We start from the raw sequence: 829,300 nt of genomic DNA, 5'->3' as shown, positions 1-829,300 counted from the left end.
AACGTTGGGTGATGTACTGATAGCTCAGTGTACAGGAGGTAGGGGAACGTTGGGTGATGTACTGATAGCTCAGTGTACAGGAGGTAGGGGAACGTTGGGTGATGTACTGATAGCTCAGCGTACAGGAGGTAGGGGAACGTTGGGTGATGTACTGATAGCTCAGCGTACAGGAGGTAGGGGAACGTTGGGTGATGTACTGATAGCTCAGTGTACAGGAGGTAGGGGAACGTTGGGTGATGTACATGGCCACTTTGATGTCCTGGGACTCGTTTCAATTGCTTTTGGAGGGTCAGAGAGGAATTTCCTTGTCCTTTCCCCCTGACTTGGCCCAGAGTTCTTTATCAGGTATTTGCCTCTCTCAGGAGATGACAAGTGGGAAGGAGCACAGGGTGTCACAATGCTATTGTGTCATGACTGTTACATGACAGGCTTGATGGAGCGACGGAGGTCTTCTTGCATGTTCCTATATGGGGCGGGGGGTGGAAGCAACTCTGGAGTTGCGAGGCCTTTGAGCTGAGCTTCTGTCTTCGGCCAATGATGGTCCTTTGACCAGAACCACCGCTCTCTCTGCCACCTGATACACTTTGGTGTGCGCCCGCGATCCTCGATGTTGCAGTGTGCCGAGGGTCTGTCTCAACACCGAGCAGTGAGGCCAAGGGCTTTGGGCTGGAGCCAATCCACCAGCACTCTTACTACCCTCCCCTCCTGGTTTCACATTACATAGGATTACACAGGATATACAGCACAGAAACAGGCCATTCGGCCCAACCAGTCCATGGCGGCGTTTATGCTTCACTCGAGCCTCCTCCCGACTTTCCTCATATAAATCTATCAGCGTGACCCTCCATTCCCTTCTCCCTCATATGCTTGTCTAGCCTCCCCTTAAATGCAGCTATACTATTCGCTTCAACCACTCACAGTAACACTCTGATATAACCCCCACACCCCTCACTGTAACACTCTGATAGACCCCACACTCCTCACAGTAACACTCTGATATACGCCACACCCCTCACTGTAACACTCTGATATACCCCACACCCCTCACTGTAACACTCTGATAGACCCCACACTCCTCACAGTAACACTCTGATATACCCCACACCCCTCACTGTAACACTCTGATAGACCCCACACTCCTCACTGTAACACTCTGATAGACCCCACACACCCCTCACTGTAACACTCTGATAGACCCCACACCCCTCACTGTAACACTCTGATAGACCCCACACCCCTCACTGTAACACTCTGACATACCCCACACCCCTCACTGTAACACTGATATAACCCACACACCCCTCACTGTAACACTCTGATAGACCCCACACTCCTCACTGTAACACTCTGATAGACCCCACACCCCTCACTGTAACACTCTGATATACCCCACACCCCTCACTGTAACACTCTGATATACCCCACACCCCTCACTGTAACACTCTGATATACCCCACACCCCTCACTGTAACACTCTGATAGACCCCACACCCCTCACTGTAACACCCTGATAGACCCCACACCCCTCACTGTAACACTCTGATATACCCCACACCCCTCACTGTAACACTCTGATAGACCCCACACTCCTCACTGTAACACTCTGATAGACCCCACACACCCCTCACTGTAACACTCTGATAGACCCCACACCCCTCACTGTAACACTCTGATAGACCCCACACCCCTCACTGTAACACTCTGACATACCCCACACCCCTCACTGTAACACTGATATAACCCACACACCCCTCACTGTAACACTCTGATAGACCCCACACTCCTCACTGTAACACTCTGATAGACCCCACACCCCTCACTGTAACACTCTGATATACCCCACACTCCTCACTGTAACACTCTGATAGACCCCACACTCCTCACTGTAACACTCTGATAGACCCCACACTCCCCACTGTAACACTCTGATATAACCCACACACCCCTCACTGTAACACTCTGATAGACCACACACCCCTCACTGTAACACTCTGATATACCCCACACCCCTCACTGTAACACTCTGATAGACCCCACACCCCTCACTGTAACACTCTGATAGACCCCACGCCCCTCACTGTAACACTCTGATATACCCCACACCCCTCACTGTAACACTCTGATAGACCCCACACCCCTCACTGTAACACTCTGATAGACCCCACACCCCTCACTGTAACACTCTGATATACCCCACACCCCTCACTGTAACACTCTGATATACCCCACACTCCTCACTGTAACACTGATATAACCCACACCCCTCACTGTAACACTCTGATAGACCCCACACCCCTCACTGTAACACTCTGACATACCCCACACCCCTCACTGTAACACTGATATAACCCACACACCCCTCACTGTAACACTCTGATATACCCCACACTCCTCACTGTAACACTCTGATAGACCCCACACTCCTCACTGTAACACTCTGATAGACCCCACACCCCTCACTGTAACACTCTGATATACCCCACACCCCTCACTGTAACACTCTGATATACTCCACACCCCTCACTGTAACACTCTGATATACCCCACACCCCTCACTGTAACACTCTGATAGACCCCACACCCCTCACTGTAACACTCTGATAGACCCCACACCCCTCACTGTAACACTCTGATATATCCCACACCCCTCACTGTAACACTCTGATAGACCCCACACCCCTCACTGTAACACTCTGATAGACCCCACACCCCTCACTGTAACACTCTGATATACCCCACACCCCTCACTGTAACACTCTGATATACATACATAGATACATAGAAGATAGGAGCAGGAGTAGGCCATTCGGCCCTTCGTGCCTGCTCCGCCATTCGATGAGATCATGGCTGATCCTTTAATTCAGTATCCCGTCCCCGCCTTCTCTCCGTAACCCTTAACCCCTTTTGCCCGTAGAAATATATCTAATTCCCTCTTAAATATATTTAATGAGCTGGCGTACACTGCCCTCTGTGGCAATGAGTTCCACAGGTTCACCACTCTCTGAGTGAAGAAATTCCCCCTCATCTCTGTCCTAAATGGTTTAGCCCTTATCCTTAAATTATGTCCTCTAGTTCTGTTCTCACCCGCCAAGGGAAACATTCCTTCTGCATCCAGTCTGTCTAGACCTGTCAGAATTTTATACACTTCTATGAGGTCCCCTCTCAATCTTCTAAACTCCAGTGTGTACATCCCTAAACTACATAGTCTCTCCTCATAGGTCATTCCCGCCATTCCTGGTATCAGCCTGGTGAATCGCCGCTGCACCCCCTCCATGGCAAGAACATCCTTCCTCAGATGAGGCGACCAAAACTGTACACAGTACTCGAGGTGTGGTCTCACCAGTGCCCTGTACAGCTGCAGCAAGGTATCCCTGTTCCTGTATTCTAACCCTTTTGCTATGAAGGCCAGCATACCGTTTGCCTTCTTGACCGCCTGTTGCACCTGCATGCTCGCCTTCAGTGACTGGTGTACAAGAACACCCAGGTCTCTCTGTACTTCCCCCTCTCCCAATCTATTGCCATTTAAATAATAATTTGCCCTCCCGTTCCTGCACCCAAGGTGGATAACTTCGCACTTGTCCACATTATAGTGCATCTGCCATTTATCCGCCCAATCGCCCAGTCTGTCCAAATCGCTCTGGAGCTTCCTGGTCTCTTCCTCTGAGCCCACCCCCCCTCCTAGTTTAGTGTCGTCTGCAAATTTGGAAATGCTGCATCCGACTCCCTGATCCAGGTCATTAATGTAAATTGTGAACAGCTGGGGGCCCAGGACAGATCCCTGTGGTACCCCACTTGTTACTGCCTGCCATTCAGAAAATGAGCCGTTTATTCCAACTCTCTGTTTTCTATCTGACAGCCAGTTCCCTATCCACGCCAAAACTTTCCCCTTTATCCCATGAGCCTCAATTTTCCATGCTAATCTTTTATGTGGGACCTTATCGAAGGCCTTTTGGAAGTCCAGGTACACCACATCTACTGGCTCTCCCCCATCTATTCTACCAGTTACTCCCTCAAAAAATTCCAATAGATTAGTCAAGCACGATTTACCCTTTGTAAATCCATGTTGACTCTGTCCTATCCTGTCCCCATTTGCTAAGTGCTCCGCTATTTCATCCTTAATGATGGACTCCAGCATTTTGCCCACAACTGATGTAAGGCTTACAGGTCTGTAATTACCTGCTTTTTCCCTACCCCCCTTTTTGAATAGTGGGGTAACGTTAGCTACCCTCCAATCCATCGGCACTGTTCCCGAGTCTAATGAATTCTGAAAAATCATCCTTAGTGCATCCGCTATCTCTAGGGCCACCTCCTTCAGTACCCTAGGATGCATGTTATCAGGCCCTGGGGATTTGTCCACCTTCAATCCCTTTAGCTTCCTTAACACCATATCCTTAGAGATATTGATTTGCGTCAGTTCCTCCTTTGCCAATGTCCCTATTTTTCCCGATATCCCAGGGAGGTTTTTTGTGTCTTCCTTCGTAAAGACGGACCCAAAGTATGCATTTAGTTGATCTGCCATTTCCTTATTTCCCATTATATATTCCCCCGTATCTGACTGCAATGGACCAACTTTGGTTTTCACCAGTCTTTTCCTTTTGATATATTTATAAAAGCTTTTGGAGTTAGTTTTTATATTTTCCGCCAGCTTGTTTTCGTAAGCTATTTTGCCCCTCTTGATCATGCCCTTTGCCCTCCTTTGCTCTATCTTAAACTGTTCCCAATCTTCCGCTCTGGCGCTTTTTTTGGCTATTTTATACGCCCTATCTTTGGATTTTATGCTGTCTCTAATTTCCCCTGTTATCCACGGTTGAGTCACCTTTTTAGATTTCCTTTTATGCCAGATTGGTATAAACAATTTTTGCAATTTTGTCATTCTATCTTTAAATGTTTGCCATTGTTTATCTACCTCCAGTCCTCCCAGGAACGTTGTCCAATCAGACCTACTCAGTTCCCGTCTCATGGCATCATAATTCCCCTTGTTTAAATTCAGGACCTTAGTCTCGGAGTCAATTTCTTCGCTCTCCATTTCGAGTGAGAAATCGATCATGTTATGATCGCTCTGACCCAAGGGTCCCCGTACAACAAGATTACTGATTAGTCCCTTCTCATTGCACAGTACCCAGTCCAATATAGCCTGTTCCCGAGTTGGTTCCTCGACATATTGATCCAGATAACCATCCCTTAAACACTCCTCACTGTAACACTGATATAACCCACACCCCTCACTGTAACACCCTGATATACCCCACACCCCTCACTGTAACACTCTGATATACCCCACACCCCTCACTGTAACACTCTGATATACCCCACACTCCTCACTGTAACACTGATATAACCCACACCCCTCACTGTAACACCCTGATATACCCCACACTCCTCACTGTAACACTCTGATATACCCCACACCCCTCACTGTAACAATGATATACCCCACACCCCTCACTGTAACACTCTGATAGACCCCACACTCCTCACTGTAACACTCTGATAGACCCCACACTCCTCACTGTAACACTCTGATATACCCCACACCCCTCACTGTAACACTCTGATATACCCCACACTCCTCACTGTAACACTGATATACCCCACACCCCTCACTGTAACACTCTGATAGACCCCACACTCCTCACTGTAACACTCTGATATTCAATTCAATTCAATTCAATTCAAATCGCTTTATTGGCATGATAAGTTACATCTTATGTTGCCAAAGCATCAAAATACATTTATGGTTTACCACATAAACGCAGTTCTATTCATACAGTGTATAAACAGGTATATCCCTGAGTGTATAAATATACATTCGCATTGTTTATATATATTCTTTTCTTAGTTTACTGGTTGGCTCTCTGTTCATGGCAAGCTGTAACATAGCGTGCCGCCAGTGTTATACAGCTTCTCTCCTCTCCCAGTAGGAATGGGAGTTTTTGGTTGTCATTCAGATTTCTGAAATCAGGGCATATTTGTGAGAATTTTTGGTAGAAATTCTCCCTGATGCCCTGATATTTTCCACAAGCTGTGAGGAAGTGCATCTCTGTCTCCACCACTCCCTGACTGCAGTGCGAGCATATCCTGTCCTCTCTTGGCAGCCTGGTCTGCCTGTGTCTGCCTTTTTCGATCGCTAGGCTATGTTCGCTAAGTCTGTACCTTGTCAAGGTTCTTTTCAGTTTGTTATCCTTTACCATGGTCAGGTAATCAGCTATGTTGTATTGTCTGTTTAGGGCCAAGTAGCAATTGAGTTTGCTTTGGGTTTTTGTTGTTTCTGCCCAATATGTCAGATATTTTTCCTTTTGCTTAGCGACGATTGTGTTGGGTCGAATTCTTTGTGTTACCCTGTCACTGTCCTGGGGCTGGTTATTGTTAGTATTGTTAGTAGTTACTTCACTGAGTCCCAGGACTAGTTGACTGAGGGTATTCTTCTTTATGGTCAGCTCTTGGCATTTCAGGGCGTCGTAGTGATAGCATTGGGGATTGCTCATTTGTAGGTGATTCCAAAATTTGGTGGCTCTTTTTTGGATAGTGATTATTAATGGATATTGGCCTAGTTCCGCCCTGCATGCATTGTTTACTGTTTTCCTTTGAGTCCGGAGGATACTTTTACAGAATTCTGCATGTAGGATCTCAATTGGGTGTTTGTCCCATTTTGCAAATTCTTGTTGAGTTAGCGGTCCCCATACCTCACTGCCATAGAGTGCAATTGGTTCAATTACTGATTTGAAAATTTTGAGCCAAATGCTAATTGGGATTTCTATTTGGATTGATTTTTTGATGGCATAGAAAGCCCTTCTTGCTTTCTCTTTCAGTTCATTCACAGCCAGTTTGAAGTTTCCCGTAGAAATGATTTTTAAGCCCAAGTATGTGTAGTTAGTGGTTTGTTCAATTTTGGTTGTTCCTACTGTGAAATTTATTTTGGGTCCCTGATGTTTGGATCTTTGCTGGAACACAAGGACTTTGGTTTTTTGGGGATTTATTGTCAGGGCCCAAGTCTGGCAGTACGACTCCAGCAGGTCCAGGTTTTGCTGTAGCCCCTCTTTAGTAGGTGACAGCAGAACCAGGTCGTCTGCATAGAGGAGGAATTTAACCTTGGATTCATATAGGGTGAGGCCGGGTGCTGTAGATTGTTCAAGTAGTTTTGCCAATCCATTTATGTAAATATTAAAGAGTGTCGGTGAGATTGGCGAGCCCTGCGTCACCCCCCGCCCCTGTGGGAAGTATTTTGTTTGTTTGTCTCCAATTTTAACTGCACATTTGTTGTTTGTATACATTGATTTAATTACATCATATGTTTTCCCTCCTACCCCACTTTCGATAAGTTTCAGGAATAAACCGTCATGCCAGATGGAGTCGAAAGCCTTCTGGAAATCTACAAAGCATGCGTAGATTTTGCTTTTGTTATGGTGAACGTGTTTGTCAATTAGGGTCTGTAGGGTGAAGATATGATCGGATGTTCTATAGTTTGGCAGGAATCCAATTTGGCTTTTACTCAAGACATTGTGCTCCTCAAGGAAGTTTATAAGTCTTTTGTTTATGATGCTACAGAATACCTTCCCCAGGTTACTGTTTACACAGATGCCTCGATAGTTGTTTGGGTCGATTTTGTCCCCACTTTTGTATATGGGCGTTATGAGTCCTTTGTTCCAGATATCAGGGAAATAACCGACACTCAGAACCAAGTTGAAGAGTTTTAGGATAGCCAGTTTCATTTTGTTGTCTGTGTGTTTAATCATCTCGTTTAGTATGCCGTCTGTCCCGCAGGCTTTTCCTGGTCGCAGGTCCTTGAGTTTTTCAAGAAGTTCTTTTTCTGTTATTATGGCGTCCAGCGGGTTTTGGTTATCTTTTATGGCCATTTCTAGCTTTTCCAGTTTTTTGCATATTTGGTGTTGCTCTGGTCTTAGTGTGTTTTTCTGGTATAATTTTTCAAAGTGGTTTACCCATGTGTCCCCATTTTGAATGGCCAAATCGTCGTGTTGTTTTTTGTGTAGTGTTTTCAAGTTTTCCCAGAAACAATTGGAATCTATGGATTCCTCCATGGAGCTGAGTGTATTCTTAATATATTGCTCTTTTTTGGTTCTGAGTGTGTTTCTGTATTGTGTTAGTGTCTGACAATAAGTAAGACGTAGTTCCTCGTTTTCTGGATGTCTGTGTTTTTGGTTTGATATTTTTCTAAGTTTTTTCCTCATGTTATGGCAATCTCGGTCAAACCATTTTTCATAGTTTTTTGTTTTGGGTTTGTTCTTGCGAGCTTTCAAGTTTGCATTTGTTGCCAAATTATCAAAAATATTGTTTAGTTTACTAACTGCCCGGTTTACGCCTTCTTTATTGTGAGTGTATATGTTATCCAGAAAGGTGTCTAAGAGAGCTTGAGTTGATGCATTGCTAATTGTTTTCTGGTATTTTTCCGTGTCGTTTTTGGCCCATCTGTACGATTTTTTGGTGTTGTACAGTTTACTGGGTTGTGTTTCTATGTTGTTTGTTTCTGTCTTTTTGAGGAACATAGTAATTTGACTGTGATCTGACAGTGTTGTTTGTGGTTTGACTGTGAATGCTCTGAAAGAGGATGGGTCTAAGTCTGTAATCATATAGTCTACTGTGCTGCAGCCAAGAGGTGAGCAATAGGTCGATCTTCCTAGGAGGTCTCCTATGAACCTACCATTGACAATGTACAGACCCAGGTTTCGACAGAGCTGTAGTAGCTGTTTTCCATTGGTATTTGACTGCTTGTCACAGTTATGCCTGTATGGAAGGGAAGGGATGTCAAAGTGGTTATTCCCGAAAACGTAATTGTTTCCCTGATTATTGGTGAAGTCTGGTTCTTCGCCCGTTCTTGAATTGAGGTCCCCACAGATCAACACGTTCCCCTGGGCCTGGTATTGGATAATTTCCCCCTCCATGTTGGAGAAGGTGTCCTCTTTAAAGTACGGGGAATCGATTGGAGGGATATAAAGTGCGCAAATGTAAACATCTTGGGTGTTTGAGATAATCTCCCTCTCAAGTTTGAGCCACATATGGTTTTCGCCCTTTTTTATAAATTTGATGTAATTCTTAAGTTCTGTTTTAAACCAGACCAGTATGCCTCCGGAGTCTCTGCCTTGGGTTACACTTGGTAATTTATTGGAGGGGACCACCAGCTCAGTGTACCCTTGGGGACAGCCAGTGTGTCCTTATCCTTTATACCAAGTTTCCTGTAAAATGATAATATCTAGGTCTTTAGTTTCATCTATGAACTCTGGGGTCCTACTTTTCACTTCTTGCAGTGAAGAGCGTAGACCTTGGATATTCCAGGTCGAAATATATAAGGATTTCATGTTAAGTTTGATCTTTTACTATGATAGGTTAAAGAGTGGTACGTGTTTGTCGTGTCTAAGTGTGGGAAAAAAAAGATCACATCAGTTGTCTACAAAAGTTAATACAATTTGGTTACAGTTCTTTCTATTAATTAGTCCTTGATCCATAAGGCGGAAGTAGATGCTGCTGCACATCTGCTTATTGTCTCTTAATGGATTGTTTCTGTCTGAGGTATTGCGTATGTCCTGTGCATCTCTCCCTCTGTCTGGCTGGGAGCAGTCCTATTCCCCTGTGGGACAGGAGTGGTGCAGGTCTGATATTGTTGTTTTGCATGGGGATCCTCTCTGGTCTCGGTTGGTGTGTTGGTGGTCCTTGTAGTGTTCCTGATATGTACCCCGCTGATCTCTGGTGGTCGGGGGGGAGTCCTCTTGGAGTCTGGGTATGGACCCGGTTAAAAGCGACGTCCTTCAGGGCTTTAGCAAAGATCGATATTCTTTGCCTTTGGATGTGGACGTGGTCGTAAAGACATTCCTCATCAAGGGTGGGGTGTTGGGCCAGGTGTACGTTGTGGTTTGATTCGCAGTCTCTTGCTATGCTGGCATTTATCTCATGAATTGTGTTGTTGTTGAAGTCTGTTCTCGGCAATATTGTGGAAACAGTGATTCTAGTGTTTGGAAATGTACTGCTTGCTTTCCTAATCATTGCTCTGAGCGATGTTGCTACTTCTTTCTGTTGGGTCTTTAGGTCATTTGTGCCCGTGTGTATTATTATGTGTTGGGGGGAGCCTAATCTGGCTTTGGTCAGCCATCCCATGGCTCTGTTTGTTGTTGGGCACCAGATCTTTTCTACTTTACTTCTAGGGAATAGCTTTTTCTCCCATAGAAATTTCCCATTTGAGTCTATGAGTATTACGACGTCAGCCTTGTTTGTGTTTACTGTCTGGTGGCTTTCGCTTGGACTCATAGTGTGTGTGCTGGGCTGGGGTGTCTGGTGTGTGCGTACCTCTTGTGAGCGGCCCGCTTGTGGTTCCACGGTGGTGGGGGAAGATTGCGAATCAGTATGCTGGTCGGTCTGTGTGGCACCCCTTGTATTGTGTGTCTGTTGCTTTTGTTCCGTGTGGGAGTGCAGCCGTTCCGTCCGGCTCTGTCTTGTCTTATCTCTAGCCTCTGGTTGCTGGTCTAATGGTGTTATCTCTCCTCTATGGCTCTCTTCTTTTTCCTGCAGCTCTTTCACCTGATTCCTAAGTAGATTCACCTGGTTCTCAAGTAGCTTCAGCTCTCTCTTGTGTCTCTCCCTCTCCTGATTTTGATAGTCATTCATTTTGAGGAAGTCCTCTCTAAGTTTAACCACCTCTATCTCTAATTGATTAAATTTATCTTTTGGTTGTATCTGGCTGTGTGATCCCGGGGTATGTGCCTGGTCGGCCCTGGAAGGCTCACTCACTTCCTGGCTAGGCTGGTCGGCCCTGGAGGGCTCACTCACTTCCTGGCTATGCTGCTCTTCTCTTGGTGAGCTGGGAATGGTAGGGGGACTATGTGTGGCTTCCTCCCTGGTAGTTATGCTGGGGTTTGTCAGTTGTATCGTGTGGCTGTGGTTCCCCGGGGTTGGTGTCTGGTTTGAACTGTGTGGCTCGTTCATCTCCTGACCAGGCAGATTTTCTCCTGGTAAGTTGTCAATGTTGGGGGGAGTGCGGGCCACTCTGGGGCTGTTCCTTCCCCCCTTAGTTAATTTTTTCAGTGTCCTGAAGGCTGTAGCAAATTTGTCGAGGTTGCCTTGCACTAATATTGTTCCGGTATTGTACGCGTTGACCGTCGTAGTTGAACTGTCTCCTGGTGTGTTAATTTTCATTATGGACCCATTTGCGGTATTTTCTAGCTTAACATTGGTATAGTGTGATTTTATTGCTGTGATCCAAGCCACTGGCTGATCTGAGTAGAAAATGAGGTTACTTTTTGTCCCATTGTTGTAACAGTCAGCAAAAAGTGTTTCTGGTTTTTCTCTCATCTGCTCATGCTTGATCGCTTTTATAGCTTTTTTTGCGGTGTTGGGGGGAATCTGGAAGCGGGGCTGTTGTGGATCTTCTGATTCGCTCATTTTTGGTAAAGTATTGTTGATCTTAGAATAAGCTTTTCTGGGGCCCCGGGTTTGCTGTTTCCCTCTCCCTGTTCGCGAACTTTCCCGGTCCCCCTCTCCGACCCCGTGGTCCCTGGGCCTCGGCTTCTGGGTTCACCCTTCTCAGGCCTGGGTCTGTGAGCCGCTGTTTCCCGGTGCCTTCGGGCTGTTCCCCTCCCCCTCAGAGGTCTCTGTGCCTCTGTCTCGGCCTGGCTCCTCGGGCCTTTCCCTGGCTTCAGTCTCCCTCCCTGGGCCCTGTACTCACAGTCTTGGTTTGCTTCTGGAAGCCTTCTGGTTGCTCCCCTTCGCCTCAGAGGTCTCTGGGCCTGGCTCCTCGGGCCTTTCCCGGGCTTTCTATCCCAGACGCCACTCGGGCTGTGCCTCGTTCGCCGTTCGGGTGCTGGACTGCGGTCGTCGCTCGGGTGCTGGACTGCGGCCGTCGCTCGGGTGCTGGACTGCGGTCGTCGCTCGGGTGCTGGACTGCGGCCGCCGATCGGGCCGTGTCTCGTTCGCCGCTCGGGCTCCCCGAGTCACCTCGTTCCGGCTGCCGCTGCGTCTCCGTGCGGCCTCCCCGATTCGCCTCGTTTCCCGAAGCGGCCTCCCCGAGTCTCCTCGCTCCGGCTGCCGCTGCGTCTCCGTGCGGCCTTCGCGCCTCGGTTCCCGATGCGGCCGAGTCACCTCGCTTCTGCTGCTGCTGTGGCCCCGTGCGGCCGCTGTTCTTTGGTTTGTATATTTTTTTTTTTTCCCTTATTTCTTTTTTTTTTTCTTTGGCTTTTTTTTTCTAATTTCCTCTGGTTTTTTTTCCTTTGGTGGTCTCTTTGGTGGTCTTTTCCTTCCTTACTTAATCTAGACTAAACTAAACTTAAACTTAACTAAACAAACTAAACTAACTTAACTAGAACTAAATTTAACTTTAAAACCTTTTTAAACTTGAAATGAACCTTTTTTTCCCCCACTTTAAACACTAAAAACACTAAAAATTCAGCAGCCCATCTTCAGCGTGTGTATTCACTCTGTCCACACCCCTCACTGTAACACTCTGATATACCCCACACCCCTCACTGTAACACTCTGATATACCCCACACTCCTCACTGTAACACTGATATACCCCACACCCCTCACTGTAACACTCTGATATACCCCACACCCCTCACTGTAACACCCTGATATACCCCACACCCCTCACTGTAATACTCTGATATACCCCACACTCCTCACTGTAACACTGATATACCCCACACCCCTCACTGTAACACTCTGATATACCCCACACCCCTCACTGTAACACCCTGATATACCCCACACCCCTCACTGTAACACTCTGATATAGCCCACACCCCTCACTGTAACACTCTGATATACCCCACACACCTCACTGTAACACTCTGATATACACCACACCCCTCACTGTAACACTCTGATATACCCCACACCCCTCACTGTAACACCCTGATATACCCCACACCCCTTACTGTAACACTCTGATATACCCCACACCGCTCACTGTAACACTGATATACCCCACACCCCTCACTGTAACACTCTAATATAGCCCACACCCCTCACTGTAACACCCTGATATACCCCTTACCCCTCACGGTAACACCCTGATATACCCCACACTCCTCACTGTAACACTGATATACCCCACACCCTTCACTGTAACACTCTAATATAGCCCACACCCCTCACTGTAACACTCTGATATACCCCACACCCCTCACTGTTACACTCTGATAGACCCCAGACCCCTCACTGTAACACTCTGACATACCCCACATCCTTCACTGTAACACTCTGACGTACCCCACACCCCTCACTGTAACACTCTGATATACCCCACACCCCTCACTGTAACACTCTGATATACCCCACACCCCTCACTGTAACACTCTGATATACCCCACACCCCTCACTGTAACACCCTGATATCCCACACCACTCACTGTAACACTCTGATACACCTCACACCCTCACTGTAACACTTTGATATACCCCACACCACTCACTGTAACATGCTGATATACCCCACGCCCCTCACTGTAACACACAGATATGCCACACACACCTCACTGGAGCACCCCGATATAACCCACAGCCCTCACTGTAACACTCTGATATACCCCACACCCCTCACAGTAACACTCTAATATACCCCACACCCCTCACTAACACCCTGATATACCCCACACCCCTCACTGTAACACCCTGATATATCCCACACCGCTCACTGTAACACTCTGACATACCCCACACGCCTCACTGTAACACTCTGATATACCCCACACCCCTCACTGTAACACTCTGATATACCCCACACCCCTCACTGTAACACCCTGATATACCCCACACCCCTCACTGTAACACTCTGATATACCCCACACCCCTCACTGTAACACTCTGATATACCTCACACCCCTCACTGTAACACTCTGATGTACCCCACACCCCTCACTAACACTTTGATATACCCCACACCCCTCACTGTAACACTCTGATATACCCCACACCCCTCACTAACACTTTGATATACCCCACACCCCTCACTGTAACACTCTGATGTACCCCACACCCCTCACTGTAATACTCTGATATACCCCACACCCCTCACTGTAACACTCTGATATACCCCACACCCCTCACTAACACTTTGATATACCCCACACCCCTCACTGTAACACTCTGATATACCCCACACCCCTCACTAACACTTTGATATACCCCACACCCCTCACTGTAACACCCTGATATACCCCACACCCCTCACTGTAACACTGATATACCCCACACCCTTCACTGTAACACTCTGATATACCCCACACGCCTCACTGTAATTCTCTGATGTACCCCACACCCCTCACTGTAACACTCTGATATACCCCACACCCCTCACTGTAACACTCTGATATACCCCACACCCCTCACTGTAACACTCTGATATACCCCACACCCCTCACTGTAACACCCTGATATACCCCACACCCCTCACTGTAACACTCTGATAAACCCCACACCCCTCACTGTAACACTCTGATATACCCCACACCCCTCACTGTAACACACTGATATACCCCACACCCCTCACCGTAACACTCTGATATACCCCACACCCCTCACTGTAACACTCTGATATCCCCCACACCCCTCACTGTAACACTCTGATATACCCCACACCCCTCACTGTAACACTCTGATATACCCCACACCCCTCACTGTAACACTCTGATATACCCCACACCCCTCACTGTAACACTCTGATATACCCCACACCCCTCACTGTAACACTCTGATATACCTCACACCCTCACTGTAACACTATGATATACCCCTCACTGTAGCACGCTGATATACCCCACACCCCTCACTGTAACACTCTAATATACCCCACACCCCTCACTAACACCCTGATATACCCCACACCCCTCACTGTAACACCCTGATATATCCCACACCGCTCACTGTAACATTCTGATATACCCCACACCCCTCACGGTAACACTCTCTCATATACCCCACACCCCTCAATGTAGCACTCTGATATACCCCACACCCCTCGCTAACACTTTGATATACCCCACACCCCTCACTGTAACACCCTGATATACCCCACACCCCTCACTGTAACACTGATATACCCCACACCCCTCACTGTAACACTCTGATATACCCCACACCCTTCACTGTAACACTCTGATATACCCCACACGCCTCACTGTAATACTCTGATGTACCCCACACCCCTCACTGTAACACTCTGATGTACCCCACACCCCTCACTGTAACACTCTGATATACCCCACACCCCTCACTGTAACACTCTGATATACCCCACACCCCTCACTGTAACACTCTGACATACCCCACACTCCTCACTGTAACACTGATATACCCCACACCCCTCACTGTAACACTCTGATATACCCCACACTCCTCACTGTAACACTCTGATATACACCACACCCCTCACTGTAACACTGATATACCCCACACCCCTCACTGTAACACTCTGATATACCCCACACCCCTCACTGTAACACTCTGATATACCCCACACCCCTCACTGTAACACTCTGATATACCCCACAGCCCTCACTGTAACACTCTGATATACCCCACACCCCTCACTGTAACACTCTGATATACCCCACACCCCTCACTGTAACACTCTGATATAACCCACACCCCTCACTGTAACACTCTGACATACCCCACACCCCTCACTGTAACACTCTGATATACCCCACACCCCTCACTGTAACACTCTGATATAACCCACACCCCTCACTGTAACACTCTGATATACCCCACACCCCTCACTGTAACACTCTGATATACCCCACACCCCTCACTGTAACACACTGATATACCCCACACCCCTCACTGTAACACTCTGATATACCCCACACTCCTCACTGTAGCTCTCTGATATACCCCACACCCCTCACTGTAACACTCTGATATACCCCACACCCCTCACTGTAACACTCTGATATACCCCACACCCCTCACTGTAACACTCTGATATACCCCACACCCCTCACTGTAACACTCTGATATACCCCACACCCCTCACTGTAACACTCTGATATACCCCACACCCCTCACTGTAATACTCTGATGTACCCCACACCCCTCACTGTAACACCCTGATATACCCCACACCCCTCACTGTAACACTCTGATGTACCCCACACCCCTCACTGTAACACTCTGATATACCCCACACCCCTCACTGTAACACTCTGATATACCCCACACCCCTCACTGTAGCACTCTGATATAACCCACACCCCTCACTGTAACACTCTGATATAACCCACACCCCTCACTGTAACACTCTGATATACCCCACACCCCTCACTGTAACACTCTGATATACCCCACACCCCTCACTGTAACACACTGATATACCCCACACCCCTCACTGTAACACTCTGATATACCCCACACCCCTCACTGTAACACTCTGATATACCCCACACTCCTCACTGTAGCTCTCTGATATACCCCACACCCCTCACTGTAACACTCTGATATACCCCACACCCCTCACTGTAACACTCTGATATACCCCACACCCCTCACTGTAACACTCTGATATACCCCACACCCCTGACTGTAACACTCTGATATACCCCACACCCCTCACTGTAATACTCTGATATACCCCACACCCCTCACTGTAACACTCTGATATACCCCACACCCCTCACTGTAACACTCTGATATACCCCACACCCCTCACTGTAACACTCTGATAACCCCCACACCCCTCACTGTAACACTCTGATATACCCCACACCCCTCACTGTAACACTCTGATAGACATCACACCCCTCACTGTAACACTCTGATATACCCCACACCCCTCACTGTAGCACTCTGATATACCCCACACCCCTCACTGTAACACTCTGATATACCCCACACCCCTCACTGTAATACTCTGATATACCCCACACCCCTCACTGTAACACTCTGATAGACACCACACCCCTCACTGTAACACTCTGATATACCCCACACCCCTCACTGTAACACTCTGATATACCCCACACCCCTCACTGTAGCTCTCTGATACACCCTAACAGCACTGTGGGAGTACCTTCACCACACGAACTGCAACGGTTCAAGAAGGCGGCTCACCACCACCTTCTCGAGGGCAACTAGGGATGGGCAATAAATGCTGGCCTTGCTAGCGACGCCCACATCCTCTGAACGAATAATAAAAAAGCACCCCGTGTGGTAGTGAGTTCAACATTCTCATCACTTCCCATCTTCCACCCTCCGTAAACTGCAGCTCATCCTACATTTTGATGCATCTAAGGGGAAGCTGGATAAGTACACGAGGGAGAAAGGAGTAGCAGGGTAAGGTGATGGGGTTAAATGAAGTAGGGTGGGAGGAGGCTCGTGTGGAGCATAAACACCGGCACCGACCAGTTGGGCCGAATGGCCTGTTTCTGGGCTGTAAATTCTGTGTCATTCTTTGCCGATATCCTAACTCACACCAAGTCCCATTTCCCCATCACCCCTGTGCTCGCTGACCTACATTGGCTCACCGTCGAGGAACGCTTAAATTTAAAATTCCCAATCTTGTGTTCAACTCTCTCCATGTCCTCGCCCCTCCCTCTCTCTGTAAGGTCCTCCAGCCCTACAAACCTCTGAGATTATTGCGCTCCTCCAATTCTGGCCTCTTGCACCCCACCATTGGTGGCCGTGCCTTCTGTTGCCGAGGCCCTAAGATCTGGAATTCCCTCTCTAAACCTCCCTGCCTCTCTACCTCTCTTTCCTCCTTTAAGACGCTCCTTAAAACTCTTTGACCAAACTTTTCGTCACCTGCCCTAATGTCCCCTTATGTGGCTCGGTGTCGATTATTATGTCTGATAATCGCTCCTGTGAAGCACCTTAGGACGTTTTTATTACGTCCGTGTATAATAAGAAACGGACTGCGGAGAACGGTACAACAGGTGTTTACTCAACGTGGTTCAAACTGCAACTGATCTGTACAGATCACTACTCAGCGTTATATACAGGTGTGGTCACTGCCGGTACTACAGTATACATGAGCTGTACAAAGTAGTTCCCCCCTTAAAGGGATATACATTACAATTCCTCCCCTTTTAGATTAACAGTACCATAACACTCATTTAACAATTAAATATCAAACTAATTACAATTAACACTTTTAACATGCAACATTAGCTGAAAATAGTCTATTTATAAATTCAGTCTTTGGGGAGACTTCCTGATCCTTTCTGAATAGCGCCTTTCCCGAGTGTCTTGCTCTTGGTGCGGAGGCGATTCTGGCCCCCTGTCGTCGGTTGGTTCATCAGCTTCCGATGCTACTGTTTCTGGGGTAGATGCAACCTGTACGTCGGGTTCATCACCAGGTACGTATGGGCGAGGCATGGGGTTGACTTGTTCCTGTGACTCTAGGATCTGGTCAGCATGGCGTCTCACGATGCTCTCCCCAACGTCCACTGTGTACATTAGTGGGCCCTGCCGTGTGCATATCGTTCCTGGCTGCCATTTTTCTGTTCGGTAGTCGCGGGCCAAGACTGGTTGCCCTACATTGAAGCTCCTTGTTGGCTTTTCATGGATGTGCTGGAATTGCTTACTCTCAACATCTCTTCGTACATTTGGTCTGAGCAAATCCAGGCGAGATCTTAACCTTCGGTTAAAGAACATCATGGCTGGGGCCTGGTTGGTGACTGCATGTGTCGCATTCCGGTAGGCGAACAGGAAATTGTCCACCTTGTGCTGCAGTGGAATGTTGTCATTGTACATAGCCTTTATTGCCTTCTTAAAGGTTTGTACGAACCTCTCAGCCAATCCATTTGTGGCTGGATGATACGGGGCGGATGTGTAATGCCTTATCCCATTCTTTTTCAAGAACCTCCGGAACTCTTCGGACACAAACTGTGGTCCGTTGTCGGAGCAAATCTGTTCTGGCAAGCCATTCCTGGCAAAAATGGTCCGTAGGACTGCAATAGTTTTCTCAGTGGTGGTGGAGGACATTTTGATGACCTCAGGCCATTTCGAGTGTGCATCCACGGCTATTAAAAACATTGAGTCCATGAATGGACCAGCAAAATCAATATGCACCCGTTGCCATGGAGATGAGGGCCACTCCCATGGGTGTAGAGGGGCCTGTGGTGGTGCATTTTGGACTTTCTGGCATCCTGAGCAGCTCTTGGTCAGGTCCTCGATTTGTTTATCGATTCCCGGCCACCACACATAAGCCCTGGCTAGGCTTTTCATTTTTACCCCTCCCAGATGACCCTCATGAAGCTCATTGAGCACTCTCTCCCTTAACTTGGGTGGAATTACCACTCGGGATCCACACATCAAGGTCCCCCGGCATACTGACAGCTGTTCTCTCCTTGTCGAGAATGCTGGCAACAGTGAGTCGCCATGTGCTGGCCATCCCTTCACCGTCAAATCATATGCCCGAGACAGTGTCAGGTCATTTCGGGTTTCCTTTTCGATACAAGCGTTAGTTACTGGTAGGTATTCAACTATAGTCGAATGGAATATTTCGACAGGATCCACTGCTGGTGCTTCCTCCGCAGTAGGCAGTGGCAGGCGTGATAGCCCATCAGCATTTCCATGCTGTTTCGTGCCATTATATTCAATCTCATAGTGGTGCGCCCCTAGAAAAAGTGACCATCTTTTTAGTCATTGCGCAGTCATCACCGGAACGGCCTTCTTCGGATTAAAAATGGAGACAAGAGGCTGGTGATCAGTCAGCAAGGTGAATTTCTGCCCGTGCAGATAGTGATTGAACTTTTTCACTCCCCACACTAGGCTGAGGACCTCCCTGTCAATCTGGGCGTAGTTACGCTTGGCTGAGGTTAGTGATCGTGACGCAAAGGCTATTGGCCTCTCTGAGCCGTCCGAGAATTTGTGTGACAGCACCGCTCCAATGCCGTAGGGTGACGCATCACATGCCAACCGAATTGGTAATGCTGGGTTGTAATGGGCCAATACCTCTTTCGATGTGATTAGTGTTTTGCTCTTCTGGAAAGCTCGTCTACATTTGTCACTCCACTTCCATGGCACCCCAGTTTGCAGTAGGGTGTTCAGTGGGTGTAGTATTGTAGACAAATTTGGCAAGAACTTATGGTAGTAATTTACCAGCCCGAGGAACGACCTCAGTTGTGACACATTTTCCGGTGCTGGAGCCTTGACTACTGCCTCACTCTTCTCTGGGGACTTATGTAACCCCTCTTTATCGATAACGTGGCCACAATACGAGATCTGTTTTCTAAAAAACTCGCATTTGGGGCGGTTAGCTCGGAGCCCATATCCCTGCAATCTAGTGAGCACCTGCTCCAGGTTGGCAAGGTGATCACTGTCATTTTCGCCCGTGACCAGGATGTCGTCCAAATAACACTGGGTCCCTGGGATCCCTTGCAGGACTTGTTCCATTGCCCTCTGCCAAATAGCCGGAGCTGATGCTACCACGAATACCAGCCGGTTGTATTGGTAGAGACCTTTATGTGTGTTGATTGTGAGATATTTTTTTGATGCTTCTTCTACCTCCATTTGCAGATACGCCTGGGCCAGATCAATCTTAGTGAAGCGTTTCCCTCCAGATAGCGAGGCGAAAATATCTTCAATCCGCGGAAGTGGATATTGTACCGTGTGAAGGACCGGGTTCACTGTTACCTTAAAGTCCCCACAGGTGCGAACCTTCCTTGGTTCCCCAGGCGTGCTGCTCAACGACTTTTTCATCACAGGGACGATGGGTGTAGCCCACTCACTCCAGTCTACCTTGGACAGTACATCTGAACGTTCCAGACTCTCCAGCTCTGCTTCGACGGCTGGGCGGATTGCATAAGGTAGCGGTCTGGCCTTAAAAAATTTTGGGCTTGCGTTTTCTTCAATTTTAATCGTCGCTGTCATGCCTTTTAGTGTTCCGAGTCCTTGCTGGAACACTCCTTTCGCGTCAGTTAGGATCTTTGACAGTCGGTGTGACGTCATCATCCTTTTTGTCAGCCACAGTCAGTGCCTGTATGGAATGCCAATCCAGTTGTATTTTCCGGATCCATTCACATCCCAGTAATGGTGGTCCTCCATCTTGTAATACATACATGTCTAGTTTTGGTGTTTCCTTACCGTTATATATAACGGTCACCCTTATTTTTCCTTTGGGGTAGACTTTTTGCCCGGTGTACGTCTTCAAAATAATTTTTGTGTCTCTCAAGGGTATGTGTGAGAATAGCCGCTCGTAGTCCCATCAGTTTATGACTGTTAGGGCTGATCCTGTGTCCAATTCATTCTTTACCTGGACTCCTGCTATCTTGAGAGTGACCCAAATGGTTCGGTGATCCTCCGTTGTGATCACATTATGTAGTTTCAGACAACTCAGTTCCCTGCTTTCGGAGTCGTTATCACTCTTTTGTTCGTCTGAACTATTCTCCGTTATCTTATGTACCTTCTTGTACTTCCCTTTGGTCGGTTTCTTATTGCTGGTTTTCTTTCCCGACCTGCAGACTCGTGCTATGTGTCCTACTTTTCCACACTGTCTGCACACTTTGTCTTTGAACCAGCAATCATTCTGGTCGTGTGTTGTTCTGCCGCAGCGATAGCACTTCTCTGTTCCATATGACATTTCATTTGTGCCATATTCTTGCGGTCTCTGTTGTATCTCTGCAGCGCCCCGTGCTGCTGCTTCATATGATAGCGCAATGCTGAAAGCCTTTTCCAGCGTAAGGTCCTTTTCAGATAAAAGCCGTTTCTGGGTTCCTTCACTTTGAAGCCCACACACAAACTTGTCCCTTAAGGTATCTGCCAGTCCCGCTCCAAACTGGCAGTGTTTCGATAGTTTGCGCAGTTCTGTTAAATAATCAGCATTGCTTTCATCCTTATGCTGGTTCCGTTTGTGAAACTTGAATCCTTCTGCTATCGGCAGCGGTGTGGGGTTTAAATGTTCCTTTAGTATCATTACTATGTCTTCAAAACTCTTTTCCATTGGCTTCATTGGGTTTACTAGATTTCGTAATAAACCATACGTCTTTGCACCCATTAAATTTAACAATACCGACGCTTTCTTGTCATCTGACACCTCATTTGCCTTGCAGTATACCTCTATTCATTCGACATATGTAGTCCAATCTTTGACTTCATTGTCAAATGCGGTGATACTGCCACTCTTCGGCATTTTGGGTGTGGTTTAAAATGGCTTCTCCCAATGGCTTAAAATGGCGTCTCCCGCGCTTTCCTTCCTCCCCTGCTGCTGCCGACGCCGCTCTCGGCGGTCCTCGTGGCAATGGCGGCGCCTCGCGGGTTTCTGCGCGTCTCTCTCTCCCTCTCTCCGACGCTGCTCGGCCCCTGAACACCGGCTGCGCCCAGTGCGCTCTGCCCTCTCTCTCCCCGTCGACGCTGCTCGGCCCTTTGCTGTGCCGCTCGGTCGGGCTCTAGCCCGCCGCCGTCCGGGAAGGGTGTGCGCACTACCTGTTGCCAGCACGTTTCACTGGACCACCTCGACTGGAAAGCCAAGCCTGGCTCTCGACAGCCTCCCCCGCAATTCTCGAGTCTCTGCTGGATGACTGGGCGGTTGCCCGTGATCGACGCCCGAGTCTCTGGCCTTGACCTCCAATCCACTGATCTCCAGGAACGAATCCCCGGGAGGTGATGCAGAGTTGCAGGTAGGTTCGAACCTGCCTCGTCGCCAATGTTACGTCCGTGTATAATAAGAAACGGACTGCGGAGAACGGTACAATAGGTGTTTACTCAATGTGGTTCAAACTGCAACTGATCTGTGCAGATCACTACTCAGCGTTATATACAGGTGTGGTCACTGCCGGTACTACAGCATACATGAGCTGTACAAAGTAGTTCCCCCCTTAAAGGTACATACATTACAGTTTTACTATGTTAAAGGTGCTATATAAATGCTTGTTGTTGTTGTTGTTAACCCCTCACATATTAGATTGAATTGTGATTCCCTCAGATTAAGGCCACTGAGAGAACCAGCACTCAGCACGGGACTAAAACTGGCAACTGAACTCCCCCCTCACTCCTGCCCCACCCACTGGACCTACATCCTGTGTGGCAGGGTGAGAGGGCACAGACCCCCTCCCCTGGAAACCCGTCGCACTGCGCCCTCCTCCCGGGGAAACACACCCCGCGCCCTCTCGGTCTCCTCAGGCCCACATTTGGGGTACGGGCTGCTGGCGAGGATCTTGGCTCGCAGCCCGATCGGGAATTGACCAGCGCGTTGACCCCTTGACTTCCCACCATACCCGTGCGCCCCCCAGTCGCCCAGTGCCTGATGCCCGTGATCACCTGGTGCTCGGCGGATCCTGGGTTGGCGTGGGTCACTCACCGTTTGCGCCTCCAGTAACAAGTACCCAGCAGGCAAAGCAGCAGCGAGACGCAGAGGATGATGGGAAGGACAGTGATGGCCATCGTGCCAGGGTCGGGCGGCCTGTGCGTGACCTGGAGCTCCTGGTATGGGATGACTGGAAGGAGAAGGCGAGACATGAGAACAGGAAAAAGCAAATCCCTGCAGCACCAGAGACGGACTGTCCGAAACCTCCACACACACGCTCCCTATTCAGGGACTGGCTCCCCAGAATGCCCCAGCACTGCTGCTCTGCATATTCTTTTTCTCCTGTTTGGCGCTGTCCAAACATTTCCCCATTTCACGTGATGTTACTTGCATGTATGTGGCAGCAGATGGTGGGGACAGGGCGTGGGCAAGGGATAGGGATAGGGATAGGTACAGTGTCAACAGACAGTGGGACAGGGGGAGTGGCGAGAGACAGGGGGAGAGAGACAGGGGGAGGGAGATGGGGGAGGGAGTCAGGGGAGAGAGACAGGGGAGAGGGAGACGGGGGAGAGGGAGACAGGGGAGAGGGAGACAGGGGAGAGGGAGACAGGGGGAGAGGGAGACGGGGGAGAGAGACAGGGGAAGAGAGACGGGGAGAGGGAGACAGGGGAGAGGGAGACAGGGGAGAGGGAGACAGGGGAGAGGGAGACAGGGGGAGAGGGAGACAGGGGGAGAGAGACAAGGGGGGAGAGGGAGACGGGGGGAGAGAGACAAGGGGGAGAGAGACAGGGGAGAGGGAGACGGGGGGAGAGAGAGATGGGGGGAGAGGGAGACATGGGAGAGGGAGGCAGGGGAGAGGGAGACAGGGGAGAGGGAGACAGGGGAGAGGGAGACGGGGAGAGGGAGACAGGGGGAGAGGGAGACAGGGGAGAGGGAGACAGGGGGAGAGGGAGACAGGGGAGAGGGAGACAGGGGAAGAGGGAGACGGGGGAGAGGGAGACAGGGGGAGAGGGAGACAGGGGAGAGAGACAGGGGGAGAGACATAGAAACATAGAAACATAGAAGATAGGAGCAGGAGTCGGCCATTCGGCCCCTCAGGCCTGCTCCGCCATTCAATGAGATCATGGCTGATCATCCAAATTCAGTACCCTGTCCCTGCCTTCTCCCCATATCCCTTGATCCCTTTAGCCTTAAGAAATATATCCAACTCCTTCTTGAATATATTTAATGAATTGGCCTCTACTGCCTTCTGTGGTAGAGATTCCACAGGTTCACCACTCTCTGGGTGAAGAAATTCCTCCTCATCTCTGTCCTAAATAGCTTACCCCTTATCCTTAGACTGTGACCCCTGGTTCTGGACTCCCCGACCATCGGGAACATCCTTCCTGCATCTAGTCTGTCTAGTCCTGTTAGAATTTTATAAGTTTCAATGAGATCCCCTCTCATTCTTCTAAACTCCAGCGAGTATAAGCCCAATTGACCCAATCTCTCCTCATACGTCATTCCTGCCATCCCAGGTATCAGTCTGGTGAATCTTCGCTGCACTCCCTCCATGGCAAGAACATCCTTCCTCAGATAAGGCGACCAAAGCTGCACACAATACTCAAGGTGCGGTCTCACCAAGGCCCTGTACAACTGCAGCAAAACATCCTTGCTCCTGTACTCGAATCCTCTCGCTACGAAGGCCAACATACCATTTGCCTTCTTAACCGCCTGCTGCACCTGCATGCTTACCTTCAGCGACCGGTGCACAAGGACACCCAGGTCTCGTTGCACTTCCCCTTTTCCCAATCTATTGCCATTCAGATAATAATCTGCCTTCCTGTTTTTGCCACCAAAGTGGATAACTTCACATTTATCCACGTTATATTGCATCTGCCATGCTTCTGCCCAATCACCTAACCTGACAGGGGGAGAGAGACGGGGGGAGAGAGACGGGGGAGAGAGATGGGGGGAGACAGACGGGGGGATAGACGGGGGAGACAGACGGGGAGACATACGGGGGAGAGAGAGAGAGAGAGACAGATGGGGGAGAGAGACGGGGCAGAGAGGGACGGGGAGGCTAACGGGGGAGAGGAATAGGGGGAGAGGGGCAGGGGAAGAGAGACAGGGGGAGAGAGACAGGGGGAGAGAGATAGGGGGAGAGAGACAGGGGCAGGGAGGCAGGGGGAGGGAGGCAGGGGGAGGGAGGCAGGGGGAGTTAGGCAGGGGGAGGGAGGCAGGGGGAGGGAGGCAGGGGGAGAGAGACAGGGGGAGAGAGATGGGGAGAGAGGCGGGGTAAGGGGACGGGGGGTGAGGGATGGGTGTGAGGCACGTGGGGAGAGGGACTGGGGGAGAGGGTCGAGGGGTAAGTGGATTGGGGGAGGGATGCGCTCGGCCTGTTGCTGACTCTCAGTCTACACCCATGTGATTAACGGTTATTTGGCTGAATGAGCGCTCAGGAAATGATCGTCCAAGGAGTCTCTAAACCAGGAGTGACCCTCACCTCTCTATCTCTCACTGTCTCCCCCGTTTCTCACTGCCTGACACTGTCTTCCTGTCTCTCCCCATCTCTCCCTGTCTCTCCCTGTCTCCCCCTGTCTCCCCCGTTTCTCCCCGTCTCTCCCCGTCTCTCCCCTGTCTCTCACCGTCTCCCCCCGTCTCCCCCTGTCTCCCCCTGTCTCCCCCTGTCTCTCACTGTTTCCCCCGTCTCTCACTGTTTCCCCCTGTCTCTCACTGTCTCCCCTGTTTCTCACTGTCTCCCCCTGTCTCCCCCTGTCTCCCCCTGTCTCTCACTGTTTCCCCCTGTCTCTCACTGTCTCCCCTGTTTCTCACTGTCTCCCCTGTTTCTCACTGTCTCCCCCGTCTCTCACTGTCTCCCCCGTCTCTCACTGTCTCCCCCGTCTCTCACTGTCTCCCCCTGTCTCTCACTGTTTCCCCCGTCTCTCACTGTCTCCCCCTGTCTCTCACTGTCTCCCCCGTCTCTCACTGTCTCCCCCGTCTCTCACTGTCTCCCCTGTTTCTCACTGTCTCCCCCTGTCTCCCCCTGTCTCTCACTGTTTCCCCCTGTCTCTCACTGTCTCCCCTGTTTCTCACTGTCTCCCCCGTCTCTCACTGTCTCCCCCGTCTCTCACTGTCTCCCCCGTCTCTCACTGTCTCCCCCTGTCTCTCACTGTCTCCCCCGTCTCTCACTGTCTCCCCCGTCTCTCACTGTCTCCCCTGTTTCTCACTGTCTCCCCCGTCTCTCACTGTCTCCCCTGTTTCTCACTGTTTCCCCCTGTCTCTCACTGTCTCCCCCTGTGTCTCACTGCCTCCCCCTGTGTCTCACTGTCTCCCCCTGTGTCTCACTGTCTCCCCCGTCTCTCCCTGTCTCCCCCTGTCTCCCCCTGTCTCCCCCTGTCTCTCACTGTCTCTCACTGTCTCCCCGTCTCTCACACTCTCACTGTCTCCCCCGTCTCTCCCTGTCTCCCCCTGTCTCCCCCTGTCTCCCCCTGTCTCTCACTGTCTCTCACTGTCTCCCCCGTCTCTCACCGTCTCCCCTGTTTCTCACTGTTTCCCCCTGTCTCTCACTGTCTCCACTGTCTCTCACTGTCTCCCCCTGTGTCTCACTGCCTCCCCCTGTGTCTCACTGTCTCCCCCTGTGTCTCACTGTCTCCCCCTGTCTCCCCCTGTCTCCCCCTGTCTCTCCCTGTCTCCCCCTGTCTCCCCCTGTCTCTCCCTGTCTCCCCCTGTCTCCCCCTGTCTCTCCCTGTCTCCCCCTGTCTCCCCCTGTCTCTCACTGTCTCTCACTGTCTCCCCGTCTCTCACACTCTCACCATCTCTCACCTGCTCCCTCTCACTTAAGCACCTCAATAGAACTACTACACACAGAAGCATGGGCAATGGACAGATCAGATAGAATTCCTGCATTTTTAGACTAAGCAACCACTAACCCATTTCTGTAAAAGTTGGTCGATAATATTGCTATCTGGCAGCAGCCTACCTGCTCTGGTGGTGAGGGGCTCTGACCACTGGCTGAACAGGATGGGAGTCCCGTCGTTCACAAGCACGTAGCGTCCCCTGAGAGCGACAAAATAACACCCGGTTACCCTGGTTACCCTGGTACCTCTTTCAGAATGGGCTTGAAGGCCCAAGGAGGATAGACACAGATCTTCAAACACTATATGGAACCAGATGAGCTCTTGGAATGAGATATTTGTGAACTTCAACCGGTCGGAGCTGTAAGTTATAAGATTGACGACCCTACCTGTCATTTTATTCAGGCCTTGTGTACAGTAACTGTGCCAGCAGAGACCATGGGGTGAATTTTAACCCTCAAAATGGAGGGTATGGGTTGGGTGGGAAGTTAATATGTTAAAAATATCAATCCTGACCCAACCCGCCTCGAACCCACCCAGTACCACTTGTAACAGAGGCAGGACTGGGGGCAGGCGACCAACCCGCTCCCAGGACGCGGGTCACTCATTTAAATATTTTAATGAGGCTGCATGCCTCACATTTTTTCTCCATTTAGGTTTAACCCTGACAATCGGCCGACCGCCTCCCCCCCACCAGCGATCGGACCCCCTCCCCCGAGCAAAGATCTCCCCCTTATCTTTCCAATCTCCCCCTGACCTTTCCAATCTCCCCCTGACCTTTCCAATCACCCCCTGACCTTTCCGATTGCCCCCTGACCTTTCTGATCTTCTCCTGACTTTTCCGATCGCCCCCTGACCTTTCCGATCTTCTCCTGACCATTCCGATCGCCCCCTAACCTTTCCGATCTCCCCGTGACCTTTCTGATCTCCCCCTGACCTTTCTGAACTCCCCCTGACCTTTCAGATTGCCCCTCCTGCCTCCGATCTGCTCCCCACCTCCAGCCTTCGGTGTCCAATCTCCCCCCAGCCTTTCTGATCCCCTCCCCCCTCCTCTCCGCTCCCCGGGTGCGGCCTGGTGCTGTAGGCCTTCCCAGCCGACAGCCAGATGGCCCCTCAATCTGGCTGGCTGTGGCCAGGAAACAGAGACAGCAAAATGTTAATCAGGTCCTGCCGTTAAATTCGGCATGATCAGAGGGGAACCCGTTTTTACACAAAGCAGTACCCCGGCTCCCTCCTCGCTCCCCTGTAAATATCGGGGCCCGTTTGTCTAAGAGGTTGGCAGGAGAGACTCAGTTTTTTTTAAGCAGCTGACCCATAATTATTGTACTCTCTTCTATATGTTTATGCTTCCGTATATTTTTATCTGTAAAGAAGTTTTAACACTGGATTTAGCCTGTACACTGTGGTTATATTCTGCCTGTGAGGTGACAGACCCTGGTGGGAATCCCTTGTAATATCCAGTAAGCAGTTACTGTGATCAGAGTTAATATGACCGGCCCCTGACACTGCATGGAACAAAGGTGCAGGTTTCAGTTTGTAGTAGTCGGTCTGCTTTGGTTGTTAGTTGTAGGAACAACGAAAATGTGTCTGGCCTGAAAATTCCCAGGCCTGGTACCAAACCTGCCGAGGAGGGAGTGCCTATTAGGCGAGGACAGAGTCGGATTTGGCTGTGGTGACCCACATGACGAACAGTCTGGTTAGCCTCACGGTCTAGGCCCACACACCAGCCATGGCTGAGGGGCCGTCCCCCAGCAAGAGTCACAACTGGAGCTGGGCCTCAGGCCTTGTCAATGCCCATGTGCCTGACCTAAGCATTCCTTCCCCAGGAGGCCCTCTGGCTGGGGGTGAGACGACACCCCCCCATCCCGAGGGGAAGTACAGCCCACCTGTAAGTCGTGTTGCTGCGGAGCAGTCCATTACACGTCTGAGTGGGGGAGCATGCTTCCTCAGAGCCAACCTGGAATATTCCAAAGCCCCTGATTGGCTCTTTCCTCAACGTGGAACGGTAGCACTCATTAACTGGGAGGTGACGAGCAGCTGCGTACAACCCCAAACGACCCCCATCCGTGTATCCATACGTGGCATTCTCGCCATCAGGCACTGCATCGGAGGACAGGCTCAGAACAGCTGAAAAAAAGAAAGAGGATGCACATTAGTGTTTGCCTTATGGTGGCCGGGGGTGGTGGGGTGGGAGATGGAATCAGCACATTGCACAAGAGATTGGAGCACATAATTCATCTGACACTCCCAGAGCAGCACTGAGGGAGTGCTGCACTGTTGGAGATGCCGTCTTTCGGTTGAGATGTTAAACCGAAGCCAATATTTATCCCTCAACCAACACAGTTAAAGAAACAGATTACAAAAGCAAAATACTGCGGATGCTGGAAATCTGAAATAAAAACAGAAAATGCTGGAAATACTCAGCAGGTCAGGCAGCATCTGTGGAGAGAGAAACAGAGTTAATGTTTCAGGTTCTGACGAAGGGTCATCACCCTGAAACGTTAACTCTGTTTCTTTCTCCACGGATGCTGCCTGACCTGCTGAGTATTTCCAGCATTTTCTGTTGTTATTAAAGAAACAGATTATCTGGTTGTTATCACATTGCTGTGCGTGTGATCTTGCTGTGCTCAAATTGGCTGCATTACAACAGTGACTACCCTTCACAACCCACTTCACTGGCACACCCTCAGAACTACCCTGGGTGCGTCGGCCTAGATTTTGTGCTCAAATCCCATGAAGGACTTGAACCCGCGACCTTCGGACACAGAGCCGAGAGAGCTGCCACCGAGACACAGCTGACTCAAGGGCTGATCTAAGCAACCCTGAGAGAGAAGCATCCATAGGACACGGTAGATCAGGGTGTGCTGCCTCCAGCACTCCCAGGGGCCTGGAGCTCGAGTGCTCTCTGGGGGTCCCTCCTGCAATGTGAGTATCCCGGATAATCCCAGTGGGAGTTCGAGGTGGAGCAGCTTAAGAAAGTGGCCCTAGAAATAGTAGATGCATTGCTGGTCATCTTCCAAAATTCTATAGACTCTGGAACAGTACCCGTGGATTGGAGGGTAGCTAATGTTACCCCACTATTCAAAAAAGGTGGTAGAGAGAAAATGGGGAATTACAGACCGGTAAGCCTGACATCGGTAGTGGGGAAAATGCTAGAGTCCATTATAAAAGATGTAATAGCAGAGCACTTGGAAAACAGTGACAGGATCGGACAAAGTCAACATGGATTTACAAAAGGTAAATCGTGCTTGACTAATCTACTGGAATTTTTTGAGGATGTAACTGGTAGAATAGATAAGGGAGAACCAGTGGATGTGGTGTATTTGGACTTTCAGAAGGCTTTTGATAAGGTCCCACATAAGAGATTGGCGTGCAAAGTTAAAGCACATGGGATTGGGGGTAAGGTACTGACTTGGATAGAGAACTGGTTGGCAGACAGGAAGCAAAGAGTTGGAATAAACGGGTATTTTTCTGAGTGGCAGGCAGTGACTAGTGGGGTACCGCAGGGATCGGTGCTAGGACCCCAGCTATTCACAATATATATTAATGATCTAGATGACACAAAGCTGGGTGGGCATGTGTGCTGTGAGGTGGATGCAGAGAAACTCCAGTATGATTTGGACAGGTTGGGTGATTGGGCAGATGCATGGCAGATGCAGTATAATGTGGATAAATGCGAGGTTATCCACTTTGGTGGCAAAAACAGGAAGGCAGATTATTATCTGAACGGCAATAGATTGGGAAAAGGGGAAGTACAACGAGACCTGGGTGTCCTTGTACACCAGTCGCTGAAGGTACGCATGCAGGTGCAGCAGGCGGTTAAGAAGACAAATGGTATGTTGGCGTTCGTAGCGAGAGGATTCGAGCACAGGAGCAAGGATGTCTTGCTGCAGTTGTACAGAGCCTTGGTGAGACCACACCTTGACTATTGTGTGCAGTTTTGGTCGCCTTACCTGAAGAAGGATGTTCTTGCCATGGAGGGAGTGCAGCGAAGATTCACCAGGCTGATACCTGGGATGGCAGGAATGATGTATGAGGAGAGGTTGGGTCGATTGGGCTTATACTCGCTGGAGTTTAGAAGAATGAGAGGGGATCTCATTGAAACTTATAAAATTCTAACATGACTAGACAGACTAGATGCGGGAAGGATGTTCCCGATGGTGGGGGAGTCCAGAACCAGGGGTCACAGTCTAAGGATAAGGGGTAAGCCATTTAGGACAGCGATGAGGAGGAATTTCTTCACCCAGAGAGTGGTGAACCTGTGGAATTCTCTACCACAGAAGGCAGTAGAGGCCAATTCATTAAATATATTCAAGAAGGAGTTGGATGTATTTCTTAAGGCTAAGGGGATCAAGAGATATGGGGAGAAGGCAGGGACCGGGTACTGAGTTTGGATGAACAGCCATGATCTCATTAAATGGCGGAGCAGGCTCATGGGGTCGAATGGCCTGCTCCTGCTCCTATCTTCTATGTTTTTATGTTTCTATGATGCACTGCAGAAGCAAGTGGTGGTTTGTGGATTCACACCTGCCCCTCCCACCCACACCCACACCCTCGAGATCAGGACCTCAGCCACACTGCTGAAGGGAGGCCCTGCGAGAGGGCCATACTCCTTGCTGTATATGGGGGCAGCTCCGGGTCAGAGCCTGTTAGATACACCCAAAGACCTAGGAGCAGGTTGTCGAGTCAGCCTCTCAAGGTTGAGGGAGCTGGCTGAGGAAAATCCATGGCTTGGTGGGGTCTCAGTGAGGTGTCAAAGTGGGAGAGGGCCGTAGGAGCCCATAGTCTTCACAACCCCTTGTAAATGGGCGCGAGTCTTTCTGCCTCAGCGATTAGACTGTATATCCCACCGCCCCCCCATGAGACAGGCGTTAGTGTCTGTACCTGCGTCCTCCGCCATCAGCACGTACACTGTGAAGTTCTGGCTCGACTCCCGCCTCAGGTGCTCTGCGATCCGGTCAAACAGGCCACAGGCAGGCAGCTGGAGTAGGAGGGAGCTGCTCCGCACACTGCCCATTACTGTACGGGCCAGGGCGGGAATGATGGACAAGGCTGAAACACAGAGAATGTACAGTCAGCAACGGGACCTATGTGGGAAATCCCAGCACCCCTTTACATCATACAAAGCCCCAGCCTGCCACAGAAGCACCCTCTACCCCTAACTCATGTCACCCCTAGAGCCACAGCTCTCACTGTGATGGATATGAGTGGCCAGGCTGCGGCCTAAGATCTCAGTTATTGCTTCATTGCTTCTATTTTAATGGATAATCCAGCTGTTTGTGATGGAACGTGCAGAAGACAGCTTCACCTTTGTCAGTGATTGGTCTGCCGAGAGTGATTGACAGCTGGGGTGAACGACACGGTCCATCTGATTGGATCTCAACTCCAAACCTCAGACGGCAAAGCCAAGTGGGTATCATAGGTGGCACTTGTGTGGGCCCCACCATCCGATCTCTGGCCCTGGGCAAGCTGAGAGCTCAGCCTGCCCCTACAGGCCCTCAGCATCGCCCATCCCGACAACAGTGGCTGGTGTGCCGGGTCTAGACCCCACTTCACCAGAACTGAACACTGACAGGTAGGCAGGCATTTCAGTAAGGCTGGAAATACTAGAGGGTGAGGGACAGGGACAGTATCTGCGTGCCTAGCTCCTCTAGCGAGTTCTGCTGATCCCGTTATCTGTTTGCTTTAGAATCTCCTGTTGCTCCCAAGGGTTGATGGAGCCTTGCCTGAGGTTCCGGCCAGGATAGCGGGATGGCTTGAATGCCACCCCACGGGAGGAGTTCCTGGAAGCAGCAGGGTCCACCTCGGCTGGTACAGCTCACTGTCCCGAGCAGGCACTCGCCAAATTCACCAATCCCACCATGCCCAGTTGCGAGCTCGTGGTCAATAAAAGCTGGTGATTTGTGGGCTCGCAACGTGAACCAAAACTGACGATCAAAGATTGTCACAACAACAACAACTTGTATTTATACAGCGCCTTTAACGTAGTAAAACGTCCCAGGGCGCTTCACAGGAGCGTTACCTTGGTCAAAGAAATTAAGTTTTAAGGAGTGTCTTAAGGGAGGAGAGAGAGGCGGAGAGGTTTAGGGAGGGAATTCCAGAGCTTTGGGCCTTGGCAGCTGAAGGCACGGCGCCAATGGTGGAGCGATAAAAATTGGGGATGCGCAAGAGGGCAGAATTGGTGAGGTAGACCTGACAGGTTCATTGATGTCCTTCAATACCCCTACACGGCCTGGCCTACATGTAGCTCCAGTCCCACAACAACTCATGCTTGACTGTTAATGCCCTCAGGGCATCTAAGGATGGGCAATAACTGCTGCATTGCCAGCCTTGTCCATATCCCAAGGTCAAGATCCCACACCCAGAGACGACAAGAACAAGATCCCACACCCAGAGACAACAAGAACAAGATCCCACACCCAGAGACAACAAGGACAAGATCCCACACCCAGAGACAACAAGGACAAGATCCCACACCCAGAGACAACAAGAACAAGATCCCACACCCAGAGACAACAAGGACTAGATCCCACACCCAGAGACAACAAGGACAGGATCCCACACCCAGAGACAACAAGAAAAAGATCCCACACCCAGAGACAACAAGAACAAGATCCCACACCCAGAGACAACAAGAACAAGATCCCACACCCAGAGACAACAACAACAAGATCCCACACCCAGAGACAACAAGAACAAGATCCAACACCCAGAGACAACAAGGACAAGATCCCACACCCAGAGACAACAAGGACAAGATCCCACACCCAGAGACAACAAGGACAAGATCCCACACCCAGAGACAACAAGAACAAGATCCCACTCCCAGAGTCAACAAGGACAAGATCCCACACCCAGAGACAACAAGGACAAGATCCCACACCCAGAGGCAACAAGGACAAGATCCCACACCCAGAGACAACAAGAACAAGATCCCACAGCCAGAGACAACAAGGACAAGATCGCACACCCAGAGACAACAAGGACAAGATCCCACACCCAGAGACAACAAGGACAAGATCCCACTCCCAGAGACAACAAGAACAACATCCCACACCCAGAGACAACAAGGACAAGATCCCACACCCAGAGGCAACAAGGACAAGATCCCACTCCCAGAGACGACAAGGACAAGATTCCACACCCAGAGACAACAACGACAAGATCCCACACCCAGAGACAACAAGGACAAGATCCCACTCCCAGAGACAACAAGGACAAGATCCCACTCCCAGAGACAACAAGGACAAGATCCCACACCCAGAGACGACAAGGACAAGATCCCACTCCCAGAGACGACAAGGACAAGATCGCACTCCCAGAGTCAACAAGGACAAGATCCCACACCCAGAGACGACAAGGACAAGATCCCACTCCCAGAGACAACAAGGACAAGATCCCACACCCAGAGACAACAAGAACAAGATCCCACACCCAGAGGCAACAAGGACAAGATCCCACTCCCAGAGACAACAAGAACAAGATCCCACACCCAGAGGCAACAAGGACAAGATCCCACACCCAGAGACGACAAGGACAAGATCCCACTCCCAGAGACGACAAGGACAAGATCGCACTCCCAGAGTCAACAAGGACAAGATCCCACACCCAGAGACGACAAGGACAAGATCCCACTCCCAGAGACAACAAGGACAAGATCCCACACCCAGAGACAACAAGAACAAGATCCCACACCCAGAGACAACAAGAACAAGATCCCACACCCAGAGACAACAAGGACAAGATCCCACTCCCAGAGACAACAAGGACAAGATCCCACTCCCAGAGACAACAAGGACAAGATCCCACTCCCAGAGACAACAAGGACAAGATCCCACACCCAGAGACAACAAGAACAAGATCCCACACCCAGAGGCAACAAGGACAAGATCCCACTCCCAGAGACAACAAGAACAAGATCCCACACCCAGAGACAACAAGGACAAGATCCCACACCCAGAGACAACAAGGACAAGGTCCCACACCCAGAGACAACAAGGACAAGATCCCACACCCAGAGACGGCAAGAACAAGATCCCACACTCAGAGACAACAAGGACAAGATCCCACACCCAGAGACAACAAGAACAAGATCCCACACCCAGAGACAACAAGGACAAGATCCCACACCCAGAGACAACAAGGACAAGATCCCACACCCAGAGACAACAAGATCAAGATCCCACACCCAGAGACAACAAGGACAAGATCCCACTCCCAGTGTCAACAAGGACAAGATCCCACACCCAGAGACAACAAGGACAATATCCCACTCCCAGAGACAACAAGGACAAGATCCCACTCCCAGAGTCAATAAGGACAAGGTCCCACACCCAGAGACAAATAGGACAAGATCCCACTCCCAGAGACAACAAGGACAAGATCCCACACCCGGAGAAAACATGGACAAGATCCCACTCCCAGAGACAACAAGGAGAAGATCCGACTCCCAGAGTCAACAAGGACAAGATCCCACACCCAGAGATGACAAGAACAAGATCCCACACCCAGCGACGACAAGGACAAGATCCCACACCCAGAGACAATAAGGACAAGATCCCACACCCAGAGACAACAAGCACAAGATCCCACACCCAGAGACAAGAGCGACAAGATCCCACACCCAGAGATGACAAGAACAAGATCCCACACCCAGAGACGACAAGGACAAGATCCCACACCCAGAGACAACCAGGACAAGATCCCACACCCAGAGACAACAAGGACAAGATCCCACTCCCAGAGATAATAAGGACAAGATCCCACACCCAGAGACAACAAGCACAAGATCCCACACCCAGAGACAAGAGCGACAAGATCCCACACCCAGAGACGACAAGAACAAGATCCCACACCCAGAGACAACAAGGACAAGATCCCACACCCAGAGACAACCAGGACAAGATCCCACACCCAGAGACAACAAGGACAAGATCCCACTCCCAGAGTCAACAAGGACAAGGTCCCACACCCAGAGACAACAAGAACAAGATCCAACACCCAGAGACAACAAGGACAAGATCCCACTCCCAGAGACAACAAGGACAGGATCCCACTCCCAGAGACAACAAGGACAAGATCCCACACCCAGAGACAACAAGGACAAGATCCCACTCCCAGAGACAACAAGGAAAAGATCCCACACCCAGAGATGACAAGGACAAGATCCCACTCCCAGAGACAACAAGGACAGGATCCCACACCCAGAGACAACAAGGACAAGATTCCACTCCCAGAGACAACAAGGACAAGATCCCACTCCCAGAGACAACAAGGACAAGATCCCACACCCAGAGACAACAAGAACAAGATCCCACACCCAGAGACAACAAGGACAAGATCCCACTCCCAGAGACAACAAGGACAGGATCCCACTCCCAGAGACAACAAGGACAAGATCCCACACCCAGAGACAACAAGGACAAGATCCCACTCCCAGAGACAACAAGGAAAATATCCCACACCCAGAGATGACAAGGACAAGATCCCACTCCCAGAGACAACAAGGACAGGATCCCACTCCCAGAGACAACAAGGACAAGATCCCACACCCAGAGACAACAAGGACAAGATCCCACACCCAGGGACAACAAGGACAAGATCCCACACCCAGAGACGGCAAGAACAAGATCCCACACCCAGAGACAACAAGGACAAGATCCCACACCCAGAGACAACAAGAACAAGATCCCACACCCAGAGACAACAAGGACAAGATCCCACACCCAGAGACAACAAGGACAAGATCCCACTCCCAGAGACAACAAGGACAAGATCCCACAACCAGAGACAACAAGAACAAGATCCCACACCCAGAGACAACAATAACAAGATCCCACACCCAGAGACAACATCGACAAGATCCCACACCCAGAGACAACAAGGACATGATCCCACACACAGAGAAAACAAGAACAAGATCCCACACCCAGAGACAAGAAGGACAAGATCGCACACCAGAGACAACAAGGACAAGATCCCACACCCAGAGACAACAAGGACAAGATCCCACACCCAGAGACAACAAGAACAAGATCGCACACCCAGAGACAACAAGGACAAGATCCCACACCCAGAGACAACAAGGATAAGATCCCACTCCCAGAGTCAACAAGGACAAGATCCCACACCCAGCGACAACAAGGACAAGATCCCACACCCAGAGACAACAAGGACAGGATCCCACTCCCAGAGACAACAAGGACAAGATCCCACTCCCAGAATCAACAAGGACAAGGTCCAACACCCAGAGACAACAAGGACAAGATCCAACACCCAGAGACAACAAGAACAACATCCCACAGCCAGAGACAACAAGGACAAGATCCCACTCCCAGAGACAACAAGGACAAGATCCCACACCCAGAGACGACAAGGACAAAATCCCACTCCCAGAGACAACAAGGACAAGGTCCCACACCCAGAGACAACAAGGACAAGAGCCCACTCCCAGAGACGACAAGGACAAGATCCCACTCCCAGAGACAGCAAGAACAACATCCCACACCCAGAGACAACAAGGACAAGATCCCACACCCAGAGACGACAAGGACAAGATCCCACTCCCAGAATCAACAAGGACAAGGTCCCACACCCAGAGACAACAAGGACAAGATCCAACTCCCAGAGACAACAAGGACAAGATCCCACTCCCAGAGACAACAAGAACAACATCCCACACCCAGAGACAACAAGGAGAAGATCCCACTCCCAGAGACAACAAGGACAAGATCCCACTCCCAGAGACAACAAGGACAAGATCCCACACCCAGAGACAACAAGGACAAGATCCCACACCCAGAGACAACAAGGACAAGATCCCACACCCAGAGACAAGGACAAGATCCCACTCCCAGAGAAAACAAGGACAAGATCCCACTCCCAGAGACAACAAGGACAAGATCCCGCACCCAGAGACAACAAGGACAAGATCCCACTCCCAGAGACAACAAGGACAAGATCCCACTCCCAGAGACAACAAGGACAAGATCCCACACCCAGAGACAACAAGAACAAGATCCCACACCCAGAGACAACAAGGACAAGATCCCACTCCCAGAGACAACAAGGACAGGATCCCACTCCCAGAGACAACAAGGACAAGATCCCACACCCAGAGACAACAAGGACAAGATCCCACTCCCAGAGACAACAAGGAAAATATCCCACACCCAGAGATGACAAGGACAAGATCCCACTCCCAGAGACAACAAGGACAGGATCCCACTCCCAGAGACAACAAGGACAAGATCCCACACCCAGAGACAACAAGGACAAGATCCCACACCCAGGGACAACAAGGACAAGATCCCACACCCAGAGACGGCAAGAACAAGATCCCACACCCAGAGACAACAAGGACAAGATCCCACACCCAGAGACAACAAGAACAAGATCCCACACCCAGAGACAACAAGGACAAGATCCCACACCCAGAGACAACAAGGACAAGATCCCACTCCCAGAGACAACAAGGACAAGATCCCACAACCAGAGACAACAAGAACAAGATCCCACACCCAGAGACAACAATAACAAGATCCCACACCCAGAGACAACATCGACAAGATCCCACACCCAGAGACAACAAGGACATGATCCCACACACAGAGAAAACAAGAACAAGATCCCACACCCAGAGACAAGAAGGACAAGATCGCACACCAGAGACAACAAGGACAAGATCCCACACCCAGAGACAACAAGGACAAGATCCCACACCCAGAGACAACAAGAACAAGATCGCACACCCAGAGACAACAAGGACAAGATCCCACACCCAGAGACAACAAGGATAAGATCCCACTCCCAGAGTCAACAAGGACAAGATCCCACACCCAGCGACAACAAGGACAAGATCCCACACCCAGAGACAACAAGGACAGGATCCCACTCCCAGAGACAACAAGGACAAGATCCCACTCCCAGAATCAACAAGGACAAGGTCCAACACCCAGAGACAACAAGGACAAGATCCAACACCCAGAGACAACAAGAACAACATCCCACAGCCAGAGACAACAAGGACAAGATCCCACTCCCAGAGACAACAAGGACAAGATCCCACACCCAGAGACGACAAGGACAAAATCCCACTCCCAGAGACAACAAGGACAAGGTCCCACACCCAGAGACAACAAGGACAAGAGCCCACTCCCAGAGACGACAAGGACAAGATCCCACTCCCAGAGACAGCAAGAACAACATCCCACACCCAGAGACAACAAGGACAAGATCCCACACCCAGAGACGACAAGGACAAGATCCCACTCCCAGAATCAACAAGGACAAGGTCCCACACCCAGAGACAACAAGGACAAGATCCAACTCCCAGAGACAACAAGGACAAGATCCCACTCCCAGAGACAACAAGAACAACATCCCACACCCAGAGACAACAAGGAGAAGATCCCACTCCCAGAGACAACAAGGACAAGATCCCACTCCCAGAGACAACAAGGACAAGATCCCACACCCAGAGACAACAAGGACAAGATCCCACACCCAGAGACAACAAGGACAAGATCCCACACCCAGAGACAAGGACAAGATCCCACTCCCAGAGAAAACAAGGACAAGATCCCACTCCCAGAGACAACAAGGACAAGATCCCGCACCCAGAGACAACAAGGACAAGATCCCACTCCCAGAGACAACAAGGACAAGATCCCACTCCCAGAGTCAACAAGGACAAGATCCCACACCCAGAGACGACAAGAACAAGATCCCACACCCAGAGACAACAAGGACAAGATCCCACACCCAGAGACAAGAGCGACAAGATCCCACACCCAGAGACGGCAAGAACAAGATCCCACACCCAGAGACAACAAGGACAAGATCCCACACCCAGAGACAACAAGAACAAGATCCCACACCCAGAGACAACAAGGACAAGATCCCACACCCAGAGACAACAAGGAGAAGATCCCACTCCCAGAGACAACAAGGACAAGATCCCACTCCCAGAGACAACAAGGACAGGATCCCACACCCAGAGACAACAAGGACAAGATTCCACTCCCAGAGACAACAAGGACAAGATCCCACTCCCAGAGACAACAAGGACAAGATCCCACACCCAGAGACAACAAGAACAAGATCCCACACCCAGAGACAACAAGGACAAGATCCCACTCCCAGAGACAACAAGGACAGGATCCCACTCCCAGAGACAACAAGGACAAGATCCCACACCCAGAGACAACAAGGACAAAATCCCACTCCCAGAGACAACAAGGAAAATATCCCACACCCAGAGATGACAAGGACAAGATCCCACTCCCAGAGACAACAAGGACAGGATCCCACTCCCAGAGACAACAAGGACAAGATCCCACACCCAGAGACAACAAGGACAAGATCCCACACCCAGGGACAACAAGGACAAGATCCCACACCCAGAGACGGCAAGAACAAGATCCCACACCCAGAGACAACAAGGACAAGATCCCACACCCAGAGACAACAAGAACAAGATCCCACACCCAGAGACAACAAGGACAAGATCCCACACCCAGAGACAACAAGGACAAGATCCCACTCCCAGAGACAACAAGGACAAGATCCCACAACCAGAGACAACAAGAACAAGATCCCACACCCAGAGACAACAATAACAAGATCCCACACCCAGAGACAACATCGACAAGATCCCACACCCAGAGACAACAAGGACATGATCCCACACACAGAGAAAACAAGAACAAGATCCCACACCCAGAGACAAGAAGGACAAGATCGCACACCAGAGACAACAAGGACAAGATCCCACACCCAGAGACAACAAGGACAAGATCCCACACCCAGAGACAACAAGAACAAGATCGCACACCCAGAGACAACAAGGACAAGATCCCACACCCAGAGACAACAAGGATAAGATCCCACTCCCAGAGTCAACAAGGACAAGATCCCACACCCAGCGACAACAAGGACAAGATCCCACACCCAGAGACAACAAGGACAGGATCCCACTCCCAGAGACAACAAGGACAAGATCCCACTCCCAGAATCAACAAGGACAAGGTCCAACACCCAGAGACAACAAGGACAAGATCCAACACCCAGAGACAACAAGAACAACATCCCACAGCCAGAGACAACAAGGACAAGATCCCACTCCCAGAGACAACAAGGACAAGATCCCACACCCAGAGACGACAAGGACAAAATCCCACTCCCAGAGACAACAAGGACAAGGTCCCACACCCAGAGACAGCAAGGACAAGAGCCCACTCCCAGAGACGACAAGGACAAGATCCCACTCCCAGAGACAGCAAGAACAACATCCCACACCCAGAGACAACAAGGACAAGATCCCACACCCAGAGACGACAAGGACAAGATCCCACTCCCAGAATCAACAAGGACAAGGTCCCACACCCAGAGACAACAAGGACAAGATCCAACTCCCAGAGACAACAAGGACAAGATCCCACTCCCAGAGACAACAAGAACAACATCCCACACCCAGAGACAACAAGGAGAAGATCCCACTCCCAGAGACAACAAGGACAAGATCCCACTCCCAGAGACAACAAGGACAAGATCCCACACCCAGAGACAACAAGGACAAGATCCCACACCCAGAGACAACAAGGACAAGATCCCACACCCAGAGACAAGGACAAGATCCCACTCCCAGAGAAAACAAGGACAAGATCCCACTCCCAGAGACAACAAGGACAAGATCCCGCACCCAGAGACAACAAGGACAAGATCCCACTCCCAGAGACAACAAGGACAAGATCCCACTCCCAGAGTCAACAAGGACAAGATCCCACACCCAGAGACGACAAGAACAAGATCCCACACCCAGAGACAACAAGGACAAGATCCCACACCCAGAGACAAGAGCGACAAGATCCCACACCCAGAGACGGCAAGAACAAGATCCCACACCCAGAGACAACAAGGACAAGATCCCACACCCAGAGACAACAAGAACAAGATCCCACACCCAGAGACAACAAGGACAAGATCCCACACCCAGAGACAACAAGGACAAGATCCCACACCCAGAGACAACAAGAACAAGATCCCACACCCAGAGACAACAAGGACAAGATCCCACACCCAGAGACAACAAGGACAGCATCCCACACCCAGAGACAACAAGAAAAAATCCCACACCCAGAGACAACAAGAACAAGATCCCACACCCAGAGACAACAAGAACAAGATCCCACACCCAGAGACAACAACAACAAGATCCCACACCCAGAGACAACAAGAACAAGATCCAACACCCAGAGACAACAAGGACAAGATCCCACACCCAGAGACAACAAGGACAAGATCCCACACCCAGAGACAACAAGGACAAGATCCCACACCCAGAGACAACAAGAACAAGATCCCACTCCCAGAGTCAACAAGGACAAGATCCCACACCCAGAGACAACAAGGACAAGATCCCACACCCAGAGGCAACAAGGACAAGATCCCACACCCAGAGACAACAAGAACAAGATCCCACAGCCAGAGACAACAAGGACAAGATCGCACACCCAGAGACAACAAGGACAAGATCCCACACCCAGAGACAACAAGGACAAGATCCCACTCCCAGAGACAACAAGAACAACATCCCACACCCAGAGACAACAAGGACAAGATCCCACACCCAGAGGCAACAAGGACAAGATCCCACTCCCAGAGACGACAAGGACAAGATTCCACACCCAGAGACAACAACGACAAGATCCCACACCCAGAGACAACAAGGACAAGATCCCACTCCCAGAGACAACAAGGACAAGATCCCACTCCCAGAGACAACAAGGACAAGATCCCACACCCAGAGACGACAAGGACAAGATCCCACTCCCAGAGACGACAAGGACAAGATCGCACTCCCAGAGTCAACAAGGACAAGATCCCACACCCAGAGACGACAAGGACAAGATCCCACTCCCAGAGACAACAAGGACAAGATCCCACACCCAGAGACAACAAGAACAAGATCCCACACCCAGAGGCAACAAGGACAAGATCCCACTCCCAGAGACAACAAGAACAAGATCCCACACCCAGAGGCAACAAGGACAAGATCCCACACCCAGAGACGACAATGACAAGATCCCACTCCCAGAGACGACAAGGACAAGATCGCACTCCCAGAGTCAACAAGGACAAGATCCCACACCCAGAGACGACAAGGACAAGATCCCACTCCCAGAGACAACAAGGACAAGATCCCACACCCAGAGACAACAAGAACAAGATCCCACACCCAGAGACAACAAGAACAAGATCCCACACCCAGAGACAACAAGGACAAGATCCCACTCCCAGAGACAACAAGGACAAGATCCCACTCCCAGAGACAACAAGGACAAGATCCCACTCCCAGAGACAACAAGGACAAGATCCCACACCCAGAGACAACAAGAACAAGATCCCACACCCAGAGGCAACAAGGACAAGATCCCACTCCCAGAGACAACAAGAACAAGATCCCACACCCAGAGACAACAAGGACAAGATCCCACACCCAGAGACAACAAGGACAAGGTCCCACACCCAGAGACAACAAGGACAAGATCCCACACCCAGAGACGGCAAGAACAAGATCCCACACTCAGAGACAACAAGGACAAGATCCCACACCCAGAGACAACAAGAACAAGATCCCACACCCAGAGACAACAAGGACAAGATCCCACACCCAGAGACAACAAGGACAAGATCCCACACCCAGAGACAACAAGATCAAGATCCCACACCCAGAGACAACAAGGACAAGATCCCACTCCCAGTGTCAACAAGGACAAGATCCCACACCCAGAGACAACAAGGACAAGATCCCACTCCCAGAGACAACAAGGACAAGATCCCACTCCCAGAGTCAATAAGGACAAGGTCCCACACCCAGAGACAAATAGGGAAAGATCCCACTCCCAGAGACAACAAGGACAAGATCCCACACCCGGAGAAAACATGGACAAGATCCCACTCCCAGAGACAACAAGGACAAGATCCGACTCCCAGAGTCAACAAGGACAAGATCCCACACCCAGAGATGACAAGAACAAGATCCCACACCCAGCGACGACAAGGACAAGATCCCACACCCAGAGACAATAAGGACAAGATCCCACACCCAGAGACAACAAGCACAAGATCCCACACCCAGAGACAAGAGCGACAAGATCCCACACCCAGAGATGACAAGAACAAGATCCCACACCCAGAGACGACAAGGACAAGATCCCACACCCAGAGACAACCAGGACAAGATCCCACACCCAGAGACAACAAGGACAAGATCCCACTCCCAGAGACAATAAGGACAAGATCCCACACCCAGAGACAACAAGCACAAGATCCCACACCCAGAGACAAGAGCGACAAGATCCCACACCCAGAGACGACAAGAACAAGATTCCACACCCAGAGACAACAAGGACAAGATCCCACACCCAGAGACAACCAGGACAAGATCCCACACCCAGAGACAACAAGGACAAGATCCCACTCCCAGAGTCAACAAGGACAAGGTCCCACACCCAGAGACAACAAGAACAAGATCCAACACCCAGAGACAACAAGGACAAGATCCCACTCCCAGAGACAACAAGGACAGGATCCCACTCCCAGAGACAACAAGGACAAGATCCCACACCCAGAGACAACAAGGACAAGATCCCACTCCCAGAGACAACAAGGAAAAGATCCCACACCCAGAGATGACAAGGACAAGATCCCACTCCCAGTGACAACAAGGACTGAATCCCACACCCAGAGACAACAAGGACAAGATTCCACTCCCAGAGACAACAAGGACAAGATCCCACTCCCAGAGACAACAAGGACAAGATCCCACACCCAGAGACAACAAGAACAAGATCCCACACCCAGAGACAACAAGGACAAGATCCCACTCCCAGAGACAACAAGGACAGGATCCCACTCCCAGAGACAACAAGGACAAGATCCCACACCCAGAGACAACAAGGACAAGATCCCACTCCCAGAGGCAACAAGGACAAGATCCCACACCCAGAGACGGCAAGAACAAGATCCCACACCCAGAGACAACAAGGACAAGATCCCACACCCAGAGACAACAAGAACAAGATCCCACACCCAGAGACAACAAGGACAAGATCCCACACCCAGAGACAACAAGGACAAGATCCCACTCCCAGAGACAACAAGGACAAGATCCCACAACCAGAGACAACAAGAACAAGATCCCACACCCAGAGACAACAATAACAAGATCCCACACCCAGAGACAACATCGACAAGATCCCACACCCAGAGACAACAAGGACATGATCCCACACACAGAGAAAACAAGAACAAGATCCCACACCCAGAGACAAGAAGGACAAGATCGCACACCAGAGACAACAAGGACAAGATCCCACACCCAGAGACAACAAGGACAAGATCCCACACCCAGAGACAACAAGAACAAGATCGCACACCCAGAGACAACAAGGACAAGATCCCACACCCAGAGACAACAAGGATAAGATCCCACTCCCAGAGTCAACAAGGACAAGATCCCACACCCAGCGACAACAAGGACAAGATCCCACACCCAGAGACAACAAGGACAGGATCCCACTCCCAGAGACAACAAGGACAAGATCCCACTCCCAGAATCAACAAGGACAAGGTCCAACACCCAGAGACAACAAGGACAAGATCCAACACCCAGAGACAACAAGAACAACATCCCACAGCCAGAGACAACAAGGACAAGATCCCACTCCCAGAGACAACAAGGACAAGATCCCACACCCAGAGACGACAAGGACAAAATCCCACTCCCAGAGACAACAAGGACAAGGTCCCACACCCAGAGACAACAAGGACAAGATCCCACTCCCAGAGACAACAAGGACAAGATCCCACTCCCAGAGACAACAAGAACAACATCCCACACCCAGAGACAACAAGGACAAGATCCCACACCCAGAGACGACAAGGACAAGATCCCACTCCCAGAATCAACAAGGACAAGGTCCCACACCCAGAGACAACAAGGACAAGATCCAACTCCCAGAGACAACAAGGACAAGATCCCACTCCCAGAGACAACAAGAACAACATCCCACACCCAGAGACAACAAGGAGAAGATCCCACTCCCAGAGACAACAAGGACAAGATCCCACTCCCAGAGACAACAAGGACAAGATCCCACACCCAGAGACAACAACGACAAGATCCCACACCCAGAGACAACAAGAACATGATCCCACACACAGAGACAACAAGAACAAGATCCCACACCCAGAGACAACAAGAACAAGATCCCACACCCAGAGACAACAAGAACAAGATCCCACACCCAGAGACAACAAGGACAAGATCCCACACCCAGAGACAACAAGGTCAAGATCCCACACCCAGCGACAACAAGGACAAGATCCCACACCCAGAGACAACAAGAACAAGATCCCACACCCAGAGACAACAAGGACAAGATCCCACACCCAGAGACAAGAAGGACAAAATTCCACACCCAGAGACAACAAGGACAAGACCCCACAAGCAGAGAAAACAAGGACAAGATCCCACACCCAGAGACAACAACAACAAGATCCCACACCCAGAGACAACAAGGACAAGATCCCACACCCAGAGACAACAAGGACAAGATCCCACACCCAGAGACAACAAGAAAAAGATCCCACACCCAGAGACAACAAGAACAAGATTCCACACACAGAGGCAACAAGAACAAGATCCCACACACAGAGGCAACAAGAACAAGATCCCACACCCAGAGACAACAATGACAAGATCCCACACCCAGAGACAACAAGAAGGAGATCCCACACCCAGAGACAGCAAGGACAAGATCCCACACACAGAGACAACAAGGACAAGATCCCACACCCAGAGACGACAAGGACAAGATCCCACACCCAGAGACAACAAGAACAAGATCCCACTCACAGAGACGGCAAGGACAAGATCCCACACCCAGAGACGACAAGGACAAGATCCCACACCCAGAGACAAAAAGAACAAGATGCCACACCCAGAGACAACAAGGACAAGATCCCACTCCCAGAGACGGCAAGGACAAGATCCCACAACCAGGGACGACAAGGACAAGATCCCACACCCAGAGACAAAAAGAACAAGATCCCACACCCAGAGACAACAAGGACAAGATCCCACACCCAGAGACGACAAGGACAAGATCCCACACCCAGAGACAACAAGGACAAGATCCCACACCCAGAGATGGCAAGAACAAGATCCCACACACAGAGGCAAAAAGAACAAGATCCCACACCCAGAGGCAACAACGACACGATCCCACACCCAGAGACAACAAGAAAGAGATCCCACACCCAGAGACAACAAGGACAAGATCCCACACCCAGAGACAACAAGGACAAGAACCCCCTCCCAGAGACTACAAGGACAAGATCCCACACCCAGAGACAACACGAACAAGATCCCACACCCAGAGACAACAAGAAAAAGATCCCAAACCCAGAGACAACAAGAACAAGGTCCCACACCCAGATACAACAAGAACAAGATCCCACACCCAGAGACAACAACGATGAGATCCCACACCCAGAGACATCAAGAACAAGATCCCACACCCAGAGACAACAAGGACAAGATCCCACTCCCAGAGACAACAAGGACAAGATCCCACACCCAGAGACAACAATGACAAGAACCCACACCCAGAGACAACAAGGACAAGATCCCACAACCAGAGACAACAAGGACAAGATCCCACACCCAGAGACAACAAGGACAAGATCCCCCTCCCAGAGACTACAAGGACAAGATCCCACACCCAGAGACAACAAGGACAAGATCCCCCTCCCAGAGACTACAAGACAAGATCCCACACCCAGAGACAACACGAACAAGATCCCACACCCAGAGACAACAAGAACAAGACCCCTCACCCAGAGACAACAAGAACAAGATCCCACACCCAGAGACAACAAGAACAAGATCCCACACCCAGAGACAACAACGACAAGATCCCACACCCAGAGACATCAAGAACAAGATCCCACACCCAGAGACAACAAGGACAAGATCCCACTCCCAGAGGCAACAAGGACAGGATCCCACACCCAGAGACAACAAGGACAAGATCCCACACCCAGAGACAACAAGGACAAGATCCCACACCCAGAGACAGCAAGGACAAGATCCCACACCCAGAGACAACAAGGACAATATCCCACACCCAGAGACGACAAGGATAAGATCCCACACCCAGAGACAACAAGAACAAGATCCCACTCACAGAGACGGCAAGGACAAGATCCCACACCCAGAGACGACAAGGACAAGATCCCACACCCAGAGACAAAAAGAGCAAGATCCCACACCCAGAGACAACAAGGACAAGATCCCACTCCCAGACACAACAAGGGCAAGATCCCACACCCAGAGACTACAAGGACAAGATCCCACACCCAGAGACAACAAGGACAATATCCCACACCCAGAGACTGCAAGGACAAGTTCCCACACCCAGAGACAACAAGGACAAGATGCCACACCCAGAGACAACAAGAAAGAGATCCCACACCCGGAGACAACAAGGACAAGATCCCACACCCAGAGACAACAAGAACAAGATCCCACACCCAGAGACAACAAGGACAAGATCCCACACCCAGAGACAACAAGGACAAGATCCCCCTCCCAGAGACTACAAGGACAAGATCCCACACCCAGAGGCAACACGAACAAGATCCCACACCCAGAGACAACAAGAACAAGATCTCACACCCAGAGACAACAAGAACAAGATCCCACACCCAGAGACAACAAGAACAAAATCCCACACCCAGAGACAACAACGACAAGATCCCACACCCAGAGGCATCAAGAACAAGATCCCACACCCAGCGACAACAAGGACAAGATCCCACTCCCAGAGACAACAAGGACAAGATCCCACACCCAGAGACAACAAGGACAAGATCCCACACCCAGAGACAACAAGGACAAGATCCTACACCCAGAGACAGCAAGGACAAGATCCCACACCCAGAGACAACAAGGACAAGATCCCACACCCAGAGACGACAAGGACAAGATCCCACACCCAGAGACAACAAGAACAAGATCCCACTCACAGAGATGGCAAGGACAAGATCCCACACCCAGAGACGACAAGGACAAGATCCCACACCCAGAGACAAAAAGAACAAGATCCCACACCCAGAGACAACAAGGACAAGATCCCACACCCAGAGACAACAAGGACAAGCTCCCACACACAGAGACAACAAGGACAAGATCCCACACCCAGAGACAGCAAGGACAAGATCCCACACCAAGAGACAACAAGGACAAGATCCCACACCCAGAGACTGCAAGGACAAGATCCCACACCCAGAGACAACAAGGACAAGATCCCACACCCAGAGGCAACAAGAAAGAAATCCCACACCCAGAGACAACAAGGACAAGATCCCACACCCAGAGACAACAAGGACAAGATCCCCCTCCCAGAGACTACACGGACAAGATCCCACACCCAGAGACAACACGAACAAGATCCCACACCCAGAGACAACAAGAACAAGATCCCACACCCAGAGACAACAAGAACAAGATCCCACACCCAGAGACAACAAGAACAAGATCCCACACACAGAGACAAGAACGACAAGATCCCACACCCAGAGACATCAAGAACAAGATCCCACACCCAGAGACAACAAGGACAAGATCCCACTCCCAGAGACAACAAGGACAAGATCCCACACCCAGAGACAACAAGGACAAGATCCCACACCCAGAGACAACAAGGACAAGATCCCACACCCAGAGACAGCAAGGACAAGATCCCACACCCAGAGACAACAAGGACAAGATCCCACACCCAGAGACGACAAGGACAAGATTCCACACCCAGAGACAACAAGAACAAGATCCCACTCACAGAGACGGCAAGGACAAAATCCCACACCCAGAGACGACAAGGACAAGATCCCACACCCAGAGACAAAAAGAACAAGATCCCACACCCAGCGACAACAAGGACAAGATCCCACTCCCAGAGACAACAAGGACAAGATCCCACACCCAGAGACAACAAGGGCAAGATCCTACACCCAGAGACAACAAGGACAAGATCCCACACCCAGAGACGACAAGGACAAGATCCCACACCCAGAGACAAAAAGAACAAGATGCCACATCCAGAGACAACAAGGACAAGATCCCACACCCAGAGACAACAAGGACAAGATCCCACACCCAGAGACAACAAGGACAAGATCCTACACCCAGAGACAGCAAGGACAAGATCCCACACCCAGAGACAACAAGGACAAGATCCCACACCCAGAGACGACAAGGACAAGATCCCACACCCAGAGACAACAAGAACAAGATCCCACTCACAGAGATGGCAAGGACAAGATCCCACACCCAGAGACGACAAGGACAAGATCCCACACCCAGAGACAAAAAGAACAAGATCCCACACCCAGAGACAACAAGGACAAGATCCCACACCCAGAGACAACAAGGACAAGCTCCCACACACAGAGACAACAAGGACAAGATCCCACACCCAGAGACAGCAAGGACAAGATCCCACACCAAGAGACAACAAGGACAAGATCCCACACCCAGAGACTGCAAGGACAAGATCCCACACCCAGAGACAACAAGGACAAGATCCCACACCCAGAGGCAACAAGAAAGAAATCCCACACCCAGAGACAACAAGGACAAGATCCCACACCCAGAGACAACAAGGACAAGATCCCCCTCCCAGAGACTACACGGACAAGATCCCACGCCCAGAGACAACACGAACAAGATCCCACACCCAGAGACAACAAGAACAAGATCCCACACCCAGAGACAACAAGAACAAGATCCCACACCCAGAGACAACAAGAACAAGATCCCACACACAGAGACAAGAACGACAAGATCCCACACCCAGAGACATCAAGAACAAGATCCCACACCCAGAGACAACAAGGACAAGATCCCACTCCCAGAGACAACAAGGACAAGATCCCACACCCAGAGACAACAAGGACAAGATCCCACACCCAGAGACAACAAGGACAAGATCCCACACCCAGAGACAGCAAGGACAAGATCCCACACCCAGAGACAACAAGGACAAGATCCCACACCCAGAGACGACAAGGACAAGATTCCACACCCAGAGACAACAAGAACAAGATCCCACTCACAGAGACGGCAAGGACAAAATCCCACACCCAGAGACGACAAGGACAAGATCCCACACCCAGAGACAAAAAGAACAAGATCCCACACCCAGCGACAACAAGGACAAGATCCCACTCCCAGAGACAACAAGGACAAGATCCCACACCCAGAGACAACAAGGGCAAGATGCTACACCCAGAGACAACAAGGACAAGATCCCACACCCAGAGACGACAAGGACAAGATCCCACACCCAGAGACAAAAAGAACAAGATGCCACATCCAGAGACAACAAGGACAAGATCCCACACCCAGAGACAACAAGGACAAGATCCCACTCCCAGAGACAACAAGGACAGGATCCCACACCCAGAGACAACAAGGACAAGATCCCACACCCAGAGACAACAAGGACAAGATCCCACTCCCAGAGACAACAAGGACAGGATCCCACACCCAGAGACAACAAGGACAAGATCCCACAACCAGCGATGACAAGGACAAGATCCCACACCCAGAGACAAAAAGAACAAGATCCCACACCCAGAGACAACAAGGACAAGATCCCACTCCCAGAGACAACAAGGACAAGATCCCACTCCCAGAGACAACAAGGGCAAGATCCCACACCCAGAGACAACAAGGACAAGATCCCACACCCAGAGACAACAAGGACAAGATCCCACACCCAGAGACTGCAAGGACAAGTTCCCACGCCCAGAGACAACAAGGACAAGATGCCACACCCAGAGACAACAAGAAAGAGATCCCACACCCAGAGACAACAAGGACAAGATCCCACACCCAGAGACAAGAAGGACAAGATCCCCCTCCCAGAGACTACAAGGACAAGATCCCACACCCAGTGGCAACACGAACAAGATCCCACACACAGAGACAACAAGGACAAGATCCCACTCCCAGAGACAACAAGGACAAGATCCCACACCCAGAGACAACAAGGACAAGATCCCACACCCAGAGAAAACAAGGACAAGATCCCACACCCAGAGACAGCAAGGACAAGATCCCACACCCAGAGACAACAAGGACAAGATCCCACACCCAGAGACGACAAGGAAAGATCCCACACCCAGAGACAACAAGAACAAGATCCCACTCACAGAGATGGCAAGGACAAGATCCCACACCCAGAGACGACAAGGACAGGATCCCACACCCAGAGACAAAAAGAACAAGATTCCACACCCAGAGACAACAAGGACAAGATCCCACACCCAGAGACAACAAGGACAAGCTCCCACACACAGAGACAACAAGGACAAGATCCCACACCCAGAGACAGCAAGGACAAGATCCCACACCCAGAGACAACAAGGACAAGATCCCACACCCAGAGACTGCAAGGACAAGATCCCACACCCAGAGACAACAAGGACAAGATCCCACACCCAGAGACAACAAGAAAGAAATCCCACACCCATAGACAACAAGGACAAGATCCCACACCCAGAGACAACAAGGACAAGATCCCCCTCCCAGAGACTACACGGACAAGATCCCACAACCAGAGACAACACGAACAAGATCCCACACCCAGAGATGACAAGGACAAGATCCCACTCCCAGTGACAACAAGGACTGAATCCCACACCCAGAGACAACAAGGACAAGATTCCACTCCCAGAGACAACAAGGACAAGATCCCACTCCCAGAGACAACAAGGACAAGATCCCACACCCAGAGACAACAAGAACAAGATCCCACACCCAGAGACAACAAGGACAAGATCCCACTCCCAGAGACAACAAGGACAGGATCCCACTCCCAGAGACAACAAGGACAAGATCCCACACCCAGAGACAACAAGGACAAGATCCCACTCCCAGAGGCAACAAGGAAAAGATCCCACACCCAGAGATGACAAGGACAAGATCCCACTCCCAGAGACAACAAGGACAGGATCCCACTCCCAGAGACAACAAGGACAAGATCCCACACCCAGAGACAACAAGGACAAGATCCCACACCCAGAGACAACAAGGACAAGATCCCACACCCAGAGACGGCAAGAACAAGATCCCACACCCAGAGACAACAAGGACAAGATCCCACACCCAGAGACAACAAGAACAAGATCCCACACCCAGAGACAACAAGGACAAGATCCCACACCCAGAGACAACAAGGACAAGATCCCACTCCCAGAGACAACAAGGACAAGATCCCACAACCAGAGACAACAAGAACAAGATCCCACACCCAGAGACAACAATAACAAGATCCCACACCCAGAGACAACATCGACAAGATCCCACACCCAGAGACAACAAGGACATGATCCCACACACAGAGAAAACAAGAACAAGATCCCACACCCAGAGACAAGAAGGACAAGATCGCACACCAGAGACAACAAGGACAAGATCCCACACCCAGAGACAACAAGGACAAGATCCCACACCCAGAGACAACAAGAACAAGATCGCACACCCGGAGACAACAAGGACAAGATCCCACACCCAGAGACAACAAGGATAAGATCCCACTCCCAGAGTCAACAAGGACAAGATCCCACACCCAGCGACAACAAGGACAAGATCCCACACCCAGAGACAACAAGGACAGGATCCCACTCCCAGAGACAACAAGGACAAGATCCCACTCCCAGAATCAACAAGGACAAGGTCCAACACCCAGAGACAACAAGGACAAGATCCAACACCCAGAGACAACAAGAACAACATCCCACAGCCAGAGACAACAAGGACAAGATCCCACTCCCAGAGACAACAAGGACAAGATCCCACACCCAGAGACGACAAGGACAAAATCCCACTCCCAGAGACAACAAGGACAAGGTCCCACACCCAGAGACAACAAGGACAAGATCCCACTCCCAGAGACAACAAGGACAAGATCCCACTCCCAGAGACAACAAGAACAACATCCCACACCCAGAGACAACAAGGACAAGATCCCACACCCAGAGACGACAAGGACAAGATCCCACTCCCAGAATCAACAAGGACAAGGTCCCACACCCAGAGACAACAAGGACAAGATCCAACTCCCAGAGACAACAAGGACAAGATCCCACTCCCAGAGACAACAAGAACAACATCCCACACCCAGAGACAACAAGGAGAAGATCCCACTCCCAGAGACAACAAGGACAAGATCCCACTCCCAGAGACAACAAGGACAAGATCCCACACCCAGAGACAACAACGACAAGATCCCACACCCAGAGACAACAAGAACATGATCCCACACACAGAGACAACAAGAACAAGATCCCACACCCAGAGACAACAAGAACAAGATCCCACACCCAGAGACAACAAGAACAAGATCCCACACCCAGAGACAACAAGGACAAGATCCCACACCCAGAGACAACAAGGTCAAGATCCCACACCCAGCGACAACAAGGACAAGATCCCACACCCAGAGACAACAAGAACAAGATCCCACACCCAGAGACAACAAGGACAAGATCCCACACCCAGAGACAAGAAGGACAACATTCCACACCCAGAGACAACAAGGACAAGACCCCACAAGCAGAGAAAACAAGGACAAGATCCCACACCCAGAGACAACAACAACAAGATCCCACACCCAGAGACAACAAGGACAAGATCCCACACCCAGAGACAACAAGGACAAGATCCCACACCCAGAGACAACAAGGACAAGATCCCACTCCCAGAGGCAACAAGGAAAAGATCCCACACCCAGAGATGACAAGGACAAGATCCCACTCCCAGAGACAACAAGGACAGGATCCCACTCCCAGAGACAACAAGGACAAGATCCCACACCCAGAGACAACAAGGACAAGATCCCACACCCAGAGACAACAAGGACAAGATCCCACACCCAGAGACGGCAAGAACAAGATCCCACACCCAGAGACAACAAGGACAAGATCCCACACCCAGAGACAACAAGAACAAGATCCCACACCCAGAGACAACAAGGACAAGATCCCACACCCAGAGACAACAAGGACAAGATCCCACTCCCAGAGACAACAAGGACAAGATCCCACAACCAGAGACAACAAGAACAAGATCCCACACCCAGAGACAACAATAACAAGATCCCACACCCAGAGACAACATCGACAAGATCCCACACCCAGAGACAACAAGGACATGATCCCACACACAGAGAAAACAAGAACAAGATCCCACACCCAGAGACAAGAAGGACAAGATCGCACACCAGAGACAACAAGGACAAGATCCCACACCCAGAGACAACAAGGACAAGATCCCACACCCAGAGACAACAAGAACAAGATCGCACACCCGGAGACAACAAGGACAAGATCCCACACCCAGAGACAACAAGGATAAGATCCCACTCCCAGAGTCAACAAGGACAAGATCCCACACCCAGCGACAACAAGGACAAGATCCCACACCCAGAGACAACAAGGACAGGATCCCACTCCCAGAGACAACAAGGACAAGATCCCACTCCCAGAATCAACAAGGACAAGGTCCAACACCCAGAGACAACAAGGACAAGATCCAACACCCAGAGACAACAAGAACAACATCCCACAGCCAGAGACAACAAGGACAAGATCCCACTCCCAGAGACAACAAGGACAAGATCCCACACCCAGAGACGACAAGGACAAAATCCCACTCCCAGAGACAACAAGGACAAGGTCCCACACCCAGAGACAACAAGGACAAGATCCCACTCCCAGAGACAACAAGGACAAGATCCCACTCCCAGAGACAACAAGAACAACATCCCACACCCAGAGACAACAAGGACAAGATCCCACACCCAGAGACGACAAGGACAAGATCCCACTCCCAGAATCAACAAGGACAAGGTCCCACACCCAGAGACAACAAGGACAAGATCCAACTCCCAGAGACAACAAGGACAAGATCCCACTCCCAGAGACAACAAGAACAACATCCCACACCCAGAGACAACAAGGAGAAGATCCCACTCCCAGAGACAACAAGGACAAGATCCCACTCCCAGAGACAACAAGGACAAGATCCCACACCCAGAGACAACAACGACAAGATCCCACACCCAGAGACAACAAGAACATGATCCCACACACAGAGACAACAAGAACAAGATCCCACACCCAGAGACAACAAGAACAAGATCCCACACCCAGAGACAACAAGAACAAGATCCCACACCCAGAGACAACAAGGACAAGATCCCACACCCAGAGACAACAAGGTCAAGATCCCACACCCAGCGACAACAAGGACAAGATCCCACACCCAGAGACAACAAGAACAAGATCCCACACCCAGAGACAACAAGGACAAGATCCCACACCCAGAGACAAGAAGGACAACATTCCACACCCAGAGACAACAAGGACAAGACCCCACAAGCAGAGAAAACAAGGACAAGATCCCACACCCAGAGACAACAACAACAAGATCCCACACCCAGAGACAACAAGGACAAGATCCCACACCCAGAGACAACAAGGACAAGATCCCACACCCAGAGACAACAAGAAAAAGATCCCACACCCAGAGACAACAAGAACAAGATTCCACACACAGAGGCAACAAGAACAAGATCCCACACACAGAGGCAACAAGAACAAGATCCCACACCCAGAGACAACAATGACAAGATCCCACACCCAGAGACAACAAGAAGGAGATCCCACACCCAGAGACAGCAAGGACAAGATCCCACACACAGAGACAACAAGGACAAGATCCCACACCCAGAGACGACAAGGACAAGATCCCACACCCAGAGACAACAAGAACAAGATCCCACTCACAGAGACGGCAAGGACAAGATCCCACACCCAGAGACGACAAGGACAAGATCCCACACCCAGAGACAAAAAGAACAAGATGCCACACCCAGAGACAACAAGGACAAGATCCCACTCCCAGAGACGGCAAGGACAAGATCCCACAACCAGGGACGACAAGGACAAGATCCCACACCCAGAGACAAAAAGAACAAGATCCCACACCCAGAGACAACAAGGACAAGATCCCACACCCAGAGACGACAAGGACAAGATCCCACACCCAGAGACAACAAGGACAAGATCCCACACCCAGAGATGGCAAGAACAAGATCCCACACACAGAGGCAAAAAGAACAAGATCCCACACCCAGAGGCAACAACGACACGATCCCACACCCAGAGACAACAAGAAAGAGATCCCACACCCAGAGACAACAAGGACAAGATCCCACACCCAGAGACAACAAGGACAAGAACCCCCTCCCAGAGACTACAAGGACAAGATCCCACACCCAGAGACAACACGAACAAGATCCCACACCCAGAGACAACAAGAAAAAGATCCCAAACCCAGAGACAACAAGAACAAGGTCCCACACCCAGATACAACAAGAACAAGATCCCACACCCAGAGACAACAACGATGAGATCCCACACCCAGAGACATCAAGAACAAGATCCCACACCCAGAGACAACAAGGACAAGATCCCACTCCCAGAGACAACAAGGACAAGATCCCACACCCAGAGACAACAATGACAAGAACCCACACCCAGAGACAACAAGGACAAGATCCCACAACCAGAGACAACAAGGACAAGATCCCACACCCAGAGACAACAAGGACAAGATCCCCCTCCCAGAGACTACAAGGACAAGATCCCACACCCAGAGACAACAAGGACAAGATCCCCCTCCCAGAGACTACAAGACAAGATCCCACACCCAGAGACAACACGAACAAGATCCCACACCCAGAGACAACAAGAACAAGACCCCTCACCCAGAGACAACAAGAACAAGATCCCACACCCAGAGACAACAAGAACAAGATCCCACACCCAGAGACAACAACGACAAGATCCCACACCCAGAGACATCAAGAACAAGATCCCACACCCAGAGACAACAAGGACAAGATCCCACTCCCAGAGGCAACAAGGACAGGAACCCACACCCAGAGACAACAAGGACAAGATCCCACACCCAGAGACAACAAGGACAAGATCCCACACCCAGAGACAGCAAGGACAAGATCCCACACCCAGAGACAACAAGGACAATATCCCACACCCAGAGACGACAAGGATAAGATCCCACACCCAGAGACAACAAGAACAAGATCCCACTCACAGAGACGGCAAGGACAAGATCCCACACCCAGAGACGACAAGGACAAGATCCCACACCCAGAGACAAAAAGAGCAAGATCCCACACCCAGAGACAACAAGGACAAGATCCCACTCCCAGACACAACAAGGGCAAGATCCCACACCCAGAGACTACAAGGACAAGATCCCACACCCAGAGACAACAAGGACAATATCCCACACCCAGAGACTGCAAGGACAAGTTCCCACACCCAGAGACAACAAGGACAAGATGCCACACCCAGAGACAACAAGAAAGAGATCCCACACCCGGAGACAACAAGGACAAGATCCCACACCCAGAGACAACAAGAACAAGATCCCACACCCAGAGACAACAAGGACAAGATCCCACACCCAGAGACAACAAGGACAAGATCCCCCTCCCAGAGACTACAAGGACAAGATCCCACACCCAGAGGCAACACGAACAAGATCCCACACCCAGAGACAACAAGAACAAGATCTCACACCCAGAGACAACAAGAACAAGATCCCACACCCAGAGACAACAAGAACAAAATCCCACACCCAGAGACAACAACGACAAGATCCCACACCCAGAGGCATCAAGAACAAGATCCCACACCCAGCGACAACAAGGACAAGATCCCACTCCCAGAGACAACAAGGACAAGATCCCACACCCAGAGACAACAAGGACAAGATCCCACACCCAGAGACAACAAGGACAAGATCCTACACCCAGAGACAGCAAGGACAAGATCCCACACCCAGAGACAACAAGGACAAGATCCCACACCCAGAGACGACAAGGACAAGATCCCACACCCAGAGACAACAAGAACAAGATCCCACTCACAGAGATGGCAAGGACAAGATCCCACACCCAGAGACGACAAGGACAAGATCCCACACCCAGAGACAAAAAGAACAAGATCCCACACCCAGAGACAACAAGGACAAGATCCCACACCCAGAGACAACAAGGACAAGCTCCCACACACAGAGACAACAAGGACAAGATCCCACACCCAGAGACAGCAAGGACAAGATCCCACACCAAGAGACAACAAGGACAAGATCCCACACCCAGAGACTGCAAGGACAAGATCCCACACCCAGAGACAACAAGGACAAGATCCCACACCCAGAGGCAACAAGAAAGAAATCCCACACCCAGAGACAACAAGGACAAGATCCCACACCCAGAGACAACAAGGACAAGATCCCCCTCCCAGAGACTACACGGACAAGATCCCACACCCAGAGACAACACGAACAAGATCCCACACCCAGAGACAACAAGAACAAGATCCCACACCCAGAGACAACAAGAACAAGATCCCACACCCAGAGACAACAAGAACAAGATCCCACACACAGAGACAAGAACGACAAGATCCCACACCCAGAGACATCAAGAACAAGATCCCACACCCAGAGACAACAAGGACAAGATCCCACTCCCAGAGACAACAAGGACAAGATCCCACACCCAGAGACAACAAGGACAAGATCCCACACCCAGAGACAACAAGGACAAGATCCCACACCCAGAGACAGCAAGGACAAGATCCCACACCCAGAGACAACAAGGACAAGATCCCACACCCAGAGACGACAAGGACAAGATTCCACACCCAGAGACAACAAGAACAAGATCCCACTCACAGAGACGGCAAGGACAAAATCCCACACCCAGAGACGACAAGGACAAGATCCCACACCCAGAGACAAAAAGAACAAGATCCCACACCCAGAGACAAAAAGAACAAGATGCCACACCCAGAGACAACAAGGACAAGATCCTACACCCAGAGACAGCAAGGACAAGATCCCACACCCAGAGACAACAAGGACAAGATCCCACACCCAGAGACGACAAGGACAAGATCCCACACCCAGAGACAACAAGAACAAGATCCCACTCACAGAGATGGCAAGGACAAGATCCCACACCCAGAGACGACAAGGACAAGATCCCACACCCAGAGACAAAAAGAACAAGATCCCACACCCAGAGACAACAAGGACAAGATCCCACACCCAGAGACAACAAGGACAAGCTCCCACACACAGAGACAACAAGGACAAGATCCCACACCCAGAGACAGCAAGGACAAGATCCCACACCAAGAGACAACAAGGACAAGATCCCACACCCAGAGACTGCAAGGACAAGATCCCACACCCAGAGACAACAAGGACAAGATCCCACACCCAGAGGCAACAAGAAAGAAATCCCACACCCAGAGACAACAAGGACAAGATCCCACACCCAGAGACAACAAGGACAAGATCCCCCTCCCAGAGACTACACGGACAAGATCCCACGCCCAGAGACAACACGAACAAGATCCCACACCCAGAGACAACAAGAACAAGATCCCACACCCAGAGACAACAAGAACAAGATCCCACACCCAGAGACAACAAGAACAAGATCCCACACACAGAGACAAGAACGACAAGATCCCACACCCAGAGACATCAAGAACAAGATCCCACACCCAGAGACAACAAGGACAAGATCCCACTCCCAGAGACAACAAGGACAAGATCCCACACCCAGAGACAACAAGGACAAGATCCCACACCCAGAGACAACAAGGACAAGATCCCACACCCAGAGACAGCAAGGACAAGATCCCACACCCAGAGACAACAAGGACAAGATCCCACACCCAGAGACGACAAGGACAAGATTCCACACCCAGAGACAACAAGAACAAGATCCCACTCACAGAGACGGCAAGGACAAAATCCCACACCCAGAGACGACAAGGACAAGATCCCACACCCAGAGACAAAAAGAACAAGATCCCACACCCAGCGACAACAAGGACAAGATCCCACTCCCAGAGACAACAAGGACAAGATCCCACACCCAGAGACAACAAGGGCAAGATGCTACACCCAGAGACAACAAGGACAAGATCCCACACCCAGAGACGACAAGGACAAGATCCCACACCCAGAGACAACAAGGGCAAGATGCTACACCCAGAGACAACAAGGACAAGATCCCACACCCAGAGACAACAAGGACAAGATCCCACACCCAGAGACAACAAGGACAAGATCCCACTCCCAGAGATGGCAAGGACAAGATCCCACAACCAGCGATGACAAGGACAAGATCCCACACCCAGAGACAAAAAGAACAAGATCCCACACCCAGAGACAACAAGGACAAGATCCCACTCCCAGAGACAACAAGGACAAGATCCCACTCCCAGAGACAACAAGGGCAAGATCCCACACCCAGAGACAACAAGGACAAGATCCCACACCCAGAGACAACAAGGACAAGATCCCACACCCAGAGACTGCAAGGACAAGTTCCCACGCCCAGAGACAACAAGGACAAGATGCCACACCCAGAGACAACAAGAAAGAGATCCCACACCCAGACACAACAAGGACAAGATCCCACACCCAGAGACAAGAAGGACAAGATCCCCCTCCCAGAGACTACAAGGACAAGATCCCACACCCAGAGGCAACACGAACAAGATCCCACACACAGAGAGAACAAGGACAAGATCCCACTCCCAGAGACAACAAGGACAAGATCCCACACCCAGAGACAACAAGGACAAGATCCCACACCCAGAGACAACAAGGACAAGATCCCACACCCAGAGACAGCAAGGACAAGATCCCACACCCAGAGACAACAAGGACAAGATCCCACACCCAGAGACGACAAGGACAAGATCCCACACCCAGAGACAACAAGAACAAGATCCCACTCACAGAGATGGCAAGGACAAGATCCCACACCCAGAGACGACAAGGACAGGATCCCACACCCAGAGACAAAAAGAACAAGATTCCACACCCAGAGACAACAAGGACAAGATCCCACACCCAGAGACAACAAGGACAAGCTCCCACACACAGAGACAACAAGGACAAGATCCCACACCCAGAGACAGCAAGGACAAGATCCCACACCCAGAGACAACAAGGACAAGATCCCACACCCAGAGACTGCAAGGACAAGATCCCACACCCAGAGACAACAAGGACAAGATCCCACACCCAGAGACAACAAGAAAGAAATCCCACACCCATAGACAACAAGGACAAGATCCCACACCCAGAGACAACAAGGACAAGATCCCCCTCCCAGAGACTACACGGACAAGATCCCACACCCAGAGACAACACGAACAAGATCCCACACCCAGAGACAACAAGAACAAGATCCCACACCCAGAGACAACAAGAACAAGATCCCACACCCAGAGACAACAAGAACAAGATCCCACACCCGGAGACAACAACGACAAGATCCCACACCCAGAGACATCAAGAACAAGATCCCACACCCAGAGACAACAAGGACAAGATCCCACTCCAGAGACACAAAGGACAAGATCCCACACCCAGAGACAACAAGGACAAGATCCCACACCCAGAGACAACAAGGACAAGATCCCACACCCAGAGACAGCAAGGACAAGATCCCACACCCAGAGACAACAAGGACAAGATCCCACACCCAGAGACGACAAGGACAAGATCCCACACCCAGAGACAACAAGAACAAGATCCCACTCACAGAGACGGCAAGTACAAGATCCCACACCCAGAGACGACAAGGACAAGATCCCACACCCAGAGACAAAAAGAACAAGATCCCACACCCAGCGACAACAAGGACAAGATCCCACTCACAGAGACAACAAGGACAAGATCCCACACCCAGAGACAACAAGGGCAAGATCCCACACCCAGAGACAACAAGGACAAGATCCCACACCCAGAGACTGCAAGGACAAGATCCCACACCCAGAGACAACAAGGACAACATCCCACACCCAGAGGCAACAAGAAAGAGATCCCACACCCAGAGACAACAAGGACAAGATCCCACACCCAGAGACAACAAGGACAAGATCCCCCTCCCAGAGACTACAAGGACAAGATCCCACACCCAGAGACAACACAAAGAAGATCCCACACCCAGAGACAACAAGAACAAGATCCCACACCCAGAGACAACAAGAACAGGATCCCACACCCAGAGACAACAAGAACAAGATCCCACACCCAGAGACAACAACGACAAGAACCCACACCCAGAGACATCAAGAACAAGATCCCACACCCAGAGATGACAAGGACAAGATCCCACTCCCAGAGACAACACAAACAAGATCCCACACCCAGAGACAACAAGAACAAGAGCCCACACCCAGAGACAACAAGAACAAGATCCCACACCCAGAGACAACAAGGACAAGATCCCACTCCCAGAGACAACAAGGACAAGATCTCACTCCCAGAGACAACAAGGACAAGATCCCACACCCAGAGATGACAAGGACAAGATCCCACTCCCAGAGACAACAAGGAAAAGATCCCACTGCCAGAGTAAAGAAGGACAAGATCCCACACCCAGAGACGACAATGACAAAATCCCACTCCCAGAGACAACAAGGACAAGATCCCACTCCCAGAATCAACAAGGACAAGGTCCCACACCCAGAGACAACAAGGACAAGATCCCACTCCCAGAGACAACAAGGACAAGATCCCACTCCCAGAGACAACAAGAACAACATCCCACACCCAGAGACAACAAGGACAAGATCCCACTCCCAGAGACAACAAGGACAAGATCCCACTCCCAGAGATAACAAGGACAAGATCGCACACCCAGAGACAACAACGACAAGATCCCAAACCCAGAGACAACAAGAACATGATCCCACACACAGAGACAACAAGAACAAGATCCCACACCCAGAGACAACAAGAACAAGATCCCACACCCAGAGACAACAAGAACAAGATCCCACACCCAGAGACAACAAGGACAAGATCCCACACCCAGAGACAACAAGGTCAAGATCCCACACCCAGCAACAACAAGGACAAGATCCCACACCCAGAGACAACAAGAACAAGATCCCACACCCAGAGACAACAAGGACAAGATACCACACCCAGAGACAAGAAGGACAAGATCCCACACCCAGAGACAACAAGGACAAGATCCCACACCCAGAGACAACAACGACAAGATCCCAAACCCAGAGACAACAACGACAAGATTCCACACCCAGAGGCATCAAGAACAAGATCCCACACCCAGCGACAACAAGGACAAGATCCCACTCCCAGAGACAACAAGGACAAGATCCCACACCCAGAGACAACAAGGACAAGATCCCACACCCAGAGACAACAAGGACAAGATCCCACACCCAGAGACAGCAAGGACAAGATCCCACACCCAGAGACAACAAGGACAAGATCCCACTCCCAGAGACAACAAGGACAAGATCCCACACCCAGAGACAACAAGGACAAGATCCCACACCCAGAGACGACAAGGATAAGATCGCACACCCAGAGACAACAAGAACAAAATCCCAATCACAGAGACGGCAAGGACAAGATCCCACACCCAGAGACGACAAGGACAAGATCCCACACCCAGAGACAAAAAGAGCAAGATCCCACACCCAGAGACAACAAGGACAAGATCCCACTCCCAGAGACAACAAGGGCAAGATCCCACACCCAGAGACAACAAGGACAAGATCCCACACCCAGAGACAACAAGGACAAGATCCCACACCCAGAGACTGCAAGGACAAGTTCCCACACCCAGAGACAACAAGGACAAGATGCCACACCCAGAGACAACAAGAAAGAGATCCCACACCCAGAGACAACAAGGACAAGATCCCACACCCAGAGACAAGAAGGACAAGATCCCCCTCCCAGAGACTACAAGGACAAGATCCCACACCCAGAGGCAACACGAACAAGATCCCACACACAGAGACAACAAGGACAAGATCCCACTCCCAGAGACAACAAGGACAAGATCCCACACCCAGAGACAACAAGGACAAGATCCCACACCCAGAGACAACAAGGACAAGATCCCACACCCAGAGACAGCAAGGACAAGATCCCACACCCAGAGACAACAAGGACAAGATCCCACACCCAGAGACGACAAGGACAAGATCCCACACCCAGAGACAACAAGAACAAGATCCCACTCACAGAGATGGCAAGGACAAGATCCCACACCCAGAGACGACAAGGACAGGATCCCACACCCAGAGACAAAAAGAACAAGATTCCACACCCAGAGACAACAAGGACAAGATCCCACACCCAGAGACAACAAGGACAAGCTCCCACACACAGAGACAACAAGGACAAGATCCCACACCCAGAGACAGCAAGGACAAGATCCCACACCCAGAGACAACAAGGACAAGATCCCACACCCAGAGACTGCAAGGACAAGATCCCACACCCAGAGACAACAAGGACAAGATCCCACACCCAGGGACAACAAGAAAGAAATCCCACACCCAGAGACAACAAGGACAAGATCCCACACCCAGAGACAACAAGGACAAGATCCCCCTCCCAGAGACTACACGGACAAGATCCCACACCCAGAGACAACACGAACAAGATCCCACACCCAGAGACAACAAGAACAAGATCCCACACCCAGAGACAACAAGAACAAGATCCCACACCCAGAGACAACAAGAACAAGATCCCACACCCGGAGACAACAACGACAAGATCCCACACCCAGAGACATCAAGAACAAGATCCCACACCCAGAGACAACAAGGACAAGATCCCACTCCAGAGACACAAAGGACAAGATCCCACACCCAGAGACAACAAGGACAAGATCCCACACCCAGAGACAACAAGGACAAGATCCCACACCCAGAGACAGCAAGGACAAGATCCCACACCCAGAGACAACAAGGACAAGATCCCACACCCAGAGACGACAAGGACAAGATCCCACACCCAGAGACAACAAGAACAAGATCCCACTCACAGAGACGGCAAGTACAAGATCCCACACCCAGAGACGACAAGGACAAGATCCCACACCCAGAGACAAAAAGAACAAGATCCCACACCCAGCGACAACAAGGACAAGATCCCACTCACAGAGACAACAAGGACAAGATCCCACACCCAGAGACAACAAGGGCAAGATCCCACACCCAGAGACAACAAGGACAAGATCCCACACCCAGAGACTGCAAGGACAAGATCCCACACCCAGAGACAACAAGGACAACATCCCACACCCAGAGGCAACAAGAAAGAGATCCCACACCCAGAGACAACAAGGACAAGATCCCACACCCAGAGACAACAAGGACAAGATCCCCCTCCCAGAGACTACAAGGACAAGATCCCACACCCAGAGACAACACAAAGAAGATCCCACACCCAGAGACAACAAGAACAAGATCCCACACCCAGAGACAACAAGAACAGGATCCCACACCCAGAGACAACAAGAACAAGATCCCACACCCAGAGACAACAACGACAAGAACCCACACCCAGAGACATCAAGAACAAGATCCCACACCCAGAGATGACAAGGACAAGATCCCACTCCCAGAGACAACACAAACAAGATCCCACACCCAGAGACAACAAGAACAAGATCCCACACCCAGAGACAACAAGAACAAGATCCCACACCCAGAGACAACAAGGACAAGATCCCACTCCCAGAGACAACAAGGACAAGATCTCACTCCCAGAGACAACAAGGACAAGATCCCACACCCAGAGATGACAAGGACAAGATCCCACTCCCAGAGACAACAAGGAAAAGATCCCACTGCCAGAGTAAAGAAGGACAAGATCCCACACCCAGAGACGACAATGACAACATCCCACTCCCAGAGACAACAAGGACAAGATCCCACTCCCAGAATCAACAAGGACAAGGTCCCACACCCAGAGACAACAAGGACAAGATCCCACTCCCAGAGACAACAAGGACAAGATCCCACTCCCAGAGACAACAAGAACAACATCCCACACCCAGAGACAACAAGGACAAGATCCCACTCCCAGAGACAACAAGGACAAGATCCCACTCCCAGAGATAACAAGGACAAGATCGCACACCCAGAGACAACAACGACAAGATCCCAAACCCAGAGACAACAAGAACATGATCCCACACACAGCGACAACAAGAACAAGATCCCACACCCAGAGACAACAAGAACAAGATCCCACACCCAGAGACAACAAGAACAAGATCCCACACCCAGAGACAACAAGGACAAGATCCCACACCCAGAGACAACAAGGTCAAGATCCCACACCCAGCGACAACAAGGACAAGATCCCACACCCAGAGACAACAAGAACAGGATCCCACACCCAGAGACAACAAGGACAAGATCCCACACCCAGAGACAAGAAGGACAAGATCCCACACCCAGAGACAACAAGGACAAGATCCCACACCCAGAGACAACAACGACAAGATCCCAAACCCAGAGACAACAACGACAAGATCCCACACCCAGAGGCATCAAGAACAAGATCCCACACCCAGCGACAACAAGGACAAGATCCCACTCCCAGAGACAACAAGGACAAGATCCCACACCCAGAGACAACAAGGACAAGATCCCACACCCAGAGACAACAAGGACAAGATCCCACACCCAGAGACAGCAAGGACAAGATCCCACACCCAGAGACAACAAGGACAAGATCCCACACCCAGAGACGACAAGGACAAGATCCCACACCCAGAGACAACAAGAACAAGATCCCACTCACAGAGATGGCAAGGACAAGATCCCACACCCAGAGACGACAAGGACAAGATCCCACACCCGGAGACAAAAAGAACAAGATCCCACACCCAGAGACAACAAGGACAAGATCCCACACCCAGAGACAACAATGACAAGATCCCACACACAGAGACAATAAGGACAAGATCCCACACCCAGAGACAGCAAGGACAAGATCCCACACCCAGAGACAACAAGGAAAAGATCCCACACCCAGAGACTGCAAGGACAAGATCCCACACCCAGAGACAACAAGGACAAGATCCCACACCCAGAGACAACAAGAAAGAAATCCCACACCCAGACACAAAAAGGACAAGATCCCACACCCAGAGACAACAAGGATACGATCCCCCTCCCAGAGACTACACGGACAAGATCCCACACCCAGAGACAACACGAACAAGATCCCACACCCAGAGCCAACAAGAACAAGATCCCACACCCAGAGACAACAAGAACAAGATCCCACACCCAGAGACAACAAGAACAAGATCCCACACCCAGAGACAACAACGACAAGATCCCACACCCAGAGACATCAAGAACAAGATCCCACACCCAGAGACAACAAGGACAAGATCCCACTCCAGAGAAACAAAGGACAAGATCCCACACCCAGAGACAACAAGGACAAGATCCCACACCCAGAGACAACAAGGACAAGATCCCACACCCAGAGACAGCAAGGACAAGGTCCCACACCCAGAGACAACAAGGACAAGATCCCACACGCAGAGACGACAAGGACAAGATCCCACACCCAGAGACAACAAGAACAAGATCCCACTCACAGAGACGGCAAGGACAAGATCCCACACCCAGAAACGACAAGGACAAGATCCCACACCCAGAGACAACAAGAACAAGATCCCACACCCAGAGACAACAACGACAAGAACCCACACCCAGAGACATCAAGAACAAGATCCCACACCCAGAGATGACAAGGACAAGATCCCACTCCCAGAGACAACACAAACAAGATCCCACACCCAGAGACAACAAGGACAAGATCCCACACCCAGAGACAACACAAACAAGATCCCACACCCAGAGACAACAAGAACAAGATCCCACACCCAGAGGCAACAACAACAGGATCCCACACCCAGAGACAACAAGAACAACATCCCACACCCATAGACAACACCGACAAGATCCCATGCCCAGAGACAACAAGGACAAGATCCCCCTCCCAGAGACTACACGGACAAGATCCCACACCCAGAGACAACAAGAACAAGATCCCACACCCAGAGACAACAACGACAAGAACCCACACCCAGAGACATCAAGAACAAGATCCCACACCCAGAGATGACAAGGACAAGATCCCACTCCCAGAGACAACACAAACAAGATCCCACACCCAGAGACAACAAGAACAAGATCCCACACCCAGAGACAACAAGAACAAGATCCCACACCCAGAGACAACAAGGACAACATCCCACTCCCAGAGACAACAAGGACAAGATCTCACTCCCAGAGACAACAAGGACAAGATCCCACACCCAGAGATGACAAGGACAAGATCCCACTCCCAGAGACAACAAGGAAAAGATCCCACTGCCAGAGTCAAGAAGGACAAGATCCCACTCCCAGAGACAACAAGGACAAGATCCCACTCCCAGAATCAACAAGGACAAGGTCCCACACCCAGAGACAACAAGGACAAGATCCCACTCCCAGAGACAACAAGGACAAGATCCCACTCCCAGAGACAACAAGAAAAAGATCCCACACCCAGAGACAACAAGGACAAGATCCCACTCCCAGAAACAACAAGCACAAGATCCCACTCCCAGAGATAACAAGGACAAGATCCCAAACCCAGAGACAACAAGAACATGATCCCACACACAGAGACAACAAGAACAAGATCCCACACCCAGAGACAACAAGAACAAGATCCCACACCCAGAGACAACAAGAACAAGATCCCACACCCAGAGACAACAAGGACAAGATCCCACACCCAGAGACAACAAGGTCAAGATCCCACACCCAGCGACAACAAGGACAAGATCCCACACCCAGAGACAACAAGAACAAGATCCCACACCCAGAGACAACAAGGACAAGATCCCACACCCAGAGACAAGAAGGACAAGATCCCACACCCAGAGACAACAAGGACAAGATCCCACAAGCAGAGAAAACAAGGACAAGATCCCACACCCAGAGACAACAAGAACAAGATCCCACACCCAGAGACAACAAGGACAAGATCCCACACCCAGAGACAAGAAGGACAAGATGGCACACCCAGAGACAACAAGAAAAAGATCCCACACCCAGAGACAACAAGAACAAGATCCCACACACAGAGGCAACAAGAACAAGATCCCACACACAGAGGCAACAAGAACAAGATCCCACACACAGAGACAACAATGACACGATCCCACACCCAGAGACAACAAGAAGGAGATCCCACACCCAGAGACAGCAAGGACAAGATCCCACACCCAGAGGCAACAAGGACAAGATCCCACACCTAGAGACGACAAGGACAAGATCCCACACCCAGAGACAACAAGAACAAGATCCCACTCACAGAGACGGCAAGGACAAGATCCCACACCCAGAGACGACAAGGACAAGATCCCACACCCAGAGACAAAAAGAACAAGATGCCACACCCAGAGACAACAAGGACAAGATCCCACTCCCAGAGACGGCAAGGACAAGATCCCACTCCCAGAGACAACAAGAAAAACATCCCACACCCAGAGACAACAAGGACAAGATCCCACTCCCAGAAACAACAAGGACAAGATCCCACTCCCAGAGATAACAAGGACAAGATCCCAAACCCAGAGACAACAAGAACATGATCCCACACACAGAGACAACAAGAACAAGATCCCACACCCAGAGACAACAAGAACAAGATCCCACACCCAGAGACAACAAGAACAAGATCCCACACCCAGAGACAACAAGGACAAGATCCCACACCCAGAGACAACAAGGTCAAGATCCCACACCCAGCGACAACAAGGACAAGATCCCACACCCAGAGACAACAAGAACAAGATCCCACACCCAGAGACAACAAGGACAAGATCCCACACCCAGAGACAAGAAGGACAAGATCCCACACCCAGAGACAACAAGGACAAGATCCCACAAGCAGAGAAAACAAGGACAAGATCCCACATCCAGAGACAACAAGAACAAGATCCCACACCCAGAGACAACAAGGACAAGATCCCACACCCAGAGACAAGAAGGACAAGATGGCACACCCAGAGACAACAAGAAAAAGATCCCACACCCAGAGACAACAAGAACAAGATCCCACACACAGAGGCAACAAGAACAAGATCCCACACACAGAGGCAACAAGAACAAGATCCCACACACAGAGACAACAATGACACGATCCCACACCCAGAGACAACAAGAAGGAGATCCCACACCCAGAGACAGCAAGGACAAGATCCCACACCCAGAGACAACAAGGACAAGATCCCACACCTAGAGACGACAAGGACAAGATCCCACACCCAGAGACAACAAGAACAAGATCCCACTCACAGAGACGGCAAGGACAAGATCCCACACCCAGAGACGACAAGGACAAGATCCCACACCCAGAGACAAAAAGAACAAGATGCCACACCCAGAGACAACAAGGACAAGATCCCACTCCCAGAGACGGCAAGGACAAGATCCCACAACCAGGGACGACAAGGACAAGATCCCACACCCAGAGACAAAAAGAACAAGATCCCACACCCAGAGACAACAAGGACAAGATCCCACACCCAGAGACAACAAGGACAAGATCCCACACCCAGAGACAACAAGGACAAGGTCCCACACCCAGAGATGGCAAGAACAAGATCCCACACACAGAGGCAAAAAGAACAAGATCCCACACCCAGAGGCAACAACGACAAGTTCCCACACCCAGAGACAACAAGAAAGAGATCCCACACCCAGAGACAACAAGCACAAGATCCCACACCCAGAGACAACAAGGACAAGATCCCCCTCCCAGAGACTACAAGGACAAGATCCCACACCCAGAGACAACACGAACAAGATCACACACCCAGAGACAACAAGAAAAAGATCCCACACCCAGAGACAACAAGAACAAGATACCACACTCAGAGACAACAAGAACAAGATCCCACACCCAGAGACAACAACGACGAGATCCCACACCCAGAGACATCAAGAACAAGATCCCACACCCAGAGACAACAAGGACAAGATCCGACTCCCAGAGACAACAAGGACAAGATCCCACACCCAGAGACAACAAGGACAAGATCCCACAACCAGAGACAACAAGGACAAGATCCCACACCCAGAGACAACAAGGACAAGATCCCCCTCCCAGAGACTACAAGGACAAGATCCCACACCCAGAGACAACAAGGACAAGATCCCCCTCCCAGAGACTACAAGGACAAGATCCCACACCCAGAGACAACATGAACAAGATCCCACACCCAGAGACAACAAGAACAAGATCCCACACCCAGAGACAACAAGAACAAGATCCCACACCCAGAGACAACAAGAACAAGATCCCACACCCAGAGACAACAACGAAAAGATCCCACACCCAGAGACATCAAGAACAAGATCCCACACCCAGAGACAACAAGGACAAGATCCCACTCCCAGAGACAACAAGGACAAGATCCCACACCCAGAGACAACAAGGACAAGATCCCACACCCAGAGACAACAAGGACAAGATCCCACACCCAGAGACAGCAAGGACAAGATCCCACACCCAGAGACAACAAGGACAAGATCCCACACCCAGAGACGACAAGGACAAGATCCCACACCCAGAGACAACAAGAACAAGATCCCACTCACGGAGACGGCAAGGACAAGATCCCACACCCAGAGACGACAAGGACAAGATCCCACACCCAGAGACAAAAAGAGCAAGATCCCACACCCAGAGACAACAAGGACAGGATCCCACTCCCAGAGACAACAAGGGCAAGATCCCACACCCAGAGACAACAAGGACAAGAAGCCACACCCAGAGACAACAAGGACAAGATCCCACACCCAGAGACTGCAAGGACAAGTTCCCACACCCAGAGACAACAAGGACAAGATGCCACACCCAGAGACAACAAGAAAGAGATCCCACACCCGGAGACAACAAGGACAAGATCCCACTCCCAGAGACGGCAAGGACAAGATCCCACAACCAGGGACGACAAGGACAAGATCCCACACCCAGAGACAAAAAGAACAAGATCCCACACCCAGAGACAACAAGGACAAGATCCCACACCCAGAGACAACAAGGACAAGATCCCACACCCAGAGACAACAAGGACAAGATCCCACACCCAGAGATGGCAAGAACAAGATCCCACACACAGAGGCAAAAAGAACAAGATCCCACACCCAGAGGCAACAACGACAAGATCCCACACCCAGAGACAACAAGAAAGAGATCCCACACCCAGAGACAACAAGGACAAGATCCCACACCCAGAGACAACAAGGACAAGATCCCCCTCCCAGAGACTACAAGGACAAGATCCCACACCCAGAGACAACACGAACAAGATCACACACCCAGAGACAACAAGAAAAAGATCCCACACCCAGAGACAACAAGAACAAGATCCCACACCCAGAGACAACAAGAACAAGATCCCACACCCAGAGACAACAATGACGAGATCCCACACCCAGAGACATCAAGAACAAGATCCCACACCCAGAGACAACAAGGACAAGATCCGACTCCCAGAGACAACAAGGACAAGATCCCACACCCAGAGACAACAAGGACAAGATCCCACAACCAGAGACAACAAGGACAAGATCCCACACCCAGAGACAACAAGGACAAGATCCCCCTCCCAGAGACTACAAGGACAAGATCCCACACCCAGAGACAACAAGGACAAGATCCCCCTCCCAGAGACTACAAGGACAAGATCCCACACCCAGAGACAACAAGAACAAGATCCCACACCCAGAGAAAATAAGAACAAGATCCCACACCCAGAGACAACAAGAACAAGATCCCACACCCAGAGACAACAAGAACAAGATCCCACACCCAGAGACAACAACGAAAAGATCCCACACCCAGAGACATCAAGAACAAGATCCCACACCCAGAGACAACAAGGACAAGATCCCACTCCCAGAGACAACAAGGACAAGATCCCACACCCAGAGACAACAAGGACAAGATCCCACACCCAGAGACAACAAGGACAAGATCCCACACCCAGAGACAGCAAGGACAAGATCCCACACCCAGAGACAACAAGGACAAAATCCCACACCCAGAGACGACAAGGACAAGATCCTACACCCAGAGACAACAAGAACAAGATCCCACTCACGGAGACGGCAAGGACAAGATCCCACACCCAGAGACGACAAGGACAAGATCCCACACCCAGAGACAAAAAGAGCAAGATCCCACACCCAGAGACAACAAGGACAAGATCCCACTCCCAGAGACAACAAGGGCAAGATCCCACACCCAGAGACAACAAGGACAAGAACCCACACCCAGAGACAACAAGGACAAGATCCTACACCCAGAGACTGCAAGGACAAGTTCCCACACCCAGAGACAACAAGGACAAGAAGCCACACCCAGAGACAACAAGAAAGAGATCCCACACCCGGAGACAACAAGGACAAGATCCCACACCCAGAGACAACAAGGACAAGATCCCCCTCCCAGAGACTACAAGGACAAGATCCCACACACAGAGGCAACATGAACAAGATCCCACACCCAGAGACAACAAGAACAAGATCCCACACCCAGAGACAACAACGACAAGATCCCACACCCAGAGGCATCAAGAAGAAGATCCCACACCCAGCGATAACAAGGACAAGATCCCACTCCCAGAGACAACAAGGACAAGATCCCACACCCAGAGTCAACAAGGACAAGGTCCCACACCCAGAGACAACAAGGACTAGATCCCACACCCAGAGACAGCAAGGACAAGATCCCACACCCAGAGACAACAAGGACAAGATCCCACACCCAGAGACGACAAGGACAAGATCCCACACCCAAAGTCAACAAGAACAAGATCCCACTCACAGAGATGGCAAGGACAAGATCCCACACCCAGAGACGACAAGGACAAGATTCCACACCCAGAGACAAAAAGAACAAGATCCCACACCCAGAGACAACAAGGACAAGATCCCACACCCAGAGACAACAAGGACAAGCTCCCACACACAGAGACAACAAGGACAAGATCCCACACCCAGAGACAGCAAGGACAAGATCCCACACCCAGAGACAACAAGAACAAGATCCCACACCCAGAGACAGCAAGGACAAGATCCCACACCCAGAGACAACAAGGACAAAATCCCACACCCAGAGACGACAAGGACAAGATCCCACACCCAGAGACAACAAGAACAAGATCCCACTCACGGAGACGGCAAGGACAAGATCCCACACCCAGAGACGACAAGGACAAGATCCCACACCCAGAGACGACAAGGACAAGATCCCACACCCAGAGACAACAAGAACAAGATCCCACTCACGGAGACGGCAAGGACAAGATCCCACACCCAGAGACGACAAGGACAAGATCCCACACCCAGAGACAAAAAGAGCAAGATCCCACACCCAGAGACAACAAGGACAAGATCCCACTCCCAGAGACAACAAGGGCAAGATCCCACACCCAGAGACAACAAGGACAAGAACCCACACCCAGAGACAACAAGGACAAGATCCTACACCCAGAGACTGCAAGGACAAGTTCCCACACCCAGAGACAACAAGGACAAGAAGCCACACCCAGAGACAACAAGAAAGAGATCCCACACCCGGAGACAACAAGGACAAGATCCCACACCCAGAGACAACAAGGACAAGATCCCCCTCCCAGAGACTACAAGGACAAGATCCCACACCCAGAGGCAACATGAACAAGATCCCACACCCAGAGATGGCAAGAACAAGATCCCACACACAGAGGCAAAAAGAACAAGATCCCACACCCAGAGGCAACAACGACAAGTTCCCACACCCAGAGACAACAAGAAAGAGATCCCACACCCAGAGACAACAAGCACAAGATCCCACACCCAGAGACAACAAGGACAAGATCCCCCTCCCAGAGACTACAAGGACAAGATCCCACACCCAGAGACAACACGAACAAGATCACACACCCAGAGACAACAAGAAAAAGATCCCACACCCAGAGACAACAAGAACAAGATCCCACACTCAGAGACAACAAGAACAAGATCCCACACCCAGAGACAACAACGACGAGATCCCACACCCAGAGACATCAAGAACAAGATCCCACACCCAGAGACAACAAGGACAAGATCCGACTCCCAGAGACAACAAGGACAAGATCCCACACCCAGAGACAACAAGGACAAGATCCCACAACCAGAGACAACAAGGACAAGATCCCACACCCAGAGACAACAAGGACAAGATCCCCCTCCCAGAGACTACAAGGACAAGATCCCACACCCAGAGACAACAAGGACAAGATCCCCCTCCCAGAGACTACAAGGACAAGATCCCACACCCAGAGACAACATGAACAAGATCCCACACCCAGAGACAACAAGAACAAGATCCCACACCCAGAGACAACAAGAACAAGATCCCACACCCAGAGACAACAAGAACAAGATCCCACACCCAGAGACAACAACGAAAAGATCCCACACCCAGAGACATCAAGAACAAGATCCCACACCCAGAGACAACAAGGACAAGATCCCACTCCCAGAGACAACAAGGACAAGATCCCACACCCAGAGACAACAAGGACAAGATCCCACACCCAGAGACAACAAGGACAAGATCCCACACCCAGAGACAGCAAGGACAAGATCCCACACCCAGAGACAACAAGGACAAGATCCCACACCCAGAGACGACAAGGACAAGATCCCACACCCAGAGACAACAAGAACAAGATCCCACTCACGGAGACGGCAAGGACAAGATCCCACACCCAGAGACGACAAGGACAAGATCCCACACCCAGAGACAAAAAGAGCAAGATCCCACACCCAGAGACAACAAGGACAGGATCCCACTCCCAGAGACAACAAGGGCAAGATCCCACACCCAGAGACAACAAGGACAAGAAGCCACACCCAGAGACAACAAGGACAAGATCCCACACCCAGAGACTGCAAGGACAAGTTCCCACACCCAGAGACAACAAGGACAAGATGCCACACCCAGAGACAACAAGAAAGAGATCCCACACCCGGAGACAACAAGGACAAGATCCCACTCCCAGAGACGGCAAGGACAAGATCCCACAACCAGGGACGACAAGGACAAGATCCCACACCCAGAGACAAAAAGAACAAGATCCCACACCCAGAGACAACAAGGACAAGATCCCACACCCAGAGACAACAAGGACAAGATCCCACACCCAGAGACAACAAGGACAAGATCCCACACCCAGAGATGGCAAGAACAAGATCCCACACACAGAGGCAAAAAGAACAAGATCCCACACCCAGAGGCAACAACGACAAGATCCCACACCCAGAGACAACAAGAAAGAGATCCCACACCCAGAGACAACAAGGACAAGATCCCACACCAGAGACAACAAGGACAAGATCCCCCTCCCAGAGACTACAAGGACAAGATCCCACACCCAGAGACAACACGAACAAGATCACACACCCAGAGACAACAAGAAAAAGATCCCACACCCAGAGACAACAAGAACAAGATCCCACACCCAGAGACAACAAGAACAAGATCCCACACCCAGAGACAACAACGACGAGATCCCACACCCAGAGACATCAAGAACAACATCCCACACCCAGAGACAACAAGGACAAGATCCGACTCCCAGAGACAACAAGGACAAGATCCCACACCCAGAGACAACAAGGACAAGATCCCACAACCAGAGACAACAAGGACAAGATCCCACACCCAGAGACAACAAGGACAAGATCCCCCTCCCAGAGACTACAAGGACAAGATCCCACACCCAGAGACAACAAGGACAAGATCCCCCTCCCAGAGACTACAAGGACAAGATCCCACACCCAGAGACAACACGAACAAGATCCCACACCAAGAGAAAATAAGAACAAGATCCCACACCCAGAGACAGCAAGAACAAGATCCCACACCCAGAGACAACAAGAACAAGATCCCACACCCAGAGACAACAACGAAAAGATCCCACACCCAGAGACATCAAGAACAAGATCCCACACCCAGAGACAACAAGGACAAGATCCCACTCCCAGAGACAACAAGGACAAGATCCCACACCCAGAGACAACAAGGACAAGATCCCACACCCAGAGACAACAAGGACAAGATCCCACACCCAGAGACAGCAAGGACAAGATCCCACACCCAGAGACAACAAGGACAAAATCCCACACCCAGAGACGACAAGGACAAGATCCCACACCCAGAGACAACAAGAACAAGATCCCACTCACGGAGACGGCAAGGACAAGATCCCACACCCAGAGACGACAAGGACAAGATCCCACACCCAGAGACAAAAAGAGCAAGATCCCACACCCAGAGACAACAAGGACAAGATCCCACTCCCAGAGACAACAAGGGCAAGATCCCACACCCAGAGACAACAAGGACAAGAACCCACACCCAGAGACAACAAGGACAAGATCCTACACCCAGAGACTGCAAGGACAAGTTCCCACACCCAGAGACAACAAGGACAAGAAGCCACACCCAGAGACAACAAGAAAGAGATCCCACACCCGGAGACAACAAGGACAAGATCCCACACCCAGAGACAACAAGGACAAGATCCCCCTCCCAGAGACTACAAGGACAAGATCCCACACCCAGAGGCAACATGAACAAGATCCCACACCCAGAGACAACAAGAACAAGATCCCACACCCAGAGACAACAACGACAAGATCCCACACCCAGAGGCATCAAGAAGAAGATCCCACACCCAGCGACAACAAGGACAAGATCCCACTCCCAGAGACAACAAGGACAAGATCCCACACCCAGAGTCAACAAGGACAAGGTCCCACACCCAGAGACAACAAGGACTAGATCCCACACCCAGAGACAGCAAGGACAAGATCCCACACCCAGAGACAACAAGGACAAGATCCCACACCCAGAGACGACAAGGACAAGATCCCACACCCAAAGTCAACAAGAACAAGATCCCACTCACAGAGATGGCAAGGACAAGATCCCACACCCAGAGACGACAAGGACAAGATTCCACACCCAGAGACAAAAAGAACAAGATCCCACACCCAGAGACAACAAGGACAAGATCCCACACCCAGAGACAACAAGGACAAGCTCCCACACACAGAGACAACAAGGACAAGATCCCACACCCAGAGACAGCAAGGACAAGATCCCACACCCAGAGACAACAAGAACAAGATCCCACACCCAGAGACATCAAGGACAAGATCCCACACCCAGAGACAACAAGGACAAAATCCCACACCCAGAGACGACAAGGACAAGATCCCACACCCAGAGACAACAAGAACAAGATCCCACTCACGGAGACGGCAAGGACAAGATCCCACACCCAGAGACGACAAGGACAAGATCCCACACCCAGAGACGACAAGGACAAGATCCCACACCCAGAGACAACAAGAACAAGATCCCACTCACGGAGATGGCAAGGACAAGATCCCACACCCAGAGACGACAAGGACAAGATCCCACACCCAGAGACAAAAAGAGCAAGATCCCACACCCAGAGACAACAAGGACAAGATCCCACTCCCAGAGACAACAAGGGCAAGATCCCACACCCAGAGACAACAAGGACAAGAACCCACACCCAGAGACAACAAGGACAAGATCCTACACCCAGAGACTGCAAGGACAAGTTCCCACACCCAGAGACAACAAGGACAAGAAGCCACACCCAGAGACAACAAGAAAGAGATCCCACACCCGGAGACAACAAGGACAAGATCCCACACCCAGAGACAACAAGGACAAGATCCCCCTCCCAGAGACTACAGGGACAAGATCCCACACCCAGAGGCAACATGAACAAGATCCCACACCCAGAGACAACAAGAACAAGATCCCACACCCAGAGACAACAACGACAAGATCCCACACCCAGAGGCATCAAGAAGAAGATCCCACACCCAGCGACAACAAGGACAAGATCCCACTCCCAGAGACAACAAGGACAAGATCACACACCCAGAGTCAACAAGGACAAGGTCCCACACCCAGAGACAACAAGGACTAGATCCCACACCCAGAGACAGCAAGGACAAGATCCCACACCCAGAGACAACAAGGACAAGATCCCACACCCAGAGACGACAAGGACAAGATCCCACACCCAGAGACAACAAGAACAAGATCCCACTCACAGAGATGGCAAGGACAAGATCCCACACCCAGAGACGACAAGGACAAGATTCCACACCCAGAGACAAAAAGAACAAGATCCCACACCCAGAGAAAACAAGGACAAGATCCCACACCCAGAGACAACAAGGACAAGCTCCCACACACAGAGACAACAAGGACAAGATCCCACACCCAGAGACAGCAAGGACAAGATCCCACACCCAGAGACAACAAGAACAAGATCCCACACCCAGAGACTGCAAGGACAAGATCCCACACCCAGAGACAACAAGGACAAGATCCCACACCCAGAGACAACAAGAAAGAAATCCCACACCCAGAGACAACAAAGACAAGATCCCACACCCAGAGACAACAAGGACAAGATCCCCCTCCCAGAGACTACAAGGACAAGATCCCACACCCAGTGACAACACGAACAATATCCCACACCCAGAGACAACAAGAACAAGATCCCACACCCGAAGACAACAAGAACAAGGTCCCACACCCAGAGACAACAAGAACAAGATCCCACACCCAGAGACAACAACGACAAGATCCCACACCCAGAGACATCAAGAACAAGATCCCACACCCAGAGACAACAAGGACAGGATCCCACTCCCAGAGACAACAAGGACAAGATCCCACACCCAGAGACAACAAGGACAAGATCCCACACCCAGAGACAACAAGGAGAAGATCCCACACCCAGAGACAGCAAGGACAAGATCCCACACCCAGAGACAACAAGGACAAGATCCCACACCCAGAGACGACAAGGACAAGATCCCACACCCAGAGACAACAAGAACAAGATCCCACTCACAGAGACGGCAAGGACAAGATCCCACACCCAGAGACGACAAGGACAAGATCCCACACCCAGAGACAAAAAGAACAAGATCCCACACCCAGCGACAACAAGGACAATGTCCCACTCCCAGAGACAACAAGGACAAGATCCCACACCCAGAGACAACAAGGGCAAGATCCCACACCCAGAGACAACAAGGACAAGATCCCACACCCAGAGACTGCAAGGACAAGATCCCACACCCAGAGACAACAAGGACAAGATCCCACACCCAGAGACAACAAGAAAGAGATCCCACACCCAGAGACAACAAGTTCAAGATCCCACACCCAGAGACAACAAGGACAAGATCCCCCTCCCAGAGACTACAAGGACAAGATCCCACACCCAGAGACAACACAAACAAGATCCCACACCCAGAGACAACAAGAACAAGATCCCACACCCAGAGACAACAAGAACAAGATCCCACACCCAGAGACAACAAGAACAAGATCCCACACCCAGAGACAACAACGACAAGAACCCACACCCAGAGACATCAAGAACAAGATCCCACACCCAGAGACAACAAGGACAAGATCCCACTCCCAGAGACAACAAGGACAAGATCCCACACCCAGAGACAACAAGGACAAGATCCCACACCCAGAGACAACAAGGACAACATCCCACACCCAGAGACAGCAAGGAAAGATCCCACACCCAGAGACAACAAGGACAAGATCCCACAACCAGAGACGACAAGGACAAGATCCCAAACCCAGAGAAAACAAGAACAAGATCCCACTCACAGAGACGGCAAGGACAAGATCTCACACCCAGAGATGACAAGGACAAGATCCCACACCCAGAGACAAAAAGAACAAGATCCCACACCCAGAGACAACAAGGACAAGATCCCTCACCCAGAGACAACAAGGACAAGATCCCACACCCAGAGACAACAAGGGCAAGATCCCACACCCAGAGACGGCAAGAACAAGATCCCACACCCAGAGACAACAAGGACAAGATCCCACACCCAGAGACAACAAGAACAAGATCCCACACCCAGAGACAACAAGGACAAGATCCCACAACCAGAGACAACAAGGAGAAGATCCCACATCCAGAGACAACAGAAACAAGATCCCACACCCAGAGACAACAAGGACAAGATCCCACTCCCAGAGACAACAAGGACAAGATCCCACACACAGAGAAAACAAGAACAAGATCCCACAACCAGAGACAACAAGAACAAGATCCCACAACAAGAGACAACAAGGACAAGATCCCACACCAAGAGACAATAAGTTCAAGATCCCACACCCAGCGACAACAAGGACTAGATGCCACACACTGAGACAACAAGAAAGAGATCCCACACCCAGTGACAACAAGGACAAGATCCCACACCCAGAGACGACAAGGACAAGACCCCACACCCAGAGACAACAAGAACAAGATCCCACTCACAGAGATGGCAAGGACAAGATCCCACACCCAGAGACGACAAGGACAGGATCCCACACCCAGAGACAAAAAGAACAAGATCCCACACCCAGAGACAACAAGGACAAGGACCCACACCCAGAGACAACAAGGACAAGATCCCACACCCAGAGACAAAAAGAACAAGATCCCACACCCAGAGACAACAAGGACAAGATCCCACACCCAGAGACAACAAGGACAAGCTCCCACACACAGAGACAACAAGGACAAGATCCCACACCCAAAGACAGCAAGGACAAGATCCCACACCCAGAGACAACAAGGACAAGCTCCCACACACAGAGACAACAAGGACAAGATCCCACACCCAGAGACAGCAAGGACAAGATCCCACACCCAGAGACAACAAGAACAAGATCCCACACCCAGAGACTGCAAGGACAAGATCCCACACCCAGAGACAACAAGGACAAGATCCCACACCCAGAGACAACAAGAAAGAAATCCCACACCCAGAGACAACAAAGACAAGATCCCACACCCAGAGACAACTAGGACAAGATCCCCCTCCCAGAGACTACACGGACAAGATCCCACACCCAGAGACAACACGAACAAGATCCCACACCCAGAGACAACAAGAACAAGATCCCACACCCAGAGACAACAAGAACAAGATCCCACACCCAGAGACAACAAGAACAAGATCCCACACCCAGAGACAACAACGACAAGATCCCACACCCAGAGACATCAAGAACAAGATCCCACACCCAGAGACAACAAGGACAAGATCCCACTCCCAGAGACAACAAGGACAAGATCCCACACCCAGAGACAACAAGGACAAGATCCCACACCCAGAGACAACAAGGACAAGATCCCACACCCAGAGACAGCAAGGACAAGATCCCACACCCAGAGACAACAAGGACAAGATCCCACACCCAGAGACGACAAGGACAAGATCCCACACCCAGAGACAACAAGAACAAGATCCCACTCACAGAGACGGCAAGGACAAGATCCCACACCCAGAGACGACAAGGACAAGATCCCACACCCAGAGACAAAAAGAACAAGATCCCACACCCAGCGACAACAAGGACAAGATCCCACTCCCAGAGACAACAAGGACAAGATCCCACACCCAGAGACAACAAGGGCAAGATCCCACACCCAGAGACAACAAGGACAAGATCCCACACCCACAGACTGCAAGGACAAGATCCCACACCCAGAGACAACAAGGACAAGATCCCACACCCAGAGACAACAAGAAAGAGATCCCACACCCAGAGACAACAAGGACAAGATCCCACACCCAGAGACAACAAGGACAAGATCCCCCTCCCAGAGACTACAAGGACAAGATCCCACACCCAGAGACAACACAAACAAGATCCCACACCCAGAGACAACAAGAACAAGATCCCACACCCAGAGACAACAAGAACAAGATCCCACACCCAGAGACAACAACGACAAGAACCCACACTCAGAGACATCAAGAACAAGATCCCACACCCAGAGACAACAAGGATAAGATCCCACTCCCAGAGACAACAAGGACGAGATCCCACACCCAGAGACAATAAGGACAAGATCCCACACCCAGAGACATCAAGGACAACATCCCACACCCAGAGACAGCAAGGAAAGATCCCACACCCAGAGACAACAAGGACAAGATCCCACAACCAGAGACGACAAGGACAAGATCCCAAACCCAGAGACAACAAGAACAAGAACCCACTCACAGAGACGGCAAGGACAAGATCTCACACCCAGAGACGACAAGGACAAGACCCCACACCCAGAGACAAAAAGAACAAGATCCCACACCCAGAGACAACAAGGACAAGATCCCACACCCAGAGACAACAAGGACAAGATCCCACACCCAGAGACAACAAGGGCAAGATCCCACACCCAGAGACGGCAAGAACAAGATCCCACACACAGAGACAACAAGGACAAGATCCCACACCCAGAGACAACAAGAACAAGATCCCACACCCAGAGACAACAAGGACAAGATCCCACAACCAGAGACAACAAGGACAAGATCCCACACCCAGAGACAACAGAAACAAGATCCCACACCCAGAGACAACAAGGACGAGATCCCACACCCAGAGAAAACAAGAACAAGATCCCACACCCAGAGACAACAAGAACAAGATCCCACAACCAGGGACAACAAGGACAAGATCACACACCCAGAGACAACAAGTTCAAGATCCCACACCCAGCGACAACAAGGACAAGATCCCACACACTGAGTCAACAAGAAACAGATCCCACACCCAGAGACAACAAGGACATGATCCCACACCCAGAGACGACAAGGACAAGACCCCACACCCAGAGACAACAAGAACAAGATCCCACTCACAGAGATGGCAAGGACAAGATCCCACACCCAGAGACGACAAGGACAGGATCCCACACCCAGAGACAAAAAGAACAAGATCCCACACCCAGAGAAAACAAGGACAAGATCCCACACCCAGAGACAACAAGGACAAGATCCCACACCCAGAGACAAAAAGAACAAGATCCCACACCCAGAGACAACAAGGACAAGATCCCACACCCAGAGACAACAAGGACAAGCTCCCACACACAGAGACAACAAGGACAAGATCCCACACCCAAAGACAGCAAGGACAAGATCCCACACCCAGAGACAACAAGGACAAGATCCCACACCCAGTGACTGCAAGGACAAGATCCCGCACCCAGAGACAACAAGGACAAGATCCCACACCCAGAGACAACAAGAAAGAGATCCCACACCCAGAGACAACAAGGACAAGATCCCACACCCAGAGACAACAAGGACAAGATCCCCCTCCAAGATACTACACGGACAAGATCCCACACCCAGAGACAACACGAACAAGATCCCACACCCAGAGACAACAAGAACCAAATCCCACACCCAGAGACAACAAGAACAAGATCCCACACCCAGAGACAACAAGAACAAGATCCCACACCCAGAGACAACAACGACAAGATCCCACACCCAGAGACATCAAGAACAAGATCCCACACCCAGAGACAACAAGGACAAGATCCCACTCCCAGAGACAACAAGGACAAGATCCCACACCCAGAGACAACACGGACAAGATCCCACATCCAGAGACAACAAGGACAAGATCCCACACCCAGAGACAACAAGGACAAGATCCCACACCCAGAGACAACAAGGACAAGATCCCACACCCAGAGACAGCAAGGAAAGATCCCACACCCAGAGACAACAACGACAAGAACCCACACTCAGAGACATCAAGAACAAGATCCCACACCCAGAGACAACAAGGATAAGATCCCACTCCCAGAGACAACAAGGACGAGATCCCACACCCAGAGACAATAAGGACAAGATCCCACACCCAGAGACATCAAGGACAACATCCCACACCCAGAGACAGCAAGGAAAGATCCCACACCCAGAGACAACAAGGACAAGATCCCACAACCAGAGACGACAAGGACAAGATCCCAAACCCAGAGACAACAAGAACAAGAACCCACTCACAGAGACGGCAAGGACAAGATCTCACACCCAGAGACGACAAGGACAAGACCCCACACCCAGAGACAAAAAGAACAAGATCCCACACCCAGAGACAACAAGGACAAGATCCCACACCCAGAGACAACAAGGACAAGATCCCACACCCAGAGACAACAAGGGCAAGATCCCACACCCAGAGACGGCAAGAACAAGATCCCACACACAGAGACAACAAGGACAAGATCCCACACCCAGAGACAACAAGAACAAGATCCCACACCCAGTGACAACAAGGACAAGATCCCACAACCAGAGACAACAAGGACAAGATCCCACACCCAGAGACAACAGAAACAAGATCCCACACCCAGAGACAACAAGGACGAGATCCCACACCCAGAGAAAACAAGAACAAGATCCCACACCCAGAGACAACAAGAACAAGATCCCACAACCAGGGACAACAAGGACAAGATCACACACCCAGAGACAACAAGTTCAAGATCCCACACCCAGCGACAACAAGGACAAGATCCCACACACTGAGTCAACAAGAAACAGATCCCACACCCAGAGACAACAAGGACATGATCCCACACCCAGAGACGACAAGGACAAGACCCCACACCCAGAGACAACAAGAACAAGATCCCACTCACAGAGATGGCAAGGACAAGATCCCACACCCAGAGACGACAAGGACAGGATCCCACACCCAGAGACAAAAAGAACAAGATCCCACACCCAGAGAAAACAAGGACAAGATCCCACACCCAGAGACAACAAGGACAAGATCCCACACCCAGAGACAAAAAGAACAAGATCCCACACCCAGAGACAACAAGGACAAGATCCCACACCCAGAGACAACAAGGACAAGCTCCCACACACAGAGACAACAAGGACAAGATCCCACACCCAAAGACAGCAAGGACAAGATCCCACACCCAGAGACAACAAGGACAAGATCCCACACCCAGTGACTGCAAGGACAAGATCCCGCACCCAGAGACAACAAGGACAAGATCCCACACCCAGAGACAACAAGAAAGAGATCCCACACCCAGAGACAACAAGGACAAGATCCCACACCCAGAGACAACAAGGACAAGATCCCCCTCCAAGATACTACACGGACAAGATCCCACACCCAGAGACAACACGAACAAGATCCCACACCCAGAGACAACAAGAACCAAATCCCACACCCAGAGACAACAAGAACAAGATCCCACACCCAGAGACAACAAGAACAAGATCCCACACCCAGAGACAACAACGACAAGATCCCACACCCAGAGACATCAAGAACAAGATCCCACACCCAGAGACAACAAGGACAAGATCCCACTCCCAGAGACAACAAGGACAAGATCCCACACCCAGAGACAACACGGACAAGATCCCACATCCAGAGACAACAAGGACAAGATCCCACACCCAGAGACAACAAGGACAAGATCCCACACCCAGAGACAACAAGGACAAGATCCCACACCCAGAGACAGCAAGGAAAGATCCGACACCCAGAGACAACAAGGACAAGATCCCACAACCAGAGACGATAAGGACAAGATCCCAAACCCAGAGACAACAAGAACAAGATTCCACTCACAGAGACGGCAAGGACAAGATCCCACGCCCAGAGACGACAAGGACAAGATCCCACACCCAGAGACAAGAAGGACAAGATCCCACACCCAGAGACAACAAGGACAAGATCCCACACCCAGAGACATCAAGGACAAGATCCCACACCCAGAGACGGCAAGAACAAGATCCCACACCCAGAGACAACAACGACAAGATCCCACACCCAGAGACAACAAGAACAAGATCCCACACCCAGAGACAAAAAGAACAAGATCCCACACCAAGAGACAACAAGAGCAAGATCCCACACCCAGAGTCAACAAGGACAAGAACCCACACCCAGATACAACAAGGACAAGATCCCACACCCAGAGACAACAAGGACAAGATCCCACACCCAGAGACAACAAGGACAAGATCCCACACCCAGAGACAACAAGGACAAGATCCCACACCCAGAGACAACAAGGACAAGATCCCACACCCAGAGACGGCAAGAACAAGATCCCACACCCAGAGACAACAAGGACAAGATCCCACACCCAGAGACAACAAGAACAAGATCCCACACCCAGAGACAACAAGGACAAGATCCCACAACCAGAGACAACAAGGACAAGATCCCACACCCAGAGACAACAGAAACAAGATCCCACATCCAGAGACAACAAGGACAAGATCCCACTCCCAGAGACAACAAGGACAAGATCCCACACCCAGAGAAAACAAGAACAAGATCCCACACCCAGAGACAACAAGAGCAAGATCCCCCACCCAGAGACAACAAGAACAAGATCCCACACCCAGAGACAACAAATACAAGATCCCACACCCAGAGACAACAAGAACACGATCCCACACCCAGAGACAACAAGAACAAGATCCCACAGCCAGAGACAACAAGAACAAGATCCCACAACCAGAGACAACATGGACAAGATCCCACACCCAGAGACAACAAGTTCAAGATCCCACACCCAGCGACAACAAGGACAAGATCCCACACCCAGAGACAACAGGAAAGAGATCCCACACCCAGAGACAACAAGTACAAGATCCCACACCCAGAGACGAGAAGGACAAGATCCCACACCAAGAGACAACAAGAACAAGATCCAGCTCACAGAGATGGCAAGGACAAGATCCCACACCCTGAGACAACAAGGACAAGATCCCACACCCAGAGACAACAAGGACAAGCTCCCACACACAGAGACAACAAGGACAAGATCCCACACCCAAAGACAGCAAGGACAAGATCCCACACCCAGAGACAACAAGGACAAGATCCCACACCCAGTGACTGCAAGGACAAGATCCCACACCCAGAGACAACAAGGACAAGATCCCACACCCAGAGACAACAAGAACAAAATCCCACACCCAGAGACAATAAGAACAAGATCCCACACCCAAAGACAGCAAGGACAAGATCCCACACCCAGAGACAACAACGACAAGATCCCACACACAGAGACAACAAGGACAAGATCCCACACCCAAAGAAAGCAAGGACAAGATCCCACACCCAGAGACAACAAGGACAAGATCCCACACCCAGAGACCACAAGAAAGAGATCCCACACCCAGAGACAACACGAACAAGATCCCACACCCAGAGACAACAAGAACAAAATCCCACACCCAGAGACAATAAGAACAAGATCCCACACCCAGAGACAACAAGAACAAGATCCCACACCCAGAGACAACAACGACAAGATCCCACACCCAGAGACATCAAGAACAAGATCCCACACCCAGAGACAACAAGGACAAGATCCCACTCCCAGAGACAACAAGGACAAGATCCCACACCCAGAGACAACAAGGACAAGATCACACATCCAGAGACAACAAGGACAAGATCCCACACCCAGAGAAAACAAGGACAAGATCCCACACCCAGAGACAACAAGGACAAGATCCCACACCCAGAGACAGCAAGGAAAGATCTGACACCCAGAGACAACAAGAACAAAATCCCACACCCAGAGACAATAAGAACAAGATCCCACACCCAGAGACAACAAGAACAAGATCCCACACCCAGAGACAACAACGACAAGATCCCACAACCAGAGACGACAAGGACAAGATCCCAAACCCAGAGACAACAAGAACAAGATCCCACTCACAGAGACGGCAAGGACAAGATCCCACACCCAGAGACGACAAGGACAAGATCCCAAACCCAGAGAAAACAAGAACAAGATCCCACTCACAGAGACGGCAAGGACAAGATCTCACACCCAGAGATGACAAGGACAAGATCCCACACCCAGAGACAAAAAGAACAAGATCCCACACCCAGAGACAACAAGGACAAGATCCCTCACCCAGAGACAACAAGGACAAGATCCCACACCCAGAGACAACAAGGGCAAGATCCCACACCCAGAGACGGCAAGAACAAGATCCCACACCCAGAGACAACAAGGACAAGATCCCACACCCAGAGACAACAAGAACAAGATCCCACACCCAGAGACAACAAGGACAAGATCCCACAACCAGAGACAACAAGGAGAAGATCCCACATCCAGAGACAACAGAAACAAGATCCCACACCCAGAGACAACAAGGACAAGATCCCACTCCCAGAGACAACAAGGACAAGATCCCACACACAGAGAAAACAAGAACAAGATCCCACATCCAGAGACAACAAGGAGAAGATCCCACATCCAGAGACAACAGAAACAAGATCCCACACCCAGAGACAACAAGGACAAGATCCCACACCAAGAGACAATAAGTTCAAGATCCCACACCCAGCGACAACAAGGACTAGATGCCACACACTGAGACAACAAGAAAGAGATCCCACACCCAGTGACAACAAGGACAAGATCCCACACCCAGAGACGACAAGGACAAGACCCCACACCCAGAGACAACAAGAACAAGATCCCACTCACAGAGATGGCAAGGACAAGATCCCACACCCAGAGACGACAAGGACAGGATCCCACACCCAGAGACAAAAAGAACAAGATCCCACACCCAGAGACAACAAGGACAAGGACCCACACCCAGAGACAACAAGGACAAGATCCCACACCCAGAGACAAAAAGAACAAGATCCCACACCCAGAGACAACAAGGACAAGATCCCACACCCAGAGACAACAAGGACAAGCTCCCACACACAGAGACAACAAGGACAAGATCCCACACCCAAAGACAGCAAGGACAAGATCCCACACCCAGAGACAACAAGGACAAGCTCCCACACACAGAGACAACAAGGACAAGATCCCACACCCAGAGACAGCAAGGACAAGATCCCACACCCAGAGACAACAAGAACAAGATCCCACACCCAGAGACTGCAAGGACAAGATCCCACACCCAGAGACAACAAGGACAAGATCCCACACCCAGAGACAACAAGAAAGAAATCCCACACCCAGAGACAACAAAGACAAGATCCCACACCCAGAGACAACTAGGACAAGATCCCCCTCCCAGAGACTACACGGACAAGATCCCACACCCAGAGACAACACGAACAAGATCCCACACCCAGAGACAACAAGAACAAGATCCCACACCCAGAGACAACAACGACAAGATCCCACACCCAGAGACATCAAGAACAAGATCCCACACCCAGAGACAACAAGGACAAGATCCCCCTCCCAGAGACTACACGGACAAGATCCCACACCCAGAGACAACACGAACAAGATCCCACACCCAGAGACAACAAGAACAAGATCCCACACCCAGAGACAACAAGAACAAGATCCCACACCCAGAGACAACAAGAACAAGATCCCACACCCAGAGACAACAACGACAAGATCCCACACCCAGAGACATCAAGAACAAGATCCCACACCCAGAGACAACAAGGACAAGATCCCACTCCCAGAGACAACAAGGACAAGATCCCACACCCAGAGACAACAAGGACAAGATCCCACACCCAGAGACAACAAGGACAAGATCCCACACCCAGAGACAGCAAGGACAAGATCCCACACCCAGAGACAACAAGGACAAGATCCCACACCCAGAGACGACAAGGACAAGATCCCACACCCAGAGACAACAAGAACAAGATCCCACTCACAGAGACGGCAAGGACAAGATCCCACACCCAGAGACGACAAGGACAAGATCCCACACCCAGAGACAAAAAGAACAAGATCCCACACCCAGCGACAACAAGGACAAGATCCCACTCCCAGAGACAACAAGGACAAGATCCCACACCCAGAGACAACAAGGGCAAGATCCCACACCCAGAGACAACAAGGACAAGATCCCACACCCACAGACTGCAAGGACAAGATCCCACACCCAGAGACAACAAGGACAAGATCCCACACCCAGAGACAACAAGAAAGAGATCCCACACCCAGAGACAACAAGGACAAGATCCCACACCCAGAGACAACAAGGACAAGATCCCCCTCCCAGAGACTACAAGGACAAGATCCCACACCCAGAGACAACACAAACAAGATCCCACACCCAGAGACAACAAGAACAAGATCCCACACCCAGAGACAACAAGAACAAGATCCCACACCCAGAGACAACAACGACAAGAACCCACACTCAGAGACATCAAGAACAAGATCCCACACCCAGAGACAACAAGGATAAGATCCCACTCCCAGAGACAACAAGGACGAGATCCCACACCCAGAGACAATAAGGACAAGATCCCACACCCAGAGACATCAAGGACAACATCCCACACCCAGAGACAGCAAGGAAAGATCCCACACCCAGAGACAACAAGGACAAGATCCCACAACCAGAGACGACAAGGACAAGATCCCAAACCCAGAGACAACAAGAACAAGAACCCACTCACAGAGACGGCAAGGACAAGATCTCACACCCAGAGACGACAAGGACAAGACCCCACACCCAGAGACAAAAAGAACAAGATCCCACACCCAGAGACAACAAGGACAAGATCCCACACCCAGAGACAACAAGGACAAGATCCCACACCCAGAGACAACAAGGGCAAGATCCCACACCCAGAGACGGCAAGAACAAGATCCCACACACAGAGACAACAAGGACAAGATCCCACACCCAGAGACAACAAGAACAAGATCCCACACCCAGAGACAACAAGGACAAGATCCCACAACCAGAGACAACAAGGACAAGATCCCACACCCAGAGACAACAGAAACAAGATCCCACACCCAGAGACAACAAGGACGAGATCCCACACCCAGAGAAAACAAGAACAAGATCCCACACCCAGAGACAACAAGAACAAGATCCCACAACCAGGGACAACAAGGACAAGATCACACACCCAGAGACAACAAGTTCAAGATCCCACACCCAGCGACAACAAGGACAAGATCCCACACACTGAGTCAACAAGAAACAGATCCCACACCCAGAGACAACAAGGACATGATCCCACACCCAGAGACGACAAGGACAAGACCCCACACCCAGAGACAACAAGAACAAGATCCCACTCACAGAGATGGCAAGGACAAGATCCCACACCCAGAGACGACAAGGACAGGATCCCACACCCAGAGACAAAAAGAACAAGATCCCACACCCAGAGAAAACAAGGACAAGATCCCACACCCAGAGACAACAAGGACAAGATCCCACACCCAGAGACAAAAAGAACAAGATCCCACACCCAGAGACAACAAGGACAAGATCCCACACCCAGAGACAACAAGGACAAGCTCCCACACACAGAGACAACAAGGACAAGATCCCACACCCAAAGACAGCAAGGACAAGATCCCACACCCAGAGACAACAAGGACAAGATCCCACACCCAGTGACTGCAAGGACAAGATCCCGCACCCAGAGACAACAAGGACAAGATCCCACACCCAGAGACAACAAGAAAGAGATCCCACACCCAGAGACAACAAGGACAAGATCCCACACCCAGAGACAACAAGGACAAGATCCCCCTCCAAGATACTACACGGACAAGATCCCACACCCAGAGACAACACGAACAAGATCCCACACCCAGAGACAAGAAGAACCAAATCCCACACCCAGAGACAACAAGAACAAGATCCCACACCCAGAGACAACAAGAACAAGATCCCACACCCAGAGACAACAACGACAAGATCCCACACCCAGAGACATCAAGAACAAGATCCCACACCCAGAGACAACAAGGACAAGATCCCACTCCCAGAGACAACAAGGACAAGATCCCACACCCAGAGACAACACGGACAAGATCCCACATCCAGAGACAACAAGGACAAGATCCCACACCCAGAGACAACAAGGACAAGATCCCACACCCAGAGACAACAAGGACAAGATCCCACACCCAGAGACAGCAAGGAAAGATCCCACACCCAGAGACAACAACGACAAGAACCCACACTCAGAGACATCAAGAACAAGATCCCACACCCAGAGACAACAAGGATAAGATCCCACTCCCAGAGACAACAAGGACGAGATCCCACACCCAGAGACAATAAGGACAAGATCCCACACCCAGAGACATCAAGGACAACATCCCACACCCAGAGACAGCAAGGAAAGATCCCACACCCAGAGACAACAAGGACAAGATCCCACAACCAGAGACGACAAGGACAAGATCCCAAACCCAGAGACAACAAGAACAAGAACCCACTCACAGAGACGGCAAGGACAAGATCTCACACCCAGAGACGACAAGGACAAGACCCCACACCCAGAGACAAAAAGAACAAGATCCCACACCCAGAGACAACAAGGACAAGATCCCACACCCAGAGACAACAAGGACAAGATCCCACACCCAGAGACAACAAGGGCAAGATCCCACACCCAGAGACGGCAAGAACAAGATCCCACACACAGAGACAACAAGGACAAGATCCCACACCCAGAGACAACAAGAACAAGATCCCACACCCAGAGACAACAAGGACAAGATCCCACAACCAGAGACAACAAGGACAAGATCCCACACCCAGAGACAACAGAAACAAGATCCCACACCCAGAGACAACAAGGACGAGATCCCACACCCAGAGAAAACAAGAACAAGATCCCACACCCAGAGACAACAAGAACAAGATCCCACAACCAGGGACAACAAGGACAAGATCACACACCCAGAGACAACAAGTTCAAGATCCCACACCCAGCGACAACAAGGACAAGATCCCACACACTGAGTCAACAAGAAACAGATCCCACACCCAGAGACAACAAGGACATGATCCCACACCCAGAGACGACAAGGACAAGACCCCACACCCAGAGACAACAAGAACAAGATCCCACTCACAGAGATGGCAAGGACAAGATCCCACACCCAGAGACGACAAGGACAGGATCCCACACCCAGAGACAAAAAGAACAAGATCCCACACCCAGAGAAAACAAGGACAAGATCCCACACCCAGAGACAACAAGGACAAGATCCCACACCCAGAGACAAAAAGAACAAGATCCCACACCCAGAGACAACAAGGACAAGATCCCACACCCAGAGACAACAAGGACAAGCTCCCACACACAGAGACAACAAGGACAAGATCCCACACCCAAAGACAGCAAGGACAAGATCCCACACCCAGAGACAACAAGGACAAGATCCCACACCCAGTGACTGCAAGGACAAGATCCCGCACCCAGAGACAACAAGGACAAGATCCCACACCCAGAGACAACAAGAAAGAGATCCCACACCCAGAGACAACAAGGACAAGATCCCACACCCAGAGACAACAAGGACAAGATCCCCCTCCAAGATACTACACGGACAAGATCCCACACCCAGAGACAACACGAACAAGATCCCACACCCAGAGACAACAAGAACCAAATCCCACACCCAGAGACAACAAGAACAAGATCCCACACCCAGAGACAACAAGAACAAGATCCCACACCCAGAGACAACAACGACAAGATCCCACACCCAGAGACATCAAGAACAAGATCCCATACCCAGAGACAACAAGGACAAGATCCCACTCCCAGAGACAACAAGGACAAGATCCCACACCCAGAGACAACACGGACAAGATCCCACATCCAGAGACAACAAGGACAAGATCCCACACCCAGAGACAACAAGGACAAGATCCCACACCCAGAGACAACAAGGACAAGATCCCACACCCAGAGACAGCAAGGAAAGATCCGACACCCAGAGACAACAAGGACAAGATCCCACAACCAGAGACGATAAGGACAAGATCCCAAACCCAGAGACAACAAGAACAAGATTCCACTCACAGAGACGGCAAGGACAAGATCCCACGCCCAGAGACGACAAGGACAAGATCCCACACCCAGAGACAAGAAGGACAAGATCCCACACCCAGAGACAACAAGGACAAGATCCCACACCCAGAGACATCAAGGACAAGATCCCACACCCAGAGACGGCAAGAACAAGATCCCACACCCAGATACAACAACGACAAGATCCCACACCCAGAGACAACAAGAACAAGATCCCACACCCAGAGACAAAAAGAACAAGATCCCACACCAAGAGACAACAAGAGCAAGATCCCACACCCAGAGTCAACAAGGACAAGAACCCACACCCAGATACAACAAGGACAAGATCCCACACCCAGAGACAACAAGGACAAGATCCCACACCCAGAGACAACAAGGACAAGATCCCACACCCAGAGACAACAAGGACAAGATCCCACACCCAGAGACAACAAGGACAAGATCCCACACCCAGAGACGGCAAGAACAAGATCCCACACCCAGAGACAACAAGGACAAGATCCCACACCCAGAGACAACAAGAACAAGATCCCACACCCAGAGACAACAAGGACAAGATCCCACAACCAGAGACAACAAGGACAAGATCCCACACCCAGAGACAACAGAAACAAGATCCCACATCCAGAGACAACAAGGACAAGATCCCACTCCCAGAGACAACAAGGACAAGATCCCACACCCAGAGAAAACAAGAACAAGATCCCACACCCAGAGACAACAAGAGCAAGATCCCCCACCCAGAGACAACAAGAACAAGATCCCACACCCAGAGACAACAAATACAAGATCCCACACCCAGAGACAACAAGAACACGATCCCACACCCAGAGACAACAAGAACAAGATCCCACAGCCAGAGACAACAAGAACAAGATCCCACAACCAGAGACAACAAGGACAAGATCCCACACCCAGAGACAACAAGTTCAAGATCCCACACCCAGCGACAACAAGGACAAGATCCCACACCCAGAGACAACAGGAAAGAGATCCCACACCCAGAGACAACAAGTACAAGATCCCACACCCAGAGACGAGAAGGACAAGATCCCACACCAAGAGACAACAAGAACAAGATCCAGCTCACAGAGATGGCAAGGACAAGATCCCACACCCTGAGACAACAAGGACAAGATCCCACACCCAGAGACAACAAGGACAAGCTCCCACACACAGAGACAACAAGGACAAGATCCCACACCCAAAGACAGCAAGGACAAGATCCCACACCCAGAGACAACAAGGACAAGATCCCACACCCAGTGACTGCAAGGACAAGATCCCACACCCAGAGACAACAAGGACAAGATCCCACACCCAGAGACAACAAGAACAAAATCCCACACCCAGAGACAATAAGAACAAGATCCCACACCCAAAGACAGCAAGGACAAGATCCCACACCCAGAGACAACAACGACAAGATCCCACACACAGAGACAACAAGGACAAGATCCCACACCCAAAGAAAGCAAGGACAAGATCCCACACCCAGAGACAACAAGGACAAGATCCCACACCCAGAGACCACAAGAAAGAGATCCCACACCCAGAGACAACACGAACAAGATCCCACACCCAGAGACAACAAGAACAAAATCCCACACCCAGAGACAATAAGAACAAGATCCCACACCCAGAGACAACAAGAACAAGATCCCACACCCAGAGACAACAACGACAAGATCCCACACCCAGAGACATCAAGAACAAGATCCCACACCCAGAGACAACAAGGACAAGATCCCACTCCCAGAGACAACAAGGACAAGATCCCACACCCAGAGACAACAAGGACAAGATCACACATCCAGAGACAACAAGGACAAGATCCCACACCCAGAGAAAACAAGGACAAGATCCCACACCCAGAGACAACAAGGACAAGATCCCACACCCAGAGACAGCAAGGAAAGATCTGACACCCAGAGACAACAAGAACAAAATCCCACACCCAGAGACAATAAGAACAAGATCCCACACCCAGAGACAACAAGAACAAGATCCCACACCCAGAGACAACAACGACAAGATCCCACAACCAGAGACGACAAGGACAAGATCCCAAACCCAGAGACAACAAGAACAAGATCCCACTCACAGAGACGGCAAGGACAAGATCCCACACCCAGAGACGACAAGGACAAGATCCCACACCCAGAGACAACAAGGACAAGATCCCACACCCAGAGACAACAAGGACAAGATCCCACACCCAGAGACATCAAGGACAAGATCCCACACCCAGAGACGGCAAGAACAAGATCCCACACCCAGAGACAACAAGGACAAGATCCCACACCCAGAGACAACAAGAACAAGATCCCACACCCAGAGACAAAAAGAACAAGATCCCACACCAAGAGACAACAAGAGCAAGATCCCACACCCAGAGTCAACAAGGACAAGAACCCACACCCAGAGACAACAAGGACAAGATCCCACACCCAGAGACATCAAGGACAAGATCCCACACCCAGAGACGGCAAGAACAAGATCCCACACCCAGAGACAACAAGGACAAGATCCCACACCCAGAGACAACAAGAACAAGATCCCACACCCAGAGACAAAAAGAACAAGATCCCACACCAAGAGACAACAAGAGCAAGATCCCACACCCAGAGTCAACAAGGACAAGAACCCACACCCAGATACAACAAGGACAAGATCCCACACCCAGAGACAACAAGGACAAGATCCCACACCCAGAGACAACAAGGACAAGATCCCACACCCAGAGACGGCAAGAACAAGATCCCACACCCATAGACAACAAGTACAAGATCCCACACCCAGAGACAACAAGAACAAGATCCCACACCCAGAGACAACAAGGACAAGATCCCACAACCAGAGACAACAAGGACAAGATCCCACACCCAGAGACAACAGAAACAAGATCCCACACCCAGAGACAACAAGGACAAGATCCCACTCCCAGAGACAACAAGGACAAGATCCCACACCCAGAGAAAACAAGAACAAGATCCCACGCCCAGAGACAACAAGAACAAGATCCCCCACCCAGAGACAACAAGAACAAGATCCCACACCCAGAGACAACAAATACAAGATCCCACACCCAGAGACAACAAGAACACGATCCCACACCCAGAGACAACAAGAACAAATCCCACACCCAGAGACAACAAGAACAAGATCCCACAACCAGAGACAACAAGGACAAGATCCCACACCCAGAGACAACAAGTTCAAGATCCCACACCCAGCGACAACAAGGACAAGATCCCACACCCAGAGACAACAGGAAAGAGATCCCACACCCAGAGACAACAAGTACAAGATCCCACACCCAGAGACGACAAGGACAAGATCCCACACCAAGAGACAACAAGAACAAGACCCCACACCCAGAGACAACAAGGCCAAGCCCCCACACACAGAGACAACAAGGACAAGATCCCACACCCAAAGACAGCAAGGACAAGATCCCACACCCAGAGACAACAATGACATGATCCCACACCCAGAGACTGCAAGGACAAGATCCCACACCCAGAGACAACAAGGACAAGATCCCACACCCAGAGACAACAAGGACAAGATCCCACACCCAGAGACAACAAGGACAAGATCCCCCTCCCAGAGACGACACGGACAAGATCCCACACCCAGAGACAACACGAACAAGATCCCACACCCAGAGACAACAAGAACAAGATCCCACACCCAGAGACAACAAGAACAAGATCCCACACCCAGAGACAACAAGAACAAGATCCCACACCCAGAGACAACAACGACAAGTTCCCACACCCAGAGACATCAAGAACAAGATCCCACACCCAGAGACAACAAGGACAAGATCCCACTCCCAGAGACAACAAGGACAAGATCCCACACCCAGAGACAACAAGGACAAGATCCCACACCCAGAGACAACAAGGACAAGATCCCACACCCAGAGACAGCAAGGACAAGATCCCACACCCAGAGACAACAAGGACAAGATCCCACACCCAGAGACGACAAGGACAAGATCCCACACCCAGAGACAACAAGAAGAAGATCCCACTCACAGAGACGGCAAGGACAAGATCCCACACCCAGAGACAACAAGAACAAGATCCCCCACCCAGAGAGAACAAGAACAAGATCCCACACCCAGAGACAACAAATACAAGATCCCACACCCAGAGACAACAAGAACACGATCCCACACCCAGAGACAACAAGAACAAGATCCCACACCCAGAGACAACAAGAACAAGATCCCACAACCAGAGACAACAAGGACAAGATCCCACACCCAGAGACAACAAGTTCAAGATCCCACACCCAGCGACAACAAGGACAAGATCCCACACCCAGAGACAACAGGAAAGAGATCCCACACCCAGAGACAACAAGTACAAGATGCCACACCCAGAGACGACAAGGACAAGATCCCACACCAAGAGACAACAAGAACAAGATCCCACTCACAGAGATGGCAAGGACAAGATCCCACACCCAGAGACAACAAGGACAAGATCCCACACCCAGAGACAAAAAGAACAAGATCCCACACCCAGAGACAACAAGGACAAGATCCCACACCCAGAGACAACAAGGACAAGCTCCCACACACAGAGACAACAAGGACAAGATCCCACACACAAAGACAGCAAGGACAAGATCCCACACCCAGAGACAACAATGACATGATCCCACACCCAGAGACTGCAAGGACAAGATCCCACACCCAGAGACAACAAGGACAAGATCCCACACCCAGAGACAACAAGGACAAGATCCCACACCCAGAGACAACAAGGACAAGATCCCACACCCAGAGACAACAAGGACAAGATCCCCCTCCCAGAGACGACACGGACAAGATCCCACACCCAGAGACAACACGAACAAGATCCCACACCCAGAGACAACAAGAACAAGATCCCACACGCAGAGACAACAAGAACAAGATCCCACACCCAGAGACAACAAGAACAAGATCCCACACCCAGAGACAACAACGACAAGTTCCCACACCCAGAGACATCAAGAACAAGATCCCACACCCAGAGACAACACGGACAAGATCCCACTCCCAGAGACAACAAGGACAAGATCCCACACCCAGAGACAACAAGGACAAGATCCCACACCCAGAGACAACAAGGACAAGATCCCACACCCAGAGACAGCAAGGACAAGATCCCACACCCAGAGACAACAAGGACAAGATCCCACACCCAGAGACGACAAGGACAAGATCCCACACCCAGAGACAACAAGAAGAAGATCCCACTCACAGAGACGGCAAGGACAAGATCCCACACCCAGAGACAACAAGAACAAGATCCCCCACCCAGAGACAACAAGAACAAGATCCCACACCCAGAGACAACAAATACAAGATCCCACACCCAGAGACAACAAGAACACGATCCCACACCCAGAGACAACAAGAACAAGATCCCACACCCAGAGACAACAAGAACAAGATCCCACAACCAGAGACAACAAGGACAAGATCCCACACCCAGAGACAACAAGTTCAAGATCCCACACCCAGCGACAACAAGGACAAGATCCCACACCCAGAGACAACAGGAAAGAGATCCCACACCCAGAGACAACAAGGACAAGATCCCACACCCAGAGACGACAAGGACAAGATCCCACACCAAGAGACAACAAGAACAAGATCCCAATCACAGAGATGGCAAGGACAAGATCCCACACCCAGAGACAACAAGGACAAGATCCCACACCCAGAGACAAAAAGAACAAGATCCCACACCCAGAGACAACAAGGACAAGATCCCACACCCAGAGACAACAAGGACAAGCTCCCACACACAGAGACAACAAGGACAAGATCCCACACCCAAAGACAGCAAGGACAAGATCCCACACCCAGAGACAACAATGGCATGATCCCACACCCAGAGACTGCAAGGACAAGATCCCGCACCCAGAGACAACAAGGACAAGATCCCACACCCAGAGACAACAAGGACAAGATCCCACACCCAGAGACAACAAGGACAAGATCACACACCCAGAGACAACAAGGACAAGATCCTCCTCCCAGAGACGACACGGACAAGATCCCACACCCAGAGACAACACGAACAAGATCCCACACCCAGAGACAACAAGAACAAGATCCCACACCCAGAGACAACAAGAACAAGATCCCACACCCAGAGACAACAAGAACAAGATCACACACCCAGAGACAACAACGACAAGTTCCCACACCCAGAGACATCAAGAACAAGATCCCACACCCAGAGACAACAAGGACAAGATCCCACTCCCAGAGACAACAAGGACAAGATCCCACACCCAGAGACAACAAGGACAAGATCCCACACCCAGAGACAACAAGGACAAGATCCCACACCCAGAGACAGCAAGGACAAGATCCCACACCCAGAGACAACAAGGACAAGATCCCACACCCAGAGACGACAAGGACAAGATCCCACACCCAGAGACAACAAGAAGAAGATCCCACTCACAGAGACGGCAAGGACAAGATCCCACACCCAGAGACGACAAGGACAAGATCCCACACCCAGTGACAAAAAGAACAAGATCCCACACCCAGAGACAACAAGGACAAGATCCCACTCCCAGAGACAACAAGGACAAGATCCCACACCCAGAGACAACAAAGACAAGATCCCACACCCAGTGACAACAAGGACAAGATCCCACACCCAGAGACTGCAAGGACAAGATCCCACACCCAGAGACAACAAGGACAAGATCCCACACCCAGAGGCAACAAGAAAGAGATCCCACATCCAGAGACAACAAGGACAAGATCCCACACCCAGAGACAACAAGGACAAGATCCCCCTCCCAGAGACTACAAGGACAAGATCCCACACCCAGAGACAACACAAACAAGATCCCACACCCAGAGACAACAAGAACAAGATCCCACACCCAGAGACAACAAGAACAAGATCCCACACCCAGAGACAACAAGAACAAGATCCCACACCCAGAGACAACAACGACAAGATCCCACACCCAGAGACATCAAGAACAAGATCCCACACCCAGAGACAACAAGGACAAGATCCCACTCCCAGAGACAACAAGGACAAGATCCCACACCCAGAGACAACAAGGACAAGATCCCACACCCAGAGACAACAAGGACAAAATCCCACACCCAGAGACAGCAAGGAAAGATCCCACACCCAGAGACAACAAGGACAGGATCCCACAACCAGAGACGACAAGGACAAGATCTCAAACCCAGAGACAACAAGAACAAGATCCCACTCACAGAGACGGCAAGGATAAGATCCCACACCCAGAGACGACAAGGACAAGACCCCACACCCAGAGACAAAAAGAACAAGATCCCACACCCAGAGACAACAAGGACAAGATCCCACACCCAGAGACAACAAGGACAAGATCCCACGCCCAGAGACGGCAAGAACAAGATCCCACACCCAGAGACAACAAGGACAAGATCCCACACCCAGAGACAACAAGAACAAGATCCCACACCCAGAGACAAAAAGAACAAGATCCCACACCAAGAGACAACAAGAGCAAGATCCCACACCCAGAGTCAACAAGGAAAAGAACCCACACCCAGATACAACAAGGACAAGATCCCACACCCAGAGACAACAAGAACAAGATCCCACACCCAGAGACAACAAGAACAAGATCCCACACCCAGAGACAACAAGAACAAGAGCACACACCCAGAGACAACAACGACAAGTTCCCACACCCAGAGACATCAAGAACAAGATCCCACACCCAGAGACAACAAGGACAAGATCCCACTCCCAGAGACAACAAGGACAAGATCCCACACCCAGAGACAACAAGGACAAGATCCCACACCCAGAGACAACAAGGACAAGATCCCACACCCAGAGACAGCAAGGACAAGATCCCACACCCAGAGACAACAAGGACAAGATCCCACACCCAGAGACGACAAGGACAAGATCCCACACCCAGAGACAACAAGAAGAAGATCCCACTCACAGAGACGGCAAGGACAAGATCCCACACCCAGAGACGACAAGGACAAGATCCCACACCCAGTGACAAAAAGAACAAGATCCCACACCCAGAGACAACAAGGACAAGATCCCACTCCCAGAGACAACAAGGACAAGATCCCACACCCAGAGACAACAAAGACAAGATCCCACACCCAGTGACAACAAGGACAAGATCCCACACCCAGAGACTGCAAGGACAAGATCCCACACCCAGAGACAACAAGGACAAGATCCCACACCCAGAGACAACAAGAAAGAGATCCCACATCCAGAGACAACAAGGACAAGATCCCACACCCAGAGACAACAAGGACAAGATCCCCCTCCCAGAGACTACAAGGACAAGATCCCACACCCAGAGACAACACAAACAAGATCCCACACCCAGAGACAACAAGAACAAGATCCCACACCCAGAGACAACAAGAACAAGATCCCACACCCAGAGACAACAAGAACAAGATCCCACACCCAGAGACAACAACGACAAGATCCCACACCCAGAGACATCAAGAACAAGATCCCACACCCAGAGACAACAAGGACAAGATCCCACTCCCAGAGACAACAAGGACAAGATCCCACACCCAGAGACAACAAGGACAAGATCCCACACCCAGAGACAACAAGGACAAAATCCCACACCCAGAGACAGCAAGGAAAGATCCCACACCCAGAGACAACAAGGACAGGATCCCACAACCAGAGACGACAAGGACAAGATCCCAAACCCAGAGACAACAAGAACAAGATCCCACTCACAGAGACGGCAAGGATAAGATCCCACACCCAGAGACGACAAGGACAAGACCCCACACCCAGAGACAAAAAGAACAAGATCCCACACCCAGAGACAACAAGGACAAGATCCCACACCCAGAGACAACAAGGACAAGATCCCACGCCCAGAGACGGCAAGAACAAGATCCCACACCCAGAGACAACAAGGACAAGATCCCACACCCAGAGACAACAAGAACAAGATCCCACACCCAGAGACAAAAAGAACAAGATCCCACACCAAGAGACAACAAGAGCAAGATCCCACACCCAGAGTCAACAAGGAAAAGAACCCACACCCAGATACAACAAGGACAAGATCCCACACCCAGAGACATCAAGGACAAGAGCCCACACCCAGAGACAACAAGGACAAGATCCCACACCCAGAGCCAACAAGGACAAGTTCCCACACCCAGAGACAACAAGGACAAGATCCCACACCCAGAGACGGCAAGAACAAGATCCCACACCCAGAGACAACAAGGACAAGATCCCACACCCAGAGACAACAAGAACAAGATCCCACACCCAGCGACAACAAGGACAAGATCCCACAACCAGAGACAACAAGGACAAGATCCCACACCCAGAGACAAAAGAAACAAGATCCCACACCCAGAGACAACAAGGACAAGATCCCACTCCCAGAGACAACAAGGACAAGATCCCACACCCAGAGAAAACAAGAACAAGATCCCACACCCAGAGACAACAAGAACAAGGTCCCACACCCAGAGACGACAAGATTAAGACCCCACACCCAGAGACAACAAATACAAGATCCCACACCCAGAGACAACAAGAACACGATCCCACACCCAGAGACAACAAGAACAAGATCCCACACCCAGAGACAACAAGAACAAGATCCCACAACCAGAGACAACAAGGACAAGATCCCACACCCAGAGACAACAAGTTCAAGATCCCTCACCCAGCGACAACAAGGACAAGATCCCACACCTAGAGACAACAAGGACAAGATCCCACACCCAGAGAGAACAAGAAAGAGATCCCACACCCAGAGACAACAAGGACAAGACCGCACACCCAGAGACAACAAGGACAAGATCCCACTCCCAGAGACAGCAAGGACAAGATCCCACACCCAGAGACAACAAGAACAATATCCCACTCCCAGAGACAACAAGGAGAAGATCCCACTCCCAGTGACAACAAGGACGAGATCCCACACCCAGAGACAACAAGGACAAGATCCCACACCCAGAGACAACAAGAAAAAGATCCCACACCCAGAGACAACAAGGACAAGATCCCACACCCAGAGACAACAAGGACAAGATCCCACACCCAGAGACAACTCAGACAAGATCCCACACCCAGAGACAGCAAGGACAAGATCCCACACCCAGAGACAACAAGGACAAGATCCCACACCCAGAGACAACAAGGACAAGATCCCACACCCAGAGACAACAAGAACAAGATCCCACTCCCAGAGACGGCAAGGACAAGATCCCACACCCTGAGACGACAAGGGCAAGATCCCACACCCAGAGACAAAAAGAACAAAATCCACACCCAGAGACAACAAGAACAAGATTCCACTCCCAGAGACAACAAGGACAAGATCCCACTCCCAGTGACAACAAGGACAAAATCCCACTCACAGAGATGGCAAGGACAAGATCCCACACCCAGAGATGACAAGGACAAGATCCCACACCCAGCGACAAAAAGAACAAGATCCCACACCCAGAGACAACAAGGACAAGATCCCACTCCCAGAGACAACAAGGACAAGATCCCACACCCAGAGACAACAAGGACAAGATCCCACACCCAGTGACAACAAGGACAAGATCCCACACCCAGAGACTGCAAGGACAAGATCCCACACCCAGAGACAACAAGGACAAGATCCCACACCCAGAGACAACAAGGACAAGATCCCACTCCCAGAGACATCAAGAACAAAATCCCACACCCAGAGACAACAAGGACAACATCCCACTCCCAGAGACAAGAAGGACAAGATCCCACACCCAGAGACAATAAGGACAAGATCCCACACCCAGAGACAGCAAGGACAAGATCCCACACCCAGAGACAACAAGGACAAGATCCCACACCCAGAGACGACAAGGACAAGATCCCACACCCAGAGACAACAAGAACAAGATCCCACTCACAGAGACGGCAAGGACAAGATCCCACACCCTGAGACGACAAGGACAAGATCCCACACCCAGAGACAAAAAGAATAAGATCCCACACCCAGAGACAACAAGGACAAGATTCCACTCCCAGAGACAACAAGGACAAGATCCCACACCCAGAGACAACAAGGACAAGATCCCACACCCAGAGACGGCAAGAACAAGATCCCACACCCAGAGACAACAAGGACAAGATCCCACACCCAGAGACAACAAGGACAAGATCCCACACCCAGAGACGGCAAGAACAAGATCCCACACCCAGAGACAACAAGGACAAGATCCCACACCCAGAGACAACAAGAACAAGATCCCACACCCAGCGACAACAAGGACAAGATCCCACAAGCAGAGACAACAAGTACAAGATCCCACACCCAGAGACAACAAGGACAAGATCCCACTCCCAGAGACAACAAGGACAAGATCCCACACCCAGAGAAAACCAGAACAAGATCCCACACCCAGAGACAACAAGAACAAGATCCCACTCCCAGAGACAACAAGGACAAGATTCCACTCCCAGTAACAACAAGGACAAGATCCCACACCCAGAGACAACAAGGACAAGATCCCACACCCAGAGACAACTCAGACAAGATCCCACACCCTGAGACAGCAAGGACAAGATCCCACACCCAGAGACAACAAGGACAAGATCCCACACCCAGAGACAACAAGGACAAGATCCCACACCCAGAGACAAAAAGAACAAGATCCCACTCCCAGAGACGGCAAGGACAAGATCCCACACCCTGAGACGACAAGGGCAAGATCCCACACCCAGAGACAAAAAGAACAAGATCCACACCCAGAGACAACAAGAACAAGATCCCACTCCCAGAGACAACAAGGACAAGATCCCACTCCCAGTGACAACAAGAACAAGATCCCACACCCAGAGACATGAAGGACAAGATCCCACACCCAGAGACAACAAGGACAAGATCCCACACCCAGAGACAGCAAGAACAAGATCCCACACCCAGAGACAAAAAGGACAAGATCCCACACCCAGAGACAACAAGGACAAGATCCCACAGCCAGAGACAACAAGGACAAAATGCCACACTCAGAGACAACAAGGACAAGATCCCACACCCAGAGGAAACAAGGACAAGATCCCACACCCAGAGACGGCAAGAACAAGATCCCACGCCCAGAGACAACAAGGACAAGATCCCACACCCAGAGACAACAAGGACAAGATCCCACACCCAGAGACAACAAGGACAAGATCCCACACCCAGAGACAACAGAAACAAGATCCCACACCCAGAGACAACAAGGACAAGATCCCACTCCCAGAGACAACAAGGACAAGATCCCACACCCAGAGACAACAAGAACAAGATCCCACACCCAGAGACAACAAGAACAAGATCCCACACCCAGAGACGACAAATACAAGATCCCACACCCAGAGACAACAAGAACACGATCCCACACCCAGAGACAACAAGAACAAGATCCCACACCCAGAGACAACAAGAACAAGATCCCACAACCAGAGACAACAAGGACAAGATCCCACACCCAGAGACAACAAGTTCAAGATCCCACACCCAGTGACAACAAGGGCAAGATCCCACACCCAGAGACAACTAGAAAGAGATCCCACACCCAGAGACAACAAGGACAAGATCCCACACCCAGACACAACAAGGACAAGATCCCACACCCAGAGACAAAAAGAACAAGATCCCACTCCCAGAGACAACAAGGACAAGATCCCACTCCCAGTGACAACAAGGACATGATCCCACACCCAGAGACAAGAAGGACAAGATCCGACACCCAGAGACAACAAGGACAAGATCCCACACCCAGAGACAACAAGAAAAAGATCCCACACCCAGAGACAACAAGGACAAGATCCCACACCCAGAGACAACAAGGACAAGATCCCACACCCAGAGACAACACGGACAAGATCCCACACCCAGAGACAGCAAGGACAAGATCCCACACCCAGAGACAACAAGGACAAGATCCCACACCCAGAGACAACAAGGACAAATCCCACACCCAGAGACAACAAGAACAAGATCCCACTCCCAGAGACGGCAAGGACAAGATCCCACACCCAGAGACGACAAGGGCAAGATCCCACACCCAGAGACAAAAAGAACAAGATCCACACCCAGAGACAACAAGAACAAGATCCCACTCCCAGAGACAACAAGGACAAGGTCTCACTCCCAGTGACAACAAGGACAAGATCCCACACCTAGAGACAAGAAGGACAAGATCCCACACCCAGAGACAACAAGGACAAGATCCCACACCCAGAGACAACAAGGTCAAGATCCCACACCCAGCGACAACAAGGACAAGATCCCACACCCAGAGACAACAAGAAAGAGATCCCACACCCAGAGACAACAAGGACAAGATCCCACACCCAGAGACAACAAGGACAAGATCCCACACCCAGAGACAACAAGAACAACATCCCACTCCCAGAGGCAACAGGGACAAGATCCCACTCCCAGTGACAACAAGGACAAGATCCCACACCCAGAGACAAGAAGGACAAGATCCCACACCCAGAGACAACAAGGACAAGATCCCACACCCAGAGACAACAAGAACAAGATCCCACACCGAGAGACAAAAAGGACAAGATCCCACACCCAGAGACAACAAGAACAAGATCCCACTCCCAGAGATGGCAAGGACAAGATCCCACACCCAGAGACGACAAGGGCAAGATCCCACACCCAGAGACAAAAAGAACAAGATCCACACCCAGAGACAACAAGAACAAGATCCCACTCCCAGAGACAACAAGGACAAGGTCCCACTCCCAGTGACAACAAGGACAAGATCCCTCACCTAGAGACAAGAAGGACAAGATCCCACACCCAGCGACAACAAGGACAAGATCCCACACCCAGAGACAACAAGAAAGAGATCCCACACCCAGAGACAACAAGGACAAGATCCCACACCCAGAGACAACAAGGACAAGATCCCACACCCAGAGACAACAAGAACAAGATCCCACTCCCAGAGGCAACAAGGACAAGATCCCACTCCCAGTGACAACAAGGACAAGATCCCACACCCAGAGACAAGAAGGACAAGATCCCACACCCAGAGACAACAAGGACAAGATCCCACACCCAGAGACAACAAGAACAAGATCCCACACCCAGAGACAAAAAGGACAAGATCCCACACCCAGAGACAACAAGGACAAGATCCCACACCCAGAGACAACAAGGACAAAATCCCACACCCAGAGACAGCAAGGACAAGATCCCACACCCAGAGACAACAAGGACAAGATCTCACACCCAGAGACAACAAGGAAAAGATCACACACCCAGAGACAACAAGAACAAGATCCCACTCCCAGAGATGGCAAGGACAAGATCCCACACCCAGAGACAAAAAGAACAAATCCACACCCAGAGACAACAAGGACAAGATCCCACACCCAGAGACAACAAGGACAAGATCCCACACCCAGAGACAACAAGGACAAGATCCCACACCCAGAGACAACAAGGACAAGATCCCACACCCAGAGACAACAAGGACAAGATCCCACACCCAGAGACGGCAAGAACAAGATCCCACACCCAGAGACAACAAGGACAAGATCCCACACCCAGAGACAACAACAAGATCCCACACCCAGAGACAACAAGGACAAGATCCCACACCCAGAGACAACAAGGACAAGAACCCACTCCCAGAGACAACAAGGACAAGATCCCACTCCTAGAGTCAACAAGGACAAGATCCCACACCCAGAGACAACAAGGACAAGGTCCCACACCCAGAGACAACAAGGACAAGATCCCACTCCCAGAGACAACAAGGACAAGATCCCACCCCCAGAGTCAATAAGGACAAGGTCCCACACCCAAAGACAAATAGGACAAGATCCCACTCCAAGAGACAACAAGGACAAGATCCCACTCCCAGAGACAACAAGGACAAGATCCCACACCCAGAGAAAACAAGGACAAGATCCCACTCCCAGAGACAACAAGGACAAGATCCCACTCCCAGAGTCAACAAGGACAAGATCCCACACCCAGAGACAACAAGAACAAAATCCCACACCCAGAGACGACAAGGACATGATCCCACACCCAGAGGCAACAAGGACAAGATCCCACACCCAGAGACAACAAGCACAACATCCCACACCCAGAGACAAGAGCGACAAGAGCCCACACCCAGAGATGGCAAGAACAAGATCCCACACCCAGAGACAACAAGGACAAGGTCCCACACCCAGAGACAACAAGGACAAGATCCCACACCCAGAGACAACAAGGACAAGATCCCACACCCAGAGACAACAAGAACAAGATCCCACACCCAGAGACAACAAGGACAAGATCCCACACCCAGAGACAACAAGGACAAGGTCCCACACCCAGAGACAACAAGGACAAGATCCCACACCCAGAGACAACAAGGACAAGATCCCACTCCCAGAGACAACAAGGACAAGGTCCCACACCCAGAGACAACAAGAAAATGATTCCACACCCAGAGACAACAAGAACAAGATCCCACACCCAGAGACAACAAGAACAAGATCCCACACGCAGAGACAACAACGACAAGATCCCACACCCAGAGACAACAAGAACAAGATCCCACACCCAGAGACAACAAGGACAAGATCCCACACACAGAGAAAACAAGAACAAGATCACACACCCAGAGACAACAAGAACAAGATCCCACACCCAGAGTCAACAAGAACAAGACCCCACTCCCAGAGTCAACAAGGACAAGATCCCACACCCAGAGACAACCAGGACAAGATCCCACACCCAGAGACAACAAGGACAAGAACCCACTCCCAGAGACAACAAGGACAAGATCCCACACCCAGAGATGACAAGGACAAGACCCCACTCCCAGTGACGACAAGGACATGATCCCACTCCCATAGTCAACAAGGACAAGATCCCCCACCCAGAGACGACAAGGAAAAGATCCCACACCCAGAGACGACAAGGACAAGATCCCACACCCAGATACGACAAGGACAAGATCCCACACCCAGAGACAACAAGGACAAGATCCCACACACAGAGACGGCAAGAACAAGATCCCACACCCAGAGACAACAAGGACAAGATCCTACACCCAGAGATAACAACGACAATACCCACACCCAGAGACAACAAGAACATGATCCCACACACAGAGAAAACAAGAACAAGATCCCACACCCAGAGACAACAAGAACAAGATCCCACACCCAGAGACAACAAGGACAAGATCCCACACCCAGAGACAACAAGGTCAAGATCCCACACCCAGCGACAACAAGGACAAGATCCAACACCCAGAGACAACAAGAGCAAGATCCCACACCCAGAGACAACAAGGACATGATCCCACACCCAGAGACAAGAAGGACAAGATCGCACACCCAGAGACAACAAGGACAAGATCCCACACCCAGAGACAACAATGACAAGATCCCACACCCAGAGACAACAAGAAGATCCCACACCCAGAGACGGCAAGAACAAGATCCCACATCCAGAGACAACAAGGACAAGATCCCACACCCAGAGACAACAAGGACAAGATCCCACACCCAGAGACAACAGAAACAAGATCCCACACCCAGAGACAACAAGGACAAGATCCCACTCCCAGAGACAACAAGGACAAGATCCCACACCCAGAGACAACAAGAACAAGATCCCACACCCAGAGACAACAAGAACAAGATCCCACACCCAGAGACAACAAGAACAAGATCCCACACCCAGAGACAACAAATACAATATCCCACACCCAGAGACAACAAGAACACGATCCCACACCCAGAGACAACAAGAACAAGATCCCACAGCCAGAGACAACAAGAACAAGATCCCACAACCAGAGACAACAAGGACAAGATCCCACACCCAGAGACAACAAGTTCAAGATCCTACACCCAGTGACAACAAGGACAAAATCCCACACCCAGAGACAACAAGAAAGAGATCCCACACCCAGAGACAAGAAGGACAAGATCCCACACCCAGAGACAAGAAGGACAAGATCCGACACCCAGAGACAACAAGGACAAGATCCCACACCCAGAGACTACAAGAAAAAGATCCCACACCCAGAGACAACAATGACAAGATCCCACACCCAGAGACAACAAGGACAAGATCCCACACCCAGAGACAACAAGAACAAGATCCCACTCCCAGAGACAACAAGGACAAGATCCCACTTCCAGTGACAACAAGGACAAGATCCCACACCCAGAGACAACAAGGACAAGATCCCACACCCAGAGACAACAAGAGCAAGATCCCACACCCAGAGACAACAAGGACATGATCCCACACCCAGAGACAAGAAGGACAAGATCGCACACCCAGAGACAACAAGGACAAGATCCCACACCCAGAGACAACAATGACAAGATCCCACACCCAGAGACAACAAGAAGATCCCACACCCAGAGACGGCAAGAACAAGATCCCACATCCAGAGACAACAAGGACAAGATCCCACACCCAGAGACAACAAGGACAAGATCCCACACCCAGAGACAACAGAAACAAGATCCCACACCCAGAGACAACAAGGACAAGATCCCACTCCCAGAGACAACAAGGACAAGATCCCACACCCAGAGACAACAAGAACAAGATCCCACACCCAGAGACAACAAGAACAAGATCCCACACCCAGAGACAACAAGAACAAGATCCCACACCCAGAGACAACAAATACAAGATCCCACACCCAGAGACAACAAGAACACGATCCCACACCCAGAGACAACAAGAACAAGATCCCACAGCCAGAGACAACAAGAACAAGATCCCACAACCAGAGACAACAAGGACAAGATCCCACACCCAGAGACAACAAGTTCAAGATCCTACACCCAGCGACAACAAGGACAAAATCCCACACCCAGAGACAACAAGAAAGAGATCCCACACCCAGAGACAAGAAGGACAAGATCCCACACCCAGAGACAAGAAGGACAAGATCCGACACCCAGAGACAACAAGGACAAGATCCCACACCCAGAGACTACAAGAAAAAGATCCCACACCCAGAGACAACAATGACAAGATCCCACAACCAGAGACAAAAAGAACAAGATCCACACCCAGAGACAACAAGAACAAGATCCCACTCCCAGAGACAACAAGGACAAGATCCCACTTCCAGTGACAACAAGGACAAGATCCCACACCCAGAGACAACAAGGACAAGATCCCACACCCAGAGACAACAAGGACAAGATCCCACACCCAGAGACAACAAGGTCAAGATCCCACACCCAGAGGAAACAAGGACAAGATCCCACTCCCAGAGACAACAAGGACAAGATCACACTCCCAGAGTCAACAAGGACAAGATCCCACACCCAGAGACAACAAGAACAAGATCCCACTCCCAGAGGCGACAAGGACATGATCCCACACCCAGAGACAACAAGGACAAGATCCCACACCCAGAGACAACAAGCACAATATCCCACACCCAGAGACAAGAGCGACAAGATCCCACACCCAGAGATGGCAAGAACAAGATCCCACACCCAGAGACAACAAGGACAAGATCCCACACCCAGAGACAACAAATACAAGATCCCACACCCAGAGACAACAAGGACAAGATCCCACACCTAGAGACAACAAGGACAAGATCCCACACCCAAAGACAACAAGAACAAGATCCCACACCCAGAGACAACAAGGATAAGATCCCACTGCCTGACACAACAAGGACAAGGTCCCACACCCAGAGACAACAAGAAAAAGATCCCACACCCAGAGACAACAAGAACAAGATCACACACCCAGAGACAAGAACAAGATCACACGCACAGAGACAACAAGGACAACATCCCACTCCCAGAGTCAACAAGGACAAGGTCCCACACCCAGAGACAACAAGAACAAGATCCCACACCCAGAGACAACAAGGACAAGATCACACTCCCAGAGACAACAAGGACAAGGTCTCACACACAGAGAAAACAAGAAAAAGATCCCACACCCAGAGACAACAAGAACAAGGTCCCACACCCAGAGACAACAAGAACAAGATCCCACACCCAGAGACAACAACGACAAGATCCCACACCCAGAGACAACAAGAACAAGATCCCACACCCAGAGACAACAAGGACAAGATCCCACACACAGAGACAACAAGAACAAGACCACACACCCAGAGACAACAAGAACAAGATCCCACACCCAGAGACAACAAGAACAAGATCCCACTCCCAGACTCAACAAGGACAAGATCCCACACCCAGAGACAACCTGGACAAGATCCCACACCCAGAGACAACAAGGACAAGAACCCACTCCCAGAGACAACAAGGACAAGATCCCACACCCAGAGATGACAAGGACAAGATCCCACTCCCAGAGACGACAAGGACAAGATCCCACTCCCAGAGTCAACAAGGACAAGATCCCACACCCAGAGACGACAAGGACAAGATCCCACACCCAGAGACGACAAGGACAAGATCCCACACCCAGAGACGACAAGGACAAGATCCCACACCCAGAGACGACAAGGACAAGATCCCACAACCAGAGACAACAAGGACAAGATCCCACACCCAGAGATGGCAAGAACAAGATCCCACACACAGAGACAACAAGGACAAGATCCCACAACCAGAGACAACAAGAACAAGATCCCACACCCAGAGACAACAAGGACAAGATCCCACACCCAGAGACAACAAGGACAAGATCCCACACCCAGAGACAACAAAAACAAGATCCCACACCCAGAGACAACAAGGACAAGATCCCACTCCCAGGGACAACAAGGACAAGATCCCACACCCAGAGACAACAAGAACAAGATCCCACACCCAGAGACAACAAGAACAAGATCCCACACCCAGAGACAACAACGACAAGATCCCACACCCAGAGACAACAAGAACATGATCCCACACACAGAGAAAACAAGAACAAGATCCCACACCCAGAGACAACAAGAACAAGATCCCACACCCAGAGACAACAAGGACAAGATCCCACACCCAGAGACAACAAGAACAAGATCCCACACCCAGAGACAACAAGGACAAGATCCCACACCCAGAGTCAACAAGGTCAAGATCCCACACCCAGCGACAACAAGGACAAGATCCCACACCCAGAGACAGCAAGAGCAAGATCCCACACCCAGAGACAACAAGGACATGATCGCACACCCAGAGACAAGAAGGACAAGATCGCACACCCAGAGACAACAAGGACAAGATCCCACACCCAGAGACAACAATGACAAGATCCCACACCCAGAGACACCAAGAACAAGATCCCACACCCAGAGACAACAAGGACAAGATCCCACACCCAGAGACAACAAGGAAAAGATCCGAATCCCAGAGTCAACAAGGACAAGATCCCACACCCAGAGACAACAAGGACAAGATCCCACACCCATTGACAACTAGGACAAGATCCCACTCCCAGAGACAACAAGGACAAGATCCCACTCCCAGAATCAACAAGGACAAAGTCCCACACCCAGAGACAACAAGGACAAGATCCCACTCCCAGAGACAACAAGGACAAGATACCACTCCCAGAGACAACAAGAACAACATCCCACACCCAGAGACAACAAGGACAAGATCCCACTCCCAGAATCAACAAGGACAAGGTCCCACACCCAGAGACAACAAGGACAAGATCACACTCCCAGAGACAACAAGGACAAGAATCCACACCCAGAGACAGGAAGGACAAGATCCCAAACCCAGAGACAACAAGAACAAGATCCCACACCCAGAGACAACAAGAACAAGATCCCACACCCAGAGACAACAAGGACAAGATCCCACACCCAGAGACAACAAGGTCAAGATCCCACACCCAACGACAACAAGGACAAGATCCCACACCCAGAGACAACAAGAACAAGATCCCACACCCAGAGACAACAAGGACAAGAATCCACACCCAGAGACAGGAAGGACAAGATCCCACACCCAGAGACAACAAGGACAAGATCCCACACCCAGAGAAAACAAGGACCAGATCCCACACCCAGAGACAACAAGAACAAGATCCCACACCCAGAGACAACAAGGACAAGATCCCACACCCAGAGACAACAAGGACAAGAACCCACACCCAGAGACAACAAAAACAAGATCCCACACCCAGAGACAACAAGGACACGATCCCACTCCCAGGGACAACAAGGACAAGATCCCACACCCAGAGACAACAAGAACAAGATCCCACACCCAGAGACAACAAGAACAAGATCCCACAGCCAGAGACAACAACGACAAGATCCCACACCCAGAGACAACAAGAACATGATCCCACACACAGAGAAAACAAGAACAAGATCCCACACCCAGAGACAACAAGAACAAGATCCCACACCCAGAGACAACAAGGACAAGATCCCACACCCAGAGACAACAAGAACAAGATCCCACACCCAGAGAAAACAAGGACAAGATCCCACACCCAGAGTCAACAAGGTCAAGGTCCCACACCCAGCGACAACAAGGACAAGATCCCACACCCAGAGACAACAAGAGCAAGATCCCACACCCAGAGACAACAAGGACATGATCGCACACCCAGAGACAAGAAGGACAAGATCGCACACCCAGAGACAACAAGGACAAGATCCCACACCCAGAGACAACAATGACAAGATCCCACACCCAGAGACACCAAGAACAAGATCCCACACCCAGAGACAACAAGGACAAGATCCCACACCCAGAGACAACAAGGATAAGATCCGACTCCCAGAGTCAACAAGGACAAGATCCCACACCCAGAGACAACAAGGACAAGATCCCACACCCAGAGACAACAAGGACAAGATCCCACTCCCAGAGACAACAAGGACAAGATCCCACTCCCAGAGTCAACAAGGACAAGATCCCACACCCAGAGACAACAAGGACAAGATCCCACACCCAGAGACAACAAGGACAAGATCCCACTCCCAGAGTCAACAAGGACAAGATCCCACACCCAGAGACAACAAGGATAAGATCCCACACCCAGAGACAACAAGGACAAGATCCCACACCCAGAGACAACAAGGACAAGATCCCACTCCCAGAGTCAACAAGGACAAGATCCCACACCCAGAGACAACAAGGACAAGATCCCACACCCAGAGACAACAAGGACAAGATCCCACACCCAGAGTCAACAAGGTCAAGATCCCACACCCAGCGACAACAAGGACAAGATCCCACACTCAGAGACAACAAGAGCAAGATCCCACACCCAGAGACAACAAGGACATGATCGCACACCCAGAGACAAGAAGGACAAGATCGCACACCCAGAGACAACAAGGACAAGATCCCACACCCAGAGACAACAATGACAAGATCAAACACCCAGAGACACCAAGAACAAGATCCCACAACCAGAGACAACAAGGACAAGATCCCACACCCAGAGACAACAAGGATAAGATCCGACTCCCAGAGTCAACAAGGACAAGATCCCACACCCAGAGACAACAAGGACAAGATCCCACACCCAGAGACAACAAGGACAAGATCCCACTCCCAGAGACAACAAGGACAAGATCCCACTCCCAGAATCAACAAGGACAAAGTCCCACACCCAGAGACAACAAGGACAAGATCCCACTCCCAGAGACAACAAGGACAAGATCCCACTCCCAGAGACAACAAGAACAACATCCCACACCCAGAGACAACAAGGACAAGATCCCACACCCAGAGACAACAAGGACAAGATCACACTCCCAGAGACAACAAGCACAAGATCTCACACCCAGAGACAACAACGACAAGATCCCACACCCAGAGACAACAAGAACATGATCCCACACACAGAGACAACAAGGACAAGATCCCACACCCAGAGACAACAAGAACAAGATCCCACACCCAGAGACAACAAGAACAAGATCCCACACCCAGAGACAACAAGGACAAGATCCCACACCCAGAGACAACAAGGTCAAGATCCCACACCCAACGACAACAAGGACAAGATCCCACACCCAGAGACAACAAGAACAAGATCACACACCCAGAGACAACAAGGACAAGAATCCACACCCAGAGACAGGAAGGACAAGATCCCACACCCAGAGACAACAAGGACAAGATTCCACACCCAGAGAAAACAAGGACCAGATCCCACACCCAGAGACAACAAGAACAAGATCCCACACCCAGAGACAACAAGGACAAGATCCCACACCCAGAGACAACAAGGACAAGATCCCACACCCAGAGACAACAAAAACAAGATCCCACACCCAGAGACAACAAGGACAAGATCCCACTCCCAGGGACAACAAGGACAAGATCCCACACCCAGAGACAACAAGAACAAGATCCCACACCCAGAGACAACAAGAACAAGATCCCACACCCAGAGACAACAACGGCAAGATCCCACACCCAGAGACAACAAGAACATGATCCCACACACAGAGAAAACAAGAACAAGATCCCACACCCAGAGACAACAAGAACAAGATCCCACACCCAGAGACAACAAGGACAAGATCCCACACCCAGAGACAACAAGAACAAGATCCCACACCCAGAGAAAACAAGGACAAGATCCCACACCCAGAGTCAACAAGATCAAGATCCCACACCCAGCGACAACAAGGACAAGATCCCACACCCAGAGACAACAAGAGCAAGATCCCACACCCAGAGACAACAAGGACATGATCGCACACCCAGAGACAAGAAGGACAAGATCGCACACCCAGAGACAACAAGGACAAGATCCCACACCCAGAGACAACAATGACAAGATCCCACACCCAGAGACACCAAGAACAAGATCCCACACCCAGAGACAACAAGGACAAGATCCCACACCCAGAGACAACAAGGATAAGATCCGACTCCCAGAGTCAACAAGGACAAGATCCCACACCCAGAGACAACAAGGACAAGATCCCACACCCAGAGACAACAAGGACAAGATCCCACTCCCAGAGACAACAAGGACAAGATCCCACTCCCAGAGTCAACAAGGACAAGATCCCACACCCAGAGACAACAAGGACAAGATCCCACACCCAGAGACAACAAGGACAAGATCCCACTCCCAGAGTCAACAAGGACAAGATCCCACACCCAGAGACAACAAGGACAAGATCCCACACCCAGAGACAACACGGACAAGATCCCACACCCAGAGACAACAAGGACAAGATCCCACTCCCAGAGTCAACAAGGACAAGATCCCACACCCAGAGACAACAAGGACAAGATCCCACTCCCAGAGACAACAAGGACAAGATACCACTCCCAGAGACAACAAGAACAACATCCCACACCCAGAGGCAACAAGGACAAGATCCCACTCCCAGAATCAACAAGGACAAGGTCCCACACCCAGAGACAACAAGGACAAGATCCCGCTCCCAGAGACAACAAGGAAAAGATCCCACTCCCAGAGACAACAAGAACAACATCCCACACCCAGAGACAACAAGGACAAGATCCCACACCCAGAGACAACAAGGACAAGATCACACTCCCAGAGACAACAAGGACAAGATCTCACACCCAGAGACAACAACGACAAGATCCCACACCCAGAGACAACAAGAACATGATCCCACACACAGAGACAACAAGATAAAGATCCCACACCCAGAGACAACAAGAACAAGATCCCACACCCAGAGTCAACAAGGTCAAGATCCCACACCCAGCGACAACAAGGACAAGATCCCACACCCAGAGACAACAAGAGCAAGATCCCACACCCAGAGGCAACAAGGACATGATCGCACACCCAGAGACAAGAAGGACAAGATCGCACACCCAGAGACAACAAGGACAAGATCCCACACCCAGAGACAACAATGACAAGATCCCACACCCAGAGACACCAAGAACAAGATCCCACACCCAGAGACAACAAGGACAAGATCCCACACCCAGAGACAACAAGGATAAGATCCGACTCCCAGAGTCAACAAGGACAAGATCCCACACCCAGAGACAACAAGGACAAGATCCCACACCCAGAGACAACAAGGACAAGATCCCACTCCCAGAGACAACAAGGACAAGATCCCACTCCCAGAATCAACAAGGACAAAGTCCCACACCCAGAGACAACAAGGACAAGATCCCACTCCCAGAGACAACAAGGACAAGATACCACTCCCAGAGACAACAAGAACAACATCCCACACCCAGAGACAACAAGGACAAGATCCCACTCCCAGAATCAACAAGGACAAGGTCCCACACCCAGAGACAACAAGGACAAGATCCCGCTCCCAGAGACAACAAGGAAAAGGTCCCACTCCCAGAGACAACAAGAACAACATCCCACTCCCAGAGAAAACAAGGACAAGATCCCACACCCAGTGACAACAAGGACTAGATCCCACACCCAGAGACAACAAGAACATGATCCCACACACAGAGACAACAAGGACAAGATCCCACACCCAGAGACAACAAGAACAAGATCCCACACCCAGAGACAACAAGAACAAGATCCCACACCCTGAGACAACAAGGACAAGATCCCACACCCAGAGACAACAAGGTCAAGATCCCACACCCAACGACAACAAGGACAAGATCCCACACCCAGAGACAACAAGAACAAGATCACACACCCAGAGACAACAAGGACAAGAATCCACACCCAGAGACAGGAAGGACAAGATCCCACACCCAGAGACAACAAGGACAAGATTCCACACCCAGAGAAAACAAGGACCAGATCCCACACCCAGAGACAACAAGAACAAGATCCCACACCCAGAGACAACAAGGACAAGATCCCACACCCAGAGACAACAAGGACAAGATCCCACACCCAGGGACAACAAGGACAAGATCCCACACCCAGAGACAACAAGAACAAGATCCCACACCCAGAGACAACAAGAACAAGATCCCACACCCAGAGACAACAACGGCAAGATCCCACACCCAGAGACAACAAGAACATGATCCCACACACAGAGAAAACAAGAACAAGATCCCACACCCAGAGACAACAAGAACAAGATTCCACACCCAGAGACAACAAGGACAAGATCCCACACCCAGAGACAACAAGAACAAGATCCCACACCCAGAGAAAACAAGGACAAGATCCCACACCCAGAGTCAACAAGATCAAGATCCCACACCCAGCGACAACAAGGACAAGATCCCACACCCAGAGACAACAAGAGCAAGATCCCACACCCAGAGACAACAAGGACATGATCGCACACCCAGAGACAAGAAGGACAAGATCGCACACCCAGAGACAACAAGGACAAGATCCCACACCCAGAGACAACAATGACAAGATCCCACACCCAGAGACACCAAGAACAAGATCCCACACCCAGAGACAACAAGGACAAGATCCCACACCCAGAGACAACAAGGATAAGATCCGACTCCCAGAGTCAACAAGGACAAGATCCCACACCCAGAGACAACAAGGACAAGATCCCACACCCAGAGACAACAAGGACAAGATCCCACTCCCAGAGACAACAAGGACAAGATCCCACTCCCAGAATCAACAAGGACAAGATCCCACACCCAGAGACAACAAGGACAAGATCCCACACCCAGAGACAACAAGGACAAGATCCCACTCCCAGAGTCAACAAGGACAAGATCCCACACCCAGAGACAACAAGGACAAGATCCCACACCCAGAGACAACAAGGACAAGATCCCACACCCAGAGACAACAAGGACAAGATCCCACTCCCAGAGTCAACAAGGACAAGATCCCACACCCAGAGACAACAAGGACAAGATCCCACTCCCAGAGACAACAAGGACAAGATACCACTCCCAGAGACAACAAGAACAACATCCCACACCCAGAGACAACAAGGACAAGATCCCACTCCCAGAATCAACAAGGACAAGGTCCCACACCCAGAGACAACAAGGACAAGATCCCGCTCCCAGAGACAACAAGGAAAAGATCCCACTCCCAGAGACAACAAGAACAACATCCCACACCCAGAGACAACAAGGACAAGATCCCACACCCAGAGACAACAAGGACAAGATCACACTCCCAGAGACAACAAGGACAAGATCTCACACCCAGAGACAACAACGACAAGATCCCACACCCAGAGACAACAAGAACATGATCCCACACACAGAGACAACAAGAACAAGATCCCACACCCAGAGACAACAAGAACAAGATCCCACACCCAGAGACAACAAGAACAAGATCCCACACCCAGAGACAACAAGGACAAGATCCCACACCCAGAGACAACAAGGTCAAGATCCCACACCCAACGACAACAAGGACAAGAGCCCACACCCAGAGACAACAAGAACAAGATCCCACACCCAGAGACAACAAGGACAAGAATCCACACCCAGAGACAGGAAGGACAAGATCCCACACCCAGAGACAACAAGGACAAGATCCCACACCCAGAGAAAACAAGGACAAGATCCCACACCCAGAGACAACAAGAACAAGATCCCACACCCAGAGACAACAAGGACAAGATCCCACACCCAGAGACAACAAGGACAAAATCCCACACCCAGAGACAACAAGAACAAGATCCCACACCCAGAGACAACAAGAACAAGATCCCACACACAGAGGCAACAAGAGCTAGATCCCACACACAGAGGCAACAAGAACAAGATCCCACACCCAGAGACAACAATGACAAGATCCCACACCCAGAGACAACAAGAAAGAGATCCCACACCCAGAGACAGCAAGGACAAGATCCCACACCCAGAGACAAGAAGGACAAGATCCCACACCCAGAGATGACAAGGACAAGATCCCACACCCAGAGACAAAAAGCACAAGATGCCACACCCAGAGACAACAAGGACAAGATCCCACTCCCAGAGACGGCAAGGACAAGATCCCACACCCAGAGACGACAAGGACAAGATCCCACACCCAGAGACGACAAGGACAAGATCCCACACCCAGAGACAAAAAGAACAAGATCCCACACCCAGAGACAACAAGGACAAGATCCCACACCCAGAGACAACAAGGACAAGATCCCACACCCAGAGATGGCAAGAACAAGATCCCACACCCAGAGACATCAAGGGCAAGATCCCACTCCCAGAGACAACAAGGACAAGATCCCACACCCGGAGACAACAAGGAAAAGATCCCACACCCAGAGACAACTAGGACAAGATCCCACACCCAGAGACTGCAAGGACAAGATCCCACACCCAGAGACAACAAGGACAAGATCCCACACCCAGAGACAACAAGAAAGAGATCCCACACCCAGAGACAACAAGGACAAGATCCCGCACCCAGAGACAACAAGGACAAGATCCCCCTCCCAGAGACTACAAGGAGAAGATCCCACACCCAGAGACAACACGAACAAGATCCCACACCCAGAGACAACAAGAACAAGATCCCACACCCAGAGACAACAAGAATAAGATCCCACACCCAGAGACAACAAGAACAAGATCCCACACCCAGAGACAACAAGGACAAGATCACACTCCCAGAGACAACAAGGACAAGATCCCACTCCCAGAGACATCAAGGACAAGATCCCACACCCAGAGACAACAAGGACAAGATCCCACACCCAGAGACAACAAGGAGAAGATCCCACACCCAGAGACAACACGAACAAGATCCCACACCCAGAGACAACAAGAACAAGATCCCACACCCAGAGACAACAACGACAAGATCCCACACCCAGAGACATCAAGAACAAGATCCCACACCCAGAGACAACAAGGACAAGATCCCACTCCCAGAGACAACAAGGACAAGATCCCGCACCCAGAGAGAACAAGGACTAGATCCCACACCCAGAGACAACAAGAACAAGATCCCACACCCAGAGACAACAAGAACAAGATCCCACACCCAGAGACAACAAGGACAAGATCCCGCACCCAGAGACAACAAGGACAAGATCCCCCTCCCAGAGACTACAAGGAGAAGATCCCACACCCAGAGACAACACGAACAAGATCCCACACCCAGAGACAACAACAACAAGATCCCACACCCAGAGACATCAAGAACAAGATCCCACACCCAGAGACAACAAGGACAAGATCCCACTCCCAGAGACAACAAGGACAAGATCCCACACCCAGAGAGAACAAGGACTAGATCCCACACCCAGAGACAACAAGAACAAGATCCCACACCCAGAGACAACAAGAACAAGATCCCACACCCAGAGACAACAAGGACAAGATCCCACACCCAGAGACAACAAGGACAAGATCCCACACCCAGAGACTGCAAGGACAAGATCCCACACCCAGAGACAACAAGGACAAGATCCCACACCCAGAGACAACAAGAGATCCCACACCCAGAGACAACAAGGACAAGATCCCACACCCAGAGACAACAAGGTCAGGATCCCACACCCAACGACAACAAGGACAAGAGCCCACACCCAGAGACAACAAGAACAAGATCCCACACCCAGAGACAACAAGGACAAGAATCCACACCCAGAGACAGGAAGGACAAGATCCCACACCCAGAGACAACAAGGACAAGATCCCACACCCAGAGAAAACAAGGACAAGATCCCACACCCAGAGACAACAAGAACAAGATCCCACACCCAGAGACAACAAGGACAAGATCCCACACCCAGAGACAACAAGGACAAAATCCCACACCCAGAGACAACAAGAACAAGATCCCACACCCAGAGACAACAAGAACAAGATCCCACACACAGAGGCAACAAGAGCTAGATCCCACACACAGAGGCAACAAGAACAAGATCCCACACCCAGAGACAACAATGACAAGATCCCACACCCAGAGACAACAAGAAAGAGATCCCACACCCAGAGACAGCAAGGACAAGATCCCACACCCAGAGACAAGAAGGACAAGATCCCACACCCAGAGATGACAAGGACAAGATCCCACACCCAGAGACAAAAAGCACAAGATGCCACACCCAGAGACAACAAGGACAAGATCCCACTCCCAGAGATGGCAAGGACAAGATCCCACACCCAGAGACGACAAGGACAAGATCCCACACCCAGAGACGACAAGGACAAGATCCCACACCCAGAGACAAAAAGAACAAGATCCCACACCCAGAGACAACAAGGACAAGATCCCACACCCAGAGACAACAAGGACAAGATCCCACACCCAGAGACAACAAGGACAAGATCCCACACCCAGAGATGGCAAGAACAAGATCCCACACCCAGAGACATCAAGGGCAAGATCCCACTCCCAGAGACAACAAGGACAAGATCCCACACCCGGAGACAACAAGGACAAGATCCCACACCCAGAGACAACTAGGACAAGATCCCACACCCAGAGACTGCAAGGACAAGATCCCACACCCAGAGACAACAAGGACAAGATCCCACACCCAGAGACAACAAGAAAGAGATCCCACACCCAGAGACAACAAGGACAAGATCCCGCACCCAGAGACAACAAGGACAAGATCCCCCTCCCAGAGACTACAAGGAGAAGATCCCACACCCAGAGACAACACGAACAAGATCCCACACCCAGAGACAACAAGAACAAGATCCCACACCCAGAGACAACAAGAATAAGATCCCACACCCAGAGACAACAAGAACAAGATCCCACACCCAGAGACAACAAGGACAAGATCCCACTCCCAGAGACAACAAGGACAAGATCCCACTCCCAGAGACATCAAGGACAAGATCCCACACCCAGAGACAACAAGGACAAGATCCCACACCCAGAGACAACAAGGAGAAGATCCCACACCCAGAGACAACACGAACAAGATCCCACACCCAGAGACAACAAGAACAAGATCCCACACCCAGAGACAACAACGACAAGATCCCACACCCAGAGACATCAAGAACAAGATCCCACACCCAGAGACAACAAGGACAAGATCCCACTCCCAGAGACAACAAGGACAAGATCCCGCACCCAGAGAGAACAAGGACTAGATCCCACACCCAGAGACAACAAGAACAAGATCCCACACCCAGAGACAACAAGAACAAGATCCCACACCCAGAGACAACAAGGACAAGATCCCGCACCCAGAGACAACAAGGACAAGATCCCCCTCCCAGAGACTACAAGGAGAAGATCCCACACCCAGAGACAACACGAACAAGATCCCACACCCAGAGACAACAAGAACAAGATCCCACACCCAGAGACAACAACAACAAGATCCCACACCCAGAGACATCAAGAACAAGATCCCACACCCAGAGACAACAAGGACAAGATCCCACTCCCAGAGACAACAAGGACAAGATCCCACACCCAGAGAGAACAAGGACTAGATCCCACACCCAGAGACAACAAGAACAAGATCCCACACCCAGAGACAACAAGAACAAGATCCCACACCCAGAGACAACAAGGACAAGATCCCACACCCAGAGACAACAAGGACAAGATCCCACACCCAGAGACTGCAAGGACAAGATCCCACACCCAGAGACAACAAGGACAAGATCCCACACCCAGAGACAACAAGAGATCCCACACCCAGAGACAACAAGGACAAGATCCCACACCCAGAGACAACAAGGACAAGATCCCCCTCCCAGAGACTACAAGGACAAGATCCCACACCCAGAGACAACACAAACAAGATCCCACACCCAGAGACAACAAGAACAAGATCCCACACCCAGAGACAACAAGAAGATCCCACACCCAGAGACAACAAGAACAAGATCCCACACCCAGAGACAACAACGACATGATCCCACACCTAGAGACATCAAGAACAAGATCCCACACACAGAGACAACAAGGACAAGATCCCACTCCCAGAGACAACAAGGACAAGATCCCACACCCAGAGACAAAAAGAACAAGATCCCACACCCAGAGACAACAAGAACAAGATCCCACTCACAGAGACGGCAAGGACAAGATCCCACACCCAGAGACGACAAGGACAAGATCCCACACCCAGAGACAAAAAGAACAAGATCCCACACCCAGAGACAACAAGGACAAGATCCCACTCCCAGAGACAACAAGGACAAGATCCCAACACCCAGAGACAACAAGGACAAGATCCCTTACCCAGAGACAACAAGGACAAGATCCCACACCCAGAGACTGCAAGGACAAGATCCCACACCCAGAGACAATAAGGACAAGATGCCACACCCAGAGACAACAAGAAAGAGATCCCACACCCAGAGACAACAAGGACAAGATCCCACACCCAGAGACAACAAGGACAAGATCCCCCTCCCAGAGACTACAAGGACAAGATCCCACACCCAGAGGCAACACGAACAAGATCCCACACCCAGAGACAACAAGAACAAGATCCCACACCCAGAGACAACAAGAACAAGATCCCACACCCAGAGACAACAAGAACAAGATCCCACACCCAGAGACAACAAGAACAAGATCCCACAGCCAGAGACATCAAGAAAAAGATCCCACACCCAGAGACAACAAGGACAAATCCCACTCCCAGAGACAACAAGGAGAAGATCCCACACCCAGAGACATCAAGGACAAGATCCCACACCCAGAGACAACAAGCACAAGATCCCACACCCAGAGACAACAAGGACAAATCCCACACCCAGAGACAACAAGAACAAGATCCCACACCCAGAGACAACAAGAACAAGATCCCACACACAGAGGCAACAAAAACAAGATCCCACACACAGAGGCAACAAGAACAAGATCCCACACCCAGAGACAACAATGACAAGACCCCACACCCAGAGACAACAAGAAAGAGATCCCACACCCAGAGACAGCAAGGACAAGATCCCACACCCAGAGACAAGAAGGACAAGATCCCACACCCAGAGATGACAAGAACAAGATCCCACACCCAGAGACAAAAAGAACAAGATGCCACACCCAGAGACAACAAGGACAAGATCCCACTCCCAGAGATGGCAAGGTCAAGATCCCACACCCAGAGACGACAAGGACAAGATCCCACACCCAGAGATGACAAGGACAAGATCCCACACCCAGAGACAAAAAGAACAAGATCCCACACCCAGAGACAACAAGGACAAGATCCCACACCCAGAGACAACAAGGACAAGATCCCACACCCAGAGACAACAAGGACAAGAACCCACACCCAGAGATGGCAAGAACAAGATCCCACACACAGAGGCATCAAGAACAAGATCCCACACCCAGAGACAACAATGACAAGATCCCACACCCAGAGACAACAAGAAAGAGATCCCACACCCAGAGACAACAAGGACAAGATCCCACACCCAGAGACAACAAGGACAAGATCCCCCTCCCAGAGACTACAAGGACAAGATCCCACACCCAGAGACAACACGAACAAGATCCCACACCCAGAGACAACAAGAACAAGATCCCACACCCAGAGACAACAAGAACAAGATCCCACACCCAGAGACAACAAGAACAAGATCCCACACCCAGAGACAACAAGGACATGATCCCACACCCAGAGACAAGAAGGACAAGATCCCACACCCAGAGACTGCAAGGACAAGATCCCACACCCAGAGACAACAAGGACAAGATCCCACACCCAGAGACAACAAGAAAGAGATCCCACACCCAGAGACGACAAGGACAAGATCCCACACCCAGAGACAACAAGGACAAGATCACACACCCAGGGACAACAAGGAAAAGATCCCACTCCCAGAGACAACAAGGACAAGATCCCAACACCCAGAGACAACAAGGAAAAGATCCCACACCCAGAGACAACAAGGACAAGATCACACACCCAGGGACAACAAGGAAAAGATCCCACACCCAGAGACAAAAAGAACAAGATCCCACACCCAGAGACAACAAGGAAAAGATCCCACTCCCAGAGACAACAAGGACAAGATCCCAACACCCAGAGACAACAAGGACAAGATCCCTTACCCAGAGACAACAAGGACAAGATCCCACACCCAGAGACTGCAAGGACAAGATCCCACACCCAGAGACAACAAGGACAAGATGCCACACCCAGAGACAACAAGGACACGATCCCACACCCAGAGACAACAAGGACAAGATCCCCCTCCCAGAGACTACAAGGACAAGATCCCACACCAAGAGGCAACACGAACAAGATCCCACACCCAGAGACAACAAGAACAAGATCCCACACCCAGACACAACAAGAACAAGATTCCACACCCAGAGACAACAAGAACAAGATCCCACACCCAGAGACAACAACGACAAGATCCCACACCCAGAGACATCAAGAAAAAGATCCCACACCCAGAGATAACAAGGACAAGATCCCACACCCAGAGAGATCAAGGACAAGATCCCACACCCAGAGACAACACGGACAAGATCCCACACCCAGAGACAGCAAGGACAAGATCCCACACCCAGAGACAACAAGGACAAGATCCCACACCCAGAGACGACAAGGACAAGATCCCACACCCAGAGACAACAAGAACAAGATCCCACTCACAGAGACGGCAAGGACAAGATCCCACACCCAGAGACGACAAGGACAAGATCCCACACCCAGAGCCAAAAAGAACAAGATCCCACACCCAGAGACAACAAGGACAAGAACCCACACCCTGAGACAAAACAACAAGATCCCACACCCAGAGACAACAAGGACAAGATCCCACACCCAGAGACAACAAGGACAAGCTCCCACACACAGAGACAACAAGGACAAGATCCCACACCCAGAGACAGCAAGGACAAGATCCCACACCCAGAGACAACAAGGACAAGATCCCACACCCAGAGACTGCAAGGACAAGATTCCACACCCAGCGACAACAAGGACAAGATCCCACACCCAGAGACAACAAGGACAAGATCCCACACCCAGAGACACCAAGAACAAGATCCCACACCCAGAGACAACAAGGACAAGATCCCACACCCAGAGACAACAAGGATAAGATCCGACTCCCAGAGTCAACAAGGACAAGATCCCACACCCAGAGACAACAAGGACAAGATCCCACACCCAGAGACAACAAGGACAAGATCCCACTCCCAGAGACAACAAGGACAAGATCCCACTCCCAGAATCAACAAGGACAAAGTCCCACACCCAGAGACAACAAGGACAAGATCCCACTCCCAGAGACAACAAGGACAAGATACCACTCCCAGAGACAACAAGAACAACATCCCACACCCAGAAACAACAAGGACAAGATCCCACTCCCAGAATCAACAAGGACAAGGTCCCACACCCAGAGACAACAAGGACAAGATCCCGCTCCCAGAGACAACAAGGAAAAGATCTCACTCCCAGAGACAACAAGAACAACATCCCACACCCAGAGACAACAAGGACAAGATCCCACACCCAGAGACAACAAGGACAAGATCACACTCCCAGAGACAACAAGGACAAGATCTCACACCCAGAGACAACAACGACAAGATCCCACACCCAGAGACAACAAGAACATGATCCCACACACAGAGACAACAAGGAGAAGATCCCACACCCAGAGACAACAACAACAAGATCCCACACCCAGAGACAACAAGAACAAGATCCCACACCCAGAGACAACAAGGACAAGATCCCACACCCAGAGACAACAAGGTCAAGATCCCACACCCAACGACAACAAGGACAAGATCCCACACCCAGAGACAACAAGAACAAGATCACACACCCAGAGACAACAAGGACAAGAATCCACACCCAGAGACAGGAAGGACAAGATCCCACACGCAGCGACAACAAGGACAAGATCCCACACCCAGAGAAAACAAGGACCAGATCCCACACCCAGAGACAACAAGAACAAGATCCCACACCCAGAGACAACAAGGACAAGATCCCACACCCAGAGACAACAAGGACAAGATCCCACACCCAGAGACAACAAAAACAAATCCCACACCCAGAGACAACAAGGACAAGATCCCACTCCCAGGGACAACAAGGACAAGATCCCACACCCAGAGACAACAAGAACAAGATCCCACACCCAGAGACAACAAGAACAAGATCCCACACCCAGAGACAACAACGACAAGATCCCACACCCAGAGACAACAAGAACATGATCCCACACACAGAGAAAACAAGAACAAGATCCCACACCCAGAGACAACAAGAACAAGATCCCACACCCAGAGACAACAAGGACAAGATCCCACACGGAGAGACAACAAGAACAAGATCCCACACCCAGAGAAAACAAGGACAAGATCCCACACCCAGAGTCAACATGGTCAAGATCCCACACCCAGCGACAACAAGGACAAGATCCCACACCCAGAGACAACAAGAGCAAGATCCCACACCCAGAGACAACAAGGACATGATCGCACACCCAGAGACAAGAAGGACAAGATCGCACACCCAGAGACAACAAGGACAAGATCCCACACCCAGAGACAACAATGACAAGATCCCACACCCAGAGACACCAAGAACAAGATCCCACACCCAGAGACAACAAGGACAAGATCCCACACCCAGAGACAACAAGGATAAGATCCGACTCCCAGAGTCAACAAGGACAAGATCCCACACCCAGAGACAACAAGGACAAGATCCCACAGCCAGAGACAACAAGGACAAGATCCCACTCCCAGAGACAACAAGGACAAGATCCCACTCCCAGAGTCAACAAGGACAAGATCCCACACCCAGAGACAACAAGGACAAGATCCCACACCCAGAGACAACAAGGACAAGATCCCACTCCCAGAGTCAACAAGGACAAGATCCCACACCCAGAGACAACAAGGACAAGATCCCACACCCAGAGACAACAAGGACAAGATCCCACACCCAGAGACAACAAGGACAAGATCCCACTCCCAGAGTCAACAAGGACAAGATCCCACACCCAGAGACAACAAGGACAAGATCCCACTCCCAGAGACAACAAGGACAAGATACCACTCCCAGAGACAACAAGAACAACATCCCACACCCAGAGACAACAAGGACAAGATCCCACTCCCAGAATCAACAAGGACAAGGTCCCACACCCAGAGACAACAAGGACAACATCCCGCTCCCAGAGACAACAAGGAAAAGATCCCACTCCCAGAGACAACAAGAACAACATCCCACACCCAGAGACAACAAGGACAAGATCCCACACCCAGAGACAACAAGGAGAAGATCACACTCCCAGAGACAACAAGGACAAGATCTCACACCCAGAGACAACAACGACAAGATCCCACACCCAGAGACAACAAGAACATGATCCCACACACAGAGACAACAAGAACAAGATCCCACACCCAGAGACAACAAGAACAAGATCCCACACCCAGAGACAACAAGAACAAGATCCCACACCCAGAGACAACAAGGACAAGATCCCACACCCAGAGACAACAAGGTCAAGATCCCATACCCAACGACAACAAGGACAAGATCCCACACCCAGAGACAACAAGAACAAGATCCCACACCCAGAGACAACAAGGACAAGAATCCACACCCAGAGACAGGAAGGACAAGATCCCACACCCAGAGACAACAAGGACAAGATCCCACACCCAGAGAAAACAAGGACAAGATCCCACACCCAGAGACAACAAGGACAAGATCCCACACCCAGAGACAACAAGGACAAGATGCCACACCCAGAGACAACAAGGACAAAATCCCACACCCAGAGACAACAAGAACAATATCCCAAACCCAGAGACAACAAGAACAAGATCCCACACACAGAGGCAACAAGAACAAGATCCCACACACAGAGGCAACAAGAACAAGATCCCACACCCAGAGACAACAATGACAAGATCCCACACCCAGAGACAACAAGAAAGAGATCCCACACCCAGAGACAGCAAGGACAAGATCCCACACCCAGAGACAAGAAGGACAAGATCCCACACCCAGAGATGACAAGGACAAGATCCCACACCCAGAGACAAAAAGCACAAGATGCCACACCCAGAGACAACAAGGACAAGATCCCACTCCCAGAGACGGCAAGGACAAGATCCCACACCCAGAGACGACAAGGACAAGATCCCACACCCAGAGACGACAAGGACAAGATCCCACACCCAGATACAAAAAGAACAAGATCCCACACCCAGAGACAACAAGGACAAGATCCCACACCCAGAGACAACAAGGACAAGATCCCACACCCAGAGACAACAAGGACAAGAACCCACACCCAGAGATGGCAAGAACAAGATCCCACACACAGAGGCAACAAGAACAAGATCCCACACCCAGAGACAACAAGAAAGAGATCCCACATCCAGAGACAACAAGGACAAGATCCCACTCCCAGAGACAACAAGGACAAGATCCCACACCCAGAGAGAACAAGGACTAGATCCCACACCCAGAGACAACAAGAACAAGATCCCACACCCAGAGACAACAAGAACAAGATCCCACACCCAGAGACAACAAGGACAAGATCCCACACCCAGAGACAACAAGGACAAGATCCCACACCCAGAGACTGCAAGGACAAGATCCCACACCCAGAGACAACAAGGACAAGATCCCACACCCAGAGACAACAAGAGATCCCACACCCAGAGACAACAAGGACAAGATCCCACACCCAGAGACAACAAGGTCAGGATCCCACACCCAACGACAACAAGGACAAGAGCCCACACCCAGAGACAACAAGAACAAGATCCCACACCCAGAGACAACAAGGACAAGAATCCACACCCAGAGACAGGAAGGACAAGATCCCACACCCAGAGACAACAAGGACAAGATCCCACACCCAGAGAAAACAAGGACAAGATCCCACACCCAGAGACAACAAGAACAAGATCCCACACCCAGAGACAACAAGGACAAGATCCCACACCCAGAGACAACAAGGACAAAATCCCACACCCAGAGACAACAAGAACAAGATCCCACACCCAGAGACAACAAGAACAAGATCCCACACACAGAGGCAACAAGAGCTAGATCCCACACACAGAGGCAACAAGAACAAGATCCCACACCCAGAGACAACAATGACAAGATCCCACACCCAGAGACAACAAGAAAGAGATCCCACACCCAGAGACAGCAAGGACAAGATCCCACACCCAGAGACAAGAAGGACAAGATCCCACACCCAGAGATGACAAGGACAAGATCCCACACCCAGAGACAAAAAGCACAAGATGCCACACCCAGAGACAACAAGGACAAGATCCCACTCCCAGAGATGGCAAGGACAAGATCCCACACCCAGAGACGACAAGGACAAGATCCCACACCCAGAGACGACAAGGACAAGATCCCACACCCAGAGACAAAAAGAACAAGATCCCACACCCAGAGACAACAAGGACAAGATCCCACACCCAGAGACAACAAGGACAAGATCCCACACCCAGAGACAACAAGGACAAGATCCCACACCCAGAGATGGCAAGAACAAGATCCCACACCCAGAGACATCAAGGGCAAGATCCCACTCCCAGAGACAACAAGGACAAGATCCCACACCCGGAGACAACAAGGACAAGATCCCACACCCAGAGACAACTAGGACAAGATCCCACACCCAGAGACTGCAAGGACAAGATCCCACACCCAGAGACAACAAGGACAAGATCCCACACCCAGAGACAACAAGAAAGAGATCCCACACCCAGAGACAACAAGGACAAGATCCCGCACCCAGAGACAACAAGGACAAGATCCCCCTCCCAGAGACTACAAGGAGAAGATCCCACACCCAGAGACAACACGAACAAGATCCCACACCCAGAGACAACAAGAACAAGATCCCACACCCAGAGACAACAAGAATAAGATCCCACACCCAGAGACAACAAGAACAAGATCCCACACCCAGAGACAACAAGGACAAGATCCCACTCCCAGAGACAACAAGGACAAGATCCCACTCCCAGAGACATCAAGGACAAGATCCCACACCCAGAGACAACAAGGACAAGATCCCACACCCAGAGACAACAAGGAGAAGATCCCACACCCAGAGACAACACGAACAAGATCCCACACCCAGAGACAACAAGAACAAGATCCCACACCCAGAGACAACAACGACAAGATCCCACACCCAGAGACATCAAGAACAAGATCCCACACCCAGAGACAACAAGGACAAGATCCCACTCCCAGAGACAACAAGGACAAGATCCCGCACCCAGAGAGAACAAGGACTAGATCCCACACCCAGAGACAACAAGAACAAGATCCCACACCCAGAGACAACAAGAACAAGATCCCACACCCAGAGACAACAAGGACAAGATCCCGCACCCAGAGACAACAAGGACAAGATCCCCCTCCCAGAGACTACAAGGAGAAGATCCCACACCCAGAGACAACACGAACAAGATCCCACACCCAGAGACAACAAGAACAAGATCCCACACCCAGAGACAACAACAACAAGATCCCACACCCAGAGACATCAAGAACAAGATCCCACACCCAGAGACAACAAGGACAAGATCCCACTCCCAGAGACAACAAGGACAAGATCCCACACCCAGAGAGAACAAGGACTAGATCCCACACCCAGAGACAACAAGAACAAGATCCCACACCCAGAGACAACAAGAACAAGATCCCACACCCAGAGACAACAAGGACAAGATCCCACACCCAGAGACAACAAGGACAAGATCCCACACCCAGAGACTGCAAGGACAAGATCCCACACCCAGAGACAACAAGGACAAGATCCCACACCCAGAGACAACAAGAGATCCCACACCCAGAGACAACAAGGACAAGATCCCACACCCAGAGACAACAAGGACAAGATCCCCCTCCCAGAGACTACAAGGACAAGATCCCACACCCAGAGACAACACAAACAAGATCCCACACCCAGAGACAACAAGAACAAGATCCCACACCCAGAGACAACAAGAAGATCCCACACCCAGAGACAACAAGAACAAGATCCCACACCCAGAGACAACAACGACATGATCCCACACCTAGAGACATCAAGAACAAGATCCCACACACAGAGACAACAAGGACAAGATCCCACTCCCAGAGACAACAAGGACAAGATCCCACACCCAGAGACAAAAAGAACAAGATCCCACACCCAGAGACAACAAGAACAAGATCCCACTCACAGAGACGGCAAGGACAAGATCCCACACCCAGAGACGACAAGGACAAGATCCCACACCCAGAGACAAAAAGAACAAGATCCCACACCCAGAGACAACAAGGACAAGATCCCACTCCCAGAGACAACAAGGACAAGATCCCAACACCCAGAGACAACAAGGACAAGATCCCTTACCCAGAGACAACAAGGACAAGATCCCACACCCAGAGACTGCAAGGACAAGATCCCACACCCAGAGACAATAAGGACAAGATGCCACACCCAGAGACAACAAGAAAGAGATCCCACACCCAGAGACAACAAGGACAAGATCCCACACCCAGAGACAACAAGGACAAGATCCCCCTCCCAGAGACTACAAGGACAAGATCCCACACCCAGAGGCAACACGAACAAGATCCCACACCCAGAGACAACAAGAACAAGATCCCACACCCAGAGACAACAAGAACAAGATCCCACACCCAGAGACAACAAGAACAAGATCCCACACCCAGAGACAACAAGAACAAGATCCCACAGCCAGAGACATCAAGAAAAAGATCCCACACCCAGAGACAACAAGGACAAATCCCACTCCCAGAGACAACAAGGAGAAGATCCCACACCCAGAGACATCAAGGACAAGATCCCACACCCAGAGACAACAAGCACAAGATCCCACACCCAGAGACAACAAGGACAAATCCCACACCCAGAGACAACAAGAACAAGATCCCACACCCAGAGACAACAAGAACAAGATCCCACACACAGAGGCAACAAAAACAAGATCCCACACACAGAGGCAACAAGAACAAGATCCCACACCCAGAGACAACAATGACAAGACCCCACACCCAGAGACAACAAGAAAGAGATCCCACACCCAGAGACAGCAAGGACAAGATCCCACACCCAGAGACAAGAAGGACAAGATCCCACACCCAGAGATGACAAGAACAAGATCCCACACCCAGAGACAAAAAGAACAAGATGCCACACCCAGAGACAACAAGGACAAGATCCCACTCCCAGAGATGGCAAGGTCAAGATCCCACACCCAGAGACGACAAGGACAAGATCCCACACCCAGAGATGACAAGGACAGGATCCCACACCCAGAGACAAAAAGAACAAGATCCCACACCCAGAGACAACAAGGACAAGATCCCACACCCAGAGACAACAAGGACAAGATCCCACACCCAGAGACAACAAGGACAAGAACCCACACCCAGAGATGGCAAGAACAAGATCCCACACACAGAGGCATCAAGAACAAGATCCCACACCCAGAGACAACAATGACAAGATCCCACACCCAGAGACAACAAGAAAGAGATCCCACACCCAGAGACAACAAGGACAAGATCCCACACCCAGAGACAACAAGGACAAGATCCCCCTCCCAGAGACTACAAGGACAAGATCCCACACCCAGAGACAACACGAACAAGATCCCACACCCAGAGACAACAAGAACAAGATCCCACACCCAGAGACAACAAGAACAAGATCCCACACCCAGAGACAACAAGAACAAGATCCCACACCCAGAGACAACAAGGACATGATCCCACACCCAGAGACAAGAAGGACAAGATCCCACACCCAGAGACTGCAAGGACAAGATCCCACACCCAGAGACAACAAGGACAAGATCCCACACCCAGAGACAACAAGAAAGAGATCCCACACCCAGAGACGACAAGGACAAGATCCCACACCCAGAGACAACAAGGACAAGATCACACACCCAGGGACAACAAGGAAAAGATCCCACTCCCAGAGACAACAAGGACAAGATCCCAACACCCAGAGACAACAAGGAAAAGATCCCACACCCAGAGACAACAAGGACAAGATCACACACCCAGGGACAACAAGGAAAAGATCCCACACCCAGAGACAAAAAGAACAAGATCCCACACCCAGAGACAACAAGGAAAAGATCCCACTCCCAGAGACAACAAGGACAAGATCCCAACACCCAGAGACAACAAGGACAAGATCCCTTACCCAGAGACAACAAGGACAAGATCCCACACCCAGAGACTGCAAGGACAAGATCCCACACCCAGAGACAACAAGGACAAGATGCCACACCCAGAGACAACAAGGACACGATCCCACACCCAGAGACAACAAGGACAAGATCCCCCTCCCAGAGACTACAAGGACAAGATCCCACACCAAGAGGCAACACGAACAAGATCCCACACCCAGAGACAACAAGAACAAGATCCCACACCCAGACACAACAAGAACAAGATTCCACACCCAGAGACAACAAGAACAAGATCCCACACCCAGAGACAACAACGACAAGATCCCACACCCAGAGACATCAAGAAAAAGATCCCACACCCAGAGATAACAAGGACAAGATCCCACACCCAGAGAGATCAAGGACAAGATCCCACACCCAGAGACAACACGGACAAGATCCCACACCCAGAGACAGCAAGGACAAGATCCCACACCCAGAGACAACAAGGACAAGATCCCACACCCAGAGACGACAAGGACAAGATCCCACACCCAGAGACAACAAGAACAAGATCCCACTCACAGAGACGGCAAGGACAAGATCCCACACCCAGAGACGACAAGGACAAGATCCCACACCCAGAGCCAAAAAGAACAAGATCCCACACCCAGAGACAACAAGGACAAGAACCCACACCCTGAGACAAAACAACAAGATCCCACACCCAGAGACAACAAGGACAAGATCCCACACCCAGAGACAACAAGGACAAGCTCCCACACACAGAGACAACAAGGACAAGATCCCACACCCAGAGACAGCAAGGACAAGATCCCACACCCAGAGACAACAAGGACAAGATCCCACACCCAGAGACTGCAAGGACAAGATTCCACACCCAGCGACAACAAGGACAAGATCCCACACCCAGAGACAACAAGGACAAGATCCCACACCCAGAGACACCAAGAACAAGATCCCACACCCAGAGACAACAAGGACAAGATCCCACACCCAGAGACAACAAGGATAAGATCCGACTCCCAGAGTCAACAAGGACAAGATCCCACACCCAGAGACAACAAGGACAAGATCCCACACCCAGAGACAACAAGGACAAGATCCCACTCCCAGAGACAACAAGGACAAGATCCCACTCCCAGAATCAACAAGGACAAAGTCCCACACCCAGAGACAACAAGGACAAGATCCCACTCCCAGAGACAACAAGGACAAGATACCACTCCCAGAGACAACAAGAACAACATCCCACACCCAGAAACAACAAGGACAAGATCCCACTCCCAGAATCAACAAGGACAAGGTCCCACACCCAGAGACAACAAGGACAAGATCCCGCTCCCAGAGACAACAAGGAAAAGATCTCACTCCCAGAGACAACAAGAACAACATCCCACACCCAGAGACAACAAGGACAAGATCCCACACCCAGAGACAACAAGGACAAGATCACACTCCCAGAGACAACAAGGACAAGATCTCACACCCAGAGACAACAACGACAAGATCCCACACCCAGAGACAACAAGAACATGATCCCACACACAGAGACAACAAGGAGAAGATCCCACACCCAGAGACAACAACAACAAGATCCCACACCCAGAGACAACAAGAACAAGATCCCACACCCAGAGACAACAAGGACAAGATCCCACACCCAGAGACAACAAGGTCAAGATCCCACACCCAACGACAACAAGGACAAGATCCCACACCCAGAGACAACAAGAACAAGATCACACACCCAGAGACAACAAGGACAAGAATCCACACCCAGAGACAGGAAGGACAAGATCCCACACGCAGCGACAACAAGGACAAGATCCCACACCCAGAGAAAACAAGGACCAGATCCCACACCCAGAGACAACAAGAACAAGATCCCACACCCAGAGACAACAAGGACAAGATCCCACACCCAGAGACAACAAGGACAAGATCCCACACCCAGAGACAACAAAAACAAATCCCACACCCAGAGACAACAAGGACAAGATCCCACTCCCAGGGACAACAAGGACAAGATCCCACACCCAGAGACAACAAGAACAAGATCCCACACCCAGAGACAACAAGAACAAGATCCCACACCCAGAGACAACAACGACAAGATCCCACACCCAGAGACAACAAGAACATGATCCCACACACAGAGAAAACAAGAACAAGATCCCACACCCAGAGACAACAAGAACAAGATCCCACACCCAGAGACAACAAGGACAAGATCCCACACGGAGAGACAACAAGAACAAGATCCCACACCCAGAGAAAACAAGGACAAGATCCCACACCCAGAGTCAACATGGTCAAGATCCCACACCCAGCGACAACAAGGACAAGATCCCACACCCAGAGACAACAAGAGCAAGATCCCACACCCAGAGACAACAAGGACATGATCGCACACCCAGAGACAAGAAGGACAAGATCGCACACCCAGAGACAACAAGGACAAGATCCCACACCCAGAGACAACAATGACAAGATCCCACACCCAGAGACACCAAGAACAAGATCCCACACCCAGAGACAACAAGGACAAGATCCCACACCCAGAGACAACAAGGATAAGATCCGACTCCCAGAGTCAACAAGGACAAGATCCCACACCCAGAGACAACAAGGACAAGATCCCACAGCCAGAGACAACAAGGACAAGATCCCACTCCCAGAGACAACAAGGACAAGATCCCACTCCCAGAGTCAACAAGGACAAGATCCCACACCCAGAGACAACAAGGACAAGATCCCACACCCAGAGACAACAAGGACAAGATCCCACTCCCAGAGTCAACAAGGACAAGATCCCACACCCAGAGACAACAAGGACAAGATCCCACACCCAGAGACAACAAGGACAAGATCCCACACCCAGAGACAACAAGGACAAGATCCCACTCCCAGAGTCAACAAGGACAAGATCCCACACCCAGAGACAACAAGGACAAGATCCCACTCCCAGAGACAACAAGGACAAGATACCACTCCCAGAGACAACAAGAACAACATCCCACACCCAGAGACAACAAGGACAAGATCCCACTCCCAGAATCAACAAGGACAAGGTCCCACACCCAGAGACAACAAGGACAACATCCCGCTCCCAGAGACAACAAGGAAAAGATCCCACTCACAGAGACAACAAGAACAACATCCCACACCCAGAGACAACAAGGACAAGATCCCACACCCAGAGACAACAAGGAGAAGATCACACTCCCAGAGACAACAAGGACAAGATCTCACACCCAGAGACAACAACGACAAGATCCCACACCCAGAGACAACAAGAACATGATCCCACACACAGAGACAACAAGAACAAGATCCCACACCCAGAGACAACAAGAACAAGATCCCACACCCAGAGACAACAAGAACAAGATCCCACACCCAGAGACAACAAGGACAAGATCCCACACCCAGAGACAACAAGGTCAAGATCCCATACCCAACGACAACAAGGACAAGATCCCACACCCAGAGACAACAAGAACAAGATCCCACACCCAGAGACAACAAGGACAAGAATCCACACCCAGAGACAGGAAGGACAAGATCCCACACCCAGAGACAACAAGGACAAGATCCCACACCCAGAGAAAACAAGGACAAGATCCCACACCCAGAGACAACAAGGACAAGATCCCACACCCAGAGACAACAAGGACAAGATGCCACACCCAGAGACAACAAGGACAAAATCCCACACCCAGAGACAACAAGAACAATATCCCAAACCCAGAGACAACAAGAACAAGATCCCACACACAGAGGCAACAAGAACAAGATCCCACACACAGAGGCAACAAGAACAAGATCCCACACCCAGAGACAACAATGACAAGATCCCACACCCAGAGACAACAAGAAAGAGATCCCACACCCAGAGACAGCAAGGACAAGATCCCACACCCAGAGACAAGAAGGACAAGATCCCACACCCAGAGATGACAAGGACAAGATCCCACACCCAGAGACAAAAAGCACAAGATGCCACACCCAGAGACAACAAGGACAAGATCCCACTCCCAGAGACGGCAAGGACAAGATCCCACACCCAGAGACGACAAGGACAAGATCCCACACCCAGAGACGACAAGGACAAGATCCCACACCCAGATACAAAAAGAACAAGATCCCACACCCAGAGACAACAAGGACAAGATCCCACACCCAGAGACAACAAGGACAAGATCCCACACCCAGAGACAACAAGGACAAGAACCCACACCCAGAGATGGCAAGAACAAGATCCCACACACAGAGGCAACAAGAACAAGATCCCACACCCAGAGACAACAAGAAAGAGATCCCACATCCAGAGACAACAAGAACAAGATCACACACCCAGAGACAAGAAGGACAAGATCCCCCTCCCAGAGACGACAAGGACAAGATCCCACACCCAGAGACAACACGAACAAGATCCCACACCCAGAGACAACAAGAACAAGATCCGACACCCAGAGACAACAAGAACAAGATCCCACACCCAGAGACAACAAGAACAAGATCCCACACCCAGAGACAACAACGAGAAGATCCCACACCCAGAGACATCAAGAACAAGATCCCACACCCAGAGACATCAAGGGCAAGATCCCACTCCCAGAGACAACAAGGACAAGATCCCACACCCAGAGACAACAAGGACAAGATCCCACACCCAGAGACAACAAGGACAAGATCCCACACCCAGAGACTGCAAGGACAAGATCCCACACCCAGAGACAACAAGGACAAGATCCCACACCCAGAGACAACAAGAAAGAGATCCCACACCCAGAGACAACAAGGACAAGATCCCGCACCCAGAGACAACAAGGACAAGATCCCCCTCCCAGAGACTACAAGGACAAGATCCCACACCCAGAGACAACACGAACAAGATCCCACACCCAGAGACAACAAGAACAAGATCCCACACCCAGAGACAACAAGAATAAGATCCCACACCCAGAGACAACAAGAACAAGATCCCACACCCAGAGACAACAACGACAAGATCCCACACCCAGAGACATCAAGAACAAGATCCCACACCCAGAGACAACAAGGACAAGATCCCACTCCCAGAGACAACAAGGACAAGATCCCACACCCAGAGAGAACAAGGACAAGATCCCACACCCAGAGACACCAAGAACAAGATCCCACACCCAGAGACAACAAGAACAAGATCCCACACCCAGAGACAACAAGGACAAGATCCCACACCCAGAGACTGCAAGGACAAGATCCCACACCCAGAGACAAAAAGGACAAGATCCCACACCCAGAGACAACAAGAAAGAGATCCCACACCCAGAGACAACAAGGACAAGATCCCACACCCAGAGACAACAAGGACAAGATCCCCCTCCCAGAGACTACAAGGACAAGATCCCACACCCAGAGACAACACAAACAAGATCCCACACCCAGAGACAACAAGAACAAGATCCCACACCCAGAGACAACAAGAACAAGATCCCACACCCAGAGACAACAAGAACAAGATCCCACACCCAGAGACAACAACGACAAGATCCCACACCTAGAGACATCAAGAACAAGATCCCACACCCAGAGACAACAAGGACAAGATCCCACTCCCAGAGACAACAAGGACAAGATCCCACACCCAGAGACAACAAGGACAAGATCACACACCCAGGGACAGCAAGGACAAGATCCCACATCCAGAGACAACAAGGACAAGATCCCACACCCAGAGACGACAAGGACAAAATCCCACACCCAGAGACAACAAGAACAAGATCCCACTCACATAGATGGCAAGGACAAGATCCCACACCCAGAGACGACAAGGACAAGATCCCACACCCAGAGACAAAAAGAACAAGATCCCACACCCAGAGACAACAAGGACAAGATCCCACTCCCAGAGACAACAAGGACAAGATCCCAACACCCAGAGACAACAAGGACAAGATCCCTTACCCAGAGACAACAAGGACAAGATCCCACACCCAGAGACTGCAAGGACAAGATCCCACACCCAGAGACAACAAGGACAAGATGCCACACCCAGAGACAACAAGAAAGTGATCCCACACCCAGAGACAACAAGGACAAGATCCCACACCCAGAGACAACAAGGACAAGATCCCCCTCCCAGAGACTACAAGGACAAGATCCCACACCCAGAGGCAACACGAACAAGATACCACACCCAGAGACAACAAGAACAAGATCCCACACCCAGAGACAACAAGAACAAGATCCCACACACAGAGACAACAAGAACAAGATCCCACACCCAGAGACAACAACGACAAGATCCCACACCCAGAGACATCAAGAAAAAGATCCCACACCCAGAGACAACAAGGACAAATCCCAATCCCAGAGACAACAAGTACAAGATCCCACACCCAGAGACATCAAGGACAAGATCCCACACCCAGAGACAACAAGGACAAGATCCCACACCCAGGGACAACAAGAACAAGATCCCACACCCAGAGACAACAAGAACAAGATCCCACACCCAGAGACAACAAGAACAAGATCCCACACACAGAGGCAACAAGAACAAGATCCCACACACAGAGGCAACAAGAACAAGATCCCACACCCAGAGACAACAATGACAAGATCCCACACCCAGAGACAACAAGAAAGAGATCCCACACCCAGAGACAGCAAGGACAAGATCCCACACCCAGAGACAAGAAGGACAAGATCCCACACCCAGAGATGACAAGAACAAGATCCCACACCCAGAGACAAAAAGAACAAGATGCCACAGCCAGAGACAACAAGGACAAGATCCCACTCCCAGAGACGGCAAGGTCAAGATCCCACACCCAGAGACAACAAGGACAAGATCCCACACCCAGAGACGACAAGGACAAGATCCCACACCCAGAGACAAAAAGAACAAGATCCCACACCCAGAGAAAACAAGGACAAGATCCCACACCCAGAGACAACAAGGACAAGATCCCACACCCAGAGACAACAAGGACAAGAACCCACACCCAGAGATGGCAAGAACAAGATCCCACACACAGAGGCAACAAGAACAAGATCCCACACCCAGAGACAACAACGACAAGATCCCACACCCAGAGACAACAAGAAAGAGATTCCACACCCAGAGACAACAAGGACAAGATCCCACACCCAGAGACAACAAGGACAAGATCCCCCTCCCAGAGACTACAAGGACAAGATCCCACACCCAGAGACAACACGAACAAGATCCCACACCCAGAGACAACAAGAACAAGATCCCACACCCAGAGACAACAAGAACAAGATCCCACACCCAGAGACAACAAGAACAACATCCCACACCCAGAGACAACAACGAGAAGATCCCACACCCAGAGACATCAAGAACAAGATCCCACACCCAGAGACATCAAGAACAAGATCCCACTCCCAGAGACAACAAGGACAAGATCCCACACCCAGAGACAACAAGGACAAGATCCCACACCCAGAGACAACAAGGACAAGATCCCACACCCAGAGACTGCAAGGACAAGATCCCACACCCAGAGACAACAAGGACAAGATCCCACACCCAGAGACAACAAGAAAGAGATCCCACACCCAGAGACAACAAGGACAAGATCCCACACCCAGAGACAACAAGGACAAGATCACACACCCAGGGACAGCAAGGACAAGATCCCACACCCAGAGACAACAAGGACAAGATCCCACACCCAGAGACGACATGGACAAAATCCCATACCCAGAGACAACAAGAACAAGATCCCACACCCAGAGACGACAAGGACAAGATCCCACACCCAGAGACTAAAAGAACAAGATCCCACACCCAGAGACAACAAGGAAAAGATCCCACTCCCAGAGACAACAAGGACAAGATCCCAACACCCAGAGACAACAAGGACAAGATCCCTTACCCAGAGACAACAAGGACAAGATCCCACACACAGAGACTGCAAGGACAAGATCCCACACCCAGAGACAACAAGGACAAGATGCCACACCCAGAGACAACAAGGACACGATCCCACACCCAGAGACAACAAGGACAAGATCCCCCTCCCAGAGACTACAAGGACAAGATCCCACACCCAGAGGCAACACGAACAAGATCCCACACCCAGAGACAACAAGAACAAGATCCCGCACCCAGAGACAACAAGAACAAGATTCCACACCCAGAGACAACAAGAACAAGATCCCACACCCAGAGACAACAACGACAAGATCCCACACCCAGAGACATCAAGAAAAAGATCCCACACCCAGAGACAACAAGGACAAGATCCCACTCCCAGAGACAACAAGGACAAGATCCCACACCCAGAGAGATCAAGGACAAGATCCCACACCCAGAGACAACAAGGACAAGATCCCACACCCAGAGACAGCAAGGACAAGATCCCACACCCAGAGACAACAAGGACAAGATCCCACACCCAGAGACGACAAGGACAAGATCCCACACCCAGAGACAACAAGAACAAGATCCCACTCACAGAGACGGCAAGGACAAGATCCCACACCCAGAGACGACAAGGACAAGATCCCACACCCAGAGCCAAAAAGAACAAGATCCCACACCCAGAGACAACAAGGACAAGAACCCACACCCTGAGACAAAACAACAAGATCCCACACCCAGAGACAACAAGGACAAGATCCCACACCCAGAGACAACAAGGACAAGCTCCCACACACAGAGACAACAGGGACAAGATCCCACACCCAGAGACAGCAAGGACAAGATCCCACACCCAGAGACAACAAGGACAAGATCCCACACCCAGAGATTGCAAGGACAAGATCCCACACCCAGAGACAACAAGGACAAGATACCACACCCAGAGACAACAAGAAAGAGATCCCACACCCAGAGACAACAAGGACAAGATCCCACACCCAGAGACAACAACGACAAGATCCCCCTCCCAGAGACTACAAGGACAAGATCCCACACCCAGAGACAACACGAACAAGATCCCACACCCAGAGACAACAAGAACAAGATCCCACACCCAGAGACAACAAGAACAAGATCCCACACCCAGAGACAACAAGAACAACATCCCACACCCAGAAACAACAACGAGAAGATCCCACACCCAGAGACATCAAGAACAAGATCCCACTCCCAGAGACAACAAGGACAAGATCCCACACCCAGAGACAACAAGGACAAGATCCCACACCCAGAGACAACAAGGACAAGATCCCACACCCAGAGACTGCAAGGACAAGATCCCACACCCAGAGACAACAAGGACAAGATCCCACACCCAGAGACAACAAGAAAGAGATCCCACACCCAGAGACAACAAGGACAAGATCCCACACCCAGAGACAACAAGGACAAGATCACACACCCAGGGACAGCAAGGACAAGATCCCACACCCAGAGACAACAAGGACAAGATCCCACACCCAGAGACGACATGGACAAAATCCCATACCCAGAGACAACAAGAACAAGATCCCACTCACAGAGACGGCAAGGACAAGATCCCACACCCAGAGACGACAAGAACAAGATCCCACACCCAGAGACAACAAGAACAAGATCCCACACACAGAGACAACAAGAACAAGATCCCACACCCAGAGACAACAACGACAAGATCCCACACCCAGAGACATCAAGAAAAAGATCCCACACCCAGAGACAACAAGGACAAATCCCACTCCCAGAGACAACAAGGACAAGATTCCACACCCAGAGACATCAAGGACAAGATCCCACACCCAGAGACAACAAGGACAAGATCCCACACCCAGGGACAACAAGGACAAGATCCCACACCCAGAGACAACAAGAACAAGATCCCACACCCAGAGACAACAAGAACAAGATCCCACACACAGAGGCAACAAGAACAAGATCCCACACACAGAGGCAACAAGAACAAGATCCCACACCCAGAGACAACAATGACAAGATCCCACACCCAGAGACAACAAGAAAGAGATCCCACACCCAGAGACAGCAAGGACAAGATCCCACACCCAGAGACAAGAAGGACAAGATCCCACACCCAGAGATGACAAGAAGAAGATCCCACACCCAGAGACAAAAAGAACAAGAAGCCACAGCCAGAGACAACAAGGACAAGATCCCACTCCCAGAGACGGCAAGGTCAAGATTCCACACCCAGAGACGACAAGGACAAGATCCCACACCCAGAGACGACAAGGACAAGATCCCACACCCAGAGACAAAAAGAACAAGATCCCACACCCAGAGACAACAAGGACAAGATCCCACACCCAGAGACAACAAGGACAAGATCCCACACCCAGAGACAACAAGGACAAGAACCCACACCCAGAGATGGCAAGAACAAGATCCCACACACAGCGGCAACAAGAACAAGATCCCACACCCAGAGACAACAACGACAAGATCCCACACCCAGAGACAACAAGAAAGAGATCCCACACCCAGAGACAACAAGGACAAGATCCCACACCCAGAGACAACAAGGACAAGATCCCCCTCCCAGAGACAACACGAACAAGATCCCACACCCAGAGACAACAAGAACAAGATCCCACACCCAGAGACAACAAGAACAAGATCCCACACCCAGAGACAACAAGAACAACATCCCACACCCAGAGACAACAACGAGAAGATCCCACACCCAGAGACATCAAGAACAAGATCCCACTCCCAGAGACAACAAGGACAAGATCCCACACCCAGAGACAACAAGGACAAGATCCCACACCCAGAGACAACAAGGACAAGATCCCACACCCAGAGACTGCAAGGACAAGATCCCACACCCAGAGACAACAAGGACAAGATCCCACACCCAGAGACAACAAGAAAGAGATCCCACACCCAGAGACAACAAGGACAAGATCCCACACCCAGAGACAACAAGGACAAGATCACACACCCAGGGACAGCAAGGACAAGATCCCACACCCAGAGACAACAAGGACAAGATCCCACACCCAGAGACGACATGGACAAAATCCCATACCCAGAGACAACAAGAACAAGATCCCACTCACAGAGACGGCAAGGACAAGATCCCACACCCAGAGACGACAAGGACAAGATCCCACACCCAGAGACTAAAAGAACAAGATCCCACACCCAGAGACAACAAGGAGAAGATCCCACTCCCAGAGACAACAAGGACAAGATCCCACACCCAGAGACAACAAGGACAAGATCCCACACCCAGAGACAACAAGGACAAGATCCCACACCCAGAGACTGCAAGGACAAGATCCCACACCCAGAGACAACAAGGACAAGATCCCACACCCAGAGACAACAAGAAAGAGATCCCACACCCAGAGACAACAAGGACAAGATCCCACACCCAGAGACAACAAGGACAAGATCACACACCCAGGGACAGCAAGGACAAGATCCCACACCCAGAGACAACAAGGACAAGATCCCACACCCAGAGACGACATGGACAAAATCCCATACCCAGAGACAACAAGAACAAGATCCCACTCACAGAGACGGCAAGGACAAGATCCCACACCCAGAGACGACAAGAACAAGATCCCACACCCAGAGACAACAAGAACAAGATCCCACACACAGAGACAACAAGAACAAGATCCCACACCCAGAGACAACAACGACAAGATCCCACACCCAGAGACATCAAGAAAAAGATCCCACACCCAGAGACAACAAGGACAAATCCCACTCCCAGAGACAACAAGGACAAGATTCCACACCCAGAGACATCAAGGACAAGATCCCACACCCAGAGACAACAAGGACAAGATCCCACACCCAGGGACAACAAGGACAAGATCCCACACCCAGAGACAACAAGAACAAGATCCCACACCCAGAGACAACAAGAACAAGATCCCACACACAGAGGCAACAAGAACAAGATCCCACACACAGAGGCAACAAGAACAAGATCCCACACCCAGAGACAACAATGACAAGATCCCACACCCAGAGACAACAAGAAAGAGATCCCACACCCAGGGACAGCAAGGACAAGATCCCACACCCAGAGACAAGAAGGACAAGATCCCACACCCAGAGATGACAAGAAGAAGATCCCACACCCAGAGACAAAAAGAACAAGATGCCACAGCCAGAGACAACAAGGACAAGATCCCACTCCCAGAGACGGCAAGGTCAAGATTCCACACCCAGAGACGACAAGGACAAGATCCCACACCCAGAGACGACAAGGACAAGATCCCACACCCAGAGACAAAAAGAACAAGATCCCACACCCAGAGACAACAAGGACAAGATCCCACACCCAGAGACAACAAGGACAAGATCCCACACCCAGAGACAACAAGGACAAGAACCCACACCCAGAGATGGCAAGAACAAGATCCCACACACAGAGGCAACAAGAACAAGATCCCACACCCAGAGACAACAACGACAAGATCCCACACCCAGAGACAACAAGAAAGAGATCCCACACCCAGAGACAACAAGGACAAGATCCCACACCCAGAGACAACAAGGACAAGATCCCCCTCCCAGAGACAACACGAACAAGATCCCACACCCAGAGACAACAAGAACAAGATCCCACACCCAGAGACAACAAGAACAAGATCCCACACCCAGAGACAACAAGAACAACATCCCACACCCAGAGACAACAACGAGAAGATCCCACACCCAGAGACATCAAGAACAAGATCCCACTCCCAGAGACAACAAGGACAAGATCCCACACCCAGAGACAACAAGGACAAGATCCCACACCCAGAGACAACAAGGACAAGATCCCACACCCAGAGACTGCAAGGACAAGATCCCACACCCAGAGACAACAAGGACAAGATCCCACACCCAGAGACAACAAGAAAGAGATCCCACACCCAGAGACAACAAGGACAAGATCCCACACCCAGAGACAACAAGGACAAGATCACACACCCAGGGACAGCAAGGACAAGATCCCACACCCAGAGACAACAAGGACAAGATCCCACACCCAGAGACGACATGGACAAAATCCCATACCCAGAGACAACAAGAACAAGATCCCACTCACAGAGACGGCAAGGACAAGATCCCACACCCAGAGACGACAAGGACAAGATCCCACACCCAGAGACTAAAAGAACAAGATCCCACACCCAGAGACAACAAGGAAAAGATCCCACTCCCAGAGACAACAAGGACAAGATCCCAACACCCAGAGACAACAAGGACAAGATCCCTTACCCAGAGACAACAAGGACAAGATCCCACACACAGAGACTGCAAGGACAAGATCCCACACCCAGAGACAACAAGGACAAGATGCCACACCCAGAGACAACAAGGACACGATCCCACACCCAGAGACAACAAGGACAAGATCCCACACCCAGAGACAACAAGAACAAGATCCCGCACCCAGAGACAACAAGAACAAGATTCCACACCCAGAGACAACAAGAACAAGATCCCACACCCAGAGACAACAACGACAAGATCCCACACCCAGAGACATCAAGAAAAAGATCCCACACCCAGAGACAACAAGGACAAGATCCCACTCCCAGAGACAACAAGGACAAGATCCCACACCCAGAGAGATCAAGGACAAGATCCCACACCCAGAGACAACAAGGACAAGATCCCACACCCAGAGACAGCAAGGACAAGATCCCACACCCAGAGACAACAAGGACAAGATCCCACACCCAGAGACGGCAAGGACAAGATCCCACACCCAGAGACGACAAGGACAAGATCCCACACCCAGAGCCAAAAAGAACAAGATCCCACACCCAGAGACAACAAGGACAAGAACCCACACCCTGAGACAAAACAACAAGATCACACACCCAGAGACAACAAGGACAAGATCCCACACCCAGAGACAACATGGACAAGCTCCCACACACAGAGACAACAGGGACAAGATCCCACACCCAGAGACAGCAAGGACAAGATCCCACACCCAGAGACAACAAGGACAAGATCCCACACCCAGAGATTGCAAGGACAAGATCCCACACCCAGAGACAACAAGGACAAGATACCACACCCAGAGACAACAAGAAAGAGATCCCACACCCAGAGACAACAAGGACAAGATCCCACACCCAGAGACAACAACGACAAGATCCCCCTCCCAGAGACTACAAGGACAAGATCCCACACCCAGAGACAACACGAACAAGATCCCACACCCAGAGACAACAAGAACAAGATCCCACACCCAGAGACAACAAGAACAAGATCCCACACCCAGAGACAACAAGAACAACATCCCACACCCAGAGACAACAACGAGAAGATCCCACACCCAGAGACATCAAGAACAAGATCCCACTCCCAGAGACAACAAGGACAAGATCCCACACCCAGAGACAACAAGGACAAGATCCCACACCCAGAGACAACAAGGACAAGATCCCACACCCAGAGACTGCAAGGACAAGATCCCACACCCAGAGACAACAAGGACAAGATCCCACACCCAGAGACAACAAGAAAGAGATCCCACACCCAGAGACAACAAGGACAAGATCCCACACCCAGAGACAACAAGGACAAGATCACACACCCAGGGACAGCAAGGACAAGATCCCACACCCAGAGACAACAAGGACAAGATCCCACACCCAGAGACGACATGGACAAAATCCCATACCCAGAGACAACAAGAACAAGATCCCACTCACAGAGACGGCAAGGACAAGATCCCACACCCAGAGACGACAAGGACAAGATCCCACACCCAGAGACTAAAAGAACAAGATCCCACACCCAGAGACAACAAGGAAAAGATCCCACTCCCAGAGACAACAAGGACAAGACCCCAACACCCAGAGACAACAAGGACAAGATCCCTTACCCAGAGACAACAAGGACAAGATCCCACACACAGAGACTGCAAGGACAAGATCCCACACCCAGAGACAACAAGGACAAGATGCCACACCCAGAGACAACAAGGACACGATCCCACACCCAGAGACAACAAGGACAAGATCCCCCTCCCAGAGACTACAAGGACAAGATCCCACACCCAGAGGCAACACGAACAAGATCCCACACCCAGAGACAACAAGAACAAGATCCCGCACCCAGAGACAACAAGAACAAGATTCCACACCGAGAGACAACAAGAACAAGATCCCACACCCAGAGACAACAACGACAAGATCCCACACCCAGAGACATCAAGAAAAAGATCCCACACCCAGAGACAACAAGGACAAGATCCCACTCCCAGAGACAACAAGGACAAGATCCCACACCCAGAGAGATCAAGGACAAGATCCCACACCCAGAGACAACAAGGACAAGATCCCACACCCAGAGACAGCAAGGACAAGATCCCACACCCAGAGACAACAAGGACAAGATCCCACACCCAGAGACGACAAGGACAAGATCCCACACCCAGAGACAACAAGAACAAGATCCCACTCACAGAGACGGCAAGGACAAGATCCCACACCCAGAGACGACAAGGACAAGATCCCACACCCAGAGCCAAAAAGAACAAGATCCTACACCCAGAGACAACAAGGACAAGAACCCACACCCTGAGACAAAACAACAAGATCCCACACCCAGAGACAACAAGGACAAGATCCCACACCCAGAGACAACAAGGACAAGCTCCCACACACAGAGACAACAGGGACAAGATCCCACACCCAGAGACAGCAAGGACAAGATCCCACACCCAGAGACAACAAGGACAAGATCCCACACCCAGAGATTGCAAGGACAAGATCCCACACCCAGAGACAACAAGGACATGATACCACACCCAGAGACAACAAGAAAGAGATCCCACACCCAGAGACAACAAGGACAAGATCCCACACCCAGAGACAACAACGACAAGATCCCACACCCAGAGACATCAAGAAAAAGATCCCACACCCAGAGACAACAAGGACAAATCCCACTCCCAGAGACAACAAGGACAAGATCCGACACCCAGAGACATCAAGGACAAGATCCCACACCCAGAGACAACAAGGACAAGATCCCACACCCAGAGACAACAAGGACAAGATCCCACACCCAGAGACAACAAGAACAAGATCCCACACCCAGAGACAACAAGAACAAGATCCCACACACAGAAGCAACAAGAACAAGATCCCAAACACAGAGGCAACAAGAACAAGATCCCACACCCAGAGACAACAATGACAAGATCCCACACCCAGAGACAACAAGAAAGAGATCCCACACCCAGAGACAGCAAGGACAAAATCCCACACCCAGAGACAAGAAGGACAAGATCCCACACCCAGAGATGACAAGGACAAGATCCCACAGCCAGAGACAAAAAGAACAAGATGCCACACCCAGAGACAACAAGGACAAGATCCCACTCCCAGAGACGGCAAGGTCAAGATCCCACACCCAGAGACGACAAGGACAAGATCCCACACCCAGAGACGACAAGGACAAGATCACACACCCAGAGACAAAAAGAACAAGATCCCACACCCAGAGACAACAAGGACAAGATCCCACACCCAGAGACAACAAGGACAAGATCCCACACCCAGAGACAACAAGGACAAGAACCCACACCCAGAGATGGCAAGAACAAGATCCCACACACAGAGGCAACAAGAACAAGATCCCACACCCAGAGACAACAACGACAAGATCCCACACCCAGAGACAACAAGAAAGAGATCCCACACCCAGAGACAACAAGGACAAGATCCCACACCTAGAGACAACAAGGACAAGATCCCCCTCCCAGAGACTACAAGGACAAGATCCCACACCCAGAGACAACACGAACAAGATCCCACACCCAGAGACAACAAGAACAAGATCCCACACCCAGAGACAACAAGAACAAGATCCCAAACCCAGAGACAACAAGAACAACATCCCACACCCAGAGACAACAACGAGAAGATCCCACACCCAGAGACATCAAGAACAAGATCCCACACCCAGAGACATCAAGGGCAAGATCCCACTCCCAGAGACAACAAGGACAAGATCCCACACCCAGAGACAACAAGGACAAGATCCCACACCCAGAGACAACAAGGACAAGATTCCACACCCAGTGACTGCAAGGACAAGATCCCACACCCAGAGACAACAAGGACAAGATCCCACACCCAGAGACAACAAGAAAGAGATCCCACACCCAGAGACGACATGGACAAGATCCCACACCCAGAGACAACAAGGACAAGATCCCACACCCAGAGACAACAAGGACAAGATCACACACCCAGAGACAACAAGGACAAGAACCCACACCCAGAGACAACAAGGACAAGATCCCACACCCAGAGACGACAAGGACAAGATCCCACACCCAGAGACAACAAGAACAAGATCCCACTCACAGAGACGGCAAGGACAAGATCCCACACCCAGAGACAGCAAGGACAAGATCCCACACCCAGAGACAACAAGGACAAGATCCCACACCCAGAGACGACAAGGACAAGATCCCACACCCAGAGACAACAAGAACAAGATCCCACTCACAGAGACGGCAAGGACAAGATCCCACACCCAGAGACGACAAGGACAAGATCCCACACCCAGAGCCAAAAAGAACAAGATCCCACACCCAGAGACAACAAGGACAAGAACCCACACCCTGAGACAAAACAACAAGATCCCACACCCAGAGACAACAAGGACAAGATCCCACACCCAGAGACAACAAGGACAAGCTCCCACACACAGAGACAACAGGGACAAGATCCCACACCCAGAGACAGCAAGGACAAGATCCCACACCCAGAGACAACAAGGACAAGATCCCACACCCAGAGATTGCAAGGACAAGATCCCACACCCAGAGACAACAAGGACAAGATACCACACCTAGAGACAACAAGAAAGAGATCCCACACCCAGAGACAACAAGGACAAGATCCCACACCCAGAGACAACAACGACAAGATCCCCCTCCCAGAGACTACAAGGACAAGATCCCACACCCAGAGACAACACGAACAAGATCCCACACCCAGAGACAACAAGAACAAGATCCCACACCCAGAGACAACAAGAACAAGATCCCACACCCAGAGACAACAAGAACAACATCCCACACCCAGAGACAACAAGAACAACATCCCACACCCAGAGACATCAAGAACAAGATCCCACTCCCAGAGACAACAAGGACAAGATCCCACACCCAGAGACAACAAGGACAAGATCCCACACCCAGAGACAACAAGGACAAGATCCCACACCCAGAGACTGCAAGGACAAGATCCCACACCCAGAGACAACAAGGACAAGATCCCACACCCAGAGACAACAAGAAAGAGAACCCACACCCAGAGACAACAAGGACAAGATCCCACACCCAGAGACAACAAGGACAAGATCACACACCCAGGGACAGCAAGGACAAGATCCCACACCCAGAGACAACAAGGACAAGATCCCACACCCAGAGACGACATGGACAAAATCCCATACCCAGAGACAACAAGAACAAGATCCCACTCACAGAGACGGCAAGGACAAGATCCCACACCCAGAGACGACAAGGACAAGATCCCACACCCAGAGACTAAAAGAACAAGATCCCACACCCAGAGACAACAAGGAAAAGATCCCACTCCCAGAGACAACAAGGGCAAGATCCCAACACCCAGAGACAACAAGGACAAGATCCCTTACCCAGAGACAACAAGGACAAGATCCCACACACAGAGACTGCAAGGACAAGATCCCACACCCAGAGACAACAAGGACAAGATGCCACACCCAGAGACAACAAGGACACGATCCCACACCCAGAGACAACAAGGACAAGATCCCCCTCCCAGAGACTACAAGGACAAGATCCCACACCCAGAGGCAACACGAACAAGATCCCACACCCAGAGACAACAAGAACAAGATCCCGCACCAGAGACAACAAGAACAAGATTCCACACCCAGAGACAACAAGAACAAGATCCCACACCCAGAGACAACAACGACAAGATCCCACACCCAGAGACATCAAGAAAAAGATCCCACACCCAGAGACAACAAGGACAAGATCCCACTCCCAGAGACAACAAGGACAAGATCCCACACCCAGAGAGATCAAGGACAAGATCCCACACCCAGAGACAACAAGGACAAGATCCCACACCCAGAGACAGCAAGGACAAGATCCCACACCCAGAGACAACAAGGACAAGATCCCACACCCAGAGACGACAAGGACAAGATCCCACACCCAGAGACAACAAGAACAAGATCCCACTCACAGAGACGGCAAGGACAAGATCCCACACCCAGAGACGACAAGGACAAGATCCCACACCCAGAGCCAAAAAGAACAAGATCCCACACCCAGAGACAACAAGGACAAGAACCCACACCCTGAGACAAAACAACAAGATCCCACACCCAGAGACAACAAGGACAAGATCCACACCCAGAGACAACAAGGACAAGCTCCCACACACAGAGACAACAGGGACAAGATCCCACACCCAGAGACAGCAAGGACAAGATCCCACACCCAGAGACAACAAGGACAAGATCCCACACCCAGAGATTGCAAGGACAAGATCCCACACCCAGAGACAACAAGGACAAGATACCACACCCAGAGACAACAAGAAAGAGATCCCACACCCAGAGACAACAAGGACAAGATCCCACACCCAGAGACAACAACGACAAGATCCCACACCCAGAGACATCAAGAAAAAGATCCCACACCCAGAGACAACAAGGTCAAATCCCACTCCCAGAGACAACAAGGACAAGATCCGACACCCAGAGACATCAAGGACAAGATCCCACACCCAGAGACAACAAGGACAAGATCCCACACCCAGAGACAACAAGGACAAGATCCCACACCCAGAGACAACAAGAACAAGATCCCACACCCAGAGACAACAAGAACAAGATCCCACACACAGAGGCAACAAGAACAAGATCCCAAACACAGAGGCAACAAGAACAAGATCCCACACCCAGAGACAACAATGACAAGATCCCACACCCAGAGACAACAAGAAAGAGATCCCACACCCAGAGACAGCAAGGACAAAATCCCACACCCAGAGACAAGAAGGACAAGATCCCACACCCAGAGATGACAAGGACAAGATCCCACAGCCAGAGACAAAAAGAACAAGATGCCACACCCAGAGACAACAAGGACAAGATCCCACTCCCAGAGACGGCAAGGTCAAGATCCCACACCCAGAGACGACAAGGACAAGATCCCACACCCAGAGACGACAAGGACAAGATCACACACCCAGAGACAAAAAGAACAAGATCCCACACCCAGAGACAACAAGGACAAGATCCCACACCCAGAGACAACAAGGACAAGATCCCACACCCAGAGACAACAAGGACAAGATCCCACACCCAGAGATGGCAAGAACAAGATCCCACACACAGAGGCAACAAGAACAAGATCCCACACCCAGAGACAACAACGACAAGATCCCACACCCAGAGACAACAAGAAAGAGATCCCACACCCAGAGACAACAAGGACAAGATCCCACACCTAGAGACAACAAGGACAAGATCCCCCTCCCAGAGACTACAAGGACAAGATCCCACACCCAGAGACAACACGAACAAGATCCCACACCCAGAGACAACAAGAACAAGATCCCACACCCAGAGACAACAAGAACAAGATCCCAAACCCAGAGACAACAAGAACAACATCCCACACCCAGAGACAACAACGAGAAGATCCCACACCCAGAGACATCAAGAACAAGATCCCACACCCAGAGACATCAAGGGCAAGATCCCACTCCCAGAGACAACAAGGACAAGATCCCACACCCAGAGACAACAAGGACAAGATCCCACACCCAGAGACAACAAGGACAAGATTCCACACCCAGAGACTGCAAGGACAAGATCCCACACCCAGAGACAACAAGGACAAGAGCCCACACCCAGAGACAACAAGAAAGAGATCCCACACCCAGAGACGACATGGACAAGATCCCACACCCAGAGACAACAAGGACAAGATCCCACACCCAGAGACAACAAGGACAAGATCACACACCCAGTGACAACAAGGACAAGATCCCACACCCAGAGACAACAAGGACAAGAACCCACACCCAGAGACGACAAGAACAAGATCCCACTCACAGAGACGGCAAGGACAAGATCCCACACCCAGAGACGACAAGGACAAGATCCCACACCCAGAGACAAAAAGAACAAGATCCCACACCCAGAGACAGCAAGGAAAAGATCCCACTCCCAGAGACAACAAGGACAAGATCGCAACACCCAGAGACAACAAGGACAAGATCCCTTACCCGGAGACAACAAGGACAAGATCCCACACCCAGAGACTGCAAGGACAAGATCCCACACCCAGAGACAACAAGGACAAGATGCCACACCCAGAGACAACAAGAAAGAGATCCCACACCCAGAGACAACAAGGACAAGATCCCACACCCAGAGACAACAAGGACAAGATCCCCCTCCCAGAGACTACAAGGACAAGATCCCACACCCAGAGGCAACACGAACAAGATCCCACACCCAGAGACAACAAGAACAAGATCCCACACCCAGAGACAACAAGAACAAGATTCCACACCCAGAGACAACAAGAACAAGATCCCACACCCAGAGACAACAACGACAAGATCCCACACCCAGAGACATCAAGAAAAAGATCCCACACCCAGAGACAACAAAGACAAGATCCCACACCCAGAGACAACAAGGACAAGATCCCACACCCAGAGACAACAAGGACAAGACCCCCCACCCAGTGACAGCAAGGACAAGATCCAACACCCAGAGACAACAAGGACAAGATCCCACACCCAGAGACAACAAGGACAAGATCCCACTCCCAGAGACTACAAGGACAAGATCCCACACCCAGAGACAACAAGGACAAGATCCCACACCCAGAGTCAACAAGGACAAGATCCCACACCCAGAGACTGCAAGGACAAGATCCCACACCCAGAGACAACAAGAAAGAGAACCCACACCCAGAGACAACAAGGACAAGATCCCACACCCAGAGACAACAAGGACAAGATCCCCCTCCCAGAGACTACAAGGACAAAATCCCACACCCAGAGACAACACGAACAAGATCCCACACCCAGAGACAACAAGAACAAGATCCCACACCCAGAGACAACAAGAACAAGATCCCACACCCAGAGACAACAAGAACAAGATCCCACACCCAGAGACAACAACGACAAGATCCCACACCCAGAGACATCAAGAATAAGATCCCACACCCAGAGACAACAAGGACAAGATCCCACTCCCAGAGACAACAAGGACAAGATCCCACACCCAGAGACAACAAGGACAAGATCCCACACCCAGAGACAACAAGGACAAGATCCCACACCCAGAGACAGCAAGGACAAGATCCCACACCCAGAGACAACAAGGACAAGATCCCACACCCAGAGACGACAAGGACAAGATCCCACACCCAGAGACAACAAGAACAAGATCCCACTCACAGAGACGGCAAGGACGAGATCCCACACCCAGAGAAGACAAGGACAAGATCCCACACCCAGAGACAAAAAGAACAAGATCCCACACCCAGAGACAACAAGGACAAGATCCCACACCCAGAGACAACAAGGACAAGATCCCACACCCAGAGACAAAAAGAACAAGATCCCACACCCAGAGACAACAAGGACAAGATCCCAAACCCAGAGACAACGAGGGCAAGATCCCACACCCAGAGACAACAAGAACCAGATCCCACACCCAGAGACAAGAAGAACAAGATCCCACACACAGAGGTAACAAGTACAAGATCCCACACCCAGAGACAACAACGAGAAGATCCCACACCAAGAGACAACAAGAGCAAGATCCCCCTCCCAGAGACTACAAGGACAAGATCCCACACCCAGAGACAACACGAACAAGATCCCACACCCAGAGACAACAAGAACAAGATCCCACACCCAGAGACAACAAGAACAAGATCCCACACCCAGAGACAACAAAAACAAGATCACACACCCAGAGACAACAACGACAAGATCCCACACCCAGAGACATCAAGAACAAGATCCCACACCCAGAGACAACAAGGACAAGATCCAACTCCCAGAGACAACAAGGACAAGATCCCACACCCAGCGAGAACAAGGACAAGATCCCACACCCAGAGACAACAAGAACAAGATCCCACACCCAGAGACAACAAGAACAAGATCCCACACCCAGAGACAACAAGGACTTGATCCCACACCCAGAGACAACAAGGACAAGATCCCACACCCAGAGACTGCAAGGACAAGATCCCACACCCAGAGACAACAAGGACAAGATCCCACACCCAGAGACAACAAGAAAGAGATCCCACACCCAGAGACAACAAGGACAAGATCCCACACCCAGAGACAACAAGGACAAGATCCCCCTCCCAGAGACTACAAGGACAAGATCCCACACCCAGAGACAACACGAACAAGATCCCACACCCAGAGACAACAAGAACAAGATCCCACACCCAGAGACAACAAGAACAAGATCCCACACCCAGAGACAACAAGAACAAGATCCCACACCCAGAGACAACAACGACAAGATCCCACACCTAGAGACATCAAGAACAAGATCCCACACCCAGAGACAACAAGGGCAAGATCCCACTCCCAGAGACAACAAGTCAAGATCCCACACCCAGAGACAACAAGAACAAGATCCCACACCCAGAGACAACAAGAACAAAATCCCACACCCAGAGACAACAAGAACAAGATCCCACACCCAGAGACAACAAGAACAAGATCCCACACCCAGAGACAACAAGAACAAGATCCCACACCCAGAGACAACAAAGACAAGATCCCACACCCAGAGACATCAAGAATAAGATCCCACACCCAGAGACAACAAGGACAAGATCCCACTCCCAGAGACAACAAGGACAAGATCCCACACCCAGAGACAACACGAACAAGATCCCACACCCAGAGACAACAAGAACAAGATCCCACACCCAGAGACAACAAGAACAAGATCCCACACCCAGAGACAACAAGAACAAGATCCCACACCCAGAGACAACAAAGACAAGATCCCACACCCAGAGACATCAATAATAAGATCCCACATCCAGAGACAACAAGGACAAGAAACCACTCCCAGAGACAACAAGGACAAGATCCCACACCCAGAGACAACAAGGACAAGATCCCACACCCAGAGACGACAAGGACAAGATCCAACACCCAGAGACAACAAGAACAAGATCCCACATCCAGAGACAACAAGAACAAGATCCCACACCCAGCGACAACAACGACAATATCCCACACCCAGAGACAACAAGAACAAGATCCCACACCCAGAGACAACAACTACAAGATCCCACACCCAGAGACAACAAGGACAAGATCCCACACCCAGAGACAACAAGGACAAGATCCCACACCCAGAGACAGCAAGGACAAGATCCCACACCCAGAGACAAAAAGAACAAGATCCCACTCACAGAGACGGCAAGGACAAGATCCCACACCCAGAGACGACAAGGACAAGATCCCACACTCAGAGACAAAAAGAACAAGATCCCACACCCAGAGACAACAAGGACAAGATCCCACACCCAGAGACAACAAGGACAAGATCCCACACCCAGAGACAACAAGGACAAGATCCCACACCTAGAGATGGCAAGAACAAGATCCCACACCCAGAGACAACAAGAACAAGATCCCACACCCAGAGGGAAGAAGAACAAGATCCCACACCCAGAGACAACAAGGACAAGATCCCACACCCAGAGACAACAAGAACAAGATCCCACACCCAGAGACAACAAGGACAAGATCCCACACCCAAAAACAGCAAGGTCAAGATCCCACACCCAGAGACAACAAGGACAAGATCCCACACCCAGAGACAACAAGGACAAGATCCCACACCCAGAGACAACAAGGACAAGATCCCACACCCAGTGACAACAAGGACAAGATCCCACACCCAGGGACGACAAGGACAAGGTCCCACACCCAGAGACGACAAGGCCAAGATCCCACACCCAGAGATGACAAGGACAAGATCCCACACCCAGAGACAACAAGAACAAGATCCCACACCCAGAGACAACAAGAACAAGATCCCACACCCAGAGACAACAAGAACAAGATCCCACACCCAGAGACAACAACGACAAGATCCCACACCCAGAGATATCAAGAACAAGATCCCACACCCAGAGACAACAAGGAGAGGATCCCACACCCAGAGACAACAAGGACAAGATCCCACACCCAGAGACAACAAGGACAAGATCCCACACCCAGAGACAACAAGGACAATATCCCACACCCAGAGACAGCAAGGACAAGATCCCAAACCCAGAGAGAACAAGGACAAGATCCCACACCCAGAGACGACAAGGACAGGATCCCACACCCAGAGACAAATAGAACAAGATCCCACACCCAGAGACATCAAGGACAAGATCCCACACCCAGAGACAACAAGGAGAAGATCCCACACCCAGAGACAACAAGGACAAGATCCCACACCCAGAGATGGCAAGAACAAGATCCCACACCCAGGGACAAGGGCAAGATCCCACACACAGAGACAACAAGAACAAGATCCCACACACAGAGACAACAAGAACAAGATCCCACACACAGAGGCAACAAGAACAAGATCCCACACCCAGAGACAATAACGACAAGATCCCACACCAAGAGACAACAAGAACAAGATCCCACACACAGAGGCAACAAGAACAAGATCCCACACCCAGAGACAACAACGACAAGATCCCACACCAAGAGACAACAAGAAAAAGACCCCACACCCAGAGACACCAAGGACACGATCCCACACCCAGAGACAACAAAGACAAGATCCCACACCCAGAGACAGCAAGGACAAGATCCCACACCCAGGCACAACAAGGACATGATCCCACACCCAGAGACAACAAGGAAAAGATCCCACACCCAGAGACAGCAAGAACAAGATCCCACACGCAGAGACAACAAGGACAAGATCCCACACCAAGAGACAGCAAGTACAAGATCCCACACCGAGAGACAACAAGGACAAGATCCCACACCCAGAGACAACAAGAACAAGATCCCACACCCAGAGACAACAAGAACAAGATCCCACATCCAGAGACAACAAGAACAAGATCCCACACCCAGCGACAACAACGACAATATCCCACACCCAGAGACAACAATGACAAGATCCCACACCAAGAGACAACAAGAACAAGACCCCACACCCAGAGACAACAAGGGCAAGATCCCACACCCAGAGACAACAACGACAAGATCCCACACCCAGAGACAACAAGGACAAGATCCCACACCCAGAGACAACAAGGACAAGATCCCACACCCAGAGACAGCAAGGACAAGATCCCACACCCAGAGACAAAAAGAACAAGATCCCACTCACAGAGACGGCAAGGACAAGATCCCACACCCAGAGACGACAAGGACAATATCCCACACTCAGAGACAAAAAGAACAAGATCCCACACCCAGAGACAACAAGGACAAGATCCCACACCCAGAGACAACAAGGACAAGATCCCACACACAGAGACAACAAGGACAAGATCCCACACCCAGAGGCGACAAGGACATGATCCCACACCCAGAGACAACAAGGACAAGATCCCACACCCAGAGACAACAAGGACAACATCCCACACCCAGAGACAACAAAGACAAGATCCCACACCCAGAGACAGCAAGGACAAGATCCCACACCCAGACACAACAAGGACATGATCCCACACCCAGAGTCAACATGACAAGATCCCACACCCAGAGACGGGAAGAACAAGATCCCACACCCAGAGACAACAATGACAAGATCCCACACCAAGAGACAACAAGAACAAGATCCCACACCGAGAGACAACAAGGTCAAGATCCCACACCCAGAGACAGCAAGGACAGGATCCCACACCCAGAGACAACAAGGAAAAGATCCCACACCCAGAGACAACTAGGCCAAGATACCACACCCAGAGACAACAAGAACAAGATCCCACTCCCAGAGATGGCAAGGACAAGATCCCACACCCAGAGACGACAAGGGAAGATCCCACACCCAGAGACAAAAAGAACAAGATCCCACACCGAGATACAACAAGGACAAGATCCCACACCCAGAGACAACAAGGACAAGATCCCACACCCAGAGACAACAAGGACAAGATCCCACACCCAGAGGTGGCAAGAACAAAATCCCACACCCAGAGACAATAAGGACAAGATCCCACACCCAGAGACAACAAGAACGAGATCCCACACCCAGAGACAACAAGAACAAGATCCCACACCCAGAGGCAAGAAGAACAAGATCCCACACCCAGAGACAACAAGGACAGGATCGCACACCCAGAGACAACAAGAACAAGATCCCACACCCAGAGGCAACAAGAACAAGATCCCACACCCAGAGACAACAAGGACAAGATCCCACTCCCAGAGACAAAAAGGACAAGATCCCACTCCCAGAGTCAACAAGGACAAGGTCCCACACCCAGAGACAACAAGGACAAGATCCCACTCCCAGAGACATCAAGGACAAGATCCCACTCCCAGAGACAACAAGAACAACATCCCACACCAAGAGACAACAAGGACAAGATCCCACTCCCAGAGACTACAAGGACAAGATCACACTCCCAGAGACAACAAGGACAAGATCCCACAACCAGAGACGACAAGGACAAGACCCACTCCCAGAGACAACAAGGACGAGATCCCACTCCCAGAGTCAACAAGGACAAGATCCCACACTCAGAGACGTCAAGGATAAAACCCCATACCCAGAGATGACAAGGACAATATCCCACACCCAGAGACAACAAGGGCAAGATCCCACACCCAGAGACAACAAGGACAAGATCCCACACCCAGAGACAACAAGGACAAGATCCCACACCCAGAGACGGCCAGAACAAGATCCCACACCCAGAGACAACAAGGACAAGATCCCACAACCAGAGACAACAAGAACAAGATCCCACACCGAGAGACAACAAGGACAAGATCCCACACCCAGAGACAACAAGGACAAGATCCCACACCCAGAGACGACAAGGACAAGATCCCACACCCAGAGACAACAAGAACAAGATCCCACTCACAGAGACGGCAAGGACAAGATCCCACACCCAGAGACGACAAGGACAAGATCCCACACCCAGAGAAAAAAAGAACAAGATCCCACACCCAGAGACAACAAGGACAAGATCCCACACCCAGAGACAACAAGGACAAGATCCTACACCCAGAGACAAAAAGAACAAGATCCCACACCCAGAGACAACAAGGACAAGATCCCAAACCCAGAGACAACGAGGGCAAGATCCCACACCCAGAGACAACAAGAACAAGATCCCACACCCAGAGACAACAAGAACAAGATCCCACACCCAGAGACAACAAGGACAAGATCCCACACCCAGAGACAACAAGGACAAGATCCCACACCCAGAGACAACAGAAACAAGATCCCACACCCAGAGACAACAAGGACAAGATCCCACTCCCAGAGACAACAAGGACAAGATCCCATACCCGGATACAACAAGAACAAGATCCAACACCCAGAGACAACAAGAACAAGATCCCACACCCAGAGACAACAAGAACAAGATCCCACACCCAGAGACAACAAATACAAGATCCCACACCCAGAGACAACAAGAACACGATCCCACACCCAGAGACAACAAGAACAAGATCCCACACCCAGAGACAACAAGAACAAGATCCCACAACCAGAGACAACAAGGACAAGATCCCACACCCAGCGACAACAAGGACAAGATCCCACACCCAGAGACAACAAGAAAGAGATCCCACACCCAGAGACAACAAGGACAAGATCCCACACCCAGAGACAACAAGGACAAGATCCCACACCCAGAGACAACAAGAACAAGATCAGACTCCCAGAGACAAGAAGGACAAGATTCCACTCCCAGTGACAACAAGGACAAGATCCCACACCCAGAGACAAGAAGGACAAGATCCCACACCAAGAGACAACAAGGACAAGATCCCACACCCAGAGAGAACAAGAACAAGATCCCACACCCAGAGACAACAAGGACAAGATCCCACACCCAGAGACAACATGTACAAGATCCCACACCCAGAGACAACACGGACAAGATCCCACACCCAGAGACAGCAAGGACAAGATCCCACACCCAGAGACGACAAGGACAAGATCCCACACCCAGAGAAAAAAAAACAAGATCCCACACCCAGAGACAAGAAGGACAAGATCCCACACCAAGAGACAACAAGGACAAGATCCCACTCCCAGAGACAACAAGGACAAGATCCCACACCCAGAGACAACAAGGACAAGATCCCACACCCAGAGACGACAAGGACAAGATCCCACACCCAGAGACAACAAGAACAAGATCCCACTCACAGAGACGGCAAGGACAAGATCCCACACCCAGAGACGACAAGGACAAGATCCCACACCCAGAGAAAAAAAGAACAAGATCCCACACCCAGAGACAACAAGGACAAGATCCCACACCCAGAGACAACAAGGACAAGATCCTACACCCAGAGACAAAAAGAACAAGATCCCACACCCAGAGACAACAAGGACAAGATCCCAAACCCAGAGACAACGAGTGCAAGATCCCACACCCAGAGACAACAAGAACAAGATCCCACACCCAGAGACAACAAGAACAAGATCCCACACACAGAGGCAACAAGTACAAGATCCCACACCCAGAGACAACAACGAGAAGATCCCACGCCAAGAGACAACAAGAGCAAGATCCCACACCCAGAGTCAACAAGGACAAGAACTCACACCCTGATACAACAAGGACAAGATCCCACACCCAGAGACAACAAGGACAAGATCCCACACCCAGAAACAACAAGGACAAGATCCCATACCCAGAGACAACAAGGACAAGATCCCACACCCAGAGACAACAAGGACAAGATCCCACACCCAGAGACGGCAAGAACAATATCCCACACCCAGAGACAACAAGGACAAGATCCCACACCCAGAAACAACAAGAACAAGATCCCACACCCAGAGACAACAAGGACAAGATCCCACACCCAGAGACAACAAGGACAAGATCCCACACCCGGAGACAACAAGAACAAGATCCCACACCCAGAGACAACAAGAACAAGATCCCTCACCCAGAGACAACAAATACAAGATCCCACACCCAGAGACAACAAGAACACGATCCCACACCCAGAGACAACAAGAACAAGATCCCACACCCAGAGACAACAAGAACAAGATCCCACAACCAGAGACAACAAGGACAAGATCCCACACCCAGAGACAACAAGTTCAAGATCCCACACCCAGCGACAACAAGGACAAGATCCCACACCCAGAGACAACAAGAAAGAGATCCCACACCCAGAGACAACAAGGACAATATCCCACACCCAGAGACAACAAGGACAAGATCCCACACCCAGAGACAACAAGAACAAGATCACACTCCCAGAGACAAGAAGGACAAGATCCCACTCCCAGTGACAACAAGGACAAGAGCCCACACCCAGAGACAAGAAGGACAAGATCCCACACCAAGAGACAACAAGGACAAGATCCCACACCCAGAGAGAACAAGAACAAGATCCCACACCCAGAGACAACAAGGACAAGATCCCACACCCAGAGACAACATGTACAAGATCCCACACCCAGAGACAACACGGACAAGATCCCACACCCAGAGACAGCAAGGACAAGATCCCACACCCAGAGACAACAAGGACAAGATCCCACACCCAGAGACAACAAGGACAAGATCCCACACCCAGAGACAACAAGAACAAGATCCCACTCCCAGAGACAGCAAGGACAAGATCCCACACCCAGAGACGACAAGGGCAAAATCCCACTCCCAGAGACAAAAAGAACAAGATCCACACCCAGAGACAACAAGAACAAGATCCCACTCCCAGAGACAACAAGGACAAGATCCCACTCCCAGTGACAACAAGGACAAGATCCCACACCCAGAGACAAGAAGGACAAGATCCCACACACAGAGACAAAAAGGACAAGATCCCACACCCAGAGACAACAATGTCAAGATCCCACACCCAGCGATAACAAGGACAAGATCCCACACCCAGAGACAACAAGAAAGAGATCCCACACCCAGAGACAACAAGGACAAGATCCCACACCCAGAGACAACAAGGACAGGATCCCACACCCAGAGATGGAAAGAACAAGATCCCACTCCCAGAGACAACAAGGACAAGATCCCACACCCAGAGACAACAAGAACAAGATCCCACACCCAGAGACAACAAGAACAAGATCCCACACCCAGAGACAACAAGGACAAGATCCCACACCCAGAGACAACAAGGACAAGATCCCACACCCAGAGACAACAGAAACAAAATCCCACACCCAGAGACAACAAGGACAAGATCCCACTCCCAGAGACAACAAGGACAAGATCCCACACCCGGATACAACAAGAACAAGACCAACACCCAGAGACAACAAGAACAAGATCCCACACCCAGAGACAACAAGAACAAGATCCCACACCCAGAGACAACAAATACAAGATCCCACACCCAGAGACAACAAGAACACGATCCCACACCCAGAGACAACAAGAACAAGATCCCACACCCAGAGACAACAAGAACAAGATCCCACAACCAGAGACAACAAGGACAAGATCCCACACCCAGCGACAACAAGGACAAGATCCCACACCCAGAGACAACAAGAAAGAGATCCCACACCCAGAGACAACAAGGACAAGATCCCACACCCAGAGACAACAAGGACAAGATCCCACACCCAGAGACAACAAGAACAAGATCAGACTCTCAGAGACAAGAAGGACAAGATTCCACTCCCAGTGACAACAAGGACAAGAGCCCACACCCAGAGACAAGAAGGACAAGATCCCACACCAAGAGACAACAAGGACAAGATCCCACACCCAGAGAGAACAAGAACAAGATCCCACACCCAGAGACAACAAGGACAAGATCCCACACCCAGAGACAACATGTACAAGATCCCACACCCAGAGACAACACGGACAAGATCCCACACCCAGAGACAGCAAGGACAAGATCCCACACCCAGAGACAACAAGAAAGAGATCCCACACCAGAGACAACAAGGACAAGATCCCACACCCAGAGACAACAAGGACAAGATCCCACACCCAGAGACAACAAGAACAAGATCAGACTCCCAGAGACAAGAAGGACAAGATTCCACTCCCAGTGACAACAAGGACAAGATCCCACACCCAGAGACAAGAAGGACAAGATCCCACACCAAGAGACAACAAGGACAAGATCCCACACCCAGAGAGAACAAGAACAAGATCCCACACCCAGAGACAACAAGGACAAGATCCCACACCCAGAGACAACATGTACAAGATCCCACACCCAGAGACAACACGGACAAGATCCCACACCCAGAGACAGCAAGGACAAGATCCCACACCCAGAGACGACAAGGACAAGATCCCACACCCAGAGAAAAAAAAACAAGATCCCACACCCAGAGACAAGAAGGACAAGATCCCACACCAAGAGACAACAAGGACAAGATCCCACTCCCAGAGACAACAAGGACAAGATCCCACACCCAGAGACAACAAGGACAAGATCCCACACCCAGAGACGACAAGGACAAGATCCCACACCCAGAGACAACAAGAACAAGATCCCACTCACAGAGACGGCAAGGACAAGATCCCACACCCAGAGACGACAAGGACAAGATCCCACACCCAGAGAAAAAAAGAACAAGATCCCACACCCAGAGACAACAAGGACAAGATCCCACACCCAGAGACAACAAGGACAAGATCCTACACCCAGAGACAAAAAGAACAAGATCCCACACCCAGAGACAACAAGGACAAGATCCCAAACCCAGAGACAACGAGGGCAAGATCCCACACCCAGAGACAACAATAACAAGATCCCACACCCAGAGACAACAAGAACAAGATCCCACACACAGAGGCAACAAGTACAAGATCCCACACCCAGAGACAACAACGAGAAGATCCCACGCCAAGAGACAACAAGAGCAAGATCCCACACCCAGAGTCAACAAGGACAAGAACTCACACCCTGATACAACAAGGACAAGATCCCACACCCAGAGACAACAAGGACAAGATCCCACACCCAGAAACAACAAGGACAAGATCCCATACCCAGAGACAACAAGGACAAGATCCCACACCCAGAGACAACAAGGACAAGATCCCACACCCAGAGACGGCAAGAACAATATCCCACACCCAGAGACAACAAGGACAAGATCCCACACCCAGAAACAACAAGAACAAGATCCCACACCCAGAGACAACAAGGACAAGATCCCACACCCAGAGACAACAAGGACAAGATCCCACACCCGGAGACAACAAGAACAAGATCCCACACCCAGAGACAACAAGAACAAGATCCCTCACCCAGAGACAACAAATACAAGATCCCACACCCAGAGACAACAAGAACACGATCCCACACCCAGAGACAACAAGAACAAGATCCCACACCCAGAGACAACAAGAACAAGATCCCACAACCAGAGACAACAAGGACAAGATCCCACACCCAGAGACAACAAGTTCAAGATCCCACACCCAGCGACAACAAGGACAAGATCCCACACCCAGAGACAACAAGAAAGAGATCCCACACCCAGAGACAACAAGGACAAGATCCCACACCCAGAGACAACAAGGACAAGATCCCACACCCAGAGACAACAAGAACAAGATCACACTCCCAGAGACAAGAAGGACAAGATCCCACTCCCAGTGACAACAAGGACAAGAGCCCACACCCAGAGACAAGAAGGACAAGATCCCACACCAAGAGACAACAAGGACAAGATCCCACACCCAGAGAGAACAAGAACAAGATCCCACACCCAGAGACAACAAGGACAAGATCCCACACCCAGAGACAACATGTACAAGATCCCACACCCAGAGACAACACGGACAAGATCCCACACCCAGAGACAGCAAGGACAAGATCCCACACCCAGAGACAACAAGGACAAGATCCCACACCCAGAGACAACAAGGACAAGATCCCACACCCAGAGACAACAAGAACAAGATCCCACTCCCAGAGACAGCAAGGACAAGATCCCACACCCAGAGACGACAAGGGCAAAATCCCACTCCCAGAGACAAAAAGAACAAGATCCACACCCAGAGACAACAAGAACAAGATCCCACTCCCAGAGACAACAAGGACAAGATCCCACTCCCAGTGACAACAAGGACAAGATCCCACACCCAGAGACAAGAAGGACAAGATCCCACACACAGAGACAAAAAGGACAAGATCCCACACCCAGAGACAACAATGTCAAGATCCCACACCCAGCGATAACAAGGACAAGATCCCACACCCAGAGACAACAAGAAAGAGATCCCACACCCAGAGACAACAAGGACAAGATCCCACACCCAGAGACAACAAGGACAGGATCCCACACCCAGAGATGGAAAGAACAAGATCCCACTCCCAGAGACAACAAGGACAAGATCCCACACCCAGAGACAACAAGAACAAGATCCCACACCCAGAGACAACAAGAACAAGATCCCACACCCAGAGACAACAAGGACAAGATCCCACACCCAGAGACAACAAGGACAAGATCCCACACCCAGAGACAACAGAAACAAGATCCCACACCCAGAGACAACAAGGACAAGATCCCACTCCCAGAGACAACAAGGACAAGATCCCACACCCGGATACAACAAGAACAAGATCCAACACCCAGAGACAACAAGAACAAGATCCCACACCCAGAGACAACAAGAACAAGATCCCACACCCAGAGACAACAAATACAAGATCCCACACCCAGAGACAACAAGAACACGATCCCACACCCAGAGACAACAAGAACAAGATCCCACACCCAGAGACAACAAGAACAAGATCCCACAACCAGAGACAACAAGGACAAGATCCCACACCCAGCGACAACAAGGACAAGATCCCACACCCAGAGACAACAAGAAAGAGATCCCACACCCAGAGACAACAAGGACAAGATCCCACACCCAGAGACAACAAGGACAAGATCCCACACCCAGAGACAACAAGAACAAGATCAGACTCCCAGAGACAAGAAGGACAAGATTCCACTCCCAGTGACAACAAGGACAAGAGCCCACACCCAGAGACAAGAAGGACAAGATCCCACACCAAGAGACAACAAGGACAAGATCCCACACCCAGAGAGAACAAGAACAAGATCCCACACCCAGAGACAACAAGGACAAGATCCCACACCCAGAGACAACATGTACAAGATCCCACACCCAGAGACAACACGGACAAGATCCCACACCCAGAGACAGCAAGGACAAGATCCCACACCCAGAGACGACAAGGACAAGATCCCACACCCAGAGAAAAAAAAACAAGATCCCACACCCAGAGACAAGAAGGACAAGATCCCACACCAAGAGACAACAATGACAAGATCCCACTCCCAGAGACAACAAGGACAAGATCCCACACCCAGAGACAACAAGGACAAGATCCCACACCCAGAGACGACAAGGACAAGATCCCACACCCAGAGACAACAAGAACAAGATCCCACTCACAGAGACGGCAAGGACAAGATCCCACACCCAGAGACGACAAGGACAAGATCCCACACCCAGAGAAAAAAAGAACAAGATCCCACACCCAGAGACAACAAGGACAAGATCCCACACCCAGAGACAACAAGGACAAGATCCTACACCCAGAGACAAAAAGAACAAGATCCCACACCCAGAGACAACAAGGACAAGATCCCAAACCCAGAGACAACGAGGGCAAGATCCCACACCCAGAGACAACAAGAACAAGATCCCACACCCAGAGACAACAAGAACAAGATCCCACACACAGAGGCAACAAGTACAAGATCCCACACCCAGAGACAACAACGAGAAGATCCCACGCCAAGAGACAACAAGAGCAAGATCCCACACCCAGAGTCAACAAGGACAAGAACTCACACCCTGATACAACAAGGACAAGATCCCACACCCAGAGACAACAAGGACAAGATCCCACACCCAGAAACAACAAGGACAAGATCCCATACCCAGAGACAACAAGGACAAGATCCCACACCCAGAGACAACAAGGACAAGATCCCACACCCAGAGACGGCAAGAACAATATCCCACACCCAGAGACAACAAGGACAAGATCCCACACCCAGAGACAACAAGAACAAGATCCCACACCCAGAGACAACAAGGACAAGATCCCACACCCAGAGACAACAAGGACAAGATCCCACACCCAGAGACAACAGAAACAAGATCCCACACCCAGAGACAACAAGGACAAGATCCCACTCCCAGAGACAACAAGGACAAGATCCCACACCCGGAGACAACAAGAACAAGATCCAACACCCAGAGACAACAAGAACAAGATCCCACACCCAGAGACAACAAGAACAAGATCCCTCACCCAGAGACAACAAATACAAGATCCCACACCCAGAGACAACAAGAACACGATCCCACACCCAGAGACAACAAGAACAAGATCCCACACCCAGAGACAACAAGAACAAGATCCCACAACCAGAGACGACAAGGACAAGATCCCACACCCAGAGACAACAAGTTCAAGATCCCACACCCAGCGACAACAGGGACAAGATCCCACACCCAGAGACAACAAGAAAGAGATCCCACACCCAGAGACAACAAGGACAAGATCCCACACCCAGAGACAACAAGGACAAGATCCCACACCCAGAGACAACAAGAACAAGATCACACTCCCAGAGACAAGAAGGACAAGATCCCACTCCCAGTGACAACAAGGACAAGAGCCCACACCCAGAGACAAGAAGGACAAGATCCCACACCAAGAGACAACAAGGACAAGATCCCACACCCAGAGAGAACAAGAACAAGATCCCACACCCAGAGACAACAAGGACAAGATCCCACACCCAGAGACAACATGTACAAGATCACACACCCAGAGACAACACGGACAAGATCCCACACCCAGAGACAGCAAGGACAAGATCCCACACCCAGAGACAACAAGGACAAGATCCCACACCCAGAGACAACAAGGACAAGATCCCACACCCAGAGACAACAAGAACAAGATCCCACTCCCAGAGACAGCAAGGACAAGATCCCACACCCAGAGACGACAAGGGCAAAATCCCACTCCCAGAGACAAAAAGAACAAGATCCACACCCAGAGACAACAAGAACAAGATCCCACTCCCAGAGACAACAAGGACAAGATCCCACTCCCAGTGACAACAAGGACAAGATCCCACACCCAGAGACAAGAAGGACAAGATCCCACACACAGAGACAAAAAGGACAAGATCCCACACCCAGAGACAACAATGTCAAGATCCCACACCCAGCGATAACAAGGACAAGATCCCACACCCAGAGACAACAAGAAAGAGATCCCACACCCAGAGACAACAAGGACAAGATCCCACACCCAGAGACAACAAGGACAGGATCCCACACCCAGAGATGGAAAGAACAAGATCCCACTCCCAGAGACAACAAGGACAAGATCCCACACCCAGAGAGAACAAGAACAAGATCCCACACCCAGAGACAACAAGAACAAGATCCCACACCCAGAGACAACAAGGACAAGATCCCACACCCAGAGACAACAAGGACAAGATCCCACACCCAGAGACAACAGAAACAAGATCCCACACCCAGAGACAACAAGGACAAGATCCCACTCCCAGAGACAACAAGGACAAGATCCCACACCCGGATACAACAAGAACAAGATCCAACACCCAGAGACAACAAGAACAAGATCCCACACCCAGAGACAACAAGAACAAGATCCCACACCCAGAGACAACAAATACAAGATCCCACACCCAGAGACAACAAGAACACGATCCCACACCCAGAGACAACAAGAACAAGATCCCACACCCAGAGACAACAAGAACAAGATCCCACAACCAGAGACAACAAGGACAAGATCCCACACCCAGCGACAACAAGGACAAGATCCCACACCCAGAGACAACAAGAAAGAGATCCCACACCCAGAGACAACAAGGACAAGATCACACACCCAGAGACAACAAGGACAAGATCCCACACCCAGAGACAACAAGAACAAGATCAGACTCCCAGAGACAAGAAGGACAAGATTCCACTCCCAGTGACAACAAGGACAAGATCCCACACCCAGAGACAAGAAGGACAAGATCCCACACCAAGAGACAACAAGGACAAGATCCCACACCCAGAGAGAACAAGAACAAGATCCCACACCCAGAGACAACAAGGACAAGATCCCACACCCAGAGACAACATGTACAAGATCCCACACCCAGAGACAACACGGACAAGATCCCACACCCAGAGACAGCAAGGACAAGATCCCACACCCAGAGACGACAAGGACAAGATCCCACACCCAGAGAAAAAAAAACAAGATCCCACACCCAGAGACAAGAAGGACAAGATCCCACACCAAGAGACAACAAGGACAAGATCCCACTCCCAGAGACAACAAGGACAAGATCCCACACCCAGAGACAACAAGGACAAGATCCCACACCCAGGGACGACAAGGACAAGATCCCACACCCAGAGACAACAAGAACAAGATCCCACTCACAGAGACGGCAAGGACAAGATCCCACACCCAGAGACGACAAGGACAAGATCCCACACCCAGAGAAAAAAAGAACAAGATCCCACACCCAGAGACAACAAGGACAAGATCCCACACCCAGAGACAACAAGGACAAGATCCTACACCCAGAGACAAAAAGAACAAGATCCCACACCCAGAGACAACAAGGACAAGATCCCAAACCCAGAGACAACGAGGGCAAGATCCCACACCCAGAGACAACAAGAACAAGATCCCACACCCAGAGACAACAAGAACAAGATCCCACACACAGAGGCAACAAGTACAAGATCCCACACCCAGAGACAACAACGAGAAGATCCCACGCCAAGAGACAACAAGAGCAAGATCCCACACCCAGAGTCAACAAGGACAAGAACTCACACCCTGATACAACAAGGACAAGATGCCACACCCAGAGACAACAAGGACAAGATCCCACACCCAGAAACAACAAGGACAAGATCCCATACCCAGAGACAACAAGGACAAGATCCCACACCCAGAGACAACAAGGACAAGATCCCACACCCAGAGACAACAAGAACAAGATCCCACAACCAGAGACAACAAGGACAAGATCCCACACCCAGCGACAACAAGGACAAGATCCCACACCCAGAGACAACAAGAAAGAGATCCCACACCCAGAGACAACAAGGACAAGATCCCACACCCAGAGACAACAAGGACAAGATCCCACACCCAGAGACAACAAGAACAAGATCAGACTCCCAGAGACAAGAAGGACAAGATTCCACTCCCAGTGACAACAAGGACAAGATCCCACACCCAGAGACAAGAAGGACAAGATCCCACACCAAGAGACAACAAGGACAAGATCCTACACCCAGAGAGAACAAGAACAAGATCCCACACCCAGAGACAACAAGGACAAGATCCCACACCCAGAGACAACATGTACAAGATCCCACACCCAGAGACAACATGTACAAGATCCCACACCCAGAGACAGCAAGGACAAGATCCCACACCCAGAGACGACAAGGACAAGATCCCACACCCAGAGAAAAAAAAACAAGATCCCACACCCAGAGACAAGAAGGACAAGATCCCACACCAAGAGACAACAAGGACAAGATCCCACTCCCAGAGACAACAAGGACAAGATCCCACACCCAGAGACAACAAGGACAAGATCCCACACCCAGAGACGACAAGGACAAGATCCCACACCCAGAGACAACAAGAACAAGATCCCACTCACAGAGACGGCAAGGACAAGATCCCACACCCAGAGACGACAAGGACAAGATCCCACACCCAGAGAAAAAAAGAACAAGATCCCACACCCAGAGACAACAAGGACAAGATCCCACACCCAGAGACAACAAGGACAAGATCCTACACCCAGAGACAAAAAGAACAAGATCCCACACCCAGAGACAACAAGGACAAGATCCCAAACCCAGAGACAACGAGGGCAAGATCCCACACCCAGAGACAACAAGAACAAGATCCCACACCCAGAGACAACAAGAACAAGATCCCACACACAGAGGCAACAAGTACAAGATCCCACACCCAGAGACAACAACGAGAAGATCCCACGCCAAGAGACAACAAGAGCAAGATCCCACACCCAGAGTCAACAAGGACAAGAACTCACACCCTGATACAACAAGGACAAGATCCCACACCCAGAGACAACAAGGACAAGATCCCACACCCAGAAACAACAAGGACAAGATCCCATACCCAGAGACAACAAGGACAAGATCCCACACCCAGAGACAACAAGGACAAGATCCCACACCCAGAGACGGCAAGAACAATATCCCACACCCAGAGACAACAAGGACAAGATCCCACACCCAGAGACAACAAGAACAAGATCCCACACCCAGAGACAACAAGGACAAGATTCCACACCCAGAGACAACAAGGACAAGATCCCACACCCAGAGACAACAGAAACAAGATCCCACACCCAGAGACAACAAGGACAAGATCCCACTCCCAGAGACAACAAGGACAAGATCCCACACCCGGAGACAACAAGAACAAGATCCAACACCCAGAGACAACAAGAACAAGATCCCACACCCAGGGACAACAAGAACAAGATCCCTCACCCAGAGACAACAAATACAAGATCCCACACCCAGAGACAACAAGAACACGATCCCACACCCAGAGACAACAAGAACAAGATCCCACACCCAGAGACAACAAGAACAAGATCCCACAACCAGAGACAACAAGGACAAGATCCCACACCCAGAGACAACAAGTTCAAGATCCCACACCCAGCGACAACAAGGACAAGATCCCACACCCAGAGACAACAAGAAAGAGATCCCACACCCAGAGAAAACAAGGACAAGATCCCACACCCAGAGACAACAAGGACAAGATCCCACACCCAGAGACAACAACGAGAAGATCCCACGCCAAGAGACAACAAGAGCAAGATCCCACACCCAGAGTCAACAAGGACAAGAACTCACACCCTGATACAACAAGGACAAGATCCCACACCCAGAGACAACAAGGACAAGATCCCACACGCAGAAACAACAAGGACAAGATCCCATACCCAGAGACAACAAGGACAAGATCCCACACCCAGAGACAACAAGGACAAGATCCCACACCCAGAGACGGCAAGAACAATATCCCACACCCAGAGACAACAAGGACAAGATCCCACACCCAGAGACAACAAGAACAAGATCCCACACCCAGAGACAACAAGGACAAGATTCCACACCCAGAGACAACAAGGACAAGATCCCACACCCAGAGACAACAGAAACAAGATCCCACACCCAGAGACAACAAGGACAAGATCCCACTCCCAGAGACAACAAGGACATGATCCCACACCCGGAGACAACAAGAACAAGATCCAACACCCAGAGACAACAAGAACAAGATCCCACACCCAGAGACAACAAGAACAAGATCCCTCACCCAGAGACAACAAATACAAGATACCACACCCAGAGACAACAAGAACACGATCCCACACCCAGAGACAACAAGAACAAGATCCCACACCCAGAGACAACAAGAACAAGATCCCACAACCAGAGACAACAAGGACAAGATCCCACACCCAGAGACAACAAGTTCAAGATCCCACACCCAGCGACAACAAGGACAAGATCCCACACCCAGAGACAACAAGAAAGAGATCCCACACCCAGAGACAACAAGGACAAGATCCCACACCCAGAGACAACAAGGACAAGATCCCACACCCAGAGACAACAAGAACAAGATCACACTCCCAGAGACAAGAAGGACAAGATCCCACTCCCAGTGACAACAAGGACAAGAGCCCACACCCAGAGACAAGAAGGACAAGATCCCACACCAAGAGACAACAAGGACAAGATCCCACACCCAGAGAGAACAAGAACAAAATCCCACACCCAGAGACAACAAGGACAAGATCCCACACCCAGAGACAACATGTACAAGATCCCACACCCAGAGACAACACGGACAAGATCCCACACCCAGAGACAGCAAGGACAAGATCCCACACCCAGAGACAACAAGGACAAGATCCCACACCCAGAGACAACAAGGACAAGATCCCACACCCGAGACAACAAGAACAAGATCCCACTCCCAGAGACAGCAAGGACAAGATCCCACACCCAGAGACGACAAGGGCAAAATCCCACTCCCAGAGACAAAAAGAACAAGATCCACACCCAGAGACAACAAGAACAAGATCCCACTCCCAGAGACAACAAGGACAAGATCCCACTCCCAGTGACAACAAGGACAAGATCCCACACCCAGAGACAAGAAGGACAAGATCCCACACACAGAGACAAAAAGGACAAGATCCCACACCCAGAGACAACAATGTCAAGATCCCACACCCAGCGATAACAAGGACAAGATCCCACACCCAGAGACAACAAGAAAGAGATCTCACACCCAGAGACAACAAGGACAAGATCCCACACCCAGAGACAACAAGGACAGGATCCCACACCCAGAGATGGAAAGAACAAGATCCCACTCCCAGAGACAACAAGGACAAGATCCCACACCCAGAGACAACAAGAACAAGATCCCACACCCAGAGACAACAAGAACAAGATCCCACACCCAGAGACAACAAGGACAAGATCCCACACCCAGAGACAACAAGGACAAGATCCCACACCCAGAGACAACAGAAACAAGATCCCACACCCAGAGACAACAAGGACAAGATCCCACTCCCAGAGACAACAAGGACAAGATCCCACACCCGGATACAACAAGAACAAGATCCAACACCCAGAGACAACAAGAACAAGATCCCACACCCAGAGACAACAAGAACAAGATCCCACACCCAGAGACAACAAATACAAGATCCCACACCCAGAGACAACAAGAACACGATCCCACACCCAGAGACAACAAGAACAAGATCCCACACCCACAGACAACAAGAACAAGATCCCACAACCAGAGACAACAAGGACAAGATCCCACACCCAGAGACAACAAGAAAGAGATCCCACACCCAGAGACAACAAGGACAAGATCCCACACCCAGAGACAACAAGGACAAGATCCCACACCCAGAGACAACAAGAACAAGATCAGACTCCCAGAGACAAGAAGGACAAGATTCCACTCCCAGTGACAACAAGGACAAGATCCCACACCCAGAGACAAGAAGGACAAGATCCCACACCAAGAGACAACAAGGACAAGATCCCACACCCAGAGAGAACAAGAACAAGATCCCACACCCAGAGACAACAAGGACAAGATCCCACACCCAGAGACAACATGTACAAGATCCCACACCCAGAGACAACACGGACAAGATCCCACACCCAGAGACAGCAAGGACAAGATCCCACACCCAGAGACGACAAGGACAAGATCCCACACCCAGAGAAAAAAAAACAAGATCCCACACCCAGAGACAAGAAGGACAAGATCCCACACCAAGAGACAACAAGGACAAGATCCCACTCCCAGAGACAACAAGGACAAGATCCCACACCCAGAGACAACAAGGACAAGATCCCACACCCAGAGACGACAAGGACAAGATCCCACACCCAGAGACAACAAGAACAAGATCCCACTCACAGAGACGGCAAGGACAAGATCCCACACCCAGAGACGACAAGGACAAGATCCCACACCCAGAGAAAAAAAGAACAAGATCCCACACCCAGAGACAACAAGGACAAGATCCCACACCCAGAGACAACAAGGACAAGATCCTACACCCAGAGACAAAAAGAACAAGATCCCACACCCAGAGACAACAAGGACAAGATCCCAAACCCAGAGACAACGAGGGCAAGATCCCACACCCAGAGACAACAAGAACAAGATCCCACACCCAGAGACAACAAGAACAAGATCCCACACACAGAGGCAACAAGTACAAGATCCCACACCCAGAGACAACAACGAGAAGATCCCACGCCAAGAGACAACAAGAGCAAGATCCCACACCCAGAGTCAACAAGGACAAGAACTCACACCCTGATACAACAAGGACAAGATGCCACACCCAGAGACAACAAGGACAAGATCCCACACCCAGAAACAACAAGGACAAGATCCAATACCCAGAGACAACAAGGACAAGATCCCACACCCAGAGACAACAAGGACAAGATCCCACACCCAGAGACGGCAAGAACAATATCCCACACCCAGAGACAACAAGGACAAGATCCCACACCCAGAGACAACAAGAACAAGATCCCACACCCAGAGACAACAAGGACAAGATCCCACACCCAGAGACAACAAGGACAAGATCCCACACCCAGAGACAACAGAAACAAGATCCCACACCCAGAGACAACAAGGACAAGATCCCACTCCCAGAGACAACAAGGACAAGATCCCACACCGGAGACAACAAGAACAAGATCCAACACCCAGAGACAACAAGAACAAGATCCCACACCCAGAGACAACAAGAACAAGATCCCTCACCAGAGACAACAAATACAAGATCCCACACCCAGAGACAACAAGAACACGATCCCACACCCAGAGACAACAAGAACAAGATCCCACACCCAGAGACAACAAGAACAAGATCCCACAACCAGAGACAACAAGGACAAGATCCCACACCCAGAGACAACAAGTTCAAGATCCCACACCCAGCGACAACAAGGACAAGATCCCACACCCAGAGACAACACGGACAAGATCCCACACCCAGAGACAGCAAGGACAAGATCCCACACCCAGAGACAACAAGGACAAGATCCCACACCCAGAGACAACAAGGACAAGATCCCACACCCAGAGACAACAAGAACAAGATCCCACTCCCAGAGACAGCAAGGACAAGATCCCACACCCAGAGACGACAAGGGCAAAATCCCACTCCCAGAGACAAAAAGAACAAGATCCACACCCAGAGACAACAAGAACAAGATCCCACTCCCAGAGACAACAAGGACAAGATCCCACTCCCAGTGACAACAAGGACAAGATCCCACACCCAGAGACAAGAAGGACAAGATCCCACACACAGAGACAAAAAGGACAAGATCCCACACCCAGAGACAACAATGTCAAGATCCCACACCCAGCGATAACAAGGACAAGATCCCACACCCAGAGACAACAAGAAAGAGATCCCACACCCAGAGACAACAAGGACAAGATCCCACACCCAGAGACAACAAGGACAGGATCCCACACCCAGAGACAACAAGGACAAGATCCCACACCCAGAGACAACAAGGACAAGATCCCACACCCAGAGACAACAAGAACAAGATCCCACTCCCAGAGACAACAAGGACAAGATCCCACACCCAGAGACAAGAAGGACAAGATCCCACACACAGAGACAAAAAGGACAAGATCCCACACCCAGAGACAACAATGTCAAGATCCCACACCCAGCGATAACAAGGACAAGATCCCACACCCAGAGACAACAAGAAAGAGATCCCACACCCAGAGACAACAAGGACAAGATCCCACACCCAGAGACAACAAGGACAGGATCCCACACCCAGAGACAACAAGGACAAGATCCCACACCCAGAGACAACAAGAACAAGATCCCACTCCCAGAGACAACAAGGACAAGATCCCACACCCAGAGACAACAAGAACAAGATCCCACACCCAGAGACAACAAGGACAAGATACCACTCCCAGAGACAACAAGGACAAGATCCCACACCCAGAGACAACAAGGACAAGATCCCACACCCAGAGATGGCAAGAACAAGATCCACCACCCAGAGACAATAAGGACAGGATCCCACACCCAGAGACAACAAGAACAAGATCCCACACCCAGAGACAACAAGAACAAGATCCCACACCAAGAGGGAAGAAGAACAAGATCCCACACCCAGAGACAACAAGGACAAGATCCCACACCCAGAGACAACAAGAACAAGGTCCCACACCCAGAGACAACAAGGACAAGATCCCACACCCAAAAACAGCAAGGTCAAGATCCCACACCCAGAGACAACAAGGACAAGATCCCACACCCAGAGACAACAAGGACAAGATCCCACACCCAGAGACAACAAGGACAAGATCCCACACCCAGAGACGGCAAGAACAATATCCCACACCCAGAGACAACAAGGACAAGATCCCACACCCAGAGACAACAAGAACAAGATCCCACACCCAGAGACAACAAGGACAAGATCCCACACCCAGAGACAACAAGGACAAGATCCCACACCCAGAGACAACAGAAACAAGATCCCACACCCAGAGACAACAAGGACAAGATCCCACTCCCAGAGACAACAAGGACAAGATCCCACACCGGAGACAACAAGAACAAGATCCAACACCCAGAGACAACAAGAACAAGATCCCACACCCAGAGGCAACAAGAACAAGATCCCTCACCCAGAGACAACAAATACAAGATCCCACACCCAGAGACAACAAGAACACGATCCCACACCCAGAGACAACAAGAACAAGATCCCACACCCAGAGACAACAAGAACAAGATCCCACAACCAGAGACAACAAGGACAAGATCCCACACCCAGAGACAACAAGTTCAAGATCCCACACCCAGCGACAACAAGGACAAGATCCCACACCCAGAGACAACAAGAAAGAAATCCCACACCCAGAGACAACAAGGACAAGATCCCACACCCAGAGACAACAAGGACAAGATCCCACACCCAGAGACAACAAGAACAAGATCACACTCCCAGAGACAAGAAGGACAAGATCCCACTCCCAGTGACAACAAGGACAAGAGCCCACACCCAGAGACAGGAAGGACAAGATCCCACACCAAGAGACAACAAGGACAAGATCCCACACCCAGAGAGAACAAGAACAAGATCCCACACCCAGAGACAACAAGGACAAGATCCCACACCCAGAGACAACATGTACAAGATCCCACACCCAGAGACAACACGGACAAGATCCCACACCCAGAGACAGCAAGGACAAGATCCCACACCCAGAGACAACAAGGACAAGATCCCACACCCAGAGACAACAAGGACAAGATCCCACACCCAGAGACAACAAGAACAAGATCCCACTCCCAGAGACAGCAAGGACAAGATCCCACACCCAGAGACGACAAGGGCAAAATCCCACTCCCAGAGACAAAAAGAACAAGATCCACACCCAGAGACAACAAGAACAAGATCCCACTCCCAGAGACAACAAGGACAAGATCCCACTCCCAGTGACAACAAGGACAAGATCCCACACCCAGAGACAAGAAGGACAAGATCCCACACACAGAGACAAAAAGGACAAGATCCTACACCCAGAGACAACAATGTCAAGATCCCACACCCAGCGATAACAAGGACAAGATCCCACACCCAGAGACAACAAGAAAGAGATCCCACACCCAGAGACAACAAGGACAAGATCCCACACCCAGAGACAACAAGGACAGGATCCCACACCCAGAGACAACAAGGACAAGATCCCACACCCAGAGACAACAAGGACAAGATCCCACACCCAGAGACAACAAGAACAAGATCCCACTCCCAGAGACAACAAGGACAAGATCCCACACCCAGAGACAAGAAGGACAAGATCCCACACACAGAGACAAAAAGGACAAGATCCCACACCCAGAGACAACAATGTCAAGATCCCACACCCAGCGATAACAAGGACAAGATCCCACACCCAGAGACAACAAGAAAGAGATCCCACACCCAGAGACAACAAGGACAAGATCCCACACCCAGAGACAACAAGGACAGGATCCCACACCCAGAGACAACAAGGACAAGATCCCACACCCAGAGACAACAAGAACAAGATCCCACTCCCAGAGACAACAAGGACAAGATCCCACACCCAGAGACAACAAGAACAAGATCCCACACCCAGAGACAACAAGGACAAGATACCACTCCCAGAGACAACAAGGACAAGATCCCACACCCAGAGACAACAAGGACAAGATCCCACACCCAGAGATGGCAAGAACAAGATCCACCACCCAGAGACAATAAGGACAGGATCCCACACCCAGAGACAACAAGAACAAGATCCCACACCCAGAGACAACAAGAACAAGATCCCACACCCAGAGGGAAGAAGAACAAGATCCCACACCCAGAGACAACAAGGACAAGATCCCACACCCAGAGACAACAAGAACAAGGTCCCACACCCAGAGACAACAAGGACAAGATCCCACACCCAAAAACAGCAAGGTCAAGATCCCACACCCAGAGACAACAAGGACAAGATCCCACACCCAGAGACAACAAGGACAAGATCCCACACCCAGAGACAACAAGGACAAGGTCCCACACCCAGTGACAACAAGGACAAGATCCCACACCCAGGGACGACAAGGACAAGGTCCCACACCCAGAGACGACAAGGACAAGATCCCACACTCAGAGATGACAAGGACAAGATCCCACACCCAGAGACAACAAGGACAAGATCCCACACCCAGAGACAACAAGGACAAGATCCCACACCCAGAGACAACAGAAACAAGATCCCACACCCAGAGACAACAAGGACAAGATCCCACTCCCAGAGACAACAAGGACAAGATCCCACACCCGGAGACAACAAGAACAAGATCCAACACCCAGAGACAACAAGAACAAGATCCCACACCCAGAGACAACAAGAACAAGATCCCTCACCCAGAGACAACAAATACAAGATCCCACACCCAGAGACAACAAGAACAGGATCCCACACCCAGAGACAACAAGAACAAGATCCCACACCCAGAGACAACAAGAACAAGATCCCACAACCAGAGACAACAAGGACAAGATCCCACACCCAGAGACAACAAGTTCAAGATCCCACACCCAGCGACAACAAGGACAAGATCCCACACCCAGAGACAACAAGAAAGAGATCCCACACCCAGAGACAACAAGGACAAGATCCCACACCCAGAGACAACAAGGACAAGATCCCACACCCAGAGACAACAAGAACAAGATCACACTCCCAGAGACAAGAAGGACAAGATCCCACTCCCAGTGACAACAAGGACAAGAGCCCACACCCAGAGACAAGAAGGACAAGATCCCACACCAAGAGACAACAAGGACAAGATCCCACACCCAGAGAGAACAAGAACAAAATCCCACACCCAGAGACAACAAGGACAAGATCCCACACCCAGAGACAACATGTACAAGATCCCACACCCAGAGACAACACGGACAAGATCCCACACCCAGAGACAGCAAGGACAAGATCCCACACCCAGAGACAACAAGGACAAGATCCCACACCCAGAGACAACAAGGACAAGATCCCACACCCGAGACAACAAGAACAAGATCTCACTCCCAGAGACAGCAAGGACAAGATCCCACACCCAGAGACGACAAGGGCAAAATCCCACTCCCAGAGACAAAAAGAACAAGATCCACACCCAGAGACAACAAGAACAAGATCCCACTCCCAGAGACAACAAGGACAAGATCCCACTCCCAGTGACAACAAGGACAAGATCCCACACCCAGAGACAAGAAGGACAAGATCCCACACACAGAGACAAAAAGGACAAGATCCCACACCCAGAGACAACAATGTCAAGATCCCACACCCAGTGATAACAAGGACAAGATCCCACACCCAGAGACAACAAGAAAGAGATCTCACACCCAGAGACAACAAGGACAAGATCCCACACCCAGAGACAACAAGGACAGGATCCCACACCCAGAGATGGAAAGAACAAGATCCCACTCCCAGAGACAACAAGGACAAGATCCCACACCCAGAGACAACAAGAACAAGATCCCACACCCAGAGACAACAAGAACAAGATCCCACACCCAGAGACAACAAGGACAAGATCCCACACCCAGAGACAACAAGGACAAGATCCCACACCCAGAGACAACAGAAACAAGATCCCACACCCAGAGACAACAAGGACAAGATCCCACTCCCAGAGACAACAAGGACAAGATCCCACACCCGGATACAACAAGAACAAGATCCAACACCCAGAGACAACAAGAACAAGATCCCACACCCAGAGACAACAAGAACAAGATCCCACACCCAGAGACAACAAATACAAGATCCCACACCCAGAGACAACAAGAACACGATCCCACACCCAGAGACAACAAGAACAAGATCCCACACCCACAGACAACAAGAACAAGATCCCACAACCAGAGACAACAAGGACAAGATCCCACACCCAGAGACAACAAGAAAGAGATCCCACACCCAGAGACAACAAGGACAAGATCCCACACCCAGAGACAACAAGGACAAGATCCCACACCCAGAGACAACAAGAACAAGATCAGACTCCCAGAGACAAGAAGGACAAGATTCCACTCCCAGTGACAACAAGGACAAGATCCCACACCCAGAGACAAGAAGGACAAGATCCCACACCAAGAGACAACAAGGACAAGATCCCACACCCAGAGAGAACAAGAACAAGATCCCACACCCAGAGACAACAAGGACAAGATCCCACACCCAGAGACAACATGTACAAGATCCCACACCCAGAGACAACACGGACAAGATCCCACACCCAGAGACAGCAAGGACAAGATCCCACACCCAGAGACGACAAGGACAAGATCCCACACCCAGAGAAAAAAAAACAAGATCCCACACCCAGAGACAAGAAGGACAAGATCCCACACCAAGAGACAACAAGGACAAGATCCCACTCCCAGAGACAACAAGGACAAGATCCCACACCCAGAGACAACAAGGACAAGATCCCACACCCAGAGACGACAAGGACAAGATCCCACACCCAGAGACATCAAGAACAAGATCCCACTCACAGAGACGGCAAGGACAAGATCCCACACCCAGAGACGACAAGGACAAGATCCCACACCCAGAGAAAAAAAGAACAAGATCCCACACCCAGAGACAACAAGGACAAGATCCCACACCCAGAGACAACAAGGACAAGATCCTACACCCAGAGACAAAAAGAACAAGATCCCACACCCAGAGACAACAAGGACAAGATCCCAAACCCAGAGACAACGAGGGCAAGATCCCACACCCAGAGACAACAAGAACAAGATCCCACACCCAGAGACAACAAGAACAAGATCCCACACACAGAGGCAACAAGTACAAGATCCCACACCCAGAGACAACAACGAGAAGATCCCACGCCAAGAGACAACAAGAGCAAGATCCCACACCCAGAGTCAACAAGGACAAGAACTCACACCCTGATACAACAAGGACAAGATGCCACACCCAGAGACAACAAGGACAAGACCCCACACCCAGAAACAACAAGGACAAGATCCAATACCCAGAGACAACAAGGACAATATCCCACACCCAGAGACAACAAGGACAAGATCCCACACCCAGAGACGGCAAGAACAATATCCCACACCCAGAGACAACAAGGACAAGATCCCACACCCAGAGACAACAAGAACAAGATCCCACACCCAGAGACAACAAGGACAAGATCCCACACCCAGAGACAACAAGGACAAGATCCCACACCCAGAGACAACAGAAACAAGATCCCACACCCAGAGACAACAAGGACAAGATCCCACTCCCAGAGACAACAAGGACAAGATCCCACACCGGAGACAACAAGAACAAGATCCAACACCCAGAGACAACAAGAACAAGATCCCACACCCAGAGACAACAAGAACAAGATCCCTCACCCAGAGACAACAAATACAAGATCCCACACCCAGAGACAACAAGAACACGATCCCACACCCAGAGACAACAAGAACAAGATCCCACACCCAGAGACAACAAGAACAAGATCCCACAACCAGAGACAACAAGGACAAGATCCCACACCCAGAGACAACAAGTTCAAGATCCCACACCCAGCGACAACAAGGACAAGATCCCACACCCAGAGACAACACGGACAAGATCCCACACCCAGAGACAGCAAGGACAAGATCCCACACCCAGAGACAACAAGGACAAGATCCCACACCCAGAGACAACAAGGACAAGATCCCACACCCAGAGACAACAAGAACAAGATCCCACTCCCAGAGACAGCAAGGACAAGATCCCACACCCAGAGACGACAAGGGCAAAATCCCACTCCCAGAGACAAAAAGAACAAGATCCACACCCAGAGACAACAAGAACAAGATCCCACTCCCAGAGACAACAAGGACAAGATCCCACTCCCAGTGACAACAAGGACAAGATCCCACACCCAGAGACAAGAAGGACAAGATCCCACACACAGAGACAAAAAGGACAAGATCCCACACCCAGAGACAACAATGTCAAGATCCCACACCCAGCGATAACAAGGACAAGATCCCACACCCAGAGACAACAAGAAAGAGATCCCACACCCAGAGACAACAAGGACAAGATCCCACACCCAGAGACAACAAGGACAGGATCCCACACCCAGAGACAACAAGGACAAGATCCCACACCCAGAGACAACAAGGACAAGATCCCACACCCAGAGACAACAAGAACAAGATCCCACTCCCAGAGACAACAAGGACAAGATCCCACACCCAGAGACAAGAAGGACAAGATCCCACACACAGAGACAAAAAGGACAAGATCCCACACCCAGAGACAACAATGTCAAGATCCCACACCCAGCGATAACAAGGACAAGATCCCACACCCAGAGACAACAAGAAAGAGATCCCACACCCAGAGACAACAAGGACAAGATCCCACACCCAGAGACAACAAGGACAGGACCCCACACCCAGAGACAACAAGGACAAGATCCCACACCCAGAGACAACAAGAACAAGATCCCACTCCCAGAGACAACAAGGACAAGATCCCACACCCAGAGACAACAAGAACAAGATCCCACACCCAGAGACAACAAGAACAAGATCCCACACCCAGAGACAACAAGAACAAGATCCCACACCCAGAGGGAAGAAGAACAAGATCCCACACCCAGAGACAACAAGGACAAGATCCCACACCCAGAGACAACAAGAACAAGGTCCCACACCCAGAGACAACAAGGACAAGATCCCACACCCAAAAACAGCAAGGTCAAGATCCCACACCCAGAGACAACAAGGACAAGATCCCACACCCAGAGACAACAAGGACAAGATCCCACACCCAGAGACAACAAGGACAAGATCCCACACCCAGAGACGGCAAGAACAATATCCCACACCCAGAGACAACAAGGACAAGATCCCACACCCAGAGACAACAAGAACAAGATCCCACACCCAGAGACAACAAGGACAAGATCCCACACCCAGAGACAACAAGGACAAGATCCCACACCCAGAGACAACAGAAACAAGATCCCACACCCAGAGACAACAAGGACAAGATCCCACTCCCAGAGACAACAAGGACAAGATCCCACACCGAAGACAACAAGAACAAGATCCAACACCCAGAGACAACAAGAACAAGATCCCACACCCAGAGACAACAAGAACAAGATCCCTCACCCAGAGACAACAAATACAAGATCCCACACCCAGAGACAACAAGAACACGATCCCACACCCAGAGACAACAAGAACAAGATCCCACACCCAGAGACAACAAGAACAAGATCCCACAACCAGAGACAACAAGGACAAGATCCCACACCCAGAGACAACAAGTTCAAGATCCCACACCCAGCGACAACAAGGACAAGATCCCACACCCAGAGACAACAAGAAAGAAATCCCACACCCAGAGACAACAAGGACAAGATCCCACACCCAGAGACAACAAGGACAAGATCCCACACCCAGAGACAACAAGAACAAGATCACACTCCCAGAGACAAGAAGGACAAGATCCCACTCCCAGTGACAACAAGGACAAGAGCCCACACCCAGAGACAAGAAGGACAAGATCCCACACCAAGAGACAACAAGGACAAGATCCCACACCCAGAGAGAACAAGAACAAGATCCCACACCCAGAGACAACAAGGACAAGATCCCACACCCAGAGACAACATGTACAAGATCCCACACCCAGAGACAACACGGACAAGATCCCACACCCAGAGACAGCAAGGACAAGATCCCACACCCAGAGACAACAAGGACAAGATCCCACACCCAGAGACAACAAGGACAAGATCCCACACCCAGAGACAACAAGAACAAGATCCCACTCCCAGAGACAGCAAGGACAAGATCCCACACCCAGAGACGACAAGGGCAAAATCCCACTCCCAGAGACAAAAAGAACAAGATCCACACCCAGAGACAACAAGAACAAGATCCCACTCCCAGAGACAACAAGGACAAGATCCCACTCCCAGTGACAACAAGGACAAGATCCCACACCCAGAGACAAGAAGGACAAGATCCCACACACAGAGACAAAAAGGACAAGATCCCACACCCAGAGACAACAATGTCAAGATCCCACACCCAGCGATAACAAGGACAAGATCCCACACCCAGAGACAACAAGAAAGAGATCCCACACCCAGAGAAACCAAGGACAAGATCCCACACCCAGAGACAACAAGGACAGGATCCCACACCCAGAGACAACAAGGACAAGATCCCACACCCAGAGACAACAAGGACAAGATCCCACACCCAGAGACAACAAGAACAAGATCCCACTCCCAGAGACAACAAGGACAAGATCCCACACCCAGAGACAAGAAGGACAAGATCCCACACACAGAGACAAAAAGGACAAGATCCCACACCCAGAGACAACAATGTCAAGATCCCACACCCAGCGATAACAAGGACAAGATCCCACACCCAGAGACAACAAGAAAGAGATCCCACACCCAGAGACAACAAGGACAAGATCCCACACCCAGAGACAACAAGGACAGGATCCCACACCCAGAGACAACAAGGACAAGATCCCACACCCAGAGACAACAAGAACAAGATCCCACTCCCAGAGACAACAAGGACAAGATCCCACACCCAGAGACAACAAGAACAAGATCCCACACCCAGAGACAACAAGGACAAGATACCACTCCCAGAGACAACAAGGACAAGATCCCACACCCAGAGACAACAAGGACAAGATCCCACACCCAGAGATGGCAAGAACAAGATCCACCACCCAGAGACAATAAGGACAGGATCCCACACCCAGAGACAACAAGAACAAGATCCCACACCCAGAGACAACAAGAACAAGATCCCACACCCAGAGGGAAGAAGAACAAGATCCCACACCCAGAGACAACAAGGACAAGATCCCACACCCAGAGACAACAAGAACAAGGTCCCACACCCAGAGACAACAAGGACAAGATCCCACACCCAAAAACAGCAAGGTCAAGATCCCACACCCAGAGACAACAAGGACAAGATCCCACACCCAGAGACAACAAGGACAAGATCCCACACCCAGAGACAACAAGGACAAGATCCCACACCCAGTGACAACAAGGACAAGATCCCACACCCAGGGACGACAAGGACAAGGTCCCACACCCAGAGACGACAAGGACAAGATCCCACACTCAGAGATGACAAGGACAAGATCCCACACCCAGAGACAACAAGGACAAGATCCCACACCCAGAGACAACAAGGACAAGATCCCACACCCAGAGACAACAGAAACAAGATCCCACACCCAGAGACAACAAGGACAAGATCCCACTCCCAGAGACAACAAGGACAAGATCCCACACCCGGAGACAACAAGAACAAGATCCAACACCCAGAGACAACAAGAACAAGATCCCACACCCAGAGACAACAAGAACAAGATCCCTCACCCAGAGACAACAAATACAAGATCCCACACCCAGAGACAACAAGAACAGGATCCCACACCCAGAGACAACAAGAACAAGATCCCACACCCAGAGACAACAAGAACAAGATCCCACAACCAGAGACAACAAGGACAAGATCCCACACCCAGAGACAACAAGTTCAAGATCCCACACCCAGCGACAACAAGGACAAGATCCCACACCCAGAGACAACAAGAAAGAGATCCCACACCCAGAGACAACAAGGACAGGATCCCACACCCAGAGACAACAAGGACAAGATCCCACACCCAGAGACAACAAGAACAAGATCACACTCCCAGAGACAAGAAGGACAAGATCCCACTCCCAGTGACAACAAGGACAAGAGCCCACACCCAGAGACAAGAAGGACAAGATCCCACACCAAGAGACAACAAGGACAAGATCCCACACCCAGAGAGAACAAGAACAAGATCCCACACCCAGAGACAACAAGGACAAGATCCCACACCCAGAGACAACATGTACAAGATCCCACACCCAGAGACAACACGGACAAGATCCCACACCCAGAGACAGCAAGGACAAGATCCCACACCCAGAGACAACAAGGACAAGATCCCACACCCAGAGACAACAAGGACAAGATCCCACACCCAGAGACAACAAGAACAAGATCCCACTCCCAGAGACAGCAAGGACAAGATCCCACACCCAGAGACGACAAGGGCAAAATCCCACTCCCAGAGACAAAAAGAACAAGATCCACACCCAGAGACAACAAGAACAAGATCCCACTCCCAGAGACAACAAGGACAAGATCCCACTCCCAGTGACAACAAGGACAAGATCCCACACCCAGAGACAAGAAGGACAAGATCCCACACACAGAGACAAAAAGGACAAGATCCCACACCCAGAGACAACAATGTCAAGATCCCACACCCAGCGATAACAAGGACAAGATCCCACACCCAGAGACAACAAGAAAGAGATCCCACACCCAGAGACAACAAGGACAAGATCCCACACCCAGAGACAACAAGGACAGGATCCCACACCCAGAGACAACAAGGACAAGATCCCACACCCAGAGACAACAAGGACAAGATCCCACACCCAGAGACAACAAGAACAAGATCCCACTCCCAGAGACAACAAGGACAAGATCCCACACCCAGAGACAAGAAGGACAAGATCCCACACACAGAGACAAAAAGGACAAGATCCCACACCCAGAGACAACAATGTCAAGATCCCACACCCAGCGATAACAAGGACAAGATCCCACACCCAGAGACAACAAGAAAGAGATCCCACACCCAGAGACAACAAGGACAAGATCCCACACCCAGAGACAACAAGGACAGGATCCCACACCCAGAGACAACAAGGACAAGATCCCACACCCAGAGACAACAAGAACAAGATCCCACTCCCAGAGACAACAAGGACAAGATCCCACACCCAGAGACAACAAGAACAAGATCCCACACCCAGAGACAACAAGGACAAGATACCACTCCCAGAGACAACAAGGACAAGATCCCACACCCAGAGACAACAAGGACAAGATCCCACACCCAGAGATGGCAAGAACAAGATCCACCACCCAGAGACAATAAGGACAGGATCCCACACCCAGAGACAACAAGAACAAGATCCCACACCCAGAGACAACAAGAACAAGATCCCACACCCAGAGGGAAGAAGAACAAGATCCCACACCCAGAGACAACAAGGACAAGATCCCACACCCAGAGACAACAAGAACAAGGTCCCACACCCAGAGACAACAAGGACAAGATCCCACACCCAAAAACAGCAAGGTCAAGATCCCACACCCAGAGACAACAAGGACAAGATCCCACACCCAGAGACAACAAGGACAAGATCCCACACCCAGAGACAACAAGGACAAGATCCCACACCCAGTGACAACAAGGACAAGATCCCACACCCAGGGACGACAAGGACAAGGTCCCACACCCAGAGACGACAAGGACAAGATCCCACACCCAGAGATGACAAGGACAAGATCCCACACCCAGAGACAACAAGGACAAGATCCCACACCCAGAGACAACAAGGACAAGATCCCACACCCAGAGACAACAGAAACAAGATCCCACACCCAGAGACAACAAGGACAAGATCCCACTCCCAGAGACAACAAGGACAAGATCCCACACCCGGAGACAACAAGAACAAGATCCAACACCCAGAGACAACAAGAACAAGATCCCACACCCAGAGACAACAAGAACAAGATCCCTCACCCAGAGACAACAAATACAAGATCCCACACCCAGAGACAACAAGAACACGATCCCACACCCAGAGACAACAAGAACAAGATCCCACACCCAGAGACAACAAGAACAAGATCCCACAACCAGAGACAACAAGGACAAGATCCCACACCCAGAGACAACAAGTTCAAGATCCCACACCCAGCGACAACAAGGACAAGATCCCACACCCAGAGACAACAAGAAAGAGATCCCACACCCAGAGACAACAAGGACAAGATCCCACACCCAGAGACAACAAGGACAAGATCCCACACCCAGAGACAACAAGAACAAGATCACACTCCCAGAGACAAGAAGGACAAGATCCCACTCCCAGTGACAACAAGGACAAGAGCCCACACCCAGAGACAAGAAGGACAAGATCCCACACCAAGAGACAACAAGGACAAGATCCCACACCCAGAGAGAACAAGAACAAGATCCCACACCCAGAGACAACAAGGACAAGATCCCACACCCAGAGACAACATGTACAAGATCCCACACCCAGAGACAACACGGACAAGATCCCACACCCAGAGACAGCAAGGACAAGATCCCACACCCAGAGACAACAAGGACAAGATCCCACACCCAGAGACAACAAGGACAAGATCCCACACCCAGAGACAACAAGAACAAGATCCCACTCCCAGAGACAGCAAGGACAAGATCCCACACCCAGAGACGACAAGGGCAAAATCCCACTCCCAGAGACAAAAAGAACAAGATCCACACCCAGAGACAACAAGAACAAGATCCCACTCCCAGAGACAACAAGGACAAGATCCCACTCCCAGTGACAACAAGGACAAGATCCCACACCCAGAGACAAGAAGGACAAGATCCCACACACAGAGACAAAAAGGACAAGATCCCACACCCAGAGACAACAATGTCAAGATCCCACACCCAGCGATAACAAGGACAAGATCCCACACCCAGAGACAACAAGAAAGAGATCCCACACCAAGAGACAACAAGGACAAGATCCCACACCCAGAGACAACAAGGACAAGATCCCACACCCAGAGACAACAGAAACAAGATCCCACACCCAGAGACAACAAGGACAAGATCCCACTCCCAGAGACAACAAGGACAAGATCCCACACCCGGAGACAACAAGAACAAGATCCAACACCCAGAGACAACAAGAACACGATCCCACACCCAGAGATAACAAGAACAAGATCCCACACCCAGAGACAACAAGAACAAGATCCCACACCCAGAGACGACAAGGACAAGATGCCACACCCAGAGAAAAAAAGAACAAGATCCCACACCCAGAGACAAGAAGGACAAGATCCCACACCAAGAGACAACAAGGACAAGATCCCACTCCCAGAGACAACAAGGACAAGATCCCACACCCAGAGACAACAAGGACAAGATCCCACACCCAGAGACGACAAGGACAAGATCCCACACCCAGAGTCAACAAGAACAAGATCCCACTCACAGAGACGGCAAGGACAAGATCCCCCACCCAGAGACGACAAGGACAAGATCCCACACCCAGAGAAAAAAAGAACAAGATCCCACACCCAGAGACTACAAGGACAAGATCCCACACCCAGAGACAACAAGGACAAGATCCTACACCCAGAGACAAAAAGAACACGATCCCACACCCAGAGACAACAAGGACAAGATCCCAAACCCAGAGACAACGAGGGCAAGATCCCACACCCAGAGACAACAAGAACAAGATCCCACACCCAGAGACAACAAGAACAAAATCCCACACACAGAGGCAACAAGTACAAGATCCCACACCCAGAGACAACAACGAGAAGATCCCACACCAAGAGACAAAAAGAGCAAGATCCCACACCCAGAGTCAACAAGGACAAGAACTCACACCCTGATACAACAAGGACAAGATCCCACACCCAGAGACAACAAGGTCAAGATCCCACACTCAGAAACAACAAGGACAAGATCCCATACCCAGAGACAACAAAGACAAGATCCCACACCCAGAGACAACAAGGACAAGATCCCACACCCAGAGACGGCAAGAACAATATCCCACACCTAGAGACAACAAGGACAAGATCCCACACCCAGAGACAACAAGAACAAGATCCCACACCCAGAGACAACAAGGACAAGATCCCACACCCAGAGACAACAAGGACAAGATCCCACACCCAGAGACAACAGAAACAAGATCCCACACCCAGAGACAACAAGGACAAGATCCCACACCCAGAGACAACAAGGACAAGATCCCACACCCGGAGACAACAAGGACAAGATCCCACACCCAGAGACAACAAGGACAAGATCCCACACCCAGAGACAACAAGAACAAGATCCCTCACCCAGAGACAACAAGAACAAGATCCCACACCCAGAGACAACAAGAACAAGATCCCTCACCCAGAGACAACAAATACAAGATCCCACACCCAGAGACAACAAGAACACGATCCCACACCCAGAGACAACAAGAACAAGATCCCACACCCAGAGACAACAAGAACAAGATCCCACAACCAGAGACAACAAGGACAAGATCCCACACCCAGAGACAACAAGTTCAAGATCCCACACCCAGCGACAACAAGGACAAGATCCCACACCCAGAGACAACAAGAAAGAGATCCCACACCCAGAGACAACAAGGACAAGATCCCACACCCAGAGACAACAAGGACAAGATCCCACACCCAGAGACAACAAGAACAAGATCACACTCCCAGAGACAAGAAGGACAAGATCCCACTCCCAGTGACAACAAGGACAAGATCCCACACCCAGAGACAAGAAGGACAAGATCCCACACCAAGAGACAACAAGGACAAGATCCCACACCCAGAGAGAACAAGAACATGATCCCACACCCAGAGACAACAAGGACAAGATCCCACACCCAGAGACAACATGTACAAGTTCCCACACCCAGAGACAACACGGACAAGATCCCACACCCAGAGACAGCAAGGACAAGATCCCACACCCAGAGACAACAAGGACAAGATCCCACACCCAGAGACAACAAGGACAAGATCCCACACCCAGAGACAACAAGAACAAGATCCCACTCCCAGAGACAGCAAGGACAAGATCCCACACCCAGAGACGACAAGGGCAAAATCCCACTCCCAGAGACAAAAAGAACAAGATCGACGCCCAGAGACAACAAGAACAAGATCCCACTCCCAGAGACAACAAGGACAAGATCCCACTCCCAGTGACAACAAGGACAAGATCCCACACCCAGAGACAAGAAGGACAAGATCCCACACCCAGAGACAAAAAGGACAAGATCCCACACCCAGAGACAACAATGTCAAGATCCCACACCCAGCGATAACAAGGACAAGATCCCACACCCAGAGACAAAAAGGACAAGATCCCACACCCAGAGACAACAATGTCAAGATCCCACACCCAGAGACAACAATGTCAAGATCCCACACCCAGAGACAACAAGGACAAGATCCCACACCCAGAGACAACAAGGACAGGATCCCACACCCAGAGATGGAAAGAACAAGATCCCACTCCCAGAGACAACAAGGACAAGATCCCACACCCAGAGACAACAATGTCAATATCCCACACCCAGAGAAAGCAAGGACAAGATCCCACACCCAGAGACAACAAGGACAGGATCCCACACCCAGAGATGGAAAGAACAAGATCCCACTCCCAGAGACAACAAGGACAAGATCCCAAACCAAGAGACAAAAAGAGCAAGATCCCACACCCAGAGTCAACAAGGACAAGAACTCACACCCTGATACAACAAGGACAAGATCCCACACCCAGAGACAACAAGGACAAGATCCCACACCCAGAAGCAACAAGGACAAGATCCCATACCCAGAGACAACAAGGACAAGATCCCACACCCAGAGACAACAAGGACAAGATCCCACACCCAGAGACGGCAAGAACAATATCCCACACCCAGAGACAACAAGGACAAGATCCCACACCCAGAGACAACAAGAACAAGATCCCACACCCAGAGACAACAAGGACAAGATCCCACACCCAGAGACAACAAGGACAAGATCCCACACCCAGAGACAACAGAAACAAGATCCCACACCCAGAGACAACAAGGACAAGATCCCACTCCCAGAGACAACAAGGACAAGATCCCACACCCGGAGACAACAAGAACAAGATCCAACACCCAGAGACAACAAGAACACGATCCCACACCCAGAGACAACAAGAACAAGATCCCACACCCAGAGACAACAAGAACAAGATCCCACACCCAGAGACGACAAGGACAAGATCCCACACCCAGAGAAAAAAAGAACAAGATCCCACACCCAGAGACAAGAAGGACAAGATCCCACACCAAGAGACAACAAGGACAAGATCCCACTCCCAGAGACAACAAGGACAAGATCCCACACCCAGAGACAACAAGGACAAGATCCCACACCCAGAGACGACAAGGACAAGATCCCACACCCAGAGACAACAAGAACAAGATCCCACTCACAGAGACGGCAAGGACAAGATCCCCCACCCAGAGACGACAAGGACAAGATCCCACACCCAGAGAAAAAAAGAACAAGATCCCACACCCAGAGACAACAAGGACAAGATCCCACACCCAGAGACAACAAGGACAAGATCCTACACCCAGAGACAAAAAGAACACGATCCCACACCCAGAGACAACAAGGACAAGATCCCAAACCCAGAGACAACGAGGGCAAGATCCCACACCCAGAGACAACAAGAACAAGATCCCACACCCAGAGACAACAACGAGAAGATCCCACACCAAGAGACAAAAAGAGCAAGATCCCACACCCAGAGTCAACAAGGACAAGAACTCACACCCTGATACAACAAGGACAAGATCCCACACCCAGAGACAACAAGGTCAAGATCCCACACCCAGAAACAACAAGGACAAGATCCCATACCCAGAGACAACAAGGACAAGATCCCACACCCAGAGACAACAAGGACAAGATCCCACACCCAGAGACGGCAAGAACAATATCCCACACCCAGAGACAACAAGGACAAGATCCCACACCCAGAGACAACAAGAACAAGATCCCACACCCAGAGACAACAAGGACAAGATCCCACACCCAGAGACAACAAGGACAAGATCCCACACCCAGAGACAACAGAAACAAGATCCCACACCCAGAGACAACAAGGACAAGATCCCACTCCCAGAGACAACAAGGACAAGATCCCACACCCGGAGACAACAAGAACAAGATCCAACACCCAGAGACAACAAGAACAAGATCCCACACCCAGAGACAACAAGAACAAGATCCCTCACCCAGAGACAACAAATACAAGATCCCACACCCAGAGACAACAAGAACACGATGCCACACCCAGAGACAACAAGAACAAGATCCCACACCCAGAGACAACAAGAACAAGATCCCACAACCAGAGACAACAAGGACAAGATCCCACACCCAGAGACAACAAGTTCAAGATCCCACACCCAGCGACAACAAGGACAAGATCCCACACCCAGAGACAACAAGAAAGAGATCCCACACCCAGAGACAACAAGGACAAGATCCCACACCCAGAGACAACAAGGACAAGATCCCACACCCAGAGACAACATGAACAAGATCACACTCCCAGAGACAAGAAGGACAAGATCCCACTCCCAGTGACAACAAGGACAAGATCCCACACCCAGAGACAAGAAGGACAACATCCCACACCAAGAGACAACAAGGACAAGATCCCACACCCAGAGAGAACAAGAACAAGATCCCACACCCAGAGACAACAAGGACAAGATCCCACACCCAGAGACAACATGTACAAGATCCCACACCCAGAGACAACACGGACAAGATCCCACACCCAGAGACAGCAAGGACAAGATCCCACACCCAGAGACAACAAGGACAAGATCCCACACCCAGAGACAACAAGGACAAGATCCCACACCCAGAGACAACAAGAACAAGATCCCACTCCCAGAGACAGCAAGGACAAGATCCCACACCCAGAGACGACAAGGGCAAAATCCCACTCCCAGAGACAAAAAGAACAAGATCCACACCCAGAGACAACAAGAACAAGATCCCACTCCCAGAGACAACAAGGACAAGATCCCACTCCCAGTGACAACAAGGACAAGATCCCACACCCAGAGACAAGAAGGACAAGATCCCACACCCAGAGACAAAAAGGACAAGATCCCACACCCAGAGACAACAATGTCAAGATCCCACACCCAGCGATAACAAGGACAAGATCCCACACCCAGAGACAAAAAGGACAAGATCCCACACCCAGAGACAACAATGTCAAGATCCCACACCCAGAGACAACAATGTCAAGATCCCACACCCAGAGACAACAAGGACAAGATCCCACACCCAGAGACAACAAGGACAGGATCCCACACCCAGAGATGGAAAGAACAAGATCCCACTCCCAGAGACAACAAGGACAAGATCCCACACCCAGAGTCAACAAGAACAAGATCCCACACCCAGAGACAACAAGGACAAGATCCCACTCCCAGAGACAACAAGGACAAGATCCCACACCCAGAGACAACAAGGACAAGATCCCACACCCAGAGACAACAAGAACAAGATCCCACACCCAGAGGGAAGAAGAACCAGATCCCACACCCAGAGACAACAAGGACAAGATCCCACACCCAGAGACAACAAGAACAAGGTCCCACACCCAGAGACAACAAGGACAAGATCTCACACCCAAAAACAGCAAGGTCAAGATCCCACACCCAGAGACAACAAGGACAAGATCCCACACCCAGAGACAACAAGGACAAGATCCCACACCCAGAGACAACAAGGACAAGATCCCACACCCAGTGACAACAAGGACAAGATCCCACACCCAGGGACGACAAGGACAAGGTCCCACACCCAGAGACGACAAGGACAAGATCCCACACCCAGAGATGACAAGGACAAGATCCCACACCCAGAGACAACAAGGACAAGATCCCCCTCCCAGAGACTACAAGGACAAGATCCCACACCCAGAGACAACAAGAACAAGATCCCATACCCAGAGACAACAAGAACAAAATCCCACACCCAGAGACAACAACGAGAAGATCCCACACCAAGAGACAACAAGAGCAAGCTCCCACACCCAGAGTCAACAAGGACAAGAACTCACACCCTGATACAACAAGGACAAGATCCCACACCCAGAGACAACAAGGACAAGATCCCACACCCAGAAACAACAAGGACAAGATCCCATACCCAGAGACAACAAGGACAAGATCCCACACCCAGAGACAACAAGGACAAGATCCCACACCCAGAGACAACAAGGACAAGATCCCACACCCAGAGACAACAAGGACAGGATCCCACACCCAGAGATGGAAAGAACAAGATCCCACTCCCAGAGACAACAAGGACAAGATCCCACACCCAGAGTCAACAAGAACAAGATCCCACACCCAGAGACAACAAGGACAAGATCCCACTCCCAGAGACAACAAGGACAAGATCCCACACCCAGAGACAACAAGGACAAGATCCCACACCCAGAGACAACAAGAACAAGATCCCACACCCAGAGGGAAGAAGAACCAGATCCCACACCCAGAGACAACAAGGACAAGATCCCACACCCAGAGACAACAAGAACAAGGTCCCACACCCAGAGACAACAAGGACAAGATCTCACACCCAAAAACAGCAAGGTCAAGATCCCACACCCAGAGACAACAAGGACAAGATCCCACACCCAGAGACAACAAGGACAAGATCCCACACCCAGAGACAACAAGGACAAGATCCCACACCCAGTGACAACAAGGACAAGATCCCACACCCAGGGACGACAAGGACAAGGTCCCACACCCAGAGACGACAAGGACAAGATCCCACACCCAGAGATGACAAGGACAAGATCCCACACCCAGAGACAACAAGGACAAGATCCCCCTCCCAGAGACTACAAGGACAAGATCCCACACCCAGAGACAACAAGAACAATATCCCATACCCAGAGACAACAAGAACAAAATCCCACACCCAGAGACAACAACGAGAAGATCCCACACCAAGAGACAACAAGAGCAAGCTCCCACACCCAGAGTCAACAAGGACAAGAACTCACACCCTGATACAACAAGGACAAGATCCCACACCCAGAGACAACAAGGACAAGATCCCACACCCAGAAACAACAAGGACAAGATCCCATACCCAGAGACAACAAGGACAAGATCCCACACCCAGAGACAACAAGGACAAGATACCACACCCAGAGACGGCAAGAACAATATCCCACACCCAGAGACAACAAGGACAAGATCCCACACCCAGAGACAACAAGGACAAGATCCCACACCCAGAGACAACAAGGACAACATCCCACACCCAGAGACAACAGAAACAAGATCCCACACCCAGAGACAACAAGGACAAGATCCCACTCCCAGAGACAACAAGGACAAGATCCCACACCCGGAGACAACAAGAACAAGATCCAACACCCAGAGACAACAAGAACAAGATCCCACACCCGGAGACAACAAGAACAAGATCCCTCACCCAGAGACAACAAATACAAGATCCCACACCCAGAGATAACAAGAACACGATCCCACACCCAGAGACAACAAGAACAAGATCCCACACCCAGAGACAACAAGAACAAGATCCCACAACCAGAGACAACAAGGACAAGATCCCACACCCAGAGACAACAAGTTCAAGATCCCGCACCCAGCGACAACAAGGACAAGATCCCACACCCAGAGACAACAAGAAAGACATCCCACACCCAGAGACAACAAGGACAAGATCCCACACCCAGAGACAACAAGGACAAGATCCCACACCCAGAGACAACAAGAACAAGATCACACTCCCAGAGACAAGAAGGACAAGATCCCACTCCCAGTGACAACAAGGACAAGATCCCACACCCAGAGACAAGAAGGACAAGATCCCACACCAAGAGACAACAAGGACAAGATCCCACACCCAGAGAGAACAAGAACAAGATCCCACACCCAGAGACAACAAGGACAAGATCCCACACCCAGAGACAACATGTACAAGATCCCACACCCAGAGACAACACGGACAAGATCCCACACCCAGAGGCAGCAAGGACAAGGTCCCACACCCAGAGACAACAAGGACAAGATCCCACACCCAGAGACAACAAGGACAAGATCCCACACCCAGAGACAACAAGAACAAGATCCCACTCCCAGAGACAGCAAGGACAAGATCCCACACCCAGAGACGACAAGGGCAAAATCCCACTCCCAGAGACAAAAAGAACAAGATCCACACCCAGAGACAACAAGAACAAGATCCCACTCCCAGAGACAACAAGGACAAGATCCCACTCCCAGTGACAACAAGGACAAGATCCCACACCCAGAGACAAGAAGGACAAGATCCCACACCAAGAGACAAAAAGGACAAGATCCCACACCCAGAGACAACAATGTCAAGATCCCACACCCAGCGATAACAAGGACAAGATCCCACACCCAGAGACAACAAGAAAGAGATCCCACACCCAGAGACAACAAGGACAAGATCCCACACCCAGAGACAACAAGGACAAGATCCCACACCCAGAAACAACAAGGACAAGATCCCATACCCAGAGACAACAAGGACAAGATCCCACACCCAGAGACAACAAGGACAAGATCCCACACCCAGAGACAACAAGGACAAGATCCCACACCCAGAAACAACAAGGACAGGATCCCACACCCAGAGATGGAAAGAACAAGATCCCACTCCCAGAGACAACAAGGACAAGATCCCACACCCAGAGTCAACAAGAACAAGATCCCACACCCAGAGACAACAAGGACAAGATCCCACTCCCAGAGACAACAAGGACAAGATCCCACACCCAGAGACAACAAGGACAAGATCCCACACCCAGAGACAACAAGAACAAGATCCCACACCCAGAGGGAAGAAGAACCAGATCCCACACCCAGAGACAACAAGGACAAGATCCCACACCCAGAGAAAACAAGAACAAGGTCCCACACCCAGAGACAACAAGGACAAGATCTCACACCCAAAAACAGCAAGGTCAAGATCCCACACCCAGAGACAACAAGGACAAGATCCCACACCCAGAGACAACAAGGACAAGATCCCACACCCAGAGACAACAAGGACAAGATCCCACACCCAGTGACAACAAGGACAAGATCCCACACCCAGGGACGACAAGGACAAGGTCCCACACCCAGAGACGACAAGGACAAGATCCCACACCCAGAGATGACAAGGACAAGATCCCACACCCAGAGACAACAAGGACAAGATCCCCCTCCCAGAGACTACAAGGACAAGATCCCACACCCAGAGACAACAAGAACAAGATCCCATACCCAGAGACAACAAGAACAAAATCCCACACCCAGAGACAACAACGAGAAGATCCCACACCAAGAGACAACAAGAGCAAGCTCCCACACCCAGAGTCAACAAGGACAAGAACTCACACCCTGATACAACAAGGACAAGATCCCACACCCAGAGACAACAAGGACAAGATCCCACACCCAGAAACAACAAGGACAAGATCCCATACCCAGAGACAACAAGGACAAGATCCCACACCCAGAGACAACAAGGACAAGATCCCACACCCAGAGACGGCAAGAACAATATCCCACACCCAGAGACAACAAGGACAAGATCCCACACCCAGAGACAACAAGGACAAGATCCCACACCCAGAGACAACAAGGACAACATCCCACACCCAGAGACAACAGAAACAAGATCCCACACCCAGAGACAACAAGGACAAGATCCCACTCCCAGAGACAACAAGGACAAGATCCCACACCCGGAGACAACAAGAACAAGATCCAACACCCAGAGACAACAAGAACAAGATCCCACACCCGGAGACAACAAGAACAAGATCCCTCACCCAGAGACAACAAATACAAGATCCCACACCCAGAGACAACAAGAACACGATCCCACACCCAGAGACAACAAGAACAAGATCCCACACCCAGAGACAACAAGAACAAGATCCCACAACCAGAGACAACAAGGACAAGATCCCACACCCAGAGACAACAAGTTCAAGATCCCGCACCCAGCGACAACAAGGACAAGATCCCACACCCAGAGACAACAAGAAAGACATCCCACACCCAGAGACAACAAGGACAAGATCCCACACCCAGAGACAACAAGGACAAGATCCCACACCCAGAGACAACAAGAACAAGATCACACTCCCAGAGACAAGAAGGACAAGATCCCACTCCCAGTGACAACAAGGACAAGATCCCACACCCAGAGACAAGAAGGACAAGATCCCACACCAAGAGACAACAAGGACAAGATCCCACACCCAGAGAGAACAAGAACAAGATCCCACACCCAGAGACAACAAGGACAAGATCCCACACCCAGAGACAACATGTACAAGATCCCACACCCAGAGACAACACGGACAAGATCCCACACCCAGAGGCAGCAAGGACAAGGTCCCACACCCAGAGACAACAAGGACAAGATCCCACACCCAGAGACAACAAGGACAAGATCCCACACCCAGAGACAACAAGAACAAGATCCCACTCCCAGAGACAGCAAGGACAAGATCCCACACCCAGAGACGACAAGGGCAAAATCCCACTCCCAGAGACAAAAAGAACAAGATCCACACCCAGAGACAACAAGAACAAGATCCCACTCCCAGAGACAACAAGGACAAGATCCCACTCCCAGTGACAACAAGGACAAGATCCCACACCCAGAGACAAGAAGGACAAGATCCCACACCAAGAGACAAAAAGGACAAGATCCCACACCCAGAGACAACAATGTCAAGATCCCACACCCAGCGATAACAAGGACAAGATCCCACACCCAGAGACAACAAGAAAGAGATCCCACACCCAGAGACAACAAGGACAAGATCCCACACCCAGAGACAACAAGGACAGGATCCCACACCCAGAGATGGAAAGAACAAGATCCCACTCCCAGAGACAACAAGGACAAGATCCCACACCCAGAGACAACAAGAACAAGATCCCACACCCATAGACAACAAGGACAAGATCCCACTCCCAGAGACAACAAGGACAAGATCCCACACCCAGAGACAACAAGGACAAGATCCCACACCCAGAGATGGCAAGAACAAGATCCACCACCCAGAGACAATAAGGACAGGATCCCACACCCAGAGACAACAAGAACAAGATCCCACACCCAGAGACAACAAGAACAAGATCCCACACCCAGAGGGAAGAAGAACAAGATCCCACACCCAGAGACAACAAGGACAAGATCCCACACCCAGAGACAACAAGAACATGGTCCCACACCCAGAGACAACAAGGACAAGATCCCACACCCAAAAACAGCAAGGTCAAGATCCCACACCCAGAGACAACAAGGACAAGATCCCACACCCAGAGACAACAAGGACAAGATCCCACACCCAGAGACAACAAGGACAAGATCCCACACCCAGTGACAACAAGGACAAGATCCCACACCCAGGGACGACAGGGACAAGGTCCCACACCCAGAGACGACAAGGACAAGATCCCACACCCAGAGATGACAAGGACAAGATCCCACACCCAGAGACAACAAGGACAAGATCCCCCTCCCAGAGACTACAAGGACAAGATCCCACACCCAGAGACAACAAGAACAAGATCCCATACCCAGAGACAACAAGAACAAAATCCCACACCCAGAGACAACAAGAACAAGATCCCACACCCAGAGACAACAAGAACAAGATCCCACACCCAGAGACAACAACGACAAGATCCCACACCCAGAGACATCAAGAACAAGATCCCACACCCAGAGACAACAAGCAGAGGATCCCACACCCAGAGACAACAAGGACAAGATCCCACACCCAGAGACAACAAGGACAAGATGCCACACCCAGCGACAACACACCCAGAGACAGCAAGGACAAGATCCCACACCCAGAGGGAACAAGGACAAGATGCCACACCCAGAGACGACAAGGACAAGATCCCACACCCAGAGACAAAAAGAACAAGATCCCACTCACAGAGACGGCAAGGACAAGATCCCACACCCAGAGACGACAAGGACAAGATCCCACACCCAGAGACAAAAAGAACAAGATCCCACACCCAGAGACAACAAGGACAAGATCCCACACCCAGAGACAACAAGGACAAGATACCACACCCAGAGACAAAAAGGACAAGATCCCACACCCAGAGACGGCAAGAACAAGATCCCACACCCAGAGACAAGGGCAAGATCCCACACCCAGAGACAACAAGAACAAGATCCCACACCCAGAGACAACAAGAACAAGATCCCACACACAGAGGCAACAAGAACAAGATCCCACACCCAGAGACAACAACGACAAGATCCCACACCAAGAGACATCAAGAACAAGATCCCACACACAGAGGCAACAAGAACAAGATCCCACACCCAGAGACAACAACGACAAGATCCCACACCAAGAGACAACAAGAACAAGACCCCACACCCAGAGACACCAAGGACAAGATCCCACACACTGAGACAACAAAGACAAGATCCCACACCCAGAGACAGCAAGGACAAGATCCCACACCCAGGCACAACAAGGACATGATCCCACACCTTGAGACAACAAGGAAAAGATCCCACACCAAGGGACAGCAAGAACAAGATCTCACACCCAGAGACAACAAGGACAAGATCCCACACCAAGAGACAACAAGAACAAGATCCCACATCGAGAGACAACAAGGACAAGATCCCACACTCAGAGACAACAAGAACAAGATCCCACACCCAGAGACAACAAGAACAAGATCCCACATCCAGAGACAACAAGAACAAGATCCCACACCCAGCGACAACAACGACAAGATCCCACACCCAGAGACAACAAGAACAAGATCCCACACCCAGAGACAACAACGACAAGATCCCACACCCGGAGACAACAAGGACAAGATCCCACACCCAGAGACAACAAGGACAAGATCCCACACCCAGAGACAGCAAGGACAAGATCCCACACCCAGAGACAACAAGGACAAGATCCCACACCCAGAGACAACAAGGACAAGATCCCACACCCAGAGACAACAAGAACAAGATCCCACTCCCAGAGATGGCAAGGACAAGATCCCACACCCAGCGACAACAACGACAACATCCCACACCCAGAGACAACAAGAACAAGATCCCACACCCAGAGACAACAACGACAAGATCCCACACCCAGAGACAACAAGGACAAGATCCCACACCCAGAGACAACAAGGACAAGATCCCACACCCAGAGACAGCAAGGACAATATCCCACACCCAGAGACAACAAGGACAAGATCCCACAACCAGAGACAACAAGGACAAAATCCCATACCCAGAGACAACAAGGACAAGATCCCACACCCAGAGACAACAAGGACAAGATCCCACACCCAGAGATGGCAAGAACAAAATCCCACACCCAGAGACACTAAGGACAAGATCCCACACCCAGAGACAACAAGAACAAGATCCCACACCCAGAGACAACAAGAACAAGATCCCAAATGCAGAGGCAAGAAGAACAAGATCCCACACCCAGAGACAACAAGGACAAGATCCCACACCCAGAGACAACAAGACCAAGATCCCACACCCAGAGACAACAAGGACAAGATCCCACACCCAGAGACAGCAAGGTCAAGATCCCACACCCAGAGACATCAAGGACAACATCCCACACCCAGAGACAACAAGGACAAGATCCCACTCCCAGAGACAACAAGGACAAGATCCCACTCCCAGAGACATCAAGGACAGGATCCCACTCCCAGAGACAACAAGAACAACATCCCACACCAAGAGACAACAAGGACAAGATCCCACTCCCAGAGACAACAAGGACAAGATCCCACTCCCAGAGACAACAAGGACAAGATCCCACAATCAGAGACAACAAGGACAAGATCCCACTCCCAGAGACAACAAGGACAAGATCCCACTCCCAGAGTCAACAAGGACAAGATCCCACACCCAGAGACGACAAGGATAAATACCCACACCCAGAGATGACAAGGACAAGATCCCACACCCAGAGACAACAAGGGCAAGATCCCACACCCAGAGACAACAAGGACAAGATCCCACACCCAGAGACAACAAGGACAAGATCCCACACCCAGAGACAACAAGGACAAGATCCCACACCCAGTGACAACAAGGACAAGATCCCACACCCAGTGACAACAAGGACAAGATCCCACACCCAGGGACGACAAGGACAAGGTCCCACACCCAGAGACAGCAAGAACAAGATCCCATACCCAGAGACAACAAGAACAAGATCCCACACCCAGAGACAACAAGGACAAGATCCCACACCCAGAGACAACAAGAACAAGATCCCACTCCCAGAGATGGCAAGGACAAGATCCCACACCCAGCGACAACAACGACAACATCCCACACCCAGAGACAACAAGAACAAGATCCCACACCCAGAGACAACAACGACAAGATCCCACACCCAGAGACAACAAGGACAAGATCCCACACCCAGAGACAACAAGGACAAGATCCCACACCCAGAGACAGCAAGGACAAGATCCCACACCCAGAGACAACAAGGACAAGATCCCACAACCAGAGACAACAAGGACAAAATCCCATACCCAGAGACAACAAGGACAAGATCCCACACCCAGAGACAACAAGGACAAGATCCCACACCCAGAGATGGCAAGAACAAAATCCCACACCCAGAGACAATAAGGACAAGATCCCACACCCAGAGACAACAAGAACAAGATCCCACACCCAGAGACAACAAGAACAAGATCCCAAATGCAGAGGCAAGAAGAACAAGATCCCACACCCAGAGACAACAAGGACAAGATCCCACACCCAGAGACAACAAGACCAAGATCCCACACCCAGAGACAACAAGAACAAGATCCCACACCCAGAGACAACAACGACAAGATCCCACACCCAGAGACATCAAGAACAAGATCCCACACCCAGAGACATCAAGAACAAGATCCCACACCCAGAGACAACAAGAAGAGGATCCCACACCCAGAGACAACAAGGACAAGATCCCACACCCAGAGACAACAAGGACAAGATCCCACACCCAGAGACAACAAGGACAATATCCCACACCCAGAGACAGCAAGGACAAGATCCCACACCCAGAGAGAACAAGGACAAGAACCCAAACCCAGAGACGACAAGGACAAGATCCCACACCCAGAGACAAAAAGAACAAGATCCCACTCACAGAGACGGCAAGGACAAGATCCCACACCCAGAGACGACAAGGACAAGATCCCACACCCAGAGACAAAAAGAACAAGATCCCACACCCAGAGACAACAAGGACAAGATCCCACACCCAGAGACAACAAGCACAAGATCCCACACCCAGAGACAACAAGGACAAGATCCCACACCCAGAGACGGCAAGAACAAGATCCCACACCCAGAGACAAGGGCAAGATCCCACACACAGAGACAACAAGAACAAGATCCCACACCCAGAGACAACAAGAACAAGATCCCACACACAGAGGCAACAAGAACAAGATCCCACATCCAGAGACAACAACGACAAGATCCCACACCAAGAGACAACAAGAACAAGACCCCACACCCAGAGACACCAAGGACAAGATCCCACACCCAGAGACAACAAAGACAAGATCCCACACCCAGAGACAGCAAGGACAAGATCCCACACCCAGGCACAACAAGGACATGATCCCACACCCAGAGACAACAAGGACAAGATCCCACACCCAGAGACGGCAAGAACAAGATCCCACACCCAGAGACAACAAGGACAAGATCCCACACCAAGAGACAAAAAGAACATGATCCCACACCGAGAGACAACAAGGACAAGATCCCACACCCAGAGACAACAAGGACAAGATCCCACACCCAGAGGCAACAAGGACAAGATCACACACCCAGAGACAACAAGGACAAGATACCACACTCAGAGACAACAAGAACAAGATCCCACTCCATGAGATGGCAAGGACAAGATCCCACACCCAGAGACGACAAGGGCTAGATCCCACACCCAGAGACAAAAATAACAAGATCCCACACCCAGAGACAACAAGGACAAGATCCCACACCCAGAGACAACAAGGACAAGATCCCACACCCAGAGACAACAAGGACAAGATCCCACACCCAGAGATGGCAAGAACAAAATCCGACACCCAGAGACAATAAGGACAAGATCCCACACCCAGAGACAACAAGAACAAGATCCCACACCCAGAAGCAACAAGAACAAGATCCCACACCCAGAGGCAAGAAGAACAAGATCCCACACCTAGAGACAACAAGGACAAGATCCCACACCCAGAGACAACAAGAACAAGATCCCACACCCAGGGACAACAAGGACAAGATCCCACACCCAGAGACAGCAAGGTCAAGATCCCACACACAGAGACAACAAGGACAAGATCCCACACCCAGAGACAACAAGGACAAGATCCCACACACAGCGACAACAAGGACAAGATCCCACTCCCAGAGTCAACAAGGACAAGGTCCCACTCCCAAAGACAACAAGGACAAGATCCCACTCCCAGAGACATCAAGGACAAGATCCCACTCCCAGAGACAACAAGAACAACATCCCACACCAAGAGACAACAAGGACAAGATCCCACTCCCAGAATCAACAAGGACAAGATCCCACTCCCAGAGACAACAAGGACAAGATCCCACTCCCAGAATCAACAAGGACAAGATCCCACTCCCAGAGACAACAAGGACAAGATCCCACAACCAGAGACGACAAGGACAAGATCCCACTCCCAGAGACACCAAGGACAAGATCCCACTCCCAGAGTCAACAAGGACAAGATCCCACATTCAGAGACGTCAAGGATAAGAACCGGCACCCAGAGATGTCAAGGACAAGATCCCACACCCAGAGACAACAAGGGCAAGATCCCACACCCAGAGACAACAAGGACAAGATCCCACACCCAGAGACAACAAGGACAAGATCCCACACCCAGAGACAACAAGGACAAGATCCCACACCCAGTGACAACAAGGACAAGATCCCACACCCAGGGACGACAAGGACAAGGTCCCACACCCAGAGACGACAAGGACAAGATCCCACACCCAGAGATGACAAGGACAAGATCCCACTCCCAGAGACAACAAGGACAAGATCCCCCTCCCAGAGACTACAAGGACAAGATCCCACACCCAGAGACAACAGGAACAAGATCCCATACCCAGAGACAACAAGAACAAGATCCCACACCCAGAGACAACAAGAACAAGATCCCACACCCAGAGACAACAAGAACAAGATCCCACACCCAGAGACAACAACGACAAGATCCCACACCCAGAGACATCAAGAACAAGATCCCACACCCAGAGACAACAAGGAGAGGATCCCACACCCAGAGACAACAAGGACAAGATCCCACACCCAGAGACAACAAGGACAAGATCCCACACCCAGAGACAACAAGGACAATATCCCTCACCCAGAGACAGCAAGGATAAGATCCCACACCCAGAGAGAACAAGGAAAGATCCCAAACCCAGAGACGACAAGGACAAGATCCCACACCCAGAGACAAAAAGAACAAGATCCCACTCACAGAGACGGCAAGGACAAGATCCCACACCCAGAGACGACAAGGACAAGATCCCACACCCAGAGACAAAAAGAACAAGATCCCACACCCAGAGACAACAAGGACAAGATCCCACACCCAGAGACAACAAGCACAAGATCCCACACCCAGAGGCAACAAGGACAAGATCCCACACCCAGAGACGGCAAGAACAAGATCCCACACCCAGAGACAAGGGCAAGATCCCACACACAGAGACAACAAGAACAAGATATCACACCCAGAGACAACAAGAACAAGATCCCACACACAGAGGCAACAAGAACAAGATCCCACACCCAGAGACAACAACGACAAGATCCCACACCAAGAGACAACAAGAACAAGACCCCACACCCAGAGACACCAAAGAGAAGATCCCACACCCAGAGACAACAAAGACAATATCCCACACCCAGAGACAGCAAGGACAAGATCCCACACCCAGGCACAACAAGGACATGATCCCACACCCAGAGACAACAAGGACAAGATCCCACACCCAGAGACGGCAAGAACAAGATCCCACACCCAGAGACAATAAGGACAAGATCCCACACCCAGAGACAACAAGAACAAGATCCCACACCCAGAGACAACAAGAACAAGATCCCACACCCAGAGGCAAGAAGAACAAGATCCCACACCCAGAAACAACAAGGACAAGATCCCACACCGAGAGAAAACAAGAACAAGATCCCACACCCAGGGACAACAAGGACAAGATCCCACACCCAGAGACAGCAAGGTCAAGATCCCACACCCAGAGACAACAAGGACAAGATCCCACACCCAGAGTCAACAAGGACAAGATCCCACTCCCAGAGACAACAAGGACAAGATCCCACTCCGAGAGTCAACAAGGACAAGGTCCCACACCCAAAGACAACAAGGACAAGATCCCACTCCCAGAGACATCAAGGACAAGATCCCACTCCCAGAGACAACAAGAACAACATCCCACACCAAGAGACAACAAGGACAAGATCCCACTCCCAGAGACAACAAGGACAAGATCCCACTCCCAGAGACAACAAGGACAAGATCCCACAACCAGAGACGACAAGGACAAGATCCCACTCCCAGAGACAACACGGACAAGATCCCACTCCCAGAGTCAACAAGGACAAGATCCCACACTCAGAGACGTCAAGGATAAAAACCCACACCCAGAGATGACAAGGACAAGATCCCACACCCAGAGACAACAAGGGCAAGATCCCACACCCAGAGACAACAAGAACAAGATCCCACACCCAGAGACAACAACGACAAGATCCCACACCCAGAGACATCAAGAACAAGATCCCACACCCAGAGACAACAAGGAGAGGATCCCACACCCAGAGACAACAAGGACAAGATCCCACACCCAGAGACAACAAGGACAAGATCCCACACCCAGAGACAACAAGGACAATATCCCACACCCAGAGACAGCAAGGACAAGATCCCACACCCAGAGAGAACAAGGACAAGAACCCAAACCCAGAGACGACAAGGACAAGATCCCACACCCAGAGACAAAAAGAACAAGATCCCACTCACAGAGACGGCAAGGACAAGATCCCACACCCAGAGACGACAAGGACAAGATCCCACACCCAGAGACAAAAAGAACAAGATCCCACACCCAGAGACAACAAGGACAAGATCCCACACCCAGAGACAACAAGCACAAGATCCCACACCCAGAGACAACAAGGAAAAGATCCCACACCCAGAGGCGGCAAGAACAAGATCCCACACCCAGAGACAAGGGCAAGATCCCACACACAGAGACAACAAGAACAAAATCCCACACCCAGAGACAACAAGAACAAGATCCCACACACAGAGGCAACAAGAACAAGATCCCACATCCAGAGACAACAACGACAAGATCCCACACCAAGAGACAACAAGAACAAGACCCCACACCCAGAGACACCAAGGACAAGATCCCACACCCAGAGACAACAAAGACAAGATCCCACACCCAGAGACAGCAAGGACAAGATCCCACACCCAGGCACAACAAGGACATGATCCCACACCCAGAGACAACAAGGACAAGATCCCACACCCAGAGACGGCAAGAACAAGATCCCACACCCAGAGACAACAAGGACAAGATCCCACACCAAGAGACAAAAAGAACATGATCCCACACCGAGAGACAACAAGGACAAGATCCCACACCCAGAGACAACAAGGACAAGATCCCACACCCAGAGGCAACAAGGACAAGATCCCACACCCAGAGACAACAAGGACAAGATACCACACTCAGAGACAACAAGAACAAGATCCCACTCCCAGAGATGGCAAGGACAAGATCCCACACCCAGAGACGACAAGGGCTAGATCCCACACCCAGAGACAGAAATAACAAGATCCCACACCCAGAGACAACAAGGACAAGATCCCACACCCAGAGACAACAAGGACAAGATCCCACACCCAGAGACAACAAGGACAAGATCCCACACCCAGAGATGGCAAGAACAAAATCCCACACCCAGAGACAATAAGGACAAGATCCCAAACCCAGAGACAACAAGAACAAGATCCCACACCCAGAGACAACAAGAACAAGATCCCACACCCAGAGGCAAGAAGAACAAGATCCCACACCCAGAGACAACAAGGACAAGATCCCACACACAGAGACAACAAGAACAAGATCCCACACCCAGGGACAACAAGGACAAGATCCCACACGCAGAGACAGCAAGGTCAAGATCCCACACACAGAGACAACAAGGACAAGATCCCACACCCAGAGACAACAAGGACAAGATCCCACACACAGCGACAACAAGGACAAGATCCCACTCCCAGAGACAACAAGGACAAGATCCCACTCCCAGAGTCAACAAGGACAAGGTCCCACTCCCAAAGACAACAAGGACAAGATCCCACTCCCAGAGACATCAAGGACAAGATCCCACTCCCAGAGACAACAAGAACAACATCCCACACCAAGAGACAACAAGGACAAGATCCCACTCCCAGAGACAACAAGGACAAGATCCCACTCCCAGAGACAACAAGGACAAGATCCCACAACCAGAGACGACAAGGACAAGATCCCACTCCCAGAGACAACAAGGACAAGATCCCACTCCCAGAGTCAACAAGGACAAGATCCCACATTCAGAGACGTCAAGGATAAAAACCCGCACCCAGAGATGTCAAGGACAAGATCCCACACCCAGAGACAACAAGGGCAAGATCCCACACCCAGAGACAACAAGGACAAGATCCCACACCCAGAGACAACAAGGACAAGATCCCACACCCAGAGACAACAAGGACAAGATCCCACACCCAGTGACAACAAGGACAAGATCCCACACCCAGGGACGACAAGGACAAGGTCCCACACCCAGAGACGACAAGGACAAGATCCCACACCCAGAGATGACAAGGACAAGATCCCACTCCCAGAGACAACAAGGACAAGATACCCCTCCCAGAGACTACAAGGACAAGATCCCACACACAGAGACAACAGGAACAAGATCCCATACCCAGAGACAACAAGAACAAGATCCCACACCCAGAGACAACAAGAACAAGATCCCACACCCAGAGACAACAAGAACAAGATCCCACACCCAGAGACAACAACGACAAGATCCCACACCCAGAGACATCAAGAACAAGATCCCACACCCAGAGACAACAAGGAGAGGATCCCACACCCAGAGACAACAAGGACAAGATCCCACACCCAGAGACAACAAGGACAAGATCCCACACCCAGAGACAACAAGAACAATATCCCACACCCAGAGACAGCAAGGATAAGATCCCACACCCAGAGAGAACAAGGAAAGATCCCAAACCCAGAGACGACAAGGACAAGATCCCACACCCAGAGACAAAAAGAACAAGATCCCACTCACAGAGATGGCAAGGACAAGATCCCACACCCAGAGACGACAAGGACAAGATCCCACACCCAGAGACAAAAAGAACAAGATCCCACACCCAGAGACAACAAGGACAAGATCCCACACCCAGAGACAACAAGCACAAGATCCCACACCCAGAGGCAACAAGGACAAGATCCCACACCCAGAGACGGCAAGAACAAGATCCCACACCGAGAGACAAGGGCAAGATCCCACACACAGAGACAACAAGAACAAGATCCCACACCTAGAGACAACAAGAACAAGATCCCACACACAGAGGCAACAAGAACAAGATCCCACACCCAGAGACAACAACGACAAGATCCCACACCAAGAGACAACAAGAACAAGACCCCACACCCAGAGACACCAAAGAGAAGATCCCACACCCAGAGACAACAAAGACAATATCCCACACCCAGAGACAGCAAGGACAAGATCCCACACCCAGGCACAACAAGGACATGATCCCACACCCAGAGACAACAAGGACAAGATCCCACACCCAGAGACGGCAAGAACAAGATCCCACACCCAGAGACAATAAGGACAAGATCCCACACCCAGAGACAACAAGAACAAGATCCCACACCCAGAGACAACAAGAACAAGATCCCACACCCAGAGGCAAGAAGAACAAGATCCCACACCCAGAAACAACAAGGACAAGATCCCACACCGAGAGACAACAAGAACAAGATCCCACACCCAGGGACAACAAGGACAAGATCCCACACCCAGAGACAGCAAGGTCAAGATCCCACACCCAGAGACAACAAGGACAGGATCCCACACCCAGAGTCTACAAGGACAAGATCCCACTCCCAGAGACAACAAGGACAAGATCCCACTCCCAGAGTCAACAAGGACAAGGTCCCACACCCAAAGACAACAAGGACAAGATCCCACTCCCAGAGACATCAAGGACAAGATCCCACTCCCAGAGACAACAAGAACAACATCCCACACCAAGAGACAACAAGGACAAGATCCCACTCCCAGAGACAACAAGGACAAGATCCCACTCCCAGAGACAACAAGGACAAGATCCCACAACCAGAGACGACAAGGACAAGATCCCACTCCCAGAGACAACACGGACAAGATCCCACTCCCAGAGTCAACAAGGACAAGATCCCACACTTAGAGACGTCAAGGATAAAAACCCACACCCAGAGATGACAAGGACAAGATCCCACACCCAGAGACAACAAGGGCAAGATCCCACACCCAGAGACAACAAGGACAAGATCCCACACCCAGAGACAACAAGGACAAGATCCCAGACCCAGAGACGGCAAGAACAAGATCCCACACCCAGAGACAACAAGGACAAGATCCCACACCCAGAGACAACAAGAACAAGATCCCACACCCAGAGACAACAAGGACAAGATCCCACACCCAGAGACAACAAGGACAAGATCCCACACCCAGAGACAACAAACACAACATCCCACACCCAGAGACAACAAGGACAAGATCCCACTCCCAGAGACAACAAGGACAAGATCCCACACCCAGAGACAACAAGGACAAGATCCCACACCCAGAGATGGCAAGAACAAGATCCCACACCCAGAGACAATAAGGACAGGATCCCACACCCAGAGACAACAAGAACAAGATCCCACACCCAGAGACAACAAGAAAGGATCCCACACCCAGAGGGAAGAAGAACAAGATCCCACACCCAGAGACAACAAGGACCAGATCCCACACCCAGAGACAAGAACAAGATCCCACACCCAGAGACAACAAGGACAAGATCCCACACCCAGAGATAGCAAGGTCAAGATCCCACACCCAGAGACAACAAGGACAAGATCCCACACCCAGAGACAACAAGGACAAGATCCCACACCCAGAGACAACAAGGACAAGATCCCACACCCAGTGACAACAAGGACAAGATCCCACACCCAGGGACGACAAGGACAAGATCCCACACCCAGAGACGACAAGGACAAGTTCCCACACCCAGAGATGACAAGGAGAAGATCCCACACCCAGAGACAACAAGGACAAGATCCCCCTCCCAGAGACTACAAGGACAAGATCCCACACCCAGAGACAACAAGAACAAGATCCCATACCCAGAGACAACAAGAAGAAGATCCCACACCCAGAGACAACAAGAACAAGATCCCACACCCAGAGACAGCAAGAACACGATCCCACACCCAGAGACAACAACGACAAGATCCCACACCCAGAGACATCAAGAACAAGATCCCACACCTAGAGACAACAAGGACAAGATCCCACACCCAGAGACAACAAGGACAAGATCCCGCACCCAGAGACAACAAGGACAAGATCCCACACCCAGAGTCAGCAAGGACAAGATCCCACACCCAGAGAGAACAAGGACAAGGTCCCACACCCAGAGACGACAAGGACAAGATCCCACGCCCAGAGACAAAAAGAACAAGATCCCACTCACAGAGACGGCAAGGACAAGATCCCACACCCAGAGACGACAAGGACAAAATCCCACACCCAGAGACAAAAAGAACAAGATCCCACACCCAGAGACAACAAGGACAAGATCCCACACCCAGAGACAACAAGGACGAGATCCCACACCCAGAGACAACAAGGACAAGATCCCACACCCAGAGACGGCAAGAAGAAGATCCCACACCCAGAGACAAGGGCAAGATCCCACACCCAGAGACAACAAGAACAAGATCCCACACCCAGAGACAACAAGAACAAGATCCCACACACAGAGGCAACAAGAACAAGATCCCACACCCAGAGACAACAATGACAAGATCCCACACCAAGAAACAACAAGAACAAGACCCCACACCCAGAGACAACAAGGACAAGATCCCACACCCAGAGACAACAAGGTCAAAATCCCACACCCAGAGACAACAAGGGCAACATCCCACACCCAGAGACAACAAAGACAAGATCCGACACCCAGAGACAGCAAAGACAAGATCCCACACCCAGACACAACAAGGACATGATCCCACACCCAGAGACAAGAAGGACAAGATCCCACACCCAGAGACGGCAAGAACATGATCCCACACCCAGAGACAACAACGACAAGATCCCACACCAAGAGACAACAAGAACAAGATCCCACACCGAGAGACAACAAGGACAAGATCCCACACCCAGAGACAGCAAGGACAAGATCCCACACCCAGAGACAACAAGAACAAGATCCCACACCCAGAGACAAGAAGGACAAGATCCCACACCCAGAGACTGCAAGAACATGATCCCACACCCAGAGACAACAACGACAAGATCCCACACCAAGAGACAACAAGAACAAGATCCCACACCGAGAGACAACAAGGACAAGATCCCACACCCAGAGACAGCAAGGACAAGATCCCACACCCAGAGACAACAAGAACAAGATCCCACACCCAGAGACAACAAGAACAAGATCCCACACCCAGAGGGAAGAAGAACAAGATCCCACACCCAGAGACAACAAGGACAAGATCCCACACCCAGAGACAACAAGAACATGGTCCCACACCCAGAGACAACAAGGACAAGATCCCACACCCAAAAACAGCAAGGTCAAGATCCCACACCCAGAGACAACAAGGACAAGATCCCACACCCAGAGACAACAAGGACAAGATCCCACACCCAGAGACAACAAGGACAAGATCCCACACCCAGAGACAACAAGGACAAGATGCCACACCCAGCGACAACACACCCAGAGACAGCAAGGACAAGATCCCACACCCAGAGGGAACAAGGACAAGATGCCACACCCAGAGACGACAAGGACAAGATCCCACACCCAGAGACAAAAAGAACAAGATCCCACTCACAGAGACGGCAAGGACAAGATCCCACACCCAGAGACGACAAGGACAAGATCCCACACCCAGAGACAAAAAGAACAAGATCCCACACCCAGAGACAACAAGGACAAGATCCCACACCCAGAGACAACAAGGACAAGATACCACACCCAGAGACAAAAAGGACAAGATCCCACACCCAGAGACGGCAAGAACAAGATCCCACACCCAGAGACAAGGGCAAGATCCCACACCCAGAGACAACAAGAACAAGATCCCACACCCAGAGACAACAAGAACAAGATCCCACACACAGAGGCAACAAGAACAAGATCACACACCCAGAGACAACAACGACAAGATCCCACACCAAGAGACATCAAGAACAAGATCCCACACACAAAGGCAACAAGAACAAGATCCCACACCCAGAGACAACAACGACAAGATCCCACACCAAGAGACAACAAGAACAAGACCCCACACCCAGAGACACCAAGGACAAGATCCCACACACAGAGACAACAAAGACAAGATCCCACACCCAGAGACAGCAAGGACAAGATCCCACACCCAGGCACAACAAGGACATGATCCCACACCTTGAGACAACAAGGAAAAGATCCCACACCAAGGGACAGCAAGAACAAGATCTCACACCCAGAGACAACAAGGACAAGATCCCACACCAAGAGACAACAAGAACAAGATCCCACATCGAGAGACAACAAGGACAAGATCCCACACTCAGAGACAACAAGAACAAGATCCCACACCCAGAGACAAGAACAAGATCCCACATCCAGAGACAACAAGAACAAGATCCCACACCCAGCGACAACAACGACAAGATCCCACACCCAGAGACAACAAGAACAAGATACCACACCCAGAGACAACAACGACAAGATCCCACACCCGGAGACAACAAGGACAAGATCCCACACCCAGAGACAACAAGGACAAGATCCCACACCCAGAGACAGCAAGGACAAGATCCCACACCCAGAGACAACAAGGACAAGATCCCACACCCAGAGACAACAAGGACAAGATCCCACACCCAGAGACAACAAGAACAAGATCCCACTCCCAGAGATGGCAAGGACAAGATCCCACACCCAGCGACAACAACGACAACATCCCACACCCAGAGACAACAAGAACAAGATCCCACACCCAGAGACAACAACGACAAGATCCCACACCCAGAGACAACAAGGACAAGATCCCACACCCAGAGACAACAAGGACAAGATCCCACACCCAGAGACAGCAAGGACAAGATCCCACACCCAGAGACAACAAGGACAAGATCCCACAACCAGAGACAACAAGGACAAGATCCCATACCCAGAGACAACAAGGACAAGATCCCACACCCAGAGACAACAAGGACAAGATCCCACACCCAGAGATGGCAAGAACAAAATCCCACACCCAGAGACAATAAGGACAAGATCCCACACCCAGAGACAACAAGAACAAGATCCCACACCCAGAGACAACAAGAACAAGATCCCAAATGCAGAGGCAAGAAGAACAAGATCCCACACCCAGAGACAACAAGGACAATATCCCACACCCAGAGACAACAAGACCAAGATCCCACACCCAGAGACAACAAGGACAAGATCCCACACCCAGAGACAGCAAGGTCAAGATCCCACACCCAGAGACATCAAGGACAACATCCCACACCCAGAGACAACAAGGACAAAATCCCACTCCCAGAGACAACAAGGACAAGATCCCACTCCCAGAGACATCAAGGACAGGATCCCACTCCCAGAGACAACAAGAACAACATCCCACACCAAGAGACAACAAGGACAAGATCCCACTCCCAGAGACAACAAGGACAAGATCCCACTCCCAGAGACAACAAGGACAAGATCCCACAATCAGAGACGACAAGGACAAGATCCCACTCCCAGAGACAACAAGGACAAGATCCCACTCCCAGAGTCAACAAGGACAAGATCCCACACCCAGAGACGACAAGGATAAAAACCCACACCCAGAGATGACAAGGACAAGATCCCACACCCAGAGACAACAAGGGCAAGATCCCACACCCAGAGACAACAAGGACAAGATCCCACACCCAGAGACAACAAGGACAAGATCCCACACCCAGAGACAACAAGGACAAGATCCCACACCCAGTGACAACAAGGACAAGATCCCACACCCAGTGACAACAAGGACATGATCCCACACCCAGGGACGACAAGGACAAGGTCCCACACCCAGAGACGACAAGGACAAGATCCCACACCCAGAGATGACAAGGACAAGATCGCACTCCCAGAGACAACAAGGACAAGATCCCCCTCCCAGAGACTACAAGGACAAGATCCCACACCCAGAGACAGCAAGAACAAGATCCCATACCCAGAGACAACAAGAACAAGATCCCACACCCAGAGACAACAAGAACAAGATCCCACACCCAGAGACAACAAGAACAAGATCCCACACCCAGAGACAACAACGACAAGATCCCACACCCAGAGACATCAAGAACAAGATCCCACACCCAGAGACATCAAGAACAAGATCCCACACCCAGAGACAACAAGGAGAGGATCCCACACCCAGAGACAACAAGGACAAGATCCCACACCCAGAGACAACAAGGACAAGATCCCACACCCAGAGACAACAAGGACAATATCCCACACCCAGAGACAGCAAGGACAAGATCCCACACCCAGAGAGAACAAGGACAAGAACCCAAACCCAGAGACGACAAGGACAAGATCCCACACCCAGAGACAAAAAGAACAAGATCCCACTCACAGAGACGGCAAGGACAAGATCCCACAACCAGAGACGACAAGGACAAGATCCCACACCCAGAGACAAAAAGAACAAGATCCCACACCCAGAGACAACAAGGACAAGATCCCACACCCAGAGACAACAAGCACAAGATCCCACACCCAGAGACAACAAGGACAAGATCCCACACCCAGAGACGGCAAGAACAAGATCCCACACCCAGAGACAAGGGCAAGATCCCACACACAGAGACAACAAGAACAAGATCCCACACCCAGAGACAACAAGAACAAGATCCCACACACAGAGGCAACAAGAACAAGATCCCACATCCAGAGACAACAACGACAAGATCCCACACCAAGAGACAACAAGAACAAGACCCCACACCCAGAGACACCAAGGACAAGATCCCACACCCAGAGACAACAAAGACAAGATCCCACACCCAGAGACAGCAAGGACAAGATCCCACACCCAGGCACAACAAGGACATGATCCCACACCCAGAGACAACAAGGACAAGATCCCACACCCAGAGACGGCAAGAACAAGATCCCACACCCAGAGACAACAAGGACAAGATCCCACACCAAGAGACAAAAAGAACATGATCCCACACCGAGAGACAACAAGGACAAGGTCCCACACCCAGAGACAACAAGGACAAGATCCCACACCCAGAGGCAACAAGGACAAGATCCCACACCCAGAGACAACAAGGACAAGATACCACACTCAGAGACAACAAGAACAAGATCCCACTCCATGAGATGGCAAGGACAAGATCCCACACCCAGAGACGACAAGGGCTAGATCCCACACCCAGAGACAAAAATAACAAGATCCCACACCCAGAGACAACAAGGACAAGATCCCACACCCAGAGACAACAAGGACAAGATCCCACACACAGAGACAACAAGGACAAGATCCCACACCCAGAGATGGCAAGAACAAAATCCCACACCCAGAGACAATAAGGACAAGATCCCACACCCAGAGACAACAAGAACAAGATCCCACACCCAGAAACAACAAGAACAAGATCCCACACCCAGAGGCAAGAAGAACAAGATCCCACACCTAGAGACAACAAGGACAAGATCCCACACCCAGAGACAACAAGAACAAGATCCCACACCCAGGGACAACAAGGACAAGATCCCACACCCAGAGACAGCAAGGTCAAGATCCCACACACAGAGACAACAAGGACAAGATCCCACACCCAGAGACAACAAGGACAAGATCCCACACACAGCGACAACAAGGACAAGATCCCACTCCCAGAGTCAACAAGGACAAGGTCCCACTCCCAAAGACAACAAGGACAAGATCCCACTCCCAGAGACATCAAGGACAAGATCCCACTCCCAGAGACAACAAGAACAACATCCCACACCAAGAGACAACAAGAACAAGATCCCACTCCCAGAGACAACAAGGACAAGATCCCACTCCCAGAGACAACAAGGACAAGATCCCACAACCAGAGACGACAAGGACAAGATCCCACTCCCAGAGACACCAAGGACAAGATCCCACTCCCAGAGTCAACAAGGACAAGATCCCACATTCAGAGACGTCAAGGATAAGAACCGGCACCCAGAGATGTCAAGGACAAGATCCCACACCCAGAGACAACAAGGGCAAGATCCCACACCCAGAGACAACAAGGACAAGATCCCACACCCAGAGACAACAAGGACAAGATCCCACACCCAGAGACAACAAGGACAAGATCCCACACCCAGTGACAACAAGGACAAGATCCCACACCCAGGGACGACAAGGACAAGGTCCCACACCCAGAGACGACAAGGACAAGATCCCACACCCAGAGATGACAAGGACAAGATCCCACTCCCAGAGACAACAAGGACAAGATCCCCCTCCCAGAGACTACAAGGACAAGATCCCACACCCAGAGACAACAGGAACAAGATCCCATACCCAGAGACAACAAGAACAAGATCCCACACCCAGAGACAACAAGAACAAGATCCCACACCCAGAGACAACAAGAACAAGATCCCACACCCAGAGACAACAACGACAAGATCCCACACCCAGAGACATCAAGAACAAGATCCCACACCCAGAGACAACAAGGAGAGGATCCCACACCCAGAGACAACAAGGACAAGATCCCACACCCAGAGACAACAAGGACAAGATCCCACACCCAGAGACAACAAGGACAATATCTCACACCCAGAGACAGCAAGGATAAGATCCCACACCCAGAGAGAACAAGGAAAGATCCCAAACCCAGAGACGACAAGGACAAGATCCCACACCCAGAGAAAGAAAGAACAAGATCCCACTCACAGAGACGGCAAGGACAAGATCCCACACCCAGAGACGACAAGGACAAGATCCCACACACAGAGACAAAAAGAACAAGATCCCACACCCAGAGACAACAAGGACAAGATCCCACACCCAGAGACAACAAGCACAAGATCCCACACCCAGAGGCAACAAGGACAAGATCCCACACCCAGAGACGGCAAGAACAAGATCCCACACCCAGAGACAAGGGCAAGATCCCACACACAGAGACAACAAGAACAAGATCCCACACCCAGAGACAACAAGAACAAGATCCCACACACAGAGGCAACAAGAACAAGATCCCACACCCAGAGACAACAACGACAAGATCCCACACCAAGAGACAACAAGAACAAGACCCCACACCCAGAGACACCAAAGAGAAGATCCCACACCCAGAGACAACAAAGACAATATCCCACACCCAGAGACAGCAAGGACAAGATCCCACACCCAGGCACAACAAGGACATGATCCCACACCCAGAGACAACAAGGACAAGATCCCACACCCAGAGACGGCAAGAACAAGATCCCACACCCAGAGACAATAAGGACAAGATCCCACACCCAGAGACAACAAGAACAAGATCCCACACCCAGAGACAACAAGAACAAGATCCCACACCCAGAGGCAAGAAGAACAAGATCCCACACCCAGAAACAACAAGGACAAGATCCCACACCGAGAGAAAACAAGAACAAGATCCCACACCCAGGGACAACAAGGACAAGATCCCACACCCAGAGACAGCAAGGTCAAGATCCCACACCCAGAGTCAACAAGGACAAGATCCCACTCCCAGAGACAACAAGGACAAGATCCCACTCCGAGAGTCAACAAGGACAAGGTCCCACACCCAAAGACAACAAGGACAAGATCCCACTCCCAGAGACATCAAGGACAAGATCCCACTCCCAGAGACAACAAGAACAACATCCCACACCAAGAGACAACAAGGACAAGATCCCACTCCCAGAGACAACAAGGACAAGATCCCACTCCCAGAGACAACAAGGACAAGATCCCACAACCAGAGACGACAAGGACAAGATCCCACTCCCAGAGACAACACGGACAAGATCCCACTCCCAGAGTCAACAAGGACAAGATCCCACACTCAAAGACGTCAAGGATAAAAACCCACACCCAGAGATGACAAGGACAAGATCCCACACCCAGAGACAACAAGGGCAAGATCCCACACCCAGAGACAACAAGAACAAGATCCCACACCCAGAGACAACAACGACAAGATCCCACACCCAGAGACATCAAGAACAAGATCCCACACCCAGAGACAACAAGGAGAGGATCCCACACCCAGAGAAAGCAAGGACAAGATCCCACACCCAGAGACAACAAGGACAAGATCCCACACCCAGAGACAACAAGGACAATATCCCACACCCAGAGACAGCAAGGACAAGATCCCACACCCAGAGAGAACAAGGACAAGAACCCAAACCCAGAGACGACAAGGACAAGATCCCACACCCAGAGACAAAAAGAACAAGATCCCACTCACAGAGACGGCAAGGACAAGATCCCACACCCAGAGACGACAAGGACAAGATCCCACACCCAGAGACAAAAAGAACAAGATCCCTCACCCAGAGACAACAAGGACAAGATCCCACACCCAGAGACAACAAGCACAAGATCCCACACCCAGAGACAACAAGGAAAAGATCCCACACCCAGAGGCGGCAAGAACAAGATCCCACACCCAGAGACAAGGGCAAGATCCCACACACAGAGACAACAAGAACAAAATCCCACACCCAGAGACAACAAGAACAAGATCCCACACACAGAGGCAACAAGAACAAGATCCCACATCCAGAGACAACAACGACAAGATCCCACACCAAGAGACAACAAGAACAAGACCCCACACCCAGAGACACCAAGGACAAGATCCCACACCCAGAGACAACAAAGACAAGATCCCACACCCAGAGACAGCAAGGACAAGATCCCACACCCAGGCACAACAAGGACATGATCCCACACCCAGAGACAACAAGGACAAGATCCCACACCCAGAGACGGCAAGAACAAGATCCCACACCCAGAGACAACAAGGACAAGATCCCACACCAAGAGACAAAAAGAACATGATCCCACACCGAGAGACAACAAGGACAAGATCCCACACCCAGAGACAACAAGGACAAGATCCCACACCCAGAGGCAACAAGGACAAGATCCCACACCCAGAGACAACAAGGACAAGATACCACACTCAGAGACAACAAGAACAAGATCCCACTCCCAGAGATGGCAAGGACAAGATCCCACACACAGAGACGACAGGGGCTAGATCCCACACCCAGAGACAAAAATAACAAGATCCCACACCCAGAGACAACAAGGACAAGATCCCACACCCAGAGACAACAAGGACAAGATCCCACACCCAGAGACAACAAGGACAAGATCCCACACCCAGAGATGGCAAGAACAAAATCCCACACCCAGAGACAATAAGGACAAGATCCCAAACCCAGAGACAACAAGAACAAGATCCCACACCCAGAGACAACAAGAACAAGATCCCACACCCAGAGGCAAGAAGAACAAGATCCCACACCCAGAGACAACAAGGACAAGATCCCACACACAGAGACAACAAGAACAAGATCCCACACCCAGGGACAACAAGGACAAGATCCCACACCCAGAGACAGCAAGGTCAAGATCCCACACACAGAGACAACAAGGACAAGATCCCACACCCAGAGACAACAAGGACAAGATCCCACACACAGCGACAACAAGGACAAGATCCCACTCCCAGAGACAACAAGGACAAGATCCCACTCCCAGAGTCAACAAGGACAAGGTCCCACTCCCAAAGACAACAAGGACAAGATCCCACTTCCAGAGACATCAAGGACAAGATCCCACTCCCAGAGACAACAAGAACAACATCCCACACCAAGAGACAACAAGGACAAGATCCCACTCCCAGAGACAACAAGGACAAGATCCCACTCCCAGAGACAACAAGGACAAGATCCCACAACCAGAGACGACAAGGACAAGATCCCACTCCCAGAGACAACAAGGACAAGATCCCACTCCCAGAGTCAACAAGGACAAGATCCCACATTCAGAGACGTCAAGGATAAAAACCCGCACCCAGAGATGTCAAGGACAAGATCCCACACCCAGAGACAACAAGGGCAAGATCCCACACCCAGAGACAACAAGGACAAGATCCCACACCCAAAGACAACAAGGACAAGATCCCACACCCAGAGACAACAAGGACAAGATCCCACACCCAGTGACAACAAGGACAAGATCCCACACCCAGGGACGACAAGGACAAGGTCCCACACCCAGAGACGACAAGGACAAGATCCCACACCCAGAGATGACAAGGACAAGATCCCACTCCCAGAGACAACAAGGACAAGATACCCCTCCCAGAGACTACAAGGACAAGATCCCACACACAGAGACAACAGGAACAAGATCCCATACCCAGAGACAACAAGAACAAGATCCCACACCCAGAGACAACAAGAACAAGATCCCACACCCAGAGACAACAAGAACAAGATCCCACACCCAGAGACAACAACGACACGATCCCACACCCAGAGACATCAAGAACAAGATCCCACACCCAGAGACAACAAGGAGAGGATCCCACACCCAGAGACAACAAGGACAAGATCCCACACCCAGAGACAACAAGGACAAGATCCCACACCCAGAGACAACAAGAACAATATCCCACACCCAGAGACAGCAAGGATAAGATCCCACACCCAGAGAGAACAAGGAAAGATCCCAAACCCAGAGACGACAAGGACAAGATCCCACACCCAGAGACAAAAAGAACAAGATCCCACTCACAGAGACGGCAAGGACAAGATCCCACACCCAGAGACGACAAGGACAAGATCCCACACCCAGAGACAAAAAGAACAAGATCCCACACCCAGAGACAACAAGGACAAGATCCCACACCCAGAGACAACAAGCACAAGATCCCACACCCAGAGGCAACAAGGACAAGATCCCACACCCAGAGACGGCAAGAACAAGATCCCACACCGAGAGACAAGGGCAAGATCCCACACACAGAGACAACAAGTACAAGATCCCACACCTAGAGACAACAAGAACAAGATCCCACACACAGAGGCAACAAGAACAAGATCCCACACCCAGAGACAACAACGACAAGATCCCACACCAAGAGACAACAAGAACAAGACCCCACACCCAGAGACACCAAAGAGAAGATCCCACACCCAGAGACAACAAAGACAATATCCCACACCCAGAGACAGCAAGGACAAGATCCCACACCCAGGCACAACAAGGACATGATCCCACACCCAGAGACAACAAGGACAAGATCCCACACCCAGAGACGGCAAGAACAAGATCCCACACCCAGAGACAATAAGGACAAGATCCCACACCCAGAGACAACAAGAACAAGATCCCACACCCAGAGACAACAAGAACAAGATCCCACACCCAGAGGCAAGAAGAACAAGATCCCACACCCAGAAACAACAAGGACAAGATCCCACACCGAGAGACAACAAGAACAAGATCCCACACCCAGGGACAACAAGGACAAGATCCCACACCCAGAGACAGCAAGGACAAGATCCCACACCCAGGCACAACAAGGACATGATCCCACACCCAGAGACAACAAGGACAAGATCCCACACCCAGAGACGGCAAGAACAAGATCCCACACCCAGAGACAATAAGGACAAGATCCCACACCCAGAGACAACAAGAACAAGATCCCACACCCAGAGACAACAAGAACAAGATCCCACACCCAGAGGCAAGAAGAACAAGATCCCACACCCAGAAACAACAAGGACAAGATCCCACACCGAGAGACAACAAGAACAAGATCCCACACCCAGGGACAACAAGGACAAGATCCCACACCCAGAGACAGCAAGGTCAAGATCCCACACCCAGAGACAACAAGGACAAGATCCCACACCCAGAGTCAACAAGGACAAGATCCCACTCCCAGAGACAACAAGGACAAGATCCCACTCACAGAGTCAACAAGGACAAGGTCCCACGCCCAAAGACAACAAGGACAAGATCCCACTCCCAGAGACATCAAGGACAAGATCCCACTCCCAGAGACAACAAGAACAACATCCCACACCAAGAGACAACAAGGACAAGATCCCACTCCCAGAGACAACAAGGACAAGATCCCACTCCCAGAGACAACAAGGACAAGATCCCACAACCAGAGACGACAAGGACAAGATCCCACTCCCAGAGACAACACGGACAAGATCCCACTCCCAGAGTCAACAAGGACAAGATCCCACACTTAGAGACGTCAAGGATAAAAACCCACACCCAGAGATGACAAGGACAAGATCCCACACCCAGAGACAACAAGGGCAAGATCCCACACCCAGAGACAACAAGGACAAGATCCCACACCCAGAGACAACAAGGACAAGATCCCAGACCCAGAGACGGCAAGAACAAGATCCCACACCCAGAGACAACAAGGACAAGATCCCACACCCAGAGACAACAAGAACAAGATCCCACACCCAGAGACAACAAGGACAAGATCCCACACCCAGAGACAACAAGGACAAGATCCCACACCCAGAGACAACAAACACAACATCCCACACCCAGAGACAACAAGGACAAGATCCCACTCCCAGAGACAACAAGGACAAGATCCCACACCCAGAGAAAACAAGGACAAGATCCCACACCCAGAGATGGCAAGAACAAGATCCCACACCCAGAGACAATACGGACAGGATCCCACACCCAGAGACAACAAGAACAAGATCCCACACCCAGAGACAACAAGAAAGGATCCCACACCCAGAGGGAAGAAGAACAAGATCCCACACCCAGAGACAACAAGGACCAGATCCCACACCCAGAGACAAGAACAAGATCCCACACCCAGAGACAACAAGGACAAGATCCCACACCCAGAGATAGCAAGGTCAAGATCCCACACCCAGAGACAACAAGGACAAGATCCCACACCCAGAGACAACAAGGACAAGATCCCACACCCAGAGACAACAAGGACAAGATCCCACACCCAGTGACAACAAGGACAAGATCCCACACCCAGGGACGACAAGGACAAGATCCCACACCCAGAGACGACAAGGACAAGTTCCCACACCCAGAGATGACAAGGAGAAGATCCCACACCCAGAGACAACAAGGACAAGATCCCCCTCCCAGAGACTACAAGGACAAGATCCCACACCCAGAGACAACAAGAACAAGATCCCATACCCAGAGACAACAAGAAGAAGATCCCACACCCAGAGACAACAAGAACAAGATCCCACACCCAGAGACAGCAAGAACACGATCCCACACCCAGAGACAACAACGACAAGATCCCACACCCAGAGACATCAAGAACAAGATCCCACACCTAGAGACAACAAGGACAAGATCCCACACCCAGAGACAACAAGGACAAGATCCCGCACCCAGAGACAACAAGGACAAGATCCCACACCCAGAGACAGCAAGGACAAGATCCCACACCCAGAGAGAACAAGGACAAGGTCCCACACCCAGAGACGACAAGGACAAGATCCCACGCCCAGAGACAAAAAGAACAAGATCCCACTCACAGAGACGGCAAGGACAAGATCCCACACCCAGAGACGACAAGGACAAAATCCCACACCCAGAGACAAAAAGAACAAGATCCCACACCCAGAGACAACAAGGACAAGATCCCACACCCAGAGACAACAAGGACGAGATCCCACACCCAGAGACAACAAGAACAAGATCCCACACCCAGAGACAACAAGAACAAGATCCCACACACAGAGGCAACAAGAACAAGATCCCACACCCAGAGACAACAATGACAAGATCCCACACCAAGAAACAACAAGAACAAGACCCCACACCCAGAGACAACAAGGACAAGATCCCACACCCAGAGACAACAAGGTCAAAATCCCACACCCAGAGACAACAAGGGCAACATCCCACACCCAGAGACAACAAAGACAAGATCCGACACCCAGAGACAGCAAAGACAAGATCCCACACCCAGACACAACAAGGACATGATCCCACACCCAGAGACAAGAAGGACAAGATCCCACACCCAGAGACGGCAAGAACATGATCCCACACCCAGAGACAACAACGACAAGATCCCACACCAAGAGACAACAAGAACAAGATCCCACACCGAGAGACAACAAGGACAAGATCCCACACCCAGAGACAGCAAGGACAAGATCCCACACCCAGAGACAACAAGGACAAGATCCCACACCCAGAGACAACAAGGACAGGATCCCACACCCAGAGACAACAAGAACAAGATCCCACTCCCAGAGATGGCAAGGACAAGATCCCACACCCAGAGACGACAAGGGCAAGATCCCACACCCAGAGACAAAAAGAACAAGATCCCACACCCAGAGACAACAAGGACAAGATCCCACACCCAGAGACAACAAGGACAAGATCCCACACCCAGAGACAACAAGGACAAGATCCCACACCCAGAGATGGCAAGAACAAAATCCCACACCCAGAGACAATAAGGTCAAGATCCCACACCCAGAGACAACAAGAACAAGATCCCACACCCAGAGACAACAAGAACAAGATCCCAAACCCAGAGGCAAGAAGAACAAGATCCCACACACAGAGACAACAAGGACAAGATCCCACACCCAGAGACAACAAGAACAAGATCCCACACCCAGAGAAAACAAGGACAGGATTCCACACCCAGAGACAGCAAGGTCAAGATCCCACACCCAGAGACAACAAGGACAGGATCCCACACCCAGAGACAACAAGGACAAGATCCCACTCCCAGAGACAACAAGGACAAGATCCCACTCCCAGAGTCAACAAGGACAAGGTCCCACACCCAGAGACAACAAGGTCAAGATCCCACTCCCAGAGACATCAAGGACAAGATCCCACTCCCAGAGACAACAAGAACAACATCCCGCACCAAGAGACAACAAGGACAAGATCCCACTCCCAGAGACAACAAGGACAAGATCCCACTCCCAGAGACAACAAGGACAAGATCCCACAACCAGAGACGACAAGGACAAGATCCCACTCCCAGAGACAACAAGGACAAGATCCCACTCCCAGAGTCAACAAGGACAAGATCCCACACTCAGAGACGTCAAGGATAAAAACCCACACCCAGAGATGCCAAGGACAAGATCACACACCCAGAGACAGCAAGTGCAAGATCCCACACCCAGAGACAACAAGGACAAGATCCCACACCCAGAGACAACAAGGACAAGATCCTACACCCAGAGACGGCAAGAACAAGATCCCACACCCAGACACAACAAGGACAAGATCCCACACCCAGAGACAACAAGAACAAGATCCCACACCCAGAGACAACAAGGACAAGATCCCACACCCAGAGACAACAAGGACAAGATCCCACACCCAGAGACAACAAAAACAAGATCCCACACCCAGAGATGGCAAGAACAAGATCCCACACCCAGAGACAACAAGGACAGGATCCCACACCAAGAGACAACAAGAACAAGATCCCACACCCAGAGACCACAAGGACAAGATCCCACACCCAGAGACAACAAGGACAAGATCCCACACCCAGAGATGGCAAGAACAAGATCCCACACCCAGAGACAACAAGGACAGGATCCCACACCAAGAGACAACAAGAACAAGATCCCACACCCAGAGACAACAAGAAAGGATCCCACACCCAGAGGGAAGAAGAACATGATCCCGCACCCAGAGACAACAAGGACAAGATCCCACACCCAGAGACAAGAACAAGATCCCACACCCAGAGACAACAAGGACAAGATCCCACACCAAAAATAGCAAGGTCAAGATCCCACACCCAGAGACAACAAGGACAAGATCCCACACCCAGAGACAACAAGGACAAGATCCCACATCCAGAGACAACAAGGACAAGATCCCACACCCAGTGACAACAAGGACAAGATCCCACACCCAGGGGCGACAAGGGCAAGATCCCACATCCAGAGACAAAAAGAACAAGATCCCACACCCAGAGACAACAAGGACAAGATCCCACACCCAGAGACAAAAAGAACAAGATCCCACTCACAGAGACGGCAAGGACAAGATCCCACACCCAGAGACGACAAGGACAAGATCCCACACCCAGAGACAAGAACAAGATCCCACACCCAGAGACAACAAGGACAAGATCCCACACCAAAAATAGCAAGGTCAAGATCCCACACCCAGAGACAACAAGGACAAGATCCCACACCCAGAGACAACAAGGACAAGATCCCACATCCAGAGACAACAAGGACAAGATCCCACACCCAGTGACAACAAGGACAAGATCCCACACCCAGGGGCGACAAGGGCAAGATCCCACATCCAGAGACAAAAAGAACAAGATCCCACACCCAGAGACAACAAGGACAAGATCCCACACCCAGAGACAAAAAGAACAAGATCCCACTCACAGAGACGGCAAGGACAAGATCCCACACCCAGAGACGACAAGGACAAGATCCCACACCCAGAGACAAAAAGAACAAGATCCCACACCCAGAGACAACAAGGACAAGATCCCACACCCAGAGACAACAAGGACAAGATCCCACACCCAGAGACAACAAGTACAAGATCCCACACCCAGAGACGGCAAGAACAAGATCCCACACCCAGAGACAAGGGCAAGATCCCACACCCAGAGACAACAAGAACAAGATCCCACACCCAGAGACAACAAGAACAAGATCCCACACACAGAGGCAACAAGAACAAAATCCCACACTCAGAGACAACAATGACAAGATCCCACACCAAGAGACAACAAGAACAAGACCCCACACCCAGAGACAACAAGGACAAGATCCCACACCCAGAGACAACAAGGTCAAAATCCCACACCCAGAGACAACAAGGACAACATCCCACACCCAGAGACAACAAAGACAAGATCCCACACCCAGAGACAGCAAGGACAAGATCCCACACCCAGACACAACAAGGACATGATCCCACACCCAGAGACAACAAGGACAAGATCCCACACCCAGAGACGGCAAGAACAAGATCCCACACCCAGAGACAACAACGACAAGATCCCACACCAAGAGACAACAAGAACAAGATCCCACACCGAGAGACAACAAGGACAAGATACCACACCCAGAGACAGCAAGGACAAGATCCCACACCCAGAGACAACAAGGACAAGATCCCACACCAAGAGACAACAAGGCCAAATCCCACACCCAGAGACAACAAGTACAAGATCCCACTCCCAGAGATGGCAAGGACAAGATCCCACACCCAGAGACGACAAGGGCAAGATCCCACACCCAGAGACAAAAATAACAAGATCCCACACCCAGAGACAACAAGGACAAGATCCCACACCCAGAGACAACAAGGACAAGATCCCACACCCAGAGACAACAAAAACAAGATCCCACACCCAGAGACAACAAGGACAAGATCCCACTCCCAGAGACCACAAGGACAAGATCCCACACCCAGAGACAACAAGGACAAGATCCCACACCCAGAGATGGCAAGAACAAGATCCCACACCCAGAGACAATAAGGACAGGATCCCACACCCAGAGACAACAAGAACAAGATCCCACACCCAGAGACAACAAGAAAGGATCCCACACCCAGAGGGAAGAAGAACAAGATCCCGCACCCAGAGACAACAAGGACAAGATCCCACACCCAGAGACAAGAACAAGATCCCACACCCAGAGACAACAAGGACAAGATCCCACACCCAGAGATAGCAAGGTCAAGATCCCACACCCAGAGACAACAAGGACAAGATCCCACACCCAGAGACAACAAGGACAAGATTTCACATCCAGAGACAACAAGGACAAGATCCCACACCCAGTGACAACAAGGACAAGATCCCACACCCAGGGGCGACAAGGACAAGATCCCACATCCAGAGACGACAAGGACAAGATCCCACACCCAGAGAATATAAGGACAAGATCCCACACCCAGAGACAACAAGGACAAGATCCCCCTCCCAGAGACTACAAGGACAAGATCCTACACCCAGAGACAACAAGAACAAGATCCCATACCCAGAGACAACAAGAAGAAGATCCCACACCCAGAGACAACAAGAACAAGATCCCACACCCAGAGACAACAAGAACAAGATCCCACACCCAGAGACAACAACGACAAGATCCCACACCCAGAGACATCAAGAACAAGATCCCACACCCAGAGACAACAAGGACAAGATCCCACACCCAGAGACAACAAGGACAAGATCCCGCACCCAGAGACAACAAGGACAAGATCCCACACCCAAAGACAACAAGGACAGGATCCCACACCCAGAGACAGCAAGGACAAGATCCCACACCCAGAGAGAACAAGGACAAGATCCCACACCCAGAGACGACAAGGACAAGATCCCACACCCAGAGAAAAAAGGAACAAGATCCCACTCACAGAGACGGCAAGGACAAGATCCCACACCCAGAGACGACAAGGACAAGATCCCACACCCAGAGACAAAAAGAACAAGATCCCACACCCAGAGACAACAAGGACAAGATCCCACACCCAGAGACAACAAGGACAAGATCCCACACCCAGAGACAACAAGTACAAGATCCCACACCCAGAGACGGCAAGAACAAGATCCCACACCAGAGACAACAAGGACAAGATCCCACACCCAGAGACAACAAGAACAAGATCCCACACCCAGAGACAACAAGAACAAGATCCCACACACAGAGGCAACAAGAACAAAATCCCACACCCAGAGACAACAATGACAAGATCCCACACCAAGAGACAACAAGAACAAGACCCCACACCCAGAGACAACAAGGACAAGATCCCACACCCAGAGACAACAAGGTCAAAATCCCACACCCAGAGACAACAAGGACAACATCCCACACCCAGAGACAACAAAGACAAGATCCCACACCCAGAGACAGCAAGGACAAGATCCCACACCCAGACACAACAAGGACATGATCCCACACCCAGAGACAACAAGGACAAGATCCCACACCCAGAGACGGCAAGAACAAGATCCCACACCCAGAGACAACAACGACAAGATCCCACACCAAGAGACAACAAGAACAAGATCCCACACCCAGAGACAACAAGGACAAGATCCCACACCCCGAGACAACAAGGCCAAATCCCACACCCAGAGACAACAAGTACAAGATCCCACTCCCAGAGATGGCAAGGACAAGATCACACACCCAGAGACGACAAGGGCAAGATCCCACACCCAGAGACAAAAAGAACAAGATCCCACACCCAGAGACAACAAGGACAAGATCCCACACCCAGAGACAACAAGGACAAGAACCCACACCCAGAGACAACAAGGACAAGATCCCACACCCAGAGATGGCAAGAACAAGATCCCGCACCCAGAGACAACAAGGACAAGATCCCACACCCAAAGACAACAAGGACAAGATCCCACACCCAGAGACAGCAAGGACAAGATCCCACACCCAGAGAGAACAAGGACAAGATCCCACACCCAGAGACGACAACGACAAGATCCCACACCCAGAGACATCAAGAACAAGATCCCACACCCAGAGACAGCAAGGACAAGATCCCACACCCAGAGACAACAAGGACAAGATCCCGCACCCAGAGACAACAAGGACAAGATCCCACACCCAAAGACAACAAGGACAAGATCCCACACCCAGAGACAGCAAGGACAAGATCCCACATCCAGAGAGAACAAGGACAAGATCCCACACCCAGAGACGACAAGGACAAGATCCCACACCCAGAGAAAAAAGGAACAAGATCCCACTCACAGAGACGGCAAGGACAAGATCCCACACCTAGAGACGACAAGGACAAGATCCCACACCCAGAGACAAAAAGAACAAGATCCCACACCCAGAGACAACAAGGACAAGATCCCACACCCAGAGACAACAAGGACAAGATCCCACACCCAGAGACAACAAGTACAAGATCCCACACCCAGAGACGGCAAGAACAAGATCCCACACCCAGAGACAACAAGGACAAGATCCCACACGCAGAGACAACAAGAACAAGATCCCACACCCAGAGACAACAAGAACAAGATCCCACACACAGAGGCAACAAGAACAAAATCCCACACCCAGAGACAACAATGACAAGATCCCACACCAAGAGACATCAAGAACAAGACCCCACACCCAGAGACAACAAGGACAAGATCCCACACCCAGAGACAACAAGGTCAAAATCCCACACCCAGAGACAACAAGGACAACATCCCACACCCAGAGACAACAAAGACAAGATCCCACACCCAGAGACAGCAAGGACAAGATCCCACACCCAGACACAACAAGGACATGATCCCACACCCAGAGACAACAAGGACAAGATCCCACACCCAGAGACGGCAAGAACAAGATCCCACACCCAGAGACAACAACGACAAGATCCCACACCAAGAGACAACAAGAACAAGATCCCACACCCAGAGACAACAAGGACAAGATCCCACACCCCGAGACAACAAGGCCAAATCCCACACCCAGAGACAACAAGTACAAGATCCCACTCCCAGAGATGGCAAGGACAAGATCCCACACCCAGAGACGACAAGGGCAAGATCCCACACCCAGAGACAAAAAGAACAAGATCCCACACCCAGACACAACAAGGACAAGATCCCACACCCAGAGACAACAAGGACAAGAACCCACACCCAGAGACAACAAGGACAAGATCCCACACCCAGAGACAACAAGGACAAAATCACACACCCAGAGACAACAAGGACAAGATCCCACACCCAAAGACAACAAGGACAAGATCCCACACCCAGAGACAGCAAGGACAAGATCCCACACCCAGAGAGAACAAGGACAAGATCCCACACCCAGAGACGACAAGGACAAGATCCCACACCCAGAGACAAAAAGGACAAGATCCCACTCACAGAGACGGCAAGGACAAGATCCCACACCCAGAGACGACAAGGACAAGATCCCACACCCAGAGACAAAAAGAACAAGATCCCACACCCAGAGACAACAAGGACAAGATCCCACGCCCAGAGACAACAAGGACAAGATCCCACACCCAGAGACAACAATTACAAGATCCCACTCCCAGAGAAGGCAAGAACATGATCCCACACCCAGAGACAAGGGCAAGATCCCACATCCAGAGACAACAAGAACAAGATCCCACACCCAGAGACAACAAGAACAAGATCCCACACACAAAGGCAACAAGAACAAAATCCCACACCCAGAGACAACAATGACAAGATCCCACACCAAGAGACAACAAGAACAAGATCCACACACAGAGACAACAAGGACAAGATCCCACACCCAGAGACAACAAGGTCAAAATCCCACACCCAGAGACAACAAGGACAACATCCCACACCCAGAGACAACAAAGACAAGATCCCACACCCAGAGACAACAAGGACAACATCCCACACCCAGAGACAACAAGGTCAAAATCTCACACCCAGAGACAACAAGGACAACATCTCACACCCAGACACAACAAGGACAAGATCCCACACCCAGACACAACAAGGACATGATCCCACACCCAGAGACAACAAGGACAAGATCCCACACCGAGAGACAACAAGGACAAGATCCCACACCCAGAGACAGCAAGGACAAGATCCCACACCCAGAGACAACAAGGACAAGATCCCACACCCAGAGACAACAAGGCCAAATCCCACACCCAGAGACAACAAGTACAAGATCCCACTCCCAGAGATGGCAAGGACAAGATCCCACACCCAGAGACGACAAGGGCAAGATCCCACACCCAGAGACAAAAAGAACAAGATCCCACACCCAGAGACAACAAGGACAAGATCCCACACCCAGAGACAACAAGGACAAGATCTCGCACCCAGAGACAACAAGGACAAGATCCCACACCCAGAGATGGCAAGAACAAAATCCCACACCCAGAGACAATAAGGACAAGATCCCACACCCAGAGACAACAAGAACAAGATCCGACACCCAGAGACAACAAGAACAAGAACCCACACCCAGAGGCAAGAAGAACAAGATCCCACACCCAGAGACAACAAGGACAAGATCCCACACCCAGAGACAACAAGAACAAGATCCCACACCCAAAGACAACAAGGACAAGATCCCACACCCAGAGACAGCAAGGTCAAGATCCCACACCCAGAGACAACAAGGACAAGATCCCACACCCAGAGACAACAAGGACAAGATCCCACTCCCAGAGACAACAAGGACAAGATCCCACTCCCAGAGTCAACAAGGACAAGGTCCCACACCCAGAGACAACAAGGACAAGATCCCACTCTCAGAGACAACAAGGACAAGATCCCACACCCAGAGACAACAAGGACAAGATCCCACTCCCAGAGACAACAAGGACAATATCCCCACCCAGAGACAACAAGGACAAGATCCCACACCCAGAGATGGCAAGAACAAGATCCCACACCCAGAGACAATAAGGACAGGATCCCACACCCAGAGACAACAAGAACAAGATCCCACACCCAGAGACAACAAGAAAGGATCCCACACCCAGAGGGAAGAAGAACAAGATCCCGCACCCAGAGACAACAAGGACATGATCCCACACCCAGAGACAAGAACCAGATCCCACACCCAGAGACAACAAGGACAAGATCCCACACCCAGAGATATCAAGGTCAAGATCCCACACCCAGAGACAACAAGGACAAGATCCCACATCCAGAGACAACAAGGACAAGATCCCACACCCAGTGACAACAAGGACAAGATCCCACACCCAGGGGCGACAAGGACAAGATCCCACACCCAGAGACGACAAGGACAAGATCCCACACCCAGAGAATACAAGGACAAGATCCCACACCCAGAGACAACAAGGACAAGATCCCCCTCCCAGAGACTACAAGGACAAGATCCTACACCCAGAGACAACAAGAACAAGATCCCATACCCAGAGACAACAAGAAGAAGATCCCACACCCAGAGACAACAAGAACAAGATCCCACACCCAGAGACAACAAGAACAAGATCCCACACCCAGAGACAACAACGACAAGATCCCACACCCAGAGACATCAAGAACAAGATCCCACACCCAGAGACAACAAGGACAAGATCCCACACCCAGAGACAACAAGGACAAGGTCCCGCACCCAGAGACAACAAGGACAAGATCCCACACCCAAAGACAACAAGGACAATATCCCACACCCAGAGACAGCAAGGACAAGATCCCACACCCAGAGAGAACAAGGACAAGATCCCACACCCAGAGACGACAAGGACAAGATCCCACACCCAGAGACAAAAGGAACAAGATCCCACTCACAGAGACGGCAAGGACAAGATCCCACACCCAGAGACGACAAGGACAAGATCCCACACCCAGAGACAAAAAGAACAAGATCCCACACCCAGAGACAACAAGGACAAGATCCCACACCCAGAGACAACAAGGACAAGATCCCACACCCAGAGACAACAAGTACAAGATCCCACACCCAGAGACGGCAAGAACAAGATCCCACACCCAGAGACAAGGGCAAGATCCCACACCCAGAGACAACAAGAACAAGATCCCACACCCAGAGACAACAAGAACAAGATCCCACACACAGAGACAAAAGGAACAAGATCCCACTCACAGAGACGGCAAGGACAAGATCCCACACCCAGAGACGACAAGGACAAGATCCCACACCCAGAGACAAAAAGAACAAGATCCTACACCCAGAGACAACAAGGACAAGATCCCACACCCAGAGACAACAAGGACAAGATCCCACACCCAGAGACAACAAGTACAAGATCCCACACCCAGAGACGGCAAGAACAAGATCCCACACCCAGAGACAAGGGCAAGATCCCACACCCAGAGACAAAAAGAACAAGATCCCACACCCAGAGACAACAAGGACAAGATCCCACACCCAGAGACAACAAGGACAAGATCCCACACCCAGAGACAACAAGTACAAGATCCCACACCCAGAGACGGCAAGAACAAGATCCCACACCCAGAGACAAGGGCAAGATCCCACACCCAGAGACAACAAGAACAAGATCCCACACCCAGAGACAACAAGAACAAGATCCCACACACAGAGGCAACAAGAACAAAATCCCACACCCAGAGACAACAATGACAAGATCCCACACCAAGAGACAACAAGAACAAGACCCCACACCCAGAGACAACAAGGACAAGATCCCACACCCAGAGACAACAAGGTCAAAATCCCACACCCAGAGACAACAAGGACAACATCCCACACCCAGAGACAACAAAGACAAGATCCCACACCCAGAGACAGCAAGGACAAGATCCCACACCCAGACACAACAAGGACATGATCCCACACCCAGAGACAACAAGGACAAGATCCCACACCCAGAGACGGCAAGAACAAGATCCCACACCCAGAGACAACAACGACAAGATCCCACACCAAGAGACAACAAGAACAAGATCCCACACCCAGAGACAACAAGGACAAGATCCCACACCCCGAGACAACAAGGCCAAATCCCACACCCAGAGACAACAAGTACAAGATCCCACTCCCAGAGATGGCAAGGACAAGATCCCACACCCAGAGACGACAAGGGCAAGATCCCACACCCAGAGACAAAAAGAACAAGATCCCAAACCCAGAGACAACAAGGACAAGATCCCACACCTAGAGACAACAAGGACAAGAACCCACACCCAGAGACAACAAGGACAAGATCCCACACCCAGAGATGGCAAGAACAAGAGCCCGCACCCAGAGACAACAAGGACAAGATCCCACACCCAAAGACAACAAGGACAAAATCCCACACCCAGAGACAGCAAGGACAAGATCCCACACCCAGAGAGAACAAGGACAAGATCCCACACCCAGAGACGACAAGGACAAGATCCCACACCCAGAGACAAAAAGAACAAGATCCCACTCACAGAGACGGCAAGGACAAGATCCCACACCCAGAGACGACAAGGACAAGATCCCACACCCAGAGACAAAAAGAACAAGATCCCACACCCAGAGACAACAAGGACAAGATCCCACGCCCAGAGACAACAAGGACAAGATCCCACACCCAGAGACAACAAGTACAAGATCCCACACCCAGAGACGGCAAGAACATGATCCCACACCCAGAGACAAGGGCAAGATCCCACACCCAGAGACAACAAGAACAAGATCCCACACCCAGAGACAACAAGAACAAGATCCCACACACAAAGGCAACAAGAACAAAATCCCACACCCAGAGACAACAATGACAAGATCCCACACCAAGAGACAACAAGAACAAGATCCACACACAGAGACAACAAGGACAAGATCCCACACCCAGAGACAACAAGGTCAAAATCCCACACCCAGAGACAACAAGGACAACATCACACACCCAGAGACAACAAAGACAAGATCCCACACCCAGAGACAACAAGGACAACATCCCACACCCAGAGACAACAAGGTCAAAATCCCACACCCAGAGACAACAAGGACAACATCTCACACCCAGACACAACAAGGACAAGATCCCACACCCAGACACAACAAGGACATGATCACACACCCAGAGACAACAAGGACAAGATCCCACACCCAGAGACGGCAAGAACAAGATCCCACACCCAGAGACAACAACGACAAGATCCCACACCAAGAGACAACAAGAACAAGATCCCACACCGAGAGACAACAAGGACAAGATCCCACACCCAGAGACAGCAAGGACAAGATCCCACACGCAGAGACAACAAGGACAAGATCCCACACCCAGAGACAACAAGGCCAAATCCCACACCCAGAGACAACAAGTACAAGATCCCACTCCCAGAGATGGCAAGGACAAGATCCCACACCCAGAGACGACAAGGGCAAGATCCCACACCCAGAGACAAAAAGAACAAGATCCCACACCCAGAGACAACAAGGACAAGATCCCACACCCAGAGACAACAAGGACAAGATCTCGCACCCAGAGACAACAAGGACAAGATCCCACACCCAGAGATGGCAAGAACAAAATCCCACACCCAGAGACAATAAGGACAAGATCCCACACCCAGAGACAACAAGAACAAGATCCGACACCCAGAGACAACAAGAACAAGAACCCACACCCAGAGGCAAGAAGAACAAGATCCCACTCCCAGAGTCAACAAGGACAAGATCCCACACCCAGAGACGACAAGGATAAAAACCCACACCCAGAGATGACAAGGACAAGATCCCACACCCAGAGACAACAAGGGCAAGAACACACACCCAGAGACAACAAGGACAAGATCCCACACCCAGAGACAACAAGGACAAGATCCCACACCCAGAGACGGCAAGAACAAGATCCCACACCCAGAGACAACAAGGACAAGATCCCACACCCAGAGATAACAAGGACAAGATCCCACACCCAGAGACAACAAAAACAAAATCCCACACCCAGAGACAACAAGGACAAGATCCCACTCCCAGAGACAACAAGGACAATATCCCCACCCAGAGACAACAAGGACAAGATCCCACACCCAGAGATGGCAAGAGCAAGATCCCACACCCAGAGACAATAAGGACAGGATCCCACACCCAGAGACAACAAGAACAAGATCCCACACCCAGAGACAACAAGAACAAGATCCCACACCCAGAGGGAAGAAGAACAAGATCCCACGCCCAGAGACAACAAGGACAAGATCTCACACCCAGAGACAAGAACAAGAACCCACACCCAGAGACAACAAGGACAAGATCCCACACCCAGAGATAGCAAGGTCAAGATCCCACACCCAGAGACAACAAGGATAAGATCCCACACCCAGAGACAACAAGGACAAGATCCCACACCCAGAGACAACAAGGACAAGATCCCACACCCAGTGAAAACAAGGACAAGATCCCACACCCAGGGACGACAAGGACAAGATCCCACACCCAGAGACGACAAGGACAAGATCCCACACCCAGAGATGACAAGGACAAGATCCCACACCCAGAGACGACAAGGACAAGATCCCCCTCCCAGAGACTACAACGACAAGATCCCACACCCAGAGACAACAAGAACAAGATCCCATACCCAGAGACAACAAGAGCAAGATCCCACACCCAGAGACAACAAGAACAAGATCCCACACCCAGAGACAAGAACAAGATCCCACACCCAGAGACAACAACGACAATATCCCACACCCAGAGACATCAAGAACAAGATCCCACACCCAGAGACAACAAGGACAAGTTCCCACACCCAGAGACAACAAGGACAAGATCCCACACCCAGAGACAACAACGACAAGATCCCACACCCAGAGACAACAAGGACAATATCCCACACCCAGAGACAGCAAGGACAAGATCCCAAACCCAGAGAGAACAAGGACAAGATCCCACACCCAGAGACGACAAGGACAAGATCCCACACCCAGAGACAACAACAACAAGATTCCAAACCCAGAGACAACAAGGACAAGATCCCACACCCAGAGACAACAAGGACAAGATCCCACACCCAGAGACAGCAAGGACAATGTCCCACACCCAGAGACAACAAGGACAAGATCCCACACCCAGAGACAACAAGGACAAGATCCCACACCCAGAGACAACAAGAACAAGATCCCACTCCCAGAGATGGCAAGGACAAGATCCCACACCCAGAGACGACAAGGGCAAGATCCCACACCCAGAGACAAAAAGAACAAGATCCCACACCCAGAGACAACAAGGACAAGATCCCACACCCAGAGACAACAAGGACAAGATCCCACACCCAGAGACAACAAGGACAAGATCCCACACCCAGAGATGGCAAAATCAAAATCCCACACCCAGAAACAATAAGGACAAGATACCACAGCCAGAGACAACAAGAACAACATCCCACACCCAGAGACAACAAGAACAAGATCCCACACCCAGAGGCAAGAAGAACAAGATCCCACACCCAGAGACACCAAGGACAAGATCCCACACCCAGAGACAACAAGAACAAGGTCCCACACCCAGAGACAACAAGGACAAGATCCCACACCCAGAGACAGCAAGGTCAAGATCCCACATCCAGAGACAACAAGGACAAGATCCCAAACCCAGAGACAACAAGGACAAGATCCCACTCCCAGAGACAACAAGGACGAGATCCCACTCCCAGAGTCAACAAGGACAAGGTCCCACACCCAGAGACAACAAGGACAAGATACCACTCCCAGAGACATCAAGGACAAGATCCCACTCCCAGAGACAACAAGAACAACATCCCACACCCAGAGACAACGAGGACAACATCCCACTCCCAGAGACAACAAGGACAATATCCCACTCCCAGAGACAACAAGGACAAGATCCCACAACTAGAGACGACAAGGACAAGATCCCACTCCCAGAGACATCAAGGACAAGATCCCACTCCCAGAATCAACAAGGACAAGGTCCCACACCCAGAGACGACAAGGATAAAAACCCACACCCAGAGATGACAAGGATAAGATCCCACACCCAGAGACAACAAGGGCAAGATCCCACACCCAGAGACAACAAGGACAAGATCCCACACCCAGAGACAACAAGAACAAGATCCCACACCCAGGGACGGCAAGAACAAGATCCCACACCCAGAGACAACAAGGACAAGATCCCACACCCAGAGATGACAAGGACAAGATCCCACACCCAGAGACAACAAGGGCAAGATCCCACACCCAGAGACAACAAGGACAAGATCCCACACCCAGAGACAACAAGGACAAGATCCCACACCCAGAGACGGCAAGAACAAGATCCCACACCCAGAGACAACAAGGACAAGATCCCACACCCAGAGACAACAAGAACAAGATCCCACACCCAGAGACAACAAGGACAAGATCCTACACCCAGAGACAACAAGGACAAGATCGCACACCCAGAGACAACAAAAACAAAATCCCACACCCAGAGACAACAAGGACAAGATCCCACTCCCAGAGACAACAAGGACAATATCCCCACCCAGAGACAACAAGGACAAGATCCCACACCCAGAGATGGCAAGAACAAGATCCCACACCCAGAGACAATAAGGACAGGATCCCACACCCAGAGACAACAAGAACAAGATCCCACACCCAGAGACAACAAGAACAAGATCCCACACCCAGAGGGAAGAAGAACAAGATCCCACGCCCAGAGACAACAAGGACAATATCTCACACCCAGAGACAAGAAAAAGATCCCACACCCAGAGACAACAAGGACAAGATCCCACACCCAGAGATAGCAAGGTCAAGATCCCACACCCAGAGACAACAAGGACAAGATCCCACACCCAGAGACAACAAGGACAAGATCCCACACCCAGAGACAACAAGGACAAGATCCCACACCCAGTGAAAACAAGGACAAGATCCCACACCCAGGGACGACAAGGACAAGATCCCACACCCAGAGACGACAAGGACAAGATCCCACACCCAGAGATGAGAAGGACAAGATCCCACACCCAGAGACGACAAGGACAAGATCCCCCTCCCAGAGACTACAAGGACAAGATCCCACACCCAGAGACAACAAGAACAAGATCCCATACCCAGAGACAACAAGAACAAGATCCCACACTCAGAGACAACAAGAACAAGATCCCACACCCAGAGACAAGAACAAGATCCCACACCCAGAGACAACAACGACAAGATCCCACACCCAGAGACATCAAGAACAAGATCCCACACCCAGAGACAACAAGGACAAGATCCCACACCCAGAGACAACAAGGACAAAATCCCACACCCAGAGACAACAACGACAAGATCCCACACCCAGAGACAACAAGGACAATATCCCACACCCAGAGACAGCAAGGACAAGATCCCACACCCAGAGAGAACAAGGACAAGATCCCACACCCAGAGACGACAAGGACAAGATCCCACACCCAGAGACAAAAAGAACAAGATCCCACTCACAGAGACGGCAAGGACAGGATCCCACACCCAGAGACGACAAGGACAAGATCCCACACCCAGAGACAAAAAGAACAAGATCCCACACCCAGAGACAACAAGGACAAGATCCCACACCCAGAGACAACAAGAACAAGATCCCACACCCAGAGACAACAAGAACAAGATCCCACACACAGAGGCAACAAGAACAAGATCCCACACCCAGAGACAACAACGACAAGATCCCACACCAAGAGACAACAAGAACAAGACCCCACACCCAGAGACAACAAGGACAAGATCCCACACCCAGAGACAACAAGGTCAAAATCCCACACCCAGAGACAACAAGGACAAGATCCCACACCCAGAGACAACAAAGACAAGATCCCACACCCAGAGACAGCAAGGACAAGATCCCACACCCAGACACAACAAGGACATGATCCCACACCCAGAGACAACAAGGACAAGATCGCACACCCAGAGATAGCAAGGACAAGATCCCACACCCAGAGACAACAAGGACAAGATCCCACACCCAGAGACAACAAGGACAAGATCCCACACCCAGAGGTGGCAAGATCAAAATCCCACACCCAGAGACAACAAGGACAACAACCCACACCCAGAGACAACAAAGACAAGATCCCACACCCAGAGACAGCAAGGACATGATCCCACACCCAGAGACAACAAGGACAAGATCCCACACCCAGAGACAACAAAGACAAGATCCCACACCCAGACACAACAAGGACATGATCCCACACCCAGAGACAACAAGGACAAGATCCCACACCCAGAGACGGCAAGAACAAGATCCCACACCCAGAGACAACAACGACAAGATCCCACACCAAGAGACAACAAGAACAAGATCCCACACCCAGAGACAACAAGGACAAGATCCCACACCCCGAGACAACAAGGCCAAATCCCACACCCAGAGACAACAAGTACAAGTTCCCTCTCCCAGAGATGGCAAGGACAAGATCCCACACCCAGAGACGACAAGGGCAAGATCCCACACCCAGAGACAAAAAGAACAAGATCCCACACCCAGAGACAACAAGGACAAGATCCCACACCCAGAGACAACAAGGACAAGATCCCACACCCAGAGACAACAAGGACAAGATCCCACACCCAGTGAAAACAAGGACAAGATCCCACACCCAGGGAAGACAAGGACAAGATCCCACACCCAGAGACGACAAGGACAAGATCCCACACCCAGAGATGACAAGGACAAGATCCCACACCCAGAGACGACAAGGACAAGATCCCCCTCCCAGAGACTACAACGACAAGATCCCACACCCAGAGACAACAAGAACAAGATCCCATACCCAGAGACAACAAGAGCAAGATCCCACACCCAGAGACAACAAGAACAAGATCCCACACCCAGAGACAAGAACAAGATCCCACACCCAGAGACAACAACGACAATATCCCACACCCAGAGACATCAAGAACAAGATCCCACACCCAGAGACAACAAGGACAAGTTCCCACACCCAGAGACAACAAGGACAAGATCCCACACCCAGAGACAACAACGACAAGATCCCACACCCAGAGACAACAAGGACAATATCCCACACCCAGAGACAGCAAGGACAAGATCCCAAACCCAGAGAGAACAAGGACAAGATCCCACACCCAGAGACGACAAGGACAAGATCCCACACCCAGAGACAACAACAACAAGATTCCAAACCCAGAGACAACAAGGACAAGATCCCACACCCAGAGACAACAAGGACAAGATCCCACACCCAGAGACAGCAAGGACAATGTCCCACACCCAGAGACAACAAGGACAAGATCCCACACCCAGAGACAACAAGGACAAGATCCCACACCCAGAGACAACAAGAACAAGATCCCACTCCCAGAGATGGCAAGGACAAGATCCCACACCCAGAGACGACAAGGGCAAGATCCCACACCCAGAGACAAAAAGAACAAGATCCCACACCCAGAGACAACAAGGACAAGATCCCACACCCAGAGACAACAAGGACAAGATCCCACACCCAGAGACAACAAGGACAAGATCCCACACCCAGAGATGGCAAAATCAAAATCCCACACCCAGAAACAATAAGGACAAGATACCACAGCCAGAGACAACAAGAACAACATCCCACACCCAGAGACAACAAGAACAAGATCCCACACCCAGAGGCAAGAAGAACAAGATCCCACACCCAGAGACACCAAGGACAAGATCCCACACCCAGAGACAACAAGAACAAGGTCCCACACCCAGAGACAACAAGGACAAGATCCCACACCCAGAGACAGCAAGGTCAAGATCCCACATCCAGAGACAACAAGGACAAGATCCCAAACCCAGAGACAACAAGGACAAGATCCCACTCCCAGAGACAACAAGGACGAGATCCCACTCCCAGAGTCAACAAGGACAAGGTCCCACACCCAGAGACAACAAGGACAAGATACCACTCCCAGAGACATCAAGGACAAGATCCCACTCCCAGAGACAACAAGAACAACATCCCACACCCAGAGACAACGAGGACAACATCCCACTCCCAGAGACAACAAGGACAATATCCCACTCCCAGAGACAACAAGGACAAGATCCCACAACTAGAGACGACAAGGACAAGATCCCACTCCCAGAGACATCAAGGACAAGATCCCACTCCCAGAATCAACAAGGACAAGGTCCCACACCCAGAGACGACAAGGATAAAAACCCACACCCAGAGATGACAAGGATAAGATCCCACACCCAGAGACAACAAGGGCAAGATCCCACACCCAGAGACAACAAGGACAAGATCCCACACCCAGAGACAACAAGAACAAGATCCCACACCCAGGGACGGCAAGAACAAGATCCCACACCCAGAGACAACAAGGACAAGATCCCACACCCAGAGATGACAAGGACAAGATCCCACACCCAGAGACAACAAGGGCAAGATCCCACACCCAGAGACAACAAGGACAAGATCCCACACCCAGAGACAACAAGGACAAGATCCCACACCCAGAGACGGCAAGAACAAGATCCCACACCCAGAGACAACAAGGACAAGATCCCACACCCAGAGACAACAAGAACAAGATCCCACACCCAGAGACAACAAGGACAAGATCCTACACCCAGAGACAACAAGGACAAGATCGCACACCCAGAGACAACAAAAACAAAATCCCACACCCAGAGACAACAAGGACAAGATCCCACTCCCAGAGACAACAAGGACAATATCCCCACCCAGAGACAACAAGGACAAGATCCCACACCCAGAGATGGCAAGAACAAGATCCCACACCCAGAGACAATAAGGACAGGATCCCACACCCAGAGACAACAAGAACAAGATCCCACACCCAGAGACAACAAGAACAAGATCCCACACCCAGAGGGAAGAAGAACAAGATCCCACGCCCAGAGACAACAAGGACAATATCTCACACCCAGAGACAAGAAAAAGATCCCACACCCAGAGACAACAAGGACAAGATCCCACACCCAGAGATAGCAAGGTCAAGATCCCACACCCAGAGACAACAAGGACAAGATCCCACACCCAGAGACAACAAGGACAAGATCCCACACCCAGAGACAACAAGGACAAGATCCCACACCCAGTGAAAACAAGGACAAGATCCCACACCCAGGGACGACAAGGACAAGATCCCACACCCAGAGACGACAAGGACAAGATCCCACACCCAGAGATGAGAAGGACAAGATCCCACACCCAGAGACGACAAGGACAAGATCCCCCTCCCAGAGACTACAAGGACAAGATCCCACACCCAGAGACAACAAGAACAAGATCCCATACCCAGAGACAACAAGAACAAGATCCCACACTCAGAGACAACAAGAACAAGATCCCACACCCAGAGACAAGAACAAGATCCCACACCCAGAGACAACAACGACAAGATCCCACACCCAGAGACATCAAGAACAAGATCCCACACCCAGAGACAACAAGGACAAGATCCCACACCCAGAGACAACAAGGACAAAATCCCACACCCAGAGACAACAACGACAAGATCCCACACCCAGAGACAACAAGGACAATATCCCACACCCAGAGACAGCAAGGACAAGATCCCACACCCAGAGAGAACAAGGACAAGATCCCACACCCAGAGACGACAAGGACAAGATCCCACACCCAGAGACAAAAAGAACAAGATCCCACTCACAGAGACGGCAAGGACAGGATCCCACACCCAGAGACGACAAGGACAAGATCCCACACCCAGAGACAAAAAGAACAAGATCCCACACCCAGAGACAACAAGGACAAGATCCCACACACAGAGGCAACAAGAACAAGATCCCACACCCAGAGACAACAACGACAAGATCCCACACCAAGAGACAACAAGAACAAGACCCCACACCCAGAGACAACAAGGACAAGATCCCACACCCAGAGACAACAAGGTCAAAATCCCACACCCAGAGACAACAAGGACAAGATCCCACACCCAGAGACAACAAAGACAAGATCCCACACCCAGAGACAGCAAGGACAAGATCCCACACCCAGACACAACAAGGACATGATCCCACACCCAGAGACAACAAGGACAAGATCGCACACCCAGAGATAGCAAGGACAAGATCCCACACCCAGAGACAACAAGGACAAGATCCCACACCCAGAGACAACAAGGACAAGATCCCACACCCAGAGGTGGCAAGATCAAAATCCCACACCCAGAGACAACAAGGACAACAACCCACACCCAGAGACAACAAAGACAAGATCCCACACCCAGAGACAGCAAGGACATGATCCCACACCCAGAGACAACAAGGACAAGATCCCACACCCAGAGACAACAAAGACAAGATCCCACACCCAGACACAACAAGGACATGATCCCACACCCAGAGACAACAAGGACAAGATCCCACACCCAGAGACGGCAAGAACAAGATCCCACACCCAGAGACAACAACGACAAGATCCCACACCAAGAGACAACAAGAACAAGATCCCACACCCAGAGACAACAAGGACAAGATCCCACACCCCGAGACAACAAGGCCAAATCCCACACCCAGAGACAACAAGTACAAGTTCCCTCTCCCAGAGATGGCAAGGACAAGATCCCACACCCAGAGACGACAAGGGCAAGATCCCACACCCAGAGACAAAAAGAACAAGATCCCACACCCAGAGACAACAAGGACAAGATCCCACACCCAGAGACAACAAGGACAAGAACCCACACCCAGAGACAACAAGGACAAGATCCCACACCCAGAGATGGCAAGAACAAGATCCCGCACCCAGAGAAAACAAGGACAAGATCCCACACCCAAAGACAACAAGGACAAGATACCACACCCAGAGACAGCAAGGACAAGATCCCACACCCAGAGAGAACAAGGACAAGATCCCAGACCCAGAGACGACAAGGACAAAATCCCACACCCAGAGACAAAAAGAACAAGATCCCACTCACAGAGACGGCAAGGACAAGATCCCACACCCAGAGACGACAAGGACAAGATCCCACACCCAGAGACAAAAAGAACAAGATCCCACACCCAGAGACAACAAGGACAAGATCCCACGCCCAGAGACAACAAGGACAAGATCCCACACCCAGAGACAACAAGTACAAGATCCCACACCCAGAGACGGCAAGAACATGATCCCACACCCAGAGACAAGGGCAAGATCCCACACCCAGAGACAACAAGAACAAGATCCCACACCCAGAGACAACAAGAACAAGATCCCACACACAAAGGCAACAAGAACAAAATCCCACACCCAGAGACAACAATGACAAGATCCCACACCAAGAGACAACAAGAACAAGATCCACACACAGAGACAACAAGGACAAGATCCCACACCCAGAGACAACAAGGTCAAAATCCCACACCCAGAGACAACAAGGACAACATCCCACACCCAGAGACAACAAAGACAAGATCCCACACCCAGAGACAACAAGGACAACATCCCACACCCAGAGCCAACAAGGTCAAAATCCCACACCCAGAGACAACAAGGACAACATCTCACACCCAGACACAACAAGGACAAGATCCCACACCCAGACACAACAAGGACATGATCCCACACCCAGAGACAACAAGGACAAGATCCCACACCCAGAGACGGCAACAACAAGATCCCACACCCAGAGACAACAACGACAAGATCCCACACCAAGAGACAACAAGAACAAGATCGCACACCGAGAGACAACAAGGACAAGATCCCACACCCAGAGACAGCAAGGACAAGATCCCACACCCAGAGACAACAAGGACAAGATCCCACACCCAGAGACAACAAGGCCAAATCCCACACCCAGAGACAACAAGTACAAGATCCCACTCCCAGAGATGGCAAGGACAAGATCCCACACCCAGAGACGACAAGGGCAAGATCCCACACCCAGAGACAAAAAGAACAAGATCCCACACCCAGAGACAACAAGGACAAGATCCCACACCCGGAGACAACAAGGACAAGATCTCGCACCCAGAGACAACAAGGACAAGATCCCACACCCAGAGATGGCAAGAACAAAATCCCACACCCAGAGACAATAAGGACAAGATCCCACACCCAGAGACAACAAGAACAAGATCCGACACCCAGAGACAACAAGAACAAGAACCCACACCCAGAGGCAAGAAGAACAAGATCCCACACCCAGAGACAACAAGGACAAAATCCCACACCCAGAGACAACAAGAACAAGATCCCACACCCAGAGACAACAAGGACAAGATCCCACACCCAGAGACAGCAAGGTCAAGATCTCACACCCAGAGACAACAAGGACAAGATCCCACACCCAGAGACAACAAGGACAAGATCCCACTCCCAGAGACAACAAGGACAAGATCCCACTCCCAGAGTCAACAAGGACAAGGTCCCACACCCAGAGACAACAAGGACAAGATCCCACTCCCAGCGACAACAAGGACAAGATCCCACTCCCAGTGTCAACAAGGACAAGATCCCACACCCAGAGACGACAAGGATAAAAACCCACACCCAGAGATGACAAGGACAAGATCCCACTCCCAGAGACAACAAGGACAAGATCCCACTCCCAGAGTCAACAAGGACAAGATCCCACACCCAGAGACGACAAGGATAAAAACCCACACCCAGAGATGACAAGGACAAGATCCCACACCCAGAGACAACAAGGGCAAGAACACACACCCAGAGACAACAAGGACAAGATCCCACACCCAGAGACAACAAGGACAAGATCCCACACCCAGAGACGGCAAGAACAAGATCCCACACCCAGAGACAACAAGGACAAGATCCCACACCCAGAGACAACAAGAACAAGATCCCACACCCAGAGACAACAAGGACAAGATCCCACACCCAGAGATAACAAGGACAAGATCCCACACCCAGAGACAACAAAAACAGAATCCCACACCCAGAGACAACAAGGACAAGATCCCACTCCCAGAGACAACAAGGACAATATCCCCACCCAGAGACAACAAGGACAACATCCCACACCCAGAGATGGCAAGAACAAGATCCCACACCCAGAGACAATAAGGACAGGATCCCACACCCAGAGACAACAAGAACAAGATCCCACACCCAGAGACAACAAGAACAAGATCCCACACCCAGAGGGAAGAAGAACAAGATCCCACGCCCAGAGACAACAAGGACAATATCTCACACCCAGAGACAAGAACAAGATCCCACACTCAGAGACAACAAGGACAAGATCCCACACCCAGAGATAGCAAGGTCAAGATCCCACACCCAGAGACAACAAGGACAAGATCCCACACCCAGAGACAACACGGACAAGATCCCACACCCAGAGACAACAAGGACAAGATCCCACACCCAGTGAAAACAAGGACAAGATCCCACACCCAGGGACGACAAGGACAAGATCCCACACCCAGATACGACAAGGACAAGATCCCACACCCAGAGATGACAAGGACAAGATCCCACACCCAGAGACGACAAGGACAAGATCCCCCTCCCAGAGACTACAAGGACAAGATCCCACACCCAGAGACAACAAGAACAAGATCCCATACCCAGAGACAACAAGAACAAGATCCCACACTCAGAGACAACAAGAACAAGATCCCACACCCAGAGACAAGAACAAGATCCCACACCCAGAGACAACAACGACAAGATCCCACACCCAGAGACATCAAGAACAAGATCCCACACCCAGAGACAACAAGGACAAGATCCCACACCCAGAGACAACAAGGACAAAATCACACACCCAGAGACAACAACGACAAGATCCCACACCCAGAGACAACAAGGACAATATCCCACACCCAGAGACAGCAAGGACAAGATCCCACACCCAGAGAGAACAAGGACAAGATCCCACACCCAGAGACAACAAGGACAAGATCGCACACCCAGAGATAGCAAGGACAAGATCCCACACCCAGAGACAACAAGGACAAGATCCCACACCCAGAGACAACAAGGACAAGATCCCACACCCAGAGATGGCAAGATCAAAATCGCACACCCAGAGACAACAAGGACAACATCCCACACCCAGAGACAACAAAGACAAGATCCCACACCCAGAGACAGCAAGGACATGATCCCACACCCAGAGACAACAAGGACAAGATCCCACACCCAGAGACAACAAAGACAAGATCCCACACCCAGACACAACAAGGACATGATCCCACACCCAGAGACAACAAGGACAAGATCCCACACCCAGAGACGGCAAGAACAAGATCCCACACCCAGAGACAACAACGACAAGATCCCACACCAAGAGACAACAAGAACAAGATCCCACACCCAGAGACAACAAGGACAAGATCCCACACCCCGAGACAACAAGGCCAAATCCCACACCCAGAGACAACAAGTACAAGTTCCCTCTCCCAGAGATGGCAAGGACAAGATCCCACACCCAGAGACGACAAGGGCAAGATCCCACACCCAGAGACAAAAAGAACAAGATCCCACACCCAGAGACAACAAGGACAAGATCCCACACCCAGAGACAACAAGGACAAGAACCCACACCCAGAGACAACAAGGACAAGATCCCACACCCAGAGATGGCAAGAACAAGATCCCGCACCCAGAGAAAACAAGGACAAGATCCCACACCCAAAGACAACAAGGACAAGATCCCACACCCAGAGACAGCAAGGACAAGATCCCACACCCAGAGAGAACAAGGACAAGATCCCAGACCCAGAGACGACAAGGACAAAATCCCACACCCAGAGACAAAAAGAACAAGATCCCACTCACAGAGACGGCAAGGACAAGATCCCACACCCAGAGACGACAAGGACAAGATCCCACACCCAGAGACAAAAAGAACAAGATCCCCCACCCAGAGACAACAAGGACAAGATCCCACGCCCAGAGACAACAAGGACAAGATCCCACACCCAGAGACAACAAGTACAAGATCCCACACCCAGAGACGGCAAGAACATGATCCCACACCCAGAGACAAGGGCAAGATCCCACACCCAGAGACAACAAGAACAAGATCCCACACCCAGAGACAACAAGAACAAGATCCCACACACAAAGGCAACAAGAACAAAATCCCACACCCAGAGACAACAATGACAAGATCCCACACCAAGAGACAACAAGAACAAGATCCACACACAGAGACAACAAGGACAAGATCCCACACCCAGAGACAACAAGGTCAAAATCCCACACCCAGAGACAACAAGGACAACATCCCACACCCAGAGACAACAAAGACAAGATCCCACACCCAGAGACAACAAGGACAACATCCCACACCCAGAGACAACAAGGTCAAAATCCCACACCCAGAGACAACAAGGACAACATCTCACACCCAGACACAACAAGGACAAGATCCCACACCCAGACACAACAAGGACATGATCCCACACCCAGAGACAACAAGGACAAGATCCCACACCCAGAGACGGCAACAACAAGATCCCACACCCAGAGACAACAACGACAAGATCCCACACCAAGAGACAACAAGAACAAGATCGCACACCGAGAGACAACAAGGACAAGATCCCACACCCAGAGACAGCAAGGACAAGATCCCACACCCAGAGACAACAAGGACAAGATCCCACACCCAGAGACAACAAGGCCAAATCCCACACCCAGAGACAACAAGTACAAGATCCCACTCCCAGAGATGGCAAGGACAAGATCCCACACCCAGAGACGACAAGGGCAAGATCCCACACCCAGAGACAAAAAGAACAAGATCCCACACCCAGAGACAACAAGGACAAGATCCCACACCTGGAGACAACAAGGACAAGATCTCGCACCCAGAGACAACAAGGACAAGATCCCACACCCAGAGATGGCAAGAACAAAATCCCACACCCAGAGACAATAAGGACAAGATCCCACACCCAGAGACAACAAGAACAAGATCCGACACCCAGAGACAACAAGAACAAGAACCCACACCCAGAGGCAAGAAGAACAAGATCCCACACCCAGAGACAACAAGGACAAAATCCCACACCCAGAGACAACAAGAACAAGATCCCACACCCAGAGACAACAAGGACAAGATCCCACACCCAGAGACAGCAAGGTCAAGATCTCACACCCAGAGACAACAAGGACAAGATCCCACACCCAGAGACAACAAGGACAAGATCCCACTCCCAGAGACAACAAGGACAAGATCCCACTCCCAGAGTCAACAAGGACAAGGTCCCACACCCAGAGACAACAAGGACAAGATCCCACTCCCAGCGACAACAAGGACAAGATCCCACTCCCAGTGTCAACAAGGACAAGATCCCACACCCAGAGACGACAAGGATAAAAACCCACACCCAGAGATGACAAGGACAAGATCCCACTCCCAGAGACAACAAGGACAAGATCCCACTCCCAGAGTCAACAAGGACAAGATCCCACACCCAGAGACGACAAGGATAAAAACCCACACCCAGAGATGACAAGGACAAGATCCCACACCCAGAGACAACAAGGGCAAGAACACACACCCAGAGACAACAAGGACAAGATCCCACACCCAGAGACAACAAGGACAAGATCCCACACCCAGAGACGGCAAGAACAAGATCCCACACCCAGAGACAACAAGGACAAGATCCCACACCCAGAGACAACAAGAACAAGATCCCACACCCAGAGACAACAAGGACAAGATCCCACACCCAGAGATAACAAGGACAAGATCCCACACCCAGAGACAACAAAAACAGAATCCCACACCCAGAGACAACAAGGACAAGATCCCACTCCCAGAGACAACAAGGACAATATCCCCACCCAGAGACAACAAGGACAACATCCCACACCCAGAGATGGCAAGAACAAGATCCCACACCCAGAGACAATAAGGACAGGATCCCACACCCAGAGACAACAAGAACAAGATCCCACACCCAGAGACAACAAGAACAAGATCCCACACCCAGAGGGAAGAAGAACAAGATCCCACGCCCAGAGACAACAAGGACAATATCTCACACCCAGAGACAAGAACAAGATCCCACACCCAGAGACAACAAGGACAAGATCCCACACCCAGAGATAGCAAGGTCAAGATCCCACACCCAGAGACAACAAGGACAAGATCCCACACCCAGAGACAACACGGACAAGATCCCACACCCAGAGACAACAAGGACAAGATCCCACACCCAGTGAAAACAAGGACAAGATCCCACACCCAGGGACGACAAGGACAAGATCCCACACCCAGATACGACAAGGACAAGATCCCACACCCAGAGATGACAAGGACAAGATCCCACACCCAGAGACGACAAGGACAAGATTCCCCTCCCAGAGACTACAAGGACAAGATCCCACACCCAGAGACAACAAGAACAAGATCCCATACCCAGAGACAACAAGAACAAGATCCCACACTCAGAGACAACAAGAACAAGATCCCACACCCAGAGACAAGAACAAGATCCCACACCCAGAGACAAGAACAAGATCCCACACCCAGAGACAACAACGACAAGATCCCACACCCAGAGACATCAAGAACAAGATCCCACACCCAGAGACAACAAGGACAAGATCCCACACCCAGAGACAACAAGGACAAAATCACACACCCAGAGACAACAACGACAAGATCCCACACCCAGAGACAACAAGGACAATATCCCACACCCAGAGACAGCAAGGACAAGATCCCACACCCAGAGAGAACAAGGACAAGATCCCACACCCAGAGACGACAAGGACAAGATCCCACACCCAGAGACAAAAAGAACAAGATCCCACTCACAGAGACGGCAAGGACAGGATCCCACACCCAGAGACGACAAGGACAAGATCCCACACCCAGAGACAAAAAGAACAAGATCCCACGCCCAGAGACAACAAGGACAAGATCCCACACCCAGAGACAACAAGGACAAGATCCCACACCCAGAGACAAAAAGGGCAAGATCCCACACCCAGAGACAACAAGAACAAGATCCCACACCCAGAGACAACAAGAACAAGATCCCACACACAGAGGCAACAAGAACAAGATCCCACACCCAGAGACAACAACGACAAGATCCCACACCAAGAGACAACAAGAACAAGACCCCACACCCAGAGACAACAAGGACAAGATCCCACACCCAGAGACACCAAGGTCAAAATCCCACACCCAGAGACAACAAGGACAAGATCCCACACCCAGAGACAACAAAGACAAGATCCCACACCCAGAGACAGCAAGGACAAGATCCCACACCCAGACACAACAAGGACATGATCCCACACCCAGAGACAACAAGGACAAGTTCGCACACCCAGAGATGGCAAGGACAAGATCCCACACCCAGAGACAACAAGGACAAGATCCCACACCCAGAGACAACAAGGACAAGATCCCACACCCAGAGACAGCAAGGTCAAGATCCCACACCCAGAGACAACAAGGACAAGATCCCAAACCCAGAGACAACAAGGACAAGATCCCACTCCCAGAGACAACAAGAACAACATCCCACACCCAGAGACAACAAGGACAACATCCCACTCCCAGAGACATCAAGGACAATATCCCACTCCCAGAGACAACAAGGACAAGATCCCACAACTAGAGACGACAAGGACAAGATCCCACTCCCAGAGACATCAAGGACAAGATCCCACTCCCAGAATCAACAAGGACAAGGTCCCACACCCAGAGACGACAAGGATAAAAACCCACACCCAGAGATGACAAGGATAAGATCCCACACCCAGAGACAACAAGGGCAAGATCCCACACCCAGAGACAACAAGGACAAGATCCCACACCCAGAGACAACAAGAACAAGATCCCACACCCAGGGACGGAAAGAACAAGATCCCACACCCAGAGACAACAAGGACAAGATCCCACACCCAGAGATGACAAGGACAAGATCCCACACCCAGAGACAACAAGGGCAAGATCCCACACCCAGAGACAACAAGGACAAGATCCCACAACCAGAGACAACAAGGACAAGATCCCACACCCAGAGACGGCAAGAACAAGATCCCACACCCAGAGACAACAAGGACAAGATCCCACACCCAGAGACAACAAGAAAAAGATCCCACACCCAGAGACAACAAAGACAAGATCCCACACCCAGAGACAACAAGGACAAGATCCCACACCCAGAGACAACAAAAACAAAATCCCACACCCAGAGACAACAAGGACAAGATCCCACTCCCAGAGACAACAAGGACAATATCCCCACCCAGAGACAACAAGGACAAGATCCCACACCCAGAGATGGCAAGAAAAAGATCCCACACCCAGAGACAATAAGGACAGGATCCCACACCCAGAGACAACAAGAACAAGATCCCACACTCAGAGACAACAAGAACAAGATCACAAACCCAGAGGGAAGAAGAACAAGATCCCACGCCCAGAGACAACAAGGACAAGATCTCACACCCAGAGACAAGAACAAGATCCCACACCCAGAGACAACAAGGACAAGATCCCACACCCAGATATAGCAAGGTCAAGATCCCACACCCAGAGACAACAAGGAGAAGATCCCACACCCAGAGACAACAAGGACAAGATCCCACACCCAGAGACAACAAGGACAAGATCACACACCCAGTGAAAACAAGGACAAGATCCCACACCCAGGGATGACAAGGACAAGATCCCACACCCAGAGACGACAAGGACAAGATCCCACACCCAGAGATGACAAGGACAAGATCCCATACCCAGAGACAACAAGAACAAGATCCCACACCCAGAGACAACAAGAACAAGATCCCACACCCAGAGACAAGAACAAGATCCCACACCCAGAGACAACAACGACAAGATCCCACACCCAGTGACATCAAGAACAAGATCCCACACCCAGAGACAACAAGGACAAGATCCCACACCCAGAGACAACAAGGACAAGATCCCACACCCAGAGACAACAACGACAAGATCCCACACCCAGAGACAACAAGAACAATATCCCACACCCAGAGACAGCAAGGACAAGATCCCACACCCAGAGAGAACAAGGACAAGATCCCACACCCAGAGACAACAAGAACAAGATCCCACACACAGAGACAAAAAGAACAAGATCCCACTCACAGAGACGGCAAGGACAGGATCCCACACCCAGAGATGACAAGGACAAGATCCCACACCCAGAGACAAAAAGAACAAGATCCCACACCCAGAGACAACAAGGACAAGATCCCACACCCAGAGACAACAGGGACAAGATCCCACACCCAGAGACAAAAAGGGCAAGATCCCACACCCAGAGACAACAAGAACAAGATCCCACACCCAGAGACAACAAGAACAAGATCCCACACACAGAGGCAACAAGAACAAGATCCCACACCCAGAGACAACAACGACAAGATCCCACACCAAGAGACAACAAGAACAAGACCCCACACCCAGAGACAACAAGGACAAGATCCCACACCCAGAGACAACAAGGTCAAAATCCCACACCCAGAGACAACAAGGACAAGATCCCACACCCAGAGACAACAAAGACAAGATCCCACACCCAGAGACAGCAAGGACAAGATCCCACACCCAGACACAACAAGGACATGATCCCACACCCAGAGACAACAAGGACAAGATCCCACACCCAGAGACGGCAAGAACAATATCCCACACCGAGAGACAAAAAGGACAAGATCCCACACCAAGAGACAACAAGAACAAGATCCCACACCGAGAGACAACAAGGACAAGATCACACACCCAGAGACAACAAGGACAAGATACCACTCCCAGAGACATCAAGGACAAGATCCCACTCCCAGAGACAACAAGAACAACATCCCACACCCAGAGACAACAAGGACAACATCCCACTCCCAGAGACAACAAGGACAATATCCCACTCCCAGAGACAACAAGGACAAGATCCCACAACTAGAGACGACAAGGACAAGATCCCACACCCAGAGACATCAAGGACAAGATCCCAATCCCAGAATCAACAAGGACAAGGTCCCACACCCAGAGACGACAAGGATAAAAACCCACACCCAGAGATGACAAGGATAAGATCCCACACCCAGAGACAACAAGGGCAAGATCCCACACCCAGAGACAACAAGGACAAGATCCCACACCCAGAGACAACAAGAACAAGATCCCACACCCAGGGACGGCAAGAACAAGATCCCACACCCAGAGACAACAAGGACAAGATCCCACACCCAGAGATGACAAGGACAAGATCCCACACCCAGAGACAACAAGGGCAAGATCCCACACCCAGAGACAACAAGGACAAGATCCCACAACCAGAGACAACAAGGACAAGATCCCACACCCAGAGACGGCAAGAACAAGATCCCACACCCAGAGACAACAAGGACAAGATCCCACACCCAGAGACAACAAGAAAAAGATCCCACACCCAGAGACAACAAAGACAAGATCCCACACCCAGAGACAACAAGGACAAGATCCCACACCCAGAGACAACAAGGACAAGATCCCACTCCCAGAGACAACAAGGACAATATCCCCACCCAGAGACAACAAGGACAAGATCCCACACCCAGAGATGGCAAGAAAAAGATCCCACACCCAGAGACAATAAGGACAGGATCCCACACCCAGAGACAACAAGAACAAGGTCCCACACTCAGAGACAACAAGAACAAGATCACAAACCCAGAGGGAAGAAGAACAAGATCCCACGCCCAGAGACAACAAGGACAAGATCTCACACCCAGAGACAAGAACAAGATCCCACACCAAGAGACAACAAGGACAAGATCCCACACCCAGAGATAGCAAGGTCAAGATCCCACACCCAGAGACAACAAGGACAAGATCCCACACCCAGAGACAACAAGGACAAGATCCCACACCCAGAGACAACAAGGACAAGATCACACACCCAGTGAAAACAAGGACAAGATCCCACACCCAGGGATGACAAGGACAAGATCCCACACCCAGAGACGACAAGGACAAGATCCCACACCCAGAGATGACAAGGACAAGATCCCATACCCAGAGACAACAAGAACAAGATCCCACACCCAGAGACAACGAGAACAAGATCCCACACCCAGAGACAAGAACAAGATCCCACACCCAGAGACAACAACGACAAGATCCCACACCCAGTGACATCAAGAACAAGATCCCACACCCAGAGACAACAAGGACAAGATCCCACACCCAGAGACAACAAGGACAAGATCCCACACCCAGAGACAACAACGACAAGATCCCACACCCAGAGACAACAAGGACAATATCCCACACCCAGAGACAGCAAGGACAAGACCCCACACCCAGAGAGAACAAGAACAAGATCCCACACCCAGAGACGACAAGGACAAGATCCCACACCCAGAGACAAAAAGAACAAGATCCCACTCACAGAGACGGCAAGGACAGGATCCCACACCCAGAGATGACAAGGACAAGATCCCACACCCAGAGACAAAAAGAACAAGATCCCACACCCAGAGACAACAAGGACAAGATCCCACACCCAGAGACAACAGGGACAAGATCCCACACCCAGAGACAAAAAGGGCAAGATCCCACACCCAGAGACAACAAGAACAAGATCCCACACCCAGAGACAACAAGAACAAGATCCCACACACAGAGGCAACAAGAACAAGATCCCACACCCAGAGACAACAACGACAAGATCCCACACCAAGAGACAACAAGAACAAGACCCCACACCCAGAGACAACAAGGACAAGATCCCACACCCAGAGACAACAAGGTCAAAATCCCACACCCAGAGACAACAAGGACAAGATCCCACACCCAGAGACAACAAAGACAAGATCCCACACCCAGAGACAGCAAGGACAAGATCCCACACCCAGACACAACAAGGACATGATCCCACACCCAGAGACAACAAGGACAAGATCCCACACCCAGAGACGGCAAGAACAATATCCCACACCGAGAGACAAAAAGGACAAGATCCCACACCAAGAGACAACAAGAACAAGATCCCACACCGAGAGACAACAAGGACAAGATCACACACCCAGAGACAACAAGAACAAGATCCCACACCCAGAGAAAGCAAGAACAAGATCCCACACGCAGAGACAACAAGAACATGATCCCAAACCCAGCGAAAGCAACGACAAGATCCCACACCCAGAGACAACAAGAACAATATCCCACACCCAGAGACAACAACAACAAGATTCCACACCCAGAGACAACAAGGACAAGATCCCACACCCAGAGACAACAAGGACAAGATCCCACTCCCAGAGACAGCAAGGACAAGGTCCCACACCCAGAGACAACAAGGACAAGATCCCACACCCAGAGACAACAAGGACAAGATCCCACACCCAGAGACAACAAGAACAAGATCCCACTCCCAGAGATGGCAAGGACAAGATCCCACACCCAGAGACGACAAGGGCAAGATCCCACACCCAGAGACAAAAAGAACAAGATCCCACACCCAGAGACAACAAGGACAAGATCCCACACCCAGAGACAACAAGGACAAGATCCCACACCCAGAGACAACAAGGACAAGATCCCACACCCAGAGATGGCAAGATCAAAATCCCACACCCAGAAACAATAAGGACAAGATACCACAGCCAGAGACAACAAGAACAAGATCCCACACCCAGAGACAACAAGAACAAGATCCTACACCCAGAGGCAAGAAGAACAAGATCCCACACCCAGAGACAACAAGGACAAGATCCCACACCCAGAGACAACAAGAACAAGATCCCAAACCCAGAGACAACAAGGACAAGATCCCACACCCAGAGACAGCAAGGTCAAGATCCCACACCCAGAGACAACAAGGACAAGATCCCACTCCCAGAGACAACAAGGACAAGATCCCACTCCCAGAGTCAACAAGGACAAGGTCCCACACCCAGAGACAACAAGGACAAGATACCACTCCCAGAGACATCAAGGACAAGATCCCACTCCCAGAGACAACAAGAACAACATCCCACACCCAGAGACAACAAGGACAACATCCCACTCCCAGAGACAACAAGGACAATATCCCACTCCCAGAGACAACAAGGACAAGATCCCACAACTAGAGACGACAAGGACAAGATCCCACTCCCAGAGACATCAAGGACAAGATATCACTCCCAGAATCAACAAGGACAAGGTCCCACACCCAGAGACGACAAGGATAAAAACCCACACCCAGAGATGACAAGGATAAGATCCCACACCCAGAGACAACAAGGGCAAGATCCCACACCCAGAGACAACAAGGACAAGATCCCACACCCAGAGACAACAAGAACAAGATCCCACACCCAGGGACGGCAAGAACAAGATCCCACACCCAGAGACAACAAGGACAAGATCCCACACCCAGAGACAACAAGAACAAGATCCCACACCCAGAGACAACAAGGACAAGATCCCACACCCAGAGACAACAAGGACAAGATCCCACACCCAGAGACAACAAAAACAAGATCCCACACCCAGAGACAACAAGGAGAAGATCCCAGACCCAGAGACAACAACGACAAGATCGCACACCCAGAGACAACAAGAACATGATCCCACACACAGAGACAACAAGAACAAGATCCCACACCGGACAAGATCCCACACCCAGAGACAACAAGGACAAGATCCCACACCCGGAGACAACAAGGACAAGATCCCACTACCAGAGACAACAAGGAAAAGATCCCACACCCAGATACAACAAGGTCAAGATCCCACGCCCAGAGACAACAAGGACAAGATCCCACTCCCAGAGCCAACAAGAACAAGATCCCACACCCAGAGACAACAAGGACAAAATCCCACACCCAGAGACAACAAGAACAAGAACCCACACCCAGAGACAACAAGATCCCACACCCAGAGACAACAAGGACAAGATCCCACACCCAGAGACAACAAGAACAGGATCCCACACCCAGCGACAACAAGGACAAGATCCCACACCCAGAGACAACAAGGACAAGATCCCACACCCAGAGACAACAAGGACAAGATCCCACACACAGAGACAACAAGGACAAGATCCCACACCCAGAGACAACAAGGACAAGATCCCACACCCAGAGACAACAAGGACAAGATCCCACACCCAGAGACAACAAGGACAAGATCCCACACCCAGAGACAACAAGGACAAGATCCCACACCCAGAGACAACAAGAACATGATCCCACAGCCAGAGAGAGTAAGAAAAAGATCCCACACCCAGAGACAACAAGGACAAGATCCCACACCCAGAGACAACAAGGACAAGATCCCACACTCAGAGACAACAAGGACAAAATCCCTCACCCAAATACAACAATGACAAGAACCCACACCCAGAGACAACAAGGAGAAGATCCCACACCGCAAACAACAAGGACAAGATCCCACACCCAGAGACAACAAGGACAAGATCCCACACCCAGAGACGACAAGGACAAGATCCCACACCTAGAGACAACAAGGACAAGATCCCACACCCAGAGACAACAAGAACAAGATCCCACACCCAGAGACAACAAGGACAAGATCCCACTCCCAGAGACAACAAGAACAAGATCCCACACCCAGAGAGGGCAAGAACAAGATCCCACACCCAGAGACAACAAGGACACGATCCCACACCCAGAGACGACAAGAACAAGATCCCACTCCCAGAGACGACAAGAACAAGATCCCACACCCAGAGACAACAAGAACAAGATCCCACACCCAGAGACAACAAGGACAAGATCCCACACCCAGAGATGACAAGGACAAGATCCCACACCCAGAGACAACAAGGACATGATCCCACACCCAGAGACAACAAGAACAGGATCCCACACCCAGAGACAACAAGGACAAGATCCCACTCCCAGAGACAACAAGAACAAGATCCCACACCCAGAGACGGCAAGAACAAGATCCCACACCCAGAGACAACAAGGACAAGATCCCACACCCAGAGATGACAAGAACAAGATCCCACTCCCAGAGACAACAAAGACAAGGTCCCACACCCAGAGACAACAAGGCAAGATCCCACACCCAGAGACAACAAGGACAAGATCCCACACCCAGAGACAACAAGGACAAGATCCCACTCCCAGAGGCAACAAGGACAAGATCCCACACCCAGAGACAACAAGGACAAGATCCCTCACCCAGAGACAACAAGGACAAGAACCCACACACAAAGACAACAAGGACAAGATCCCACACCCAGAGACAACAAGGACAAGATCCCACACCAGAGACAACAAGGACAAGATCCCACTCGCAGAGACAACAAGGACAAGATCCCACACCCAGAGACGGCAAGAACAAGATCCCACACCCAGACACAACAAGGACAAGATCCCACACCCAGAGGCAACAAGAACAAGATCCCACTCCCAGAGACAACAAGGACAAGATCCCACACCCAGAGACAACAAGGACAAGATTCCACACCGAGAGACATCAAGGACTAGAGCCCACACCCACAGACAACAAGAACAAGATCCCACACCCAGAGAGATCAAGGACAAGATCCCACACCCAGAGACGACAAGGACAAGATCCCACACCCAGAGACAACAAGGACAAGATCCCACACCCAGAGACAACAAGAACAAGATCCCACACCCAGAGGCAACAAGGACAAGATCCCAATCCCAGAGACAACAAGAACAAATCCCACACCCAGAGATGGCAAGAACAAGATCCCACACCCAGAGACAACAAGGACAAGATCCCACACCCAGAGACGACAAGAACAGGATCCCACTGCCAGAGACGACAAGAACAAGATCCCAAACACAGAGACAACAACAACAAAATCCCACACCCAGAGACAACAAGGACAAGATCCCACACCCAGAGACGACAAGGACAAGATCCCACACCCAGAGACAACAAGGACAAGATCCCACACCCAGAGACAACAAGGACAGGATCCCACACCCAGAGACAACAAGGACAAGATCCCACTCCCAGAGACAACAAGAACAAGATCCCATACCCAGAGACGGCAAGAACAAGATCCCACACCCAGAGACAACAAGGACAAGATCCCACACCCAGAGATGACAAGAACAAAATCCCACTCCCAGAGATGACAAGAACAAGATCCCACTCCCAGAGACAAAAAGGACAAGATCCCACACCCAGAGACAACAAGCACAAGATCCCACACCCAGAGACAACAAGGACAAGATCCCACACCCAGAGACAACAAGGACAAGATCCCACTCCCAGAGACAACAAGTACAAGATCCCACACCCAGAGACAAAAAGGACAAGATCCCTCACCCAGAGACAACAAGGACAAGATCCCACACCCAGAGACAACAAGGACAAGATCCCACACCCAGAGACAACAAGAACAAGATCCCACACCCGGAGACAACAAGGACAAGATCCCACACACAGTGACAACAAGGACAAGATCCCACACACAGAGACATCAAGGACAAGATCCCACACCCAGAGACAACAAGGACAATATCCCACACCCAGAGACATCAAGAACAAGATCCCACACCCAGAGACAACAAGGACAAGTTCCCACACCCAGAGACAACAAGGACAAGATCCCACACCCAGAGACAACAACGACAAGATCCCACACCCAGAGACAACAAGGACAATATCCCACACCCAGAGACAGCAAGGACAAGATCCCAAACCCAGAGAGAACAAGGACAAGATCCCACACCCAGAGACGACAAGGACAAGATCCCACACCCAGAGACAACAACAACAAGATTCCAAACCCAGAGACAACAAGGACAAGATCCCACACCCAGAGACAACAAGGACAAGATCCCACACCCAGAGACAGCAAGGACAATGTCCCACACCCAGAGACAACAAGGACAAGATCCCACACCCAGAGACAACAAGGACAAGATCCCACACCCAGAGACAACAAGAACAAGATCCCACTCCCAGAGATGGCAAGGACAAGATCCCACACCCAGAGACGACAAGGGCAAGATCCCACACCCAGAGACAAAAAGAACAAGATCCCACACCCAGAGACAACAAGGACAAGATCCCACACCCAGAGACAACAAGGACAAGATCCCACACCCAGAGACAACAAGGACAAGATCCCACACCCAGAGATGGCAAAATCAAAATCCCACACCCAGAAACAATAAGGACAAGATACCACAGCCAGAGACAACAAGAACAACATCCCACACCCAGAGACAACAAGAACAAGATCCCACACCCAGAGGCAAGAAGAACAAGATCCCACACCCAGAGACACCAAGGACAAGATCCCACACCCAGAGACAACAAGAACAAGGTCCCACACCCAGAGACAACAAGGACAAGATCCCACACCCAGAGACAGCAAGGTCAAGATCCCACATCCAGAGACAACAAGGACAAGATCCCAAACCCAGAGACAACAAGGACAAGATCCCACTCCCAGAGACAACAAGGACGAGATCCCACTCCCAGAGTCAACAAGGACAAGGTCCCACACCCAGAGACAACAAGGACAAGATACCACTCCCAGAGACATCAAGGACAAGATCCCACTCCCAGAGACAACAAGAACAACATCCCACACCCAGAGACAACAAGGACAACATCCCACTCCCAGAGACAACAAGGACAATATCCCACTCCCAGAGACAACAAGGACAAGATCCCACAACTAGAGACGACAAGGACAAGATCCCACTCCCAGAGACATCAAGGACAAGATCCCACTCCCAGAATCAACAAGGACAAGGTCCCACACCCAGAGACGACAAGGATAAAAACCCACACCCAGAGATGACAAGGATAAGATCCCACACCCAGAGACAACAAGGGCAAGATCCCACACCCAGAGACAACAAGGACAAGATCCCACACCCAGAGACAACAAGAACAAGATCCCACACCCAGGGACGGCAAGAACAAGATCCCACACCCAGAGACAACAAGGACAAGATCCCACACCCAGAGATGACAAGGACAAGATCCCACACCCAGAGACAACAAGGGCAAGATCCCACACCCAGAGACAACAAGGACAAGATCCCACACCCAGAGACAACAAGGACAAGATCCCACACCCAGAGACGGCAAGAACAAGATCCCACACCCAGAGACAACAAGGACAAGATCCCACACCCAGAGACAACAAGAACAAGATCCCACACCCAGAGACAACAAGGACAAGATCCTACACCCAGAGACAACAAGGACAAGATCGCACACCCAGAGACAACAAAAACAAAATCCCACACCCAGAGACAACAAGGACAAGATCCCACTCCCAGAGACAACAAGGACAATATCCCCACCCAGAGACAACAAGGACAAGATCCCACACCCAGAGATGGCAAGAACAAGATCCCACACCCAGAGACAATAAGGACAGGATCCCACACCCAGAGACAACAAGAACAAGATCCCACACCCAGAGACAACAAGAACAAGATCCCACACCCAGAGGGAAGAAGAACAAGATCCCACGCCCAGAGACAACAAGGACAATATCTCACACCCAGAGACAAGAAAAAGATCCCACACCCAGAGACAACAAGGACAAGATCCCACACCCAGAGATAGCAAGGTCAAGATCCCACACCCAGAGACAACAAGGACAAGATCCCACACCCAGAGACAACAAGGACAAGATCCCACACCCAGAGACAACAAGGACAAGATCCCACACCCAGTGAAAACAAGGACAAGATCCCACACCCAGGGACGACAAGGACAAGATCCCACACCCAGAGACGACAAGGACAAGATCCCACACCCAGAGATGAGAAGGACAAGATCCCACACCCAGAGACGACAAGGACAAGATCCCCCTCCCAGAGACTACAAGGACAAGATCCCACACCCAGAGACAACAAGAACAAGATCCCATACCCAGAGACAACAAGAACAAGATCCCACACTCAGAGACAACAAGAACAAGATCCCACACCCAGAGACAAGAACAAGATCCCACACCCAGAGACAACAACGACAAGATCCCACTCCCAGAGACATCGAGAACAAGATCCCACACCCAGAGACAACAAGGACAAGATCCCACACCCAGAGACAACAAGGACAAAATCCCACACCCAGAGACAACAACGACAAGATCCCACACCCAGAGACAACAAGGACAATATCCCACACCCAGAGACAGCAAGGACAAGATCCCACACCCAGAGAGAACAAGGACAAGATCCCACACCCAGAGACGACAAGGACAAGATCCCACACCCAGAGACAAAAAGAACAAGATCCCACTCACAGAGACGGCAAGGACAGGATCCCACACCCAGAGACGACAAGGACAAGATCCCACACCCAGAGACAAAAAGAACAAGATCCCACACCCAGAGACAACAAGGACAAGATCGCACACCCAGAGACAACAAGAACAAGATCCCACACCCAGAGACAACAAGAACAAGATCCCACACACAGAGGCAACAAGAACAAGATCCCACACCCAGAGACAACAACGACAAGATCCCACACCAAGAGACAACAAGAACAAGACCCCACACCCAGAGACAACAAGGACAAGATCCCACACCCAGAGACAACAAGGTCAAAATCCCACACCCAGAGACAACAAGGACAAGATCCCACACCCAGAGACAACAAAGACAAGATCCCACACCCAGAGACAGCAAGGACAAGATCCCACACCCAGACACAACAAGGACATGATCCCACACCCAGAGACAACAAGGACAAGATCGCACACCCAGAGATAGCAAGGACAAGATCCCACACCCAGAGACAACAAGGACAAGATCCCACACCCAGAGACAACAAGGACAAGATCCCACACCCAGAGATGGCAAGATCAAAATCCCACACCCAGAGACAACAAGGACAACATCCCACACCCAGAGACAACAAAGACAAGATCCCACACCCAGAGACAGCAAGGACATGATCCCACACCCAGAGACAACAAGGACAAGATCCCACACCCAGAGACAACAAAGACAAGATCCCACACCCAGACACAACAAGGACATGATCCCACACCCAGAGACAACAAGGACAAGATCCCACACCCAGAGACGGCAAGAACAAGATCCCACACCCAGAGACAACAACGACAAGATCCCACACCAAGAGACAACAAGAACAAGATCCCACACCCAGAGACAACAAGGACAAGATCCCACACCCCGAGACAACAAGGCCAAATCCCACACCCAGAGACAACAAGTACAAGTTCCCTCTCCCAGAGATGGCAAGGACAAGATCCCACACCCAGAGACGACAAGGGCAAGATCCCACACCCAGAGACAAAAAGAACAAGATCCCACACCCAGAGACAACAAGGACAAGATCCCACACCCAGAGACAACAAGGACAAGAACCCACACCCAGAGACAACAAGGACAAGATCCCACACCCAGAGATGGCAAGAACAAGATCCCGCACCCAGAGAAAACAAGGACAAGATCCCACACCCAAAGACAACAAGGACAAGATCCCACACCCAGAGACAGCAAGGACAAGATCCCACACCCAGAGAGAACAAGGACAAGATCCCAGACCCAGAGACGACAAGGACAAAATCCCACACCCAGAGACAAAAAGAACAAGATCCCACTCACAGAGACGGCAAGGACAAGATCCCACACCCAGAGACGACAAGGACAAGATCCCACACCCAGAGACAAAAAGAACAAGATCCCACACCCAGAGACAACAAGGACAAGATCCCACGCCCAGAGACAACAAGGACAAGATCCCACACCCAGAGACAACAAGTACAAGATCCCACACCCAGAGACGGCAAGAACATGATCCCACACCCAGAGACAAGGGCAAGATCCCACACCCAGAGACAACAAGAACAAGATCCCACACCCAGAGACAACAAGAACAAGATCCCACACACAAAGGCAACAAGAACAAAATCCCACACCCAGAGACAACAATGACAAGATCCCACACCAAGAGACAACAAGAACAAGATCCACACACAGAGACAACAAGGACAAGATCCCACACCCAGAGACAACAAGGTCAAAATCCCACACCCAGAGACAACAAGGACAACATCCCACACCCAGAGACAACAAAGACAAGATCCCACACCCAGAGACAACAAGGACAACATCCCACACCCAGAGACAACAAGGTCAAAATCCCACACCCAGAGACAACAAGGACAACATCTCACACCCAGACACAACAAGGACAAGATACCACACCCAGACACAACAAGGACATGATCCCACACCCAGAGACAACAAGGACAAGATCCCACACCCAGAGACGGCAACAACAAGATCCCACACCCAGAGACAACAACGACAAGATCCCACACCAAGAGACAACAAGAACAAGATCGCACACCGAGAGACAACAAGGACAAGATCCCACACCCAGAGACAGCAAGGACAAGATCCCACACCCAGAGACAACAAGGACAAGATCCCACACCCAGAGACAACAAGGCCAAATCCCACACCCAGAGACAACAAGTACAAGATCCCACTCCCAGAGATGGCAAGGACAAGATCCCACACCCAGAGACGACAAGGGCAAGATCCCACACCCAGAGACAAAAAGAACAAGATCGCACACCCAGAGACAACAAGGACAAGATCCCACACCCGGAGACAACAAGGACAAGATCTCGCACCCAGAGACAACAAGGACAAGATCCCACACCCAGAGATGGCAAGAACAAAATCCCACACCCAGAGACAATAAGGACAAGATCCCACACCCAGAGACAACAAGAACAAGATCCGACACCCAGAGACAACAAGAACAAGAACCCACACCCAGAGGCAAGAAGAACAAGATCCCACACCCAGAGACAACAAGGACAAAATCCCACACCCAGAGACAACAAGAACAAGATCCCACACCCAGAGACAACAAGGACAAGATCCCACACCCAGAGACAGCAAGGTCAAGATCCCACACCCAGAGACAACAAGGACAAGATCCCACACCCAGAGACAACAAGGACAAGATCCCACTCCCAGAGACAACAAGGACAAGATCCCACTCCCAGAGTCAACAAGGACAAGGTCCCACACCCAGAGACAACAAGGACAAGATCCCACTCCCAGCGACAACAAGGACAAGATCCCACTCCCAGTGTCAACAAGGACAAGATCCCACACCCAGAGACGACAAGGATAAAAACCCACACCCAGAGATGACAAGGACAAGATCCCACTCCCAGAGACAACAAGGACAAGATCCCACTCCCAGAGTCAACAAGGACAAGATCCCACACCCAGAGACGACAAGGATAAAAACCCACACCCAGAGATGACAAGGACAAGATCCCACACCCAGAGACAACAAGGGCAAGAACACACACCCAGAGACAACAAGGACAAGATCCCACACCCAGAGACAACAAGGACAAGATCCCACACCCAGAGACGGCAAGAACAAGATCCCACACCCAGAGACAACAAGGACAAGATCCCACACCCAGAGACAACAAGAACAAGATCCCACACCCAGAGACAACAAGGACAAGATCCCACACCCAGAGACAACAAGAACAAGATCCCACACCCAGAGATAACAAGGACAAGATCCCACACCCAGAGACAACAAAAACAGAATCCCACACCCAGAGACAACAAGGACAAGATCCCACTCCCAGAGACAACAAGGACAATATCCCCACCCAGAGACAACAAGGACAACATCCCACACCCAGAGATGGCAAGAACAAGATCCCACACCCAGAGACAAGAAGGACAGGATCCCACACCCAGAGACAACAAGAACAAGATCCCACACCCAGAGACAACAAGAACAAGATCCCACACCCAGAGGGAAGAAGAACAAGATCCCACGCCCAGAGACAACAAGGACAAGATCTCACACCCAGAGACAAGAACAAGATCCCACACCCAGAGACAACAAGGACAAGATCCCACACCCAGAGATAGCAAGGTCAAGATCCCACACCCAGAGACAACAAGGACAAGATCCCACACCCAGAGACAACAAGGACAAGATCCCACACCCAGAGACAACAAGGACAAGATCCCACACCCAGTGAAAACAAGGACAAGATCCCACACCCAGGGACGACAAGGACAAGATCCCACACCCAGAGACGACAAGGACAAGATCCCACACCCAGAGATGACAAGGACAAGATCCCACACCCAGAGACGACAAGGACAAGATCCCCCTCCCAGAGACTACAAGGACAAGATCCCACACCCAGAGACAACAAGAACAAGATCCCATACCCAGAGACAACAAGAACAAGATCCCACACCCAGAGACAACAAGAACAAGATCCCACACCCAGAGACAAGAACAAGATCCCACACCCAGAGACAACAACGACAAGATCCCACACCCAGAGACATCAAGAACAAGATCCCACACCCAGAGACAACAAGGACATGATCCCACACCCAGAGACAACAAGGACAAGATCCCACACCCAGAGACAACAACGACAAGATCCCACACCCAGAGACAACAAGGACAATATCCCACACCCAGAGACAGCAAGGACAAGATCGCACACCCAGAGACAAAAAGAACAAGATCCCACACCCAGAGACGACAAGGACAAGATCCCACACCCAGAGACAAAAAGAACAAGATCCCACACCCAGAGACAACAAGGACAAGATCCCACACCCAGAGACAACAAGGACAGGATCCCACACCCAGAGACAAAAAGGGCAAGATCCCACACCCAGAGACAACAAGAACAAGATCCCACACCCAGAGACAACAAGAACAAGATCCCACACACAGAGGCAACAAGAACAAGATCCCACACCCAGAGACAACAACGACAAGATCCCACACCAAGAGACAACAAGAACAAGCCCCACACCCAGAGACAACAAGGACAAGATCCCACACCCAGAGACAACAAGGTCAAAATCCCACACCCAGAGACAACAAGGACAAGATCCCACACCCAGAGACAACAAAGACAAGATCCCACACCCAGAGACAGCAAGTCAAGATCCCACACCCAGACTCAAGAAGGACATGATCCCACACCCAGAGACAACAAGGACAATATCCCACACCCAGAGACGGCAAGAACATTATCCCACACCCAGAGACAAAAAGGACAAGATCCCACACCAAGAGACAACAAGAACAAGATCCCACACCGAGAGACAACAAGGACAAGATCACACACCCAGAGACAACAAGAACAAGATCCCACACCCAGAGAAAGCAAGAACAAGATCCCACACCCAGAGACAACAAGAACATGATCCCAAACCCAGCGAAAGCAACGACAAGATCCCACACCCAGAGACAACGAGAACAAGATCCCACACCCAGAGACAACAACAACAAGATTCCAAACCCAGAGACAACAAGGACAAGATCCCACACCCAGAGACAACAAGGACAAGATCCCACACCCAGAGACAGCAAGGACAAGGTCCCACACCCAGAGACAACAAGGACAAGATCCCACACCCAGAGACAACAAGGACAAGATCCCACACCCAGAGACAACAAGAACAAGTTCCCACTCCCCGAGATGGCAAGGACAAGATCCCACACCCGGAGACGACAAGGGCAAGATCCCACACCTAGAGACAAAAAGAACAAGATCCCACACCCAGAGACAACAAGGACAAGATCCCACACCCAGAGACAACAAGGACAAGATCCCACACCCAGAGACAACAAGGACAAGATCCCACACCCAGAGATGGCAAAATCAAAATCCCACACCCAGAAACAATAAGGACAAGATACCACAGCCAGAGACAACAAGAACAAGATCCCACACCCAGAGACAACAAGAACAAGATCCCACACCCAGAGGCAAGAAGAACAAGATCCCACACCCAGAGACAACAAGGACAAGATCCCACACCCAGAGACAACAAGAACAAGATCCCACACCCAGAGACAACAAGGACAAGATCCCACACCCAGAGACAGCAAGGTCAAGATCCCACACCCAGAGACAACAAGGACAAGATCCCAAACCCAGAGACAACAAGGACAAGATCCCACTCCCAGAGACAACAAGGGCGAGATCCCACTCCCAGAGTCAACAAGGACAAGGTCCCACACCCAGAGACAACAAGGACAAGATACCACTCCCAGAGACATCAAGGACAAGATCCCACTCCGAGAGACAACAAGAACAACATCCCACACCCAGAGACAACAAGGACAACATCCCACTCCCAGAGACAACAAGGACAATATCCCACTCCCAGTGACAACAAGGACAAGATCCCACAACTAGAGACGAAAAGGACAAGATCCCACTCCCAGAGACATCAAGGACAAGATCCCACTCCCAGAATCAACAAGGACAAGGTCCCACACCCAGAGACGACAAGGATAAAAACCCACACCCTGAGATGACAAGGATAAGATCCCACACCCAGAGACAACAAGGGCAAGATCCCACACCCAGAGACAACAAGGACAAGATCCCACACCCAGAGACAACAAGAACAAGATCCCACACCCAGGGACGGCAACAACAAGATCCCACACCCAGAGACAACAAGGACAAGATCCAACACCCAGAGATGACAAGGACAAGATCCCACACCCAGAGACAACAAGGGCAAGATCCCACACCCAGAGACAACAAGGACAAGATCCCACACCCAGAGACAACAAGGACAAGATCCCACACCCAGAGACGGCAAGAACAATATCCCACACCCAGAGACAACAAGGACAAGATCCCACACCCAGAGACAACAAGAACAATATCCCACACCCAGAGACAACAAGGACAAGATCCTACACCCAGAGACAACAAGGACAAGATCCCACACCCAGAGACAACAAAAACAAAATCCCACACCCAGAGACAACAAGGACAAGATCCACACTCCCAGAGACAACAAGGACAATATCCCCACCCAGAGACAACAAGGACAAGATCCCACACCCAGAGATGGAAATAACAAGATCCCACACCCAGAGACAATAAGGACAGGATCCCACACCCAGAGACAACAAGAACAAAATTCCACACCCAGAGACAACAAGGACAAGATCCCACTCCCAGAGACAACAAGGACAATATCCCCACCCAGAGACAACAAGGACAAGATCCCACACCCAGAGATTGCAAGAACAAGATCCCACACCCAGAGACAATAAGGACAGGATCCCACACCCAGAGACAACAAGAACAAGATCCCACACCCAGAGACAACAAGAACAAGATCCCACACCCAGAGGGAAGAAGAACAAGATCCCACGCCCAGAGACAACAAGGACAATATCTCACACCCAGAGACAAGAACAAGATCCCACACCCAGAGACAACAAGGACAAGATCCCACACCCAGAGATAGCAAGGTCAAGATCCCACACCCAGAGACAACAAGGACAAGATCCCACACCCAGAGACAACACGGACAAGATCCCACACCCAGAGACAACAAGGGCAAGATCCCACACCCAGTGAAAACAAGGACAAGATCCCACACCCAGGGACGACAAGGACAAGATCCCACACCCAGATACGACAAGGACAAGATCCCACACCCAGAGATGACAAGGACAAGATCCCACACCCAGAGACGACAAGGACAAGATCCCCCTCCCAGAGACTACAAGGACAAGATCCCACACCCAGAGACAACAAGAACAAGATCCCATACCCAGAGACAACAAGAACAAGATCCCACACCCAGAGACAACAAGGACAAGATCTCACACCCAGAGACAAGAACAAGATCCCACACCCAGAGACAACAAGGACAAGATCCCACACCCAGGTATAGCAAGGTCAAGATCCCACACCCAGAGACAACAAGGACAAGATCCCACACCCAGAGACAACAAGGACAAGATCCCACACCCAGAGACAACAAGGACAAGATCACACACCCAGTGAAAACAAGGACAAGATCCCACACCCAGGGATGACAAGGACAAGATCCCACACCCAGAGACGACAAGGACAAGATCCCACACCCAGAGATGACAAGGACAAGATCCCATACCCAGAGACAACAAGAACAAGATCCCACACCCAGAGACAACAAGAACAAGATCCCACACCCAGAGACAAGAACAAGATCCCACACCCAGAGACAACAACGACAAGATCCCACACCCAGTGACATCAAGAACAAGATCCCACACCCAGAGACAACAAGGACAAGATCCCACACCCAGAGACAACAAGGACAAAATCCCACACCCAGAGACAACAACGACAAGATCCCACACCCAGAGACAACAAGGACAATATCCCACACCCAGAGACAGCAAGGACAAGATCCCACACCCAGAGAGAACAAGGACAAGATCCCACACCCAGAGACGACAAGGACAAGATCCCACACCCAGAGACAAAAAGAACAAGATCCCACTCACAGAGACGGCAAGGACAGGATCCCACACCCAGAGATGACAAGGACAAGATCCCACACCCAGAGACAAAAAGAACAAGATCCCACACCCAGAGACAACAAGGACAAGATCCCACACCCAGAGACAACAGGGACAAGATCCCACACCCAGAGACAAAAAGGGCAAGATCCCACACCCAGAGACAACAAGAACAAGATCCCACACCCAGAGACAACAAGAACAAGATCCCACACACAGAGGCAACAAGAACAAGATCCCACACCCAGAGACAACAACGACAAGATCCCACACCAAGAGACAACAAGAACAAGACCCCACACCCAGAGACAACAAGGACAAGATCCCACACCCAGAGACAACAAGGTCAAAATCCCACACCCAGAGACAACAAGGACAAGATCCCACACCCAGAGACAACAAAGACAAGATCCCACACCCAGAGACAGCAAGGACAAGATCCCACACCCAGACACAACAAGGACATGATCCCACACCCAGAGACAACAAGGACAAGATCCCACACCCAGAGACGGCAAGAACAATATCCCACACCGAGAGACAAAAGGACAAGATCCCACACCAAGAGACAACAAGAACAAGATCCCACACCGAGAGACAACAAGGACAAGATCACACACCCAGAGACAACAAGGACAAGATACCACTCCCAGAGACATCAAGGACAAGATCCCACTCCCAGAGACAACAAGAACAACATCCCACACCCAGAGACAACAAGGACAACATCCCACTCCCAGAGACAACAAGGACAATATCCCACTCCCAGAGACAACAAGGACAAGATCCCACAACTAGAGACGACAAGGACAAGATCCCACACCCAGAGACATCAAGGACAAGATCCCACTCCCAGAATCAACAAGGACAAGGTCCCACACCCAGAGACGACAAGGATAAAAACCCACACCCAGAGATGACAAGGATAAGATCCCACACCCAGAGACAACAAGGGCAAGATCCCACACCCAGAGACAACAAGGACAAGATCCCACACCCAGAGACAACAAGAACAAGATCCCACACCCAGGGACGGCAAGAACAAGATCCCACACCCAGAGACAACAAGGACAAGATCCCACACCCAGAGATGACAAGGACAAGATCCCACACCCAGAGACAACAAGGGCAAGATCCCACACCCAGAGACAACAAGGACAAGATCCCACAACCAGAGACAACAAGGACAAGATCCCACACCCAGAGACGGCAAGAACAAGATCCCACACCCAGAGACAACAAGGACAAGATCCCACACCCAGAGACAACAAGAAAAAGATCCCACACCCAGAGACAACAAAGACAAGATCCCACACCCAGAGACAACAAGGACAAGATCCCACACCCAGAGACAACAAAAACAAAATCCCACACCCAGAGACAACAAGGACAAGATCCCACTCCCAGAGACAACAAGGACAATATCCCCACCCAGAGACAACAAGGACAAGATCCCACACCCAGAGATGGCAAGAAAAAGATCCCACACCCAGAGACAATAAGGACAGGATCCCACACCCAGAGACAACAAGAACAAGGTCCCACACTCAGAGACAACAAGAACAAGATCACAAACCCAGAGGGAAGAAGAACAAGATCCCACGCCCAGAGACAACAAGGACCAGATCTCACACCCAGAGACAAGAACAAGATCCCACACCCAGAGACAACAAGGACAAGATCCCACACCCAGAGATAGCAAGGTCAAGATCCCACACCCAGAGACAACAAGGACAAGATCCCACACCCAGAGACAACAAGGACAAGATCCCACACCCAGAGACAACAAGGACAAGATTACACACCCAGTGAAAACAAGGACAAGATCCCACACCCAGGGATGACAAGGACAAGATCCCACACCCAGAGACGACAAGGACAAGATCCCACACCCAGAGATGACAAGGACAAGATCCCATACCCAGAGACAACAAGAACAAGATCCCACACCCAGAGACAACGAGAACAAGATCCCACACCCAGAGACAAGAACAAGATCCCACACCCAGAGACAACAACGACAAGATCCCACACCCAGTGACATCAAGAACAAGATCCCACACCCAGAGACAACGAGGACAAGATCCCACACCCAGAGACAACAAGGACAAGATCCCACACCCAGAGACAACAACGACAAGATCCCACACCCAGAGACAACAAGGACAATATCCCACACCCAGAGACAGCAAGGACAAGATCCCACACCCAGAGAGAACAAGGACAAGATCCCACACCCAGAGACGACAAGGACAAGATCCCACACCCAGAGACAAAAAGAACAAGATCCCACTCACAGAGACGGCAAGGACAGGATCCCACACCCAGAGATGACAAGGACAAGATCCCACACCCAGGGACAAAAAGAACAAGATCCCACACCCAGAGACAACAAGGACAAGATCCCACACCCAGAGACAACAGGGACAAGATCCCACACCCAGAGACAAAAAGGGCAAGATCCCACACCCAGAGACAACAAGAACAAGATCCCACACCCAGAGACAACAAGAACAAGATCCCACACACAGAGGCAACAAGAACAAGATCCCACACCCAGAGACAACAACGACAAGATCCCACACCAAGAGACAACAAGAACAAGACCCCACACCCAGAGACAACAAGGACAAGATCCCACACCCAGAGACAACAAGGTCAAAATCCCACACCCAGAGACAACAAGGACAAGATCCCACACCCAGAGACAACAAAGACAAGATCCCACACCCAGAGACAGCAAGGACAAGATCCCACACCCAGACACAACAAGGACATGATCCCACACCCAGAGACAACAAGGACAAGATCCCACACCCAGAGACGGCAAGAACAATATCCCACACCGAGAGACAAAAAGGACAAGATCCCACACCAAGAGACAACAAGAACAAGATCCCACACCGAGAGACAACAAGGACAAGATCACACACCCAGAGACAACAAGAACAAGATCCCACACCCAGAGAAAGCAAGAACAAGATCCCACACGCAGAGACAACAAGAACATGATCCCAAACCCAGCGAAAGCAACGACAAGATCCCACACCCAGAGACAACAAGAACAATATCCCACACCCAGAGACAACAACAACAAGATTCCACACCCAGAGACAACAAGGACAAGATCCCACACCCAGAGACAACAAGGACAAGATCCCACTCCCAGAGACAGCAAGGACAAGGTCCCACACCCAGAGACAACAAGGACAAGATCCCACACCCAGAGACAACAAGGACAAGATCCCACACCCAGAGACAACAAGAACAAGATCCCACTCCCAGAGATGGCAAGGACAAGATCCCACACCCAGAGACGACAAGGGCAAGATCCCACACCCAGAGACAAAAAGAACAAGATCCCACACCCAGAGACAACAAGGACAAGATCCCACACCCAGAGACAACAAGGACAAGATCCCACACCCAGAGACAACAAGGACAAGATCCCACACCCAGAGATGGCAAGATCAAAATCCCACACCCAGAAACAATAAGGACAAGATACCACAGCCAGAGACAACAAGAACAAGATCCCACACCCAGAGACAACAAGAACAAGATCCTACACCCAGAGGCAAGAAGAACAAGATCCCACACCCAGAGACAACAAGGACAAGATCCCACACCCAGAGACAACAAGAACAAGATCCCAAACCCAGAGACAACAAGGACAAGATCCCACACCCAGAGACAGCAAGGTCAAGATCCCACACCCAGAGACAACAAGGACAAGATCCCACTCCCAGAGACAACAAGGACAAGATCCCACTCCCAGAGTCAACAAGGACAAGGTCCCACACCCAGAGACAACAAGGACAAGATACCACTCCCAGAGACATCAAGGACAAGATCCCACTCCCAGAGACAACAAGAACAACATCCCACACCCAGAGACAACAAGGACAACATCCCACTCCCAGAGACAACAAGGACAATATCCCACTCCCAGAGACAACAAGGACAAGATCCCACAACTAGAGACGACAAGGACAAGATCCCACTCCCAGAGACATCAAGGACAAGATCCCACTCCCAGAATCAACAAGGACAAGGTCCCACACCCAGAGACGACAAGGATAAAAACCCACACCCAGAGATGACAAGGATAAGATCCCACACCCAGAGACAACAAGGGCAAGATCCCACACCCAGAGACAACAAGGACAAGATCCCACACCCAGAGACAACAAGAACAAGATCCCACACCCAGGGACGGCAAGAACAAGATCCCACACCCAGAGACAACAAGGACAAGATCCCACACCCAGAGACAACAAGAACAAGATCCCACACCCAGAGACAACAAGGACAAGATCCCACACCCAGAGACAACAAGGACAAGATCCCACACCCAGAGACAACAAAAACAAGATCCCACACCCAGAGACAACAAGAACAAGATCCCAGACCCAGAGACAACAACGACAAGATCGCACACCCAGAGACAACAAGAACATGATCCCACACACAGAGACAACAAGAACAAGATCCCACACCGGACAAGATCCCACACCCAGAGACAACAAGGACAAGATCCCACACCCGGAGACAACAAGGACAAGATCCCACTACCAGAGACAACAAGGAAAAGATCCCACACCCAGATACAACAAGGTCAAGATCCCACGCCCAGAGACAACAAGGACAAGATCCCACTCCCAGAGCCAACAAGAACAAGATCCCACACCCAGAGACAACAAGGACAAAATCCCACACCCAGAGACAACAAGAACAAGAACCCACACCCAGAGACAACAAGATCCCACACCCAGAGACAACAAGGACAAGATCCCACACCCAGAGACAACAAGAACAGGATCCCACACCCAGCGACAACAAGGACAAGATCCCACACCCAGAGACAACAAGGACAAGATCCCACACCCAGAGACAACAAGGACAAGATCCCACACACAGAGACAACAAGGACAAGATCCCACACCCAGAGACAACAAGGACAAGATCCCACACCCAGAGACAACAAGGACAAGATCCCACACCCAGAGACAACAAGGACAAGATCCCACACCCAGAGACAACAAGGACAAGATCCCACACCCAGAGACAACAAGAACATGATCCCACAGCCAGAGAGAGTAAGAAAAAGATCCCACACCCAGAGACAACAAGGACAAGATCCCACACCCAGAGACAACAAGGTCAAGATCCCACACTCAGAGACAACAAGGACAAAATCCCTCACCCAAATACAACAATGACAAGAACCCACACCCAGAGACAACAAGGAGAAGATCCCACACCGCAAACAACAAGGACAAGATCCCACACCCAGAGACAACAAGGACAAGATCCCACACCCAGAGACGACAAGGACAAGATCCCACACCTAGAGACAACAAGGACAAGATCCCACACCCAGAGACAACAAGAACAAGATCCCACACCCAGAGACAACAAGGACAAGATCCCACTCCCAGAGACAACAAGAACAAGATCCCACACCCAGAGAGGGCAAGAACAAGATCCCACACCCAGAGACAACAAGGACACGATCCCACACCCAGAGACGACAAGAACAAGATCCCACTCCCAGAGACGACAAGAACAAGATCCCACACCCAGAGACAACAAGAACAAGATCCCACACCCAGAGACAACAAGGACAAGATCCCACACCCAGAGATGACAAGGACAAGATCCCACACCCAGAGACAACAAGGACATGATCCCACACCCAGAGACAACAAGAACAGAATCCCACACCCAGAGACAACAAGGACAAGATCCCACTCCCAGAGACAACAAGAACAAGATCCCACACCCAGAGACGGCAAGAACAAGATCCCACACCCAGAGACAACAAGGACAAGATCCCACACCCAGAGATGACAAGAACAAGATCCCACTCCCAGAGACAACAAAGACAAGGTCCCACACCCAGAGACAACAAGGCAAGATCCCACACCCAGAGACAACAAGGACAAGATCCCACACCCAGAGACAACAAGGACAAGATCCCACTCCCAGAGGCAACAAGGACAAGATCCCACACCCAGAGACAACAAGGACAAGATCCCTCACCCAGAGACAACAAGGACAAGAACCCACACACAAAGACAACAAGGACAAGATCCCACACCCAGAGACAACAAGGACAAGATCCCACACCAGAGACAACAAGGACAAGATCCCACTCGCAGAGACAACAAGGACAAGATCCCACACCCAGAGACGGCAAGAACAAGATCCCACACCCAGACACAACAAGGACAAGATCCCACACCCAGAGGCAACAAGAACAAGATCCCACTCCCAGAGACAACAAGGACAAGATCCCACACCCAGAGACAACAAGGACAAGATTCCACACCGAGAGACATCAAGGACAAGAGCCCACACCCACAGACAACAAGAACAAGATCCCACACCCAGAGAGATCAAGGACAAGATCCCACACCCAGAGACGACAAGGACAAGATCCCACACCCAGAGACAACAAGGACAAGATCCCACACCCAGAGACAACAAGAACAAGATCCCACACCCAGAGGCAACAAGGACAAGATCCCAATCCCAGAGACAACAAGAACAAATCCCACACCCAGAGATGGCAAGAACAAGATCCCACACCCAGAGACAACAAGGACAAGATCCCACACCCAGAGACGACAAGAACAGGATCCCACTGCCAGAGACGACAAGAACAAGATCCCAAACACAGAGACAACAACAACAAAATCCCACACCCAGAGACAACAAGGACAAGATCCCACACCCAGAGACGACAAGGACAAGATCCCACACCCAGAGACAACAAGGACAAGATCCCACACCCAGAGACAACAAGGACAGGATCCCACACCCAGAGACAACAAGGACAAGATCCCACTCCCAGAGACAACAAGAACAAGATCCCATACCCAGAGACGGCAAGAACAAGATCCCACAACCAGAGACAACAAGGACAAGATCCCACACCCAGAGATGACAAGAACAAAATCCCACTCCCAGAGATGACAAGAACAAGATCCCACTCCCAGAGACAAAAAGGACAAGATCCCACACCCAGAGACAACAAGCACAAGATCCCACACCCAGAGACAACAAGGACAAGATCCCACACCCAGAGACAACAAGGACAAGATCCCACTCCCAGAGACAACAAGTACAAGATCCCACACCCAGAGACAAAAAGGACAAGATCCCTCACCCAGAGACAACAAGGACAAGATCCCACACCCAGAGACAACAAGGACAAGATCCCACACCCAGAGACAACAAGAACAAGATCCCACACCCGGAGACAACAAGGACAAGATCCCACACACAGTGACAACAAGGACAAGATCCCACACACAGAGACATCAAGGACAAGATCCCACACACAGAGACAACAAGAACAAGATCCCACACCCAGAGACAACAAGGTCAAGATCCCACACCCAGAGACAACAAGGACCAGATCCCACTCCCAGAGACAACAAGGACAAGATCCCACTCCCAGAGTCAACAAGGACAAGATCGCACACCCAGAGATGACAAGGACAAAATCCCACACCCAGAGATGAGAAGGAAAAGATCCCACACCCAGAGACAACAAGGGCAAGATCCCACACCCAGAGACAACAAGGACAAGATCCCACACCCAGAGACAACAAGGACAAGATCCCACACCCAGAGACGGCAAGAACAAGATCCCACACCCAGAGACAACAAGGACAAGATCCCACACCCAGAGACTACAAGAACAAGATCCCACACCCAGAGACAACAAGGACAAGATCCCACACCCAGAGACAACAAGGACAAGATCCCACACCCAGACACAACAAAAACAAGATCCCACACCCAGAGACAACAAGGACAAGATCCCACTCCCAGAGTCAACAAGGACAAGATCCCACACCCAGAGACAACAAGAACAAGATCCCACACCCAGAGACAACAAGGACACGATCCCACACCCAGAGACGACAAGAACAAGATCCCACTCCCAGAGACGACAAGAACAAGATCCCACACCCAGAGACAACAAGAACAAAATCCCACACCCAGAGACAACAAGGACAAGATCCCACACCCAGAGATGACAAGGACAAGATCCCACACCCAGAGACAACAAGGACAAGATCCCACACCCAGAGACATCAAGAACAGGATCCCACACCCTGAAACAACAAGGACAAGATCCCACTCCCAGAGACAACAAGAACAAGATCCCACACCCAGAGACGGCAAGAACAAGATCCCACACCCAGAGACAACAAGGACAAGATCCCACACCCAGAGATGACAAGAACAAGATCCCACTCCCAGAGACAACAAAGACAAGGTCCCACACCCAGAGACAACAAGGCATGATCCCACACCCAGAGACAACAAGGACAAGATCCCACACCCAGAGACAACAAGGACAAGATCCCACTCCCAGAGACAACAAGGACAAGATCCCACACCCAGAGACAACAAGTACAAGATCCCTCACCCAGAGACAACAAGGACAAGAACCCACACACAAAGACAACAAGGACAAGATCCCACACCCAGAGACAACAAGGACAAGATCCCACACCAGAGACAACAAGGACAAGATCCCACTCGCAGAGACAACAAGGACAAGATCCCACACCCAGAGACGGCAAGAACAAGATCCCACACCCAGAGACAACAAGGACAAGATCCCACACCCAGAGACAACAAGAACAAGATCCCACTCCCAGAGACAACAAGGACAAGATCCCACACCTAGAGACAACAAGGACAAGATTCCACACCGAGAGACATCAAGGACAAGAGCCCACACCCACAGACAACAAGAACAAGATCCCACACCCAGAGAGAACAAGGACAAGATCCCACACCCAGAGACGACAAGGACAAGATCCCACACCCAGAGACAACAAGGACAAGATCCCACACCCGAGACAACAAGAACAAGATCCCACACCCAGAGGCAACAAGGACAAGATCCCACTCCCAGAGACAACAAGAACAAATCCCACACCCAGAGATGGCAAGAACAAGATCCCACACCCAGAGACAACAAGGACAAGATCCCACACCCAGAGACGACAAGAACAAGAATCCACTGCCAGAGACGACAAGAACAAGATCCCACACCCAGAGACAACAACAACAAAATCCCACACCCAGAGACAACAAGGACAAGATCCCACACCCAGAGACGACAAGGACAAGATCCCACACCCAGAGACAACAAGGACAAGATCCCACACCCAGAGACAACAAGGATAGGATCCCACACCCAGAGACAACAAGGACAAGATCCCACTCCCAGAGACAACAAGAACAAGATCCCATACCCAGAGACGGCAAGAACAAGATCCCACACCCAGAGACAACAAGGACAAGATCCCACACCCAGAGACGACAAGAACAAGATCCCACTCCCAGAGATGACAAGAACAAGATCCCACTCCCAGAGACAAAAAGGACAAGATCCCACACCCAGAGACATCAAGGACAAGATCCCTCACCCAGAGACAACAAGGACAAAATCCCACACCCATAGAAAACAAGGACAAGATCCCACACCCAGAGACAACAAGAACAAGATCCCACACCCAGAGACAACAAGGACAAGATCCCACACCCAGAGACAACAAGGACAAGATCCCACACCCAGAGACAACAAGGACAAGATCCCACACACAGAGACAACAAGAACAAGATCCCACACCCAGAGACAACAAGGTCCAGATCCCACACCCAGAGACAACAAGGACCAGATCCCACTCCCAGAGACAACAAGGACAAGATCCCACTCCCAGAGTCAACAAGGACAAGATCCCACACCCAGAGACAACAAGGGCAAGATCCCACACCCAGAGACAACAAGGACAAGATCCCACACCCAGAGACAACAAGGACAGGATCCCACACCCAGAGATGGCAAGAACAAGATCCCACACCCAGAGACAACAAGGACAAGATCCCACACCCAGAGACAACAAGAACAAGATCCCACACCCAGAGACAACAAGGACAAGATCCCACACCCAGAGACAACAAGGACAAGATCCCACACCCAGACACAACAAAAACAAGATCCCACACCCAGAGACAACAAGGACAAGATCCCACTCCCAGAGTCAACAAGGACAAGATCCCACACCCAGAGACAACAAGAACAAGATCCCACACACAGAGACAAGAAGAACAAGATCCCACACCCAGAGACAACAACGACAAGACACCACACCCAGAGACAACAAGAACATGATCCCACACACAGAGACAACAAGAACAAGATCCCACACCGAAAAGATCCAACACCCAGAGACAACAAGGACAAGATCCCACACCCGGAGACAACAAGGACAAGATCCCACACCCAGAGACAACAAGGAAAAGATATCACACCCAGAGACAACATGGTCAAGATCCCACACCCAGAGACAACAAGGAGAAGATCCCACTCCCAGAGCCAACAAGAACAACATCCCACACCCATAGACAAGAAGGACAAGCTCCCACACCCAGAGACAACAAGAACTAGATCCCACACCCAGAGACAACAAGATCCCACACCCAGAGACAACAAGGACAAGATCCCACACCCAGAGACAACAAGGACAAGATCCCCCACCCAGAGACAACAAGGACAAGATCCCACACCCAGAGACAACAAGGACAAGATCCCACACCCAGACACAACAAAAACAAGATCCCACACCCAGAGACAACAAGGACAAGATCCCACTCCCAGAGTCAACAAGGACAAGATCCCACACCCAGAGACAACAAGAACAAGATCCCACACCCAGAGACAACAAGGACACGATCCCACACCCAGAGACGACAAGAACAAGATCCCACTCCCAGAGACGACAAGAACAAGATCCAACACCCAGAGACAACAAGAACAAGATCCCACACCCAGAGACAACAAGGACAAGATCCCACACACAGAGACAACAAAAACAAGATCCCACACCCAGAGACAACAAGGTCAAGATCCCACACCCAGAAACAACAAGGACCAGATCCCACTCCCAGAGACAACAAGGACAAGATCCCACTCCCAGAGTCAACAAGGACAAGATCCCACACCCAGAGATGACAAGGACAAAATCCCACACCCAGAGATGACAAGGAAAAGATCCCACACCCTGAGACAACAAGGGCAAGATCCCACACCCAGAGACAACAAGGACAAGATCCCACACCCAGAGACAACAAGGACAAGATCCCACACCCAGAGACGGCAAGAACAAGATCCCACACCCAGAGACAACAAGGACAAGATCCCACACCCAGAGACAACAAGAACAAGATCCCACACCCAGAGACAACAAGGACAAGATCCCACACCCAGAGACAACAAGGACAAGATCCCACACCCAGACACAACAAAAACAAGATCCCACACCCAGAGACAACAAGGACAAGATCCCACTCCCAGAGTCAACAAGGACAAGATCCCACACCCAGAGACAACAAGAACAAGATCCCACACCCAGAGACAAGAAGAACAAGATCCCACACCCAGAGACAACAACGACAAGATCCCACTCCCAGAGACAACAAGAACAAATCCCACACCCAGAGACAACAAGGACAAGATCCCACTCCCAGAGGCAACAAGGACAAGATCCCACACACAGAGACAAAAAGGACAAGATCCCACACCCAGAGACAACAAGGACAAGATCCCACAGCCAGAGACAACAAGGTCAAGGTCCCACACCCAGAGACAACAAGGACAAGATCACACACCCAAAGACAACAAGGACAAGATCCCACACCCAGAGACAACAAGAACAAGATCCCACACCCAGAGACAACAAGGACAAGATCCCACACACAGAGACGACAAGGACAAGATCCCACACACAGAGACAACAACGACAAGATCCCACACCCAGAGACAACAAGAACAAGATCCCACACCCAGAGACAACAAGGACAAGATCCCACACCAAGAGACAACAAGGACAAGATCCCACACCCAGAGACAACAAGGACAAGATCCCACACCCAGCGACAACAAGAACAAGATCCCACACCCAGAGACAACATGAACAAGATCCCACACCCAGAGACGGCAAGAGCAAGATCCCACACCCAGAGACAACAAGGACAAGATCCCACACCCAGAGACGACAAGAACAAGAGCCCACACCCAGAGACAACAAGAACAAGATCCCACGCCCAGAGACAACAAGAACAAGATCCCACACCCAGAGACAACAAGGACAAGATCCCACACCCAGAGACAACAAGGACAAGGTCCCACTCCCATAGACAACAAGGACAAGATCCCACACCCAGAGACAACAAGGACAAGATCCCACACCCAGAGACAACAAGGACAAGATCCCACTCCCAGAGGCAACAAGGACAAGATCCCACACCCAGAGACAAAAAGGACAAGATCCCACACCCAGAGACAACAAGGACAAGATCCCACACCCAGAGACAACAAGGTCAAGTTCCCACACCCAGAGACAACAAGGACAAGATCACACACCCAGAGACAACAAGGACAAGATCCCACACCCAGAGACAACAAGAACAAGATCCCACACCCAGAGACAACAAGGACAAGTTCCCACACGCAGAGACGACAAGGACAAGATCCCACACACAGAGACAACAACGACAAGATCCCACACTCAGAGACAACAAGAAAAAGATCCCACACCCTGAGACAACAAGGACAAGATCCCACACCAAGAGACAACAAGGACAAGATCCCACACCCAGAGACAACAAGGACAAGATCCCACACCCAGCGACAACAAGAACAAGATCCCACACCCAGAGACAACATGAACAAGATCCCACACCCAGAGACAACAAGGACAAGATCCCACACCCAGAGACGACAAGAACAAGAGCCCACACCCAGAGACAACAAGAACAGGATCCCACACCCAGAGACAACAAGAACAAGATCCCACACCCAGAGACAACAAGGACAAGATCCCACACCCAGAGACAACAAGGACAAACTCCCACACCCAGAGACAACAAGGACAAGATCCCACACGCAGAGACAACGAGGACAGGATCCCACACCCAGAGACAACAGGGACAAGGTCCCACACCCAGAGACAACAAGGACAAGATCCCACACCCAGAGACAACAAGGACAAGATCCCACACCCAGAGACAACAAGGACAACATCCCACACCCAGAGACAACAAGGACAAGATCCCACACCCAGAGACAACAAGAACAAGATCCCACTCCCAGAGACAACAAGGACAAGATCCCACACCCAGAGACAACAAGGCAAGATCCCACACCCAAAGACAACAAGGACAAGATCCCACACGCAGAGACAACAAGGACAAGATCCCACTCCCAGAGACAACAAGGACAAGATCCCACACCCAGAGACAACAAGGACAAGATCCCTCACCCAGAGACAACAAGGACAAGATCCCATACCCAGAGACAACAAGGACAAGATCCCACACCCAGAGACTACAAGGACAAGATCCCACACCCAGAGACAACAAGAACAAGATCCCACACCCAGAGACAACAAGGACAAGATTTCACACCCAGAGACGACAAGAACAAGATCCCACACCCAGAGACAACAAGAACAAGATCACACACCCAGAGACGGCAAGAACAAGATCCCACACCCAGAGACGGCAAGAACAAGATCCCACACGCAGAGACGACAAGGACAAGATCCCACACCCAGAGACAACAAGGACAAGATCCCACACCCAGAGACAACAAGGACAAGATCCCACACCCAGAGACAACAAGGACAAGATCCCACACCCAGAGACAACAAGGACAAGATCCCACACCCAGAGACGGCAAGGACAAGGTCCCACACCCAGAGACAACAAGGACAAGATCCCACACCCAGAGACAACAAGGAAAAGATCCCAAACCCAGAGACAACAAGGACAAGATCCCACACCCAGAGACAAGAAGGACAAGATCCCACACCCAGAGACAACAAGGACAAGATCCCACACCCAGAGACAACAAGGACATGATCCCACACCCAGAGACAACAAGATCAGGATCCCACACCCAGAGACAACAAGGTCAAGATCCCACTCCCAGAGACAACAAGGACAAGATCCCACACCCAGAGACAACAAGAACAAGATCCCACACCCAGAGACAACAAGGACAAGATCCCACACCCAGAGACAACAAGAACAAGATCCCACACCCAGAGACGACAAGAACAATATCCCACACCCAGAGACGACAATAACAAGAGCCCACACCCAGAGATGACAAGGACAAGATCCCACACCCAGAGACAACAAGGACAATATCCCACACATAGACACAACAAGGACAAGATCCCACACCCAGAGACAACAAGGACGAGATTCCACACCCAGAGACAACAAGATCAAGATCCCACACCCAGAGACAACAAGGACAAGATCCCCAACCCAGAGACAGCAAGAACAAGATCCCACACCGAGAGACAACAAGGACAAGATCCCACACCCAGAGACAACAAGAACAAGATCCCACACCCAGAGACAACAAGAACAAGATCCCAAACCCAGAGACAACAAGAACAAGATCCCACTCCCAGAGACAACAAGGACAAGATCCCACACCCAGAGACAACAATGACAAGATCCCACACCCAGAGACAACAAGAACAAGATCCCACTCCCAGAGACAACAAGGACAAGATCCCACACCCAGAGACAAAAAGGACAAGAACCCACACCCATAGACTACAAGGACAAGATCCCACACCGAGAGCCAACAAGGTCAAGATCCCACACTCAGAGACAACAAGGACAAGATCCCACACCCAGAGACAACAAGGACAAGATCCCACACCCAGAGACAACAAGAGCAAGATCCCACACCCAGAGACAACAAGGACAAGATCCCACACACAGAGACAACAAGGACAAGATCCCACACCCAGAGACAACAAGGACAAGATCACACACCCAGAGACAAAAAGGAAAAGATCACACACCCAGAGACAACAAGGACAAGATCCCACTCCCAGAGACAACAAGAACAAGATCCCACACCCAGAGACAACAAGGACAAGATCCCACACCCAGAAACAACAAGGACAAGATCCGACACCCAGAGACAACAACGACAAGATCACACCAAGAGACAACAAGGACCAGATCCCACACCCAGGGACAAGAAGGACAAGATCCCACACCCAGAGACAACAAGGACAAGATCCCACACCCAGAGAATACAAGGACAAGATCCCACACCCAGAGACAACAAGGACAAGATCCCACACCCAGAGACATCAAGGACAAGATCCCACACCAAGAGACAACAAGGACAAGATCCCACACCCAGAGACAACAAGGACAAGATCCCACACCCAGAGACAACAAGGACAAGATCCCACACCCAGAGACATCAAGGACAAGATCCCACACCCAGAGACCACAAGGACAAGGTCCCACACCCAGAGACATCAAGGATAAGATCCCACACCCAGAGACAACAAGGACAAGATCCCACACCCAGAGACAACAAGAACAAGCTCCCACGCCCAGAGACAACAAGGACAAGATCTCACACCCAGAGGCAACAAGGACAAGATCCCACACCCAGAGACGGCAAGAACAAAATCCCAAACCCAGAGACAACAAGGAAAAGATCCCACACTCAGAGACAAGAACAAGATCCCAACACCCAGAGACAACAAGGACAAGATCCCACACCCAGAGACAACAAGGACAAGATCCCACACTCAGAGACAACAAGAACAAGATCCCACACCCAGAGACAACAAGAACAAGATCCCACACCCAGAGACAACAAGAACAAGATCCCACACACAGAGACAACAAGAACAAGATCCCACACCCAAAGACAACAAGGACAACATCCCACACCCAGAGACAACAAGGACAATATCCCACTCACAGAGACAACAAGGACAAGATCCCACACCCAGAGACAACAAGCACAAGATCCAACACCCAGAGACAACAAGAACAAGATCCCACTCCCAGAGACAACAAGGACAAGATCCCACACCCAGAGACAACAAGGACAAGATCCCACACCCAGAGACATCAAGGACAAGATCCCACACCCAGAGACCACAAGGACAAGGTCCCACACCCAGAGACATCAAGGATAAGATCCCACACCCAGAGACAACAAGGACAAGATCCCACACCCAGAGACAACAAGAACAAGCTCCCACGCCCAGAGACAACAAGGACAAGATCTCACACCCAGAGGCAACAAGGACAAGATCCCACACCCAGAGACGGCAAGAACAAAATCCCAAACCCAGAGACAACAAGGAAAAGATCCCACACTCAGAGACAAGAACAAGATCCCAACACCCAGAGACAACAAGGACAAGATCCCACACCCAGAGACAACAAGGACAAGATCCCACACTCAGAGACAACAAGAACAAGATCCCACACCCAGAGACAACAAGAACAAGATCCCACACCCAGAGACAACAAGAACAAGATCCCACACACAGAGACAACAAGAACAAGATCCCACACCCAAAGACAACAAGGACAACATCCCACACCCAGAGACAACAAGGACAATATCCCACTCACAGAGACAACAAGGACAAGATCCCACACCCAGAGACAACAAGCACAAGATCCAACACCCAGAGACAACAAGAACAAGATCCCACTCCCAGAGACAACAAGGACAAGATCCCACACCCAGAGACAAAAAGTACAAGATCCCACACCCAGAGACTACAAGGAGAAGATCCCACACCCAGAGCCAACAAGGTCAAGATTCAACACCCAGAGACAACAAGGACAAGACCCCACACCCAGAGACAACAAGGACAAGATCCCACTCCCAGAGACAACAAGAACAAGATCCCACACCCAGAGACAACAAGGACAAGATCCCATGCCCAGAGACAACCAGGACAAGATCCCACTCCCAGAGACAACAAGAACAAGATCCCACACCCAGAGACAACAAGGACAAGATCCCACACCCAGAGACAACCAGGACAAGATCCCACACCCAGAGACAACAAGGACATGATCCCACACCCAGAGGCAACAAGAACAAGATCCCACACCCAGAGACAACAAGGACAAGATCCCACACCCAGAGACAACAACAACAAGATCCCACACCCAGAGACGGCAAGAACAAGATCCCACAACCAGAGACAACAAGAACAAGATCCCACACCCAGACACAACAAGGACAAGATCCCACACCCAGAGACAACAAGGACATGATCCCACACCCAGAGACAGCAAGGACAGGATCCCACACCCAGAGACAACAAGGACAGGATCCCACACCCAGAGACAACAAGAACAAGATCCCACACCCAGAGACGACAAGAACAAGATCCCACACCCAGAGACGGCAAGAACAAGATCCCACACCCAGAGATGACAAGGACAAGATCCCACACCCAGAGATGTCAGGAACAAGATCCCACATCCAGAGACAACAAGAACAAGATCCTACGCCCAGAGACAACAAGAACAAGCTCCCACACACAGAGACAACAAGGACAAGATCACACACACAGAGACAACAAGGACATGATCCCACACCCAGAGACAACAAGGACAAGATCCCACACCCAGAGACAACAAGGACAAGATCCCACACCCAGAGTCAACAAGGCAAGATCCCACACCCAAAGACAACAAGGACAAGATCCCACACCCAGAGACAACAAGGACAAGATCCCACACCCAGAGACAACAAGGACAAGATCCCACACCCAGAGACAACAAGGACAAGATCCCACACCCAGAGTCAACAAGGCAAGATCCCACACCCAGAGGCAACAAAGACAAGATCCCACACCCAGAGATGGCAAGAACAAGATCCCACACCCAGAGACAACAAGGACAAGATCACACACCCAGAGACATCAAGGACATGATCACACACCCAGAGACAACAAGGACAAGATCCCACACCCAGAGACAACAAGGACAAGATCCCACACCCAGAGACAACAAGAACAAGATACCACACCCAGAGACAACAAGGACAAGATCCCACACCCAGAGACAACAAGGACAAGATACCACACCCAGAGACAACAAGATCAAGATCCCACACCCAGAGACAACAAGGACAAGATCCCCCACCCAGAGACAGCAAGAACAAGATTCCACACCCAGAGACAGCAAGGACAATATCCCACACCCAGAGACAACAAGAACAAGATCCCACACCCAGAGACAAAAAGGACAAGATCCCACACACAGAGACTACAAGGACAAGATCCCACACACAGAGCCAACAAGGTCAAGATCCCACACCCGGAGACAACAAGGACAAGATCCCACACCCAGAGACAACAAGGACAAGATCCCACACCCAGAGACAACAAGAACAAGATCCCACACCCAGAGACAACAAGGACAAGATCCCACACCCAGAGACAACAAGGACAAGATCCCTCACCCAGAGACAACAAGGACAAGATCCCACACCCAGAGACAACAAGGCAGGATCCCACACCCAGAGACAACAAGAACAAGATCTCACACCCAGAGACGACAAGAACAAGATCCCACACCCAGAAAGGCAAGAACAAGATCCCACACCCAGAGATGACAAGGACAAGATCCCACACCCAGAGATGTCAAGAACAAGATCCCACATCCAGAGACAACAAGAACAAGATCCTATGCCCAGAGACAACAAGAACAAGCTCCCACACACAGAGACAACAAGGACAAGATCACACACCCAGAGACAACAAGGACATGATCCCACACCCAGAGACAACAAGGACAAGATCCCACACCCAGAGACAACAAGGACAAGATCCCACACCCAGAGACAACAAGGACAAGATCCCACACCCAAAGACAACAAGGACAAGATCCCACACCCAGAGACAACAAGGACAAGATCCCACACCCAGAGACAACAAGGACAAGATCCCACACCCAGAGACAACAAGAACAAGATCCCACACCCAGAGACAACAAGGACAAGATCCCACACCCAGAGGCAACAAGGCCAAGATCCCAGACCCAGAGATGGCAAGAACAAGATCCCACACCCAGAGACAACACGGACAAGATCACACACCCAGAGACAACAAGGACAAGATCACACACCCAGAGACAACAAGGACAAGATCCCACACCCAGAGACAACAAGGACAAGATCCCACACCCAGAGACAACAAGAACAAGATCCCACACCCAGAGACAACAAGGACAAGATCCCACACCCAGAGACAACAAGAACAAGATCCGACGCCCAGAGATGACAAGAACAAGATCCCACACCCAGAGACAACAAGAACAAGATCGCATGCCCAGAGACAACAAGAACAAGCTCCCACACACAGAGACAACAAGGACAAGATCCCACACCCAGAGACAACAAGGACAAGATCCCACACCCAGAGACAACAAGGACAAGATCCCACACCCAGAGACAACAAGGACAAGATCCCACACCCAGAGACAACAAGGACAGGATCCCACACCCAGAGACGACAGGAACAAGATCCCACACCCAGAGACGACAAGAACAAGATCCCACACCCAGAGACAGCAAGAACAAAATCCCACACCCAGAGCCGGCAAGAACAAGATCCCACACCCAGGGACGACAAGGACAAGATCCCACACCCAGAGACAAGGACAAGATCCCACACCCAGAGACAACAAGAACAACATCCCACACCCAGAGACAACAAGGACAAGATCCCACACCCAGAGATGGCAAGGATAAGGTCCCACACCCAGAGACAACAAGGACAAGATCCCACACCCAGAGACAACAAGGACAAGATCACAAACCCAGAGACAACAAGGACAAGATCCCACACCCAGAGACAACAAGGACAAGATCCCACACCCAGAAACAACAAGGACAAGATCCCACACCCAGAGACAACAAGGACAAGATCCCACACCCAGAGACAACAAGAACAAGATCCCACACCCAGAGACAACAAGGACAAGATCCCACTCCCACAGACAACAAGGACAAGATCCTACACCCAGAGACAACAAGAACTAGATCCCACATCAGAGACAACAAGGACAAGATCCCACACCCAGAGACAACAAGAACAAGATCCCACACCCAGAGACAACAAGGACAAGATCACACACCCAGAGACTACAAGGAGAAGATCCCACACCCAGAGCCAACAAGGTCAAGATCCCAGACCCAGAGACAACAAGGACAAGATCCGACACCCAGAGACAACAAGGACAAGATCCCACACCCAGAGACAACAAGGACAAGATCCCACACCCAGAGACAACAAGAACAAGATTCCACACCCAGAGACAACAAGGACAAGATCCCACTCCCAGAGACAACAAGGACAAGATCCCACACCCAGAGACAACAAGAACAAGATCCCACACCCAGAGACAACAAGGACAAGATTCCACACCCAGAGGCAACAAGGACCAGATCCCACACCCAGAGACGGCAAGAACAAGATCCCACACCCAGAGACAACAAGGAAAAGATCCCACACTCAGAGACAACAAGAACAAGATCCCACACCCAGAGACAACAAGGACAAGATCCCACACCCAGAGACAACAAGAACAAGATCCCACACCCAGAGACAACAAGGACAGGATCCCACACCCAGAGACAACCAGGACAAGATCCCACACCCAGAGACATCAAGGACAAGATCCCACACCCAGAGACAACAAGAACAAGATCCCACACCCAGAGACAACAAGAACAAGATCCCACACCCAGAGACGGCAAGAACAAGATCCCACACCCAGAGACGACAAGGACAAGATCCGACGCCCAGAGATGACAAGAACAAGATCCCACACCCAGAGACAACAAGGACAAGATTCCACACCCAGAGGCAACAAGGACAAGATCCCACACCCAGAGACGGCAAGAACAAGATCCCACACCCAGAGACAACAAGGAAAAGATCCCACACTCAGAGACAACAAGAACAAGATTCCACACCCAGAGACAACAAGGACAAGATCCCACTCCCAGAGACAACAAGGACAAGATCCCACACCCAGAGACAACAAGACCAAGATCCCACACCCAGAGACAACAAGAACAAGATCCCACACCCAGAGACAACCAGGACAAGATCCCACACCCAGAGACAACAAGGACAAGATCCCACACCCAGAGACAACAAGAACAAGATCCCACACCCAGAGACAACAAGAACAAGAGCCCACACCCAGAGACGGCAAGAACAAGATCCCACACCCAGAGACGACAAGGACCAGATCCGACACCCAGAGATGACAAGAACAAGATCCCACACCCAGAGACAGCAAGAACAAGATCCCATGCCCAGAGACAACAAGAACAATCTCCCACACACAGAGACAACAAGGACAAGATCCCACACCCAGAGACAACAAGGACAAGATCCCACACCCAGAGACAACAAGGACAAGATCCCACACCCAGAGACAACAAGGACAAGATCCCACACCCAGAGACAACAAGGACAAGATCCCACACCCAGAGACGACAAGAACAAGATCCCACACCCAGAGACGACAAGAACAAGATCCCACACCCAGAGACAGCAAGAACAAAATCCCACACCCAGAGCCGGCAAGAACAAGATCCCACACCCAGGGACGACAAGGACAAGATCCCACACCCAGAGACAAGGACAAGATCCCACACCCAGAGATAACAAGGACAAGATCCCACACCCAGAGACAACAAGGACAAGATCCCACACCCAGAGATGGCAAGGACAAGGTCCCACACCCAGAGACAACAAGGACAAGATCCCACACCCAGAGACATCAAGGACAAGATCACAAACCCAGAGACAACAAGGACAAGATCCCACACCCAGAGACAACAAGGACAAGATCCCACACCCAGAGATGGCAAGGATAAGGTCCCACACCCAGAGACAACAAGGACAAGATCCCACACCCAGAGACAATAAGAACAAGATCCCACTCCCAGAGGCAACAAGAACATGATCCCACACCCAGAGACAACAAGAACAAGATCCCACACCCAGAGACAACAAGAACAAGATCCCACACCCAGAGACAACAAGAACAAGATCCCACACCCAGAAACAACAAGGACAAGATCCCACACCCAGAGACAACAAGGACAAGATCCCACACCAAGAGGCAGCAAGGACCAGATCCCACACCCAGAGACAACAAGGACAAGATCCCACACCCAGAGACAACAAGGACAAGATCCCACACCCAGAGACAACAAGGACAAGATCCCACACCCAGAGCCATAAAGGACAAGATCCCACACCCAGAGACAACAAGGACAAGAATCCACACCCAGAGACGGCAAGAACAAGATCCCACACCCAGAGATGGCAAGAACAAGATCCCACACCCAGAGACGACAAGGACAAGATCCCACACCCAGAGACAACAAGGACAAGATCCCACACCCAGAGACAACAAGGACAAGATCCCACACCCAGAGATGGCAAGGACAAGGTCACACACCCAGAGACAACAAGGACAAGATCCCACACCCAGAGACAACAAGGACAAGATCACAAACCCAGAGACAACCAGGACAAGATCCCACACCCAGAGACAACAAGGGCAAGATCCCACACCCAGAGACAACAAGAACAAGATCCCACACCCAGAGACAACAAGAACAAGATCCCACACCCAGAGACGGCAAGAACAAGATCCCACACCCAGAGACGACAAGGACAAGATCCGAAGCCCAGAGATGACAAGAACAAGATCCCACACCCAGAGACAACAAGAACAAGATCGCATGCCCAGAGACAACAAGAACAAGCTCCCACACACAGAGACAACAAGGACAAGATCCCACACCCAGAGACAACAAGGACAAGATCCCACACCCAGAGACAACAAGGACAAGATCCCACACCCAGAGACAACAAGGACAAGCTCCCACACCCAGAGACAACAAGGACAAGATCCCACACCCAGAGACGACAGGAACAAGATCCCACACCCAGAGACGACAAGAACAAGATCCCACACCCAGAGACAGCAAGAACAAAATCCCACACCCAGAGCCGGCAAGAACAAGATCCCACACCCAGGGACGACAAGGACAAGATCCCACACCCAGAGACAAGGACAAGATCCCACACCCAGAGACAACAAGAACAACATCCCACACCCAGAGACAACAAGGACAAGATCCCACACCCAGAGATGGCAAGGATAAGGTCCCACACCCAGAGACAACAAGGACAAGATCCCACACCCAGAGACAACAAGGACAAGATCACAAACCCAGAGACAACAAGGACAAGATCCCACACCCAGATACAACAAGGACAAGATCCCACACCCAGAAACAACAAGGACAAGATCCCACACCCAGAGACAACAAGGACAAGATCCCACACCCAGAGACAAAAAGAACAAGATCCCACACCCAGAGACAACAAGGACAAGATCCCACTCCCACAGACAACAAGGACAAGATCCTACACCCAGAGACAACAAGAACTAGATCCCACATCAGAGACAACAAGGACAAGATCCCAGACCCAGAGACAACAAGAACAAGATCCCACACCCAGAGACAACAAGGACAAGATCACACACCCAGAGACTACAAGGAGAAGATCCCACACCCAGAGCCAACAAGGTCAAGATCCCAGACCCAGAGACAACAAGGACAAGATCCGACACCCAGAGACAACAAGGACAAGATCCCACACCCAGAGACAACAAGGACAAGATCCCACACCCAGAGACAACAAGAACAAGATTCCACACCCAGAGACAACAAGGACAAGATCCCACTCCCAGAGACAACAAGGACAAGATCCCACACCCAGAGACAACAAGAACAAGATCCCACACCCAGAGACAACAAGGACAAGAGTCCACACCCAGAGGCAACAAGGACAAGATCCCAAAACCAGAGACGGCAAGAACAAGATCCCACACCCAGAGACAACAAGGAAAAGATCCCACACTCAGAGACAACAAGAACAAGATCCCACACCCAGAGACAACAAGGACAAGATCCCACACCCCGAGACAACAAGGACAAGATCCCACACCCAGAGACAACAAGGACAAGACACCACACCCAGAGACAACAAGGAAAAGATCCCACACCCAGAGACAACAAGAACAAGATCCCACACCCAGAGACAACAAGGACAGGATCCCACACCCAGAGACAACCAGGACAAGATGCCACACCCAGAGACATCAAGGACAAGATCCCACACCCAGAGACAACAAGAACAAGATCCCACACCCAGAAACAACAAGAACAAGATCCCACACCCAGAGACGGCAAGAACAAGATCCCACACCCAGAGACGACAAGGACAAGATCCGACGCCCAGAGATGACAAGAACAAGACCCACACCCAGAGACAACAAGGACAAGATTCCACACCCAGAGGCAACAAGGACAAGATCCCACACCCAGAGACGGCAAGAACAAGATCCCACACCCAGAGACAACAAGGAAAAGATCCCACACTCAGAGACAACAAGAACAAGATACCACACCCAGAGACAACAAGGACAAGATCCCACACCCAGAGACAACAAGGACAAGATCCCACACCCAGAGACAACAAGAACAAGATCCCACACCCAGAGACAACAAGAACAAGATCCCACACCCAGAGACAACAAGAACAAGATCCCACACCCAGAGACAACAAGAACAAGATCCCACACCCAGAGACAACAAGGAGAAGATCCCACTCTCAGAGACAACAAGGACAAGATCCCACACCCAGAGACAGCAAGAACAAAATCCCACACCCAGAGCCGGCAAGAACAAGATCCCACACCCAGGGACGACAAGGACAAGATCCCACACCCAGAGACAAGGACAAGATCGCACACCCAGAGATAACAAGGACAAGATCCCACACCCAGAGACAACAAGGAAAGATCCCACACCCAGAGATGGCAAGGAGAAGGTCCCACACCCAGAGACAACAAGGACAAGATCCCACACCCAGAGACATCAAGGACAAGATCACAAACCCAGAGACAACAAGGACAAGATCCCACACCCAGAGACAACAAGGACAAGATCCCACACCCAGAGATGGCAAGGATAAGGTCCCACACCCAGAGACAACAAGGACAAGATCCCACACCCAGAGACAATAAGAACAAGATCCCACTCCCAGAGGCAACAAGAACATTTTCCCACACCCAGAGACAACAAGAACAAGATCCCACACCCAGAGACAACAAGAACAAGATCCCACACCCAGAGACAACAAGAACAAGCTCCCACACCCAGAAACAACAAGGACAAGATCCCACACCCAGAGACAACAAGGACAAATCCCACACCAAGAGACAGCAAGGACCAGATCCCACACCTAGAGACAACAAGGACAAGATCCCACACCCAGAGACAACAAGGACAAGATCCCACACCCAGAGACAACAAGGACAAGATCCCACACCCAGAGACATCAAGGACAAGATCCCACACCCAGAGACAACAAGGACAAGAATCCACACCCAGAGATGGCAAGAACAAGATCCCACACACAGAGACGGCAAGAACAAGATCCCACACCCAGAGACGACAAGGACAAGATCCCACACCCAGAGACAACAAGGACAAGATCCCACACCCAGAGACAACAAGGACAAGATCCCACACCCAGAGACAACAAGGACAAGATCCCACACCCAGAGATGGCAAGGACAAGGTCACACACCCAGAGAGAACAAGGACAAGATCCCACACCCAGAGACAACAAGGACAAGATCACAAACCCAGAGACAACCAGGACAAGATCCCACACCCAGAGACAACAAGGGCAAGATCCCACACCCAGAGACAACAAGAACAAGATCCCACACACAGAGACAGCAAGAACAAGATCCCACACCCAGAGACGGCAAGAACAAGATCCCACACCCAGAGACGACAAGGACAAGATCCGACGCCCAGAGATGACAAGAACAAGATCCCACACCCAGAGACAACAAGAACAAGATCGCATGCCCAGAGACAACAAGAACAAGCTCCCACACACAGAGACAACAAGGACAAGATCCCACACCCAGAGACAACAAGGACAAGATCCCACACCCAGAGACAACAAGGACAAGATCCCACACCCAGAGACAATAAGGACAAGATCCCACACCCAGAGACAACAAGGACAAGATCCCACACCCAGAGACGACAGGAACAAGATCCCACACCGAGAGACGACAAGAACAAGATCCCACACCCAGAGACAGCAAGAACAAAATCCCACACCCAGAGCCGGCAAGAACAAGATCCCACACCCAGGGACGACAAGGACAAGATCCCACACCCAGAGACAAGGACAAGATCCCACACCCAGTGACAACAAGAACAAGATCCCACACCCAGAGACAACAAGGACAAGATCCCACACCCAGAGATGGCAAGGATAAGGTCCCACACCCAGAGACAACAAGGACAAGATCCCACACCCAGAGACAACAAGGACAAGATCACAAACCCAGAGACAACAAGGACAAGATCCCACACCCAGAGACAACAAGGACAAGATCCCACACCCAGAAACAACAAGGACAAGATCCCACACCCAGAGACAACAAGGACAAGATCCCACACCCAGAGACAACAAGAACAAGATCCCACACCCAGAGACAACAAGGACAAGATCCCACTCCCACAGACAACAAGGACAAGATCCTACACCCAGAGACAACAAGAACTAGATCCCACATCAGAGACAACAAGGACAAGATCCCACACCCAGAGACAACAAGAACAAGATCCCACACCCAGAGACAACAAGGACAAGATCACACACCCAGAGACTACAAGGAGAAGATCCCACACCCAGAGGCAACAAGGTCAAGATCCCAGACCCAGAGACAACAAGGACAAGATCCGACACCCAGAGACAACAAGGACAAGATCCCACACCCAGAGACAACAAGGACAAGATCGCACACCCAGAGACAACAAGAACAAGATTCCACACCCAGAGACAACAAGGACAAGATCCCACTCCCAGAGACAACAAGGACAAGATCCCACACCCAGAGACAACAAGAACAAGATCCCACACCCAGAGACAACAAGGACAAGATTCCACACCCAGAGGCAACAAGGACAAGATGCCACACCCAGAGACGGCAAGAACAAGATCCCACACCCAGAGACAACAAGGAAAAGATCCCACACTCAGAGACAACAAGAACAAGATCCCACACCCAGAGACAACAAGGACAAGATCCCACACCCAGAGACAACAAGGACAAGATCCCACACCCAGAGACAACAAGGACAAGACACCACACCCAGAGACAACAAGGACAAGATCCCACACCCAGAGACAACAAGAACAAGATCCCACACCCAGAGACAACAAGGACAGGATCCCACACCCAGAGACAACCAGGTCAAGATCCCACACCCAGAGACATCAAGGACAAGATCCCACACCCAGAGACAACAAGAACAAGATCCCACACCCAGAGACAACAAGAACAAGATCCCACACCCAGAGACGGCAAGAACAAGATCCCACACCCAGAGACGACAAGGACAAGATCCGACGCCCAGAGATGACAAGAACAAGATCCCACACCCAGAGACAACAAGGACAAGATTCCACACCCAGAGGCAACAAGGACAAGATCCCACACCCAGAGACGGCAAGAACAAGATCCCACACCCAGAGACAACAAGGAAAAGATCCCACACTCAGAGACAACCAGAACAAGATACCACACCCAGAGACAACAAGGACAAGATCCCACACCCAGAGACAACAAGGACAAGATCCCACACCCAGAGACAACAAGAACAAGATCCCACACCCAGAGACAACAAGAACAAGATCCCACACCCAGAGACAACAAGAACAAGATCCCACACCCAGAGACAACAAGAACAAGATCCCACACCCAGAGACAACAAGGACAAGATCCCACACCCAGAGACAACAAGGACAAGATCCCACACCCAGAGACAGCAAGAACAAAATCCCACACCCAGAGCCGGCAAGAACAAGATCCCACACCCAGGGACGACAAGGACAAGATCCCACACCCAGAGACAAGGACAAGATCCCACACCCAGAGATAACAAGGACAAGATCCCACACCCAGAGACAACAAGGACAAGATCCCACACCCAGAGATGGCAAGGAGAAGGTCCCACACCCAGAGACAACAAGGACAAGATGCCACACCCAGAGACATCAAGGACAAGATCACAAACCCAGAGACAACAAGGACAAGATCCCACACCCAGAGACAACAAGGACAAGATCCCACACCCAGAGATGGCAAGGATAAGGTCCCACACCCAGAGACAACAAGGACAAGATCCCACACCCAGAGACAATAAGAACAAGATCCCACTCCCAGAGGCAACAAGAACATTTTCCCACACCCAGAGACAACAAGAACAAAATCCCACACCCAGAGACAACAAGAACAAGATCCCACACCCAGAGACAACAAGAACAAGATCCCACACCCAGAAACAACAAGGACAAGATCCCACACCCAGAGACAACAAGGACAAGATCCCACACCAAGAGACAGCAAGGACCAGATCCCACACCCAGAGACAACAAGGACAAGATCCCACACCCAGAGACAACAAGGACAAGATCCCACACCCAGAGACAACAAGGACAAGATCCCACACCCAGAGACATCAAGGACAAGATCCCACACCCAGAGACAACAAGGACAAGAATCCACACCCAGAGATGGCAAGAACAAGATCCCACACCCAGAGACGGCAAGAACAAGATCCCACACCCAGAGACGACAAGGACAAGATCCCACACCCAGAGACAACAAGGACAAGATCCCACACCCAGAGACAACAAGGACAAGATCCCACACCCAGAGACAACAAGGACAAGATCCCACACCCAGCGATGGCAAGGACAAGGTCACACACCCAGAGACAACAAGGACAAGATCCCACACCCAGAGACAACAAGGACAAGATCACAAACCCAGAGACAACCAGGACAAGATCCCACACCCAGAGACAACAAGGGCAAGATCCCACACCCAGAGACAACAAGAACAAGATCCCACACACAGAGACAACAAGAACAAGATCCCACACCCAGAGACGGCAAGAACAAGATCCCACACCCAGAGACGACAAGGACAAGATCCGACGCCCAGAGATGACAAGAACAAGATCCCACACCCAGAGACAACAAGAACAAGATCGCATGCCCAGAGACAACAAGAACAAGCTCCCACACACAGAGACAACAAGGACAAGATCCCACACCCAGAGACAACAAGGACAAGATCCCACACCCAGAGACAACAAGGACAAGATCCCACACCCAGAGACAACAAGGACAAGATCCCACACCCAGAGACAACAAGGACAAGATCCCACACCCAGAGACGACAGGAACAAGATCCCACACCCAGAGACGACAAGAACAAGATCCCACACCCAGAGACAGCAAGAACAAAATCCCACACCCAGAGCCGGCAAGAACAAGATCCCACACCCAGGGACGACAAGGACAAGATCCCACACCCAGAGACAAGGACAAGATCCCACACCCAGAGACAACAAGAACAAGATCCCACACCCAGAGACAACAAGGACAAGATCCCACACCCAGAGACGGCAAGGATAAGGTCCCACACCCAGAGACAACAAGGACAAGATCCCACACCCAGAGACAACAAGGACAAGATCACAAACCCAGAGACAACAAGGACAAGATCCCACACCCAGAGACAACAAGGACAAGATCCCACACCCAGAAACAACAAGGACAAGATCCCACACCCAGAGACAACAAGGACAAGATCCCACACCCAGAGATGGCAAGGATAAGGTCCCACACCCAGAGACAACAAGGACAAGATCCCACACCCAGAGACAATAAGAACAAGATCCCACTCCCAGAGGCAACAAGAACATTTTCCCACACCCAGAGACAACAAGAACAAGATCCCACACCCAGAGACAACAAGAACAAGATCCCACACCCAGAGACAACAAGAACAAGATCCCACACCCAGAAACAACAAGGACAAGATCCCACACCCAGAGACAACAAGGACAAGATCCCACACCAAGAGACAGCAAGGACCAGATCCCACACCCAGAGACAACAAGGACAAGATCCCACACCCAGAGACAACAAGGACAAGATCCCACACCCAGAGACAACAAGGACAAGATCCCACACCCAGAGACATCAAGGACAAGATCCCACACCCAGAGACAACAAGGACAAGAATCCACACCCAGAGATGGCAAGAACAAGATCCCACACCCAGAGACGGCAAGAACAAGATCCCACACCCAGAGACGACAAGGACAAGATCCCACACCCAGAGACAACAAGGACAAGATCCCACACCCAGAGACAACAAGGACAAGATCCCACACCCAGAGACAACAAGGACAAGATCCCACACCCAGAGATGGCAAGGACAAGGTCACACACCCAGAGACAACAAGGACAAGATCCCACACCCAGAGACAACAAGGACAAGATCACAAACCCAGAGACAACCAGGACAAGATCCCACACCCAGAGACAACAAGGGCAAGATCCCACACCCAGAGACAACAAGAACAAGATCCCACACACAGAGACAACAAGAACAAGATCCCACACCCAGAGACGGCAAGAACAAGATCCCACACCCAGAGACGACAAGGACAAGATCCGACGCCCAGAGATGACAAGAACAAGATCCCACACCCAGAGACAACAAGAACAAGATCGCATGCCCAGAGACAACAAGAACAAGCTCCCACACACAGAGACAACAAGGACAAGATCCCAGACCCAGAGACAACAAGGACAAGATCCCACACCCAGAGACAACAAGGACAAGATCCCACACCCAGAGACAACAAGGACAAGATCCCACACCCAGAGACAACAAGGACAAGATCCCACACCCAGAGACGACAGGAACAAGATCCCACACCCAGAGACGACAAGAACAAGATCCCACACCCGAGACAGCAAGAACAAAATCCCACACCCAGAGCCGGCAAGAACAAGATCCCACACCCAGGGACGACAAGGACAAGATCCCACACCCAGAGACAAGGACAAGATCCCACACCCAGAGACAACAAGAACAAGATCCCACACCCAGAGACAACAAGGACAAGATCCCACACCCAGAGACGGCAAGGATAAGGTCCCACACCCAGAGACAACAAGGACAAGATCCCACACCCAGAGACAACAAGGACAAGATCACAAACCCAGAGACAACAAGGACAAGATCCCACACCCAGAGACAACAAGGACAAGATCCCACACCCAGAAACAACAAGGACAAGATCCCACACCCAGAGACAACAAGGACAAGATCCCACACCCAGAGACAACAAGAACAAGATCCCACACCCAGAGACAACAAGGACAAGATCCCACTCCCACAGACAACAAGGACAAGATCCTACACCCAGAGACAACAAGAACTAGATCCCACATCAGAGACAACAAGGACAAGATCCCACACCCAGAGACAACAAGAACAAGATCCCACACCCAGAGACAACAAGGACAAGATCACACACCCAGAGACTACAAGGAGAAGATCCCGCACCCAGAGCCAACAAGGTCAAGATCCCAGACCCAGAGACAACAAGGACAAGATCCCACACCCAGAGACAACAAGAACAAGATCCCACACCCAGAGACAACAAGAACAAGATCCCACACCCAGAGACAACAAGGACATGATCCCACACCCAGAGACAACAAGGACAAGATCCCACTCCCAGAGACAACAAGGACAAGATCCCACACCCAGAGACAACAAGGACAAGACACCACACCCAGAGACAACAAGGACAAGATCCCACACCCAGAGACAACAAGTACAAGATCCCACACCCAGAGACAACAAGGACAGGATCCCACACCCAGAGACAACCAGGACAAGATCCCACACCCAGAGACATCAAGGACGAGATCCCACACCCAGAGACAACAAGAGCAAGATCCCACACCCAGAGACAACAAGAACAAGATCCCACACCCAGAGATGGCAAGAACAAGATCCCACACCCAGAGACGACAAGGACAAGATCCGAGGCCCAGAGATGACAAGAACAAGATCCCACACCCAGAGACAACAAGGACAAGATTCCACACCCAGAGGCAACAAGGACAAGATCTCACACCCAGAGACGGCAAGAACAAGATCCCACACCCAGAGATAACAAGGAAAAGATCCCACACTCAGAGACAACAAGAACAAGATCCCACACCCAGAGACAACAAGGACAAGATCCCACACCCAGAGACAACAAGGACAAGATCCCACACCCAGAGACAACAAGAACAAGATCCCACACCCAGAGACAACAAGAACAAGATCCCACACCCAGAGACAACAAGAACAAGATCCCACACCCAGAGACAACAAGAACAAGATCCCACACCCAGAGACAACAAGAACAAGATCCCACACCCAGAAACAACAAGGACAAGATCCCACACCCAGAGACAACAAGGACAAGATCCCACACCAAGAGACAGCAAGGACCAGATCCCACACCCAGAGACAACAAGGACAAGATCCCACACCCAGAGACAACAAGGACAAGATCCCACACCCAGAGACAACAAGGACAAGATCCCACACCCAGAGACATCAAGGACAAGATCCCACACCCAGAGACAACAAGGACAAGAATCCACACCCAGAGATGGCAAGAACAAGATCCCACACCCAGAGATGGCAAGAACAAGATCCCACACCCAGAGACGACAAGGACAAGATCCCACACCCAGAGACAACAAGGACAAGATCCCACACCCAGAGACAACAAGGACAAGATCCCACACCCAGAGACAACAAGGACAAGATCCCACACCCAGAGATGGCAAGGACAAGGTCACACACCCAGAGACAACAAGGACAAGATCCCACACCCAGAGACAACAAGGACAAGATCACAAACCCAGAGACAACCAGGACAAGATCCCACACCCAGAGACAACAATGGCAAGATCCCACACCCAGAGACAACAAGAACAAGATCCCACACACAGAGACAACAAGAACAAGATCCCGCACCCAGAGACGGCAAGAACAAGATCCCACACCCAGAGACGACAAGGACAAGATCCGACGCCCAGAGATGACAAGAACAAGATCCCACACCCAGAGACAACAAGAACAAGATCGCATGCCCAGAGACAACAAGAACAAGCTCCCACACACAGAGACAACAAGGACAAGATCCCACACCCAGAGACAACAAGGACAAGATCCCACACCCAGAGACAACAAGGACAAGATCCCACACCCAGAGACAACAAGGACAAGATCCCACACCCAGAGACAACAAGGACAAGATCCCACACCCAGAGACGACAGGAACAAGATCCCACACCCAGAGACGACAAGAACAAGATCCCACACCCAGAGACAGCAAGAACAAAATCCCACACCCAGAGCCGGCAAGAACAAGATCCCACACCCAGGGACGACAAGGACAAGATCCCACACCCAGAGACAAGGACAAGATCCAACACCCAGAGATAACAAGAACAAGATCCCACACCCAGAGACAACAAGGACAAGATCCCACACCCAGAGATGGCAAGGATAAGGTCCCACACCCAGAGACAACAAGGACAAGATCCCACACCCAGAGACAACAAGGACAAGATCACAAACCCAGAGACAACAAGGACAAGATCCCACACCCAGAGACAACAAGGACAAGATCCCACACCCAGAAACAACAAGGACAAGATCCCACACCCAGAGACAACAAGAACAAGATCCCACACCCAGAGACAACAAGGACAAGATCACAAACCCAGAGACAACAAGGACAAGATCCCACACCCAGAGACAACAAGGACAAGATCCCACACCCAGAAACAACAAGAACAAGATCCCACACCCAGAGACAACAAGAACAAGATCCCACACCCAGAAACAACAAGGACAAGATCCCACACCCAGAGACAACAAGGACAAGATCCCACACCAAGAGACAGCAAGGACCAGATCCCACACCCAGAGACAACAAGGACAAGATCCCACACCCAGAGACAACAAGGACAAGATCCCACACCCAGAGACAACAAGGACAAGATCCCACACCCAGAGACATCAAGGACAAGATCCCACACCCAGAGACAACAAGGACAAGAATCCACACCCAGAGATGGCAAGAACAAGATCCCACACCCAGAGACGGCAAGAACAAGATCCCACACCCAGAGACGACAAGGACAAGATCCCACACCCAGAGACAACAAGGACAAGATCCCACACCCAGAGACAACAAGGACAAGATCCCACACCCAGAGACAACAAGGACAAGATCCCACACCCAGAGATGGCAAGGACAAGGTCACACACCCAGAGACAACAAGGACAAGATCCCACACCCAGAGACAACAAGGACAAGATCACAAACCCAGAGACAACCAGGACAAGATCCCACACCCAGAGACAACAATGGCAAGATCCCACACCCAGAGACAACAAGAACAAGATCCCACACACAGAGACAACAAGAACAAGATCCCGCACCCAGAGACGGCAAGAACAAGATCCCACACCCAGAGACGACAAGGACAAGATCCGACGCCCAGAGATGACAAGAACAAGATCCCACACCCAGAGACAACAAGAACAAGATCGCATGCCCAGAGACAACAAGAACAAGCTCCCACACACAGAGACAACAAGGACAAGATCCCACACCCAGAGACAACAAGGACAAGATCCCACACCCAGAGACAACAAGGACAAGATCCCACACCCAGAGACAACAAGGACAAGATCCCACACCCAGAGACAACAAGGACAAGATCCCACACCCAGAGACGACAAGAACAAGATCCCACACCCAGAGACAACAAGGACAAGATCCCACACCCAGAGACAACAAGGACAAGATCCCACACCCAGAGACAGCAAGAACAAAATCCCACACCCAGAGCCGGCAAGAACAAGATCCCACACCCAGGGACGACAAGGACAAGATCCCACACCCAGAGACAAGGACAAGATCCCACACCCAGAGATAACAAGGACAAGATCCCACACCCAGAGACAACAAGGACAAGATCACACACCCAGAGATGGCAAGGAGAAGGTCCCACACCCAGAGACAACAAGGACAAGATGCCACACCCAGAGACATCAAGGACAAGATCACAAACCCAGAGACAACAAGGACAAGATCCCACACCCAGAGACAACAAGGACAAGATCCCACACCCAGAGATGGCAAGGATAAGGTCCCACACCCAGAGACAACAAGGACAAGATCCCACACCCAGAGACAATAAGAACAAGATCCCACTCCCAGAGGCAACAAGAACATTTTCCCACACCCAGAGACAACAAGAACAAGATCCCACACCCAGAGACAACAAGAACAAGATCCCACACCCAGAGACAACAAGAACAAGATCCCACACCCAGAAACAACAAGGACAAGATCCCACACCCAGAGACAACAAGGACAAGATCCCACACCAAGAGACAGCAAGGACCAGATCCCACACCCAGAGACAACAAGGACAAGATCCCACACCCAGAGACAACAAGGACAAGATCCCACACCCAGAGACAACAAGGACAAGATCCCACACCCAGAGACATCAAGGACAAGATCCCACACCCAGAGACAACAAGGACAAGAATCCACAACCAGAGATGGCAAGAACAAGATCCCACACCCAGAGACGGCAAGAACAAGATCCCACACCCAGAGACGACAAGGACAAGATCCCACACCCAGAGACAACAAGGACAAGATCCCACACCCAGAGACAACAAGGACAAGATCCCACACCCAGAGACAACAAGGACAAGATCCCACACCCAGAGATGGCAAGGACAAGGTCACACACCCAGAGACAACAAGGACAAGATCCCACACCCAGAGACAACAAGGACAAGATCACAAACCCAGAGACAACCAGGACAAGATCCCACACCCAGAGACAACAAGGGCAAGATCCCACACCCAGAGACAACAAGAACAAGATCCCACACACAGAGACAACAAGAACAAGATCCCACACCCAGAGACGGCAAGAACAAGATCCCACACCCAGAGACGACAAGGACAAGATCCGACGCCCAGAGATGACAAGAACAAGATCCCACACCCAGAGACAACAAGAACAAGATCGCATGCCCAGAGACAACAAGAACAAGCTCCCACACACAGAGACAACAAGGACAAGATCCCACACCCAGAGACAACAAGGACAAGATCCCACACCCAGAGACAACAAGGACAAGATCCCACACCCAGAGACAACAAGGACAAGATCCCACACCCAGAGACAACAAGGACAAGATCCCACACCCAGAGACGACAGGAACAAGATCCCACACCCAGAGACGACAAGAACAAGATCCCACACCCAGAGACAGCAAGAACAAAATCCCACACCCAGAGCCAGCAAGAACAAGATCCCACACCCAGGGACGACAAGGACAAGATCCCACACCCAGAGACAAGGACAAGATCCCACACCCAGAGACAACAAGAACAAGATCCCACACCCAGAGACAACAAGGACAAGATCCCACACCCAGAGACGGCAAGGATAAGGTCCCACACCCAGAGACAACAAGGACAAGATCCCACACCCAGAGACAACAAGGACAAGATCACAAACCCAGAGACAACAAGGACAAGATCCCACACCCAGAGACAACAAGGACAAGATCCCACACCCAGAAACAACAAGGACAAGATCCCACACCCAGAGACAACAAGGACAAGATCCCACACCCAGAGATGGCAAGGATAAGGTCCCACACCCAGAGACAACAAGGACAAGATCCCACACCCAGAGACAATAAGAACAAGATCCCACTCCCAGAGGCAACAAGAACATTTTCCCACACCCAGAGACAACAAGAACAAGATCCCACACCCAGAGACAACAAGAACAAGATCCCACACCCAGAGACAACAAGAACAAGATCCCACACCCAGAAACAACAAGGACAAGATCCCACACCCAGAGACAACAAGGACAAGATCCCACACCAAGAGACAGCAAGGACCAGATCCCACACCCAGAGACAACAAGGACAAGATCCCACACCCAGAGACAACAAGGACAAGATCCCACACCCAGAGACAACAAGGACAAGATCCCACACCCAGAGACATCAAGGACAAGATCCCACACCCAGAGACAACAAGGACAAGAATCCACACCCAGAGATGGCAAGAACAAGATCCCACACCCAGAGACGGCAAGAACAAGATCCCACACCCAGAGACGACAAGGACAAGATCCCACACCCAGAGACAACAAGGACAAGATCCCACACCCAGAGACAACAAGGACAAGATCCCACACCCAGAGACAACAAGGACAAGATCCCACACCCAGAGATGGCAAGGACAAGGTCACACACCCAGAGACAACAAGGACAAGATCCCACACCCAGAGACAACAAGGACAAGATCACAAACCCAGAGACAACCAGGACAAGATCCCACACCCAGAGACAACAAGGGCAAGATCCCACACCCAGAGACAACAAGAACAAGATCCCACACACAGAGACAACAAGAACAAGATCCCACACCCAGAGACGGCAAGAACAAGATCCCACACCCAGAGACGACAAGGACAAGATCCGACGCCCAGAGATGACAAGAACAAGATCCCACACCCAGAGACAACAAGAACAAGATCGCATGCCCAGAGACAACAAGAACAAGCTCCCACACACAGAGACAACAAGGACAAGATCCCAGACCCAGAGACAACAAGGACAAGATCCCACACCCAGAGACAACAAGGACAAGATCCCACACCCAGAGACAACAAGGACAAGATCCCACACCCAGAGACAACAAGGACAAGATCCCACACCCAGAGACGACAGGAACAAGATCCCACACCCAGAGACGACAAGAACAAGATCCCACACCCAGAGACAGCAAGAACAAAATCCCACACCCAGAGCCGGCAAGAACAAGATCCCACACCCAGGGACGACAAGGACAAGATCCCACACCCAGAGACAAGGACAAGATCCCACACCCAGAGACAACAAGAACAAGATCCCACACCCAGAGACAACAAGGACAAGATCCCACACCCAGAGACGGCAAGGATAAGGTCCCACACCCAGAGACAACAAGGACAAGATCCCACACCCAGAGACAACAAGGACAAGATCACAAACCCAGAGACAACAAGGACAAGATCCCACACCCAGAGACAACAAGGACAAGATCCCACACCCAGAAACAACAAGGACAAGATCCCACACCCAGAGACAACAAGGACAAGATCCCACACCCAGAGACAACAAGAACAAGATCCCACACCCAGAGACAACAAGGACAAGATCCCACTCCCACAGACAACAAGGACAAGATCCTACACCCAGAGACAACAAGAACTAGATCCCACATCAGAGACAACAAGGACAAGATCCCACACCCAGAGACAACAAGAACAAGATCCCACACCCAGAGACAACAAGGACAAGATCACACACCCAGAGACTACAAGGAGAAGATCCCGCACCCAGAGCCAACAAGGTCAAGATCCCAGACCCAGAGACAACAAGGACAAGATCCGACACCCAGAGACAACAAGGACAAGATCCCACACCCAGAGACAACAAGAACAAGATCCCACACCCAGAGACAACAAGGACAAGATTCCACACCCAGAGGCAACAAGGACAAGATCCCACACCCAGAGACGGCAAGAACAAGATCCCACACCCAGAGACAACAAGGAAAAGATCCCACACTCAGAGACAACAAGAACAAGATCCCACACCCAGAGACAACAAGGACAAGATCCCACACCCAGAGACAACAAGGACAAGATCCCACACCCAGAGACAACAAGAACAAGATCCCACACCCAGAGACAACAAGAACAAGATCCCACACCCAGAGACAACAAGAACAAGATCCCACACCCAGAGACAACAAGAACAAGATCCCACACCCAGAGACAACAAGGACATGATCCCACACCCAGAGACAACAAGGACAAGATCCCACTCCCAGAGACAACAAGGACAAGATCCCACACCCAGAGACAACAAGGACAAGACACCACACCCAGAGACAACAAGGACAAGATCCCACACCCAGAGACAACAAGTACAAGATCCCACACCCAGAGACAACAAGGACAGGATCCCACACCCAGAGACAACCAGGACAAGATCCCACACCCAGAGACATCAAGGACGAGATCCCACACCCAGAGACAACAAGAGCAAGATCACAAACCCAGAGACAACCAGGACAAGATCCCACACCCAGAGACAACAATGGCAAGATCCCACACCCAGAGACAACAAGAACAAGATCCCACACACAGTGACAACAAGAACAAGATCCCGCACCCAGAGACGGCAAGAACAAGATCCCACACCCAGAGACGACAAGGACAAGATCCGACGCCCAGAGATGACAAGAACAAGATCCCACACCCAGAGACAACAAGAACAAGATCGCATGCCCAGAGACAACAAGAACAAGCTCCCACACACAGAGACAACAAGGACAAGATCCCACACCCAGAGACAACAAGGACAAGATCCCACACCCAGAGACAACAAGGACAAGATCCCACACCCAGAGACAACAAGGACAAGATCCCACACCCAGAGACAACAAGGACAAGATCCCACACCCAGAGACGACAGGAACAAGATCCCACACCCAGAGACGACAAGAACAAGATCCCACACCCAGAGACAGCAAGAACAAAATCCCACACCCAGAGCCGGCAAGAACAAGATCCCACACCCAGGGACGACAAGGACAAGATCCCACACCCAGAGACAAGGACAAGATCCAACACCCAGAGATAACAAGAACAAGATCCCACACCCAGAGACAACAAGGACAAGATCCCACACCCAGAGATGGCAAGGATAAGGTCCCACACCCAGAGACAACAAGGACAAGATCCCACACCCAGAGACAACAAGGACAAGATCACAAACCCAGAGACAACAAGGACAAGATCCCACACCCAGAGACAACAAGGACAAGATCCCACACCCAGAAACAACAAGGACAAGATCCCACACCCAGAGACAACAAGAACAAGATCCCACACCCAGAGACAACAAGGACAAGATCACAAACCCAGAGACAACAAGGACAAGATCCCACACCCAGAGACAACAAGGACAAGATCCCACACCCAGAAACAACAAGAACAAGATCCCACACCCAGAGACAACAAGAACAAGATCCCACACCCAGAAACAACAAGGACAAGATCCCACACCCAGAGACAACAAGGACAAGATCCCACACCAAGAGACAGCAAGGACCAGATCCCACACCCAGAGACAACAAGGACAAGATCCCACACCCAGAGAAAACAAGGACAAGATCCCACACCCAGAGACAACAAGGACAAGATCCCACACCCAGAGACATCAAGGACAAGATCCCACACCCAGAGACAACAAGGACAAGAATCCACACCCAGAGATGGCAAGAACAAGATCCCACACCCAGAGACGGCAAGAACAAGATCCCACACCCAGAGACGACAAGGACAAGATCCCACACCCAGAGACAACAAGGACAAGATCCCACACCCAGAGACAACAAGGACAAGATCCCACACCCAGAGACAACAAGGACAAGATCCCACACCCAGAGATGGCAAGGACAAGGTCACACACCCAGAGACAACAAGGACAAGATCCCACACCCAGAGACAACAAGGACAAGATCACAAACCCAGAGACAACCAGGACAAGATCCCACACCCAGAGACAACAATGGCAAGATCCCACACCCAGAGACAACAAGAACAAGATCCCACACACAGAGACAACAAGAACAAGATCCCGCACCCAGAGACGGCAAGAACAAGATCCCACACCCAGAGACGACAAGGACAAGATCCGACGCCCAGAGATGACAAGAACAAGATCCCACACCCAGAGACAACAAGAACAAGATCGCATGCCCAGAGACAACAAGAACAAGCTGCCACACACAGAGACAACAAGGACAAGATCCCACACCCAGAGACAACAAGGACAAGATCCCACACCCAGAGACAACAAGGACAAGATCCCACACCCAGAGACAACAAGGACAAGATCCCACACCCAGAGACAACAAGGACAAGATCCCACACCCAGAGACGACAAGAACAAGATCCCACACCCAGAGACAACAAGGACAAGATCCCACACCCAGAGACAACAAGGACAAGATCCCACACCCAGAGACAGCAAGAACAAAATCCCACACCCAGAGCCGGCAAGAACAAGATCCCACACCCAGGGACGACAAGGACAAGATCCCACACCCAGAGACAAGGACAAGATCCCACACCCAGAGATAACAAGGACAAGATCCCACACCCAGAGACAACAAGGACAAGATCCCACACCCAGAGATGGCAAGGAGAAGGTCCCACACCCAGAGACAACAAGGACAAGATGCCACACCCAGAGACATCAAGGACAAGATCACAAACCCAGAGACAACAAGGACAAGATCCCACACCCAGAGACAACAAGGACAAGATCCCACACCCAGAGATGGCAAGGATAAGGTCCCACACCCAGAGACAACAAGGACAAGATCCCACACCCAGAGACAATAAGAACAAGATCCCACTCCCAGAGGCAACAAGAACATTTTCCCACACCCAGAGACAACAAGAACAAGATCCCACACCCAGAGACAACAAGAACAAGATCCCACACCCAGAGACAACAAGAACAAGATCCCACACCCAGAAACAACAAGGACAAGATCCCACACCCAGAGACAACAAGGACAAGATCCCACACCAAGAGACAGCAAGGACCAGATCCCACACCCAGAGACAACAAGGACAAGATCCCACACCCAGAGACAACAAGGACAAGATCCCACACCCAGAGACAACAAGGACAAGATCCCACACCCAGAGACATCAAGGACAAGATCCCACACCCAGAGACAACAAGGACAAGAATCCACACCCAGAGATGGCAAGAACAAGATCCCACACCCAGAGACGGCAAGAACAAGATCCCACACCCAGAGACGACAAGGACAAGATCCCACACCCAGAGACAACAAGGACAAGATCCCACACCCAGAGACAACAAGGACAAGATCCCACACCCAGAGACAACAAGGACAAGATCCCACACCCAGAGATGGCAAGGACAAGGTCACACACCCAGAGACAACAAGGACAAGATCCCACACCCAGAGACAACAAGGACAAGATCACAAACCCAGAGACAACCAGGACAAGATCCCACACCCAGAGACAACAAGGGCAAGATCCCACACCCAGAGACAACAAGAACAAGATCCCACACACAGAGACAACAAGAACAAGATCCCACACCCAGAGACGGCAAGAACAAGATCCCACACCCAGAGACGACAAGGACAAGATCCGACGCCCAGAGATGACAAGAACAAGATCCCACACCCAGAGACAACAAGAACAAGATCGCATGCCCAGAGACAACAAGAACAAGCTCCCACACACAGAGACAACAAGGACAAGATCCCACACCCAGAGACAACAAGGACAAGATCCCACACCCAGAGACAACAAGGACAAGATCCCACACCCAGAGACAACAAGGACAAGATCCCACACCCAGAGACAACAAGGACAAGATCCCACACCCAGAGACGACAGGAACAAGATCCCACACCCAGAGACGACAAGAACAAGATCCCACACCCAGAGACAGCAAGAACAAAATCCCACACCCAGAGCCGGCAAGAACAAGATCCCACACCCAGGGACGACAAGGACAAGATCCCACACCCAGAGACAAGGACAAGATCCCACACCCAGAGACAACAAGAACAAGATCCCACACCCAGAGACAACAAGGACAAGATCCCACACCCAGAGACGGCAAGGATAAGGTCCCACACCCAGAGACAACAAGGACAAGATCCCACACCCAGAGACAACAAGGACAAGATCACAAACCCAGAGACAACAAGGACAAGATCCCACACCCAGAGACAACAAGGACAAGATCCCACACCCAGAAACAACAAGGACAAGATCCCACACCCAGAGACAACAAGGACAAGATCCCACACCCAGAGATGGCAAGGATAAGGTCCCACACCCAGAGACAACAAGGACAAGATCCCACACCCAGAGACAATAAGAACAAGATCCCACTCCCAGAGGCAACAAGAACATTTTCCCACACCCAGAGACAACAAGAACAAGATCCCACACCCAGAGACAACAAGAACAAGATCCCACACCCAGAGACAACAAGAACAAGATCCCACACCCAGAAACAACAAGGACAAGATCCCACACCCAGAGACAACAAGGACAAGATCCCACACCAAGAGACAGCAAGGACCAGATCCCACACCCAGAGACAACAAGGACAAGATCCCACACCCAGAGACAACAAGGACAAGATCCCACACCCAGAGACAACAAGGACAAGATCCCACACCCAGAGACATCAAGGACAAGATCCCACACCCAGAGACAACAAGGACAAGAATCCACACCCAGAGATGGCAAGAACAAGATCCCACACCCAGAGACGGCAAGAACAAGATCCCACACCCAGAGACGACAAGGACAAGATCCCACACCCAGAGACAACAAGGACAAGATCCCACACCCAGAGACAACAAGGACAAGATCCCACACCCAGAGACAACAAGGACAAGATCCCACACCCAGAGATGGCAAGGACAAGGTCACACACCCAGAGACAACAAGGACAAGATCCCACACCCAGAGACAACAAGGACAAGATCACAAACCCAGAGACAACCAGGACAAGATCCCACACCCAGAGACAACAAGGGCAAGATCCCACACCCAGAGACAACAAGAACAAGATCCCACACACAGAGACAACAAGAACAAGATCCCACACCCAGAGACGGCAAGAACAAGATCCCACACCCAGAGACGACAAGGACAAGATCCGACGCCCAGAGATGACAAGAACAAGATCCCACACCCAGAGACAACAAGAACAAGATCGCATGCCCAGAGACAACAAGAACAAGCTCCCACACACAGAGACAACAAGGACAAGATCCCAGACCCAGAGACAACAAGGACAAGATCCCACACCCAGAGACAACAAGGACAAGATCCCACACCCAGAGACAACAAGGACAAGATCCCACACCCAGAGACAACAAGGACAAGATCCCACACCCAGAGACGACAGGAACAAGATCCCACACCCAGAGACGACAAGAACAAGATCCCACACCCAGAGACAGCAAGAACAAAATCCCACACCCAGAGCCGGCAAGAACAAGATCCCACACCCAGGGACGACTAGGACAAGATCCCACACCCAGAGACAAGGACAAGATCCCACACCCAGAGACAACAAGAACAAGATCCCACACCCAGAGACAACAAGGACAAGATCCCACACCCAGAGACGGCAAGGATAAGGTCCCACACCCAGAGACAACAAGGACAAGATCCCACACCCAGAGACAACAAGGACAAGATCACAAACCCAGAGACAACAAGGACAAGATCCCACACCCAGAGACAACAAGGACAAGATCCCACACCCAGAAACAACAAGGACAAGATCCCACACCCAGAGACAACAAGGACAAGATCCCACACCCAGAGACAACAAGAACAAGATCCCACACCCAGAGACAACAAGGACAAGATCCCACTCCCACAGACAACAAGGACAAGATCCTACACCCAGAGACAACAAGAACTAGATCCCACATCAGAGACAACAAGGACAAGATCCCACACCCAGAGACAACAAGAACAAGATCCCACACCCAGAGACAACAAGGACAAGATCACACACCCAGAGACTACAAGGAGAAGATCCCGCACCCAGAGCCAACAAGGTCAAGATCCCAGACCCAGAGACAACAAGGACAAGATCCGACACCCAGAGACAACAAGGACAAGATCCCACACCCAGAGACAACAAGAACAAGATTCCACACCCAGAGACAACAAGGACAAGATCCCACTCCCAGAGACAACAAGGACAAGATCCCACACCCAGAGACAACAAGAACAAGATCCCACACCCAGAGACAACAAGGACAAGATTCCACACCCAGAGGCAACAAGGACAAGATCCCACACCCAGAGACGGCAAGAACAAGATCCCACACCCAGAGACAACAAGGAAAAGATCCCACACTCAGAGACAACAAGAACAAGATCCCACACCCAGAGACAACAAGGACAAGATCCCACACCCAGAGACAACAAGGACAAGATCCCACACCCAGAGACAACAAGAACAAGATCCCACACCCAGAGACAACAAGAACAAGATCCCACACCCAGAGACAACAAGAACAAGATCCCACACCCAGAGACAACAAGAACAAGATCCCACACCCAGAGACAACAAGGACATGATCCCACACCCATAGACAACAAGGACAAGATCCCACTCCCAGAGACAACAAGGACAAGATCCCACACCCAGAGACAACAAGGACAAGACACCACACCCAGAGACAACAAGGACAAGATCCCACACCCAGAGACAACAAGTACAAGATCCCACACCCAGAGACAACAAGGACAGGATCCCACACCCAGAGACAACCAGGACAAGATCCCACACCCAGAGACATCAAGGACGAGATCCCACACCCAGAGACAACAAGAGCAAGATCCCACACCCAGAGACAACAAGAACAAGATCCCACACCCAGAGATGGCAAGAACAAGATCCCACACCCAGAGACGACAAGGACAAGATCCGAGGCCCAGAGATGACAAGAACAAGATCCCACACCCAGAGACAACAAGGACAAGATTCCACACCCAGAGGCAACAAGGACAAGATCTCACACCCAGAGACGGCAAGAAAAAGATCCCACACCCAGAGACAACAAGGAAAAGATCCCACACTCAGAGACAACAAGAACAAGATCCCACACCCAGAGACAACAAGGACAAGATCCCACACCCAGAGACAACAAGGACAAGATCCCACACCCAGAGACAACAAGAACAAGATCCCACACCCAGAGACAACAAGAACAAGATCCCACACCCAGAGACAACAAGAACAAGATCCCACACCCAGAGACAACAAGAACAAGATCCCACACCCAGAGACAACAAGAACAAGATCCCACACCCAGAAACAACAAGGACAAGATCCCACACCCAGAGACAACAAGGACAAGATCCCACACCAAGAGACAGCAAGGACCAAATCCCACACCCAGAGACAACAAGGACAAGATCCCACACCCAGAGACAACAAGGACAAGATCCCACACCCAGAGACAACAAGGACAAGATCCCACACCCAGAGACATCAAGGACAAGATCCCACACCCAGAGACAACAAGGACAAGAATCCACACCCAGAGATGGCAAGAACAAGATCCCACACCCAGAGACGGCAAGAACAAGATCCCACACCCAGAGACGACAAGGACAAGATCCCACACCCAGAGACAACAAGGACAAGATCCCACACCCAGAGACAACAAGGACAAGATCCCACACCCAGAGACAACAAGGACAAGATCCCACACCCAGAGATGGCAAGGACAAGGTCACACACCCAGAGACAACAAGGACAAGATCCCACACCCAGAGACAACAAGGACAAGATCACAAACCCAGAGACAACCAGGACAAGATCCCACACCCAGAGACAACAATGGCAAGATCCCACACCCAGAGACAACAAGAACAAGATCCCACACACAGAGACAACAAGAACAAGATCCCGCACCCAGAGACGGCAAGAACAAGATCCCACACCCAGAGACGACAAGGACAAGATCCGACGCCCAGAGATGACAAGAACAAGATCCCACACCCAGAGACAACAAGAACAAGATCGCATGCCCAGAGACAACAAGAACAAGCTCCCACACACAGAGACAACAAGGACAAGATCCCACACCCAGAGACAACAAGGACAAGATCCCACACCCAGAGACAACAAGGACAAGATCCCACACCCAGAGACAACAAGGACAAGATCCCACACCCAGAGACAACAAGGACAAGATCCCACACCCAGAGACGACAGGAACAAGATCCCACACCCAGAGACGACAAGAACAAGATCCCACACCCAGAGACAGCAAGAACAAAATCCCACACCCAGAGCCGGCAAGAACAAGATCCCACACCCAGGGACGACAAGGACAAGATCCCACATCCAGAGACAAGGACAAGATCCAACACCCAGAGATAACAAGAACAAGATCCCACACCCAGAGACAACAAGGACAAGATCCCACACCCAGAGATGGCAAGGATAAGGTCCCACACCCAGAGACAACAAGGACAAGATCCCACACCCAGAGACAACAAGGACAAGATCACAAACCCAGAGACAACAAGGACAAGATCCCACACCCAGAGACAACAAGGACAAGATCCCACACCCAGAAACAACAAGGACAAGATCCCACACCCAGAGACAACAAGGACAAGATCCCACACCCAGAGACAACAAGAACAAGATCCCACACCCAGAGACAACAAGGACAAGATCCCACTCCCACAGACAACAAGGACAAGATCCTACACCCAGAGACAACAAGAACTAGATCCCACATCAGAGAAAACAAGGACAAGATCCCACACCCAGAGACAACAAGAACAAGATCCCACACCCAGAGACAACAAGGACAAGATCACACACCCAGAGACTACAAGGAGAAGATCCCACACCCAGAGCCAACAAGGTCAAGATCCCAGACCCAGAGACAACAAGGACAAGATCCGACACCCAGAGACAACAAGGACAAGATCCCACACCCAGAGACAACAAGGACAAGATCCCACACCCAGAGACAACAAGAACAAGATTCCACACCCAGAGACAAGAAGGACAAGATCCCACTCCCAGAGACAACAAGGACAAGATCCCACACCCAGAGACAACAATAACAAGATCCCACACCCAGAGACAACAAGGACAAGATTCCACACCCAGAGGCAACAAGGACAAGATCCCACACCCAGAGACGGCAAGAACAAGATCCCACACCCAGAGACAACAAGGAAAAGATCCCACACTCAGAGACAACAAGAACAAGATCCCACACCCAGAGACAACAAGGACAAGATCCCACACCCAGAGACAACAAGGACAAGATCCCACACCCAGAGACAACAAGAACAAGATCCCACACCCAGAGACAACAAGAACAAGATCCCACACCCAGAGACAACAAGAACAAGATCCCACACCCAGAGACAACAAGAACAAGATCCCACACCCAGAGACAACAAGGACATGATCCCACACCCAGAGACAACAAGGACAAGATCTCACTCCCAGAGACAACAAGGACAAGATCCCACACCCAGAGACAACAAGGACAAGACACCACACCCAGAGACAACAAGGACAAGATCCCACACCCAGAGACAACAAGAACAAGATCCCACACCCAGAGACAACAAGGACAGGATCCCACACCCAGAGACAACCAGGACAAGATCCCACACCCAGAGACATCAAGGACAAGATCCCACACCCAGAGACAACAAGAGCAAGATCCCACACCCAGAGACAACAAGAACAAGATCCCACACCCAGAGATGGCAAGAACAAGATCCCACACCCAGAGACGACAAAGACAAGATCCGACGCCCAGAGATGACAAGAACATGATCCCACACCCAGAGACAACAAGAACAAGATTCCACACCCAGAGGCAACAAGGACAAGATCCCACACCCAGAGACGGCAAGAACAAGATCCCACACCCAGAGACAACAAGGAAAAGATCCCACACTCAGAGACAACAAGAACAAGATCCCACACCCAGAGACAACAAGGACAAGATCCCACACCCAGAGACAACAAGGACAAGATCCCACACCCAGAGACAACAAGAACAAGATCCCACACCCAGAGACAACAAGAACAAGATCCCACACCCAGAGACAACAAGAACAAGATCCCACACCCAGAGACAACAAGAACAAGATCCCACACCCAGAGACAACAAGGACAAGATCCCACACCCAGAGACAACAAGGACAAGATCCCACTCCCAGAGACAACAAGGACAAGATCCCACACCCAGAGACAACAAGGACAAGATCACACACCCAGAGACTACAAGGAGATGATCCCACACCCAGAGCCAACAAGGTCAAGATCCCACACCCAGAGACAACAAGGACAAGACACCACACCCAGAGACAACAAGGACAAGATCCCACACCCAGAGACAACAAGAACAAGATCCCACACCCAGTGACAACAGGGACAGGATCCCACACCCAGAGACAACAAGGACAAGATCCCACACCCAGAGACATCAAGGACAAGATCCCACACCCAGAGACAACAGGAACAAGATCCCACACCCAGAGACGGCAAGAACAAGATCCCACACCCAGAGACGACAAGGACAAGATCCGACGCCCAGAGATGACAAGAACAAGATCCCACACCCAGAGACAACAAGAACAAGATCCCATGCCCAGAGACAACAAGAAGAAGCTCCCACACACAGAGACAACAAGGACAAGATCCCACACCCAGAGACAACAAGGACAAGATCCCACACCCAGAGACAACAAGGACAAGATCCCACACCCAGAGACAACAAGGACAAGATCCCACACCCATAGATGACAAGAACAAGATCCCACACCAGAGACGACAAGAACAAGATACCACACCCAGAGACGGCAAGAACAAGATCCCACACCCAGAGACGGCAAGAACATGATCCCACACCCAGAGACGACAAGGACAAGATCCCACACCCAGCGACAACAAGGACAAGATCGCACACCCAGAGACAACAAGGACAAGATCCCACACCCAGAGACAACAAAGACAAGATCCCACACCCAGAGATGGCAAGGACAAGGTCCCACACCCAGAGACAACAAGGACAAGATCCCACACCCAGAGACAACAAGGACAAGATCACAAACCCAGAGACAACAAGGACAACATCCCACACTCAGAGACAACAAGGACAAGATCCCACACCCAGAGTCAACAAGAAAAGATCCCACTCCCAGAGACAACAATGACAAGATCCCACACCCAGAGACAAAAAGGACAAGATCCCACACCCAGAGACAACAAGGACAAGACACCACACCCAGAGACAACAAGGACAAGATCCCACCCCCAGAGACAACAAGGACAAGATCCCACACCCAGAGACAACAAGGACAAGATCCCACACCCAGAGACAATAAGAACAAGATCCCACTCCCAGAGGCAACAAGAACATGATCCCACACCCAGAGACAACAAGAACAAGATCCCACACCCAGAGACGACAAGGACAAGATCCCACACCAAGAGACAACAAGGACAAGATCCCACACCCAGAGACTACAAGGAGAAGATCCCACACCCAGAGACAACAAGGTCAAGATCGCACACCCAGAGACAACAAGGACAAGACACCACACCCAGAGACAACAAGGACAAGATCCCACCCCCAGAGACAACAAGGACAAGATCCCACACTCAGAGACAACAAGGACAAGATCCCACACCCAGAGGCAATAAGAACAAGATCCCACTCCCAGAGACAACAAGAACATGATCCCACACCCAGAGACAACAAGAACAAGATCCCACACCCAGAGACAACAAGAACAAGATCCCACACCCAGAGACAACAAGAACAGGATCCCACACCCAGAAACAACAAGGACAAGATCCCACACCCAGAGACAACAAGGACAAGATCCCACACCAAGAGACAGCAAGGACCAGATCCCACACCCAGGGACAACAAGGACAAGATCCCACACCCAGAGACAACAAGGACAAGATCCCACACCCAGAGACAACAAGGACAAGATCCCACACCCAGAGACAACAAGGACAAGATCACGCACCCAGAGATATCAAGGACAAGATCCCACACCCAGAGACAACAAGGACAAGATCCCACACCCAGAGACAACAAGAACAAGATCCCACACCCAGAGACAACAAGGACAAGATCCCACACCCAGAGACAACAAGGACAAGATCCCACTCCCAGAGACAACAAGGACAAGATCCCACACACAGAGACAACAAGGACAAGATCACACACCCAGAGACTACAAGGAGAAGGTCCCACACCCAGAGCCAACAAGGTCAAGATCCCACACCCAGAGACAACAAGGACAAGACACCACACCCAGAGACAACAAGGACAAGATCCCACACCCAGAGACAACAAGAACAAGATCCCACACCCAGAGACAACAAGGACAAGATTCCACACCCAGAGACAACCAGGACAAGATCCCACACCCAGAGACATCAAGGACAAGATCCCACACCCAGAGACAACAAGAACAAGATCCCACACCCAGAGACAAGAAGAACAAGATCCCACACCCAGAGACGGCAAGAACAAGATCCCACACCCAGAGACAACAAGGACAAGATCCGACGCCCAGAGATGACCAGAACAAGATCCCACACCCAGAGACAACAAGAACAAGATCCCATGCCCAGAGACAACAAGAAGAAGCTCCCACACACAGAGACAACAAGGACAAGATCCCACACCCAGAGACAACAAGGGCAAGATCCCACACCCAGAGACAACAAGGACAAGATCCCACACCCAGAGACAACAAGGACAAGGTCCCACACCCAGAGACAACAAGGACAAGATCCCACACCCATAGACGACAAGAACAAGATCCCACACCAGAGACGACAAGAACAAGATACCACACCCAGAGACGGCAAGAACAAGATCCCACACCCAGAGACGGCAAGAACAAGATCCCACACCCAGAGACGACAAGGACAAGATCCCACACCCAGCGACAAGGACAAGATCCCACACCCAGAGACAACAAGGACAAGATCCCACACCCAGCGACAACAAGGACAAGATCCCACACCCAGAGATGGCAAGGACAAGGTCCCACACCCAGAGACAACAAGGGCAAGATCCCACACCCAGAGACAACAAGGACAAGATCGCAAACCCAGAGACAACAAGGACAAGATCCCACACCCAGAGACAACAAGGACAAGATCCCACACCCAGAGACAACAAGAAAAGATCCCACTTCCAGAGACAACAAGGACAAGATCCCACACCCAGAGACAAAAAGGACAAGATCCCACACCCAGAGACTACAAGGAGAAGATCCCACACCCAGAGATAACAAGGTCAAGATCCCACACCCAGAGACAACAAGGACAAGACACCACACCCAGAGACAACAAGGACAAGATCCCACCCCCAGAGACAACAAGGACAAGATCCCACACCCAGAGACAACAAGGACAAGATCCCACACCCAGAGACAATAAGAACAAGATCCCACTCCCAGAGACAACAAGAACATAATCCCACACCCAGAGACAACAAGAACAAGATCCCACACCCAGAGACAACAAGAACAAGATCCCACACCCAGAGACAACAAGAACAAGATCCCACACCCAGAAACAACAAGGACAAGGTCCCACCCCCAGAGACAACAAGGACAAGATCCCACACCAAGAGACAGCAAGGACCAGATCCCACACCCAGGGACAACAAGGACAAGATCCCAAACCCAGAGACAACAAGGACAAGAACCCACACCCAGAGGCAACAAGGACAAGATCCCACACCCAGAGACAACAAGGACAAGATCACACACCCAGAGACATCAAGGACAAGATCCCAAACCCAGAGACAACAAGGACAAGATCCCACACCCAGAGACGGCAAGAACAAGATCCCACACCCAGAGACGGCAAGAACAAGATCCCACACCCAGAGACGACAAGGACAAGATCCCACACCCAGAGACAACAAGGACAAGATCCCACACCCAGAGACTACAAGGACAAGATCCCACACCCAGAGACAACAAGGACAAGATCCCACACCCAGAGATGGCAAGGACAAGGTCACACACCCAGAGACAACAAGGACAAGATCCCACACCCAGAGGCAACAAGGACAAGATCCGACGCCCAGAGATGACAAGAACAAGATCCCACACCCAGAGACAACAAGAACAAGATCCCATGCCCAGAGACAAAAAGAACAAGCTCCCACACACAGAGACAACAAGGACAAGATCCCACACCCAGAGACAATAAGAACAAGATCCCACTCCCAGAGGCAACAAGAACATGATCCCACACCCAGAGACAACAAGAACAAGATCCCACACGCAGAGACAACAAGAACAAGATCCCACACCCAGGGACAACAAGAACAAGATCCCACACCCAGAAACAACAAGGACAAGATCCCACACCCAGAGACAACAAGGACAAGATCCCACACCAAGAGACAGCAAGGACCAGATCCCACACCCAGAGACAACAAGGACAAGATCCCACACCCAGAGACAACAAGGACAAGATCCCACACCCAGAGACAACAAGGACAAGATCCCACACCCAGAGACATCAAGGACAAGATCACACACCCAGAGACAACAAGGACAAGAATCCACACCCAGAGACGGCAAGAACAAGATCCCACACCCAGAGACGGCAAGAACAAGATCCCACACCCAGAGACGACAAGGACCAGATCCCACACAAAGAGACAACAAGGACAAGATCCCACACCCAGAGACTACAAGGAGAAGATCCCACACCCAGAGACAACAAGGTCAAGATCGCACACCCAGAGACAACAAGGACAAGACACCACACCCAGAGACAACAAGGACAAGATCCCCCCCCCAGAGACAACAAGGACAAGATCCCACACCCAGAGACAACAAGGACAAGATCCCACACCCAGAGACAATAAGAACAAGATCCCACTCCCAGAGACAACAAGAACATGATCCCACACCCAGAGACAACAAGAACAAGATCCCACACCCAGAGACAACAAGAACAAGATCCCACACCCAGAGACAACAAGAACAGGATCCCACACCCAGAAACAACAAGGACAAGATCCCACACCCAGAGACAACAAGGACAAGATCCCACACCAAGAGACAGCAAGGACCAGATCCCACACCCAGGGACAACAAGGACAAGATCCCACACCCAGAGACAACAAGGACAAGACCCCACACCCAGAGACAACAAGGACAAGATCCCACACCCAGAGACAACAAGGACAAGATCACACACCCAGAGATATCAAGGACAAGATCCCACACCCAGAGACAACAAGGACAAGATCCCACACCCAGAGACAACAAGAACAAGATCCCACACCCAGAGACAACAAGGACAAGATCCCACACCCAGAGACAACAAGGACAAGATCCCACTCCCAGAGACAACAAGGACAAGATCCCACACCCAGAGACAACAAGGACAAGATCACACACCCAGAGACTACAAGGAGAAGGTCCCACACCCAGAGCCAACAAGGTCAAGATCCCACACCCAGAGACAACAAGGACAAGACACCACACCCAGAGACAACAAGGACAAGATCCCACACCCAGAGACAACAAGAACAAGATCCCACACCCAGAGACAACAAGGACAAGATCCCACACCCAGAGACAACCAGGACAAGATCCCACACCCAGAGACATCAAGGGCAAGATCCCACACCCAGAGACAACAAGAACAAGATCCCACACCCAGAGACAACAAGAACAAGATCCCATGCCCAGAGACAACAAGAAGAAGCTCCCACACCCAGAGACAACAAGAACAAGATCCCACACCCAGAGACAACAAGAACAAGATCCCACACCCAGAAACAACAAGGACAAGGTCCCACACCCAGAGACAACAAGGACAAGATCCCACACCAAGAGACAGCAAGGACCAGATCCCACACTCAGGGACAACAAGGACAAGATCCCACACCCAGAGACAACAAGGACAAGATCCCACACCCAGAGACAACAAGGACAAGATCCCACACCCAGAGACAACAAGGACAAGATCACACACCCAGAGACATGAAGGACAAGATCCCAAACCCAGAGACAACAAGGACAAGATCCCACACCCAGAGACGGCAAGAACAAAATCCCACACCCAGAGACGGCAAGAACAAGATCCCACACCCGGAGACGACAAGGACAAGATCCCACACCCAGAGACAACAAGGACAAGATCCCACACCCAGAGACAACAAGGACAAGATCCCACACCCAGAGACAACAGGGACAAGATCCTACACCCAGAGATGGCAAGGACAAGGTCCCACACTCAGAGACAACAAGAACAAGATCCCACTCCCAGAGACAACAAGGACAAGATCCCACACCCAGAGACAAAAAGGTCAAGATCCCACACCCAGAGACTACAAGGAGAAGATCCCACACCCAGAGCCAGCAAGGTCAAGATCCCACACCCAGAGACAACAAGGAGAAGACACCACACCCAGAGACAACAAGGACAAGATCCCACACCCAGAGACAACAAGGACAAGATCCCACACACAGAGACAACCAGGACAAGATCCCACACCCAGAGACAACAAGGACAAGATCCCACACCCAGAGACAACAAGAACAAGATCCCACACCCAGAGACAACAGGAACAAGATCCCACACCCAGAGACAACAAGAACAAGATCCCACACCCAGAGACGACAAGAACAAGATCCCACACCCAGAGACGACAAGGACAAGATCCGACGCCCAGAGATGACAAGAACAAGATCCCACACCCAGAGACAACAAGAACAAGATCCCATGCCCAGAGACAACAAGAAGAAGCTCCCACACACAGAGACAACAAGGACAAGATCCCACACCCAGAGACAACAAGGACAAGATCCCACACCCAGAGACAACAAGGACAGGATCCCACACCCAGAGACAACCAGGACAAGATCCCACACCCAGAGACATCAAGGACAAGATCCCACACCCAGAGACAACAGGAACAAGATCCCACACCCAGAGACAACAAGAACAAGATCCCACACCCAGAGACGACAAGAACAAGATCCCACACCCAGAGACGACAAGGACAAGATCCGACGCCCAGAGATGACAAGAACAAGATCCCACACCCAGAGACAACAAGAACAAGATCCCATGCCCAGAGACAACAAGAAGAAGCTCCCACACACAGAGACAACAAGGACAAGATCCCACACCCAGAGACAACAAGGACAAGATCCCACACCCAGAGACAACAAGGACAAGATCCCACACCCAGAGACAACAAGGACAAGATCCCACACCCAGAGACAACAAGGACAAGATCCCACACCCATAGATGACAAGAACAAGATCCCACACCAGAGACGACAAGAACAAGATACCACACCCAGAGACGGCAAGAACAAGATCCCACACCCAGAGACGGCAAGAACAAAATCCCACACCCGGAGACGACAAGGACAAGATCCCACACCCAGCGACAACAAGGACAAGATCCCACACCCAGAGACAACAAGGGCAAGATCCCACACCCAGACACAACAAGGACAAGATCCCACACCCAGAGATGGCAAGGACAAGGTCCCACACCCAGAGACAACAAGGACAAGATCCCACACCCAGAGACAACAAGGACAAGATCACAAACCCAGAGACAATAACGACAAGATCCCACACCCAGAGACAACAAGGACAAGATCCCACACCCAGAGACAACAAGAAAAGATCCCACTCCCAGAGACAACAAGGACAAGATCCCACACGCAGAGACAAAAAGGACAAGATCCCACACTCAGAGACTACAAGGAGAAGATCCCACACCCAGAGACAACAAGGACAAGACACCACACCCAGAGACAACAAGGACAAGATCCCACCCCCAGAGACAACAAGGACAAGATCCCACACCCAGAGACAACAAGGACAAGATCCCACACCCAGAGACAATAAGAACAAGATCCCACTCCCAGAGGCAACAAGAACATGATCCCACACCCAGAGACAACAAGAACAAGATCCCACACCCAGAGACAACAAGAACAAGATCCCACACCCAGAGACAACAAGAACAAGATCCCACACCCAGAAACAACAAGGACAAGATCCCACACCCAGAGACAACAAGGACAAGATCCCACACCAAGAGACAGGAAGGACCAGATCCCACACCCAGAAACAACAAGGACAAGATCCCACACCCAGAGACAACAAGGACAAGATCCCACACCCAGAGACAACAAGGACAAGATCCCAAACCCAGAGACATCAAGGACAAGATCCCACACCCAGAGACAACAAGGACAAGAATCCACACCCAGAGACGGCAAGAACAAGATCCCACACCCAGAGACGGCAAGAACAAGATCCCACACCCAGAGACGACAAGGACAAGATCCCACACCAAGAGACAACAAGGACAAGATCCCACACCCAGAGACTACAAGGAGAAGATACCACACCCAGAGACAACAAGGTCAAGATCGCACACCCAGAGACAACAAGGACAAGACACCACACCCAGAGACAACAAGGACAAGATCGCACCCCCAGAGACAACAAGGACAAGATCCCACACCCAGAGACAACAAGGACAAGATCCCACACCCAGAGACAACAAGGACAAGATCCCACACTCATAGACAACAAGGACAAGATCCCACACCCAGAGATGGCAAGGACAAGGTCCCACACTCAGAGACAACAAGAACAAGATCCCACTCCCAGAGACAACAAGGACAAGATCCCACACCCAGAGACAAAAAGGTCAAGATCCCACACCCAGAGACTACAAGGAGAAGATCCCACACCCAGAGCCAGCAAGGTCAAGATCCCACACCCAGAGACAACAAGGAGAAGACACCACACCCAGAGACAACAAGGACAAGATCCCACACCCAGAGACAACAAGGACAAGATCCCACACACAGAGACAACCAGGACAAGATCCCACACCCAGAGACAACAAGGACAAGATCCCACACCCAGAGACAACAAGAACAAGATCCCACACCCAGAGACAACAAGAACAAGATCCCACACCCAGAGACGGCAAGAACAAGATCCCACACCCAGAGACGACAAGGACAAGATCCGACGCCCAGAGATGACAAGAACAAGATCCCACACCCAGAGACAGCAAGAACAAGATCCCATGCCCAGAGACAACAAGAACAATCTCCCACACACAGAGACAACAAGGACAAGATCCCACACCCAGAGACAACAAGGACAAGATCCCACACCCAGAGACAACAAGGACAAGATCCCACACCCAGAGACAACAAGGACAAGATCCCACACTCAGAGGCGACAAGAACAAGATCCCCCACCCAGAGACGACAAGAACAAGATCCAACACCCAGAGACAGCAAGAACAAAATCCCACACCCAGAGCAGGCAAGAACAAGATCCCACACCCAGGGACGACAAGGACAAGATCCCACACCCAGAGACAAGGACAAGATCCCACACCCAGAGACAACAAGGACAAGATCCCACACCCAGAGACAACAAGGACAAGATCCCACACCCAGAGATGGCAAGGACAAGGTCCCACACCCAGAGACAACAAGGACAAGATCCCACACCCAGAGACAACAAGGACAAGAATCCACACCCAGAGACGGCAAGAACAAGATCCCACACCCAGAGAGGGCAAGAACAAGATCCCACACCCAGAGACGACAAGGACAAGATCCCACACCCAGAGACAACAAGGACAAGATCCGACACCCAGAGACAACAAGGACAAGATCCCACACCCAGAGACAACAAGGACAAGATCCCACACCCAGAGATGGCAAGGACAAGGTCACACACCCAGAGACAACAAGGACAAGATCCCACACCCAGAGACAACAAGGACAAGATCACAAACCCAGAGACAACCAGGACAAGATCCCACACCCAGAGACAACAAGGGCAAGATCCCACACCCAGAGACAACAAGAACAAGATCCCACACCCAGAGACAACAAGGACAAGAGACGACAAGGACAAGATCCGACGCCCAGAGATGACAAGAACAAGATCCCACACCCAGAGACAACAAGAACAAGATCGCATGCCCAGAGACAACAAGAACAAGCTCCCACACACAGAGACAACAAGGACAAGATCCCACACCCGGAGACAACAAGGACAACATCCCACACCCAGAGACAACAAGGACAAGATCCCACACCCAGAGACAACAAGGACAAGATCCCACACCCAGAGACAACAAGGACAAGATCCCACACCCAGAGACGACAGGAACAAGATCCCACACCCAGAGACGACAAGAACAAGATCCCACACCCAGAGACAGCAAGAACAAAATCCCACACCCAGAGCTGGCAAGAACAAGATCCCACACCCAGGGACGACAAGGACAAGATCCCACACCCAGAGACAAGGACAAGATCCCACACCCAGAGACAACAAGAACAAGATCCCACACCCAGAGACAACAAGGACAAGATCCCACACCCAGAGATGGCAAGTATAAGGTCCCACACCCAGAGACAACAAGGACAAGATCCCACAGCCAGAGACAACAAGGACAAGATCACAAACCCAGAGACAACAAGGACAAGAACCCACACCCAGAGACAACAAGGACAAGATCCCACACCCAGAAACAACAAGGACAAGATCCCACACCCAGAGACAACAAGGACAAGCTCCCACACCAGAGACAACAAGAACAAGATCCCACACCCAGAGACAACAAGGACAAGATCCCACTCCCACAGACAACAAGGACAAGATCCTACACCTAGAGACAACAAGAACTAGATCCCACATCAGAGACAACAAGAACAAGATCCCACAGCCAGAGACAACAAGGACAGGATCCCACACCCAGAGACAACAAGGACAAGATCCCACACCCAGAGACAACAAGAACAAGATCCCACACCCAGAGACAACAAGGACAGGATCCCACACCCAGAGACAACCAGGACAAGATCCCACACCCAGAGACATCAAGGACAAGATCCCACACCCAGAGACAACAAGACCAAGATCCCACACCCAGAGACAACAAGAACAAGATCCCACACCCAGAGACGGCAAGAACAAGATCCCACACCCAGAGACGACAAGGACAAGATCCGACGCCCAGAGATGACAAGAACAAGATCCCACACCCAGAGACAACAAGGACAAGATTCCACACCCAGAGGCAACAAGGACAAGATCCCACACCCAGAGACGGCAAGAACAAGATCCCACACCCAGAGACAACAAGGAAAAGATCCCACACTCAGAGACAACAAGAACAAGATCCCACACCCAGAGACAACAAGGACAAGATCCCACACCCAGAGACAACAAGGACAAGATCCCACACCCAGAGACAACAAGAACAAGATCCCACACCCAGAGACAACAAGAACAAGATCCCACACCCAGAGACAACAAGAACAAGATCCCACACCCAGAGACAACAAGAACAAGATCCCACACCCAGAGACAACAAGGACAAGATCCCACACCCAGAGACAGCAAGGACAAGATCCCACTCCAAGAGACAACAAGGACAAGATCCCACACCCAGAGACAACAAGGACAAGATCACACACCCAGAGACTACAAGGAGATGATCCCACACCCAGAGCCAACAAGGTCAAGATCCCACACCCAGAGACAACAAGGACAAGATCCCACACACAGAGACAACCAGGACAAGATCCCACACCCAGAGACAACAAGGACAAGATCCCACACCCAGAGACAACAAGAACAAGATCCCACACCCAGAGACAGCAAGAACAAGATCCCACACCCAGAGACGGCAAGAACAAGATCCCACACCCAGAGACGACAAGGACAAGATCCGACGCCCAGAGATGACAAGAACAAGATCCCACACCCAGAGACAGCAAGAACAAGATCCCATGCCCAGAGACAACAAGAACAATCTCCCACACACAGAGACAACAAGGACAAGATCCCACACCCAGAGACAACAAGGACAAGATCCCACACCCAGAGACAACAAGGACAAGATCCCACACCCAGAGACAACAAGGACAAGATCCCACACTCAGAGGCGACAAGAACAAGATCCCCCACCCAGAGACGACAAGAACAAGATCCAACACCCAGAGACAGCAAGAACAAAATCCCACACCCAGAGCAGGCAAGAACAAGATCCCACACCCAGGGACGACAAGGACAAGATCCCACACCCAGAGACAAGGACAAGATCCCACACCCAGAGACAACAAGGACAAGATCCCACACCCAGAGACAACAAGGACAAGATCCCACACCCAGAGATGGCAAGGACAAGGTCCCACACCCAGAGACAACAAGGACAAGATCCCACACCCAGAGACAACAAGGACAAGAATCCACACCCAGAGACGGCAAGAACAAGATCCCACACCCAGAGAGGGCAAGAACAAGATCCCACACCCAGAGACGACAAGGACAAGATCCCACACCCAGAGACAACAAGGACAAGATCCGACACCCAGAGACAACAAGGACAAGATCCCACACCCAGAGACAACAAGGACAAGATCCCACACCCAGAGATGGCAAGGACAAGGTCACACACCCAGAGACAACAAGGACAAGATCCCACACCCAGAGACAACAAGGACAAGATCACAAACCCAGAGACAACCAGGACAAGATCCCACACCCAGAGACAACAAGGGCAAGATCCCACACCCAGAGACAACAAGAACAAGATCCCACACCCAGAGACAACAAGGACAAGAGACGACAAGGACAAGATCCGACGCCCAGAGATGACAAGAACAAGATCCCACACCCAGAGACAACAAGAACAAGATCGCATGCCCAGAGACAACAAGAACAAGCTCCCACACACAGAGACAACAAGGACAAGATCCCACACCCGGAGACAACAAGGACAACATCCCACACCCAGAGACAACAAGGACAAGATCCCACACCCAGAGACAACAAGGACAAGATCCCACACCCAGAGACAACAAGGACAAGATCCCACACCCAGAGACGACAGGAACAAGATCCCACACCCAGAGACGACAAGAACAAGATCCCACACCCAGAGACAGCAAGAACAAAATCCCACACCCAGAGCTGGCAAGAACAAGATCCCACACCCAGGGACGACAAGGACAAGATCCCACACCCAGAGACAAGGACAAGATCCCACACCCAGAGACAACAAGAACAAGATCCCACACCCAGAGACAACAAGGACAAGATCCCACACCCAGAGATGGCAAGGATAAGGTCCCACACCCAGAGACAACAAGGACAAGATCCCACACCCAGAGACAACAAGGACAAGATCACAAACCCAGAGACAACAAGGACAAGAACCCACACCCAGAGACAACAAGGACAAGATCCCACACCCAGAAACAACAAGGACAAGATCCCACACCCAGAGACAACAAGGACAAGATCCCACACCAGAGACAACAAGAACAAGATCCCACACCCAGAGACAACAAGGACAAGATCCCACTCCCACAGACAACAAGGACAAGATCCTACACCTAGAGACAACAAGAACTAGATCCCACACCCAGAGACAACAAGGACAAGATCCCACACCCAGAGACAACAAGGACAAGATCACAAACCCAGAGACAACAAGGACAAGAACCCACACCCAGAGACAACCAGGACAAGATCCCACACCCAGAGACATCAAGGACAAGATCCCACACCCAGAGACAACAAGACCAAGATCCCACACCCAGAGACAACAAGAACAAGATCCCACACCCAGAGACGGCAAGAACAAGATCCCACACCCAGAGACGACAAGGACAAGATCCGACGCCCAGAGATGACAAGAACAAGATCCCACACCCAGAGACAACAAGGACAAGATTCCACACCCAGAGGCAACAAGGACAAGATCCCACACCCAGAGACGGCAAGAACAAGATCCCACACCCAGAGACAACAAGGAAAAGATCCCACACTCAGAGACAACAAGAACAAGATCCCACACCCAGAGACAACAAGGACAAGATCCCACACCCAGAGACAACAAGGACAAGATCCCACACCCAGAGACAACAAGAACAAGATCCCACACCCAGAGACAACAAGAACAAGATCCCACACCCAGAGACAACAAGAACAAGATCCCACACCCAGAGACAACAAGAACAAGATCCCACACCCAGAGACAACAAGGACAAGATCCCACACCCAGAGAAAACAAGGACAAGATCCCACTCCAAGAGACAACAAGGACAAGATCCCACACCCAGAGACAACAAGGACAAGATCACACACCCAGAGACTACAAGGAGATGATCCCACACCCAGAGCCAACAAGGTCAAGATCCCACACCCAGAGACAACAAGGACAAGACACCACACCCAGAGACAACAAGGACAAGATACCACACCCAGAGACAACAAGAACAAGATCCCACACCCAGAGACAACAAGGACAGGATCCCACACCCAGAGACAACCAGGACAAGATCCCACACCCAGAGACATCAAGGACATGATCCCACACCCAGAGACAACAGGAACAAGATCCCACACCCAGAGACAACAAGAACAAGATCCCACACCCAGAGACGACAAGAACAAGATCCCACACCCAGAGACGACAAGGACAAGATCCGACGCCCAGAGATGACAAGAACAAGATCCCACACCCAGAGACAACAAGAACAAGATCCCATGCCCAGAGACAACAAGAAGAAGCTCCCACACACAGAGACAACAAGGACAAGATCCCACACCCAGAGACAACAAGGACAAGATCCCACACCCAGAGACAACAAGGACAAGATCCCACACCCAGAGACAACAAGGACAAGATCCCACACCCAGAGACAACAAGGACAAGATCCCACACCCATAGATGACAAGAACAAGATCCCACACCAGAGACGACAAGAACAAGATACCACACCCAGAGACGGCAAGAACAAGATCCCACACCCAGAGACGGCAAGAACAAGATCCCACACCCGGAGACGACAAGGACAAGATCCCACACCCAGCGACAACAAGGACAAGATCCCACACCCAGAGACAACAAGGACAAGATCCCACACCCAGAGACAACAAGGACAAGATCCCACACCCAGAGATGGCAAGGACAAGGTCCCACACCCAGAGACAACAAGGACAAGATCCCACACCCAGAGACAACAAGGACATGATCACAAATCCAGAGACAATAACGACAAGATCCCACACCCAGAGACAACAAGGACAAGATCCCACACCCAGAGACAACAAGAAAAGATCCCACTCCCAGAGACAACAAGGACAAGATCCCACACGCAGAGACAAAAAGGACAAGATCCCACACTCAGAGACTACAAGGAGAAGATCCCACACCCAGAGACAACAAGGTCAAGATCCCACACCCAGAGACAACAAGGACAAGACACCACACCCAGAGACAACAAGGACAAGATCCCACCCCCAGAGACAACAAGGACAAGATCCCACACCCAGAGACAACAAGGACAAGATCCCACACCCAGAGACAATAGGAACAAGATCCCACTCCCAGAGGCAACAAGAACATGATCCCACACCCAGAGACAACAAGAACAAGATCCCACACCCAGAGACAACAAGAACAAGATCCCACACCCAGAGACAACAAGAACAAGATCCCACACCCAGAAACAACAAGGACAAGATCCCACACCCAGAGACAACAAGGACAAGATCCCACACCAAGAGACAGGAAGGACCAGATCCCACACCCAGAAACAACAAGGACAAGATCCCACACCCAGAGACAACAAGGACAAGATCCCACACCCAGAGACAACAAGGACAAGATCCCACACCCAGAGACATCAAGGACAAGATCCCACACCCAGAGACAACAAGGACAAGAATCCACACCCAGAGACGGCAAGAACAAGATCCCACACCCAGAGACGGCAAGAACAAGATCCCACACCCAGAGACGACAAGGACAAGATCCCACACCAAGAGACAACAAGGACAAGATCCCACACCCAGAGACTACAAGGAGAAGATACCACACCCAGAGACAACAAGGTCAAGATCGCACACCCAGAGACAACAAGGACAAGACAGCACACCCAGAGACAACAAGGACAAGATCGCACCCCCAGAGACAACAAGGACAAGATCCCACACCCAGAGACAACAAGGACAAGATCCCACACCCAGAGACAATAAGAACAAGATCCCACTCCCAGAGACAACAAGAACATGATCCCACACCCAGAGACAGCAAGAACAAGATCCCACACCCAGAGACAACAAGAACAAGATCCCACACCCAGAGACAACAAGAACAGGATCCCACACCCAGAAACAACAAGGACAAGATCCCACACCCAGAGACAACAAGGACAAGATCCCACACCAAGAGACGGCAAGGACCAGATCCCACACCCAGGGACAACAAGAACAAGATCCCACACCCAGAGACAACAAGAACAAGATCCCACACCCAGAGACAACAAGAACAAGATCCCACACCCAGAAACAACAAGGACAAGATCCCACACCCAGAGACAACAAGGACAAGATCCCACACCCAGAGACAACAAGGACAAGATCCCACACCCAGAGACAACAAGAAAAGATCCCACTTCCAGAGACAACAAGGACAGGATCCCACACCCAGAGACAAAAAGGACAAGATCCCACACCCAGAGACTACAAGGAGAAGATCCCACACCCAGAGACAACAAGGTCAAGATCCCACACCCAGAGACAACAAGGACAAGACACCACACCCAGAGACAACAAGGACAAGATCACAAACCCAGAGACAACAAGGACAAGATCCCACACCCAGAGACAACAAGGACAAGATCCCACACCCAGAGACAACACGAAAAGATCCCACTTCCAGAGACAACAAGGACAGGATCCCACACCCAGAGACAAAAAGGACAAGATCCCACACCCAGATACTACAAGGAGAAGATCCCACACCCAGAGACAACAAGGTCAAGATCCCACACGCAGAGACAACAAGGACAAGACACCACACCCAGAGACAACAAGGACAAGATCCCACCCCCAGAGACAACAAGGACAAGATCCCACACCCAGAGACAACAAGGGCAAGATCCCACACCAAGAGACAGCAAGGACCAGATCCCACACCCAGGGACAACAAGGACAAGATCCCACACCCAGAGACAACAAGGACAAGATCCCACACCCAGAGACAACAAGGACAAGATCCCACACCCAGAGACAACAAGGACAAGATCACACACCCAGAGATATCAAGGACAGGATCCCACACCCAGAGACAACAAGGACAAGATCCCACACCCAGAGACAACAAGGACATGATCACAAATCCAGAGACAATAACGACAAGATCCCACACCCAGAGACAACAAGGACAAGATCCCACACCCAGAGACAACAAGAAAAGATCCCACTCCCAGAGACAACAAGGACAAGATCCCACACGCAGAGACAAAAAGGACAAGATCCCACACTCAGAGACTACAAGGAGAAGATCCCACACCCAGAGACAACAAGGTCAAGATCCCACACCCAGAGACAACAAGGACAAGACACCACACCCAGAGACAACAAGGACAAGATCCCACCCCCAGAGACAACAAGGACAAGATCCCACACCCAGAGACAACAAGGACAAGATCCCACACCCAGAGACAATAGGAACAAGATCCCACTCCCAGAGGCAACAAGAACATGATCCCACACCCAGAGACAACAAGAACAAGATCCCACACCCAGAGACAACAAGAACAAGATCCCACACCCAGAGACAACAAGAACAAGATCCCACACCCAGAAACAACAAGGACAAGATCCCACACCCAGAGACAACAAGGACAAGATCCCACACCAAGAGACAGGAAGGACCAGATCCCACACCCAGAAACAACAAGGACAAGATCCCACACCCAGAGACAACAAGGACAAGATCCCACACCCAGAGACAACAAGGACAAGATCCCACACCCAGAGACATCAAGGACAAGATCCCACACCCAGAGACAACAAGGACAAGAATCCACACCCAGAGACGGCAAGAACAAGATCCCACACCCAGAGACGGCAAGAACAAGATCCCACACCCAGAGACGACAAGGACAAGATCCCACACCAAGAGACAACAAGGACAAGATCCCACACCCAGAGACTACAAGGAGAAGATACCACACCCAGAGACAACAAGGTCAAGATCGCACACCCAGAGACAACAAGGACAAGACACCACACCCAGAGACAACAAGGACAAGATCGCACCCCCAGAGACAACAAGGACAAGATCCCACACCCAGAGACAACAAGGACAAGATCCCACACCCAGAGACAATAAGAACAAGATCCCACTCCCAGAGACAACAAGAACATGATCCCACACCCAGAGACAGCAAGAACAAGATCCCACACCCAGAGACAACAAGAACAAGATCCCACACCCAGAGACAACAAGAACAGGATCCCACACCCAGAAACAACAAGGACAAGATCCCACACCCAGAGACAACAAGGACAAGATCCCACACCAAGAGACGGCAAGGACCAGATCCCACACCCAGGGACAACAAGAACAAGATCCCACACCCAGAGACAACAAGAACAAGATCCCACACCCAGAGACAACAAGAACAAGATCCCACACCCAGAAACAACAAGGACAAGATCCCACACCCAGAGACAACAAGGACAAGATCCCACACCCAGAGACAACAAGGACAAGATCCCACACCCAGAGACAACAAGAAAAGATCCCACTTCCAGAGACAACAAGGACAGGATCCCACACCCAGAGACAAAAAGGACAAGATCCCACACCCAGAGACTACAAGGAGAAGATCCCACACCCAGAGACAACAAGGTCAAGATCCCACACCCAGAGACAACAAGGACAAGACACCACACCCAGAGACAACAAGGACAAGATCACAAACCCAGAGACAACAAGGACAAGATCCCACACCCAGAGACAACAAGGACAAGATCCCACACCCAGAGACAACACGAAAAGATCCCACTTCCAGAGACAACAAGGACAGGATCCCACACCCAGAGACAAAAAGGACAAGATCCCACACCCAGATACTACAAGGAGAAGATCCCACACCCAGAGACAACAAGGTCAAGATCCCACACGCAGAGACAACAAGGACAAGACACCACACCCAGAGACAACAAGGACAAGATCCCACCCCCAGAGACAACAAGGACAAGATCCCACACCCAGAGACAACAAGGGCAAGATCCCACACCAAGAGACAGCAAGGACCAGATCCCACACCCAGGGACAACAAGGACAAGATCCCACACCCAGAGACAACAAGGACAAGATCCCACACCCAGAGACAACAAGGACAAGATCCCACACCCAGAGACAACAAGGACAAGATCACACACCCAGAGATATCAAGGACAGGATCCCACACCCAGAGACAACAAGGACAAGATCCCACACCCAGAGACAACAAGAACAAGATCCCACACCCAGAGACAACAAGGACAAGATCCCACACCCAGAGACAACAAGGACAAGATCCCACTCCCAGAGACAACAAGGACAAGATCCCACACCCAGAGACAACAAGGACAAGATCACACACCCAGAGACTACAAGGAGAAGGTCCCACACCCAGAGCCAACAAGGTCAAGATCCCAAACCCAGAGACAACAAGGACAAGACACCACACCCAGAGACAACAAGGACAAGATCCCACACCCAGAGACAACAAGAACAAGATCCCACACCCAGAGACAACCAGGACAAGATCCCACACCCAGAGACATCAAGGGCAAGATCCCACACCCAGAGACAACAAGAACAAGATCCCACACCCAGAGACAACAAGAACAAGATCCCACACCCAGAGACGGCAAGAACAAGATCCCACACCCAGAGACGACAAGGACAAGATCCGACGCCCAGAGATGACCAGAACAAGATCCCACACCCAGAGACAACAAGAACAAGATCCCATGCCCAGAGACAACAAGAAGAAGCTCCCACACACAGAGACAACAAGGACAAGATCCCACACCCAGAGACAACAAGGGCAAGATCCCACACCCAGAGACAACAAGGACAAGATCCCACACCCAGAGACAACAAGGACAAGATCCCACACCCAGAGACAACAAGGACAAGATCCCACACCCATAGACGACAAGAACAAGATCCCACACCAGAGACGACAAGAACAAGATCCCACACCCAGAGACGGCAAGAACAAGATCCCACACCCAGAGACGGCAAGAACAAGATCCCACACCCAGAGACGACAAGGACAAGATCCCACACCCAGCGACAAGGACAAGATCCCACACCAAGAGACAACAAGGACAAGATCCCACACCCAGCGACAACAAGGACAAGATCCCACACCCAGAGATGGCAAGGACATGGTCCCACACCCAGAGACAACAAGGGCAAGATCCCACACCCAGAGACAACAAGGACAAGATCACAAACCCAGAGACAACAAGGACAAGATCCCACACCCAGAGACAACAAGGACAAGATCCCACACCCAGAGACAACAAGAAAAGATCCCACTTCCAGAGACAACAAGGACAAGATCCCACACCCAGAGACAAAAAGGACAAGATCCCACACCCAGAGACTACAAGGAGAAGATCCCACACCCAGAGACAACAAGGTCAAGATCCCACACCCAGAGACAACAAGGACAAGACACCACACCCAGAGACAACAAGGACAAGATCCCACCCCCAGAGACAACAAGGACAAGATCCCACACCCAGAGACAACAAGGACAAGATCCCACACCCAGAGACAATAAGAACAAGATCCCACTCCCAGAGACAACAAGAACATGATCCCACACCCAGAGACAACAAGAACAAGATCCCACACCCAGAGACAACAAGAACAAGATCCCACACCCAGAGACAACAAGAACAAGATCCCACACCCAGAAACAACAAGGACAAGGTCCCACACCCAGAGACAACAAGGACAAGATCCCACACCAAGAGACAGCAAGGACCAGATCCCACACCCAGGGACAACAAGGACAAGATCCTACAGCCAGAGACAACAAGGACAAGATCCCACACCCAGAGACAACAAGGACAAGGTCCCACACCCAGAGACAACAAGGACAAGATCACACACCCAGAGACATCAAGGACAAGATCCCAAACCCAGAGACAACAAGGACAAGATCCCACACCCAGAGACGGCAAGAACAAGATCCCACACCCAGAGACGGCAAGAACAAGATCCCACACCCAGAGACGACAAGGACAAGATCCCACACCCAGAGACAACAAGCACAAGATCCCACACCCAGAGACAACAAGGACAAGATCCCACACCCAGAGACAACAAGGACAAGATCCCACACCCAGAGATGGCAAGGACAAGGTCACACACCCAGAGACAACAAGGACAAGATCCCACACCCAGAGACAACAAGGACAAGATCCCACACCCAGAGACAACAAGGACAAGATCCCACACCCATAGACGACAAGAACAAGATCCCACACCAGAGACGACAAGAACAAGATACCACACCCAGAGACGGCAAGAACAAGATCCCACACCCAGAGACGGCAAGAACAAGATCCCACACCCAGAGACGACAAGGACAAGATCCCACACCCAGCGACAAGGACAAGATCCCACACCAAGAGACAACAAGGACAAGATCCCACACCCAGCGACAACAAGGACAAGATCCCACACCCAGAGATGGCAAGGACAAGGTCCCACACCCAGAGACAACAAGGGCAAGATTCCACACCCAGAGACAACAAGGACAAGATCACAAACTCAGAGACAACAAGGACAAGATCCCACACCCAGACACAACAAGGGCAAGATCCCACACCCAGAGACAACAAGAAAAGATCCCACACCCAGAGACATCAAGGACAAGATCCCACACCCAGAGACAACAAGGACAAGAATCCACACCCAGAGACGGCAAGAACAAGATCCCACACCCAGAGACGGCAAGAACAAGATCCCACACCCAGAGACGACAAGGACAAGATCCCACACCAAGAGACAACAAGGACAAGATCCCACACCCAGAGACTACAAGGTCAAGATCGCACACCCAGAGACAACAAGGACAAGACACCACACCCAGAGACAACAAGGACAAGATCGCACCCCCAGAGACAACAAGGACAAGATCCCACACCCAGAGCCAACAAGGACAAGATCCCACACCCAGAGACAATAAGAACAAGATCCCACTCCCAGAGACAACAAGAACATGATCCCACACCCAGGGACAGCAAGAACAAGATCCCACACCCAGAGACAACAAGAACAAGATCCCACACCCAGAGACAACAAGAACAGGATCCCACACCCAGAAACAACAAGGACAAGATCCCACACCCAGAGACAACAAGGACAAGATCCCACACCAAGAGACAGCAAGGACCAGATCCCACACCCAGGGACAACAAGGACAAGATCCCACACCCAGAGACAACAAGGACAAGATCCCACACCCAGAGACAACAAGGACAAGATCCCACACCCAGAGACAACAAGGACAAGATCACACACCCAGAGATATCAAGGACAAGATCCCACACCCAGAGACAACAAGGACAAGATCCCACACCCAGAGACAACAAGAACAAGATCCCACACCCAGAGACAACAAGGACAAGATCCCACACCCAGAGACAACAAGGACAAGATCCCAATCCCAGAGACAACAAGGACAAGATCCCACACCCAGAGACAACAAGGACAAGATCACACACCCAGAGACTACAAGGAGAAGGTCCCACACCCAGAGCCAACAAGGTCAAGATCCCAAACCCAGAGACAACAAGGACAAGACACCACACCCAGAGACAACAAGGACAAGATCCCACACCCAGAGACAACAAGAACAAGAGCCCACACCCAGAGACAACAAGGACAAGATCCCACACCCAGAGACAACCAGGACAAGATCCCACACCCAGAGACATCAAGGGCAAGATCCCACACCCAGAGACAACAAGAACAAGATCCCACACCCAGAGACAACAAGAACAAGATCCCACACCCAGAGACGGCAAGAACAAGATCCCACACCCAGAGACGACAAGGACAAGATCCGACGCCCAGAGATGACCAGAACAAGATCCCACACCCAGAGACAACAAGAACAAGATCACATGCCCAGAGACAACAAGAAGACGCTCCCACACACAGAGACAACAAGGACAAGATCCCACACCCAGAGACAACAAGGGCAAGATCCCACACCCAGAGACAACAAGGACAAGATCCCACACCCAGAGACAACAAGGACAAGATCCCACACCCAGAGACAACAAGGACAAGATCCCACACCCATAGACGACAAGAACAAGATCCCACACCAGAGACGACAAGAACAAGATACCACACCCAGAGACGGCAAGAACAAGATCCCACACCCAGAGATGGCAAGAACAAGATCCCACACCCAGAGACGACAAGGACAAGATCCCACACCCAGCGACAAGGACAAGATCCCACACCAAGAGACAACAAGGACAAGATCCCACACCCAGCGACAACAAGGACAAGATCCCACACCCAGATATGGCAAGGACAAGGTCCCACACCCAGAGACAACAAGGGCAAGATCCCACACCCAGAGACAACAAGGACAAGATCACAAACCCAGAGACAACAAGGACAAGATCCCACACCCAGGGACAACAAGGACAAGATCCCACACCCAGAGACAACAAGAAAAGATCCCACTTCCAGAGACAACAAGGACAAGCTCCCACACCCAGAGACAAAAAGGACAAGATCCCACACCCAGAGACTACAAGGAGAAGATCCCACACCCAGAGACAACAAGGTCAAGATCCCACACCCAGAGACAACAAGGACAAGACACCACACCCAGAGACAACAAGGACAAGATCCCACCCCCAGAGACAACAAGGACAAGATCCCACACCCAGAGACAACAAGGACAAGATCCCACACCCAGAGACAATAAGAACAAGATCCCACTCCCAGAGACAACAAGAACATGATCCCACACCCAGAGACAACAAGAACAAGATCCCACACCCAGAGACAACAAGAACAAGATCCCACACCCAGAGACAACAAGAACAAGATCCCACACCCAGAACCAAAAAGTACAAGGTCCCACACCCAGAGACAACAAGGACAAGATCCCACACCAAGAGACAGCAAGGACCAGATCCCACACCCAAGGACAACAAGGACAAGATCCCACACCCAGAGACAACAAGGACAAGATCCCACACCCAGAGACAACAAGGACAAGATCCCACACCCAGAGACAACAAGGACAAGATCACACACCCAGAGACATCAAGGACAAGATCCGACACCCAGAGACAACAAGGACAAGATCCCACACCCAGAGACGGCAAGAACAAGATCCCACACCCAGAGACGGCAAGAACAAGATCCCACACCCAGAGACGACAAGGACAAGATCCCACACCCAGAGACAACAAGGACAAGATCCCACACCCAGAGACAACAAGGACAAGATCCCACACCCAGAGACAACAAGGACAAGATCCCACACCCAGAGATGGCAAGGACAAGGTCACACACCCAGAGACAACAAGGACAAGATCCCACACCCAGAGACAACAAGGACAAGATCCCACACCCAGAGACAACAAGGACAGGATCCCACACCCATAGACGACAAGAACAAGATCCCACACCAGAGACGACAAGAATAAGATACCACACCCAGAGACGGCAAGAACAAGATCCCACACCCAGAGACGGCAAGAACAAGATCCCACACCCAGAGATGACAAGGACAATATCCCACACCCAGCGACAAGGACAAGATCCCACACCAAGAGACAACAAGGACAAGATCCCACACCCAGCGACAACAAGGACAAGATCCCACACCCAGAGATGGCAAGGACAAGGTCCCACACCCAGAGACAACAAGGGCAAGATCCCACACCCAGAGACAACAAGGACAAGATCACAAACCCAGAGACAACAAGGACAAGATCCCACACCCAGAGACAACAAGGGCAAGATCCCACACCCAGAGACAACAAGAAAAGATCCCACTTCCAGAGACAACAAGGACAAGATCCCACACCCAGAGACAAAAAGGACAAGATCCCACACCCAGAGACTACAAGGAGAAGATCCCACACCCAGAGAGAACAAGGTCAAGATCCCACACCCAGAGACAACAAGGACAAGACACCACACCCAGAGACAACAAGGACAAGATCCCTCCCCCAGAGACAACAAGGACAAGATCCCACACCCAGAGACAACAAGGACAAGATCCCACACCCAGAGACAATAAGGACAAGATCCCACACCCAGAGACAACAAGGACAAGATCCCACACCCAGAGATGGCAAGGACAAGGTCACACACCCAGAGACAACAAGGACAAGATCCCACACCCAGAGACAACAAGGACAAGATCCCACACCCAGAGACAACAAGCACAAGATCCCACACCCATAGACGACAAGAACAAGATCCCACACCAGAGACGACAAGAACAAGATACCACACCCAGAGACGGCAAGAACAAGATCCCACACCCAGAGACGGCAAGAACAAGATCCCACACCCAGAGACGACGAGGACAAGATCCCACACCCAGCGACAAGGACAAGATCCCACACCAAGAGACAACAAGGACAAGATCCCACACCCAGCGACAACAAGGACAAGATCCCACACCCAGAGATGGCAAGGACAAGGTCCCACACCCAGAGACAACAAGGGCAAGATCCCACACCCAGAGACAACAAGGACAAGATCACAAACCCAGAGACAACAAGGACAAGATCCCACACCCAGAGACAACAAGGGCAAGATCCCACACCCAGAGACAACAAGAAAAGATCCCACTTCCAGACACAACAATGACAAGATCCCACACCCAGAGACAAAAAGGACAAGATCCCACACCCAGAGACTACAAGGAGAAGATCCCACACCCAGAGACAACAAGGTCAAGATCCCACACCCAGAGACAACAAGGACAAGACACCACACCCAGAGACAACAAGGACAAGATCCCACCCCCAGAGACAACAAGGACAAGATCCCACACCCGGAGACAACAAGGACAAGATCCCACACCCAGAGACAATAAGAACAAGATCCCACTCCCAGAGACAACAAGAACATGATCCCACACCCAGAGACAACAAGAACAAGATCCCACACCCAGAAACAACAAGGACAAGGTCCCACACCCAGAGACAACAAGGACAAGATCCCACACCAAGAGACAGCAAGGACCAGATCCCACACCCAGGGACAACAAGGACAAGATCCCACACCCAGAGACAACAAGGACAAGATCCCACACCCAGAGACAACAAGGACAAGATCCCACACCCAGAGACAACAAGGAGAAGATCTCACACCCAGAGACATCAAGGACAAGATCCCAAACCCAGAGACAACAAGGACAATATTCCACAACCAGAGACGGCAAGAACAAGATCCCACACCCAGAGACGGCAAGAACAAGATCCCACACCCAGAGACGACAAGAACAAGATCCCACACCCAGAGACGACAAGGACAAGATCCCACACCCAGAGACGGCAAGAACAAGATCCCACACCCAGAGACGGCAAGAACAAGATCCCACACCCAGAGACGGCAAGAACAAGATCCCACACCCAGAGACGGCAAGAACAAGATCCCACACCCAGAGAGGGCAAGAACAAGATCCCACACCCAGAGACGACAAGGACAAGATCCCACACCCAGCGACAAGGACAAGATCCCACACCAAGAGACAACAAGGACAAGATCCCACACCCAGCGACAACAAGGACAAGATCCCACACCCAGAGATGGCAAGGACAAGGTCCCACACCCAGAGACAACAAGGGCAAGATCCCACACCCAGAGACAACAAGGACAAGATCACAAACCCAGAGACAACAAGGACAAGATCCCACACACAGAGACAACAAGGGCAAGATCCCACACCCAGAGACAACAAGAAAAGATCCCACTTCCAGAGACAACAAGGACAAGATCCCACACCCAGAGACAAAAAGGACAAGATCCCACACCCAGAGACTACAAGGAGAAGATCCCACACCCAGAGACAACAAGGTCAAGATCCCACACCCAGAGACAACAAGGACAAGACACCACACCCAGAGACAACAAGGACAAGATCCCACCCCCAGAGACAACAAGGACAAGATCCCACACCCAGAGACAACAAGGACAAGATCCCACACCCAGAGACAATAAGAACAAGATCCCACTCCCAGAGACAACAAGAACATGATCCCACACCCAGAGACAACAAGAACAAGATCCCACACCCAGAGACAACAAGAACAAGATCCCACACCCAGAGACAACAAGAACAAGATCCCACACCCAGAAACAACAAGGACGAGGTCCCACACCCAGAGACAACAAGGACAAGATCCCACACCAAGAGACAGCAAGGACCAGATCCCACACCCAGGGACAACAAGGACAAGATCCCACACCCAGAGACAACAAGGACAAGATCCCACACCCAGAGACAACAAGGACAAGATCCCACACCCAGAGACAACAAGGACAAGATCTCACACCCAGAGACATCAAGGACAAGATCCCAAACCCAGAGACAACAAGGACAAGATCCCACACCCAGAGACGGCAAGAACAAGATCCCACACCCAGAGACGGCAAGAACAAGATCCCACACCCAGAGAGGACAAGGACAAGATCGCACACCCAGAGACAACAAGGACAAGATCCCACACCCAGAGACAACAAGGACAAGATCCCACACCCAGAGACAACAAGGACAAGATCCCACACCCAGAGATGGCAAGGACAAGGTCACACACCCAGAGACAACAAGGACAAGATCCCACCCCCAGAGGCAACAAGGACAAGATCACAAAGCCAGAGACAACCAGGACAAGATCCCACACCCAGAGACAACAAGGACAAGATCCCACACCCAGAGACAACAAGAACAAGATCCCACACCCAGAGACAAAAAGAACAAGATCCCACACCCAGAGACGGCAAGAACAAGATCCCACACCCAGAGACGACAAGGACAAGATCCGACGCCCAGAGATGACAAGAACAAGATCCCACACCCAGAGACAACAAGAACAAGATCCCATGCCCAGAGACAAAAAGAACAAGCTCCCACACACAGAGACAACAAGAACAAGATCCCACACCCAGAGACAACAAGGACAAGATCCCACACCCAGAGACAACAAGGACAAGAACCCACACCCAGAGATAACAAGGACAAGATCCCACACCCAGAGACAACAAGAACAATATCCCACACCCAGAGACGACAAGAACAAGATCCCACACCCAGAGACAGCAAGAACAAAATCCCACACCCAGAGCCGGCAAGAACAAGATCCCACACCCAGGGACGACAAGGACAAGATCCCACACCCAGAGACAACAAGAACAAGATCCCACACCCAGAGACAACAAGGACAAGATCCCACACCCAGAGACAACAAGGACAAGATCCCACACCCAGAGACAACAAGGACAAGATCCCACACCCAGAGACAACAAGAACAAGATCCCACACCCTGAGACAACAAGAACAAGATCCCACACCCAGAGACAACAAGAACAAGATCCCACACCCAGAGACAACAAGAACAAGATCGCACACCCAGAGAGAACAAGGACAAGATCCCACACCCAGAGACAACAAGGACAAGATCCCAATCCCAGAGACAACAAGGACAAGATCCCACACCCAGAGACAACAAGGACAAGATCCCACACCCAGAGACAACAAGAACAAGATCCCACTCCCAGAGACATCAAGGACAAGATCCCACACCCAGAGACAAAAAGGTCAAGATCCCACACCCAGAGACTACAAGGACAAGATCCCACACCCAGAGACGACAAGAACAAGATCCCACACCCAGAGACGACAAGAACAAGATCCCACACCCAGAGACAGCAAGAACAAAATCCCACACCCAGAGCCGGCAAGAACAAGATCCCACACCCAGGGACGACAAGGACAAGATCCCACACCCAGAGACAAGAACAAGATCCCACACCCAGAGATAACAAGGACAAGATCCCACACCCAGAGACAACAAGGACAAGATCCCACACCCAGAGATGGCAAGGACAAGGTCCCTCACCCAGAGACAACAAGGACAAGATCCCACACCCAGAGACAACAAGGACAAGATCACAAACCCAGAGACAACAAGGACAAGATCCCACACCCAGAGACAACAAGGACAAGATCCCACACCCAGAGATGGCAAGGATAAGGTCCCACACCCAGAGACAACAAGGACAAGATCCCACACCCAGAGACAATAAGAACATGATCCCACACCCAGAGACAACAAGAACAAGATCCCACACCCAGAGACAACAAGAACAAGATCCCACACCCAGAGACAACAAGAACAAGATCCCACACCCAGAGACAACAAGAAAAGATCCCACTTCCAGAGACAACAAGGACAAGATCCCACACCCAGAGACAAAAAGGACAAGATCCCACACCCAGAGACTACAAGGAGAAGATCCCACACCCAGAGACAACAAGGTCAAGATCCCACACCCAGAGACAACAAGGACAAGACACCACACCCAGAGACAACAAGGACAAGATCCCTCCCCCAGAGACAACAAGGACAAGATCCCACACCCAGAGACAACAAGGACAAGATCCCACACCCAGAGACAATAAGGACAAGATCCCACACCCAGAGACAACAAGGACAAGATCCCACACCCAGAGATGGCAAGGACAAGGTCACACACCCAGAGACAACAAGGACAAGATCCCACACCCAGAGACAACAAGGACAAGATCCCACACCCAGAGACAACAAGCACAAGATCCCACACCCATAGACGACAAGAACAAGATCCCACACCAGAGACGACAAGAACAAGATACCACACCCAGAGACGGCAAGAACAAGATCCCACACCCAGAGACGGCAAGAACAAGATCCCACACCCAGAGACGACAAGGACAAGATCCCACACCCAGCGACAAGGACAAGATCCCACACCAAGAGACAACAAGGACAAGATCCCACACCCAGAGATGGCAAGGACAAGGTCCCACACCCAGAGACAACAAGGGCAAGATCCCACACCCAGAGACAACAAGGACAAGATCACAAACCCAGAGACAACAAGGACAAGATCCCACACCCAGAGACAACAAGGGCAAGATCCCACACCCAGAGACAACAAGAAAAGATCCCACTTCCAGACACAACAATGACAAGATCCCACACCCAGAGACAAAAAGGACAAGATCCCACACCCAGAGACTACAAGGAGAAGATCCCACACCCAGAGACAACAAGGTCAAGATCCCACACCCAGAGACAACAAGGACAAGACACCACACCCAGAGACAACAAGGACAAGATCCCACCCCCAGAGACAACAAGGACAAGATCCCACACCCGGAGACAACAAGGACAAGATCCCACACCCAGAGACAATAAGAACAAGATCCCACTCCCAGAGACAACAAGAACATGATCCCACACCCAGAGACAACAAGAACAAGATCCCACACCCAGAAACAACAAGGACAAGGTCCCACACCCAGAGACAACAAGGACAAGATCCCACACCCAGAGACAACAAGGACAAGATCCCACACCCAGAGACAACAAGGACAAGATCACAAACCCAGAGACAACCAGGACAAGATCCCACACCCAGAGACAACAAGGGCAAGATCCCACACCCAGAGACAACAAGAACAAGATCCCACACCCAGAGACAACAAGAACAAGATCCCACACCCAGAGACGACAAGAACAAGATCCCACACCCAGAGACAACAAGAACAAGATCGCATGCCCAGAGACAACAAGAACAAGCTCCCACACACAGAGACAACAAGGACAAGATCCCACACCCAGAGACAACAAGGACAAGATCCCACACCCAGAGACAACAAGGACAAGATTCCACACCCAGAGACAACAAGGACAAGATCCCACACCCAGAGACAACAAGGACAAGATCCCACACCCAGAGACGACAGGAACAAGATCCCACACCCAGAGACGACAAGTACAAGATCCCACACCCAGAGACAGCAAGAACAAAATCCGACACCCAGAGCCGGCAAGAACAAGATCCCACACCCAGAGATGGCAAGGACAAGGTCACACACCCAGAGACAACAAGGACAAGATCCCACACCCAGAGACAACAAGGACAAGATCACAAACCCAGAGACAACCAGGACAAGATCCCACACCCAGAGACAACAAGGGCAAGATCCCACACCCAGAGACAACAAGAACAAGATCCCACACCCAGAGACAACAAGAACAAGATCCCACACCCAGAGACGGCAAGAACAAGATCCCACACCCAGAGACGACAAGGACAAGATCCGACACCCAGAGATGACAAGAACAAGATCCCACACCCAGAGACAGCAAGAACAAGATCCCATGCCCAGAGACAACAAGAACAATCTCCCACACACAGAGACAACAAGGACAAGATCCCACACCCAGAGACAACAAGGACAAGATCCCACACCCAGAGACAACAAGGACAAGATCCCACACCCAGAGACGACAAGAACAAGATCCCACACCCAGAGACGACAAGAACAAGATCCCACACCCAGAGACAGCAAGAACAAAATCCCACACTCAGAGCCGGCAAGAACAAGATCCCACACCCAGGGACGACAAGGACAAGATCCCACACCCAGAGACAAGGACAAGATCCCACACCCAGAGATAACAAGGACAAGATCCCACACCCAGAGACAACAAGGACAAGATCCCACACCCAGAGATGGCAAGGACAAGGTCCCACACCCAGAGACAACAAGGACAAGATCCCACACCCAGAGACAACAAGGACAAGATCACAAACCCAGAGACAACAAGGACAAGATCCCACACCCAGAGACAACAAGGACAAGATCCCACACCCAGAGATGGCAAGGATAAGGTCCCACACCCAGAGACAACAAGGACAAGATCCCACACCCAGAGACAATAAGAACATGATCCCACACCCAGAGACAACAAGAACAAGATCCCACACCCAGAGACAACAAGAACAAGATCCCACACCCAGAGACAACAAGAACAAGATCCCACACCCAGAAACAACAAGGACAAGATCCCACACCCAGAGACAACAAGGACAAGATCCCACACCAAGAGACAGCAAGGACCAGATCCCACTCCCAGAGACAACAAGGACAAGATCCCACACCCAGAGACAACAAGGACAAGATCCCACACCCAGAGACAACAAGGACAAGATCCCACAACCAGAGACATCAAGGACAAGATCCCACACCCAGAGACAACAAGGACAAGATTCCACACCCAGAGACGGCAAGAACAAGATCCCACACACAGAGACGGCAAGAACAAGATCCCACAGCCAGAGACAACAAGGACAAGATCCCACACCCAGAGACAACAAGGACAAGATCCCACACCCAGAGACAACAAGGACAAGATCCCCCACCCAGAGACAACAAGGACAAGATCCCACACCCAGAGATGGCAAGGACAGGGTCACTCACCCAGAGACAACAAGGACAAGATCCCACACCCAGAGACAACAAGGACAAGATCACAAACCCAGAGACAACCAGGACAAGATCCCACACCCAGAGACAACAAGGGCAAGATCCCACACCCAGAGACAACAAGAACAAGATCCCACACCCAGAGACAACAAGAACAAGATCCCACACCCAGAGACGGCAAGAACAAGATCCCACACCCAGAGACGACAAAGACAAGATCCGACGCCCAGAGATGACAAGAACAAGATCCCACACCCAGAGACAACAAGAACAAGATCGCATGCCCAGAGACAACAAGAACAAGCTCCCACACACAGAGACAACAAGGACAAGATCCCACACCCAGAGACAACAAGGACAAGATCCCACACCCAGAGACAACAAGGACAAGATTCCACACCCAGAGACAACAAGGACAAGATCCCACACCCAGAGACAACAAGGACAAGATCCCACACCCAGAGACGACAGGAACAAGATCCCACACCCAGAGACGACAAGTACAAGATCCCACACCCAGAGACAGCAAGAACAAAATCCGACACCCAGAGCCGGCAAGAACAAGATCCCACACCCAGAGATGGCAAGGACAAGGTCACACACCCAGAGACAACAAGGACAAGATCCCACACCCAGAGACAACAAGGACAAGATCACAAACCCAGAGACAACCAGGACAAGATCCCACACCCAGAGACAACAAGGGCAAGATCCCACACCCAGAGACAACAAGAACAAGATCCCACACCCAGAGACAACAAGAACAAGATCCCACACCCAGAGACATCAAGGACAAGATCCCAAACCCAGAGACAACAAGGACAAGATCCCACACCCAGAGACAACAAGAACAAGATCTCACACCCAGAGACATCAAGGACAAGATCCCAAACCCAGAGACAACAAGGACAAGATCCCACAACCAGAGACGGCAAGAACAAGATCCCACACCCAGAGACGGCAAGAACAAGATCCCACACCCAGAGACGACAAGAACAAGATCCCACACCCAGAGACGACAAGGACAAGATCCCACACCCAGAGACGGCAAGAACAAGATCCCACACCCAGAGACGGCAAGAACAAGATCCCACACCCAGAGACGGCAAGAACAAGATCCCACACCCAGAGACGGCAAGAACAAGATCCCACACCCAGAGAGGGCAAGAACAAGATCCCACACCCAGAGACGACAAGGACAAGATCCCACACCCAGCGACAAGGACAAGATCCCACACCAAGAGACAACAAGGACAAGATCCCACACCCAGCGACAACAAGGACAAGATCCCACACCCAGAGATGGCAAGGACAAGGTCCCACACCCAGAGACAACAAGGGCAAGATCCCACACCCAGAGACAACAAGGACAAGATCACAAACCCAGAGACAACAAGGACAAGATCCCACACACAGAGACAACAAGGGCAAGATCCCACACCCAGAGACAACAAGAAAAGATCCCACTTCCAGAGACAACAAGGACAAGATCCCACACCCAGAGACAAAAAGGACAAGATCCCACACCCAGAGACTACAAGGAGAAGATCCCACACCCAGAGACAACAAGGTCAAGATCCCACACCCAGAGACAACAAGGACAAGACACCACACCCAGAGACAACAAGGACAAGATCCCACCCCCAGAGACAACAAGGACAAGATCCCACACCCAGAGACAACAAGGACAAGATCCCACACCCAGAGACAATAAGAACAAGATCCCACTCCCAGAGACAACAAGAACATGATCCCACACCCAGAGACAACAAGAACAAGATCCCACACCCAGAGACAACAAGAACAAGATCCCACACCCAGAGACAACAAGAACAAGATCCCACACCCAGAAACAACAAGGACAAGGTCCCACACCCAGAGACAACAAGGACAAGATCCCAAACCAAAAGACAGCAAGGACCAGATCCCACACCCAGGGACAACAAGGACAAGATCCCACACCCAGAGACAACAAGGACAAGATCCCACACCCAGAGACAACAAGGACAAGATCCCACACCCAGAGACAACAAGGACAAGATCTCACACCCAGAGACATCAAGGACAAGATCCCAAACCCAGAGACAACAAGGACAGGATCCCACACCCAGAGACGGCAAGAACAAGATCCCACACCCAGAGATGGCAAGAACAAGATCCCACACCCAGAGAGGACAAGGACAAGATCCCACACCCAGAGACAACAAGGACAAGATCCCACACCCAGAGACAACAAAGACAAGATCCCACACCCAGAGACAACAAGGACAAGATCCCACACCCAGAGATGGCAAGGACAAGGTCACACACCCAGAGACAACAAGGACAAGATCCCACCCCCAGAGGCAACAAGGACAAGATCACAAAGCCAGAGACAACCAGGACAAGATCCCACACCCAGAGACAACAAGGACAAGATCCCACACCCAGAGACAAAAAGAACAAGATCCCACACCCAGAGACGGCAAGAACAAGATCCCACACCCAGAGACGACAAGGACAAGATCCGACGCCCAGAGATGACAAGAACAAGATCCCACACCCAGAGACAACAAGAACAAGATCCCATGCCCAGAGACAAAAAGAACAAGCTCCCACACACAGAGACAACAAGAACAAGATCCCACACCCAGAGACAACAAGGACAAGATCCCACACCCAGAGACAACAAGGACAAGAACCCACACCCAGAGATAACAAGGACAAGATCCCACACCCAGAGACAACAAGGACAATATCCCACACCCAGAGACGACAAGAACAAGATCCCACACCCAGAGACGACAAGAACAAGATCCCACACCCAGAGACAGCAAGAACAAAATCCCACACCCAGAGCCGGCAAGAACAAGATCCCACACCCAGGGACGACAAGGACAAGATCCCACACCCAGAGACAACAAGAACAAGATCCCACACCCAGAGAAAAAAAGGACAAGATCCCACACCCAGAGACAACAAGGTCAAGATCTCACACCCAGAGACAACAAGGACAAGATCCCACACCCAGAGACAACAAGAACAAGATCCCACACCCTGAGACAACAAGAACAAGATCCCACACCCAGAGACAACAAGAACAAGATCCCACACCCAGAGACAACAAGAACAAGATCGCACACCCAGAGAGAACAAGGACAAGATCCCAGACCCAGAGACAACAAGGACAAGATCCCAATCCCAGAGACAACAAGGACAAGATCCCACACCCAGAGACAACAAGGACAAGATCCCACACCCAGAGACAACAAGAACAAGATCCCACTCCCAGAGACATCAAGGACAAGATCCCACACCCAGAGACAAAAAGGTCAAGATCCCACACCCAGAGACTACAAGGACAAGATCCCACACCCAGAGACGACAAGAACAAGATCCCACACCCAGAGACGACAAGAACAAGATCCCACACCCAGAGACAGCAAGAACAAAATCCCACACCCAGAGCCGGCAAGAACAAGATCCCACACCCAGGGACGACAAGGACAAGATCCCACACCCAGAGACAAGAACAAGATCCCACACCCAGAGATAACAAGGACAAGATCCCACACCCAGAGACAACAAGGACAAGATCCCACACCCAGAGATGGCAAGGACAAGGTCCCACACCCAGAGACAACAAGGACAAGATCCCACACCCAGAGACAACAAGGACAAGATCACAAACCCAGAGACAACAAGGACAAGATCCCACACCCAGAGACAACAAGGACAAGATCCCACACCCAGAGATGGCAAGGATAAGGTCCCACACCCAGAGACAACAAGGACAAGATCCCACACCCAGAGACAATAAGAACATGATCCCACACCCAGAGACAACAAGAACAAGATCCCACACCCAGAGACAACAAGAACAAGATCCCACACCCAGAGACAACAAGAACAAAATCCCACACCCAGAGACAACAAGAAAAGATCCCACTTCCAGAGACAACAAGGACAAGATCCCACACCCAGAGACAAAAAGGACAAGATCCCACACCCAGAGACTACAAGGAGAAGATCCCACACCCAGAGACAACAAGGTCAAGATCCCACACCCAGAGACAACAAGGACAAGACACCACACCCAGAGACAACAAGGACAAGATCCCTCCCCCAGAGACAACAAGGACAAGATCCCACACCCAGAGACAACAAGGACAAGATCCCACACCCAGAGACAATAAGGACAAGATCCCACACCCAGAGACAACAAGGACAAGATCCCACACCCAGAGATGGCAAGGACAAGGTCACACACACAGAGACAACAAGGACAAGATCCCACACCCAGAGACAACAAGGACAAGATCCCACACCCAGAGACAACAAGCACAAGATCCCACACCCATAGACGACAAGAACAAGATCCCACACCAGAGACGACAAGAACAAGATACCACACCCAGAGACGGCAAGAACAAGATCCCACACCCAGAGACGGCAAGAACAAGATCCCACACCCAGAGACGACAAGGACAAGATCCCACACCCAGCGACAAGGACAAGATCCCACACCAAGAGACAACAAGGACAAGATCCCACACTCAGCGACAACAAGGACAAGATCCCACACCCAGAGATGGCAAGGACAAGGTCCCACACCCAGAGACAACAAGGGCAAGATCCCACACCCAGAGACAACAAGGACAAGATCACAAACCCAGAGACAACAAGGACAAGATCCCACACCCAGAGACAACAAGGGCAAGATCCCACACCCAGAGACAACAAGAAAAGATCCCACTTCCAGACACAACAATGACAAGATCCCACACCCAGAGACAAAAAGGACAAGATCCCACACCCAGAGACTACAAGGAGAAGATCCCACACCCAGAGACAACAAGGTCAAGATCCCACACCCAGAGACAACAAGGACAAGACACCACACCCAGAGACAACAAGGACAAGATCCCACCCCCAGAGACAACAAGGACAAGATCCCACACCCGGAGACAACAAGGACAAGATCCCACACCCAGAGACAATAAGAACAAGATCCCACTCCCAGAGACAACAAGAACATGATCCCACACCCAGAGACAACAAGAACAAGATCCCACACCCAGAAACAACAAGGACAAGGTCCCACACCCAGAGACAACAAGGACAAGATCCCACACCCAGAGACAACAAGGACAAGATCCCACACCCAGAGACAACAAGGACAAGATCCCACACCCAGAGACAGCAAGGGCAAGATCCCACACCCAGAGACAACAAGAACAAGATCCCACACCCAGAGACAACAAGAACAAGATCCCACACCCAGAGACAACAAGGACAAGATCACAAACCCAGAGACAACCAGGACAAGATCCCACACCCAGAGACAACAAGGGCAAGATCCCACACCCAGAGACAACAAGAACAAGATCCCACACCCAGAGACAACAAGAACAAGATCCCACACCCAGAGACGGCAAGAACAAGATCCCACACCCAGAGACGACAAAGACAAGATCCGACGCCCAGAGATGACAAGAACAAGATCCCACACCCAGAGACAACAAGAACAAGATCGCATGCCCAGAGACAACAAGAACAAGCTCCCACACACAGAGACAACAAGGACAAGATCCCACACCCAGAGACAACAAGGACAAGATCCCACACCCAGAGACAACAAGGACAAGATTCCACACCCAGAGACAACAAGGACAAGATCCCACACCCAGAGACAACAAGGACAAGATCCCACACCCAGAGACGACAGGAACAAGATCCCACACCCAGAGACGACAAGTACAAGATCCCACACCCAGAGACAGCAAGAACAAAATCCGACACCCAGAGCCGGCAAGAACAAGATCCCACACCCAGAGATGGCAAGGACAAGGTCACACACCCAGAGACAACAAGGACAAGATCCCACACCCAGAGACAACAAGGACAAGATCACAAACCCAGAGACAACCAGGACAAGATCCCACACCCAGAGACAACAAGGGCAAGATCCCACACCCAGAGACAACAAGAACAAGATCCCACACCCAGAGACAACAAGAACAAGATCCCACACCCAGAGACGGCAAGAACAAGATCCCACACCCAGAGACGACAAGGACAAGATCCGACACCCAGAGATGACAAGAACAAGATCCCACACCCAGAGACAGCAAGAACAAGATCCCATGCCCAGAGACAACAAGAACAATCTCCCACACACAGAGACAACAAGGACAAGATCCCAGACCCAGAGACAACAAGGACAAGATCCCACAGCCAGAGACAACAAGGACAAGATCCCACACCCAGAGACAACAAGGACAGGATCCCACACCCAGAGACAACAAGGACAAGATCCCACACCCAGAGACAACAAGGACAAGATCCCACACCCAGAGATGGCAAGGACAGGGTCACACACCCAGAGACAACAAGGACAAGATCCCACACCCAGAGACAACAAGGACAAGATCACAAACCCAGAGACAACCAGGACAAGATCCCACACCCAGAGACAACAAGGGCAAGATCCCACACCCAGAGACAACAAGAACAAGATCCCACACCCAGAGACAACAAGAACAAGATCCCACACCCAGAGACGGCAAGAACAAGATCCCACACCCAGAGACGACAAAGACAAGATCCGACGCCCAGAGATGACAAGAACAAGATCCCACAGCCAGAGACAACAAGAACAAGATCGCATGCCCAGAGACAACAAGAACAAGCTCCCACACACAGAGACAACAAGGACAAGATCCCACACCCAGAGACAACAAGGACAAGAACCCACACCCAGAGACAACAAGGACAAGATTCCACACCCAGAGACAACAAGGACAAGATCCCACACCCAGAGACAACAAGGACAAGATCCCACACCCAGAGACGACAGGAACAAGATCCCACACCCAGAGACGACAAGTACAAGATCCCACACCCAGAGACAGCAAGAACAAAATCCGACACCCAGAGCCGGCAAGAACAAGATCCCACACCCAGAGATGGCAAGGACAAGGTCACACACCCAGAGACAACAAGGACAAGATCCCACACCCAGAGACAACAAGGACAAGATCACAAACCCAGAGACAACCAGGACAAGATCCCACACCCAGAGACAACAAGGGCAAGATCCCACACCCAGAGACAACAAGAACAAGATCCCACACCCAGAGACAACAAGAATAAGATCCCACACCCAGAGACGGCAAGAACAAGATCCCACACCCAGAGACGACAAGGACAAGATCCGACGCCCAGAGATGACAAGAACAAGATCCCACACCCAGAGAAAACAAGAACAAGATCGCATGCCCAGAGACAACAAGAACAAGCTCCCACACACAGAGACAACAAGGACAAGATCCCACACCCAGAGACAACAAGGACAAGATCCCACACCCAGAGACAACAAGGACAAGATCCCACACCCAGAGACAACAAGGACAAGATCCCACACCCAGAGACAATAAGAACAAGATCCCACTCCCAGAGACAACAAGAACATGATCCCACACCCAGAGACAACAAGGACAAGATCCCACACCCAGAGACAATAAGGACAAGATCCCACACCCAGAGACAACAAGGACAAGATCCCACACCCAGAGATGGCAAGGACAAGGTCACACACCCAGAGACAACAAGGACAAGATCCCACACCAAGAGACAACAAGGACAAGATCCCACACCCAGAGACAACAAGCACAAGATCCCACACCCATAGACGACAAGAACAAGATCCCACACCAGAGACGACAAGAACAAGATACCACACCCAGAGACGGCAAGAACAAGATCCCACACCCAGAGACGGCAAGAACAAGATCCCACACCCAGAGACGACAAGGACAAGATCCCACACCCAGCGACAAGGACAAGATCCCACACCAAGAGACAACAAGGACAAGATCCCACACTCAGCGACAACAAGGACAAGATCCCACACCCAGAGATGGCAAGGACAAGGTCCCACACCCAGAGACAACAAGGGCAAGATCCCACACCCAGAGACAACAAGGACAAGATCACAAACCCAGAGACAACAAGGACAAGATCCCACACCCAGAGACAACAAGGGCAAGATCCCACACCCAGAGACAACAAGAAAAGATCCCACTTCCAGACACAACAATGACAAGATCCCACACCCAGAGACAAAAAGGACAAGATCCCACACCCAGAGACTACAAGGAGAAGATCCCACACCCAGAGACAACAAGGACAACATCCCACACCCAGAGACAACAAGGACAAGATCCCACCCCCAGAGACAACAAGGACAAGATCCCACACCCGGAGACAACAAGGACAAGATCCCACACCCAGAGACAATAAGAACAAGATCCCACTCCCAGAGACAACAAGAACATGATCCCACACCCAGAGACAACAAGAACAAGATCCCACACCCAGAAACAACAAGGACAAGGTCCCACACCCAGAGACAACAAGGACAAGATCCCACACCCAGAGACAACAAGGACAAGATCCCACACCCAGAGACAACAAGGACAAGATCACAAACCCAGAGACAACCAGGACAAGATCCCACACCCAGAGACAACAAGGGCAAGATCCCACACCCAGAGACAACAAGAACAAGATCCCACACCCAGAGACAACAAGAACAAGATCCCACACCCAGAGACGGCAAGAACAAGATCCCACACCCAGAGACGACAAAGACAAGATCCGACGCCCAGAGATGACAAGAACAAGATCCCACACCCAGAGACAACAAGAACAAGATCCCACACCCAGAAACAACAAGAACAAGATCCCACACCCAGAAACAACAAGGACAAGGTCCCACACCCAGAGACAACAAGGACAAGATCCCACACCCAGAGACAACAAGGACAAGATCCCACACCCAGAGACAACAAGAACAAGATCCCACACCCAGAGACAACAAGAACAAGATCCCACACCCAGAGACGACAAAGACAAGATCCGACGCCCAGAGATGACAAGAACAAGATCCCACAGCCAGAGACAACAAGAACAAGATCGCATGCCCAGAGACAACAAGAACAAGCTCCCACACACAGAGACAACAAGGACAAGAACCCACACCCAGAGACAACAAGGACAAGATTCCACACCCAGAGACAACAAGGACAAGATCCCACACCCAGAGACAACAAGGACAAGATCCCACACCCAGAGACGACAGGAACAAGATCCCACACCCAGAGACGACAAGTACAAGATCCCACACCCAGAGACAACAAGGACAAGATCCCACACCCAGAGACGGCAAGAACAAAATCCGACACCCAGAGCCGGCAAGAACAAGATCCCACACCCAGAGATGGCAAGGACAAGGTCACACACCCAGAGACAACAAGGACAAGATCCCACACCCAGAGACAACAAGGACAAGATCCCACACCCAGAGACAACAAGGACAAGATCCCACACCCAGAGACAACAAGAACAAGATCCCACACCCAGAGACAACAAGAACAAGATCCCACACCCAGAGACGACAAAGACAAGATCCGACGCCCAGAGACAACAAGAACAAGATCGCATGCCCAGAGACAACAAGAACAAGATCCCACACCCAGAGACGACAAAGACAAGATCCCACTCCCAGAGATGACAAGAACAAGATCCCACAGCCAGAGACAACAAGAACAAGATCGCATGCCCAGAGACAACAAGAACAAGCTCCCACACCCAGAGACAACAAGGACAAGATCCCACACCCAGAGACAACAAGGACAAGATCCCACACCCAGAGACGACAGGAACAAGATCCCACACCCAGAGACGACAAGTACAAGATCCCACACCCAGAGACAGCAAGAACAAAATCCGACACCCAGAGCCGGCAAGAACAAGATCCCACACCCAGAGATGGCAAGGACAAGGTCACACACCCAGAGACAACAAGGACAAGATCCCACACCCAGAGACAACAAGGACAAGATCCCACACCCAGAGACAACAAGGACAAGATCCCACACCCAGAGACAACAAGAACAAGATCCCACACCCAGAGACAACAAGAACAAGATCCCACACCCAGAGACGACAAAGACAAGATCCGACGCCCAGAGATGACAAGAACAAGATCCCACAGCCAGAGACAACAAGAACAAGATCGCATGCCCAGAGACAACAAGAACAAGCTCCCACACACAGAGACAACAAGGACAAGATCCCACACCCAGAGACAACAAGGACAAGAACCCACACCCAGAGACAACAAGGACAAGATTCCACACCCAGAGACAACAAGGACAAGATCCCACACCCAGAGACAACAAGGACAAGATCCCACACCCAGAGACGACAGGAACAAGATCCCACACCCAGAGACGACAAGTACAAGATCCCACACCCAGAGACAGCAAGAACAAAATCCGACACCCAGAGCCGGCAAGAACAAGATCCCACACCCAGAGATGGCAAGGACAAGGTCACACACCCAGAGACAACAAGGACAAGATCCCACACCCAGAGACAACAAGGACAAGATCACAAACCCAGAGACAACCAGGACAAGATCCCACACCCAGAGACAACAAGGGCAAGATCCCACACCCAGAGACAACAAGAACAAGATCCCACACCCAGAGACAACAAGAATAAGATCCCACACCCAGAGACGGCAAGAACAAGATCCCACACCCAGAGACGACAAGGACAAGATCCGACGCCCAGAGATGACAAGAACAAGATCCCACACCCAGAGAAAACAAGAACAAGATCGCATGCCCAGAGACAACAAGAACAAGCTCCCACACACAGAGACAACAAGGACAAGATCCCACACCCAGAGACAACAAGGACAAGATCCCACACCCAGAGACAACAAGGACAAGATCCCACACCCAGAGACAACAAGGACAAGATCCCACACCCAGAGACAATAAGAACAAGATCCCACTCCCAGAGACAACAAGAACATGATCCCACACCCAGAGACAACAAGGACAAGATCCCACACCCAGAGACAATAAGGACAAGATCCCACACCCAGAGACAACAAGGACAAGATCCCACACCCAGAGATGGCAAGGACAAGGTCACACACCCAGAGACAACAAGGACAAGATCCCACACCAAGAGACAACAAGGACAAGATCCCACACCCAGAGACAACAAGCACAAGATCCCACACCCATAGACGACAAGAACAAGATCCCACACCAGAGACGACAAGAACAAGATACCACACCCAGAGACGGCAAGAACAAGATCCCACACCCAGAGACGGCAAGAACAAGATCCCACACCCAGAGACGACAAGGACAAGATCCCACACCCAGCGACAAGGACAAGATCCCACACCAAGAGACAACAAGGACAAGATCCCACACTCAGCGACAACAAGGACAAGATCCCACACCCAGAGATGGCAAGGACAAGGTCCCACACCCAGAGACAACAAGGGCAAGATCCCACACCCAGAGACAACAAGGACAAGATCACAAACCCAGAGACAACAAGGACAAGATCCCACACCCAGAGACAACAAGGGCAAGATCCCACACCCAGAGACAACAAGAAAAGATCCCACTTCCAGACACAACAATGACAAGATCCCACACCCAGAGACAAAAAGGACAAGATCCCACACCCAGAGACTACAAGGAGAAGATCCCACACCCAGAGACAACAAGGTCAAGATCCCACACCCAGAGACAACAAGGACAAGACACCACACCCAGAGACAACAAGGACAAGATCCCACCCCCAGAGACAACAAGGACAAGATCCCACACCCGGAGACAACAAGGACAAGATCCCACACCCAGAGACAATAAGAACAAGATCCCACTCCCAGAGACAACAAGAACATGATCCCACACCCAGAGACAACAAGAACAAGATCCCACACCCAGAAACAACAAGGACAAGGTCCCACACCCAGAGACAACAAGGACAAGATCCCACACCCAGAGACAACAAGGACAAGATCCCACACCCAGAGACAACAAGGACAAGATCACAAACCCAGAGACAACCAGGACAAGATCCCACACCCAGAGACAACAAGGGCAAGATCCCACACCCAGAGACAACAAGAACAAGATCCCACACCCAGAGACAACAAGAACAAGATCCCACACCCAGAGACGGCAAGAACAAGATCCCACACCCAGAGACGACAAAGACAAGATCCGACGCCCAGAGATGACAAGAACAAGATCCCACACCCAGAGACAACAAGAACAAGATCGCATGCCCAGAGACAACAAGAACAAGCTCCCACACACAGAGACAACAAGGACAAGATCCCACACCCAGAGACAACAAGGACAAGATCCCACACCCAGAGACAACAAGGACAAGATTCCACACCCAGAGACAACAAGGACAAGATCCCACACCCAGAGACAACAAGGACAAGATCCCACACCCAGAGACGACAGGAACAAGATCCCACACCCAGAGACGACAAGTACAAGATCCCACACCCAGAGACAGCAAAAACAAAATCCGACACCCAGAGCCGGCAAGAACAAGATCCCACACCCAGAGATGGCAAGGACAAGGTCACACACCCAGAGACAACAAGGACAAGATCCCACACCCAGAGACAACAAGGACAAGATCACAAACCCAGAGACAACCAGGACAAGATCCCACACCCAGAGACAACAAGGGCAAGATCCCACACCCAGAGACAAGAACAAGATCCCACACCCAGAGACAACAAGAACAAGATCCCACACCCAGAGACGGCAAGAACAAGATCCCACACCCAGAGACGACAAGGACAAGATCCGACACCCAGAGATGACAAGAACAAGATCCCACACCCAGAGACAGCAAGAACAAGATCCCATGCCCAGAGACAACAAGAACAATCTCCCACACACAGAGACAACAAGGACAAGATCCCAGACCCAGAGACAACAAGGACAAGATCCCACACCCAGAGACAACAAGGACAAGATCCCACACCCAGAGACGACAAGAACAAGATCCCACACCCAGAGACGACAAGAACAAGATCCCACACCCAGAGACAGCAAGAACAAAATCCCACACCCAGAGCCGGCAAGAACAAGATCCCACACCCAGGGACGACAAGGACAAGATCCCACACCCAGAGACAAGGACAAGATCCCACACCCAGAGATAACAAGGACAAGATCCCACACCCAGAGACAACAAGGACAAGATCCCACACCCAGAGATGGCAAGGACAAGGTCCCACACCCAGAGACAACAAGGACAAGATCCCACACCCAGAGACAACAAGGACAAGATCACAAACCCAGAGACAACAAGGACAAGATCCCACACCCAGAGACAACAAGGACAAGATCCCACACCCAGAGATGGCAAGGATAAGGTCCCACACCCAGAGACAACAAGGACAAGATCCCACACCCAGAGACAATAAGAACATGATCCCACACCCAGAGACAACAAGAACAAGATCCCACACCCAGAGACAACAAGAACAAGATCCCACACCCAGAGACAACAAGAACAAGATCCCACACCCAGAAACAACAAGGACAAGATCCCACACCCAGAGACAACAAGGACAAGATCCCACACCAAGAGACAGCAAGGACCAGATCCCACTCCCAGAGACAACAAGGACAAGATCCCACACCCAGAGACAACAAGGACAAGATCCCACACCCAGAGACAACAAGGACAAGATCCCACAACCAGAGACATCAAGGACAAGATCCCACACCCAGAGACAACAAGGACAAGATTCCACACCCAGAGACGGCAAGAACAAGATCCCACACCCAGAGACGGCAAGAACAAGATCCCACAGCCAGAGACAACAAGGACAAGATCCCACACCCAGAGACAACAAGGACAGGATCCCACACCCAGAGACAACAAGGACAAGATCCCACACCCAGAGACAACAAGGACAAGATCCCACACCCAGAGATGGCAAGGACAGGGTCACACACCCAGAGACAACAAGGACAAGATCCCACACCCAGAGACAACAAGGACAAGATCACAAACCCAGAGACAACCAGGACAAGATCCCACACCCAGAGACAACAAGGGCAAGATCCCACACCCAGAGACAACAAGAACAATATCCCACACCCAGAGACAACAAGAACAAGATCCCACACCCAGAGACGGCAAGAACAAGATCCCACACCCAGAGACGACAAAGACAAGATCCGACGCCCAGAGATGACAAGAACAAGATCCCACAGCCAGAGACAACAAGAACAAGATCGCATGCCCAGAGACAACAAGAACAAGCTCCCACACACAGAGACAACAAGGACAAGATCCTACACCCAGAGACAACAAGGACAAGAACCCACACCCAGAGACAACAAGGACAAGATTCCACACCCAGAGACAACAAGGACAAGATCCCACACCCAGAGACAACAAGGACAAGATCCCACACCCAGAGACGACAGGAACAAGATCCCACACCCAGAGACGACAAGTACAAGATCCCACACCCAGAGACAGCAAGAACAAAATCCGACACCCAGAGCCGGCAAGAACAAGATCCCACACCCAGAGATGGCAAGGACAAGGTCACACACCCAGAGACAACAAGGACAAGATCCCACACCCAGAGACAACAAGGACAAGATCACAAACCCAGAGACAACCAGGACAAGATCCCACACCCAGAGACAACAAGGGCAAGATCCCACACCCAGAGACAACAAGAACAAGATCCCACACCCAGAGACAACAAGAACAAGATCCCACACCCAGAGACGGCAAGAACAAGATCCCACACCCAGAGACGACAAGGACAAGATCCGACGCCCAGAGATGACAAGAACAAGATCCCACACCCAGAGAAAACAAGAACAAGATCGCATGCCCAGAGACAACAAGAACAAGCTCCCACACACAGAGACAACAAGGACAAGATCCCACACCCAGAGACAACAAGGACAAGATCCCACACCCAGAGACAACAAGGACAAGATCCCACACCCAGAGACAACAAGGACAAGATCCCACACCCAGAGACAATAAGAACAAGATCCCACTCCCAGAGACAACAAGAACATGATCCCACACCCAGAGACAACAAGAACAAGATCCCACACCCAGAAACAACAAGGACAAGGTCCCACACCCAGAGACAACAAGGACAAGATCCCACACCCAGAGACAACAAGGACAAGATCCCACACCCAGAGACAACAAGGACAAGATCACAAACCCAGAGACAACCAGGACAAGATCCCACACCCAGAGACAACAAGGGCAAGATCCCACACCCAGAGACAACAAGAACAAGATCCCACACCCAGAGACAACAAGAACAAGATCCCACACCCAGAGACGGCAAGAACAAGATCCCACACCCAGAGACGACAAAGACAAGATCCGACGCCCAGAGATGACAAGAACAAGATCCCACACCCAGAGACAACAAGAACAAGATCGCATGCCCAGAGACAACAAGAACAAGCTCCCACACACAGAGACAACAAGGACAAGATCCCACACCCAGAGACAACAAGGACAAGATCCCACACCCAGAGACAACAAGGACAAGATTCCACACCCAGAGACAACAAGGACAAGATCCCACACCCAGAGACAACAAGGACAAGATCCCACACCCAGAGACGACAGGAACAAGATCCCACACCCAGAGACGACAAGTACAAGATCCCACACCCAGAGACAGCAAGAACAAAATCCGACACCCAGAGCCGGCAAGAACAAGATCCCACACCCAGAGATGGCAAGGACAAGGTCACACACCCAGAGACAACAAGGACAAGATCCCACACCCAGAGACAACAAGGACAAGATCACAAACCCAGAGACAACCAGGACAAGATCCCACACCCAGAGACAACAAGGGCAAGATCCCACACCCAGAGACAACAAGAACAAGATCCCACACCCAGAGACAACAAGAACAAGATCCCACACCCAGAGACGGCAAGAACAAGATCCCACACCCAGAGACGACAAGGACAAGATCCGACACCCAGAGATGACAAGAACAAGATCCCACACCCAGAGACAGCAAGAACAAGATCCCATGCCCAGAGACAACAAGAACAATCTCCCACGCACAGAGACAACAAGGACAAGATCCCAGACCCAGAGACAACAAGGACAAGATCCCACACCCAGAGACAACAAGGACAAGATCCCACACCCAGAGACGACAAGAACAAGATCACACACCCAGAGACGACAAGAACAAGATCCCACACCCAGAGACAGCAAGAACAAAATCCCACACCCAGAGCCGGCAAGAACAAGATCCCACACCCAGGGACGACAAGGACAAGATCCCACACCCAGAGACAAGGACAAGATCCCACACCCAGAGATAACAAGGACAAGATCCCACACCCAGAGACAACAAGGACAAGATCCCACACCCAGAGATGGCAAGGACAAGGTCCCACACCCAGAGACAACAAGGACAAGATCCCACACCCAGAGACAACAAGGACAAGATCACAAACCCAGAGACAACAAGGACAAGATCCCACACCCAGAGACAACAAGGACAAGATCCCACACCCAGAGATGGCAAGGATAAGGTCCCACACCCAGAGACAACAAGGACAAGATCCCACACCCAGAGACAATAAGAACATGATCCCACACCCAGAGACAACAAGAACAAGATCCCACACCCAGAGACAACAAGAACAAGATCCCACACCCAGAGACAACAAGAACAAGATCCCACACCCAGAAACAACAAGGACAAGATCCCACACCCAGAGACAACAAGGACAAGATCCCACACCAAGAGACAGCAAGGACCAGATCCCACTCCCAGAGACAACAAGGACAAGATCCCACACCCAGAGACAACAAGGACAAGATCCCACACCCAGAGACAACAAGGACAAGATCCCACAACCAGAGACATCAAGGACAAGATCCCACACCCAGAGACAACAAGGACAAGATTCCACACCCAGAGACGGCAAGAACAAGATCCCACACCCAGAGACGGCAAGAACAAGATCCCACAGCCAGAGACAACAAGGACAAGATCCCACACCCAGAGACAACAAGGACAGGATCCCACACCCAGAGACAACAAGGACAAGATCCCACACCCAGAGACAACAAGGACAAGATCCCACACCCAGAGATGGCAAGGACAGGGTCACACACCCAGAGACAACAAGGACAAGATCCCACACCCAGAGACAACAAGGACAAGATCACAAACCCAGAGACAACCAGGACAAGATCCCACACCCAGAGACAACAAGGGCAAGATCCCACACCCAGAGACAACAAGAACAATATCCCACACCCAGAGACAACAAGAACAAGATCCCACACCCAGAGACGGCAAGAACAAGATCCCACACCCAGAGACGACAAAGACAAGATCCGACGCCCAGAGATGACAAGAACAAGATCCCACAGCCAGAGACAACAAGAACAAGATCGCATGCCCAGAGACAACAAGAACAAGCTCCCACACACAGAGACAACAAGGACAAGATCCCACACCCAGAGACAACAAGGACAAGAACCCACACCCAGAGACAACAAGGACAAGATTCCACACCCAGAGACAACAAGGACAAGATCCCACACCCAGAGACAACAAGGACAAGATCCCACACCCAGAGACGACAGGAACAAGATCCCACACCCAGAGACGACAAGTACAAGATCCCACACCCAGAGACAGCAAGAACAAAATCCGACACCCAGAGCCGGCAAGAACAAGATCCCACACCCAGAGATGGCAAGGACAAGGTCACACACCCAGAGACAACAAGGACAAGATCCCACACCCAGAGACAACAAGGACAAGATCACAAACCCAGAGACAACCAGGACAGGATCCCACACCCAGAGACAACAAGGGCAAGATCCCACACCCAGAGACAACAAGAACAAGATCCCACACCCAGAGACAACAAGAACAAGATCCCACACCCAGAGACGGCAAGAACAAGATCCCACACCCAGAGACGACAAGGACAAGATCCGACGCCCAGAGATGACAAGAACAAGATCCCACACCCAGAGAAAACAAGAACAAGATCGCATGCCCAGAGACAACAAGAACAAGCTCCCACACACAGAGACAACAAGGACAAGATCCCACACCCAGAGACAACAAGGACAAGATCCCACACCCAGAGACAACAAGGACAAGATCCCACACCCAGAGACAACAAGGACAAGATCCCACACCCAGAGACAACAAGGACAAGATCCCACACCCAGAGACGACAGGAACAAGATCCCACACCCAGAGACGACAAGTACAAGATCCCACACCCAGAGACAGCAAGAACAAAATCCCACACCCAGTGCCGGCAAGAACAAGATCCCACACCCAGGGACGACAAGGACAAGATCCCACACCCAGAGACAAGGACAAGATCCCACACCCAGAGACAACAAGAACAAGATCCCACACCCAGAGACAACAAGGACAAGATTCCACACCCAGAGATGGCAAGGATAAGGTCCCACACCCAGAGACAACAAGGACAAGATCCCACTCCCAGAGACAACAAGGACAAGATCACAAACCCAGAGACAACAAGGACAAGATCCCACACCCAGAGACAACAAGGACAAGATCCCACACCCACAGACAACAAGGACAAGATCCCACACCCAGAGACAACAAGAACTAGATCCCACTCCCACAGACAACAAGGACAAGATCCCACACCCAGAGACAACAAGAACTAGATCCCACACCCAGAGACAACAAGGACAAGATCCCACACCCAGAGACAACAAGAACAAGATCCCACACCCAGAGACAACAACGACAAGATCACACACCCAGAGACTACAAGGAGAAGATCCCACACCCAGAGCCAACAAGGTCAAGATCCCAGACCCAGAGACAACAAGGACAAGATCCGACACCCAGAGACAACAAGGACAAGATCCCACACCCAGAGACAACAAGGACAAGATCCCACACCCAGAGACAACAAGAACAAGATTCCACACCCAGAGACAACAAGGACAAGATCCCACTCCCAGAGACAACAAGGACAAGATCCCACACCCACAGACAACAAGAACAAGATCCCACACCCAGAGACAACAAGGACAAGATTCCACACCCAGAGGCAACAAGGACAAGATCCCACACCCAGAGACGGCAAGAACAAGATCCCACACCCAGAGACAACAAGGAAAAGATCCCACACTCAGCGACAACAAGAACAAGATCCCACACCCAGAGACAAAAAGGGCAAAATCCCACACCCAGAGACAACAAGGACAAGATCCCACACCCAGAGACAACAAGAACACGATCCCACACCCAGAGACAACAAGAACAAGATCCGACACCCAGAGACAACAAGAACAAGATACCACACCCAGAGACAACAAGAACAAGATCCCACACCCAGAGACAACAAGGACAAGATCCCACACCTAGAGACAACAAGGACAAGATCCGACTCCCAGATACAACAAGGACAAGATCCCACACCCAGAGAGAACAAGGACTAGATCACACACCCAGAGACTACAAGGAGATGATCCCACACCCAGGGCCAACAAGGTCAAGATCCCACACCCAGAGACAACAAGGACAAGACACCACACCCAGAGACAACAAGGACAAGATCCCACACCCAGAGACAACAAGAACAAGATCCCACACCCAGAGACAACAAGGACAGGATCCCACACCCAGAGACAACCAGAACAAGATCCCACACCCAGAGACATCAGGACAAGATCCCACACCCAGAGACAACAAGAACAAGATCCCACACCCAGAGACAACAAGAACAAGATCCCACACCCAGAGACGGCAAGAACAAGATCCCACACCCAGAGACGACAAGGACAAGATCCGACGCCCAGAGATGACAAGAACAAGATCCCACACCCAGAGACAACAAGAACAAGATCCCATGCCCAGAGACAACAAGAAGAAGCTCCCACACACAGAGACAACAAGGACAAGATCCCACACCCAGAGACAACAAGGACAAGATCCCACACCCAGAGACAACAAGGACAAGATCCCACACCCAGAGACAACAAGGACAAGATCCCACACCCAGAGACAACAAGGACAAGATCCCACACCCATAGATGACAAGAACAAGATCCCACACCAGAGACGACAAGAACAAGATACCACACCCAGCGACGGCAAGAACAAGATCCCACACCCAGAGACGGCAAGAACAAGATCCCACACCCAGAGATGACAAAGACAAGATCCCACACCCAGCGACAACAAGGACAAGATCCCACACCCAGAGACAACAAGGACAAGATCCCACACCCAGAGACAACAAGGACAAGATCCCACACCCAGAGATGGCAAGGACAAGGTCCCACACCCAGAGACAACAAGGACAAGATCCCACACCCAGAGACAACAAGGACAAGATCACAAACCCAGAGACAACAAGGACAAGATCCCACACCCAGAGACAACAAGGACAAGATCCCACACCCAGAGACAACAAGAAAAGATCCCACTCCCAGAGACAACAAGGACAAGATCCCACACCCAGAGACAAAAAGGACAAGATCCCACACTCAGAGACTACAAGGAGAAGATCCCACACCCAGAGACAACAAGGTCAAGATCCCACACCCAGAGACAACAAGGACAAGACACCACACCCAGAGACAACAAGGACAAGATCCCACCCCCAGAGACAACAAGGACAAGATCCCACACCCAGAGACAACAAGGACAAGATCCCACACCCAGAGACAATAAGAACAAGATCCCACTCCCAGAGGCAACAAGAACATGATCCCACACCCAGAGACAACAAGAACAAGATCCCACACCCAGAGACAACAAGAACAAGATCCCACACCCAGAGACAACAAGAACAAGATCCCACACCCAGAAACAACAAGGACAAGATCACACACCCAGAGACAACAAGGACAAGATCCCACACCAAGAGACAGCAAGGACCAGATCCCACACCCAGAGGCAACAAGGACAAGATCCCACACCCAGAGACAACAAGGACAAGAACCCACACCCAGAGACAACAAGGACAAGATCCCACACCCAGAGACATCAAGGACAAGAACCCACACCCAGATACAACAAGGACAAGAATCCACACCCAGAGACGGCAAGAACAAGATCCCACACCCAGAGACAGCAAGAACAAGATCCCACACTCAGAGATGGCAAGGACAAGGTCACACACCCAGAGACAACAAGGACAAGATCCCACACCCAGAGACAACAAGGACAAGATCACAAACCCAGAGACAACCAGGACAAGATCCCACACCCAGAGACAACAAGGGCAAGATCCCACACCCAGAGACAACAAGAACAAGATCCCACACCCAGAGACAACAAGAACAAGATCCCACACCCAGAGACGGCAAGAACAAAATCCCACACCCAGAGACGACAAGGACAAGATCCGACGCCCAGAGATGACAAGAACAAGATCCCACACCCAGAGACAACAAGAACAAGATCGCATGCCCAGAGACAACAAGAACAAGCTCACACACACAGAGACAACAAGGACAAGATCCCACACCCAGAGACAACAAGGACAAGATCCCACACCCAGAGACAACAAGGACAATATCCCCCACCCAGAGACAACAAGGACAAGATCCCACACCCAGAGACAACAAGGACAAGATCCCACACCCAGAGACGACAAGAACAAGATCCCACACCCAGAGACGACAAGAACAAGATCCCACACCCAGAGACAGCAAGAACAAAATCCCACACCCAGAGCCGGCAAGAACAAGATCCCACACCCAGGGACGACAAGGACAAGATCCCACACCCAGAGACAAGGACAATATCCCACACCCAGAGACAACAAGAACAAGATCCCACACCCAGAGACAACAAGGACAAGATCCCACACCCAGAGATGGCAAGGATAAGGTCCCACACCCAGAGACAACAAGGACAAGATCCCACACCCAGAGACAACAAGGACAAGATCACAAACCCAGAGACAACAAGGACAAGATCCCACACCCAGAGACAACAAGGACAAGATCCCACACCCAGAAACAACAAGGACAATATCCCACACCCAGAGACAACAAGGACAAGATCCCACACCCAGAGACAACAAGAACAAGATCCCACACCCAGAGACAACAAGGACAAGATCCCACTCCCACAGACAACAAGGACAAGATCCCACACCCAGAGACAACAAGAACTAGATCCCACACCCAGAGACAACAAGGACAAGATCCCACACCCAGAGACAACAAGAACAAGATCCCACACCCAGAGACAACAAGGACAAGATCACACACCCAGAGACTACAAGGAGAAGATCCCACACCCAGAGCCAACAAGGTCAAGATCCCAGACCCAGAGACAACAAGGACAAGATCCGACACCCAGAGACAACAAGGACAAGATCCCACACCCAGAGACAACAAGGACAAGATCCCACACCCAGAGACAACAAGAACAAGATTCCACACCCAGAGACAACAAGGACAAGATACCACTCCCAGAGACAACAAGGACAAGATCCCACACCCAGAGACAACAAGAACAAGATCCCACAGCCAGAGACAACAAGGACAAGATTCCACACCCAGAGGCAACAAGGACAAGATCCCACACCCAGAGACGGCAAGAACAAGATCCCACACCCAGAGACAACAAGGAAAAGATCCCACACTCAGAGACAACAAGAACAAGATCCCACACCCAGAGACAACAAGGACAAGATCCCACAACCAGAGACAACAAGGACAAGATCCCACACCCAGAGACAACAAGAACAAGATCCCACACCCAGAGACAACAAGAACAAGATCCCACACCCAGAGACAAGAACAAGATCCCACACCCAGAGACAACAAGAACAAGATCCCACACCCAGAGACAACAAGGACAAGATCCCACACCCAGAGACAACAAGGACAAGATCCCACACCCAGAGACAACAAGGACAAGATCACACACCCAGAGACTACAAGGAGATGATCCCACACCCAGAGCCAACAAGGTCAAGATCCCACACCCAGAGACAACAAGGACAAGACACCACACCCAGAGACAACAAGGACAAGATCCCACACCCAGAGACAACAAGAACAAGATCCCACACCCAGAGACAACAAGGACAGGATCCCACACCCAGAGACAACCAGGACAAGATCCCAAACCCAGAGACATCAAGGACAAGATCCCACACCCAGAGACAACAAGAACAAGATCCCACACCCAGAGACAACAAGAACAAGATCTCACACCCAGAGACGGCAAGAACAAGATCCCACACCCAGAGACGACAAGGACAAGATCCGACGCCCAGAGATGACAAGAACAAGATCCCACACCCAGAGACAACAAGAACAAGATCCCATGCCCAGAGACAACAAGAAGAAGCTCCCACACACAGAGACAACAAGGACAAGATCCCACACCCAGAGACAACAAGGACAAGATCCCACACCCAGAGACAACAAGGACAAGATCCCACACCCAGAGACAACAAGGACAAGATCCCACACCCAGAGACAACAAGGACAAGATCCCACACCCAGAGACAACAAGGACAAGATCCCACACCCAGAGATGGCAAGGACAAGGTCCCACACCCAGAGACAACAAGGACAAATCCCACACCCAGAGACAACAAGGACAAGATCACAAACCCAGAGACAACAACGACAAGATCACACACCCAGAGACAACAAGGACAAGATCCCACACCCAGAGACAACAAGAAAAGAACCCACTCCCAGAGACAACAAGGACAAGATCCCACACCCAGAGACAAAAAGGACAAGATCCCACACTCAGAGACTACAAGGAGAAGATCCCACACCCAGAGACAACAAGGTCAAGATCCCACACCCAGAGGCAACAAGGACAAGACACCACACCCAGAGACAACAAGGACAAGATCCCACCCCCAGAGACAACAAGGGCAAGATCCCACACCCAGAGACAACAAGGACAAGATCCCACACCCAGAGACAGTAAGAACAAGATCCCACTCCCAGAGGCAACAAGAACATGATCCCACACCCAGAGACAACAAGAACAAGATCCCACACCCAGAGACAACAAGAACAAGATCCCACACACAGAGACAACAAGAACAAGATCCCACACCCAGAAACAACAAGGACAAGATCCCACATCCAGAGAGAACAAGGACAAGATCCCACACCAAGAGACAGCAAGGACCAGATCCCACACCCAGGGACAACAAGGACAGGATCCCACACCCAGAGACAACAAGGACAAGATCCCACACCCAGAGACAACAAGGACAAGATCCCACACCCAGAGACAACAAGGACAAGCTCCCACACCCAGAGACATCAAGGACAAGATCCCACACCCAGAGACAACAAGGACAAGATCCCACACCCAGAGACGGCAAGAACAAGATCCCACACCCAGAGACGGCAAGAACAAGATCCCACACCCAGAGACGACAAGGACAAGATCCCACACCCAGAGACAACAAGGACAAGATCCCACACACAGAGACAACAAGGACAAGATCCCACACCCAGAGACAACAAGGACAAGATCCCACACCCAGAGATGGCAAGGACAAGGTCACACACCCAGAGACAGCAAGGACAAGATCCCACACCCAGAGACAACAAGGACAAGATCACAAACCCAGAGACAACCAGGACAAGATCCCACACCCAGAGACAACAAGGACAAGATCCCACACCCAGAGACAACAAGAACAAGATCCCACACCCAGAGAAAACAAGAACAAGATCCCACACCCAGAGATGGCAAGAACAAAATCCCACACCCAGAGCCGGCAAGAACAAGATCCCACACCCAGGGACGACAAGGACAAGATCCCACACCCAGAGACAAGGACAAGATCCCACACCCAGAGACAACAAGAACAAGATCCCACACCCAGAGACAACAAGGACAAGATCCCACACCCAGAGATGGCAAGGATAAGGTCCCACACCCAGAGACAACAAGGAGAAGATCCCACACCCAGAGACAACAAGGACAAGATCACAAACCCAGAGACAACAAGGACAAGATCCCACACCCAGAGACAACAAGGAAAAGATCCCACACCCAGAAACAACAAGGACAAGATCCCACACCCAGAGACAACAAGGACAAGATCCCACACCCAGAGACAACAAGAACAAGATCCCACACCCAGAGACAACAAGGACAAGATCCCACTCCCACAGACAACAAGGACAAGATCCCACACCCAGAGACAACAAGAACTAGATCCCACACCCAGAGACAACAAGGACAAGATCCCACACCCAGAGACAACAAGGACAAGATCCCACACCCAGAGACAACAAGGACAAGATCCCACACCCAGAGACAACAAGGACAAGATCCCACACTCAGAGGCGACAAGAACAAGATCCCCCACCCAGAGACGACAAGAACAAGATCCAACACCCAGAGACAGCAAGAACAAAATCCCACACCCAGAGCAGGCAAGAACAAGATCCCACACCCAGGGACGACAAGGACAAGATCCCACACCCAGAGACAAGGACAAGATCCCACACCCAGAGACAACAAGGACAAGATCCCACACCCAGAGACAACAAGGACAAGATCCCACACCCAGAGATGGCAAGGACAAGGTCCCACACCCAGAGACAACAAGGACAAGATCCCACACCCAGAGACAACAAGGACAAGAATCCACACCCAGAGACGGCAAGAACAAGATCCCACACCCAGAGAGGGCAAGAACAAGATCCCACACCCAGAGACGACAAGGACAAGATCCCACACCCAGAGACAACAAGGACAAGATCCGACACCCAGAGACAACAAGGACAAGATCCCACACCCAGAGAAAACAAGGACAGGATCCCACACCCAGAGATGGCAAGGACAAGGTCACACACCCAGAGACAACAAGGACAAGATCCCACACCCAGAGACAACAAGGACAAGATCACAAACCCAGAGACAACCAGGACAAGATCCCACACCCAGAGACAACAAGGGCAAGATTCCACACCCAGAGACAACAAGAACAAGATCCCACACCCAGAGACAACAAGAACAAGATCCCACACCCAGAGACGGCAAGAACAAGATCCCACACCCAGAGACGACAAGGACAAGAGACGACAAGGACAAGATCCGACGCCCAGAGATGACAAGAACAAGATCCCACACCCAGAGACAACAAGAACAAGATCGCATGCCCAGAGACAACAAGAACAAGCTCCCACACACAGAGACAACAAGGACAAGATCCCACACCCGGAGACAACAAGGACAAGATCCCACACCCAGAGACAACAAGGACAAGATCCCACACCCAGAGACAACAAGGACAAGATCCCACACCCAGAGACAACAAGGACAAGATCCCACACCCAGAGACGACAGGAACAAGATCCCACACCCAGAGACGACAAGAACAAGATCCCACACCCAGAGACAGCAAGAACAAAATCCCACACCCAGAGCTGGCAAGAACAAGATCCCACACCCAGGGACGACAAGGACAAGATCCCACACCCAGAGACAAGGACAAGATCCCACACCCAGAGACAACAAGAACAAGATCCCACACCCAGAGACAACAAGGACAAGATCCCACACCCAGAGATGGCAAGGATAAGGTCCCACACCCAGAGACAACAAGGACAAGATCCCACACCCAGAGACAACAAGGACAAGATCACAAACCCAGAGACAACAAGGACAAGATCCCACACCCAGAGACAACAAGGACAAGATCCCACACCCAGAAACAACAAGGACAAGATCCCACACCCAGAGACAACAAGGACAAGATCCCACACCAGAGACAACAAGAACAAGATCCCACACCCAGAGACAACAAGGACAAGATCCCACTCCCACAGACAACAAGGACAAGATCCTACACCTAGAGACAACAAGAACTAGATCCCGCATCAGAGACAACAAGGACAAGATCCCACACCCATAGATACAAGGACAAGACACCACACCCAGAGACAACAAGGACAAGATCCCACACCCAGAGACAACAAGAACAAGATCCCACACCCAGAGACAACAAGGACAGGATCCCACACCCAGAGACAACCAGGACAAGATCCCACACCCAGAGACATCAAGGACAAGATCCCACACCCAGAGACAACAAGACCAAGATCCCACACCCAGAGACAACAAGAACAAGATCCCACACCCAGAGACGGCAAGAACAAGATCCCACACCCAGAGACGACAAGGACAAGATCCGACGCCCAGAGATGACAAGAACAAGATCCCACACCCAGAGACAACAAGGACAAGATTCCACACCCAGAGGCAACAAGGACAAGATCCCACACCCAGAGACAACAAGGACAAGATCACAAACCCAGAGACAACAAGGACAAGATCCCACACCCAGAGACAACAAGGAAAAGATCCCACACCCAGAAACAACAAGGACAAGATCCCACACCCAGAGACAACAAGGACAAGATCCCACACCCAGAGACAACAAGAACAAGATCCCACACCCAGAGACAACAAGGACAAGATCCCACTCCCACAGACAACAAGGACAAGATCCCACACCCAGAGACAACAAGAACAAGATCCCACACCCAGAGACAACAAGGACAAGATCCCACACCCAGAGACAACAAGGACAAGATCCCACTCCAAGAGACAACAAGGACAAGATCCCACACCCAGAGACAACAAGGACAAGATCACACACCCAGAGACTACAAGGAGATGATCCCACACCCAGAGCCAACAAGGTCAAGATCCCACACCCAGAGACAACAAGGACAAGACACCACACCCAGAGACAACAAGGACAAGATCCCACACCCAGAGACAACAAGAACAAGATCCCACACCCAGAGACAACAAGGACAGGATCCCACACCCAGAGACAACCAGGACAAGATCCCACACCCAGAGACATCAAGGACAAGATCCCACACCCAGAGACAACAGGAACAAGATCCCACACCCAGAGACAACAAGAACAAGATCCCACACCCAGAGACGACAAGAACAAGATCCCACACCCAGAGACGACAAGGACAAGATCCGACGCCCAGAGATGACAAGAACAAGATCCCACACCCAGAGGCAACAAGAACAAGATCCCATGCCCAGAGACAACAAGAAGAAGCTCCCACACACAGAGACAACAAGGACAAGATCCCACACCCAGAGACAACAAGGACAAGATCCCACACCCAGAGACAACAAGGACAAGATCCCACACCCAGAGACAACAAGGACAAGATCCCACACCCAGAGACAACAAGGACAAGATCCCACACCCATAGATGACAAGAACAAGATCCCACACCAGAGACGACAAGAACAAGATACCACACCCAGAGACGGCAAGAACAAGATCCCACACCCAGAGACGGCAAGAACAAGATCCCACACCCGGAGACGACAAGGACAAGATCCCACACCCAGCGACAACAAGGACAAGATCCCACACCCAGAGACAACAAGGACAAGATCCCACACCCAGAGACAACAAGGACAAGATCCCACACCCAGAGATGGCAAGGACAAGGTCCCACACCCAGAGACAACAAGGACAAGATCCCACACCCAGAGACAACAAGGACAAGATCACAAACCCAGAGACAATAACGACAAGATCCCACACCCAGAGACAACAAGGACAAGATCCCACACCCAGAGACAACAAGAAAAGATCCCACTCCCAGAGACAACAAGGACAAGATCCCACACGCAGAGACAAAAAGGACAAGATCGCACACTCAGAGACTACAAGGAGAAGATCCCACACCCAGAGACAACAAGGTCAAGATCCCACACCCAGAGACAACAAGGACAAGACACCACACCCAGAGACAACAAGGACAAGATCCCACCCCCAGAGACAACAAGGACAAGATCCCACACCCAGAGACAACAAGGACAAGATCCCACACCCAGAGACAATAAGAACAAGATCCCACTCCCAGAGGCAACAAGAACATGATCCCACACCCAGAGACAACAAGAACAAGATCCCACACCCAGAGACAACAAGAACAAGATCCCACACCCAGAGACAACAAGAACAAGATCCCACACCCAGAAACAACAAGGACAAGATCCCACACCCAGAGACAACAAGGACAAGATCCCACACCAAGAGACAGGAAGGACCAGATCCCACACCCAGAAACAACAAGGACAAGATCCCACACCCAGAGACAACAAGGACAAGATCCCACACCCAGAGACAACAAGGACAAGATCCCACACCCAGAGACATCAAGGACAAGATCCCACACCCAGAGACAACAAGGACAAGAATCCACACCCAGAGACGGCAAGAACAAGATCCCACACCCAGAGACGGCAAGAACAAGATCCCACACCCAGAGACGACAAGGACAAGATCCCACACCAAGAGACAACAAGGACAAGATCCCACACCCAGAGACTACAAGGAGAAGATACCACACCCAGAGACAACAAGGTCAAGATCGCACACCCAGAGACAACAAGGACAAGACACCACACCCAGAGACAACAAGGACAAGATCGCACCCCCAGAGACAACAAGGACAAGATCCCACACCCAGAGACAACAAGGACAAGATCCCACACCCAGAGACAACAAGGACAAGATCCCACACCCAGAGACAACAATGACAAGATCCCACACCCAGAGATGGCAAGGACAAGGTCCCACACTCAGAGACAACAAGAACAAGATCCCACTCCCAGAGACAACAAGGACAAGATCCCACACCCAGAGACAAAAAGGTCAAGATCCCACACCCAGAGACTACAAGGAGAAGATCCCACACCCAGAGCCAACAAGGTCAAGATCCCACACCCAGAGACAACAAGGAGAAGACACCACACCCAGAGACAACAAGGACAAGATCCCACACCCAGAGACAACAAGGACAAGATCCCACACACAGAGACAACCAGGACAAGATCCCACACCCAGAGACAACAAGGACAAGATCCCACACCCAGAGACAACAAGAACAAGATCCCACACCCAGAGACAGCAAGAACAAGATCCCACACCCAGAGACGGCAAGAACAAGATCCCACACCCAGAGACGACAAGGACAAGATCCGACGCCCAGAGATGACAAGAACAAGATCCCACACCCAGAGACATCAAGAACAAGATCCCATGCCCAGAGACAACAAGAACAATCTCCCACACACAGAGACAACAAGGACAAGATCCCACACCCAGAGACAACAAGGACAGGATCCCACACCCAGAGACAACAAGGACAAGATCCCACACCCAGAGACAACAAGGACAAGATCCCACACTCAGAGGCGACAAGAACAAGATCCCCCACCCAGAGACGACAAGAACAAGATCCAACACCCAGAGACAGCAAGAACAAAATCCCACACCCAGAGCAGGCAAGAACAAGATCCCACACCCAGGGACGACAAGGACAATATCCCACACCCAGAGACAAGGACAAGATCCCACACCCAGAGACAACAAGGACAAGATCCCACACCCAGAGACAACAAGGACAAGATCCCACACCCAGAGATGGCAAGGACAAGGTCCCACACCCAGAGACAACAAGGACAAGATCCCACACCCAGAGACAACAAGGACAAGAATCCACACCCAGAGACGGCAAGAACAAGATCCCACACCCAGAGAGGGCAAGAACAAGATCCCACACCCAGAGACGACAAGGACAAGATCCCACACCCAGAGACAACAAGGACAAGATCCGACACCCAGAGACAACAAGGACAAGATCCCACACCCAGAGACAACAAGGACAAGATCCCACACCCAGAGATGGCAAGGGCAAGGTCACACACCCAGAGACAACAAGGACAAGATCCCACACCCAGAGACAACAAGGACAAGATCACAAACCCAGAGACAACCAGGACAAGATCCCACACCCAGAGACAACAAGGGCAAGATCCCACACCCAGAGACAACAAGAACAAGATCCCACACCCAGAGACAACAAGAACAAGATCCCACACCCAGAGACGGCAAGAACAAGATCCCACACCCAGAGACGACAAGGACAAGAGACGACAAGGACAAGATCCGACGCCCAGAGATGACAAGAACAAGATCCCACACCCAGAGACAACAAGAACAAGATCGCATGCCCAGAGACAACAAGAACAAGCTCCCACACACAGAGACAACAAGGACAAGATCCCACACCCGGAGACAACAAGGACAAGATCCCACACCCAGGGACAACAAGGACAAGATCCCACACCCAGAGACAACAAGGACAAGATCCCACACCCAGAGACAACAAGGACAAGATCCCACACCCAGAGACGACAGGAACAAGATCCCACACCCAGAGACGACAAGAACAAGATCCCACACCCAGAGACAGCAAGAACAAAATCCCACACCCAGAGCTGGCAAGAACAAGATCCCACACCCAGGGACGACAAGGACAAGATCCCACACCCAGAGACAAGGACAAGATCCCACACCCAGAGACAACAAGAACAAGATCCCACACCCAGAGACAACAAGGACAAGATCCCACACCCAGAGATGGCAAGGATAAGGTCCCACACCCAGAGACAACAAGGACAAGATCCCACACCCAGAGACAACAAGGACAAGATCACAAACCCAGAGACAACAAGGACAAGATCCCACACCCAGAGACAACAAGGACAAGATCCCACACCCAGAAACAACAAGGACAAGATCCCACACCCAGAGACAACAAGGACAAGATCCCACACCAGAGACAACAAGAACAAGATCCCACACCCAGAGACAACAAGGACAAGATCCCACTCCCACAGACAACAAGGACAAGATCCTACACCTAGAGACAACAAGAACTAGATCCCACATCAGAGACAACAAGGACAAGATCCCACACCCAGAGACAACAAGGACAAGACACCACACCCAGAGACAACAAGGACAAGATCCCACACCCAGAGACAACAAGAACAAGATCCCACACCCAGAGACAACAAGGACAGGATCCCACACCCAGAGACAACCAGGACAAGATCCCACACCCAGAGACATCAAGGACAAGATCCCACACCCAGAGACAACAAGACCAAGATCCCACACCCAGAGACAACAAGAACAAGATCCCACACCCAGAGACGGCAAGAACAAGATCCCACACCCAGAGACGACAAGGACAAGATCCGACGCCCAGAGATGACAAGAACAAGATCCCACACCCAGAGACAACAAGGACAAGATTCCACACCCAGAGGCAACAAGGACAAGATCCCACACCCAGAGACGGCAAGAACAAGATCCCACACCCAGAGACAACAAGGAAAAGATCCCACACTCAGAGACAACAAGAACAAGATCCCACACCCAGAGACAACAAGGACAAGATCCCACACCCAGAGACAACAAGGACAAGATCCCACACCCAGAGACAACAAGAACAAGATCCCACACCCAGAGACAACAAGAACAAGATCCCACACCCAGAGTCAACAAGAACAAGATCCCACACCCAGAGACAACAAGAACAAGATCCCACACCCAGAGACAACAAGAACAAGATCCCACACCCAGAGACGGCAAGAACAAGATCCCACACCCAGAGACGACAAGGACAAGAGACGACAAGGACAAGATCCGACGCCCAGAGATGACAAGAACAAGATCCCACACCCAGAGACAACAAGAACAAGATCGCATGCCCAGAGACAACAAGAACAAGCTCCCACACACAGAGACAACAAGGACAAGATCCCACACCCGGAGACAACAAGGACAAGATCCCACACCCAGGGACAACAAGGACAAGATCCCACACCCAGAGACAACAAGGACAAGATCCCACACCCAGAGACAACAAGGACAAGATCCCACACCCAGAGACGACAGGAACAAGATCCCACACCCAGAGACGACAAGAACAAGATCCCACACCCAGAGACAGCAAGAACAAAATCCCACACCCAGAGCTGGCAAGAACAAGATCCCACACCCAGGGACGACAAGGACAAGATCCCACACCCAGAGACAAGGACAAGATCCCACACCCAGAGACAACAAGAACAAGATCCCACACCCAGAGACAACAAGGACAAGATCCCACACCCAGAGATGGCAAGGATAAGGTCCCACACCCAGAGACAACAAGGACAAGATCCCACACCCAGAGACAACAAGGACAAGATCACAAACCCAGAGACAACAAGGACAAGATCCCACACCCAGAGACAACAAGGACAAGATCCCACACCCAGAAACAACAAGGACAAGATCCCACACCCAGAGACAACAAGGACAAGATCCCACACCAGAGACAACAAGAACAAGATCCCACACCCAGAGACAACAAGGACAAGATCCCACTCCCACAGACAACAAGGACAAGATCCTACACCTAGAGACAACAAGAACTAGATCCCACATCAGAGACAACAAGGACAAGATCCCACACCCAGAGACAACAAGGACAAGACACCACACCCAGAGACAACAAGGACAAGATCCCACACCCAGAGACAACAAGAACAAGATCCCACACCCAGAGACAACAAGGACAGGATCCCACACCCAGAGACAACCAGGACAAGATCCCACACCCAGAGACATCAAGGACAAGATCCCACACCCAGAGACAACAAGACCAAGATCCCACACCCAGAGACAACAAGAACAAGATCCCACACCCAGAGACGGCAAGAACAAGATCCCACACCCAGAGACGACAAGGACAAGATCCGACGCCCAGAGATGACAAGAACAAGATCCCACACCCAGAGACAACAAGGACAAGATTCCACACCCAGAGGCAACAAGGACAAGATCCCACACCCAGAGACGGCAAGAACAAGATCCCACACCCAGAGACAACAAGGAAAAGATCCCACACTCAGAGACAACAAGAACAAGATCCCACACCCAGAGACAACAAGGACAAGATCCCACACCCAGAGACAACAAGGACAAGATCCCACACCCAGAGACAACAAGAACAAGATCCCACACCCAGAGACAACAAGAACAAGATCCCACACCCAGAGTCAACAAGAACAAGATCCCACACCCAGAGACAACAAGAACAAGATCCCACACCCAGAGACAACAAGGACAAGATCCCACACCCAGAGACAACAAGGACAAGATCCCACTCCAAGAGACAACAAGGACAAGATCCCACACCCAGAGACAACAAGGACAAGATCACACACCCAGAGACTACAAGGAGATGATCCCACACCCAGAGCCAACAAGGTCAAGATCCCACACCCAGAGACAACAAGGACAAGACACCACACCCAGAGACAACAAGGACAAGATCCCACACCCAGAGACAACAAGAACAAGATCCCACACCCAGAGACAACAAGGACAGGATCCCACCCCCAGAGACAACCAGGACAAGATCCCACACCCAGAGACATCAAGGACAAGATCCCACACCCAGAGACAACAGGAACAAGATCCCACACCCAGAGACAACAAGAACAAGATCCCACACCCAGAGACGACAAGAACAAGATCCCACACCCAGAGACAACAAGAACAAGATCCCATGCCCAGAGACAACAAGAAGAAGCTCCCACACACAGAGACAACAAGGACAAGATCCCACACCCAGAGACAACAAGGACAAGATCCCACACCCAGAGACAACAAGGACAAGATCCCACACCCAGAGACAACAAGGACAAGATCCCACACCCAGAGACAACAAGGACAAGATCCCACACCCATAGATGACAAGAACAAGATCCCACACCAGAGACGACAAGAACAAGATACCACACCCAGAGACGGCAAGAACAAGATCCCACACCCAGAGACGGCAAGAACAAGATCCCACACCCGGAGACGACAAGGACAAGATCCCACACCCAGCGACAACAAGGACAAGATCCCACACCCAGAGACAACAAGGACAGGATCCCACACCCAGAGACAACAAGGACAAGATCCCACACCCAGAGATGGCAAGGACAAGGTCCCACAGCCAGAGACAACAAGGACAAGATCACATACCCAGAGACAACAAGGACAAGATCACAAACCCAGAGACAATAACGACAAGATCCCACACCCAGAGACAACAAGGACAAGATCCCACACCCAGAGACAACAAGAAAAGATCCCACTCCCAGAGACAACAAGGACAAGATCCCACACGCAGAGACAAAAAGGACAAGATCCCACACTCAGAGACTACAAGGAGAAGATCCCACACCCAGAGACAACAAGGTCAAGATCCCACACCCAGAGACAACAAGGACAAGACACCACACCCAGAGACAACAAGGACAAGATCCCACCCCCAGAGACAACAAGGACAAGATCCCACACCCAGAGACAACAAGGACAAGATCCCACACCCAGAGACAATAAGAACAAGATCCCACTCCCAGAGGCAACAAGAACATGATCCCACACCCAGAGACAACAAGAACAAGATCCCACACCCAGAGACATCAAGAACAAGATCCCACACCCAGAGACAACAAGAACAAGATCCCACACCCAGAAACAACAAGGACAAGATCCCACACCCAGAGACAACAAGGACAAGATCCCACACCAAGAGACAGGAAGGACCAGATCCCACACCCAGAAACAACAAGGACAAGATCCCACACCCAGAGACAACAAGGACAAGATCCCACACCCAGAGACAACAAGGACAAGATCCCACACCCAGAGACATCAAGGACAAGATCCCACACCCAGAGACAACAAGGACAAGAATCCACACCCAGAGATGGCAAGAACAAGATCCCACACCCAGAGACGGCAAGAACAAGATCCCACACCCAGAGACGACAAGGACAAGATCCCACACCAAGAGACAACAAGGACAAGATCCCACACCCAGAGACTACAAGGAGAAGATACCACACCCAGAGACAACAAGGTCAAGATCGCACACCCAGAGACAACAAGGACAAGACACCGCACCCAGAGACAACAAGGACAAGATCGCACCCCCAGAGACAACAAGGACAAGATCCCACACCCAGAGACAACAAGGACAAGATCCCACACCCAGAGACAACAAGGACAAGATCCCACACCCAGAGACAACAAGGACAAGATCCCACACCCAGAGATGGCAAGGACAAGGTCCCACACTCAGAGACAACAAGAACAAGATCCCACTCCCAGAGACAACAAGGACAAGATCCCACACCCAGAGACAAAAAGGTCAAGATCCCACACCCAGAGACTACAAGGAGAAGATCCCACACCCAGAGCCAGCAAGGTCAAGATCCCACACCCAGAGACATCAAGGAGAAGACACCACACCCAGAGACAACAAGGACAAGATCCCACACCCAGAGACAACAAGGACAAGATCCCACACACAGAGACAACCAGGACAAGATCCCACACCCAGAGACAACAAGGACAAGATCCCACACCCAGAGACAACAAGAACAAGATCCCACACCCAGAGACAGCAAGAACAAGATCCCACACCCAGAGACGGCAAGAACAAGATCCCACACCCAGAGACGACAAGGACAAGATCCGACGCCCAGAGATGACAAGAACAAGATCCCACACCCAGAGACATCAAGAACAAGATCCCATGCCCAGAGACAACAAGAACAATCTCCCACACACAGAGACAACAAGGACAAGATCCCACACCCAGAGACAACAAGGACAAGATCCCACACCCAGAGACAACAAGGACAAGATCCCACACCCAGAGACAACAAGGACAAGATCCCACACTCAGAGGCGACAAGAACAAGATCCCCCACCCAGAGATGACAAGAACAAGATCCAACACCCAGAGACAGCAAGAACAAAATCCCACACCCGGAGCAGGCAAGAACAAGATCCCACACCCAGGGACGACAAGGACAAGATCCCACACCCAGAGACAAGGACAAGATCCCACACCCAGAGACAACAAGGACAAGATCCCACACCCAGAGACAACAAGGACAAGATCCCACACCCAGAGATGGCAAGGACAAGGTCCCACACCCAGAGACAACAAGGACAAGATCCCACACCCAGAGACAACAAGGACAAGAATCCACACCCAGAGACGGCAAGAACAAGATCCCACACCCAGAGAGGGCAAGAACAAGATCCCACACCCAGAGACGACAAGGACAAGATCCCACACCCAGAGACAACAAGGACAAGATCCGACACCCAGAGACAACAAGGACAAGATCCCACACCCAGAGACAACAAGGACAATATCCCACACCCAGAGATGGCAAGGACAAGGTCACACACCCAGAGACAACAAGGACAAGATCCCACACCCAGAGACAACAAGGACAAGATCACAAACCCAGAGACAACCAGGACAAGATCCCACACCCAGAGACAACAAGGGCAAGATCCCACACCCAGAGACAACAAGAACAAGATCCCACACCCAGAGACAACAAGAACAAGATCCCACACCCAGAGACGGCAAGAACAAGATCCCACACCCAGAGACGACAAGGACAAGAGACGACAAGGACAAGATCCGACGCCCAGAGATGACAAGAACAAGATCCCACACCCAGAGACAACAAGAACAAGATCGCATGCCCAGAGACAACAAGAACAAGCTCCCACACACAGAGACAACAAGGACAAGATCCCACACCCGGAGACAACAAGGACAAGATCCCACACCCAGAGACAACAAGGACAAGATCCCACACCCAGAGACAACAAGGACAAGATCCCACACCCAGAGACAACAAGGACAAGATCCCACACCCAGAGACGACAGGAACAAGATCCCACACCCAGAGACGACAAGAACAAGATCCCACACCCAGAGACAGCAAGAACAAAATCCCACACCCAGAGCTGGCAAGAACAAGATCCCACACCCAGGGACGACAAGGACAAGATCCCACACCCAGAGACAAGGACAAGATCCCACACCCAGAGACAACAAGAACAAGATCCCACACCCAGAGACAACAAGGACAAGATCCCACACCCAGAGACAACAAGGACAAGATCCCACACACAGAGACAACCAGGACAAGATCCCACACCCAGAGACAACAAGGACAAGATCCCACACCCAGAGACAACAAGAACAAGATCCCACACCCAGAGACAGCAAGAACAAGATCCCACACCCAGAGACGGCAAGAACAAGATCCCACACCCAGAGACGACAAGGACAAGATCCGACGCCCAGAGATGACAAGAACAAGATCCCACACCCAGAGACATCAAGAACAAGATCCCATGCCCAGAGACAACAAGAACAATCTCCCACACACAGAGACAACAAGGACAAGATCCCACACCCAGAGACAACAAGGACAAGATCCCACACCCAGAGACAACAAGGACAAGATCCCACACCCAGAGACAACAAGGACAAGATCCCACACTCAGAGGCGACAAGAACAAGATCCCCCACCCAGAGATGACAAGAACAAGATCCAACACCCAGAGACAGCAAGAACAAAATCCCACACCCGGAGCAGGCAAGAACAAGATCCCACACCCAGGGACGACAAGGACAAGATCCCACACCCAGAGACAAGGACAAGATCCCACACCCAGAGACAACAAGGACAAGATCCCACACCCAGAGACAACAAGGACAAGATCCCACACCCAGAGATGGCAAGGACAAGGTCCCACACCCAGAGACAACAAGGACAAGATCCCACACCCAGAGACAACAAGGACAAGAATCCACACCCAGAGACGGCAAGAACAAGATCCCACACCCAGAGAGGGCAAGAACAAGATCCCACACCCAGAGACGACAAGGACAAGATCCCACACCCAGAGACAACAAGGACAAGATCCGACACCCAGAGACAACAAGGACAAGATCCCACACCCAGAGACAACAAGGACAATATCCCACACCCAGAGATGGCAAGGACAAGGTCACACACCCAGAGACAACAAGGACAAGATCCCACACCCAGAGACAACAAGGACAAGATCACAAACCCAGAGACAACCAGGACAAGATCCCACACCCAGAGACAACAAGGGCAAGATCCCACACCCAGAGACAACAAGAACAAGATCCCACACCCAGAGACAACAAGAACAAGATCCCACACCCAGAGACGGCAAGAACAAGATCCCACACCCAGAGACGACAAGGACAAGAGACGACAAGGACAAGATCCGACGCCCAGAGATGACAAGAACAAGATCCCACACCCAGAGACAACAAGAACAAGATCGCATGCCCAGAGACAACAAGAACAAGCTCCCACACACAGAGACAACAAGGACAAGATCCCACACCCGGAGACAACAAGGACAAGATCCCACACCCAGAGACAACAAGGACAAGATCCCACACCCAGAGACAACAAGGACAAGATCCCACACCCAGAGACAACAAGGACAAGATCCCACACCCAGAGACGACAGGAACAAGATCCCACACCCAGAGACGACAAGAACAAGATCCCACACCCAGAGACAGCAAGAACAAAATCCCACACCCAGAGCTGGCAAGAACAAGATCCCACACCCAGGGACGACAAGGACAAGATCCCACACCCAGAGACAAGGACAAGATCCCACACCCAGAGACAACAAGAACAAGATCCCACACCCAGAGACAACAAGGACAAGATCCCACACCCAGAGATGGCAAGGATAAGGTCCCACACCCAGAGACAACAAGGACAAGATCCCACACCCAGAGACAACAAGGACAAGATCACAAACCCAGAGACAACAAGGACAAGATCCCACACCCAGAGACAACAAGGACAAGATCCCACACCCAGAAACAACAAGGACAAGATCCCACACCCAGAGACAACAAGGACAAGATCCCACACCAGAGACAACAAGAACAAGATCCCACACCCAGAGACAACAAGGACAAGAACCCACTCCCACAGACAACAAGGACAAGATCCTACACCTAGAGACAACAAGAACTAGATCCCACATCAGAGACAACAAGGACAAGATCCCACACCCAGAGACAACAAGGACAAGACACCACACCCAGAGACAACAAGGACAAGATCCCACACCCAGAGACAACAAGAACAAGATCCCACACCCAGAGACAACAAGGACAGGATCCCACACCCAGAGACAACCAGGACAAGATCCCACACCCAGAGACATCAAGGACAAGATCCCACACCCAGAGACAACAAGAACAAGATCCCACACCCAGAGACGGCAAGAACAAGATCCCACACCCAGAGACGACAAGGACAAGATCCGACGCCCAGAGATGACAAGAACAAGATCCCACACCCAGAGACAACAAGGACAAGATTCCACACCCAGAGGCAACAAGGACAAGATCCCACACCCAGAGACGGCAAGAACAAGATCCCACACCCAGAGACAACAAGGAAAAGATCCCACACTCAGAGACAACAAGAACAAGATCCCACACCCAGAGACAACAAGGACAAGATCCCACACCCAGAGACAACAAGGACAAGATCCCACACCCAGAGACAACAAGAACAAGATCCCACACCCAGAGACAACAAGAACAAGATCCCACACCCAGAGACGACAAGGACAAGATCCGACGCCCAGAGATGACAAGAACAAGATCCCACACCCAGAGACATCAAGAACAAGATCCCATGCCCAGAGACAACAAGAACAATCTCCCACACACAGAGACAACAAGGACAAGATCCCACACCCAGAGACAACAAGGACAAGATCCCACACCCAGAGACAACAAGGACAAGATCCCACACCCAGAGACAACAAGGACAAGATCCCACACTCAGAGGCGACAAGAACAAGATCCCCCACCCAGAGACGACAAGAACAAGATCCAACACCCAGAGACAGCAAGAACAAAATCCCACACCCAGAGCAGGCAAGAACAAGATCCCACACCCAGGGACGACAAGGACAAGATCCCACACCCAGAGACAAGGACAAGATCCCACACCCAGAGACAACAAGGACAAGATCCCACACCCAGAGACAACAAGGACAAGATCCCACACCCAGAGATGGCAAGGACAAGGTCCCACACCCAGAGACAACAAGGACAAGATCCCACACCCAGAGACAACAAGGACAAGAATCCACACCCAGAGACGGCAAGAACAAGATCCCACACCCAGAGAGGGCAAGAACAAGATCCCACACCCAGAGACGACAAGGACAAGATCCCACACCCAGAGACAACAAGGACAAGATCCGACACCCAGAGACAACAAGGACAAGATCCCACACCCAGAGACAACAAGGACAAGATCCCACACCCAGAGATGGCAAGGACAAGGTCACACACCCAGAGACAACAAGGACAAGATCCCACACCCAGAGACAACAAGGACAAGATCACAAACCCAGAGACAACCAGGACAAGATCCCACACCCAGAGACAACAAGGGCAAGATCCCACACCCAGAGACAACAAGAACAAGATCCCACACCCAGAGACAACAAGAACAAGATCCCACACCCAGAGACGGCAAGAACAAGATCCCACACCCAGAGACGACAAGGACAAGAGACGACAAGGACAAGATCCGACGCCCAGAGATGACAAGAACAAGATCCCACACCCAGAGACAACAAGAACAAGATCGCATGCCCAGAGACAACAAGAACAAGCTCCCACACACAGAGACAACAAGGACAAGATCCCACACCCGGAGACAACAAGGACAAGATCCCACACCCAGAGACAACAAGGACAAGATCCCACACCCAGAGACAACAAGGACAAGATCCCACACCCAGAGACAACAAGGACAAGATCCCACACCCAGAGACGACAGGAACAAGATCCCACACCCAGAGACGACAAGAACAAGATCCCACACCCAGAGACAGCAAGAACAAAATCCCACACCCAGAGCTGGCAAGAACAAGATCCCACACCCAGGGACGACAAGGACAAGATCCCACACCCAGAGACAAGGACAAGATCCCACACCCAGAGACAACAAGAACAAGATCCCACACCCAGAGACAACAAGGACAAGATCCCACACCCAGAGATGGCAAGGATAAGGTCCCACACCCAGAGACAACAAGGACAAGATCCCACACCCAGAGACAACAAGGACAAGATCACAAACCCAGAGACAACAAGGACAAGATCCCACACCCAGAGACAACAAGGACAAGATCCCACACCCAGAAACAACAAGGACAAGATCCCACACCCAGAGACAACAAGGACAAGATCCCACACCAGAGACAACAAGAACAAGATCCCACACCCAGAGACAACAAGGACAAGAACCCACTCCCACAGACAACAAGGACAAGATCCTACACCTAGAGACAACAAGAACTGGATCCCACATCAGAGACAACAAGGACAAGATCCCACACCCAGAGACAACAAGGACAAGACACCACACCCAGAGACAACAAGGACAAGATCCCACACCGAGAGACAACAAGAACAAGATCCCACACCCAGAGACAACAAGGACAGGATCCCACACCCAGAGACAACCAGGACAAGATCCCACACCCAGAGACATCAAGGACAAGATCCCACACCCAGAGACAACAAGAACAAGATCCCACACCCAGAGACGGCAAGAACAAGATCCCACACCCAGAGACGACAAGGACAAGATCCGACGCCCAGAGATGACAAGAACAAGATCCCACACCCAGAGACAACAAGGACAAGATTCCACACCCAGAGGCAACAAGGACAAGATCCCACACCCAGAGACGGCAAGAACAAGATCCCACACCCAGAGACAACAAGGAAAAGATCCCACACTCAGAGACAACAAGAACAAGATCCCACACCCAGAGACAACAAGGACAAGATCCCACACCCAGAGACAACAAGGACAAGATCCCACACCCAGAGACAACAAGAACAAGATCCCACACCCAGAGACAACAAGAACAAGATCCCACACCCAGAGACAACAAGAACAAGATCCCACACCCAGAGACAACAAGAACAAGATCCCACACCCAGAGACAACAAGGACAAGATCCCACACCCAGAGACAACAAGGACAAGATCCCACACCCAGAGACAACAAGGACAAGATCACACACCCAGAGACTACAAGGAGATGATCCCACACCCAGAGCCAACAAGGTCAAGATCCCACACCCAGAGACAACAAGGACAAGACACCACACCCAGAGACAACAAGGACAAGATCCCACACCCAGAGACAACAAGAACAAGATCCCACACCCAGAGACAACAAGGACAGGATCCCACACCCAGAGACAACCAGGACAAGATCCCACACCCAGAGACATCAAGGACAAGATCCCACACCCAGAGACAACAGGAACAAGATCCCACACCCAGAGACAACAAGAACAAGATCCCACACCCAGAGACGACAAGAACAAGATCCCACACCCAGAGACGACAAGGACAAGATCCGATGCCCAGAGATGACAAGAACAAGATCCCACACCCAGAGACAACAAGAACAAGATCCCATGCCCAGAGACAACAAGAAGAAGCTCCCACACCCAGAGACAACAAGGACAAGATCCCACACCCAGAGACAACAAGGACAAGATCCCACACCCAGAGACAACAAGGACAAGATCCCACACCCAGAGACAACAAGGACAAGATCCCACACCCAGAGACAACAAGGACAAGATCCCACACCCATAGATGACAAGAACAAGATCCCACACCAGAGACGACAAGAACAAGATACCACACCCAGAGACGGCAAGAACAAGATCCCACACCCAGAGACGGCAAGAACAAGATCCCACACCCGGAGACGACAAGGACAAGATCCCACACCCAGCGACAACAAGGACAAGATCCCACACCCAGAGACAACAAGGACAGGATCCCACACCCAGAGACAACAAGGACAAGATCCCACACCCAGAGATGGCAAGGACAAGGTCCCACACCCAGAGACAACAAGGACAAGATCCCACACCCAGAGACAACAAGGACAAGATCACAAACCCAGAGACAATAACGACAAGATCCCACACCCAGAGACAACAAGGACAAGATCCCACACCCAGAGACAACAAGAAAAGATCCCACTCCCAGAGACAACAAGGACAAGATCCCACACGCAGAGACAAAAAGGACAAGATCCCACACTCAGAGACTACAAGGAGAAGATCCCACACCCAGAGACAACAAGGTCAAGATCCCACACCCAGAGACAACAAGGACAAGACACCACACCCAGAGACAACAAGGACAAGATCCCACCCCCAGAGACAACAAGGACAAGATCCCACACCCAGAGACAACAAGGACAAGATCCCACACCCAGAGACAATAAGAACAAGATCCCACTCCCAGAGGCAACAAGAACATGATCCCACACCCAGAGACAACAAGAACAAGATCCCACACCCAGAGACATCAAGAACAAGATCCCACACCCAGAGACAACAAGAACAAGATCCCACACCCAGAAACAACAAGGACAAGATCCCACACCCAGAGACAACAAGGACAAGATCCCACACCAAGAGACAGGAAGGGCCAGATCCCACACCCAGAAACAACAAGGACAAGATCCCACACCCAGAGACAACAAGGACAAGATCCCACACCCAGAGACAACAAGGACAAGATCCCACACCCAGAGACATCAAGGACAAGATCCCACACCCAGAGACAACAAGGACAAGAATCCACACCCAGAGACGGCAAGAACAAGATCCCACACCCAGAGACGGCAAGAACAAGATCCCACACCCAGAGACGACAAGGACAAGATCCCACACCAAGAGACAACAAGGACAAGATCCCACACCCAGAGACTACAAGGAGAAGATACCACACCCAGAGACAACAAGGTCAAGATCGCACACCCAGAGACAACAAGGACAAGACACCACACCCAGAGACAACAAGGACAAGATCGCACCCCCAGAGACAACAAGGACAAGATCCCACACCCAGAGACAACAAGGACAAGATCCCACACCCAGAGACAATAAGAACAAGATCCCACTCCCAGAGACAACAAGAACATGATCCCACACCCAGAGACAGCAAGAACAAGATCCCACACCCAGAGACAACAAGAACAAGATCCCACACCCAGAGACAACAAGAACAGGATCCCACACCCAGAAACAACAAGGACAAGATCCCACACCCAGAGACAACAAGGACAAGATCCCACACCAAGAGACGGCAAGGACCAGATCCCACACCCAGGGACAACAAGAACAAGATCCCACACCCAGAGACAACAAGAGCAAGATCCCACACCCAGAGACAACAAGAACAAGATCCCACACCCAGAAACAACAAGGACAAGATCCCACACCCAGAGACAACAAGGACAAGATCACACACCCAGAGACAATAAGAACAAGATCCCACTCCCAGAGACAACAAGAACATGATCCCACACCCAGAGACAGCAAGAACAAGATCCCACACCCAGAGACAACAAGAACAAGATCCCACACCCAGAGACAACAAGAACAGGATCCCACACCCAGAAACAACAAGGACAAGATCCCACACCCAGAGACAACAAGGACAAGATCCCACACCAAGAGACGGCAAGGACCAGATCCCACACCCAGGGACAACAAGGACAAGATCCCACACCCAGAGACAACAAGGACAAGATCCCACACCCAGAGACAACAAGGACAAGATCCCACACCCAGAGACAACAAGGACAAGATCACACACCCAGAGATATCAAGGACAAGATCCCACACCCAGAGACAACAAGGACAAGATCCCACACCCAGAGACAACAAGAACAAGATCCCACACCCAGAGACAACAAGGACAAGATCCCACACCCAGAGACAACAAGGACAAGATCCCACTCCCAGAGACAACAAGGACAAGATCCCACACCCAGAGACAACAAGGACAAGATCACACACCCAGAGACTACAAGGAGAAGGTCCCACACCCAGAGCCAACAAGGTCAAGATCCCACACCCAGAGACAACAAGGACAAGACACCACACCCAGAGACAACAAGGACAAGATCCCACACCCAGAGACAACAAGAACAAGATCCCACACCCAGAGACAACAAGGACAAGATCCCACACCCAGAGACAACCAGGACAAGATCCCACACCCAGAGACATCAAGGGCAAGATCCCACACCCAGAGACAACAAGAACAAGATCCCACACCCAGAGACAACAAGAACAAGATCCCACACCCAGAGACGGCAAGAACAAGATCCCACACCCAGAGACGACAAGGACAAGATCCGACGCCCAGAGATGACTAGAACAAGATCCCACACCCAGAGACAACAAGAACAAGATCCCATGCCCAGAGACAACAAGAAGACGCTCCCACACACAGAGACAACAAGGACAAGATCCCACACCCAGAGACAACAAGGGCAAGATCCCACACCCAGAGACAACAAGGACAAGATCCCACACCCAGAGACAACAAGGACAAGATCCCACACCCAGAGACAACAAGGACAAGATCCCACACCCATAGACGACAAGAACAAGATCCCACACCAGAGACGACAAGAACAAGATCCCACACCCAGAGATGGCAAGAACAAGATCCCACACCCAGAGACGGCAAGAACAAGATCCCACACCCAGAGACGACAAGGACAAGATCACACACCCAGAGACAATAAGAACAAGATCCCACTCCCAGAGACAACAAGAACATGATCCCACACCCAGAGACAGCAAGAACAAGATCCCACACCCAGAGACAACAAGAACAAGATCCCACACCCAGAGACAACAAGAACAGGATCCCACACCCAGAAACAACAAGGACAAGATCCCACACCCAGAGACAACAAGGACAAGATCCCACACCAAGAGACGGCAAGGACCAGATCCCACACCCAGGGACAACAAGGACAAGATCCCACACCCAGAGACAACAAGGACAAGATCCCACACCCAGAGACAACAAGGACAAGATCCCACACCCAGAGACAACAAGGACAAGATCACACACCCAGAGATATCAAGGACAAGATCCCACACCCAGAGACAACAAGGACAAGATCCCACACCCAGAGACAACAAGAACAAGATCCCACACCCAGAGACAACAAGGACAAGATCCCACACCCAGAGACAACAAGGACAAGATCCCACTCCCAGAGACAACAAGGACAAGATCCCACACCCAGAGACAACAAGGACAAGATCACACACCCAGAGACTACAAGGAGAAGGTCCCACACCCAGAGCCAACAAGGTCAAGATCCCACACCCAGAGACAACAAGGACAAGACACCACACCCAGAGACAACAAGGACAAGATCCCACACCCAGAGACAACAAGAACAAGATCCCACACCCAGAGACAACAAGGACAAGATCCCACACCCAGAGACAACCAGGACAAGATCCCACACCCAGAGACATCAAGGGCAAGATCCCACACCCAGAGACAACAAGAACAAGATCCCACACCCAGAGACAACAAGAACAAGATCCCACACCCAGAGACGGCAAGAACAAGATCCCACACCCAGAGACGACAAGGACAAGATCCGACGCCCAGAGATGACTAGAACAAGATCCCACACCCAGAGACAACAAGAACAAGATCCCATGCCCAGAGACAACAAGAAGACGCTCCCACACACAGAGACAACAAGGACAAGATCCCACACCCAGAGACAACAAGGGCAAGATCCCACACCCAGAGACAACAAGGACAAGATCCCACACCCAGAGACAACAAGGACAAGATCCCACACCCAGAGACAACAAGGACAAGATCCCACACCCATAGACGACAAGAACAAGATCCCACACCAGAGACGACAAGAACAAGATCCCACACCCAGAGATGGCAAGAACAAGATCCCACACCCAGAGACGGCAAGAACAAGATCCCACACCCAGAGACGACAAGGACAAGATCCCACACACAGCGACATGGACAAGATCCCACACCAAGAGACAACAAGGACAAGATCCCACACCCAGCGACAACAAGGACAAGATCCCACACCCAGAGATGGCAAGGACATGGTCCCACACCCAGAGACAACAAGGGCAAGATCCCACACCCAGAGACAACAAGGACAAGATCACAAACCCAGAGACAACAAGGACAAGATCCCACACCCAGAGACAACAAGGACAAGATCCCACACCCAGAGACAACAAGAAAAGATCCCACTTCCAGAGACAACAAGGACAGGATCCCACACCCAGAGACAAAAAGGACAAGATCCCACACCCAGAGACTACAAGGAGAAGATCCCACACCCAGAGACAACAAGGTCAAGATCCCACACCCAGAGACAACAAGGACAAGACACCACACCCAGAGACAACAAGGACAAGATCCCACCCCCAGAGACAACAAGGACAAGATCCCACACCCAGAGACAACAAGGGCAAGATCCCACACCAAGAGACAGCAAGGACCAGATCCCACACCCAGGGACAACAAGGACAAGATCCCACACCCAGAGACAACAAGGACAAGATCCCACACCCAGAGACAACAAGGACAAGATCCCACACCCAGAGACAACAAGGACAAGATCACACACCCAGAGATATCAAGGACAAGATCCCACACCCAGAGACAACAAGGACAATATCCCACACCCAGAGACAACAAGAACAAGATCCCACACCCAGAGACAACAAGGACAAGATCCCACACCCAGAGACAACAAGGACAAGATCCCACTCCCAGAGACAACAAGGACAAGATCCCACACCCAGAGACAACAAGGACAAGATCACACACCCAGAGACTACAAGGAGAAGGTCCCACACCCAGAGCCAACAAGGTCAAGATCCCAAACCCAGAGACAACAAGGACAAGACACCACACCCAGAGACAACAAGGACAAGATCCCACACCCAGAGACAACAAGAACAAGATCCCACACCCAGAGACAACAAGGACAAGATCCCACACCCAGAGACAACCAGGACAAGAGCCCACACCCAGAGACATCAAGGGCAAGATCCCACACCCAGAGACAACAAGAACAAGATCCCACACCCAGAGACAACAAGAACAAGATCCCACACCCAGAGACGGCAAGAACAAGATCCCACACCCAGAGACGACAAGGACAAGATCCGACGCCCAGAGATGACCAGAACAAGATCCCACACCCAGAGACAACAAGAACAAGATCCCATGCCCAGAGACAACAAGAAGACGCTCCCACACACAGAGACAACAAGGACAAGATCCCACACCCAGAGACAACAAGGGCAAGATCCCACACCCAGAGACAACAAGGACAAGATCCCACACCCAGAGACAACAAGGACAAGATCCCACACCCAGAGACAACAAGGACAAGATCCCACACCCATAGACGACAAGAACAAGATCCCACACCAGAGACGACAAGAACAAGATCCCACACCCAGAGACGGCAAGAACAAGATCCCACACCCAGAGACGGCAAGAACAAGATCCCACACCCAGAGACGACAAGGACAAGATCCCACACCCAGCGACAAGGACAAGATCCCACACCAAGAGACAACAAGGACAAGATCCCACACCCAGCGACAACAAGGACAAGATCCCACACCCAGAGATGGCAAGGACATGGTCCCACACCCAGAGACAACAAGGGCAAGATCCCACACCCAGAGACAACAAGGACAAGATCACAAACCCAGAGACAACAAGGACAAGATCCCACACCCAGAGACAACAAGGACAAGATCCCACACCCAGAGACAACAAGAAAAGATCCCACTTCCAGAGACAACAAGGACAAGATCCCACACCCAGAGACAAAAAGGACAAGATCCCACACCCAGAGATTACAAGGAGAAGATCCCACACCCAGAGACAACAAGGTCAAGATCCCACACCCAGAGACAACAAGGACAAGACACCACACCCAGAGACAACAAGGACAAGATCCCACACCCAGAGACAATAAGAACAAGATCCCACTCCCAGAGACAACAAGAACATAATCCCACACCCAGAGACAACAAGAACAAGATCCCACACCCAGAGACAACAAGAACAAGATCCCACACCCAGAGACAACAAGAACAAGATCCCACACCCAGAAACAACAAGGACAAGGTCCCACACCCAGAGACAACAAGGACAAGATCCCACACCCAGAGACAACAAGGACAAGATCCCACTCCCAGAGACAACAAGGACAAGATCCCACACCCAGAGACAACAAGGACAAGATCACACACCCAGAGACTACAAGGAGAAGGTCCCACACCCAGAGCCAACAAGGTCAAGATCCCAAACCCAGAGACAACAAGGACAAGACACCACACCCAGAGACAACAAGGACAAGATCCCACACCCAGAGACAACAAGAACAAGATCCCACACCCAGAGACAACAAGGACAAGATCCCACACCCAGAGACAACCAGGACAAGAGCCCACACCCAGAGACATCAAGGGCAAGATCCCACACCCAGAGACAACAAGAACAAGATCCCACACCCAGAGACAACAAGAACAAGATCCCACACCCAGAGACGGCAAGAACAAGATCCCACACCCAGAGACGACAAGGACAAGATCCGACGCCCAGAGATGACCAGAACAAGATCCCACACCCAGAGACAACAAGAACAAGATCCCATGCCCAGAGACAACAAGAAGACGCTCCCACACACAGAGACAACAAGGACAAGATCCCACACCCAGAGACAACAAGGGCAAGATCCCACACCCAGAGACAACAAGGACAAGATCCCACACCCAGAGACAACAAGGACAAGATCCCACACCCAGAGACAACAAGGACAAGATCCCACACCCATAGACGACAAGAACAAGATCCCACACCAGAGACGACAAGAACAAGATCCCACACCCAGAGACGGCAAGAACAAGATCCCACACCCAGAGACGGCAAGAACAAGATCCCACACCCAGAGACGACAAGGACAAGATCCCACACCCAGCGACAAGGACAAGATCCCACACCAAGAGACAACAAGGACAAGATCCCACACCCAGCGACAACAAGGACAAGATCCCACACCCAGAGATGGCAAGGACATGGTCCCACACCCAGAGACAACAAGGGCAAGATCCCACACCCAGAGACAACAAGGACAAGATCACAAACCCAGAGACAACAAGGACAAGATCCCACACCCAGAGACAACAAGGACAAGATCCCACACCCAGAGACAACAAGAAAAGATCCCACTTCCAGAGACAACAAGGACAAGATCCCACACCCAGAGACAAAAAGGACAAGATCCCACACCCAGAGATTACAAGGAGAAGATCCCACACCCAGAGACAACAAGGTCAAGATCCCACACCCAGAGACAACAAGGACAAGACACCACACCCAGAGACAACAAGGACAAGATCCCACACCCAGAGACAATAAGAACAAGATCCCACTCCCAGAGACAACAAGAACATAATCCCACACCCAGAGACAACAAGAACAAGATCCCACACCCAGAGACAACAAGAACAAGATCCCACACCCAGAGACAACAAGAACAAGATCCCACACCCAGAAACAACAAGGACAAGGTCCCACACCCAGAGACAACAAGGACAATATCCCACAACAAGAGACAGCAAGGACCAGATCCCACACCCAGGGACAACAAGGACAAGATCCTACACCCAGAGACAACAAGGACAAGATCCCACACCCAGAGACAACAAGGACAAGGTCCCACACCCAGAGACAACAAGGACAAGATCACACACCCAGAGACATCAAGGACAAGATCCCAAACCCAGAGACAACAAGGACAAGATCCCACACCCAGAGACGGCAAGAACAAGATCCCACACCCAGAGACGGCAAGAACAAGATCCCACACCCAGAGACGACAAGGACAAGATCCCACACCCAGAGACAACAAGGACAAGATCCCACACCCAGAGACAACAAGGACAAGATCCCACACCCAGAGACAACAAGGACAAGATCCCACACCCAGAGATGGCAAGGACAAGGTCACACACCCAGAGACAACAAGGACAAGATCCCACACCCAGAGACAACAAGGACAAGATCCCACACCCAGAGACAACAAGGACAAGATCCCACACCCATAGACGACAAGAACAAGATCCCACACCAGAGACGACAAGAACAAGATACCACACCCAGAGACGGCAAGAACAAGATCCCACACCCAGAGACGGCAAGAACAAGATCCCACACCCAGAGACGACAAGGACAAGATCCCACACCCAGCGACAAGGACAAGATCCCACACCAAGAGACAACAAGGACAAGATCCCACACCCAGCGACAACAAGGACAAGATCCCACACCCAGAGATGGCAAGGACAAGGTCCCACACCCAGAGACAACAAGGGCAAGATTCCACACCCAGAGACAACAAGGACAAGATCACAAACCCAGAGACAACAAGGACAAGATCCCACACCCAGAGACAACAAGGGCAAGATCCCACACCCAGAGACAACAAGAAAAGATCCCACACCCAGAGACATCAAGGACAAGATCCCACACCCAGAGACAACAAGGACAAGAATCCACACCCAGAGACGGCAAGAACAAGATCCCACACCCAGAGACGGCAAGAACAAGATCCCACACCCAGAGACGACAAGGACAAGATCCCACACCAAGAGACAACAAGGACAAGATCCCACACCCAGAGACTACAAGGTCAAGATCGCACACCCAGAGACAACAAGGACAAGACACCACACCCAGAGACAACAAGGACAAGATCGCACCCCCAGAGACAACAAGGACAAGATCCCACACCCAGAGCCAACAAGGACAAGATCCCACACCCAGAGACAATAAGAACAAGATCCCACTCCCAGAGACAACAAGAACATGATCCCACACCCAGGGACAGCAAGAACAAGATCCCACACCCAGAGACAACAAGAACAAGATCCCACACCCAGAGACAACAAGAACAGGATCCCACACCCAGAAACAACAAGGACAAGATCCCACACCCAGAGACAACAAGGGCAAGATCCCACACCAAGAGACAGCAAGGACCAGATCCCACACCCAGGGACAACAAGGACAAGATCCCACACCCAGAGACAACAAGGACAAGATCCCACACCCAGAGACAACAAGGACAAGATCCCACACCCAGAGACAACAAGGACAAGATCACACACCCAGAGATATCAAGGACAAGATCCCACACCCAGAGACAACAAGGACAAGATCCCACACCCAGAGACAACAAGAACAAGATCCCACACCCAGAGACAACAAGGACAAGATCCCACACCCAGAGACAACAAGGACAAGATCCCACTCCCAGAGACAACAAGGACAAGATCCCACACCCAGAGACAACAAGGACAAGATCACACACCCAGAGACTACAAGGAGAAGGTCCCACACCCAGAGCCAACAAGGTCAAGATCCCAAACCCAGAGACAACAAGGACAAGACACCACACCCAGAGACAACAAGGACAAGATCCCACACCCAGAGACAACAAGAACAAGATCCCACACCCAGAGACAACAAGGACAAGATCCCACACCCAGAGACAACCAGGACAAGATCCCACACCCAGAGACATCAAGGGCAAGATCCCACACCCAGAGACAACAAGAACAAGATCCCACACCCAGAGACAACAAGAACAAGATCCCACACCCAGAGACGGCAAGAACAAGATCCCACACCCAGAGACGACAAGGACAAGATCCGACGCCCAGAGATGACCAGAACAAGATCCCACACCCAGAGACAACAAGAACAAGATCCCATGCCCAGAGACAACAAGAAGACGCTCCCACACACAGAGACAACAAGGACAAGATCCCACACCCAGAGACAACAAGGGCAAGATCCCACACCCAGAGACAACAAGGACAAGATCCCACACCCAGAGACAACAAGGACAAGATCCCACACCCAGAGACAACAAGGACAAGATCCCACACCCATAGACGACAAGAACAAGATCCCACACCAGAGACGACAAGAACAAGATACCACACCCAGAGACGGCAAGAACAAGATCCCACACCCAGAGATGGCAAGAACAAGATCCCACACCCAGAGACGACAAGGACAAGATCCCACACCCAGCGACAAGGACAAGATCCCACACCAAGAGACAACAAGGACAAGATCCCACACCCAGCGACAACATGGACAAGATCCCACACCCAGATATGGCAAGGACAAGGTCCCACACCCAGAGACAACAAGGGCAGGATCCCACACCCAGAGACAACAAGGACAAGATCACAAACCCAGAGACAACAAGGACAAGATCCCACACCCAGAGACAACAAGGACAAGATCCCACACCCAGAGACAACAAGAAAAGATCCCACTTCCAGAGACAACAAGGACAAGCTCCCACACCCAGAGACAAAAAGGACAAGATCCCACACCCAGAGACTACAAGGAGAAGATCCCACACCCAGAGACAACAAGGTCAAGATCCCACACCCAGAGACAACAAGGACAAGACACCACACCCAGAGACAACAAGGACAAGATCCCACCCCCAGAGACAACAAGGACAAGATCCCACACCCAGAGACAACAAGGACAAGATCCCACACCCAGAGACAATAAGAACAAGATCCCACTCCCAGAGACAACAAGAACATGATCCCACACCCAGAGACAACAAGAACAAGATCCCACACCCAGAGACAACAAGAACAAGATCCCACACCCAGAGACAACAAGAACAAGATCCCACACACAGAACCAACAAGGACAAGGTCCCACACCCAGAGACAACAAGGACAAGATCCCACACCAAGAGACAGCAAGGACCAGATCCCACACCCAGGGACAACAAGGACAAGATCCCACACCCAGAGACAACAAGGACAAGATCCCACACCCAGAGACAACAAGGACAAGATCCCACACCCAGAGACAACAAGGACAAGATCACACACCCAGAGACATCAAGGACAAGATCCGACACCCAGAGACAACAAGGACAAGATCCCACACCCAGAGACGGCAAGAACAAGATCCCACACCCAGAGACGGCAAGAACAAGATCCCACACCCAGAGACGACAAGGACAAGATCCCACACCCAGAGACAACAAGGACAAGATCCCACACCCAGAGACAACAAGGACAAGATCCCACACCCAGAGACAACAAGGACAAGATCCCACACCCAGAGATGGCAAGGACAAGGTCACACACCCAGAGACAACAAGGACAAGATCCCACACCCAGAGACAACAAGGACAAGATCCCACACCCAGAGACAACAAGGACAAGATCCCACACCCATAGACGACAAGAACAAGATCCCACACCAGAGACGACAAGAATAAGATACCACACCCAGAGACGGCAAGAACAAGATCCCACACCCAGAGACGGCAAGAAGAAGACCCCACACCCAGAGATGACAAGGACAATATCCCACACCCAGCGACAAGGACAAGATCCCACACCAAGAGACAACATGGACAAGATCCCACACCCAGCGACAACAAGGACAAGATCCCACACCCAGAGATGGCAAGGACAAGGTCCCACACCCAGAGACAACAAGGGCAAGATCCCACACCCAGAGACAACAAGGACAAGATCACAAACCCAGAGACAACAAGGACAAGATCCCACACCCAGAGACAACAAGGGCAAGATCCCACACCCAGAGACAACAAGAAAAGATCCCACTTCCAGAGACAACAAGGACAAGATCCCACACCCAGAGACAACCAGGACAAGATCCCACACCCAGAGACATCAAGGGCAAGATCCCACACCCAGAGACAACAAGAACAAGATCCCACACCCAGAGACAACAAGAACAAGATCCCACACCCAGAGACGGCAAGAACAAGATCCCACACCCAGAGACGACAAGGACAAGATCCGACGCCCAGAGATGACCAGAACAAGATCCCACACCCAGAGACAACAAGAACAAGATCCCATGCCCAGAGACAACAAGAAGACGCTCCCACACACAGAGACAACAAGGACAAGATCCCACACCCAGAGACAACAAGGGCAAGATCCCACACCCAGAGACAACAAGGACAAGATCCCACACCCAGAGACAACAAGGACAAGATCCCACACCCAGAGACAACAAGGACAAGATCCCACACCCATAGACGACAAGAACAAGATCCCACACCAGAGACGACAAGAACAAGATACCACACCCAGAGACGGCAAGAACAAGATCCCACACCCAGAGATGGCAAGAACAAGATCCCACACCCAGAGACGACAAGGGCAAGATCCCACACCCAGAGACAACAAGGACAAGATCACAAACCCAGAGACAACAAGGACAAGATCCCACACCCAGAGACAACAAGGACAAGATCCCACACCCAGAGACAACAAGAAAAGATCCCACTTCCAGAGACAACAAGGACAAGCTCCCACACCCAGAGACAAAAAGGACAAGATCCCACACCCAGAGACTACAAGGAGAAGATCCCACACCCAGAGACAACAAGGTCAAGATCCCACACCCAGAGACAACAAGGACAAGACACCACACCCAGAGACAACAAGGACAAGATCCCACCCCCAGAGACAACAAGGACAAGATCCCACACCCAGAGACAACAAGGACAAGATCCCACACCCAGAGACAATAAGAACAAGATCCCACTCCCAGAGACAACAAGAACATGATCCCACACCCAGAGACAACAAGAACAAGATCCCACACCCAGAGACAACAAGAACAAGATCCCACACCCAGAGACAACAAGAACAAGATCCCACACCCAGAACCAACAAGGACAAGGTCCCACACCCAGAGACAACAAGGACAAGATCCCACACCAAGAGACAGCAAGGACCAGATCCCACACCCAGGGACAACAAGGACAAGATCCCACACCCAGAGACAACAAGGACAAGATCCCACACCCAGAGACAACAAGGACAAGATCCCACACCCAGAGACAACAAGGACAAGATCACACACCCAGAGACATCAAGGACAAGATCCGACACCCAGAGACAACAAGGACAAGATCCCACACCCAGAGACGGCAAGAACAAGATCCCACACCCAGAGACGGCAAGAACAAGATCACACACCCAGAGACGACAAGGACAAGATCCCACACCCAGAGACAACAAGGACAAGATCCCACACCCAGAGACAACAAGGACAAGATCCCACACCCAGAGACAACAAGGACAAGATCCCACACCCAGAGATGGCAAGGACAAGGTCACACACCCAGAGACAACAAGGACAAGATCCCACACCCAGAGACAACAAGGACAAGATCCCACACCCAGAGACAACAAGGACAAGATCCCACACCCATAGACGACAAGAACAAGATCCCACACCAGAGACGACAAGAATAAGATACCACACCCAGAGACGGCAAGAACAAGATCCCACACCCAGAGACGGCAAGAACAAGATCCCACACCCAGAGATGACAAGGACAATATCCCACACCCAGCGACAAGGACAAGATCCCACACCAAGAGACAACAAGGACAAGATCCCACACCCAGCGACAACAAGGACAAGATCCCACACCCAGAGATGGCAAGGACAAGGTCCCACACCCAGAGACAACAAGGGCAAGATCCCACACCCAGAGACAACAAGGACAAGATCACAAACCCAGAGACAACAAGGACAAGATCCCACACCCAGAGACAACAAGGGCAAGATCCCACACCCAGAGACAACAAGAAAAGATCCCACTTCCAGAGACAACAAGGACAAGATCCCACACCCAGAGACAAAAAGGACAAGATCCCACACCCAGAGACTACAAGGAGAAGATCCCACACCCAGAGACAACAAGGTCAAGATCCCACACCCAGAGACAACAAGGACAAGACACCACACCCAGAGACAACAAGGACAAGATCCCTCCCCCAGAGACAACAAGGACAAGATCCCACACCCAGAGACAACAAGGACAAGATCCCACACCCAGAGACAATAAGGACAAGATCCCACACCCAGAGACAACAAGGACAAGATCCCAAACCCAGAGATGGCAAGGACAAGGTCACACACCCAGAGACAACAAGGACAAGATCCCACACCCAGAGACAACAAGGACAAGATCCCACACCCAGAGACAACAAGCACAAGATCCCACACCCATAGACGACAAGAACAAGATCCCACACCAGAGACGACAAGAACAAGATACCACACCCAGAGACGGCAAGAAAAAGATCCCACACCCAGAGACGGCAAGAACAAGATCCCACACCCAGAGACGACAAGGACAAGATCCCACACCCAGCGACAAGGACAAGATCCCACACCAAGAGACAACAAGGACAAGATCCCACACCCAGCGACAACAAGGACAAGATCCCACACCCAGAGATGGCAAGGACAAGGTCCCACACCCAGAGACAACAAGGGCAAGATCCCACACCCAGAGACAACAAGGACAAGATCACAAACCCAGAGACAACAAGGACAAGATCCCACACCCAGAGACAACAAGGGCAAGATCCCACACCCAGAGACAACAAGAAAAGATCCCACTTCCAGACACAACAATGACAAGATCCCACACCCAGAGACAAAAAGGACAAGATCCCACACCCAGAGACTACAAGGAGAAGATCCCACACCCAGAGACAACAAGGTCAAGATCCCACACCCAGAGACAACAAGGACAAGACACCACACCCAGAGACAACAAGGACAAGATCCCACCCCCAGAGACAACAAGGACAAGATCCCACACCCGGAGACAACAAGGACAAGATCCCACACCCAGAGACAATAAGAACAAGATCCCACTCCCAGAGACAACAAGAACATGATCCCACACCCAGAGACAACAAGAACAAGATCCCACACCCAGAAACAACAAGGACAAGGTCCCACACCCAGAGACAACAAGGACAAGATCCCACACCAAGAGACAGCAAGGACCAGATCCCACACCCAGGGACAACAAGGACAAGATCCCACACCCAGAGACAACAAGGACAAGATCCCACACCCAGAGACAACAAGGACAAGATCCCACACCCAGAGACAACAAGGAGAAGATCTCACACCCAGAGACATCAAGGACAAGATCCCAAACCCAGAGACAACAAGGACAAGATCCCACAACCAGAGACGGCAAGAACAAGATCCCACACCCAGAGACGGCAAGAACAAGATCCCACACCCAGAGACGACAAGAACAAGATCCCACACCCAGAGACGACAAGGACAAGATCCCACACCCAGAGACGGCAAGAACAAGATCCCACACCCAGAGACGGCAAGAACAAGATCCCACACCCAGAGACGGCAAGAACAAGATCCCACACCCAGAGACGGCAAGAACAAGATCCCACACCCAGAGAGGGCAAGAACAAGATCCCACACCCAGAGACGACAAGGACAAGATCCCACACCCAGCGACAAGGACAAGATCCCACACCAAGAGACAACAAGGACAAGATCCCACACCCAGCGACAACAAGGACAAGATCCCACACCCAGAGATGGCAAGGACAAGGTCCCACACCCAGAGACAACAAGGGCAAGATCCCACACCCAGAGACAACAAGGACAAGATCACAAACCCAGAGACAACAAGGACAAGATCCCACACACAGAGACAACAAGGGCAAGATCCCACACCCAGAGACAACAAGAAAAGATCCCACTTCCAGAGACAACAAGGACAAGATCCCACACCCAGAGACAAAAAGGACAAGATCCCACACCCAGAGACTACAAGGAGAAGATCCCACACCCAGAGACAACAAGGTCAAGATCCCACACCCAGAGACAACAAGGACAAGACACCACACCCAGAGACAACAAGGACAAGATCCCACCCCCAGAGACAACAAGGACAAGATCCCACACCCAGAGACAACAAGGACAAGATCCCACACCCAGAGACAATAAGAACAAGATCCCACTCCCAGAGACAACAAGAACATGATCCCACACCCAGAGACAACAAGAACAAGATCCCACACCCAGAGACAACAAGAACAAGATCCCACACCCAGAGACAACAAGAACAAGATCCCACACCCAGAAACAACAAGGACAAGGTCCCACACCCAGAGACAACAAGGACAAGATCCCACACCAAGAGACAGCAAGGACCAGATCCCACACCCAGGGACAACAAGGACAAGATCCCACACCCAGAGACAACAAGGACAAGATCCCACACCCAGAGACAACAAGGACAAGATCCCACACCCAGAGACAACAAGGACAAGATCTCACACCCAGAGACATCAAGGACAAGATCCCAAACCCAGAGACAACAAGGACAAGATCCCACACCCAGAGACGGCAAGAACAAGATCCCACACCCAGAGACGGCAAGAACAAGATCCCACACCCAGAGAGGACAAGGACAAGATCCCACACCCAGAGACAACAAGGACAAGATCCCACACCCAGAGACAACAAGGACAAGATCCCACACCCAGAGACAACAAAGACAAGATCCCACACCCAGAGATGGCAAGGACAAGGTCACACACCCAGAGACAACAAGGACAAGATCCCACCCCCAGAGGCAACAAGGACAAGATCACAAAGCCAGAGATAACCAGGACAAGATCCCACACCCAGAGACAACAAGGACAAGATCCGACGCCCAGAGATGACAAGAACAAGATCCCACACCCAGAGACAACAAGGACAAGATCCGACGCCCAGAGATGACAAGAACAAGATCCCACACCCAGAGACGACAAGGACAAGATCCGACGCCCAGAGATGACAAGAACAAGATCCCACACCCAGAGACAACAAGAACAAGATCCCATGCCCAGAGACAAAAAGAACAAGCTCCCACACACAGAGACAACAAGAACAAGATTCCACACCCAGAGACAACAAGGACAAGATCCCACACCCAGAGACAACAAGGACAAGAACCCACACCCAGAGATAACAAGGACAAGATCCCACACCCAGAGACAACAAGGACAATATCCCACACCCAGAGACGACAAGAACAAGATCCCACACCCAGAGACGACAAGAACAAGATCCCACACCCAGAGACAGCAAGAACAAAATCCCACACCCAGAGCCGGCAAGAACAAGATCCCACACCCAGGGACGACAAGGACAAGATCCCACACCCAGAGACAACAAGAACAAGATCCCACACCCAGAGACAACAAGGACAAGATCCCACACCCAGAGACAAAAAGGACAAGATCCCACACCCAGAGACAACAAGGACAAGATCCCACACCCAGAGACAACAAGAACAAGATCCCACACCCTGAGACAACAAGAACAAGATCCCACACCCAGAGACAACAAGAACAAGATCCCACACCCAGAGACAACAAGAACAAGATCCCACACCCAGAGACAACAAGGACAAGATCCCACACCCAGAGACAACAAGGACAAGATCCCAATCCCAGAGACAACAAGGACAAGATCCCACACCCAGAGACAACAAGGACAAGATCCCACACCCAGAGACAACAAGAACAAGATCCCACTCCCAGAGACATCAAGGACAAGATCCCACACACAGAGACAAAAAGGTCAAGATCCCACACCCAGAGACTACAAGGAGAAGATCCCACACCCAGAGCCAACAAGGTCAAGATCCCACACCCAGAGACAACAAGGAGAAGACACCACTCCCAGAGACAACAAGGACAAGATCCCACACCCAGAGACAACAAGGACAAGATCCCACACACAGAGACAACCAGGACAAGATCCCAAACCCAGAGACAACAAGGACAAGATCCCACACCCAGAGACAACAAGAACAAGATCCCACACCCAGAGACAGCAAGAACAAGATCCCACACCCAGAGACGGCAAGAACAATATCCCACACCCAGAGACGACAAGGACAAGATCCGATGCCGAGAGATGACAAGAACAAGATCCCACACCCAGAGACAGCAAGAACAAGATCCCATGCCCAGAGACAACAAGAACAATCTCCCACACACAGAGACAACAAGGACAAGATCCCACACCCAGAGACAACAAGGACAAGATCCCACACCCAGAGACAACAAGGAAAAGATCCCACACCCAGAGACAACAAGGACAAGATCCCACACCCAGAGACAACAAGGACAAGATCCCACACTCAGAGGCGACAAGAACAAGATCCCCCACCCAGAGACGACAAGAACAAGATCCAACACCCAGAGACAGCAAGAACAAAATCCCACACCCAGAGCCGGCAAGAACAAGATCCCACACCCAGGGACGACAAGGACAAGATCCCACACCCAGAGACAAGGACAAGATCCCACACCCAGAGACAACAAGGACAAGATCCCACACCCAGAGACAACAAGGACAAGATCCCACACCCAGAGATGGCAAGGACAAGGTCCCACACCCAGAGACAACAAGGACAAGATCCCACACCCAGAGACAACAAGAACAAGATCCCACACCCAGAGACAGCAAGAACAAGATCCCACACCCAGAGACGGCAAGAACAAGATCCCACACCCAGAGACGACAAGGACAAGATCCCACACCCAGAGACAAAAAGGTCAAGATCCCACACCCTGAGACAACAAGGAGAAGACACCACACCCAGAGACAACAAGGACAAGATCCCACACCCAGAGACAACAAGAACATGATCCCACACCCAGAGACAACAAGGACAAGATCCGACACCCAGAGATGACAAGAACAAGATCCCACACCCAGAGACAGCAAGAACAAGATCCCATGCCCAGAGACAACAAGAACAATCTCCCACACACAGAGACAACAAGGACAAGATCCCACACCCAGAGACAACAAGGACAAGATCCCACACCCAGAGACAACAAGGACAACATCCCACACCCAGAGACAACAAGAACAAGATCCCACACCCAGAGACAACAAGAACAAGATCCCACACCCAGAGACGGCAAGAACAAGATCCCACACCCAGAGACGACAAGGACAAGATCCGACACCCAGAGATGACAAGAACAAGATCCCACACCCAGAGACAACAAGAACAAGATCCCATGCCCAGAGACAACAAGAACAATCTCCCACACACAGAGACAACAAGGACAAGATCCCACACCCAGAGACAACAAGGACAAGATCCCACACCCAGAGACAACAAGGACAAGATCCCGCACCCAGAGACGACAAGAACAAGATCCCACACCCAGAGACGACAAGAACAAGATCCCACACCCAGAGACAGCAAGAACAAAATCCCACACCCAGAGCCGGCAAGAACAAGATCCCACACCCAGGGACGACAAGGACAAGATCCCACACCCAGAGACAAGGACAAGATCCCACACCCAGAGATAACAAGGACAAGATCCCACACCCAGAGACAACAAGGACAAGATCCCACACCCAGAGATGGCAAGGACAAGGTCCCACACCCAGAGACAACAAGGACAAGATCCCACACCCAGAGACAACAAGGACAAGATCACAAACCCAGAGACAACAAGGACAAGATCCCACACCCAGAGACAACAAGGACAAGATCCCACACCCAGAGATGGCAAGGATAAGGTCCCACACCCAGAGACAACAAGGACAAGATCCCACACCCAGAGACAATAAGAACATGATCCCACACCCAGAGACAACAAGAACAAGATCCCACACCCAGAGACAACAAGAACAAGATCCCACACCCAGAGACAACAAGAACAAGATCCCACACCCAGAAACAACAAGGACAAGATCCCACACCCAGAGACAACAAGGACAAGATCCCACACCAAGAGACAGCAAGGACCAGATCCCACTCCCAGAGACAACAAGGACAAGATCCCACACCCAGAGACAACAAGGACAAGATCCCACACCCAGAGACAACAAGGACAAGATCCCACACCCAGAGACATCAAGGACAAGATCCCACACCCAGAGACAACAAGGACAAGATTCCACACCCAGAGACGGCAAGAACAAGATCCCACACCCAGAGACGGCAAGAACAAGATCCCACAGCCAGAGACAACAAGGACAAGATCCCACACCCAGAGACAACAAGGACAAGATACCACACCCAGAGACATCAAGGACAAGATCCCACACCCAGAGACAACAAGGACAAGATCCCACACCCAGAGATGGCAAGGACAAGGTCACACACCCAGAGACAACAAGGACAAGATCCCACACCCAGAGACAACAAGGACAAGATCACAAACCCAGAGACAACCAGGACAAGATCCCACACCCAGAGACAACAAGGGCAAGATCCCACACCCAGAGACAACAAGAACAAGATCCCACACCCAGAGACAACAAGAACAAGATCCCACACCCAGAGACGGCAAGAACAAGATCCCACACCCAGAGACGACAAAGACAAGATCCGACGCCCAGAGATGACAAGAACAAGATCCCACACCCAGAGACAACAAGAACAAGATCGCATGCCCAGAGACAACAAGAACAAGCTCCCACACACAGAGACAACAAGGACAAGATCCCACACCCAGAGACAACAAGGACAAGATCCCACACCCAGAGACAACAAGGACAAGATTCCACACCCAGAGACAACAAGGACAAGATCCCACACCCAGAGACAACAAGGACAAGATCCCACACCCAGAGACGACAGGAACAAGATCCCACACCCAGAGACGACAAGTACAAGATCCCACACCCAGAGACAACAAGAACAAAATCCGACACCCAGAGCCGGCAAGAACAAGATCCCACACCCAGAGATGGCAAGGACAAGGTCACACACCCAGAGACAACAAGGACAAGATCCCACACCCAGAGACAACAAGGACAAGATCACAAACCCAGAGACAACCAGGACAAGATCCCACACCCAGAGACAACAAGGGCAAGATCCCACACCCAGAGACAACAAGAACAAGATCCCACACCCAGAGACAACAAGAACAAGATCCCACACCCAGAGACGGCAAGAACAAGATCCCACACCCAGAGCCGGCAAGAACAAGATCCCACACCCAGTGACGACAAGGACAAGATCACAAACCCAGAGACAACAAGGACAAGATCCCACACCCAGAGATAACAAGGACAAGATCCCACACCCAGAGACAACAAGGACAAGATCCCACACCCAGAGATGGCAAGGACAAGGTCCCACACCCAGAGACAACAAGGACAAGATCCCACACCCAGAGACAACAAGGACAAGATCACAAACCCAGAGACAACAAGGACAAGATCCCACACCCAGAGACAACAAGGACAAGATCCCACACCCAGAGATGGCAAGGATAAGGTCCCACACCCAGAGACAACAAGGACAAGATCCCACACCCAGAGACAATAAGAACATGATCCCACACCCAGAGACAACAAGAACAAGATCCCACACCCAGAGACAACAAGAACAAGATCCCACACCCAGAGACAACAAGAACAAGATCCCACACCCAGAAACAACAAGGACAAGATCCCACACCCAGAGACAACAAGGACAAGATCCCACACCAAGAGACAGCAAGGACCAGATCCCACTCCCAGAGACAACAAGGACAAGATTCCACACCCAGAGACGGCAAGAACAAGATCCCACACCCAGAGACGGCAAGAACAAGATCCCACAGCCAGAGACAACAAGGACAAGATCCCACACCCAGAGACAACAAGGACAAGATCCCACACCCAGAGACAACAAGGACAAGATCCCACACCCAGAGACAACAAGGACAAGATCCCACACCCAGAGATGGCAAGGACAAGGTCACACACCCAGAGACAACAAGGACAAGATCCCACACCCAGAGACAACAAGGACAAGATCACAAACCCAGAGACAACCAGGACAAGATCCCACACCCAGAGACAACAAGGGCAAGATCCCACACCCAGAGACAACAAGAACAAGATCCCACACCCAGAGACAACAAGAACAAGATCCCACACCCAGAGACGGCAAGAACAAGATCCCACACCCAGAGACGACAAAGACAAGATCCGACGCCCAGAGATGACAAGAACAAGATCCCACACCCAGAGACAACAAGAACAAGATCGCATGCCCAGAGACAACAAGAACAAGCTCCCACACACAGAGACAACAAGGACAAGATCCCACACCCAGAGACAACAAGGACAAGATCCCACACCCAGAGACAACAAGGACAAGATTCCACACCCAGAGACAACAAGGACAAGATCCCACACCCAGAGACAACAAGGACAAGATCCCACACCCAGAGACGACAGGAACAAGATCCCACACCCAGAGACGACAAGTACAAGATCCCACACCCAGAGACAGCAAGAACAAAATCCGACACCCAGAGCCGGCAAGAACAAGATCCCACACCCAGAGATGGCAAGGACAAGGTCACACACCCAGAGACAACAAGGACAAGATCCCACACCCAGAGACAACAAGGACAAGATCACAAACCCAGAGACAACCAGGACAAGATCCCACACCCAGAGACAACAAGGGCAAGATCCCACACCCAGAGACAACAAGAACAAGATCGCACACCCAGAGACAACAAGAACAAGATCCCACACCCAGAGACGGCAAGAACAAGATCCCACACCCAGAGACGACAAGGACAAGATCCGACGCCCAGAGATGACAAGAACAAGATCCCACACCCAGAGAAAACAAGAACAAGATCGCATGCCCAGAGACAACAAGAACAAGCTCCCACACACAGAGACAACAAGGACAAGATTCCACACCCAGAGACAACAAGGACAAGATCCCACACCCAGAGACAACAAGGACAAGATCCCACACCCAGAGACAACAAGGACAAGATCCCACACCCAGAGACAACAAGGACAAGATCCCACACCCAGAGACGACAGGAACAAGATCCCACACCCAGAGACGACAAGTACAAGATCCCACACCCAGAGACAGCAAGAACAAAATCCCACACCCAGAGCCGGCAAGAACAAGATCCCACACCCAGGGACGACAAGGACAAGATCCCACACCCAGAGACAAGGACAAGATCCCACACCCAGAGACAACAAGAACAAGATCCCACACCCAGAGACAACAAGGACAAGATTCCACACCCAGAGATGGCAAGGATAAGGTCCCACACCCAGAGACAACAAGGACAAGATCCCACACCCAGAGACAACAAGGACAAGATCACAAACCCAGAGACAACAAGGACAAGATCCCACACCCAGAGACAACAAGGACAAGATCCCACTCCCACAGACAACAAGGACAAGATCCCACACCCAGAGACAACAAGAACTAGATCCCACTCCCACAGACAACAAGGACAAGATCCCACACCCAGAGACAACAAGAACTAGATCCCACACCCAGAGACAACAAGGACAAGATCCCACACCCAGAGACAACAAGAACAAGATCCCACACCCAGAGACAACAACGACAAGATCACACACCCAGAGACTACAAGGAGAAGATCCCACACCCAGAGCCAACAAGGTCAAGATCCCAGACCCAGAGACAACAAGGACAAGATCCGACACCCAGAGACAACAAGGACAAGATCCCACACCCAGAGACAACAAGGACAAGATCCCACACCCAGAGACAACAAGAACAAGATTCCACACCCAGAGACAACAAGGACAAGATCCCACTCCCAGAGACAACAAGGACAAGATCCCACACCCAGAGACAACAAGAACAAGATCCCACACCCAGAGACAACAAGGACAAGATTCCACACCCAGAGGCAACAAGGACAAGATCCCACACCCAGAGACGGCAAGAACAAGATCCCACACCCAGAGACAACAAGGAAAAGATCCCACACTCAGCGACAACAAGAACAAGATCCCACACCCAGAGACAAAAAGGGCAAAATCCCACACCCAGAGACAACAAGGACAAGATCCCACACCCAGAGACAACAAGAACACGATCCCACACCCAGAGACAACAAGAACAAGATCCGACACCCAGAGACAACAAGAACAAGATACCACACCCAGAGACAACAAGAACAAGATCCCACACCCAGAGACAACAAGGACAAGATCCCACACCTAGAGTCAACAAGGACAAGATCCCACTCCCAGATACAACAAGGACAAGATCCCACACCCAGAGAGAACAAGGACAAGATCACACACCCAGAGACTACAAGGAGATGATCCCACACCCAGGGCCAACAAGGTCAAGATCCCACACCCAGAGACAACAAGGACAAGACACCACACCCAGAGACAACAAGGACAAGATCCCACACCCAGAGACAACAAGAACAAGATCCCACACCCAGAGACAACAAGGACAGGATCCCACACCCAGAGACAACCAGAACAAGATCCCACACCCAGAGACATCAGGACAAGATCCCACACCCAGAGACAACAAGAACAAGATCCCACACCCAGAGACAACAAGAACAAGATCCCACACCCAGAGACGGCAAGAAAAAGATCCCACACCCAGAGACGACAAGGACAAGATCCGACGCCCAGAGATGACAAGAACAAGATCCCACACCCAGAGACAACAAGAACAAGATCCCATGCCCAGAGACAACAAGAAGAAGCTCCCACACACAGAGACAACAAGGACAAGATCCCACACCCAGAGACAACAAGGACAAGATCCCACACCCAGAGACAACAAGGACAAGATCCCACACCCAGAGATAACAAGGACAAGATCCCACACCCAGAGACAACAAGGACAAGATCCCACACCCAGAGATGGCAAGGACAAGGTCCCACACCCAGAGACAACAAGGACAAGATCCCACACCCAGAGACAACAAGGACAAGATCACAAACCCAGAGACAACAAGGACAAGATCCCACACCCAGAGACAACAAGGACAAGATCCCACACCCAGAGATGGCAAGGATAAGGTCCCACACCCAGAGACAACAAGGACAAGATCCCACACCCAGAGACAATAAGAACATGATCCCACACCCAGAGACAACAAGAACAAGATCCCACACCCAGAGACAACAACAACAAGATCCCACACCCAGAGACAACAAGAACAAGATCCCACACCCAGAAACAACAAGGACAAGATCCCACACCCAGAGACAACAAGGACAAGATCCCACACCAAGAGACAGCAAGGACCAGATCCCACTCCCAGAGACAACAAGGACAAGATTCCACACCCAGAGACGGCAAGAACAAGATCCCACACCCAGAGACGGCAAGAACAAGATCCCACAGCCAGAGACAACAAGGACAAGATCCCACACCCAGAGACAACAAGGACAAGATCCCACACCCAGAGACAACAAGGACAAGATCCCACACCCAGAGACAACAAGGACAAGATCCCACACCCAGAGATGGCAAGGACAAGGTCACACACCCAGAGACAACAAGGACAAGATCCCACACCCAGAGACAACAAGGACAAGATCACAAACCCAGAGACAACCAGGACAAGATCCCACACCCAGAGACAACAAGGGCAAGATCCCACACCCAGAGACAACAAGAACAAGATCCCACACCCAGAGACAACAAGAACAAGATCCCACACCCAGAGACGGCAAGAACAAGATCCCACACCCAGAGACAACAAGAACAAGATCGCATGCCCAGAGACAACAAGAACAAGCTCCCACACACAGAGACAACAAGGACAAGATCCCACACCCAGAGACAACAAGGACAAGATCCCACACCCAGAGACAACAAGGACAAGATTCCACACCCAGAGACAACAAGGACAAGATCCCACACCCAGAGACAACAAGGACAAGATCCCACACCCAGAGACGACAGGAACAAGATCCCACACCCAGAGACGACAAGTACAAGATCCCACACCCAGAGACAGCAAGAACAAAATCCGACACCCAGAGCCGGCAAGAACAAGATCCCACACCCAGAGATGGCAAGGACAAGGTCACACACCCAGAGACAACAAGGACAAGATCCCACACCCAGAGACAACAAGGACAAGATCACAAACCCAGAGACAACCAGGACAAGATCCCACACCCAGAGACAACAAGGGCAAGCTCCCACACCCAGAGACAACAAGAACAAGATCGCACACCCAGAGACAACAAGAACAAGATCCCACACCCAGAGACGGCAAGAACAAGATCCCACACCCAGAGACGACAAGGACAAGATCCGACGCCCAGAGATGACAAGAACAAGATCCCACACCCAGAGAAAACAAGAACAAGATCGCATGCCCAGAGACAACAAGAACAAGCTCCCACACACAGAGACAACAAGGACAAGATCCCACACCCAGAGACAACAAGGACAAGATCCCACACCCAGAGACAACAAGGACAAGATCGCACACCCAGAGACAACAAGGACAAGATCCCACACCCAGAGACAACAAGGACAAGATCCCACACCCAGAGACGACAGGAACAAGATCCCACACCCAGAGACGACAAGTACAAGATCCCACACCCAGAGACAGCAAGAACAAAATCCCACACCCAGAGCCGGCAAGAACAAGATCCCACACCCAGGGACGACAAGGACAAGATCCCACACCCAGAGACAAGGACAAGATCCCACACCCAGAGACAACAAGAACAAGATCCCACACCCAGAGACAACAATGACAAGATTCCACACCCAGAGATGGCAAGGATAAGGTCCCACACCCAGAGACAACAAGGACAAGATCCCACACCCAGAGACAACAAGGACAAGATCACAAACCCAGAGACAACAAGGACAAGATCCCACACCCAGAGACAACAAGGACAAGATCCCACTCCCACAGACAACAAGGACAAGATCCCACACCCCGAGACAACAAGAACTAGATCCCACTCCCACAGACAACAAGGACAAGATCCCACACCCAGAGACAACAAGAACTAGATCCCACACCCAGAGACAACAAGGACAAGATCCCACACCCAGAGACAACAAGAACAAGATCCCACACCCAGAGACAACAACGACAAGATCACACACCCAGAGACTACAAGGAGAAGATCCCACACCCAGAGCCAACAAGGTCAAGATCCCAGACCCAGAGACAACAAGGACAAGATCCGACACCCAGAGACAACAAGGACAAGATCCCACACCCAGAGACAACAAGGACAAGATCCCACACCCAGAGACAACAAGAACAAGATTCCACACCCAGAGACAACAAGGACAAGATCCCACTCCCAGAGACAACAAGGACAAGATCCCACACCCAGAGACAACAAGAACAAGATCCCACACCCGGAGACAACAAGGACAAGATTCCACACCCAGAGGCAACAAGGACAAGATCCCACACCCAGAGACGGCAAGAACAAGATCCCACACCCAGAGACAACAAGGAAAAGATCCCACACTCAGCGACAACAAGAACAAGATCCCACACCCAGAGACAAAAAGGGCAAAATCCCACACCCAGAGACAACAAGGACAAGATCCCACACCCAGAGACAACAAGAACACGATCCCACACCCAGAGACAACAAGAACAAGATCCGACACCCAGAGACAACAAGAACAAGATACCACACCCAGAGACAACAAGAACAAGATCCCACACCCAGAGACAACAAGGACAAGATCCCACACCTAGAGTCAACAAGGACAAGATCCCACTCCCAGATACAACAAGGACAAGATCCCACACCCAGAGAGAACAAGGACAAGATCACACACCCAGAGACTACAAGGAGATGATCCCACACCCAGGGCCAACAAGGTCAAGATCCCACACCCAGAGACAACAAGGACAAGACACCACACCCAGAGACAACAAGGACAAGATCCCACACCCAGAGACAACAAGAACAAGATCCCACACCCAGAGACAACAAGGACAGGATCCCACACCCAGAGACAACCAGAACAAGATCCCACACCCAGAGACATCAGGACAAGATCCCACACCCAGAGACAACAAGAACAAGATCCCACACCCAGAGACAACAAGAACAAGATCCCACACCCAGAGACGGCAAGAACAAGATCCCACACCCAGAGACGACAAGGACAAGATCCGACGCCCAGAGATGACAAGAACAAGATCCCACACCCAGAGACAACAAGAACAAGATCCCATGCCCAGAGACAACAAGAAGAAGCTCCCACACACAGAGACAACAAGGACAAGATCCCACACCCAGAGACAACAAGGACAAGATCCCACACCCAGAGACAACAAGGACAAGATCCCACACCCAGAGACAACAAGGACAAGATCCCACACCCAGAGACAACAAGAACAAGATCCCACACCCATAGATGACAAGAACAAGATCCCACACCAGAGACGACAAGAACAAGATACCACACCCAGAGACGGCAAGAACAAGATCCCACACCCAGAGACGGCAAGAACAAGAACCCACACCCAGAGATGACAAAGACAAGATCCCACACCCAGCGACAACAAGGACAAGATCCCACACCCAGAGACAACAAGGACAAGATCCCACACCCAGAGACAACAAGGACAAGATCCCACACCCAGAGATGGCAAGGACAAGGTCCCACACCCAGAGACAACAAGGACAAGATCCCACACCCAGAGACAACAAGGACAAGATCACAAACCCAGAGACAACAAGGACAAGATCCCACACCCAGAGACAACAAGGACAAGATCCCACACCCAGAGACAACAAGAAAAGATCCCACTCCCAGAGACAACAAGGACAAGATCCCACACCCAGAGACAAAAAGGACAAGATCCCACACTCAGAGACTACAAGGAGAAGATCCCACACCCAGAGACAACAAGGTCAAGATCCCACACCCAGAGACAACAAGGACAAGACACCACACCCAGAGACAACAAGGACAAGATCCCACCCCCAGAGACAACAAGGACTAGATCCCACACCCAGAGACAACAAGGACAAGATCCCACACCCAGAGACAATAAGAACAAGATCCCACTCCCAGAGGCAACAAGAACATGATCCCACACCCAGAGACAACAAGAACAAGATCCCACACCCAGAGACAACAAGAACAAGATGCCACACCCAGAGACAACAAGAACAAGATCCCACACACAGAAACAACAAGGACAAGATCACACACCCAGAGACAACAAGGACAAGATCCCACACCAAGAGACAGCAAGGACCAGATCCCACACCCAGAGGCAACAAGGACAAGATCCCACACCCAGAGACAACAAGGACAAGAACCCACACCCAGAGACAACAAGGACAAGATCCCACACCCAGAGACATCAAGGACAAGAACCCACACCCAGAGACAACAAGGACAAGAATCCACACCCAGAGACGGCAAGAACAAGATCCCACACCCAGAGACAGCAAGAACAAGATCCCACACCCAGAGACGACAAGGACAAGATCCCACACCCAGAGACAACAAGGACAAGATCCCACACCCAGAGACAACAAGGACAACATCCCACACCCAGAGACAACAAGGACAAGATCCCACACTCAGAGATGGCAAGGACAAGGTCACACACCCAGAGACAACAAGGACAAGATCCCACACCCAGAGACAACAAGGACAAGATCACAAACCCAGAGACAACCAGGACAAGATCCCACACCCAGAGACAACAAGGGCAAGATCCCACACCCAGAGACAACAAGAACAAGATCCCACACCCAGAGACAACAAGAACAAGATCCCACACTCAGAGACGGCAAGAACAAAATCCCACACCCAGAGACGACAAGGACAAGATCCGACGCCCAGAGATGACAAGAACAAGATCCCACACCCAGAGACAACAAGAACAAGATCGCATGCCCAGAGACAACAAGAACAAGCTCACACACACAGAGACAACAAGGACAAGATCCCACACCCAGAGACAACAAGGACAAGATCCCACACCCAGAGACAACAAGGACAAGATCCCCCACCCAGAGACAACAAGGACAAGATCCCACACCCAGAGACAACAAGGACAAGATCCCACACCCAGAGACGACAAGAACAAGATCCCACACCCAGAGACGACAAGAACAAGATCCCACACTCAGAGACAGCAAGAACAAAATCCCACACCCAGAGCCGGCAAGAACAAGATCCCACACCCAGGGACGATAAGGACAAGATCCCACACCCAGAGACAAGGACAAGATCCCACACCCAGAGACAACAAGAACAAGATCCCACACCCAGAGACAACAAGGACAAGATCCCACACCCAGAGATGGCAAGGATAAGGTCCCACACCCAGAGACAACAAGGACAAGATCCCACACCCAGAGACAACAAGGACAAGATCACAAACCCAGAGACAACAAGGACAAGATCCCACACCCATAGATGACAAGAACAAGATCCCACACCCATAGATGACAAGAACAAGATCCCACACCAGAGACGACAAGAACAAGAACCCACACCCAGAGATGACAAAGACAAGATCCCACACCCAGCGACAAAAAGGACAAGATCCCACACCCAGAGACAACAAGGACAAGATCCCACACCCATAGATGACAAGAACAAGATCCCACACCCAGAGACGGCAAGAACAAGAACCCACACCCAGAGATGACAAAGACAAGATCCCACACCCAGCGACAACAAGGACAAGATCCCACACCCAGAGACAACAAGGACAAGATCCCACACCCAGAGACAACAAGGACAAGATCCCACACCCAGAGATGGCAAGGACAAGGTCCCACACCCAGAGACAACAAGGACAAGATCCCACACCCAGAGACAACAAGGACAAGATCACAAACCCAGAGACAACAAGGACAAGATCCCACACCCAGAGACAACAAGGACAAGATCCCACACCCAGAGACAACAAGAAAAGATCCCACTCCCAGAGACAACAAGGACAAGATCCCACACCCAGAGACAAAAAGGACAAGATCCCACACTCAGAGACTACAAGGAGAAGATCCCACACCCAGAGACAACAAGGTCAAGATCCCACACCCAGAGACAACAAGGACAAGACACCACACCCAGAGACAACAAGGACAAGATCCCACCCCCAGAGACAACAAGGACTAGATCCCACACCCAGAGACAACAAGGACAAGATCCCACACCCAGAGACAATAAGAACAAGATCCCACTCCCAGAGGCAACAAGAACATGATCCCACACCCAGAGACAACAAGAACAAGATCCCACACCCAGAGACAACAAGAACAAGATGCCACACCCAGAGACAACAAGAACAAGATCCCACACACAGAAACAACAAGGACAAGATCACACACCCAGAGACAACAAGGACAAGATCCCACACCAAGAGACAGCAAGGACCAGATCCCACACCCAGAGGCAACAAGGACAAGATCCCACACCCAGAGACAACAAGGACAAGAACCCACACCCAGAGACAACAAGGACAAGATCCCACACCCAGAGACATCAAGGACAAGAACCCACACCCAGAGACAACAAGGACAAGAATCCACACCCAGAGACGGCAAGAACAAGATCCCACACCCAGAGACAGCAAGAACAAGATCCCACACCCAGAGACGACAAGGACAAGATCCCACACCCAGAGACAACAAGGACAAGATCCCACACCCAGAGACAACAAGGACAACATCCCACACCCAGAGACAACAAGGACAAGATCCCACACTCAGAGATGGCAAGGACAAGGTCACACACCCAGAGACAACAAGGACAAGATCCCACACCCAGAGACAACAAGGACAAGATCACAAACCCAGAGACAACCAGGACAAGATCCCACACCCAGAGACAACAAGGGCAAGATCCCACACCCAGAGACAACAAGAACAAGATCCCACACCCAGAGACAACAAGAACAAGATCCCACACTCAGAGACGGCAAGAACAAAATCCCACACCCAGAGACGACAAGGACAAGATCCGACGCCCAGAGATGACAAGAACAAGATCCCACACCCAGAGACAACAAGAACAAGATCGCATGCCCAGAGACAACAAGAACAAGCTCACACACACAGAGACAACAAGGACAAGATCCCACACCCAGAGACAACAAGGACAAGATCCCACACCCAGAGACAACAAGGACAAGATCCCCCACCCAGAGACAACAAGGACAAGATCCCACACCCAGAGACAACAAGGACAAGATCCCACACCCAGAGACGACAAGAACAAGATCCCACACCCAGAGACGACAAGAACAAGATCCCACACTCAGAGACAGCAAGAACAAAATCCCACACCCAGAGCCGGCAAGAACAAGATCCCACACCCAGGGACGACAAGGACAAGATCCCACACCCAGAGACAAGGACAAGATCCCACACCCAGAGACAACAAGAACAAGATCCCACACCCAGAGACAACAAGGACAAGATCCCACACCCAGAGATGGCAAGGATAAGGTCCCACACCCAGAGACAACAAGGACAAGATCCCACACCCAGAGACAACAAGGACAAGATCACAAACCCAGAGACAACAAGGACAAGATCCCACACCCAGAGACAACAAGGACAAGATCCCACACCCAGAAACAACAAGGACAATATCCCACACCCAGAGACAACAAGGACAAGATCCCACACCCAGAGACAACAAGAACAAGATCCCACACCCAGAGACAACAAGGACAAGATCCCACTCCCACAGACAACAAGGACAAGATCCCACACCCAGAGACAACAAGAACTAGATCCCACACCCAGAGACAACAAGGACAAGATCCCACACCCAGAGACAACAAGAACAAGATCCCACACCCAGAGACAACAAGGACAAGATCACACACCCAGAGACTACAAGGAGAAGATCCCACACCCAGAGCCAACAAGGTCAAGATCCCAGACCCAGAGACAACAAGGACAAGATCCGACACCCAGAGACAACAAGGACAAGATCCCACACCCAGAGACAACAAGGACAAGATCCCACACCCAGAGACAACAAGAACAAGATTCCACACCCAGAGACAACAAGGACAAGATCCCACTCCCAGAGACAACAAGGACAAGATCCCACACCCAGAGACAACAAGAACAAGATCCCACACACAGAGACAACAAGGACAAGATTCCACACCCAGAGGCAACAAGGACAAAATCCCACACCCAGAGACGGCAAGAACAAGATCCCACACCCAGAGACAACAAGGTAAAGATCCCACACTCAGAGACAACAAGAACAAGATCCCACACCCAGAGACAACAAGGACAAGATCCCACACCCAGAGACAACAAGGACAAGATCCCACACCCAGAGACAACAAGAACAAGATCCCACACCCAGAGACAACAAGAACAAGATCCCACACCCAGAGACAACAAGAACAAGATCCCACACTCAGAGACAACAAGAACAAGATCCCACACCCAGAGACAACAAGGACAAGATCCCACACCCAGAGACAACAAGGACAAGATCCCACTCCCAGAGACAACAAGGACAAGATCCCACACCCAGAGACAACAAGGACAAGATCACACACCCAGAGACTACAAGGAGATGATCCCACACCCAGAGCCAACAAGGTCAAGATCCCACACCCAGAGACAACAAGGACAAGACACCACACCCAGAGACAACAAGGACAAGATCCTACACCCAGAGACAACAAGAACAAGATCCCACACCCAGAGACAACAAGGACAGGATCCCACACCCAGAGACAACCAGGACAAGATCCCACACCCAGAGACATCAAGGACAAGATCCCACACCCAGAGACAACAAGAACAAGATCCCACAACCAGAGACAACAAGAACAAGATCTCACACCCAGAGACGGCAAGAACAAGATCCCACACCCAGAGACGACAAGGACAAGATCCGACGCCCAGAGATGACAAGAACAAGATCCCACACCCAGAGACAACAAGAACAAGATCCCATGCCCAGAGACAACAAGAAGAAGCTCCCACACACAGAGACAACAAGGACAAGATCCCACACCCAGAGACAACAAGGACAAATCCCACACCCAGAGACAACAAGGACAAGATCCCACACCCAGAGACAACAAGGACAAGATCCCACACCCAGAGACAACAAGGACAAGATCCCACACCCATAGATGACAAGAACAAGATCCCACACCAGAGACGACAACAACAAGATACCACACCCAGAGACGGCAAGAACAAGATCCCACACCCAGAGACGGCAAGAACAAGATCCTACACCCAGAGACGACAAGGACAAGATCCCACACCCAGCGACAACAAGGACAAGATCCCACACCCAGAGACAACAAGGACAAGATCCCACACCCAGAGACAACAAGGACAAGATCCCACACCCAGAGATGGCAAGGACAAGGTCCCACACCCAGAGACAACAAGGACAAGATCCCACACCCAGAGACAACAAGGACAAGATCACAAACCCAGAGACAACAACGACAAGATCCCACACCCAGAGACAACAAGGACAAGATCCCACACCCAGAGACAACAAGAAAAGAACCCACTCCCAGAGACAACAAGGACAAGATCCCACACCCAGAGACAAAAAGGACAAGATCCCACACTCAGAGACTACAAGGAGAAGATCCCACACCCAGAGACAACAAGGTCAAGATCCCACACCCAGAGGCAACAAGGACAAGACACCACACCCAGAGACAACAAGGACAAGATCCCACCCCCAGAGACAACAAGGACAAGATCCCACACCCAGAGACAACAAGGACAAGATCCCACACCCAGAGACAGTAAGAACAAGATCCCACTCCCAGAGGCAACAAGAACATGATCCCACACCCAGAGACAACAAGAACAAGATCCCACACCCAGAGACAACAAGAACAAGATCCCACACCCAGAGACAACAAGAACAAGATCCCACACCCAGAAACAACAAGGACAAGATCCCACATCCAGAGAGAACAAGGACAAGATCCCACACCAAGAGACAGCAAGGACCAGATCCCACACCCAGGGACAACAAGGAAAGGATCCCACACCCAGAGACAACAAGGACAAGATCCCACACCCAGAGACAACAAGGACAAGATCCCACACCCAGAGACAACAAGGACAAGCTCCCACACCCAGAGACATCAAGGACAAGATCCCACACCCAGAGACAACAAGGACAAGATCCCACACCCAGAGACAACAAGAACAAGATTCCACACCCAGAGACAACAAGGACAAGATCCCACTCCCAGAGACAACAAGGACAAGATCCCACACCCAGAGACAACAAGAACAAGATCCCACACACAGAGACAACAAGGACAAGATCCCACACCCAGAGACAACAAGAACAAAATCCCACACCCAGAGACGGCAAGAACAAGATCCCACACCCAGAGACAACAAGGTAAAGATCCCACACTCAGAGACAACAAGAACAAGATCCCACACCCAGAGACAACAAGGACAAGATCCCACACCCAGAGACAACAAGGACAAGATCCCACACCCAGAGACAACAAGAACAAAATCCCACACCCAGAGACAACAAGAACAAGATCCCACACCCAGAGACAACAAGAACAAGATCCCACACTCAGAGACAACAAGAACAAGATCCCACACCCAGAGACAACAAGGACAAGATCCCACACCCAGAGACAACAAGGACAAGATCCCACTCCCAGAGACAACAAGGACAAGATCCCACACCCAGAGACAACAAGGACAAGATCACACACCCAGAGACTACAAGGAGATGATCCCACACCCAGAGCCAACAAGGTCAAGATCCCACACCCAGAGACAATAAGGACAAGACACCACACCCAGAGACAACAAGGACAAGATCCCACACCCAGAGACAACAAGAACAAGATCCCACACCCAGAGACAACAAGGACAGGATCCCACACCCAGAGACAACCAGGACAAGATCCCACACCCAGAGACATCAAGGACAAGATCCCACACCCAGAGACAACAAGAACAAGATCCCACAACCAGAGACAACAAGAACAAGATCTCACACCCAGAGACGGCAAGAACAAGATCCCACACCCAGAGACGACAAGGACAAGATCCGACGCCCAGAGATGACAAGAACAAGATCCCACACCCAGAGACAACAAGAACAAGATCCCATGCCCAGAGACAACAAGAAGAAGCTCCCACACACAGAGACAACAAGGACAAGATCCCACACCCAGAGACAACAAGGACAAATCCCACACCCAGAGACAACAAGGACAAGATCCCACACCCAGAGACAACAAGGACAAGATCCCACACCCAGAGACAACAAGGACAAGATCCCACACCCATAGATGACAAGAACAAGATCCCACACCAGAGACGACAACAACAAGATACCACACCCAGAGACGGCAAGAACAAGATCCCACACCCAGAGACGGCAAGAACAAGATCCTACACCCAGAGACGACAAGGACAAGATCCCACACCCAGCGACAACAAGGACAAGATCCCACACCCAGAGACAACAAGGACAAGATCCCACACCCAGAGACAACAAGGACAAGATCCCACACCCAGAGATGGCAAGGACAAGGTCCCACACCCAGAGACAACAAGGACAAGATCCCACACCCAGAGACAACAAGGACAAGATCACAAACCCAGAGACAACAACGACAAGATCCCACACCCAGAGACAACAAGGACAAGATCCCACACCCAGAGACAACAAGAAAAGAACCCACTCCCAGAGACAACAAGGACAAGATCCCACACCCAGAGACAAAAAGGACAAGATCCCACACTCAGAGACTACAAGGAGAAGATCCCACACCCAGAGACAACAAGGTCAAGATCCCACACCCAGAGGCAACAAGGACAAGACACCACACCCAGAGACAACAAGGACAAGATCCCACCCCCAGAGACAACAAGGACAAGATCCCACACCCAGAGACAACAAGGACAAGATCCCACACCCAGAGACAGTAAGAACAAGATCCCACTCCCAGAGGCAACAAGAACATGATCCCACACCCAGAGACAACAAGAACAAGATCCCACACCCAGAGACAACAAGAACAAGATCCCACACCCAGAGACAACAAGAACAAGATCCCACACCCAGAAACAACAAGGACAAGATCCCACATCCAGTGAGAACAAGGACAAGATCCCACACCAAGAGACAGCAAGGACCAGATCCCACAACCAGGGACAACAAGGAAAGGATCCCACACCCAGAGACAACAAGGACAAGATCCCACACCCAGAGACAACAAGGACAAGATCCCACACCCAGAGACAACAAGGACAAGCTCCCACACCCAGAGACATCAAGGACAAGATCCCACACCCAGAGACAACAAGGACAAGATCCCACACCCAGAGACGGCAAGAACAAGATCCCACACCCAGAGACGGCAAGAACAAGATCCCACACCCAGAGACGACAAGGACAAGATCCCACACCCAGAGACAACAAGGACAAGATCCCACACCCAGAGACAACAAGGACAAGATCCCACACCCAGAGACAACAAGGACAAGATCCCACACCCAGAGATGGCAAGGACAAGGTCACACACCCAGAGACAACAAGGACAAGATCCCACACCCAGAGACAACAAGGACAAGATCACAAACCCAGAGACAACCAAGACAAGATCCCACACCCAGAGACAACAAGGACAAGATCCCACACCCAGAGACAACAAGAACAAGATCCCACACCCAGAGAAAACAAGAACAAGATCCCACACCCAGAGACGGCAAGAACAAAATCCCACACCCAGAGCCGGCAAGAACAAGATCCCACACCCAGGGACGACAAGGACAAGATCCCACACCCAGAGACAAGGACAAGATCCCACACCCAGAGACAACAAGAACAAGATCCCACACCCAGAGACAACAAGGACAAGATCCCACATCCAGAGATGGCAAGGATAAGGTCCCACACCCAGAGACAACAAGGACAAGATCCCACACCCAGAGACAACAAGGACAAGATCACAAACCCAGAGACAACAAGGACAAGATCCCACACCCAGAGACAACCAGGACAGGATCCCACACCCAGAGGCAACAAGAACAAGATCCCACACCCAGAGACAACAAGAACAAGATCCCACACCCAGAGACAACAAGGACACGATCCCACACCCAGAGACAACAAGGACAAGATCCCACTCCCAGAGACAACAAGGACAGGATCCCACACCCAGAGACAACAAGGACAAGATCCCAAACCCAGAGACAATAAGAACAAGATCCCACTCCCAGAGACAACAAGAACAAGATCCCACACCCAGAGACAACAGGAACAAGATCCCACACCCAGAGACAACAAGAATAAGATCCCACACCCAGAGACAACAAGAACAAGATCCCACACCCAGAAACAACAAGGACAAGATCCCACACCCAGAGACAACAAGGACAAGATCCCACACCAAGAGACAGCAAGGACCAGATCCCACACCCAGGGACAACAAGGACAAGGTCCCACACCCAGAGACAACAAGGACAAGATCCCACACCCAGAGACAACAAGGACAAGATCACACACCCAGAGACAATAAGAACAAGATCCCACTCCCAGAGACAACAAGAACAAGATCCCACACCCAGAGACAACAAGAACAAGATCCCACACCCAGAGACAACAAGAACAAGATCCCACACCCAGAGACAACAAGAACAAGATCCCACACCCAGAAACAACAAGGACAAGATCGCACACCCAGAGACAACAAGGACAAGATCCCACACCAAGAGACAGCAAGGCCCAGATCCCACACCCAGGGACAACAAGGACAAGATCCCACACCCAGAGACAACAAGACAAGATCCCACACCCAGAGACAACAAGGACAAGATCCCACACCCAGAGACAACAAGGACAAGATCACACACCCAGAGACATCAAGGACAAGATCCCACACCCAGAGACAACAAGGACAAGATCCCACACCCAGAGACAACAAGGACAAGATCCCAGACCCAGAGACAACAAGGACAAGATCCCACACCCAGAGACATCAAGGACAAGAACCCACACCCAGAGACAACAAGAACAAGGTCACACACCCAATGACAACAAGAACAAGATACCACACCCAGAGATGGCAAGAACAAGATCCCACACCCAGAGACGACAAGGACAAGATCCGACGCCCAGAGATGACAAGAACAAGATCCCACACCCAGAGACAACCAGGACAAGATCCCACACACAGAGACAACAAGGACAAGATCCCACACCCAGAGACAACCAGGACAAGATCCCACACCCAGAGACATCAAGGACAAGATCCCACACCCAGAGACAACAAGAACAAGATCCCACAACCAGAGACAACAAGAACAAGATCTCACACCCAGAGACGGCAAGAACAAGATCCCACACCCAGAGACGACAAGGACAAGATCCGACGCCCAGAGATGACAAGAACAAGATCCCACACCCAGAGACAACAAGAACAAGATCCCATGCCCAGAGACAACAAGAAGAAGCTCCCACACACAGAGACAACAAGGACAAGATCCCACACCCAGAGACAACAAGGACAAATCCCACACCCAGAGACAACAAGGACAAGATCCCACACCCAGAGACAACAAGGACAAGATCCCACACCCAGAGACAACAAGGACAAGATCCCACACCCATAGATGACAAGAACAAGATCCCACACCAGAGACGACAACAACAAGATACCACACCCAGAGACGGCAAGAACAAGATCCCACACCCAGAGACGGCAAGAACAAGATCCTACACCCAGAGACGACAAGGACAAGATCCCACACCCAGCGACAACAAGGACAAGATCCCACACCCAGAGACAACAAGGACAAGATCCCACACCCAGAGACAACAAGGACAAGATCCCACACCCAGAGATGGCAAGGACAAGGTCCCACACCCAGAGACAACAAGGACAAGATCCCACACCCAGAGACAACAAGGACAAGATCACAAACCCAGAGACAACAACGACAAGATCCCACACCCAGAGACAACAAGGACAAGATCCCACACCCAGAGACAACAAGAAAAGAACCCACTCCCAGAGACAACAAGGACAAGATCCCACACCCAGAGACAAAAAGGACAAGATCCCACACTCAGAGACTACAAGGAGAAGATCCCACACCCAGAGACAACAAGGTCAAGATCCCACACCCAGAGGCAACAAGGACAAGACACCACACCCAGAGACAACAAGGACAAGATCCCACCCCCAGAGACAACAAGGACAAGATCCCACACCCAGAGACAACAAGGACAAGATCCCACACCCAGAGACAGTAAGAACAAGATCCCACTCCCAGAGGCAACAAGAACATGATCCCACACCCAGAGACAACAAGAACAAGATCCCACACCCAGAGACAACAAGAACAAGATCCCACACCCAGAGACAACAAGAACAAGATCCCACACCCAGAAACAACAAGGACAAGATCCCACATCCAGTGAGAACAAGGACAAGATCCCACACCAAGAGACAGCAAGGACCAGATCCCACAACCAGGGACAACAAGGAAAGGATCCCACACCCAGAGACAACAAGGACAAGATCCCACACCCAGAGACAACAAGGACAAGATCCCACACCCAGAGACAACAAGGACAAGCTCCCACACCCAGAGACATCAAGGACAAGATCCCACACCCAGAGACAACAAGGACAAGATCCCACACCCAGAGACGGCAAGAACAAGATCCCACACCCAGAGACGGCAAGAACAAGATCCCACACCCAGAGACGACAAGGACAAGATCCCACACCCAGAGACAACAAGGACAAGATCCCACACCCAGAGACAACAAGGACAAGATCCCACACCCAGAGACAACAAGGACAAGATCCCACACCCAGAGATGGCAAGGACAAGGTCACACACCCAGAGACAACAAGGACAAGATCCCACACCCAGAGACAACAAGGACAAGATCACAAACCCAGAGACAACCAGGACAAGATCCCACACCCAGAGACAACAAGGACAAGATCCCACACCCAGAGACAACAAGAACAAGATCCCACACCCAGAGAAAACAAGAACAAGATCCCACACCCAGAGACGGCAAGAACAAAATCCCACACCCAGAGCCGGCAAGAACAAGATCCCACACCCAGGGACGACAAGGACAAGATCCCACACCCAGAGACAAGGACAAGATCCCACACCCAGAGACAACAAGAACAAGATCCCACACCCAGAGACAACAAGGACAAGATCCCACATCCAGAGATGGCAAGGATAAGGTCCCACACCCAGAGACAACAAGGACAAGATCCCACACCCAGAGACAACAAGGACAAGATCACAAACCCAGAGACAACAAGGACAAGATCCCACACCCAGAGACAACCAGGACAGGATCCCACACCCAGAGGCAACAAGAACAAGATCCCACACCCAGAGACAACAAGAACAAGATCCCACACCCAGAGACAACAAGGACACGATCCCACACCCAGAGACAACAAGGACAAGATCCCACTCCCAGAGACAACAAGGACAGGATCCCACACCCAGAGACAACAAGGACAAGATCCCAAACCCAGAGACAATAAGAACAAGATCCCACTCCCAGAGACAACAAGAACAAGATCCCACACCCAGAGACAACAGGAACAAGATCCCACACCCAGAGACAACAAGAATAAGATCCCACACCCAGAGACAACAAGAACAAGATCCCACACCCAGAAACAACAAGGACAAGATCCCACACCCAGAGACAACAAGGACAAGATCCCACACCAAGAGACAGCAAGGACCAGATCCCACACCCAGGGACAACAAGGACAAGGTCCCACACCCAGAGACAACAAGGACAAGATCCCACACCCAGAGACAACAAGGACAAGATCACACACCCAGAGACAATAAGAACAAGATCCCACTCCCAGAGACAACAAGAACAAGATCCCACACCCAGAGACAACAAGAACAAGATCCCACACCCAGAGACAACAAGAACAAGATCCCACACCCAGAGACAACAAGAACAAGATCCCACACCCAGAAACAACAAGGACAAGATCGCACACCCAGAGACAACAAGGACAAGATCCCACACCAAGAGACAGCAAGGCCCAGATCCCACACCCAGGGACAACAAGGACAAGATCCCACACCCAGAGACAACAAGACAAGATCCCACACCCAGAGACAACAAGGACAAGATCCCACACCCAGAGACAACAAGGACAAGATCACACACCCAGAGACATCAAGGACAAGATCCCACACCCAGAGACAACAAGGACAAGATCCCACACCCAGAGACAACAAGGACAAGATCCCAGACCCAGAGACAACAAGGACAAGATCCCACACCCAGAGACATCAAGGACAAGAACCCACACCCAGAGACAACAAGAACAAGGTCACACACCCAATGACAACAAGAACAAGATACCACACCCAGAGATGGCAAGAACAAGATCCCACACCCAGAGACGACAAGGACAAGATCCGACGCCCAGAGATGACAAGAACAAGATCCCACACCCAGAGACAACCAGGACAAGATCCCACACACAGAGACAACAAGGACAAGATCCCACACCCAGAGGCAACAAGAACAAGATCCCACACCCAGAGACAACAAGAACAAGATCCCACACCCAGAGACAACAAGAAAAGATCCCACTCCCAGAGACAACAAGGACAAGACCCCACACCCAGAGACAAAAAGGACAAGATCCCACACCCAGAGACTACAAGGAGAAGATCCCACACACAGAGACAACAAGGTCAAGATCGCACACCCAGAGACAACAAGGACAAGACACCACACCCAGAGACAACAAGGACAAGATCCCACACCCAGAGACAACAAGAACAAGATCCCACACCCAGAGACAACAAGGACAAGATCCCACACCCAGAGACAACCAGGACAAGATCCCACACCCAGAGACAACAAGGACAAGATCCCACACCCAGAGACAACAAGAACAAATTCCACACCCAGAGACAACAAGAACAAGATCCCACACGCAGAGACAACAAGAACAAGATCCCACACCCAGAGACAACAAGAACAAGATCCCACACCCAGAGACAACAAGAACAAGATCCCACACCCAGAAACAACAAGGACAAGATCGCACACCCAGAGACAACAAGGACAAGATCCCACACCAAGAGACAGCAAGGCCCAGATCCCACACCCAGGGACAACAAGGACAAGATCCCACACCCAGAGACAACAAGACAAGATCCCACACCCAGAGACAACAAGGACAAGATCCCACACCCAGAGACAACAAGGACAAGATCACACACCCAGAGACATCAAGGACAAGATCCCACACCCAGAGACAACAAGGACAAGATCCCACACCCAGAGACAACAAGGACAAGATGCCAGACCCAGAGACAACAAGGACAAGATCCCACACCCAGAGACATCAAGGACAAGAACCCACACCCAGAGACAACAAGAACAAGGTCCCACACCCAGAGACAACAAGAACAAGATAACACACCCAGAGATGGCAAGAACAAGATCCCACACCCAGAGACGACAAGGACAAGATCCGACGCCCAGAGATGACAAGAACAAGATCCCACACCCAGAGACAACCAGGACAAGATCCCACACCCAGAGACAACAAGGACAAGATCCCACACCCAGAGGCAACAAGAACAAGATCCCACACCCAGAGACAACAAGAACAAGATCCCACACCCAGAGACAACAAGGACAAGATCCCACACCCAGAGACAACAAGGACAAGATCCCACTCCCAGAGACAACAAGGACAAGATCCCACACCCAGAGACAACAAGGACAAGATCCCAAACCCAGAGACAATAAGAACAAGATCCCACTCCCAGAGACAACAAGAACAAGATCCCACACCCAGAGACAACAGGAACAAGATCCCACACCCAGAGACAACAAGAACAAGATCCCACACCCAAAGACAACAAGAACAAGATCCCACACCCAGAAACAACAAGGACAAGATCCCACACCCAGAGACAACAAGGACAAGATCCCACACCAAGAGACAGCAAGGACCAGATCCCACACCCAGGGACAACAAGGACAAGGTCCCACACCCAGAGACAACAAGGACAAGATCCCACACCCAGAGACAACAAGGACAAGATCCCACACCCAGAGACAACAAGGACAAGATCACACACCCAGAGACATCAAGGACAAGATCCCACACCCAGAGACAACAAGGACAAGATCCCACACCCAGAGACAACAAGGACAAGATCCCACACCCAGAGACAACAAGGACAAGATCCCACACCCAGAGACATCAAGGACAAGATCCCACACCTAGAGACAACAAGAACAAGATCCCACACCCAGAGACAACAAGAACAAGATCCCACACCCAGAGACGGCAAGAACAGGATCCCACACCCAGAGACGACAAGAACAAGATCCCATGCCCAGAGACAACAAGAACAAGCTCCCACACACAGAGACAACAAGGACTAGATCCCACACCCAGAGACAACAAGGACAAGATCCCACACCCAGAGACAACAAGGACAAGAATACACACCCAGAGACAACAAGGACAAGATCCCACACCCAGAGCCAACAAGGACAAGATCCCACACCCATAGACGACAAGAACAAGATCCCACACCAGAGACGACAAGAACAAGATCCCACACCCAGAGACGGCAAGAGCAAGATCCCACACCCAGAGATGGCAAGAACAAGATCCCACACCCAGAGACGACAAGGACAAGATCCCACACCCAGAGACAACAAGGACAAGATCCCACACCCAGAGACAACAAGGACAATATCCCACACCCAGAGACAACAAGGACAAGATCCCACACCCAGAGATGGCAAGGACAAGGTCCCACACCCAGAGACAACAAGGAGAAGATCCCACACCCAGAGACAACAAGGACAAGATCACAAACCCAGAGACAACAAGGACAAGATCCCACACCCAGAGACAACAAGGACAAGATCCCACACCCAGAGACAACAAGAACAAGATCCCACACCCAGAGACAACAAGAACAAGATCCCACACCCAGAGACAACAAGAACAAAATCCCACAGCCAGAGACAACAAGGACAATATCCCACACCCAGAGACAACAAGGACAAGATCCCACTCCCAGTGACAACAAGAACAAGATCCCACACCCAGAGACAACAAGCACAAGATCCCACACCCTGAGACAACAAGAAAAGATCCCACTCCCAGAGACAACAAGGACAAGATCCCACACCCAGAGACAAAAAGGACAAGATCCCACACCCAGAGACTAGAAGGAGAAGATCCCACACCCAGAGACAACAAGGTCAAGATCCCACACCCAGAGACAACAAGGACAAGACACCACACCCAGAGACTAGAAGGAGAAGATCCCACACCCAGAGACAACAAGAACAAGATCCCACACCCAGAGACAACAAGGACAAGATCCCACACCCAGAGACAACCAGGACAAGATCCCACACCCAGAGACAACAAGGACAAGCTCCCACACCCAGAGACAACAAGGACAAGATCCCACTCCCAGAGACAACAAGGACAAGCTCCCACACCCAGAGACAACAAGGACAAGATCCCACACCCAGAGACAATAAGAACAAGATCCCACTCCCAGAGACAACAAGAACAAGATCCCACACCCAGAGACAACAAGAACAAGATCCCACACCCAGAGACAACAAGAACAAGATCCCACACCCAGAGACAACAAGAACAAGATCCCACACCCAGAAACAACAAGGACAAGATCCCACACCCAGAGACAACAAGGACAAGATCCCACACCAAGAGACAGCAAGGACCAGATCCCACACCCAGGGACAACAAGGACAAGATCCCACACCCAGAGACAACAAGGACAAGATCCCACACCCAGAGACAACAAGGACAAGATCCCACACCCAGAGACAACAAGGACAAGATCACACACCCAGAGACATCAAGGACAAGATCCCACACCAAGAGACAACAAGGACAAGATCCCACACCCAGAGACATCAAGGACAAGATCCCACACCCAGCGACAACAAGGACAAGATCCCACACACAGAGACATCAAGGACAAGATCCCACACCCAGAGACAACAAGAACAAGATCCCACACCCAGAGACAACAAGAACAAGATCCCACACGCAGAGACGGCAAGAACAGGATCCCACACCCAGAGACGACAAGGACAAGATCCGACGCCCAGAAATGACAAGAACAAGATCCCACACCCAGAGACAACAAGAACAAGGTCCCATGCCCAGAGACAACAAGAACAAGCTCCCACACACAGAGACAATAAGGACAAGATCCCACACCCAGAGACAACAAGGACAAGATCCCACACCCAGAGACAACAAGGACAAGAATACACACCCAGAGACAACAAGGACAAGATCCCACACCCAGAGCCAACAAGGACAAGATCACACACCCATAGACGACAAGAACAAGATCCCACACCAGAGACGACAAGAACAAGATCCCACACCCAGAGACGGCAAGAACAAGATCCCACACCCAGAGACGGCAAGAACAAGATCCCACACCCAGAGACTACAAGGACAAGATCCCACACCCAGAGACAACAAGGACAAGATCCCACACCCAGAGACAACAAGGACAAGATCCCACACCCAGAGACAACAAGGACAAGATCCCACACCCAGAGACAACAAGGACAAGATCCCACACCCAGAGACAACAAGAACAAGATCCCACACCCAGAAACAACAAGGACAAGATCCCACACCCAGAGACAACAAGGACAAGATCCCACACCAAGAGACAGCAAGGACCAGATCCCACACCCAGGGACAACAAGGACAAGGTCCCACACCCAGAGACAACAAGGACAAGATCCCACACCCAGAGACAACAAGGACAAGATCACACACCCAGAGACAATAAGAACAAGATCCCACTCCCAGAGACAACAAGAACAAGATCCCACACCCAGAGACAACAAGAACAAGATCCCACACCCAGAGACAACAAGAACAAGATCCCACACCCAGAGACAACAAGAACAAGATCCCACACCCAGAAACAACAAGGACAAGATCGCACACCCAGAGACAACAAGGACAAGATCCCACACCAAGAGACAGCAAGGCCCAGATCCCACACCCAGGGACAACAAGGACAAGATCCCACACCCAGAGACAACAAGACAAGATCCCACACCCAGAGACAACAAGGACAAGATCCCACACCCAGAGACAACAAGGACAAGATCACACACCCAGAGACATCAAGGACAAGATCCCACACCCAGAGACAACAAGGACAAGATCCCACACCCAGAGACAACAAGGACAAGATCCCAGACCCAGAGACAACAAGGACAAGATCCCACACCCAGAGACATCAAGGACAAGAACCCACACCCAGAGACAACAAGAACAAGGTCACACACCCAATGACAACAAGAACAAGATACCACACCCAGAGATGGCAAGAACAAGATCCCACACCCAGAGACGACAAGGACAAGATCCGACGCCCAGAGATGACAAGAACAAGATCCCACACCCAGAGACAACCAGGACAAGATCCCACACACAGAGACAACAAGGACAAGATCCCACACCCAGAGGCAACAAGAACAAGATCCCACACCCAGAGACAACAAGAACAAGATCCCACACCCAGAGACAACAAGAAAAGATCCCACTCCCAGAGACAACAAGGACAAGACCCCACACCCAGAGACAAAAAGGACAAGATCCCACACCCAGAGACTACAAGGAGAAGATCCCACACACAGAGACAACAAGGTCAAGATCGCACACCCAGAGACAACAAGGACAAGACACCACACCCAGAGACAACAAGGACAAGATCCCACACCCAGAGACAACAAGAACAAGATCCCACACCCAGAGACAACAAGGACAAGATCCCACACCCAGAGACAACCAGGACAAGATCCCACACCCAGAGACAACAAGGACAAGATCCCACACCCAGAGACAACAAGAACAAATTCCACACCCAGAGACAACAAGAACAAGATCCCACACGCAGAGACAACAAGAACAAGATCCCACACCCAGAGACAACAAGAACAAGATCCCACACCCAGAGACAACAAGAACAAGATCCCACACCCAGAAACAACAAGGACAAGATCGCACACCCAGAGACAACAAGGACAAGATCCCACACCAAGAGACAGCAAGGCCCAGATCCCACACCCAGGGACAACAAGGACAAGATCCCACACCCAGAGACAACAAGACAAGATCCCACACCCAGAGACAACAAGGACAAGATCCCACACCCAGAGACAACAAGGACAAGATCACACACCCAGAGACATCAAGGACAAGATCCCACACCCAGAGACAACAAGGACAAGATCCCACACCCAGAGACAACAAGGACAAGATGCCAGACCCAGAGACAACAAGGACAAGATCCCACACCCAGAGACATCAAGGACAAGAACCCACACCCAGAGACAACAAGAACAAGGTCCCACACCCAGAGACAACAAGAACAAGATAACACACCCAGAGATGGCAAGAACAAGATCCCACACCCAGAGACGACAAGGACAAGATCCGACGCCCAGAGATGACAAGAACAAGATCCCACACCCAGAGACAACCAGGACAAGATCCCACACCCAGAGACAACAAGGACAAGATCCCACACCCAGAGGCAACAAGAACAAGATCCCACACCCAGAGACAACAAGAACAAGATCCCACACCCAGAGACAACAAGGACAAGATCCCACACCCAGAGACAACAAGGACAAGATCCCACTCCCAGAGACAACAAGGACAAGATCCCACACCCAGAGACAACAAGGACAAGATCCCAAACCCAGAGACAATAAGAACAAGATCCCACTCCCAGAGACAACAAGAACAAGATCCCACACCCAGAGACAACAGGAACAAGATCCCACACCCAGAGACAACAAGAACAAGATCCCACACCCAAAGACAACAAGAACAAGATCCCACACCCAGAAACAACAAGGACAAGATCCCACACCCAGAGACAACAAGGACAAGATCCCACACCAAGAGACAGCAAGGACCAGATCCCACACCCAGGGACAACAAGGACAAGGTCCCACACCCAGAGACAACAAGGACAAGATCCCACACCCAGAGACAACAAGGACAAGATCCCACACCCAGAGACAACAAGGACAAGATCACACACCCAGAGACATCAAGGACAAGATCCCACACCCAGAGACAACAAGGACAAGATCCCACACCCAGAGACAACAAGGACAAGATCCCACACCCAGAGACAACAAGGACAAGATCCCACACCCAGAGACATCAAGGACAAGATCCCACACCTAGAGACAACAAGAACAAGATCCCACACCCAGAGACAACAAGAACAAGATCCCACACCCAGAGACGGCAAGAACAGGATCCCACACCCAGAGACGACAAGAACAAGATCCCATGCCCAGAGACAACAAGAACAAGCTCCCACACACAGAGACAACAAGGACTAGATCCCACACCCAGAGACAACAAGGACAAGATCCCACACCCAGAGACAACAAGGACAAGAATACACACCCAGAGACAACAAGGACAAGATCCCACACCCAGAGCCAACAAGGACAAGATCCCACACCCACAGACGACAAGAACAAGATCCCACACCAGAGACGACAAGAACAAGATCCCACACCCAGAGACGGCAAGAGCAAGATCCCACACCCAGAGATGGCAAGAACAAGATCCCACACCCAGAGACGACAAGGACAAGATCCCACACCCAGAGACAACAAGGACAAGATCCCACACCCAGAGACAACAAGGACAATATCCCACACCCAGAGACAACAAGGACAAGATCCCACACCCAGAGATGGCAAGGACAAGGTCCCACACCCAGAGACAACAAGGAGAAGATCCCACACCCAGAGACAACAAGGACAAGATCACAAACCCAGAGACAACAAGGACAAGATCCCACACCCAGAGACAACAAGGACAAGATCCCACACCCAGAGACAACAAGAACAAGATCCCACACCCAGAGACAACAAGAACAAGATCCCACACCCAGAGACAACAAGAACAAAATCCCACAGCCAGAGACAACAAGGACAATATCCCACACCCAGAGACAACAAGGACAAGATCCCACTCCCAGTGACAACAAGAACAAGATCCCACACCCAGAGACAACAAGCACAAGATCCCACACCCTGAGACAACAAGAAAAGATCCCACTCCCAGAGACAACAAGGACAAGATCCCACACCCAGAGACAAAAAGGACAAGATCCCACACCCAGAGACTAGAAGGAGAAGATCCCACACCCAGAGACAACAAGGTCAAGATCCCACACCCAGAGACAACAAGGACAAGACACCACACCCAGAGACTAGAAGGAGAAGATCCCACACCCAGAGACAACAAGAACAAGATCCCACACCCAGAGACAACAAGGACAAGATCCCACACCCAGAGACAACCAGGACAAGATCCCACACCCAGAGACAACAAGGACAAGCTCCCACACCCAGAGACAACAAGGACAAGATCCCACTCCCAGAGACAACAAGGACAAGCTCCCACACCCAGAGACAACAAGGACAAGATCCCACACCCAGAGACAATAAGAACAAGATCCCACTCCCAGAGACAACAAGAACAAGATCCCACACCCAGAGACAACAAGAACAAGATCCCACACCCAGAGACAACAAGAACAAGATCCCACACCCAGAGACAACAAGAACAAGATCCCACACCCAGAAACAACAAGGACAAGATCCCACACCCAGAGACAACAAGGACAAGATCCCACACCAAGAGACAGCAAGGACCAGATCCCACACCCAGGGACAACAAGGACAAGATCCCACACCCAGAGACAACAAGGACAAGATCCCACACCCAGAGACAACAAGGACAAGATCCCACACCCAGAGACAACAAGGACAAGATCACACACCCAGAGACATCAAGGACAAGATCCCACACCAAGAGACAACAAGGACAAGATCCCACACCCAGAGACATCAAGGACAAGATCCCACACCCAGAGACAACAAGGACAAGATCCCACACACAGAGACATCAAGGACAAGATCCCACACCCAGAGACAACAAGAACAAGATCCCACACCCAGAGACAACAAGAACAAGATCCCACACGCAGAGACGGCAAGAACAGGATCCCACACCCAGAGACGACAAGGACAAGATCCGACGCCCAGAAATGACAAGAACAAGATCCCACACCCAGAGACAACAAGAACAAGGTCCCATGCCCAGAGACAACAAGAACAAGCTCCCACACACAGAGACAATAAGGACAAGATCCCACACCCAGAGACAACAAGGACAAGATCCCACACCCAGAGACAACAAGGACAAGAATACACACCCAGAGACAACAAGGACAAGATCCCACACCCAGAGCCAACAAGGACAAGATCACACACCCATAGACGACAAGAACAAGATCCCACACCAGAGACGACAAGAACAAGATCCCACACCCAGAGACGGCAAGAACAAGATCCCACACCCAGAGACGGCAAGAACAAGATCCCACACCCAGAGACTACAAGGACAAGATCCCACACCCAGAGACAACAAGGACAAGATCCCACACCCAGAGACAACAAGGACAAGATCCCACACCCAGAGACAACAAGGACAAGATCCCACACCCAGAGATGGCAAGGACAAGGTCCCACACCCAGAGACAACAAGGACAAGATCCCACACCCAGAGACAACAAGGACAAGATCACAAACCCAGAGACAACAAGGACAAGATCCCACACCCAGAGACAACAAGGACAAGATCCCACACCCAGAGACAACAAGAACAAGATCCCACACCCAGAGACAACAAGAACAATATCCCACACCCAGAGACAACAAGAACAAAATCCCACACCCAGAGACAACAAGGACAAGATCCCACACCCAGAGACAACAAGGACAAGATCCCACTCCCAGAGACAACAAGGACAAGATCCCACACCCAGAGACAACAAGGACAAGATCCCACACCCAGAGACAACAAGAAAAGATCCCACTCCCAGAGACAACAAGGACAAGATCCCACACCCAGAGACAAAAAGGACAAGATCCCACACCCAGAGACTACAAGGAGAAGATCCCACACCCAGAGACAACAAGGTCAAGATCCCACACCCAGAGACAACAAGGACAATACACCACACCCAGAGATAACAAGGACAAGATCCCACACCCAGAGACAACAAGAACAAGATCCCACACCCAGAGACAACAAGGACAAGATCCCACACCCAGAGACAACCAGGACAAGATCCCACACCCAGAGACAACAAGGACAAGATCCCACACCCAGAGACAACAAGAACAAGATCCCACACCCAGAGACAACAAGAACAATATCCCACACCCAGAGACAACAAGGACAAGATCCCACACTCAGAGACATCAAGGACAAGATCCCACTCCCAGATACAACAAGGACAAGATCCCACACCCAGAGACAACAAGGACAAGATCCCACACCCAGAGACAATAAGAACAAGATCCCACTCCCAGAGACAACAAGAACAAGATCCCACACCCAGAGACAACAAGGACAAGATCCCATACCCAGAGACAACAAGAACAAGATCCCACACCCAGAGACAACAAGGACAGGATCCCACACCCAGAGACAACAAGGACAAGATCCCACACCCAGAGACAACAAGGACAAGATCACACACCCAGAGACATCAAGGACAAGATCCCACACGCAGAGAGAACAAGGACAAGATCCCACACCCAGAGACAAGAAGGACAAGATCCCACACCCAGCGACAACAAGGACAAGATCCCACACCCAGAGACATCAAGGACAAGATCCCACACCCAGAGACAACAAGGACAAGATCCCACACCCAGAGACAACAAGGACAAGATCCCACTCCCAGAGGCAACAAGGACAAGATCCCACACCCAGAGACAAGGACAAGATCCCACACCCAGAGACAATAAGAACAAGATCCCACTCCCAGAGACAACAAGAACAAGATCCCACACCCAGAGACAACCATAACAAGATCCCACACCCAGAGACAACAAGAACAAGATCCCACACCCAGAGACAACAAGAACAAGATCCCACACCCAGAAACAACAAGAAGAAGATCCCACACCCAGAGACAACAAGGACAAGATCCCACACCAAGAGACAGCAAGGACCAGATCCCACACCCAGGGACAACAAGGACAAGATCCCACAGCCAGAGACAACAAGGACAAGATCCCACACCCAGAGACAACAAGGACAAGATCCCACACCCAGAGACAACAAGGACAAGATCACACACCCAGAGACATCAAGGACAAGATCCCACACCCAGAGACAACAAGGACAAGATCCCACACCCAGAGACAACAAGGACAAGATCCCACACCCAGAGACAACAAGGACAGGATCCCACACCCAGAGACATCAAGGATAAGATCCCACACCCAGAGACAACAAGAACAAGATCCCACACCCAGAGACAACAAGAACAAGATCCCACACCCAGAGACGGCAAGAACAGGATCCCACACACAGAGACGACAAGGACAATATCCGATGCCCAGAGATGACAAGAACAAGATCCCACACCCAGAGACAACAAGAACAAGATCCCATGCCCAGAGACAACAAGAACAAGCTCCCACGCACAGAGATAACAAGGACAAGATCCCACACCCAGAGACAACAAGGACAAGATCCCACACCCAGAGACAACAAGGACAAGAATACGCCCCCAGAGACAACAAGGACAAGATCCCACACCCAGAGCCAACAAGGACAAGATCCCACACCCATAGACGACAAGAACAAGATCCCACACCAGAGACGACAAGAACAAGATCCCACACCCAGAGACGGCAAGAACAAGATCCCACACCCAGACACAGCAAGAACAAGATCCAACACCCAGAGACGACAAGGACAAGATCCCGCACCCAGAGACAACAAGGACAAGATCCCACAACCAGAGACAACAAGGACAAGATCCCACACCCAGAGACAACAAGGACAAGATCCCACACCCAGAGATGGCAAGGCCAAGGTCCCACACCCAGAGACAACAAGGACAAGATCCCACACCCAGAGACAACAAGGACAAGATCACAAACCCAGAGACAACAAGGACAAGATCCCACACCCAGAGACAACAAGGACAAGATCCCACACCCAGAGACAACAAGAACAAGATCCCACACCCAGAGACAACAAGAACAAGATCCCACACCCAGAGACAACAAGAACAAAATCCCACACCCAGAGACAACAAGGACAAGATCCCACACCCAGAGACAACAAGGACAAGATCCCACTCCCAGAGACAACAAGGACAAGATCCCACACCCAGAGACAACAAGGACAAGATCACACACCCAGAGACATCAAGGACAAGATCCCACACGCAGAGAGAACAAGGACAAGATCCCACACCCAGAGACAAGAAGGACAAGATCCCACACCCAGCGACAACAAGGACAAGATCCCACACCCAGAGACATCAAGGACAAGATCCCACACCCAGAGACAACAAGGACAAGATCCCACACCCAGAGACAACAAGGACAAGATCCCACTCCCAGAGGCAACAAGGACAAGATCCCACACCCAGAGACAAGGACAAGATCCCACACCCAGAGACAATAAGAACAAGATCCCACTCCCAGAGACAACAAGAACAAGATCCCACACCCAGAGACAACCATAACAAGATCCCACACCCAGAGACAACAAGAACAAGATCCCACACCCAGAGACAACAAGAACAAGATCCCACACCCAGAAACAACAAGAAGAAGATCCCACACCCAGAGACAACAAGGACAAGATCCCACACCAAGAGACAGCAAGGACCAGATCCCACACCCAGGGACAACAAGGACAAGATCCCACAGCCAGAGACAACAAGGACAAGATCCCACACCCAGAGACAACAAGGACAAGATCCCACACCCAGAGACAACAAGGACAAGATCACACACCCAGAGACATCAAGGACAAGATCCCACACCCAGAGACAACAAGGACAAGATCCCACACCCAGAGACAACAAGGACAAGATCCCACACCCAGAGACAACAAGGACAGGATCCCACACCCAGAGACATCAAGGATAAGATCCCACACCCAGAGACAACAAGAACAAGATCCCACACCCAGAGACAACAAGAACAAGATCCCACACCCAGAGACGGCAAGAACAGGATCCCACAACCAGAGACGACAAGGACGATATCCGATGCCCAGAGATGACAAGAACAAGATCCCACACCCAGAGACAACAAGAACAAGATCCCATGCCCAGAGACAACAAGAACAAGCTCCCACGCACAGAGATAACAAGGACAAGATTCCACACCCAGAGACAACAAGGACAAGATCCCACACCCAGAGACAACAAGGACAAGAATACACCCCCAGAGACAACAAGGACAAGATCCCACACCCAGAGCCAACAAGGACAAGATCCCACACCCATAGACGACAAGAACAAGATCCCACACCAGAGACGACAAGAACAAGATCCCACACCCAGAGACGGCAAGAACAAGATCCCACACCCAGACACAGCAAGAACAAGATCCAACACCCAGAGACGACAAGGACAAGATCCCGCACCCAGAGACAACAAGGACAAGATCCCACAACCAGAGACAACAAGGACAAGATCCCACACCCAGAGACAACAAGGACAAGATCCCACACCCAGAGATGGCAAGGCCAAGGTCCCACACCCAGAGACAACAAGGACAAGATCCCACACCCAGAGACAAGGACAAGATCACAAACCCAGAGACAACAAGGACAAGATCCCACACCCAGAGACAACAAGGACAAGATCCCACACCCAGAGACAACAAGAACAAGATCCCACACCCAGAGACAACAAGAACAAGATCCCACACCCAGAGACAACAAGAACAAAATCCCACACCCAGAGACAACAAGGACAAGATCCCACACCCAGAGACAACAAGGACAAGATCCCACTCCCAGAGACAACAAGGACAAGATCCCACACCCAGAGACAACAAGGACAAGATCCCACACACAGAGACAACAAGAAAAGATCCCACTCCCAGACACAACAAGGACAAGATCCCACACCCAGAGACAAAAAGGACAAGATCCCACACCCAGAGATGGCAAGGCCAAGGTCCCACACCCAGAGACAACAAGGACAAGATCCCACACCCAGAGACAAGGACAAGATCACAAACCCAGAGACAACAAGGACAAGATCCCACACCCAGAGACAACAAGGACAAGATCCCACACCCAGAGACAACAAGAACAAGATCCCACACCCAGAGACAACAAGAACAAGATCCCACACCCAGAGACAACAAGAACAAAATCCCACACCCAGAGACAACAAGGACAAGATCCCACACCCAGAGACAACAAGGACAAGATCCCACTCCCAGAGACAACAAGGACAAGATCCCACACCCAGAGACAACAAGGACAAGATCCCACACACAGAGACAACAAGAAAAGATCCCACTCCCAGACACAACAAGGACAAGATCCCACACCCAGAGACAAAAAGGACAAGATCCCACACCCAGAGACTACAAGGAGAAGATCCCACACCCAGAGACAACAAGGTCAAGATCCCACACCCAGAGACAACAAGGACAAGACACCACACCCAGAGACAACAAGGACAAGATCCCACACCCAGAGACAACAAGAACAAGATCCCACACCCAGACACAACAAGGTCAAGATCCCACACCCAGAGACAACAAGGACAAGACACCACACCCAGAGATAACAAGGACAAGATCCCACACCCAGAGACAACAAGAACAAGATCCCACACCCAGAGACAACAAGGACAAGATCCCACAACCAGAGACAACCAGGACAAGATCCCACACCCAGAGACAACAAGGACAAGATCCCACACCCAGAGACAACAAGAACAAGATCCCACACCCAGAGACAACAAGAACAATATACCACACCCAGAGACAACAAGGACAAGATCCCACACTCAGAGACATCAAGGACAAGATCCCACTCCCAGAGACAACAAGGACAAGATCCCACTCCCAGAGACAACAAGGACAAGATCCCACACCCAGAGACAATAAGAACAAGATCCCACTCCCAGAGACAACAAGAACAAGATCCCACACCCAGAGACAACAAGGACAAGATCCCATACCCAGAGACAACAAGAACAAGATCCCACACCCAGAGACAACAAGGACAAGATCCCACACCCAGAGACAACAAGGACAAGATCCCACACCCAGAGACAACAAGGACAAGATCACACACCCAGAGACTTCAAGGACAAGATCCCACACGCAGAGACAACAAGGACAAGATCCCACACCCAGAGACAAAAAGGACAAGATCCCACTCCCAGAGGCAACAAGGACAAGATCCCACACCCAGAGACAAGGACAAGATCCCACACCCAGAGACAATAAGAACAAGATCCCACTCCCAGAGACAACAAGAACAAGATCCCACACCCAGAGACAACAAGAACAAGATCCCACACCCAGAGACAACAAGAACAAAATCCCACACCCAGGGACAACAAGAACAAGATCCCACACCCAGAAACAACAAGGACAAGATCCCACACCCAGAGACAACAAGGACAAGATCCCACACCAAGTGACAGCAAGGACCAGATCCCACACCCAGGGACAACAAGGACAAGATCCCACAGCCAGAGACAACAAGGACAAGATCCCACACCCAGAGACAACAAGGACAAGATCCCACACCCAGAGACAACAAGGACAAGATCACACACCCAGAGACATCAAGGACAAGATCCCACACCCAGAGACAACAAGGACAATATCCCACACCCAGAGACAACAAGGACAAGATCCCACACCCAGAGACAACAAGGACAAGATCCCACACCCAGAGACATCAAGGACAAGATCCCACACCCAGAGACAACAAGAACAAGATCCCACACCCAGAGACAACAAGAACAAGATCCCACACCCAGAGACGGCAAGAACAGGATCCCACACCCAGAGACGACAAGGACAATATCCGATGCCCAGAGATGACAAGAACAAGATCCCACACCCAGAGACAACAAGAACAAGATCCCATGCCCAGAGACAACAAGAACAAGCTCCCACGCACAGAGATAACAAGGACAAGATCCCACACCCAGAGACAACAAGGACAAGATCCCACACCCAGAGACAAAAAGGACAAGATCCCACACCCAGAGACTACAAGGAGAAGATCCCACACCCAGAGACAACAAGGTCAAGATCCCACACCCAGAGACAACAAGGACAATACACCACACCCAGAGATAACAAGGACAAGATCCCACACCCAGAGACAACAAGAACAAGATCCCACACCCAGAGACAACAAGGACAAGATCCCACACCCAGAGACAACCAGGACAAGATCCCACACCCAGAGACAACAAGGACAAGATCCCACACCCAGAGACAACAAGAACAAGATCCCACACCCAGAGACAACAAGAACAATATCCCACACCCAGAGACAACAAGGACAAGATCCCACACTCAGAGACATCAAGGACAAGATCCCACTCCCAGAGACAACAAGGACAAGATCCCACACCCAGAGACAACAAGGACAAGATCCCACACCCAGAGACAATAAGAACAAGATCCCACTCCCAGAGACAACAAGAACAAGATCCCACACCCAGAGACAACAAGGACAAGATCCCATACCCAGAGACAACAAGAACAAGATCCCACACCCAGAGACAACAAGGACAGGATCCCACACCCAGAGACAACAAGGACAAGATCCCACACCCAGAGACAACAAGGACAAGATCACACACCCAGAGACATCAAGGACAAGATCCCACACGCAGAGAGAACAAGGACAAGATCCCACACCCAGAGACAAGAAGGACAAGATCCCACACCCAGCGACAACAAGGACAAGATCCCACACCCAGAGACATCAAGGACAAGATCCCACACCCAGAGACAACAAGGACAAGATCCCACACCCAGAGACAACAAGGACAAGATCCCACTCCCAGAGGCAACAAGGACAAGATCCCACACCCAGAGACAAGGACAAGATCCCACACCCAGAGACAATAAGAACAAGATCCCACTCCCAGAGACAACAAGAACAAGATCCCACACCCAGAGACAACCATAACAAGATCCCACACCCAGAGACAACAAGAACAAGATCCCACACCCAGAGACAACAAGAACAAGATCCCACACCCAGAAACAACAAGAAGAAGATCCCACACCCAGAGACAACAAGGACAAGATCCCACACCAAGAGACAGCAAGGACCAGATCCCACACCCAGGGACAACAAGGACAAGATCCCACAGCCAGAGACAACAAGGACAAGATCCCACACCCAGAGACAACAAGGACAAGATCCCACACCCAGAGACAACAAGGACAAGATCACACACCCAGAGACATCAAGGACAAGATCCCACACCCAGAGACAACAAGGACAAGATCCCACACCCAGAGACAACAAGGACAAGATCCCACACCCAGAGACAACAAGGACAGGATCCCACACCCAGAGACATCAAGGATAAGATCCCACACCCAGAGACAACAAGAACAAGATCCCACACCCAGAGACAACAAGAACAAGATCCCACACCCAGAGACGGCAAGAACAGGATCCCACACACAGAGACGACAAGGACAATATCCGATGCCCAGAGATGACAAGAACAAGATCCCACACCCAGAGACAACAAGAACAAGATCCCATGCCCAGAGACAACAAGAACAAGCTCCCACGCACAGAGATAACAAGGACAAGATCCCACACCCAGAGACAACAAGGACAAGATCCCACACCCAGAGACAACAAGGACAAGAATACACCCCCAGAGACAACAAGGACAAGATCCCACACCCAGAGCCAACAAGGACAAGATCCCACACCCATAGACGACAAGAACAAGATCCCACACCAGAGACGACAAGAACAAGATCCCACACCCAGAGACGGCAAGAACAAGATCCCACACCCAGACACAGCAAGAACAAGATCCAACACCCAGAGACGACAAGGACAAGATCCCGCACCCAGAGACAACAAGGACAAGATCCCACAACCAGAGACAACAAGGACAAGATCCCACACCCAGAGACAACAAGGACAAGATCCCACACCCAGAGATGGCAAGGCCAAGGTCCCACACCCAGAGACAACAAGGACAAGATCCCACACCCAGAGACAACAAGGACAAGATCACAAACCCAGAGACAACAAGGACAAGATCCCACACCCAGAGACAACAAGGACAAGATCCCACACCCAGAGACAACAAGAACAAGATCCCACACCCAGAGACAACAAGAACAAGATCCCACACCCAGAGACAACAAGAACAAAATCCCACACCCAGAGACAACAAGGACAAGATCCCACACCCAGAGACAACAAGGACAAGATCCCACTCCCAGAGACAACAAGGACAAGATCCCACACCCAGAGACAACAAGGACAAGATCACACACCCAGAGACATCAAGGACAAGATCCCACACGCAGAGAGAACAAGGACAAGATCCCACACCCAGAGACAAGAAGGACAAGATCCCACACCCAGCGACAACAAGGACAAGATCCCACACCCAGAGACATCAAGGACAAGATCCCACACCCAGAGACAACAAGGACAAGATCCCACACCCAGAGACAACAAGGACAAGATCCCACTCCCAGAGGCAACAAGGACAAGATCCCACACCCAGAGACAAGGACAAGATCCCACACCCAGAGACAATAAGAACAAGATCCCACTCCCAGAGACAACAAGAACAAGATCCCACACCCAGAGACAACCATAACAAGATCCCACACCCAGAGACAACAAGAACAAGATCCCACACCCAGAGACAACAAGAACAAGATCCCACACCCAGAAACAACAAGAAGAAGATCCCACACCCAGAGACAACAAGGACAAGATCCCACACCAAGAGACAGCAAGGACCAGATCCCACACCCAGGGACAACAAGGACAAGATCCCACAGCCAGAGACAACAAGGACAAGATCCCACACCCAGAGACAACAAGGACAAGATCCCACACCCAGAGACAACAAGGACAAGATCACACACCCAGAGACATCAAGGACAAGATCCCACACCCAGAGACAACAAGGACAAGATCCCACACCCAGAGACAACAAGGACAAGATCCCACACCCAGAGACAACAAGGACAGGATCCCACACCCAGAGACATCAAGGATAAGATCCCACACCCAGAGACAACAAGAACAAGATCCCACACCCAGAGACAACAAGAACAAGATCCCACACCCAGAGACGGCAAGAACAGGATCCCACAACCAGAGACGACAAGGACGATATCCGATGCCCAGAGATGACAAGAACAAGATCCCACACCCAGAGACAACAAGAACAAGATCCCAAGCCCAGAGACAACAAGAACAAGCTCCCACGCACAGAGATAACAAGGACAAGATCCCACACCCAGAGACAACAAGGACAAGATCCCACACCCAGAGACAACAAGGACAAGAATACACCCCCAGAGACAACAAGGACAAGATCCCACACCCAGAGCCAACAAGGACAAGATCCCACACCCATAGACGACAAGAACAAGATCCCACACCAGAGACGACAAGAACAAGATCCCACACCCAGAGACGGCAAGAACAAGATCCCACACCCAGACACAGCAAGAACAAGATCCAACACCCAGAGACGACAAGGACAAGATCCCGCACCCAGAGACAACAAGGACAAGATCCCACAACCAGAGACAACAAGGACAAGATCCCACACCCAGAGACAACAAGGACAAGATCCCACACCCAGAGATGGCAAGGCCAAGGTCCCACACCCAGAGACAACAAGGACAAGATCCCACACCCAGAGACAAGGACAAGATCACAAACCCAGAGACAACAAGGACAAGATCCCACACCCAGAGACAACAAGGACAAGATCCCACACCCAGAGACAACAAGAACAAGATCCCACACCCAGAGACAACAAGAACAAGATCCCACACCCAGAGACAACAAGAACAAAATCCCACACCCAGAGACAACAAGGACAAGATCCCACACCCAGAGACAACAAGGACAAGATCCCACTCCCAGAGACAACAAGGACAAGATCCCACACCCAGAGACAACAAGGACAAGATCCCACACACAGAGACAACAAGAAAAGATCCCACTCCCAGAGACAACAAGGACAAGATCCCACACCCAGAGACAAAAAGGACAAGATCCCACACCCAGAGACTACAAGGAGAAGATCCCACACCCAGAGACAACAAGGTCAAGATCCCACACCCAGAGACAACAAGGACAAGACACCACACCCAGAGACAACAAGGACAAGATCCCACACCCAGAGACAACAAGAACAAGATCCCACACCCAGACACAACAAGGTCAAGATCCCACACCCAGAGACAACAAGGACAAGACACCACACCCAGAGATAACAAGGACAAGATCCCACACCCAGAGACAACAAGAACAAGATCCCACACCCAGAGACAACAAGGACAAGATCCCACAACCAGAGACAACCAGGACAAGATCCCACACCCAGAGACAACAAGGACAAGATCCCACACCCAGAGACAACAAGAACAAGATCCCACACCCAGAGACAACAAGAACAATATACCACACCCAGAGACAACAAGGACAAGATCCCACACTCAGAGACATCAAGGACAAGATCCCACTCCCAGAGACAACAAGGACAAGATCCCACTCCCAGAGACAACAAGGACAAGATCCCACACCCAGAGACAATAAGAACAAGATCCCACTCCCAGAGACAACAAGAACAAGATCCCACACCCAGAGACAACAAGGACAAGATCCCATACCCAGAGACAACAAGAACAAGATCCCACACCCAGAGACAACAAGGACAAGATCCCACACCCAGAGACAACAAGGACAAGATCCCACACCCAGAGACAACAAGGACAAGATCACACACCCAGAGACTTCAAGGACAAGATCCCACACGCAGAGACAACAAGGACAAGATCCCACACCCAGAGACAAAAAGGACAAGATCCCACTCCCAGAGGCAACAAGGACAAGATCCCACACCCAGAGACAAGGACAAGATCCCACACCCAGAGACAATAAGAACAAGATCCCACTCCCAGAGACAACAAGAACAAGATCCCACACCCAGAGACAACAAGAACAAGATCCCACACCCAGAGACAACAAGAACAAAATCCCACACCCAGGGACAACAAGAACAAGATCCCACACCCAGAAACAACAAGGACAAGATCCCACACCCAGAGACAACAAGGACAAGATCCCACACCAAGTGACAGCAAGGACCAGATCCCACACCCAGGGACAACAAGGACAAGATCCCACAGCCAGAGACAACAAGGACAAGATCCCACACCCAGAGACAACAAGGACAAGATCCCACACCCAGAGACAACAAGGACAAGATCACACACCCAGAGACATCAAGGACAAGATCCCACACCCAGAGACAACAAGGACAATATCCCACACCCAGAGACAACAAGGACAAGATCCCACACCCAGAGACAACAAGGACAAGATCCCACACCCAGAGACATCAAGGACAAGATCCCACACCCAGAGACAACAAGAACAAGATCCCACACCCAGAGACAACAAGAACAAGATCCCACACCCAGAGACGGCAAGAACAGGATCCCACACCCAGAGACGACAAGGACAATATCCGATGCCCAGAGATGACAAGAACAAGATCCCACACCCAGAGACAACAAGAACAAGATCCCATGCCCAGAGACAACAAGAACAAGCTCCCACGCACAGAGATAACAAGGACAAGATCCCACACCCAGAGACAACAAGGACAAGATCCCACACCCAGAGACAACAAGGACAAGAATACACACCCAGAGACAACAAGGACAAGATCCCACACCCAGAGCCAACAAGGACAAGGTCCCACACCCATAGACGACAAGAACAAGATCCCACACCAGAGACGACAAGAACAAGATCCCACACCCAGAGACGGCAAGAACAAGATCCCACACCCAGAGACAGCAAGAACAAGATCCAACACCCAGAGACGACAAGGACAAGATCCCGCACCCAGAGACAACAAGGACAAGATCCCACAACCAGAGACAACAAGGACAAGATCCCACACCCAGAGACAACAAGGACAAGATCCCACACCCAGAGATGGCAAGGCCAAGGTCCCACACCCAGAGACAACAAGGACAAGATCCCACACCCAGAGACAACAAGGACAAGATCACAAACCCAGAGACAACAAGGACAAGATCCCACACCCAGAGACAACAAGGACAAGATCCCACACCCAGAGACAACAAGAACAAGATCCCACACCCAGAGACAACAAGAACAAGATCCCACACCCAGAGACAACAAGAACAAAATCCCACACCCAGAGACAACAAGGACAAGATCCCACACCCAGAGACAACAAGGACAAGATCCCACTCCCAGAGACAACAACGACAAGATCCCACACCCAGAGACAACAAGGACAAGATCCCACACACAGAGACAACAAGAAAAGATCCCACTCCCAGAGACAACAAGGACATGATCCCACACCCAGAGACAAAAAGGACAAGATCCCACACCCAGAGACTACAAGGAGAAGATCCCACACCCAGAGACAACAAGGTCAAGATCCCACACCCAGAGACAACAAGGACAAGACACCACACCCAGAGACAACAAGGACAAGATCCCACACCCAGAGACAACAAGAACAAGATCCCACACCCAGACACAACAAGGACAAGATCCCACACTCAGGGACATCAAGGACAAGATCCCACTCCCAGAGACATCAAGGACAAGATCCCACACCCAGAGACAATAAGGACAAGATCCCACACCCAGAGACAATAAGAACAAGATCCCACTCCCAGAGACAACAAGAACAAGATCCCACACCCAGAGACAACAAGGACAAGATCCCACACCCAGAGACAACAAGGACAAGATCACACACCCAGAGACATCAAGGACAAGATCACACACCCAGAGACAACAAGGACAAGATCCCACACCCAAAGACAACAAGAGCAGGCTCCCACAACCAGAGACAACAAGGACAAGATCCCACACCCAGCGGCAACAAGGACAAGATCCCACACCCAGAGACGGCAAGAACAACATCCCACACCCAGAGACAACAAGGAAAAGATCCCACACTCAGAGACAACAAGAACAAGATCCCACACCCAGAGACAACAAGGACAAGATCCCACACCCAGAGACAACAAGGACAACATCCCACACCCAGAGACAACAAGAACAAGAGCCCACACCCAGAGACAACAAGGACAAGATCCCACACCCAGAGACAAAAAGGACAAGATCCCACACCCAGAGACTACAAGGAGAAGATCCCACACCCAGAGCCAACAAGGTCAAGATCCCACACCCAGAGACAACAAGGACAAGACACCAAACCCAGAGACAACAAGGACAAGATCCCACACCCAGAGACATCAAGAACAAGATCCCACACCCAGAGACAACAAGGACAAGATCCCACACCCAGAGACAACCAGGACAAGATCCCACACCCAGAGACAACAAGGACAAGATCCCACACCCAGAGACAACAAGAACAAGATCCCACACACAGAGACGGCAAGAACAAAATCCCACACCCAGATACGACAAGGACAAGATCTGACACCCAGAGATGACAAGAACAAGATCCCACACCGAGAGACAACAAGAACAAAATCCCATGCCCAGAGACAACAAGAACAAGCTCCCACACACAGAGACAACAAGGACAAGATCCCACACCCAGAGACATCAAGGACAAGATCCCACACCCAGAGACAACAAGGACAAGATCCCACACCCAGAGACAACAAGGACAAGATCCCACACCCATAGACGACAAGACCAAGATTCCACACCCAGAGACGACAAGAACAAGATCCCACACCCAGAGACGGCAAGAACAAGATCCCACACTCAGAGATGGCAAGAACAAGATCCCACACCCAGAGATGACAAGGACAAGATCCCACACCCAGAGACAACAAGGGCAAGATCCCACACCCAGAGACAACAAGGACAAGATCCCACACCCAGAGACAACAAGGAAATGATCCCACACCCAGAGATGGCAAGGACAAGGTCCCACACCCAGAGAGAACAAGGACAAGATCCCACACCCAGAGACAGCAAGGACAAGATCACAAACCCAGAGACAACAAGGACAAGATCCCACACCCAGAGACAACAAGGACAAGATCACACACCCAGAGACATCAAGGACAAGATCCCACACGCAGAGACAACAAGGACAAGATCCCACACCCAGAGACAAGAAGGACAAGATCCCACACCCAGAGACAACAAGGACAAGATCCCACACCCAGAGACATCAAGGACAAGATCCCACACCCAGAGACAACAAGGACAAGATCCCACACCCAGAGACAACAAGGACAAGATCCCACTCCCAGAGGCAACAAGGACAAGATCCCACACCCAGAGACAAGGACAAGATCCCACACCCAGAGACAATAAGAACAAGATCCCACTCCCAGAGACAACAAGAACAAGATCCCACACCCAGAGACAACAAGAACAAGATCCCACACCCACAGACAACAAGAACAAGATCCCACACCCAGAGACAACAAGAACAAGATCCCACACCCAGAAACAACAAGGACAAGATCCCACACCCAGAGACAACAAGGACAAGATCACATACTCAGAGACATCAAGGACAAGATCCCACACCCAGAGACAACAAGGACAAGATCCCACACCCAGAGACAACAAGGACAAGATCCCACACCCAGAGACAACAAGGACAAGATCCCACACCCAGAGACATCAAGGACAAGATCCCACACCCAGAGACAACAAGAACAAGATCCCACACCCAGAGACAACAAGAACAAGATCCCACACTCAGAGACGGCAAGAACAGGATCCCACACCCAGAGACGACAAGGACAATATCCGATGCCCAGAGATGACAAGAACAAGATCCCACACCCAGAGACAACAAGAACAAGATCCCATGCCCAGAGACAACAAGAACAAGCTCCCACGCACAGAGATAACAAGGACAAGATCCCACACCCAGAGACAACAAGGACAAGATCCCACACCCAAAGACAACAAGGACAAGAATACACACCCAGAGACAACAAGGACAAGATCCCACACCCAGAGCCAAAAAGGACAAGATCCCCCACCCATAGACGACAAGAACAAGATCCCACACCAGAGACGACAAGAACAAGATCCCACACCCAGAGACGGCAAGAACAAGATCCCACACCCAGAGACAGCAAGAACAAGATCCAACACCCAGAGACGACAAGGACAAGATCCCGCACCCAGAGACAACAAGGACAAGATCCCACACCCAGAGACAACAAGGACAAGATCCCACACCCAGAGAAAAGAAGGACAAGATCCCACACCCAGAGATGGCAAGGCCAAGGTCCCACACCCAGAGACAACAAGGACAAGATCCCACACCCAGAGACAACAAGGACAAGATCACAAACCCAGAGACAACAAGGACAAGATCCCACACCCAGAGACAACAAGGACAAGATCCCACACCCAGAGACAACAAGAACAAGATCCCACACCCAGAGACAACAAGAACAAGATCCCACACCCAGAGACAACAAGAACAAAATCCCACACCCAGAGACAACAACGACAAGATCCCACACCCAGAGACAACAAGGACAAGATCCCACTCCCAGAGAAAACAAGGACAAGATCCCACACCCAGAGACAACAAGGACAAGATCCCACACACAGAGACAACAAGAAAAGATCCCACTCCCAGAGACAACAACGACAAGATCCCACACCCAGAGACAAAAAGGAAAAGATCCCACACCCAGAGACTACAAGGAGAAGATCCCACACCCAGAGACAACAAGGTCAAGATCCCACACCCAGAGACAACAAGGACAAGACACCACACCCAGAGACAACAAGGACAAGATCCCACACCCAGAGACAACAAGAACAAGATCCCACACCCAGACACAACAAGGACAAGATCCCACACTCAGGGACATCAAGGACAAGATCCCACTCCCAGAGACAACAAGGACAAGATCTCACACACAGAGACAATAAGGACAAGATCCCACACCCAGAGACAATAAGAACAAGATCCCACTCCCAGAGACAACAAGAACAAGATCCCACACCCAGAGACAACAAGAAAAAGATCCCACACCCAGAGACAACAAGAACAAGATCCCACACCCAGAGACAACAAGAACAAGATCCCACACCCAGAAACATCAAGGACAAGATCCCACACCCAGAGACAACAATGACAAGATCCCACACCAAGAGACAACAAGGACCAGATCCCACACCCAGGGACAACAAGGACAAGATCCCACACCCAGAGACAACAAGGACAGGATCCCACACCCAGAGACAACAAGGACAAGATCCCACAACCAGAGACAACAAGGACAAGATCACACACCCAGAGACATCAAGGACAAGATCACACACCCAGAGACAACAAGGACAAGATCCCACACCCAGAGACAAGAAGGACAAGATCCCACACCCAGAGACAACAAGGAGAAGATCCCACACCCAGAGACATCAAGGACAAGATCCCACACCCAGAGACAACAAGGACAAGCTCCCACACCCAGAGACAACAAGGACAAGATCCCACACCCAGAGACAACAAGGACAAGATCCCACACCCAGAGACAACAAGAGCAGGCTCCCACAACCAGAGACAACAAGGACAAGATCCCACACCCAGCGGCAACAAGGACAAGATCCCACACCCAGAGACGGCAAGAACAACATCCCACACCCAGAGACAACAAGGAAAAGATCCCACACTCAGAGACAACAAGAACAAGATCCCACACCCAGAGACAACAAGGACAAGATCCCACACCCAGAGACAACAAGGACAACATCCCACACCCAGAGACAACAAGAACAAGATCCCACACCCAGAGACAACAAGGACAAGATCCCACACCCAGAGACAACAAGGACAAGATCCCACTCCCAGAGACAACAAGGACAAGATCCCACACCCAGAGACAACAAGGACAAGATCCCACACCCAGAGACAACAAGATCAAGATCCCACTCCCAGACACAACAAGGACAAGATCCCACACCCAGAGACAAAAAGGACAAGATCCACACCCAGAGACCACAAGGAGAAGATCCCACACCCAGAGCCAACAAGGTCAAGATCCCACACCCAGAGACAACAAGGACAAGACACCACACCCAGAGACAACAAGGACAAAATCCCACACCCAGAGACAACAAGAACAAGATCCCACACCCAGAGACAACAAGGACAAGATCCCACACCCAGAGACAACCAGGACAAGATCCCACACCCAGAGACAACAAGGACAAGATCCCACACCCAGAGACAACAAGAGCAAGATCCCACACCCAGAGACGGCAAGAACAAGATCCCACACCCAGATACGACAAGGACAAGATCTGATACCCAGAGATGACAAGAACAAGATCCCACACCGAGAGACAACAAGAACAAAATCCCATGCCCAGAGACAACAAGAACAAGCTCCCACACACAGAGACAACAAGGACAAGATCCCACACCCAGAGACATCAAGGACAAGATCCCACACCCAGAGACAACAAGGACAAGATCCCACACCCAGAGACAACAAGGACAAGATCCCACACCCATAGACGACAAGACCAAGATTCCACACCCAGAGACGACAAGAACAAGATCCCACACCCAGAGACGGCAAGAACAAAATCCCACACCCAGAGATGGCAAGAACAAGATCCCACACCCAGAGACGACAAGGACAAGATCCCACACCCAGAGACAACAAGGGCAAGATCCCACACCCAGAGACAACAAGGACAAGATCCCACACCCAGAGACAACAAGGAAATGATCCCACACCCAGAGATGGCAAGGACAAGGTCCCACACCCAGAGACAACAAGGACAAGATACCACACCCAGAGACAACAAGATCAAGATCCCACAACCAGAGACAACAAGGACAAGATCCCCCACCCAGAGACAGCAAGAATAAGATCCCACACCAGAGACAACAAGGACAAGATCCCACACCCAGAGACAACAAGAACAAGATCCCACACCCAGAGACAACAAGAACATGATCCCACACCCAGCGACAACAAGAACAAGATCCCACACCCAGAGACAACAAGGACAAGATCCCACACCCAGAGCCAACAAGGTCAAGATCCCACACCCAGAGACAACAAGGACAAGACACCACACCCAGAGACAACAAGGACTAAATCACACACCCAGAGACAACAAGAACAAGATCCCACACCCAGAGACAACAAGGACAAGATCCCACACCCAGAGACAACCAGCACAAGATCCCACACCCAGAGACAACAGGGATAAGATCCCACACCCAGAGACATCAAGGACAAGATCCCACACCCAGAGACAACAAGGACAAGCTCCCACACCCAGAGACAACAAGGACAAGATCCCACACCCAGAGACAACAAGGACAAGATCCCACACCCAGAGACAACAAGAACAAGCTCCCACAACCAGAGACAACAAGGACAAGATCCCACACCCAGCGGCAACAAGGACAAGATCCCACACCCAGAGATGGCAAGAACAACATCCCACACCCAGAGACAACAAGGAAAAGATCCCACACTCAGAGACAACAAGAACAAGATCCCACACCCAGAGACAACAAGGACAAGATCCCACACCCAGAGACAACAAGGACAAGATCCCACACCCAGAGACAACAAGAACAAGATCCCACACGCAGAGACAACAAGGACAAGATCCCACACCCAGAGACAACAAGGACAAGATCCCACTCCCAGAGACAACAAGGACAAGATCCCACACCCAGAGACAACAAGGACAAGATCCCACACCCAGAGACAACAAGATCAAGATCCCACTCCCAGACACAACAAGGACAAGATCACACACCCAGAGACAAAAAGGACAAGATCCCACACCCAGAGACTACAAGGAGAAGATCCCACACCCAGAGCCAACAAGGTCAAGATCCCACACCCAGAGACAACAAGGACAGGACACCACACCCAGAGACAACAAGGACAAGATCCCACACCCAGAGACATCAAGAACAAGATCCCACACCCAGAGACAACAAGGACAAGATCCCACACCCAGAGACAACCAGGACAAGATACCACACCCAGAGACAACAAGGACAAGATCCCACACCCAGAGACAACAAGAACAAGATCCCACACCCAGAGACGGCAAGAACAAGATCCCACACCCAGATACGACAAGGACAAGATCTGACACCCAGAGATGACAAGAACAAGATCCCACACCAAGAGACAACAAGAACAAAATCCCATGCCCAGAGACAACAAGAACAAGCTCCCACACACAGAGACAACAAGGACAAGATCCCACACCCAGAGGCATCAAGGACAAGATCCCACACCCAGAGACAACAAGGACAAGATCCCACACCCAGAGACAACAAGGACAAGATCCCACACCCATAGACGACAAGACCAAGATTTCACACCCAGAGACGACAAGAACAAGATCCCACACCCAGAGACGGCAAGAACAAGATCCCACACCCAGAGATGGCAAGAACAAGATCCCACACCCAGAGACGACAAGTACAAGATCCCACACCCAGAGACAACAAGGGCAAGATCCCACACCCAGAGACAACAAGGACAAGATCCCACACCCAGAGACAACAAGGAAATGATCCCACACCCAGAGATGGCAAGGACAAGGTCCCACACCCAGAGACAACAAGGACAAGATCCCACACCCAGAGACAGCAAGGACAAGATCACAAACCCAGAGACAACAAGGACAAGATCCCACACCCAGAGACAACAAGGACAAGATCCCACACCCAGAGACAACAAGGACAAGATATCACACCCAGAGACAACAAGATCAAGATCCCACACCCAGAGACAACAAGGACAAGATCCCCCACCCAGAGACAGCAAGAACAAGATCCCACACCCAGAGACAACAAGGACAAGATCCCACACCCAGAGACAACAAGAACAAGATCCCACACCCAGAGACAACAAGAACATGATCCCACACCCAGCGACAACAAGAACAAGATCCCACACCCAGAGACAACAAGGACAAGATCCCACACCCAGAGCCAACAAGGTCAAGATCCCACACCTAGAGACAACAAGGACAAGACACCACACCCAGAGACAACAAGGACTAAATCACACACCCAGAGACAACAAGAACAAGATCCCACACCCGGAGACAACAAGGACAAGATCCCACACCCAGAGACAACCAGCACAAGATCCCACACCCAGAGACAACAAGGATAAGATCCCACACCCAGAGACAACAAGAACAAGATCCCACATCCAGAGACAACAAGAACAACATCGCACACCCAGAGACGGCAAGAACAAGATCCCACACCCAGAGACGACAAGGACAAGATCCGATGCCCAGAGATGACAAGAACAAGATCCCGCACCCAGAGACAACAAGAACAAGATCCCATGCCCAGAGACAACAAGAACAAGCTCCCACACACAGAGACAACAAGGACAAGATCCCACACCCAGAGACAACAAGGACAAGATCCCACACCCAGAGACAACAAGGACAAGATCACACACCCAGAGACATCAAGAACAAGATCCCACACCCAGAGACAACAAGGACAAGATCCCACACCCAGAGACAACCAGGACAAGATCCCACACCCAGAGACAACAAGGACAAGATCCCACACCCAGAGACAACAAGAACAAGATCCCACACCCAGAGACGGCAAGAACAAGATCCCACACCCAGATACGACAAGGACAAGATCTGACACCCAGAGATGACAAGAACAAGATCCCACACCAAGAGACAACAAGAACAAAATCCCATGCCCAGAGACAACAAGAACAAGCTCCCACACAGGAGACAACAAGGACAAGATCCCACACCCAGAGACATCAAGGACAAGATCCCACACCCAGAGACAACAAGGACAAGATCCCACACCCAGAGACAACAAGGACAAGATCCCACACCCATAGACGACAAGACCAAGATTTCACACCCAGAGACGACAGGAACAAGATCCCACACCCAGAGACGGCAAGAACAAGATCCCACACCCAGAGTCGGCAAGAACAAGATCCCACACCCAGAGACGACAAGGACAAGATCCCACACCCAGAGACAACAAGGACAAGATCTCACACCCAGAGATGGCAAGGACAAGATCCCACACCCAGAGATGGCAAGGACAAGGTCCCACACCCAGAGACAACAAGGACAAGATTCCACACCCAGAGACAACAAGGACAAGATCCCACACCCAGAGACAACAAGGACAAGATCCCACACCCACAGACAACAAGGACAAGATCCCAAACCCAGAGACAACAAGAACAAGATCCCACACCCAGAGACAACAAGGACAAGATCCCACACCCAGAGGTGACAAGGATGAGATCCCACACCCAGAGACAACACGGACTAGATCCCACACCCAGAGACGAAAAGGACAAGATCCCACACCCAGAGACAACAAGGACAAGATCCCACACCCAGAGACAACAAGGACAAGATCCCACACCCAGAGACAACAAGGACAAGATACCACACCCAGAGACAACAAGATCAAGATCCCACACCCAGAGACAACAAGAACAAGATCACACACCCAGAGACATCAAGGACAAGATCCCACACCCAGAGACAACAAGGACAAAATCCCACACCCAGAGACAACAAGGACAAGATCCCACACCCATAGACGACAAGACCAAGATTTCACACCCAGAGACGACAAGAACAAGATCCCACACCCAGAGACGGCAAGAACAAGATCCCACACCCAGAGATGGCAAGAACAAGATCCCACACCCAGAGACGACAAGGACAAGATCCCACACCCAGAGACAACAAGGGCAAGATCCCACACCCAGAGACAACAAGGCCAAGATCCCACACCCAGAGACAACAAGGAAATGATCCCACACCCAGAGATGGCAAGGACAAGGTCCCACACCCAGAGACAACAACGACAAGATCCCACACCCAGAGACAGCAAGGACAAGATCACAAACCCAGAGACAACAAGGACAAGATCCCACACCCAGAGACAACAAGGACAAGATCCCACACCCAGAGACAACAAGGACAAGATACCACACCCAGAGACAACAAGATCAAGATCCCACACCCAGAGACAACAAGGACAAGATCCCCCACCCAGAGACAGCAAGAACAAGATCCCACACCCAGAGACAACAAGGACAAGATCCCACACCCAGAGACAACAAGAACAAGATCCCACACCCAGAGACAACAAGAACATGATCCCACACCCAGCGACAACAAGAACAAGATCCCACACCCAGAGACAACAAGGACAAGATCCCACACCCAGAGCCAACAAGGTCAAGATCCCACACCCAGAGACAACAAGGACAAGACACCACACCCAGAGACAACAAGGACTAAATCACACACCCAGAGACAACAAGAACAAGATCCCACACCCGGAGACAACAAGGACAAGATCCCACACCCAGAGACAACCAGCACAAGATCCCACACCCAGAGACAACAAGGATAAGATCCCACACCCAGAGACAACAAGAACAAGATCCCACACCCAGAGACAACAAGAACAACATCGCACACCCAGAGACGGCAAGAACAAGATCCCACACCCAGAGACGACAAGGACAAGATCCGACGCCCAGAGATGACAAGAACAAGATCCCGCACCCAGAGACAACAAGAACAAGATCCCATGCCCAGAGACAACAAGAACAAGCTCCCACACACAGAGACAACAAGGGCAAGATCCCACGCCCAGAGACAACAAGGACAAGATCCCACACCCAGAGACAACAAGGACAAGATCACACACCCAGAGACAACAAGGACAAGATCCCACACCCAGAGACAACAATGACAAGATCCCACACCCATAGACGAAAAGAACAAGATCCCACACCCAGAGACGACAAGTACAAGATCCCACACCCAGAGACGGCAAGAACAAGATCCCACATCCAGAGACGGCAAGAACAAGATCCCACACCCAGAGGCGACAAGGACATGATCCCACACCCAGAGACAACAAGGACAAGATCCCACACCCAGAGACAACAAGGACAAGATCCCACACCCAGAGACAACAAGGACAATATCCCACACCCAGAGACAACAAGGACAAGATCACAAACCCAGAGACAACAAGGACAAGATCCCACACCCAGAGACATCAAGGACAAGATCCCACACCCAGAGACAACAAGGACAAGATCCCACACCCAGAGACAACAAGGACAAGATCCCACACCCAGAGACAACAAGGACAAGATCCCACACCCAGAGACAACAAGAACAAGATCCCACACCCAGAGGCAACAAGAACAAGATCCCACACCCAGAGACGGCAAGAACAAGATCCCACACCCAGAGATGACAAGGACGAGATCCCACACACAGAGACAACAGGGACTAGATCCCACACCCAGAGACGAAAAGGACAAGATCCCACACCCAGAGACAACAAGGACAAGATCCCACACCCAGAGACAACAAGGACAAGATCCCACACCCAGAGACAACAAGGACAAGATACCACACCCAGAGACAACAAGATCAAGATCCCACACCCAGAGACAACAAGGACAAGATCCCCCACCCAGAGACAGCAAGAACAAGATCCCACACCCAGAGACAACAAGAACAAGATCCCACACCCAGAGACAACAAGAACAAGATCCCACACTCAGAGACAACAAGGACATGATCCCACACCCAGAGCCAACAAGGTCAAGATCCCACACCCAGAGACAACAAGGACAAGACACCACACCCAGAGACAACAAGGACAAGATCCCACACCCAGAGACAACAAGAACAAGATCCGACACGCAGAGACAACAAGGACAAGATCCCGCACCCAGAGACAACCAGGACATGATCCCACACCCAGAGACAACAAGGACAAGATCCCACACCCAGAGACAACAAGAACAAGATCCCACACCCAGAGACAACAAGAACAAGATCCCACACCCAGAGACGGCAAGAACAAGATCCCACACCCAGAGACGACAAGGACAAGATCCGACGCCCAGAGATGACAAGAACAAGATCCCACACCCAGAGACAACAAGAACAAGATCCCATGCCCAGAGACCACAAGAACAAGCTCCCACACACAGAGACAACAAGGACAAGATCCCACACCCAGAGACAACAAGGACAAGACCCCACACCCAGAGACAACAAGGACAAGCTCCCACACCCAGAGACAACAAGGACAAGATCCCACACCCAGAGACAACAAGGACAAGATCCCACACCCAGAGACGACAAGAACAAAATCCCACACCCAGAGACGACAGGAACAAGATCCCACACCCAGAGACGGCAAGAACAAGATCCCACACCCAGAGTCGGCAAGAACAAGATCCCACACCCAGAGACGACAAGGACAAGATCCCACACCCAGAGACAACAAGGACAAGATCTCACACCTAGAGATGGCAAGGACAAGATCCCACACCCAGAGATGGCAAGGACAAGGTCCCACACCCAGAGACAACAAGGACAAGATCCCACACCCAGAGACAACAAGGCAAGATCACAAACACAGAGACAGCAAGGACAAGATCCCACACCCAGAGACAACAAGGACAAGATCCCACACCCAGAGACAACAAGGACAAGATCCCACACCCACAGACAACAAGGACAAGATCCCACACCCAGAGACAACAAGAACAAGATCCCACACCCAGAGACAACAAGGACAAGATCCCACACCCAGAGGCGACAAGGATGAGATCCCACACCCAGAGACAACAAGGACTAGATCCCACACCCAGAGACGAAAAGGACAAGATCCCACACCCAGAGACAACAAGGACAAGATCCCACACCCAGAGACAACAAGGACAAGATCCCACACCCAGAGACAACAAGGACAAGATACCACACCCAGAGACAACAAGATCAAGATCCCACACCCAGAGACAACAAGAACAAGATCACACACCCAGAGACAACAAGAACAAGATCCCACACCCAGAGACAACAAGGACAAGTTCCCCCACCCAGAGACAGCAAGAACAAGATCCCACACCCAGAGACAACAAGGACAAGATCCCACACCCAGAGACAACAAGAACAAGATCCCACACCCAGAGACAACAAGAACAAGATCCCACACCCAGAGACAACAAGAACAAGGTCCCACACCCAGAGAGAACAAGGACAAGATACCACACCCAGAGGCAACAAGGACAAGATCCCACTCCCAGAGACAACAAGGACAAGATCCCACACCCAGAGACAACAAGGACAACATCCCACACCCAGAGACAACAAGAACAAGATCCCACTCCCAGAGACAACAAGGACAAGATCACACACCCAGAGACAAAAAGGACAAGATCACACACCCAGAGACAGCAAGAACAAGATACCACACCCAGAGACAACAAGAACAAGATCCCACACCCAGAGACAACAAGAACAAGATCCCACACTCAGAGACAACAAGGACATGATCCCACACCCAGAGCCAACAAGGTCAAGATCCCACACCCAGAGACAACAAGGACAAGACACCACACCCAGAGACAACAAGGACAAGATCCCACACCCAGAGCCAACAAGAACAAGATCCGACACGCAGAGACAACAAGGACAAGATCCCGCACCCAGAGACAACCAGGACATGATCCCACACCCAGAGACAACAAGGACAAGATCCCACACCCAGAGACAACAAGAACAAGATCCCACACCCAGAGACAACAAGAACAAGATCCCACACCCAGAGACGGCAAGAACAAGATCCCACACCCAGAGACGACAAGGACAAGATCCGACGCCCAGAGATGACAAGAACAAGATCCCACACCCAGAGACAACAAGAACAAGATCCCATGCCCAGAGACCACAAGAACAAGCTCCCACACACAGAGACAACAAGGACAAGATCCCACACCCAGAGACAACAAGGACAAGACCCCACACCCAGAGACAACAAGGACAAGATCCCACACCCAGAGACAACAAGGACAAGATCCCACACCCAGAGACAACAAGGACATGATCCCACACCCAGAGACGACAAGAACAAAATCCCACACCCAGAGACGACAGGAACAAGATCCCACACCCAGAGACGGCAAGAACAAGATCCCACACCCAGAGTCGGCAAGAACAAGATCCCACACCCAGAGACGACAAGGACAAGATCCCACACCCAGAGACAACAAGGACAAGATCTCACACCCAGAGATGGCAAGGACAAGATCCCACACCCAGAGATGGCAAGGACAAGGTCCCACACCCAGAGACAACAAGGACAAGATCCCACACCCAGAGACAACAAGGCAAGATCACAAACACAGAGACAACAAGGACAAGATCCCACACCCAGAGACAACAAGGACAAGATCCCACACCCAGAGACAACAAGGACAAGATCCCACACCCACAGACAACAAGGACAAGATCCCACACCCAGAGACAACAAGAACAAGATCCCACACCCAGAGACAACAAGGACAAGATCCCACACCCAGAGGTGACAAGGATGAGATCCCACACCCAGAGACAACAAGGACTAGATCCCACACCCAGAGACGAAAAGGACAAGATCCCACACCCAGAGACAACAAGGACAAGATCCCACACCCAGAGACAACAAGGACAAGATCTCACACCCAGAGACAACAAGGACAAGATACCACACCCAGAGACAACAAGATCAAGATCCCACACCCAGAGACAACAAGAACAAGATCCCACACCCAGAGACAACAAGAACAAGATCCCACACCCAGAGACAACAAGGACAAGTTCCCCCACCCAGAGACAGCAAGAACAAGATCCCACACCCAGAGACAACAAGGACAAGATCCCACACCCAGAGACAACAAGAACAAGATCCCACACCCAGAGACAACAAGAACAAGATCCCACACTCAGAGACAACAAGAACAAGGTCCCACACCCAGAGAGAACAAGGACAAGATCCCACACCCAGAGGCAACAAGGACAAGATCCCACTCCCAGAGACAACAAGGACAAGATCCCACACCCAGAGAGAACAAGGACAACATCCCACACCCAGAGACAACAAGAACAAGATCCCACTCCCAGAGACAACAAGGACAAGATCCCACACCCAGAGACAAAAAGGACAAGATTCCACACCCAGAGACTACAAGGACAAGATCCCATACCCAGAGCCAACAAGGTCAAGATCCCACACCCAGAGACAACAAGGACAACATCCCACACCCAGAGACAAGAGCGACAAGATCCCACACCCAGAGACAACAAGAACAAGATCCCACACCGAGAGACAACAAGAACAAGATCCCACACCCAGAGACAACAAGAACAAGATCCCACACCCAGAGACAACAAGAACATGATCCCACACCCAGGGACAACAAGAACAAGATCCCACACCCAGAGATGGCAAGGACAAGGTCCCACACCCAGAGACAACAAGGACAAGATCACACACCCAGAGACAACAAGGACAAGATCCCACACCCAGAGACAACAAGGACAAGATCCCACACCCAGAGACAACAAGGACAAGATCCCACACCCAGAGACAACAAGAACAAGATCCCACACCCAGAGACAACAAGAACAAGATCCCACACCCAGAGACAACAAGAACATGATCCCACACCCAGGGACAACAAGAACAAGATCCCACACCCAGAGATGGCAAGGACAAGGTCCCACACCCAGAGACAACAAGGGCAAGATCCCACACCCAGAGACAACAAGGACAAGATCACAAACCCAGAGACAACAAGGACAAGATCCCACACCCAGAGACGACAAGAACAAGATCCCACACCCAGAGACGGCAAGAACAGTATCCCACACCCAGAGACGACAAGGACAAGATCCCACACCCAGAGATGTCAAGAACAAGATCCCACACCCAGAGACAACAAGAACATGATCCCACACCCAGGGACAACAAGAACAAGATCCCACACCCAGAGATGGCAAGGACAAGGTCCCACACCCAGAGACAACAAGGGCAAGATCCCACACCCAGAGACAACAAGGACAAGATCACAAACCCAGAGACAACAAGGACAAGATCCCACACCCAGAGACAACAAGAACAAGATCCCACACCCAGAGACGGCAAGAACAGTATCCCACACCCAGAGACGACAAGGACAAGATCCCACACCCAGAGATGTCAAGAACAAGATCCCACACCCAGAGACAACAAGAACAAGATCCCATGCCCAGAGACCACAAGAACAAGCTCCGACACACAGAGACAACAAGGACAAGATCCCACACCCAGAGACAACAAGGACAAGATCCCACACCCAGAGACAACAAGGACAAGATCCCACACCCAGAGACAAAAAGGACAAGATCCCACACCCAGAGACTACAAGGACAAGATCCCATACCCAGAGCCAACAAGGTCAAGATCCCACACCCAGAGACAACAAGGACAACATCCCACACCCAGAGACAAGAGCGACAAGATCCCACACCCAGAGACAACAAGAACAAGATCCCACACCCAGAGACAACAAGGACAAGATCACACACCCAGAGACAACAAGGACAAGATCCCACACCCAGAGACAACAAGGACAAGATCCCACACCCAGAGACAACAAGGACAAGATCCCACACCCAGAGACAACAAGAACAAGATCCCACACCCAGAGACAACAAGAACAAGATCCCACACCCAGAGACAACAAGAACATGATCCCACACCCAGGGACAACAAGAACAAGATCCCACACCCAGAGACAACAAGGACAAGATCACAAACCCAGAGACAACAAGGACAAGATCCCACACCCAGAGACGACAAGAACAAGATCCCACACCCAGAGACGGCAAGAACAGTATCCCACACCCAGAGACGACAAGGACAAGATCCCACACCCAGAGATGTCAAGAACAAGATCCCACACCCAGAGACAACAAGAACATGATCCCACACCCAGGGACAACAAGAACAAGATCCCACACCCAGAGATGGCAAGGACAAGGTCCCACACCCAGAGACAACAAGGGCAAGATCCCACACCCAGAGACAACAAGGACAAGATCACAAACCCAGAGACAACAAGGACAAGATCCCACACCCAGAGACGACAAGAACAAGATCCCACACCCAGAGACGGCAAGAACAGTATCCCACACCCAGAGACGACAAGGACAAGATCCCACACCCAGAGATGTCAAGAACAAGATCCCACACCCAGAGACAACAAGAACAAGATCCCATGCCCAGAGACCACAAGAACAAGCTCCGACACACAGAGACAACAAGGACAAGATCCCACACCCAGAGACAACAAGGACAAGATCCCACACCCAGAGACAACAAGGACAAGATCCCACACCCAGAGACAACAAGGACAAGATCCCACACCCAGAGACAACAAGGACAAGATCCCACACCCAGAGACGACAAGAACAAAATCCCACACCCAGAGACGACAAGAACAAGATCCCACACCCAGAGACGGCAGGAACAAGATCCCACACCCAGAGTCGGCAAGAACAAGATCCCACACCCAGGGACGACAAGGACAAGATCCCACACCCAGAGACAACAAGGACAAGATCCCACACCCAGAGATGGCAAGGACAAGATCCCACACCCAGAGATGGCAAGGACAAGATCCCACACCCAGAGACAACAAGGCAAGATCACAAACACAGAGACAACAAGGACAAGATCCCACACCCAGAGACAACAAGAACAAGATCCCACACCCAGAGACAACAAGGACAAGATCCCACACCCAGAGACAACAAGGACAAGATCCCACACCCAGAGGCAACAAGAACAAGACCCCACAACCGAGACAACAAGGACAAGATCCCACACCCAGAGGTGACAAGGATGAGATCCCACACCCAGAGACAACAAGGACTAGATCCCACACCCAGAGACGAAAAGGACAAGATCCCACACCCAGAGACAACAAGGACAAGATCCCACACCCAGAAACAGCAAGGACAAGATCCCACACCCAGAGACAGCAAGAACAAGATCCCACACCCAGAGACAACAAGGGCAAGATCCCACACCCAGAGACAACAAGTACAAGATCCCACACCCAGAGACAACAAGAACAGGATCCCACACCCAGAGACAACAAGGACAAGATCCCACACCCAGAAACAACAAGGGCAAGATCCCACACCCAGAGACGGCAAGAACAAGATCCCACACCCAGAGACAACGAGGACAAGATCCCACACTCAGAGGCATCAAGGACAATATCCCACACCTAGAGACAACAAGGACAAGATCCCACACCCAGAGACAACATGGACAAGATCCCACACCCAGAGACAACAAGGACAAGATCCCACACCCAGAGACAACAAGAACAAGGTCCCACACCCAGAGACAACAAGAACAAGATCCCACACCCAGAGACAACAAGAACAAGATCCCACACCCAGAGACAATAAGAACAAGATCCCACACCCAGAGACAACAAGGACAAGATCCCACTCCCAGAGACAACAAGGGCAAGATCCCACACTCAGAGACAAAAAGGACAAGATCCCACACACAGAGACAAAAAGGACAAGATCCCACACCCAGAGACTACAAGGACAAGATCCCACACCCAGAGCCAACAAGTCAAGATCCCACACCCAGAGACAACAAGGACAAGATCCTTCACCCAGAGACAACAAGAACAAGATCTCACACCCAGAGACGACAAGGACAAGATCCCATGCCCAGAGACGACAAGAACAAGATCCCACACCCAGAGACAACAAGAACAAGATCCCACGCCCAGAGACAACAAGAACAAGCTCCCACACACAGAGACAACAATGACAAGATCCCACACCCAGAGACAACAAGGACAAGATCCCACACCCAGAGACATCAAGGACAAGATCCCACAACCAGAGACAACAAGGACAAGATCCCACACCCAGAGACAACAAGGACAAGATCCCACACCCAGAGACAACAAGGACAAGATCCCACACACAGAGACAACAAGAACAAGCCCTCACACCCAGAGACAACAAGGACAAGATCCCACACCCAGAGGCAACAAGGACAAGATCCCACACCCAGTGATGGCAAGAACAAGATCCCACACCCAGAGACAACAAGGAAAAGATCCCACACTCAGAGACAACAAGAACAAGATCCCACACCCAGAGACAACAAGGACAAGATCCCACACTCAGAGACAACAAGGACAAGATCCCACACCCAGAGACAACAAGAACAAGATCCCACATCCAGAGACAACAAGAACAAGATCCCACATCCAGAGGCAACAAGAACAAGATCCCACACCCAGAGACAACAAGGACAAGATCTGACGCCCAGAGATGACAAGAACAAGATCCCACACCCAGAGACAACAAGAACAAGATCCCACACCCAGAGACAACAAGAACATGATCCCACACCCAGGGACAACAAGAACAAGATCCCACACCCAGAGACAACAAGGAGAATATCCCACACCCAGAGCCAACAAGGTCAAGATCCCACACCCAGAGACAACAAGGACAAGACACCACACCCAGAGACAACAAGGACAAAATCCCACACCCAGAGACAACAAGAACAAGATCCCACACCCAGAGACAACAAGGACAAGATCCCACTCCCAGAGACAACAAGGACAAGATCCCACACCCAGAGACAACAAGGACAAGATCCCACACCCAGAGACAACAAGATCAAGATCCCACTCCCAGAGACAACAAGGACAAGATCCCACACCCAGAGACAAAAAGGACAAGATCCCACACCCAGAGACTACAAGGAGAAGATCCCACACCCAGAGCCAACAAGGTCAAGATCCCACACCCAGAGACAACAAGGACAAGACGCCACACCCAGAGACAACAAGGACAAGATCCCACACCCAGAGACATCAAGAACAGGATCCCACACCCAGAGACAACAAGGACAAGATCCCACACACAGAGACAACCAGGACAAGATCTTACACCCAGAGACAACAAGGACAAGATCCCACACCCAGAGTCAACAAGAACAAGATCCCATACCCAGAGACAACAAGAACAAGATCCCACACCCAGAGACGGCAAGAACAAGATCCCACACCCAGAGACGACAAGGACAAGATCTGACGCCCAGAGATGACAAGAACAAGATCCCACACCCAGAGACAACAAGAACAAGATCCCATGCCCAGAGACAACAAGAACAAGCTCCCACACACAGAGACAACAAGGACAAGATCCCACACCCAGAGACAACAAGGACAAGATCCCACACCCAGAGACAACAAGGACAAGATCCCACACCCAGAGACAACAAGAACAAGATCCCACACCCAGAGACAACAAGGACAAGATCCCACTCCCAGAGACAACAAGGGCAAGATCCCACACCCAGAGACAACAAGAACAAGATCCCACACCCAGAGACAACAAGGACAAGATCCCACACCCAGAGACAACAAGGACAACATCCCACACCCAGAGACAACAAGGACAAGATCCCACACCCAGAGACGACAAGGACAAGATCCCACACCCAGAGACGACTAGCCAATTCAGAGAATGTACCTGCTTCTCCTGGTTTGTGTCGTTGGAGTCGGATTGTAATCTGGTTGCTCGGTAACCCTTCCCCCTGACTGTTGACAGTCATCACAGTGACATTGTAGTCCTGGTCTGTCTCCAGGTTTCTCAGGGTGATGTATCTCACCTGGGTTGCTTTGACTTGTGTGTCTGTGTCAGTCACGGCGTAAACCTGTGGAGGTAACAGGACCTGTTTAAACACTGCCCCCTGCACACAGCACTGAGACTTTTCCAGTGCAACTGTTCAACTTTAAGCTTATCCTTGAAACATGGTTGGTGATGGCAAATTCAGCCAAGAGGTCCCTTGGAAGACATGCTAGAAAAGAGGACAATAAACAGAGGGTAATCTCTGTCAATTATTTTTATTCATTGGGCGTCGCTAACAAGGCCATCATTTATTGCCCATCCCTAGTTGCCCTCGAGAAGGTGGTGGTGAGCCGCCTCCTTGAACCGCTTCAGTCCGTGTGTTGAAGGTACTCCCACAGTGTGGTTAGGGAGGGAGTTCCAGGATTTTGACCCAGTGACGATGAAGGATCGGTGATATACTTCTAAGTCAGGATGGTGTGTGACTTGTAGGAGAGGTTGGATTTGATGGTGTTCCCAGGTGCCTGCTGCCCTTGTCCTTCTAGGTGGTGGAGTTCTCAGGGGAGGGAGCTGGTGTTGCAGTAACATTGGCGAGTTGCTGCAGTTCATCCTGTGGATTGTACAGAGTGCAGGCACGGTGCGCCGGTGGTGGAGGGAGTGGGTATTGAGTCCACTGGCAGGGGCCATGCTATCATCATTGTATATAGGTAGCTAGAAGCATAACTAGGTTGGTGTATAAATATAAATAGAAATAATACATTGTGCTGTGAATAAGTGTAAGGCTACGGCTGGGTAAGGTCCATGATAGCTACCCAGCCCAAGCATGCCTGGGTTCCAGGAGATGGCCTTTCCCTTTGACTCTGTGTTCATGAAGCCAGGAATGATTTGTTTGGTTCAGCCTCCTGTGGCCCATTTAACCCAGGCATGGCACAATCAGAGATCCTCTTAGGTGACCGGGCATGGTTTATGTCTATACCCAGAATCCAGAAAAATGTCAGCCAGGATGGTCCCGGACTGGAGCCGACAGTGGGAGCTGGAGCTTGGTACAGACTCTTGGTATGGAAACGGTCACTGCTGTCACTGCTATCAGGAGTGCCTTGTTGGTTTAAGGGATCAAGCCTTCTCCTGCTGTCACTGTGAATATGTGTCCGGCTAGTTTAATTTCTGTAAATAAGCCTGGTTATTTGGTAATAAATTAGGAGCCTGAGAGTGATTGGCCACATCTTTTAGGGAAGGCAATCCGCCGCCGTTACCCGGTCTGGCCTATATGTGACTCCAGACCCACAGCAGTGTGGTTGAATTTTAACTGGCCCAGCGAGCCACTCAGTTGTAACAAACCGCTACGAAACACAATAATAAGAATAAAACCGGACGCACCACCGGCATCGACCTCGGCACCGGCTACGGACACGGCAACGGCACACCCAGCCCAGCCGAAACTGCAAAGTCCTCCTCACCAACATCTGGGGACTTGTGCCAAAATTGGGAGAGCTGTGCCACAGACTAGTCAAGCAACAGCCTGACATGGTCATACTCACAGAATCATACCTTTCAGCCAATGTCCCAGACTCCACCACCACCATCCCTGGGTATGTCCTGTCCCACCGGCAGGACAGACCCACCAGGGGTGGTGGCACAGTGGTATACAGTCGGGAAGGAGTGGCCCTGGGAGTTCTCAACATTGGCTCCGGACCCCATGAAGTCTCGTGGCTTCAGGTCAAGCATGGGCAAGGAAACCTCCTGCTGATTACCACCTACCGCCCTCCCTCAGCTGATGAACCAGTACTCCACCATGTTGAACACCACTTGGAAGAAGCACTGAGAGCAGCAAGGGCACAGAATATACTCTGGGTGGGGGACTTCAATGTCCATCACCAAGAGTGGCTCGGTAGCACCACTACTGACCGAGTTGGCCGAGTCCTGAATGACATAGCTGCCAGTCTGGGCCTGCGACAGGTGGTGAGAGAACCAACACGAGGGAAAAACCTACTTGACCTCGTCCTCACCAATCTACCTGTCGCAGATGCATCTGTCCATGACAGTATTGGTAGCAGTGACCACTGCACAGTCATTGTGGAGACGAAGTCCCGTCTTCACACTGAGGACACCCTCCATCGTGTTGTGTGGCACTACCACCGTGTTTAAATGGGATAGATTTAGAACAGATGTAGCAGCTCAAAACTGGGCATCCATGAGGCGCTGTGGGTCATCAGCAGCAGCAGAATTGTATTCCACCACAATCTGTAACCTCATGGCCCGGCATATCCCTCACTCTACCATTACGATTAAGCCCTGGGACCAACCCTGGTTCAATAAGGAGTGTAGAAGAGCATGCCAGGAGCAGCACCAGACGTACCTAAAAATGAGGTGCCAACCTGGGGAAGCTGCAACACAGGACTACATGCATGCTAAACAGCGGAAGTAGCATGCTAACAGACAGAGCGAAACGATCCCACAACCAATGGATTAGATCAAAGCTCTGCAGTCCTGCCACATCCAGTTGTGAATGGTGGTAGACCATTAAACAACTAATGGGAGGAGGCGGCTCCATGAATATCCCCATCCTCAATGATAGCAGAGTCCAGCACGTGAGTGCAAAAGACAAGGCTGAAGTGTTTACAACCATCTTCAGCCAGAAGTGCTGAGTGGATGATCCATCTCTGCCTCCTCCTGAGGTCCCCACCATCACAGAAGCCAGTCTTCAGCCAATTCGATTCACTTGAATATCAAGAAATGGCTGAGCGCACTGGATACAGCAAAGGCTATGGGCCCCGACAACATCCCGGCTATCTTGCTGAAGACTTGTGCTCCAGAACTAGCCGCACCTCCAGCCAAGCAGTTCCAGTACAGCTACAACACTGGCATCTATCCGACAATGTGGAAAACTGCCCAGGTATGTCCTGTCCACAAAAGCAGGACAAATTCAATCCGTACAATTACCACCCTATCAGTCTACTCTCAATCATCAGCAAAGTGATGGAAGGTGTCATCGACAGTGCTATCAAGCGGCACTTACCCACCAATAACCTGCTCACTGATGCTCAGTTTGGGTTTTGCCAGGAACTCTCAACTCCAGAACTCATTACAACCTTGGTCCAAACATGGACAAAAGAGCTGAATTCCAGAGGTGAGGTGAGAGTGACTGCACTTGACATCAAGGCAGTATTTGATCAAGTGTGGCATCAAGGAGCCCTAGTAAAACTGAAGTCAATGGGAATCGTGGAAAACGCTCCACTGGCTGGAGTCATACCTAGCACAAAGGAAGATGGTTGTGGTTGTTGGAGGCCAATCATATTAGCCCCAGGACATCGCTGCAGGAGTTCCTCAGGGCAGTGTCCTAGGCCCAACCATCTTCAGCTGCTTCATTAATGGCCTTTCCTCCATCATAAGGTCAGAAATGGGGATGTTTGCTGATGACTGCACAGTGTTCAGTGCCATTCACAACTCCTCAGATAATGAACCAGTCCATGCCCGCATGCAAGAAGAACTGGACAACATTCAGGCTTGGGCTGAAATGTGGCAAGTAATATTCACGCCACACAAGTGCCAGGCAATGACTATCTCCAACAAGAAAGAGTCTAACCAGCTCCACTTGACATTCAACGGCATTACCATCGCTGAATCCCCCACCATCAACATCCTGGGGGGTCACCATTGACCAGAAATGTAACTGGACCAGTCACATAAATACTGTGGCAAAAAGAGCAGGTCAGAGGTTGGGTATTCTGCGGAGAGTGTCTCACCTCCTGACTCCCCAGAGCCTTTCCACCATCTACAAGGCACAAGTCAGGAGTGTGATGGAATACTCTCCACTTGCCTGGATGAGTGCAGCTCAAACAACACTCAAGAAACTGGACACCATCCAAGACAAAGCAGCCCGCTTGATTGGCACTCCATCCACCACCTTAAACATTCACTCTCTCCACCACCGGCGTACCGTGGCTGCAGTGTGTACCATCTACAAGATGCACTGCAGCAACTCACCAAGGCTTCTTCGGCAGCACCTCCCAAACCCGCGACCTCTTCCACCTAGAAGGACAAGGGCAGCAGGCGCATGGGAACACCACCACCTCCAAGTTCTCCTCCAAATCACACACCATCCTGACATGGAAATATATCGCCGATCCTTCATTGTTGCTGGGTCAAAATCCTGAAACTCCCTTCCTAACAGCACTGTGGGCGTACCTTCACCACACGGACTGCAGAGGTTCAAGAAGGCGGCTCACCACCACCTTCTCGAGGGCAATTAGGGATGGGCAATAAATGCTGGCCTTGCCAGCGACGTCCATATCCAATGAATGAATAAAAAAAATCTTCAGCAGTCAGCTGAAGACAAAGGCCATTTAAATTACATCAAATACTCCGCAGTGATTATTCATTCTCAAGATGTGGGCATCATTGGCAAGGCCGGCATTTATTGCCCACCCTAGCTGCCCTTGAGAATGTGGTGGTGGGCCTTCTTCTTCAACTGCTGCAGTCCAATTATTCTTAGATACACCTCAGAGGCCAATTTAGAGTCAACCACGTTGGTGTGGGACTGGGGTCACGTATAGGCCAGACCGGGTAAGGATGGCAGATTTCCTTCCCTAAAGGACATTAATGAACCAGTTGGGTTTTTACGACAATTCAACAGCTTCAGGGTCACTTTTACTGATCCCAGCTTTTTAATTCTTAAACTGCCCTGGTGAGATCTGAGGTCCCGTTCTCTAGAGTATTAATGGGCCAGGCCTCCGGAGTTACTAATTAAGTAACATCAGCACTACACTACTGAACCTGTCTTATCATACCCACCCTGAACACAAGCACAGACTCCAATATAAAAGACATAGGCGGCTGGTGCAATGGGCGGACACGTGGCAGATGAAATTTAATGCAGAAAGTGCGAAGTGATACATTTTGGTGGGAAGAACGAGGAGAGGCGATATAAACTGAAGGGTATAATCCTAAAGGGGGTGCACGAACAGAGAGACCTGGGGGTATATGTGCACAAAGCATTGAAGGTGGCAGGGCAGGTTGAGAAAACAGTTAAAAAAGCTTACGGGATCCTGGACTTCATGAATAGAGGCATAGAGTACAAAAGCAAGGAAGTTATGATGAACCTTTATAAAACACTGGTTCGGTCTCAACTAGAGTATTGTGTCCAATTCTGGGCACCGCACTTTAGGAAGGGTGTGAAGGCCTTAGAGAGGGTGCAGAAAAGATTTACAATAATGGTTCCAGGGATGAGGGACTTCAGTTACATGGATAGACTGGAGAAGCTGGGGTTGTTCTCCTTAGAGCAGAGAAGATTGAGAGGAGATTTGATTGAGGTGTTCAAAATCATGAGGGGTTTGGACAGAGCAGAGAGAGAGAAACTGTTCCCATTGGCGGAAGGGTCGAGAACCAAAGGACACAGATTTAAGGTGATTGGCAGAAGAATCAAAGGCGACGTAAGAAATGCTAATGTGGTACCCTTGTTTAAAAAGGGAGAAAAGGATAGACTGAGTAATTACAGGCCAGTCAGCCTAACCTCGGTGGTGGGAAAATTATTGGAAAGAATTCTGAAGGACAGGATAAATCTTCATTTAGAAAGACACGGATTAATCAAGGATAGTCAGCACGGATTTGTTAAGAGAAGGTCGTGTCTGACAAACTTGATTGAATTTTTTGAGGAGGTAACAAGGAGGGTAGATGAGGGTAGTGCGTTTGATGTAGTGTATATATGGACTTTAGCAAGGCTTTTGATAAGGTTCCACATGGCAGACTGATCATGAAGTTAAAAGCCCATGGGATCCAGAGCAAAGTGTCAAGTTGGATTCAAAACTGGCTCGGAGACAGGAAGCAGAGGGTAATGGTTGATGGGTGTTTTTGTGACTGGAAGGCTGTTTCCAGTGGGGTTCCGCAGGGCTCAGTACTAGGTCCCTTGCTTTTTGTGGTATATATCAACGATCTTGACTTGAATATAGGGGGTATGATTAAGAAGTTTGCAGATGATACTAAAATCGGCTGTGTGGTTGACACTGAAGAAGGAAGCTGTGGACTGCAGGAAGATATCAATAAATTGGTCAGGTGGGCAGAACAGTGGCAAATGGAATTCAATCCGGAGAAGTGTGAGGTAATGCATTTGGGGAGGGCGAACAAGGAAAGGGAATACACATTAAATGGTAGGACACTGAGTAGTGTAGAGGAACAAAGGGAGCTTGGAGTGCATGTCCACAGATCCCTGAAGGTAGCAGGCCAGGTGGTTAAGAAGGCATACGGAATGCTTGCCTTTATTAGCCGTGGCATAGAATATAAGAGCAGGGGGGTTGTAAGAGCCATAAAAGCTTAAGAAAATACTTTAAAATATTGGTTAAATAGCATAATACAGTTAATTTACCTGATTGACTTATTGTATTAAGAAACCCCCTATTTTCTTGCTCCAGTAGTATAGTCCGAGACACCCCCTTCATTCTTGCCACAATGGTACAGTCCCTAAGCCACACATGGTATGCAGACATTTTACAGTTTAAACTCCACGTGGCTGAAGGAGGCAGAAGTTGTGAGGTTTGGAGCAATACAGTTTTTGACCGTGTTCGTTTATACGTGTTTGCTTTGTAATTCCGTTTGTGAAGTGTTATAGTAAACAGTTTAAAAGACAAAGCTACGTTTGGGAACGTTTTATTTCGACACGCGTCTACTCGTTGTTAACAGCCCCACAGCTCAGTGGCTGCCTGTTTGGAAACTAAGAAGCGCCACTACATTAGTCAAAAACTTGCTCCCTAAGAAGGAAAGGACGGAATCGTCGGCGAACGTATACATGAATGGTCACGGAGCCAGACGACAAGATAAGAAAGCAAAGGTACAGTGACTGTTACTTGCTTTGTTCATTCTATTGAGAAGCTAAATAAGAGCTGCGGGTAAAATGGCCGAGGCCTTACGGAGCCAGGAGCTTCCCCCAGCCAGAAGGATTGCTGGCCAAAAGAGGGAAATAAAGCTCCCCCCAAAGGCAATGGAAGAGAAGTTACATAGAAGCATAGGTGCAAGGAAGGCTAAATTAGCTCAGATAACTGGAAAAAAGAAGATAATTGATCGTCTCATGGAAGATAATGCTAATATTAAGAAAGCTGAAGACATAATGTATTACGATTTCTCCAAGCTGCATGAAGAATTTAATGTACTCAATGAAGATGTATTAGCACTTCTGTCTGAAGAAGAGGGAAACGCTGATCAGCACAGCTGGTTTGATCTTAAATCAACCAGCATTAAGGGCTATATCAAGGCCACAGAACAGTGGATGTTAAAGATTTGTCAAGATGCTGATACAGCAGAGAAAGATAAAGTTGACGATGAAGTCGGACCAGACGATAGCATTTCAGAGACTTCTGCCAGACCGAGCAAAAATCGAAAAGAAGGTAGCTCTGTTTCTGGACGCAGGTCTGTCGCTTCTACCACAAACTCGTCGCGACGCATGAGAGAGGAGGTTGAATGGGCGGCGTTGATGGCGCGCGCAGCATCTTTAGTGGAGAAGCAAGCTCTTGAACGGGAAGAGGCCCAACTGCAGGTCCAAGAGGCCCAACTGCAGGCCCAACAGGCCCAACAGGCCCAACTGCAGGCCCAAGTGCAGGCCCAACAGGCCCAAGTGCAGGCCCAACAGGCCCAGGTGCAGGCAAAGAAAGAACAGCTGGAGATAAAAACAGCTATCGCGGTCTCAGACGCCAGGTTGAGTGCGTATGAAGATTATGAAGGCTCACGGGACGGCGGGAGCGAATACTGCCAGTCAATGTTGTCACATAGAGTTGGATCCAGGGCACCTTCAAGAGTTACAAGAGAGTCCGAAGGCAATCCCCTGGCATTACAGCATGGAAGAGTGGCCTCTCCACTAACAGGACCACGTGATGCTACCCCAGACGTCAGACGGTCTAGACTAGACCCTGCTGATGACCACCAGAGGCCTGAAGACACAGGGAGAAGCCTATACCGAGTGATGCAACGTCAGAACGAAATTACAGAGATGCTTGTAAAACAACAGAATCTGTTTCGACTCCCTCAAAGAGACATACCAGTGTTCCAAGGCGACCCACTCAAGTATAAGCCCTTCATCAGATCCTTCGAACAAGCCATTGACTCCAAAACAGAGAGCAGCAGTGATAAGTTGTACTACCTGGGACAGTACACCAGTGGTAAACCACAAGACCTGGTCAGAAGCTGTGAACACATGAGACCGGACCGGGGATACATAGAAGCCAGGAAGTTGCTGCAGGAGCACTATGGTAACGAGCTGAAGATAGCCACTGCATATATTGAAAAGGCTACCAAGTGGCCACAGATCAGATCGGAGGACGGAGAGGCATTGAACGCATATGTTCTTTTCCTCATGGGATGTCGCAACACCATGGAGGATGTTGAATTCATGGAAGAGATGGACAATCCTACGACTATGAGAATCATCATCTCTAAGCTTCCTTACAGGATGAGAGAACAATGGAGAAGAACAGCCTTTGAGATAATGGAGAGACGGAAAAGAAGAGCCAGGTTTGCAGACTTAGTGAATTTCATAGACAAACAGGCTAAAATTGCTAGGGACCCATTGTTTGGAAACATCCAGGACGCCAGCCCGACCACCGATGGAAGAGTGAAAGCCAAGCCTGTTGAATCAAAGACTCTCAGGAAAGGTGGTTCCAGGGGAAGCAGCTTTGCAACTATCGTCACTCAGGCCGAGGAAGAAAGGCCCCAGAGCTCATCTCCCAAAAAGAGCAGCACAGTGACGCCTGCTAATGCCTTTCAGAAGCCATGCTTATTCTGCCAGAAGAATCATACATTGGATTTCTGCAGCAACATCAAAGCACAGCCACATAAGGACAGAATCGAATTCCTGAAGTACAACGGCCTATGTTTTGGATGTCTCTCTCAGGGGCACCTGAGTAGAAACTGTAAGCAAAGAACAACATGCAGAGAGTGCACTCGGAAACATCCCAGTCTGCTGCATATCCATAAAGAAGAACAAGTCTCTAAGAAGAGTGAAGAAAACAATACCGATGAGAAGGTTGTTTCAAGTGCTCTGGTGTCGCTAGAACCAGAGACTTGTGGACTCACTGGGGCCGGTGACAGTGATTGTATTCTTGCCATCGTACCAGTAAAGATCAAGTCTAAGAGGAGCGAGAAGCTTGTGGAGACTTACGCCTTCATGGATCCAGGTAGTTCAGCAACGTTCTGCACAGAATCACTCATGCGACAGCTGAACGTTAGAGGCAGAAGAACAGAAATCCTATTACGCACCATGGGTCATGAGAAGTCAATGCAAAGTTATATCCTGTCAGACTTAGAAGTGTGTGGACTTGAAGAGAAGGACTTCATAGACCTGCCTAATGTTTTCACACAGAGGGAGATTCCTGTTAGAATATGGAACTTAGCCCTGCAGAAGGATGTGGATAGATGGCCTTACCTAGAAAAGGTGCGTCTCCCATACATTGAAGCAGAAATTGGCCTATTAATTGGAACCAATGCCTACAAAACTATGGAGCCATGGCAGGTGATAAACAGCAAGGATGACGGACCCTACGCCGTCAGGACAGCCCTTGGATGGGTAGTCAATGGACCGGTAAGGAGAGATGATGGCAACAAGTCGAACAAGGAGGAACAACAAAATGTCACAGTTAATCGCATCTCTATCGCAAGCATTGAAGAGCTGTTGATACAGCAGTTCAACGCAGACTTTTCAGAACGCAGCTGTGAGGAAAAGACAGAGATGTCACAAGAAGACCATCAGTTCATGGATTTGATGACAAGGTCTACACAGTTCATTGATGGCCACTATCACATTGGTTTGCCACTGAGAAGACAGACCGCGAAGATGCCGAACAATCGCTGCATAGCAGAGCAACGCGCCATCAGTCTAAAGAGAAAGCTGAACAAGAACCCCGACTTTCACGAAGACTACAAAGGCTTCATGAGAAACATCATAGCGAAAGGCTATGCTGTAAAAGTGCCCGAGGAACAGTTGAACAGAGACGATGGAAGGGTCTGGTACATTCCTCATCACGGTGTGTATCACCCAAAGAAGAAAAAGATCTGTGTAGTGTTTGACTGCGCCGCCTCATTCAGAGGAACTTCACTGAATGACCAGCTGCTTCAAGGTCCTGATCTTACTAATACCCTCATTGGCATCTTGACTAGGTTTAGACAAGAGCTCGTTGCCATGATGGCAGACATAGAATCAATGTTCTACCAAGTCAGAATCCCTGATGAAGATGCTGATCTTCTGCGTTTCCTTTGGTGGCCAGATGGCGACGTTAGTCAAGCGATGGTGGAATGTAGAATGGCCGTACACTTGTTCGGAGCCACATCATCTCCCAGCTGTGCAAGCTACGCTCTCAGAAAAACTGCAGAAGATGGCAAAGGCAAAGCACCATCAGAGGCTGTGGAGACAATCTTCAGAAACTTTTATGTCGATGACTGTCTGAAGTCCGTGTCAACAGAAGACGATGTCATCGCACTGTCAAGAGACCTTAGAACTCTGTGTTCGAATGGAGGATTCCATCTGACTAAGTGGATAAGCAACAGCAGAGCAGTTCTAGCTTCTATCCCAGAAAAGGAAAGAGCCACTGAAGTCAAAGATCTGGACCTGAGCCACGATGTCCTTCCTATCGAGAGAGCTCTTGGTGTACAATGGTGCATTGAGTCAGACACGTTCAACTTCAGGATAATGGTGAACGAAAGACCATCCACAAGACGAGGGATTCTCTCCGTGGTCAGTTCCATCTACGACCCTCTTGGATTCCTGGCACCACTCATTCTGCCGGTGAAGCTGATGCTACGAGAGCTGTGTAGAGACAAGAGAGGATGGGATGAAGATATCCCAGAAGGTCAAGCTCAGAGATGGCACAGATGGTTGACAGATTTGCAACAACTTTCTAGCTTCAACGTCAGTAGATGCATCAAGCCCGTGAGTTTTGGAGTTACAAAGACGGCTCAACGACATCATTTCTCGGACGCCAGTGAGGACGGCTATGGCACGGCTACTTACCTCTTGCTGAAAAATCAACAGGGCCAGAAACATTGTGCCTTCCTCATGGGGAAATCCAGGGTGGCTCCGCTGAAGCAGGTCACCATCCCGAGACTGGAATTGACGGCAGCGGTTGTTGCAGTTAAAGTTGACCAGGTGATGCGGAAAGAGTTACAGCTCCCATTAGAAGAATCTGTCTTCTGGACGGATAGCACGACGGTGCTGAAGTATATAGAGAATGAGAAGATACGCTTCAAGACCTTCGTAGCAAACAGAATCTCATCCATTAGAGAAGCTACGCAACCATCTCAATGGAGGTATGTAAACACCTCATTAAACCCAGCAGATCAAGCCTCACGGGGATTGAAGGCTGAAAACTTCATGAGGAGTGAAACTTGGATACAAAGCCCAAGTTATCTGCTGGAAACAGAGAGATCATGGCCAGAAAGACCAGATATGCCAAGTCAGATTGCTGAAGACGACGTCGAAGTCAAGAGATCAGTCACAGTAAATCTCATAACTACGAAAGAGAACTTTGACACAGTGAACAAGCTTGTTAACCATTTCTCAGGATGGCACCAGTTGAGGAAAGCAGTTGCATAGTTTCTAAGGTTGAAAGAGTTGCTGCTACACCTGAGCGGTAAGAGAAAAGAGTACCGAGCCACTATCAGTCAGTCTGAAAGTAACCCCGATAAGCAGAGAATGCTTCTACAGCAGTATATGCATCAGCACAAGACCACATTGGGTAAGAATTCATTGACCGTGGAGGATTTGGCCAAGGCTGAGATGGAGATAGTTTGCTTCAGTCAAAGACAAAGATACCCAGAAGAAATCGAAGCTTTACAGCGAAATACTCCAATCAAGAAAGGTAGTCATATCTACAAGCTGGACCCTACACTGCAAGATGAAGTACTGAGGGTGGGAGGGAGACTAAACAAATCTGCTATGCCAGAGGAGGCCAAGCATCCTGCTATCCTTTCTAAGGACCTCCGGGTTGCTACTCTCATTCTTCAGCATATACACCAGAGTATTGGACACAGTGGGAGGAATCACGTGCTTGCGAAGCTAAGACAAAGATACTGGATTCCAGGAGCTAATTCTGTAATAAGAAAAATACTCTCTGAATGCATTGTTTGCAGACGGTTACACGCTAGAGCTGGGGAGCAGAAAATGGCAGACCTGCCTGAAGACCGTTTGTTACCAGACAAGCCCCCATTTACAAACGTAGGGGTGGACTATTTCGGGCCTTTCGAGGTAAAGCGAGGACGGAGCCTTGTCAAGAGATATGGTGTGCTTTTCACTTGTTTGACCATCAGAGCTGTTCATATTGAGGTGGCACACACGCTTGACACTGATTCCTGTATTAACGCCTTGCGGCGCTTTGTCTGTAGAAGAGGTCAGGTGTCCATTATGCGTTCTGATAATGGCACTAATTTCGTCGGAGCGGAGAGAGAACTACGGGAAGCTATTGAAGGTTGGAATCTGCTTAAAATACAGGAAGCCATGATGCAAACAGGAATTAAGTGGATCTTCAATCCTCCGGCTGCATCCCACCATGGAGGTGTCTGGGAAAGACAGATACACACCGTAAGAAAACTACTCAGTTCTGTACTGAAGCAGCAAGCGCTCGACGACGAGGGTCTCCAAACCGTTCTGTGCGAGGTCGAAGCCATCATTAATGACCGACCGATAACTAAGACATCAGATGATCCCAATGACCTCGAAGCCCTGACTCCGAACCACCTGTTGTTGTTGAAAACACAGCCAGCCATGCCCCCGGGAGTCTTCAAAAAGGAAGATCTGTATGCCCGTCGGAAGTGGAGGCAAGTTCAGTATATGTCAGACCTTTTCTGGACCAGATGGACAAGAGAATACTTACCCCTGCTACAGGAGCGTCAAAAATGGTCCAAAATAAAGAGGAACTTCATTGTCGGAGACATTGTCTTAATCATGGATGATTGAGCCCCTAGAAATTCTTGGTTGATGGGAAAAATAATTAAGACCATGCCAGACTCCAGAGGCGTCGTTCGTCGCGTTTGTTTGCAAACCAAGACCAGTACCCTGGAAAGACCGATCACAAAGCTCTGCCTGCTACAAGAAGCAGCGTGAAAAGTTCCTGAACGAAAAAAGTGGACACTTATATTGTAAATATGTTGAGCTCATTAGTTTATGACTCTTAATGTTTGAGTAATTGATACACTTCATGTGCCTAGTCAATTAGGGGCCGGAATGTAAGAGCCATAAAAGCTTAAGAAAATACTTTAAAATATTGGTTAAATAGCATAATACAGTTAATTTACCTGATTGACTTATTGTATTAAGAAACCCCCTATTTTCTTGCTCCAGTAGTATAGTCCGAGACACCCCCTTTATTCTTGCCACAATGGTACAGTCCCTAAGCCACACATGGTATGCAGCCATTTTACAGTTTAAACTCCACGTGGCTGAAGGAGGCAGAAGTTGTGAGGTTTGGAGCAATACAGTTTTTGACCGTGTTCGTTTATACGTGTTTGCTTTGTAATTCCGTTTGTGAAGTGTTATAGTAAACAGTTTAAAAGACAAAGCTACGTTTGGGAACGTTTTATTTCGACATGCGTCTACTCGTTGTTAACAGCCCCACAGCTCAGTGGCTGCCTGTTTGGAAACTAAGAAGCGCCACTACAGGGGTTATGCTTCAACTGTATAAAACACTAGTTAGGCCTCAGCTAGAGTACAGCGTGCAGTTCTGGTCACCACATTACAGGAAAGATGTGGTTGCACTAGAGGGGATGCAGAGGAGATTTACGAGGATGTTGCCAGGAGTAGAGAATCTTAGCTATGAGGAAAGACTGGATAGGCTGGGTCTGTTTTCCTTGGAACAGAGGAGGCTGAGGGGAAACCTTATTGAGGTGTATAAAATTATGAGGGGCATAGATAAAGTGGATAGAAAGGACCTATTTCCCTTAGCAGAGGGGTCAAAAACCAGGGGGCACAGATTTAAATTAATTGGTGGAAAGTTTAGAGGGGATTTGAGGGGAAATTTCTTCACCCAGAGGGTTGTGGGGGTCTGGAACTCACTGCCTGAAAGGGTGGTAGAGGCAGGAACCCTAACCACATTTAAAAAGTACTTGGCTGTGCCCTTGGGATGCTGTAACCTGCAGGGCTACGGACCAAGAGCTGGGAAGTGGGATTAGGCTGGGTAACTGTAACTTTCTATGATTCTATGAAGAAAAAACTTTCTAACGCTGCGAGTGGTTAAGATCTGGAATGCACTACCTGAAAAGATGCTGGAGGCAAATTCAATCTTGTCTTTCAAAAGGGAGTTGGATAAGTATCTGAAGGAAAAGCATTTGCAGGGCGATGGGGGAAGGGTGGGGGAATGGGACTAGCATAGAGCCGGCACGGGCTCGACAGGCCGAATGGCCTGCCGTGCTGTAACCATTCTATGATTCTAAGAAAAGAACGAGGTAGCAGTCTCACAAAGAACAAGACGGGAGAAGCCCAAGCCCCTCTCTCTCTCTTTCTTTCTACCTCCTGCATTGTTTTTCTCTCTCTTTCTGTCTCTCTCAGTGCCTTCCCAATTAAAGGGCCATACTATCAGGTCAATTATTGCCAAGAAATAGACTTTAATTGGGAAATTCTCCTTTAACCTATTTTCCCCTACTGTTGTACCCTCCCCTCTTGAAGACAGCTTTTTGATACCATTATGTAATGTTCATGCTCAACCTAGTCTGGGCCTTTACTCACTGGTCACCAGGCAGTGTCCTCGCAGTTGCAGATGTGATGTGAGTGGGGCTGTGTTACTGAGAGCTCAGTCTGTGTTACTGAGAGCTCAGTCTGTGTTACTGAGGGTTCAGTCTGTGTTCCTGAGAGCTCAGTCTGTGTTACTGAGAGCTCAGTCTGTGTTACTGAGAGCTCAGTCTGTGTTACTGAGAGCTCAGTCTGTGTTCCTGAGAGCTCAGTCTGTGTTACTGAGAGCTCAGTCTGTGTTACTGAGGGTTCAGTCTGTGTTACTGAGAGCTCAGTCTGTGTTACTGAGAGCTCAGTCTGTGTTACTGAGGGCTCAGTCTGTTTTACTGAGAGCTCAGTCTGTGTTACTGAGAGCTCAGTCTGTGTTACTGAGAGCTCAGTCTGTGTTACTGAGGGCTCAGTCTGTGTTACTGAGAGCTCAGTCTGTGTTACTGAGGGCTCAGTCTGTGTTACTGAGAGCTCAGTCTGTGTTACTGAGAGCTCAGTCTGTGTTACTGAGAGCTCAGTCTGTGTTACTGAGAGCTCAGTCTGTGTTACTGAGGGTTCAGTCTGTGTTACTGAGAGCTCAGTCTGTGTTACTGAGAGCTCAGTCTGTGTTACTGAGGTCTCAGTCTGTGTTACTGAGGGTTCAGTCTGTGTTACTGAGAGCTCAGTCTGTGTTACTGAGAGCTCAGTCTGTGTTACTGAGAGCTCAGTCTGTTACTGAGGGCTCAGTCTGTGTTACTGAGAGCTCAGTCTGTGTTACTGAGGGTTCAGTCTGTGTTACTGAGAGCTCAGTCTGTGTTACTGAGAGCTCAGTCTGTGTTACTGAGGGCTCAGTCTGTGTTACTGAGGGCTCAGTCTGTGTTACTGAGAGCTCAGTCTGTGTTACTGAGGTCTCAGTCTGTGTTACTGAGGGTTCAGTCTGTGTTACTGAGTGCTCAGTCTGTGTTACTGAGAGCTCAGTCTGTGTTACTGAGAGCTCAGTCTGTGTTACTGAGAGCTCAGTCTGTGTTACTGAGAGCTCAGTCTGTGTTACTGAGGTCTCAGTCTGTGTTACTGAGGTCTCAGTCTGTGTTACTGAGGGCTCAGTCTGTGTTACTGAGGGTTCAGTCTGTGTTACTGAGAGCTCAGTCTGTGTTACTGAGAGCTCAGTCTGTGTTACTGAGAGCTCAGTCTGTGTTACTGAGGGCTCAGTCTGTGGTGTATGTAACCTGTTCCACCTTAAGAGATGTACTACTTTCTCTGGCTGCTGTATACGTAATACCGGTGGTGACCACACCGGTATATAAGCACTGTGCAGTAATATTGTATTCAATATAGTCCCGACCTCCAACCAGTAAAGACCTGTTGAATTTACTCTCTTAGTCTGTGTAGTAATTATCACTATAACACACAGACTTAACAGTGGCGACGAGTCCGATTCTTACCCTGCGGCAGTTATTTCCACGGCGGCTTCGTCCACAGACAGGACGTCGAAGAGAGGTTTCCACCCTCATCACCCTACTGGAAGACACGTCGAGCGGCAGGCATCGAGAAACCGGACTGCAGAAGACATCCTGACCTCGAAGTCTCCATCAGCGACTGTCAGCTTTCATCTTCTACCTCGGTGGTGGGTAAGCCGGGCAGCGATGCGACAGAAAGTCAACCGCATTGGCTGTACAGACGGGGCTGGGAAGACGGAGGAATAAGGGCGGTGAGATCGATCGCGACCGGAGATAAGGGCCGGGCCGCTTTCGAGCGAGAGGCACAGCGTGGGGACATCGATCGCGACCGGAGATAAGGGCTGCATTCGGGCTAAAAGGTGCAGCGTCTGGGGAAACTGAAGGCGCGAGAGCCGCGGTGAAGCGGAGACAGCGTCGGGGGACGGTTGAAGACCGCCAAGCGCGGGAAAACCGCCATTTTGTGGGCGGAGGACGACGACAAGAGCGGGAAGCCGACATCATGGATAACATAAAAATACAATAAATTGCAACGATGCCTAAACATGGGAACATTAATACCTTTGATAGTGACATCAAAGATTGGGCCATGTATGTAGAATGCATACAAAATTATTGTAAGGCAAATAAAATTCCTGATGCAGATAAAGCACTAACATTATTAAATTTAATGGGTGCGAAGACATACGGGCAATTGAAACACCTGTTATCACCAGATGAACCGGCGGATAAGACATTCGATGAGATTGTTACTGTCCTGAAAAATCATCTAAACCCCACGCCGCTGATGCTAGCGGAACGATTTAAATTTTATGACAGAAGGCAGCTGCAGAATGAAAGCAATGCTGAATATTTGATGGAATTACGCAAGCTAGCAAAATATTGTCAGTTTGGAACGGGACTGACAGAGGCACTACGAGATAAATTTGTGTGTGGTTTATTTAAACAGGATACACAAAAGCGACTGCTCGAGGAGAATGAGCTGACGCTTGAGAAGGCGGTCACTATGGCAGCAGCACACGAAGCCGCAGTGAGAGGCACGGCAGTAATGCAGCTACGGTCACCGGAACTCGGTACAAACAAATTGGGTTTGAGTTCTGTCAAATGTTATCGTTGTGGAAAGACAACGCACGATCAGAACCAGTGTTGGTTTAAAAACCAAGAATGCAGAACGTGTGGCAGGCTTGGCCACATAGCTAAAGTATGCCGGTCAGGAAAGAAGACCAGCAACAAAAAGTCACCGCAAGGAAAATACGCAAAGGTACACAAGGTGACAAAGAACAGTTTGACCGAACAGAAGTCAGATTCAGACGCTAGCAGTAATGAACTGGATAGCTTAAGAGTACACAACGTTGGTAAGGATGCAGATCTCCAGACAATTTGGGTCACTCTTCAGATAGCAGGAGTCCAAGTAAAAATGGAATTGGACACTGGATCGGCATTGACGGTCATGAATAAGAAAGATTATAGAAGGTTATTCCAACATATTCCCCTACAGGATACGGAGATTATATTGAAAACATACACGGGGCAAAGAGTGTACCCCATCGGAAAAATAGAGGTAGAAGTGGTCCACAAGGGCGAAGAAAGCCAAGTAATGGACTTATATGTGCTACCTGAAGGAGGTCCACCACTACTAGGATGGGAGTGGATTAGGAAAATGAATATGGACTGGCACTCCTTGAAGGCACTAACGGTAGATTCCGGGGAAACAGATGTCAAACCTAAACGATTGTCCAGAATATTGGATGATGCTAAAGAGGTGTTCCAGCAGGGACTGGGAACACTGAGAGGAATTACGGCAAACATCAAGATTGATGAACATGCACAACCAAAATTTTTTAAAGCCAGACCGGTACCCTATGCAATACGACCTACTGTTGAAGCGGAACTGGAAGCACTAGAACGTTCAGGTGTACTGTCTAAGGTAGATTGGAGTGAGTGGGCTACGCCCATTGTTCCTGTTATGAAACGTCCTGCGAGCAACAAGCCAGGAGATCCAGGGAAGGTTCGCATCTGTGGAGATTTCAAAATCACCGTTAATCCGGTGCTTCACACGGTGCAGTATCCACTTCCACGGATTGAGGATATTTTCGCTTCATTGTCTGGTGGGAAACACTTCACCAAGATAGACCTGGCGCAGGCGTACTTGCAGATGGAGGTTGAGGAAGAGTCACGCCAATACCTCACGATCAACATGCATCGAGGGTTGTACCGGTACAATAGGCTGGTTTTTGGAGTGGCATCGGCTCCAGCAATTTGGCAGAGGGCCATGGAGCAGGTATTACAGGGAATTCCAGGCACACAATGTTACCTGGACGATATTCTGATCACAGGTGATGGTGATGAACAACATCTCGCAAACTTGGAACTGGTGCTCAACAGACTGAAAGAGTATGGACTTAGAGTAAATCGGCAGAAATGTGAGTTCTTCCAGAAGCGGATCTCGTACTGTGGCCATGTCATTGACCGGGAGGGGCTTCATAAGTCTCCTGACAAGATTGAGGCAGTTGTAAAGGCTCCCGCTCCGGAGAATGTCTCTCAGTTGAGGTCGTTTCTAGGATTAATTAACTATTACCATAAATTTCTGCCAAATCTATCCACGGTACTGCACCCGTTAAACACTCTTTTACAGAAAGGGGTACCATGGGAATGGGGCGAAAACTGTAAGAAGGCATTTCGCAAAAGCAAAGAATTGATCACCTCAGAGGAAGTGTTGGCTCACTTCAACCCGACACTGCCTATTCGGTTGGCTTGTGATGCTTCTCCATATGGTATTGGGGCAGTACTCTCACACAAGTTGCCAAATGGCACGGAAAGGCCAGTCAGGTTTGCATCCAGATCATTGACCTCCGCTGAGCGCAACTATGCGCAGATCGATAGGGAGGCTCTTAGCCTTGTATGGGGAGTGAAGAAGTTTAATCATTACCTGCAGGGCCAAAAATTCACACTTCTGACAGACCATCAACCGTTGGTATCCATTTTTAACCCTAAGAAGGGTGTTTCGGTGATGACAGCGCAGCGTCTCCAGAGATGGTCTCTTTCCCTTGGGGCACATCAATATCAAATAGAATTCAAAGGTACGAAACAGCATGGCAATGCTGATGGGCTGTCGTGCCTGCCACTACCTGAAGAAGAAGACACGACGAAAGTTGACCCTGTTGAGTTATTTCATTCGACCATCATCGAGTGTTTACCAGTCACCAATGCAAGTATTGAAAGAGAAACCAGGAACGACCTGACACTGTCCAGAGTCTACGAGGTGACAGTGAAAGGATGGCCAACAAGGGGTGATCCTCTGTTACCGGCATTTTTGGCCAGGCGAGACCAGCTGTCCGTCTGCCATGGTACCTTGATGTACGGGACAAGAGTGATTATTCCTCCCAAGTTACGGGAAAGAGTTCTAAACGAACTGCATGAAGGTCATCTGGGGGGAGTTAAAATGAAAAGTCTTGCTAGGGCTTATGTATGGTGGCCGGGTATTGACCAACAGATTGAGGAGTTAACGAAAAGCTGCGCTGGGTGCCAAAAAGTGCAAAATGCACCTCCGATAGCACCGCTACACCCATGGGAATGGCCTTCAGCCCCATGGCAACGCGTACATATTGACTTTGCTGGTCCATTCATGGACTCCATGTTCCTAATCGCGGTGGACGCACATTCCAAATGGCCAGAAGTCATCAAGATGAATACCACTACTTCAGAAAAGACAATTGCGGTGTTAAGAACAATATTCGCAAGGAACAGATTGCCAGAACAGATCTGTTCGGCAATGGACCACAGTTTGTATCGGAAGAATTCCGACAATTCTTAAAGAAGAATGGAGTAAAACATTATACCTCTGCCCCATATCATCCGGCGACAAACGGGTTGGCTGAAAGATTTGTCCAGACATTCAAAAAGGCAATTAAGGCCATGAACGATGATCAGATTCCGCTGCAACACAAGGTCGACAAGTTCCTGATGTCGTATCGAAACGCCGATCATGCAGTGACTAACCAAAGTCCTGCCATGATGTTTTATAACAGGAGGTTGCGGTCCAAGTTGGACTTGTTAAAGCCAAATGTGCGGAGGGAAGTGGAAAACAAACAGTTTCGGTATATTAACAACAAGACCACTCGAACTTTTGACGTAGGACAAACAGTGTTGGCAAGAGGCTATGGAAACGAAAAATGGCAGTCCGGAACAATTCAGGCCAGACAAGGACCTCTGATGTACACAGTAGATATTGGTAACAATGTGATAAGGCGTCATGCGGATCAACTGGTAGAATCGAGAGCAAGGGTCGAACCCATGGTTGTGACAGAGACAACTGTGGAAGACGTTAATGAACCTGAAGCATCTACCTCGGCAGGGAATGTACTTGATGATGATGACACCCAATACATTGGAAACCAAATAGAGGAGGCACCTCAACAACAAGAATCAAAGACTACTGAGAGGCGTTATCGAAGCCGCATCAGAAAGCCTCCTGAGAGACTGAACCTTTGAACTGTTATACCTGAAGTTATATATGTATATATGATATTATGTTATGTTAAATGGGGATATGACTGTTAAGCTAAAAAGGGAGGATTGTGGTATATGTAACCTGTTCCACCTTAAGAGAACTTAAGCCTGTTCCACCTTAAGAGATGTACTACTTTCTCTGGCTGCTGTATACGTAATACCGGTGGTGACCACACCGGTATATAAGCACTGTGTAGTAATATTGTATTCAGTATAGTCCGACCTCCAACCAGTAAAGACCTGTTGAATTTACTCTTGTAGTCTGTGCAGTAATTATCACTATAACACACAGACTTAACAACTGAGAGCTCAGTCTGTGTTACTGAGGGCTCAGTCTGTGTTACTGAGAGCTCAGTCTGTGTTACTGGGGGTTCAGTCTGTGTTACTGGGGGTTCAGTCTGTGTTACTGAGAGCTCAGTCTGTGTTACTGAGAGCTCAGTCTGTGTTACTGAGGGCTCAGTCTGTGTTACTGAGAGCTCAGTCTGTGTTACTGAGGGCTCAGTCTGTGTTACTGAGAGCTCAGTCTGTGTTACTGAGGGTTCAGTCTGTGTTACTGAGGGCTCAGTCTGTGTTACTGAGAGCTCACTCTGTGTTACTGAGAGCTCAGTCTGTGTTACTGGGGGTTCAGTCTGTGTTACTGAGAGCTCAGTCTGTGTTACTGAGGGCTCAGTCTGTGTTACTGAGAGCTCAGTCTGTGTTACTGAGAGCTCGGTCTGTGTTACTGAGAGCTCAGTCTGTGTTACTGAGGGTTCAGCCTGTGTTACTGAGAGCTCAGTCTGTGTTACTGGGGGTTCAGTCTGTGTTACTGAGAGCTCAGTCTGTGTTACTGAGGGCTCAGTCTGTGTTACTGGGGGTTCAGTCTGTGTTACTGAGAGCTCAGTCTGTGTTACTGAGAGCTCAGTCTGTGTTACTGAGAGCTCAGTCTGTGTTACTGAGAGCTCAGTCTGTGTTACTGAGAGCTCAGTCTGTGTTACTGAGGGTTCAGTCTGTGTTACTGAGAGCTCAGTCTGTGTTACTGAGGGTTCAGTCTGTGTTACTGAGGGTTCAGTCTGTGTTACTGAGGGCTCAGTCTGTGTTACTGAGAGCTCAGTCTGTGTTACTGAGAGCTCAGTCTGTGTTACTGAGAGCTCAGTCTGTGTTACTGAGAGCTCAGTCTGTGTTACTGAGAGCTCAGTCTGTGTTACTGAGTGCTCAGTCTGTGTTACTGAGAGCTCCGTCTGTGTTACTGAGAGCTCAGTCTGTGTTACTGAGGGTTCAGTCTGTGTTACTGAGAGCTCAGTCTGTGTTACTGAGGGCTCAGTCTGTGTTACTGAGGGTTCACTCTGTGTTACTGAGAGCTCAGTCTGTGTTACTGAGAGCTCAGTCTGTGTTACTGAGAGCTCAGTCTGTGTTACTGAGAGCTCAGTCTGTGTTACTGAGGGCTCAGTCTGTGTTACTGAGAGCTCAGTCTGTGTTACTGAGAGCTCAGCCTGTGTTACTGAGAGCTCAGTCTGTGTTACTGAGAGCTCAGTCTGTGTTACTGAGGGCTCAGTCTGTGTTACTGAGAGCTCAGCCTGTGTTACTGAGAGCTCAGTCTGTGTTACTGAGAGCTCAGTCTGTGTTACTGAGAGCTCAGCCTGTGTTACTGAGGGCTCAGCCTGTGTTACTGAGAGCTCAGTCTGTGTTACTGAGAGCTCAGTCTGTGTTACTTGTTGTGTATGTACGTTTAAGAGAATAACTGGTCTCAGACTGCAGTACTGGCAGTGACCACCCCTGTATAAAAGGCGCTAGTGAGCCTCTGTGTTTTCAGATTCACTATTGACTTCCAGCAGTAAAGACTTGTTTTGTTCAACTCCTGCTGTCCATGTCTCAATCATTCACGGACATAATACTGGTGACGAGCAGATACGAACCTACCTACAGTCTGCACCACCTGGGATCCATTCCTGCAGCGAAGTGAGCAGAGGTCGAGGCCAGAAAAAAAAAAAGTAAGAAGCAGTAGAAACGGGCGTTGACGGTGGGCATCCGCCCCTGTGTTAGCGGAGTTGAAGATTGCTGGAGAAGCTGTCGGAAGCGGGGCCTGGTTCCTGTCGACGGTGCTTCAGCTAATCGGGCTGGTGGCAGGTAGTGCACTGATCCTTCCTGGGCTGCGGCGGTCGCGAACTCGAGCGGATGGTTTGCAACGGGGCCGAGCAGCGTTGTCGGGAAGAAGAGAGAGAGAGGGTGGAGCACACAGGGCGCCGGTGCTACGAAGCCGGGCTGCGTATAGACCCGCGAAGAGGGAGGCAAGAGTCCCACAGGGTTGTTCCACGACGGGAAAATAATAAAAAAAAGAAATACTAAACGCGCAAGAAACCGCGAGGAGCTGCAGGTTGCAACGGGAACCACGGAAAGCAGCGCTAGCAACAGCGGGGAAGAAGGCAAAGCGCGGGAGGCGCCATTTTAGATTTGCAAGCTTCCGAAGACTGGCTGTATCACTGCTTTTGATAATACAATAGAGGACTGGACCACGTATGTGGAACGAGTCGAGGTATATTTCGAGGCAAACGAAATAGCTGAGGAGAAAAAGGCATCGATATTGCTAAATTTAATGGGCGCTAGAACGTACGGCCTATTGCGGGACCTGATTACTCCAGCCAAACCGAAGGCGAAGAGTTTTAATGAAATTGTTGCTGTCCTACAGGAACACCTAAACCCTGCACTGCTGTTGATAGCAGAAAGATTTAAATTCCACAGGAGAACTCAGCATAAAGATGAGAGCAATGCTGAGTACCTTACGGAACTACGCAAGCTATCAAAGCACTGCCAGTTCGGAGCAGGACTGCCAGATACCCTACGGGACAAATTTGTCTGTGGACTCCTGAGTGAAGGAACACAGAAGAAGTTACTATCAGAGAAAGAGCTGACGCTAGATAAGGCTTTTAGCGTGGCAGTATCGTACGAAGCAGCAGCCAGGGGAGCTGCAGAAATTCAACAAAAGCCACAGGAATACGGCACCCACGAAATGACACGGGGATTTGCAAAATGTTATCGCTGCGGCAGAACTAACCATGACCAGAAGGACTGCTGGTCCAAAGACAAAATATGCAGGCAATGCGGGAAGATGGGACACATTGCACGAGTTTGCAGGTCTGGGAAGAAGACCAGCGACAACAAAAAGGCTACTAAGGAACCGTACAAGAAAGTACAAAAGATGACGGACAGTAGTTCCAAAGACCAGATGAGCGATAGTGAATCCGGGAACAGGAGACTAAGCTGTCTCAAACTTCACAATGTAATCGCAAAAGAGGATCACCGAACCATTTGGGTCACCCTCACGATAGCAGGGCCCCAAGTTAAAATGGAATTGGATACAGGATCAGCGCGAACCGTCATGAATCGACGGGACTACGAGCAGCTATTTTCACACATACCCTTGAGAGAGACATCCATCGTCTTGACGATGTATACGGGGCAAAAAGTATACCCCAGAGGAAAAATAAGGGCGCCTGTCGAATACAACGGCAAGAAAATACGGAAATTGTATCTCTACATACTGCCAAATGGTGGACCACCGTTATTGGGACGGGAATGGATCAGGAAGATAAAATTAGATTGGCACTCCATTCATGCAATGACGGTGGGCGGTAAAAAAGATGAAGACGTCACTCCTGGACGATTGTCAACAATCTTAGCTAACGCCAAAGAGGCATTTCAACAAGAACTGGGCACGCTTAAAGGCGTAACCGCCTCGATAAAAATAGAAGAGAATTCAGTTCCCAAGTTTTTCAAAGCAAGACCGGTACCATATGCAATTCGCCCAACCATCGAGGCAGAGCTGGAGAATCTGGAGAAGACAGGTGTGTTGTCTAAGGTCGACTGGAGCGAGTGGGCGACACCCATCGTTCCTGTCATGAAGAAAACGTTAAGCAATAAGTCCGGGGAGCCAAGGAAGATTCGCATCTGTGGGGATTTCAAGGTGACGGTGAACCCAGTCCTTCACACAGTACAATATCCTCTTCCAAGGATAGAAGACATCTTCGCCTCACTGTCTGGAGGAAGCGTTTTACAAAAATTGACCTAGCACAAGCATATTTGCAGATGGAGGTTGAAGAGTCCTCTAGGAAGGATCTCACGATAAACACTCACAAAGGTCTTTACCAGTATCGTCGATTGGTATTCGGAGTAGCATCGGCTCCGGCGATATGGCAAAGAGCGATGGAACAAGTCCTGCAAGGGATTCCGGGGACTCAGTGTTACTTGGACGACATCCTTGTGACAGGTGAAGATGACAGTGAACACCTTAACAACCTAGAACAGGTGCTCACTAGACTACGGGAACATGGGCTGCGAGCCAACCGCCCCAAGTGCGAGTTTTTTAAGAAACAGATATCGTATTGTGGCCACGTGATTGATGAAGAGGGGTTACATAAGTCCCCTGACAAAATTGAAGCGGTTGTTAAGGCCCCAGCGCCTGAAAATGTGTCGCAACTGAGGTCATTCCTCGGATTGGTGAACTACTACCATAAGTTTTTGCCGAATTCACAGAATCACAGAATCACAGAAACCCCACAGTGCAGATAGAAGCCATTTCGGCCCATCGAGCCTGCACCGACACATATCCCACCCGATCCCCATAACCCCTACACCAACACATATCCCACCCTATCCCCGTAACCCCACGTAGTTAATCCCCCTAACACTAAGGGTCAATTTATCATAGCCAATCAACCTAACCTGCACATCTTTGGACTGTGGGAGGAAACCGGAGCACCCGGAGTAAACCCACGCAAACACGGGGAGAATGTGCAAACTCCACACAGACAGTCGCCCGAGGCCGGATTTGAACCCGGGTCCTTGGCGCTGTGAGGCAACAGTGCTAACCACTATGCCACCGTGCTGCCCTTGTCGACAATTCTGCACCCACTGAACGCCCTGCTACGAACGGGAGTAGCATGGGAATGGAGCAATGATTGTAAGCGGGCTTTCCAGAAGAGTAAGGACTTAATCACTTCAAGGGAAGTATTGGCTCACTACAACCCAGCACTGCCGATCAGACTGGCGTGTGATACTAAACAGCATGGGAATGCTGATGGATTGTCACGCCTACCGTTGCCGACGGTGGAAGAAGAAGACCTTGCAGTGGGTCCAATGGAGTTATTCCACTCGACCATAGTCGAATGTCTCCCTGTGACGAATGCAAACATAGAAAAGGAAACACGGAATGACCTGACACTATCACGGGTCTATGATTTAACGGTGAAGGGATGGCCAGCACATGGCGAACCACTGCTGCCAGCATTCTCGCCGAGAAGAGAACAGCGGTCAGTGTGCAGAGGAACCTTGATGTGTGGATCCAGAGTAGTAATTCCACCTAAGTTGATGGATAGAGTGCTCAATGAGCTTCATGAGGGTCATCTGGGTGGGGTAAAAATGAAGAACTTAGCCAGAGCGTTTGTGTAGTGGCCGGGAATCGATAGAGAAATCGAAGAGATGACCAAGAGCTGTGCAGGATGCCAGAAGGTCCAAAACGCCCCACCACAAGCTCCTCTGCATCCATGGGAGTGGCCCTCATCTCCATTGCAAAGGGTGCACATTGATTTTGCTGGTCCCTTCATGGACTCGATGTTTTTAATTGCGGTGGATGCACATTCAAAGTGGCCAGAGGTAATAAAAATGTCCTCAAGCACCACGGAAAAAACTATCGCAGTTTTACGAACCATATTCGCCAGGAATGGGCTGCCTGAACAGATTTGCTCTGACAATGGACCACAGTTTGTGTCTGAAGAGTTCCGGAGGTTCTTAAAGAACAATGGTGTTAAGCATTACACATCTGCCCCATATCATCCAGCCACTAATGGATTGGCTGAGAGGTTTGTCCAAACATTCAAGCAGGCTATCAAGGCAATGTGTAATGAAGATATACCCCTACAACACAAGGTGGACAACTTCTTGTTTGCCTGCCGGAATGCGACACATGCGGTTACCAACCAAACTCCAGCCATGATGTTCTTCAATCGAAGACTACGATGCCGCTTGGATTTGGTTAAGCCAAACGTCCGAAGAGATGTGGAGAACAGGCAGTTTCAGAATATAAATGAAAGGCCGACCAGGAGTTTTAAGATAGGTCAACCAGTTTTGGCCCGGGACTACCGCACTGAGAAATGGCAGCCAGGAACGATTTGTACACGACAAGGACCTCTCATGTATACCGTGGACGTTGGGGAGAGCATTGTAAGACGCCATGCTGACCAGATTCTAGAGTCACTGGAAAACGTCAACTCCACACCACGATCTGACACACCTGGGAATGAAATCGACGTTCCAATTGCAGCTACCACAGAACCGGTAATATTGGAAGCAGATGAACCAAATAACGACATTGATCCCGACTCAACATTGCCAGAAGAACCTGATACCCCAAAGAGGCGTTATCCAGACAGAATCAGGAAGCCTCCTCAAAGACTGAACTTATAATTGCTTAACCTTAACCAATGAATCTAGCAACCGTAATTGTGATTGTAATTATTTATCATTTAGTTGTTAAATGAATGTTATGTACTGTTTATCTAAAAGGGGAGGAATTGTTTTGTATGTCCCTTTAAGAGAATAACTGGTCTCAGACTGCAGTCCCGGCAGTGACCACCCCTGTATAAAAGGCGCTAGTCAGCCTCTGTGTTTTCAGATTCACTATTGACTTCCAGCAGTAAAGACTAGTTTTGTTCAACTCCTGCTGTCCGTGCCTCAATCATTCACGGACGTAATATTACTGAGAGCTCAGTCTGTGCTACTGAGAGCTCAGTCTGTGTTACTGAGAGCTCAGTCTGTGTTACTGAGAGCTCAGTCTGTGTTACTGAGAGCTCAGTCTGTGTTACTGAGAGCTCAGTCTGTGTTACTGAGAGCTCAGTCTGTGTTACTGTGAGCTCAGTCTGTGTTACTGAGGGCTCAGTCTGTGTTACTGAGAGCTCAGTCTGTGTTACTGAGAGCTCAGTCTGTGTTACTGAGAGCTCAGTCTGTGTTACTGAGAGCTCGGTCTGTGTTACTGAGAGCTCAGTCTGTGTTACTGTGAGCTCAGTCTGTGTTACTGAGGGCTCAGTCTGTGTTACTGAGAGCTCAGTCTGTGTTACTGAGAGCTTAGTCTGTGTTACTGAGAGCTCAGTCTGTGTTACTGAGGGCTCAGTCTGTGTTACTGAGAGCTCAGTCTGTGTTACTGAGGGCTCAGTCTGTGTTACTGAGAGCTCGGTCTGTGTTACTGAGAGCTCGGTCTGTGTTACTCAGAGCTCAGTCTGTGTTACTGAGGGTTCAGTCTGTGTTACTGAGAGCTCAGTCTGTGTTACTGAGGGTTCAGTCTGTGTTACTGAGAGCTCAGTCTGTGTTACTGAGGGCTCAGTCTGTGTTACTGAGGGTTCAGTCTGTGTTACTGAGAGCTCAGTCTGTGTTACTGAGAGCTCAGTCTGTGTTACTGAGAGCTCAGTCTGTGTTACTGAGGGTTCAGTCTGTGTTACTGAGGGCTCAGTCTGTGTCACTGAGAGCTCAGTCTGTGTTACTGAGGGCTCAGTCTGTGTTACTGAGGGTTCAGTCTGTGTTACTGAGAGCTCAGTCTGTGTTACTGAGAGCTCAGTCTGTGTTACTGAGGGCTCAGTCTGTGTTACTGAGGGTTCAGTCTGTGTTACTGAGGGCTCAGTCTGTGTTACTGAGGCCTCAGTCTGTGTTACTCAGGGCTCAGTCTGTGTTACTGAGAGCTCAGTCTGTGTTACTGAGAGCTCAGTCTGTGTCACTGAGAGCTCAGTCTGTGTCACTGAGAGCTCAGTCTGTGTCACTGAGAGCTCAGTCTGTGTTACTGAGAGCTCAGTCTGTGTTACTGAGGGCTCAGTCTGTGTTACTGAGAGCTCAGTCTGTGTTACTGAGGCCTCAGTCTGTGTTACTGAGAGCTCAGTCTGTGTTACTGAGAGCTCAGTCTGTGTTACTCAGGGCTCAGTCTGTGTTACTGAGAGCTCAGTCTGTGTTACTGAGGGTTCAGTCTGTGTTACTGAGAGCTCAGTCTGTGTTACTGAGAGCTCAGTCTGTGTTACTGAGAGCTCAGTCTGTGTTACTGAGGGTTCAGACTGTGTTACTGAGAGCTCAGTCTGTGTTACTGAGGGCTCAGTCTGTGTTACTGAGAGCTCGGTCTGTGTTACTGAGAGCTCGGTCTGTGTTACTGAGAGCTCGGTCTGTGTTACTGAGGGTTCAGTCTGTTACTGAGGGCTCAGTCTGTGTTACTGAGGGTTCAGTCTGTGTTACTGAGAGCTCAGTCTGTGTTACTGAGGGCTCAGTCTGTGTTACTGAGGGTTCAGTCTGTGTTACTGAGAGCTCAGTCTGTGTTACTGAGAGCTCAGTCTGTGTTACTGAGAGCTCAGTCTGTGTTACTGAGGGTTCAGTCTGTGTTACTGATGGCTCAGTCTGTGTTACTGAGGCCTCAGTCTGTGTTACTCAGGGCTCAGTCTGTGTTACTGAGAGCTCAGTCTGTGTTACTGAGGGCTCAGTCTGTGTTACTGAGAGCTCAGTCTGTGTTACTGAGGGATCAGTCTGTGTTACTGAGAGCTCAGTCTGTGTTACTGAGAGCTCAGTCTGTGTTACTGAGAGCTCAGTCTGTGTTACTGAGGGTTCAGACTGTGTTACTGAGAGCTCAGTCTGTGTTACTGAGAGCTCAGTCTGTGTTACTGAGGGCTCAGTCTGTGTTACTGAGAGCTCAGTCTGTGTTACTGAGAGCTCAGTCTGTGTTACTGAGAGCTCAGTCTGTGTTACTGAGAGCTCAGTCTGTGTTACTGAGGGTTCAGTCTGTGTTACTGAGGTCTCAGTCTGTGTTACTGAGAGCTCAGTCTGTGTTACTGAGAGCTCAGTCTGTGTTACTGAGAGCTCAGTCTGTGTTACTGAGGGTTCAGTCTGTGTTACTGAGGGTTCAGTCTGTGTTACTGAGGGTTCAGTCTGTGTTACTGAGAGCTCAGTCTGTGTTACTGAGGGTTCAGTCTGTGTTACTGAGAGCTCAGTCTGTGTTACTGAGAGCTCAGTCTGTGTTACTGAGAGCTCAGTCTGTGTTACTGAGAGCTCAGTCTGTGTTACTGAGGGTTCAGTCTGTGTTACTGAGAGCTCAGTCTGTGTTACTGAGGGTTCAGTCTGTGTTACTGAGGGTTCAGTCTGTGTTACTGAGAGCTCAGTCTGTGTTACTGAGGGTTCAGTCTGTGTTACTGAGAGCTCAGTCTGTGTTACTGAGAGCTCAGTCTGTGTTACTGAGGGTTCAGTCTGTGTTACTGAGAGCTCAGTCTGTGTTACTGAGAGCTCAGTCTGTGTTACTGAGAGCTCAGTCTGTGTTACTGAGGGTTCAGTCTGTGTTACTGAAGGCTCAGTCTGCCTTACTGAGGGCTCAGTCTGCGTTACTGAGAGCTCAGTCTGTGTTACTGAGAGCTCAGTCTGTGTTACTGAGAGCTCAGTCTGTGTTACTGAGAGCTCAGTCTGTGTTACTGAGAGCTCAGTCTATGTTACTGAGGGCTCAGTCTGTGTTACTGTGGGTTCAGTCTGTGTTACTGAGAGCTCAGTCTGTGTTACTGAGAGCTCAGCCTGTGTTACTGAGAGCTCAGTCTGTGTTACTGAGAGCTCAGTCTGTGTTACTGAGAGCTCAGTCTGTGTTACTGAGGGTTCAGTCTGTGTTACTGAGAGCTCAGTCTGTGTTACTGAGGGTTCAGTCTGTGTTACTGAGAGCTCAGTCTGTGTTACTGAGAGCTCAGTCTGTGTTACTGAGAGCTCAGTCTGTGTTACTGAGAGCTCAGTCTGTGTTACTGAGAGCTCAGCCTGTGTTACTGAGAGCTCAGCCTGTGTTACTGAGAGCTCAGTCTGTGTTACTGAGAGCTCAGTCTGTGTTACTGAGAGCTCAGCCTGTGTTACTGAGGGCTCAGTCTGTGTTACTGAGGGTTCAGTCTGTGTTACTGAGAGCTCAGTCTGTGTTACTGAGGGCTCAGTCTGTGTTAATGAGAGCTCAGTCTGTGTTACTGCCAGCTCAGTCTGTGTTACTGAGGGTTCAGTCTGTGTTACTGAGAGCTCAGTCTGTGTTACTGAGAGCTCAGTCTGTGTTACTGAGAGCTCAGTCTGTGTTACTGAGAGCTCAGTCTGTGTTACTGAGGGCTCAGTCTGTGTTACTGAGAGCTCAGTCTGTGTTACTGAGGGCTCAGTCTGTGTCACTGAGGGTTCAGTCTGTGTTACTGAGAGCTCAGTCTGTGTTACTGAGAGCTCAGTCTGTGTTACTGAGAGCTCAGTCTGTGTTACTTGATGTGCCTCAATTATTCCGAGACTCGAAGTTAGCAGAACAAAAGTAAGGCTTTTATTAACTCAGAACATAACACGTAAAATAGAGAGATGTCTTCCTTCAGGAGGCTGATGCCCGACTGAACTTAGATTACAAAGGAGCCAGGTATGGGCGGAGCCCTGCACACAACCAGTTCCAGCACATTCCAATACATAATACATGAGGACTGGGGGAAGGGAAAAGACACAGAAAGCAGGCAGTTACAAGACACAGAAAACAGGCAGTGATGAATGGAATATATTTCATCACATTCACCCCTTCTATAGATTTAGTCTGTTCGGGGGTTTGATAGTCCTCTGCGACCGACGTGGCTGTTGTGGTGCCGCAGGTGTCGGCTGGGTGTCCCCGGTAGCCTCCTGGGTCTCTGCCGGGGGTGCCGCCGGGGTTGTTGAAGGGGTAGTTGGTGGGGGTGCCGTTGGTCGATGTTCTTCCGGGGGTGATGAAAGAATAGTGGGTGGGTTAGGGTTGCTGTGATCGTCGTCGCTGCTATTGCCGTGGTTGTTGTCGATGCCGGCTGGGGCGACGTCTTTTATGGACACGGTGTCCTCCCTTCCGTCGGCGTGCCGGACATATGCATATTGGGGGTTGGCGTGGAGTAGGTATACTGGCTCCACGAGAGGGTCCGTCTTATGGCCCCTCACATGCCTTCGCACGAGTACAGGACCTGGGGTGGAGAGCCATGACGGCATGGATACGCCTGAGGTGGATTTCCGAGGAAAGACAAACATTCGTTCATGAGGCGTGGCATTAGTGGCCGTACACAATAGCGACCGTACCGAATGGAGCACATCCGAGAGGACTTCCTGCCAGCGGGAGATAGGGAGGCCCTTGGTCCTCAGAGCTAGAGTGACTGCTTTCCACACTGTCCCGTTCTCTCGCTCCACCTGGCCGTTACCCCGGGGGTTGTAGCTGGTGGTACGGCTCGTGGCGATCCCCTTGGACAGCATGTACTGGCGTAGCTCTTCACTCATGAAGGTCGCCCCCCTATCCGTGTGGATATAGCTCGGCATACCGAACAGGCAGAACAGGCTTTTGTGGCATTTAATGACCGTGGCGCTGGTCATGTCTGGGCAGGGGAAGGCGAATGGGAAATGGGAGTATTCGTCCACAATGTTCAGGAAGTAAACATTGCGGTCGACGGATGGGAGGGGGCCCTTGAAATCTAAGCTGAGCCGCTCGAAGGGCCGTGTAGCTTTGATTAAGTGGGCTCTATCTGGGCGGTAGAACTGAGGCTTGCACTCAGCGCAAGTGCGGCAGTTCCTGGTCAGAGACCGAACTTCCTCAATCGAGTAGGGTAAGTTACGGGACTTTATGAAGTGGAACAGCCACGTGACCCCTGGGTGGCAGAGGTCGTTGTGGAGGGTCTGTAGCCGATCCTCGGTGGCGCTGGCACACATCCCTCGTGAGAGGGCGTCAGGGGATTCGTTAAGGGCCCCTGGCTGGTAAATGATGTCGTACTCGAAAGTGGAGAGCTCGATCCGCCACCTAAGAATCTTATCATTTTTAATCTTCCCCCTCTGTTTATTGTTGAACATAAACGCTACCGACCGCTGGTCGGTAAGTAGGGTGAAGCGTTTGCCGGCTAGGTAGTGGCGCCAGTGGCGCGTTGCCTCCACAATGGCTTGGGCCTCCTTTTCCACGGAGGAGTGTCTGATCTCGGGGCCTTGGAGGGTCCTCGAGAAGAAAGCTACGGGCCGCCCCGCCTGGTTGAGGGTGGCCGCCAAGGCGAAGTCGGACGCATCACTTTCCACTTGAAATGGAGTGTTCTCGTCCACTGCCTGTAGCGTGGCCCGCTCAATATCCTGCTTAATGCTTTTGAAGGCGGCGTGGGCCTCAGCAGAGAGCGGAAAAGAGGATGCTTTCAAGAGGGGGCGGGCTTTGTCGGCGTAGTTGGGGACCCATTGGGAATAGTAAGAAAATAACCCCAGGCACCTTTTCAGGGCTTTGGGAGTGTTGGGCAGGGGGAACTCCCGTAGGGGGCGCAATCGGTCGGGGTCTGGTCCGATTTCCCCATTCTCCACCACGCTGCCCAGTATGCAGAGGCGCGTGGTGTTGAAAACGCACTTGTCCTCGTTATAGGTGAGGTTGAGTTTTTGTGCGGTTTTCAGGAACCTCTCGAGGTTCGAGTCGTGATCCTGCTGGTTGTGACCGCAGATGGTGACGTTGTCGAGGTAGGGGAAGGTTGCCTGCAAGTGGTGGTCATCGACCATGCGATCCATCTCCCTCTGAAAGACCGAGACCCCGTTCGTCACCCCAAAGGGGACTCTGAGGAATTGGTAGAGGCGTCCGTTCGCCTCGAAGGCGGTGTACGGGCGGTCCTCTGGTCTGATAGGGAGCTGGTGGTACGCTGACTTGAGGTCGATGGTGGAGAACACCCGGTATTGGGCGATTTGTTTCACCATTTCTGATATGCGGGGTAGCGGGTAGGCGTCTAGTAGGGTGTACCTGTTGATCGTTTGACTATAGTCGATCACCATCTGTTTCTTCTCGCTACCCCTTACCACTACCACTTGGGCACGCCACGGGCTGTTGCTGTGTTCAATAATGCGCTCTTTCAGGAGCCTGTCTACCTCGGTCGCGATAAACCACCTGTCCTCCCAGCTGTACCTCCTGCTTTTGGTCGCTATTGGCCGGCAGTTAGGGATAAGGTTTGCGAATAGCGAAGGCGGCTTTACCTTCAGGGTAGCCAGACCGCGCACTGTGAGGGGCGGCTGGGACCCACCGTACTTGAGCGTGATGCTTTGGTGGTTGCACTGGAAATCCAAACCCAAGATCACGCTCGCACATAGATTCTTCATGATTAATACTTTAAAATTATCATACACAGTTCCGTTAACGCACAATTGTACCGTGCAGTAACCCAGAATGGTCGATGTCTGGGTTTTATCGGCCATAGAGATGGTACCCTGAGCAGCGACCACCTTTAGGGAGAGTTGTTGTGCCAGTTCAGGGTGGATAAAACTCTCCGTGCTTCCACTGTCAATTAAGCATTTAACCCGGCACCCGTTTACCTCGATGTCCACCATTGATTTGGATAGCGGATGCGGCCTGGTCTGGTCCACTGTGACCGATGCCACTGTAGGGCCCTGATTGAGACAAGATGGCGTCCACGCTGTCTGCTCATAAGATGGCGGACCCCACGAGGTCGGGCAAGATGGCGTCCAAGATGGCCGCTCCCACGGCGCACACGCGGCGGTGGTGGGTTTTCCGGCGGTTGGTTTTCCGGCGGGGTTCCCTCTGCACACCTTCCCGAAGTGCCCCTTCTTACCGCACTTAAAGCAGGTGGTGCCTTTCGCCGGGCACAGGTTTCTGGTGTCCTTTGGCTGCCCGCAGAAGTAGCAGTTGGGTCCTTGACGCGTCGCGGCTGCCGTAGGGCTTCTGGGGGGAGAGCTGGGCCCCGCCGGTGTCGGGCTGCCGGGCGGGGAAGATGCCTTCCAAGATGGTGGCGCCCTCGGCGCACACGTGGCGGCGTGGGCGGCGCGGGCTGAAGAGTAGGCGTCCGAGTTTCTCTGGGCCATCTCCAGGGACCGCGCGCTGTCCGCAGCCTGTTTCAGGTCCAACTCCGTTTTTTCCAGCAGTCTTTGCCGGATGTGAGTGGAGCTGAGGCCTGTGATAAAGGCATCGCGAACAAGCTCGTCGGTGTACACTGCGGCTTTTACATCTCGGCACTTACAGTCCTTGCCAAGCTTTTTCAGGATGCTTAGGAACTCCTCCACCGATTCCCCAGGTCGCTGTGCGCGAGTAGCGAGTAGATGCCTAGCATACACCTCATTCGTAGGCTGCTGGTAATGTGCCTTTAAGGTGTTGCAGGCGGCATGGTACGTATCGGCATCTTGTATGAGGGGGTAAACCCGGTGGCTTACCCAATTCCGTAGCATTCCGAGTCTCATCTTCGCAGTGTCCGTAGTGTCTTTGACGGCTGCGGAATTGTCCAGGAAGAATTCCATACAGTGAAACCAGTGTCCGAAGCGTGCTGATGCGTCCGGAGCATGTTGATCCAAATCCAAACGTTCGGGTTTCAGGAGTTGATCCATAGTGTTGAAAATTGAGTTAATAAAATTGATGTGCCTCAATTATTCCGAGACTCGAAGTAAGCAGAACAAAAGTGAGGCTTTTATTAACTCAGAACATAACACGTAAAATAGAGAGATGTCTTCCTTCAGGAGGCTGATGCCCGACTGAACTTAGATTACAAAGGAGCCAGGTATGGGCGGAGCCCTGCACACAACCAGTTCCAGCACATTCCAATACATAATACATGAGGACTGGGGGAAGGGAAAAGACACAGAAAGCAGGCAGTTACAAGACACAGAAAACAGGCAGTGATGAATGGAATATATTTCATCACATTACTGAGGGCTCAGTCTGTGTTACTGAGAGCTCAGTCTGTGTTACTGAGGGTTCAGTCTGTGTTACTGAGAGCTCAGTCTGTGTTACTGAGAGCTCAGTCTGTGTTACTGAGAGCTCAGTCTGTGTTACTGAGGGTTCAGTCTGTGTTACTGAGAGCTCAGTCTGTGTTACTGAGAGCTCAGTCTGTGTTACTGAGGGTTCGGTCTGTGTTACTGAGAGCTCGGTCTGTGTTACTGAGAGCTCGGTCTGTGTTACTGAGGCCTCAGTCTGTGTTACTGAGAGCTCAGTCTGTGTTACTGAGAGCTCGGTCTGTGTTACTGAGGCCTCAGTCTGTGTTACTGAGAGCTCAGTCTGTGTTACTGAGAGCTCAGTCTGTGTTACTGAGGGCTCAGTCTGTGTTACTGAGAGCTCAGTCTGTCTTACTGAGGGTTCAGTCTGTGTTACTGAGAGCTCAGTCTGTGTTACTGAGGGCCCAGTCTGTGTTACTGAGGGTTCAGTCTGTGTTACTGAGAGCTCAGTCTGTGTTACTGCGAGCTCAGTCTGTGTTACTGAGGGCTCAGTCTGTGTTACTTAGAGCTCAGTCTGTGTTACTGAGAGCTCAGTCTGTCTTACTGAGGGTTCAGTCTGTGTTACTGAGAGCTCAGTCTGTGTTACTGAGGGTTTAGTCTGTGTTACTGAGAGCTCAGTCTGTGTTACTGAGAGCTCAGTCTGTGTTACTGAGAGCTCAGTCTCTGTTACTGAGAGCTCAGTCTGTGTTACTGAGAGCTCAGTCTGTGTTACTGAGAGCTCAGTCTGTGTTACTGAGGCCTCAGTCTGTGTTACTGAGGCCTCAGTCTGTGTTACTGAGAGCTCAGTCTGTGTTACTGAGAGCTCAGTCTGTGTTACTGAGGGCTCAGTCTGTGTTACTGAGAGCTCAGTCTGTGTTACTGAGAGCTCAGTCTGTGTTACTGAGAGCTCAGTCTGTGTTACTGAGGGCTCAGTCTGTGTTACTGAGGGCTCAGTCTGTGTTACTGAGAGCTCAGTCTCTGTTACTGAGAGCTCAGTCTGTGTTACTGAGAGCTCAGTCTGTGTTACTGAGGGCTCAGTCTGTGTTACTGAGAGCTCAGTCTGTGTTACTGAGGCCTCAGTCTGTGTTACTTAGAGCTCAGTCTGTGTTACTGAGAGCTCAGTCTGTGTTACTGAGAGCTCAGTCTGTGTTACTGAGAGCTCAGTCTGTGTTACTGAGAGCTCAGTCTGTGTTACTGAGAGCTCAGTCTGTGTTACTGAGAGCTCAGTCTTTGTTACTGAGAGCTCAGTCTGTGTTACTGAGAGCTCAGTCTGTGTTACTGAGGGTTTAGTCTGTGTTACTGAGGGTTCAATCTGTGTTACTGAGAGCTCAGTCTGTGTTACTGAGGGCTCCGTCTGTGTTACTGAGAGCTCAGTCTGTGTTACTGAGAGCTCAGTCTGTGTTACTGAGAGCTCAGTCTTTGTTACTGAGGGCTCAGTCTGTGTTACTGTGAGCTCAGTCTGTGTTACTGAGGGTTCAGTCTGTGTTACTGAGAGCTCAGTCTGTGTTACTGAGGGTTCAGTCTGTGTTACTGCGAGCTCAGTCTGTGTTACTGAGAGCTCAGTCTGTGTTACTGAGGGCTCAGTCTGTGTTACTGAGGGTTCAGCCTGTGTTACTGAGAGCTCAGTCTGTGTTACTGAGGGTTCAGTCTGTGTTACTGAGAGCTCAGTCTGTCTTACTGAGAGCTCAGACTGTCTTACTGAGAGCTCAGTCTGTCTTACTGAGAGCTCAGTCTGTGTTACTGAGGCCTCAGTCTGTGTTACTGAGAGCTCAGTCTGTGTTACTGTGAGCTCATGTCTGTGTTACTGAGAGCTCAGTCTGTGTTACTGTGAGCTCAGTCTGTGTTACTGAGAGCTCAGTCTGTGTTACTGAGAGCTCAGTCTGTGTTACTGAGAGCTCAGTCTGTGTCACTGAGAGCTCAGTCTCTGTTACTGAGAGCTCAGTCTGTGTTACTGAGAGCTCAGTCTGTGTTACTGAGGGTTCAGTCTGTGTTACTGAGAGTTCAGTCTGTGTTACTGAGAGCTCAGTCTGTGTTACTGAGAGCTCAGTCTGTGTTACTGAGAGCTCAGTCTGTGTTACTGAGAGCTCAGTCTGTGTTACTGAGGGCTCAGTCTGTTTTACTGAGAGCTCATTCTGTGTTACTGAGAGCTCAGCCTGTGTTACTGAGAGCTCAGTCTGTGTTACTGAGAGCTCAGTCTGTGTTACTGAGAGCTCAGTCTGTGTTACTGAGAGCTCAGTCTGTGTTACTGAGAGCTCAGCCTGTGTTACTGAGGGCTCAGTCTGTGTTACTGAGAGCTCAGTCTGTGTTACTGAGAGCTCAGTCTGTGTTACTGAGAGCTCAGTCTGTGTTACTGAGAGCTCAGTCTGTGTTACTGAGGGTTCAGTCTGTGTTACTGAGAGCTCAGTCTGTGTTACTGAGAGCTCAGTCTGTGTTACTGAGAGCTCAGTCTGTGTTACTGGGGGTTCAGTCTGTGTTACTGAGAGCTCAGTCTGTGTTACTGAGATCTCCGTCTGTGTTACTGAGAGCTCAGTCTGTGTTACTGAGAGCTCAGTCTGTGTTACTGAGGGCTCAGTCTGTTTTACTGAGAGCTCATTCTGTGTTACTGAGAGCTCAGCCTGTGTTACTGAGAGCTCAGTCTGTGTTACTGAGAGCTCAGTCTGTGTTACTGAGAGCTCAGTCTGTGTTACTGAGGGATCAGTCTGTGTTACTGAGGGCTCAGTCTGTGTTACTGAGAGCTCAGTCTGTGTTACTGAGAGCTCAGTCTGTGTTACTGAGAGCTCAGTCTGTGTTACTGAGAGCTCAGTCTGTGTTACTGAGGGTTCAGTCTGTGTTACTGAGGCCTCAGTCTGTGTTACTGAGAGCTCCGTCTGTGTTACTGAGGGTTCAGTCTGTGTTACTGAGAGCTCAGTCTTTGTTACTGAGAGCTCAGTCTGTGTTACTGAGAGCTCAGTCTGTGTTACTGAGAGCTCAGTCTGCGTTACTGAGGGTTCAGTCTGTGTTACTGAGAGCTCCGTCTGTGTTACTGAGGGTTCAGTCTGTGTTACTGAGAGCTCAGTCTGTGTTACTGAGGGTTCAGTCTGTGTTACTGAGAGCTCATTCTGTGTTACTGAGAGATCAGTCTGTGTTACTGAGGGTTCAGACTGTGTTAATGAGAGCTCAGTCTGTGTTACTGAGAGCTCAGTCTGTGTTACTGAGTGCTCAGTCTGTGTTACTGAGAGCTCACTCTGTGTTACTGAGGCCTCAGTCTGTGTTACTGAGAGCTCAGTCTGTGTTACTGAGGGTTCAGTCTGTGTTACTGAGAGCTCAGTCTGTGTTACTGAGAGCTCAGTCTGTGTTACTGAGAGCTCAGTCTGTGTTACTGAGGTCTCAGTCTGTGTTACTGAGAGCTCAATCTGTGTTACTGAGAGCTCAGTCTGTGTTACTGAGAGCTCAGTCTGTGTTACTGAGAGCTCAGTCTGTGTTACTGAGGTCTCAGTCTGTGTTACTGAGAGCTCAGTCTGTGTTACTGAGAGCTCAGTCTGTGTTACTGAGAGCTCAGTCTGTGTTACTGAGGGCTCAGTCTGTGTTACTGAGGGTTCAATCTGTGTTACTGAGAGCTCAGTCTGTGTTACTGAGGGTTCAGTCTGTGTTACTGAGAGCTCAGTCTGTGTTACTGAGGCCTCAGTCTGTGTTACTGAGAGCTCCGTCTGTGTTACTGAGGGCTCAGTCTGTGTTACTGAGGGCTCAGTCTGCGTTACTGAGAGCTCAGTCTGCGTTACTGAGAGCTCAGTCTGCGTTACTGAGAGCTCAGCCTGTGTTACTGAGAGCTCACTCTGCGTTACTGAGAGCTGTCTGTGTTACTGAGGGCTCAGTCTGTGTTACTGAGGGTTCAGTCTGATTTACTGAGGGTTCAATCTGTTATGAAATATTCCATTCATCACTCATTGGTATTCTCTGCCTGTGACTGTGGTTGGTTTCAGTTTCATTTCCCTTACCTCAGTTCTGTTTCCTCACCATTGTATTGTACTGTGTGTAGGGCTCCACCCATACCTGGCCCCTATGTAAGCTGGCCCAGCCTGCATCATATCCAGTACGGCAGACCTCTGGATGGAAGATACTGTGTTACCTTCTAAGTCAATAAAAGCCTTGTTTTGTTTCGCTAACATCGAGTCTCGGATTTATTGAGGCACATCCATTTTATTGACTTAATTTTCAACACAATGGATCAACTCTTGAAACCCGAACGTTTGGATTTGGACCAGCATGCTTCGGACGCATCTGCAAGCTTCGGACACTGGTTTATGTGTATGGAATTCTTCCTGGACAATTCCGCAGCCGTCAAAGACGCTACGGACGCTGCGAGTATGAAACTCGGAATTCTGCGGAATTGGGTAAGCCACCGGGTTTACCCCCTCATCCAAGACGCCGACACGTACCCGGCCGCCTGCGACATCTTAAAGGCGCATTACCAGCAGCCTACGAATGAGGTGTATGCTAGGCATCTGCTCGCTACTCGCGCACAGCGACCTGGGGAATCGGTGGAGGAGTTCCTAGGCACCCTGAAAACGCTTGGCAAAGACTGCAAGTGCCAAGATGTAAAAGCCGCAGTGTACACTGACGAGTTTGTTCGCGATGCCTTTATCACAGGCCTCAGCTCCACTTACATCCGGCAGAGACTGCTGGAAAAAATGGGATTGGACCTGAAACAGGCTGTGGACACAGCGCGATCCCTGGATGTGGCCCAGAGAAACTCGGACACCTACTCTTCAGCCCGCGCCGTCCACGCCGCCACGTGTGCACCAAGGGCGCCGCCATCTTGGAAGGCATCTTCCCCGCCCAGCAGCCCGCCACCGCCGCGTGTGCGCCGTGGGAGCGGCCATCTTGGACGCCATCTTGCCCGACCTCGTGGGGTCCGCCATCTTGTGAGCAGACAGCGTGGACGCCATCTTGTCTCGATCAGGGCCCGACAGTGGCATCGGTCACAGTGGACCAGACCAGGCCGCACCCGCTATCCAAATCAATGGTGGACATCGAGGTAAACGGGTGCGGGGTTAAATGTTTAATTGACAGTGGAAGCACGGAGAGTTTTATCCACCCTGAACTGGCACAACAACTCTCCCTAAAGGTGGTCCCTACTCGGGGTACCATCTCTATGGCTGATAAAACCCAGACATCGACCATTATGGGTTACTGCACGGTACAATTGTCTGTTAACGGAACTGTACACGATAATTTTAAAGTACTAATCATGAAGAATCTATGTGCGAGCGTGATCTTGGGCCTGGATTTCCAGTGCTACCACCAAAGCATCACGCTCAATTACGGTGGGTCCCAGCCGCCCCTCACAGTGTGCGGTCTGGCTACCCTGAAGGTAAAGCCGCCTTCGCTATTCGCGAACCTTACCCCTAACTGCCGGCCAATAGCGACCAAAAGCAGGAGGTACAGCTGGGAGGACAGGCGGTTTATTGCGACCGAGGTAGACAGGCTCCTGAAAGAGCGCATTATTGAATGCAGCAACAGCCCGTGATGCGCCCAACTGGTAGTGGTAATGGGTAGCGCGAAGAAACGGATGGTGATCGACTATAGCCAAACGATCAACAGGTACACCCAACTAGATGCCTACCCGCTACCCCGCATATCAGAAATGGTGAACCAAATCGCCCAATACCGGGTGTTCTCCACCATCGACCTCAAGTCAGCGTACCACCAGCTCCCTATCAGACCAGAGGACCGCCCGTACACCGCCTTCGAGGCGAATGAACGCCTATACCAATTCCTCAGAGTCCCCTTTGGGGTGACGAATGGGGTCTCGGTCTTCCAGAGGGAGATGGACCGCATGGTCGATGACCACCACTTGCAGGCAACCTTCCCCTACCTCGACAACGTCACCATCTGTGGTCACAACCAGCAGGATCAAGACTCGAACCTCGAGAGGTTCCTGAAAACCGCACAAAAACTCAACCTCACCTACAACGAGGACAATTGCGTTTACAACACCACGCGCCTCTGCATACTAGGCAGCGTGGTGGAGAATGGGGAAATCGGACCAGACCCCGACCGATTGCGCCCCCTACGGGAGCTGCCCCTGCCCAACAGTCCCAAAGCCCTGAAAAGGTGCCTGGGGTTATTTTCTTATTATTCCCAATGGGTCCCCAACTACTCCGACAAAGCCCGCCCCCTCTTGAAAGCATCCTCTTTTCCGCTCTCTGCTGAGGCCCACGCCGCCTTCAAAAGCATTAAGCGGGATATTGAGCGGGCCACGCTACAGGCAGTGGACGAGAACACTCCATTTCAAGTGGAAAGTGATGCGTCTGACTTTGCCTTGGCGGCCACCCTCAACCAGGCGGGGCGGCCCGTAGCTTTCTTCTCGAGGACCCTCCAAGGGCCCGAGATCAGACACTCCTCCGTGGAAAAGGAGGCCCAAGCCATCGTGGAGGCTGTGCGCCACTGGCGCCACTACCTAGCTGGCAAATGCTTCACCCTACTTACCGACCAGCGGTCGTTAGCGTTTATGTTCAATAATAAACAGAGGGGGAAGATTAAAAACGATAAGATTCTTAGATGGCGGATCGAGCTCTCCACCTTCGATTATGACATCATTTACCGGCCAGGGGCCCTTAACGAATCCCCCGACGCCCTCTCACAAGGGATGTGTGCCAGCGCCACCGGGGATCGGCTACAGACCCTCCACAATGACCTCTGCCACCCAGGGATCACGCGGCTGTTCCACTTCATAAAGTCCCGCAACTTACCCTACTCGATTGAGGAAGTTCGGTCTCTGACCAGGAACTGCCGCATTTGCGCTGAGCGCAAGCCTCGGTTCTACCGCCCAGATAGAGCCCACTTAATCAAAGCTACACGGCCCTTTGAGCGGCTCAGCTTAGATTTCAAGGGCCCCCTCCCGTCCGTCGACCGCAATGTTTACTTCCTGAACATTGTGGACGAGTACTCCTGTTTCCCATTCGCCCTCCCCTGCCCAGACATGACCAGTGCCACGGTCATTAAATGCCTCAACAGCCTGTTCTGCCTGTTCGGTATGCCGAGCTACATCCATACGGATAGGGGGGCGTCCTTCATGAGTGAAGAGCTACGCCAGTACATGCTGTCCAGGGGGATCGCCACAATCCGTACCACCAGCTACAACCCCCGGGGTAACGGTCAAGTGGAGCGAGAGAACGGGACAGTATGGAAAGCAGTCACTCTAGCTCTAAGGACCAAGGGCCTCCCTATCTCCCGCTGGCAGGAAGTCCTCCCAGATGTGCTCCATTCAATACGGTCACTATTGTGTACTGCCACTAATGCCACGCCTCATGAGCGAATGTTTGTCTTTCCCCGGAAATCCACCTCAGGCGTATCCATGCCGTCATGGCTCTCCACCCCGGGTCCGGTATTCGTGCGAAGGCATGTGAGGGGCCACAAGACGGACCCTCTCGTGGAGTCAGTGCACCTACTCCACGCCAACCCCCAATACGCGTATGTCCGGCACGCCGACGGAAGGGAGGACACCGCTTCCATAAAAGACATCGCCCCAGCCGGTAACGACAACAACCACGACAACAGCAGCAACAACGATCACAGCAACTCTTACCCACCCACTACTCTTTCATCACCCCCGGAAGAACATCGACCAACAGCACCCCCACCAACTACCCCTTCAACAACCCTGGCGGCACCCCCGGCAGAGACCCAGGAGGCCACCGGGGACACCCAGCCGACCGCCGCGGCACCACAACAGCCACGTCGGTCGCAGAGGACTATCAAACCCCCGAACAGACTAAATCTATAGAAGGGGTGAATGTGATGAAATATTCCATTCATCACTCATTGGTATTCTCTGCCTGTGACTGTGGTTGGTTTCAGTTTCATTTCCCTTACCTCAGTTCCGTTTCCTCACCATTGTATTGTACTGTGTGTAGGGCTCCGCCCATACCTGGCCCCTATGTAAGCTGGCCCAGCCTGCATCACATCCAGTACGGCAGACCTCTGGATGGAAGATACTGTGTTACCTTCTAAGTCAATAAAAGCCTTGTTTTGTTTCGCTAACATCGAGTCTCGGATTTATTGAGGCACATCACAGTCTGTGTTGCTGAGGGCTCAGTCTGTGTTACTGAGGGTTCAGTCTGTGTTGCTGAGGGCTCAGTCTGTGTTACTGAGAGCTCAGTCTGTGTTACTGAGAGCTCAGTCTGTGTTACTGAGGGCTCAGTCTGTGTTACTGAGGGCTCAGTCTGTGTTACTGAGGGCTCAGTCTGTGTTACTCATGTGGTGTATGTAACCTGTACCACCTTAAGAGACTACCTTAAGAGATGGACTACTTTCTCTTGGCTACTGTATATTGTAGTACCGGTGGTGACCACACCGGTATATAAACTCTGTGTAGTAATTTGCTAAGCAGTTCAGCCCTGACCTTCGATTAGTAAAGACCTGTTTAAGTTATTCTTGTTGTCTGTGTCCAGTGATTTAGAATAAGCATATCTGGGACACTCGGACTCAACAGTGGCGACGAGTCCGATCTTACCCTGCGGCAGTTTTGCATCCAAGGCAGCTTCGTCCTCAGAACGGGCGTCAAAAAGAGGCATCTGCCCTCATCATCCTGCTGAGCACCGCATCGCACGGGAGGCATCGAGAACCCGGGTTGAAATTACTGACCACGAAGTCCTCCATCAGCGACAGGCAGTGATCATCCTTCTACCACGGTGGTGGGTAAGCCGATCTAGCGACACGGGCAGAAAGTCGGCCGCGTTGTCAGTGGAGAAGGGGAGGGAAACCGGAGAACTCGACCGCAGCCGGTGAAAAGGGCCGGGCTGCAATCGGGGCCGAGAGGCGCAACGACAAGGGCAGCGTTAATGCCACGAGAACCGCGGAGAACTCGACCGCAGCCGGTGTAAAGGGCTGGGCTGCAATCGGGGCTGAGAGGCGCAGCAACGAGGGAAGCGTTAATGCCCATGAGAACCGCGGGGGAGCAAAAGCAGCGTCGGGGAAATTAAGAACCGCTGGGAGGCGAGAACGGCAACAGCGCGGTCGTCGCCATTGTAGCCAGCGGGGGAAGAAGACAAGCGCGGGAAGCCGCCATTGTAGTCGGCGGGGGAAGAAGACAAGCGCGGGAAAAGCCGCCAAGCGCGGGAAGCCGCCATTTTAGTAGGCGGGGGAAGAAGACAAGCGCGGGAAGCCGCCATTTTGGAAAAATAATATATTTAAAGAAACTCTCAAGGATGTCTAAACACGGTAACATCACTGCTTTTGATAGCGATGTTGAAGATTGGGCCACGTATGTAGAACGCATTGAAGTTTATTGTACAGCAAATGAGGTACCAGATGATAAGAAAGCACTAACCTTATTAAACTCAATGGGTGCGAAGACGTACGGGTTATTGAGGCACCTTGTAACACCAGATAAACCGGTGGATCAGAGTTTCGCGAATATTGTTAATATCCTGCAAGAACATTTAAACCCCACGCCGCTGCTGATAGCGGAACGATTTAAATTTTACAGAAGAACGCAGCAGAAAGAGGAAAGCAACGCTGAATTCTTAATTGAACTGCACAAGCTATCAAAGTACTGTCAGTTTGGTACAGGACTAGCAGATGCTCTGAGAGATAAATTTGTGTGTGGATTATTAAAAGAAGGAACACAAAAGCGACTGCTAGAGGAAAAGGACCTTACGCTTGATAAAGCTGTCACCATTGCAGCATCGCACGAGGCCGCGGCAAGAGGCACCGCGCAAATGCAGCTAAGGTCATCGGAACTCAGCACCAATCAAATGGCATTGGGTGCAGTAAAGTGTTATCGTTGCGGAAGGACAACGCACGATGAGAACCAGTGCTGGTTCAAAAATCAGGAATGCAGAAAATGTGGCAAGCTCGGTCACATAGCTAAAGTATGCCGGTCAGGAAAGAAGACCAGCAACAAAAAGTCACCGCAGGAAAAGTGCAAAAAGGTACACAAGGTGACAGAGAACAGTTCGAATGAACAGAAGACGGATTCAGACTCCAGCAATAAGGAACTGGGTTGTCTAAGAATACATAATGTGGGTAACACAGCAGACCACCAAACTATCTGGGTCACACTTCAGATAGCAGGAGTCCAAGTGAAGATGGAATTGGACACTGGATCGGCATTGACGGTCATGAATAAGCAAGATTACAAAAAGTTATTTCCACACATTCCCCTAAGGGATACGGAGATTGTATTGAAAACATACACGGGGCAAAGAGTATACCCCATTGGAAAGATAAAGGTAAAGGTGGTCCACAAGCGTAAAGAAAGCCGAGGAATGGACTTATATGTGTTACCTGAGGGAGGTCCACCACTACTGGGACGGGAATGGATCAGGAGAATAAATATGGACTGGCATTCCTTAAAAGCACTAACTGTAGATTCCGGTAAAAAGGACGATGTCAAACCTAAACAACTGTCCAGAATATTGGACGATGCTAAAGAGGTGTTCCAGCAGGGACTGGGAACACTGAAAGGAATTACGGCAAACATCAAGGTTGAAGAACATGCAAACCCGAAATTTTTCAAAGCTAGACCGGTACCTTATGCGATACGACCTGCTGTGGAAGCTGAGCTGGAAGGACTAGAACGTTCCGGAGTACTGTCAAAGGTGGACTGGAGTGAATGGGCCATGCCCATTGTTCCCGTCATGAAGCGTTCATCGAGTAACAAGCCGGGGGAACCGGGGAAGGTTCGCATCTGTGGCGATTTCAAGATCACTGTTAATCCGATGCTTCACACGGTGCAATATCCGCTTCCACGGATTGAGGATAACTTCACTTCGTTGTCTGGTGGGAAACACTTCACCAAGATAGACCTGGCGCAGGCGTACTTACAGATGGAAGTTGATGAAGCGTCATGCCAGTATCTCATGATCAACACGCATAAGGGCTTATATCGGTATAATAGACTGGTTTTTGGAGTGGCATCGGCTCCAGCGATTTGGCAAAGGGCCATGGAGCAGGTATTACAGGGAATTCCAGGCACACAATGCTACCTGGATGACATTCTGATTACAGGAGATGATGATGAGGAACACCTTACAAATTTGGAACAGGTGCTCACCAGATTGAAAGAATATGGACTTCGAGTTAATCGCCAGAAATGTGAGTTCTTTCAGAAGCAAATCTCGTACTGTGGTCACGTCATTGACCAGGAGGGGCTTCACAAGTCACCTGACAAGATCGAAGCTGTTGTGAAGGCTCCCGCTCCAGAAAATGTATCCCAGTTGAGGTCGTTCCTAGGGTTGATTAACTATTACCATAAGTGTAAGAGCCATGAAAGTTTAAGAAAGAAAATACTTTAAATATTGGTTAAATAGTATAATACAGTTAATTTACCTGACTGACTTATTGTATTGAGAAACCCCCTATTTTCTTGCTCCAGTAGTATAGTCTGAGATACCCCCTTCATTCTTGCTACAATGGTACAGTCCTTAAGCTTGTCACATGGTATGCAGCCATTTTACAGTTTAAACTCCACGAGGCAGAAGGTAGAAGCTTTTGAGGGCTGGAGCAATACAGTTTTTGACCGTGTTCGTTTATACGTGTTTGTTTTGTAATTCTGTTTGTAAGGTGTTATAGTATACAGTTTAAAAGACAAAGCTACGTTTGGGAACGTTTTATTTCGACACGCGTCTACTCGTTGTTAAAAGCCTCAAAGCTCAGTGGCTACATGTTTGGAAATTAAGAAGCGCCACTACATTAGTCAAAAACTTGCTCCCTAAGAAGGAAAGGACGGAATTGTCGGCGAACGTATACATGAATGGTCACGGAGCCAGACGACAATATAAGAAAGCGAAGGTACAGTGACTGTTACTTGCTTTGTTCATTCTATTGAGAAGCTAAATAAGAGCTGTGGGTAAAATGGCCGAGGCCTTACGGAGCCGTGAGGAGCTTCCCCCCAGCCAGAAGGATTATTGGCCAAAAGAGGGAAATAAAGCTCACCCCAAAGGCAATGGAAGAGAAGTTACATAGAAGCATAGGTGCAAGGTAGGCTAAATTAGCTCAGATAACTGAAAAAATGAAGATAATGATTGTCTCATGGAAGATAATGCTAATATTAAGAAAGCTGAAGACATAATGCATTACGATTTCTCCAAGCTGCATGAAGAATTTAATGTACTCAATGAAGATATATTAGCACTTCTGTCTGAAGAAGAGGGAAAAGCTGATCAGCACAACTGGTTTGATCTTAAATCATCCAGCATTAAGGACTATGCCAAGGCCACAGAACAGTGGATGTTAAGGATTCGTCAAGATGCTGATCCAGCAGAGAAAGATAAAGTTGACGATGAAGTCGGACCAGATGTTAGCATTTCAGAGACTTCAGCCAGACTGAGCAAAAATCGAAAAGAAGGTAGCTCTGTTTCTGGACACAGGTCAGTCGCTTCTACCACAAGCTTGTCGCGACGCAAGAGAGAGGAGGTTGAACGGGCAACGTTGATGGTGCACGCAGCATCTTTAGCGGAGAAGCAAGCCCGTGAATGGGAAGAGGCCCAACTGCAGGCCCAACAGGCCCAAGTGCAGGCAAAGAAAGAACAGCTGGAGATAAAAACAGCTATTGCGGTCTCAGATGCCAAGTTGAGTGTGTATGCAGATTATGAAGGCTCACAGGATGGCGTGAGCGAATACTGCCAGTCAATGTTGTCACACAGAGTTGGATCCAGGGCACCTTCAAGAGTTACAAGAGAGTCCGAAGGCCATCTCCTGGCATTACAGCGTGGAAGAGTGGCCTCTCCACTAACAGGAGCACGTGATACTACCCCAGATGTCAGACGGTCTAGACTAGACCCTGCTGATGACCACCAGAGGCCTGAAGACACAGGGAGAAGCCTATACCGAGTGATGCAACGTCAGAACGAAATTACAGAGATGCTTGTAAAACAACAGAATCTGTTTCGACTCCCTCAAAGAGACATACCAGTGTTCCAAGGCGACCCACTCAAGTATAAGCCCTTCATCAGATCCTTCGAACAAGCCATTGACTCCAAAACAGAGAGCAGCAGTGATAAGTTGTACTACCTGGGACAGTACACCAGTGGTAAACCACAAGACCTGGTCAGAAGCTGTGAACACATGAGACCGGACCGGGGATACATAGAAGCCAGGAAGTTGCTGCAGGAGCACTATGGTAACGAGCTGAAGATAGCCACTGCATATATTGAAAAGGCTACCAAGTGGCCACAGATCAGATTGGAGGACGGAGAGGCATTGAACGCATATGTTCTTTTCCTCATAGGATGTCGCAACACCATGGAGGATGTTGAATTCATGGAAGAGATGGACAATCCTACGACTATGAGAATCATCATCTCTAAGTTTCCTTACAGGATGAGAGAACAATGGAGAAGAACAGCCTTTGAGATAATGGAGAGACGGAAAAGTAGAGCCAGGTTTGCAGACTTAGTGAATTTCATAGACAAACAGGCTAAAATTGCTAGGGACCCATTGTTTGGAAACATCCAGGATGTCAGCCCGACTACTGATGGAAGAGTGAAAGCCAAGCCTGCTGAATCAAAGACTCTCAGGAAAGGTGGTTCCAGGGGAAGCAGCTTTGCAACTATCATCACTCAGGCTGGGGAAGAAAGGTCTCAGAACTCATCTCCCAAAAAGAGCAGCACAGTGACGCCTGCTAATGCCTTTCAGAAGCCATGTTTATTCTGCCAGAAGAATCATACATTGGATTTCTGCAGTGACATCAAAGCACAGCCACATAAGGACAGAATCGAATTTCTGAAGTACAATGGCCTATGTTTTGGATGTCTCTCTCAGGGGCACCTGAGTAGAAACTGTAAGCAAAGAGCAACATGCAGAGAGTGCACTCGGAAACATCCCAGTCTGCTGCATATCCACAAAGAAGAACAAGTCTCTAAGAAGAGTGAAGAAAACAATACCGACGAGAAGGTTGTTTCAAGTGCTCTGGTGTCGCTAGAACCAGAGACTTGTGGATTCACTGGGGCCGGTGACAGTGATTGTATTCTTGCCATCGTACCAGTAAAGATCAAGTCTAAGAGGAGTGAGAAGTTTGTGGAGACTTACGCCTTCATGGATCCAGGTAGTTCAGCAACGTTCTGCACAGAATCACTCATGCGACAGCTGAACATTAGAGGCAGAAGAACAGAAATCCTATTACGCACCATGGGTCATGAGAAGTCAATGCAAAGTTATATCCTGTCAGACTTAGAAGTGTGTGGACTTGAAGAGAAGGACTTCATAGACCTGCCTAATGTTTTCACACAGAGGGAGATTCCTGTTAAAATAGGAAACTTAGCCCTGCAGAAGTATGTGGAGAGATGGCCTTACCTGGAAAAGGTGCATCTCCCATACATTGAAGCAGAAATTGGCCTATTAATTGGAACCAATGCCTACAAAACTATGGAGCCATGGCAGGTGGTAAACAGCAAGGATGACGGACCCTACGCCGTCAGGACAGCCCTTGGATGGGTAGTCAATGGACCGGTAAGGAGAGATGATGGCAACAAGTCGAACAAGGAGGAACGACAAAATGTCACTGTTAACCGCATCTCTATCGCAAGCATTGAAGAGCTGTTGATACAGCAGTTCAACGCAGACTTTTCAGAATGCAGCTGTGAGGAAAAGACAGAGATGTCACAAGAAGACCATCAGTTCATGGATTTGATGACAAGGTCTACACAGTTCATTGATGGCCACTATCACATTGGTTTGCCACTGAGAAGACAGACCGCGAAGATGCCGAACAATCGCTGCATAGCAGAGCAACGCGCCATCAGTCTAAAGAGAAAGCTGAACAAGAACCCCGACTTTCACGAAGACTACAAAGGCTTCATGAGAAACATCATAGCGAAAGGCTATGCTGTAAAAGTGCCCGAGGAACAGTTGAACAGAGGCGATGGAAGGGTCTGGTACATTCCTCATCACGGTGTGTATCACCCAAAGAAGAAAAAGATCCGTGTAGTGTTTGACTGCGCCGCCTCATTCAGAGGAACTTCACTGAATGACCAGCTGCTTCAAGGTCCTGATCTTACTAATACCCTCATTGGCATCTTGACTAGGTTTAGACAAGAGCTCGTTGCCATGATGGCAGACATAGAATCAATGTTCTACCAAGTCAGAATCCCTGATGAAGATGCTGATCTTCTGCGTTTCCTTTGGTGGCCAGATGGCGACGTTAGTCAAGCGATGGTGGAATGTAGAATGGCTGTACACTTGTTCGGAGCCACATCATCTCCCAGCTGTGCAAGCTACGCTCTCAGAAAAACTGCAGAAGATGGCAAAGGCAAAGCACCATCAGAGGCTGTGGAGACAATCTTCAGAAACTTTTATGTCGATGACTGTCTGAAGTCCGTGTCAACAGAAGACGATGCCATCGCACTGTCAAGAGACCTTAGGACTCTGTGTTCGAATGGAGGATTTCATCTGACTAAGTGGATAAGCAACAGCAGAGCAGTTCTAGCTTCTATCCCAGAAAAGGAAAGAGCCACTGAAATCAAAGATCTGGACCTGAGCCACGATGTCCTTCCTATTGAGAGAGCTCTTGGTGTACAATGGTGCATTGAGTCAGACACGTTCAACTTCAGAATAATGGTGAACGAAAGACCATCCACAAGACGAGGGATTCACTCCGTGGTCAGTTCCATCTACGACCCTCTTGGATTCCTGGCACCACCCATTCTGCCGGTGAAGCTGATCCTACGAGAGCTGTGTAGAGACAAGAGAGGATGGGATGAAGATATCCCAGAAGGTCAAGTTCAGAGATGGCTCAGATGGTTGACAGATTTGCAACAACTTTCTAGCTTCAACGTCAGTAGATGCATCAAGCCTGTGAGTTTTGGAGTTACAAAGACGGCTCAACTACATCATTTCTCGGACGCCAGTGAGGATGGCTATGGCACGGCTACTTACCTCTTGCTGACAAATCAACAGGGCCAGAAACATTGTGCCTTCCTCATGGGGAAATCCAGGGTGGCTCCGCTGAAGCAGGTCACCATCCCGAGACTGGAATTGACGGCAGCGGTTGTTGCAGTTAAAGTTGACCAGGTGATGCGGAAAGAGTTACAGCTCCCATTAGAAGAATCTGTCTTCTGGACGGATAGCACGACGGTGCTGAAGTATATAGAGAATGAGAAGATACGCTTCAAGACCTTCGTAGCAAACAGAATCTCATCCAATAGAGAAGCTACGCAACCATCTCAATGGAGGTATGTAAACACCTCATTAAACCCAGCAGATCAAGCCTCACGGGGATTGAAGGCTGAAAACTTCATGAGGAGTGAAACTTGGATACAAAGCCCAAGTTATCTGCTGGAAACAGAGAGATCATGGCCAGAAAGACCAGATATGCCAAGTCAGATTGCTGAAGACGACGTCAAAGTCAAGAGATCAGTCACAGTAAATCTCATAACTACGAAAGAGAACTTTGACACAGTGAACAAGCTTGTTAACCATTTCTCAGGATGGCACCAGTTGAGGAAAGCAGTTGCATGGTTTCTAAGGTTGAAAGAGTTGCTGCTACACCTGAGCGGTAAGAGAAAGGAGTACCGAGCCACTATCAGTCAGTCTGAAAGTAACCCCGATAAGCAGAGAATGCTTCTACAGCAGTATATGCATCAGCACAAGACCACATTGGGTAAGAATTCATTGACCGTGGAGGATTTGGCCAAGGCTGAGATGGAGATAGTTTGCTTCAGTCAAAGACAAAGATACCCAGAAGAAATCGAAGCTTTACAGCGAAATACTCCAATCAAGAAAGGTAGTCATATCTACAAGCTGGACCCTACACTGCAAGATGAAGTACTGAGGGTGGGAGGGAGACTAAACAAATCTGCTATGCCAGAGGAGGCCAAGCACCCTGCTATCCTTTCTAAGGACCTCCGGGTTGCTACTCTCATTCTTCAGCATATACACCAGAGTATTGGACACAGTGGGAGGAATCACGTGCTTGCGAAGCTAAGACAAAGATACTGGATTCCAGGAGCTAATTCTGTAATAAGAAAAATACTCTCTGAATGCATTGTTTGCAGACGGTTACACGCTAGAGCTGGGGAGCAGAAAATGGCAGACCTGCCTGAAGACCGTTTGTTACCAGACAAGCCCCCATTTACAAACGTAGGGGTGGACTATTTCGGGCCTTTCGAGGTAAAGCGAGGACGGAGCCTTGTCAAGAGATATGGTGTGCTTTTCACTTGTTTGACCATCAGAGCAGTTCATATTGAGGTGGCACACACGCTTGACACTGATTCCTGTATTAACGCCTTGCGGCGCTTTGTCTGTAGAAGAGGTCAGGTGTCCATTATGCGTTCTGATAATGGCACTAATTTTGTCGGAGCGGAGAGAGAACTACGGGAAGCTATTGAAGGTTGGAATCAGCTTAAAATACAGAAAGCCATGATGCAAACAGGAATTAAGTGGATCTTCAATCCTCCGGCTGCATCCCACCATGGAGGTGTCTGGGAAAGACAGATACGCACCGTAAGAAAACTACTCAGTTCTGTACTGAAGCAGCAAGTGCTTGACGACGAGGGACTCCAAACCGTTCTGTGTGAGGTCGAAGCCATCATTAATGACCGACCGATAACTAAGACATCAGATGATCCCAATGACCTCGAAGCCCTGACTCCGAACCACCTGTTGTTGTTGAAAACACAGCCAGTCATGCCCCCGGGAGTCTTCAAAAAGGAAGATCTGTATGCCCGTCGGAAGTGGAGGCAAGTTCAGACCTTTTCTGGACCAGATGGACAAGAGAATACTTACCTCTGCTACAGGAGCGTCAAAAATGGTCCAAAATAAAGAGGAACTTCATTGTCGGAGACATCGTCTTAATCGTGGATGATTCAGCCCCTAGAAATTCTTGGTTGATGGGAAAAATAATTAAGACCATGCCAGACTCCAGAGGCGTTGTTCGTCGCGTTTGTTTGCAAACCAAGACCAGTACCCTGGAAAGACCGATCACAAAGCTCTGCCTGCTACAAGAAGCAGCGTGAAAAGTTCCTGAACGAAAAAAGTGGACACTTATATTGTAAATTAGCTGGGGGGAGCCCGGCGTTGCCGAGGCTTTTTCGAGGGCATGTTGTTGTTGGAAGAGAGAGAGCCCTCTCCCTCACACTCTCTCTCCACCCCCCCTCCCTCACACTCTCTCTCCCCCCCTCTCCCTCACACTCTCTCTCCACCCCCCCTCCCTCACACTCTCTCTCCCCCCCCTCCCTCACACTCTCTCTCCCCCCGCTCTCCCTGACACTCTCTCCCCCCCCTCCCTCACACTCTCTCTCTCCCCCCCCCCTCTCCCTCACACTCTCCCTCCAGGCCTGACCGGACTAACCTCGGTAGCACCTGCTGGTGAACAAGGCGGGCCTTTGGACCCGGTTGGCAGACTCCCGTGTCCGATTGAGATCGGGGACAGCCGTTGGAAAAAAAAGCCAGAGCGGGCTCTCGCGGGCGGGCGGCGCATGCGCGGTCAGTGCCAGCGGCGTGAGGCGGCCCGCGGGGAGTAGGCAGGGAAACCCCGCGGGCTGGCGGCCGTTAGCAAGCGGATCACTTCGGGTGTCCATCCCGCGCTCTGGCCCCGACACCGTCAAACCTGAGAGGGGGAAGTAGAGAGAGACAGGGAAGAGGAGAAGGAGAGAGAGGGAAGAGGAGAGAGGGAAGAGGAGAAGGAGAGAGAGAGAGGGAAGAAAGAGAGAGAGAGAGAGACATTTTTTGAGCTTCAGGCCCCGAGTCCCCCCTGCGCGAGGGTGAGGAGGAGGGGGGGGGCTGCTAAACACAATATAAAACTCAAATAAATTGTTAATTAATTCCCTAACACATAATTCAAATATTTACCTTACTTCCCTAACACACTGAAAGTGTGGGGAAAAAATCGTGAAAAATCAAGATGGCGGCCACTCACCTCGGTTCAGAAGGATAAGGCCCGCCCACACACGCACCGATTGGTCGACCGGTCAGGTCACCGAAGTGTAGGATTGGTCAATCGTCGAGTCACTCGACACTCAACTGTAGGAAGGAACCCGCCGTCCGATTGGTCGACCTCGACGTCACACGGTCGCTAATGAGATGCTAATGAGCGGAACGTTGAACGTTTTTTGGATACCGCGGGCGGGATTTTTGTCCGGCCGAAACGTAAATACACCTATGACCGGTCCGGAATCGCAAGCTTTCTTTTGAGGTGACGCGCGCGTCGGTACGCTCTGTAACTTTCAAACGTATAGAGAACGGACAGACAGACAGACATCGGGACAGACAGACAGAAGAGCCGCTTTATATATATAGATATGTTGAACTCATTAGTTTATGACTCTTAAGAATGTTTGAGTAATTGATATGCTCCATGTGCCTAGTCAATTAGGGGCCGGAATGTAAGAGCCATGAAAGTTTAAGAAAGAAAATACTTTAAATATTGGTTAAATAGTATAATACAGTTAATTTACCTGACTGACTTATTGTATTGAGAAACACCCTATTTTCTTGCTCCAGTAGTATAGTCTGAGATACCCCCTTCATTCTTGCTACAATTGTACAGTCCTTAAGATTGTCACATGGTATGCAGCCATTTTACAGTTTAAACTCCACGAGGCAGAAGGTAGAAGCTTTTGAGGGCTGGAGCAATACAGTTTTTGACCGTGTTCGTTTATACGTGTTTGCTTTGTAATTCTGTTTGTAAGGTGTTATAGTAAACAGTTTAAAAGACAAAGCTACGTTTGGGAACGTTTTATTTCGACACGCGTCTGCTCGTTGTTAAAAGCCTCAAAGCTCAGTGGCTACATGTTTGGAAATTAAGAAGCGCCACTACAATAAGTTTCTGCCAAATTTATCCACGGTGCTACACCCGCTGAACGCTCTTTTGCAGAAGGGAGTGCCATGGAAGTGGAGCGAGGACTGTAAGCGGGCCTTTCACAAAAGCAAGGCATTGATCACCTCTAAGGAAGTGTTGGCTCACTTTAACCCAACGCTGCCTATTCGTTTAGCTTGTGATGCTTCTCCATATGGTATTGGGGCAGTGCTCTCACATAAGTTGCCAAATGGCTTGGAAAGACCAGTCGCATTCGCATCCAGATCATTGACCTCCGCTGAGCGCAACTATGCTCAGATAGATAGGGAGGCTCTCAGCCTTGTGTGGGGAGTAAAAAAATTTAATCATTACCTGCAAGGGCAAAAGTTTACGCTGCTGACAGACCACCAGCCGTTGGTTTCCATTTTTAACCCTAAGAAGGGTGTTTCGGTGATGACAGCGCAGAGGCTCCAGAGATGGTCCCTTTTCCTAGGGGCACATCAATATCAGATCGAATTCAAAGGTACAAAGCAACATGGTAATGCTGATGGGCTGTCGCGCCTGCCACTACCTACAGCGGAAGAGGCACCGACAGTTGACCCTGTTGAGTTATTTCACTCGACCATCATCGAATGTTTACCAGTCACCAATGCAAGTATTGAGAGAGAAACCAGGAACGACCCGACACTGTCTCAGGTCTACGAATTGACAGTGAAAGGATGGCCAGCTCATGGTGAACCACTGTTACCGGCATTCTCAGCCAGACGAGAACAGCTGTCCGTCTGTCAAGGAACATTGATGTATGGAACAAGGGTGATTATTCCTCCTAAATTAAGGGAGAGAGTTCTAAAGGAACTGCATGAAGGTCATCTGGGGGGAGTCAAGATGAAAAGCCTTGCTAGGGCTTATGTGTGGTGGCCAGGTATCGACCAACAAATAGAGGATCTGACTAAAAGCTGCTCAGGGTGCCAAAAAGTTCAAAATGCACCTCCAATTGCACCGCTGCATCCATGGGAATGGCCTTCAACCCCATGGCAACGTGTACATATTGACTTCGCAGGTCCATTCATGGACTCCATGCTTTTAATTGCGGTAGACGCACATTCTAAATGGCCAGAAGTGATTAAGATGGCGACCACTACCTCGGAAAAGACGATCGCAGTTCTAAGAACGATATTCGCAAGAAATGGATTGCCAGAACAAATATGTTCTGACAACGGACCGCAGTTCGTGTCAGAAGAATTCCAGAAATTCATGAAGAAGAATGGGGTGAAACATTATACCTCTGCCCCATATCATCCGGCTACAAATGGGTTGGCCGAGAGATTTGTACAAACGTTCAAAAAGGCGATAAAGGCCATGAGCGAAGACCAGATTCCACTACAACACAAGGTGGACAATTTCCTAATGGCATATCGAAACGCCACTCATGCAGTGACAAATCAAAACCCTGCCATGATGTTCTATAACAGGAGGTTGCGGTCCAGGTTGGACTTGTTAAAACCAAATGTGCGGAGGGAAGTCGAAAACAAACAGTTCCAGCATATAAATAACAAGACCACTCGAAGTTTCGAAATAGGACAACCAGTGTTAGCCCGGGACTATAAGAATGAGAAATGGCAATCTGGAACAATTCGTGCCAGACAAGGACCCCTGATGTACACGGTAGATATTGGTGAAAACGTAATACGACGTCATGCTGACCAACTTGTAGAATCGAGAACAAGGGTCGACCCCATGACTACGACAGAGACACCAGTGGAAGAAGTTAGTGAACCTGAAGCATCTACCTCAGACGCCAATGTATCTGATGATGTCCAACCCATAAGAGATCAACTAGATGAGTCACCCCAGCAACGAGAATCAGAGACCCCTGAAAGGCATTATCCAACTCGGATCAGGAGGCCTCCTCAGAGGCTGAATCTTTGAACAGTTTTGCATGAAGTTGTATATATGTTATCCATGTTATGTTTAAATTGGGATGTACACTGTTAAGCTAAAAAGGGAGGAATTGTGGTGTATGCAACCTGTACCACCTTAAGAGACTACCTTAAGAAATGGACTACTTTCTCTTGGCTACTGCATATTGTAGTACCGGTGGGGACCACACCGGTATATGAACTCTGTGCAGTAATTTGCTAAGCAGTTCAGCCCTGACCTTCAATTAGTAAAGACCTGTTTAAGTTATTCTTGTTGTCTGTGTCCAGTGATTTAGAATAAGCATATCTGGGACACTCAGACTCAACAACTCAGGGTTCAGACTGTGTTACTGAGGGTTCAGTCTGTGTTACTGAGAGCTCAGTCTGTGTTACTGAGAGTTCAGTCTGTGTTACTGAGGGTTCAGACTGTGTTACTGAGGGTTCAGTCTGCGTTACTGAGAGCTCAGTCTGTGTTACTGAGAGCTCAGTCTGTGTTACTGAGAGCTCAGTCTGTGTTACTGAGGGCTCAGTCTGTGTTACTGAGGGCTCAGTCTGTGTTACTGAGAGCTCAGACTGTGTTACTGAGGGTTCAGACTGTGTTACTGAGAGCTCAGTCTGCGTTACTGAGAGCTCAGTCTGCGTTACTGAGAGCTCAGTCTGCGTTACTGAGAGCTCAGTCTGCGTTACTGAGGGCTCAGTCTGTGTTACTGAGGGCTCAGTCTGTGTTACTGAGAGCTCAGTCTGTGTTACTGAGAGCTCAGTCTGTTACTGAGAGCTCAGTCTGTGTTACTGAGGGCTCAGTCTGTGTTACTGAGAGCTCAGTCTGTGTTACTGAGAGCTCGGTCTGTGTTACTGAGAGCTCGGTCTGTGTTACTGAGAGCTCGGTCTGTGTTACTGAGAGCTCGGTCTGTGTTACTGAGAGCTCGATCTGTGTTACTGAGAGCTCGGTCTGTGTTACTGAGGGCTCGGTCTGTGTTACTGAGAGCTCGGTCTGTGTTACTGAGAGCTCAGTCTGTGTTACTGAGAGCTCAGTCTGTGTTACTGAAGGCTCAGTCTGTGTTACTGAGGGCTCAGTCTGTGTTACTGAGAGCTCAGTCTGTGTTACTGAGAGCTCAGTCTGTGTTACTGAGGGCTCAGTCTGTGTTACTGGGAGCTCAGTCTGTGTTACTGAGAGCTCAGTCTGTGTTACTGAGGGTTCAGTCTGTGTTACTGATGGTTCAGTCTGTGTTACTGAGGGTTCAGTCTGTGCTACTGAGAGCTCAGTCTGTGTTACTTGTGATGAAATATTCCATTCATCACTGCCTGTGACTGTGGTCAGTTTCAGTGTCATTTCCCTTCCCCCAGTCCTCATTGTATTGTTTATTGGAATGTGCTGGAATGTGCTGTGTGTGTAGGGCTCCGCCCATACCTGGCCCCTTTTGTAAGCTAGCTCAGTCTGGCCTCAGTCTCCAGAAGGAAGATACCTCTCTCTCTTACGTGTTACTTTCTAAGTTAATAAAAGCCTTGTTTTGTTTCGCTAACATTGAGTCTCGGAATTATTGAGGCACATCAATTTTATTAACTTATTTTTCAACACTATGGATCAACTCCTGAAACCCGAACGTTTGGATTTGGATCAACATGCTCCGGACGCATCAGCACGCTTCGGACACTGGTTTGAGTGTATGGAATTCTTCCTGGACAATTCCGCAGCCGTCAAAGACGCTACGGACGCTGCGAGGATGAGACTCGGAATTCTGCGGAATTGGGTAAGCCATCGGGTTTACCCCCTCATCCAAGACGCCGATACGTACCTGGCCATCTGCAACATCTTAAAAGCGCATTACCAGCAGCTGACGAATGAGGTGTATGCTAGGCACCTGCTCGCTACTCGCGCACAGCGACCTGGGGAATCGGTGGAGGAGTTCCTAAGCACCCTGAAAATGCTTGGCAAAGACTGCAAGTGCCGAGATGTAAAAGCCGCAGTGTACACCGACGAGCTTGTTCGCGATGCCTTTATCACAGGCCTCAGCTCCACTTACATCCGGCAAAGACTGCTGGAAAAAACGGGGTTGGACCTGAAACAGGCTGCGGACACCGCGCGATCCCTGGATGTGGCACAGAGAAACTCGGACGCCTACTCTTCAGCCCGCGCCGTCCATGCCGCCACGTGTGCACCGAGGGCGCCGCCATCTTGGAAGGCATCTTCCCCGCCTGGCAGCCCGACACCGGCGGGGCCCCGCTCTCCCCCCAGAAGCCCTACGACAGCCGCGACGCGTCAGGGACCCAACTGCTACTTCTGCGGGCAGTCAAAACACACCAGAAACCTGTGCCCGGCGAAAGGCACCATCTGCTTTAAGTGCGGTAAGAAGGGGCACTTCGGGAAGGTGTGCAGAGGGAACCCCGCCGGAAAACCAACCGCCGGAAAACCCGCCACCGCCGCGTGTGCGCCGTGGGAGCGGCCATCTTGGACGCCATCTTGCCCGACCTCGTGGGGTCCGCCATCTTATGAGCAGACAGCGTGGACGCCATCTTGTATCGATCAGGGCCCTACAGTGGCATCGCTCACAGTGGACCAGACCAGGCCGCACCCGCTATCTAAATCAATGGTGGACATCGAGGTAAACAGGTGCCGGGTTAAATGTTTAATTGACAGTGGAAGCACGGAGAGTTTTATCCACCCTGAACTGGCACAGCAACTCTCCCTAAAGGTGGTCCCTGCTCAGGGTACCATCTCTATGGCTGATAAAACCCAGACATCGACCATTCTGGGTTACTGCACGGTACAATTGGGCGTTAACGGAACTGTATACGATAATTTTAAAGTATTAATCATGAAGAACCTATGTGCGAGCGTGATCTTGGGCCTGGATTTCCAGTGCAACCACCAAAGCATCACGCTCAAGTACGGTGGGTCCCAGCCGCCCCTCACAGTGTGCGGTCTGGCTACCCTGAAGGTAAAGCTGCCTTCGCTATTCGCGAACCTTACCCCTAACTGCCGGCCAATAGCGACCAAAAGCAGGAGGTACAGCTGGGAGGACAGGCGGTTTATCGCGACCAAGGTAGACAGGCTCCTGAAAGAGCGCATTATTGAATGCAGCAACAGCCCGTGGCGCGCCCAAGTGGTAGTGGTAAGGGGTAGCGAGAAGAAACGGATGGTGATCGACTATAGTCAAACGATCAACAGTTACACCCAACTAGACGCCTACCCGCTACCCCGCATATCAGAAATGGTGAACCAAATCGCCCAATACCGGGTGTTCTCCACCATCGACCTCAAGTCAGCGTACCACCAGCTCCCTATCAGACCAGAGGACCGCCCGTACACCGCCTTCGAGGCGAACGGACGCCTCTACCAATTCCTCAGAGTCCCCTTTGGGGTGACGAATGGGGTCTCGGTTTTTCAGAGGGAGATGGACCGCATGGTCGATGACCACCACTTGCAGGCAACCTTCCCCTACCTCGACAACGTCACCATCTGCGGCCACAATCAACAGGACCACGACTCGAACCTCGAGAGGTTCCTGGAAACCGCACAAAAACTCAACCTCACCTACAACGAGGACAAGTGCGTTTTCAACACCACGCGCCTCTGCATACTAGGCAGCGTGGTGGAGAATGGGGAAATCGGACCAGACCCCGACCGATTGCGCCCCCTACGGGAGCTGCCCCTGCCCAACACTCCCAAAGCCCTGAAAAGGTGCCTGGGGTTATTTTCTTATTATTCCCAGTGGGTCCCCAACTACTCCGACAAAGCCCGCCCCCTCTTGAAAGCATCCTCTTTTCCGCTCTCTGCTGAGGCCCACGCCGCCTTTAAAATCATTAAGCAGGATATTGAATGGGCCACGCTACAGGCAGTGGACGAGAACACTCCATTTCAAGTGGAAAGTGATGCGTCTGACTTCGCCTTGGCGGCCACCCTCAACCAGGCGGGGCGGCCCGTAGCTTTCTTCTCGAGGACCCTCCAAGGGCCCGAGATCAGACACTCCTCCGTGGAAAAGGAGGCCCAAGCCATCGTGGAGGCAATGCGCTACTGGCGCCACTACCTATCCGGCAAACGCTTCACCCTACTTACCGACCAGCGGTCGGTAGCGTTTATGTTCAATAATAAACAGAGGGGGAAGATTAAAAATGATAAGATTCTTAGGTGGCGGATCGAGCTCTCCACCTTCGAGTATGACATCATTTACCGGCCAGGGGCCCTTAACGAATCCCCTGACGCCCTCTCACGAGGGATGTGTGCCAGCGCCACCGGGGATCGGCTGCAGACCCTCCACAACGACCTCTGCCACCCAGGGGTCACGCGGCTGTTCCACTTCATAAAGTCCCGTAACTTACCCTGCTCGATTGAGGAAGTTCGGTCTCTGACCAGGAACTGCCGCAGTTGCGCTGAGTGCAAGCCTCGGTTCTACTGCCCAGATAGAGCCCACTTAATCAAAGCTACACGGCCCTTTGAGCAGCTCAGCTTAGATTTCAAGGGCCCCCTCCCGTCCGTCGACCGCAATGTTTACTTCCTGAATATTGTGGACGAATACTCCCGGTTCCCATTCGCCTTCCCATGCCCAGACATGACCAGCGCCACGGTCATTAAATGCCTCAACAGCCTGTTCTGCCTGTTCGGTATGCCGAGCTACATCCATACGGATAGGGGGGCGTCCTTCATGAGTGAAGAGCTACGCCAGTACATGCTGTCCAAGGGGATCGCCACGAGCCGTACCACCAGCTACAACCCCCGGGGTAACGGCCAAGTGGAGCGAGAGAACGGGACAGTATGGAAAGCAGTCACTCTAGCTCTAAGGACCAAGGGCCTCCCTATCTCCCGCTGGCAGGAAGTCCTCTCGGATGTGCTCCATTCGATACGGTCGCTATTGTGTACGGCCACTAATGCCACGCCTCAGGAACGAATGTTTGTCTTTCCCCGGACATCCACCTCAGGCGTATCCATGCCGTCATGGCTCTCCACCCCAGGTCCGGTACTCGTGCGAAGGCATGTGAGGGGCCACAAGACGGACCCTCTCGTGGAGCCAGTACACCTAATCCACGCCAACTCCCAGTACGCATATGTCCGGCACGCCGACGGAAGGGAGGACACCGTGTCCATAAAAGACGTCGCCCCAGCCGGCATCGACGACAACCATGGCAATAGCAGCAACAACGACCACAGCAACTCTTACCCACCCACTACTCCTTCATCACCCCCGGAAGAACATCGACCAACGGCACCCCCACCAACTACCCCTTCAACAACCCTGGCGGCACCCCCGGCAGAGACCCAGGAGACTACCGGGGACACCCAGCCGACACCCGCGGCACCACAACAGCCACGTCGGTCGCAGAGGACGATCAAACCCCCGAACAGACTAAATCTATAGAAGGGGTGAATGTGATGAAATATTCCATTCATCACTGCCTGTGACTGTGGTCGGTTTCAGTGTCATTTCCCTTCCCCCAGTCCTCATTGTATTGTTTATTGGAATGTGCTGGAATGTGCTGTGTGTGTAGGGCTCCGCCCATACCTGGCCCCTTTTGTAAGCCAGCTCAGTCTGGCCTCAGTCTCCAGAAGGAAGATACCTCTCTCTCTTACGTGTTACTTTCTAAGTTAATAAAAGCCTTGTTTTGTTTCGCTAACATCGAGTCTCGGAATTATTGAGGCACATCATTACTGAGAGCTCAGTCTGTGTAACTGAGGGTTCAGTCTGTGTTACTGAGAGCTCAGTCTGTGTTACTGAGGGTTCAGTCTGTGTTACTGAGAGCTCAGTCTGCGTTACTGAGAGCTCAGTCTGTGTTACTGAGGGTTCAGTCTGTGTTACTGAGAGCTCAGTCTGTGTTACTGAGAGCTCAGTCTGTGTTACTGAGGGTTCAGTCTGTGTTACTGAGAGCTCAGTCTGTGTTACTGAGAGCTCAGTCTGTGTTACTGAGAGCTCAGTCTGTGTTACTGAGCGTTCAGTCTGTGTTACTGAGAGCTCAGTCTGTGTTACTGAGAGCTCAGTCTGTGTTACTGAGGGTTCAGTCTGTGTTACTGAGAGCTCAGTCTGTTACTGAGAGCTCAGTCTGTGTTACTGAGGGCTCAGTCTGTTACTGAGGGTTCAGTCTGTGTTACTGAGGGTTCAGTCTGTGTTACTGAGAGCTCAATCTGTGTTACTGAGGGCTCAGGCTGTGTTACTGAGAGCTCAGTCTGTGTTACTGAGGGTTCAGTCTGTGTTACTGAGAGCTCAGTCTGTGTTACTGAGGGCTCAGTCTGTGTTACTGAGAGCTCAGTCTGTGTTACTGAGAGCTCAGTCTGTGTTACTGAGGGCTCAGTCTGCGTTACTGAGAGCTCAGTCTGTGTCACTGAGGGCTGAGTCTGTGTTACTGAGGGTTCAGTCTGTGTTACTGAGAGCTCAGTCTGTGTTACTGAGGGCTCAGTCTGTGTTACTGAGAGCTCAGTCTGTGTTACTGAGGGCTCAGTCTGTGTTACTGAGAGCTCGGTCTGTGTTACTGAGAGCTCGGTCTGTGTTACTCAGAGCTCAGTCTGTGTTACTGAGGGTTCAGTCTGTTACTGAGGGCTCAGTCTGTGTTACTGAGGGCTCAGTCTGTGTTACTGAGGGTTCAGTCTGTGTTACTGAGAGCTCAGTCTGTGTTACTGAGAGCTCAGTTTGTGTTACTGAGGGCTCAGTCTGTGTTACTGAGGGTTCAGTCTGTGTTACTGAGAGCTCAGTCTGTGTTACTGAGAGCTCAGTTGTGTTACTGAGAGCTCAGTCTGTGTTACTCAGGGCTCAGTCTGTGTTACTGAGGGTTCAGTCTGTGTTACTGAGAGCTCAGTCTGTGTTACTGAGGGTTCAGTCTGTGTTACTGAGAGCTCAGTCTGTTACTGAGAGCTCAGTCTGTGTTACTGAGGGCTCAGTCTGTTACTGAGGGTTCAGTCTGTGTTACTGAGGGTTCAGTCTGTGTTACTGAGAGCTCAATCTGTGTTACTGAGGGCTCAGGCTGTGTTACTGAGAGCTCAGTCTGTGTTACTGAGGGTTCAGTCTGTGTTACTGAGAGCTCAGTCTGTGTTACTGAGGGCTCAGTCTGTGTTACTGAGAGCTCAGTCTGTGTTACTGAGAGCTCAGTCTGTGTTACTGAGGGCTCAGTCTGCGTTACTGAGAGCTCAGTCTGTGTCACTGAGGGCTGAGTCTGTGTTACTGAGGGTTCAGTCTGTGTTACTGAGAGCTCAGTCTGTGTTACTGAGGGCTCAGTCTGTGTTACTGAGAGCTCAGTCTGTGTTACTGAGGGCTCAGTCTGTGTTACTGAGAGCTCGGTCTGTGTTACTGAGAGCTCGGTCTGTGTTACTCAGAGCTCAGTCTGTGTTACTGAGGGTTCAGTCTGTTACTGAGGGCTCAGTCTGTGTTACTGAGGGCTCAGTCTGTGTTACTGAGGGTTCAGTCTGTGTTACTGAGAGCTCAGTCTGTGTTACTGAGAGCTCAGTTTGTGTTACTGAGGGCTCAGTCTGTGTTACTGAGGGTTCAGTCTGTGTTACTGAGAGCTCAGTCTGTGTTACTGAGAGCTCAGTTGTGTTACTGAGAGCTCAGTCTGTGTTACTCAGGGCTCAGTCTGTGTTACTGAGGGTTCAGTCTGTGTTACTGAGGGCTCAGTCTGTGTTACTGAGGCCTCAGTCTGTGTTACTGAGGGTTCAGTCTGTGTTACTCAGGGCTCAGTCTGTGTTACTGAGAGCTCAGTTGTGTTACTGAGAGCTCAGTTTGTGTTACTGAGGGCTCAGTCTGTGTTACTGAGGGTTCAGTCTGTGTTACTGAGAGCTCAGTCTGTGTTACTGAGAGCTCAGTTGTGTTACTGAGAGCTCAGTCTGTGTTACTCAGGGCTCAGTCTGTGTTACTGAGAGCTCAGTCTGTGTTACTGAGGGCTCAGTCTGTGTCACTGAGAGCTCAGTCTGTGTCACTGAGAGCTCAGTCTGTGTTACTGAGAGCTCAGTCTGTGTTACTGAGGGCTCAGTCTGTGTTACTGAGAGCTCAGTCTGTGTTACTGAGGCCTCAGTCTGTGTTACTGAGAGCTCAGTCTGTGTTACTGAGAGCTCGGTCTGCGTTACTCAGGGCTCAGTCTGTGTTACTGAGAGCTCAGTCTGTGTTACTGAGGGTTCAGTCTGTGTTACTGAGAGCTCAGTCTGTGTTACTGAGAGCTCAGTCTGTGTTACTGAGAGCTCAGTCTGTGTTACTGAGGGTTCAGACTGTGTTACTGAGAGCTCAGTCTGTGTTACTGAGGGCTCAGTCTGTGTTACTGAGAGCTCGGTCTGTGTTACTGAGAGCTCGGTCTGTGTTACTGAGAGCTCGGTCTGTGTTACTGAGGGTTCAGTCTGTTACTGAGGGCTCAGTCTGTGTTACTGAGGGTTCAGTCTGTGTTACTGAGAGCTCAGTCTGTGTTACTGACAGCTCAGTCTGTGTTACTGAGGGCTCAGTCTGTGTTACTGAGGGTTCAGTCTGTGTTACTGAGAGCTCAGTCTGTGTTACTGAGAGCTCAGTCTGTGTTACTGAGAGCTCAGTCTGTGTTACTGAGGGTCCAGTCTGTGTTACTGATGGCTCAGTCTGTGTTACTGAGGCCTCAGTCTGTGTTACTCAGGGCTCAGTCTGTGTTACTGAGAGCTCAGTCTGTGTTACTGAGGGCTCAGTCTGTGTTACTGAGAGCTCAGTCTGTGTTACTGAGACCTCAGTCTGTGTTACTGAGAGCTCAGTCTGTGTTACTGAGGGATCAGTCTGTGTTACTGAGAGCTCAGTCTGTGTTACTGAGAGCTCAGTCTGTGTTACTGAGAGCTCAGTCTGTGTTACTGAGGGTTCAGACTGTGTTACTGAGAGCTCAGTCTGTGTTACTGAGGGCTCAGTCTGTGTTACTGAGAGCTCAGTCTGTGTTACTGAGAGCTCAGTCTGTGTTACTGAGAGCTCAGTCTGTGTTACTGAGGGTTCAGTCTGTGTTACTGAGGTCTCAGTCTGTGTTACTGAGAGCTCAGTCTGTGTTACTGAGAGCTCAGTCTGTGTTACTGAGAGCTCAGTCTGTGTTACTGAGGGTTCAGTCTGTGTTACTGAGGGTTCAGTCTGTGTTACTGAGAGCTCAGTCTGTGTTACTGAGGTTTCAGTCTGTGTTACTGAGAGCTCAGTCTGTGTTACTGAGAGCTCAGTCTGTGTTACTGAGAGCTCAGTCTGTGTTACTGAGGGTTCAGTCTGTGTTACTGAGAGCTCAGTCTGTGTTACTGAGGGTTCAGTCTGTGTTACTGAGGGTTCAGTCTGTGTTACTGAGAGCTCAGTCTGTGTTACTGAGGGTTCAGTCTGTGTTACTGAGAGCTCAGTCTGTGTTACTGAGAGCTCAGTCTGTGTTACTGAGGGTTCAGTCTGTGTTACTGAGAGCTCAGTCTGTGTTACTGAGAGCTCAGTCTGTGTTACTGAGAGCTCAGTCTGTGTTACTGAGGGCTCAGTCTGTGTTACTGAGGGCTCAGTCTGTGTTACTGAGGGCTCAGTCTGTGTTACTGAGGGTTCAGTCTGTGTTACTGAGAGCTCAGTCTGTGTTACTGAGAGCTCAGTCTGTGTTACTGAGGGTTCAGTCTGTGTTACTGAGAGCTCAGTCTGTGTTACTGAGAGCTCAGTCTGTGTTACTGAGGGCTCAGTCTGTGTTACTGAGGGTTCAGTCTGTGTTACTGAGGGTTCAGTCTGTGTTACTGAGAGCTCAGTCTGTGTTACTGAGAGCTCAGCCTGTGTTACTGAGAGCTCAGTCTGTGTTACTGAGGGTTCAGTCTGTGTTACTGAGAGCTCAGTCTGTGTTACTGAGAGCTCAGTCTGTGTTACTGAGGCCTCAGTCTGTGTTACTGAGAGCTCAGCCTGTGTTACTGAGGGCTCAGTCTGTGTTACTGAGAGCTCAGTCTGTGTTACTGAGAGCTCAGTCTGTGTTACTGAGAGCTCAGTCTGTGTTACTGAGAGCTCAGTCTGTGTTACTGAGGGTTCAGACTGTGTTACTGAGAGCTCAGTCTGTGTTACTGAGGGCTCAGTCTGTGTTACTGAGAGCTCAGTCTGTGTTACTGAGGCCTCAGTCTGTGTTACTCAGGGCTCAGTCTGTGTTACTGAGAGCTCAGTCTGTGTTACTGAGGGCTCAGTCTGTGTTACTGAGAGCTCAGTCTGTGTTACTGAGACCTCAGTCTGTGTTACTGAGAGCTCAGTCTGTGTTACTGAGGGATCAGTCTGTGTTACTGAGAGCTCAGTCTGTGTTACTGAGAGCTCAGTCTGTGTTACTGAGAGCTCAGTCTGTGTTACTGAGGGTTCAGACTGTGTTACTGAGAGCTCAGTCTGTGTTACTGAGGGCTCAGTCTGTGTTACTGAGAGCTCAGTCTGTGTTACTGAGAGCTCAGTCTGTGTTACTGAGAGCTCAGTCTGTGTTACTGAGAGCTCAGTCTGTGTTACTGAGGGTTCAGTCTGTGTTACTGAGGTCTCAGTCTGTGTTACTGAGAGCTCAGTCTGTGTTACTGAGAGCTCAGTCTGTGTTACTGAGAGCTCAGTCTGTGTTACTGAGGGTTCAGTCTGTGTTACTGAGGGTTCAGTCTGTGTTACTGAGAGCTCAGTCTGTGTTACTGAGGTTTCAGTCTGTGTTACTGAGAGCTCAGTCTGTGTTACTGAGAGCTCAGTCTGTGTTACTGAGAGCTCAGTCTGTGTTACTGAGGGTTCAGTCTGTGTTACTGAGAGCTCAGTCTGTGTTACTGAGGGTTCAGTCTGTGTTACTGAGGGTTCAGTCTGTGTTACTGAGAGCTCAGTCTGTGTTACTGAGGGTTCAGTCTGTGTTACTGAGAGCTCAGTCTGTGTTACTGAGAGCTCAGTCTGTGTTACTGAGGGTTCAGTCTGTGTTACTGAGAGCTCAGTCTGTGTTACTGAGAGCTCAGTCTGTGTTACTGAGAGCTCAGTCTGTGTTACTGAGGGCTCAGTCTGTGTTACTGAGGGCTCAGTCTGTGTTACTGAGGGCTCAGTCTGTGTTACTGAGGGTTCAGTCTGTGTTACTGAGAGCTCAGTCTGTGTTACTGAGAGCTCAGTCTGTGTTACTGAGGGTTCAGTCTGTGTTACTGAGAGCTCAGTCTGTGTTACTGAGAGCTCAGTCTGTGTTACTGAGGGCTCAGTCTGTGTTACTGAGGGTTCAGTCTGTGTTACTGAGGGTTCAGTCTGTGTTACTGAGAGCTCAGTCTGTGTTACTGAGAGCTCAGCCTGTGTTACTGAGAGCTCAGTCTGTGTTACTGAGGGTTCAGTCTGTGTTACTGAGAGCTCAGTCTGTGTTACTGAGAGCTCAGTCTGTGTTACTGAGGCCTCAGTCTGTGTTACTGAGAGCTCAGCCTGTGTTACTGAGGGCTCAGTCTGTGTTACTGAGAGCTCAGTCTGTGTTACTGAGAGCTCAGTCTGTGTTACTGAGGGCTCAGTCTGTGTTACTGAGGGTTCAGTCTGTGTTACTGAGAGCTCAGTCTGTGTTACTGAGAGCTCAGTCTGTGTTACTGAGAGCTCAGTCTGTGTTACTGAGGGTCCAGTCTGTGTTACTGATGGCTCAGTCTGTGTTACTGAGGCCTCAGTCTGTGTTACTCAGGGCTCAGTCTGTGTTACTGAGAGCTCAGTCTGTGTTACTGAGGGCTCAGTCTGTGTTACTGAGAGCTCAGTCTGTGTTACTGAGACCTCAGTCTGTGTTACTGAGAGCTCAGTCTGTGTTACTGAGGGATCAGTCTGTGTTACTGAGAGCTCAGTCTGTGTTACTGAGAGCTCAGTCTGTGTTACTGAGAGCTCAGTCTGTGTTACTGAGGGTTCAGACTGTGTTACTGAGAGCTCAGTCTGTGTTACTGAGGGCTCAGTCTGTGTTACTGAGAGCTCAGTCTGTGTTACTGAGAGCTCAGTCTGTGTTACTGAGAGCTCAGTCTGTGTTACTGAGAGCTCAGTCTGTGTTACTGAGGGTTCAGTCTGTGTTACTGAGGTCTCAGTCTGTGTTACTGAGAGCTCAGTCTGTGTTACTGAGGGTTCAGTCTGTGTTACTGAGGGTTCAGTCTGTGTTACTGAGAGCTCAGTCTGTGTTACTGAGGGTTCAGTCTGTGTTACTGAGAGCTCAGTCTGTGTTACTGAGAGCTCAGTCTGTGTTACTGAGAGCTCAGTCTGTGTTACTGAGGGTTCAGTCTGTGTTACTGAGAGCTCAGTCTGTGTTACTGAGGGTTCAGTCTGTGTTACTGAGGGTTCAGTCTGTGTTACTGAGAGCTCAGTCTGTGTTACTGAGGGTTCAGTCTGTGTTACTGAGAGCTCAGTCTGTGTTACTGAGAGCTCAGTCTGTGTTACTGAGGGTTCAGTCTGTGTTACTGAGAGCTCAGTCTGTGTTACTGAGAGCTCAGTCTGTGTTACTGAGAGCTCAGTCTGTGTTACTGAGGGCTCAGTCTGTGTTACTGAGGGCTCAGTCTGTGTTACTGAGGGCTCAGTCTGTGTTACTGAGGGTTCAGTCTGTGTTACTGAGAGCTCAGTCTGTGTTACTGAGAGCTCAGTCTGTGTTACTGAGGGTTCAGTCTGTGTTACTGAGAGCTCAGTCTGTGTTACTGAGAGCTCAGTCTGTGTTACTGAGGGCTCAGTCTGTGTTACTGAGGGTTCAGTCTGTGTTACTGAGGGTTCAGTCTGTGTTACTGAGAGCTCAGTCTGTGTTACTGAGAGCTCAGCCTGTGTTACTGAGAGCTCAGTCTGTGTTACTGAGGGTTCAGTCTGTGTTACTGAGAGCTCAGTCTGTGTTACTGAGAGCTCAGTCTGTGTTACTGAGGCCTCAGTCTGTGTTACTGAGAGCTCAGCCTGTGTTACTGAGGGCTCAGTCTGTGTTACTGAGAGCTCAGTCTGTGTTACTGAGAGCTCAGTCTGTGTTACTGAGGGCTCAGTCTGTGTTACTGAGGGTTCAGTCTGTGTTACTGAGAGCTCAGTCTGTGTTACTGAGGGTTCAGTCTGTGTTACTGATAGCTCAGTCTGTGTTACTGAGAGCTCAGTCTGTGTTACTGAGAGCTCAGTCTGTGTTACTGAGGGTTCAGTCTGTGTTACTGAGGGTTCAGTCTGTGTTACTGAGAGCTCAGTCTGTGTTACTGAGAGCTCAGTCTGTGTTACTGAGAGCTCAGTCTGTGTTACTGAGAGCTCAGTCTGTGTTACTGAGGGTTCAGTCTGTGTTACTGAGAGCTCAGTCTGTGTTACTGAGGGTTCAGTCTGTGTTACTGATAGCTCAGTCTGTGTTACTGAGAGCTCAGTCTGTGTTACTGAGAGCTCAGTCTGTGTTACTGAGAGCTCAGTCTGTGTTACTGAGGGCTCAGTCTGTGTTATTGAGAGCTCAGTCTGTGTTACTGAGGGTTCAGTCTGTGTTACTGAGGGATCAGTCTGTGTTACTGAGAGCTCAGTCTGTGTTACTGAGAGCTCAGTCTGTGTTACTGAGAGCTCAGTCTGTGTTACTGAGGGTTCAGACTGTGTTACTGAGAGCTCAGTCTGTGTTACTGAGGGCTCAGTCTGTGTTACTGAGAGCTCAGTCTGTGTTACTGAGAGCTCAGTCTGTGTTACTGAGAGCACAGTCTGTGTTACTGAGAGCTCAGTCTGTGTTACTGAGGGTTCAGTCTGTGTTACTGAGGTCTCAGTCTGTGTTACTGAGAGCTCAGTCTGTGTTACTGAGGGTTCAGTCTGTGTTACTGAGGGTTCAGTCTGTGTTACTGAGAGCTCAGTCTGTGTTACTGAGGGTTCAGTCTGTGTTACTGAGAGCTCAGTCTGTGTTACTGAGAGCTCAGTCTGTGTTACTGAGAGCTCAGTCTGTGTTACTGAGGGTTCAGTCTGTGTTACTGAGAGCTCAGTCTGTGTTACTGAGGGTTCAGTCTGTGTTACTGAGGGTTCAGTCTGTGTTACTGAGAGCTCAGTCTGTGTTACTGAGGGTTCAGTCTGTGTTACTGAGAGCTCAGTCTGTGTTACTGAGAGCTCAGTCTGTGTTACTGAGGGTTCAGTCTGTGTTACTGAGAGCTCAGTCTGTGTTACTGAGAGCTCAGTCTGTGTTACTGAGAGCTCAGTCTGTGTTACTGAGGGCTCAGTCTGTGTTACTGAGGGCTCAGTCTGTGTTACTGAGGGCTCAGTCTGTGTTACTGAGGGTTCAGTCTGTGTTACTGAGAGCTCAGTCTGTGTTACTGAGAGCTCAGTCTGTGTTACTGAGGGTTCAGTCTGTGTTACTGAGAGCTCAGTCTGTGTTACTGAGAGCTCAGTCTGTGTTACTGAGGGCTCAGTCTGTGTTACTGAGGGTTCAGTCTGTGTTACTGAGGGTTCAGTCTGTGTTACTGAGAGCTCAGTCTGTGTTACTGAGAGCTCAGCCTGTGTTACTGAGAGCTCAGTCTGTGTTACTGAGGGTTCAGTCTGTGTTACTGAGAGCTCAGTCTGTGTTACTGAGAGCTCAGTCTGTGTTACTGAGGCCTCAGTCTGTGTTACTGAGAGCTCAGCCTGTGTTACTGAGGGCTCAGTCTGTGTTACTGAGAGCTCAGTCTGTGTTACTGAGAGCTCAGTCTGTGTTACTGAGGGCTCAGTCTGTGTTACTGAGGGTTCAGTCTGTGTTACTGAGAGCTCAGTCTGTGTTACTGAGGGTTCAGTCTGTGTTACTGATAGCTCAGTCTGTGTTACTGAGAGCTCAGTCTGTGTTACTGAGAGCTCAGTCTGTGTTACTGAGGGTTCAGTCTGTGTTACTGAGGGTTCAGTCTGTGTTACTGAGAGCTCAGTCTGTGTTACTGAGAGCTCAGTCTGTGTTACTGAGAGCTCAGTCTGTGTTACTGAGAGCTCAGTCTGTGTTACTGAGGGTTCAGTCTGTGTTACTGAGAGCTCAGTCTGTGTTACTGAGGGTTCAGTCTGTGTTACTGATAGCTCAGTCTGTGTTACTGAGAGCTCAGTCTGTGTTACTGAGAGCTCAGTCTGTGTTACTGAGAGCTCAGTCTGTGTTACTGAGGGCTCAGTCTGTGTTATTGAGAGCTCAGTCTGTGTTACTGAGGGTTCAGTCTGTGTTACTGAGGGTTCAGTCTGTGTTACTGAGAGCTCAGTCTGTGTTACTGAGGGTTCAGTCTGTGTTACTGAGAGCTCAATCTGTGTTACTGAGGGTTCAGTCTGTGTTACTGAGAGCTCAGTCTGTGTTACTGACAGCTCAGTCTGTGTTACTGAGAGCTCAGTCTGTGTTACTGAGAGCTCAGTCTGTGTTACTGAGGGCTCAGTCTGTGTTACTGAGAGCTCAGTCTGTGTTACTGAGAGCTCAGTCTGTGTTACTGAGAGCTCAGTCTGTGTTACTGAGAGCTCAGTCTGTGTTACTGAGGGTTCAGTCTGTGTTACTGAGGGTTCAGTCTGTGTTACTGAGAGCTCAGTCTGTGTTACTGAGGGCTTAGTCTGTGTTACTGAGAGCTCAGTCTGTGTTACTGAGGGTTCAGTCTGTGTTACTGAGAGCTCAGTCTGTGTTACTGAGGGTTCAGTCTGTGTTACTGAGGGTTCAGTCTGTGTTACTGAGAGCTCAGTCTGTGTTACTGAGGGTTCAGTCTGTGTTACTGAGGGTTCAGTCTGTGTTACTGAGAGCTCAGTCTGTGTTACTGAGGTTTCAGTCTGTGTTACTTGTGATGAAATATATTCCATTCATCACTGCCTGTTTTCTGTGTCTTCTAACTGCCTGCTTTCTGTGTCTTTTCCCTTCCCCCAGTCCTCATGTATTATGCATTGGAATGTGCTGGAACTGGTTGTGTGCAGGGCTCCGCCCATACCTGGCTCCTTTGTAATCTAACTTCAGTCCGGCATCAGCCTCCTGAAGGTAGACATCTCTCTATTTTACGTGTTATGTTCTGAGTTAATAAAAGCCTTACTTTTGTTCTGCTAACTTCGAGTCTCGGAATAATTGAGGCACATCAATTTTATTAACTCAATTTTCAACACTATGGATCAACTCCTGAAACCTGAACGTTTGGATTTGGATCAACATGCTCCGGACGCATCAGCACGCTTCGGACACTGGTTTGACTGTATGGAATTCTTCCTGGACAATTCCGCAGCCGTCAAAGATGCTACGGACACTGCGAAGATGAGACTCGGAATGCTACGGAATTGGGTAAGCCACCGGGTTTACCCCCTCATCCAAGACGCCGATACGTACCTGGCCGCCTGCAACACCTTAAAGGCGCATTACCAGCAGCCTACGAATGAGGTGTATGCTAGGCATCTACTCGCTACTCGCGCACAGCGACCTGGGGAATCGGTGGAGGAGTTCCTAAGCATCCTGAAAAAGCTTGGCAAGGACTGTAAGTGCCAAGATGTAAAAGCCGCAGTGTACACCGACGAGCTTGTTCGCGATGCCTTTATCACAGGCCTCAGCTCCACTCACATCCGGCAAAGACTGCTGGAAAAAACGGGGTTGGACCTGAAACAGGCTGCGGACACCGCGCGGTCCCTGGAGATGGCCCAGAGAAACTCGGACGCCTACTCTTCAGCCCGCGCCACCCACGCCGCCACGTGTGCGCCGAGGGCACCGCCATCTTGGAAGGCATCTTCCCCGCCCGGCAGCCCGACACCGGCGGGGCCCAGCTCTCCCCCCAGAAGCCCTACGACAGCCGCGACGCGTCAAGGACCCAACTGCTACTTCTGCGGGCAGCCAAAGCACACCAGAAACCTGTGCCCGGCGAAAGGCACCACCTGCTTTAAGTGCAGTAAGAAGGGGCACTTCGGGAAGGTGTGCAGAGGGAACCCCGCCGGAAAACCAACCGCCGGAAAACCCACCACCGCCGCGTGTGCGCCGTGGGAGCGGCCATCTTGGACGCCATCTTGCCCGACCTCGTGGGGTCCGCCATCTTATGAGCAGACAGCGTGGACGCCATCTTGTCTCGATCAGGGCCCTACAGTGGCATCGGTCACAGTGGACCAGACCAGGCCGCATCCGCTATCCAAATCAATGGTGGACATCGAGGTAAACGGATGCCGGGTTAAATGCTTAATTGACAGTGGAAGCACGGAGAGTTTTATCCACCCTGAACTGGCACAACAACTCTCCCTAAAGGTGGTCCCTGCTCAGGGTACCATCTCTATGGCCGATAAAACCCAGACATCGACCATTCTGGGTTACTGCACGGTACAATTGTGCGTTAACGGAACTGTGTATGATAATTTTAAAGTATTAATCATGAAGAATCTATGTGCGAGCGTGATCTTGGGTTTGGATTTCCAGTGCAACCACCAAAGCATCACGCTCAAGTACGGTGGGTCCCAGCCGCCCCTCACAGTGTGCGGTCTGGCTACCCTGAAGGTAAAGCCGCCTTCGCTATTCGCGAACCTTACCCCTAACTGCCGGCCAATAGCGACCAAAAGCAGGAGGTACAGCTGGGAGGACAGGCGGTTTATCGCGACCGAGGTAGACAGGCTCCTGAAAGAGCGCATTATTGAACACAGCAACAGCCCGTGGCGCGCCCAAGTGGTAGTGGTAAGGGGTAGTGAGAAGAAACGGATGGTGATCGACTATAGTCAAACGATCAACAGGTACACCCTACTAGACGCCTACCCGCTACCCCGCATATCAGAAATGGTGAACCAAATCGCCCAATACCGGGTGTTCTCCACCATCGACCTCAAGTCAGCGTACCACCAGCTCCCTATCAGACCAGAGGACCGCCCGTACACCGCCTTCGAGGCGAACGGACGCCTCTACCAATTCCTCAGAGTCCCCTTTGGGGTGACGAACGGGGTCTCGGTCTTTCAGAGGGAGATGGATCGCATGGTCGATGACCACCACTTGCAGGCAACCTTCCCCTACCTCGACAACGTCACCATCTGCGGTCACAACCAGCAGGATCACGACTCGAACCTCGAGAGGTTCCTGAAAACCGCACAAAAACTCAACCTCACCTATAACGAGGACAAGTGCGTTTTCAACACCACGCGCCTCTGCATACTGGGCAGCGTGGTGGAGAATGGGGAAATCGGACCAGACCCCGACCGATTGCGCCCCCTATGGGAGCTGCCCCTGCCCAACACTCCCAAAGCCCTGAAAAGGTGCCTGGGGTTATTTTCTTACTATTCCCAATGGGTCCCCAACTACTCCGACAAAGCCCGCCCCCTCTTGAAAGCATCCTCTTTTCCGCTCTCTGCTGAGGCCCACGCCGCCTTCAAAAGCATTAAGCAGGATATTGAGCGGGCCACGCTACAGGCAGTGGACGAGAACACTCCATTTCAAGTGGAAAGTGATGCGTCCGACTTCGCCTTGGCGGCCACCCTCAACCAGGCGGGGCGGCCCGTAGCTTTCTTCTCGAGGACCCTCCAAGGCCCCGAGATCAGACACTCCTCCGTGGAAAAGGAGGCCCAAGCCATCGTGGAGGCAGTGCGCCACTGGCGCCACTACCTAGCCGGCAAACGCTTCACCCTACTTACCGACCAGCGATCGGTAGCGTTTATGTTCAACAATAAACAGAGGGGGAAGATTAAAAATGATAAGATTCTTAGGTGGCGGATCGAGCTCTCCACTTTCGAGTACGACATCATTTACCGGCCAGGGGCCCTTAACGAATCCCCTGACGCCCTCTCACGAGGGATGTGTGCCAGCGCCACCGAGGATCGGCTACAGACCCTCCACAACGACCTCTGCCACCCAGGGGTCACGCGGCTGTTCCACTTCATAAAGTCCCGTAACTTACCCTACTCGATTGAGGAAGTTCGGTCTCTGACCAGGAACTGCCGCACTTGCGCTGAGTGCAAGCCTCGGTTCTACCGCCCAGATAGAGCCCACTTAATCAAAGCTACACGGCCCTTCGAGCGGCTCAGCTTAGATTTCAAGGGCCCCCTCCCGTCCGTCGACCGCAATGTTTACTTCCTGAACATTGTGGACGAATACTCCCGTTTCCCATTCGCCTTCCCCTGCCCAGACATGACCAGCGCCACGGTCATTAAATGCCTCAACAGCCTGTTCTGCCTGTTCGGTATGCCGAGCTATATCCACACGGATAGGGGGGCGTCCTTCATGAGTGAAGAGCTACGCCAGTACATGCTGTCCAAGGGGATCGCCACGAGCCGTACCACCAGCTACAACCCCCGGGGTAACGGCCAGGTGGAGCGAGAGAACGGGACAGTGTGGAAAGCAGTCACTCTAGCTCTAAGGACCAAGGGCCTCCCTATCTCCCGCTGGCAGGAAGTCCTCTCGGATGTGCTCCATTCGATACGGTCGCTATTGTGTACGGCCACTAATACCACGCCTCATGAACGAATGTTTGTCTTTCCCCGGAAATCCACCTCGGGCGTATCCATGCCGTCATGGCTCCCCACCCCAGGTCCGGTACTCGTGCGAAGGCATGTGAGGGGCCACAAGACGGACCCTCTCGTGGAGCCAGTACACCTACTCCACGCCAACCCCCAATACGCATATGTCCGGCACGCCGACGGAAGGGAGGACACCGTGTCCATAAAAGACGTCGCCCCAGCCGGCATCGACAACAACCACGGCAATAGCAGCGACGACGATCACAGCAACCCTTACCCACCCACTATTCTTTCATCACCCCCGGAAGAACATCGACCAACGGCACCCCCACCAACTACCCCTTCAACAACCCCGGCGGCACCCCCGGCAGAGACCCAGGAGGCTACCGGGGACACCCAGCCGACACCCGCGGCACCACAACAGCCACGTCGGTCGCAGAGGACTATCAAACCCCCGAACAGACTAAATCTATAGAAGGGGTGAATGTGATGAAATATATTCCATTCATCACTGCCTGTTTTCTGTGTCTTCTAACTGCCTGCTTTCTGTGTCTTTTCCCTTCCCCCAGTCCTCATGTATTATGCATTGGAATGTGCTGGAACTGGTTGTGTGCAGGGCTCCTCCCATACCTGGCTCCTTTGTAATCTAACTTCAGTCCGGCATCAGCCTCCTGAAGGTAGACATCTCTCTATTTTACGTGTTATGTTCTGAGTTAATAAAAGCCTTACTTTTGTTCTGCTAACTTCGAGTCTCGGAATAATTGAGGCACATCATTACTGAGAGCTCAGTCTGTGTTACTGAGGGCTCAGTCTGTGTTACTGAGAGCTCAGTCTGTGTTACTGAGAGCTCCGTCTGTGTTACTGAGGGTTCAGTCTGTGTTACTGAGGGTTCAGTCTGTGTTACTGAGGGTTCAGTCTGTGTTACTGAGGGCTCAGTCTGTGTTACTGAGAGCTCAGTCTGTGTTACTGAGGGTTCAGTCTGTGTTACTGAGGGTTCAGTCTGTGTTACTGAGAGCTCAGTCTGTGTTACTGAGAGCTCAGTCTCTGTTACTGAGAGCTCAGTCTGTGTTACTGAGAGCTCAGTCTGTGTTACTGAGAGCTCCGTCTGTGTTACTGAGGGTTCAGTCTGTGTTACTGAGGGTTCAGTCTGTGTTACTGAGGGTTCAGTCTGTGTTACTGAGGGCTCAGTCTGTGTTACTGAGAGCTCAGTCTGTGTTACTGAGGGTTCAGTCTGTGTTACTGAGGGTTCAGTCTGTGTTACTGAGAGCTCAGTCTGTGTTACTGAGGGCTCAGTCTGTGTTACTGAGGGTTCCGACTGGGTTAAATGCATCAAGCTTACCCAATATTCAATGAAACGGCTGTCAGCTGTGGCAGGTGGAGTCCAGCTAACAAATACAGTGCCATCTTCAACCTCCGTCACTCTCAGCTCCATGGGAGGGGGCAAGGTGTCATCAGGAACATCTAGATTCACACACAACAATGAGACGTCAGTCAGCTCATCGGTATTCCAAACACTCACAGGGCAAGTACAGCACGGGTTAGATACAGAGTAAATCTCCCTCTACACTGTCCCATCAAACACTCCCAGGGCAGATACAGCACGGGTTAGATACAGAGTAAAGCTCCCTCTACACTGTCCCATCAAACACACCCAGGGCCGGTACAGCACGGGTTAGATACAGAGCAAAGCTCCCTCTACACTGTCCCATCAAACACTCCCAGGGCAGGTACAGCACGGGTTAGATACAGAGTAAAGCTCCCTCTACACTGTCCCATCAAACACTCCCAGGGCAGGTACAGCACGGGTTAGATACAGAGCAAAGCTCCCTCTACACTGTCCCATCAAACACTCCCAGGGCCGGTACAGCACGGGTTAGATACAGAGCAAAGCTCCCTCTACACTGCCCCATCAAACACTCCCAGGGCAGGTAAAGCACGGGTTAGATCCAGAGTAAAGCTCCCTCTACACTGCCCCATCAAACACTCCCAGGGCAGGTAAAGCACAGGTTAGATACAGAGTAAAGCTCGGTCTGTGCAGCTAAACCAGTATAATTGAGCATGACTATCAGGCTAGTGTGAAATCCCATTTCCACCTCCCACCCCAGTCTTTCTACGGCCTCTTTGAGTGCGATTGCCTATTTTGGGTGGACACTGGTGTCTGCTCTAGTTGGAACTGCTCGAACCTCTTTCCAATCTCGTGTCCTCACAGGTCTGAGAGACCGGAGGGTTGATCCTCTATCTGGAAGTTGGAAGGGCCAGGGACAGTGTGACTACTGATCCTATGTGTAAAGGAGGAAGGAGTCCCTGAGAATGGGTGTTGCCCTGGAGCAAATGGTTGAACAGTCTGAGGAGCGAGTGGACACCGTGCTGCATCGGGACTGAATTTCTTTCTGTGCTGTTTTAACTGGTTTAATTGAAATGAGTTCAGTGTTCATTATCAGGAAGCCCAGACCAGCCAGCCCCCTCAGCACAGACGCCAGCTTTACACTGCGTGCCCAGTTTCGCAGAGAGTATGATTCGTCCCCATTCCATCCAGCTCTAAGTTCCTGTCACACACACCTGAGTGTGCAAGGCCTTATCGAGCCCCTAAACCCAGCTGTGAACTGTCTGAAAGGTCAGAGGGCAATGTGCTGAGCCAGGACTGGGCCGAAGGTCAGATACACCGTCACGGTGATCGGTCAAGGGGCAGCCGTTGGTGTGGGTCCTGCCCAATCTCTGAGCTCTGAGACAGGACTTGAGCTGCAATATTAAAGCAGACAGAGACATCAGCAGTGCCCTGGCCTCCTCTCCCCCATCAGTAATGGCCAGGGCCCGCTTAGATTAGGCTCCGTACTTACTGCTTCTGGTGGTGAAATTGACCAGACGAGCGGTGTCTTCTTGCCCACAATGCATCAGCGCGACGACATAAGCAAAATAGGAGGTGGAATCCGCCAGCCCTGCGAATGGACAGGAAGAGCGGCTGGAGTTAGCGGGGTTCAGTCCAGCACTCGAACACACCTTACATCAGAAGGCACGACCTTCAATACACAACACCCACTCCAGCCCAGGCCGAGGGATTGACCAGACTCACCGACTGTGACTGAGTGGCCCCGGTTACACCAGTGACTCACCGACTGTGACTGAGGGGCCCCGGTTACACCAGTGACTCACCGACTGTGACTGAGGGGCCCCGGTTACACCAGTGACTCACCGACTGTGACTGAGGGGCCCCGGTTACACCAGTGACTCACCGACTGTGACTGAGGGGCCCCGGTTACACCAGTGACTCACCGACTGTGACTGAGGGGCCCCGGTTACACCAGTGACTCACCGACTGTGACTGAGGGGCCCTGGTTATACCCAGTGACTCACCGACTGTGACTGAGCGGCCCTGGTTACACCAGTGACTCACTGACTGTGACTGAGGGGGCCCGGTTACACCAGTGACTCACCGACTGTGACTGAGGGGCCCTGGTTATACCCAGTGACTCACCGACTGTGACTGAGCGGCCCCGGTTACACCAGTGACTCACCGACTGTGACTGAGGGGCCCTGGTTATACCCAGTGACTCACCGACTGTGACTGAGCGGCCCCAGTTACACCAGTGACTCACCGACTGTGACTGAGCGGCCCCGGTTACACCAGTGACTCACCGACTGTGACTGAGGGGCCCCGGTTACACCAGTGACTCACCGACTGTGACTGAGTAGCCATGGTTACACCAGTGACTCCGACTGTTACTGAGGGGACCTGGTTGCACCAGGGACTCACCGACTGTGACTGAGGTGCCCTGGTTACACCAGTGACTCTGCCTGTGACTGAGGGGCCCCAGTTACACCCAGTGACTCACTGACTGTGACTGAGGGGCCCCGGTTACACCAGTGACTCCGACTGTGACTGAGGTGCCCCGGTTACATCAGTGACTGACCGACTGTGATTGAGGGGCCCTGGTTATACCCAGTGACTCACCGACCGTGACTGAGGTGCCCCTGTTACACCCAGTGACTCACCGACTGTGACTGAGTAGCCATGGTTACACCAGTGATTCCGACTGTGACTGAGGTGCCCCGGTTACACCAGTGACTCACCGACTGTTACTGAGGGGCCCCGATTACACCAGTGACTCAATGACTTTGATATGGGGCCCCGGTTACACCAGTGACTCACCGACTGTGACTGAGGGGCTCCGGTTACACCCAGTGACTCACTGACTCTGATTGAGGGGCCCCGGTTACACCAGTGACTCACCAACTGTGACTGAGGGGCCCCGGTTACACCAGTGACTCACCGACTGTGACTGAGGGGCCCCGGTTACACCAGTGATTCACCGACTGTGACTGAGGGGCTCCGGTTACACCCAGTGACTCACCGACTCTGATTGAGGGGCCCCGGTTCCAACCAGTGACTCACCGACTGTGACTGAGGGGCCCCGGTTACACCAGTGACTCACCGACTGTGACTGAGGGGCCCCGATTACACCAATGACTCACCGACTGTGAGTGAGGGGCCCTGGTTACACCAGTGACTCACCGACTGTGACTGAGGAGCCCTGGTTACACCAGTTACTCACCGACGATGACTGAGAGGCCCCGGTTACACCAGTGACTCACCGACTGTGACTGAGGTGCACCGGTGACACCCAGTGACTCACCGACTGAGACTGCGCGGTCCTGGTTACACCAGTGACTCCGACTGTGACTGAGAGGCCCCGGTTACACCAGTGACTCGCTGACTGAGACTGAGGGACCCAGGTTACACCAGTGACTCACCGACTGTGACTGAGGGGACCCGGTTACACCAGTGACTCGCCGAATGTGACTGAGGGTCCCCGGTTGCACCAGTGTCTCACCGACTGTGACATAGGGGCCCCGGTTACACCACTGACTAACCGAATGTGTCTGAGGGGCCCCGGTTACACCAGTGACTCACCGACTGTGACTGAGGGGTCTCGGTTACACCAGTGACTCACCGACTTGACTGTGAGGCTCCGGTTACACCATTGACTCACCGACTGTGGCTGAGGGGCCTCAGTTACACCAGTGACTCACTGACTGTGACTGAGGGGCCCTGGTTACACCAGTTACTCACCGACGATGACTGAGAGGCCCCGGTTACACCCAGTGACTCACCGACTGTGAGGGAGGTGCACCGGTTACACCCAGTGACTCACCGACTGAGACTGCACGGTCCTGGTTACACCAGTGACTCCGACTGTGACTGAGGGGCCATGGTTACACCAGTGACTCGCCGACTGTGACTGAGGGGCCCAGGTTACAGCAGTGACTACAACTGTGACTGAGGGGCCCCGGTTACACGAGTGACTCACCGACTGTGACTGAGGGGACCCGGTTACACCAGTGACTCAGCGATTGTGACTGAGGGTCCCTGGTTACACCAGTGACTCACCGAATGTGACTGCGGGTCCCCGGTTACACCAGTGACTCACCGACTGTGACTGAGTGGCCCCGGTTACACCAGTGACTCACCGACTGTGACCGAGGGGCCCCGGTTACACCCAGTGACTCACCGACTGTGACTGAGGGGCCCCGGTTACACCAGTGACTCACCGACTGTGACTGAGGGGCCCCGATTACACCAGTGACTCACCGACTGTGACTGAGGAGCCCCGGTTACACCAGTGACTCACTGGCTGTGACTGAGGGGCCCTGGTTACACCAGTGACGCACCGATTGTGACTGAGGGGCCCCGGTTACACCAGTGACTCCGACTGTGACTGAGTGGCCCCGGTTACACCAGTGACTGACCGACTGTGACTGAGAGGCCCCGGTTACACCCAGTGACTCACCGACTGTGACTGATGTGCCCCGGTTGCACCAGTTACTCACCGACTGTGACTGCGCTGTCCCGGTTACACCAGTGACTCCGACTGCAACTGAGGGGCCCCAGTTACACCAAGTGACTCACCGACTCTGACTGAGGGGCCCCGGTTACACCAGTTACTCACTGACTTTGATTTAGGGGCGCCGGTTTCACCAGTGACTGTGACTGAGGGGCCCCGGTTACACCAGTGATTCACCGACTCTGACTGAGGGGCCCCGGTTACACCAGTGACGCATCGACTGTGACTGAGTGGCCATGGTTACACCAGTGACTCCGACTGTTACTGAGGGGCCCCGATTACACCAGTGACTCACTGACTTTGATTTAGGGGCACCGGTTTCACCCAGTGACTCACTGACTTTGATTTAGGGGCACCGGTTTCACCCAGTGACTCACCGACTGTGACTGAGGGGCCCCGGTTACACCAGTGACACACTGACTGTGACTGAGGGGCTGCGGTTACACCTGTGGACTGGGTGGAGGTATGGGAATTCAGTCAGTGCCTTGCTGGGCCTGGTTCCAGGTGATCTGAGCAGCGGTTTCAATGTTCTCTCTGTCAGAGTTGGCTCAGAAATCGAGAGGGCCGCGGCTCCTCCACTCAGTGCTTCAGCATTGATGGCCTTGGGGTTCCTCACCTACCTGTCAGGTTATAGTCGCACCTGCCGGTGACCAGGTGAGAGCCTGCCAGGGTTGGCTGGTTGCTGTAGAGGCCATAGTACACCTTGTAGGTGATGGTGTCTGTGGGTTTGCTCAGCGATGGCTCCCACTGCAGCAACACGGAGGTGGACGTCAGCTTCCTAACTCGGACACCACGTGGATCCTTGGGAACTTCATGGAAAAAGAAAGAAAAATATTATCCGGGTGTGGGTCCATGACGCACAAACCAGTCTTGTCTATTGATGAAGCAGCCATGTCCTGGGGCTGTGATGATTGACCTTCACCGACCGCAACCATCTTCCTTTGTGCTAGGTATGACTCCAGCCAGTGGAGAGTTTTCCCCCTGATTCCCATTGACTTCAGTTTTACTCGGGCTCCTTGATGCCACACTGTGTCAAATGCTGCCTTGATGTCGAGGGCAGTCACTCTCACCTCACCTCTGGAATTCTGCTCCTTTGTCCATGTTTGGACAAAGGCTGTAATGAGGTCGGGAGCCGAGTGGTCTTGGCAGAACCCAAACTGGGCATCAGTGAGCAGGTTATTGGTGAGTAAGTGTCACTTGATAGCACTGTCGACAACACCTTCATCACTTTGCTGATGATTGAGAGTAGACTGATGGGGCGGTAATTGGCCGGATTTGATTTGTCCTACATTTGTGGACAGGGCATACCTGGGCAGTTTTCTGTATTGATTTCTTTGTGGGTTCAATGACGATACATTTATGAAAGAGAATGGCCTAGAAATTCAGTATAGCCACTTTTGGGGCAGTAAAGTCGGGCAGCCGCTAAAGTTTGTGCCCGGCGCAAAGTCGCGCCCCCTCCGCCAATATTCAGTCGCATCGCCCCAAGAGGTTGCTGCTGCGCTAAAACAGGCGATGCACGACTGTCTTTAGGCGCTAAGCCGGCGGTGCTGAGCGATACCCCCGAGGCCGGGTGCAGCGCAGGTGCGGCGAGTTCTTGATTGACGGCAGACACTCTGGCGCCGGTCATCTCTTAAAGGGGGAGGGTGGATTTGTTTGCCTGCCACGCCCTGCACACTGCAGCCCTCAACCTAGGCCTGACCACTTCAGCTTCACCTGTACAACGCCCAGGACTATGGAGAAGGCCAGGGAGAGAGCGCAGCGCTTCAGCGACGGCAACCTGAGGCTGCTGGTTGGCAGAGTGGAGCGCAGGCACCATGTTTTGTTCCCAGAAGGTGGCAAGAGGCCGCTGCCCAGCGCCTACCGGAAAGCCTGGAGGGAGGTGTCCAACAGGGTGTCTTCCAACAGCGTGGTTGCCAGGACTCCTGTGCAATGCCGGAAGAAGTTCAACGACCTCACTCGGGTTGTCAGGGTGAGTACCCTTTCCAGTGTCCTCCTCATCCTTGCATGTGCACCTCACATTATGGGCAAAGGGACCTGAAAGCCCTAATGACCAGCCCTCATCCAGCAGCTATGGGACTGGCATGAAAATCAATTGCACATTCAGCACTTTACACACTGTACAAGCTATTCGACCATGAGAGGCATTGCAGACAAGATCAGGGCTACACACTGTACAAGCTATTCGACCATGGGAGGCATTGCAGACAAGATCAGGGCTACACACTGTACAAGCTATTCGACCATGGGAGGCAGTGCAGACAAGATCAGGGCTACACACTGTACAAGCTATTCGACCATGGGAGGCAGTGCAGACAAGATCAGGGCTACACACTGTACTTAGAGGCCGTCCTTTCTCTTGCAGGCCAAGGTTGCGCACAACCGGCGCAACCGAACTGAGACCGGGGGAGGCCGTCCTGACCTCAAAGAGCTCTCTGACCTCGACCAGCGTGTGGAGCGCATTATGGTAGGCCGGCTGATTGGCCCCGTCGCCAGTGGAGATGCCGACCCTGTTCTGGGCACCAATGGTAAGGGCATCACCTTTTGGACCTCTCTCGTTCCACTTACGCATCAGATCAGCATCCTTTGCCACTGTCCGACCAATGCGGTGAATGGCACCACTCATGCCTCCCTCGCTGCCGCCCTGTCCTCACTCTAAAGCTACTCTTGTGCCTTCCTGCTTTCAGATGGTGAATCGCCAGGTGAGGAGGTGGGCCCTCAAGCTGCCACTGTCAGCCCTTTGGAAGACGAGGAGGAGGAAGAGGAAGCTGGCCCATCAGTGCCACCCTCAGCCGCGCCAGCCCATGGCGATGTAGGGGACACGTCTTCCCTGGAGGGGAGCCGGGGGGAAGGGTCGGAGGAGAGTGAAGCTCCGGGGCCCAGCGGCCTGCAGCAACGCGGGAGGGGTGGGGAAGCTCGGCGGACTTCTCCCCAGAGGGTGAGTGTGGCCTCCAGTCCTGCGACGGTCAGCGCAGAGGAGGTGCGCCTCCTAGAGGAAATGGCCGTCCAGGCTGAGCGCAGGCACACTGAGCTCATGGCTGCAGTGGCAAGGATGCCTGACTCCATTGAGTCTTTGTCAAGGAGTGTGCAGCAATTCGGAGCAGCACAGGCCAGGAGTGTGCAACAATTCAGTGCAGCACAGGCCAGGAGTCTGGAACTATTCAGTGCAGCACAGGCCAGGAGTCTGCAGGACTTCGCGGCAGCACAGTCGGCTTCTAGCCAAGTGCTCAGTCGTGCCGTCCATTCACTGGCTGGTGTCATGCGGACACAGACCAGGGCCACACGGGCACTAACTGCTGCCACCCTCGCTGGATCAGCCAGGCATCACCAGGGCACTCGCTGCGCAGCAGCAGCCCAGCAGTCTGTTCTTCAGCTGTTTGCTGCGCATGCTGCAGTGCTGGCCCGTGCGAGTGCCAGTGTCTCAGGCGACCAGCGAGCACCTGCGATCTGCTAGGTTGCCACCATTCCTGCAGCCGACACTGCCACTCCGCCATTGCAGCTGCCACGAGCTGCTGGACAGACTGCTGCCGCCCAGCCAGAGTTGGAGCAGTCAGCAGCCGGCCCCTCCAAGGCCAGAGCTGGTGCAGGCCGACCCCCAAGGGCATCTGCCGTCTCGCCATCTGCCCCTCAGCAGCCTTCCCCCAGCCTTGCTGCAGCCACTGGGCTCCCATTGAGGAGGAGCAGCAGGGCGGGCAGGGGCCAGGCAAGGATGCGCAAGGCATCGCCCTCGCAGGGCAAAAAGTAGAGGTATGCACAAATGCCTGGTGCTTGTTGTAAGGCCGACACTGGTGCAGTTGTTTTTGTGTAAGGCCGAGACTGGTGTCTTTCTTTCTTTTTGTAAGGCCGAGACTGGTGTCTTTCTTTCTTTTTGTAAGGCCGAGACTGGTAGTTTTGTGTTTTTGGAGGGGGCTTCTCCACATGAGCATGTAATGTGGGAAGGGCAGAGGTTTTCAATAAATTATTGCTGTTAAATTGCAGTGTGCATGGTTTTTTGGTTAAGTCCTGGTTGCCCTGCTCGGCTGAGGGCTTGTGGAGCGGCTACATTCATCTGCTGACATTGGCACAAGCCAGTCCCTGAGAGGGGGCCTAGAACCGACGTTCAATAAGCCGGCGATGGGCGGCCCTTGCACTTTCTGCCTCCCTCCTGTGCTGGTCCTCCTCCTCCTCCTCCTCCTCCTCCTCCTCCTCAGGTGGTCCTCCAATCTGTGGTGGCAGTGGCTGAGTCCTGCGGATAGCCAGGTTGTGCAGCATGCAGCAAACGACCACGAAATGGGAGACTCGCTCCGGCGAATACTGTAGGGCTACACCGGAATGATCCAGACAGCGGAACTGTTGCATCAGGACGCCGGTTGTTTGTTTGATGATGTTCCTGGTCGCTTGATGGCTCTCGTTGTATCCCTCTTCAGCAGGGGTGCTGGGCGCACGGAGCGGGGTCATCAGCCAGGTACACAAAGGATAGCCTTTGTCCCCAATAAGCCATCCTCGTGGGTGAGGCTGGGCCTGGAACATGTCTGCCACAGAAGTCTGTCGCAGGATGAAGGCATCGTGGCTGCTACCTGGAAAGCGGGCATTGACAGCTAGGATGAGCTGCCTGTGGTCACACACCAGCTGGACGTTCAGCGAATGGTAGCCCTTCCGGTTGCGGTAATCCTCGGCATTCTCCAGAGGTGCCCGCAAAGCCACATGCGTGCAGTCAATGGCGCCCTGCACCATGGGGAAGCCCGCGAATGCTGCAAAGCCCATTGCACGCTGTTGCTGCTTGGCAAGGGCCATGGAGAAGGAGATGAACTGACGTCTCCTTTTGAAAAGGGCATTGGTCACCTGGCGGATGCAGCAATGCATGGCGAACTGGGAGATGTTGGCAATGTCCCCAGTAGCGGATTGGAAGGAGCCGGTGGCATAGAAGTTGAGAGCCACCGTCACCTTCACTGCCACCGACAGAGACGTCCTGCTCCTCAGCTGTGGCTGCAGATCACAGCCAAGCAGCTGGCAGATCTCTGTGACCACGTCCCTTCTGAATCGCAGCCTCCGAACACACTGCTCCTCAGACATGTTGAGATAGGAGAACTGCTGGCGGTATACCCTGGGGGGGTAAGGCCTCCTTTGCCGACGCCTGTTACCCCCTCTCCGTCTAGCCAGGGCTGCCACTCTCTCACGGCGTCTGTGAGCCCTTTGGATGTAATTGAGAAAGCCAGCATTGACACCCATTGCAGCCCCCATAATATGCTGGCAAACAATGAGATGTCAATGAAGGCAAAGACTAATGGAAAGCTGTGGCCTGAAGCCAGAAGTACCTGTCCGAGTGTTGGGCCAAAGCAGAAAGCTATCTACCTTGGTCTCTCTCCAAAGATCCGTTTCTCAAGAGGGAGTGCTGTGAAATGGCAGCCTTTTATAGTGCAGGAGGAGTGCCCTTTAATTTGCGCCCCCCGCGCCCCGCATCGGCTGAGCACCGTTCCACTCTAACAGTCGCTAGGGGCGCCAGGCGCACAATGGGGCGTTGCCACTGAAGTTCCGGTTGGGGGCGCACAAAGGGCGTTGCACGAGGAAATGACGTCACGATCTACGCGCGCAGCTGAGCGCGCGCAAAGACTTTGCGCCGCCGCTAAATCTCTAGTGAAGTTGGGGCGAGGCGCAGTTCGCGCTGCGCCCGGGCGCTACCCGCCTAGCGCCCGACATCTACTCCTCCTAAGGCGCTAACGGCTGGTGCAACCAACTGAATTTCTAGGCCAATGTCTTTTAATCTTAAGCTTGTTCAACTCTTTATACAGCATTTACAGGAGACATTATGCTAGTGATGCATCTAGAACGAAACTGAAACTAAACTGCACTGCCTTGCTTGTCTCGGTCACATGACCTCTGCTGGTCAGGCACAAGCAATCAATACCTGCAAACATGCTATTAAGGCATCATAATCAAATAGGCAAATACCATCTCTATTTGCTGATATCATTACATCTCCTTTCCTTAAAACAAAAGTATTTTACTTTTAACTAACAACATGTTTTCTTTGTATTAATCTGCATTTTAACTGTAACACTTAATGAACTTACATTATCATTATCATGATCAAGGTTTTTTAACCTTGCTTTGTGTGTTCACATGAAATATGTCAATACACTAGAACTTGAAGAAAGAATAAGATAACATTACTTCCTTCTATAACAATAGTCCTTAAATTTGCTCAATGAGTCCCTCAGGAGGCTTCACGTGTCTTGAGGATTTTCTGATTGATTGTCCTTGAATCTGAGTTGTTGCCTCAGATGATTGGTTCTCAGCTGTGTGATCTGGTTGTTCAACAGTATCAGTCTCTTGACCTGCTTTGGCTGGTCCCATGAGAAGATCTCGACGATTTCTTCGCAGGACAGCACCCTCATCTGTCTGAATGGTGTATGATCTTGGTTGAACTTCACTCAGGACAGTTCCCCTCTGAGTCCATATGTTTGTTTTGTCTTTGACCCCCTACTTGGTCACCAGTGTGGAGTTCAGGTAGGTTTTGTATTCCTCTGTCATAGTAGTACTTTTGCTTTTCTTTCTGTTGTTCTTTGAACTTCCTCACTTTCTCCCCCTCTTTTGTTTTCAGGAGGTTCTCCGGGATGGGTAGGTTTGACCTTAGCCGACGTCCCATCAGGAGTTGGGCTGGTGACTTACCACACTCGAGCGGCGTTGTGCGGTATACAAGCATGCTTTGGTAGAAGTCAGTTCCACTGTCTTTTGCCTTGTACTTCAGTCTTTTCACTGTGTTTGCGGGCTCTCCTGAGTCAACAGCTCTGGACAACGTGTCTGCTGTATACATCAGCTTACCCGGTGTGTACGCAACATTCAGTTCATCATAGACTGTCTCTCCTTCGCTTTCCACAACGAGGACTCTCTTTACCAGGTTCAGTCTCTCACAGGCTTTTAAACCTAGTATGGTTTGCACATCCTTTGGCACCACGATTAATGCTAGCGTGTGCTCTCTGTCCTTGTGTGTTACTTTGACAATGCATCTTCCTTTCACTGGTATTTCAGTACCTGAGTATCCTGTCACTTTCACTTTGATTCCATGTATCTTTGGTCTGGGTCTAATTTTCTTAAAATCAGTCTCTGATATCACATTAACTTGTGCTCCAGTATCCAATTTAAATGGAATGTGTATGTCATTCACTTTTAGTGTCAACATCCAGTCTCTTTCTTTTTTTTTGTTTTCAGACACAACATCTACATAGAACTCCTCTATGTCGCTTTCATCTACTGCATGGACCTTGCTTTGTTGCACATGGTTCTTGCAGCAATGGGCATAATGGTTGTTTTTGTTGCAACTATTGCATTTTTTACCATATACTGGACACTTTTTTGGTGGATGCTGTGTACCGCATCGACTACATGACTTTCGATTGTCTCTTTCATTTTCGTTCGCTGGCCACGCCTCTTTTTTCACATTGGCGCTCTTTTTGTGAAACGGTTTGTATCCGTTCTTTCTCACTGCATCCACGTTGCAGCTACTATCACTGAACAGCTCCTTTGCCTGCAACTTCACAGTCTCTGTAGCCCTACACAGTGCTATGGCTTTTCCCAAGTCTAGATCTTGCTCTCTTAGCAGTCTTTCCCTTAGACCATTATTCGGAATACCACACACCAGTCTGTCTTTTATCAGCGAGTCTGTCAGTCCCCCAAATTCACACGATTTGCTTCTGTTTCTCAGTTCAGTCACATACTGATCAATAGTCTCACCCGTTTTCTGTACACATGTGAAAAATCTGTGCCTCTCAAACGTCACGTTATGTTTAGGTATGCAGTAGGCCTCAAACTGTTCCATTATTTTATCTAGCTTCAGTTTGTCTCCATCAACAGCGAATGTGAAGTTATTATACACCTCCAGCGCTTCATCACCCACGACATGTAAGAACAATGACGATTTCTTATCACTTTTCTCGTCCGCTCCGATTGCCGCTAAATACAACTCTACACGTTGTTTGAATCTCCTCCAATTTTCAGCCACATTACCTGTTAACTGAAGCGTCGCCGGTGGGTGTAAACCTTCCATTTTTTCACTTTGTTAGCTATTCTCCAACGGTAAGCAACGATGTTCTCTTTTGGCTTGCTAATTTGTGGAGAGCTTATTTAACTTCAGATTTTTTCTCTTCATCTCTTTCAATCACTTCTGACACCATGTATTGATTTCTTTGTGGGTTCAATGACGAGACATTTATGAAAGAGAATGTGTTTTAATCTAAAGCTTGTTCAACTCAGTTCAACAACATTTACAGGAGACTCCATGCTTGTGATGCATCTAGAACGAAACTGAAACTAAACTGAACTGCCTTGCTTGTCTCAGTCACATGCCCTCTGCTGGTCAGGCACAAGCAATCAATACATGCAATCATGCTGGTAAGGCATCATAATCGAACAGGCAAATACCATCTCTATTTGCTGATATCATTACATTTTCCACATTGTCGGATAGATGCCAGTGTTGTAGCTAAACTGGAACAGCTTGGCTAGAGGTGCAGCTAGTTCTGGAGCACAAGCCTTCAGCACGATAGCTGGGATGTTGTCGGGGCCCATAGCCTTTGCTGTATCCAGTGCACTCAGCCGTTTCTTGATATCATGTGGAGTGAATCGAATTGGCTGAAGACTGGCTTCTGTGATGGTGGGGACCTCAGGAGGAGGCCGATATGGATCATCCACTCGGCACTTCTGGCTGAAGATGGTTGCAAACGCTTCAGCCTTGTCTTTTGCACTCACGTGCTGGGCTCCACCATCATTGAGGATGGGGATATTCATGGAGCCTCCTCCTCCTGTTAGTTGTTTAATGGTCCACCACCATTCACGACTGGATGTGGCAGGACTGCAGAGCTTTGATCTGATCCGTTGATTGTGGGATCGCTTAGCCCCGTCTATAGCATGCTGCTTCTGCTTTTTAGTATGCATGTAGTCCTGTGTTGCAGCTTCCCCAGGTTGGCACCTCATTTTTAGGTACGCCTGGTGCTGCTCCTGGCATGCTCTTCTACACTCCTTATTGAACCAGGGTTGGTTCCCTGGCTTGATGGTAACGGTAGAGTGAAGGATGTGCTGGGGATTGAGGTTACAGATTTTGGTGGAATACAATTCTGCTGCTGCTGATGGCCCACAGCGCCTCATGGATGCTGAGTTTTGAGCTGCTAGATCTGTTCTGAATCTATCCCATTTAGCACGGTGGTAGTGCCATACAACACGATGAAGGGTGTCCTCAGTGTGAAGACGGAACTTCATCTCCACAATGACTGTGCGGCGGTCACTGGTATCAATACTGTCATGGACAGATGCATCTGCGACAGGTAGATTGGTGAGGACGAGGTCAACATAAGAACATAAGAAATAAGAACAGGAGTAGGCCATTTGGCCCTTCGAGCCTGCTCCGCCATTCAGTGAGATCATGGCTGATCTTCTACCTCAACTCCATTCACCGGCCCTATCGCCATATCCCTTGATCCCCTTTACTAGTCAGAAATCTATCGACTTCTGTTTTGAATATACCCAATGACTGAGCCTCCACAGCCCTCTGGGGTAGAGAATTCCAAAGATTCACCACCCTCTGTGTGAAGAAATGTCTTCTCATCTCAGTCCTGAATGGCCTACCCTTTATCCTGAGGCTGTGGCCCCATGTTCTAGACTCCCCAGCCAAGGGAAACATTCTCCCAGCATCCACCTGAACAAGCCCTGTAATAATTTTGTATGTTTCAATGAGATCCCCTCTCATTCTTCTGAATTCAAGAGAATACAGGCCTAGTTTATTCAATCTCTTCTCATACGACAGTCCCCCCATTCCCAGGAATCAATCTCGTGAACCTTCGTTGCACTCCCTCTATGGCAAGAATATCCTTTCTTAGGTAAGGAGACCAAAATTGTACACAGTACTCCAGGTGTGGTCTCACCAAGGCCCTATATAATTGGAGCAAGACTTCTTTACTCCTGTACTCAAATCCTCTTGTAATGAAGGCCAGCATACCATATGGCTTGCTGCACCTGCACATTCACTTTCAGTGACTCATGTACAAGGACACCCAGGTCCCTTTGAGCATCTGCATTCCCCAATCTTTCACTATTTAGGAAATACTCTGCTTTTCTGTTTTTTCTACCAAAGTGGATAACTTCACATTTATCCACATTATATTCCATCTGCCATGTTCTCGTCAAGTAGTTTTTCCCTCGTGTTGGTTCTCTCACCACCTGTCACAGGCCCAGACTGGCAGCTATGTCCTTCAGGACTCGGTCAGTAGTGGTGCTACCGAGCCACTCTTGGTGATGGACATTGAAGTCCCCCACCTAGAGTACATTCTGTGCCCTTGCTACTCTCAGTGCTTCTTCCAAATGGTGTTCAACATGGCGGAGTACTGATTCAACAGCTGAGGGAGGGCGGTAGGTGGTGATCAGCAGGAGGTTTCCTTGCCCATGCTTGACCTGAAGCCATGAGACTTCATGGGGTCCGGAGTCAATGTTGAGGACTCCCAGGGCCACTCGCTCCCGACTGTATACCACTGTGACACCACCCCTGGTGGGCCTGTCCTGCCGGTGGGACAGGACATACCCAGGGATGGTGATGGAGGAGTTTGGGACATTGGCTGAAAGGTCTGATTCTGTGAGTATGACTGTGTCAGGCTGTTGCTTGACTAGTCTGTGGCACAGCTCTCCCGATTTTGGCACACGTCCCCAGATGTTGGTGAGGAGGACTTTGCAGGATCGACTGGGCTGGGTGTGCCGTTGCCGTGTCCGTAGCCGGTGCCGGGGTCGTTGCCGGTGGTCCGTCCGGTTTCATTCTTATTATTGTGTTTCGTAGCGGTTTGTTACAACTGAGTGGCTTGCTGGGCCAGTTAAAATTCAACCACACTGCTGTGGGTCTGGAGTCACATATAGGCCAGACCGGGTAACGGCGGCGGATTGCCTTCCCTAAAGAACATCAGTGAACCAGATGGGTTTTTACGACAATCCGATAGTTTCATGGTCACCATTACTGACACTAGCTTTTTATTCCAGATTTATTTAATTAACTGAATTTTAATTCCCAGCTGCCGCGGTGGGATTTGAACTCACGTCCACGAATGCCACCGGCCCCTCAGATAGTCCATAACACACAACCTGGCTCTGGGAGATAAAGAACTCCCCTGCTCTTCTTGGAATTGCACCCGGGTATCTTTTTCATCGACAAGAAAACAAACAGGATCTCGGTTTAACATGTCATCTGAAAGACGACACCTCCGACAGTGCAGCGCTCCCTCAGTACTGCCCCTCCGACAGTGCAGCGCTCCCTCAGTACTGCCCCTCCGACAGTGCAGCGCTCCCTCAGTACTGCCCCTCCGACAGTGCAGCGCTCCCTCAGTACTGCCCCTCCGACAGTGCAGCGCTCCCTCAGTACTGACCCTCCGACAGTGCAGTGCTCCCTCAGTACTGCCCCTCCGACAGTGCGGTGCTCCCTCAGTACTGCCCCTCCGACAGTGCAGCACTCCTTCAGTACTGCCCCTCTGACAGTGCAGTGCTCCCTCAGTACTGCCCCTCTGACAGTGCGGTGCTCCCTCAGTACTGCCCCTCCGACAGTGCGGCGCTCCCTCAGTACTGCCCCTCCGACAGTGCGGTGCTCCCTCAGTACTGCCCCTCCGACAGTGCAGCGCTCCCTCAGTACTGCCCCTCCAACAGTGCGGCACTCCCTCAGTACTGCCCCTCCGACAGTGCAGTGCTCCCTCAGTACTGCCCCTCCGACAGTGCAGTGCTCCCTCAGTACTGCCCCTCCGACAGTGCAGCGCTCCCTCAGTACTGCCCCTCCGACAGTGCGGCACTCCCTCAGTACTGCCCCTCCGACAGTGCAGCACTCCCTCAGTACTGCCCCTCCGACGGTGCTGCGCTCCCTCAGTACTGCCCCTCCGACAGTGCAGCGCCCCCTCAGTACTGACCTCCAACAGTGCTGCACTCCCTCAGTACTGCCCCTCCAACAGTGCAGCGCCCCCTCAGTACTGCCCCTCCAACAGTGCTGCACTCCCTCAGTACTGCCCCTCCAACAGTGCTGCACTCCCTCAGTACCGCCCCTCCAACAATGCAGCACTCCCTCAGTACTGCCCCTCCGACAGTGCGGCGCTCCCTCAGTACTGCCCCTCCGACAGTGCAGCACTGCCCCTCCGACAGTGCGGCGCTCCCTCAGTACTGCCCCCCCGACAGTGCAGCACTGCCCCTCCGACAGTGCGGCGCTCCCTCAGTACTGCCCCTCCGACAGTGCGGCGCTCCCTTAGTACTGCCCCTCCGACAGTGCAGCACTGCCCCTCCGACAGTGCGGCGCTCCCTCAGTACTGAACTGGGTGTGTCAGCCTGGACTGTGGGCTGAAGTGTCTGGAGATGGACTTGAACCCATCATCTTGTGACTGCGATGAGGATGTGCTTCTGCTGAGCCACGGCTGACAGCCAAACTCACCAATGCTGTAACTGAACCTGAATCCTTTGAACTGGACGGTGTTGTCTGAATGGAAGTGTATGTAGACTTGGAAACCAAAGGAAAATGGAATTCGATAGGTCTGTCCCCGCCTCAGGATCCCAGTGAGGGACTCGCGTACAGTCCTACTGTCCAAGTGATTCCTGACTCCAATGTTGACCCAGTCATGATCCTTCTCCACATGGAACTCTTCAACCCTGATCACTGCAGCTGGAGACCACAAACACAAATGCAGCACTGATAGTATTTTATGAGCAATCGTCACAGAAACTGTTCAACCCTACAGATACATCAGGAGGCTTCTCACCAGCGACACAGTTAGCCACCTGGACCTGAAGCCTTAGTGGGCCAGAGTCTAGAGCCGTTGAAGTTTGTGATTCCAGGCTCACCAATATGGATGGAGATCACGGGCTGGAAGTTTGCGATGCTGAGATAGACACTCCTGGGGCACCAAGCAGTGGCTCCGAGGACCTTTTACCCCAAAGCAGCTAAAGTGAAAGACCGAATTGACTCACTCACCTCTTTTAGGCCTCTCCATGTCCAATGTTCACCTCTTGCTGTGCCAACCTCAATCTTGCCTTCCCCACTCTCTGATAATTTAAGAATTACTGCCTTTTCCCTATTGGATACCACACCACTATCCTAGGCCATAGGATCACACAGTTGGCACTAAGAATGAAAGTATCCCTCAGGGGTATTGTTTGGCTCATTATTTATTTTGCTTTTCCTGCCCCGAGTCTTGCTGGGGTGCAGGTTGGTGGGGGCCAGCCAGCCTCAAGGGAGTGTCCACTTTTGATCTGTGAACCTAGAACAAGCTAATTGACTGGCGAGGACATCATAGGCCAGCCTACCATAGGCCAGCCTAATCCTGTCCTCACCTGACCTACACAGGGGCATGTGAGGCAGGATCAGGAGTGGGAGCACTGGCTGATTCTCCCCTCCCTGCAGCACCTTACATTTATATAGCGCCTTTAATGTAGTAAAACATCCCAAGGCGCTTCACATGAGCGTTATCAGAGAAAATCAAACACCGAGCCACATGAGGAGCTATTAGGAAAGATGACTAAAAGCCTGGTCAAAGAGATAGGTTTTAAGAAGTGTCTTAAAGGAGGAGAAAGAGGCAGAGATGTTTAGGGAGGGAATTCCAGAGCTTTGGGCCTAAGATGGCTGACGGCACAGCCGCCAATGGCGAGGCAAAGGAGGTGGGCGATGCTCAAGAAGCCAGAGTTGGAGGAACGCAGAGTTCTTTGAAGGAATTTAGGGCTAGAGGAGGTTAGAGAGATAGTGAGGGGTGAGGCCATTGAGGTGAAGGGCACTGAGGCTCATTGTCCCAAACTCTACTGCCTTGTAGCGTTGACCTATAAAGCACCAGTGACTGCTCCTCAGAGGCGTTTATTGGTTGTGAGGGCTTTGGGACATTCCGAGAGACAAGTCTACCTTTGTCATTAATTGCAGACCGAACTGAGGTCAGCTGACTCCGCACAGAATAAGGCCCCAATTTTAACTCCAGGCAGGTTTTGGGTGGGTGTCAAACTCAGTCTCTGCTGCCGAAATCAGGCCCTGGGGCAATTTGAACTCACGTCCCACATTAACATACGACCCATCCCAGAATGCCAGCCTGCAGAAAATCAGGTGACAAGTAGGTGGCGGAGCTCGGGTTCTGGGGGCACCTCGGGTTCTGGGGGCACCTCGGGTTCTGGGGGACCTCGGGTTCTGGGGGAGCTCGGGTTCTGGGGGCACCTCGGGTTCTGGGGGACCTCGGGTTCTGGGGGAGCTCGGGTTCTGGGGGGACCTCGGGTTCTGGGGCACCTCGGGTTCTGGGGGCACCTCGGGTTCTGGGGGACCTCGGGTTCTGGGGGACCTCGGGTTCTGGGGGCACCTCGGGTTCTGGGGGACCTCGGGTTCTGGGGCACCTCGGGTTCTGGGGGACCTCGGGTTCTGGGGGCACCTCGGGTTCTGGGGGAGCTCGGGTTCTGGGGGCACCTCGGGTTCTGGGGGCACCTCGGGTTCTGGGGGCACCTCGGGTTCTGGGGGAGCTCGGGTTCTGGGGGCACCTCGGGTTCTGGGGGCACCTCGGGTTCTGGGGGTACCTCGGGTTCTGGGGACACCTCGGGTTCTGGGGGAGCTCGGGTTCTGGGGGAGCTCGGGTTCTGGGGGCACCTCGGGTTCTGGGGGACCTCGGGTTCTGGGGGAGCTCGGGTTCTGGGGGACCTCGGGTTCTGGGGGAGCTCGGGTTCTGGGGGCACCTCGGGTTCTGGGGGAGCTCGGGTTCTGGGGGAGCTCGGGTTCTGGGGGGAGCTCGGGTTCTGGGGGACCTCGGGTTCTGGGGGCACCTCGGGTTCTGGGGGCACCTCGGGTTCTGGGGGACCTCGGGTTCTGGGGGAGCTCGGGTTCTGGGGGCACCTCGGGTTCTGGGGGCACCTCGGGTTCTGGGGGAGCTCGGGTTCTGGGGGAGCTCGGGTTCTGGGGCACCTCGGGTTCTGGGGGCACCTCGGGTTCTGGGGCACCTCGGGTTCTGGGGGAGCTCGGGTTCTGGGGGCACCTCGGGTTCTGGGGGAGCTCGGGTTCTGGGGGCACCTCGGGTTCTGGGGGCACCTCGGGTTCTGGGGGTACCTCGGGTTCTGGGGGCACCTCGGGTTCTGGGGGCACCTCGGGTTCTGGGGACACCTCGGGTTCTGGGGGTACCTCGGGTTCTGGGGGCACCTCGGGTTCTGGGGACACCTCGGGTTCTGGGGGTACCTCGGGTTCTGGGGGACCTCGGGTTCTGGGGGCACCTCGGGTTCTGGGGGACCTCGGGTTCTGGGGGCACCTCGGGTTCTGGGGGCACCTCGGGTTCTGGGGGACCTCGGGTTCTGGGGGAGCTCGGGTTCTGGGGCACCTCGGGTTCTGGGGGCACCTCGGGTTCTGGGGGCACCTCGGGTTCTGGGGGAGCTCGGGTTCTGGGGGCACCTCGGGTTCTGGGGGCACCTCGGGCTCTGGGGGCACCTCGGGTTCTGGGGGCACCTCGGGTTCTGGGGGAGCTCGGGTTCTGGGGGAGCTCGGGTTCTGGAGGCACCTCGGGTTCTGGGGACACCTCGGGTTCTGGGGGAGCTCGGGTTCTGGGGGAGCTCGGGTTCTGGGGGCACCTCGGGTTCTGGGGGCACCTCGGGTTCTGGGGGAGCTCGGGTTCTGGGGGAGCTCGGGTTCTGGGGGCACCTCGGGTTCTGGGGCACCTCGGGCTCTGTGGGCACCTCGGGTTCTGGGGGCACCTCGGGTTCTGGGGGAGCTCGGGTTCTGGGGGAGCTCGGGTTCTGGGGGAGCTCGGGTTCTGGGGGCACCTCGGGTTCTGGGGGCACCTCGGGTTCTGGGGGAGCTCGGGTTCTGGGGACACCTCGGGTTCTGGGGACACCTCGGGCTCTGGGGGCACCTCGGGTTCTGGGGACACCTCGGGTTCTGGGGACACCTCGGGTTCTGGGGACACCTCGGGCTCCGGGGGCACCTCGGGTTCTGGGGGCACCTCGGGTTCTGGGGGCACCTCGGGTTCTGGGGACACCTCGGGCTCCGGGGGCACCTCGGGTTCTGGGGGCACCTCGGGTTCTGGGGGCACCTCGGGTTCTGGGGGCACCTCGGGTTCTGGGGACACCTCGGGTTCTGGGGACACCTCGGGTTCTGGGGACACCTCGGGTTCTGGGGACACCTCGGGTTCTGGGGGCACCTCGGGTTCTGGGGGCACCTCGGGTTCTGGGGACACCTCGGGTTCTGGGGACACCTCGGGTTCTGGGGGCACCTCGGGCTCTGGGGGCACCTCGGGTTCCGGGGGCACCTCGGGTTCTGGGGCACCTCACATTCAGGAAGGGGGAGGAGCCGGATCCTCCCAGCCCCACAAGTGAAAGAAAAACACTTTCCCTTCTCCCGGGGCCCATCCTCTTGTCCCGGGTCGGCTTTAGCAGGCAAACCGCAGTGACTCCCACGTGCAGGGGCCTGAGTTCAGATTAAAGAAGGATCTCGCAGGAGAGCAGGTGAAAACCGGGAGCCTCAAGCCCCGAGTGTCTCCAGCGGAGGGGGGAGGGGGGTAGTAAGTAACTCGGGACATTTTAACTGCCCACATGCTCGGTTTCTGCTGGGCAAGTCGGGTTTAAATTGAGCAGCCCTGCTATCCGCCCTCGAAACTACCCGGGACTACACGGCTCAATGTGTCACCAGTCAGTGCAAACAGTGATTGACTGACACAAGTCCACCGATCCTCAGAGGGAGATCGACAAGAACAGGCTTCTTGAGAAAATGACTGTCATTTCACACAATGGAAAAACCGAGAGTGTGCCACTTACTGCGCTTCATTCCACTGACTGCTAATATCTCCAGTGTGGGGCAACCCAACATCCTGGCAATAAACACCTGGCAGCATTTACAGACCTAGGGTTTTAAACTTTTTTGCAGCAGTAACCCTTTAAGGACTGCTTGTGCTGAAACACTGACATTTGTGTCGTCGCCGCTTTGGTTGGGGCCTTGAAATGGGCGGCCCAGGCATTGGTTGGAAACAGCTGGGAACCTCATTAGTCCGTGCAAACCCGATGTAATTTTGAAGTACCCATTGGTACTGGCATAGAATGACCTGTGGGGCATTTGCCAGTCAGAGCAAGCTATGCCCAGCACTGGAAATGTGTTTCTGAGCCGTGTTCGGCCTCTCGCCGTCACTGATTCCCTCCTGCTGATGGGATTGTTGAGAAACGTTGAGCCCTGGTGTAACTTCACCAGAAACTAGAGAAATTGGTTAAACAACTATTTAAGATGACTCTCTGGGATTAGAATCATAGAATCACACTGCACTGAAGGAGGCCATTCAGCCCATCGTGCCTGTGCCTGCTCTTTGAAAGATCTCTCCAATTAGTCCCACTGCCCTGTCCTTTCCCCACAGCCCTGCTAATGTTTCCCTTCGAGTATTTCTCCAATTCCCTTTTGAAAGTTACTGTTGAATCTGCTCCCACCGCCCTTTCAGGCAGCGATTTCCAGATCACAACAACTCACTGTGTAAAAAACTGTTTCCTCATGTCGCCTCTGGTTCTTTGGCCAATCACCTTAAATCTTTGTCCTCTGGTTACTGACCATGCTGCCACTAGAAATAGTTTCTCCTTATTTACTCTATCAAAACCATTCATGATTTTGAACACTTCTCTCAAATCTCCTCTTAACCGTCTCTGCTCTAAGGAGAATAATCCCAGTGTCTCCAGTCTCTCCACATCACTGAAGTCCCTCATCCCTGGGACCATTCCAGTAAATCTCCTCTGCATCCTCTCCAAGGGCTTGACATCCTTCCTAAAGTGCGGTGTCCAGAATTGGATACAGTACTCCAGCTGAGACCTCACCAGGGATTTATACCATTTTCGCACAATGTCGTTGCTTTTGCACGCTATGTCTCTATCTATAAGGTCAGTTTTAACAGCAACGTTTGTGCTGATCTTTAGCTGATCTTCAGCTGGACGATAGGGAGAAGCATGAAATTCTATTCAGTTTACCTGATTTCCACACGGAGCTTCCTGTCGCACACTCACCATCAACACTGACGTTTTTGATCAACTTGAGGAACCAGTAGACATCCTGACTGGCTGGGTAGGACTCTGGGTAGTTGGGGCTGTGGATGAGTGCTGAGTAGTAGGAGCACTGAGTGTCAGGCAGGCATAGGGGCCCTGGGAGAGAGAGAGAGAGAGAGAGAGAGGGGACACCAATTACAGCAACTGGCATCGAGTTAACACCTTGAATATAGAAAATATTCTGAGACATGTCCTGTCCACAAAAAGCAGGACAAATCCAACCCAGCCAATTACCGCCCCATCAGTCTACTCTCAATCATCAGCAAAGTGATGCAAGGTGTCATCGACAGTGCTATCAAGCAGCACTTACTCACAAATTACCTGCTACCCGACGCCCAGTTTGGGTTCCGCCAGGACCACTCAGCTCCAGACCTCATTAAAGCCTCGGTCCAAACATGGACAAAGGAGCTGAATTCCAGAGGCGAGGTGAGAGTGACTGGCCTTGACATCAAGGCAGCATTTGACCGAGTGTGGCATCAAGGAGCCCTAGCAAAACTGAAGTCAATGGGAATCGGGGGGAAAACTTTCCACTGGCTGGAGTCATACCTAGCACAAAGGAAGATGGTTGTGGTGATTGAAGGTCAATCATCACAGCCCCAGGACATTGCTGCAGGAGTTCCTCAGGGCAGTGTCCTAGGCCCAACCATCTTCAGCTGCTTCATCAATGACCTTCCCTCCAACATAAGGTCAGAAATGGGGATGTTCGCTGATGACTGAGCCTGGGAAAGTTTATTTTTAATGTTCCTTTCACATTTTACAGTGAGGGAGCGGTGAGACCAGAGTCCCGAGGCCCGGTGAGTATTTAAACTCACTTTCGTGGGCTTTCTTCACAGAGGCTTACCAATTTCAGACCGGCGGCGGCGTTCCAGAGCCACGTCACGATTCAAAACATGACACGGGCAGGAGGGAGCAGCTGATTGGGTGAGTATGGCCAGGTTAGTTTGACAGTTAAGGTTCATAGTTTATAAAGTTTAGAAGGTCTTAATTTTTTGTGGTTATAGTTTCTAGTGCTAGTAACCAAGGGCCCTTGAGTATATCATTTAATTGGTGGTATTGATTTGATTTAAGTTAATTTGAATTAATTAAAGGGTAAGTCATGGCAGGACAGCTCGGCCCCGTGGCATGCTCCTCCTGCACTATGTGGGAAATCAGGGACACTTCCTGTGTCCCTGACGACCGTGTGTGCGGGAAGTGTATCCAGCTGCAGCTACTGACAGACCGCATTGCGGCACTGGAGCTGCGAGTGGATACACACTGGATCATTCGTGATGCTGAGGACGTCGTGGAAAACATGTTTAGAGAGTTGGTCACATTGCAGGTAAAGGCTGCACAGGCAGGAAGAGAATGGGTGATCACCAGGCAGAGTAGTAGGCGCAGACAGGTAGTGCAGGGGTCCCCTGTGACCATCCCCCTCTCAAACAGATATACCGCTTTGGATATTGTTGGGGAGGAAGGCTTATCAGGGGAAGGCAGCAGCAGCCAACTTCCTGGCACCGTGGGTGGTTCTGCTGCATAGGACGGGAGGAAAAAGAGTGGGAGAGCTATAGTAATAGGGGATTCTATTGTAGGGGGAATAGATAGGCATTTCTGCGGCCACAAACGTGACTCCAGGATGGTATGTTGCCTCCCTGGTGCAAGGGTCAAGGATGTCACAGAGCGGCTGCAGAACATTTTGGAAGGGGAGGGTGAACAGCCAGTTGCCATGGTGCATATAGGTATCAACGATATAGGTAAAAAATGGGATGAGGTCCTAAAAGCTGAATATAGGGAGTTAGGAGGTAAATTTAAAAATAGGACCTCAAAGGTAGTAATCTCAGGATTGCTACCAGTGCCACGTGCTAGTCAGAGTAGAAATAGAAGGATATTTCAGATGAATACGTGGCTAGAGGAATGGTGCAAGGGGGAGGGATTCAAGTTCCTGGGACATTGGAACCGGTCCTGGGGGAGGTGGGACCAGTACAAACTGGACGGTTTGCACCTGGGCAGGACTGGGACTGATGTCCTAGGGGGAATGTTTGCTAGTGCTCTGGGGGAGGGTTTAAACTAAAATGGCAGGGGGTTGGGAACCTGAGCGGGGAGACAGAGGAAAGGGAAACAAGGGTAGAAACAAAAGACAGGAAGGAGAAATACAAAGGTGGCAGTCAGAGAAATCAAGGGTTTAAATCAAACATGGCCATAGTAAATAATAATTCTAAAAGGTTTAAGAGTGTTAAAAAAACAAGCCTGAAGGCCTTGTGTCTTAATGCGAGGACCATTCGTAATATGTTGGATGAATTAGCTGCGCAAATAGAGGTAAATGGATATGATATGATTGGGATTACGGAAACATGGCTCCAGGGTGACCAAGGCTGGGAACTCAACATCCAGGGGTATTCAATATTCAGGAAAGATAGGCAAAAAGGAAGAGGAGGTGGGGTAGCATTGCTGGTTAAAGAGGGGATTAACACAATTGAAAGGAAGGATATTAGTTCTGATGATGTGGAATCTGTATGGGTAGAACTGAGAAATACCAAGGGGCAGAAAATGTTAGTGGGAGTGGTATATAGACCTCCAAACAGTAATGCAGAGGTTGGGGATGGCATTAAACAGGAAATTAGAGACGCGTGCAATAAGGGCACAGCAGTTATCATGGGTGACTTTAATCTACATATAGATTGCGCTAACCAAATTAGTAACAATACTGTGGAGGAGGAATTCCTGGAGCGTATACGGGATGGTTTCCTGGACCAATATGTCGAGGAACCAACTAGAGATCAGGCCATCTTAGACTAGATATTATGTAGTGAGCAAGGATTAATTAGCAATCTTGTTGTACGAGGCCCCTTGGGTTGGAGCGATCATAATATGATAGAATTCTTCATTAAGATGGAGAGTGAAGTAGTTGACTCAGAGACTAGGGTCCTGAATTTAAATAAAGGAAACTACGATGGTATGAGGCGCGAGTTGGGTAGGATTGATTGGGGAATGTTACTCAAAGGGTTGACGGTGGATAGGCAATGGCAAACATTCAAAGATCGCATGGATGAACTACAGAATTTGTTCATCCCTGTATGGCATAAAAATAAAACAAAAAAGTTGACTCAACCGTGGCTAACAAGGGAAATTAGGGATAGCATAAGATCCAAGGAGAGGACATATAAATTGGCCAGAAAAAACAGTAAACTAGAGGATTGGGAGCAGTTTAGGTTTCAGCAAAGGAGGACAAAGGGATTAAATAAGAGGAGGAAAATAGAGTATGAGAGTAAGCTTGCAGGGAACATAAAAACTGACTGTAAAAGCTTTTATAGATATGTGAAGAGAAAAAGATTGGTGAAGTCAAGCATAGGTCACTTGCAGTCAGAATCAGGGGAATTTATAATGGGGAACAAAGAAATGGCAGACCAATTAAATACATACTTTGGTTCTGTCTTCACAAAGGAGGACACAAATAACCTCCCAGAGATGTCGGGGAACATAGGGTCTAATGAAAGGGAGGAAGTGAAAGAAATCAGTATTTGTAGGGAAATGGTGTTAGGGAAATTGATGGGATTGAAGGCCGATAAATCCCCAGGGCCTGATAATCTACATCCTAGGGTACTTAAGGAAGTGGCCCTAGAAATAGTAGATGCATTGTTGGTCATCTTCCAAAATTCGATAGACTCTGGAACAGTTCCCATGGATTGGAGGGTAGCTAATGTTACCCCACTATTCAAAAAAGGTGGTAGAGAGAAAACGGGGAATTATAGACCGGTAAGCCTGACATCGGTAGTGGGGAAAATGCTAGAGTCCATTATAAAAGATGTAATAGCAGAGCACTTGGAAAACAGTGATAGGATCGGACAAAGTCAACATGGATTTACAAAAGATAAATCGTGCTTGACTAATCTACTGGAATTTTTTGAGGATGTAACTGTTAAAATAGATAAGGGAGAACCAGTGGATGTGGTGTATTTGGACTTTCAGAAGGCTTTCGATAAGGTCCCGCATAAGAGATTAGCGTGTAAAGTTAAGGCACATGGGGGCAAGGTACTGACTTGGATAGAGAACTGGTTGGCAGACAGGAAGCAAAGAGTTGGAATAAACGTCTCTTTTTCCGAGTGGCAGGCTGTGACTAGTGAGGTACTGCAGAGATCGGCTCTAGGACCCCAGCTATTCACAATATATATAAATGATCCAGACGAGTTAACTCGATGTAATATCTCCAAGTTTGCAGACGACACAAAGCTGGGTGGGCGTGAGTGCTGTGAGGAGGATGCATAGAAACTCCACTATGATTTGGACAGGTTGGGTGATTGGGCAGAAGCATGGCAGATGCAGTATGATGTGCATAAATGCGAGGTTATCCACTTTGGTGGCAAAAACAGGAAGGCAGATTATTATCTGAACGGCAATAGATTGGGAGAAGGGGAAGTGCAACGAAACCTGGGTGTCCTTGTGCACCAGTCGCTGAAGGTAAGCATGCAGGTGCAGCAGGCGGTTAAGAAGGCCAATGGTATGTTGGCCTTCGTAGCAAGAGGGTTCGAGTACAGGAACAAGGATGTCTTGCTGCAGTTGCACAGGGCCTTGGTGAGACCACATCTTGAGTATTGTGTGCCGTTTTGGTCGCCTTATCTGAGGAAGGATGTTCTTGCCATGGAAGGAGTGCAGTGAAGATTCACCAGACTGATACCTGGGATGGCAGGAATGACGTATGAGGAGAGATTGGGTCGATTGGGCTTATACTCGCTGGAGTTTAGAAGAATGAGAGGGGATCTCATTGAAACTTATAAAATTCTAACAGGACTGGACAGACTAGATGCAGGAAGGATGTTCCCGATGGTCGGGGAGTCCAGAACCAGGGGTCACAGTCTAAGGATAAGGGGTAAGCCATTTAGAACAGAGATGAGGAGGAATTACTTCACCCAGAGAGTGGTGAACCTGTGGAATTCTCTACCACAGAAGGCAGTGGAGGCCAAATCATTAAATATATTCAAGAAGGAGTTAGATATATTTCTTAAGGCTAAAGGGATCAAGGGATATGGGGAGAAGGCAGGGACAGGGTACTGAATTTGGATGTTCAGCCATGATCTCATTGAATGGCGGAGCAGGTGCAAGGGGCCGAATGGCCTACTCCTGCTCCTATCTTCTATGTTTCTATGTTTCTATGTTCAGTGCCATTCACAACTCCTCAGATAATGAAGCAGTCCATGCCCACATGCAACAAGACCTTGACGACGTTCAGGTTTGGGCTGATAAGTGGCAGGTAACATTCGCGCCACAGAAGTGCCAGGCAATGACTATCTCCAACAAGCGAGAGTCTAACCACCTCCCCTTGACATTCAATGGCATTACCACCGCCGCCACCATCAACATCCTGGGGGTCACCATTGAACAGGAACTTAACTGGACCAGCCACATAAATACTGTGGCAACAAGAGCAGGTCAGAAGCTAGGTATTCTGTGGCGAGTGTCTCACCTCCTGACTCCCCAAAGCCTTTCCACCATCTACAAGGCACAAGTCAGGAGTGTGATGGAATACTCTCCACTTGCCTGGATGAGTGCAGCTCCAACAACACTCAAGAAGCTCGACACCATCCAGGACAAAGCAGCCCGCTTGATTGGCACCCCATCCACCACCTTAAACATTCACTCCCTCCACCACTGGCGTACCGTGGCTGCAGTGTGTACCATCTACAAGATGCACTGCAGCAACTCGCCAAGGCTTCTTCGGCAGCACCTCCCAAACCCGCGACCTCTTCCACCTAGAAGGACAAGGGCAGCAGGCACATGGGAACACCACCATCTCCAAGTTCCCCTCCAAGTCACACACCATCCTGACTTAGAAGTATATCGCCGATCCTTCATCGTCGCTGGGTCAAAATCCTGGAACTCCCTCCCTAACAGCCCTGTGGGAGCACCTTCACCACACGGACTGCAGCGGTTCAAGAAGGCGGCTCACCACCACCTTCTCAAGGGCAATTAGAGATGGGCAATAAATGCTGGCCTTAACAGCGATGCCCAGGTCCCAGGAATGAATTTTTTTTTAAGTCACAGAGGGGAACAAAAATATAACAGCTAAAAGGAACAAACTGAAGCCATGGTGGGAGGGTGACCCAGCGATGGTGTTTGTAAATGTTTATAAATGTGGAGAAAGTGGAGAGGGGACTTTACAGAGCAGGTTTGATGTGCTTGAAGGCTGTGTCACCAGTGGAGGGATTGGCGGGGTTGGGGGTTCAGAGAGTGGGACCGGCGCGAAAACCTTGGCGTTGTCCAGGAGGGCGGACCACTGACGGGCTGTGGACCAAGGGTCTGTGGCATTGGGGACGAAATCCCCGGGAACCCGCAGCGGCTGCCTGTAGACAAGCTCGGCGGACGAGGACTGGAGGTCCTCCTTGGGGGCGGTCCTGAGTCCCAGCATGGCCCACAGGAGTCTGTGGATCCAACTGTCATCCCAGAGGCTGGCCCGGAGCGCGGCCTTCATGGAGCGATGAAACCGTTCGCACAGCCCGTTAGCCCGAGGGTGATATGCGGTGGTGTCTCAACCCGAGGCCTTGGGCGACAGCGTTCCAGAATTCCGACGTGAACTGGGGCCCCCGGTCGGAGGAGACATCTAAGAACATAAGAAGTAGGAGCAGGAGTAGGCCATACGGCCCCTCGGGCCTGCTCCGCCATTCAATAGGATCATGGCTGATCCGAATCTAGACTCACATCCACTTCCCTGCCCTCTCCCCGTAACCCCTAATTCCCTTATCTGCTAGGAAACTGTCTATCTCCATTTTAAATTTATTTAATGTTGCAGCTTCCACAGCTCTCTGGGGTAGCAAATTCCATAGATTTACTACCCTCTGAGTGAAGAAGTTTCTCCTCATCTCAGTTTTGAAAGGGCAGCCCCTTATTCTAAGTTTATGCCCCCTAGTTCTAGTCTCACCCATCAGTGGAAACATCCTCACCGCATCCACCCGATCAAGCCCCCTCACAATCTTATGTTTCGATAAGATCGCCTCTCATTCTTCTGAACTCCAATGAGTAGAGTCCCAACCTACTCAACCTTTCCTCATACGTCAACCCCCTCATCTCCGGAATCAACCGAGTGAACCTTCTCTGAACCGCCTCGAGAGCAAGTATATCTTTTCTTAAATATGGAAACCAAAACTGCACGCAGTATTCCAGGTGTGGCCTCACCAATACCCTGTATAACTGCAGCAAGACTTCCCTGTTTTTATACTCCATCCCCCTTGCAATAAAAGCCAAGATTCCACTGGCCTTCCTGATCACCTGCTGCACCTGCATACTAACTTTTTGTGTTTCATGCACCAGGACCCCCAGATCCCTTTGTACCTAGCACTTTGCAGTTTCTCTCCATTTAGATAATAACTTGCTCTTTGATTTTTTATGCCAAAGTGCATAACCTCACACTTTCCAACATTATATTGCATCTGCCAAATCTCTGCCCACTCACTTAGCCTGTCTATGTCCTTTTGCAGGTTTTTTATGTCCTCCTCACTCACTGCTTCCCCTCCCATCTTTGTATCGTCGGCAAACTTGGATATGTTGCACTCGGTCCCTTCCTCCAAATCGTTAATATAGATTGTAAAGAGTTGGGGTCCCAGCACTGACCCCTGTGGAACACCACTAGTTACTGATTGCCAGCCCGAGAACGAACCACTTATCCCAACTCTTTGTTTTCTGTTAGATAGCCAATCTTCCACCCATGCCAGTATATTACCCCCAATCCCGTGATTTCTTATCTTGATCAGTAATCTTTTGTGTGGAACTTTGTCAAATGCCTTTTGGAAGTCCAAATACACTACATCCACTGGTTCCCCTTTATCCACCCTGGATGTTACATCCTCAAAGAATTCGAGCAAATTTGTCAAACATGACTTCCCCTTCATAAAACCATGCTGACTCTGTCCTATTAAATTATGTTTATCCAAATGCTCTGTTACTGTTTCCTTAATAATGGACTCCAACATTTTGCCAACCACAGATGTTAGGCTAACTGGTCTATAGTTTCCAGCTTTTTGTCTACTTCCCTTCTTAAATAAGGGTGTTACATTAGCAGTTTTCCAATCTGCCAGGACCTTTCCTGAGTCCAGGGAGTTCTGGAAAATAATCACCAATGCATCCACAATCCCTACCGCCACTTCTCTCAAGACCCTAGGATGTAGGCCATCAGGTCCGGGGGATTTATCCGCCTTAAGTCCCATTATTTTACTGAGTACCATCTCCTTAGTGATTTTAATCATCTTTAGCTCCTCCGCCCCCATTGCCCCCTGTTTGTCCAGTGTTGGGATATTTTTAGTGTCCTCTACTGTAAAGACTGATACAAAATATTTGTTCAGCGTCTTTGCCATCTCCATGTTCCCCACCACTAGTTTCCCGGTCCCATCCTCTAAGGGACCAACGTTCACTTTAGCCACCCTTTTTCTTTTTATATAGCTGTAGAAACTCTTGCTATCTGTTTTTATATTTTTTGCTAGTTTACTTTCATAATCTATCTTCCCTTTCTTAATTAATCTTTTAGTTATTGTTTGCTGGCTTTTAAATGCTTCCCAATCTTCTATCCTCCCACTAGATTTGGCTACTTTATATGCCCTTGTTTTCAGTCGGATACTGTCCTTTATTACTTTACTAAGCCACGGATGGCTGTCTTTTCTTTTACTCCCCTTTTTCCTCAGTGGAATTGTTGAAACGGATTCTTTTGGTCCTCAATCTGGTTCAGTACAAACACTGAGTCGAATACTGGTTGAGTTCAACAGTTTTTATTCCGTCATCCCGGGAGACTTACTCTGATACAGCACAGTCCTGACTCCAGAAGAGTCCGACAGGTTAAACCAGAGCAAGCAATCTTTCATACAGTGTGCCACATTATTATACTTGCATTTGAGAAGACATTAACACATCGTACAGTCTGCACCAATCCCGAGCCGTACACGTATACATTTAATTTGATTTCCTGGCCTGGCAGTATGAAACAAAGAAGTCACATTTCACTGAATGGTTTATAGTTAAGTAAATATCCTGGTAATGGTTTCACGATCACCTAATCATTATGGTAATGCGTTTGCAATCACGGTAATGTGTTTTCTGATCGCCTATTGTCTGTATAACCTCTGCACTCCGCCCTACACTGTTTCCACCAACAAGGTGTGACATCGTGGGTGCCAGCCATATTAGCAGCCACAGGTCAGATTAGCTGCTTTTATTTTACTTCCTGCTGCCTTCACAGTTTCTTGAGTTAACATGATCATTTCTTACAATATGCAAGTGACTCAGCGATGTCGACATTTCACCACCATTTTATGCTGACAGGATCCTCCATTTTAGATTGACAGGGTCATTGGCTATGCGAAGTGAGTTGTTACCATATTTTGCATTCTATATCCTCAGAATATATTTATCTTGAAAGATGTGAAATATCTCCTTGAATGTAGACCACTGCTCTTGTACCGTCTTACACTTTAATCTGTTTTCCCAGTCCACTTTAGTCAATTCTACTCTCATACCTTCATAGTCTCCTTTATTTAAGCTCAGTATGCTTGTTTGAGATCCAACTCTCTCACCCTCAAACTGAATTTGGAATTCAACCATATTATGGTCACTCATTCCAAGGGGATCCCTTACTAGGACATTTTTTATTAATCCTGTCTCATTACACAGGACCAGATCTAAGATTGCCTGCCCCCTGGTTGGTTCAGTTACATACTGCTCAAGGAACCCGTCCCTAATACACTCTATGAACTCTTCCTCAAGGCTGCCATGCCCAATTTGATTAGTCCAGTCAATATGAAAGTTAAAATCCCCCATGATTATAGCTGTTCCCTTATTACAAGCCCCAACTATTTCCTGATTTATACTCCGACCAACAGAGTTGCAACTGTTAGGAGGCCTATAGACTACGCCCACTAGTGACTTTTTCCCCTTCTTATTCCTTATCTCCACCCAAACTATTTCACTATCCTGATCCTTTGACCCAATATCATTTCTGACTTGCAGTGATTCCATCCTTGATTAACATAGCAACCCCACCTCCCTTTCCTTCCTGTCTGTCCTTCCTAATTGTCAAATACCCTTGTATGTTTAGTTCCCAGTCATGATTATCTTGCAGCCATGTTTCCGTAATGGCCACCAGATCATACCCATGTGTAGTTATTTGTACCGTCAACTCGTCAATTTTGTTATGAATGCTGCGTGCATTCAGATAAAGAACTTTCAAATATGTTTTCTGACAATTTATTCCTGCTTTTACCCCTTTTACTACTTTACCTTTATCATTATACATTCTGTCCCTTCCTGACACGCTCTGGTTTTTAATTCCCCCACTGCTACCTTGCTCTGTTGCCTTCTCCGCTGTCATTTTTATTTTTCGCTCTCTTAAAACCTCCCCCCCACTAATTAGTTTAAAGCCCTCTCTACAGTCCTAGTTATTCGATTCGCCAGGACTCTAGTCCCAGCACTAGCCAAGTGAAGTCCATCCCAACGGAACAGCTCTCTCCTGTCCCAGTACTGATGCCAGTGTCCCAGGAAGGAAAACCCATTTCTCCCACACCAGGCTTTGAGCCACACATTTAACTCTCTAATTTTATTTACCCTAGCCAAATTTGCATGTGGCTCAGGTAGTAATCCAGAGATTATTACCCTTGTGCTTCTGCTTTTTAATTTGGCCCCTAGCTGCTCAAACTCCCTCAGCAGAACCTCCTTCCTTGTCCTATCTATGTCGTTGGTACCAACATGGACCACGACAACTGGATCCTCCCCCTCCCACTCCAAGTTTCTCTCCAGCCCAGAGACGTCAGATGGGGCGCCGAACTGGGCGACCCAAGTGTTGATGAACGCCTGAGCCACATCAGCGGATGTTGTTGATGACAGCGGGACGGCTTCCGGCCATCGGGTGGTTCTGTTGACCATCGCGAGGAGGTGGGTGAACCCGCGGGAGGGCGGCAGGGGCCCCACCAGGTCCACGTTAACATGGTCGAACCGCCTCTCGGGCACCACGAAAGGCGCCAACGGGGCCTTAGTGTGGCGATGCACTTTCGAGCGCTGGCATACCACGCAGGTATTGGCCCAGTCACGAACGTCCTTCTTGAGCCCGTGCCAGATGAACTTAGCCGCCACCAGCTTCTGTGACGGCTTCCTGCTCGGGTGGGAAAGGCTTTGGACGGCGTCAAAAACCTGCCGTCTCCACCCGTCGGGCACGACGGGGCGTGGCTGCCCAGCGGAGACGTCGCACAGGAGCGTGGTGCCGGCATCGTCAAACGCGACATCAGCTAACTGAAGGCCCGTGACTGCCATCCTGTAGGCCTGGACGTCCGGGTCAGAGGCCTACAGGACGGCTGAAGAAGGCGAGCGGCTGCCAGGTGCCGTTGACCCACTGTTCATGGACGGCGCCGACAGCATAGTCCGAAGTGTCAGTGGTGAGAGCGATCGGCGCATCGGGCAACGGATGCGCCAGCATGGTCGCATTAACCAGGGCCCTTTTCGTGTCCGTGAAAGAATTGGCCATCTCCTCGGACCAGTCGATGGTGAGCTTGGCGGGCTTGCCTTTGAGGGCCTCATAAAGGGGCCGCATAAGCTGGGCTGCCCGGGGAACGAAGCGATGATAAAAGTTCACCATGCCCAAAAACTGAAGAAGGAGCAGCGCTCCGAAAGCTTGTGATTTCAAATAAAGCTGTTGGACTATAACCTGGTGTTGTGTGACCTTTTACATTTGTCCACCCCAGTCCAACTCCGGCATCTCCACACCAAAAACTCCTGCAGGGCCTTCACGGTGAGGGGTTGTGGAAAATCCTTCACGGCCTCCACTTTCGACGGCAGTGGCACCGCCCCGTCCTTCGTGATGCGGTGCCCGAGAAAGTCGATCGAGGATAGCCCGAACTGGCACTTGGCCGGCTTGAAGATTAGGCCGTGCTGGCTGAGGCGTTCGAAGAAAGTCCGGAGGTGGGACACATGCTCTGTCCTGGAGGCGCTGGCGATCAGAATGTCGTCCAGGTAGATGAACAGGAATGGCAGGTTCCGTAACACGGTGTCCATTAGGCGTTGAAAAGCCTGAGCGGCGTTTTTGAGACCGAATGGCATGCGGAGGAATTCGAACAGCCCGAACGGGGTGATCACCGCGGTTTTCGGGACGTCCTGTGGCCGGACGGGGACCTGGTGGTAACCACGAATGAGGTCCACTTTAGAGAAAACAACTTTCCCGGCCAGGTGGGCGGAAAAGTCCTGGATGTGTGGAATCGGGTAGCGGTTGGGGGTCGTAGCGTCGTTGAGGCGCCGGTAATCACCGCACGGGCGCCAACCGCCGCCTGGTTTCGGTGCGATGTGGAGGGGCGAGGCCCACAGACTGTTCGACCGGCGAATGATGTCGAGGCGCTCCATCGTGTCGAACTCGGCTTTAGCGATGGCGAGTTTCCCCGGGTCGAGGCGCCGAGCGCGGGCGTAGACAGGTGGACCGGTGGTCGGGGTGTGGTGTTCTACCCCGTGATTAGTGGCGGTGGATGAGAAAGTGGGCTTCGTGAGGTCCGGGAACCCGGGGAGGAGGCGGGAAAACTCGTCGGAGGCCGAGAGTGCGCTGGACAACTTCGTCGTGCCGGAACCACTGAGCGAACACGGGAGCGAACTGAAAGTCTCAGCGTTGACGAGACGTCGGTTCTTGACGTCCACCAAAAGGCCATTGGCGCAGAGGAAGTCAGCGCCGAGAAGGGGGGTGGACACTTTCGCTGTAACAAAGTCCCAAGCGAAACGCTGCCCACCAAAACACAGCGCCACACTCCGTTTCCCGAAGGTATGGATGGAACTGCCATTGGCGGCTTCGAGGGCGGGGCTGTGGTTCCCCCCCTGTATGTCTACGGTTGACGCGGGCAGGACACTCACCTGAGCACCCGTGTTGCAGAGAAAACAACGTCCAGAGTCAGTGTCCGTAATGAATAACAGGCAACCTGAACGGCCGACAGCCATGGTAGCTAATGAGTGGGCCTTCGCGTTTCCCGACGCGGTAAAGCTGCACGGAGACCGGCACTTCTTAGCGTTGAGGCCGAACTGCGCGTGGTAGAAGCACGTGCTTAGAGGCTGCCGCCGTTGGGCTGTGGCGGTGGGGGCAAAGCCCCGCATGGCCGCGCAATACTGTTGCCCAGCGGAGAAAAATTTGTCGGCCTCCTTGGCCAGGTCGCGGAAATCACCAATATGAGAGTTGGCTAAAGCCGACCGTACCTGCCCTGGCAGCTGTTGTAGGAACAGTTCTCTGAAGAGGAAACACGGCTTGTGTTTGCCCAGGAGGGTTAACATGTGGTCCATCAGTTCTGAGGGCTTGGAGTCGCCAAGCCCGGGTAGAGAGAGAAGCTGGCGTGTGCGCTCGGGTTCAGTTAGTCCAAAAGTCTCTAGGGGGTGCGTTCTCAGCGTCGCAAATTTGTGGTGCTCCGGGGGGTCCTCGAGCAGGCTCATGACTCTGGCTGCGGTGGAGCTGCCGAGAGCAGAGACGACATAATAATACTTCGTGTCGTCCGCAGTGATGTCCCGGAGTGCAAACTGAGCCTCGGCCTGGGCGAACCAAGCGGCAGCCTCTCATTCCCAAAACTCCGGTAATTTGAGAGAAACGGCGTTCGTCGCCATCTCCGATAAAGTCTTTGGAAACGTCCAAAAGAGAAACGGAGTCACCAATGTAGGAGTCGCTGGAAATCAACAGACTGCGAGACTTTCGTAGCAGCAAAGAAAAACGCCTGTTAGCTTTATTAACTCCGCATGGACTGAGGGACTCGGCCTCGTCGCAGGGCATCACACAATCGACGACTCATAAAGGGACCCTGCCCCGATAAGCCAACCAAGTTCCGTACATAACGTGGAGCGATAACAACATTGGCTATACATAGTGAATTGTGTTACTGTCCCTATGTGGTCTCCGCCACAACCTAACCATTCTCCCTGCTCTCTGTCTTCAATTCCATGAGCTTTAACTTTAGCTAACAGACTCTTATGTAGAATCATATTGAATGTCTTCTGGAAGTCCAAATAAACGACATCCATAGACATTCCCCTGTCCACTACTTTAGTTACTTCCTCAAAAAACTCAATTAGGTTTGTTAGACAGGACCTACCCGTTACAAATCCACGTTGGCTCTCTCTGATCAGCTCAAATTTCTCTATGTGCTCAGTCAGTCTGTCCTTAATTATAGATTCAATTATTTCCCACAACAGATGTTGGACTAACAGGTTTCTTAAATAATGGAGTTCCAATTCAAATTTCCAAATCTAAAGGGACAGTTCTTGACTCGAGAGAGCTTGGGAAGGTTATGGCTAAAATATCTGCACTTTCCTCACCTACTTCCTTCAAAACCCCGGGATGAAGACCATCAGCTTCTGGCGATTTGTCAGCTATAGGGCCGGAACATTCCGACCCCCACGTGTGTGTACGGGGTGTGTACGGGTTGTGTGTACGGGGTGTGTGTACGGGGTGTGTGTACGGGGTTTGTGTACGAGGTGTGTATCGGGGATGTGTACGGGGTGTGTACGGGGTGTGTACGAGGTGTGTGCGGGGTGTGTACGGGGTTTGTGTACGAGGTGTGTATGGGGTGTGTGTACGGGGTGTGTACGGGGTTTGTGTACGAGGTGTGTATGGGGTTTGTGTATGAGGTGTGTGCGGGGTGTGGATGGGGTTTGTGTACGGGGTGTGTGCAGGGTGTGTACGGGGTTTGTGTACGGGGTGTGTGTGCGGGATGTGTACGGGGTTTGTGTGCGGGGTGTGTACGGGGTTTGTGTGCGGGGTGTGTACGGGGTTTGTGTACGGGGTGTGTACGGGGTGTGTACGGGGTTTGTGTACGGGGTTTGTGTGCGGGGTGTGTACGGGGTGTGTGTGCGGGGTGTGTGTGCGGGGTGTGTACGGGGTTTGTGTGCGGGGTGTGTACGGGGTTTGTGTATGGGGTTTGTGTACGGGGTGTGTACGGGGTGTGTACGGGGTGTGTGTGCGGGGTGTGTGTGCGGGGTGTGTGTGCGGGGTGTGTGTGGGGGTGTGTGTGGGGGGTGTGTGTGGGGGGTGTGTGTGGGGGGTGTGTGTGGGGGGTGTGTGTGGGGGGTGTGTGTGGGGGGTGTGTGTGCGGGGTGTGTGTGCGGGGTGTGTGTGCGGGGTGTGTGTGCGGGGTGTGTGTGCGGGGTGTGTGTGCGGGGTGTGTGCGGGGTGTGCGTGCGGGGTGTGCGTGCGGGGTGTGTGTGCGGGGTTTGTGCGCGGGGTGTGTGCGCGGGGTGAGTGCGCGGGGTGTGTGCGCGGGGTTTGTGCGCGGGGTTTGTGCACGGGGTGTGTGTACGGGGTGTGTACGGGGTGTGTACGTGCCCGTAGGGGCCTCCCAAGTGCCGGTTTCAGGTGTGCGAAGTGCATTCACTAGAACCCGGCCCTTGCGGTCTGTGAAGAATCCTGTTGACAGATGATCTGCCTGCCTGGGAGAAGTGCCTCCGCGGGCAGAGAGTTCCGCTTTCTGCACAACCTCCCCCCGCTGAAAACTTTTAAAAATCTTACACCTGGTAAAAGTGTAAGGCCGGATTTTACCAGTTTAAGATTTTTTTTAAAAATTAAAAAATATTTTCACTCATTTATAATTTTAAAATACTTTTTAAAAAGGTAAGTTTATTTTTAGCCTGGTAAAAAAATTAAATTTTTGTTTAAAATATTGAATTTAATGTAATTTTAACTAATTTTTAATACGTGATATAAAAAAACTGTATTTAATGTTTAACTGCGGAGAGACCTGTGAAAAGGTGCAGGGGGATTGCCTGCTTTGATTGGTTCCCGGCCTGCGAATCGCCTGCGCCCTGGGATACCTGGGATACCTGGGCCTCTGTGCGTGCGGACCAGGAGAGGCCCAGCTTCGGAAGGCTCGGGCCCTATGGAACCAGCAGGTCAGGGCGGAGATTTTTCCCAATCAGAGGCATCCACCCGCAGGGAGCCTCCGATCGGAAAATCGGGCCCTTATTTTTTCTAATACTGTTTTCTTGCTTATGTTAACTTTAGTGAGTTCCCAGCCTGGATTCATTACCCCTTCCCCTGGAATGTCATGTACATGATCCTCTTCCGATACAGTGAGGGTGACACAAAGGAATTATTCAACAAGTCTGCCATTTCCTTATTTTCACTTGCAGTATGACTCCCATCGCTTTTAAAGGGCCCACATTACTCTTGACTACCCCTTTTTCTTCTTGTATCATTGCAAAATATTTTGTGTTAATCCTGATATCCCTCACAAGCTTCTTTTCGTATTTCCTTTTTACAGCTCTTACTATCTTTTTTGTCTTCATTTGCTGTTCTTTATATCTCTCCCAGTCCCCTGGATCTACACTCTTATCTTACTGTTGTGTGCTGCTCTTTCCTTGAGTTTTATCTTAATTCTCACCTCCTTTTGTTGACCATGGCTGTTTTATTTGTTATTAAGTAGAGCTCTTGCCCCTTGGGGTATACACTGGTCCTGTATTAAGCTAAATTCTTTATTCAACACCTCCCACTGTTCATCTGTACTTTTACCCTGTAATGTATGGACCTTTAAGGGAGAGAACTACTTTTTACAGCTCCTGTATACTGTAGTACCGGCAGTGACCACACCTGTATATAAACCCTGAGTAGTGATCTGTACAGTTAGTTCTAGAGTAACCCTCATTCACCATTTCTCCTGCAGTCTGTGTCTTATTATACACAGACACAACATTGGCGACGAGCAGACTCTAACCTACCTGCAACTCTGCATCACCTCCCAGGGATTCACTCCTGGAGAACAGTGGAAGGAGGTCGAGTCCAGAAGCACAGGCGTCGACCACGGGCAACCGCCCAGTCATCCAGCGGAGATTTGAGCATCGCAGGGGAGGCTGTCGAGAGCCAGGCTTGGCTTTCCAGTCACGGTGGCCCAGCGAAACGGGCTGGCAACAGGTACTGCGCAGACCCTTCCCGGACAGCGGCGGCTAGAGCCGACCGAGCGGCACAGAAAAAGGCCGAGCAGCGTCGATGGGGGAGAGAGAGAGGGCAGAGCGCACAGGGTGCAGCCAGTGTTCAGGGCCGAGTGGCGTCAACGGGGAGAGAGATGAGAGAGAGCAGAGCGCAGCCGGTGTTCAAGGGCTGAGCAGCGTCAACGGGGGAGAGAGGCGCGCAGGAAAATGCGAGGCGCTGCCATTGCCACGAGGACCGCAGAGAGCGGCATTGGCAGCAGCGCAGGAGCAGCGCACGAAACCCACAGGGCATCGCCATTTGCCACGAAGACCGCCGAGAGCGGCGTTGGCAGCAGCGCGGGAGACGCCATTTTAAGTCGCAGCGGGGAAGAAAGGAAAGTGCGGGAGACGCCATTTTAAGCCGCAGCGGGGAAGAAAGGAAAGAGTGGGAGATGCCATTTTAAGCCAGTCTAACCACACCCAAAAATGCCGAAGAGTGGCAGTATCACAGCGTTCGACAATGAAGTCGAAGATTGGACGACATATGTCGAACGCATAGAAGTATACTGCAAGGCGAATGAAGTGCCAGATGACAAGAAAGCGCTGGTATTGTTGAATTCAATGGGTGCAAAAACGTATGGCGTACTACGAAACCTATTAACCCCAGAGAAGCCAGTACAAAAGGATTTTGAAAACATAGTGTCAATCCTACAGGACCACTTAAACCCCACACCACTGCTGATAGCAGAAAGATTTAAGTTTCACAAAAGGAACCAGCATAAAGATGAAAGTAATGCTGAGTATTTAATGGAACTGCGCAAGCTATCGAAACACTGCCAATTTGGAACGGGACTAGCAGATACTTTAAGGGACAAGTTTGTGTGTGGGCTTCAAAGTGAAGGAACCCAGAAACGGCTTCTATCAGAAAAGGATCTTACGCTGGACAAGGCTTTCAGCATTGCAGTATCACATGAAGCAGCAGCACGGGGAGCTGCAGAGGTACAACGGAGACCGCAAGAATATGGCACAAATGAAATGTCATACGGAACAGTGAAATGCTATCACTGCGGCAGAACAACACACGACCATAATGATTGCTGGTTCAAGGACAAAGTGTGCAGACAGTGTGGAAAAGTAGGACACATAGCAAGAGTCTGCAGGTCGGGAAAGAAAACCAGCAGCAAGAAATCTCCACAGGAGGAGTACAAGAAGGTACATAAGGTGACGGAGAGTAGTTCAGACGAACAGAAAAGGGATACAGACTCCGGAAGCAAGGAGCTGGGTTGTCTGAAACTACATAATGTGATCAAAACGGAGGATCACCAAACTATCTGGGTCACGCTCAAGATAGCAGGAGTCCAAGTGAAAATGGAATTGGACACAGGATCATCCCTAACAGTCATAAACCGAAGGGACTACAAGCGGCTATTCTCACATATACCCTTGAGAGATACAAAGATTGTCTTGAAGACGTACATGGGGCAAAAAGTCTACCCCAAAGGAAAAATAAGGGTGAACATTATATATAACGGCAAGGAAACACCAAAAATGGACCTATATGTATTGCCAGATGGAGAACCACCACTACTAGGACGTGAATGGATCCGGAAGATACAGCTAAGTTGGCATTCCATACAAGCACTGACTGTAGATGCCAAAAAGGATGACGACGTCACACCTGGACGACTGTCAAAAATGCTAACTGACGCACAAGAAGTGTTCCAGCAGGGACTCGGAACAATAAAAGGCATAACAGCGACGATCAAAATAGAGGAAAATGCAAGCCCAAAGTTTTTTACGGCCAGACCGGTACCTTATGCGATCCGCCCAGCCGTCGAAGCAGAGCTGGAAGGTTTGGAACGTTCAGTAGTACTGTCCAAAGTGGACTGGAGCGAGTGGGCTACACCCATCGTTCCTGTAATGAAGAGGTCGTTGAGTAATACGCCTGGGGAACCAAAGAAGGTTTGCATCTGTGGGGACTTTAAGGTGACAGTGAACCCGGTCCTTCACACTGTACAATATCCGCTTCCGTGGATTGAAGATATTTTCGCCTCGCTATCTGGAGGGAAACGCTTCACTAAGATTGATCTGGCCCAGGCGTACCTGCAAATGGAGGTAGAAGAAGCCTCGAAACAGTACCTCATGATCAACACTCATAAAGGTCTCTACCAATACAACCGGCTGGTGTTCGGGGTAGCATCAGCTCCGGCTATTTGGCAAAGGGCAATGGAACAAGTCCTGCAAGGGATTCCAGGGACCCAGTGTTATTTGGACGACATCCTGCTCACGGGCGAAAATGACAGTGATCACCTCACCAACCTGGAGAAGGTGCTCACTAGATTGAAGGAATATGGGCTCCGAGCTAATCGCCACAAATGCGAGTTTTTCCAAAAGCAGATCTCATATTGTGGCCACGTTATTGATAAAGATGGGGTTACATAAGTCCCCTGAAAAGATTGAGGCAGTAGTCAAGGCTCCAGCACTGGAAAATGGGTCATTCCTCGGGCTGGTGAACTACTACCATAAGTTCTTGCCGAATTTGTCTACAGTATTACACCCACTGAACACCCTACTGCAAACGGGGGTACCATGGAAGTGGAATGACGAATGTAAATGAGCTTTCCAGAAGAGCAAAGCATTGATCACATCAAAAGAGGTGTTGGCTCATTTCAACCCAGCACTATCAATTCGGTTGGCGTGTGATGCATCACCCTATGGCATTGGAGCGGTGCTGTCGCACAAATTCCCGGACGGCTCGGAGAGGCCAGTAGCCTTTGCGTCTCGGTCACTAACCTCAGCCGAGCGTAACTACGCCCAGATTGACAGGGAGGCCCTCAGCCTAGTGTGGGGAGTGAAAATGTTCAATCACTATCTGCACGGGCAGAAGTTCACCTTGCTGACTGACCAACAATCACTTGTCTCCATCTTTAATCCAAAGAAGGGCGTTCCAGTGATGACTGCGCAACGGCTACAAAGATGGTCCCTTTTTCTAGGGGCGCACCAATATGAAATTGAGTATAAGGGCACGAAACAGCATGGAAACGCTGATGGGCTATCACGCCTGCCACTGCCTACTGCGGAGGAAGCACCAGCAGTGGATCCTGTCGAAATATTTCATTCGACTATAATTGAATGCTTGCCAGTAACTAACGCTGATATAGAGAAGGAGACCCGCAATGATCCGACACTGTCTCGGGTATATGATTTGACGGTGAAGGGATGGCCAGCACATGGCGACTCACTGTTGCCAGCATTCTCATCCAGAAGAGAACAGCTGTCAGTATGCCAGGGGACCTGAATGTGTGGATCCCGAGTGGTAATTCCACCCAAGTTAAGGGAGAGAGTGCTCAATGAGCTTCACGAAGGTCATCTGGGAGGGGTGAAAATGAAAAGCCTTGCTAGGGCTTATGTGTGGTGGCCGGGGATCGATCAGCAAATCGAGGACCTGACAAAGAGCTGCTCAGGATGCCAGAAGGTCCAAAATGCACCACCACATGCACCTCTACACCCATGGGAGTGGCCCTCGTCTCCATGGCAACGGGTGCATATTGATTTTGCTGGTCCATTCATGGACTCAATGTTTTTAATAGCCGTGGATGCGCACTTGAAATGGCCTGAGGTGATCAAAATGTCCTCCACCACCACGGAGAAAACTATTGCAGTCCTACGGACCATTTTTGCCAGGAACGGCTTGCCAGAGCAGATTTGCTCTGATAACGGACAACAGTTTGTGTCCGAAGAGTTTCGAAGATTTATGAAAAGGAATGGGGTAAGGCATTACACATCCGCCCCGTATCATCCAGCCACAAATGGATTGGCTGAGAGGTTCGTACAAACCTTTAAAAAAACAGTAAAGGGCAAGTGCGATGACGACATTCCACTGCAGCATAAGGTGGACAATTTCCTGTTAGCCTACAGAAATGCGACACATGCAGTCACCAACCAGGCCCCGGCCATGATGTTCTTTAACCGAAGGTTGAGATCTCGTCTGGATTTGCTCAGACCAAATGTATGAAGAGATGTTGAGAGTAAGCAATTCCAGCACATCAATGAGAAGCCGACAAGGAGCTTCAATGTAGGGCAACCAGTCTTGGCCCGCGACTACCGAACAGAGAAATGGCAACCAGGAACGATATGCACACGGCAGGGGCCACTAATGTACACAGTGGATGTTGGGGAGAACATTGTGAGGCGCCATGCTGACCAGATCCTAGAGTCACAGGAACGAGTCAACCCCATGTCTCGGCCATACGTACCTGGTGAGGAACCTGACGTACAGGTCGCATCTACCTCAGAAACAATAGCATTGGAAGCTGATGAATCAACTGACAACAGGGTGCTAGAATCGCCTCCGCACCAAGAGCGAGACACTCGGGAAAGGCGTTATCCAGAAAGAATCAGGAAGCCTCCCCAAAGACTGAATTTATAAATAGACTATTTTCAGCTAATGTTGCATGTTAAAAGTGTTAATTGTAATTAGTTTGATATTTAATTGTTAAATGAATGTTATGGTACTGTTAATCTAAAAGGGGAGGAATTGTAATGTATGTACCTTTAAGGGAGAGAACTACTTTTTACAGCTCCTGTATACTGTAGTACCGGCAGTGACCACACCTGTATATAAACCCTGAGTATTGATCTGTACAGTTAGTTCTAGAGTAACCCTCATTCAGTAAACACCTGTTGTACCATTTCTCCTGCAGTCTGTGTCTTATTATACACAGACACAACATACCCGATAGCAGTTTTCACCAGTTGGCTGTGGTCAGTCTCTGTCTCAACCTGTTAAAGTTAACCCCACAGAAATCTAGAATCTTAGTAACTGTATTAAGTTTCTCCTTTTCAAGCCTAACATTGAATGTGATCATATTCTGATCATTGTTAGAGAAATGTTCCCTGACTGTTAGATTATTAACTAAGCCTGGCTCATTACTCATTCCTAAATCTCGTATGGCCTGCCCTCCTGTTAGTTCAAGAACAGAGTGCTCCAGCACGGTGGCATAGTGGTTAGCACTGTTGCCTCACAGCACCAGGGACCCGGGTTCGAATCCGGCCTCGGGTGACTGTCTGTGTGGAGTTTGCACATCCTCCCCGTGTTTGCGTGGGTTTTCTCCGGGTGCTCCAGTTTCCTCCCACAGTCCAAAAATGTGTGAGTTAGGTTGATTGGCTATGATAAAAATTGACCCTTAGTGTTAGGGGGATTAAATACAGGGATAGGGTGGGATATGTGTTGGTGTAGGGGTTACGGGGATCGGGTGGGATATGTGTCGGTGCAGGCTCGATGGGCCGAAATGGCCTCTATCTGTACTGTGAGGTTTCTGTGATTTCTGTGATTCTGTGAAAACTACCTTCAATACACTTAAAGAATTCACTCCCTTTCTGCCTTGAATTCCCCTGCTCTTCCCAATCTATATGAAAATTAAAATTTCCCATTAAAACAATATTGCTTTTGTGACAAGCCTCTCCAGCCTCTGAATTAATACATTCTGCCAGTTCATTGCTGCTATCAGGCCTGTCAATAACTCCCATTACAGTTTTAAGTCCTCTCTTACTCCTCAATTCTAAATCTCCTGTCCCAGTACTGGTGCCAGTGTCCATGAAATGGGATCCCTCCTTCTCACACCACTCCTTCACCTTCACGGTCTGTTTGTCCCGATCCCAATTAGCACATGGCTTGGGTAATAATCCTGAGATTACCACAATTGAAATCCTGCTTGTTAATTTAGCTCCTAACTCCGAATACTCCCTCAGCAGGACCTTCTCCCTCTTCTTCCATATGTCATTGGTTATGACATGGACCACGACAACTGGATCTTTCCCCACCCTTTCCAAATTCCTTTCTAACCACAACAAGGTATTCCTTACCCTGGGTCCAGGCAGTCAACACACCCTTCTGGACTCTCAATTGTGGCTGCAGAGGATGCTATCTATCCCCCTAATTATTGAATCCCCTATAACTACAGTCTTTCTATTCTGTTCCTCCCCCCTTTGGACAGCCTCTTGCTCCACAGTGCGCGGTCAGCTTTGTAACTTTCCTCCCTGCAGTCTTTCTCCTTATCCTCACAGGTATCAAGTGCCTGTTGGATAGGACCAGTGTCTGTGGGACCTCCTCCTCTGTCTCCCTTCACTTCCCCCTGCCCTACTGACTGACAGTCACACGCTCCCCTTCTGCACCTGTGCTTTTTTTTTCATTACAGCACAGAAGGAGGCCATTCGGCCCATCAAGCCCGTGCCAGCTCTCTGCAAGAGCACTTCAGCTAGTCCCACTCTCCCGCCCTTTCCCCGGAGCCCTGCAAATTCTTTCCTTTCAGGTATTTATCTAATTCCTTTTGAATACCACGATTGAATCTGCCTCCACCGCCCTTTCAGGCAGTGCATTCCAGATCATAACCACTAGCTGCGTAAAAAGTTTTTCCTCATGTCGCTTTAGAATCATAGAAAGTTACAGCACGGAAGGAGGACATTTCGGCCCATCGTGTCCGTGCCCATGGACCTGCTGCCAATCACCTTACATTTGCGGATGACACAAAACTTGGAAATATAGTGAACAGTGAGGAGGAGAGTGATAGACTTCAAGAGGACACAGACAGGCTGGTGGAATGGGCGGACACGTGGCAGATGAAGTTTAACGCGGAAAAGTGTGAAGTGATACGTTTTGGCAGGAAGAACGAGGAGAGGCAATATAAACTAAAGGGTACAATTCTAAAGGGGGTGTGAGTGTTTGGGTCAAAGGTGTGACTACTCTGGAGAAAACTATCCAAAAATTCCTCCCCCTCCCTTACGTGTCGGAGTGTCACTAACGACTCTGAGCTGGAGTGTGCCAAGGCAGAGACATTTCCTGCAGATGTGGCAATCCGGGACGTCCCGCTGTCCACAAAACTCCCACATATCGCAGTCCCGACACTGTCACTTCTAGTTTTTATTTATTTATTTGCTGGTAGTAATTTAATTCTTGATATAATAGAATTACTTGAGATCTCGTTTATATTTTGTAGATGGATTTAACTTGATTTCGGATTAATTTGCAACAAATTAGTTTTTGTTTTTGTTTAGTAATGTCTTTAGTTTAGTAACCCCTTACCTCTGATTTATTATTGATATATGCCAGATTTTTATTTAATGTAATTTGAATCCTTTTAATGTTGGTATCCTTTATTTAGTTCATTTTAATTTTATCCCGTTAGATCTAAATGAATACACTGATTATTTATTGTATTTATTTATATATATATACTTATTTACTGTTGCCCTTTGGTTTAAAGTACTTAGCGCCACCTTCCCCTCTGCACCGAATTCCCACTCTCACCGAATTCCCGTTGACACTCTGTTTCGCAGATTCTCCCAACTGTGCTCACGGCTCTGTGGCGATAATGACCAGATCATTTGTTTATTTAAGTGATGTTGGTTGAGAGATAAATATTGGCCCAGGACACAGGGGGTAATGGCCTGCTCTTCTTTGAAATAGTGCCTTTGGATCATTTATGTCCACCTGAGAGAGCAGACAGGACCTCGGTTTAATGTTTCATCTGAAAGGCAGCACCTCTGACAGTGCGGCGCTCCCTCAGCACTGCACTGGAGTGTCAGCCTAGATTATGTGCTCAAGTCTCTGGAGTGGGGCTTGAGTAAGACCTTAATAACAACAGAAAACGCTGGAAAAACTCAGCAGGTCAGGCAGCATCCGTGGAGAGAAACAGGGTTAACGTTTCAGGTCTGGGACCCTGCGTCAGAACTGGAAAAAAGCAGGAAATGGAAAGCAGGTTTAGGGGCTGGGAAAAGGGGGAGGGGCTGAAAGAACAAAAGGGAAGGGAAGACCTTCTTGGTTTGGTGAGTAGGTATGAACACACAGAAACGTGATGCCTCCTGTAGCACTTCACTCAAAGAGCTTCCAATCTTCTCGTCATCCCCCTCTCCATAAGGGATAGAGAGATGCCCAAAGGGAAATCCACGTTCTCAGTCCCAATCTGCACGGTTTCAATTGCTGACTAAAGGTAGCAGCAAAAGTCCTGACAAAACCTCCAAATGCCTACGAAACAGATTGAGCCGCAGGCAAAGTATCGCCAATCTTCAACCGCAGCTAACAAAACGGCCTCCTGCCAGCAGTGTCTGTCCAGGGGACACATTATTGGTCCTCACACTGCCACTGCTACATGAGCTGGGGAGGCTTTCCGGGGCTTCAAAGGGCACTGGCAATTTTTTGTGAGGTAATAATGTTAGACTGGTGTTTTTAGGTCGTATGGATTACTGCCCCTTTTTACTCTGTTTTGGACCCCAAATCCACCCACAACTGAGGGGGTAACTGAGAGGAAAATCCAGCCTCAGGTTTCCCCACTTGCCACAGATTTAACCCTTAAAGCACCGTTGATCTGTGTGTCCTTACCTGTGCAGTTCTGGGCACTCGTACTTGATTGATGATCTCGGTCACAGTCAGTGTCTCCGCTCTTACACTGACTGCTCTTCACATCTGTGAAGCGTATCGGAGAGTTAGAGATGGCAACAGACTCTGTACATCACCACGGAGAGCTGTGGGAGGAATCCCGCGACCCCAGACAGGGAGCCGCACTGTGATTTCCCATCGGGTTATTAGGAACCGACATCAGGCGATGGAGGTCAAGTATTTACAGGCTCCACAGAGAACAGAAACAGACACATCTCCCATCTCAGTGCTGGGAATGTGGAGACAGTGGCAGCAATAGACTGCCAGGGAATGGGACAGAGAGTAAGAGGGAATAGGACAAAATATAACAGGGAATGGGACACAGGCTAACAGGGAATGGGACACAGGCTAACAGGGAATAGGACACAGGCTAACAGGGAATGGGACACAGGCTAACAAGGAATGGGACTCAGGCCAACAGGGAATGGGACACAGGCCAACAGGGAATGGGACACAGGCCAACAGGGAATGGGACACAGGCTAACAGGGAATGGGACACAGGCTAACAGGGAATGGGACTCAGGCCAACAGGGAATGGGACACAGGCTAACAGGGAATGGGACACAGGCTAACAGGGAATGGGACACAGGCCAACAGGGAATGGGACACAGGCCAACAGGGAATGGGACACAGGCTAACAGGGAATGGGACACAGGCTAACAGGGAATGGGACACAGGCTAACAGGGAATGGGACACAGGCTAACAGGGAATGGGACACAGGCCAACAGGGAATGGGACACAGGCCAACAGGGAATGGGACACAGGCTAACAGGGAATGGGACACAGGCTAACAGGGAATGGGACACAGGCTAACAGGGAATGGGACACAGGCTAACAGGGAATGGGACACAGGCTAACGGGGAAAGGGACACAGGTTAACGGGGAATGGGACACAGGCTAACAGGGAATAGGGCACAGGCTAACAGGGAATGGGACACAGGCTAACAGGGAATGGGGCACAGGCTAACAGGGAATGGGACACAGGCTAACAGGGAATGGGACACAGGCTAACAGGGAATGGGACACAGGCTAACAGGGAATGGGACACAGGCCAACAGGGAATGGGACACAGGCTAACAGGGAATGGGACACAGGCTAACAGGGAATGGGACACAGGCTAACAGGGAATGGGACACAGGCTAACAGGGAATGGGACACAGGCTAACAGGGAATGGGACACAGGTTAACGGGGAATGGGACACGGCTAACAGGGAATGGGACACAGGCTAACAGGGAATGGGGCACAGGCTAACAGGGAATGGGACACAGGCTAACAGGGAATGGGGCACAGGCTAACAGGGAATGGGACACAGGCTAACAGGGAATGGGACACAGGCTAACGGGGAATGGGACACAGGCTAACAGGGAATGGGACACAGGCTAACGGGGAATGGGACTCAGGCTAACAGGGAATGGGACACAGGCTAACAGGGAATGGGACACAAGCTAACAGGGAATGGGACACAGGTTAACAGGGAATGGGACACAGGCTAACAGGGAATGGGACACAGGCTAACAGGGAATGGGACACAGGCTAACAGGGAATGGGACACAGGCTAACGGGGAATGGGACACAGGCTAACAGGGAATGGGACACAGGCTAACGGGGAATGGGACACAGGCTAACAGGGAATGGGACACAGGCTAACGGGGAATGGGACACAGGATAACAGGGAATGGGACACAGGTTAACTGGGAATGGGACACAGGCTAACAGGGAATGGGACACAGGCTAACAGGGAATGGGACTCAAGTTAACAGGGAATGGGACACAGGCTAACAGGGAATGGGACACAAGCTAACAGGGAATGGGACAGAGGTTAACAGGGAATGGGACACAGGCTAACAGGGAATGGGACTCAGGCTAACAGGGAATGGGACACAGGCTAACGGGGAATGGGACACAGGCTAACGGGGAATGGGACACAGGCTAACAGGGAATGGGACACAGGCTAACGGGGAATGGGACACAGGCTAACGGGGAATGGGACACAGGCTAACAGGGAATGGGACACAGGCTAATGGGGAATGGGACTCAGGCTAACATGGAATGGGACACAGGCTAACAGGGAATGGGACACAAGCTAACAGGGAATGGGACACAGGTTAACAGGGAATGGGACACAGGCTAACAGGGAATGGGACACAGGTTAACAGGGAATGGGGCACAGGCTAACAGGGAATGGGACACAGGCTAACAGGGAATGGGACACAGGCTAACAGGGAATGGGACACAGGCTAACGGGGAATGGGACACAGGCTAACAGGGAATGGGACTCAAGTTAACAGGGAATGGGACTCAAGTTAACAGGGAATGGGACACAGGCTAACAGGGAATGGGAAACAAGCTAACAGGGAATGGGACACAGGTTAACAGGGAATGTGACACAGGCTAACAGGGAATGGGACTCAGGCTAACAGGGAATGGGACACAAGCTAACAGGGAATGGGACACAGGTTAACAGGGAATGGGACTCAGGCTAACAGGGAATGGGACACAAGCTAACAGGGAATGGGACACAGGTTAACAGGGAATGGGACACAGGCTAACGGGGAATGGGACACAGGCTAACGGGGAATGGGACACAGGCTAACGGGGAATGGGGAATGGGACACAGGCTAACGGGGAATGGGACACAGGCTAACAGGGAATGGGACACAGGCTAACGGGGAATGGGACACAGGCTAATGTGGAATGGGACACAGGCTAACAGGGAATGGGACACAGGCCAACAGGGAATGGGACTCAGGCTAACAGGGAATGGGACACAAGCTAAAAGGGAATGGGACTCAGGCTAACAGGGAATGGGACACAGGCTAACGGGGAATGGGACACAGGCTAACAGGGAATGGGACACAGGCTAACAGGGAATGGGACACAGGCTAACAGGGAATGGGACACAGGCTAACGGGGAATGGGACACAGGCTAACAGGGAATGGGACACAGGCTAACGGGGAATAGGACTCAGGCTAACAGGGAATGGGACACAGGCTAACAGGGAATGGGACTCAGGCTAACAGGGAATGGGACACAGGCTAACGGGGAATGGGACACAGGCTAACAGGGAATGGGACACAGGCTAACAGGGAATGGGACACAGGCTAACGGGGAATGGGACTCAGGCTAACAGGGAATGGGACACAGGCTAACAGGGAATGGGACACAGGCTAACAGGGAATGGGACACAGGCTAACAGGGAATGGGACACAGGCTAACAGGGAATGGGACTCAGGCTAACAGGGAATGGGGCACAGGCTAACAGGGAATGGGACTCAAGTTAACAGGGAATGGGACACAGGCTAACAGGGAATGGGACACAGGCTAACGGGGAATGGGACACAGGCTAACAGGGAATGGGACACAGGCTAACAGGGAATGGGACACAGGCTAACGGGGAATGGGACTCAGGCTAACAGGGAATGGGACACAGGCTAACAGGGAATGGGACACAGGCTAACAGGGAATGGGACACAGGCTAACAGGGAATGGGACACAGGTTAACAGGGAATGGGACACAGGCTAACAGGGAATGGGACGCAGGCTAACAGGGAATGGGACTCAAGTTAACAGGGAATGGGACACAGGCTAACAGGGAATGGGACACAAGCTAACAGGGAATGGGACACAGGTTAACAGGGAATGGGACACAGGCTAACAGGGAATGGGACTCAGGCTAACAGGGAATGGGACACAGGCTAACAGGGAATGGGACACAGGCTAACAGGGAATGGGACACAGGCTAACAGGGAATGGGACACAGGCTAACGGGGAATGGGACTCAGGCTAACAGGGAATGGGACACAGGCTAACAGGGAATGGGACACAAGCTAACAGGGAATGGGACACAGGTTAACAGGGAATGGGACACAGACTAACAGGGAATGGGACACAGGTTAACAGGGAATGGGGCACAGGCTATCAGGGAATGGGACACAGGCTAACAGGGAATGGGACACAGGCTAACAGGGAATGGGACACAGGCTAACGGGGAATGGGACACAGGCTAACAGGGAATGGGACTCAAGTTAACAGGGAATGGGACTCAAGTTAACAGGGAATGGGACACAGGCTAACAGGGAATGGGACACAAGCTAACAGGGAATGGGACACAGGTTAACAGGGAATGTGACACAGGCTAACAGGGAATGGGACTCAGGCTAACAGGGAATGGGACACAAGCTAACAGGGAATGGGGCACAGGTTAACAGGGAATGGGACTCAGGCTAACAGGGAATGGGACACAAGCTAACAGGGAATGGGACACAGGTTAACAGGGAATGGGACACAGGCTAACAGGGAATGGGACACAGGCTAACAGGGAATGGGACACAGGCTAACGGGGAATGGGACACAGGCTAACAGGGAATGGGACTCAAGTTAACAGGGAATGGGACACAGGCTAACGGGGAATGGGACACAGGCTAACGGGGAATGGGACACAGGCTAACAGGGAATGGGACACAGGCTAAAGGGGAATGGGACACAGGCTAACGGGGAATGGGACACAGGCTAACGGGGAATGGGACACAGGCTAACGGGGAATGGGACACAGGCTAACAGGGAATGGGACACAGGCTAACGGGGAATGGGACACAGGCTAACGGGGAATGGGACACAGGCTAACAGGGAATGGGACACAGGCCAACAGGGAATGGGACTCAGGCTAACAGGGAATGGGACACAAGCTAACAGGGAATGGGACTCAGGCTATCAGGGAATGGGACACAGGCTAACGGGGAATGGGACACAGGCTAACAGGGAATGGGACACAGGCTAACAGGGAATGGGACACAGGCTAACAGGGAATGGGACACAGGCTAACGGGGAATGGGACACATGCTAACAGGGAATGGGACACAGGCTAACGGGGAATAGGACTCAGGCTAACAGGGAATGGGACACAGGCTAACAGGGAATGGGACACAGGCTAACAGGGAATGGGACTCAGGCTAACAGGGAATGGGACAAAGGCTAACGGGGAATGGGACACAGGCTAACAGGGAATGGGACACAGGCTAACAGGGAATGGGACACAGGCTAACAGGGAATGGGACACAGGCTAACAGGGAAAGGGACACAGGTTAACGGGGAATGGGACACAGGCTAACAGGGAATGGGACACAGGCTAACAGGGAATGGGGCACAGGCTAACAGGGAATGGGACACAGGCTAACAGGGAATGGGGCACAGGCTAACAGGGAATGGGACACAGGCTAACTGGGAATGGGACACAGGCTAACAGGGAATGGGACACAGGCTAACAGGGAATGGGACACAGGCCAACATGGAATGGGACACAGGCTAACAGGGAATGGGACACAGGCTAACAGGGAATGGGACACAGGCTAACAGGGAATGGGACACAGGCTAACAGGGAATGGGACACAGGTTAATGGGGAATGGGACACGGCTAACAGGGAATGGGACACAGGCTAACGGGGAATGGGGCACAGGCTAACAGGGAATGGGACACAGGCTAACAGGGAATGGGGCACAGGCTAACAGGGAATGGGACACAGGCTAACAGGGAATGGGACACAGGCTAACGGGGAATGGGACACAGGCTATCAGGGAATGGGACACAGGCTAACGGGGAATGGGACTCAGGCTAACAGGGAATGGGACACAGGTTAACAGGGAATGGGACACAGGCTAACAGGGAATGGGACACAGGCTAACAGGGAATGGGACACAGGCTAACAGGGAATGGGACACAGGCTAACGGGGAATGGGACACAGGCTAACAGGGAATGGGACACAGGCTAACGGGGAATGGGACACAGGCTAACAGGGAATGGGACACAGGCTAACGGGGAATGGGACACAAGCTAACAGGGAATGGGACACAGGTTAACAGGGAATGGGACACAGGCTAACAGGGAATGGGACACAGGCTAACAGGGAATGGGACTCAAGTTAACAGGGAATGGGACACAGGCTAACAGGGAATGGGACACAAGCTAACAGGGAATGGGACACAGGTTAACAGGGAATGGGACACAGGCTAACAGGGAATGGGACTCAGGCTAACAGGGAATGGGACACAGGCTAACAGGGAATGGGACACAGGCTAACGGGGAATGGGACACAGGCTAACAGGGAATGGGACACAGGCTAACGGGGAATGGGACACAGGCTAACGGGGAATGGGACACAGGCTAACAGGGAATGGGACACAGGCTAACGGGGAATGGGACTCAGGCTAACAGGGAATGGGACACAGGCTAACAGGGAATGGGACACAAGCTAACAGGGAATGGGACACAGGTTAACAGGGAATGGGACACAGGCTAACAGGGAATGGGACACAGGTTAACAGGGAATGGGGCACAGGCTATCAGGGAATGGGACACAGGCTAACAGGGAATGGGACACAGGCTAACAGGGAATGGGACACAGGCTAACGGGGAATGGGACACAGGCTAACAGGGAATGGGACTCAAGTTAACAGGGAATGGGACTCAAGTTAACAGGGAATGGGACACAGGCTAAAAGGGAATGGGACACAAGCTAACAGGGAATGGGACACAGGTTAACAGGGAATGTGACACAGGCTAACAGGGAATGGGACTCAGGCTAACAGGGAATGGGACACAAGCTAACAGGGAATGGGACACAGGTTAACAGGGAATGGGACTCAGGCTAACAGGGAATGGGACACAAGCTAACAGGGAATGGGACACAGGTTAACAGGGAATGGGACACAGGCTAACAGGGAATGGGACACAGGCTAACAGGGAATGGGACACAGGCTAACGGGGAATGGGACACAGGCTAACAGGGAATGGGACTCAAGTTAACAGGGAATGGGACACAGGCTAACGGGGAATGGGACACAGGCTAACGGGGAATGGGACACAGGCTAACAGGGAATGGGACACAGGCTAAAGGGGAATGGGACACAGGCTAACGGGGAATGGGACACAGGCTAACGGGGAATGGGACACAGGCTAACAGGGAATGGGACACAGGCTAACAGGGAATGGGACTCAGGCTAACAGGGAATGGGACACAGGCTAACGGGGAATGGGACACAGGCTAACAGGGAATGGGACACAGGCTAACGGGGAATGGGACACAGGCTAACGGGGAATGGGACACAGGCTAACAGGGAATGGGGCACAGGCTAACAGGGAATGGGACACAGGCTAACTGGGAATGGGACACAGGCTAACAGGGAATGGGACACAGGCTAACAGGGAATGGGACACAGGCCAACAGGGAATGGGACACAGGCTAACAGGGAATGGGACACAGGCTAACAGGGAATGGGACACAGGCTAACAGGGAATGGGACACAGGCTAACAGGGAATGGGACACAGGTTAACGGGGAATGGGACACGGCTAACAGGGAATGGGACACAGGCTAACGGGGAATGGGGCACAGGCTAACAGGGAATGGGACACAGGCTAACAGGGAATGGGGCACAGGCTAAGAGGGAATGGGACACAGGCTAACAGGGAATGGGACACAGGCTAACGGGGAATGGGACACAGGCTAACAGGGAATGTGACACAGGCTAACGGGGAATGGGACTCAGGCTAACAGGGAATGGGACACAGGTTAACAGGGAATGGGACACTGGCTAACAGGGAATGGGACACAGGCTAACAGGGAATGGGACACAGGCTAACAGGGAATGGGACACAGGCTAACGGGGAATGGGACACAGGCTAACAGGGAATGGGACAAAGGCTAACGGGGAATGGGACACAGGCTAACAGGGAATGGGACACAGGCTAACGGGGAATGGGACACAGGCTAACAGGGAATGGGACACAGGTTAACAGGGAATGGGACACAGGCTAACAGGGAATGGGACACAGGCTAACAGGGAATGGGACTCAAGTTAACAGGGAATGGGACACAGGCTAACAGGGAATGGGACACAAGCTAACAGGGAATGGGACACAGGTTAACAGGGAATGGGACACAGGCTAACAGGGAATGGGACTCAGGCTAACAGGGAATGGGACACAGGCTAACAGGGAATGGGACACAGGCTAACGGGGAATGGGACACAGGCTAACAGGGAATGGGACACAGGCTAACGGGGAATGGGACACAGGCTAACGGGGAATGGGACACAGGCTAACAGGGAATGGGACACAGGCTAACGGGGAATGGGACTCAGGCTAACAGGGAATGGGACACAGGCTAACAGGGAATGGGACACAAGCTAACAGGGAATGGGACACAGGTTAACAGGGAATGGGACACAGGCTAACAGGGAATGGGACACAGGTTAACAGGGAATGGGGCACAGGCTATCAGGGAATGGGACACAGGCTAACAGGGAATGGGACACAGGCTAACAGGGAATGGGACACAGGCTAACGGGGAATGGGACACAGGCTAACAGGGAATGGGACTCAAGTGAACAGGGAATGGGACACAGGCTAACAGGGAATGGGACTCAGGCTAACAGGGAATGGGACACAGGCTAACAGGGAATGGGACACAGGCTAACGGGGAATGGGACACAGGCTAACAGGGAATGGGACACAGGCTAACAGGGAATGGGACACAGGCTAACAGGGAATGGGACTCAGGCTAACAGGGAATGGGACACAGGCTAACAGGGAATGGGACACAGGCTAACGGGGAATGGGACACAGGCTAACAGGGAATGGGACACAGGCTAACGGGGAATGGGACACAGGCTAACGGGGAATGGGACACAGGCTAACAGGGAATGGGACAGAGGCTAACAGGGAATGGGACACAGGCTAACGAGGAATGGGACTCAGGCTAACAGGGAATGGGACACAGGCTAACAGGGAATGGGACACAGGCTAACAGGGAATGGGACACAGGCTAACAGGGAATGGGACACAGGCTAACAGGGAATGGGACTCAGGCTAACAGGGAATGGGGCACAGGCTAACAGGGAATGGGACTCAAGTTAACAGGGAATGGGACACAGGCTAACAGGGAATGGGACACAGGCTAACGGGGAATGGGACACAGGCTAACAGGGAATGGGACACAGGCTAACAGGGAATGGGACACAGGCTAACGGGGAATGGGACTCAGGCTAACAGGGAATGGGACACAGGCTAACAGGGAATGGGACACAGGCTAACAGGGAATGGGACACAGGCTAACAGGGAATGGGACTCAGGCTAACAGGGAATGGGACACAGGCTAACAGGGAATGGGACACAGGCTAACAGGGAATGGGACACAGGTTAACAGGGAATGGGACACAGGCCAACAGGGAATGGGACACAGGCCAACAGGGAATAGGACACAGGCTAACAGGGAATGGGACACAGGCTAACAGGGAATGGGACACAGGCCAACAGGGAATGGGACACAGGCCAACAGGGAATGGGACACAGGCTAACAGGGAATGGGACACAGGCTAACAGGGAATGGGACACAGGCTAACAGGGAATGGGACACAGGCTAACAGGGAAAGGGACACAGGTTAACGGGGAATGGGACACAGGCTAACAGGGAATGGGACACAGGCTAACAGGGAATGGGGCACAGGCTAACAGGGAATGGGACACAGGCTAACAGGGAATGGGGCACAGGCTAACAGGGAATGGGACACAGGCTAACAGGGAATGGGACACAGGCTAACAGGGAATGGGACACAGGCTAACAGGGAATGGGACACAGGCCAACAGGGAATGGGACACAGGCTAACAGGGAATGGGACACAGGCTAACAGGGAATGGGACACAGGCTAACAGTGAATGGGACACAGGTTAACGGGGAATGGGACACGGCTAACAGGGAATGGGACACAGGCTAACAGGGAATGGGGCACAGGCTAACAGGGAATGGGATACAGGCTAACAGGGAATGGGGCACAGGCTAACAGGGAATGGGACACAGGCTAACGGGGAATGGGACACAGGCTAACGGGGAATGGGACACAGGCTAACAGGGAATGGGACACAGGCTAACGGGGAATGGGACTCAGGCTAACAGGGAATGGGACACAGGTTAACAGGGAATGGGACACAGGCTAACAGGGAATGGGACACAGGCTAACAGGGAATGGGACACAGGCTAACAGGGAATGGGACACAGGCTAACGGGGAATGGGACACAGGCTAACAGGGAATGGGACACAGGCTAACGAGGAATGGGACACAGGCTAACAGGGAATGGGACACAGGCTAACGGGGAATGGGACACAGGCTAACAGGGAATGGGAAACAGGTTAACAGGGAATGGGACACAGGCTAACAGGGAATGGGACACAGGCTAACAGGGAATGGGACTCAAGTTAACAGTGAATGGGACACAGGCTAACAGGGAATGGGACACAAGCTAACAGGGAATGGGACACAGGTTAACAGGGAATGGGACACAGGCTAACAGGGAATGGGACTCAGACTAACAGGGAATGGGACACAGGCTAACGGGGAATGGGACACAGGCTAACAGGGAATGGGACACAGGCTAACGGGGAATGGGACACAGGCTAACGGGGAATGGGACACAGGCTAACTGGGAATGGGACACAGGCTAACGGGGAATGGGACACAGGCTAACAGGGAATGGGACACAGGCTAACAGGGAATGGGACACAAGCTAACAGGGAATGGGACACAGGTTAACAGGGAATGGGACACAGGCTAACAGGGAATGGGACACAGGTTAACAGGGAATGGGGCACAGGCTATCAGGGAATGGGACACAGGCTAACACGGAATGGGACACAGGCTAACAGGGAATGGGACACAGGCTAACGGGGAATGGGACACAGGCTAACAGGGAATGGGACACAGGCTAACAGGGAATGGGACACAGGTTAACAGGGAATGGGACACAGGCTAACAGGGAATGGGACACAGGCTAACAGGGAATGGGACTCAAGTTAACAGGGAATGGGACACAGGCTAACAGGGAATGGGACACAAGCTAACAGGGAATGGGACACAGGCTAACAGGGAATGGGACACAGGCTAACAGGGAATGGGACACAGGCTAACGGGGAATGGGACACAGGCTAACAGGGAATGGGACACAGGCTAACGGGGAATGGGACACAGGCTAACGGGGAATGGGACACAGGCTAACAGGGAATGGGACACAGGCTAACGGGGAATGGGACTCAGGCTAACAGGGAATGGGACACAGGCTAACAGGGAATGGGACACAAGCTAACAGGGAATGGGACACAGGTTAACAGGGAATGGGACACAGGCTAACAGGGAATGGGACACAGGTTAACAGGGAATGGGGCACAGGCTATCAGGGAATGGGACACAGGCTAACAGGGAATGGGACACAGGCTAACAGGGAATGGGACACAGGCTGACAGGGAATGGGACACAGGCTAACGGGGAATGGGACACAGGCTAACAGGGAATGGGACTCAAGTTAACAGGGAATGGGACTCAAGTTAACAGGGAATGGGACACAGGCTAACAGGGAATGGGACACAAGCTAACAGGGAATGGGACACAGGTTAACAAGGAATGTGACACAGGCTAACAGGGAATGGGACTCAGGCTAACAGGGAATGGGACACAAGCTAACAGGGAATGGGACACAAGCTAACAGGGAATGGGACACAGGTTAACAGGGAATGGGACACAGGCTAACAGGGAATGGGACACAGGCTAACAGGGAATGGGACACAGGCTAACGGGGAATGGGACACAGGCTAACAGGGAATGGGACTCAAGTAAACAGGGAATGGGACACAGGCTAACGGGGAATGGGACACAGGCTAATGGGGAATGGGACACAGGCTAACAGGGAATGGGACACAGGCTAACGGGGAATGGGACACAGGCTAACGGGGAATGGGACACAGGCTAACGGGGAATGGGACACAGGCTAACAGGGAATGGGACACAGGCTAACAGGGAATGGGACTCAGGCTAACAGGGAATGGGACACAGGCTAACGGGGAATGGGACACAGGCTAACAGGGAATGGGACACAGGCTAACGGGGAATGGGACAGAGGCTAACGGGGAATGGGACACAGGCTAACGGGGAATGGGACACAGGCTAACAGGGAATGGGACACAGGCTAACGGGGAATGGGACTCAGGCTAACAGGGAATGGGACACAGGCTAACAGGGAATGGGACACAGGCTAACAGGGAATGGGGCACAGGCTAACAGGGAATGGGACACAGGCTAACAGGGAATGGGACACAGGCTAACGGGGAATGGGACACAGGCTAACGGGGAATGGGACACAGGCTAACGGGGAATGGGACTCAGGCTAACAGGGAATGGGACACAGGTTAACAGGGAATGGGACACAGGCTAACAGGGAATGGGACACAGGCTAACAGGGAATGGGACACAGGCTAACAGGGAATGGGACACAGGCTAACGGGGAATGGGACACAGGCTAACAGGGAATGGGACACAGGCTAACGGGGAATGGGACACAGGCTAACGGGAATGGGACACAGGCTAACGGGGAATGGGACACAGGCTAACAGGGAATGGGACACAGGTTAACAGGGAATGGGACACAGGCTAACAGGGAATGGGACACAGGCTAACAGGGAATGGGACTCAAGTTAACAGGGAATGGGACACAGGCTAACAGGGAATGGGACACAAGCTAACAGGGAATGGGACACAGATTAACAGGGAATGGGACACAGGCTAACAGGGAATGGGACTCAGGCTAACAGGGAATGGGACACAGGCTAACAGGGAATGGGACACAGGCTAACGGGGAATGGGAAACAGGCTAACAGGGAATGGGACACAGGCTAACGGGGAATGGGACACAGGCTAACGGGGAATGGGACACAGGCTAACAGGGAATGGGACACAGGCTAACGGGGAATGGGACTCAGGCTAACAGGGAATGGGACACAGGCTAACAGGGAATGGGACACAAGCTAACAGGGAATGGGACACAGGTTAACAGGGAATGGGACACAGGCTAACAGGGAATGGGACACAGGTTAACAGGGAATGGGGCACAGGCTATCAGGGAATGGGACACAGGCTAACAGGGAATGGGACACAGGCTAACGGGGAATGGGACACAGGCTAACGGGGAATGGGACACAGGCTAACAGGGAATGGGACTCAAGTTAACAGGGAATGGGACTCAAGTTAACAGGGAATGGGACACAGGCTAACAGGGAATGGGACACAAGCTAACAGGGAATGGGACACAGGTTAACAGGGAATGTGACACAGGCTAACAGGGAATGGGACTCAGGCTAACAGGGAATGGGACACAAGCTAACAGGGAATGGGACACAGGTTAACAGGGAATGGGACTCAGGCTAACAGGGAATGGGACACAAGCTAACAGGGAATGGGACACAGGTTAACAGGGAATGGGACACAGGCTAATAGGGAATGGGACACAGGCTAACAGGGAATGGGACACAGGCTAACGGGGAATGGGACACAGGCTAACAGGGAATGGGACTCAAGTTAACAGGGAATGGGACACAGGCTAATGGGGAATGGGACACAGGCTAAAGGGGAATGGGACACAGGCTAACAGGGAATGGGACACAGGCTAACGGGGAATGGGACACAGGCTAACGGGGAATGGGACACAGGCTAACAGGGAATGGGACACAGGCTAACAGGGAATGGGACTCAGGCTAACGGGGAATGGGACACAGGCTAACAGGGAATGGGACACAGGCTAACGGGGAATGGGACACAGGCTAACGGGGAATGGGACACAGGCTAACAGGGAATGGGACACAGGCCAACAGGGAATGGGACTCAGGCTAACAGGGAATGGGACACAAGCTAACAGGGAATGGGACTCAGGCTATCAGGGAATGGGACACAGGCTAACGGGGAATGGGACACAGGCTAACAGGGAATGGGACACAGGCTAACAGGGAATGGGACACAGGCTAACAGGGAATGGGACACAGGCTAACGGGGAATGGGACACAGGCTAACAGGGAATGGGACACAGGCTAACGGGGAATAGGACTCAGGCTAACAGGGATTGGGACACAGGCTAACAGGGAATGGGACACAGGCTAACAGGGAATGGGACTCAGGCTAACAGGGAATGGGACACAGGCTAACGGGGAATGGGATACAGGCTAACAGGGAATGGGACACAGGCTAACAGGGAATGGGACACAGGCTAACAGGGAATGGGACACAGGCTAACAGGGAATGGGACACAGGCTAACAGGGAAAGGGACACAGGTTAACGGGGAATGGGCCACAGGCTAACAGGGAATGGGACACAGGCTAACAGGGAATGGGGCACAGGCTAACAGGGAATGGGACACAGGCTAACAGGGAATGGGGCACAGGCTAACAGGGAATGGGACACAGGCTAACTGGGAATGGGACACAGGCTAACAGGGAATGGGACACAGGCTAACTGGGAAAGGGACACAGGCCAACAGGGAATGGGACACAGGCTAACAGGGAATGGGACACAGGCTAACAGGGAATGGGACACAGGCTAACAGGGAATGGGACACAGGCTAACAGGGAATGGGACACAGGTTAACGGGGAATGGGACACGGCTAACAGGGAATGGGACACAGGCTAACGGGGAATGGGGCACAGGCTAACAGGGAATGGGACACAGGCTAACAGGGAATGGGGCACAGGCTAACAGGGAATGGGACACAGGCTAACAGGGAATGGGACACAGGCTAACGGGGAATGGGACACAGGCTAACAGGGAATGGGACACAGGCTAACGGGGAATGGGACTCAGGCTAACAGGGAATGGGACACAGGTTAACAGGGAATGGGACACAGGCTAACAGGGAATGGGACACAGGCTAATAGGGAATGGGACACAGGCTAACGGGGAATGGGACACAGGCTAACGGGGAATGGGACACAGGCTAACAGGGAATGGGACACAGGCTAACGGGGAATGGGACACAGGCTAACAGGGAATGGGACACAGGCTAACGGGGAATGGGACACAGGCTAACAGGGAATGGGACACAGGCTAACAGGGAATGGGACACAGGCTAACAGGGAATGGGACTCAAGTTAACAGGGAATCGGACACAGGCTAACAGGGAATGGGACACAAGCTAACAGGGAATGGGACACAGGTTAACAGGGAATGGGACACAGGCTAACAGGGAATGGGACTCAGGCTAACAGGGAATGGGACACAGGCTAACAGGGAATGGGACACAGGCTAACGGGGAATGGGACACAGGCTAACAGGGAATGGGACACAGGCTAACGGGGAATGGGACACAGGCTAACGGGGAATGGGACACAGGCTAGCAGGGAATGGGACACAGGCTAACGGGGAATGGGACTCAGGCTAACAGGGAATGGGACACAGGCTAACAGGGAATGGGACACAAGCTAACAGGGAATGGGACACAGGTTAACAGGGAATGGGACACAGGCTAACAGGGAATGGGACACAGGTTAACAGGGAATGGGGCACAGGCTATCAGGGAATGGGACACAGGCTAACAGGGAATGGGACACAGGCTAACAGGGAATAGGACACAGGCTAACGGGGAATGGGACACAGGCTAACAGGGAATGGGACCCAAGTTAACAGGGAATGGGACACAGGCTAACAGGGAATGGGACTCAGGCTAACAGGGAATGGGACACAGGCTAACAGGGAATGGGACACAGGCTAACGGGGAATGGGACACAGGCTAACAGCGAATGGGACACAGGCTAACGGGGAATGGGACACAGGCTAACGGGGAATGGGACACAGGCTAACAGGGAATGGGACACAGGCTAACAGGGAATGGGACACAGGCTAACGGGGAATGGGACTCAGGCTAACAGGGAATGGGACACAGGCTAACAGGGAATGGGACACAGGCTAACAGGGAATGGGACACAGGCTAACAGGGAATGGGACACAGGCTAACAGGGAATGGGACTCAGGCTAACAGGGAATGGGGCACAGGCTAACAGGGAATGGGACTCAAGTTAACAGGGAATGGGACACAGGCTAACAGGGAATGGGACACAGGCTAACGGGGAATGGGACACAGGCTAACAGGGAATGGGACACAGGCTAACAGGGAATGGGACACAGGCTAACGGGGAATGGGACTCAGGCTAACAGGGAATGGGACACAGGCTAACAGGGAATGGGACACAGGCTAACAGGGAATGGGACACAGGCTAACAGGGAATGGGACTCAGGCTAACAGGGAATGGGACACAGGCTAACAGGGAATGGGACACAGGCTAACAGGGAATGGGACACAGGTTAACAGGGAATGGGACACAGGCCAACAGGGAATGGGACACAGGCCAACAGGGAATAGGACACAGGCTAACAGGGAATGGGACACAGGCTAACAGGGAATGGGACACAGGCCAACAGGGAATGGGACACAGGCCAACAGGGAATGGGACACAGGCTAACAGGGAATGGGACACAGGCTAACAGGGAATGGGACACAGGCTAACAGGGAATGGGACACAGGCTAACAGGGAAAGGGACACAGGTTAACGGGGAATGGGACACAGGCTAACAGGGAATGGGACACAGGCTAACAGGGAATGGGGCACAGGCTAACAGGGAATGGGACACAGGCTAACAGGGAATGGGGCACAGGCTAACAGGGAATGGGACACAGGCTAACAGGGAATGGGACACAGGCTAACAGGGAATGGGACACAGGCTAACAGGGAATGGGACACAGGCCAACAGGGAATGGGACACAGGCTAACAGGGAATGGGGCACAGGCTAACAGGGAATGGGACACAGGCTAACAGGGAATGGGACACAGGTTAACGGGGAATGGGACACGGCTAACAGGGAATGGGACACAGGCTAACAGGGAATGGGGCACAGGCTAACAGGGAATGGGACACAGGCTAACAGGGAATGGGGCACAGGCTAACAGGGAATGGGACACAGGCTAACAGGGAATGGGACGCAGGCTAACGGGGAATGGGACACAGGCTAACGGGGAATGGGACACAGGCTAACGGGGAATGGGACTCAGGCTAACAGGGAATGGGACACAGGTTAACAGGGAATGGGACACAGGCTAACAGGGCATGGGACACAGGCTAACAGGGAATGGGACACAGGCTAACAGGGAATGGGACACAGGCTAACGGGGAATGGGACACAGGCTAACAGGGAATGGGACACAGGCTAACGGGGAATGGGACACAGGCTAACAGGGAATGGGACACAGGCTAACGGGGAATGGGACACAGGCTAACAGGGAATGGGACACAGGTTAACAGGTAATGGGACACAGGCTAACAGGGAATGGGACACAGGCTAACAGGGAATGGGACTCAAGTTAACAGGGAATGGGACACAGGCTAACAGGGAATGGGACACACGCTAACATGGAATGGGACACAGGTTAACAGGGAATGGGACACAGGCTAACAGGGAATGGGACTCAGGCTAACAGGGAATGGGACACAGGCTAACAGGGAATGGGACACAAGCTAACGGGGAATGGGACACAGGCTAACAGGGAATGGGACACAGGCTAACGGGGAATGGGACACAGGCTAACGGGGAATGGGACACAGGCTAACAGGGAATGGGACACAGGCTAACGGGGAATGGGACTCAGGCTAACAGGGAATGGGACACAGGCTAACAGGGAATGGGACACAAGCTAACAGGGAATGGGACACAGGTTAACAGGGAATGGGACACAGGCTAACAGGGAATGGGACACAGGTTAACAGGGAATGGGGCACAGGCTATCAGGGAATGGGACACAGGCTAACAGGGAATGGGACACAGGCTAACGGGGAATGGGACACAGGCTAACAGGGAATGGGACTCAAGTTAACAGGGAATGGGACACAGGCTAACGGGGAATGGGACTCAAGTTAACAGGGAATGGGACACAGGCTAACAGGGAATGGGACACAAGCTAACAGGGAATGGGACACAGGTTAACAGGGAATGTGACACAGGCTAACAGGGAATGGGACTCAGGCTAACAGGGAATGGGACACAAGCTAACAGGGAATGGGACACAGGTTAACAGGGAATGGGACTCAGGCTAACAGGGAATGGGACACAAGCTAACAGGGAATGGGACACAGGTTAACAGGGAATGGGACACAGGCTAACAGGGAATGGGACACAGTCTAACAGGGAATGGGACACAGGCTAACGGGGAATGGGACACAGGCTAACAGGGAATGGGACTCAAGTTAACAGGGAATGGGACACAGGCTAACGGGGAATGGGACACAGGCTAACGGGGAATGGGACACAGGCTAACAGGGAATGGGACACAGGCTAACGGGGAATGGGACACAGGCTAACGGGGAATGGGACACAGGCTAACGGGGAATGGGACACAGGCTAACAGGGAATGGGACACAGGCTAACAGGGAATGGGACTCAGGCTAACAGGGAATGGGACACAGGCTAACGGGGAATGGGATACAGGCTAACAGGGAATGGGACACAGGCTAACGGGGAATGGGACACAGGCTAACGGGGAATGGGACACAGGCTAACAGGGAATGGGACACAGGCCAACAGGGAATGGGACTCAGGATAACAGGGAATGGGACACAAGCTAACAGGGAATGGGACTCAGGCTATCAGGGAATGGGACACAGGCTAACGGGGAATGGGACACAGGCTAACAGGGAATGGGACACAGGCTAACAGGGAATGGGACACAGGCTAACAGGTAATGGGACACAGGCTAACAGGGAATGGGACACAGGCTAACGGGGAATGGGACACAGGCTAACAGGGAATGGGACACAGGCTAACGGGGAATAGGACTCAGGCTAACAAGGAATGGGACACAGGCTAACAGGGAATGGGACACAGGCTAACAGGGAATGGGACTCAGGCTAACAGGGAATGGGACACAGGCTAACAGGGAATGGGACACAGGCTAACAGGGAATGGGACACAGGCTAACAGGGAATGGGACACAGGCTAACGGGGAATGGGCTCAGGCTAACAGGGAATGGGACACAGGCTAACAGGGAATGGGACACAGGCTAACAGGGAATGGGACACAGGCTAACAGGGAATGGGACACAGGCTAACAGGGAATGGGACTCAGGCTAACAGGGAATGGGGCACAGGCTAACAGGGAATGGGACACAGGCTAACAGGTAATGGGACTCAGGCTAACAGGGAATGGGACTCAAGTTAACAGGGAATGGGACACAGGCTAACGGGGAATGGGACACAGGCTAACGGGGAATGGGACACAGGCTAACAGGGAATGGGACACAGGCTAACAGGGAATGGGACACAGGCTAACGGGGAATGGGACACAGGCTAACGTGGAATGGGACACAGGCTAATGGGGAATGGGACACAGGGTAACGGGGAATGGGACACAGGCTAATGGGGAATGGGACACAGGCTAACAGGGAATGGGACACAGGCTAACGGGGAATGGGACACAGGCTAACGGGGAATGGGACATAGGCTAACAGGGAATGGGACTCAGGCTAACAGGGAATGGGACACAGGCTAACAGGGAATGGGACTCAGGCTAACAGGGAATGGGACACAGGCTAACAGGTAATGGGACACAGGCTAACAGGGAATGGGACTCAGGCTAACAGGGAATGGGACACAGGCTAACAGGGAATGGGACACAGGCTAACAGTGAATGGGACACAGGCTAACAGGGAATGGGACTCAGGCTAACAGGGAATGGGACACAGGCTAACAGGGAATGGGACACAGGCTAACAGGGAATGGGACACAGGTTAACAGGGAATGGGACACAGGCCAACAGGGAATGGGACACAGGCCAACAGGGAATAGGACACAGGCCAACAGGGAATGGGACACAGGCTAACAGGGAATGGGACACAGGCTAACAGGGAATGGGACACAGGCCAACAGGGAATGGGACACAGGCCAACAGGGAATGGGACACAGGCTAACTGGGAATGGGACACAGGCTAACAGGGAATGGGACACAGGCTAACAGGGAATGGGACACAGGCTAACAGGGAAAGGGACACAGGTTAACGGGGAATGGGACACAGGCTAACAGGGAATGGGACACAGGCTAACAGGGAATGGGGCACAGGCTAACAGGGAATGGGACACAGGCTAACAGGGAATGGGGCACAGGCTAACAGGGAATGGGACACAGGCTAACAGGGAATGGGACACAGGCTAACAGGGAATGGGACACAGGCTAACAGGGAATGGGACACAGGCCAACAGGGAATGGGACAGAGGCTAACAGGGAATGGGACACAGGCTAACAGGGAATGGGACACAGGCTAACAGGGAAAGGGACACAGGCTAACAGGGAATGGGACACAGGTTAACGGGGAATGGGACACAGGCTAACAGGGAATGGGACACAGGCTAACAGGGAATGGGGCACAGGCTAACAGGGAATGGGACACAGGCTAACAGGGAATGGGGCACAGGCTAGCAGGGAATGGGACACAGGCTAACAGGGAATGGGACACAGGCTAACAGGGAATGGGACACAGGCTAACGGGGAATGGGACTCAGGCTAACAGGGAATGGGACACAGGCTAACAGGGAATGGGACACAAGCTAACAGGGAATGGGACACAGGTTAACAGGGAATGGGACACAGGCTAACGGGGAATGGGACACAGGTTAACAGGGAATGGGACACAGGCTAACGGGGAATGGGACACAGGCTAACAGGGAATGGGACACAGGCTAACGGGGAATGGGACACAGGCTAACAGGGAATGGGACACAGGTTAACAGGGAATGGGACACAGGCTAACAGGGAATGGGACACAGGCAACGGAATGGTACTCAAGTTAACAGTGAATGGGACACAGGCTAACAGGGAATGGGACACAAGCTAACAGGGAATGGGACACAGGTTAACAGGGAATGGGACACAGGCTAACAGGGAATGGGACTCAGGCTAACAGGGAATGGGACACAGGCTAACAGGGAATGGGACACAGGCTAACGGGGAATGGGACACAGGCTAACAGGGAATGGGACACAGGCTAACGGGGAATGGGACACAGGCTAACAGGGAATGGGACACAGGCTAACGTGGAATGGGACACAGGCTAACAGGGAATGGGACACAGGTTAACAGGGAATGGGACACAGGCTAACAGGGAATGGGACACAGGCTAACGGGGAATGGGACACAGGTTAACAGGGAATGGGACTCAGGCTAACAGGGAATGGGACACAGGCTAACAGGGAATGGGACACAGGCTAACGGGGAATGGGACACAGGCTAACGGGGAATGGGACACAGGCTAACAGGGAATGGGACACAGGCTAACGGGGAATGGGACACAGGCTAACGGGGAATGGGACACAGGCTAACGGGGAATGGGACACAGGCTAACGGGGAATGGGACTCAGGCTAACAGGGAATGGGACACAGGCTAACAGGGAATGGGACACAAGCTAACAGGGAATGGGACACAGGTTAACAGGGAATGGGACACAGGCTAACAGGGAATGGGACACAGGTTAACAGGGAATGGGGCACAGGCTATCAGGGAATGGGACACAGGCTAACAGGGAATGGGACACAGGCTAACAGGGAATGGGACACAGGCTAACGGGGAATGGGACACAGGCTAACAGGGAATGGGACTCAGGCTAACAGGGAATGGGACACAGGCTAACAGGGAATGGGACACAGGCTAACGGGGAATGGGACACAGGCTAACAGGGAATGGGACACAGGCTAACGGGGAATGGGACACAGGCTAACAGGGAATGGGACACAGGCTAACAGGGAATGGGACACAGGCTAACGGGGAATGGGACTCAGGCTAACAGGGAATGGGACACAGGCTAACAGGGAATGGGACACAGGCTAACAGGGAATGGGACACAGGCTAACAGGGAATGGGACACAGGCTAACAGGGAATGGGACTCAGGCTAACAGGGAATGGGGCACAGGCTAACAGGGAATGGGACTCAAGTTAACAGGGAATGGGACACAGGCTAACAGAGAATGGGACACAGGCTAACGGGGAATGGGACACAGGCTAACAGGGAATGGGACACAGGCTAACAGGGAATGGGACTCAGGCTAACAGGGAATGGGACACAGGCTAACAGGGAATGGGACACAGGCTAACAGGGAATGGGACACAGGCTAACAGGGAATGGGACTCAGGCTAACAGGGAATGGGACACAGGCTAACAGGGAATGGGACACAGGCTAACAGGGAATGGGACACAGGTTAACAGGGAATGGGACACAGGCCAACAGGGAATGGGACACAGGCCAACAGGGAATAGGACACAGGCTAACAGGGAATGGGGCACAGGCTAACAGGGAATGGGACACAGGCTAACAGGGAAAGAGACACAGGTTAACGGGGAATGGGACACAGGCTAACAGGGAATGGGACACAGGCTAACAGGGAATGGGGCACAGGCTAACAGGGAATGGGACACAGGCTAACAGGGAATGGGGCACAGGCTAACAGGGAATGGGACACAGGCTAACAGGGAATGGGACACAGGCTAACAGGGAATGGGACACAGGCTAACAGGGAATGGGACACAGGCCAACAGGGAATGGGACACAGGCTAACAGGGAATGGGGCACAGGCTAACAGGGAATGGGACACAGGCTAACAGGGAATGGGACACAGGTTAACGGGGAATGGGACACGGCTAACAGGGAATGGGACACAGGCTAACAGGGAATGGGGCACAGGCTAACAGGGAATGGGACACAGGCTAACAGGGAATGGGGCACAGGCTAACAGGGAATGGGACACAGGCTAACAGGGAATGGGACGCAGGCTAACGGGGAATGGGACACAGGCTAACGGGGAATGGGACACAGGCTAACGGGGAATGGGACTCAGGCTAACAGGGAATGGGACACAGGTTAACAGGGAATGGGACACTGGCTAACAGGGAATGGGACACAGGCTAACAGGGAATGGGACACAGGCTAACAGGGAATGGGACACAGGCTAACGGGGAATGGGACACAGGCTAACAGGGAATGGGACACAGGCTAACGGGGAATGGGACACAGGCTAACAGGGAATGGGACACAGGCTAACGGGGAATGGGACACAGGCTAACAGGGAATGGGACACAGGTTAACAGGTAATGGGACACAGGCTAACAGGGAATGGGACACAGGCTAACAGGGAATGGGACTCAAGTTAACAGGGAATGGGACACAGGCTAACGGGGAATGGGACTCAAGTTAACAGGGAATGGGACACTGGCTAACAGGGAATGGGACACAAGCTAACAGGGAATGGGACACAGGTTAACAGGGAATGTGACACAGGCTAACAGGGAATGGGACTCAGGCTAACAGGGAATGGGACACAAGCTAACAGGGAATGGGACACAGGTTAACAGGGAATGGGACTCAGGCTAACAGGGAATGGGACACAAGCTAACAGGGAATGGGGCACAGGTTAACAGGGAATGGGACACAGGCTAACAGGGAATGGGACACAGTCTAACAGGGAATGGGACACAGGCTAACGGGGAATGGGACACAGGCTAACAGGGAATGGGACTCAAGTTAACAGGGAATGGGACACAGGCTAACGGGGAATGGGACACAGGCTAACGGGGAATGGGACACAGGCTAACAGGGAATGGGACACAGGCTAACGGGGAATGGGACACAGGCTAACGGGGAATGGGACACAGGCTAACGGGGAATGGGACACAGGCTAACAGGGAATGGGACACAGGCTAACAGGGAATGGGACTCAGGCTAACAGGGAATGGGACACAGGCTAACGGGGAATGGGATACAGGCTAACAGGGAATGGGACACAGGCTAACGGGGAATGGGACACAGGCTAACGGGGAATGGGACACAGGCTAACAGGGAATGGGACACAGGCCAACAGGGAATGGGACACAGGATAACAGGGAATGGGACACAAGCTAACAGGGAATGGGACTCAGGCTATCAGGGAATGGGACACAGGCTAACAGGGAATGGGACACAGGCTAACAGGGAATGGGACACAGGCTAACAGGGAATGGGACACAGGCTAACGGGGAATGGGACACAGGCTAACAGGGAATGGGACACAGGCTAACGGGGAATAGGACTCAGGCTAACAGGGAATGGGACACAGGCTAACAGGGAATGGGACACAGGCTAACAGGGAATGGGACTCAGGCTAACAGGGAATGGGACACAGGCTAACGGGGAATGGGACACAGGCTAACAGGGAATGGGACACAGGCTAACGGGGAATGGGACTCAGGCTAACAGGGAATGGGACACAGGCTAACAGGGAATGGGACACAGGCTAACAGGGAATGGGACACAGGCTAACAGGGAATGGGACACAGGCTAACAGGGAATGGGACTCAGGCTAACAGGGAATGGGGCACAGGCTAACAGGGAATGGGACTCAAGTTAACAGGGAATGGGACACAGGCTAACAGGGAATGGGACACAGGCTAACGGGGAATGGGACACAGGCTAACAGGGAATGGGACACAGGCTAACAGGGAATGGGACACAGGCTAACGGGGAATGGGAAACAGGCTAACGTGGAATGGGACACAGGCTAATGGGGAATGGGACACAGGGTAACGGGGAATGGGACACAGGTTAATGGGGAATGGGACACAGGCTAACAGGGAATGGGACATAGGCTAACGGGGAATGGGACACAGGCTAACGGGGAATGGGACATAGGCTAACAGGGAATGGGACTCAGGCTAACAGGGAATGGGACACAGGCTAACAGGGAATGGGACTCAGGCTAACAGGAAATGGGACACAGGCTAACAGGGAATGGGACACAGGCTAACAGGGAATGGGACTCAGGCTAACAGGGAATGGGACACAGGCTAACAGGGAATGGGACACAGGCTAACAGGGAATGGGACACAGGCTAACAGGGAATGGGACTCAGGCTAACAGGGAATGGGACACAGGCTAACAGGGAATGGGACACAGGCTAACAGGGAATGGGACACAGGTTAACAGGGAATGGGACACAGGCCAACAGGGAATGGGACACAGGCCAACAGGGAATAGGACACAGGCCAACAGGGAATGGGACACAGGCTAACAGGGAATGGGACACAGGCTAACAGGGAATGGGACACAGGCCAACAGGGAATGGGACACAGGCCAACAGGGAATGGGACACAGGCTAACAGGGAATGGGACACAGGCTAACAGGAAATGGGACACAGGCTAACAGGGAATGGGACACAGGCTAACAGGGAAAGGGACACAGGTTAACGGGGAATGGGACACAGGCTAACAGGGAATGGGACACAGGCTAACAGGGAATGGGGCACAGGTTAACAGGGAATGGGACACAGGCTCACAGGGAATGGGGCACAGGCTAACAGGGAATGGGACACAGGCTAACAGGGAATGGGACACAGGCTAACAGGGAATGGGACACAGGCCAACAGGGAATGGGACAGAGGCTAACAGGGAATGGGACACAGGCTAACAGGGAATGGGACACAGGCTAACAGGGAAAGGGACACAGGCTAACAGGGAATGGGACACAGGTTAACGGGGAATGGGACACAGGCTAACAGGGAATGGGACACAGGCTAACAGGGAATGGGGCACAGGCTAACAGGGAATGGGACACAGGCTAACAGGGAATGGGGCACAGGCTAACAGGGAATGGGACACAGGCTAACAGGGAATGGGGCACAGGCTAGCAGGGAATGGGACACAGGCTAACAGGGAATGGGACACAGGCTAACGGGGAATGGGACACAGGCTAACAGGGAATGGGACACAGGCTAACGGGGAATGGGACGCAGGCTAACAGGGAATGGGACACAGGCTAACAGGGAATGGTACTCAAGTTAACAGTGAATGGGACACAGGCTAACAGGGAATGGGACACAAGCTAACAGGGAATGGGACACAGGTTAACAGGGAATGGGACACAGGCTAACAGGGAATGGGACTCAGGCTAACAGGGAATGGGACACAGGCTAACAGGGAATGGGACACAGGCTAACGGGGAATGGGACACAGGCTAACAGGGAATGGGACACAGGCTAACGGGGAATGGGACACAGGCTAACAGGGAATGGGACACAGGCTAACGGGGAATGGGACACAGGCTAACAGGGAATGGGACACAGGTTAACAGGGAATGGGACACAGGCTAACAGGGAATGGGACACAGGCTAACAGGGAATGGGACTCAAGTTAACAGTGAATGGGACACAGGCTAACAGGGAATGGGACACAAGCTAACAGGGAATGGGACACAGGTTAACAGGGAATGGGACACAGGCTAACAGGGAATGGGACTCAGGCTAACAGGGAATGGGACACAGGCTAACAGGGAATGGGACACAGGCTAACGGGGAATGGGACACAGGCTAACAGGGAATGGGACACAGGCTAACGGGGAATGGGACACAGGCAAACGGGGAATGGGACACAGGCTAACAGGGAATGGGACACAGGCTAACGGGGAATGCGACTCAGGCTAACAGGGAATCGGACACAGGCTAACAGGGAATGGGACACAAGCTAACAGGGAATGGGACACAGGTTAACAGGGAATGGGACACAGGCTAACAGGGAATGGGACACAGGTTAACAGGGAATGGGGCACAGGCTAACAGGGAATGGGACACAGGCTAACCGGGGAATGGGACACAGGCTAACGGGGAATGGGACACAGGCTAACGGGGAATGGGACACAGGCTAACAGAGACTGGGATTCAAGTTAACAGGGAATGGGACTCAAGTTAACAGGGAATGGGACACAGGCTAACAGGGAATGGGACACAAGCTAACAGGGAATGGGACACAGGTTAACAGGGAATGTGACACAGGCTAACAGGGAATGGGACTCAGGCTAACAGGGAATGGGACACAATCTAACAGGGAATGGGACACAGGTTAACAGGGAATGGGACTCAGGCTAACAGGGAATGGGACACAAGCTAACAGGGAATGGGACACAGGTTAACAGGGAATGGGACACAGGCTAACAGGGAATGGGACACAGGCTAACGGGGAATGGGACACCGGCTAACGGGGAATGGGACACAGGCTAACAGTGAATGGGACACAGGCTAACGGGGAATGGGACACAGGCTAATGGGGAATGGGACACAGGCTAACGGGGAATGGGACACAGGCTAACAGGGAATGGGACACAGGCTAACAGGGAATGGAACACAGGCTAACAGGGAATGGGACACAGGCTAACGGGGAATGGGACACAGGTTAACAGGGAATGGGACACAGGCTAACGGGGAATGGGACTCAGGCTAACAGGGAATGGGACACAGGCTAACAGGGAATGGGACACAAGCTAACAGGGAATGGGACACAGGTTAACAGGGAATGGGACACAGGCTAACAGGGAATGGGACACAGGCTAACAGGGAATGGGACACAGGCTAACGGGGAATGGGACACAGGCTAACAGGGAATGGGACACAGGCTAACGGGGAATGGGACACAGGCTAACAGGGAATGGGACACAGGCTAACGGGGAATGGGACACAGGCTAACAGGGAATGGGACACAGGTTAACAGGGAATGGGACACAGGCTAACAGGGAATGGGACACAGGCTAACAGGGAATGGGACTCAAGTTAACAGGGAATGGGACACAGGCTAACAGGGAATGGGACACAAGCTGACAGGGAATGGGACACAGGTTAACAGGGAATGGGACACAGGCTAACAGGGAATGGGACACAGGCTAACGGGGAATGGGACACAGGCTAACAGGGAATGGGACACAGGCTAACGGGGAATGGGACACAGGCTAACGGGGAATGGGACACAGGCTAACAGGGAATGGGACACAGGCTAACGGGGAATGCGACTCAGGCTAACAGTGAATCGGACACAAGCTAACAGGGAATGGGACACAAGCTAACAGGGAATGGGACACAGTTTAACAGGGAATGGGACACAGGCTAACAGGGAATGGGACACAGGTTAACAGGGAATGGGACACAGGCTAACAGGGAATGGGACACAGGCTAACAGGGAATGGGACACAGGCTAACGGGGAATGGGACACAGGCTAACAGGGAATGGGACTCAAGTTAACAGGGAATGGGACTCAAGTTAACAGGGAATGGGACACAGGCTAACAGGGAATGGGACACAAGCTAACAGGTAATGGGACACAGGTTAACAGGGAACGTGACACAGGCTAACAGGGAATGGGACTCAGGCTAACAGGGAATGGGACACAAGCTAACAGGGAATGGGACACAGGTTAACAGGGAATGGGACTCAGGCTAACAGGGAATGGGACACAAGCTAACAGGGAATGGGACACAGGTTAACAGGGAATGGGACACAGGCTAACAGGGAATGGGACACAGGCTAACAGGGAATGGGACACAGGCTAACGGGGAAAGGGACACAGGCTAACAGGGAATGGGACTCAAGTTAACAGGGAATGGGACACAGGCTAACGGGGAATGGGACACAGGCTAACGGGGAATGGGACACAGGCTAACAGGGAATGGGACACAGGCTAACGGGGAATGGGACACAGGCTAACGTGGAATGGGACACAGGCTAACGGGGAATGGGACACAGGCTAACAGGGAATGGGACACAGGCTAACAAGGAATGGGACACAGGCTAACAGGGAATGGAACACAGGCTAACAGGGAATGGGACACAGGCTAACGGGGAATGGGACACAGGCTAACAGGGAATGGGACACAGGCTAACGGGGAATAGGACTCAGGCTAACAGGGAATGGGACACAGGCTAACAGGGAATGGGACACAGGCTAACAGGGAATGGGACTCAGGCTAACAGGGAATGGGACACAGGCTAACAGGGAATGGGACACAGGCTAACGGGGAATGGGACACAGGCTAACAGGGAATGGGACACAGGCTAACGGGGAATGGGACACAGGCTAACGGGGAATGGGACACAGGCTAACAGGGAATGGGACACAGGCTAACGGGGAATGGGACTCAGGTTAACAGGGAATGGGACACAGGCTAACAGGGAATGGGACACAGGCTAACAGGGAATGGGACACAGGCTAACAGGGAATGGGACACAGGCCAACAGGGAATGGGACAGAGGCTAACAGGGAATGGGACACAGGCTAACAGGGAATGGGGCACAGGCTAACAGGGAATGGGACACAGGCTAACAGGGAATGGGACACAGGTTAACGGGGAATGGGACACAGGCTAACAGGGAATGGGACACAGGCTAACAGGGAATGGGGCACAGGCTAACAGGGAATGGGGCACAGGCTAACAGGGAATGGGGCACAGGCTAGCAGGGAATGGGACACAGGCTAACAGGGAATGGGACACAGGCTAACAGGGAATGGGACACAGGCTAACGGGGAATGGGACACAGGCTAACAGGGAATGGGACACAGGCTAATGGGGAATGGGACTCAGGCTAACAGGGAATGGGACACAGGCTAACAGGGAATGGGACACAAGCTAACAGGGAATGGGACACAGGTTAACAGGGAATGGGACACAGGCTAACAGGGAATGGGACACAGGCTAACAGGGAATGGGACACAGGCTTACGGGGAATGGGACACAGGCTAACAGGGAATGGGACACAGGCTAACGGGGAATGGGACACAGGCTAACAGGGAATGGGACACAGGCTAACGGGGAATGGGACACAGGCTAACAGGGAATGGGACACAGGTTAACAGGGAATGGGACACAGGCTAACAGGGAATGGGACACAGGCTAAAAGTGAATGGGACTCAGGTTAACAGGGAATGGGACACAGGCTAACAGGGAATGGGACACAAGCTAACAGGGAATGGGACACAGGTTAACAGGGAATGGGACACAGGCTAACAGGGAATGGGACTCAGGCTAACAGGGAATGGGACACAGGCTAACAGGGAATGGGACACAGGCTAACGGGGAATGGGACACAGGCTAACAGGGAATGGGACACAGGCTAACGGGGAATGGGACACAGGCTAACGGAGAATGGGACACAGGCTAACAGGGAATGGGACACAGGCTAACGGGGAATGCGACTCAGGCTAACAGGGAATCGGACACAGGCTAACAGGGAATGGGACACAAGCTAACAGGGAATGGGACACAGGTTAACAGGGAATGGGACACAGGCTAACAGGGAATGGGACACAGGTTAACAGGGAATGGGGCACAGGCTAACAGGGAATGGGACACAGGCTAACAGGGAATGGGACACAGGCTAACAGGGAATGGGACACAGGCTAACAGGGAATGGGACACAGGTTAACAGGGAATGGGGCACAGGCCAACAAGAAATGGGACACAGGCTAACAGGGAATGGGACACAGGCTAACAGGGAATGGGACACAGGCTAACGGGGAATGGGACACAGGCTAACAGGGAATGGGACTCAAGTTAACAGGGAATGGGACACAGGCTAGCAGGGAATGGGACACAGGCTAACAGGGAATGGGACACAGGTTAACAGGGAATGTGACACAGGCTAACAGGGAATGGGACTCAGGCTAACATGGAATGGGACACAAGCTAACAGGGAATGGGACACAGGTTAACAGGGAATGGGACTCAGGCTAACAGGGAATGGGACACAAGCTAACAGGGAATGGGACACAGGTTAACAGGGAATGGGACACAGGCTAACAGGGAATGGGACACAGGCTAACAGGGAATGGGACACAGGCTAACGGGGAATGGGACACAGGCTAACAGGGAATGGGACTCAAGTTAACAGGGAATGGGACACAGGCTAACGGGGAATGGGACACAGGCTAACGGGGAATGGGACACAGGCTAACAGGGAATGGGACACAGGCTAACGGGGAATGGGACACAGGCTAACGGGGAATGGGACACAGGCTAACGGGGAATGGGACACAGGCTAACAGGGAATGGGACACAGGCTAACAGGGTATGGAACACAGGCTAACAGGGAATGGGACACAGGCTAACGGGGAATGGGACACAGGCTAACAGGGAATGGGACACAGGCTAATGGGGAATGGGACTCAGGCTAACAGGGAATGGGACACAGTCTAACAGGGAATGGGACACAAGCTAACAGGGAATGGGACACAGGTTAACAGGGAATGGGACACAGGCTAACAGGGAATGGGACACAGGCTAACGGGGAATGGGACACAGGCTAACAGGGAATGGGACACAGGCTAACGGGGAATGGGACACAGGCTAACAGGGAATGGGACACAGGCTAACGGGGAATGGGACACAGGCTAACAGGGAATGGGACACAGGTTAACAGGGAATGGGACACAGGCTAACAGGGAATGGGACACAGGCTAACAGGGAATGGGACTCAAGTTAACAGGGAATGGGACACAGGCTAACAGGGAATGGGACACAAGCTAACAGGGAATGGGACACAGGTTAACAGGGAATGGGACACAGGTTAACAGGGAATGGGACTCAGGCTAACAGGAAATGGGACACAGGCTAACAGGGAATGGGACACAGGCTAACGGGGACTGGGACACAGGCTAACGGGGAATGGGACACAGGCTAACGGGGAATGGGACACAGGCTAACAGGGAATGGGACACAGGCTAACGGGGAATGCGACTCAGGCTAACAGGGAATGGGACACAAGCTAACAGGGAATGGGACACAGGCTAACAGGGAATGGGACACAGGCTAACAGGGAATGGGACACAGGCTAACGGGGAATGGGACACAGGCTAACAGGGAATGGGACACAAGTTAACAGGGAATGGGACACAGGCTAACGGGGAATGGGACACAGGCTAACGGGGAATGGGACACAGGCTAACAGGGAATGGGACACAGGCTAACGGGGAATGGGACACAGGCTAACGGGGAATGGGACACAGGCTAACGGGGAATGGGACACAGGCTAACGGGTAATGGGACACAGGCTAACAGGGAATGGAACACAGGCTAACAGGGAATGGGACACAGGCTAACGGGGAATGGGACACAGGCTAACAGGGAATGGGACACAGGCTAACGGGGAATGGGACTCAGGCTAACAGGGAATGGGACACAGTCTAACAGGGAATGGGACACAAGCTAACAGGGAATGGGACACAAGCTAACAGGGAATGGGACACAGGTTAACAGGGAATGGGACACAGGCTAACAGGGAATGGGACACAGGCTAACAGGGAATGGGACACAGGCTAACGGGGAATGGGACACAGGCTAACAGGGAATGGGACACAGGCTAACGGGGAATGGGACACAGGCTAACAGGGAATGGGACACAGGCTAACGGGGAATGGGACACAGGCTAACAGGGAATGGGACACAGGTTAACAGGGAATGGGACACAGGCTAACAGGGAATGGGACACAGGCTAACAGGGAATGGGACTCAAGTTAACAGGGAATGGGACACAGGCTAACAGGGAATGGGACACAAGCTAACAGGGAATGGGACACAGGTTAACAGGGAATGGGACACAGGCTAACAGTGAATGCGACTCAGGCTAACAGGAAATGGGACACAAGCTAACAGGGAATGGGACACAGGCTAACGGGCACTGGGACACAGACTAACAGGGAATGGGACACAGGCTAACGGGGAATGGGACACAGGCTAACGGGGAATGGGACACAGGCTAACGGGGAATGGGACACAGGCTAACGGGGAATGCGACTCAGGCTAACAGGGAATCGGACACAGGCTAACAGGGAATGGGACACAAGCTAACAGGGAATGGGACACAGTTTTACAGGGAATGGGACACAGGCTAACAGGGAATGGGACACAGGTTAACAGGGAATGGGGCACAGGCTAACAGGGAATGGGACACAGGCTAACAGGGAAAGGGACACAGGCTAACAGGGAATGGGACACAGGCTAACGGGGAATGGGACACAGGCTAACAGGGAATGGGACTCAAGTTAACAGGGAATGGGACTCAAGTTAACAGGGAATGGGACACAGGCTAACAGGGAATGGGACACAAGCTAACAGGGAATGGGACACAGGTTAACAGGGAATGTGACACAGGCTAACAGGGAATGGGACTCAGGCTAACAGGGAATGGGACACAAGCTAACAGGGAATGGGACACAGGTTAACAGGGAATGGGACTCAGGCTAACAGGGAATGGGACACAAGCTAACAGGGAATGGGACACAGGTTAACAGGGAATGGGACACAGGCTAACAGGGAATGGGACACAGGCTAACAGGGAATGGGACACAGGCTAACGGGGAATGGGACACAGGCTAACAGGGAATGGGACTCAAGTTAACAGGGAATGGGACACAGGCTAACGGGGAATGGGACGCAGGCTAACGGGGAATGGGACACAGGCTAACAGGGAATGGGACACAGGCTAACGGGGAATGGGACACAGGCTAACGGGGAATGGGACACAGGCTAACGGGGAATGGGACACAGGCTAACAGGGAATGGGACACTGGCTAACAGGGAATGGAACACAGGCTAACAGGGAATGGGACACAGGCTAACGGGGAATGGGACACAGGCTAACAGGGAATGGGACACAGGCTAACGGGGAATAGGACTCAGGCTAACAGGGAATGGGACACAGGCTAACAGGGAATGGGACACAGGCTAACAGGGAATGGGACTCAGGCTAACAGGGAATGGGACACAGGCTAACAGGGAATGGGACACAGGCTAATGGGGAATGGGACACAGGCTAACGGAATGGGACACAGGCTAACGGGGAATGGGACACAGGCTAACGGGGAATGGGCCACAGGCTAACAGGGAATGGGACACAGGCTAACGGGGAATGGGACTCAGGCTAACAGGGAATGGGACACAGGCTAACAGGGAATGGGACACAGGCTAACAGGGAATGGGACACAGGCTAACGGGGAATGGGACACAGGCTAACGGGGAATGGGTCACAGGCTAACGGGGAATGGGACACAGGCTAACGGGGAATGGGACACAGGCTAACGGGGAATGGGACACAGGCTAACGGGGAATGGGACACAGGCTAACGGGGAATGGGACACAGGCTAACAGGGAATGGAACACAGGCTAACAGGGAATGGGACACAGGCTAACAGGGAATGGGACACAGGCCAACATGGAATGGGACACAGGCTAACAGGGAATGGGACACAGGCTAACAGGGAATGGGACACAGGCTAACAGGGAATGGGACACAGGCTAACAGGGAATGGGACACAGGTTAACGGGGAATGGGACACAGGCTAACAGGGAATGGGACACAGGCTAACAGGGAATGGGGCACAGGCTAACAGGGAATGGGACACAGGCTAACAGGGAATGGGGCACAGGCTAACAGGGAATGGGACACAGGCTAACAGGGAATGGGACACAGGCTAACGGGGAATGGGACACAGGCTAACAGGGAATGGGACACAGGCTAACGGGGAATGGGACTCAGGATAACAGGGAATGGGACACAGGCTAACAGGGAATGGGACACAAGCTAACAGGGAATGGGACACAGGTTAACAGGGAATGGGACACAGGCTAACGGGGAATGCGACACAGGCTAACGGGGAATGGGACACAGGCTAACAGGGAATGGGACACAGGCTAACGGTGAATGGGACACAGGCTAACAGGGAATGGGACACAGGCTAACGGGGAATAGGACTCAGGCTAATAGGGAATGGGACACAGGCTAACAGGGAATGGGACACAGACTAACAGGGAGTGGGACTCAGGCTAACAGGGAATGGGACACAGGCTAACGGGGAATGGGACACAGGCTAACGGGGAATGGGACACAGGCTAACAGGGAATGGGACACAGGCTAACAGGGAATGGAACACAGGCTAACAGGGAATGGGACACAGGCTAACAGGGAATGGGACACAGGCTAACGGGGAATAGGACTCAGGCTAACAGGGAATGGGACACAGGCTAACAGGGAATGGGACACAGGCTAACAGGGATTGGGACTCACGCTAACAGGGAATGTGACACAGGCTAACAGGGAATGGGACACAGGCTAACGGGGAATGGGACACAGGCTAACAGGGAATGGGACACAGGCTAACGGGGAATGGGACACAGGCTAACGGGGAATGGGACACAGGCTAACAGGGAATGGGACACAGGCTAACGGGGAATGGGACTCAGGCTAACAGGGAATGGGACACAGGCTAACAGGGAATGGGACACAGGCTAACAGGGAATGGGACACAGGCTAACAGGGAATGGGACACAGGCTAACAGGGAATGGGACACAGGCTAACAGGGAATGGGACACAGGCTAACAGGGAATGGGACTCAAGTTAACAGGGAATGGGACACAGGCTAACAGGGAATGGGACACAGGCTAACGGGGAATGGGACACAGGCTAACAGGGAATGGGACACAGGCTAACGGGGAATGGGACACAGGCTAACAGGGAATCGGACACAGGCTAACGGGGAATGGGACACAGGCTAACAGGGAATGGGACACAGGTTAACAGGGAATGGGACACAGGCTAACAGGGAATGGGACACAGGCTAACAGGGAATGGGACTCAAGTTAACAGGGAATGGGACACAGGCTAACAGGGAATGGGACACAAGCTAACAGGGAATGGGACACAGGTTAACAGGGAATGGGACACAGGCTAACAGGGAATGGGACTCAAGTTAACAGGGAATGGGACACAGGCTAACAGGGAATGGGACACAGGCTAACGGGGAATGGGACACAGGCTAACAGGGAATGGGACACAGTCTAACGGGGAATGGGACACAGGCTAACAGGGAATGGGACACAGGCTAACGGGGAATGGGACACAGGCTAACAGGGAATGGGACACAGGTTAACAGGGAATGGGACACAGGCTAACAGGGAATGGGACACAGGCTAACAGGGAATGGGACTCAAGTTAACAGGGAATGGGACACAGGCTAACAGGGAATGGGACACAAGCTAACAGGGAATGGGACACAGGTTAACAGGGAATGGGACACAGGCTAACAGGGAATGGGACTCAGGCTAACAGGAAATGGGACACAGGCTAACAGGGAATGGGACACAGGCTAACGGGGACTGGGACACAGGCTAACAGGGAATGGGACACAGGCTAACGGGGAATGGGACACAGGCTAACGGGGAATGGGACACAGGCTAACAGGGAATGGGACACAGGCTAACGGGGAATGCGACTCAGGCTAACAGGGAATGGGACACAAGCTAACAGGGAATGGGACACAGGTTAACAGGGAATGGGACACAGGCTAACAGGGAATGGGACACAGGCTAACAGGGAATGGGACACAGGCTAACGGGGAATGGGACACAGGCTAACAGGGAATGGGACACAAGTTAACAGGGAATGGGACACAGGCTAACGGGGAATGGGACACAGGCTAACGGGGAATGGGACACAGGCTAACAGGGAATGGGACACAGGCTAACGGGGAATGGGACACAGGCTAACGGGGAATGGGACACAGGCTAACGGGGAATGGGACACAGGCTAACGGGGAATGGGACACAGGCTAACAGGGAATGGAACACAGGCTAACAGGGAATGGGACACAGGCTAACGGGGAATGGGACACAGGCTAACAGGGAATGGGACACAGGCTAACGGGGAATGGGACTCAGGCTAACAGGGAATGGGACACAGTCTAACAGGGAATGGGACACAAGCTAACAGGGAATGGGACACAAGCTAACAGGGAATGGGACACAGGTTAACAGGGAATGGGACACAGGCTAACAGGGAATGGGACACAGGCTAACAGGGAATGGGACACAGGCTAACGGGGAATGGGACACAGGCTAACAGGGAATGGGACACAGGCTAACGGGGAATGGGACACAGGCTAACAGGGAATGGGACACAGGCTAACGGGGAATGGGACACAGGCTAACAGGGAATGGGACACAGGTTAACAGGGAATGGGACACAGGCTAACAGGGAATGGGACACAGGCTAACAGGGAATGGGACTCAAGTTAACAGGGAATGGGACACAGGCTAACAGGGAATGGGACACAAGCTAACAGGGAATGGGACACAGGTTAACAGGGAATGGGACACAGGCTAACAGGGAATGCGACTCAGGCTAACAGGAAATGGGACACAGGCTAACAGGGAATGGGACACAGGCTAACGGGGACTGGGACACAGACTAACGGGGAATGGGACACAGGCTAACGGGGAATGGGACACAGGCTAACGGGGAATGGGACACAGGCTAACGGGGAATGGGACACAGGCTAACGGGGAATGCGACTCAGGCTAACAGGGAATCGGACACAGGCTAACAGGGAATGGGACACAAGCTAACAGGGAATGGGACACAGTTTAACAGGGAATGGGACACAGGCTAACAGGGAATGGGACACAGGTTAACAGGGAATGGGGCACAGGCTAACAGGGAATGGGACACAGGCTAACAGGGAAAGGGACACAGGCTAACAGGGTATGGGACACAGGCTAACAGGGAATGGGACACAGGTTAACGGGGAATGGGACACAGGCTAACAGGGAATGGGACACAGGCTAACAGGGAATGGGGCACAGGCTAACTGGGAATGGGACACAGGCTAACAGGGAATGGGGCACAGGCTAACAGGGAATGGGACACAGGCTAACAGGGAATGGGACACAGGCTAACGGGGAATGGGACACAGGCTAACAGGGAATGGGACACAGGCTAACGGGGAATGGGACTCAGGATAACAGGGAATGGGACACAGGCTAACAGGGAATGGGACACAAGCTAACAGGGAATGGGACACAGGTTAACAGGGAATGGGACACAGGCTAACAGGGAATGGGACACAGGCTAACGGGGAATGGGACACAGGCTAACGGGGAATGGGACACAGGCTAACAGGGAATGGGACACAGGCTAACGGTGAATGGGACACAGGCTAACAGGGAATGGGACACAGGCTAACGGGGAATAGGACTCAGGCTAATAGGGAATGGGACACAGGCTAACAGGGAATGGGACACAGACTAACAGGGAGTGGGACTCAGGCTAACAGGGAATGGGACACAGGCTAACGGGGAATGGGACACAGGCTAACGGGGAATGGGACACAGGCTAACGGGGAATGGGACACAGGCTAACAGGGAATGGAACACAGGCTAACAGGGAATGGGACACAGGCTAACGGGGAATGGGACACAGGCTAACAGGGAATGGGACACAGGCTAACGGGGATTAGGACTCAGGCTAACAGGGAATGGGACACAGGCTAACAGGGAATGGGACACAGGCTAACAGGGATTGGGACTCAGGCTAACAGGGAATGGGACACAGGCTAACAGGGAATGGGACACAGGCTAACGGGGAATGGGACACAGGCTAACAGGGAATGGGACACAGGCTAACGGGGAATGGGACACAGGCTAACGGGGAATGGGACACAGGCTAACAGGGAATGGAACACAGGCTAACGGGGAATGGGACTCAGGCTAACAGGGAATGGGACACAGGCTAACAGGGAATGGGACACAGGCTAACAGGGAATGGGACACAGGCTAACAGGGAATGGGACACAGGCTAACAGGGAATGGGACACAGGCTAACAGGGAATGGGACACAGGCTAACAGGGAATGGGACTCAAGTTAACAGGGAATGGGACACAGGCTAACAGGGAATGGGACACAGGCTAACGGGGAATGGGACACAGGCTAACAGGGAATGGGACACAGGCTAACGGGGAATGGGACACAGGCTAACAGGGAATGGGACACAGGCTAACGGGGAATGGGACACAGGCTAACAGGGAATGGGACACAGGTTAACAGGGAATGGGACACAGGCTAACAGGGAATGGGACACAGGCTAACAGGGAATGGGACTCAAGTTAACAGGGAATGGGACACAGGCTAACAGGGAATGGGACACAAGCTAACAGGGAATGGGACACAGGTTAACAGGGAATGGGACACAGGCTAACAGGGAATGGGACTCAAGTTAACAGGGAATGGGACACAGGCTAACAGGGAATGGGACACAGGCTAACGGGGAATGGGACACAGGCTAACAGGGAATGGGACACAGGCTAACGGGGAATGGGACACAGGCTAACAGGGAATGGGACACAGGCTAACGGGGAATGGGGCACAGGCTAACAGGGAATGGGACACAGGTTAACAGGGAATGGGACACAGGCTAACAGGGAATGGGACACAGGCTAACAGGGAATGGGACTCAAGTTAACAGGGAATGGGACACAGGCTAACAGGGAATGGGACACAAGCTAACAGGGAATGGGACACAGGTTAACAGGGAATGGGACACAGGCTAACAGGGAATGGGACTCAGGCTAACAGGAAATGGGACACAGGCTAACAGGGAATGGGACACAGGCTAACGGGGACTGGGACACAGGCTAACAGGGAATGGGACACAGGCTAACGGGGAATGGGACACAGGCTAACGGGGAATGGGACACAGGCTAACAGGGAATGGGACACAGGCTAACGGGGAATGCGACTCAGGCAACAGGGAATGGGACACAAGCTAACAGGGAATGGGACACAGGTTAACAGGGAATGGGACACAGGCTAACAGGGAATGGGACACAGGCTAACGGGGAATGGGACACAGGCTAACAGGGAATGGGACACAAGTTAACAGGGAATGGGACACAGGCTAACGGGGAATGGGACACAGGCTAACGGGGAATGGGACACAGGCTAACAGGGAATGGGACACAGGCTAACGGGGAATGGGACACAGGCTAACGGGGAATGGGACACAGGCTAACGGGGAATGGGACACAGGCTAACGGGGAATGGGACACAGGCTAACAGGGAATGGAACACAGGCTAACAGGGAATGGGACACAGGCTAACGGGGAATGGGACACAGGCTAACAGGGAATGGGACACAGGCTAACGGGGAATGGGACTCAGGCTATCAGGGAATGGGACACAGTCTAACAGGGAATGGGACACAAGCTAACACGGAATGGGACACAAGCTAACAGGGAATGGGACACAGGTTAACAGGGAATGGGACACAGGCTAACAGGGAATGGGACACAGGCTAACAGGGAATGGGACACAGGCTAACGGGGAATGGGACACAGGCTAACAGGGAATGGGACACAGGCTAACGGGGAATGGGACACAGGCTAACAGGGAATGGGACACAGGCTAACGGGGAATGGGACACAGGCTAACAGGGAATGGGACACAGGTTAACAGGGAATGGGACACAGGCTAACAGGGAATGGGACACAGGCTAACAGGGAATGGGACTCCAGTTAACAGGGAATGGGACACAGGCTAACAGGGAATGGGACACAAGCTAACAGGGAATGGGACACAGGTTAACAGGGAATGGGACACAGGCTAACAGGGAATGCGACTCAGGCTAACAGGAAATGGGACACAGGCTAACAGGGAATGGGACACAGGCTAACGGGGACTGGGACACAGACTAACAGGGAATGGGACACAGGCTAACGGGGAATGGGACACAGGCTAACGGGGAATGGGACACAGGCTAACGGGGAATGGGACACAGGCTAACGGGGAATGCGACTCAGGCTAACAGGGAATCGGACACAGGCTAACAGGGAATGGGACACAAGCTAACAGGGAATGGGACACAGTTTAACAGGGAATGGGACACAGGCTAACAGGGAATGGGACACAGGTTAACAGGGAATGGGGCACAGGCTAACAGGGAATGGGACACAGGCTAACAGGGAAAGGGACACAGGCTAACAGGGAATGGGACACAGGCTAACGGGGAATGGGACACAGGCTAACAGGGAATGGGACTCAAGTTAACAGGGAATGGGACTCAAGTTAACAGGGAATGGGACACAGGCTAACAGGGAATGGGACACAATCTAACAGGGAATGGGACACAGCTTAACAGGGAATGTGACACAGGCTAACAGGGAATGGGACTCAGGCTAACAGGGAATGGGACACAAGCTAACAGGGAATGGGACACAGGTTAACAGGGAATGGGACTCAGGCTAACAGGGAATGGGACACAAGCTAACAGGGAATGGGACACAGGTTAACAGGGAATGGGACACAGGCTAACAGGGAATGGGACACAGGCTAACAGGGAATGGGACACAGGATAACGGGGAATGGGACACAGGCTAACAGGGAATGGGACTCAAGTCAACAGGGAATGGGACACAGGCTAACGGGGAATGGGACGCAGGCTAACGGGGAATGGGACACAGGCTAACAGGGAATGGGACACAGGCTAACGGGGAATGGGACACAGGCTAACGGGGAATGGGACACAGGCTAACGGGGAATGGGACACAGGCTAACAGGGAATGGGACACAGGCTAACAGGGAATGGAACACAGGCTAACAGGGAATGGGACACAGGCTAACGGGGAATGGGACACAGGCTAACAGGGAATGGGACACAGGCTAACGGGGAATAGGACTCAGGCTAACAGGGAATGGGACACAGGCTAACAGGGAATGGGACACAGGCTAACTGGGAATGGGACTCAGGCTAACAGGGAATGGGACTCAGGCTAACAGGGAATGGGACACAGGCTAACGGGGAATGGGACACAGGCTAACGGAATGGGACACAGGCTAACGGGGAATGGGACACAGGCTAATGGGGAATGGGCCACAGGCTAACAGGGAATGGGACACAGGCTAACGGGGAATGGGACTCAGGCTAACAGGGAATGGGACACAGGCTAACAGGGAATGGGACACAGGCTAACAGGGAATGGGACACAGGCTAACAGGGAATGGGACACAGGCTAACAGGGAATGGGACACAGGCTAACGGGGAATGGGACACAGGCTAACGGGGAATGGGTCACAGGCTAACGGGGAATGGGACACAGGCTAATGGGGAATGGGACACAGGCTAACGGGGAATGGGACACAGGCTAACGGGGAATGGGACACAGGCTAACGGGGAATGGGACACAGGCTAACAGGGAATGGAACACAGGCTAACAGGGAATGGGACACAGGCTAACAGGGAATGGGACACAGGCCAACATGGAATGGGACACAGGCTAACAGGGAATGGGACACAGGCTAACAGGGAATGGGACACAGGCTAACGGGGAATGGGACACAGGCTAACAGGGAATGGGACACAGGTTAACGGGGAATGGGACACAGGCTAACAGGGAATGGGACACAGGCTAACAGGGAATGGGGCACAGGCTAACAGGGAATGGGACAGAGGCTAACAGGGAATGGGGCACAGGCTAACGGGGAATGGGACACAGGCTAACAGGGAATGGGACACAGGCTAACGGGGAATGGGACACAGGCTAACAGGGAATGGGACACAGGCTAACGGGGAATGGGACTCAGGATAACAGGGAATGGGACACAGGCTAACAGGGAATGGGACACAAGCTAACAGGGAATGGGACACAGGTTAACAGGGAATGGGACACAGGCTAACAGGGAATGGGACACAGGCTAACGGGGAATGGGACACAGGCTAACGGGGAATGGGACACAGGCTAACAGGGAATGGGACACAGGCTAACGGTGAATGGGACACAGGCTAACAGGGAATGGGACACAGGCTAACGGGGAATAGGACTCAGGCTAATAGGGAATGGGACACAGGCTAACAGGGAATGGGACACAGACTAACAGGGAGTGGGACTCAGGCTAACAGGGAATGGGACACAGGCTAACGGGGAATGGGACACAGGCTAACGGGGAATGGGACACAGGCTAACAGGGAATGGGACACAGGCTAACAGGGAATGGAACACAGGCTAACAGGGAATGGGACACAGGCTAACGGGGAATGGGACACAGGCTAACAGGGAATGGGACACAGGTTAACGGGGAATAGGACTCAGGCTAACAGGGAATGGGACACAGGCTAACAGGGAATGGGACACAGGCTAACAGGGATTGGGACTCAGGCTAACAGGGAATGGGACGCAGGCTAACAGGGAATGGGACACAGGCTAACGGGGAATGGGACACAGGCTAACGGGGAATGGGACACAGGCTAACAGGGAATGGGACACAGGCTAACGGGGAATAGGACTCAGGCTAACAGGGAATGGGACACAGGCTAACAGGGAATGGGACACAGGCTAACAGGGATTGGGACTCAGGCTAACAGGGAATGGGACACAGGCTAACAGGGAATGGGACACAGGCTAGCGGGGAATGGGACACAGGCTAACAGGGAATGGGACACAGGCTAACGGGGAATGGGACACAGGCTAACGGGGAATGGGACACAGGCTAACAGGGAATGGGACACAGGCTAACGGGGAATGGGACTCAGGCTAACAGGGAATGGGACACAGGCTAACAGGGAATGGGACACAGGCTAACAGGGAATGGGACACAGGCTAACAGGGAATGGGACACAGGCTAACGGGGAATGGGACACAGGCTAACAGGGAATGGGACACAGGCTAACGGGGAATGGGACACAGGCTAACGGGGAATGGGACACAGGCTAACGGGGAATGGGACACAGGCTAACGGGGAATGGGACACAGGCTAACAGGGAATGGAACACAGGCTAACAGGGAATGGGACACAGGCTAACAGGGAATGGGACACAGGCCAACAGGGAATGGGACACAGGCTAACAGGGAATGGGACACAGGCTAACAGGGAATGGGACACAGGCTAACTGGGAATGGGACACAGGTTAACGGGGAATGGGACACAGGCTAACAGGGAATGGGACACAGGCTAACAGGGAATGGGGCACAGGCTAACAGGGAATGGGACACAGGCTAACAGGGAATGGGGCACAGGCTAACAGGGAATGGGACACAGGCTAACAGGGAATGGGACACAGGCTAACGGGGAATGGGACACAGGCTAACAGGGAATGGGACACAGGCTAACGGGGAATGGGACTCAGGCTAACAGGGAATGGGACACAGGCTAACAGCGAATGGGACACAAGCTAACAGGGAATGGGACACAGGTTAACAGGGAATGGGACACAGGCTAACAGGGAATGGGACACAGGCTGACAGGGAATGGGACACAGGCTAACGGGGAATGGGACACAGGCTAACAGGGAATGGGACACAGGCTAACGGTGAATGGGACACAGGCTAACAGGGAATGGGACACAGGCTAACGGGGAATAGGACTCAGGCTAACAGGGAATGGGACACAGGCTAACAGGGAATGGGACACAGACTAACAGGGAGTGGGACTCAGGCTAACAGGGAATGGGACACAGGCTAACGGGGAATGGGACACAGGCTAACAGGGAATGGGACACAGGCTAACAGGGAATGGGACACAGGCTAACGGGGAATGGGACTCAGGCTAACAGGGAATGGGACACAGGCTAACAGGGAATGGGACACAGGCTAACAGGGAATGGGACACAGGCTAACAGGGAATGGGACTCAGGCTAACAGGGAATGGGGCACAGGCTAACAGGGAATGGGACACAGGCTAACAGGGAATGGGACACAGGCTAACAGGGAATGGGACACAGGCTAACAGGGAATGGGTCACAGGCTAACGGGGAATGGGACACAGGCTAACGGGGAATGGGACACAGGCTAACAGGGAATGGGACACAGGCTAACGGGGAATGGGACACAGGCTAACGGGGAATGGGACACAGGCTAACGGGGAATGGGACACAGGCTAACAGGGAATGGAACACAGGCTAACAGGGAATGGGACACAGGCTAACAGGGAATGGGACACAGGCTAACAGGGAATGGGACACAGGCCAACAGGGAATGGGACACAGGCCAACAGGGAATGGGACACAGGCCAACAGGGAATGGGACACAGGCTAACAGGGAATGGGACACAGGCTAACAGGGAATGGGACACAGGCTAACAGGGAATGGGACACAGGTTAACGGGGAATGGGACACAGGCTAACAGGGAATGGGACACAGGCTAACAGGGAATGGGGCACAGGCTAACAGGGAATGGGACACAGGCTAACAGGAATGGGGCACAGGCTAACAGGAAATGGGACACAGGCTAACAGGGAATGGGACACAGGCCAACGGTGAATGGGACACAGGCTAACAGGGAATGGGACACAGGCTAACGGGGAATGGGACTCAGGCTAACAGGGAATGGGACACAGGCTAACAGGGAATGGGACACAAGCTAACAGGGAATGGGACACAGGTTAACAGGGAATGGGACACAGGCTAACAGGGAATGGGACACAGGCTAACAGGGAATGGGACACAGGCTAACGGGGAATGGGACACAGGCTAACAGGGAATGGGACACAGGCTAACGGTGAATGGGACACAGGCTAACAGGGAATGGGACACAGGCTAACGGGGAATAGGACTCAGGCTAACAGGGAATGGGACACAGGCTAACAGGGAATGGGACACAGACTAACAGGGAGTGGGACTCAGGCTAACAGGGAATGGGACACAGGCGAACGGGGAATGGGACACAGGCTAATAGGGAATGGGACACAGGCTAACAGGGAATGGGACACAGGCTAACGGGGAATGGGACACAGGCTAACAGGGAATGGGACACAGGCTAACAGGAAATGGGACACAGGCTAACAGGGAATGGGACACAGGCTAACAGGGAATGGGACTCAGGCTAACAGGGAATGGGGCACAGGCTAACAGGGAATGGGACTCAAGTTAACAGGGAATGGGACACAGGCTTACAGGGAATGGGACACAGGCTAACGGGGAATGGGACACAGGCTAACAGGGAATGGGACACAGGCTAACAGGGAATGGGACACAGGCTAACGGGGAATGGGACACAGGCTAACGGGGAATGGGACACAGGCTAATGGGGAATGGGACACAGGCTAAAGGGGAATGGGACACAGGCTAACGGGGAATGGGACACAGGCTAACGGGGAATGGGACACAGGCTAACGGGGAATGTGACACAGGCTAACGGGGAATGGGACATAGGCTAACAGGGAATGGGACTCAGGCTAACAGGGAATGGGACACAGGCTAACAGGGAATGGGACTCAGGCTAACAGGGAATGGGACACAGGCTAACAGGGAATGGGACACAGGCTAACAGGGAATGGGACTCAGGCTAACAGGGAATGGGACACAGGCTAACAGGGAATGGGACACAGGCTAACAGGGAATGGGACACAGGCTAACAGGGAATGGGACTCAGGCTAACAGGGAATGGGACACAGGCTAACAGGGAATGGGACACAGGCTAACAGGGAATGGGACACAGGTTAACAGGGAATGGGACACAGGCCAACAGGGAATGGGACACAGGCCAACAGGGAATAGGACACAGGCTAACAGGGAATGGGACACAGGCTAACAGGGAATGGGACACAGGCTAACAGGGAATGGGACACAGGCCAACAGGGAATGGGACACAGGCCAACAGGGAATGGGACACAGGCTAACAGGGAATGGGACACAGGCTAACAGGGAATGGGACACAGGCTAACAGGGAATGGGACACAGGCTAACAGGGAATGGGACACAGGCTAACAGGGAAAGGGACACAGGTTAACGGGGAATGGGACACAGGCTAACAGGGAATGGGACACAGGCTAAAGGGAATGGGGCACAGGCTAACAGGGAATGGGACACAGGCTAACAGGGAATGGGGCACAGGCTAACAGGGAATGGGACACAGGCTAACAGGGAATGGGAGACAGGCTAACAGGGAATGGGGCACAGGCTAACAGGGAATGGGACACAGGCTAACAGGGAATGGGGCACAGGCTAGCAGGGAATGGGACACAGGCTAACAGGGAATGGGACACAGGCTAGCAGGGAATGGGACACAGGCTAAGAGGGAATGGGACACAGGCTAACGGGGAATGGGACACAGGCTAACAGGGAATGGGACACAGGCTAACGGGGAATGGGACTCAGGCTAACAGGGAATGGGACACAGGCTAACAGCGAATGGGACACAAGCTAACAGGGAATGGGACACAGGTTAACAGGGAATGGGACACAGGCTAACAGGGAATGGGACACAGGCTAACGGGGAATGGGACACAGGCTAACGGGGAATGGGACACAGGCTAACAGGGAATGGGACACAGGCTAACGGGGAATGGGACACAGGCTAACAGGGAATGGGACACAGGCTAACGGTGAATGGGACACAGGCTAACAGGGAATGGGACACAGGTTAACAGGGAATGGGACACAGGCTAACAGGGAATGGGACACAGGCTAACAGGGAATGGGACTCAAGTTAACAGGGAATGGGACACAGGCTAACAGGGAATGGGACAAAAGCTAACAGGGAATGGGACACAGGTTAACAGGGAATGGGACACAGGCTAACAGGGAATGGGACTCAGGCTAACAGGGAATGGGACACAGTCTAACAGGGAATGGGACACAGGCTAACGGGGAATGGGACACAGGCTAACAGGGAATGGGACACAGGCTAACGGGGAATGGGACACAGGCTAACGGGGAATGGGAGACAGGCTAACAGGGAATGGGACACAGGCTAATGGGGAATGCGACTCAGGCTAACAGGGAATCGGACACAGGCTAACAGGGAATGGGACACAAGCTAACAGGGAATGGGACACAGGTTAACAGGGAATGCGGCACAGGCTAACAGGGAATGGGCGACAGGCTAACAGGGAATGGGACACAGGCTAACAGGGAATGGGACACAGGCTAACAGGGAATGGGACACAGGCTAACGGGGAATGGGACACAGGCTAACGGGGAATGGGACACAGGCTAACGGGGAATGGGACACAGGCTAACGGGGAATGGGACACAGGCTAACGGGGAATGGGACACAGGTTAACAGGGAATGTGACACAGGCTAACAGGGAATGGGACTCAGGCTAACAGGGAATGGGACACAAGCTAACAGGGAATGGGACACAGGTTAACAGGGAATGGGACTCAGGCTAACAGGGAATGGGACACAAGCTAACAGGGAATGGGACACAGGTTAACAGGGAATGGTACACAGGCTAACAGGGAATGGGACACAGGCTAACAGGGAATGGGACACAGGCTAACGGGGAATGGCACACAGGCTAACAGGGTATGGGACTCAAGTTAACAGGGAATGGGACACAGGCTAACGGGGAATGGGACACAGGCTAACGGGGAATGGGACACAGGCTAACAGGGAATGGGACACAGGCTAACGGGGAATGGGACACAGGCTAATGGGGAATGGGACACAGGCTAACGGGGAATGGGACACAGGCGAACTGGGAATGGGACACAGGCTAACAGGGAATGGAACACAGGCTAACAGGGAATGGGACACAGGCTAACGGGGAATGGGACACAGGCTAACAGGGAATGGGACACAGGCTAACAGGGAATGGGACACAGGCTAACAGGGAATGGGACACAGGCCAACAGGGAATGGGACACAGGCCAACAGGGAATGGGACACAGGCTAACAGGGAATGGGACACAGGCTAACAGGGAATGGGACACAGGCTAACAGGGAATGGGACACAGGCTAACAGGGAATGGGACACAGGCTAACAGGGAAAGGGACACAGGTTAACGAGGAATGGGACACAGGCTAACAGGGAATGGGACACAGGCTAACAGGGAATGGGGCACAGGCTAACAGGGAATGGGACACAGGCTAACAGGGAATGGGGCACAGGCTAACAGGGAATGGGACACAGGCTAACAGGGAATGGGACACAGGCTAACAGGGAATGGGGCACAGGCTAACAGGGAATGGGACACAGGCTAACAGGGAATGGGGCACAGGCTAGCAGGGAATGGGACACAGGCTAACAGGGAATGGGACACAGGCTAGCAGGGAATGGGACACAGGCTAAGAGGGAATGGGACACAGGCTAACGGGGAATGGGACACAGGCTAACAGGGAATGGGACACAGGCTAACGGGGAATGGGACTCAGGCTAACAGGGAATGGGACACAGGCTAACAGGGAATGGGACACAAGCTAACAGGGAATGGGACACAGGTTAACAGGGAATGGGACACAGGCTAACAGGGAATGGGACACAGGCTAACAGGGAATGGGACACAGGCTAACGGGGAATGGGACACAGGCTAACAGGGAATGGGACACAGGCTAACGGGGAATGGGACACAGGCTAACAGGGAATGGGACACAGGCTAACGGTGAATGGGACACAGGCTAACAGGGAATGGGACACAGGTTAACAGGGAATGGGACACAGGCTAACAGGGAATGGGACACAGGCTAACAGGGAATGGGACTCAAGTTAACAGGGAATGGGACACAGGCTAACAGGGAATGGGACAAAAGCTAACAGGGAATGGGACACAGGTTAACAGGGAATGGGACACAGGCTAACAGGGAATGGGACTCAGGCTAACAGGGAATGGGACACAGGCTAACAGGGAATGGGACACAGGCTAACGGGGAATGGGACACAGGCTAACAGGGAATGGGACACAGGCTAACGGGGAATGGGACACAGGCTAACGGGGAATGGGACACAGGCTAACAGGGAATGGGACACAGGCTAACGGGGAATGCGACTCAGGCTAACAGGGAATCGGACGCAGGCTAACAGGGAATGGGACACAAGCTAACAGGGAATGGGACACAGGTTAACAGGGAATGCGGCACAGGCTAACAGGGAATGGGCGACAGGCTAACAGGGAATGGGACACAGGCTAACAGGGAATGGGACACAGGCTAACAGGGAATGGGACACAGGCTAACGGGGAATGGGACACAGGCTAACGGGGAATGGGACACAGGCTAACGGGGAATGGGACGCAGGCTAACGGGGAATGGGACACAGGCTAACGGGGAATGGGACACAGGTTAACAGGGAATGTGACACAGGCTAACAGGGAATGGGACTCAGGCTAACAGGGAATGGGACACAAGCTAACAGGGAATGGGACACAGGTTAACAGGGAATGGGACTCAGGGTAACAGGGAATGGGACACAAGCTAACAGGGAATGGGACACAGGTTAACAGGGAATGGGACACAGGCTAACAGGGAATGGGACACAGGCTAACAGGGAATGGGACACAGGCTAACGGGGAATGGGACACAGGCTAACAGGGAATGGGACTCAAGTTAACGGGGAATGGGACACAGGCTAACGGGGAATGGGACACAGGCTAACGGGGAATGGGACACAGGCTAACAGGGAATGGGACACAGGCTAACGGGGAATGGGACACAGGCTAATGGGGAATGGGACACAGGCTAACGGGGAATGGGACACAGGCGAACTGGGAATGGGACACAGGCTAACAGGGAATGGAACACAGGCTAACAGGGAATGGGACACAGGCTAACGGGGAATGGGACACAGGCTAACAGGGAATGGGACACAGGCTAACGGGGAATGGGACTCAGGCTAACAGGGAATGGGACACAGGCTAACAGGGAATGGGACACAAGCTAACAGGGAATGGGACACAGGTTAACAGGGAATGGGACACAGGCTAACAGGGAATGGGACACAGGCTAACAGGGAATGGGACACAGGCTAACGGGGAATGGGACACAGGCTAACGGGGAATGGGACACAGGCTAACGGGGAATGGGACACAGTCTAACAGGAAATGGGACACACGCTAACGGGGAATGGGACACAGGCTAACAGGGAATGGGACACAGGTTAACAGGGAATGGGACACAGGCTAACAGGGAATGGGACACAGGCTAACAGGGAATGGGACACAGGTTAACAGGGAATGGGGCACAGGCTAACAGGGAATGGGACACAGGCTAACGGGGAATGGGGCACAGGCTAACAGGGAATGGGACACAGGCTAACGGGGAATGGGACACAGGCTAACGGGGAATGGGACACAGGCTAACAGGGAATGGGACACAGCCTAACGGGGAATGGGACTCAGGCTAACAGGGAATGGGACACAGGCTAACAGGGAATGGGACACAGGCTAACAGGGAATGGGACACAGGCTAACAGGGAATGGGACACAGGCTAACAGGGAATGGGACACAGGCTAACGGGGAATGGGACACAGGCTAACGGGGAATGGGACACAGGCTAACAGGGAATGGGACACAGGCTAACGGGGAATGGGACACAGGCTAACGGGGAATGGGACACAGGCTAACGGGGAATGGGACACAGGCTAACGGGGAATGGGACACAGTCTAACAGGGAATGGGACACAGGTTAACAGGGAATGGGACACAGGCTAACAGGGAATGGGACACAGGCTAACAGGGAATGGGACACAGGCTAACAGGGAATGGGGCACAGGCTAACAGGGAATGGGACTCAAGTTAACAGGGAATGGGACACAGGCTAACAGGGAATGGGACACAGGCTAATGGGGAATGGGACACAGGCTAACAGGGAATGGGACACAGGCTAACAGGGAATGGGACACAGGCTAACGGGGAATGGGACACAGGCTAACGGGGAATGGGACACAAGCTAACGGGGAATGGGACACAGGCTAACGGGGAATGGGACACAGGCTAACGGGGAATGGGACACAGGCTAACAGGGAATGGGACACAGGCTAACAGGGAATGGGACACAGGCTAACGGGGAATGTGACACAGGCTAACGGGGAATGGGACATAGGCTAACAGGGAATGGGACTCAGGCTAACAGGGAATGGGACACAGGCTAACAGGGAATGGGACTCAGGCTAACAGGGAATGGGACACAGGCTAACAGGGAATGGGACACAGGCTAACAGGGAATGGGACACAGGCTAACAGGGAATGGGACACAGGCTAACAGGGAATGGGACACAGGCTAACAGGGAATGGGACACAGGCTAACAGGGAATGGGACACAGGTTAACAGGGAATGGGACACAGGCCAACAGGGAATGGGACACAGGCCAACAGGTAATAGGACACAGGCTAACAGGGAATGGGACACAGGCTAACAGGGAATGGGACACAGGCTAACAGGGAATGGGACACAGGCCAACAGGGAATGGGACACAGGCCAACAGGGAATGGGACACAGGCTAACAGGGAATGGGACTCAGGCTAACAGGGAATGGGACACAGGCTAACAGGGAATGGGACACAGGCTAACAGGGAATGGGACTCAGGCTAACAGGGAATGGGACACAGGCTAACAGGGAATGGGACACAGGCTAACAGGGAATGGGACACAGGCTAACAGGGAATGGGACACAGGCCAACAGGGAATGGGACAGAGGCCAACAGGGAATGGGACACAGGCTAACAGGGAATGGGACACAGGCTAACAGGGAATGGGACACAGGCTAACAGGGAATGGGACACAGGTTAACGGGGAATGGGACACAGGCTAACAGGGAATGGGACACAGGCTAACAGGGAATGGGACACAGGCTAACAGGGAATGGGGCACAGGCTAACAGGGAATGGGACACAGGCTAACAGGGAATGGGACACAGGCTAACAGGGAATGGGACACAGGTTAACGGGGAATGGGACACAGGCTAACAGGGAATGGGACACAGGCTAACAGGGAATGGGGCACAGGCTAACAGGGAATGGGACACAGGCTAACAGGGAATGGGGCACAGGCTAGCAGGGAATGGGACACAGGCTAACAGGGAATGGGACACAGGCTAACGGGGAATGGGACACAGGCTAACAGGGAATGGGACACAGGCTAACGGGGAATGGGACTCAGGCTAACAGGGAATGGGACACAGGCTAACAGGGAATGGGACACAAGCTAACAGGGAATGGGACACAGGTTAACAGGGAATGGGACACAGGCTAACAGGGAATGGGACACAGGCTAACAGGGAATGGGACACAGGCTAACGGGGAATGGGACACAGGCTAACAGGGAATGGGACACAGGCTAACGGGGAATGGGACACAGGCTAACAGGGAATGGGACACAGGCTAACGGTGAATGGGACACAGGCTAACAGGGAATGGGACACAGGCTAACAGGGAATGGGACAAAAGCTAACAGGGAATGGGACACAGGTTAACAGGGAATGGGACACAGGCTAACAGGGAATGGGACTCAGGCTAACAGGGAATGGGACACAGGCTAACAGGGAATGGGACACAGCCTAACGGGGAATGGGACACAGGCTAACAGGGAATGGGACACAGGCTAACGGGGAATGGGACACAGGCTAACGGGGAATGGGACACAGGCTAACAAGGAATGGGACACAGGCTAACGGGGAATGCGACTCAGGCTAACAGGGAATCGGACACAGGCTAACAGGGAATGGGACACAAGCTAACAGGGAATGGGACACAGGTTAACAGGGAATGCGGCACAGGCTAACAGGGAATGGGCGACAGGCTAACAGGGAATGGGACACAGGCTAACAGGGAATGGGACACAGGCTAACGGGGAATGGGACACAGGCTAACGGGGAATGGGACACAGGCTAACGGGGAATGGGACACAGGCTAACGGGGAATGGGATACAGGCTAACGGGGAATGGGACACAGGTTAACAGGGAATGTGACACAGGCTAACAGGGAATGGGACACAGGTTAACAGGGAATGTGACACAGGCTAACAGGGAATGGGACACAAGCTAACAGGGAATGGGACACAGGTTAACAGGGAATGGGACTCAGGCTAACAGGGAATGGGACACAAGCTAACAGGGAATGGGACACAGGTTAACAGGGAATGGGACACAGGCTAACAGGGAATGGGACACAGGCTAACGGGGAATGGGACACAGGCTAACAGGGAATGGGACTCAAGTTAACAGGGAATGGGACACAGGCTAACGGTGAATGGGACACAGGCTAACGGGGAATGGGACACAGGCTAACAGGGAATGGGACACAGGCTAACGGGGAATGGGACACAGGCTAACGGGGAATGGGACACAGGCTAACGGGGAATGGGACACAGGCGAACTGGGAATGGGACACAGGCTAACAGGGAATGGAACACAGGCTAACAGGGAATGCGACACAGGCTAACGGGGAATGGGACGCAGGCTAACAGGGAATGGGACACAGGCTAACGGGGAATGGGACTCAGGCTAACAGGGAATGGGACACAGGCTAACAGGGAATGGGACACAAGCTAACAGGGAATGGGACACAGGTTAACAGGGAATGGGACACAGGCTAACAGGGAATGGGACACAGGCTAACAGGGAATGGGACACAGGCTAACGGGGAATGGGACACAGGCTAACGGGGAATGGGACACAGGCTAACGGGGAATGGGACACAGTCTAACAGGGAATGGGACACAGGCTAACGGGGAATGGGACACAGGCTAACAGGGAATGGGACACAGGTTAACAGGGAATGGGACACAGGCTAACAGGGAATGGGACACAGGCTAACAGGGAATGGGACACAGGTTAACAGGGAATGGGGCACAGGCTAACAGGGAATGGGACACAGGCTAACGGGGAATGAGGCACAGGCTAACAGGGAATGGGACACAGGCTAACGGGGAATGGGACACAGGCTAACGGGGAATGGGACACAGGCTAACAGGGAATGGGACACAGCCTAACGGGGAATGGGACTCAGGCTAACAGGGAATGGGACACAGGCTAACAGGGAATGGGACACAGGCTAACAGGGAATGGGACACAGGCTAACAGGGAATGGGACACAGGCTAACAGGGAATGGGACACAGGCTAACGGGGAATGGGACACAGGCTAACGGGGAATGGGACACAGGCTAACAGGGAATGGGACACAGGCTAACGGGGAATGGGACACAGGCTAACGGGGAATGGGACACAGGCTAACGGGGAATGGGACACAGGCTAACGGGGAATGGGACACAGGCTAACAGGGAATGGGACACAGGCTAACAGGGAATGGGACACAGGCTAACAGGGAATGGGACACAGGCTAACAGGGAATGGGGCACAGGCTAACAGGGAATGGGACTCAAGTTAACAGGGAATGGGACACAGGCTAACAGGGAATGGGACACAGGCTAACGGGGAATGGGACACAGGCTAACAGGGAATGGGACACAGGCTAACAGGGAATGGGACACAGGCTAACGGGGAATGGGACACAGGCTAACGGGGAATGGGACACAAGCTAACGGGGAATGGGACACAGGCTAACGGGGAATGGGACACAGGCTAACGGGGAATGGGACACAGGCTAACGGGGAATGGGACACAGGCTAACAGGGAATGGGACACAGGCTAACGGGGAATGTGACACAGGCTAACGGGGAATGGGACATAGGCTAACAGGGAATGGGACTCAGGCTAACAGGGAATGGGACACAGGCTAACAGGGAATGGGACTCAGGCTAACAGGGAATGGGACACAGGCTAACAGGGAATGGGACACAGGCTAACAGGGAATGGGACACAGGCTAACAGGGAATGGGACACAGGCTAACAGGGAATGGGACACAGGCTAACAGGGAATGGGACTCAGGCTAACAGGGAATGGGACACAGGCTAACAGGGAATGGGACACAGGCTAACAGGGAATGGGACACAGGTTAACAGGGAATGGGACACAGGCCAACAGGGAATGGGACACAGGCCAACAGGGAATAGGACACAGGCTAACAGGGAATGGGACACAGGCTAACAGGGAATGGGACACAGGCTAACAGGGAAAGGGACACAGGCCAACAGGGAATGGGACACAGGCCAACAGGGAATGGGACACAGGCTAACAGGGAATGGGACACAGGCTAACAGGGAATGGGACACAGGCTAACAGGGAATGGGACACAGGCTAACAGGGAATGGGACACAGGCTAACAGGGAAAGGGACACAGGTTAACGGGGAATGGGACACAGGCTAACAGGGAATGGGACACAGGCTAACAGGGAATGGGGCACAGGCTAACAGGGAATGGGAAACAGGCTAACAGGGAATGGGGCACAGGCTAACAGGGAATGGGACACAGGCCAACAGGGAATGGGACAGAGGCTAACAGGGAATGGGACACAGACTAACAGGGAATGGGACACAGGCTAACAGGGAATGGGACACAGGCTAACAGGGAATGGGACACAGGTTAACGGGGAATGGGACACAGGCTAACAGGGAATGGGACACAGGCTAACAGGGAATGGGGCACAGGCTAACAGGGAATGGGACACAGGCTAACAGGGAATGGGGCACAGGCTAGCAGGGAATGGGACACAGGCTAACAGGGAATGGGACACAGGCTAACGGGGAATGGGACACAGGCTAACAGGGAATGGGACACAGGCTAACAGGGAATGGGACACAAGCTAACAGGGAATGGGACACAGGTTAACAGGGAATGGGACACAGGCTAACAGGGAATGGGACACAGGCTAACAGGGAATGGGACACAGGTTAACAGGGAATGGGACACAGGCTAACAGGGAATGGGACACAGGCTAACAGGGAATGGGACTCAAGTTAACAGGGAATGGGACACAGGCTAACAGGGAATGGGACAAAAGCTAACAGGGAATGGGACACAGGTTAACAGGGAATGGGAAACAGGCTAACAGGGAATGGGACTCAGGCTAACAGGGAATGGGACACAGGCTAACAGGGAATGGGACACAGGCTAACGGGGAATGGGACACAGGCTAACAGGGAATGGGACACAGGCTAACGGGGAATGGGACACAGGCTAACGGGGAATGGGACACAGGCTAACAGGGAATGGGACACAGGCTAACGGGGAATGCGACTCAGGCTAACAGGGAATCGGACACAGGCTAACAGGGAATGGGACACAAGCTAACAGGGAATGGGACACAGGTTAACAGGGAATGGGACACAGGCTAACAGGGAATGGGACACAGGTTAACAGGGAATGCGGCACAGGCTAACAGGGAATGGGCGACAGGCGAACAGGGAATGGGACACAGGCTAACAGGGAATGGGACACAGGCTAACGGGGAATGGGACACAGGCTAACGGGGAATGGGACACAGGCTAACGGGGAATGGGACACAGGCTAACGGGGAATGGGACACAGGCTAACGGGGAGTGGGACACAGGCTAACGGGGAATGGGACACAGGTTAACAGGGAATGTGACACAGGCTAACAGGGAATGGGACTCAGGCTAACAGGGAATGGGACACAGGCTAACGGGGAATGGGACACAGGCTAACGGGGAATGGGACACAGGCTAACAGGGAATGGGACACAGGCTAACGGGGAATGGGACACAGGCTAACGGGGAATGGGACACAGGCTAACGGGGAATGGGACACAGGCTAACGGGGAATGGGACACAGGCTAACGGGGAATGGGACACAGGCTAACGGGGAATGGGACACAGGCTAACGGGGAGTGGGACACAGGCTAACGGGGAATGGGACACAGGTTAACAGGGAATGTGACACAGGCTAACAGGGAATGGGACTCAGGCTAACAGGGAATGGGACACAAGCTAACAGGGAATGGGACACAGGTTAACAGGGAATGGGACTCAGGCTAACAGGGAATGGGACACAGGTTAACAGGGAATGCGGCACAGGCTAACAGGGAATGGGCGACAGGCTAACAGGGAATGGGACACAGGCTAACAGGGAATGGGACACAGGCTAACAGGGAATGGGACTCTGGCTAACGGGGAATGGGACACAGGCTAACGGGGAATGGGACACAGGCTAACGGGGAATGGGACACAGGCTAACGGGGAATGGGACACAGGCTAACGGGGAATGGGACACAGGTTAACAGGGAATGTGACACAGGCTAACAGGGAATGGGACTCAGGCTAACAGGGAATGGGACACAAGCTAACAGGGAATGGGACACAGGTTAACAGGGAATGGGACTCAGGCTAACAGGGAATGGGACACAAGCTAACAGGGAATGGGACACAGGTTAACGGGGAATGGGACACAGGCTAACAGGGAATGGGACACAGGCTAACAGGGAATGGGACACAGGCTAACGGGGAATGGGACACAGGCTAACAGGGAATGGGACTCAAGTTAACAGGGAATGGGACACAGGCTAACGGGGAATGGGACACAGGCTAACGGGGAATGTGACACAGGCTAACAGGGAATGGGACACAGGCTAACGGGGAATGGGTCACAGGCTAACGGGGAATGGGACACAGGCTAACGGGGAATGGGACACAGGCGTACTGGGAATGGGACACAGGCTAACAGGGAATGGAACACAGGCTAACAGGGAATGGGACACAGGCTAACGGGGAATGGGACGCAGGCTAACAGGGAATGGGACACAGGCTAACGGGGAATGGGACTCAGGCTAACAGGGAATGGGACACAGGCTAACAGGGAATGGGACACAAGCTAACAGGGAATGGGACACAGGTTAACAGGGAATGGGACACAGGCTAACAGGGAATGGGACACAGGCTAACAGGGAATGGGACACAGGCTAACGGGGAATGGGACACAGGCTAACGGGGAATGGGACACAGGCTAACGGGGAATGGGACACAGTCTAACAGGGAATGGGACACAGGCTAACGGGGAATGGGACACAGGCTAACAGGGAATGGGACACAGGTTAACAGGGAATGGGACACAGGCTAACAGGGAATGGGACACAAGCTAACAGGGAATGGGACACAGGTTAACAGGGAATGGGGCACAGGCTAACAGGGAATGGGACACAGGCTAACGGGGAATGGGGCACAGGCTAACAGGGAATGGGACACAGGCTAACGGGGAATGGGACACAGGCTAACGGGGAATGGAACACAGGCTAACAGGGAATGGGACACAGCCTAACGGGGAATGGGACTCAGGCTAACAGGGAATGGGACACAGGCTAACAGGGAATGGGACACAGGCTAACAGGGAATGGGACACAGGCTAACAGGGAATGGGACACAGGCTAACAGGGAATGGGACACAGGCTAACGGGGAATGGGACACAGGCTAACGGGGAATGGGACACAGGCTAACAGGGAATGGGACACAGGCTAACGGGGAATGGGACACAGGCTAACGGGGAATGGGACACAGGCTAACGGGGAATGGGACACAGGCTAACGGGGAATGGGACACAGGCTAACAGGGAATGGGACACAGGTTAACAGGGAATGGGACACAGGCTAACAGGGAATGGGACACAGGCTAACAGGGAATGGGACACAGGCTAACAGGGAATGGGGCACAGGCTAACAGGGAATGGGACTCAAGTTAACAGGGAATGGGACACAGGCTAACAGGGAATGGGACACAGGCTAACGGGGAATGGGACACAGGCTAACAGGGAATGGGACACAGGCTAACAGGGAATGGGACACAGGCTAACGGGGAATGGGACACAGGCTAACGGGGAATGGGACACAAGCTAACGGGGAATGGGACACAGGCTAACGGGGAATGGGACACAGGCTAACAGGGAATGGGACACAGGCTAACGGGGAATGTGACACAGGCTAACGGGGAATGGGACATAGGCTAACAGGGAATGGGACTCAGGCTAACAGGGAATGGGACACAGGCTAACAGGGAATGGGACTCAGGTTTACAGGGAATGGGACACAGGCTAACAGGGAATGGGACACAGGCTAACAAGGAATGGGACACAGGCTAACAGGGAATGGGACACAGGCTAACAGGGAATGGGACACAGGCTAACAAGGAATGGGACTCAGGCTAACAGGGAATGGGACACAGGCTAACAGGGAATGGGACACAGGCTAACAGGGAATGGGACACAGGCTAACAGGGAATGGGACACAGGCCAACAGGGAATGGGACACAGGCCAACAGGGAATAGGACACAGGCTAACAGGGAATGGGACACAGGCTAACAGGGAATGGGACACAGGCTAACAGGGAAAGGGACACAGGCCAACAGGGAATGGGACACAGGCCAACAGGGAATGGGACACAGGCTAACAGGGAATGGGACACAGGCTAACAGGGAATGGGACACAGGCTAACAGGGAATGGGACACAGGCTAACAGGGAATGGGACACAGGCTAACAGGGAAAGGGACACAGGTTAACGGGGAATGGGACACAGGCTAACAGGGAATGGGACACAGGCTAACAGGGAATGGGGCACAGGCTAACAGGGAATGGGACACAGGCTAACAGGGAATGGGGCACAGGCTAACAGGGAATGGGACACAGGCTAACAGGGAATGGGACACAGGCTAACAGGGAATGGGACACAGGCTAACAGGGAATGGGACACAGGCCAACAGGGAATGGGACAGAGGCTAACAGGGAATGGGACACAGACTAACAGGGAATGGGACACAGGCTAACAGGGAATGGGACACAGGCTAACAGGGAATGGGACACAGGTTAACGGGGAATGGGACACAGGCTAACAGGGAATGGGACACAGGCTAACAGGGAATGGGGCACAGGCTAACAGGGAATGGGACACAGGCTAACAGGGAATGGGGCACAGGCTAGCAGGGAATGGGACACAGGCTAACAGGGAATGGGACACAGGCTAACGGGGAATGGGACACAGGCTAACAGGGAATGGGACACAGGCTAACGGGGAATGGGACTCAGGCTAACATGGAATGGGACACAGGCTAACAGGGAATGGGACACAAGCTAACAGGGAATGGGACACAGGTTAACAGGGAATGGGACACAGGCTAACAGGGAATGGGACACAGGCTAACAGGGAATGGGACACAGGCTAACGGGGAATGGGACACAGGCTAACAGGGAATGGGACACAGGCTAACGGGGAATGGGACACAGGCTAACAGGGAATGGGACACAGGCTAACGGTGAATGGGACACAGGCTAACAGGGAATGGGACACAGGTTAACAGGGAATGGGACACAGGCTAACAGGGAATGGGACACAGGCTAACAGGGAATGGGACTCAAGTTAACAGGGAATGGGACACAGGCTAACAGGGAATGGGACAAAAGCTAACAGGGAATGGGACACAGGTTAACAGGGAATGGGACACAGGCTAACAGGGAATGGGACTCAGGCTAACAGGGAATGGGACACAGGCTAACAGGGAATGTGACACAGGCTAACGGGGAATGGGACACAGGCTAACAGGGAATGGGACACAGGCTAATGGGGAATGGGACACAGGCTAACGGGGAATGGGACACAGGCTAACAGGGAATGGGACACAGGCTAACGGGGAATGCGACTCAGGCTAACAGGGAATCGGACACAGGCTAACAGGGAATGGGACACAAGCTAACAGGGAATGGGACACAGGTTAACAGGGAATGGGACACAGGCTAACAGGGAATGGGACACAGGTTAACAGGGAATGCGGCACAGGCTAACAGGGAATGGGCGACAGGCTAACAGGGAATGGGACACAGGCTAACAGGGAATGGGACACAGGCTAACAGGGAATGGGACACAGGCTAACGGGGAATGGGACACAGGCTAACGGGGAATGGGACACAGGCTAACGGGGAATGGGACACAGGCTAACGGGGAATGGGACACAGGCTAACGGGGAATGGGACACAGGTTAACAGGGAATGTGACACAGGCTAACAGGGAATGGGACTCAGGATAACAGGGAATGGGACACAAGCTAACAGGGAATGGGACACAGGTTAACAGGGAATGGGACTCAGGCTAACAGGGAATGGGACACAAGCTAACAGGGAATGGGACACAGGTTAACAGGGAATGGGACACAGGCTAACAGGGAATGGGACACAGGCTAACGGGGAATGGGACACAGGCTAACGGGGAATGGGACACAGGCTAACAGGGAATGGGACACAGGCTAACGGGGAATGGGACACAGGCTAACGGGGAATGGGACACAGGCTAACGGGGAATGGGACACAGGCGAACTGGGAATGGGACACAGGCTAACAGGGAATGGAACACAGGCTAACAGGGAATGGGACACAGGCTAACGGGGAATGGGACACAGGCTAACAGGGAATGGGACACAGGCTAACGGGGAATGGGACTCAGGCTAACAGGGAATGGGACACAGGCTAACCGGGAATGGGACACAAGCTAACAGGGAATGGGACACAGGTTAACAGGGAATGGGACACAGGCTAACAGGGAATGGGACACAGGCTAACAGGGAATGGGACACAGGCTAACGGGGAATGGGACACAGGCTAACAGGGAATGGGACACAGGCTAACGGGGAATGGGACACAGTCTAACAGGGAATGGGACACAGGCTAACGGGGAATGGGACACAGGCTAACAGGGAATGGGACACAGGTTAACAGGGAATGGGACACAGGCTAACAGGGAATGGGACACAGGCTAACAGGGAATGGGACACAGGTTAACAGGGAATGGGGCACAGGCTAACAGGGAATGGGACACAGGCTAACGGGGAATGGGGCACAGGCTAACAGGGAATGGGACACTGGCTAATGGGGAATGGGACACAGGCTAACGGGGAATGGGACACAGGCTAACAGGGAATGGGACACAGCCTAACGGGGAATGGGACTCAGGCTAACAGGGAATGGGACACAGGCTAACAGGGAATGGGACACAGGCTAACAGGGAATGGGACACAGGCTAACAGGGAATGGGACACAGGCTAACAGGGAATGGGACACAGGCTAATGGGGAATGGGACACAGGCTAACGGGGAATGGGACACAGGCTAACAGGGAATGGGACACAGGCTAACGGGGAATGGGACACAGGCTAACGGGGAATGGGACACAGGCTAACGGGGAATGGGACACAGGCTAACGGGGAATGGGACACAGGCTAACGGGGAATGGGACACAGGCTAACAGTGAATGGGACACAGGTTAACAGGGAATGGGACACAGGCTAAAAGGGAATGGGACACAGGCTAACAGGGAATGGGACACAGGTTAAAAGGGAATGGGGCACAGGCTAACAGGGAATGGGACACAGGCTAACAGGGAATGGGACACAGGCTAACAGGGAATGGGACACAGGCTAAAGGGGAATGGGACACAGGCTAACAGGGAATGGGACTCAAGTTAACAGGGAATGGGACGCAAGTTAACAGGGAATGGGACACAGGCTAACAGGGAATGGGACCATAGCTAACAGGGAATGGGACACAGGTTAACAGGGAATGTGACACAGGCTAACAGGGAATGGGACTCAAGTTAACAGGGAATGGGACACAGGCTAACGGGGAATGGGACACAGGCTAACGGGGAATGGGACACAGGCTAACAGGGAATGGGACACAGGCTAACGGGGAATGGGACACAGGCTAACGGGGAATGGGACACAGGCTAATGGGGAATGGGACACAGGCTAACAGGGAATGGGACACAGGCTAACAGGGAATGGGACACAGGCCAACAGGGAATGGGACAGAGGCTAACAGGGAATGGGACACAGACTAACAGGGAATGGGACACAGGCTAACAGGGAATGGGACACAGGCTAACAGGGAATGGGACACAGGTTAACGGGGAATGGGACACAGGCTAACAGGGAATGGGACACAGGCTAACAGGGAATGGGGCACAGGCTAACAGGGAATGGGACACAGGCTAACAGGGAATGGGGCACAGGCTAGCAGGGAATGGGACACAGGCTAACAGGGAATGGGACACAGGCTAACGGGGAATGGGACACAGGCTAACAGGGAATGGGACACAGGCTAACGGGGAATGGGACTCAGGCTAACAGGGAATGGGACACAGGCTAACAGGGAATGGGACACAAGCTAACAGGGAATGGGACACAGGTTAACAGGGAATGGGACACAGGCTAACAGGGAATGGGACACAGGCTAACAGGGAATGGGACACAGGCTAACGGGGAATGGGACACAGGCTAACAGGGAATGGGACACAGGCTAACGGGGAATGGGACACAGGCTAACAGGGAATGGGACACAGGCTAACGGTGAATGGGACACAGGCTAACAGGGAATGGGACACAGGTTAACAGGGAATGGGACACAGGCTAACAGGGAATGGGACACAGGCTAACAGGGAATGGGACTCAAGTTAACAGGGAATGGGACACAGGCTAACAGGGAATGGGACAAAAGCTAACAGGGAATGGGACACAGGTTAACAGGGAATGGGACACAGGCTAACAGGGAATGGGACTCAGGCTAACAGGGAATGGGACACAGGCTAACAGGGAATGGGACACAGGCTAACGGGGAATGGGACACAGGCTAACAGGGAATGGGACACAGGCTAACGGGGAATGGGACACAGGCTAACGGGGAATGGGACACAGGCTATCAGGGAATGGGACACAGGCTAACGGGGAATGCGACTCAGGCTAACAGGGAATCGGACACAGGCTAACAGGGAATGGGACACAAGCTAACAGGGAATGGGACACAGGTTAACAGGGAATGGGACACAGGCTAACAGGGAATGGGACACAGGTTAACAGGGAATGCGGCACAGGCTAACAGGGAATGGGCGACAGGCTAACAGGGAATGGGACACAGGCTAACAGGGAATGGGACACAGGCTAACAGGGGATGGGACACAGGCTAATGGGGAATGGGACACAGGCTAACGGGGAATGGGACACAGGCTAACGGGGAATGGGACACAGGCTAACGGGGAATGGGACACAGGCTAACGGGGAATGGGACACAGGTTAACAGGGAATGTGACACAGGCTAACAGGGAATGGGACTCAGGCTAACAGGGAATGGGACACAAGCTAACAGGGAATGGGACACAGGTTAACAGGGAATGGGACTCAGGCTAACAGGGAATGGGACACAAGCTAACAGGGAATGGGACACAGGTTAACAGGGAATGGGACACAGGCTAACAGGGAATGGGACACAGGCTAACGGGAAATGGGACACAGGCTAACAGGGAATGGGACTCAAGTTAACAGGGAATGGGACACAGGCTAACGGGGAATGGGACACAGGCTAATGGGGAATGGGACACAGGCTAACAGGGAATGGGACACAGGCTAACGGGGAATGGGACACAGGCTAACGGGGAATGGGACACAGGCTAACGGGGAATGGGACACAGGCGAACTGGGAATGGGACACAGGCTAACAGGGAATGGAACACAGGCTAACAGGGAATGGGACACAGGCTAACGGGGAATGGGACACAGGCTAACAGGGAATGGGACACAGGCTAACGGGGAATGGGACTCAGGCTAACAGGGAATGGGACACAGGCTAACAGGGAATGGGACACAAGCTAACAGGGAATGGGACACAGGTTAACAGGGAATGGGACACAGGCTAACAGGGAATGGGACACAGGCTAACAGGGAATGGGACACAGGCTAACGGGGAATGGGACACAGGCTAACAGGGAATGGGACACAGGCTAACGGGGAATGGGACACAGTCTAACAGGGAATGGGACACAGGCTAACGGGGAATGGGACACAGGCTAACAGGGAATGGGACACAGGTTAACAGGGAATGGGACACAGGCTAACAGGGAATGGGACACAGGCTAACAGGGAATGGGACACAGGTTAACAGGGAATGGGGCACAGGCTAACAGGGAATGGGACACAGGCTAACGGGGAATGGGGCACAGGCTAACAGGGAATGGGACACTGGCTAATGGGGAATGGGACAGAGGCTAACGGGGAATGGGACACAGGCTAACAGGGAATGGGACACAGCCTAACGGGGAATGGGACTCAGGCTAACAGGGAATGGGACACAGGCTAACAGGGAATGGGACACAGGCTAACAGGGAATGGGACACAGGCTAACAGGGAATGGGACACAGGCTAACAGGGAATGGGACACAGGCTAACGGGGAATGGGACACAGGCTAACGGGGAATGGGACACAGGCTAACAGGGAATGGGACACAGGCTAACGGGGAATGGGACACAGGCTAACGGGGAATGGGACACAGGCTAACGGGGAATGGGACACAGGCTAACGGGGAATGGGACACAGGCTAACGGGGAATGGGACACAGGCTAACAGGGAATGGGACACAGGTTAACAGGGAATGGGACACAGGCTAACAGGGAATGGGACACAGGCTAACAGGGAATGGGACACAGGTTAAAAGGGAATGGGGCACAGGCTAACAGGGAATGGGACACAGGCTAACAGGGAATGGGACACAGGCTAACAGCGAATGGGACACAGGCTAAAGGGGAATGGGACACAGGCTAACAGGGAATGGGACTCAAGTTAACAGGGAATGGGACGCAAGTTAACAGGGAATGGGACACAGGCTAACAGGGAATGGGACACAAGCTAACAGGGAATGGGACACAGGTTAACAGGGAATGTGACACAGGCTAACAGGGAATGGGACTCAAGTTAACAGGGAATGGGACACAGGCTAACGGGGAATGGGACACAGGCTAACGGGGAATGGGACACAGGCTAACAGGGAATGGGACACAGGCTAACGGGGAATGGGACACAGGCTAACGGGGAATGGGACACAGGCTAATGGGGAATGGGACACAGGCTAACGGGGAATGGGACACAGGCTAACAGGGAATGGAACACAGGCTAACAGGGAATGGGACACAGGCTAATGGGGAATGGGACACAGGCTAACAGGGAATGGGACACAGGCTAACGGGGAATAGGACTCAGGCTAACAGGGAATGGGACACAGGCTAGCAGGGAATGGGACACAGGCTAACAGGGAATGGGACTCAGGCTAACGGGGAATGGGACACAGGCTAACAGGGAATGGGACACAGGCTAACGGGGAATGGGGCACAGGCTAACGGGGAATGGGACACAGGCTAACGGGGAATGGGACACAGGCTAACGGGGAATGGGACACAGGCTAACAGGGAATGGGACACAGGCTAACGGGGAATGGGACTCAGGCTAACGGGGAATGGGACACAGGCTAACAGGGAATGGAACACAGGCTAACGGGGAATGGGACACAGGCTAACGGGGAATGGGACACAGGCTAACGGGGAATGGGACATAGGCTAATGGGGAATGGGACACAGGCTAACAGGGAATGGGACACAGGCCAACAGGGAATGGGACTCAGGCTAACAGTGAATGGGACACAAGCTAACAGGGAATGGGACACAGGTTAACAGGGAATGGGACACAGGCTAACAGGGAATGGGACACAGGCTAACAGGGAATGGGACACAGGCTAACAGGGAATGGGACACAGGCTAACAGGGAATGGGACTCAGGCTAACAGGGAATGGGACACAGGCTAACGGGGAATGGGACACAGGCTAACAGGGAATGGGACACAGGCTAACAGGGAATGGGACACAGGCTAACGGGGAATAGGACTCAGGCTAACAGGGAATGGGACACAGGCTAACGGGGAATGGGACTCAGGCTAACAGGGAATGGGACACAGGCTAACAGGGAATGGAACACAGGCTAACGGGGAATGGGACACAGGCTAACGGGGAATGGGACACAGGCTAACGGGGAATGGGACATAGGCTAACGGGGAATGGGACACAGGCTAACAGGGAATGGGACACAGGCCAACAGGGAATGGGACTCAGGCTAACAGGGAATGGGACACAAGCTAACAGGGAATGGGACACAGGTTAACAGGGAATGGGACACAGGCTAACAGGGAATGGGACACAGGCTAACGGGGAATGGGACACAGGCTAACAGGGAATGGGACACAGGCTAACAGGGAATGGGACACAGGCTAACGGGGAATGTGACACAGGCTAACGGGGAATGGGACATAGGCTAACAGGGAATGGGACTCAGGCTAACAGGGAATGGGACACAGGCTAACAGGGAATGGGACTCAGGTTTACAGGGAATGGGACACAGGCTAACAGGGAATGGGACACAGGCTAACAGGGAATGGGACACAGGCTAACAGGGAATGGGACACAGGCTAACAGGGAATGGGACACAGGCTAACAGGGAATGGGACTCAGGCTAACAGGGAATGGGACACAGGCTAACAGGGAATGGGACACAGGCTAACAGGGAATGGGACACAGGTTAACAGGGAATGGGACACAGGCCAACAGGGAATGGGACACAGGCCAACAGGGAATAGGACACAGGCTAACAGGGAATGGGACACAGGCTAACAGGGAATGGGACACAGGCTAACAGGGAAAGGGACACAGGCCAACAGGGAATGGGACACAGGCCAACAGGGAATGGGACACAGGCTAACAGGGAATGGGACACAGGCTAACAGGGAATGGGACACAGGCTAACAGGGAATGGGACACAGGCTAACAGGGAATGGGACACAGGCTAACAGGGAAAGGGACACAGGTTAACGGGGAATGGGACACAGGCTAACAGGGAATGGGACACAGGCTAACAGTGAATGGGGCACAGGCTAACAGGGAATGGGACACAGGCTAACAGGGAATGGGGCACAGGCTAACAGGGAATGGGACACAGGCTAACAGGGAATGGGACACAGGCTAACAGGGAATGGGACACAGGCTAACAGGGAATGGGACACAGGCCAACAGGGAATGGGACAGAGGCTAACAGGGAATGGGACACAGACTAACAGGGAATGGGACACAGGCTAACAGGGAATGGGACACAGGCTAACAGGGAATGGGACACAGGTTAACAGGGAATGGGACACAGGCTAACAGGGAATGGAACACAGGCTAACGGGGAATGGGACACAGGCTAACGGGGAATGGGACACAGGCTAACGGGGAATGGGACATAGGCTAATGGGGAATGGGACACAGGCTAACAGGGAATGGGACACAGGCCAACAGGGAATGGGACTCAGGCTAACAGTGAATGGGACACAAGCTAACAGGGAATGGGACACAGGTTAACAGGGAATGGGACACAGGCTAACAGGGAATGGGACACAGGCTAACAGGGAATGGGACACAGGCTAACGGGGAATGGGACACAGGCTAACAGGGAATGGGACTCAGGCTAACAGGGAATGGGACACAGGCTAACGGGGAATGGGACACAGGCTAACAGGGAATGGGACACAGGCTAACAGGGAATGGGACACAGGCTAACGGGGAATAGGACTCAGGCTAACAGGGAATGGGACACAGGCTAACGGGGAATGGGACTCAGGCTAACAGGGAATGGGACACAGGCTAACAGGGAATGGAACACAGGCTAACGGGGAATGGGACACAGGCTAACGGGGAATGGGACACAGGCTAACGGGGAATGGGACATAGGCTAACGGGGAATGGGACACAGGCTAACAGGGAATGGGACACAGGCCAACAGGGAATGGGACTCAGGCTAACAGGGAATGGGACACAAGCTAACAGGGAATGGGACACAGGTTAACAGGGAATGGGACAGAGGCTAACAGGGAATGGGACACAGGCTAACGGGGAATGGGACACAGGCTAACGGGGAATGGGACACAGGCTAACAGGGAATGGGACACAGGCTAACGGGGAATGTGACACAGGCTAACGGGGAATGGGACATAGGCTAACAGGGAATGGGACTCAGGCTAACAGGGAATGGGACACAGGCTAACAGGGAATGGGACTCAGGTTTACAGGGAATGGGACACAGGCTAACAGGGAATGGGACACAGGCTAACAGGGAATGGGACACAGGCTAACAGGGAATGGGACACAGGCTAACAGGGAATGGGACACAGGCTAACAGGGAATGGGACTCAGGCTAACAGGGAATGGGACACAGGCTAACAGGGAATGGGACACAGGCTAACAGGGAATGGGACACAGGTTAACAGGGAATGGGACACAGGCCAACAGGGAATGGGACACAGGCCAACAGGGAATAGGACACAGGCTAACAGGGAATGGGACACAGGCTAACAGGGAATGGGACACAGGCTAACAGGGAAAGGGACACAGGCCAACAGGGAATGGGACACAGGCCAACAGGGAATGGGACACAGGCTAACAGGGAATGGGACACAGGCTAACAGGGAATGGGACACAGGCTAACAGGGAATGGGACACAGGCTAACAGGGAATGGGACACAGGCTAACAGGGAAAGGGACACAGGTTAACGGGGAATGGGACACAGGCTAACAGGGAATGGGACACAGGCTAACAGTGAATGGGGCACAGGCTAACAGGGAATGGGACACAGGCTAACAGGGAATGGGGCACAGGCTAACAGGGAATGGGACACAGGCTAACAGGGAATGGGACACAGGCTAACAGGGAATGGGACACAGGCTAACAGGGAATGGGACACAGGCCAACAGGGAATGGGACAGAGGCTAACAGGGAATGGGACACAGACTAACAGGGAATGGGACACAGGCTAACAGGGAATGGGACACAGGCTAACAGGGAATGGGACACAGGTTAACGGGGAATGGGACACAGGCTAACAGGGAATGGGACACAGGCTAACAGGGAATGGGGCACAGGCTAACAGGGAATGGGACACAGGCTAACAGGGAATGGGGCACAGGCTAGCAGGGAATGGGACACAGGCTAACAGGGAATGGGACACAGGCTAACGGGGAATGGGACACAGGCTAACAGGGAATGGGACACAGGCTAACGGGGAATGGGACTCAGGCTAACAGGGAATGGGACACAGGCTAACAGGGAATGGGACACAAGCTAACAGGGAATGGGACACAGGTTAACAGGGAATGGGACACAGGCTAACAGGGAATGGGACACAGGCTAACAGGGAATGGGACACAGGCTAACGGGGAATGGGACACAGGCTAACAGGGAATGGGACACAGGCTAACGGGGAATGGGACACAGGCTAACAGGGAATGGGACACAGGCTAACGGTGAATGGGACACAGGCTAACAGGGAATGGGACACAGGTTAACAGGGAATGGGACACAGGCTAACAGGGAATGGGACACAGGCTAACAGGGAATGGGACTCAAGTTAACAGGGAATGGGACACAGGCTAACAGGGAATGGGACAAAAGCTAACAGGGAATGGGACACAGGTTAACAGGGAATGGGACACAGGCTAACAGGGAATGGGACTCAGGCTAACAGGGAATGGGACACAGGCTAACAGGGAATGGGACACAGGCTAACGGGGAATGGGACACAGGCTAACAGGGAATGGGACACAGGCTAACGGGGAATGGGACACAGGCTAACGGGGAATGGGACACAGGCTAACAGGGAATGGGACACAGGCTAACGGGGAATGCGACTCAGGCTAACAGGGAATCGGACACAGGCTAACAGGGAATGGGACACAAGCTAACAGGGAATGGGACACAGGTTAACAGGGAATGGGACACAGGCTAACAGGGAATGGGACACAGGTTAACAGGGAATGCGGCACAGGCTAACAGGGAATGGGCGACAGGCTAACAGGGAATGGGACACAGGCTAACAGGGAATGGGACACAGGCTAACGGGGAATGGGACACAGGCTAACGGGGAATGGGACACAGGCTAACGGGGAATGGGACACAGGCTAACGGGGAATGGGACACAGGCTAACGGGGAATGGGACACAGGCTAACGGGGAATGGGACACAGGTTAACAGGGAATGTGACACAGGCTAACAGGGAATGGGACTCAGGCTAACAGGGAATGGGACACAAGCTAACAGGGAATGGGACACAGGTTAACAGGGAATGGGACTCAGGCTAACAGGGAATGGGACACAAGCTAACAGGGAATGGGACACAGGTTAACAGGGAATGGGACACAGGCTAACAGGGAATGGGACACAGGCTAACAGGGAATGGGACACAGGCTAACGGGGAATGGGACACAGGCTAACAGGGAATGGGACTCAAGTTAACAGGGAATGGGACACAGGCTAACGGGGAATGGGACACAGGCTAACGGGGAATGGGACACAGGCTAACAGGGAATGGGACACAGGCTAACAGGGAATGGGACACAGGCTAACGGGGAATGGGACACAGGCTAACGGGGAATGGGACACAGGCGAACTGGGAATGGGAGACAGGCTAACAGGGAATGGAACACAGGCTAACAGGGAATGGGACACAGGCTAACGGGGAATGGGACACAGGCTAACGGGGAATGGGACACAGGCTAACAGGGAATGGGACACAGGCTAACGGGGAATGGGACACAGTCTAACAGGGAATGGGACACAGGCTAACGGGGAATGGGACACAGGCTAACAGGGAATGGGACACAGGTTAACAGGGAATGGGACACAGGCTAACAGGGAATGGGACACAGGCTAACAGGGAATGGGACACAGGTTAACAGGGAATGGGGCACAGGCTAACAGGGAATGGGACACAGGCTAACGGGGAATGGGGCACAGGCTAACAGGGAATGGGACACAGGCTAACGGGGAATGGGACACAGGCTAACGGGGAATGGGACACAGGCTAACGGGGAATGGGACACAGGCTAACGGGGAATGGGACACAGGCTAACGGGGAATGGGACACAGGCTAACAGGGAATGGGACACAGGTTAACAGGGAATGGGACACAGGCTAACAGGGAATGGGACACAGGCTAACAGGGAATGGGACACAGGTTAAAAGGGAATGGGGCACAGGCTAACAGGGAATGGGACACAGGCTGACAGGGAATGGGACACAGGCTAACAGGGAATGGGACACAGGCTAAAGGGGAATGGGACACAGGCTAACAGGGAATGGGACTCAAGTTAACAGGGAATGGGACGCAAGTTAACAGGGAATGGGACACAGGCTAACAGGGAATGGGACACAAGCTAACAGGGAATGGGACACAGGTTAACAGGGAATGTGACACAGGCTAACAGGGAATGGGACTCAAGTTAACAGGGAATGGGACACAGGCTAACGGGGAATGGGACACAGGCTAACGGGGAATGGGACACAGGCTAACAGGGAATGGGACACAGGCTAACGGGGAATGGGACACAGGCTAACGGGGAATGGGACACAGGCTAATGGGGAATGGGACACAGGCTAACGGGGAATGGGACACAGGCTAACAGGGAATGGAACACAGGCTAACAGGGAATGGGACACAGGCTAATGGGGAATGGGACACAGGCTAACAGGGAATGGGACACAGGCTAACAGGGAATGGGACACAGGCTAACAGGGAATGGGACTCAGGCTAACGGGGAATGGGACACAGGCTAACAGGGAATGGGACACAGGCTAACGGGGAATGGGGCACAGGCTAACGGGGAATGGGACACAGTCTAACGGGGAATGGGACACAGGCTAACGGGGAATGGGACACAGGCTAACAGGGAATGGGACACAGGCTAACAGGGAATGGGACACAAGCTAACAGGGAATGGGACACAGGTTAACAGGGAATGGGACACAGGCTAACAGGGAATGGGACACAGGCTAACGGGGAATGGGACACAGGCTAACAGGGAATGGGACACAGGCTAACGGGGAATGGGACACAGGCTAACGGGGAATGGGACACAGGCTAACAGGGAATGGGACACAGGCTAACGGGGAATGCGACTCAGGCTAACACGGAATCGGACACAGGCTAACAGGGAATGGGACACAAGCTAACAGGGAATGGGACACAGGTTAACAGGGAATGGGACACAGGCTAACAGGGAATGGGACACAGGTTAACAGGGAATGCGGCACAGGCTAACAGGGAATGGGCGACAGGCTAACAGGGAATGGGACACAGGCTAACAGGGAATGGGACACAGGCTAACAGGGAATGGGACACAGGCTAACGGGGAATGGGACACAGGCTAACGGGGAATGGGACACAGGCTAACGGGGAATGGGACACAGGCTAACGGGGAATGGGACACAGGCTAACGGGGAATGGGACACAGGTTAACAGGGAATGTGACACAGGCTAACAGGGAATGGGACTCAGGCTAACAGGGAATGGGACACAAGCTAACAGGGAATGGGACACAGGTTAACAGGGAATGGGACTCAGGCTAACAGGGAATGGGACACAAGCTAACAGGGAATGGGACACAGGTTAACAGGGAATGGGACACAGGCTAACAGGGAATGGGACTCAGGCTAACAGGGAATGGGACACAGGCTAACAGGGAATGGGACACAGGCTAACAGGGAATGGGACACAGGCTAACAGGGAATGGGACACAGGCTAACAGGGAATGGGACACAGGCTAACGGGGAATGGGACACAGGCTAACGGGGAATGGGACACAGGCTAACAGGGAATGGGACACAGGCTAACGGGGAATGGGACACAGGCTAACGGGGAATGGGACACAGGCTAACAGGGAATGGGACACAGCCTAACGGGGAATGGGACTCAGGCTAACAGGGAATGGGACACAAGCTAACAGGGAATGGGACACAGGTTAACAGGGAATGGGACACAGGCTAACAGGGAATGGGACACAGGCTAACAGGGAATGGGACACAGGCTAACAGGGAATGGGACTCAAGTTAACAGGGAATGGGACACAGGCTAACGGGGAATGGGACACAGGCTAACGGGGAATGGGACACAGGCTAACAGGGAATGGGACACAGGCTAACGGGGAATGGGACACAGGCTAACGGGGAATGGGACACAGGCTAACGGGGAATGGGACACAGGCGAACTGGGAATGGGACACAGGCTAACAGGGAATGGAACACAGGCTAACAGGGAATGGGACACAGGCTAATGGGGAATGGGACACAGGCTAACAGGGAATGGGACGCAGGCTAACGGGGAATGGGACTCAGGCTAACAGGGAATGGGACACAGGCTAACAGGGAATGGGACACAAGCTAACAGGGAATGGGACACAGGTTAACAGGGAATGGGACACAGGCTAACAGGGAATGGGACACAGGCTAACAGGGAATGGGACACAGGCTAACGGGGAATGGGACACAGGCTAACAGGGAATGGGACACAGGCTAACGGGGAATGGGACACAGTCTAACAGGGAATGGGACACAGGCTAACGGGGAATGGGACACAGGCTATCAGGGAATGGGACACAGGTTAACAGGGAATGGGACACAGGCTAACAGGGAATGGGACACAGGCTAACAGGGAATGGGACACAGGCTAACAGGGAATGGGACTCAGGCTAACGGGGAATGGGACACAGGCTAACAGGGAATGGGACACAGGCTAACGGGGAATGGGGCACAGGCTAACGGGGAATGGGACACAGTCTAACGGGGAATGGGACACAGGCTAACGGGGAATGGGACACAGGCTAACAGGGAATGGGACACAGGCTAACAGGGAATGGGACACAAGCTAACAGGGAATGGGACACAGGTTAACAGGGAATGGGACACAGGCTAACAGGGAATGGGACACAGGCTAACGGGGAATGGGACACAGGCTAACAGGGAATGGGACACAGGCTAACGGGGAATGGGACACAGGCTAACGGGGAATGGGACACAGGCTAACAGGGAATGGGACACAGGCTAACGGGGAATGCGACTCAGGCTAACACGGAATCGGACACAGGCTAACAGGGAATGGGACACAAGCTAACAGGGAATGGGACACAGGTTAACAGGGAATGGGACACAGGCTAACAGGGAATGGGACACAGGTTAACAGGGAATGCGGCACAGGCTAACAGGGAATGGGCGACAGGCTAACAGGGAATGGGACACAGGCTAACAGGGAATGGGACACAGGCTAACAGGGAATGGGACACAGGCTAACGGGGAATGGGACACAGGCTAACGGGGAATGGGACACAGGCTAACGGGGAATGGGACACAGGCTAACGGGGAATGGGACACAGGCTAACGGGGAATGGGACACAGGTTAACAGGGAATGTGACACAGGCTAACAGGGAATGGGACTCAGGCTAACAGGGAATGGGACACAAGCTAACAGGGAATGGGACACAGGTTAACAGGGAATGGGACTCAGGCTAACAGGGAATGGGACACAAGCTAACAGGGAATGGGACACAGGTTAACAGGGAATGGGACACAGGCTAACAGGGAATGGGACTCAGGCTAACAGGGAATGGGACACAGGCTAACAGGGAATGGGACACAGGTTAACAGGGAATGGGACACAGGCTAACAGGGAATGGGACACAGGCTAACAGGGAATGGGACACAGGCTAACGGGGAATGGGACACAGGCTAACGGGGAATGGGACACAGGCTAACAGGGAATGGGACACAGGCTAACGGGGAATGGGACACAGGCTAACGGGGAATGGGACACAGGCTAACAGGGAATGGGACACAGCCTAACGGGGAATGGGACTCAGGCTAACAGGGAATGGGACACAAGCTAACAGGGAATGGGACACAGGTTAACAGGGAATGGGACACAGGCTAACAGGGAATGGGACACAGGCTAACAGGGAATGGGACACAGGCTAACAGGGAATGGGACTCAAGTTAACAGGGAATGGGACACAGGCTAACGGGGAATGGGACACAGGCTAACGGGGAATGGGACACAGGCTAACAGGGAATGGGACACAGGCTAACGGGGAATGGGACACAGGCTAACGGGGAATGGGACACAGGCTAACGGGGAATGGGACACAGGCGAACTGGGAATGGGACACAGGCTAACAGGGAATGGAACACAGGCTAACAGGGAATGGGACACAGGCTAACGGGGAATGGGACACAGGCTAACAGGGAATGGGACGCAGGCTAACGGGGAATGGGACTCAGGCTAACAGGGAATGGGACACAGGCTAACAGGGAATGGGACACAAGCTAACAGGGAATGGGACACAGGTTAACAGGGAATGGGACACAGGCTAACAGGGAATGGGACACAGGCTAACAGGGAATGGGACACAGGCTAACGGGGAATGGGACACAGGCTAACAGGGAATGGGACACAGGCTAACGGGGAATGGGACACAGTCTAACAGGGAATGGGACACAGGCTAACGGGGAATGGGACACAGGCTAACAGGGAATGGGACACAGGTTAACAGGGAATGGGACACAGGCTAACAGGGAATGGGACACAGGCTAACAGGGAATGGGACACAGGTTAACAGGGAATGGGGCACAGGCTAACAGGGAATGGGACACAGGCTAACGGGGAATGGGGCACAGGCTAACAGGGAATGGGACACAGGCTAATGGGGAATGGGACACAGGCTAACGGGGAATGGGACACAGGCTAACAGGGAATGGGACACAGCCTAACGGGGAATGGGACTCAGGCTAACAGGGAATGGGACACAGGCTAACAGGGAATGGGACACAGGCTAACAGGGAATGGGACACAGGCTAACAGGGAATGGGACACAGGCTAACAGGGAATGGGACACAGGCTAACGGGGAATGGGACACAGGCTAACGGGGAATGGGACACAGGCTAACAGGGAATGGGACACAGGCTAACGGGGAATGGGACACAGGCTAACGGGGAATGGGACACAGGCTAACGGGGAATGGGACACAGGCTAACGGGGAATGGGACACAGGCTAACGGGGAATGGGACACAGGCTAACAGGGAATGGGACACAGGTTAACAGGGAATGGGACACAGGCTAACAGGGAATGGGTCACAGGCTAACAGGGAATGGGACACAGGTTAAAAGGGAATGGGGCACAGGCTAACAGGGAATGGGACACAGGCTAACAGGGAATGGGACACAGGCTAACAGGGAATGGGACACAGGCTAAAGGGGAATGGGACACAGGCTAACAGGGAATGGGACTCAAGTTAACAGGGAATGGGACGCAAGTTAACAGGGAATGGGACACAGGCTAACAGGGAATGGGACACAAGCTAACAGGGAATGGGACACAGGTTAACAGGGAATGTGACACAGGCTAACAGGGAATGGGACTCAAGTTAACAGGGAATGGGACACAGGCTAACGGGGAATGGGACACAGGCTAACGGGGAATGGGACACAGGCTAACAGGGAATGGGACACAGGCTAACGGGGAATGGGACACAGGCTAACGGGGAATGGGACACAGGCTAATGGGGAATGGGACACAGGCTAACGGGGAATGGGACACAGGCTAACAGGGAATGGAACACAGGCTAACAGGGAATGGGACACAGGCTAATGGGGAATGGGACACAGGCTAACAGGGAATGGGACACAGGCTAACAGGGAATGGGACACAGGCTCACAGGGAATGGGACTCAGGCTAACGGGGAATGGGACACAGGCTAACAGGGAATGGGACACAGGCTAACGGGGAATGGGGCACAGGCTAACGGGGAATGGGACACAGGCTAACGGGGAATGGGACACAGGCTAACAGGGAATGGGACACAGGCTAACAGGGAATGGGACACAGGCTAACGGGGAATGGGACTCAGGTTAACAGGGAATGTGACACAGGCTAACAGGGAATGGGACTCAAGTTAACAGGGAATGGGACACAGGCTAACGGGGAATGGGACACAGGCTAACGGGGAATGGGACACAGGCTAACAGGGAATGGGACACAGGCTAACGGGGAATGGGACACAGGCTAACGGGGAATGGGACACAGGCTAATGGGGAATGGGACACAGGCTAACGGGGAATGGGACACAGGCTAACAGGGAATGGAACACAGGCTAACAGGGAATGGGACACAGGCTAATGGGGAATGGGACACAGGCTAACAGGGAATGGGACACAGGCTAACAGGGAATGGGACACAGGCTAACAGGGAATGGGACTCAGGCTAACGGGGAATGGGACACAGGCTAACAGGGAATGGGACACAGGCTAACGGGGAATGGGGCACAGGCTAACGGGGAATGGGACACAGTCTAACGGGGAATGGGACACAGGCTAACGGGGAATGGGACACAGGCTAACAGGGAATGGGACACAGGCTAACAGGGAATGGGACACAAGCTAACAGGGAATGGGACACAGGTTAACAGGGAATGGGACACAGGCTAACAGGGAATGGGACACAGGCTAACGGGGAATGGGACACAGGCTAACAGGGAATGGGACACAGGCTAACGGGGAATGGGACACAGGCTAACGGGGAATGGGACACAGGCTAACGGGGAATGGGACACAGGCTAACGGGGAATGCGACTCAGGCTAACACGGAATCGGACACAGGCTAACAGGGAATGGGACACAAGCTAACAGGGAATGGGACACAGGTTAACAGGGAATGGGACACAGGCTAACAGGGAATGGGACACAGGTTAACAGGGAATGCGGCACAGGCTAACAGGGAATGGGCGACAGGCTAACAGGAAATGGGACACAGGCTAACAGGGAATGGGACACAGGCTAACAGGGAATGGGACACAGGCTAACGGGGAATGGGACACAGGCTAACGGGGAATGGGACACAGGCTAACGGGGAATGGGACACAGGCTAATGGGGAATGGGACACAGGCTAACGGGGAATGGGACACAGGTTAACAGGGAATGTGACACAGGCTAACAGGGAATGGGACTCAGGCTAACAGGGAATGGGACACAAGCTAACAGGGAATGGGACACAGGTTAACAGGGAATGGGACTCAGGCTAACAGGGAATGGGACACAAGCTAACAGGGAATGGGACACAGGTTAACAGGGAATGGGACACAGGCTAACAGGGAATGGGACTCAGGCTAACAGGGAATGGGACACAGGCTAACAGGGAATGGGACACAGGCTAACAGGGAATGGGACACAGGCTAACAGGGAATGGGACACAGGCTAACAGGGAATGGGACACAGGCTAACGGGGAATGGGACACAGGCTAACGGGGAATGGGACACAGGCTAACAGGGAATGGGACACAGGCTAACGGGGAATGGGACACAGGCTAACGGGGAATGGGACACAGGCTAACAGGGAATGGGACACAGCCTAACGGGGAATGGGACTCAGGCTAACAGGGAATGGGACACAAGCTAACAGGGAATGGGACACAGGTTAACAGGGAATGGGACACAGGCTAACAGGGAATGGGACACAGGCTAACAGGGAATGGGACACAGGCTAACAGGGAATGGGACTCAAGTTAACAGGGAATGGGACACAGGCTAACGGGGAATGGGACACAGGCTAACGGGGAATGGGACACAGGCTAACAGGGAATGGGACACAGGCTAACGGGGAATGGGACACAGGCTAACGGGGAATGGGACACAGGCTAACGGGGAATGGGACACAGGCGAACTGGGAATGGGACACAGGCTAACAGGGAATGGAACACAGGCTAACAGGGAATGGGACACAGGCTAACGGGGAATGGGACACAGGCTAACAGGGAATGGGACGCAGGCTAACGGGGAATGGGACTCAGGCTAACAGGGAATGGGACACAGGCTAACAGGGAATGGGACACAAGCTAACAGGGAATGGGACATAGGTTAACAGGGAATGGGACACAGGCTAACAGGGAATGGGACACAGGCTAACAGGGAATGGGACACAGGCTAACGGGGAATGGGACACAGGCTAACAGGGAATGGGACACAGGCTAACGGGGAATGGGACACAGTCTAACAGGGAATGGGACACAGGCTAACGGGGAATGGGACACAGGCTAACAGGGAATGGGACACAGGTTAACAGGGAATGGGACACAGGCTAACAGGGAATGGGACACAGGCTAACAGGGAATGGGACACAGGTTAACAGGGAATGGGGCACAGGCTAACGGGGAATGGGACACAGGCTAACGGGGAATGGGGCACAGGCTAACAGGGAATGGGACACAGGCTAATGGGGAATGGGACACAGGCTAACGGGGAATGGGACACAGGCTAACAGGGAATGGGACACAGCCTAACGGGGAATGGGACTCAGGCTAACAGGGAATGGGACACAGGCTAACAGGGAATGGGACACAGGCTAACAGGGAATGGGACACAGGCTAACAGGGAATGGGACACAGGCTAACAGGGAATGGGACACAGGCTAACGGGGAATGGGACACAGGCTAACGGGGAATGGGACACAGGCTAACAGGGAATGGGACACAGGCTAACGGGGAATGGGACACAGGCTAACGGGGAATGGGACACAGGCTAACGGGGAATGGGACACAGGCTAACGGGGAATGGGACACAGGCTAACGGGGAATGGGACACAGGCTAACAGGGAATGGGACACAGGTTAACAGGGAATGGGACACAGGCTAACAGGGAATGGGACACAGGCTAACAGGGAATGGGACACAGGTTAAAAGGGAATGGGGCACAGGCTAACAGGGAATGGGACACAGGCTAACAGGGAATGGGACACAGGCTAACAGGGAATGGGACACAGGCTAAAGGGGAATGGGACACAGGCTAACAGGGAATGGGACTCAAGTTAACAGGGAATGGGACGCAAGTTAACAGGGAATGGGACACAGGCTAACAGGGAATGGGACACAAGCTAACAGGGAATGGGACACAGGTTAACAGGGAATGTGACACAGGCTAAGAGGGAATGGGACTCAAGTTAACAGGGAATGGGACACAGGCTAACGGGGAATGGGACACAGGCTAACGGGGAATGGGACACAGGCTAACAGGGAATGGGACACAGGCTAACGGGGAATGGGACACAGGCTAACGGGGAATGGGACACAGGCTAATGGGGAATGGGACACAGGCTAACGGGGAATGGGACACAGGCTAACAGGGAATGGAACACAGGCTAACAGGGAATGGGACACAGGCTAATGGGGAATGGGACACAGGCTAACAGGGAATGGGACACAGGCTAACAGGGAATGGGACACAGGCTAACAGGGAATGGGACTCAGGCTAACGGGGAATGGGACACAGGCTAACAGGGAATGGGACACAGGCTAACGGGGAATGGGGCACAGGCTAACGGGGAATGGGACACAGGCTAACGGGGAATGGGACACAGGCTAACAGGGAATGGGACACAGGCTAACAGGGAATGGGACACAGGCTAACGGGGAATGGGACTCAGGCTAACGGGGAATGGGACACAGGCTAACAGGGAATGGAACACAGGCTAACGGGGAATGGGACACAGGCTAACGGGGAATGGGACACAGGCTAACGGGGAATGGGACATAGGCTAATGGGGAATGGGACACAGGCTAACAGGGAATGGGACACAGGCCAACAGGGAATGGGACTCAGGCTAACAGTGAATGGGACACAAGCTAACAGGGAATGGGACACAGGTTAACAGGGAATGGGACACAGGCTAACAGGGAATGGGACACAGGCTAACAGGGAATGGGACACAGGCTAACGGGGAATGGGACACAGGCTAACAGGGAATGGGACTCAGGCTAACAGGGAATGGGACACAGGCTAACGGGGAATGGGACACAGGCTAACAGGGAATGGGACACAGGCTAACAGGGAATGGGACACAGGCTAACGGGGAATAGGACTCAGGCTAACAGGGAATGGGACACAGGCTAACGGGGAATGGGACTCAGGCTAACAGGGAATGGGACACAGGCTAACAGGGAATGGAACACAGGCTAACGGGGAATGGGACACAGGCTAACGGGGAATGGGACACAGGCTAACGGGGAATGGGACATAGGCTAACGGGGAATGGGACACAGGCTAACAGGGAATGGGACACAGGCCAACAGGGAATGGGACTCAGGCTAACAGGGAATGGGACACAAGCTAACAGGGAATGGGACACAGGTTAACAGGGAATGTGACACAGGCTAACAGGGAATGGGACACAGGCTAACAGGGAATGGGACACAGGCTAACGGGGAATGGGACACAGGCTAACAGGGAATGGGACTCAAGTTAACAGGGAATGGGACTCAAGTTAACAGGGAATGGGACACAAGCTAACAGGGAATGGGACTCAGGCTAACAGGGAATGGGACACAGGCTAATGGGGAATGGGACACAGGCTAACAGGGAATGGGACACAGGCTAACAGGGAATGGGACACAGGCTAATGGGGAATGGGACACAGGCTAACAGGGAGTGGGACACAGGCTAACAGGGAATGGGACACAGGCTAACGGGGAATGGGACACAGGCTAACGGGGAATGGGACACAGGCTAACAGGGAATGGGACACAGGCTTACGGGGAATGGGACTCAGGCTAACAGGGAATGGGACACAGGCTAACAGGGAATGGGACACAGGCTAACAGGGAATGGGACACAGGCTAACAGGGAATGGGACTCAGGCTAACAAGGAATGGGGCACAGGCTAACAGGGAATGGGACTCAAGTTAACAGGGAATGGGACACAGGCTAACAGGGAATGGGACACAGGCTAACGGGGAATGGGACACAGGCTAACAGGGAATGGGACACAGGCTAACAGGGAATGGGACACAGGCTAACGGGGAATGGGACACAGGCTAACGGGGAATGGGACACATGCTAACGGGGAATGGGACACAGGCTAACGGGGAATGGGACACAGGCTAACGGGGAATGGGACACAGGCTAACAGGGAATGGGACACAGGCTAACGGGGAATGGGACACAGGCTAACGGGGAATGGGACATAGGCTAACAGGGAATGGGACACAGGCTAACAGGGAATGGGACTCAGGCTAACAGGGAATGGGACACAGGCTAACAGGGAATGGGTCACAGGCCAACAGGGAATGGGTCACAGGCCAACAGGGAATGGGACACAGGCCAACAGGGAATGGGACACAGGCCAACAGGGAATGGGACACAGGCCAACAGGGAATGGGACTCAGGCTAACAGGGAATGGGACACAGGCTAACAGGGAATGGGTCACAGGCTAACAGGGAATGGGACACAGGCTAACAGGGAATGGGACACAGGCAAACAGGGAATGGGACACAGGCCAACCGGGAATGGGACACAGGCTAACAGGGAATAGGACACAGGCTAACAGGGAATGGGGCACAGGCTAACAGGGAATGGGACACAGGCTAACAGGGAATGGGACTCAGGCTAACAGGGAATGGGACACAGGCTAACAGGGAATGGGACACAGGCTAACAGGGAATGGGGCACAGGCTAACAGGGAATGGGGCACAGGCTAACAGGGAATGGGACACAGGCTAACAGGGAATAGGGCACAGGCTAACAGGGAATGGGACACAGGCTAACAGGGAATGGGACACAGGCTAACAGGGAATGGGACACAGGCTAACAGGGAATGGGACACAGGCTAACGGGGAATGGGACACAGGCTAACAGGGAATGGGACACAGGCTAACAGGGAATGGGACACAGGCTAACGGGGAATGGGACTCAAGTTAACAGGGAATGGGACTCAGGCCAACAGGGAATGGGACACAGGCTAACAGGGAATGGGACACAGGCTAACAGGGAATGGGACACAGGCTAACAGGGAATGGGACACAGGCTAACAGGGAATGGGACACAGGCTAACAGGGAATGGGACACAGGCTAACGGGGAATGGGACACAGGCTAACAGGGAATGGGACTCAGGCTAACAGGGAATGGGACACAGGCTAACAGGGAATGGGACAGAGGCCAACAGGGAATGGGACACAGGCTAACAGGGAATGGGACACAGGCTAACAGGGAATGGGACACAGGCTAACGGGGAATGGGACACAGGCTAACGGGGAATGGGACACAGGCTAACAGGGAATGGGACACAGGCTAACAGGGAATGGGGCACAGGCTAACTGGGAATGGGACTCAGGCTAACAGGGAATGGGACACAGGCTAACAGGGAATGGGACTCAGGCTAACAGGGAATGGAACACAGGCTAACAGGGAATGGGACACAGGCTAACAGGGAATGGGACACAGGCCAACAGGGAATGGGACTTAGGCTAACAGGGAGTGGGACACAGGCTAACAGGGAATGGGACACAGGCTAACAGCGAATGGGACACAGGCTAACAGGGAATAGGACCCAGGCTAACAGGGAATAGGACACAGGCTAGCAGGGAATGGGGCACAGGCTAACAGGGAATGGGACACAGGCTAACAGGGAATGGGACACAGGCTAACAGGGAATGGAACACAGGCTAACAGGGAATGGGGCACAGGCTAACAGGGAATGGGACACAGGCTAACAGGGAATGGGGCTTTTTCTTTCACAGCTGGGGCAGTCGGGAGAGCAGGAGGCCAGTAACGGGTGAGTTTAAAAGCTCACCTTTCGGGGGCTTTTTCTTTCACAGCTGGGGCAGTCGGGAGAGCAGGAGGCCAGTAACTGGTGAGTTTAAAAGCTCACCTTTCGGGGGCTTTTTCTTTCACAGCTGGGGCAGTCAGGAGAGCAGGAGGCCAGTAACTGGTGAGTTAAAAGCTCACCTTTCGCGGGCTTTTTCTTTCACAGCTGGGGCAGTCGGGAGAGCAGGAGGCCAGTAACTGGTGAGTTTAAAAGCTCACCTTTCGCGGGCTTTTTCTTTCACAGCTGGTGCAGTCGGGAGAGCAGGAGGCCAGTAACTCTTATATAGGTGGAGCTGTTGCTAAACCCGAAACACTACAGTGTAGTGTCTCCCACCCTTCCACCTCCTCTAACCTTTTAGGGGTTAGGGGAAGTTGAAAAGGTAGGTTCAATTTATTTTATTTCAGGAGCCTAACCTAGGTGGAAAAGGTTCCAGGACAGGAGGCGGCAGTGAAAATACAACACCAGAAAACAGGTAGGTGACTGGTTGGTGAGTACTTTCACAAACTTATTCTAAGTAGAATTCAATAATTAAGCTAAATCGTAGTAAATAAAAGGGTATTGTAAGGGTTAAGTCATGGAAGGGCAGCTCGGACCCGTGTCATGCTCCTCCTGTGCCATGTGGGAAATCAGGGACAGTGTCCCTGACAACTATGTGTGCAGGAAGTGTGTCCAGCTGCAGCTCCTAGCGGACCGCATGGCGGCGCTGGAGCTGCGAATGGACTCACTCTGGAGCATACGCGATGCTGAGGATGTTGTGGATAGCACATTCAGTGAGTTGGTCACACCGCAGGTAAAGGCTAGCACAGACAGTAAATGGGTGACCAAAAGGCAGGGTAAAGGCAGGAAGGTAGTGCAGGAGTCACCTGCGGTCATCTCCCTCCAAAACAGGTTTACCGTTTTGGGTACTGTTGGGGGAGATGACTTATCAGGGGAAGGCACCAGCAGCCAGGTTCAGGGCACCATGACTGGCTCTGCTGCACAGAAGGGCGGGAAAAAGAGGGATAGGGCTATAGTGATAGGGGATTCAATTGTAAGGGGGATAGATAGGAGTTTCTGTGGCCGAGACCGAGACTCCAAGATGGTATGTTGCCTCCCTGGTGCAAGGGTCAAGGATGTCTCGGAGCGGGTGCAGAGCATTCTGAAGGGGGAGGGGGATCAGCCAGTTGTCGTGGTACATGTAGGTACCAACGATGTAGGTAAAAAGAGGGAGGAGGTCCTACAAGCTGAATTTAGGGAGTTAGGAGCTAAATTGAAAAGTAGGACCTCAAAGGCAGTAATCTCTGGATTGCTACCAGTGCCACGAGCTAATAAGTCTAGAGAGAGTCAGATAGATAAGCTAAATACGTGGCTTGAGCAGTGGTGCAAGGGAGAGGGATTTAAATTCTTGAGGCATTGGAACCAGTTCTTGGGGAGGAGTGACCTGTACCAAGGGGACGGTCTACACCTGAACTGTGAGGGAGCCGATGTCCTCGGGGTAATATTTTCTAGGGCGGTTCGGGAGGATTTAAACTAATTTGGCAGGGGGATGGGAACCTAGGTAGTGGAAAAGAGGGAAGTCATATGAAGTCAGAAATAGATGGTAGAAAGGTGAGAAGCAATAAGCAAAGGAGAGAAACACAAAGGGCCAAACTAATTCATAATGAGAGTGTGAAAAAAGCAAGCCTGAAGGCTTTGTATCTTAATGCTAGAAGCATTAGGAACAAGGTGGATGAATTAGTTGTGGAAATAGAGGTAAACAAGTATGATTTGATTGGGATTACAGAAACGTGGCTGCAGGGTGGGCAAGGCTGGGAACTTAACATCCAGGGATATACAATATTTAGGAAGGATCGGCAAAAAGGTAGGGGAGGTGGGGTAGCATTGCTGGTAAAGGAGGGGATTAATGCAATGGAAAGGAAGGATATTAACTCGGATGAAACGGAATCTGTATGGGTAGAAATGAGAAATAGCAAGGGGAGGAAAACGTTAGTGGGTGTGATATATAGGCCTCCAAATAGTAATATGGAGGTGAGGGAAGGCATAAAAAGGGAAATTAGAGAAGCGTGCGATAAGAGCACAGCTGTCATCATGGGTGACTTTAATTTACATATTGATTGGACTACCCAAATTAGTAAAAATTCTGAGGAGGAGGAATTCCTGGAATGTTTTCGGGACGGTTATCTGGACCAATACGTCGAGGGGCCGACTCGAGATCAGGCCATTTTAGACTGGGTATTGTGCAATGAGAAGGGACTTATCAGCAATCTTCTTGTACGAGGCCCCTTGGGTCAGAGCGATCATAATATGATCGAGCTCTCAGTCGAGATGGAGAGTGAGGAAATTGAATCAGAGACTAAGGTCCAGAACTTAAATAAAGGGAATTACGAGGGTATGAGACGGGAATTGGGTAAGATTGATTGGGTGGTGTTTCTGGGGGGATTGACAGTGGATAGACAATGGCAAGCATTCAAAGATAGAATGGAAGAATTCCAGAACATGTTTATACCGGTTTGGCATAAAAATAAACCTAAAAAGGTGACTCAACCGTGGATAACGAGGGAAATTAGGGACAGCATAAAATCAAAAAAAAGGGCATATCAACTGGCAAAAAAAGCACCAGACCGGAAGATTGGGGGCAGTACAGGATACAGCAAAAGAGGACAAAGGGATTAATCAGGAAGGGGAAAATAGAATACGAAAGTAAACTTGCAGCAAACATAAAGACAGACTGCAAAAGCTTTTATCGGTATATCAGGAGGAAAAGACTGGTAAAATCCCAAGTCGGTCCCTTGCAGTCCGATTCGGGAGAATATATAATGGAGAATAAGGAAATGGCAGACCAATTAAACTCATACTTTGGTTCTGTATTCACAAAGGAGGACACAAATAACCTCCCAGGAATATCGGCAAACATAGGGACTAATGAGAGGGAGGAGCTGACAGAAATTAGTATCTCTAGGGATATGGTGTTGGGTAGGTTGAGGGGACTGAAGGCCGACAAATCCCCGGGGCCTGATAAACTACATCCTAGGGTACTTAAGGAGGTGGCCCTGGAGATAGCAGATGCTCTAAGGATCATCTTCCGGAACTCCATTGACTCGGGAACAGTACCCGTGGATTGGAGGGTAGCTAATGTTACCCCAATATTTAAAAAGGGGGGTAGAGAGAAAGCAGGGAATTATAGACCAGTACGCCTTACATCGGCTGTGGGCAAAATGCTAGAGTCCATTATTAAGGATAAAATAGCGGAGCACTTGACAAATGGGGAATGGATCGGACAGAGTCAACATGGATTTACAAAGGGTAAATCGTGTTTGACTAATCTGCTGGAATTTTTTGAGGAAGTAACTGGTAAAATAGATGGGGGAGAGCCAGTGGATGTGGTGTACCTTGACTTCCAGAAAGCCTTCGATAAGGTTCCACACAAAAGATTATCATGCAAAATTAAGGCTCATGGGATTGGGGGCAAAGTATTAACGTGGATAGAGAACTGGCTGGCGGATAGAAAACAGAGAGTTGGAATAAACGGCTCGTTTTCGGAGTGGCAGGCAGTGACCAGCGGGGTGCCGCAAGGATCTGTCCTGGGACCCCAGCTGTTCACAATATATATAAATGATCTGGATCAGGGAATTGGATGCAATATTTCCAAATTCGCTGACGACACTAAACTAGGAGGAGGGGTGGGCTCTGATGAGGATGTCAGGAGGCTACAGTGCGATTTGGACAGGTTGGGGGAATGGGCGGATACGTGGCAGATGCACTATAATGTGGATAAATGCGAGGTTATCCACTTTGGGGGTAAAAACAGGAGGGTAGATTATTATCTAAATGGCAATAGATTGGGAGATGGGGAAGTGCAGAGGGACCTGGGTGTTCTTGTGCACCAGTCACTGAAGGAGAGCATGCAGGTGCAACAGGCGATTAAAAAGGCAAATGGTATGTTGGCCTTCATATCAAGGGGGTTCGAGTATAGGAATAGGGATACCTTACTACAGCTGTACAAGGTGCTGGTGAGACCGCATCTGAAGTATTGTGTACAGTTTTGGTCGCCCCATCTGCGGAAGGATGTTCTTGCCATGGAAAGAGTGCAACGGCGATTCACCAGGCTGATACCTGGAATGGCGGGAATGACCTACGAAGAGAGATTAAATAGTTTGGGCTTGTACTCACTGGAGTTTAGAAGATTGAGAGGGGATCTCATCGAAACATATAAAATTATGGCAGGCCTGGACAGGCTGAATTCAGAGAGAATGTTTCCAATGGCCGGGGAGCACAGAACCAGGGGCCACAGTCTAAAAATAGCGGGCAAATCATTTAAAACAGAGATGAGGAAGAATTTCTTCACTCAAAGAGTGGTGAGCCTGTGGAATTCCCTGCCACAGAGGGCTGTGAAGGCTAATTCAATAAATATTTTCAAGAGAGAATTGGATATATTTCTGAAGGCTAAGGGGATTAAGGGTTACGGAGAAAAGGCGGGGACGGGGTACTGAACTGGTAAGATCAGCTATGATCTCAGACGAAGATCAGCCATGATCTCATTGAATGGCGGAGCAGGCTCGAAGGGCCGAATGGCCTACTCCTGTTCCTATCTCTATGTTTCTATGTTTCTAACAGGGAATGGGACACAGGCTAACAGGGAATGGGACACAGGCTAACAGGGAATGGGACACAGGCTAACAGGGAATGGGACACAGGCTAACGGGGAATGGGACACAGGCTAACAGGGAATGGGACACAGGCTAACAGGGAATGGGACACAGGCTAACGGGGAATGGGACTCAAGTTAACAGGGAATGGGACTCAGGCCAACAGGGAATGGGACACAGGCTAACAGGAAATGGGACACAGGCTAACAGGGAATGGGACACAGGCTAACAGGGAATGGGACTCAGGCTAACAGGGAATGGGACACAGGCTAACAGGGAATGGGACACAGGCTAACAGGGAATGGGACACAGGCTAACAGGGAATGGGACACAGGCTAACGGGGAATGGGACACAGGCTAACAGGGAATGGGACTCAGGCTAACAGGGAATGGGACACAGGCTAACAGGGAATGGGACACAGGCCAACAGGGAATGGGACACAGGCTAACAGGGAATGGGACACAGGCTAACAGGGAATGGGACACAGGCTAACGGGGAATGGGACACAGGCTAACGGGGAATGGGACACAGGCTAACAGGGAATGGGACACAGGCTAACAGGGAATGGGGCACCGGCTAACAGGGAATGGGACTCAGGCTAACAGGGAATGGGACACAGGCTAACAGGGAATGGGACTCAGGCTAACAGGGAATGGGACACAGGCTAACGGGGAATGGGACACAGGCTAACAGGGAATGGGACACAGGCTAACAGGGAATGGGACACAGGCTAACAGGGAATGGGACACAAGCCAACAGGGAATGGGACACAGGCTAACAGGGAATGGGACACAGGCCAACAGGGAATGGGACACAGGCTAACAGGGAATGGGACACAGGCTAACAGGGAATGGGACACAGGCTAACAGGGAATGGGACACAGGCTAACAGGGAATGGGACACAGGCTAACAGGGAATGGGGCACAGGCTAACAGGGAATAGGACACAGGCTAACAGGGAATGGGACACAGGCTAACAGGGAATGGGACACAGGCTAACAGGGAATGGGACACAGGCCAACAGGGAATGGGACACAGGCCAACAGGGAATGGGACACAGGCTAACAGGGAATGGGACTCAGGCTAACAGGGAATGGGACACAGGCTAACAGGGAATAGGACACAGGCTAACAGGGAATGGGACACAGGCTAACAGGGTATGGGACACAGGCTAACAGGGAATGGGACACAGGCTAACAGGGAATGGGACACAGGCTAACAGGGAATGGGACTCAGGCTAACAGGGAATGGGACACAGGCTAACAGGGAATGGGACACAGGCTAACAGGGAATGGGACACAGGCTAACAGGGAATGGGACTCAGGCTAACAGGGAATGGGACTCAGGCCAACAGGGAATAGGACACAGGCTAACAGGGAATGGGACACAGGCTAACGGGGAATGGGACACAGGTTAACGGGGAATGGGACACAGGTTAACAGGGAATGGGACACAGGTTAACGGGGAATGGGACACAGGCTGTCATTGAATTGGAATGTGACAGGATGGAATGAAACTGATCAATTAATCTTCTATCATCTCGTTATATTTGGTTCCATATTTAACGGTGCAGGATTTTGGCTCAATAGAATGCAGCGATTACTTCCCTGTGCACCATTTCAGGACATTGACTCCTTATAACTGATAGCAACATAATAAACATCTAAAGATGTTAGAAACATGTACTCAATTGTTTAAAACATCTGCACAGCCATTAGTCAATCCTAATAACTCTGTCAAAACATTTAAATACTCGCAGTGGCAACACCTGCTGGGACTGAACCTCCACCAGAACTACTGGGACTGAACTGTAGTGTATGTACCTTTAAGAGAGAACTACTTTTACAGCTCCTGTATACTGTAGTACCGACAGTTACCACACCTGTATATAAGCCTTGAGCATGCCTCTGTACCCCCAGTCTTGAGACTACCTTACTCCAGTAAATACCTGTTGATTGTTAAGTTACAGCATCCGTGTGGTTATTGAAAAACATCATACTCTCAGAATCACGGATCTAACAGTGGCGACGAGTGTCGATTCGAATCTACCTGCAACTCTGCATTTTCCTTCAAGGATTCGCTCCAGGAGGGCAGTGGAAGAAAGTCGAGGCCAGAAACACGGGCGTCGACCACGAGCAACCGCCCAGTCGTCCAGCAGAGAGTGAACATCGCAGGGGAGGCTGTGGAGAGCCGGGCTTGGTTCCCCAGCCACGACGATCAGCAACAGACTGACGACAGGTACAGCGCAGACACTTCCCGGACAGTGGCGGCTGGAGCCGACCGACGGCAGAGAAAAAGCTGAGCAGCGTCGATGGGGTAAGATAGAGGGTGAAGCGCACAGGGTGCAGCCGTGTGTTGGAAACAGAGCGGCGTCGAGGAAAAACAAAACGGAGAGAGAGAGGGTAAAGCAACAGCCGGGTTCAGGACCGAGCAGCGGAAACGGGAAAGGCGCACAGAAAAAAAAACACGCAGAGCACAGCCAGGGCTCAAGGGCTGAACAGTGTCCGTGGGGAGAAGAAGGAAGAGCGCGGGAGACGCCATTTTTAGAAGCCGCAGCGGAGAAGAAGGGCGAGCGTGGGAAGAAAGGAAAGCGTGGGAGACGCCATTTTGTGCCAGCGGAGAAGAAGGGTAAGCGCGGGAGACGCCATTTTTGACAGTTAAGTCACACCCAGGGATGCCGAAGAGTGGCAGTATCTCTACGTTCGACAATGAAGTCGAAGATTGGGCGACATATGTGGAACGTATAGTGGTGTACTGCAGGGCGAATGAAGTGCCAGATGCTAGGATAGCACTGGTTTTGTTAAATTCCATGGGTGCAAAAACTTATGGGTTACTGCGATACCTAATAACCCCAGAGAAGCCTGTGAATAAGAATTTCGAAAGCATAGTAGAAATCCTACAGGACCACTTAAACTCCACACTGCTGCTGATAGCAGAACGCTTTAAGTTCCATAAAAGGAACCAACACAAAGACGAAAGCAATGCTGAGTACTTAACGGAACTGCGCAAGCTATCGAAACACTGCCAGTTTGGAGTGGGACTAGCAGATATGTTAAGGGACAAGTTTGTGTGTGGGCTTCAAAGTGAAGGAACCCAGAAACGGCTTCTATCAGAAAAGGATCTTACGCTGGACAAGGCTTTCAGTATGGCAGTATCACACGAAGCAGCCGCAAGGGGCGCTGCAGAGATACAACGGAGACTGCAAGAATATGGCACCAATGAAATGTCCTACGGAACAGGGAAGTGTTATCGCTGCGGCAGAACAACACATGACCAGAAGGATTGTTGGTTCAAGGACCAAGTGTGCAGACAGTGTGGAAAAGCAGGACACATAGCAAGAGTCTGCAGATCTGGGAAGAAAACCAACAGCAAGAAATCTCCACAGGAGAAGTACAAAAAGGTACACAAGGTGATGGACAGCAGTTCAGACGAACAGAAAAGTGACACAGACTCCGGAAGCAAGGAGCTGGGTTGTCTGAAACTACATAAGGTAACCAAAATGGAGGATCACCAGACTATCTGGGTTACACTCAAGATAGACGGAGTCCAAGTGAAAATGGAATTGGACACAGGATCAGCCCTAACAGTCATGAACCAAAGGGACTACAAGCGGCTATTTTCACATATACCCTTGAAAGCTACAGAGATTGTCTTGAAGACACGGGGCAAAAAGTCTACCCCAAAGGAAAAATAAGGGTGAAAGTGATATACAAAGGCCAGGAAATACCTAAAATGGACTTATATGTATTGCCAGATGGAGGACCACCACTGCTAGGACGTGAATGGATCCGGAAGATACAATTAGATTGGCATTCCATACAGGCACTGAAGGTTGAGGCCAAAAAGGATGACGACGTCACACCTGGACGACTGTCAAAAATGCTAACTGACACAAAAGAAGTGTTCCAGGAGGGACTCGGAACACTAAAAGGCATAACAGCAATGATTAAAATAGAGGAAAATGCAAGCCCAAAGTTTCTTAAGGCCAGACCAGTGCCTTATGTGATCAGACCAGCCGTCGAAGCAGAGCTGGAAGGGTTGGAACGCTCAGGAGTACTGTCCAAAGTAGACTGGAGCGAGTGGGCTACACCCATCCTTCCTGTAATGAAGAGGTCGTTGAGTAATACGCCTGGGGCACCAAAGAAGGTCCGCATCTGTGGGGATTTTAAGGTGACAGTGAACCCAGTCCTTCACACGGTACAATATCCGCTTCCACGAATTGAGGATATTTTCGCCTCGCTAGCTGGAGGTAAACGCTTCACCAAAATTGATCTAGCCCAGGCGTACTTGCAAATGGAGGTAGAAGAAGCCTCGAAACAATACCTCACGATCAACACTCATAAAGGTCTCTATCAATACAACCGGCTGGTGTTCGGGGTAGCATCGGCTCCGGCTATTTGGCAAAGGGCGATGGATCAAGTCCTGCAAGGGATTCCAGGGACGCAGTGTTATTTGGATGACATCCTGGTCATGGGCGAAAATGACAGTGATCACCTCGCCAACTTGGAGAAGGTGCTCACCAGATTAAAGGAATATGGGCTACGAGCTAATTGCCACAAGTGCGAGTTTTTCCAGAAGCAGATCTCGTATTGTGGCCACGTAATCGATGAAGAGGGGTTACATAAGTCCCCTGAAAAGATTGAGGCAGTAGTCAAGGCTCCAGCACCGGAAAATGTGTCACAACTGAGGTCGTTCCTTGGGCTGGTGAACTACTACCATAAGTTCTTACCAAATTTGTCCACGGTATTACACCCACTGAACACCCTACTGCAAACAGGGGTACCATGGAAGGGGAATGACGAACGTAGACGAGCTTTCCAGAAGTGCAAAGAATTGATCACATCAAAAGAGGTGTTGGCCCATTTCAACCCAGCACTACCAATTCGTTTGGCATGTGATGCATCACCCTATGGTATTGGAGCAGTGCTGTCGCACAAATTCCCAGACGGGTTGGAGAGGCCAGTAGCCTTTGCGTCTCGGTCACTAACCTCAGCCGAGCGCAACTATGCCCAGATTGACAGGGAGGCCCTCAGCCTAGTATGGGGAGTAAAAAAATTCAACCACTATCTGCATGGGCAGAAGTTCACCTTGCTGACTGACCACCAACCACTTGTCTCCATCTTTAATCCTAAGAAGGGCGTTCCAGTGATGACTGCACAACGGTTACAAAGATGGTCCCTGTTTCTAGGGGCGAATCAATATGAAATAGAATATAAAGGCATGAAACAGCATGGAAACCCTGATGGGCTATCACGCCTGCCACTGCCTACTGTGGAGGAAGCACCAGCAGTGGACCCTATCGAGATATTTTATTCGTCAATAATTGAACGATTGCCAGTAACGAACGCGGATATAGAGAAGGAGACCCGCAATGATCTGACACTGTCTCGGGTATATGATTTGACGGTGAGGGGATGGCCAACACATGGCGACTCACTGTTGCCAGCATTCTCATCCAGAAGAGAACAGCTGTCAGTATGCCAGGGGACAGTGATGTGTGGATCCAGAGTGGTGATTCCACCCAAGTTAAGGGAGAGAGTGCTAAATGAGCTTCATGAAGGTCATCTGGGAGGGGTGAAAATGAAAAGCCTTGCTAGGGCTTATGTGTGTTGGCCGGTGATCGATCAACAAATTGAGGACCTAACAAAGAGCTGCTCAGGATGCCAGAAGATCCAAAATGCACCACCACATGCCCCTCTACACCCATGGGAGTGGCCCTCCTCTCCATGGCAACGGGTGCATATTGATTTTGTTGGTCCATTCATGGACTCAATGTTCTTAATAGCAGTGGATGCTCACTTGAAATGGCCTGAGGTGAGAAAAATGTCCTCCACCACTACAGAGAAAACGATTGCAGTCCTACGGACCATATTTGCCAGGAACGGCTTGCCAGAGCAGATTTGCTCTGATAATGAACCACAGTTTGTGTCCGAAGAGTTTCAAAAATTTATGAGAAGGAATGGGGTAAGGCATTACACATCCGCCCCATATCATCCAGCCACAAATGGATTGGCTGAGAGGTTCGTACAAACCTTTAAAAAGGCGATAAAGGCCATGTGCGACGATGAAATTCCACTACAGCATAAGGTGGACAATTTCCTATTAGCCTACAGAAATGCGACACATGCAGTCACCAACCAGACCCCGGCCATGATGTTCTTTAACCGAAGGTTGAGATCTCGTCTGGATTTGCTCAGACCAAATGTGCGAAGAAATGTTGAGGATAAACAATTCCAGCACATCAATAAGAAGCCGACAAGGAGCTTCAGTGTAGGACAACCAGTCTTGGCCCGTGACTACCGAACAGAGAAATGGCAACCCGGAACGATATGCACAAGGCAGGGGCCATTAATGTACACAGTGGATGTCGGGGAGAACATTGTGAGACGCCACGTCGATCAGATCTTAGCGTCACAGGAACAAGTCAACCCCATGTCTCGAGTGCCTGGGGATGAACCCGACATACCGGTAGCATCTACCTCCGAACCAGTATCAGTGGAAACCGATGAACTAACCGATGAAAAGGGGCCAGAATCGCCTCCGCACCAAGAACAAGAACCTCAGGAAAGGTGCTATCCCGAAAGGATCAGGAAGCCGCCCCAAAGACTGAATCTATAAATGGACTATTGTTGTTTAATGTACATGTTAAAGTGTTAATTGTTATTTGAATATTATGGGTACTGCTAATCTAAAAGGGGAGGAATTGTAGTGTATGTAAGAGAGAACTACTTTTACAGCTCCTGTATACTGTAGTACCGGCAGTGACCACACCTGTATATAAGCCTTGAGCATGCCTCTGTACCCCCAGTCTTGAGACTACCCTACTCCAGTAAATACCTGTTGATTGTTAAGTTACAGTATCCATGTGGTTATTGAAAAACATCATACTCTCAGAATCACGGATCTAACATGAACCTCCACCAGAACTACTGGGACTGTATCTCCACCAGAACTACTGGGACTGAACCTCCACCAGAACTGCTGGGACTGAACCTCCACCAGAACTACTGGGACCGTATCTCCACCAGAACTATTGGGACTGAACCTCCACCAGAACTACTGGGACTGAAACTCCACCAGAACTAATGGGACTGAACCTCCACCAGAACTCCTGGGACCGTATCCCCATCAGAACTGCTGGGACCGAACCTCCACCAGAACTACTGGGACTGAACCTCCACCAGAACTACTGGGACTGTATCTCCACCAGAACTACTGGGACTGAACCTCCACCAGAACTACTGGGACCGTATCTCCATCAGAAATGCTGGGACTGAACCTTCACCAGAACTGCTAGGACTGAACCTCCACCAGAACTACTGGGACCGTATCTCCATCAGAACTGCTGGGGCCGAACCTCCACCAGAACTACTGGGACTGAACCTCCACCAGAACTACTGGGACTGTATCTCCACCAGAACTACTGGGACTGAACCTCCACCAGAACTACTGGGACTGAACCTCCACCAGAACTATTGGGACTGAACCTCCACCAGAACTACTGGGACTGCATCTCCACCAGAACTGCTGGGACTGAACCTCCACCAGAACTACTGGGACCGTATCTCCACCAGAACTGCTGGGACTGAACCTCAACCAGAACTACTGGGACTGTATCTCCACCAGAACTACTGGGACCGAACCTCCACCAGAACTACTGGGACTGAACCTCCACCAGAACTACTGGGACTGTACAGGCTACTGGGACCGAACCTCCATCAGAACTGCTAGGACTGAACCTCCACCAGAACTACTGGGACCGTATCTCCACCAGAACTACAGGGACTGAACCTCCACCAGAACTACTGGGACTGTATCTCCACCAGAACAACTGGGACTGAACCTCCACCAGAACTCCTGGGACTGAACCTCCACCAGAACTACTGGGACCGTATCTCCACCAGAACTACTGGGACTGAACCTCCACCAGAACTGCTGGGACTGAACCTCCACCAGAACTCCTGGGACTGAACCTCCACCAGAACTACTGGAACTGAACCTCCACCAGAACTACTGGGACTGAACCTCCACCAGAACTACTGGGACCGAACCTCCACCAGAACTCCTGGGACCGTATCTCCATCAGAACTGCTGAGATTGAACCTCCACCAGAACTACTGGGACTGAACCTCCACCAGAACTCCTGGAACCGTATCTCCACCAGAACTACTGGGACTGAACCTCCACCAGAACTACTGGGACTGAACCTCCACCAGAACTACTGGGACCGAACCTCCACCAGAACTCCTGGGACCGTATCTCCACCAGAACTACTGGGACTGAACCTCCACCAGAACTACTGGGACTGAACCTCCACCAGAACTACTGGGACCGAACCTCCACCAGAACTGCTGGGACCGAACCTCCACCAGAACTACTGGGACCGTATCTCCACCAGAACTACTGGGACTGAACCTCCACCAGAACTACTGGGACTGTATCTCCACCAGAACTACTGGGACTGAACCTCCACCAGAACTACTGGGACTGTATCTCCACCAGAACTACTGGGACTGAACCTCCACCAGAACTACTGGGACTGAACCTCCACCAGAACTACTGGGACTGAACCTCCACCAGAACTCCTGGGACTGAACCTCCACCAGAACTACTGGGACCGTATCTCCACCAGAACTACTGGGACTGAACCTCCACCAGAACTCCTGGGACTGAACCTCCACCAGAACTACTGGGACCGTATCTCCACCAGAACTACTGGGACTGAACCTCCACCAGAACTGCTGGGACTGAACCTCCACCAGAACTCCTGGGACTGAACCTCCACCAGAACTACTGGGACTGAACCTCCACCAGAACTACTGGGACTGAACCTCCACCAGAACTACTGGGACTGAACCTCCACCAGAACTACTGGGACTGAACCTCCACCAGAACTACTGGGACCGAACCTCCACCAGAACTCCTGGGACCGTATCTCCATCAGAACTGCTGGGACTGAACCTCCACCAGAACTACTGGGACTGAACCTCCACCAGAACTCCTGGGACCGTATCTCCACCAGAACTACTGGGACTGAACCTCCACCAGAACTACTGGGACTGAACCTCCACCAGAGCTACTGGGACCGAACCTCCACCAGAACTCCTGGGACCGTATCTCCACCAGAACTACTGGGACTGAACCTCCACCAGAACTACTGGGACTGAACCTCCACCAGAACTACTGGGACCGAGCCTCCACCAGAACTCCTGGGACCGTATCTCCACCAGAACTACTGGGACTGAACCTCCACCAGAACTACTGGGACTGAACCTCCACCAGAACTGCTGGGACCGTATCTGAATGAACATCCAGCCCATAGCCTGTATTTATAAAGCCCAGGATCCCAGATGCTTTATTAATTGCTTTGTTAACCTGTCCTCCACTTTTCAAAGATTTGTGCACTAACACTCTCAGGTCTCTCTCCTTGCAGCCCCTTTATAATTGCACCATTTAGCTTGTATTGTCTCTCTTCATTCTTCCTACCAAATGTATCACCTCACATTTTTCTGCACTGAATTTTATCTGCCATGTGTCCACCCATTCCACCAGCCTGTCTATGTCTTCTTGAAGTCTATCACTATCTTCCTCACTACACTTTACTACACCTCCAAGTTTTGTGTCATCTGCAAATTTTGAAATTGTGCCCTGTACCCTCAAGTCCAAGTCATTAATGTATATCAAAACCAGCAGTGGTCCCAGTACTGAACCTTGGGAAACCCCACTGTGTACCTCCCTCCAGTCCAAAAAACAGCCATTCACCACCACTCCCGGTTTTCTATCCCTTGGGCAATTTTGTATCCATGCTGCTACTGCCCCTTTTATCCCATGGGCTTCAATTTTGCTAACAAGCCTAATATTTGGTGCTTTATCAAACGCCTTTTGAAAGTCCATATACACAACATTAACTGCACTGCCCTCATCCACCCTGTAACGTCCGGGTATAATCAGACACAGGCTGCGGAGAACGGTACAAACGATGTTTACTCAACGTGGCTCAGACTGCAGCTGAAACAACAGATCACTACTCAGCGTTATATACAGGTGTGGTCACTGCCGGTACTACAGTATACATGAGCCATAGAAAGAAGTTCCCCCCTTAAAGGTACATACATTACACACCTTCTCTGTTACCTCATCAAAAAACTCAATCAAGTTAGTCAAACATGATTTGCCTTTAACAAGTCCGTGCTGGCTCGCCTCCATTAGTCCATGCTTGTCTAAGTGGCTGTTAATCTTCTCCTGGATTATTGTTTCTAAAAGCTTCCCAACCACCGACGTTAAACTGACTGGCCTGTAATTGCCAGGTTTACTCTGCCACCCTTTTTTGAACAAGGGTGTAACATTTGCAATCCTCCAGTCCTCTGTCACTGTTGTAATGAAGCGAGATAGAACCGTGTTGTCTCTTCACTTGAGTAGTACCAAAAATAGTCCTTGCTTCAGGTCCAACACCTTTATCTCTTCAGCCAGTATGCAAAGCACTTTACAAGCAGAGTAGGTTAAACAGATACAAGAATAATAGATGTAAACATGCATCCTAACATTGTACTAAACTTTAAAACACAAATCTCTGTTTTTATATCATTCTGTGCCTGTAGTGAACTCGAATCTGCCTCTTTTCCCTTGATTGGATTCCTGCTGTCACCTGACTCAACATGACCCTCCCCTTTAGTAATCTTCCCAAGGTCTCCATTTTGAATCAAGGTTCTGTGGTAAACGACTGTATTGTATATTGCCACCTCTGGGTGGCGCTGTGTATGGAGGCATGCCTCAGCTGACTCCACCCACCACTGTGTGGGTTTCGTTCAGACTTGTTCAGTCACTCACGAAGAAGCATGGTCTCTTCTTAGCTAATAAAAGCCTTATTCATCTCTTCTTTCGACTCATCATCTCTTCTTCGACTCATCACCTTTTATGAAGTAATTGATAAGCGTATCAATTTTATTAGCTAAAAGTTAAATGGCGACACCTGAGGAGCAACAACAGCAATGGATACAGCAGACATTGCTGAGAGCCCTCAGACCACCATGCCTGGACCTCGACCCTCAAGATGTGGGTGCATCAGCCAAGTTTGAACACTGGCTGAGCTGCTTTGAATCCTTCCTCGCAATCTCACAGGTTACAGAGGAGGATCACAAACTGAAAATTTTGACCGCCCAGGTGAGCCATCAAGTATATATGCTAATCCGGGACTCTAATACGTACGTGGCGGCCCTCGAGCTACTAAAAGGGCAATATACGCGCCCAGTGAACACAATTTACGCCCGACACCTCTTGGGATCCCGCAGGCAGCAACCGGGAGAATCGGTAGGGGCATTTGCACGGGCGCTACTGGCACTCTGCAGAGACTGCGATTGTAAAGCGGTAACGGCTGTGGAGCACGCGCAGGGACTCGCCTGTGATGCCTTCGTCAGGGGCCTCCAGTCAGACCACACCCGGCAGAGACTGCTAGAAAGCAAGGAACCCGACCTGAAGACGGCCATTGCCCTTGCGCTCTCGTTAGAGGAGGCCCACCGAAACCTCGATGCATACCCCCGTAACGGCGCCGAGACATGGCAATCGAAACCGTGGGACACGGGACCGCCGCCCCCGGCACCAACCGCTGCAGCGACCCAACCGAGACAGCAGCCTCCGGTAAGAACTGCTTCGATGCCCAGTAACCAGGCCCAAAAATGCTATTTCTGTGGCCAGTTAAAACATCCCAGAGCGCACTGCCCAGCTAAGACAGCTACCTGCTCGGGCTGCGGGAAGAAAGGCCATTACGCTAACGCCTGCAAGGGGAAGCCAGCCAGCAGCGCAGCGTGCGGGCCGTGGGAGCAGCCATCTTATCCGCCATTTTGTGTACCCCCGGCCGCATGGCATCCGCCGCCATCGTATCCAACGCACTCAACCGCCATTTCGTCACCGGAACCGACCACCGTCTCGGCGGATGACTATAGTGACTCACTAAGCCACATACTGGCCTCCGTGATGCTGGATCAAGGCCACCCTCACCATCTATCCAGCTCCATGATGGATATCGCGGTAAACGGCCGCGCCACCAGTTGCCTGATCGACAGCGGGAGCACAGAGAGTTTCGTCCACCCCGACACGGTACGTAGTCACTCCCTCACGATTCTGCCAACGCACCATCGCATTTCTATGGCGTTCAAGTCCCAGTCAATGGACATCAGCGGCTGCTGTGTGGTGACCCTGTCAGTAGGGGGCACTGAATATCAAAAATTTAAACTGCTAGTCCTGCCCCGTCTTTGCGCTGCCGTCCTGCTAGGGTTGGATTTTCAGTGCCACCTTAAGAGTGTCACACTAGCATACGGTGAACCCCTCCCCCCACTCACAGTCTGCAACCAACAACTTTTAAATCGCCCGCTGCAAACCACCTGCAGCCTTTCCACATTAAAAGTCCCCCCCCTCCCCTGTTCGCTAACCTCACCCGCGACTGTAAACCCATCGCTACCAAAAGCAGGCGGTACAGTGCCGGGGACAGAGCTTTTATCAGCTCTGAGGTGGAGCGGCTCTTGAAGGAGGGCATTATCGAAGGTAGCACTAGCCCCTGGCGAGCCCAGGTTGTAGTCGTTAAAACCACTGCAAAACGCCGCATGGTAATCGACTACAGCCAAACCATAAACCGGTACACCCAGCTGGACGCGTACCCCCTCCCTCGCATATCTGATATGGTCAATCAGATTGCGCAATACAAAGTATTCTCCACCATCGACCTTAAGTCAGCGTACCACCAGCTGCCCATCCGCCATGAGGACCGCCAGTATACTGCCTTCGAGGCAAACGGCCGCCTCTACCACTTCCTTAGGGTCCCCTTCGGCGTCACCAACGGGGTTTCGGTCTTCCAAAGGGAGATGGACCGAATGGTTGACCAGAACGCGCTGCGGGCAACCTTCCCCTATTTGGATAACGTCACCATCTGCGGCCACGACCAGCAGGACCACGACGTTAATCTAGCAAATTTCCTCCGTACGGCCCAACGGCTGAACCTAACGTACAATAAGGAAAAATGTATGTTTCACACCAAGCGCCTGGCCATCCTCGGCTGCGTGGTGGAGAACGGAGTCATCGGGCCCGACCCCGACAGAATGCGCCCCCTAATGGAGCTACCCCTTCCCCACTGCCAAAAAGCACTGAAGAGATGCCTGGGGTTTTTCTCCTACTACGCCCAGTGGGTGCCCCTCTATGCAGACAAAGCCAGGCCCCTCATCAAAGCCACCTCCTTCCCCCTGACACCAGAGGCGTGTGCAGCCTTCACTCTTATCAAGAACGATATCGCGAAGGCCGCAATGCACGCGGTGGATGAGTCCATCCCCTTCCAAGTGGAGAGCGATGCCTCCGACTTCGCCCTAGCCGCGACCCTTAACCAGGCGGGCAGACCCGTGGCCTTTTTCTCAAGGACCCTCCAGGGCCCCGAGACGAGACACTCCTCCGTCGAAAAGGAGGCCCAGGCTATTGTAGAAGCGGTGCGTCACTGGAGGCATTACCTGGCCGGGAAACGATTTACCCTGCTCACTGACCAGCGTTCAGTAGCTTTTATGTTTAATAATAAGCAGAGGGGTAAAATCAAGAACGACAAGATCTTGAGGTGGAGAATCGAACTCTCCACCTACAATTATGATATCTTGTATCGGCCAGGGAAACTCAATGAGCCCCCAGATGCCCTATCACGTGGTACATGCGCCAACGCACAGAGTGATAGGCTGCAGTCCCTCCACAATGACCTCTGCCACCCGGGGGTCACCAGGTTTTTCCATTTTATCAAATCCCGTAACCTGCCCTACTCCATCGAGGAGGTCAGGACCATGACCAAGAGCTGCCAAATCTGCGCCGAGTGCAAACCGCACTTCTATAGGCCGGACAGAGCAAGCCTGATCAAGGCCACCCGCCCCTTCGAACGCCTGAGCGTCGATTTTAAAGGGCCCCTCCCCTCCGCTGACCGCAATGTGTACTTCCTCAACATAGTTGATGAGTACTCCCGTTTCCCCTTTGCCATCCCTTGCCCAGACATGACCAGTACCACGGTCATCAAGTGTCTGAATGACATCTTCGCTCTGTTCGGGTTCCCCAGCTATATACATAGCGACAGGGGCTCATCGTTCATGAGCGACGAACTTCGGCAGTACCTGCTAACAAGAGGTATCGCCACGAGCAGGACCACCAGTTACAACCCCCGGGGGAACGGCCAGGTGGAAAGGGAGAACGCGACGGTTTGGAAGGCAGTCCTCTTAGCACTAAAATCTAAGGGCCTTCCGACCTCCCGCTGGCAGGAGGTCCTCCCTGCAGCGCTTCACTCCATTCGGTCACTGCTTTGTACTGCCACTAATGCGACCCCTCATGAGAAAATGTTCGTTTTCCCCCGGAAGTCTACATCGGGAACCTCGCTACCGGCATGGTTGACTTCTCCTGGGCCCGTCCTACTGCGGAGGCACGTGAGGACGCATAAAACGGACCCCCTGGTCGAGCGGGTGCACCTCCTACACGCCAACCCCCAGTATGCCTGGGTGACATACCCAGACGGGCGGGAGGACACGGTCTCCATACGAGATCTCGCACCCTCGGGTACCCCTGAATTACCACCGTTATCCCCCTTACCACCGTTATCCCCCTTACCACTGTTATCCCCCACCACCCCTCCCAACCCAACCCCTGCAGACGGCATGCCAAAGCCCCAGGAATCTTCGCCAACCACCCAGACACCAGACCCGACGTCGGATGCTGCAACACCACCGCCGCCACCACGACGATCAGGACGTCAGACAAGGCCTCCTGATAGACTTAACTTGTAGTACCCTTCACCCCGCCGGACTTCACATTAAACAAGGGGTGAATGTGGTAAACCACTGTATTGTATATTGCCACCTCTGGGTGGCGCTGTGTATGGAGGCATGCCTCAGCTGACTCCACCCACCACTGTGTGGGTTTCGTTCAGACTTGTTCAGTCACTCACGAAGAAGCATGGTCTCTTCTTAGCTAATAAAAGCCTTATTCATCTCTTCTTTCGACTCATCATCTCTTCTTCGACTCATCACCTTTTATGAAGTAATTGATAAGCGTATCAGGTTCAAGCTCCACATCACATAGTTTCCTTTATCTCGTCTGTCCTCCGAACATTATCTGTCTGCTTTTCTGTGTGAACAGCAGCTGCATTTAATAACTCCTCTGTCTTTCAAACCTTTACAGCCAAAAAACCTTCATCTGGCAGGCGTTCAAATTCCAAGCACAATACTTTACTCAATTAATGATGTACACACACATTATCCTGCACTGATGTTACCTGTTCACTGTGCTAAACTAGCTGCTAGTTTTCCCACCATCTTTCTACCAAGCTAATATCTTAATGTCTCCATCACCTGATTTTATTTTGTACGCTAAGCTGACTTCTAATTTCCCAGCAGGCTCTCTAAGTTAGTTCATTTGGCTCACAAGTTTATTGTAATTATCTATGTGAATATATAAAGAAAATACATGTTAATAAACAAATGTGCACTATATTGTAGTGTTTACTCCCTATACTATATGCTAAGCTAGCCTTAATATCCCATCAAGCTCTCTGCCTCTTCCTTCTCCATGTTTCATCATGTCCCATGTTCCAATAGGCACCACCCCGGTATCTAAGGAGGATTGGACGATTGTGGCCAGAACCTCTGCAATTTCTATCCTTACTTCCCTCAGCAACCTAGGATGCAGCCCAGGTGACTTATCCACTTTAAGTACTGCCAGCCTTTCTAGTACCTCCTCTTTATCTATTTTTATATCATCCGGTATCCTGACAACCTCTTTGTTTACCATAGCTTTGGCAAAATCCTCTTCCTTGGTAAACACTGATGCAAAGTATTCATTTATTACCTCAGCCATAACTGAGCAATACAACTACAACAACATCTTATAGACATTTTGATATACATCTGCTGTCTCCACCAATTGATCTCCATTTTGGTCCCTAATCGTCCCACCGCTCCTCTGACAACCCTTTCACAAATAATATGCCTATAGATTAATATACCTTTGGATTCCCTTTTATATTAGCCACCAATCTATTCTGGTACTGTCTCTTTGCCCTTTATATTTCCTTTTTCATTTCTCCTCTGTACTTTTTATATTCAGCCTGATTCTCCCTTGTATTGCCACACTGTCACATGCCCCCAGTTCCTGCTTCATCCTACTAGCTAACTCCTTCATCATCCAGGGAGCTCTGCCTTTGGAGACAGAAATGAGACTAGAAATCGAGAGAGGGATGGAGACAGAGTGAGGGATGGAGACAGGGATTGGCCTAGAGATTGAGAGAGGGATGGAGACAGGGATTGGCCTAGAGATTGAGAGAGGGATGGAGACAGGGATTGGCCTAGAGATTGAGAGAGGGATGGAGACAGGGATTGGCCTAGAGATTGAGAGAGGGATGGAGACAGGGATTGGCCTAGAGATTGAGAGAGGGATGGAGACAGGGATTGGCCTAGAGATTGAGAGAGGGATGGAGACAGGGATTGGCCTAGAGATTGAGAGAGGGATGGAGACAGGGATTGGCCTAGAGATTGAGAGAGGGATGGAGACAGGGATTGGCCTAGAGATTGAGAGAGGGATGGAGACAGGGATTGGCCTAGAGATTGAGAGAGGGATGGAAACAATGAAGAATCTGGTGAGGTTGAATCAGCTGATTTTTTCCAGTTGAGGTCCTTCTGTGTCATAGAATCATAGAATCATAGAAAGTTACAGCACGGAAGGAGGCTATTTCGGCCCATCGTGTCCGCGCCGGCCAACAAAGAGCTACCCAGCCTACTCCCACTTCCCAGCGCTTGGTCCGTAGCCCTGCAGGTGTGCTTACCTAAAGTGAGTGTTGTTGTCCAGAGACAAAGAGTGAAGCAGTGCACAACACACAGTATGGCAAAGGCCTTCATTCTCATTCTGTCTTCAGGCTGCTTCACCCCAGGAGCTGCCTGTATTTATGTCCTGAGTTTGCACCAACAGATGCCCAGCCCCTTCCTTTCAAAGGACCTTTCTGAAATATTTGAGTGAAATGTTAAATAAACAGGCTTCAGCAGTTTATTCTGCCCAAATGTCAGCCTCTTCACAGGCCTCACTGTACACAGTCACTGGCTATGATAACACTGCCCTTGAACTAATGGAGTAATACAACAACAACTTGCATTTATACAGTGCCTTTAACATAGTAAAATGTCCCAAGGCGCTTCACAGGAGTGTTATCAATTTGACACCGAGCCAAATGAGGAGATATTAGGACAGGTGACCAAAAGCTTGGTCAAAGAGGGAGGCTTTAAGGAGCGTCTTAAAGGAGGAGAGAGAGGTAGTGAGGCGGAGAGGTTTAGGGAGAGAGTTCCACAGTTTAGGACCCAGGCAGCTGAAGGCACGGCCGCCAATGGTGGAGCGATTAAAATCGGGGATGTTCAAGAGGCCAGAATTAGAGGAGCGCAGAGATCTCGGAGGGTTGTGTGGCTGGAGGAGATTACAGAGATAGGGAGGGGTGAGGCCATGGAGGGATTTGAACACAAGGATGAGAATTTTAAAATTAAGGTTGTAATATATGTGGGCAGAACAAATGAAGAACAGAGACACCAGTTGCAGTCCATGTGCTTGCTTTACTAGGCCAGAGCAAACTGAGCATGCTCATACTAAACCATGTGATAATACATTACACGGCTTTCCCCTTAAAAACAATGTAGATATTCCCCCTCAAATACAACACAACTCTGGCCCCACCTTTCCCAGCGTTACCTGCACCACATAACTGATGCGCTATCAATAACTCAAAAGACTGAGATTAAGCGAGTAATTAACAGGCGTTTATTAACAAGAGAATGAAGGTGTGCCTCGAGTGGTTGACCGGTCCAGAATACAGAGGGACTGTGGAGCAGTCACCTTTATGCCTGGACTCGTGGGAGGAGTCAGCCGAGACATGTACAGGCATGTACACAGTGGAATACAAACAGTGGTTTACCACATTCACCCCTTGTTAAAAAATGAGTCCGGCGGGGTGAAGTGTATTAAAAGTTAGTGTATTGGAGTCTCTCCGGAGGTCTTGTCTGCCGCTGTGATCGATGTGGCGACGGCAGGGGTAGTGAAGCTTCCGGCGTCGAGTCCCGCGTAGGCTGGGGCACTGGTGTGTAGTCCTCGTAGGTGTCGAGCGGGTCGCAGGGCCCAGGCCCGCTGTCTGCTGGGGCTGGATATCGGGTCGTGGGGGGGGGTGGTGGTAGTGGGTTACTGCGGCCCCCGAGGGTGCGAGGTCTCGTATGGAGACTGTGTCCTCCCGCCCGTCCGGGTACGCAACGTAAGCATACTGGGGGTTGGCGTGGAGGAGGTCGACCCTTTCGACCAGGGGGTCCATTTTATGGGTCCTCACGTGTCTTCTCAGTAGGACTGGCCCTGGGGACATCAGCCATGGCGGTAGTGATGTCCCCGATGTGGACTTCCTTGGGAAGGCAAACATTTTCTCATGAGGGGTGGCGTTAGTGGCAGTGCAGAGCAGTGACCAAATAGAGTGGAGCGCATCGGGGAGCACATCCTGCCAGCGGGAGGTCGGAAGGCCCCTAGACTTTAAGGCTAGCAGGGCGGCCTTCCAAGCTGGGGGTTGTAACTGGTGGTCCTGCTTGTGGCAATACCCCTAGCGAGCAGGTACTGACGGAGTTCGTCGCTCATAAACGATGAGCCCCGGTCGCTATGGATATAGCTGGGGAAACCGAACAGGGTGAAGAGGTCGTTCAGACATTTAATGACCGTGGCACTGGTCATGTCCCGGCAGGGGATGGCGAACGGGAAACGGGAGTACTCATCAATAATATTGAGGAAGTACACATTGCGGTCGGAGGAGGGGAGAGGCCCTTTAAAATCAACGCTCAGGCGCTCGAAGGGGCGAGTGGCTTTTATCAGGTGAGCCCTGTCTGGTCGATAAAAGTGCGGTTTGCACTCAGCGCAGACTTGGCAGTTCCTGGTCATGGTCCTGACCTCCTCAATGGAGTAAGGCAGGTTGCGGGCCTTGATGAAGTGGAAGAACCTGGTGACCCCCGGGTGGCAGAGGTCATTGTGGAGGGCCCGCAGTCTATTGATCTGCGCGCTGGCGCAGGTGCCACGCGATAGAGCATCCGGGGGTTCATTGAGCTTCCCGGGCCGGTACAAGATCTCGTAATTGTAGGTGGAAAGTTCGATTCTCCACCTCAAGATCTTGTCGTTTTTGATTTTGCCCCTCTGCTTGTTGTTAAACATAAACGCAACTGAACGCTGGTCAGTGAGCAGGGTAAATCGTTTTCCGGCCAGGTAGTTCCTCCAATGACGCACAGCCTCCACAATAGCCTGGGCCTCCTTCTCAATGGCGGAGTGTCTGGTCTCCGGGCCCTGGAGGGTTCGTGAAAAGAAGGCCACAGGTCTCCCCGCCTGATTGAGGGTAGCGGCCAGGGCAAAGTCGGACGCGTCGCTTTCCACCTGGAAGGGGATGGATTCGTCCACTGCGTGCATGGTGGCTTTGGCAATGTCTTCCTTGATACGGTGGAAGGCTAAGCGGGCCTCTGCCGTCACGGGAAAAGAGGTGGACTTGATCAGCGGACGGGCCTTGTCCGCATAGTAGGGGACCCACTGGGCGTAATAAGAGAAAAACCCTAGGCACCTCTTCAGGGCCTTGAGGCAGTGGGGCAGTGGGAGTTCCATAAGGGGACGTATCCGGTCGGGGTCGGGACCGATGACTCCGTGTTCCACAACACAGCCAAGGATGGCGAGGCGGGTTGTGCGGAATATGCACTTCTCCTTGTTATACGTCAGGTTGAGGAGTTTGGCGGTGCAGAGGAATTTTTCGAGGTTTGCGTCATGGTCCTGCAAGTCATGGCCGCAGATGGTCACATTGTCCAGATATGGGAAGGTGGCCTGCAACGCATTTTGATCGACCATCCGGTCCATCTCCCTTTGGAAGACGGAGACCCCGTTGGTGACGCCAAAGGGAACCCTAAGGAAGTGATAGAGGCGGCCGTTTGCCTCAAAGGCAGTATACTGGCGGTCCTCAGGGCGGATAGGGAGCTGGTGGTATGCTGATTTCAGGTCAATGGTCGAGAAGACGCGGTACTGCGCGATCTGGTTGACCATATCAGCTATACGGGGGAGTGGGTAGGCATCCAGCAGGGTGTAGCGATTTATTGTCTGGCTGTAGTCGATGACCAGGCGCTGCTACTCGCCGGTCTTAACGACCACAACCTGGGCTCGCCAGGGGCTGGTGCTGCCCTCAATAATCCCCTCCTTCAGGAGCCGCTCCACTTCGGTTTTAATGAAAACCCTGTCCCCGGCACTGTATCGCCTGCTCTTTGTGGCAGCACGGTGGCATAGTGGTTAGCACTGTTGCCTCACAGCGCCAGGGACCCGGGTTCAAATCCGGCCTCGGGTGACTGTCTGTGTGGAGTTTGCACATTCTCCCCGTGTTTGCGTGGGTTTCCTCCGGGTGCTCCGGTTTCCTCCCACAGTCCAAAGATGTGCGGGTTCGGTTGATTGGCTATGATAAATTGACCCTTAGTGTTAGGGGGATTAAAATGTGTGGGGTTAAGGGGATAGGGTGGGATATGTGTTGGTGTAGGGGTTACGGGGATCGGGTGGGATATGTGTCGGTGCAGGCCCGATGGGCCGAAATGGCCTCTATCTGCACTGTAGGGTTTCTGTGATTCTGTGATTCTTTCTGTGATGGGCTTACAGTCGGGGGTGAGGTTAGCAAACAGTGGGGGGTGGGGTGACTCTGAGTGTGGAGAGGTTGCACCTGGTGCGCGGCGGGCAATTTTGAAGCTGCTGGCTGCGGACTGAGTGGGGGGAGGGGTCCACCGTACACCATCGTAACACTTTTAAGGTGGCACTGAAAATCTAACCCCAGTAGAACGGCAGCGCAGAGGTGGGGCAGGACCAGAAGTTTAAAATTATCGTACACAGTCCCGTCTACTACGAGTGTCACCACGCAGTAGCTGCCAATGTCCGCCGACTGGGACTCAGAGGCCATAGAAATCCGCTGGTGCGCAGGCAGGACTGGGAGAGAGCAACGCCGCACCGTGTCGGGGTGGATGAAGCTCTCCGTGCTCCCAGAGTCAAAAAGGCAGATTGTTTCGTGACCATTTACCTTAATGTCCATTGTGGACCGGGCCAGCTGGTGCGGTCTCACTTGGTCCAGCGCAACGGAGGCCAGCGTAGGGGTCGGTGTGTCACTGCGGGTATCAGATGAGGCGGTGTTGGGGGCCTGCTGCGTCCTGGCTGTCGTCCAAGATGGCGGCGTCCATGATCCCCATGTGGCTGGAGGCGTCCAAAATGGCTGTTGTTCCGGTGGTTCGCACATGGCTGGGGAGGCCCAAGATGGCGGCCCGCACAGCCCACACGCGGCGCTGCTGGGGTTCGGGGTGGCTTTGGCCCTGCAGATGCTGGCGTAGTGTCCTTTCTTCCTGCAGCCCGAGCAGATCGCATTTTTCGCCGGGCAGCGCGCTCTGGGGTGTTTGGCCTGGCCACAGAAGTAGCATTTCTGGCCTTGGGGCACTGCTGTCTGGCCTTGGGACACTGCTGCGGTAGTTGGGCCATTGCTGGGATGTGGCTGGGGTGGCACGGCGCTATGAGATGGTCCTACCGTGTCCCAGGCTGTCGTTCCCCGCGGCATCCACGGTGCAGAGGAGTAGGCATCCATGCCCCGGTAGGCTGCGTCCAATGATAGTGCGAGTTCAGAGGCCTTGTTGAGATCGAGGTCACTCTGCTCCAACAGTCGCTGTCGGGTGTAATTGGACCTGTGGCCCGCTACAAAAGCGTCCCGGATAAGTTCCTCTGTGTACACGGCGGCCTTTACATCCTTACAACCACAGGCCCGGCCAAGCACAGACAGTGCCTGAAGGTATTCCTCGGTCGATTCCCCAGGTTGTTGTTTACGACTCCCCAGGAGGTGCCTAGCGTACACCTCGTTCACTGGGCGCGTGTACTGGTCCTTGAGGAGCTTGATAGCATCCGCGTCCTGGATGACCGAGTACACTCGGTGGTTCACTTTGGAGGTCAGGACATCCAGTTTGTCCTCGTCCGATTTGACCGTTTCAGCGGAGGCGATCAGAAATTTTTCAAAACACCTAAGCCAGTGAGTAAACTTCGTGGATGAGTCCGCCTCCCGATGATCTAAGTCCAGGCATGCTGGTGTGAGGATCTTCTCCATTATAAAAATCTTGTTAATAAAATTGATGCGCTATCAATAACTCAAAAGACTGAGATTAAGCGAGTAATTAACAGGCTTTTATTAACAAGAGAATGAAGGTGTGCCTCAAGTGGTCGACCAGTCCAGAATACAGAGGGACTGTGGAGCAGTCACCTTTATACCTGGACTCGTGGGAGGAGTCAGCCGAGACATGTACAGGCATGTACACAGTGGAATACAAACAGTGGTTTACCACAATAACAAAAACTCCTGTTTTAAAAAAAAATCAACTACAAATGCTACAAATGAATGACAAATCCAGTTTAATAACAGGTTTGCAGAGCCTTCCTGATCTCCTTACAGAAGGTTTTGGTGTTGAACCAATTTTCGGGCTGTTTTGTTCTGGTTCCGAGCTCAGATGATTCTGTTTCTATCTCAGATTTGTTTGAACCGGGTCCTTCAGTTTCTGAAGTCTGAACGGAGTCAAACTCATGTATGTGTTCATGATCAAGTGGTTCAAGATCACGTCTTGGTTCATCTCTAGCAGAGATCATTTGATCTACATGAACACTTCGGATGTTGTAGGAATTAACGAATTCCAACGAATAACGGAGATCAACACAAGAGAACAACTAAACAGGTCTTTACTCAACGGAGATGCCACAAGGACTGCCTCGGCAGCCCCGTGGTTTGCGACGTGACGTCATCGCGTTTGCCCGCGTTTTCCCGTGCTCTTAAAGGGGCCACGCCCCGTACATGCAAACTCTATATACAAAACACAGTAATGCCTAACACAATGGTACAGGTTTAGGCTGGTGTTAGAACATCGTTAAAGAGAATTATATACAGTTAGCCAGAGTCATTCAGTGGTTCTGCCACATGCGCCCCCCCAGAATTCGCTTTAACGGACAAAGTCAAACGGTGAGGGGGTCTGACGAGCCTGTCAGAACGACTCCTGTACTCTCGAGGTGGAGGCTGCTGGTCGGCTGGCGGTCTGGCGGGCGGTCGCACTCGGTCTGCCGTAACGACGATGGGTGGCCGACTACGTCTCGGCGGTTGTGCTGTCTCGACGGGGCGGTCGAGGTCTAAATGTGCTGGCTTTAAGCGGTCGACCGAAATGTGGTCCGGTTTACCACCGACATTTACCGTGAAGGTTTTGTCCCCTGCTTCCAACACGCGGAAGGGACCGGTATATGGGGCCTTGAGCAGATCCCTATGTGCGTCATGGCGAATAAAAACGTATTCAGCCTTGTGAAGCTCCGTGGGAACGTGTGACCTCTGCAGCCTGTGGTGCGAAGTGGGCACCGGTGCGAAACATCTGGCCGCCTCTTGGTGACTAGCAAGCTGGGCAGACGTGGACCATGGCTCCGTCGATGTTGGTAGGAAGTCCCCTGGGACTCGCAGCGGCTGACCATACACAAGCTCCGCTGATGAAGAGTGAAGGTCTTCTGTGGGGGCCGTGCGAAGGCCCAACAGGACCCACAGTAGCTTGTCTGCCCATCCAGCGTCCTGGAGGCTGGCCCTCAGGGCGGCTTTCATTGACCGGTGGAAGCGTTCGCAGAGGCCATTCGCCTGTGGGTGGTAGGCTGTGGTGTGGTGTAATTTGACACCGAGTCCTTGGGCCACTGCATTCCAGAGTTCGGAGGTAAACTGCGGTCCCCTGTCTGACGAAATATCTGCGGGCACTCTGAAACGGGCGATCCAGGAGGAAATGAACGCCCTGGCCATGTCCGCCAAAGTAGTGGATGACAGGGGGACCGCCTCCGGCCATCTGGTGGTGCGGTCAACCATGGTCAGGATGTGTGAAAAACCATGGGAGGGTGGGAGTGGTCCTACCAGGTCCACGTTGACATGGTCAAAACGTCGCTCCGGAACTGTGAAGGTGGCTAATGGAGCTTTGATGTGGCGCTGTACCTTGGCCTTTTGGCAGACCACGCAGGTGTTGGCCCAGTCACAGACATCGTTATGCATGCCATGCCATACAAATTTCGCTGACATCAATTTCTGAGAGGCCTTCATTCCTGGGTGTGACAACCCATGTATCGCGTCGAACACTTTGCGGCGCCAGACGACCGACACGACAGGGCAAGGATCCTGTACGGAGACGTCACACAACAGCGTGGTACCTGCCGAATGGAACTTGATGTCGGCCAACTGAAGGCCAGTGATGGCCGTTCTGTAAGCTTGGACTTCCGGGTCTGAGACTTGGTCCGCTGCCATGAGGGCGTAGTCGATGCCCAAATGAACCGTATTGACGATCGCGCGGGAGAGGCAGTCTGCCACCAGGTTGTCCTTACCGGTCACGTGCCGTATATCCGTGGTGAATTCGAATATGTAGGTCAGATGACGCTGCTGTCGGGCTGACCACGGTTCGGCGGTCTTGGCCATTGCAAAGGTTAGCGGCTTATGGTCCACAAAGGCGGTGAAAGGACGTCCTTCCAGTAGGAACCGAAAATGGCAGATGGCCAGAAAAAGGGCGAGCAACTCCCGGTCGAATGTGCTGTATGCTCTCTCGTTCTGCCATAGTTGATGGCTGAAGAATGCCAACGGTTGCCACATCCCGTTCACCCACTGCTGTTGCACGGCACTGACTGCGTAGTCCGATGCGTCGGTGGTGAGGGCGATGGTGGCTCCTGGCAGTGGGTGCGCCAGCATAGTCGCGTTGGCTAAGGCGCTTTTGGTGTCGGCGAACGCTCGGGCCATGTCATCCGTCCAGTCTACCGGGTTCTTGCCAGTCTTGCCCTTGAGGGCCTCGTACAGGGGCTGCATAAGTAGTGCCGCCTTAGGCACGAAAGGTTGGTAGAAGTTTACCATGCCTAGGAATTCCTGCAGGGCCTTTACGTTCTGCGGGCGTGGAAAGGATGTCACCGCCTCTACTTTCGAAGGTAAAGGAACCGCTCCCTCTGAGGTGATGCGATGCCCCAGGAAGTCAATTTGGTGCAGGCCAAACTGACACTTGGCCAGGTTGATAATCAGGCCGTGTTGGCTGAGGCGTCGAAAAAGGGTGTGTAGGTGACAGGTATGTTATTCCTTAGTAGGACTGGCAATTAGAATATCATCCAGGTAGACGAAAAGGAACTTGAGGTCCCGCAGCACAGAGTCCATCAGGCGTTGGAAAGCCTGGGCGGCGCTCTTTAACCCAAACGGCATTCGTAAAAACTCGAAGAGGCCGAATGGGGTGATGACTGTGGTTTTCTGGACGTCTTGTGGATGAACTGGGACCTGCTGGTAGCCCCGGACGAGGTCGACTTTTGAGAACACGGTGTTCCCTGCCAAATGGGCAGAGAAATCCTGGATGTGGGGGATCGGGTGCTGATCAGGAGTGGTCGCGTCGTTGAGGCGTTGATAGTTGCCGCATGGCCACCATCCGCCGCCAGGCTTCGGGACGATATGGAGGGGTGAAGACCAGGGACTATTCGACCGGCGAATAATCCCTAACCATTCCATGGTTGCGAACTCTGCCTTTGCGACCGCCAGCTTGCCAGGTTCCAGGCGCCGGGCCCATGCGTAGACCGGGGGGCCGTTGGTGGTGATGTGGTGTTCCACACCATGTTTCGTGGCGGTGGAGGAGAAAGTGGGTCTTGTCAGGTCGGGGAATTTGCCGAGCAGGCGAGCGAACTCATCAAGAGTCGGGAACGCACAGGAGACGGTGCGTGACATAGTGTTACTGCGGTAACACGGAAGAGAATTAAAATTTGCTGCGTTGATCAGCCGCCGGTTCCTAATGTCAACCAGGAGGCTGTTGGCGCACAGGAAATCTGCGCCGAGGAGGGGCTGGGAAACTCTGGCTGTAACAAACACCCAGTGAAAAACGTTGCCCCCCGAGGCACACCTCCACTCGCCGTCTGCCGAAGGTCCGAATTGTTCCGCCATTGGCCGCTTCAAGGGTGGGGCGGTGATTCCCCGTCTGCACATCGAGGGCGGACGCGGGTAAAATGCTGCATTGCACCCCGGTGTCACACAGAAAACGACGACCGGAGAGAGTATCAGTGATGAACAGCAATTTTCCCGCGTTGCCGATCGCCATCGTGGCCGCGGGGTGCCCGTTAGACCCGTTCGTCGGTGGTCGCAGTGTCAGTTGTTGGTTGTTTTTTTGAGGAAAACTGCAGGGAGGGCGGCAACGCTTCGCCTTCACGCCGAACTGCGCGTGGTAGAAACACAGCCCAGCAGGCTGACGAGCTGGGGCGGCGTCTGCGGGGGATGGGTGCCTCGTGGCGGCGCAGTACCGCCGAGTTACAGCGAAAATTTTGTCAGCCTTCGCAGCGAGTGTTGCGCAGTCTTCAGTTTCAGATCTGGCCAGGGCAGCTTGTACCTGTTCAGGCAGTTGGCTGAGGAAAATCTCACGGAATAGGAAACATTCCCGTTCTGAGCCCAGGAGTGTGAGCATTTGGCTCATCAACTCTGAAGGCTTGGAGTCCCCGAGCCCGGGCATAGCGAGTAATCGATGGGCGCGTTCCGATTTCGTGAGCCCGAAAACCTGCAGTAACCATGCTTTGAGTGTTTCATACTTGCACTCCGTTGGGGGGTTTTCGAGGAGGCTGACGATCCGAGAGGCGGTAGAGCTGTCGAGTGCGGAGACCACATAAAGGTACTTGGTCTGATCCGCATCGATGTTCCTCAGGGCGAACTGGGCCTCGACCTGAATAAACCACGAGGGCGCTTGCTGCTCCCAGAACTGCGGTAGCTTTAGCGAAACGGTGTTTGCTTCCATGCTGTGCTCTTATGTGAAAACGTTCACAAAAACGGGGTCACCAATGTAGGAATTAACGAATTCCAACGAATAACGGAGATCGACACAAGAGAACAACTAAACAGGTCTTTACTCAATGGAGATGCCACGAGGACTGCCTAGGCAGCCCCGTGGTTTGCGACGTGACGTCATCGCGTTTGCCCGCGTTTTCCCGCACTCTTAAAGGGGCCACGCCCCGTACATGCAAACTCTATATACAAAACACAGTAATGCCTAACACAGTGGTACAGATTTAGGCTGGTGTTAGGACATCGTTAAAGAGAATTATATACAGTTAGCCAGAGTCATTCAGTGGTTCTGCCACATTGTCACCAATCTCAACCAAACATCTCTTGGTTCCACCAACATCTACCACGGTTCCTATATTCCACTTATGTGAACTCGACTTGCCAGGGGGACTGAGAACACGAACACACTCGTTTTGTCTGAAACTGCGTTCTTCCTGATTGCTGTCATAATAACGTTTCTGACTCAACTGTTTCTGTTCAACTCTTGAGGCCAAGTTTGTTTGAACAAAACTCAATCGTGTTCTCAATCTCCCATTGATCAAGAGTCCTGCTGGGGTATATCCAGTTGTGGTGTGCGGAGTAGTTCTGTACTTCAGCAAGAAATTTGTCAAACGTTGCTTCATGCTGAGTCCCGAACAACCCTGCAACACTTGCTTTTTGAGAGTTTCTTTCACTATTCTGACTGACCTTTCGGCTGCTCCGTTTGAAGCTGGGTGATCTGGCGGAACGAGAGTGTGTTTGAGGTTCCATTTCATGAACTCTTGGAATAGAGCAACTGAGGGCCATTGTCAGAAACAAACTCTTCAGGTAAGCAATGACATGCGAAGATAGACTTCAACTCATCTGTAGTACATTCAGTTTTAGTATTTCAACCCATGTGTTTCACTTCAATCCACTTTGAGTGACTATCTACAAGTACCAGGAAATAATCATTTGCGCTCTCATGGAAGTCCACATGTACTCTCTGAAAAGGTCTACTTGCCCATGACCAGGGGAGTTTTGGGTGGTTTGTTTCTGCAATTTTGGCAAACGCTGCATTTGCTGACAAATGATTCAAGATCACTGTCCAATCCAGGCCAGTCAACAAAACTTCGTGCGATTGATTTCATACTGACGATCCCTGGATGTTCAGTATGAAGTTTGGCCAGAATTCTATCTCTCAAAAGAAGTAGGTACCACCACTCTGTTTCCCCACTTCATACAACCTTGCTCACAAGACAATTTAGTACGACGGTTATGGAATGGTTTCAACTCTGTGTCCAGACACTGACCAGTCCATCCATTCAAGGTGTTTTCAGGCACTCTTTTCTGTACCGAGTCCTTTTGAGTCTCATCTGCAATCTCAGTTGTCAACTGCACCTAGCGTGAAAATCTCACCTTCACTCCCAACACACGAGTCCTCATGTGGCAATCTGGACAAGGCATCTGCAATTGTGTTTTGCTTTGAAGTGCGATATTCAATCGTGTAGCCATATTGTGACAACAACACTGCCCAACGTTGCATTCTTGATGCGGCCATTGCAGGGCTGGCAGATTTGGGCCCCAATATTGCTAGGAGCGGTTTGTGATCGGTTATCAGGGTAAACTTTCTGCCAATCAGGAACTGTTGGAATTTCTTGATTCCAAACACTACGGCGATTGCCTCCTTTTCAATTTGCGTGGTTTCCTTCGCTCTTTGTGAAGATTTGCGATGTGAACGCGATTGGTTTCTCTTGGCCATCATCCATTACGTGGCTTATGACAGCTCCCACACTGTAGCTAGAAGTATCGCACGCTAACTTAAGCTCACACTCTGTGTCATAGGGCACAAGTAGAGCATCGCTAGAGAGACTTCTCTTGCAAGCACTTTCGTCCACTTCCACTGGACATCCTTCTTGAGGAGCTCGTGCAATGGAGCTAACATGCTCACTAACTCAGGTAAGAAACATGCGTTATACTAGACCATTCCAAGGAAAGATCTTAACTCAGACACGTTTTGTGGCTTTGGAGCATTGATGACAGCATCAATCTTTTCCTTAACTGGTTGCAAGCCATTTGCATCAACTTTCAGACCAAGGTCCACAACCTCGGGCTGCACAAAAGCACATTTGCTCCTTTTCAATTTGACATTGTGGGAATTCAACCTTTGAAGCACTAAATCTAACACTTCTAGATTTTCTTCCTCGCTGCTTGTTGCGATCAGCACATCATCTTGATTGCATAAGCAATTTGAAATTCTTTGCAAAATCTTATCCATCGTAGCCTGGAAGATTTTGGGGGAGGACTTTACACCATACGACAGCTTGGTGTGTGAGTACAGTCCCTGTGTGTTGATGGTGAGATACTGTTGACTCTCTTTGTCAACATTCAGCTGAGCGTAAGTGTGCGACAGGTCAAGCTTAGAGAAAACCTTTGACCCCGAGAGTGCAGCATACAAATCTTGTGATGTAGGTAACGGGTACTGCTCATCGTCAACTGCTTGGTTGGTAGTAGCTTTGTAGTCACCGCACAAGCGGACAGTTTTGTCTGCTTTGGGCTTGATCGGGTGGATGCGGTGAGGATGTTTCCACTGATGGGTGAGACTAGAACTAGGGGGCATAATCTAAGAATAAGGGGCTGCCCTTTCAAACTGAGATGAGGAGAAACTCAGAGGGTAGTAAATCTATGGAATTTGCTACCCCAGAGAGCTGTGGAAACTGCAACATTAAATAAATTTAAAATGGAGATAGACATTTTCCTAGCAGATAAGGGAATTAGGGGTTACGGGGAGAGGGCAGGGAAGTGGACCTGAGTCTAGGTTCAGATCAGCCATGACCCTATTGAATGGCGGAGCAGGCCTACTCCTGCTCCTATTTCTTATGTTCTTATGTTCTTATGTACCACAATCGGAGTAGCCCATTCACTTTTGTCAGTTTTTACTAGCACTCCGTTCTCTCTGAGTTTCTCTAGCTCTTCCTTCACCTGACTATTCAACGCATAGGGGACCGGCCTTGCCTTACAATAGACAGGCTTCACGTTGGACTTGTTGCGGATATGCGCGTCATACCCAGTGATGTCCTCAATACTGTCTGTGAACATGCTTTTATACTTGTTCAGCATTGTGTCGAGTCACTTCTTTGAAGCATCTACACTGCAGATGTTTTTCCAGACTAGTTTTAGCTTTCTCAACCAGTCTTTGCCCATGAGGGTTGGCCTGTTTTTGTAGCTTGCTATAATAATGGGCAGCTTTACTGACTGGCCATTGTGCTGAACTGTACAGTCCATTTGTCCACCTGTGTCTAGGATTTCTCTGGAGTAGGTTTTTAACTCTACGGTACTTGGTATTTGATTAAACTTACTCATGTATGTGTCCTTGCTCATGATAGAGCAGTCCGCCGCTGTGTCGATACACATAAAATATATTGCTCATTGATCATAAGTTTTGTACGGAAGTCTTTATCATGATGCCTAGTTTTACAGCATCAGGTGTGTTCACTTCAATATTGTGAACTCCTCCCTTTTGTTGTCGCTGCTTTGCATTGCCACTAGAATGTTTCTTACTTCCTGCTTTCGATCTCGCTCTGCAAGCTGCTGAAATATGGCCTTGCTTCTGGCAGTGAAAACACTTCACATTTCTGTATTGGCAGGACTGTGGTGAGTGATTTCCATTGCTGTGATAACAATTCACTGAACTGCTCTCACCGACATGCTTTTGACTCGGTCTCACAGCTGTAGGTTTGGCGGTGGCTTTGTGACTGTAGACCTCAGCTGCACTCGTCACTTGAGTTGGACGGAGCTCCCTAGCATTCTTAGACGCCATCTCCATAGATAGGGCAATTTTGCATGCTGTGTCAAACGTTAGGTTAGGAGTGTCCAGTAACTTGGACTGTGTGCGCTCATCCACCAGTCCACACACAAACCTATCTCGCAACACACGATCCAATGTGGCGAAGTTACAATGCAAAGGCAGGTTCTTAAGAGCTACAATGTACTCACTGATGGTCTCTGTTACATTGTTATAGTATCACATCGTTAAATGGAACTACTTTGGTATGGAACTACTTTGGTATGGTGTAGTTATATTGCTATGTGGCACACTGTGCACGGGCAGGACAAGGAATCCCGGAAAAGGTAATCTGTGACAATGGAACCCAGTTCACATCGAGTGAATTCAGAGCTCTGGCAGAAAAGTATGGGTTCAAAATAGTAACCTCATCCCCACATTTCCCAAGGGGACACGGGTTCATCAAAAGACAGATCCAGACTGTCAAGAGAACTCTCATCAAAAGCAGGGAGATGGGGGAAGACCAAGACCTTGCCCTCCTATCACTCAGATCAACACCACTGAAAGCAGACATGAAATCACCTGCGGCATTGCTGAATGGGAGGAAGTTTAAGACTACACTACCAGCAAAAATGCATCCTCCCCAGGACCAGGAGGACTTCAGACAGAAGCTGGCAGAAGCACAAATCGTAGGAAGCAAACATTACGATAAACATGCAAAGACGATACCAGAATTGCTGAATAGACAATCAGTGCATGTGCAAGACCCGGTGTTGAAAACCTGGAATCCAGCCAAGGTCATTGGAAAAGCTGATACTCCAAGATCCTACTTCGTAGAGACTGAACCTGGTAACCAATACAGACGGAACAGACTCCACATCAGACCTTCACCTGAACTGGATAAGCAGCAGACAACATCAGCAACATTGACAACACCAGCTACCACAAGCAGTACAACACCAGAAACAAGCGCCACAAATCAAACAACCACGAGCATGCACACTCCAACTCCAAAGGTGACAGCAACAACAACGAGAGCGGAACACACCAAAGCACCGCAGAGAGGAATGGTCACCACCAAATCCACAAGATGGAGGGACAACATCCAACCACCTGAGCAATATCGCGAATAAAAAAAAACTCACGATTCTTTGTAGTTGATAATAATAGTTTAGATATAATGGCCTAGAAATTAGGTATGGCCCCGCCAGCTCAGTTGCGCCCAAAAGTTTGTGCAGCGCCCGGAGCCCGTTGCGCCCGCCAGAAATTCACTTTTAGCGCCCCAAGTCGGAACCGGGCGCTGTTCCAGGGTGTGGCCGCCTCCGCTTGGGGCGCTGAAAGTGAATTTCAGCGCTCCAGCTGCTGCTGCGCCACCCGATGCGGTGCGGCAGACTGCGGTACTGCAGGCCTCCTCCTTCTCTTAAGGAGGAGCTGCCTGCAGCCGTGAGATCGCCGCTGGATTCTGCCGGTAAATGAGCCCGGCACCACGGAGAAGTGCCGGGCTCGCGGGAATCAGCCACCAATGTCGCGGGGGGGGTGGTGTAGGAGGCCGGGGAGGGAGGTGCGGGCAGGCGGCCGCCGAAAAAGCGGCCGGCCGCACCTCCACCTTTATGCGCCCCACTAACGCTGCATGAAGGCCGTGTTTCACGAACGTTGTTTGCGGCCGCTGCGGAAGAGGCGGCTGCAACTGAATATGGGCGTCGGGCCGGCATCGGGGCGGAACCGGAGCGCTGCGCACACCGATGACATCATGGGTGCCGGCGCAGCGCTACCGGCTACCGCCGCCATTAACGCTGCACTCAATTTCCGCGCTACCAACTCCGCCGGCGCAGAAGACCTCTTTAGGCGCTAAGTGGGCGCAAGGCCCACTGAATTTCTAGGCCAATATTTGTTCATTTAAATTGTTAAATTTCATGTTTTCACTTTTTTGAGAAAGAGGGATGTTACATTGTTATAGTATCACATCGTTAAATGGAACTACTTTGGTATGGAACTACTTTGGTATGGTGTAGTTATATTGCTATGCGGCACACTGTGCACGGGCAGTGCACAGTGCAGCGTCGGACATCTTGTATCACTCCGCACCATGCGGCAGCACAGAAACAAGGCAAGAATACAGCTAGTAAAAGCAGTAACTAAAATGAGCTAAAAGTGTCTGTATTATTTTTAGTATAAGAACACACGGAGACACAACAGTCTCACTTTGTTTTTGGTTTCTGGTAACAAACATACAGCTCTCTGCTATTTCTAACAGTTTTGAGTTGAAATGCTCCTCGAGTTTCTTGACAATTTATTGCCAATTTCCATAGACATCTGGCGCGATATCCGTTAGAAAAATTGCTTTTTTCCATTCAGGATTTACTTTATTTTGAGCTTGAACATTCTCATCTGCACCTTCAGTCTCAATAATGTTTTTGGCCCTAAAAAATATCTCCATCCGCTTGGTGTAAGAACTGAATGGCTCGCGAGCTCGGTCACACATGCCGAGGCTTCCGATGAATCCCGTAGGAGCGGCTATGACTGTCCCGATCCCGACGAACAGTGACTCAGCTCGCTACATGTGTACCTGTGAGAATCAATGCTGCTATTGCTGGGTATACACACACACAAAGGCAAAGCACAGACAATTCTGCATCAGCATTAACAGTAAAACATCACAAAAATTCAGTTTAGGTGTCACAAATTCACCTTAAACATTTCCACTCGAAGGTTGAACACTGTGTCCTTCCATGATCCCTAAAAATGTCTTTGGGATCCCATCCTTGTCGCCAAAATGTAATATATGTGGGTAGAACAAATGAAGGACAGAGACGGTGAGCTGCGAGTTCACGAGCTTGCTTTACAAGGCTAGAGCGAACTGAGCATGCTCATATTAAACCATGTGACAAACCATGTGACTCTACATTACAGAGGTGTTGCTTAACCAGTGAGCACAGGGGTGATGGGTGAACGGGACTTGGTGCGAGTTAGGACACGGGCAGCCGAGTTTTGGATGACCTCAATTTTACCGGGGGTTGAGTGTGGTAGGCCAGCCAGGAGTGTGTTGGAATAGTGGGCTATCAGAATTGGGTAGGAGCGACCTGCTTTAATTTATTCTCTCTCACCGCTTGAAAATAGCAACTCGCTCCCTCTTCATTTCTCTCTTCCTCCTTTAGTCTTCAGGCAAGCTTATCCCCCCTAAACTCTTCCTCTCCTCTCTGGGTCAGTGTGTGGTGAGTGTGAGTCGGTCTGACCCTGGGCCGTGGGTCAATGTTTGGTGAGTCGGTCTGACCCTGGGCCGGTGGTCAGTGTTGGTGAATCGGTCTGACCCTGGGCCGTGGGTCAGTGTTTGGTGAGTTGGTCTGACGCTGGGCCGGCGGTCAGTGTTTGGTGAGTCGGTCTGACCCTGGGCCGGCGGTCAGTGTTTGTTGAGTCGGTCTGACCCTGGGCCGGCGGTCAGTGTTTGTTGAGTCGGTCTGACCCTGGGCCAGAGTCTAAAAGAGTTTAAACTGTAATACTCCATTGTCCTGCAATTTATTAGTTTTATACAAAGTGTGCAAAACAAGACACCAACCTTTCTATCGTTGTGTTTCTGTGTGACGTACAAGTCCAGTGTAGTTCCTGGGGACAGCTGCTTCATCATTTCTCACCCTGTAATTACAGACTCCTTCACAGTCTGCACAGAATCCGAACAGGCCATGAAATGTCAGCACTGACACGGGACGTGTGTATAGAACTAACAACAGTGTCGTCAGTAAGGTTGATAGCACCGCAGAGACAGAAGGACCAAGGTAAACGAGAACACAATACAGAGCTGTCATTGTGCACAGCTTCCCAGGGTCATTGCAGCAGTGCTCGGCATCTCGCTCAAACAGGGGCCGAAAGAGCCCACAGATTACTGAGAGATAGACAATTCCTACAAACACTGACCCACAGCCCAGGGTCAGACCGACTCACCAAATACTGACCCACAGCCCAGGGTCAGACCGACTCACCACTGACCCACAGCCCAGGGTCAGACCGACTCACCACTGACCCACAGCCCAGGGTCAGACCGACTCACCAAATACTGACCCACAGCCCAGGGTCAGACCGACTCACCAAACACTGACCCACAGCCCAGGGTCAGACCGACTCACCACTGACCCACGGCCCAGGGTCAGACCGACTCACCACTGACCCACAGCCCAGGGTCAGACCGATTCACCAAACACTGACCCACAGCCCAGGGTCAGACCGACTCACCACTGACCCACGGCCCAGGGTCAGACCGACTCACCAAACACTGACCCACAGCCCAGGGTCAGACCGACTCACCAAATACTGACCCACAGCCCAGGGTCAGACCGACTCACCACTGACCCACAGCCCAGGGTCAGACCGACTCACCAAATACTGACCCACAGCCCAGGGTCAGACCGACTCACCACTGACCCACAGCCCAGGGTCAGACCGACTCACCAAATACTGACCCACAGCCCAGGGTCAGACCGACTCACCACTGACCCACAGCCCAGGGTCAGACCGACTCACCACTGACCCACAGCCCAGGGTCAGACCGATTCACCAAACACTGACCCACAGCCCAGGGTCAGACCGACTCACTACTGACCCACAGCCCAGGGTCAGACCGACTCACCACTGACCCACAGCCCAGGGTCAGACCGACTCACCACAGACCCATGGCCCAGGGTCAGACCGACTCTCCAAACACTGACCCACAGCCCAGGGTCAGACCGACTCACCAAATACTGACCCACAGCCCAGGGTCAGACCGACTCACCACTGACCCACAGCCCAGGGTCAGACCGACTCACTACTGACCCACAGCCCAGGGTCAGACCGACTCACCAAATACTGACCCACAGCCCAGGGTCAGACCGACTCACCAAACACTGACCCACAGCCCAGGGTCAGACCAACTCACCAAACACTGACCCACAGCCCAGGGTCAGACCGACTCACCAAACACTGACCCACAGCCCAGGGTCAGACCGACTCATCAAACACTGACCCACGGCCCAGGGTCAGACCGACTCACCAAACACTGACCCACAGCCCAGGGTCAGACCAACTCACCAAACACTGACCCACTGCCCAGGGTCAGACCAACTCACCAAACACTGACCCACAGCCCAGGGTCAGACCAACTCACCAAACACTGACCCACGGCCCAGGGTCAGACCGACTCATCAAACACTGACCCACGGCCCAGGGTCAGACTGACTCACCAAACACTGACCCACGGCCCAGGGTCAGACCGACTCATCAAACACTGACCCACGGTCCAGGGTCAGACCGACTCACCAAACACTGAACCACAGCCCAGGGTCAGACTAACTCACCAAACACTGAACCACAGCCTGTAATGATCAGTAACCTGTCATTCTGGAATGGTACACTAGGTGGTGCTGTATGTATATAGGAGTGGGCTACCCATGATGCACTAGGCTACCCACAAGGCAGCAGTCAAGATGGAGGCCTCTACAGATACTGTACCTAGTCCACATGTGCTCAATAAAGTGTCTGGCAAAAGCTAGCTGTTCTTAATAAAAACGACTAGTTATTAATGAACATAACATGGTACCAGGATTGGTAAGATCTGCTGAATATTGTGCAACGCGACATGGAGAATTTGAAGCCACCAGAGCGTTTGAAACTCACAGGAAATGTCGACTACAATTGGCAGACTTTTAAACAACAATTCGAACTCTACATTGCTGCCATCACGATTGCAGGCCCACAGGCGATAGAGGTATTTAATACATTTGTATTTAATCCAGAGGAGGACAGAGAAAAATTAGACGATGTGCTAAAGAAGTTTGATACACATTGTTCTCCCAAAAAGAATGAAACCTATGAGAGGTACATCTTCCGTTCTCGGACACAGCAGCAAAATGAGACTTTTGATAGCTTTTTGACTGATCTGAAACTGAAAGCACAGACATGTAATTTCTCTGAGCTGAAAGCATCCATGATTCGTGACCAGATTGTATTTGGTATTCATGATAAAAAAAGTCAGGGAACATCTGTTGAGAGAAACCGAACTAACATTGGAAATTGCTGTGAAAATATGCCAAGCTAGCTCAAAAGCATGCCAAGATTTTCAGTGAAATCAATGATGATGCGATTGCAGTAAGTGCTGCTGTCAGTGCTGTGTCCTACAAGGCAAAGAAACATGGGCAGAACAGAAGTGAAAAGCAATTGGAGGAAGGAATTTTTAATTGTAAACGCTGTCGTTACAAACACCAGTTAAAACAATGTCCAGCATTTGGAAAAATGTGCACAAAATGTCATGGAAAGAATCACTTTGCCAAACAATGCTTTTCAAAAGTTAAAACTAAGAAAGGGCAACGAGTTAATGTAATTGAGGACACTGATTTAAGTGAGACATGTTTTGTAGGAATGGTGTCATGTGACAATATCAAAAAGGATACAGAAAATGTGCAGCCCTCAGGAATTAACAATGCTGAACATAAAGTTAATGCAGTAAAAGAGGACAAATGGATGATCCCACTGCAGGTAAATGGAGCGTTAGTTACATTGAAACTAGACACTGGGGCAAAAGCAAACTTAATCAGTATGAGTGACATTAACAATATGAAAGAAAAGCCCAAAATACAGAAAAAGTCAGTACTGCTGAAGGACTATAATGGACAGAAAATAGATAGCTTAGGTGTATGCAGACTTAAAGTGACAGTCAAAGACAAAGTGCATCATCTCATGTTTTCTGTTGTGGCTGAAGGACTTGATTCACTACTGGGTGACAAAGCTTGTGAGGACTTAGAACTGGTCAAGAGAGTCTACCGTATAAACTGTGCCATAAGCAGACCAGATGACTCGGCGGATTCTGTAGTGAATAATTTCCAGGATGTGTTCAAAGGATTTGGAGTTCTACCATTCACTTACAAGATCCAGCTAAAGGAGGATGCTCAGCCAGTGGTACATGCTCCACGAAGAGTTCCAGCACCCCTGCGTGACCGGCTCAAGAATGAACTGGACAGAATGACCACACTAGGAGTCATCAGGAAAGTCGAAGAGCCAACAGACTGGGTTAACTCCATGGTATGTGTAAAGAAAAAGAACAATGATCTAAGAATATGCATGGATCCAAAGGACTTAAATGCAAACATAAAATGTGAACACTACCAGATTCCCAAGCGAGAAGAAATCACCAGTGAAATGTCAGGTGCCAGATACTTTACAAAGCTCGATGCCTCACAAGGATTTTGGCAACTAAAACTGGATGAAGAGAGCACCAAATACTGTACCTTCAACACACCATTTGGCAGGTATTGTTTCCTCAGAATGCCTTTCGGGATAATATCTGCATCTGAAATCTTTCATAGAGCGATGGAACACATGATTGAAGGTCTGGAAGGAGTTCGGGTCTATGTTGATGACATCATCATCTGGGGCTCCACACTGAAAGAACACAACGAGAGACTGACTAAAGTGCTACAGAGCATACGCCGGAATGGACTGAAGCTCAACAAAGCCAAGTGTCAGTTTGGCGTCGAGGAGATAATCTGTCTGGCAAAGGAATAGAGCCAGATATGGAAAAAGTAAACGCCATACTCAAAATGCCCCGACCAATGACAAAAAAGGAGTGCTACGCATCATGGGGATGATAAACTTCATTGGAAAGTTCATTCCTAACTTGTCAGCCAAGACAGCCTGTCTGCGAGACCTGCTACGTAAAACAAATGAGTTCGCATGGACAGAAAGACATGAACAAGAGTGGATAAACCTCAAAACAGTGCTGACAACCACACCTGTACTCATCTTCTTTGACCCAACAAAAAGAATCAAAGTGTCAACGGATGCATCAAAAGATGGCCTAGGTGCGGTCTTGCTACAAGCAGAAGGTGAAGAATGGAAGCCTGTTGCCTATGCCTCCAGGTCTATGACTGATACTGAGTGCCGATACGCCCAGATTGAAAAGGAATGTCTAGGCTTGGTAGTTGGACTAGAAAAGTTTCATGGCTACATATATGGACTTCCCACCTTCACAGTTGAGACAGACCACAGCCCACTGGTTGCCATCATAAAAAAGAACCTGAATGAGATGTCTCCAAGGATTCAACGACTCATGATGAAGCTGCAAAGATATGACTTTGAACTGATCTACACACCAGGCAAAAACATAGTGTTAGCAGATGCACTATCCCGAGCACCCACAATGAGTCATGTGAGCTCTACTGAAGAAGACGTGGATGTTCATGTGAGTATGGTCACTGCTGCGCTGCCCGTGTCAGACACAAAATCAAAGCAAATAGCAGAAGAAACAGTGTTACAAACAGTAATAGAGAACACTCATCATGGTTGGCCAAAAGGTTCCTGTCCAAAATATTTTCACATAAGGTCAGAATTGAGTGTCGCAAGTGGACTATTACTAAAACAGAACAGAATAGTCATTCCACAGGCTCTACATCAAGACATGCTCAAAAGGATTCATGAGGGACACCTCGGAATTGAAAAATGCAAAAGGAGAGCAAGAGACACTGTTTATTGGCCTGGCATAAATAAGGACATTGAGAACATGATAGGCAAATGTGAGTCATGTCAGAAACACCAAAACAAACAAGCAAAGGAACCAATGATAGTAGCTGACATACCAACAGCAGCATGGCAAAAGGTTGGTATGGACCTTTTTCATTTAAATGGTAAAGACTATCTAATAGTGATTGACTACTATTCTAATTATCCTGAGATGGTGCTGCTCTCAAGCACCACAGCAAGCAGTGTCATAATGCATGTGAAATCCATCTTCGCCAGACATGGAATTCCCAGGATTGCCGTTAGCGACAATGGTCCGTGCTTCAACTGTAAGGAGTGGCAACAGTTTGCAGCACATTATGACTTTCAACACATCACATCCAGTCCTTTGTATGCTCAGTCGAATGGTAAGGCAGAGAAAGGTGTTCAAGTTCTCAAGCAGCTACTGAAGAAAGCGACAGAAAGCAAGTCTGATCCTTATCTCACCCTGCTGAGCTACCGAGCCTCACCTTTAGACTCTGGTTCTTCACCTGCTGAACTCCTAATGGGTCGCAAGTTGCGTACCACGCTATCCTGCTGTGCAAAAGAAAAGCAGAGTAAGGAACTGAGACAGAGACTTCAACTGTTAAAGCTGAAACAGAAATCATACTATGACAAGTCATCCAAAACTCTGAAACCATTGGCAAGGGATGATGTTGTCAGGATTGAGGATCCAGATGCATGGAACAGGAAAGCTACAGTTCTTGAGGAAGTAGGACCAAGGCCATACACTGTTGGAACTGAGGAAGGACAGATTCTCAGGAGGAACTGCCGTTCCCTCCTAAAAACACAAGAGACTATCGAAGAGCAAATCGATGACAATCCCGCAACTGAATCTTGTCACTCACCACCAGAACAATCTAACACAAATACACATACAGGCTCTCATGAAAACACATCAGACTTACTTGTGCTGAGAAGGTCCACACGTGAAGTAAAAAAGCCTGATAGACTTAATCTTTGAGTACAAAGAAAACTACATTGAAAATGTATTGACTGTTGAAGATGTTCATGTTGTTATTGATTAATATTGATTGATACTGATTTTGTTTAACCTCAAAGAAAGGGGGATGCAATGATCAGTAACCTGTCATTCTGGAATGGTACACTAGGTGGTGCTGTATGTATACAAGAGTGGGCTACCCATGATGCACTAGGCTACCCACAAGGCAGCAGTCAAGATGGAGGCCTCTACAGCTGCTGTACCTAGTCCAAATGAGCTCAACAAAGTGTCTAGCAAAAGCTAGCTGTTCTTAATAAAAACGATTAGTTATTAATGAACATAACAGCCCAGGGTCAGACTGACTCACCACTGACCTACAGCCCAGGGTCAGACCGACTCACCAAACACTGACCCACGGCCCAGGGTCAGACCGACTCATCAAACACTGACCCAAGGCCCAGGGTCAGACCGAATCACCGCTGACCTACAGACCAGGGTCTGACCGACTCACCAAACACTGACCGCTGGCCCAGGGTCAGACCAACTCACCAAACACTGACCCACGGCCCACGGTCAGACAGGCTCAAAAATACTGACCAATAGCCCAGGGTCAGACCGACTCACCAAATACTGACCAACAGCCCAGGGTCAGAACGATTCACCAAACACTGACCCACAGCCCAGGGTCAGACCAACTCACCAAACACTGACCCACAGCCCAGGGTCAGGCCGACTCAGCAAACACTGACCCACAGCCTAGGGTCAGACCGACTCACCAAACACTGACCCACAGCACGGGGTCAGACCGACTCACCAAACACTGACCCACAGCACGGGGTCAGGCCGACTCAGCAAACACTGACCCACAGCCCAGGGTCAGGCCGACTCACCAAACACTGACCCACAGCCCAGGGTCAGGCCGACTCAGCAAACACTGACCCACAGCCTAGGGTCAGACCGACTCACCAAACACTGACCCACAGCACGGGGTCAGACCGACTCACTAAACACTGACCCGCGGCCCAGGGTCAGAACGACTCACCAAACACTGACCGCCGGTCCAGGGTCAGACCGACTCATCAAACACTGACCCAAGGCCCAGGGTCAGACCGACTCACCACTGACCTACAGCCCAGGGTCTGACCGACTCACCAAACAATGACCGCTGGCCCAGGGTCAGACCGACTCACCAAACAATGACCCACGGCCCATGGTCAGACCGGCTCACAAAATACCGACCAATAGCCCAGGGTCAGACCGACTCACCAAATACTGACCAACAGCCCAGGGTCAGACCGACTCACCAAACATTGACTGCCGGCCCAGGGTCAGACCGACTCTCCAAACACTGCCCCATAGCCCAGGGTCAGACCGACTCACCAAACATTGACTGCCGGCCCAAGGTCAGACCGAATCACCAAACACTGACAGCCGGCCCAGGGTGAGGCTGACTCACCAAACACTGACCCACAGCCCGGGGTCAGACCGACTCACCAAACACTGCCCGTCGGCCCAGGGTCAGACCGATTCACCAAACACTGACCCACAGCCCAGCGTCAGACCAACTCACCAAACACTGACCCACAGCCCAGGGTCAGATCGACTCACCAAACACTGACCCACAGCACAGGGTCAGACCGACTGACCAAACACTAACCGCCGGCCCAGGGTCAGACTGACTCACCAAACATTGACCCACAGCCCAGGGTCAGACCAACTCACCAAACACTGACCCACAGCCCAGGGTCAGACCGACTCAGCAAACACTGACACACAGCCCAGGGTCAGACCGACTCACCAAACACGAACCGCCAGCCCAGGGTCAGACAGACTCACCAAACACTGACCAACAGCCCAGGGTCAGACCAACTCACCAAACACTGACCCACAGCCCAGGGTCAGACCGACTCAGCAAACACTGACCCACAGCCCAGGGTCAGACCGACTCATCAAACACTGACCGCCGGCCCAGGGTCAGACCGACTCACCAAACACTGACCCACAGCACGGGGTCAGACCGACTCACCAAACACTAACCCACAGACCAGGGTCAGACCAACTCACCAAACACTGACCGCCGGCACAGGGTCAGACCAATTCACCAAACACTGACACACAGCCCAGGGTCAGACCGACTCACCAAACACTAACCCACGGCCCAGGGTCAGACCGACTCACCAAACACTGACCGCCGGCCCAGGGTCAGACCGACTCACCAAACACTGACCCACGGCCCACGGTCAGACCGGCTCACCAAATACTGACCAATAGCCCAGGGTCAGAACGACTCACCAAACACTGACCCACAGCCCAGGGTCAGACCGAGTCACCAAACACTGACCCACGGCCCAGGGTCAGACCGACTCATCAAACACTGACCGCCGGCCCAGGGTCAGACCGATTCACCAAACACTAACCGCCGGCCCAGGGTCAGAGTGACTCACCAAACACTGACCCACAGCCCAGGGTCAGACCAAATCACCAAACACTGACACACAGCCCACGGTCAGACCGACTCAGCAAACACTGACCCACAGCCCAGGGACAGACCGACTCATCAAACACTGACCGCCGGCCCAGGGTCAGACCGACTCACCAAACACTGACCCACAGCCCGGGGTCAGACCGACTCACCAAATACTGACCCACAGACCAGGGTCAGACCAACTCACCAAACACTGACCGCCGGCCCAGGGTTAGACCGACTCACCAAACACTGACCCACAGCCCAGGGTCAGACTGACTCACCAAACACTGAACCATGGCCCAGGGTCAGACCGACTCAACAAACACTGACCCACAGCCCAGGGTCAGACCGACTCACCAAACACTGACCGCCGGCCCTGCGTCAGACCGACTCACCAAACAATGACCCACAGCCCCGAGTCAGACCAACTCACCAAACACTGACCCACAGCCCAGGGTCAGACCGACTCACCAAAAACTGACCCACAGGCCAGGGTTAGATCAACTCACCAAACACTGACCCACAGCCCAGGGTCAGACCGACACACCAAACACTGACCCACAGCCCAGGGTCAGACCAACTCACCAAACACTGACCCACAGCCCAGCGTCAGACCAACTCACCAAACACTGACCCACAGCCCAGGATCAGACCGACTCACCAAACACTGACCGCCGGCCCAGGGTCAGACCGACTCTCCAAACACTGCCCCATAGCCCAGGGTCAGACCGACTCACCAAACATTGACTGCCGGCCCAAGGTCAGACCGAATCACCAAACACTGACAGCCGGCCCAGGGTGAGGCTGACTCACCAAACACTGACCCACAGCCCAGGGTCAGACCGACACACCAAACACTGACCCACAGCCCAGGGTCAGACCAACTCACCAAACACTGACCCACAGCCCAGCGTCAGACCAACTCACCAAACACTGACCCACAGCCCAGGATCAGACCGACTCACCAAACACTGACCGCCGGCCCAGGGTCAGACCGACTCTCCAAACACTGCCCCATAGCCCAGGGTCAGACCGACTCACCAAACATTGACTGCCGGCCCAAGGTCAGACCGAATCACCAAACACTGACAGCCGGCCCAGGGTGAGGCTGACTCACCAAACACTGACCCACAGCCCGGGGTCAGACCGACTCACCAAACACTGCCCGTCGGCCCAGGGTCAGACCGATTCACCAAACACTGACCCACAGCCCAGCGTCAGACCAACTCACCAAACACTGACCCACAGCCCAGGGTCAGATCGACTCACCAAACACTGACCCACAGCCCAGGGTCAGACCGACTCACCAAACACTGACCCACGGCCCAGGGTCTGACCGACTCACCAAACACTGACCCACAGCCCAGGGACAGACCGACTCACCAAACAATGACCGCCAGCCCAGGGTCAGACCGACTCACCAAACACTGACCCACAGACCAGGGTCAGACCAAATCACCAAACATTGACCGCCGGCCAGGGTCAGACCGACTCACCAAACACTGACCAACGGCCCAGGGTCAGACCAACTCACCAAACACTGACCGCCGTCCCAGGGTCAAACCGACTCACCAAACACTGACACACAGCCCAGGGTCAGACCGATTCACCAAACACTCACCCACAACCCAGGGTCAGACCGTTTCACCACTGACCCACAGCCCAGGGTCAGATTGACTCACCAAACACAGACCCACGGCCCAGGGTCAGACCGACTCACCAAACACTGACCCACAGCCCAGGGTCACTGACTCACCAAACACTGACACACAGCCCAGGGTCACCGACTCACCAAACACTGACCCACAGCCCAGGGTCATACCGACTCACCAAACACTGACCCACAGCCCAGGGTCACTGACTCACCAAACACTGACCCACAGCCCAGGGTCAGACCGACTCACCAAACACTGACCGCCGGCCCAGGGTCAGACCGATTCACCAAACACTGAAACGCCGGTCCAGGGTCAGACTGACACACCAAACACTGACCCACAGCCCAGGGTCAGACCAACTCACCAAACACTGACCCACGCCCCAGGGACAGACCGACTGACCAAACACTGACTGCCGGCCCAGGGTCAGACCGACTCACCTAACACTGACCGCCGGTCCAGGGTCAGGCCGACACATCAAACACTGATCCACAGCCCAGGGTCAGACCAGCTCACCAAACACTGACCCACAGCCCAGCGTCAGACCAAGTCACCAAACACTGACCCACAGCCCAGGATCAGAATGACTCACCAAACACTGACCGCCAGCCCAGGGTCAGACCGACTCACCAAACACTGACCCACAGCCCAGGATCAGACCGGCTCACCAAACATTGACCGCTGGCCCAGGGTCAGACCGACTCACGAAACACTGACCGCCGGCCCAGGGTCAGACCGACTCACCAAACAATTACCCACAGCCCCGGGTCAGACCGACCCACCAAACACTGACCCACAGACCAGGGTGAGACCAACTCACCAAACACTGACCGCCGGCCCAGGGTCAGACCGACTCACCAAACACTGACACACAGCACAGGGTCAGACAGACTCACCAAACACAGACCCACGGCCCAGGGTCAGACCGACTCACCAAACACTGACCCACGGCCCAGGGTCAGACCGACTCACCAAACACTGACCCACAGCCCAGGGTCAGACCGACTCACCAAACACTGACCGCCGGCCCAGGGTCAGAACGACTCACCAAACACTGACCCACAGCCCAGGGTCAGACCGACTCACCAAACACTGACCACCGGCCCAGGGTCAGAACGACTCACCAAACACTGACCCACACCCTGGGGTCAGACCGACTCACCAAACACTGAATGCCGGCCCAGGGTCAGACCAACTCACCAAACACTGACCCACAGCCCAGCGTCAGACCAAGTCACCAAACACTGACCCACAGCCCAGGATCAGAACGACTCACCAAACACTGACCGCCAGCCCAGGGTCAGACCGACTCACCAAACACTGACCCACAGCCCAGGGTCAGACCGACTCACCAAACATTGACCGCTGGCCCAGGGTCAGACCGACTCACCAAACACTGACCCCCGGCCCAGGGTCAGACCGACTCACGAAACACTGACCGCCGGCCCAGGGTCAGACCGACTCACCAAACAATTACCCACAGCCCCGGGTCAGACCGACTCACCAAACACTGACCCACAGACCAGGGTGAGACCAACTCACCAAACACTGACTGCCGGCCCAGGGTCAGACCGACTCACCAAACACTGACACACAGCAAAGGGTCAGACAGACTCACCAAACACAGACCCACGGCCCAGGGTCAGACCGACTCACCAAATACTGACCCACGGCCCAGGGTCAGACCGACTCACCAAACACTGACCCACAGCCCAGGGTCAGACCGACTCACCAAATACTGACCCACGGCCCAGGGTCAGACCGACTCACCAAACACTGACCCACAGCCCAGGGTCAGACAGACTCACCAAACACAGACCCACGGCCCAGGGTCAGACCGACTCACCAAACACTGACCGCCGGCCCAGGGTCAGAACGACTCACCAAACACTGACCCACAGCCCAGGGTCAGACCGACTCACCAAACACTGGCCGCCGGCCCAGGGTCAGACCGATTCACCAAACACTGACCCACAGCCCAACGTCAGACCAACTCACCAAACACTGACCCACAGTCCAGGGTCAGACCGACTCACCAAACACTGACCGCCGGCCCAGGGTCAGACCGAATCACCAAACACTGACCCACAGCCCAGCGTCAGACCAACTCACCAAACACTGACCCACTGCCCAGGGTCAGACCAACTCACCAAACACTGACCCACAGCCCAGGGTCAGACCGACTCACCAAACACTGACCCACGGCCCAGGGTCAGACCGACTCACCAAACAGTGACCCACAGCCCAGGGATAGACCGACTCACCAAACAATGACCGCCGGCCCAGGGTCAGACCGACTCACCAAACAATGACCCACAGCCCCGGGTCAGACTGACTCACCAAACACTGACCCACAGACCAGGGTCAGTCCAAATCACCAAACATTGACCGCCGACCAGGGGCAGATCGACTTACCAAACACTGACACACAGCCCAGGGGCAGACCGACTCACCAAACACTGACCCACGGCCCAGGGTCAGACCGACTCACCAAACAGTGACCCACAGCCCAGGGTCAGGCAGACTCACCAAACACTGACCGCCGCCCCAGGGCTAGACCAACTCACCAAACACTGTCCCACAACCCGGGGTCAGACCGACTCACCAAACACTGACCGCCGGCCCAGGGTCAGACCGATTCACCAAAGACTGACCCACAGCCCAGCGTCAGTCCAACTCACCAAACACTGACCCACAGCCCAGGGTCCGACCGACTCACCAAACACTGACCGCCGGCCCAGGGTCAGACCGACTCACCAAACACTGACCCACAGCCCAGGGTCAGGCCGACTCACCAAACACTGACCCACTGCCCAGGGTCAGAACGACTCACCAAACACTGACCGCCGGCCCAGGGTCAGACCGACTCACCAAACACTGACCAATGGCCCAGGGTCAGACCGACTCACCAAACACTGACCCACAGCCCAGGGTCTGACCGACTCACCAAACACTAACCCACAACACAGGGTCAGACCGTTTCACCACTGACCCACAGTCCAGGGTCAGATTGACTCACCAAACACTGACCCACGGCCCAGGGTCAGACCGACTCACCAAACACTGAACCATGGCCCAGGTTCAGACCGACTCACCAAACACTGACCCACAGCCCAGGGTCAGACCGACTCACCAAACACTGACCACCGGCCCAGGGTCAGACCGACTCACCAAACAATGACCCACAGCCCCGGGTCAGACCGACTCACCAAACACTGACCCACAGCCCAGGGTCAGACCGACTCACCAAACACTGATCCACGGCCCAGGGTCAAACCGACTCACCAAACACTGACCCACAGCCCAGGGACAGACCGACTCACCAAACAATGACCGCCGGCCCAGGGTCAGACCGACTCACCAAACAATGACCCACAGCCCCGGGTCAGACCGACTCACCAAACACTGACCCACAGACCAGGGTCAGACCAACTCACCAAACATTGACCGCCGGCCAGGGTCAGATCGACTCACCAAACACTGACACACAGCCCAGGGTCAGGCCGACTCACAAAACACTGACCCACGGTCAAGGGTCAGACCGACTCACCAAACACTGACCCACGGCCCAGGGTCAGACCGACTCACCAAACACTGACCCACAGCCCAGGGTCAGACCGACTCACCAAACACTGACCGCCGCCCCAGGGTTAGAAAAGCTCATCAAACACTGACCCACAACCCGGTGTCAGACCAACTCACCAAACACTGACCGCCGGCCCAGGGTCAGACCGACTAACCAAACACTGACACACAGCACAGGGTCAGACAGACTCACCAAACACTGACCCACGGCCCAGGGTCAGACCGACTCACCAAACACTGACCCACGGCCCAGGGTCAGACCGACTCACCAAACACTGACCCACAGCCCAGGGTCAGACCGACTCACCAAACACTGACCGCCGGCCCAGGGTCAGAACGACTCACCAAACACTGACCCACACCCTGGGGTCAGGCCGACTCACCAAACACTGGCCGCCGGCCCAGGGTCAGACCGATTCACCAAACACTGACCCACAGCCCAACGTCAGACCAACTCACCAAACACTGACCCACAGCCCAGTGACAGACCGACTCACCAAACACTGACCGCTGGCCCTGGGTCAGACCAACTCACAAAACACTGACCCACAGCCCAGGGTCAGACCAACTCACTAAACACTGACCCACAGCCCAGCATCAGACCAACTCACCAAACACTGACCCACAGCCCAGGATCAGAGCGACTCACCAAACACTGACCGCCGGCCCAGGGTCAGGCCGACGCTCCAAACACTGCCCCATAGCCCAGGGTCAGACCGACTCACCAAACTTTGACTGCCGGCCCAGGGTCAGACCGAATCACCAAACACTGACCGCCGGCCCAGGGTCAGACCGATTCACCAAACACTGACCCACAGCCCAGTGTCAGACCGACTCACCAAACACTGACCGCCGGCCCAGGGTCAGGCCGACTCACCAAACACTGACCCACGGCCCAGGGTCAGACCGACTCACCAAACAGTGACCCACAGCCCAGGGATAGACCGACTCACCAAACAATGACCGCCGGCCCAGGGTCAGACCGACTCACCAAACAATGACCCACAGCCCCGGGTCAGACTGACTCACCAAACACTGACCCACAGACCAGGGTCAGTCCAAATCACCAAACATTGACCGCCGACCAGGGGCAGATCGACTTACCAAACACTGACACACAGCCCAGGGGCAGACCGACTCACCAAACACTGACCCACGGCCCAGGGTCAGACCGACTCACCAAACAGTGACCCACAGCCCAGGGTCAGGCAGACTCACCAAACACTGACCGCCGCCCCAGGGCTAGACCAACTCACCAAACACTGTCCCACAACCCGGGGTCAGACCGACTCACCAAACACTGACCGCCGGCCCAGGGTCAGACCGATTCACCAAAGACTGACCCACAGCCCAGCGTCAGTCCAACTCACCAAACACTGACCCACAGCCCAGGGTCCGACCGACTCACCAAACACTGACCGCCGGCCCAGGGTCAGACCGACTCACCAAACACTGACCCACAGCCCAGGGTCAGGCCGACTCACCAAACACTGACCCACTGCCCAGGGTCAGAACGACTCACCAAACACTGACCGCCGGCCCAGGGTCAGACCGACTCACCAAACACTGACCAATGGCCCAGGGTCAGACCGACTCACCAAACACTGACCCACAGCCCAGGGTCTGACCGACTCACCAAACACTAACCCACAACACAGGGTCAGACCGTTTCACCACTGACCCACAGTCCAGGGTCAGATTGACTCACCAAACACTGACCCACGGCCCAGGGTCAGACCGACTCACCAAACACTGAACCATGGCCCAGGTTCAGACCGACTCACCAAACACTGACCCACAGCCCAGGGTCAGACCGACTCACCAAACACTGACCACCGGCCCAGGGTCAGACCGACTCACCAAACAATGACCCACAGCCCCGGGTCAGACCGACTCACCAAACACTGACCCACAGCCCAGGGTCAGACCGACTCACCAAACACTGATCCACGGCCCAGGGTCAAACCGACTCACCAAACACTGACCCACAGCCCAGGGACAGACCGACTCACCAAACAATGACCGCCGGCCCAGGGTCAGACCGACTCACCAAACAATGACCCACAGCCCCGGGTCAGACCGACTCACCAAACACTGACCCACAGACCAGGGTCAGACCAACTCACCAAACATTGACCGCCGGCCAGGGTCAGATCGACTCACCAAACACTGACACACAGCCCAGGGTCAGGCCGACTCACAAAACACTGACCCACGGTCAAGGGTCAGACCGACTCACCAAACACTGACCCACGGCCCAGGGTCAGACCGACTCACCAAACACTGACCCACAGCCCAGGGTCAGACCGACTCACCAAACACTGACCGCCGCCCCAGGGTTAGAAAAGCTCATCAAACACTGACCCACAACCCGGTGTCAGACCAACTCACCAAACACTGACCGCCGGCCCAGGGTCAGACCGACTAACCAAACACTGACACACAGCACAGGGTCAGACAGACTCACCAAACACTGACCCACGGCCCAGGGTCAGACCGACTCACCAAACACTGACCCACGGCCCAGGGTCAGACCGACTCACCAAACACTGACCCACAGCCCAGGGTCAGACCGACTCACCAAACACTGACCGCCGGCCCAGGGTCAGAACGACTCACCAAACACTGACCCACACCCTGGGGTCAGGCCGACTCACCAAACACTGGCCGCCGGCCCAGGGTCAGACCGATTCACCAAACACTGACCCACAGCCCAACGTCAGACCAACTCACCAAACACTGACCCACAGCCCAGTGACAGACCGACTCACCAAACACTGACCGCTGGCCCTGGGTCAGACCAACTCACAAAACACTGACCCACAGCCCAGGGTCAGACCAACTCACTAAACACTGACCCACAGCCCAGCATCAGACCAACTCACCAAACACTGACCCACAGCCCAGGATCAGAGCGACTCACCAAACACTGACCGCCGGCCCAGGGTCAGGCCGACGCTCCAAACACTGCCCCATAGCCCAGGGTCAGACCGACTCACCAAACTTTGACTGCCGGCCCAGGGTCAGACCGAATCACCAAACACTGACCGCCGGCCCAGGGTCAGACCGATTCACCAAACACTGACCCACAGCCCAGTGTCAGACCGACTCACCAAACACTGACCGCCGGCCCAGGGTCAGGCCGACTCACCAAACACTGACCCACAGCCCGGGGTCAGACCGACTCACCAAACACTGACCCACAGCCCAGGGTCAGACTGACTCATCAAACACTGACCCACAGCCCAGGGTCAGACCGACTCACCAAAAACTGACCCACAGCCCAGGGTCAGTCCGACTCACCAAACACTGACCCATGGCCCAGGGTCAGACCGACTCACCAAACACAGACCCACAGCCCAGGGTCAGACCGACTCACGAAACAGTGGCCGCCGGCCCAGGGTCAGACCGACTCACCAAACAATTACCCACAGCCCCGGGTCAGACCGACTCACCAAACACTGACCCACAGACCATGGTGAGACCAACGCACCAAACACTGACCGCCGGCCCAGGGTCAGACCGACTCACCAAACACCGACACACAGCACAGGGTGAGACAGACTCACCAAACACAGAGCCACGGCCCAGGGTCAGACCGACTCACCAAACACTGACCCACGGCCCAGGGTCAGACCGACTCACCAAACACTGACCCACAGCCCAGGGTCAGACCGACTCACCAAACACTGACCGCCGGCCCAGGGTCAGAACGACTCACCAAACACTGACCCACAGCCCAGGGTCAGACCGACTCACCAAACACTGACCGCCGGCCCAGGGTCAGAACGACTCACCAAACACTGACCCACACCCTGGGGTCAGACCGACTCACCAAACACGGGCCGCCGGCCCAGGGTCAGACCGATTCACCAAACACTGACCCACAGCCCAAAGTCAGACCAACTCACCAAACACTGACCCACAGCCCAGGGTCAGACCGACTCACCAAACACTGACCGCCGGCCCAGGGTCAGACCGACTCACCAAACACTGACCCACAGCCCAGGGTCAGAACAACTCACTAAACACTGACCCACAGCCCAGCGTCAGACCAACTCACCAAACACTGACCCACAGCCCAGGATCAGACCGACTCACCAAACACTGCCCCATAGCCCGGGGTCAGACCGACTCAACAAACTTTGACTGCCGGCCCAGGGTCAGACCGAATCACCAAACACTGACCCACAGCCCAGCGTCAGACCAACTCACCAAACACTGACCCACAGCCCAGGGTCAGACCGACTCAACAAACACTGACCCACGGCCCAGGGTCAGACCGACTGACCGAACACTGACCGCCGGCCCAGGGTCAGACCGACTCACCTAACACTGACCGCCGGTCCAGGGTCAGACCGACACACCAAACACTGACCCACAGCCCAGGGTCAGACCAACTCACCAAACACTGACCCACAGCCCAGCGTCAGACCAACTCACCAAACACTGACCCACAGACCAGGGTCAGACCAACTCACCAAACATTGACCGCCGGCCAGGGTCAGATCGACTCACCAAACACTGACACACAGCCCAGGGTCAGGCCGACTCACAAAACACTGACCCACGGCCAAGGGTCAGACCGACTCACCAAACACTGACCCACGGCCCAGGGTCAGACCGACTCACCAAACACTGACCCACAGCCCAGGGTCAGACCGACTCACCAAACACTGACCGCCACCCCAGGGTTAGAACAGCTCATCAAACACTGACCCACAACCCGGTGTCAGACCAACTCACCAAACACTGACCGCCGGCCCAGGGTCAGACCGACTCACCAAACACTGACACACAGCACAGGGTCAGACAGACTCACCAAACACTGACCCACGGCCCAGGGTCAGACCGATTCACCAAACACTGACCCACAGCCCAGGGTCAGACCGACTCACAAAACACTGACCCACTGCCCAGGGTCAGACCGACTCACCAAACACTGACCGCCGGCCCAGTGTCAGACCGACTCACCAAACACTGACCCACAGCCCAGGGTCAGACTGACTCATCAAACACTGGCCCAGGGTCAGACCGACTCACCAAACTCTGACACACAGCCGAGGGTCAGACCGACTCACCAAACACTGACCCACGGCCCAGGGTCAGACCGACTCACCAAACTCTGACCCTCAGCCCAGGGTCAGACCAACTCACCAAACACTGACCGCCGGCCCAGTGTCAGACCGACTCACCAAACACTGACACACAGCCGAGGGTCAGACCGACTCACCAAACACTAACCCACTGATGTGCCTCAATAAATCCGAGACTCGATGTTAGCGAAACAAAACAATGCTTTTATTGACTTAGAAGGTAACACACAGAGGAGAATGTATCTTCCATCCAGAGTTCTGCCGTACTGGATGTGCTGCAGGCTGGGCCAGCTTACATAGGAGCCAGGTATGGGCGGAGCCCTACACACAGTACAATACAATGGAAATGAAACTGAAACCAACCACAGACACAGGCAGAGAAATACTGATGAGTGATGAATGGAATATTTCATCACATTCACCCCTTCTATAGATTTAGTCTGTTCGGGGGTTTGATAGTCCTCTGCGACCGACGTGGCTGTTGTGGTGCCGCGGGTGTTGGCTGGGTGTCCCCGGTGGCCTCCTGGGTCTCTGCCGGGGGTGCCGCCAGGGTTGTTGAAGGGGTAGTTGGTGGGGGTACCGTTGGTCGATGTTCTTCCGGGGGTGATGAAAGAGTAGTGGGTGGGTAAGAGTTGCTGTGGTCGTTGTTGCTGCTGTTGTCGTGGTTGTTGTCGTTACCGGCTGGGGCGATGTCTTTTATGGACACGGTGTCCTCCCTTCCGTCAGCGTGCCGGACATACGCGTATTGGGGTTTGGCGTGGAGCAGGTGCACTGACTCCATGAGAGGGTCCGTCTTGTGGCCCCTCACATGCCTTCGCACAAATACCGGACCTGGGGTGGAGAGCCATGACGGCATGGATAAGCCTGAGGTGGATTTCCGGGGAAAGACAAACATTCGCTCGTGAGGCGTGGCATTAGTGGCAGTACACAATAGCGACCGTATCGAATGGAGCACATCTGGGAGGACTTCCTGCCAGCGAGAGATAGGGAGGCCTTTGGTCCTTAGAGCTAGAGTGACTGCTTTCCATACTGTCCCGTTCTCTCGCTCCACTTGACCGTTACCCCGGGGGTTGTAGCTGGTGGTATGGCTCGTGGCGATCCCCCTGGACAGCATGTACTGGCGTAGCTCTTCACTCATGAAGGACGCCCCCCTATCCGTATGGATGTAGCTTGGCATACCGAACAGGCACAACAGGCTGTTGAGGCATTTAATGACCATGACGCTGGTCATGTCTGGGCAGGGGAAGGCGAATGGGAAACGAGAGTATTCGTCCACAATGTTCAGGAAGTAAACATTGCGGTCGACGGACGGGAGGGGGCCCTTGAAATCTAAGCTGAGCCGCTCAAAGGGCCGTGTAGCTTTGATTAAGTGGGCTCTATCTGGGTGGTAGAACCGAGGCTTGCACTCAGCGCAAGTGCGACAGTTCTTGGTCAGGGACCGAACTTCCTCAATCGAGTCGGGTAAGTTGCGGGACTTTATGAAGTGGAACAGCCGTGTGACCCCTGGGTGGCAGAGGTCGTTGTGGAGGGTCTGTAGCCGATCCCCGGTGGCGCTGGCACACATCCCTCGTGAGAGGGCGTCGGGGGATTCGTTAAGGGCCCCTGGCCGGTAAATGATGTCATAATCGAAGGTGGAGAGCTCGATCCGCCACCTAAGAATCTTATTGTTTTTAATCTTCCCCCTCTGTTTATTATTGAACATAAACGCTACCGACCGCTGGTCGGTAAGTAGGGTGAAGCGTTTGCCGGCTAGGTAGTGGCGCCAGTGGCGCACTGCCTCCACGATGGCTTGGGCCTCCTTTTCTACGGAGGAGTGTCTGATCTCGGGCCCTTGGAGGGTCCTCGAGAAGAAAGCTACGGGCCGCCCCGCCTGGTTGAGGGTGGCCGCCAAGGCAAAGTCAGACGCATCACTTTCCACTTGAAAGGGGGTGTTCTCATCCACTGCCTGTAGCGTGGCCCGCTCAATATCCTGCTTAATGCTTTTGAAGGCGGCATGGGCCTCAGCAGAGAGCGGAAAAGAGGATGCTTTCAAGAGGGGGCGGGCTTTGTCGGAGTAGTTGGGGACCCATTGGGAATAATAAGAAAATAACCCCAGGCACCTTTTCAGGGCTTTGGGAGTGTTGGGCAGGGGCAGCTCCCGTAGGGGGCGCAATTGGTCGGGGTCTGGTCCGATTTCCCCATTCTCCACCACGCTGCCTAGTATGCAGAGGCGCGTGGTGTTGTAAACGCACTTGTCCTCGTTGTAGGTGAGGTTGAGTTTTTGTGCGGTTTTCAGGAACCTCTCGAGGTTCGAGTCGTGATCCTGCTGGTTGTGACCGCAGATGGTGACGTTGTCGAGGTAGGGGAAGGTTGCCTGCAAGTGGTGGTCATCGACCATGCGGTCCATCTCCCTCTGGAAGACCGAGACCCCATTCGTCATCCCAAAGGGGACTCTCAGGAATTGGTAGAGGCGTCCGTTCGCCTCGAAGGCGGTGTACGGGCTGTCCTCTGGTCTGATAGGGAGCTGGTGGTACGCTGACTTGAGGTCGATGGTGGAGAACACCCGGTATTGGGCGATTTGGTTCACCATTTCTGATATGCGGGGTAGCGGGTAGGCGTCTAGTTGGGTGTACCTGTTGATCGTTTGGCTATCGTCGATCACCATCCGTTTCTTCTCGCTACCCCTTACCACCACCACTTGGGCGCGCCACGGGCTATTGCTGCATTCAATAATGCACTCTTTCAGGAGCCTGTCTACCTCGGTCGCGATAAACCGCCTGTCCTCCCAGCTGTACCTCCTGCTTTTGGTCACTATTGGCCGGCAGTTAGGGGTAAGGTTCGCGAATAGCGAAGGCGGCTTTACCTTCAGGGTAGCCAGACCGCACACTGTGAGGGGCGGCTGGGACCCACCGTAATTGAGCGTGATGCTTTGGTGGTAGCACTGGAAATCCAGGCCCAAGATCACGCTCGCACATAGATTCTTCATGATTAATACTTTAAAATTATCGTATACAGTTCCGTTAACGGACAATTGTACTGTGCAGTAACCCATAATGGTCGATGTCTGGGTTTTATCAGCCATAGAGATGGTACCCCGAGTAGGGACCACCTTTAGGGAGAGTTGTTGTACCAGTTCAGGGTGGATAAAACTCTCCGTGCTTCCACTGTCAATTAAACATTTAACCCTGCCCCCGTTTACCTCGATGTCCACCATTGATTTGGATAGCGGGTGCGGCCTGGTCTGGTCCACTGTGACCGATGCCACTGTAGGGCCCTGATCGAGACAAGATGGCGTCCACGCTGTCTGCTCACAAGATGGCGGACCCCACGAGGTTGGGCAAGATGGCGTCCAAGATGGCCGCTCCCACGGCGCACACGCGGCGGTGGCGGGTTTTCCGGCGGGGTTCCCTCTGCACACCTTCCCGAATTGCCCCTTCTTACCGCACTTAAAGCAGGTGGTGCCTTTCGCCGGGCACAGGTTTCTGGTGTGCTTCGGCTGCCCGCAGAAGTAGCAGTTGGGTCCCCGACGCGTCGCGGCTGTCGTAGGGCTTCTGGGGGGAGAGCGGGGCCCCGACGGTGTCGGGCTGCCGGGCGGGGAAGATGCCTTCCAAGATGGCGGCGCCCTTGGTGCACACGTGGCGGCGTGGACGGCACGGGCTGAAGAGTAGGCGTCCGAGTTTCTCTGGGCCACATCCAGGGATCGTGCTGTGTCCGCAGCCTGTTTCAGGTCCAATCCCGTTTTTTCCAGCAGTCTCTGCCGGATGTAAGTGGAGCTGAGGCCTGTGATAAAGGCATCGCGAACAAGCTCGTCAGTGTACACTGCGGCTTTTACATCTTGGCACTTGCAGTCTTTGCCAAGCGTTTTCAGGGTGCCTAGGAACTCCTCCACCGATTCCCCAGGTCGCTGTGCGCGAGTAGCGAGCAGATGCCTAGACTGACTCACCCAACACTGACCGCCGTCCCAGGGTCAGACCGACTCACCAAACACTGACCCACAGCCCAGGTTCAGACCGACTCACCAAACACTGACCCATGGCCCAGGGCAGTCCGACTCACCAAACACTGACCGCCGGCCCAGGGTCAGACCGACTCACCAAACACTTACCGCCGGCCCAGTGTCAGACCGACTCACCAAACACTGACCCACAGCCCAGGGTCAGACCGTCTCACCAAACACTGACCCACAGCCCAGGGTCAGACCGACTCACCAAACACTGACCGCCGGCCCAGGGTCAGACCGGCTCACCAAACATTGACCCACAGCCCAGGGTCAGCCCGACTCACCAAACACTGACCCACAGCCCAGGGTCCGACCGACCCACAGCCCAGGGTCAGACCGTCTCACGAAACACTGACCGCCAGCCCTGGGTCAGACCGACTCACCAAACACTGACCGCCGGCCCAGGATCAGACCGACTCATCAAACACTGACCCACAGCCCAGCGTCAGACCAACTCACCAAACACTGACCCACAGCCCAGCGCCAGACCAACTCACCAAACACTGACCCACAGCCCAGGGTCAGACCGACTCACCAAACACTGACCCACAGCCCAGGGTCAGACCGACTCACCAAACACTGACCGCCGGCCCAGGGTCAGAATGACTCACCAATCACTGACCCACAGCCCGGGGTCAGACCGACTTACCAAACACTGACCCACAGCCCGGGTTCAGACCGACTCACCAAACACTGACCCACAGCCCAGGGTCAGACTGACTCTGTTAGGTCCGTGATTCTTTAAGTAGGATGTTTCCCCAAGAACTACACGGATGCTGCAACTTAACAATCAACAGGTATTTACTGGATTAGAATAGTCTCAAGACTGAAGTACAGAAGCCTGCTCCGGCTTTATATACAGCTGTGGTCACTGCCGGTACTACAGTATACAGGAGCTGTAAATCAGTTCTCTCTTAAAGGTACATACACAACAATTCCTCCCCTTTTAGATTAACAGTACCATAACATTCATTTAACAATTAACATTTTTAACATGCAACATTAACTGAAAATAGTCCATTTATAGATTCAGTCTTTGGGGCGGCTTCCTGATCCTTTCGGGATAGCGCCTTTCCTGAGGTTCTTGTTCTTGGTGCGGAGGCGATTCTGACCCCTTTTCGTTGGTTAGTTCATCGGTTTCCACTGCTACTGGTTCGGAGGTATGTCGGGTTCATCCCCAGGTACTCGAGACATGGGGTTGACTTGTTCCTGTGACACTAAGATCTGATCGACGTGGCGTCTCACAATGTTCTCCCCGACATCCACTGTGTACATTAATGGCCCCTGCCTTGTGCATATCATTCCGGGTTGCCATTTCTCTGTTCGGTAGTCACGGGCCAAGACTGGTTGTCCTACATTGAAGCTCCTTGTCGGCTTCTCATTGATGTGCTGGAATTGTTTATCCTCAACATTTCTTCGCACATTGGGTCTGAGCAAATCCAGATGAGATCTCAACCTTCGGTTAAAGAACATCATGGCCGGGGTCTGGTTGGTAACTGCATGTGTCGCATTTCTGTGGGCTAATAGGAAATTGTCCACCTTATGCAGTAGTGGAATTTCATCGTCGCACATGGCCTTGATCGCCTTTTTAAAGGTTTGTACGAACCTTTCAGCCAATCCATTTGTGGCTGGATGATATGGGGCGGATGTGTAATGCCTTACCCCATTCCTTCTCATAAATTTTTGAAACTCTTCGGACACAAACTGTGGTCCATTATCAGAGCAAATCTGCTCTGGCAAGCCGTTCCTGGCAAATATGGTCCGTAGGACTGCAATCGTTTTCTCTGCAGTGGTTGAGGACATTTTTATCACCTCAGGCCATTTCGAGTGAGCATCCACTGCTATTAAGAACATTGAGTCCTTGAATGGACCAACAAAATCAATATGCACCTGTTGCCATGGAGAGGAGGGCCACTCCCATGGGTGTAGAGGGGCATCTGGTGGTGCATTTTGGACCTTCTGGCATCCTGAGCAGCTCTTGGTTAGGTCCTCGATTTGTTGATCGATCCCCGGCCACCACACATAAGCCCTAGCAAGGCTTTTCATTTTCACCCCTCCCAGATGACCTTCATGAAGCTCATTTAGCACTCTCTCCATTAACTTGGGTGGAATCACCACTCGGAATCCACATATCACTGTCCCCTGGCATACTGACAGCTGTTCTCTTCTGGATGAGAATGCTGGCAACAGTGAGTCGCCATGTGTTGGCCATCCCCTCACCGTCAAATCACATACCCGAGACAGTGTCGGATCATTGCGGGTCTCCTTCTCTATATCCGCGTTCGTTACTGGCAATTGTTCAATTATTGACGAATAAAATATCTCGATAGGGTCCACTGCTGGTGCTTTCTCCACAGTAGGCAGTGGCAGGCGTGATAGCCCATCAGCGTTTCCATGCTGTTTCGTGCCTTTATATTCTATTTCATATTGATTCGCCCCTAGAAGCAGGGACCATCTTTGTAACCGTTGTGCAGTCATCACTGGAACGCCCTTCTTAGGATTAAAGATGGAGACAAGTGGTTGGTGGTCAGTCAGCAAGGTGAACTTCTGCCCATGCAGATAGTGGTTGAATTTTTTTACTCCCCATACTAGGCTGAGGGCCTCCCTGTCAATCTGGGCGTAGTTGCGCTCGGCTGAGGTTAGTGACCGAGACGCAGAGGCTACTGGCCTCTCCAACCCGTCTGGGAATTTGTGCGACAGCACCGCTCCAATACCATAGGGTGATGCATCACATGCCAAACGAATTGGTAGTGCTGGGTTGAAATGGGCCAACACCTCTTTTGATGTGATCAATTCTTTACACTTCTGGAAAGCTCGTCTACGTTCGTCATTCCACTTCCATGGCACCCCTGTTTGCAGTAGGGTGTTCAGTGGGTGTAATACCGTGGACAAATTTGGTAAGAACTTATGGTAGTAGTTTACCAGCCCGAGGAACGACCTCAGTTGTGACACATTTTCCGGTGCTGGAGCTTTGACTACTGCCTCTATCTTTTCAGGGGACTTATGTAACCCCTCTTCATCGATTACGTGGCCACAATACGAGATCTGTTTCTGGAAAAACTCGCACTTGTGGCGATTAGCTCGTAGCCCATATTCATAGAGTCATAGGGTCATAGAGTAATACAGCACGGATAGAGGCCCTTCGGCCCATCGTGTCCGCGCCGGCCATCAAGCCCTGTCTAATCTAATCCCATATTCCAGCATTTGGCCCGTAGCCTTGTATGCTATGGCATTTCAAGTGCACATCCAAATGCTTCTTAAATGTTGTGAGGGTTTCTGCCTCCACAACCCTTTCAGGCAGTGAGTTCCAGACTCCAACCACCCTCTGGGTGAAAAAGTTCTTTCTCAAATCCCCTCTAAACCTCCCGCCCTTTACCTTGAATCTATGCCCCCTAGTTATTGACCCCTCTACTAAGGGAAAAAGCTCCTCAGCATCCATCCTATCTATGCCCCTCATAATTTTGTACACCTCAATCATGTCCCCCTTCAGCCTCCTCAGCTCCAAGGAAAACAAACCCAACCTGCCCAGTCTCTCTTCATAGCTGAAGCGCTCCAGCCCTGGTAACATCCTGGTGAACCTCCTCTGCACCCTCTCTAACGCAATCACATCCTTCCTGTAGTGTGGCGACCAGAACTGCACACAATATTCCAGCTGTGGCCTAACCAGTGTTTTATACAGCTCCATCATAACCTCCTTGCTCTTATATTCAATGCCTCGGCTAATGAAGGCAAGTATCCCATATGCCTTTTTTACCACCTTATCCACCTGTTCCGCCGCCTTCAGGGATCTGTGTACTTGCACACCCAGATCCCTCTGACCCTCCGTCTTGCCTAGGGTCTTTCCATTCATTGTGTATTCCTTTGCCTTGTTAGTCCCCCCAAAGTGCATCACCTCGCACTTTTCCGGGTTAAATTCCATTTGCCACTGTTCCGCCCATCTGACCAACCCATCTATATCGTCCTGCAGACTGAGGCTACCCTCCTCGCTATTTACCACCCTACCAATTTTTGTATCATCCGCGAACTTACTGATCATACCCTTTACATTCATATCCAAGTCATTAATGTAGACCACAAACAGCAAGGGACCCAGCACCGATCCCTGTGGTACCCCACTGGCCACAGGCTTCCAGTCACAAAAACAACCTTCGACCATCACCCTCTGCCTTCTGCCACTAAGCCAGTTTTGTATCCAATGTGCCAAGGCACCCTGGATTCCATGGGCTCTTACCTTCTTGACCAGTCTCCTGTGCGGGACTTTATCGAAGGCCTTACTGAAATCCATGTATACCACATCCACTGCGTTACCCTCATCCACACACCTAGTCACCCCCTCAAAAAATTCAATCAAATTAGTCAGACATGATCTTCCCTTGACAAAGCCATGTTGACTATCCCTGATTAATCCTTGCCTCTCCAAGTGGAGACAAATTTTGTCCCTCAGGATTTTTTCCAATAATTTTCCTACCACTGATGTTAGGCTCACTGGCCTGTAGTTCCCCGGTTTTTCCCTACTACCCTTCTTGAATAATGGTACTACATTAGCGGTTCTCCAGTCCTCTGGCACATCCCCTGCGGCCAGAGAGGTCCTGAATATATGTGTTAGAGCCCCCGCAATCTCCTCCTTTGCCTGACACAGCAGCCTGGGATACATTTCATCCGGGCCTGGGGATTTATCCATTTTTAGGCCAGCTAAAACCGCCAATACCTCCTCCCTCTCGATGTTAATATGTTCGAGCATATCACAGTCCCCCCGCCCTATTTCTATGTCTACATCGTCCTTCTCCATAGTGAAAACAGATGCAAAAAATTCATTTAGAACCCCTCCTACATCTTCCGGCTCCACACACAGATTGCCACTTTTGTCCCTAATGGGCCCTATTTTTTCCCTAGTTATCCTCTTACCCTTAATATACTTATAAAACATCTTCGGATTTTCCTTTATTTTGCTTGCCAGTGTTATTTCATGGCCCCTCCTTGATCTCCTAATTTCTTTTTTAAGTATCCCCCTGCACTTTTTGTACTCCTCTAGGGCTTCCTCCGTCTTTAGCCTTTTGTATCTACCAAAAGCCCTCCTTTTTTTCCTAATCCATTCTCGTATATCCCCTGACATCCAAGGTTCCCTGTGGTTTTTGGAACCACCCTTGATTTTTACGGGAACATGTTGCCATTGTATGATCTCAATCTCCCTTCTGAAAGCCTCCCATTGCTCCGATGCGGATTTTCCTACAAGTAGCTGATCCCAGTCCATTTTGGCCAGATCCTGCCTTATCCTATTAAAATCGGCCTTCCCCCAATTTAGAACCTTTATTTCCGGCCCATCCCTGTCCTTTTCCATGGCCACCTTAAATCTTACCATATTATGGTCACTATCACCAAAGTGCTCACCTACTAGCACTTTTTCCACTTGGCCGGCCACATTCCCTAGAATTAGGTCCAGTACCGCCCCCTCTCTTGTAGGACTTTCTACATGCTGGCTCAAAAAGCTCTCCTGGATGCACTTTAAGAATTCTACAACCTCTGAGCCTTTCACACTCTGACTATCCCAGTTAATATTGGGGAAGTTGAAATCCCCCATTATTATTACCCTATTATTTGCACATTTCTCTGAGATTTGCCTACATATCTGTTCCTCTATCTCCCCCTGACTGTTTGGAGGCCTATAGTACACTCCCAGCAAAGTGCTTGCCCCCTTTTTGTTTTTAAGCTCCACCCATATGGCCTCATTAGAGGACCCTGCTAATATATCATCCCTCCTTACTGCAGTAATTGACTCCTTAATTAATATTGCGACACCCCCTCCTCTTATACCTCCCCCTCTGTCTCGCCTGAAGATTCTGTACCCCGGAATATTGAGCTGCCAGTCTTGCCCTTCCCTCAACCATGTCTCCGTGATAGCAACAATATCATACTCCCATATTCCTTTCATCTGGTGAGCACCTTCTCCAAGTTGGCGAGGTGATCACTGTCATTTTTGCCCGTGACCAGGATGTCATCCAAATAACACTGGGTCCCTGGAAACCCTTGCAGGACTTGATCCACCGCCCTTTGCCAAATAGCCGGAGCCGATGCTACCCCGAACACCAGCCCATTGTATTGATAGAGACCTTTATGAGTGTTGATCGTGAGGTATTGTTTCGAGGCTTCTTCTACCTCCATTTGCAAGTACGCCTGGGCTAGATCAATTTTGGTGAAGCGTTTACCTCCAGATAGCGAGGTGAAAATATCCTCAATTCGTGGAAGCGGATATTGTACCGTGTGAAGGACTGGGTTCACTATCACCTTAAAATCCCCACAGATGCGGACCTTCTTTGGTTCCCCAGGCGTATTACTCAAGGACCTCTTCATTACAGGAACGATGGGTGTAGCACACTCGCTCCAGTCTACTTTGGACAGTACTCCTGAACATTCCAACCCTTCCAGCTCTGCTTCGACGGCTGGTCTGATCGCATAAGGCACTGGTCTGGCCTTAAGAAACTTTGGCCTTGCATTTTCCTCTATTTTAATCGTTGCTGTTATGCCTTTTAGTGTTCCGAGTCCCTCCTGGAACACTTCTTTTGCGTCAGTTAGCATTTTTGACAGTCGTCCAGGTGTGACGTCGTCATCCTTTTTGGCCTCAACCTTCAGTGCCTGTATGGAATGCCAATCTAATTGTATCTTCCGGATCCATTCACATCCTAGCAGTGGTGGTCCTCCATCTGGCAATACATATAAGTCCATTTTAGGTATTTCCTGGCCTTTGTATATCATTTTCACTCTTATTTTTCCTTTGGGGTAGACTTTTTGCCCTGTGTACGTCTTCAAGACAATCTCTGTAGCTTTCAAGGGTATATGTGAAAATAGCCGTTTGTAGTCCCTTTGGTTTATGACTGTTAGGGCTGATCCTGTGTCCAATTCCATTTTCACTTGGACTCCGTCTATCTTGAGTGTAACCCAGATAGTCTGGTGATCCTCCATTTTGGTTACCTTATGTAGTTTCAGACAACCCAGCTCCTTGCTTCCGGAGTCTGTGTCACTTTTCTGTTCGTCTGAACTACTGTCCATCACCTTGTGTACCTTTTTGTACTTCTCCTGTGGAGATTTCTTGCTGTTGGTTTTCTTCCCAGACCTGCAGACTCTTGCTATGTGTCCTGCTTTTCCACACTGTCTGCACACTTGGTCCTTGAACCAACAATCCTTCTGGTCATGTGTTATTCTGCCGCAGTGATAACACTTCCCTGTTCCATAGGACATTTCATTGGTGCCATATTCTTGCGGTCTCCGTTGTATCTCTGCAGTGCCCCTTGCAGCTGCTTCATGTGATACTGGAATAAACAGGTCGTTTTCCGAGTGTCATAGAGTCATAGAGTCATAGAGTTTTACAGCACAGAAAGAGGCCCTTCGGCCCATCGTGTCTGCGCCGCCCATCCATCCCTGTCCAGTCTAATCCCATTTTCCAGCATTTGGTCCATAGCCTTGTATGCAATGGCATTTCAAGTGCTCATCCAAATGCTTCTTGAATGTTGTGAGGGTTCCTGCCTCTACCACCCTTTCAGGCATTGAGTTCCACATTCCAACCACCCTCTGGGTGAAAAAGTTCCTCCTCAAATCCCCTCTAAATCTCCTGCCCCTTACCCTGAATCTATGCCCCCTTGTTATTGACCCCCCTACTAAGGGGAAAAGTTCCTCTTTGTCTACCCTATCTATGCCCCTCATCATTTTGTACACCTCAATCAGGTCCCCCCTCAGCCTTCTTTGCTCCAAGGAAAACAACCCCAGCCTGTCCAGCCTCTCTTCATAGCTGAGGCGCTCCATCCCAGGTAACATCCTGGTGAATCTTCTCTGCACCCTCTCCAAAGCAATCACATCCTTCCTATAGTGAGGCGACCAGAACTGCACACAGTACTCCAGCTGTGGCCTCACCAGCGTTTTGTACAGTTCCATCATAACCTCCCTGCTCTTATATTCTATGCCTCGGCTAATGAAGGCAAGTATCCCATATGCCTTTTTAACCACCTTATCTACCTGTTCCGCTGCCTTCAGGGATCTATGTACATGTACACCAAGGTCCCTCTGACCCTCTGTACTTCCTAGGGTCCTACCACTCATTGTGTATTCCCTTGCCTTATTTGTCCGTCCAAAATGCATCACCTCGCACTTTTCAGGGTTAAATTCCATTTGCCACTTTTCCGCCCATCTGACCAACCCGTTTATATCGTCCTGTAGCCTGAGGCTTTCCTCCTCACAATTTACCACCCCACCAATTTTCGTGTCATCTGCGAACTTACTGATCATACCTTTTACATTCTCATCCAAATCATTTATGTAGATCACAAACAGCAAGGGACCCAGCACCGATCCCTGAGGTACCCCACTGGACACAGGCTTCCAGTCACAAAAGCATCCTTTGACCATCACCCTCTGCCTCCTGCCACTCAGCCAGTTTAGGATCCAACGCGCCAAGGCACCCTGGATCCCATGGGCTCTTACCTTCTTGACCAGTCTCCTATGCGGGACTTTGTCAAAAGCTTTACTGAGGTCCATGTAAACCACATCCACAGCATTTCCCTCATCCACCCCCCTAGTCACCCCCTCGAAAAATTCAATCAGATTTGTCAGACATGATTTACCCTTGACAAAGCCATGCTGACTATCCCCGATTAATCCTTGCCTCTCCAAGTGGAGACTAATTTTGTCCCTCAGAATTTTTTCCAATAATTTCCCTACCACAGATGTTAGGCTCACTGGCCTGTAATTCCCTGGTTTATCCCTGCTACCCTTCTTGAATAATGGTACTACGTTAGCTGTTCTCCAGTCCTCTGGTACATCCCCTGTGGCCAGAGAGGTTCTGAAAATTTGTGTCAGAGCCCCTGCAATCTCCTCCTTTGCCTCCCACAGCAGCCTGGGATACATCTCGTCTGGGCCTGGGGATTTATCCACTTTTTGGCCTGCTAAAACCGCTAGCACCTCCTCCCTCTCGATGCTAATATGTTCAAGTATGTCACAGCCCCCTTGCCCGATTTCTATGTCTGCATCGTCTTTCTCCATAGTGAACACAGATGCAAAAAATTCATTTAAAACCCCGCCTACATCATCTGGCTCTACACACAGATTGCCACTTTGGTCCCTAATGGGCCCTACCCTTTCCCTGGTTATCCTCTTGCCCTTAATATACTTATAAAACATCTTAGGATTTTCCTTTATTTTGCTCGCCAGTGTTATTTCATGGCCCCTCCTCGCCCTCCTAATTTCTTTTTTAAGTATGCCCCTGCATTTTTTATACTCCTCTAGGCAGTGACTAGTGGGGTACCGCAAGGATCGGTCCTAGGACCCCAGCTGTTCACAATATATATTAATGATCTGAACAAGGGAATTGGATGTAATATCTCCAAATTTGCAGATGACACAAAGCTGGGTGGGAGGGTATGCTGTGAGGAGGATGTCATGAAACTCCAGTATGATTTGGACAGGTTGGGTGATTGGGCAGAAACATGGCAAATGCACTATAATGTGGATAAATGTGAGGTTATCCACTTTGGTGGCAAAAACAGGAAGGCAGATTATTATTTGAATGGCAATAGATTGGGAGAAGGGGAAGTGCAAAGAGACCTGGGTGTTCTTGTGCACCAGTCGCTGAAGGTAAGCATGCAGGTGCAGCAGGCGGTTAAGAAGGCAAATGGTATGTTGGCCTTCGTAGCAATGGGGTTCGAGCACAAGAACAAGGATGCCTTGCTGCAGTTCTACAGGGCCTTGGTGAGACCGCACCTTGAGTATTGTGTGCAGTTTTGGTCACCTTACCTGAGGAAGGACGTTCTTGCCATGGAGGGAGTGCAGCGAAGATTCACCAGGCTGATACCTGGGATGGCAGGAATGACGTACGAGGAGAGATTGTGTCAATTGGGCTTATACTTGTTTTGATTTCTTCTTGGGTTCAATAAAGACTCATTTATTGAAAGAGAAAGTTGTTTTAATCTAAAGTCTATTCAACTCTTTTTAACAGCCTTTTTACAGAACACTCTATGCTGTGATGCAGCTAGAATCAAAGTGAAAGTAAAACTCTCTGCCTTGCTTCTCTCGGTCACATGACCTCTGCTGGTCAGGCATAAGTAATCAATACCTGCAATCATGCTATTAAGACATCATAATCGAACAGGCAAATAACATCACTATTTGCTGATATCATTACAATACTCACTGGAGTTTAGAAGATTGAGAGGGGATCTCATCAAAACCTATAAAATTCTGTCAGGTCTGGAGAGACTAGATGCAGAAAGGATGTTTCTGATGGCCGGGGAGTCCAGAACCAGGGGTCATAGTCTAAGGATAAGGGGTAAGCCATTTAGGTCTGAAATGAGGAGGAATTTCTTCACCCAGAGAGTGGTTAACCTGTGGAATTCTCTGCTGCAGAGGGCGGTGGAGGCCAGTTCATTAAATATATTCAAGAAAGAGTTGGATATATTTCTTGAGGCTAAAGGGATCAAGGGATATGGGGAGAAGGCAGGGACAGGGTACTGAATTTGGATGATCAGCCATGATCTCATTGAATGGCGGAGCAGGCTCGAAGGGCCGAATGGCCTACTCCTGCTCCTATCTTCTATGTTTCTATGTTTCTATGCCATACTGAAAGCCTTGTCCAACGTAAGATCCTTTTCTGATAAAAGCCGTTTCTGGGTTCCTTCACTTTGAAGCCCACACACAAACTTGTCCCTTAACGTATCTGCTAGTCCCACTCCAAACTGGCAGTGTTTCGATAGCTTGCGCAGTTCCGTTAAGTACTCAGCATTGCTTTCGTCTTTGTGTTGGTCCCTTTTATGGAACTTAAATCGTTCTGCTATCAGCAGCGATGTGGGGTTTAAGCGGTCCTGTAGGATTTCTACTATGCTTTCGAAATTCTTATTCACAGGCTTCTCTGGGGTTATTAGGTTTCGCAGTAACCCATAAGTTTTTGCACCCATGGAATTTAACAAAACTAGTGCTTTCCTAGCATCTGGCACTTCATTCGCCCTGCAGTACACCTCAATACGTTCCACATATGTTGCCCAATCTTCGACTTCATTGTCGAACGTAGAGATACTGCCACTCTTCGGCATCCCTGGATGTGATTTAACTGTCAAAAATGGCATCTCCCGCGCTTTCCCTTCTTCTACGCTGGCACAAAATGGCGTCTCCCACGCTTTCCTTTCTTCCCGCGCTCGCCCTTCTTCTCCGCTGCGGCTTCTAAAAATGGTGTCTCCCGCGCTCTTCCTTCTTCTCCGTGGCTCAATGGCGTCTCCCGCGCTGTCCCTTCTTCTCCCCGCGGACACTGTTCAGCCCTTGAGCCCTGGCTGTGCTCTGCGTGTTTTTTTTTTCTGTGCGCCTTTCCCATTTCCGCCGCTCGGTCCTGAACCCGGCTGCTGCTTTACCCTCTCTCTCTCCGTTTTGTTTTTCCTCGACGCCGCTCGGTTTTCAGCCCCCGGCTGCGCCCTGTGAGCTTCACCCTCTATCTTACCCCGTCGACGCTGCTCAGCTTTTTCTCTGCCATCGGTCGGCTCCAGCCGCCACTGTCTGGGAAGGGTCTGCGCTGCACCTGGTACCTGTCGTCAGTCTGTTGCTGATTGTCGTGGCTGGGGAACCAAGCCCGGCTCTCCACAGCCTCCCCTGCGATGTTCACTCTCTGCCGGACAACTGAGCGGTTGCTCGTGGTCGACGCCCGTGTTTCTGGCCTCGACTTTCTTCCACTGCCCTCCTGGAGCGAATCCTCGAAGGGAAATGCAGAGTTGCAGGTAGATTCGAATCGACACTCGTTGCCACTGTTAGATCGGTGATTCTTTAAAGAGGATGTTTCCCCAAGAACTGCACGGATGCTGTAACTTAACAATCAACAGGTGTTTACTGGGGTAAAGTACTCTCAAGACTGAAGTACAGAAGCCTGCTCCGGCTTTATATACAGGTGTGGTCACTGCTGGTACGACAGTATACAGGGGCTGTAAAACAGTTCTCTCTTAAAGGTACATACACAACAGACTCACCAAACACTGACCCACGGCCCAGGGTCAGACCAACTCACCAAACACTGACCCACAGCCCAGGGTCAGACCAACTCACCAAACACTGACCGCCGGCCCAGGGTCAGACCGACTCACCAAACACTGACCCACAGCCCAGGGTCAGACCGACTCACCAAACACTGACCCACAGCCCAGGGTCAGACCGACTCACCACTGACCCACAGCCCAGGGTCAGACCGACTCACCAAATACTGACCCACAGCCCAGGGTCAGACCGACTCACCAGACACTGACCGCCGGCCCAGGGTCAGACCACCTCACCAAATACTGACCCACAGCCCAGGGTCAGACCGACTCACCAAACACTGACCCATGGCCCAGGGTCAGACCAACTCACCAAACACTGACCCACAGCCCAGGGTCAGACCGACTCACCAAACACTGACCGCCGGCCCAGGGTCAGACGGACTCACCAAACACTGACCAACAGCCCAGGGTCAGACCGATTCACCAAACACTGACCGCCGGCCCAGGGTCAGACCGATTCACCAACACTGACCCATGGCCCAGGGTCAGACCGACTCACCAACACTGACCCATGGCCCAGGGTCAGACCGACTCACCAAACACTGACCGCCGGCCCAGGGTCAGACCGACTCATCAAACACTGACCCACGGCCCAGGGTCAGACGGACTCACCAAACACTGACCAACAGCCCAGGGTCAGACCGACTCACCAAACACTGACCGCCGGCCCAGGGTCAGACCGACTCATCAAACACTGACCCACGGCCCAGGGTCAGACCGACTCACCAAACACTGACCCACAGCCCAGGGTCAGACCGACTCACCAAAGACTAACCGCCGGCCCAGGGTCAGTCCGACTCAGCAAACAGTGACCCACCGCCCAGGGTCAGACCGACTCACCAAACACTGACCCACAGCCCAGGGTCAGACCGACTCACCAAACACTGACCCACAGCCCAGGGTCAGACTGACTCACCAAACACTGACCGCCGGCCCAGGGTCAGTCCGACTCAGCAAACACTGACCCACAGCCCAGGGTCAGACCGATTCACCAACACTGACCGCCGGCCCAGGGTCAGACCAACTCACCAAACACTGACCCACGGCCCAGGGTCAGACCGACTCACACTCACCACACACTGACCCAGAGAGGAGAGGAAGAGTTTAGGGGGGATAAGCTTGTCTGAAGACTAAAGGAGTGTAATGAAATCTGTTTGTTCTTGCCTGTATTCGTTCTTGCCTGTATTCGTTTTGCACTCGTGTATATTACCCTCCCCCACACGGTGTATAGTTTCACTTCCTCTTTCCTGACTAACCTGTATGACTCATTCCTGCGAGCCAGTCAGTGTGTTGAGATGTTTGCTCTGATCTTAGTGATTAAAAGCCAACTTGTTAAAGTCTATAACTGCTAGTTTTGTGGTTATTGAAGGCACATTAATTTTAATCACTAAAGAATACTAGGATGGATCGACTCCTAAAACCAGAGCGTCTGGACTTGGATCCACATTCTGCTGAAGCATCAAATCAATTTGGACACTGGCTCAAATGCTTCAAACTCTTCGCGAGGGCCTCATCCGCTAGCGAGGTAGATAAACTGAGTCTACTGACTACTCGCGTTAATCATCGGATTTATTCGTTCATCCGGGACGCCACCTCTTACACGGAGGCCATCACTATCCTGAAGGCCCAATACCAGAGGCCAGTAAACGAAGTGTACGCCAGACATCTGCTGGCTACACTCAGGCAGCGACCTGAGGAATCAATGGACGATTTCTTACAGGGCCTAAAGGACTTGGTCCGGGACTGTAACTGCAAGGCCGTGACGGCCAACGCGTACTCTGACGAATTGGTCCGCGATTCCTTCATCACGGGCCTCAAATCGAATTATATCCGGCAGAGACTGCTGGAGAAGGAGGTCCTGGACTTAAAAAAGGCAGTGGCCACTGCGCGATCGCTGGACGTGGCCCAGAAAAACTCTGACTCTTATTCTTCCGGCCATGCGGCCCTCACCGTCTCGTGCGCGCCGAGCGGGCTGCCATCTTGGAATCAGCCATCTTCCCCATCCAGGTCTCAGACCAGCTCTACACCGCCGGAGTCCCCACACAGAAGTCCACCCAGGAGTCCTACTACAGCGGCAATGTCTCGAGGCCCGAAATGCTACTTCTGCGGCCAGGCCAAGCACCCCAGACAACGATGCCCAGCGAAGGACACTACATGCTTCAAATGTAAGAAAAAGGGGCATTTTAGCAAAGTCTGCAAGGGGAATCCGATTTCCAACTCCGTCACCGCCTCGTGCGTGCCATGCGGGCCGCCATCTTGGGATCCGCCATCTTTTCCCGACTCAACGGCCGCCCAGGGCCCAACAGTGGCTTCGATCACGGTGGATCAATCCAGGCCACACCTGTTGACAAAATCCATGATGGACATACAGGTAAACGGGAATTTAACGAAATGTTTAATTGACTGTGGGAGTACCGAGAGTTTTATCCACCCTAGCCTGGTACGGCAGCACTCATTAACGGTAACCCCTACACGGAGCAGAATTGCTATGGCTGCTAAGCCCCACACTTCGGACATTTTTGGGCTACTGTGTGGTAACACTGACGATAAAACGCACGGACTACAAGGATTTTAAACTCCTCGTGATGCCAGAAATCTGTGTTAATGTAATCTTGGGCCTGGACTTCCAGTGCCACCACGAAAGTGTCACGCTAGCATATGGCGGGTCCCAGCCGCCACTCACAGTCTGTGGCCTATCAACCTTAAAAATCAGCCCGCCCTCTTTATTCGCTAATCTCGCTCCGAACTGTGGGCCCATGGCGACCAAAAGTAGACGGTACAGTCTGGAAGAGAGACACTTTATCAAGGCGGAAGTGGACAGACTCCTGCGGGAAGGCATTATTGAATGCAGTACCAGCCCGTGGCGTGCCCAAGTAGTCATAGTTAAAAATAGCGAAAAGAAACGGATGGTAATTGACTACAGCCAGACTGTTAATATTTATACCCAGCTGGACGCCTACCCTTTACCCCGCATATCAGAAATGGTCAACCAGATTGCGCAATACCGAGTCTTCTCGACTATCGATCTCAAATCCGCGTATCACCAGCTCTCCATTAGAACGGAGGACCGCCCATACACCACCTTCGAGGCGAACGGGCGCCTCTACCATTTTCTCAGAGTGCCCTTCGGGGTAACAAATGGGGTCTCGGTCTTCCAACGTGAGATGGACCGCATGGTTGACGAGAATAAACTACAAGCTACCTACCCCTATCTGGACAATGTCACTATCTGCGGGCACAACCAGCAAGACCACGATCTAAATCTTGCGAGATTTTTAAAAACTGCCCTAAAGCTGAATCTAACCTACAACGAAGACAAATGTGTCTTCAACACAACCCGTCTCTGTATCCTCGGCTGTGTGGTGGAAGATGGGGTAATTGGACCGGACCCTGACCGATTACGCCCCCTAAAGGAACTGCCCCTGCCACACAATCCCAAAGCTTTAAAAAGGTGCCTGGGATTTTTTTCGTATTATGCCCAATGGGTGCCCAATTACTCTGATAAGGCCCGACCCCTCATTAAATCAACGTCCTTCCCACTATCAGCTGAAGCTCGGGAGGCTTTCACCAGTATCAAACAGGACATTGAAAGGGCTGCACTGTGTGCAGTGGACGAAAGCATTCCCTTTCAAGTCGAAAGCGATGCGTCAGACTTTGCCTTAGCTGCGACCCTCAATCAGGCTGGGAGACCTGTGGCCTTCTTCTCCCGAACCCTTCAGGGACCTGAAATCAGGCACTCTTCTGTCGAGAAGGAGGCACAGGCTATAGTGGAGGCAGTGCGGCACTGGAGACACTACCTAGCCGGCAAACGTTTCACCCTGCTCACCGACCAGCAGTCGGTGGCTTTCATGTTTAATAACAAACAAAGGGGGAAAATCAAGAATGACAAAATACTCAGGTGGAGGATCGAACTATCCACGTTCGACTATGATATTATGTACAGGCCGGGAGCCCTTAATGAACCCCCAGACGCCCTATCGCGGGGAATGTGTGCCAGCATTCATACGGACAAATTACAGGGTCTCCACAACGACCTCTGTCACCCAGGGGTCACCCGACTATACCATTTTATAAAGTCCCACAATCTGCCCCACTCCATCGAGGAGGTCAGGGCAATGACCAGAGCCTGCCGCTTCTGTGCAGAATGCAAGTCTCGTTTCTACAGGCCTGACCGTGCACACCTTATCAAAGCCACACGGCCATTCGAGCGCCTAAGTCTGGACTTCAAGGGACCCCTTCCCTCTGCCGACCGTAACGTATACTTCCTCAATATCATCGATGAATATTCCCGCTTCCCCTTCGCCATTCCCTGCCCAGACATGACCAGTGCCACGGTCATCAAGTGTCTCGGTAATCTATTCTGCATGTTTGGCACGCCGAACTACATACACAGCGATAGGGGGACGTCATTCATGAGTGACGAGCTGCGCCAGTTCTTGCTCTCGAAGGGGATAGCCACTAGCAGAACCACTAGCTACAACCCCCGGGGTAATGGGCAAGTGGAAAGGGAGAATGCTACTGTTTGGAAGGCTGTCACGTTAGCCTTAAAGTCAAAAGGCCTTCCGACCTCCCGCTGGCAGGAAGTCCTCCCAGACATGCTCCACTCCATAAGGTCTCTGTTATGTACTGCCACTAACGCTACCTCTCACGAAAAGATGTTCGTTTTCCCCCAGAAATCTACCTCGGGCATATCTCTACCCGCGTGGCTGACGTCTCCGGGGACAGTACTATTGCGGAAGCACGTGAGAGGCCATAAAACGGACCCCCTTGTGGAAAAGGTACAGCTCCTCCATGCAAACCCTCAGTACGCCTATATCGAATACTCTGACGGGCGAGAGGACACTGTTTCCATAAAAGACCTCGCTCCCTCGGGGAGCGGAGAGAACGATGAGAGACTACCCGAGGAAGACCTACACCAAAAAGAGACAGGACGCCCAGAGGTATCAAAACCCAACTTTAACCTGGAGGACACTGCAGATAACCTGGAAGACACTGCGGAGGCCCGGACAGCGGAGGAACCAGAATCCATTCCCCTAGAGGCACCCCGACCGGCTTTGCGCCGATCACTGAGAACCACAAAACCTCCTGACAGACTCACTTATACCAACTTTTAAGAAACATCACCCCGATGGACTAAATCTAAAGAAGGGGTGAATGTAATGAAATCTGTTTGTTCTTGCCTGTATTCGTTTTGCACTCGTGTATATTACCCTCCCCCACACGGTGTACAGTTTCACTTCCTCTTTCCTGACTAACCTGCATGACTCATTCCTGCGAGCCAGTCAGTGTGTTGAGATGTTAGCTCTGATCTTAGTGATTAAAAGCCAACTTGTTAAAGTCTATAACTGCTAGTTTTGTGGTTATTGAAGGCACATCAAGGAGGAAGAGAGAAATGAAGAGGGAGCGAGTTGCTATTTTCAAGTGATGAGAGAGAATAAATTAAAGCAGGTCGCTCCTACCCAATTCTGATAGCCCACTATTCCAACACACTCCTGGTTGGCCTACCACACTCAACCCCCGGTAAAATTGAGGTCATCCAAAACTCGGCTGCCCCTGTCCTAACTCGCACCAAATCCCGTTCACCCATCGCTCCTGTGCTCGCTGGTTAAGCAACACCTCTGTAATGTAGAGTCACATGGTTTGTCACATGGTTTAATATGAGCATGCTCAGTTCGCTCTAGCCTAGTAAAGCAAGCTCGTGAACTCGCAGCTCACCGTCTCTGTCCTTCATTTGTTCTACCCACATATATTACATTTTGGCGACGAGGATGGGATCCCAAAGACATTTTTAGGGATCATGGAAGGACACAGTGTTCAACTTTCGAGTGGAAATGTTTAAGGTGAATTTGTGACACTTAAACTGAATTTTTGTGATGTTTTACTGTTAATGCTGATGCAGAATTGTATGTGCTTTGCCTTTGTGTGTGTATACCCAGCAATAGCAGCATTGATTCTCACAGGTACACATGTAGCGAGCTGAGTCACTGTTCGTCGGGATCGGGACAGTCATAGCCGCTCCTACGGGATTCATCGGAAGCCTCGGCATGTGTGACCGAGCTCGCGAGCCATTCAGTTCTTACACCGAGCGGATGGAGATGTTTTTTAGGGCCAAAAACATTATTGAGACTGAAGGTGCAGATGAGAATGTTCAAGTAATTCCTGAATGGAAAAAAGCCATTTCTCTAACGGAGATCGCGCCAGATGTCTATGGAAATTGGCAAAAAATTGTCAAGAAACTCGAGGAGCATTTCAACTCAAAACCGTTAGAAATAGCAGAGAGCTGTATGTTTGTTACCAGAAACCAAAAACAAAGTGAGACTGTTGTGTCTCCGTGTGTTCTTATACTAAAAATAATATAGACACTTTTAGCTCATTTTAGTTACTGCTTTTACTAGCTGCATTCTTGCCTTGTTTCTGTGCTGCCGCATGGTGCGGAGTGATACAAGATGTCCAACGCTGCACTGTGCACTGCCCGTGCACAGTGTGCCACATAGCAATATAACTACACCATACCAAAGTAGTTCCATACCAAAGTAGTTCCATTTAACGGTGTGATACTATAACAATGTAACATCCCTCTTTCTCAAAAAAAACTAAAACATGAAATTTAACAATTTAAATTAACAAATATTATATCTAAACTATTATTATCAACTGCAAAGAATCGTGAGTTTTTTTTTATTCGCGATATTGCTCAGGTGGTTGGATGTTGTCCCTCCACCTTGTGGATTTGGTGGTGACCATTCCTCTCTGCGGTGTTTTGGTGTGTTCCGCTCTCGTTGTTGTTGCTGTCACCTTTGGAGTTGGAGTGTGCATGCTCGTGGTTGTTTGATTTGTGGCGCTTGTTTCTGGTGTTGTGCTGCTTGTGGTAGCTGGTGTTGTCAATGTTGCTGATGTTGTCTGCTGCTTATCCAGTTCAGGTAAAGGTCTGATGTGGAGTCTGTTCCGTCTGCATTGGTTACCAGGTTCAGTCTCTACGAAGTAGGATCTTGGAGTATCAGCTTTTCCAATGACCTTGGCTGGATTCCAAGTTTTCAACACCGGGTCTTGCACATGCACTGATTGTCCATTCAGCAATTCTGGTAGCGTCTTTGCATGTTTATCGTAATGTTTGCTTCCTACGATTTGTGCTTCTGCCAGCTTCTGTCTGAAGTCCTCCTGGTCCTGGGGAGGATGTATTTTTGCTGGTAGTGCAGTCTTAAACTTCCTCCCATTCAGCAATGCCGCAGGTGATTTCATGTCTGCTTTCAGTGGTGTTGATCTGAGTGATAGGAGGGCAAGGTCTTGGTCTTCCCCCATCTCACTATTTTTGATGAGAGTTCTCTTGACAGTCTGGATCTGTCTTTTGATGAACCCGTGTCCCCTTGGGAAATGTGGGGATGAGGTTACTATTTTGAACCCATACTTTTCTGCCAGAGCTCGGAATTCACTCGATGTGAACTGGGTTCCATTGTCACAGATTACCTTTTCCGGGATTCCTTGTCCTGCCCGTGCACAGTGTGCCACATAGCAATATAACTACACCATACCAAAGTAGTTCCATTTAACGATGTGATACTATAACAATGTAACAGAGACCATCAGTGAGTACATTGTTTGGTGAGTCGGTCTGACCCTGGGCTGTGGGTCAGTGGTGAGTCGGTCTGACCCTGGGCCGTGGGTCAGTGGTGAGTCAGTCTGACCCTGGGCTGTGGGTCAGTGGTGACTCGGTCTGACCCTGGGCTGTGGGTCAGTGGTGAGTCGGTCTGACCCTGGGCTGTGGGTCAGTGGTGAGTCGGTCTGACCCTGGGCCGTGGGTCAGTGGTGAGTCGGTCTGACCCTGGGCTGTGGGTCAGTGGTGAGTCGGTCTGACCCTGGGCTGTGGGTCAGTGGTGAGTCGGTCTGACCCTGGGCTGTGGGTCAGTGGTGAGTCGGTCTGACCCTGGGCTGTGGGTCAGTATTTGGTGAGTCGGTCTGACCCTGGGCTGTGGGTCAGTGTTTGGTGAGTCGGTCTGACCCTGGGCAGTGGGTCAGTGGTGAGTCGGTCTGAACCTGGGCTGTGGGTCAGTGCTGAGTCGGTCTGACCCTGGGCTGTGGGTCACGATTTGGTGAGTCGGTCTGACCCTGGGCTGTGGGAAAGTAGTGAGTCGGTCTGACTCTGGGCTGTGGGTCAGTGGTGAGTCGTTCTGACCCTGGGCTGTGGGTCAGTGGTGAGTCGGTCTGACCCTGGGCTGTGGGTCAGTGGTGAGTCGGTCTGACCCTGGGCTGTGGGTCAGTATTTGGTGAGTCGGTCTGACCCTGGGCTGTGGGTCAGTGTTTGGTGAGTCGGTCTGACCCTGGGCTGTGGGTCAGTGGTGAGTCGGTCTGAACCTGGGCTGTGGGTCAGTGCTGAGTCGGTCTGACTCTGGGCCGTGGGTCAGTGGTGAGTCGGTCTGACCCTGGGCTGTGGGTCAGTGGTGAGTCGGTCTGACCCTGGGCTGTGGGTCAGTGTTTGGTGAGTCGGTCTCACCCTGGGCCGTGGGTCAGTGTTTGGTGAGTCGGTCTGACCCTGGGCTGTGGGTCAGTGTTTGGTGAGTCGGTCTGACCCTGGGCTGTGGGTCAGTGTTTGGTGAGTCGGTCTGACCCTGGGCCGGCGGTCAGTGGTGAGTCGGTCTGACCCTGGGCTGTGGGTCAGTGGTGAGTCGGTCTGACCCTGGGCTGTGGGTCAGTGGTGAATCGGTCTGACCCTGGGCTGTGGGTCAGTGGTGAGTCGGTCTGACCATGGGCTGTGGGTCAGTGTTTGGTGAGTCGGTCTGACCCTGGGCTGTGGGTCAGTGTTTGGTGAGTCGGTCTGTCCCTGGGCTGTGGGTCAGTGTTTGGTGAGTCGGTCTGACCCTGGGCTGTGGGTCATTGTTTGGTGAGTCGGTCTGACCCTGGGCTGTGGGTCAGTGTTTGGTGAGTCGGTCTGACCCTGGGCTGTGGGTCAGTGTTTGGTGAATCGGTCTGACCCTGGGCTGTGGGTCAGTGTTTGGTGAATCGGTCTGACCCTGGGCTGTGGGTCAGTGTTTGGTGAGTCGGTCTGACCCAGGGCTGTGGGTCAGTGGTGAGTCGGTCTGACCCTGGGCCGTGGGTCAGTGTTTGGTGAGTCGGTCTGACCCTGGGCCGTGGGTCAGTGGTGAGTCGGTCTGACCCTGGGCCGTGGGTCAGTGGTGAGTCGGTCTGACCCTGGGCCGTGGGTCAGTGGTGAGTCGGTCTGACCCTGGGCTGTGGGTCAGTGGTGATTCGGTCTGACCCTGGGCTGTGGGTCAGTGGTGAGTCGGTCTGACCCTGGGCTGTGGGTCAGTGGTGAGTCGGTCTGACCCTGGGCTGTGGGTCAGTGGTGAGTCGGTCTGACCCTGGGCTGTGGGTCAGTGTTTGGTGAGTCGGTCTGACCCTGGGCTGTGGGTCAGTATTTGGTGAGTCGGTCTGACTCTGGGCTGTGGGTCAGTGGTGAGTCGGTCTGACCCTGGGCTGTGGGTCAGTGGTGAGTCGGTCTGACCCTGGGCTGTGGGTCAGTGGTGAGTCGGTCTGACCCTGGGCCGTGGGTCATTGGTGAGTCGGTCTGAACCTGGGCTGTTGGTCAGTGGTGAGTCGGTCTGACCCTGGGCTGTGGGTCAGTGGTGAGTCGGTCTGACCCTGGGCTGTGGGTCAGTGTTTGGTGAGTCGGTCTGACCCTGGGCTGTGGGTCAGTGGTGAGTCGGTCTGACCCTGGGCTGTGGGTCAGTGTTTGGTGAGTCAGTCTGACCCTGGGCTGTGGGTCAGTGGTGAGTCGGTCTGACCTTGGGCTGTGGGTCAGTGCTGAGTCGGTCTGACCCTGGGCCGTGGGTCAGTGGTGAGTCGGTCTGACCCTGGGCTGTGGGTCAGTGTTTGGTGAGTCGGTCTGACCCTGGGCTGTGGGTCAGTATTTGGTGAGTCGGTCTGACCCTGGGCTGTGGGTCAGTAGAGAGTCGGTCTGACCCTGGGCCGTGGGTCAGTGGTGAGTCAGTCTGACCCTGGGCTGTGGGTCAGTGGTGACTCGGTCTGACCCTGGGCTGTGGGTCAGTGGTGAGTCGGTCTGACCCTGGGCTGTGGGTCAGTGGTGAGTCGGTCTGACCCTGGGCTGTGGGTCAGTGTTTGGTGAGTCGGTCTGACCCTGGGCCGTGGGTCAGTGTTTGATGAGTCGGTCTGACCCTGGGCCGTGGGTCAGTGTTTGGTGAGTCGGTCTGACCCTGGGCTGTGGGTCAGTGTTTGGTGAGTTGGTCTGACCCTGGGCTATGTGTCAGTGTTTGGTGAGTCGTTCTGACCCTGGGCTGTGGGTCACGATTTGGTGAGTCGGTCTGACCCTGGGCTGTGGGAAAGTAGTGAGTCGGTCTGACTCTGGGCTGTGGGTCAGTGGTGAGTCGTTCTGACCCTGGGCTGTGGGTCAGTGGTGAGTCGGTCTGACCCTGGGCTGTGGGTCAGTATTTGGTGAGTCGGTCTGACCCTGGGCTGTGGGTCAGTGGTGAGTCGGTCTGACCCTGGGCTGTGGGTCAGTATTTGGTGAGTCGGTCTGACCCTGGGCTGTGGGTCAGTGTTTGGTGAGTCGGTCTGACCCTGGGCTGTGGGTCAGTGGTGAGTCGGTCTGAACCTGGGCTGTGGGTCAGTGCTGAGTCGGTCTGACTCTGGGCCGTGGGTCAGTGGTGAGTCGGTCTGACCCTGGGCTGTGGGTCAGTGGTGAGTCGGTCTGACCCTGGGCTGTGGGTCAGTGTTTGGTGAGTCGGTCTCACCCTGGGCCGTGGGTCAATGTTTGGTGAGTCGGTCTGACCCTGGGCTGTGGGTCAGTGTTTGGTGAGTCGGTCTGACCCTGGGCTGTGGGTCAGTGGTGAGTCGGTCTGACCCTGGGCTGTGGGTCAGTGGTGAGTCGGTCTGACCCTGGGCTGTGGGTCAGTGGTGAATCGGTCTGACCCTGGGCTGTGGGTCAGTGGTGAGTCGGTCTGACCATGGGCTGTGGGTCAGTGTTTGGTGAGTCGGTCTGACCCTGGGCTGTGGGTCAGTGTTTGGTGAGTCGGTCTGTCCCTGGGCTGTGGGTCAGTGTTTGGTGAGTCGGTCTGACCCTGGGCTGTGGGTCATTGTTTGGTGAGTCGGTCTGACCCTGGGCTGTGGGTCAGTGTTTGGTGAGTCGGTCTGACCCTGGGCTGTGGGTCAGTGTTTGGTGAATCGGTCTGACCCTGGGCTGTGGGTCAGTGTTTGGTGAATCGGTCTGACCCTGGGCTGTGGGTCAGTGTTTGGTGAGTCGGTCTGACCCAGGGCTGTGGGTCAGTGGTGAGTCGGTCTGACCCTGGGCCGTGGGTCAGTGTTTGGTGAGTCGGTCTGACCCTGGGCCGTGGGTCAGTGGTGAGTCGGTCTGACCCTGGGCCGTGGGTCAGTGGTGAGTCGGTCTGACCCTGGGCCGTGGGTCAGTGGTGAGTCGGTCTGACCCTGGGCTGTGGGTCAGTGGTGATTCGGTCTGACCCTGGGCTGTGGGTCAGTGGTGAGTCGGTCTGACCCTGGGCTGTGGGTCAGTGGTGAGTCGGTCTGACCCTGGGCTGTGGGTCAGTGGTGAGTCGGTCTGACCCTGGGCTGTGGGTCAGTGTTTGGTGAGTCGGTCTGACCCTGGGCTGTGGGTCAGTATTTGGTGAGTCGGTCTGACTCTGGGCTGTGGGTCAGTGGTGAGTCGGTCTGACCCTGGGCTGTGGGTCAGTGGTGAGTCGGTCTGACCCTGGGCTGTGGGTCAGTGGTGAGTCGGTCTGACCCTGGGCCGTGGGTCATTGGTGAGTCGGTCTGAACCTGGGCTGTTGGTCAGTGGTGAGTCGGTCTGACCCTGGGCTGTGGGTCAGTGGTGAGTCGGTCTGACCCTGGGCTGTGGGTCAGTGTTTGGTGAGTCGGTCTGACCCTGGGCTGTGGGTCAGTGTTTGGTGAGTCAGTCTGACCCTGGGCTGTGGGTCAGTGGTGAGTCGGTCTGACCCTGGGCTGTGGGTCAGTGGTGAGTCGGTCTGACCCTGGGCTGTGGGTCAGTGGTGAGTCGGTCTGACCCTGGGCTGTGGGTCAGTGGTGAGTCGGTCTGACCGTGGGCCGTGGGTCAGTGTTTACAGGAATTGTCTATCTCTCAGTCATCTGTGGGCTCTTTCGGCCCCTGTTTGAGCGAGATGCCGAGCACTGCTGCAATGACCCTGGGGAGCTGTGCACAATGACAGCTCTGTATTGTGTTCTGGTTTACCTTGGTCCTTCTGTCTCCGCGGTGCTGTCATCCTTACTGACGACACTGTTGTTAGTTCTATACACACGACCCATGTCAGTGCTGACATTTCACGGCCTGTTCGGATTCTGTACAGACTGTGAAGGAGTCTGTAATTACAGGGTGAGAAGTGATGAAGTAGCTGTCCCCAGGAACTACACTGGACTTGTACGTCACACAGAAACACAACGATAGAAAGGTTGGTGTCTTGTTTTGCACACTTTGTATAAAAGGTTGATTGGCTATGATAAATTGACCCTTAGTGTTAGGGGGATTAAATACGTGGGGTTACGGGGATAGGGTGGGATATGTGTTGGTGTAGGGGTTACAGGGATCGGGTGGGATATGTGTCGGTGCAGGCTCGATGGGCCGAAATGGCCTCTATCTGCACTGTGGGGTTTCTGTGATTCTGTGATTCTGTGAAAACTAATAAATTGCAGCACTGCGGAGTATTACTGTTGTATCCGTGTATTAATGGAGACACGGAATGCAGGAGTTGGTTTAACAGGTGTTTACTGAACAAAGTCTGGAGGTGAACTAAAAGATACAAGACACTATACAGGCTTATATACCCGAGTGTTCACTACCGGTATTACAGTACACAGGGGCTCTTAAAGGTACATACACTACAATTCCTCCCCTTTTAGATAATTAGTACATAACATTTTAAGTAATCATTAATTAACATGTTTACAAGAACAATAATCTACACATTTGCTTTGAATGCCAGTGTCGGGTTCATCTGGTTCCAGTATCACCGGATCGGAGGTAGATACTACGGGTATCTCTGCTTCATCATTAGGCGTATAGAGTTGTGGTGTAGGTTGTCCCTTTTTGGATGACTCTATGATCTGGTCAGCATGGCGCCTTATTATGCTTTCTCCAATGTCCACGGTATACATCAGTGGTCCTAGTCGTGTGCAAATAGTTCCAGGCTGCCATTTCTCGGTACGGTAGTCCCGGGCCAAAACTTGTTGACCTATCTGGAAGGTTCTAGTTGACCTTTCATTCATGCCTTGAAATTGCTGGTTCTCTACATCCCTTCTGATGTTTGGCTTGATCAAATCCAGCCGGCATCTTAGTCTTCTATTGAAAAACATCATGGCGTGAGTTTGGTTTGTAACCACATGTGTTGCATTCCTGTACACAAACAAGAAGTTATCTACCTTATGTTGTAGATTTATGTCTTCATTACCCATGGCCTTTATGGCCTTCTTGAAGGTCTGGACAAACCTTTCAGCCAATCCATTGGTGGCGGGATGGTATGGGGCGGACGTGTAGTGCTTAACCCCATTGTTTTTTAAGAACTTCCTGAATTCTTCGGACACAAATTGCGGTCCATTATCAGAACAGATCTGTTCAGGCAGCCCATTCCTGGCAAATATGGTCCTTAATACTGTGATGGTTTTTTCCGTGGTGGTGGAGGACATCTTTATTACCTCCGGCCACTTGGAGTGTACATCAACCGCGATTAAGAACATTGAGTCCATAAATGGACCAGCAAAGTCGATGTGTACCCTTTGCCAGGGAGATGAGGGCCACTCCCATGGATGTAGAGGGGCTTGTGGTGGGGCGTTTTGGACCTTCTGGCATCCTAGACAGCTCTTGGTAATTTCTTCGATGTCTCCATCGATACCTGGCCACCACACAAACGCTCTGGCTAGGGTCTTCATTTTCACTCCACCTAGATGCCCCTCGTGAAGCTCCTTTAGCACTTTATCCTGGAGTTTGGGTGGAATCACCACTCTGGATCCACACATCAAGGTTCCTCGGCACACTGACAGCTGTTCTCTTCTTTGCGAGAATGCTGGCAACAGTGGTTCGCCATGTGCTGGCCATCCCTTCACCGTTAAGTCGTAGACTCGTGAGAGAGTTGGGTCATTTCTCGTTTCCTTTTCAATGGTAGAATTTGTTACTGGTAGACATTCCACTATGGTTGAGTGGAACATTTCCACTGGGTCCACTGTAGGTGCCTCTTCTACGGTTGGCAACGGTAGGCACGATAAACCATCAGCATTCCCATGCTGTTATGATCCTTTGTATTCTATGTCATATTGGTGTGCCCCTAGGGAAAGGGACCACCTCTGTAGCCTTTGCGCTGTCATAATGGGAACGCCCTTTTTAGGGTTGAATATGGAGACGAGGGGTTGATGGTCAGTCAACAAGGTAAATTTTTGTCCGTGTAGGTAATGGTTGAATTTCTTCACTCCCCACACCAGGCTGAGTGCTTCCCTGTCGATCTGGGCGTAGTTACGCTCAGCTGAGTTCAATGAGCGTGACGCAAAAGCTATCGGCCGCTCCGAGCCATCAGGGAATCTATGCGATAATACTGCTCCTACGCCGTAAGGGGGTGCATCGCACGCCAGTCTGATTGGCTGATGGGTTGTAATGAGCCAACACTTCCTTGGACGTGATCAAGCCTTTGCATTTATGGAAGGCACGTTTACAGTCTTTGCTCCATTTCCAAATTACTCCCGTTTGTAGCAGTGCGTTAAGAGGGTGCAGAACAGTTGACAAGTTCAGTAAAAATTTATGATAGTAATTTATCAATCTCAGTAACGAACTTAATTGTGAGACATTTTCAGGTGCTGGGGCTTTTATGACCGCTTCAATTTTTTCAGGTGACTTATGCAACCCTTCTTCGTTAATTATATGGCCACAATATGATATTTGTTTCTGGAAAAATTCGCACTTGGGGCGATTTGCTCGTAGGCTCCGTTCTCTCAGCCTCGTGAGCACCTGCTCCAAATTGGCAAGGTGCTCGTTGTTGTTTTCTCCTGTTACAAGGATGTCGTCTAGGTAGCATTGAGTCCCCGGAATCCCTTGGAGGACTTGCTCCATAGCTCTTTGCCAGATAGCTGGAGCTGATGCTACTCCGAAAACCAGTTGATTGTACTGGTACAGGCCTTTGTGTGTGTTTATCGTGAGATACTTTTTAGAGGCCTCCTCAACCTCCATCTGTAGATATGCCTGTGCCAAGTCAATTTTGGTGAAACGTTTCCCTCCGGATAGTGAGGCGAAAATATCTTCTATCCTCGGAAGAGGATACTGTACCATGTGAAGGACCGGGTTTACAGTCACCTTGAAGTCCCCACAGATGCGAATTTTTCTCTGTTCTTCAGATTTATCATTATTCAACGTTTTCTTCATGACCGGGATGATGGGTGTTGCCCACTCGCTCCAATCTACCTTGGATAATACGCCTGTCTTTTCAAAATTCTCCAGCTCTGCCTCGACTGCTGGACGAATTGCGTATGGCACCAGCCTTGCCTTAAAAAACTTGGGAATTGCCACATCTTCCTCTTTTATTGAGGCGGTGACGCCTTTCAAGGTTCCTAATTCCTGTTGAAACACTTCTTTGGCGTTGGCCAAGATGTCTTTTAATCGTTCAGGTATGACATCATCATCATTTTTTTTCTTACTGGTCACCGTCAGTGCCTGAATGGAGTGCCAGTCTAAACGTATCTTCCTGATCCATTCATGTCCCAACAGCGGTGGACCACCATCTTGTAGAACGTATAAATACAACTTCTGTATTTCCTTGCCGTTGTATACAACAGGCACCCTTATTTTCCCTCTGGGGTATACTTTCTGCCCCGTATATGTCTTCAAGATAATGGATGTGTCTTTCAAAGGTATATGCGGAAATAGCCGCTCGTAATCCCGTCGACTTATGACAGTCAGAGCTGATCCTGTATCTAGCTCCATTTTAACTGGGGACCCCGCTATCGTGAGGGTAACCCAAATGGTCTGGTAATCTTCTTTGGCAATTACATTATGTAATTTGAGACAGCTTAGTCTCTTGTTTCCGGAGTCGCTATCGCTCTTCTGGTCTTCGGAGCTACTGTCTGTCATCATTTGTACCTTTCTGTACTTTTCCTTATTGATTTTTTTTCTGTCAGTGGATTTTTTGTTTCCAGATCGGCATACACGTGCAATGTGTCCCATCTTTCCGCATTGCCTGCATGCTTTGTCCTTGAACCAGCAGTCCCTCTGGTCATGGGTGGATCTGCCGCAGCGATAACATCTCTCGAAACCCCGTGTCATTTCATGGGTGCCAAAGTCCTGTGGCTTTTGCTGTATCTCTGCAGCTCCTCTTGCTGCTGCTTCGTATGATACAGCCACACTGAAAGCCTTGTCCAGTGTCAAATCTTTCTCAGAAAGTAGCCTTTTCTGTGTTCCTTCACTTAGGAGACCGCAGACGAATTTGTCTCGTAGAGAATCTGCCAGTCCTGCCCCGAATTGGCAGTGCTTTGACAGCTTTCTTAATTCGGTGAGGTAATCAGCGTTACTTTCATTCTTGTGCTGATTCCTCCTGAAGAATTTGAATCGTTCCGCTATCAGCAGCGGTGTTGGGTTTAAGTGCTCCTATAGGGTATCAACAATCTCCTTAAAATTCTTGTCCATCGGTTTGGCTGGAGTGATTAAACATAGAAACATAGAGATAGGAACAGGAGTAGGCCATTCGGCCCTTCGAGCCTGCTCCGCCATTCAATGAGATCATGGCTGATCTTCATCTGAGATCTTAGCTGATCTTACCAGTTCAGTACCCCGTCCCCGCCTTTTCTCCGTAACCCTTAATCCCCTTAGCCTTCAGAAATATATCCTATTAAGTTTCGTAACAGCCCGTATGTCCTTGCGCCCATCAGATTTAGAAGTTCCGATGCCTTTTTATCATCCTCTACTTCATTCGCTGTGCAATATACCTCCACTCTTTCCACATATGTGGTCCAATCCTCTATATTACTATCGAAAGCAATAATATTGCCAGTCTTAGGCATCCTGAAAATCAAAAATGGCGCCTCCCACGCTTTCCTTTCTTCCCTGCCAAGAAAAAATGGCGCCTGCCGCGCTTTCCCGCCACTGCCGCTGCTGTTCTCCGCGGTTTTTATTTACACAGATATTTTTAATAGTTGGAGACTCGTTCCCGCCGGACTCTCTGGGATTTTCCCCTCCCTCTGCTCGGTCCGAACGCTGACCTGCATTGGAGCGCCGGCCGTCCCCCGAGTGCTCCACCCTCTGTCTCTGTTTGCCTCCGCCTTCCGACTCGCTGCTTGACCCCGCTGCAGAGCCACCCGATCAAGCCCCAGCCCGCCGCCCAGGAAGGATTAGTGCAGTACCTGCCACCAGCCCGGCTAGCTGGTGAAACCACAGTTTTTTTTTCTTCGACCTTCGTCTGAGGAATCGATCTCCTTGAGGTGCTGCCGAATTGCAGGTAAGTCTGTTTCCAATTCATCGCCACTGTTGTATCCGTGTATTAATGGAGACACGGAATGCAGGAGTTGGTTTAACAGGTGTTTACTGAACAAAGTCTGGAGGTGAACTAAAAGATACAAGACAATATACAGGCTTATATACCCGAGTGGTCACTACCAGTATTACAGTACACAGGGGCTCTTAAAGGTACATACACTACAATTACAGTTTAAACTCTTTTATTAAGCATTAGGTCTGTGATCTTACTCATACAGCACCATGGGGAAAAGCCTGGCATTCGGAGCCCTAGCCTGGGTCTTCAAAAAAATAGTAGTCCTTACAGATGCCTGCAGGCCAATGACAACTCAGCATGTGATCACATGTGAATATAATAGGTATTCCTCACAGATGCCTGTGGGCCAATGGTAATTCAATATGCAAATGTTACATCCCCTTTCTTTTAAAAGAAAAATGTTATGCATTACTTTTAAACCTTTCTTCTACCTAATGTTCTCAGTAGCATAAATAAAAAAGTAAACTCAGCATTTAACTAGCACGGAAAACATCTCAATGTTTCAATAACGATGTACAGTTTTTATTTAGGGCAGCGATCCGCCTACACCCTTTGACAGTTCACAAGTCAAGGATAACTCTAGGCTTGGCCTCTCGTCCCGACCTTGTGTGGTATGGAACTGAGCATGCTCCTGCATCGGTCAACAATTCTGGTTCAGGTTTAGGTTCAGGTAAGTATGATGTGTTTTGTGTATTGCTCTGTTCATCACACTCTGTTGAACTGATCCTCTCGTCGGAATGACGGTGTTGTTCCTTGGTGTTCAGGAGGTGCCTGCGATTGCGGCGGTACACCTGTCCTTCTGGGGTGCGGATGTGATACGATCGCTCAGTGTCAGCTGGCTGGATGACGACTGCTGGCTTCCAGTAGTCATGCTCCTGGATTCTGATGGATTCTCCATTGTGCAGCGGCGGCAGTAGTCTAGCTGACCTGTCATAGTATCTCTTTTGGTGTTGCTGTCTCTGTACACGTTTTGCATGCACTTGCTTGCAGCTGACGACCTCTGGCTGCAGCTGCTGGTTGGTGCTTGAAAGGATTGAGCGAAGTCTGCGGCTCATCGACAGCTGTGCTGGTGACTTGAAGTTGTCAACCGGAGTGTTGCGGTACTCAAGGAGACTGATGTAGGGGTCTCTTTTGTCCGCTTTGGCTTTGTCCATGAGTGTTTTTGCAATCTGGACAGTTTTTTCAGCAAGGCCATTACTTTGAGGGTAATGTGGGCTTGATGTGACATGTGTGAAATCCCATGCCTTGGCAAATGACTTGAACTCTTTTGATTTGTATTGGGGGCCATTGTCTGAGACTAAAGTCTCTACAATGCCATGCCTGGCAAAGGCTGCCTTTAGCTTGTGGATCACAGCTGCAGATGTGGTGCTGTGAAGCTTGTCCAATTCAAAAAATCTGCTGTAGTAATCAACAGTCACTATGTAATCCTCGTTGTTCCATGTGAACAGATCCGTTGCCGTGACCTGCCAGGGCCTGTCTGGGATACGGTGAGGTATCATGGGCTCTTTGACATTTGATGGGCAGCGTTCTAGACAAATGGAACATTTTCCGACAATGTCCTCAATGTGTTTGCACATTCCGGGCCAAAACATAATGTCACGTGCTCTTTGTTTGCATTTTTCCATGCCCATATGTCCAGCATGAATTTTTGTCAACATCTCTTCTCTGAGACTGGTAGGAATGATGATTTTCTCCCCTTTGAAGACGATTCCGTTGATTTGTGACAGTTCGTCTCTGTGGTTCCAGAATTCAGATATGCTCTGAGGGCATTTCCTCCTTTCCTCAGGCCATCCTTCATGTATGACTTTGCTCAGCAGTGTGAGTTGTGCATCTTTCTCTGTTCCTGCTCGGAGCTCCTTCAGTTTTGAGTCACTCACAGGTAAGCTGTTGTACACAATGTGCACCTGCACATCCATGCCTTCACTGAGGCTGCTGTCCTGGTAGCTAAGAGACTTTCTGCAGAGCTTGTCTGCGACAGGAATGTCTTTGCCTGGACGCTGAATGATTGTGAAGTCATACTTCTGTAGCTGAAGGATCATTCTCTGTAGCCTTGGTGGGGCTGCGGCTAGTGGTTTCCTCATGATTGACTCGAGGGGCTTGTGGTCGGATTCCACAATGACTTGTCGGCCATAGACGTACTGGTGGAAATGCTTACATCCAAACAGAATTGCATACAGCTGTTTCTCAATTTGAACATAGTTGATTTCACTGCCTGTCAGAGATCTGGAAGCATAGCTGATGGGCTTTCCTTCTTGCAGTAATACTGCACCTAGTCCATACTTTGACGCATCCACTTGTAGTCTGAGCTCTTTGTTGGGGTCGAAGTAGGCAAGAACTGGTCCTGGTTCTCTGGTGATTAGGTCTTTCATTTTCTGAAATGCTGTGTCATGTTGTTTGTCCCACAGGAACTCATTGGATTGTTTGAACAACTGACGCATGGGTGCGTTGATTTCGGAGAGGCTCAGGACAAACTTGGCTAAGTAGTTAACCATGCCTAGTATTGTCTCTAGCTCTGCGCGGTTCTTCGGCGGCTCCATCTTCTTGATGGCGGAGATTTTCTCTGGATCCGGCTTAATGCCATCAGTTGAGAGGTGATGCCCGAAATAACTGATCTCGGTGGATCCGATTATGCTTTTCTCGGGGTTGAGCCAGATACCTTTCTCCCGTGATCATTGTAGCATCGCACAGAGGTTCCTGTCATGTTCCTCTCTATTCCTGCCATAGATGAGGATGTCGTCTACGAATGCGACTACTCCGTCGAGGCCTTCATAGGTTTCGTTGATCTTCCACTGGAATTCATCCTGAGCTGAGATAAGACCAAATGGTAAACACAGAAATCGGTAGCGTCCAAATGGTGTGTTGAACGTTGTTAGCTTAGATGACTCTTCCGTGAGCTTGATAGTCCAGTATCCTGATCGTGCGTCCATTACACTGAAGTAACGTGCTCCCACTAGCTTGGGTGTGATGTCATCTAGCGTTGGTCGAGGGTAGTGAGGGCGTTTGATAGCCTTGTTCAAATCTCTGGGGTCGAGACAGACTCTGAGCTTGCCTGTACGTGGTTTCTCCACCACTACTAACGCGTTGACCCACTCTGTCGGTTCTGTTTCCCGAACAATGATTTCTGTATTCTCCATGCTCTGCAGCTCCTCCTTCAGGCGACTACGTAGAGCAAGGGGTATCCTTCTCGGTGGGCAAACCACAGGGGTTGCTGCTGGGTCAAGGTGAATAGTGCATTCACCTGGGAATAGTCCGATTCCTTTGAAAACGTCAGCAAACTCCTCCATGACTGTCTGCTTCTCAACTGGTGCTGTCAATGATAGCACTAGCTTGACCAGGTCCATGTCTAAACATGCCTTTAGACCTAGCACTGGAGGTGCTCGAGTGTCAACAATGTAAAAGTCCAGCATCATGTCGCTTTCTTTGTACTTGCATTTCATCGTGCATGTGCCTTTTACAATGAGCTGCTCGCCCCCATAGCTGGTCAGTCTGCGTGAGGTGGGCTGTAGCTCACATCATCCTTCAAGCTGTGATACTCACTCAGAGGAATTACATTAACCTGAACTCCAGTGTCTAGTTTAAACCTAAGCTCTGTGCCCTGTTTTCCTATCTCAATATCTGCAAAAGCTTGCTCAGTCTCTGAAATCTGTTTTTTCTGTGACACAGAATCAATAAAAAGTTCCTCTGCATTTGGCTCTCTAACTGGCATTTGGCTGTCGCTCACTGTGTGTACTGCCATTCCAAACCAATCCTGCAAACTTTAGCAAAGTGTTTCCGTTTACCACATTTAGCACATTGCCTTCCTTTGGCAGGGCATTGCTCCTTTTCCCCATGCACCTTGTTTCCACAATATCCACAGTTTTTGAAGCGTTTTATGTCTGTGTCACTCATTTTTAGAACTCTCTGTTCTTTCTGTTCTGAAACACGCTCTCTGGGCGATGTTCTTTGGTGTGTATCTATTAACTGTGTGCACTGTCTGTTCACGCGAGCTGCTCGTGGCGCCGGTTATGGTTTTCAACTGTGCTTGGGCTATCTCGTGCGATCTAGCTATGTCCATAGCTTTGTATGGCGTTAACCCGGATCCAACATTCAAAAGTTTCTCTCTCACTTTCTCCTGAAAATTGTACCTAGCGAATATCGTATTTGTCTTGGGCATCACATATGATTCAAAATGGTAAAAATAACTTTTCAGTACCTTTGCTTCATCCGCGGTGAGAGACCATGTGTTAAAAATGTCTCTCCCTTTTTCTCCGATCCACAGGAATAGATAGCTCCATCTTTCTTCCTCTCCTTTGCTTTTGAACGGACCCGAGAACATCAACTCCACGTGTTGCTTGAACTTGCTCCATTCTCTATGTAAGTTCAAAGATTCCCAATTCATTCGAGGCAAGGGAGCTCCAACGATGTCCGTCTCAAATCCCTGTTCTGACACCATGTCTTGTTTTACAAACTTTGTATAAAACCAATAACTTGCAGGATAACGGAGTATTACAGCTTAAACTCTTTTATTAAGCATCAGGTCTGCGATCTTACTCATGCAGCACCATGGGGAAAAGCCTGGCATTAGGACCACTAGCCTGGGTCTTCAAAAAAAAGTAGTCCTTACAGATGCCTGCAGGCCAATGACAATTCAGCATGTGATCACATGTGAATATAATAGGTGTTCCTTACAGATGCCTGCGGGAGAATGATAATTCAATATGCAAATGTTACAGTTGGAAAACAGTCAGCATGTGGACCCCATCCAACTCCCCACCCTCACACACACTGTACCCCATCCAACTCCCCACCCTCACACACACTGTACCCCATCCAACTCCCCACCCTCACACACACTGTACCCCATCCAACACCCCACCCTCACACACACTGTACCCCATCCAACTCCCCACCCTCACACACACTGTACCCCATCCAACTCCCCACCCTCACACACACTGTACCCCATCCAACTCCCCACCCTCACACACACTGTGCCCCATCCAACTCCCCACCCTCACACACACTGTACCCCATCCAACTCCCCACCCTCACACACACTGTACCCCATCCAACTCCCCACCCTCACACACACTGTACCCCATCCAACTCCCCACCCTCACACACACTGTACCCCATCCAACTCCCCACCCTCACACACACTGTACCCCATCCAACTCCCCACCCTCACACACACTGTACCCCATCCAACTCTCCACCCTCACACACACTGTACCCCATCCAACTCCCCACCCTCACACACACTGTACCCCATCCAACTCCCCACCCTCACACACACTGTACCCCATCCAACTCCCCACACTCTCACACACTGTACCCCATCCAACTCCCCACCCTCACACACACTGTACCCCATCCAACGCCGCACCCTCACACACATTGTACCCCATCCAACTCCCCACCCTCACACACACTGTACCCCATCCAACTCCGCACCCTCACACACATTGTACCCCATCCAACTCCCCACCCTCTCACACACTGTACCCCATCCAACTCCGCACCCTCACACACATTGTACCCCATCCAACTCCCCACCCTCTCACACACTGTACCCCATCCAACTCCCCACCCTCACACACACTGTACCCCATCCAACTCCCCACCCTCACACACACTGTACCCCATCCAACTCCCCACCCTCACACACACGGTACCCCATCCAACTCCCCACCCTCACACACACTGTACCCCATCCAACTCCCCACCCTCACACACACTGTACCCCATCCAACTCCCCACCCTCACACACACTGTACCCCATCCAACTCCCCACCCTCACACACACTGTACCCCATCCAACTCCCCACCCTCACACACACTGTACCCCATCCAACTCCCCACCCTCACACACACTGTACCCCATCCAACTCCCCACCCTCACACACACACTGTACCCCATCCAACTCCCCACCCTCACATACACTGTACCCCATCCAACTCCCCACCCTCTCACACACTGTACCCCATCCAACTCCACACCCTCTCACACACTATACCCCATCCAACTCTCCACCCTCTCACACACTGTACCCCATCCAACTCCCCACCCTCACACACACTGTACCTCATCCAACTCCCCACCCTCACACACACTGTACCCCATCCAACTCCCCACCCTCACACACACTGTACCCCATCCAACTCCCCACCCTCACACACACTGTACCCCATCCAACTCTCCACCCTCACACACACTGTACCCCATCCAACTCCCCACCCTCACACACACTGTACCCCATCCAACTCCCCACCCTCACATACACTGTACCCCATCCAACTCCCCACCCTCACACACACTGTACCCCATCCAACTCCCCACCCTCACATACACTGTACCCCATCCAACTCCCCACCCTCTCACACACTGTACCCCATCCAACTCCCCACCCTCACACACACTGTACCCCATCCAACTCCCCACCCTCTCACACACTGTACCCCATCCAACTCCACACCCTCTCACACACTATACCCCATCCAACTCTCCACCCTCTCACACACTGTACCCCATCCAACTCCCCACCTTCACACACACTGTACCCCATCCAACTCCCCACCCTCACACACACTGTACCCCATCCAACTCCCCACCCTCACACACACTGTACCCCATCCAACTCCCCACCCTCACACACACTGTACCCCATCCAACTCCCCAGCCTCACACACACTGTACCCCATCCAACTCCCCACCCTCGCACACACTGTACCCCATCCAACTCCCCAGCCTCACACACACTGTACCCCATCCAACTCCCCACCCTCACACACACTGTACCCCATCCAACTCCCTACACTCGCACACACTGTACCCCATCCAACTCCCCACCCTCACACACACTGTACCCCATCCAACTCCCCGCCCTCACACACACTGTACCCCATCCAACTCCCCGCCCTCACACACACTGTACCCCATCCAACTCCCCACCCTCACACACACTGTACCCCATCCAACTACCCACCATCACACACACTGTACCCCATCCAACTCCCCACCCTCACACACACTGTACCCCATCCAACTCCCCACCCTCACACACACTGTACCCCATCCAACTCCCCACTCTCACACACACTGTACCCCATCCAACTCCCCACACTCACTCACACTGTACCCCATCCAACTCCCCACCCTCACACACACTGTACCCCATCCAACTCCCCACCCTCACTCACACTGTACCCCATCCAACTCCCCACCCTCACTCACACTGTACCCCATCCAACTCCCCACCCTCACACACACTGTACCCCATCCAACTCCCCACCCTCACTCACACTGTACCCCATCCAACTCCCCACCCTCACACACACTGTACCCCATCCAACACCCCACCCTCACATGCACTGTACCCCATCCAACTCCCCACCCTGACACACACACTGTACCCCATCCAACTCCCCACCCTCACACACACTGTACCCCATCCAACTCCCCACCCTCGCACACACTGTACCCCATCCAACTCCCCACCCTCCCACACACTGTACCCCATCCAACTCCCCACCCTCACACACACTGTACCCCATCCAACTCCCCACCCTCACACACACTGTACCCCATCCAACTCCCCACCCTCACACACACTGTACCCCATCCAACTCCCCACCCCCACACACACTGTACCCCATCCAACTCCCCACCCTCACACACACTGTACCCCATCCAACTCCCCACCCCCACACACACACTGTACCCCATCCAACTCCCCACCCTCACACACACTGTACCGCATCCAACTCCCCACCCCCACACACACACTGTACCCCAGCCAACTCCCCACCCCCACACACACACTGTACCCCATCCAACAGCCCACCCTCACACACACTGTACCCCATCCAACTCCCCACCCTCACACACACTGTACCCCATCCAACTCCCCACCCTCACACACACTGTACCCCATCCAACTCCCCACCCTCACAGACACTGTACCCCATCCAACTCCCCACCCTCACACACACTGTACCCCATCCAACTCCCCACCCCCACACACACACTGTACCCCATCCAACTCCCCACCCTCACACACACTGTACCGCATCCAACTCCCCACCCCCACACACACACTGTACCCCATCCAACTCCCCACCCCCACACACACACTGTACCCCATCCAACAGCCCACCCTCACACACACTGTACCCCATCCAACTCCCCACCCTCACACACACTGTACCCCATCCAACTCCCCACCCTCACACACACTGTACCCCATCCAACTCCCCACCCTCACAGACACTGTACCCCATCCAACTCCCCACCCTCACACACACTGTACCCCATCCAACTCCCCACCCTCACAGACACTGTACCCCATCCAGCTCCCCACCCTCACACACACTGTACCCCATCCAACTCCCCACCCTCACACACACTATACCCCATCCAACTCCCCACCCTCACACACACTGTACCCCATCCAACTCCCCACCCTCACACACACTGTACCCCATCCAACTCCCCACCCTCACACACACTGTACCCCATCCAACTCCCCACCATCACACACACTGTACTCCATCCAACTCCCCACCCTCACACACACAGTACCTCATCCAACTCCCCACCCTCACACACACTGTACCCCATCCAACTCCCCACCCTCACACACACTGTACCCCATCCAACTCCCCACCCTCACACACTGTACCCCATCCAACTCCCCACCCTCACACACTGTACCCCATCCAACTCCCCACCCCCACACACACACTGTACCCCATCCAACTCCCCACCCCCACACACACACTGTACCCCATCCAACTCCCCACCCTCACACACACAGTACCTCATCCAACTCCCCACCCTCACACACACTGTACCCCATCCAACTCCCCACCCTCACACACACTGTACCCCATCCAACTCCCCACCCTCACACACACTGTACCCCATCCAACTCCCTACCCTCACACACTGTACCCCATCCAACTCCCCACCCTTGCACACACTGTACCCCATCCAACTCCCCACCCTCACACACACTGTACCCCATCCAACTCCCACCCTCACACTCACTGAACCCCATCCAACTCCCCACCCTCACACACACTGTACCCCATCCAACTCCCCACCCTCACAAACACTGTACCCCATCCAACTCCCCACCCTCACACATACTGTACCCCATCCAACTCCCTACCCTCGCACACACTGTACCCCATCCAACTCCCCACCCTCGCACACACTGTACCCCATCCAACTCCCCAGCCTCACACACACTGTAGCCCATCCAACTCCCCACCCTCGCACACACTGTACTCCATCCAACTCCCCACCCTCTCACACACTGTACCCCATCCAACTCCCCAGCCTCACACACACTGTACCCCATCCAACTCCCCACCCTCACACACACTGTACCCCATCCAACTCCCTACCCTCGCACACACTGTACCCCATCCAACTCCCCACCCTCACACACACTGTACCCCATCCAACTCCCCGCCCTCACACACACTGTACCCCATCCAACTCCCCACCCTCGCACACACTGTACCCCATCCAACTCCCCACCCTCTCACACACTGTACCCCATCCAACTCCCCAGCCTCACACACACTGTACCCCATCCAACTCCCCACCCTCACACACACTGTACCCCATCCAACTCCCTACCCTCGCACACACTGTACCCCATCCAACTCCCCACCCTCGCAGACACTGTACCCCATCCAACTCCCCACCCTCACACACACTGTACCCCATCCAACTCCCCACCCTCACACACACTGTACCCCATCCAACTCCCCACCCTCACACACACTGTACCCCATCCAACTCCCCACCCTCACTCACACTGTACCCCATCCAACTCCCCACCCTCACACACACTGTACCCCATCCAACTCCCCACCCTCACTCACACTGTACCCCATGCAACTCCCCACCCTCACACACACTGTACCCCATCCAACTCCCCACCCTCACACACACTGTACCCCATCCAACTCCCCACACTCACTCACACTGTACCCCATCCAACTCCCCACCCTCACACACACTGTACCCCATCCAACTCCCCACCCTCACTCACACTGTACCCCATCCAACTCCCCACCCTCACTCACACTGTACCCCATCCAACTCCCCACCCTCACACACACTGTACCCCATCCAACTCCCCACCCTCACTCACACTGTACCCCATCCAACTCCCCACCCTCACACACACTGTACCCCATCCAACACCCCACCCTCACACGCACTGTACCCCATCCAACTCCCCACCCTGACACACACACTGTACCCCATCCAACTCCCCACCCTCACACACACTGTACCCCATCCAACTCCCCACCCTCGCACACACTGTACCCCATCCAACTCCCCACCCTCCCACACACTGTACCCCATCCAACTCCCCACCCTCACACACACTGTACCCCATCCAACTCCCCACCCTCACACACACTGTCCCCCATCCAACTCCCCACCCTCACACACACTGTACCCCATCCAACTCCCCACCCCCACACACACACTGTACCCCATCCAACTCCCCACCCTCACTCACACTGTACCCCATCCAACTCCCCACCCTCACACACACTGTACCCCATCCAACTCCCCACCCTCACACACACTGTACCCCATCCAACTCCCCACCCTCACACACACTGTACCCCATCCAACTCCCCACCCTCACACACACTGTACCCCATCCAACTCCCCACCTCCACACACACACTGTACCCCATCCAACTCCCCACCCTCACACACACTGTACCGCATCCAACTGCCCACCCCCACACACACACTGTACCCCATCCAACTCCCCACCCCCACACACACACTGTACCCCATCCAACAGCCCACCCTCACACACACTGTACCCCATCCAACTCCCCACCCTCACACACACTGTACCCCATCCAACTCCCCACCCTCACACACACTGTACCCCATCCAACTCCCCACCCTCACAGACACTGTACCCCATCCAACTCCCCACCCTCACACACACTGTACCCCATCCAACTCCCCACCCTCACAGACACTGTACCCCATCCAGCTCCCCACCCTCACACACACTGTACCCCATCCAACTCCCCACCCTCACACACTGTACCCCATCCAACTCCCCACCCTCACACACACTGTACCCCATCCAACTCCCCACCCTCACACACACTGTACCCCATCCAACTCCCCACCCTCACACACACTGTACCCCATCCAACTCCCCACCCTCACACACACTGTACCCCATCCAACTCCCCACCCTCACACACACTGTACCCCATCCAACTCCCCACCCTTCACACACACTGTACCCCATCCAACTCCCCACCATCACACACACTGTACTCCATCCAACTCCCCACCCTCACTCACACAGTACCTCATCCAACTCCCCACCCTCACACACACTGTACCCCATCCAACTCCCCACCCTCACACACACTGTACCCCATTCAACTCCCCACCCTTGCACACACACTGTACCCCATCCAACTCCCCATCCTCACACACACTGTACCCCATCCAACTCCCCACCCTCACACACACTGTACCCCACCCAACTCCCACCCTCACACACAATTCACAATTCACAATTCAAATCGCTTTATTGGCATGATAAGTTACATCTTATGTTGCCAAAGCATCAAAATACATTTATGGTTTACCACATAAACGCAGTTCTATTCATACAGTGTATAAACAGGTATATCCCTGAGTGTATAAATATACATTCACATTGTTTATATATATTCTTTTCTTAGTTTACTGGTTGGCTCTCTGTTCATGGCAAGCTGTAACATAGCGTGCCGCCAGTGTTATACAGCTTCTCTCCTCTCCCAGTAGGAATGGGAGTTTTTGGTTGTCATTCAGATTTCTGAAATCAGGGCATATTTGTGAGAATTTTTGGTAGAAATTCTCCCTGATGCCCTGATATTTTCCACAAGCTGTGAGGAAGTGCATCTCTGTCTCCACCACTCCCTGACTGCAGTGAGAGCATATCCTGTCCTCTCTTGGCAGCCTGGTCTGCCTGTGTCTGCCTTTTTCGATCGCTAGGCTATGTTCGCTAAGTCTGTACCTTGTCAAGGTTCTTCTCAGTTTGTTATCCTTTACCATGGTCAGGTAATCAGCTATGTTGTATTGTCTGTTTAGGGCCAAGTAGCAATTGAGTTTGCTTTGGGTTTTTGTTGTTTCTGCCCAATATGTCAGATATTTTTCCTTTTGCTTAGCGACAATTGTGTTGGGTTGAATTCTTTGTGTTACCCTGTCACTGTCCTGGGGCTGGTTATTGTTAGTATTGTTAGTAGTTACTTCACTGAGTCCCAGGACTAGTTGACTGAGGGTATTCTTCTTTATGGTCAGCTCTTGGCATTTCAGGGCGTCGTAGTGATAGCATTGGGGATTGCTCATTTGTAGGTGATTCCAAAATTTGGTGGCTCTTTTTTGGATAGTGATTATTAATGGATATTGGCCTAGTTCCGCCCTGCATGCATTGTTTACTGTTTTCCTTTGAGTCCGGAGGATACTTTTACAGAATTCTGCATGTAGGATCTCAATTGGGTGTTTGTCCCATTTTGCAAATTCTTGTTGAGTTAGCGGTCCCCATACCTCACTGCCATAGAGTGCAATTGGTTCAATTACTGATTTGAAAATTTTGAGCCAAATGCTAATTGGGATTTCTATTTGGATTGATTTTTTGATGGCATAGAAAGCCCTTCTTGCTTTCTCTTTCAGTTCATTCACAGCCAGTTTGACGTTTCCCGTAGAACTGATTTTTAAGCCCAAGTATGTGTAGTTAGTGGTTTGTTCAATTTTGGTTGTTCCTACTGTGAAATTTATTTTGGGTCCCTGATGTTTGGATCTTTGCTGGAACACAAGGACTTTGGTTTTTTGGGGATTTATTGTCAGGGCCCAAGTCTGGCAGTACGACTCCAGCAGGTCCAGGTTTTGCTGTAGCCCCTCTTTAGTAGGTGACAGCAGAACCAGGTCGTCTGCATAGAGGAGGAATTTAACCTTGGATTCATATAGGGTGAGGCCGGGTGCTGTAGATTGTTCAAGTAGTTTTGCCAATCCATTTATGTAAATATTAAAGAGTGTCGGTGAGATTGGCGAGCCCTGCGTCACCCCCCGCCCCTGTGGGAAGTATTTTGTTTGTTTGTCTCCAATTTTAACTGCACATTTGTTGTTTGTATACATTGATTTAATTACATCATATGTTTTCCCTCCTACCCCACTTTCGATAAGTTTCAGGAATAAACCGTCATGCCAGATGGAGTCGAAAGCCTTCTGGAAATCTACAAAGCATGCGTAGATTTTGCTTTTGTTATGGTGAACGTGTTTGTCAATTAGGGTCTGTAGGGTGAAGATATGATCGGATGTTCTATATTTTGGCAGGAATCCAATTTGGCTTTTACTCAAGACATTGTGCTCCTCAAGGAAGTTTATAAGTCTTTTGTTTATGATGCTACAGAATACCTTCCCCAGGTTACTGTTTACACAGATGCCTCGATAGTTGTTTGGGTCGATTTTGTCCCCACTTTTGTATATGGGCGTTATGAGTCCTTTGTTCCAGATATCAGGGAAATAACCGACACTCAGAACCAAGTTGAAGAGTTTTAGGATAGCCAGTTTCATTTTGTTGTCTGTGTGTTTAATCATCTCGTTTAGTATGCCGTCTGTCCCGCAGGCTTTTCCTGGTCGCAGGTCCTTGAGTTTTTCAAGAAGTTCTTTTTCTGTTATTATGGCGTCCAGCGGGTTTTGGTTATCTTTTATGGCCATTTCTAGCTTTTCCAGTTTTTTGCATATTTGGTGTTGCTCTGGTCTTAGTGTGTTTTTCTGGTATAATTTTTCAAAGTGGTTTACCCATGTGTCCCCATTTTGAATGGCCAAATCGTCGTGTTGTTTTTTGTGTAGTGTTTTCAAGTTTTCCCAGAAACAATTGGAATCTATGGATTCCTCCATGGAGCTGAGTGTATTCTTAATATATTGCTCTTTTTTGGTTCTGAGTGTGTTTCTGTATTGTGTTAGTGTCTGACAATAAGTAAGGCGTAGTTCCTCGTTTTCTGGATGTCTGTGTTTTTGGTTTGATATTTTTCTAAGTTTTTTCCTCATGTTATGGCAATCTCGGTCAAACCATTTTTCATAGTTTTTTGTTTTGGGTTTGTTCTGAACACACACTGAACCCCATCCAACTCCCCACCCTCACACACACTGTACCCCATCCAACTCCCCACCCTCACATACACTGTACCCCATCCAACTCCCCACCCTCACACACACACTGTACCCCATCCAACTCCCCACCCTCACACACACTGTACCCCATCCAACTCCTCACCCTCACACACATTGTACCCCATCCAACTCCCCACCCTCACACACACTGTACCCCATCCAACTCCCACCCTCACACACACTGTACCCCATCCAACTCCCCACCCTCACACACACTGTACCCCATCCAACTCCCCACCCTCACACACACTGTGCCCCATCCAACTCCCCACCCTCACACACACTGTACCCCATCCAACTCCCAACCCTCACACACACTGTACCCCATCCAACTCCCCAACCTCACACACACTATACACCATCCAACTCCCCACCCTCACACACACTGTACCCCATCCAACTCCCCACCCTCTCACACACTGTACCCCATCCAACTCCCCACCCTCACACACACTGTACCCCATCCAACTCCCCACCCTCACACACACATTGTACCCCATCCAAATCCCCACCCTCACACACACAGTACCCCATCCAACTCCCCACCCTCACACACACTGTACCCCATCCAACTCCCCACCCTCACACACACTGTACCCCATCCAACTCCCCTCCCTCACACACACTGTACCCCATCCTACTCCCCACCGTCACACACACTGTACCCCATCCAGCTCCCCGCCCTCACACACACTGTACCCCATCCAACTCCCCACCCTCAAACACACTGCACCCCATCAAACTCCCCACCCTCACACACACACTGTACCCCATCCAACCCCCCACCCTCACACACACTGTCCCCATCCAACTCCCCACCCTCACACACACTGTACCCCATCCAACTCCCACCCTCACACACACTGTACCCCATCCAACTCCCCACCCTCACACACACTGTACCCCATCCAACTCCCCACCCTCACACACACTGTGCCCCATCCAACTCCCCACCCTCACACACACTGTACCCCATCCAACTCCCAACCCTCACACACACTGTACCCCATCCAACTCCCCAACCTCACACACACTATACACCATCCAACTCCCCACCCTCACACACACTGTACCCCATCCAACTCCCCACCCTCTCACACACTGTACCCCATCCAACTCCCCACCCTCACACACACTGTACCCCATCCAACTCCCCACCCTCACACACACATTGTACCCCATCCAAATCCCCACCCTCACACACACAGTACCCCATCCAACTCCCCACCCTCACACACACTGTACCCCATCCAACTCCCCACCCTCACACACACTGTACCCCATCCAACTCCCCTCCCTCACACACACTGTACCCCATCCTACTCCCCACCGTCACACACACTGTACCCCATCCAGCTCCCCGCCCTCACACACACTGTACCCCATCCAACTCCCCACCCTCAAACACACTGCACCCCATCAAACTCCCCACCCTCACACACACACTGTACCCCATCCAACCCCCCACCCTCACACACACTGTCCCCATCCAACTCCCCACCCTCACACACACTGTACCCCATCCAATTCGCCACCCTCACACACACTGTACCCGATCCAACTCCCCACCCTCACACACACACTGTACCCTATCCAACTCCCCACCCTCACACACACTGTTCCCCATCCAACTCCCCACCCTCACACACACTGTACCCCATCCAACTCCCCACCCTCACACACACTGTACCCCATCCAACTCCCCACCCTCACACACACACTGTACCCCATCCAACTCCCCACCCTCACACACACTGTACCCCATCCAACTCCCCAGCCTCACACACTGTACCCCATCCAACTCCCCACCCTCACACACACTGTACCCCATCCAACTCCCCACCCTCACACACACTGTACCCCATCCAACTCCCCACCCTCACACACACTGTACCCCATCCAACTCCCCACTCTCACACACACTGTACCCCATCCAACTCCCCACCCTCACACACACACTGTACCCCATCCAACTCCCCACTCTCACACACACTGTACCCCATCCAACTCCCCACCCTCACACACACACTGTACCCCATCCAACTCCCCACCCTCACACACAGTGTACCCCATCCAACTCCCCACCCTCTCACACACACTGTACCCCATCCAACGCCCCACCCTCACACACACTGTACCCCATCCAGCTCCCCACACTCACACACACTGTACCCCATCCAACTCCCCACCCACACACACACACTGTACCCCATCCAACTCCCCACCCTCACACACACTGTACCCCATCCAACTCCCCAAACGCACACACTGTACCCCATCCAATTCCCCACCCTCACACACACTGTACCCCATCCAACTCCCCACCCTCACACACACTGTACCCCATCCAACTCCCCACCCTCACACACACTGTACCCCATCCAACTCCCCACCCTCACACACACTGTACCCCATCCAACTCCCCACCCTCACACACACTGTACCCCATCCAACTCCCAACCCTCACACACACTGTACCCCATCCAACTCCCCACCCTCACACACACTGTATCTCATCCAACTCCCCACCCTCACACACACACTGTACCCCATCCAACGCCCCACCCTCACACACACTGTACCCCATCCAACTCCCCACCCTCACACACACTGTACCCCATCCATCTCCCCACACTCACACACACACTGTACCCCATCCAACTCCCCACCCTCACACACACTGTACCCCATCCAACTCCCCACCCTCACACACACTGTACCCCATCCAACTCCCCACCCTCACACACACTGTACCCCATCCAACTCCCCACCCTCACACACAATGTACCCCATCCAACTCCGCACCCTCACACACACTGTACCCCATCCAACTCCCCACCCTCACATACACTGTACCCCATCCAACTCCCCACCCTCACACACACTGTACCCCATCCAACTCCCCACCCTCACATACTCTGTACCCCATCCAACTCCCCACCCTCACACACACTGTACCCCATCCAACTCCCCACCCTCACACACTGTACCCCATCCAACTCCCCACCCTCACCCACACTGTACCCCATCCAACTCCCCACCCTCACACACACACTGTACCCCATCCAACTCCCCACCTTCACACACACTGTACCCCATCCAACTCCCCACCCTCACACACACTGGACCCCATCCAACTCCCCACCCTCACACACACTGAACCCCATCCAACTCCCCACCCTCACACACACTGTACCCCAACCAACTCCCCACCCTCACACACACTGTACCCCATCCAACTCCCCACCCTCACACACACTGTACCCCATCCAACTCCCCACCCTCACACACACTGTACCCCATCCAACTCCCCGCCCTCACACACACTGTACCCCATCCAACTCCCCACCCTCACACACACTGTACCCCATCCAACTCCCCACCCTCACACACACTGTACCCCATCCAACACCCCACCCTCACACACACTGTACCCCATCCAACTCCCCACCCTCACACACACACTGTACCCCGTCCAACTCCCCACCCTCACACACACTGTACCCCATCCAACTCCCCACCCTCACACACACTGTACCCCATCCAACTCCCCACCCTCACACACACTGTACCCCATCCAACTCCCCACCCTCACACACACTGTACCCCATCCAACGCCCCACCCTCACACACACTGTACCCCATCCAACTCCCCACCCTCACACACACTGTACCCCATCCAACTCCCCACCCTCACACACACTGTACCCCATCCAACTCCCCACCCTCACACACACACTGTACCCCGTCCAACTCCCCATCCTCACACACACTGTACCCCATCCAACTCCCCACCCTCACACACACTGTACCCCATCCAACTCCCCACCCTCACACACACTGTACCCCATCCAACTCCCCACCCTCACACACACTGTACCCCATCCAACTCCCCACCCTCACACACTGTACCCCATCCAACTTCCCACCCTCACACACACTGTACCTCATCCAACTCCCCACCCTCGCACACACTGTACCCCATTCAACTCCCCACCCTCACACACACTGTACCCCATCCAACTCCCCACCCTCACACACACTGTACCCCATCCAACTCCCCACCATCACACACAATGTACCCCATCCAACTCCCCACCCTCACACACACTGTACCCCATCCAACTCCCCACCCTCACACACACTGTACCCCATCCAACTCCCCACCCTCACACACACTGTACCCCATCCAACTCCCCACCCTCACACACACTGTACCCCATCCAACTCCCCACCCCCTCACACACTGTACCCCATCCAACTTCCCACCCTCACACACACGGTACCCCATCCAACTCCCCACCCTCACACACACTGTACCCCATCCAACTCCCCACCCTCACACACACTGTACCCCATCCAACTCCCCACCCTCACACACACTGTACCCCATCCAACTCCCCACCCTCACACACACTGTACCCCATCCAACTCCCCACCCTCACACACACTGTACCCCATCCAACTCCCCACCCTCACACACACTGTACCCCATCCAACTCCCCACCCTCACACACACTGTACCCCATCCAACTCCCCACCCTCACACACACTGTACCCCATCCAACTCCCCACCCTCACACACACTGTACCCCATCCAACTCCCCACCCTCACACACACTGTACCCCATCCAACTCCCCACCCTCACACACACTGTACCCCATCCAACTCCCCACCCTCACACATACTGTACCCCATCCAACTCCCCACCCTCACACACACACTGTACCCCATCCAACTCCCCACCCTCACACACACTGTACCCCAACCAACTCCCCACCCTCATACACACTGTACCCCATCCAACTCCCCACCCTCACACACACTGTACCCCATCCAACTCCCCACCCTCACACACACTTTACCCCATCCAACTCCCCACCCTCACACACACTGTACCCCAGCCAACTCCCCACCCTCACACACACTGTACCCCATCCAACTCCCCACCCTCACACACACTGTACCCCATCCAACTCCCCACCCTCACACACACTGTACCCCATCCATCTCCCCACCCTCACATCCATTGTACCCCATCCAACTCCTCACCCTCACACACACACTGTACCCCATCCAACTCTCCACCCTCACACACACTGTACCCCATCCAACTCCCCACCCTCACACACACTGTACCCCATCCAACTCCCCACCCTCACACACACTGTACCCCATCCAACTCCCCACCCTCACACACACTGTACCCCATCCAACTCCCCACCCTCACACACACTGTACCCCATCCAACTCCACACCCTCACACACACTGTACCCCATCCAACTCCCCACCCTCGCACACACTGTACCCCATCCAACTCCCCACCCTCACATCCATTGTACCCCATCCAACTCCTCACCCTCACACACACACTGTACCCCATCCAACTATCCACCCTCACACACACAATGTACCCCATCCAACTCCCCACCCTCATATAAACTGTACCCCATCCAACTCCCCACCCTCACACATACTGTACCCCATCCAACTCCCCACCCTCACACACACACTGTACCCCATCCAACTCCCCACCCTCACAGGCACTGTACCCCATCCAACTCCCCACCCTGACACACACTGTACCCCATCCCACTCCCCACCCTCGCACACACTGTACCACATCCAACTCCCCACCCTCACACACACTGTACCCCATCCAACTCCCCACCCTCGCACACACTGTACCCCATTCAACTCCCCACCCTCCCACACACTGTACCCCATCCAACTCCCCACCCTCACACACACTGTACCCCATCCAACTCCCCACCCTCACACACACTGTACCCCATCCAACTCCCCACCCTCACACACATTGTACCCCATCCAACTCCCCAACCTCGCACACACTGTACCCCATCCAACTCCCCACCCTCACACACACTGTACCCCATCCAACTCCCCACCCTCGCACACACTGTACCCCATCCAACTCCCCACCCTCACATCCAATACAATACAATAGAATACAAATCGCTTTATTGGCATGATAAGGTACATCTTATGTTGCCAAAGCATCAAAATACATTTATGGTTGAACACATAAACGCGGTTCCATTCATACAGTGTATAAACAGGTATATCCCTGAGTTTATATATATATTTTCGCCTTGTTTATATATACTCTTGTCTTAGTTTACTGGTTGTCCCTCTGTTCATGGCAAGTTGTAACATAGTGTGCCGCCAGTGTTGCACAGCTTCTCTCCTCCCCCAGTAGGAATGGGAGTTTTTGGTTGTCAGTCAGATTTCTGAATTCAGGGCATATTTGTGAGAATTTTTGATAGAAATTCTCTCTGATGCCCTGATATTTTCCACAGGCTGTGAGGAAGTGCATCTCTGTCTCAACTACTCCCTGACTGCAGTGAGAGCATATCCTGTCTTCTCTTGGCAGCCTGGTCTGCCTGTGTCTGCCTTTTTCGATCGCTAGGCTATGTTCGCTAAGTCTGTACCTTGTCAAGGTTCTTCTCAGTTTTTTATCCTTTACCATGGTCAGGTAATCAGCTATGTTGTATTGTCTGTTTAGGGCCAAGTAGCAATTGAGTTTGCTTTGGGTTTTTGTTGTTTCTGCCCAATATGACAGATATTTCACATCCACTGTACCCCATCCAACTCCCCACCCTCACACACACTGTACCCCATCCAACTCCCCACCCTCACACACACTGTACCCCATCCAACTCCCCACCCTCACACACACTGTACCGCATCCAACTCCCCACGCTCACACACACTGTACCCCATCCAACTCCCCACCCTCGCACACACTGTACCCCATCCAACTCCCCACCCTCACACACACTGTACCCCATCCAACTCCCCACCCTCACACACACTGTACCCCATCCAACTCCCCACCATCACACACACTGTACCCCATCCAACTCCCCACCGTCACACACACTGTACCCCATCCAACTCCCCACCATCACACACACTGTAACCCATCCAACTCCCCACCATCACACACACTGTACCCCATCCAACTCCCCACCCTCACACACACTGTACCCCATCCAACTCCCCACCCTCACACACACTGTACTCCATCCAACTCCCCACCCTCACACACACTGCACCCCAACCAACTCCCCACCCTCATACACACTGTACCCCATCCAACTCCCTACCCTCACACACACTGTACCCCATCCAACTCCCCACCCTCGCACACACTGTACCCCATCCAACTCCCTACCCTCACACACACTGTACCCCATCCAACTCCCCATCCTCACACACACTGTACCCCATCCAACTCCCCACCCTCACACACACACTGTACCCCATCCAACTCCCCACCCTCCCACACACTGTACCCCAACCAACTCCCCACCCTCACACACATTGTACCCCATGCAACTCCCCACCCTCACACACACTGTACCCCATCCAACTCCCCACCCTCACACAGACTGTACCCCATCCAACTCCCCGCCCTCACACACACTGTTCCCCATCCAACTCCCCACCCTCACACACACTGTACCCCATCCAACACCCCACCCTCACACACACTGTACCCCATCCAACTCCCCACCCTCACACACACTGTACCCCAACCAACTCCCCACCCTCATACACACTGTACCCCATCCAACTCCCCACCCTCACACACACTGTACCCCATCCAACTCCCCACCCTCACACACACTTTACCCCATCCAACTCCCCACCCTCACACACACTGTACCCCATCCAACTCCCCTCCCTCGCACACACTGTACCCCATCCATCTCCCCACCCTCACATCCATTGTACCCCATCCAACTCCTCACCCTCACACACACACTGTACCCCATCCAACTCTCCACCCTCACACACACTGTACCCCATCCAACTCCCCACCCTCACACACACTGTACCCCATCCAACTCCCCACCCTCACACACACTGTACCCCATCCAACTCCCCACCCTCACACACACTGTACCCCATCCAACTCCCCACCCTCACACACACTGTACCCCATCCAACTCCACACCCTCACACACACTGTACCCCATCCAACTCCCCACCCTCGCACACACTGTACCCCATCCAACTCCCCACCCTCACATCCATTGTACCCCATCCAACTCCTCACCCTCACACACACACTGTACCCCATCCAACTATCCACCCTCACACACACAATGTACCCCATCCAACTCCCCACCCTCATATAAACTGTACCCCATCCAACTCCCCACCCTCACACATACTGTACCCCATCCAACTCCCCACCCTCACACACACACTGTACCCCATCCAACTCCCCACCCTCACAGGCACTGTACCCCATCCAACTCCCCACCCTGACACACACTGTACCCCATCCCACTCCCCACCCTCGCACACACTGTACCACATCCAACTCCCCACCCTCACACACACTGTACCCCATCCAACTCCCCACCCTCGCACACACTGTACCCCATTCAACTCCCCACCCTCCCACACACTGTACCCCATCCAACTCCCCACCCTCACACACACTGTACCCCATCCAACTCCCCACCCTCACACACACTGTACCCCATCCAACTCCCCACCCTCACACACATTGTACCCCATCCAACTCCCCAACCTCGCACACACTGTACCCCATCCAACTCCCCACCCTCACACACACTGTACCCCATCCAACTCCCCACCCTCGCACACACTGTACCCCATCCAACTCCCCACCCTCACATCCAATACAATACAATACAATACAAATCGCTTTATTGGCATGATAAGGTACATCTTATGTTGCCAAAGCATCAAAATACATTTATGGTTGAACACATAAACGCGGTTCCATTCATACAGTGTATAAACAGGTATATCCCTGAGTTTATATATATATTTTCGCCTTGTTTATATATACTCTTGTCTTAGTTTACTGGTTGTCCCTCTGTTCATGGCAAGTTGTAACATAGTGTGCCGCCAGTGTTGCACAGCTTCTCTCCTCCCCCAGTAGGAATGGGAGTTTTTGGTTGTCAGTCAGATTTCTGAATTCAGGGCATATTTGTGAGAATTTTTGATAGAAATTCTCTCTGATGCCCTGATATTTTCCACAGGCTGTGAGGAAGTGCATCTCTGTCTCAACTACTCCCTGACTGCAGTGAGAGCATATCCTGTCTTCTCTTGGCAGCCTGGTCTGCCTGTGTCTGCCTTTTTCGATCGCTAGGCTATGTTCGCTAAGTCTGTACCTTGTCAAGGTTCTTCTCAGTTTTTTATCCTTTACCATGGTCAGGTAATCAGCTATGTTGTATTGTCTGTTTAGGGCCAAGTAGCAATTGAGTTTGCTTTGGGTTTTTGTTGTTTCTGCCCAATATGACAGATATTTCACATCCACTGTACCCCATCCAACTCCCCACCCTCACACACACTGTACCCCATCCAACTCCCCACCCTCACACACACTGTACCCCATCCAACTCCCCACCCTCACACACACTGTACCGCATCCAACTCCCCACGCTCACACACACTGTACCCCATCCAACTCCCCACCCTCGCACACACTGTACCCCATCCAACTCCCCACCCTCACACACACTGTACCCCATCCAACTCCCCACCCTCACACACACTGTACCCCATCCAACTCCCCACCATCACACACACTGTACCCCATCCAACTCCCCACCGTCACACACACTGTACCCCATCCAACTCCCCACCATCACACACACTGTAACCCATCCAACTCCCCACCATCACACACACTGTACCCCATCCAACTCCCCACCCTCACACACACTGTACCCCATCCAACTCCCCACCCTCACACACACTGTACTCCATCCAACTCCCCACCCTCACACACACTGTACCCCAACCAACTCCCCACCCTCATACACACTGTACCCCATCCAACTCCCTACCCTCACACACACTGTACCCCATCCAACTCCCCACCCTCGCACACACTGTACCCCATCCAACTCCCTACCCTCACACACACTGTACCCCATCCAACTCCCCATCCTCACACACACTGTACCCCATCCAACTCCCCACCCTCACACACACACTGTACCCCATCCAACTCCCCACCCTCCCACACACTGTACCCCAACCAACTCCCCACCCTCACACACATTGTACCCCATGCAACTCCCCACCCTCACACACACTGTACCCCATCCAACTCCCCACCCTCACACAGACTGTACCCCATCCAACTCCCCGCCCTCACACACACTGTTCCCCATCCAACTCCCCACCCTCACACACACTGTACCCCATCCAACACCCCACCCTCACACACACTGTACCCCATCCAACTCCCCACCCTCACACACACACTGTACCCCGTCCAACTCCCCACCCTCACACACACTGTACCCCATCCAACTCCCCACCCTCACACACACTGTACCCCATCCAACTCCCCACCCTCACACACACTGTACCCCATCCAACTCCCCACCCTCACACACACACTGTACCCCGTCCAACTCCCCATCCTCACACACACTGTACCCCATCCAACTCCCCACCCTCACACACATTGTTCCCCATCCAACTCCCCACCCTCACACACACTGTACCCCATCCAACTCCCCACCCTCACACACACTGTACCCCATCCAACTCCCCACCCTCACACACACTGTACCCCATCCAACTCCCCACCCTCACACACACTGTACCCCATCCAACTCCCCACCCTCACACACACTGTACCCCATCCAACTCCCCACCCTCACACACTGTACCCCATCCAACTTCCCACCCTCACACACACTGTACCCCATCCAACTCCCCACCCTCACACACACTGTACCCCATCCAACTCCCCACCCTCACACACACTGTACCTCATCCAACTCCCCACCCTCGCACACACTGTACCCCATTCAACTCCCCACCCTCACACACACTGTACCCCATCCAACTCCCCACCCTCACACACACTGTACCCCATCCAACTCCCCACCCCCTCACACACTGTACCCCATCCAACTTCCCACCCTCACACACACGGTACCCCATCCAACTCCCCACCCTCACACACACTGTACCCCATCCAACTCCCCACCCTCACACACACACTGTACCCCATCCAACTCCCGACCCTCACACACACTGTACCCCATCCAACTCCCCACCCTCACACACACTGTACCCCATCCAACTCCCCACCCTCACACACACTGTACCCCATCCAACTCCCCACCCTCACACACACTGTACCCCATCCAACTCCCCACCCTCACACACACACTGTACCCCATCCAACTCCCCACCCTCACACACACTGTACCCCAACCAACTCCCCACCCTCATACACACTGTACCCCATCCAACTCCCCACCCTCACACACACTGTACCCCATCCAACTCCCCACCCTCACACACACTTTACCCCATCCAACTCCCCACCCTCACACACACTGTACCCCATCCAACTCCCCACCCTCGCACACACTGTACCCCATCCAACTCCCCACCCTCACACACACTGTACCCCATCCAACTCCCCACCCTCACACACACTGTACCCCATCCAACTCCCCACCCTCGCACACACTGTACCCCATCCAACTCCCCACCCTCACACACACTGTACCCCATCCAACTCCCCACCCTCACACACACTGTACCCCATCCAACTCCCCACCCTCACACACACTGTACCCCATCCAACTCCCCACCCTCACACACACTGTACCCCATCCAACTCCCCACCCTCACACACACTGTACCCCATCCAACTCCCCACCCTCACTCACACTGTACCCCATCCAACTCCCCACCCTCACACACACTGTACCCCATCCATCTCCCCACCCTCACATCCATTGTACCCCATCCAACTCCTCACCCTCACACACACACTGTACCCCATCCAACTCTCCACCCTCACACACACTGTACCCCATCCAACTCCCCACCCTCGCACACACTGTACCCCATCCAACTCCCCACCCTCACACACACTGTACCCCATCCAACTCCCCACCCTCACACACACTGTACCCCATCCAACTCCCCACCCTCACACACACTGTACCCCATCCAACTCCCCACCCTCACACACACTGTACCCCATCCAACTCCCCACCCTCACTCACACTGTACCCCATCCAACTCCCCACCCTCACACACACTGTACCCCATCCATCTCCCCACCCTCACATCCATTGTACCCCATCCAACTCCTCACCCTCACACACACACTGTACCCCATCCAACTCTCCACCCTCACACACACTGTACCCCATCCAACTCCCCACCCTCACACACACTGTACCCCATCCAACTCCCCACCCTCACACACACTGTACCCCATCCAACTCCCCACCCTCACACACACTGTACCCCATCCAACTCCCCACCCTCACACACACTGTACCCCATCCAACTCCCCACCCTCACACACACTGTACCCCATCCAACTCCCCACCCTCGCACACACTGTACCCCATCCAACTCCCCACCCTCACATCCATTGTACCCCATCCAACTCCTCACCCTCACACACACACTGTACCCCATCCAACTATCCACCCTCACACACACTGTACCCCATCCAACTCCCCACCCTCACACACACTGTACCCCATCCAACTCCCCACCCTCACACACACTGTACCCCATCCAACTCCCCACCCTCTCACACACTGTACCCCATCCAACTCCCCAACCTCACACACACTGTACCCCATCCATCTCCCCACCCTCACACACACTGTACCCCATCCAACTCCCCACCCTCACACACACTGTACCCCATCCAACTCCCCACCCTCACATCCACTGTACCCCATCCAACTCCCCACCCTCACACACACAATGTACCCCATCCAACTCCCCACCCTCATATAAACTGTACCCCATCCAACTCCCCACCCTCACACATACTGTACCCCATCCAACTCCCCACCCTCACACACACACTGTACCCCATCCAACTCCCCACCCTCACACGCACTGTACCCCATCCAACTCCCCACCCTGACACACACACTGTACCCCATCCAACTCCCCACCCTCACACACACTGTACCCCATCCAACTCCCCACCCTCGCACACACTGTACCCCATTCAACTCCCCACCCTCCCACACACTGTACCCCATCCAACTCCCCACCCTCACACACACTGTACCCCATCCAACTCCCCACCCTCACACACACTGTACCCCATCCAACTCCCCACCCTCACACACATTGTACCCCATCCAACTCCCCAACCTCGCACACACTGTACCCCATCCAACTCCCCACCCTCACACACACTGTACCCCATCCAACTCCCCACCCTCGCACACACTGTACCCCATCCAACTCCCCACCCTCACATCCAATACAATACAATACAATACAAATCGCTTTATTGGCATGATAAGGTACATCTTATGTTGCCAAAGCATCAAAATACATTTATGGTTGAACACATAAACGCGGTTCCATTCATACAGTGTATAAACAGGTATATCCCTGAGTTTATAAATATATTTTCGCCTTGTTTATATATACTCTTGTCTTATTTTACTGGTTGTCCCTCTGTTCATGGCAAGTTGTAACATAGTGTGCCGCCAGTGTTGCACAGCTTCTCTCCTCCCCCAGTAGGAATGGGAGTTTTTGGTTGTCAGTCAGATTTCTGAATTCAGGGCATATTTGTGAGAATTTTTGATAGAAATTCTCTCTGATGCCCTGATATTTTCCACAGGCTGTGAGGAAGTGCATCTCTGTCTCAACTACTCCCTGACTGCAGTGAGAGCATATCCTGTCTTCTCTTGGCAGCCTGGTCTGCCTGTGTCTGCCTTTTTCGATCGCTAGGCTATGTTCGCTAAGTCTGTACCTTGTCAAGGTTCTTCTCAGTTTGTTATCCTTTACCATGGTCAGGTAATCAGCTATGTTGTATTGTCTGTTTAGGGCCAAGTAGCAATTGAGTTTGATTTGGGTTTTTGTTGTTTCTGCCCAATATGACAGATATTTCACATCCACTGTACCCCATCCAACTCCCCACCCTCACACACACTGTACCCCATCCAACTCCCCACCCTCACACACACTGTACCCCATCCAACTCCCCACCATCACACACACTGTAACCCATCCAACTCCCCACCATCACACACACTGTACCCCATCCAACTCCCCACCCTCACACACACTGTACCCCATCCAACTCCCCACCCTCACACACACTGTACTCCATCCAACTCCCCACCCTCACACACACTGTACCCCAACCAACTCCCCACCCTCATACACACTGTACCCCATCCAACTCCCTACCCTCACACACACTGTACCCCATCCAACTCCCCACCCTCGCACACACTGTACCCCATCCAACTCCCTACCCTCACACACACTGTACCCCATCCAACTCCCCATCCTCACACACACTGTACCCCATCCAACTCCCCACCCTCACACACACACTGTACCCCATCCAACTCCCCACCCTCCCACACACTGTACCCCAACCAACTCCCCACCCTCACACACATTGTACCCCATGCAACTCCCCACCCTCACACACACTGTACCCCATCCAACTCCCCACCCTCACACAGACTGTACCCCATCCAACTCCCCGCCCTCACACACACTGTTCCCCATCCAACTCCCCACCCTCACACACACTGTACCCCATCCAACACCCCACCCTCACACACACTGTACCCCATCCAACTCCCCACCCTCACACACACACTGTACCCCGTCCAACTCCCCACCCTCACACACACTGTACCCCATCCAACTCCCCACCCTCACACACACTGTACCCCATCCAACTCCCCACCCTCACACACACTGTACCCCATCCAACTCCCCACCCTCCACACACACTGTACCCCGTCCAACTCCCCATCCTCACACACACTGTACCCCATCCAACTCCCCACCCTCACACACATTGTTCCCCATCCAACTCCCCACCCTCACACACACTGTACCCCATCCAACTCCCCACCCTCACACACACTGTACCCCATCCAACTCCCCACCCTCACACACACTGTACCCCATCCAACTCCCCACCCTCACACACACTGTACCCCATCCAACTCCCCACCCTCACACACACTGTACCCCATCCAACTCCCCACCCTCACACACTGTACCCCATCCAACTTCCCACCCTCACACACACTGTACCCCATCCAACTCCCCACCCTCACACACACTGTACCCCATCCAACTCCCCACCCTCACACACACTGTACCTCATCCAACTCCCCACCCTCGCACACACTGTACCCCATTCAACTCCCCACCCTCACACACACTGTACCCCATCCAACTCCCCACCCTCACACACACTGTACCCCATCCAACTCCCCACCCCCTCACACACTGTACCCCATCCAACTTCCCACCCTCACACACACGGTACCCCATCCAACTCCCCACCCTCACACACACTGTACCCCATCCAACTCCCCACCCTCACACACACACTGTACCCCATCCAACTCCCGACCCTCACACACACTGTACCCCATCCAACTCCCCACCCTCACACACACTGTACCCCATCCAACTCCCCACCCTCACACACACTGTACCCCATCCAACTCCCCACCCTCACACACACTGTACCCCATCCAACTCCCCACCCTCACACACACACTGTACCCCATCCAACTCCCCACCCTCACACACACTGTACCCCAACCAACTCCCCACCCTCATACACACTGTACCCCATCCAACTCCCCACCCTCACACACACTGTACCCCATCCAACTCCCCACCCTCACACACACTTTACCCCATCCAACTCCCCACCCTCACACACACTGTACCCCATCCAACTCCCCACCCTCGCACACACTGTACCCCATCCAACTCCCCACCCTCACACACACTGTACCCCATCCAACTCCCCACCCTCACACACACTGTACCCCATCCAACTCCCCACCCTCGCACACACTGTACCCCATCCAACTCCCCACCCTCACACACACTGTACCCCATCCAACTCCCCACCCTCACACACACTGTACCCCATCCAACTCCCCACCCTCACACACACTGTACCCCATCCAACTCCCCACCCTCACACACACTGTACCCCATCCAACTCCCCACCCTCACACACACTGTACCCCATCCAACTCCCCACCCTCACTCACACTGTACCCCATCCAACTCCCCACCCTCACACACACTGTACCCCATCCATCTCCCCACCCTCACATCCATTGTACCCCATCCAACTCCTCACCCTCACACACACTGTACCCCATCCAACTCCCCACCCTCACACACACACTGTACCCCATCCAACTCTCCACCCTCACACACACTGTACCCCATCCAACTCCCCACCCTCACACACACTGTACCCCATCCAACTCCCCACCCTCACTCACACTGTACCCCATCCAACTCCCCACCCTCACACACACTGTACCCCATCCATCTCCCCACCCTCACATCCATTGTACCCCATCCAACTCCTCACCCTCACACACACTGTACCCCATCCAACTCCCCACCCTCACACACACACTGTACCCCATCCAACTCTCCACCCTCACACACACTGTACCCCATCCAACTCCCCACCCTCGCACACACTGTACCCCATCCAACTCCCCACCCTCACACACACTGTACCCCATCCAACTCCCCACCCTCACACACACTGTACCCCATCCAACTCCCCACCCTCACACACACTGTACCCCATCCAACTCCCCACCCTCACACACACTGTACCCCATCCAACTCCCCACCCTCACTCACACTGTACCCCATCCAACTCCCCACCCTCACACACACTGTACCCCATCCATCTCCCCACCCTCACATCCATTGTACCCCATCCAACTCCTCACCCTCACACACACACTGTACCCCATCCAACTCTCCACCCTCACACACACTGTACCCCATCCAACTCCCCACCCTCACACACACTGTACCCCATCCAACTCCCCACCCTCACACACACTGTACCCCATCCAACTCCCCACCCTCACACACACTGTACCCCATCCAACTCCCCACCCTCACACACACTGTACCCCATCCAACTCCCCACCCTCACACACACTGTACCCCATCCAACTCCCCACCCTCGCACACACTGTACCCCATCCAACTCCCCACCCTCACATCCATTGTACCCCATCCAACTCCTCACCCTCACACACACACTGTACCCCATCCAACTATCCACCCTCACACACACTGTACCCCATCCAACTCCCCACCCTCACACACACTGTACCCCATCCAACTCCCCACCCTCACACACACTGTACCCCATCCAACTCCCCACCCTCTCACACACTGTACCCCATCCAACTCCCCAACCTCACACACACTGTACCCCATCCATCTCCCCACCCTCACACACACTGTACCCCATCCAACTCCCCACCCTCACACACACTGTACCCCATCCAACTCCCCACCCTCACATCCACTGTACCCCATCCAACTCCCCACCCTCACACACACAATGTACCCCATCCAACTCCCCACCCTCATATAAACTGTACCCCATCCAACTCCCCACCCTCACACATACTGTACCCCATCCAACTCCCCACCCTCACACACACACTGTACCCCATCCAACTCCCCACCCTCACACGCACTGTACCCCATCCAACTCCCCACCCTGACACACACACTGTACCCCATCCAACTCCCCACCCTCACACACACTGTACCCCATCCAACTCCCCACCCTCGCACACACTGTACCCCATTCAACTCCCCACCCTCCCACACACTGTACCCCATCCAACTCCCCACCCTCACACACACTGTACCCCATCCAACTCCCCACCCTCACACACACTGTACCCCATCCAACTCCCCACCCTCACACACATTGTACCCCATCCAACTCCCCAACCTCGCACACACTGTACCCCATCCAACTCCCCACCCTCACACACACTGTACCCCATCCAACTCCCCACCCTCGCACACACTGTACCCCATCCAACTCCCCACCCTCACATCCAATACAATACAATACAATACAAATCGCTTTATTGGCATGATAAGGTACATCTTATGTTGCCAAAGCATCAAAATACATTTATGGTTGAACACATAAACGCGGTTCCATTCATACAGTGTATAAACAGGTATATCCCTGAGTTTATAAATATATTTTCGCCTTGTTTATATATACTCTTGTCTTATTTTACTGGTTGTCCCTCTGTTCATGGCAAGTTGTAACATAGTGTGCCGCCAGTGTTGCACAGCTTCTCTCCTCCCCCAGTAGGAATGGGAGTTTTTGGTTGTCAGTCAGATTTCTGAATTCAGGGCATATTTGTGAGAATTTTTGATAGAAATTCTCTCTGATGCCCTGATATTTTCCACAGGCTGTGAGGAAGTGCATCTCTGTCTCAACTACTCCCTGACTGCAGTGAGAGCATATCCTGTCTTCTCTTGGCAGCCTGGTCTGCCTGTGTCTGCCTTTTTCGATCGCTAGGCTATGTTCGCTAAGTCTGTACCTTGTCAAGGTTCTTCTCAGTTTGTTATCCTTTACCATGGTCAGGTAATCAGCTATGTTGTATTGTCTGTTTAGGGCCAAGTAGCAATTGAGTTTGATTTGGGTTTTTGTTGTTTCTGCCCAATATGACAGATATTTCACATCCACTGTACCCCATCCAACTCCCCACCCTCACACACACTGTACCCCATCCAACTCCCCACCCTCACACACACTGTACCCCATCCAACTCCCCACCCTCACACACACTGTACCGCATCCAACTCCCCACCCTCACACACACTGTACCCCATCCAACTCCCCACCCTCGCACACACTGTACCCCATCCAACTCCCCACCCTCACATCCACTGTACCCCATCCAACTCCCCACCCTCACACACACTGTACCCCATCCAACTCCCCACCCTCACACACACTGTACCCCATCCAACTCCCCACCCTCACACACACTGTACCCCATCCAACTCCCCACCCTCACACACACTGTACCCTATCCAACTCCCCACCCTCACACACACTGCACCCCATCCACCTCCCCACCCTCACACACACTGTATCCCATCCAACTCCCAACCCTCACACACACTGTACCCCATCCAACTCCCCAGCCTCACACACACTGTACCCCATCCAACTCCCCACCCTCACACACACTGTACCCCATCCAACTCCCCACCCTCACACACACTGTACCCCATCCAACTCCCCACCCTCACACACACTGTACCCCATCCAACTCCCCACCCTCACACACACTGTACCCCATCCAACTCCCCACCCTCACACACACTGTACCCCATCCAACTCCCCACCCTCACACACACTGTACCCCATCCAACGCCCCACCCTCACACACACTGTACCCCATCCAACGCCCCATCCTCACACACACTGTACCCCATCCAATTCCCCACCCTCAGACACACTGTACCCCATCCAACTCCCCACCCTCACACACACTCTACCCCATCCAACTCCCCACCCTCACACACACTGTCCCCCATCCAACTCCCCACCCTCACACGCACTGTACCCCATCCAACTCCCCACCCTCACACACATACTGTACCCCATCCAACTCCCCACCCTCACACACACTGTACCCCATCCAACTCCCCACCCTCACACACACTGTACCCCATCCAACTCCCCACCCTCACACACACTGTACCCCATCCAACTCCCCACCCTCACACACACTGTACCCCATCCAACTCCCCACCCTCACACACACTGTACCCCATCCAACTCCCCACCCTCACACACACTGTACCCCATCCAACTCCCCACCCTCACACACACTGTACCCCATCCAACTCCCCACTCTCACACACACTGTACCGCATCCAACTCCCCACCCTCACACACAATGTACCCCATGCAACTCCCCACCCTCACACACACTGTACCCCATCCAACTCCCCACCCTCACACACACCGTACCCCATCCAACTCCCCACCCTCACAGACACTGTACCCCATCCAACTCCCCACCCTCACACACACTGTACCCCATCCAACTCCCCACCCTCACACACACACTGTACCCCATCCAACTCCCCACCCTCACACACACACTGTACCCCATCCAACTCCCCACCCTCACACACACACTGTACCCCATCCAACTCCCCACCCTCACACACACTGTACCCCATCCAACTCCCCACCCTCACACACACTGTACCCCATCTAACTCCCCACCCTTACACACACTATACCCCATCCAACTCCCCACCCTCACACACACTGTACCCCATCGAACTCCCCACCCTCACACACACTGTACCCCATCCAACTCCCCACCCTCACACACACTGAACCCCATCCAACTCCCCATCCTCACACACACCGTACCCCATCCAACTCCCCACACTCACACACACTGTACCCCATCCAACTCACCACCCTCACACACACTGTACCCCATCCAACTCCCCACCCTCACACACACTGTACCCCACCCAACACCCCACCCTCACACACTCTGTACCCAATCCAACACCCCACCCTCACACACACTGTACCCCATCCAACTCCCCACCCTCACACACACTGTACCCCATCCAACTCCCCACCCTCACACACACTGTACCCCATCCAACTCCCCACCCTCTCGAACACACTGTACCCCATCCAACTCCCCACCCTCACACACTGTACCCCATCCAGATCCCCAACCTCACACACACTGTACCCCATCCAACTCCCCACCCTCACACACACTGTACCCCATCCAACTCCCCACCCTCACACACACTGTACCCCATCCAACTCCCCACCCTCACACACACTGTACGCCATCGAACTCCCCACCCTCACACACACTGTACCCCATCCAACTCCCCACACTCACACACACTGTACGCCATCCAACTCCCCACCCTCTCACACACTGTAGCCCATCCAACTCCCCACCCTCACACACACTGTACCCCATCCAACTCCCCACCCTCACACACACTGTACCCCATCCAACTCCCCACCCTCT

General features: G+C 51.4%; 1 protein-coding gene across 1 annotated transcript; it reads right to left on the bottom strand.

Moving 5' to 3' along the window:
* Positions 1-23,234: 23,234 nt before the first annotated feature.
* On the bottom strand, positions 23,235-788,915 carry LOC147105416 (uncharacterized). The gene is made up of 12 exons (XM_086011726.1): positions 788,885-788,915; positions 618,721-618,804; positions 593,454-593,588; positions 587,908-588,135; positions 576,116-576,304; positions 572,493-572,591; positions 570,995-571,116; positions 493,418-493,601; positions 31,905-32,072; positions 28,907-29,147; positions 27,146-27,222; positions 23,235-23,374 (listed from the first exon to the last, which is right to left on the bottom strand). Exons 1-12 carry the CDS (start codon positions 788,913-788,915, stop codon positions 23,235-23,237), a joined length of 1,698 nt encoding a protein of 565 aa, XP_085867852.1.
* Between the last annotated feature and the right edge of the window lie 40,385 nt (positions 788,916-829,300).

Source organism: Somniosus microcephalus, chromosome 18 (genome assembly GCF_052327205.1).
Source record: "Somniosus microcephalus isolate GS21.2 chromosome 18, FLI_Smic_1.0, whole genome shotgun sequence".
Lineage (NCBI taxonomy): Eukaryota > Metazoa > Chordata > Chondrichthyes > Squaliformes > Somniosidae > Somniosus > Somniosus microcephalus.
The sequence above is the reverse complement of the archived record's forward strand: the minus strand, read 5'-3'. Positions and strand labels throughout refer to the sequence as shown.

Bases quoted from the DNA above. Each gene is read 5' to 3' on its own strand.
- LOC147105416 (XM_086011726.1), bottom strand. From the start codon at position 788,915: ATGACAGCACCGCGGAGACAGAAGGACCAAG. The intron at 572,592-576,115 runs GTAGGTGAGGAA...GTCCATTCGCAG, and splicing joins GTGCGACTATAACCTGACAG to GGCTGGCGGATTCCACCTCC. The intron at 493,602-570,994 runs GTAAGCTTGATG...TTACCTCCACAG, and splicing joins GCCGTTTCATTGAATATTGG to GTTTACGCCGTGACTGACAC.